Raw genomic sequence first — 1,049,006 nt, 5'->3', positions numbered from 1 at the left:
CCAAAGTACTGGAGTTTCAGCTTCAGCATCAGTCTTTCCAACGAATATTCAGGACTGATTTCCTTTAGGATGGACTGGCTGGATCTCCTTGCAGTCCAAGGGACTCTCAAGAGTCTTCTCCAACACCACAGTTCAAAAGCATCAAGTCTTCGGCGCTCAGCTTTCTTTATAGTCCAACTCTCACATCCATACATGACTACTGGAAAAACCATAGCCTTGACTAGACAGACCTTTGTTGACAAAGTAATGTCTCTGTTTTCTAATATGCTGTCTAGGTTGGTCATAACTTTCCTTCCAAGGAGTAAGTATCTTTTAATTTCATGGCTGCAGTCACCATCTGCAGTGATTTTGGAGCCCCAAAAAATAAAATCAGCCACTGTTTCCCCATCTATTTGTCATGAAGTGATGGGACCGGATGCCATGATCTTAGTTTTCTGAATGTTGAGCTTTAAGCCAACTTTTTCACTCTCCTCTTTCACTTTCATCAAGAGGCTCTTTAGTTCTTTTTCACTTTCTGTCATCTGCATATCTGAGGTTATTGATATTTTTCCCAGCAATCTTGATTCCAGCTTGTGCTTCTTCCAGCCCAGTGTTTCTCATGATGTACTCTGCATATAAGTTAAATAAGCAGGGTGACAATATATAGCCTCAACGTACTCCTTTTCCTATTTGGAACCAGTCTGTTGTTCCATGTCCAGTTCTAACTATTGCTTCCTGACCTGCATACAGGTTTCTTAGGAGGCAGGTCAGGTAGTCTGGTATTCCCATCTCTTTCAGAATTTTCCACAGTTTGTTGTGATTCACACAAAGGCTTTGGCATAGTCAGTAAAGCAGAAATAGATGTTTTTCTGGAACTCTCTTGCTTTTTCAATGATCCAGAGGATGTGGGCAATTTGATCTCTGGTTCCTCTGCCTTTTCTTAAACCAGCTTGAACACCTGGAAGTTCACAGTTCATGTATTGCTGAAGCCTGGCTTGGAGAATTTTAAGCATTACTTTACTAGTGTGTGAGATGAGTGCAATTGTGCAGTAGTTTGAACATTCTTTGGCATTGCCTTTCTTTGGGATTGGAATGAAAACTGACCTTTTCCAGTCCTGTGGCCACTGCTGAGCTTTCCAAATTTGCTGACATATTGAGTGCAGCACTTTCACAGCATCATCTTTTAGGATTTGAAAGAGCTCAACTGGAATTCCATCACCTCCACTAGCTTTGTTCGTAGTGATGCTTCCTAAGGCCCACTTGACTTCACATTCCAGGATGTCTGGCTCTAAGTGAGTGATCACACCATCGTGATTATCTGGGTCGTGAAGATCTTTTTTGTACAGTTCTTCTGTGTATTCTTCCCACCTCTTCTTAATATCTTCTGCTTCTGTTAGGTCCATACCATTTCTGTCCTTTATTGAGCCCATCTTTGCATGAAATGTTCCCTTGGTATCTCTAATTTTCTTGAAGAGATCTCTAGTCTTTCCCATCCTATTGTTTTCTTCTATTTCTTTGCATTGATCACTGAGGAAGGCTTTCTTATCTCTCCTTGCTATTCTTTGGAACTCTGCATTCAAATGGGTGTATCTTTCCTTTTCTCCTTTGCTTTTCACTTCTCTTCTTTTCACAGCTATTTATAAGGCCTCTTCAGACAGCCATTTTTCTTTTTTGCATTTCTTTTTCTTGGGGATGATCTTGATCCCTGTTTCCTGTACAGTGTCACAAACCTCCGTCCACAGTTCATCAGGCACTCCATCTATCAGATCTAGTCCCTTAAATCTATTTCTCACTTCCACTGTATAATCATAAGGTACCGGAGTCCTGCTCCACCGGGTCCAGGAGTACCCAAGGGATGAACGGCATCGGCGAGAGGAAAGAAAGACACAGAGTTTTTTGATGGTCCAAGGATCATAATCTTTATTTCTTTTAGTCTCTACTTATATAGCACATGTTTTTCTCCATAATGACTCTTCCAATATTTTTAAGTTCAGATCAACATCCCATGATTCTAAGATGTGTTAAAAGTTTTTTCCTAGTCCTTTGTCACATTTTGGTTACATTTTTACCCCGAAACCTATTTTTATTCTACTAAAACATGGTCTATGAATCATATTATTCCATCTACTTATTCTGTACAGCCTGCTACTTCAGCGAATATAGCGTCTTGCTTCAGTGAATAAGCACTATAGCAGCATCTAAGGTCAAGAGTTTCTCACAGTACAGCCATTGTCAGTGGTGGTTTGTTTACCATGTACCCACATACCACAAGACTATTTCTGGCAGGGACAAGTCTTTTGCAGTTTACCTTGAAACCATTTACAATACAATTCACATATTTCTTTCTGTTTATGCTTAGATTCTAAGGGGCACAAATATCTCTAGCATCCCAATCTTTACGAGAAAAGGCAATTGGCTTAGTTTCTGTAATTTTCCCTGATACATGACCCAAGTTTTCCAGTCATCAGTAATAAATCTCATGAGGCCAGATCGCAATAGGCTTAGGGCTTGTTTTCCAAATGCTGCTGCTGCTAAGTCGCTTCAGTCGTGTCCGACTCTGTGCGACCCCATAGACGGCAGCCCACCAGGCTCCCCCGTCCCTGGGATTCTCCAGGCAAGAACACTGGAGTGGGTTGCCATTTCCTTCTCCAATGCATGAAAGTGAAAAGTGAAAGTGAAGTCGCTCAGTCGTGTCCGACTCTTAGCAACCCCATGGACTGAAGCCTGCCAGGCTCCTCCATCCATGGGATTTTCCAGGCAAGAGTACTGGAGTGGGGTGCCATTGCCTTCTCCATTTTCCAAATGAACATGGCCTTATTCCCTAGCTGAGTGTTAGGGACCCACCAGCCAGGGGCCCCAGTAGGTTTAATCATTTTTGGAATGTTTCTCTGGGGCAAGAGATCATTTTTCTTTTCCCTGGACTCTCGTGACCTCGTCATGGAAGCCCCTACAACTCCAGCCATCAAAGAATGAAACAAAGTTAGTCACAACAAAAGCATAGAAACAGAAAGGAGTGAAGGTTCTGATCCTGGAGAGAAACCGCTTTGCAGTTTCTTCTTGAGTGGTGCCATGACTTTGTCATCCAGCAGTAGTTCCAGAACGGCTCCCAACAATAAGGGATTTGATTTAGGTCATAACTGAATGGTCTAGTAGTTTCCCCCACTTTCTTCAATTTAAGTCTGAATTTGGCAATAAGGAGTTCATGATCTGAGCCACAGTCAGCTCCCGGTCTTGTTTTTGCTGACTGTATAGAGCTTCTCCATCTTCAGCTGCAAAGAATATAATCAATCTGATTTCGGTGTTGGCCATCTAGTGATGTCCATGTGTAGAGTCTTCTCTCGTGTTTTTGGAAGAGGGTGTTTTTTATGACCAGTGCATTCTCTTGGCAAAACTCTATTAGCCTTTGCCCTGTTTCATTCTGTACTTCAAGGCCAAATTTGCCTGTTACTCCAGGTGTTTCTTGACTTCCTGCTTTTGCGTTCCAGTCCCCTGTAATGAAAAGGACATCTGTTTTGGGTGTTAGTTCTAAAAGGTCTTGTAGGTCTTCATAGAACCGTTCAGCTTCTTCAGTGCTTCTGGTTGGGGCATAGACTTGGATTACTGTGATATTGAATGGTTTGCCTTGGAAATGAACAGAGATCATTCTGTTAAAATAATTTTTTTTTAATCAAAAAAGGGGGCCCATGGTTCCCACCCATATTCGCCTTTCCCACACCCACCAGACACACTGTCCTTCCTCTGGGCTGAGAACAGCAAGCTCTGTCCTTTCTGGCGTTCCCCTCCTGCAGTGCCTGCCTCTTGGAAGGTTGGCTTCTCCCGGCCATTGAACCCCAGCATCTTTGTCTGAGCTCAGGCAGTGCTTAAGGATTTGGGGGATGCCAGCAGAACTTGGTTGGGCCTGTCAGTATGGGGACCTGTGAACCCTGCCGGTGCCCATATCAGACTCCTAGGCCAGCCCCAAGGTGATCTAGAGTGTTGCTAAAGGACCAACAGAGTGGGCTCCACTGTCAGGGTACTATACCAGGTGAGATCAGAATGAACACATCATGTGGCCTGAGGAAACACATTTACCTGCCGGATGCAGCATCTTTAGTTTTAAAACCCAACACAGGGACTTCCCTGGCAGTCCAGCGGTTGAGATCTTGTGCTTCCACTGCAGGGGTCAGGGGTTCAATTCTTGGTCAGAGATCTAAGATCCTTATACAACATGCAGAATAGCCAAAAATATAAGAAAATAAAACCCTACACGGCCTTAAGGAATTTGAATTCTTCCAGTGAGAGACCAAGCCCTACAAAGGAAGTGCCTTTAGGCCATTTGAAAGCCCTCAGAGTCACCTTCCCTCCATCCTCTTCTCCATGTCCTTGTCCATTCCTTACAAGAATTAGTAAAGGGATTTTGAATCATGAAACAGTAGAGGGAATTCTAAAAATCTAGCCTTGGAGAAATGGGGAAGGGGTGGTCCATTGTTCTGCCTTCAGTTTAGTTTGTGGTTCAAGATAAACGTGGGACAAGCCCGCTAGGGTGTCAGGTCACCTCCTCTAAAGAGTCTTCCTTCAGCCTGGACAGTCCAGTGTTAGCCTGGCTGCTCAGGGCGCTCCCAGTCATGGAGTTCAGAGTGACATCAGAACACTAATCTCTCCAATGGAGGAAGCCACTTATAGCAGGAGGCCTCGGCTTCCTACTTTCTGAGAAGTCAGCATGCGGCATGGTCAGTGTGAACATTCTGTCTTGCAGGTGTTCCAAAGTAGATCGAGGTTCTGGACACTGGCCACGTCCAGGTGGAAGGACCTAGTGGGAAGTGGCCCTGTCAACATGTCAGCTAAACCAGAACAATGGTTAACTACCCAAAGAACCAAGTCAAAACACACAAACTGAATCAAATAAAGACAGAAAAGATGGAAAAGCCAGGTGTTATGAGCCCATCTTGAATTCTCACGGAGAAAACCCCTCACATTCCCTAGTCTGTATCAATGTAATAAATGTAGGCCTTGAAACATGCACAGAATTTTTTTTTTTTTTTTTTTTTTTTGGCTGCATTGGGTCTTAGTTGGGGTGCACGTTCTCAGTTGCAGTGGGTGGGCTTAGTTGCCCTGAGGCATGTGGGATTTTAGTTCCCTGACCAGCGATCAAACCCACGTCCCCTGCACTGGAAGGCAGATTCTTAATTATTGCTTTGGAAGGCAGATTCTCAACCACTGGACCATCAGGGAAATCCTGTACAGTTTTTAAAAATAAAAAAATAATATAACATTAAACAATGTGCAATATATGATTTAATGAAAGTTGAAAATAAGATTGTTATTGTTTAGTCACTACGCCATGTCCAACTCTTTTGTGACCCCATGGACTGTAGCCTGCCAAGCTCCTCTATCCATGGGCTTTCCCAAGCAAGACTATTGGAGTAGGTTGCCATTTCCTTCGCCAGGGGATCTTCCCGATACAGGAATCGAACCCATATCTTTTGCACTGGCAAGTGGATTCTTTACTACTGAACCACCAGGGAAGCCCAGAAAATAAGATAGAAAATAATAGACTATGAGAATAGTGGTAGGTGCAATTTATTTTGTGGGGCTGAGGCCGGCACAGACAGAGATCAGCTGGGTGGAGGAGGATGGTGGGATGGTAGGATGAAGGAAGAAGGGGACGAGGAAGCCAGAGTACTTGATGAACAGTTTCAGATGGCATCACCTCCCACTTTGGCCCTAAAAGATGGTGCTCTGGACATTGCTGGCTTCAGTCTGGACATCTCCTTCTGGTCCAGTGTTCACAAAGGGACTGGCTCCTCCACATAGAAGATTTCCTTGTGGAAAGTCTGCTAGTCATTATTCCCCAGGTCAGCTGCATGAGAGGGGAGCCCCTGGACTTAGCCCCACAGCCCACCTGGCCAAACCCAGTATAGAGTATCTTCCTGATCCCTTAGATATTGGATCATTTGAAATTTCCTCAATCTTGTTGTAACCACCAGCATTTGTAGAATGGATTTGGTTGGCCCCAAACATACTTTGGGGCTGGTCTTGCTCCTTGCCTGCTTATCTGATAATCCTGGGGTCGTCCATAGGCCTGTAGACAGGATGCTCTCCAGGGCACAGTTTGCTGGGAGGGTAAGTGTGGTAAGAGGCTGGAACAAGGGACCTTGTGGGGGAAGGTAGGCCAGGGATGTGGTTCTGCCCCGCTGGGCCGCACAGCTCCATGACCCTGCTCCAGATGAGAACGTCCAGACGTCTCAAAGCAGGGCCTGTGTGACTGAGCAGGCTGAACATAACGCCCACAGTAAATCCAGAGGCGTGCAGAACAACAGGGGCTTGTATTTCCTGGTTTCATTTTGCATCTATTTCCCAGCCTGCCTTCAGATCTTTCTTTCAGCTGTTTTTCCCCACGGTAAGACAGGAGTGAGATCTGCAGTTAAGTTTCTCACGAAACAGGCTTTGGAGTTCCGCTTGGTTAAGGCAAAGTTTGACTGATGAAATTCAGTTTTCCAGGCCTGGGTATTCTTGCCTGAGGATCGTGCTCTTTGGACCCCGTGGAGTAAAAGCTGTCCCAGGGTCAGGTGTTTCCCAAGTTAAAACAGTGAGGCCCAAAAATTTGGTCTTGGGTCAGCACCAAATTAGTTCACCCACCTTGGGCTGGCAGGCCTGCCCAGACGGAAGAACAGCCCATAAGAAACTGTGGTTCCTGTCTTATTTAGGGAGGCAGGAGGGGCAGAAATAAGAGGAACATAACGAGATAACTTCATAGCTCCCATGATGGCACGTCCCGGTACCTATGTCTCTGTCTTCTCTTCTTATTAGGACGCCACTCAAGTCCAGTATGACATCATCTGAACTTAGTTAATTACATCAGCAAAGATCCTATTTCCAAATAAGGTCACAGTCACAGGTGCCTATGACCAAGAATGTAGCTCTTTGTAGGGGACACAATTCAGTCCCCTACAGGCACCAGCTCCACGGGCTTTGCCAGAAGTCTCTAGAAGATTCAGCCATCAGCACTGTACAAAGATTCATAAGATTTAGATGAACTTGGGTCCTTTCAGAGGATTAAAATTATTTTAAAGGGGGGCGGGGAGGGATAACAGACTCTTTGCCAAGATCAACAGCAGAATTTACAAAGGTAGATAAATCGATGTAAAACATATTTTACAAAAATAAATCACACTTTAGGCAGCAAAGGGTTTGCTATTCACTCCTGGGTGAGCCCAGGTTAGCTCTGCTCCAGGTTGACTTGATCTTTTTTTTTCCCTCTCTGGGAGGCCTGCAGGATCCCGGCTTCCTGACCAGGGATTGAACCCAGGCCATGGCAGTGAAAGCATCAAGTCCTAAGTACTACTGCCAGGGAATTCCCAGGTAGACTTCATCTCAAAAAGGACAGAGGTCCCTGCCCCACTCCAGCACTAATGGGGAAGCCCACTGCTCCCCTCCCCTATTAGCTCACAGAGCACCCTCAGCATCCCCTGCCCCCTGAGTGTGGGGCCTGGAGGGATGTGGCTTCAGAGCCCTCAGCTGCCACCTTTGGGTCTGGTGGCACCGAGGGCATTGCTCCTGGACACCATGAGGCTGTAGAGTGGGCTTGACAGACCACTCACACCAGATCCCCAGCACCGTTTCATTTTTGAGTAAATGGATTACTGGGGCATGGGCAAGATGTGATTGCTGGCATTGCAGCCCGAGTCCTAAATCCTTCCCCTTCTTCTTCCTGTCCAACCTCCTTCCATCATCAGAGTTTTGCATCAAGCAGCTTCCTCCCAGGGCCACGTCCCCAAAGATTCAATTCTTAATCAAACCAGACCTTGAGGGTGAGCTGCCTGACCTGCATTAGACACTCAGTTCATGTGGGAGATAGGGTGAAAACAGAGGAGGGGCAAGCAAATAGAATTTGAGGAGGTTCGATTTCATGACAGCAGTGACTTACTTCTTAATTGCCTATTACATGTATACCCCAAGCCTCCACTCTCCTCTTCAATTTAATCTGTGCAACAAGCCTTTGGAAGATGTAGAAACAAAGGGTCAGAGAGAGTAGACAATTTACCCACTGTCGTGCTTAAGAAATCAGGACCGCCTGGGCTCAAAGTCAGTTCTCTTTGTGCCCGCCCACACCATGCCGCCTCCTCGGTTGTGACTTTCAGATTTTCTTGCCATTATCTGCAGAGTTCCAGTAGAGACAGACACAGGCACAGGCTCCGGAGAACGTGAGGCTTCCTAACCATTTTAGATTTGAACATTCTAAACCCACATCATCAGATACAGCGGTCAGGTGGCATTGAGCACCCCACATGTGGCTGGCTCAAGCTGAGATGTGCTGTGAGGGTACAGGTCACCCCAGGTTTCAAAGATTTAGTATGAGAAAAGTAATATAAAATATTTCATTGGTAAATTTTACATAGATTTCATGTCATGCTAGGGCACTAGTGATAAAAGAATCAGCCCGCCAATGCAGGAGACGTAAGAGACGCAGGTTTGATCCCTCGGTTGGACGATCCCCTGGAGGAGGAAATGGCACTTTGTTCCAGTATGCTTCCTGGGAGAATCTCATGGACCAAGGAGCCTGGTGGGCTACAGTCCATGGGATCACAAGGAGACACAACTGAGGGTCTGAGCATGTTGGACGTATTTTTTTTAGATAAATAAGAGGTTTGCTAATTTCACCTATTTGTTTTTACATTTTTTAGTATGGCTACTTGAAATATGAAAATGGCCCTTTCCCAGTTTGGAACCAGTCTGTTGTTCCATGTCCAGTTCTAACTGTTGTTTCTTGACCTGCATACAGATTTTTCAGGAGGCAGATCAGGTGGTCTGGTATTCCCATCTCTTTCAGAATTTTCCAGTTTGTTGTGATCCACACAGTCGAAGGCTTTGGCATAGTCAATAAAGCAGAAGTAGATGTTTTTCTGGAACTCTCTTGCTTTTTCAATGATCCAATGGATGTTGGAAATTTGATCTCTGGTTTCTCTGCCTTTTCTAAATCCAGCTTGAACGTCTGAAAGTTCATGGTTCACATACTGTTGAAGCCTGTCTTGGAGAATTTTGAGCATTACCTTGCTAGCTAGCATGTGAGATGAGTGCAATTGTGCCGTAGTTTGAGCATTCTTTGGCATTGCCTTTCTTTGGGATAAGAATGAAAACTGACCACAACCTTGTCTAACTCAATGAAACTATGAGCCATGTCATGTAGGGCCACCCAAGACAGACGGGTCATGGTGGAGAATGGTCCACTGAAGGAGGGAATGGAAAACCACTTCAGTATCCTTGCCTTGAGAACCCAATGGACAGTATGAACTCAACTAATTATATTTGCAATGACCCTATTTCCAAATAAGGGCTTCCCAGGTGGCACTAGTGGTAAAGAAAGTGCCCATCAATGCAAGAGATGCAGGTTCCATTCTTGGGTCAGAAAGATCCTCTGGAGTAGTAAATGGCAACCCACTCCAGTATTCCTGCCTGAAAAATTCCATGTACAAGAGGAGCCTGACGGGCTACAGTTGATGGGGTCACAAAGAGTTGGGACATGACTGAACACACAGCACAGCTCATTTCCAAATAAAGTCCCAGTTAGGACTCAACATGAATTTTGTGAGGCAAGAGACACAATTCAACCCACAACAGACACTATTGACTTGATGTTAGTCACGTGGCCACACTCACTACAGGTGAGGCAGGAAACCACAATGGTGTTGGTGATGTCACCACACCAGTCAACGGTGAAAGTGAAAGTCACTCAGTTGTGTCCGACTCTTTGCGATCCCATGGACTGTAGCCCACCAGGCTCCTCTGGCCATGGGCTTTTCCAGGCAAGAATACTGGAGTGGGTTGGCATTTCATTTTCCAGGGGATCTTCCCAACCCAAGGATAGAACCCGGGTCTCCTGCATTGCAAGCAGATTCTTCACTGTCTGAGCCACCAGGGAAGCCCTATCATTTTCAGTATGTCAATGCAATGTTCTTTGAAAAATTAAACCATACAAATATAGTTACTTATCTACCCAAGAAGGAAACACTGCCATGAGTTTGATCTTTATCCTTCCAGGACTTTACAAAGTCTCATAGATATATCATAGAATCGTTTACAGAGTGTGTTCACACAAATGGTTATCTCAAGATGGGTATCACTCTGCAACTTGCTTTTTTCACTCAAAAATCTGTTAGTATCTACACCACCTCGTTCCTTTAACTGCCATGTGACCTTCCACAGTTTTCATGTTCCGTGGTCAAGATACTTAGGTTGCTTTCATTTTCCATAATTGCTAATGAGGTTGTGGTAAACATCCTTGGCCTGCTTCCCGGGAGATGGGCTTGTGTTTTGCTAAAGTGGCTTCTGAGAATTGGAGCTGCTGAGTCACAGATAGTGAGGGTTTCCAATGAAATTGTTACCACCTGAGTGTATCGATTTGTCCAGCCCTGTGAACTGGATGATCTCTGGGTTCCAGAATGGGTGGGCTCAATATGTGGGAACAGGCCCAAAAGGGACCACACCTCCATCCCAGCTCTGGGCAAATGTGGTCCAGTGGGCAGCTTCAAGACACACTTGCCTTACCCTAGATAGGAGAGGTTGGGGGAGAATGTATACATGTATATGTATGGCTGAGTCCCTTCGCTATTTACCCAAAACTATCACATTGTTTGTTTATCGGCTATACCCCAATAAAAATAAAAGTTTTGTTGTTGTTTTTTTTAAAAAAAGACAGATGGCCTTGTAGAAAAAGAGAGACTGCCCAAGGTAAGGAAAGGTGATGTGTGGCTGGGGGGGTCAACCATTTAGCTGGCTGGTCAGGGGCCTAGAAGGAGAAACACTAGAAGATGGACGACAAGGAATCTGAAAATACTTGTGTACTATGGGCAAGCCTGGACCCTCACTCTGCTCAGATACTGGCCATGATGGCCTGGGCAGAACACTGGTGGCTCTAGGGCACCTCATCCAGGGCCATCTGCACAGTGAGTTCTTTCTCAAACAGAGTCCAGGGGCATAACCTCCCTCAGCTGGGATTTACCACTAAAAATGATGGAAGTCAAATTCCAAACAGGCAAGTCTGTGTCTAGAGGGTTTGCTAAGTAAATTATGACGCATCTATAGAATAAGATACCATGGAGCCATTGATCATCATGTCTTCTCTATTTATTATCACAATGAATAATTCACAGCAATGACCGCATGAAAATGTGGGTCACAGAGCACCACGGATGAAATGATCCCATTTATATGACTGTAAACACACACCCACATGCTAACGCACACACATGTACGTGTACGGTGGGGGGAGGAAGTCAGGAGCTATCACCAAAGTGGATAGGGGAGGGGAAGGTTTCCGGTAGTTTTTACAATAAGCATGTATGGTTTTTACAAAAACACCAAAGCTATCACTTTTTTAAATTTAGAAAACACAACAAAGTTACTTTTCATAGACACTTTTAAGTCTTTTGGCAAACCTTGGTTTTCCTCTCAACAACAGCACAGCCGCCGCCATCAAGGGAACCCACCTGAGAGATGCCTGGCCCTCCCCGTTTCCCCCGAAATCCAGGAAGGCGCTGGGGCGCGAAGAGGGCTCCTCTCCTAGACCAGGCTGAAATCCCTACCCTTTCCTTTCTCACCTGGTCTGCCATTCTAGAAGGCTCTCTCCTAACCACTCTTTAAAAAAAGAGTTCGCATAGAGGGAGGAGCAGGGAGGTGCCTTTTCAGTCACCTCAGAGGAAGGAGTGAGTCCCACCTGTGGGCTCCACACCGCTGCCCTCCCCCTCCTCTGGGTCACCTGCTCAGGTTTCTCAGATCCATCTGCAAGGCAGCATCCAGCATCACAGTGACAAGAACCTTCCGGGAGACCCTCTGATGTTGGGCGCCCCTCGGTGGCCCACTCAGGCCTTCAGCAGGGCAATCTTGTGTTCCGGAACCGAGTCTTCGCTGCCATTGTAGGGCTGGGTCCCTGGTTCTTGCTTCAGGTATCTCTCTGCAGAGAACACAAGGTTTTCAAACACTAAAAAAGTGAAGTGAGGATGGGACAGTTCAGGGAATGTGATTAAAGGCTGGCATTTCTGGGGACCTTGAGTGCAGAGAGTTAAGGTCCCTGGGCCAGTGCCCCCAGCCCTGGGCTGGTTTCACCTAAGTCTCCATCATCATCTTCACCACTCTCGGTGCCATGATAACCCTCTTTATCCGGGTGGGTTCCATGGTGTGGCTGGGCCCAACCTGCTTATCTGGCTCCTGCGGATCAGCTTCTGGCTGCTTCTAGCAGCAACATGGATGAATCTCACAGATATCAGGTTGAGCCAAGGAAGCCAGACACAGAATCCCTCTGATCCCATTACACGAAGTTCTAGAACAGGCTACGCTGACTGATGGTAGAAGAAATCAGAGCAGCACTTACTCCCAGTGGCAGTCAGGGGAATGAGAGAAATTTCTGGAATTATGGAGATGATCTCCACCCTAACTGGACACCCACTGCATTCATCTGTCAGGACTCAAACTCACACTTAGCATCTGTGCATTTCACTGTATGTGAACTATGCCTCACATACAATCCTAAAAGATAAAATCTCAGAGCAGAAAGGCCCCCTGACAACCTGTCCACTGTCTCACCCTCGTCGGAGTGCTCCCCACTCTCAGGCTCAAGCCCTGACCCTCCTGTCTCCCAGGGTTTCAGTCCTGTTGTCCTGGCCCCCCAGGGCGTGGGCAGTCGGGCTGCTGCGGCTCTATGATGACTGGCCGCACTCACCTGCTTCTTCCAGGGTGCAGAAGTACAGGACTCCCTTCAGGTCAGCGGACAGCAGGACACGGAGAACAGGGACCTGTGGGACAAACAAGCGGTGATTCCAGGCGGGAATGCTCCTGTTCTAGCAGCCACGTCACAGGCTGCCTCACACCTCCGTGAGAGGAACACGTCCTAAGTGAATATTGTTTGGAGAAGGAGACGAGTGCTCTGCAAACACAGGTTATAACGGATGCCAGCGGAGCTCTGCAGCCCGAAGACACAAGACAGGAGCCCGGCCGCCTTCCTCACTGTGTGTCACTGGGCAAGTCACTCAGCTTCTCTGGGCCTCGGTAGCCTCATCTCGACATGGGGAAAGTGACAACACAGACCTCACACCAGGCTACTTCCAGAGCAGATACCAACACCCACCTGGAGGCCGATGAGGGCCAGGGTGGCGCCCCGCTTGTGGAAGTCCTCCAGGAGCTCCCCGAGCCCCAGCACCACCGTGTAGTCGATGCTGCAGATGTGGGTGCAGTCCAGGGCCACGGAGCGTGGCGGGGATGCTGGGGGGGAGAGGAGAGGTCACACCAGGTGTAGGCCACCGCAGGAGGCCCTGGCCAGGGGCCTGGGGCCATGCAAAGCCATCAAGAGCACCTCCCCAGGGTGAATGGGAAAGGGAAAGGACAAGGACCCGAGCCATTAGCTGTCTGGGGACAGCAGCAACTGTTTCCTTCACAGTGCAGACAAACAAGCCCCTTTCTCCCCTAAATACCAACTCCCGGAAGCAGTGTGCCCTTAGGGACACATGTTGGGGACCTGCCACCCTTACTCCATGCAGACGGCGGGGGTGGGGGTTTCACTGGACATAACTCTGAAATGCCCGAGACCCCCTGGACCCAAGGGCAGGCAAGCTCCTTCCTGACAGTCGAGGGCAGGATCTGGGGTCCAGCAGGAGCCAGGCTGGGTGCAGAGAAGGTGGTGGGGAGCTGGGGGTGACCGCAGCCCATGTGGCCACGTACTTTCCAGAGCCCGGCTCAGTAATGCCTCTCGGAGGGTCTCAATCGCAGGGAAGTGCAGGCCGCTTGCTGGCTGAAGGACTAGCATTGGACCCTCTGACACCTGGGGACAGCAGGGGGAAGCCAGTGAGCCCCGGAGGCCAGTTCAACAGGGCAGCTCTGCCAGGCTTAGGGTGGATGGGGAGTGCAGAGCTGGCAGGAGCCCCCACCCATAGCCCCATCCACGGCCGCATGCACAGCAGAACAGTGTGCGGTTAATGCAGGAGGGTCACACCATCTACCAGGTGAAAGGTCACTCGGCAGTGCCTCGGGCCACAATCACACCGAGAGCCAAAGTATACGACAGTGGGATCAAGGGGTCCACCCCATGGCATACTTCACCCCACTTGGCCCCCTGAGGCCAGTGGGTCCCCCTCAGGGAGGCAGATGGGCTACCTGTATTTTGGGTCTGGCCACGGAGTGCAGGAGAATCAGCACAGATACCAGGGCGCCTGCCAGGATGCCGTACTGGACTTCCCAGAAGCAGAGCAGGAACGTCACGCAGAGGGGCAACAGGTCCAGCCCTGGGAGAAGGGGTCCAGCTGAGAGGGGGACCCTCCTCGGCGAGCTCAGCGCCTAGCTACCCGAGCCCTCTGATGAGGATGCCTCATGTATGGCTTTCATGTAATGAGTAAAGGTGTCTTGGACCCCAAGCAGTCCCCGACGGACCCCCCCCCCGGGACTTGGGGACTGATGCTGCTGACAGGCCATGCCAGCTCAAGGGTGTCAGAGGCAGGAAGTCCCTCCCTGTTTGGCTGACCTGGCCCCCGGCGCCTGGAACGAGGCCACAGTGGGCATTTCTCAGGGGACCAAGGATAAAGGGATGCAGAAGTCACATAAATCCCTCAACTGCTTTGAGAAACAAAACAGAGTAAAAACTTTTTATAGTAAAGGAACTGCAGGTTCAGGGGACCTGGAGCTGCAATGACAGTGGAGAAGGGAGGCTGTGATGTGGGCCCTGCTGGTCACCCCAAAGCCCCCACCTCTCCCCAACTGGGCTAGTGTGGGCAGCAGCCGACAGCAGTGGCAGAATCATTGATAAACCTCAGGGCCAACAGACAGGAGACACATACTCTTCACTCGCCAGAGCGTCCTCACAATCTTGGTGTCGAACAGGGGGACCACAGCCATGATAATGACGGCAGCCAGGGCAGACTTGGGGATATAGTAGAAGAGCGAGGTCAGGTAGTCCAGCGACAGCAGCACCAGGGCTCCTGCGGGGGTGTGGGGGCACCGTGACCTTGTGGCCCTGCCGCCCTGCCTCCCACCCAGCAAGGAGCCCCTCTGGGGGCACAGAGCTGGGCGTCAGAGCCAACAGCACCTGCACCCCGGGCTCCTTCCTCTCCTTTCCTCCCATCTCACTGCTATGGACACGGGAGAACATGGTGTGTGTGCTCGAGGGGTGCTCACCTGTCATCAGGCCCCCTGCTGGGGTGCACACTCCCGACTGGGCATTCACGGCCGTCCTGGAAGCCAAGAGAAACCCATTAGTGGCTGTCAGTCAGAAGGGAGAGCAGGGGAGATCCATACAGCTGTGGCTGGTCTCCAGGAATGGGGGCTCCCGTGGCGGGAGAGGGGCGGGTGGGGGAAACGGGAGCCCTCAGCAACGTCGCCACCTAGTGGAGAGACTTAGACACTGGCGCACTGGGTCCTCTCACCAAGGAGGACTCCTGGGCCTTCTCAGCCCAAAATAACAGACCAGCATGTCTGAGAGAAGCCTGGTTGTAAATCCAAATGTCCAACACTGTAATTGTGCTAGATATCAGGGGACACAAAATAGGACCTTAACAGGTTTGCATCCCAGTTATGCCAACAAGAACACATAAAAAGTTAACTTGAAAATTAGTTAGAGGTTTTACTTCACGAATGCTAGTATAGCACCCACCAAGTCACCAGACATTTTCTTTAAACTCTCTAAATAATTTTGTGAGACAGACAGGCCTGTCATGACTCTACTTTACGGACAGGGATGTTGAGATGTGGGAGGTCGGGCCACATGCCCTGAGCCCCCCTCAACATGGTGGTTTGGGGTGTCAGGAAGGTTTAGTGCTCAGATAGGGTTGGGTTGGGTTCCAGAACTTGGCCTGAGGGCTGGGCACTGATGCCTCCTCTTCTCTTTCCAGCCATGGGCCTCCCTCCCACCCTGCCCTCCTGCTTTTCGGGGGTCTGTATGGTGACCCTACCTGACAGTCTGCCCCTTCCTCAGGCAGATGCTCCCTCTCTGTGTCTCCACTATCTTTCAGGAATTAACTCAAGCAACAAGATGCTAGGAACATTTCCATGCATGGGCATCTTTTAAACTGCAACACTGTGTGAACGTGCTCAGTCACTTCAGTCGTGCCGACCCTTTGCGACCCCATGGACTGTAGCCCACCAGGCTTCTCTGTCCATGGGATTCTCCAGGCAAGGAATACTGGAGTGGGCTGCCATGCCCTCCTTCAGGAGATCGTCCCGATCCCGGGATTGAACCCATGTCTCTTATGTCTCCTGCATTGGCAGGCAGGTTCTTTACCCCTAGCTATCACCTGAGAAGCCCACAACACTGTGTACCGTTGCAAAAGAAAACCAGCCAAAGAGGTGAGGAAAGCAGATGGAGTGCCCCTGTCCTGCCTCCCTGTGAACTCTGTCAGAGCTAACCAAGAGAGAGAAGATGGATAGGAAGAGCCATGAAAACGGCCTCAGGACATTGCAAGGACCCCACAGGGGAGCCGGTTCTTCAAGTCGGAAGAAGACCTTTTGTCCCAAGGCCAGGACCTCCCTGGAGACACAGAGAGGGAGCATTGGTTACTCACCGTCCAAAGCTGCCTGTGACCGGGTAGGAGGAGAAGAGGGAGCCCAGGATGTTGGTTAAGCCTAGGGAGAAAACAGAAGGAAAAGGTTCATGCAGGGGAAGGATCATGAAACAGAGAGGAAAAGGAGATGTGATGGAAGGACACAGAAACCAGAAAGAAACAGAAGACAGGAGGTGAGAGGATCTACCCAGGGGGGCACCTTGTATTGGGTTCTCCCTTCCTCTAGGAAAGACAAAACAAACCACAATATTGCCAAGTGTGCTGAGGTTGATTCCAGCTATGAAGCAATTCTGACCCCGGCCTTCCCTGTGTGAGTTAGATATGACTTTTCCTGTGTATAACAGAAAAAGGAATCCCATTGCCCTGAAGTGAGGGGGTTGGAGGGGGTGGCTGAATAGGGCAAGTGTGCACAGGCCCAAAGTGCCCAGTCCTGCTGGGGTCCTTCATGGTCTGAGTTCCTTCAAAGCCACACTCCTTTCATGAGATGGCCGGCCAAAGTGAAGCCTTTGATTAATCTGTACTGGACATACCCATGCCTGGAGCCTGGCTGGGAACTCAGAATGGAGTTAATCAGCCCACATTCATCACCACTGGCTTGTCAGCAGCCCCCTCAGTCAGTGGCCTTCACAAAGATGACCAGAGTCTCCTTGGTTCCGCAAAACCCACAGCCAGTCATAGGTTCAAGGCCTGCCCTCAAGACAGCTCAGATGACACTCAAGGTACAGTCCTCTACGGTCAGGAAGGCTGAAGCCAACTTGAGTCCTAACTCATCCACAGGGTGGAGCAAAGGCAGCCAAGATCCTGCAGGCTCACCTGAGATCGTACCTGGCCACATTCCTCAGCCATCTGATCCTCACCCTGGAAGCCCCTACCCCCAAGCCCAAGAGGACCATTCCAGCTGTTTCCCAACACAAAACAGGCCACAGCCCTCAGGGTCAGGTATACAGCAGGTGCTCAACAAGCCTCAGTCAGATTGGACACCCGAGGTTGGTATCCTACTTCTAGCGATTAAACGAACCACCAGAGATGGGTGCAAGGGCCCCACTCAGGCCAGCTGTGCACCCTGTGTGTCAGCACCACCACCACCCAGACCCCGAGAGCCGCCCGCTGCTGGAGTCTTACCGATGGCCAGCAGCTCCTGGTTGGAGTTAATTCGGTAATTATTTTGAGAAGCTAAAGAGAACGGACAAAACATTGTTACTAGATATATATCATCAGGAAACTGTTTATGAAAAGAAAAACAGGAAACCAGTTTCTCCCTATAGCACTATGTTTCATAAATATAAGGTATAAACACAGATAAAATATATACGTACATGAAAAGGTATATGTGTGTCTGTGTGTTTACAAAAAAAAACAAAAAAGAGTAGAAAGACACAGAGTGAAATGTTACCAGCAGTTAACTGGGGTAGTGAGGGAGATTATAAATGATTCATCTTTTCTTTATCCATTTCTGAACTGCCAATATTCTGTACAACAAATATTGCTTTTATAATAAGGGAAGAATGTCTTAAACTAAAAGCTCTCTGGTTTTAGGTCACAATGACTAGAGAGTCTCAGATGAGGCCTAGATAGATGAGCAGAAAGATTTAGGGGGAAACCATGGAGGAGCGTGAATCTTAAGACAGCAGTTGGCAAACTTTCTGTAAAGTGCCAGACCATCAATACTTTAGTTCTGTTTTAATATTTATTTGTTTGGCGACATCAGGTCTTAGTTGCGGCACATGGGATCTTCTGTTGCAGAGCACGGACTCTCTAGTTGCAGAGTGTGGGTTTAGTTGCCCTGTGGCATGTGGGATCTTAGTTCCCCACCCAGGGATCGAACTCATGTCCCCTGTATTGCAAGGCGGATTCTTAACCACTGGACCACCAGGGAAGTCCTCAATACTTTATTTTTTTTTCCTACTTTTTAATCAAAAGCATTTTTTTTTTAATTTTTTATTTTTTTAAATAAATTTATTTATTTTAGTTGGGGGCTAATTACTTTACAATATTGTAATAGTTTTTGCCATACATTGACATGAATCAGCCATGGGTTTACATGTGTTCCCCTTCCTGGACCCCCCACCCACCTCCCTCCCCATCCCATCCCTCTGGGTCATCCCATTGCCCCGGCCATTTTTTAATGCTTTAGGTTTTGAGGTCATACCCTCTGTCACACTGCTCAGCTCCCCATCGTGAGACAAAGTAGCCATACACCATGAAACAACTGAGCAACAGACCATCTTAAAATAAAACCTTATTTGTGAACTCAAATAGGAATTTCATATACTTTTCATGTGTCCCCAAACCTAATCTTCTTTAGATTTTTTTTCCAAACATTTAAAACGCAAAAGCCATTCTTAGGTGATGGGTAGCAGGCCGTGGTTTACTAAGCCTTGATTTAAGAGCGCGACAAGCTTTGCAAATGAGCACAGAAGTCAGCGGACTTGAAAAGAAAATAAGAGTTTTCTAAGTAATAAACAAGATGAGTAAAAGTTGTCACATGCAGATTCCAAGATATGCCCCTCCAAATTAAAAAAAAAAAAAGGATCAGAAAAATAAAAACTAAACAAGAAAGATGTGAGCTGAACAGGTTGCAAACTGAAATGTAGTGTGGTCTTGAGAAATTGTTGGTGTTTGCAAAGGAAAACCCCTTAGAATGAACACTGCTTTAGAGTCTCCTTGGAATGGTCTAAGGATCCAGATGCTGGAACTTCAGGGAAGGAAAGAATCCTGGAACAACCTGGTCTGAGCAGTAAACACAATTTAGGTAGTCATAATCACATACACGTCATATATTTGAATTTTAACCTTTACAGTCAAATTAGATTCAAACAAAGACTTAACCCTGTTACAGAACAGAAAGAACACGTCATCCTCATGGACAACACAGAGCACAAGTCCAAGGACCTAAGACAGACGCGGGGACACATGAAGGGTTTGGCAGCCTCAGCTCAGGCAGAGGGAATCAGTAATGAACGGCGAACATGTAAGTAGATTAACATTTCCCAGCCTCTGAGGGGGAGAGGAGGGGACAGACCAGCTGTGTACAGACACCTGGGAAGGGTACCTTGTTAAATTTTTAGGAATTTTGCTAATAGGTTATCAAATACAGCCATTATTACCAACTAAATGAAAACTTTCAATTAAATCAATTACATTAAAAACAAAGATAATACTTAAAATGTGTTCGTTCCTAATGTACTCGACTACCTTTCATTATGACCAATGAAATTACTTAGCTGTATGTGCACAGTGGATAGTGGCTATTTCATATCTCATCACAAGACCTGAATGTTCGGACTCCACATTCAGCTTGAAATTAGCTGGCAGCGGGAGGGTGTACACCACACACAGAAAGTTCAACTGGCAAAGGCTCAATGCAGAACCTTTCATGTCCACAGAGAGTGGACGGTCAAATATTTCCAGCTACTGGAAGAGATTTTTCACTGACAATCCATTTTCACTATTTTTTTTTTTCAAAAAACATAAACATGTGTTACTTGGATAAAAATTCAAAGTTTTAAAAATCAGAGCAGATAAAAGCAAGCAGGAGAGCAGGCAAGCAAGGCAGGCTGAGCTCCGGGCTGAGGTGCCAGGGAGGGCGTGGGTGGTGAGCATCTTACCAAAGGATTTGGCCACTGCGATGCTCTCCAGGAGACCCATCAGGGGTACCACGACCAGCCCGGCCCCCATTCCCTGGGAGAGGAGAGAGGGGTGGTGAGTGACCCTCTGGGGAAGGACAGAAGAGGTCTGACCAGGTAGTGACCCAATAAGGCAAGCACTGGCTTGTCCATGTCTGACGGAAGCAAACATAACTTTAGCAGCAGGGCTGTGAGCTCACACTGCAAGGAGCAAGACACAGGGCAGAACACAACCAATTCCTGCTCTGCCAGCGTCCATGGTGGCGGAAACACACCTGGGCGCAGGCGGAAAAAATACCCATGGTGTCCCTTGAGGCTGTGCCTAATCAGGAATTCATTCACACCTGTCTCTGTACCTGAGATGCATCTTCCTGAGGACGCAGCAGTCCGAGCTGAGGTCAGAGCTGCCCGTCTCTAAGCTGATGCATCAGGAGATAGCACCAGGGCCAGAGGCACTGCAGCCTCGGCCAAACTGGCCGGGTTCCGTCTCTACCCACCTGTACCATCTCGGTGAAGGAGACTGTCCCGTTGGCAGTGGTCACTGAGAAAGGAGGGATGTGGGCATCGGGGAGTCCCTCGGGTGTCTTCCCAGTTAGAACAAAAGGCTGGTATCCGGTCACCTGGAAGGAGTATGCGACCAAGGCAGCAAAGGAGACCACCAGGGCGTTGCGAGCTAGAATAGATGGGGAGAATGAAGGACATTAGCAGGATAAGCAGGGTCATCTCCAGAGAAAATTATAATCCTACGTATGTATGTACATACAAAGTTTGTTCTCTGACAATAACAGAGTTACATTAGAAATCAGTAGCAAAATACTAATTAGAAAATCATCAAATATTTGGAAACTAACTTCTAAAAGGCTCCTGGTTCAAAGGAGAAATGAAATAATCCACTTCTAAATAATCCACAATTCAAAGGAGACGTCAAAATGGAAATTAGAAAGCATTTAGAACTAAATGAAACTGAAACTATAACCTATCTAAATTGTAGGCTGCAGCGAAACCAGTGCTGAACAGGGAAATTTATTATCCTGAACACTGTATCAGAGAAGGAGGAAGGACTCAAAGACCTCAGCTTCTGCCTTAAGATTTTGAAAAGGGAAGGTAAACTAAAGATCAGCCAATGCAAGGAAATAATAAATATCAGAGTAGAATCAATGAACTAGAAGAAAGCAACGAAGAGATCAATGTTGAGAGAATAGAGAGAAGCAAAAGTTCTGTGAGATAAAATCAATACACTTCCAGATCAGCTGATAAGGAAAAAGGGCAAGTGACCCGGGAGCAAGTTCTCACTCTGCCTCATCCTTCCTACGTGACCTTAAGAAATCTTATTTGGTTTGTCTATTTTATGTTTCAGAGCCTTACTTCCCTCATTGGCAAAACAGGGAAAATAATACCCTATCCTCAAGGCCATGATGAGAATCAAAAGAAGTGATGTTTGTGAAGTGCTTCCTGAGAGTCTGCATTTCCAACAAGTTTCCAAGCTGCTGGTCCAAGTCCACACTTTCGGTGTCAAACTTCTAGACAAGAGAACCTGTTTTCATTATCTTACAGATGACTATACTAAAGTGCATAAAATTTTGAAAACAACTCACGCAAGTGCCAAATGGCCAAGCTAGGACTTGAAGCCAGGAGTTTTGCTTTATTCTTAAACAGGTTTTTTAAGTTACCTGTAGATGGCTGGAGGAATACAGAAAAGGGTATCTTAGAAACTCAGTTGTTTTTATTTTTTGGCCACACCTTGCAGCATGCAAGATCATAGTTGCCAGATCAGGAATTCAACCTGTGCGCCCTGCAGTTTCCACTGAATCACCAGGTAAGTCCTCAGGAATTTTCACTATAAACCCACTGCTCTTCCACCCTCACCACCCTCTGGAGTGCTCAACATTTACCCATGGCCTTCAGGCTGCTGAACAGGGTCTGGTGAGTGACTCGAGGGACTGAGAACCAGCTGGAGAATCTGGAAGTGATTCAAGGGCTAAGAATCTAGCCACCCCTTCTTCTCACATGTGGCTGGATTTCACAGCCACCAAAGAGTAGGTCCAAGTGGGGTGATTTCTGTTCCCTTCAGCTCTGATATTAGCACTTCCTTGCTTTGCTATACTTGCCATTCTATCTCGGTGTCACCTACTGGCAGCTCAGTGGAGAGATTTCTATTGACACCCCACTCCCATCCCTCACCTCCCCTACCCAGAGATGGCCCTTCAATCAACCAATGGTCTCGTGAACTCTCCTCATCTGGCAGCCTGTCATCTCAGCCTTTCTTTATAGATCCTCTGGTTGATTCCAGGCCCAAAGCAAAATCTTTACCCTCTGAAAGTGAAAAGTGAAAACTGCTCAGTTGTGTCTAACTCTTTGCAACCTGGACTATACAGTCCATGGAATTCTCCAGGCCAGAATACTGGAGTGGGTAGCCTTTCCCTTCTCCAGGGGATCTTCCCAGGGATCGAACCCAGGTTTCCCACATTGCAGGTAGATTCTTTCCAGCTGAGCCACAAGAGAAGCCCAAGAATACTGCAGTGGGTAGCCTATCCCTTCTCCAGCAGATCTTCCTGACTCAGGAATAGAGCCAGGATCTCCTGCATTGTAGGTGGATTCTTTACCAAGTAAGCTATTAGGACAGCCCTTACCCTCTGCAGCTGCACAATTAAAACAGGACCAGTTTGTCTCAGTGGAACTAGTTTTTTCCTCCAGAGACCTGCCAGGGTTTCTCAGCCTTCGCACTGCTGTTTTGGATCAGATCATTCTTTGCCATGGGTGACTGTACACTGCAGGATGTTTATCGATGTCCCTGGTCTCCACCCATCACATGCCAGAAACAGCTTTGCTGCACAGGGCTAACCAAAAATGTCTCTGGACATTGGCAAAAGTCCCACGGTTGCGGGGCAGGGGCATGGTGTACAAAGTCATTCCTGGCGGAGAACTTCCGCTGCTAAACCAGTTTCCAGGCCGGCTGCATATCAGAACCACCTAGTGAGTGATGTGAGAATCTCGAGGGGTGGGATTCCGATTCCTGGGGTGACCACAAAGTGAGCCCAGGTTATACAAGACAACTGTGGAAGTGCTCCCTCAGCCTGAAGGCTCCCTCACCTGTGGTGGCAGTCCAAACCAGCCCATGGCTGAGCCGCACTCCGGTGGGCATCTCGGGATGGACAGGAGGCACGTGGTCCCGCATCAGTTTCAACACCAGCAGCAGCACCATGCAGACCAGCCCCAGCACTGCATCGCCCACCCTGCAGATGGACACTGGTCACTGCCCAACCCCATGGACAGCACCGGCCTTCTGGCCTTTGGATGCTGGAATGCTCTTTTTGCTTTTTCCTAAGAAATCTGTGCCCCTATTCCACTTCAAATCTTTATTCAAAACTCAGTAGGTATGCAGGCCCTAGGGGTTGAGGGCCAGATCACAGTGGTAGCTGCACTACGACTCACAGTTTCAGTTTGTAGCTCTCTGGGCTACAAATGCCTAGTTGGTTCCAGAAGACTCACTTCTGACCAGTCCATCTCCATCTCCACTGCCCCCTGTGACTCCCACCAGGTATATCTTATGGGCCTGGAAACCTCAGCAGCAGATCAAAAGGGAAGACGACGATGATCACAAGGTTCCTCCCCGACTCCCTCCAGGTAGCTCCCCCTACAGCTCCCTCCTGGTCATTTCTTCCTCTTGCCCCTTCAGTCAGAGAGGGGTCCTGACCAGGAGCCGCCGGCACAGGCTCCTGTGTTCCTGTGGCCAGGAGCATCTCCTATTTGTCCTTTTAACCCACTGGCCCTCTGGGAGACGCAGCTACATCTCAGGGAGGCACTTGCTGAGGGAACCGCCTCTACCTGCCGCCCATCCCTTGGGAACCTGCGTTATCTGCTGGCCTCGGCCTCCCCCTGCCCTATGTTCTCCTCTTCGCTGAACTATGAATTCTTTGAGTGACAGACTGCCTGCCCCTCCCTTTCGTGGTCTCTTCTTATTTCAACCATCTGAGAAAGCCCTGCATGGGGTCATGTTGACTGGCGCACTGGACTGACGGGAGAGGAGCTTCTCAAGCTTCAATCAATATGCTGGCCAATCACCCGGGGCTCTTGTCAACCTGACCAATTCAGGTCTGTGCCGGCCAGTGTGTGTATATCTTACCAGCTGCCAGGTGATGCCAATGGTACTGCTCATGGGACCCCTGTTTAAGCAGCAGGGCCCCAGAGAACTGGAATAAATGCTACCTGGGAGTGGAAACGGGAAGGGGACTGGGAGAGGGGTCTACAAGGAAGAGCTTACTAATACCAGGGGGAGAAACTCAGCCGACCGGGTACCTGGTCTCTCCGATGTTGTGGAAAGTGTAATACACTTGCAGGAAAAACTGCCTGGGGATGTGCTGCAGTCCCAACAGGTTCTGTTCAAACAGAGATTGTGGTTAGACAACCTTCTGCAACATAAACCGAGGCCTCTCCCTTGCAGCGTCTTAATGCTGTTCTAAACCTGGAGTCCCCTACCCCCAAGCGCCCTTCCTGAGGGAACACACTTGCTGGCTCTACTGGGCTTATCTAAGTCCATTCCCAAAGCCCCCCACGGGCAGATGGAAGTCAACCCTCCCCAAGGGAGAGGGGACGCAGAGGGCATTTCACGCTGTTTCAGGCCTTTGCAAATTATTTTCCTGTCCGAAGAAGATCAGTATGGCCGACCTCAAGCCAAGGAAACTCGTTCAACAAGTGCCCTGGTTAAGGGTCCAGGGTCCGGAGTCCTGGGGCCCCGACCCGCCCGAGCTGACCGGCCTCCTATCACCTAGCGGCCCGCCCTCCACAGCATAGGCCCCACCTCCGTTGGCCCGAGACCGCGTCTGTCACTTGGAGGCCCGCCCGCCGGGCACGGCCCACTACCGGAAGGAAAAATCTGCGCAGGCAAGCAGAACTGCGCGGGTGGGGCCGGGGCGGGGGCGGCCCCCGCCAAAGCAGCAGCCCTCGTCAGGGAGAAGGGGCGCCGCTCTGTGCTGTAGTTCTTTATCTGGCTGGGATCAGAAGGGGCAGTCGAGGCCAGACTCCGAAAGTGGTCAGGCTCCAAGGACCCCAAAAACCCTCTGTGCACACAGCCACTGAAGGGGAAGGACACTGAGGAGGGGGACACACACAGGGGTTTCTGTCCTGGGCAGGGGACTCCGGTTTGGGCAGGTCAAGGGGAACCCCACCCCACCCCACCCCAGCCTAAAGGCTCTCAGAGGGCTGTCATGACATAGTCAAGGTTTTGAAGACAAGGCCTACGGTTGCCGAATAGGAATGCGTGAAGCAGCTACCCTCTCACTGTGTTATGAAAAAAAGAGCATTCTTGACACTAAAAAGGAAGGATAATGTTTCCAGAATAAAGGACACAGCATCCCACGAAACAGCCTTTGCCGAGCTTACCCTGACATATGTGTGTACATAATCTATCCTTTGAATTTACCCACATTGTTCTAGGCTGTTTCCTCCCCTGTAAATGGAGATAATGATAAGCCTACCTCCCAGGGGACTTGTGAGAACTAAATGCAGGGTGCATTCAGTCCCGCACCCAAACGGGTCAGCTACCTTAGTCTCTCTCACATGCACCCTCTGGAGCTTTGTGTTCTCACTTTCTTACTTGGCCTCCATCCTTGAAGACTGTCGCCGGCCAGACTGAAGCGGAGCCTGACTGTGGGAATCACACCATGGAGAGCCTGGTGTGTGCATGTGTCTGTGACCCTAAATCTCTACGATTCAGCTGAGTTTCATTCTGCACAGCACAGCTTGGGACAGCCACTTTGGAAGCAAAACAGTCCCTGCCCTCCAGGCCCTCAGAACCCAGTGGAAGGAGAACAAATGATATCCTCAGATGACCAATGATTACTGATTCCAATACTTGCCACAGACTTTTAAATGGAAACATAAAGGAGCATGATATTTGAAAAACAGTGAATGAGAAGTTGGGGGTGGGGAGACATAAAAATGAAATCACCTAGCTAAATTAGCTTGGGGGAGCAATTTGCTTGTGGAAATTTTGGCAGTATGCTTGTGATTTGTGAAGACCTGATGGCTGAGTGTGTATCTGAGGCTGCAGAACTCTGTGAGGTGAACCAAACACTTAGGCATGAAAACTCTGACAAGTGTGGGGGCTATCATTACTGGTTCCCCAAATTACCTGTGGTAGAACTTGGCCATTACTCAACATCTCCCCCAAAGGATGGTTTTATTAATGGAGACTCAGGTCAGCACCACAGGCTCTGGACCCTCAACGAGCAAGAGTTTGACAGGCCTACACATACCAGGACCCGGCCTCAGTCCTGTTAGCCGGCAGGTGCCCAGGGCCAACTAGTGTGCCTACCTTGATCTGCCCGAAGCCGATGATGATGGCAGCAGCCGAGGTGAAACCTTTAATGACGGGACAGGAGATGAAGTCCAGCAGGAGCCCTGGACAGCCAAGAGGGAACACCACGCTGGTCCCAGCCCTACTGGCTCAATGTGGGCTGGGAGAGGTGAGGGTTGGACTGGGGCTAAAGACTAGTGGGGGGCATGCCCTGTTTGGGCTGGTTTGGAGAGCAGGAGAGACTACGGACTGAGCCCCTGGGCACTTCTCCAAGTGTCCTGGCTGAGCATAATAGAGAAAGGCTGAGAGTCATCCTTCCTTAGACACACACACACTGCGCGCGCACACACACACACACACACACACTGGGATAGCCCTTGAAATGCAAAGAAGCAACTGCTGAAGGCATGGCATCCCCAGGAGGAGAACTGTAGTCCCCCACCCCCATGCCAGAAAGGCCCGAGAGTCTTACCTAAGCGCAGGAGCCCCATGCCTAACTGGATGCAGCCCGACAGAAAGGCCAGCAGCACAGCGTACGCAGGCTCGTGGAAGGTGTAGAAGGAGACCAGGAGGGACATGATGGCCGTGGGGCCCAGAGTTACATCTCGGGAGGTACCCAGAAAGAAATATACGAAGCACCCCATGAAGGCAGAGTAGAGGCCGTACTGTTGGGCAAAGAGAGAAGTGAATACCCAGGAGGCACACGGCAGACCTCCAGGGGTCCCTGGTGTAGCTGACTGAGCAGAGGAAACTGTGTTGTCTGTTGTGTATCTTACGCACAGCAGTACATACAGGCAGGGCAAACTGCTTACCCTCTGTTCCCAAGGCTGTGGACCCACAGTGATTAGGGGCCTCTTTTCTACCCACACCCACCTCGGCCTAGTCCCTGAGTCCCACTAGGGACTCTTATGTCTGAGTCCCTGAGCCTGAGAAAGGGTTCTTAAAACCAGGGTGAGTCATCTCAATGGCCCCATCAGGCCATCCAGAACTAGCTTGGTGCCTCTGTGTGACAACTGTGACAAGAAGGGTTACAGGGGCACGTGTCTTCCCAAAGGCCATCACATGCTCTAGGTTATAAAATAAGGCTTTGTGGGACTGGAACCCAGGGTCCCCCCTTGTCTGGAGGGGATACTATGCGTTTCTACTCTGTTCCTGAATGAGCACTAAGGCCTGGAGTGGGGTCAGGCTGAGGGGAAAGGAGGTGGGGGGCAGCAGGGGCAGCCATCTCACCTGGGGAGGGAGTCCAGCCACCTCGGCATAGGCCAGCGCCTGGGGAATGACTGTGAGTCCGACTGAGATCCCAGCGATGAAGTCCATCTTTAGGGCGTACCAGGTGTAATCAGGCAGCCAGCCCAGGAAAGGCAGCCACTTCTGCATGGTCTCAGTGGACCAGCAGCAGGACATAGGGGCAAAGCCCTTGGGTGGCTTCATAGGAGACATAGGAGGCGACATGTCTGGAGGGGGGTTAGGACACAGACCAGCAATCAGTGTCTGGGCTTCAGAAAACCCAGCAATAAGGGAGGAGGGGGTTGCCCAGAGACATCAAAAGATGCGCCATTGGTCTACTCCCACGTAGAGGGGTGGAGCCAGACGGGTTAAATCTCCCCCCCACCTTGCTGATCTCAATCAGGAAACCAACAGCTTATGTACAGAAGCCCCCAATGGAAGGTGCAGTGCCCCCTCCTAACCGACTGCTCTCCCCGAACCCCACCTGCCCAGAGCCTAGGTGCCTTCTCTTCCTCCATCAACTCTGGCCCAGAAAGAAAAAAAAAAAAAGATTTCTCAATGAGAAGCCTAATGGTAACGAGACTCAAGGTTTCGCTTCCCAGGAAAATTTATTTCCTTTTTTATTCCCCGCTCTCCCTGAAAATTTAACGGGGAGCAGTGCAGAGAAAAGCAGGTCCACGGGGACAGCCATAGCTGTCCGGCGAGGAGTGGGAGGGGTGCCTGGACGTGCGAGCGCCCTGAGGTTTTCCAAGTGCGCACCACAGCAGGCTCCACCCACTACGGCAGACTGCGGCGCTGTGGTGGGGGGGCTCCCATCCCAAGGCTGCGCCTCACCCCAACCCCCACCTGTGGCGTTTCATCTTTAGAGGAGCCCTAGGTATTCTAGTCGGTTCTGAACGAACGTCAGCGGCTCCCCCACTAATTCGGGTCGCGCATTCTCTGGCGCCCCTGGCGCGCAAAGCCCGTCTCAGCCCACCCCCTACTCCTGACCCCCGCGAGGATGTTCCGGACAGAACCTGCCCCCCACCCCCAAAGCCTCTTGCCCCGGACGCTGGGGTCTAAGGCGTGGGGATCCCACGCCAGCCGACCGTCTGTGGCCTTCTAGCCCCAGCAAGACGGAGGGTGTAGGGGACCTGGGTGGGGATGAAGTGGGTGGGGATGAAGTGGGTGGGGATGAAGTGGGTGGGGATGAAGTGGGTGGGGATGAAGTAGGTGGGAGCGGGGTCCCCGGGGGAGGCTCCTGCACTCTCGGACCGCATGTCGACCCCCGAGTCGGCCGCCCACCAGCGATCCCGGCCGGTACCCGAGCGGCTCGCTCACCCGGTCCCGGTCCCAGGCCCCGCCGCCGTCCGCCGCGCACTCACCGGACGCCACAGCTCCGGGTCTCCCGTCGTCTCCGCCGCTCCGGGTCTCCCGTCGTCTCCGCAGCGGGTCTGCAGAAACCGGAGAGGGAGGGGGAGCGGAGCGGGGGCGGGTCCTGGGCGGGCCTGGTGTACACGTGACCGAGGGTGGGGCGGGGCGGCTCTGGTGCTCACGTGACCGCAGGGCTGGGGGCCAGGCTGGAGCCGCCACCATGCGCAGCTCTGGGCAGGTCTGCTGGGTGCTGCTGCTCTCCGTGGGTCTCTGTTGTGTACACCGGGCGCGTCCCCGGAACGTGCTGCTGATCCTTGGTAAGTGCTGACCAGCTGGCACCCCGGACACCGCCCTCCACCGCTGCCGGTTAGCGCCCCCAGAAGCGGCCGGTGCTATCTCTCAGTGCGCTGCAGCCCCCATATCCATTCGTTCCCCGTCTCCTTTCTTTGCTGGTCCCAGACTCTTTGTGGTCAGCTCCTTGGAGAGGCAGGCAGAGGCGGCCCTGCCCACTGGAGGGTCTGGAGGGGTCGGCACCAGCATTCACACTCCTCTCCTGCCCCCGGTTCTGATCCTGTACCCCGGAGCAGCCAGGCTAACCCTGCGGTCTCCGCCCCCCAGGGGAGGCGGGGCGGTTTTCCAGGGATTACGGAGCGGATGCCAGAAGAAGGGCTGGTGCCCAAGGCCCCAGAGACCAGCTAGAATGCCCTCGGGCTCTCATCTTCTCCCCAGCAGTGATAACCCCCTGTTTGCCCTTCCTTTTTAGACCCCAAAGCGCTATAGCTCAGCTCTTCTCCTTCTGGCTGAAGAGAGCAGCCCCCAACCCACCTTTTCCATTGGCCCCCACCACTCTGAAACCCAACGTTCCTCTAGCACTCCGCTGTTCACCAGACTTCCTGTTTGGGTAACCAGGGCCCAGCTCTCACAAGACAACCCGAATCTTTCCTCTTTTGAGGTCTGGCTCTCTGCCAGGGTCTCGCTTTCTGATTAACATTGTGGTCTTGGGCAGGCCCTTCAACTAATTGTAACACAAACAGCCCTACAGCCCTGCACTGAGGGACCCCCTTCAGCTCCCCCACTCTTAGGCGCATGGGCAGAGAACCTGCACGTGGATCCATATTCTCATGCATGTCTTCAGAGCCCAGGACTGCATGGGTATCCCTGCCTGGATCTCAGGGCCACCTGAGTTTTCTCTCTGCCTCCTAACATGTTCACCCACTTTTCATATATGTCTTGTGGCATTCTCACTCAAGTAACAGGCCTGCTGAATATCATGCCCATCTAGGAATCACACCTGCTAGGTATCACACCGCCCAGGTATCATACCCGCCTGGGCATCACTGGCCCAGACCACTGCAGCAGGACCCAGGTCTCTCACTTCCACATGCTGCTCCTTCTGAGCCCAGCCCACTGTGTCCTTTGTTTTCCATCTTCCTCAGCGGATGACGGAGGCTTTGAGAGTGGTGCCTACAACAACAGCGCCATCTCTACCCTTCATCTGGACGCCTTGGCCCGCCGGAGTCTTGTCTTCCGCAATGCCTTCACCTCCGTCAGCAGCTGCTCTCCCAGCCGCGCCAGCCTCCTCACTGGCCTGCCCCAGGTGAGGGTGGCAGGAGGGCAGGAGGAGAGAGTGCCCCAAGGCCTCTGCTGCTGAGAACACCTCCCTGGTCTCCCTGGGCATTGTCCACCTTCCCTCCCTCACCCCCAGCCAAATAGTCCAAGTGCAGCCCTGCTCCACCACTCTGTGACTGTGAGCAATTACTTTCCTCTGTGAGCCTCAGTCTCCTCACCTGTAAGATGGGGTCATGATAATAGCTCACTCCCAGGGTTACTATAGGATTGGCCAAGTTAACACCCTATGTGTAAAGCTCATAGTAAGATGCCTGGCAGGTATTTGCTCAGCCCAGTGTTCATTCTTGTAATGATATTGTCCCAGGAGCTTGTGTGACAGTAAAAGCTGCCATTTAAGGCACTTACTCTATTTTTATTGAGCCGATACACACACACACACACATATATATATAATTTTAAAATTTACTGTTTTAACTGTTTCAAGGATACAGCTCAGTGGCATTAAGTACATTTACATTGTTGTGTAACCATCACCACCATGGACGTTTTTATCACCCCAAACTGAAACTGTGTCCCCATTAAACAGTAATTCCTTCCTGCCGCACCACCAGCCACAACCACCAGTCAACTTTCTGTCTCTGTGAATTTGGTTACTCTCGGTACCTCACGTAAGTGGAGTCAGACGGTATTTGCCTTTTTGTGACTGGCTGGTTTCACTCAGCATAATGTCCCCAAGCTTCACCCGAGTAGTGGCACGTGTCAGTAACTCGCTACTTTTCAAAGCTGAGTAATGTTCCATTGTGTGATAGAGCATATGTTATTTATTGATTGATCTGTTAATGGACACTTGGGTTGATTCCACCTTTGGCTGTTGGCATAGTGCTACTGTGAACCCAGTGTACATGGGCACTTACTCTTGATGTGTTACTTTACAACATTATTTTATAGAAGCACAGCTATGGTCTGTGCATTTCTTTCTAAGAGCCTGAGCCAGTGACGAGAAGGCCTACATAAAGAGGAGACTGTGACCTGAACACAGAAACTTCCTGAAAGGTTAATCAGGCAGCTCTAGGCCATGCTCACCTCTGGACAATGGGCTGCAGGAATAAGGACAGGGCTTTACCTTCTTACATTTCTCTAGTCTGAGTTTATAACATATGACAATTTGTTTCATGCTATAAAACGGCTTGCTGGGATGGCTTTCACTCAATAGTGTGTGGTCTTGATAGAAAAATTGGAAAGTATAGATATGCAAAAAGAAGAAAATAAAGGCTACTCCTAATTTTGGTGTACATTCTCCCACTCTGTTGTATTTCCTGCCAAAGTCCCATGGGAACGACCTATGGGCTTGTTGGGTGGGAAGTGAGAGACGGAGAAAACCTCTCCGAGGACGCTAAGTCAGGAGCCTGTGAAGGGCCAGGTTGGTGAGCTTGGGAGAGCGGGAACTTGCAGGGGGGAATGAAGGGCAGGGGGGGTAGGACCAGGTAGCATCCTGCATCACAGCATCTCTGCTCGCAGCATCAGAACGGAATGTATGGCCTGCACCAGGATGTCCACCACTTCAACTCCTTCGACCGGGTGCAGAGCCTGCCACTGCTGCTGGGCCGAGCTGGCGTTCACACAGGTGAGGGGCTTCGTGTGGCCCCAGGGGCAAGAGAGCAACTTCCTACCCTGCTCCAGAGATCCTGACTGGGCTATGGGCACATGAGAAAAAGGGCTCCACTGCCCTTCTGGAGGCCACAGCAAGACACAGGGTCTGGGGAGCAGAGAAGGGGGCAGAAGGGAATGGGAGACCAAAGGGGCTCTGAACAGGCCTGTCTCTCTGGCTCCAGGCATCATTGGGAAGAAGCACGTGGGGCCGGAGATGGTGTACCCATTTGACTTTGCGTACACGGAGGAGAACGGCTCTGTCCTCCAGGTCGGGCGGAACATCACTAGAATTAAACTGCTGGTCCGGAAATTCCTGCAGACGCGGGGTGACAGGTGCGCAGAGAGTCCCGCCCCCTTACTGCCCTCACCTAGCCAGACCTCTGGGCAGTTAATACTGGGTGCAGCTCCCAGAAGCTTTGATTGGGATTCTTGGAGTCCTCAGACAGCTGGGGTGTGGGCGGGAGAGAAGATTCCAGATACTCAGAGTTGATCTGGTCAGAGGAAGAGGAGACATGAGGAACCTGAGGTGGCACAGATCACAGGTTATCAGTTGTAGGGGAGTAGGCAAAGCTGAGGGGTGTTCCTTCCTGAAGGATGAGGCTCCCCAGGGTAGAAGTAGGCTGGGTGGGTCAGCCATCTGACCTTGACCTCAACGCTCAAGCCCAGCCTTCCACCTGCAGGCCTTTCTTCCTCTATGTCGCCTTCCATGACCCCCACCGTTGCGGGCACTCCCAGCCACAGTACGGGGTGTTCTGCGAGAAGTTTGGCAATGGGGAGAGTGGCATGGGGCGGATTCCAGACTGGACCCCCCAGACCTACAACCCAAAGGATGTGCAGGTAGGAGGGCCCCTCTCCATGTTTCCAAGAACTACCCTTCTTCCACTTGGTAAATCTGGGGACCTGTGCTCCTCCAGTGGGTTTGCAACCCTGGCCCCAGGTGTGTAAGAAGAGACTCTTTGACTCACTGGAGCCAGGTCCCCATCCATGGGATGGCAGAGAGAAGGGAAAAGACATGGAATGATGTTCCCAGATGCGTAGATCTTCTGGATTAATCCATTCAGGAAGGAAGATGATTTCAGGCCCTGGGAAGAGGGCTGGCACCTATATCTCCCACCCCAATTTAAAGACTGGCCACTCTGTCTCCTCCCCCAACCCATCTGTTCTAACCTTGACTTCCCACCCACCTGCCCCATCCCAGGTGCCTTACTTCGTCCCTGACACCCCAGCCGCCCGAGCTGACCTGGCCGCTCAGTACACCACCATTGGCCGGATGGACCAAGGTGGGTTCAGGGAGCCCAGGCGATGGGATAGGGCACATCTCTGGCCCCCAGCTTAGACCAGAAGCCAGAAGGCAAAATGTTGTGGGGTTGTGTTCCCTTTGGGGCCTCTGAGGGAGAGTCCTTGCCTCTTCCAGCTTCCTATGGCCCCAAGTGTTCTTGGCTTGTGGCTGCTTCACTCTGATCTCTGCCTCTGTTATCATATGTCTTCCTCCCGTGTCTTCTCTTTAGTCTTTGTCCTTCCTCTTTATATAAAGACACTTATCACTTGATTTAAGGACTGCTTAGGTACTTTAGGGTTATGTCATCTCGAGATCCTTGTCTTAGGATCTGCTGGACGAGAGGCCTGGCTGGTGGGAAGGAAGGCAGGGGTGACTGAAGGAATTGATGGTGCAGGATTTGATGAAGAAATGCAGGAGTGCACACACATTCCTATGACTGCGTGTCTGCCTGTGGCTGAGCTCTGCTCTCCCCTCCACACCTCGCAGGGATTGGACTTGTGCTCCAGGAGCTGCGTGGAGCAGGCGTCTTGAATGACACCCTGGTCATCTTCACGTCCGACAATGGGATCCCCTTCCCCAGCGGCAGGACCAACCTGTACTGGCCAGGCACTGCAGAGCCCATGCTGATATCGTCCCCAGAGCACCCAAAACGCTGGGGCCAGGTCAGCGAGGCCTACGTGAGCCTCTTAGGTAAGACTTTGCATCCCATACAGCAGGGATTGGGTGGCAGTGGGTAGTGGGGGAGGAAGTGAATGTTTAGTGGGACCACAATGTCCAGATGTTGCTCCTTAGCCACTACCTTATGTGGTTGCCACTCCAGTGAGAAAGGGGTGGTCACCCCCATTCTACAGTTGCAAAAATCAGGCTCTGAGATGTAAAGTAAGAAGCCCAAGGTCACACAGCTTGTAAGCACCAAATTTGGATTCTAGTTTGGGTCTCACTGCCTTCACGCCTGTCATTTTTCCACTGGACCACTGGGGAGCATCAGTCACCTGGAGCACTTGCTAGGATCCAAATATCCTACTGCATAGAGTCTGATTCAGTAGGTCTGGGATGGTGTCCAAGAATTTGCATTTCTGACAAGTTCCCAGGTGATACTGATGTGCCTTAAACCCACTTTGAGGGGTTAGGGTGGTAGCATGCTTGGGCCCCCATGGCTCAGAGCTCACATCTCCCTTTGGCCCCAAGGTCAGGGAGTGTTGTGGCTGCAGCACAGAGCAAGAATAAGTCCCTAGGGCCGTTCTTCAAGGATTTTAGAATTGTGGGTATCACCGAATTGGGGCCTCCTGTTATATTGAAGGCATGATAGCCCGGAGGGTGATGCAGCGGCAATGGGTTGACGCATAGCAGCTACTCCCTGGTGATTTGATGTGTGAGGCAGCCCACCAGCTTCCAGAGTGGCTTGGATTCACCCTTTCCAGGGGGCTGGACCTGATGCCCTGGAGGGCCTGCCCTGCTGAGATGCCATGTCCTTTCCAGATCTCACGCCCACCATCTTGGATTGGTTCTCCATCCCCTACCCTAGCTACGCCATTTTTGGCACAAAGACCGTCCAGCTCACTGGGCGGTCCCTCCTCCCAGTGCTGGAGGCGGAACCCCTCTGGACCACGGTCTTCGGCAGCCAGAGCTACCACGAGGTCACCATGTCCTACCCCATGCGCTCCGTGCACCACCAGAACTTCCACCTCGTGCACAACCTCCACTTCAAAATGCCCTTCCCCATCGACCAGGACTTCTATGTCTCGCCGACCTTTCAGGACCTCCTGAATCGCACCACAGCTGGCCAGCCCACGGGCTGGTACAAGGACCTGCATCACTACTACTTCCGGGAGCGCTGGGAGCTCTATGACAGGAGCCAGGACCCCCACGAGACCCACAACCTCGCTGCCGACCCCCGCTATGCCCAGGTTCTGGAACTGCTTCAGACCCAGCTGGTCAAGTGGCAGTGGGAGACCCATGACCCCTGGGTGTGTGCTCCGGATGGGGTGCTAGAGGAGAAGCTGTCTCCCCAGTGCCAGCCACTCCACAACGAACTGTGAGGCCCTTCCCGCCCCTACAGTAGGGGGCCCACTGTCCTGAGTCTGAGCCGCGTCCCAGCACATGAATTCCTGGGGGGTACCCAGGATGCTGCAGGATCCCTAACCCATGACAACGTGAGGATGGTCTGGGGACCTGCAGGAAAAAAAAGGCTGAGACATGGGGCTTCAGACCCTCTTGGTTCTTTGGAAACCACAGATGTTCTTGGGCCCCTCACTGAGAGGAGATGGATTTCCATGTGCCACAAGGGTGGCGGGTGGATGCAGACCACACTCAGTGTGGGGACAGCATTTGTCAATCCTAGTCTGGACAGGGAGCCTCTGAAGGACCCTTGGGCTTTCTTCTCCCTTCATTTTGCCCACAGTCAGGCTCCCGACCCCTGGGCTGGGTTTCCGTGAGACCGTTGATTTTTGGCAGGCTCCTCGAGTGACGGGTTTCATCCTGGGGTCTGTATGGGGCAGAGGTTGCCCTTCTTTGAGAGGGTCCCGGGATGAAGATGCCACTGGTGAATGTGTGAAACTGCCTCATTCACTGGGTGAATCCTGAATGAACATGAGTCTGTAGCACAGACGGCACTTGTAGAATGCTCCAGACCTACCCTGCCTCTGCCCACCTGGGAGCAGAAGCTCTGCCTGGGAAAGCCCAGAAAAGGGGCGTTCTCTTAAGTGGATGGGCTCCTGTTGCCCTCCCCACCCCCATCATCTCCATCCTGTGGAACATGTGGGGAAGCCACAGGCCTGAGCATTTTGTAAAAGCTTTTTATTTGAGTAAGATATATCAAAGTTCATTTTCTAAACTTGTTCATGACATAGGGGCCATCAGCAAGGCCTCTACTCTGTCCACACGACCTTCTTCTGCTCATCCGTGATGGCCAGGCGGATGCAGCCAAGCAGGGCATCCAGATCACTCCAGCTTTCAGGGGCCAGGCTGCTATATAGACAGGGCACTTTATCCAGCTCAGCCTCCTCCTGCCTGGCGGCCTCCAGGAGCTGATCCTCTGCGGTACCTAGCCGCTGCAGAGCCTTCCTGCCAGGGCCGGAGATGGGAAGGTGGCTTAGGGAGAGCCTTGCACCTGTCTCCCAGCACAGAGCCCCAGAAATGAGCTGCCAGCTTGGAATTCTAGAGGCCTGGATGGACCAATGATGCAACAGCTGTCTAGACGCCCTAGACATGGGTGGCCTGATTCAAGGTAACCAAATGCCTCATGAAGAAAATACAGCTGGGGCCCTAGATGACGTTGCACTAACAGAAAGTGGTCTAGTTTACAACTTCAGTTCTCAAATTATGAAGGGAGCAGCAGGATGTCTGGGTTTGTCCCAGTTATGAACCAAGTAGTGTTTTTCAATCTCTGCCCTCACCTAACGTGGTTGTACTGTTAACTGTACCCCAGGAAACATGTGGACTTAGCTGAGGTCAGGTTCTAGGGTCTCACCTTACTGTCCTCTAAGTTGCTCCCAGGGGCTGGGCTGCAGGACCTTTGTCCTGGGTGGTGCAGGGGAACTGCCCTGTGACATTCAGGGGCTGGCACAGGGTGAGATCCTGGAAACCCCGACACAGGCTCCGGACGTGTTCACCATGGGCCTCATGGGGAGTTCCAGTGCCCGTTCACACCCCACCACCAGCCCCCAGGGGTCGACCTACTTGAATTTCTTTGCCACCTTCTCATTGATGGAGACATGGATAATGATGGGGAAGATCTCCATCCTGTGCAGGACACAGACACTGTCCAGCTGGATGTCCAGGAGGGCGTGGGTGTTCTGGGGGGAGCGGGGAGAGAAGTAAGCCTCAGCCTCAGAGGAAGTGAGGGGAGCCCACACTCGGGAGATGTGGAGAGAAGGGTACAGGCAGGACTGAAGTTTGCAAAGGAGATGGGGAAAAGAATTTGGGAATGCCCTTTTGTATATGAGCATTCTTGCTGTACAGTTTTAAAAGTTTTCATCCATTTGACTTTTCACCTCTGATCTAGAAATCAGAGGCCACTGGGATTGAGGGAGGCTTTGTATGGAGCTCAAACCCTAGGAGTCAGTGGCTCCATCAGCCTCTTTAGGGGTTAGAAGGAGATGGGGCCATTGTGCTTCTGGCTCACAGCTGTTCCTAACTGCTTTGTATCAACAGAAAATTTTTATCATTCTCAGTGAGCTTTTCATATATTTGCCTGAGCCTTAAAACATGGAGTGTTATCTCCATTTTATTCATTCATGTAACAAATGTTTATTAAACATCTCTTGTGTTGAGGAAACAGGTTCAGGGAAGTTAAGTCTTGCCCAAGGTCACGTGTACCCTACATGGCAGAAACAGGGTTTGATCTTTCTGTGATGGAGCCAGAGATGAGCTAGGCACCAATCCCGGGTGCTCCAGGGAGCCCTGGGGATTGGCCCTTCCTGCTTTCTCCCCACACCCTCCTCTGGAGATGGAGTTCCTCCCAGCCCCCACCCCACCCCTTACCTTTCCCATGAGGGACTCGACTGCTCTGCGGGTGACACAGTAGAGGCCACCAGATGCCTCTCTCTCCTGAATGATGTCCCCTCTCTGGCTGGAGGTGTCATACTCCTCCTGGCTCAAGTACTCTGAAGGTGACAGTTGATGGGATGTCACACACCCAGCTGCTCCCTCAAGAGCCCATGCTGAACACCCCCACCCCTGCGGACCCCTGTGAACTCTAGGGGAAGCTCTTGCTAGAGTTTCCTCTTTATAAACCTGACCCTGCTCTGCTTGGAGGAGTCCATGCCCTGCACATTCACCATGAACTCTCAGACACAGTGGGTGCCCGGTCAATGCCAGGATGTGGGTGGATGGATGGAAGGTTGGGTGGAAGGAAGGATGGAGGAAAAGAAGGATGGACAGATGTAGATAAACCCCTCTCCCATCACTTCCCAAGCCCCAAACTTAACATGCGACTTCTTACACTGGAAATCCCTCAAGCCCTTAAATCAGTGGTCCTCAACCAGGGGCAATTTCACCCCCAAGGGACACTTGGCAATGTATGGAGACATTTCTGACTGTCACAGCTGTTGGGGAGGGGCTCTGCTCCTGGCATCGAGTGGGTTGAGGCCCAGGTATGTTACCCATCTGCGATGCAAAGGACAGCCCACAAGAGAGAAGGACCCCGAATGTCATGCCCAGGTTGAGAACTCCTGCCCTGTATAAACATGTTAGAATACACCCAGACTTCTCCCTTCTCCCTGAATAGCACCCACTCTCCCAGGTGAAAACCACACGTGCCCTCCTGCTAGCCTCCACCCTCCAGAGCAGCACAGACCCTGCAGGCAGCTCTTGGGACTATCCTCTCTTCCCTGCTATGGCTTTGCTGCACCACCTCTGGCCCTGAGGGTTCCACTGGTCTTTAGCTCAGCCCTAGCCAAGGCTTTCTCCTGTCTGTCTGCTATTCTGCTTTCAAAACAGGCATTCAAAGATCAGGCCTGATCCCGTCCCGTTGCCCACCACATAACACGGCACTTCCAGGCACCCACCGCCTCCTCCCCGTCCTACCTCAGTACTTTGCACATTCTGCTTCTCAGCCTGGACTGCCTCGTTCTGCTCACAAACTCCTGCCTGTCATCCCCACCCTCACCCCTACCCCTCTCCAAAGAATTCCCCTCTGGGCCACTTGTGGAGCTTAGACAATCATCCTGCCATGTCTTTCAGTGTCTGTCTCCAGAGGCGCAGACTGAACACCCAGGGCCTGTAACCTTCTGCACAGAGCCTGACACACAGCAGATGCTCACTGGAGGAACTGTGTGGACTACACTTGCTCCCCTCTGTCCCCTCTGTGAACTCCAGGAGAGAAGGACAGGGCCCTGTTTACCCTCACGTTGTAGCCTGACTCTGGGGCAGCCACCAACCAGGAATGGTGGATGGAAGAAAGTGCCAAGGAGTTAACTCCTGCTCTCCAGCCAGCTGAGCCCCCTTTCCTGCAGATCAGGGCCACTGGGACCCAGGATTCCCACTGGCCAGTTCATCTCCATGGCTCTGCATTGAGTGGCTTTGGGCAGGTGGATGGAGCCCTTTGGTTGTATGACTCCATGAAGTACAAACCTAGCTGCCAGCAGAGCTGTGCTTCCCCCCACCTCTCCCCCATCCCAAATCCATGTTCATCTGAAACCTCAGATTTTCACCTTATTTGGAAATAAGATCCTTGCAGATGCTGTTGGTTAAGAGGAGGTTGTACTGGAGTAGGGCGGTCTGAAATCCAATGACTGGCTCCTCATAAGGAAGTAACATGAAGGCAGAGGGACACACAGATGAGGAGGCAGAGATCAGAGTGTTATAGTCACAAGCCACCAGCAGCCACCAGAGCAGAAAGAGGCAGGAAGGATGCCCCCCGCCACAGCCTTTGGGGAAGGGCAGCCTGTGAAGACATCTTAACTTCAGACTTCCAGCCTTCAGAACACTAAGAGAATACATCTCTGCTGTCTTAAGCCCCCTGGTTTGTGGTCCTTTGTTTCGGCAGCCCCAGGACCACTCCTCTGTCATCCACCCCCTGGAAAGCAGATACAGCGTTCTGCCAAGGCCTCGCCCCACCACCTGACAGTCAGGTGGGACTCCCAGGTGAGAGCGTACCTGCTGGGCATTTCTTAAACCCTTGGAAGAGGCACAATTTCTCAATCAGGATCTTCCCAACCACCCGGGGCACGAAGAGCACGGGCCGGGGCCGGCTGGGCCTGTGGGGGTGCACCAGGGTATAGGGCACCAGGGTGAAGCAGCTCTCGGTCCAAAAGCACACGGTGGAGGGGTCTGTGGGAGGAAGGAGCTGTGAGTGGGCCGGGCGCCAGGCTGCAGCAGCCCCCGCCCCCAGGACGGCCTGTGTCTGGTTTGCTCGCTGCTGCAGCCCGGCCCCTGCAGTAACGGGCACACCAGGCTCCTGCACGATGCACCATGGCCTCCACACCTGCCCTGACTGGTTTCTTTGTACTTGATGATTAGATGTCCTGCTTCTCTAGGATCACCTTTATAGACTGAAGTTTAAACTCTTTTCCCCATTTGGCTCACTGGGAGGATAGAAAACCTGAGTTTATCCTTCCAAACGGTCTGGAAGCTTCCTGTGTCTTCTTCCCTAGCCTCACCCTAAGGGACACATGATCCCCCAGGGAGTCCTTCCCTCCCTCCCTGGTCCCTGATCTCCTCTCCTGGTCATTTCCGTAATATTAGATGCGGATTGGGTTGGGAAGATCCCCTGGAAGAGGGCATGGCAACCCACTCCAGTTTTCTTGCCTGGAGAATCCCATGGGCAGAGGAGCTTGAGGGCCATAGAGTTGCAAAGAGGAAGACACGACTGAAGTGACTAAGGACACAGGCACTCAAAGCACTTTTCAAGAAGAAAATAAACTCAAAACGATTTACCTATCTCTGAATTCACTTCTGCTTATCTCATCACATGGTTTTACCTGCACAAGGGTCTGTGCTGTGCTGGCCTCTGTCACAGCCACTGCCTCCCACCCCAGCCACTATATTCCCTGGGGCTTTTAAAAACGGCAGCTGTCTGAGGCCCCACTGGTTTGTGGAGTGTTGGGCATTTAGAGAATGTTTAGACTTTACTATTCTAAAAGGACTGCTGTCCAGATGACTGTACCAGTGGCTTCAGACCATCTTATCGGGGTAGGTTACGGAAGTAGGAGCATCAGTTAAAGGTCACTAAGGGTGTATAACAACTGCTTTCCAGAAGGGCACATGGACATCAATTATGATTCTTAAAACAGATTCTGGCCTAGATGAGTGGTGTTATCCTGACCAAGCTGACCAACCACTGTGGCCCCTGAAGACCCTCCACCAGCTCCACCTGCCTCACCTTCTACCCGGCTCAGGTCCGACTGGTTCCCTTCAAAGCTTGACCACAGAGGGCTAGCCTTGGTTCTGTCCATACTGACAATGCGGACCAACTTCCGGGCTCCCCCAGAAGGCTGCTGGATGAGGGAGAAGGAACGTCATACAGCGCTGGGGGCCTGCCCCCCCAAATCCAGGGTGATCGCTGGCCCCAGGCTGTGCCCACTGCCCCGTTGCAGGGGATGGGAGATGAGGGGTGGCCAAAGAGGGTCCTCAGGCTGAGCCCTCCCTAGGAAGGTCAGGGAGTGGGAGGCAGGAAGGAGGAGTAGGGCCCTCCCAGCCTAGCCCTGCCACAATCCCAGGGGCTGCCCTAGTGCCTTGCTCAGGGGCAGCTGAGTGTTCTATGTCGGGGCAACTTAACAATGCCCAACCTCAGTGGGGAATAAGAATGGGGTGCACATGGCAGGCAAATGGGGTAACCTGGGAGTAAGAGGCAAGGAGCATGCACGATATATCTGCACACAGTAGATCATGCAGGCTGGGCAGTACGCAGACCCAAGTGAAGGTTTGGATGGCGGGGAAGAGACACACCAGATCACCCCCCCTCAGGTCAGCAGCCTACACTCTCCATGTGGGACCCTCAGTCAGTGCCCACAGTTTTCCAGCCCACCCCAGGTAGGGCTGTGATTTTGTGGGTGGAAGGAGGGGTTGATCAGGCCCCTCCCTCGGGATGATGTGAGTTGGGAGAGAAGGAAGGCCGGGGGGGAGAGGCAGAACCCACCCGAGTGGGACCCCCATGTCTAGGACCTGGATGGACCAGGTGAGCCCCCCACCTCACCTTGCGGGTCACGGTGCTCTGAAGAGCCATGTCCTGCAGGAGGGCGATGAGCAGCTGCTGAGCCCTGTGCGGAGGAGAACGACCCCGGCCCAGCTGCAGGGAGGGCTGGATGGGAGAGGTGGGCCCCTGCACAGTGCTCTGGGACATCCCCCTGTCCCCACAATGGTCCTTCACCCCAGCAGCCCTGTAGTCCCCTGGGGTTCTTAAACACCTGCAGAGCCCCAGCCCACCCCTGGAGATGCTAACTGAATTGTTCTGAGGGAGGGTCCATGCAACACAGTCTGAGCAGGGTGGAGGCCACCACTCCAGGATCTCACCAGTCCCAGTGTGGCCTGAGGCTTTCAGCCTGAAATCACCCAGAGAGGGCCTGGAAATGCAGGGTCTCAGGCCTCTCCCTGCATCTGCCGAGTCTGATCTCCAGGTGGCAAAATTTGCAGTGAGGCTTGAGAGGAGCCGGACGAGACACCATGCTTGGTGACTTATGGTTGATCTATTATAGAATGTGATTCTGGGCAGGGGAACTGTTGCTCCCAGGGAGGGTGACTGGCTGTCCCAGTTGGCCTGGGGCTGAGGGGGTTCCCCAGGACATGGGACTTTCCGACAGTCCTGAACACACCTGCACAATGGGTCACCTCCCCCCAGGGGACACTGGCAATGTCTGGAGAGATTTTAGCTTGTCACCACTGGGTGGGGGGGCGGTAGGGGCACTACTGGCATTCAGTGGGTGGAGGCTGAGATGCTGCTCAGCATTTCAAAGTGCCCAAGACAGCCCCTCATGACAAATGATGAGCCAGCCCCAAACATCCATAGTGCTAAGGATGAGAAACTGGTCCCATACACCCTAGAATGCTCTAGGACTTAGGTCCATCCCTTTTCACAAAGGAAGCCCATCCAAGCAGTGAACCTGGTGGGTCGCACGTTGGAGATTCCACTTCTTGGAGGTGCCCCACCCCGTATCCCTGGGCAGCAGAGGGAGCCTCGGGAAGGCTGTTTCTCCTGGGCAGGAGGGGACCTCCCTGCTAAGCAAGGCCAGGCAGTGTCCCCTCCCGCCTGGGGCAGGTCCCCAGGCTCTGTCTCAGGTGTGGGAGCCCAGGACGACTGCTCACCGTGTGTAGTTGGGGATGGTGCCGTGCTTGGTGCCCTGGGTGCTGTAGGGGCCGACACGGTGGGCGTGCCAGCAGCTGCTGCCCTGGAACAGGGTGTCTGTGACGTGCAGGATGTCGTTGCAGCATACGGGCAGCTCTCCCTCCGCCCGCCCCTCCAGGGCCAGATTGACCCGGATGTAGAAGGAGTCCCCTGACGTGGCCACTTTGGCCTCCAGGTCCTGGACCAGCCTCTTATAACCTGATCAGAGAGGACATGGGGACAGGTAAGCCCAGAGCCGTGATGCTCCATGAGGACGGTTCTGCTCTGGGGGCCACTGCGGACTTGGGGCACAGTCTGGCTCTGCAGTGGGCTGGGAGTGTTGGTGTCGGTGATCTCTAGGGGAGGGTGGAGAGGATAGAAGAGTGTGTACCCTCCATGTTGACCTTCACTGACAGACAGCAGAAGCCATTCACCCTCCGGAGAAGTCCAACGGCCCGCTCCAGGGTCATGCCCTCCAGGACGGCCTTGGACGAGGGCTCGGTTGCCTCGTAATCCACCTGATGAAAGATCATGAGGGTTACTTCTGTTGACCAGGGTTCTGCAGCTGCAGTTTGAGTGCAGGCACGTGCCCTGCGGGAGACTCACTGCTTCCCAGACACCCATCTGCACCCATCAGAGCCCACCTTGATGCAGGGTCTCCAGGCTACACACATTCCCACCCTGGATCAGGTATTTAGATTGCCACTGGGTGCCAAGTTTCCAACATGTTCCTTTCTAGAGCATTCTGGAGCAGAGTCCTCAGCTTGGGACTATTGACGTTTGGGGCCGTCCTGGGCCCTGCAGGATGTTTTGCACCTTTTCTGACCTCCACCCACCAGATGCCAGGGCACCCCTCATTTCACCCCTTCCCCAGCTGTGAAATCCACAGGGCGCTTAGCCACTCATTTGTTCCCGGTGTTGTTTTGGCTTAGGAGAGTAGATATGTTTGTAATGAGAAAAACAGAGATGTTTTTAATGCTGTTAGAATGGAATTGGCCCCTTTCGAATATCAGGACTGTCTCATAAAGAGGATCTGTTGCTTTAACCACAATGTGAGCTGACAATTGAGAATCTCACCAGGACTGTTAGAAGTGTGACGCAGGGCTTTTGTGTTGGGTGGGCTGATGCTTACGTCAGGAGCTCTGTGTGTGATCATTCGAGACAGAGGAGAACTCAGCTCAGCCCATGGACAGTGGGGAGAAGCCGTGGGGTCCATGGAATCCTGATTGAGGGTGCAGCCCCTCCCTCCCCCTCTCAGCCCTACACCCCCCTACACCCCCCTACCCTGGGAGGAATTGGTGATGCCTGTTTTTCAAATTTCCTGCTAGTCTTAAAAGGCCTGATGCTTAATAATTCTGCTTTTGTTGTTGCTGCTGTTCAGTCACCAAGTCGTGTCTGACTCTTTGTGACCCCATGGACTACAGCATGCTGGGCTTTGCTGTCCCTCACCATCTCCCAGAGTTTGCCCAAGTTCATGTCCATTGAATCAGTGATGCTCTTAGGTAACATCAAAATGACCTCCCTGTCCATGTGTTCACTTAATAATAATTAGGTTGTACATTTTTGTTTTCTGCAGTTTAATGGATATTTTATAGTAAAAAAATTTTTTTAATGTTCCCAAGGGTTAAAATGGTGAATTTTAGTGTGTGTATTTTAACACATACACACAAAGTAACAGTAAGATTATTACAATTAAAAAAAAAAAGCTCACATCAGAATCTTATGTAATCTCTATCAGAAGATTCCTGGGCCAAGATTGCTTCATCCGCAAAGCCCGCTCAGCTGGTGCATAGTCCAGCCTCCAACAGCTTGTAGGTCACCCTCGAGTTCAAGGATGTCAGGGTGGAGAAGGGTGCAGGGTTTTGATGAGAGTCACCAGGACTCTCTAATCATTGTGTTACTCTGTTTTATGTCAGCCCAAGAAAGGAGCGTGGACCAATCCAATAATCCATCTTTGTCAAGTTGAATCCATGGCTGCCTGGGTTACCTGCCCCTCCAGCTGACCCCACCCTCAAGAGGATGCTGGGGGCTTGAGGGGCTGGCACCACACTCACCATGACAATCTGGGTACCAGGGCGCAAAGCCATCTCATCCGCCGCAGAGCCTGGGGTGACCCGATGAATGAGATACCCGTGAGGTTCCCTCCAATAATGCTTATCTGCTCCAGCAGCGCATCCCCCTGGAAGGCCAGCACAGTGACCTGGCTCAGGATCTTGCGGGCCAGCCTCCGCCTCACCGGGAAGCAGCTGCAGGAAGGGAGGGGCCGGAGCTCAGGTGCCCTAGAGCAGGAGCTTGGGTCTCCCCCTGGGTCCCTTCTAGTCCCAGTGCTCTGGAATTCTCCTTCCCAGGCCTCAGACAGGCTGACAGTGCAGACACACTCCTCACTCTGCTCTGCCACCTGATGGCCTCAGCCCTCTGCTCACCTGGCGGAGAGATAGAGGTCCCCAGAAGAAGGCTGCAGGCTGTTCTCAGATTCAGGGAGGTCTAGGAGGAAGCCAGGGGCTCAGGTATGGAGCTGGGCCAGCCCTCAAGATCACCCCACTTCTGAAGGAGTTTTGGCTTACCCATGCAACCTCAGTGTCACCCCCGCCCCTGCCACAGGCACCCCCTACTCATCTGTGTTTTGCTGAGGCTGAACCTTCTCTTGCCCCCCACTTCCTTGATGCCCAGAACCTTGATTCACCTCCGCTAAAATGGGAGAGGCTGGTGGGGAGCTGCATTTGTCAGGGTTTAATCTACATTGTGTCCTTTTGTGGTATTTGAGTTGCTAGCATTTTACAAAATAGGGAATCTGGAATCTGGATTTCTGGCTTCACTTGAGAAAGCAAATCTGGCAAAACTCTGGGCCTGTATTTCCGTGTGGCAGCCACCGCTGGCACTGGTCATCGGCTGCCTCCTGTCTCCCGGGTCACCCTGCTGCCCAGCTGACCACAGCAGGACTCTGAGTTGGCAATCTGCAGGGCTAGATGTCCTCAGAGTCTCCCCAAGGCCTATATTTTAATATGTAGCCTGTGAGGCAGATGGGCTGCCCCCAGCCCAGGTGTCAGCCTCCCTGCAGGTAAGGCTGCCCTTCTTGCCTCCTGAGCTGCTCAGAGAACCAGAGGGCTCTCAGAGAGCTAGTGGTCGCCAGCTGCAGGCAGTTTGTGCCCAGCTCACAGATAAACACATTCGTGCTCACATTCAAAGCCAAGTGAAATTATACACTCCCGATGTATTTGAGGTCAAAAGTAAATAAACCAGGACTTGATGCACAATCATGACAAAAGGAAAAAAAAAGAGCATTGACTCATCCTGTTTGTGATCTCACATCCAGGTTGGTTATATCTGGGGTTGAGCCTCCGTTATAGATAAAAATGGCAATGAATTTGTAAGAGGCAAGGTTTCTGGTCACGTGACCCACAGAAAGCCCGGGGCCATCAGTCCTAAAGGGGCTGCCAGGTGACAGCGTGGGGATACGCACTTCCTGGTGGCCGTGAGGTGAAATTCAGACAAGATGCTAAGCTCCTGCTCTGTGCAAGGCCCAAGGCGGGGGGCAAGGTAAGGAGGCTGCCTGTGAGGGGCCTGTGCCTTGAGAAGGAGACAGGACCAGTTAAGTGACAAATATGAGGAATAAGCTACAGGAGAAATGGGAATGTCTCAGGTGCCAGCATGCGGCAGAAATGTTCCCAGCAGGCGCCTCAGCGAGGAGCAGTGAGGATGGAAGCTGGTTGCCCTCTGGTATCACTGGGAGGCCTAAGTGTCCGTGGGTCAGAGCAGGGAGGGACAGAGAGAGGACATGTGTGTCTGGAGCTATCTGAACTTTATGCTGAGCTGGACGTGGAGGTGAATGCAACTCCTTTAGCCTCCAGGTGAAAACAAAAGGATACTCCATAAACACAGCACATCTGGACACTGGTTTGAACGGCCAGGCTGTCTGGATTTTCCCAGAGGCTCAGGTCAGGGCAGTAGTCAGGCTCACTCCTCTCTGCCCCTCCCCTAGGGTGTCTCACCTGCCTCCCTGAAGATCCGTCTTCTCCTTCCTGGCTCTGCCAGCCCAGTCAAGGGTGGTGGGTGGCTGCAGAGGTTTGGGGTACACTCACCTGCCCGGTCTACAATCTCAAAATCCAAGTCTGCATTGCTCTTCTTAGCACCCAGGGAGCCTCTCTGGTCCACCTCCAGGATTTCTGGGCAGCTGCTGTAAAGCGTAAGAAGAAGATGCAAGTCAATGTCCCAGGGAGCTACGGGCAGCTGGAGCCACCTGATCCTGTCCACAGCTCCACTCTACCTGGAAGACCAGGGGTCTTCCCAGAAGTCCTCTGTGGTCCGCTTGCACAGGGATTGCTGGCTGGGAGGCACAGGACTGCTTGAGCGGAAGCTGTCCACCAGCTCTCGGCTGGACGTGGCACTCAGGTCAGACCAGAGCTGAGACTGGGGGAGGACACAGCAGAAGTCACCACGGCGCTCTCATGGCGATCCCCTAGGACACCACCTCTGCTGCCTCTACTCTGTAGAGTGTAATGATAATAAGCCACAGCCTCCCACTGACAGGGTAGAGGAGGCAAGAGGAGGGGAGGGAGGAGCAAAGAGCCGAGCCACATTAATTGAGCACCTACTATGTGTTGGGTACTCTATTAGCTACTTCCAGATTTTATGTTGCTTAGTTCTTTATTTTTTAAGTTTTTTGGCCACCCTTCCACATATGGGATCTTAGTCCCTGACTAGGGATTGAGCCCACGCCCCCCTGCAGTGGAAGTGCAGAATCTTAACCACTGGACCACCAAGGAAGTCACCTGTATCACTTAGCTCTTAATGATAAATCTATCAGATGGGTAGCATTGTCCCACTTTGGGGTGTCCCAGGTGGTGCTAGTGGTAAGTAATTTGCCTGCCAATGCAGGAGACATAAGAGATACAGGTTCGATCCCTGGGTTGGGAATATCCCCTGCAGAAAGAAATGGCAACACACTCTAGTATTCTGGCCTGGAGAATCCCATAGACAGAGGAGCCTGGCGGGCTACAGTCCATGGGTCACAAAGAGTCGGACACGACTGAGCATCTGAGCGCACACACTGTCCCACTTTACATATAAAGCAACCGAGGCCCAGAGAGGCTAAGTCACTGGCTAGTGAGGGTCATGTGCTGATGGGGTGGAAACATGCAAGATGCAGAGCGTGGAACTGGAGGATGCAGATGAAAAGTGTAGATCCAGGTGTGGCTCCCCTGTTCACTTAATAAGCATTTCTTTGGCATCTTTAAGCATCTCCCACGTGCCAGACCCTCTTCTGTCCCGATAGACGAGGTCTGGTCTGGCCCCAGCAGTGGTGGAGGCACTGGCCATACCTCAGAGGAGCTGCCGTCGCTGTCGTCCCGCGGGCAGAGGGCAAACATGCGCACCAGCCGCTGCTTCCCCTTCGGACAGGGCTCCCTGGCCCCCGCCTCCTGCTTGGGCTGCCAAAGACCCAGACAGGCTGGTTAATTCAAGGAATGTCCTGTGGTTGCTCTAGGAGTTTCTACTGATTCACAACCCCTGTATCTCCATCTTCCTGAGTGGTTTCCTTCCCTGGGCTTCAAGGCAAAACATTTATGTCTCCTCCTCCCAGCCTGGGACACCTGGAACTGTGGGAGCTGGCCGCCAATGGGAAATGCAGCAACCAGCTTGGTGACTGCATTTTATCCCCTTTGGATAATACATATTATTCTCTCCTGGTTATACAAATAATAGATACTATATATATATCTATACATAGTCCACAAAGAATATTGGTGGGGAGGAATAGGCCAGTTAGAGATGAAAGTAAAATTGACCCATCCTCCCACACTCAGAAATAGAGCAGCAGTTTGCTATCTGTTCGTCAGTCTCTTTTCCATACATATGTATATTTTTTTAACATGCTTGATGTGGAAAGTGGGGGAAGGAAGAAGGGCTGGGACCCCTGCTTAGGCAGGGGAGGATCTAGCTGTGCCTCCCAGGTGTCCCTGGGCACTTCTGAAGAGTCTCACCCACCCACCAGGGTGTCTGGAGCTAGAGCTGCCGGCGAGACCATAATTAGAGGTTTTACAGTAATTTTAGTTCTTTGAGAATGCAGCTTCCTTCGTTTCTATCACTCAGCTCTCTGGTAGTTTACTTTCAAGCATCCCAGGAAGACGTCACCCACTAGACCAAGTGACTGCCTGCACAACTTCCTATGCTTGCTTTCTTCACTGAGCGCCACACATTCCAGGTTCCAGAACCTTCCACCAAGCTAACCCTTCTATGACTTGCATAGTATTAGCATAAAAAGAGATGCAGAAGTAGACTCAGCCTGCCCAACTGGGCACCATCAACCTTTGATCACACTACACAGTCTGCTCACAGGAGCCAGCATTGTGGACAGAGCTGAATCCGGTGGTGCCAGTGGGCCCGCGTGGCGTCTGCCCCGACACCCTGTATCCTCCCCTTAGCAGTGCTCACCCCCGGTGACGACTCGGCCTGCACCTGCAGCCGCTGGACCTGCTGGCGCAGCTCGCAGACCTGGTCCATCAGCTCAAACACCTTCCTGCGGAGGGCGTCCTTCTCGGTCAGGTTCTGAGAAATCTCCATCTGGGCTCCGTCCCTCGCCGAGTAGGCCTGGGAGCCAAGATGGGAGACAGAAAGGATCGATGCCCAGAGGATAAAGAGGCTGTGTCACAGGAGTCCAGCCAGAGAAAGCCTGAGTTTACCCTGGACTCCCCTGGTGTACAGCACACACAGCTCTTTCTGTGGCTTACCACCATTTATGATTCATGTGAAAGTGAGCAGTTTCAGTAACAGCCAATAAGGGGGTGCACACAAACACCTCCTGCTAGAAATCAAAGGAGGGAAGAGGAGGTACAGCGGGCATGGCAGCAGGTAACAGTGGCGGGGAGTTGAGAAACATCCCGGGGACCAAAGAGAGAGATCCCGAGTCTGGAACCTGCTGTCATTGAGGTCAGGTGACCTGGCTGGCCAGCAATAAGCCTCACCCAGAGTGGCCTTCCTGACCCTCCCGAGACCCCTCGGGGACTGCACCTTTGGTCCTCGGAGCCCCTCAGCCCGGCACCCGGGCCAGCCCCTCGCTCCTCCCGGGTACCTGGTCTCGCTCCTTCTGCAGCTCGACCACTTGGCTCTGCAGGGCGTTCATCTTCTCCTTGTAGATTTCACAGTCCACCTTGGTTTTCTGGAATTGGAGCAGGGTCTGCTCCTTCTCTTCCCAGTACTGGACGGAGGGGGACAAACATGGCCCACAGAGGTCAGTGACTCCGAGGATAGGGCTGAGGATGGGGGTGGGGGAGCCTCGGGGAGAAGTGAGGGAGGTGTTCTCGAGAGGAAATAAGGTGAATTGACATTCATTTCTTAAGTGCTAGATTTCAGGTGCATCTAGAGTTGCTGTGTTGATTATTTGGTCATCAAAATATGCCTGGGTCCTGCATGTCAAATTGTGTTTTGTTTATTCCATGTCTCAAAAAGCATACCTATTTTCCCCCTGCCCACCTCATTCTCTTCCACTGTCTCCTTTCTCTCGTCCTCCCCCTGCCTTTTACAGCAACTAAATAAATCGCTGGCTCTCACCCTGGGGTCCCCACACACTGGAAATCGCTCTGTGTTTTAATCGCTTGTTTGTCCGACCTATTTTCTCATCACCCCACAAAGTGGACGTGGCCTTTAGCATTGGATTCTGAGTTGGTGCCCAGTCTAGTTTGACAAAGGAATAAGTGAACAGGCCAACACATTTCTTGGGCAAGGTTGGTTTTAAGCTCAGTGGATCAGAGAATCTGCTTTCTCATCCAGGCACCCTGGCCCCTAAACACGGCCCAGCAGCGTCACCTGCTTTCGCTGTCTCTCAGCGGCCACTGCCCGCTCCCTCAGAGAGTGGATGCGGTCCACCAGCTCCTGCCTGCTCTCCAGGGCCTCGTCCAGATTCTGCTCCAGAATGTCCTTCTCCGCCTGGTACAAAGAGAGGTCAGCCCAGGGACCCTAACCTCCCCAAAGGCCCCGGAAGACATCCCCATTATCTCATCCCCAGGACAGGAGGCAGGAAGCTTCAAGTTCGGGTGTGGGATTTAGCTTTATTACTGCACATCAGGCAGAAAAAAAGGCAAGGTCAGCAATCAAAATGGGGAACATGGATTTCAGCTCCACGTGAGCGTGGCTAGGAGGCAAAGTACAAGAAGCTGAAAGCCTCTGAGGGAAGTATAGTGCCTCCTTCTTTTAGGCAGTTTCAGCCTGCTACCTCAATAGATCCAAAGGCAGAGGCTTCCAGGAGGGTGAATATCAAAGGGTGAGGTGTTCCCTCTTCACGCTTACTTTTATGAACGATGGCACAGTTCAGGCCGGGCGACCCACGCCCCGTGAATGTCTATTGAAGGACTAGTTCAAAAAATAGATACTTATTGATCGAAAGGGACCGGAGAGGAGAGACAGATGATTTGCATAATTTCAGGGTGCTGGAGACATGAACTTCTCTACACCCTACAGTTCCCTACTCCCCCATGCCTGCCTGGGCGGGATGGCGGAATATTTTACAGGCAGAAATTTTCCCCCTCTTCCACAACCTTAAAGCTAATCTCTTCAATTATAATCAGCCTCCATTTACTCCAAAACAACATAGCAGCAGCAAATGAGCTAAGATTTTTGTATACGTGTGTGATAGCTTTCAATTTTGCCAGCATATGGGGTCTGGAAAGAACAGGAAGGAGGGATGTGAGAAGGGGTGGTGAGGATGAGTCACTAGGTTTCATCTCACCCAGACCTTAGCCACACCTCAGTGGAGCCACTTGTCAGAAATCCCACAGTCTGGAGGCCACAGGCCAAGGCCAGTGACACTACCTGCTGGCCACCAGGGAAGGAAGCTGAGCCTTGGGGGGACATCAGGGCAGGAAGTTGAACCTTGGGGGCACCAGGACCCACCAGGCTAAAGGTCAGGGAGCGGAGCCTCTCATTCTCCTCCTTCAGGCGGCTCAGCTCCTCATCTCCAGGCTCCAGGTCGCTGGCCATCTTCAGGGACCGCTCTCGAAATTCCCGCTCACAGGAAGAAGACATCTTCTCTCGCTGCAGCTCTTGCTTCATCAGATACAGCTGCCAGGGAGGAGATGGAGGGGGAGAAGGTCACTGCTGTTTCTCCACTAGACCAGGAGCCGGGTGTGGTCCTCAGCCTTTCTCCTTAAGGATGATGCTTTTCATACTCAAAAAGGTCCCACTCCCGAGATTTCAAAATCCATGAAAGGGTTTTACCTAACAAATAGTCCCTGCGGGATGATAAAAGCATTTTAGCTTTATCTTACCTGTGAGGTGTAGGGGTTAAATCACTGATCTGGGGTCCCCGGGAACAGAGAAAGGAGCCCTTGCCATCGGTTCTTGGATCTGACAGCCAGTGCAGCCAGGGATGAATAGCCAGTAAGCCTCCTCCAGCATGGCCCTGCTTCTCCGCCTTTCCACATTCCGCTAGGCATGTCAGATGAAGCAGTGGGCAGCAAGAAGAAACCCTGGGGTAATCTACTGGAATTAGAGGTTTGGATGTGAACTCATGATTTCTAAAATATGTGCATGTATGTATATATGCATATTACATGCATATGTGCAGGTGTATGTATTCTTGTGTATCTATGTGCCTGTTTTCTAGTCCTCTCTGCTAAAAGGGCTGAGGAGCAAAGACACCCCAGTAGCAATAAGCACAACTAGAGCCCACATCTTGGCCACTAAAAGGAACTGGGGCCCCTTGAAGAAATGGTTGACTTTGGAGCTGAGGTGGGGTGGGTATGAGATGATCCTGGAATATCTTGTGATGATGCAAAGAATGTCAGTGCTAAGAAAACTTGATGGCATGTCATGTCCCAGGACACAACATATTGAAAGGGTTCCCACTGCCAAATCTAGGACACTTTGAGCACCAAACTAAATTCAATAATATGTTACAGATTATTGGAAATAGGAATCCACACATCTGTGCCAATAACAGAGGCACAAAGTGGGGAAAGGAAAGGCTCCCTCTCACGGTCAGGATGCTGAGGGCCAACTGGTCACCAGGGGGAGCACTGGAGATGGGGCTCCATCATTTTGCAGCCACCAGAGTCAAGATGTGCTCGGGCAAGAATCACTGGTCAGGCTAAATCCAGGGGGAGGTGTCAACATGAAGCTGGGGTGCTTGCTGGCCTCAAAACGCCTCTCCCATACCCCGGATTGCTTACCAGCTGCAGGGAATAATAATAAGAGTACTTTGGCGATTTTGATACAATACTTGATCCTGGACTGGAGGGAAAATGCCATAAAGAATGTACTTTAGGTCAACTATAAAACTGGAACACATACAGTAGATTAAAGGATTGTATCACTGTAATTTTATGAAGTTGACAACCGCACCACAATTATATAAGAGTATATCCTATTTTTAGGAAATATACATCGAAATGTTTTGGGGTAAAGGGCTATGATGCATTCAACTCAAGTGGTTCAGGAAAAAGTGTGTGTACATGTGGGGAGAGAAAGAGAGAGAGCACAGTGATAAAGAAAAGGTATGTGAATGTCATTTGTATTTTTATCTGTATATTTTGGGGTAAATTCAAAATTCTTTCTAAATAAAATTTAGAAAACTAAAATCAAACAATACCATAGTTAAAAGCAAATGCCAAAATGACAAGGAATGACTATCCTCCATAAAGAACTCTTGTAGATCAATAAGAAGATACAATAATTATCCCCAACAGAAATATGAGTAAAAGACTGTTGGGGCCTGAGGGGGCCTCACTAGTAACATTCCTGTTCTCCCATCTGAACCCAGGACCAGCTGAGAAAGACAAAGGAGGAGCCAATAGAAGCCCACTGTCCCCCTGGTTACTAATGCAGTCGGAGGGGAGCAGGGCTGGGTGGGTCCACTATTCCATAACAGCCACCACTCCCAGAATAGCCAGACAGGCCCCCCAGAGGTAGGATGGGGAGGAGGGCTCCCCATGGTGGGCACTTCACAGACCAGGCGATTGTAGGGCAGGGTGGACTTGAGGCCACATAGCCTATTCGAGCGGACCCTGGTGGAGGAGAAGTTTCCCACAGGGGTGTCGCAGGGAGTGGGAGTAGGGGTTTCAGGATAGGCCAGCAAGTGCAAAGGCCCAGGGCGGGGAGCAGCAGGTCAGGACGGGCACCCCTAGCCGCTACCTCTTCCTGCAGGCTGCGGCAGCGCGTGGCGGCCAGCTCCTTCTCCTGCAGCGCGTTGCTGTAGTGCAGTGAGAGACTCAGCATCTCGTCCTTCAGCTTCAGCACCTCGTGGAAGTGGGCGCTGACTTCACGCTTCATGCGGCTGTGGTCGGCCTCCAGCTGACGCAGGCCCTCAGCGCGGGCCTCGGCCTGGTCCAGGCGCTCCTGCAGCTGCTGGCACTGCCGCAGCAGCGCCTCCTTCTGCCCCTTCTCCTGGCTCAGCTCCTCCTGCAGGCTCCCGATGGCCCCGGCCAGGCATTCGGTCAGCTTGGACGTCTCCATGAGCCCTGCAGGACAGGTAGGCCAGGGGCTCCTCATCCTCCAGGGTCTTGCTTCCTGTGCCCACACTCTCAAGCAGGGCCCCCACCCTAATCTCTGGGTCGCCTTAAATGCTTCCAGGCTCAACAGGACTCGATATTTCGGTTAAATAAATAGCATGACAGGTGATTTTTGTCCCCATTCTTGGCTTCCCTGTGGGACCTGGCTGTTTAAACCTAACTCCCCATACCCTGCCACCATCAGCTGAACCTTGGTCGATGTTTATTCTCATGTCATCCTAAGGAAAACATAACAAAGAACACAAATCTGTATAACAGAACCCTGAATCCCATAAATAGGGACTGTGATGACAAACAGGCTGAAACACTTTCTTAACCACAGTTTTGAGTGATGTCGCCCTGCCCCTTCAAATACCTAAATCTCTCAACAGCTCCTCCAGGGAAGCCTAAAATGACTCAATTAATGAACAAGACCTCATCTCCCACCTGGCCAGTATAAATCTTTACTTAGCAGCTCCTCTCCTTTTTCCTGCTGTCGGCCCCTCCCAAGAGCCAGAGCCGGGCAGGACTGGGCAGGACTGAGTGGGAACCGGTTCTCTTCCGCCTCAAGCACCTCAAGGTAAAGGTTTTCTAGGAAAGGACACACTTCCTCTTTGCCTGCAACTCTCAGTTGAAGGTTCCACGCCCTGTGAGGGGTCTGCTCTTGCTGTTGGATAGTTAGGGACAAAGCTTTTCATTTATAACCCAAGGTCATGGGCTCTGCCTACCCACCCCAACTAAGGTTAGTGTGTGTGTGGGGGCTCCTCACCCCCCACAGTCTGGGGGGTTGGTTGGAGCACAGGGACAGGAATGTCTGCCCAGATTGGAACAGCCTACAGTCAAGGAGGGACACCTCCTCACCCCTGGTTATATCACCAGATCTCACCACTGAAGTTTGTGAAGTCCACGCTGGGCTGCAGCCCGGTGACCAGGGTGTAGACATCAGGGTTGTGGAACTTCAGGCTCTCCAGGAAGGCAATGGCCCCATTCTTGCCTCGAGTCTTTAGCAAATCCAGCAAGTACCCTTGGGAGAGAGCACAGTCTTAGCTAGCCAGGTACTGGGTGGGCTTCCCATGAAGGAGGCAGAGTACAGCGGGGTGGCGGTCCTCCTTGCACATCTAGGAATTAGGAGGTCAAAGTAGTTTTCCAGGGTCGATTTACTACTTCCATGATGGTGGTCAGACTCGAAAGGGGTCAGGCTGATATTTATTGAGGAACTGCTACAACCCAAGTGCTAAGAGTCGAGAATAAAAGACTCAAAAGGATAATCGTTGCTCTCCAGACCTCTCCCAGGTGTGCTGTGGACACATGCAGACACACATATACAAAGCAGGTGGGAGGAAAGAAGCAAATAGCAGTGCCCCCAGGGTCCGGTCCCAAAGAGGCTTGGGCCTTCCAAGCCCACCTAGATCCCATCACTCTCAGCTTGAATTAGTAGCTTGAATTAATTTCTCCCCTATTTAATGGTCATAAGGCAACAGGCACAAATAGTATCATATTGATAGCTGCCACTTACTGCCTGTTTTCAAAGGCCCAGGCTTTGAGATGAGTATCTAATAAAGAGTAACTCATTCCATTCTCCTAACAACTTCATATGATGAAGTTTTCCTGTTTTTTAATGAGTAAATGCAGCTAGTCAGACAATCAGAATCAGCTCCAAAGACATCTGGAGTGGGTTGAGTTGTGGCCCCCAAAGTTATGTCCACTCGGAAGATGCCAATGGGACCTTGTTCAGAAAAGGCTTTGCAGATGTAATTAAGGTACGGATCTCAAGAGGAGGTCCTCCTGAGTTATGCTGCTGCTGCTGCTAAGTCGCTTCAGTCGTGTCCGACTCTGTGCGACCCCATAGACAGCAGCCCACCAGGCTCCGCCGTCCCTGGGATTCTCCAGGCAAGAACACTGGAGTGGGTTGCCATTTCCTTCTCCAATGCATGAAAGTGAAAAGTGAAAGTGAAATCGCTCAGTCGTGTCTGACTCTTAGCGACCCCATGGACTGCAGCCTACGAGGCTCCTCCGTCCATGGGATTTTCCAGGCAAGAGTACTGGAGTGGGGTGCCATTACCTTCTCCGCCTGAGTTATGCAGGTTGGCCTTAAATCCAATCACAAATGTTCTTATAAGAGACAGAAGAGGAGAAGACAGAAAGAAGGACATGTGATGATAGAGGCAGAGATTGGAGTGATGTAGCCACAAACCAAGGATGCTGGGGCCACCAGAAGCAGAAAAAGGCAGAGGTTTTCTCCCCTAGAGCCTTCAGAGGGAGTTCAGCCCTTCTGACACCTCGATTTCAGGCTTTTGGCCTCCACAGTGTGAAAGAAGACATTTCTGCAGTTTTAAGCCACCCAGTTTGTGGTCATCTGTGGTGGCATTTCTGGGGCACTAACCCAGTCCCATGACTTGACCTCAGGTCACCTCAAGGTCCTGGGCTCCCTGCCCTCACACGGGCCTTCCCAGCACCACCTGCGCTGAGCCGGCTCTGCAGTGGGCTGGGACACAGGTCCTCACCGACTCTCATGGCCGTATTGTTGAACCTGGGGCTGTGCAGCACCTCCTCCTCGTCCAGCTGGTCCAGCACCTTGGCCTGGCGCAGGTAGGGGGTGAGACGGCTGGGGCAGATGCTGCGTACGATCCTGCAGCGGTGGTCCTCCATCATCTCCCACAGCACCTCCTCGTCCAGGGAGGTCAGCGAGGAGTCCGTGCGGCACAGCTCCGCCATGGCCCAGCCTCAGCACCCTGGATGGGAAGGGTGGCCGTGGAGGGCTGGAGTCAGAAAGACATAGCTTCTTGTCCAGGAGGTCTTTCCATCCAAACCCTCTTCCCCAGGCCAGCAGTAGGGAGGAAATGACCAATTCAGAGAGGTCTTGACACCCGCTCTGGCCCGGGTGTCCTGTGACCAGTAGGAGGATGCTGTCCATCGTTATTGTTGATATTAAGTCAATCCCTCAACCTGGAGCAGAGCAAGCAGAACGGGGTTTCTTTTGGATTCAGGAGACTGGATTTGCCTTTAAATCTCAGGAAGCTGCCCCTGGCCTGGGGAATGGGTGTACTGAATGAGGGTGACATTACAAACCAGATGGATGGGGGTTTCCCTGGCAGTCCAGTGGTTAAGACTCTGTGCTCCCAATGCAGGGGGCCCAGGTTCAATCCCTGGTCAGGGAACTAGATCCCACATGTCACAACTAAAGATTCTGCGTGCTACAGCTAAGACCTGGTGCAGCCAAATAAATAAAAAATAAAATAAAAATCTGTCTAATTGAAAAAACAAAACAAACCAAATTGATATAGAATATGCATTCTTAACAAGTATGACAGAGCCCCCAAGGGGTCAAAACTTGATTCTTGAGCAAAAATTCTTACTCTACTGTGTACTAGAGTGGGTTGCTGTTTCCTCCTACAGGGAATCTTCCTGACCCAGGGGTCAAACCCAGGTCTCTTACGTCTCTTGCTTTGGCAGGCAGGTTCTTTACCACTGGCGCCACCTGGGAAGCCCGTATAAAGCACAGATGTGCATAAACAGACAGTATATCTGTGAGGTTAATATCTCATGAAAGGATGACTGGAGAAAGGGGAGACATAATCACATCCAAGCCCAAGACCTTGTGTTAAGAGGACCTCAGAGGACCCCCTGCCCAGACTGCCAGCCACAGAACCCACCCCAGATGCTCCCTGGCTTTGTAATGAGCCACCTCCACAGGTGTGCCCCCACCTGAGCCCCTCTCCTCCCGCCAGCACTGGCACAAAGTCACTAGCTCACTGATCCATCTAAATACTCTAAGATGCTTTTAACCTGCAGCCTGTTTTAAGCATCCTAAAAAAGTCCTGCAAATGATCTAAAATATCCATATACCAGTCACACAGATTCAACCCGTCTTAACACTTTGTACCTGGTTTCCTTTTTAAGGACATGCGGTTACAGACAGCCCAGTTCTGTTGTCTCCAGGTCCTGTCCCTCGCTCTCTTCCCACAGGTAACTTCTGGACCACGTGCTGCATATGAGTGTGTCGAAAATAACACAGGGCATCTTGTCATGTGCCCTCGGGAACCCCATAAACAGTGTGGTGCTGGGCATGGCTCTACACTCAGCCTGCTTTTTTTTGTTTGTTTATTTTTGCACACCACGTGGCTTATGGGATCTTAGTTCCCCCACCAGGAATCAGATCTGGGTCCATGGCAGTGACAGTCCAAGTCTTAACCACTGGATAGCCAAGGAAGTCCCTCAGCCTGTTTTTTGAGGTTTAGCAAATAGATACATGCAGCTTGATATATTGTTAAACTGTGTACTGAATTCAATTATACTAAGAAACCACAGTTGGTGCTCCTGTGGACGGGCCTTAGGTTGTTTCACATTTTTCTCCAACACTCATAGTGCCACGGTGACTGTCTGTGTACATCACCTTGAGCACAGGTGGGAGAGTTTCTCTCAGACCTGAGAATTCCTATGATTTGGTTCTTTGCATTTGGAATGGCAAGCTGGAGCAGCTGGAGTCAAATACCTGTATTTTAAAAAAAGCTTTTGGCTGTACCACACAACACGTGGGATCTTAGTTTCCTGACCAGGGATTGAACCTGTCCCCTTGCTGGGAAACTCGGAGTCTTAACCACTGGACCACCAGGGAAATCCCTCAAATACCTCTTGAAGAGGTCTACACATGAAAAATGCTTGAAAACCAGAGCAAATCAACCCTTGTAAACTAAGAAAACAAGGAGATGGTCACTGGAGGGTCCTGTCCCCATGGATAGCTCCCTACAGTTCATGCGAGGGACCCCATCTTTAGCGAGGACTCACCAAAAGCTGCTCACGTTCGTTTTTGCAAGCACTCCTCGCAGTGGCATGGGATCCCGAGTCCTCTCTGAGGCCAGGGGTGGTGCCAGCAGGACGAGGCTGGGCGAGAAAAGCCTGAAAACTGGTGCTAAGATGATCTCATACCTATCTTGAGCCGCACAACTTGCACAGAAACTCAGAGTTTCGGCACTGAAGACTAATGCAAGGGGGGGAAAAAGCAAACTGTTCCAGGAAACAATTCGACAGATCTTTGATCCCTACCATTTGCTCAGAACTATAAAAGCTTCCTTGGGGCTTGGAAACAGGCTTCTAGAAGGAAAGTGAGCTTTGAACCCTAGGAGACCAAGGAGAGTGCACAGGCGCAATAGTCACACAGTGTGTCTTTGTCACCATGGGGCCAGACTCCACTGATACCCTTCCCCTAAGTCTTGTACTCAGAGGGAGGGATCTGCCGACAGTTGTGGGTGGGAAAGGGGCATGGGGGTCTCACTGGCTGAGGAGGGAGAGGGAGCAAGCCGAGAATAGGAGTCCTTCCCTTAGGTGGTTCATTCCTGGTTTCTTCAGGGAACAGCTAATGGATGCTTAGGAATCAGGGTTTTATAGGTTGAACTGTGTACATGAATCAGGGTTTTATACGTTGAAGTCCTCACTCCCAGTACCTGTGAATGTGGTTTTATTTGGAAATCATGGCAGATGTGATCAAGATAAAGTTGTTAGGGTGGGGCCTTGAATCCCTTATGACTTAGTGACCTTATAAGAAGAGAAGTGATCCAGAGACAGACTTACAGGGAGAAGTCATGTGACCACCAAGGCAGAGATCAGAGCGATGCTCATAGAAGCCAAGGGTCACCAAGGATTGCAAGCAATACCTCAGGCTCAGAGAAAGGCACTGAGCAGATTCTCCCTGAGACCTTCAGATGTAGTCTGGACCTGCTGGCACCTGGATTTTGGATTTTTGGTCTGCAGAACTCAGGGCAAATACATTTCTGTCGTTTTAAGCCATGTGGTGTGGTAATTTATTATGGCAGCCTTGGGAAACTAATACATATGGGCAAAGGGAATTTGGAAACTGGCTCAGATCCTGGAGTGCCCGGCCATGTCCGAGCAGTCAACTGCACACTTGAATGGAAGGCTCGTGAGCTCCTGGGATCTCTACCCAGTAGAAGGCTGCATCTCTTTGGTGTGGCCCTTCAAATCAGGATGACCTACCGTCATCCTGTGGATTGCACAGGACCAGCTGTGCAATCCACAGAGCCCAGTACAAAATGAAAACATGGGCCCCTAGTTTAAAAAGTTTCCAGAAGTTCTAGACAGTGACAGCAGAGCATTAAACCAAGCACAGGGTCCTGGGGACAGGTTACATCCATGAAGCTGACCCTGATTTGCATGATCAAGGGGTCTCCAGGCCCTCATTATGTAATTTATGCCTAAATTCCTATCTCAACCAAGTGATTCTCTTGTGATGATCAATGCCCTTCTGTGAGGTTCTCTTTTAGATGCTGCTGGGGGAATAAGCATTCACTTCTTGGCACCTAGAGGTGGGTGGGCTTGTCAAGAGATGGAGGACCAAACGGGACCCACCTTCTCCATGGCTGCTAGGCTGGTGTCTTGGAGTCAGGACAGGCTTCTAACTGGTCAACCACCCAAGGACCCAGGACAGAGGATCAACTTCAGGAGCAGTCCTTCCCGGCCCCATGCAGCCCTGCCTCAGAAGGCCATAGTCTTTGTTTTCTCAGGCCCTGCCTGTCCTTCTGGAAACCAGATGTGGCAACAATAATATATCAGGTGCCCAGCCCCAGTGCTTGGCCAAAGAAGGCTGGGCCTGCAGGCATCTGACAGCCCTGCACCCCCAGCCAAGCTCCCATCCCTTGCCCCAGAGGCCCCGATACAGCTGAGTACTTCTGCTCTCGGACTGATTTGCTTTCCCTGCCAGCTCCTCCGTTCCACCCCTGTGTGTGCATGCTTAGTCACTTCAGTCGTGTCCAACTCATTGCGACTTCATGGACTGTAGCCCACCAGGCTGCTCTGTCCATGGGATTTCCCAGGCAAGAATACTGGAGTGGGTTCCCATACCCTCCTCCAGGGAATCTTCCTGACCCAGAGATCAAAGCTGTGTCTCTGGCATCTCCTGCATTGGCAGATTCTTTACCACCAGCGCCACCTGGGAAGCCCCCTCCATCCCACCCCTACACTGGCTCAGTCCAGCATCCTGTTCCCTTCAGCCAACCCCACAACCACCAGGACTGTGTTACACGGGTGCCAAGGTGCCTAGGCTAGGGGTCGCCCTTGCGTCTTCTCAGATGACAACCTCGTGAGTGCTGCAGCTTTCACCGTGTCCAGTGCAAAGCTCTGGGTCAGATTCCATACGTAGAACCACAAATAGAACCATTTTCCAAATGAGAAAGGTGCTGAATGAAAAAACTCATAGAGTTTCTCTTCGAGAGCCTTGCAAAATGAGCCAAAAAATGTAAACAAACAAACAAGAACAACAAAAAACCCGCAGCCACAAAATACAAACGATGGAAAGGTAAACAAGTTTCTCCCCAAAGTTTTGAGAAATGTTGGAATATCAGATGAGCCCCAAAACGGATGAAGTGGTGCCAAGAGGCTCAGGACTGCCAGTGACAGAACCACATCTCAACGGAAGCATGTAGATTTTATATAAAGTCTCTACCTTGTCATGGTTTTCATAATCTCTTAACTTTAGTGGGAATTTTTAAAGAAGTTATGGTTCTTGGAAATGTTTATACTGCATTTAGCAATTCAACCATAATCTTAAACATAAGTAAAGTTAAAATTTTGCTTTTAAAACAGGTGGGGACTTCCCTGGTGGTTCAGTGGTTAGGATTTTGCCTTCCAATGCCAAAGGTTCAGGTTCAATCCCTGGTCAGGAAGCTAAGATCCCACATGCCTCACGGGCCAAAAAACCAAAACATAAAACAGAAGCAATATTGTAACAAATTCAACAAAGACTTTAAAAATGGTCCACATTAAAAAAATGTGGAACATGATCTCATGTTTATGGAATGATGACAGTGTGTCTGTCTCTCTAGCAGTCCCTTGATCTATATTTTCATGCATCCATCCATCTGATCTGTCCATCTTTCTCTCATTTCGGGGGTGTGTGTGTGTCTGTGTGTGTGTGTGCACGCGCACGCACGTACGTGCATGTGAATGTACGGGGGAGAAAGAAAAAGAGACAGAAACACAAAGAGACAGAGAGACAGAAACAGAGAAACACAGAAAGAGACAGAGAAAAAGAGCAGGTAGATTCTGGAATGCTGTTCACTGATGCTATTTGTGGTGGTAGAATTTAGGAAATCAGGTTTTTTTAATTGATTGAACTTTTTAGAATGAGTGAGCCTAGGTTCAATAAAAACCATAAACTCATTGTTTCAGAAAATAATCAATTCAGTTGATCAAACAGAGAAGGAAATTATCACAGATAAGGTTCCCATCAGCCCCAGAGCACCCGGGATACTTGCCTAAACGTGATTATTCATGGCACCCCCCCTTTCTCTCTCAAAATGACACGGTTCAGGGACCAACGATCAGAGACCAGCAGAAGTATCCCCTCTCTTGCTTTCCCTCAGTTCTAGGAGGAAGAGCCAACCCTCTTGTGCTGGGCACAGAGAGAATGGGAGCAGACCAGGAGGACAGGTGCTGGCTGAAGTGGGGAACTTCTGGAAAAGGCAGGGACATGGGGAAAGAAGACTTGGTTGGCCCAGTTCTGCATCAGTGGGGAAGGAAACTGCTTCTTAACCCCAAAACAGGATTTCTTAACCTTCCACTTCATAAAGAAGAGCAGAGCACATTTACAAAATCCTGTGTTTCCCCACAAATTTCTTATAAAATATCCATCTTAATACAAATCGAGCCTGAGCCTGAAGGTTCAAAAACAGATGAGAAATAAATACACCAGCCCTGAACAATGACCCTAAATGCCCTCCTTTGATTGGGGTCAATGGCCTGGGTTAGTTGGCTCCAAGGAGACAGTGACTGAAACACTTGGGCTCATTGAATATTGACTTCTATTTTTAGCCAATTACACCCTGGCATGCTGTCTGCTATTGTATGATATAGTCGCCAAGGCTTGGGGCCGGGGGTGGAGGGTTGCTTCTCCAGACTGCAGCTCAGACTCTGGGAGTTCCAGAGTGGATGCCCTGGTGACAGGGACTCCTGGGAAGCCTTCCCAAGGCTGGGTCATAGTGGGTGACACGCTCCTGTCCTGGGAGCACCTTCTGGCTCAACTGCCACTCCTGCCCCCACATGCCCATAGCATTGTAGGACTCCCAAGGACTGTCTGTCTGTCTGTTCATAGAATCCCACTCCCACCAAAGGGAACTCGGAAAATCAGGGCCAGCTCAAGCGACAAGCTGCCTTACCAGGACAGCTGAAGACAGACCTCTCTGGGACTCTCTAAACCTCAAGCAACTGCCCCTGACTCCTGGGACCTGTCAGCCACCCCAGGGTGTGCGTATAAATAGGTATAATCAAGTAGAAGCCACGCTAGTCCTTGCTTCATGCAGTGAAGCAGCTTAAGACAGGTCCCCAAATGGGAATTTAAAAGATGGGAGTTTCCTGGCAACTTGGCCTCAACATAAATAGGGGTTAGTTCTAACAGTAAAGAAAATTTAGCCCGGAGATCCTTAAAGATAGTTTAAACTCTATAAAATCCTCTTTTAATCCTATAGTAATTCTAGAGGGAGTCTTAAATCATAAGAGCCCTAAGCCTCTAAGATGTGGGTCCTCCTATTTCCCCACGTCAATATTCTTCTCATAGCCCAGGGCACAGATTTTTGCCTGCCTGTGAAGTAGGGGAGAAGGAGCAGTGAACACATACATGTACACACATACACACACATACACAGAGGCACATGCAGGACTCCAGAATAGGGGGAGTGGGTTAGAGGAAGCTTAAGGGAATTGATGACCCACAAATATGGTGAATGAGGCAGAAGGTCACCAAACACAAAAGCGGCACTCCCTTGCACCCCTCAGCTAACATCCCACACCGATCTGTCATTGTAAATGTCTGGCTTTGCCCTTACCACCAACAGGAAGCAGTTGGTCTTACTTTATTTGTTGTTGTTGTTTAATCGCTGAGTCATGTCCAACTCTTTTATGACCCCATGGACTGTTGCTTGCCAGACTCCTCTGTCCATGGGATTTCCCAGGTAAGAATACTGGAGTGGATTGCCATTTCCTTCTCCAGGGGATTTTCCTGACCCAAAGATTGAACCTGCATCTCCTGCATTGGCAGGAGGATTCTTTACCACTGAGCCACGACGGAAGACCTGGTCTTACTTTACACCTGAACTTAGAAACCTTCCTTTTCTTTCGTCCTGGGCAATGATGCTGAGATAAGAGTACTAAACAGAACATTTCTTTCATCCAGCATGGCCCATACTGTCTTAGGTGGTACTTAGCAGCCAGAAGATGTTTGAGTAATTTAACCAAACAAAATGCGACAAGCTGATTTCTCCTCTTGTTCTTAAACCTGGCACACCTCCATGCCTTATAAGGAGGAAGCCAGCCCTTCCCATTCCCCCCCTGCCCCACAAACAGCCCTTGGACCCCATGCCTGTCCTGTCCACCCTCCCTGGGTATGCTGACCTGCTCTCCTAGGGGTAGACTCTGTACACTTGCCTTTGTCGTCCCTGAGAAGCGAGAGCTGACTGGCTACAGTCTCACCTGAGCAGCAGCAGCAGCAGACGAGCAGGTTTGACAGGCGCATCTGTCTGGGCCCTGCCTACAGAAGCAGCACCTCACTCAAGCCTCCACGCATCACTGAAACTCTAATACGTTCCCACAGCAGGGAGGATGGGTATGAAGGGTTTGTTTGCCTTTACCAGAACCATAGGAACCTTCCAAGAACTGCCTGTGCGTCTGGTCAACCCACAGAAGGTGGTGGTTGAGAAGATGATGGAAAATCTTGGGGGGGATGGAATCTTATATATGAATAGTCAGCCCATAATTCTCCAGAAAGATCCTAGGAAGTTTAGGGTAAACTCACATTAGCAATTCTGGGAAGAATCTAAATAGTCCCAATAGATCCATCTAAAATCAACATGGATACTTACTACTTAGATTTAAATGAAAGTCTTGGTTCTTCTATGTTAAGATGTATCCAGAATCTGATCACTCTTGCCGTTTGTACTGCTGTGATCTGATCGACGCCTACCAGGACGGCTGCAATGACCTCCTAGCTGCTTTCTCCATGCCCCTCATAGTGAGCTCTCAACACAGCCTGCAGAGCCTCCTGTGTTGCTAGAGGATGAGTCAGGTTGTATCATTTCCTTTGCTCAAATTTCCAATCCTCAAGTCCTCACCCCACCCCACATGCTAGGCCCTGATTTCCTGGTGCTTGCTAATCTCATTAGCATTAACCTGCTCCTCGTATGGGGCCTCCTTGCTAGTCTTAGATGGCTCCAGGCACATGCCAGCCCCGGGGCCTTTGCACTTGCTATTTCTTCTGCCTGCAGTCCTCTTTCTTTCACCTCTTTCAGGACTTCACTCAAGGGCCACCTTCCCAGAGAGGGCTTTCCAGCCACTCTGTTTAAAATCATAGATTTCCCTGTTGCATTTTTCTCTATTGGCCTCACCACTCCCTTATATATTATATATTCTAATTATTTACCTGTTTTTTGCCTGACTATGACAAGCCAGACCCAGAGGACAAGAATTCTTTCCTTTCTTGTTTTCTGCTGTGTCCTCACTCTGAGTGATGCTCCATGCATACCAATTGGGCGAATAAATAAACATTGATTGGGTGCCTGGTTTGCACTGATGCAGATGATAGACAAGAAAGAAGGGACAACCATAGTTCCAGGGCCTATATGAGTAAGAAGGATCTTGAGGATCATTCTCCTGACCAGGCAGGTTCCCAAGGTCACACAGCTAATTGATGGGGGGACAGCAACCAGAACCCAAGACTCCTCCTCCTGGTGAGTATGAGAGCTGGGACTGCAGCCGCTCAGGGCAGAGCAGGTAAGAACACAGATCTGAGCTCAGACAAGGACACAAGTTCTCGGATCAGAGCCCCAACGCTGCTGCGCATCAGCTAACCTCTGGGCCAGGCTATTTAAACCCCTAAGTCTCAACTTTTTAATTTTTCCAGTGGAGAAAGATAGCAGTGGCTCCTGCTCATGGTGGGAAAGCACTTCTCTCCATGCCTGGTGCACAGAAAATTCTAGATAGTTATTTAAAAATGTCAAAATGTTGTCCTTCCAAGTAAAAGAGGCAGCCAGCCGACGGTATTAAGGTGGCTAAAGCCTCGCTAAGCCTCTGTTAAAGACAGGAATTCTTCGAATTACAAGAACAGAGTTGAGGACGCCCCAGGTTCCCAAGGACTGTGAGCTTTCTGAAGGCGAAAATCATTTCTTAGTCACCACACGGGCATCAGGAGGATCCAACTGAGAGTTATTCTGTATGACACGAGACCCTAGCTGGGTACACACTTCTAGGGTCAACCAGGTGGCACTTTAGTAACCTGGTTCAGTGGGAAGAGCATCTCCTGGAGGAATTCCCAAGGGCTGGGAGGCACCAGGAAAGCCCCACCTGGTGAGCAGGGCCCAGGGCAGCGATCAAGAAAGGAGCACAGAGTGAGAAACAGACAGACGTTGTGAACGTCCTGGGAGCTCGTGGAGGGCCTCTGGGCATCACCTTATCCACAGAATGTAGGGGTTGTGGGGGGTGTTCTGGGTTTGCCTTGGAATGGAGATGCTGGAACCAGGTGCTACAGGAGAGGCCCTGTAAAAATAAAGTGTAGGTTCACAGCACAGAGCACCCAAGGATAGGGGTTCGGGTTTAAGATGGGGACCTCCAGCCCAGTACCCTGCATGGGTAGCAGCCAAATGGATGACAAGGGCATCATAAGTGGGGGGAAGAGATGCCTCTTTGCTCCTCAAGCTAACGAAGGATAAAGATAAAGCTCCTCAAGATGCCTCTTTGCTCCTCAAGCTCAGGAGGATCCCAGGGCTTCTGTGGTTTTGGCTGTACCAGGCCTTACTTGTGGCTCAAGGGATCTTTATGGCTGTGTGTGGGATCCAATTCCCTGACCAGGGATCAAACCCAGGCCCCTGCGTCGGGAGTGTGGAGGCTTAGCCACTGGACCACCAGGGAAGTCCTGACCCCAGGACTCCTACTGAGGCATTCTAAACAGGTTTTCAACAGGTGAGCCAGCCACCTGAGCAGGCTTCTAGGGCTGGGCTGGGTGTGGCTCAAAGGCCTCCGCCTGGGAGCACGGACCCCTCACCCTGGCCTGCATCAATGCAAAGCGTGGGCCAGGGGAAATCAGGAAGCAGCAATTTCCACAGGAATAGGTGACACTGCTCACTCCCTGCTTCTTTCTCACATTTGAACACACAACTGCCTACCTAACAACTCCTTGGATACCTAGGCATCTCAGATTTAACTCAAGGCAATAAAATCATTCTTTTTTTTTTTTAATCTTAGAGTGGGGTTGTGCTAAATTGCCCAGGCTGGAGTGCAGTGGTTATTCACAAGCGCAGTCCCACTACTGATCAGCAGGGGAGTTTTGACCTGCTCTGTTTCTGACCTGGGCCAATTCACCCCTCCTTAGGCAACCAGGTGGTCCTCTGCTCTCAAGAGGTCACAATGTTGATGCCAAATTTAGTGTGGACACTATATAGGCATAATGTGTTACAGCTCAGAATTCCTGGGCTCAAGCACAGATATATTTTTTAAAAATGTTTGTTAATTGAGGTGAAATTCACATAACATAAAATTAACCATTTTAAAGTGAACAGTTCAGTGGCATTTAGTGTATTCACAATGCTCTGCAACTATCTCCTCTATTGAGTTCTAAAACATTTTTTCACTCAAAAAAAAAAAACAAAAAAAACAAACCACGCTGTGTCCATTAAGCAGCTCCTCCCTTATTCCCTGGCAACCACCAAATTGCTTTCTGTCTTTATTCAGTTCAGTTCAGTCACTCAGTCGTGTCCAACTATTTGTGACCCCATGGACTGCAGCACCCAGGCCTCCCTGGCCATCACCAGCTCCCAGAGTTTATTCAAACTCATGTCCATTGCGTCAGTGATGCCATCCAACCATCTCATCCTCTGTCGTCGTCCCCTTCTCCTCCCGTCTTCAATCTTTCCCAGCAAAAGGGTCTTTTCAAATGAGTCAGTTCTTCACATCAGGTGGCCCAAGTATTGCAGTTTCAGCTTCAGCATCAGTCCTTCCAATGAATATTCAGGACTGATTTCCTTTAGGATGGACTAGTTGGATCTCCTTGCTGTCCAAGGGACTCTCAAGAGTCTTCTGCAACACCAGAGTTCAAAAGCATCAATTCTTCAGCAATTCTTTGGCACTCACCTTTCTTTATAGTCCAACTCTCACATCCATACATGACTACTGAAGTGATGGGACCAGATGCCATGATCTTAGTTTTATTTTTTAATGTTGAGTTTTAAGCCAGCTTTTTCACTCTCCTCTCTCACCCTCAACAAGAAGCTCTTTAAATCCTCTTCAGTCTCTGCCATTAGAGTGGTATCATCTGCATGTCTGAGGTGGTTGATATTTCTCCTGGCAATCTCAATTCTAGCTTGTGATTCATCCAGCCCAGCATTTTGCATGATGTAGTTTGCATACAACCTAAATAAGCAGGGTGTCAATATATAGCCTTGATGTATTTCTTTTCCAATTTTGCTGCTGCTGCTAAGTCACTGCAGTCGTGTCCAACTCTGTGAGACCCCATAGATGGCAGCCCACCAGGCTCCGCTGTCCCTGGGATTCTCCAGGCAAGAATACTGGAGTGGGTTGCCATTTCCTTCTCCAGTGCATGAAAGGGAAAAGTGAAAGTGAAGTTGCTCAGTCGTGTCCAACTCTTATCGACCCCATGGACTGTAGCCTACCAGGCTCCTCCATCCATGGGATTTTCCAGGCAAGAGTACTGGAGTGGGGTGCCATTGCCTTCTCCGTTCCAATTTTGAACCAGTCCATTTTTCCATGTCCAGTTCTAACTGTTGCTTCTTGACCTGCATACAGGTTTCTCAGGAGGCAGGTAAGGTGGTTTGGTATTCCCATCTCTTTAAGAATTTTCCAGAGTTTGTTGTGATCCACACAGTCAAATGAATAGTCAATGAAGCAGATGTTTTTCTGGAATTCTCTTGCTTTTTCTATGATTCAATGGATACTGGCAATTTGATCTCTGGTTCCTCTGCTTTTTCTAAACCCAGCTTGTACATCACAGTCTATAAGACCTTTTACGATCTGGCTCAGCTCACCCCTTCTCCCACTCTCTCTCTGGCCCACATTCTGCATTCTGTAACCAGGCTGGCTTTCTGTCCCTTGATTGTGCCAATCCCCTGTTCACCTGGCAGTCTCCACCCTACCTGTCCCTTGTTCCTGGAACCTGGGGTGTTACTGTGGCCACCTCTTCTCACAATTCACATGGCACCTTCTTCCAGTCACCTGGTAAATCCATCACCCACTAACTCTGCTACTTTGCCTCATTTTATTTGAATCACAGTAATTAAAAAACCTATAATTGTCTTATTGCCCTTCTCTGGAACACAAGCTCTGTGAGAGCAGCACTATCTGTCCTGTTTACCGCTCAATCGAGCCACTGAAACAGCACCTGCCCCAGGGAGGTGAGGGCAACATGTCAGATGCCGGTCGTGTGGAGTCCCAGGTCTGGCTGGGTGGGGACCAGGTGGTGTTTAGTAGGATTCCCTGCCTGGCTGGGTGGGTTAGAGATGTTTGTGCCTACAAAGGAACAGTGTTTGCCATTTCATACCAGGTGATAGGTGCGGTTTCTAGTAGGAAGTTGCTCTTTGGGATAGTCCCTAGGATCTGGGATATCAACTCCTGTGGTGATGACTCATGGAAACCTAGCCCAGCCCAGGAGCACTGCACCCAAACCTCCACCTGTCCCAGACAAGACGAGCTGCCTGATCAGCTACACCCTGAGTCCAGTAAGGGCTCAGGGAAGAGGCAGGTCGGCTCCTCAGGTGCAGCTGCTCCTGTCTTGCCCACCACTCCGGCGTGAGCTGGGTGTTTCTGTGCTCCTCCTGCCCTCTTGGTCTGGACATTCAGGTACACCACGCTGGAGCCCTGGGGACAAAATAGACACAGGCCAGCCCTCCTTGAGATTAGTCTGATCAGGTGAAATAATCCCCCTCCCCCAAATTTGGAGACTGTGGGAAGTGAGACAGAGGGCTGTGGCCTAACATAACAGGCACGTCCACCTGGGTGACCACTAGCCCTGGGACAAAGGGCATGGTAAGCCATATAAATACAGGTTTTCAGGGACTCAGAGTGGGGCAGCTTTTACCCCTTGCTGTGTTGGAGGTTACTTTAACTTAGCAGGCTGGGCCTTCAGTTTTCTCAGAAGTAAAATGGTTCAGACGATATATATGCCTGCACTCCTTAGTTGAAATTGTGATGGAGGTTGCTGATAAGAATTGAAACATTAATCTGGACATTTAAGCAGTGAAAATATGTACTGACATCTGAGCTGGGGTGTCAATTCCTGCTTTGAAAGTAGTTTACTCTTAACAACAGGACTTTGAACTGTGTGGGTAACATGTACAGTGTTTTGGATCATATAAGACAATATTGATGTAGGTACCGAGAGACAGATAAGTCATCTTGTAAACAATGTAAACTTGGGCTATTGATAATTACAGTACGGTGCTGTAAATGTATTTTGTCTTCCTTATGATTTTCTTTTTTTAAAAAAATATTTACTTAGGCCACACCAGGTCTTAGTTGCGGCACATGGGATCTTTAGTTGCGTCATGTGGGATCTAGTTCCCTGATCAGGGATCGACCTTGGGCCCCTGCATTAGGAGCACAGAGTCTTAGCCACTTGACCACCAGGGAAGTCCTCTATGATTTACTTAATAACATTTTATTTTGTCAAGCTTACTTTAAGAATACAGTGTATAATACATATAAATACAATATGTGCTAATAGACTTTATTATGGGTAAGGCTTCTGGTCAACAGTAGTTAAGTTTGCAGTAAGTCAAAGATTATATTCAGATTTTCAAGTATGTAGGGAGTTGGCGCCCCAACCCCCATGTTGCACAAGGGTCAACTTGGGTGGAAGCTTGGGTCCAGCATAACATGCCTATGCAGAGCAAATATTTTAACAAGGGTGAAGAGCCAGGCTTGTTCCAACACACTATTGCTTACATTATTCTTACCTTCTGGTGATAAAGCAAAGTGTGTTTCAGGGAATTCCCTGGTGGTCCAGTGGCTAGGATTCTGCGCTTAGGTTGCTGGGAGTGGGTGGTTCCGGCATCCTTATCAGGCACATTTAAAAGATCGATTATATGGACATATTCATACATCAGGGCAAGAGCTTCAGGAGAAGTAAGACCCCCTTTGCTTGTTTGCTGTCTGTGTGCTGTGCTTAGCTACTCAGTCATGTCCGACTCTGCGAACCCATGGACTGTAGCCCACCAAGATCCTCTGTCCACAGGGATTCTCCAGGCAAGAATACTGGAGTGGGTTGCTATGCCTTCTTCCAGGGGATCTTCCCAACCCAGTCATCATTTGCTGTCAACATACTGCAAACCTCTGCTTCCTAGATGTGCCTGGTTTAGTGGATAAAATGATTACCTAGTTTTCACTAAATTAACTTCACAAGAGGCCAGCAGTTCAAGCAGTTCTGGGAAGAGGCTGTGGATTAAAGATATGCCTAGTGATTGGCGGGGCTTCCTGGCTGGCTCAGCGGTAAAGAGTTCGCCTGCCAAACGGGTTCCATCCCTGAGTGGGGAGAAGACCCTCTGGAGAAGGAAATGGCAGCCACTCCGTTATTCTTGCCTGGACAGAGGAACCTGGCTGGCTACACTTCATGGGGTCGCAGAGTTGGGCACGACTTAGTGACTAAACCACCACAGTGATGTGAGCAAGCAAACAATGGAAAGGACAGAGCTGGCACCTGGGCAAGTTTAAGTTTCACAAAGTTACAGACACTATTCTCACGCAACACAGATGAATCCTCGGCAGGCAATGACGGTGGTTCAGAAGTCGATTCTGAGGAGCCAGATTCTTAGAGGCACTTAGAGAAGTTTAGGGTAAGATGCCAGAACTGGTAATATTCTACAGGGCAACCGAAAGCCATCACCTACAGGGTCATCTTTTCTGCAGGGCGTGATTTATTAGGGCCTCCATCAGACACGCGGAATATAGGGGCTCAAAGAACAAGGAGACACAGTCCAAGGTCACGCGACCAGTCCTAGAGGCCCTGGTGCTGGTGACCATCGCAGAAGCCTCACTCTCCCACACTCGACCCCAGGTAGCAGCTTTTCCATTAGCAGGTTAAAAACCGGCCTTACGGTGGGATGGGGGGCGGTTTAAAGTGAGAGCTGACAAGCAGGCAGTTAGATTCCAAGTTTTTCAAAAGCAAACGATGTACAGTGGGGATTTCCATCAGAAGGCAGTGATAACGAATAATAACGCGTTTGCCTGTGCAGGGTTGGGGACGTGCGCCCAGGTTCCCACTCGAAGCAAGGCCACCTGGGGATTTCGCCCGGAGCAGGGGCGTACTGGCGCGGCCTGCAATCACGTCTGCAGGGGCTACAGGTTTACGGTCCCGCACAGAGGACCCGGGAAACGCGGGGCGGGAGGGGAACCAATTCAGCCCGAGAGCCCACCCAACAGGGCCCCACGCGGTAGGCTCCTCGGCGCCCTGCTGCCTCCGCACCAATTAATCTTAGGAGTGGATAGAGATCGGCCCTGAGAGATCCCACGCGAGCCCCTCCCGCGTGAGAGCCGCAGCATAGCCACTCTTTCTGGAACCAGCCTCAGTCCCCCTTTCACGTGACCTGGAACGCCCCGCCCCTTCAGAGGCGTGGCCCCGACGCACGCTCATACGCACGCGCGATGGCGTCACTTCCTGGCGGCGGCGGCGCGGGGCCTTGCTTCCGCTTTCCGCTGCGGCGCGCGCTCAGCTCTCAGCCCGCTCGGTATCATGGCGGCTACGGCCACGATGGCGACCTCGGGTTCGGCGCGGAAGCGGCTACTCAAAGAGGAAGACATGACCAAAGTGGAGTTCGAGACTAGCGAAGAGGTGGACGTGACCCCTACGTTCGACACCATGGGCCTGCGGGAGGACTTGCTGCGCGGCATCTATGCCTACGGTAGGTGGGCTCGGGTAGCGGGCCGGGGGCTCCCACGGAGAGAACAGGGGCCAGGCCGGGGGTGGGGCCCGAGACTGGGAGTCCAGCGGCCCTGGAGGCTGGCGGTCGGAGGTGAGGCCCAGCCTGGGGGCCCTACACGCGTTTGTGTCGGCTGGTTCAAGTGTTCTCTCGGCAGGGCGCCGTGCTGGGTCCCGCGAGGGCTGCAGGGTCCTCTGTGCTCTCCCAAGTCGTTCATTCAGTGGATGACTGTCTTGTAACTAACAGGTGCTAGGACGTGCGCGGCTCTGGGCACTAGGGGCTTAGCAGTGGACCAGACAGGCCTAGGGAGCTTAAGTTGTATTTGGGAGAAAGACGAAGTGGTAATGGCTGCGAAGAAAATAAAGCTGGTTAACTGAATCAAGCATGATTGGGGGAGGAGAGAGTTAATAGGGCAGTTAGGTTTGGGGCCTTCAAGGCTGGCATTTGACCTAAGATCTGGGTCAGAGAGCCCGTTATGAGTAGATTATGGTAGAACCAAGCAGAGAGAGAAGCTGGTCCCAGGGCCCTGCAGCCTGAAGCCTTGTATCTTTAAAGAAGAAAAAGAATGCTGTCCTGGGAGCCTAGGGGCGAGATTGGGGCGCGGGAGAGGCACAGCCAACAAAGCGTGGTGCCAGGTGATAAAGAATTTGAATTTTATTTCTAAGTCCAGTGGGAGGCCTTTGGAGGGTTCTAAACAGGAAAGTGATGGGATCAGATTTACAGTTACAGAGGTGGTCCTGGGTGTCTGAATATGGGGGGAGGTGAGGCAGGAGAGGAATCAGGGAATGTTAGGAGGCTTTTGTTCCAGTCCAGGGAAGCGATGATGGTATTGTGTTGGAAATGGAGTGCTGACAGGGTTTGATTATGGGTTGAATGTGAGGCTCAGAGGTCCTGGGTGTGTGAATAACTGGGCGGGTGATGATGCCCTCTCTTCTGGTGGGGGCCACTGGAGGGAACTCTTACTGGATGAGTGGAGCTTGAGGGACCTGTGAACTATCCAGTAGGACATGTAAAGGAGGCAGCTGGGGAGCCTGAGAAGAGGTGGGGTTGGAGATGCAGATGGGAGTGATTAGCACCTGTGCTTAATGCCTGGAACTGGGACAGACATCTTTTCTATTCAGCATCTCTGACACTGTGACAGTTCAGCGCAGAGAAGGTGCTGAGGGAATGGGAGGTGAAGAGCCGGAGTAGCCAGGCCTGATAGTGTGGCTGACAGCCCTACCTACCTCTGGGCACCCAGGACATCACTGCGCTAAAAACACTGTTTTTAGCTTCCCAATCCATATGCTGGGTCATCATGAGGGGTTTAATTCATCTGTTCTATTTGCTTTTGTGTTAGGTAGGAAAGTGTATTATATTTTAGAAAACTACCAGAAATTGAAGTGTGCTATGTTGATTTTCTTGCACAATAGAGGGATGGTGTTGTAGTTCATGTAGCTGCATCAAGCAGGAATATGATCCAAACAGTAGATGAAGTGGAGTTCTAGGTGATCTGAACAACTTGCAGACTTACTACTGGTTGGGGGTGGTGACTACAGTACTGATTGGTTTATCTTCCTTTTTTACCTTAAAAAGTAATGTCACAGAACCCCCAGCAGTGCAGGTTATTGTAATGTAGCCAAACAATACACAAGTAATTGGAGTAAAGTGTGAGCCTTCCTCACCCCCATTCTCCAGGAGTAACCACTGACATTCTTTTTTTTAACCTCAGATCTCTCTGTTTTGCAACAATGTTCCTTAGAGATTGTTTCTGTATAAATAAGATTGTGTGTGAGTATGAAAATCCCCTTCAGCCTAGTACTTCATTCAGTAGCCCTTTCTTCTGAGCTTAGTATGTTGGACATCGGGTTACGAGTGGGTGGGGAATTTTTAAAAGATACCATCTTCCCCACAAAGAGCTCCAGTTACGGTTTTAAGTATGCTGTCCTAGTGGCTAGAGCTCATTTTTTTTGTTTTAATTTACAGGTTTTGAAAAACCATCAGCAATCCAACAGCGAGCTATTAAGCAGATAATTAAAGGAAGAGATGTCATTGCACAGTAAGTCTGCTCATGCAGTAGGAGTGAGGTGCTAGTCAGCACAGGAATGTGTAGTTCAGTGCTTCTCCATTCAAACGCCTTTACCAGCTCTTGACTTGACTTCAGCTATGGGCTGTTTTTATTTTTGTGTCCTCCACTTTAGAAAGCATTCTTTTTTTTCTTTAAGCCAGATTTACTTATCTATCATTTGGCGTATGGAGCTATACATTAATACTCTTTTAATAGCTTTATTTCTGATTTGCCTAATTTTTAAAGATTCATTTACCAAAAAAAAAGTATGAAATTGTAGAAAAGAATTATATAAAAGGTAATCTTTTTCTGCCGCCTGGAACACCCATTCTACAGATTCTGCGGTTCTGTAACCCCCTGATGCAAAGGCCACTTTTACTGTCCTTATCACCTGTGATTTAAAGGTTGTGCTTGAGTCCTACCCCCTTATGGTTAAGATGTTGGTTAGGGCATTGGGGTCAGTGAAGGGGGAAATCTCCCTGGAAGAAGCTGCCTAAGTGCTTCTGCAGCCCACCTCCTTGGAGCACTGCTGGAGCAGGGGTTACATGAATGGGAGCAGTGGTGTGTAGCCCAGCACTCTACATCCCATTTATCTGTGTTTTCTTTACTAGATCTCAGTCTGGTACAGGCAAAACAGCCACCTTCAGTATTTCTGTCCTCCAATGTTTGGATATTCAGGTAATCTTAAACTTTAATCCTTGGAAATACTTCCTTTACCTTCTATAACTATGGTGTTCAAGAAATACAGTTCTTAAATATATCTAGTTGTACTGAATAAACATTTTTTAAGAGAATCTTAGTTGTACACTAGTGTCCAAGCTAATATCCTGTCAAAAAATTCCTTTTTATTTAAACTGTTTTTAAAAATTTTATTGAAATGCAGTTGATTTGCAGTGCTACATTAGTTTCAGATGTACAGCAAAGTGGTTCAGATGTGTATGTGTGTGTATATATATACTTTTAAAGATTCTTTTCCATTATAAGTTATTTATTTTATATATATGGTAGTGTATATATTTTAATTCCAAACTCCTAATTTATCCTGCCCCCCACCTTTTCCCATATAATAACCATAGATTGTTTTCTATATCTGTAAATTGGGAGGTTTTTTTAACTAGTTGAAATCTTCGTCTGCAAACAAGAATCCTGACTAGTATACCTCATTATTGCTGGTTATCTGGTTTAAGTAATATTCAGACTTGCTTACTTGAAATTGGATGTGTGGTTAACATGAGGTGATATTCAGAATAGATCCGAGTCTGAATATGTGCAGTCTACCTGGAGAAGGGAATGGCACCCCACTCCAGTATTTTTGCCTGGAGCATTCCATGGACAGAGGAGCCTGGCAGGCTACAGTCCATGGGGTTGCAAAGAGTCAGACACAACTGAGCAACTAACACACACACACACACCCCTCTCAAAAATACTGAGCTTCTCTATTTTCTGACAAAAATTATTTTCCTAGGTTCGTGAAACCCAAGCTTTGATCTTGGCTCCAACAAGAGAGTTAGCTGTACAGATCCAGAAGGTGAGATGGTTGAAGATGGCAGTGTCATATTTGCAAGTATACTTGATCCTTGAACCACATGAGTTTGAACTGCATGAATCCCATTTATATGCAGGTTTTTAAAAATGAATACGTACTACAGTACTGCCTGATCTGAACTTAGGTAGCTCCAAGGATAGGGAGGGCTGACTGAAGTCTGTGTGGATTTCTGACTAAAGTTGGGTTTAGGGGTGTCTGGAGTCAGTATCTAGGCATCATCCCTAACCTTCCTCCCTACCATTCACACTGGTCAAGCCAACTGATTGACTTAATTGAATCTGTTTTTTCTCTTCTGTTGGGGTTTTTTTCCCCTGATTCCTCATGTTTTGCCATAAATCATTGACTTTGTATGAAGTCATCTTTTGTTCTGCTTGTATGATTCCCGTTAGTTTTTTGCAATCTTAGAATTACAATTTTTTTCAAAAAAGTCCATCTTAATAAAAATAATTTTAACTATTTTGTTTTTATAGTGTAAACACTGGAAATGGAAATGTGTTTGTTAAGATGTTAATATTGTCTCTGGGTGGTAGGATTATAAATTTTGCATGTTTACTTATTTTTCTATAGTTTCTAATATATGCTGCTTTTATAAGAAGAAAACAGTAAAACTAATTTCATTCTGGCACAGAAAAGAGTAGAAGGAGGAGACTTGGGCTGTCTGTAGTTTTAGGATAGAAATAATAGCATGAACTATATCTGATGGTCATTTTAAATTAGCATAGAAGCAGTCTTCGTTTGGGGAGAACTCAGATGTTTCTGACTTTAAAGTGGTCTTGGGGCAGACCGTGGACATGAACCTGTGTTTTAATTCAGGGCCTGCTTGCTTTGGGTGACTACATGAATGTCCAGTGCCATGCCTGCATCGGGGGCACCAATGTTGGGGAGGACATCAGGAAACTGGACTACGGACAGCACGTTGTCGCCGGCACACCTGGGCGTGTCTTTGGTGATTAATTGCTTTTGTCTATAAAAAGTGCTTCAATGCTAGAGGACTATTTTCATTTTGATACGCTACCTGATAACTTTTTGCATTTGGCTAACTTTTAAGAAGTGGAGAGAAGGTCCCTGAAATGTGATGAAAACTGGTTGAAATGGCTGGCTCTTTACTTATAACCTGACCTCTACTTATTTGGAAATCTAATTTTATAGATATGATTCGTCGCAGGAGTTTGAGGACACGTGCTATCAAGATGTTGGTTTTGGATGAGGCTGATGAAATGTTGAATAAAGGTATAAATAACAAGAGTTTTTAGAGTTGGGCTATATTTCATGTATTTCTACTAAAATACATGAGGACAAAGACGTGAGGCCCCCTAAGTGATAGCAGTTGTGCTCTTAATACAGTGACTGGGAAATGTGTAATGACAGCTGTCACCTTGGTTCAGTAGCAGCTGTGGCCAGTACCTCAAGAGTCTTCACGCCTCTGTTCCCTGCACACCCCTTTCTGCGGTCTTACTTCCATATCAGGGAGCCGGCTGGGTCATCTCTGTATATACTGTGGTCGCCCAGTATAAAGGGAATAGTTTCCTTCTCAGGAGTAACTCGTGGGGTTCTTCCCAGGTGTTTTTCTGGTCCCAGGTTCTTGAGCAGTTCTCTTAGGAACCTAGAGGCTAATGCTGTCCCTCGGAGCTGCCCTCCACCCCACCTCTGTCTGGGGCCCCTTACCTGGAGGTCCTGCTTGTCAGCTAAGTTAAAGGTACAGTTACTACAAAGTGAGGTCTCCAGAACAGCGACATCTATGTCAGCTGGGAATGCATTGGAAGTACAGCGTCTGGACCCCTGATCTCAGCAGTCAGGGCCTCGCAGCTGCCTGCGCCCTTCTCATGTGCTTGTCTCCTAACCCCACCCTGCAGGGGTAGTGGTGTGGTGACCCGAGGGTGAGGTCCTGCCTGCCAGCAGGTTTTATTCATTCTATACCCTTTGAAATAATGTAAACTAATTGCATTATTTAATTAGGTTTTTAAGTCAAGGTATCATTGACATGTAACATTTTCAGGTGTACAACATGACTCAATATCTGTGGGAGATTGGTTTTGAATGGGAGGGTTTTTTTAATTGAAGATTTTTTGGTGAAAATCCAGATCTCTGGATTTACTTAAAATATGGCCGGTTTGGCCACCGTGGGTGTACATCCTCGGGGCACCAACAACTGGAACTGAGGTATGACCACCTGGCAGGGGCCCAGGGTTGTGGGCTCAGGTTTCTGTTGCTTTTTACTGTTGGCATCCAGGACTCTTGGGTGGGATCATGGTCGCCAGAGCACACCAGGGAGAGAAGAGGGGATGTGAGAATTTGGTCCAGTTCTATAAGAAGATGCCTTGTGAAATCTCACACCTTAAAACCACAATGCTACATCTAATTAAATGAACAATTGATGTGCAACTTGTGTCAGAGTGTGCAGCCTTAAAAATTCCCTGTCTCATTCCTCATCCCAGGTTTCAAAGAACAGATCTACGACGTGTACAGGTACTTGCCCCCAGCCACACAGGTGGTGCTCATCAGTGCCACGCTGCCCCACGAGATCCTCGAGATGACCAACAAGTTCATGACCGACCCCATCCGCATTTTGGTAAAACGGTGAGGATGCCCTATTTCTCAAGAGAGACTAAACCATAGCATAGTTGTATCAGGTTTTCAGTTCAGTCCAGTTGCTCAGTCGTATCCGACAATTTGCAACCCCATGGGCTGCAGCACTCCAGGCTTCCCTGTCCATCACCAAGTCCTGGAGCTTGCTCAAACTCATGTCCATCGAGTTGGTGATGCCATCCAACCATCTCATCTTCTGTCATCCCCTTCTGCCTTCAATCTTTCCCAGCATCAGGGTGAGTCAGTTCTTTGCATCAGGTGGCCAAAGTATTGGAGGCATCAGCATCAGTCCTTCCGAAGAATATTCAGGACTGATTTCCTTTAGGATTAACTGCTTTGATCTCCTTGCAGTCCAAGGGACTCTCAAGAGTCTTCTCCAACACCAGAGTTCAAAAGCATCAATTCTTCAGTGCTCAGCTTTCTTTATGGTCCAACTCTCACATCCATACAGAACATGAAAATTCTTCTTACTTTTCTCTTTTGAAAAGCAGGCTTTTACATATTCCCCATTGATTCAATAATTTCAAGTGTAAGAATTTGGTGATAGTATTTATTTATCAGTGAGATTATTTGTCATTGGGAGTAAAATATGTATACTGTTGAACAACCAAATGTTTTGTTTAGAACCACATACAAGGTGTGGTTAAAGGTTCAGACTGACCCTGAGCTTGGGCTCATGCTGTGGAAGTGGCGACTCCTGGGAGGATGTGGCTGGTGGGAGGGCCTGGGGTCTAATGACCAGACTCCTGTGCTGCCGGGGATCAGGCTGGCACCCGGAACGGCACCTGGGCTGTGTGCACCCTCGTTTGGGTTGAAAGGATGAGTTGACAAGGTTGTCTTTGTTCTCCAGTGATGAACTGACTCTCGAAGGCATCAAGCAGTTTTTTGTGGCTGTGGAACGGGAAGAGTGGAAGTTCGACACCCTGTGTGACCTCTACGACACACTGACCATCACACAGGCTGTCATCTTCTGTAACACCAAGAGGAAGGTGCGCAGTTGTCCTGGCTCTTTAATGTCCTTGTGGCAAAACCAAAAACAAAAAAAACGAAAATCATAGAACTTAGGCTTTTTCTGTTGAAGGCCTGAAGTATGTGTTTTAGGCTCTGGGTACATGGTCTCTGCAGCAGCCACTCGGCTTTGCCCTTTAGATCAGAGTTGCCATGTATAATGAGTGGACAAGCGAGTATGTCCAGGGAACTTCATGTGTACAGGTTGTTGGTCTAGTCCCCTGATTGTAGGCCCGGGATCAGTGGTTCAGGTGGCACCGGAGCCTGCGTTCTGTGATCTTCCATGTGATGCTGATGTGCGGGTAGAGCTGAGAACCCTGGCAGCTTTCCTTGGAAAGGAGAAGGATTTGGACTACGTTCCAAAAAAGATTGGAATTTAAATTTCTAACGAGAACAGTGACACACATATATATGTATTTTTTAAAAGAGGATTTTTGCCCCAAAAATTTGCTGTGCAAATTTAAGTTTTCTACACATCCAGTGAAGATCGGCGTGAGTTTTAAGAGCACTTGTTTTATGAGTATTTGTGTTGGTCCTGCAGGTAATTGACATGAAACCCTGAATCCAGTCTCTGGTTTGGTTTGTGAGCTTATGGCAGCACCTGTCAATTCCATCTGTAGGTTGACTGGCTGACGGAGAAGATGAGGGAAGCTAACTTCACTGTGTCGTCCATGCACGGGGACATGCCCCAGAAGGAGCGAGAGTCCATCATGAAGGAGTTCCGGTCAGGTGCCAGGTGGGTTGGCTGTGCCCTCTGCTCCTGTGCTGGGGCCGTGGGCCAGCGTTTACGGGGCGTTACTTTTGGTTAATTGTGTTTCTCAACCTGTATCCTTACTTTTCTCCCCTTGACTCTTGTTTCATCTGTTGAGAGTGCTGGTCTTCCTCTTGGGAGTTCTGCCTGTCCTTGGCTTGTGTGTCCAAGTTCAGAATTACTAGACGTCTGGAGGATTTAGCTGTTACTTTGGAAGTATCTGCCCTGCTCTCCTAGGGCCTCTGTCCTAAATCCTGCTCTGTTTGCGCCAGCTCCCAGTGCTCGGTGTCTCCTTAGTGCCACCTTTCTTCCTTCACATCTGGTTTCTAGACTTAAGCTTTAGATGGATTTCATGTAAACAACATAGTGTTGGGTTTTGTTTTTCCTTTCTTCTTAAAAAAAAGAAATTAATTGGTTTATTTGACTGCACCAGGTCTTAGTTGCAGCTCGTGGAATCTTTAGTTGCAGCCTGTGTGATCTTGTTCCCTGACCAGGGGTTGAACCCAGGCCCCCTGAATTGGGAGCTAATGAGTCGACTCTTCACATCAGGTGGCCAAAACACTGGAGCTTCAGTTTCAGCATCAGTCCTTCCAGTGAATATTCAGGATTGATTTCCTTTAGGACTGAGTGGTTTGATCTCCTTGCTATCCAAGGGACTCTCAAGCACCACAATTTGAAAGCATCAATTCTTCAGTGCTCTTATATATGGTTTTAAGTTTCATAAGATAAAATTGTCCATCTTCTAAGTGTATTTTAGTTGTCATTTCTTTAGTTTGGATTTTATTCTTGTTATTCCTTTCCTCACTTTTTATTTTGGAAAATATTTATATTTTATTTCTTTGTGTTATTTAGCTGCTGAAGAATTACCAACAACTGTGGTTGATGGTACTTTTATCATCTCCCCTGAGGGTATAGAGAACTTGAAACCCTTGACTTCACTGACCCTCCAGACTTCTGTCGCTATTTTCATGTGTTTTAATTTACATGTATTTCAACCTCCACAAGACGTTTTTGCTTCATATAATGAAACAGGTATAATTCATATCATAAATGCTTTGTGCTGACCACGCTCGTTACTCTTCTCTCTTTCCTTTATCTCCGAGCAGCTTCTGTCAGGGCTGTGTTTCCTTCTTCCTGAAGAGTGTCTCTGTATTTAGTTTGTGTCAGCTGGTCTCTGAAAATGTCTACTTCATCTTAAAACATCTCCTGATGTTGAAGGAGGCAGTCCAGTGGGACTGGTCCCAGGAGTCCCATGGACATCAGACTCTGGGCGCTCACATCCCTTACGTGAAGTGGCCTGGTGCAGTTGGCCTTCTGTGTCTGGTGTTTCTTGTTTGCCATTGTTCCTGTCAAGACGCCACTCCTATGAAAACAGTGTCTTTTCTGCAGGCTGCCCCTTAGGTCTGTTCGTTTGTGTTTCGTTTCAGTGGTTTTCACCCTCACGGGTCCATGTTTGGCTCTTGGCCTCGGCCCTCAGGTGGTGCTCCGGCTCCATTCCCTCCTCTCCCTCCCGGGCTCCAGTTACTTGTCATCATCTAGTAGCAGCAACACCTCTCTTTTTTTGTTCTATTCTTGTTCTACTTTTTTTCCTGTTCTATTGTCCCTTCAAACTTTGAATGTTTCTAGACCAGTGATGTCCAGTAGGAATGTAAATCAAGTAAACATAATGTTATTTAATCCTGTATATCATTTCAACATATAATCAGCATTAAAAATATTAATGAGGTTTTTTGCCTTTTTTTTTTTTGGTACTAAGTATCCAAATATAGTGTGAATTTTATACTTTCAGGCAATCTCATTTCAGACCAGCCGCTCCAGTGCTTTGTGAGCTGGTGGCCGCAGCATTGGATAGTGTGGGTCTGTGGTGTGACAGGTTCTGTCCTTTGTGAAGGACAGAGTGATGTGAGTTGCACTTCTAATTAGAAGACACTGTGTTTGGTGTGCACCAAAATCATTGAGGCCGGTGTACTTGATTTTTTGCTAGACAGAAGTAAAATGTCCTTCCCAAGTAGTGGTGGCTGTAAATAAATTAAATGTAGTAGAGTAAAAGATAGCATATATATATATTTTTTATTTTAATAAGATAAACACATGACTTACGTAACTAAGTAAACCAAACACGCCTTCCGAATGGGGCTTTCTGGTGCTGTCCCACATGCTTCAGCCTGCAGAGGGACCAGTGTGAGGGGCCCTAGTGTGCTCGTCGTTGGTCTGACGCTTTTATGCTAGGTGATTGTCTCAAATGCCTTTCTTTGTGCAGCCGAGTGCTCATTTCCACAGACGTCTGGGCCCGGGGGCTGGACGTGCCCCAGGTGTCCCTCATCATTAACTATGATCTGCCCAACAACAGAGAGCTGTACATACACAGGTACGCCATGCAAGCTTTTCCTTAGTTTCCTTCTTGTTGGTGGATGTACTGAAACCTTCTTTGCTCTGTTTACTAAAGTGATTTTGCTTTATTCTTGAAGAATTGGGCGATCAGGTCGATATGGCCGAAAGGGTGTGGCCATTAATTTTGTAAAGAATGATGATATCCGCATCCTCAGAGACATCGAGCAGTACTACTCCACTCAGATCGATGAGATGCCCATGAACGGTGAGACCCTAAGTCTGTCTGTGATTGTTATAGGAAGAACTTTCTGGTTCCTAGTCTGGGGCACTTGAGGTTTTTCCCATTTTGCTTTGTTTTTGTGAAGTCTTTTGTGAGCCTTTAGTTAGCTTTATAAATTTCATTTTGTTTGCATTATTTCTTATTGTTTATCTTTCTTCACTTTCAGTTGCTGATCTCATCTGAAAAATCTGCTCACTGGAGCCTCTTCACCTATTTTGTATCAGTTTGGAAATATTTAGAGGCAGTTTCTATTTAACGGGGTTTGTGCGAACTCTATTCTCAAAGCACCCCCCCCAACCTCACCCCAGGATGAATTCTGGAGATGGGGCCACCTTTTCTTACCCATGTGTAAATAATGCATTACTTTAAGTCTTTTTCATTAAACATTGAAAACTTTTCCCATAAATTCTAATTTGTATTTCTTAAGGTGGACTCAGCTTTTCTAGTGACCTGCTATTTTTATTCTCTCCTTTTACTCTGATTTTTGACCTTTAAGATAGTGAAATAGAAATGGTAAGCTGCCTGGCCTCTCCACACTTCCCCAGATTGGTACCCAGTCCCATTTCTTAAGGATGGCAGGTGGGGGAGTCAGACCATCAGTACTTTTCTTTGGGTTGGCCTGGATCTGTGTGCCTGTGTGCCTGGGTGCAGAGGGCAAGATAGGATCCCTGGGCGGATAACTGTAAGGAACCGTTCACAGCCAGGCTTCTCTGGATTAATGAGCCCACCCGTCATGGCTGAGGAGGGGCCACACATAAGGCACCGTGGGTGATTCAGGGAAGGGCCGACAGGAAACAAGCCACAAGGGAAGACACCTGAGAAACTCAGCCTAAATCAGATGTTGTCAAGTAAGGAAACAAATGCAGATGTCCATAGAAGCGTACCCTTGGGGATGATTCAGAAGCGGTATGTGATTACCAAAGGTTTCGTAACCATTAGCTCTGAGTGTTGGTGAAGATGTGGGTGCGTGATGTTCATGTAGTAGGTACAGACTCTGGAAAGCAGCCGGGCTCTTGGGCAGTAGGAGCCACTGGAATGATACTTCCCATCGAGGGAGTTGCTCTGCCGTCGGCAGTAGTCTGGAGTGCAGGCTGCACAGGTGTGCCCACCAGTGTTCTCTGGCACCAGGAGAGGAGGCCTGGACAGGAGTGTGCATCACCAGGGGCTTCTGGGGGTTGGGGAGTGATGTCCTATTTGCACTGATGCACATGGGTGGGGGTTCTTGGGCGGGTGTCTGGGGCTGCTAGTGTCACAGACCAAGTGGGTTCAGCTGCTCCCCATGGTGGCTAAGTGTTGGTGTGGAAATAACCCACAGGCCCACTGAGCTGAAAGATGCAAGTACACATGATGGATACTGTTTGGCAATAGGAGGGAATGAAGAGCTGGCATATGTTGCAATTTGAACCTTGAAATAGGCTGAGTAGAACAAGCCAGTCACCAAGGGCCACACAAGTGCTTCTGTTTCTGTTAAATGTCCTAAATTGGTAAATCCATAGAGACATTGGATAACTGGTTTTGTGGGGGCTGAAGGGGAGTGACTGCTAAAGGGTACAGGGCTGCTTTGGGGATGATGGAAATGGAACTAGAAGTATGGTTGCATGATTCTATGAATATACTAAAAGGTACAGAATTGTACATTTTAAAGTGGTAAATTGTGTGGTATGTGAACTGTATCAAAAATCAGGTGGGGAATCTAACACTTCCTCTAAATTAAAAGGGTATGAGCAAGGGGGGAAATACTTGTAAAGCATATAGTTGACAAAAGACAAACTGGAAAATACGAAGAATTTTTTGTGTAGGTAGAATGATGGTCCCCCCAAGTGTGTGCTCAGTTGCTTATTCGTGTCCAACTTTTTGTGACCCCGTGGACTGTAGCCTGCCAGGCTCCTCTGTCCATGGAATTTTCCAGGCAAGAATGCTGGATTGCCATTTCCTTCTCCAGGGGATCTTCCTGACCCAAGGATTGAACCCGTGACTCTTGAGTCAGTCTCCTGCATTGGCAGGCAGGATCTTTACCACTAGCGCCACCTGGGAATTGGGTTCTAACATGACAAACCCAGAACTGAGGGCTAAGTATGAGGGCTACTAACTGTCTATCAACTTCCATTTTTTCCTTAGGACCTCAGACAATAGTGAAAATAAACAAGGAATTACTGTCTGTCAGTGCTGTGGGCAAGAATATGTCCTAGATAAGGAGTCTCTGTTAAGAAATCCATCTGAGGGCTTCCCTGATGGCTCACTGGTAAAGAATCTGCCTACCAATGCAGGAAACATAGGTTTGACCCCTGATTCGGGAGGATCCCACATGGCTCAGAGCAAACTTAAGGCTGTGCCCTAGAGCCCAGGAGCTGCAGCTACTAGAACCCGTGCCCCCCAAGGAGAGCAGCCACCATAACGAGAAGCCACACACCACAACTAGAGAGTAGCTCTCACTCTAAGAAATTGGGAGAAGCCCACCCACCCCACCCCCAGATGCCCATAGCTTAATCCCTGGAACCTGTGAATATCCCACATTAAATGGCCAGAGGGACTTTGCAGGTGAGATTAAAGATTTTGAGATGAAGGGCTACCATGGGTCAGAGTGGTGTAATGGAAGAGGCAGGAGAGCGTCTCAGTGGTGAGGATTCAGCTCACCGTTCGTTGCTGGATTCAGTGCCCCAAGCCATGCTCGGGAGACTGAATTCTGCCAACAACCCGAATAAGCACGGGAGCCTCCAGAGAGGAAGCAGCATCCCTGCTAACACCTGATTTTAGCCCGGCAAGACCAAGTCAAACTTCTGACCTACAGAACTGTGATAGAATAAATCTGTTATTTTAAACCATGGAAATTGTGGTAATTTGTCAGTAGCAATGGAAAAACTATTTTATAACTCGGGGGAACAAATCCAAGTAAAAAATAGGCAAAATACCTGAACAGACACTTCACCAAAGAAGATTCATGAGTGACATAAGTCCAAGAAAAGATGCTCACCATCTTCAGTCATTAGGAACACAAATCAGACCCATGAGATCCACCGTCACTGGAATGGCAGAAATTGAAGAGACCAGACCAAGCCACAGCGAAGCTGGTAGGAGCACAGAGCAGGTCACACACTTTGGAAAACAGTTCAATTCACACCCCCCCCCTCCATATGACCTGACCGTATCATGCTTGGTGTTTGCTCAAGAGAAATGAAAACATGTCCGTTCACACTGGTCCACGACTGCTGACCACATCTTTATCCCTAACAGTAAAAGGCTGAAACACTCCTAACACCATTAAAATTTGATAAACTATGTGGCACCTCCATACCACGGGAAACTATTTGGCAATGAAAAAGCACACATACAACATGCATGACCCTCAAAGTAGTTAGATTAATATTAGCCTCCCCCCAAAAAAAAGCTGTATGATTCCATTTATAGAAAATTCCAAAAAATGTAAATGGATTTATAGTGACCAAAAGCAGACCAGTGGTTGCCTGGGAACGGAAGTGTGGGCGTAGCAGCTTTAGTCCACGGAGCCCTTGGGCAGGGTTGGGGAGAGCATGCATCTCCCACCAGGTGACTGACACCAGGCCTGGCTGACTGTTCTCCAGTCACCTGAGAGAGGAAAACGGGTGTGAGGTGATGGGCTGTGAGGGCGCTGCTCTGAGAGTGCACAGGAGAGCACGCACACTCTGCCCAGAAATGTCCAAGGACCCATCAAGGATGGAATCCTACTTCTGTGTCAAGACCTTCAGGTGCATCCTTTTATTGAAAATAATTGCACTTCAGATCGAGGGTTCCCCGAGTCCTGTGAACTCTGCAGCGGCCCAGAAAGCAGTCTGCAGCAGCCCCCAGTTCTGTGCCTTCATCCGGTCCCAGCAGCAGGCCCTACCGAGGCAGGGCCTTGCGATGCAGGTACCACCTCGCCCAGGTACCACCTCTGCGTCATAGGCGGGCAGTGGTGGCTGACAGCACACACATTGCAGTGACAGGCTACAGAGGAGCAAAGCTTCCAGGAGACATTTCCAGTACAGGGCACCCCTCAGGGCACTGATCTGACTGGCATCTGGGCAGACGACTCAGATGAGCCGCTGGCCCAGAGCCCAGGAGAGACTCACAAGCAGATCTGGGTGTTCACGGACGTCAGGGCCATGTGCCTTGGGGTAAGCGCTTCTGACCCAAGGCCCCTACGCCGCCGACTGAGGGTGCAAGTGCTGGGCCACGGGGAGGTCTGTAAGGGAGCAGCGCACCACTGGGCCCCGGGTTAGGACCAACTGATGACAAACTGCTCTCCCATGGTCAGCAAGACAGGGATGTCCAGAGTCTGCGGACAAGAAATAGGAAAACTGGGTTGGCAACTGAAGTGAGGCAGACAGGAGCCTGTGGATGTGGGTGGGCGGTGGACATGGCACCTGGCTCAGCCCCTGGGAGTCTTGCTGTTTCCTCCCAGCACTCTTGGCAGTGGCCGCCTCAATCTGCTTTGGAAAAGAGCTGCCCTTTAACCAGGGGCCAACAACGTGGACACGGGCAGAGGAAAGATGTGTAGGGGGCTAAACTTCCCACTTTTCCCTGAAGTTCAGCTTCCTCTCTGCCCCTTGTAACACTCAAGTGTCCTCTCCCTGCTGGACAGGGAGTCCCATGATGCCAGCTCAGCGGACACCTCCCACCCCCTCACCCACCCTCAGGGATAGGCCCTCTGGCCCCAAGTGTGGGCTCTCTTGCCTCCGTGTCAGGGTTGAAGGTGAAGTTGGAGACAGGAACGCTGTTGCAGAGGACCTGCTGGGGGGCTGTGGCCACCCCCAGGACGGTCACGTTCCTCAGCTGCAGGCCGGCCCCCTCACTGCTCACGTGCACCAGCTCGTTCACAATGGTGTTCTGGCCGGAGCAGAGAGACAGGACCGGAGGTGTGAGCAGATGGTCTAGGGCAGCAAGCCCCCCTCAGGCAGGGTCTCTGGGCAGCACACCCCATGCAACCCCTGGGATGCTGGCACAGTGCAGGGAACTCTGGTCAAGGCACTTGGCCCACAGGCTCTTCTCCCCTTCAGTCTGGCTGACCCGGTGACAGGTAGCCATCCCAGGACCCCAGGCGTAGCTTTCCTGAGTCAGGATAGTCACCCCAAGTGGCCCCCAGCCTGGGCAGATCCGACTCACGTTCTTGGCCAGGAAGATAAGCTGTGTGTAGTCCCCACGGTCCAGCACTCCCAGGCTCTCCCCGTCGTCCCAGAACAGCTCCCCTCGGGCCTCCCCTCTCGTGGTCAGGGCCACAGCCAGGGCCATGGGCTGCTTGCGGGACTCTGTGGTTGTGAGGCCAGGGCCCTGGGAGGGGGTGGCCCACGTCACTGTCCCAAGCATGGTGGAGGCCTCCAAACCCAGGTGTGAGGAACGTTAGGCTAGGATAGTGCCGTGGAAGAAACCGAGATCTGCAGGACAGTCTACGGCCAAGTAGCCTGGAGGCCCGTGGAGACCACCCTGACCCAAGGGGACACCTCAGAGGACACAAGGCCCATGGAGGTTTGCAGACTGACTGTTTTCTGAGAAGGGCCAGGGAAGCTCTAGAAGGGCCTCCCCTCTGCCTGGCCTGGGAGCAAGTCAGTGCAGGGATGTGTCCTTCCCCAACACAGGTCATCCTCACCCCTCAGAAGCATCATCTCTCCCTGGGGGCGGGCCTCCAGCTGGACAGAGGCATGCAGGGGCCCAGCAGCCCCAGGGCTGGACGAATGGGCTCAGGGGCCCGGCCCAGGTACCTGCATAGGGATGATGTGCCCAGCCCGGAGGTGTACGTTGATGGTGTCCAGCGGGGCGGACAGCGTCACCCACTGCCCCTTGCTGTGGATGGTAGATGTGAGGGGTGCAGGAGATGGGAGGCTGCCAAAGGCCTCCATTGGTACCTGGAGCAGGATGTCATGTCACAAAGAGTCCTGGGCAGTGCCAAGACCCTGTGCTGTTCTTGGGAGGCAAGAGCGGAGACTGTGGGGACAGAGCGTGAGAGGCTGGAGCCAGGGCTTGGGTGGGGCTGCTCAGAGGATAGGAGAAGGGGCAGGAGTGTGGAAGCAGGAGAACTGGAGTCCTGGCTCAGTTTGGTGGCAAGTCACCCATCCAGCCTCAGTTTCCCCATCTAGAAAATGGGTCCTGCAAGGATCGCACAAGATGATGCTGGTGGAGCAGCTCCAGGTGAGGGCCCTCATGTAGCCAGGACCCCTCCCTACCAACAGTGCCAGAGGGAGGACCCCTCCACCATCTTCCCCATCCTACCAGGCTTCAGGGCCCCAGGACTCACCGTCTGCAGGTCGTACCATGTACCCTGGGGGAAGTAGCCAGTGACTTCAACCTTCCCAGCCTCAAGCACTGGGGTGATGAGCAGGGCCTCCCCCCACAGGAGCTGGCGGTCCACAGTCCAGGTGCTGGGGTCCTCGGGGAACCTTCAAACAGGAAAGACTGGCAGGGTGGTCTGGTAACCTCTGAGGTCAGTGGGCTCAGGGGGCCCGTGGGGAGGTTTGGAAAGGAGCTGAAGGACCTGGGTTACACGTGGCAGAGCTGGTTCTGGCCAAATGAAGTCAAGGCAGGAGCCAAGAATAACCTCTCCTTGACTGATTATCCAAGCATGACCTGTTCACATTTCTCACTGGCAAACTGTGCTCTTGCCCATGTGTTTTATTTGGTTCTTGATATTAGTCTTACACTTGGTCTGAGTTTCTGTACATTAGGGAGAGTGTCGTTGACAAGTCAAAGTGAAAGTCACTCAGTCATGTCCGACTCTGCAGCCCCATGGACTGTACTGTATAGTCCATGGAATTCTCCAGGCCGGAATACTGGAGTGGGTAGCCTTTCCCTTCTCCAGGGGATCTTCCCAACCCAGGGATCGAACCCTGGTCTCCTGCATTGCAGGCACATTCTTTATCAACTGAGCCACAAAGGTTTTCTGCTATTCATTTGCCTTGACAATCTATGTTCAGAGCAGTTTTCTGTTTATTTTTCTGTTCATGTTCAGAGAAATGTTATTTTTTTTTCTCTAAGTTAAACTTCCTTCCTTTGCTTTTTGCTTTGGATGCTTAGAAAGCCCTCTCCTGCCAGAGCAGAGGGAAACATGGACTTCTGTTTCCTGGGGCTTTTTCTATGGCTTAATTTTTGACATTTAATTCATCTGGAATTTAAGTTTGTATGAGATGAGAGGAAAATAGATTTTTGCAAATAGCTTACTAATTACCACACTACTAAGAAACCCTTTAACCCTCTGATTCGAGCAGCCATTTTACAGGATGGTAACTTCTCAGGCATACCGAGTCCTATCTGGGGGATAGCTATTGGATTTCTTTGGTGGTCTTACTACCTTAAGCCCCAAACAGATTCAATCACGGTAGACTTACAACTTATTTTGCCATCTGGGAGGCCTGGTCTGTACTCAGTGTTCATCATGGGATTTTCTATTATCGAGGGCTCCCAGCCCTGAACTGGAATCCAGTGGGTGGGAACTGGGGGTGCAGGGGGTACCTCGGCGGGGAGGGCCCAGATTTTGCTGCCACCTCCTTCCTCTTGGTGCCTGGAACACCCAACGCAGGAGGGTGGCTGCCCTGGGGTCAGTGGGCCTGAGGCCATCGCTCCCAACCCAGGCACTCACTCCAGGAAGAGGGGCTGGGCCACTGTCTCGCCTCTGACGTGGGCCCCGTGGAATAGCGTGTAGAGATAGGGCAGCAGCACGTAGCGCAGGGTGAAGGCCTTCCTCATGGCTTGCTGCGCCGTCTCGCTGAACCTGTACGGTTCCTGCGGCTGCGGTGGAGGGAGTGGTGGAAGCACCTGGCATCTGGGGTGGCAGTCCCCCAGGTTCCCCCTACCCCAGGAGACCTGGCACTTCGGGGCCAGCCAAGGCTGGGCTCCCTGGCACAGAAAGTGGCGTTCTCCAGGGCACAGCCTCCCCTGCCGTCCCCGCCCTACCTGGCTGTTCAGGGAATTGTGGTTCCGCATGAAGGGATAGAAGGCCCCCAGCTGGGTCCAGCGCACACACAGCTCCTCCGAGGTGTTGCCCAGGAAGCCACAGATGTCGGCCCCCACCAGGGGCACCCCCAGCATATTGAAGAGCAGGATTTCTGGAGGGCAGAGTCAGACACGTCTGCAGATGCCACAGCCGGACCAGACCAGGAGCCTGACAGACGTGTCTGATGAACTGGTGAGGGAGGAGGATCCCTCCCAAAGACCCTCCCACCCAGCCCCCACCCGATGGCTGGTGCATCCTGCACTCATGGTTTCAGCAGAACAACCAGCTGTATCTGCTCCCTTAACACCTAGGGTGTGCAGGGCAAACTAGATTGATCAGGGATGAATTGAATCCCCCCTCTCCCCTCTGCACAAAGGTTAAGTTCTAGTCCTAATCCCCAGTTGCTGGGAATGTAACCACATTTGGAAATAGGGTCACTGCAGACATAATCAGGTTGAGGACATCAGGGTGGGCCCTGATCCACCATGACTGATTTCCTTATCAGAAGAAGGAATCAGATACAGGAAACACAGAGGGTCCCAAACAAGATGAACACAAACAGACCTACACTAAGACACAATTGAAATGGCAAAAGTTAAACAGGATTCAGGCCCGACCCGCCACGCTGGCCCCAGGATGAAAATCAGAGCCAGTCAGCACCCGTGGGCAGAGCCAGCAGCGGCTTTGTGAAGGAAGAATGGACTCAGCTCGGCAGGACGTCACATACGCGACGTCACATACCCATCACACATGGAAGCGAGCCTGTGACTAGGAAAGCACTTCCAGGCTGGAGGGTTTGGTGGGGGCTCTCTTCAGCTGTGACCTCAGGGGGTCACCTCTCCCCTCTCCCCAGTGCTCCTGAGCCATCCCTGGGCCTAAGACGTCTGCAGCATCAGAGCTCTTGGAACAAAAATCAAAATTCTCTTTGCAAGGTGGAGCCAGGCACTGAGACAACAGGGGTGGGGGCGCCCTTTGGACTGAGCTCAGACGCAGTTTTCACGCAATTCAGAATGTGGTCATCAGAAGGGATGTTCTAACAAAGCATGAATCCAAGATGGGATGCTGGGAAGAGGGGCACCACAGGTGAGCCCGCTCGCACAGGTAGCTGATTTGCACAGGTGAGCCCACTCACAGGTGTTGGCGGCAGGCCCCACCCCATCACAGCAGCATCTCTCTGAGGACCTGGCTCTGGACAAACTCCCCTGGAGAGGGGCCCACCCTCCCCTCCTTGCCCCACCTCCTGACAGGTGTACTCACCTGGCACGGAGTAGGAAAGCTGCTCCCAGTTGCTCCACACATCCCCCGTCCAGTGGCCGGAGTATCGGCCGTGGCCAGAGAAGGTTGAGCGAGAGATCACGAAGGGACGTGTCCCTCGAGCCTTCACCAGGGCCCTGGGTGGAGAGAGGTGTGCTGAGTGGGGTCACCAGGAACCCCATCACTGCCGGCAAGAGCGCCTGGCAGTGCAGCAGGGAGGGCGGGCTGGGAGCAAGGAGCCGGATAGCCGAGGCCTCCGCCCGTGTCTGCCGGGCAGCCAGCCCTGCCACCCAACTTACCCTCAAAATGCACATGTCCCAGGGTGGACAAACATCCCTTGAAGCTCAAGGAAGCCAGAGGTCCTGACCAGCCCTGGCCTCCCTGTCTCGTCACCATGCCCTTCCTCTGAGGCACCAGGCATGGAGCAGAGGGCAAGAGGGGTTAGAATGGGGGTGGCAGGGGCTCTGGGAGGAACCTGGGCTTCCTTCTCTCCGTCCCCCACCCTGGCCCCTCACCTGTGGGAGGCGAAGGCTTCGGTCAGCCCATACAGGTTGTGCAGATCGTAGTGTGTGGACAGGAACTGGTGGCTGGAAGGGCAGATGGTGGCTGCCCGGAGGGTCCCGCCAACCACCCCTGGAAGAGAGGGGGCTGTTTCCTTGGAGCCTCCGCCCAGCAGGCTGGTGTCCCCCACATCCTTGAGCCCCTTGGGACCTGGTACCACCTGTGGCACGAGGTGGTGCCACAGCCTGGCCTCTGCAGACCCAGACTTCACGTCTGCCTGCTCCTGAACCAGCTGCGCCTGGAGCACCCTCTCCAAAGGGTCTCGCCTTAGCAGCACATGCCCGGTCAACATCACGTGGCTGGGGTCACCCCCACATGAACCTCACTCCTGAGGCTTCCCTAGCACGTCCCAGGCTCCTGCTGTCCATCAGCTTCTCAGATACCAGGGCTTCAAGCCTCCCAAACCAGAGAAGGGAAATCCCTTGATTTGAGCTATTAAATCCCCAGCTGACTAGTGCTGGAACAGGCGAGTGGAGGCAGGCAGGGATCGGGGGGCAGCTCACCTGGCATGTAGGGCGGGTTCTCCAGGTTGTTGTCTGGGCAGCCATCCACTGAGCCCCTCACGAAATTGGATGGCTCGTTCATATCCTGTGAGAGAGAACCAGGGTGGGCATCCTACTTGGTGCAGGGCGTCGGGCCTGTCCCCAAGCCACAGGCCACCCAGGGGCAGGGCCACACTCACGATCCACATGCCATCGAAGGGCACTTGGGCGTGGAACTCGGTCACCATGTCCTGCCACCAGTCAAGGGCCTCGGGGTTGGTGAAGTCGGGGAAGGCGGTGAGTCCGGGCCACACCTGGGCAAGAGGTCAAAGGGCAGACGGGGCCCCTGGAGCCTGCACGGAGGCCCTGGGCAAACCAGCTGCGGGCAGGGCTGCAGCCTCACTCATCTCTCCTAGAGGTGGGTGGACTGCAAGGGGGAGGAGCATGGGGAAAGGCCCTGGAATCCACACTCCTGGGAGCCTTCCTCCTGGTTCTGGGCTTGCCCTGGGGAAGAAGTAGGGACTCTTCTGGATGCACCCCCGCACCCCCCACCCTGGGAAGCCCCTGGGGACCCAGAGGATGTACAGGACTCTGAGGTCTCCCTGAGGAGCTTTGGAGCGCGCGTCTGAACTGCCTGCAAACACCCCTGACACAAGGATTCTAGGTGGCCTACCTTGTCAGAAGCCACTGTCACCCCCAGCTGTGAACCCCGCCTTCAGTACCACTGGCCGGAGATCCCTCTTTCCCCCCCTCACCCCCCAGGCCCCACTGTACCTGCCCAATCAGTGGCTGCCCAGTCTCATTGGTGATGAAGACTCCCCGCCTCAGACCCTCGTCGTAGGGTCGGTAGGTCCCAGCAGGGCCTGAACTGCTGATGGCAGGATCCTGGAGAGAGAAACTGGTCAGGATGAGAAGGAAACCCCCGAAACCTTGGCCCCATCGCTGGGAAAATGCTCTCCCTAAATGTTAGCAAAGCAGAAGTGGATGCGGCTTCATGTGAGTCAACAAGCTGTGCGCGGAGGTACACGAGACCCGCCCCCGGAAGGCCAAACAGGGAGCACCTGGATGCAGGCGTTACTTTTGCTCGAAGGGCCCGGAATTTCACAAATGTTCTACAACGACCATTTATTTCATTTAGAAATTTAAAAAAAGAAAAGGTCTGCACCTGCCCTCCTTGCTCTGAGTGACCCTGGATGCTGCTCCCTTCAGAGGGGCCGCAAGGATGGAAATAACCATCAGCCCAATTCCAAATGGATTTCCTCTCTTGAGGGGAATCCACAGTGGCGATCACTTGGTTTTCTCAGCTCCCCCACCCCACCTCCTCCTCTGGGCACCCCCCACAAGCTGTACAGCCCGAACTGCACCCCTCTGGCTGCGGGGACTGGCCTAGGGAAGTGTGTCTTCATGCTGAACCACTCAGAGCCTGCCCTGCTCCCCACAGGGCAGAGCTGACCGCAGGGAGGAAAGGCAGGGGTCTCATGGAGCCTCTGTGGTTCCAGCTGCCCCGGCACACAGCTCCACCTGGCCCACCCAGAGCTGAGTGGTGTCAGCTGAGTGATGCCTTTCTTACCACTTGCTTTCAGTGGTTCAAGTAACTTAACAGCTGCAAGGATCTTGAGCAAAGACACATTTCCAGGGACATCACTGGACCATAAAGGCCAAGTCTATAAAACTGATATTCCCTCAATACCAAAGACCCTCAGAAATGTCCTCCGTGCCCACGGCAAGTCAAGGACGATGCCACTGAGAATTGGAGCCACTAGACGCTGGGACCCTCGGCTTCCAAAAGAGCCTGCTCCGCGTGGCACAGGAGAGAAGGGGCACTCACCACGATCATGATGTACCGCCGACCGCCCTGGTGGAGCTCCCGCACCATGGCTGGGAAGTCCCCAAAGTGGTCCTTGTTGAAAGTGAAGTCCCGTTTGGCGTCCATGTAGTCAAGGTCGTTCCACTGGACGTCCTGCAGCCACAGCACAGGGTGGTCGGGGCCCAGGCTCGCTACTCCCACCCCCCCAATGGGTCCCAGGCCCCTCCCCAGCACTCACCAGGGGGAAGTAGACCCTGGTCATGTTCTCCACGACCTGGCGGGTGATGGCGGTGGTGGAGTAGCCCCAGCGGCACAGGTGGAAGCCCAGGCCCCAGTACGGCGGCATGAACGGGTAGCCTGGGGGCCAAGGCGACCGTGAGTGGGCAGGAGGAGCTGGGGAGGGAGCAGCCGGGGCCAGGGCGAGGCCTACCCACGACGTCCAGGTACTGCTGCACCACGCTCTTGGGCTCCGGGCCCAGGAAGATGTACACGTCCAGGATCCCACCTGTCGACCTCCAGCTGAGGGCTGGGCTGGGCTGCAGGACCACATCTGGAGGAAGCAGCCTTGCGGCTCAGGGACAAATACTCACCTCTCTTCCCCAGGGCCTTCAGTGCTGCACCAATGGGCCAAACACCTGCTGGAGAGGTCTTTCCGCAGGGAGCCGGGGGGCCAGGACACTCACTCTGAGCCCAGCTCACTGAGAGACTTGGAGCAGGACAGGAAGGTGCTAAGCAGCCTGAGGCCCCCCTTTTTGGCCTTAGTCCCCCTCCTCACACCACAGGTCCCACCTTAAGGGCACTGAAGGATAGAGCTGGCAGAGGCCACGGCCCACTGGTCATTTCTCACAGAGTGTACAAGGCCTAATCCCCTGCCGCCTCCTCTGAGACCTGCAGCCTGTCAGGCAGGTACAGAGAACCCTAGGCCCCTCAAGGTAGGAGGGGGTGTAGCTGCACCAGGGAAACCCTGGCTGGGGGCTTAGAAGCAGAACTGGCCAGGAGATGTGGAGGGCCCCAGTGCCCCCATGCTTACCCATGGCGTTGCTGTTCAGCAGGAAGACCCCGTGAGCCGACCCGCCATCCTCCAGGACCAGGTAGAAAGGGTGAGATCCGTACAGGTTCACGTTGGGCTGGGATATGGCAGACACCCCACTTTACGTCCTAGCCCATGAGGCCCCTCTAATCCCAGACCCCCTTCTACCACCCCTTTACCTCGGGGGCGATGTCCCGGTTCCAGAGGGTGATCTTGGTCCAGTTGGTGCTGAGCATCAGGGACCCAAGGTGTTCGGCAAGGCCTGTGATGTGCTGGGACGGCAGGGAGGTGGACAGCTGCAGAAACTGGTCCGCAAAGAACAAGGGGGCCACCGTGGTGTTCAGCCTGCCAGAAGAGACCAGGTGGCCTCGCATGAGAAGCCAACAGCCCCGTGAGCCTTGACCACAAGCGGGTGCTGCCCAAAACTCTTCCAGTCCCGGGAGTTGTGGCCCTGAGTACTACCTCCCAGGAGGGCCCAACTGCTCCCAGACTTCATGGAGCTGCCCAGTCAGGGGCAGTTAGGGCACTGCGAGGTTCCACAGAGTCAAGAAAAAGGATGAGACAAGTTAATAACTGCAGTGTCTGATAAATTGATATGTGCTGTGGTTAGTCGCTCAGTTACGTCCGACTCTGACCCCGTGGACTGTAGCCCACCAGGCTCCTCTGTCCATGAGGACTTTCCAGGCAAGAATACTGGAGTGGGTTGCCATGCCCTCCTCCAAGGGATCTGCCCAACCAAGGGATCAAACCCAGGTCTCCCACATTGCAGGCAGATTCTTTACTGGCTGAGCTACTAGGGAAGCCCATATTGATGTGTACTATGTAATAAATAAATAATAAAGCAGAGTAGGGGGTGTTCCCTGGAGTGGGGATGCCCCTTTAGCCTGGACAGGGTTTCTCAGCCGAAGCACTGCTGACGTTTTGGCTGATCCCTTTGTGTTCTGGGCTGTCCTGTGTGCTGTGGGGAGCTGAGTGGAATCCCTGCATCCCCGCCCTGGTGGTCACAATGTCTCCAGCTGTTGCCAAGTGTCCCCTGGGGAAAATCACTCCCAGTGGGCCTCCCTGGGGTGGACAGTGTGGGTAGGGGGCCTTTGAGGGCTCGGGTGCAGGGAACAGTGAGCACCAGGGTCCCCGGGGGCCACGAACAGCAAGGAGGCCAGAGCAGGAGGGTGGACCACAACAGGGTCAGGGACAATGCCCTCCAGCTCCCTGGCCCTCCCACCTGGATTGGGGGGGGCGGTGCACAGAGACTAGGCACTCACAGCACCCGTCCATCCAGCTTCCGCTGCACGACCACCCCAAAGGGCTCCTCCGAGAACTCTACACTGTAGAGTGTGGACGGCGCCTGGCTGCGGACACGCGGGGTCTCCAAAGGCACCTCATAGCGCCTGTTGGCGGGATCTTTGATCTAGAGGATGAGAATAGTGTCATGAGGCCCTTGGTGGCTGGCCGCCCCTAACACCTGTCCACTCCATCCTTCACCCTCCAGAGGAGAGAGGGGTCAGTTCAAGTCCCAGGGCAGCCACACAGAGTGTGGAGGTATGCACAGACTAGTTCACACCCCTGAGCCTCAGTTTCCTGAGGCCAGGAAAGCACCTCCTGTGGGCTGCCAGGTAAAATAGAGAACACCGGGAAATCTGGGTTTCAGATACACAATTGTTTTTAGTATTGATATGTCCTAGATATTTTATGGGACATACTTATGCTAAAAAAAAAAAAAGAAAGAGACTAACTTCTCAGTTATCTGAAATTCAAAATTGTACTTTTATTTGCTGAATCTGGCAAGGTTTTTCTGCCTGGCATTCCGAGTCATAGGGTGAATGTGAAAACATAATAAGATCACCCAACCGTTGTTTGGTACACAGTCATCACTCAGTAATTCACGGCTGTTGTTAATTACTTTGTTAAAATAACTCAGTATTACTGAACTGTGTGCTGCAGGCTCTCTCACCTTTGTGTCTGGACATTCATTCAGTTGACAAGTTTTTACCGAGCACCTGCTATGTGCCAGACACTGTCCCAGGGGCTGGGAATGAATCAGACAAGAGGCCCTGCCCTCAGCGGCTGGGATCCCACTGCCCGCTGCTGGAACGTCCCCACTTCCTCCCTTCCCACTGTCCCCCTTCCTGCCTCCTACTTCAGGTCCCAGGTGGGATGTCACTTCCTGGGGGTCACCTAACCTCCTACCACCTCACTTTAAGCCCTGTCCTCTAGAACACTCCTAGAACCTCCCAGTCACTGTCTTAGTGACCCACTATCCCCTGAATGTAGGTGCCATGTCTGCTCACACCCAGACTCTGGGTGAGGGTACAATACAAATCTATGCATAAATAAACACTCCACAGAGTCTGTTTTCGGGCTTCCCTGGTGGCTCAGATGCTAAAGAATCCACCTGCAATGCAGGAGACCTGGGTCCAGTCCCCGGGCTGGGAATATCCCTTGAAGGAGGGCATGGCAACCCACTCCAGTATTCTTGCCTGGAGAATCCTCATGGACAGAGGAGCCTGGCGGGCTACAGTCCATGGGGTCACAAAGAGTCAGACACAACTGAGCCACTAAGCACAGCAGAATCCATCTTCGTCCACTGTCCACACACTCTCTCTGCCCCTGCCCAGCCCCTGGCCCCCATCCTGCCCACCGTGAAGTGGAGTCGGCTCTCGGTCTCCATCAACACGTCCAGCCTCAAGGTCATGATGTCCTTGGGGAAGAAGGTCGGGACGGCACGGGTCAGGGTGGCCATGTACCCTGTCTCAGTGGTGGTCAGGTTCTGCAGCCTGTAACTGGGGTAGTTGGGAGGGAAGAAGCACCAGGGCTGCCCCATCTGGGCATCCGGAGGCCACTCTGCAGGCACGTAGCAGCAGCCGCGGGCCTCACACTGCTGCTGGGTGATGCCCTTGTCTGGGGCACAGTCGAAGCGGCTGTTGGGAGGCAGGTCGCACTGTATGGGTGCTGCCCTGGGGCTGCCACGGCATCCTGGGCTGCTGGCTCCTGGCTGGCAAGCTTGGTGAATCTCGTCTTGGGAGAAGCCTCGTAGTTCTCGGGGGACCACCTCCAAGTCATGAAGCAGAATGTGCCCCAGGAGGGCCACGGTGAGGAGGGCACAGACACCCAGCAGGGGGCAGGAGAAGGGCGGCCACCTCATCATGGGTGGGCAGTGGATCTGCGAAGTAGGCAGACAGAAGAACCAGGCTCAACGGGACAGCAGGAGGGAATGCCCAGGACCTCAGGAGACTCTCAAAGCAGCTTCCAGACTTGAACGTGGGGCTAGCCGAACAGCACCCAGGGTGGAAGTGAGTGAGGGCAGACCTGGGGGAGGGAGGATAAAGGGAAAGGAGAGAAAAGTCCCAAATAAGGAGTTTCAGAATTCTGTGCATTGTGAAGTCTTCTAATATGTCACAAATTAACCCGTCTAGAATGTTTGTAAAAATGACTTAATAACAAAGACCCATGTGACAGATCAAGCAGAACAAGTTCCCACAGTAGATGGAGTCAGTCCCGCTCTTGTATGAAGACTGTGGCCGAGGTGATTAAGTCTTGGCCAATGGGGCGGAAGCACGCCCTCTCTCTGTCCCTCTCTGCTGACCTGGACGTGGATACAGCCTCTGAGGGGTCTTGGGCACCACAACTCAGGGCAACACTCAGGGACAGCCAAGCACAGGAGAGAGGCCTGGCCTCCAGGACTTGGCAGGTGGAGCCCCTCCCGGCCCCTGCCGTCAGGTGTGCGAGAAACCTGCCCATGCGGGGTCTGGGTGTGGGTCTCTGCCACAGCCACTGCACTGGAGCCTCGCTCTGGTGACTCTGGTGCTAAGGCTGGTATTACCTGCATCTAGCTTATCTTTATGTAAGGAACATTGTTTGTCCAGCTCCTCTGAGGAGCAGCAGCCATGGATACGGGACTAAACATGCAAGGATTTTACTCGGGGAATCCTTTTTATCTGCTTGAGAGAAAATGGGGAGGTTGGCAGAGAGGCTGAGACCATCCACACATACCCACCTTCCTGACCCCACAGGAGGGTGGTGGGTCCCAGAGCCCCAGACTGTTATGCAGGTTAAGGAAGGTTGGGCAAGGCCATGGTACTGGGGGTCCTCAAGCCAAAGCTGGTCCTTAGAGGGGTCCAGGTCTCCCAGAAGAAGCCTGCCCTAGTGTTAAGGGCCAGGAGGTGGCCCCTTGCAGGAGATGGCAGCGATGATTTCAGGGCACAGGAGCGGAACCTCTGTCAGCAAAGCTCCTTGTGGCAGGAGGTCTGTGAGCTGCATTCTCACAGCCTCTGGAAACATGCAGATACTGGGGGGAAGTCACCCACCAGCAGAAGTGCACCCACGTCACTGAGAGTCTGAGCCTGTCCCAGACACAGACCGGTCAGTCACCTGGAACGTTCTGGCCACCATACTTCACCAGTATGTTAGGTATAAGAGCAAACTGTTTTCATTCACAACACTTCTGACACCAAAAGTGTGGGGATTTTTCACACCAACCAATTCTTCCCTTGTCTGGACACCAGCCGCGTGTCCAGCAATTCAATTCAATTCAATTCTGACAAGAACTCCTGGATTAGCAAAGACCGTACAGGTTGAGGGCTCAGTCCCATGAAGCTTCCCCCACCTCAGACACTAACTGCGTGTTCCAGATTGTCACTCGCACTTCTGACCACGCGGCTATAAATTCCAGGGTTCACATAACACCCCTCACCTCAGGTTCAATAACTGGCTAGAACAACTCACAGAACTCAGGAAAGCACTTTAATTCTGTTACTTGTTTATTATAAAAGATACAACCTAGGAATACCCAGAGGGCAAGGTATGGAGAAGGGGTGTTCAGCTTCTATGCCCTCTCTGGGCTGGCCACCCTCTGAGCAACAAAACCAGCTTGGAAGCTCTCTAAACCCCAACTAGTTTAGGGTTTTATTATGTAGGCACGAAATGATGAGATCACTGACCACTGGTAATTAACTTAATTACCAGCCTCCGCTCTAGGGAGTGAGGCCAAGTGAAAGTTCCCACTCTGGAATCCTGCCTTGGTCCTTCTGGGGACTAGCCCCCATTCTGAAGCTGTTTGCAAGCCCCGGTCGTCTCATTAGCATGAAACAGACACTCTTGTCACCACCAAGATTCTAGGGTCTTTAGGAGCTGTGTGTCAGGAAGTGGGGACAAAGACTGGGGATAAATATCTATTTTTTATACCACACAGTGTCCCAGCTCCACTTCAGTCTGCCAGACACATCTGTGATCGTGACGATTCAGAAACTTGGGGAACTCATAGTGGAAGGTCTTGGCCCTTCCCACCCAGACTTCAGAAGCTGAAGAGGTGGCCAGTGGCACAGCCAGGGCAGCACCCCACCCCTTCCCTGTTTGCATTTTAGAGACGGGGAAGACAGTCCAGAAGGGGGAAGAGATCCTACAATGGGGAAAGTCTCCACTCACGGCACTTACAATTTAGAGAAAAATGCGGAAGGACTGGCGATCAATAGGTCAAGTGGCGCCCCGGAGGGCCTGTCGCCCCGTTTTCTGGGCTGTGACTTTGAACCACTGCTCCCCAGGCCACGGTGGCGGTACGGACAAGCTTGGTTCAGAGCCCAGTTCCACCACCGGCAGAGGCAGCTAAAGGATTTTAAACCTTCCGTGCCTCAGCTTCCTCCCTGTGAATGTGGGCAAGCACAGCCTTCCTCGCCCAGCTCGGGGGCAATGAGTGGGTACCGTGGAGCTTTCGGGGTCCCTATGTTACTGAGGGCACTGTCGTCACTGCTGACCGCTGGCGCGCGGCCCTGGCACGATGCCCTCAACTTCTCCAAAAGGAAAGCACTGACGACCAACCCTTCTATCGATCGACCCCTCCCTTCTCTGGCTTGACGACTGCCTGGACCCGCCAAGCCTCCAGTCTGTAGGGGTTGCCGCGGACCTCCCCGGCCCGCCACTCGCTGGGACCACCCGCAGCCCCAGCCCAGCAGTCGGGCCGGCTCACCTCCGCGCACGCGCGACGGCCGCAGCGGCGACCTCGGGATCCAGCGCCCGCGGCGCAGTGGCGGCGAGTCACGTGACAGTCCCCCTGCGCAGGCGCCCTTGGTGAGTGCTCGGCTCCCGGCGTGCGCCCTCTGGTGGTGGGGCGCGCAGGGGCATCCTCGCCCTCTTGGCTTCGGCGACCCTGAAAAGTGGGAGCGGCCCAGGGGCCATGCGCACTGCAGGAGACAGGGTTCTGGGGAGAGGCCTGGCCTCGCCTTTTGCGATCCGGGGAGGGCGTGACACCCCCGAGTGAGCGAGCCCTCCGCGTTCTAGAGCCCACCAGGCCACTCCAGAGGCCTGACTGCGAGTTTAGCACCCAGAGGCCGAAAATTTGGAAGCAACTTAAGCTTTTTCTGAAAGGAAAATGTTGTCATAACCCATAAAACCTACTGTCATGAAAACGTTCAATGACAAGGTACTTTCATACATTGAGAAAAGGCTCGTGTTAAGAGGAGCAAGCTTGTACTGCAAGAAGCTAACACAACATTGTAAAGCAACTATGAGCTAAGTTGCTTCAGTGGTGTCTGACTCTTTGCGACCTCATGAACTGTAGACTGCCGGGCTCCTCTGTCCACGGGATTCTCCAGGCAAGAATACTGGAGTGGGTTGCCATGCCCTGCTCCAGGGGATCTTCCTGACTCAGAGATCGAACCTGCGTCTCTTCCATCTCCTGCATTGGCAGGCATGTTCTTTACCACTAGTGCCACCTGAAGTGAAAGTGAAAGTCTCTCAGTTGTGTCCCACTCTTTGCAACCCCATGGACTATACAGTTCATGGAATTCTCCAGGCCAGAATACCGGAGTGGGTAGCCTTTCCTTTCTCCAGGGGATCTTCCCAACCCAGGGATCAAACCCAGTTCTCCCGCATTGCAGGCGGATTCTTTACCAGCTGAGCCACAAGGGAAGCCAAAAAATGCTGGAATGGGTAGCCTATCCCTTCTCCAGGGGATCTTCCTGACCCAGGAATCCAACCAGGGTCTCCTGCATTGCAGGCAGATTCTTTACCAACTGAGCTATCAGGGAAACCAGCACCACCTGGGAAGCCCAAAGCAACTATACTCCAATAAAAATTAATAATAATAATAATAATAATAATAAAAGAGGAACAAGATTTTCAAGTGAAAAGTTGGATCCTGTGACCCTGTCAGGTTGGACCAGACACAGAGAGCCCTACACAGAAGTGTCAGAGTGGGATTGAGGGCTTCCCTCCTCCTTTGTGGAGTTTGCGTTTCTGAAATATTTTAGAATAGATACACTTCTTCTTGCACATTCAGAAAAAAAATTTATTTTCCTGCTGAAACATTTTAAATTATCTTGTAGAACATTTTCCCTTTAAATTGCAGGGAAGGCATAGGTAGCAGGTGCTCGGGAATCGGGAATCGGAGTGTAGGGGGAGGCACCCTGGGTGGACAAGTGCTCTGGACAAGTGGGCAGACAAAGGGAGGTCTGTGTTCACACACCTGTGTGATCTCACCTCAGGCTTTAGGCCTCCAGACACAGCCAGGGATTCTGTATTTGCTCCCATAAGTTAGGAATCTGGATTTAACCCATGCTGGAGGTGGGGGCAGGAGCAGAGGCCTGTATTTCCAGTTTTACTTGGAAGTTAGCCCAAGGTGGGAATGTGGGTTTGTGTTCACTGACACTGCCTTTGCAAGTGGAAGACTCACCAAAATGGAACTGCAAATGCAGGGATTTCCTACAAAAAATTCCTACAATGCTGCCCTGTCTCTCTTAAGTGGTGTCATTCTCTGAGGATAGGAAGATTCCAGTTCTAATGACACACAAGACTGGTCTCCTCCTTGTTGGTGGCGGGGGGGGGAATTGGGGCTCTCTAGGATCCGGATGACTCCAGCCTTTTGGCAATGGACTGGCTGACCTTGAGCAGGGCCTCTTGGAACTGGGGGTACTCTTCCTTCACGTGGTGGAGAATGGTGCTGATGCTGACCAGCCTGTCATGCAGACGCTTGAGCTCCATCAGCAGCGACTGCTTATTGCGGAGTGAGAAGACGTACCGCCCATCCTTCACGGCCTGAAGGTACTTGAGGCGCGTCTGCAGGGCCACGAGCTCAGAAAGATTCTTGGGAGGGACCAGAGACCCCGTGTCAGGCTATGCGTATTCAAAAGAGGACACTCGCTGGCCTGGCACGAACTCCGACTTGAGGACGCGCCAGTGGAGAGCTTGGCAGATCCAGGGGAAGGGGCTGATGGACCCGCCCTCACCCATAGTCTAACCTGCCAGGTGCCCATCACACCCATCTCAGTTGATCAGGCCCAAACACTGCAGCCCTGAGTGACCCCTGCCTTCTGCTCACACCATATTCAATCCAACAGAAAACCCCAGTGGGGCAGCTTTGAAATGACATGCGGAGTCTGATGGCTTCTCACTAGCCTGAGGCTACCCCTGGTCCATGCATCCTTCTGAAGAACTATGATGGCCTAAGACAGGTCCTGTGTCCACTCTCGGCCCTCACATTCCACACTCATCATGAGAACCAAATGACTGCAGTGATCCCAAGTCCCTCCTCCCCACCCCATCCCTGAGGGAGCAGCCCATGGTCATGGCACTGCCCCCTCCAAGCCTTGCAAGCCCGAGGCCTTGGGCAGCCTCCACTCCTGCTGTACCTGGGTGTGCTCACTCCCTTACCTCCCCTTCAAATTTTGACTCAAGTGTCCACTTGCCCTGTGTAGCCATCTCAGACCACCCTCCTTCCTAGTGCTGCCCCCATCCACCCGACACCCCTTTTCTGCTTCCTCTTTCTCCAGAGTATCTGTCACCATCAGATACGAGGTATCATTTTGCTTATTAGTTTGATTATCTGTCCTCTAACCCTCAGAAGGTGACCTCAGGGAGGGCAGGGGTTGTCACCTTTTCTGTTCAACTCTGTAGCCCTGGCACCCAGGACAGAGCCGGCCCGTGGAGCCTTCATGAGAAATGTGAGGTGGATGACAGCAGTAGGTAGTGCTATGATCAGCCTGGGCTTAGCTGGGCTGGAGCAGGCCTTGCTGCTGGGTTCCTGTGGCTCTGGGGGCTTGCCTACCTGACGCTTGAGGGTCGCCAGCCGGTCCAGCTCAACTTCGAGCTCATCGGCCTCAACCTGCATCCTCGACAACTGCTCCTGTTTCTCCAGGAGGGTGTCACTCATGGATTTTTGAGATTCTTCCAGTTCCAGGATGGTTTGGGTGCACTCCTCGGTGGCCTGGGGTGGGGGTGGTGGTGGTGTGAGACAGGAGCATCCTGGGACCCTGCCCCCAGTTATTCAGTGGACAGAGAAGAGTCAGGCAGGGAGGAACCCCAGGACCCTCTATGCACACAATCTGGGAGGATTTCCAAAACTGGGGTGTAGGAGAGTGCTGCAGGTGGGGAGGCCAGCAAGGGAGCCACGGCCGGACCCTCTGTGGCAGTAGGGAGGAGAGGATTCTGTCGCCAAGCTGGGCAGAGGAGGCCCCTGGGGAGCCAGAAGGGGTGGAGAGGGATGGATGCCAGGAGTGGCCAACATGGCAGAGAAATGCACAAACCAGGACCAGAAAAGGCCCCTCTGTACCTCCAGGAACATCCAAATAAGCAGTCAGATCAAATCCATCGTTTTCAGCTACGCTTTCCTCATATGGGACTCCCCCCACCAGGGCTATTCCAACATTCTCCATCTGGTCCTCTGGGTGACACCATGAGGTAAGGACCCATTTCACAGGTCAGTAAGCCAAGGTGCAGAGAGGTCAGACAATATGCCTGAGCCATGAGTAGAAGAGCAGGGCTGGGACCCACAGTGGGGCTCCAAGGCCAGGTTCCGTCTCGGGTAACCCTTGCCTCTCTGGGAGGGGTCACTGCTCCTGTCTCCACTGACAGACGGGGGGTGGAAAGTTTCTCACCCACTGAGACCACATAGCCAGCCAGTGGGGACCGAGGGAAGTCTGAGCTCAGAGCCCCGCCTGGCAACGGCGAAAGGAGGAGGCGCAGGGGCCATAGCTGGTCCCCTCCCTGGGCAGGCACACACTGCATGGTTGGTCAGTGTGGCCAAGTGGATGGGGACACGGGCTCGAGTGGGTGCCCTCCGTGTTCCCATCAGCCCATCCCCAGCACCCACTGGGCGTCAGTGACACAGGGGCTCACGCTGTCACCAACACTCCGTGCTTCCCTGACACCATTTCTGTTAGAAGAGGGGGCAGAAATGGGGCCGCTTCCAGTCCTGAGCTGCACCTGCCTCGTGGCTCTTCTGTGAAACCCAAGACAAACTCCCAAGCAGAGGCCCCAGAACAGGGCATTAGGGATGCCTGGGAAGCACCCGTGGGTCTGGCTGCCACTCTGTCTTGACCCGGAACCGGCACGTGGGGTGTGGAGCTCAGCCTTTTGTCCCCCAGTCCAGAAGAAAGTGGCTTGTCTGACTCAGGAGCTGAGCTCCTTCCATCCCCCAGCCCCTACTGTCACTTCTCTTTCTTATAAAACAGCCCCAACACAGCAACTGTGACCGCAGCTCCAGGAATGAGAGGTGGGAGGAGAGGCGGTAAGGCGGATGAGGTGGGGAGGGACCCCCCGAGAAGCGGGCTGGAAGAACCAAGTGGAATCGCAGCCCAAGTCAGAGAAAGCCGCAGAAATTCAGCCCTGGCTGGTCACGCACAGACGCCTGCCAGTGGGGCCGATGACCCACGCTGACCACCCGTGGACAGGTGGCCTGAGGCGGGGCCCCTTCCTCGTCGCCCGGCTCCCCTACCTTGTGAATGTCCCTGATCTTCCGTCGGAGCTCGGTCTGCTTGTGGTGGAAGTCTGTCCGGGTGAACAGCTTCTTGTCTGTCTTGCTCTGCCCCTCAGCCCGGGTGGAGATGGTATCTCTGCGGGTGACGGCCAGCTCCATGTCCCGGATCATCTTCTCCTGCTGCTTCAGGAGCTGCCCGTGCTTGACCTGGGGGCACAGGGCAGGGGGACTGGGCAGGAAAGGGGCCCGCGCCACCTCCCACCGCACCCAACTGAACCAGCGGGGAGCATGTGAGGGTGAGGCCCTAGGGAAAAAAGGAACTTGGGGGCTTTGTCAACTGGTCAGAATGATTTCAGTCCATGTCAAGAATACCAGGTCAGCAGGGCGACACTGAGAAACCGACAGAGACAGGGGTAGATGGGGACACGTGAGGACCACAGGCAGCCTGGGGTTGGGTCCTGGAGTACAAAAAGGACATTAGCCAAAAAAAACAGTGATCTCTGGTTAGAGTTTGTAGTTTAGTTAATTGTATCACACCAAGGTTAATTGCCTTATTAGGAAAAAGGCATCGTGGTTTTGTGAGATGGTGGCCTGAAGGGTCTCTGGGGCCTGGGGCTGGGGGCTGGGCTATGGAGGGAGTGGGACTGTGAGGGGTGTGTGGGAGCTTTCTGCAGAGGAGGACATGGTCCACGTCTCCATGGGGTGGTGGCCAATTATGTACACTGGACATTTAAAGTAAGTTCACATTACTGCATGTAAGTTTGTTTATTGTTGTTTAGTCGCTAAGTCGTGGCCAGCTCTTTTGCGACCTCATGAACTGTAGCTCGCCAGGCTCCTCTGTCCATAGGATTCTTGGCGCAAGAATACTGGAGAGGGTTGCCATTCCCTTCTCCAGGGGATCTTCCTGACCCTGTGATCGAACCCACGTCTCCTGCATTGCAGGTAGATTCTTTACTGCTGAACCACCAGGGAAGCCCTGTAAATAAGTCATTCCTCAATAAAGTTGATTTAAAATAACAAGAGGGGGACTTCACTGGCAGTCCAGTGGCTAAGACTCAGGGCTCCCAGTGCAGAGGGTCTGGGTTCAGTCCCTGGTCGGGGAACTAGATCCCACATGTTGCAACTAAAGATCCCATGTGTTGCAACTAAGACCCAGTGCAGTCAAATAAATAAATATTTGCAAAAATCAGGAGGGTGTGGATTTGGGCTCTTGGATCAGTGGACACAGAAGACAGCCCAGGAAGAGACCCCCAAAAAATATGGATGCTGATTTCCATAAGGATATCATTGTAACATTGTTTGTACTGACAAACAACAACAAACTGGAGACAATCAACATCTTCACATCAACCTGGGAAAGTTTCATTAAATTATGTTGCATCCATAGTATATTCTGCAACTGTTAAAGAAACTTAATGTCTGTATCATTAAAAAAAATATAAGTTGCTGAGTTATATGTACTATTTTGGTAAAGGAAAACAAAACCAAAACACAGTTAGGAGGGAGGGGGCTGGCAGCCCCATCTGTGTGTGTGTGTGTGTGTGTGTGTGTCCCTGTGTGCATGTGTGTGCCTGTGTATGTGTGTGCCTGTGTGTGTGTGTGTGTGTGTGTGTGTGTAAGCTTTGTGGTACAGTATTTGACCTGCTGCAGCAACATACACGTCCTCCGTGTCTTGAAAAGTCAGTTAAATGGAGTGTTTATTAAACTTATCAGTAGTGGATGCATTTGATCAGAATTCCTCTGGACTCAGCCAGCAGGGTTATTAACCATGTAATTGTAAAAGGGATGTCATATTTCTTTTTATGACCTGCTGTGATTTGTATCCTTAAGTTCCTGAACCTTTGGCTCAGTGATAGGCTGTGATTTAATTACCAGCCTTTTTTTTAAGGTAATGAAATCCAGCTAAAGATGACAGTAGAGAGAAGACATGATTCGATGGGGAAATGTGAGTGTGTTCCTTGCACTCTATTACTGAGTAAGAGTCTTTTTTGGGCCAATGGTGGGATACATCTCACAAACAGGTCATGAAATTGGGTAGGGATTGGTCACAGTCAGCATTTAAAAATTCTGGAGTATGTTGCTTGCTTGGAGTGAGGGTAACATAGTGTTTGTGAATACTGTGCAGATAGCTGTGTGTCCTGTGACCATTTTGGTGCAGTAAAAACAAGAACTGGACAGGCCCTGGTAGAGAAGGTCAGCAGGGGGAACAGCAAGTTTCCTTGAAGTGCTTGGAGTGCAGGCTGTTGTGCCAGAGTGGTTTCTTCCCAGAACCCCAAGCTCTAGGCCCCCCACACCTCTCTCCTTCCACCCACCTTCATCCTGTGTATTTCTGCCTTCATGGCCCGGATCTCCGTCTGACCCATCTCAGAATCCACGGAGGCTCGCATCTCTTTTGCCAGTTGAATTTTTTTCTCCCAAACCATGATCTGGTGTCTTTAAGGGAAGGGGAGGCAGTGTAAGAGCTGCAGAACAAAGGGTTTTCTTTCTGATGCTTTGGTGAGCATGGTGCGCTGTGCTTGGGGTGTGTTGTGCTTGGAATGGGCTCAGAGCACAAACAGCAGTGTCTGTGAAGGGCTCTGGGAGACCCTTCCCTTCCTGTCCATGAGAGGGTGCCCTTGCTGAGCAGGTGGCATACTTAATTTGCAGGCACCCAGGCAATAGTTTAAATAGAAACAAATGTCCCCCATTTTGGGACCAGAAGGTAAACTCAACCCCAGGGCCCGCCACCCTCACCTAGAGAGAGGGGGGACGAGGGAGAAAGCAGATATGTAACTTTAGGTGAAGCTGAGTAAGTCAAATACAAGTGATAGAAGTTGACATAAGGAGAAGTCAAAAGCCTAAATAGACCAAGAGCCTGAAAACTATTAAAATGTTAACAAAGACATATGCCTCCCACCCTTGTTGTCTGAATGTTTGTGTCCCCACCTCGCAAATCAACATGTTGGAATCCTCATGCTGGGTCTTTGGTGGGGGGTGGGTGGGTGATGAGGTCATGATGGTGGAGCCCCCATGAATGGGATTAGTGCACTCATAAAAGAGACCCCAGAGAGCTCCCCTTCTCCTGGCACCCTGTGAGGACACAGAGAGGAGTCTGCAACCCAGAAGAGAGCCCTCACCTGACCTCACAAGTACCCTGATCTCAGACTTCCAGCCTCAAGAACTATGAGCAACAAATTCCTATTTATAAAGCCCCAGCCCGTGGTGTTGAGTTATCGCAGCCTGGAGGAACTAAGATCCCCTGAAAAAGTTCCAGGTAGTGTTATGTGTCGATTCTGTCAAAACACAGGGAAGGGATGGTCCCTTTGCTGCTCAGCCCCTTGGAGATCACATGACATCCATTAGGGTGTGTGCACACAGTGCAGACTCAGGAGTCCTTCCAGCTGGAAATGCAGATCCGTGCACCCCGAGGGGGAAGGACATCCACAGAAAAATATAATATAAGGCTGCTTCAAAGGCAGACAGAGAAAATTGCACTATGGTTTAAAAAAAAAAAAAGCATGAAAGAAACCCACAGAGAAAATGGTAAAGGGAGACGGCTAGATTAAGTGTGATTCTCCTTTCACTCTGCACTCATTGCTCTGGTTTACAATGCTTACCGTTGGGTCTGGATTACTCTTATAATCAGGCACCAGAGAGATTATACAGTTTTTAAAAAGTCTATCCTGAAGGAAGCCACTCCACTTCCAATGATCACCATCATGGCTTTGGCAGAAGGGCTGTCCGGAGGCACAGAACTCCGCTGTTCCCAGGGATCTGGCTCAGGTTCCAGGGCCGCGCCTCCCCCGCCCCCTCTCCCCGCCTCCCCCACAACTGGTTTACATGAACCGTGGGCAGCGACTCTCCGGACCGGCGCCTGGGCACTCACTCCGCCTCCACCAGGCTGTTGAGCACGGCTGCCTTCTCCTCGCTCAGCTGGTTCAGCTTCTCCTGCATCTCGATGGTCTCCCGCTCTGAGGCCTGCGTGGGAGGGGGGGGGGGCGTGGGCGGGGCCGTGGGCGGGGCCGAGGGCTGCGCGCACCTGCCTGCCCCGCCCAGCCCATCCACTCTGAGCCCCGAGCGCACCTTGAGCGCGCGCACGAACTCGCCCTCCGTGGCCAGGTTGTCCTGCTGTAGCTCCTCGGAGCTGCACCGGTTCTGGTTCATCAGCAAGTTGAGCTTCTTCAGATCGTTGTCCAGGTCCTTCATGTGGCGCTCGATCTGCTCCTGCTCCTTCTTCTCCTGGTTGATCTTGTCTGTGGGGAGGGTGGCCAGGGGTGGGGAGTGGCCCCTGGGGGTTGTTATCGGGGGTCTGTGCCCACGGCGTCCTCCCTCCCCGCTGACCTTCGGGCATCCCCACCAGATGGCGGAGGCGGAAGGGGACATGGTTGGCGTGCAGACATCGAGTCCCCCAGAAAGGCCAGCAAGCTCCGGGGCAGGGAGTGGAAAGCCACGACCCTGACCTCCCACAAGCAGGTTTGGGAGCCCCGCGGGCCAGACATGAAGGCGGCAGGACCTCTGGGAAGAAACAGGCATGATGTGTCCAGGCAGAGTGGACCCCGGACACCGGGCAGCACTTCCTATGGGGCTGCAGGGCCCGGCTGACTCTGTGGGAGCAGGTGGCACCAGAAAGCCTCAGCAGGTGCTGTGGAGGGGCTGGGCAGGGAGCTCACTTTCTATCCGTATTTTCTTCTGCTCCAGGATGTGGCCCTCCTTCTTGGACATGTCCAGGGAGACCAGGTGCTCCTCGCGCTCCTGCGTGACCTTCACCATCTCCTGCTGCAGCCGCAGCCAGGTCACCTGGGCCTGCGTCACGTTGGTGTTGCTTTCCTCGATCAGCTTGGTCAGCCTCTTGATCTCCAGCTCCAGGGGCCCCACTTCTTCCCCCTGGAAGCGATGTTCACCAGAAAGCAGACCGAGTCCCTAAGTCAGGGTGGGCTGCAGAGGGTGGGGACACCTGAGATCATGCATCCGTATGATGAGTGGGGGGATCTTTACTCAGAGGGCCTAGGGACCCTGTCATTGTGTCCCCTCTTCTGTGGTCCCAGGCCATATGGCCTGACCTGCTGTGGGAGATACTGTTCTGGTGATCTGCTGGTCGGCCACCCCCTTTCCTTCCTCCACTGGCTTGGCCCCACCAGGCCCCAGTCTTGTGGGGCCTCTGTTACCCAAAAGGGCTTTGCAAATTGTCTTTTCACAACAGAATGTCATAGGTCAGGGTCTTTACTCCCTTGGAATCCATTCGGGTTGCCGCTCTGAGACCATGCTCTGGTTGGGGTCTACCTAAGGTGTGCCCACCAACTGCCCATGCTGCTCTGGGATTTGAAGTTGTTGTGGGGTCCTGAGGTCAGGGACACTGGATAACCTGGAAAACTTCAAGCCTCAAGCCCATCAGACCACTTAACTAAGAGCAGCAGTGAGTGAGATCCTGCCCACTGCCTGTCTTCACATAGTCCATGGGACACACAAAATATCAAAAGAAGACAATTCCATGCCAGGTGGAAGTTACATGGAATCCAGACTTAAGGTTTCATCACACATGGACACACTCATCTGTTTACCTACTGTCTGTGTCTCCTCCTTATAACCGCTAGGGTGAAGGGTTGCAACAGAGACCGTATGGTCCATAACACCTGAAATATTGACTATGTGGCCCCACAGAGAAGGTCTGCAGACAGCCCCTGAGTCAGCATCTGCACAGACATGTGCATTTCACCTGTAAGATGGGTAGGGCGGGAACACCTGTGTCCTGCATGAGTCCGTTCCTGAACATAAGAAGTTTTTGAAATGGCCAGGCATGATATCAACCCAAGTGGCCTCTCCTGGTCCCCCGGGTCCTACCCCAAGCTCAGAAACCATCTGCTCCAGTTGCTTGTTGAAAAAGTTGATGAGGCCTTGCTTTCTCTCAATCAGGATCGTGCGCCTGGAAATTTCATTTTCACTGTTGGTGATGAGGTCGTTGACTTTTTTCACTTCCTTGTCCAGCTCGGCCAGTGTCTTCTGATGCATGTCCAGCCTGCAGTTGGTGTTCGTGATGTCCAGGGTGGTCTGAGCAATGTCACCATCAATTTTGGAAAGATGTGTCACCTGAATTAGCAGAAGGAAACAAGTCTGAACTTTTTTTCTGTTTCTGAGAGGCTCCACATGAGCTGGTTGGCTTCTTGTTTTCCTTGATCTGGATATTCATCTGGAGAAATTCTAAAACATAATCAGGAGAGGAGGATGTTGGTTTTCTCTCCACCTTGTGACCTGTCAAAGGACTTACTTGTTTGAACCCTAATGCTGATGCTGCTAAGTCGCTGCATGACCCCATAGATGGCACCCCACCAGGCTCCCCTGTCCCTGGGATTCTCCAGGCAAGAACACTGGAGTGGGTTGCCATTTCCTTCTCCAACGCATGAAGGTGAAAAGTGAAAGTGAAGTCAGTCAGTCATGTCTGACTCTTCATGACCCCATGGACTGCAGCCTACCAGGCTCCTCTATCCATGGGATTTTCCAGGCAAGAGTACTGGAGTGGGGTGCCATCGCCTTCTCCTTGAACCCTAATGATTCCTCACAAGAAGAGAAAGCTGACATTATCTCTTCTTATCAAACAGTAACATACATTGAAATGGGGAAATGTGAAAATACAGATGATCGCCTGTAAATCTGCCACACAGTTAGCCAGCATCACTATTTAGAATCTACCCTGTCTTCTTGACTTTGTATATAAACCCTCTTCCTCCCCACCCAAACAAAAACGGGGTTATACTCTACCTATAGCTTTGTAAGCCACGTTTCAATTTCTCACATATCATGTCATGTCATTTTTAATGGTTGTATAATACTCAGTCATATTTGTAACAGAGATGGGGAGGCAAGTCACAGCTGTCCCTGGGAATGTCATCTGTTCCACAACAAGCACAGGGGCCCTGCTCTCGACAGCTCAAGCTCATGTGCTTTTGGTGAAGCAAACCAACATGCCTGCCCTCTTTGAGCTTGTCATCTGTTATCAACATTCCTACTTGAAATAATGCTGTGACAAATGCCAAGCTCTAACTTCTATTTCATGGGACAAATGCCCTTTACATTTCACTAAAATATTGGACACTGTCCTGGAGAGAAAAGATTGTACTGTGGGATGTCATTTACCACCTGGCCAGAGGCTTGTGACTCTGGAGCTCTCACCAACCATGGTTTTGGGGGTGGGAGCTTCAGCCCAGGGCAGAGCTGCCCAGGGCTCCTTGGGCCTGCCCTCTGTCCTGAAGGCTGAGCCAGCCCACCCTGCCTCCTCTGCAGGTTTCAGAAGACAGATCTGCTCCATTCTTTCCTACAGTGGAGAGTTGATTGTAAGGACACTTGTGAGAACTAGAGAGGGAGGCAGCTCAGGCTCACTTTGGTATCAGGGCCCTTTTCCCTTGACTGTGGCTATGCCTTGACCTTGCCAGCCAGCCTCTCACTGTTGGCTGCCCAACGGCTCCTGCCCATGCAAATCCTCAGCTCTCTATCAGCCTGTGCCTCCTACCAACTCCTGCCCCTGCTCCAGTCATCTCTTCTCTTCCTCCACGTGACCCCAGCTGGCTTTGTCAAACACCCACTCTCTGACCAACCATCATGCATGGCTTTCCAGGACATCCCTAGGTTTAAAGTCAGACCTTGCCAGCATCTCAAGGCACCCAGCTCCCTATGGTCACACCTTAGCCCCTTTGGCTCCTCTGAGCTCTGGCTATCCTCTCATCCCTTTCTTTGCCAAGATTATCCGAGGTTGCCAGGTCTTCACAGGGACCCTGCTTCCTCGCCATACTGGAAGGGCTTTGGTTCCTAAGTCTCCTTTCAGCCACCAACCAGGCCAACCAGAGCACCCTGACCTCCCCTCAGCCTCCTCAGGCTGCTTGTCCCCCATGTTGAGACCACCCTGGCCTCCCCGTGGGACATCGGTACCACTCCTTCATTAACTGGGTAGACCCCATGGTTCACCTATGCCTGCAATCCCTCTGAACCCAGCTCTGGATGGTTCTTCTACAACCTCTGCTCCCTGTCCCAGATATGCCCTGTCTGCCACCAGCCCACAGCGGTATTGAGCAGTGGTAGAAGTGCCCTCTTTCAAGAGCTGGATTTGCTATTGGCTATTGTTGCAATAAATGCTGGCCCAGGTCTCTTTATTGCCCTCATGTGGACACGGATAGTAGTACACCTACTGCCCACAAAGCGCTCCAACAAATGCTGGTTCAGGACTCTTTACTGCCATCCTGTGGACATGAGTGGTAGTACACCTGCCATCTACCAACTGTTCCAACAAATGTTGGCCCAGGACTTTACTGCCCTCGTGTGGACACAGGTGGTAGTACATCTGCCACCCACTAAGTGTTTCAACAAATGCTGGCCCAGGGCTCTTTACTGCCCTCCTGTGGACATGGGTAGTAGTACACCTGTATCCCACCAAGTGCACCAACAAATGCTGGCCCGGGACTCTTTACTTCCCTCCCGTGGACATGGGTGGTAGTACACCTACTGCCCATGAATTTTTGCAACTCATGCTGGTCCAGTACTCCTTACTGCTGTCGTGTGGACATAGGTGGTAGTACACCTATCACCCACCAAGTGTTCCAACAAATGCCGACCCAGGACTTTACTGCCCTCCTGTGGACATGGCTGGTAGCACATGTGTTGCCCACACGGGTGACTAGGAAAGGGGGACACCTGGGGGCCTGGGGATCAGCCTCTGTGATGTTGCATCAGGGCTGGGCAGGTTTATTTCACACTCACCACACTGCATAACTTTTCCAGCGCACACTTGGGGCCCCTTGTTTTGCTCCCAGCAGGTAGTCCTGCCCCCACTTCCTGGAATAAGAACTGGTAGGACTCCACTAGTATCAACCAGGACATCTCAAGGAGACCCAGACATGCACAGTCTTGGCTCCAGCCCCCTCTCCTCAGTTCCTTAGCACAATCAAGCCAGGAGCGAGCTGGTCTGCTCCCAGATATCTGGGAGCCATGAGGTGCCTCAGGTTTCTAGCCAGGTAGATAGCACCCCAAAGCAAGGGGTCACACAGGAAGAGCCAAAGAAGAAACAACCTTAGCAGCAAATTGCTTTTTTCAGGACATAGGGACCCCTTTTCAGAGAAAGGCAAGACCCCTGGGGGAGCAAAAGAGAGCTCATGCCAGGGATAGGGGTTGGGTCCTCAGTCCAGAAGGGCCAGTCACACTCACTCAGGACGTTCAGGCACATCCTGGGAAAGCAGAGGGTCAGGCTACTCCATGATTCATTTCAAATGCTCCTACCGATTTGACCAGGGTCTCTGCTGCAGCCATTTATCCTCAGACATGTGGACAAAGATGTGTGAACAAGTGTGTTCAGTGCCGAGTGATTTCTAAAGTTTAAAACCTAGAAACAACGTTAAGTGTCCAGAGAGAGAATTATTAAAGAAAACATGTATATCTGTAGGATACAATGCGATGCATAAACCAACGTGTGCTTTTTCCAGTAATACTTGTGGACAATGCTATATTAAATGTGACCGATAATGTAAAATGAAACCCCACACACAGCGAAAGGTCGATGGACTCCTACACTTGCTGTTCGTGCCCTTTTCGCTCTGTGTTGTGTTTCAGCAAAATCGATGAAAGTGGATTAGAGTGGCGTAAAGACTGATATGCAGAAAGGGTCCTATGCCCTCTCAGGCTGTGTGTGCATGTGTATCTTCACGTGTCTGTCCATGTATGTGAACATGTTAAACAAAGGTGTACGTGTGTGTGTGTGAATCTGTGTGTGCCTGTGTTTGCTCATGTGTGCATGTGGGGATGTGTATGTGAATGTGTGTTTCTGTGTGTCTCTGTGTGTATGAGTATGACCATGTGTGTTTAGAAAAATTTCCAGAAGGAAATACACCACAGTTTCAGAAGAGATTATCTCTGGATGGTGGGATTGCAACTGTCTTATTTTCTTCTTATGCCTTTTTGTATTTCCAGGTTTTCTACAATAAAAATGCATTACTTTTACAACTAGAAAAAAATGTAAGGTGAGTGAACATGCTCAGTGCCCTTCCACCACATGTGGTCTGTTCCCTACTAGAGCTGCCCCAATACTTGAGCACCATGAACGCATCCATCCCTTGTGGCCCAGGTGTGTGCAGCTGGCATACCAGGTTGGTCTTTTCCTTTTGGAGCTTCAGGATGAGCTGGTGGAAGTATTTGGTCATCTTGTTGGAGGTCATGTGCTCCTGCAGCTTCTCCACGATGGAGGCATCCATCTTCCTCCTCAGCTCCAGCTCATGCTGGATGGTCTGGTGGAGAGTCTGCAATTCTCCCATGGTTGCCGTGTATTCCTAGAAAGGAAGAGTCAGAGGGTGGATACTGTGAAGCAGAGTGGGGAGACTTGCCCTGCTGGTGGGGGACATGACCGTACCACGTGGGCCTTGCCCAGTGCATCCTCTGTGTCCAGCAGGGTGAGCCTGTAGGTGTTAAACTCATTCTGCAGGGCCTCCTCCTTAGTCAGGCACTGTGAGGTCAGTTTCTGCATCAGGTTGGCTTCTGTCTCTGCCCGGTTCAGGATGCTGGCCAGCTTCTCATTCTTTTCTTCCTCCTTCATGATGGATTTCTTACAGGCTTCAAGCTCAACATCCATGGACTTGACTTGATGCTGGCGTTCACTGCCAAAATTGAAAGAGCAAAGCCAGGACATCAGAACACCATTGTGTATGGTGGTACCCCACTGGGAGGAAGCTGACAGAGTGAAGAGAAAGAAATTAGGAAACCAATTCTATTAGTAGTAGTCAAATATTTAAAAAACATTTGTATGACTTTCGAATATTATTTATTTATTTTAGCTGCACTACACAACATGTAGCATCTTAATTCCCCCAAAAGAGATCAAACCCATGCCTCCTGCAGTGGAAGCAAGGAATCCTAACCACTGGACCACCAGGGAAGTCCCAATAGTAGTTGAATCTTGACTACTCTTTCCTAACGTACTGGACTATTACCCTTCTCAAGCCCAAGTCTAAAGCTCTTCTAACATTGTGCTGATAGGAGGAGGAAGGACAGGAAACTGTTATCCTGTGCTTGGCACCGAGGAGTGCTCACTGCCAGCCCATCTCCTTTAGTCGTGACCATAATCTCGGAAAGACAATGCTTTTATCTCAGTTTAGCACTCTTGAACATGAAGCTCAGGGCATTTGAGTAAATGGTGTGGCTGGGAGGAACACAGGTGGCTGTCTCTTCAAATCCTCTCAGCATACCAGCCATGGACATGCCCATAAGTAATGTCAAGTAAAAAACTGCAGATCCTGGATAGTGGAATTTGAATTTGTGTGTGTGAGACATTTTTTCCCCTAATTCTTTTCAATGACCAGAGAGAACTTTAAATACCTCACTGGTATACAATTAGGCTCTATCCAGTTTTGTGGGGTTTTTTTCTCATTTCATCAGTGTAGCAGTAAACATCATTACACATTAAAAAAAAACCTGCACTCTGAAAACTAAAAGATGCTGGTGAAAGAAACTGAAGATGACACAAATAGATGGAAAGACATACTGTGTTCCTTGGTTGAAAGAATCGATATTGTTAAGAAGACCACACTACCCAAGGCAATCTACAGATTCAATGGCATTTGAATCACCAATGGCATTTTTCACAGAACTGGAACAAAAACTTTTAAAATTTGTATGAAAACACAAACTATCTTGAATAGCCAAAACAATCTTGAGAAAGAAAAACAAGCTGGAGAAATCACACTCCCTGACTTTAGACTATGCTATGAAGCTACAGTGATCACAACACTATGGTACTGGCACACACACACACACACACAACAGACACAAAACAGACACACATACACACACACAAAACAGACACACACACACACACACACACACACAAAACAGACACACATACACACACACAAAACAGACACACGGATCAATGGAACAGAATAGAGAGTCTGGAAATAAACCCACACACACGTGGTCAACTAACCTAAACAAAGGAGACAAGAATATTCAGTGGAGGACAGACAGTCTCTTCAATAACAAGTGTTGGGAAAACCAGACAGCTACTTGTAAAAGAATGAAACTAGAACTTCTCTAACACCATAAACAAAAATAAACTCAAAATGAATTAAAGACTTAAATATAAGGCCAGATACTATAAAACTCCCAGAGGAAAACATAGGCTGAACACTCTTTAACATAAATTGCAGTAATATTTTTTTGGCTCTGTCTCCTAGAATAATGGAAACAAAAGCAAAAATAAACAAATGGGGACTTCCCTGGTGGTCCACTGGTTGAGAATCCACCTTGCAATGCAGGGGACACCAGTTTGATCTCTGGTCTGGAAAGATTCCACGTGCCATGGGACAACTAAGTCCGTGCACCACAACTACGGAGCCTGTGCTATGGAGCCCACTAGCTGCAACCAGAAGCCTGCATGCCTAGAGCCCGTGCTCCACAATAAGAGAAGCACTGCAGTGAGAAGCCCGCACAGTGCAATTAGAGAGCTCCCGACTCTCCACAACCAGAAAGCACACGCGCACCAATAAAGACCCAGCACAGTTAAAACCTAAAATAAAATAAAAAATAAACAAATAGGACTGAATTAAATTAAAATTTAAAAATAAACAAATGGGACGGAAAAGCTTTTTCACAGTGAAGGAAATCATAAACAACAAAAAAAGATGACATACAGACTGGGAGGAAATATTTGCAAATGATACGACCGACAAGGGATTAACTTCCAATATATACAAACAGTTAAAATAGCTCAATATCAAAAAACAAACAATCCAGTCAAAAAATAGGCAGAGAATCTAAATATACATTTCTCCAAAGAAGGTATACAGATAGCCAAAGATGCTCAATATGGCTAATAATTAGAGAAATGCAAATCAAAACGACAATGGATATCACCACACACCAGTCAGAATGGTCATAATCAAAGTGAAAGTGAAAGTCGCTCAGTCGTGTCCGACTCTTTGCGACCGCAATTCTCCAGGCCAGAATACTGCAGTGGGTAGCCTTTCCCTTCTCCAGGGGATCTTCCAAACCCAGGGATCAAACCCAGGTCTCCCACATTGCAGGCAGATTCTTTACCAGCTGAGCCACAAGGGAAGCCCAAGTATACTAGAGTGGGTAGCCTATCTCTTATCCCTTCTCCAGTGGATCTTCCCGACCCAGGAATCGAATCAAGGTCTCCTGCATTGCAGGCAGATTCTTTACCAACTGAACTATGAGGGAAGCCCACTAATCAGAATGGTCATAATCAAAAACTAGAAATAATTGGGACTTCCCTGGTTGACCTAACAGAAGAGGAAGATATTAAGAAGAGGTGGGAAGAATACACAGAAGAACTGTACAAAAAAGATCTTCACGACCCAGATAATCACGATGGTGTGATCACTCACCTAGAGCCAGACATCCTGGAATGTGAAGTCAAGTGGGCCTTAGAAAGCATCACTACAAACAAAGCTAGTGGAGGTGATGGAATTCCAGTTGAGCTATTTCAAATCCTCAAAGGTGATGCTGTGAAAGTGCTGCACTCGATATGCCAGCAAATTTGGAAAACTCAGCAGTGGCCACAGGACTGGAAGAGGTCAGTCTTCATTCCAATCCCAAAGAAAGGCAATGCCAAAGAATGCTCAAACTACCACACAATTGCACTCATCTCACATGCTAATAAAGTAATGCTCAAAATTCTCCAAGCCAGGCTTCAGCAGTACATGAACTGTGAACTTCCAGATGTTCAAGCTGGTTTTAGAAAAGGCAGAGGAACAAGAGATCAAATTGCCAATATCCGCTGGATCATCGAAAAAGCAAGAGAGTTCCAGAAAAACATCTATTTCTGCTTTATTGACTATGCCAAAGCCTTTGACTGTGTGGATCACAATAAACTGTGGAAAATTCTGAAAGAGATGGGAATACCAGACCATCTGACCTGTCTCCTGAGAAACCTGTATGCAGGTCAGGAAGCAACAGTTAGAACTGGACATGGAACAACAGACTGGTTCCAAATAGGAAAAGGAGTCTGTCAAGGCTGTATATTGTCACTCTGCTTATTTAACATATGCAGAGTACATCATGAGAAACGCTGGGCTGGAAGAAACACAAGCTGGAATCAAAATTGCCAGGAGAAATATCAATAACCTCAGATATGCGGATGACACCACCCTTATGGCAGAAAGTGAAGAAGAACTAAAGAGCCTCTTGATGAAAGTGAAAGAGGAGAGTGAAAAAGTTGGCTTAAAGCTCAATATTCAGAAAACTAAGATCATGGCATCTGGTCCCATCACTTCATGGCAAATAGATGGGGAAACAGTGTCAGACTTTATTTTTTTGGGATCCAAAATCACTGCTGATGGTGACTGCAGCCATGAAATTAAAAGACGCTTACTCCTTGGAAGGAAGGTTATGGCCAACCTAGATAGCATATTTAAAAGCAGAGACATTACTTTGCCAACAAAAGTATGTCTAGTCAAGGCTATGGTTTTTCCAGTGGTCATGTATGGATGTGAGAGTTGGACGGTGAAGAAAGCTGAGGGCCGAAGAATTGATGCTTTTGAACTGTGGTGTTGGAGAAGACTCTTGAGAGTCCCTTGGACTGCAAGGAGATCTAATCAATCCATCCTAAAAGAGATCAATCCTGGGTGTTCATTGGAAGGTCTGATGTTGAAGCTGAAACTCCAATACTTTGGCCACCTCATGCCAAGGGTTGACTCATTAGAAAAGACCCTAATGCTGGGTAGGATTGGGGGCTGGAGGAGAAGGGGACGACAGAGAATGAGATGGTTGGATGGCATAACCGACTCGATGGACATGGGTTTGGGTAGACTCCGGGAGTTGGTGATGGACAGAGAGGCCTGGCATGCTGCAATTCATGGAGTCGCAAAGAGTCAGACACGACTGAGCGACTGAACTGAACTGAACTGGTTGGCCCAGTGGTTAAGAATCTGACTTGCAATGCAGGGGATGTGGGTTCAATCCCTGGTTGGGGAACTAAAATCCCACATGCCGCAGAGAAACTAAGCCCTCGTGCCAAAACGACTGGGCCCATGTGCTCCTGAAACCTGTACACCACGGCTAGAGAGCCCATGTGCCACAAGGAAAGACCCCATGTGATGCAACTAAGACCCAACTTACCCAAATAAATGAATACTTTAAAAAAAAAAAAGTACAAATAATAGATGCTGGAGAGGGTGTGGAGAAAAAGGAACCCTCCTACACTATCGATAGGAGTGTAAATTAGTGCAGCCACTACAGAGAACAGTATGGGATGTTCCTTAAAAAACTACAAATAAAGTTACCATATGATCCAGCAATCTCACTCCTGAGCATATATCTGGAAAAGATGAAAACTCTAATTCGAAAAGATACATGCATCCCAGTGTTTATAGCAGCGCTATTTACAATAGCCAGTACATGAAAGCAATCTACATGTCCTTTGACAGATGAATGGATAAAGAAGATATGGTATATAGATAAGTGATTACTCAGCCATAAAAAAGAATGAAATAATGCCATGTGCAACAACATGGATGGACCTAGAGATTATCATACTAAGTGAAGTAAGTCAGAGAAAGACAAATACAGGGTATCACTTAAATGTGTAATCTAAAAAAATGATACATATGAACTTATTTACAAAATAGAAATAGACTCACAGACATAGAAAACAAACTCAAGATTACCAAGGGGGAAAGGGGTTGGAGGGATGCATTGGGAATTTGAGATTAACAGATACACTCTACTATATATAAAATAGATAAACTAGCTCAGAGAACTATATTCAACATCTTACAATAAAATATAATGGAAAAGTGTATACACTTTTCCATATATATATATGTGGGCTTCCCAAGTGGCTCAGTGGTAAAGAATCCACTTGCCAAGCAGGAGATGTGGGTTCAATCCCCGGGTTGGGAAGATTCCCTGGAGAAGGAAATGGCAACCCACTCTAGTATTCTTGCCTGGGAAATCCCATGGACAGAGAAGCCTAGCAGACTACAGTCCATAGGGTCATGCAAAAGAGTCAGATACGACTTGGTGACTAAACAACAACAACACAACACAATATATATATATATTATAGTCACTTTGCTGTTTGCTGTATACCTGGAACACTGTAATCAACTATACTTCAATTTTTAAAAATGAGCAAACTATACCTCATCAAAGAAGATATGACAAATACTCACATAAAAAAATGCTCACTATCATTAGTCATTAGGGAAGTCAAATTAAAATCTCAGCAGAACACCACGACATGTCTACTAATGACTAAAATGAAAATGATGGCACTATTAAGTATTGGTGAGGATGGGATGACTGGGAATCTCAATGCTGTGTGAGTGTCCCAGAGTGACCTGCTCCGTTCTGCTTTCCCACACCAGGATCTGCAGACAATGTCACTGCAGCTCTGGCTGCGCTACCCTCCAGACTTGAAGCAGCCACATGTTGCTGTATCCACATGTGGGAATACTACCCGGCAATGAGAAGGAAGACTGCTGATCCCGGAACGTCAGGAAGACTTTCAAAGCAGTGTGCGAAGCGAAAAAAGAGCCAGACAAGAAAAGCTATGTATCGTGTGATCCCATGTATATGAGATTCTGGAAATGACAAAACTTAAAAAGCAGCAGATCAGTGTTTGCTAGGGGCTGGAGGCACGGAATTTGGGGTTGCAGGAAATACCTGATATCTTGAGAGTGTAATGGTTACTTGCCTCTGTCCATTTGCTGATCTGAAGTGTGCTCTGACAAAGGATAAGTTCTTACATAATAATAATGGTAACTGACATAATAAATAATTTATCTAACAATAATACTTCACATAATAAATTTTTACATAAATTATCTTCAATAAACCAAAGTTTTAAAACTTACTTATTTTCTTACACTTCTTTAGGAAGTAGAAGCCTTATAAATATCTAGAATTTGACAATAGCAATAAGACATCCAAATTTTTTGGTTTATTGTTTTTTTTGGCCACACAATCAGCATACAGAACCTCCCTGACCAGGGATCCAACAGTGCCCCTTGCAGTGGAAACACGGAGTCTTAACCACTGGACCACCAGGGAAGTCTGAGATGTCCAATTTTTATGACAGAAATTGGAACACTCAGTAAGACATGCACAGGCAAAAAGACCCCAGAATGCTAAGCTAATAAACTATCATTGTCACAAAAGGAGAAAGACGGTGGTATTTTAAATCTTTATTTCTGTTTTTCTAATTTCCTGTGATGTGATCACTTATCCTTGATAAAAATTATTTTTAAAAAAGACACATTTGGGAATTCCCTGGTGGCCCAGTGGTTAGGATTTGGTGCTTTCACGCCGTGGCCCAGGTTCAATCCCTGAGGGGGAACTAAGATCCCACAAGCCACACGGCATGGCCAAAAAGTAAAATAAATAAATTTAAAAGACACACTTTAAAATTGTCCTTCATAGAGAACAGACTAGTGGTTGCCGATCAGAGGAGGTCAGAGTAAAGATGAAATAGGAGGTTGGGGTTAGCAGATATAGGCTTTTATAGAGAGAATGGATAAACAACAAATCCTAACGTATAGCACAGGAAAACTATATTCAATATCCTATAATAAACCATAACGCAAAATAATATTTTAAAAATAATATATATGTGTATAATAGAATCACTTTGCTGTACAGCAGAACTTACTACATTGTATGTAAATCAACTATACATCAATAAAAATAGATTAAAATGTCCTTGATTAACAGATACCAATAGAAAATAAAACAAAACATAAAGAACTGGTGAGGTCTAGAGTACGTCTGAAGCTGGACCCAATCCATCTGAGGATTAGGAGGGAACCTGCTATAGGAGCTCAAGGCGATGAAGCTGACAGATTAGCACCCGGCAGAGGTGCCCAGCCCTGCCCGCCCCCCGGGTTTCCTGTCAGAAAGTATGGCAGAAGCAGAAACCAGGGCACAAGGGGACCTGTTTGTGTCCCTGACCCTGAGAGGGTGTAAATTCTAGGCAGGGTATCCTCCCTGACCCCAGGTGAGCACAGTATAGTCTTTGTATTTTCTGGCTTGTTCCGAGATGTTTCACACGGGAATGACCAGTTTGCTTTTTTTTTTTAACTTTTATTTTGTTTTGGAGTACAGCCGATTAACAATGTTGTGATAGTTTCAGGTGCACAGCGAAGGGACTCAGTCATACACATACATGTATATATCCCTTTCCCCCCGAACTCCCCTCCCAACCAGGCTGCCACATGACATTGAGCAGAGTTCCCTATGCTATATGTAGTAGGACCTTGTTGCTTATCCATTTTAAACACAGCAGTGTGTACATGTCGATCCCAAGCTCCCTAACTAGGCTCGTGGGCTTTGAATGTGTGACTTTCAGTGTTTGCTGCAGCCTCATCGTGATTCTTGGCCTGTGGTTGGGACCCCTCCTGATGGGACTTTGTCACTAATGGTAAAGAGTTGGTGGGAATCTTGTCTTTCAAGTCTCGTTGTAGCGGAGACCCATGTGATCTCAGGTCACCCGCTGGTCCTAATCAACATGACATGCCCACGAGCCCCAGGGAACAAGGGCCACTTGGCCTCCCCAAGCGGGAAGGGGGGGATGCGACACGGCGTGTCATCAGGGCAATCCCCAGGGGCCTTGCCCATGCCCTGTGTCTGGGAACACGCTGTTAACCAGCTGCTCTCTGTGCCTGCGGTGGCCCCGGGTCTCCAGAGCTGCAGGCCTCCCTGGGCTTGGGGGATGTCAGCGGTGGTGGGGCACCGCCTGCCAGACCCTGGGCCTGCAGGAGGTCAGCCAGCACTGAGGGGGCAGTGCCTGCCTCCAAGTCCCACACCACGTTCCACCTCCCTCTCTTCTCCCACAGCTAAGGCACTTCCTCAATGCCCAGACAGCTCCCAGGAGGGTTGGGGGCTGGGGGGGGGGTGTCTACCTTCATGTCCAACGTCTGGACCATCAGCCAGGAAATCACCATTTTTGTTCATTTTCTAAAATGGTCTACATGCTACGAGCCTGAATTTGGTACTTTAGTTCAGTCGCTGAACTGGCCTGGAAGTCCCAAGCGATGCAATGTTCTATTTTTGCAACACCTTGACTTTGGTTAAACTGTCTCAGATTCCCTCCTTCACACCTATCTGGATGCAGTGCTGTAATCGCAGTTCACAATTCTCACAGCATCCTGTGCGGTCAACACGTTTGAAAGGAGGCCTCCCTCCTCCACGGCTGATGTATCTGGAGTCACAGGAAGGCCAGCTGAGCCAGAAGCAGTGCCCTATGACTTGTTGTTAGGAGAGGTGTGCATTGCTAAAATGAACATTCGATGGGTGCCTGTTACAAACACAGGATGTCATTTTTCTCATCAATGAGATCAGCACAGTCAAACATGTGCTCAGTTGTCAGGGAGGGGAATTTGGAACACTGCTGGGGGAGGTGTTATCATCTCAACCCTCCTGGGAAATCCCTGTCCAGCTTGCAGTGTGTGTACCCTGGAACCCAGAACTTCCCAGCTTGATAGGGAACATAATTATACAGAATGATATAGACTATAATAGCCTTGGATGTGACTCTGTACAGCAACACTGCGACAGGAAAAGCATGTGGATAACTCGAGTCCATCAGAAGGTATGTGGCAGGAAAAAAAGGAACAAACAACCAGTATGTTTTGGTTTGGGAAGATCTCCAGGACACCCAGTTGAATGAAAAAAGCAAGGCACAGAACATGGTGCAAAAGGGAAAGTGAAGAACGTGAATTTGTGTGTTTTCTTTTGCTGTCATGGATGACCTAGGGATGGAGACCCAGGAAACCAGGAGGAGTATGTGTGTGGGAAGGGGCACCAGGTCATGTAGGACACGGGCATATTCACCTCACTGAATACAAGTCTACAGATAGTTTAGACCAAGTCACTGTGTTATCTATTCAAAATACTGAATTTCAAAACAAGAAAAAAGAAAAGGAGTGACTGTCAAGCCGTGTCTCGGAGGACAGGTAGGAGCAGCTGGTGGGAGTGGAGGGGACAAGGTCAGGAGGAGGGTTGTAGGGGGACATCCAGGTTAGTCCTGGAGACACAGAGTGCTGGCCCAAGTGGAGGGTGTCCCCCTGAACCCTGAAGGTCCCTGTGTGAGGGAGTCCACAGGCCATGAGACTCTCAGCCTTGACCTTACTCAAAGTCAGCGTTAGGCGAGAGGGAAAAACTGCTCACTAGCTAAGGCCTCTGCTGCACCAAACACAGGGCAGCACTCAGCGGGCAGACACAGCGGGAGCGGGCAGGCCAGCAGCCTGGGGGCCGCGCAGGGGGCAGCCCAAGCCCACAGCCCCGAGCCAGCCCGGTTCCTCACCTGCGTGTTCAAACGGAAGGCAGATTTTTGGCTGGACTTTGCCTGGATAATTCTGTGATTCTCCCTTTGGCTTTCTTTTTTAAAAAATTTATTTATTTTATTTCAAATTTTTAAAAATGTATTCATTTAGTGTCGGCTGTGCTGGATCTTTGTTGCTGAGTGGGTTTTCTCTAGTTGCAGAGAGCGGGGACTACTTTTTGCTGCAGTGCACGGGCTTCTCTTGTTGCGGAGCACAGGTTCTAGGTCACGCGGGCTTCAGTAGGTGCGCCTCGTGGGCTCTAGAGCACCGGCTAAATAGCTGTGGCTCACGGGCTTAGCTGCCCTGAGGCATGTGGGATCTTCCCAGAGCAGAGATCCAACCCGTGTCCCCCGCACTGGAAGGCGGATTCTTAACCAGCGGGCCACCAGGGAAGTCCTCCCTTTGTCTATCATCGACTCAGGGAAGTGAAGGAAATGAGTATTTTTAATCCGGCATTACCCACGTAAACACGGCTTGTTTTAAAAAGTCATAGGTATATGCCTCTGTTTTTGTTTTTCTTAATCACAAGACTGAGAAGGACCGTCTCTTCTAGCTGTTGGGCTACCAGAGGCCACGCCACGGGACTGGCAAAGCAACCCAATCCCTCCTCCCCCTGGTCGGCAGGCCTCTCTTGGGCACAGCTCACTGCCAGGCTGCACACTGAGGGCTGAGTCGAGCTACGATGCATTCCCTCCAGGACCTGCTTCCACACCTGGGCCCCAAGCATCCTGCTGGTTTGGGGAACTAAGGCAATGGTGGAAGCCCCAGTCTCCAGCACCCCACCCAGGGTGCACGTCCAGCCCTCGCTAGAAGTGAGAGGGGAATGCCAGGCGGGGCCTCTTCCTTCCTTTTTTGGGGAGATTAAAGTGGGATTTCGGTTGGAACTCAGCCCTCGGCAGAACAATAGAGGAGGGGTGAAGTTTCTGCACACAGGTGGTGAAACTGCAAATCAAAGGGACACCTTTATCTCCCCAAGATAAATACCCCTTTTTCTTTCCCTCTCTCTCTCACTGTTTCTCCTTAATCCTCCCAGGAAATCTGAGCATGAAAGCTTTGCAGCTCCCAGTGCCACGGAAAGTTTGAAAGGATTTGAGAAACACTGAAATCTGGGTGAACAATAAGGGGGGGGTTTCAGGAACGGAAACTGGGGCTGCAGGTGCACCCCTTTGTCCCAAGAGAGCCGGGGACGGGGGCTCCGTGCTCACCTGGGAGGAGGCGGGCGTGGACTCCACTTTGTACCCGCCTCCGAGTTCCCACATGTCACGAGTACTCCCACCGCTCTGTCCAGGGCCCTGCCTGTGGCCCTGAGTCACCTGGCCCGCCTCCGTGGCAACCAGCAGGGCCGCCCATACCTGAGCGCCTCCTGGATGGTCCTGTGAGCCTCGTTGCGATGTTTCATGCCCACCAGGCTGGTGGCCCACTGCTGCAGGATGTGCTTCTTCTCCATGTTGATGGCTTCTATTTCCGTGCAGGCCTGCAGTGGAGAGTCGAGGTTACGTGGACGTTGGTCTCACGTCATTAAGCTCAGAGCCCCCAAAAGGACATCGGAGAGCCCCGAGCTTCCCAAATCACCTTCCTTCTCCGTGACCGTAGCTTTTCTTTATATGCAGCAACAGAAGGACACATGCGAAATTAAATACAGCTCAAAAGGCCCACCCAACACTTGCCTGAGCCTTGAGCCCCCGCCATGACATGGGAACAATAACAGTACCCACATGCTGGGGCCATCAGACCAGACGGGATGGTGCCTGTAGGCCCAGCACGCTCTTAGCTCGACCGCAAGGGCTGCGTCTCATGAATGTCCTTATGTGTCATTCCAGGGGAATCACTGCACTTCTAGCAGTTTGGCCTCGGGCTGATTCTCGGAAGGGGCACAGAGTGGGGCTCGGGTGAGGCCCTCATTAGGCCACGAGCATCTTAGTGGAGATGCTGAGTCCGATCAGCCTCTGCTCTTGCTGGACGCGCATGGTAGACACTGGAGGAGGTCAGAGTGGCCTTGAACACTCACAGGGATGATAAGAGGGCAGAGTTGGATGTGAAAGGAGGCATTACACTGGGGAATCCCACTCCTGTCGTCAGGGCTTAAATAAATCATCTATTCATTACCATTATAGAGCATAAAGTGGTGTGAGTTAATTATACCATGACTGCTGAGACATTTCTGGATTTGGGTAAGTTATTAACTGAGAAGGCCGCTCTGTGTCATGGACCAGGTTGTGCACTGCCCAACAGTACCCGGCTGAGGCAGAAGGTGCCAAAACTGCTGGGCTCCTCCCCAGGCTGGGCTGAGTGGGGACGGTCAGCCAGAGGCAGGTGCCCTCCTACAGAGCTCCTCAATCTGCCGGACAAGGGCTTGTTGACCAAGGTACAGGCTGAGATGAAAAGATTGAGCTGAATTCAGTTTTTACATGTTTTAAACACAGTCCCCATTAAAAAAAGGTGTTCATTCTATGAAAATTAGAATATGTAAATAAGCAAAAAGAAAATAAAAATAATCCCATTATTTAAAGTTTACCATTTCTATCACCCTGGTGTTAGCTTCCTGTGTGTGTGTGTGGTGTATGCAATCACATTCTATTATTGTTTTATAACTTAGTATTTAAAAGTAGCATATTGTGAATGGGTTTCAATGTCAGCAAATATTTTATTGGTGAGATAGTCCTCCACTGTATGGATATATCATAATTTGTTTAACCAACATCCTCTTCTTGGGACTTTCTTTGCTATCACACACAGCACTGTGTCCCCAGGGACTCTCTATTAATTTTGTTCACCGAGTATGTAATGTACAAAAATATAATTTGCATGCCTGTTTTCCCTGGAATGAAGGCTGAATAGTGATATTTTGGGAGAGTGAGCTAGGGGACAGGGTGGGTGCCCGTGACACGTGGTACAATATTGTCCTTGAATAAAGATTCTGATGAAGGCACACTGTACCCCCACTATCAGTGTAGAAGCCCTGCTTCCCTTGCCTTGTTCATCTTTGCCAACTTGGTTGGCAGAACCCCTGTCCTGCCCTTGTCTGTCATCAATGTCTGTGGTGCACCAGCCATGCCCCACCCCCGCACCCCCTGGTTCTGGGTGCAGAAAGGCAGGGTGAACAAACGTGGGACGGCCCTGTCCTGGCAGGACACAGCCAGCAGGGAGCGGTGGGAGACACAGAAAGATGCAACGGAAGAAAACGACAGTGTCGTGTGTGTGTGTGTGTGTGTGTGTGTGTGTGTGTGTGATCATCATAGAGCAGAAACGTGCATGGCAGATTCTGGATTGATTTTCAAAATCTCTTTACACCACCAAACTTACTGGTATTATGCTTAGAAAGCCCTCTTCAACCCAGGAGTCTACAAATATTTCTCTTCTTTCTTCTGGTATAGTTTCCCTCATTTCAATAGTTGATCCCATGTGGAATTTGTTTTAGTGTGTGGTATGAGGAAAAGATGTGATTTTTTTTTTCCCCAAATGATTAACCAAAAGTCCCAACACCACTGGGTGCATAAGTCACTTGCTATCCATTAATTTACAATCCATGAAATTTCTATTCAAACGTTTTGTTGATTCTGGGCTCTCTCACAGGCTCCCACAGCCTACCTGTCTGTCCCTGACTCCAGTAAGTCATTATGTTAGCCACTTGGGCTTTATAGTATTTAATGTTAGGGGGGACCCACCATCCTGGTTTCTCCTGGACTCCCCTGGTGTTAGCCCAGAAAGTCTCATGTCTCAGGAAACCTGTCATTTTCGGGCAAACAGCCTTCATGAACTTTCCTCCCTGGACAATTCTCTGCTAGTCCTCTGAATTTATATTTTAGGTAAACTTAAGAATTGCTTTGTTAACTAAAAAGCTTCCATCTGACGAGATTCTGATGGGCATTCATTCTAGATTAAGTATACTCATAGGTTGCTGAGAACTGGGCACTTTCCCTTGTGGACGCAGGTATGTTTGTTTGTTTGTTCAAGCCCACCCATTTGTCTTTCCTTCAATGAAAGTGTGTTGTTTCTTTCATGCTGTCACTGCATGTATGAAGATAGATGGTGATTCACAGATTAAAACAAAAAGCGACAGCAATTTTGGTTTCCAGTGCCAGTCACTGAATTTGGCATCGCATTGAGCCTGGGCTCTCTCTTACTTGCTATGGGGTGGAGATCCGGGCACTTCCCAGGAATGCCAGCGGTCCAGGCTGAGAATGGTTAGGGAGACTTCAGTCCTCCTTGAAAGAGGTCTGCTGTTGCTAAGAGCTTGCTAAGGATGTCCCAGCAAGCAGGACAGAATGTCCCAGCTCCTGGGAGGCCTTCTAGTCTATCACTGCTACGGTGAGAGTAAGAATACGGGCCATCAGTCAGCTGGTATCATCACCGTGCGTCAGTCAGATGCTCTGAGATGCTTACGAGGACAGACAGATGTGCAGGGGGTAGGCCAGCTAACTGAGGGCTCAGTCAGTCTCTCATCAGGCATGCAGTCACTTCCCGGGTCCTGCCAGATGGGCGTGGGTGATGCTTACCTCACTCACTGCTTTCCTGAGCATCTGAGTGTCTTTAGCCTGTGCGTGGTACTGGGCCTCAAACAGGGAGGTTTGTTCTTCCAGCTGGTTGGCTCGGGCAGTCAGCTGGTCCACGTGCAGATCCTAGAAGGGAAGGGATAAGATACATGGTGAGACGGGTCCCCACCAACCCAGACCCATGTCAGCGACCCCAGGCTGCACACGGCCCTCCCAGGGCTGTGGTATTCAAACAGGGGCAAGGCTGATCAGGAAATCTAAGGTGTGGCCATCGTCACGTGGGCATCGTCTTTGCAGAATACCTGCTGCTTCTTCTCCAGTTCGGCCCGCATGCGCTGGGCTTCTGACTTCTTCACGACTTGCTTCATCACTTGGATGTCGTCACGCACGTCCTGGTCTATGTTCTGCATGTAGAAGAGCTGCAGAGCCAGGGTCTCCATCTCGGTTTGCAGAGCTGCCACTGGGAAGAGAGGGGGAGGGTGTCCAGCTTCGCATACAGGCCAGCATGGACGTAGCACCCCTCCCCTCACTGTGGGATGGGCCTGAGAAACAGCCTTAAAACTACAAAGACCTGGACCATGCCATCAAAGACCTTACAGTCTATTAATAGGTGGAGAGACAGAATATATGATCAACCTAGACAGTATATTAAAAAGCAGAGACATTACTTTGCCAACAAAGGTCCGTCTAGTCAAGGCTATGGTTTTTCCAGTAGTTGTGTATGGATGTGAGTTGGACTATAAAGAAAGCTGAGCGCCGAAGAATTGATGCTTTTGAACTGCGGTGTTGGAAAAGACTCTTCAGAGTCCCTTGGGCTGCAAGGAGATCCAACCAGTCCATCCTAAAGGAAGTCAGTCCTGAACATTCACTGAAGGACTGATGTTGAAGCTGAAACTCCAATACTTTGGCCACCTGATGCGAAGAACTGACTCATTTGAAAAGACCCTAATGCTGGGAAAGATTGAAGGCAGGAGAAGGGGACAACAGATGATGAGATGGTTGGACGGCATCACCGACTCAATGGACATGAGTTTGAGTAGACTCTGGGAGTTTGTGATGGACAGGGAGGCCTGGCGTGCTGCAGTCCACGGGGTTGAACAGAGTCGGACACGACTGAGTGACTGAACTGAACTGATGCCCATCAGTTGCAACATGCCCTCTACTCCCACCACATGTTAGAAATTCTTCATGTCCAAGGATGTTCTGAAACAGTGTCAAGGTTATGAGGCCTTGTGTGAATTTTACAGATTTCTTACCACATGGAAGTTGGCAATGTCAGGTTTGGTCCTAAATCCCCTGGGAGAAAAACCAGCCTGAAGGGTGGGCTGAGCACCACTGAAGTATGGGTTCCTTGTAACAAAACTCTCATGAGATGGATTTATAAGCTAGAACATCAGTTTATTTAGGGAGATAGACTTCAACCAGTAATTGTTCACTGGTGTAGAGCATTCCTTATTCAGTGCATAGATCCAAACAGAAAATCAATTTATAGATCAAAAGGCTGCTGGGTGAATATAATATTAGAGTCAGGTGTTTCTGAAGGATGGACTTAAACTTGACAAACACATTTTTTTTTAACATCCAAGATGATTTAAAAACTCTAACACTAGAGAATTCTTTGGGTCCCATGTGGATAAGAATTATAGGGGAGGGGAACGGAGGGGGTACAGGGAAAAGAGGGGGGAGTTTTGTAGAAAGAGTGGTTGCTGGGTGGACTGTAGGAATGTATCTGGAGAGAGGGTCTTTAAAGAGGTCATTAAAGTAAAATGAAGTCACTAGGGTGGGCCCGAATGACTGCTGTCTTTAGGAGAAGAGGAGATTAGGACACAGACATACAGTGGCTGACCCCCTCTGTGGACACAGGGAGATGATGACTGTCCACAAGCCCAGGAGATTGGCCTTAGGTAGAACCACCCTGCCAACACTTTGATCTTGTACATCTGGCCTCCAGAATCACAAGAAAGCAAACTTCTATTGTTCAAGTTGCCCAGCCTATGGCCCTTCGCTATGGCAGACGGCGCTGAATAACCCACCCTGCCTGAAGCAGGGAGCTTGCCCACCCTTCCTCCAGGGCACTCACTTCTGCCCCCTCTTTCCTTCTTTCCTGGCTGAGAGACTGAGAGTCAATATTTCAAATATTTTTTTTTATTAAAAAATTTATTTATTTATTTATTTTATTTTTGCCTGTGCTGGGTCTCCGTTGCTGCGAGCAGGCTTTCTCTAGTTGCGGCGAGCAGGGGCTGCATTCTAGTTGCAGTGCTCGGCCTTCTCACTGCAGTGGCTTCTCTGTTGCGGAGCACCGGCTCTAGGGCCTGCGGGTTTAGTCGTTGTGGCTCAGAGACTAAGTTGCCCTGTGGCATGTGGGATCTTCCCAGACCAGGGACAGAACCCGTGTCCCCTGCATTGACAGGCAGATTCTTAACCGCTAGACCATCAGGGAAGTCCTCAAATATTCTAATTTGTATTCTTTCAACATTAGTGAAGTCAAGTCTGTTTTCACAGTATGAAGACCGGCTGTCCTTTTCCTTCTTTGACTTGCCTGTTCATACTATCACCCCTTCTTCTGTGGCAGGATAGTAGTCTTTTACCTATTAGGCCTTGAAGGGCCCTTCATGGAATAAGACAGGGTGGGCAGAGTCTTGAAAATCTCCCATGAGCTCTGCTCCTGGTGTCACTCCTGAGATCAGGTTGTGTTTTGTGGCAAAAAGGGTAATTATCAGATGGGCCTGACCTCAGCAGGTGAGCCCTCTAGAAGCAGAGTTTTCTTGACCTGGTGTCAGAAGAGGAAGTCAGAATGATGCGCAGGGTCAACAGGCTTTGCTTAGCATGAAATAGGAGTCTAAGTGTTCCTTTTTGGATGGTCAAATGAGCGAAAATATTTAGTGATTTTAAAGTGCAATCTGTACATTCAATTTGCAGTAAATAGCTAGATTCCAGAGTAAACTTCCTGGAACTCCCTACTCTGCACCATTGATCTATTTGCCCATTTTTTTCCCTTGAGCCATTTTGTTGCTATGGCTGTAGATTGATACAGTGCTTTGATACCTGTTAGGACAATATTCCCTCATTACCCTTCTCTTTCAAAATTTTCTTGGATATTCTTACACATTTAGTGTTCCAAGTGATCTTGAAAATCGATTTGTCGAGAATGGAGAGTCTTTAAGGTATTGCTATGGAATAATTTCTAGCAAGCATCGATAAGGCGGGAAAAAGCAAGGAACAGAGTGGTGGGCATAGTATACAGCTACTTGTGTAAAAAAATAGAAAAAAATACCACACCCTTATAATTTTGCTTTTATATACAAAAATATCTTTAAAAGAATACACAAGAATCAATAATACCATTGTGACCCTGCAGAGGGGGCTGGACTGGGCCAGAGGGAGACTCCAGAGAGCTTCAATTTTGTATTATTACTTCTCAAAAATAATAAATAACTATGTTAAATAAATTCAAGCTCACCCAAACATCACATTTGTGGATTTTAACTGGACTTGCAGTGAACTGCTTGTTAATTTAGAGAAATGGCATTTATATATTGTGCATCCTCCTATCCCGTTACAAAACTGTTCCATTTATTTAAATGTTTTATGTCCTTTAGTAAAATTTTATTGTTTTTCTTCAGACAGGTTCGCTTGCTTCCTTGTATTTATTTATTTGGCTACGCTGGGTCTTCCTTGCTGTGTGTGGGCCTTTTCTAGTTGTGGTGTATGGGTTTCTCATTGTGATGGCTTCTCTTGTTGCAGAGCACAGGCTTCAAGGCGTGCGGGCTCAGTCACTGTGGCACAGGCTTAGTTGCCCCAATGTATGTGGGATCTTCCAGGGCCAGGGATCTAACCCATGTCCCCTGCATGGGCAGATGGATTCTTAACCACTGGACCACCAGGGAAGTCCGGTTCACTTGCTTTTTATTAGACTTATTCCTAATATTTTATGGCTGTTATAGCTATCATGGATGAGATTTTTTAAATTACATTAATAATTCATAATTGGATATGACTGGTAGAAAAGAAAATTATAACTCTGATATTCAGTTACTTTATAGATTTCTTATCACTTTTATTTGCTTCTTTTTCAACAGTAATCTTGAATCTTCTAGGTAAACAATCATACCACTGGTGGAGAATGAGTCTCATGATGTCATATCCAGAATCTATACTTTGTTTATATTTCCTGTTCCCTTTCATAGCTGGAACATCCAAAACAGTGTATCCTCATCTCATTCCTTACCTTGGCTATGATTACTCCAGGGCCTTCCACTGAGTAAAACTGTCTGATTAGTTGCTGATAAACACTTATAAAGAAATTTCCTTCTACCCTAGTTTAGGATGAATAATGAGTTTTATTCAAACATCCACTGGGCATCCACCCAGAAAATCTTTTTGTTCTCTCTCCTTTAAGAAAAAAGTGCAATGAATCAGTAGATTTCCTAATTTCCAATTACTCCAGAATTAAGCCCTTCTTCACTAGGAGCTATTTTTTCCTTTTCATATGTTGCTGAACTTAATCTTTTGTTGCTGAGCAAAAGTTTAATATGTGCTAATATTTTATTTAGGATTTTCATATCTTGTAAGTAGGATCACTTTATGTTTTTGTACACTGTAAACTTTTTCCAGTAAGGATTATACTGAGAATTATAAAACAAGCCTGGGAAGAATTTCCCAAAATTTCCACCCTCTGGAGGGTTGAATAACATAGGGAATGTCTGGTTTTGTCCTGTCTGTAATCCTATGGCATTTCCCTCCCTTTACCTTTGGAATTTAAAAATTTCACCAACTATGTCTGGGCATGTTTATTTTTTCTTCCACCCATCTGGCCCTACACGAGTCTTTACACCTGAAAATTCATCTTTCTTGAACTCACGCAAACGTTTTCCTCTGATGTCATTGGTTAATGCCCCTAATCTCCTGGAATTTCTATCTCATGGATGCTGACTTTACCAGACCTACGTCTATGTCTTTTATCTCTTTCTCAGAATGTCCATCACTTTGGGTTTTTGCTCTGAATTCTGGATAGAATTCCTCACACTGGACTTTTAATATACAAATTCAGCTGTTCAATTTTCAGCAGTGCTGATTTATCTATTTCGTACTTTTTTGGGGAGGGCGGATGATGATTCTATTTTTTAATTCTGAGTATCCTTTTCTCTAACAGTTGGTTTTCATTTGACTGGTGAGATAGCCTCTAAAATCTCACGTCAAACACAAGTTGGCACATGCTCAGTTTTCAGAACCCGATGTTTGTCTGTGGAGAGGTCTGCTCCCCTGTCTGGGGATTGCTGCTGCGGACTCACACTTGGGTGTGAAGGTTACTGACTGGTGGGTTTCACCTTCCTCCCAGGTAAGGTGGGCAAACGTAGACACTGTCCAGAGGCAAAGGCCCATGTTTCACCTACAAGACAGGGCAGTGGCAGCACCTGGTGAGCAGGGCTGGGACCATCACCCACATTCTTTAGTTCAAAGAAGCGGGGAATGGTGCTGTGAGGTGGGTCCTTGCTTGGTGGAACAAGCTCTGCTCCCGCTCCCTGATGACTTCCAGAAAGGACACAGTGTCCATAAAGACAATTGGATCTTTCCAGAAGCCCATCTGCACCTTGAGCCTCTGATGAGGGGTGCTGGTGGGCACTGACTGCTCCTGTGTGGAGGGGGCAGGGGACCTGTGTCCTCTTTCAAACTGGTCTGACTTCTGTTATAACTGGAGGATGTGGCTCCACTGTTCTAGTGTGAGTGCCCTGTTCTTCTCTTTTTGGTAGATTCTGTTAATTTGGTGATAATCAGGGAGGAGTGCTCCCTAAGTGAGCACTTCCCCAGCTCTGTCTGGAAACCTTTCCTACATTTCTCAGGGTCCAAAATGCTTCTTTCCATCAACAGTTGAGATACAGGTGTGATTCTGTTTTCTTCCAAATTCTTTTAGGTTACTTCCCCCATTATAATAGTCACACAGAGGTGACAAAGAAAGTTGGAAACATGAAAAACACAAAAACTGAAATAATCTGCTGTGACCACACTGTTCACTGTGATCCACTGCCTCTGCTCTGTGCGGGGCTTTGCTCTGGTAGGAACAATGACCAGTCCTAGCCCCGTGGTCTCTTCTGCTCCAGAGTCATCTGCTCCCCTTAACCTGCCACACAGCCTGGGGCTACAGGGCTCTGGATCATGGGTCCCTGCACTTTGGATTGGCCTCACCTATACCTCCTCACCTGTTTAAACCCTGCCCATCCCCACTCTTCCCTGCCTTCTGGAGACCCTATCTTCCACCCCAGCAGCCCATCAGCCTCTCCCACTTTTGACTCCATAAACCCAACATGCCGGCTTTCAGTGTTTCCTGCTTTGCCTAATTAGGTGCATTTTAAGACATGTTTTTCCTTCCCCAAAAGGTTGGGAACGCCTCCAGGACATGAACACATTTTGCCTTTCACGATGTCCCACAGTGGCTCGGGGTCATGACAGCACATGGGGACACCCCTCGGGGTCATGATGGCACTTGGGCCACCCCACCAGGTTGCAAAGGTATTCAGGGATTCGATGGCAGGTGAGGATCCGCTTGGGGTCTCTATGGCATGTGGGGACACCCCCCGTGGACACCTGCAAGGGCGCAGAGCTGCCTTACTCTTTTTGCGCTCCTCGTTGGCGGTCTCACAGGTCTTGGTGTAGAGCAAGCGCACCCTCTGCAGCTCCTCCTCCTTCTGCCGCCTCGTGCTTGCGGCGATGGAGTGGCGGTCATGACTTTTCTCAAGCTGCATCTGCAGGCGGGCCAGGTGCTGCTGGACCCCATAAAGGTTCACCCCCAACTCCTGCCGATGGACTCGGCTTTGCTTGGTGGCCACGCTCTGCACCAGAGAGAGAAACTGGGTCACGGAGACGCAGGAGGGAGCACAGCTGAGTGGGAGGTGGGACAGGTACGCACCAGTTCTTGAAGTTCCAGCCTCAGTTTCTCTATCTGCCGGTTAAGATAGCTCTTCAGGGCAGCCTGGAATCTTATCATCAGGGGCTAGAATAATGGAAGAGCACAGCCAGTTACCGTCCTGTCCCCTCCAGGGCTTAGCCACAGCTCTTGGGGGGTGAAGACAGAAATGACTTTCATACTGAGTGCTCCTCACTTCTGCCCAGGATTCTTACTTCAGAAGTCACTTGTGGTCTCACCCTAGGCACTGAAGGACCTGAGTGCATATTCTGGCAAAATGACAGCATGAGCTGGGGCGGTGGGACTGGTTTAATCCCCGGAGCTGAAGGGCAGTGATGAGCAGAGCCTTGGATGCCAGCACCAAATGAACCTGGAGCCCCATTTCCCACTGCAACCTTAGCGCCAGTCGAGACCCGTCCTCCTCACTTGCCAGAGGCGTGGGACACGCGAGGCGATGGCTCTCAGTGGAGGTGACCTCGCCCCCACCCAAAGTCTGGAGACATTTCTGGCCATCACAACCAAGACGGTGCTGCTGGCACCTGGTGGGTGGAGGCCTCGGGGATGCTCCTCAGCACCCTACAGTGCTCAGGAAGCCCCCAAGACAAAGAATGATGGGTTCCAGTGACTGGGAAATGCTGAGTCTGAGTGAATGGACCTGAAGGGAGAATACACTTGACAAGCTGGCAGCCCAAACCCTGCAGATAAACTATTCGGGGAGCAGATGAAACAGAGCGCAGCATTTGCTGGGTAAAAGGCGGGCCGTGGAGGCTCCAGGCAGAACAGGGCAAGTGCGGCAGTGTCTCTAAGTCCTTCTTCGTCTGTGTGGGGCAAAATCAAAACCCCCAAATGTCTTACGTGGTCTGGGTCCAAGACCACCAGCTGGGATCTGTCTTCTTCCGCCTCGTCGCTGCCCTCAGATTCCACTCTCTCCACCAGGCCCCCTTCCTCCACCACGCTTAGCTGCTGGATCCTGTCCAGGAAGGAGGACGTGGCTCCCTCCCTGGGGTGGGTGTCGGGTTCTAGGGGGACAAGTAAGCGGGGAACAGCAAATGTTATTGAGGAGTTAATAGAGAGAGTGCTTCTCTGGGGGGAGTTCATCAGAAAGCTAAATGCCTAGCCTCGTGCAACAGGAGGGAAAAGAGAAAGACAAAGCCCCACCTTGGGTTAGGGTTCACAATGCTGTTCACAGGGTCTTCTGCTCATGAATTTTCTACTAGCTAATTCAATATATTTTGTAGAAATGATTGAACTTTAAAGGTAGACAAGAAGCAAACACATGTTGTGGATACCTTTTAATACATAAATAATGAACAGAAAGGGGGCTTCTTAATGATGGACTAGATTTATTTTTTTAAAGGAAAACAACTGATACGATTGAAAAGCAATCAGCGAGGCTCAAGTTTCAGCTTCTCTTCCTTCCTGAGCTGCAGAGATCCTGTTTTGTTTCTAACTCATTTAGATGAGTGCTGTCTGCATGTCCCTTGTAAGTGAGGTGAGGTTTTGTTGGCTGGACCATCCGCACACCACCATCAAATGGAATACTTGTTGTTGTTATTGTTTAGTCACTAAGTCGTGTCCAACTGTGACCCCAGGGACTGCAGCATGCCAGGTTTCCCTGTCCTTCACTATGTCCCAGAGTTTGCTCAAACTCATGTCCACTGAGTCAGTGATGCCATCCAACCATCTCATCCTCTGTCATCCCCTTCTCCTCTGGCCCTCAATCTTTCCCAGCATCAGAGTCTTTTCCAATGTGTCAGCTCTTCCCATCAGGTTATATGCAATATAAAACAACCCAATCTGCTTTCTCATGTACTCAACACTGGGATACCAGAGCCAAGTGGAAAGATAGGGGTGTGCCTGAAACACCTTGGAAAACTCAGCCCACAGGCACATGTTTAGGGCTGAGCTCCCCTCTGAGACCAGAAGGCAGAGAGGGATGTGTGGCCAGGGCCGTGTCACTGGATTTCGGTCCAGGCTTGGTTCTGCCACTTACATGGGTAAGTTACTTAATGACTCTCATGGTCTGTAAAACGGAGAACAGTTCCTACCTCACCAGGTAAGTGAAAGGATTAAATTAGATAAAACAGAACAAATGTTCCACGTGTCTTATCCATTTCTGTTAATGACATTTTTATCTTTAGGCTCACAGCCCAACAGGAAATGAGGTAACAGGGGACAAAGGAGTGGGAGCCCTCACAGAGAACGGGATGGGAAGTGGCTTGTCCCGTAGTACCTGACTCCGGGGTGAAGGGCTCTTCTGTGCCTGGAGGCAGCTCATCAAGACCCAGGGATGTGTCGCTGCTCCCCGGGCTCTGTCTGAAGTGATGCCCAGCCTCCAGAGGAAAGACCTTCTGCTGGAGTGCTTCCTGGGACTGTATAGAGCAAAAACAACCAAATCTGAATTTATGAGGGTTTAGTCAGGACTGAGGCATTATTCAAATTTGATTATTACAGTGTTCAAAATTCAACACAGTTGTTAAAGCAATAGAAAATTGGTTGCACATTATTCGGCTTTTGCAAGCGTCAAAACAAAGAACACCTACCTCCACCCCCGTGAGGGATTTAGGAGTGGTCTCTGCCCTTCCCTGGTGGCTCAGATGGTAAAGCGTCTGCCTACAATGCGGGAGACCCGAGTTCAATCCCTGGGTCGGGAAGATCTCCTGGAGAAGGAAATGGCAACCCACTCCAGTATTCTTGCCTGGAAAATCCCATTGGCAGAGGAGCCTGGTAGGCTACCGTCAGTCCATGGGGTCGCAAAGAGTCGGACACGACTGAGCGACTTCACTTTCTTTCTGCCCATCTAGATCTGTGGCAAAGTGTAAACACTGAGGCACGGGCATGTGCTGGATGTGAGTTTCTTTATTCCAAATGCTGCTTTCCTCGAGGCTGGTAAACAGCATTTCTGAAAGCCTGAGCCCTGGCCAGCGTCTCCCAAGAGGGCTGTTTTTTCAAAAGATTTCGCTTTGGGGACATTTCCAGAAGACAATGTCTTCCCAAGCACCTGGCTCCGTTTTAACTCTAAAGGGGACTCTTGCAATGATTATCGCTGACAGTAACTACTACCGCTGATGAACTGGTGAACATGAGTAAGGGCAGACAATGACCCTGCACAGGACCCTGCAAGGTGGAGGCCAGTTGTTTCTGTCTCCTGCAGGGGAAGCAGCTCACGGAAGCTGAAGCCCTTGCTTAAGTTCACCCAGCCAGCCAACGGCTGTCTCAACGCCCAGCTCCTGCTCTTTCCAGCTGTTCTTCCTCAGGTGATGCTGCTTCTAGAAATGACTTCTGAGGCATCTAGAACCACAATGACATTCATGGGAGCCCAGAGTCCAAAGCCTACCTCTGGGGGGGTCCAGAAAGGGCTTCTCTTAATGACCACACTGATGACCCAGCAGCTCCCACTCCACAGTTAAGTTACTTGAGAGCTGGGAGGAGGGAAATAGGGTTCTCTCTTAGCGTTTGTCTCTGCCCTTCTGGTTGATCAAATGTGGAGACTGTTTCCCAGTGAGTTTTTTTTTTCTCTTTAAAGTAAGAGGTTTTATTAAGATACCAAGCCATACTGTTTTTTCTCTCATGCCAATCTTTTTTTTTTAAGAATTATTTATTTACCTACTTATTTGGTTGCTCTGGGTCTTAGCTGAGGCATGAGGGATCTTTAGTTGCAGCAGGTGGAATCAACCAGGGATTGAACCCGGGACCCTTGCATCGGGAAGGCAGGGTCTTAGCCACTGGACCACCAGAGAAGTCCCCCAGTGAGTTTTCTAGAAACTAGACTTGAGGATGCAAGCTGGGCTCACAGCTCAGCAAGCGACCTATACTTCAATACTCCTGGCTGTGTTTGTTTGCTTGTTTGGCCCTGTTTGTTTGTTTTTCAGCCATGCCATGTGGCTGGTAGGATCTTAGTTCCCCAATCAGGGATTGAACCCAGGCCCTTGGCACTGAAAGTGCAGAGTTCTAACCACTGGACCATCTGGGAATTCCTGGTCCTGGCTATCTTATAAAGGAGGGCACTGTTTAGTTGTTAAAATCTTTTTTTGTTGTTGTTAAAATCTTAAAAGTGGTTTTGATATGCATTTGTCATTTGTAGTCATAAAGCTTAATTATGGTGCACCAAATATTGAATCATGTGATTCTCGCAAGTTATTATCTCTTTTAGCTTTCACAGGGTGGGGAGGAACTTCACAGTTCAGAGCAAGCATGACTACCATCATAGCTGCATGCCTCAGGGTAAGGAAGTCCTTTGGCTCCTCAGTTTCCTAATCTGAGCAATGGGGATAATAACAGTTCCCACCTTATGGGGTTGTTGTCACTGAGACAACACATGTAAAGGGCATGGAAGTGTCCAGCCCAGAGTACATGATGAACAAACATAATGCCTTCTCTTCCTGCCCTGCCCCTTGCTTCCCTTCTAGAACAATCAAACCTAAAGCCAACAGGTGGAGTTGACCCAATGTGGGGTGATGAGTCGGGACAAAATGAGGAGGGTGGGTTCCAGAGACTGTCCCCAAGGTGAGACACAGGTATCAGGCCTGGGCCTGGTGAGGAAGGTCTTGGCATGGAGAGTTACAGCCCAAACATTTGGGGGCTTGCCCACCAGTAACGGACAAGCTGAACTGATGTACCATCTGATAGAACACCAGAAAAACACGGCATCCTTCGGTGACATTCTAAACCTGGAGACCAGAAAATACCAGGCAAAACCAAATCGAGGGACATTCTACAAAATAGCTGGCCTGTGACCTTTAAAAGTGTCAAGGTCATCAAGGTCAAGGACAGATTGAGAAGACTAAAGAGACGATACAGCTGAAGGCAGCAGGCAATTCTGAAGTGGAGCTCTACTATAAGAGACACTACTAGGACACTTGGTGAAGGAAGCCCAAGGTGTATTTGGTAATGTAACACATTGATTTTGATAATTATCACATGGTTGTTTGCGGAAAACATATACAAAAGCATTGGGAGGCAACTTATTGTCAAATGTTTTTAAAAAACATTCTTAAAAGTTCTTTAAGGTACTCCAATTTTTCTGTGTGTATTTGCTTAAAAATTAAAAAGTGAAAATAAGCCTATAACTATTATTATCCACAGTTGCACTGTCCAGTCTGGTAACCACTTGTAACAGTTGGATATATACATTTAAACTAACTAGAATCCTCAAAAGATTAAAAATTCAGTTTCTCCATCTCCCTGGCCACATTTTAAGTGCTCTATAGTCACATGTGACTAATGGCTACCATATTGGACAGCGCAGATAAAGAGCATTTCCATTATCATGTAGAGTTTTACTGGACAGTGTTGCTCTAGAGCCTGGACACCTGGATGTCCTTACATAGAATGTTTCCAACTTGGGTTTGGGAACACAAAGGAGGGTCCAGAAACTCTTGGTCTATGATGGTGGCTCCTGAGACTTAAGTTTGCTAAGACATTTCAAACAGGCATTGCCATGTGAATTATTTATAGTGTACCCTGAGTTCCTCACAGAGATTTACAAACCTCATGAGCAGTAAACCACTATAGACTTCAGGCTACTCACCTGGTTCATTTGCTCAGACAGGCCTAATACTTGCTGGGAGAGCTTTGTGGCGATGAACCCCATTCCTCTGGATTTGGATGGGTGGGGGGCCTCTCTGTCCTCAAGACCCATTTCCCTCCTTGCTTCTTCATATGGGTGTGTGCGGTCAACTTCGTCTTTGGGCACCTCCCCAGGACTGATGTCTGAGGAAGCCAGATCTGGAGAACTGACTTCCCCTTCAGGGGACATGGCTTCCAAATCAGATTCTAATTCCTCTTCTAATTCAAATTCCTCTTCCATTTCCATTTCCCCTTGGCTTCCTCCATAGTCCCCCTGGGCTGTGACTTCCCCATCATTTTCAATTTCCCTTTCGAAATGCCCTGTAGCACCCTCAGCTTCTTCATTTCTCTGGTCATTGCTCTCCTCCATTGGCGATACCTGTAGCTATGAAGCAGGAAAAAAAAATCAGGAGACAAAGTGTAAAGGATCTTGTGAGATTTTATTCTTAATAAGGTAATTATACTGATGGGAAAACTGCATCTATACACTCAGCATCGCTAGGAGATTATGTTTCATAGTTTAGCTTATCTGCTCTGTTTTTTGGTTGTTTTTTTTTTGGTAATTATTTTGCATCCTTCCTTACAGGAAATGAGCTCTGAAAAACTCAGGGCAATCTAGGTGTGGGATATCCAAGGCATTCTTGATGAGCCATCAACACTTCAGAAGGAGGTAGAAGGAAATTAGGTTTCTCTGCAACTGAACTGAGTCTGTTCCAGAGCAAGGTCATAGGATCATTGTGCAATTTTCTTAAACAAATCTGAACTCTAATTCTTAGTAAATACAGCCTAGACTAATTCATCCCATAAGGAACTTTACCCTGCCGCCTTCAACATTCTGGTCCTCTTCTCCTTCAGAAGACGATTTGCCTCCCAAGTGAGACCTGGTGGCAGAGAAACAATTGAACAGTTTCAAATAACATCTTTATTTTTCTTGGCATTTATCCCCGCCTCGCTGTCTATATATCTGGTTATTATATTTACTTGTTAATTGTCTGCCTTCTCTCTAGGCGGATGGGCATGACTTTGTCACTAACACCAGCCCTAGACCATACCTGTCACATGGCACAAAAGTCACTCCAAGAATGAATGAAAAATGCAATGATTGAAACATGTAAGGAACAGTACAAATAGATTATGCTAGGAAAGTCACCTTAAATATACTTGTGTTTGTGACAAAACGGGGAAAATAAAAAACAAAATAAGAGAAAATTGCACAAAAAGGACAAATACTCTAGAAACTTTTAGGTTCCCCATGATTTGGATAGTACAAGAATGTCACATTCTTAAAATTGTTTTTTTTCCTAATTAAAAGTCAAACTAATACAGTAATATGTGACACAGACAATAAAAATCCCCTGTGACTTCTCTCCTGCTTAAGATAATAGTAACAGTAATAGTTAAGAGATTTAAGGATATCTTTTTATGTATTATTTTTTATTTTTTAGATATTTATTTGGCTGTGCCAGGTCTTAGTTGTGGCACGTGGGATCTTTTTAGTTGTGGCATTCCAACTCTTACTTGTGGCATGTGGGGTCTAGTTCCTTGACCAGGGATCGAACCCAGGCTCCCTGTTTTGAGAACATAGAGCCTTAGCCACTGGACCATGAGGGAAGTCCCAAGGATATCTTCTTTCAAATATTTTTCTGTGCATTTAAAGCCAACCATCCACCAAATTAGAGATCACACTATATACACTGTTTTGCATTTAGTCTTTTCATTTATTGTAATCTGGACTTTTTCATGTCAGTAGACACAGATCTACCTTAAAAAAAAAAAGAAAGAAACAATACATTGGTGTCCAATGTGAAAGGTAAATTTTTAAAATAGTCTCTATCCTTTTAAACAAAGTGTAAGAGAGCAGAGGTCTGGTGGCCCTGTGTTTACCTCACTACAGCCTATCTGTGTGCTCAAGGCATTCACTGTTGGGCCGCCTGACCATACGGAACCCAGTCCATCACCTGCCACCTCCAACCTCGGTGAGGCTGGGCTGGTCTCCCTCTCATTGACCTCGCTGGGCAGCATCCAGCACAGAGACCCCTGCTCTCAGGGCTCTGCAGCAGGGATTACCAAGCATCGTGGTTGCCATGGTTACTGTGGACTGAGCAAGTCCCGGGTTTCAGAGAAAGGAGCGCCCAGAAAAGGGGGAAAAGGGAGGGTATGGGAGAGGACAAAGGGAAGCGAGGTGAGAAGGCAGAAGGGCATGCAGGAATGTGGGGGTGACCGGGGAGGTCAGGAAACGCCCAGAAATGAAGAGCCAGGGGTAGAGGAGAGGGGAAAGGGGCATGGAACGGAAGGGGTGCCTAGGGGGTATAGGAAGGGGGAGGTGTGGGGGCAGCTCCGAGGCCCCAGATCCCTAGGCCCACTTACCCGCCAGCGCCGCCGCCCGGCTCCGCCATCTCCAGTTGCTATGCGACGCCGTCAACATCCGGCGGGCAAGGACCACGCGCGGGGCTAGGGGCAGGAGGCCTTTGTGCCATTTGTGTACACTAGAAACACAGAATATTTAACTATGTAAATGTATTAAAGGATAAATACGCATCTTCTCCATCTCTAAGTCCGAGCTCTACCCTGCCTGACTCAGTTTCTGTAAAGCGACAACCGTGTCAACGTGTGTCCAGCCGGCCACCCTGGCGCCCCAGGGGCTCGCGCAGGGCACCCGGGAAGCCGGGGACATGGGACGGCGAAGTGTCCTGAAGATGGCAGGAAGAGGCGGGGGCGCGACGGGGTCCGGAGCCGGCCGCACCTTCGGGGTGCACCGAGCCGCTGCCTAATGCCTGCCTATCCATCTCCAGACCTGGGGGGCTCAGCACCCCCTTCCCGGGGTTCTTGCGAAGAATTCATGGCGGGAGAGGGATGCCCCGTGGCCTCCTGGTGGGTGTTGTTCTCGTCCTATCTTAAAATAGGAAAAACAAAAACAGAGGGTGGGGCAGAGAGGGCGAGCGCGCACGTGGGACGTCCCAAGGGTCCTGCCTTCACTCCGGGGGCGCGGGGCTTCCCTCTGGGGCAAAGTCCCAGGGCTGGAGGCCCGGGCGGGCGGCGAGGCCCGGAATAGGAAGGGGGCGTCCGAGCTGGGGGCTGGGGTCAGAGAGCGGAAGGTGACTGGGACAGTTCCGCGACACGGTTGGGGCCGGGTTGGGACTGGGGCTGGCGGGGGTGGGGTGGGCGGCGGGTCTGATTGGGCCCGGGGCCGGGTTGGGCCGGGGGGCGGGCCGGGGGCCGGGCCTCGCCGCGCGTCCCCGCCCCACCAAACCTCACTGGCGGCGGCGGCAGTGGCGGCGGAGGCGGCTCCGGGAGCCGGCGCAAATCCGGCCCCGGGTGCGGGACCCGGGTGGGTATCGGGGAACTGCCGGGGGCCGCGGGAGCGGGGCCTGAGGGGCCGGCGGGGGACCGGGCAGCGCCCCTCGGCGGGACAGGGTGGGGGCGCGTGGGGCGCGTGGGCCTGCAGCCGCCGGGCCCGGGAGGGGCCGGGGTCTGGCCGCAGCGCAGAGAGGTGCAGGGCCAGAGCAGGAGTGGGGCGGCAGGATCACGCGGGGAGCTCCCTGGGGACCCCCTCCGTGGTGGGTTCTGGCGCCCCGGGCAGGGAATGGGCCTAATTCGAGGAGACTCGGTCTCTGGCTGGCTGAATCTTTGGTCCGGAGAACTTGCGGTCTTTGTCTGGCTGGATCGTCAAGAGCACGCGAGTGAGAACTTGTAGGGGCCCGCCGTTTGCCGACACAGCCCCCCAAAGTGTGTGTTTCACCCGCACGGGGCGCACGCTTAACATGCCCGGCCTTGGGGTGGGTGGTCGGGCTGTAGGTCCGAGCCGCAGGTCATGAAACTCACACCCTTTAGGCCCGAGCTCTTCCTCTTGATCTTTTCTTAAATAATAATAAAAGAAAGGAAGAAAAAAATTGAAAGAGAAGAAAAAGGGATAAGAAAAAAAATCGGCAATTTAAGATTTCTAAATATAACCTAAGGCACGCTGCCAGAAGCCATGAATCTTGAAATCCTGTTATTCCCACACTCGGAAGTTGGTGTCAAATGTTGGCCACAACCTAGTTCAGATTCTATTCAGAAACAGAAAACGACATAATACGTTCACTTTCCTTACCGTGAAGTTTGTTTTACTGCCTTCTCAACTTCATAGGAGAAAGCAGGCGAGCCCCTGTGACTGGTCCCATTGATCCTTCTTTACGACCTGCAGGCACCAATTCCTATGTCTGTAAAGAGGGAACAGGTTCTCAAAAACCAGCCATGTGATGGAGCATATTATCAAAGGGCAGGGGCAAAGGCCCAGATTGGAGAATTCCATTCTAAATCTGTCACAGATTGATTAGAGAACTTTAAAAAAAAAAATCTGTGTGCTTGTTTTAGAAATTCCCCACTAGAAACATCAATATTTAGTTGACTAGCAAACATTAAACACTTTTAAGAACCAGGAAGACTTTTGCAAAGAAAAGATTACTAAGATGAGGAATGAAACTCGGTCACGGCCGTGTGTTGTTGGTATCAGAAGGCTTGTTCTCTGCTGAGTGCACTTGGCTTGTGGAGCGTTTGTGGTGAGCAGAGTCTCAGAATATAACTAAGGAAAGTTCTTATCAGTGGAATTTTTTAATTCTCCTGCCATGATAATTGTTATGTAAATAGATTGTGATTATCTTGCATGAATTAAACCCATAAAATCAGGAACTGAGGTGATCCCTATTTTATAGGTGGAAACACTGACACTTAAATTCCCCAAGTTCACGCATCCCAGAGTGACAGAAATACAGGCCTTGGGCCCAGGATGCTCCAACTCCAGAAAACCACTGTACCACACTGCCTCCCCTCTTGCCCCTGTCACTCACATGCACACACTCTCCCTGCCCTAGCGACTCAGAATAACATGGTTCACTCTGCCAAGTGATTCATAAATATTCAAGACAGTGGGGACTAACTGATGTCACCACTAGCTGCTAATATCAATTCAGTTGAGTCTATAAAAGCCCCCCAGGCCTCAGTGTAAAGGTATCTGAGATGATAGCTTCTGGGTTTGCAGAACCCTATCTACAACTGTGCTGGTCTCCCTGGCTCAGGTTTTGGGTAGCTCAATGCATGGGTTCAAAACGTGGCCTCCAAACATAGACTGCTGGATTTGAATACCAACCCGGTATATAGTACTGACTTAATGCCACTGTGCCTTGGTTTCTCCATCTGTAAAATGGGAGTAATGCAACGTGTCACAAAGTTCTGTTGCAACAGTTATGTAAAGCACCTAGTACCTGGCTCATTCAAAGTGCCTGTTAATATAAGTGTTTAATTATTATTAATGACCATTGTTTGGATTTTTCACATTTAGCTAGATTGGTAAAAGACATTTGGTTTTGTTTTTTAGTTCCTTGTATATGTGGTCCATCAGGTATAAAGCTGATCATAAGCAGAAGTGGAATTCTCCATTTATATATATTTACAGTCTCTCTTTTTTTTTTTTAGTTTTAAAATGTGGACATTTATTATCACAGAATCAACTGGTTTGATTAAAAAAAACTACTATGTTTTAAAATAATACAAATACAAGTTAAAATAATTGTAAACTGTGATTCTTTTGAGTGCAAACAGGTGGTTACCCAAAGAAGAAATAAAACTTCCTTGTGTGTTAAGTTGTGTCCAGCTCTTTGTGATCCCATGGACTGTAGCTCGCCAGGCTCCTCTGTCCATAGGATTTTCCAGGCAAGAATACTGGAATGTGTTGCCATTTCCTTCCCCATAGATATATTTACACTCTTTATAATTTTGTGGGGTGCTGGGTCCCGTTGGGTGACCAGGGACCAGGGTGACCAGGTTGCATGGCAACGCAAATTTGGAGTAGAGATTTTAAGTTGTCCCTCCACATCCGGCCAAGGGTCCCCAGTTTTCTCCGCAGGCCTGAATCCTCTCCTGTAAAATTAGTTAATTCGCTTCATACAGTGGTACAGTTGGGGAGGATGACTTTGAACATGAAGGATTTGTAGCAGTGGAGGTTGGTTTTATTGGTGTACATTGTTATTATACATTGTTCTATTGCATCTGTATTAGGCTGACGAATGTTGATGAGGCCATTGCACAAAGAAAGCACATACTTCTCCCAGCCTGCCCCTACCTCCTCACAAATGACATAGGAAATCTTTTCCCACTCACTTCTGTGTTGGTGGTTTTGATGCTAGCAACCACCCACGTGTCCTCTGGGCACTTGGTCTTGCATCTCTAATAAATCTGCTTTGATGAACTACCTGATGATATGTGAGCTGAAGCATGTCCTTTACTCAATTTTCTGAACGGATATAGCATCCTCAGAGAGGAGAAATCAGGCACTTAAGACTTAAGTTAAAAAAAAAAGATCAAATTCGCTGTCTGCCTGCAGTAGCCTCAGTTGTACGGCTAGCACAAGGAAAGAACTGAAAGAGCCCAAATGCATCATCCAGTCTGAAAGGCATGCCCTTCTCTGCCTGGGCCTCCGATGGAGAGTCCGGGTGTTTAGAGCTGATATGCAAGATGAGGGGTCTGTATGGACTCAGCTGACTGCATACAGAGATGTGGTAGTGTCTTTTCCATGCTCTTTCTGGGTTAGCTCCTATAGAAACCACCAGCCCCTGGGTGCACCCTGAGCCTGTGTCTGAACCTGCTTGCACACTTTGGTGTTTGCTCTGGTTGGTTTCCCATTGAGTGACCCTGAATTCAAGTGGTTGATAAATTGGTGGTTATGCTCTCTGGCATTGGAATCAGGACAAAGGACATATCTATCAGATGGCATTTGATACCTTTACGATTTTTCAATTTCTTCTTCTTTTTTTAATATTTATTTGGCTGTGCTGGGTCTTAGTTGCAGCATGTGGGATCTAGTTCCCTGACCAGGGATCGAACCCAGGCCCCCTGCATTAGGAACACAGAGTCTTAGCCACTGGACCACCAGGGAAGTCCTGGTTTTTCAGTTTCTGGAGCTAAAATGCTTTCCCTGAGCAAGATCAAGTGTGTTGCATTCCAGAGGTGTTGTCAGTACATTTTCCCCCAGTTTAATTTCTGTCTTGTGGTGTATTAGCTACTCCTTTGCCACAGACACTGAGAACCTCTCTGTGTTAAAGTTTAGAAGGCACAATATAGAGGTCAGATGCACCTCATCCACTTTGGAGTTGGTCAGTGGTTTCCTGGTTGGCTTTACCCTTTTCCTTGCTTTTTGGGTCTAGTCCTTCCTGGTATGGATCCTGATTCATCTTTGTTTCTCCTTGCAGGCCACCCTTCCTTGGCGCATTGAGGGAGGTGGTTTGGGGGTGTTTTCTGTCCAGGGGCATGGGCAGCAGATGGTCTTTCTCTGGACAGGCAGAGGCTTTGGGGTTTTCCAAGGAGTGGGTGATAATTGAAGTGACAATTGGATAGTTGGGAGAGGAAAAACAGCTAAGCGGGCCACCAGATCTTCCCGCACTCTCATTTCTTTACCCGTCTTCTCCAGTTACGGCCTCTTGAGGGTCCTTTTTCCTTATGGCAGTTGGCCCAAGGCCCCAGCTCTAGGATTTCTGCCCTAAACTTCATTCCTTTGATTTAACTGCAAGTTGATTGTGTTGTCCTTACTTCCACACAGAGGGCCCCACGCACAGCAGCCCTATCTTTGGGCCACAGTCTTTTCCATGTTAATCCGGAATGCAAGATGCGAGTGCAGTGCATATTTCTCTTCTGCAATGACCCCGTAATTTGAACTTAAATGCTAATAAGAAGAGGGGTGATATCAGCTCCCAGGTGTCTCATCTGGGCAACGAGACTGAAGGAGACCCAACTGCCCCAAACTGTGCACCCCAAAGAGAGGGTTCCTGATCTGCAATATTTATATCACCCATTGAACTGCAAAACTGGGTGTTCCCAAAAAGACTGGGTGCATGTGCTTGGTTCTGGGAAGGTAGAGGTAACTGGGGCCTCTTGCGAGGTGTGTTAGCAGCAGATGTTTTATGAGAGGAAAACAATCCTTGTTTGCGTGTGTCTGGCTCGTGTTTAAGATGGTATTACCTTGTCCCTGCTCTGTGTTGATTGGTCTTTGAGGACAAAGCAGATGAACCCGTTTCTTCTGGTCATCTGGCAGGTGGCCAGAGCTCAGGGCAGTTTGCTCCTGAGCAGTGTGACAGTGACAAGGTCGGGGGAAGAATCACCTGTGGGCTTTGCCGCACAACACGTCCCCCTAAGGGTTTATTGGCCCCACACCCTACCTGCTTTCCCCTCGCTGCAATGGACAGCTGTCACAGTGGACGTAGGCTGTGACAGGTGTGCGGGAACTGCCAGATCACGAGCTGCCAGGACCACACTTGTCCTGTTGACCCAGGGTGGCCCTGAGGCGGAGACATGGCACAGAACAGTGAACGGGAGAAGTCTGGGCAGAGCCTCTCTCCTACCGGCTCCAGGCTGCCCTGTTTCTTTCGTCTTCTTAGAACGGTTCAAGAGGTGTTTGCACCTTTGCTCTGTTTGTTTTCCGTTTGGGAATTGATGCAGCCTCTTACACCACCAGCACAGGGGCTTCCCTGGTGGCTCAGCGGTAAAGCATCTGCCTGCAATGCAGGAGAGGCACTGGGTCGGGAAGATCGTCCTGGAGAAGGAAATGGCAACCCACTCCAATATTCTTGCCTGGAAAATCCCATAAACAGAGGAACCTGGCGGGCTACAGTCTGTGGAGTTGCAAAAGAGTTGGACACAATTTAGTGACTAAACCACCACCGCCACCACCAGCACCTTACACCAGCACAGGAACCAAGGCTCTGGCTCTTGTCTGTGCACAACTTTCCTCTGTCCTGTCCAGCTGTCACAGAGGCTGGGTCTCCCCTCTGCAACGTCTAGGCCCAGGTTCTCATCATATTGCTTAAAGGATAGTGGCTCTGAATGGAAGTTTGATGGACAGTGGAGATGGAAAGCCCCCTGGAGAGTTAGAAGTCAGCTCTTTACAGTGTCCTTGGTGTGATGTGGTTGGCAGAAGAGCAGTCCCCAGATGTCCAGATGTCACTTCCTAGTTCTGGGAACTTGTGACAGTATTGGGTCATGTGGCAAAGGGGATTCAAGTTGCAGATGGAATTAAGGTTGCCTATTAGCTGACTGTGATGTGGAGAGATTGTCCTGGATTATCCAGTGAGGCTGGGTCATCACAGGGTTCTTGAAAGTGGAAGATGGGGCTAGAGTCAGTGTCAGAGTGATGCCCTGTGAGAAAGACTGCACCTGTACTGCTGGCTTTGAAGGAGGAGGAAGGGGCCATGAGCCAAGGGATGTACGTGGATTCTAGATGGAAAAGACAGGAGAATAGATTGTCCCCTGGAACCTCAGGAAGGAACCCAGCCCTGCTGACCTCTGAGGTTAGTCCAGTGAGACCTGGGTTGACTTCTGGACTCCAGAACTGCAAGATAATACACTGTGTTGTTTTAAGTCTCTATTTTTGTGGTGACTTGTTACAGTAGCCACGGAAAGCCAATACACTGGGGATAGAAGTGCTTTGTGAGGGAAGCAGGAGGGGAGACTTGTGTCTTTTCTAAAGAATGTCATTTCTGCATCTGTGGTTTGCTCATTTGTGTCTTTTTTGGTGACTTTACCTCCCTACCTAGGAGGACTCTCGCTGGGTCTAAATCACGAAATCTTGGGGAATGAATTGGGGGTAATAATTTCTTTTTTCTAAAAGAATTCTTCAGGTTTATTTTGGCTGTGCTGGGTCCTCATTGCTGTGCTTGGGCTTTCTGTAGTTGTGGCGAGTGGGGGCTACTCTTTGTTGCAATGCACGGGTTTCTCTTTGCAGCGACTTCTCTTATTGCCTTCTCTCATTGCCTAGAGCATGGGCTCTAGGCGCACAGGCTTCAGTAGTTGTGGTTCATGGGCTTAGTTGCTCCAGGTCATGTGGGATTTTCCCAGACCAGGGATCAAACCCACATCCCCTGCATTAGCAGACAGATTCTTAACCACTGGGCCACTAGGGAAGGTAATAGATTCTTAACTTTACCCCTGTAAATATTAGCCAGAGAAGAGCCCCACCCCACCACTGCCATGTGGGGTTACAAAAGCCTCGCTTCCTCTGGGCCAAGTGTCAGTGGCCACGTGGCTCTGGGGGAGGGAGGAGGGAACATGTGTGGTTAACAGCAGGCCTGCCGCTGCCCACTGGCTCCAACCCAGCGTGGCAGGGCCAGTTCTGAACAGGACTGGGAGAGAAGAAATCTACCCTTCCCAGACCCCACCCTGCTTCTCTTGGGGCTGCTGTGGTTTCTGACATCTTTCTTCTATAGGCACCCTCTCCCCACTTTCCAGCCACCTCAAAACCTCTCTCCTCCTGGAAGCAAACTTGAGTTACCTTTATCACCAGTGTGACTTACTCCTGCAAGTCACAGAGGACCAAGAATAGTTCTCAAAGATGTTCTAATTCTTAAAGAGTTGCAGGTTAATAGGAGAGAATGACTCCCTAGTCGAGGAGTTTCTGCAGTCTTTTATTTCATGAGCGCGCGCGCGCCCGTGTATGTGTGTGTGTGTGTGTTTTCTGAGGAGAGGCCAAGTTCATCTTTCCTTTCCAATTATACAATAGCCTATTTTGTAAAAAATGTGGTGGTCCTACCCAGTGGTTCCTGATGGCTCAGAGCAGCACAGAATTCAACATGTATTCATGCATTGATCAGAGATGATTGAAAGCCAGCACTGGCATTTTTATTTTATATCTTTTAAAATCATTGCCTTTTTTTGCACACTCAAGCTAATGCACATTCCAGATCTTGGCCTGACTCCATTTCTGTATTCCTTGTGCCAACTGCAAGGTTGGCATCGCTCTCCTTTCCATCAACAAAAACATGGCATTTGGAACTCTACTGAAGATGGCCCTTCATAAAAGGAACTTCTCAGAAATGTTGTGAACTCAGGAGCTTATAATCTAAGAGCAACAATACTGATAAGAACATAACCATTTTAAAAGTAAAAATATTAAATGCATTCAAGGAGAATGAGGGGTTTTTGTTGTTTTTTTTTAAATCGTTGTCATGGTTCTACCTGGAGCTGTTTCTCTATCTACCCTTCATCTCTCAGGATTTGGGGAGAGGATTTATAATATTGGTACAAAGTGCTTTGAGCATCTCAAGCTGCTTTTTTATTTCAATTAACACTAAATCCTTAGTAGAGATGCAAAAAGTCAGATAGCTGTTTCTGGCTATAGGCGTCACTGGTTTTGTATGTCTCAGGATCTCTGCTGGTGGCATTTTTAGATTATACGAGAGGGTCCTCTTGTACAGGTCCTTGTACAGGTCCTCTCCGTACACCCTCTCCAGGTCTCCACTTCTATCCGGATAAGGAGGAGAGTCAGTCTGGCCTGTAGAAAGACCCCAGATCTGTGAAGGGGACCTGGGTGTTCTGCTTGCTCCAGGTTCTGTGCCTGGCAGCCTTACCGGAGCACAGTTTTCTGGTCTCCCAGTGGGGTGGGAATCTTTGTTCCCTGCAGGACTCCAGGTCCCAAAGATCCCGGGTGTAAACTGCTCTGCACGTCTGCTCAAGAACTGTTCAAGGTCATGCGTCTTGTGGATTCAGGGACATTAGACGATCTGTCATCAGGTTGCTTGGTCTTTGCCAGGCCCTGGCATTGCTGCTGGCAGCCTGCCCTCAGAGCGGGGACCTGAGCTCCCTTTGTCACTGGCCTCAAGCTCCCTGTCCTTTTCTTTGCCTCCATCCACACCATTCCACTTCAGCCTGGCCTCTTTGGCTGCAAGCTTCCTGGTCCCAGATGTCTTTTTAAAAAATTAATAATGTTATTTTTTTAGGGTGGTATGGAGAATCCGTGCACCCTCTCCAGGTTCCACTATTATTACTCTTTTTTCATTGTGATAAAGTACACACAGCAGATTTTGAATACTGAACACTTTGAAGCACATAGTTCTACAGCATTAAACGCATTCTCATCCTTGTGCGGCCATCACCCCCATCCATCCCCAGGACTCTTCCCTCCCCTCCACCCTGGCCACTCCTCTGGCTGGGAGCTTTCCTGCACACCTGCTCCTGCTCCTCCCAATGGCTGCTTCCAAACAGCCCCTGTCATCCCAGCCTGCGGTGCAGGGGTCAGGCCCTTGATTAGCTCTGCCTTCCTCCCTACCAGTCTCTCCTCCGTTTTATGGGTCCCTTGGAGGCATCAGCCCCCTTCTGACCTGGCCATGACCCTCTTCCTTGGCCTGAGCCCCAGCCCTGACGTCTTTGAAGGATCGCCTCCACCGTCTCCTTCAGAGCCGTGACCCTTGTGTAGTGCACTCCAGAAAAGTTCCAGCTGCCCCTCCTATTGGTTGTGATGTGGACCCTGCTGTGGAGCAGTCACATGCTCCCCATGGACCCCAGGAATGTACCCTGGAGGAGACAGGGAGCCCCTCCCAGGCTGCCCCCGTGTCTCGGCTCCAACCCCTGCCCTGCCACTAGCCTGTTGCACCCTCTGGGGGCTCCCAGTTAGGACATAGCCTCAGGGTCAGGAGAGGGTGACAGGTGTTCAGAGGGTGCCCATGGGAGCTGTAGGTGTGGCCTGAAGGTGGGATTGGCCCCAAGGCCAGGACCTTTCCTCTCTAAGGCCAGTTGCTGAAGCCTGAGAGCCTGAGAGCCTGCGAGCAGAGAGGCTGGGAGAGGGATGTGATGTGGGCTCCGCCGGGAGACAGCTGGTCAGGGAAGGGGGGGAAGCAGGTGCTGGGATAGGCCCTCCTTGTCCCCACCCTGCTCCACCGAACCCTCTTCCCAGCGCTCCCCCAGCCTCTGACTTTCTAACTCCCCACCAAGCCTGTCAGAAACCCAGGCCTGTGCTCTGCTCCGGACACAGCTTCCCCTTCAATGGTCGACACAGAGGAAATGATTCTGGCAGTGGGCACTGAAGGGCCAGGATGGCCCGACCTTAGAAATCTAGGCAGGGGACTTAACAGTAGTACAGAGGGGCCCGCTGCTTCCCAAGGGTCTGGTCGGGTGGATCTAGGGACCCTAAGGGAGCCGGACACTGCTCTGCACATGTGTGGCTTATCTGTGAAGAAGGAGCCACGTGGCTCTGATCATAAACCTTTCCACCGTCCCGGGGTCATAGGGACACCCCTGAGGGACAGGCGGGGACACCAGGAGCTGCTCCCGGCCAGCCCACTGTTCGTTAGGTCTCGTTGCCAGACCAGTGGGCACTGAAGCCCAGGGGCCTCCTCGCAGGAGGTCTCTGAAGGCCGTTCTCCAGGCCGGCTCCTTCCCGTTCGCATCCCTGAACACAGAGCTGCACGTCCCTCTACTCCGGGTGACACATGGGCCCAAGCCACGTTTATTAACCCAGTGACAGGTGCTGGGCTGCAGGCGGGGGAGAGGCCTTTTGCAGTCTTGGATCCACCCAACGCTCAACATCCAACTGGTGACAGACCAGAGGAGGCAGTCGGGGAAGGCCCCAGGCAGCCACTGACGTGTCATTAATTCGTACTGATAACAGCACAGCCTGAGCGGCAGAGGGGCTGGTCTGCCTCCTGTCAGAGCCCGATTCTCTGCCTTCCTTGGGGGTTCAGGGGAGCAGTAGGTGAACGGTTCCCAGTCTCACAGGGGGATGGTGGCACCTGGGCGCCCCCTCCCCCAGACCTGCTGGGTCAGAGTGCAGGGATTTGCCCTCTGAGTTTCCTAAAGCCCCCTGGTTTGGAGAAGCACTGCGTCAGGTGACCTTAGAGCCTCTGGACATCGGTGCTGTTCTGGCCGAGCCCTGCTTTCTCAGTGGCTCTGCTTGATTTGGGGCAGCTGTACCCCAAGGGCAATGTCCTGAGCTTTGGGCGGGGAGGGCCTCCATTCTCATCTGGGAGGTGGAGGCCTTTCAGCAACTGTGCTCTTTGGGATTCTTTTCCTTCCCTCTCTTCTGACAGGGTAGGGGTAAACTCAGATTTATGTTCACCAGCTGGAGGACTCGGATAGAACTGCCAAATTAGGATGCTGCCAACTCGGATGGTGGGAACAGAATAGAAATTCACACCAAGCGAGGAACCCAACCTCTGCGGACTCGTGTGTTACCTGGCTTCCCCACGGTGGTCGGCCACCAGACACAAGCTGTGACTGTGGAGCTGGGGGGCACTATGTGACAGGCGATTGTCACTCTTGGCCTGGGAGCAGGTGAGGGGCCCCTGGCAGGCCCCGCTGGATGTGAGGCATTCTGGATATGTGGGCCTCGCCTTCTAAATAGCAACAAGCCACCTCTTTCAACAGAAGCAAAATAAGGCAGTAAGGGGGATTCCAGGGGAAAGGACTGCAGGGGGTGGGGATGTGGGCAGAGAGGGCGTGTTTGGAGAGCTTGCACCAGGCTCCTTGCTTTGGCCCAAATGAGGAAGCTGTGGCTGGCGGAGCCTGAGAAGGACTGCACTGGCTGGGTGCGGTCGCCATGTCAGCTGCCTATAAGCAGAACCCGGTTTACCGTACACCCAGCGGGGAGCTGCCAGTCCCCACAGAGGAGAGGGGCTTCCATAATCAATGGTGTGAAAGGCAGGCCATCGAGTTCTGAAATATACTGTAACTGTGGTGCTGCAGTGGAGTCAGGGTGGTTGCTGGGGAAAGAGGTTAAAATGACCCTCCCCTTCCCCCATATCCCCCTTACCCCCTTTTTAAAAATTTCTCATAAGATTGTATATGACAAGTATCCGAGTTTTATTAAGCTATAATGGATCTCCTATTTCTTAAAGTCAAATAATAGTATACAATAAAAATGGGAAATAGCAATAAAAACAACACAAACACTCATTCAGTGAGCTGGTGAATGCACAGCTTTTTCAGGTAAATGTATACTTTGAATTAGACTTTTTGAAATATCAGAAGTAGTTCATTGAAAGTAAAACCATAAGAAAATTAGATGAAAACATAAGCCAGCAATTAATGGATTTTTGGCTTGGGAAGAATGATATAAAGTGTAAAATTGATAAGAAGAAATCACTAAGGGAAAGTTACCATCAGTTTGCCTAGATGTTTAAAACGTCTGTACTTCAAAATAGGAAATGTGATTTAAAGGCAAACAACAAATTAGGGAAAATATATAGAGAGCAACTATAGCAAAAGATTAAGATCTTTGTTATATAAAGATTTCTTTCCTATCAATAAGGATTCCGACACCCCAGCAGAAAAATTGGCTAAGTACACCAATAGACAATTCACAGGAAGAACACAAATGTTTAACACAAATAAGGCAACCCACACAAGCAAACAGATTATCAGAAAACCATTTTGCAATGACCAAATTAGCAAAAAGTCAAATCTCTCAGAACTCTGATACCTTTTTAGAAATCCATTGAACATTATATCAGTTTGGCCTCCCAAGGAGATAGGAATCCCAGAAATTAACCTAGGAAAACAGAATACAGATGAAGATTTCTGCATAAAAATGTGAAGTTTATTATTTAGGTAGCCACTATTTGGAAAACAAATATCTAGTGATGGTGGCTGGTTCAAGAATGGTGCATTCTTGTAATATATTTATAGCTATTAAGGTGGAGGGTTGGCATTTTGGATTTTTTAATTAGTTAATAATGTGGTATATTAGTTTTCTGTAACTGCCATAAAAAGTACCACAAACTGGGTGTCTTAAGCAACAGAAATCAATTTTCATACAGTTTTAGAGTTAGGAAACCTGAGATTTTGAAGGATTGTTTCCTTCTGAGGCCTCCCTCCTTGGCTTGTAGTCAGTTGTCTTCAAGTTCACACTACATTCTCCTTGTATACCTGTGTCTGTCTCCAAATTTCCTCTTTTTAAACGACACCAGGGACTTCCCTGCTGAACCAACGGCGAAGGCTTCAAGATCCCAATGCAGGGGACCTGGGTTTGATCCCTGATCAAGGAACTGGATCCCACAGACTGCAACTAAAGATCTGACCTGTGACAACTAAGACCTGGTGCAGCCAAATAAATAAATATTTTTCAAAATAATAATAAAATAGAGGACACCAGTCACTGGATTAGGGCCCACCCTAATGACCTAATTCTGACTTGATTATCTCTTATATAGAAGCTACTTTCAAATAGTGTTGAATTACGAAGTATAAGGGCTTCCCTTGTGGCTCAGATGGTAAAGAATCTGCCTGCAATGCAGGAGACCTGGGTTCGATCCTGGGGTCTGGAGAAGAGAATGTCAATGCACTGCAGTATTCTTGCCTGTAGAATTCCACAGATAGAGGAGCCTGGCGGGCTGCAGTCCCTGGGAGTGCAAAGAGTCGGATACGACCGAGCAACTAGCGCACGCACACACACACATGAAGTGTGGAGGTGAGAACTTTAACGTGAATTTGAGGGGACACATTTTGGCTTATAACACATGGAAAAATATGTTATAACAGAAAGCAAGATATGATATAATTCCAGTAGGTGGTTTTGTTTTGTTAAGATAGACACAGAAGATAGTAGAACATACACAGATATTTTTGGGTTGTGTGAGTTCAGGGACACGTGTTCTTTATATTGACACTTCTCTAAACACGTTTCATAATTAAAAAAAGAAAAAGCTTTAAAAAAAATAGGTCAAGGAGTCTCCACTTCTAGTTTGAAAGAGAGCAGAGATTGGGAACCAGTTTTAATTGAGGCGAAATAGGTTCGTGAAGGAACAAATACATCGAAAAAAATAAATGAACGTTGTCTGAAGAGAGTAAATATTCGTGGCTAATGTTTAACAGACGTGTGGGATCTACCAAGAAGCAGATTATCTCCCACCCTTGAACAGCCTTGGGGGTGGAGGTGGGGGACTGTCCTTGCTTACCCAGGTTGGGTGGGGGGGCCCAGGAGCCGGAACTCCAAGCACGGAGGACAAAGTTCTCACGTCCAGGTGTGTCTGCTCACTGGGGTGTGTGGACTTGGGGTGTGCAATACCTGTTTTCTCCTTTGCAAAACTGTGCTGCTAGGATTTGCTTTCCAGGGCTGCAGTGGGATTTCACAGCCGATGTGGGGAAAATGCTATATTGTGAACACTTGTATTTTGGAATCCCCTTCAGAGCTTTCAGCACATTCTTTTGATTATCCTCAATGGTGGCAAACCATCTTCACTTAAAGATGGTGTGGTTTTTGGAATCAGCTGAGTGTTGTTTGCAGCTCATCTAGCAGTTAGGGCAATTGAACTAAGTATTAGTAATACCCTTTGAGGCTCAGAAGGAGGTGGGGTCCCAGCCCCGCCCCAGTCTTGCCCACCCGGAGGCCACGAGCCCCAGCAGGCCACTAAGCACCTGGACCACGGCTGGTCTGAACTAAGGTGTGCTTACATTCAAAATATAAACCAGACTCTGAAGATGTAAAGAATGTAAAATAGCTCATCAGTAATTTTTCCATATTGATTACACGCTGAAGTGATACTACTGGGGATATAGTGGCTTAACTAAAAACATATTGTTAAAATGAATTTCCCTCATTTCTTTCTTTTTACTTTTTAAAAGTACAGCTACTAGGAAATTTAAAATTTCATATGAGGCCTCACATTGTATGTCTCCTGGGCAGTGCTGGTCTGGAGAAGGGAATTCATCTTCTTGTATGGCTCATTAACTGATCTTGTAATTCTGGAGTGATTCTTGAATTCTAAAAATATTCCAGACGAATGGAATGAAGTCATCATTAGAACTGGAATATAGCTTTATCAGGTGATTAATTGGAAAGAAAACACGTATTCTGATGTGTAGGTTCCAGTGTGATTTAAGTTTCGAACCTTGGTCAGATGTCGTGTGTTCAGACAGGAGAACTCAGTGGTTAAGACGAGGGAGATGCCCCCTCGACCTGGGGAGGCCAGAAAGCTTCCCCAAAAGTCAGCCTGGAGGGGATTTGGGTAGTGAGGAACAACCCTGCCCTGAGTCTCCAGAAAGTGGTCTGAGCCAGGGGTTGGCCATGCGTAGCCCATGAACCAAATCCAGCCTTCTGCCTGTTTTGTACAGTGCGCAGGCTAAGGCTGGTTCTGACATTTGTTTTTCAGAATTTTATTTATTGATTTTATCTTTGGCTGTGCTGGGTCTTTGTTGCTGCGAGGGCGTTTCTCTAGTTGCAGTGAGCGGGGGCTACTCTCTAGTTGTGGTACATGGGCTTCTCATTGTAGTGGCTTCTTTTGCTGTGGAGCATGGGCTCTAGGGCGCTTGGGCTTCAGTAGTTGCAGCATGTGGGCTCAGTAATTGTGGTTCCTGGGCTCCAGAACACAGGCTCAATATTTGTGGCACGCGGGCTTCGTTGCTGTGTGGCATTTTCCCAGATCAGGGATGGAACCCATGTCTCCTGCATTGGCAGGCAGATTCTTTACCACTGAACCACCAGGGAAGCTTGGTTATGATATTTTAAATGATTGAAAAAAATTGAAGGATTTTCCTGTGTGACATCAGAATTATATGGATCTGGTATGAGTGAAGTGAAGTGTTAGTCTCTCAATCATGTCTGACTCTTTGCGATCCCATGGACTGTAGCTTGCCAGGCTCTTCTGTCTATGGAATTCTCCAGGCAAGAATAGTAGAGTGGGTAGCCATTCCCTTCTCCAGGAAATCTTCCCAACCCAGGAATTGCACCTGGGTTCTCCTGCATTGCAGGCAGATTCCTGACCATCTGAGCCACCAGGGAAGCAGACAAGGTCTGGTGGGAGCACGGTCACACCTGCCCGAGTACCGCCTGCTTTCGCACAACAGGGAAGAGTTGAATAGTCTTCACGGTGACCATTGGGCCCACAGAGCCAAAAATATTTCCTGTCTGGCCCTTTACAGAGCCAGCTTACCATCGCCCGGGGCTGAGGGGTCAACTTGATTCTGTAACCCACATTGAAAGTGGGGTCTCAGGCTTGGGGGATGCCTGAGAAGGGGTGGATTCGGGGCCCTGGACATGGCCAAGATGGAGGGGCTTCTGTGGCTCAGGGATGAGAAGGCAAGGACCCCAGCTGGTCCTGGGTCCCCAGGGCTGGTGATTTTCAAAGTCATCCTGCCCTTAGGAACCTCAGCAATGAGAGAGAAGAGAGTGGTGGAGTTCTCTAGGTAAAGGTGCAGGAATGGGAAGGGTGGCTCCGGGGGACCCCCCGTTGAACTGTGTTTGGAAGAGTTAGTAGCCCTGGACACAACTGGAAATATGCAGGTAGAGGGGAGATCAGAGCAAGGGGGCTCAGAGGGGCAACCAGAGAGCCATAAGGGGCTGAAGATCCAGCCTTCAGCTGCCTAGTGCCAAGACATTGAAAGAAATTAGCGCTGAGACCATCCCTCCCCTGCTGAGCCAGATGGCCCCCTAGTCCCTGCCCTCTGCCCCAAGAAACTGCCAAAGCACTGGACACAAAGAGAACTCCATTTAGGTAACATCCTAAATCAGCCCTGGATTTAGAGGTAAGTGTACAAAATGCAGAAAGTGCGAAGAACAATATAATTTACCCTGAGAACCTCCTCCAGTTGATAATTTTAAAAAAATTTATTGTGGTAAAATATACATGACATAGGGAATTCCCTGGTGGTTAGGACTCTGTGGTCTTAACCATTTTCAAGTGACAATTCAGCAGCACTGGGGACATTTGGGTCCATGGTTGTGCAGCCATCACCAGCATCCATTTCCATAACTTCTTCATCTTCCCAAACAGTAACTCTCCCCATTAAACACTAACTCCCCAGCCCTCACCCAGTCCTGGGCACCCACTGTTCTATTCTCCGTCTCTATGAGTTTGACTGTCCCGGGTACCTCATGTAAATGCAATATTTGTCCTTCTGTGACTGGCTGGTTTCACTGAGTATGTCCTCAAGTTCCATCCATGTTGTAGCAGGTGTCAGAATTTTTCTCCTTCCGAAGGCTCAATAATACCCCATCCTATGGACAGACTCTGTTTTGTTTATCTATTCCCAGTCAATGACTTTATCATATTGGCTTCAAGTCTTTTTTGTTTCTTTCTCTGAGAGTTGGAATTGCAGCCCATCTGCGACACTCCCATTCCAGCCACCTCACCCTTCGAGGCTGGCCTGCACCCTGCCCATTGTGGCCTGGGTCTCAGACATCCATGATCTCTGACCAGGAACTAGCTTTCCACACGTGTGTTCATTTACACAGGCGACATCATGCCCATGGTACCCACTCCCAGCTTGGTAGGCGGCTTTCATGAGCCCCATGGACAGGAACATTTAGTTGGTTCACATAGCTGCTGCCTGGCTTCTGTTTCATTTTTGCTGGAATTAATATTACTTTTTGCCAGTGTGTCAGGTGTTGGGTTTTCATTTCATGTTCTCAGTCCTTCTGTTTCCTCTTCTGTGAATTGCCTGTTTTTTCTGTTGGGATATTACTCCTTTTTGGGAGGAGTCTTTAGGAGTTCTGTATATATTCTCGAGCTGATCCTTTGATTCCTAGTTTATTTTCTTTAAAGAATGAGTTGGGTGTTAACTTCAGTCCTTCACCTATCACTTCTGACCCCTTCCCAGCTGAGGCAGCCAGCATGTGTTAGGACAAGAGGCTGGGCTTTGGGATGATGAGGATGATGAGGATGAGGTGAGGATGGAGAAGACCAGGAGGGGTGGGAAGGAAGAGGGAGAACCAGGACATTCCCTGGGAAGCAGAGGGCTGAGAACATTAGGAAGGAAGGGACACAGTGGTGAACCCGCAAGGAGAAAGCCTGGAGGTTTCCCTGGTGGCTCAGATGGTAAAGAATCCACCTGCAATGCAGGAGACCTGGGTTTGATCCCTGGGTTGGGAAGATCTCCTGGAGGAGGGCCTGGCAACCCACTCCAGTATTCTTGCTTGAACTGTAGTGTTGGAGAAGACTCTTGAGGGTCCCTTGGACAGCAAGGAGGTCAAACCAGTCAATCCTAAAGGAAATCAGTCCTGAATATTCATTGGAAGGGCTAATACTGAAGCTGGAACTCCAATACTTTGGCCACCTGATGCAAAGAACTGACTCATTAGGAAAGACCCTGATGCTGAGAAAAACTGAAGGCAGGAGAAGGGGACAACAGAGGATGACATGGTTGAATGGCATCACCGACTCAACGAACATGAGTTTGAGCAAGCTCCGGGAGTTGGTGATAGACAGGGAAGCCTGGCATGCTGCAGTCCATGGGGTCGCAAAGAGTTGGACATGACTGAGCAACTGAACTGAACTGAACTGCTGTGGGAACAGGTTCCTCTAGACTGGTTCTTTTGTAGGAGGTGCATACTTTGGGGTTGTGGGATCTTAGTTCCCAACCAGAGATTGAACCTGGGCCCACAGCAGTGAAAGCACCCAGTCCTAACCACTTCACCTCCAGGGAATTCCCTAGATCGGTTCTTAACAGGGTGATCTTGCCTCCGGGGGATATATGCAGTGATGGAGACATTTTTGGTTGTCATAGTGGAAAGGGGTGGTAGTGGAATCTGGTGAGTCGAGGCCACGGATGCTGTAAAACACCCTACAAGGCACAGGACAGCCACCCCACTAAGAATGGCCCAGCCCCGAGTGTCCGTAGCACCACAGTTGAGAATCCATTTCCTTTGTATGCCCTTGTGCTAGCAGGACCCCTTCTGTGGTTACACAGCTTCCTTTTGCAGCGTACCAGTGTGGGACACAATGCTGCCCTAGGGATGCCCCATCCAAGTTGATGGCCTGTCCTCTCTTCCTCCCCCAGGCAGGTCTGGAAGAGCCCCACCTGGGCCCAAGTGTGCGGAGGATGGAAACACTGCCCCGGCAATGTCTCTGGGCCGCCTCCTTCGCCGGGCCTCCTCCAAAGCCTCGGACCTCCTGACCCTCACCCCGGGTGGCGGCGGCGGCGGCGGGCCCCCCTCCGTCCTGGATGGGGAAATCATCTACTCCAAGAACAATGTCTGCGTGCACCCCCCAGAGGGGCTGCAGGGACTGGGGGAACACCACCCAGGTGAGCCTGGCGCGGGGATCCTGGGGTCACGGGCTGGGAGAGGAAGGCTTGGGATCACAGGCCTGGGGAGAGCTAGCTGGCTGATCTCTCTGAAGTTAGCAAGCTCCTGCGTCACTTCCCCGTTTGCCCTAATTTCCCCATCTGGGAAGCACACCAGTGACCTTTGACTCACGGAGGGGAGGCAGGACAGTCTAAGAGAAATTAGCTGTGTTTGCAATGGAAGAGGGCATTCGTTCATACAGGGCCGCTGCGAGAGGGCTGCTGGGAGGCGGGAGCCCCCCGACTGCAGGGAGGGAAGCGGGGCATCGTCTTCTTCAGGAAGCTTCCTAGTGGGGGGGATTTCCCCCAGGCCCCCTTGAGTGTGTGCAGGAACACAGCCCTCAGGTCAGGCTTGGTGGTTGCATCCCTAGCTGCAGCCCAGAGGGTGGGATGAGGACCGAGCAGGTTGTGAAGCAGGCCTGGGACGCTGGGGACATGGAAATCATTGATCCTGTGCACGCTTTGTGCTTAAATCCACTGTTTTGAAATGGGGGAAGGAAGCTCTCAGCTCTGCACAGATGGAGATGGAAGGTCCTTTCCTGGCCCTTCACACCAGAGCCTGGAGTTACCCTGGGCTGTTCGAGGGACACTCCAGCCTGTGGCTCTCCCAAGTCCCAGGAGTGGGCAACTTTTCCTGTGGTGACAGTGACTTTGCTATCTTTTGCCAAGCCACAGAGAAAGAGACTACGTTTTTTCCAGGGCTCCAGTTGTATTCTGAGCCCCCAAACAGCAAGCTCTCTTGTGCACTAAGGGAATGGGCACAGATTCTCTTTGCAGGAGTGTCACTGATTGTGACTGTTCTTGGGCAGGGAACCTGGGGGTATTAGATCCGGTTATGGCAGTCCACCACCCACACCTGAGTCCCTCAGCCCTGCTGCCTCCAGGAAGCATCCAAAAGATGGATTAGTGATACTAGAGGCCTGTGTGGTCCTTTGTTATTTGTGCAAGTGTACAAGATAAATGTATTGCTTTATTTAATTTGCACAACAACCTCATGAGAATGCCAGAGCCTGGGCGGGCCTCTCTCTTAGAGAAGGAGGCTGGTGTTCAGAGGAGCTCCCCAATACCAGCCAGGGTAGAGGCAGAGTGAGGGCAGGCCCTGGGCTCTTCCTGTGGCCTCTCTAGGCTGCTGAAGTCTGCTTCCGGGTCCCCAGTGCCTGGCTGCAGCCCACCCGCGTCCAGACAGAAAGTCTCACATCAGACGTCAGTACTTTAAAAATTATGAATTACAATCAGATCTGGACACTTTACTGCCTGCAAATTAGGTGTCGACAAAGTACTGAATAAATAAATTAATTTTTAAAAGGACAAAAAATTTAACTTATGCTAATGAACTCTCCGGAAAGTATTCTGTCCTTCTGCCTCGATAAGCATATCTTTACAGTGGATAGTTAGGTACAGATTTAGAGTCATCAGACTCTCCAGGTTCCAAAGCAAGAGAGCTGACTTCCAGCCCCAGCTCTTTCCTGGATTATAAGGACCCCAAGCCTTCTCCAGGGGACATCACAGCCCTGTCCACGGCCCCCACAGACAGGTCAGGTGGGAAGCCCCGAACAGGTCCTGGAAGCAGGTTCTGAACTGTGAGGGTGGGGGATTCCAGCGTCCTGGTCCCTGAACTGTGCTCTAGAAGGCTGAGTGGCATATCACCTTGCCCCTGTAGATGCCTGACCATGGGGCCAATTCCGAGCACTCGAGGGGCTAGGAGCAGAGGTCCTAGGCCTGGGTCTGAGGGTGTTGCATGTTCTGGGCATAAAACAAAAAGAAAAGCCGCAGCCTTTGAAGGGCTTCTGGTATCATCCTTGCCTGATGGGAGGCAAGGGAGAGGGGGCCAGAGGTCTCAGGCTCCCTTCCAATCCCAGAGCCATGTAGAGACACTTGACCTCACCTGAACATGATTCTTCTGGACAACTGGTTGACAGCCCCCGAGTTCCCCACTGTTTTGGAAGTGGAAGATGGGCTAAGGATTCTGGGTTGAGTCAGAGCCCTGGGGCATGACAGGGGCCCCAGCTCCTGCCCCAGGGGCTTCTCAGAGACCCAGAGGCCTGGGAACTTGGTGCCACAGGCCTAAGAGTCAGGACACCCCAAAATGGCAGGTGTCTCCGGAGGAAAGGCCACCTTCCTCCCAGACTGAGCGTTCGGGGGCCCTAAGAGCCCACCCATGTGCCGCTGGCCTTGGAGAATTGCTCTTCTCTTCTTTGTCAGCAATCCAGGGCATGACATTGAAGATGACCCTCCTTCCGAAAAGCAGTGTTAAAGAAGAGATGCTGAGAAGCCTCAGCCAACAGGGATGCCACTCATCTTGGATTTATCTTTTGTGTGACGTAGCAATAAAGTCTGCAGCCCGAGTCCCTCCTAAGATTGCGATGAAGCCGGTAGCACTTCTGGGTCCCTGTGAGCCTCCCCAGCCACCTGGGCTCATCTGGACCGGGAGGCTGATGGAGGCAGGGGAGCCCTGGAGCCCCCAGGGCCGTGGACAGGGTGGGGCTCTGAACAAGAGGAGGAGGGAAGGCAGAGGATCGACTGCTGCTTGAGGGCTCGCCCCCTGGATCTGCTCAGCGTGTGTGCTTAGAAAACGCCACAGCTCTCATTCATCCTGAGTTCAACTGTATGCCTCAGGAGTGTTTTCTTAGGGCCGGGATGCACAGCCCACAGTTTTACTCGCCCGGGTGTGGTTCCTAGAAGAAACGAGCTAGAGGCACTTGGTGAGCGGCCCTCCCTAACTGTCTGTGCTCCTGACCCCTCATAGGCTACCTGTGCTTGTACATGGAGAAGGATGAACTGCTGGGGGCCACCCTCATCCTCGCGTGGGTCCCCAACTCCCGGATCCAGAAGCAGGACGAGGAGGCGCTGCGCTATATTACCCCCGAGAGCTCCCCGGTGCGCAAGGCACCCCGCCCTCGGGGCCGGCGCGCCCAGAGCTCTGGGGCCCCCCACCAGCCGTCCCCCACGGAGCCCAGGTCCACCCTGATCCCCAGAGACGAGGACATCCTGGTGGTGGCCCAGAGCATCCGAGACACCGAGTGCATCAGCCCTTCGCCCGAGGACGGGGAGAAGCTGGCCCCGGGCTTGGGGACAGACGGCCCCCTCCCGGCCTTGCCGCCGGCCCACAGCGACTCAGGAATCTTGTCGGCGGTCAGTTCACAGGACGGGACAGAAGAGGGCCAGGAGCCCCGACCTGAGGTGGGCGAGGAGGAGGGATCCTTGGAACTGTCGGCCGAGGGCGTGAGCAGGGCCAGTTCCTTCGACTCGGACTCAGAGGCCTTCTCTTCGCCCTTCTGCCTCTCACCCATCAGCGCCGCCCTCGCGGAGAGCAGCAGCTCCGTGTTCCTGGAGAGCGAGAGCGGGTGAGTTCCCCACTGCCCCCTGCATCTCTGGGGCTGAGAGCGAGGGCCTGTGTCCCCGCTCTTCTCACTGAGCGTGGAGGACGCCTGCATGCCATCCTGCGGGCACCAGAGTGCCCCGTCCCCTCACTTCACGCCGCCCCAGGGGGTTGTGAAGGACACGCAGCCCGGGCTGGGGGGCTGGGAGTTCCCTCCCCCTTCTCTCCCCTTCCCTAGGACTAAACCTTCCCAGCCAAGTCTGACCAGCCCCGTATGCCAGTCCAGACCCCCCGGGGCCAGGCCTCAGCGTCCTGGCGTCTTCTGTGCTCATCACTGGAGGGACTGAGATGGTCTGTCAGGCAAACCCAGGGAGGCCGGGGTGGTGGCAGAAGGCTTGTGGGGAAGGCCTGGTCCCCAGCCAGGCTCTGTGCTCTGCCTGGGGCCAAGCCAGGCACAGGGCCCGGCCCGCCAGAGGGGCCCTTAGCCTTTCTACTTCTCACACCCTCAAGCTGTAAGAGGCTGGAACGCAGCCCCAGGGGGAAGTTGGCAGCATTTACTGTACAGCCGAGAGCCCAGGGGAACCAGATGCTTGGGCACATTAGCGGGCTCACATTACTTGCCACACACACAGGGGCTGGGAGGAGCAGCAGTGAGATGTTGCCTGAAGGGGGAGGGTTATCATAGAGTCACATGGTGTCGTTGTTAGGGGGCCTTGGGGCCTCCCAGAAGTGGGCGTGCACAAGGCTCATGAACCACAGGCTTGGGCTAACTCAGAGCAGCCGGGGCAGGCGTGGGGTGGGCAGGCATGGGACTTCTACAGCCCCTTCTCATGCTTGGCTGTGGTTCTTGTTCTCATTAATTTCCAGGCTAATGATGTTGATGACAGTTAAGTGCTGACGTTAGTCAGTCAGCATGTAATTCTTGAGCTCGTGATGTGAGCTGGGCATGTGATCAGTGTGGATGTCTGAGTTTTGCCTGGGTGCGGGACATGTGGGCTATGGCTTAATTCCTTTTAGGCTCACAAGAACCCCAAACCCTGTGAGGTAGGTGCTCACATCATCCTCTGTGTATTGAAGGGAGAAGTGAGGCTCAGAGAAGTTAAGGAACTTGCAGGAGGTCACCCAGCCAGTTCAGCAGCTGAGCCAGATTTGAACCCTGCTGGGTTTATAACAGACCTAGAGCAATAACGTCACAGGAACTGATGTGAGAAAAGGAACAGGATGGACGAATGTGGAGCGCTTTGCTGGTTTCAGAGGGAAGGAATTTGAGACGAATTCTTTCCTGTTTTCTTCCCCAGTAAGATGCGGTCCATTAAAGCCCAAGGGTGAACTGATAACATTCTTCTCGAGTACTGAAGGGTGCATGCAAGGGTGAGGTCAGCTGCAGCCAAGGACTCCAGTGCCCCATGAGGTTCCCTAAGCCATGTGCCTGTTTTCCACTAGGGAACCAGGCTGAAAAGGAAACTTGAAGCCCTGCCTGAGTCCCGCTGCCAGTGGGGCTCTGTCAGAGCTCCCCCTGGTGGTGCCACGCTGCCAGTCACTCCCCGTCAGCCCTTCTCAGCCACTTTCTGTCTCTGTGGATTGCCTGTTCTAGACATTTCATGTCAATGGGATTATGCAACTTGTGTCCTTTCGTGTCTGCCTCCTTTCACTGAGCATAATGTTCTCAAGGTCCATCCAAGTGTGTCAGGACTTCATTCATTTTTATGACTGGCTAATACTCCCAGCAATTTTCACCTCCTGTTGGATTTGGAAACATTATTCTGTACTGCGTGCAGACTCCTAACCTGAAGCTGGGTGCCGTCTGTCAGATGTGGGAGTTTGGCTGCCCCGTCATGAGTCCTTTCTGTGGTCATGCTTTGGAAACCCAAGTTACATCTTCCAGACCCCTGTTCCACCCAATTTAGCTTAACATTCATGTTTCTGCTTAGAGGTGCAGGGTGTGCTCGAAAGGAAGACTGTAGTGTCGTGAGGGAGATCCCTCCCTCGCCATGGAGCCTCAGCAATTCCATATTGTTTGCTTTTCTGGCTCAGTCTGTCCATTTCCGCCAAGGCTTTGGGCTGGGGCAGGATGGCCATGGGTGAGGTCCCCCTCCCTGCCTCCTGGGAACGTGTGCTTCAGTCAGAAGCTGATGTGAAAACAGACTGTTTTTGAGATGCAGTGTGAGAGGTATTACATGGAGGCACCCTAGTTCCTGACCCAGCCATGCTTGACAGGTTGCTGGAAGTTTAAAAAAAAAGAAAAAAGCAGCTATGGATTTCAAGAGGGACTGGATGGGCCCTGGACTCTGCATTTTCTGCCAGCCTGCTCCTGCTTCTTTGCTCCTGGAGTTGAGTTGTGATTTTGTCTCCCCACCACATTCAAGACCTGAAAGCAAAGCTGGTGTGTCTCCACTCCCTCCTGCTCCCCACCCCCCTACAGCTCCCACCCAGTGATGGGCCTGGAAATCTGGACTAAATGGTCACTAGCACTGGGTGCTATAGAGCAAGGTTTCCCAGCCCAGCAAAAAATGAGAATACCCCAGGCAGCTTTGAAGGCCTCTGGTTCCCAGGCCCACCCAGACTGATTGAACCAGAATGACTGGGGTGGTGCCTGGGCGTGGGCAGGGTTTGACCTCTCCAAGGGTCTCCAAGTGCCGCTGGGCTTGAGAGCCACTGTTGTGATAAGGGGAGCTTCCCTCATAGCTCAGTTGGTAAAGAATCCGCCTGCAATGCAGAAGACCCCGGTTCGATTCCTGGGTTGGGAAGGTCCGCTGGAGAAGGGATAGGCTACCCACTCCAGTATTCTTGGGCTTCCCTCGTGGCTCAGCTGGTAAAGAATCCACCTGCATTGCAGGAGACCTGGGTTCTATCCCTGGGTTGGGAAGATCCCCTGGAGAAGGGAAAGGCTACCCACTCCGGTATTCTGGCCTGGAGAATTCCATGGACAAAGGAACCTGGCAGGCTCTAGTCCAAAGAGCACAGAGAGGCGTGGGCCTTGTAGAGAGGGTGTCTGGGGTGAGGTCCTGGAGCACCAGCATCTGCTGGACCAGACACCCCACAGGAAGCTTGTCTTTGAGGATCTGAATGTGCCCGTAGTGGCTCCTGGAGCAGAGGCTCTTCATTTAACTGGGAATTGGGTCCCCTCGGGGGAGCAGACAGGCTGGCTCACGGGATCCCTCTAGTGGTAGAAGCAAAGAACAACATGTGGAGGTTGAGCGTGTGGCTGGGCAAGGGTGGGAGGAGCAGCCCCCCATCTGTGAGTCCCTCAAACATTTTGTGATGTGGCAAGTAGTTTACCGAAGGGTCGAGTGGTTAGAATGACAGTGTCCATTTGTGTGCTACCTGTGGGGTTTAGCTAGGCACAGCCTCATCCCTAGATGAGGCCACCTACCATAGCCACCCCAGCATGGTGATGGCTGGAAATTCTTGACCATGTGAGTGTTCAAAGACCGTTGGAAAGTGGGTGGACAAGGAAGGCTATGCAGCTGACTTGCCATCATGGACCCTCCTCCCACCAAGGACTGAATTCTACAAGCAGGGGTTAGGGTCTGTGGCTGTCTCAGTCCCATACCTTCCATAGTGTCAGAAATCAAGGTTTTGGGTTGGGATGAAGGTGAGAATAACCACCAGACAAGATCAGTGGCCAGCTTGTCATTCGTTATGTCCTGAGAGGTACCTGGTCTCTAGGGCTAGTTGGATGAGGGTGTCATATAACAGGACTCTTATCTAGACCCCTATGTGGCATTTCAACTGCCCCCCTCCACAGGGAAGTATGTGGTGACATTTATGAGCTGAAAACACAGCTCCCACTCCCTAAATCAAAAGGTGTCTTCTGGAACTCATCCCAAGAACCAATCTAAATTACAGAAATAAAGCATATTTGCATGAAGATGTCCATCTTGCTCTTCTTTATAATGGAGGAAAAAAGGGAAGAATCTACAGAAAGAGATGCATCATTACTGTTCATCTTCCAGACTGAGGAGTTTTAATGAGGGCCTGTGAGCCCCCTGAGGTCTTCCACGACTTCCTGTACGTGTGCTCATGGGTGCTCATTTACCTGAGGAGGGGGCACTTCTGGCTTCCCCGAGGGTGCAGAACCTTAGTACTGCCAGACAGAAGGCTGTGCAGTATTAGTAAAGGTTATACAGCAGTGTGGAAATTTATGGTGTATCAGAAACAAAGCAGGTAGCAAATGATGTACACATTTTGACTGAAATCCATGGGAAGGCCTGATGCATGAATGAGGCCATCCAAGCACTGCTGCCCACTAGAACTTTCCTGATCTGTGCCATCGCGACAACGCCACTGCCTCGCTTACCTGGGGAATACGTGAAAGGTGGCTAGTGTTACTGACAAGCTGAATTTTTAATTTTATGTGATATTGATTGAAATAAATTTAAGTGACACATGTGAACACCCTATTGGACAGCACTGGTTGAGAGGAAGCTGTGCCAGTATGTTAGAATAGTGTGGTTATGAGTCATTTTTTTTCTTTCTCATGTTTCAAAAATGTTACAGTGGGACTGTATTAATCATATGCTGAAGACAAGTTTTAAAACTAGATAGCCAGGGACTTCCCTGGGGGCCCAGTGGTTAAGAATCCACCTTCCAATGTAGGGGACGTGGGTTCAGTCCCTGGTTGGGGAACTAAGATCCCACACGCTGCAGCTAAGAGTTCGCATGCTGCGACTGAAATATCCCACATGCCCCAACTAAAGAACCTACATGCTGAAGATCAGAGATCCTGTGTGCTGCAACTAAGACCTGATGCAATCAGATAAATAAATATTTAAAAAAATAGATCACATAGCTCATAGCCACTGCATAGCTCAGACCAGCTCACCCCCGTCTGCTGTGCATGCTTGTTAATGAGAAGGCCCCCTAGTACCCGTGAGGTCCTCCCCATGAAGCTGATGCTAATTGTCTGCCACCCTCCTCCCCAGAGTTGTCTTCGGCACCCCCACCCCCAGGGTAAATGTGTGCTGAGTGAAGGGTGGTGATCAGGTTACAGAATGAGCTGGGTGGCCTTGCCACTTCGTGGCTCTCACCTTGGCATCATTGGGGCGGTGGTCCACCCAGCGCAGACATGGGTCCAGGAGAGTTGGATGCAGCCATGGGGGGATGACAGCTGCCTGTCCCCAGGCTCCTACTTGGGTGCTCACCTGCCTGCCGACCTCTCCTCTCCTCTTTTCCCATGCATGCTGTGGTTTGGCCAGCCATTCTCCACAGCCTCACCCTTCCCCAGCCTCTCTCCAGCTGGAATGTGCTCCCCTCCCCTGGTGAAACCCCAGCCAGACTGTGGTCTTCTCCATGACCCCAAGCTCCTGCTGCTTTCCCCAGGCATCTTGTTTATGTGGCATTTAACATATGCTGCCTCCTGCTGTTGCTTTTCCTTGAGCTTTACTCATCTTCTGGATCAGTGCCGTCCTATAGGACATTCCATGGTGAAGAACGCTGTCCAGTGAGGTAACCACTGGCCATGTGTGGCTGTGGACTCCTGGAAATGTGGCTCTGGAAACCGAGCAACTGGATTTTTAGTGTTTTCATCTTTAATGAATTTAAAGCCCAGTAGCCACAGGCGGTGAGGGCTTCCATGTTGGACAGTGCAGGCCCAGAAGAAACTGTGCTTCTGGGGGGTTGGGAGGGGCGAGTCGTAGTCACTCTCCTTGCAAAGAGGAGCCCCTCAGAGTGCTCTGTCGAGAGAGAGAAAGGGAAAAAGGCCAGACAAGTGAACAGGTGTCCCTGCCCCCCACCCAGGGGCTGGTTTCCTAGGGGGAGGATGGCAGGAGGGGTCACAAGCAGAAGCAGGAGGGCACATCCCCCAGCAGTGAGGAGGGAGGGTAAGGATGGAGCCAGCCCCAAGGGCAGTGACTGCTACAGCATGACGGCGCCCACCCCGCAGAGGGAGCCAGGCTGAAATAAATGGCATCTTAAGTGCTTTTTGCCTTTAGGAGGAAAAGACTATGACACCAGAGTATCAGCCGTAAAGCCTGAATTATTCATACCGTCTCGTTGTTGCTGGTGTAACTGGCCCTGCTTCTCCTACCCTGCTCTGGGGAGAATCCAGCCTCAGAAGGACCTGAAGCCTATGAGCTGGGTGGGCCAGGGCCACGTGCTGTCACTGATTGGGGGGCTGCCAGGCAGGATCCAGAGGGTGTCATGCTGGTCACCCGAAGCCTGGTGAGGGGGCAGGCTGTGCAATGTCATGAGATTCTTAGTTGCTTTGAGCAGTTTTCATAAATAGCCTTGCCATTCCTTTTCTGTCCAGCCATCTCGGGGCAGGCAGGCAAGCCTGCAGGAGTAGAAACTGCAAGGGGTGAGGGGTGATATAAACAAGGAAGACACTTTTCACCCCTTCCCACCCAGAGTAGCTAAAGCTAATAAGAACCCTCTCCCAGAGGTGGGAGATGAAGGAAGAAGAGGAAGAGGGGACAGAAGGATGGGACCCTGAAGAGATGAAGAGGGGGAGCAACAGAGAAGGGCCAGTGGCTGGGCCAGTGGATGTCCTCGGAGGCCATTCCAGCAGCAGTGGGACTGGGGATGGGGTGAGGGAAGGTTCCGGGGCTGTGCTGCCCAGGAGAGGAGGCTAATGGTCAGAGAGCATGAATGTGGGTCCTGGAGAGATTTAAGATGTGGAATGGCTAAGAGTTGGTGAGAAGAGGGATGGCCAGGTGCTGGGGGGCACATCCCCCAAATTTCCGGAAGATATCTCTGGGCTAGCTCAGTATTGGGCCAGCCCAGGTGCCCCGGATGCCCTGAGGATGCTCCTGGAACACCCACCCTCACCCCCTGGGGGCCCCCAGCAGCAGCCTGGCAGCCAAGAAGCTGGCAGCTTCCAAAGATCTGTTGTTTGGGTTTGTTTGTGCTTCTGTAACCGGGAGCTGAGATTTATTTCTTTAAAACATCCCATCTCCCGACACCCTGCAATCTGTTCTGTGCGTCGTTAAGACTAATCTTGTCTTATGTTTCTGTAGCACTCGGCAGGCTCTGTGCCGGCATCTCTCTCTCCACCCCCCCCCCACATCCCTGCTCCATGTACAGCCCCCCAGCCAAGGTGGCAGTCACTCATCACTCCCCTGCTCCATGCCTAGGGCTGGCTGATAGCAGGGGTCCAAAGGAAAGCCTATTTGAGAAGGGCAGCTGGTGGGACTGAGCCCTTGAACCAGCCTGGGAGCCTCACTGCCAGGCAGGGAAGCCAGGCGCTGCCTGGGGCGGAGGATGGCCCTTCAGTGTCTACCCTGCAGCTCTGGAAGTGCACTGGCAGCCAGCTGCCACTGGCTCCAGGAGCTCGGAGGGGCTGCCAGGGAATTCAGGCTGAGTCTTGACGGTGCCCAGTTGTTTGATGTGAGACTCAGGGCGGCTGTTTGGCCCAGACATGCTGTCTGGGGAAGGAAGGGGCAGGCCATCTGGGCTGGGCCAGGTCTGCCGTCAAGTGTAAACCAAGCCCTGTGTGATCCCTGGGGCATGAGCTTGTCAAGGTGTTTTAATCTCTCTGTGTCTCAGTTTCCTCATCTGTGCGGTGGGGCTGCTGTGAACACAAAGAAAGGTGATGAGTAAAAGCAGTTCCAAAAGGCTCAGCACAGAGTAGGCAAATGGCAGTCATTTACCAGGATGCTAAAAATAAAAGTGGCATTTTTATGGCACCTATCAGAGTGCCAGCCCGATCCTGAGAGCTTTGTGTTAGTATCTTGGGGCTGCTGTAAGGAAGGACTATAAACCGGATGACTTAGCAAAGCAGAGAGAGATTCTCATGGTTTTGGAGGCTGGGAGACGGAAATCAAGGTGTTTGAAGGTCCAAAGAGGTCCTTCCTGCCCCTGCCAGCTCCTGGGACTGCAGCTGTTCCCCGTGGCCACGCCCCTCCTGTCTCTGCCTCCATCATCACATGGCTCCTCTTCTTGGGAGGACATCAGTCTTTGGATTTAGGACCCACTCTCAATCCAGGATGATCTCATCTTGGGATCTTTAACTAATTACATCTGTAATTTGTTTCCAAATAGGGTCACATTGGGAGATGAATTTTGGAAGACCCTATTCAACCCATCTTAGGCTTTGTGGGGACTTACTGTTTAACCCTTGAAACAATGCCTGAGGTTAAGGGTATTCTTCTCCCATTGTAGAGAAGGTTGAGGCACAGGGTCACAGAGCGAGGCTCCTAGCTGAGGTACCAGCTATGACGTTAAAAACAGAAAAACAAAACAAAATCCAGCCCTGTTTCCGTCATCACTTGGCACATGAGTCGCCCCTACCTGCCTAGTCCTGTTGGCCCCTTGGGTCTGTTTGGAACCACCCCCTCTCCTTGAGAGGCTTGTGGGGCTGGAGCAAAGATGCTGTGGAAATCTACTTGTGACTTAAGTAATATATGTCCATTTTAGAAATTTGGGAGGAAAGGCATAAAGAAAATATTTATGGTCATCAATCCTTCCAGCATAGCATTATCATTTTGGTTTACTTCCCTCTGGCCTTTTGAAGATGGGGATTGTAATTGTCCATCTGAAGAGTCCACAGCTCTTCTCTATAAAGGGCCGTGTAGTGAGTATTTTTGGCTTTTTGAACGGCATGGCTTCTGTGTAGCTACTTAACTCTGTCCATAGAAAACAGCCACTAGCAATGTGAAAGTGATTGGGTGTGGCTGGGTTCCAGTAAAATTTGATTTATGGACTCTTTGTATTTCATATAATTTTCATGTGTCATGAAATAGTTCCCTCCTTTTGTCTTTTTCAACATTGAAAAATGTTCAAACCCATTCTTCGCACAAAAACCTGCACATGGATTGTTTGTAGCAGTTTCCTTCATAAATGCCAAAACTTGGAAGCAACCAAGATGTTCATTCTTCCGTAGGTTAAGGGAGAGATAAGCTGGTCTATCTAGACAAGGGAATTCTATTCAGCACTAAAAAGAAATGAGCTATCAAGACAGGAAAAGACATGGAGGAAACTTAAATGCATGTTGCTAAGTGAGAGAAGCCAATCTGAAAAGGCTACAGACTGTGTGATTCCAACTATATGACTTTCTGAAAGAGTCAAAGCTATGGATACAGTAAAAAAAGATCAGTGGTTGCCAGGCATTAGGGTTGAATAGAGCACAGAGGATTTTTAGGGAAGTGAAACTATTCTGGATGATGCTGTGATGCTGATACATGTCCTTATGCATTTGTTAAAACTTAAAGAATGTACAGGGCTTCCCTGGTGGCTCGGCAGTAAAGAATCCACCTGCAATGCAGGAGACACAGGTTTGATCTCTGGGTTGGGAACATCCCATGGAGAAGGAAACGGCAACCCACTCCAGAATTCTTGCCTGAGAAATCCCATGGGCAAAGAAGCCTGGCGGGCTACAATTCATGGGGTCACAAAAGAGTCGGACACAACTTAGCGACTAAACAACAAAAATAACAATATAGAATGTACAGCATCAAGAATGAACCATAATGTAAACTATGGGCTTTAGCTATTAACAATAATGTATTGATATTGTTCATCAATCATAACAAATATATCATGCTAATGCAAGATGTTAGGAGAACATCTGTGTGAGTGGAGAGGTATCTAGGAACTCTCTGTACCTTCTGCTCAGTTTTTCTGTAAACCTAAAACTGCTCTTACAAATAGGCTATTAAAAAATTCTTAGCTCATGGATTGTACAGATAGCTGGCCGTTACGTGCTGACTCCTGGTCTAAGCCAGCACTGCCCAGTAGAAATGTAGTGAGCCACATATGTGACTTAAAATTTTCTAGTAGTCTTGCTTTTAAAAAACTCCATCTTGAAATAATTATAGAGTCACAGGAAGTTGCAAAATATGTACAGGGAAGTCCCATGCATCCTTCACTCATCCTCCCCTGATTGCAGTATCCTGTGTAAAACCATAATACGCATTCCAGACCAGGAAATGAAGTTGGGTACAATGCACAGATCTTGCTGGTCTTTCAAACTCCATTTGTGTGTACCTGCATGTAGAATCCTGTGCAATTGTGTCCCATGTGTAGCTTTGTGTAACCACCACCACAATCAAGGTATAGAACAGTTCCATCGCTGCATGGCTACCATATGCTCCCCCTCATAGTTGCAACTACTACTGTATTCTCTGTCTCTAGAAGACTTCCATATAAATGAAATCACATGCTCTGTCACCTTGAGATGGGCCTTTTTCACTCAGCATAACTCCCTTGAGCCCCATCCAAGACACTGTATGTACTTTTAGTGCTTTCCTTTTTATTACTAAGTAGCATTCCAAGGTGAGCATGAACCAGTTTGTTTAACTATCCACCTTTTGAAGGAAAGATATTAATGGGTTGTTTCCAGTTTGGGGCATTTACGAATAAAGCTGCTGTGAGCATTTCTATATGGGTTTTTGTCTGAAAGTAGTTTTCATTTTTCTGGGAGAAATTCCCAAGAGTGTAATTGCTGGGTCATATGTATGGTGGTTGCATGTTTTGTCTTAAAAGAAATTGCCCCAATTTTTTTCCTGAGTAACTGTGCCATCTTGTATTTTCACCAGCAATATAGGTGAGTGGTACAATTTCTCTGCATCCTTGCCAGCATTTGGTGTGCTCAATGCAAGGAGATCCAACCAGTCCATCCTAAAGGAAATCAGTCCTGAATATTCATTGGAAGGACTGATGCTAAGGCTGAAACTCCAATACTTTGGCCATCTGATGTGAAAAACTGACTCATTTGAAAAGACCCTGATGCTGTGAAAGATTGAAGGCAGGAGGAGAAGGGGATGTCAGAGGATGAGATGGTTGGATGGCATCATCAATTCAATGAACATGAGTTTGAGTAAACTCCGGGAGTTGGTGATGGACAGGGAGGCCTGGCGTGCTGCATTCCATGGGGTTGCAAAGAGTCAGACACGACTGAGTGACTGAACTGACTGACTGACTGACTGTTTTATATTTTGGCCGTTTTGGTATGTGTGTGGTACCCCGCTGTGGTTTAATTTGCATTTCCCTAATGATTAGTGATGCTGAGCATTTTTACGTGTGTTTCTTTGCCATCTTCTTGTTCTCTTTGGTGAAATGTCTCTTCATATCTTTTGCCTATATTCTAATCTTCCCTGGTGGGCTTTCCTGGTGGGCTATCCTGGTGGCTCAGATGGTAAAGATTCTGCCTGCAATGCAGGAGACCTGGGTTCAATCCCTGGGTTGGGAAGATCCCCTGGAGGAGGGCATGGTAATCCACTTCAGTATTCTTGCCTGGAGAATCCTCATGGACAGAGGAGCCTGACAGGCTATATCCATGGGGTTGCAAAGAGTAGGATGTGACTGAGTGATTAAGCACACAGCACACACAATCTTTTTTTTAACTGTTTTATGTTTGAGAGTTCTTCTTATTTTCTACGTACTAGTCTTTTGTCAGATATGTAATATTCAAGTATATCTCTGAAGTTATCTTTTCATCCTCCTAGCAGAATCTTTCACAGGGTAAAATATTTTAATTCCGATGCCATCCAATTTATCAATTTTTCCTCTTGTGACTCTTGCTTTTGTTGTCAAGTCTAAGAACTCCTGGCCTAGTCCTGAATCCTAAAGATAATCTCCTATTATTTTCTAAAAATTTTGTCATTTTACATTCTACATTTAAGTCCATGACCCATTTGGAGTTAATTTCAGTATAAGGAATGAAATTTAGGGCAAGGTTTATCTTTCAGCCTGGGGATATTTTGTTGCCCCAGAATCATTGAAACGGGGTACCCTCCTCCATGGAATTGCTTTTGCACTTTTGCCAAAAATCAGTCGAGCATAAATGTGTGTATCTAATAGCTGCATTTTAATGAGTAAAAAAAGAGACATGTAAAATCAATTTTAATAATTACCCGGTATACCCCAAATATTACCACTTCAACGTGTGATCAATATTAAAAGTTGATGGAAGATGTTCAGTATTTTATCTTTGTACTTAGTCTTAGGGAATCTCGTGTGAACGTTAACCCTAGAGCACATCTCAGTTTTGTTTTGCTTTTTTAAAATTTACTTTTAGCTGTGCTGGGTCTGCATTGCTGCACGGGCTTTTCTCTAGGTGCGGAGAACAGGGGCTACTCTCTAGCTGCAGTGTGCGGGCTTCTCATTGTGGTGGCTTCTCTTGTGGAGCATGGGATTTAGGTCATTGCAGCATGTGGACTCAGTAGTTGTGGCTCCCAGGCTCTAGAGAACAGGCTCAGTAGCTGTGGCACATGGGCTCAGTGGCTCCACCACATGTGGGATCTTCCTGGATCAGGGATCGAACCTCTGTCTCCTGCATTGGCAGGCAGATTCTTTACCACTGAGCCACCACATCTCAGTTTTAATTCGCCACATTTCAAGTGCTTGATGCCACGTGTGGCACAGGACCATGGAGTTGGCCAGCTCTAACCTCTACTGGTTGGTGTCCTTATATGGTTTTATTGGTTTTTGTCTTTTTTTTTTTCCTAGTGTTCTCTGGCTAGCCCTCTTCCTTTGTCCTTGATGGCTGGGCAGCTTCTAGGGGGAGGTCTGATGAACATTCTGTTGCCCCTGCTTGGGGGAGGTTCTATAGCCCTGGCCCCTCCCTGGCTTGGAGCAACGGTTCTGGAAGTCACCATTGTTCCCCAAGGAAGCAAGATTCCAAAAAGACAGGTGCCTGGTGGAGCCCTTGCGTGGGTCGATCTTGGAATCATGATATTGTTGACTATCCTCTCAAGGACTGTCAGCTCTCTAGAAAGCCGGCCTCTTTCTATTAAAGCTGTCAGGACAGGGAGGAAATAACTGCATCAACCCTCCTGAAGTGAAAAGAAAGAAGTTCAGCCTCCAGGGGAGGCCACACTCCCCAGGGAATTGACAGTCCCATTGCAGGATGACTGTTGAAGGACAAGGAAATGAAATTGTTGTCAGCCTTTCCCCCTCGGCTCACAAACCACCACAGCCCCTCTGGGGGTCCTTGATGCAACCCTCACTGATTTGTTGCAGGGGGTAGTGGGGATGCTCTCCAGGGGGCTGTGTTGCTCTGACTGCACAGAGCCCCGCATGGGAGCAGGAAGCCAGAGGCCCTGGGGGCCCCGGCTCTTGCTTCAGCAGCCCTGGCAGGGCCTCTGCAGGGCCCACGTGAGCTTCTGAGAGCTCTGAGTGTGAGGTCACAGAGTAATGACGTGGCAGTGTCTCCCAGGTGAGCTGTCGTCTGTCTTTGGGGAACCACCCCCACCCCCCTGCATGTGGCTGTTGCAATGTAACCCAATACCTGATGAAATCCTCCCCCAAAGCAAGAGGGAGGTGACCAATGACCTTTGTCTTTTGATGGGAACGTTCCTGTATCCTCTGCTGTTTGCCTTAACGTTCATTCCCAGCAAAGTAAACAAAGCATTTTGACTTGGATTTTCTGTTCAATTCAACCAGTGTTCCCTAAATGCCTGTGGTGTGTTGGGGAGAAGGGGCTCCTGGTGGCCCCTCCACCATATCCAGAATATGCTTCCTTGCTTCGGGAAATCTGTTTTGGGAACCTGAGAGTATGGTTTCCCTGACGATCTAACAGCCGAAGCCCAGCCGCACTGGTCATCGCAAAAACGCTTGCCCTTTGAAAGTCACGGGCCAGTGGTGGAAGCAGGCCTGAACTCTGGTGCCAGCAGGTGGCCTCGAGTAAATTCCCGACCTTCCTTAGCGGCAGGCAGTGACACAGATGGTCCCTAAGTGTGGCCACCCTGGAGCTGAGCCCCTGGCCCCCTCCCAGCTCAGCGCCCTCACACGTCTCCATCCTCATTGCCCCACCTTTTACCCCACACAGTGACTGTCCTTGCCCACCAGACCATCACAGGCGAGTGGCTCCTAAGTGCCCTGGAGGTCCCCAGGAGGCGGCGTGGAGATGAGCCTTCAGGCTTAGATGGCCACATGCCTCTTCTGTTACATTTTATTTGATGGTTTGCAAGATGGGGCGCAAATCCTCTAAAGGTGGGAAGGGGCTTTACTGAGGGGCTTTGGGGCCAGCAAGGGTGCTTGCCAGGGTCAGGGTAACACAGGGCTAAGAAGCCAGAAGTGGAAATGTTCTGGAAGGAGGGAGAGTGGCTGTCTCATGGGTCACAGAAAGGGAGACCTGCACACGTCTGGAAAGGAGAGGGAGGGGAGGAGACCTGGGACCCAGCAAAGGGGCATGGATGTGGCCTCTCCCTGGAGCCCCAGGGCTGGCGGTTAGGGCCGGACCCTGTAGATGGTAAGACATCAGGATCTGTCTTGCTTCTGTAAATATTTAAACACTGGGAGGATTATTTTTGGTAGCTACAGTCTCTCTCCGAGCCTGGCGGGCTGCCGGGCTGCCGGGAAGGGTGTCGAGTGACAGTGGGCTCTCTGCACGCTCCCCCGCGCTCCGCGTGCTCACGGGCACAATGGCCACGACTTAAACGGGGTCACGGTTCTCCTTTCTGGGAGAGCCTGACCAGGCACGAGCTCACAGGCTTTCACGTTCGGGGTAAGACCGATGTGACCAACACGGGTGTCAGGTCTCCGAAGTTTCCCTGATGGCAGTTGAAAGTGACAGTGGCTTGAGCTTCCAAACCGCGAGCAGTGAAGTAGTAGGGCCAGCCGCCCGGCCGGGCACCCCCTGGGGAGGTGGCCATGCTCCACCAGACCCACCTGGGGTGAAAGGACTCATTGTGTGCCCCCGCAGAGCACGAGGGGCTGTAGAGAGCCGTCTTTGTCGGATCCACGGGACTGACATGCAGAGGAGCCTGCTCCCGCGGCGGGTGTGGACGTGGGGTGCCGAGGGCCACCGGGGCCCGGCTCTCTGGGAGCGGCGGCCAGTTTCCCCCGGCCCTAGCATCAAATCTGCCTGGGCGTCATGGCCCTGCTTCTTCCCCATGGAACACGAGACTGGCATACACCCTCCCTTGAAACTCCATTTTCCTGGAGGTGGCACTTCAGCTGAGGAGGGCTCTGTATGTGCCCAGCAGATGGCAGGCTTCCCCCAGATCAGCCAGGGGTGTGCCCTACCCGCTGAGCCCGCCTCACCTCCCACCCAGAGAGGAAGTTCCATCTGCCCTTTGTTGCTCACCTGTCCCCGCTCCCTTCTCACTGCCTGTCCCTGAGGGGCTGCCTGGGGGTGTGCTGCTGAGGAGGGGGACACATGCTCAGGCCCAAGCCAGACTCTCTTGGCTGCGGGGCCGCCAGACACACCTTTCCTGGGTCCCGTCTCTATTTTCAGCTGGCCTCTGTCTCCCCGCCGACTTTCTGTCTCCTCTCTTGGGGGTCTGATAGATGGAGAGTTGCTGGCATGGTCCCCCACCACCACCTCCAGCCTTGTGCCATCCACAGCCTCCCCAGAGACCAGAGGAGCTAGACAGGCTTGGTCTCTGGCCCCAGATCAGAGGCACATGGCTGATGTTAGACCTGGGATGCCAGGCAGCGCTCATCGCGGGATGCAGACTGCTTACTGTCCTTCTCACTGCCCCTGTGGACATGCTGACCCCTACCACAGCCCAGCTGAGTCTCAAGGGTGGCCTTGTTTGGGATTTACTTTTTTGGACACTCTCTCTTTAAAAAAAAAAGTTAATGGTTTTTATATAAATAATATGCAGTTAATACAGACGTGTTAGACATAAAGGGGTGGTACCCCAAGGAATTGAAAGCAGGGAGTCAAAGAGTTATTTACACACATCTTCCATGACTTTTGAGAACCAGCTTTTTCAGATTAGCCATAAGGCTGTGTCAATTGTTCCTCACCCCAACATTGGTCTGCAACTCTAGTCATACTGCTGTGGCCCGGGACTGCTGGCTACAGGCATCTCTGCACCAGCTCTGGTGCAGCAACTGTGCACCTCTGTCTGGGTTGGAAGGAGAGGCCGACAAAGCTAGCCGTGGCACCATGGCCAGGGGGCTGACCATGGCCTGGGCTCCCACTGCCTGGTCTCCTCCTGGTGAACAGGGCCTGAGACTCATCACCATACAAACCTCCCTGTGACAGGGACCTATGCCTGCTCTCAGCACGGCTTGTTCAACCTGGATCTAAGGCGGTTGAAAATCAAATCCAGTCCTAGCCCCTGAAAGCAGGTTCTTCGGAGACTCTGGAGGGCGGGGAAAACTGGAGGAAGCTCTGGGAGGTTTGTCAAGGTCAGATCAGGAGATACTGCTGCCCCAGCCTTTTCCAGAACTTAGAAAACTAGACTCTCCCTGTTGTCTTCTGGGAACTGGGAAAATGAACACACCCTTCTGAGTGCCTGTCACTGAAGGGAAGGCACCTAAACAGGACCCTGAGTCCCTGGCACACCTCTCCTACCCCCAGAGGATGGGAATTGACACTGGGAATCCAGGAGGGGACATCAGGGAGGGACTAACTGGGCAAGCCAGCCATGAGGGTCCCCCTGTCTGCCCCCAGGAATCTCTACCGGTAACCTGTGGTGAGATGGGCCAGGGCCAGTGTTTATACCCCTCTTCCTGGGCTTCTCTGGTAGCTCAGACAGTAAAGAATCTGCCTGCAATTCAGGAGACTTGGGTTCAATCCCTGGATTGGGAAGATCCCCTGGAGAAGGGAATGGCTATCCATTCCAGTATTCTTGCCTGGAAAATTCCATGGACAGAGGAGCCTGGCGGGCTACAGTCCACACGGTCGAAAAGAATCGGACACAACTGAGCGACTAATATTACTTTCTTATAACAAGAGCACTGGTTTTTCTATTAATGAATCTTCTAGAGTCCTGCCAGCCTGCAGCAAAGCAAAAGGCAGCTCAGGTCACAGGCAAAATGAGTGAGAGTCACTGGGGAGACAGGCCTGGCTTGTGGGAACTGGGCTGGTAAAGCTGGCCTGCTTTCCTCTCCCTGCCTCCCTTTAGCCTGCTGGGCCCTGTGGACCAGCTACTGTAGAAGCCCAGAGCCCTCTCCTTCTCGCCCTGGGGCCAAGTAGCAGGAGGTGGCGTACCTGTTGGGACAGGTCCCCAGGCCAATGCCGACTGGACTTCCGCAGAAGGCATGCCTGCCTTCTCAGAGGAACCATACACAAAGTCCAGACCTCCAGAAACAGCTAATACGTGGAGTGACCTTTGAGTTTGGCAAGTGCTCAGCCAAAGCACAGCGTGAACTTGGCCCAAGTGGCCAGCATCCCTAATGGCACAGGTCAGGACCTCCAGGCTGCCCTGGGGCCCATGCCTGGGGTCATCGCTCACAGGATGGCTTAGGCAGAGTCCGAGCCCTGATGACTCAGCACCCTTCACCTCTGCCGGGACAGGGCCACATGCAGACGGCGCCTGTGCAGACTTGCTGGTCTGCCCAGGATGAGAATGGCCCCGCCTACCTGGGGATAAGCCTTTAAAACAACCCTGAGCTCTTCACAGGCCCTTAGCCCTGGCAAGGGGAGGAGAGGTGAAGATAGCTGTGCTTGTTCAGACTTACTCTGTGACAGGTAAAAAACCATGTCTTTTCATCCTTGAGAACACCCAGGGCCACATTTTGGAAGCGCCTCTGTCATTCAAACAAAGCTCAAAGCCGAAGGGTCACCTGCGCAAGATCACGCCGATGGAGATGACGAGGACCTGGTTAAAAGGCTTTGGGCATTTAACCGCATCCAGAGCAGTAGCCCCCAGCTCTGAGGACTCTACTTCAATTGTTTAAAGGGCAAAATTCACTCCTTCCTCACAGCGCCTCTTCATCAGGGGAAAGCAGTGCTGCTTGTGAGGGGTCTTAATGGTCCCCCATATTTGGGGTGCCCTTGGGGCCACCTCGAGTCCCACCTGTGAGTGGGATTGCAGTTCACCACTCCCTGGCTGCTCACACTGTGCTTTCACCCAGAGCTGGCATTCGTGTAATGGACGGAAATCATCCCCACTTATCCCTATGCCTTTTCCCTCATCTTTAAAGAAATGTCCTTTGGGGAAACATTTTTCTCTCTTATTGACTGAAAGACTTTTCCTTGGCAGAACTGAGGGTACCGGGTCCCTAGAAAGGGCCTGGCCTGGAGGCAAGTGTGGGCTAGGATTTGGTGACACCGCCCAGCCTGGCAGGAGGGGGAGGCACGGATATGCCCAGGCTTTTCCACGGGGTTGGCCAGGGCACACTTCATGGTGCTTGGCAGAACTGAGCTTTGATACTGAGAGGTTTTAACTGACAAAACAAGCAGGGACCACTAAATTTTGCTTCGTGGCTGATTAATGATTAAAGGACCAACATTCCATGCATAAAACCTTCCAGAAAAACTCTCTTCACCCCTAAAGTGAGTGGTCTGGGGCTTGTCCTCTTTGCAGTGGAATGGGTGTGTTGAGTTGCTGGCATGCGCTGACAGAACTCTTGGTTCGGAACACAGGGGAGCAGCCCCAGCTGGTGGAGCTGGGAGCAGGCAAGCTGTGCATGTCTGACTTTCCACCACCATCTAACGATTGAGCAGGTCCGGGGAGCCCCATCGGGTGGTGCCCACTGCACCCCTTGGTAGCTGACGGTGTACAGTTTGGATTTAACACACAGCTCTCTGTAGTTGACAAAGAAAAACTATTTCCAGTTTGCACAAACTGGCCACAGCCGTTGCTGAAGCTGGGAGAGGGGCTGGCTGACTGGTGTGACTTCTCGGGTGGTAGTGTTTTGTTTTGTGACTTTGGAAAGAACATGAAAGACTAGGCAGACGTCCACTTGCCAAGGAGCCCAGGGCTGGTGGCCAGGCCAGCACCTCCCTTGTAGGTGTCAGGGAAAACGTTCAAAGTAAATAAATACTGTGATTTCTGGGCCTGCATAATACCTTTCGCCTCTCTTTCCTAATCCCAACACCTGGGTCTGGAACCCCACAGGGGAAGCTCTTGTCCTTTCATAACTGAAGGTTTAGCTCAGCCTGGATGGTAACAGGGATCCTGACTTAAAACACACGTTCACACACACATAGTCACATGTATACAGACACACCACGTATATACAAACACACATACATACACCACACACCCCACGCACATACACACACAGTTTCAGGGAGAAGAACTTGACAGTATTTTGCTGGAGTCAGAAGAAAATATTCAATGACCTCTCATTCTCCTCTATATGTTTAGTTTTTCCTTTTTGAAAAAATCACTTTCAGAATTGCCGGGCTGGTTTTTCCAAATTTGAGATAGAGTCAGCCCTTTATATCCACCAGTTCAGCATCTGCTGATCAACCAACCTCAGACTGAAAAAGCTTGAGAAAAAAAATCTCCAGAAAGTCCCCAAAAGCAGAACTTGAATTTGCCACATGTGAGCAATTAGCTGGGCTTCCCAGGTTGCCCAGTGGTAAAGAATTCGTCTACCGATGCAGGAGACATGGATTGGATTCCTGGATCAGAAAAATCCCCTGGAGGAGGAAATGGCAACCCACTTCTTGCCTGAAAAATCCCATGGTCAGAGGAACCTTGCAGGCCACAGTCCATGAGGTTGCAAAGAGTCGGACACAACTGATTGAGCACACACAGCAATTATTTACGTGGCATTGACATTGTAGCCTTGCCATTGCATTAGATATTATAAGTCATTTAGATATTATAAGTCATGATTTAAAGTTTATGGGAGGACATACACCCCAGTGTTCATGGCAGCACTATTTACAATAGCCAATAATGGAAGCAACCTAAGTGTCCATAAAGAAGATGTGGTATATATACAAAGGAGTATTACTCAACCATAAAAAAGAATAAAATAATGCTATTTGCAGCAACATGGATGGACCTAGAGATTATCATACTAAGTGAAGTAAGTCATATAGAGAAAGGCAAATATCATGTGATATCACTTATATGTGGAATCTTAAAAATGATACAAATGAATTTATTTACAAAACAGAAATAGTCTCACAAATGTAGAAAACAAACTTATAGTTACCAAAGGTGAAAAGAAGGGAGGGATAAATTAGAAGTTTGAGATTAACAGATATACACTACTATATATAAAATAAGCAACAAGGACCTACTGTATAGCACAGGGAACTGTGCTATATTCAGTCTCTTGTAATAACCTATAATGGGAAAAGGATATAGATATATACATATACATATAAGGCTTTCCAGGTGGCGCTAGTGGTAAAGAACCCACCTGCTGATGCAGGAGACGTTAAGAGACACAGGTTCTATCCCTTAGTTGGGAAGATCCCCTGGGGAAGGAATGGCAACCCACTCCAGTATTCTTGCCTGGAGAATCTCATGGACAGAGGAGCCATGGACAGACAGTCCATGGGGTCGCAAAGAGTTGGACACAACTGATGCAACTTAGCACAGATACACACATATGTATATAATTGAACCATTTTCCTATACACATGAAAATAATACAACATTGTTAATCAACTATACTTCAATATAAATAAATAAATAACATATCTGGGAGGATGTGCGTAGGTGATATGCAAATACTTGTCATTTTATACAAGGGACCTGAGGATCCTCGGATTTTGGTTTCCTCAGGGGCCCTGGAGCCCACCCCCCACAGGTGCTGAGGAAGGACTGAATACCCCTAGATCTCATACAGACATAACATCCAAGACCCTCAGAGGGTTCCAGACAAGTGGACCTCCAAACACTTGTGCTTGCCCCATACTGAAAGCTCCCCAAAGGAAAATCTCTCACCCGCCTGTAAGCCAGCCGCTTTTGAAAGAGCCCCCAAACCCCTCTGAATCCAAATCTCCTCTTCCTACTTTACATCCTTTCTCCTGAGAACTGGCTTGCAGCAGTGCCCAAAGCTCTCCCTGTGGAGTGAGGCCACAACCACAAAACTGGGGGAAAGTACTTCCCAGGGGCCCTCCCAGCCCCAGCCTCCACCCTCGGAGAGTGATGGTTCCTGGTCACCGGGCACATGCCTGCACCTGTTTGTTCTGTTTTTAAAATAACCATCCTTAAAGAAATGCTTGTTCATCACCACACCCAGACCAAGATGTTCTGGACGATTCCCTCCTGGTTGGGTGGGGCCTGTGATCCTGCTCCTGGCTGGAGACCCGATTCCTCTCTGGACAATGCTGCAGCCCCCCGATCACTCCCAGTCCTGACCTTCTGCTGCCTGCGGTAGAGATGCCTGCGCCCACCTCACGTCCAAAGGCCTCTGTGTAAACAAAATAACCCAGATGACTTTGCTCCAAGGCAGCTGCAGGAAGGGAGCCCGGGAAACACAGCAGCAGAGCCCATATGATAAAGGGAGAGCGACCTCAAATCCAGCTCCTCCCAGCGGTCATGACAAAGGCAGCCCAGGTTCTGCCTGGACAGCCCCTGACCCAATCCTGCCCAGCCTGCCCAGGAAGGGCCTCGCACACTGGGCTGGCTACAGGCTTCTCACTCAACCGAACCTTCCCATTGACCTAACAGGGGTGACATGTCCCACTGAGGATAGAGAACACAGGGCTTAGTCACAGCCTCTTACAGGGTCAAGTTTGCCGAGCCATTCCTTGTGAATGGGAAACCCGACTGGGATGCTGAGGTTAAACCCACTGACTTGCTGGAGGGGACCCGCCCTTTTTAAAATGCAAGGAATGGGGGATGGGGGACATCCTCATCTTTCCAAGCAGGAGTTGCCACCTGGAGCCCTGCTTTCTCAGGTGGCAGGAACAGCCTTTGTCCTCTCCTTTGTCCTCTGACACAGACCTCAGAGTGAGGATGTCCTGCGGGCAGAGGCTCTGGAAAATGTCCTGGGGACTGTGGAGTCACCGGGTGGTGTTGAGGACTTGGAGCTGAGGGACCTGGCTCTTTAGCTCTGATTCGAAATTCTGTGTATTTGTGATGATCAAAAACATCTGCTTGGGCTGGACGTCCATCTGGGAGGACGATCAGAGATCTCACATTCAAGACATGAACGTACTCTTGCAATGTGGAGCGCATGCGCGACGTGTCCTCGAAGTACAAGGTCTGAGACCCGTGTACAAAGCTAGTGGTGACTTTGGACCTGAAGTGGGTGGGGGCGAACCCAACGGCATCTTTGCTGCCTCCCCCCACCCCCACCCCCTGCATTGGGACTGTGCAGTAATTGGCACTGCGGTGATTTATGCAAGTGCTAATCAAAAGCTTTTATTTTCTGATTATCTCTCTGTTTGATGGATGGCAGATGCCAATGCAGTCAAAATATAAACACGTTCCAGTCGGAACATTTCAAAGAAGAAACTAGCCGTTCCAGAGAGCAGAGGAGGGTGCCCCTTCTGCTGCCTGGCAAAGAGTTTCATTGGGGAAAATTATTTTTCATCACCTTTTTGCTTTCTATTTAAATTAAGCTTCACCAAGCAAGTTTGGCAGCAGCGGAGGGCTCCTAATTTGGTCCCCCTTGACCTCTGCTGCCTTGATTGGCAGTTTGTTGCCGGGCGGGAAGTTGTGCCCGCAAGGTAGGAACAGCAGAACAAATGCCCTAGGACAGCTCTGTGTCCCCCGAGGACCCCAGCGGAGCGGGGAGAGCGCGCAATTAGAGAGGTCTTCACACAGAAAGTTAATTAGCTACTAAATAGCATTTAGCACAGTTTACGATGGGAAATGCATGTCTGAGAAGCAAATGGAGACCAGTGAATAATGGTGGCCGCAAGACGGGGGGTCCTGGCCGCTGACGCTTTACTCCTCGGGCCTGACTCAATGCCAGGGTCTCAGGGCATGGGGCCTCTGTTTCCTCGAGGGTGGAGGGAGGGAAGGAACCTGAGATGTCCTGGTCCATGTGCCCAGGAGCTGTGCCCCCAAGAATGAGGGCAAGACACCCCAGGACCCGCAGGGCAGGAGGCATGCCAAGAATCCGCCTGGCCTTGGAGTGGCTATCCTGCCTCCCATGTACTGTCCAGCTTCTCACTTGTAGAAAAGAGTTCAATATGCCTTCAGTTACTGGATACTGTGTGTGTGCTGGGTTGAAGGGTGTCCCCCCAATTCATGTTCCCCCAGAAGCTCAAAGTAGACCCTTATTGGGAAGGGTCTTTGCAGGTAGAATTAAGGCAAGGATCAAGATGAGATCATACTGGATTAGGGTGGGCCCTACATCCCGATACATGTCCTTATAAAAGATAGAGAAGGACACCCAGACAGGGGGTGGAGGCCGTGTGACATGGAGTCAGAGATGGCAGTGATGCAATTGTAAATCAAAGAATGGGAAAGGTTTCCGGAGCCACCAGAAGCTGAGAGAGGTGGTCAGGATCCTATCCTGGAGCCTTCAGAGGGAGCACGGCCCTGTGGACGCCTTGATTTTGGAATTCTGGCCTCTAGGACTGTGAGAGAAGAGATTCTGATGTTTTAAGGCTTCCAGTTCACGGTGGTTTGTTACAGCAGCCCTGGGAAACCAATAGTGTAGGGGCCACATGACAGCTCCTATCTTAGTCCCTGGGAGGCCGGGCGTGGGTGCTGGTGTCTGAAGCCAGAGATAGGTTGGTGGCCGGGGGCGGGGATGGGTCAGGGCCTTTGTGTTCTGTTACTGTTCCAGTACTGACCCGGGTGTGCTTGTTTGACCCACTTGATTCATTTGCCTGTTGAAACCGTGGGTTGATTGCTTGGGACAATTTTCATTTTTGCCTTTTGTTTGTTTATTTTGGGTTTTTTTTTTACCTTTGATGTTTTTTAATGATTTGGAGGGTGTTTTCTTTTTTAATTATAAAAGTAATACCTGCTTTCTAAAGAAATTTTGGAAAATAGGAAAAAGATAAAACAAGGGGGTGAAATCCTACCTACAGCCAACACAGCCATTGTCAGCATTTTAGTGTATTTCCTCTAGCCTTGCAATTATTTTTTTGTTTGTTTCTGATGCTTAAGTTATTTTACAGAATTGCAGACACACTGTAAAATTTGGTTTCTTGGTTTTTAAAATAATAATTTAACATTTTGTTGTATATATTTTTAACTTTTTATTTTATATTGGAGTATAGCCAATTAATGGGCTTCTTCGGTGGCTCAGCAGTAAATAATCCACCGGCAATGCAGGAGACCTGGGTTTGATCCCTGGGTCAGGAAGATCCTCTGGAGGAAGGCATGGCAACCCACTCCAGTATTCTTGCCTGGAGAATCCCATGGACAGAAGAGCCTTTTGGGCTACAGTCCATAGGGCTGCAAAGAGTCAGACAGGACTGAAGTGACTGAACATGCACACACACATAGCTGATTACAATGTTGCCATAGTTTCAGGTGGACAGCAAAGGGACTCAGCCAAACATATACATGTATCCATTCTCCCCCAAACCCTCCTCCCATCCAGGCCGCCACATAACGCTGAGCAGAGTTCCTTCTGCTATACAGTAGGACCTTGCTGGTCATCCATTTTAAATATAGCAGTGTGTACATGTTGATCCCAAACTCCCTAACTATTCCTTCCCTTCATAAATTCTGTTATATTTGATACATACAAAAAACACGTATAACATGTAAACGATGCAGCAGAATAATAAAATGCACCCACATTACCCGTCGCACAGCTATATGACTGAATTGATTCAGCTACTGGGCTTCCTCCCTCCCCTGGAATCCGGGCACCAGAAGGGAATCACTTTCTGGAATGCTGTGGGCATCATTTCCCCCCTCTTTTAAGGCAGGTGGTCCACATTTGTATACCTTTCCCAACAATATGTGTTGGGTTCAGTCTGACTTTGAGAAGTATTAAAGTGTCAGCATCCTTTGCCACCTTCTGTGACCCAGGTCAGTGTCTAAGATCACACGGTTCGTTTCTTATAAGTGTGATGAGGTACCCCAAGCTGCGACTACTCCGCAGTTTGTCTATCCAGGTTCCTGGCAGTCACCACTTGGTGTGTTTTCGGGATTTTCCCTATGACAGTCCTCGTGCCCGTCTTTGTTACATGGAGCAAACCCCTCTGGGATATGTAAGCTCAACTCCACAAGATACAAGTGTTGTTTCACACCAACGATGGGCAAGCTTAGGTTACACTCACCCCCACCAGGATTGTGTGAGATCTGTCTTGCTATTTTCAACTCATGCCCTATTGTAAATTCTTCCAATGTCTTCTTTTTTTAAAAAAAATTTTTATTTACTTATGGCTGTGCCAGGTCTTTGTTGCGTGGGCTTTCTCTGACTGTGGCGAACTCTGCTCTCTAGCTGTGGTGGTTTCTCTTGTTGCAGAGCATGGGCTCCAGGGCCTGTGGGCTCAGTAGCTGTGGCACATGGACTTAGTTGCCCTGCAGCATGTGGAATCTTAGTTCTCAAACCAGGGATCCAACCTGCATCCCCAGCATTGGCAGCCAGATTCTTAACCACTGGACCACCAAGGAAGTCCCTTCCCATGTCTTCTTAATAGCGATCATTTTTAATGCCTACTAAATATCCTATTGTGTAGATATACAACCTTTCACTTGTCCATCTACCTTTCATGGACATTGAGTTGTTTCCAATTTTCTATGGAAAATTGTCCTATGAGAAACCTCATTGGGCTTCCACTGTGCTGGTGTGCAAACAGGATTATTCCTCCAATGGGCTCCCAGAAACAAAATCAAAGAGGGGAATCTTTTCAATTATTGAGACACGTTGCCAGTTGTTGCTTTAAAGATTTGAGCCTTGGTTGTGGAAAAATTGACAGATGTGCACAAAGGTATAAATATTTGTATACATACACAGAGAGGTCCTGTATATACTTGTGTACAAAGGTCCAATGTGTAATTTTGTGCATGCACAAAGGTTTAATGCATACACTTGCACTGAAGTTTGGTGTGATATTATTTTACAAAATAATAAAAACAGGAACCATTCCAAGTTTTTGTCTATAGGAAGTGTTTAAATAAATACACAGAATCTGAAGCAACCCTTACAAAAAAGTGTGACTGACCCAATGTACTGCCAGGACAAAGGCCATGAGTAGGGTGACTGAGAAAAATCCAGCTGTAACAGTATTGACAGCATGCTCCTATTTCTGCTTAAACACATGTGCATGTATGTGCATATGTGTGTGTGTGTACATAGGACACCCCCACTATTACCTGGAGTTACCATGGAGGAGCGGGATTGAGTCTGGGCTGAAGCTGGTGAAGGAACAAGAGACGTTGCAGTTTTGCTTTATACGCCTCTGAGTGTCTGAATTTGTATCAAGTGCATTCCTCTTCCCATGAAAGAAAGGCTCATGGAGAGAGTAGAGATTTGACTGCTTACCCCGCCTGGAGTAGGAGGAGGAGCTGACTTCATGGTACATCTCCCAACATTGGCTTCCACCCCTTTGGAAATCAATTATTGCTGATCCATGTGCTAAAAACCATGCTCATTTGCATTTTTTTATGATTGAGGATTTTGCATATATTTCTGTATGTTAATTCACATTGTTTCTTCTTTTGTGAAGTATGTGTAATTGGCCCATTTATCTCCTGGGGTCTTTGACTTTATGGAAAAGTGCATCAAGGAGAGAACGCCCCCATGTGAGGGTCCCCAAAGCCTCCCGCCAGTTCTACCATGTGAGGATTACATGGAGACCAAGGGGCAGGAGATATACCACCTCTCTTGAATCTGCCCCTCATGATGTCCAGTGTCCCTTGTACCCAGTAAACCAGCTCCAAGGAGGGACAGTTGCTTGGCAGTCAAGGCTGACAGCAAGCTTTGGGGTCAGGCTGAGCCAGACCACTGGAAGATGTCTGTTTCACCCCAAGAAGCAGAGTTTCCTAAGCCCGTCCTCCCCCTGTTGGTAAATAGCCATTTTGCTCTAGGAAAATTCTGTCAGCCTGCATCCCAACCCTGGTTTGCCTTAAGTGCCCTGAGACAAGCAAGCAATGGCTTGGTGCCAAAGGATGCTCTGCATCAACCTGGAACCAGGCCCAAGGGTCAAAGAAACAAGAATGATGTGTGAGGGGTATCGTAGGAAGAGAGGAAAAGGATGCAAAGCAGTTCTGTTTTGACATCACTCATGGGACGTGGTGCTCTGAACAGAATTCAAGTTTGTGGGGTTCACGGTGTGGATGGAATTTCAGTGAATGTAGATGAGTAGCCAGCACTTCACCCAAGAATGCAAGCGATTTTTAATTAATTGTCATTATGATTAGTGGTTTGGGGTCAGGAGTGGTAGAGAGTGGCAACCAACATTTCCTCCAAGGCCCCTCAGCACCCAGGGCCCAGTCATCGCCCCCTACCCTTGATACCAGCACCTCCGAGTCAGTCCTGATGTGGAGTCCCGAGTCACTCATGGCTGCCCTTCCAGCCTGCAGAGATTGAGGGTGCTGGGCCAGATGCAGGAGGGCACAGCAGGGCTATCCCTGGGCCGGCGTCAGTCTGAGTGTCCCAGACGGCATGTTGGGGAGAGTCTGTCAGGACTGGCTGTCTCTGCCCCTGGGGCTCCTGGATGGTTCATGGGACTGGCTGAAAAATGAGAAAGAGCCACATGGAGGGTGCAAAGCCCAGAGCTCAGAATCCAGAAGGTTCTGGCTCCCAGCTCCTCGCTCCCTCCCACCAGCTGTGCTTCTCAGCTGGCCCCTCAGTGTCTTCCTTAGGAAAATGAACCCACTGGCTTCCTGATCTTTGAGGTGCTTCTATGACCTCAAGCTCTTTCTCTGAAGAAACCTTACTTACCCTGACTCATGCCGCAGCACTCCAACCCCCCATTGCCCTTCCCCTGGAAGCCTCTTTCTGGAAAGACAGTCCAGTCCAACAGGTACAGTCCACTGATTCATGTGATGGCCAAGCAGTCCTTGCCTGAAGCTGAGAGAGAAGGCGAACTTGGGCTGAAAGCCTGAAAAAGAGTTCATGAAATTTAATCAGATGCCTAAGGGGAACACCTAAATTTAGTCAAATTATTATTAGTATTCATTCCATTTTTAAATTGCCTAGGGGAACATCACCGAAAAAATTGGGAACCACCAGCCTGAGTGGTGATGGCTTTGTTCTGCAGACCTGGGGTCCTGCCAAGGGACTGCAGGAGTCCCGACCTACCACACGGCTGCTGCCCCCAGCACCCACACAGTGAGCCACTTTTGGGGGTGCAGGGATACATGACCCAGAGGGTCCAGGTGGAGTGGATGCCCAAGGTGGGGTCAGACAAAGCTTCTGTATTTAGCCATGATAGATGCATACAGACTCACAGGGACCTAGGCTTCATAAGCCCTAGGCTCTGGCCAGCAGAGCCCCCTTGCAAGGTCCCTGGTCAACGAACCCCAAGCCCCCAAGAGTCTGCTTCTTGTTACTGAGTCTCTGGCCTCCACCTCTAGTTGTTCTGCAGGCTGGGCTGGGTTTTTGGAGGAAAACCATACAGTCCCTTTCCTGTGTGACTTGGGCCCAATAGATGGTAGGTGACTTTTGGGGGGTGATGGCCAGTTTTGGGAGTTTTTGCAGGAAAACCATGCAAGATTAATGTGATGCCTTTTTAAAATTAAAAAAAAATTAATTCAAGTATAATCGATTTACTATATTGTGTTAGTTTCACATATACAGCATAGTAGTTCAGTATTTTGCAGATTATACTCCTTTATAGGTTATTACAAGACAATGGAAATAATTCCCTGTGCTGTACAGTATACCCTTGTTGCTTATGTATTTTATATATAGTAGTTTGCATCTGTTAATTCCATACCCCTATTTGTCCCTTCCCACTTCCCTTTCCTCTTTGGTAAACACAAGTCTGTTTTCTATACCTGTGAGTCTATTTCTGTTTTGCATATGCACTCCTTTGTATTAATTTTTAGATTCTACATATTAGTAATAACTTGTAGTACTTGTCTTTCTCTGATTTATTTCACTTAACATAATATTCTCTGAATCCATCCACATCGCTGCAAATGACAGAATTTCATCTTTTATAGCTGAGTAATATTCCAGTGTGTGTGTGTGTGTGTGTGTGTGTGTATCTCGCATCTTTTTAATCCAGTTGTCTGTTGATGGGCAGTTGGATTGCTTCATGTATTGGCTATTGTAAATAGTGTTGCTATGAATGTTGAGATGCATGTATATTTTTGAATTAATATTTTTGTTTCTGTTTCTGGGTATATACCCAGGAGTAGAGTTGTTGGATCATATGACACTTCTGTTTTTAGTTTTTAATTTTTTTTTAATTGAAGGATAATTGCTTTACAGGATTTTGTTGTTTTCTGTCAAATATCAATGGAACCTCTGTACTGTTTTCCATAAAGACTGCACCAATTTACGAGGCGGCGTTTTTTTTTCAAGGTGCCTTTTTATGGCACTAAATTACCTGACCTGCGAGGTTCTTTCTACCCCCAGCCAGCACTTAGATTACAATGGAATGTTGGTCCCATAGAAACGACACAGGAACATGTCTCACACCCAGGTGTTTGTGACAGGAGGTGTTTCCTCTCCTGTCCTCCCCGCTCCCCCGCATCTTCCTCTAGCCTCACTTTGTTGGTTTGGGCTGGTGTCATAGTTTCATTTCGAAAGGGTCATGTGACGGGTCTTGCAGACTGGGCTGGGCCTGACAGTGAGGATGACCCGGCCTGTGAGTGTGTGTTCTCTGCCTGTCTCTGCAGCTCAGGGTGTTGTCTGGAAGGCCGCTGTGGGCCTTGCCTTGATCAGGATCTAGGTCTCACTGGAACTTGTGTCACTCATAGTTTTCTCGGTCCTACAAAACTTCCCAAGAGCAGCCATCAATGGGTTGAGTGTATGTGGCTAATAAGAGCACTTTGGTTTAGAAATACCTTCTTTTCTTACCCGTGTGAAGTTCCTGTAAAATCTGGGGGAGACGTGTGACTCTGTTTCGTCCTTTTTGTGTTCAGAAAGCCGTCCCTGCTGTTGTCTTCTCAGTGAAGTCTATCTCCAGGATGAAGTCAATTAGGAATGAAACAGAACAATTGGTTCTCAGAAGCCTGGTTCGGGAGCAGCTAGGAATGGTCTCTAGGCTGCTTGGGCTATTAATTATTTTGCTTTATTTATTAGAGGTACCCAGCATCCCTTAGCCTCCAAGCATATTTGCAAAATGCCTTAAGGGAAAAAGAAAAACAAATGATTCCTGCCATCAGAGTCTCCAGCCCATAATGAATGATACTGTATAATAATGTTAAGTGGGAAAAGCCCCACACAGAATCCCGTGTTCATCCTGAGTCTACCTGTGTAACCATCATAGATGCATATGATACATGGATGCTCAGAAACTCATGAAAGCAGTTGGCTTGGCTGAGTGAAATTTTTCTTAGTTTTACTTAGAAATCTGATGATATCATGCTATTTGACTCAGAAAAAAAAAATTTAGAAGAAAAACAGCACCCAGAGGACCAGTGGGTTCTCCCCTCCTACCTGCCAGCACTGCTCCCCCTGGCTAGCCAAAGGAGAAGAGAGGCCTAGCCTGGTTATCTTTTTCTAAACTGTGTTGGTAATAAACCTGAATAACGTGCCTGCTCTTCTCCTCCCCGTGATTTACACCTTTCATAATTAGCCCTGTGCAGCATTGGAGCCGCCCGGCAGAGTTAATGGCCTGAGCTCAACCACTGCCCTCCCAGCTCCCAGCAGAGCTGAGCTCTCTGCACCAAGAACTGTGATTGAAGTCGGGCCGGCCTGTCCTTCCTGTGGTGCTTGAGTCCCTCGAGAGGGATGGGAAGGCTATGTTGGTCTCAAGTGTGGCTGATGACACCCCAAGCTCAGCCAGGGCAGGTCCTGGGGGCTGGAATAGCAGGATCCAGGGCTTCTATTCTGATAACTTCCCATTTCCACTTATGTCAGAGATGACCCCTTGAGCCCAACAGAACTGAGTTCCCATGGTGATCGTCAGCACCAAGGTCTCCTAAAAGATTAGGAAGGGAAGTTGCCACAATCACTAATGTTTAGTGCTCTGGCTGGCTGTTCCAGAAGCGACATTGATTGACTGTCTCTGGGTGCACAGCGGGTGGCGGGGGGGATCTGCCAGCAAACCCCAGAGCAGAGCCCCACAGTGTCCGGGGTCAGTGGAAACCAGGCAGAGTCCATCCCAGAGGGTAGATTCAGCCGCCACTGTGTGTGTGTGCTCGTGTGTTTGTGTGCACGTGTGTATGATGTTAATTACAGCAGACGTGCCTACAGTTTTGCTTGCAACAGTCAGCTTAGAAACTGCCAGAATTTGAGAGCCTAATAGGGTCTCAGAGATCAGAATCCAGCCACTGTCACCTCCATTTTATAGAGTGAGGACTTAAGGTGCAGAAAGTGAGACTTCCTTTGTCATCCACCTGCAGCCTCCGTTCCAGGCCCTTGTGGGGTGAAGGTTACAAAGACAGTTAAGACAGCATCCCTGCTGGAGGGCATGACACGTCAGGAGTGGCTCAGAGGCTGGAAAAGCGCTCAGGGCCAGGGGGATAAGGGGTCAGGGAAGGTGGGTTCCCTGTCAATGGTGGAGGGCAGCTGCCCCACACCCACCATCCCTCCTCCTGGTTAAGAGTCCTAGTGAGGCTCCCAGAATCAGGGTACAGGGAACACAGATAAGACAATCTCTCCCTGAAGTCGTCACTCACGGAGGGCTCTGCCAGACCCCAGAGAATGAGGAGCAGAGAGGTGCAGGGGACATAAGGGTGCGGGGGAGAAGGGCATGTATGTGTGTGTGTGTGTGTGTTCACTCAGTTGTGTCCGACTCTTTGTGACCCCATGGAGTGTAGCCCACCAGGCTCCTCTGTCCGTGAGATTTTCCAGGCAAGAAGACTGGAGTGGGTTTCCATTTCCTACTCCAGGGGATCTTCCTAACCCAGGGATCGAACCTACGTCTCCTGCTTGGCAGGCAGATTCTTTACCACTAGCACCACCTGGGAAGCCCGCAGGGGAGGGTACATGAGTGCAAAAGCCAAGGACTCGCGTATGGGACTGGAGTTGGGAACAGGCAGCACTCTGGAATCTGAATTTGCAAGGAGGTGACTGGGCTGGCTGGGGTGTTGGAATGCAAAGGACATCCTGCCCGGTACTGACCTCCCAACAGCCACAGGCCACTGGCAGAACGGCAGGCTGCACCTAACAAGCAGACAGAACAGCATTGTCCACTCACTGTGTCTCAGTCCCTCAGCCCTATCCCAGCGCTTTCCTCTCCCATCTCCCCATTTTATGGCTGAGAAGGCCAGGGCCCAGTAGAGGAGAAAACTGGCCCAAGACCACATAGGCTGGCTGAGGAACCAAGCCAGGACTGGTCCCAGGTCTTCCAGGCTCCACACTGAGCGAAGGGAGGATTTCCCATCCAGTTTGTCTTTGGCAGGAAGGATGTAGGCACACCCCAAACATGCCTAATGCGGCCGTTCATGTTTCAGTACTTAAACACACATGTGTGTGCGTACTGCTGTCACATATCCTCCAGTATCTTCGTCCTCTTTGGAGCTCTCCTTCCTGTATTTTTAGTTGGCTGCTTGTCAGTCAAGCAACATTTGGAAGCCCTATGTGAGTAAATGCCGTGTGATTGGTACGTGATAGAGGATAAAGAGATGCTTTCCGGGGACTTCCCTGGTGGTTCAGTGGCTAAGCCTCTGTGCTCCCAATGTAGGGGGCCTAGGTTTGATCCCTGGTCAGGCAATTAGATCTCACATGTCGCAACTAAGACCCGCACAGACAAATAAGTAAATAAAAATAAATATTTTTTAAAAAGAGAGAGATGCTTTCTACTGCTGCACAAGAGACAATTTAGTATAGTGGTCAGGGCACAGCATGGCCTTGAGCAATGACTGGGCCTCTCTGGGTGTCAGCTGTCACATCTGAAAAGTGGGCATGCTAATAGCAATGTAGTGGGAATGCTATATCGATCTTTAGGACCTAAACTGCTCTGTACGTGTTGGTTCTTACTTTATCCTGTCCTCTAGGCTTTGTCTGGGCAAGGTACGGTTAGTAAGGTCAAGGTCACAGATTGACCTGTATGTAGACTAGTTAGCTTTTCGGAAACAAAGCAGAACTCAGAAACACCCAGTGTAGTGAAGCTGGCATCATGGACCAGCCTGCATTATGTCCCCCATGCTCTGTCTGGCTGCCTGGCCTAGGAATGGGCGGAGGCTGTGGGGGCGCAGGACATCAGTCCTTGTGACCAAGCGAGCTGCCCCTGAGGCCACTGTTGCCCTGAGACCCAGAGGCTTAGCCAGGTCGGCAGAGCCCCGTCCAATCCAAAGTAACTTTGAAACAGCCCCTCGCTCGCCACGGTCCAGAGTGGTACTCACCTCCCCGTGTGTGGTCAGAGGCAGGCTTCATCAGAAACTGCATCTGTGCTGAGGGCTCTGGGGACAAAACTTCTCAGCTACCAGTGGCAGGTTTGGGTGGTTGAGGGCCTGAAGCTGGTGACATGCAGACGGAGTTGGTGGCAGACTAGGGTAAAAGCGAGCTTTGTCTTCCCCAGTCACAGTGGACCTGTTGTGGCCACAGCTCTCTGAATGCCCCCTCCTATGTTACCTAGCCTTTAAAATCAGGAGCCTGGGGCTCCCAGAACATCCTGGTTGCCCAGGTTTCCTTCTTTTAAGCAATTTTGTCTGACAATCGAGTCTTCACGAGGGCTTGAAGAGCACCTGGCAGCCCCTTAAGTAGGCGCCACAGGACACGAGAGTTCTGAGGAAACTTCGCTGCTAGTGGGGCCAAGTGTGTGACTGTGCAGGGCGAGTGCCACAGCTATGCTAGCTGGCCGGCGCTCCCACCGGGTGGATTACACAAGATCAGCTTGTTTGCTCTTCCTCGAACCCCTCAGGCGGATTTCTGGACTTCAACTTTACCAAGTAGGAAGACGAAAAAACAAAAAACTTGCTTCCCTGAAACCCGAAGCCCTGTCGGTGGGGAGGGAACGCTGCCCAGACAAAGGGGCCTTTCTGGGTCTTCTTGTTTTTTAAAAAACAATATTGGTTTCTTTTAAAAATATTTATCTATTTTTGGCTACTCTGCTCAGCTTGCAGGATCTCAGTTCCCTGATCAGGGATTGAACCAGGTCCACAGCAGTGAAAACCTGGAATCCTAACCACTAGGGCATCAGGGAACTCCCGTTGGGTCCTTGTGGGCTTTGCCTTCTCTCAGGGTCCCTGAGGACAGAGCACATCACATCGTGAAGCAGTGGAACAGCCCAGCTTCTCCCAGGGGTCACTTTAATGAAGACGCAGTGGATACGGGGGAGGGAGGTTGCCCCAGGTACAGTACAGGGGTCACCCCCACCAACCAGGTCAGAGATGGAAATAGGATGGGAATTCCACAGGGAGACGTCATGCACAGTCACTTTGGAAACAAAGTGGCCAGCCTTCTACCCACTCTATTGATGTTCTTAAACTTACTCCACAAACTCTTCATTCTCCTCAATAACGCAACTCTGTGGCAAGGTTCCCTTCCTTCCCACCTGTTGGTCTGCATGGTCTTGGCATGGGTCAGGGGCTGGCCAGTCCTGCAGCTGATCCAGCATGGGCATCCTGCCTGACGTGAGCCAGGAAGATGAAGGAAAGATAAGAAAATATCATTTGGAGTGGGGGAAACTGAGAACTTCTAAATCAGAAACCCAATGGGTTTTTTTTTTTAATATTATTACTGGGATAAAACACAATTTACTATCACAATCATTTTTGGCATTTAAAAAATTTTTTTAATTGGAGGAAAATTGCTTTATGATGTTGTACTGGTTTCTACCACACAACAATGTGAATCAGTCATAATTTTATATATATATATATATATATATATATATATATATATATATATATATCCGCCCTCTTGAGCCTCCCTCCCCTCCCTCATCCCACTCCTCTAGGTCATCACAGAGTGTCAGGCTGGACTCCCCATGTTATATAGCAACTTCCCCCCATCTCAACCATTTTTAAGTGTACAGTTTGTAATATGAAGTACATTCACACTTTTGTGCCATCACCCATCTTTAGAACTCTTTCGTCTTGTAAAACTGAAGCTCTATTCATTAAACTCTTAACTCTGCATTCTCTCTCTCCTCCAGCCTCTAGTAACCTTAATCTGCTCTCTGTCGCAATGAATGTGACCCTTCCAGGCACCTCATTTAAGTGAAATCCTACAGTATGTGTCCTTTTGTGGCTGGCTTACCTCACTGAGCATAAAGTCTTCATGGTTCATTCATACTGTAGCCTGTGTCAGGATTTTGTTCCTTTTTAAGGTGGACTAATATTCCATTGTATGTGCAGACCACATTTTGTGTGTCCATTCATCTGTTGATGGACACTTTTTTTCATATAATTTAGAGACATGGGTATTATGGATAATGCTGCTATGAACACTGGTTTACAAATATCTGTTTGAGTCTCTGCTTTCAATTCTTTGGGATGACCTGATTAAAATATCAATGAAAAAAGAAAAGTGTTGGTCACTCAGTCATGTCCTACTCTTTGCGACCCCCATGGACTGTAGCCCGCCAGGCTCCTCTGTCCATGGATTTCTAAAATATCAATGCCAGGGCCCTTCTTAGAATGACTCCAGCCAGCCCTTCTGGCTTCCTTATTATTCCTTCTGCTTGTGCCCAGGCTCTCGCTTCTACCCAGAGACACTCAGGACCAACCCCCATGCCACTGTGCCGGGACTGAGCCTTTCCAGGGGCCACACTGGGTGATGCCTTCCTCTGACACCTCCAGTGCTTTGTGACTCTCTGACAGCAGCACCTGGTCCGTATGGTGTTATCATCCATGTGCTCATGATCCTCAGCTTAGCTTTCCTATGAGATCCCCATCCTCTGGTGGGCAGGGGACCAGCTTCTTCATGTCCTCCTTGAATGAAGTCAAGTGTTGTAGAGAAGAGCGACCGATTGACTGTAATGAAAGTGAAAGAAAGTGAAGTCGCTCAGTCATGTCCGATTCTTTGCAACCCCATGGACTGTAGCCTACCAGGCTCCTCGGTCCATGGGATTTTCCAGGCAAGAGTACGGGAGTGGGTTGCCATTTCCTTCTCCAGGGGATCTTCCCAGCCCAGGGATCGAACCCAGGTCTCCCGCATTGTAGGCAGACTCTTTACCATCTGATGACGCTTTACCATTAATGACTTCCCTGGGAAGTCATTAATGAGTCAAGGTAAATAAACGATTACACTATTCTTTTGTAACTGTGCCCGAGCCATTCTAAAATGATGTCTGCAAGCTACTTTTTAAATACATGAACACATGAAGCAAGGTAAGAATCCCCAAGCTGCCAACAAAGACAGCTTCTTGGCGGGCACACTGGACAGGGTGGCGAAGTGTTGGGGGCGTGTTTCCACTGCTGATTTTGCACACTTTAGTATTTTTTGAATTTTTAACCACAAAAATGAATTTATTTATTACTTACAATATTAAGTAATAAAAAAGCAAGGAGTATATTTTTAATGTAAAATTATTTATAATATGAAATCATTTCCATTCATTCACTAGGAGGAAAGTTAAACTCAACAATGTAAGAACAAAATGAATTTCTCCTCCCAGGACGGTGCCATTTTCCCCATAGTGATGGGTGCCTTTTTCCAGCGTGCATTGCTTACTTGACCTATTAATGCTCTCTGCACTCTCTGCTTTACTGGCTTTTCTCCCCACCTCAGGCCTCACCCAGGCTTCCCAAGACCACCCTCAAGAGTGTCTGTCCCCAGCCCCTCAGCCTCCCGCCTCTGTGCCCACGTCCCCATGACACAGTCACTCCCTGACGTGTCTGCCCCTCGTTCTCCACCAGAATGAGGGTCCAAACGTCTGGCAGCATTCAGCTGTCCCCAGAACAGGGAGGCACTGAGAACTTTGTGTTGAATAAACAAATATTGGCTGAGGTCATGCTTTGTGCCTTTGCCAGGAGATGTTCAGGCTGACTCAGACAGGGGAGAGGGGGGACACAGGGACTTCTTTTTATTGAGATATCATTCACCTAAAGTAAAACTCACCCTTTATTTATTTTTAAAAAATATTTTATTGTAGTACATTTTGCACAAATTGAAACACAGAGATCTTTTTTACTTTTTGGCCATGCCGCTCAGCATGAGGGATCTTAGTTCCCTGATCAGGGATTGAACCCGCGCCCCCTGTAGTGGAAGCACAAAGTCTTTACCAGTGGGCCACCAGGGTAAAGTTCCAAAATTCACCCTTTAAAACTATACAAAGCAATGGCATTTAGTTCATTCACAAAGTTGTACAACCATCCCCACAATCTAATTCCAGAATATTTTCATCACTCCAAAACAGAAACCCCGAATCCATCACAGTTAAAAATCACTCCTCCCTCCCCTTGGCCTGTAGCAACCACTAATCTGCCTTCTTTCTGTGGGTTTATCTGCTCTGGATATTTCATATGAAAAGTGAAAGTGAAAGTCGCGTCCAACTCTTTGCAACCCCATGGACTATACAGTTCATTGAATTCTCCAGGCCAGAATACTGGAGTGAGTAGCCTTTCCCTTCTCCAGGGGATCTTCCCAACCCAAGAATCGAACCCAGGTCTCCCACATTGCAGGCAGATTCCTTACCAGCTGAGCTATCAGGGAAGCCTAGGTGTGTGGCCTTGTGTGATTGTTTCTCTCACTTGGTATGTTTTCAAGATTCCTCTATGTTGTAGCACGTATCAGTATTTCACTAATTTTATGCTTAACTGATATTTCATTGTATGGATATATGGCATTATGTTTATCCATTTTTCAGTTGATGGACATTTATGTCATATCCCCTTTGGGGCTATTATGAATAATGCTGCTATACACATTAATTCATATACAAGTTTTTGTGTGGGTATATATTTTTAATTTTTTAGGAGTAGAACCGCTGGATCATATATGGTAAATCTATATTTAACTTTTGAGAAACTTCCAAACTATTTTCCACAGTAGTTGCACTAATTTTTATTCCCATCAGCAATGTATAAGGGTTCTAATTTCTCCACATCCTCACTGACACTTATATTTTCCATCTTTGGTTTTTATTATAGTCATCCTAGTATGTGAAATGGTACAATATTTCACTGTAGTTTTGACTTGCATTTCCCTCATGGCTAATGACATTAGACATCTTTTTATGTGCTTATTGGTCATTTGAATATTTTCACTGGAGAGACATCTATTCAGGTGGATCCATTGTTTAGTTGGGTCAGTTGTCTTTTTGGTGTTATATTCTAAACTTTTCTTTTTTTAAATATAGTCCTTTATCACATACATGATTTCAAATGTTTTCTCCCATTCTATGGGTTGTCTTTTCACTTTCTTGATAGTTTCCTTTGAAGCTCAAAAGTTATTAATTTTGACAAAGTCCAATTTATCTCTTTTCTTGGACTGCTTGTGCTTTTGATGTCATTGAATAAACCACTGCCTAATCCAAGGTCATGAAGACTTATGCCTATGCTTTTTCTAAGAGTTTTATAGTTTTAGCTCTTCCATTTAGATTTTTGATCCATTCTGAGTTAATTTTTTGTAATGGTATGAGGTAAGGGTCCAAATTCAATCTTTTGCACATAGATTTCCAGTTGTCCCAGCACCAATTGTTGGAGACTATTCTTTCTCCCATTGAGTTGTTTTGGCAACCTTGTTGAACACCAATTGACCATCAAGTATGGGTTTATTTCTGGACCATCAGTTCTATTCCATTGATCAATATGTCTTGTCATTATGGCAGTACCTCTTTATGGTGAGTTTTGAAATTGGGAAGTGTGAGTCCTCCAACTTTGTTCTTCTTTTACAATATTGTTTTGGCTGTTCTGGGTCCCCTTGCATTTCCATATTATGTTTAGACCACCTTGTCAATAACTCCGAAAAAGGCAAGTAGGATTTTGTTGGGGATTGTGTTGAATCTATAAATTAATTTGAGGAGTACTGCCATCTTAACAATGGCACCCCACTCCAGTACTTTTGCCTGGAAAATCCCGTGGACGGAGGGGCCTGGTAGGCTGCAGTCCATGGGGTCACTAAGAGCTGGACACGACTGAGCGACTTCACTTTCACTTTTCACTTTCATGCATTGGAGAAGGAAATGGCAACCCACTCCAGTGTTCTTGCCTGGAGAATCCCAGGAACGGCGGAGCCTGGTGGGCTGCCGTCTATGGGGTCGCACAGAGTCGGACACGACTGAAGCGACTTAGTAGCAGTAGTAGTAGAAGCGACTTAGCAGCAGCAGCCATCTTAACAATATGAAGTCTTCCAATTCGTAAGCACGGGATGACTTTCCATTTGTTTCAGTTCAGTTCAGTCGCTCAGTTGTGTCTGACTCTTTGCACCCCATGGACTGCAGCACCCCAGACCTCCCTGTCCATCACCAACTCCTGGAGCTTACTCAAACTCATGTCCATCGAGTTGGTGATGCCATCCAACCATCTCATCCTCGTCCCCTTCTCCTTTTGCCTTCAATCTTTCTCACCATCAGGGTCTTTTCCAATGAGTCAGTTCTTTGCATGAAGTGGCCAGAGTATTGGAGCTTCAGCTTCAGCATCAGTCCTTCCAATGAATATTTAGGACTGATCTCCTTTAGGATTGACTGATTGGATCTCCTTGCAGTCCAAGGGATTCTCAAGAGTCTTCTCCAATACTATAGTTCAAAAGCATCAATTCTTTAGCACTGAGCTTTCGCTATAGTCCAACTCTCACATCCATACATGACTACTGGAAAAACCATAGCTTTGACTAGATGAAACTTTGTTGGCAAAGTAATGTGTTTGATTTTTAATATCCTGTCTAGGTTGATCGTAGCTTCTCTTCCAAGGAGCAGGCGTCTTTTAATTTCATGACTGCAGTCACCATCCGCAGTGATTTTGGAGCCCAAGAAAATAAAGTCTGTCACTGTTTCCATTGTTTCGCCATCTATTTGCCGTGAAGTGATGGGACTGATGCCATGATCTTAGTTTTTTGAATGTTGAGTTTTAAGCCAACTTTTTCACTCTCCTCTTTCACTTTTGTCAAGAGGCTCTTTAGTTCTTCTTCACTTTCTACCATAAGGGTGGTGTCCATTTGTTTAGGTCGTTTTAAATTTGCCTCAACAATGCTTTTGTAGTTGCTGTGCAAATCTTTTACTTCATGTGTGTGTGTGTGTTGTAAATGGAATTGTTTTCTAATTTGGTTTTTGGATTGTTCATTGCTAGTGTATAGAAATGCAATTAATTTTTATATATTGATCCTGTATCCTTCAACTTTGCTGAATTCATGTATCCATTCTAACAGGTTTTTTTGTGTGTGTGCATATGAATTCCTAAGGATATTCTAGATGCAAAATCTGTCATCTGCAAATAAAGATAATTTTACTTCTTTCCTTCAGTCTGGATGGCTTTTTGCTTGCTTGCTTTTCCTTGTCTAATTGCCCTGAATAGAACCTTCAGTAGAATAGAAGGGGTGAGAGCAGACATCCTTGTCTTGTTCCTGATCTAAGGGGGAAAGCTTTCAGTCTTTCACTATAGAGTATGATGTTAGCTGTGGGTTTTTATAGATGCCCTTATTAAGATTGAGGAAGTTCCTGTCTATTTTTAGTTTGGTAAGTGTTTTCATCAAGAAAAGGAGTTGGATTTTTGTCAAATGTTTTTTCTGCTGCTATTGAGATGGTTGTGTGGTTTTTGTTCTTTGTTAATCTGGTGTATTACATGACTTGATCTTCATATGTTAAACCACCCTTGCATTCCTGGCATAAATCGCACTTGGTCATGGTGTATAATCCTTTTTAGATGTTGTTGACTTTGGTTTGCTAGTATTTTGTTGAGAATTTTGTGTCTCTGTCATGAGGGATATTCATTAGGGCCTAGAATGCTATGTTTTTGTGATGTCTGTCTGGTATGGGCATTAGGAACTGACTTAATGCAAACTCCAAAGCAAAATACACCAAAGAGAATGATAAATTTCTAAGGATTTTGCAAGAAATAAAGGAAAATCAGCATATTTTGGCTATCTGTGACACATCAGATACTCTCCTTAGCACTTTCCCTAAAGTCAAGGGAAAACAGAGAAACTGGGTCTTGGAGAAGGAAAAGAACAGGAATAGAGGCTAGAGAGCAGGTAACCCAGAGGGAGGAACCCAAGGAGGCAACTGCATGGAGATAGGGCCTTATAAGGTAGAAAGGATGTGAGTTGTCCAGTTTGCCTGAGATATATGGGAACATATAAAGGGGTATAACTTGATTGAATAATATTCTCCTATATCCATATCCACCTGGAACCTCAAAACTCGGCTTTATCTATAAAGAACATCTTTGCAAATGTAATTAGTTATGATGAGATCATTCTGGATTAGAGTGAGCCCTAATCCAATGACTGGTGCCCTTATAAGAAAATAAAACAGAGACACGAGATCCACACTCAGAGGGAAGAAGGCCATGAGAAGACAGAGGTAGAGACTGGAGTGATGTGTCACATGCCAATGAAAGCCAAAGACTCCACCAAAAGCTGGAAGAGGCAAGGAAGGATCATCCCCAAGACCTTCACAGGGATCTTGGCCCTACTGACACCTTGATTTAGGACTTCTGGTCTCCAGAACTGCGAGAGAGAGATTTCTGTTGCTTGAAGCCATACAGTGTGATGCATTGATACAAGAAGGTGTGGGCAAAAATGAGCTGATATTACCTTGCACCAGGCTGAGGACTGGGGTTTCACTGGTGGACAAAACCTGATTGCTGACGGTTTCAGATCCAAGAGCATGGGGCAACGGGGAGCAGTAGGTATGTTTTCAGGGGCATTTTTTAAGAGTTTTGTTTTCCTCTGTATCTTCCTTTATTTTCTTTTTAAGTCGTTGCCTTTGTCTCTGGAAGTTACACCATAGGACTCAGGAATTTGAGCTTTGGATGAGTCATGCCTGGTCCATCTCTGCGCTACCATTTACCACCTGTGAAATTTGAGGATGATGTTCCTGGTCTCAGTCTTCTTAGCTACAAAATGGGGTTAATAATATCTCCTTCATAGCGTTAGTGTGAGAAAATCTTTAAAGCAATCAGCAGAACTCCTGGCACATAGGAAACCTCAAATAAATGGTAACCAAGATAATGATTGGTTATTGATACCTCACTTTTTCCTTTTTTCTTTTCAAAATTATCCTTATCAGTTTTACAGTATAAAGGCTCATATGGACTTCTTGTTTAAAAAAAGATGGAAGATCAACTTATTATTTCTGAGTATCGAAATGATACATTATTCTTTTTAGAAAATATGTAAGGTAAAGAACAAGATGAAGGGCCTCCCTGGTGGTCTAGAGGTTAAGAATCTGCCTGCCAATGCAGGGGACATGGGTTCGATCCCTGGTCTGGGAGGATCCCATGTGCCATGGAGCAGCTAAGCCCATGTCCCACACTGTAGAGCCCATGAACCCCAGCCACTGAAGCCTACACACCTAGAGCCCCTGCTTCAAAACAAGAGAAGCCCCTGCTCTCCGCAACAACTAGAGAAAGCCTGTGTGCAGCAATGAAGACTCAGGACAACCAAAAATAAAAAAAAAGTAAATAAATAAATCTTTAAAAAAAAAAAAGAACAAGATGAAAACAAACTATAATGCCACCTAGAGATGATTTTTATTGTCATTTTGGTGTGGTTTTCTATTTATCTATTTATGTAGATATAAAACATTTATAAATATACATTATATACAAAACTATGTTGTATCGTATTTCATATAATTTTCACCCTACTTTCCTGATTCAACATAATAGCATTTTCTTTCATCATTAAATACTTTAATAAAATGTTTCATACTAGCTTAACGGCATTGTATCATATGCATGTGCCACGATATATTAAAATATCCCTGGGACTTCCCTGGTGGTCCAGAGGCTAAGACTCCACACTCCCAATGCAGGGGGCCAGTTAGGGAACTAGATCCCAGATGCCACAACTGAGAGTTCACATGCTGCAAATAAAAAACCCCATAAATAAATAAATAAAATATTTTTAAAAGCTTAAAAAAGTAAAATATTCCTTATTGTTAGAAATCTGGTAATCACATTGAGTATTGGTATTTTTTACAACTTTATTGAAGTATAATTGAGTTACAATAGCTGCATATATTTAAAGTGCACAATTTGCTGAGTTTTGACATATGTGGACACATTGTGGTTTCCATTTCCATTTCTCTTGTGATCAATAATGTCTTATGCTTATTAGCCACTGTATTTGGTGAAGTGTCTTTTCAAATCTTTTGGCAATTTTAAACTTGTGTTGTTTGTTTTCTTTTTACAAGGCTTTGAAGGATCTTGATATATTCTGAATATAAATCCTTCATCAGTTATATATCTTACAAATATCTTTTCCCAGTCTCTGGCTTGACTATTTTTTTAACAGTGTCTTTCAAAGAGCAGAAGTTTTTCATTTTAATGAAGTCCGATTTTCACTTTTTTCTTTTATAGATAATGCTTTTGGTATCACATCTAAGAAATTTATCTAACAACACTACTGAATTTTAAGAGTTCCTCATACATATTCTGAATACAAGTCTTTTATTGGATATGTGTGTCATGAATATTTTCTCCCAGGCTGTGGGATGCATTTTTGTTTTCTTTAATGATGTATTTTGAAGAAAAGAGCTTTCAGTTATCTAATCTATTATTTATTTTATGTTTTGTGCTTTTTGTTTTTTAAGAAAACTTAGCCTATTCTAATGTCACAAAAGTGTTCTTTTATGGATTCTTCTAGAAGTTTGACAGTCTTAAGTATTATATCTAGGTCTATGATCTATTTTGAGTTAATTTTTGTTTATAACATGAAAAAGTGTTGATGTTAATTTTTTCATATATGCAGATATCCAGTTGATCTAACAACATTAGTCGAAAAACTGTTCTTTTCTCCGTTGAATTGTTTTTGCATTTTTGTCTATAATTTTTTTGTCAATTATATTTGCCTATTTCTGGGCTCTCTATTTTTTTCCATTAATTAAAAAATTTGCTCTTTCAGTCAGTTCAGTCACTCAGTCGTGTCCGACTCTTTGCGACCCCATGAATTGCAGCATGCCAGGCCTCTCTGTCCATCACCAACTCCCGGAGTCTACCCAAACCCATGTCCATCGAGTCGGTGATGCCATCCAACCGTCTCATCCTCTGTCGTCCCCTTCTCCTCCCGCCCCCAATCCTACCCAGCATTAGGGTCTTTTCCAATGAGTCAGCCCTTCGCATGAGGTACCCAAAGTATTGGAGTTTCAGCTTCAACATGAGACCTTCCAATGAACACCCAGGATTGATCTCTTTTAGGATGGATTGATTGGATCTCCTTGCAGTCCAAGGGACTCTCAGGAGTCTTCTCCAACACCACAGTTCAAAAGCACCAATTCTTCGGCGCTCAGCTTTCTTCACCGTCCAACTCTCACATCCATACGTGACCACTGGAAAAACCATAGCCTTGACTAGACGGGCTTTTGTTGGAAAAGTAATGTCTCTGCTTTTAAATATGCTATCTAGGTTGGCCATAACCTTCCTTCCAAGGAGTAAGCGTCTTTTAATTTCATGGCTGCAATCACCATCAGCAGTGATTTTGGAGCCAAAAAAAATAAAGTCTGACATTGTTTCCACTGTTTCCCCATCTATTTCCCATGAAGTGATGGGACCAGATGCCATGATCTTAGTTTTCTGAATGTTGAGCTTTAAGCCAACTTTTTCACTCTCCTCTTTCACCGTCATCAAGAGGCTCTTCAGTTCTTCTTCACTTTCTGCCATAAGGGTGGTGTCATCTGCATATCTGAGGTTATTGATATTTCTCCCGGCAATCTTGATTCCAGCTTGTGTTTTTTCCAGCCCAGCGTTTCTCATGATGTACTCTGCATATAAGTTAAATAAGCAGGGTGACAATACACAGCCTTGACGTACTCCTTTCCCTATTTGGAACCAGTCTGTTGTTCCATGTCCAGTTCTAACTGTTGCTTCCTGACCTGCATACAGGTTTCTCAAGAGACAGGTCAGATGGTCTGGTATTCCCATCTCTTTCAGAATTTTCCACAGTTTATTGTGATCCACACACCCTGACCCAACTTTCTCCTCTTTTTATAGTTGTTTTGCTTATTCTAGGACTTTTGTATTTCCATATGAATTTTAGAGTCAGCTTGCCGATTTCTACCCAGAAAATTATTCTGGAATTTTGATTGGAGTTGTGTTGAATCTGTAGATCTATTTGGCAAGATTACCATCTTAACAATGTGACCATTTCAATCTATGGACATGGTATATCTCTTCATTTATTTAGTTTTCCTTTAATTTCTCTCAGCAAGGTTTTGTGTTTTTCAGTGTAAAGGTCTTGAATGTCATTTGTTGCCTTATTCTAAATATTTTATACGGGCTTTTTGCTTCTGTAAGTGGAATTTTTTATTTATTACATTTTCTAATTCTGTGTTACTAGTCTTTAATAATACAATTAATTTTTGTACAATAACCTTTTATGTTTTTAACTCTGTTAAATTCACTAATTAGTTCTAAGAGTTGTTTTGTAAATTCCATGGGATTTTTTTTTCATGTAAACAATTATATCATCTGCAAATGGGGAGTTTTACTTCTTCTTTTCCAATATTTATGAGTTTCAGTTTCTTTTCTTGTCTCTTACAGAGCACAGAGCCTCCCAGTCATAGGGGGGAAAATTTGGTCTCCTACCATTGAGTATGATGTGAACTGTAGACTGTATGCCGGTGCCCTCTGTCAGTTTGAGAAGATGCCCTTCAATTCCTAGTTTGCTGACAGCTTTTCTTCTGAGTGAGCAGTGGACTTTTCTCAGAGGCTTTTTTGTGTCTATTCACATGAAGTGTTTTTTGTAGGTAACTATAGCTATTTTCTTAGGATCGACACCTGGAAATGAAAGTAAAGGGTCAAAATACATAAACATTTTTAAGGCTTTTGCATGCGATTTCCAAATTGCCCTCGAGAGAAATTTGGCTGGCATACAGTGCCCCCAGCCATGCAAGAGTACTTCCCCAAATTCTTACCTACACTATATTTTATAACCTTTTAATTATTGCCAAATTCATAGGCCTTCCCCTAAATTGTATCTTGTTTCCATTTGCATTTATTTCATTACTCTGAATATGAAAATGTTATTGGTTATTTGTATTTATTCTCTAGTGATTGTTTTTTCATGTCTTTTTGCCATTTTTTTTTCCTGTTGGGCACTCATTTTTAAAATTTTTACAAACCTTTTTTCATACTAAGGATATTAACCCTTGTCATATATATGTCTCAGTTTGTTCTTTGGCTTTTCATTTTTTTTAACAGATTTGATTTTTTAGAGCAGTTTTAGATTCATAACAAAATTAAGAGGAAAGTACAGAGATTTCCCATATGCCCCCTGCCCCAACAACGTGTAAAGCCTCCCCATCACCAACATCCCCACCAGAGTGGTACATTTGTTACATTTATAACAGTGACACATCATTATCCCCCATAGTTTACATTAGGATTCATTTGGTGTTGTACATTCCGTGGGTTTTAACATGTAATGACATGTACCCACCACTTAATATCATACAAAGTAGTTTCACTGCCCGAAAATTTTCCTGTGCTCCACCTATTCACTCCTTCACAGTCCCAATCTCTGACAACCATTGATTCTTTTACTACTATCTACATAGTTTTGCCTTTTCCAGAATGTCATAGAGTTGGAATCATATAGTATGTACCCTTTTCAGATTGACTTCTTTCACTTTCCTCCATACCTTTTTCATAGTTTGATAGCTCATTTCTTTTTATTGCTGAATAATATTCCATCATCTGGATGTACTGGTTTGTTTATCCATTTATCTGCCAAAGAACATCTTGGTTGCTCCCAAGTTCTGGCAATTATGCTGCTGCTGCTAAGTCGCTTCAGTCATGTCCGACTCTGTGCGACCCCATAGACGGCAGCCCACCAGGCTCCGCTGTCCCTGGGATTCTCCAGGCAAGAATACTGGAGTGGCAATTATGAGGGGCCACCAAAGGGCGGCATTAATTCCAACCTCCCTCCCCCAGTCCTCCCCACCTCTTACTCCACACACTCACAGCACGATTTCCAAAATCTCATGCCCTTCCCAAGGTGCTGTGTCCTGTGCACCCCACGGGACAGGCTAAGGTTTGCAGAAACCAGATCCAGGCTGGACACTCACTCTGACAGAGTCCAGGGTGAAGGCTTCTGCTCCCCTGCTGTGGTGGAAGGACTGGGGCCCTGAGGGGAAGAACCCTGGAGAGAGGGCCCCCCACACACCTTCCGGCAGCAACTTGCCTCTAAGCAAAAGTCTGCTTAAACCCTTTTACAACTCCTGTGGGGGAAATTATTTGCATTAATTAATTGACTGACTAATTAATTCCAGGCACTATACTTGGAACCTACAGCTGGGGTTCCATTGACATACTGTTGAACTGACTCAAAAGGCTTAGGAGGAACAAAAGCAAGAGCCAACTTAGAAGTTTGGGTATTTAAAAATGTTAGAGTCTGGCCGCAATGTCTCTTTGACCTTGAGAACCACAATTCAATAATTTTGGAGGAAGGGAATTCCCAGGCAGTGGTTAGGACTGTGCTTCCACTGCAGGAGGCCTGGGTTGGATCCCTGGTTGGGGAACTAAGATCCCACATGCCTCGAGGTACAGCCAAAAAAAAAAACCCCAAAATAATAATTTTGGAGGTTTCTTCCTTCCTGCTTGAGCTTTTTCTGAAAACAGACACTTCCCGTATGTATCAGTTATCTATAGCCCTATAATGGAGGACTCCAGAACTTAGCAACTTAAAACCCCTGTGTTTAATTTGTTCGCAGTTCTTCTGGCTGGACTGGGCCAAGTCAAACCATTCTACTGGGCGCTCTGGGGCTTTCTCAGGCAGCTGTCACCAACTGGGGGCTCAGCCAGGTACAGGGTCTGACATGGCCTCTGTCCATGAGGTTTGGAGACTGCGGTGCTATCAGCTGGGTCTCTCTCTCCTTGTGGTCACTCATTTGTACCTGCGCTTCCTTACATGGTGGTAGGAATGTGCCAAGAGGGAGAATGCAGAAGCCTCTTGAGGCCAGGCTCTGGAGCTCACAGGATGTCACTCACACCATATCCTATAGATTGAAGCCACTCAAAAGACCAGCTCAGACTCAGAGGTGGGGGAATGGACACCACCCTAGAAATCTGAGACCATATTTAAACTCCCAACTCTGTGCCTGACATTGCTGTGATTGTCAGGTAGACAACACATCTGCTATGTTTTGCGATGACAGAGTTGACTTTTCTTATTCATTTCTGTTTTTGCATGTTGGTGATCCTCAGAAAGAAAATGCTGTATTTCTTAGAGTTTAGCATCTTCTAGTTGTACCTATAAAACAGTTTTAACTTCTAGCATATTGAGAGTTATTGCCCTAAATAAACCTTCCTTATAATTTTAATGTACCACACATAATAATTTTATGAACAAGCCAGGTTATATGCAGCACATATGAATATTCTTAAAACCAAAGTGCTTTGCATGTGTAAAAAGATAAAAAATAAAAATTATACATATTTCAAATTTCCCGAGATTTTACTTCCATTTTTTTCTATGACTTTAAAATTCCCAGACATTTAAAATTTTCATCCGAGGCATGGGCATTAAATCTCTGTGTCCTGTGCCAGGCCTGTGCTGGGAGCTGGGGATGCAGAAGACCAAATGAGATACAGCCCTTAACCCATGGCAATGGGTCTTGAGGCAGAAACAGATATGGCCCTTGGTGACCTAGATGATTGTACAGACATCTGCTACGACAGGCCCTAAATATCTAGAACCAAGGCTTCCATCAACTTTGCTCCAGTTTGAATGGTGGAACCCCAGCTGTAGGTCCCGACACAAGGTCTTCAATTAATCAATCAATCTATTAATTAATGCAAATAATTTCCCCCGCAGGAGTTGTAAAAGGGCTCAGGCAGACTTCTGCCTGGGGGCAAGTTGCTACAGGAAGGTGTTGTGATGAGGAGGCCCTCTCTCTGGGGCTCCTTCCCCTCAGGGCCTCAGTCCTTCCACCACAGCAGGGGGGCAGTAGCTTCATCCAGGACTCTGCCAGAGCCAGTGTCCATCCTGGATCTGGTTTCTGCAAACTATGGCCTGCCCCGTGGGGTGAGCAGCGCGTAGCATGTTGGGAAGAGCATGCAGATTTTAGAGGATCGTGCTGTGTTTGTGTGTGGAGTGGCGGTAGGGAGGGCTGAGGTTGGGGGGGGCTGGAAATAATGCCACCCTTTAGTGGCCCCTCTCTGGCTGGGCTTGGAGGTGAGCCCGGATGGGCTGGCCCAGGCGGGAAGCATGCCAAGCACATGCTCTCTGGCCACTGCGGCCTCATTGTTCAATAAGCAGATTATGAAATGCTGCGAGCAGCAGCGTGGTGGGGGGCTGTCTTCAGCCCTGTGGCCTGCCTTGTTTTGCAAACAATCATTGCATAGTACAGCCCAGTTAGGGTCCCCTCGGGAGGACGGGGAATCCCTCAGCCTTTTCTGGTCTGAGTTTGTCGTGTGGCCGCGTGCTTCAGCTTGTCTGCCTTCCTCCATCCGGCTGTCTGTCTTCACCTGAGTCTGTTTCCTGGGAGACCCCAGGTGCCCCTCGGAAATGGGGGGACTTGGCTCCACCCACCCCCTTAGACAGGTAGGGAAGAAGAGTGCGCCAGGCCCAGTGCTGTTCTAGAAGCAGCAAAGGTTCTAAGGCCAGTCTTCCTCTTTGAGGAAATTCCGAATTAGACAGATGGTGCGTGAACAATCCCGAGTAGCTTCCTTTGGAGACCTGGTGCCCATCTGAGGAAGAGGTGCCTTCATATTAATTGCCTCCAACACTTTTATGTTCTTGGCTCAAACAGGAAAAGCAGGATAAAGCGACTGCAGTCTTAGCTCTGCAGGATGTTGGGATTGGGACCAATGCTTGCCTTTACTCTGACTATATTTTAGCAGTCATCTGCTAGAGTTTACTATGAAATCTCAAGAGACAGCATTTCACCTGCAGTGTAGCTGATTCCATGACATAAAATATTTTGCAACCGAGGATTCAAATAAAACAATGAATATTTTAAAGAGGCAGAATAAAAGAATGGGGTGGTATTGCTGAACTTTGGACTGAGAGGCCATCGAATACACTGGTGAAGATGTGCGCCATAAAGCTTGGGTTCAAATCCCAGCTCTACCACCTGCTAGCTGTGTGACCTTGGACAAGTTACTTAACCTTTCTGAGCCTTAGTTCCTGTTCTGTACAATGTGGATAATAACCGCTCATTTCCTAGGATTATTGTGAAGATTATATGTGATAAAAAGCACAGGGCAAGCGGTTAACACAGAGCCAGGCTCAACTAAGTGTTTCCTGTTAGTATTAATAGCATTACAGCCGAAATGTTTCCTTATGGAACCAATATTTTTTCAGGAAAATACTGAACCAGTGTGAACCCAAATGGAAGCCCCATGCTGTCTAAAAGCCCCATGCTGTCACGAAACAGGCTTCTTTTAGCAAGCCTTGAAAACCAGGGTACCCAGCAACGATCACTGTTCATTCTACTAGAAGGCCTGTTACTATCTTCACTTTGCAAAGGAGGAAACAAAGGTTCAGAGAGGCTTGCTAACTTCCCCCAGGGTCACACAGCAAGGGCTCAAACCCAGTCAATAGGACCTCAACTGTCGTTATGACAGCCTAGTGCCTTTATAGAGGTAGGACAGAATTTGGTCACAAAAGTGCTTTCCCATCCACATTAGAGTAGTTGGGCAAGACCTGTGATGGGATTCATTCATTCATTCATGGATGTCCATGGAGAACCTCTCTGCACAGCATGCTCCAGTATGTCTCTGAGCAGACACACATGTTTAAACGGTTTCCCCACACCTTCCCTGCCCTTCCCCCCATGACTGCACAACAGACACATGTGGCCCTCACATGACTTGCTCCACCAGCTCCCCCTCCAGCGTGGACGCCCACCTGCAGTTCCCGGATGGCAGTGGCCTCCTGCAGCCCCCACGCTGGGACGAGCCGCAGAGGGCCGGCGCCCTGGAGCAGATCTGTGGCGTGTTCCGAGTGGATTTGGGCCAGATGCGCTCCCTCCGCCTCTTCTTCAGGTGAGGCCCTCTTGGCCACGTCCTGGAAGCTGCCTGTGTGCCTGCCATGTCCCCGGGGGTTGTGCTTGGGTCCAGGAGCCTGACGTTCCCAACCTTCTGCTTCCCAACATCACTAGTGCCCTGTCGGTAGTGCCCCACGATGGCTGCCCCGCAGAAGCTGGGTCTGGGTAGCTCCCAAACTCTTTCCTCTGCCTTCAGCATGATGGTAGCAGCTGTTGCTTGAAGCTCTGGTTTGAGGGAAGATGACAAACCAGGGCTACACAGAGAGCAGTGGCTGCAGGCAGGTCCCAGTCACCCAATCAGAGGCCCAACTGCTCCGTGCATGCTCAGGACAGGCTATGGCTTTCTAGAGGGAGGCACCATTCCTTCATGATGGAGGACCATCCCTTTCAGTTCCCCGCCTAACGGCCACCTCATGTCTCTCTTCCTGAAAGCGGCAGGACAGCACCAGCCAAAGACCAGTACTTCAAAGAAGCAGTTGTGTCTCTGGGGGGGTTCCCAGATCCAGAGCCCCATCCCGCCTTTCAGAGAAGGGCAGTCAAGGTCGGGCTGTGGCCCTGAGGCATATATAGTGAATTTCCCTGGAGGATTTTCCCAGAGTAATTTCTGTGCTCGATGGAAAGCCCACTAGAGGGGAGTCCCTTAGTGCCCACCCCATCTGGGTTCCAAATCTAATTGTCAGGGCATCCACCCCTAGGAGATGGACGATATGATATCATGATATCTCCATGATATCTCCATGATATCCAGGACGAAGGGAGGATATGTCCTGGCCAGCAGTGGTGGGGACTGAAGGCTGCTCTGGCAGATCTCCCGGGGGTGAGGACAGTCCCACCTGGGGCCTCCTCAGGAGGGAGCTGCTTTGCCTTCTTCAGCAAAGAGGGTGATGGCTTCTGTGGGGGCATAATTCTGTCTGCTTCCAGCCAGCAGCTAAACTCCTGGGGGACTTTCTGTTTCCTGCCTCTGAGGTCGGGTGATAGCGGCCTCTGATTATACTTGGAAATAAAAACCTGTGTTTACATATTCATGGGTCTGTTCTCTTCCCCCCTCCAATGGCCGCTCAGCGATGAGGCCTGCACCAGTGGCCAGCTGGTCGTCGCCAGTCGGGAAAGCCAGTACAAGGTGTTCCACTTCCACCACGGTGGCCTTGACAAGCTGCCTGACGTGCTTCAGCAGTGGAAATACTGCGCGGAGACGCACCTCAAAGACCAGGTAGCTAGGAGGGGGAATGGGTGCTGCCCGCCCCGCCATGAGGAGGCCCTGATGGCCCCCCACCCCACCCCAGACATCTGGGTGCTGAGACCCGCCCCTCCCCTCCCCTCCCTTCCTGCCTGTGTTCCAACCAGGACCAGAACACCCACTCTCTCCCTTGCAGTCCCAGGCCTCAAGGGTGTGACCCGTGGTCGCTGGGGGCCAACAGAGCAGTAACTTTGGCTTTAAAACATGTGCCCAGGCTTCTGGTAAAGGCAGTACTCTGCACTTGAAAAATCATGTTTTGACAAGGCTTCCTGCCATATTTTCCTCAATCTACATACAAATGTAATAAGAGCTCTTTAATTATCTGTTTAAGATAGTGTATGTGCTTATTAGAAACGGGCTGACTTTAAAATTCCTTTCCTTCCCACAGAGCCTCCTGCTGGCTTCCCTTATTACAGTAGCATGGCTTTTTTTCCCCCCCTACATTGAACAACCTTTGATTTTTGAATTAAATGTCAGCTGCAGTTTTGCCCTGGATCCGTGACTGCCCGTGGAGACAACCTGACAGGCGGGCTCCCCGCTCGCAGAACAGCCATCCCTTTGTATGTGGCCAATCACATGTAATTTATTGCAGGCCCTCCCGGCAGAGGGAAGTTGGCCGTCCCAGGCATTAATTCCGTCTTTGCGGCGGGGCCGGAGGGAGAGTGGGGGGGAGAGGCGGTCGGTGGGAGTGGGCCGGGAGCCGGGAGCGCGAGGGGGGACCATGGTAAGCGGACGGTATTTTCATTTTAATTGCGTCTAATTACACTTGCCATTTAGGGGTTTGTATGCGGGGGAGAGGCGTCCCCCTCCTTTCGGAAGAGGGGAGGGGGGAGGCGTTTACATCCAGCGAAGAGCGCGGGCTGGCTTCGAAAGCCGAGCGTCTGAGCCGCTGATCCACACCCCCACCCCCCGCCCCGACGGTCCTCGCGTCCAGCAGGTCGCCGACGAAAAGACGTGTATGCAGTTCTCCATCCGGCGTCCCAAGCTGCCGTCTTCCGAGACGCACCCCGAGGAGAGCATGTACCGACGGCTGGACGTGGCGGCCTGGCTCCGCCACCTGAATGCGCTGGGGCAAGTGGAAGAGGAGTACAAGCTCCGTAAGGTGAGGCCCGGCGCGCCCGCGGGCCCGGCGGCTTCGAGGCCAGGGGTCGGGGCCGCGCCCACGGGCCGCCGCCTCCGGCCGGGTGTCGGGGGCGGGCGGGGTGGGGGCAGTCCGTCTGCTGACGCCAGCGGCTGTGTGAACGCTCCCGATAGAGCGATCAAAGCCGCTGCGATGAAAAAGCAACCTCCGGAGCGGGTTCGGGGTACCCCGCGACAGCGTGTATAGAAGAGCTCGCAGCCCGCGCCCGCGATTCCAAAACCGGGATTAAGGCCCTGACGTGAGAACGACAGGTTAATCTGAGCGCCGCACCAGGGGGGGGCATTGACATTGAAATGAGCCTGGTTTGTGTCCTGTATGGGAATGGGGGGCCGGCACTTTCCCCTTCTAAACATGTGCAAATTGCAGCGATCTGAATCAAGGCATCAGTTGTCAAGAAGGCGCAGCAAAGCCACCAAAACACAGATCTCCGGGGATTTGGGGGTGCTTTGAGCGGTCCTGCTTTGGCCCCTCCCCAACTTTTGCCGCTTCCTCCAGGCCATTTTCTTCGGCGGCATTGATGTGTCAATCCGAGGGGAGGTCTGGCCCTTCCTGCTGCGTTATTACAGCCACGAGTCGACGTCGGAGGAAAGGGAGGCGCTGCGGGTGCAGAAGAGAAAGGAATACGCCGAGATCCAGCAGAAAAGGTGACCGCGGCGCCCGACCGGGGCCCCCTCGAACCGCAGAGGGGAACCCCCGCCCCCCTCCCCGGAGCCGCGGAGGGAAATGCCATTTGGAAAGGCAATTTGAGGTGCAATTCAGCATTGATAATATGTTCCGTGACCCATAGTTTCCTTGGAAAATGGGTCTCCCAGGACCGTGAGCGATGGGTCTGGATAAGTGCAGTCATTACCCCCGCGCCCGGCCCCGGGACTGGCTCTCTTTAGCTCGCATGTCAAGGTTTTAGAATTCTTTTTCAACATACTTAACGAGGCGCTGACATCCCACCACTGAACGCCGGGGTGGCAGCGGGGCGGGGGTCGAAGGGAGGGCAGCTGGGAACTGGGGTTGCTGAGGTCTGTTGGGCTTCCCTGACCCTGTAGTTTCGGTGAGCTCTCCCCTAGACCCTGGGACCCCTGAGGCCGAGTTAATTTGGGAAAGCCTTGTGCACAAGGCCCCTACCCTGCCCGGAGTCAGTGGCAGCTGGAGGGTTGGCCATCGACCCCAGTTCCCATCTTCGAGCAGGGCGGGGAGGGGCGCCCCTGGCGGCCTGGAGCGGTTGGGACGCTTGCTGACCCCTCAACGGGCTCTCTGCTCCGTGCCAGGCTCTCCATGAACCCTGAAGAGCACAGAGCTTTCTGGCGGAACGTGCAGTTCACCGTGGACAAGGATGTGGTTCGGACAGATCGGAGCAACCAGTTCTTCCGAGGCGAAGGCAATCCCAACGTGGAGAGCATGAGGTACCGCCTCCCCGGCCAGCAGGGTTCCTTCCCAACTAGGTTTCACTCCCATCTGCCGCCCCGGAGCCTCACCTCACCCCTCAGGTCTCAGCTGACCCTCTGGGAAGTGGACCAGCCGCAGAAGCTTCTGCAGGGGTCAAGGATCTTTCCTCTAGGTTCAGTGCCCCAGAATCAGAGAGTCCTTAGCTATTTCAGGCAATGTCAATGGGCCGTCCTAGTGACCCAGGGAAGGCCTGGAAGCCCCTCCCAATGGTACCAGCAAAGGCCCTGCCCCCTGGGCATCCACCAAGCCTAACCTTGCTTGGCTCACACCAGCTGTGAACCCACCTCCCCCGAGTGTCTCCCTCTCCCATTGGGTGGTCCTCTGGGAGATCAAGCCACACAGGGGCTGAGGCTGGCATCTTTGAAGTTCTGCTGCCTCCTGGCAAATAATTGCACAAAATTAGCAGCCCATAAAAAAAGTCCCTGCCAGCCCACCCTTTGTCACAGGCAGATGACCATTAAGAAAATCAGACCCACATTCCTCCTTGCTCTGCTCTAGAGGATTGGGGCTGGTGAGTGCCTAAGTGCAGCCCCTTACCTTTCCCCAAGCTCTGGAGATGATGCCGGGAGCTGCTCTCTTTCCTCTAAGATCAAAGGATGATCTTTGAAGGATGAAGGATGGGGGCCCGGAGAGCCCAGAGTCTCCAGCCTGGGGTTCTACTGGCCTGGACAACACACCGTTATGTTATGGCCACCCTCCACTGACCTCCCTGCTCTCTGCACTGCGTCTCCAGGAGGATCCTGCTGAACTATGCGGTGTACAACCCAGCCATTGGCTACTCCCAGGGCATGTCGGACCTGGTGGCCCCCATCCTGGCCGAGGTCCTGGACGAGTCAGACACCTTCTGGTGCTTTGTGGGTCTGATGCAGAACACAATCTTTGTCAGCTCTCCTCGGGACGAGGACATGGAGAAACAGCTGGTGAGGCTCTCAGATGTGTGTGGCTTGGCTGCTGTGGGTCACCAAGCAGCAGGAAAGCCAAGGTGGGCCTTGCTGATGGACTATGGGGGGCTTAGCCCTGGGCCCGTGGACTAGGGCCAGCTACCCCAAGAGGGACACACGCTGTTCCCAGGTCCCAGGACACATGCTGCCATCCCCACCACACACTCCTGCAGTCCAGAGGCTCTTCTTGTGGCCTCCCACTGCCATGCATGTGGCCTCCTAACCCAGGCTCCCTGGGGGAAAGGGTTCTCTATCACACCGGGCCCTGTGCTTTATAAATCGTGTTCTCAGGTGCATCTGGGTTCCCCACAGGGGACATAGCCAGGGTTCCAAGGAATGGGAATGGGAGGGGCTCTTGAAACCACCCTGAGGCCCACTGGATAGTCATCACAACCCCACCTGGAGGGCAGCAGGCCTGTTGTGCCCAGGCAGCATTCCTCCCACCATGGCCCCCACTAACCTACACAGACCAGGCAGCACTGAAAATTGGGAGTGACGAGGCAAAACTGGGTAAGGTGGGGCCAGGAGTGCCCACTCTTCCCTTCCTTGTGAACTCCAATCACCTGTCAGGTGCTGCTGGCACTGGACGTAGTCTCTCGTCCCCAGTCTGAGAGATTCTCAGCCTGGAAGCTGATAGTGCAAGGACAAGATGCTGGGTTCTGCTAGGGAGTGATACAGAAAGAGCTCTGGTGATAGAGATGGGAACCAAGACAGGAGTCCCAGTGTCTCCTTGGGCCAGGCTGACCCCATGGCACATGGCATCTGGCCCTGAACATTGCCAGGCCTGCCGAGACTTGGCTGAGCAGTGCTTTTTGGGCAGTGACACTAAGTGGCCCGGTCAGGTTGGTGGGTCGCATGCAGTGAGAGTTGAGCTGAATGGAGGGCCTCGAATGCCAGACCAAGGAGCACTCCTGTCGACTAGCCGTTAGGAAGCTGATGAAGACTGTGGATGGGAGAACAGGACACAGCAGGGGGATTGGAGAAGAGGGAGCCAGGAGCAGGGAGATGGAGACGTAAGGGGAAAGTAAGGGGCACCAGAGCAGGGGTGGGGGGCATCCATGAAGGAGGGAGGAAGGGGTTCAGCTGCTTGCGTGGACTTGTTGACCCTGCTGTGGGCCACTGGGTGAAGAAACTGGCCAGTCTGGAAGGATCCTCAGAATCAGTTTCCGTGCCACCCCAGCGGCTGTCTCAAGTAGGAACAATGGGCTGCTTGTGTGGGAAGAGGCCTGTGAGTCACCAAGACACCCCCCCCCCACCGCAGGATCCCCCGGCTGCGATCTCGGCTGAGCCTGCCCACTCCCCGCTCTCTGTGTCGGCCCTGTGATGTCAGGTTTCCACGGTACCTGGGGAGGCAATTACCGGCTCTGACGTGATTCGCTGCTGACGGCTCCGCAGCACATGGCCCCGTGACTCGTTAGCTGCTGGAGATCGATTTTACAACGGTGCTGGTGAAGTCAGCAGCCCAAGCCGGGCACTGCCAGAAATAGCCTTAATCTGGTCCCACGTCACTGGGTGGTGACCCGAAGCGCAGGAATCGAGCCTCTCGGGGTTCAGAAACGCCCCCTCTCTGCTCTGAATCAGCTCTGGGAGATGATGAATCTAGGTGATCAGAGCGGAAGGTGGTTGAGTGGGTGCAGGGGAGGGGGCGTTGTCAAAAGGATGCTTTGCTCAACATCTCAGGAAGGAGGGGGCATGAGAAACAGCCCATGTGGTGCCTGAGAGCCAGGGGTCTTCCTAGCCTCAGACCTGCCACCCACCTCCTGGGCCACAGTAGGTTGCTCTTGCTGTCCCTTGCCACAGCCTCCGGAACAGTCCAAAATCTGGGCTAAACTGACCAAGACAGATGTGACTTGGACTTCCAGTGACAGAACAGAATAAGTGGGTGCAGACCCGTGAAGCACATAGAGACCTCACGTGTGGCACACCTGCTCTGAGGGGTGGGGGTGGGGGGCCCCGACAAGGAAGAGCCTTGGTGGGAGGGGGCTTCGGAGACCAGGCAGGCAGGCCTGCTCGGGGCTGGTGGGCTCATTCCTCTTGGCCTTGCCCCCAGCTGTATCTGCGGGAGCTGCTGCGGCTGACCCACGCACGCTTCTACCAGCACCTGGTCTCGCTGGGCGAGGACGGCTTGCAAATGCTCTTCTGCCACCGCTGGCTCCTGCTGTGCTTCAAGCGGGAATTTCCCGAGGCCGAGGCACTGCGGATCTGGGAGGCTTGCTGGGCCCACTACCAGGTGAGCCAGGTGGGGCACCCAGGGCTAGGGGCTGGGACAGCAGTCCCGCGCCTGGCGTACGAGGAGGGCAGGGTGCCCGCATAACTGGGCACCTCCTCTGGGGTCCCCTTGCTCCACCATCCTTGGCCCCTCACAGGCCACATTCAGCCCCTCACACGGCAACTGCCTTCTAGTCCCACGTGGCCAGCCTCCGACCCCGCAACTCGCCTCCCAAGTAACTGAAATCGATGCAAATTGCCCACTGACTGCGCTCATTACCACGTTCCGGGGCTGAGCACGTTCCTGTCACAACCAATCAGCGTGAAAGACATTGCGGGATTGAGCAGGACGCTGATGCCCACATGCCGGACCCAGCGCCCACCCGCCTTCCCCCCTCGGGATGGCTCAGGGAAAGGGCCCCAAGATCCTGCTTCCCTGCCAGCCCCTCTGAGAGCCTGGGCCCCGCTCACTGTCGCCTCGCGGGGACGTGATTTCCCCTTGCCGTCCTTCGTTATCAGCATCTCCTCAACAAATTCCCGAGAGCCTTGCGCTGGCCCTGTCACACGGCTTTAACGCCCAAATTAGCAACAAGCAGGCCATGTTAAAGGATAGGCAAGTCTCTCTGAATCCATCAGCCTTAAAAAAAAAAAAAAAAAATAGTATTGATGCATCCGAGAGGTGGCCAGGACCATTTCTGCAAGAGCGGCCTCCATCCTTCCTATGGCAGCTGGTGAGCTTGGATTAGACAAACCTTGCTGATAGATGCACACGCCCACCAGCCCTCAGAAATGTGCATCAGCATCTGCCCTCCTTACTAGTGTCGAAGAAGGATTATGTCTGATAGAAGTGAGTCTGAAGAAGCCTGCTGCCGGTGCCACGGGCTGTTTTGGGTGCCACGGGCTGTTTTGTATTCATCCATCCTCGCCCACCTCCTCTCCTGCTCCCTCCCAGCCCAGGTCTGGGCTGCGTTTCCTGTGTGGATTAGCCTGCTCCATGTGTACTGCAGGGTGGAATCTAGGAAGCACTGACAAGGATGGTCCAAAACACTGGCTCATATTTAAAAAAAAAAATTTGTGTCCGCTTTGCACAAACCCTCATTGCATCTTTTCTAGCAGCAAATTTGCCACTTCGGGACATCACATTTAGGCTAATGTTACATGTGAACTCAGAGTATCACCCAACAGATGGGGCCATTTCTCAGGCTAAATTTAGCCTCATTTGGCCCCGCTCCTTGATCAAATTAGTGGCAGGAGGTTGAGGCTGGGGATAGTAGGATGGTGGTAGTGGGGGTAGGCTAATTCATTAGAGTGAGCTCTGGTGGGGAGTGGGGGGCGGTCACTACCAGCTGGTTTAACTTTAAAGTGTCCCCAGAGTGTGAAGGGCTCTGTTTTATTCATTTATTATACTTCCAGTTTGCCCTCGGGGGATGGGCTGCCCTGGGCCTGGTCCAGTAAACTGGGGTTAGTCCGGTACTGCCGTCCAGCCCCCTTTAGAATGTGCCCCACCTTTTCTCCCCCATAGTACCCTCCCAGAGGAGATAGACATGAACCTTCCTGGAACTCCTCCACTGTCCCTACCACCCTACTCCACCAGCCCCAGCCGCAATTCAAATAGCTGCAGAAGGATCGTTATGAGCCACAGCAAGACCATTCTGGATTAATTCAGAGGAAGGGGCTGGGCAGTCTGGGAATGGCCTTTCCAGAGTGGGTGGGATGTGGGGTGTTTGCTGCCTGTAACCTCTGCCCGTGCATCCAAGGCGCTGCCTGGCCCTGTTTGGGAAGGAACAGGGTTCTGGCTGGCTGGGTGGCCGACGTCAGGAGACTAAACACAGGCTTCCTGGTGGTCCTTGTCCTTCCTCTGCCCCCGGGAGCTAGTGTGACTCAAAGGCGGTGTGCCCTCAGAGCATCCGGGCCAGAGAGCACACAGGATGTACCCCGTGAGGACCAAGCGACAGCATCCTGCTACAGGCCCGGCCTTGCTGGGTAGCAAAATGTGAGGCAGCCTCCAGGGAAGGCAGTGGAGTCCTCGATGGGGCCTGAAATCTGGTTAAAGAGGATGGGCTCATTGTAGGGAACTATGGGGAGCTGCTGTGCTTGGCTCTGAGGCTCTCCTCCCCACTTTTCTTACCAACAAATCCAAGAGTCATCTCTGGGGCATGAGTTGGGACATTTGGCCTTGATGCAGGAGCACAATGACCAGTAGGTGGCTGCCGGAAAGTTCTTCCTTGATAGCATGTTTCACCACCCACTGGAGCATGTTCTGACTCACCGTCTCTCAAGACCCTAGAATGGGTAGTAGCCAGGCTTCAGAGGAGCATGTTCTTTGCCCATGTGCTGGAGAGGCTCCTAGAGGGCTCCCCAAAGGGGACCAGCAGCCTGTCGGTGACCGGCCCCAGCATCACCCTTTTGCGTGTCACAGCAGTCTTTGGATGTAGGTGCTGACACTGGCCCATTTGCAGGTGGGGAAACAGGAGGCTGCTGGGCTTCCCCAGGGCCACAAGAACCCAGACGGCCTCACCTGGGAGCCCTTGACCCTACAGCTCTGCTTGTGGCCTCTACTGGCAGTCAGGACCCGGGGCTGGGTCAGGGGCCTTATCTGAACCCACTCTCTACCCCCCAGACAGATTACTTCCACCTTTTCATCTGCGTGGCCATCGTGGCTATCTACGGGGATGATGTCATTGAGCAGCAGCTGGCCACCGACCAGATGCTTCTGCACTTTGGAAACCTGGCCATGCACATGAATGGGGAGCTTGTTCTCAGGAAGGTGAGTGTGGTCCCCTCACATGAAGCCCTGCCCACCCTTATACAGAGCCCCACCTCTACTTCCAGAGCTCCGCCCCTACAGGGGCCCCTACAAGCTCCACCCCCACATTTGTAGATTCCTGCCCACAAGCAGAGCCCCGCCCCTTCACTTCCAGAGCTCCGCCCCCACTCTCCATCCTGGGAGCTCCCCACCAAGGTCAGCATGTCTGGCAGCTGCTCAGGGTGCCCATCAAGCTGACAAAAGAGGCCCCTCTCCTCATGGAAGGAACAGATTACCCATTTTGACAGACAGGTCCTCCACCATGAGGCACCTCAGTCATAGCCCAGAGCAGGAGACTAAGGGAGAGGAGGTGGCCAACCTTTCATCCAAGGTTAGTGGGATAAATGGGGTCTTTGCCACCTCCCTACTTTCCAGGCTCCTGCTGAAGACACCGCTTCTTAAAGCTCTCTGGTGTTTTCCAGGGGCAGCGAGGAGGGCCTGGGGTCAGGGGTGGAATGGGCAGGAAGAGGGCTTGAAGAAGTCCTGCAAGGCAGAGAGGTGGAGCCATGGGGCCAAGCGGGGCCAGGCTGAGCCAGGGAGGGACAGGGTGGACCCTGTTCCACTTTTGGCTGCCCTGTTCACCTTCCATATGAAGGCCGTTGGGGGAGCCGTCTTTGGGTCGAGCCGCATGGGAGTGCAGCTTGTGAATCTTTATAGCCTCTGCCTTCAGCTGGATCAGGGTGTCGAAAGGGATGAGACAGGCAGAGCCCTCACACTGACCTGGCACAGGGAGCACCCTTGGGTGCTGACTATTGTTGCTCTTGGATCACTAGCTGCCTGCTGTCCCTCATCACCACTGTCCTCTCTGTTTGCAGGCGAGGAGTTTGCTGTACCAGTTTCGCCTCTTGCCGCGGATCCCCTGTAGCCTGCATGACTTGTGCAAGCTGTGTGGGACTGGCATGTGGGACAGTGGTTACATGCCTGCCGTGGAGTGCACGGGCCAGCACCCAGGGTCGGAAAGCTGCCCGTATGGGGGTACTGTGGAAACACCTTCCCCCAAGCCCCCCAGAGAAGGCAGGAAGGGTCCAAAGACTCCCCGAGAAGGCTTCGGTTTCCGCAGATAGGTTGGGTTCCCTGTGCTGGGCAAGGGGTGAGGGGACCTCCACCAGGTCCCAAGCATGGGGGAGGGGGTGGGGATGGGCGTGGAGGGGACAGGATGGTAGAAACGGAAGGAAAATGCCCTTGAGCAACATGAAGGGAAACTTTTCATATTAAGGACAAAATTGGAGTCCGGAAGTGCCAGAAATAAAACCCACCAGCTGCCCAGAGAAAAGTCGGCTCCCCAAACAGTGGGACCAGGATGCACGACCATCCTACCCAGAGACACAGGCTGGCTGGGTTCTTGTGTTGCCCACCTTTGATGGATCTCAACGCAACCCAGGAGTTCCTCCAGCTTCGTCAGCCACCAAAGGGTATTATTGCCAGGCACTGGGAGAGGCAGAGACAGAGACAGAAGGAGAGAGACAGCAGTGGGGAGCCCAGAACAAGGGGGTCCCATCCAGGCCCAGAGACATCTTTGCAAGCTGGGCACACCCCCTCATCAGGCTTCATTCTTTGAATGAATCAAACAGACTCCACAGCTTCTCCAGCCAAAGCTGCAAAGCTGATGTGAAGACATCTGCCAAAAAAAAAAAAAGAAGGCCCCACTGATTTCAGGGTGGAGAGGTGTAAGAGCAGGAGGCTGGGGGCTTTCACACTGTCTGTTTCAACATCCGACCCTCTTGGTATGTGAAGGAATCTGCTGCCCATGAGCCTGAGCATGGGCTGTTGAAGTGTTGGATTCTTCTCCCTTAGTTGAAGAATCGTCTACATTCGGCAGTGTTGAAGGCCATTTTCACCAAATACTGCGACCAACTTGGGATTGGATGGGTCGAGGTGTGTGTGTGTGTGTGTGTGTGTGTGTGTGTGTGTGTGTGTGCACGCAAAATTCTCTGAAGGGAATCTGCAGTGTTTGAGGGAAGGGGCACAATGTGAACTGACCAACCAAGACAAAGGCAGCTGAAAGTGCCAGAAACACTCCCACTTCCCTGCAGGGTCTGCGTTCTGCCGTGACTGCCGGTCTTCTGTAAGTCAGCGTCTCGGGTGGTCAGATGCGTGAACGACCGCAGTACAATAGCCGTCACTCAGGGCACCCCTGCTTTCTGTGTGGGAACCAGATCTTCCCAGCACACTCTCCCTGCTCCCAGAGCCTCCCCAGTTGCTCCTTCTGGGGTTTAGGGGAGGACAGATAAGGACATGGGAAGGCTCCCAGCCAGCGAAGAGGACTGGGGCTATTTGCACGGGAAGCTGCCCTCTTGAACTGACAGGAACAAGGAACCTGGAATCGTTCCTTGAATCCTCCTGAACATCCTTCTGAGGAGAAAAATCCTTGAAGTGCTGAGAGTCATCACAGAGACACAGCCCAACCAAGGCTTCTTCCTGCCCTCAGCTTTTCTCACCAAGAGTGGACGCTGCTGGATGGCGCCACTTTAAAAAGTTGTTTATCAACAGGAAAGAGGAAGTTATCAGCCTCTTTCCTTCTCAGCTTCTCTATGAGCCCATGTCCTCCAGCAGGCAGAAGACGACACTGGTACTCCAGGCTCCTGACACCTCTATCCAAGAGCCTTTTGGGAGACTGTCCTGGAGCCCATCAGTGCCCAGATCTTGGGGTACCGACCGTTATAGTCCAGCAGCAGGGTCCAGGCTGGATAGACTTCTCATCTGCTCAGCTTCTGGGAAAAGAGGATTGCCTTTCCATCCAGAGGATGGCTCCTGATCCATTATGGAGATGGCTTGAGTTACACAGGCACTATGTTGACCCTCCTCTAGAGACCACATCTCCATGAAAAGGTGTATCAGTTACCCATTGCCACAGTAATGCTGCATAACAAATATCCCCCAAACATGGCGGCCTCAAATAGCATGCACTTAGCTAGCCCGTGAGTCTGTGGGGCAGCAGCTCAGGCTGGGCGATTCTGGTCTGGGTTGGGCTATTAAGTTCCAACAGGGTGCTCACACATGTAGAGGTGTGTAGAGGTCAGATGTGGCTCTGCTCCATGCCTCTTGCATCCTTCCCACAAGCCAGTCCCGGCCAAGGCAAAGGTGCAGAATCAGAACTGTATAGGCACCTTCCCAAGCCTTGACAGATGCTACCCCTGCTCACCATCCCATTGGCCAAAGCCAGTCACATGGCCAGACTCAACATCTAAGGGTGGGGAAATGGACCCTTCTCCGCAGTAAGAGAAGTCACATGCCTAGGGGCTGGGGATTCAGGGCCGGGTGAGGAACTAGGTGGCTGGTAGGGAGCTGGAACAGTCTACCATTACCGCCACAAAATCCTGGTCCAGATAACACTGTTTTAGAACTCTCCTTTTACCAGGGGCATGACTTCCTCCTGAAGGGACTGGAGATGCCTAAGTGGGGAAAGAGTGCTCCGCTCCCTTCCTCTGTAGCCAGAGTGCATCTGCACATTTTCCGATACCTTGTGCCTTTGGGCTGCTGTGTGGGGTGGAGGGAGAGGGGTCCCGGCATCAATCCCTCACTTTGAAGGTCCTGGGTGGAAAGCACTTATTCTGAACCTCCCGGCTCCCACAGCCCCTCACCCTCACAGCTCCCCAAGACCTTGTACCAAGTGCCACCCCTGCCTTCACTGCTCCCACCTCGCACCCTGTGTGCTGGGCTGGGCCCCAGTGTGGTCTGGGCTTCGTGGAGCAGCCAGGACCTCAGAAAGCCGAAGACCTGGGTGTATGAGCTCTGTGAGGTCCCATTGCTCCGGAGGGATGGAGAAAGCCCGCCCTTATATGGCTCTCTTAATCTGGATGCAATTAGAGGAAACCAGCCAAAAACCCTGCGGCAGCTGTTGCCCCAGGATTATTCCCAGCCAGCAAAAGGCATTAGGGTGATAATTCAGTCATTAGACTTCTAGCCTTCCCACCACCAGAACGTGCAAATACGGGATAATCAGCCCGGCACGGCCATCTTCCGCGATGCTGCTTATTTAACCCATTTTTTAAAAATGACACTTAATGTTATTGGCTGGTGTGCGTGTGCATGCATACTTACAAGTTTCCCCACCGCTAATGTCTGTGCTGATGTTACCTGATGTCGTCGGAGCCTCTGGGAAGAGAGGGCACTTTGATGCGCAAGTGCTGGTGAGGAAAGGGCAGAGGGGCACAGACTCACCAGCCCAGTGTGGGGTTCACCCTCCCAAGGAAGGGGAGACAATGGCAGGATGAAGCTGGGCCCCGGGAAGGTGGGAGATGCACAAGCTGGGGAAACAGTGGTATTGGGGTCTGATTAAGTGCAGAGGGGAACAGTGTGCTATTCCAGAAGGTTCTGACTTAAGTCCCAGCAGGGAAGTCTTGGAACTCAAAAATCAAGGGAATCGGTGTTCTTGAGCCAATTAGAGAGGGAGGGATGGGCAGGCTGGGGAGGACCCGCCCCCAACAGAGGAGGAGGGTCTGCAGTCCAGAAGGGCAGTTCCATTGGCAGCCGTGGTCTGGACACTATTAGCAGTCAGCCCTGTGTTGTCTTGATCGGACAGGACAGTGTCAGGCAGGACAGAGGCTTTTGAATCCAGGACCTTTGAGTTTTCTGTCAAAGCCTGCTAGGGGCAGACAGCTAGACAGGATGAAGATGCTGGTTCTGAAATGAGGGCAGAAGTGGCTGGCCGAGGTCCCCCAGCTCTGACCTTTGATTAGGAGATGTTGCAAAATCTGTGAACAGTAGTTGGGGGGGCCTCTGTGGCTCTCCCCAGTGTTTTGTGAGGTCCCTCTGAGCTCTCTCATCTGCATCTTGTTTGGTAGAAATAACTGGGAAGGAGCAGCTCCAAAGTGGGGTGGGAATCTGCTCAAGGCTGTGCCCTGACCCTGAGGAAGCCTCCATCTTCTGTTTAGCTTCTCATCCCCCATGGAGGGAGACTGGGTGGTGGCAGGAGGACCTGGGTTCACCCTGCCAAGGGAAGGAAGCCTCTTCCAGTTTGTCCACCCAGCAGAGGCCCCTAGAGGCTGCCCTGCCTCAGAGGAAGGAGGCGGAGTGTCCCCGGGAAATCCCACACACACGTGCAGGGGTGTGGCTGGCCTGGGAGCTGTGCCATGAACCCACAGCAAGGGGAGGGAGCCTGTGGGTCTGGCCTGAGCCTGGGTGCTTCCCCTGGAGATCCTAGGGAACCAGATGGCCCAGGATCTGATTAGCCTGGGATTTCTAAGCCGGGCTGCAAGGCCTTCCCTCCAAGTGAAAGCATTCTGTCCCCGGCCATCCCTGGCTTAGAAGAGGGAACTTCCCCCACATGGTGAAGCCTAAGGACAGGGCTCCCCTACAGAGGGTGAGCAGTGCTATATGGAAGGAAGACACTTACCTAGGGGTCAGGAACCTGGTTCCTGCCCTGCATCTGACCCTTTCCAGGTGCATGACCTCCCCACCCTGAGCCTCGGTTCCCTGATCTGTAGAATGGGAACACTGTCTCTGGCTTAGCCCACCTCATAGGACTAGTGCGGGGACTCTCCAGGTGAAGGTGTCATGAAGATGGTTTCCCAGTCCCGGGGACCTCACCTGCCACTCAGGGAAGAGACCACTGACCTTGGCCTTGCAGCCTTGACCGAGAGGTGGCGTGCTCCCAATCCAAGAGGTCATCCTGCTTCAGGAGCCAGCAAACCCCCTCCCTTCCACACATCCGCCTAACTGCGTGTCCCCAGCTGGGGGGGACTCCTCTGTGCCTCTTCTGTGAAATTCACCCCATGCCACCTCACTCCTGCCACGGGGAAGACCCACCGTGAGTCATGACCTTGGTGACCCCGAGAGACGTGTCTCTGTGCAGCGTGCCTGGCTCTGTATCAGGACGTGGTCCAGGCCTTAGGGTCCTCCCCTGGGGCTGTGAAACCCACTCGAGCCTGGGAGCGGGGAGGGGGCTATGGCCCCCTGAGTCAGGCTATGGAGAGGGATGTCCCTGGACCTCTGGGGGGTAGGGTGGGCATGCAGACAGGCTGCAGGCATCTGGCCGTTAAACACACTGTGCTCAATTGCTAGGTAGGAAAGTACATTTCAGGTTGAGAGATCAAGTCACTTGGTCATCTTCTCTCCAGCACCTTGGGTTAGTCAGAGGGCACGGTTTCTGTTGTCTTAGGGAAAGTTTAAAGAAATTTCCACCATTACCAAGAGATTACTGATACCCGTGGCAAGCAATTTGTTCTCTGTATTTTATTTTGTTTTTTAAATACGATCACCCACTGCCCCAGGCTCGGGACTGGCCACTCTGACTGCTGGGGCCCCAGCCCCCACAGTGCTTCCGGCTCTCATGGATCCCACTGCAAAGTAAATAAAATCATACTGACAACAAACATATGCTCTGCGGCGCCTCTAAGAGGTCTGACAAGGTTAGGTCCAAATGTGGCACGTTCCGGTGCTGGGTGAAGAGGGCCCCCATGGAAGAGTAAGGAGGTCCGAAGGGCTGGCCAGTGGCAGGCCGTGCTGTGGGGAGCCTGGCCAGCAGCCCAGGGGCCCATCAGGCATCTGAAGGGGACAGGCGCTTGGCCTGCTAGAAGGGAGGAGCTGCTTGCCTCCCTGATGGAGAGTTAGTGGGCAAGCGCCCATGAACCCCAGTAACTGGAGGCCCTAAGACCGGCCCCAGCACCTGGCTGCTAGGCCTCCAATTTCAGGAAAAGCCAGAGTCTTGCATTTGTAAACTTTTTGTGGAGGCAAAGAAGATGAACTTGACCTTGTTAAGGGTGGGATTCAGGCAAGGGGCTTCTGTCATCTCCATGCCCTGGAGCCCTACTGCAGGGAACATGCCCCGGGGATTACAGGGAGGTGACCAAGGGGGCGGGGGCCCATCTGGTTCTGGAGCGTGCTGGTGGGTTGCGGGCTCTGGGCCCCAACACAGTGCCTAGGGGGTTGCGAATGTTTTCTGTGGTTTTCTATGTGCCTTTCCTTCCTTTTGCCTGAGAGGGGAAGAGGGCTTATTGTGCCACCATCCTGAATGTTGGCACCACCAAGGGTCTCGTGTCTTCAGGGTCTGTCTCACCCTCCACCCACCTGGCCTTGGCTGAGACCACAGAAAGCTTCGTCACCCCTTCTCTGCAGGGGTACCCCAGCCTGAGGCTGGCTGACCACACAGCCAGGAGCGGCAGCAGGCCCAGGTGGTGCTTCAGTGGCCATGCACAGCTGGTGGCTCCACTTAGAGAAACATCTACCTGTTCTTTGGGGGATGGGAAGTGCCACTTCTGCCTCATGTCCGGTTCTGACCTGGGATCTGAAGTCACGGCTGATGGCCGAGTGCAGACAGAGGGAGCTTGGAGTTCAGGGGCACCGACAGTCCAGCCATCGCCACCCTCCAGGGCATGGCTGTGGGTCAGTTTGTCCTCAGAAAACGATGGTCCCAAACCCACAGAGCAGCCCAGCAAGAGGCCCATTGTGGTCCCCACCCCCTGCCTTGGGCCATGGCCTTTCAAACCTGTCTGGCCGCTGATACCCTGGGTCTGCTCCAACCAGGAGCTCCATCATGTGATTGCTCTGCTCTAATTCTCCCTGAAATAACAGCCATGTAGTCATGGCCACAGGGATGTGCCACCCAAGAGCCAGACTCTTCAGGGCAGCCTCTGGAATGGCCCAGCCTCTGTTGTCCTGCGGTCCTGAGGACTGCACATGCGCCTGGGAACAACTTGTCTGTTGCAGCACGGATGAGCAATCTGCATGACTGGCAGTCTTTACACTGCTGCTAGCGGCAGAAACTCCCCTGGGGTCCATTCACTTCAGAGACAGCATCCTGTGCACCCTCCAATCCCATCATCCCTCCATGCATCCGTTCAGCAAGTGTTCAGCGAACCCCACCAGGGAGACTGGTACCATTGTCCCAGGACCTGCTCCAGGGGCCCGAGGTCGAGTACACCGGGTCACTGGGGTTTCTGGGGTAGCGGTATGTACACTTCAAACCCTCCATGAGCATAACCGCCTTGCCAGCCCTGGGAGAAGCCACTCAATGTCCTCACCTTTGGGGCCCCCAGGGTAAACCCTGAACTCCCCAGGTCGGAGTGGCTTTTGGCTTCAGAGACTCAGAAATGTCACTGACATGATTTTCTTTCAGTCAAGTTGAATCCCATTATGAGCCCTATCAACCCAGTTCAGTCTCAGTTATTATTGATGTCTCTCCTTACCCCCAGCACCCACTTGAGGACGTGTCATGGGCAAGGGTGGGAGTAATCCCACGCAAAACGTGCAAGGGGCTGTCTGCTCGTGGCCTAACGTTGCCACTGAGACACCCTCTGTCCAACCCAGAGAGTCCGTGAGGTCTGGCTCTTTCCTTTAGTTGGGACCCTAATGCTCAGGCACACTGCATCTCTATCCCCATTCTGTCCCTGTGCTGGGAAGCAACCACCACCATACTCACACATACAGACATGCACACACAGCCAGGAGGTCTCAGCCAGCCCTCTTCCTCCTCAGTTCAGTTAAAGCACTGGCTTTTAACACCAAAAACATGTTGTATTGGGGTATAGCCAATTAACAATGTTGTGATGGTTTCAGGTGAACAGTGAAGGGACTCAGCTCTACATATACATGTGTCCATTCTCTCCCAAACTCCCCTCCCATCCAGGCTAGCACATAACATTGAGCAGAGTTCCATGTGAAGGAACACTGGCTTTTAGAACAGAACCCACAGGAGGCTGGCTGCAGACTCCCCCCACCACTCAGCAGAAACCTGGAGCACCAGGGCTTGACAAGCCTGGGAGACCCTTGCAAGAAAAATTACAGTGAGATCAGGTCCCCAATCATCTCTGCGAGTTATCAGCACGCACGAGTGATCTCACTGTTGAAGCGAATGTGTCTTCATTACCACCCCCCACCTCCTCACAGCCATCAGGGAGGGTCCCACCCAGCCCTCTGCAGACTGGCCTCATGGACCACATTCAGATGCTGGCCACAGGACACCGCTAAAGTTATCCCTCATCCTCAGTCTATCCCCTCCCTCACAGGTGAGGCCCTCCCAGATGCTGGCCACAGGACACCGCTAAAGTTATCCCTCATCCTCAGTCTATCCCCTCCCTCACAGGTGAGGCCCTCCTCTCTCTGCGTCTCAGGAGAGCAACCAGATCTCTGGGCTCCTGGGGCATGTATGTGTGATTTAGACAAAGTGGTTTGAAAATATGCCATTATTCTCCGAATATGATAATATATCTGCTGTGATAGGTCAAATGCCACGAGGTCTTTCATCAGCAATTTGACACTGAACAAAAGAAAGCACTTTATATTTTGAGTTATTAGAGAGAATGGCTTAATGGTTTTCTAAATGGACCTTTGGATGCTGAAATTAAGATGGTGCAAAATGAGATAGTGCCACAGGCTGGGTATAGCAGCCCCTCAGGAGGAAGAAGCAGGTTCAAAATCCTCTCAACCAACAGGAAACATGTGCAGTTCAACAAAGTGGGAAACCTTCACCAGGGACCAGACAAAGTTCACTGAGTTCATTGATTCCTGGCCATGAGTAATCACAATAGAAAAAGACACTGAGGGTCCTAGTGGCCACAAGTTTATGGTGAGTGAGCACAACAGTCTGGCAATTTTAAAGCCTAAGAGTAGAATGCAGCAATGGACAAGGGCCAGGACGCCTTCTGGAATAAGATGTCAGAGCTTTGGATCAGTTCACTGGAGAACTATCGCCAGTGCCTGTCTGGACACCAGCTACAGGGGGATGGGTAGAAGATTCCGAGAGGCACAAGAAAAGACAAAAAAGACCTCAAAGGGTAGAGGACAGGACCCTGCCTAAAATAAAGACTGAAGGATAGTAAATGTTATCAAGAGTTTATGACTTAGTGACAAGAATGCCAACTAGCTACTCTCAACTTTTTTGGTGGGAAGAGCTGGGCAGAGCCACCTATGGTCACAAGAGGCAGTGCTGAAGGGCTGGGTGTCAGGAAAGTGAAAGTCACTCAGTCGTGTCTGACTCTTTGTGACCCCATGGACTAAACAGTCCCTGGAATTCTCCAGGGCAGAATACTGGAGTGGGTAGCCCTTCCCTTCTCCAGGGGGGTCTTCCCAACCCAGGGATCAAACCCAGGTCTCCTGCATTGCAGGCGGATTCTTTACCAGCTGAGCCACAAGGGAAGCCAGAAGCTCACTCCCAAGTCACCAACCTCTTGATGTCCCATCCCCTCTGCCCTCCAGGACTTTTGGTGTGGACTCGCCCTTCATGGGAGAAGCCCCTCGCTCGCAGGGTTCCTCACTCTGTCCAAGGTGCATAAGTACAGGGACTGTGAATGAGTGGAGCATTCTGGCTTTTCATATGAGCTCAGCTGGGAGCCTGCTTTCTGTGGGGTCTTAGTGTCCTTCTGTAAAGGAAATCCAAGTGTACTTAAGGCAACCAGCTGGGAAAGAGAACCAACGAAGAGTATACACAGTGGGGGAAGGGGGGTGAGAGGTGGACGGCATTACCCTGTGATGACAGTCCTCCCAGGGCCCCATCAGGTATCCGGGCCCTGCCCTCTGTTATGCCCACCTCCTGTCCCTGTTGGAAAACTTTAGAAATTTTAGAAGAAAAACGTCCCAGGGACCCTCAGACCTCTGGGCAGATGTCCTCTGGGGGAATCCCACCCATCTACCTAAATGGCAGGGTCCGTTCTATTTCCAGGAACATTCTGCCTTTCTCCAAAGCCCGAGCATCCTTTGGGCTTTCTGATAAATCCCCAGGTTCTGTCAAATGATTAATTTAGATGGGAGTTCCCCGCCCCCATTCTTGGTCTTACTGCTTCATGGGGCCACATGACTGCCTGAGCCGGGCTGATAAATAGCAGTGAACTTTTAGGGCTCAGAGTCAGCGGCCTGAAGTAGAGTGGCAAGGAGGGGGTGGGAGGTGTCTGGTGCTCAAAGACGTGGGGGTGAGGCATTTCCAGGGGAGGTGAACTGCTGGTTTCGAAGTGGGGTGAGATAAAGAGCTCAGCTCTTCCCCACATTTCCTGGAATGCACACTTCAGAGCTGTTGGTGGTGGGGGTGTGGGGGAGTGGTTCAGGAGGGTGAGATCCAGCAACTTGACTCAGGCTAGTTCAGGTAGGAAGAGGCACTGCCCTCACAGGTGTTTCTTCAAGAGCTGCCAGGTGGGAGAGTACAGCAAGGCTGGGAGTTGGTCCCCCACTCCCTGACTTCTGGCCTGCAGCTTCTCCCAACGCCTCCGCAACCCACTGCATCTGCACCCTCCCGAATGCAGTGGTTGAAGGATTCTGGAGGTAAGGGATCTTACCAAAAAGACCACTGCCCCTCAACCATCTGGGCCAGAGTGCAGTCACCAGGCCAGCTCCAAAGAGCTTTCGGGGTCCCCAAAAGAGAGGGAGGCCCCCAGGGTCTGAAATGCAGCTATTGGTTCACCAAACCAGCCTGGTCTTCTGGATCCTTGCACAGACCTCGACTCCCATCACAAGCCTGAAACTGACCCAGAACACCACGGTCTGCTTGTAGAGTGAGGTGCTGAGCCCACAGAATGCGGCTTCTATTAGAGGGGACACCCCACCAGAAAATGTCCCACCAGTTGATGGGTACAACTCCTATGGCTCCTGCCCCGGCTAAAATTGGGCACCTAAGAGGCTGCCAAAACCTGGACGGGACTGAGCTCCCCAGCGGGTTTTCCTTTCCAGAAAGTAGGTTCCAAAGTTTGGGTGGAGGCCTGCTGGGCATACCCTGCTCCCTAGGCCCAGGGGCATCAGGTAGGTTGCATGAGGCTGGAGGTGGGCTGCATGGACTCCTCACTCCTGTTCTCAGCTGTCCTGCTGGATCTCAGACACAGACCTGGCTGAGGGATTCAGCAACACAGTGGTATGTCTGCAAACCTAGGGCTTCTCACCAGGAACTGGTCTTCCAGGAGTGAGGGAGGCTGGCAGGCCATCCCTGCCCTGCCCACAAGAGGCCTGGGGAGCGAGGGTCCCCGCGCCTGGGGCCCCACTGGGGTCTGGTCAGAAGGTGGCAAGTCTGGGCACAGTGGGGCCCCCCCGAATCCTCAAAAATAATCCTCAGCGCTAATTCCCATTTCCCCAGGAAGAGGGCCAGCATCGCTCAGATCCATCCCATTTTCTGCAAAAAGGCTTTTGATTTCACACCCAGTGGACCTTTTCTCCGAGTGGGAGTCCCCCCCTACACCTGGCACAGGCCTCAGGGGCCACCGTGTGGATGGGTTCCTGCCCACGCTGGGGAGCGGGAGAGGCACCAAGGGAGAGAGGCACGCAGGACAGGACAGTAGTTGAGAGGGAGGGGGCTCAGGGAGTGGAGGGGGCACTGGGGCAGGGGGCTGGGGTGGAATGAGGGAAGGAGAAGCACAGGAGGGAAGGGAGAAGGGGGGCAGCCCCCTCCAGCCCTCCCGGGCCCACTGATCTAATCATATCAGGTGTGCTCCAGATAAGTATTAATAATCCAGTGACAGAGGGAATTTGGGGAAATCTAATTACAAGGGCACCATGCAAGCTGGCAGCTTTACTAAGGAATCACTCCCAGTGGAACACGTGCGCCGAAAGAGGACACACAGGGAGCCCCTGAGACGGAGATGAAATCCCCCTCCCCACAGCCGCCCACCCGGGCAGCGCAGGCGGGACATGACCTTTGGCAGGGCGGGCGCCTGGCTCCAGTGCCCTCCGAGTCCCCCCACCCATGCGGCCGCGGCCCGTCACTCCTAGGCACCAGCCCTGAGCACCATCTTGAGGCAAGGGCACCTGGCTGCCCCCTCATTCCAGCACCTTCACCCTCTCTCTGCGTCCAGCCGATGGTCTCTCTTGACAAAACCTGAACAAGTGCCCCATGTCCCCTACCCTCCTCCAAAGGCCAAGAAAAGGCAACCTCAGGCCTCAGAAGGGCTCCCCGAGTACGTGGGTTTCCCTGGTGGGGGCACCCGGACCTCTCAGTAATGCAGACCTGACCTCCCCAGCAGGGTCCTAACCCACCACTGAGAGCTGCCTATTCTTGCCTCGGACAAAGCCCTCACGCCAGGGCCAGAGGGGCTCCGTGCCATGACCCCAGAGCCTGGCCTGCTTGGCCATATCTATCTGCCTGATGGGTCCCTTGTCATGGGATTCACAAGCTCCCAGGGCCCATTTTCTCTGGAAATCAAGATTCATTAGGGCCCCTGTGTGAGTTAATGGCTCGCTTCGGCCTTCATCAACTTGGGAGGTGAGATCCCTCCTGGGCTCTGCCATCCGGCAGCCCAACCCCCACCCTCCCCTGGCCCCGGGCCCCGTCCCTGACAGACGGATGGATGGCCTGTCCCGGCAGGTTGCACAGCTCTTGGACCTGATCAGCAGTATCGCTGGCTCTTTATTCTGTATTTAGGGTAAACAGATCTCTCTTTCCAGGTCCCTCTTTCCCTCTAAGACTGTCTGCAGGAGAAGCCCCTGGGAGGGGTGGGTCACCGCTGACTGTCCACCTGGCTAGGAGGAGGCCACCTCAGGGAGGCCCAGGAAGAGAAGGGGTTAGTTCATCCAGTACCACTCTAGACAGGGGCTCCATCCTTCCAGCCATGTCCTGTCATCTGGAATACCTCCCAAGGTAGAGAACTCACTACCTGTCAGAAGCTGCTGCTCTTTGGCCAGGAGCCATGGGGGCTCTATGTGGACTAGGCAGGCCTGAGGGTGAGGCCAGTGAATACCAGGGAGGGGGTTGTTTGGGACACTGACCCTGCAGGGCCCTTTCCATCCACTATAGCACTCAATACTCCCCGCAGCCAGATGGGGGCAGTGCTGGGTTTACCCTATTGCCTAGAGGACAAATCAGAGAGGTTAAGTAATTGGCCCAAGGTCACCCAGCCAGTAGATGGCAGAGCCAGGACTGGTGCCCAGGCCTTTCTGATTCTCTTTTCCCTGTGCTTGGACAGTCTCTGGCCAAGCGCTTGGGGCCATCCTTCTCCAAGGGAGGGGACATCTGAGCACTCAAGTGGGCACCTTGAGTCTCAGTTTACCTGACTCTCAACTGAGCTGCTCCTGTTTTCGCTGGTTTTTCCCTCATGCCCACCCAGGGGATGAGGGGTAGGACGTGTGAGCTGGTGTTGCTGCGTGACCTCGAGCACGATGCCTATCCTCTCTGGGTCTCTGTCTGGGGGCAGGAGGTTGGTGTGTGATACCCGGCCAGAGGACGCAAGTCTCCACCTCCTCTAGGGGCTTACCAGCCTCACCCCGCCTCACCTCTTCCACTGGGATCCCAGCACCCAGCAGGGAGGAGCCAAGGTCGCCCAGACCCAGGCTGCCAGGAGATGCACCCAGGAGCCAGCTCCCGGAGCTCCACCCCCTGCAGGCTGGTGAGAAACGCACAGATTATCCTGCCTGCCCAGCTGGGAGCCCACAGGGTAGAATGACCTGAGGCAGATGCACCCCTGGGCTTGGTTCTAAGGTAGAGGAGGAGGTGGGGGTCGAACGGGGCAGCTCTGGGATGGAAGGAGGAGCCACTAGTGTCTGAGTCTCCCTTGAGGCAGGGCAGGCGGTCCCTTAAAAAAGGGGAAGTGAGGCCAGGTGGGAGTTTCTCCTCAGGGGGCAGAAATGGGGAAGGGCAGGGAAGGGAGTTGATTCTGAAGTAACAGAGGCCCTGCCTCTCCCCCACTGCAGGGTCCAGCTCAGGCCTTCATTCAAGGGGTGCAGTGGGGAGTGGGGGAGAGTGAGCTTCGGGCTCTGTCCTAGTCTCCCCAGGTTAACAACTCAGCTGCAAAAAGGGGCTCTTTATCCGCCTTCCAATGCAGGGGATGTGGGCTCAATCCCTGGTCGAGGAACTAAGATCCCACATGCCACGGAGCAAGTAAGCCCATGCCCTGCAACATGTTAGCCCATGAGCTACAACTAGAGGAGCCCATGCACCAAAATGAAGACCCAGCACAGCGAAAAAAAAAAGGCGCTCTTAGTGCCCTCCTCTCAGGGAGAACAGTAGTGACCATGCATTGAGCATCTGTTGTAAACCAGAACCCCCCATCCAGGTAGAGGATGGGTTTTCAGGGAGAAACAGGCTGAGGGAGCTGAGCTGCTTGCCTGAACCCACAGGGAAGAGCCACGGGCAGATTCAGAATCAGTGGGGTGGGCCCTTTCACAGCACCCTGCACCCCTTTCCTCCTCCTGCCTGCTTGTTCCCCACTCATAGGGCTGCTTCAGGGGGCCACTGGCCCCTGCCCTCGTAGGACACTGTCAGGTCCGCTGTGTCCATTGTGTGGGGCCAGGAAGAAAGAGACCTGGGCCAGCCTGAGAGGTGGTCGTCACAAAAATCACATAGAAAATGTTTAGGGAGCGTGACAAGCTCCACTGATGGCACGAGGGCCCAGAGAGTGTTGGGTGTGAGACTGGGGGCCGGGGGGCTGTGGTGGAGGGTGCAGCTTCTGCACTCTGGAAGATGCCTGCATCCTGCATCCCTCCCACAAAGTGGCTCAGCTGCCCGGAGTCTCCTCTTCCAGTCATCCATCCGGGAACCGAGGCACGCACACCTGCCTTTAAGGGATCCTGCATCCCAGGTACCAGGAGGTATTAATACCAGGGTTTCAGGATCAGAACACAGGAAAGGTGATTGTGCTCCCTGGTCATGTCATTCTGCGTGGTCCTCACCGTGACCAGACATGAGAATCACGTGGGGACTTAAAACCAAGGGGGCCTGGACCCTCCCAGCTGTGCAGGGAAATGGGGGAAGCCCTATCTGTTTGTTTGAGGGGCTTCCCTGGTGGCTCAGTGGGTAAAGTCTGCCTGCAGTGTGGGAGAACTGTGTTCGATCCCTGGCTTGGGAGTATCCCCTGGAGAAGGAAATGGCAACCCATTCCAGTATTTTTGCCTGGAGAATTCCATAGACAGAGGAGCCTGGTGGGCTACAGTCCATGGGGTCATAAAGAGTCAGACACGACTGAGTGACTAACACAATCTGTTTGAAGGTCCCTGGGAGCCTCAGAGTGGATGCCCCACCCCTGCCCTCTAAGGGGGCTGCTCCTCACTAAAACCTGGTGCTCCCTCACTGCCCCTGCCTCCTCCTCCCACCCATGCTGACCTTTGAGGCTGCATGGAAGTACCCACCCTTCTCCCCAGGGAGGTACTGGGAGGGAGTATCCGGCACCCAGGACTCCCTGGGGCTCTTTTCTTCTCACCCCACCCTTGCTTTTCTATCTTGGAAACCACAGAAGTAGAACCTCTCTACATCTGCAAGCTTAGATCTTAAATCCACAGACTTGCTGACTTTCCAAAGTGCTGAGCTGGTGTGACCACACGATGCTTCACCCTTGTTAGACAAGAACCAGTCCCTAGTGAGTCCTTGGCAGCCTTCAGGCCAAGCCTACCAAATCTGTCCTGCCCACCCCCCCTCCCCCTTCTCTGGGGCCACCGATGCAGGGCACTTGGACCAGAGCATGCCTGGGGAGCCAGAGCTGGACCAGGCAATGCAAGGGGGCATTGAACTGCTCTCACCTCCTCCCAGCCGGGCATCAAGGCCCAGCCCAACTGTCCCACATGCCCCCAACAACAGGGGCCACTTCTCTCAACCTCTGTGACTCCACAGGCCCTGGTCCCCATGAAAAGGAGAGCAAAGAGAGACTGGGTTTCCAAGGGTACCAGCTTTGGCTCTGAGGCCGTCTTTTGTGGGGGCTCCCAGACTCAACCCATTTCTAGGCAACACAAGTCTCCCCTAATTTGGACTTTGAGTAAAAGAGTGGGTGGGATCCACATTCTTGCATCCAGCTGTGGGAATGTGGGCACATCACATGAACTCTCTGAACTTGAGTGCCAGCAGCCAGGACATTGGTTCTACTTCCCAGAGCTGGCTCCTTCACCTCCGCCCTCCAGGCCCTGGACTTCCCACTGGGACCCTCACCTTCAGCAGTGGGTCACTGGCACGGGCCCAAGGCCCCCACATTCAGCATGGAGCCTGGCCAACAGCAGCCTCGTGGTCTTTGAAGATAATAAATTAATAAACAAGGGCCCCTCCCTGACGCTCAACAAATATTGCCAGAATGAAGGCACGTCACTACCAACATGGACACATGTCAGAGTACACAGGCCATAAAAGAGGCCGTGACAAGTGCTGATGGAGCGATAAGATTAGATCCCAGACGTAGAGGCCCACCCAGCAGGTCACTGAGGGGGTGCGCAGGGCGGAGTCTGAGAACATTCTCACTGATCTCTGGGATCCTCTGTGCACTGAGAGACCTTTGGTTCCAATCCAGTATCTCTCGCTTTGTGATTTTGGGCAAATCGCTCAGCTTCTCTGAGCCTCATTCTGCTCACCTGTAGAATATCGACAGTAACAATACCCACCTCTCACACTTGTTTCAACTTCAATGAAAAGCATGAAGTCACATAGCTCATGTCACATGTGCCTGGTCTGCTAGAGGCCCTTGGACTGCAGCCATGTCATTAGGGTCTGCCTCACCTCCCGTGGAGAGCACAGCTGCAGGAGAGACTGAGTGGCTTGTTCTCATGTCCTCAGTTCTGCTGCCCTGTGCAAGCCCCCTGTTACCCATGACACCATTTCTGAGCTTCACCCACAAAGGTCTCAAAGGTCTCAATGCTGCCCCATGGCAAAGTCCAGGGCACTGCCTTGTGGGCCCAGCTCTCTGTCTACTGTTTGTCCAGCCCTCATGGCACCCTGCAGACAGGCAGGTACTGGACCATTTCACAGATGAGTAGACAGAGGCCCAGAGAGTTGTGGAACATGCTAAAGTCACTTGGCCTGACTGGGGCCAGCCCAGAGGGAATGGGGTGGGGGTGGGGAGTGTGAATACAGAGGGGCAAAGGGGACGGCTGTCTCCAAGATGGGAAGGCCACCTGGACCTGACCACAGCGTGGGGTTGCTGCAGAGTTGTACTCAGCCCCGTTGGTTGGGGCGGACTGCTGGGATGTTTGGGTCTCCTACTCCAAGGCAGCACTGGTGCCTGGGCCCCCATGGGCCCTGCTCTGGATGACGAAGTGAGGGTCCCAGGAAGCAGAGACCATCTACAGCACAGGTCAGCCTCTGCTGGCTGCGACCCAGGGCCGGGCAACTAGCAAAGGCTTCCAACAGTCTCACAGGATTTGTATCTTTCACAGGCTTCGGTTTCACCTGAGGGACAGGGCTGTCAGAGCATTTTGACAGTGGTGGTTTGGCCTTACCAGGCTAGGGGAGGCAGTGGCCGGGGAATGGGGGTTCCTGGAGCTCCACGGAAGGATGAGATTGTCAGAGAGGAGCACCTCCTCAGGAAGGTCTCATATCCCTGGAGGAGGGCCAGAGAAGCTGGGCCAAGGCCTCCAACCTGGGGGACGGACTCAGTGACATGGGGGGTGACAGGGTTGCTGGTCAGGAGCTACCATGCTGGGGGAGGGGCGCTGGGGTCCTAAATTTAGGAGCCTAGTATTGACCTAAAACAATTAAATAGCCGGGAATTTTAGCAGCAAAATGGGTTTCTTTGGGAACAGCAAAGAATTGCAATTTGGGACATGTTATCCATGGCAAACCACAGGCGAGTCAGGAGAACAAAGCAGGGACACTTTCTTTTATAGAGAAGGGGAGTTGGGAGGGGCTGTCATAACAAAAAGAGCTCATTGGAGGAAACTAGGAGTTGGAAGTGTTGTGGCTTTTCATTGGCTGAGTTGTGGCAATCTCTCAATGGCTGGGTTGTTGCCAGGCTAAGAGAAATTCTTCCTTCTCTTGCTGGATAGAAAAGTAGTAATCTTCTTGATGAAGATGTGAGGTATTCTCTTCCTGTTGGGTCTGCAACTGATGCTGAATGGTAGACTATTAGAGCTCCCCCTCTGGCCTCCCAATTCCATTTTATTTTATTTTTTTCAAAATTTTTTTGGCCGCACCTTGCAGGTTGCGGGATCTTAGTTCCCTGACCAGTGGTTGAATCTGTGCCCTTGACAGTGAAAGGCTGAGTCCTAACCCCTGGACTGCCAGGGAATTCCCCCAATTTCATTTTAAATGAAGCTTCTGTTTATTACATTTCACACCATAGAGCTGAGGTATGATGTCACAAGGCTCGATTGGAAGTGCTCTCCCTGCCCCTCTTCAACCACTCTACGCGCAGTGGAGGCCTCCCACGCTGTGGCAGTCATCCGGGGACCCCAGCTGCTTCCCACTTCCAGAGGGAGGTTTGTGCCTGCCAGGGGAGAGCCAAGAGCCTGGCACGATGTGATGGCAAGAGCACAAGATTCAGAATAAGGGAGGCCCTGAATTTCTGGGCCACATGGGTTAGTTAGTCTATACAGTGATGGGCTTCGGCTGAAGTGAATGCTTTGGGAGCCCCAAGATGGAACAGGGATCAGCCAGGCACCTTCTGTTATTCCTCTGAGTGGTCATACAGGGTAGGGCTGTTATTATCCCCATTTCTTCGACTAGGAAACTGAGGCACAGAGAGGTTCAGTGACCTGCCTGAGGTCACACAGCTGCTTAGTGGCCAGTGCTGGATCACTGCAATTCCTCTTGCCCTCACATCTGCCCTCTAGGTTGCTAATGCCAGTGGGAGGATGACAACTCAAGGACAGGTGTCCCAGGGAAAGCCAAAATCAGCTTCTGGAATGGGGGAGGGGTGGCTCTCACCAGAAAGAAATGAGCAGGAAGGTAGCATGGCCCCCCTGTGTAACCTGGCCTGAGCCCCCACGGATACCATTAGACAAAGTCCCGAGGGAGAAATGCACAAATTGGAAATGACCTAGGACACTCGAGGAGGAGTTGATCCTCCCCACAAATCTGAAGGAACAAGCTTATGGGATAAACGAGAGGCAGTGTAATGGGGTTCAGATCCCAATCTGTGTGCCTTGGCTGCCTGCCCATCCAAGTAGGAGGGAGCTGCCACCTTCCACACAGCGTGGGTGTGAGGGATGAGATGTGCCAAGTTGTGTCCGACTCTGAGCAACCCCATGGACTGTAGCCTGCCAGGCTCCTCTGTTCATGGGATTCTTCGGTCAAGAATACTGGAATGGGTTGCCATTTCCTCCTCCAGGAGATCTTCCTGATTCAGGGATCGAACCCACAACTCTTAGGTCTCCTGCATTGGCAGGTGGGTTCTTTACCACTAGCGCCACCTGGGAAGCCCTGAGAAATGAGATAATGGAGGTAAATACAACAGGTGCCTGGCACCAGGCAGGCCCTCGATGGTCCAAAGCTGCTTTAGAGAATTTCAACAAAACCCTCAGAGAAGAAGTAAGCTTTCTGATGTCCTGGTCCCCCAAGGAACGGGGGAAGATGGAGGTGGGTGATTGAACTAGGCCCCCCTTCCTGTTGTCAAGGGGCTGGTCAGCCTGAGGCCTGTCTGAGGCCTGGGGGCCTCCTGGAGGGGCTGCTCCCTGTTCTCAGCTATCTCTCAGCCTTGAACTTTCTATTCTGTTTTGCAATCCGCTCAGAAAGCGGCATTTCTAAACTCCCTTCTTATCACCGGGAAACCTCTGACACAACAATAGCTGATTGTACTGCTCTCCTGGGTGCGGCTAAATTCCTGGACCCCACCATCCTCACCAAGCCGCCCCCCTGCAACACACACACCTTTTTTTTTGGTAGCTTTGGAACTATAATGATGCCATTGTGATTGGTGAGTTCAGGTGACAGTGTGACCCTTGAGTTTAGAAGCATGAAAGAGTGGTGGGGGCTGGGAAGAAAGGAGCAGAGGAAGAGAGGGGACCTGGAGGCACCCAGTGAGACAATCAAGGGAAATCTTCTTAGAGCCACGAAAGGACATTATCTTGCATCAGTCACCTGGAGAGAGCAGCGCCTGGACTGGCTGGATTCGAAAATATGTACTTACTTGTCAAAATACCAATTTTTTTCAGTTATTACAATTTTCTCCTTCTCCTTGAGCCCAGCCAGTAGGACTCAGCTGCATAGAGTTGATACAGATTCATCTGAACGGGAACTAATAACAGGCCATCAGATAACAACCCTTGGTTGGCCACATGCTGCCATGGGGAGTGAGTCAGTCCCAGCCCCTGGCCAGCGTAGCTCTGTGGCCCTGGGAATGCTGCTTTCCAGAGCTCAAGGTCTGTAAACAGAGCAGGTGGGGAGCCCTGGGTTCACAGGTAGGTGCCGGCCACTGGCAGGAGCCCCAGGACTGGGCCTCACGCTCCTGCCTCCAGTTCACTAGCCTGCACCCCCAGGAGAGAGCCCTCACCCAGAGCTCGGGTGCCACCTGCTACCACTGTCCCCTCAGCCCAGGGGACTTCCTGCCTCACCCGGGCTCCCAAGAAAACCCTGGGAGGCATTTCTTAGAATGTTCAGCAGTTGTTACACATTCAGAAGGACTTGGCAGGGGCCCAGGAGCCGGAACAGAGAAGCAGATTGAATTTTGAGACCTGGAAGCCAGGTGCTCTGGCGGGGAGACTGGGAGGGCCGGTATGGTGCCCACATGGACACTAGGACCTGTCACTTTGTGCGAAGCTCAGGAACCCTAACTTCCTGCGATGCTGCCCCCCAGGGCCTCTACCTGCAAAGTGGCACCTCCAAGCCTAACCCTTCCTTGGCTGGTTGGTCCAGGGAAACAGGGAAACAGGTAAACGGTGAGCTGGCATTCAATACCATGAGTAGGCTCACAGAAGGGAGTCATTCTCTTTGTTAAAGAAACAAATATGCTTAAAGACATTGGTATTTTCTCTCTTCTGAGTGTTTCACTAGCTTTGTCCCACTCAGCCTTCCCCACAGGATCTGACTGGGAAAAGAGGCACTTGCCCATGGCAAGGCCCTGGTCAGTTGCCAGTTTCATAGCAGGGGCTGAATAGGTATCTGGCTGACTCCAGGGACACACCACCAGGGCTCATGCATCCTAGGCTTTATTTCTGCCCTGAGACCCCTTCTCATCCTGGGTGACGCTCCCCAAGGCCTGTGGGACAAAACTTGGACATCAGAAGAGAGACCTAGCTCAGTGTCATCTTCTCAAGTGGCTGGACTGCCCTGCCCAGCAGAGGGCCTTCAAGGGTTTGGGCTCCGGATGGACGTGGCGTTGGAGAGCAGAGAAGAAAGAGTAGCCAGGCTGGGAGGGGCTCACAATTGGGAGGAGCTCACGTTAGGGACGTTCAGAGACCACTGCAGTGGGGGTTGGGAGCAGCCTTCACAGGTGTGCCTGCCTCTCCTGGAGAGAGGGAGATATGGCTTGTCCTTCCCTGGGCAGGGTGGGCAATTTAACCCCAGAAAGGACTTTCAGGTGTCCTGTGAAGGGGGTCATGAGCTCTCTGTCATTGTGCCATGCAAGCTAGCCTGGAGAGGGCGCTGGGTAGAAGGCTTGTGGGTCAACCAGATGACCTCTGAAGTCCTGAGAAAAGGTCAAAGGTTCTGAGAGCTTAGTTCAGACCTGGGGCCCAGGGACAAGGGAGTGGGCTCAAGTTAAGGACGACCAGGGGTTATGGGAGCCTCCAGGAACCCAAGGGATGTTGGAAATGTTTGTGCATGGGTCCTATCTGACAGGGAGCCAGGCACACACACACTCTGTGTGCTATAAACAGAGCCGTGAGCCACAGGGCAGAGCCATGGGGTAGGACCACATGAGAGAGGGACAGAGGCCATGGCAGTTGGCAGGAGCCATCTGAGCAGGTGAGGTCAGCCAGGAGGGCTTCCTGGGAGAGGTGACTTTCCTGCTGGGCAGGAAGGACATCTCTGAGTCTCTCCTGCTGTCATACTTCCCCCAGGAGAGCAGAGGCAGACTACCCAGCCTCTTGCTGAATAAGTGGCAGAAAAACCTAAGCCTTTAAAGAAAACCAAATTATTGAAGCTTACATGACACAAAACCAAGCATTTTAAAGTGTACAGTTCAGTGGCATTTAGCACATCCTTTATGTTGGGCAACCATTCCTTCTATCTAGTTCCTCAACATTTTCATCACCCCAGGAAACCCATGCCCATTGACCAGTTCCTCCTCATGCCTCTTCTCACAGCACCTGGCAAACATCAACCTGCCTTCCACACCCACAGATTTGCCATTCTGGATATTTCATATCCTAAGCCATTTTTAAAAGAGCAAAAAAAGAGATAGTTGGGATCTGGTCCCTCTGCATGTTTCTAGCTGTGCGATCTTGAGTGTAAAATTTTGTCTTCCTCTGCCTCAGTTTCCTCATCTGAAAAATGGGCATAAGAGTGTCTCATAAAAAGGTTGTCGTGGGCAAAAAGGGGTCATCTGGGCAGTGTGCTGAGTGCAGGTCTGCCCCTGGAAGCCTGGGTGCATTTTAGCTGCTGTTGCCACAGGCATCAGATGTTAGGATGGTGTGGGACAGGACAGTTGTGGGAGTGGAAGGGCAAAGCCAGGAACAGCAGATGTGTTTTCCACTGGGCAAGGCTCGTGTGTGTCCCCTGGGCAGGTCCTAGACCTGTTTCCAGTCTGCTTCTACTTCTGTGATATTGGGCCTCGGTTTTCCCATCTGGAATGGCAGGGCCTCACAGCGGGTGGAGCCTGGCACGATGCTGAGGGCTAGGAGATATTAAGGAAAGAGTACTCTGTCCCCGGGCAGGGTTGCAGTGGGGACCAGGGTGGTCTCGAGAGGAAAGACCTGGACTGGGCAACAGCAGGCATGTGCCCAAGGCGACAGTGATGGGGGTTGAAAGCAGGCAGCCAGGGCCCTGGCTCCTCTGGCGTATCCTCTGGAGCCGAGCTTTTGAACAAGTGGCTGGATGCTTCCTGTCCTGGCTCCCCTTACAGGCGATCCATCAGCTCAGCTGTTACTGTCTGGGCCAGCGAGTGGCCATAAATGCACCCGCCACCTCCCATCGGCCCCCACCCCCCCGCAAGCGGGCCAGGTTTTATGTTGTAAGAACACTGTGGGGCGTCTCAAACACACCGCTAATGACAGGCATCATGAAGCAATAAAAGTGATGAGGCTGGGAGGGGGCTGGCGGGAAGGGCGGGGGGCAGTCAGTCCCCGGCTCCCCTGGCTGTGGTGGCAGGAGCTCTAGGAGAATTGATTAGTCTTGGACGTGCTGACCTTTTTGTTCTTGAAAAATTGCTTTTGAGCAGCTGAGGCAATAAAAGTAAATTGATTCAGAGAGTACGAGGATGAAATTTGCGTTAGGCAGGGAGGGGCAGATAAACGCCTCTTGACGTCAGCACTCCTCCCCGCCCCCCAGCCCCAACCCCTGGGCAATACAAGGGCAGGACCTGAGGAGCCTGGCAAGGTGGTGCTGGGGGCCGCAGGCCTGGCACACACTCATCAGAGCTTCACCAAATGTCTGGACAGAGAAACAAAACTGATAATGAAGAAGGGAGGCTGGAGATGAAATGAAGTCGGACTGTGGGGAGAGGGAGGAGGCAAAAAAGAGAAAAACACCAAGGGGAAACAGCTAGGGGAATTCAGACTAGACAAGAAGAAGGCAATGAGGATGCAGAAGGGAGCCAGGGAAAGGAGAGAGAGGATGAGACTAGCCCAGGCTCTCCTGAACACTGCCTGTGCCTGACCGTCTCTTTGAATCCCCACAAAGCCTTATATTTGTCCCCATTTCATAGAATGAGGACACTGAGGCCCAGGGAGGTCATGTCACCTGTTCAAGGTCACTCAGCAGGAAAGTGGTAAAGCCCAGCTAAATCCCTCTGAGGCCAGGCAGGGGACCCCAAGGGTGGACCTGTTACTGAGTCATTGTCAACACCAGGGAGGCCCCCATTGCAAGGTGGTGGGCTGGACGGCAGTCGTCCTGTGTACCCCTCACCGCCTGGAGCCCATTTCTTCACTGGGGGCCTTGGGGAAATGGCATGAGTCTGTGTTCGTGAAATCCAGAGTTGGGTGCCCAAGATGCGCTGGGGAACTGACCCCAGTCGCTGACCCAGGAGACATATTTGATCTCTGCAGTAGCCCAAACCACCACCCACCAGGATATCTCCACCTTCATGAGCCACGATCCTGGATTTGGGTTTGGGGGGTTGAGATGCGGGATCCTGTGACTTTTGGGTTGGAGTGTGCAGCTTCAAATGGTGACTAAACACCAAATCAGGCTGGCGCAGTAAGTGGTTGATGTCTCTCTAAAATGCAGGCACCCCACGGGGTGAAAACCCTGAACACCGTCCAGACTCTGTGAGTGATCTTGTCTTCAGGCTGCCCTCTGCCCCTAGTTGGCCCCAGAGGGACGAGCCCCCAGCTAAACGTCATCTCGGACGTTCTGGATTCCACACCCTGACATGACTCTCCCACCCGTGGACACCGCACCCTGCTAGTCTCTTTCTCTGCCTCTGTCTCACCACGCGCGCACACCTGCGACCTTCGCCCTCCTCGCCCAGCCTCCTGAGAGGGCCAGGAGGCTTTGCTGCCTCGATATCCCCGGAGGGAAGGGGCTTGGCAGAGCCTCCGCGAGGTCTGGCTTTCCAGCCTCCCTGGATGCCAGCACGGGGCCGCCCAAGTGCCCCAGCCCCCACGCACAACTCCAGCGAGAGGCGGCCGGGGTCTGGAGTTGGCCGTGCGGGTTCGCGCTGCGGGTCCCGGGAGGGAGGGACTGAGCGAAACCGCGGGGAGCCCCTCCCCCTCCCCTCCGGGCACCCGTGGGGCGGGGGGCCTGGGGCGTGCGGGTTGCCGGGCGACCGCCGTTGCCAGTGGAGACGCGCACGCACACTTCCCCCTGGGCGGCAGAACTAACCCAGGCTGCGGCTGGGCTGTGGGTGCCTGCGCTGCGGGGCGCGCGGCGGAGGCTGCGAGGAGGAATCGCGTGGGGGATCCTCCAACCCTCATGGTTCGGGCGACCTCTGGCCCCCATTACCTAGTAGGAGGCGGGAAGACCTCAGGACACCCCCCCCCCCCAGCATGTCCTGACCTGAGTGCCAAGCCTCCCCACGCCCACCGACCCTGAGCGAGTGCAGGAGAAAAGGCAGCAGTGACTCCACTCATGCTTCCCAACCCGACTGCCATCCTCCTGGCAGTTTGCCTGCAAAGGTCCCAGGAGGATGGAAAGGGAGATTTGTCATGAGAGATGGGTTATTTCCCTACAGGGACTCTGAGTGATGGGGAAACTTACCTGAGGTTTTAACTGCTAGTGATCCGACCGGCCATGCTAGGATTCGAACCCAGACTCCTCACGCTGCCAACTTTGTTTCGAAGCTTGTGGGTGACCGTGGGCGGCGCTCTTGCCCTCTCTAGTTGCCCTCTTCCTGCTGTAAAAAGAGGTGGTTCCTGGATACTGGAGTGCAGCCTGGGGTGCAGGCAGGGGCCTGGCGCTGGGCCTGGAAGCCACTGAGTGGCCCCGCCTTCCTCCCGAGCGGTCCTGACACTGCCAGCGCATGAATAAGGCCTGGCAAAGCACCGGGGAGGGTGTGCAGAGGTCAGCCGAGAGGGCTGTGCAGGCAGCCTGCTTGGGACTTATGCCAGGTGCAGCCAGGCGATTCTGCCTGGGCACAGCCTGTTTCACTTCCTCTGGAGCAGGGGGGCAGCTGGGAGCGAGTGGCCTGGGCTGGAAACGGGGGACCCTGCCAGCCACGTGCTGGAGCTGAGAGCCGGGAACTTACTGAGGTCAGGTTTTCACCCCTAGTCCCCTCCTCAGTCTAGGGGAGCTGGCAGAAGCTGCCTTGGGAGGTCCCCTCCCGTGTCTGGACTGGTGGTCCAGCCTGTGGCATCCAGGGCTAGGCTCCACAGCAAGATCCTTGCATGGCTAAGTTCTAAAAGACTCCTGGAATCTGTGCCCACAATTATGGCTAAAGGCCTACCAAGTGTCTAGTCTATGGTTATTCATCAAGATTCACTCAGCGTTATTCAGTCATCTCAGTACTATTGTAATCGAATGCAAATTCCTCTGAAAGTGTTCTGGACTTCAGAGTAGCTTTGTTTGATACTCAATGGGCCATCACAAGCAGGTCAGTGACTATAACATTGAAAAGGCCCCTTTCTGGGGAAAGGAGATCACTGCTCACTTGGATAATGTACCCACCACCACCCAAATTTTGTCTCTCTCCCCAGAACCTGAGGCTGGTGGAAAAGAAAAGCCTGCTCTGCAGGGCTGTCCCCATGGTGGCCCGTGAGCCGTCCACCAGCACGTGTCCTGGCTGTGCTGGAGGGTGGTAAGGAACACTAACTGCACAGGCCAACTTGCTCTGCAAGGACAGGAAAGGCACTTGATATGTGTGCAGCAAGGCAGGTGGCAGTGTGAACAGTTAGGGGAAGTGTGCCTTCTCAGAGGAGCCACCACACATCTGTGGATAATGACTGGGGGATGGAAGTGTGTCTGTGTGTTCACCATCTGCAGGCACATAGTGTGCAGTGTGCACACACAAGGCAACACGTGGGTGAATGTCTTTCCCAGTGAGTTGGTGACACACTTAGTTCGTTGGAGGGAAATGACTTTCCAGGGACTCCGAGCAGTGTCCATGCAGAGAGGCAGGTACTCCCTGCCCTGTGGCCAGAATTGTTGTCTTTCTTGTTGTTCAGTCGCTAAGTGGTGTCTGACTCTTTGTGATCCTGTGGACTGCAGTATGCCAGACCAGAACTGACCCCTCCCTGGCTAATCTGCGGGAGGGAAGTTGTCACAGAACCCCAACGATCCCAACTTCAAGTTCCCCAGAAGCCAACACTTTGGGGAGATCTGCTGAGGCTTTACTGGTCTGCCCTAGCTGAGAATATCTAGGTAACTGCCTTTTAGAATCAGTGGACAAGACACATGAAAACTCCACCCCTGTTACTTTGCACCCTCCTTCAGGCTTTGTCTTGGTTTGGCTTGTGACTGTCCAGCAAATTCCAGCAAGTTGGATTGCTCACTTTGCCCACTAGATCTGAGTATGTCCTAATAGTCATCTCCATCACCAGTGAATGGAGATTTCATGCCCGAAAAGCCATCCATCCTGGTAGTGATTGTTGGGTTTTGAAGTGGAGCCCACACCTGTTCCTCAGCATGGGCAGTGCATGATGCCACGAAAGCAAAGCCAGGCTTACTGGAGAGGTGACAGCCCTGGTCTGTGTGTGGTCAGCCACCATCCATTGTGCCCCTTGATGGGCGGGTCCTGGCAGCACTGGGGGTAGCTGCGTGAGCCCGGAGGGGGTCCCTGTTCTCTGGAGAAAGCCGAGTGACCGTGTGCTCCTCTCACAAGGTAACGTGCTGTGTACAAAGACGGGAGAGCAGCTCATTCCAGCTCAGCCTTTATAATCCCACCTTTAGATCCTCCAGTGGGGGGCAATGGGTGGTCTTTTTCAGTGCAGAGGAATGTGTGAGACAACTGAACTTCCCCACATGGAGACGTGGTGTATCCCAGATCAGAAAGCCCAACAGCCATTTAATTCGGGGCTTCCAAAAAATAGACCTTCATGTAACTCTGTTTGCGTGGAATGTCCAGAATAAGCACCTCCATAGAGACAGAAGGATTAGTGGTTGTTGACTGGAGGGAGGGAGCAGAATGGAGAGTGACAGCCAATGGGCGCAGAGTTCCTCGAGGTCTAGGAAAATATTCTGAAATTAGATGATGGTGGTGGTTGCACAGCTCTACATGACTGAAACCACTGAATTTTACTCCTTTCAATGAGAGAATTTATGATATGTTGATTATGTCTCAGTAAACCTGTTAAATATTTTAAATGAGTCTCATGGGGAAATGTTCCTGATGGTAGTAACCAGTACATACATAATTTCACCTTTATTTTAAAAATATATGCACAGGTGTATATAGTGAGAAGACGGACAGGAAATACACTAAAAACATCAGCAGTGACTTTGGCTGGGTAAAGGGATCAGAGGAGGTTTTATTTTTCCTGCACAAACAGCCAGGGGGCAGGATCCATCTAGACTTGGGGGTGACGCCAAAGCCCCAGAGCCGAGACCCTGGACCAGCCCATCCCTGCCCACAGCGGACCCCGTGACTCACCAGCAGAGGCATCATGCGTCAGGCAGCCAGGGGTCAGCTCCTCCCTGGGGAGGGAATGCTGCAGGGCCGGCCGGTGAGATGGGCGGGGCGGGCGTGGTGGGCAGGCTGACTGTGAGCCCCACTCTGGCTGTGAGCTTCAACTGGTTCCCCTCCAGGCAAACAGGCAGGAGAGGTCAGGCAGGAGAACAGCAATAATTACCCGCTGGGCAGGCAGGCTTGGCACCCCTCCTTCATTCCCGGGCAGAGAGGTCACCCCTGGCGCCCGGGCCTGCCCCGATGCCATGGCCCAGCAGCAGAGCCAACAGACGCCCTCATGACCCTCCAGGACGGTTCAGGCGGTTCCCCAGGAGGGAATCCAGCAGGGGGCCCTTGTCAGGGCCCTGGGCCTGACTCTCGTTCTAGATGCCCAGCAAAATCCTTAGCCCCTTGAGTCTCCATCTGGAGCAACTGTAGTAGTCCTGTGTTTTGCAAAGGAACTGGCTCCATAAATAGTGGTAAATGAATGGATGGATGAAGTGGGACAGCAGCCTGCGTGTCACCTCCGGGTGGCCGGAGGTGCACACGGCCTTGTAGGGGAAAGTGCCCAGGGAGCAGGGTCAGCACCACGGGCACCGCCTGAGTCACTTGGTTATTCCTGGCCGCGGAGGAGGCGGGAGTGGGGCTGAGCAAGGAGGCCACCTGGCTGCCCGGGGGCTTGGCGAAGCTGCTGTCAGGGAGTTCAGCGCTGGAGTAAGTCAAGCAGGGGTGTCTGTGGCCGGGGTAGGAGGTTTTCAGAAGGCTGCTGGAGTGGGCTGGAGGTCATGTCCAAATTAGGGCCTGAGTACATGGATGCACAAGCTGGCAGCTTGGTGTGCTCAGCGCCGTGCAGCTGGTCAGTGAGCCCTTCCTCAGGCCCTGACCTGCTCGGGGGACTGGGATGTGACCATGAATAAGGAGCCACAATTAGCCCTCCCTTTCACTATCCTGATGTTGTTCTGGCTGGTGCTCAGGGATGAAGGGCTGCCTTGCAGCGTTTGTTGCCTCCACAGCCCAGGGGAGCCCAGAAGATCACAGGTGCAGCCAGTTGTGGGTGCTGGCCCAAGGAAGGCCAAGCCGATGGAAAGCTCACAGCGTGGATGGATCACAGGCTCCCTGCAGCACAGAGAGGCCACGGGAGTTGGTGCCAGATGCCGGAAACCCAGGTTCAAGGCCCAGCTCTGCCTCTTTCTAGCTGTGTGGCCTCAGGCAAGTTACCTCACCTCTCTGAGCCCTGGCCTCCTTCACTCTAAGATGAGGTTAAAAATAGTGGGTCCCAGAATCCATGCAAGGGCTCAGTGCAATAAACACTATATGCAAAGCGCTTGGCATGTAGTCTGTACTTAAAAAGTGGCAGCTGTTGCCATCCTATAATTTTTCCATTATTAATAGAACTAATATTAATATCATTACTATTACTGTCCAGTCTTAATATCTTTAATCCCAAGACGAGATCAGTCCCCAGGGCTCTCCCTCCATTGTTCAGCCTCCTCCCCTTTCCACACACCTAACTCTGGTGACTTAGGATATGTTAAGCTATTTCTCACGAATATGAAAGATTTTGCCCCAAAAGCTCTTCTGACTTTGCAAAAGTTCTAAGTACCCATCCTCAAACTTGTCTACTTGCTTTGTGACCATGAATGTCCCTTCCCTCACTTTAGTGGCCTCTGGCGTGGCCTCCACTAGTGCCTGGTACCTGGTTCCCTCCCCAGTCAGCAGGGACCCAGAGCAGGGTTGGTGTGAGGGGGGTACTCCAGGCTCTGTCAGGGGGCCTCTTACACCCTGGCAAGGCTCAGCCAGGCAGGAGGGGGTTTTAAGGAAAGGCCAAGGAAAGAGGAATCTCGGCCCTTCAAGGTCAGCCTGTCTATTTTTACATCCCTTCCCTAAAGGGGCCAGGACGGCAGGCCCATGGCCATCACTCAGCATGAATGTAATCCCCAAGGAATCGGGTGTCTTTGGGAAATTGAACCCCTGCTGGGGATGCTCAGAGGCCCTCAGTCCCCTTGGGGGGCCCGAAACGAGGGAGATCCTGGCCTCTGGAATCAGACGGCCTGGCTTAAGCTGAGAGTGGGGCAGGGGCTCCCCCTCTCCAGACTCCAGCATCTCCTCTGTGAGATGGGCCTCACCCTCCAGGGCTGTTGAGAGCTGAGGGGGTGGAGCTGCAGGAGGGCTTCTGGGTGGGGTCTGCTGGGAAGCAGGCTGAGTAGGCCAACGGCTGCAGGCCTACTGGAGAGGACTTGCCCTGAGAGAAGGCCCTGCTCCCCTGGAGAGGGCCCCCTGAGGGCGTGGGTCAGGGTCCCGCATGATAGTTTGCTCAAACAGCAAAGGCCTCACAGCCTGACCAGTGGAAGTCAGGGGACTTCAGGGAGTTGGGGGGAGGCTGCCTGGATCCACCTTCAGAAATAAGGGACTGATTGCCGGCAGACAGCCTGGAGCTCTTGCACCACCGTGGAAGGTTCTGTCACTCAGTGGAAGAGCAGGCCTCAGCTAAGGGCATTTCCTTCCCAGGGCAGCGGGCATCCAACCACCAGAGAGGCCCTGCCAGCCCTGCCTAGCTGGGACAGCCCTGAGCCTAGGTGTGGACTCTTCCTCGGGGGTCCCCAAAGCTTCACCCCTTCCTGCTCCCACTCCCCCCTCAGGTGAGACCCCCAGGTGCTACGCCTCCTCCTGACCACAAACGAGCCACTCAGCTCCATACAGCGGGCTGGGCAGGTGTGAGGTCCTGAGAAGACCCCACACGGATGCCTGCCTCCAGTTCCCCAACCACAAATCCACCTCCAGGACTTCTGGAATGGGTTGAACTGTGTCCCCGCAAAATTCCTGTCTATTCAGAACCTCAGGAGAGGAAAACGCAGGGTTCATGCAGGTGTCATTAAGTTAAGGATCTCGCAATGAGAGCCTCTTGGATTTGGGGTGAGCCCTAAATCGATGACTTCCATGAAGAGCAGAGACACAGAGAGACACGCAGAAGAGGCTGAGGGAGACGGGGGCAGAGACTGGGGTGATGCAGCGAGGAAAGAGCCAGGGAACACCAAGGGTGTCACCCCCTGGGAGACAGGGTGCCCCCTCAGGGCCTCCACAGGGAACTGGCACTGCCGACTGTGAGCGAATACATTTCTGCTGTTGTAAGCAGCTCAGTATGTTGTGATCTGTTACAACTACTGTGGGAAACGAATTCAGTTTAAAGACAAAATGGTCTGAAGGCACAGGGATCGCGGTCCGTCCCTTGGAAGCTGCCTTACTCCCCAGGTACTCTGGTGCTGTGTGGTACTTTTATTCTGAAGTCGCTTTGGCGTCTCAGCTGAAGAAAAACGAGATGAGATTTCAGTAATAGGAACAGGTTTGTAGCTGTTAGGGAATATTTGTTGGAGGGAAGCTGGCGTGGAAGAAGGGACACAATTGCAGGGTGACCCAGCACCCTGTTTTAGCACTGAAAGTCCTGCACCCCAAGAAACCTCAGTGCTGGGCGAGATGCACCCAGCACTGACCCAGTGCTGACCAAGTGGGCCAGCCTTGTGGCCTGGAGGCCTTTGCAGTCCAGTCTGGTGAGATAAGGAGTCCAGAAAAGGAGGGAGCTGGTCTGGGGATGTTTGGGGAAAATCAGTGGGTCTGAGAGGCGTGAGGACAGGAGACACCAAGGCTGAGAGGGGCCGGTTCTCGAGAAGACATGTTTCCCTTGGGATCTGTAGGTTGACGTCTTAGTGGGTTGTCTGGCCTGGGAGCTGCCGTGCAGCCCTCCCAGACCGGCTAGGAGGCTGGTGTTAGAAGCAGAAGTGAGAGACCAGGACACCAGGGGACTTCGCTCCAACCACGTGGAGAAACGCCCCAGAGCCCTGAGGGTCGGGGGTGATGCCGGCAGGGTGGTGAGAACCCTGAGACCACGGGACCCAAATGCTAGGCACAGTGGACAAGGCCAGAGGGTGCAGAGAGGAAACTGCAGCTCGTTCACCCCGTTAAGAGGTACAGCCGGTGACAGAGAGACTCAAAAGCAGCAGAGCAATATGAAGAGGGGAAAGAGTCAGGTCACACAGAGAAACCTGATAAACACGACCTCAGCCCAGTGGTCAAGGTCGACACTGACCTTGATGGTCAGATGTCCTTGACACGACAAGATGAGTGAGGCCCTTTATCTCTGTAGTCTTCCTCCCCTAAACCCACCACCCAGTCCAGTCCAGAGAACAACATCAGACTTGTCCCAGTGGCTGCGTTCTGCAAGGTATCTGAGTAGTGTTCCCCCAAAGCACCAAGGTCATCCAAACAAGGAGAGTCTGAGAAACTCACAGCTGAGTGGGGCCTGAGGAGACGTGACCAATAATGTAACATGCTTCCTGGAAGGCGTCCTGGAACAGAAAAAGGACATTAAGGAAAAACTACGGAAATCTAAAGGAAGCACAGGCTTTAGCTGGTAATAATACATCAATATTAGTTTGTTAATTGTGACAAATGTGCCATCCTTATGTATTAATACTAGCAGAAACCAAGGGTGGGGTGTATGGGAACTCTGCACTGTCTTGGAAGCTTTTCTATAAGTCTAAAACCATTCTAACATTAAACGTCTATTTCGAGGACTTCCCTGGTGGTCCAGTGGCTAAGACTCCATGCTCCCCAATGCAGGAGGCCCAGATTCAATCCTTGGTCAAAGAACCAAATCCCACTTCTCCAACTAAGAGCTTGAATATAGTAACGAAGACAGAAGAACCTGAGTGTCGCAACTAAGACCCAGAGCAGCCAAGTAAACATATAAATAAAATAAATATTTTTTTAAATGTTTATTTTTTTAAAAAAAGGAAAGGAGCAACATTCAAAGGGTACAGATAATCAGATTACAAAGGAAGAAATACAAATGGATAAATAAACATATGAGAAAATCCTTGATCTTTCTGATAACTAAATAAAAGTTGTTTGTTTACAATGAGATATTTTTGCCTTATCCTATGGGCAAAGATGAAGACTCTGATAGTACCAAATGTTGGTGGAGGAGTATCGAAACAGGCACGTGTTGTTGAGAGCAAAGAAATTGGTAATTTGTCCCAGCCACATAAACACAGGGGAAAAAAAGGTAATTTGTTGATGTCTATTATAATATTCACATCTTTGTACACAGTGAAGCAGCAGTTCCAATTCTAGAAACCTAGCCTCTAGAAACTGGTGAAAAAACATTTGTTTAAGGACACAAAGATATTTGAAGCAGTATTGTTTGTAAGAGTGAAATTGAGGAAAAAAGTCTATGGATAGAATATTGATTAAATATATTTTGATACATTTAATGGAATTTTATGGATCCCCTTTAAAGAACTACATACATTTTTATAGAATATATGAAGTATATCTATATAGAGAAAGTTTTCCAAGATAGATGATTAAATTATACTGCAAAGGATTTCCCTGGTGGTCCAGCGACTAAAACTCAACATGCCACAACTAAGAGCTCACATGGGACAACTAAGACCTGATACAGCCAAATAAATAAATACTTTAAAACATGATAAGTGAAGTGAAGTGTAAGTCGCTCAGTCATGTCCAACTCTTTGGGACCCTATGGACTATACAGCTCATGGAATTCTCCAGGCCAGAATATTGGAGTGGGTAGCCTTTCCCTTCTCCTGGGGATCTGCCCAGCCCAGGAATCGAACCCAGATTTCCCGCATTGCAAGCAGATTCTTTACCAGCTGAACCACAGGGAAGCTCAAGAATACTGGACTGGGTAGCCTTTCCCTTCCCGACCCAGGGAATCAAACCGGGGTCTCCTGCACTGCAGGCAGTTTCTTTACCAACTGAGCTATCAGGGAAACCCTTAAAACATGATAAGGCAAGTTGTAAAACATTTACATGACTACACATGCACACACACACAGGTGTACATAGACACAAACAGGGCTGGTTTCATGGAGAACTACTTCTGAAGCCACACAGGGCTGCATGCTCAGAGGGACCTCTGCTTGGATTAAGGGCCTTAATAATTTTATTTCTGGACATGTGTTTTGTAAGTGAAGTCTGTGGGATGTTAGAATGTGTGCATGAGCAGATATTTGGATATACGCCCCCTTGCATATGGCGTTGGCAATGCCCCATGAGCACAGAGTTCTGTGGACCCGAAGGAGTTCAGTGAGATTGAGTGTGAGAATGAGGCTCGTGCATTATGCCTACAACCAATGAGAGGGAACATTGATGACTTCCAAAGGCCACACCTTCTGTTCAAGCCAGAACTTACTTTGAATACAGAAAAAATGCAACGTGCTTTTAAGAAACTGAATGACCAGGAAACCCTATCATCTACTTTCCGATCTGTGTTCCTTCCTTGTATCGGTCAACTACTCATGCTGAAACAATGACACGAAAGGAAAAGGGAAAATAGGGCACCCCATCATTCCTTTTCCTCCCAGCCCTTCTCTGCTTATTGACCTCCCAGAGCCCCTTTTTCTCACCCTTCACAGGGGACAGGACTGGCCAGTTGTAAAGCAGTCAGGTCGAGGGTGCGCAGGGCCCTTGACGAATCCAACTGTTCTGTTGGATTTTCCATCAGTCTTGGTCAGATGCAATAGTGCTGGGTCCACGGCTGGGTTCTGTGTCCCAACCACCGTGGGTAGGGCATCACTTTCTTGCAGAAAGTGGTGAGGGGAGGAGCAGCTCGGGTAGGCTATGATGGGGCTGGCACCCATGCAAGGTCTCAGAGGACATCCCTTGCACAGACCCTCCTTAGGAAGTTACTTGGATAGGCTTAGCCCAACAAAAGAGTGCCAAGAAGTAATGCAGCTTCTTCCAGCAGTTACACAGGGAGTCACCCATGACCCAGTAAGTCCACTCGCAGGTGGGTACCCAAAAGAACTGAATATAGGGACTCGAGCAAATACTCCTACACACACGCTCACAGTAGCTTCACTCACCATCGTCAAAAGGCAGGAACAACTGAAGCGTCCATCAGCAGATGACTAGAGATGCAAAATGTGGCCCACCCATCCAATGGAAGAGTATCCAGGCTTAAAAAGGAAGTTCTGAGCACGATCCAACCCAGACAGAACACTGAAAACACGACGTTGAACGAAGGAAGCCAGATGCAGAAACCATGTAGAGTAAAATTCTATTTCTATGAAACGTCCAGAATAGGCCAAGTCCCTGGAGGGAGAAAGTAGAGCAGTGGTTTCCAGGAGCTGGGAGAACAGATGAATAGGGAGTAACGACTTAATGGGGTCGGAGTTTCTTTCTGGGGTGAGGAAAAGTTCTGAAACTAAATGAAGGGGATGGTTGCCCAACATTGTGAATGTACTAAATACCACTGAATTGTAGACTTTAAAATGATTCATTGAGACTTCCCTGGTGGTCCAGTGGTTAAGACTCTGTGCTCCCAGTGCAGGAGGCATGGGTTCAATCCCTGGTCAGGGAAGTAAGAGCCCATATACTGCACAGTGCAGCTAAAAAAAAAAAAAATTAATAAAAAATGAAATTAAATCTCAGGCATCAACTTATAAAAAATAAGTAAATAAAGCAATTCATTTTATGCTATGTGAATTTCACCTCAATTTAGAAAAAGCAGAAATAGTAGTGCTAATTAGCGGTAGGGCTGGTGGTGGTGCTGGTAGTATTGTAATACTAGTAGCACTAGTACTATTAGCAGTAGTAGTAGTACTAGTAGAACTGGTAGTGCTAGTAGTATTGGTAGTACTAGTTAGTAGTAGGAATAACTGGGCCTGGACTCCTCTATTCTACCCCAGGTGAGGCACAAAGGGAGGTCATCCCTAGGATGCCAGCTGAGCAGTGGCACCCATCAGCAACTCTCCAGGCTAGAGCAGCAGCAAGAACTCCAGAAGGTCTTCTCCCTAACAGAGACATTCCAGCGACTTTATCTGTTATTGATGAGTTGGAAAAACTCCAGCATGAGATAGAGGCAGGCAATGCCAGCAAAAGGGAAGACAGAGGCCCCAGGAAAACACCAAAGTCGTAATCATTATACGCCACTCAGCTGTGCACTGAATTTTTATATACAGTCATAATAATATAACGTTATTGATCTTCTACTTTTAGTACCAACCTATAAAGAAAACATCGACCATGAGTGGTTACAGAGTAGACGACCAATATCAGCAGCATTGGCAATGCCCAAGAAGCAGAGCTGTGGGGTGGGGTGTGTGGGAAGAGAAGCCCCAAAGGGCAGGGAAGGAATTCTAATATCCTTCACCTTCCCAGAGGGAAGCTGAAACATGCTGGGACAGTCTTTTGTGGCTCTAGAAATGGAGTGGGACAAAGTGACACGGATAAGGGACAGGGGAGCTAAAAGCAGTGGTAGAACTGAAGGATCAGCAGCAATAGGATACAGAGGACTCCATTCATACCTGACATTGATGGAATGCGTATCTGCATCTTTGAAAGTTTACAACTTGAAGGTTTGTATGTAGGGGACTTACCATAAAACCAAAACAAGCTTTTTCAGAAAACTGAAGCAAGAGAACATTTGCCAATTCATTCTATGAGGCTTGTACTACCCTGATACAAAAATCAGACAAAGATGTTTCAAGGAAAAGAAAACACAGACTTGGGAATTCCCTGGCAGCCCAGTGGTGAAAACTTGGCATTTTCACTGCCATGGTCTTGGGTTCAATCCTTGGTCAAGGAACTAAGATCCCATAAGCTTTGCAGCACGGCCAAACAAACAAACAAAAACACAGATCAATATCCTTCACTAACAAGGTACAAAATATTTACACAAAATTTTAGAATTTTAATGATTTATTAAATTTATTAAAAATTTAATTATATATTAAAAGAAAAGTGCAACATGACAAGGGGGAAACCCAGGAACAAAGACTGATCCAATATTTGAAAATCAATCAATGCAGTCCACCATTTTAACAAACTGAAAAGAAAAGCTATATGATTATCTCAAAATAGAGGAAGGAAAAAGCACTTGACAAATCCAACATCCATTGGTGACCCCCCCAAAAAAGAAAATTCTTAGCAAACTAGGAAAAGAAGGGAACTTCCTTAGTCTTATGCAGGGCATCTATAAACCCCATAGCTAACACCAAAATAAATGATGAAAGACTAAAATTTTCCCTCTAAGATCAGAAACAAGACAAGGGTGTTCGCTTTCCCCACTTCTAGTCAACATCATATTGGAGGTTCTAACCAGTGAAGTAAGCCAAAGCAAAAAAAAAGCATTCAGAATGGGGAGGAAAAAACCTAAACTGTCATTATTTGCGGAACATACTAACCATCTATGTAAAAAATCTAATGGAATCTACAAAAATATCTGCTAGAACTTATAAGTGAGTCTAGTAAGGTTACTGGAGAAATATCAATACATAAAAAAAACCCACTGTAGTCTATACAATCGTAATGACCAGAAATTTTAAAAGTTTAAATATCATAAATAGCATCAAAAATACAAAACACTTAGGGATAGATCTGACAAAAATGTGTCTAAGAATTGTACACTAAAAACCACAAATCATTGCTGAGATAAATTTAAATGATCTAAGTCAATGAAGAGAGACACTTCGTTTATAGCTTAGAAGACTCAATATCATTAAAACTATCTCTTCCCCCCAAATTATATATAGATCCAAGGCAATCCCAATCAAAATCCCAGCAGGCTCTTTTTGGTAGAAATTGAGAAGCTGATTCTAAAATTCACATGAAAATATAAAAGAACCTAGAATAGCTGAAACAAATTTGAAAAAAAAAAGCATGAAGTTAGAGGGCTAACGTTACCCAATATCAAGACTTACATAAAGCTATGGTAATTGAGGCCGCATGGTATTAGTGTGAAGGGGGACAAATAGATTGATGGAATGGAAATAGATTTGTACATCTCTGTACAACTGATTTTTTACAAAGGTGCAAAAGCAATTCAGTGAGGAGAGTAGTCTTTTCAACAAAGGAAACATTTGGACATCCATATGCAAAAAGAACACTCCAATTCATACCACCCACCACTACAGAAAGCAACTCAAAATGGATCATTGACCTAAATGGGAACCAAAAACTACAAAACTTCCAGAAAAAAAAGAGAGAGAGAGAAAATTTTGTGATCTTGAGTTAGGCCAAGATATCTTAAATACAGAAATACATAAAAAGAAAAAACTCAATTGGAGTCATCAAAGTTAATAACTTTTATTAGGAGTTGCCTAGGGCTTAGGGTGGGGTGATTGCTAAGGGGGATGAGGTGAAGAAAATGTTATACATGTTCTATGGCTGTGGTGATATTTGCACATACCTGTGAATTTCTAAATATCTCTGAGTTGTACACTTAAGTGGTATTGTATGATGTGTGTGTGTGTGTGCGCTCAGTCATGTCCTGCTCTTTGTGACCCTATGGACTGTAGCCCGCCAGGCTCCTCTGTCCATGGAATTTTCTAGGCAAGAATACTGGAGTGGATTGCTGTTTCCTTCTCCGGGGGATCTTCCAGACCCAGGGATTGAACCCGTGTTCTCTTGCTTCTCCTGCATTAGCATACAGATTCTTTACCACTGTGCCACCTGGGTAGTATGGAATGTGAAGTATATCTCAATAAAGCTATTATATATTTTTTTAAATTAATACTTTTGCTCTTTGGAAGACTGTTAAGGGAATGGAAAGATGCAAACAAGGAAAAATATTTGTAAATCACATATCTAATGAAGGTTGCATATGAAGAATATAAAAGAAACCTTCAATGCTATGGAACCTAGGAAAACAAACAACTCCCTTCCCCTGACCACCCAAAAAATCCTCACATATGACTTGAACAGACATTTCATCAAAAAAATGTGTATGGAAAATAAGTACATGAAAAGATAGTGAGCATCATTAGTTATTCGAGAAATGCAAATTAAAACCAGAGCCAGATACCACCACACACCTATCAAAATGACTAAAATTAAAAATCTGATGACATAGAGTGATGATGATGTGGAGAATCTAGACTTCCCAACACTGATGGTGAAAATACAAAATGGCACAATTGCTTTGGGAAAGTTTGACAGTCCTTAGAAAGTTAAATTATATCACATGACCTACTCATCCCATTCCTGGGTAATAAAAGCATGAATACAAATGTTCTTAGCAGCTTCATGTGTAACAATCAAAAACTGAAGACAACCCAACAACAGGTGAATGGATAAAGAAACTGTTATTTCCATGTACTGGGACACTGTTTGGCAATAAAGATAAATGAGCTATTCATACACACAATGGTGTGAACCAGTCTCAAAACTAGGCTGAGTGAAGGAAGGAGAACAAAAAAAGAGTATGTACAGTATGATTCCATTTATATAAATCTCTCCAAAATGCAAACGAATCTTTGGTGACAGAGAGCAGATCAGGGTTTGCCCGGGGAAGGTCTGGGTGTGAGGAGGCAGGGAATATGGAGGAGGCATAGACTAGGGGAGTGTTCACAGATGTGTTCACTATCTTGAACATCTATGTCAAAGTTTATCAAATTCTGCCTTTTAAACATTTGCGTGAGTTTTTATATGCCAATTATGCATCACTAAAGCCATTTTAAAAAAAGTAATATATCTTCATTTTAGCAAGTGAAACAATGCAAAGATAAATAAAGAAAACATAATCACTGTCCCCTCCTTCCCTCCATTCTCTCTTCTCTAAGGTTTCCAGTGGGCTTCCCTGATAGATTGGGCTTCCCTCATAGCTCAATTGGTAAAAAATCTGCCTGCAATGCAGGAGACCCCAGTTTGAATCTTGGGTTGGGAAGATCCACTGGAGAAGGGACAGGCTACCCACTCCAGTATTCTTGGGGTTCCTTTGTGGCTCAGATGGTAAAGAATCCACCTGCAATGTGGGAGACCTGGGTTCGATCCCTGGGTTGGAAAGATCCCCTGAAGAAGGGAAAGGCTACCCACTGCAGTATTCTGGCCTGGAGGATTCCATGGACTATAGCCCATGGGGTCGCAAAGAGTTGGACATGACTGAGCAACTTTCACTTGTCATGTGTTACTTCCCTGATAGCTCAGTTGGTAAAGAATCTGCCTGCAATGCAGGAGACCCTGATTTGATTCCTTGGGTCGGGAAGATCCACTGGAGAAGGGATAAGCTACCCACTCCAGTATTCTTGGGCTTCCCTTGTGGCTCAGCTGGTAAAGAATCCGCTTGCAGTGAGGGAGGCCTGGGTTTGATCCCTGAGTTGGGAAGATCCCCTGGAGAAGGGAAAGGCTACTCACTCCAGTATTCTGGCCTGGAGAATTCCATGGAATTTATAGCTCATGTGGTGCAAAGAGTCGGACTGAGCGACTTTCACTTTCACTTCTTCAGGGCTGCTCTATAAGCCATGTTGTGAATTTACTACGGTTACATAATCACCCCTCTAAAAGCTGCCCATTTCAGTTGTTTCCGGTTTTTTGTTTGTTTGCTTTGCTTTGGTTTTGCCCACCACCACCAATGCTGAAAAGCGTTCTTTCATGTCGATTTTCATAGACTATTATTTTTATTTCTGTAGAAGAGGCTCCCACGGTGGGATACTGGGTCAGAAGGTATGTGAATTATTTTCTTCTCAGTAGATATTGGCAGATAATTTCTGCCAGGCATGTATGAGATGTCTATGTCCTGCATGGTTTTGCCTCAGTGGATCTTAGTGTTTGTATAAAGAGTGAGCAATATATCATTTTGAATTTTCCTATCAGTGAGGTAAAATATTATTTAATTTTGCCCACTAGACATAGTGTGGTCGTTGTGTCTATATTCTTTAATATGGCTTTCTTTTGTCGGGGTTTGCATGTGCTTTAAATTCAATTGACCATTTAAATTTTATTTTCTATGAATTACATATTTCTATCATCTTTTTTTCTGTTGGGTTGTTTAGCTGTTTTTTATCAAATCATATTAGCTTGTTGCATATTGAGGAAATTGAATATATGATACACATCAATATACACATACATTATATACACGCAAGCACAAAATGCACATGCCATGCATGTGCACAACCATTGTATTTACATACTTGTATCACACAGCTACATGGATGTATGCCTACATATATGCACATGCATTATACACCAATATATACATATACATAAATGCATGCACATAGATATACACATGCACATATATACATATGCATGCACCAGCATCCTATTTACATATACACATACACATGCTCATACAAGACATATATACAAATACATGCCTGCAGGAGTTCCCTGGTGGCCTAGAGGTTAAGATTCCAGGCTATCATTACCCTGACTAGGGCTGAGTCCTTTGTTGGGTAACTGAGATCTTGCAAGCTGGACGGCTTGGCCAAAAAAAAAAGTCTGCATACACATATACACACACATGCATAATAAACATATACACGCATACACACGCATCACACGCACACCGTGGAGAGAAGCGTGGGTCCCAGGGCCATTCCAGTAGGAGGATCCAGAGCCTGGACAGGGTGAGGGGTGGAGCCACAAACAAGCAGGGGGCAGGCAGATGGGCCGTGGGTGGACTGAGCAGCCACCCTAGCCCTTGGAAAGGGTTTTGAGAACCACTTGGCTCGCTGTGACAGCCTCCGCCACCTCTTGGCACCCATATGGTGAGGCTCTGGGGTTCCTGCAGTCCACACCCCAGCACCCCCAGCCAATCACACCTCGATTCCACCCTCCTCACCTCCTACCAAGAGGATTGCTACAGCACCGGGTGAGCGAGTGGGGCTAGACCCTCTGAGGAGCCTCGATGCGGACTTCTTCCCTGATTGATGTCTCTTTGGGGTGTTTTGGGTGAGCAGTTTTTGACATGTTAAATGAGAAATTGCTTTTTTTTCCCTCCCGCTCATAAGACTCCACTCTTAAGACTTTAATTGCAGAGGCTCTGGGCTGACAAGTGCTTGTCTCAGCCTGGCAGGTGCAGGTGATGTAAACTTGCAGCGCCTGGGAGAGCTGAGCCAGGGGGCCTTGGTGAGGATGCCAGCTTCTCCCGCTGCCATGTGGCAGCTCCAGGGGCAACATGGGGCAAGGAGGGTCCCTCAGGTGCAGGCACTGTTATGTGCCAGATTCACACCATCATCTAATTCCTTCTTGGGTTCTCAGACCTCCCAGCCCATCTAGAAAAAAATTTTAGGTGAGAAAAGTAAAGGCATCTAAGCAGGAAGAAGGTGTCCATGCTTCACTGAAAGTATTAAGATGTTTTTTGTTTTTATTTTATTTCTGTTTATTTTTTTAATATCTATTTATTTATTTGGCTGTGCTAAGTCTTAGTTGCGGCAGACAGGATCGCTGAGGTATGCAGGATCCGGCATGCGGGATCTAGTTCCCTGACCAGGGATGGAACCCAGGCCCCCTGCCTTGGGAGCATGGCGTTTTAACCGCTGGATCACCTGGGAAGTTCCTAACACGTTGACACTTTATTAGATAAATTATGAGTGTGTGTTGTAATACCCAGAGCAACCACTAGGGAAACCATACAAATAGACTCATCCGAAGTGAAGTCGCTCAGTCTTGGACTCTTTGCGACTCCGACTCCATGGACTGTAGCCCACAAGGCTTCTCCATCCATGGGGTTTTCCAGGCAAGAATACTGGAGTGGGTTGCCATTTCCTTCTCCAGGGGATCTTCCCCACCCAGGGATCGGACCCAGGTCTCCCGCATTGCAAGGAGACGCTTTACCCTCTGAGCCACCAGGGAAGCCCAGACTCACCCAAAATCACTATAAATAAATCAAGATGGACTCCTAACGTTCAAGTAATCCACAGAAAGGCAAGAGAAGAGGAGCAGAGAAAGCAAACAGAAAATCAACAATAAAACAGCAGACTTAAGTTCTAACATGTTAATAATTTTCCTTAATGTAAATTATTTAAATACACCAATTAAAAGGAAGAGATTGGCAGAGTCTATTTTTTAAGTGATCCAACAATATGCTGTTTACAGGAAACTTACTTCTAATTCAACTATGACATTTCCCTGAAAAGGATCCACAAATGGCAAATGAACATAGGAAAATACCTTAAACATTGAAAGCCACAAAGCAAATGCAAATACAGATCACAATGAAATGTTGCTACACATCTATCAGCATGGTTCAAATAAAAAATAGTGACCACACCACATGCTGGCAATGATGCAGACACACTGGGTCACTCATGCATTGCAAATAGGAGTGCAAAATGAGACAGCCCCTCTGGAAAACAGATTGTCAGTTTCTCACAAAATTAAACATGCATTTGCCATATGACTCAGCAATTGCACTCTTTAGCACTTACCCTAGAGAAATGGAGACTTATGTTCACACACACACACACACAAAACCTGTCCATGAATGTACATGGCAGACTATTCCTAACAGCCAAAAATTGGACCTTCCGCAGGCAAATGGTTGAACAGTATATCCACACCATGGAATACTACTCAGCAATAAAAAGCACTGTTGATTTACTCTTGGACTAATCTCCAGGGAATTATTTTCAGTGAAAAAAAGCCAATTCCAAAAGGTTATGTAGTATATGATTCCATTTATATAACATACTTGAAATGACAAAATTATAGAAAATGGAGCGCAGATGAGTGGATCCTGGGGGCGGGCTGGGAGGTGCATTGGAGAGTGGAGGAGAGAGGTAGTAGTGGTTATAAAAAAGAGCGACACCAGAGATCCTTGAGGTCATGGAACCATTCAGTATCTTGGCTGTGGTGGTGGATGTATGAACCCACACAGGCGATAGAGTTATTGAAACTAAATACACACACAGATGAGTACAAGCAAAACCAAGGAAACAGTAAGATGGGGCATTTATATCAACAGTGATATCTTGGTTGTGACATTGTGCCATACTTTCACAAGATGTTACCACTGGGTGACCCTGGGTAGTTGTGCTACACGGGATCTCTCTAGGTTGCCTCCTCCAACAGCATGAGAATCTACAATGATCTCAACATAAAAAGGTCAACTTAAAAAAATAAATGAACAAAAATAAACAAAAACCAAACCAGTTCCCTCCGGACTGCCCTGACCTTCAATCCTGTCTTGTGACTCCCCCCACCCCCATCGCTCCCCAGCCACTCCCAGCTCACTCCTCCAGCCTCCAATGACCACAGTATGTCACTAAATTCAAGGTTATGGCTTATCCTCAATTCTCCCGAACAAAACGCCTGTCATGGGGTTGGCTCTATTTGCAGGTATTTTCTTTGGAAAAGTGATCCAGGGAGCAGGAGTGAAGAGGAGAGAGCATGAAGCAGGGAAGGCTATGACCCAGGGAGCTTTATGGAGTTGCCATCGCAACAGCGACTGACCCTGGGGGCCCAACGGAACACAAAGGGGAGAAGCATTTGTTTGCCGTAGACACCTTATCTGTCGAGGATGACTCTGAGAAATGTACTCGTGGGGTGCACATGTGTGGGCGCCAAAAGTGTTCCTTTGGATTCCCCCACCTTGGACAGATGAGAAGCAGTAGGATTGAAAGTCCACCTCTGGCCTCTGACCCATCCGCCTCTCATGGTGCCCCTTGGAGCCTCAGCACATGGCGTATCTGGCAAGCTCCCCCCACAAGCCTTCCACTTATGGTCAAGCTCAAAGCCAACAATCTCTCTCCCCATAGTCCATGGCTCCAGGGTCTGGGGGTGGGCTTTACCCCACTGCTGGTAAACTCCAGGGATGGAAAGACGTGGGGCCCAGCTGAAATCTCTGTGTGTCCACCTCCCCCCTCCCACCCTGGCCTGCACAGGCCCAGCTGCTCTGGCCACCCAGCTCAGATAGAGAGAGATCAAAAGTCACCGTGGGCCTAGCTGGCAGAGTGGAGGTGCACACAGACTGCCTTTTAAAAAAGCCCAGAAGGCCCGCAGGGGCCTGGCGGAAGAAAGTTGCTGAATCGATGCCTGTTGAGGGGCTGTGTTCCCAAGGCACACGAGTCAAGGACGAGGGTAGACTGTGCTCTGGCCGCAGCATGGAGACCAGAGCTTCCCCCAGGTCATGGGTCACAGCCCCATCGGGGAGGCGGTTGTGGCAGGTGTCCGGCACCGCCGAGCCGGATGTGGGGTTTCTGTTACTGATCTGTCTCTACACTCCATGTCTTTCAGATGCTGTGTCCTTCACAGCATAGCAGCCAGGACCAGGAGTCCTTGGTGAAGGCTACCCTAATCCAGGATGCGTGTGTCCTGAGAGAAAGGAGGGGCCTCCGCTTCACCCCAGGCCCTAAATCACTCCAGGGTTTCCCAGGCATCTTTCTGCAAATCCAAGAAGAAAGGGTGTGTGGAGATTGCAGGCCACTAGGTAACTGTGGAGTCCTGGCCTGAGGTCACCTGGGGTCATCTAGACTGCCCCCACCCCTTTCTTCACAGCAGGATGGGGAATTTGTTCCTCTGAATCACAGTTCACTGCTCTGGCTGTCATGAGAACCACCTGGGCAATTCTGTACAAAAGAAAAAAAAATCCACCCAGATTCTGAAGCAGTTGGTCTGGTCAGGACCCCAGGGTGGTATTATTTTAAAGTTCCTTCATGATTCTACTGTGCAGCCTAGGTGCACAGTCCAGTCCAATCTCTGGGGCCATCACAGTGAGGGCTACTGGTACCACATTACTGACGTCTCAAGGCCTCCATGTGCTCATCTGTAAAATGGGAACATGATGTCTACCTCATAGCTATGTCATGAGGAGGAAATGGGAAAACCCTGGCAGGTGTCTGGGTCTCAGCAGGACCCTGTAATGAGTGTCCCTCTCCCGAAAGCCCTCTTCCAGTGTTGTCCAAGTCCCAGCCTCCACTATGCTGTAGTGAAACTGGAACGGTCGGCCCTGAGTTCAAATCCTGTGATGCTGCTTCCCAGCTGTGTGACCCTGGGCAAAGACCATAGAAGGCCCCAAATCTAGAGAGTTTCTAAAATTATGAACCTCACACCACATCGCAGACCCATTTAGTAAGGACTCTCTGGGACCAGGATGCTAGTATTTTTATTTTAACCAGAACACTAGGCACTGAAGACAGCCAACCAGATGTCCATGCTTAGGGTCCACAACCTTAGAGCTCCAAGCCTTTGTTTTCCCCTCTGGGAAATGGGGTAATAACAATGATCTCATTTTTCACAGCACTAAATGAGACCAAAAGAGTGAAGGGGCCTCGAGAGTGAAAACACAGAAACAGGTGGGGACCAGTGAGGTTCTGCTTCCTCCCCTCCCCAGATTCATGATCCCTCTGAGGCTACACCTGCTTCTTCCAGGTGGCCTTCAGGCATGGTTAGTGTCAGCGGCTGCTCAGACCCCACCATCCACTAGATGGTCTTCCTTGTGGTAACTCTCCTGGCCTCTGGCCTGCCTTCCCCTCCTGCAGGTGGTCTGGCTGGTGAGTTCGATGGAAAGAGAGAAACACACGACTCAGCCTCCCATTTCCCTCCTTGGGACTCACCAGCTGCGCTGGCCACACGGGAGCCTCTGCTCCCCAGGCCAAGAAAACAGGCAGAGTCCCCAGGGCAGGACCAGCTGCTGGATTTGAGGGACCCAGAGCAAATGAAACTTTGGGGCTCTTGTTCAAAATTTATGAAAAATTCTAAGACAGCAGTTGTTGTTGTTTACATAGTTGTAAGTCAGGTCTGACTCTTTTGCGACCCCACGGACTGTAGCCCGCCGGACTCCTCTGTCCATGGGACTTCCCAGGCAAGAATGCTGGAGAAGACAGCGAGGGCAGAGCACTAAACCAAGGGTGGTGAGGTTGGGAGTGCTTGTCCCACTGGGCAGGTCACCTGTGGTGAAGCCACCCTGCCCCAGGGGAGTGGCAGGGGTCCAGTTCAGCTAATGACACAGTGGGAAGTGAGTGGCGAGCAGACCAAGCCACCTTCTTCCACCCAGCGTGCCTCCCGTGGCCTTTCAGAGCCTTGCCTCTCACTCTCCGTTGTGATATTTAAGTGGAGCCAAAAGGAGCTGTTCATTCACCCACTCAGGACACTGACAGTCTGCGAGGAGGCTTGACAAGGAAAAAAACCACACTCAGAACCTGTCTTCTAGACATACATGGTCCAGGAGGCGAGGCCTTTGCTTGATCCCCCTCAAATCCCTCTTGCTGCAACGTCAACCTTCTCCTCTGGCCCAAGAGGTGTGCGGGGCTTTCTCAGACGGCCAGTAACACCACTTAGTCCGGAGCCTGGATCTGAGGCCTCAGCACCTTCCCGGCACAGAAGTGCCTCACCTTCCGCCCACTGTACACGCCCGGAGCCAGGGCGCTGTCACCCCGATTCCTCCCTACCTTCTCATCAGCAAACCCTGCGGAAGAACCCACTCCCTGAACTTCTGTCCACCCCCTGCCCTGGTTCCAGTCACAAGATTCCCAGGCTGAGCTGTTGCAATATTAGCCTAACTATCTCCCTTGCATATCTCTCTAGAATATTTTCCAATAGAGCTCAGGCCCCAAGCAGTTTGGCACACCCTGTAGGGGACAGACCCCAATTTCAGGGCCCTGGATTAAAAGCCCCTGGCTGCTGCAGCTCCTCAGAGATCTGTGGCCCCAGACCAAAGGGGCCAGTCCCCCATGCCCCCACCCCATGCTGACCCTCAGTCAGAGCTGGGCTATTTGGCTACTTGGTTTCCAACCCACTGACGGTCCCTCTTGCCCTGTACCTCCAGACTGAGGCTGGCAGAGGGCCAGGATCATGCGTGTTACTGAGGGGCAGGGGTTGGTGGAATCAGACCGCCTTCATCTCCCTCTCTTTAGTGGTAGCTGAGAAAAGAGGAAGAGAGCCACCAGATCAGGGTTTCCTTGGGAGGCACCCACCCTGCCAGCCTGCTCCCCCAGAGACCTCCAATCCTCAAAATCGGGTGGGCATCTCCCTAAAGGAGGGAAGAAGGAGGAGGATGGGCTAGTGGGTGGAGGTATAAGGTAAGCTCCCCTGCCATGCCCCAGAGCTGGTCTACCAGGCAAGGTCTCAGGGACAAACGCTTAAAGAAGAGGCTCTCTTCCCCACATGTACCTGCCTCTCTGCGAGTGACCCACAGATACACTCATGTTTAAGAACCTTGGTGAGGACCAGAGAGAAAAGGGTACCAGGAGTCTGCCTGATGGGGAAAGCAAGGTGAGGGGCTGCAGGGGGTGGGGGAGGGTTGGAAGACAGAAAGACCAATTCCAGAGTCTTCCAAAGGCTTGCCCATCCCCCAAGCCAGCACTTAATCTTCCACCTCTGCTACTTAACCTCTCCCACCAGGGGCCGGGCACTTTAACTCCATTTAAATAGGCCCTTGAGGGCCCAGAAGAAATTGTTGCCAGCAATTCAAAAGTCCTGAACCCTGAGGGCAATCAGTGGCTTACTGTCCAACTGCCCTAGGTTCCAGGCTGTCGCCAGAAGCCTTCCCATGGCTCAGAGGCCCAAGCCTACTATCCAGGGGAGGAGGCTCCCTGACGAGAGTGATGTCAGTACCCCAAAGCCTGGTATATGCTTCGCAGGCCCCACTCTCTGTCCGCCTGGCTTAGGTTCCCCTAATTCTCTTCAACCTAATCTAAGGAGACCCTAGTCGGGCATACCTGATGCAAATGCCCTTCCTGGTTGAAGAAACCTGGGCAATTACTTCCTTTTCTGCGAAACAGGCTTCAGAGCTCTTGTGAGGATTCAATGAATGATACACTGGCTGGTACCTGGAAGGTAGGAAGGTACAAGGCCAAAGCAAAGAGTCACTTGGAATTAGGTGTGAGCAGAATCAGTCCCTCCAGGTCTGAGCAGACTCAGTCTTCCAGGTGTGAACCAACTTTCCCTCTAAAATGCTTGAGCCCCCAGTGTCTGAAGCTACCTACCACTTAGAAGTTAGGCTGCCAGACAAGATATAGAACACAGCTAAATTTGAATATCATATACACAATAAATCATTTTTTAGTATACGTATGTCCTGGACTTGCATGGGACAGTCATTGTTTATCCTAAATTAAAATGTAATTCAGTGTTCTGTGCTCCCCCATGAGGGTGATGTCAGTACCCCAAAGCCTGGTATAGGCCTAGCAGGCCCCACTCTCTGTCTACCTGGCTTAGCTTCCTCTAATATTTTCATTTGCAAAATCCTCTGTATTTTCATTTGCAAAATCTGTCAGTTGTAACTGAAGGTTATCCTGTAACAAGGGGTTTGGTTTCAGTTTATTAAGTCCCCTGATGGGAGGAGGCAAGATAAGAAAGTTAAGTGAAAAGTTGGATAGGGATCTATAAATACACTATCATCATTACTTGTTTTTAAATTTAAATGTATATTCGCATAGAGAGGAACCCAAATACAGACACTGTCCAAGCCCAAGACAAAAACAGAGGAGATGGACAGACATGGAAGAAAGGCTGGGAGGAAAGTTCCAACAGGTTAACGGTGACTGTCTGGACTGCAGATTCCTCGCTTTCATTTTTTAAATTTTGCCAACATTTTTCAGTAAACATGTATTACTTGATGAAAAATACATTGTAAGTTCATCACTTAGGTGGAGAATCTTTTAAAATTGCTAGTGTATTGTTGGCTTCCCCAATGGCTCAGTGGTAAGGAATCCGCCTGCAACGCAAGAGACTCAGGAGACATGGGTTCTATCCCTGGGTCAGGAAGATCCCCTGGAGAAGGAAATGGTAACCCACTCCAGTATTCATGCCTGGAGAATCCCAAGGTCAGAGAAGCCTGGTGGGCTACCATCCATATGGTCACAAAGAGCTGGACACAACTGAGTGCATTGTTAATGGCCAAGTGAATAAAAGACAGAAAAATATTCACACACCATCCTTTCCCCATACACCCCCCCGCCCCACGCACACACACATCCTAAACAGCCTTATAAAATGCATGGTGTTTCCCCAGCCAAAGGCGCCAACACTCTTTATCCTGCTCTTGACAGGTCTTTGTGGTGGGCACCAGGACTGGGCCCTGGTGCTGATGACCTCGGGGTCCACAGAGCAGGAGCTGATGGAGCAGGGGGTGGCTCGCCCTGTGCTCACAGCCCCAGCCCCTCCTCCCCACTCCTGCTGATGCTTTTTGAGCCTTGCACTCTCCTTTGTTTTTATAGTTTTCAGTTTCCTAGATCACTGTCAACTGTCATTACTCACTGCCGTCTGCATGCCTGCCCCCAACAGCCATTCTCACTTCTGTGTTTTCCTTCCAACCCTCTGTGAACGCCGTGGTTGAGACTGTGTGAACAATTCGGGCAGGCAGGCTCAGAGTGGAAGCATAATTGCTCTCATAAAAAAAAAACAAAGTGGGGAGACTTGGGGGCACATCTTCATGAATCCTTCTCGGCTTCCATAGTCACACAGCAGAGGTAACAGTCGACAATTCTGAGCTCTCAATGGTGTTGGGTTATTGTGTTTTTCCAGAAGCATTTGCCTCATAAGTGTATATATTGAAAAGATTTTTTTCTAGGTCCTATCTCAGAGTCTACACTTTTTAGATGTATCACCAAATTCCACTACGATGAAAGCACATGGACATACCCCATGGAGCTAGGGGTCCCAGACCTCAATGAAGGTCACAGGATGTGGAATTTGAGGTGACCAAGGTGAGAAGGTGTGTCAGTCAGGGTTCAGATGAAGACAGCAGAAGCCACTCTGGCTACATCTGGCAGAAAATGAAACTAGGTGTTTATAAAAATCCTTGGAAGGACTGGAGAAGCAGGCTATACCTTGGCTTCCAAAATGGGCCCTAAGACACCACCAAACTGGCCCATCAAGAAAGCTAGCCCTCCCTCCCCATCAATAAGGTAGGAGACCAAGAGGACAGCTCTGGAACCACCGGCTTCAGAATGCCTGGAGCAATCAGAGCACCCACTGGACCCACACTGACTAAAAACTAGGCCTCAACCTGCCTCTCAACACCCCCAGGGCTGGGAACCAGCCCACAGAATGCTGCCTCACATGCCCACCACCAAACATGCCAAGAAAAAAAACTGAAGCGTGGCCTTTCTATTGCTTCCTGCTCCCAAATTCCCAAGAAGGCATCTAACTGGCCAAAGTGGGTGGCAAAGAAGTCTTGGGATAGCTGGGTTTTGCCCTCCTCTCTGAGACAGCAGAAGGCAGCAGAATGGCTGCTAAGTGTCAGCCTGCACAGAAGGTTCAGAGAAGGATGCATGGGCGAGAACCAGACTGAGAGAATCAACCACCTGCCAGTCTAGGAAATGTCCTTCAGGAGGTAGGGGTGGTGGCCCTGAGCTACTGCTCAGAACACCTGGGCCTAGGGCTCAGAATGCCTGCTTCTATAATCCATTTTCTATGTGATCTTGTCTGGTTCCCACCCATCACTGAACCAGGATCCAGAGGGCACTGCAAGTCAGCTCAGAGTAAAGACAGGCCACCAGGAGATTTCACCCCAGAGGTTAAATTTTCAAGAACTTGCTGGCTGGTAAACTTCATGTTGGGAGCTTGAAATTGGCCATGTGGGAAAATTGGCAAATGGTATAAACCGGGGGTTTTGTCCTCATCACCCAGAACTGATTATTAAACACTTATTGGCATGTCATTGATTCAGGCAATGAGGATGAGTGAAATGTCTAGGAGGCTGTGAGCTTGGTAGGTCTGCACCCTGACTGCAGGTGAGGATCACCTGAGGTGTCTTTGTCAGATCCCAGACCCCAGACTGCACCCTAGACAACTTGAACTGGAAGATGGAGGAAGCAGAGGAACAAGGCAGTTGGCCAGAGAGAGTCATGGGATGACAGGAGGGGACTCCCAGAGTGGATTAGCTGGTGAACAGAAATTCTCCTACTAGGTCTTTCCTGGTGGTCCACTGGCTAAGTCCCTGTACTCCCAAAGCAGAGGACCTGGGTTTGATCCCTGGTCAGGGAACTAGATCCCACATGCTGTAACTAAGAGCTTGCATGGGGCAACTAAAGATCCTGCGTGTGGCAACTAAGACCTGGCACAGCCAAATGAATAAATAAATATTTTCTTTAAAAAATCCTTCTGCTGGGAGGAGCTGCTGATGCAGACAAGAGAGAACAGGCAAAGGGCAAAGTCCTCAAAGGATTGAGAAGGAAAGAGATAACAGAGCTAGGAAGGCTAGAGGGTGTTCGGAGCGGGAAATTGGGTGGGCAGGTGTGCAGGCAGCGCAGCGTTCCTGCCCGGGACACCTATTTCTCACGGAGGGGGCATTTTCATCTAGGAAGCTCTGGGTGGAGAGTGTTGCTTTCAGGGTGATGTTGACTGCCCCCTCCTCCGAGTTCACTTGCCCACAAGGACCCGCAAGGCTCCAGAGTCCCTCAAAGGGAACAGAATGTGTAATAATCAGCAGGGGCAGGAAGGTCCACCTCCCAGCTCAATCCAGATGCTGGGACCTGAAGGGGAGGTCTTAAATTGTTTTATTGCTTATTTGGGGGGGTGGGTGGGAAACAACAGTGCATGGTGGTTGTAAACTAAATTCAAAAGTGCAAGAGAGGGAATTCCCTGGCACTCCAGCGGTTCGAACTCTGCACTTTCACTGCCAAGGGCCCAGTTTGATCCCTGTTTGGGAAACTAGGATCCCACAAGCTGTGGGGTGAGGCAAAAAAAGAAGCCACTTTTAAAAAGCTCAAAAGAGAAAAATAAAAATCAAAATCACTCGATGGCACCGCCCAGAGGTGATGACAAAGGGTGACCATCCCTCCAGGTAGGTACCTCTTTGTGTGAACACACGCATAGACAATGCTACTCGCACTCCCCTCAGAGCTCAGCCTGATTTCTCTGCTGGCCGCCTGAGTCCCAAACAGGCAAGGAGAGGAGAGGAGGGAGGGAGCAGAGTCCCTTCCAGCCCATCACAGTGACACCCAGGCTCCTGGCCCCTTGCACTCCCGCCTGACCAGACCATTGTTCCGACATGCCTCGTCTACTTGGTCTGGAGGTTGCAGGTCTTTACAGGGGGTAGTGACCTACATATAGATTCCAGATCAGCTCAGCTCCCCTGCTGAGCAGGAAGTCTCCCCCTAATCTCCTGGTGACCCTGACTGCAGCCCTATCTCCCCCAAACCACCCCACAGATGATCTTATCTCCAGTTTTTCTCCCCACCCCACCCACCCCTCCCCAACACCCTCCCCTCCCCAACACCCTCCCCTCCAGGAGCTCCAGAACGTCAGGCCTCACCCTCTCCCCTTCCCACCAGTCTCTCCACTGGCCACCCTTGTCCTCTCCCAGGTGGACCCCCACCCGTGCTCCCAGCACCCCTTTCCCCTGATCGTCAATGCCTCCTCCACTCCCATTCCCACCCTCTCTCTTACCATGACACATACACACCTTTGTTTGGCCCCTACTGGCCGCTCCAGCCTCAGCCCTTCTTTCACGTTCTCTTAATGGACACTGCCTTGACTTGGTCAGTGGTGAGGCTTGCAGCATGTGTACATGTGTATGTGTGCTCGCTCACGCGTGCAGTCTGTCCCATCCTGCTCGACCTACATCCATCTCAATGGAGACTGCCCATTCTCCAGCATCCCCCCAAAGAGCAGCCATCAGCTTCTCTTTCCATGCTTTTTTTTTTTTTAATTTATGTATTTATTTATTTAGCAGTGTTGGGTCTCAGTTGCGGTACTTGGGATCTTCCACTGTGGAGCACGGACCTCTCCAGAGCACCTGGGCTCAGTACTGCAGCCAGCGGGCTTAGTTGCTCCCCGACAAGTGGGATCTTAGTTGCCCCAAGGCATATCTGATCTTAGTTGCCTGACCAGAGATCGAACTAGCTAGCGTCCCCTACGTGGCAAGGTGGATTCTTAACCACGAGGGAAGTCCCATCTTCTTGCCTTGCTTTTTGGAGAGTGACCCAGTCTAGAGCTTCAGCCTGTTCAGGAATTCTGACAAAAGCACAGTCCCTAAGGGCTGATCATCCTCCCATTTCTGACTCTCCCACATTCCTGGGAAGTGGGCCCCCTCCCATCCGTTTCACAGAGAAGGAGCTTGGGGTCGGGGAATCCCACCTGTGGTCAGAGCAGAGACAAGACTCTAGCCCACATAGTTCCTAACCATTCTGCCACACAGCCTTCCTCACTGGCTACTGCTGACTGCCTGGTCACTTCACCTCCCACCTGCACAAGACCACGTGCTCTCTCAGTGACCTCTCTGCTCCGCCAGTATTGCCCCATTCTGCCGATATTGTTCCCGAGGCCTGTTACCTCTACCCACACTGTCACCCAGTTCAGCAGGGATGGCTTTAGTCTGTACTGTTGCAATAATCGCTCTTGTCTGCCTATTCTTGTCCACCCCACCCTCTGCTCCCAATTAATCTCCTGAAACACTGTCAAGGCATTGATTGCATCACTTGTCAAGTGTGGGATTGCGGCTTGGCTGTGGTCAGCGTCTGGTGAGCTCAAAGAAATCCTTTGGAATTCTGAAACCATTATCCCCGAAACTGTGTGTGAAGCTTGAGGCTTCTGCAGACAGAGCTGAATGTGAGGGACAGCCTGCTGAGGACTGGAGCCTCAGCAAACCCAGAGTAGGGTCGGCCGGAGGGATCTTCCTATTGTTCTGGGGTCCAGCCCATCAAAGAGGCCAGGGTGAGTGTCCTAGGACTGCTGTAACAAAGGGCCACTCACTGGAGGGCCTGAACAACAAGGACTGCTCCTCTCACAGCTCTGGGGGCCAGAAGTCTGAAATCAAGGTGTCAGCAGGGCAGGGCTCTCTCTGAAGATTCCTGCCCCTTTTAATTTCTGGTGGCCTCCAGCAAGCTTTGGTATTCTTGACTTCTAAATGTATCACCCCAAAGTCTTTCTCCATCTTTATGTGGCTTTTGACCCAGTATCTCTGTATCTGTGTCCAAATTTCCCTCTTATAAGGAATCCAGTCATAGGAGGTTAGGACCCACTCGAACAATCTCGTTTCAAGAATATTGCATTTGCAAAGATCCTTTTTCCCAGCAAGTTCCCATTCTGAGGTTCTGGATAGAAATGAAATGGGTGGGGTGGGCTATTAAACTCAGCACTGGAACTGCCCTAGCAATAAACCAGGAGGATCCAAACGAGGCACATAGGCACAACCAGAAAAGTGCCAGGAAATGAGAGACTGGGAAAGAATCAGAGGAGAGCGGAGCTCCTGAGTGGAGGCAGAGAGAGGAGGAGAGAGGATAGAGAACTGCGGAAAGAGGCCAGAGGGACGAGGACAGACAGAAGCTGCCAGGGACAGACATCCTGAGGGCAGAGTCTGTGACTGGAGGCTGGAGGTCAGCACCCATCAGGACTCCCTACGGATGTCACCATCCCTGAGAGGAGGAAATGTCTCCATCTCCAACAGATAAGGCATTTTTATCCAAGGCGTCTGGATGCAGGGAATGGAGGCCCTGCTCAGAGTCCCAGAGATTCACAGCTCACTGAGCAGCTGACGGCCACCAGCCCCGCAGGAGACACATGCGCAGAACCGTCCTCAAGGACGAAGCCCCATAATTACCTTCAGCTGCCAGCAAACAGCATCCACTTAAATGATAAGCAGATGCTCACGGCCCCTCCTGGGTCTGCTCCAGGCAGCATCCCACAGACACCTCGGAAGTGCACCCTGTCCTGCCAATATCAGTGGCTTCCTGCCTATAACAGAAGCCCAGACCAAGCACCCAGGAAGAAGACACCCTTCTCCAAAGAAACTCCAGCTCCAGCTGACCCCTGCCAGCCAGCCAATCTCCTAGGCTGTTGGAAAACTGCTGTGTCCCAGGAAGGCACCTTTGAAGTTAGCCGGGTGTGCAAGGGACACATTACTGATGTGAATGTCCCGTCCCACAGGTGTCTGTGAAGGCCACCACCCACCCTGGCTCTGATCTCACTTTTTAAATCAACCTGGGTGGGCCTCCAGGGGGAGGTGGACTGGAAGCAGCATTCTTGATGGGCACTTGCTTTGGCCCAGAGGAAGCCCCCTCGCCAAGCCTGATACCAAGCCTGACCACACTGAGCACACAAATGACCACACGACCCCAGACACTGGGTCCAGCCACTGGCCTGCCTCAGGCCTGCAGGGCCATGAGGGACATAAACCAGGGACAAATCATAAAGCTCTCACAGGTCAGATGCCAGAGGGGTTTGCTCAACTGGGATTTGGGAGTTATCACATCCAACCCCGAGCCTGCTGTGTAATATGGAGCCACAAGCCACATGTGGCCTCTGAGAACATGAAATTCACCAAGTGCCAGAGGAGAGGCACCCAAAGTGCAAAATCCACACCCGATTTCCCAGACTAACAACAACAGACATAAGGTCAAATACTTCATTAATAACTTTTTATTGGCCACAGGTTGAAGTATTTTGGATATGCTGCACTAATACACTAAATAAATTTTACCTGTCTCCTTTTACTTTTTTCACGTAGCTACCAGAAAATGTAAAATTACAGACATGTCTCCCATGACATTTCTTTTGAACCGAACTGCCCCGGACCCTCACGATAAACAGAAAAGTCCAGTGGCCCACCTGACGCTCACAGAGCAGCCAGCCTTCAGTTTCCTGCCGGGCCACCTGCTGAGTAACGCTGAGCATGGGCTCCTCCAGTCCTGCGAAAAACGAGGGGTTTCGTAAGATCCTCAGCACCCAGTACCACGACAAACCCTGTAAAGGCATTTGGGCCTGAAATTCAGTCCTAGAGGTCAACGGCACTGTTTACTTCACATGGCGTGCATTCCTTCAAAATGAATCGCCACATGCTTGCCTGAGTGCCTGCTAGGGACACGGGAGATGCTGAGGAAATGCAGACTTGTCCCACGAGCTCCAAATTTATAGTCGAGTGGGGAGATAAGACCTGCTTGTGCACAGACACGAAAGCGTTACGTCACCATTCCACACCATGTGTTGAAGTGTCAACACAGAGCTACAGATGTGAGGGTCGACAAAGGGAGCACAGAGTCTGCGTGGCCCCCTCATGGGGGGGAGGGGCGGTTTGCAGAGCAGACAGTACTGTGCCTGACTGCCTGGTGTGCTATAGGCACCCATCAGAAGCACAGACCTTGGGTAAGTGTTTGCAATCCCAACTCTGGCATGTAGCAGCTGCGTGAAGCTGTTTAGTCAGCATCTGAGCCTCAGTTTTCTCATCTGTTAAATGGGAATAAGGTTACCCATCAGGGTTCTCAGGAGGAACCAGCATGCAAGTGAAGGGTCTCATGCCAATCCTGGGATGAAGGGAGTACAGGAGTGCTTGATAAATCTTTGTCCCCTCTCTGCTTGCTCCAGAGAGGGCAAGCCTGAACAGGCCAGGGCCTGAAAGGACGTGAAAGAAGATTGCCCATCTGTGACAGGGATCCCCAAAGAGAGCAGGGTGACAGATGGGGGAGAGGAGGAAGGGTTAGGCTGCGGGTGGGTGCCAGGGAAAACCTCTGGTGCTCCAGTGAGAGGAATGGGGTGATTCAGATGAGAATGAGTAATGAAAGATAATCTGAGGGACTTACCTGGTGGTCTAGTGGCTAAGACTTCATGCTCCCAATGAAGGGGCCCAGGTTCAATCCCTGGTCAAGAAACTAGATCCTACATGCCGTGACTAAGACCCAGTGCGGTCCGATAAATACAGTTTTTTTAAAAAAAGGAAGAAAGAAATGGGAATTTGAGAATTTGAGGCACATTGGGAGGGAAGACAAGAAACAGAGAGGCCAGAGCCACAGTGCTTGCCATAAATCCAAGAGGAGATGGGGTTGGGACCCAGGGCTGCAGCTGTGGGAAGGGGAAGACTGGTAACAACCCCAAGAGGTATACCTTTCCAGACCTTTCTCTGGGCACATGTGTTTAGAGGGAAACTATGGGGTTGTAACAGCATCATGCTGTCTACTTAGTGACACTCATCATATCTTGTCCTTATAGGGACATTTGGTGGAAGCAAAGGACAGCTCTTGGGATCAGAGTCCTTCTTCTATGAGTCTGGCCCTGAAAAGGGGAGCCTCTCGTGTATAAAATGGATTATAGCAGGGCTCTCGCATGTATAACATGGATTATAATGGGGCTGACAGGCTGGGCATGTCAACTGTGTGAGAAGACATACCTCAGCGCTCAGCCCATAGCAGGAGCACAGAGAGACTAGTGCGCCTTCTCTTTCTACCAACAAGAAAAGGACACGGGACTCTCACGCCAGGATCCCCCCTAGGCAGCAGAGTATTGGAGAAATGAGGCTTTGTGGCAGACACACCAGACTCAAATCCTGGCTCCACCCCAAACTGGAGGGCTTGAAGGAGCCATTTATTTTCTCACAGCTCTAGATCCCAGAAGTCAAAAATCAAGAGGTGGGCAGGGCCGTGCCCCTCCTCTCCTAAGGTCTAGTAGAGGACCACCCCTTACCTCCTCCAGCTTCTGGAGGCCCCAGGTGTACCTTGGCTTGTGGCTCCATCATCACGTGGCGTCCTCCCCAGCTGTAAGGAGAACATCTTTGTGTATCTTCTCCTCTTCAGTCTCTTTTAAGGGCACTCGTCCTTGTATTTCACTCTAATCCAGAATGATCTCACCTCAGGATCCTTGCCTTAATTATACAAAGACTCTTATTCCAAAGAAGACCATGTTCTGAGTTGTCAGGTGGACATATCTGGTGCCAGTGGGGGGCTACTACTCAACCCATTACAGTCTGCCCTTTGCCCCCCCTCCAAGTTCACATTCATCCCATATGCAAAGCACACTACCTGTCTTGCATATCATTACCTTCTCTTTGCCTCGGTTTCCCCATAGAGCTGAGGATAATATGACCATTCTATATGGATAAGGTAAGAGTGTGTTCATCAGTGTATGGCAAAAAGCACTACAATATTGTAAAGTAATTAGCCTCCAATTAAAATTTAAAAAATTAATTAAAAAAAAAAAGAGTATGTTTACCAGGACCCTGGCCCAGACCTTGGTGGGTCCAAGTCACCGGAGCCACCTCTGTCTAGTCCTCAGCCCCTACTACCTCTCCCGGCTCCACCTTCTCAATGATAAACTCCCTGATAATGGGAACCTGCATCCGTTTAATTCACTCCAGTCCTCACCACAAACCCCAGACCCTCCTGAGGCTGGTCACCAGGTGTGAAGACCCAGGGCCTGGTCATGACTAGGGAACGAAAACGGCCCATGGAGCATAGCTTCTGGCTGGAAGTGTAGAGATGGTTAGGGTGGGGCCACCGTGGGCAGGGGGTCCCAGCCCTGCTGCCGCTGCCTAACCAATTAGAACCTTCCTTGTCTGTAAGTGAGGGACAGGGCATCACCTCTCAAATGAGCTGCCTGACAGTCCTGATGTGCTGCCATCGCAGGCATGTAATCTAGTGGGTCCCTGGTCCCACACACAAGCCAGCAAGTGGCTCCCCTGGAGCTGGGTGGCACCCTAGTCCCCTTTTCATGGCCTCCTAGCCCCCTCCTTTGCTCTTCCAACCAGGGCCGGGCCAGGTATGCATTAGCCCAGCCCCTCCCAGGTGAGCCACCCACGCCACCCCCAAGTGTCCAAAGCAGGCACTGGGCTTGGTGTTCAAAGACCCTCTTCACACACAGTGACCAAAAGACCCAAAATTGACAACACAGATGGCGGGATCCTGACGCCAATTCTCAGAGAACGCCGGTCCCCCTCCACACCTCTGACTGAGACCCAGCTCAGCTCCACCCTTGCCCCCTGGGCCAAGACAGCTCATTTCCCTGCACAGAGGACTTCCTAGGGCCACACAGACCCTAGGGCCAATAAAGCATTCAATTCGAACTGAGAATGAAGGCCTGCTCCCTGTAATCCAGGGTCATCCATTGAAGCCAGCAGGAATGAAGGAGCCCTATGTCTTGAGGACCCAGGAGTTCCAGGGCCCTGAATGTGAGGCTTCTGGAGCTCATAACACCTGCTTCCACACCTCACCTGTAGTGAAGTGTGTAGCTTCAAGCTCACCTACCCACCAGCCAGCATAACCAGCTTCCACGACCACAGGTGTCCTTGTCCTGAGCTGGGGTTCTGATCTGGGCTTGGTTGCCTGGGTGCCTCTCTGTCTTGATAGCAATCATGAAAACAATAAAAATAACAATAATAGCTAATATGTGTTGTGCCTTCCGCCTGGCAGGCGCTGTGCAAAGCTTTGCCTATTGATCCAGTTAACCTCCAATACGACCAACTGTTTTATCATTAGCCTCCTTTTCAGGATGAGGAAACAGGCGCAGGATGATGAATCAGTTGCTCAAGGTCGCAAGGGGAAATAAATGCCCCACCTCTATGCAGACCTATGCAGCCTGATTCCTGGAGTCTGTGCCTTTAGCCCTACCCTCTATTTTTAGTGTTTAAATCTTCAAATCCATGCTGCTAACAAGGGGAGAGATGGTACTTATGTGATGCTTCTTAAAAGATGACCTGGTAGAGAACAGGTCATCCAGGAAAGCTAAGCACGTGACCCCTTCTCAAGGCTTGGGAACTTGCTCTGTGTCTAGGCCTGATCTGGTACCCCTCACTTCCCTGCTTAAAACCTCCAAAGGACTTCTATCCAATTAGAATCAAGTCCAAACTCCTCATCACAGCCACTAGGGCAAACAGCCTTCATCTTCTCTCATCTACTCTCGAAGCCCAATCCCCCAGCTTACACTGTCTCTGTGTCCTGCCTTCCTTCTGGTCCTCAAACACTCCTGGTCTGAGCTTGTCTCAGGGCCTTTGCACATGCTGCCACATCTCTCTGGAGCAACACGCACCCACCCCCACCCCATCTTTACCTAGTTGTCTCCTCAACATATAGGTCTTAATTCACCTGTGACTTGCTCAGTGAGGCCTTCTCTGACCACCCACCCCCCGCAATCTGAAGCATACTTTATGCAAATACTTACAGAACAAAACAAAATAAAAGGATAATTCTTTCCCGCCAGCAAGAGGAGGGCCAGGGTTGGAGTTCAACCAGCCCCTCCTTGGGTTTAGCAGATACGGAAGCCAGCAATGTGGACACAATCAGTCCTAGGACACAAGGTCCCCTAACAGGCTTGGAGGACAGAGAGAGCAGCATGGGGCAATCCTGAGGATAACGGGGCCTTTGTCTGGGGGCCTGGGCCCATCTACCTTTAGGACAATGAGTTAGGGAGGTCTGATCCTGAGTCACCTACAAGAGGGAGCCTCTTGTTCGGAGAGGAGAAGCTACAAGGATGCTGTACTGAAAGGACTTGGTTCATCATCCGCAGGCCTTCCTTCATTAAGATCCTATCAATATGGGACTTGCCAGTGGTCCAGTGATTAAGAATCTGCCTTGCAATGCAGGGGACACTGGTTCGATCCTTGGTCGGCAAACTAAGATCCCACATGCTGTGGAGCAACTAAGCCTGAGCGCTCCACAATTACTGAGCCTGTGAGCTCTGGAGCCCAAGTGCCACAACTAGAGAGCCGGTGCACCTCAACGCAAGAGCCCTAGTGACGCCATCCCACATGCCAAAACTAAGACCTAACACGGCTAAATAAATAAATAACACATTAAAGAGTACATTCTAAGAAAAAAAAAAAGATCCTATCACTATGCCAGGTGTCCCCGTGTCCCTCACCCCCTCCGGGTCCTGCCATAGTGTCCTAGGATTCCAGTTCTTACCGTCACCTGTCCCAGGCCTGGGGCTCTCCTCCAATATCCTGGCCTTCTTTAGGGCTACAAACAGTTGAATCAGCCTCCTCGACCCCATTTCACTAAACATATTTCACTTACTTACATTAATCTAAATGCCTCCTCTGGGCTGGCCCCTGTGTGAGTTGCTGATAAATGTTTAGGACGGGTGGGGGTCAGGGTGGAATACATATGATTTTATTCATATAAAGGATGTGTATCATAGAATTTACAAATATTCTTTACTGTAAACTCTATAACCAATTGACTCACAGAATGCTTTCATTGTTTTTTTTTTTTTTTCCAAACTCTTGGATCAGTGGCCAGCGTATGCTTGCCACTGATGAATGAGTGTAGTTCTGACAAGAATGTTAGTTGATACTGAAGCCAACCAGTAAAGTGAAAGCGAAACAACAAAGAAGTCAAACCCCACTGGTTCATAATGATGTGAGTGGCTTCTTCACTGAATCAGATAAGAGTTTTTTAATATCAAAAGACTATTCCTTCAATTTTTTGTGGCATTCACAATGTAATGGCTACAGACAGGACATGCTTTTAAATTTAATCTGTATCATTAACATTTTTTTCCATCACTTTCTTTTTTTTTTTTTGATAAATTCTAGTATTTATTAAATTATAAAGTCTGTAATCAAAAAAAAAATGTGGATCAAGAGAAACCTCCAACTACAAGGACTAGACAGCAAAGCTTATGAGAATGCCATGAAGTGTGTTACAGACAAGATTCTGAAACATAGGTTATAAGCTGTTTTCTTTACATTTCCATTTAAGTAACTTTACTATTAAATAGTTGTTATTCTTCTGTTTTAAAACCACAAATTCACATTTGTTCTCACATTAATTAAGCTTTCTGTCTAGACAACCAGCGAAACAGTAACGCAAGATGTGATTTGCAGTGTTTGCCAATTTCTGTGGTGTAAATACTCCCACCACAGCTGATTTCAAGCTGCTGGCAGGAAGTCACTGAACAGGGAACTGGGGCAAGAGGCACAAGAGCCACCGTTGTCCAACATTTCCACCATCAGATACAATAGAAGTGAATCACCCCCAAGGACATGGTAAGCATCAAATGGAGTGAAATCATTAGGAGGAAATGAGTTTTAAGCATGTATTACCTTTGTAGTATAATCTATGTCATTATAAATTTAGTTAAATTTTTTTAAATTTGGCTGTGCCAGGTTTTAATTGCAGCATGTGGGCTCTGAGTTGCCAGGTCTTAGTTGAGGCATGTGGGATCTTTGATCTTTGTTGTGGCATGTGAGATCTTTTTTCATTTGTAGCATGCAGATCTTTAGTTGTGGCATGTGGGATCTAGTTCCCTGACCAGGGATTGAACCCAGGCCCCCTGCATTGGAAGCACTGAGTCTTAGCCACTGGACCACCAGGGAAGCCCCTGTTCATAATTTTTAAATGAGGGGCCCCAAATTTTTGTTTTGAAAACTGGACAAGCAACCCACTGGACATGCCTGATGAAGGACAGCAGGTCTAGTGCATTGACTTGCTTTGTGTCATTCCAGGTCACCCATGTGGGAGAAAAGAAACCCAGGTTTCCTGACTAATATGTCCCCAGGAGAGGGACGTGCTGGTGGGCCTTCTGTCCCAGGAGACTCCTGTCCAGCTGGGATCCTGTCTGCAGTGCTCCGGGCTGTACGAGGAGGGCCAGAGGCTGGCTGTTTCGACAGAAACAATTCTGTCCACTGGATAAGCCTGTTCAATACTCTATTGATGGATTCACCTTGGCAACCTGAAGCCTGCTCTTCAAGAAGCACCTCTCCCTCACTGCCTGTCTTTGGTCTTAAAGGCACACCTCCCTCTCCTCCCAGCTGGTGTGGGACCCAGGGGGAAGGGGCCAGGCCGAGCACTGGGTTATGACATGAGCAGATGTTGGGGGCACTCCTTGCATCCAGCCAGAAGCCCCAGTTCCACTCTGCATGGGGACCTCCTCCTTTATATCTTCTACTCCATCCCGGGGGATTGACAAAGAAGCCTTGGCTTCCTGGGGTTGGGGTGACAGAGGCAAACACTCTATCTTAACCCTTCTCTTCTCTAGAAGGTGGACTTAGGAACCCTGAAGTGGCAGGAACGGGCACTCCTCTGTGGGGTTGGAGGGTCTGAGTTTAGGGGGAAATCGCTGGTGTGCAGCAGGAAAAACCAGGCCTCTAATGAGCACTGTGAAAACAGCATAATCAATGTGTCTGAGAAACAGCAAGCGCCAGCTCTGCAGACTGTGCAGACACTGGCCTGGCCCTTCTGAAAGCCAGAGCTGCCCCAGCGCTGGGACCTGTCCTCCAGGACACACACAGGTCCCACGGAGGAGCACAGGGCTTCTTTGTCATTCCTGAACGATGTGCAAAAGCTGGTCAGCAAGGAGTCAGGCTGAGAAGCAAGTGGGAAGTGACCAGGGGACAAATTACCCTTGGTTCAATAGCTTCAGCACCCACAGCATTGCATCTGGGTCCATCTGTCTGTCTGTCAGTCAGGGCCTACTGGAGAAAGAAGGCAGAAGGCAGGCTCAGTGTAAACAGGAAAGTATCACTGCCAGTGGTGGGTAACTGAGGGGGAGATGAAGCAGTTGTATCAGCAGCATGTGTGGGAGAAAGCAATCCCCAGCTACTCCATGCACAGAATAGCTATAGTTGGTTTTCAAAATTCTGAGAAAGACCTCTCTCCCACCGAGGTTTCTGTGGTGGCATTTCTCTGGTCCTGTGCAGTATTTCTTGTCTCCCATGGCATTTGTTTTGGTCTCCAGGCTGAAAAAGAAACCTATAATCCCTAATAAGTTTAAAAAAAAAAGGACCCTTTCTCTATATGGATCTTCTTTCATGAGACTCTGCTATTTCTTTGGAATCAAAGAAAACATCAGTGTCAAGCAAGGAGGTGGGGGTGGGAGGCACAGGTCCATTTCTGAACCTTTCGATCTGAATCCGTCAAAGAATACAAGATCACCCCATTATAATCATTACTGTCAAATCGCAGGCAATCAACTCGCTGACACAGGCCAGATGGACATCCGGGAGGAATCCATAGAGCCAGAGCTGGTTCTGAGCCCTGTAGAACTGAACCCTTTAAATCAAAGAAGGGAAGAAAGGCAGGCCTTGTGTTTTTATTTCCTGGTGTTCCCTGTTACTTTTACATGTTTGCTTGTTTTATCTTTTTCAGAAGCATCAGACAGAAACCTGCACTCTAAACCGAGAAGTAGCCCAAGGATGCCTATAGATAGTAGGCCACACGTGCAGATCAATGTTCTGAACTCTCCAGTGCCATCAGCCCCAAGCCAACAACTGAGGCAACTGAACCCATCCACAGAGAGAGCTGGTAGTTCCCATTCACCAAATCTCCGCAGAGATGCCATTCTTGAAAGTTCTCCCAGAAGCAGGACCACATTCTAAGAGCCCAGGGTGCTTTTGCCTTTTTGGACTCCTTTCTCCATTAAAAAAAAGGAAAGTGTTAAAAATTATAGTTTATAACTGCATTGGTATAAAGATGAACACATTAATATTCTACATTAAAACATTTTCTTGAACTTAAGCTTTTTTTCTTTCTGATTTTAAAAGAAATTAGATATACATACAGTGGAAGATAATTCAGCCTTAAAAAGGAAAGAAATTCTGACACATACTACAACATGGATGAATCTCAAAGACATTATGTTAAATGAAATAAGCCAGACACAAAAGGACCAACACTGGATGATTCCGCTTACATAAAAAACAAAGCAGTCAAATTCACAGAGACAGAAAGTAGAACAGTTGTTGTCAGGGACTGGGAGGAACAGAAGGAGGAGTTGTTGGTTAATGGTTAGAGTTCCAATTTGTGAAGATGAACAATTCTGGAGATGGATGGGGGTGATGGCTGCACAACAATGTGAATGTATTTAATGCCACAGAACACTTAAAATGGTTAGAGTGGTAAATTTTTGTTTCTACATGTATACATAAATATACGTGGTATATTTTACCACAATTTTAGGGCTTCCCTAGTGGCTCAGATGGCAAAGAATCTGTCTCCAGTGCAGGAGACCCAGGTTCAATCCCTGGGTTGGGAAGATCCCCTGTAGAAGGGAATGGCTACTCATTCCAGTATTCTGGCCTGGAGAATCCCATGGACAGAGGAACCTGGCAGACTATAGTCCATGGGGTCACAAAATGTCGGACATGACTGACTGACTAACACTAACTAACTACAATTTTAAAACAATAACAAAAAGAAATTAGAATACTTTTGTGGACCCTTAAAAGTATTGTGGGCCCTGGCACTGAGCCTTCCCAGCCTTATAGAGAAGTGACCCTACCCAGAAGCACGTAGCTGGCTGGCTTGTGTGGGCCCACTCATGCCCTTCATTAACCCCATATTCATATAGCCACCCTCCCCATATTCCTTCTTCCATCAGTCTGTCTAAGCCCAGTAAAAATTAAATACTGAACTTTATTTGGGACTTCAGCGATTATAAATAATCTTGACACATTCCAACTCAGCTCCTGCCTTTCTCAAGGCTACTGTCTCCATCAGAGGAGAGGACTTGGGGGTCCCTTCCCCCTTCCCAGGACATCTCTTGGGGTTTTATTCTCTTTCCCAGTCAGCAACCAAGGGGAGTATCCCTTACAGGGAAGTTGTCAGGGCATTTTTAAGGGTGGCATTTGTCAGCCAAGACAACTTTTATTTTTATTTTTTACTGAACCTCAGTTTAAGGAAGAGAGTTCCTGGTGGGGTTTCTACTCTATCCCCCCACCGCCCCTCCCCCAGGTCCAACATGAAGCCAGCTGGCTCTCTGGGGAAATCTGCACTGTAATATCAGTTTATTTCTTATTGGCCCTTTGATAGTAGATCAGGGGCTTTGTGATGCTCTTGACCTGAGATTTCCTTTAAAAACCTCAAATCGAAAAAAAAAAAAGTATATATGCTCCTCCTGTCGACTTCTCTCTGTGAGTGAAAGGGCACTGAGCAAGGGGTCCGTTTGGGAAACAATGGCCTTGACCACTGGGTAGTGTTTAGTCCTGAGTGTGCAGGGGGGTTCCTAAAGCTTAGAGTCGTTCTGGGGCCGGTTGTTGCTGGTTGGGCAGGCAGCAGCCTCGCAGCCAAGGGGTGGGGCTGTGCCAGAAGCAGGGGGCGCGAGGCTCCTCTGCTCATCCCCTGCAGCCGTGAGACCCGCACTTCGCCCCACGTGTACATCACCATCCCACTCCGGGGGAGGTGGGGCTAGGGGGGCGTGGGTAACGGGGCGGAGGGCAGCCAGCTCTGGCAGGCCCCAGCTGCCAGCCAGCCCAAGGGGAGCCCGCCCCCTAGGGGAGGGCGTAGCAAGTGCAGGCTCCTCGGTGCCCCTGCCCCGGCCCCGCCCAGGCACCTGGAGCAGGCAGGTGAGGCCGCGGCCGGGGTCCCCCGGAACCGAAGGGGACTCCCTGGGGGTCCTCCGGGACAATCACAAGAAACGATCCTCCGGAAGAAGCTGGACAGGAGGACTTCTTGGACAAACCCGGGGGTTCTTTCTGGAGGTGGGGTCGCAGAGACACCCACCGTTTTCTACCAGGATTCATTTCAGGAGGGCGGGGCGAGGAGGAAATGGACTAGGTGACCACGTCCGACGACCTTGTCGTCGGGAGTGGGGGTGGGGTGGGAACCCGGACGTGGAGGGACCAAGTTTCAGGGCAGCCAGATTCAGCTCCGGAAGTGGTCAAAGCCGGCCCCAATACAGACAATATGGGATTTGGAGGGGGTGCCCGAGGCGTTACCACCCGCCCCTAGCCCTTGGCCCCCGCAGCACAGGCAGAACTATGCTCTGGCTGGGCCCTCCCGGCCGCCATCCCACGGTCACCGGATCCCTGAGCACCCCCTCCGTTCTCCCTTTGATCCTGCAGGGACACCCCCGCCCCAGGTGTCCAGCGGAGCTCGCCGCGCTCTGGCCCCCGGGGATCGATCGGCTGGCTGGCGACGCGCGGCCGCGGCTCCGGAGCTACCGCCCCCTCCCCCGCCCGGGCTACGCAGGACGCGGCCTCGGAGCAGCGTCCTCGCGGTTGCGGGCCGCGGCCGGACCCGGCTCCAGGCCAGCCGCGAAGGCGGAGACCGACCGGCTCCTTCCGATCGCTCCGGCCTTGCTACTCCAGGGTTGACGGGGGCGAGGAGGGGGGAGGAGAGCCAGCCCAGCTTCCCCGGCCGCGGCGCTCGGCACCCCACCCCCGCTCCTCCTCCATCGCCAACTACCCACTCCTGCGCGCGCTTAACCCTCGGCGCGCCGCGAGGCCGGGACGGGGGCGCGCACTGGGCTGGGGGGAGGGTGGGGTAGCAGTTACGCTTCGGCTGACTACCACTTCGGGGTGCGCCTGGAGATTTTAATTTTATTCCCGGGTTTGCTGCAGCAGCTCTTGGTTGGAAAAAGAAAAGAAAGAAATCTGCCTTGTGTGTGGGCCCCGCAGGGTTTGGGGGGCGCAATAGAAGCACCCGAGAGCAAAACGCAGGGGCGAGTGTGAGTGGGGAGAACCTCGTAGGCACAGGAGACTCGCGGGGAGTCCTTGGGGAAACGAACCCCAAATGAAGAACACACAGCACGCAGAGGCTGTTATGTGTGCGCGGCGGCGGCGGCAGGCGGTGGAAGCGACACCAAAGATCATATTTGAAATATGGATCCTGGGGGCGCCTATCTCCAGGCGGGCTGGAGCCCTGCGACCGAGCTTGGGACGGGGGCTGAGTGGGCTTCTCCTAGCGAACCTGGGAAGCTGCCCTGACGTTGGGAGGGGGTGGACCAGCCGACGTCGTAGAAAACGACGCTTCCAGCTTCGGCGCCGGCGACCCCTGCGTGCCGCAGTGCGGAGGCGCGGCCCTGCGGCGGTCAGTGTGGCCCCAAGGCTTGCCCCAAGGGGCCACGACCTTGCAGCGCGCCAGATCCGTTCCCCGCCGGTTCACCCTGCCTGGCCCTCCCACCTAGAACCCCAGCTCCAGCTCCCAGCGGCTCTCTGCGGAGGGACGCGGGGGCGTCAGGGGCTTCACCACCGAGATGAAAGCCGACCCTTGGCGGGCGGTGCGACAAAGAGCAGAAACATGGGTGTGGGGCCTCAGAGGGCGGAGGGGCACCCCTTAGGGACAAAGTCATCCCTCGGAGAAGGTGCACGGGGCAGCGTTCCGGGCTCCCACACTGCCTCCCTGCTCTCCTCACCGCCATCAATAACAACTCCCCCCCACACACACACATACACAGTCCCACCAGGCCAGCTCCCCCAAAACCAGCGCTAAAATGCAAAATTACATATGCCAGAGCTGAAGTCAAAGACAAGTTCCCCTACTAAGAACAGAGGAGAGAAATGAACTCTAGTCGATGCCTGGGCAGATTTTGTAGACGTTGCTAGTAAATTCTCCCTCAGCTACTCAAAATCCACCTCTGGGGGCCTAAAAAGTCACACTAACTAGAGAGCTTTCTTAGTGGGGGACTCGCTGGGGAAGTCACAGGCGGCCCCTTCCGGGCAGAGCCCAGACCTGGGCTCCGTGGGCGGGTAGTGGCATCTCCTGGCAGAGAGCGTCCATTCAGAGAGAGTTTCTTTAAGAAGTCGTTTCTTTCCCCGAGTTGGCATGGGTCAGGGCCCTTGGGGACCCGAATTGTCAATGACCCACCCTCGGGTCCAGGGCCGTTAAAATTTTCCAGGCTGCTCCAGGGTCCGCTCTTCTGGCCCTCTGCCCTCGGGGCGGGAGCCTGAGCTCCTCAAAAAGCACCGCTCCTCTCTTGAGGCCCTTCAGGGCCCCTAGGGGCCCCAGCCAGAGGTGGCACCCATAGTACTTCTGCCCTTCAGGGGAACCAGGGGATGCGATTTGCCTCCAGCTGGAAGGGGCAGCGTCAAAAGCGCAGGCTTCTCCGGGGTTCCCCGAGGGCTCGGGATATCCCGGGTCGGAGGCAGGGGCCCCAGCTGAAGGTTTTGGGAATCCCGTATTTAGAGCTCCGCTTGTCTGCGATTCCCTCGGAGGGGCCAAGATGGGGTGGGATGGTAGGGGAGGCCCCACGGGAGATTTCCCAGGAGGGGCTTGCAGGGCACAGCAGGGGAGCTTCGAGGGCTCACCGTTCCCCACCCCTCAGCTTCTGTCCCTTCCTTCTCCCCGCAGCCCATTCGCAGCCCCGCGGACCTGAGCTCCGCCCCACACCCGCCGGCAGGTGAGCGGTGGTCTAGGGCTGGTCTGTGAGACGAGGCTGAGGCTCGGGGAGTCGGCCTCTCTCCACGTTGGCCCACCCACCCACCAGGACGAAAGAAACAACCACGCGAGTTCCGGGGTTCGGCTTGTGTATTTCGGTCACTTTTCAAGCCGGGAGCGGGGGCGGCCGGGGACTCCCGGGGCTTCAGAGGAGCTTCTGGGCGTCCCCTCCCGACGTGTTGGGGAGCCTGCGGCTGCTCGCACAGTCACACCGGCAGCTCCAGAAAAGACCCGCCGTGTTGGCCGGCGGGAGCCACCCATCCTCCTCAGCTCGGCAGCTGGGCCAGCCCGGCTCCTGCGCAAATTCGCCGTCGGGGCACCGGGTGCCACCGCGTGGCCCCCGAGATCCCGAGCGTGGGCCCCGGAGGGGCGCGGGCGGAGCGAGCTGAGCCGTTGCCTGCGGAGTCCGACGCCCCTGGCGGCGCGGAGGCTGCAGCGGCCGCTCGCCCTCCCTCGGCGCCCCCCTGCCCGGGACGCCTCGGAAACACCCATTGGAAAAAATTTTCGGGGGGTTTTCTAGCGAGGGGGCCGGCAGAGTGTCGGGAAGCTCAGACCCTCCCTGGACGAAGGGACTGTCCTGGACGAGGTCGCTCCAGATCTCCCGACAGACTGACATTGCCGACGGCCTGGCAGTTTGGCAGGCTCAGTTCGAAACAGTGACTGTCGCGCTGACAGCGCTTCCTCCGCCAACTTCAGGGACCCTTCTCCTTCTACGGTCAAGTTGTCCCACACGAGAGCTCCTCGCCCTGGACACGAGGGTCAGGAAAAAGCTCAAAACACAACAGGAGGAGGAAAACCTTTTCCTGCTTCTCCCTCCCAGCTTCTATAAACGCAGAGAGCCCCCTTCCCCCAGGACTACAGGAAGGCTTCGCGCCCACCCAGGCAGGGACGCCCCCCAACACCATCTCGGGAAATCTTGTGTTTGTGCCTCAAGCTTGTCAGAGGACAGTCGCTGCAGACTGAGCCCCTCTCTGGGGCAGCCGAGAAGGGATCCCCGCGACCCCCCCACCCACCGAACCCCTCCAGGCTTGGGCAGCGGCCGCCAGGACAGCAGAAGCCTCCAAGCCACGGGAGCTGCGAGATGGTGGTGAAATGGTGGAGTCCATGTGTGCGTCCCGAAACACCAGACCATTTCCAGGCTTCTCCTGGATTCCTGGGAGAAAAGGAGCCCAAAGCAGGCTTTGGGGGGTTCGCTTCCGCACCTCGCCCCTCCCCCCGCTCGCTCGAGCCCAGGCTCATTCCCCACCCAGCATTCCGGGACTTGTGTCAGGGCGGGAGCGGAGACCCGGATGGCTCTTTGCCCGCCCCCCTCGCTCGTTCCACTCTCGCTCGGCTTTTGCTCCTTTCCTTTCTTCCACGGACGCTCAGCCAAGAGATTGCGCAAGCTTCCTGCTGCCGGTCCTTCAAGGGCCTGGAGCCGGGGGCCCGGACACACCCCCGGGGCGCGCGCGCCCCTGCCCCTGTCACTCGGGTCGCCCTGCCCCCTCTCCAGGTCCCCTCCCTTCTCACTCCGACCCCACAGAGCTCGCGGCCCCGCGGGCGGCGCCCTCGGGAGGCTGCGTGGGGCGCAGCAGCTCCCCCAGCCGGACGCCGGAGCTGCACGCCGGAACGCGCCGTCTCGCCGCCGGAGGTGCTAAACTTCACACTCGGCGGCTTCTACGGCCGGGTCGGGAGGGCCTCGGCTCGGCCGCGGCTGCCGGCCGGGGACCAGGGAGCGCGAATTCGTGACCAGCGCTTGGCTCCTCGGCCATTCCATTCACCTCCCTTTCGTGCGACTCCGCTGTGCCCGGCTCAGTTTCAACCCTTTCTTGGCCTTCCCTGCCTCCTCTTTTCGAGCCCTTCCTGGGACTCCACCAAGTCCTCTCTGGCCCCCAAGTAGACCTGGACATCCTCTTCGTCCCCTCTTTGTCCTCCCTGCCTCACGCCGTGTTGGCCGTGGGGTGGTGGTGGGGGTTGCTGCTGGAAACTGGACCTCCCGCCCTTGCCCCGCCAAAGACAGTGCTAAGGGTAAATTAGGAGCCCAGCAGGATTCGGGGTGGGATCGAGAACGCTTTGGTAGGGTTCTTGAGCTCTAGGGGCCCAGGCTGGCTGCTCCTCTATCTCCTTTCTCCTCTCGGCGTTCTTCTCCCTGGCGATCCTTTGCACCCAGTCCTCTCTCTCCTCCCTATCCTTTCTCTTCCATTCCTCGCCTTCCTAAATGCCCTCAGCCTCGTGGGGCGGGGCGAGGCGGAGCGGCGGGACCCGGGGGTGGGGGGCGCGAGCTGCCCTGGCTCCGATTCCGCCCCCTGCCGGCGACCCCCTGGGAGTCTGCACATGACGCAATTCGGTGCAAATGGAAACTGCAGTGGATGCTCCCGTGGCCCCCGGCAGGGGTCCCCGGGCAATGCACTCTGAGAATGAGAGGCGAAGGGGGCAGGCCAAAGCGTTAGGCCGCAGGCGAGGGGTCGCAGCCAGACCCTCGCGGCCCCGCCAGGCTCTTCACCCCAGCCTCGGCCCCCCGCCGACACACCTCTCTCCGGCCGGGTCCCGTTCCCTCCCTCCAGCGTTCCTCTCCCAGGCTCTACGATCCCTCCCCCTGCACCTCCCCGGCGCCCTCCTCCTCCTGGCCCCCTCCCGCGCCCTTCCTCCTCCCCCATCCCCCCCGCCCCGCCCGCCGCCCAGGCCCGGGGCCTCGGGTAGGCCGGGCTGCGCCAATCCCGGCCGCGGCCCGCCCCCTGACGCCGAGCAGGGCCCGGCGAGGCCCCGCCCGCTGACGTCCGGATTTGCATGAGTTCTTGTGCAGCCGCGGCCCGGGCTCAGTTGTCTCAGCGAGCGCGAGCCGGGAGCCGGGGCGGGCGCGGGCAGCGGCAGGCGGCCGGGCTGTGCAGGACGAGCGGCGGCAGCGGCGGCGGCGGCGGCGGCGGCGCGGGCGGCAGGGTCTCCTCGGCCGGGGCGGCAGCGGGGCGCCGGCGGGAGCCAGCAGCGTCTGCAACCGCGCCGGCCGCCCGCGCCCCGGCGCGCTCCGGTTCGGCCATGGAGCTGCCAGCTGTTGGCGAGCACGTCTTCGCGGTGGAGAGCATCGAGAAGAAGCGGATCCGCAAGGTAGGGCGGCGCGGGGGCGGCGGCGAGGCGGCGGGGGAGCGGCAGCGGGAGCAGCCCGCGGGGAGGGGGGTGGGGAGGCTGCGGGCCGGGGCCGGGGATCCCGCGGAAGCTGATGGAGTGCTGTCTCTTCCCCCCCTCAGGGCAGAGTGGAGTATCTGGTGAAATGGAGAGGCTGGTCCCCCAAGTAAGTAGCGGCCGAGGGGCGGAGGAGCCTGGTGCCGAGGCGCGGGGCTCCCGGGCTCCGGACCAGCCGGGCTGGTGGGGTGGTGGGGGGAGCGGACGGGAGGCGGGGTGGAGGTGGGGTGGAGGGAGGAGGGGGTGGGGAAGTCGGTGGCAGGCACTGGGGAAGCCGAGCCGCCGAGCCCGAGCCGGGCGCCCTGTGTTGTACTCCGCTCTCCGGGAAATGCCATCACTAATTTATGCACTAAAAGGAGCCGGAGGAGCTGGAGAGACGCGGGGCCGAGCCGGGGAGGCCGGCGGAGGGAGGGAGGGCGCAGGCACTGACTGATGTGCAGCAGAAAATGGCTCCTTTCCCCTTTCCCTCCACCGAACGGCTCCATATTGCAAAACCAAAAAAAAAAAAAATTAAAAAGCGACGAAAATGCAATTGTGTGCCTCTTCCCTCCTAGTGGTGCAGGGAGAGGAAGAAAAAAGGCAGAAAATGTTGGGAACTGTCACTGCGGCGCTTTTGGTGGGGAATTTTTTTTTTTTTAATTTGAAATGCGAAGGCACCGGATGGAGACAGACGCGCAGGCACACGCACACACACGCACACACACTCACACACACACACACAGAGGCATATTTTTGTGTTGCTGAGTATTTGGGGGTTGCTTGTCCGTGACAGCGGGCTCCAGGGCCGCGAGGGGGTGTGGGGGGGGGGCCGCGTGGCTGACGGTGATCGGATTAGGGGTCAAATGGAGAATGGCTGAAGCCCTCTCGGAGACTCGGGGCTGGGGAGAGGAGAAGGGGACTGCGACTTTGCATTTTGGCTGCTTTGCACGCAGGGTTCCTGGTGAGCAAAGTGGCTTTGGAACATGTCGCAGTAACATGCTTAAAATTCTTGACAACTGCAAAATAAACTGCTAGTTTCATTTTCCTTACCCCTCCCCTTTCTTCCTGCCCTTGTGTGTTTATTTTGACTTGGGGAGGGTGTATCAGGGACCGTGTCAGGCCTGCAGAAATTTACTCTCCACCCCCCACATCCACAGCTAAATAGCTTTCAGTTCATGAAGACAGAGTAGGGCCTTATGTCATTCCCCACCTGGAGGCCACAAAGCTGGCTCGGTTTTTTTTTTTACGCCGTGTCCCCCTCCCTTTTCCCTTGCAAGATATAACACGTGGGAACCCGAGGAGAACATCCTGGATCCCCGGCTGCTGATCGCCTTCCAGAACAGGTGAGCGTCCCCCAAGCACCCGCCGCCGGCAGCCGTGACCGTATATGGGAATGGGAGAGTGGGCCAACGCTGCAACAGGACAGGGGGAAAGGGCCGGGAGGGGGGCTGGCAGGAGTCCCCTCCCCCGGGTCTGAACGGGCACGACTGGGGCCTCGGCTCCTCTAACCAACGTCCTTGGCGGTTGCTGCAGCTTGGGGTGGGGGCGGGGCAGGCCCGGAGAAGGAGAGGCTTGTGTTTGGGGGAACTGCGGGAAGGGCGCTTGCGGGTGGCCCTACAGCTGCGCGGAGAAGTTGGGGTTGCGCCTCGGTTCCCTGCTGGTCCCCCTCCCGTGGCTACCTTGGAGCCCCACCCCCGGAGCCTAGGTGTTGCTTTCCTGCTGCCACTGGCCGCTTGGCACTGGCAGCTCTCGGGGCAGCTCCAAGGGAGCTGGCATTGTGAAACCACCGGACGTCACAGAACTGAACTTAACCTGTTGGGGACTGGAGAAAAGTTTACAAGACCTTAAGCTGCCACCCTCACCCCCCAGGGAGCTTGGGGTCGACAGGGGGCAGGTTCTGTCTGAAGCTGCGTGCCCTTCACACCTCCCACTAGGCTACTTGGTGGGTCTGGCCCCCATTCTCAGGGCAGGGGGAGCTTGGCCCACCGGTTGTGGGGTGGGGACTGCCTGGTGGTGGAGGGGTGGCTTCTGACGAGGGGTTCGTCGCGCGCACAGATGCTTGTCACGCTGCAGCTGCTGCAGCTGGATTCACCACCGGTGGCTGTGGTTCTCTGTTTCGGGAGGACAGAAGGGGGAAGGGCGATCGAGGAGGGGCGGAGCAGCAGGAGCCCGCGGAGCTGGGCCACACCACGGCCTTCCAGTCCCCCTCCCCCTTTTATTTTGCATTATTTCCTGTGGCGCGTTTGCCTCTAAAACTGTAAACTCTAGCCCCTTGGAAGGAGCGACCATCAGGGAAGTTGCTCTCCTGACGCAGGAGGGCGCCGAGAAGGGATCCTGCCCGGGTTCCACCTGGGAGTTCACCAGCCTGTAACCATGTCAGCGGCTGATGCCATGTTGCATAATGGATCCCCGAAGATTTAAAACGCAGGCTGTTGCAATGCCATGCAACTTTGGAGTCAGGCCCCAACCCGGGCCCCCAGGCATGACAGAACTCCTCTGGGTTAGCCCAAGGGTAGAGGGGTGCCTAGGGTCTGGAATGGGCTGCAACTTTGGCCAGCGCTGGAGAGGCACTCGCTTCTGCTATGGAGGGTTGGGCAGTGCTAGGACCACCCTCCCCCCAACTTCGGATCATCCTCCACCAGGCTGCCAGCGAAAGCCTGACAGCTGTATTGACCAGCGCCACCGCCCACGGGCTTGATTAATAATTTGGAAATCAAAGGAAGCTGGGAACCCGGGCTCGTCGAGGAGGCGGTGCTTCTGTGCTTCGCCCCGCCCAGCAGCTCCGCCCCGGCCGTGCCAGAGCTGGTTCACCTGGTGGCTGCGAACCTGGCCAGGCCCTGGCCTCGGTGTCCGGCCCCCGCCCCCAGCCCCTAATTGGCTCATTTGCCGCTGTGTAAACAAGGGCGCAGCCCCTCCCCCTGTTTAGTGCCTGGCCTTTAAGAAAACGAGTCCTCCCTTCTGCCGGCGGCACTCGTTATCTGAATCTTAATGAGGTCATTAGCATCCCGTGCCTCTGACGGGGAGGCACCCGGTTGACGCTCACCTCATTTGGACTTCTTTTCATCCCCTGGACCCCCGAGCCCACTGCGTTTTGTGCAGGGCCACGGGCCCAAAGCTATGGGCACCAGTGCCAAGCTGCCCAGTCCCAAGCTGCAGGCAAAGATTCAGGGCTCTGGGGTGGGGGGGCCTTCGGAGAGGACCCCTTGGGCAGATAAGGGTTGGTGCTGGGGTAAAGTGGCACTCTGGAACTGGACTGAGGCGCCTAACTGACGGTAGAGGCAACCTTCTGCCCTGAGCCCTTGTTCCTTCTAGTTCTTGTTGGCCTCACGGCTCACCACAGTGGAGGCGTCGCCGCAGGAGGGGCATAGCAGGAGGGGAAGTGGCTGAGGCTAACAGCACTGCCCTCTGTTCCCTCTCTGCAGGGAACGGCAGGAGCAGCTGATGGGATACCGGAAGAGAGGGCCGAAGCCCAAACCGCTGGTGGTGCAGGTGAATACACTCCCGGGCCCCAGGGCCAACCACGACTTTTTCCCTTGACGTTGCCACCTGAGGTGCCTCCAGGCTTGGAAGTCGGGGGGAGTTCCTCTGGAGCACCCAATTCCGCTTCATCTTGACCTCCCACACCCTTCCCCGACCTGGTAGGGACTGGGACACTCCTGATGCTGGAGACTTGCTCTAGGGCTGGTCTTATCTCTCCTCTTACCTTCCCCTCCATTACCACCCCGTCCCCCCAGGTACCTACCTTTGCCCGTCGTTCCAATGTGCTGACCGGACTCCAGGACTCCTCGGCTGACAACCGCGCCAAGCTGGAGCTGGGCGGTCAGGGCAAGGGCCAGGGGCACCAATACGAGCTCAACAGCAAGAAGCACCACCAGTACCAGCCACACAGCAAGGAGAGGGCGGGCAAGCCCCCACCACCAGGCAAGAGCGGCAAATACTACTACCAGCTCAACAGCAAGAAGCACCACCCCTACCAGCCGGACCCCAAAATGTATGACCTGCAGTACCAGGGCGGCCACAAGGAGGCGCCCAGCCCCACCTGCCCGGACCTAGGCTCCAAGAGCCACCCGCCCGATAAGTGGCCCCACGGCGGGGGGGCCAAGGGCTACCTGGGAGCCGTGAAGCCCCTGGCTGGTGCGGCCGGGGCTCCAGGCAAGGGCTCCGAGAAGGGTCCCCCTAACGGGATGACGCCGGCCCCCAAGGAGGCGGTGACGGGCAACGGGATTGGGGGCAAGATGAAGATCGTCAAAAACAAGAACAAGAATGGCCGCATCGTGATCGTGATGAGCAAGTACATGGAGAACGGCATGCAGGCGGTGAAGATTAAGTCCGGGGAGGCAGCCGAGGGCGAGGCGCGCTCCCCTAGCCACAAGAAACGAGCTGCTGAGGAGCGTCACCCCCCGGCAGACAGGACTTTCAAAAAGGCCGCGGGGGCGGAGGAGAAGAAGGCGGAAACGCCCTCCAAGAGGAGAGAGGAGGAGGCGCCGGGGACCGGGGACCCGCAGTCCCAAGAGGCCGGCTCCCGCAAGCTCTCCCCGACCAAGGAGGCCTTCGGCGAACAGCCTCTGCAGCTCACTACCAAGCCCGACCTGCTGGCCTGGGACCCGGCCCGCAGCACACACCCGCCCTCCCACCATCACCACCACCACCACCACCACCACCACCATCACCACGCCGTAGACCTAAATCTCTCCCACGCGCGCAAGCGCTGCCTCTCCGAGACCCACGGCGAGCGAGAGCCCTGCAAGAAGCGTCTGACGGCGCGCAGCATCAGCACCCCCACCTGCCTGGGGGGCAGCCCCGCCGCGGAGCGCCCTGCGGACGTGCCCCCCGCCGCTGCCCTCCCGCAGCCGGAGGTCATCCTGCTGGACTCGGACCTAGACGAACCCATAGACTTGCGCTGCGTCAAGACGCGCAGCGAGGCCGGGGAGCCGCCCAGCGCCCTCCAGGTGAAGCCCGAGGCGCCCGCGACCGCGGTGGTGGCTGCTGCGCCCGCAACAGCGGCCGAGAAGCCTCTGACCGAGGCCCAGGACGAACCCGAGGAGTCCCTGAGCGAGTTCAAGCCCTTCTTTGGGAATATAATTATCACCGACGTCACTGCGAACTGCCTCACCGTCACGTTCAAGGAGTACGTGACGGTGTAGCCGAAGGGCGTCGGAAGAGGAAGCGCTTCACCCTCTGGGGCTTAACACCTGGGGCCTGGGGGCGGACTCCTCTCTGCAACTGCGGGAGCTCCAGCCGGGCCCCAGCGTGAAGACGCCCGAAGCCGCGGCAACCGCGTCCCTCTGCCGGGTCTTGGCTGGAGCGCCCGGCCCACCCTGGCACCTTCCACACCGTGCCTGCGGGTCTCGCCCTCATCTGCCGCACCCCCTCTCTTGTGGACCTCTGAGACTGACAGGGCAGCCACTCGCGGCGGTCTAAGAGTTATAGTATTATATTTTAACCGTGCTAACTTGTCAAGTGCAGACTTTACTCCCGTTTGTACGTGGTGTTATATTGAAATGTATTGTTTGAGCTCAAAAGGCCCACCACCCCCTTCGGGCTGATATATATATATTTATTTGTAGGTATTTATATATTGAAATATAAAAACCTAGATTTATGGAGTTTCCTCTAGATCATGTTATATTCTATATCAGACGAACTATTTTCTGTTGGCCTTTCTACCCGTTCATTCAGTATTTCGGTTGATTTCATTTCCTCCCCTTCCAGGAACTGCAATACCAGTAACCTTGGTATATATTTTTTGATACTGTACACATGGATGTGTTGTTTCTATGTGCAAAACAAAAAAAAAAAGTTTGTTAAAAGGCTAAACGAGCTCTCTAGAAACTGCTGCTACTAGAAATGTCTAAACTATAAGCTTCCAATTATTACCTGCTTGAATGTAAATATTAAATGGAGATGTTGAAGGTGCACTTTCGCTGTTTGAGATTAGCTAAGAGGGAACGTCAGAAACTTGGGTGGGGGGCGGGTGGGAGGCGGCTGGACCCCTCTCCGCACCCTACTTCCGCCTTAGGTCCGGCGGGGGAATGGGGGTGGGAGGACCTATCGCATTCTGCGATAAACTTTTGCAAAAGCAAAGTGAACTGGTTTCGCGAGCAGAGGCGCCTGCACCCGGGGAGTGACCCCGCTCCCCGGAAGTCGAGAGGCTCTCCAAAGGAGAGGGGAATTCCTGCGGGGGGGCTGTGCTGGCGTCGCCCCCGCTCTCAAGAGTCTTTGGGCCTTGGCTGCCCACCGCGCGGGCAAACCCGGGATCTGCATCGTGGGGGGAGGGGTGCACGGGTGCTCGAGCTGCACGGAGACGTGGGTGGGACTAACCCCCTCCCCGCGCCAAGCCCACCCGGCACCTGCTGATTTTTGCCCCCCACCCCCCAGGACGCAACACACCCTGGCGCTGGCCCTGGTGCGGCAGGGGTGTTCCTTCCTAATAATCTCTGCCCGGTAGGGCAGGTTCCGCAGGGAGGGGACCCTCCCACCCTCTCCAGCGTCCCTTGCTGCCATCGCTGGCCCCGCCCCACCGAGGAAGCTGCCGAGGCTCTTTCTCTGCCAGGCTCTCTCCCCGGAAACCACCAGGCCAGAAGCCGCGACTGGAGGCGCCGCGAACGCGGCTGAGGCAGGGGGTGGGGGGCTTCCCGCGAGGTAGATGGGTTGTGGGAGGGGGAAAAGGCCTGCGAGAGCAAGGCCTTGCCGGTCCCCGCTTCCTGAGTGAGCAGGAAAATGTGGGACCCCATCTCACCCATCCTCCTTTGGGTGGCTAGGCAGGGGCCCCTGGTTTCCCCACGCAGGAAGGGGTTAAGGGTCCCCAGGGAACGAGGGGAGTGGGCCGAACTCCGAGGTGCCGCTCCCCCAGGCCAGGAAGCCGAGACCCGGGACTGCTGCGGCCGGCCTTGGCCAGCTTTCTGCAGACGCAGCGATCTTCCTCCTGGCTGGGGTGGCCCGAGCAAGGCCAGGGGCCACGGGACTGAGGGCCTGGTAGGCGCAAGGCTGCTGCTGGCCCCCAAGTCCCTTGCCTGCCAGCCTGGGACTGAAGAGCCTAGCCTCTGCTGGCCGCCAGGGCGGAAGAGGTCAACGCGGTTCATAATGGGGGGTGGGGGTGGGTGGAGAGGTGGCGAGAGAGCACAGTGTTGGGAAGGCCAGGGGAAGAGATAGAGGGCCAGGAGGGCGGGAGGCCTGAATGCGGACAGTGTGGCCAGTGTTGGCTGCAGGCCACCAAGCGGCTGGAGGTGGGGGAGGGGAGCCTAGAGGGGGGCGGTGGGGGGGAGAGGGGAGGGAAGGGAAGCTCTAAAAAAAAAAAACCGTTGGGAGTTTCTAGCCCTGGCTTTTGTGAATTGTCCCTCCCACTATCCCCATCACCCCAGCCCCCTTTAGAGTGAGTTAAGCACTCCCCCTCCCCCCTCGACGTAATGAATGCCCTTTGCCACCCTGGGAGTGGAGGGAGGGGTAATCTTGACTGCTCCTGGCAAACTGCCTGCTCAGCACTAGAATTGGGCCTGTCCTTCACTGACTGGTACACAAAGGCACATGCCAGGCGTGGATTTCGTCTCCCTGTTTTTCTGGCAGAGGAGAACTAAAAAATCGGGAGTAAGAAGGGGAACCCCTTGTTCAGGTCTGCACAGGTGGTGACTTGGGAGTGAGCCTTAGCCCCTAGGGTTGACCCTCCTGCCCAGTGGGTGGCCTCTGCGAGGCTGAGGCTGAGCCTGGGCAACAGGAGGGGAGGTAGAGGATGGCACTGTTGGTGAGCAGGGAAGGAAACTGCTCCACTACCATTTGCAGAAAGGTGTGGCCTGCAGGTGGCTTGCGGCCTTGAAAACTGGGCCTGGTGGTGGACCTCCTCGGGGAGATCTTCGAGCAGGATGGTCCTTGGAACAGCCTGGAACCTAAGTTCAGAAGACCAGCAATAGCACAGAGGCAAATGGATACGTCAGGAGGGGCAGCAAGATGCCCAACTGGCACCAGACTCAAGAGTGTCCAAGGGCCCTTCTGGCCCAGGAGGGACAGGACTCTTGTTGGCTGGGGCCACTTAAGCATCTTGTTCCAATCAGACCCCACAGAGGTCAAGTGTCCCTGTGGCATGAGAGTCTGAGGTTCTGATGGCTTAACAGCTTGTCCAGCTCACCCGGCCACTGCCCAGTTCTGTACAGACTCTGGAATCATTCAGGTGGTCCGCTATCACCCTGCAGAGAGGTACACCACGGCAACTCTCCCCTCCCTGACCTCTCAGACATAGATGTGTCCAAGGCTCAGGAACGCTCAAAGAGTGCCAGGGGCCCTGGCATCGGGACAGGGAGGAGAGCCCAGGAGCCCAGATATAGGCTTTGTGACAGATCTTTGTCACAGATGTAGGCTGCTTCTTTCTAATGGAGGGCAGAGATGTTTGTCAATGCCCAGCTTTCACAAGCAAGGGGTCCAAAGCCCTCACTTTTCCTAAACCCTCACTTGGAGCCTAAGTTCAGATGATTCTGGGATCTTAACCTTGCACACTAGGAAACCCAGAGTTCTGTCTTTTCTCCAAACAAACCTTTCTAATGGGGCTGAGCCTTGAGCATAGAGCTGAAGCTGACTCCTTGCAAAGAAAGGGGCACTTGTGTATCCACCCATCCCTCAGAGGCTGGTCCCTCCTGCACCAGCCAGGTTCCAGATTCCAAGGTCTCCCTATAGCCTGCACCACTGCCACCAACTCAGTTTCACAAGAGCCAAGTTTCGCCCTTCGGTGTTAGCTCCATCCTTGGATCCTACCAGGGTACTTAGGAGCTAGGGTTGCCAGGCTGAGCATGTAAAAATCTAGGGTACTCAGTTAAATTTGAATTTCAGATGGACAATGAATCATTTTATAGTGTGTCTCATGACATATTTGAGATATACTAATACAAAAAATGATAATAAAATGCTTTGTTTATGTGAATTCAGATTGAACTGAGCATCCTGGAATTTGTCTGGAACCCCACTTGGATCCTGAATAGTCTACTTAGTCAGTCCCTGCCCACAGGGAAGTTTCAGTCCAATAGGAGAGAGAAACTGCTGAGAACTGAGCCACAGGGTCCTAGTGAGTGCGGTGATTGGAGTGACATCAAGTATGTTTGGCATGGCACAAAATGGTTGCTGGATGTCCAGGGGCCTTCAGCTGTGATTTAAAGGGGAAGAGAGTGGTAGAGTGAGCATGTGACAAGACCTAGACAAGTAGTGATGGAAGATCAGACTTGCTCGCTTCATCTGTTGGCCCACCTCGGGCTCCTGAGTTGAGTCTCTTCCCCATTCCCACTCATCACAACAACAACAAAATCTAGAACATACAAGGAGGGCAGAACAGATCCAATTGCAGTGCCCACTGTGCTTAGTCGTGTGGGACTCTTTGTGACCCCATGGACTGTAGCCCACCAGGCTCCTCTGTCCAGGAGGATTCTCCAGGCAAGAATACTGGAGTGGGTTGCCATGCCTTCCTCCAGGGGATCTTCCCAACCCAGGGATCGAACCCAGGTCTCCTGCATTGTAGGCAGATTCTTTACCAGCTGAGCTACCAGGGAAGCAGTACCCACTCCCCTCACCAAAACCCTTTCCCTTTCTACACCTCAGTTTCCTTTGCGTCTTCAAAGACATGCCCTGACGGTGAGGATGAACTGGGTCGGGAAAGAGCCTTGAGCACTTCTGGAAAACTCCCCAAGTAAACACACAAGTTTTTTTTTTTTTTTTAACCAAGGAACATTAAACATTTCATGTCAGATTCAAATGCCTTCTAACGACTTCTGGCTGAGAGCCTCAGCTTGACCGAGGAATAGATACCCAGTGATGTTTACCTCTGAACTGACTGCTATGTCTCCCTCCCCTTGCCCCCCGCACCCTCTATAACCCAGTGTGCACCACCAGCCCTTTGCATTCTGCCCTCACTACCGGCTTGGTAGATAACCCATTGACCTGGAACCTCAGCCTCAGCCTCTCCAGCTTTATCCCGGTTCACCAAGGCTGGCATTGGGACAGGAGAGAGATAAGAGCTGCGCCTGCATTTATACAGAACCAAATCCTGATGCTTTTTTAATCAAGTTGCTTCCACGGTTCTGTGTTATGTTTGCAGCTCATCTGAGAAGGTGAAGACTCTAAAGAGGAAATAGTACTAACAGCGGATATTCTCGTATGCAAGTGTCCATTTCCTGTGGCCGTAGTTCAGATGCACCCCCCCCCTGCCCCCTGCACCCTCCTTTTCCTCTCTTCCCCTTGCAGTTGCTGTTAACAGCTAACATGGAATGAGTGCCCACCACCTGTGGGGGATACTTCAGGCGGTCATCTCATTTAATTCACACAGTCTCCCATGAGGTAGGTCCCATCACTGTCCCTGTCTCACAGATGGTAAAATGAAGGCTTAGAGACTCAAGTAACTGGTCCAAGGTCAAACATCCAATAAACAGGGGAACAGGAGTTCTGGGCTAGCCTTGTCTGTCTGCTGGGGCTACGCTCCCAGCTTCCAGGGTTCTGTGGGTTCTTCAGAGGTCAGTTCAGGTCTCATCCCCTCCCTGAGGTTGTTCTAGATTATTCCAGCCTTTACCAGGGCCCACTGTGCCTGAACTCCTGCAGTAATTACTGCACCCCCACCAACTCATCAATCAACTGCTACAACATCCATGTGTGCACATGCCTCTGTTCTTCAACTGGACAAAGCCCTGCCCGTCTGGAAGGCAGTAGACATGTCTTGGGTATTTCACGCAGTCCCACAATGTGCTCAGTTCCTAGATAAATACCTCGGAATCAGATCCCTCATGTGTGTGTGTGTGTGTGTGTGTGTGTGTGTGTTGTCCTGTGTGTATGTGTTTGTGTGTGTGAGAGAGAGAGATGGGACTTTCAGACAGTGATGCTGGTCACTGCACTGCAAGCTATTAGCAGCAGACACAAGGAAGGCCCCCATGCCGCCCCCAGGGGCTCAACCCCCATGACCACAGAGCTGCACAGCAGAGACTGGGGACTCAGGCTGCTCCCTTCTCCCTGGCCACCGGCAGGCAGCAGACACTTGGGCACTGAGCTGCTCCAGGGTTCTGCCACCCCCTCACTTCTCACCTGGTCCATCTGTGTGAGTTTCAGGAGACTCCAGGTAATTATGTGGTAATTGAATTTAGGGAAACAGACCCTAAGGATAATCCTGGAGTCAGTTCCAGAAGACTCATGGTTTAATTTCCATATTTAGCTAGTGGTACACATTATACGGTTCCTAATAGCACAGCAGTCACCTTATCCTTATGTATTTAGTTTTAACGTGAGGTTCAGAATAGTACAGATATGGGCATGTTACTCCAAAACACGCAGAGTTAGCAACAAGCAGAAGACACAGTATGCACATCTTTTTAATTTTCATATATGGTCTTCACGTAAGCTGGGTGGATAAGACCTGACACAGTAAAAAAAAACCTCACCAAATGCTGCCTGTAATTATTATTTCACTTAATCAATGATCTGCAAGTTGTAGGGGCAAAGAGCTGCTATTACCAATGAATGTCTAAGGTGTGTGTGCATGCCTGCATGTGGGTGTGCATTTATGGCCAGGGAGAGAAGTGGTGATGCAGCCTGTACCAGCAGGAACGCCTCTCTTTTGCTGCCTAAACGAAGGATCCTTTCAAGCGTACCCTGGAGTTTAATATTGCCAACGACTGGCCCTGACTCCTTTCAACCTGCGCCAGGTGTAATGTAAACCTCCCTGCATTTCCTCCCTTTCCTGTTTCATCTGAGAAATTCTTCACTAATTCCATGGTATCTGGTTTCTCATTGTTTTCTCTGCTTTAGACAGCCCCTTGGGGTGGGCTTTAGGAAGGTGTGCTTAATGCTCTCAGCCTTCCAAAGTGACACCAGCTCTTCCCTCACGACCACTGCCATCCTCCAAAACCTCTCCCAAGGGACGTCTCTGGTTGTCAGGACAAACTAAGCCTTAACGTCTTGGGGAGATGAGCAAGCACCTGTCACAAAATCAGAGGATGGTCATGGGCTGTCTATACTGCAGCATCCAATGGAGAAAACAGGATAGTCGTGGTCAGCTCCATGGTAATATAGCATTAAGTTTATATTAATGTTACAGCGTTAAGGTTATATTAATGGTGTGTCTTCCATTCTTTGTTGAAGTAGTGCTGTTTGCGGTTGAAGACAAGGAGGAATACAGCCGGATGGAGGAGGCCTGGGCTATTCCAGATGCAAGCAGGGGACCATACATTTTCCTGTGATTCTCTAAAGGAGGTGGGATTACAAAATCAAGTGAATGTTGGGGGGTGGAGAGAGAAGAGCCTGGCAAGCCGAATCCCTCCTATGAACAACGGAAGTGAGCATCCTTATAGCCATTTCCTGCTTTGTTTTTTGTACTCCTTGCTCTCCCATCAGTGCTGAGGAGGGGAGAGGAAACCCTGGGCAGGGTGAGGGAGACTCAGATCTGGCCAGATTCTTCTCAACCTTCAATGTGTCTTCCTACCGTCTCCTCTCCTGGCATGGGAAATTATTTATGTTTGCAAATTGCTTTTGACTCACATGAGTTATTCTTCTTGCCTGCCAACAGGTCTGGGGATGGGAGAGAGTTATTGAGCCGGCAGCTGAGAAATCCAGGGGCGATGGCAGAAGGAGCACTGAGGCGGAAGTCACGAGCCTCGGGATTTGGTCCCAGCTCCATCACTGCCATGCCATTACTTCCCCTTCCCGGGCCTCGGGCTGCTCATCTGCAAAATGAGAGGGCTGAGTGACCTCTGAGTGCCGAGGGCCTTGGTGGCTCTGACATCCCCTGGGCCTGTGACCCCCGAAGAGGCACAGACAGGGTTGGCGCCAGCCCCTGTACTGCTCCCTGATGTGGGTCCCGCAGTGCTGCTGCTGCTGCTGAGCGCTGGAGGGTGGAGAGGATGCTGCCCAGCCCTGCCCCGGCAGGAAGAACTAGACAGGGCGGCGGGGCAGCTGGTAATGTTTCCTCCCTTAGCCTTTTGCTTCATGCTGGTCCTTAGTGAGGCCTATTTCCATAGACTAGGATGAAAACAAATGTCGGCAGAGGAACCACCAGAGCAGAAAGTCCCTGGCGCTGGTCCAGGAGAGAGATACACACAACCAGAATGAGCATCCTAGACACGATCAGGGCCAGAGCAGGATCAGCTTCATGACAGGTGGATAGGGGTCACCTGGCCTTCAGACAGGAAGGGGTTGGCCCACTGATGATGGAATCATTGGCTGCTGGAAGCCCGGAGCAGAGAGGGGTCCCGGAGTTCCTAATCCAAGTCTTTCACTTTACAGATGGAGAAGCTGAGCCCCCCAAAGCCCAAAGCTGACATCAAGGTGAATTATCGATGATTCTCTACCCACAAGTGGATGTGTATGTTCCAACAAGGAGCAGTGCTCGCCCAATTCACCCACCATAAAGTTGGATTTAATAATAGTAATAATTCAAAGTTCAACACCATGGCCATGACGGATTGGCCGCGCGCTGCTCTTGAGATCCATGGTCTGGCCTCTATTCTCTGACTGTGGTTTGGGGCCTAATCCAGAGAGAAAAGAAGCCCGGGGTCTGGGCTTCTTCCAATCCAGTGACCACCAAGTGGGGACGAAGGTTGTTGTGGGCTCAGCTCTCTGAGGTGGCAAGAGACCTGCTAACCTCGGAGCTTTGAGTTGGCTCTGCCTTGGTATTTGCTCAGTCCTGGCCAAACCACAGTGAGCCTCAGCCCTGGGTCTAGAGGGGAATTTGGGGTCTGTGCACTCCCTCATGAGAGATGACCTATGGGTGGGCAGAAGGCAGTCAGACAGCAAGAAGAGAAACTTTCCTGCAAATCCCTTTTCTTCTAGAGCCTGCCTTTTCTCCTAGGCCCAGAGATGAGTTCTCAGGGCCATGATATTCCACCTGAGTAGACTATAATACCTCGAAGGTCTAGCTTCTCATTAGTTCCTTTTGATTCCTCTTAGGAATGCAAGGATGCACCCAGACTTCAGCTGTGAGTCAGCCTGGTGGCAGGTCTAAGTGGTCTTGCACACCTTTCAGTACTTTGGAGAGAAGACGGTGACACGGGACCAAAATCAAGGTGGGCAGAGGCAGCATCAGGGAGAAAAGGAAACCAGAGAGGACCAGAGATAAAGAGAGAGACAGACCCCGAGGTAAGGAGACCAAAAGGACCAGGACCAAAAAAACGGAGAATGATAATAGAGAGTTGATCATAAAAGAAACAGAAAGAGAGCAAGACAGAAGCAGATGAGGAGAGAAACCCACACAGATAAGAAGAAACAAACGGCTGGAAGAAACCAACTGATTGAAAAACACTGGGTTGGAAGGGATCAAAGTCAGTGTCACCAATATGGGGACAAACTGACTTGCATCTCCTGATACAATGCACTGAGAAGGATACAGCAACACTCCAGGGCATTTCTTGCACAAATGTAGCGCCTGAATCTAACCATGTAGAAATGTCAACACCAGTGTTGAAGAACCCAGAGAAAAGCAGAGGCTGTGTCCCAGCTTGTTGTTGTTCAGTCGCCAAGTCGTGTCTGATTCTGCAGCACACCAGGCTCCCATGTCCTTCACTAGCCTGTCCCAGGTTAAAAGAGACTAAAAAGACAGGACCTCATGGACTATACAGTCCATGGAATTCTCCAGGCCAGAATACAGGAGTGGGTAGCCTTTCCCTTCTCCAGAGGATCTTCCCAACCCAGGGATCTAATCCAGGTCTCCCACACTGCAGGTGGATTCTTTACCAGCTGAGCCACGAGCGAAGCCCAAAAAACAGGACACTCATTGCAATTCAAGATCCAGGTTTGGCTCTTGGAAAAGGAAAAAAACTTGGCTCTAAACAGCATGACCGAGAATATTCACAAAATTTGTCTATGGACTGTAGGTTAGAAATAATATTGGATCCATGGTAAAAGTCCTGATTTTGATAACTGTACAGTGGTTATGTAAGAAAGTGTCCTTGTTCTTAGGAAAAACACAATAAAGTATTTAGGCATAAAAGGGTAAAAGGTCTCCAACTTACTTTCCAATAGTTCAGAAAAAGTATGGGGGGGAAAGTAGGGTGGGAGAGAGAGAGAATGATAAAGCAAATGGGAAAAATGTGAATAACTGGTGAGTCTGGATAAAGGATATATGAGAGGTACTTCTCTGGTGGTCCAGCAGTTAGGAATCTGCCTTGCAATGCGAGGGATAAGGGTTTGATCCCTGGTCAGGGAACTAAGATCCCCGGGGGCAACTTCACTGCAACGAAGTCCAACACAGCCAAATAAATATTAAAAAAAAAAAAAAAGAAAAGAATATGAGAGTTCCTTTACTATTCTTGCAACTTGGAGCCTCCTTCGGGGTTGGGGACAGGTGTTGGCTGACACTGGAGGCTCATACTGGATCTGGGAAGGACCAGATGCGCCTCCCATGTGAGCGAGGCTGAGGCCCAGCTCTCCAGCAGCTGAGAACATCTGGGCAACTTGACCGTCCCTTTCTGCCTGCTTGAAGGCCTATTTTCCAACCCTTCACCCCCTGACCTCAACAAAAGTGAATGGGGGTCCAGGACAGTGGGCCCATAGCCACCAAGCCTCACACCAGGAAGTCGAGGCACCTTCAGCTCAGCCTGGCTACTCACACCTCACAGTAGGGCCCACCATCACTCTGGCCAGGGGAGGAGGCAGGATCCGGCAGAAAGGGAAAGGATTAGGCCACCGGGCAAACCGGGCTCCAAGTGCCAGCCACTCTGCACTCACTGGTTCTGGGCCCTGGGGCTGGTGGCTCTGTCCCCTAGAACTCCCCAAGCCTGGCTTATTCTTACCATTTCGGTGTCCTAAATGCCACTTCTTGAGAGAAGGCTTCCCTAAGCAATTGCTCCATTTATTATCCTGATTTTCTTCTTTAGGGGCTTCCCTGGCAGCTCAGATGGTAAAGAATCGGTCTGCAATGAAGGAGATCCAGGTTCAGTCTCTGTGTTAGGAAGATCCGCTGGAGAAGAGAATGGCAACCCACTCCAGTATTCTTATCTGGAGAATTCCATGGACAAAGGAGCCTGGCGGGCTACAGTCCATGGGGTTGGGGCACAAAGAGTCATGACTGAGCAACTAACACTTTCTTCTTTAGAGCAGGCATCCTTAGCTGAAATTTGGATTTGTCTGTTCCCCTCTTCCCCCATAGAGTATAAGCACCCGGAGAGGAAATCAGTGTCTCTCTTAACTCATTGCTCTAGTCTCAGCTTTCAGAACTTGGCAGGTACACCAGAGCTATTTGTTGAAGGGAAGAAGGAGGGAAGGGAGGAAGAAGGGATGGAAGGAATGGCGGGGGGGATCTCTGAACTTCTCTGAGCCTCAGTTTCTTCACCAGTGAAACTAGAGGAAATTGGTGCAGGGACTGCTGAAAAGTTTGCTGGGATATAGGATTAAGAATGTCCTAGCGGATGACACCACCCTTATGGCAGAAAGTGAAGAAGAACTAAAGAGCCTCTTGATGAAGGTGAAAGAGGAGAGTGAAAAAGTTGGCTTAAAGCTCAACGTTCAGAAAACTAAGATCATGGCATCTGGTCCCATCACTTCATGGGAAATAGTTGGGGAAACAGTGGAAACGGTGTCAGACTTTATTTTTTTGGGCTCCAAAATCACTGCTGATGGTGACTGCAGCCATGAAATTAAAAGACGCTTACTCCTTGGAAGGAAGGTTATGGCCAACCTAGATAGCATATTTAAAAGCAGGGACATTACTTTGCCAACAAAAGTCCGTCTAGTCAAGGCTATGGTTTTTCCAGTGGTCGTGTATGGATGTGAGAGTTGGATGGTGAAGAAAGCTGAGCGCCGAAGAATTGATGCTTTTGAACTGTGGTGTTGGAGAAGACTCTTGAGAGTCCCTTGGACTGCAAGGAGATCCTATCAATCCATCCTAAAAGAGATCAATCCTGGGTGTTCATTGGAAGGTCTGATGTTGAAGCTGAAACTCCAATACTTTGGCTACTTCATGCGAAGGGTTGACTCATTGGAAAAGACCCTAATGCTGGGTAGGATTGGGGGCGGGAGGAGAAGGGGACGACAGAGGATGAGATGGTTGGATGGCATAACCGACTCGATGGACATGGGTTTGGTAGACTCCGGGAGTTGGTGATGGACAGAGAGGCCTGGCGTGCTGCAATTCATGGGGTCGCAAAGAGTCGGACACGACTGAGTGACTGAACTGAAACTGAAACTGAAGGTAGTGTTAGATCCAAAGAGGCTGTAAGGAGCTTCGACTGTTAATATGACTGTCTCAGGCCTAATCACAGCAACTCCAACCTTCTCTCACCCCTGCCTATATCCCTGTTCAGTCATTTGGTAATTAATCTGGCAACCTGGTCATTTTTCTTTTTTTTGGCCATACCGAGCAGCTGGTGGGATCTTAGTTACCCAACCAGGGACTGAATCCGGGCCCTCTACAGTGAAGCATGTAGTTCTAACCAACCACTGGACCACCAAGGAATTCGCACACCTGGTCATTTTAATTTCATCTGGAGGAGGGTAGATTGGAAGGGGTTGGAAGGATTGGAATTATTTTGTCATAGTTTGTGTTTTAGGTTTTCTGTGTGTGTGTGTGTGTGTGCGTGTGCGTGATTTGATTTGATCTGATTCAGTCCTGTGAGCTGGGCACAGAGCTAGAGCCGAGATCTCCCCGCCTCTGCCCTCCACATCTGACAAGCCAGGAGTCCTGTGAAAGCTGGCAGGATGACAGGTGAAGTGTGGGTCCAGCTCCCAGTTTCTGCGTGGGCCCCAGAAACACTCAGCCATGCTTCTCATGAAGAGATTCTTGAAGTAAAGCATCCCTGGGCCCCCAGATTGCCCTACTCATTCTGACCTGGGGATTCCCATCTTGATTCAGTTGTAGAACATGCTCGAAAAGAATCTTGCCTTCAGTTCTCTGACTTGCCTCTCAGTAATGGAAGAGAGGCAAAGCCAACTGAAAACAGGCAGTAAATATTGTCTGGCTAGCCAAGTTTTGAGTGAAAAAGTGAGTGAGTGAAGGAAGGAAGGAAAACCTCTGGGAGTTTTAGGTTAGTTTAACTCATACTTTGGTTTCTTTCCTGGCACATATGAGACTCTGGAAACACTGGGAAGATTCCAATCTAGGCCCGACCATTGTCCCCACCCAAAGCTGGCATTATTTGGGACCAAAAAGCTTGTCGAGGTGTGACTGGCATCCCAAATGAAGCTGGTTCCTCTCCTAACCTAATTAGGGCCCACGTAGAGAACCCTACTGAAATGCAAGCCCCAAGGAGACAGGAAGTAGCTCAGAAGGGGTAAGAGAAACGTTTCAGAACCACATCCACTGAAATTTGTTTACCATTGTCTAGCTTCCCTTGTGATACCGCTGCAAGATGCAGACACACATTGCGCATTGCAGGGAACACACAACACAGGCCAGTTTAACTGATCAAATCTTGGCAAGTCAGCAAGTAGGGATCATGTGCGCACTCAGTAGCTTCAATCGTGTCCGACTCTTTGTGACCCCATGGACTGTAGCCTGCCAGGCTCCTCTGTCCATGGGGTTTTGCAGGCAAGAACACTGACGTGGGTTGCCATGCCCTCCTCCAGGGGATCTTCCCGACCAAAGGATCAAACCTGCATCTCCTGCCTTGCAGGCAGATTCTTTGCTGCTACGCCACTGGGGAAGCCCCAGTAGGGACCATATTGACATTTAAAACATTAGAGGTGATCTCCTAGTCTGCTTCAGCCGCCTCTCCAGCTGCCTGGAGAAATGAAATGTGCCTCCAACTCCAGACCAGCTGAGTCTCTCATAGGCAAGCCATCTCTTTGTGTTGTCTATGCCTTGCATGAAGGGTGTGGGAATTGCCATGTTGAATGGACTGCTGACAAAGGAAGAGACCAACTTGTGACCTGTTCAATCAAATTCCCATCGTCAAGATGAGTGGGCAGGGACTTCCCTGGTGGTCCTGTGGTTGAGAATCTGCCTCCCAATGCAGGGGACGTATGCTTGATCCCTGGTTAGGAAACTAAGATCCCACATGCTGTGGGGCAACTAAGCCTGAGCACAGCAATTAGAGAAGCTCACGAACCTCAACAAAGACCCAGCACAGCCAAAACAAAAAAGAGAGAGAGAGAGATAAGAGTGGGCAAACGGTCAGGTCTATAAATAATGCTTTCAAGAGGGGCTCTTCCTGAACCATCTCACAGATTTGGCAGGTGTGAGCTGCCCATTTCTTTCTGTCCCAAATGCAGAGCTGGCCAGCTCTCTCCCTGGAGCTTTGGAAGCTCACAATGCAAGAGCCCGTCTCCTCTTTCTCTACCCAGCACTGAGCCAGGAACATGGAATCTTCTTTAGTCACAAGATGGTTCTCATCTATCCACCTGCCCTGCAACCATGCCACTGCCTGGAAATTAACTCAGGTGGCAAAAAAACCTCCTCCAGATTTCCAGTTCCCAGTTAGAGTGAGGAATCTCCACCAGCTGACCAAAAAAGTGCCCAGAAACCCAGGTCATGGCTATGTTCTGTGTCATGCCCTGCAGGGATCCCTGTGTCTCTGCCACTCTTGACTGGTCTCTCTTACCTGCTGAACCTTAACCTCTCTCACTAGGAGGGACTGTGTCTTTGTCACCATCATTCCCCAGCACAGCGTCTGGAAGGCCTGGATAAATATTTACTGAATGAATGAGCTGTGTTTACAAGGTTACAAGTCACTGCTGCTTCCTCTCTCCCCATGGTCCCCAACCGAAACTCAGAAAAGAGTAAAAATTCTGGCAGAGGCTTTCTTGGGGGCTGTCCCCCGGTGCCCCCCTCCCCAAGTCAGCAGGATTTCCCACCTGCTCATGGGGTGGGAGCAGAGGAGGTATCTCTTTTTCTCTCTGTATATCTAAACAATAGCCAATAGTTATTCGATTCAATCTTTGTTCTTTACTCTTCTCTCTTTTATGAAAGACATTGCTTTTGTCATAGCTTGTGAGGTATTTTGTTTTCTCTCTCTCTCTGATTATTTTCATCATCAGTTTGAGTTTAGGATAAATGCCAAAAGTGACACCAGCTCCTGAATAAACACCACTGCCTTGTGCCCCCATGACCTAATAACGACAATAACTCACAATTATAGATTGCTCACTGAGCCAGGCTCCATGGGAGAGCCCTTACATGCTTTTTCTCTTTTAAGCCTCACAATAACCTGATGCAATACAAACTATTATTACCCCCAGGAGGAAATGGATGCTTTGAGAGGTCAAGTACCTGGCCTGGGGTCACAGAGCCAGTGTGCAGTGGAGCCAGGGCTTGAATCCAGGTAGCCTGGGCTTCTAACCCTGGTGTCACACTGCTGCCCTCGGGAGTCTTTGCACACAGAGAGTGTCTGGCCAGGATGTCCCTCTTCAGGAATGGCAGCATAGTGACAACCATCTACACATCAGAGGCACCAGCTGTGAACTGAGATGAACCTTACAAAGTGAACCGCTCCTGGGACCATAGAGTCATCACGAGGCGGGAGCTGGAAGAAGCCTCTAAGAGACCTTAGGAGCCACCCCCTCATTTTATAGACAGCTACAATGATGCTTGGGGGCCCACACTTCAGCTGATGGAGCATCCAAGATCATCCAAGAGTGCTTCTGGCTATAGCCTCCGATTTGTGGTCCACTCTCAACGCAAACTGGACAAGAGACAGTTTGAGATCAGATTTGGCCTGCTCAGTTCTTGGTTCAGACCTAAACACCCTGGCTTGTTTCACAGCTGACTCAGCCCTCTGGAGGCCCCCCAAGTTGAACATGGTTTTAGAGTAGCCTCCAAAATATGAGGCTGCTGGTTACCACATCTGCTCTACAGACCTGGCAATAAACTCTCTGCTCCTTGTGCCTGAGTTTCTTTGTAGCCTCCTCTCTTCCGCAATAGAGAGCTGACAAAGGATTTTTATTCACAAAGCTCATGTCATGGTCATTCTATTTCCATGGCTACTCCATCAATTTTTAAAAAATATTTATTTATTTATTTATTTGGCTATGCTGGGTCTTAGTTGTGGAGCGCAAAATCTTTGATCTTCCATGCAACATGCGAGATCTTTAGTGGCAGCTTGTGAACGCTTAGTTGTGCCAACATTAATGCTAAGTTTTGGTCACATCCTCATGGGATGAATGGACAACCCTCAAAGTCCTGAACCAGAAGCCCAGGTTGTTCAGGCAACTTCCATCCCAGCCTTGGCTGCAGCCCATATCCCCGAATGAAAGTGTTATATGCTCTCAATAGCACCAAACACTTTCTTCCTGGGTGCTTATCAAGGTTGTAAATTACATTAGGTGTGTGGCTTTTCTATTACTGTCTCCTCTCACCCCAGGCTTCAAACTCCATGAGGTCAGAAGCCAGGTATGTTTTATAGTAAAAATAACTCTGAGCACTGGGCTTGATCAGCATGGAGAAGGTGCCAGGAAATCTTTGTTGAGTGAACAGGTAAGAGGGTGGGTGGATGGATGATGGATAGATATTGAGAGAGTGGGTTTAAAAAAAAATGTCTAGATGACAGATTACCAGAATGGCACCTGAAGCTGAGGGAGGTACCACTGTGCACAGTGATGAGGCTAAGGAGGGCCAGAGTAGGTGCAATAATTCTTCCCCCACCTTCCTTTCCCCCCTGCAGTCTCTCCAGCTACCACCCTGTAGACCTCCCGCAGAAGGATGTCCCCTGTAACCAGCAGCCCCTGGGTTAATGGCAACCTCAGGAGGTTGGTGAATGGGACTACATTCTCTCTTCTGTTTATTTGGATTTTACCCCTTTCTTCCCCGGCCTGCTGCTCCAGGGAAGGTATTGGGAATATTTTAACAGATGTGAGGCGAGGCAGATGAGCAGGCTGGAGCAGATAACCTTCATGTTCTTCCTAAAGTGGAGCTGACATTGCGCACTTTATCTGGGGATTCCCCTACCAAGGAGAGAAGGCGGATGCGGGAGAGGGAGGACAGTCCATTCTTAGCGACATCGTTTTCCAATTGCTGCTGCCTCCACTCTAGTGACACATGGGACTTTGTAGGCTCGTGGGCACCTCCTTCATGCCCTTGGTGCAGTGCCTAGGATAGTGCTGGGAACACAGGTGCATTCGAGGAAGCACCTCTATAATCATAATGGCAAAGAGGACCATAATGGCATCAACACTAAGATGCAAATTAAAGACTAACTTTTCCTCTGCTTTTCTAATCAGGGCACTACTAAGTACCAGGCCACTTCCCATGGTATTTCACAGGGTCCTGCCATGGTCCCATCCTATAGACAGGGAACTGGGAGGCCTGGGGAAATTCAGCTCCAACAGAAGTGTGCCCAGTTGGGGGTCATGGTTCTGTTTTGTCTGTTCCCTGGAATCTTATACGTGGAAACCCCAGAGGTCATTTAGGTCACCCTCAAACCTAAGCAGGAATTGCTCCATGATTTCCCATGATAGCACAGTGGGCCTACCAGTTCCAAGCATCCTGCTCTGCCAAACTCTAGGGGTTGCTAATTGTTGCCTGCTCCTCCTTTAGCAACCCCTAGAGTTTAAATCCACCTTCTCTGCAGCTTCCTCCTGTTTCTTCTGGGCTGCGCCCTCAGGGACAGGCAGGGATCCAAGTGCTGGGGGCCCTGGGGGACCCAGCCCTGGCAGGAGGGTTCCCCCCGCCAATGGGACTGACCTCCAACCTCACTCTGCCGCGGTCTGTTGAACCTGACCTGTACCTTTGCCCTTGGCTCCTACACACGCGCGCGCGCGCACACACACACACACACACACACACACACACACACACACACACACACACCACGCTTTCAGAAAGGAGACAGCCTCTGTCTAGCCTGGAGTGAAAGAGTAACTAGTACATTTTCCTGGTTCTTCCCATACCCCACCCCACCCCCACCCTACTCCCACCTTCTTTTTTTAAACCTTTAGGATGGATCTAGAAGGAATAAGCCAGCTACGACGCCGGTTGTGGAGAGGCGGGAGATGCTCTCAGGGCAGATAGCTCTGCTCAGTCCCTTCCCCAGGTTAACTGCGATGGGGGAGGGGAAGCATCTTGGAGCAGGGAGGGGTGGGCTTATCCCAAGCACGACCCCAACACTGCGGGTGGGTTCTGATTGCCCTCTCCTTCCCCCTAAAAAAGCGCGATGGGGATGGGAAGGGGCGGGGCGCGGGGAAGGAACGCACCGGCCGCACCTCGACCCTGCTGACTCGGCAAAGCTGGCTCCGCCTGCCCCAGCCCGGCATTAAGAGTAGCCGGGGCCGCTCGACAAAGCTGGGGAGTGGCGCCCCTCCACCTGGCGTGCCTGTCTGCCCTTCCGCGGCCCCGGCCCGGGGACGACGCTGGCGGCCGGCCATCTTCCCTCCTCGCCCCCGCGGCCGCCGCCTCGCAGCTCCGCACCCGGGTGAGACCGCAGGCCAGCCGCCACCCACCATCCCGGCCCCCGGCTGGGGGTCAGCTGGCGCGCGCCAGCGCCGTCGCCACGTGGCAGGTGGGACCGGGGCAGCTCGAGCCCTGCCCTCCAGGGGGTTCCCATTTACAGGACCCGGGGGCTGGACGTGGGGGCGCAGTTGCTTTCTTGAGGGCATCCTGGTGAATTGTCGGCGGAGCCTTTGAAACATTTGCACAGGGCAGGCTTCGGTGCCACATGTCCACCCTCCCACTTCTGTGGGACTGCTCTGGCCTTTCCCGCCCGCGGTTCCCTCGAGGTCTGCTGCCCCTCCTCTGCGTCCTCGGTCGCATCGGGCAACACTGTGATCCCACGCAACAGCCACTTTCTAAAGGGTTGACATTCAGTCCTAGGGCTCAATTCGGTGTCCTGACCCGACTGTAAGCGCCCCCAGGGCAGCCGAGTCCGGAACAGTGTGCCCGGGGCAGGTCTGGAGGCGGCTCTTCGCCGGGATTGTCCGGGCCAGCGACTGACCCAGCAAGTGAACGGCAATGAGGCCCGGGAGTGGAGTTTCCAACCACGTGGAGTTTTCACGATGGGGGAAGACAGAGAGGGGAGCGACCTGGAAGCCCCCAGAGTGTGACCGGGTGTGTCCCTTTGACGGTAGCCTTCTGGGCAAATCCATTCGTCTCTGGGGCAGCGGAGGCTGCGGACGAGCCGGGTTCACCCCACCCTGGGAGCGGGCCGCCCGCTGCCCGGGGAGGCTTGGGAAATGGGCGAAGTGGTCAGACTGGTTTCCGGAGCCGGGCTTGGAATCCACGCGGGCTGGCAGGCATTGGTGGGGGAGGATTGAGCCCCGCCAGCGGTGTTGGCAAGGCCACCCTGGGATGCTTTGTTTTCCATCCTCGAAGGAGACCCTGCAGGATGGGGGTGGGAGGGACAGCAGACGTCCGGTTGGGAAACCCAGTTTCAGGTATGAACCAGTAGTCTGGCAGCTCCCCACCCCTCTGGTGCCCAGCCCCCTTCTGCCCGGTCCAGACTTTATCCAAGAGTATTTGGAAGACTGAGCTCCCGGTCCACAGCGAACCTGGGCTTTGATCTTGGTATTTGAAAGAAACAAGGGGAAGGGTGGGGTGTGTGAAGAAGAGTCCAGCTCTGCCACTAACCTTCTGAAAGACCATGCACAGGACACTTCCCTCTCCCAGCCTGTTTCCTCATCCATCATCATCCTTTCCAGTCAGACACTCCTGGGGGTCTGGGTGTACCGGGACGGGAGATGGGGACTCAGAACCCCTAGAGAGTCGCGTGGAAAGGAAAGGAGGGTGCAGAAGCCGATGGCCACCTGCTCCCTCCCAACCTAGGACGTGCAGTCAGGAGGAATAAACCAGCAGTTGGAGACCTTGGGTGCCCCCACCTCATCCCTAGGGGCTGGGGACTTGGGGACGAGAAAATGGAGTCTTCAGGGAGAAAATTCCCTACCTAGGAACAGTGTGGCACTTGATGGAGTAGGCTGCCAGGAGCCAGATTCTCCCTTGGTCTCAGGGGTGAGGAAGGGGTGCCTCACCTTCCCCCCCCCGCCCCCCCATCATAAACTTCCAAGTCAGGAAGTCCTGTGCAGGGGCGGTGAAGGAAGGGGCTGAGCAGCAAGCTGGGGGTTTGGGGCGACAGCACTGCCATCCCAGAAAAATGGAGCGCCGAATCTCGCGTTTGCAGCAGCTGCTGGGCAGCTCGGGGGGTCTATAGAGCCGCCCACGCTGCGGTCTTCTTTGAGGTTCCTAGGGGGAAAACGGGGGCGTGAGGTGGGCACTACACGAGGTTGGTGGGGCCTCGAGGATTAGTGACACCCCCCCAACCAACCCAAGCAGAAAAGAGAAGGAACTCGAGGCTAGAAGAGCACCCAGCTCTTGTCACCCGCCCAGCCTGCGGGGGACCCCACCCCCCTTCCCGCAACTAGGGTGGGCTGCGGCGAAGGCGCGCGTCCAGCCCGGCAACCGAGGTGGAAGGGAGGTCGTTGCTGACCCTCTAGGGCTAGGCGAGTGGCCGTCGCACGCGGAGCCCCCCCCCCCAACTTGGGAAGGGCTGTGCCGGCTCCCCGGGAGGGGCGTGGCGAGGGCGCGGGCCCCTGAGCCCCCAGGCCGCCCAGCCCGGGTGGGCTGCAGGGGCCCCCGCGGGCCCGGGGCGGGCTTTGTCTGCCGCGGCTCCTCTTTGGGAAGGCGCCAGCCCGGGTACAAGATGGCGGGGAAAGGGTGGGATCGCAGGCGCTCGCCACGCGGAGCGGCCCCGCTCTGCCTGCAATGCAGCAGGGGGAGGGGCGGGAGGCGGCGGCGACACTGCAAGCCCCCCGCCCCCGCCCCGGCCACCGAATGCGCCCCCCCGCCGGTGACCCCGCGCCCCTCTGGCCCCGCCGCCTCTGTCTGGCGGCTGCAGCCTCCGCCTCACTCCGCAGAGCCCCGGCCGCGGCAGCTGCAGAAAATGGCTGCCAAAGCGGCGCCAGTCGCCACGCTACCACGGGCGGGGGGCGGGCTCCGCGGCCGGCCCACAGCCCAGCTCCCTTCAGCGTCCCGGGACTCTCCGCCCGGGCGCCTGGACCCTCGTGGGCACCAGGGAATCTGGGGCCGCAGCGGGGGGCGAGAGGGGAGGGGGAGGGCGGTTACCTGCCAGAGGAGGGGGCGGGGGGCGGGGGGTTGGGGGTGGCAAGGGGCCAGTGCCAGGAGGGCGCTCTCTGCCTGTTCGACCCCATTCCGCATGCCCCGTGCCCTCGCGAGGTCGCGGCGCCCGGGTGGGGCAATGCTAATGGGCTGTTGACCTCGGTGACCGCTTGCAGCCCACTGTCCGCACCGCCACCCCCTCCCCCGCGTTGAGGCTGGGCTGGCCAACCCTGACGCCCCCTTAACCCCCCACCACCCTCGGCGAAAAATAAAAAATAAATTTAAAAAGCTGTGTGCGTGCTGACTACAAAACGACCCAAGCCCGGAACTCCGCGGAGAAGATCCGGGTGGATCCTTCGGCGCCATGAGCCGAAGCGGCAGCGGCAGCTCAGCAGGTGCCGCGAGCCCACCCTGTTCTCTGCAGGGAGCAGCCCCCCGACCCCCGCCTCCGCCCAGCCAAGGGCCGCCGCGGGCGCCGAGGAGGCGCCCGTGGCCACCCTGCCTGGCACCCGAGCCCAAGCACGCTTCTCTGGGCGCCAAGGGGAGCCCGGGGCTCTAGAGAGAGAGGTCCAGGGCGATCCTGGAGACTTGGCCGGGGGTGCAAGCTTAGGGCAGGGCCTGAGGGCGCACCAGGGAGGGAAGGAAATTTTCCCCGGAGCCCCAGGGCTGGTATTGCTGGGGAAAAAACGAAAAGTGCGAACAGAGGACCCGTGGGTGGGGTTGGGTTCTGGAGCCCGAACCATTTGGCGCAGTCGAGCGGGTCTGTAGCCCCCTCTAACTCCAATCGGGAGAAATCCGGGCCGTAGTGAGTCCAGCTGGCCAGGAAGAGGTGTTCCTGTAAATTGGGACTTTATTTCCCTCTATCTGCAAGTTTCTCTCACCCCTCCCGCCAACCGCGTACTCAGCTCCAGCGACTTCACCACTACTGGCTGGAAATTTCAAATTCAATAAATAAAGAGGGCAGGGACCAAGAGCCAACAGGTCAAGGAACGAGGTTTCCAGACTAGAGAATGGCTTCTGCTCTTGGAGTTTAAGAAAAGAGAAGAAGAAGCACACGTAAGGAGACACCTTCCCGTGACGGGAGAACATCTGGGGCCCTCCTCCCTCCCCCCGCTGGGCGAAGGTATCCATCCACCTACCTAAGCAGGCAGAAACTTGGGGTTGGAGATTTAATATGAATGACCTGGCTAAATGGGCGTGGGCAGGTGCGGGGCAGGGATGAGCTACGTGGGAGTATCAGGAGGCTGCACCCGGGCATTAACGGATTTTTCCAGGGCTCAGAGAGGTCTCCATGGCAGAGGTCCAGCTTTGGGCGCAGACCCAGACAAATCGTCTGCTCCGAGGGCATCTCCAGTCACTGTGCGGGAGGGAAACTGTGCTTTCTGCTAGGCAAGACACCGCGGCAGCAAATCTCAGCCAAGGTCGGGGAGGGATATGTGCTGGCACCGAGGGCTGCTGCGGCCGCAGCGCTTCCTTCCGCAGAAACAGCGAGGAGGAGGCGGCCAAAACTAACTCCATCCAGCAGGCAGCGCCCTCCTCAGTCTCGCACCCGCGTTCCCTGGCAGAACCCGCTTCTGCCACCTTCCCCGGGGAGGGTCCAGGTTGGGGAATTTGAGTTTTGGAAGAGAACGAGGGAGAAGGCAAGGAAGGATGCCCGAGACCGAGCAGAGGTCACGCAGGTCATCGTTCTCTGTTTCCCATCCCCCACCCGAGCCAGGTCTCCTGTGCGACCCCCACCTGCGCAGGGCTCCAGGCACAGGCTTCCCAGTAGAGGGCATCGCTCAACGCCTGGGCTAGGCGGCGGCCCTAGAGGCAAGCTCTGTCACAGGCAAAGTCCCAGGGCGCTAAGGTGCTCATTGTCTTAGCTGTCCCCTTTGGTTCTCCTGGGGACAAGAGCGAGTCCCCGAGAGGGTAGCTCCGGTCCCCGCGGCGTCTCTAGGAGAACACGCGCTTCGGAACTGGTTACCACTCGGGAGGGGTCAGCTGGACACCTGTGCGTGCGTGCGCGTGCGCGCGCCTCTGAGCGCGAGGGAGGGGCCGAGGGGAGCCCCGGGAACCGCTGTGCGTTTACTGCCCGAGTTTGAGGCAAACCGGAGCCTCAGGTCCACGGGAATAGGGATGTCTTCTTCCTCCTTGGGCTCCCGTCCAGCGGGTGGGCTCAGCGCTGAGCACCTGACCTGCATCCCGCAACCTCCAATGCACTGCGTTCTGCCTGGAAACCCGAGGGTGGCTCTATCAGCGCATTTTTCTCCCTCACGCAGCGTTTCCTCCACCACTGACAGTTTTTTAAAGCAACCTTTAAATGAGACATCGATTTATCATTATTATGATTGCATTCAGAAATCCGGCCCGAAGGGACACCCTGGGAGATAGTAATTTGGTGGTACCTAGGGCAGTTTGTGGTTTAGCACATCCCTAGTTCCGTAACCACATTTCTTCGGCAGCTAATTGCTCTGATTACCTTTGGGGCGGGAGAGGTGAGCGTGAGTATGTTGCGAGCGGAGGGGAGACTTGGACTGTTCCCAGAGCCCCGTACGTGCACACCGTGGACCTGATGCTGCGGCGGCAACCGCAGCAGCAACAACGCGCGCACACACACACCCCCTCCAGCTCCCCTCCCGCATCCGGGCCTTCCCGCTCCTCCGTCGCCGCTCGCAAGGGTTTGGGGAGGGGGTGCGTGGGGTGGAGGTGGAAGCGTGAGCGGAGGGGGCGAGAACAGGCTGAGCGGGAGGAAGAGAATGATAACGAGGCCGAGGGGGAGGGGGAACAGCCGCGAGGAGAAAACTTGGGGAGAGGGTCAGGCAAAAATCGGGATAAGCAAGGAGAGGGGTGCGGAGACGAGAGGCGGGGAAGCCGCGGGAGAAAGAAAGGGAGGTGGTGGGGAGCGGGCGGGGGCGGCTGGCTCGTTTCCACTCGTGAGAGCCGGTTGCCGAGAGACGCGCGGGCCAATGAGCTAGCACCAGCTCAGCCCGGCGCCCGCCGCGTGCCCTTATATGGTGAGGCCGCTCGGCGGGCGCTCGCGCACATCGCCATATAAGGGCAGGAACCTAAATACAGGCTATACCTTGTTCTCCGTTCGCCCGGCCGCGGCCTCGGCGATCGATGAGCGCGCCGCCGAGCGGGCTGCGGCGCGCGGGTCCCGGGAGCCGGCGGGGAGGGGGCTGCGGCTGCGCGGCTGGGCCAGATGTGGCTGGCGCAATGGCAGCGCGAGCCAGCTGTGGCGCTCGGAAGGTGTAACCCGCCTCCTCCAGTCTCCCCCTTTCCTTTCTCTCCCACTCCCACCTCCCACTGTTTCCAAGGTGCAGATGCAAATAAACCAGAATTGACATCTAATTGCTATTGTTTAAAAAAAATAGTAAGGTGAGCCAGTCTGTGGTAAGTCTGAGTAAAGGCCCAGGATCACGAGAAACCTAGCCCCACGCTTGGGAGCTGGTAGGGTGGGGAGGAAAGAGACCTGGACTGTGATTTGAAGATTCGAGGTCCCCTCAGCTTTCTCCCGAGGCCTGGCTCATGGTGCCGTCAGCTGAGATACAGCGCCCCTTTTTCTCCGACCTCCTCGGCGCCAGGCCTGGCGGAGGTCCCAGGCCGGGGCTCGAGAAGCGGGAGCTGCGTGTGGCCCGGGCGCAGAGGACCCACGGGCTCGGTGCCCGGGCGGCCCAGGCAGCCTGGAGCCAGCGGAGCGGCGGGAGGCAGCGGTGAGAGGCGGCGCCGTCACACCTCTCTCGGCATCTTCTCTGTACCTGCCCAGCTCCTGGGCGGCAGGCTACATGCTACCCAAGGTGACAGGCCTGGCAGGTCCGCGGCCCAGCAACGCGATTGGGCCCAAGGAGGCGAATTCAGGGGGCTGCGAGGGGGAGGGCCCACAGAGGGTCTCTTTGAGAGAGGAGGTTGGCCAGAGGGTAGCCTCAGAACAACCGGTCAGCTTCAGACATCTCCGGCTCCTGCATAAACTTTTGACCCCAAAGTCCTGCCTCCAGTTTGTTGCACTGCTTGCCTTCTCCCTTCCCATTTCTGACCGGTTTCCTAGCCCACCCAGAGAAGAGTTTTGGCCTCTTCCAGGTGAGGGTCTGGACCAGGAATGGCCCCTGGCCAGGATGCCTGCCAGCCTGGAAGGAGCCTCAGTGGTGTGATGACATAGTTCTCCTGCTAGCGGAGTAGGTGGGACATAGCTTTACCAGTGAATGTTGTTGGAGACCCCACATAGCTTACCCATGGCTCCCCACTGTGTACCGGGCTGAGGCCTTTTCTTCTCACTGTTTGCGGGCGGACACAAGAGACTCCCAAAGAGTCTTGCCAGAAGGCTGACGGTCCTGAAGAAACCTATGCATCTGGGCCAGTGGCCCCCAGAGTTTGAGAGACCCATTCCCCATCACCCCGTGCACCGGTGCCTCAGGTGTCCCTCTCCCCGCAGTTTGCACTGGGGTTGTGTTCACCTTGCCTTGTCTTCCCCAGTGCCCGGAGATGCCACAGAGAGAGCCTCTTCCCTCTAAGGAGGCCATTTCCAGTAGCATGATGCCACCTATAGAATGTACCTGGAATTAGTCCCAGCTGTGGCTATGCCTCCAGCAGCCTGGTGCTGTACTGAAACTGGAGGGAAGATAATGCTCCCTCCTTGTCCCCGACTGAGGTTGGGACTGGAGAGGTAGTCTCGTCACCCAGTGCTTCCTCCAGGACTCTTCCTCTTGCCTTCTTGGACGCCCCCCCCCCCAGCTGTTTAGTAGTTCTGCACCTGGCATCATCAATTCCTGCCCACCGCTGGGGCAGGAATTCCCAGCTCTCCCCAGGAGTCCCTGTGATTTCCCAACAGTCACAAGCTCCAGGGTTATGTGCTGGCTGAGGCATCAGTGGCCAGCCATCAATGGTGAACAAATATTTTCTAAAGGTTTTGGAAGCCCAATAAACCTGACCACAAGACCCCAAATGTACAGAATGGGGAAACTAGACAGGCTACTCCAAGGCTGCCTGCTCCCAATGACCCTTTTACAGGAGAAACTGAGGTCAAGAAGGGGGAAAAAATGACTTATCCAAGGCATCTCAGCCAGTCAGGGGTGGCGCAAGTACAGGTCTGAATCCATTTTTTTTTTCATTCCCCATCCACTGCTGTTTGGATTATGCAGGCACGCCTCGGCACGAGCTTCCACGTTTGCATGGTTTGGTGGTCCTGGAACCCTGGAGCTGGTGCATGAAGTCCCATGATGGCTGCCCAACTGGCTCTACCAGCGCTTTGGAACTGACTGCCTTTGATGGCAGTCAGTGGCTCTTCCTGGGTGGCTGGAGAGGAGGTGGGGGGCTAGAGGCAGGAAAACTCTTTTGGACACTGACCCCAGGCTGTTGGGCTGCTGGTCTGGCCAGAGTATGGGAAATCCAAGGGTCAGTGACCCCAACTGCACCCCAGATGACTCTGTCATGCCAAACACCATGACTTGGAGCAGCAGTGGGTCGTGTCTAGTTTCCTGCTGTGCTTGGTTCCAGTACCATGACACCTCCTCTTAGACACCTCAACTTCTGGGTGACAGACCTAAGTCAGCCCTGTCCTCAGCTTAACTTGGTCACCAGCAAGTTACTTAGCCCCTCTGAGCTTGTTTGCCCATGTTTAAATGTGACCACTAAAGTCTCCCTCTAAGGACTGTGATGAAGAATAGAAGAGTTTGGAAGCTTCTAGTCAGAGCTTGGCATGGAGCAAGCACCCATTGCTCAGCAGATGGAAGCTACATCTATCCACTCCCACCACTCCTGCACACCCTCTTGTGCCAGGCTAGGCACAAGGCTCTGCTAGACAAATGACCATAAAGCTTCATGTACATTTGAGCCCATGTAGAAACATGGGAAACTCCATGAGAAACTCCCAAGCACTCTCCAGCAGGTTCCCTTGGGCAGCTAATTTGTGGGTGTCAGCTCCAGATTCCACCTTATCCTTGCATAAGTTTCTCCAGTCAGTACTCTCCAGTTCTAGCCTGGGTCCATCCTCTGCTGCAACCCAGAATCCTGCGGTCTAGCCCTTGGCTGGCTTCCCTGAACGTCCCTAGGAGCTCTCCGGTGAAGACTGCACCAGGATCTTTCCCTCCGGGGAAGAGAAGTGCTTGAACCCACAGAGGCTGGAAGAAGCACGACCTTACTGTAGGAAATTGAGCCTGGGACCTCTTTCCTCATCTTAGGAAAACAGTATCTATGTGTGTATGTGTGTGTGTGTGTTGAGTCCTGCCTTCCTGGGATCCAAATTACTCTCCGTGTGGGTACATTAGAGGTACCTATCATAGCAACAAAATAGGAAAAAACCTGCCATTTTGGCTGTTGGGAATACTGATTTTCCAGAGAGGAGAGAAGTCTGCTTATCTTGTGGGGCAAAGGCTGAAGGCACTTTCCTGGATTCCCTTGAGCTGAAAACTTGGGCTGGACAGCGATTGAAAGCCTCAGCTGGAGGGAGCACCAGGATTAGCCTACAGGCTAGCAGTACCCTGGGGTGGGGTGGGGGAGGCTCTGTCTAAGGGTCCAAGTCATCTCCCCCAAGCCACCTCTCCTCCACTTCTGTGCCCACTTTTCCTTCTCTTCCCTCACACTTGCCTCTGGCACACCCTTGCTTATCAGGATTGCATCCCCACGGTGGATGACGGCTCACTAGTCAGCCGAGACAGGCCACTGCCCCACTCGCTTCTGAGTGGTCCAAGAGCCTTTAAAGCCCAGCTAGCTTGCTGCGACCCCAGCACCCATTGCCCTCACCCTCTCCATTTCCACTGGACCAGTCCGCGCGGACCCGACTAGTGCAAAGTGGGGCGCGAACTTTTCGCCTAATCACCCTGGGGAATTTGCTCTTAGAAGTTTCCGCCTCCCGGGAGGAAAGCTCACCACCCCGCTGCCCCGCACTGGGGCTTGCGACAGTGACTCGGAGCCCGAAGCCTGGCGCCCGGCGCCCCCAGGTCGCGGGCGCCGTTCCAGCGGGTGGCCAGCGCCTCTTTCCGCGTGGGCCGCTCTTTGTTCTTGGTCGGTTGGGCCCGGCTTGGCTCCGGCTCTAGGGTCAACGAAGCCATTACTCCGGACTTTGCAGGCTGGATGGCGCCTCCCTCAGGAGGAGAGGCTGCTCGCGGGCTTGGGAAGTTCGATCCCTCCCCTAAGCTTGCGGTGGGGGGTGGCGGTGCGGTAGTGGGGAGGAGGACTGTTTAGGGACCCACTGCCCGGGGCTGCTAGAATACTCGCAGCGGCTGGAGAACGAGGTCGGCTAGGGACCTCCTTCAGACTTAGATTTCGGAAGCTGTTAAACCGGCAATGCCCTGAAAGTCGGACTCCTTTCTCTTATCTTCATTGGGTGTCCACCCTACTCTCCCAAAAGGAGAAACTGAGGCTGAAACCTGGATCTGGGAGTGAGAGGCCAGGAGCCCCAATTCTCCCCGCGTTTCCCAGCTAGGAAAAGACTTGGGGGAGGCTAGAACCTTTGCTCCGGTATTCCAGGGGTGCCCTTTCCCCAGGGCACCCACACCCCTAGGGAAGAAGCTGTGCTATCATACCCACCGCCAGGGGGGGAATAAAAGGATAATACCTCTGGGGTCGAGCTGCGCCACCCAGGGAGGTGTAAAAAAGGCAGGATGGAGACTGAGTCCAAAAGGCAATGAGAATAAAAGCAGAGGAAAGAGAAGGATGGAGGGAGGGCTGGCTTACTGTCCCAACCCAGTAGTCGCGACTCTCAGCGACACCCTCTCCCGCGCTGGGAGGTCTGTTGGCGCCCTCCTTCCTTTCCGCGGAAACAGCCAGTCCCTCGACCGTGGGCTAACCCTCCGCCCATTTCCCCTCTCGCTTCCCCACTTGACTCTGCAGGTAGCTTCATTCTCAGCAATTCCTAATCCTGCTTTCCCTCTGCAACTCTGATTTTAAAAGAAATATAAGAATTATTTCAAAAGGAGTGACCACAATGGTGGCTTTTTCTACCATCTCCTTAATTAAACGTAAAACTTCCGACTTCTTGGAAGAGATAGGGAATTCCTGTCCACAGCGTGATGCAGGGAGGCCGGGGGGTGGATCTCCCACCTTTGTGCACTGTGCTCTGTCTGCGCCGTTTGCTGGGGAAGACAAGACTGACTTTGGAGGGGACAAGTCGTGCTGAAAAAATCCTCTGGAGCCCGGAATAACCCTGAAAGTGGCCCCACGATTACAATTCTGGTCCAAATCCATTTACCATATTTATTTGTGGATTTCTCCCTCCCACTCCTCTTCATATTAAAAAAGATCAAAAAGACGTTTTAATGTATAAAAGATGTTTCCTCCACATAATGCCCTCATCACCACCCACATACCTTTTTTTTTTTTTTTTGGCTTTGAATCCAAGGACTTTTGCTGAGCCAGTCGTCGCGGCGACCGTCCCAGAGCAAGGAAGTGCTTCCTCTTGATCTGTCCAAAGGATGGGGAACTGAGCCCTAGAGGGGCCAGGCCAGAGGCCCAGAGCCCTGATCTGCCGGATACCTCCGTAATCCATGTCGAGCCGCTGGTCTACCTTCTGTCTGCCCAGCGCTATTTTCAATGTCGACCTGCTTATATCCCCAGCAACAGTACATGCTGTCCCTGTTTCTTGGGCCACTGAACCTCCCACGATGGCTGGGGTAATAAATAAAGAATGTTTTCCAGGATTCCCACGGTGGCTCAGTCCTTCATCCGTTTGGCCAGAAAGTAGCTAAACTTCAACTAGATAAGTAACAAACTCAGCTGTGAACCTGATATTTCCACTACTTTAAATTTCATCGCTCCCTGGTCCTGGTCAAGAACTCCACACTCTCAGCAAAATCAGTTTTTCTTGCCCTAAGCCTCTGTTTTCAGGATCTCAAGGACTAAATGAAGAAATAAAATTAATTTTGCCTCTGATTACTGTGTTATTCTAGATAAGCCATTATTATGCAAATGAGAGAGTGCGGCTTTCAAGTTGAATAAGAACGGTGCCGGGTCGCGGCGCAGGACTGCCCCAGATGTTTGCATAATTACTTCTGCCCCAACTTCGAGAGTGCAAAATGTCAAGGGAGGAAGTGGTGAGGGTAAATACGGTACCACGTTCCCTGAATTTGATTTCCTAGAGAAGGGCGGGGAAGCCTATCTGAGGCTTTCATCTGGAGCGAGAGAAGGCGTCCCGACTCTCTGGCGAGGGTGTCCCAGCCGAATGGCCGTCGACGCCCTCCCTCGCGGGTGAGCCATCCCGCAGCCAAGAGTGGCCGGAGAGACCCGGGTCTCGCCGGGGCAGTGAGGCGCTTGCGCGGGGACTGAGCCGCAGCTGGCCGCGCGCTTTCCGGCAGCTCCGGAACCGGCAACTCGGCTTCTGGGCGTGCGCGGAGCCTGCGCGCTCTGGACGCTCAGCCTCGACGCCCGTCCCGCCTGGTCTGACCCCCGACAGCGCCCCCTCCCGGGGCTAAGGCTAGGGGTGCACCTCGGGAGCCCCGCACAGGGCTACAAGGAAAGGCACTGATCAGAGCCGAAAGGACGCCGGGGTTCCATCCGCGTCCGTCAGAGGCAAGAAGGCCGGACTCTCCCAAGAACCGTCGCCTTTTCTCCGTCGAATCTCAAACGTCTCCCCCTAGGGTTTCCCATACGCCCCCGCGAGGGCGAACGCGTCGGTGGAGCTCGGCCAGGTGGGGTTCTGCTTGTGCACCCAGATGCATCCCCCCGCCCCCGCAACGTGTGCCTTCTTGAAGGACCTGGCAGGCTCTTGGTGTTTCTGACCTCTGAAACTGGAGACTGGACGTTGGCTCTTCTCAGCGTGAACAGCCTCGCGAGGAAGTGGTACTGGCCGAGGGATCTCGAGTTTGGAACTAACTCGAGGTCCCGAGAGCCCCATCAAAAAGTCACTTCAATTCCTTCCGCTTGGGGGCGGGGTAGGAAGTGAGAATGAACGTGAAGCGCCCGACGGAGTCCGAGGCTTCCCTGCAGATTCCCTGGGGGCGGGAGAGAGCCTGTGGGGTTGGAGAAGGCAGTGCGGCATTGCTGGCGACCGTAGTGCCTACCCTGGCAGAGGTCGGGTTCTAGGGAGCCCAGACTTCGCTGAGCGCAGGCTCTGGGGCTACCAATCTTCACCCGGTATCTTCCCTTGGGAAGTGTATGTTCCCTGCCTTCCTGATGGATGGGGTCACCAGCGGGTAGGCAGCACACACACATGGACCCTGCCTAGTCACTGCAAGCCAAAGCTTTCCCCGTGCAGACAGAATCCGGAGTTCAAACTCTCCACCTGGAGCATCTTGAATCACAGGCTGCAGTCAGTGGGTCGAGCCCTGAGGCCAAGGCTGACGCCGCAGAGGAGTTCTCGAGTCCCGGGAATCTCGGGGCTAGGAGGCTTCGGATAACACCTTCCTCTAGAATGGGGCACAAAGGCTTTGACCCTTGGGCTACCCATTTGTCTCTTGCGGCTCTGCCACTCCCCCAAGTCCTCTTCGCCTCTCCCAGTCCCGCCCCGGCTTAGGCCGTCGAGTCTGAGCCCCTTCTTCGGGGCCGACGGGAACTGAACACCCAGACCCATCCGTTCTCATATCCCTTTCATCCTGCGGGACAGGCACGGAGATGCAGTAGCTCAGGTCTCCCGCCCACCTCGGACCTATCTCCCCCTTGCACCCCGCAAGCCCCAGGGTGCCTCCGGGCTCCTGGAGCAGGATTTCGCAAGCAACACGAGGCTGCCTTCCTGGGGAAGATTTGGGGGATCCACCCCGCGGCGCGCGTGAGCGCATGCGCGCCAGCTTCAGCGCTGTGCGCGTGCTCCCGCTGCACCGCACCCGCAGGGAGCTGGGCCTCTGCCGGAGTCCTGATTTTGGTAGCGAGCCCACCTGATGAGACGCCTCCGCGGGCAAGCATCCTAAAGGGCGAATTTAGACTGCGTCTAAGGAGTCTAAGGAGCAATTTCTCTGGGAGGGTCAGTGAGCACCCACCTCCCTCTTTGTGGGTACCCCTCATGGGAGACTGGGACCTTTCTGGCTGATACTGGATTCCTTGAGGGAAAGTCACCCAATCTAGACCCACCACGTCTCATTAGCCTGACCTGGCCCCAGAACACTAAGAAGGACAAGTGTAACAGTAATAATGAACATTTATTGAGCATTTACTTATGCCTGACGGTGTGACAGTGCTTACAAAAATGTTAATATTTCTTTCTAAAATAACAATTATGGGGACAGAAGCACAGAGTGGTTAAGTAACTTGCACAAGGGCAGACAGCTAATAAATGAATTTGAACCACTGGCCCTGGAGCCCACAATTTTAGCCACTGTGCTCTGTGATGAAGGAAAAACAAAGACTTCCACCATCATCCAGCCTCCAAGTGGGTCGATTGGGCTCCTAGAACTCATCCCTCTGCTGTTCCAGTCTCATTTTTTTTTTTTTCTGATGGCTCAGATCAATATTTCTGCTTAGCATGGTCAGGTTGCTCACTCTGACAATGAGACCACTGTCTTCTATGGCCAGTTCCATTGGCCCTTTCTTACCTTGAATAATTTCCATAAGCCAGGAAGAAGTGAAACATCTAGAGGGTCCCAAACTCCTGTCCTAGAGTATCAGAGAGCACTGGGCTTGGGACTCCTCACACAGAATCCCTGCTGTGTGCCCCTGGGCAAGTTGTTTGGCTTCACTGTGCCTCAAGTTTCCTCATCTGTAAGATGGGGATTATGGAATTACTCTTACCTGGTTGTTGTGAATGTTAAGTGGGATAATGCAGGTACTCAGTAACAGCTGCTCAATAGATGCTGCTTGCCCCGTGGGGCTGCCATTCATCCTGTGATTTCAGGGGGCTAAGTCAAAGGTTATGTTGCTTCTAGAGTATATGCAGCCTTGTGAGAAATGTGCAGCATGGTCACCCCTTTACTATCCTTTGCAAATTATTCTAGTATTTCTCTGACACCCATTGCAAGTCTACTCGGAAGGAGAAAATGGGACAGGAGAGGTGGGAACTTCTTGATTCTGGGAGGGACTAAAGGCTGGAAACCTCTAGGTTCCAGGCCAGAAAACTTGGCAGCCTCCCTCCAGTCACCATCCAGCCTGTCCGGGTCGGGTCTTTGGGACTTCTTTGCAAGGTGTTGGATCACCTCTGCCTTTCCCCCTGTAGCAGGCGAACAGCCTCCCCGAGGCATCAGGCCCTGGCCCAAGGTGGGGGCGGCAGAGGCGGAGGACGCCTGACGGGCTTGGGGCTGCTCGTGGCAAGCCACGGGCCGTGATCGCCGCACACGCGGCCACGCTCGGAGCCACCCGTGCTCGCTTCACAGCCTGCCCTGCGGTCGCGCCGGAGGCAAACGGTTGATTTCTAAATCCGCCCGCATCCGCGGCCAAGACCAGGCAGGTCCGACACCCGCCAAGCCGCGGAGCTGAAACGCTCCCAATGAACTAGCCGAGGCCCGGCCGCATCCTCCAGCTAGAGGACGCGCTGGGGCTTGTTGGTTTGGCCGGCGACCCAGGAGCCCAGCCCGTCACCCCGGTCGCCCTTCCCCTTCCCTCCCCTCGGACCGCGCCAGCCTCGAGGACTCCTCCCCTGGGCTGAGTCCGCAGCCAGCTGACACTGGGCGGCCTAAAAGGGCCCCTGGACCGGGGGCGGCCCTCAGGTGAAGGAGGCGGGCGCGTGGGGCACAGGATCCCGACACCTTCCGGAGACTGGGCCGAGGGCTGGGGCTGGCTTCCAGAACCGGGAGCAGGTTCTGGGGGCACTTTGTCTGGAAGGGAAGTGGCAGGCATGTGCCCAGTTCACCGAAAAGAGTGCAGAATCGGGCAGTAGACCTAGGGGGTCGGGAAGCAGGTGGCCCGATGTGGGCGAGCGTCTGTATTTCCACAAACAAAGGAACAGGGCAGCTCACCTCGGAACTAGGGGGTGGTGGGAAGACTGCTAAAAGAATCGCCGACAATTTCCTTCATAAAAATGCGATCTGAGAGCATTTGATTTCCACTTTCACTCCCCCTCGCCCTCCGCCCCGACACACGCACTGTCTCTAAAGACACTCAAATTGCAGCCATATGGGGCTAAAGTAATAGGAAGCAGTTACCTTATTTACTGAAGTGGCGGCGCACTCAAACTTGACAGCCGCAGCCGAGGACTGCCGGGCAATGAAATTAAGAGCAGAGGGTTCTTGTTCTTTGAAACTTTGTTTTGTTTACACCCAGGGGTGCACGCGGGAAAAACAGTTATCTGACTTTGAAAGATAAAAGAGGTTGTGTGGAGGAAAGAAGGGAGGTGGCGAGAATTGAGTGATGAGGAAGGCAGGTCCAACAAGAAAGGTGGGGAGCGGGGTTCCTTCTTCCCTTGGTTTCTAAGTGTCACCGGCTGATCAGTTTGAGAGAAGGGGGTAGGGACTCAGCGGGAAGGATGCTCTACCCACTCCCCACGCTAGCGCCCTCCCATGGCAGGTACAGGCAACCTCCCTCGCCAACCAAGGAGGCCCCAGCTCTGGGTCGCACCAAGACTACAAGCCCATTTCTCAGACTTCTCACTTAGTCGCCAAACTGTCGGGGCGTCGAGGTCACTCAGTGACCGGTGTTCACCCTGTCTCCAATCCTGCTGTCTTGCAAACTGATGGCAGCGGTGCGCTAGTCAGGAGTGAGACACACCCCCATCACCAAACCCGGGGCTTCTCCCCCCACACCGCGGGACTGAGTTTTCTCTGCAGCGGACAAGAACGGGGCTTGGTCTGATTGTTCTCGGGTTATTCTCTGCCTCTCCTTTCCTTCAGGATCGAGTTCCACCTTTGCTATGGGCGCTGTAGGAATCCCCGACGTTTGCAAACTCAGACACCTCCAAAGCGCTAATTTTGTTCAGAACAAGTGTTTTCACAACCAGGCATAAAGACAGGCAGAAAAATGCGGGAAAGCAAAAAAAAAAAAAATTACTAAATACCCTCTGGAGGAGGGGCCGTGCACAACAGAGCCAGGATTTTCATTTCCCACTTGAAACTTCAGGCACTTAAGCAAAGAAGAAAGAAAAGAGAGTGAGAGAGGTACCAAGGAAGAAAGGAAAGAAGGAAGGGAGGGATGGAGGGGAAAAGGAGGAAAGAAGAGAAAGAGAGGGAGGAGCTGAGCTAACTTTCAGCGTGAAACTGAAACCATCGATCTCTGCACGCCTCGTGCAAACTCCGGGTCTGTAAAGGCACCCAACGCAAACACAGCTCGCGGGAACAGCGCTCCAGAAACCCTATCAGAAGGGAAACCACCACTTTTTGCGGGCGCGGGCCGACTCGCGAGGGGTGGGGGAAGGACGGAGGTGGGAGAAGGACAGGGGTTGGGGGGGGCGGTGGCGAAGCCCCTCCGTTCCTCCAGCCAGTTCGGGACAGTCTCCCTCCTTCCGCCTCCAAGGTGGCCCTGAGGCTGCCCGGGGAATTCAAGCGACCGGTGCGTGGCTGGCACAGCCGGGCAGCCGTCGCCCACAGCGGGCAGCGAATTCCAAGAGGCTGCGGGCGGGGCGTGCAGAGCGACCCGGGCCCAGGGCGGAGGGTGGGCTTTCTCTGGGCGGGGAAACCAGACACTTACAGGCGGCTGAGGCCGACTTTATTTTTACTGCCCAAACTGTTGGAAAGTATTTAAGCTTAAACAGAAACAGCTGTATCGCTGGCACCGGCCAACGAAACTATTTGTTACCGGGAATGACTTTTTATGATTAAGGACCCGGCCGTCGGCGGCCTCTCGCGGGCAGCTCGCGCGGGTCGCCAGGGCTATCTAGGCGTCGCCAACTCGCTGTTCGTTAAGACCGAACGGCCAGAGAGAAGAGACTGTTCACCCAGAGCTCACCTTGTAAAGTTTGAGCAAGGCCAAAATCTGGACCCTCGCCCCGTTTCCAAGGTGGGGGCGGGGAGTGGGGGAGTGGGAGGGTAGGAGTGGGGGCGGGAATCTCTCCTGTCCCGCGCACCCAGGACCGCGCCGAACCCGTCGCGCACCTAACTTTGGACAGGAGGCCGGTTTTCCGCTCTGGGCTTCCTGCCCTTTCGAGTCAGACTCCTTGGCTCGCCTTTCCTCCTCTCTCTTGTTCTCCCTTTTTTTCTCTCTTTCTTCCACCACATCCCTCGCCAAGGGAAACTGCTTCCAGTCAAGTTTATCACCGATGTTTTAACTAAACCGTGGGTTCCGAGAGTGGGTGCTGTTACTTGCAGCTTGGGCGGTAAGAGAAAAGGGTCTGGGATTGCTGGGCCCAGACTGGGGCTTCTGTCTCTGTCGCTGCCGCCCCAGCCACGGGTCACGTCACCGCGAGCTGAGCAGGAGCGTGCAGTTTGCGTGTGTGCAAACGCGAGGCACGCGGGACTCGGTCCTCGCCCCCTTTTCTGGACCCCGCCACGTTAGCCCCTCTTCGTCAACCTTCAGTGGACACTGTGAGGCTCCCCGGGTTTTCTCGCAGTGTCTGTCACGCGCATTGGGATGAGCTGCCAACAGGAAGAGTGGGGCACAGGCCCAGCGGGTTGCCCGGGTATGGGTAAAGCAGGGAGCTCCCCCAGCCGCGCTCCCCAACCCCAGCCAAGCTACAGACTCTGCCTTGGTGGTCGTCCTTGCCCTTCCCAACATACCCCGGCCTGGGGCAAGAAGCGGCTGGCAACCCTTGGGGCCAGGGCCTGGAGTGGAACAGCAACGCGGGCTGGCGGCAGGGGCAGGTGGCTGCGGGTGTCCGGGACGGGTCGGGGAGGGGGCAGGAAGAAGGCGTGCGAACTCCCCCACGGGATCCTGGGGTGCGGGAAGACTCGGGCGGCAACGGCGGGCCGCCACTGGGTCTGCATTCGGCCTCCAAGCTGGGGGCGAGCGCTCGAGCCCAGCCCCGCTCGCAGGGCCCGGAGGGTGGCCGAGGGCAGGGTTGCGCGACCGGAGAAGGAGACACAGGCACATTGATTTGTTAGCGGGATGGGGCTGGCGGCTGCGGGGGGAGGCCGTTGCCATGGAGACCGAGGGTCGGGCGTGCAAGCCGGGGGGGGAGGGGCCCGGGTGGGAAAGCTGGCTAGGGGCGCGTCGCCTGCACTAGGGGGTTCGGGCGCGGCCCGTAGCGCCCCAGCACCTGTGCATTGTGCATTGTGCGGCGCGGGCGGCGGCGGGGGGAGGGAACGGCGCGAGTCCCGGCGGTGGGGGTGGGGCGGGCTGGGGGTCGCCAAGGGGGCGGGGCCTGGCTGACACTGCCGCCAGGGTCCCAGCGAGAGCTGTGGGGGACGCTAAGCACCGGGGGGACATCTTGGCGGCAGGGGAGGGGGCCCTGGCGGGGACCGAGGGTGGACGGCCCCCCTGCCAGCCCGACAGACTGACAGCGGCCGAGCCCGCCTCCACGCTACGCCACTTCCGGCGGCGGCCCCACCCCCCCCTCGCGCTCAGTCTCCGGAGTCGCCTCGGACTCCGCCCCCTGGCGATTGGAACGCGGGTCACGTAGCAACGCGGGGGAGAAAGCGAGAGGGGCGTGGCCCGGAGTTCGCCCAATCAGAGTGCGGGAGAGCTGGCTCTGGCCGCTCGGCTTTAGCAACGACGTTAGCAACACGTGGGGCGGGAGGAAGCGCGGGGTGAGCGGGGAGGAGGGAGCTGCGCGAGGGAGGGGGCGGGGAGGGAGCGAGCGCGCGGGAGGGGGAGGAGAACTGACGTCAGCGGGAGAGTATTATGGTCTGTCGTGCGCTGGCTGCTGCTTTTCTGCTCCTGGAAGCGGCCAAGGGGGGAAGCGCCGAGTCAACATGGAGCTTTCAGCGGTGGGGGAGCGGGTGTTCGCGGCCGAAGCCCTCCTGAAGCGGCGCATCCGGAAAGTAGGTGCCCCTGGGCCTTGGGCCGAGCCCTCCCCTCCCGGCCCGGGTTCCCTCCCCCTGCTGCAACCCAGCTTCCCTTCCCCCAGGTCCCAGCAGCGGCCGCGGCCGTGGCGGCGGCTCTGAGCCCAAGCGCTTTCCTTAGACTTGCAGCGATGCACAGATTGCATGGGTGGGGGGCGGGGTGGGGGGAATGAATGCCGGTGCATGCACTATGTGCAGCGTTTCGTGCAGGGAGTGATGCAGCGGGCGCGTGCCTTTCGCGGTGGGATTTAGCGCATTCATTCGGTGCATGCATTTTTTGCATGTATTTCTCGTGTCCCCGTCATGCATTTTTCCCCGTGCACACACAGTTTCCTTTTTGCATCTTCAGGGACGCATGGAATACCTCGTGAAATGGAAGGGCTGGTCGCAGAAGTAAGTAGGTTCTGTGCGATTCTCAACCCCAGACTGCTATTCCGGAGCTTTCTTTCTTCCTCTTTTTCCCTTTACATTGAAATACAATACAATGCAACAAGAAAAGTTACAGACATACACATACACACCCGCGGTTCTTTCTCTGCTCCCTGGACTGACGCCCACTTCTTCCTGATTTCCTTTAGGTACAGCACATGGGAACCCGAAGAAAACATCCTGGATGCTCGCCTGCTCGCAGCCTTTGAGGAAAGGTACAGGCCCTTCCAGGCTTCAGCTTCTCACTTAGAAACACGAAGGGTGGCTCCTGTCCAGCCTCAACTGGAGGCGCACTTGGTTTCTTCACTCACGCACCCCTTTTCCCCTCTCCTTCCTTTCTGCAGGGAGCGAGAGATGGAGCTGTATGGCCCCAAAAAACGAGGACCCAAACCCAAAACCTTCTTGCTCAAGGTAGGGTGACAGTGTCCAATGGTGGGCAGCAGTGTTCTTGTGTCAGTTACGAGGGGTTATGAACCAATGGGGTGTGCTGTTTGTAATCTAGGAGGGAGTCTCTAGACAGGCTGTCACCAAGTCACTTCACCGCTAAGGGTATCTGAGGGGAGGGGCTTAGCCAAACTAGAATTCCTTTATCAGATCCCCTCAACCATCTCAAATAGACATAATCAAATACAAGAAGGGTGCTTGGTACAAATGACTGCTTCCAGACAAATCTACCCCTTTGCTTCCAGACAAATCTACCCCTTTGCTTCCAGACAAACTACTACCCCTATGCTTCACCCCTACCCATATGGGAATTCCAAGGCATCAGAGGGTGAAGCTGGGAGGCTGGGGCTGGAAGAGGTGTGGGAGGTGGGGTGGGGGCGGGGCAAGGGCCCTGCTTGGTTCTTGACGCTACCCTCTCTTCTTGAAGGCCCAGGCCAAGGCAAAGGCCAAAACATACGAGTTCCGAAGTGACTCGGCCCGAGGCATTCGGATCCCCTACCCAGGCCGCTCACCCCAAGAACTGGCCTCTACTTCCCGGTCCCGTGAGGGCCTTCGGAACATGGGGCTTTCCCCACCGGGAAGCAGCAGCAGCGCCAGCAGCACCTGCCGAGTGGAGCCCCCTCGGGACCGCGAGCGCGACCGGGAGCGAGAGCGGGAGAGGGAACGAGAGCGGGAGCGTGAACGGGGCACCAGCCGTGCAGATGACAAACCCAGCTCGCCAGGTGACAGCTCCAAGAAACGAGGTCCCAAGCCCCGGAAAGAGCTCCTAGACCCCTCACAAAGGCCCTTGGGAGAACCCAGTGATGGCCTCGGAGATTACCTCAAGGGCAGGAAGCTGGACGACACTGCTTCCGGGGCAGGAAAGTTCCCAGCTGGCCACAGCGTGATCCAGCTGGCTCGAAGGCAGGACTCGGACCTGGCCCAGTGTGGTGTGGCCAGCCCTAGCCCCGCTGAGGCCACAGGCAAGCTGGCTGTGGACACCTTTCCGGCCAGGGTCATAAAGCACAGGGCTGCCTTCTTGGAGGCCAAAGGCCAGGGCACCCTGGACCCTGGTGGCCCCCGGGTCCGGCATGGCTCAGGCACCCCCGGCTCTGTGGGGGGCTTGTATCGGGACATGGGGGCCCAAGGGGGAAGGCCCTCCCTCATCGCCAGAATCCCAGTGGCCAGAATCCTGGGGGACCCAGAGGAAGAATCCTGGAGCCCCTCTCTGACCAACTTGGAGAAGGTGGTGGTCACCGACGTGACCTCAAACTTTTTGACCGTCACCATTAAGGAAAGTAACACGGACCAAGGGTTTTTTAAAGAGAAAAGATGAATATCTGGGTGGGTGATCCCAAGACCAGGGAGCAGGAGAGAGAGTGAGAGTGCAAACTTGGCATAATGCTTTTTATTTCTGGGTGGGGAGGCGGCCTTCTGGCTGGCCCTGTCCTGTCCCTACCTTCACACAACCCCTTTCCTTTCATCCCTCCCCCCGCAGTTTTGGTTGGAAAGATTATCTCTAGAGTTATATTTTCTATTAGATGTAAATATGTTATTTAAGAAAAAATATCTAAATATATATATTTCAACTCTTGAAGTTGTTTTATTTAAACAAGGAGAGAGAGAGACTCAGTGTGGTTTAGTTGGGGAAGACAGGCTGAGTTGGGGCAGAAGGGGACTGACAGCCACCCAGGGCAGTAGGGAGGATGAAGACCTGGGCACTTGGCCTCTGATGTTGTCTGGAGGGACTCAGCCAGCCGACCTCACCCCTCCTCCTTTTTCCCACAGCCCCAGGGCAGACCCCTGGAACCAAGGCAGGACCCGGATTTTTTTCTCTCTTCCCATTGGTTGGCCAGGCCAACAAAAGATTGGCTCCCCAATCAGAAAGGGAGGAGGTGGGGTCAGTCTTTTTCCTTTTCCTATTTTTTTTTTTGTTTGTTTTAAGATTAAGAAATCTGTTGGGGGGAAAAGCAAAGTATTAACTGGAGTAATTTTTTGTGTGTGTGAAGTTGAAGATAAAAAGTTGCGGGTGGGTGGGGAGCAGCAGAGTCCCCCCAGGACCACACCAGGAAAAGCACTTTACGGGAGATGTGTGTGTTGTACACGCAGATCGAATCGTAGGTATGTCATGTGGACAAAATCTCCCAGTTCCCTCGATTCCTTTCCTTACTCCACAGAAAGAAAAGAAATCCAGCGAATCTGTTTACATTCCCGAAATGCCAGGATAAATTGGGAGGATTGCATGTCGGTGCCCAGAGTTCGAGACAGTGGCTGTTTTACGAGAGAAGTGTTCGGGGGTGGACTTGTCTTTTTCGCGTCTTATAGCTTCGCCGGGAGAGACGGTGACCCCCACCTCCCAGGAAGAGTTGGACCAGTCCCCCTCCCTCGGGGAGGGCGGGCCGCCAGCTCCCAGGAGAACGTCCGGCCGGACAGGCCCACCCTGGGGGACCCACGGGGGTGGCGGGCGGCTGGGAGCGGGGGCTTCGCACCCAGGCCCTGGCCGCAGCTCGGCTGGGAGTGCGGTGGAGGTCTGGGCTCCGGCTCGGAGCTGGGCAGGACTGGCACCCCGGCGGTTTCGGCGGGGCGAGGGAAGGAGGGGCGAGGGGAGGTTTCCATCCAAGAGAGCGCATCAGAACTTTTCCTTTTTTCTTTTTTTTTTCCCCCTTAAAAGCAAAAGCTATAATTTATAGGCCTTTTCGATTCGCGGAGTGTTCTCTATTTGAACTCGACATTCAAACTCCGCCAGAGGGGGAGGGAGGAGCGGGAGTTGGAGAAGAGACGGCCGGCGCGGCTGGGGAGGCCTGCGCGCGGCGGCGGGTCCCGGGACGCCCCCGCCCCGGCCGACTCGTGACCACGCTGTGTTCCAAGGACGCAGAATGCGCGCCCCTCTTTTGACTCAAAAGCACAAATATGCCCCCCTCACATCCCGGTCCCTTCGAGGACTGGTCCTGCGGCCTCCTCGCCCTCCCCCACCCTTAAAGGGCCAGAGGGAATCTAACTTCCCATTGCTAGTGGAGGGAGGGGCGAGGGGGCCCGGCGCTTTGGGAGGAAGCACAGACTCCCGGCGAGACAGGCGGGGAGCCGGGACTGACTGAGGGGGAAACTTCTCGATCCTGGGGGGATTGGGCGGGGACCCCTGCCTGGTTTCTCTTCCGCACTCCCCGTATTCCCACTCCCTCTTCGCAGTCTCTCTCTCCTCCAGACTTTCTTGCCTTTGAAGTGAGGGGGTAAAAAAGAGGAAGACGGAGTACTACATGATTTTCCTTTTTTAATTATCAAATTGCGCCTATAAAAAACCCGTGGAATGGGGATTTTTATCTGCTCACATTTGTAAAACTGGTATTTTAGACTTTGTATAAAGAAGCGCCGTTGACCAAGTGTATCTATTTAAATATCGACGCTATTTTCAGATGAAACTTCATTGAAGGGACAAGTCTGTTACCGAGTGGACGGTCACTCCAGGACCCATGTCTTTACCTGGCTGCTGCCTTCCCTCCCTCCTTTCCTGCCTTGACCCTCATCTCTCTCCCTCGGGGCTGACTTTGCCCCTTCCCTCTGACCTTCCCCGGCCAGCCTGGTTCTGCCCCACCGTCTATCTGTCCTATCGTCTGTCCGTGGCTGTCCCCGTGTCTCCTTTGCTCACTCTTGCGACGCTGACCTGGGGGTGGGTGGGCAGGGCAGGGGCCTCGGGACTGGGCGTCTGCAACCGCGCGAGATGTGAGGGTGTTGGGTTTATTTAATTCTAAGATTTGTACAAATCTCGAATCGATCTCCACCTCAGCTCGAGTGAAGCTTGGCACGTATCTTCTGCGGTTGTGAATGTCTGTATCTAATACCGCTTTTTACGTGTTTAAATATATACTTTGTAAATAGAGACGTGTCTCGGGTTTTATTCCTTTTTTCCGGCCGTCAAGAAGAGGGAGCAGGAGCCCCGGGAGGAGAGGACCCTTCCCTCCTTGCTCATCACCCATCCCACCCTCCTCTCTCGCCCCTATCGGCCCTGGACGATTCCGTTTCCAGTAGGCCATTCTCCAGCTGGGGGGATGCCAATCCGGCGGGGCAGAAGGGTAGGGTTGGGAGGGAGCGGTAAGTGACTCTTCTTAGCCTTCTAAAGTGGAAGGTCCTGGCTTTCTTCACCTACGGACTGCACTTCTCTGCGGTCTGGGCAGAACTCGGGGATCCCGGGGAGATGGGCGCGACCTCTGGGTTCCCATTTCTTCTGGCGGGACTCCCTCGGCGCACCCCACCCTCAGGCCTGATGTCCTGGTCCCTGACGCCCCGCGCCTCGGTGCCGTGCTGCTCCGGCTTCCCCGCCTGTTCACCAGTGCTGTCCTGGGACCCGCCCCCCAGATCCACCTAGCCTCGCCAGCGCTCCCCGAATTGCAGCGCCTCGCGCCTATTGATTGAGGAATTGAGTTCGCGGGTATTGCTAGGCAACTGGCTGCTCCGAGCCGGCGCAGAGCGCGCTGATGTGATTAGTGAACCCGGAGCTGCCGAGGCGCAGCCCCGCGCCCCCTGCCCCCACCAACACCTCCCCCCAGCTTCTCAGTCCCTGGTCGGGGTGAGGGGCGCAACATTCCCAACGCTGGGAGAGAAATGGTTCGGGGTAGCGCAGAGCACAGGGGTGGGGGTTCCTCAGATTTTCCTGGCCGAAGACTTTGCAGCAATGGGGTGGGGTCATGAAGCCTGCACAGGAGAGCCGCCCTGGGGACCCCAAAGGGGCCACCGCACTAAGCGCAGTTTCACCGCGCTCCCCCCGCCCCTCCAGAGACCTAGCAGACGTCGCCACCAGGAGAAGCGCGAATCTAGGTGCACTTGGCAGAACTGGAAGGGAGGGGTGTGGGCACGGGTAGGCTGGCGCATCTCCTAGTCTTGCCCATTGAGTCGGTGACCCCGCGTCTGGTGGAGCTCTCCCGCCTTCTTCCTCTAGTCTGTGGCCTGTATGTGGACCTGGGGGGGTGGGGAGCGGCCAGGCACCTGGCCTTGGGGCCGTGGGTCAGCCTTCCGATGTGAGGGGCAGGGCCGGCGGGCAAAGTCAGAGGGCGGGGAGTGGAGTACAGTGGCTTGGAGAGGGTCGCAGCTGAGGCCAGCCCCCAAGCCGTGGCCCCATCTCTCCACCGAGACTCTCTCCCGCATTGGGCAGCCGGGTGGGCTTGTGCTTTGGGAGACAGGGAGATGGGAGGGCGCTGACTCTGCTCCCTTTCCCGGCTGTCTGGCCACCACCAGACAGGCTGTCTGGCCTTGATCTGGTGCTTCTCCGGTGGGTTTCCGTAACGTGGGCAGATGCTCTGGGAAAGACACCAGGTGTGGAGGCCTGCGCCTGTGGTGCTGCCTGGGGTAGAGGCATTCCTCTGCCTCCAAAGGGCAGGGCCATCTAGTGCTGCCACAGCCAGCGGGGGGCTTGGCCCAGCACACACACTGGTTGAACTGGAATCTTCATGGCTCTTCGGAGAGAGAGCATTGGGTTGGTGTTTTTGTTTTTGTTTTTTTTTTTGTGTCTCCCCTTTGATGCTTAACAGTACAGATCCTAGTCGAGGCCCCAGGCTGTGTGCGGGAGACTCAATAGTGAACAGGCCTGCCCCAGGACTTGGGGCTGGGGGGCTCATATTTTTTCCCCTCTTCTCACCCCAGAGTCCCCCAGGACCAGAGGGGGCCTGGAATCCAACTGGGGTTTGAGTTGGGGGCATCTCAGTGCTTAATCGGGCTCTACCTCCAGCCTTCGGAGCCTGGACACGAGGAAAGAGGCTTGGGGCCGGGGCTTACTTCCTGAAACTTTGGAGGCTTTTGAGGGTGGGGTGTGTGTTTCAGAGCAATTGTATTGCGGGTCGTGCAATTCGGTTCCCTTTGGCAGCTCGGAACCGGGGGTGGGGAATGTTCCTCGCGCGTCCAAAGCGCCAGCGGCCCGATCTTCGCGGGTTGCGCGCGCCCTCTAGAGGCGATGGCCTCAACCCCGCTCACTGGCGCTCACTGGCGCCTACCCACTCCCGGCGGCGATGCCTTTCTGGGTCGCGAGGGGAGCAGGGAACGCCTCGTCTCTCCATCCCCAAAGTACTCTAGAGTGGGCCACCGTGGGCGCCCCCTCTGCGACCTCTCTTCGGCCAGGCCCTCCAGCCACAAAGGTAGGGAAGAAGGAAGTGTCCAGCGGCTGGATCCGCCAGGCACCCTCGTGCCGGATCCATCGGCGCGGGGCTGAGACCCAGGGAAGCCGCGGGCCGGGCCCTGGGGCCGGGTCGGGCCCCTTGGCAGCCCAGCCCATTCTTCTGGGAAGGCGGTGGATTAGGCGATCAGATCAGCAGCGCAGAAACTAACAAAGGCCAGTGTGGGTCAGGGCCCCCCGAACACGTCTGGCTGTCGCTCTGTACAAATGGGCTCGCCACCGGGAGCCGCGCGGGCTGTTACTCCTCTAGCCTGCTCTTTCCTGGTCATCCCCAATCCCTTCTGCTTCCCTCAAAAGCCAGAGGACAGGACGGCTAGGGTCGTCCCTGCCCACCTTCTCCCAAAGAAAACAACGCCAGGCTCCGAAGGCACAATAAAAGAAAACATGCCAGTAGTCTTCCCCGCAAGAATGATTTCAAATTCGCAGGCCTTTTCTGGAGCAGGCCAGAGCTGGGGGAAGAAGCATTTTTGTAGTGGGGATCTCTTTTTGAACTAAAACATTCAGGCCTTCGCCCCAGCTAGCCTTTCAACCAGTGGTGGCCAACATCCAGGCCCAACTTCTCTACTTCAAAGGGAGCTTCCTTCTCCCTGGAGGCTGAAATTTATGAATAAATTCATGCTGAGGGTAATGCAAACCTTAAAGGACCAGGGAAGGTTATATAATAAGCAAATCGTCTCTTTATTATGAGCCATGGGTTAGGAGTCCCAGTAGCACCACTGATTCAAAGCTGCTTGTGCTTCATGGCTACTCCCCTGAATTTTATAGCTGTGTCCTTTTAAAGTGTTACCACATGTGGTGGATTCAAGGGGTTGAGTAGCTTTCCAACACAGGATCATTTGGATGCTGGGGGTGGGGTGTACGCATGCACATGTGGAAATTTTGGTTTGTTTTAAAGTACTAGTTTCTGGGAGATGTCTCAAAGTGAGTTTGACTTGTGACATACTGCAGCATCCCTGGCCTCTATCCACTAGATGCCAGTAGCAATAACACTCACCCCTGCCCCCCAGTTGTGACAACCACAATCGTCTCGACATTGCCAAATGTCCCCTTCAGTGTCCAGCTGCCCTCTCTGGGAAACGCTGGTGTAGGGACTCATAATCAAACCCACCCCTATGCTTAGAAAAACATTTTTTGACCCCATTAAAGTGGCTGAGACTTTTGCAAAGCCTTTAACTTTTTCACCCCGTGATTCAAGTTAAGTATTTTGCCTCAAGAAAGGTAAAGTCAAGAGACTGCTGTTTCCAGGTATCACTCATGACACACACCAAGCTGAAGTTAAGAATTTATTGATATACTAAGAGTTAACAAAAAGTTAAGACAAAAACCCTCTGACACCATCTAACGACTCCCCCCTACAAAATAAATTAACATGTCTAAAAAGATCAGCAACCTATTGCTAGTGTTAGTTTTCCAAAAAATACTAGAAAATCCACAGAATCTTTAGATGCATGTGAGCAAAGATCTGGTCCTCTAGGCACTACCTTCCTCTCCTCCCACCCTTCCCCTCCCCAAACCATTGTGTTTCCTGGGGGAAGTTTTTCCTTTTAACTGGTTGGTCCCGAATGAATATGGGGGCTGGGCTGCCGTGCTGTTTCAACAAAGATCTTAAGTTTCCCAGGGCAATAACATATCCACTTTTATTCTCTTTCAAAAAAGCAAACAAACACCCATAGTTTAAAGTAATTAGAAGTGGCATACATGAATGATTGGGCTTTTTTTTTTTTAAATTAAAAAACATGAATCAAGCCAGTGATTGGCAATGGTCCAAAACTCTGGTCCTCCCCCAAAGTTCTCTCCTAATGAAACCTATAGGCCTAGAGCCCTCTTAGTCAGGTCAGAATTTTGAGTGTAACCCCAAACAAGGAACACTCTTTTTGGTATGAAATATATATATATATAAAAATATGCCAAATCCCCTATAGAAGACAAGACTGGCCACTCTTCCTATTTAATACAAAAGCAAACTGACAAAACAGGATTAAAACAACACTCAATATACACTTGATGCGGTTCAGCATAGGAAACCCTGCAGGATGAAGAAACTGGTTAGATGTGTGACCAATGCCTAGCCACACACACACACACACACACTCACACTCACACAGCAGCAGCAAATGAAAAAGTACTGCTTTTATTTATTGGTAAACATGACAACTGACTCTGAGCACGTCCAACTCTTCAGCGAAGGCTGTCACGCCTGCACGTGTGTATACACACACTCACACTTATAGATGTGAACCGCTTGGGCTCACAAGCACCAAGAAAAAACATGCAACACAGCAAGAAGGCAAAGTGGCTGGGAGTAAGATGTTTGCTGATTCAAACTTTGGGATTGAAGTAGCTGGTAAACAGAAAGGCACCTAGTCGGGGTTTGCAGACCTGGCGGCTGGAGCTGTGTGGTCAGCCCAGAACAGGGGTGCCCTGAGGGTGTGAAGAGAGCTGCTGCTGGCCTGGCTCTGCAGCCTCTAAGGCAGCACAACTTGAAGGTTATGAGCTCCTCTGATGGGGAGGCAGCCCAAGAGTCCCTTTAGTCACACCCAGGGGCATCTGGGGACAGGAAGGAGGCTGGTGCCAGGGGCCCAGTGTGCTGGCACCCCTTCCTTCCAGACAGGGCAATGCACTGGCATCTCTCCATCTCCTGCTGGGGTAGTGGAGGGGGCATTCTTCCCCTTTATGGCCCACTTTCCAGTTTCAGCCTGGCTGTCTGGGACCCCCAGTACTTGGGTCTGCCTGAGTGGGCACCATTCCAATTGTAGATAGCATGGCTATCACACACAAGTTGGAAACTGCATCTGGACACCCCTCAACCAGGTCTTGGATGTGGATCCGTCCCCAAAGGCACACTGTTGAAATTGATTTGGCTACACAAAAGCCATATCTTCCTATTTGGCGTGGAAGGTGAGGGACTGGGACTGGAGTTCTGGGAGGCCTACCCTCAGACACTAGAGCCCACTGCGTCCCCTGCCCTCAGGGTTATGGGAACAACAGAAGACTCTACACCTGCTGGCTGATGTTAACCAGTAATTGGAGCAGAAATAAAGTTCCCTGCACTCCCACTTCTCTTTTTGGCATCAAAGACCAGTGACTCCACTCACTGATGCACCTCTCTGCCCCAAGTCAGTAACAGCAATTCTGTTGTTGGCTGAATTGCCAAGACCGCTTCCGGACTCAGCCATCTCGGGGGAGGCAGTCGGGCTGGCAGCTCTGGCCTTTCTGGAGACCCTCTGCCAGGTGGACCACTCAGATTTGTCCCACTTCCCAAATGGTACAGAGATACAGCTTCTCAGCCGGGAAAGAGAACATGGAACCCCCAGAGGTGCGGGGGTGGGGGGGATTGTCAGGGGAGGTAGGTGGGAAGTGCGGGAAGCCAGTGGAGTGGACAGGAAGCCTACTTCCAGCCAACTGCCCAGGTGGCCCAGTTTGTGGGGCCACGATTAGCAGAAAGGAGGGCAGTGGAAGGACACCCTTCTTCTGTCCCCCAAGCTTGGGAGGTTCGGGCGGAACAGCTCTGGGACCAGCCCCCTCCCTGCCTGTGTTGGACTTTGGGTCAACATGTGGGGCTGCAGCTGTTAATCTGAATCAGGGTGAGACGGCATCCACACCTCTCTCTAGGGTTCCTGATCCCAACTGCCATGCCTCACGGCTAACGTTAAGGCCACAAGCCCTCAGCTGTCCAAGGTGAGAGCAGAGACAGGGAGGTGAACAGTGCCCTCACCCTTGCCAGCTCAGGCGTTGATCTGAGTGGGGGGTTCTGACCAGCATGCCCCCTTCCCTGCTCCTCCCACACCCTGAGCAGAGTCCTCCCAGAAGCGGCACCCCCCAGGCCTTACCTCCCCTCAGCCTTAAGCAACCCTCTCTTCTAGCCACTAGCCAGAACAGCCAAGCTAGACCTGGAGAAGACACCTCCTGTAACACCCGTGCCCAGGGAGACGGGGAGGCAAACTGACCACTGCTGTCATCACAGACCACGAAGACAGTTCAAATAGCGAACGTGGTCAGGCTTAAGAAACACAGGATGCTCTTGGGAACATTTCACTGAGCCCCAGGCGGCCACCCAGACTTCCTGAGGCAAATGGGAAGCAACGCAAAGGACCAGAGGTAGGAACAAGGGTAAAGGCCAGGCAGCAAGGCATCACGGTGCCTCCCCTGCTAAAGTCACAGGGAAGGCCGGGTCCAGGGGAGTTCCCACCCAAGCCTGCCCTTGAAGGAGGCCACCGGCCCCTGGAGAGGATTTGGGATGCGAGCCACGTTATCAAAGCAAAGCCAGAGGCCAGAGAAGGGCAAGGGAGCCCAGGCAGCCAGGCGGCTTCAGTAATGTCTCAGGTTGAAGAAGCCCACACTGGTGGGAGACTCCTTCACCGTGACGGTGATGAGGTTGGCGGTGACGTCGGTGACAAAGACGTGCTCGATGAGGCTGCGGGTAGGTTTCCAGTCCTGGCTGGTCTGGACGGACACAGAGAGGTTCTGCCCGGCGCTGGGCAGGGAGGCTGAGTCAGGGTCCGAGTCGGAGCTGCTGTTCTCCTCACCGGTACTCATCTCAGAGAGTGCGGCTGTCTTCCGCGCTTCTCCTGACGTCGGGTGGCCCTCCTGCCCGGGGGCCGTGCTGCCCTTCCCACAGTCCCTCTTGCCTACAGGGGTGGGCACGGCGGCCGCCCTGGAGACCAGCTTCTCACCCTTGCTGGCGTCGGTGGGCAGGCCGATCCCACTTCCTGCAGTGGGGCCACCCCCGGCACCCTTCCCAGTGGCTGGGTTGGTGGCAGGAACGCCCTTGGTGGCTGGGGCGTGACGGGCTACCATGCTCCCCGCTGGCGTGCCATTCTTGACACTCTGTAAGTCCAAGACCTGGAGGCTTAGCTCTTGGGTGGGTGCAGGCTGGGGGCCCAGGCACCCAGCAAGGACCTTGTTGCCACTGTGGACGTGCGGGGACCCTCCTGTGCTCCCCATTTTCTGCTCCACAGCTCCACTTGGGGCCTTTGGGACTTTGCTTCCTGGGGGGCTTATCCCCAGCTCCCCCTTCTGCGTCCTCATCTTGAGGTCCAGCCCGAGGCTGCACTTGCCGGTTGTTGGGGCCCTGAGGGCCAGTCTGCCGGCAGCCTGGGCCTGGCTCTGGCTCATCCGGTTCATGTAGTGCACGATGGAGCTCTGCCAGCTGATGCCCCCACGGCTGGGGCTGCCAGCCATGCCCTTCATCAGACTGGCCAAGTTCTCTGGGGTGGCCATGGCACTGGGGCCACTGCAAGCCTCCTTGGCGTGGGCCTTCAGGGCCGCCAGGCCAGCCACGGGGGCGCTGAGTGGAGGAGGCAGCTTGCCCGCGGGCGCCCCCAGGTCCTTCCGGGCCGTCTTTAGCACCTTGGCCAGGCTCACAGGCCTCCGGGCTGCCTTCTGCTCTGGGGGCAGGGGCTTGCGGCCCCGCTTCTTCCGGATAGGGTCCTTCAGTTCGGGCTTGGCTACCAGGATCTGGGCCTTCTTCTGAGGCACTGGGTGAGTCTCACGGCCCCGTGGGCCCCTCTTGGCGTCTAGGTCGCTGTCCTCCTCTTCCTCTGAGGAGGAAGAGGAGGACGTGGAGGAAGAGGAAGAGCTGCTGGATTTAGATTTGGAAGGGGCATCAGATTCCTGCAACAACAAAGGATGAGGTGTCACTTCTAAAGCCTGGTCTCCAGGGGCATTCATCGGACACCTTGGAGCCAGCCCCTCCTGTGGCTTCCAGACCAGAGAGGTGGCCAGGAGGGAGTGATCTCACTGTGTGGTTCTGATGTCCTAAGCAATGGAGTTAGAAGTGAAAGAGAACAAAGAAAAACAGGTGGCTCACAAAGAGAAGCCAGAGTGATGGACGGAAACACTCGCAGGCAGACACCTGGCACAGGGAAATTCAGAGCAGCACGATTCACGTATCTCAGAGGGGCAGGGTGGAGTGAAGCAGTGTGTGCAAGGGCTCTGCCACCAGGACATCTTGCTTCAATCTCTCCATTTCCAAAGATGATCCCTTCAGACCCTTCCAGCACATATGAAAACAAACCACTGCCCTCCACATTCTCTGGGTGCCACCCCAAACACTAATTTGGCACACCATCCTGGTTCTCAGGTCCCTGTGTAAAGGGGTGCTTCAGGGAGACAGAGTCAACACCTGCTCTTGGCCACAAAGCTCTTCTGCCCTGAACCGGGGATGATGGAATCAAACCCAGGGAGTCTGGGGTCTCTGTGCCTGGCCGGCTCCCCACCTTGCTGCCACTTCTCAAGCCAATGTGTGCGTTCAGGCCTGGAGGGCAGCGCCTTCAAGAGAGTAATCAAAGACACACCTGATCTTGCAGCTGTGCCATGGAGCCCAGGCATGTGCACAAGTGTTAGCTGTGCCTACTTGGCATACCTATGAGCACCTACTGTATACATGTTTCCTGCTTTTTGTTCCTTGTAAGCCACTGGAGGTGAGAAAGTAGCACAGAGTGGACCTCACCGGAGTAGGAAACCAGGTGGGGTGGGGGTGGTGCTCAGCCACTGCAGGGCCCTCCCCAGAGGGACAGGGCAGGAGGTGGAGAGTTGAGGTTCCCTGTTGCCCCCTGCTGGCAGAGCCTCAGAGTACCAGTCCAGGGGGGAGCAGAGCCAAGGTCTTCTGAGCAAGGGAAAGACTTGCGCGGAGATGCCAGCTGGCCTCCTTCCCCCAAGCCCACAACCCTCCTGCCACCAGTTTTCACTGGGCCGGCAGAGAGCCAGCACTTGGGGGTAAGCCGCCAAATCCAGGGCAGCAGCCACCCACCTTGAGCTTGGAGTGTCGGCTGCAGGAGGACATCACCGTGTGCTTCCTCGGCCTGCCCCTGGGCCGCTTGCCTCTCTTCCGGTTCTGCACCTCCTTCTCGTGTTCCCTGAAGACAATCAGCAATCAGAGTCATAGACTTTTCCTTAGGCTATCTTGGAACCCTATGGTTTCAAATCCCCCCAGGTAGCTTATCACCAGTTTCCCTGCAAAAATATACCCCGTTAATGAACACATCCAAGGCAGAGGTGCAGATCCGTTTCATTTACGTTTCGGTAAAGACAAGTCAAGAAATTCAAGCAAAGCTGGGAAAGGAATTATTCCCAGTTTTCTCTGACTCCTCTTAAAACAACTTTGTGCAAATCTGCAGGGAGATGGTACAACAGAAATTCTACAATGCCATTAAAAGGAGCCTTCAGGGTCACATGGTCCAACTTTCTCAGTTGAAACAAGAGTCCAGGGCCAAGGAGGTGAGGACCACTGCCCTCCACCCTCCACCTCTCTACCTCCTGCATAAAATCTCACAGTCATGGGAGCACTGGGGTAACCAAGGGGGCCTCTTCCCCACAGTCTTACCCAGAGCCAGTGGCCCCAGCACATATTTCTTCCCCTGTTTCCTTTTTCTAAGTTCTTTCTGTTCCTAGACTCTGTTCTGATGGAAGTACTGGTGGCATCTGACTGCGTGGTGGCTGGGGCTCAAGGCAGGACAGTGTTAACTAGCTCCATGACTCGGGGTCAGAGGGCCAAAAGAGCCACCCCCACCCACCACCCCGAAAGTATGTATTCCAGGCTACCCCAGGGGAAGAGACTCTATCTGAAGTAGTTTCCTGGTAATTAAAATGGGCAGACACCATCTCATTGGCACCTGTAAGGTGATCTCTTAGAGCAGCCCCAGCCTGTCTCCTAAAAGGACAGGAGCACTCATGGGTCTCTGCTGACACATCAACCTGTACCCATGGACGCAGAATCTGGACTTGCCTGACAGTCAAAGACCACATTCCCACACCAAGCAAATAACCACCAGTTCTTAGATCCCAGGGGAATCTCTGGGGGTGAAGAGGACAAGGCAGAGCACCCACCTCCCAGTTTTATCTCCCCTGTGATGTAAACCAGAGCACCCCATGGTTCTTTTAAACTCTTGCATCTATCTCTGTGACATCTGCTAACCTCAGTTCTTGCCTGTTGTACTGTAAGTAAAAGTGAAGTGAAGGACACACACTCTCTGGACAATCAGGACACTTACAGAAAAAGGTACCAGCTCCCACCCCTTGGGACCTACAGCACTTGAATTATGAATTAAACAGCAGACAGCAAGCTTGCTGGTAAGTTTTTTCAATGGTATCAAGGCAAGTATATGCTCATTGTCTTCTCTCTCAACCCACACCAAAATCTCTTCCTTTCCCCCCCATTGCCATGGTCCGTCTGAGAAGACCCAAAACATCTTGCTCGAGCAAAAAAAAAGGTGGACGTAGGTTGAAACACCAGAGAACAGCTGGCTGGATTGACCCCATCTGAGAAAGCTTTTGGGTACTTAATTGATCAGCCTCTACCAACAGGGCAAGGGGTTTCCCTGGTGGCTCAGTGGTAAAGAATCCGTCTGCTAATGCAGGAGATGTGGGTTCACTTCCTGGGTCAGGAATATCCCCTGGAGAAGGAAATGGCAACTCACTCCAGTATTCTTGCCTGGGAAGTCCCACTGACAGAGAAGCCTGGTGGACTACAGTCCATGGGGTCGCAAAAGAGCCAGACACAACTTAGTGACTAAACAGCAACAACCCACGGGGCAATTCCCACACCTTACCCTCACCAGCCTGCTCTGGAATTCCCTGGAACCTTATGCCATTAAAAGCCACTCACCACACTTTCCCCTGAGTATCTCAAAGAGGCTTCTCTTAACCCAAGTCTCCTACCTAAAAATAGATGACATCTTGAATTACAGAAGCAAATTCAGCCCCTGAGACTGGTGAGGGGGCCCCCATGGTGCTCACTTGGGACCAGCTGTTTTGCAGCACAGAAAAAAATAAACGTGCTGCTCTTGGTCCAGACACACCATAGTAAGCATAACTTTCTGCTGTGTGTTCCTGTTCCCTCTGTGAGCCTTCTTTTGCTCAATCCACGCGTGAGGACTGGGAGGCCAGGTCTGCATTTTTTAGGGCAAACCTGCCATCCTGGTTTTCATTAGTGCTGTTTGCAAACTAGTCAACAGCAAAGGTCAAGAAGAGAAGCCAGAACTTTTCACAAAGGATGTCCAAGAAGGTTCGTTTTGGCAAGTGTGTCACAAAGACCAAAAGCAACACTTACTCAGGGAGTCCCAAGATCTGGACACAGTGCTGGCCCTCTGACGGAAGGGAGAGAGAGGATGACTCACCTAGGACTTCAAACCACAGCCCAAGCCCAGGAACTCCGGAGGGCCAGCACTGCCCTGAACGACCGTGTGACAGGCCAGGGTCCCCCCAACAGGCTTCCCCCTCCCACAGGCTGGTTAACTTTCTCACTTCTTCTGGAAGGCCAAGAGCAGCCTCGGGTCCAGGATATTTTCCTCTGGCTCCCAGCTGTTGTGTCTGGAAAAGCAAACAACAGGGCATCTTCAAGTTCTAGGCAGCGACCAACCACTTCTGAAATCAGCCCAAGTAGGGTTGCCCCACTGTTCCCTGATGCCTGCTGGCAGCCAGGGAACTGGGGTACTGGGGAGACTCCCCCAAGATCTCACCCACGTCCAGGATGAACTCCTGGGACATTGAGTTCTCAAGCCAACACCCTGTCCTCAAACTCAAAGGGAAACCATTGCCTCCACCCCCACTTAACATCCGGCCTCAGGAGGACTCTACAGCCTCCCACAGGAGGAAAACAAATACCAATAAAATGGAAAGTTGCAGAAAGGGAAGACCCCAAACCCTGGCCCGGAGCCAGGGAGGGAAGGGAAGGCTCCTTCATGCAGGATGCTGAGAGGGGGAGGCTTAGGGGCACAGAAACGCAGCCCAAAGATTAAGAACAATGTTGCTGGCATCCAGGCCAACACCGGCCGGGGCACCCGGAGGGGAAAGCAAAGAAAGAAAAGTGGGGTCCGGGAAGAATGGGGAACTGGGTCTGCGCGAATCGCCTGTAAATAGAGCCCCTTCCGGGATGCCAAGTTCCCTCCCTCCCATTAAGAGGGAAAAAAAAAGGAGCCCTACATCCATGAATAGAAAGCTCAGGTTACAGCCGGGGAAAATACAGACTAGAAGAGGGGGGCTGGAGTCCCGCGGGGACGGCTGAGGCGGGCGGGGGCGTATGCAACAAATGGGCGCGGGAGGAACGCGCGGCCCCGGAGGGGCGCGGGCCGGGCGTGGGGAGAGGCGGCCCGGGCGCCCGGAGCGGAGCTGGGCGGGCCGGAGGGGGTTCCGGGGAGGCCGCCCAGCCCCGCGCCCCGCGAGCTTGTAAACAAAGGACACCCCGCGCACGCTGGGCGTCCCCTAACCGCCAAACCCGAGGAGCCCGCGGAGCCCCCCGCAAACTTCCCGCCGGGCGCGCGGACGCCCCCCGACGGCGCGGGCGAGGAACCCACGCCGTCCTCCCACCACACACCGAGGTGGCGCTGGCGGGAAGACGGGCGCCGCATTGTTGGGGACTCACTTGGAGGACCAGCCGCGCCACTTGACCAGGTACTCCAGCTTGCCCTGCAGGGAGAGAAGAGGCGCGTGAGCCGGGGTGGGCGGGCGCGGGCGGGCGCGGGCCGGGCCGCACGCACCTTGCGGAGCCGCTTGCTCAGGATGCACTCGGCGGCGAAGACCTGCTCGCCCACGCTGCTCAGCTCCTCCATGCTGCCGCGCGCCCCGCCCCGACCGCGGGACCCGCCGCTCCCCGCACAGCCACAGCCGCCGCGCGCCCCGCCGGCCGCACACAAAGCACCGCCCCCGCCCCGCGCAGGCCCGCCCCGCGCACGCGCACCGCCGCCGAACCCCGCGCGCCCCAGCCCGCCACCCGCCCCCGCGGGCCGCCCTGTTCCGGAGCGGGCCAATGAGCGCGCGGGGGCGGTGCCAGGAGGCGGGGCGCGCATTGTTCGCGGCGGGCTCGGCTTCGCGCCTGGGGCGGGGGTCCCGCGCGCGCTTGGTCTGGCTGGGCTGGGGGCACGGGTGGCGCGCGGGGGTCCACCGAGCTGGGGCAGGTCCCTAGCGGGGAAGAAGGAAGCGCCTCCCTTCTTCTGACCTGGCGATCACCGGCCGAGTCCCGCTTGGTCTGCGGGGCGCGCCCGGCCTCCGCCGAACTTCGTTTTCCGGGCAAAAAGCCATTGTTCTGGCCCAATGGGGGGAAGTTGGGATGCGGCGAAGGCGGCTGCTTCCTGCCCCTGCCCCCGAGGGGCGCTGCTTGGAGCGCGGAGGGCCCAGGTGCCCTCCGCATTTTTGAACTTGGTCTCGAGCGGTCGGACTATTTTGCGCGGGAGCGAAACGGGCTGGAAGGGGGGTGGGGAAGGAATAGGAGACAAAATACGAGGGGAAGAGGTGGGCAGCAAAAACGGAGCAGCCCAACTTTCCCCCCCAAAGGCAAGAGAGGAAAATGAATCAGCTGAAAACGAACGGCTCTTCCTTCTTACTTTAAGTTGTTAAGAGTGGCACACAACCCCCAAGTTTTAGGGCGCGCGTAGCGGGAAAGCAACTGCACCTTTAAATATTTGTTTCATAATTTTAAGAAAATGAACGTGTTGGGGGGGAAGGTATCGAAATTTGAGGAGATGGTGCTAAGTCATTAATGGGCCCGCTAGGATTTGGCAGTGGGTATCCGTTGGATCAGTTGCATGCGGCGGAGAGGAGACTGGATCGCGTTTAGAGGTAGGGGTGCCCTGGAGTCCTGTAGGGCCATCTTCGGCGGTGACCCTTTTATGCTGTTGAGAGCAGTGTTCCATGAGCAACTTTCCTCTTAAATCATTTAGCTGTTGAATCAGAGCAAGTCAAATGAGTAATAAAGGTAGCGTTATTAAAGTTAATAAAGTTAGTGCTAACTTTTTTCACATCAGTACAATTTAACTCAAAATTCATTTTCTGGTTTTACTTTTCCCTTGGACGCAGCTGCAAAGTACTCTGTGTTGAGCAAATCGAAAAGTCGTTTCTTGTTACAGTAGACTGTCAATGTAATTTTGATCATTAAAACCATATTTATAAAAGATTCTGCAGGAGAAGTGTACTTTTGTTGCTGTTTTAACAGGAAAGGCCTACTGAAGAAAATTTGGAACTGCAGGAGCCCATCTTTCAGTTTTTGGCATGTTCTTCAGTTTATTTGGTTAAATAGGTTACAGTCCTTTGACAATACTGGAGGGAACTTGGGTGACATTTGCAAACTCAGATATTGTTTGCAAAGGAGGTGGGGAAGAGGAAGATTGCTTGGGGGGGATTTGATTGCTTACTTTGGAGGAGCTGCAGCCTGGAACCCCGCTTTTGGGGTAAAACCTGCACCCCTGAGATAAAGAGAGCTGTGTACAATTTCTAGCTCCTTTTGTATCCTCAGCTTCTGGAGCCAGGCAGTCAATTGTGAGGCTGATGCCAAAGGTGTATTTATTGTAATCCTACAAATAGCTGGATCAGTTTCAACTCACATTTCTTTGCAGAATTCATCTTGGGTGTGAGGTTTTTGCCCTGAAGTTTCCACTTTCCTCTTGATGATACATGGTATCCTGGGATACCAGCTTTTTTTTTTTTTTTTTTTTTTTAAGAGAACTTAAGAGAATTCTTTCTTCCTCTGAGAAATAAATTTGTCTAGAATTCGATCCTAACTCACTGGGGAAAAAGAAAAAATCGATTTCCTGGAAGATTTAGTACATATATTGTCTAACTAACTAGGGCCACCCAGTTTGGGTCAAATAATGTTTGGGTGATTTATTGGGAGAAACAAATGTGACAGATTTGACTAGAATTAAATTCTCAGATAAATAGGGTGAGGTATGATCCAAAATTTGTGAAGTGTTCCTTAAAAACAAAACTGGAAGTTGGCAGAATCAAGGAATGATTCCAGCTAATCCAGTTGAGTCAAAACATGGGTTTGGGCTAAAGCTGATTCCGTTTTGACTGTCACATTTAAGAATTATTAAGACAAATTAGAGCTAATTATTTTCTTGTTCATTCAACAAATGGTTCCCCAGCATTTGCTGTCATCTAGACATGACTGGATATAGTGTAGCGTCTGTAACAGTGCTGCCTAGTAGAACTTTCAGAGAGGATGGAAATGCTGGAAATGCCTTATGTTCGTGTGCTTCAGTGTGTTAGTCACCAGCCGTCTGTGGCTGGTGAACACTTGAAATGTGCTGCTGAGGAATTACGTTTTAACTTTTTTTTTTTTGCCGCACCTCATGGCACGTGGGATCTTAGTTCCATAAACAGGACTTGAACCTGAGCCCACTACATTGAAACCGTGGCTTCTTAACTGCTGGACTGCCAGGGAAGTCCCTTTGTTTTATTTTAAATAACTTAAATTTAAATAGCCACGCATAAGCTAGCGGTTAGGGCTTCCCTGGTAGCTTAGATGGTAAAGAATCCACCTGCAATTCAGGGACCTGGGTTTGATTCCTGGGTTGGGAAGATCCTCTGGAGGAGGGCATGGCAACCCACTCTAGTAGTAGTCTTGCTGGAGAATCCCCATGGACAGAGGATCGTGATGGGCTACAGTCCATGGGGTTGCAAAGAGTTGGACGCTACTGAGTGACTAAGCACAGCATGGCGCAGCTAGTGGTTCAGTATTGGGCAGTATATACCCTTAGGAATGCAAGGACTGTAAACATATTTTCTAAGAAAGTAATATACTTACTTAATGCTGGAACATGAATAACTTATCTACGTTCCCTTTTATGCTTTACTGTCTAAGAATGTTTGAAACACATACAAAAAAGATTTAACAATACAGACATACAGGTAAACATACATACTCCATTTAATGCCAGTTTTTCTATGCAAGTGACAGTGTCAATGAAAAATATGAACTAATTAATGTTGGAAATACCACTAAGAAAAGTTACATATTTTCATGCTGCTCTTATGGATCTGAAAGCAAAGATACTGAGGCACGAAGTGAATGACGGAATGACAGTATTATTCTCAAGTTGATGGAACAGTCAGGAATTGAGATGAAGCAAAAACCCTTGATCTGTCAGCTTTGTCAGTTAAAACTAAATAACGCTAGCAACATCTTACAAAGGAATTCCCAGGTGGCTCAGTCGGTAAAGCATCTGCCTACAATGCAGGAGTGAGTGAGTGAGTGAAGTCGCTCAGTCGTGTCCGACCGTTTGTGACCCCATGGACTGTAGCCTACCAGGTTCCTCCGTCCATGGGATTTTCCAGGCAAGAGTACTGGAGTGGGTTGCCATTTCCTTCTCCAGGAGATCTTACCGACCCAGGGATTGAATCTGGGTCTCCCGCATTGTAGGCAGACGCTTTATCATCTGAGCCACCAGGGAAGTCCTGGGTTCAATTCCTGGGTTGGGAAGATCGCCTGGAGAAGGAAATGTCAACCCACTCCAGTATTTTTGCCTGGAAAATCTCATGGACAGGGGAGCCTGGCGGACTACAGTTCGTGAGATTGCAAGAGTAAGACAAAACGTGGTGACTAAACCATCAACCATCTATGGTAAAGAATCTGTCTGCCAATGCAGGAGACACAAGAGATGCAGGTTCAATCCCCGGGTTGGGATTGAAGGAAGGAAGTGGCAACCCACTTAATCTTGCCTGAGAAATCCCATGGACAGAGGACCCTGGCAGGCTACAGTCCATGGGGTTGCAAAAGAGTCAGACACTCTTGTTGACTGAACAAGATCAATGTCTTACAAAACAGTTTTGGGACAGTTCTTAGTTTTTCTACAAATACTGTCTCGTTACTGTAATCAGAGTTGACTGAAAGGATAAGTAACACCATCCACACCAGATACACGCTCAATGGTCTGCATGGGAGAAACTTAGGATATATATAATACATTGCACGATCTTGAATTGTCCCCCAACCAGGTCCCCTCACATTTGCAAGACGGAAGTAACTTACAGGCGAGCCGTGTTATGTGATGCTGACTCTGTATATGCAGTGGATAAATATTATACATACGTGACACACAGTGTTTATGTATCAGAACTCAAGTTAAAATAAGCACGGTTAGGGCCCTTGCAGAAGTTCTCAAGCTTTCAGTTTGCCCAAGAATCCCCTGGGCAAACAATGCAAATATTGACCTTTGGGCCCCACCCCTAGAGATCCTGACCCTGGAGACCCCAGAGGCCTACTACAGCTCACAGTGCTTAGAACGCTTCTTACAAAGGGCAGCCTGTCCCAGCCCTGATTTTAGAAGAGGAGAAGAAATCCTAAATTGCTTCAGGTCATGCTACCATGAAGCCCATTCCTGCCATTTCCTATACATGCCTGGTGGGGGCGGGCAGGCCACATCTGGAAGTGGTGAGGCAGCCGGGCACGTAGTAGGCCCTCCAGGGCTCAAGCCTTTCAAGCATTTGGGACCTGCCCCAGGCCGCCTAACCTATTGCATGGCCCCTAAACACGAGCACAGACTGGACTCACCTGGATCCTGGAGCCTGGGGAGGTTAAGGAACACTGTTGTAGGAGGTAGGAAACGGCAATTAACCAACTCCTTTAAGATTGTACTTTGGAGACCAGACCGCAACCCTCTGAGAGACCTCTGTTGTATGTGGATTTTGTTTTTAAAGAGTGTCATTTATTAATTCTGCAATCATGTAAGTCCAAGATTCTAATTTCTTACAATTAGTGCAGTGAGAACATCTTTGTGTTTTGAAACTGAAGTACAGTTGATTTTCAATGTTGCGTTAGCTTCTAGTTTATAGCAAAGCGATTCAGTTATGCGTGTATGTGTGCGTGCGTGTATGTATATATTTTCTTTTTCAGATTCTTTTCCATTATAGTTGATTGCAAGGTATTGAATATAGTGCCCTGTGCGATACAGTAGAACCTTGTTGTTTATTTTATTTCTTAAAAAAATTTTGTAGCTGTGGTGGGTCTTTGTTGTTGCACGGGTTTTCTCTAGTTTCAGAGAGTGGGGGCTACTCTCTAGTTGCAGTGCATGGGCTTCTTGTTGCAGTGACATCTGTTATGAGGAGCACAGGCTTCAGTAGCCGTGGCTCTCGGCTCCAGAGTGCAGGCTCAGGAGTTGTGGCACACAGGCTTGGTTGCCCTGAGGCATGTGGGATCTTCCCAGATCGGGGATGGAACCAGTGTCTGTTGTATTGCAAGGCAGATTCTTAATTACTGGACCATCAAGGAAGCCCCTATCTATATTATATATAATAGTTTGTATCTGCTAATTTCAAACTCCTAGTTTATCCCTGCCCCCTGTTTCCCCTTTAGTAACCGTAAGTTTGTTTCCTATGTCTGTGAGTCTCTTTCTGTTTCATAAATAAGTTCGTTTATATCATTTTTTTATGATTTTACATATAAGTGATATCATATGATATTTGTTTTTCTCTATATGACTTGACTTCGCTTAGTATGATAATCTCTAGGTTCATCCACGTTGCTGCAAATGGGATTATTTAATTCATTTTTATGGGAGGGTAGTATTCCATTGTGTGTATGTATCACATCTTCTTTAACCATTCATCCATTGATGGGCATTCAGGTTGCTTCCATGTCCTGGTATTGTAAATTGTGCTGCTGTGAACACTGGAGTGTATGTATCTTTTTGAATCAGAATTTTCTCTGGATATGAGGTTTTCTCCAGGAGTGGGATTGCTGGATCATATGGTAACTTTATCTTTAGTTTTTTTTAATGAAACTTCATAGTGTTTTCCGTAGTAGGTGCACCAATTTACGTTGCCACCAACAGTCTAGGAGGGTTCCCTTTTCTCCATACCTTGGTCCATACCCTTTGCAGCATTTATTGTTTGTAGACTTTTTGAGGATGGCCATTGTCATCCTCATGATGACATCCTCATGATGACTGGTCGAACATCTCTATCTTTGATGCTAGCACATCTCTGGGATAGCATGCCTAGATGCTATACTGAAGGACAATGAGTCTACATGTTTTTTGTTGGCTATTGCCAAAGTGTGCTCCAAGGTCCTGCACTGATTTAGACTTCCACCCCAGGTAGATAGGGTTGCTTCTGTCCTCCCATTCTCAGCAACTCCAGGAGGCGTAAGTCTGTCTAGGGCATTTCTGAAAGTGTTTAATGCTTAGCTGGTTTCAGTGGCACTCAAACAAATTAGTCATGTCTGTTGCACAGCCCACATCTGCTTTTTTTCACGATCTTTGCCTGGTACAGGATTGTTCGAGTGTAAAAAAGATTTTATGAGTGCAGTTTCCCAGTGCGACATCCATTATTTTCACAAATTTAACAATCACTTACACTTAAAAGTTTTAAAATTTAGTGTGAAGCCTTACTTAAAAATCAATAATTAGTTTGGAGATTCAAAGCGGTAAACAAATATACATCATGAGGTTGCTAATTGTTCTCCCTGGATGCTGGAGGTGATCATGAACATCCTCTATACATCTTTTGGGTACCATTGATAAACCCAGGGGTTTCAGGAGTGATGGATCTGAGAATTGGGTTGCAAACCCCCTCTGAATCAAATGTATGCTCTATTTCACTCCCTTCGTTAGCTGGGTTACTTCTTGTCTAAAAGAACCCAAACATAAACCCATGGCTGATTCATGTCAATGTATGGCAAAAACCACTACAATATTGTAAAGTAATTAGCCTCCAACTAAAATAAATAAATTTATTAAAAAAAAAAAAAGAACCCAAACAAAGAAATGTTGCTCAGGTCTCACAAGACAAGAGATTTATGTTTCTGTCTTTAATCCTGTTGCTTTGGTGAGAGACTCTGAAGATAAGTCCAAAGGACACACATTTTTCATTTTATTTTTAAATTTTTAGTATAAAGTGTTAATTTATTTACCTGACTGCACTGAGTCTTAGTTGCAGCATGTGGGACCTAGTTCCCTGACCAGGAATTGAACCCAGGCCCCCTGCATTGGGAGCCTGGAGTCTTAGCCATTGGACCACCATGGAAGTCCCCAGAACATACATTTTTTGAAAAAGCCATTTTCCTGCTTCTTGTTGGCAAACATCTCGGTGATAATCAGAGGAATTGCATTTGGAGGCTAGGAATGTTAAACCAGAATGCACTGAGAAAATTCCACATTGCAGGTAAGCATGGGGTGGCCCAGAGGATGATGGGAGTATCCAGTTCGATGTGTCCGAGGCTGATTCCCTGCTTTTGCTGGGCAGCATCTCGCCAGGCCCCCAGCCTCCAGCTCTGTTCCTCCGACACTGTGGACCTTCATGGCTGTTGACTTACCAAGGAGAGTGAGACATGCCCTGCTGCCAAAAGGTTCAGTGTGTGTATGTGTGTGTGCATGCTTAGTCATGTCTGACTCTTTGCAAGCCTCTGGACTACAGCCTGCCAGGATCCTCTGTCCGTGGGATTCTCCAGGCAAGAATACTGCAGTGGGTTGCCATTTCAGACAGATACCAATAAAGCTCCCTTTCCCCTTCCTGTCCCCAGCAGCCTGATTCTTCACTCTGGAAGCAACAAACTCTACCCCTTCCTAGGTTTTCTTCCAGGGACACCTGAACCAGCAAGGATGCGTGGAGCATTTCCTCCTGCCTCAAGGTCCCACTGGTTTCTTTTGATCACACGGATGGTAGTGCACTAAGGCTGTTCTGCATGCTGCTTTTTTTCCCTCTTAGCTGTATGGCTTGAAGGTTATAGGTCCCATCAAGTGCTTAGATCTACCTGGCTCCTTTGAATCTCTCCTTGATATTTCGAAGTTGGATGTATCATTGATATAACTAGATCCCGATTCACAGATGGTGAGTTGTCCCCACGTTTAGCTCTTGCAGCAAAGAGTAGTATTTGTTTAAAGAACCGAGTTTTTCTGTTTGCTGGACTTTGAGAGGGATGCAGGCCTGCAGCATGAGTGTCCACGGTGACTGCAGAAACAAAACATGTTGAAACCCTAATCGCAATGCATGGCCATGTCCTTTGGCTGGGCATGTTCTCACAGGTTCTGAGAGCATTTCAAATAACTCTCAGTGCTGACGGTGGTGGCCACTGTCTTTTGAGGTATTTTTATAGGCTATTCCTCTCTGGGGAGGAAATCTATTTTACATGTCCAGGCTGATAAGTGAAAGGGGCTGCTGTCAACATCGCCATTTCATATTTCTTGGAGACCCCGGTTCGATTCCTGGGTTGGGAAGATCCACTGGAGAAGGAATGGGCTACCCCTCCAGTATTCTTGGGCTTCCCTGGTGGCTCAGCTGGTAAAGAATCTGCCTGCAATGTGGGAGACCTGGGTTCAATCCCTGGGTTGGGAAGATCCCCTGGAGAAGGGAAAGGCTACCCACTCCAGTATTCTCTAGAGAATTCCATGGACTGTATAGTCCATGGGGTTACGAAGAGTCGGACACCTCTGAGCAACTTTCACTTAATACAAGTGCTTTCTAGAACCTCACGTCCTAGCGTGAACGTTGCTGGGTGGGAGCATGTGTCCCAGAATGAATGGCACGTCAGTATACCCACAACTTTAGTAGACAGTACCTACAATACCCACAAATTCAATATCAACAACCTTAGATACGCAGATGACACCACCGTTATAGCAGAAAGCTAAGAAGAACTAAAGAGCCTCTTGATGAAAGTGAAAGAGGAGAGTGAAAAAGCTGGCTTAAAACTCAATATTCAAAAAACAAAGATCATGGCATCCAGTCTCATCACTTCATGGCAAATAGATGGAGAAACAATGGAAACAGTGACAGACTTTATTATCTTGGGCTCCAAAATCCCTGCAGATGGTGACTGCAGCCATGAAATTAAAAGACGCTTATTCTTTGGAAGGAAGGTTATGACCAACCTAGATCACATATTTAAAAGCAGAGACATTACTTTGCTAACAAAGGTCCGTCTAGTCAAGGCTATGGTTTTTCCAGTGGTCATGTATGGATGTGAGAGTTGGACCATAAAGAAGGCTGAGCACCGAAGAGTTGATGCTTTTGAACTGTGGTGTTGGAGAAGACTCCTGAGAGTCCCTTGTACTGCTAGGAGATCCAACCATTCCATCCTAAAGGAAATCAGTCCTGAGTATTCATTGAAAGGACTGATGCTGAAGCTGAAACTCCAGTACTTTGGCCACCTGATGTGAAGAACTGACTCCTTGGAAAAGACCCTGACACTGGGAAAGATTGAGGGCAGGAGGAGAAGGGGACGACAGAGGATGAGATGGTTGGATAGCATCACCGACTTGATGGACATGAGTTTGAGCAAGCTCCGGGAGTTGGCGATGGACAGGGAAGCCTGTCATGCTGCAGTCCATGGGGTCGCAAAGAGTCAGACACGACTGAATGACTGAACTGAAACTGAGATTCAGTAGACAAGAGTGGAACAAAATAGTGAGGATGCATGCAGATGGGAATTTGCAAGGTGAATTTTGGGTTCAGAAGTGGTTATGAGACCACACACACAGCAGATAGTTCTTGAGTGGCTCTCTCAGTCAGGCACCGTGTTAGGCCACCCTGAAGGAGCAGGGAACAAGGCTGGCAGGGACCAGAGGCAACAGTGACAGCACAGCAGGGCCCACAGCCTCATTTGGGTTGGAGGTTAGGGTTATTAGTGATTTTTAACCCCTCAAGTCCTCAATTAAATTAAAAATCAGTTTAAAAGGCCTTGGTAAAAGTTGAGTGAGAATGTGAAACCAGCCCTCACGCAGCGTGGGTAGGGATGCAAATGGTTTCACTGTTTCTGGAAAGCAATTTGCCATTGCGTTTCCAGATCCTTCACACCACTCATGCCCTTTGATTAACATCTGCCTAAACTTGGACAGTAAAGAATCTGCCTGCGATTTAGGAGACCCAGGTTTGATTCCTGGGTCAGGAAGATCCCCTGGAGAAGAATGGCAACCCACTCCAGTACTCTTGCCTGGAGAATTCCATGGACAGAGGAGCCTGGAGGACTACAGTCTATGGGGTTGCAAAGAATCGGACACAGCTGAAAGACGAACACACACACACACACACCATTGTAGCAAGTGTGACCAAGATGCCAGGTGGAGTCACATCGCTGATCTCTAAGGAAAAAAAAAATCAGAGATGCACTAAAACATTTATTTATGTCTTGATTTGTTCAATGCAGTAGAGCTTATAAATCAATTGGAAATAGTTCATCATCAGTGGGCAGTTGAGTTAAATGGAGTGTCCTGTGCTCATGCAAGGAGATTCTCTACGATTCTTAAAATCAAAGTTTTAGAAGACCTTTTAAAATGACATGGTGGAAGCCATGTGTAATGTTAGATGAAAAATGCAGATTAGATAAACACATACAATGTGGTCTCAATATTATAAAAATGTCTGTATGTGTGCATGGAAGAAAGTGGAGAGAAATAAAAATACTTTGTGAGATTAAAGTTAGTTTTCCTTTTTTAAAAAATAATGTTTATTTATTTGTTTAGGCTCTTCTGGGTCTTCATTGCTGTGTGTGGGATTTCTCTAGTTTGGGTAACGGGGGCTACTCTCGAGTTGTGGTGTGTGGGCTTCTCATAGCGGTGGCTTCTCTTGTTGTGGAGCACAGACTCTAAGGTGCATGGGCTTCAGTCGTTGCCTCACATGGGCTCAGTAGTTGTGGCAAATGGGCTTAGTTGCCCTGCGGCATGTGGGATCTTCCCAGATCAGGGATTGAACCAGTGTCCACTGCATTGCAAGGCGGATTCCTAACCACTGGACCACCAGGGAAGCCCTTTTGTTCCTTCTTATACCTGTCTATATTTTCCAAGATTTCTGTGATGAGTACATAGTATTCTTATTGTCAGCATTTCTGAACTCAGACTCTCAAATCTGGACAGGTGGGTGGTGAGGGTGAGTAGGGGCAGACTTGGGAAGAACAGACCTTTTGAGCAAGGGAGGGAGAAATTATGAGAAGGAAGAAAAGTGAAGAGGTGCTGGTTTAATTTTTCAAAAAATCCTTAAAAAAATCTGTCACTGGGACAAAGAAAGCTGTTGCATCTTTATTAAAGTTACAGCCCAGTGAGTTTTTCTGTTTATAAATTTGAATGCAGAGAGGTAGCTTTAAAATGCAGCAAGTAGGGACTTCCCTGGCCGTCTGTGGCTAAGATGACATGATCCCAATATAGGGGGCATGGGTTCTATCCCTGGTCAAGGAACTAAGACCTCGCATGCAGTGGCCAATAAACAAATAAAATGCCACAAGTAATGTCATAAGTAGAAGCTTGAAGGAGAGAACAGTTGCAGCTGAGACTCTCCTGCATCTTTCTGGGAAGTCATAGGCCCAGGAGGCATGAAGGGGCGAGGCCTTGGAGAATCATGCCCTTACTCTTTTGATGTCTTGATGGAACATCTTGTTTCCCGGGCAGGATGTATTTGTATGCTTTGCTCTCTGACTCTGATTATGTGGAGAACACCCACCTTCCTTTGGGGTGCTGACCCTCGCCCTCCCCGTGTAGCTGTGTGTGTTGGCGGTGGGGCTGGACATTGGTCCTGGGAGCTTATGCAGCTCCTGGCCTGGGGACAGCTGTGACTCAAGCAGGGGCTGTTACAGCCCTCCCCTGGCCTTCCCCTAAGAATCCTGCAGAAGGATCTTGCTTCCTCTGAGGTGGCTAAATTGGAGGGATATCCATCATGTCCCCTCCCTGCCCACCCCCCACCCCCTGGGGGATAAGTGCGTCTGCTGAGAGATACTGAAGTCAGCACAGAGAGAGAAGAAGGATAAGAAGGAGAGAGCAAGAAATAGAGAAAAATAGTGGGAAACTTGGGACAGACCTGGAGCATCGGGATCCACTTGGGTCTTCCTCGCTTGGACATCCCCTTGGCGGCTCGCGCTAGTATGAGTTGGGTTTCTGCCCCTCCCATCAACCCAAGACTCATTTCAACTTCCCGTCAAACATTTGTAAAACTTGATGTTCTAGGCCACAAAGGATATCAGATTCCAAAAGTAGAAACCATATGGGCCCCATTCTCTGGTCACGAGGTAATAAAACAGGAGACTAACCCCAAAGGGGGGCTGTCTAGAAAGAGTCTAAACAAACACATCCCAGAAGCAGACATCAGCATGTCAACAGGCACCTCCAAAGATGCTCCATGTCACAGCTCATTAGGGACACACACATTAAAACTGCACCTCCGCCGAGCAGATACGATTCGGAGGACTGCCAATAGCAAGTTCTGGTGAGGGTGTGGGGAAACAGGAACCCTCATGCACTGCTGGTGGGAAGGCAAAATGGTTCAGCCGCTCTGGGGATCAGTTTGGCAGTTTCTTAAAAGCTACATAGACACTTACCATATGACCCGGAAATCCCCCTACGTATCTATCCAAGAGAATTGAAAACATATGTCCACATGAATCGCGTACCCGAGGGCTCATAGCAGCTTCATCCAAAATAGCCAAATGCCCGTCAGCTGGTCAATGGATAAACAAGTTTTGGTAGGGCCATTCTAGGGAGGGCTGCTCAGCAACTAAAAGGAAAGGATTACTGATGAAAGAAACAACGTAGACACATCTCAGCATCTTCTGCTCAGTGAAAGAAGCCAGACACAAAAGACTACATATATATATATATACTCTTTAATTTCTATGAAATTCAAGAAAAGGCAAAATTTACAGACACAGGAAGCAGATCAGTGGCTGCCTGAGCCAGGGGTGGAGGTGGGGGTTGTCTGCAGAAGGCACTTTGCGAGTGTTTTTGGCAGGATGCTCCCCAAACTGGACTGGGGATGTGGTCCTAGAGTCTTTCTTTGCTGTTCTAGGGATTTCCTCCACCTCTCTCATGGGATGGCCATACAACAGAATGCCTGATGGTCATAAAAAGTGCTGTAGAATTTTTTTTATTGTCCTGGGCAGATAAACATGTTTTTTTTTTTTTTAATAAGCAGGTTATAAAGTTATATATATACAAATGATATATATACAAAATGATTCCATGTTTGTTAACTATGTCCAGAAAAGGCTGGAAATACATTTATCTAATTCTTGCTTATTTTAAAAAATCATGTCTGCTCAAGGAATGTGTATGTCTTACATAAAAAATATCTGTAAGAAAGCTTGGGGACCCTTCACTCTGGTCTTCTCCTCTATCATCTTCTGTATCCTAAAACTTAATTATGGTGGTGGTGGCACAACTATATACATTTACCAAAACTGATAGAATAACTGTTTAAAATGGGTGTATTTTGGGACTTCCCTGGTGGTCCAGTGGTTAAGACTCCCTGCTTCCAATGCAGGGGGCAAGGGTTAGATCCCTGGTCAGGGAACTAAGATCCCCCATGTGCCGTGGTGTGGCCACAAAATAAAAAATAAAATAAAATGGGTGTATTTTATTGTATTTAAGCTATATCCTCCAAAGCAGAAACTAGTGAAACTGGAGAAATCTGAAAGGGTTTGTGGATTGTACCAAGGTCAGTTTCCTGGTTGTGGTATTGTGCTATAATTATGCAAGATGTCAACTCTGAGAAAAGCTGGCAACCACCCAAAGCTGGAAGAGGCAGTGAAGAGTCCTCCCCTAGAAATTCAGAGGGGATGTGCCCCTGTCGACACCTTGATTTCAGACTTCTGGTGTCTGGAACTGTGAGAGGGTGAATTTCTGTGGTTTTAATTCATGTAGTTTACCATACTTTGTTACAGCAGCCCTAGGAAACTCATAGAGAGGACTATGAGCCCCTGATGGTAGTGACATTGGAATCACTGTGGGGGGATGGTGAGGCAATGAGAGGTGACAGACTAATTGGTAATCTTTTAGGAAAAAAAATGATAAAGTTATACACTTTGTGTTGTTTTCCAGTTGCTGAGTCGTGTCTGACTCTGCAACCCCATGGACTGCAGCACACCAGGCTTCCCTGTCCTTCATTATCTCCTGGAATTTGCTCAAATTCATGTCCATTGAGTCAGTGATGGTATCTAACCATCTCATCCTCTGCCGCCCTCTTCTCCTTTTGCCTTCAATCTTTCCCAGCATTAGGGTCTTTTCCAATGAGTTGGCTCTTCACATCAGGTGGCCAAAGTATTGGAGTAAACTAAAAAGTATCAGATGGATAAAAGGTTAAATTAAAAAGAGGTAAGGCTATCACAGGTAGAAGACCAAATTAAATTAAATTGTGATTTCTTCTATCACAGAAGAAAATATAGAAAAGAGAAATTTGTTTACTGATGGGAAGTCTTTTCTAAGCGTAATACAAAATCCATTTCTGTTAAAGGAAAAAAGCTTGATTGGATTTAGACTTCTATGCACAAGAAAACACCAAGAACAAAGGAAAAAACAAATGACACTCCAAGGATGCATTCTTGCCAAAAAGATTTAATCTGAATCTAGTGGAGCATCTGGATCCCGTTCTCACTTTCAGAAAAGACACGTAACCTTGGAACAGGTAAAATACCTTGCAAGGAAGCCATCAGACAAAACCAGGATGTGGGATGTTCCACAAGACCACTGAATTGGACTTGTTGAAAGGGCATGGCATTAAAATAAAAAAAGCTGAATAACTATAAAGATACATTAAAAAGCAAATGAAGTGCTGAAGCTTGGTTGGGTCTTGGTGTGAAAAGGAAACCTTGAGGATAGCTGGGAAAATTTGAACCTTGACTGGCTGTTAGGGGACATGGAGAATTTTTTTTTCATTTTATCAGGTGTGATTACCATTTTCCAGCTACGTAGGAGGTGGTGCTGGTTCTCAGGTGATGTATATTGAGGTATTCAGTGGCGAAATGCCATCAATACCTACAGTTTCTTTTTATATGAATCAGCAAAAACGAATTGACAAAGCAAATGTGGCAAAATGCTGAGAATTTGGTGAAGAGTACCCAGATATTCCTCTGGAGAAGGAAATGGCAACCCACTCCAGTGTTCTCACCTGGAGAATTCCATGGACAGGGGAGCCTGGCAGGCTATAGTCCTTGGGATTGCAAAGAGTCAGACATGACTTAGCAACTAAACAACACCACCACCACCCAGATATTCATGAGCTCCTCTTTCAGCTTTACTGTATGTTTGACAGTTTTTACCGTGAAAAGGTAGTGAGAAAAATGAAATAAATGGATGGTGGTGGTTTAGTCGCTAAGTCGTGTCTGACTTTTGGGACCCCATGGACTATAGCCTGCCACACTCCTCTGTCCATGGGATTCGCGAGGCAAGAATACTGAAGTGGGTTGCCATTTCCTTCTCCTAGGATGTTATTATCCATCCTTTATTCCTTAAAGAAATAAAAGAGATACACACTACCGTGTACAAAACAAAGAAGGACCTACTATATAGCACAGGGAACTATATTCAGTATCTTGTCATAACTTATAATGGAAAAGAATCTGAAAAAGAAAGTACATATGTATATTTATGTATAACTTAATAACTTTGCTGTACACCTGAAACATTGTAAATCAACTATACTTCAATTTAAAAAATAGAAATTAAAAAAGAGATCCCAAGGGAAAAATGCACTAAGAGACATAAAGAGGCAATTCGCAGAAAAGAAATTAAGATAGCAAATACCTGGAAAGATGACCCCATCCCAGGAATAATCAAATAAATGCAAATTAAAGTATCTATTACAATATCTATTTTCACCCATCAGGTTGTCAACAATTTAAAAAATTGATACTACAGAAGCATTTAGCAACTAATGTTGAAGATGTAGAGATATAAGCCTGCTCAAGGGTGGGTCAACTTCATGTGGGCAGCCTTGGCCGTCAGCAGAGACCCCGAAAGGAGGGGAGGAAACTTTGTTCCAGCAGCCCCATTTGGAAAACCAATGCATTTTTCCTGATTATAAAAGTAAAACATATTCCACAGAAAATACATGAACACTGGACTTCCCTGGTGGTTCAGTGGCTAGGGCTCCTTGCTCTCAATTCAGGGAGCTGGGGTTCGATCCTTGGTCAGGGAACTAGATCCCACATGCTGCAACTAAGACCCGATGCAGCCAAACAAATAAATAAACCCACTGAATAAATGTTAAAGATTTAAAAGGTACATGCATATTTAGATAGAATAAAGATCACCCAGGAAAGGGCAACGTTAATATACTTAAATAATTGTTTTTCCTTCCTTTGTACATAGATGATATATGGTTTATGACCTTTATCCTGTCTTCACTTAATGTTATACCATGAGCATTTCTCCATAAAAACAAAGTTCTTTGCAACTGTAACTTTACATGATTGCACAGTTATTGCAGGCTAATTATCATTATTGATCACTTCTGTGCTAGGGACCGTGACAACATTTTACAGAGGTGATCTTGTTTAATCCTTGTCTCACAGTAGTCCAAGAAGCAGGTATTAATAAAATTATTATTCCCACTCTAGCAACTTTAAATTTCCTGTTCTGGCTTGTAGCCCCTTCCTGCATCTTTCGGGTCAGCCTTGGAGCATTGTCTGTTGCTTCCTCTGACCTCTGCTTCCCCCCTCACATCTCCTCCTCTGACTCCCACACTCCTGCCTTCCTCTTTCACTTTAGAAGAACCTCTATGATCACACGGGCCCATCGGATAATCTGGGACCATCTCCCATCTCAAGGCCCTTAATTTTATCACATCTGCACAATCACTTTTGCCTTGTAAGGCAGTATATTCACAGCCTAGGGCTTTCAGATGTGGGCATCTCTGGGGGCCATTATTCTACCCACCTCACTTGCCCATATGACACCGTATAAGTGATGGAGGCCAGGCTCCTCTTTGCTCACACCCTATGATCTATTGGATCTCTGCATATTGTTGGGTGGTTAGATTATTTCCAGTTATTTTAACATTGAATAAATAATGCTGTGACAAGCATCCCTGAATAGAAAACAGTTTGTAATTTGAATTATTTCTGTATAGTATGTTTTTTGGATGGAATCTTAGGATCAAAGGGTACAGTTATTTCTGTTGTTCTTGATACTGAGGGCTTTCCGAAAAGGTTGGCCACTGCCCACTACCAATAGTACCGTATCGGAGAATTCTAGCTCACAGTTTTGTCTTAGAGCTAGAACAGCAAAAAGTGAATCCAACTGCAGGGGATTCACTGCAGCGAATCCGGGCAGGGGACTTCTGCTTAGGGTAGGGGCTGAAAATTGCTGCTCTCAAGTGGAACCTGGCCCATAGATGTCCTTTATTTTGCTCTCACATTTTAAAAAATATATACATAATTCACCAAGATAAAATTCACCATTTTATTTATTTTTTATTTTTTATTTATTTATTTTTTATGCTGCAAAAAGCTTTTTTGTTTCCATTTGGTCCAAGGCTTGAGAGAGGGCTCCAGGGTGTTAAAAAGCTGCCTAGTGGCTGCAGAGAGGGGCTTTAGGCAGCCCTGATGTTAGGTGGGTTCTTCAAAGGCCACTGGTCTCCAGAAGCTCCTAGTCGTGCTTGAGGGTGAGCCTTTCGAAGAGATATTCGCCCAGCCCAGCCTAGGGACCAGCCAGCCTGCGGAGGTTGGTCAGGTGGTCACCCATCTTGATGAGTTTCACTTCCTCATCTAGGAAGTGGTTCTCTAGGAAGTCACAGATGTGGGGGTCTCCGCGGGCAGAAGCCAGGCCATGCAGATCCAACAGGGCTTGATTCAGGTTCTTCTCTACGAGAAGAGCAGCTTTCATCGCGTCCTGGGTTTTACCCCACTCATCTTGACATGGCTTCTGCACGTCCAGGAAGAGGGCGCGGCCGCCACGCTGGTTTTGCAGTTTCAAGAGACGCTCCGCGCCCTCGCGCTTCTCCTTGGCCAATTCGTGAAAAAAGTGACCCACACCCTCCAGGGCCACATCGTCGCGGTCGAAATAGAAGCCCAGAGAGAGGTAGGTGTAGGAGGCCCGCAGTTGCATGTTAACCAGGCGGTTGACGGCGGCCTCCACCTTGGTAGAATAATTCTGACAAATCTGGGAGCTCGTGATTGGTCGGTAATAAGGAGTTAAAAAATGGTGGCTGGTCCCGGTGATCGCGGACAGCTGAGTGGCTGACTCTGGAGGTTGCGACTGGAAAAAAGGTTGGAGGGTGGTCGGAGGCTGGAGCAAGGGGCGTCCCTGGGTCTGTTCCGTCCAAGCACTGTTGAAGCAAGAGACAGATCCGCGGGGCCCCCGAGCGCACTTTTAAATTCACTATTTTAAAGTGTTCATCTTTTTAGTCTATTAATAAGGCTGTACAATCGGTTTAGAGCACTCCCACCATTCCCAAAAGAAACTCTGAGTCCATCAGCAATCTATCTCTCTCCTCCTCTGCCCGCCCCCCAGCCCTTGGAAACCACCAGTCGACCTTCTCTCCATGGAACTGCCTATTCTAGAATTTCACATAGATGGAATCATACAGTATGTGGCCTTTTGTGTCTAGTTTCTTTCACTTGAGCAGCGTGTTTTCAAGGTTCATGTTTAGTGTATAGTGTATCAGTGCTTCACCTCTGCTTGTGGCTGTGAAGGTGGCTTTATTTGAAAAAAAGGGTCTTCGATGAAAGATGTGATTAAATCAAAGATCTTGAGATGAGATCACCCTGGATTTCATTTGGGCCCTAAATCCTATGTCAGGTGTCCTGATATGAGAGGAAGGAGAGGGAGATTTGGAGCACAGACACAGGGAGAAGGCTGTATGCTGGCAATGTGGAGACTGGAGTGAGGAGTCTACAAGCCAAGGATTGCTAGTAAATGCAGAAGCTGGACAAGGCAAGGATGGACTCTCTCTCAGCCTCCAGTGAAAAAACAGCCTGCCAACCTTGATTTCAGACTGCTGGCCTCCAGAACAATAGCTTTTTGCTGTCTTAAGCCCTCCAGATTGTGGTAATTTGTTAACAGCAGTCCTAGGAAACTAACACAGCTGGTGTGAGAGCCTTTCAGTGCTAAACCCAGGAGAATCCGGCCCAAAGAGGAGGGTTGGTCAATCTGACATTGGAAATACCCGTCACGTGTCTAATTTTTTAAAAATTAAAAATAATCTTGCCATTTAAAAAATGATGTTTATTTAGATATTTTTGGCTGTGCTGGGTCTTTGCTGTGCGGGATTTTTCTCTGGTTGCAGAGTGGGGGCTTCTCTCTAATTGTGGTGTGTGGGCTTCTCATTGCAGCGGCTTCGCTTGTTGTGGAGCACAAGCTCTAGGGTGCGTGGGCTCAGTAGTTGCGACTCCTGGGATCCAGAACACAGGCTCGATAATTGTAGTGCCCGGGCCTAGTTGCTTCGTAGCATGTGGGATCCTCCCAGACTAGGGATCTAATTCCTGTCCCCTGCCTCTGTCAGGTGGATTCTTTACCTATGAGCCACCAGGGAAGCCCTAAAATTTTTAAAAATTTATTTTTTATTATGATGTATTCTTTCTTTGTTTTTATTTATTTATTGGCCACACCACGTGGCATGTGGGATCTTAGTTCCTCAACCAGGGATTGAACCCATGCCCCCAGCAGTGGAACCTGCGTCCCCTGCATTGGAAAGCAGATTCTTAACCACTGGACCACCAGGGAAGTCCTCCCACCACGTTTTTTAAACTCAAGTCAAAACACATGAGACAGCTCTGGCTCAAATGGCATGTTGAGCTTCTCTTAAATCAGGACTGGTCACTCTTCTACATCTCGGCTCCTCCTTCTGTCGGTCTCTGTGGTGTCCAGCTTTTGTAGCACAGGTTGGCCATGGCTTCCAGGGAGTAGGAATGGGCAGGGGGAGCCTGTGGTCCCGTCAGCAGCCCTGCATGTCTTTGGGAGTATGCAATCCCACTGAATCTCAGCTTTCCTCCTTTGAAAAAAGGAGATGCTTCTGGTCTGGGTTAGATAGATGATCTGGCTTCCAGCTGAAAGATGCAGCGGATGACAAAGTGCCAAGTGGTCCTCACCTTCCCGGGGCTTGTTTCTGAGAGGAGAGACACTGGTGGTTTCACTTAGGAAAGAAACAGCCAACATCTGGTGGCAGCCGGAGCCCAGAAGCCCCATACTGGGAAGAGAGCTGAGCTTCCTTTCTCCTATTTCCTCCTGGATCAGATCAGCGGACCCACTGATTATCTAACCAGTGAGACAGCCTGAGAGAAAGGAAGAGCTTTACACTTCCTACCACCCAGACCTGATTTTCCTGATCGTCCACACAGGTGCCCAGGGCTCTTCTCCCGGGCCCCTCAGGGACTGACTTTGCAGCTGTCAAGAACAGCCAGGAAAATCATTTTGATCTTAACACAGCTGGGGTCTCGCCTGGATTCATCCTGAGCTCTCCTGCCCTTCCAACTGTAGTGGGTCGCCGGAAACCTCCTCCAACGTCCTGGAAGCCTCCCAGGAACCCCCCAGAGCCGTTTTCCTCCGTCTCCAGCAATGCAGAGTTGTGTGGCTGAGGCCTGCCCCTGGACGAGGCCTCTGGAAGAACACAAGCAAGAATTCCTTTTGATCTCACAATTTCTCAAGTGCAAGTATTTAGAAATGACTCTTGCCCTGAAGCTGGTGGCCAAGTGCCAGGAGGGCAGGCTAGATGGAGGCATGGGGCGGGCTGGGGAGCGGTGCAGATTCCTCCAAGGCCAGGCACAAAGGAGGGAACCAGTTTGCACGTCGGGGGGCGGGGGTTGCAGGAGGCAGAGGCTTGAGGAGCTCTACTCTCTCAAGAGTCTGGTCTTCCATTTTCCTTTCATACTGTATTGTCTATATACATAAAAGTAATACGTGCTCACTCTAAAAGAGGTATTTCTATTTTGTGTCTGGAATCAAGATTACCGGGAGAAATATCAATAACTTTAGATATGTAGATGACACCACCCTTATGGCAGAAAGCGAAGAAGAACTAAAGAGCCTCTTGATGAAAGTGAAAGAGGAGAGTGAAAAAGTTGGCTTAAAGTTCAATGTTCAGAAAACTAAGATCATGGCATCTGGTCCCATCACTTCATGGGAAATAGATGGGAAACAGTGGAAACAGTGTCAGACTTTATTTTTTGGGCTCCAAAATCACTGCTGATGGTGATTGCAGCCATGAAATTAAAAGACGCTTACTCCTTGAAAGGAAGGTTATGACCAACCTAGATAGCATATTTAAAAGCAGAGACATTACTTTGCCAGCAAAGGTCTGTCTAGTCAAGGCTGTGGTTTTTCTAGTGGTCATGTATGGATGTGAGGGTTGGACTATAAAGAAAGCTGAGTGCTGAAGAACTGATGCTTTTGAACTGTGGTGTTGGAGAAGACTCTTGAGAGTCCGTTGGACTGCAAGGAGATCCAATCAGTCCATCCTAAAGGAGATCAGTCCTGGGTGTTCATTGGAAGGACTGATGTTGAAGCTGAAACTCCAGTACTTTGGCTACCTCATGCGAAGAGTTGACTCATTGGAAAAGACCCTGATGCTGGGAAGGATTGGGGGCAGGAGGAGAAGGGGATCACAGAGGATGAGATGGTTGGATGGCATCACCGACTCGATGGACATGGGTTTGGGTAAACTCTGGGAGTTGGTGATGGACAGGGAGGCCTGGCGTGCTGCAATTTGTGGGGTCACAAAGAGTCAGACACGACTGAGCGACTGAACTGAACTGAACTGAATATATACTTAAGAGATTTTAAAATGTGTTTTTATATATTTTCTATATATATGTGCAAGTAATACATGCTCATGGTAAAACTATATTTATGGCTTGTCTTTTTGAGTATTTTTAATATATTGTGGTTTTTGTGCATGGAAAGTAGCATATGCTCACTAGTATGAGCTAGACTAGCAAAAATAACTTGTAAAATTGAGATATAACTTACATACCCCAAAGAGTACAGATCTTAAAGAAATTACTTGGTATATTTTCACATTATGTATGTATCTATGTAATTATCACCATGGCAAAGGCTCCCTTGGACCCCTCCAAAGAGGTCACCTCTATTCCAACTTCTAACACCATAGATTTAAAAAAATAATTACTTATTTAGGCTGCTCTTCGCAGCATGAGCTTAGTTCCTTAGGGATTGAACTTGTGCCCCCTGAAGTAGAAACTGAGAGTCTTAACTACTGGACCACCAGGGATTCCCTGTCTGGCTTATTTCACTCGGCATTAGCCTGCAAGGTTCAGATGGTGAACGTTGCTCAGCTGTGTTCGACTCAGGCCAGAATACTGGAGTGAGTAGCCATTCCCTTCTCCAGGGGATCTTCCCAGGTCTCCCGCATTGCAGGTGGATTCTTTACCAGCTGAGCCACAAGGGAAGCCCAACATTTTGATAGATGAAGCCAAATTGGTCTTCCAGAAACTTTCACCAACGCCCACGCGCACCAACATTAGGTGAGAATGCTTTCATTTAACTTTAAAATAGATGCCCCTCCCACCCCCTGCCACCCGCCAGTGGCATCTCACTTTGCTTTGTGTTGCTTTAGTTGTGAAGCTAAATACCTTCTCTTGGATTCATTGACCATTGATATACTTTAGAAAATTGTTTTATTTTTTTATTTTTGATTGGGTTGGGTCTTCGTTGCTGGGCAGGCTTTTCTCTAGTTGCAGTGAGCGGGGGACTGCTCTCTAGCTGTGTGAAGGCTTCTCATTGTGGCGGCTTCTCTTGGTGCAGAGCTCGGGCTCTAGAGCGTGTGGGCTCAGTAGTTGTGGCTCCTGGGCTCTAGAGCACAGGCTCAGTAGTTGCGGCGCACCGGCTCAGTTGCCCCATGGCATCTGGGATCTTCCCGTACCAGGGATCGAACCTGTGTCTCCTGTACTGGCAGGTGAATTCTTTACCACTTTACCATTCTTTACCACTATGGAAGCCCGATGTACTTCTTTTTTGAGGATTGTCTAAATATTTTATTAAAATCCTTTCTGTCAGTCATCTTTTTAAAATTATATTTGTAAACACTCTTTGTATATTGCAGAAAGTCCTTGTATTTGAAAGGCATGGAAAGGAAATAATTTTATACCTACAGCAAAACAGAGGAGGTTCCACTGATGTTAGTTTTTTCTTTTTGCTGCTTGGACTAGGGATCAAACCTGTGCCCCCTGCTGTGGAAGCACAGAGACCTAACCACTGGACCACCAGGGAATTCCCTCTGGTGTTAGTTTTGAAACTCAACTGTCCAACCACACTCTTCTTTTGCTTGTATATTATACCTTGATCACACAGTATCAAAATGAGGAGTTTAAGTTTGATTTTGGTAAGTGCTTTGGAATAAAATAAACCCAGAACTGAGAGGCACCATCACTTCTCCATTTTGACAGCATGCTTTCCTTCTGAGCCTACATTGGGCCTCAGAATCCTTCCTAACACAACGCTCCATGTGGCCCGTGGTGACTTGAGTTGGCATCAGTTGAAACCTCTGGGCCTCCACGATGGAATGACTCCGGGAAGTTACCTGAATATAGTGATGCACAGTAGAGGTGGGATGGAGGAGCTATCGGGGTTTGTACCGGTTTCATCAGGGTGAGGGCAGGACGACAGAGCTCCAGGCTGGGGCTGCAGGGATTCTGCCCAGAAGATCTTGCATGGCCATAGTAGGTTCTCACTGAACAGTTGATGAAGTGTTGGTGATGAGGTGTCTGCGTTTTGCAGGTGAGGAGAGGGAGAAGGGGAGATTGGTGGCCCAGGGGGTTTCAAGATAAATGTAAAGGACCCAGTTTTGGAACAAGAGGTGCACTGACTGTGTTTGTCTTTGTTCATGCTTGTTGCCCCCACAGGTGAGTTCCCAGAGCTGGAGGGAAGGAGGCCTGGATGGCAGTGGGGGGCAGCTCCTACTTCCCTTCTCCACAGTCTTTGCTGTCCTTGTTTTAGGCTGGGCTGGCTGGGTCTCGAGTGTCAAATGTGGACTTTTTAAGCGCCTTGTGTTTCAGGCTGGAGATCTTGGGAAAGAAAATGTATTTGGGCATTTTGCCTATTCCTTTTCCTGCACAGGGAAGCCTCCCCCATCTGCCTCCAGGTGGCTTTGCAATTTAAACTTGAAAATGCTGAAGCCTTTTCCCACAGCCACTTTGGGATGACTTCGTTACTTTCCACATCCTCCCAATTAGTTCTCTGGCTTCGTGTATCCCTCAACATCCTTTCTCATTCCACTGTGAAATGAAATGTTTTTTACGCAATCTGAGGGAAATGTTTTAACATCCAGATCACCACAGGCAGCCTGTCTGGGCTTCTTCGTGGAGCTAAGTGGATGGTGTTAGGTACCTTGAACGTACCTCCTTACCAACCCACCCCTCTGTGTATGCGCGCGTGCATGTGTACAGGCTCACACAATTCTCTGTATATACAGTCCCTTTGTATCGTGTATACTACAGACATTGCACTGAAAAACCAAAACATCAAATGACATATGTTAAACCTACTTGGAGATAGGTGGTAGGCTGGGTGCCAGGGAACACCTGGCAATCAGGGTTGCTGCTGTCAAGGAACTTTGCTCAGTTTTTGGACTGGCGGTCAGTGGGCTTCATTTGGCACCCACATATGATGGGTGTATGTGTGCTTAGCTGGTCAGTTGTGTCCGACTCTTTGCAACCCTGTAAATTATACCCTGCCAGGCTCCTCTGTCCATGGCATTCTCCAGGCAAGAATCCTGGAGTGGGTTGCCATTCTCTTCTCCAGGGGATCTTCCAGACCCAGGGATTGAACCAGGGTCTCCTGCTTTGCAGTTGGATGCTTTACCACCTGAGCCACCAGGGAAGCTCATACTGGTAGTATGAGACCTTTAACTTTACTACTTGTCCTGTGACGTGTGGCCCATGCTTCATCCAAGCTGGGTTTTTTCAAAAATTTTAAAAGTTTAGTAAGATGTATGTAACATGAAATTTACCCTTTGAACCATTTTCCCCCTTTTAACCATTTCTAAGTGGATGATTCCGTGGCATTAAGCACATTCACATCATTATGTGACCCTCACCACCATCCATCTCCGGAATGTTTTCATCTTCCCAAACTGAAACTGTGCCCATTAAACACTAACTCCCCATCCTTCTCCCCCAGCCCCGGGCACCCACCATCTACTGTGATCTGACTCCTGCAGGTCTCTCACAGGAGCAAAATCAGAATATTTGTCCTCCTGTGACTGGCTGATTTCACTGAGCATCATGTCCTCAGGGCTCATCCACACTGTAGTAGGCGTCAGCATTTCCTTCCTTTTTAGGGATAAGTAATATTCCGCTGTATGGATAGACCACATTGTGGTTATCCATTCATCCATCGAGGGACACTTGGGTTGCCTCCACCCCTTGACTTTAGAGATACTGCTGCTGTGATCATGGGGGTACAAATAGCAAACGGGACTTTTTAATGTGTGGAATTAATTGTCAACATTTAATAATTGGGAGATTTCACCCCCAAGAACATCTGCTGTCCAGTTTCTTGTGAAAAACAAAGCGATCTGGCCATACTGGCCTGCCGTCCTGAGTGTCAGGCACTGCAGAGGAGGTGGGAACAGCTCTTGATCCTGGGACGATATCATCCAGACACTGAGACCAGAGGTTGACTGCTCTATGTTATGGGCTTATGCTGTTGTTTTTCTCATAGTCAAGTTACGAAGAAAGCAAAATATTTCCATTACTTGTGTCTCTATCAAAAGTGGAAAATAAAAAGCAGCTGGAGAGGTCTCCGTGTTCTGGGGAAAGAGGACTATTCCTACTTATTGAACATACGGATGGGGTAGATCTGTGGGCAAAGAGCCCAGAGGATTCGTTTTGTGTTATGAAATAAGCCAGCCCCTTCATCCATTTCAGGTCCCTGCTGGGCATGCCAGCTGACCTCTGGCTGGGGTTTTAGGAGTGCTGGGTTCCACATATAGCTCTGTCCCTATTAATGGGTTGGTAATCCCTCTGGACAACCATACCTAGTCACCTCCAAGGCAAAGGTGTTAGATGTATAAAGTAAGCAGGTTGAAAGATGGGTTCTAAGTCCTAACCCTTGGTACCTCTGAACGTGAGCTTTAATGGACAAAGAGGGTTTGCAGATGTGATTAAGGATCTGGCGAGGAGAGGAGGTCATTCTAGATGAACTGAGAGGGCCTGAAGTCTGAGGAAAAGTGTCCTTATAAGAGACAAAAGAGGAGAGACATGGACGGAAGGGAAGGTCATGTGATGATTGAGGCAGAGACTGGAGTGAGTGGCCACAAGCCAAAAAATGCTGGCAGCAGGAGCTGGAAGAGGCAAAGGAGCCGTCTGCCCCAGAGACTTCAGAGGCAGGCCTGCCGACACCTGGATGTCAGACGTTTGGCCTCCAGAACTGTAAGAGAATAAATGTGGGTTGTTTGAAGCCATCCAGTTTGCTACGCTTTGTTACAGCCGCCACGGAAAACCCAGGTAGCTGGATTGTCCCTGTGGATGAAAGGGAGCTTACTGGTCAGTAACTTCAAGATACATTTGAAGGACTTCCCTGGTAGTCCAGTGGCTAAGACTCCATACTCCAATGCAGGGTGCCCAGGTTCAATCCCTAGTCAGGGAACTAGATCTCATTGTTGCAACTAAGAGTTCGAATGCTGCAACTAAAACTAGTAGGAAGCTGCTATATAACCCAGGGAACCCAGCAGGTGCTCTGTGATGACCTAGAGGGGTGGGATGGGAGCGGGGAGGGAGGCTAAAGAGGGAGAGGATATATATATATAAAATTATGACTGATTTGAATTGTTGTAGGGCAGAAACCAACACAATATTGTAAAGCACTTAACCTCCAATTTAAATTAGATTTTGTATGCCACAACAAAGATCGAAGATCCCGCAAGCCACACCTAAGACCCAGAGCAGCCAAATCAATAAAGTAATTAATTAATTTAAAAAGATTCAGTTGAAGATACAAAATACAGAAATGTTTTTGGCTTCATACTGGCCTTTGTGGTCAGAATAGCAGGAGAGCCAGGCTCTAGTTGGTCTATGTAACTTGCACTCCCTAAAGTGCTAAAACCACAGAGAACCTCACTTTAAAAAGAAGAAACTGGACATGTAGATGTGATGATTTGCCCAGGGTCTCATAAATAACTAGTGGCAAAACTCGAGGCGGAGCAGAACCAAAGAAAAAATGAAAGGCGGGTGATGATGGATGCTTCTCATCCGGGCGAGTGGTGCCAGGACCCTCACTTTGTGTTTTATCTTTTTAAAAAGCAATTATTAGGCCCAAATATTAAAAGCATCCCTCTGCTGTTGGAACTTGTGGCTCTTTAGAAAGGATGAACATCCTTCCCTGTGCTTGCTTACCGGTGCTTTAAATTTCTTTGTAGAATTTATTTACCCACATTTCACAGGAGAAAAACAAACCTCTTTTGAAAATTACATAAACAGAAAACGTCAGTTGTCTAATAAAGTCTGAAGACTGGTCATAGTAAGAGCTGAATGACCAGAGCCTTTCCCAGGCAGATCTTCCCCTATGGGAGGATGGAGGGATGACCCTACTGGAAAGACATGGCGTCTTTCCTGTTGCCTGGGCTGGATGTTTATAAATTATGTGCTGCTGCCCCTGACCTGTTTCTTTAGCTGAAGTTTCCATGTAAAACACTGGATTTCCAGAGGGGTTTTCTCTGTGGTGTGGTTTATTCAAAAAGGTTGGCTCTTGTATTTGTTCTCCAGAATGACTTTCTCCCCAGGAACTGCCGGTGAAAAGAACCACTTCCCCAATTAATTCCAGATGTGGAATACATCAACCTGCATCTTTTCAAAATATTCACAAGCTTTTAAAAAAATTAATTAATTTTTTTTTTTTGGTTGCACTAGATCTTCGTTTCTGCACGCCAGCTTTCCCTAGTTGCGGTGAGCGGTGGCTACTCTTCACCGCGGTGCCCAGGCTTCTCATTGTGATGGCTTCTCTTGTTGCAGAGCACAGGTTCTAGGCACACAGGCTTCGGTAGTTGCAGCATGCGGGCTCTAAAGCACGGAGTTCCCTGCATTGGCAGGCAGAGTCTTATCCACTGTGCCACCAGGGAAGTCCAAGCTGCATTTTTTATTAAGATGGTGGGAGTAGTTGTTAAGTTGTGCTCTGTTTAAAAAAACAAAAGCAATCTGATGATGGCTTGAATCTGATGATTGAAAAACGTCATTTTCTGTGTTGAACCACCAGGCATCAATTCACCTTGGGGGATTTGGCTGACATCCTACAGCTGGAACCCAGAACAGCCTCAAGTAGGAATTCCCAGGGGCTCCTTGGAGCATCCTTATCCACTGTCCCTGAGCTTCTTTCACAGAGGAACCAGGGCTCCAGCCAGGTTCTGGTGGGAGTTGGGTAGACTTCTTCAGAGTGAGGACACCCCAAACTGTTCTTCCTGGCTCCCCCGTGGGTGCCTGTAGCAACACTTATTAGCCAAGCTGGACACTGGGACAGTGGGAAGCCAGCTAAGCAAACTGGATCCTCTGTTTAGACTTCATGGCCTGAAACACGAACACTGCAGTCTCCGTGCTTTTTTTGCTTTATTGGTGGGGCCCCAGAATCATTTTGTTTCCTAAAATACACATAACATAAAACATCATTGTAACTATCTTAAGTGCATAAATCAGTGACATTTAGTGCATTCACAGTGTTGTATAACCATCACCGCTATTTAGTCCCAAAACATTTTCATCACCCCAAGAGGGAGCTTGCACTCATGAAGCATTCCCCATTTCTCCTTCCCCTTAGCCCCTGGCAACCACTAACTGCTTTCTGTCTCCAAGGATGTGCCTCTTCTGGACGTTTCATATAAATGGAATCAGATAACATGTGGCCTTTTGTGTCTGGCTTCTTTTACTCACCATGTTTTCAAGGTTCACCCGTGTTGTCACATGTGTCAATGCTTCACTCCTTTGTATGGCTCAATACTATTTCACTGTAAGGCTACATCGAATTTCATTTACGTTCTTCTGTTGATGGATATGTGAGCTGTTTCCACCTTTTGAAGACGGTCAAGAATGCTGCTCTGCACATTTGTGTACAAGTGTTTGTTCGAACATTTGTTTTCAATTCTTTGGGGGTATATACCCAGGAGTGGAATTGCTTTGGTAATTCTGTGTTTGACTTCTCGAGGACCCAGTAAACTTCCACAGTGGCTGTACCGTTGTACATTCCTACCAGCAATATATGAGGTTTCCAACTTTTCCACGTCCTTACTAACATTTCTTATTTTCCTTTTTTTTTTTAAAAAAAAAGATCACAGTCATCCTATGGGGAGACGTGGTGTCTCGGTGTGGTTTTGATTTGATTTCTATGATGATGGTGATGTTGAGCGTCTCTCCTGTGCTCCTCAGTCATTTGCCGAGGCTCCCTTGCACTTTACCAACACTCTGTGCAACAACAGACAAATCTGTCCAGAAGGGAGTTGAACTGGGGGAATGGCCTTTTAAGCTACTTTGTCCACATAACTCCTAAAAGAACTTGGAAAAGTCGTGCCCCTGTGGTACCTTTTTATTAGATTGATATCTGTTGTTCTTCAGCATGAGGTTTGTTAAGGTTGCAAAGGGTGTGATTTCTGGGGTATTGTCAATTTTGACTCAAAAATAAAACAGTTCCTCACTCTAGAGAAGCAGAACCTGACATTTTGTCTTGTTTCCAAGATCATCCAGCAAGTCATGTTCCTCTGCCAAAAACAAACCAACCCAGCAAGCAACTTCGCACCTTAAGATAAAAATCATAGTATCTAAATGATCACGCCTTGCCTATTTCCTGTGATTTTTAGTCCTGACCTTTGCTCTTCCTGTCACATGTCCTGACATTTAGGATTAGCAATATCACATGAGAAAGTAGTTGTTGGCCCACTCAGGACAGACACATGTAAATTTGGTGACCTTGGTTTTCTTGTGATTTTTTCCCCCTTTTAAATACTTGATGGCTCTTTCGATTTGGTGAGCCGGTCCTTCTGAAGTCTGCCTTTTCTTTACTCTTTGCAAGAAAACTTTCTTTTTCTAAACACATCTGCCACCGGATTCCTTGGGCGATTCTTTTAAATATATCAAAAGAAATGTAATTTAGGTAGCAGTGTGGCATCATGATACCAAAGATGTGGGCAAATTCTCCTTGGTTCTTTTCTCCTCCACTTTTCACTTCTTCCACTGAATTTTATTTTAATAAAAGCATGTTTATGTTTGACAGTAATTCACTAATCACTCAAGCATAGGTCTCTGCAACAAAAACATGTCCATAATTTAAATTATTTTATTTCCTGTGACTCTAAGACTCTCAGTATTAAAAATTACTCTGGGTTGAGTGATTTATACAATTAATCGACTCCTCAAACCAACCAAAATATATTAAAGTTGTGGTATATATTTATGACATACATATAAAAATTAAATTGTTGCTGGACTGCATCCTTTAATGAGATGAACGGGGCTGTATGTTTTCAAATGGTTCATGTGTTGTTGGATGAATATTACTTACTATCTCAGACGTGGTTCAGAATCAATTCCATCCCTGTTTTTCATTTTTATTGGTCTAGACCATGAGAAAACTTGTTCATATAAAATTTATACATGGTAATGGGATAGTTTTGTTTTTGAACTTCTTGGAGATTTAAGCCAAAAGTCACAGTGATTTATCATCAAAAACATAACAAAACAAAAATGATCAGATTAAGTTCTTCTCCCGATGTTAAAGACTCCGGGCTTTAGCGACTTGCTGTCTTGGCAGTGGGGTTACGTGAGTGGCCTGGGTCTCTCTCCTGCCGGGAGATTCACTACCTTCCTTCTCCTCTTGCCTTGTGGGGTGGAAGGAAGGACAACCTCCGGAGGTGTGATGGGTGAGGAGGCGGCGTCCCTGTACTGGTGGTGGTGGGGCCCCCGGGCTCAGGCTCTGGCAAGCTCTCCCTGGAAACGCGCCCCCGGGCGGCCAGACCCAGACAGCCCCGCCCGCTGCGCTTTGGCCATTAGGAGATGCGGGGACGAGGGCGCTCCGGGCCGGATAAGGAGTAGGGGGTTCCGGGGTCGCCGCGCAGACCGTCCCACCTGGGGTGCGCGCCCCAGGGTGGTGCTCTGCCTCTGAAGTGATCCTTCAAGGTCGAACTGCAGAGAGGGTCAAGGAACCCGCTGCCCACCGAGCACAAAGGGGAGGGGCGCACCAGCTTGCTGCGCGTGCGCGGGCAAGGGTGCTGCCCGGCCGCGGGCTGTACGTGCGGGCAGCGGGGGTAGGGGGCGCCTGTTCGGAGCGCGTATCCTCTGATGTCCGGGTCCCGAGCGAGTGTGGGGTGTGCGCGCGCGTGTGTGTATGTTGTACGTGTATTTATGCGTATGTGGCTGGGATGTGGAGTAAGATGGTGTTTTGTATGAGGTGCATGCAGTGTGCTGAACACATATGGAGTGTGTCTGCGTGTGTGTGGCGTGTTTTGTGTGTATGTGGGGTGTGTGTAGAGGGTGAGATGTGTTACATGCGGCGTGCGGGTGAGATGAGTGTGGAGCGCCTCAGTTGCTTGTGATAGTGTACAGCGAGCATTTGGAGCGTTCCGGGTTCGCGTCCCGTCTGGTTTGGGCTGCGCTCCCAGCTCGGGGCTCAGCGGATCTCTGCCTGCAGCGCGCAGGACCAGCAGCTCCGGCTGGACTGAGCGCGGCAGATAACCATGGCAACAGATGCTCCTGCGGCGAAGGTGGGCGGGGGGCGGGTGGGGGAGGCATCTCATGAGGCGCCCAGGCTGGGTACTGGACACGCCGGCTCCTCGGTTCCCCGGCTTGCCTGGGGGACCCGGGGTCCTCACTCAGGCGCTCGGCAGGTCTGGGGCGGGGCCCGAAGGATTCCTGCTGTCTCACCTCCCAGCGAGTTCTGTTCACAAAGCCCTTGTTGCTTCCAGGTGTGAAGGCGCAGCAAGTCTTTGGCGTTTCGGATCCTGCTCAGGGGAGGCGAACCCCCGCGTTCTAAAGGTGGCCGGGAGCCTCACAAGCAGTTATCGGGTTTTATGACCCACAGGTGCTCTTGTTGGGTCCCAGGACAAATGAAAAACCTGGGGAGGGCTGAAGGGAGGGCCGGTGTTTGGCACAGGCTTCTCTTCAGTGGAGAGGGGAGCAGCTCACAGGTTCTGGAAAGCAGACTTCACTCCCAGCAAGTAGAGCCTTTGTGGGAAAAGACTGGCCAGGCCTGCCAGCCTTGATATACCTGTGCTCCCCTCCCACCTCTGTCCAGAGCCAGCCGGTGGGCGATGCCACCTCAGTTCTTATCCTGTGTAACGGGAGGAGGTTGGTCTAGATCACTTTTCTTTCATTCATTCACTCGTTCATAACCTTTATCCAGTGCAAAGTTGCTCAAGTGTAGCGCCAGGGACAGCAGCATCAGAATCACCTAGGAACTAGTGAGAAACGTAAATTCTCAGGCCCACTTCCAGACCTACCAATGTGAGAAGCACTGATCCGCGGTGACCCTTGTGCTAAACATGGAGCTACATGATCCCTCTCATCATGAGATTCTAAAACAAACCTAGTGGGGAAAGTTCTAGCTCTTGTTTCTGAACATGCCATGTTTTGCTTGGGGATCCATCTAAAACTAGATGAAACATAAATACTTCTTGGCCACATCCCCAAGGCTGGTCTGAGAAGTAGTGCCGCTATTTCAGAGAAGGAGGAGTAAAGAATTTGGAGTAACAGGAGGTTCGGAATTCCTCTCAACTTCAGAAGCTGCTTGAGAAAGACTTCAAGGGGTGTTGAGGAGCCCAAGAGCGCCGCCTCCTGGTGACAGCGTGCAGGACTGACTCTAAAGAATGGGACTTCTTAACAAAGGGGGCTTTCTGTGTCCCAATCATACACCCAGCCAGGCATGAACTACCCAGTCATTACTCGGGAACGTTTCATCCATTACTGCCAGCAGCTGGACTGGCCAAATTCAACAAAGGCTCTGAGAAAACAGGAAGTTGTGTGTGGCTGATATGTAAGAGAGTCCCCAGTCATGTCCACGTGGCTCGAGAATGCAGTACATGGCTTTGTTTCAGCTAGGATTTTCTCCAGACCCTTTGAGTCAGGCTAATAGTAAAATGAACTTTGTACAGAGAACTGCAACATTAGTTTTCCGAGGAGTCCTGAACTCCTCTGATAGGTACTGAGAAGGGTGCAGGGCATGGTGGAAATCCAATGTACTTCTGTGGAGGGGTTGGGGGGGCAGTCTTTGGACACTGGCCTTGGGGAGGCTGAGTCCTGCCCTCCAGAAGCGTCCTGGGCTGGCCACGCTGTGGGAAGGGAGGGGAGGCAGGAGGGGCGTGGACAACCAGCGTGGTTATCCTGACTCTGGAAAACCTCCTTTAGTATTTTTGTTTTGTTGTGTCTACCAGTCAACATTTTTCTTTAAATCAACTCATTCTTTTTCACTTAAGTTACTTTTAAAAGGAAAAAACTTAGAAAATAACAGACACAAATGGAAAATCAGTAGCATTCACCCAAGCTGAAGGTGATCATAAAAACAAAGATAAGGCAAATAACAACAGGGTTGTAACATTCCGCCCTGGCACGGTTGCCCACCAGAGTTCTGAGCCTGGGTCCTCTCTTTGTGCTACAGAGGGAGGTGTTTAAGATTTAGTATCAGCAAGAAGAAACTTTCTGCTAGTGAAACAAGAAGCATGGAGATGAAAAGGGAGGCGGTGTGACTTTCTCATTCTGTGATACCCTGTCTTTTTATAACTCCTAAAGTGTAACATGTGGGCCTTCTGTGGGCCAGGCCCTGTTTTAAAGAGTTTGCAAATACACCTCATTAGACAGGTGCTGCTATTGGTTCTGATTTTATAGGTGAGGAAACTGAGGCCCAGAGGTGGGAACCTGTCCAGGGCTGCAGAGTGTTGAGTTAGTGAGTGTCAGAGTTCAGGAGCTGTTTGAACCCATCATCTGTTCAGGGTGGTGTCCCCCACCTCCCAGTCCACCACCAGCTGAACAGATGGGGATCAGCCAATTGCTCGAAGCCTGCCTCAGCTCCCATGTTCCTGATGCAAGAAGCTTATTCAGTGTTAGTCAACCACTGGGACTTTTTCGGGGTGCTCTGGGGACGACAGACATCTGCGGTAGCAGAATACTTAATGTGGGCCAGGCCAGATTGTTTTTCTCTCTTTTCTCTCTCTTTTTCTTTTCTGTTTGAAAAAGCTGATCGAGAGTGATTCTCAGAATATCTATAGGCTCATCTCTAGAAAATAGGCTAGCCTGACCATGGTCGTTGTGGGCTCTTGGTGAAAGGTTGGGTGTCTCTTGGAGACGGGGGTCATGGCAGTTATGCTGACATCTGTGAGTGCTCACTGCTCCACGTACATGGATGTAAAGGGATACCTCACCCACCGGTTTCCTCCAGCCTGATTTGGGCCTGTCCAGACTCGGAAGCCTGTGTGGGCAGTCAGGAGGGCCTGGGTATCCCAGTAGGGCTGCAGGCGGTGGGGGTGAGGCAGTCCTTCCAGGACAACTATGGGATGCAGGGCCAGGGAGCCGCAGGGCCTTTCCGGTCAGGCAGGACTCCAACTCCAGGCTGGTGGTTAGGCAGCTGTGGAGGGCAGGTTGGGAAGGATTCTGCAGATGGAGATGGGGCTCAAGCTGCAGGTAGAAGCAAGAGGCCCGGGGAAGGGAGAGGAGCGATTCATAGACAAGAAATAGGCAGATCCTGACAAACCCGTCCTTCAAAGAATGTGTCTCTCATTGTTACAGCTGGATTTATATGCAAGAGCTGAACTTGACAACTTTAGCATCTCCCATAGTAGGGTTTTAATTATCCCCATGGCTACTATCTAAGAACCACCTGCCTCGGTGGTTTGTCCTGGAGTAACCTCAGAGAGGTGGACACCTCCTTGTCCCATTTTTCCAGATGAGGAAACTGACGCTGAGGGAGGTAAACTACTCCCCTGAGGCCGTGGGGACAGACTGGAGCAGTACTTTGTCTGACTCCAAAAGTCCATGTTCTTGAAAGCTGTTGTGAGTGCACAGTACTTGAAGTGGTTCAGTACTAACAGTGTCCAAGGCACTAGGTTGTGGACATTGGCCTCCTGCTTCTGGCCTGGCCACCAGGTCCCCCCTGAAGCCAGTCAAGGCTTACCTTTTTTTGAAACTTCTCCAAGGATATGTCTTATGTGTAGACTTACCCCCCACACACACCCCTCCCCTCCCCCACAATGGCATTCTACCACTTGCAGCATTTTCTTTTTAGCTGAGCAATGTGGCATAGAGTTCTGGTTTCCTATCAGTTCTCATCCCCCCTTTGCTTTTTAATGGGGAGCCCACCCTTTACCAGCTTTTGCTGGCAGCCCAACCAGGGCCCGTTCCCAACAAGAATGGGTAGGTTCCCCTGTGTTTGTCAGCCTCCTAAGAAACTAGGAGTTTATTATACCCTGGATCCAAGTGGGAAGGCTATAAGAAACCAGCAAGCTTTAGAATAAAAGGTTGCACCCACATCGGTCACTGTGTTTTGATAACAGCCAGTGCGGCCCTTTATTCCCCCATCATGCTTTCTGCCTGGCGGTGCACTCCTGGTGGCCTGGGTGCAGGACCTGGTCAGCTCAGGTGGAGATGGTCCCTGGGCCAGATGGTCCCTGCCAGAGGTGGGCAGACTCAGGGCTGGGAGGTCCAGGGCAGAGCCTCCTCATTGCCCACTAGAGCTGGAGTCTGGGGTCTGAGTGTTTGAGGCTTCGGTACTAGTGCAACCACCACCAGGCCTGCTGCATCTTCCCAAGTGGGCACTCGGGTACCCCCCTCCCATCACCATGCACTCAGTGACCCCCTTCCCCCATCCATGCCCCCCCAGCCTGTCCCCTGCTGTCCTGGGGGTGGTTCTGCTGTGAGAGGAGGGGAGGAGGCGGAAAGGGGGGTTGAAAGAGAGGGAGGGGGAGGGAAGGAATGGGGGCATCTTGGGAGTCTGGGGGCTGTGGGCCAGTAAACCAGATTATGCCCCCAGAGATCTAGACCTGGGCAGGGATAAGATTGCCAGCATCATCATGGCCAAGCCTGGGCTGGGGTTGCGGGGACACGGAGGCATGTAGGCCTGGTCCCATGTCTACTAAGGAGACAGGCCCATCTGTATCCAGTAGATCATCATCACAGCAGGAGCAGGCTCAGACCCTGTTTGCAGCTTCTGGAGGCTTCCTGGAAGAGATGGGCCTGGAAGGACAGGTGTGTGTTGGGTTGGGAAGAAGGGATGGGGCAGGGGAAGGTGGAGGAGATGGAGCAGGTGAAGGAGATGAAGGTGGAGGAGATGAAGCAGACATGCCTGGAGGGAGGGAGTAGAGGGAATTTGGCTGGGGGCAGACAGTGCATGGAGGCACCTGTGTCAAGCGGAGACTGAGGACGGCTCCTGTGGGAATTCCTGACCCTCAACTGGACCTGGGAGGGCACAGGGTGGGTGCAGGTAGGGGAATGGGGGTGCAGAATGACTCCAACTTCTTCACATCTCCACCTCCTGGGCCTCTGACCTTGAGCAGTGGGTGTTATGCGACCTTGACCAGGAGAGTGGCAGCCACCAGCAGTCCCGTCACCAAGGGAGGCCAGCCGCTTGGCAGGAGGGCAGACCCTAAGGAAAGTCAGAGGATTAGTGAATGAGAGAAATGGGAGCATGTCCCTCACCCTGACTCTTTAATGGCAGGCGAGGTGTGCCCAGGCTGCCCCCACAAGCTCCCTGGTTTCATCACTCCCCCTCCTGCCGCCGCCTTGTTCACCTGCCCCAGCTGCACTGGCCTCCTGGCTTGTGTTCAGTGTGATCCCTTACAGCCCCTGCCCAGCGAGGCCTGCCCATCTCCAGCCAGGTGCCCCCAAGAGCTGCCACCTTGACAGCTCCCGGGTGACCTTTGCCCCTGAGATGGGTCAGGGTTGGGGTGAGGATGTGTGTAGGGGAGGCTGACAGAGGAAGACTCCAGGAAGGAGTCCTCACGTGGCCTTGGAGCCTGGAGGTGGCCTGTCCAGTGGGCAAACTGCCAGCTCCTCTGGCCCTCAGCCTCCCCATCTTAAACAAGGCTGCTCACGCCCACCGGCTCTCCTGCCTGTGCAGCCGAGATGCACAAAGTGCACTGTGTGGTGTCAGGTGCCATGGGGATGTCAGGGACTCCAGATGTTCCCAGGAGCCTGGGACAGGAAGGAGCAGGCGACACCAAGTGGCTGGCAGGGCACCCTGGTTATGGCTCTGCAGGCCCCATCACCTGAAGCTGCCTGGAGGCACACCTGAGGGGGTCGTGGTCAGCGAGGGGCTGAAGACCCCGTCGTTGGCCTCGGGGCTGAGTGTGGGTGTCTGGGTGCTCAGGACACTGTCGTTGGTCTCCTGGAGAATAGGCAGCAGGGTGCTGAGGAGCCCATCGTTGGCCTCTGGCACGATGCCCAGCAGTTTGCACATGAGCTCATACACGTGGACGCTCTCAAAGGGCTCCACCTCCAGGCCCTTCTTGAAGCTGGGGCCCACGGCCCGGAAGATGGTCTTCATGTCCATGAACTCATTGTCGAAGCCATGCTCCCCGTTATTGAACTGCACGTTCACTCTCTGCCAGGAGGGAGGGTCCTGAGTGAGTGTGTGCTGACCCAGCCCACCCCACCCTCTCCAGGAGCACCACCTGCAGGGCCCCGGGTTGCAGAGGACCGCTGGAGGGAGTTCAAATGAGTAGGGGGAGCAGTGGTAGGAAAGATTCTGAGCCTCCGTGTCTCTGAATTCTCAGCCGCAAAGATCAGTGGCCCAAAGAAGGAGCCTCATCATCGAAGACCCAGAGACATGAATGGAGACCCACATAAAGGGGGCGGAGCTTCAGCCAAGGACGCGCTCTGGGCTCCTTTCCGCGGCTGGGCACGCGCACGTCAGTACTTCCTTTCCTAGAATCCCGCCCCTGCTCTGCATATTGCTTCCCTCTCAGCCTCCCTGAGCTCTGTCACCTCTTCTGTGTCACTCTTAACAGCTAGCCTTCCCACTTTATCCTATACACACACGTGCACACACAAAGACATGTATGCATGCACACCCATGCACACAGGTACACAATGCATGTACACACCCCAACTCCTGTCGCATAGCGTGAGTGTGTCCCTTTGGAGGCTGACACTCCTCAAATTGGGGTCGGACTAGAAACAGGGGGTGCTTTTTTACAGAACCGGAGAGAGACTCAGCAGGGCAGAGACATGCCTGCACCCTGGAGCTCACCCCGTGGATGACGTAACCCGGGTCGCTGTACATAAGCAGAGGGGTGACCCGGGGGTGATTGGCGTAGTGGAAGGATTTGGGGAAGAACTCCTTCTTGTAGACGTGGAGTCTGGGGTGGGCGTCCTTGAGGACCTCGTACACCTTCTCCAGCATTCCTTCCTTGGGGAGCAGCATCCCGTTTGGGCCGTAGTCTAGGAGCTCAAACTCAATGTCCTTGAAGCTGAAGTTGGAGAACTTGTGGAACTCCACCAGGTCGCTGGCTGTCTTGTTGACGGTGGTCATGCCGTGGTCGGACACGATGAGCAGGTTGAGGCTGCTCTCCAGGCCACTCTTCCTGATGCTGTCCCGGAGGTAGCCCACGGTCCTGTCCACCTGCATCACTATCTCCTTCCTCTCCTGGGACTCGGGGCCGTACCTGTGGCCCGTGGAGTCTGGCTCTCCGAAGTAGAGGGTGACCAGGTCCAGGCCCTCGTCCGTGAACCACTTCATCACCGTGTCGATGTTGGCCCTCCACTCCGCCTCGTCCTTGTAGTTGTGTAGGATGCCTTCCTTCTGGCTCAGCGTCACAGCCTCGCCTTGGTAGGTGACATTCCCGCCGGGGTAGAAGAAGGAACCGGTCTTCAGGCCCTGCGGGGGGGAAGGTGGCATCAGAGCCGCGGGCCGCCTCCCGCTTGTCCCCTGCTGAAACATCTGCTCCAATCGCCTGCCCCCGGACTGCCCGCTCACCCATCCCTGTCCCTGACTGCAGCCACGGGCCTTCGTATTTTCTGAAAGACCTTTCATAGCTCTTATCTTATGTTATTAAGGCTGATACTGATTTTATAGAGGAGAGAGCAGGTGCCCAGTGGACTCAGCACTAATGCGATAGTGGATATAAAAGTGTCCCCAGATATGCTGTGTCCTCATTGTCACTGTGGCCCTTGGTCACAGCGCTGCCCTGTGAGCTCTCCCTTTCGACCTGCAGCCTGGCCTCTCCTGCCATGCGTCCATCAGCCCCTCCATTGCCTGCCCTTCTAGCCTTCAACCCGGCCATCCGTCTGTCTTTCCATAAACCAATCGCTGTTTTGTTTACAGATCCATCTGTCCACTGCCTCAGGTCATCATGTCCACCTTGAGATGTCAGTTCTCGGCTATGCTTTCTGCGAGTGAGCCTGGTGTCTGGTAGCTCCTTCTGAAGCGAAGGGACTCAGATGTGAGTGGACACCCTGCCTGTGAAGTTTATTCTGGGCTCACCTTGAAATCCTCCACTGGAATTTGTTGTCAGGAAGCCCAGAGCATTGCAAGAGGCTGGGGTTCTGGGCTTTTCCCTAGGATGACTCACCTCTTACTCTTATCTTTCACCTTTTAGAATTCGACTGCTAGCCCCTGAGAGGGGAACCAGGATGAAGCCATTTCATTGTTCCCTGCCTGTTTGTGGAGTGACATTATTTTCCCTGTGGCACCCTTCTCGCCAGTGCTGAAGCCCAGTTTTCCCTCCAGTCAGGAGGATGCAACAATCCCTCAGGGTCCCAGGGAGGACAAGGCAGCCTGTCTAGCCACTAGTGGGTCCTCATGGGCGCCCGGCTTCCATCTCCCATGGGGCCCCACTCAGCACCTTTCTGTGCTGGGAGCATTGAGCTCCTGGGTCCTGCCGTGGATGTCCCGTGGTCACGCTGTGGTCACGGCCTGCTCGGCCAGGTCCCCCTCCCGCCTCCCCTGTCTGTCCAAGTGGGCACGGGTGCAGTGTTACCTGCCTCTGGGCGGTGATCCAGATGGGCAAGCTGCCATTGTCCCACCATTTCTGGATGCCCAGTGTGGTGTGGTAGGGCCACTTTAGCTTGCTGCTCGTGTTGTAGAACATGTTGTGAACCACCCCGTGGTTCTCGATGTATTTGCCTGTGGGATGGCAGAGGGGGTGGTGGGAGGGAGGGCACAGCCAGGGCAAGGGGCGGGGAAGCACACGCGGCCCTGGGAGCCGGGCTGGGCCACCACAACTTTGAGTAGCTTATCCTGCCGCTGGACTCCCACAAAGGCGTCAATACACACGTTCCGGAATATCGTTTGCAGCCTCGTTGGTTTTAGCAAAAGATTGGGAGCAACCTGGCTGGCTGTCTGGAGAGAACTAATTAAATCAATTATGGCCCAGCCATGAAATAGAATCTCAGGCAGAAAGATAAATGTACCAAGAGGAGGTGTTTTTTTAACTTTTTTTTTTCAGTATTTCCCTGGTGGTCCAATAGTTAAGATTCCCCCTTGCAATTCAGGGGACGTGGGTTTGATCCCTGGTCAGGGAACTAAGATCTCACATGCCGCAGAGCAGCTAAGCCCATGCACCGCAGCTACTGAGCCTTCGAGCCACAGCTAGAGAGCCTGTGTTCTGCGAGGAAAGATCCCACATGATGCAACAAAGACCCGGTGTACGACAACTAAGACCTGACACAGCCAAATAAATAAATTTAAATAAATAAATAAATAAATTTAAGAAAACCACAAAAAAACCCAAAAAGCACTATGCTTGATTGGAAACCTTGTGCACTGTTGGTAGGAATGTGAAATGGTGCAGCTGCTACGAAAAGCAGTGTGGTGGTTCCTGAAAAATTAAATTTTTTTCATGGCAATGCCTCCATGTGAGTTCAGAAAGTAGAAAAAGAGGGGTGTTGAAGAGTCCGCCTCCTTCCTTCATATTTCCCATTGTGATGTGGTAAGTAAGGAGTTGACATGCAAAAGGGGGCACCAGGGGTCTGTTTGCATGTGGAAGGGGCCTTGGTCATGAAAATGCTGGTGTGAGAATAAGCTGTACGGAGTGACATGCCTTAAAGTCATGCTTCCCTGGCAGCTCAGATGGTAAAAAAGATCTGCCTGCAATGCAGGAAATCCTGGTTCATTCCTTGGCTTGGAAAGATCCGCTGGAGAAGGGAATGGCAACCCACTCCAATATTCTTGCCTAGAGAATTCCATGGACAGATCATGCAGTCGCAAAGAGTCGGACACGACTGAGTGACTAACACTTTCACTTTCAAAGTCATGTCCACCCAGAGCCTCTGAATGTGACCTTGTTTGGAAATAAGGTCTTTGCAGATGTCATTAGTTTTGTTAAGATGGCGACATTGTGGGGACTTCCCTGGTGGCACAGTGGTGAAGAATCTACCTGCCAATGCAGGGGAAAGGGAAAGTGAAAGTCTCTCAGTCATGTCTGACTCTTTATGACCCCATGGACATGGAATTCTCCATGCCATAATACTGGAGTGGGTGGCCTTTCCCTTCTCCAAGGGATCTTCCTAACCCAGGGATCGAACCCAGATCTCCCGCATTTCAGGCGGATTCTTTTCCAGCTGAGCCACAAGGGAAGCCCAAGAATACAGGAGTGGGTAGCCTATCTCTTCTCCAGGGGATCTTCCCGACCCAGGAATTGAACCAGGGTCTCCTGCATTGCAGGCGGATTCTTTACTGACTGAGCTACTAGGGAAGCCCTTCGATGCAGGGGACATGGGTTCAATCCCTGGTCTGGGAAGATCCCACATGTTGCAGAGCAACTAAGCCTGTGTGCCACCACCACTCCTGAGCCTGCGAGCCACAATTACTGAGCCTGCATGTTGCAACTACTGAAGCCTGGGTGCCTAGAGCCTGTGCTCTGCAGTGAGAAAAGTCCCCATAATGAGAATCTCACGTGCTGCGGTGAGGAGTAGCCCCTGCTCACTGCAACTAGAGAATGCCCACTTGCAGCAGTGAAGACCCAGTGCAGTCAAAAATAAACAAATAAATAAAATTATGTGTAAAAAAAAGATGAGGGCATTCTGGATGAGGTGGGCCCGAAATCCAATGACCGGTGTCCTTATGAGAAGAGGACAGATACACAGAGGGGAGATGGCCATGTGACAAGGGGACAGGGATTGGAGAGCTGTGGCTGCAAGTCCGGGATAGCCTGGGTCCCTGGAAGCTGGGACAGGTGGGAAGGATCCTCCCTTCCAGCCTCTGGAGGGAGTGTGGCTCTGTGACACCCGATTTTAGGCTTCCGGCCTAAATAGAGCAATGGTGGGTTCGAGGGTGGCTGGGAGCAGGCAGTGGAAAGAGCAGGAGCCTCAGGCTCAACTCTCCTGCCTTTCTGAATCCTGGCCACACTCACCTCCACCAGAAGCCCTCCTGGGTTGCCACCCTGGGTGTGGTCCCCATTTAAGATGAGACCTCCAGGTGTTTTTTTATCTACCTTCTATCACTTACCACTGACAGTAAGGGTTCCCGACATCCTCTTTGGCCGTGACATGTCTGCCCAGTGAGGGTGTCCCCTCCTTGGCCTCACCTTTGTCCTTACACTGTGTGCCCCCCGGGTCGAGGTTTCATGCCCGCACTGCGGTTTGCTTTGTGAGTTCCCTGGTTTCTCAGCTGCCCCCCCACAACCCCAAGCACCATCTGAGGCCAACACTCACCAGTGACCAGAGTAAAGTGGCAGGGGCTGGTCAAGGTGATGAAGGCTGGGGTCATGTAGCGAGCTTTCACCCCGTCCAGTGCCATGGCATCCAGGTTGGGGGTGTCCACGTCCTGGTCATAGTTCCAGCGGAAACCGTCGAAGGATACCAGGAGCAGCTTGTTCCGGAAGGCCTGCTGGCGGACGGGTGCCCCTGACGCTGGAGCCAGGAGGGTGGCCAGGGCCATAGCGAGGAGGACAGCTGGGGCTCCCATGATGGGTTCACCAGACAGGCAAGTGCCGAGGGAAGTTTTCTGCTGAAGAGCAGAGCAAAGTCCCAGGGTCACTGGGCAACCCTTATCCTGTGCATCTTTGAACTGGGACTGTGCACGTGCCTCAGAGAGTGGCCTCTGGCTGCTGTGTCCGTACCACCCTGGGCCTGGCCCTCAAGCGCATCTGCCTTTATCGACAGCAGATCTCGATGCCCCTCCCCCTTCGTGCACAAGTGTCTTTCCAGGGAGGATGGGGACCATTCTGGAAGGCGTGACGAGCAGAACCAACTCACTCCATCGGGAAAGCCTGTGTCCCCACCCCAGCTCTCATAGAGACTCTGGGTCCCTGTGCCTGGCTCACTCTGTCTCAGAGCGCCTGGATGGGGGCCCTTCCTCCAGACCATAATTTGGGAGGCCTTTGGGCCAGGGCTGTGGGTTCAGGGTTCAGGAGGCTGGTCTTGTCTATGGGGATCCCCCCAGCCTGGGGGAGCACCTCTTTCCCTTCCTGCCCATGCTAAGGGGGCTCCTGCGGTGGGGCTGGCAGAGCTCCAACCTGGGTTAGTGCCTGCTGTGCCCTCCTTCTCGGGCCTCAAGGAGCCACAGAGGGTACAGGCATGGGCAACCTCACTGTTGGATTTCATCAGCAAGATGGTCAGAAGTGTGGCCTCCCTTGTTACACTGTGCTCATGGAGAGGGCGGTGTCGGGAGGGACCACTGATTTCATCGTGCAGTTTTCTGTCTCTCTCACTCATTTCTCTCCATCTGACTCTTTGTCTCTGTCTCTCTCACTCCCTATGAAACATGTTCTGCCAGCCAGGTCCCATTCTAAGTCCTGGGAACACGGCAGTGAAGGAGACAGACGGTGTTCTTGGCTTCTTTCAGTTTGATTGGGGACACACAAAATGAATCAACAAGGAAAGCAGTAGAAGAATAGTGGGAGTCAGCGGAAAGAAAGAAAGCAGGGAGATAAGATGGAGTGTCTGTCTGGCGGCGGGGCATCAGATGGGTGGTCGGCCAGGGCCTGGCGAGAGGATGACTATGAGGGAGTGATCCTGGGGGTCGTCAGTCGGGGGAGTGGATCGGGGGCAGGCGGGAGGGCGGCAGGGCGGGTCCTGGGGCCTGTGGCTGCGGTATGGAGTCTGGCATTCTTGTGCAGTGCAGGGGGGAAATGCCATGGGATGGTTTTAAGCATGGGAGTGACATAAAGCTGATCTAGCGTTAAAAACAAGAAACTTCACTCAAGCCGCTCCATTTGCAGGACTGTCAGCTTGACAAAGGAAGAGGGGGCGGTGCTCCACGGGGAGGGGACTGCTGGTGTCCAAACCAGGATAGGGGCTGTGGGAGTGACAGGTGTGGGTAGTTTGGAGGTTCTCCTGGAAGGATTTGCTTTCAGACTGCATGTTGGGGAGACAGAAAGGGAGCAATCAAGGGAGATGTCCAGGTTTCCCGCCTGGAAAGCTTGGGTGATAGTATCTTGCAGCTATCCCATAGGGTGGTCAGAGGTCAAAGGGCAGGTCAAGGGCAGAGCATTCTATCTTGGCCACGTCTAGTTGGAGGTGCCCATGAGAGATCTGAGGGGAGGTGTCAAATAGTTGGTATGTCCCAAGTTAAGTCATCTTCAGCTGCTGACCTGCCTAGGGTGGTTCCACCTAGGACTCTGCTTGGCTGGCGAGAGGGATTATTGTCAGGCGATCCCCAGGGTCTCAGAGCCACCTGCAGCCTCCTTTGCGGTGAGGCAGTGGGGCCCCGGGGTACAGATTCTTGGGCCCTTTCCCCCATCTGAGGGGCCACACCCTGGAGGGATCCACACACAGTGCCACCCCTCATGAGGCTCTCAGAGGCTGGAGTCTGAGAGATGGAGATGGTCCCCTGCATGGACTTCTACAACCAGGATATGTAGGGACTGCCCTGTGTCGGCTTTGTGCAGAGCTGGGGCACAGAGGGCAGGCTTTCCTTCACTGAGCTTGTGGCCCGGAGCTCCAGCTGTGGACCTGTGTGCTGCTGCTGCTGCTGCTGCTAAGTCGCTTCAGTCATGTCCGACTCTGTGCGACCCCATAGATGGCAGCCCACCAGGCTCCCCCGTCCCTGGGATTCTCCAGGCAAGAACACTGGAGTGGGTTGCCATTTTCTTCTCCAATGCATGAAAGTGAAAAGTGAAAGTGAAGTCGCTCAGTTGTGTCCGACTCTTAGCGACCCCGTGGACTGTAGCCTACCAGGCTCCTCCATCCATGGGATTTTCCAGGCAAGAGTACTGGAGTGGGGTGCCATTGCCTTCTCTAGACCTGCGTGAGGAGCTGCCAAAAGTACCATGGAGGAAGTGTGCATGTCTTAGGAGAGGGCAGTGGGGACTACATTCATTCTAGTGCTGGAGTGGGGACCTGAAAGACCCTCTGAGGATTCAACATTTCACTCTGTGCTGTGCTGCTCAGTCGTGTCCCACTCTTTGTGACTCCATGGACTGTAGCCCACCAGGCTTCTCTGTCCATGAGGATTCTCCAGGCAAGAATACTGGAGTGGGTAGCCCTGCCCTCCTCCAGGGGATCTTCCTGACCCAGGAATCGAACCAGGGTCTCCTGCATTGCAGGCGGATTCTTTACCAGCTGAGCTACCAGGGAAGCCTGCATAGATCTATAGGATGGGTTTAGCTGGGAGATGTGTGGGCAGGAAAACCTTCCAGGCAATGACGGTGATGAGGTGGAGGGGACCGACCAGGCTTGAGGCTGGGAGCCAGGCCTGGGGGACTCTGGATTTTATGTTAGTTATTCTAATGTCTGTTCTCCTAATATCTTCTATTGTGTATTCTTCCTTTCGTCTATAATAAAATGTCTGCCAAGGATAAAGACTACATTTCCCAGCATGCCGTGCAGTGCAGTTTGGCCACGTGAGCATGTCCTGGCCAATGGGTTGAAAGAAAAAAATGTTATGTGACAGCCCTCAGTCTCCTCCCAGCTCTAGCTTTGCCCCTCTTTGGATTCTTCCTCCCTCTGGTGCCTCAAGCTCAGAGGCTGCCCTGAGAACTGATGATAAGGGGTGCTCTGAGAGAGGTTACACAGAAGGAGCCTGGTCCCCCACAGCATCCTGGGCAGCGTGGCTGGCCCGCCTTGAATGGCTCAGCCCCTGGGGAACCCTCACAAGGGAGAGTTACACACACTCTCTGCTTCCATTTCCGTGATTTGGGTTTTCTGTCACTCTCAGCAGGACCTAATCCGAGGCGATAATAGGATAATGGCCCTGGGAGGCACTGCTGGGCTTTGAGCAGGTGGAGTGACATGATATGCTGGCTGCTGCGTGAGGGTTGGGAGGTGGGAGGTGAGTAAAAGGGGCTGTTCTCTTCTCTGCGCTTCCTCCTGCTGGTCCCCATCAGGGATGTGGAAATTCCCTGTCTTGTTCACCTTCTCCTACCCACCCTCTCCTGCCGGCATGGCTTTCTGGCCTGAAGGTGGCATGAAAGATCTGCTTCCTGCTCTCAGCCAGACTTGGGGTAGTTCCTCTCTTTTTGTTTTTTGACTCTTTACCTCACTCACGTTTTGTCACAGGGAGCTCCTTAGCTCACCCCATTTTAGTTTCCTTTTTATTCCCTGGTCTCCTAGAGCTTGTCAGCAGAAAGAGAGTACTTTGACTGTAGCTAACAGTTACAAGGTATCTCTGCAGACCAAGCCCTGGGCTTCATCAATGATCTTGTTCAAGCTTTGCAGCAGTTCTTGGAGGCAGGAGGTAGTAATAGCCTCACTTGACGGGTGAGGATACTGAAACAGAGAGGTTTAAGCTCACTGAGCAAGTGGAGGAGCTGAGACTTGAGCCTAGGTGGTGTTTTGCCTGCAGAATCCCCCTTGGAAAACTACTAGATCCCAGTGACTCACCAGCCGCTTGGGATCTTCTTGTCAGGCTTTGGGGCTATTCTTTAAAGAATAGTGCAGCTGTGAGTATCTTGGTATCACTGACTTTCTCCTTTTCTTTCCCATTCACATTATTTCCTTGAGGGACAGTCCTTAGCAAGGGGTTATCAGACAAAGGATGTAAAGGCTGCTTGGTTCTTTTAATCAGATTGCCATCAGGATACTAGTGGATAGATGCTAGTACCGCCTCTGGCCCACTGTTTTCATTGGATTTTATTTTTTGTTCCTTTTGGGTGACTTAGCAGTTGTGTAATGATGTCTTAACGTATTAAGCCAGGGAGGCTGGGAGAGTTTCATGTCACGATATCTTATCTTGAGCTCTCCATGTACAGATGCTTCATCATCTCTGACCGTTGATCCAGTGGTCAAAGTGATCACTGAGTCTTAGGGCTTTATTCTGTGTTTAATTTGCAGTGTATATTTTGGGGAAGATATACTTCTGGATTCTATTTTCCATAGACTTCCATCATTTATATTAATATTTGTCACTTGTAACTTTCCCTACCCTCTTGTGTGCTGGTCATTCTTCAGGTAGACTCAGAGCTCCCTGCAGGTCGTGGTTGCCATATTGTTCTTTGCTGGTGTGATGCCAGCCCAGAGCATGTACTCCATGTATATTTGTTGAATATGAATAAATACATTTAAAGGGAAAAATTATGCAAGTATCTACCATACTTTCTGGTTAGGCAAAACCTTTTAAAGAATAAGCTTATTTTATGATAATTTAGGCTTATGGAAGAATTGCAAAGATAGTAGAGACTTCCCATATACACCATGCCCAGTTTCCCCTATTATTAACATCTCACATTATGTGGTATTTTTGCACAATTAATGAACCAGTATAGATTAAGTCATTTTTAACTCAAGTTCATATTCTGTTCACATTTCATCAACATCTGACCCAGTGTCCTTTCTCTGTTCCAGCATCCCACTTTACGCTGAGTTATCACACCTCCTTACATTTCTCTTGGCTGTTTCAGTTTCTCATGTTTTCCTTGTTTTTTATGACCTTGACAGATTTTAAGGAGTGCTGGTCAAGCCTTTTGTAGAATGTCCCTCAGCTGGGGTGATATGATGTTTTCCTCTTGATTAGACTGGTGTTGTGGGTTCTTGGGAAGAAAAGCACAGAGATAAAGCATCTTCTCACTATATCATGTCAAGAGTACATACTGTCCACGTGACTCATTGCTGTGGATGTTGACCTTGACCATCTGGCCAACAGAGGGTCGATCAGGTTTCTCCACCATGAGTTACTGTCTCCTGCCCTCCTTTTTCATATTCAACTTTCTGGAAGGAAAGTCACTATGTGCCACCTACACTTAAGGAGGGAGGGGTCATGCTTCACCTCCTTGGGAGAATCTGCATACATTTGTCTGTTCTTCCTCTTTGTCTAGTCAATCATTTCTGTCTGTGTGGACCCATGGATATTTATTTTATACTTTGAATTATAATTCAACGCTACTTGATTTATTGCATTGCTCAAATTACTCCAGCATTGGCCACAGGGAGCTCTTTCAGTTGCCTCCTGCATCCCTCTGACCTACCCCATCATTTGTTTCCGTGAGCACTCCTTTGCTTTCTGGAGCACAAGATCTCCTGGGTCATCTTGGACATGTCCTACCTTAGTCCTAGAATCTCAAGCCCTGGTTCCTTGAGAGGCTGGAAGATGATATTAGATCTGGGTGGTAGGTGTGTACCTTGCTCCTGGGGTGTTGATAAAGCATTTAAAAAGTCACCATCTCAGCTGTTCTTGAAGCCAGGCGCTCCCCAGCTGGGTCCGGTACATGTGTAGCTTTGAGAGACAGGGCTGATGTCTCCTCTGGGTGCAGCATTTATGGGCAAACCAGGATCCATGGTGGAGAGAGGTCCCGAAGGGCCCCTATTTGAGGACACAGAAGGAAGCATGAGGGGGGTTATTTGCTGCTTTTCTTGTTTAGAGGGTCATTGGTGCCCCACAGGACCTCACCCAGAGGCCTTGCTGGCCTGGGGACCAGGTAGATTTGACACGTTCAGGTGGCCGTGTGCAGCACACAGGTACCCTGGGCAGCTGAGCGGCACGTGGGGCTCAGGTTGGGACAAACCAGCCTGCCCAGCCCTGTGTTTGGCTGGGGAGAGGGACATACCAGGCATTGTCCCCATAATCTCATTTATGACCTGGTATGAGTGAATTACGTTGCAGTTCTTTCTGTCTCCCCTGTTAGGCTGTCAGCGACTCTTTATCCCTGCCTCCTGGCACACAGCAGGCATTGTGTCATTCCTGATGCCTGATTGAAAGAGTCCGTGGGTGACATTAGCAGGTCGAGACCACTGCTGTGGCCTGCCCCTGACCAATCTCTTTGTTTTTTCTTTTGTCTCCTTCCAAAAACGGGAATCTCTGTCTCTCTGGCCACTGTGCCCACTGGGCTGTGCTGCCTGCCAGGGAGCCCCAGATGCCCTGGTGGGGAGTGGGTGTGGAAGCAGGACCCCTCCAGCCCGGGGCTGTCCCTTTTTTTGGAGAAGCCTTGAAGGTCATGGGATCCACCTCCCAGATTTCTACAGTGATGAGTGCAAAGTTGGGTCTGGCTGGGCCTCTCTCAGCTGCCAGTTCGTGCCCTTTCCTGGGGGGGTGTGGTGTTGCTGGCATACTGTTTACTTCTGGGGATGCCGAATGAAGAGCAGCGTGGTTATACAGTTTAGCTGGAGCAGAGGGTTGCCATCAGGAGGGCCCCGGACAAGGAAGAATTTGACTTGGGGACATGATGATGACTCTTCCCAAACAGAGCCTAGGATGCAGGCCCTTGCATCTTGGGAGGGGGTCCACATGAACTCCTGGTTTGGGGGCTGGAATGGGTGCTTCATCCTCGTGTCCCTGGGTGGGGTGGGGCACTGAGCCATTGAGCCTGGGACAAGTGCCTGGGAGGCAGTGGGAAGCCACCAGGAGCCACACAGACAGGACAGAGCTCCTCAGGTGTGCCACCAGGAGGGGCCACAATCTTTACGACCTTGGTGGTGTTCCCTGGGGGGGAGACCCTGGTCCAAGGATGGCCATTCCTCCTCAAAGGGCTGTTTCGGTCCAGCGGTGCTGTGGGGAGGAGGAGCAGAGAGAACTAGCTTCCTCCTCTCTCTGTCTCCACCACTGGCCCCCTCTAGTGTCATGGAGGCGGTCACCCCGGCCTGCTGAGGCCGGCACCTGCCTGCTGATGATGGTTCTGATTACTGAGGCCTGACTCGACCTTCCCGACTGCGATTTTATTAGCGCAACAACGATCCTCTTTATCAATTGCTGTTGCCTTTTATGACTTCTCAGGGCCTTTATCTCAGCAGCTACCTTGCCTCCTGGCTAAATGAGGATTAATATTTTAACAGGATTATGTGCTGTGGGTTAGCAGTACTCTCGGGGGACGCTGGGCGCTCCCCTCCCCTGCCGCCTCTCTCCTCCTCACAGGCCTCCTTCCTGGTGTGCGGGGGGGGGGGGGTCTTCCCAGAGACGGGGTCTCTTGTTTCAGATTCTGGGATGGGATGGAGGGGTGGGTGGGAGGATTGGGGACCTGAACTCTGGGTGAGGGACAGTTTGTCTGAAGAGTAGGTTAGTCCTAGGGTAGGGACAGCCCTGGAGGGCAGGTCCCCGTAGAGACCGCAGACTGTTGCCTGGGATCAGCGGACTTGACCACCTGGCCAAGGGGAGAAAGGAGGAAGATGGAGTCAGAGCTGTGGAGGAGGGAGACAGAGACAGTGTCAGAGACAGAGGGGGAAAGAGAGGGTGAGGGAGAGAGGGAAGGAAAAGTGAGTCTAAAGTCAGGCCCTTAAACTGTTGAATTGAGGGACATCACCTTCTCGGCCCCTTTCGTACTTTCCTCTCCTCAGTCTTCCAGATGTATGCAGGGTACAGGAAAAAAAAATTCATTTTAGGTTTAGCCTTTTTAGGTTCACAGGAAAATTGAGTGGAAGGTGCAGAGATTTTCCTTACACCCTCTCTTCCCATTCGTGCATGGCCTCCTCCTTTATCAAACCCCGCCCCCCCCTCCCCGCAGGGTGGCATGTTTGTCACGATCGATGAACCTGCATAGACACATTATCAGCACCTAAAGTCCATAGTTTCCATTACAGTCCACTCTCAGTGTCGTATGATCTATGAATTTGGACAAATTTACAACATGGATCCACCATTATGGTATCATACAGATAACTCACTGCCCTCAGAATCCTCCAGGTGGGTGAGTGGGGGGGGAAGCTTTCATTCCAGTTCCTATAGGCTGACTCCTGCAAAGAGAGCTTAGGCACCTCCTGTCCCTTAGGCTGGCTGCATTGAAACAAACCAGGGAACAGCAAGGATAGGTGAGGATGTGGAGAAGTGGGAACCCTGTGCACCTCTTGGGAATGTGGAATGGTTTGCCTGTTGTGCAAGACAGTATGGGTGGTTCCTTAAAAAGTTAAAGTAGAATTCTCGTATGATCCAGCAATCCCTCTTCTGGAGATGTATCCAAAAGAATTGAAATTAGGATCTCCAAGAGATACTGGCATACCCATATTCACAGCAGCTTAATTCACAATAGTCAAAAGGTGGAAACAGCCCAAGTGGCCATCAATTAATTAATGGATTAAACAAAACAGGGTCCACTATTCAGAAATAAACTTAAAATGGGTTAAAGACCTAAATGTAAGACCAGATACTGTAAAACTCCTAGAGGAAAACATAGGCCTGACATTGTTTGACATAAATCGCAGCAGTATTTTTTTGGATCCATTTCCTAAAGTAAAGGAAATAAAAGCAAAAATAAACGAATGCTGCTAAGTCGCTTCAGTCGTGTCCGACTCTGTGCGACCCCATAGACGGCAGCCCACCAGGCTCCGCCGTCCCTGGGATTCTCCAGGCAAGAATACTGGAGTGGGTTGCCATTTCCTTCTCCAGTGCATGAAAGGGAAAAGTGAAAGTGAAGTCGCTCAGTCATGTCCGACTCTTAGCAACCCCATGGACTGTAGCCTACCAGGCTCCTCCGTCCATGGGATTCTCCAGGCAAGAATACTGGAGTGGGTTGCCATTTCCTTCTCCAGTGCATGAAAGGGAAAAGTGAAAGTGAAGTCGCTCAGTCGTGTCCGACTCTTAGCAACCCCATGGACTGTAGCCTACCAGGCTCCTCTGTCCATGGGATTCTCCAGGCAAGAGTACTGGAGTGGGGTGCCGTTGCCTTCTCCGAAATAAACAGATGGGACCTGACTAAACTTAAGGTTTTGCACAGTAAAGGAACACTGACAAAATGAAAAGACAATCTACTGAAGAGGAGAAAATATTTGCAGACAATATGACCAATAAGAAATTAGTCTCTAATAAACATAAACAGCTCATATAACTCAACACCAAAAAACCAAACAACCCAATTAAAAAATAGGCAGAAGAACTGAATAGACATTTTTCCAAAGAGGAAATGCAGATGACCAACAGGCACATGAAAAGATGCTCAGCATCGCTAAACATCAGGGAAGTGCAAATCAAAACCACAATGAGATATCATTTTACACCAGTCATAATGGCTATCATCAGAAAGAACACAAATATCAAATTCTGATGAGGATACAGAGAAATGCGACCCCTCATACCCTGTTGGTGGGGGTGCCAATTGGTGCAGCCACTATGGAAAAAATATGGGGATTTCTCAAAAACTAAAAATAATACCATAGGACCCAGCAATTCTACTCCTGGGTATATGTTAAAAAACAAAACAAAACACTAATTTGAAAAAGATACATGCACCCCAGTGTTCATAGCAGCATTATTTACAATTGACAAGATATGGAAGCAACCTAAGTGTCCATAATGAATGGAGAAAGAAGACATATATCTATACATGTATGTATAGCTATACAATGGAATAGTACTCAGCCATAAAAAAGAATGAAAATTTTCCATTTGTAACAACACAGATGGACTCGGAGAGCATTATGCTAAGTGAAATAAGTCAGACAGAAAATATACTTTGGGATACCACTCATATGTGCGTGCATGCTAAGTTGCTTCATTCGTGTCCAACTCTTTGTGACTCCATGGACTGTAACCCACCAGGTTCCTCTGTCCATGGGATTCTCTAGGCAAGAATGCTGGAGTGGGTTGCCATTCCCTTCTCCACGGGATCTTCCTGCCCAAGGATCTAATCTGAGTCTCTTATGTCTCCTGCATTGGCAGGCGAGTTCTTTACCATTCGTGCCCCCTGGGAAGCTCACTCATATGTGGAATCGAAAAAATACAACAAACGAGTGAATATAACACAAAAGAAGCATACTCATAGGTGTAGAGAACAGACTAATGGTTACCAGAGATGGAAGGGATATACAGAGGTGGAGGGGTAGGAAATACAAGCTACTGGGTGTAACATAGGCTCAATGATGGACAACATGGGGAATATAGCCAATATTCTTGAATAACTGTAAATGGGAAATAACCTTCAAAACTTGTATACATTTTTTAAAATATAAAAATAATAAAAAACAAAACATGATCCATCCACACAGTGGACTCTTATTCATCCCAAAACAGGAAGGAAATTCTGACATCTGCTATAGCATGGATGAATCTCGAAGGCACTATGTTAAGTGAAATAAGCCAGCCACAATAGGACAGATACTGTATTATTCCACTAATATGAATTCCTAAAGAAGTGAAATTTATAGAAACTGAAAGTGGAAGAGAGGTTACCAAAGGCTGGAGCAAGGGAATGGGGAGTTATTGTTTCACCAGGATGAAGTTTTAGTTTTGCAAAATGAAAAGACTTCTGAGATGCGTTGCAGAAAACATGAATGTAAATTTTATGTTTTGTATGTTTTACTCCAAATGAAAATTTTAAAAAATTAACTTTTAATTAAACATTGATTTTTAAATTAAAATTAAAAAATTTAAAAGTTAATTTTTTAAGTTAAAAATTAAAAAAGATTTAATTAATAAAATAAAAGGAATCCTAGGACCTTTCAGGGATGGCTAGAATGTTAGGGGTGACTTAACACTAGGTTTAGAGAATTCTGCTTCCCTGGTGGCTCAGATGGTAAAGAATCTGCCTACAGTGCCAGAGCCCTGGGTCAGGAAGATCCCCTGGAGAAGGAAATGGCAACCCACTCCAGTATTCTTGCCTAAAGAATCCCATGGACAGAAGAGCCTAGTGGGCTACAGTCCATGGGGTCGCATAGAGTTGGACACACCGAGTGATTAACACTTTCACTTTCACTTTAGAGAATTCTAGATTCTGTCTTAGAGCTAGAGTGATATTCTCTAAAACATGGGAAGCCGCAGGGAGGCCTGCTCTGTGTTAGGGACTTCGATACAAAGATAAAAAAGATGGGGTCCCTGCCCTTTCTGGAGGGCAGACACATCGACTGAAATCACAATAATAAAAGCTTTGTCCCCTCAAATTTAAAAATAATTAAAACAATTTTAAAAGTTCAAAACTAACTTAGAAGATAATTTTGAAAAGAATTCAAATGTGTTTCAGAAAATTTGAAAAATACAGAGAAGCATAGAGAGGGAGTTAGGAGTAATTTTTTTTAATAAAAATATGTTTTTGTCTGCAAGGGATGTGGGATCTTAGTTCCCTGACCAGGGATCGAACCTGGGTCCTTTGCATTGCGAGCATGGAGCCTTAGCCACTGGACCACCAGGGAAGTCCCTGGGGCTGCTTCTTAAGCCTCCAGAGTTCAGCACCTTTCCCCCCTCCCCCATAGACCTCTGTCCGTCTGTGACCCTCACCCGGCTAAAGTCTTCCCCTCCTTGGCCCTTTGTCGACTCTCTCCCTGGGCTCCCGCTGTGGTAGTTGAGCCCATCTCCTTGCTCTCACCTTCCTCCTGCCCTCTGTTAGCTATTCCGCACCACGCTCCTCCCTGCTCACACATCGCTCCAATATTTATTCCATGACAGCAGCTGCCCACTAAACAGAAATTAACTTCCAGGTCCTGGCTGATGGAGGTGCTCAGACAGTGAGGGGGGGCTCACCTTGGAGAGGGGTCTTGGCTGGCGGACCAGGTACCCAGACTCACTTCTGGGATGCTCTATTCAGGGGCCTGAGGAAGCAACTGGGAGCCCCTGGGTGAGGATGTGTGCCTGAGTCCTCCCTGGGTCATGTCCTGGTACCCAAGCTTGCTTTCTGCGGTTCTGGTTGGCATAAAGGAAACTCCCGTGTTTGTGATTCCTCCGAGAACCTCAGCAGGGCCTGGGGCATTGGCCGGGCTTGGGAGCTCGCCTGCTGGGCTGTTGGGAGTGACTAGCCTCTCTTTAGAACAGTCTAGGCCCTCCTCCTCCCTCCTGCATCTGTGAGGAGAGGGGTGGCTGGGGGTCATTTGTCAGCCAGGCACTTGCCCTGCGTTCCCACTGAGACGAACCAGCAGAGAAGGACTCAATTGCCCCGGGAAGATGTAGGTGGGACCTAGGGCAGGTGGCCCTGGGTGCAGCACTAGGGCCCGGCCCAACTTTCAGGGCTGGGGGTCAGCTGGGTGGGGAGGAGACTCTGCCCTTTAACGCAGGCTGCTGGCCTTCGTGGCCTCTCGATCTTGGGAGCAGAGTCCCTTCTGGACATGTTTTCCAGTAAATCTGCCTGCTGCTGCCATCATCGAAAACTGCTGATTTGGGGACTTCCCTGTGGTCCAGTGGTTGGGAATTTGTCTGCCAGTGCAGGGGACACGGGTTTGATCCCTGGTCTGGGAGGATCCCACATGCTGCAGGACAGCTAGGCCCATGCTCCACAATGACTGAGCTTGCCAGCTCTCTGGAGCCCTCGAGCTGCAACTAGAGAAAGCCTGTACGTAGCAATGAACACTCAGTGCAGCTCTCTGCCAAAATAAATAAATAAATAAAATTTAAAAAATGAAAAAATCAGCTGGAGAGAGGGGAGCGGCTGAGGTGCTCAGCCTGTGATCTGGGTCATGATGGAATGGGCTGGTCTGCCGGCGGACAGCTAGCTGGAGCCCAGCTCTCTCTCCACTGCGGACCTTGAGGCTGTTGTGTCCCTTCAGCCCCGAGAATCTACCTCAGGGAGGCCCCTCTGGCTTGCAATGCTCCCCCTGGAGCTAGCAGCCCCCCGGGAGGCCCACTGCAAGGAGGACGATGAGACACAAGTGACTCCTGCCTCCGCTGAGGGGTTCCTGTGTCTGTCCTTGGAGCAGTGGTCTTTTCCCTGGGCAGCAAGGCCTGAGTGGGTCTCTCCCAGCCCTCCTCCTCCTCTGGGTTTGAGCACCACCTTCTCAGAGCACCCCCAGGAGGTGTATCAGGGTTGTGGGGGGTGGGCAGGGGATCTGAAGCAACCTCTGCTAATTGGGTCAGGATGTCAGGTGTGCTGGCATCTCTTCCCACCTGGACCCCCCCCCCCCCCCCACCGCCGCCAGGTGACCCTGAGGTCTCTCAGCTCCTGACTGCCTGGGGGACAGCCAGGACTCTCCCTTTCATGACCCCACTGGCCAGGGGGTCACATCCTTTGTTCTGTATTTGGCTGAGTCCCCCCAACCCCAGGAACCCATTGCCTGGGGTGCCCTCCTCTGAAAGTCACAGCATCATTCAGAGCTCCTTGGTCCCCACAAAGCTCACCTACTGGTGCTTTTAATTCAGACTTGCTTTGTCATTGTCCCCTCGTTGTTTTGGGTATAAATCTTTTCCCCTCTTCTCTTGGACTGCAGCTGGTCTGGTCCTCTGCCACCAGCCGTGGTCTCCAGGGGCACTCAGGACTCAGGCCTGGAATTTTCCAAAAGGGTTTTTTCCTGAGTGCGTTGGCATAAACAATTTCCCCTTCTTGTTCCAGCGGCTGAGATCTGATGGGCAGGGAAAGAGAAGGGGCCACAGCTCCAGGGGGTTAGGCCATGGGGCAGTGTCTGAGGTCTCCTTATCCCCTCCACTGGCTCCCAGAAAGCATCTGGCCACCTTGGTGGGCTGGGGGCTCTAAGAGGCACGAAGGTGGTGGATGGAGGTGGGAGTGGTGGGTCCTGAAGGCCAGAGCTGGCTGTGGACTCTTCTGGACACTGCGGACAGATGACATCTCTGTTTATTGCAGCATCTTCTCTCTCGAGACTTTTGGATGACCCGCTATCTCCAGAACCGTCTGTTATATAACTATTTGGATGCTGTTTATGCGCTGATAATGAAGAAGGAACTTTCCAGGACAGATAAGGGACTACCTTTGACCCTGCTGAGCAGATAGAGAATGTCTAGCATGTCACTGCCAGGCCTGCTTCTCCCAACTCATCATCCTTATCTGGGGACAGGAAAGGTGTCCCTTTCGTGGGGCGAAATACCTTGGGCAGGTCCTTGGGAATCCCCACCTGCCCGCCTGTCTCCACAGCGTTGTTGATGGTCACAGGCTTCGTGACTCAGGAGGCTGGGTGACCCCCGGAGGTGTGTGGAGTGAGCTGGGGCTGCAGACAGATAAAATCAAGAACTTGCATTGCCAGCAGGGGGGCAGGAGCAGGGCTGAAGTGGAAGAGAGCGTATGTAGGGGGTATGTGGGGGGCCCTGTCTCCCACAGGGCTGCTCAGGCCGGGCCTCCTGAGGTCGGTGGAGGGACTGGTGAAGGAGCAGCTGTCTCACAGAGAATTAGTGCAGCCTGCCCAGCGGGCTTGCCCCTGCTCCCTGTCAAGGGTGGAGGCCAAGCAAGGGAGGTGAGGCGTGGAGGGACATGGCTGATGTATCACCTGCCCCCAAGCCACCAAGGTGACCTTCTCAGCCCCTCTAGCTCCCCGGGCTCCCGCATTCAGGTGAGCCTTGCAGAGCGCACGAGCTTCCTGTGGCTGCTGTAACAAATGACCGTAAACTTGGTGGCTTAAAATAACACGCATTATTCCCTACAGTTCCAGAGGTCAGCGTCTCACTGGGCTGAAATCAAGGACTTGGCAGGGCTGCCTTCCGTCTGGAGGCTTGAGTGAGGTGGCTGTGGTCCTGGGCCCAGGGTCCCCAGCTATACTGCACCCTTCCAACCTCTGCTTCTGTTGTCACATCTCTGACCTCCCAACCTCTTAGAAACACCTTTGTGATGGTGACTCTGGGCCCACCCGGATAACCTACCCTCCCAGGCTCCTTAGTCACATGTGTCAAGTCCCTTTTGCCACATCAGGTACCATATTCACAGGCTGCAGGAATTGGGATGTGAACATTTTGGGGGTCATTGTTCTGCCGACCACAGAGGGGGAGTGTAGGGACTACAGGACCTCTGGGGGAGCTCCTTCCCCAGCACAATGTCAAACTGGATCTTAAAGTCCACAAAGGTTGTGGAGGGGATGAGAAGCATCTAGGATCCTTGGTAGGGACCCAGTGGAGACTCCCCTCAGGTGCCCAGCCCTGCAACGAGAGCCCCATGGGCTTTTGGGTACAGGAACCATAGACTAGTGATGATAACACCATAGACTTTCTCTCCCCCAAATGAATATTCCCAGAGCAAGAGAGCAGGTGGGGCTCAGGGATATAAATTGAGTCAGCTTCTGCAACTTGTAAAATTTCTACAATGCCAGGTGAGGTTTGTAGGAGACAGGGCATGTCTTTCTTTAAAAAAATTTCTTTTTACAATGAAAGTTTTCAAAATCCTTTAAAGACAAACTAGCACAATAAATTCTCATGTGCGCATTACCCCAATTTGACAGTTATCAAAATTGTCACATTTACTTCATCTACTGCTGTTTTCTTGTCCTTTGCTATTCTCTGGCTTAAGTTCTATAACTTTGCTCCTGCAAATGTCAGGATGCATTTCTCCAAATATGGGAAACTTGGTGACATAATTAGAGCTCCATTAGCACAATGTCATAATTAATGGTAATTCCTTGGTATCAGTGAATGCCCCATTTATAACCACATTTCTCTGATCGTCTCAAAGAGACCTTCTTGCAGTTGGTCTGTTTAAATCGGGTTCCAGACAAGGTCCACAAGTTAATTGTTGTGTCTTTTAAAATTTCTCTTAATTTATATCAAAACCCTCCTCCCCGTTTCCCTCTAGCCATGATTTGCTACAGAAACCAGATATACTGTCCTGCTGATTATCACACATATTCTGGATCTGATTGCTTCCTTTTGGTGGTTTAGTCGCTAAGTCGTGTCCAACTCTTGCGACCACATGAACTATAGCCTGCCAGGCTCTTCTGTCCATGGGATTCTCCAGGCAAGAATACTGAAGTGGGTTGCCATTTCCTTCTCCAGGGGATCTTCCTGACCCAGGGATCGAACCCTGGTCTCCTGTGTTGCAGGCAGATTCTTTACTGACTGAGCCTCGAGGGAAGATTGCTTCCTTTTGGTGTCACTTCATCCTCACCTTTCCTGGAAATTGGAGTTTAGCTCTAGAAGCTAGATTCAGGCTCATCTTTCTGCCAGAATCCTTCATGGCTGGGGCTCTGAGTTTCACTTGGAGGCACACCTGTGATACTGATCGACCAGCAGGTCCATTTGATCACAGCCCCAGAGCTCCTCGGCGATGTCTTTCATCAATAGTCGCATCCGTTCAGGACCATTTTGAGAAATAATTCTTTCTTTTCTGAAAGTTCTTTATTCATCTGGCTGTGTTAGGGTCAGTTTTTTAGCTGTGGCACAGGAGCTTCGTTTTGGGACCCTCATTGCATCTTGTGTCTTTTGTTGAGGGGCACGGACTCTAGTTGTGGTGTGTGGCCTCAGTGCCTCTGAAGCGTGTGGGATCTTAGTTCCTTGACCAGGGATCAAACTCTCGTGCTCTGCATTGCAGGGCGGATTCTTAATCACTGGACAACCAGGGAAGTCCCAAGAAATAATTATTTCATGAGAGCTTGCAAATATGGTGCTTTCCTCCTAGAATCATTGTTTTACAAGGAGCAGCGAGAATTCTGTTGAACAAACCTTCCCTTATCAACTGAGTTATCAGGTTACCCTGAAATAGACTTTAGAAAGGGAAATCACAAATTGTTTTTCTTTTAGTGAACAACTTTTTGGAATAAAGAGTTAGGCCTTACTTACTTTCAATGAGTTTCCCATGAGGTTTTGTTTTGGTTTGTTTATTCCCCCCTTTCTGTCTTTCTATTTCATGTATTCTGTTTGTTTCAGCCAGTTGTGTTCACTGTTCTTTCTTGGGCTTGATTTTCCTCTTTGGCCAGAGATTTCTGATTTTTTCCCCTCAAAAGGCAGGCCATGGGTGCCTATCACATCAGTGATGGGAGGAAGGGCAATTCCCTCGGACAATGGGTGATGGACAAGCTAGCACTGGGTAGGGGGCTTGCTAACCAGAAGCTCTTTCTTTGGGGGATTTATTTTCCTGCCTTGTTTGAAGTGCCTGGGTTGGGCCCTATGATAATGAGCCATATCTAAGCAGAATCCGATTAAAGGGCAGTGGATTCTGATAGTCACAGAGCCCTGCTGGGAAAAGCGGAAGAAATCTCAGAACCGAAACAAAAAAAAGACGCCTGGCTATGTAGTCTCCAACATGTCCACCAGGTGGTGCTGTTCAGCCACGGCTCTGTCGGCCTTGGTTGCAGCTGCCCGCTGGTGTCTCTCACACTTTGTCCCCACTCAGTGCCACTGCCCGCCCCCTCCAGCCAGCCTAGGGGATCCAAGGGAGGACAGACACTGTGCCCTGTAGGAAGTGTAGTGGTGGGTTTGGTGGTGCTGAGGTGCCCCAACCTCAGCAAGCTCCTGCCAGCGAAAGTGACAGTTGCAAAGCTGGCATGGCTTCCTGGCCCCTCTTCTCCCACTCTGCTGACTCGAGCTCTCCCCCACCTGCTCCTACATGGAAAGCAGGCATTCATGTGCTTATCCGACTGAGGCTGGGGGGAGGACAGATGGGTGTCACTGAAGTTAGCTGACCAGTTGGTTGGTGCACTGGGGGTCTGAGGGTCCAGGCCCAGACTCCTGCAACCAAAGGGAATGGGGAGTGGTCCAGCGTGGGGCCATGGGAAGGGCACCCACCCATTCCAGGATGCCTCGTGGTGAATGGTGTGTCAGCAGGAAGGATCACGCTTGCTAAATGGATGCTCTTCCTAGGGGAATCCCTCAGGAGGGCCGTGTAGGGGTGGTAGGAGGGGAAAGGTGCCAGGGGCTGCTTGCTCCTGGGGTTGGAAAGGGACACAGCACAGTTGGGGGGTTCCTATCCTCCAGGTCCCTGCCATCTCCTTGCTGGGTGCCACCTGGGGGCCATTTGCAGGTTGCGGAGTTGGGGGGTATGGGACCAGACAGAGGGGGCTGACCACCTGCAAGGCTGCTCTCTGTGGCTTGCAGAATGGACTGGCCTCAGTCTGACCCGCCAGGAAGACCCCAGGCACATGCGGGGTGGGCCGACAGAGAGCAGGTAGATTCCCAAGTCCAGGGAGGGAACCAGCCAGGGAGGAGCCAGCCCCTCTTACCAAGGACGACTCATGTGCCCGCTATGTCATCTGTGGAGGAGCAATCATGTTACACAGTGAGGGGGGTCCTGGGAGGAGACGGGTGGAGGGTTCATGGACAAGGGGGCCGTGAGGTGGAGGCAGGGGCTGAGGTCTCGTGTCATCGCCCGACCTCTTGGGGGTGCTCTTGCTGCAGCTGACACTCCTGGGCTCGGCTGCCACCTCTCCAGGGCCTGAGAGATGCCCTGTACCCAAGGTGGGTCCCCGCAGGAGGCCCTGATTTCCTCTGGGCAGACGGCGGGGAGTTGCCAAGGTGGGTGACCTTGCACTTGACTGAGGGCCTTGGAGGCTGAACTGGGATTTCTGGTGTCCTGCTCCCTCCGCAGCCTGGCCTGGCCTGGGCCCTGGATAAAAGTGACCCTTCTTCTTTCTCAGGCCACGGGGGTCCTGGGGAGAAGAAGGTGCTGACCAGGGACCTGGAGGAACGAACTGAGTTGGGGGTGAAGGTCTGGGTGAAGGCTGCGGTCTGGGCCTTTCCAGCAGGGACCCCTCAGGAACTGGACCCCTCACCCAGGCCTCAGGGGAGCAGGAGCGGGAGGAGGAGGAGGCGTGTGGTTTCTGCCTCCTCCAGGGGCAAAGCCTTCTGTCTTCCTCTCTCTGCCCACCTCGGTTGTGAGGCAGAGTCTGAGAGGTGCCTCCTGCCCTGGTGGGGCTCTGCTGTCCCCTTCCCCTCAGGGGTGCCATATGGGGCCCGTCCAAGGCAGCCAGGTCTGGGCTCTGGCTCCTGCCCGTCCCTTCCCGAGGGCCCCGGTGGAGCCAGGAGGAGGACCAAGCGGGCTGGGCAGATGGTGGGCTGCGAGGAGGGGCTGCCCGGGCAGACGGGCCGACTGTCAGGACAGATGGTGGGCCAGGCAGGGGTCCGGAGCCCGGCCCATCTGTTCCAGGCCCCCGGTGGGGCTTTTCTTGTCCACTTGGGGCGGGACTGGGATGAGGCCCAGCGGTGGCTTCTGCCCAGGTCTGCTCACATCCTCCTGGGTCATCTGTCCCCGAGGCTCAGGGCTGGGTATCCCTCCTGGTGCTGATCCTTCTGGCAGGTGGCACGTGGCTATGCTCACAGAGCTGGAGGGGTTCCCAAGGGTCCCGGGGGTGTCCCGGGCAGAGCATGCGGCACGCCCTGGGGACAAAGCTGCCCATGGCAGACCGGCAATACCGAGAGGCTCCCGGAAGCCACCAAGGAAAGTCGCATCTGTGCCCAGTTGTCATTAACAGCCAGCCCCGCTCAGCGGAGGAGCGACTGCCCTGGTTGGGGGTCAGGACTGCTTCTCAAAGGAAGGGGTGGTGGGACTCATGCAGGCTCCAGGATGAGGGGGACGGCAGGCAGGTGGGCAGGCGAGAGGGCCCCTGGTCGAGGGAGCAGCCAGGCCAGAGGGTGGAGGCTCCGCTCAGGGGTGGTGGGTGGGAAGGCCCTGGCGTCCTTGCTAAGCCGTGGAGTCACCTCCCATGACTTCAGTCCTTAGATCCCTGGGTGGGGGTGTCACAGCTGTGTCCTGGGGCCTGAGCACACTGGGAGAATTCATCCCATTATAGTCTTATGTTGATAATGATAATCCAAAAATATCTTCATCTGTCTTTTTTTAAACCAATTACAAAGAAAAACCTCTGCGGCCACTGTGGGCCACCCGTAGCTGTGTGCTCGAGCAAGACAGGACTCTGCTTTTGTGCTTTCATCACTGCAGGGGAGCTGCTCTGTTAAAGGCCAAGGGCAGGGACCAGGGAGGGGCATGGGGGCCTCGGGTGCAGGACAGGGGTGTTGACAGGGTCAGGATTGCCCTCCAGAGGTCACTCTGGATGCCAGATGGAGAGTGGTCCTGGTGTCTCCTCCAGTGGCTCTCCAAGAAGCCAGAAGAGGGCTCAGGGTTTGGGGAGTGCCTCCTGCCCAGCCAGTGGGTGCAATATCCTTCCGTAGCTAGCCCTGGGGGCCCAAGATGCCCCTTCAAGGCTGGGGCCGTGGAAGCTGCTTGCTGTCTGTTGCTGACTTCCCATCATCCTCTTTCTTGATGGTGGTGTTAGTTGCTCAGTCGTGTCCGAGTCTTTTCGACTCCATGGACTGTAGCCCACCAGGCTCCTCTGTCCATGGGATTCTCCAGGCAAGAATACTGGAGTGGGTTGCCATTCCCTTCTCCAGGGGATCTTCCTGACCCAGGGATCAAACCTGGGTCTCCTGCATTGCAGGCAGATTCTTTACTGTCTGAGCCACCATGGAAGCCAGTTCCTCCTCAAATGCAACTGTCCTAGAGCCGGAGTGTGGGATTCAAATCACACTCTACCCTTACTGGCTGGGGTAACCTTGGGTAAGTCACTCACCCTCTTTGAGCTTTGATTCCTTCATCAATAAAAGGGGGATAGTAGGGCTCCCACTTCATGGGGTCTTTGCAACAATTCACTGAGCTATACCCTTAGAGCCCTGTCCAGCACATAGCTGGCACTTGATATTATTATTATTACTGTTGTGGTCATTGTCTTATTTCACTGAATTAACATCCACAGAACCTTCAAAAAACGGTTTAAAGTGAACAGGTGAGAGGCATTTGGTATGTTCACAATGTTGTGAAACTACCACCCCTGGATCATTTCTGAACATGGTCATTGTCTCGAAAAGAAACCCTGTGCCCATTATCCATTATATCCTATTTATTCCCGTGCCTCCCCCTCACCCCGATCCCCTTAGAAGACCACCAACCCACTTTCTGCCTCTATGGATTTGCCTACTCTGGGTCTCTCCTATAACAGAATCATACAGCATGTGGCCTTCTGTGTCTGGTGCCATGTTTTCAAGGTTTATCCGTGTCATAGTGTGTGTCGAACTTCCTTCCTTTTTTTCTGGCTGAATAATACTCCATTGTATGGGTGGACCACATTTTATTTATTTCATTCATACACTGATGGACGTCTGAGCTGTTTCTACATTTCAGTACAAGGTTTTATTTGAACACCTGTTGTATTTTTTCGTGTGAAGCCCTTCACAGATTTTGGAGTCCTCCTTGCAGGGTCCCAGGCTGATTTCTCTGCATGGTCCCAGTTTGGGTTTATGCGCTGCCGAGGCAAACACCCGCTGCATGTTTTCACGTCTATTATCGGGGCCCTTAAACATCCAGGGCAGGATCCACCCAGGTTGCTGTGTTGTTGTGAGGCTTCCATCTTGTGGGCTGACTCCCTGCTGCCTTGTACTGAGGATGGGGAAACTGAGGCACGGAGAGGCTCAGTCACCGCCGACCGTCCTCTGCTTTCCCTTGGTGTCTCTGAGCCCTTCCCCCTGGGCATGGCCCTGCCCTCCTGTCATGGGCTCCCCCACTGGGCACAGTGGCCTTGGATCACCCTGTACCTTCTTCCTCTCCCGTCTCCACCTCTGCTCCGCTCCTTCTTGTCCACGGTCTCCTTTCTCTCCCTCCACCTCCTGCCTTTGCTGAGACCTTTCCGGTCCTCCTGGAAACCCCTGTAGGTGTCCCTTTGCGATATGGATGTGGCCAGTTTCTCCTTTAGACCCTCGGCTTTCAGAGAAGGTGCAGATCCTTTGTCAGGCCTGTAGATGCTCCAATGAGTCTGGGCGCCAGGAGGGGTGTCTTGTCCCCACAGGGAGAAGCCCCAGGGCCCCCTGTGCCCAGAGAACTCTGCAGAGCCTTCCCTCTAGAGGACAGTGTGGGGAAAAGTGGTCTGGTACTCCTGTACCGTGGCCTTGCTGTAATTGTAACTGCTGTGATGACCCATGTTATTAATAAAACAAGGGCCAGGGTGGTCCAGGATCTCTGTAAGATCCTCACAGTGGGCTGGCTCCTGACACAATCTGTGTGGTTCCAGGCCTGGGGGTGGACAGAACTGAGACCCTGAAAGTGCTGCCTGGGACCTGGAGGGACCCAGTGGGGGCCTAGAGTGCGTCCAGGGGGAAGAGGCCTGGGGGACTTGGCTGGCTCTGCTGGGTCTGAGGGAGACAGGGAGCCACGTGGATGAGCTTCAGTGGTCACTGTCCCTGACCTCCCTCTTTCATGCTGGACTGAAAGGAAGGTGACACGTTTTTCTTGCTGAGATCTGGAAATCCAAGTGTAAGTTCTCACTTGATCACGAGGGTCTTTGCAGTTCCCTGGGGACAAGAGAAACAAACACACGGTCACTCAGACACCCCAGGTGACAGGGAACCCCATGCTTGCTGCCCGCCAGGCTTTGGCCACTCCCTGTATATATTACCCGCTGCACTCCCATGGGACCCCCTGGGGTGTCTGCCTAGAGAGGTCACACGGCTGGCATGGGCATTCTTGAATCTGCAGGACAGGAGGCTTGGAGGTGCCATCGCTCGCATCATGGATGGCCTCTGGTTCTCCGGATGGTGGGCACTGTTGGGATCGTCCCCTCTCCAGCGGGCCCTGATCCTTCTTGTGGATTCTGAATCTTAGGGTGCCTCGGATGGATAGTAGGGCCAACAGGTCTTGTGCTGACCGCTCTGTGTGGGCCCGCCCTCCTGAGTCCAATTCCTCGGCTCCTCCATCTGGGAGCTCACATCCCCCGAGGCGCGCCGCAGAAGCCTGCCTCCCCAGGACACTCGCATGCCTCCTTCCTTTGGCGCTGCCCACATGTCCACCCCCATTAATCCTCAGTATCTGGCTGTCAGCAGTTCTCCTGGGCCACAGGGAGCCCAGACCATGGCAGTGACAGCAGGCCCCTGGAGGGGGACAAGGGACACCCTGGCTGCCACTTGGGGTCGAGATGGCCCTTGCTGGCCCCGGTGTCCTCTACCGGGCCCTTTCCTGTCCATCCTGCTCACCCCGCATCGATTGCCAATTGGGCCCTTCGCTTCCATCCCATTTTCACGGCTAATGGCTCTGCTGCCATTGATCTGCGTAAGGGAGCATCTCAATCAAGCACCTCCTTCCAGTGCCTGATGGCCGCTGAGACTTCCCTGTGCTGGTCCCCTCCCCCTCCCGCCTGCCTCTGCAACTCCCCCGCCCCCGCCATCCCTCTAGGCCTGCCCTTCCCAGCACCCGCCTCCCTGGCTTTGCCCTCCCCCATGCTCTGTCCCCTCTCTTCAGGCCCCTCTAGAAGGAAGAAGGAGTATCCACTAGCGCCTCCCCTTCCCAGGGAGACGACTTCTCCCCTCTGCTCTCTCATCCAGCTGGTAGGAGGACCTTGCTAGTGGGAAGCCTCAGGGGAGGGGGTGGTGGTGCCATCACACTGACCCGCCATAACCTTGGCCTCAGGCTCCCACCTAGAGATTTTGCACCCCAGTCTGACCTGGGAGGGGAGACTGCCTGAGGCCTGACTCCCAGAAAGGCCCCTTCCTCAGATGCCCCCTCATAGGGCCCTGGGGGAGGGTTGGGAGGTCCTGAAGATGGCACCAGGTGGCCCAGGGGGCCAGGGCCAGCTCCTTGTCAAAGCTGCGGTCCCTGGACTGGACACAGCTTATCCATGGGCCTGTGGGTCCCCCTCCTGTCCTGCTTCCAGTCTAGGAAAACTGGATTCCATGGCCCGAAGGAACAGGCAAGGAGAATGTTACTGAAGGATGAAGTACAGTAAAAGTGTCCGGCCAGTGGAGGCCTCTGCTCACTCCCACCTTTAGCCAGGGCTCCCCTGCCCGCCTTGCCCTGCCTTGATTCCAGGGCCCAAGATGGGGTCTTGGGGCCCAGGGAGTCAGGAGGGGCAGTTGGGGCTCCCAGATTTGGGGTTGCAGTTGACACCTGGCTCTGTGAAGCTGTATACCCTTGGCCCCTTCCAGAAGCCTCTGCTAGGGGAGTACCCCAGCTTGTGAAACAGCCTAAAAACAGCAGTGCAGGGAGATCACCCCTGACTCTGCCTGCAGCCAGCCTGCTCAGTCCAATTCAGACAGGGAGATACTGCAGAGAAGCCTGTGTCCCCGAGAGTCCAAGTGAGTGTGGCCCAGGGTGTCTGGTTCCCTGGAGTTGTGGGTGGAGCCCGAGAGTCGACATTTCTAACGCTCCTGGGGGACCCCACTTTGAGAACCACATTAACTGAACTCATAGAGCCTGCTCATGGAAAGTTTTGCCTTTTAAGGAAAGACATCAGGTTTCAGGTTTTTCTTGTTTCGACCTCGACTGGAAACAGGCCAGTTCCTAAGAGCCGTTGGAACAGGCAGCAGGGGTGTGGGTGGGCCCCCTGCCTTGGGGAGGCCCGGGGTCTCGCCCTCACAGGGAGGCTGAGAATCGGGGGTGACTCGCTTGCTGCTTGCCGGGACTCCCTCGGTACCCTCTGCACATTCTGTGGGGCCTGCTCCCCTCCCACAGGCCACCCTCACACAGCATCACCAGCCTTCACATTAATGGGCATAAAATATTTACTTAACTCAGCTTTTTGCAAATATTCCTTCAGTTATTTCCCCTCTGCTGGGAACATAAACTGTGCGGCCGCAGCACACGCTGAAAGGGTTGGGTGTTAAATAATACAATATAAAGCCTGTGAAGCCCAGACAGCTCTGCGCAGACCGGGGTTGCCAGCCTGGTCGCTGCACCAGCAGACAGGCCTCCTCGGGAGCTGGACAAGGGCTCCCTCGAGCCGGGCTGGGAGGGGGACAGCCCTGGGTATTGTTCAAGAGACAATTAAACTCACGTTTCCAAAGCCTCCTCTTCACCCTTCCAGGAGCAAGTTGTGGGTTTCCTTGGGGAAAACAAGTGAGATGTGTTTAAAAATGTATCATTACTTTATATTTTAATACCCTTTATTGAAATGGCCTCTTTTATGGCTTTTTCTGACAGCCATTTTGCTTCCCGATTCTCCTGGAGCCACAGGGCTCCTGGTCCCTGAGGCTTTGCCGAAAAGCCCCAAAATAGAAACCTGTTCCAGCTGGTCCAGGGACCGCGGGCTTCTGTGTTATTCATGACTTGCTACCCAGCCCCATCGTTCCTGTGGAGCTGCTGATCTGTCAAGCAGATGAAGCTGGAACTCAAAGTTTGTGGGGAGCCGACTGGGGAAAGCGGTTTTACTGGGAACTTGAGAGCTGTTCCTCTCTGACTCAGGAGGGCGTCTTCCTCCTTTCCTGACACTTCCCTGGTGGACAGAAGCATGTCCGGCTTCTTGAACCCAAGGGGCTACCTGAAGGGGGAGGACCTGGTCACTGTGTTTTTTCTTTTTTTAAAGATTGATTGATTGATTTTGCTGCCCTGGGTCTTCATGGCTGCAAGTGGACTTTAGATGCGGCGAGCGGGAGCTATTTTTTGTTCCCGTGCACGGGCTTCTCATTGCAGTGGCTTCTCTTGTTGCAGAGCGCAAGCTCTAGACATGTGGGCTTCAGTAGTTGTGGCCCACTGGCTTAGTTGCTCCGCAGCCTATGGGATCTTCCTAGACCAGGGATCAAACACGCATCCCCTGCATTGGCAGGCAGATTCTTAACCACTGGACCACACCAGGGAAACCCCTCACGGTGTTTTTTCTTATCATTCTAGAAGGTTCTGACCCCTGGGAACATGCTGAGGACAGGGAAGGTTGTGGGGGAGATGGAGCCAGATAGAGAGATGGAAAGAGAGACAGGGAGACAGAGAGGGACAGAAAGACAGAGAGAGATGTGAGACTGTGGGAAGGCAAGGGATTAATCTGAGATCACCAGCTGCCAGGTGATAAATGTGTGCTGTTCAAACAAAGCAAAACAGCGGCCCTGCTTCCGCAGTAAGACGGCTCCATTGCGTGCGTCACTTCCGGCCATGAAGCAACAAGGATTCACAGAATATTTCAGGTCTTCATCTAAGCGACATCATCGGTTGACTTTTCCCCATTGTCCTTCTGCCTGTGGACCTGTCACATTCAGGAGGCCTGGGGTCCTGGGCAGCTTGAAGACTAGGGCGGATGTGGAGACCAAGGAGGGATGTTTCTGGAATTGTTGATGAAATTTTGGGGTCCAAACCAGGCCGAGGGCTAGCGTTAGGAGCCAGGTGGCAGCAGAGCCCATTCCTCCTCCTTCGCCTGCCTCCCCGCACGCCGGGCGGCTGTCGGGACCAGAAGGCTGGTGGTGGCGTTGTCCCTTTGCTGGGGCAGTGAGTGGCTGTGGACTGGGCTCTAGGCTTGTCCATTTCCCCTCCTTGTCTGGACTCCAGTAGAGCCATAGTGGCCACAACAGGCAGATTGTGTCTGAGAGAGAAGAGGTTTCCTTTTATCCACTGTCTCTGGGCAAATAGCCCCTCTGGGCTGGTGGCCCTTCCTGGTCCTGCTGAGCTGGGTCCAGGGGGCTGAAGGGGCAGCAGGACTGTCGCATGTAACGTCCCCACAGAGCGAGACAGGCCTGGCCACAGCGAAGTTGTACGTACAAGGATGAAATGAAGGAGCTGGTAAGTTTATGATAATTTATAATAAAAGCCTGAAGCCAAGTTCAGTTCAGTTCAGTTGCTCAGTCGTGTCCGTCTCTCTGTGACCCCATGAATTGCAGCACGCCAGGCCTCTCTGTCCATCACCAACACCCGGAGTCTACCCAAACCCATGTCCATCGAGTCGGTGATGCCATCCAACCATCTCATCCTCTGTCGTCCCCTTCTCCTCCTGCCCCCAATCCTTCCCAGCATCAGGGTCTTTTCCAATGAGTCGACTCTTCGCATGAGGTAGCCAAAGTATTGGAGTTTCAGCTTCAACATCAGTCCTTCCAATGAACACCCAGGATTGATCTCTTTTAGGATGGATTGATTGGATCTCCTTGCAGTCCCAGGGACTCTCAGGAGTCTTCTCCAACACCACAGTTCAAAAGCATCAATTCTGCGGCGCTCAGCTTTCTTCACCGTCCAACTCTCACATCCATACATGACCACTGGAAAAACCATAGCCTTGACTAGACGGACCTTTGTTGGCAAAGTAATGTCTCTGCTTTTAAATATGCTATCTAGGTTGGCCATAACCTTCCTTCCAAGGAGTAAGTGTCTTTTAATTTCATGGCTGCAATCACCATCAGCAGTGATTTTGGAGCCCCCTCAAAATAAAGTCTGACACTGTTTCTACTGTTTCCCCATCTATTTGCCATGAAGTGATGGGACCAGATGCCATAATCTTAGTTTTCTGAACGTTGAGCTTTAAGCCAACTTTTTCACTCTCCTCTCTCACTTTCATCAAGAGGCTCTTTAGTTCTTCTTCACTTTCTGCCATAAGGGTGGTGTCATCCACATATCTGAGGTTATTGATATTTCTCCCGGCAATCTAGATTCCAGCTTGTGTTTCTTCCAGCCCAGCGTTTCTCATGATGTACTCTGCATATAAGTTAAATAAGCAGGGTGACAATATACAGCCTTGACGTACTCCTTTTCCTATTTGGAACCAGTCTGTTGTTCCATGTCCAGTTCGAACTGTTGCTTCCTGACCTGCATACAGGTTTCTCAAGAAACAGGTCAGATGGTCTGGTATTCCCATCTCTTTCAGAATTTTCCACAGTTTATTGTGATCCACACAGTCAAAGGCTTTGGCATAGTCAATAAAGCAGAAATAGATGTTTTTCTGGAACTCTCTTGCTTTTTCAATGATCCAGCGGATGTTGGCAATTTGATCTCTGGTTCCTCTGCCTTTTCTAAAACCAGCTTGAACATCTGGAAGTTCATGGTTCACGCATTGCTGAAGCCTGGCTTGGAGAATTTTGAGCATTACTTTACTAGTATGTGAGATGAGTGCAATTGTGTGGTAGTTTGAGCATTCTTTGGCATTGCCTTTCTTTGGGATTGGAACGAAAAAAGCCAAATATAAACATGCATTTCCTCACACAACTCCCGCCTTCTCTAACTCCCCGGTGGGACGGACTCAGAGCTCTTTGGCATGGACCTCACTGTCCGCAGCCTGAAGTCCGGCGGATGCTGTGCTGGGTCTGAGACCTCCGTGAGCGTTACTTTAACTTCTCAGAGAACTTGAGGCCGAGGAGAGAGCAGAGGATGGTCAGGAATCCACTGTAGTCCCCAGGCCCTGGGGACAGTCACCCAGGTGACCTACAGGGTCCAGAACTCCGGCAAGGTCTGACTTTAGGGAGGGGAGAGCCTGCATGCTCGGGGTCCCTTTGAGTGCATGGTCTTTGAGAGTGTGCTCTCAGCCACGTGCCTGTGAGGTTTTACCTCTCCAAAGACAAAAGCAGTGGGGAGGGAGCTCCGAGGTGGCTGAAGCCCAGGAGAGGGCGGGGTGGGGCGGCAGCTCTCAGATGCCCCCTTTCAGGGCTTCAGCCTGGCTAGGTGGGAAGCACAGCTCTCCCCACACCGCCACCGCTTGTATCACTTCTGCCTGGACCAGAGTCACCTCCGGGGACACACAGAATTCATCACCCCATCATCTGATGTCTTCACTACCCTGCTCCTGTGTGCCCCCCACTCTGAGCCCGCTCTTTCTGCATGCCAAGCTCCTTCAGGTCAGCTGACATCTCCTGTCATCCCTATACCAGCTCCCAACTGCTGGGTTCACCCTGATGTCTCCCCACTCTGCCCTCTGCCCCTGCACCTCAGGGGCCACCTCCATGTCTGCCTCATGTCTCAGTGAGGTGACGAGGTCTGTGAAAGGCACAGCTCTATTCCTCACAGCCCAGCACAGCCCTGGCCTCACCCTCAGGGTCACAGGACCGAATGTCATGAATGTATCTTGCCTGCCTGTGACCTCTACCTCCACGTGATTTGGGGACAAGCCACCTCCAGGAGGGAACACACCCACTTATCACTTATTATTTAGCCACCGTCTGTGGCTCTCACTGTGTGCCTCACCACTGCAATCCTTGCAGTGACCCCGAGGAGGAAGATGCATTTTACAGGTGGGGAAACTGAAGCCTAGAGATGGTCTGTGAGCAGCGAGGACCATGGAGCTGGGGAGGTTTCTGGGGAATTTGAACGTGGCCAGTCTGTGCTTGAGTCCTCTGTGATCCCAGGGTATCTCTCCTGTGAGCAAGGACTAAAGAATGTCTTATTTATTGTCTTGGCTGGGGATCTTTCCAATGCTGTTCCTTTTTTTAATTTCCTGCTTTCTCAGATGAAGCCTCTGTGCACCCCCCTTCTCAGAAACACGCCCTCAGCCCAGGGACACCAGCCTTGACAGTCAGGGCCCTCGGCTTCCCGCTCATCTGCGAGCTTCCCTGGGTTTGCAGCCAAAACCAGAAGGGCGCAGTCTAGAAGAAGGACAGGCGAAGCAGAGGGCGCCCGGCTCCTCCACACAATAAAATGCAGATTTCCCATTAAAAGGCAAAGCTTTTACTTCAAAAGATTGAATAGGATGCGACTTGAAAAAAAGATTTCCAGCTGGTTGAATTTAGGGCAGGGGACGAGGTCCAATGCGCCAGCGTTCCTGGCCGCCGGCCCGCGGCAGAACCTTTGGACGGGAAATTGGAGCGTTTTCACTTTCAGTGCTTGCCTCTCCGTATTTTTTTTCTCTCTCCCCCTGAGTTAGGCAAACAAATGTTGATTGCCGTGTTGGCCGGGGCTGTGCTTACTTAAAATAGGCTATTTCGGTTGGGTGGTGGCCAGTTCGTGATGGGCCTCGTCCCAGCTCACACCCTTGCCGCACGAAGGGCAGAAAGTGTCCAGTGCCCATGGCTTTCTCCTTCCAGTGACCGAAGCACCCTGACCCTGCTCCATTCTTCTCACCCACAGTCATGTGTTCCTGGCCCATCAGGGGTCCTGGGGGCAGGAGGAGTTGGAGTGTAGCCCCTGAACCCAGTCCCCCAGAAGGCCCGTGACCATGGGCAATTCACAGGGCTGCTTGGAACTTGCTACCCGATCTGATGGCAAAAAAGCTGGATAATTCATCTCCAAGGTGCTGTCCACCTCTGACATGCTGAGTGGGCCTCCTTCATGGGGTCAAGCACAAATGCCAGCCTGCAGAAGCCCAGCAGTGCAGGACGGACGCTGGGAACCCCAACTGTTCCCAGAACCCCAACTGTTGGGACACGAGGCAGGTGAGGCTGTGGGGATGGGGAAGCCAGGGCAGTGTGCATGTGTGTGCATGTGTGTGTGTGGGTGAGCGGGGTGCGTTTGGTGATGCAGGAATGCGGGAAGACTTGCATTTGAGGGTCTCACAGCCCAGACCCTGAATGAGGAAGGGTCACCTGACTGGGGTGTTGGGAATAACGCAGCCTTGTCAGAGCAACCAGCCAGAGGAGACTGGCACGGCCTTGACCCATGGCTGACTTTTCTCCCTCCTCTCTCTTCTCCCCTCTCTCCCCTCCTCCCTCCCCCAGTAGCGCTGAGTAGCAGCACTCTGCGGGGTTGTATTAGACCAGCCTCAGAGACGGGAAGTGAAGTTGCTCAGTCCTGTATGACTCTTTGCGATCCCATTGACTGTAGCCTACCAGGCACCTCCATCCATGGAATTTTCCAGGCAACTGTACTGGAGTGGGTTGCCATTTCCTTCTCCATCAGAGACTGGAGGCTCAGCTCAAAGGTGTTCTGGACTCGGTCTGGGTCTGGGTCTGGGACCCCTACCCTCTCCAACGCCCCCACTGCTGAGTCTTGCTGGGTTTCTCCTGGGGAGGGGGCCAGGCCTTTTATTCCCTGCACCTTATCTCCCCTCTCATTCCCTGGACTGGAAACTCCAGGCCTCAGCCTTCAGCCCCCACCCCTCCTGGCCCCTTTCTTTTAGCTCCAATGCTGGACATGAAAGCAGACGCATGGCCAGAGCGTGATATTAATGCCAGAACCTAATTTCACAGCGTTCCCATGGAATACTCCATAAAACTGAACAAATGAGCTGTGGTCCAAATCCATCTCATTATGAGCACCAGGCGAGCAAAGGCAGCCGAGCCTCCAGATTTGGGGTTGCTGCTGAGTATTGGGGCACTGGGAGCATCATCAAGGGGGGTCAGCCTGGGATTGCCAGGAAGCAGAGCCCAAGGGGCAGGATCCTGCGTTACCTGAGGGACAGGAGATGGGTCAGGAAGGGAGCCACAGCCCACCAGGCAGACTGAGGGCTCAGCGCTCAGGGCCACCTGCAAGGAGCCCTGTCCTTGGATGGTCTGTCCATACAGAGAGGGGAGACTGGCCCGTGACGCCCTCCTCCCATGGCCAGAGGCTAGCCATCCTGAGCTTGTGCACTGTGGGTGCCGAGTGGGGACCCAGGGTGTCCTCCTGGGTCAGGTGGAGAGGGGCAACCAACAGGGTTTGGCTGAAGAGGACTGGACAGCAGTGCCACGTGCCCCTCATCCTCTTGTGGAGGGCGCCATGCCCAGGAGAACAGGTCACTGGGAGAGGAGGTGCCTCCCGCTTAGGATCTTGGAGCTACGGCTCCTTCTCCATCAGCCACCCACGCGGAGGGGGCACAGCAGGGAGACCAGGGTCAGGTGGGAAGGAGGAAAGGAGGGAAGAGGGGAGGTACCAAGTAAGGAAGGTGAGTCCAGGTCCTGGGAGAAGTTGAGCGGCAGACAAACCTTCCGTCAAGCTCCTGGACCACACAGCCCCGTCCAGCCCAAGTCGGCCCAGGGGAGAGCTGGGTGTCCCCAGCCACATGAGCCTTCGGGCAGGAGGACAGACCCAATAGCTTGAGATGCAGGTCAGATGTTAGACCCAGAGCGGGTCTCCTCTGCAGCACAGACCTCGAGGTGAAACTGGGCAGGTTGGGTGCAGAGCCCCAGCAGCTCGTTGGGGGGCACCTTCCGGGCTCTGAGGATGAGTCAGCCGCCCGTGCCCTGCCCTTCTCCCGCCTCCTCACTCCCCTCTGTCCCATCGCATTAGCGTCTTGCCTTCTCTGTTTGCTGCTTTCTTGTGTGATGAAATATGCATAGACATCGAAGTGTAAATAATAAATAAGCAAAATGTGCCTGTGAATCCACCACCAGTCCGGAGCACAGGCGGGTATCCTGGATCCTGTGGGTCCCCATCGCTCCTCCTCTCCCTCCGTTTTATTCCCCGACCCCAATACAGGAACTCTGCCCTGCATTTGGAATTGTTCATTCTCTTGCTTTTCTTTGTGGTTTGAACCCCTCTGTGTCTAGGTCTAAGCAGTATATCATTTTGTGGTGGCTTTCTGAGCTTTACTTGAATAGAATCTCGCCGTGTGATTCCTCTTCACCCTGGCTCTTTTTTTTTTTTTTTTTTTTAACTCTGGTCGTTGTTTCTGAGATTCAGGCATAAACGCAGTCCATTTCTTTTCAGAGCCATGTAAAATCCCAGTGAGTGTAGCATGACAAGCCTCCATTCTCCAGGTGGTGGATGTGTTGTTAATTATTTCGAGCCACGTTGCTATAAACATTCACGTTTCCTGGTGAACACGGGCAAGAGTCTCTCTAGAAAAGTGGCCAAGAAGGGGGATTTCTGGGTCTCAGGGAGTGCATTTTCTGCTTCACGAGCTGAGGACGGATTGTTTCCAGCGTGGTTGTAGCATGTCTGTCCATCGGCAGTGTCAGCTTGATCAGTGATCCACACCCTCGTCAGCTCTTGATACTGTCTCATTGAAAATTTTTTACTGATCTGATGTCTATAAAATGGGATCTTGCTGAGGTTTTAATTTCCATTTCCGTTACTGATGAGGTTGAATACAGTCTCACGTTTCAATTGACAATTGCGTTTCCTCTCATGAAACACCTTTTTTTGTTTGTCTTTGGTCCATTTTCCTATTGTCATGTGCTTTTTAAAAGTTGATTTTTGTGAGTCCTACACACATTCTACCTCGGCATCCTTTGTCATTTATTTATGGTGTGAACACCTCCCAGATTGCTGTTCCTTTCCCCACTTCCATGTCTTTTTTGTATAACATTTAAAATTTTAATGCAGTTAAAAATTCTCAGTTATTTCCAATTATTAGTCCATGGAATTCTCTAGGCCAGAATACTGGAGTGGGTAGCCTTTCCCTTCTCCAGGGTATCTTCCCAACCTGGGGATTGAACCCAGGTCTCCCGCATTACAGGCAGATTCTTTACCAGCTGAGCCACAAGGGAAGCCCAAGAATACTGGAATGGGTAGCCTATCCCTTCTCCAGCGGATCTTCTTGACCCAGGAATTGAACTGGGGTCTCCTGCACTGCAGGTGGATTCTTTACCAACTGAGCTATGAGGGAAATGCTTTTATTTCCTTTAGGGATTGCAAGTTTTTGGAAAAGCCTTCTTATTGACTTCATGATCATGAATCTTTTGCACTTGCTTTGAAAAATTTTAAAGTTGTGTAGTGCATACTTGTGATGTGGGGTAGATGTTCAATTTCATGTTTGAAATAGGGTAACTAGGGGAATTCCCTGGTGGTCTAGGAGTTAGGACGATGCCACACTCTCACTTCTGAGGGCCCAGGTTCAATCCCTGGTCAGGGAACTAAAATACCACAGGCTGCGTGGCATGGCCAAAAAAGAAAAAGAAAAGAAATAGGGTGACCAGGGGTCCAAACTTGATTCCTGAAGAGCCCATCCTTCACAGCTCTGCTACTCATGAATTCTCATGACCAAGCTTGTATCAGCGTGGGTACTGCTCAAGCTTGAAGGCATCTCCTGGGCTTTGTCTGGTGGTGCTGGGTCAGTGTGACAACCCTCCTGTTTCCAGACTGGGAGGGTCTTACCCTAGGGGCAAATGTGTGCATATTTGCTTTCGCTTATCTTTCTCTCTCCTTGTCTCCCTCAACTCTCCTCTTTCTGTCTGAATTTCTGGCATGTATTTCCACTCTCTCTGCCTCTCTCCTTTATGCTTCATATGTTTTAGATCCCTGTTTAAAATCAGAAGTCTGTTTATTTTTATTTTATTTTATTTTTTTGAGAGTTATGTTTTATTTGGCAGGAATTTTTAGGACTTCAAACCCAAGAGGCAGCATCTCAAGTAACCCTGAGAGAACAGCTCTGAGGGAGGCAGCCAGCTTATATAGAAGTCTTGCAACAAAGGGCAGGTGGTCTGAATGTCAGAGGATTATTGTTAATTAAGGAAAACCAGATATCTCAAGTTAAGGAATTTAGCGCTTTTCTATTTATGGGAAGATGGAAGAGTCTGGGCTCACCGAAATCATTCTTATGATATGCACCTCAGCTATCTGGGGCCAGTATCTTGTTTAGATCCTACTTTGGAAGCCCCAGAAAAGTTCCCATCTCATTTGTAGGAGGCCTGCTGTCCCGCAGCCTGGAGTCTAGCTCTTGGGATACACAGCCTAAAGCAGAGTTGCCTTGCTGAGCCATCTTCAACCAGCTTCCTGAGATCAGACTGTAGACCTGTCAGAGTGTGAACAAATTCTTTTGTGAGCTGCTGACTCTGGAGGTATTTTGTTACACAGCATTAAATCAGCAGCAGCTGACTTATGCACTGGGTCTCGAGGAGGGGTAGCATTTTGAGAAGCTGATGTTAGAGAGAGGGATGAAGTTGTTCTAAGGAGGTGGGGAAGGGAAGGACAATGCAGAGGTGCAGTTGTAAGGAGATATGAACTCTGGGTGGGGGTTAGGAGGTAGGCTGGAGAGAGGCAAGCAGGGGAGTGGTGGGGAGGTTGGAAAGGCACATTGGAAGAAGCTGTAAAAGACAGTGGTGGTTTCAGAGATGACTCCCGACCTTGGGCATCTTCCCTTTTTTAACCTTTTATTTGAGCTTGCTCCTGAATTGTCATAGTACTTGGGAGCTATATATTTCCCCTGAGGTGGTTACGGGTGCCTGCTGCTTGCACCCCATGGAAACACCTGGAATGTTTCAGTGAGAGAGATATTCTAAGCACATCCAGGCTCCAGGCTTTAACTTGGTTCTGGTGCCTCAGCCTTTAGCTCCTCTCTATGGGACACATCCAAGTGGTCCCTTTGGAGCCCCTGATTCCCCGATGCCTCCACTAAAGAGTGTGAACGCAGAGGCAGGTGCCAGGATTGGTGAATTGTCTGGAGGGAAGCAGGAAAGGCTGGAACTCTGGGTACGTGGCCTGTGGAACCATGAAGGGTGGGGACAGAGTGACCGGATGCCCCTAGACCTCAGTCTGGGCATGTGTCTTGGGTCAGAAGGCTGGTTGAGTGTGGGAGCTGGGGGTGGAGGCCCTCCCTGCAGGAATACGTCAGCTGGAGAAGAAGGCTGGGAGGTGGGGGCAGCAGGACAAGCAGCTTCTTTTACTCCCCGTTTCCCAAGGCTCCTGATCCAACCTGAACATCATTAACCCAACAAAGGCAACAACCGGCACAGTAAAAAGGTTCCAAATATAAACAGCGCACATTCCCATCAACATGTTAATTAGGGCTCATTAACTGCGAACAAGCCCCGTGCAGCCCGAGGAGGCAGCAGCCGCTGGGATGATGTCTCTAGAACCTTCTGTCTGCCCCTGGCGACCTGAGCGTGCTCCCATCTGCTGGGACCCCGGGGCTGCCCGGCCTTCTGCCGCAGCCTGCACAGGTGTTGTGCCCATCCCCTCCTTTTGGGCTTTCTTTTTGGTGGCTGATTTCTGTCCATGCTGGGGTCTGATGTGGGCATGGCTAACACAGCCCCACGACATAAAATCCATAGGAATGGTGTGCTAAAGCAGCAGCCACAAATCAGAAGCGAGTCCCCTGCTCACAGCAGCCATTCCTGGTCACGACAGGGCCTGTCACCCAAGCCCCTGGCCAAGCACATGTCAGCATATGAGGGCAAAATCTATTTGGAGGAGAAAAGAGGATGTAATTTTTTTTTTTCTGCCCTACCCATTTAAATGCTAGCTGTAAGATTAGCTCCACTTAAAGCAAAACAAAACAAGAAATCAATGCTGCCTGGATCAACTGCCTTTTAATTATTATTACCATTATTTGCACCTCTAAACCCATAATGATCAAAGGTGCCTTCCAAAAGGTTGCGGACGACCTGGAAATACTGGTGATCATTGCTTTATAGTGCCACCAAGGGGTGCTGACCAGAGGGCCCAGACAGAGCTGGGTTTAGGATCGATTCTCAGGCCAAGGAGAGAATTTTGCCAAATTCCCCTCTACTGGGCTCTATGGATGCTGCAGATCTGAGTCATGCCCTCCCCAGTTCTGCCAACTTGCAGCAACCCCCTTCTATTGCAATTCACCCCTCCCAGTGACCAGCAGGGCAACAGGAGGTGCCAAGGGGCTGGCCCCAGGGTGGGAGGAGTGGTTCTGGTGGTCCCGAGGGGCCAGGCTGAGGCTGGCCTTCTGCTGAGACCACGACTTTCTCAGCCCCATGTGGTTCCCTCCCTCTTGTTTTTTCCCTTGGAAGCGCCCCCCCCCAACATGGTTCCTTCCCTCTCGTTTTTTCCCCTGGGAGCCCCTGCCCCACCAGAATCCCACCCCCATCACCCCCACCAAATAGTGAGAGAACGCCCATCTTAGGTGCTCCTTTTAGGTGCCCCATCAAGGATCCCTTGGAGACCTCTCTCAGTTTCCAAGCTGCATGCAGACCTCAGTTTCCCACTCCAGGTAATGGGCCGATGGCTTCTTAAGGAAAAGGGAGGAATGCTAACAGTAGTGATGATCTCTGTGATTAATCGTAGTGATTCAGGAATTTAAGGCTAATGGGCTCAGTGCAGAGATCAGTTCTGATCAGTGCAATCCCCTGCAAGTTCAGCCCTTTATGGGTGGCCGTGCCTGCTGGTTCTTTTGGCTTGTGACAGTGTGGCAGAATCTGCTCTATTTTCCCACTTTCATTGCAATTTCTTTTCATATTAATAAAAGATTGAAGTTACCTAATTTTAATGGGCACTATCCAGAAAGATGTATTTAAATTTGATACATGGGTGGATTTTTTTTTTTTTTTGAGGTAAAATTCACCTTACATAAAATATACCATTTTAAGGTGAATAATTCAGTGGCTTTTAGTACAGTTACAATGTTATGCAGTCAGCACCTTTGTTTCCAAAGTATCTACTCCGGACAACTCATATAAATGAAACCATACAATGTGTGGTGTTTTGTGACTGGCTTCTTTCAATTAGCATTATGTTTCCAAGATTCATCCACATTGTAGCATGTATCCCTGCTTCATTCCCTTTAAAGGGCTGCATAATATCCCATTATACAGATGGACCACTGTTTGTTTATCCCTTCACTGGTTGATGGAGATTGGGTTGTTTCTACCTTTGGGCTATTGTGAATAGTGCTGCTGGGAACAAATGTGTACATGTATTTGTCTGAGTATCTGTTTGCAATTCTTCTGACTAGATACTTTGACGTGGCATCCGGGGTCATATGGTCATTTTACAATTGAGTTTTTTGAGAAACCTCCAAACTGTTTCCCACAGAGGCAGTGCCATTTCACATCCCCACAAGCAATGCCTGAGGGTTCTACTTTCTCCAAGTCCTCTCCAACATTTGTTCATTTTCTTTCTTTCTTCCTTTTTTCCTGTTTCCCTCCCTCCTCCCCTCCCTCCTTTCCTTCCTCCCTTCTATCCTGGGGGCTGTGAAGCGGTGTCTGTGTTTTGACCTATGTCTCCCTGATGATAGTGATGTCTTTCCCTGGGTTTCTTGGCCCTTCACCTGTCTTCCCAGGAGCTGTCCTTGTTCCCTGTTTCTGCTTCTCTCTTCCTGTTTCCTCCTCTTGCTCCTGACCCACAGGCCATTCCTTGAGCCCTATTGCCCTCAGCGCCCCCTCTGCCTGTGGGCTCAGCCTGGAACAACATAATGCACATTTCAGGAGGTGGCATCTTCCTGCTCCATCCAGCCCTGGGGCAGATGTCCCATTCCCTTCCCAGCTCCTCGCATCACGAGTCTGGGAGGGAGGTGGTCTGATAGAGTTTCCTGGAAGAGGACCCCGAGATATATGCAGGTAGTTTACCTGAGGGTGCCAAGCACACCGGTCAGGGCGGGAGGAGGAGAGGAAGGTAGCCCCTAAGGGGAATTATCAGGCCAGCTGCTGGGGCCACACCCATGTCTCAGGGTTATTCCACCAGAGGGGAGGGGCCTGTTGGTCTGACACTGACCCCCAGACTCTGAGGGCTACTCCCTGGGGATGTTCAGGCTGGCTGCCTGGGATCCAAGGTGAGGAGGGTGGGGACAGTGGCTCTAAGGGCCCGAGAAAGCCCTTCGGCAAAGAGACACAGAGTTGTTTCTTTAGATGCTGGGCTGGCGTGGGCTGAAGCTGTGGATGAGGGGACGGGTGGGGCGCGGAGAGGATCTGCTGGACCTAGACCCTCTCCACGCCCCACCTGTGTCTAGGGACTTCCAGTCCAAGCCCTGCCCAGGACAGGAGCCAATAAGAACCAAATGTGGCTTCCACTGGGGGCTACACTTCACCAGCAGGTGGGGCCTCATGTTCCTTCTTTGCCCTCAGTTTCAGAGGGCGGGCTGTCGTGGAGCTGACCGTGGGGAGCTGGCCACAGCTCTCCTGAGTCATCCACACACCTGGACGGTGGATCGTGACAGAGCTCCTGGCTTCTGAAGATGCCCAGTCCACCCTGTGCAGAGGACGCATTCTGGCCTCTTGGCATCGTCAGAAATGGCTCTCCGGATGCCCCCGAGACAGAAGCAATTTCCAGGCACCCAAGGTGGCTGGCCCAGCTGCCTCAACCCAAGCAAGGAACGTTTTCACTCATGTCTGTTCTATTCCCAAGGGAGCACAGCTCTGCAGCTGGCTGGGAGAAGGGAGCGCGTGGGCCTGGGCTGGCCTCTCCATTTCCCCGTGTCCCCAGAGGATGCCGGCCTGCCCCACGGTAGGCTGCCTGCTCTCCCTCCCAGTGGGCTGAAGAGTCCGTGAACACCCTGGGGCAGCTGGGGCTGCAGTGGAGAGTCAGAGGAAATACCTTCCCTTCTGTCCCCCGCTTCCTGCCAGGAGGACCTCCAGGCGCTGACAGCTTTAACTGCTGGGATAAATGAGCATCCAGGTCTTTGGTATCTGGGACTTGCTATTCTGCACAGGGAAAGGGATACAGAAGGACAAGTGGAAGATACTTCATAGAGAAGCATGAAGGCTGGGTGTGGAGTCCTGCGCCAAGGCCACAGAAGCGGAGCCCAGAAACAAGGTCACCTCCAGAAATGACTGAGCCCCTTTGTGACCGTCACCAAAAGCCCCCCGATCATCACCAGCAGGCTTCCTGACCCCATATTCGGCAAAACTGCCCACTCTAGTGCTCACTCTAAAGTGCCCTAACCAATCACCTAAGGTCAACCCTCCAGCAGGAATTTTTCTTTGTCTTGAAAGTGAAAGTCGCTCGGTCGTGTCCGACTCTTGGCGACCCCATGGACTATACAGTCCATGGAATTCTCCAGGCCAGAATACTGGAGTGGGTAGCCACTCCAGTCTTCTTTGTCTTGAGGCTATTGAAATTGGCTACTAACCCATGAAAAGCGTTGACTCTCCCTGGCCTGTCAGGAGGTCGGCCCGCTGTGCTTGCAGTGCCTTCATTATCTCTGCTTCTTGCTCTTAATAAACTCACTCCCTTCTGAAATGCTCTGTGCCTGGGAATTCTTTCCTGACCAGATTGCCATGACACTGGGAATAGGGGCCTTATTTCTCCTGCTACTGACACAGTTCAGTTGGTGCAACGTAATGGAGGTGTGTGTGTGTGCATGTCCAAGTTTCAGGAACCAAAGGGGTGCCAGCAGGCTAGGGTGTATGTGGGTCTTAGCCAGCTGGCTGGCACGAGCCTTGCCGAGCAGGGCTGGACACTTCTCTCGACCGCCCAGCTCTCTCTTTCAGTCCACAGCCCCGGCTTCCGTCCCCATCACTACTGACTGTGCTTTGGGAGCCTCCCAGGGATTTAAATTTACAGAGCTGGCTGGATACTTTACAAAGCAAGTGGCTGGCAGTGGTGAGCCCCGACTGTGACCTTCACCCTGGAAGGAGGCGTTTCATTTTGAGGCCATGTTGAGCTGAGAGTGGCCTTTTTTCCTCTCACGAAGAGACCGAGATCCCTAAATGCATCCTGGAAAAAGGGCCAGCTGCCTCTTTATCCTCAAAATGCAAGTCTGAGAGGGTCACACTCTGTGGGGGCACCAGTGTTGGGGGTGGGCATTGCCACCACTGTCTTGGGGTTAGAGGATAGCCCCTGCCCCCCATGCCCCACCTTGATGCCATCAATTTCCCCCAATCTGCATCTGATGAGATCTGCACAGGGATCAATACATCTGCAGTCCTGTGAGGGAACTCAGGGTTGGGGGAGTGGGAGGCAGAGAACCTATAGCCCGGGGAGACCGGCATGCAGGCTGGCCTTGTAGTCAACAGGGAAACCCACCCTCTGGCCAACCCACCCAAAGACAGGACATGATGAGCAAAGGGCAGCCAGGCACAGGTCACTGGAGCCCAGTGGATTGAAGGTGGGCGTGAACAGTAATTCGCTTGAGTGGGGGCATCACCTGCAGTCCCCAGAGCTGGGCTTTAGGAAGGGGGTGTTTCTCCCACATGCTGGACACTCAGGTCCCCAGGGGAGGCTGGGGTGGGAGGAGGGTTTGAATTTACTCCCGAGGAGCCACCAGGCTAGCACGCAGCTGCCATTGTCTTCTTCTCACAGCAGGGCTGTCTTCACCTCACCTCTTGTCCAGGGTCTCCAACAGCTGCCCCGAGGGCTGTTGGCAGTTTGGCTTCAACTCTCAGCCTACTCAGCCCTGGGCAGCCCATTAATGTTTGTGGAATGACTAAGTGAATTTCTGAGGGGGCCACCCTGTCCCCCATGACTGTCACAGCCCCATTTGCATTTTGTCGCCATCTGAATTCTGCCTTGATGTAGGACCTTCTTGTGAGGCATGTGCCTGGGGTATTTCCACCCTTTGAAATACTCCTGCACATCCTTCAGCACCCTACTGAAATATCACCTCTTCCAGGAAGCCTTCCATGCATCTTCAGTTAGAAGTGGTCCTATTCCTGAGCTCCTGGAACTTGCTGTTGTCTCATAGCCTTCCAGCAGTGGGGGACTCCTACCTCGAGCCTAGACTCATCCATTGGTTAATGGATTCTCCACCCTGTCTGGAGTGGGGCTTAGCCCCAGGTAGGCAGGTTGTAAGCATTTATTTCAATGATTAGTTAAAGGGGATGAGCTTGTGTTCCTGGACAGTGTCCCAGGGTTAAGGCAGAGCCCAGTCCCTTTTCAGCCTCACCAGGGAGATACCTGCAGCCTTGGGTCCTGATGATGACGCTGCCATTCAGCTGGGCTGTGTGGAGTCTGCAGGTTTCCTGATTCCCTCGTAGGCTCCACCCACACTGGGACCCTTGGCCTGGGTCCATCCCCGCCCTGACAAGTCCTGTCAAGAATGAAGACCAGCTTTCCTGGGGCCTCCTTCAGCTGAAAAGTCACCGTCTCCAACTTGCACCTGCCTGGATGTCTGCCCCTGACTGAGCACAAGTAGGCCATCTGTTTTGCACCTGTGAGTTTGGGGATGAGCTTTGTGGGTGCGGGGACCTGAGTCGGTGTGGGGGCTGGTAGGATGGGGGCGCAACCTCCAAATGGCCAGGTCAGCAGAAGAGTGTGCACTGGAGAAGGAGGCGGGAGGGGCATGTCCCAAAGGATAGGGTGTATTTGCCACTCAGCATGTCAGCTGCTGCCCCTGCTCAGGCCAGGGGCTTAGTGACCCCAGAGGAGTCTCCCTGCCACATGATGTCTGCTTCTCTTTCTTTCTCCCTAAATAGGAGTGGTCGGCAATCACAGCTGTGGCTGGCTGTCCCTGGTCTCAACGGGGGTTTCTTTTTGAGAGGAAGATGGATTTTGAGAGTCTTAAATTTCTGTGCCTCAGGTGGCAATAATGCTGCCGTGTCAACCTGTTGAAGTTAAGTCTCAAATCTGACCTAATCTGTTTTTTCCTTTGGGCATCTCATGCTGGGTCTTTGCCTGCATTCCATTTTGGTGCTTTGGTGCTTGCCTACTTTCTTTCCAATGGTGCTTTCCATTTTGTCTGGACCCCCAAAGGACTAGCAGGACAGTGGGGATCTCATGATGATCTCTCTGCCTCTGGCTTTGTCCCCCTGGAGCCTCGCTCCCTGCTCCTGAGGTGCCCTTTCCTCCAGCACCAGGGACGCAGCTGAGCCCTTGTGGGCATGGTCACTGTGAACAGGCATGGAAATAGCCCCTGGCATGAGGGTGCTCTCCATCAGGGCAGAGGCCTCTCTCTGAAACTGACGCCTGAATCCTCGTTCACTGGGCTGGAGGCTGCCCCAGGGTTGTATGGGGAGGCGGATCAGTCAGTCCTGCTGACTGCCATAATAAATGGTCCCCAAGCTCCATTGACTTAACATACTGCATGCTTATTCTCATATTCCCTGGTGAAGAGACTGAATATGGCCAAGTCTCAGTGAGATGATTCAAGTTTCTGTTGAATATTTCCCATGTGCTTATTTTCCCATTTTCCATGTGGCAAAAGCTATTGGAAAATGACAAGTAAACTTGATAAAAGGGATATAACTCTCCGGTATCCTCGTCTATTTATAGAGAGAGTAAAGTAGAGATATAGGGGGTTAGCACAGTCTTGTCTAACAGAATCTTTCATCTGAAGACTCAAATAACTAAATTTGCCTCCTAGATCAGACAGTGGGAGTGTTCCCTACAATAGCCAAAAGGTGGAAGCAACCCAGTGTCCATCAGTGGATGAACAAACAAAAAATGATCCATCCACACCGTGGAATATTATTCAGCCTTGAAAAAGAAGGAAATTCTGACACCTGCTATAGCATAGATGAATTCTGAGGACATGCTGCTAGGGGAAATAAGCCAGTTACAAAAGGACAGACACTGTCTGATTCTACTCACATGAGGTTCCTAGAGGAGTTAAATTCATAGAGATGGTGTAGTTGGGGGGAGTGGGAAGTAGTGTTTAATGGGGACAGAGTTTCTGTTTGGGAAGGTGAGAAAGTTCTGGAGATGAATGGTGGTGATGGCTGCACAATGATGAGAGTGTACTTAATGTCACTGAACTGTACACTACAAAATAGTTAAAATGCTAAATTTTAGATTATGTGTATTTTACCACAATTTCAACTATGGTAAAACTGTGAGTATTTCCAGTGGTTCCCAAGCTTCCTCATGCCTTTTTTGGCTGGAGTGTTTCTGATAGCACAAGGAGCCCCCAAAGGCAAATGTTGGGGCTTCTCAAGTTGGCAAGTCTTGCTTGTCAGGACCTTCCTTCCTCCATGCTGTGCTAAGTCGCTTTAGTCATGTCCGATTCTTTGCAACCCCATGATGTATAGCCCGCCATGCTCCTCTGTCCATGAGATTCTCCAGGCAAGAATACTTGAATGGGTTGCTATTTCCTTCTCCTGGGGATCTTTCCCAACCCAGGGATCGAACCCAAGTCTCTTATGTCTCCTGCATTTGCAGGCGAGTTCTTTATCACCAGTGCCACCTGGGAAGCCTTCCTCCAAAGCCAGCATCTTTTCCCTGACCCTAAGCCTTTCTGGATTTCAGGTTTCATGCCTCTCTCCTCCCCTGAGCTTTGTGCTCAACACAGGGCTTTGAGGAAATCTTGTATTGTTCTGCGTAAATTCAAACTTACAAAAGATACACTGAGGATGATTAACCAGTATCATAGAATCATTTTTCTCCCCCCTAGATTTGCTGCATAGTTGACTTCTAATAGATTAACTTCAAACGCAATTTACTCCGAGCTGTGTCCACGTGCAGCAACTCAACCTTTCTTTTTGGCTGAGAGTCAGGGGAGGCTGCATGCATCCTTTATTGGAAGCAAATTACACGTGACTGGTATTCCATTTTCAGAATAAAACCAGAGCTGCCTCAACGTGGTGGGAGGTGTAGGTAAAAAGGAGAAGAATGAGGAGAGGGTGACACAGGGCATTGGGTACTTGTAAAATCTGCTCTGGGGAGACAGTCCCAGTACTCGTGCATCCCAGAAGTCCTTGGCAAGGTCTGAGCTCCCCACAAAGGCCTTGGGAGGGAACAGCCTCAGCCCAGGATGACTTCATTGTGGAGACAGAAACTAATTCCTCTCTAAGTGGGAAAAGGCTCTTTAGCTGCATTAAGAGGCTGAGATCTGATGAAAAGGCGAATAGATTCAATCTTCCTTGCATCAGTCACCTGGGACTTCATCAGACTCAAACCGATTAGAAAAATTCACATTGAAAGCATCATATATAATAGACCAAAATTATAGAAAACATTTGGCCTGGAGGGAGGGAGAAATAGCATTTCCACCTAAGCCATAATCTTTCATTATCTCCCCCGCCTCCTTTATGGGGTTTGACAGCCCTGTCTCCTCCCCCAGACTAATCATTAGACTAATTAGGGGCTAATCAATGTTTAATTAAAACCTAGCTATTAATTACAGGAAGTACTGTGGCAACTTGGGAATAACATGTGGCTGCAGGAGGATCAGATTTCCTCAAGCATGGCCAGTGGCCCAAGCAGAAAGTTTTCCTTCTTGCGTTTGTGTTTCCCTCTTTGCACTTTGGCTTGAGGGGATCTGGAGGTCGACAGAGGGAGAAGGGAGGGAGTGGAGACGAGGGTGGATTGCTCTGAGTGTCTTGGCTTCTGGCCTGTTACCCAACTTTCCTGCCCACTCCACGGGAGCTTTCCCCATGGTTCTAGCATCATTCTTCCCATGTCCCAAAGTTAATCTATTTTTCCTCTGAAAATCTTCTATGTGCATCTACTTACTTGCATTTAGACTACATCCAGACCTCTCATCATGAACTGCAAATTCCCAGGTGAATGGTTCTCAACCCTGGCTGCATGTTAACCATCACCAGGAAAGCTTAAAAAATTCGAACAGAAGGCTAAACAAATAGAACAATGAAGAGTAGAGAGCCCAGAAATAGACCCAGCATATATGGGCATGTGATATACGACAGCACTGCTGAGGCGGGGGCGTGAATGATCTTTGCCATAAATGCTGCTGGGCCAATTGGATAACCACCAGGGGAAAAAATAGGAAGCTTGATCCCTACCTCACACCGTACATGAAAATCAATTCCACTTTCTAGAAGATAACATAGAAAAAAAATCTGGAATATCTTCATGATACAAAGAGAGCAAACTATAAAGGAAAAGATTGATGAATTGTGTTATATTAAAATTGACGGCTTCTGTTTATCAAAAACTCCATTAAGAGAGTGAAAAGATGGGGACTTCCCTGGCAATCTAGTGGTTAAGACTCCACCTTCCAATGCAGGGGGCACAAGTTTGATCCCTGGTCACGGAGCTTAAGATCCCACATGCTGCATGCTGCAGCCAATAAATAAATAAAACAAAAAATTTTTTTAGAAGGGAGTGCAAAAGGACAATCACAAAGCTGGAGAGGACACTTGCAAAATACATAACCAAAAAAAAGTTCATAGAAAACTGGGAAAGAGACACTAAGCACTTTACAAAGTGCTTTATTGGTCATCAGGGAAACGCAACCTGAGACGCTGCCATAAACCCATCAGGATGACTAGAATGAATAGATTGGTGACCTCAAGGGTTGATAAAGACCTAGGACAATGGGAATATCGGTACATGTCTCATGAGAGTGAAAACCGAAATAAGCCATTTGAAAAACTGTTCAGCAGAATCTGCTAAAGCAAAACATGTGTCTGCCCAGGTTCCACGAGCACAGTGCGGGGAGTGGGGGCATGCAGGAGGGGCTTGGCAACTCTTGAAGCAGTAAGTGACATGGCGCCAGGAGGACTCTTAAGACAGGACTCCCTGTTCTCAGGGGAGGAGGGGTATGAAGGAGAGAGCCTGGATCCCGGATCCCAGCTCTGCATGAGCAACAGGTTCACCTTTCTGAGCTGTGGTTTCTCCACCTGTACATGCTGCTTACTGCAAGGGCTTGCAGGAAGGACTACATGTGATGAAGCTTATAAAACACCTAGCACATTGCATGGGCAATAGTCGGCGTGTAATCTCTTTTATCACCCTAGGAGTCCACAACCAGAGAGGGGCACATAAATGCAGATGTAGAGGGACGGGAAATAGGCACGGGAAACCCAAGGCTGAGTCGGGTATAATAAGCCAGCGTCTGCATTCAGTGGCTAGCTCTGCACTTTTATTTGGGGATGGAGTCGTGGTTGGTTAGGATCTGAAAGTGGTGTCAGGCTCTCTTGCCCTCACTCCAGGTGGCAGGGACATGACATTCCCTGTTCAGGGAGGCAAGCCAGCTTCAGACACACCTCAGACAAAAGGCAGCCTTTTTCACCTTAGGGTCCTCTGTCAGCCTCCTCGCCCCCCCCCCTTTTTTTTTTTTACCACTGAGCCACCTGGGAGGATCTAGCCCATATTATTTTGGCATAAAAAGGAACAAACCCTGCAACATTCTATAACAGGGATGGACTGGAAAATGTGCAGAGAAAGAAGCCAGACACAAGAGGACGATGTGGTATGATCCCACTTATACAGAATGTCCAGATCGGGCAAATCCATGGAGACAGGGAGCAGATTGGTGGTTTCCAGGGGACTGCGGGGTAGAAAGGGGGATGGAGGGTGACTGTTAAATGGTATGGGGTTTCCTTCTGCGACTGGGATAAAATGTTCTGGGTCTAGATAGAGGTGGTGGTGGAACAACATTATGAATGCACTAAATTCCACTGAATTGTAGACTTGAAAATAGTTAATTTTATGTACGTGAATTTCACCTAAATTAAAAAAAAATTGTTAGTCCAGCTTTTCCCCTGGGCTGCTGGGAGATGTGACAAACACACTGAATTATTGTTGTTAAAAACCCACCCATGGTTGCCTCCTCTGAAATGATAGGCAGCAGGCTGGGTTCATCCACCCCCATCCTGATTGCCCCCATCTGGACCCAGGGCCCTACAGGTGTTGGGAGCAGTTATGTCTACAGACAGATTTATCCTGAGGCCAAAAGCTGAACTGTGACCAATGCAAGGATGCCCATCCCCGCTTCCCTGACCCTTGATGCCTCTCCAGGCACCGGGAGGGTTTCAGCTTGGCCTGTCCGCACCCCCCACCCCCATCGCCATCTCCTTTTGCTTCTAGAACAGGAATACACAGGCCTGTTGAGTGGATACTGTTGCCATGTGCACACACCGGTTTAAAAGGATGTGTTAAGCGGCTGACACAGAGATAAAGGGGGATGGAGTTACAGGAGGGGGAGGGGAGGCCTCAGAGCAGCAGGAACGGGTATCATTCCCCACCCTCGAGGTGGGAGGGTTCCAACCTCACTTGGAGGGGTCACCTAGTACCTGCCTACTCTCACCTGTGTGCGTCCGGGTTCCCCACCTGTGCTGCCCTCACCAACCTCCAGGGGCGTCTGGAACCTGGAGAAGCTGAAGGTTAAGGGGTGCACACAGGTGTTGGAAGTGATCCAGGGGTGCAAGTGTGATGCATCACATGATGAGAGAGGGAGGGAGAGAGGAAGTATGTCTTTGTCCACGTGTAAATCAGGAGACAGATGACAGAGCCACTCCTGACTCCCTTCTAGGTCCTTCTCCATCTCCTGTCTTTTATGAGCACTGGGTCCTTCCCTTCTATAGCAGTGAATTTCCAACTCAAAGGGAAAAAAAGACCCTATGAGTAAATTAAGTCCTTCTCCCATGCTGCCTGTATTGGGGCCACTGAGACCAAAGGGTCTCATTTATTATTTTTACAGATGAGCAAATTGTTTTCACCCTTTGTCTCATCTTCTGAAGCGTGGGCTTATGTGGACTTGAGGGGCTCTGTCCCGAAGATGCCATCTGTGACCCCAGAAGGGATCAGATCCCGCTGACACGTGCCCCTCAGTGTGGCCTTAAAGCATCTACCTGAAGGAGATGAGTCCTCCTTTAAAGAGCCTGGAAGCAGACCCTTGAGGGTGCTCATCTGGCCCCCCACTTTCTTTCCTTAGTGTTCCAAGACTGATTGTTTTAGTGGCCTCAGAGCGTCCCATGGAAGAATGATGTGAGTGTTGCTGTCCAGCCCTGTACTGTGTGGGCTCCTAGAATCCATCCAGGGTTGGTATGTGTGGCTGGGATGTTGAGAACGTGCTAAGAGTACGTGGGGGTGAGGTGGGAAACTTGGAGGCTTGACGACCCTCTTCAGTCTCCCTCTGAGCTCCCGGAACAGGCCACTGAGAACCAGGTCAGAGGAGGTTTCTAATAGCTGTGTACATGCTTCCTCCTCCCCCTCATCTTCTTCTTCCTTTAACCCTCTCCTCCTTCCCCTCTATCTCACAAATTGTCCCTCCCATCCCCTCTCAGCCCCTGCCACCAACAACGCACTGTGTCAGGAGCCTGTTTCCAGATAGATCTGCCCTTGTGCTCTGTGCCACCTTGAGCATGAATACGTGTGTGTGTGTGGTGTGAGGGGACAGGGTGCCTTGGCCCAAATGTGTCTGGACAGGGTGGAGCCCTCTAGGATGGCAAAGGACTTGGGCACAGTCAGCATAAAGAAACCAGGGTCTTCACCAAGGCCAGGAAGTTAACCTCCGTCCAGGGGATGACCTGCTGCCTGCCTGGCATCCTCAGTGCCTGCCACCCCTTGCCCTGCCCGGCTGTGCTTTTCTGAGGAGATCCCTTGTCAAGAGCCCCCGACACTTGGAAGGAGAAAGCGGTTATGGAGTTAGGACTGTGCTCTGATTCCTGCCTTCCCCTCATGTTCCCACTAAGGGCGGCCGCAAGAGGAAAGCATTCTAGAGGGTTTGGATGTGGTGGGAGTGGAGGTCCTGCCCCGTCCTCCTCCTGACTCCCAGGACTCACATCACACATGTCTTCCTGTCTCAACACGTGGTCACCTGTATTTCATGTTGATTACCTGCTCGCATGGACCAAGAAGCAGAGACATGGGGAGGCTGTGAATGGCTCTGAGCCATGAATTTCTGGTCAGATTTAACTCCTTAAGAGTGAAAGGGGAAACTTCCCTGGTGGTCCAGTGGATAAGACATTGAGCTCCCAGGGCAGGGGGCCTGGGTTCGATCCTTGGTCAGGGAACTAGATCCCACATGCCGCAACTAAGACCTAGTATGGCCAAATTAAAAAAAAAAAAAAAAAGAGTGAAAGGAAGGGGGCCAGGCTCCATTGGCCTCCTTGGTTCTTCATCTTGGTGCCCATGATACACAAGGTGGGGCCTCTCCCACGTCTGCCAGGGTCAGGGCTTCGCCTGCAGGGCCACCTCCCACTTCCCCTCTGTGCTGTTTCTTCTCCACACCCCTTGACCTGTTTGCCTTACTTCCTGCATCTTCGTTTGCAGTCCTCCCTTATCTCCCACCCAGACCAGTGCCGAGGCCTCCCCGTTCTCCCCATCCCTGACATTCCCAGCCTACATATCCCATTGCTTTTAGAGTTGTTTACTAGGAACAGAACTGTACAAAAAAGATCTTCACGACCCAGATAATCACGATGGTGTGATCACTCACCTAGAGCCAGACATCCTGGAATGTGAAGTCAAGTGGGCCTTAGAAAGCATCACTACGAACAAAGCTAGTGGAGGTGATGGAATTCCAGTTGAGCTATTTCAAATCCTCAAAGGTGATGCTGTGAAAGTGCTGCACTCATTATGCCAGCAAATTTGGAAAACTCAGCAGTGGCCACAGGACTGGAAAAGGTCAGTTTTCGTTCCAATCCCAAAGAAAGGCAATGCCAAAGAATGCTCAAGCTACCGCACAATTGCACTCATCTCACATACTAGTAAAGTAATGCTCAAAATTCTCCAAGCCAGGCTTCAGCAATACGTGAACCGTGAACTTCCAGATGTTCAAGCTGGTTTTAGAAAAGGCAGAGGAACCAGAGATCAAATTGCCAACATCCGCTGGATCATCGAAAAAGCAAGAGAGTTCCAGAAAAACATCTATTTCTGCTTTATTGACTATGCCAAAGCCTTTGACAGTGTGGATCACAATAAACTGTGGAAAATTCTGAAAGAGATGGGAATACCAGACCCTCTGACCTGTCTCTTGAGAAACCTGTATGCAGGTCAGGAAGCAACAATTAGAGCTGGACATGGAACAACAGACTGGTTCCAAATAGGAAAAGGAGTCCGTCAAGGCTGTATATTGTCACCCTGCTTATTTAACTTATATGCAGAGTACATCATGAGAAACGCTGGGCTGGAAGAAACACAAGCTGGAATCAAGATTGCCGGGAGAAATATCAATAACCTCAGATATGCGGATGACACCACCCTTATGGCAGAAAGTGAAGAAGAACTAAAGAGCCTCTTGATGAAGGTGAAGGAGGAGAATGAAAAAGTTGGCTTAAAGCTCAACGTTCAGAAAACTCAGATCATGGCATCTGGTCCCATCACTTCATGGGAAATAGATGGGGAAACAGTGGAAACAGTGTCAGACTTTGTTTTTTTGGGCTCCAGAATCACTGCTGATGGTGATTGCAGCCATGAAATTAAAAGACGCTTACTCCTTGAAAGGAAGGTTATGGCCAACCTAGATAGCATATTTAAAAGCAGAGACATTACTTTTCCAACAAAAGCCCGTCTAGTCAAGGCTATGGTTTTTCCAGTGGTCATGTATGGATGTGAGAGTTGGACGGTGAAGAAAGCTGAGTGCCAAAGAATTGGTGCTTTTGAACTGTGGTGTTGGAGAAGACTCCTGAGAGTCCCTTGGACTGCAAGGAGATCCAATCAATCCATCCTAAAAGAGATCAATCCTGGGTGTTCATTGGAAGGTCTGATGTTGAAGCTGAAACTCCAATACTTTGGCCACCTCATGCGAAGAGTTGACTCATTGGAAAAGACCCTAATGCTGGGTAGGATTGGGGGCGGGAGGAGAAGGGAACGACAGAGGATGAGATGGTTGGATGGTACCACCGACTCGATGGACATGGATTTGGGTAGACTCCGGGAGTTGGTGATGGACAGAGAGGCCTGGCGTGCTGCAATTCATGGGGTCGCAAAGAGTCGGACACGACTGAGCGACTGAACTGAACTGAACTAGGAACAGAGCTATTTCCATGGCATGGAACATTCTGCTCAAGAACATTCAACAGCTCCCCATTACCTACAGAAGGAAACATGTCCCAGGGGAGCCAGTCTTCTTAGCAGGGCATTGAAACTCCTTCAGTTTGACTCTGACTTCACTTTATAGGCCTGCCTAGCCTCATTGCCCCTCGACTCCTCACCCCCACATACTCCTGCCCGGAGTTAAACAAGATGGCCTGTGGCAGTTCTCATCTGTGTTCACTCAGCCTGGGCACTGTGTTGGAAAGGTCTGTGTATGAGAGAAGAGTCCCAGTAATTTTCCAGCCCACATTAACTTCTTTTTTCTCTGAACTCAGAGTATTCATGGTCTGGGTCACTCTGTGTAGAAATTCATTTATTCAACAAACATACTTTCCATTGACATGATTCTTTAGCACAGCTTCACGAATTCTTCAAGCTCTTTGAGGGGAAACTTTTCTAGGAAACATCCCTCAACATGCTCCTAATCACCTGGTATTTTCAACCCATCTTTGTATGGTGTCACAATCATGTCAGTGTATCATTTTCAAAATTCCATCATATAGAACTTATGGTTTTCTTGTCTGTTGGTCCTTTTATTCTTTCATCTACTGTGTGTTTATTGAGTTCCTGTTTTGTGACAGGCGCTGAGGGTGTGATGGACACAAGGCAGGCCTATGCTGTTGTTATCAGGTGAGGCAACACTGGAGCCCCCAGCACATGAGGAGCACTATTGTGATGAGGGTGAAAAAGGTGCAGGGGTGCTAGGAATGCAGGTGATGGGAGCTGATGTGGTCTTAGGGCCTGTCAGAGGCCCCCCTCTCTGGAGAGGGGACGTTTCAGCTGACATCTGAAGGATGAGGATGTATTGGACACAGAATGGGGGGTATCTGGAGGGACTGAGAGGCAGGCAGACATGTGAAAGGCAGAAAAAATGTCCCAGGTGACCCAGAGTGGCCTGAAATCAAGCCAGAATATCCAGGCAGAAAAGGCCATAGACCAAGTCGAAGGGTTTGTCTTGTAACCAGGGGTGATGGGAGCCATGAAAGCACTCTGAGCTGGAGAGTGACACAATCAGACCTGCCTTTTGCAAAGAACAGCCTCTGCTTGCTATGTGGAGACACTGTTGGAAGAGGGCAGAGGGACTGAGTGAACCGTAACAGGGGTCTTCAAGCTAGGGCTATGGGCCAAACCCGGCCCACAGCCTGTTTGTGTCTATAAAGCTTTATTGGAACACAGCTGTATCCAGTAGTTTATATATTGTTGCTCTCAAGAGGTGGAATAGTTGCCACAGGGGCCATATAGCCCTTGGTGCCTGATACATATATATACATATATATATTTTTTTCCTTGACTTTTATTTTTTTGGTGGTTTTTTGTCTTCTTCTTATTTTTTTATATTTATTATTTATTTTGGCTGTGCAGGGTCTTATTTGCAGCATGTAGGAACTTCGATCTTCATTGCAGCATGAAGGATCTTTAGTTGTACCATGCAAACTTAGTTGAGGCATGTGGGATCTAGTTCCCTAACCAGGGCTTGAACCCAGGCCCCCTGCATTGGTAGCATGGAGTCTTAGCCACTGGACCACCAAAGAAATCCTGATGCCTGAGATATTTATGCCGACCTTTTACAGGAAAAGTTTGCTGACAGTTCTGTTAGAGCGCTGCCTTAATTTAGGTTGTTCTGGAAGCAGAGCTGACATGAGGATGTGAGCACAGGTATTCTAGTGGTGAGTGGGTGGAGGTCAAAGATTTAGAAAGTGGGGCCGACAGGATGCGGGGCTGGATGGGGTCAGGTAAGTGAGAGAGTGGAAGTGACGATGTAGATGGAGATTCCACTTCAAAGGCAGACCTCCAGTTCATATCTGGGCAGGTCTTGAGCAACCTGACTGTTTCAGAACCTTCACTTTGTTTCTCTACGAGACGACCTCTAGTCTCTGCAGCTGAATAATACGCCACGAATCTTCCTCACCATGATTCACTAATGAAACTGAAAAGGCTTTTCACCTTTCCCCCAAACGTGACGCACAATTCCTGCAAGTGCCTCTCTGAGCGAAGTATGGGTACCACCATCCTGTCTCTCCCCCGTCAGCAAAGCGGCTGTCTGCCTAACTCCTAATTATGCCCTTCAAGGTTGCATTAAATCATTGCGCCGGGACACTGCATTGTGGGTAATCAGCTGCTGTTTTAATATGTTTAGCTGCTCTGCATTTCCACAGGCAGAGACTGTCTGAAGTGAAAATTGTGCCCCTGTCTGTCAGGATCTCTGCTGGAAATCACAGAGCAGAGGATAAGTCTGGTGTGGCAGGTTGGATCGTGTTTCACCCCCACAGAATAAACCCTGCCGAAGGCATGGGCTGGAACTTCCCCTTCTCACCCTCAGACACATCTCAGAGACTTATGGTCATCCTGGCTGGAGGAAATCCAGCTGGAATCTGTTCTTTGAATTCCCAGTGACCCTTCACTTCTTTTTAAAAAACAGCTTCACCGAGATGTAATTCCCGTGCACACAATTCACCCATGGACAGCGTTTTTGGTATCTTCACAGAGTTATGCAACAATCACCACAGTCAATTTTAGAACATTTTCATCATCTCTGAAATTGATAATGATAACTATTATCTCCCAAGCCCCCCCACCCTGACCATTCCCCTGGAAACCACTAATCTCTACTTTCTGCCTCTATAGATTTCCCTATTCTGGACATTTCATATAAATGCGATCATACAATATATGGCCTTTTGTGTCAGACTTCTGTTACTTCGCATGTTTCCAGTTCTCATCCTCGCTGTGGTGTGTGTCACAGCTTATTCCTTTTTTATGGCTGAATGGTGCTTCTGGGACATTTACTTCCTGAGGCCCATCAGTCATTCCACCCTGGGGGCTTTGTCTTGTAGTCCTCATAGCACCCCACGCCAGCAGGTTCCTGACCTTCACTTGATGGCTGGGGAAGCTGAGACTCAGAGTAAGTGCCTAACTCAAGGTTACAGGGTTGCCTTGAGGGAGCAGGGTGGCGGGGGGGCGGTGGCGGTGTCTAATCCTGGTGTTCAGAGCATCTTTACAAATCTCCTGTAATTTTCCTAGAATCCAGAGCAGATTAGAGTGAATTAGGAGAGAGGGCCTCTGAATCTGATAGGGCCCGTGATGGGCTGAATAATGGCCCCCAAAGATACCCAGGTTCCAATCTCTGGAACCAGTGAATGTGACCTTATTTGGAGAAAGGGTCACTGCAGATGGGATTAAGGATCTAGAGGTGGGCGATTATCCTGGATTATCTGGGTGGGCCCTGAGCAGTCACATGTATCGGTTTAAGAGGAAGGCAGAGGGAAATCTGACACTTCGACACACACACAGAGACACCCACGTGAAGATAGAGCCGAGAGAGACGTGAAGATGCTGGCCTTAAAGACTGAGTGATGCAGGCCACACATCAAGGATGGCCAGCAGCCCCTGGGGGCTGAAACAGGCAGAGAAAGGCTTTTGTTCTGGAGTGTAGTCCTGCTCACAGCTTGATTTCAGACTAGTGATGCTGATTTTGGGTTTCTAGCCTCCAGAATTGGAAAAGAATCAATTTCTGTAGTTCGAAGCCCTTTGTATGGCATCTGTTAGGGCATCCTCAAGACACTAACACAAGGCCTCATACCTGATTCCCAGACCCTTTGTGCCTGAGACAGCTTTCTGCATGTTCCTAGCCCTAGCACGGTGGTACAGCTGGCTGTGTGGTGTTCTGTATACGTTGAAAGCTGGGAATAGCATCTAATACCTCTTATCTAAGAACTTTGCATAAATGAACCCAATCCCCACAACAGCTCTGTGAGATAAGCTCCTCTTGTTATTCCCATTCTACAGATGAGAAAATGAGGCTCAGAGTGGCAGGTTCACCAGTGAGGGGCAGAACCAGGCGGTCCTGTTGCCCAGTGGGTTTCTACTGCTCCGTGCTGCCTCCTTAAACTACACTGCTTAAAGAAGCATGTAAGAGCACAGGCTTGGAAGGCATTCATTCATCCAACAAATACATATAAAAATATATATGAGCCCTGGAGAATCAGCTGTTAAGAAAATTTTTGCCCTCCCGTGTGCTAGTGAGACAATCGCCGAAAGTATAATGTGTAACCCTGGAGAAACACTGGATGTGCCAGGGCTCTTTCTGGGGTGCAGGGGTTGCATATATGTGTGCAAGCATGCTGTATTACACAGGGGATTGGGGAAGGGAGCTGAGCAGGTGGGAGTCCAGTGGAGGCCTGCAGGGACCAGGTGTGCTGGAGAAGCCCATGACTGGCTCAGCAGAAGGGGTGGAGTAGGACCAGAGGAGACTGGAGCAGGTGGAGGGGGCTGACTGGGCAGAGCTGTGCCAGCCACTGGGCAGAGGCCCTGAGGAGCACTGGGCCGACGGAACACTTGAATTGTCCCACCTTCTTTGTGTGGCTGTGGGTCAGAGCCTCCACCTCAGTAATGTCGCAAAGTTTAAATGCAGGCACAATTGTGCCTGGCACCTGGTCAATGTGTCTCCAGAACTGATATAACAAGATGTCACCCACTGCCTGTCAGTGTTCTATGACTCTTGGTCATCTCGTGGGGGGAGGCCCCCTCAGAATTAGGATGCCCCATTTCAGGCACCTTCATTGTACCTTTAGCACACATAGTCTCACTTTTCATTGGAAACTACTTATTTTTGGAATTTTCATTTTTCCCTCAGTTCTAGGGGGTTCCTTGTTCTGGAAGGTAACATAATATCCATCCACATTTCATTCTCTAAAGCTCTAGAACTCCCCCAGAACTAGGTGGGTTTTGGTGCTTAGGCTTGTTGGGATTTTAGAAAGATAATAGGATACATAGACTATGTCATGAAAGAGGTTCTGGGGTCTGGGGCTGCACTGCCTCATGGGAGGTCACCAAGAGGAGATGACAGCTGGGTGACCCGAGCTGGACCCAGGCCAGAGAGGCTCCTTGCCCTCGCCCCCCTCACTTCCACTCTGTCCACTGTGCCAACTGCCACCTGCCGGTGCCGCTTTCAAAGGCGCAGCCGGGAGAAAGAGGGGTGTGCTGAGACGGCCAAGGGGGCCATGTGCCTGGCCCCCTAAGACCTCGCAGTAAACTTTCAGGATTTAGAGGCACAGCTGCTAGAGGAGAGTCTTGATCATCCATAACTGCTCACTTATAAGTAAAATGATGGCTTCCCTGGTGGCTCAGCTGGAAAGAATCTGCCTTCGATGCAGGAGACTTGGGTTCGATCCCTGGGTTGGGAAGATCCCCTGGAGAAGGGAACGGCTACCCACTGCAGTATTCTGGCCTGCAGAATCCCATAGGCTGTATAGTCCACGGGGTCGCAGAGTCGGACATGACTGAGTGACGTTTCATTTTTCACTCAACCAGCCTCGAGACGCCGTTCCTGTGGAGGCCCCGCTGCCCCGCCCATGTGGCTGCCTCGCGCTCCTCCTCTGTCCCCGCGGGCGGTTCAGGCCTCACCCGGAAGCTCTGCGGGTGCGAAACCACGCGGCTCCAGTCAGCGCGGTAAGTAATGGCCGCCAGTCACTTCCGGTCACTTTGCATGTTGGCGCCGAAATTAGAAAAGAAAACGTGAGGTTTTCAGAGTTAATTGGAATTTTGAATTTAGGATAAGGGATGTGGACACGTGGGCCCAGCCCACACTGACAGGACTTTCTAGGTGCCAGTCACTACGCCTTTTCTCCGTGGCTTCATCAGGTCCTGTCAGTCACCCCCGGAGGCGTCCAGGGAGCTGCCCAGGGAAGGGGGCGTGGGGCCCCAAGGCTGCCTGGCTGGCGGGCTGCCCCGCAGGCATCAGGCCCTCTTCCGCTTCGTTCTGGTCGAGGTAGGGACTCAGGCCGCAGCCGAGGGCCGGAGGCCGCAGAGCCTGCCGCAAAGCCAAGCACCCAGACGCACCTGCGGCCGTGGGCATTACCGTCGTGGAACTCGTTTCTGGATTCCATCCGAATTCTGAAGTTCACTCTTTTTTTAAATCGTCCGTGGAGTCAGGTCTTAGTCCTGAGAGGAGAGGCCTGCTTTGTGCAGACAGACAACAGACATGTGAATAACGTGGCTTCAGGGAGAAGGGAGGGAGGGGCACCGGCATCCTTGTGGTGACTTTACATGGGCTCTGAAGGCCACCTCCCAAAGAGGCGTCCCCAGGTGTTTTAAATAGGTAGCATCAAAAAAAAAAAAAAAAAATGTGGCCCTCTCCAAGGTGATAGAAATGTTCCAAAAGACAAAATTCTACTACATGCGAAAGTCCAGTTATTTTTACTTGAAAACCAGCTCCTTTTGTGATCATCAGAGCTCACATGATAGGACAGACTCCATTACACCGAGGGCCTTGTGCCTGCAGCTGGATGCCATGCCCACATTTATTTGAACTCCATGACCTAAGTACCTCTCAAAGGCCCCATCGCCTAATACTCTCCCCTAATACTATCACATTGGGAGTTAGGATTTCCACAGATGAATTTACGTGAGGGGCACAAACATTCAGCCCGTAATAGCTCTCTGTTTCCAAACATTACCTATACACTGAAATTTCCTTACTCATCAGTTTTAGACTTCATTATTGATCTTTCTTGGATGGTATAATAGATCAAATTTTAACTTACTTACATTTCTTCTTCCCTCTCCTCTGCCCAAATAACCTCTCACTTTTTGGTTATATTTACATACAAGTTTTTCTTATCACAACTATCAAAACCACAACAGTTTTCTTTCTTTTTTTGGTACAACTTTTCATTTATCCTGTAGTTAATAATTGCTTAGGCTTTCACTGGCCCACCAGCATGCCTTCCCATGCAACCTTCCATGAGGTCAGTCCTGTCAGATAGTTGATCAGCCCTCTGAAGTTGCCCTGAAGCCTTCTGACACCTGCCCCAGCCGGTATGGGCTGCTCCAGGCTGCTGCATGGCCCTTGTTCAGGACTTTCCTTTGCTCACTCCTGTGATAGAGCCCATGCTTCTTAGATCTTGCAGCTTCATCCTTTTGTTTCCTACCTACTCTTGGTGGAGCTCATTCTCTTACAACATCTGAGATGTCTTATTCTGTTGTCATGTTCAGTTTGAATGTAGACTCCTGGTTTTGAAATTATTTTTTACCTAGAATTTTGAAGGCATTTTGCTGCTGAATTCTGGTTTCCATGCTGCTGTTGAGTAGTCTGATGCCATTCAAATTTTTGATCCTGTTTTATGACCTGGTTTTCTTCTCTCTGGAAGCTTTTATCCTTGGTGTTCTAAAATGTCATAAAGATGTGCCTTTGTTCTTTTATTGTTTGGATACTTTGTATGCTCTTCAATCTGAAGGCTCATGCCTTTCAGTTCTGGGAAGATTTCTGGTATTATTTCTTTGATAATTTTATTCTCTTGATTTTCTCTGAGCTTTGTTTCTGAAATTCTTATTTGTCAGATGTTGGACCTCCTGGCTTCATCATCTAGCTCTTTAATTAAAAAAAAAAAATCTCCTATTGTACATTTCTTTGCCTTTTTATTCTACTTTCTGGAAACTTTAACTTAATTTTCCAAGGCTTCTATTGACTTTAATTTATACTATTATATTTTTTACTTCGAGGCATTCTTGTTCTTTAATTGTTTCTTCTTGTTTCATGGACTGTAATAGCTTTTCTCATCTCTGTGAAGATATTAATGGTAAATTCTTTGAAGTTTTCTTCTCTTTGTGAAGTAAGTACTTGTACTAGTTATCTAGTGCTGTGTAACAAATTACCCCAAACACAGTGGCATAAAAGGACAAACATTTCTCATCTCACAGTTTCTGTGAGCCAGGTATCTGGTAGGGCCTAGCTGGCTCAGGTCTGGCTCAGGGTGAGTTTGCAGCTAATGTGTCATCCAGGACTGAAGTCATTTAAGGCTTCAGTGGAGATGAAGGATCTGCTTTTAAGCTCAGTCACTTGGTTGATGGCCAGAGCTCTAAATTCCTCAGCACACGGGCCTCTCCATATGGCTGCTGGACATAGCAGTTGGCTTCTTCCAAAGTTAGTGAGAGGGAGAGAGAGAACCAAGATGGAAGCTGTGGTGCTTTTTATAACCTAATCTCAGAAGTAACCACCATCTCTTCTGTCATGATACAATGTGGGAGGGAGGACACAAGGATGAGTGTAACAGGAGACTGCCATCTAGGAGGCAGCTGACTACCCCAGCACTTATTCTGAATTCCCCCTTATTTCTTACTTTGGTCTCTGTTGTCCATGATGGAGGCTTTTCTTGAATATTTGGTGATCTCTCTCGCTGACTTCTCATATTTTCAGCACACAAGCTGATTGGAGGCTGTGTGTTTATGCCTATGTGGGGAGCTTGTAGGCTGTCTCTGTTAGATTCCTCCAGAAGTCAATCTTGTTATGAAGAGTTGAAGGTAAGCCATTTATTTGGAAGGTGAAGAAAACCCCACTAGGGGAGTGGGGTTTTAGAACATGGGAAGGAAGGAGGCCAAGAGAGGGTATGATATTAAGTCATGCATTGAAGCATGTGTTTGGAACTCGATCCTGCCGAGAACTCTGAGAAATGGTGCAAAACGCATACCTCAGAAGGATCCTACCTGGATGATGTTGATGGAGCTTGGCTACTGGTGCCCTGACTTCACTGAGTCATTGCTGAGGCCTGTGGGGGAGAGGGAGGGTAAGCATCAGGACCTGTCCACCTGCTGCAAGAGGGCAGAGCAGTCGTCTGAGGTTTTAGGGAAACTGTTGGGCACACGATGCAGATACCACTGTTGGAGTCTAAAGCACCTGAACATGGCTAAGGTCTGAGGGCCTGGTGGGCAGAGACATTGACCATAGGCTTTGCTGTAGAGCATGGTTCCCACCCTTTTTGGCACAGTTTTCCCACAGACTCGGAGAGGGGATAGTTTCAGGATGATTCAAGTGCATTATGTTTATTGTGCATTTATTTCTATTATTATTACATCAACTCCACCTAAGATCATCAGGCATTAGATCCTGGAGGTTTGGGACCCCTGCTAAGGGATGATTATATTTGTAAGTCTTTTCTCTGGGACAGCTTTTATTCTCTCCAGAGAGGGATCCTCTGATCGCTTCCTTTGGGTGGGGTTGGGGTATGGGGATAGGTCTGGCTTCTGGTGCTCTGGGGCTGGTAGCAGAGGCCAGCTGGGTGGGGCTGTCATCCTCAGTGTGGAGACTTCTATTCGATATGCCTCTGTTCAGCACTGTGCTTGATCTCATCTTCTTTGAGCTGGCACCCCCAAGCCTGGGGTCTCTCTGATTCACTCCCTATAAGAATGAGCCTCAGGTCTCTGTGGGCTGGGAGAGGGTGTCTTGTTATATGGAGGTGGGTAGCTTCCACATTTCACCTTGGCTTTCAAAATATCCAGTTTCCGTGATTTTGGGGAGGTCTTTGGGGGCACATCAGCTGGGTGCTGTTTCTTGGCTCCAGCCTGCAGTTCTCTAGCTCTGCCTTCTCCATCCCAGGGTCCCCCAGCCTTTCTCTCTCAGCCTCTTGACTTCATCATGATTGGGGATTCCACATCTCTCATTCATTGTGAGGTTATCTTGCCCCCTCCCTCATCTTGCTAGTCCAGTCCTGGGAGGCCCCCACCTGGGAAGTCTCTGGATGAGTGGAACTGGGAAAGAGTTGGGGCCAAGGCAGGGCAGCCCAAGCTATTGGTGAGCAGGGTGGAAGATTGAGGAGGAGACTGAGGTCAGGGTAGACAAACCTTAAGGTCACCAGGCTCTGGTCTGTGCCAGCGTCTGGAGGCCCAGTTCAGTTGGGGGAGGCAGGGCTGGTGGGCTGGGGTGGGCTGGTTGTCTGTGCCTGTTTGCTGCCCCCATGGGTTGTCTGCATGATCCAGATCTCCCGAGGTTGAGGAGGTCGCTAGGGGCTGACTCTGGACCAGACCTGCTCTCATCTGATAGTGCCAGCAGGGGAGGTAGCTATGTTTAGAAGTAATTACTCTATCTGTGCAGAAGTATTGGAACATCCTCCCTGGCAGTGGCAGGAATTAGCTCGAGGCATCACTGCTGGAGCAGGAGCAACTTCTTTGCTGGACTGCCCTGCTTTCCTTCCTGGGAGATGAGGGACTATGCTGAAGCAGGGAGAGGGACAGGTCCTGGAAGTGGTGGGAGAGAGAAACCTGCCCACGCTCAGAGAACTGGGTTATTCCTGTGAGCCATTGCTATGGATATGTTAAACCATCTGCAGCAGACAGCCTGGGAGGGATGCTGATGGCGGTCATTTACTTAACAATTGCTTATTAAAGGTGTCTGATTGCTGAACACAGTTCTAGGTGCTGGGATAGGCTTAGTTGTGAACCAAGTCCTTGTCATTCTAGTGGACAGGGACAGGCAACGCGTGCGCGAGCGTGCACACACACACACACAGACACACACACACATAAAAGCAGGTGGAGGTAAAGTTGAGAGGTGCTGCTGCTCCACATTAGGCAGGCCCCTCTGCTAAGGCAACACTGTGCAAAGACCTGACTGTGCTCTTCTGGGGAAGAGTGTTCCAGGAAGCTGGATCAGCAAGTGCAAGGGCCCTGTGGTGGGAGGGTGGTTGGCAGGATGGAGGGACAGTGAGGGGGCATGTACTCCTTGTTAACCCCTGAAAGGTGAATGCCCATCTGCTTTGAATGCTGGTGTGCCTGCTTCAGATTCATTTGTTGGAACCTTAAGCCCAATGTGATAGCATTTGGAGGTGGGGCCTTTGGAAGGTGATTAAGTCATAAGTGTGGAAACTGGATCATTGCCTTTGTAAGAGACCCAGAGAGCTCCCTACACAGTGAGAGGATGGTTGTCTATGAACCAGGAAGCAGAACTTCACCCAAAACTGAATCTAAAACTGAATCTACCAGCGCCTTGCTCCTATAAATGTGAGAGAGATTCCTGTTGTTTATAAGGCCCCCAGGCTATGGTGTTCTGCTAGAGCAGCCCTAACAGACTGACACACTACTATTACCAAATAATTTCATGCTTCACGTCAGAGATGAAGACGGAAGGGGTCCACACTGCTCTTCGGACCACTGCCTCCAGAGAATGAGTAGGGGTCCCTGTGCTTGGACGATAGAGGATGCTTTGGGCTGGCCAGGTCTCCCTGGGGGTCTGGAGGGCAGACTGTGGATGCTTGGCCTGGAGGTGGCTGCATTTCAGAAAGAGGCAACCGGTCTTTTGCTGGAGAGTAAGAAGGTGAGGCGGAGAAGGCAATGGCACCCCACTCCAGTACTCTTGCCTGGAAAATCCCATGGATGGAGGAGCCTCGTGGGCTATAGTCCATGGGGTCGCTAAGAGTCGGACACGACTGAGCAACTTCACTTTCACTTTTCCCTTTCATGCACTGGAGAAGGAAATGGCAACCCACTCCAGTATTCTTGCCTGGAGAATCCCAGGGACGGCGGAGCCTGGTGGGCTGCCGTCTATGGGGTCGCACAAAGTCGGACACGACTGAAGCGACTTAGCAGCAGCAGCAGCAAGAAGGTGAGGACAATGAGTACATGCAGCGTTGTCATGTGATGGACTTGCATTCTCTGCAGCGTCAAGAGCAGAGGAGGGGGCTCGAGGTGGATGCAGGTCCTGGCCCTGAGGCCACCCTGCTCCTGAGGGTGCTTTGTCACTGCTGGTGTCCATGTAGGAGGGCCTGGAGGGGCCGCTGAGATGCTGAGCTCTATGTTTTGTAGGGAAATCAGTCAGGGTTGGGGGCATCCCAGGGGCTCCTAGTATGAAAAGGGCCTCCTGGCGGGTGCTGGCGTTCTGCCTCTGTCTGCGGTCTGTTTTGTCTCCCTCCGCTGAGCCTCTGCTCTGACTCAGTTTCCAGGCTTTCCTTTTTCTTTTCTTTTTTTTTTTTATTGAAGTACAGTTAATTTTCAATGTTGTGTTAGTTTCTGGTGTATAGCAAAGTGATTCAGTTATACATATATATGCATATTCTTTTTCATATTATTTTCCATTATGATTTATTACAGGATATTGAATATAGTTTCCCATGCTATGCAGAGTAGGACCTTGTTGTTTATTTATTTATTTAAAAAAAATGTAAATTTCTTTGGTTGTGCCAGGTCTTAGTTGTGTCATAGGGATCTTTTGTTACAGTACACAGACTCTAATTGTGGCACATGGGCTCCAAAGTACGTGGGCTCAGTAGTTGCGTCACACAAGCTTAGCTGCTCCACAGCGCATGGAATCTTAGTTCCCTGACCACGGATTGAACCATGTCCTCTGCATTGCAAGGTAGGTTCTTAACCACTGGACCACCAGGGAAGTGCCTATCTATTTTAAATAGTTTGTATCTGCTAATCCCAAACTCCTAATCTATTTCTCCCCCCTTTCTCTTTGGTAACCAGAAGTTTGTTCTCTATGTCAATGAGTCTTTCTGTTTCATCAATAAGCTCATTTGTGTTGTATTTTAGATTCCACATATAATTGATATCACATATGTGATATATGATGTTATGAGATATCTTCTTTTTCTGACTTACTTCACTTAGTATGATAATGTCTCTATCCATCCATATTGCTGCAAAGGGCATTATTTCATTCTTTTTTATGGCTGAGTAGTGTTCCATTGTGTATATAAACCAAATCTTCTTTAGCCATTTATCTGTCCGTGGACAGTTTGCTTTCGTGTCTTGGCTGTTGCAAAGAGTGCTGCTATGAACATTGGGATGCATGTATCTTTTCAAATTAGTTTTCTTTGGAAATATGCCTGGGAATGGTATTGCTGGATCATATGGCAATTCTATTTTTAGTTTTTTAAGGAACCTCTGTACTGTTTTCCATAGTGGCCATACCAATCTACATTCCCACCAACAGTGTAGGAGGGTTTTCTTTTTTCCGCACCCTCTCCAGCATTTGTAATTTGTAGGCTTTTCAACTAAGGCTATTCTGACCAGTGCAAGGTGGTTTTTATTTTGTAGTTTTGATTTGTATTTCTCAAATAATTAGGCACATGAGCATCTTTTCATGTGATTATTGGCCGTCTGTCTGTCTTCTTTGGAGAAATGTCTATTTAGATCTTCTGCCCATTTTTTGATTGGGTTGTTCGTTTTTGTTTTGTTTTTTTTCTGTTAATGAGTTTTATGAGCTATTTGTATATTTTGGAATTTAAGCCCTTGTCAGTCTCATTGTTTGCAAATATTTTCTTCCAGTCTGTAGGTTGTTTTTTCATTTTGTTTATGGTTTCTTTTGTTATGCAAGCACTTATAAGTTTGATTAGGTCCCACTCATTTATTTTTGTTTTATTTCTATCGCTTTGGGAGACTGACCTAAGAAAACATTGATACTATTTATGTCAGAGAATGTTTTGCCTGTGTTCTAGGAGTTTTCTTATATTTGTCTTTAAGCCGTTTTGAGTCTATTTTTGTGTGTGGTATGAAGGTGCATTCTAACTTCATTGTTTAGCATGCAGCTGTCCAGGCTTTTCTTAAATCAGTCCCAGCTGGTGAGACGGCTTTTACACTCCCCAGGGTGATAATGGGGCCGCTTCCTTGTTGAGTTTCCTGACAACACTCTCCAGTGAGCCATCAGTTTCTCCATGACCCTTGGGACATGCAGGCTCTGTTTTCAAGTACATCCTGGGTCTTGGCATGTGTGACAAAAGACAGAGGGCAAGTTCCACAAGAAAAAAATCAGGTGTGCATTTTGGGTACATAAAAGACGGTCTGAGGCTTCTTTTCATGGAAAGGAGGTGGGAGGGGGGGAGCAGGATGGAAAGATATAGAAACTCATCACCATGAATGAGCGGAGAGGGGAGAGACCAGAAGAGGAGAAGGAACATGCAAGAGAGTGAGAAGGAGAGAGTGGGGCGCACGTGGATGAGAGAGGCAGATGCAGAGATAAAACGCTTTCACAGGAGGTGTGGGAACATCAGTCTAAATCAAGGATGTCAGATGATTGCGGGTGCCTTTGAGTCTCTGACACACATGCCTCATGCTGGCTGCACACAAACTCTTCATGTCTGTACACACTTGACTGTTGGTTCTGGGCCCTCAGCGGGGGCATCTTGCCATTGCCTCTGCCTCCCCCCACTGCCTCTGCGTCCCCCATCCACTGTCAGCAGGACCCCTCCCCATAGTCCTTAGTGGAGGCTTTGTTGCTACTGCCCTGCCTCCCTTCTCCCTGGCCCAAGTGACATCTTTTGTACACAGTGGGGGAGACGTCCTAGAATTTAGCTGTTGATCACCTCAATGTCTAGAGTTTGGGGAGGTGAGGGGAAACTAGCCAAGGTGACTGAGAAGGCCTCGATTAAGGTGAGAAAGCCTACAAAAGAGAAAGGTGAAGTTTTTCCACTGATGTCAAACAAAAAGAGACTTTCTAGGGAAGTGAGTTAATGACTGTGTTTGCATTGCCAAAGGAGGGTTGTGTGTGATGGGGGCTGAGGATTGACCATTGTGTTTGGCCATGTTGGTGGGGGTTGGGAGGGAGTCATTGGTAATCTTGGCAGAAGTTTTTCCTACTGAAGAGTGAAAAGAAAGTTGTTTAGGGTTACTTGAGAGGATGAGAAGGGATGAAGTAGGAACAGCATGTAAAGGCAACTCTTTTAAGAAATATTTCTTCAAAGAGGAGCAGAAAAGTAGTGCAGTTTTGAGGGAGATTTGCGTCAAGAGAGGGTTTTACTGTTGTTGTTGGGAGATACTAGTATTAATATTTAATGTTGTTGTTGGAAGATACTAGCATATTTATACTAATGGAATGACTCAGGGCATGGTAAAAAAACACATAATCTAAAATATAAACCACACTTATGCATAGACATGTACTTATTAACAGTAATTATATTTTGATTGTGGGATCATGAATGATTTTTATATTTGTCTCTGGTTGAAAATCTGTCCTTTATACTTTTTTCCCTAAAATCTAACATTAAAAATAAAAAAAGTGAAGTGGCAGAGATAATTAAATTCACCAAGAAAACCAGAGCTTTCTCATCTCTCTGAAAGCCTTTTTTTTTTGTATGAACAAAGTATGTTTGCTCACAGCAAAAACATTAAAACAGTATAGAAAAGTTAATAAGTAGAAACTAAAATCTCCCTGATTGACCCTCTCTCTTAATGTCCAATTTCCACAGCTTAGCAGTAAAGTTGGTGGTGTGTGTTTCAGGAAAATTTCACATATACACACACACACATGTATGTATACACACACACACACACACACACACAAAGGGTTCCCTGGTGGTTCAGCAGTAAAGAATCTGCCTGCAATGCAGGAGACCTGGGTTTGATCCCTAGGTTGGGAAGATCCCCTGGACGAAGGCATGGCAACCCACTCTAGTACCCTTGCCTAGAGAATACCATGGACAGAGGAGCCTGACAGGCGGCAGTCCATAGCGTTGCATAGAGTTGGACACAACTGAAGCAACTAAGCAGTATGTATACATATATTTATGAATATCCCTTTTCCCCCAACCTAAACAGGATTTTATATATATTGTTCTGGAACTTTCTTTGGAAACAGTGACCTATCGGCACATATGCATGCATGCGTGGTCAGTTGCTCTGTTGTGTCTGACTCTTTGTGACCCCATGGACTGTAGCCCATCAGTCTCCTGTGCCTATGGGATTTTCCAGGTAAGAATACTGGAGCAAGTTACCATTTCCTCCTCCAGGGGATATTCCTGACCTAGGAATTGAACACATTTCTCCTGCATTGACAGGTGGATTCTTTACCATTGAGCTCCCTGGGAAGCCCCCTCAGCACATATAGGTCTCTCTTGTTTAAAAAGAATGATTGTGGAATATGCCATCATGTGGGCATTTCAAAATTTATTTCCTAGTGGGTGGACCCTCTCCCTCCCAGTGTATTTCCTGCTACTACAATAATATTCACTTAATTTATTGTAAGTAAATGTTGGCTTACTTGTGAGAGTAAGTTAGTGGGATAGATTCCTGGAAATGGAATTGTTCAATCAAAAGCATGAGCATTTAAAAACTAATGAGTATCACCAAATAGTCCTTCTGAAAGATTTTGCCAGTTTAGTCCCATTTTCTGTGTATCATCTAGTACTGGGTATTGTTAAATGTTTTGGCCAGTTTGACACTTAATAAATAATGGTCTCTTGCTATTAGTTGAATTTCTTTATGAGTGAAGTTGAGTATCTTTTCCTATGTTTAATGTTCATTTATATTTTTCTATGGACTGGTGGTTTCACTATTGGTTGTCCTTCACTTATTAATTTGCCAGAACTTTATATTTATGAAGGTGATCAATCTTGTTATATGTGATATAAATCTCTTCTCATTGTATAATTTTTCTTTTAACTTTGTTGATAGTATGTATTTTTCTGATACAGATGTTGTTTATCTTTTTGTCAAAACTCTTTTCCTTTTTTGGCTTCTGTGTTTTATGTAATATTAAGTGCTCTCCACTGCAAGATTTTCAAATAATTCATTGTATTATTTTCATGAAAGTGACTTTCTCTCAGCCTCCCCAGCTTTAAGATCTGCATCCAGCGGAATAGTTTGAGTGGGGTCAGGGAGGGGATGTGGCTTCACACGGCCGCATGTCATCTCACTTGGCCAGTGAAGCTCCTATCAGGCCCCAGGCTTCCAGGACTCCTTTATAGCCACTCTTTCCAGCCTCTCAAAAGGGGTCAGAATGTTCAGCCTTCCAATGTTCAGGTACCCATTTTTGGGGTACCTTTAAGAAGTAGCCCACGTGCCAAAGCCTGTGTGCAGGCTCAGTCTTAGGAATGCCAGGAAACCTCCTCTAGATGCTCCACCCATTGACTGTAACATTCCAAGCTTTGGGCCTGTCTCATCCATGCCTCAGAGTTTCATCCTGAATTACAGAAACAGAGAATTTCAGAACCAAGAGAAACCCTAGAGATCATCTAAGTCAGAGTCAGTTTTACAGTCAGAGAAACAAGTAAAGTCAAGGATGTGTTGATAGGAAGTGACAGACCAAGCGCTTGGACCAAGCGCTGACCCCTCGCCGCTCGCATCCTCTCTGAATCAGTTTCCTTGAAGGTTCCCCAAGGATGCTCCTGGGCATCCTGAAGCTTATTACCCATGCTCATTAGACAGAGCTGAATGGTAGTGGGTGCTTTATGAACCCCTGGGGATGAGTCTTTGTAAGCTGGGCAAAGTGTCCATAGCTCAGTTTGCCTAGAAGGTTCACTTTGGAAGTGGATTTGAGCCTGTCTTAGGGAAGAGCAGTGGCAGACAGACTCCAGGTGCCCTGAAATGGAACACAGGGGGATCCAAGATGGGAGTAGGGTTCACTCTGCTACTGACTCTTGAGGACCTGCAGGGAGGGGTGGGACAGCACCCCCAGCCACTTGCCAGTGGTTTTGATGGCAAAGTGGACAGGGGCTGAGCCACGGTCAAGTACAGGGGAATCTGTGGTTCTTCATAGGCCAGTGTTCACAAAACACAGGAGAGGCATTTGTTCTGGACTCTATGACTCCCGTGGTCACCCCTCCTTCCCTCCAACAGATGCCCGAAGCCAGCCAAGCTAGGTAAGCTCAGCATAAAAGAAGCTGAGCCACCAAAAACCATGGGAGATAGGTTAAGAGCAGCAGTAAGCTGAGACTGGTCTGTGGGTTATTTTATGGAGGTTTAGGTGCTTGAATAGGGGTTCCAGACTGGTATGGGGATCTGTTTTAACTAAGTGGGAGAGACAATGAAAAAAAGAAAATTGCAGACTTAGGATTCTGTTCTTCCAAGGGTAGCGTGTCAAGGGACACCAGCTCTGGGAAACTTCCAGTCGGAAGGGTCAGAAGGATGAGAGGATCCTCACGATGTAAAATCCTACTGACCCTCCTGGCACTTGGTTTATTTTAATTACAATTATAAAGCATGTCCAAACTCTAGCCCCTGACATGTGAAGCAGATAGAATCACTTACAATTAAAAAAAAATCACTCTGAAGGCGGGTGCTAGCATTTGCCCAGTCTGGAGTTTGACCAGACGCCTCCTCTGAGCTCCATGTTGTGGATATTAGCCTCCACACTTCTTGGCTGGTGGTTCTGGTGCCAGTCAGCCATGGGCTGCCCACTGGGCATCTAGGACCAGGCACCCTTGGGCTGGAGCTGCTGTGCCCTCTGCCTGCCTTGATCCACACAGTCTGCATGTCCCTTCCCTCCACAGGTGCAGTGTGCCCCCCTCTCAGGGCAGCCATGGTGCTGGATGGGCCACACCGATTCAAGAAGATCCATATCCTTCACTGTGGCTTCCCTGAGCAGAGATGGGGGAAGATGTGCTCTGTGTCCTGGAGGGGGGCACTCAACTGGGAGGCTCTAAGCCCCCATGTGCAGCAGCCATGGGCTCTGTCCTCCAAGTCCAGTGTCTGCAGGACACATATCTAACAGGGAGATTAAGTCAGCAGAAAGGCAAGACCGGGGTGTGTGTGTGTGTGTGTGTGTGTGTGTGTGTGTGTGTGTGTGTGTGTGTGTGTGTGTGTAATGTGTTGTCTTCAAGCCCAGCTCCACTCCATTTGTGGGTGCCAATGAACTATCTTTCAGATTAAGCTGGATGAGTTGAGTTTCTGTCACTTGCTTCCCAAATATTTTGACTCTCTGCCTTGTATCTGAGGACTGGGTGGGAATTCCTCATCTCCATGGCTAGCCCAAGCTCTCACCTGGAATTTCTGCACCCTGCTCCCCACCTCACCAGTTCCCGTTGGGAAACTATTTTCTCCCCTTCAGGGAATGAGTTGGGCTCACCCACCTCTTCCCCATCCCCTCCCCATCTCAGGGCTTCAGGGGTCCTGCAGGCCTTCCCTTGGTTTAACTGAGGTGGTCTCCTGGCCTGCAGTTGCCCTCATGGATGCAACACAGCCAATGGGATGTGACCCTGAGCTTGTCTGCTGGGCAGTGACTGACTCCTAGTCAGTCACTGGGCGCCCCCCCCACCCCAGCTAGCCTCCAGAAAGGGCCCCCAGTGGTCAAGCCTCAGCTGCTGCTCAGTCTGGAGGCCGTGTCCTGGCACCTGGATGAGGGCATGGGGTGCAGCTCCTCCAGGAGCAGCTCTCAGAGGAAGCTGTGGGGTCCCGGGTGGCACTATGGTGACAAGGCTGAGTGGCTCCTGAAAGGTCCAGACATGTGTCTTGAGGACATAGTAGAAGTGTTTGTAGCTCTTCTCACTTCCACCAAGAGACATAAGGGTGTTTAGATCATGTGTTCCAAGGAATACAAGACTCTGGACCCTCTCACTCAGGTGGGTACCCTGGCCAACAAGGGCTCTGGGTTACAGAAAAGTGGGGCGAATGCAGGCAGGTGTTAGGGACCCACAGATATGAGGCCACAGAAGCTGTGAATATGACTTCCAGCTCGCTATAGCTGTGCCCAGGGTCCCTGTGGAGGGTTGTTATGAGGACCTCACCCTCTGACCATGCCCAGCTTCTCTCCCTCTCCTCTGGCTTCCAGGGACAGCATAGCCTCCGGCCACCTCCATCCCCTCCTCCTAGCTTGTGTGGATCCCATCAAATGTAAGCCCCATGGCAAAGAACCCATCCACAACGAATCAAGGCCGTCCATGCTTTCAAATATTAAATCTGTTCAGAATATTAAATAATTTCCTCTTCAATGATCCCAGTAAATTTAATTAGCGCTTGTTCTCCCAATAGAGTTGTCTCCTGGTTTCAGAGATGTTGCAGTCACAAGTACAGGGGCTCAGATTCCTGCGGTGTGCATGGCTGGACAGTCTCCCCCGACAGCTCCGCTTAGGGGCAGGTGTCCTAGCTCATCAGCTGCCACATCCCTGTGGCTGGGTGGGAGGTGGGCAGGTGACATGAGCATTGTCCTCTGCAGGCCATCCATTCTCTAGGAAGGCATCCAAGTGGAATTTGGGTACCAAAAGCCCTTACTGGTTGTGAGGTTATAAAAAGACTGCGGCCCCCACCGTGGGGCTTTTTCTCTCTGGCTCTCTTAGATCAGACACTCTGGGAGAAGCCAGCTTCTGAGACCGAGGCCAGCTTTCTGAGTCTGGGTTATTGAGACTCATTTTCCTTATCTATAATTTGGGGGCAGTAACACTGACCTCAAGGCATTATTTCAAAGGTTAAATGAGGAAATTTTATGTTGGGTGTGTAGCCCACAGTAGGAATTCAATAAAAATTAATTTTCTTTTACTGCTCTCATGAATCATGAACTTCAAAAAATATTTATTGTGTAATGATGAAACTTCCAGAACTTCAGTTCAAAATAATAAATCCGAGAGGGAACTCCTCCTGAGAGGACCGAGGGACGGCTAGATTGTGTTGCCAAGATGATCCATGAGCTCCAAAGAGACATGGGGAACTTCTGACGGCATGATACCGGCAAGTCAACTCAAAACTTAATTGAAAAGGAAAGTCAAGAGGTTGACCATGGTATTCCCTCAGCTTCTTGCTCAAAGGCACAGGGACCTTTCACTACCCCCTTAGGTGGAGCCTTGCCTTTATCAGGAACTGTCCTGATTCTTCTTCCTGCTTCAAACTGGTGCGCTGGCAGATAAACTGCCTCTGTAACATTTCTCATCAAAATTTAAAAACACTCCTTATATTTTTCCTGGTTACAAATACGATTGAGATCCAACATAGAAAACTTAGAATATACAATGAAATTCAAAAAAGAAAAATAAAAAATTACCTATTGTTCATCTGTACAGAGGGAATCACTTCCAGCCAAGAGAGTGTGTCCCTCCAGCCTGTTTCAGGGCCTGGAGAATATAAGTGGCATTGTATTGCACATTGTTTTAGAAATCTTTCCATTGAAAGCCTTATGAGCACTTTGTGGTGGCACTGAATATTCTTCTACGGTAAGATTTTTAATAAGTGCACAAATTATTTACCAAGCACCCAGGAGTTGCATATTCAGTTTGTTTTCAGTCTTTTGATGTCATAAGCAATGTTGCAAATATTCTGGTACATAAATCTTCCAAGATAAATCTTTGCATTTGTTCCTGAGTTTCTCCTTAGGGTGAATTCCTACAAGTTGAATTGCTGAGTTAAAGGTTAAACACATTTTGGAAGCTTTTGATCCAAGTACCAATCTGCCCTCCAGACAGACACCCCCTTCGACCCCACCAACTAATGCAGGAGAGGGTCACTTCCCAGCAGAAGCACGAAATGCAATCAGCAGTTTCAAAATTCGGCGAGTGGAGAAGTGGAAGTGTGTTTTTGTTTTGATTTGCGTTGCTTTGGTGGCTGGTGAGATTAGACACTTTCTGTGCTTTGGGGTCCTTTTTAAGTCTTCTTTGTGAGTTGCCTCTTCAAGCCCCCTCCTGTTGCGGTCTCGTCCAGCATATGTGTCCCCATCTTTGGTGTTTAAAGATGGTGTTGGAGGTGAAGACAGCCATGTTAACATGTGGGAGTGTGGATGAAAATACTGATAGAGGATGGCAAGGCCCTCCGTGGGTGGAGTGTTTCTTCATGTTTTTCTCAAATCGCTTACCATGTGACATTGTCATCGCACTGTTTACCCATCTGCCTCCCTAAGTTAGCACCCAGTGCCTGGAGGGCTGCATCAGATCCTTTTCATGCCTGTGAGCCACTGACTGACCAAGAGCTGGGCACTAGAAAGGTGCTCAAAGAATATATGTTGGATAAATGAATGCATGCGGAATTACTGGCTTTGGGTAAATGGCAAAGTTGTTCATGAAGGCAGTTTAAGACTGCCTGTCCCTTCATGTGACACTTTTGGAACATCCCTGAGTGTTAAGTGGGCAAGCCAAGAAGATGAGGACAGTGTGACAGTCCTATTCAAAAAGCGCCAATGCTTTGGAGCAAGAATAGTAGGAAAAATTTGCATTTTATTCATTTAGCATCAAAACGCACAGGGTTGGGGGAAAACGAAATGGCTGCTTGGTGGGCATAGGGTCTCTTTTTGGGGTGATGGAAATGTTTTGGAACTAGACAGAGGTTATTTTTGCACAATATTGTGAATGTGCTAAACAGCACTGAACTGCACACTTTAAAATGGTTAATTCTAGGTTATGTGAATTTCATCTTAGCTTAAAAAAAAGCACAAGGTTTTCCTGGCTGTTCCCTGCTCCCGGCTGCTTCAGCCTGATATGTGGTGTATCATGACCGCTAAAGACTCTGCTGCTGTCTTGCCGTGGAGCAGGAAATTGCATTGGTGCACCGGGGCCTTGGTTTGTTGTGTTAGCCCTGAAGTCACAGATCAGAATGGGTCTCACTGTCCAAGGGAGTTGGCGGGGAGACGGGTGGGGAGTGAGCTGGGTTTGCAGAAGGCTGAATAGAGGGCGCATCTGGGTCAAGGGTCAGTGTGGGGTCCAAAGTAATTGGCCAAGGTTGGTTGACCCTCCGTAGGCCTGATCTTGTAGGGGGGCAGAGGAGGACCCTCTGGGTAGGGAGGGGCCATAGCCTGGCCAAGGAAAGGTCAACACTCCATTTGGAGATGGGCTCCCCAAGCAGAGCAGGGAGAGGCAAGTCTGTAGGGGCTTCTAACTGCTCAAGAGATCCCTTTCCTGGGGACTGGGCATTGTGAGGACCCTGAAACAGGGGAGCTGGCCTGAGAACAAGGCTCCTTCTTTTAGTCTGCTGCTGAGGAGGTGGTTAAGCCTGACCTGGAGGCAACGAGATTGAGCGATGGAGGGGTCATTGTTTGACTTTGAAATTTTGCAGCTTGAGAGCCATACCCTCCCTCCCCCAATACCCTTCCCCCTTGCGAGGTGGAACTTGGCCATGAAGCTCCTGGAAGCAGGGAGGAGACAAGAGGGAAGGAGGCACAAGAGCTATTTTGGAAAAGAATGAGCTTCCAGAGGAGGAGGTAGAAGGAGGAAGATCTTTTGAAACAATAGGCAGCTCACCTCTCTTCCTACCCCCACATCTCCTCTGAGAACTGGCACTGCTGAGCTGGTCTGGGGTAGCCAGGCTGCTTCAGACAGAACTGTAGGCTCCCACTCCTGGAGCCGGACTGAGAGGGTCATGAGGTCTGTCCCCACACATTAGCACAGAAGCAAACCAAGCGCTGAAGATGCCAAAGGCAGGTCCCCATCACACAGGCAGCCAGGCTGAGCTGGGCACCCAGGCCCTTTGTCCTCTGGTCTTGGATTGTCCTCCCCACCAAGGGAGCTCACGATCTTGTTTCTCAAGAACCGGCCAAGTGGGTGAGGGGGCCTGTGGCCATAGGGCCTTGCTCAGTGAACAGTCCCCGGGGGCGGGAGTTAGTGTCTCATTTTCAATGTTCATCTTATTTTGGCAGAAATCTGTCCTAGACATCCCAGGGGGCTGACTGTCCTGAATATGCACACGTGGGGGCCTTGGTCCAAGGATTTGGGTACACTGGGCCATTTATTGCCACTGTTGGGAACAAAACAAGAGGTCCAGCCTGGCAGCGCGGGTGCTCCCCTGGATGGGCCAGGAGACCAGGTCTGCTGGGCAGCAGTGACCTGTGACCCCAGGGTTGCCACGCCTCACAAAGGTGTCAAAAGTGATATCTGCCCAGCCTACCTCTCTCAGCTTCATGTGGAGATTCAGTGCTGGATGGAGACAAAAGTGTAGTTTTAGTTAGGATGTAGACGGAGCTGAGCAGGGAGGGGAAGGAGGAGTGAGAGGAGAGGTATGTCTGAATTTCAGGACTGGGAACTCTGACTATTAGGAGAGATAGGGATATCAACAGGGTGTGTGGGCTGAACTGTCCCCCAGATTCACATGTTGAAATCCTAACCCCTGGCACCTCAGGACATGCCTGTATTTGGAGGTGGGATCCTTTGAGAGGCAGTTAGGTTAAACTGAGTTCATATGGATGGGCCCTAATCCAACATGACTGGTGTCCTTATCGGAAGAGGTTAGGGCACAGAGGAATGATCATGTGAGGAAACAGGGAGGAGGAACCAGCCTGTCAACACCTTGATCTCATTCTGCCAGTCTCCAGTGTCTGTGCTGCTTTATTTTGGTGAACCAGGGACACTAACACAGGGGCAGGAGTGCAATGTGGGCAGCCCTCCCCAGGATGGGTGCCTTGTCCAGAGTCCCCTGGAGCTGGAGGAAGGTGGCTTGCATCCTGCTGTTTCTCTGGTCAGGCAGAGGGCCTCGGAACTGGGAATCTGGCTGGTGGTGGTGACTGGCATCGCCTTTGTTGTTGGGGACACGTTCAGGCGTGTTTGTACAGGACCATGTGTATGGGACACGTAGATAACACAGTGCCCTGAGGTCTCTGGGAGGAAGCGTGGAAATTAAGCCACAGTGTAAAAATGTCAGGTTCTAAGAGGCCTGCAATCCACCTGCAGTTTTCTCTCCTCTGTTATTTATTCTTCTGCCTCCTTTGGGGTGATTCCTAAGCCATGTCATTAACACATGCCCTGACCTGTAGGATGTATGTGCCATCACATATTTGCCGGAGGCCATGTGACAGCAGCCAGCACCCCATGGGGACTGCATTGCATGCACCCATGTGTCCTGCAGCCTTTCCTGCCTATGTGAGCTTTCAGTGACGGGAGGGGGTGGGCTGCCTTTGAGTCTAGAGGACATCGATTGGGTCATGTCCCAGTGAAACTGACGTCATTTCAGCCACCCCAACGACTGTCAACTCAGTTCACAGACTCAAAAGAAAATTTAAAAATTGTAAGTGAGGTGATGGACATGAACTAAATTATTTGGCAATTACTACAATATATACATAGATCATTATGTAATACACCTTAAACTAATACAGTGTTATATCAATTTTAACAGAACTGGAAGAAAAAAGTTTATGGAAATAGTAAAGGTCTGAATTTTCCATGAAGGCACTCAGTAGATTCCAAACTTTAATGATAAAAGCCATCCAAAGTGATTCAGTGAAGTGTTCTTTCTAACTATGTTAGTTACTGAGACTATTTAATAGCGGTACTCTGAAAATGTCCATCCTCACGGCAAGTTTCCCACTCAGGCATGCAGGAGGGTGCTGTATTCAGTTACTCATTGGCCTGGACCAGGCTTTTCTATCATGCTTTCAACCCAGGGATGATGCAGACTGAAGGTGAAAAGTTGGGTTGAGGGCACACTCGAATTCAGCGCAACTTCATCTTAACTATTCAATAATGTGTCAAGATGGCAGAATCAACATAGATGACCATTTGGATTAAATTTAACAGGAGTAAGTTGAAACCCCCTCCCTCACATGTTTGGGCATATGCACAGAAACCACGTGGAAGAAACAGGCTGGAAATGAGGCAGCCTGTATTGTAGCGACTGTTAGGACATCTTAGTGGAAACCCTGTGTCTGAAGGGGGAGAATTATGTGTCCTCTTTGCCAGCCAACTGGGGTGGGGCTGGCGCCAGGACTTGTGCAAAATCCCCTGAGATTCAGCAGGACCATGACCACAGCAGATTCCGTCCATGTTGAGAGGAAGGTTTTCTAGCAGCGCAGGCTCTCCTCTAATGGGGAGACCGTCGTGGGAGGCGGGGAGCACACCACCATAGCCATGCCCAGGCAGAGCTGGAGATGCTATATCTGGGTGCTGTAACAGAGAGAGAGACAGGCTGGACCAGATGATGGCCAACACCTGTCTGCTCTGAAGCTCATCTGATTTCATTATTAATTCCCCTGGAGTGGGTTGAATAATGTCCCCCCAAATTCATGCCCACCCAGACCGCAGAATAGGTCCTTATTTGGAAACAGTGTCTTTGCAGATGCAATTATTGAATAGTTAAGATGAAGTTGTATTGAATTCAAGTGCTCCCTCAATCCAGTGAGTGGGATCCTTATAAGAAAGCGAAGAGGACACAGAGACAAACCCATATGGAGACAGAGGCAGAGACTGGAGCAACACTGCCACAAGCCAAGGATGCCAAGCACCATCAGCAGCGACCAGAAGCCAGAAGGGAGGCCTGGCATGATTTCTCCCTGGAGCCTTTGAGACAGCAGGCTGATACCTTGGTTTCCAACTTTTCACCTTCAGTACTGTGAGAGAATACATTTCTGTTGTTTTACAGCCGGTGGTTTTGTGTGATGGGAGCCCCGGGAAGCTAACACACCCTTTTGCTTTCACCCTGGGTTGTCTCTGCAGAGCCTTGGAAAAGGGAAGAAGCTCTCTTGACTTCATCCTTGTTTTAAAGACCTTGAAGTCTAATAGAAAATTCTTGTTATTTTTCATGATGCCACATCCCCCACCTTTTCTTTTTAGAAGTATTTTTTGCTCACAACCAACGTTGTACCATCCACAAACATGTTATTGTTAGTGCGGTTTGGACGAAACTGTAAAAAGGGAGCATGTGCTTCCATCTCGGCCTTGGGAGCACAAAGCCGAGCACGGCGGCGCCTGGGTGCTCCCAGCTCTGCTGCCTCCCTGCTCCCCCACCAGCTCTGGCCATGCATCCCTCTTTCCTTTCTCCTCCTCCCGTCTCCAGCCTCTGAACCTACTTAATTCACCTCTGACTGAACGTGATGAAGACAGCGGAATGGGTAAATCAGTTAAGATTTAGTCATGTTGCCTACACAATTCTAAGCACCTGGATCTTGGGGAACACGGGGAAACTAGATGGGTTTTCCAGCATACATCCAGATGCCTCTTATCCTGCAGACACCCTCGGCCTCCTCTCTGTCCTCCGGAAAATCCATTTGTCCAGGCGGATGGGCACGTCTTCGGCTCAGGCAGCCTGTGCCTTCCCTCTGTTCATGACCTTGCTCAGATTCAGCTGAGCACATCCACACAACAGGGACAAGAGTGCTACTTCTGTGGAACAAGCTTAGCACAGACCTTCCCACAGGATCGCCCGGGGTTGCCTAGCAATCTGACAGCACTCTGCCTCAGCAGACACACGCCTCGGATGGATTTTTCCTATTTTTAATTTGTTTTCTGGGTGGGTATTATTGTGCAATCACAGGCAGAGCTCTAAGACATGGCGTGGGTCCCACTCAAAGCAAGGAGATCTGAGAAGATTGGGAAAGACCCAGCTGCCCCCGAGTGGACCACGGCATCTGTTCTGGGAGGCTCTTGGCTGTGACTGTCGCCCCTGGTTATGAAAGTTGGATGGTGCCTGGGAACCCTCTGCTGGCTCCTCTCATGCAATTTCCCAGGCCTTCTCGGCTCTCCCAAAGCAACCGGGTTACCAAGCAGCCCAAAGAGTGAAATGTGCGCGATGTGGGCCAGGGACCCTGAGCTGCCTGGATCTCCCTCTGACATTTCCCAGCCACGTGGGAGGAGAGATGGGACGATTTGCAAGTGGCTCACCCTCCTTTGGAGAAGATAAATGTCAGAACTGAAAGCAACTGGGTACTGATATAGAGCTGCCTGCTCTTAAATAAAATATCAAGTCTGGAACTGTGTGTGTGTGACATTGCAGATGCACCCACCTGCTCCCCTGCATGTGAAATAAGAGGCAGTGTGGCGGGGGGTGGGGGGGCAGCATTGCTGGCAGAGCCAGAGGCAGGGTTCAAGGTCTGGAGCTGCTACCCAGGTGTTGGGAGTCCCCCGCAGGGCACCTGGACACGCTGACCTCAGTTTTCTCATCTTTCTGGAGTTGCCTCCAGCTCTAAAATGCCGGGACGATGCCTGCGACAGTGACACCAGGGGGAGGGTTTGAGATCATCGAGGAAAATAACGTGAAGGGACTGATGGTGGAGTCTCAGGGAAAGTGGGCATTTAGAGAGGAGCAGGGGAACCAAAGGAAGATGCAGAGGGAGCTGCCTCGGGAAGGAAGAGCAGAGGGAAGGCTGTCGTAGAGGAAAGGGAGACGGTTCTAGAAAAGGAGTGGAGAACATGCCACCTGCCTTGTTCCCTGCCAAGAAGGCCTGGGAAATGCATGAGAGGAGCCAGCAGAGGGTTCCCAGGCACCATCCAACTTTCATAACAAGGGGCAACAGTCAGAGCCAAGACCCTCCCAGAATAGATGCCGTGGTCTGCTCAGGGGCAACTCCTTGAATGATTCACTGCATGGAGGAAGGGGCACAGGCTAGTTGGTCTCTAGGGACTCCAGCAGGGCCATTTCCAGGGGGATGTTGGAGAGGAGGAGGGGACCACTTGTGATAAAAGGGAAGGCGTGGCAGGAGAGCATCACTAGGATTTGTTCTTAAAGGATGGGTGTGGACTGACCACGCTTTTAGGCTGGAGCTCCCCAGAGCAGGGAAAGTAGAAGAGCAGGAAGCCCGACCAGTGTGGGGAGAGGATTTGAAAAGAAAGAGAGCAGGAAGAGGAGTTGAGCATGGATGGAAGATGAGAGGAAAGAGAGCTGCTTAAATCTGAGCCCTCCCTTCTTGGAGAAAAAGATAACGCTGTCTGTCCGTCTGCCAGGAATCAGGGTCCAGAGCACCGGGAGTGGGCAAAGTTTGGGACCATTGTTCAGGTGTGAGGGAAGGCTGGGAAGCCGGTCCAGCTGTTGGGGCCCCTGTTGAGGCTGGGCACGTGTTGGGTGCCTCTCCACTGGCTGTGAGTAGAGGTGTGGGCCTGAGCCAGTCAACCTCCACGTTGTCTCTGGTTAAGTTCTCGGATTGGTGTCTCTGACCTCCAAGGTTTCATTGTGACCTATATTTCACAGGATCCAGCGAGATACAAGCCCCAGAGCCCTACAGACTAGAAGCTCTTGCACGGCTGCCCTGCATTTTGTGTGTAAGAATCTTTTCTTAAATTTATTTTTAATTGGAGGATAATTGCTTTACAACATTGTGTTGGTTTCTGTCATACATCAACACGAATCAGCCATAGACATGCACATGTCCCCTTCCTCTTAAACCTCCCTCCTATCTCTTATGCCGTCCCACTCCTCTAGGGTGTCCCACTCCTCTGGGCTGAGCTCTCTGCACTATACAACAACTTCCCGTTTGCTCTCTGTTTTACACATGGTAATGTATCTGAGCCACCAGGGAAGCCCAATGTATATATCTCAATGCTACTCTCTCCATTTGCCCCACCCTCTCCTTCCCCTGCGGTGTCCGTAAGTCTGTTTTCTATGTCTGAGTCTCTATTCCTTCCCTGCAGATAGGTTCATCAGTACCTTTTTTCTAGGCTCCATATATATGTGTTCATAGTTGTTCTTCTCTTTCTGACCTACTTCACTCTGTATGACAGGCTCTAGGTTCATCCACTTCACTATAGTAGGACCTGTGGAACTTTCCCTACCGGGAAATCACTAAGATAGAGAGCACTTCTTCACAGTATCTACCATGTCCTGGACTGTGGCCAAAGAGGAAAGCCCAAATATCCAACAATGGTGGTGGGGAAATGAAAATATTTATATATTTATATGTAACACAAATATTGGAGTGTGTGTGTGTGTGTGTGTGTGTGTGTCTGTGTGTAGAGAGAGACAGAGAGTAAAATATTCATTCTTAGCAAGGAGGTTATGACTGCATTAAATAACCTTCTCTGTTGGATTAAACGACCAAACCAGGAAGCTTGGTAATGGATGTAAATTACACTCTCCAGCAGCCCACCAGCTGGTCATAAAAGACTGACAGGGACAAAGAAGTCCCCTTGGATTGTGTTTTCTTCAAACATATTATTGTTTTATCATCATCTATGTGCAAGGGGATTAACGTAGAGAGCTAGCCATGATATCCTTTCTGTTTGTGGCCACTTTGGCCTGCTACCCACAGAAGCCTGGGAGAAGAGAAGAGAATGGTCTTAAGGGTCACAGACTGGCCTCAGCTGCCTGGGAGTTTACTAGAGCCCTTTTTAGCTAGTCAGTGTACTCACTGGCCCTGAACGGACCATGGCATCTGTTCTAGAAAGCTCTTGGCAAGGCCATGGGGACTCCCTGGGGAACTGAGGTCCATCCCCAGCTGGGATGTCTGGTAGGTTGGTGGGGGTGGAGGGATAGACAGATCTGAATTTTATGTTTCTTAGCTCACCATGGCCATCCTTCTATTTCTAAGAAAACAAAATAGCACACTTCTGATGGGGGAAATGAGTGTCTTCAGCTTATACCAGTGCCATGCATACAGAGAGAGCTGGAACTCTATCATGACCTGGCCCAAGCAGGCCAAGTACAGATAAGAACCTGGCAGGTGCATCTGGCATTAAAAGGGTGGTATGATGTCAGAAGGCATTTTAGTGATGATGGCTCTCAGCAGGTCTATGTATTGGACAGTTGAACGTGTCACCACCCTGCTCTCATCTGGACAGCTACTCTCCTATGATCTCCCTTCTCTCTGATTCTGTGGAATTCCCTTCTTCTCTCCCTCTCTTACTGGATCCATTATTTCATCTATCCATTGTCCTCCTCTTTCATGCTTTACTCCCATGTTTTATTGTAGCACATCCTCTAATAGCTTCCTGGGAAATGGTACATGGAAGGTAAATTTGTTTGAGACTTTGCACATGCAAACATCTTTATTTTAATCTCACATTAGATTGTTCATTTGGCTACGTAATGGACTCTAGGGCAGAAAATATTTTCCTTCAGCACTTTGAAGGCACTGCTCCATTATCTATAAGCTTCTGCTGTTGTTGAGACCTCTGAAGAAAAGACCTCTGCTCTTTTCTATGAAGCCTGGAAACTTGTGGAGGCCTTTCTCTTTGGGATTCCCTGGTGGCTCCCTGGAATTCGGGAGACCTGGGTTCGATCCCTGGGTCGGGAAGTTCCCCTGAGGAAGGAAGTGGCAGCCCACTCCAGCATTCTTGCCTGGAAAATCCCATAGACAGAGGAGCCTGGCAGGCTACAGTCCACGGGGCCGCAAAGAGTTGGACACAACTGAGCGACTTCACTTTCTTTTTTCTTTCTCTTCAGTGTTTTGCTTTGTGTGATAGTATGCCTTGATATGGGTCAATTTCCATCTGCTCTACTGAGAACTTGGAAACTCATTTCTGGGAAATTTATTGAATTAAATAACTCTTTCAGGCAGGATGGAATGCAAAGAAGGGCTGCCTTTGTATGGGTCCTAGGCCTCGTGAACTGGTCATCTAATTCTTTCATCCTTTCTTATTTTTCTCCTCTTTGTCTTTTTGCTTTGCATTCTGGGATAGCTCCTCCCTTCCATCTTCCAACCTGTCTGTTGAGGTTTTTGTTTCTATTCTCACACGTTTAATTTTCCAGTCATTTTTTGTTCTCTAAATGTTCTCCTTAAAATAGCATCCTGCTCTTGGTTCGTAAATGCGATATCTTATCTGCTGTCTTTGAGGATATTAAACGTCTGTATCTCCTCCCTGTCTATTTCTTTGAAGTTGTGCACCACGCCCTTAGGTCCCCACCTGGGTGGCTCTTTCTCTCAAAGGCTTTCCCCCAATGTCTGGCAATCCTGGGTTGTCTACTCACATTTGGGGGAAGGGATTGCAGAGCTACCGGAAGGTCTGAGGATTGGGTGGGTTCATCCACTGGGGATTTTCTCTAGGGAGATTGGCTCAGGGCTTTGCTGGGAAACAATAAAATTATATCCATGGGTTTCTCCAAAAATCTGCAGGTGGAGGAAGAGACTTTTCTAGCCTCTTGCCTGGAGGATATTGGTGCTATGGGGGCTGGGTGGGGCTCTCAGCCTTCAGAGTGAAGGACACCCCTCTGTCACCACGCATGGAGCCCACAGAGCTCCTGCTTCATCCTCCCCGAGGAATACCCTTTCATGGTGGCCAGCCATCCAGTGATCTGGAGTGGGCAACCATCCAGGATCTGCAGCTCTTTAAACAGATCACCACTGCTCCTAGCTGCCTTTTTTGGGAGGGGCCCACAGTTACCTGCCCCATGGCTCTAAGCCTTTGGAGGTTCTGTTTCTTAGCTCTCCCCATGATGGGGTTAGGACTCAGCTCTGCAAGGCCAAGCAGCTCTTGTCCGTTTGCCTTCCTGCTTCCCACATTTTGTTGGTAGCTGTCTTTTCTCTGTTCACCAGCTCCTTGGGAGGGGTTTCATCTTCAGGAAATCTCTTGTGGTAGTTTTAGTGGGGTTTTCAGAGGGAGTAAAATTAGCTGTGTGTGTTCAGTTGTCATTTTAGACTCCGAGCTAAATCTCCTTTTGCTTCTTTCTTAGTGTTGCAAAGGGCTGTTCCTGGTTCCTCCTTCATGGTCTCATTTTTTTTTTTTTAAATGAAGCTTCCAAGTCAGAGGTTTGTAAAATTCTGTTCAGTCATATCCCAAGACAGGAACCACCCCCCGCCCCCCGCCAAGGCTGATATTAATATGAGGACATACAGTTTGGCCCTGCGCCCCTTTTCTGGCCAGATCCCCATTCCACGGCAGCTGGTGCTGGGAGGCCAAATTCTCTGAGGCTTGTCATGAGGTTCTAGCCTTGCCAGGGCCTGTCTGTCCCTGATGGTGATCCCAAAGTGCACGTCCTGGAGCTGATCCTGCCGCCGACACCAACTTTAATCCACGCGCTCAGGTGTCTGAGTGGACCTACAGCATGCTGAGCCCTGGCTGGGTGTGGTGGAGCTTGGGAACAAAATTTGGTGCTGTCTTCGGAGAGCTTCTCTGGAATGATCCAGAGGAATGACTCGTAAAGATCTTGCCTGGGAAGCAAAAGGCCTGCCTATGGGAAGACAGGCAGGTGATGAGGAACGGGCAGGCCCCGCCGCGAGTTGGAGGCCTGGACCATCTGACAGCAGAAGACAGAGAAAGCCAATTAGGTCTTTTGAGCAGGGATGTGCAATTTCAAATACGGGGGCTGGGGAAAGTTCAATCAACCAAGCAGCTGCCTTGCTGGTAGACAAGGCATATATCCAGTGTTTAGCTGTAGGGCCAAGAAGCTAACTTGAAATTGTGTAGCATGACTCCCACTGACCAAGACAGATCAATGACCCAGACAGGCAGAAGGGCCAGAAATTAAAAACATCAAGCTCGTGAGTGGACAGTAGGCACTTGTTGTGGACACTATCTGTCCTCACTCTGCTGGGAAGCAGCCGGCAGCACAGAGCCCTGGGCAAAGAGCAGCTGAGTTTATATCCCTCCCTTCACTGTCTCTGAATCCTCCAAGCTCCTAACAAACTCCAGACTCCATGACATGGTCTTTGCCTCACACAGAAAAGTAGAACGGTCAGGTACAAGAAGGAATCTGTTCTAGAAGCAGCATCCAGAAGTAAAAGCAACCTGGCACAGGTTTTTCATTTGCTTTTAGGTTGAGAGGGCTTCCCTTTTGGCTCAGCTGGTAAAGAATCTACCTGCAATGCGGGAGACCTGGGTTCTATCCCTGGGTTGGGAAGATCCCCTGGAGAAGGGAAAGGCTAACCACTCCAGTATTCTGACCTAGAGAATTCCATGAACTGTATAGTTCATGCGGTCACAAAGACACAACTGGGACACGACTGAGTGACTTTTACTTCACTTCGCTTAGGTTGAGGATGTCTTTGAGGGTGCAGCTCACTTCCATCCCTGCTCTCGCCTTTCTTGATGAGGCTCCAGGTGCTGCATCCAATTGTTTTTTGAGTAGAATCAGGAGCAAGGCCCTGCCTAATCCCGCGGTTCTGTTTGGGACAGTCAAGGCCCTCCTGCCTGCCTTTGGTGTGACCTCACTGCTCTCCATGGGTCTCATCCTGCCAGCCCAGATGGTCCCTACTCCTCTGGCCCTTAGCCTCCGCTTTCCTTCTGCTTCCCCTCCTAAGGATAGAGACCCTCTCAGACCCTACATCAGGGTTCCTTCCCCTAGGGTGGGGGAACTGGGAGTGGGGACAGGGAATACTTGCTTTTCTGACTTTAGGCAAATCCTTAGCTGACCTCCTACAAGTGACAGCCCCTCTTCCCCGGCCAAGGTAGAAATGTTTGAATCGGTGTGGTTGGTCACTGTGGACAGACACCCCAGTGGTGACTCTATGTGGCCGATCACTCACTCTTGGATTCCCAGGAAGGCGAGGCAGGGAATTTCAAGTCCCAGTAAGGAGGAGGAGGTGTGTGGGCAAATTGGAAGAGGAGGCAGACCGGTGGCAGAGGTTGGGGAGCATTCGCCCTCGCTGCCCGAGTCCCATTCCTGGGGCCCGAGTCCCATTCCTGGGGCCCGAGTCCCATTCCTGGGGATCCCCAGTGTTGTCCTTTCTTGGCCAGGGCCAGGGTGGCAGGAGGGTAAGGGTTGCCCTTACCCTTAGGGGAGAAAGGTAGGGGCTGCCCGGCCTCAGGATAGCTGCAGGGAGAGAGGGAGGGAGGAAAGGAGGGGAGGCGGGTCCGGGACCGGAGGGCGGCGCTCGCGGGAAACCGGGTAGCCCCGGGCTCTGGGGTCCTCCGCGCCTCGCCCACCTCTCTCGTTCAGGCTCTCCTCCGGGCCGAAGCTTCGGGCCACCAGGGTGCGTCGGGCCTGCGCTGTCCCCGCCGCGGCCCTCCCCGCCCCGCCGCGGCCCTCCCCGCCCCGCCGCCCTTCCCGGCCGCGCGGCCGCCCGAGCCCCCTCCCTTGCCGCGCGCTGCGCGCTCCGCCAGGGCCGCCGCCGCCGCCGCGTGCTCCTGCTGTCTCTTCGCTCCAGCCGAGCGAGCCAGAGGAGCCGGCGAGAGGGAGAGAGAAAGGGGGAGGAGAGAGGCGAGAGAAAGAGAGAGAGAGAGGGCGGCAGCGAGGCAAGAGCGAGCGCCGAGCTTCTTCGGACAGCGGCCCCTCCGCGGTCCCAGCCGCTCGCGTGGTCGGAGACGCTGTCGCCGCCGCCGCCTGAGCCCGGCCCCGCGCTCTCCTCGCCGCCGGCTCGCCGGTGCCCGCGCGGCCCCGGGACGCCGCTGCCCGCTCGGCGGCCAGGATGCAGCCGGGGCATGGCCGCCGGGCCCCTGTCACCTGCCGCGGGGAGCGCTGAGCCCGTGAGTAACCTGGCCCCCGCCGCCCGCGCTTCGCCCCTGCGGTGGTCATTACCTTCGCGTTGAGCGGGCTGGGCTCGGGGGTGGGGGTGGGCACGTCCCGGGGAGGGGCGCACCGGACCCCGCAGGGGGAGGCGGGGCTGGTGGGGGCGCGGGGTTGCAGAGCGCGGATGGGGACCGACCCGAGGGCGCTCGGGGAGCGGTGGCGCCCTCGGGGTCAGGGGTCTCCTTGCGGGGTCGGGACTCTCTGGGTTCCCTCCTGGGCGCGGGTCGCGCGGCACGTGGTCCAGCCTGCGGCCGGAGGGGCGATTTTGTGAATGGGAAGGCCCCGGGGTCGGGCTCCATGGAGACGCCGGGGAGTCCCGCGTACTCGTGGCGTTGGTCGCGGCGGTGGCGGTGGCGGTGGCGGTGGCGGTGGCGGTGGCGGTGGTGGTGGTGGTGGTGGTGGCGGCACAATGCCCGGCGCGGGGAACTCCCTGGCGGGGGGAGGCTGAGCGGGAGGAGATCCCAGCCCCGCGGGGCGCGTCCCGGGTACGGAGCTGGAACCTGCGCGGGTGGGAACGACCCCTGGGCACCCAGTCCCCGGGAACCCTGTCTGAGTCCTCGAGGAGAAGGGTTCACTGGAGGAGTTGATGACCCAAAAGAGTTGTGGGGAGGAAGGGTCTCCCACGGTTCCCTAGAGAGACCCCGGGCCTGCAGCGCCACGCTGTGCCCCGGTATGAAGCGGCAGGGGGTGAGCCACTCGCAGGGCCCTCCAGGCGGCGGGCTGGGGGCGCTCCCCGCAAAGTCTCGGGAGTCAGGGAGGCTCAGGCGTGAACTCAGGCTGCTTCTCCGAGCCTCGGCCGCCCCCAGGGGCTGGCGCAGCCCGGCTGAGGGAAGCTGGCGCGAAGGCGGTCAGGCACACCCGGTCCAAACTTTCTGTCCCGGTGGTCTCAGAGGTGGCGAGACTCGCCGGGGGCGTCCGGGGCTCGCCCCCTCGGAAGGGCTGTCTCTGGCGGCACCTCGGGGTGACGCAGCCTCCCCCGGCGCGGAGCCTCTCCGGGTTTGCATCCCCGCAGTGCCCGGGCTGCCGGGGGCCCTCACCCGATACGCGCGGGGACGAGGACGCGGCGCAGGGCGGGGAGGGACATTGGGACCCCATCCCGTCCCAGAGCGGCCCCAGGATCCGAGGTCTCACGTGGGGTAGGAGGGATTTACTAGGAGTCCAGGATTTCAGCTCCTCCAGCGGCCGCGGGGTCCGGCGAGGGTGAGGAAAAACTCCTTCCTGACGGAGCTCTCCAGCTTTGGGCAGGGACTGGGTTTATTCTTTAATGGTCACTTTAAAAAGGACGCCCGCGGTGCCGCTCACGCTGATGCACGAGACATCCTGCGGTGGAGGAAAAGGACGGGGACGGAGGGACTCAGCCCTACACCTCAGCTGGGGGTGAAGTCGCTTCTCCCGCGCGCCTGGCCGCTAATTTCCAACTGAAACACCCGCTCGGCTCGGGGGACGCCCTGCGCGCGCGCCCAGCAGCCCGGGGCACTTAGTACAGAGCAGGTAGGAGGCTAATGGTGTGGGGTCGCCGGTATGAAGTCTATCAGCTGGAAGCCGGCTTTGGTTTTACTGGTCTGCAAATAATCATAATAAAAGTATAAACATTGCGGCAGAACCTGCTCATTAAGTGTGCATCTCGGAATTGGGCGGATGTCTTAATTAGGCTGCGTTGTTATCGGGTATATTGCACTAATTAAACCCAGACCCTCCAGGTGAGGGAAGATTTTGAAGGGACAGAGGGAGAAAAGTTGCAAAGAAAGCGCAGCCTGATGGAAGCGGGATGCAGGCAGGTGGGGGCCTCTCTGAGGACCGAAGAGCACTGGGACCGGGGGTTTTGGGAGGGGGTTGGCGAAGGAGCTCATTCTGAGCATTAGGCGGGCTTGTCCCACAGTCCCCGTCTCCACCTTGGGGCTCAGAGCTCCATTTTGCCTGAGGTTGGAGGTTGCCACCCCCATCCCTCCCCAGAGACTGGAGGCCTCCCTGAGTGGGCACCGTGTTCACAGGCACACTCTCCTGGAAGCAGAGCTTGACTCCTCATTTCCCAGCCGGGGGCTTCTGAGAGTGTAGAGCAGACCCCTGGAGAATGAGGTGAAACGGTTTGAGGGGTTAGGGAGCAGGAGCTAGAGTGGAGTGTCTGGTGCTTGGGGCCTGGTGAGGCAGCTGGAAGCCAAGGAGGGAGTTTGCCAGGGTCACGTGGGCTGTCTGTGCTGGAGCTGCTGCACTTTTTTGGCACCACTTGCCCATTTCCAACAGCAATCCCCTCCCCTATTAAAAGAGGACTCGAATGATTGCTCAGAACCCCCTCCTCCAGGGGCCTGAGCTTAGAGAGAACTGAGTCCATGCGTGGGCCTTGGGTAGCCTCAGGTCACCTGGGGAAGCTGGAGTCCAGGAAAGTCCTCACAGGCCAGGCTTTGGCTATGCTGGGCCTTCACTGCAAATGCCTCCTGTCTGGTGCCCTGGGAAAGGAGTCGAAGCTGATCCGGGTGTATTCATGGCCTTTCTGCAGGGACCAGATGCCAGGCTGGAGGGAAGATTGAGTCCTGGGCACCCCCTGCCACAGGGGGCGCAGCTGACCACAGCACCAAGGATGGGGCCAGGGCCCACAGCCTGCTCTGGTGCCCTCCCCCTGTTGAGGTTTTCCTGGGGCTGCTGGGGGCACTGCCGCAGTGGTGGCTCTCTTCACCCTGCTGGGGGGAAGGGTTAACCCAATGCCAGCCAAGAGGCAGATTTAGGAAGGAGGCAGATGGGAGGACTCCTGGGTACCACTCTAGAGTGGGCCTCTGTTACATTCCTGCTACTTGCTAAGCTTTGAGCTCTACCAGTGGCTCAAAGAAATGGCTTCCGAGAATTGGAGAGAAATTATGAAGCTCTTTGGTGTTTGGGGTGGACTGGGCATGGTATTGGCCAGAGAAACTGCCAGTCCCAGTCTGGATCTATCCTTGGACAGCCTGTTCCAACTTGGGTACTGCCTCTACCCTACCGTCTTCTTTACAGCCCCTCACTCACGTTCAACCATGGCACCAGGCCCCTTTGTTCTGTGATGTGTAGAAGTTGGAGGCACCTTGCTCCTAAAGACAGAGATACCGGTTGATTTATCCCCACTTCCTCCTGGGCACGCGGCATTATTTGATGCCTGCTTGTGGAATTAGGAGTGAAGGAATGTAAAGGTGAAGGAAGCGCCTCTCCTACCCGGACATGTCAGAGCGGTGGTGTGTGGGGTGAGGGGCAATGTAAGGAGCCTGGAGGAGCCACGCAGGGAGAAGGATCTCACTGAGCCTGGAGTGACAGTGAACATGAGATTGAAATGCTTTTTTACAGCGGGTGTTGTGTGGGGTTTACCTCCTCTAGCTCATCCATGTGTCTGCAATTTTTGGTCTTTTTGGTCCTACTTGTCTCTCTGTGTATATTTGTTTCCACACTCCTGCTTGATACTTTGTTATAAAGACAAATGGAACCTGACTCACAGCTGACATTTGGTGAGGAATTTTTTGTTTTTAAACAAGTGAAGGGGAAAAACCATCCTGAAACTTCCTCCCTTGAACAGTGATGTTATGCTCCTCCGTGGGCACCTGCCTTTCCCTAAATCCCCGCCTGCAGCAGGCTTTTTCTTCTGCATGTGATACCGGCTTTATAAACACATCCTATTTGCACCTACATCTTTTTGATTAGCTGCAATGTCTCCCCACGTTCTTTCATAAAGCAGCACGCTATTTTCACAGGTTCATGAAACATTCAGACAGCCTAAACATCTTATTTTTTGCTACCTCTCTGAAGTAGGTTTCTCTCTGAGCCATCACTGTCTCCTTTTTATTTATAACGTTCTGGTTCCATCTCTCTCTCTCTCTGTCCGTCTGTGTCTATTTCTCCTCCCCTTTTATGTCTTCTTTTTTCCCTTTTCATTCTGAGTGGTGCAGGCACTTGGTATATGACTTTCTCTTTGAATTACGTATGAGAATTGAGGACAGCTCGCATCTACAGGTGGGATGGGGAGTAACTGAGTACATGGTGAGGTCTTTGTGGAGGACTGCAGACAGAAAAATGAGTAGCCTCACTTAAAGTAATACCTTGTGACGTGGACTGGTTTGATTTATTAATATAAAATGTACATTTTTTAAAGTGCAGCGCACTTAGTAAATGAGTTTGCTGTCGCAGTTTCTCCAACACATGAGCTGACACCAAAACATGCCTGAGAAGGTGACTTGAGATAATAAAGAGCTTAAAATTTGCTACTTCATTTGAAAGCATTTCCTCTAGTAGCCTGGGGAAAGCTCTCAGTATATACATTGCATTTTGGAAAGTGTTGCCAGGGACCAGGTGAAGCAAAGCTGAATGCTACGGCTCGGGAACCAGGAGAGCCCCATGAGGGATGGCCAGCCAGCAGGGCCCGTAGGGCCTGGGAAAAGACTGCTAATTTTATTTAAGATTCAGGGACCTAAAGATGTGCTTACCGTGCGACAGGGACCCCCTCCTTTGGATCTAGTCTTTACCCTTTCTGTGTAGCTCGGGGCTGGGTGCTGCTGATTCCACCTAGGGAGTGGGCTATAACTTGCTGGCATCAGTTTGTGTGGGATGAGGTGGGGTCTTCAGAGTCTATAGTTTCCTCTGAGGACCAAGAGCAAAGCAGTTTGGTTGCAAGTTTTTGAAAGGTCTAATTGTTTAAAGCCAGAGAGAATTCCCAGCAGAAAAGAAGAAGGAGGGGGGAGAATATACATATTTTGAGCAGAATTTTATTAAGTATTTCTTTGGTTCGTGGCTGTCCTAAGAGGTTCCTCCTAAGATTCTAGAATAGAGGCGTAAGTGAAGAACTGCCCTGTACCTCGCCATGCCGGTTCCCTCCTAGACCTCCTCCTGATCATCAACCTCGTGTGTCAGGTCTCAGCTGTTGCTCAGGGAAGCCACCCCTTCTGGTCTCTTATTGCTTTGGACTGTGCCTGGGAACCAGGAGGAGAGGGCAAGTGGTCAGGTTTGTCTTTTTTTGGCCCTTCAAGAAAATAGTCCCGCTTGCAGGTGAGGAGACTGCCTGGGGCACACTAGCTCCCAGCCGGCCCCCCGCACAGTTTCATCACGTTCCTTTTGGAGGGCCAAGTGAAACTGTAACAGAAGTCTTCTGTATGGAAGAGAAGAGAATCCTGTATGCCTCTATTTCTCCGAGGCGTCTTGTCTGACACCGAAATTCTTCCACCAAATCAAACAAGCCAGAAGTCAGCCAGGCTACCCGCTCCCTCACAGGGCCGCCTGTCCATTAGATTACAACTATGATGTACCAGTAGTGCCCTGCACAGACCTAGAGACCATTCAGAGCTCTGTGTGTGAATAGATGGAGAGCTGCCGCCCTGCTTATTACTGTCTCCTTGTCTGTGACACCAAATGAAACGGAGGGATGGTGGTGACAAGAAATGTGGTCCTCCAGAGTCTAGGTACTTCCCCTGCACCCCTGAAATTTGCTCCCTGTGTCAGGATAGTTTCCTTTTAGGTAAGGATAATGAGAACACAGAGAGGCACATTGTTCTCGGCAATGAAGGCTCTTTTTATGTAAAAATGGGAAACTCTATTGAAGCCAAAGAACATAAAGTTTACTTATATTAAAAAAGTGGATACAACTTGGAGAAAGATTTAAAGAGGTACGAATACTTAGGTACATTTAGGAGAAATTTCTCACTAAACTTTAATAGCTCAAGATCCTTCCTGAATCTAAATGAGATGCTTCACTATAGGATCCAAAAGAAAATAACTCCTAATTTTCCTGGAACTTTTCTTTTAAGGGCTGGGTGCAGGGCAGTACTCCAGGGTGTGTACATAAAAGCTTCTGGACCACTAGAAATCAAAGCTTCTGCTGGTGATTTCTCCCCCGCCCCCATCCCTCTTTCTTTTGGCAATAGCAAGAAGGGCTTTTTAACCTTCTGTTTTCAACAAGAGGTGTTAAGATGAATTTTTAATACTTCAGTGAAATCGCTGCACATACCACGGTTTCCCTACTTTTCTCATCACCTTGAGATGCAAGAAGCAAAAGGACAATCAGAATGATGCTTCAAGCTGGGTCTGCACACAGGTTCCTGTTGGGCTCCACCCTCTCCTGACTCGCCCTCCCATCCTTTCTTCTCCCTGGAGATCTAGTCTGAATCTTCATTCAGTTCATCTCCTTATTAACCAGCACTGGCTTCCCTGAGATTGTGCATCGTGGCTGTTCCTTCTTGTAAGAACCACCCTTCACCCCTGGGACACACACATTTAGATGCACATTTAAATGGAATGTATCTTCTGGACAAAGCTGCGAGTTAATTACCTTACTTGAGATCTCAAGCCCATTAAGGGCGCAAAGAGCAGATCTGGTACTCACCTGAGATGCAGCGGGAGGCTTTGTGCAGGGGACATGAGGTGTGAGGCCAGGCTGTGACTTCCAGGGTGGTGGGGAGAGGAGGGCATGTAGACTTCCCAACCCTGTGTCCTGTGGGCAAGCTCGTGAAGCCTAGTTTACTCAACTGAGAAGAGGGGCGATGTGATACACGTAAAGGAACTGGTGTACAGTAGGCCTGCAACAGCTGGTGGTGAGCACCGACCTTCCTTGGTGCCATCCACATGTTGGATGAATGAGCATCTTGTCAGAATTAAGGAAATGGATTCTGCACTGTTTCCTTTTGCCACAAGGAGAGGATGCTGTTTTAAAATGGTTCCAGATAAACTCGCAGGTGCTAGGACAGAAACAAGCCTTAGCATTCCTCTATAGGTGAGGATATCCTTACGTGCTCAGGGGGCTGATGAGGGTCCTCAGGAGGAACCTGGCAGCTCATGTTCTCAGGAACACTTATGGCCAGGCAGGAAGACACGAGTGAGCATCTGTCTGTGGGGCTGTGGTCCCAGCGGTCACCCTGTTCATGGCCTCCAGAGGGTGAAGGGGCTTCTGGCTGCTCGAGGTGTGCCCCACTGATGTGCCATCACCCCCTCCCCATGCCTCTGCTCCTGGTTGAATGTCAAGGGACACAGAAGGAGGGGGAAGTGCTGGGTGCTTTACTTTTGCAGGAGTGGCTTTGGATTCTAAGAGATGGGGGCCCTAGCTCAATGTCAGCTGGATTTTCCACGAGGAGGAAGAAAAGAAGAATTGTGACCTCCTCCCCTTCCTGGACTTCTCTGAATCTGGAGATCGCCACCATGGCACTTAACGCTCAGACTGAAGGATTCTATCCCACCTCCGCATTCAACAAGAAGATGTTTTTGATTCCCAGGACTCAAAGTGTGACAAACCGAAACCCAGTTTTGCAAAACCCATTAGAAATAAACATAAAGTGTGCGTGCCTTTCTGGAATATTGACTCTCCCTCATTGAAGGGACCACTGTGATGCCATTAGGCACAGCTGGGGCCCCCGCTGCAGGGACTGGCGAGGTGGAACCAGGGCCCAAGGGCCTTCTTACCCAGGCTCCTCTTCGACAGGGTGGGGGCTGTGGTTCACCAACTTCCCTCCTGTGTCCCCCAAGCTACTCATCGTGGGACTGATAGTGCCCGCAGCCTACCTCTTAGGAGTGCTATCCACGGGTACATTAGTCAAGTATTTTGAAATGTTCACAGAAAAGAGTGGTGCTGGAGGAATTTAAGGTGAGAATTATTGTTTTTGGTTGGTGTAATATTGTAATCAACACTCCCAAACAGCCAGCACCGTATCGAGTAGCATCATTCCAGAAGTCTGTTCGCTACGTTGTCAGCTATGAACCTTTAGCTGCTGACCAAAAGAAGGAGATAGAGAAGCCGGAGGATGACCTTTGTTTGGTGGGGGGCCCCATTTCCTTGTCTTAACCTCCAAGCACTGAAGTTGGTGTCTGGGACAACAGGATGAAAGGCAGCTTACCAGCATGTCTTTTTTTTTTTTTCCCCTCACAGACTGATCTCTCCTAGAACAGTTGAGAAGAATGCACACAGAATCTGCATTCTTTTGACCCTCCCAGCATCCGCTGGCTAAGACTGGGATCTCTCCCTATGGTTGCCTTTGTTTTGGAAAATACGTGTCCAGCTGTCAGTTTACTGACAATGTTGCAGTGATTAGCACTGGCTGGCCTGACTTGTCTGTGCTTAAGCTTGTAAAACGAATGGTGCATGGGTGCCTCTCCCCACGTAGATGGAAATCCCATTTCAGAAGTAGAACTGTCTGGACAGAACAGATGGGCAGAACCCAAACCAGGTCATCGATATTGGTGCTGACTTGTTAAAAGTGCAGCGTGCAGTCCTGCCCTCCCCACACCATTCTTTCCTCATCACAAGTCACCACGGAGACTGACTGAGGGAGTGCTAATCCACCTGCCCCCCTACCCGTCATGGACATAACAGTATGTTTTGCTCAGATCCTAAGGAGAAAAACCCACAAGACCAGACTTGGAAAATTTCGGCCCCCAAGGATAATTTTTCAGAAAGTAATGAACGCTAGAAAATGAGGGCTATAAAGGAAGTCTTTAGGTAATAATCATAACTATAATGTTCACCACTTTGAAATGCATTAATATAGACTAAAATTACAGAAAATATGAAGTCTGCTGGAGGGGGGTGGAGGCCTGCTTTGGAGCCTGAGGCCCACCTTCTGTGTGCCTGCGGCTTAGCCCCCTCCCCCATCTCTTACAGAGAGGTCCCTATGCCCCCAGCTGGGACCAGTCACACACACAGTGAAGGTTGGATGGAGGATAGTATTTCCTCCCCAGTGGTTTCCTTTCAGGGCTGTGCTGTTTTCCAGAAGGCAAGGGAATGCCAAGACTCCCTCGGGGGCTGGCCCACTTCATAGGAGTCAGGCTGCTTGAGAACTGGGCTCTGTGAGGCAGGTGTGTAGACACAGGCCCAAGAGGGCGTAGCCCAGGGTACCCCACGCACACTGTGCCTCGTGCCACCTCCCCTCCAAGCTGCAGTGAAGACGCCTCTTCAGTGCCCTGGGGTTAGGAGCAGACAGGGCACATGGCTGTGCTCCACCCCTCTGTCTCCCTCCCCGACCCCACCAGCCTCTTTCTCCTGCTCCCCCTCCCCCAGTCCCCGCCTTCACCTTCAAAGCCAGCAGACTGCTCCAGCGGGATGCAGGCGAGGGGCTGGCAATGGCAGGTCAAGCAGTGCTGAGCTCAGAGCAGCCGGGAGGAAAGATTTACGGTTCCTCCCTGCCCTGCTGGATGGACAATTAAAGCCTTGCACGGCTGGAGGAGAGCGGGTCGTTAAGAGTCAGGACGGTCAGAATAAATCAGTCACCTCCACTTAGACGGCTGAGCTAGGCTGCTTCCTGGGGCCTATAGGGCAGGAGCCCCTTGGGTGTGGGTTTGAAGGCTCTGAAATGGACGATTGAAGGATCTGACATGCTCTGGGCTCCATCTGAGTATGGACCGGAAGACCCCAGTGTCTCCTCACAGATAGGGGATGTGCTGTAGGGTCTTCCGCGGAAGTTCTGAGTAACGCATTTGTCTTTTGTCTCCTGAATACCTGGCGGGCAAAAGAGCCACAAACTGGAATGTTTGTGGGTCAGAATAGTGGACCCCAACCTGCCAGTAGAGTGTGCCTGTCCATGGATATGTATGCGTGTGTGTGCACAAGTGTGAGTGTTGGCATGCGTGTGCATGGTGTGTGTGTGTGCACACACATAGGTGTTGTGTGTTCTCACCTCCTGGACACTTGCAGGCTCCACTTGTGTCTCTAAACCCACACACCCCGCTGCCAGACTGCCTGGGGCGGGTGTCTGAGCAACGGCCAAGCCTAGCCATGGTCCCTCTTCATTTGTTCTGCATCTGACTTCAGTGCCTTGGAGACTCTGGCAGTTTCCTCAAGGAAACTTTGTCTTTGTGGAAATAAGATGCCAAGTGCTCCTCGGCCCTCCTACTGGCTAATTGATGATGTGATCCCGCGTGGGAGCCTTGTCATTCCTGGAAACGCTCTTTATTTCCTGCGTTTCCCCACCTCCTTCCCCGCCCCCTCCCGCCTCCCCACTGGGGTCTGCTTTCCACGATGGCGGTGGAGCCACTCCACATGAGCCGCGAGCTGCGGCGTTAGCGATATTCAGCCAGCCAGCACGCCAGGCCTTTCATTAACTCGGATACTACAATTATGTGTGCCGAAAGGCTGAAAGGGCCATTTAGGATTTTTCTGCTTAAAAAAAAAATATTCCTCTTTTCACAGCCATCTGCCCAGCCCTTTGGTGCCACAGCTGTGACACGGAACGGTGCATGGTCTTCAAGCACTCCTCGGTGCTCCTGACCCTGACCCTAATCCATGCGTTGGCACAGTGGACAACGGTGTGGGCGGGGCCCCACCATTGTTCTGCCCGGAGGTGCTTTGCAGACAATTGGTACAGCCGGCCTGGAGGAGTGTGCTTCCTGCTGCGGTGACTTAACTTTTGGCACAGCCAGGGCCACTGAACCGATGGCCGTGTGCACGGCGTGTGTGCCCTGTTGACACGTGAGCATGTCCCTCAGCATGGAGAGCCTGCTCCTGCTGCCTTCATGGAGAAAGGTCAGTGTCAGGGCTATGGCTCCCATTTGCCTCCACAGAGGCCACTCGGGCATTTTTGAGTTCAGGCGGGGTGTTTTCGTGGGAGAATGTAGTCTACATGGCTCGTGCTGGCCCCTTGTGTGTGCACATGTGTGCGTGTATGTACAACTCTGCCTGTGGAGATTAAGATTTTGGAGGAGATTGCCTGACTTTCTTCCCAAATTGGGTGAGTGGTGCTGTGGGACCTGGTTGGGATCCCCAGGGGTCTGGTTTGACAATCTCAGGACTCCTGGGGAGGAGAAGGCATGGAGACGTGTGGGAGGAGCACTGGCTCCAGGTCACCCCACAGAGAACAGCCACTCAGAACAGAGCCTGGACTTGTGACTGTGGTGCTTGGACAAGACGTGCCTGCCCCTTGGAAGGTAATTGCAAATCTGGAGACAGCTGCTGCCTTGGATGGGGTGCCCAAAAAACTCAGAAAAGTGTTATTCAGGGACCTTGTTATCTTAAAAAAGAAGGAAAGAACCCAAGCACCATAAAAACCAGCAACTCACAAACTTATTTTTTTAAACTTCCCTGAAGTTGCCATGGTTACCCGCATGCGTGCTTCCTGGCTCTCTTGCTATAAGTGGAGCGGCTCAGAGCAGGCATTAAACCCTTGGTGCGGGGCCTCCATGGTGTGTCCGCCCATCTGAGGAGCCCGTTTGTGCTCTGGTATGGAGGGAAAGAGCTAGGCTACGGTAGAGATTTTGCAGGACCATAGCACATGATATTCTAATGTAGCACTTCTGAGACTCTGGAGACAGAATTTATCTCCCACGCTAAAATAATTATAGCCGGGAGAACAGAGAAGACATCATTCCAGGTCCTTAACTGTGAGGAATGTGTGTGTGTGTGCGTGAATGCATGCACGCGCATGCCTTATTCCCTGGCTCTTCAAGGAGCACTTACCTGTACCTGGCTATACATGTAAGGGCAACCACAACCTGCCACATCCCTACACCTATAGGCTGTAGAACATGTATCCAGACCTCGTTATGGGATATAAATTTCTTCAGGAGGCTTTGGGGGAGAAAGAAGCGAGACCAAGATTCCTTCCAGCAGACTTCTCTCTACTTAGAGAGCAGAGCCCTCAGAATGGGTCGAGGTGCAATCAGCTATCTGTGGGCTCTCAAGGGGCCCCCTGGGTACCCACGGTCCAAGCTCAGCCTTTGTAGCTGAAACATTAGCTAAAAAAAGAAGAGACCAGGTGGTTGGCCAGTTGCCTTGTTACCACCTGCCCTAGAGTCTGACTGCTTTTCTCCCATGGGGATCTGGCCTCAGGGCCCCAGTGACCTGTGGGGTGTCTCCTCCCTGCTGATTGCAAGGTGAAGCTGTTCTCTTTTGACAGACAGTGGGGTGCTGAGGCCAGGGGCAGCCTGGATTTCTCCTAGAGGATCTTAGGAATGGTTGGCCAGTGGGTAGATGGTGAAGATACATGGGGAGGTTCTAGATTCTTCCACAAGTATGGAACAGAGCATATCTAAGGCTGGTGGGCAATTGGAGCTTAACTTGCATTCCTCACACAAAGGGCGGGAGAAGCCATCTTCGGAGGCCCCTCCTCATGGCTCCCTCTGGGCCTGACGGCACCCTGTCTTTTGCAGCACTTTCTGGGAGTGGTAATTAGCACTCATAAGGAAGAATGAGAAATGATAGATCCTGGTAGGTGTTTGCACACCTGTCTGCTGTGTCAGATTGTAAAGGCTTTGATGGCAGGGACCCTGTTTTCCCCCAGAGCTGTGGATGCCTCTCTACTGGCAGTATGTTCTTAGTCACTGTTTGTGGGGGTTTTGACAGCTGGCTGGGGGAGGGGTGGGAGCAGGCCTGGTATCCTGTTAGCCCTCCATCCCGGCTAGGTCAGCTGGGCTGGCAGGTGAGGGGCCTGAGGGGTTTCTGTGCCTTGGTTCTTTTTGTCACTGGAAGCCCTGCTGAGTCCTGGTGGTGGGAGGGTTTGCAGGGGGCCTGGTCCTCCTCCTGGGTGTGTTGTGGGTACACTCTGTGTTCAGGGGCCTGGAGCTGGCCTGCTGCCAGAGGGGTGATGGATCCACTGGTCTGTAGGAAAGCCTTGTGGTTTCTGGCCTGGAGAAGAAGTGGGCCCAGCTTCAGAAGCGGGCTTTGCCACCTGGGGATGGCAGAAGTGAGGCGATGCCCCATGGGCTTGGTTGGGCTATGCATCCAGCCATACCAGCTTCCTTCCCTCCAGCCTGGAAGTGAAGGGGCTTGCACTGTGTGCCACTGTTTTTCCAGAACCAAGGTCAACTGCCAAAGAGAGCAGAATACCTCGAAAAGTGGGGGAGGATGGGCGGGGAGACCTCAGATGTGTCTCTGAGTCCCGTTCTTTGCTGGGCTTGGAGTGAGGAGTATATGAAAGGGAAAGAACATTCGTAGGAAGATGCTGGACTCTTCTAGAAGATGGCAGACTATTCTGGAAGAGAGCCTGAGACTCCTTAGGTGCGTGACCCTGGGTTGGCTGCATCCTGTAGAGTGCAATGTAGCCCGTCTACTGGGGAGTCATCTCGTGATTATTGATGCTAATGGAAAACAGAAGTGAAATGGATAATTCAAGATGGCAGATGAATCAATATTATTTATATTTAGCTTGTGAATGCGCTGCATATTTCTCCGCTGGCAGATTGGCCTTCACAATCATATTTTGCAGAATCCAAGAATCTGCTGTCGTTGAGCCAAGGGCTGCCACCTTGCTCTCCTTCCAGGAGAGTTGTTGGAACACACGCACTCGATCCCCTCGTAACTTGGCCACCAGCACAGAGGGAAGCGCCAGACCATCCTTACTAACACCTGCCCTTTCCCCCATCTCTCAAAGGTCTCCCACTGCTGACAAACCTCCTGTAGTGGGGACTGTGTAAAGAACGATTAGAAAGAATGGTTTATTCAAGCAGTGAGTTTTATGCAGCTGTTTTAGATGATGTGGAAAGAAAGCCACAGTGCAGTGTAACTGGAAACGGAAGTCGGCAGAACAATCTGTGTTTTTTGATATGGAGACATATACATATACTGTCTTGTATTCTCACGGCACACAGTAGGTGCTCAGGGTGCACTTGCTGGAGGCTCAGTTAGGGGCATGGGCCCCAGCGAGGGTGGATGGGGCTGCTCATGGGGCCCACATCTCCCATCTTCAGTGGAAGATGCAAGACTCTTCTCTCCCCCGCTGTCAGCACCTCAATCTGTCACCAGTGCTCTTTGGCACCAAAGTTTGAAAAAATGACCTTTGATTTCTAAGGTGCCTTACGTTAGACCTTCTATCGATTGACAATTTTATATTGAACAATTGGCTGAGCTCACACTGTCCTCCCAGAAGAACACCGTGAAGTCACACAGACTCAGGGTAGGACCAGGGACTTGGGGCGGGGAGGCTTGCTGGCTGTGCAGGGTGCATGCTCAGGGGCTGGGTGGCTGCAGGCCTGGGGGGCCCTGTGTGTGCCTCTGCTTGTCCAGGGTCCTGCGGTGCCTGCTTTAAATACCCAGCCAGAATGAAGGCCCTCGAGTTGACTTGTATGGGAAGAAGAAAAACAGGATGTGGAGAGGGGCTGATTGATAGTGAGGAAAAGATGCTTCCAGAGAATGTCTCAAGATCTGGAGACAACAATCTAGTTCCCATGGTCTGAGAGCTTCTGGAGGGTGCTGCCCCACAGCTTTTTCAGCAGAACCTTCTAGAATGAAGGCCTTGTTCCTGACTCACATCCTCAATACCAGAAAGCTCCTGCAGGTTTTAAGGAGCATCTTGCACCATCTCAGCCCTTAGTTCTTGGATTCTTCTACTTCCAGCGACAAGAATAGAGGAAAAGGCCACAGCCTCTCACCTCCCTGGCACATAGCAGATGTTTAATAAAAACACTGAAAGTACGTGTGGGGGAGGACCGTCCTTCTGTCCTGAGAATGCCGACTGACAGCTTCCTTTTCCTCAGTAACATCTCTCCCTCTATATCCCCATAAACCTTAAAACAACTAACTCAGGAAGAGGGAGGAAGTGGGGAGGAGGGAGAGGGTGGGATTGATGGATTCCCCAGGTGTCCAGATCCAGTGAGCCTCTTCCGTAAGCAGTTTTTGATTTCTGTCCTGGAGCCCGCTGGCCCCCTTCTTCTATTTCCTCTGCTGGCCCTCAGGACCGGAGCAGGCTGGCAGGAGAACACGTGCTGGGCCGGAGCTGGTGACCTTCTGTCCAGAGCTGGGACCTGAACTTGTGCCCAGCGTAGCCATCGGGTTCTGTTGCTCCCTCTTCTCCCTCTAGTTATTTTAAAAACCAAGACACTGAAAGAAAACTAACATTGGTAGGAGACACAATCATATCACAGAGTTATCTAACGCTATCAGGCCACTCTGGTTCCCAGAAATTAGATTATTTTAGAATTCCATCAAATTAAGGGAGGATTCTTCTCTCTGGTTCCTGTCTCCCTGCCCCTTCCTCTTGGTGTCCCTCTCTCCTCTTGCCCACCCCTCCCTGCTGATGAAAGATTTTCTGGCGGTGTCAAGGCAATGTGACCTGGTTCTGTAATAAAGAGGAGGCTTATTAGAATTAAGGCCTAACAGTGTTGAAAAAGCAATCTTTGCAAGATTGAGGCCACAGGGGAATTGTAAATTCTCAGCAAAGACCTCATTTAAGGATTGGAATAAAAACTTGACACGCATGTGCGGGTGTGCACACATGAAGGGATCCTCGCTAAACAAAAGAGGCTTAGTTAAAAGAAAAAAGGGCAAAGGGGAGGGGGAAGGATTGGGGGCAGAGGGGTAGGGGGGTGGTGTCTTTTCACCTGGCCCCATGCAGGGGTCTCCTGGGTGGTGTTGCTGGCCAGGAGAGGGCTGTCCTTCTCTGCAAGTCTCTCTACACCCAGACCTCTCCTGGAGCAGCTGCCCGCCCACCTCTGTCACCTGAGGACGGCGTCAGACAAACGGAGCTGTGTGCCACCCCAGCCCCGGGTGTCAGGGGTCGTCATTCTAGACTGAGGGGCTGGAGTCCCTCCTCTCGCTGCCAGTCATGTTTCTTATCCGGCTGTTGCTGTGGTTTAGGGTCTGCCAGGGCAGGGGTGTGGATGGTGGCAGCCTGTATCTGGCTCCCTCTGGGCAGGGAGGAGGTGGGCGGCAGGGATTTAAGCCTAAGGTGATGCTGTCAGTGGAGGAGACAGTCTGGATATGCTGAGGCTGCAGATTCATTTACCTGTCATCTTAGTCCTGTTCAGGGCTGCTCTAACAGAACAGCACAGACTGGGCGACCTATGAACTGCACTCATGTGTTTCAGTTCTGGAGGCTGGAGTCCGAGATCAAGGCACTGGCAGATCCAGTGTCTGGTGGGGACCCGCTTCCTGGTTCATCGCTGGTGCCTTCTGGCTCAGTCCACACAGGTGGGAAGGGGTGAGGGAGCTCCCTGGGATTTCTTTTGTAAGGACGCTAATTCCCTCATCACTAATCACCTCTCAGAGGCCTCACCTCCTAATACCAACACATTGGGGGTTAGGATTTAACATATGAATCTGGAGGAGACACAAAATACCTGTCAGGGGTCACTTCTTGCGGTGATCAGTCTCATGATGTTTTACTTGAAAAGCTGGCCTTCAAGAGACAGGCTGGGGAGCATGGAGGTGGGGACACATGTTCCTGGGAAACAGACTACTACTGCCTTGCTTCTGCTTGGGACTGCTGTGGGAGAGTGCGTCCCTCGGTGCCCTCTGGGCTCACCCCCATTGGGCGGCTGTGGCCATGGCCTGCATGTTGGCAGCTCCTGCTTTGGGCATCTGCACTTCTCTGCCCCTGAGCTTTCAGGAGGATGGGCTGGGACATGGGACTTTTGTGGGGACTGTGCTGCTTTATTGCTTTGGTCTGTGCATGGCACAGGTAGGTGCTCAGTGAGGATTTGTGCACTGATGAGTCTCTACCTGGTGCCCTTGCCTTCCTAGGCAGTGGACCATGGCTATGGGGCTCTTGCTTTTGGTGCCAGGATTGGTCATAGAAAGGTGTCCCCCCACTCCCAGGAATTCCATTAGTGCAAAGTGGTTGTGACCAATATTCTGAGTTGCAAACAGAATGCAGCCCCTGGGGCAGGTGAGCTCAGTCCAGCCTTGACTCACAAAACATCAGCCAGAGGCTGCCTGGCCCGGGATGGACACATTGCAATGGATGCCAGCCCCTGGGATCCTGGGGGCAGGTGCTCAGGGGTCTCTCTTGATGCACCTCTCCTGGAGGGACTCCTCAGTTCTGGATCTGTGTCCCAGGACAGCAAGATGGGGGAGTGGGTACAGCCAGGTCTGTGCTGAAAACACACCAAAAGTTTGAGGACAGGGGACAGCTCCCTCCTTTCAGGGCCCAGCCTTGCCTTCAGAAGTCATTACAGGCTTATTCTGTGCTCTGGGAAGTGGGACTGCTAGGATTTCTGGAAAGTCAGCCTCAGTCTTGAGCCTCTCTCCCCATAAGAGTTTCAATGAAGATTTCTCTGAGGTTTGGGTGGGATCCACTCTAGTCTTCTTCCTTGACATGGGTCATGGTGAGGTTTCTCCCAGGGCTGCTCCCAGGAATTAAGGCGGAACTCTAGATGAGACAAGAGAACAGATCTCTTTACCTGCTTCACTGACAGGGAGACATGGCCAAGATGACCTTCGTTAGTATCCCTGACCTTCAACTTTCTTTCCGGGGTGGGGGAGCCATCTCTTTTCCCACGGTCCAGTTGAGATGGATGTCTTTAGACCAAGTTTCTAGCCCCACAGGACCACCAAGGAAGGCAGTTTGTATTTCAGGGCATTAAAAAATATCCGAGGAGGTTGGGAAGGAAATAATAGTCCCAAACTTGGCAACAAATAGATTGCAATTTTTGGAAGCTTATCTGTGTGAAGAATGAGTTTTCAGCTCTGCAGGAATATTCATTTGCCTCTTAAACAAAGGGCAATTATATGCAATCCTCTGCTTTTGTTGGCTTCCCAAGAAGGATCTGGAGTTGGTCCCTCCACCCCAGTTTCTACCCTCTTAGAACGATAGGTTGAAAAAGTTTCAAAATGATTGCTCATAGTTTACCGTGTCTTGATGTGTGTCTGTCACCCACCTGGGCCTGGTCATCTGGGGTCCTTATCCTGGGCAATGACAGATCAGGACAGTAAATGAGGAGTTGGGGGGCAGTTCAGAGGGGAGGAGAATTAGAAAGGAGGGAGCAGGTTGGGGCAAGTTCAGTTCAGTTCAGTCACTCAGTCACGTCTGACTCTTTGCGACCCCATGGACTGCAGCATGCCAGGCCTCCTTGTCCATCACCAACTCCTGAATCTTGCTCAAACTCATGTCCATCGAGTTGGTGATGCCATCCAACCATCTCATCCTCTGTTGTCCCTTTCTCTTCCGAGAAGTGTTGGGGCAAAGGTGAGACAAATTGAGGTGAAGAGGAAGCAGCCCCAAATGCATGGATTTTCTCTCTGGGGGTCCCACAGCCTTAGGAGCTGCTGTACCCCCACCCTTCCAGGAAAGGCGTGAGGAGGGGAGGCAAGGGGAGGGGAAGGGAGGGAGCCCAAGGCTTCCCTTTGTCCTCCTCCTCCTCTTTTCTTTTCTTTTTTAATCCCAGGGCTTCATTCTCCAGAAGCTGTCATTTTGTATAAACCTCTGACCGAGGCACATGCATTCTCACTGCCGAAATCTCCATATCAAACACAGACATCCGCTGTGGAACTGACAGCCCTCCCCACCCTGGCGGTGGGGCTTAGAGAGGCTGGAAGGACAGACACCAGCCCCCACCCCGACTCTGTCCTCCACGCCTGTGCTTGGGTGATGCAGGACGGATTGAGTGAGGTGACCCAGTCTGTCCTGAGCACCTTCCTCAGGCCTCCTGGGTGAGGTGAGGGGGCAATCCTTGCTCCTTCCCACCATCTCTGATAGGTGTGTGAAGCCCACCTGCCCTCTCAGGGGGCACACAGGAGCCTGAGAGCAAGCGGGGAGAATTGTGTCCCCCCAAAAAGATATGTTGAAGTCATAAACACCAGTGCCTGGTGCAGCCTAAAGAGGCACCAAGCTGTCCTTGGAAAGGCTTCGGTCCTAGCAGCATGGTGAAGCCCAGGAGGTCTTGCAGTGAGGGTGGGACCTGGGCCACGTTAAAGCTCAAAAGCATTTGTTTATGAACATTATAGTGGGCTCAAGAGCCAGATCTGGCTTCCCCCCCTGCCATCCCCAACGCTGGAAACTCCTACTCATGCTTTAAGACCTAATTCAAATGTCCCTTCTCCCATGAAATGGGGCTTCCCTGGTGGCTCAGATGGTACGACCTGGGTTCTATCCCTAGTCAGGAAGATCCCCCGGTGAAGGGAATGGCAATCCACTCCAGTATTCTTGCCTGGAGAATTTCATGGACAGAGGAGCCTAATAGGCTACAGTCCATGTGATTGCAAAGAGTCAGACATGACTGAGCGACTAACACACACACACACACACACACACACACGCACACCCATGAAGTGATCCTGCCCTGATTCCTCCAGTGGCTTCTTCATCTGTTCTCCTGCAGCCTCTCCCCTGCCTCCAAGTGGGACCTGGACTGGGGCGACTCCTATAATTTCCTGGAGACAGGAAATTATTCCTATTCCTCTGGGTGCCCAGCCTCTTTCTATGGCTGCATTTCCCAAGGTGTGGGTTCCTGGACCACACTGTATTTCTTGCAAAAGGCAGGTTCCCAGGCCAGATTCCACCCTCGGCCAGCATAGTCAATAGTAACCAGCTCTCTACAAGGTCCCGAAGGATGCTATGTATTGAGACTGGAGGGTGGGGTTAGGTGGCATCCAGGCGGGCTTCTGAGGTATTGTACTTGGCTGGTGCTTGTGGGAGAGACTTTCAAGCTGGTCCTGTTTGGCTGGGTGACTTCTGCAGTCCTGGGCTGCAGGATCTTCCTGGGCAGCCTCGCAGGTTGGTAAGTGAGGCTGGTGTTCTGGTGGTCATGACATCATGGTTACTTTGCTCCCCGTCCCCACCCCCTACTTCTGAGCAGAAGGGTTGCCCCATTATTGTGGTCAGAGGGCTCTAAGTTATGATTAAAACAGCAGAACCTCTGCAGGTCCATCTTACAAAGAACTACGAGGTGGAGGTTTTGGGACCGGTCTGGTCCTGCACCCCTCACAAGAATGATATGAGGGCCACACATGACAGAGTGTGTGGAGGGGCGCTGGCTGTACAGTGACCCACGATGTCCCCGTGTTCCCCTCTCCCCACATAGTCTCTTTGATTTGGGGACTGGAGGGGTTTTGCAGAGCTGGTGCACCAAAGGGTGGGTGTTCAGGGCCTCTATTGTTCATCTCTCTGCCTTGAACACACCTGCCACATAATTTTTGGGGCTGGCCAGTTGTTGAGTTAATTTCAAACGGCCTTGCCAGGACCAGTTTCTCCATCTGCAGCAGCAAAAGGAAAAAAAAAATTTTTTTTAAACCTTCAGCATGGAATTTTCCCAGTTATTTTAAATAAGTTTCATTTATTTGTGCTTGGCATTCAGATAAGAATTACCAGCCTCACACAGATGCAAATTCAGAGTCGTAAAAGGAATATTGACAGCAATTGCAACCACGTCACCATCTCTCTTGTGATCAAATGCCCTGGCTGCCGTCAGAGGAAAATGTAGCATTTGAAAAGCTGCAAGAGAACACACTCTCCAACAAACAAAACAAGTCTCTCTGGAGAAACGCAGGAAAGGATGCTTCTGAGAACTCTGCAGGGACATTCCAAACAGCTCCTTACATTTCTGATTGAAAATATATTAAAAGAAAAATTTAAACCAAAGACTCACCAAGTAAATCAATTATAAATCTTGCTAGACTGAATTTAGCTGTGTGTCTCTGTTGGATCCTATCTAATACTGAGAAGCAGAATGAAATTGTGCAGCATCTTCCTGCCGTTAGGGGAAGAGTATCAGTTAGCTTCAACTGTGTAACAAATGAGCCCCCTAACTCAGAAGCTTGAAACAACAGTTGTTTCTTCTTGCTCATGAGTCTGTAGATCAGCTGGTTACCTGTGTTAATCTGGCCCATGCTTGACTGTTCTTGGCTGGGCTCTCTGATGGATTTGTGGCCATTTGGTGGAAGGGCTGGAGATTTGCAGTACTTGAGGACTGGTTCCTGCTTCACACAGCTTTCCATCCTCCAGAAAGGTAGCTCAGGCTGGGTTCCAAGGCAGGAAATGGAAGTGAGCAAGGCCTGTTGAGAACCAGGCATGGAGCTGACCCACCACTATTTGCATGACCTCTTTTTTCCCATGTGTTGGGAGGCTAGCCCTGATTCCAGGGGTGAAGACATAGACCCCACTTGTTTGTGGGAGGAGCCTTAATATCCTGTTGCAAAGGAAGTGTTTACATGGAGGCAGGAATGATCAGGGGTTTTTGAAATCAGTCTTCTCAGAGTGGAAGCATTGTCACTGGGAGATACTCCAGTCTTGAAGGCATGGCCTGGGCAATGGACAGGCTGGTCAGTGGGCACTTGAGTTTGGTTGGGGGTGGGTCAGTACTGCCAAGACGCATGGAGACTTAGTCAGTGGGGTGTCATGTCCAAGTTCAACCGCCCGTCCAGTCCCAGCTCCCTTCTCAGCCCTCCCCTGAGCCTGCACTAACATCAGCTTGCTTTCTCTGAACCTGCTGTGCTTACTTGTCCATAATGTGTTCATCTCCTGGGCCCATTCTCTCTGCTGGCCCTTTGCTGGTGGTTCCTGGTGCCTTGATCTTCTCTCTCTGCTCTCCCCTGGCTGGGGATCTCCCTGAGCTGGGCCTTCAGCCACCACCCAAGTCCTGATTCTCCTGCCTGAACCCTCGTCCTCTCGGGGCCTTTTCGGGTATCCTCTTCAGGCTTCACAGGTCCAAAGGTATAAGCCTCCCGCCGAGCCTGGCCCTCTCCGTTTTAGCAGATGGTGCCTCTGTCCCCCTCCCCCACTGACACAAACCAGAAGCCTGGAACTCCTCCCAGCATCTTCATATTTCTCTCTAGTCCTGCTCATTTCTCTCCTTTGCCACAGAAGCCACCTTCTCTAGTCTTGACTGTGTCTGTCATCTCCCATCTGCTGGTCAGGCCTAGGCTGCAGAGTAGGGGAAGTAGATTGGGGAGTAGGGTGGCTAGAAAACCTTTGAAAAATGCAAATCAGATCCTACTAATCCACTTCTTAGAGTGCTTTAATGGCTTTAATGGTCTCAGGATAAACACAAAAATCCTGAGGGGCTTCTGGCTGACTTCAGCAGCCACTGCTGGGGCCATCCTACCTCCTGGGCTTTTAGTGCTTCACACAGTCTGCACTCCTTGGAGCCTCAGGACCTTTGCACAGGCTTTCCTTCTGCTTGGAGAGCTCAGTCTTCCTCTCCCCATTTACTTTGTCATTAATCTCAATTAATCCCAACTCCCTTTACCTTGTCATTCATCCTATTAGCCTTCAGAACTCAGTGTTAGTCACTTCTGTAAGGAAGCCTTCCTTGACTGCCCCCCACATGAGGCTACAGCTAGCTTTTCCTATTTCCCCTGCAGGTCTCCCTGTAGCTCTGACCACAGCTGCTGTGCAATCATTGTGGTGCGCTGACAGCCCTCTGCCTTCTGTAGGACCAGGGGCCATTCGGTCTGAGTCATCACTGTGTCTTCAGAATGGGCCGTGGTGCCTGCTTCCGAAAAACCCAATAAATGTTTGAGATCAGTGGATAAACATGTCAAAGATGACTACACACATCAGCCACTGGGTCCCAAAAACAATCTTGTGAAATAGGCATTTTGGCTCTGCTTTACTGAGAAGAAACCAAGGCACAGGAGGCTAGGGTCATAGGGAGAGGAAGGGGAGTCAGAGCCATGCTGCGTCAGGACAGAAGGTGTCCGCTGTAGTTTTATTATTTGGCTTTTATGTTTTGGACCTTAATCCCTGACAGGATCCCTTAGGAGTGGAGTCTTGACTGTCCCTTGCCTTGCCCATGACAGCTTATCCCTGGAAAGCCCTGCCTGGAGGTGGGGTACAGAAGGCCACTCGGGGTACCAGTGGTCCACAGCTCTGGTTGAGGCAAGACTAAAGAATGGCCATACCTCAGAAACCACATTTAGCCACATCCCAGGTGGCAGCATGCACTGGGGGCTGCTGGTAACTCAGGTCCCTCCAGGAAATGCATCTGGAGCTGCATTTTACTGAGAAGAAAAAGATCTTGTTTGGCATTCCCAAGTCATTAGTGAAGGACAAAGGGAGGCATGGGGAGGTAGGAGGGAAGCACCCATGGGGAAGTGGGGGGAATGCCCACTTTTCCAAGACCAGATACACACACCGGTGCACACACTCTCACAATGCATGCACATGTGTGTACACACAATTCCAATGCGTGCACACACATGTGTGCACACACAGTGCACACACAGTGCACACACACATACCCATGCATGCACGTGCACTCACACATGCACATGTGTGTGTGCAGGGCACTAGCAGAGAGGTTACCTTGCCTCAGGGTTAGCATGATACATTAAAAGTTTCTCGAAAGTGGCCTGGGTTCCAAGGTGGCATCCGTGGAAACCAAGTCAAGTCCCTTCTGGGTCCAGCTTCCCAGCTCCTTGGAACAGCAAGCAGTCTCCCTTGCCAGGTCCGGAGCAGGTGGCACATGCTCCCCCAGGCTGTGTGGGCACAGGAACAGCCCTTCTCCCCTCCTGTCGGGAAACCAGATGGAAATCCTATCCTATAGCTCATGTGGTGGGGAAAGCTTCTGTGACCTGGGGCTAGGGCAGACCAGAGTGTCTCTAAGATCCGTGTCCTTCTATAAAGAGGCGTTTTCTTACCTTGGTGCACATACTCACAGAAATTGAACAGATGAGCCCCTTGGTGACTCTCTAGTAGTCTCTCCTGCTTAATTTCACTTATTTTCTTTGTCCTGAGACTTATTAGTGTGTCAGCACCTGGGATTGCAGCTGGCCTTCCCTCTCCTTTATTGGGATCAGCAGAACTGTGGATGAAGCAGGGACAGGGTGACCATGGGAAGAACAGTCAGATAAATCCAAGGTTGGGTGTAAGTCTTCCTCCTTGACTCTGGAAGCCCAGCAGCATCTAAGATGTCCTACTGCACTAACAGTTTACATTGGTCTTGGGTCAGTGCTGTTGAGACAGACTCATTTTTGTTCACAAATATCCAGACTGGTGATGGAAATGTAGTGTGATCAAGAAAGGTCTTTGCTGTTAAAAGTGATGGTGACCCTGTGACCTTTGTTATGTCAGCAGAACCTCCCCTCCCTGGGCTGACACGAGGCCCCTCCCCAAATCTCCCAGTCCAGTGGGGGTGCCAGCACCTCAGCCTTGCAGTTGAATTCAATGGGCACCTACTGAGACATTGTGATCTGTGCCCAGAGTGGGGTGGGCTATTAGAACAGTGTTAGGTTCAGTCTTTGGTCTATGAGAGTTGACTGGTGAGGAATGAGCTTTTACGTCTATGAAACAGGATGTGGTTCAGGGTGGACTGAGGAAGCCCTTGGCTGATGGATAGAGTTTGGATCGTCAAAGAATGGAGGAGAAGGTAGAGGAAGAGGAGGAGAGGGCGGGGCTGGGGCTGGGAATGAGCAGTAGAGGTGGCACCTGGTGAATTCCAGGGTAAATAAGCAAAGATGTGGAGAGAGGACTGGGCATGCAGGCCTGGAGAATCTCAGAAGATCAGGGCACAGTGTTGGCATGTTCTGAGAGCTAAGATCAAGAGGCTGCCCTTGAGACCCACAGTCCTGTGATCCCCGCCCCCCTTTAAGGATGAGCAGTGGCAGTGAATGGCCATCCAGTGCAGTGCACTCTGGAGGACTGCAGACCCCCATGCCACAGAGCTTGTGTACTGGAGCAACCAAGTTCCACCATGTTTCCCGATGGCCATCAGCTTCAAGGGCCTGCCCACTGTAGCTGAGGCAGTCTGCTCCCTGGGGCTCCATTCTGCTGTTACTCGGAGAAGAACACTAGCCTGAAGCTCAGCCCTCCTCTTCCCCTTCGCGTCCTCACCCCCACATGGTAGATCTCCCCCTTGGCTCAGCATCTGGGGCCCCTCCGGCTTCCCCACCCCCCACACTGGCACTGGCCAGAGTGGATCCGAAGGTCAGGTGTTGTGGAAACAGTGTCCTCTTGCGGAAATCCAGGGAAAATGACATGTGAACATCAAGTCCAGAAAAGGGGGAATATTCTTACTTCTGGGGAGCTTGAAGCAAATGGGCTGATTTGATGTCCCCTCCCCTGCAGGCTTTCCTCAGAGGAGCGGTGGGCCATCTGCCCAGGAGCTGGGTGTGCACCTGTGTGTGACGCTGCACAAGGGCAGGTGCCCAGGGCTGGGGACAGGGAACCCTGACAGGTTTGTGCTTTCACCACGTGGTAGGACCAGATGAGGTCCCAAAGGGCCCTGGAAACAATTAGGCAAGGGCAGGATGGGATGCAGAGCAGGGCAAGAGGGAATGTAAGGATGAAGGCCCGTGCCATTCAGAGAGGAAGAGGAGACGTGATGGAGGTGCGTGGGAACAGCGTCCTGGATCCGACTCGTGGGGTTTCAAAGAGGATGGGCACATCTGGAGGCTGAAGGTCTTAAATGTGACCAGCTCCCTACTAGGCCACTGCTTTTTGGAGGAGGTAATAAACTGGGGAGTTTGCAGCCAGTGTAGCCGCAGCTGCGTTGTCAGAGGTATGTGGTGATGGTGTGAGCCCTGCTGTCAGTGGCTGGCAAAGGTTCTGAACCAGAAGAATGGTGAAATTCTAGAATGATCACTGTTCGCTCAAAACCTCAAAATGCCAAGCAAACTCTACAGTAGTTATTTGTACCTCTGGCTTTCTAGAAGAAGCTGTGTATAGGTTTAAAATTTTATGCTGTTTTATTATTTTATTTTTAAAAGCCAGGCCAGGGAGCTCTTTTCCCATAGACATTGTGAATTCAAATGACATCTTTCCAAACATCTCTGTTGAAGACTTAGCAAAGGTACATCAACATGCAGTTTTCGTGGTCCAGAGTGGGTTCCAGGAGGATGCCCAGCAAGTCCTCGCCTCCCCCTCATGCTGCCAGGAAGGGGACGGTTCTGTGTGCTGCGCTTCCTATGCATGCGTGCTCAATTGCTCAGTCGTGACTCTTTTGTGATCCCACAGACTGTAGCCTACCAGGCTCCTCTGTCCATGGTATTTCCCAGGCAAGAATACTCGAGTGGGTTCCCATTTCCTCCTCCAGGGGATCTTCCTGATTCAGGGATTGAACCCACTTCTCCTGCATCTCCTGCATTGGCAGGTAGATTCTTTGCCACCGAGTCACCTGGGAAGCCCAGCCCCCTCCATAGCCCCTCCCTAACTGTGGCTGTACAGTTGAGGAAATGCAGGTACCTGCTGCCTAAAGGTCCTTTGACTGTGGAAGCCAGCATCACCCTCAGCCTCTACCTTGGTTCATGCTTTGCTCTGCGCCTGCCATCTGCCTGCTTTGCATTCCTGATGAACCAGGCAGGAGTTATTTAAGGATAGGACTTGTGCCATGGTGCCCCCAAAGCTGTATGGTTACCAAGCTTCTGATTTCCCTAGACTTTGTGGTTGCCCCTGGCATCATCAAAACCCCCAGTAAGTGAGGGAGACAAGAAGGAAGCACACAAGTGGTCCTTTTGGTTGAGAAAGTTTTGGCCAGCCCCCTTACTCCTCCAACACCCACCTCCTGCCCATCGGCCAACCAGCTCTTCATTCTGGAAGCCAGAACATGCTGGGGCCAGGTGGAGGGGCAGCAGGATCCTGAGCTGAGCGGATGCTTATTTTTAGGAGCTTGTGGGCACTACTGCCCATGCTGGGTCTCTGCGGCATTCCCTGCAGATCCATCCCCTGTGGCAGTGGTCCAGAGCCACCCTTGTGCCAGGGAACCTGGGCTGGCCACTGGTCAGAGCTTTGGCATGAAGTGTTCTTCAACCGGGTGCTGCTTTGGTCTAGAGAGCATTGGATCCCCAGTCTCCCTGGTGCTGGTCTCCCCCTGTCCATCCCCGGCTCCTGCCTCCTCTTGTCTGGGTTTTCCAGGGAGGAAGTAGGTGGACCAGCTGCTCTAGGAGCCAGAGCCAATTCTGAAACTGGCAGAAATGAGAAGATGTGTGTGTACCGGCATGGGGATTTTAATTGGCAAGGCGTGTGCCCATTACTTTTAACACTGAACTTCTGGAAACTGCCATGTTTTGTCAAGGGACCTCAGCACTAGAAACATAAGGTATTTTTTTTTTAAATATGATATCATTAAAACAGTTTTAAATTGAGTTCGATAAGTTTTTAACTCATCAGACTCACGGACATTTTTGGATGATGCGCCTTTTCCCTGTAGGGCACTTTCTTGTCCAGCTGAGTCCTCGGGTATGTGCAGACCTGCTATCTTGTTCTTTGTGGTCATGCAGCTTCCACACTGAGGGTGCCAGCGTGCTCCGTTTGTAGCACTATGATCCTTTGGTGACCCTATACCCCAACAAGATCCCATACGCGTCTCACTCCCCGCCTTTCTGTTCTAGCCAGAATTGTTGGAAAATCTAATTTTCAGGGATTTTAAATCTCAGGAATTGGAAGACAGAAATTTTCTGCAGTAGCTCTCTCTGTCCTCCTCAAAGCCAAGCTGATTTTTCCAGTTTTGAGTGAAAAGCTGTGATGGGGGTCTGATGTGGGACCTTTCCCGTCAGACTGAACAGGGCGAGTGATGCTTCCCAGTAACACGCTTTTGGCATGCTGGGTTCTACAGGTTTGAGTTACCTGTGCCATCCTGATAAGGCCCATGGGGCCTGGGTTGGGGCTTGCATGAAGCCCATTTTAATGATGGGGAGGTAGATGCTTGGATAGATCTCACCAGGAGCAGATGAGAGGCGATTAGAAGCATCTGGGGCCAGAGTGGTATGTATCTGTGTCGATCAGTGTTCTCCTGAGAAACGGGATGGATAGGATAATTCTGTATATCTCCATCTCCATTCCCATCTCTGACCCCATCCACATCCGTCTCCGTATTTTCCCCATCCCTGTCTCTATCTCTATCTCTATATCACTATCTATGTCAACAAGTTTACGTTAAGGAATTTGCTCACTTGATTATGGGGCCTGGCAAGTCCAAAATTCCTAAGCAGGCTGGCAGGCTAGAAACTCAGGCAGGATTTAAGCTGCCATGTTGAGGAAAAATTTCTCCTTCTCCTGAAAACCCCAGTGAGTGCTCTGAAGGCCTTCAATAGGTTGGATGAGGCCCACCCACCCACATTCTCGAAGATCTCCTGTTCTTCAAGTCAGCTGGTCATGGATGGGAACTGTAACTGCACAATACCATCATAGCCTTACCTTGATCATCGTTGGGTTGAATCACTAGGAACTATGGCCTGGCTAAGTGGACGCATAAAATGGACCATCACAACATCCTTCCAGGCGCCCAGCAGTTCTGGGTGATCTCCTCTCAGGAGTGAGGCTCTGACTGGTGGTTTCAGCCTGATCTGGGCTCTGCTCTGATCATAGGAAAACCAGAAAATAATTTACAGACCACTGGGGAGGGGCCAGACCAAAAATAGCACATGTTGAGCTCTCTTGGCTAAATCTGCTCTTCCAGGCCTGTCCGGGGCAGGGCCTTATCTCGTTCTCAGAAGCTGGAAGTGACCCGATCTCATCTTGGTATTAAGGCAGAGGTGCCCCACTTCTCAGGTTTTTAGCCTCATTTTGACTTGCTTTTTCAAAGGTGAGTGATGGAGATTCAAACTACCCTTTTCTTTTTCTGGTGCTCCTCTCACCTATTTCTCTAAGCCAAAGTCAGTCATATTTTTAAAAAGGAAATATGATCTTGTCACTGTTATGTTTGAAACCACTCCAAGGGCTGCCTGTGGCCTTTGGAAGTTGGTTTGGGCTCCACAAGGCCCGCCTGCCTGGCCCTGCCTGCCTCCCTGCTCCCTCCACCCTCTTAGCTGCATCTCTTACATCCCAGCTCCACTGGCCTCTCCTTGTCCTCAGGGCTTCTGCCCACATGACTGTTTGTCTCCATGCCTCTCCTTGATTGCTGTCACCCCACCATCTGCTCATGAGAGCCCCCTAACCTAGAGCCCCCTGCTCCCCTAGCGTATGTCCTTGGAGTAGTGAGACAATCCACTCCTGTTCTTTGCAGGATTTTCACAAGCATAACTCAGTAACTAGAAGTTTGGTGAACTGTTCAGTGAGCTATCTTTCCCTTTAGACCAGTGGTTCTTGACCTGGGTGCTTTCAGAATTCCCAGTGTGCAGACTGCCGTCCAAGCCATCAGGTCAGAACCTCTGTGGGTGGGACCTGGGCAGCAGCTGATTTCAAAACTCCTCAGGAGACACCAAGTATGCACTCAAAATTGGGAACCAACACTGGCCCAGAGCAGGCCTCACTCCCAGCATCCTCCAACACGTGACCTGTAGAAATACAAAATCCAGGTCCCGCCCAGACCTTCTGGCTTAGAATCTATCCCTTAACAAGACCCCATGTGGTTTGGGGAACACATTGTGGTTTGAGGAGGGCTCAGCTGACCCTGTATGAAGCTGGATCCCTGCCATCCTGCTCACCACTGCTTCTCCCGCACCAGCCTAGTAGCGGTTCAGTAAATTCTTATTAAGTGAACCCATGAATAATTTTTAAACAACCCCCAAATTTCTCCTCCTTCTAGCCTGCTCACTCCACTCCCTAGAACCATTTTTGTTTTCTCACGGGCAGCAGGCTCAGGTAGGGGGGAGGTGGGGGGTGGGCATATCCTTTCTTCTTAGGATGCTGAGGCTGGAGTTTCTGGTCCTCTTTCCCCTGCCCGGTTTCCTACCTCTACAGTCTTGTTTGTTCCTAGAGAATGTCATCCTTGGCCCGGGGGGAGAAGGAGAAATTGCCTGTCCCTGACCCCCTCCCCCTCACCTCCATCCTGGTTTGGTTTCCCTTGCTGGCAGATTCATAAAGAAACCCCAAACCAGTATGGGGATGAGAGTCAGGTAATGCAGGAGGGAGGGAAGGGAGAAGGAACATTCCAGAGGAAGATGGGAAGGCGGAAATAATCATTTAGACTCGACAGTGAGTTTTTGGAACACATTCGACTTGAATCATTGCCTTGGAAAATCCCAGATGTGGTTCTCCCAGCAGCGTCTTTCACTCAAAGTGGCCACAGCTGTGGGATGGCGAGGGCCTGGCCCCTTAAAGGAACAGTGCCTGTTTGCCCTGTGTTGGGGAGTGAGCCAATGCAGAGCACTGAAGGGCCTCTCATCTCCCAGCCCCTCCCTGCAGGCTCCATGGTGCCCAAAGCCTCAGCCCCTTGGGACCACATCACCCAGAGGCAAGTCTGTGGACAGGACACCGGCAGTCCGCGGGGTCTCACCTTCCCAGCCCTACTCTGTCTTTCTTTATTGGTGGTCTTTGTCTTTCTCTCCTTTTCATCTGTCTCAGGCCCCGAGGAAGTATTTCTGGTGCCTCTGCTTCATTTTCCAGAGTTCTTTACCAAGATCTGGGAAGCAGGGTGAATTCGAGGGTGGTCCTTGCTTTCGGTGGAGAAGGGTCAGAGAGGAGGTGGCAGTGACTGAGGTACAGGGGAGAAAGTGGTCAAGTGCTACAGGGTGAAGGGCTGCCACTCAGATTTCAGATAAATGGATTATTTAGAATGAGTCTGTCTCCAGTATGGGGCTTCCCTAGTGGCTCAGATGGTAAAGAATCTGCCTCCAATGTCAGAGACCCGATATTGCATGGGACATACCAAAGGTTTTTGCTTTCTATCTAGAATGCAAATTTAACTGTGAAATGTCAAAGTGTTAGTTGCCCAGTCTTGTCCCACTCTGCGACCCATGGACTCTGTCCATGGAATTCTCCAGGCACTAGGCATGCTGTATTTTTATTTGCTGTATTTGCCAACCCTGTGTGGAGTGGAGGTGGCATGCGGGTGGGGAAGGATGTTGTGATGGTGCCCTGGGGAGGGAGGGAGGCTACTGGTAAGCTTTCTACTGTCCTGCCTTTTGGTCTTTTTTCTAGGCCTTAGCGCCCTGCTGCTGAGTTTACCTTGGCCTTTGCTGTTCACCTGCTGAGATGGGCGCCTAAAATGAGCACGTCTGGAAACTGCTATAGGCAATAGAGTAAAAGGACAGGCTACTCCTTTACCTGCTATTGATACTTTAGAAATGAGCACACGAGGGCTGTGGGCTCCTGCTGCCAACTACCAAGGAAAGGGTCACCAGCTCCCAGGTTCCTTGGGCTTGACTTGGCTCCACCCCTGTTGGACCCCACCTCTCCCTAATTCCCACCCCCACTGATGTGGCCGAATGCCTTCAGGGCCCCTCTGGAAGGGTACTGGGCATGCCATGAGTGGAGGGCCCCAATTTGGGAAGCATGAGGGGTGAAATCCAACCCTCTACCCCAGGAAGTATTTACAGATTTGATTGCTTAATTAAACAGGATTGAAGCAAGGGGCTGACATGATGGAATTTGCTTTTTCAAGTAAGCCCTCTTTGGAGAAGGGAAAATGGGCTGGAGGGCTGAAGGTGGACACAGATGTCATTGTCAACATGGGATCCTCTGTCCCAGCTCATAGTAGGTGCTCAGCAAATGTGTATTGGAGGAATGAGCCCTAGGCATTGAGATGCTAGCTGTTCCATCCGGTGGGGCTCTGCCCTGGTGATGCAGGCCCTGGGGCCTCTTCTGTTTACTGGGAGGGGAGGGTGTGGGTTTACTACTCTCCCTGGGCCTCTGAATTTTGGTTCCTCTTGGGGCAGAATGGGGCCAGGCAGCCTCTGGTGGGGGGCAGGTCCTTGTGTCAGACACTCCAAGGGGCAAGGAGGAAGAAGCCTGGCTCTGCAAGGCAAATTCATGAATATCCAACCTTGGCCACATTCCCTGCACCCTGATTAACCAATAGCCTTCACTTGGCAAGAGGCAGAGAGATAAAATGAGATACTGCATTGGAGACTTAAAACTTAATTGAAACTATGTATCACAAATTTAACTCCAGGCTTAATACAATCTGATACAATTATTCTAATATACTTCAGCTTCAATCAGAGTTTCTGTGATGGAAAGGAGAGTGGGGAATCCCCAAATGGGATGAAAAACATCTGCTGTGTGATATGTAGGAAGGTGTCCAGCCTGTGAGGAAGACCCTACAATCTCAGGGACAGGAAGATTGGGGAAGGAGGCAGGTTGGTGCCTGTCCTCACCTGGGCTTGATGTAACAGAGTCAGGACTTCGTTTTGGCCAGTTTCACAGCCAGGACCATGATTCACTTTTTGTTCTGAGACAAGGTCATGGTCTATTGTTTTCCCTGTTGTGTATTTGGAAACCACAGTGCTGACTTCTGTAGAGAACTCAAGAGATGCAGGAGACTCTGGGATTCCTTAAGAATCTCAAACCTGATCCCACAGATCATCAGTCCAAAGGATGAGATTGAAGTAACGAGAAACATCCTTTTCAGCGAGTTAATGACAGCTAGGACAGAGCAGGGGCTGTGGAGCCGGTATTACAATAATTACCTAACAGATTAACTTCCTCACAGCCCTTCTGGCTCCGGACTCTCCTCCCTGCCTCTCTGTTTCATAAAAAGTTCCTTCCCCCAGGGCCCCTCCTCATCCTGCAGCCAGTCTCTTATCTGTGATTTACAGGTTTCTCCATCCTTCCTAAGACACGACATTCTATTTCTTAAAAGCTGCCCACTCTGCTACAGCTGTGCAGAGCAGCGGGGCCCCCAGGCTCACTCCTGGAAAGCTAGGCCTGCACCAGGGATTCCTGGCTCTGGCTGATCCTCTGAGCCTTGGGAGCTGCTGCTGCTGCTAAGTCGCTTCAGTCATGTCCAACTCTGTGCGACCCCATAGACGGCAGCCCACCAGGTTCCCCTGTCCCTGGGATTCTCCAGGCAAGAACACTGGAGTGGGGTACCATTGCCTTCTCTGGAGCCTTGGGAGATCCTGGAATAAATACTGACTTCAGGGCTCCATTCTTGCCTGTCAGAGTCTTATGGGTGGGTCTTATAAAGTGTCACTTTGAAAGTGCTGTACAGGTTATCCTGATGGGTAGGATGGCTTGGAGCCAGAGGCAGTCTTTGCTCTTAGTGTAAAACATCATTTACACACAGCTTTTGAGATGCAGGAAGCCTTGTACACTGAGAAATTCTTAAACTGCTATTGTGCTAGTAAGTAGGAGAAAGAGAGGGTAGAAGAGTGGGGTAGTGGGTGTCTTACTCATCTGTCCATCCATTACCCATCCATCCATCCATATACCTGTCCATCCACCTATCCATCAGTTCATGCATCCATCTATCCATCCAGCCATCCATGTTCCATCCATCCTCCAAACATCCTCAGATGTTTACCTTGGCCACCAGAATATCCTGCATCTGGTGCCCATGTTTAGAGCAGGTGCTCCTAGGCAACAGCAAATGGAATAAATGCAAGTTGGTGGACTGAAGAAATAAACCTACTAGCATATACCCAAAAGAACTGAAAACAGGATCTCAAAGAGATATTTGTACACCTGTATTCATAGGTTTTATTCACAATAGTCAAAGGTAGAAACAACCCAAGTATCCATCAACAGATGAATGGATAAACAAAATGTAATATATTCACACAATGAAATAGTATTCAGTCAGGAAAAGGGGTGAAATTGTGACACAGGCTATAATGTGGATGAACCTTGAAAACATTGTGCTCAGTGAAAGAAGCAGATGAAAAAGGATGAATATTGTATGCTTTAATTTATATGGAACTCCAGAATAGGTAAATCTGTAGAGATGGGCTTCCCCAGTGGCTCAGACGGTAAAGAATCTGCCTGCAGTGCAAGAGACCCATGTTCAATCCCTGGGTTGAGAAAATCCCCTGGAGAAGGGAACGGCAACCCACTCCAGTATTCTTGCCTGGAGAATTCCATGCATAGAGGAGCCTGAATCCTATGACTGGGCTTCCCTGGTGGCTCAGATGGTAAAGAATCTGCCTACAATGAGGGAGACCTGGGTTCGACCCCTGGGTTGGGAAGATCCCCTGGAGAAAGGAATGGCAACCCACTCCAGTATTCTTGCCTGGAGAATTCCACGGACGGAGGAGCCTACAGTTCATGGGGTTGCAAAAAGTCAGACACGACTGAGTGACTAAGCACAGCACATAGATAGAAAGTAGATTAGTTGTTGCCAGAGCCTTAAGGGAGGGGGAGAGTTATCGCTTAATGGGTACAGAGTTTCTGTTGGAATTGACAAAAAGTTTTGGAAAATTATGTTGGTGATAGTTGTACAACAGTGTGTATGGACTTAATGTCACTGTTCATGTAGAAATGGTTCAATGGCAAATTTTCTGTTACTTATGTTTTGCCACAGTAAAACTATGTTTTTTAAAAAGGAGGAAAGAAGAAGCATGTTTGGGAGGCTAGTGAAGGTTTTCCTTGCTCTCCTCATTGTGTGGCTAGAGGGCGGACGGACTGCGAAACCCCATCACCCCCTTGGCAGGTCCCCACCACTCCACGCCCCTCGTATAAGAGAATCCGGAATGTGGAGACAGTACGGGGTTTACTAGCTCGGCTGCTCCCACAGAGCAGGATTTGGGAGGGCTTGGTTGGTTTGTACTTGGTGGTAGTTTGCGAGTGGGAGGCGGGATCCTGTGTTACAGGCAAGTCATTTTCAGAGGGAGGGTTTTTTGATGGAGCAAAGGTGGGAAATGAGCCTGCTTGTCCCCTGAAGTGAGTGGACGGGCTCTTGCATCTTCCTAGGCTTTGATGGGGGGTATCGCCTGTTCTGAATATGGGGACTGTGGTAGGGTCAGGCCACTGTGGGCATGGGGACAAATGTTGAAATAAAGAGGCCTTAACCCTGGGTTGTGCTGTAGTGGGAGTTGGGGGGAAGACCTGCAGAAGCTTGGTTGTCAGAGACTGCTATAAAGGAATAGGGTATTTGTGCTCTGAGTACATACTTATTTGAGATATTAGAATTGGGGGTCACAGTGCTGCTTCATGACACTAAGACCAGATGGGGCCCCTGTGCTCCCGTGTGTGCTGCCCTGTGTTGGGCCCTGGCCCCAAGAGGTGCAGGGGGTCCTGGGAGCATCCAAGCAGCCTTCTGGGGGCTTTTGTGCTGTTGGTTTGGTCTGCAAACCATCACTTAATAGAGAATATGGAGAGAAACGTCAGGCACATTCTTATATATAAATTTCAAATGGATTTTCTAATTCTGAATTTCTTGGATTGGAAGAAAACAGGGCTTTCTCAGTTGGCATGACTCGGCCAACCCTGCCTTGGAATGAGTCCAGAGCCCAGAGGTGAAGTCCCAGAGAGGACACTGTTGTCATTAAAAAAGGCGATGGCTTCCTCTGCCAGGGAATTGGGAATCCTTAAAACAGTGGCCTCGTTTTATAAAGAAGGAAACAGAGCTACCGACAAAGCAGGTAATATGCCTAAGAAGAAGCCAAGCACACTGCAGGTAGTTCTTGCACTGCAGGGCAGAAACTTGAACCTGTTTGATAAGCTTCAAGGCACAAGCCATTAACCCCATGGCAGTCTGCCAGGGTATCCCGTCTGGAGCAACTCTCTTGATGGTGCCCAGAGATCCATGGAACAGATGAACTATGGACACTGCGTCTAAAGGATGGCAAGTAAGGCTTCTGCCACTGGAGTCTAGGGCAGTCCAAGGTCAGCATCTTGGCTGGGGTGGCCTGGAAGCCCTGTGCAGCTCCCCCTATGTTGGTGGATTCTGTCCATCATAGGGAGAGATGCCCCCTTGATGTGGTGGTTTTGGAGCAGCATTATGTATGAGATGGAAGGTCTGGGGTTTCAGGGTTTTGGATTAGGATCTGTTGTAAACCTCAGCCTTTCTCCTGTTTGAGGGTCCAAGATGCATGGAACATGATGGATGGGGGACTAGGGCTCACACTGGTCCTTCCTGGTTCCCCTGTGCACACCTGAGACCTGAGAGCCCCATTGGAGAGCAGGGCAGTGTGGTAGAGGAAGAAGTTACTGGGAAAGACTCTTTGACTCTGGCCATTTCTTTTAGTGCACAAGTGGGTGATCCCAGACAAGCATGCAAGGCTCAAGTAGGGACTCTGACAGCCTTTTCAAATATCTTTGTTCAAAATGTTTGTGATTGGTTGAACTACAAATGGGAGCTGATTATCCAATGGATAAAACATGGAGGGAGGTTTCCAGAGATGTGTGATAAGCCTCTAGAGATGGGCTCCATCGCCACGCTCTTCCTGCTCCTTATGGTGGTTGATGACTCAGCTGGGGACGGGTGGCAGAGTTATTAAATTTGAGGATGACACAAAGCTGCTAGCAATGGTGAGGGCATTTTGTAGACAGACTCAGGATTTAATTATATCATAGCAGTTGGAATGATAGGTTGAATTTAGCAAGATACAATTTAATAGAATTGAAAGTCCTGTATTTGGGTCCAAATAGCCAAATTTTCCAAGCCTGAAATGGGTGAGACAGGGTCAGGTGACTAAGTAAGCCACAGCATGAGACAACAGCGTGACAGGATGGCATCAAAAATCCAGAGGTTGTCTTAGGTTGCATTAATTGAAGTATTATTCTCAGAAGAAAGGAGGAGATGCTGCTCTGTTCTTTCTCAGAGCACTGCTGGGATCCTGTCTTCAGCTCTCCGTGCCCCACTTTAAAAGAGACTTTGAAGAGCTAAGTAAGCTTCCAGAATGAATTCGACAGACCAAAAAAAAAAAAAAAAAAAGAGCTAAATTTATTCTTTGTTACTTAAAAATATTTATTATTATAGTGAATATTTTCTCTGTGAAAAATAGACAAAGCACAGCAAAGTGTAATTATGGGAAAAAATAATTAGCCATACCTAAATCTTCCCACCCAGAGGTAACTATTACTTTAACATTTTGGTTTATTTCCTACTAGTCCTTCAAAATATGCATTTAAAAATGAGATTAGGATGACATTTATATACAGTCTGTCTTGTTTTCATCCAGAATTGTATGGTGAGCATCATTTCATGTTTTAGAGCATCCACCAAAACCATGGTCTTTAGTGATTGCTGTCTAGTCTGTTGCATGGATGTCCCCCAAATTTGTAATTCGTTTCTTCCTTCCTGGCCTGTTGGCGGGTTGGGTTGTTTCCAGTTTTTTCCCATGTTATAAATAATCCTGTGATTAACTTCCTTGTACATAAATCTTGGTCTGTGCGTGTGATTATTTCTGTGAGATCAATTCCTAGAAGCAGAATTCTAGGTTCAAACAACACAAACATTCATACGGCTCCTGAAACACTTTGCTGAGGGGTCCCCAGGGAATTTGTTCCCCCATTAACATGTGTCTATCAGCTGTTGTGGGTGCCAGCAGGCAAGCTGGCCAGCACGGCTGTTATTCAGAAGCGATCTTCCCTGGTTTCATAGTGGAAATGTCGTCACTCCCGGCTTTCATTTGCATTTCCTTGATTGTTGTGAGAGACTGACCCATCCTTTGGTTGTCTGCCCTCCTGTTTGGTGGGCTGACAGCTCCTCCTACACCAGCTCACACCTTCCCCCCAGCATGGTGAACACATCTTGGGGTTTCCTAATAGCGGGGACTGTGTCTCCTTCATTTGGCCCTAAGCGCACGGGGAAGGATGGCTGGATGAAAGGGAGAGTCAGGTTGAGGCCACCTGGCCAGGAGCTAGAAGGGTTTGGACTGCACATATGCAGGTGTGGGACAGAATGAGGGCAAGAACCAGCCTACCTGGGCTAAATGCTGGTCATCACACCTTATCTGGGTGACCTTGGGCAGTTACACACCCCAAGGAAGCCCCTCTGCAGTGGGGCCAAGCATCATGCTGGGGGGTGCGTAGAGACACGAGGAGCATTGAGCGGGGGTTGGGCACAGGGTTAGTTCTGTTAACCTTACATGCTTTTCTTCTGAGTATCGTTATGCTAATTTCCTTCTTCTAGATGAAGAACGTGTCTGTGAACCATGATGGAACCCACTTCCTCAATTCCATCCTCTGTTTTGCCCAACAAATATTTATTAAGTGTTCTCCGTCACACTGTGACGGAGAGCAAGTACGGGACAAGCAGATAGAGAAAAGACACGCTCTGTGACCTAAATTCCAGGCCAGCGGGGGATTCAGACAGGCGGTTGAAGAACGTATTGGTTTAATTCCAAAGAAGAAAAATGCCAAAACAGAGAACACTTTGCAAAAGAGGACATATTCTATTCCTCTTCTGTGTGGAAAGAAAATTAATCACACGAGTAATCAAATCCATACCAGCGTAAACAGTGTGACACCCCCTTTCCCATATCATATTAGCCAAGGCTCAAAAAAAGCTAACATGCAGTGTTGGCAAGGTTGTGGTGAAACAGATACTTCAAATCGTGCCATGAAATCAAGTGTCCTCTCTAGGTCAAAGACATAAATATGCCGAGAAGCGGCTGTCTTCGTTTTCAAAGGAATGAGCGAGCGGATGGCAGTGAGATTGTAGGAATCCTGCCTTTTCCTCACTGACAGAAGTGTGGCCTTTCGTTTTCCTGCCTCACTGGCCACAGTTTCCGACGAGGATGGTCTCAGCTCAACAGATGAGTCAGCCTTCGGCCTATTCATCCTCTTCTTTCCTAGTGAACATTTCTCGGAGATTCTGATTTTTTTCCCAAAGACCCATTGACTACATCCCCACATTCTAGAGCATTTTTTCTATTGTGGTGATTTTCGTGGGCTATTGATCCCATTGGCTTGTTTTCTGAGATCTGCTTCATTTCATCTGTTCCTGGAGGGAACTTCAGGACAAGTGAGCGCCTCCTTGCTCCCCTCCATCACCACCCTGTGCTGCTGTGTTTGGGCCCCCGCGGAGGCAGTGGGCGTGTGCCGGTTGGCACAAGGCCTCATCTTCAGGTTCTAATCCAAGCTGTGATTTCCCCAGACAGGTGGGGAGGCTGCCATCCAGCAGAGCCATGCTCTGTAGAGGGGAAAATGTGCTGCCCTTCTGAGTGTTCCCTGCTGGAATGCCTGGGCAGGGACCAGCCCCTTGCCTGGGCCGTTCACCTACTGATCACGTCACCTGGTCCCTGATCCTTTTATTCTGAGGCTGGGAGGAGAAGAGTTGTGGAGAGAAGGCTACGGGGTTCTGGGCCTACCCTGACTCCCCTTTCTCCAGCCGCCTTGCAGACACCAAGGCGGCTGCAGCAGCCAGGGCAGTGCTGGATGCGTATTTTCAGAAGCTGTGGGGGATGTCGTGTGTATAAAATTAGCATTGCCTTGTTGGCCCCTTACAGACTAATTCAGAGTGAAATGTTTTAGCAATGGTGGGCTGATTCTATCAGGAGAACAAGAACTAATTAAATTCCCTCTGACCATCAAGCAGTAAATTATTTATATCCAGACAGATGCAATCTAATCTCCAGCATCCAGCTCAACCCAACATGCATCCTACTTGATTTTTCAAGGGGAGAGGAAGAAAAAAGAAAACACTCAAATACTCAAGAGAGGAGGCAGACATTAGGGAGACCCGTGGAACCCTGGCCTGAGAGGCGCTCAGCCTCTTCTGCCAGGGGGGAAACAGTGGAGGCAGACGAGGGCTCCGGGCTTCTCATCTCAGTTCCCAGGAGCTGTGGCCTCCCTACCATTTCTTACACATAGAAATGAAAAAAAAAAGAATCAACAAACTATTCTTTAACATGATCTCAACTGTTGGAGGGAGAATTAATTTCACTAATGAATTTGCTAATGCATATCACAAAGACTTATTGATCTGCCCCTTGGTGGCCTTTGGTGGGTGCCGAATACCTGGCAACTTGCAATTTGGGCTATGCTGCCCACTGCCCATCTCCTGTGTCCTTATCCATTAGAGAGCATGTCTAGGAGACAGCTTGAATTTTGTGGGACCAGTGCACGTGGGAGACCCAGTGCCCCCACATCCCTATACCAGGGGACAACACCAGTGCCACTGGCTGCATATGAGGATGGCAGACTGGGTCCACCCTGGGCCTGAGCCCCCACAAGCCTGTGCCCCCTCCCTAGTGAGCGTTGGGGACTGCCCCTAGGGTGCCGGTCGCTGGTCTGTGCTGTGAGCCAGAATGAGGAGAGGATTCCTTCTGCAGTGCCTGAGTTAATCAAGTTTGAGGAGATCTGCCTCATGACCGGCTGGACTGTGCTGGCCTGGACCCCAGGCTGTGTGGTGCTGAGTGCTGTCACACACACACACAGCACTTTTCAGCTTTTTTTTTGTTTTTTGTCATGAACTTTTAATTTATCTATTTTTTTACTTTACAGTATTGAATTGGTTTTGCCATACATTGACATGAATCCGCCATGGGTGTACATGTGTTCCCCTTCCAGAACCCCCCTCCCGCCTCCCTCCCTATCCCCACTTTTCAGCTTTGATGGTGACCCTGTCTGGGTGAAAAGGTGTTGAACACAGCAGGCTCATGGGCTGCGGGGGCAGAAGTCAGTCTCTGTAGCTATCTCAGGATGCCTGGGTGGACCCTGTCTGTTTTCATGTGAATCAGCAGTGGCTGGCCCTGCTCTGCTCACCTTTGGGGTTGTCTGAGGCAGAGGGGGTTCTGGGGTTCTGAGAGCCAAGGGGAAGTTTCTTCCCTGAGAGTTGAGTGCATGGCCACTCGGCCCTGGAGGGACTAGGCTCTCCTCCCCACAGCTCCTTGGGTGACCCCATACTGCAACCCTGATACTTTGGGGCCCTGAGCACTGTGATGAGCCTGAAACCCAAGGAAGTACATGGAAAATGACCAAAAGGCCCTTTTCAGAGTAGTCACCTTAGGGGGTTCTAAACTTAGGCCCCAGACCCCTAAAGCACTTTGAGATACCTCTTTGGGAATAATAGTCATGGTCTGAGTTGTATTTGATTCATGGGAACATGATCCTTGAGGGTGGAGCTGATTTGGGGAACAGCCAAGAGCTGCCAAGTCTGGCTGATAGGGACCCTGATGTGTAAAAGTGGGCCTCAGTCTAAGTCTCAGCTTCACCTTCGGCCAGATATGTGAACATGAGCCAGTTACTTAATCCCTGCTAGCCTCAGTTTTCCCATCTGTGAAATGGGATCAGTCATCTTCCATTGTAGGGAAGTTGGGTGGAGAAAATGAGCTGGTGTGGTAAAGCCCTCAGCATAGATCTAAGCTCAGCAAAAACCCCACTGTAGTCAGTAAGCTGGCAATGCCATTGTGAATGGGAAGTTGGGGGGCAGGTGTTACAATTTAAGATGAGTGAGCAGCTTGTGTGTCAGGAGTGGCTGGCCCTGCTGGGGATGATGCTGCCATTAGCAGAACAGGCAGGCATCTTAGATTTGGTGTTAAAGCATGAGCCACCATGCATTATGGTCCCTTGATGTCCCTGGACACAGCAGGGGCCAGGTGGTCAGTAGTCGCTCACTAGCTGCTTACTGTCCCTTGTAAACACAATGATGTACTCATAGTATTCTGGCCACATCCTGGGGCTGCAGTCGGAAGGCAGTGGCTGCCTTCTCCAACCATTCCACCAGAGGAGAGGGAGGGTGCGTCAGTCTTTGAGGGACGGAGAATGAAGTATAAATACTTCATACATGTACACTGCTCTGTAGTTTACAAAGTACCTCCATGTATATTATTTCATCTGATCCTCGCAAGAGCTGGGCAAGGCTTTCTCAGCCTCTTGGGTCTTCTTTAGCATCTTCCAGGCTTCCTGGGTGGCTCAGTAGGTAAAGAATCTGCCTGCAATGCAGGGAACCCTGGAGATGTGGGTTCGATCCCTGAGTTGGGAAGATCCCCTGGAGGATCCCCACTTGAGTATTCTTGCCTGGAAAATCCCATGGACAGAAGATCCTGGCAGGCTACAGTCCATACGGTTGCAAAGAGTTGGACATGACTGAAGCGACTGAGCACACATGCTTTGCTTAGTCTCCGAGACCCTCCAGCGACCCTTTCAGCCCCAGTCTCTTAATTCTCCTGGGGCTGGGAGGGGGAGTGATGGTGAGGGCACAGTCCCCTGGAATCTGATGTTCAAAGAATTGCTGAAGATACAGCAGAGGGCCACTGCATCCATTCACCCACCATCTGTGTTGGTTTTTTTTTTATCATTAAGTCGTGTCCAGCTCTTTTGGGACCCCATGGACTATAGCCCTCCAGGCTCCTCTGTTCATGGGATTTCCCAGGTAAGGATACTGGGGTGGGTTGCTATTTCTTCCTCCTGGGCATCTTTCCTACCTAGGGACTAAACCCACGTCTCCTGCATTGGCAGGTGGCTTCTTTATCCACTGAGCCACCAGGGGACCCTTCATATATCACCTATCCATCCATTTATCTACCCTCCATCCATCCATCATGTATCAGCTATCCATTCATCCATCCATCCACTGTCTACCCACCCAACCATCATCTATCCATCTATCCACTGTCTACTCACCCACTCATCCTTCATCCATCCACATTCATCCACTGTCCATACTCCATCCATCCATCCATTCACCATCCATCTTTCATCCATCCATTCATCCACCATTCACCATCTACCCACCCATCCACCCATTCCCTCATTCATCCATTGCTACAAGTAATTACCAGGCATTAATATATGCTGGGTAGTATTTTAGGTATCAGAGTATCAGCAGTGAAAAACTGCTGTGAAAACTCCCTGTCCTCAAGGAGGTCACTTCCAGTAAGAACACAAGCAATATGCTAGAGTAGAGGTCATCCAAGTGCCCCTGTCCATCTGATACTTGGGGAAAACTGTTGGCTCTCAGGCCCGAGGCCAGCCCCGTGGGTTCTCTTTGGGTCTCATGGTAAGAGGTTCCTGAGCAGTTCAGGTGCTCTGCACAGGCTCCTGCCCCCCCCAGAAATGTCCATTGAGTGGGGGCCAGTTGCATTTAGAGTTAATGCCTGTGGAGAGCCTGACTCAGCCTCTCAGCCTCAGGGGTCTTGCTCCATGGAAGCTGCCCCCACCACGCCCCTTCCCCCCAGTCCCCGACCTGTCCTGTATCCCCCGGCTCACCCTGCTCTCTGTCAGTCCTTTGCCACTGCCTTTGTGTGTGGGGCTCAGCCCCAGCCTGCGCACCCCCTCTTGTACTGCCCTCTCCCCCTCACTCCCAGTGAGCCCACGCAGCCTCCGCACACGGGGGGCCCTGGGAGTATGTGGTTAACTGGATGACTAACCCAGTCCCCACAAGGCAGTGTGAAATGGCTGCTTCAGTAAATTTCCAAATGTGTCCGGAGCTGACGACTTCGTTTTCCTCCCGAGCACCAAACAGGCTGAGCAGGGAGGCCTGGCGCTGTTCAAGCAGCCGAATCAACCTTCTAGACACGTCCCCACTGCAGCGTCTCAGCTCAGGTGCAGGCGGGCAGAGGGTTGGGGGGCCGGGCCTGAGGAGATTCCTGTTAGGAAGACTCTACCCACCCTTGTAACTCCAGCCCGCCCCCACATCCCAACCCTCCAGCTGCCCTGGTCTGTGTCTAGCCTCCTGACCTTCCAGAGTGTTTCCTTCTCCCGGGCAGTCCCGGGCAGCTAAGTGATGGATGTTTAATGGGTTCTTGCCCACAGGCTGGTTGTCTTGTTCCCTGAACCTGATCGTCTGCTTGCTTCTGTTACTAAGGCCGCTCGGGCTGAGTGTGGCCTCAGGGGACATCCCTGAGCCGCTTGCTCACCACCTCCTCTGAGGGACTGTTTTTCCTCCCCCTGAACAGCTGAAGGAGAAGGCAATGGCAACCCACTCCAGTACTCTTGCCTGGAATATCCCATGGACGGAGGAGCCTGGTGGGCTGCTGTCTATGGGGTCGCACAGAGTCGGACACGACTAAAGCGACTTAGCAGGAGCAGCAGCAGCAGAACAGCTGAAAACACAAGTCATGCCCACTTATTGCATTCAAGCTCGTCTAGTACAGGCTCCCCAGTCATCTCATGGAGCACTGTCCCTCCTTCCCGGGTTTCCTCCTCTCAGCAAGTATCTGTTTCAAGCCAGCTTCTTCTTCTTCTCTTAGACTTGAGCGTTCACAGTTTTCCTTCAAAGCTGAATCTCAGTGTGTTTGGGAGACAGTTACCTTCCCTCCAGGTCATTTCTGCCACCTCCCTGCCCCCTAGCACCCCTTGCAGACTACAGCACCCACCTGCTTGTTCCCTGACAGATCTGCTCCCAACCTGCTTGCTGTCTTCTGGATCACTCGCTTGGATATTTAACAAGATTGGGGCCTTCAGGTGGCCCTGGGCACCTCTCCTGAAATGCCTCCTCCTGCCCACACGCTAGCCTCTGCCCTGGTCTTTGTTTATGGTTTGCAGACCTCCCTTTGGCCTTGTGACTATGTTTATACCAGAGCCAGCCGAACCCAATTTTGCTAAAGTCATATTTCTTCAGACTGCTTTGAAAATGCTTCACCAACGGCCACTCATCTGGTGGTGTATGAGACGTGTGCCTCCGGCCAGCAGCCAAGACTCATCCCAGTGGCCTCTCTGCTCCCACAGCCCTTCGGGTGCTGTCTCTTGAGGAATGTCCTGGGACTGAAGCCATGTGTGGCCACACTCCTGTCTTCTCAGTGTTTGGAGGGTGGCCTGTTCAGCATTCCCTTAGCACTGGGGAGAGGAGAGCAGACCACACAGCAACCCGGGGGCCACACTGCCTGGGTTTGAATGCCAGCCCTGTAGCTCACTCTCTTGTCTTAGTTTCCTAGGTGGGTTCTCCAAGGATGATGGAGATGGGCGTGGAAAACCTCAGCTCTGGGCTGAGGCACAAAGTTGAGCCCTCAATGCACAGCAGCCTCTGAGGATGAAAGGTGTTGGTTCTGTCCCCTTTACCACCCAGCTGCTCTGGTTGACTCCATGCCTGCAGAAGGAAATGAATTTCCTAGGGAATTGCCACCTCAAGGCGTTTATTTATGTGCAACATGCTTTTCAAATATTTTCTTATTTTGCCTTTTGTCAGTAAATATTTTGCCAGTCTTTTCTTTCTAGTTCATATTTTTTCATGCTTACAAAGATGTTAAATTAGCATGCGTTTTTTAAGTAGCCATTAATTTCATATCATCCCTAATTTGTATACTTAATTTCCTCTCTCCACCCGCTCTGGATGTGTTTACAACTCCTACTCCCGTCACTCATTTGTGTTACACTCATCTTGTGCTACCCCTGCATTCTCCCGCAGGCCTTACACTGGGCAGCCCATGCTGTGCTCCCTCCTGCCAACTTCACGTCCAGCCTGGTCTCGCCTCCCCTCCTGGGCCCCCGAGAGCAGTGCTCTGTGAAGCCAAGTGGGGTGGCTCCTCCCTCCTCCCTGCACTGAATGGAAATACTATCTGTTATGCTTTGTGTGATAGTGTCCCTCCTGTGTTCATCTCTTTGGGCTCTAAACTTGGGCCCCGCACAGGGTAAGTGCTCGGATGGTGTTTGAGGCAACGGTGGTGAGTTAGCATGGATCAAAAAGTCTCAGCCGGCTGCGAACAGGTACGAGACCTTGGACAAACCCCTCGTCCTACTCTGGTCTGTGCTTTCTCCATCTGTAAAGTAGTGTGCTTTCCTGGTCTGAAATTTTATGATTTTCTATTCCTTCAGCTCCGTGGGCATTTATTTGTCTTCCTCATGGGACCTTTTTCTACTGTGTGATGTTGGGTTTTGGTGGCATTGTGCTAATTGGAATACTGGATGATACAGTTGTTGTTACCATCACCACCACCATCATCACCACCACTTCTACCATCATTACCATCTCTACCACCACCATCACCACCATCAAATGACCATCATAACTATCACCATCACCACCAGCTCCTGAGTGTTTCCCACAGGCCAAGCATGGTACTGGATGTTTACATCTAATTCTTACAACAGTCTTGTGGGTATGGGTATTTTTGTCCATTTTAGAGATGAAACAACTGAGGCACATTGAAGTTCAATTGTTTGCTTTGAGCCTACAGCTCGTAGTAGTAGATCTGGATTCATACCCAAGCCTGCACTCTGACTGCAGAGCCACGTGGCCGCTCTCTGTCTCACACCAGCTACTGCCATCTGCTTCCTGAGATCTGCACTCAGGGGCACAGGCAGTGCGTTCGTGAGTTCTGAAGGTTGTGACTTGGGAAAGTCCTTAACTGCTCCGAGCCCTGGTTTCCTACACTGTGAAAGGGGGAGAGCAAACTCCTCCCCGTGGAGTTGACTGAGGACGAGAGAACTGATGTCCACTGTGCATCTAGCCCTGTGCCTGGCATAGGATAAATGCTCAAATGTGGGCTTTACAATTATCACAATGAAATTATTCACCACTCCATGTTTTCTGTATTTAATGATGACCTTAGGTGTGTCAGACACTTTTAGGTGCTAGATGTCCAGAGCTGCTAAAGACCCTGACTCTGAGGAACCCAGTCCAGTGGGGGAGACACGCTGCCAGCAAATACATCACAAGAGGGGCAGGCTCCCAGAGGGGTGTATGAAGCCCCCACAATAAAGGACTAGCTGTGCCTGGTGGCAGTGAGGGGAGAGGGATAGAGAAAATTCATGTCCTTAAAAAGGTCAGTCTACAAAAGAGAGAATTAGAACTAAATGAATTAAATGTATGACTCAAACAGTTAGAGAAAGAATAAAAGAATGATAAACTGAAGGAAAGCAGAAAGAAGGCATTAATGAAGTTAATAGATAGTGAATATGAGTCACAGATAGAAAATGGGATTGATAGGTAAAAAGCTGGTTTTTGAAAAAGTAAATAGCTGAACCACTAGCTAGCAGAGTCAAGGTTAAGAGGAAGAAGGCATGAGAAACACAAGAAATAAGAGAAATCTAATTTACCAAAACTGACCAGTTTGCATGGAAGATAGAAAAATTTTAAGCTACTCCCACACAAAGAAGGTCTGGGTGGTTCCATGGGGGAATTTAAACCAAACCTTTAAAGAGCAGGTACTCCCAATGCTAATCAAACTGTACAACAGCAAATAAAAAGAAGAAAAACAAACACATAATTTTCTCAGAGAGAGAACAGCAATGTTTTTTAATCTAACAGATTTTACAAAAATAATGGCCCTGCTTGTGTTGATATCAGTTTCTCAAAAAGTCACCCTTCCCGACTGTCCTTAGGTGGCCTGTCTTTCAAACAGCCACCCAGGGAGGATCAGCACATGCAAAAGTGTGTTGGGAAACTCTAGAACAGTGCTGTCCACTACGGTAGCTACGAGCTGCCCGTGACTATTTATGTAAAACCGAAGATTCGGTGGCTCAGTTGCACTAGCCACATTTTCAAGTTCTCAATAGCCACATATGACTCACGGTCAGCATATTGGAGTCACCATTCCAGAAAGTTCTAACGGGCAGCACTGATCCAGAATACCAGGTGCTAGATTTTGAGAACTTCTGAATTACAAAGTCGTGTTCTCAGTACTCTGGATTCTGAGCTCCATTTGCTTCCTTTGAGGTCAATAGAGCATCATCCACCTCTCCATCTATGAGTCTGGCCTGAGCATCCATCCATCCACCTAGTCACTCAGTCATTATACAGGTGATATTGACATGTAGTGCTGCTTCAGTAAATATGAAGTCCTCAGCTCCGAGCTGGGTGCTGGACAAGTATACGCCATGCTTCCCTGCAGTAAGCATGTGGACTTGCATTTGGAACTTTCTCCCCTGATCTCGGACCCTGTTTTACTCTTTTAGTTTAGCTTTACTTGCATCACATCCACTCAATTCCATCAGTCCTCGCTTCTCCACTGGTTCATGAGCTGACTCCTATGGAAGAGGTCGGGCTCCATGAAATTGCCCCTTTTATGAGAGTTTGTCCAACTATTCAAGCTTTCATGGTGATACTTCTGGTGTAGAGATGCTTCTGCTCTCTGATGCTCTTGTCTTCCTGGTTCCAGACCCCTTCATTCCAAGCACTCTGTGGGATATTCAGGATCCTTAAGCCTGACTAGGCCCTGGCCTGTCTCTGACCTGTTGTTCTGATGTAGACTTTTCCTAGTGTAGACCCCAGAAGATAGAGATAAAGGGAGGATTTGTGGGGGGAGTACCCAAGAGCTCTCAGCGGGTGCCCAGCAGGGGCAGTCAATATGTCTTCATTTTGCTGTGGAGGCTGGTTTTCCACAGTTTTGGGGTTTTTTTTGGGGTGTGTGTGTGTGTGTGCTTCCCAGAACACTAGGGCTTTTTAGGTAAACTGCTTCATCTGTCATGTCTCTCAGCCTGGAAAATTCTTACTTTTTATGATGATTCAACTCTTCTTATTTTTAAAGTTAGCCCTGCCAGGCAGAGGCTTGTGCCCACAGCTGTGGGGCCTTCTCAGCTGTGATATTGGGCCACATGGTGAAGGAATGTTCATGTTGTCTCCTCTCCTTTCCTCTCCCTCCTGAGGGACAGGGATGTGAAATGCAAGCAGGAATCTGCTTCCTCTTTCATTTCTCTGCCTCATCCCCTTCTGGGGCTCCCCGTCCCTCAGCACCATAGGAGAGCCACAGACCTGCTCTGCCAAGCCCCCCTCATCTCCCTGGGGTGTCCCCCAAAGCCTCCGTCTGGGTTGCAGGCTGGAGTTACTGCCCCATCTCAACACAGACACAAACCCTTGTTAAGACTCTCCTTAAAGAGTCTCCTTGAAGAGTCTTCTGGTTAGATAGTCCACTGGTGTCAGATAGATCATTCTCAAGTCTCCACAGAAACCTGAGCTCCACTTGCCTCTGAGCTGCAGTTGGCTGGACTTCTATTGAGCTGCGTCCCTGCCTGTCTGCAATGGAAAAGGGAGGAACCATCTGCTCAGTCCTGGGGCTGTGCGGGGCTCCCCCTGCCCTGCAGAAGTGGGTGACAGCCAGCTTGACAGATATACTTCTGCATCGCAGGCTCCCACCTGGAGGTTGAGCCCCGTCCACCCTGATGTCATTCCAGGGCCTCCCTTAGGACTTTTTAAATAAGATGCACTCCTGCTTGGTAGAACCCAGAGACCCTGGTGAAAACCTGAGGCTTTGTTTTCTCTTGCTCACCATCAGCCTTCCCTTAGCCTTCGTGGAAAGTAGGCAAAAACTGGCCTGGTTGAAATGGACATCTGTTCCGTTAAAGGGACAAGGGACCTCAGACAGTGCATCTCCCCATCCCAAGCCTCAGTTTTTCCATCTGCAAAACATCAGTAATAATCGTACCACCTCATGGCCTGGAGGAAAGAAAGAAATGAAATCATGTAAACACAGAGTTCTTACAGTCAACTGCATCCGTTCCGGCAACAATGATGATTGTCCCCAGTAGGCTAATGAGGGCTCTTGCTAGCTCACAGGGTTTTTATGAGGATAAAATGAAATGCAGCAAGGAAGCATCTCTATATTCATTTCACAAATATTTATTGAGCGCCAACTGCGTGCCAGGCCCTGACATAGACATTGGGATGAAGAGATACCCAAAGATGTATGAAACCTGCAGATGTGAACAGGATATATTCTCAGGTTTAGAGGGGTCCTGTGGAGGGACAGTGCCATGCTGAAGAAGCTGGGTGTTCCCGACCTCACAGAGGAGGATGGAGGCCCAAGGAACTGAAGGGGCTTCCTGGGGGCCACATGAGCCCAAGGATGGGGAGTGGATCCAACCAGGGTCTTCTCTAGCAGCTAGTGCTACTTAACCAGCACATTTCTTTTGGATTCGTCTGTACGACCATCCTGGGCACACCCATGGCTCTTGGGGTGGTGACAGAGCCATGTCACAGGGCTGCACCAGCCCTTTGGAGAGGGGAGGGAACCACTGCTCCCCACTGCCCCTCCCTGCCCCAGGCAAGATGCTTGCTTGGACTTCTGAGCTCTGGGAATCTCAAAAGCAGGCTGGTCCTTTTTTGGGAGAAAGAGGGAGGGAGAGGGGGAACTGTGGGTGAGGGTGGGCATGTTTGGGTATAGCCGGGCACTCAGGCCTGTTCTGGGGGAGCACCATGGTGGAGCACCTCCACCCCTCCCCGCTGTCCCCCGACCCCCTCTGGAACCTCCTGGCCCATCTCTCCTTTGCCTTCCTTTGTGGGCCTCATGCATGCTGTCGGCGCTGGACAAGCAGCTGCTCGACTGGAATAAAAAGGATGTCTCCTCTGTTTTTCACCACATGGATGTTCTCTGAATATGAACATTTCCTGCCTGTGTTCCAGATTTGTTTTGGCAAGTGGACCCCCAATCCAAGTAGAGAGAAAGTGAGAGAGCCTGTCTGGGGACTTGTTCCTATGAGTCCTCCATGCTTGGTCCTCTCTGACTCCCTCCCCCAAGCAGCAGATTTTTAATAGAAAAGAGAAAAGGAATGATGTGGACCCTCCAGATTCTGTAACTTCTGAGCCACTAGGCTGCGGGAACACTCCTTTTCCTCTTCTGTCGTCATTCTTTGTTGTTCTCCATCACAAGGGTTGGCATGTGAGGGTCTCCCTGGTGGGAAGGTGCTGCCCAGCATCCAGCTTCCATTCTCAGCCCTGAGCAGGTTGCCTGCCATGAAGTGAACCTTAACTGTGGGGACAGGGCAGCTGGGAGCACCAGCAGGTGGGAGGGAACCAAGGGATGCCCTGCTCTTGGTGTACCTGCTCGAACAAGCCATCAGTCATCCCTCTTTAGAGAGCTTGCTCTTTGGGTGCTGCGAATCAAGGGCTTGGAGCAGAGACTAGAGGAGCTCAATGAGCAGACAGGACCGCACTGGCAGTTGTTGGGACCTTGATGACAACATTTCACCTAATGGAACTCATTTGTCTATCCTTGTGAATGAAAGGGGGAGACAGTGAAACTCCAAATAAGTCCTCCATAAACACAACTTTCTAGGGCTGGATTTCTCTGTTTTGACTGGAAAGCAGCCTTGGGTTTGGACTCTCTCCTGCCATCCTTAGGATTGTTTGTGATGGGTTCACACACTCAAGGCTCAGCGGTGGCGACAAGTGAGACTGTACATCTGGGGAGATAAGGACCCCTTGAGATCCAGACTGCAGCCGTGAACTTCTTGGACCCCCTGTAAACCTCTTGAAGGTGATTTTCTTTAAATATGTCATTATGCACATCTGTAAATTGTATCCCACACATTTGGGATTTATCTAGATTGTAACATGATGGCTTTTGCGTATAGTATACACTCATGTGCACACACACACGCAGTTAGCTATGTAGGAATAACCAAAGGGGAGGCTTCCACACCCACAAAGATCTTCCAAAGACAGTGCAGTAAACTAGGTGACTGAGAAGGGGAGTGACTTTTCGCCCAGACGATGAACCAGAGGGAGTCTTGGCTACAGCTGGTTGGGGGCATCCAGACCAGGGCAGTGAGGACATGGGGCAGGTGAGAACACACAGAAAGGGGATCCACGGTCTCCACGGTGAGGCTGAATTAGATAATGGGAAGTGGATTAGACAGCGTCTCCTGGGGGAAAATTACGGATTTCCCTCTTGCTTTCATGGAAGAGTTTGGAAGGGCAGGCAGGCATCAAGCCATTAAGTACTTGGCTGGCTGGAAGGACACGGGAGCCGGGTTCCCTCTGCCTTGAGGTTGAGGTGGGGGGTGCTGGGAAGTGTGTGGAGTCTCAGGATGGCTCCCGGCCAACTTGGCGCACCCCCAGTTGTGCTCCTTTGTGCTCTCCATGTTGCCAGGGTTCCAGCAGTGCAGATCTTGGCCTCTTGATCCGAAACCAAACACACCCCCTCCTCTGTTCCACTGGACGTGCTCCTTTGCAGGGAGGGAAACGAGATGAGGGCAGGGGAAACCGGGACCCCCCGGATGCAGCTTTCTGGTGCTGAATTCTAATACCCTTTGCCCACATGAATGCTCGCGGTAGGAGTACTGGGAGCCCTTGCTTGCACCTCTGTGGAATTCTCTTTCTTTTTTAAAAATAAGAAATATCAAAGATGATCTCAGCACTGGAGATGAAAAGGCAGAGCAGCTCTCGTCTGCTCCCTCCCTGCGTTCCCGCCACCGCCCCCCCCATTCGTTACTGTTTTTCTAGAACAAGAAGGAAAGAATTTTATTTGTAGAAGACTTTTTTTTTTTTGCCCTTAATGATGTGGTGGGTGGCAGTGGTAGCATGTTTTTATTTTATGTTATTTTTTATCCCTTGCAGCTTTGAGGAAGGGTGGCAGTGTTTGAGTTTGGGGTGCGGTGTGTGGGGGACGGTGTTCTCTTGGAGAGGAGCAGTGTGAGCAGATGTTACACCCCCGTGTCTAGAAGGTGGGGGGACTTGGAGGACGGCGCTGCTCGTGGGTGGGGAAGGACCCGAATTATGTAAGAGCACCGAGGGGGTGGCTTGGGGACGCCGACAGAGGCAGGTGGACACCCTTCCCCAGGCCATCAAGCAAGGCGGCCAGGTGCCGTCTGCTGGGGGCCTGGGCTGTGCTGTGGCAAGTGCGGTGCCTGCCGGTGGTTCTCAGGGTGTCAGGGCGGCGGGCAGGGGGGAGGCTTGGAGGGTGGAGGAGCTCCAGTGGGAGGAGCAAACTCCTTGAAGCTTGGGGAGCACCTGTGCCCTTTCTGCTTTTGCCCTCCCCTCTCTGCTGTTCGTTCCTTTCTCCACATCAGCTCCCCAGGCATGGAGGAGAGACCTCCTCGTTTCCCGCGTTTCCTCGAGGCCTCCTGCCCCCAACACCAGTCACCAGCACGTGACCACAGAGCAACACACGTCCTGAACCTTATAGCATCCCAGGGGCAGACGCCGATGTGCTCTCCTTGTACAGGTAGGGCCCCACCTGACCCACACGGAGAGACAAAAACCTGAGCAGGCGTTGCTGAAACGGCGAGCGGCTGGGATTGGGTCCAGTCACCACTATCAGCTAGCCACCAGCTAATACAGCTTCCTCAAACCCGCTCGTGGGGCAGCTGTGCGGACGACAACCAGCCCCTGTGGACTTGACTCCAACCTTAGCAGGCGTGGAAGGAGCTGAGGGCGAGGGTCAGAGAGGGTGTTTGAGTCCCTCTGTCCCACGGTGTCTTCAGCAAACTTCTTGGTGGTCCCCCCGTCTGTGCCCCCTTCTCTGGGCACTGATTGTGTCTTTGCTGGTCATCCACTCACTGCATTTTCACTGGGCAGGAGCCAGGAATCACTCTAGGCTGCAGAACTCCAGCTCCTTCTGCACTAACGAGCTGATGGGCTTGGCACCTAAGACCACAAGGCTGGCTCCAGCTTGGCATGCTTAATCTTCACAGCTCGTCTCATCTTCCTTCATTGGTATTTATCTTTGTTCGTTGGTATTTGTCTGTCTGCTTGTTTATTTCTTCTCCTTGGAGGCCATGGGAAAGGAGGGAACGCATCGAAGCAGGAAGGTCTTGGTTTTGCCCCATGTCGTTGAGTAGCTGATGGCTGCCAGGAGTGAGAAGTAGGGGTATCCGGTGCCTGTTTGGTTCCAAGTGGTTTTCTGTCAGGAGGGGAGATTCTGCCCTCAGAGGCTGATAAACGTTGAAGTTGCAGCTCCCTGACGGCTGTTGACTCACTGTGTGATTTTGTGGCAGCCCTGTCTCAGCCTCTGCTGTTGATGGGACGTCCCAGTGATGACAGCACTTGCCTCTCAGAGCTATCCAGAGGATGCGGCCATACGTCACCTGCAGAGTCCTTTGTTCCTGACACAGAAGATACTTGAGAGTCATGGCGGTGGCCATGGTGGTCTCTTCATTATGGTCTCATGGCGATTTTGGAAAAGTACTAAAGGTTGTAAACATGCCTTTCTGGACACTGGCTGTATTTCCCTGTACCAGTCGGCAGCCGCCTACGCCTGCCTGGTCGTCTTTTAGGCTTGAGGCTGTTTGTAAGTGAGACGGTGATGTGACGAAGTTCTGTGCTGCCTTCCCCCGAGAGGGAGGCCGCCAGCCCGTGGCCTGTCTGGGTAGAGATGAGCTGTGGACGTAAAATGCAGGCAGGATTTCAAAATGCAGCACTCTGACAAAGCATGTGCACCATTGCATGTGTAATTTCTTACGTGGAATGCATATTGACATGATAATATACTTTGAATATATTGGGTTACATGAAATACATTCTTAAAATTAATTTCACCATTTTTGTGGAAATTTTAATGTGACTGCTAAAACATGTAATGATCCATGTGCTTGGCATGATATTTCTGTGGGGCAGGCTGATGGAAGACCCCCCTCCCACACGGATGAGCTGGGATCCCTCCCTGGTCTGTCGGAGCCTTGATATCCTTACCTGTGAAGAGGGAGATTCCCCCTGGAAGGTGCCCCGGGACTGAGATTTCAAGAGTCGATGACCTTTTCTTTTCACTTGTTGACAGCACCAGGGAGCCCCTCAGCGAAGCTGAAAAGGATGCCTCTGGAAGTCAGCAGTGCTGCCTTTGAGAGAGGTCCCAGAGCTGTCTCACTGCAAGTTTGTCCCAGCTACACACCACTGGGGTTTTCGGGGGACACCCTCCAGCTTTGTAAATATGCATTAAAAAAGTAAAAATAAATGCCTTATTTTGTCAACCTTCACAACAACTGTGAGACGCGCTTACACAACGCCTCTCACACCGAGGTTCCAGAGCATCACACGGTAAACAATGCACTGGGAAAAAAAGAAAGAAACCACACGCTTAGAGAGTTCAAAAGCAGCAGAGAACTTGTTTTCATTTCTAGAAAAAAGAAATGCTAATGTGAAGGCTGGGCAACTGGTGCCTGGGGACCCTGGAAGAGAACCCGTGGGCATGGAGGTGCCCTGAAGCTGGGGCCACAGGAGCGTCAGGTAACCCTGACATGGAAGCAAAAGAACCAAGAGGAACTTCTGGAAAAGAGGGAAGAAGGTTAGTGATGAGGACCAGAAGGGCTAGGACAGCCCGGAGTTTTACTGCAGAAGCTACCTGAGCGAGGTCGTCTCTGGAAGATGGTGTGGACCATGAAGAACTGACCTCGGGGCCTGGGGCGCTGGGGGTGGATGTTCTGCTGATTGGTGTGCAGAACACAGGAGAATCCATGTTCCCTCTGCCCATCTTGGCCTTGGTCGCCCAGGCCTCCAAGAATAGAGATGCTGCCCAGAGGGCCACACAGACCTGGCACCTCGGGCGTGGGGCATACATCACAGGAGGCACGTCGGATGTCCCTATTATTTTTATTTTCCATTTTTGACATTGTCCTTCAGTTCCTCCTCCACGCTCTCTGTTAAGCTGTTAAATCACTCCATTTATTTAGTGCGAGTGTTTCTGAGAGCTCATTTTTATCTTGGTGAAAACCAGGCTTGCTCATGGGCACATAATGAAATTGCATAAATATACCCTTAGCTTGGAATCTAATTTATTTTTCCTGTTCATTATGGGGTAGAAGGCCATTATGAAATGTATAACTTTTTTTTCCAGTGCTGGAATTGAAAGGCTGGGGCTTGGGCTCTTTTTATTCTGATGATTTTGTCCTGATTCAATTTAAAGCTGGTTAGAGCTCAAATACTGGAGCATAATTGACAAAGATCAGTGTGGGTTGTAATGCTAATGTCGCGTCTGTGGCTTCCGCAACTCGACACGATGGACAGGGGGTTAAGCAGTGATTCCAGCAGGGGATTCCTGGGCCTGCAGAGCTGTCTGGGCCTCAAGGAGAGGGCTGAGGACTTTCCTGTGGCCAGTGGTTACATTCTCTGCTTTGGGTGAGAGTGGGTGAGTGGCATACCCTGGAGTAGGCAGGTTGAGGACACTCCTGACCTGAAGCCCAGAAAGGCTTAGAAATCCCTTCAGGAACATCCGCCCAACCTCTGCTTCTACAGGTGAGGAGTTTGAGCAGCCTATAACCTGGTTGAGGTCACCCTGGCTCCAGCCTCCCCATCCTCAGTCCTGGGTCTCCTCACCATGACAGCAAGTGAATAACATGAAACGAAATGCAAACATCACCTTTGGAAGCAATGACTTAGGCCACTCTGTATGAAGTTCATGCGCTGTGTGTTCAGTGCTGGGAGAGAGGGGGCAGAAGGCGCACCTGGCAGCTTGAGCAGGTTCCGATGCCCACCATGGCTAAGAATTTGTCAAAGGCGTGACCTGGCCAAGCAATGGGCAGGAAGCTAGGCACCATCCTTCCTCCAGGGTGCACCTGATCCTCCGTTAACTGGTCTCCCCCAGTTTGCTGACTGTTTTCCGTGTGCCTGGCCCTGCTGGGCTTGGGCACAGAATGGGAAAGGCCCAGGCGCTGCTCTAGGAGCTTTGATGTGACATCCTGACTCTCAAATAGGAACCGTGAAGAACATCAGTGTATGCCAGTCAGAGAATGTTCTTTTGGAGGGTGACGAGTGATGATCAAAACATGTGAGTGTGTGTGCGTGTGTGCGTGTGCGTGCTTGTGATCACTGGGAGGAAAAAAAACCATCGTCATGGCTGTGACAGGTTTTCAGGGGGAGCTGGAAGAAAAGAATTTAAATTAGAGTTACAGAGATCTTTCATTTCCCTCCCCCTGTAACTAAAGTTGCCAGATAAAACCCGGGATGCCCAGTTAAATTTGAATTTCAGATAAACAACAAAGAATCTTTTTGTATAAGTAAGTGCCAAATATTGCATGGGACATACCTATATTTTTTTAAATGTTGTTTATCTGAAATTCACAAATGTATCCAAGGATCCTGTGTTTTTATTTGCTAAATCTGGCAACCCCACCTGTAACAGCAGAGGAAGTTTAAAAAAAAAAAAGCTTCATTTTGAAATCATTTCCTTAGTCATTTAAAAACAGCAGTCGCATGAGTTATAAAGTCATTATTTATTTATTGTATTAGGTCTCCTAAGACAGAAGTATCTAAAGTGAAGCAATTAGTCTCGCTTACTGCTCCCCAAATCCAGCTCTCTGGGGTGACTTCTGACCTCTGCTACTAGCGGGAAGTGTCCCCTCCCAAAATACCCACTTTGCTCATGGTGACCAACCTATGTGTATATATGCACATATGTCATTTTCATGTGCTATGTATTTTCCTGGCTATTTCTGCTTTTTTGGAGAAAATCCCAGAAGTGGAATTATTGGGGCCAAGGGCATGTATATCTTAAGTTTTAATAACTACAGCTGGATTGCTTTACAAATTTGAAAGTATTTACAGAATTCGCCACACCATGTGAGAATTCTTTATCCTACACCCATACTAGTATCAGTTATTATTTCTTAAAATATTTGCCAGTCTAAGGGTACAAAATAGCATTTAAACTTACATTTCCTCAACTCTAGGAAGGTGGATTATATTTTTTCTGTTTGTTATTTATTTGCATTTGACTTCTGTGAACTATCTGTTCACGTGCTTTGTCTATATATCCATGGAGAATTTTCTTTTTTATTTGTTCTGGGGTACTATTTACATACAGGCTACTCTCAGACTTTGACTATTATATGCTGTCTTGGAGTTGCTTCTGGACCAGCTGTGTTAAGCCATCACTTGATCCTGAAGCCTTAGACCTGAGCTTCTCATGGCAGCGGCCTTCTGGGTCTAATGGCAGTTGCAGACTTCCAACCCCATCTGGGTTCCTAAGGTCTGTTGATCTTGTTTGTCTGAAATTCCTGGGTTTAAAGGAACCATGTGTGGCTTGAGAGCCTCTGTTTGTGCTTCACTGCCCTGGTGCTGCCCCCTAAAACAGTGGGCAGCCCTGGAGAGCTTTCAAAACCCCTCCTCCCTTTATTATCCTGCTTTCTCTGCACACACAGAAAGCTTTGCTCCAGAGGAGGAAACTGGGCCTTAGGAGGAGGCAGCATTGAGGATGTCCTGCTCTGACCATGGAAATCTCCCCAACAGCCACACTTACCATGTAACTCCGCAGTGAGCTGTCTCAGGGGCTTCAGGGTAGAAGGAGGAGAGATGAGAAGTCTCCAGTTCCCCAGTTCACTTCAGCCATTAACTCATTCATTCATTCAACAAGACTTTGTCAAGCTCCAGGCACATATACAGACGCTACCCTGTGATCAGGGAAGCTATCAGCCTCTGGGAGAGAAGCCTTTATATGATGGCACAGATTTTGCTGACAGACTGGCTGGGACCAGCTCTTCTTCCATCTGTCTCCCACAGCAGGGGGGCTTGTGTTTGCAGAATAGGTGAATCACAGCCCCAGAGCCTGACCCAGGGCGAGGGGCTGTCGCGGTGCCCACCCCACCACCTCAGCCAGGGTCTCGAGTCCCTGCACCTTCCCTCTCTAGCACCCCAAGCTTCTAGGGGTGTTCATGTTTGGGCAGGGGCAGTTTGCCCCAGTTCATGTTTGGGGAGGGGCATCTCCCTGGGGCATATGTGGCCAGTTCTGTATCTTGCTTTAGGAAAAGATGGTGGCCAATGGGGCTTGCTTAGCTGGGGTGTGAAGGGGGGGCACACACATGACAGGTGGGCCCTTGAAGCCACCAGGAGCCTTGGAGAGGCAGGGTGGGTGGGGGTGGGCCTGCTGCCATGCTCTAATTATTCAAAGGTCTGTCATGTGGAGGAGGAAGTAGGCTTGTCCCTTTGTGTTCAAAGGCAGCGAAAGGATGTGTGGGTGCAAGCTCTAGGGAGACAGAGTTTGGTTCTGAGAGATGTGAACATCAGCAGGACTCAGGAGGCTGTGAGGACTCCATCCTGGGGCACTGGAGCAGAGGCTGGCTGGCATGCAGGTGATGGAGGGGCATGGGGAGACAGGCCTGGCACTGTGTGCCCATCCACCCTTGACCTTCCAGGAGAGACCTACACTATGTGTTATTTTGTGTCCCCATATGTCCAAGTCCTAACTCCGGGGGCCTGTGAATGAGATCTTCTTTGGGAATAGGGTCTTTGCAGCTTTAATCAAGTTAAAGTGAGGTCTTACTGGGGTAGCGTGGGCCCTAAATCCAGGGACTGGTGTCCTTATAGGAAGAGAAGAGGACATACAGAGACAGACAGTCATGTGAGGGCAGAGGCAGGGATTGAAGTGATGCGATGTAAGCCTTTCCAGAGTGCACAGCACTGCCGACACCTTAGTGTCAGGCTTTCGGCCTCCAGAACTGTTTAGGAATAAAACTGTGTTGTTTTAGCCCACTCAGTTTGTGGTAGTTTGTTACAGCGGCCCCAGGAGACAAATACCCCAGCCAAGCAGGTCAGTGTCCCACCTTCTGGGTCCCTTAGAAGATGGAGAAGGTAAGAGGAGACTGTTCAAAGTGCTGGGCTGGGTGTGGCTAGAGGAGCCCATGGGCTGGCTCCTCTTAGAGCGTTTGGTGCCTCATTCAATGGGAAGAAGCCAGTGGCCGGCAGCCTGAGAGTCAGCGGAAACCTGACTTGTCCACCTGTCCATCGGCACGATGGAGCACTTTTGACAGAACTGATGTGGCCGCAAGCACATACTTATTGAGTTGTACTTAAGTGGGCCCCTTGGCTAGCAGGCTTACAGGATGTGGTGGAAGGCACTTTTGTTTTACCAGTATTGCCAGGACCATGTGGCCCAAGACGAAGGTGTGAGTCGGGTGGTGATTAGTATAATGGGGGTTCTGGGGCCAAACTGTTAGGTCAAGGAGATGGCACTTTTTCCTCCCCACCCCTCTGCGGAGTCACTTAATTCTAGCTGTGAATGGAAAAGAGAAGGGCGAGGAGAGAGGGTGTCTGGGTGTGTAAGAAGCTGTGGAGGGAGGCAGTGTGCAGACAGACCCGCGGTAGCTACTGTTTACGGGCAGAGGGGGCTGGGGTCTTTGAGTGGCCTGCAGAGGGGAGACCAGCCTCTTCCCCAGAGGCTGGCTTCTGATTGAGGGCTCATCTGCTCCTAGAAGAAGAGGGGACTCTCCCACTGCCTGGAGGACCACTATCAGTGTGGACTTTTCCAGCCCTGCTCAGCCAGTGGCCCCACAAATGTGGACCCTGTGATCCTCCTTGGGCCCCAGCACAGGCCATTCGTGTGTTAGAATGGTCGTCCTCACCCAGGCAATTTTGTCTTTGGGAGCGGGCCATCCTGTCTTGCCCTATGCCCCTTAGCATGTGGCCTGGCCAGGCCCTGTGGGCATGCAGCTGGCCTGTGAGCCCAGGCACCTCAGAGGGGCAGTGGGGCCACTTTCTACCCTCCAGATCTCTGTGGATCTGAACATTGGGGTGAGTGTTCTGGGTGGTGATGGAGAGGGTGAAGGTCTGGTGAGAGTGAACGCAGCGTCTCATGGTGATGTCTCAGAGGGCAAGCAGGGAAGAGCCTTGCTGGGGAGATGGCCCCGCAGGCCGATGGCTCCCAGGGGCATCCAGGCCCTCTCGCTTCTTACTGACCTGGGCTTGGTGCAGGGAGAGGGAGGCCACCCTGACCTCAAGGCTGAGCACTAGGTCCATGGGAGGCGCTGTGCTCTTAGTGATGACTGGTTCTGGCTGATGAGACAGGAGGAGTATCTTCTAGCATAGAGAGTCAGCTTCTGTGAACGGTTCTTGGCTTCTAAGAGGGGCCTCAGGATGTTGCTATGGATCTACCGCAGCCCTCCTGCTCCCAGCCTGATGGGAGGTGTGAGGCAGGCAGGGGGCAGGACCTGTGTCCTGGTGACAGAGGGAGGTGCTGGATCACCCAGCCCTGCACCAGCCCTAGCCTGGACTTCCTGTTATGTAGGATCACTCTAGGCACCAGGAGGCCTACACGTGGGATCTGGAATCTGTGTCTCCCAGGGCCACCAGCACCCTGAGTCGCTGAGCCTTGTTCTCCCTGGGCTCAGCCTCTGGGGCACTTATTAAAGTGGCTCCCACCTGGGCAGAGATCCTCCATCTTTATTTCGTCCTTGGCAGGTTGGTATTTTCCTAAAGGAGCTTCCCTAAAGTGCACAGGAAAGATAAGCAGTAAACCAGAAGCTGCAGTTGCTTGGCGTCCATGATGCTTTGCAAGCACGGATCTGTGCTCCCAAGGACATTGCTGTTGGGTCTCAGTGGCTCTGAGGCTGGCACAGCTTACCGCCAGTCACCCTTGGTTCTGCCCCAGGCCGATCTCCTCCTTGGGTTTTCAACCAAGCTGCGGGGATCAGTGGTAGGAATAGCTGCTGGCAGATCCTGAGGCCAGACCTGGGTGGGGAGGGGGCGGGATTCTCAGCCTTTCCAGCACCCTGGCTCATCCTGCTCTGGTGAGGGCCTGAGTCTGTGTGGAGCTGCTCTCAAGGCCTCAACCCCTGGTCCCCGAAGGGGAACCCCGTGTGGAATCTCCTGACCCTGGGGAATCCCCCTTTGCTCTTCTTGGAGTTGGCCCCAGCTCTGACCCCTATAAGCTCCCTCGTGTTCTCCATTCATTTACCCCTCTTCCGTGGGGCTCCCGGTGAGACCACAGCGGGAGGGAGGGACCCCAGGGGCTCTGCCTGTACCTTGTCCAAGAGGAGCCCTGGGGGACCATCCCTAGCCTCTTTGCACCTCATCTGTTGTCACCGTGAAACAGCAGACCCCAGCCCAAGCTCCCATGTCCCATTTGAGGAACGTGCCTCCTTCCTGGCAGAGCAGCTGCGAGTTCCTCTGGGTCTCTTCTTGGGGAATGGCTTGACAAAGTCCAGATGACTGCAATCTTACCGTTCCCAAACTACCCTAGACATCTTACCTGAGGTCTTAGCCTGCTTCTGGAGCCATGACAGAATAGTGCAAACAGGGTGGCTTAAGCGGCAGGAGTTTATTTCTCACAGTTCCAGAGGCTCGAAGTCTGTGATCGAGATGTGGTGTGGTCAGGTTCTAGTGAGGGCCCTCTTCTGGCTTGCAGACTGCTGCTTTCTTGATGACCTCACACGGTGGGGAGAGAGCTCTAGTATCTCTTCCTATTAGGGTACTAATCCCATCACAAGGCCCCAATCCTCAGGCTTCATCTAACCCTGATCACCTTCCACCTCCAAATACCGTTACATTGAAGGTGAGGGTTTCAATGGGCTTCCCCGGTGGCTCAGTGGTAAAGAATCCGCCTGCAGTGCAGGAGCCGCAGGAGACACAGGTTCAACCTCCCTGAGTTGTGAAGAGCTCCTGGAGGTCATGGCATCCCACTCCAGTATTCTTGCCTGGAGAACCCCATGGACAGAGGAGTCTGGAGGGCTAGAATCCATAGGGTTGCAAAGAGTTGGACATGACTGAAGTGACTTAGCACGCATGCATGAGTGCTTCAACATATGAATTTTGAGGGGATGCAAGCATTCAGTCCATGACACCTGCAGTGAGAGGAAGTCAAGTCAGTCCTTCAAAATGATGATATTATTTATATCTGAAGATACCACTAGCCAAGGGGAGCCTCCTGCTCCTTGAGTTCAGATCAGTGTAGAAACATTCATAGTATTAGTTATAAAAGTCAGTAGTAAACCTTTTCACTGTTGCTCAGAATTGATTACCTTTCATACATGTACATCCCCACCCCAATATCATTTATTCATCAACAAATTCTCAGATATCCATTGTTGCCTGTATACACACACACACAGACCTACACACACAACTCTGGACATAACCTCTTATTGGTTTAAATTACTCTATTCTTTTGCTTCTCAGAACTATAGAGATCATGCCTAGGTAGCCTGGAAGATCTTTGGATGCCCAGATCTGGCTGTTTTTCTCACTGATCCATTTCAGTAAGAGAAGGTCTCACAGAAGGGGGCTCTCTTTTGAGGGTCATGTCTTTAAATCAAGTTTGGTTTTTTAAAATATTGCAGAATTTGGATTACAGAGGAAAAAACTTAAAAAAAATAATATTTTTCTGTAATCATAGAGCTGATTTGTTGACAAAGGGCATTTTCCTGCTTGATGCTTAATTGTAGTGTTCTGTATTATAAAATTTTCCTTTAGTGTCTTCAGCCATCCTTTTAGTATTCTTTGGCTAATTCAGTCATTAAAAAATGATGTTGTGGAAGAATACTTAGTGATTTAGTATGAGACATAGTTAAGTGAAGAGAAGTTATAAAATGGAATGTACAGTATGATCCCACTTAGTACCAAAAATATATATTCTATGCATAGGAAAGTCTGGGAGGGTATTATGCTCAAAATGTTAACAGGAGTTATTTTGGGGTAGTGGGATTGTGGGTTATTTTAAATTTTCTTCTTTTTGCATAAGTGTAGTTTCTAAATTTTCTGCAGTGAATATGTATTCCTTTTATAATAAGGACAAGATCACAGATCATGCCAAAGGCTGTTCAGATTCTCTGACCACAAGAGGCCCAGTCTGCTCCTCCTGTGCTGGACAGCTCCCATGCTCAGCCCGGGGTTGCCCACCAAAAACTTCCCTCCCAGCACTCCTGGGACTCTGGGCTGGGCAAAGCTGATGCTGGTTTTCCCTAGTACTGAAGTGCCTTGGCGACCCCTCCCTGACAGGTGGGTTTATCACCACCCTCCTTGATGACGTCTAGTCCTCTGCTGTACCCATGCCAGCCAATGGTTGTGCTGATGGCATGGCTGGCTAAGTCCAGGGGTGTGGCTGGGGCATGGCCTCAGAAGGATTTCTGAAGCCTGGACAGTACCCCCCCCAACACCTCCCCAGTTCTGGAGGAGGGCTTGGCTCCCAGCACCTGCCCGCAGCTGGGAAAGATGGACAGCTCAGCCTGTCCCATCCCCAGGGTGGTCCTACGAGAAAAGCGAAGGACAGAGCCTGCATGGTAGAGAAGGCCAAACCCCAGCTACCCCACCAATTAGCTCTTCATCGACTCTCTGAGCCTCAGCCTCCTTAACCTACAAAATGAGGATGATGCTGTGAAAATGAGATGAAATACAAGGTTCAAGGACTTCGGGTGGGGCTTGAAACAGGGCAGGTGCTGAGCATATATGCCTCCTCTTTGTCACCTTTAAGAAAGGCATAGTCCAATTGGGGACACACCCACCCTGGTATAAACCAGTTAAGTCCACTGGGGAAGCTTCTACATGTCAGTGGACGTTCAGCTCCAGATTGATCAGGGCTATTTCAACAGGAGTCATTCATTCTTTAACACACATGCATGTATGAACATACGTTTTTAACAGTCGCCTGACAAAAGACACTCACGGAGCAGGGACTGGTCCCTGTGGCCTTGCTTGTGTCCTGGGAGTCTAGTGTGCAGGTGATTCAACAGTAGCCACCCCTGGACAAGGCAGCAACCAAGCTCTCCAGCATCATCGAGACAGAGACCAGAGCCCCAGGGTTACTCCTGGCTGACCTGTCCTGGAGAGCGGCTGCAGGAGCAAGGGGAGGCTCCCTACTCTGAGGCGTGGGCCTCCCTCACTGGCCAGGTGATCTTCCTCTCCTCTGACCTCCTAAATATTGTCCGCTGCCCAGTCTACTGACCCTTGGACTTTGGATCTGTCCACTTGTCTCCATTTCCTCGGGCACCAGCCCCATTGTTGGCTTCCATGCCTGCAGCCTTGATGCTTCTGTCCTGCAGTGAGAGGCACCCTCCTCCACTGCAGGTTTGCTCATGCTGGCCCCTGCCTCACCCATCCGTGCTGCCCAAGGGCTCTGAACGGTCCAGCCTGGCTTTGCGGCAGGCCACCCCACCCTGCCTTTAGGGCCAGCACACGGGGGACATGACAGCAGGGAAACAGGGCCCACTGTGCTGTCCTCTCACAGATCTCTCATGCAGAGGACCACTTTGGGATGTCCTGGAGAAACAGGTGAGAGGTGTCATGGTGGTTCTGGTGAGACCTCCCTAAAAGAAATCAGATGAGGGCTAAAGAAACGCCGAGGAGGGCATTGGGCCATCTGCTCTGCTTCCTGGAAACCTGAGCCCTGACACAGCAAAATCTGGCCATGAGTATTCATATCACACGAAGACCCTCTCTGGCCTCAGCCCCCTCTTGAATTGGTGTTTGCTCAAGCCCATCGCTGGTGGGCGAGTTTGTGTGCGTGGAGGAAGCTGGTCAGGTGAGCAGCTGGTCAGGAGGGAAGTGTTTCAGAGATGGAGGTGAATCACTGCGAACATGATTGGATTTACAAAAATTGGTTTGACACAAATTTTCAGGAATCCATCTGGGCTCCATGAGAGGTAGAGCTGTTCCCTTTTCTAGATTCCCAGGAAGCTTATGTTCTGGGGAAACTGGGTGTATTTGCTGCCAAAAGAGGTTTTATTTTTAGCCAAATGTGAGAAAGGGAAGGGGAGCCCAGAGGTGGGGGCCGAGGTGCCCTGAGTGGAGCCTTGCTGGTGGGAATAGTGGCGAAGAGGGCAGCCCTCGAGGTGGAGACTGGGACCTGGCCTCAGAGGGTCTGCCACCTTTTTCCTTCGGGGGAAGACAGTTCCCTTCTGCAAGCGTCTCTGTGGGCTGGGATGCGATGGTGCGGCCAGTCTCCTCCCCCGACTCGTGTGCTAAGATGAATACCAAACGCTACCAGCCATCACGCGTTCTAAATTTACAGGGTGCTTGTCCTTCACTGGTTGCTTAAAAGTGAAGCTGCCTTAGATGACGAGGATGCTAAAGCTGGAGCAGTGTGGCAGCTGCCAGCTTCGCGGGCCCCACCTGCTGGCCTGTGCTGCCCTCCCTCGAGCACTGCGGCCTCCTCACCCCATCTGGGCCTCCGGGGTGGGGCAGCGGTCAGAGGCCACAGGGAAGGGTGGGCTTGCAGCCGGAGCCCCTCTCCCCTGAATGCAGGCACAGTCTGTGTGGGGACTGAGAGGTAGGATCTGGGCACTTGGCAACAGCACTGATGTTTCTCTGTGCCGCACCTTCCAGCCAGGAGCCGGCTGTTCTATTTTCCTCACCACCAGAACCAGCCAAGTCCTCGGCCTGGTGGAGCCCCCCAGGGGCGATGCCCCAGGAGAGCTTGAGGGGGCACAAGCCGGCATCAGAATGCCACCCCCTACATCCACCACCAAACCGCAAGTGCTGAGTCCACTGCTGAGAACAGACCCTCTTAAGATGCACATGGCCTTGGAAGAGCTGTCCCCCAACCCCTGAACTCCCAGAGGCCCATCATCTGTGCACCCTCAGCACTCTGCACACACCTTATGGTTCTGTAATGAGGACCCATATGAGCTTTATCAGGGTTCCCCCAGCCCTGCTGTGGACACCCCAAGGGCTAGGACAGAGTCTCATTGTCTCTGAAGCCCCAGAGCCGAGACAGGCCAGTGCCCAAGGATGGAGTGAGTAAAGGAACTGGGGAGAGCCCACCACCTACCCTGGTTTCTCCTGGTCTGGCTCGAGGGGCTGGCTTGCCTCTTAGTGTTGAATTTCGTGGATGGATTTCACCACAACCTCAAAATAAAATACTGGCAACTGAGCTCCAGGTGAGCAGTCGCTGGCATGGGCTGAGGCATGAAGATGGAGATGGCATGGTTCTGGCCCATATGCATCTCATACACTCGCAGGGAGCTGGACACGTGCACCACGTTGGGTGGATGAATGCTGGCAGGTGTTTATTCGCAGAGCGCTGAGAGCGATGAGAGAGGGTGAGGAACATGGCATTTTGAGGAGGGCCAGAGGCCTGGGGCGCCTGGACCCTTGCAGACGATGGGTGGAGTGCAGGAGGCGGGGCTGGTGGAGCATGTGTGGGCAGGAGGTCTCTGTCACAACAACTTAATTTGGCCATCAGTGTGAAAGCCACCTTAGATAATATGTAAATGAATGAATGTGGCTATGTTCCTATAGCTTTGTTTACAAAACAGGTGGAAAGCTGTGTTTGTCCCCTGACCTTGATTTGCTGACCTGTTGTAGAGTGTCCAGGGACTCCTGGAAGCCTTCGGGTCCGTCTTTTTCCCTTTGGTGGACAAAAGGCTCTTCTTCCTTTGCTCCCTCATGCCGGCATGCTCAATCTGAGCTTCCTTGACTGGTAACATCCTTAACGTTCCCCAGCATCACCTCCCATGACATGTGTGTAGGTCTAGCTCATTGTCTCCTTTAGAAGGTCCCTCTTCTTGCACAGACTTGAGTCTGCTACCTGGGTCTGTGTCCAGCTTCCCCATGACCCCCTCCCCACTTTCACAAGCACTCCCCTCTGCACTTCAGAACTGGCCAGCTCCTGTACTGAGCACCTTGCTGGTGGCCAGCTGCCCCAACCAGTCTGTAGCTCCCTCCCTTCTTTGTCTGAATTCCTCTAGACACTCCTGGTCCCCAGTTGCCTCTCTCCTGGGAGCCACAGAGCTGGTTCCTTGGGTGTTTGAAAAATGCAGATTCTAAGTGAAGACTTGTTTCCCTGAATGCCTCTCTTCACCTCTTACTGGAAGTCTAGACTTTGCTTCCTGACTGTAAGGTCTCAAATTCACCTGTAAGCCAGGTGATTTATGTGGGGTAGGGCACAAGCCTTTGTTGGGCTTTGTGGCATCTTGTCAAACAAAATAATCTTTTCCCTCCTAACTTGTCTTTGGAAAGAACTGTAGACTTGCAGGAAATTGAAAAATCAGTGCATAGAATCCTAGGTACCCTTCATTGGGATGAAAGTGAGTTTTTGACGTCAGGAGTATCCTTTGGGCTCCAAAAGAGGTCTAAAAAGAAATAATTTGGATTGACTCTGAGTGATGTCTTCCTGCCCCATTTGCACCTGCTCACTGTTCCCTGGGGGCAGTTACTTAGCCCTACTGCCTTCATCCCGCTGGAGAGTTTTTGAGCAGGGCTTTGGGGGCACAGTGTGCCAGGAAAATAAGCATTGCCTCGGTTACAGTGATACCTGGGAAGTCTCAGGTGGGAAGGAGAGGCACTTGGAAGAGCTGTAATATGGAGGTGTCGGCAGGAACCCACTGCCCGAAATTTTTAGGGGAGAATCTTTCCTGGCCTCTCCTGGCTTCTGTGGCTGCCGGTAGCCCTCGATGTTTCTCAGCTTGTAACTGCATCACTCCAGCCTCTGCCTCTGTCGTGACATGGCCATCTCCCTGTCTCTGTCCTCTCTTGTAAGGACACCCATGATAAATGCCCTACTCTGACACCCCACTCCAGTACTCTTACCTGGAAAATCCCATGGGCGGAGGAGCCTGGTAGGCTGCAGTGCATGGGGTCGCTAAGAGTCGGACACGACTTCACTTTCACTTTCACTTTTCACTTTCATACATTGGAGAAGGAAATGGCAACCCACTCCAGTGTTCTTGCCTGGAGAATCCCAGGAACGGCGGAGCCTGGTGGGCTGCCGTCTATGGGGTCGCACAGAGTCGGACACGACTGAAGCGACTTAGCAGCAGCAGCAGCCACTGTGACCTCATCTTAACTTATATCTTATTCTATCTACAAAGACCCTGTTTTCAAATAAGGTCGCATTGAGAGGAACCAGGCATTAGGATTTCAACATTTCTTTTGGTGGGTGGGCGGGGAGGGACACGATTGAACCCACAGCAAACACGGACCAGGTAGAAAGAGGGAGAGGCCAGGATTCCGTGTGCTGCTCTGCTGGGACCCCACCGTGCCCCCTCCATTTCTTCTTGGAGCCCCTCCTGGCTGGTTTTAATGAGGTGCTGCCTGACAGCAGACTCACTGAGAGGCACTAACAGGCGCACTCTTCTATTATTGTGGCTGCCAGCACTCCAGGACCAACTGGGTTTACAAAAATAAAGTTGTATCATCTGCTGCATGTACCGCATCCCCTAAAACAGGTTATTAAGGGGAAGTGGGGAATATCGGAAACAGATGGAGGAGTCTTTGATTTGCATAAGGTGCCATTTGCATGGCTCAGAAGCCTCTATGGAGGGAATAATGTATAGAAATACACATACGTAAGCCCTTGGTTGGGAAACAGAGGCACACTGATCAACCACAAAAATAGATGTGAGAGAGACCGGGCTAGGAGGGAGAGGGAGGGGGAGGTGGGGGGTGGGAGGAGAGAGGATAACAAGCAAAACCAGTGCCCAGCACAGAACTCCCAGCGCAGCTGTGGGGCCTCCCTCCCTCCAGCTCCTTTTCCAGCACTGTGGTTTCAGAGCTGATGGATTTTATACATGCAACAGCAGAATGGTATTTCTGAAAGATCTGGCTTTTCTTCTCTCTCCCAGAAGGGCAATTGGTTAAAAAAAAAAAAAAGACAAGAAAAAGAAGAGCATAGTTACCAGCAAGCTGGCTGGATGATCCTGGCAGACAGAAGTTTGTGTGCGTTCTTAGGGTCCCCTGTTGCAGAGAGCTAGTCCTGCACACAGAAAGAGACAAGAGTGAGGAATGCAGAGAGTGGTGATCCTGCCAGGAGAGGAGATGAGATGAGAGAGTGGGCTCAGGATGGTGATACCTGATCTTGGGATTGGCCGATGGTGGCGGCAGGGGGAGTCCTGAGGGTCTACCACCTGTGAGATCCTTCTGTGTCCCAGCCCCTCGCAGTTCTCAGCCTCACTGGCTGATGCTAAGAGCAGGAGGGGCTGGGCTGGTATCACATGGTGATTTTGTCCCACACTTTCTCACGTGCCTGGTTCTCTTACCAACACAGGTGTCACTGGAAGATGGGAGGTGGGTCACTGTCTCTACAGGGTTCTCTGCAGAGAACAAGACAACCTTGGTACAACTGTGCTCTGACCCTTTAATTGTATGTACCAGGGTGACGGAACTGAGAGCCAATGTCTGTTTCATGTCCAGCTACTGGGACATGGTTTAGCCAGAACAGAACTACTTCCACCTCCTACCTACCTTTGATTTGTCAGTTCCAGGGTCCTCTGCTCTGACCATTCTGAACTCTCTGCCGATGAGACACTTCCTATTTTGTGACCTGTTTCAGTAGTGGGATGGGGGCTGCTCCTTGGCTGGGCATGTGGAGTGCTGTCCTGCCATCACTCTCTGTTAGTGCCTGTTGATGAGGGAGTATCACCCTACCTAACTCCCCGGGGCTTAATACCATGACAGAGGCAGCAAAATGTATGGATGACTGTTGGGGTCACCTCTCCTTTGGGAAGGAAGCTGCTTGGCTCAGTGCCATGGCCGTCTTCCCCATGAGCCTTGTGAGTGCTGTCCACTGGCCTGCTGACCAAGGCAGCTGGTTGACCACCATGGGGCTATGCTCCCCTTGTGGAATGGAGCTGTTGCTGGGAGGAGGCCACCCAGGGCTCCACTCCCCAGGCCTCTCATTCCTGGGGGTCATGTGACTGGTTCTCCTTCATGGGCTGTGAGTGGAAGTGATGCCTGTCACTTCCTGGCAAGAGGTAAGTACTGGGGGGCAACCTTCTTTCCTGGCTCTTGTCTCTGGGTTGTGGCTGAGAGATGGGTGACTGTGGGGCCCTGGGCCCTGCGTGGGAGCTGAGGCTGACTGTGAGGGGTGTTGTGATGTGAAGACCCGTGTACAGCAGTTGGCTTGTCCTGGTGAATCCAACCGCTTTCCCTATGCTTTTCTACCAGGCTGGATGTTAGTGGTTTCCATACTGGGTGGGTGACATCTGCAGCATTTTGCCAGTTATCTCAAGAGACTGGCCAAAATTCTAAAGACAAATGAGTTTCCATGCCTTTTGGTTTGAAATTTATACACAGGACATATACTCAGACAAGAAAAGAGATTTCCATTACAAAACTCTGAGCTTAGAAAAATAGATGGTAATGAGTGGTATTACAATATACTTCCCAAAGAATTCCAGTAAAGTGCCTTTAAGACATTGAGATCCCGGCAAGCGTGAAAACTTCAATTTGATTTACATGTACGTGATTAGAGAGTGATTCAGAGGTGCAGATAGTCCTTCCCTATTAGGGGTGGAATGGGGTTAAGAGAGAGCTCTGTGGTGAGAAATGAAACCAAAATTGCCAGGGCACAGCCCCTATGGAAAGAACAGGAATTATTTTCTTGGAAATGAGGATCACAGGCTTTTTCCCTTATTGGGAAGCTCACTGGAGAATCCATGTAATCTCAGCGGAGGGGCCTGCCAGGTGATGTGGAGGTCTTTACCTTCTGACTTATCTGGTCTGGAGTGCATTAGAGATTCTCACCACCTGACGTACCTGTGGTCCTTTAATTTACAGCAGCCTTGTCAACCAGGGGAGGTTTTACACCCAGGGGCATTTGGCATTGTCTGGAGACATCTTTGATGGTCACAGCTTGGGGGGCAATGGCAGTGCTCTGGCATCTAGAGGGTGTAGACCATGGACACTGCCCAACACCACACTGTGCCCAGGATGGCCCCACCTGTCAGGGGTGCTGAGGTTGAGAAACCCTGACTTATAAGGGCACCTGGCAAGGTTGGGAGGTGCCAGAGGGCCCTTTCCATGCGAAAGCCATGAAGACAACATTCTTTAAGCACCATGGCGGGCACTTGTCTGATGGTGAATTATACGCTGGAATCCTTGTTTTTGAGTTACGTGACTGTGCAGGTCCTGAGCATGTGGTGCCTGGGGAGAGTCTGTAAGAGGGGTGACTTCTCTGCTTCTCAAGGCATGAGGCGGGGCAGGGCTGCTTTTACAGTTGCTTCTCCAGCTGTGGCGTTTGCTTCCAGATGCAATGCCCTGTGCTCAGTCTAGACTCAGTGCCCTGCCGGAGGCAGCAGTCTGGGACTCAGCATTCCACACATTGTTGATGGGGAGCAGCTTTCGCCACTTGAAGCTGACATCCCGGGGAGGGGACCTTGCTGACCACTCAAGAACACTGCTTTGCAATGGACCCCCAGGGTGGACGTGCTGGGCAGGAGAGAGAAGCCATTGTCTTGCTGTTGTGTCTCCTCTTAAAACCGCTGAAAGGCTGGAGCAGAGCTCAGCTGCCTCTACCAAGCAGGGCGGATGGGGGAGAGGCTGAGTTAGGCACAGAGGAAGCCGCTTGCCCACGTTAATGCTGGTACTGTTTGTAAATATTGGTTCTAGGAAACCAGCTCTAACCTGCGGTTTGTCTGCCATGTGTTGGTAAACCTGCCCGCACATCACTCTTGGCAGTACTCTTCTGTCAAACTCATTTCTTATCCAAATGGGGAATAGAATGATTTCATTATTCCAGAACTCTCCAGAATCCTGGGTTCCACTAACTCATTTCTTATCCAAATGGGGAATGGAATGATTTCATTATTCCAGAACTCTCCAGAATCCTAGGTTCCACTCCCTGGAGGGAGAGTGGAAGTTTCCCATCACAGAAGAAGGGTCTGGGGATCATTTAACCCAACTCTGGTTTTAACAGTGGGGAAACTGAGGTCCAAAAGGGAAAAGCAAAGAGGTGGTCACAAGTGTAGAACTGAAGTCCTGGCCTTTTGTCTCCCAAAACAAAGCCTAATTCCCCTAGGGGGGAAAACATAGGACCTCTTAGGGATGTCTGGCAACTCATTTTGATGGCACTGAGGGCAGGAAGGGGAGGTGAGATTCAGGACACAGAGACCATGGGAGGTAAGGTACCAGGATGCTGGACATCCTGATATTGGCCAGTTGGAAAGGTTTGACTTTGATTAGTTTTGCATTTCATCAAATTGCATTTAATTTGTGTGTCTGCCAGTCTTCCACTCTCCCATTGGGCAGACAGCTGTCCCACCCCTGGTCATACTCCTGGCATCTGGGTATTTGTCTGATGCTCAGGGCTCGGGCTTAGCAACTCCTGTTGAATGAACCAATGGATTCCTTGATCCATTCTTTGATCAGCTCATGGGGACACTGAACTTGAAAGAAGGAAACTCACTGACTAGAACTTTGGTCTTTTTACCATATGCTGTAGACTGAATGTTTCCAATCTCCCAATATTCACATGTTTAAAAGAATCTCTGATGTGATTGTATTAGAAGGTGAGAGCTTTTGGGCTGTGATTGGGTAATCAGAGTGGAGCCCCGTAAATGGGTTTATGCATGCGTGCTAAGTCACGTCCAACTCTTTGCAACCCTAGGGACTGTAGTCTGCCAGCCTCCTCTGTCCACATTCTGTCTCACAGTTCTGGAAAGCCTGAGATCAGGTGCTGGCATTTGCTGTGTCTGGTGAAGACTCTCTGGCTGTGGATGTCTCACCACGTCCTCACAAGGCAGAGAGAGACTGTCTCTTGGTTCTTTTCTTCCAAAGGCACTAATCTCATCATGAGGGTCCACCCTCATGGCTGACTCACCCCTACTTCCAAAGGCCCACCTCCAGATAGCATCCCACTGGGGGTTAGTGTCAACATGCGGTACTTTCAATCCACAGGATGGGGGTGGCCCCATGGAGCTCCTGGCCCTGGTGTCAGTGGGAGAGTTTCTGTGTCTCAAGATGGAGCTAGGGACTTGTAGATACTGAGGAGGGCTTTTGAGAAGGAAGAGACTCTTTAGACTCTTGGACTCGGGGCACGGTGATGCCTTCAGTGAGACTTCACTACAGAAGGCTTCTGTAGCCAGAGTAGTTTTCAGAACAGGCATCAGAGAGCAAAGACACCTGGAGATTGTGAGTCCTCTGGGGCGCCCATTGTCTCCCAAACACCATTTTCCAGCCTTGGAGGCATACATACTTTTTAGGGGCATTTCATTGACTCAATTGACATGAGTTTGAGCAAGCTCCAGGAGATGGTGAAGGACAGGGAAGCCTGGTGTGCTGCAGTCCGTGGGGTCACAAAGAGTCAAACATGACTGAACGATTGAACAAAAACAACTGGGGTGCAACTCTCTACCATGGCCTTAGTTAATTCCTACCTCCTTCCCTGCCCCACGCCATAACTGCGATTGGCTGCCCCACAGTGGTGGGTGTAATAGGTGGGCTCCCTTCCTGGATCCTGGAGCAATAACTTCATTGAGAAACTTGGCATGTCTACTTCACCCTCAATGGGAATTTGTCAGGCTATACAATTAAAGGTTAAACTATATAGGATTTTTAATGACCTGAAATAATTCACCTGTTTATATTAGCAAAAAAGTAAATTGAGAATATATAAATATTGAGTCTCCAAAGGACTGTATACAAACACTCATTGCTCAAGGCATCCTTTAGACAGTGGGTTTTGCCAGTACATAATGGATTATAAAATGGATAATGCCCATTGATCCTGTAATCCCATTTCAGGAAACATGGAGTGCAGAAATTGGTAAAATACCCAGTCTTCCTTGCACAAGGATACTTACATCTGCACTAAAAAGTGGGAAGTATTTAAACAAACTGTTAATAATGTGCTATCTTCAAGAATGACAAGTTTGCTGATTATATATTTACATATTAATAGAGGATGAGATGGTTGGATGGCATCACTGACTCAATGGACATGAGTTTGGGTAAACTCTGGAAGTTGGTGATGGACAGGGAGGCCTGGTGTGCTGCAGTCCATGGGGTTGCAAAGAGTCGGACACGACTGAATGACTGAACTGAACTGAGAAGAACCTATTGAAATAATGCCAAATTAAAACTGAGTCATGTGAAACAGATTCCTGACAATAGCAAATGTAAGTCAATGATGGGAGAACTGGGTGCCCTTCTGTTCATCCAATGGCTTTTATATGACTTGCTGCTGTGGTCCAGGCCCTGGGAGGCTGGGATACGGGACGGTGAATCCAGACTTCCCTGCCTTGAAGGGCCTGCTGACTAGTGGTTGGCAGAGTCGGCTAAGTCAAGGAATTCCAGGGTGAGTGACCACTGCTCAGCAGGGTGAGGACTGGGTACTGCTGCCTGCTGCCACCCTGTCCTGGTGCCCCTTCCTGGAGGATGGGTGGCTAGGAGAAGGTCAAATATGTGTGTGTGAGGGCAGGACATGTGTGGTGCACACAGAAGCCCAGGGCGGGAGGAAGGAGAACACATGGCAGGATGGGGGACCCACCTGGGGGTTGCATGACAGAGGGCAGAGTGAGATACAGGCAGTGAGGGATGGAGACAGAGGCAGGCTGATCACCTAGACCGGCAGTGGGCACCTGCTGCTTTTACGTTAGGTCACCTATGCAAAAAAAATTTTTTTTTATAATAGCTTTAATGAGATATAACTCACACACCATATAACACACTCATTTAAACCATTCAGTGGTTTTGAGTATATTCAGAGGTGTACAACCACCACCACAGTCCATTTTAAAACACTTTGTTCCCCCTCTCCTCCACCAAAAAAAAGCCCCGTGCCCTTAAGCTGTCACCTTCCAATCCTTCTATACCCTCAGCCCCTGACAATCACGAATCCACTTTCTCTCTCTTCAGATTTGCCTGTTCTGGATTTTTCATCTAAATGGAATCATATGACTGGTTTCTTTAACTTAACATAATGTTTTTATACGTTATTTTTTAATTGATACTAAAATCTAATTTGGTACTAAAATGTTCTTAAGAGAAAAATAATACCAGTCCTTTCTGGCTAGAAAAAGGAAATTCAACTTCCTTCAATTAGAAAAAAAGTAGCCATGTATTAGACGGAAGGGCTTGGTGGAGAGCACAGTTGAAGATCCAGAGGCTGAATTTTTTCTCTCTTCGTTAGTCTCCAAACTGATGCCCCCAGGCCTGTGACTTGGGGAGAGGTGGAAGGCGTGGCGGGAGGGCTCTCCTGGCTCAGGTCATGGGGGATCACAAGTGGGGAAGGGCTGTAGCTTCCTGAGTGAGGGAACCACGATGTGGCCTTCCTCCCCACCACTCCTACTTTGCACCCAAGCTCTCTGGTCCCTGCCTCTGAGAACCAGCATTGTCTATGGTGTGACCACCCCACAGGGCAGGACAGGGATGAATTTCCAGAGAAGGGGTGCTTGGGCATTAATTAAACACAGACCACTGTGCACCCCGTTGCCAAGGACTGTGTTTTTTTCTTATTTCCTCCCTTTTACTTGGTCCCTCCTGTCCCTACCTGCACACCTTCCTGTGCTGGATCAGCAAGAGCTTGCTCCAGTGTCTGTGGGCTGCTCACTACCCCCTCCTCATGCCTTTCCTTTATCCAGCCATTTGCTCCTCCTGGTTAGGGTTAGGGTTAGGGTTAGCAGATCCTGAATCACAGCCCAGCACCTGGAACCCAGCCCCTCTGGCCTACAGTCCCAGCGGCCTTATTATTACTCCATCTCCATCCTGGCCTTGGTGGAGCTCTTTTATCCCCATCCCATTTTAGGGTACCTGCATGAGAGATAAAGCCCTTATTCTTATATTGTTTTTCCTATTATGACATTCCTCTTAGTGTAGAAAAGTGGAACAATACCAAACATCAGAAAGAAAAGAATCCTTCTTTCATCCTGCTACCCTAAAAGATAAATAAATATGGCTCTCTTTGTGCATATTTTACACGTGCCTGTGCTCTCTCTTTGTGACCACAGAGTCCTGGTCCTGCTCCCGCGGTCCTTGCTGCCTTTCTTCCTGGTCCTGTACTTCTGGAGGAACCTCGCATGGCCAGGATGGCAGGAATTAAAAAGCAACACTTTTCCTTAAAGTCGCTCAGCAGATATTTATTGAGCACCTACTGTGTCCCTGGTGCTGTTCTGCAGGCTGGGGAATCACAGGGACCTGGCTCACCCTGCTGGGAGTTCCGGCCACTGGCAGCCATGGGCTCATGTTTGTGTGATGAACCAGAGCAGGGGCTCCAGGTGCCTGTCATGTCCCAGATCAGGCACTCCCCTGCCTGGCTTCACACACAGTGGCCTCTACCATACGTGGTCTCTGACTGTTGCCTGCCTGTGCCTCTACTTCATCACCTGAGCTGGAGAGGGGCTGTTTCAGTCCTTTTAGGTTGTGTAATCTCGGGAATTAGATGACACCGTGACCTGACCTCCACTCATCCAGAACTTTTTTATTATGCTCCAAGTGCTTAAGTGCTCTCAAGGACCCAGGAAGTGGTTTTTGTTCTTTTTTTTTTTTTTTTAATTTTATTAAAGCATAGTTGATTTACAGTATTGCGTTAGTTTCAGCTGTACAGGATGGTGGTTCAGTTATTTTTTTTTGCAAATTACTTTCCTTATAGGTAATTACAAGATATTGAATATAATTCCATGTGCTAAACAGTAAATCCTTGTTGCTTATCTATTTTATGTATGGTCATTTCTATATGTTAATCTCATACTCCTAATTTGTTCCTCCTCTCCTCCCCCTGGGAGGTGTTTTTTAAGCTTCCAGAGCAGAAAGCCAAAGAATTCCGTGTTTGCATGTGGTGTCCCCCCGGGGTTGGGGGCACAAGCTTGGAAGGCCCTGCCCAGTCCTGTCACTCCCCAGCTCCGTCTCCCTGGACACTTGCGTGCTTCTCTGAGCATCTTGGAAGCAAAAGAGCCCATTGTGCCCCAAGCCTGGCTCCAGAGCCAGAGCACAGGGCACAGCCGTGAGGTCCTCACTCTTAGTGAGTCGAGGGTCAGGGCTAGTGATGCAGACCTGCCCGGAGAGGAAAGTCCTGGGGTAGGAGCTCTGCTGTCCACTGAGAACCTCCTGGGGAGGGAAGTCCAGGCAGCTTCTTGGCCTCTCTTAGACTCCAGTTCCTCCCCATCTGCTAATGGAGGAAGTCAGACTAGCTGGTCTCCTGGTGTCTTCCAGCTCCGGGACCTCGGATTCGGGGCCAGAGGGCTGGATCCATCTGCTCACCCACCTTTTGAGGAACGGTCCCTCAGGGTGCTCCTTGCTGCAGCTGATCCTCGATGTCAGCCATGTTGTCATTTCAACCAGCTCTTATTTGGGCTCAGTGTCCCCTGAGTGTCCGAGGAGTGTGTGCACGCGCGCGCGTGTGTGTGCATGTGCACACCTAGTGTGCTGTGTCCTTTCTGAGTTCTGCCTTTCTCTGTGTCTTTGGGGCTCTCCCCAGATGACCAGGAGAGGCTCTGACAGTGGGAACAGGACCAGCTTTGCTCCTGTGCCACCTGCAAAGCCGTGCAGGGACCCAAGCTCAGAAGGGCCGGCACTTGATTTGAAGCTCTGCTGTTTCTGTCCTGCAATGTGAGCAAGGGCCTGGAGTTTTCATTTGGTTCTGAGGCCTGCAACTCACGTGGCCGGTCCTGGTGGAGGCCCCTCACACACAGGGTGACGCGTCAAGTAGAAGCCCCAGCTGCAAGAGGCCCCCACCGTGTTCTTTCCTGTAGCCTTGGAGGGGGGCCCAGCACTAATCTCGCCCTCATGCCTGGCCAGCTGAGGCCGAGTGGCAGGGGCTGGCCTCTTGGTGGCATGACGCTGGATGCCTCCAGGCCCAGGTGCCAGGCTCAAGTGGCAGAGGACATTAATCACTCTCAGGCCTGTGTCCCTTTGCCTTGGGTGGGGCAGAGGGAAGCTGGCTGCCAGGCTGATGTTTAAGCATGGGGAGGGCATTGTGGAGTGTGTAAGTCTGCCCATGGGAGCGTGTGCTGGGGTTTTAATTAGCATCTCTGCTCCTGCCCCTGGGGCCCCCAGCACACTGGGGTGGGCAGCCCGGTTTACTGCGGCTCCAGGCTGCTCCCTATCTCGGCCCAACACTCTCCTCGTCCTTAGCGCCAACCCTGGGGACGGAAGGTCTTGGCAGTCACTCTGCTCCTTCTCTGTCTCTGGCTGGTGGGGACCAGCCTTGGTGTCGGCATCTCCACTTCCACCCACTGACTCACTCAGTCTGTGGATACATTCCCCTGTGAGCCTTTCCCTTGGGGGAGGCGACAGGATGAAAGCTGGGAGCGGGAGGCGCTGTCCCAGGGAAGGGGCACTGGTCCTGCCTGCCTCCCATTTCCTACACGACCTTGGGCAACTCCTTTAACTCTGGCTTCATTCTCCTCAACTGCCTGGGTAGACTTGGACCCGATGACTCCTACTATGCCTTGTGAGTCACTGCAGCTCAGGGGTCCCTGAGACTATGCCCAGGTTCAGTGATTCACGGGAGGAAGTCAACAAAGCTGTTACACTTCCATGAGCACAGTCCACCCCAGGGGATGAGGCACCCAGGGCAGTGGCCAGGTGAGACCAGGCCTGAGTGTCCAGGTTCCTCTCCCAGTAGAGTCCCGTGGACGGCCTCCAATCCTTTCAGAACCATGTTCGACAGCGCTCACCACCTGGGGATGCTCACCTGAGCTGTGGGGTCCAGAGGGTTCACTGGGAGCTGACCACATAGACCTCACTGACCATCCACATGGCTGACCTTTGTCTGCATCCCCCCAAGAGGTCAAACTGATACAGCATGGCCCGAGGCCCCACCCCAAATCACACTGTCAGCACAGACTATCTGGCTGCTGGTAAGGCCCCCAGGTAAACACACTCACAAAGACCCTCCAAGGGCTCAGAGGTGACCTTCCAGGAGCCAGGGACAAGAGCCAAACCTTTTTGGGGGGAAAGCTAACCCTATACTGCACAGGCTCTAAGATGATTCTGGCCTTGCAGACAGGCAAGGTAAAGTGAAGGCAATCCGGGGGAGAGGGGGCTGCCACATTCTTAGTACAGGGATGGCAGAGTGGACAAGAAGAGGGGCTGAGTCCCAGGGGACTGGCCCCTCCCTGCCCCTGCCTGTTCTATGAGGGCTTGGCTCCAGGCATACCCTCCGGGACTCGGGCCTGACTCTGGACTGGGCTGTGAAGTCAGGGCCATTCTCAAATGAAAGGGTTTAGGAGACAGCTGGATGTGCTTTTCTCACCTGTCACCTGACTCGTCTCTCCTGCCTTGCTCTCCCCTTCCGGCCGTCCCCTGGCACCTGTCTGGGAGCGTGGCAGCAGGCCTCGGTTGGGCAAGTGAACCCTGGGGCAGCAGTGGGTGTGTGGGCTCCCAGGGGCAGCCCCATCTGCTGAGAGTGCTGTCTGCCCTTCAGGAGAGCAGCAGAGTGGAGGCGGCCTTTGTCTCTTCCTTTTTTATGCCGAGTTCAAAGCTCAGCCTTCCTCCCAACTCCTGAGCTCCTCTGTTTACTTCCTGAGCATCCTTTTTCTAGGGCCTGGTGCCCCCAGGCATTTAGGGTACCCACCAGCCCCAGGCCTTCTCCCAGTGGTCTCCCGGGCTCAGCATCCTGAAGACACCTCTCCTGGGCCAGCCTCCCCCTTCCCAGTGCTTCTGAGCTCTTTGCCCTGGCAGCCTTGGGCCCCACTTCATTTGGGAGGAAATATTCCACTTATGCCATCTCCATCCTCCACATGATGGGAAAACAATTTTTGAAATTGTTTTTCTTGAAAGCAGGAAACCAGGAACATGGCTCACTGGGCCTGCCGCCAGCCACTCGGCATCTCTGCGCTCAGTACTTCCTGCAGACTTTCCTGCCCACTTGCTCATTTCATCTTCATGTGAGGGGAGGCAGGGCAGGTGGCATCACCCCCAGTTTGTAGGTGGGGACACAGGCCTGGCTGATTCTCGTGGGGCTCCTCCCTGGGGCTTGTCCTTGCAGCACCCCCCCCCCAACTTCTACATTGAGGAAAATGGTGAGAATCAAGCAGATTCTCCCTCAGACACCCAGGTCCAAGCCCCGCTGGCCTTGGAGGGCCCTTCTCAGGCTTTCTCCTGTGGGGTGAGTCTCATGTCATCAGGAACACCTTGAACAAGCCCAGTGAACTCGGATGTGGACCTCTGCCCAGCACCCCCTGACCTGGAGGAAGTGGGTCCTTGGCCCAGCTGTCACTCGGACCCCAGTTCGGAGAACCCCTCTTTCCTTGGTCTCCCTTCTTCCAAACAGCATTACCTCTACATTTTCCTGCTGCTATAATAGATTTTATACAGTCAGTCGGTGCACTTTAGCGAGTGATAGATCACTTTCATTGCTTCGCTTCATGATTAATTTCCCATAATAGTCCTCTCTAACACCAAGGCGAAAAGAGGAAGGAGAGAAAAAAACCTACATGATCCACTTTGTGCTTGGAGTATAAATGAATTAGATTTAATTTCTGTTTAATTGTTTCCATAGCTCAACCTCTGCTGACTTCACAGGATAATTTATTTTGCAGTCTTGGGGAAAAGGAGGAGGGGATGGGGGACAGAGGCTGTAGCCAGGAGGTCTGCCTGTGGACACTGTTTAATTACACCTGATAGTCTTATCTCCTCGTAATTATTGGAGGCTTGTCGGGCTTCTCTGGCGGCCTCCCATCCGCACTGAGGATCGATTCCTGGTCAGACCTCGGGCCAGCTGCTTTCAAGAAGGCCGGCCATCTGCAGGGAGCATGATGTGGAGTTGAGAACAGCAGAAGGGGTTCCTGAAGTTGCTGGTGGGGAGGCAGGACTCAGGGTAATGTGTCTTTGGAAGTGGAAAATTTCTGATGTTACAAAAATGATGACTAACCCCAGCGCATCCACACAGCAGTTTTCCCCCAAATCCTCTCTCTCTAGAGCTGGTGAGAGGCCAGGGTGGGCCGGCGGGGTTTCCACTGTTCCTCTTCCGAAGTCAGTTGTTAGAGCCGTGTTGACAACACGCCCTCTCTGCCCAGTACTGAAGCGCTTAGTGAGTGGTTGGTCAGCAGAATGGAGGACCCTCTTGCACTCCACCCTTCCCCTACAGAGTCCAGCATGCTGAGGGTTTTTTTTTTTTTTGAGATTTATTGTGGTAAAATACACATGACATAAAATGTACAATTGGAGCTGTTTTTAAGTGTTCACCTCAGTGGCATCAAGGACATTCATACTCTTGTGCAACCGTCACCACCATCTATTTCTAGAACTTTTTTATCATCCCCAAGAGAAACTTTGCCCATTAATCAGTAGCTCCCTGACTTCCCCAGTCCCTCGTTCAGTCGCTAAGTCGTGTCCAACTCTTTGTGACCCCATGGCCTGCAGTATACCAGGCTTCCCTGTCCGTCACCACTCCTGGAGCTTGCTCAAACTCGTGTCCATCGAGTCGGTGATGCCATCTAACCATCTCATCCTCTTGCGTCCCCTTCTCCAGCCTTCAATTTTTCACAGCTTTAGGGTCTTTTCTAACAAGTCAGTTCTCTGCATCAGGTTGCCAAAGTATTGGAGCCCCAGCCCCTGGTAAACCTCTATTCTACTTTCTGTCTCTATGGATTTGCCTATTCTAGGGATGTCATATTAGTGGAATCATATAATATTTATCCTTTATGTCTGGCTTATTTCTCTTAGGGTAATGTTTTTAAGGTTCATCCATGTTGTGACCTGTGTCAGTGCTTCACTCCTTTCTTAAGGCTAAATAATATTCTGTTATGTGGATGGACCACACTTTTTCCTTTCATGGGCAATGAACAATGTTCTAGTGGGCTTTGGGACAGTCCAGAGGCCATAGCCCCATCCAAGTTACTTAAGCATTCTCCTCCTCCCTGCCATATCATCTCTGCCAGTCAGAGAAGACAGTCCAGGGGCCCCCTCTATAGATGCCCTCCAACTTGGGGCTCCAGCAGAGCCTGGAGCTAGCAGTCCCTCTGGTCTGGTCATGAATATTCATGAAGCAGCTCTTCCTGGGCCATCTCCATTTAATCCTCTCAGTTCAGTTCAGTCGCTCAGTTGTGTCTGACTCTTTGTGACCCATGGACTGCAGCATGCCAGGCTTCCCTGTCCATCACCAACTCCCAGAACTTACTCAAATTCATGTCCATTGAGTTGGTGATGCCATCTAACCATCTCATCTTCTGTCGTCCCCTTCTCCTCTTCTCCTCCTGCCTTCAATCTTTCCAAGCATCAGGGTCTTTTGGTACCTCCATTTACAGATGGGGAGATCAAGGTCAAGGGACATCAGGGGATCTGATCAAAGTCCCTCTGGAAGGGTCAGCACCATGTCCCAAGACATCTTTTGGACCCCAAAGCCTGTCGTGTTTCTGTTATCCTGCACTGCCTGGTGGCTCCGTCCCATTCCACCCTCACCAGATGGAATCAAGACGCCCACTGTGCCTGGAAACTTCTCTCTGTAGCAGTGAAAACTGATCTGCGGTGCTCCATCTTCTCTGCCTCCTTGAAAATCCCACTGGGGGCATGGTGCTGATGGAGGTCCAGGTTGGGGGTAGCAGAGAGAAAGTCACAGGTCCAGTGGTTCCCAGTGTGACACTATGGTGCATCCAGCCTTGGTCAGGGGTTCACGGGAGTCCTGGGAGCAGTGGAGGGACCTGGCAAAGGACCAGTCACTCCCGAAACAGGTTGCTGCCTTCTATGTTTCAACATCTCTCATCCTTGATGGAATTACAAGCTGTGGGGGCAGATACTTCTCATTTGTACCCAGTGCCTGGCACACAGGAGAAGCCTTAGAAGTGCAGCAGAGAGGACCCTGTTAGAAGGGGAGAGTCCTTAGGTGGTGTTGCCGTAAAACAGGAGGGAAGATGGCTGGGGCTCAGTGCTCAAATCTGCCTACTTATGCTCCACGCTTGTAGGAACTTGGAGCGGAGGCTGGGGGCCAGCAGTGGGAAAGGCAGGTTTACATTGTGCTGAGATGCCTTCCTACAGTTCAGAGTGATGGCGGCCCGTCCCTCAGGAATGATTTGATGAAATGCCCACCGCAGGCTGCCTATGCCCCACATGTGGACACATGCCCACTCCTCACCTTTGACCAGCACTCTCTTCTGCCTCATTCTCACTGCCCACTGCTAAGGAGACCCCTCCAGGGTCAGTCTCCTGACCTTGCACTTGGGGAGCAGGATAGATGCACACAGGGAAGGGGTGAGGGGGCCTCAAGGGAAGGTAGGGGGCTCAGGGAGGGGATGGGAGGCCAGAGGAGAGGCAGTGTGGTATGCTTGTCCCTTCTTACTTCGCATCTTAAACACTGTGGGGATGGGAGTGTTTTCAGCAATGGAAATAATTCTTTTTTCATTTGTTGTGTTGAGCGTTTGTCATGTCTGGGGATGCTGACTGATACGGCAGCAGCTGACCCTCCTGGCCAGCCAGAGCTTGCTCTAGTTCTCTCTGTGTTGTCCCGGGGAAAGTTCTTGGTCGTGGGCACATGGAAGTGTGGACTCAGGCTGGTTCAGGGGAGCAGACCTTGGTTTAAGTCCTGGAGGTGAGCACCTTCATAGAAGCTGGGTTTCCAGAAGGAAGAGGGTGCAATGTGGCTCTAACTGCTTCAGAGCACCTGGAGGATGTATGTGGTGATGCAAGGTGACCTCCTGGTTGGTGAAGTGGGGTGGGTCTGGACCACATGGGTTTCTGTGGAGGCCCAGTGGGGTAACTAGCACACGCTAGTGCAAGCAGTGCCCTGCATGTACAAACGGTCGTCTGGGCGAGCGCTGGGTGTGTTGTGTGTGCCGGTCCCGAATCTCCCAGGGGCAAGCTTCAGATGCCCGCCTCTGCTGCTCGTGTCGTCGGGAGGGCTGGAGTGAGTCTGGCCCCCGGGTGCCTGGATGTGGGGACTCAGTGGGGAGAGAGGGCCCTTGCTTGTTGGCTGCATCCCAGTAGCTCCCCTGCCAATTGAGGTTGGTATTGGAGGAGACGTGCCCTCAGCCCATCTGGGTGCCCTTCAGGCAAGTCTAGTGATTCCAGGGGGGTTGAGGGCCCTTTGGTAACGTAAAAATTCTAGAGATGGTCTGGGACATTCTGCTGAGGTCACAGGTGTACCTGTGGACCAATTACTGCGCCACTGTTTTGATTAGATCAGAGGAAACAGTGGCTTACCAACAGTAGGGATCTGGTTACTGGATGAAGAGGGGCGATCGGGGTAGACCCACCCAGAGATCTACTAGGGTGTGTGCCTGGATGCATGCACAGGGGGAGCCGCTCTGGGAACTTGTGAGCTGCTGGCACGTGAGCTGTGTCCTTCCACGAGGCGGGAGCTTCCCTTGTTCCCGTGGGCAGTAGAGGGACTGAAGGCCAATGAGAGCCTAAGGCCACGCAGCTAACCTGTGGCTGTGCTGGGCCGTGACCCCAAGCAGCCGGCGCCGTCTCACCATGGGGTGACGCGTGCCTGGCACCTGTCACTTGACGGATAAATTCCCAGCAGACTTCACAGTTCATCCCAGGTTGCCTCTCTCTTTTTCCCTTCCTGCCCCTGCCCCCATCCCACAAGGCAGACCCGGGACAGCCCTGGGCTCTCGGCAAGCCTCACCCTCCAAGCCCTCGGGTATTTATCAGGTTTCTGTGACCATCTTCTCTGTGAGACCAAGAGCCTCTCGGGCAGAACTTGGTCCCTAAATGCCTGTGCCCAGCACCTCACATGGGGACAGGGGGTGGTCTAACCCTGGAAGAATAGGTAATGTCAGCCCACTGTGCACATGCACACACACACGCACACATGTGTGTGCTGATTCACCTGGATGTGCTGACACTCATGCACCTGTAAACACCTAGTTTGCTGGGGTGTCTTTCCCGCTTTCCCTCTTCATCCCCGGGAGGTACCCCCACTCCTGGCTCCTACACTCCCCCTGCCAGCTAAGCAGATGTTATGCTTGACCTGGGCATCTTTGCTGGGATGACCACCGTCCTGGCGGCAGTCTCTGTCTCTTAGCGGAGCCTTGCGTGTTCCCCGGGGCGGGGGAGGTGAGGGGTGGTCCCAGATTCCACATGGTTTGGTGAAGGGGCGGAGTCTCCCGGTGTTCACGGACCCTGTGGACTTGGCCTTCCTCTGCCTCTCGCTCAGTGAGAAGCTGCAGCCGGGAGGGCCCGTGCGGCCTGGGGCAGGCAGAGCAGGGCCTGCCCCCTCCCCTGGGGCTCCGGTGCTCTGCCTCAAGGCCAGCCTGCCCTCCCTTTCCCCACACCTGGCCAGCACGGTGACTGCCAAGAGCAAAAAGCCTGGCGATGGGTGCCAGGGAAATGTCCCCACTCTCATCCCCTCCATTAATCACCAGCTCTCAGGGCACCGGGGCCCCTGTTTAAGACGCACCGGTGATTCTGAGGTGAGCCCAGGCACTCCCAACCTCCGCTGTTAATCTGCTCCCTCGGAGACAGGCTACCTCGGCCTGTTAATCACTTGCTGTAATTACAGCCCCAACTTTTGCAAGGGGAATGTTAATTGATGCGTTGGATGGAGGCGCTGTGCACACACGGCGTCCTTCTCCTGTGACCCCCAAATGCCAAGGTCATAGGATCTGGCGGGGCTAACAGTGCATAGAAATGAGCAGCGTGTCATGGTGGGGGGGCGGGGGCGGTGCGGGGAGAGTGGCTGGCTGCCAGCAGCGGCCGGGCTCCTCACCCTTCCCCTCGCCAGCCCAGGCAGTGGGTAGGAGGAGGGCTTCTGTGGAGAGCGAGGGCTGGGTCCTGGAAGGCTGGGGCTCCCCTCTCCGGCAGGGTTGGGAGCCAACCTCCCAAGAGGCCTGCCAGCCCTCCTGGGGTATGGCCGTGGACGTCCTACCCGCAGGATGGGCTCAGCGACTTTTCCGGGGCACCTCTGTCCATCCCAGGCAATTCTGCCGCTTCATCCCCTGTGAGAAACTTGGCTGGCTGACCAGCAGGACTGACTTCTGGCTGTTCCCTGAGCTGTGTGAGGCCATTCACAGCACCCCTTGGGGCCCGGAGGTAATTTTATGGCCTCCTCTGCCATTTACTCTTGTCATGAAGTTTGTTTTTCTCCAGTTATAAAAGGAATATATGCTTATTAGAAAATACTTGGCAATATCTCCTTACTTCAGGCTTTTGTGCCCAACAGTAGGATGGAAGGGACTCCACCGACTCTTTAGTGCTGGTCCCATCCTAACAGCTTGGAAACTGAGGCTCAGAAAGGGATGGAGCGGCCAACCCAGAGTCCTTGGGTCTGTGGAAGCACAGGCTGGGACCCTGCTTCTGATCGGGACCCTCTCCACACTGCTTGGAACTCCCAGTCCCCGGGCCATATCCTTGGATTCTGGCTTGAGTGTTCCCTGAGGGGCTGGAGTGATGGACAGAATAATGGAATGATTGCAGGCCTGGAGAGGAAGGTTGAGGGGTGGGGAGTATTCCCTGGACTCCTGCTGATGGCGTGGCAAGGATGATCCCCTGCCAGGCCTCTTGGTGGTCCTAGATGCCCACAATGCCCTTGGGAACCCCAGGGTAGTTGGGGCAAGGAGCCAGGGCTGCAATGAACCCAAACATCCTCATAATCTGAGCATGGCCTCGTAGGTCTGCAGGGGACGTGGGGCCAGGCAGAGCAGGTGGTGGGAAGGACAAGAGGGCCCTTCTCTTCTTGTCTGGTCAGTCTCATCTCCAAAGACTCTGTACGTCCTGCTAAGGGTCGCCCACAGGGAGACATAAGGTGCTGAGTCCTGTCCCCCTGGTTGCCACCACATTGATACCAGGCTGCTTTCGTGCCCTGTCCCTGTGGGGCCCCTTGCCCACAAAGGGGGACCCCTCTGTGGCTTCATGGCTGTGGCCGATTGGGCATCAGTGCTGGCCATTCAAGCCTCACCTAAGAGTCAGCTGAAGTGCTAAGTCACAGTACCTCCCTCCCTGGATTCTGGATGTTGGTTGGGGAGGGCCCAGGCATCAGTGGCTTCTAGAACACCCCAGGTGCTTCCAAGGAGTAGGCAGAGCAGAGCACAGTGTCTGGATAGAGGTGTGATCCGTGGGTGCTGTTGAGTTTTGTGTCTGCGATGCCGAGGGAAAGTCAAGGACTTGGGTGTGCCTGGTGGGGAGGATGGGTGGGTAAAGAGGACAAGACTGGGAGGCCAGGGCAGGGGTGCCCGCTTCAGCCTCAGTGGAGTCATTAAAACCCCAGTCAGCCTCGGCAGAGCCAGAGTAGGGAGGCCCTGAGCACTGCTGTGGGGTGACTGTGGGGAGGGGTGAGGCCGCACAGAGAGGGAGGAGGGAGCTGGGGAGAATGACAACAAGGGATCTGATGCCTGGGGGGCTGTGCAGGGCAGGGCGACTCGCCCGTCCCAAAAGACCTGCAGTGGAGAGGCAGCAGAGGTCTGTATCCAGTGCCGGATGCCCCCAACAACCTGACAGGGGGCCCCAAGCCAGGAAAGGGTGTGACCAGCCGGTGCCACTGACTTGGTGCTGATGTCCCCTATCCACCCCAGCTGGGTGATCACCCCATTGCGGGCCCCTTTTTCCACCCTATTCACTCTCATTATGGACCCCAAAGGTCAGGCTGTGGAGGCTCTCTCCAGCAAAAATGAATAAATAATAGAGAAAATCTACCACCAACCAAGAAAGCTCCCAGGCTGCTGCGGGAATGTTCTCTTGGGGGTTAATGATGTCTGCGCTCAGGACCAGTCTCCTCTGCTCTCCCCTGTCTCGGATTCCACCAAAGGGTGCAGACTACTTCCTGGAGGTGGAGGGATGGGTGTCTTCTTTAACTTCTCAGGCAGCTGCTTGGTAGCCCGTGCTGTCCCAGAGGCCAGTCCTCACCAGGCTCAGCCCTGTACAGCCAGCCTCCTGGGATGATGTGGCTCAAGACCTGTGGATCCTCTCCATCCTGGGGCCTCCGCTGGGCAACACTTGGAATGGTCATCACCGGGGATGGGCCCTGTGCACCCCACTACCTGGTCTGCTTCTCTGTGACCTAACGCTTTTGTCCTGCCAAGACTTGCCGAGCTGGCAGATGCCATCCCTGCCCCACTGCCACTTCCCAACTTGTGACACCCAGGGCTGAGCCAGGGGCAGGTCTAGCCCAGGACCTCACCACCCTTGACAAGGCCTTTCCCCACCATTCAGGATTCAGTCTTTGTTTAGTGGGCTGACGTGCTCTGTGGCCAGGGGCAGCACTGCCAGAACATGGGGGTCCCCGCTCGGGAAGTCTGACAGCACTTGGACCCAAGGATGGGCCAGGACGTGGAGGTCACCCAAGCCAGCTTCCTGCCCAGCAGGCCCCTGCTTCCCAGTGCCCCACGACAGATGGCCGCGCGGCAGCTCCTCCAGTGTTCCCGCGACTCGTGATTTAGTGATCACGGGAGCCAAGTGACAGCTGAGAGTCCTCATCCCTTTTCCATGTCCTCAGAAGGGTCCTGCAGTCCAGCTGGGCAGGAAACTAGCATCCTCGGGTCCTGCCTGCTGCTCCTGACCGTCTTCCTGCCGCTTCCTCCCTCCTGCTCCCCCTCTGCTCTGGCGGGAGGCAGCTTCCACATGGAGACCTTGGGGTCGCTCTTGGTCTGCAGGAACTCAGGGTCTCTATTTCCTTATTGCTCATTTGGGTTCCTCTTCTCCCCCTCAGATGCCTGCTTTCTCTGCTTAGCTTCATCCATAGCCTGTGAACTTCAGCTAGTCAGCTGTAAGCATTCATGTTGGGTTTGGATGGGAGTGGGAGATGGGGGGCCCTGGGGCCTGAGTCCACCCTCGGCCTCTTCCCAGTGGTGTGGCCTTGGCCGGGAGGTACCCTCAGCCTTGGTTTTCTCCACCGTCAGCTGGGGGCAACAGCAGAAGCTTTTGGTTGTGTGGGTTCAATGAAACGTTCAGGAATGCATCCAACACCTTTCTTAAAGGATGGAAGTGCTACAGATCAGTTTCATTGTCAAAATGCTCATCATAAACCCTCCAGGTTGACCGAGCAATCCCACACTGCCCCATTTGGCCACCTCCTTGGGTTCACTTCATCCCGGATGCTTCCAGGCTGACCTGCCTCTCCTAACTGTGCCTCCCTGGTGTTCTGACAGTGCCTGTGTCTCTGTTTGGGGGCTCCCAAGAGCAGATGCTGAGATAAGTGGTTAAGGGTATGCAGTGATGGAGATGAAGGGGAAGGGGACAGGAAGAGAGACAGCCTACGGTCTTGAGGGCAACTGGAGCCTATCCCACTGGGACTCTGGGGACCAGTGAGAACATGCCCCCCAGGGCTGTCCCATCATGGGGAGGGTTGGGATATGTGTGCACCCATCTCTGCCATTCCTTCTTGAGGCTGCTCAGGGGGCATAATGCCTGGACCTCAGGCCTTCAGGCCCTGGCAGACGGAGAGAGCCCCAGGCAGAGGCTGGCAGTTCTCTGTGGAGGTGGGGGGGATGTAGCTGTGTCCTCTTCACAGAGTCTGGATCTCAGCCTGGGGGTGAGGGTGGAGATCGCCTTCCTTGGAGTCTCTTCTAGCTCAGACCTAAGAGTAATGGCAGATCCTCATATGATTAATCTCGTGTTTCTAGAGTTCGCTTTACCTCTCACTCACCAATCCCCCTTTATCTCAGTTCCCTGTGATAGTTAATACTTCTTTATATGAAGCATCTCCAGTAATTTCAAGGCAAAATAAGTGTGTGGTTTTGCCTCCTGATTGGGCTCTGACAAAGAACTGGTACTGGGAGTGGTCCTCGGAAGTGGGAGGGCTGGTCACTGACGTGTTAAGGGTGGGGGACATGGCAGGACCCGGTCAGTGTCTTCTGCAGACCCTCACCGGAGGTGGCGATGGTGACGATGCTGATGGCTGAGGATACAGAGCACTTTGGTGGTTCCCCACTCAGACAGCTTTGGGGTGGCCCTCCCCATGGATTGGTGAACCTCTCTGCCCACCTTGGTCTCAGAGACTGAGCTGTGGGGGTGTTCAGCAGTAGCTGCCCCCTGGGAGCCCTTCACCTTGCTGGGCATCAGCCTTCACTAGGCTAAGTTGGCACCTCCCCAAGAATAGTTTCCTGTGGCCGGTGGCCAGCTTTGTCACCAGGGAATGAATCTATCTAATCTACTCAAATCTAATCTAATCCCCACATGCATATGCTATTGACATATGGTTTTGGTGACATATGGTATCTATAGTTGGCTGAAAGATACCCATGGGGCAATCCTGGAATCCATGAATTTTATTTTGTATGACAAAACCTGATTGTGCACGGATGATTAAGTTAAGGACCCTGGGATGGGGAGATTATTCTCCATTATCCAGGTGGGCCCCAAATGCAATCCCAGATGTCCTTACAAGAGTGCGGGAAAGGGAGATCTGACACAAAAAGAAGAGAAGGCCTGTGACGAAAGAGGCGGAGACTGGAGGGATGTGGCGACAAGCCAAGGAGCCCTTGGGGCCACCAGAAGCCAGAGAAGGCAGGCCATGGATTCCTCCCTAGGGCCCCTGGTGGGAGCACAGCCCCACCACACCTTGATTTCAGCCCCGTGACGCTGCTTTCAGACTTCTGGCCTCCTCTGCAAGAGAACAGACTTCGGTTGTTTCTTGCCACCCAGTTTGTAGTCACTTAGGGCAGCAGAAACTTGCATGGCGTCATAACAAAATGCACCGCGGGGGTCGCTAGTGAGCTGCACTAGATGTGAGGGAATCTGCTTGCGTGGCTGTCCTCTGACTGGGCAAAGGAGAAGCCTTGGCTTTTAAACATGTGCTGTGACTGTTATGGATGCTTCCCTCTGGCTTCCTCCTCTGCCACGTTCTGACTCGGGGCATGTTCTGGTGCCACGAGAGCTTTAGTGACTGGGCACATAGACGCACAGGCAGCCCCTGATGGCACTGGTGACCTCACCCAGGCCCCAGTCCCAGGAGCTCTGTCGGGAGAGGGCATTCAGGAGTTCAAGATGAGGGGTCCAGGCATCCCCATAGGTGTCTTGTCTGAAATCACTAAGGTGGGCGGGCATGAAGGGTCAAGGTGAGCACAGGGCTTTGCTGGATTCTAGCTCTGGATAAAGGGTTTTGTGTCCCGAGCTGACCCAGGAGTCCCTGTCGATCCCACAGGGCCTGCGCCTTCCTTCAGAGAGCTTACATTCTGACAGCCGGCTATGGAGGAGTTGGTGGGAGCCAGGCAGAGGACAGTCCTTCCCACTGGTCAGCTCCTAGGACTGGGCGACCCTGCTTCCTCTCATTGGATTTTCCTTGTGGATCCCTGCAAAGATATTTGTTTTGAAACTAGAAAATGTGGCAAATAGAAAATTTAAGCTTACTCAGGAGACTCACACACTCTTTCTGTTGGACCAGACAGCTCCAGAAGCTGACAGATGCTCTCACTGCCCTCTGCCTACTTTTAAGCAAAGGGATACTAGTTTCTTCCTTATCAGAAGGGACTTTCAGGGAATTACTGTGAAACTCCAGGACAGGTTGGCAGAGATGACAGTGGCAGTGTCTCCTGTCCTGAAGACCTGCCTGGATCCCAGTGGACACGGAGTCAGAAGGACTGGCCTCCCCGCCTCCCTAGTCTGTGGTCCCTGCTCAGGAGTATGAGCAGTCTGGGGAAGACAGGAACAGGCAACCCAGGGAACAGAAGTGCACATATCCAGTTCAGAGACAGAATTTGAGCCCTTTGGGCAGCAGAGACCCCACTGCCCAAACAGGGGTTGATCTTGAGGCTGGAGGTGTGAGACAGAACGTTCATAAAAGACTACTTTCCAACTGGGCCTACAGGTGAGTCATTATAACATCACTTTGCATTTCTATAATAGTCATCAAATTTTTATTTTTGTGGTAAGATGTACGTAAATGTTACCTTTATAACCATTTCTAAGGGTCGGTCTAGGTCTGTGACATTAAAGACATTCACATTGTTGTGCAGCCGTCACCATCATCATCTCTGGAACTTCTTCATCTTCCCCACATAAACGCTCTCCCCATCATATGCTAACTCCCCACATCCCCACCTTCTGCCCCTGGCAACCACCATCCCACTCTCTGTCTCTATGGATTTGCCTGTTCTAGGTACCTTGTATAAGTGGAATCAGACAGTAGTTGTCCTTCTGTGACTGGCTTATTCACTCAGCATATTGTCCTCAAGATTCAGCCATGTTGCAGCAGGTGCCAGAATAGAGTTTAATTTTTTTTGAAAAGATTTACCAATTTTTAGCTGTGCTGGGTCTTCGTCTCTGCGTGCTTTCTCTAGTTGCAGTGAGTGGGGGCTACTCTTTGTTGCCGTGCACGGGTTTCTCGTTGCCGTGGCTTCTCTTGTGGAGCACGGGCTCTAGGTGCACAGGCTTCAGTAGTTGTGGCCCGTGGGCTCAGTAGTTACGGGTCCCTGGCTCTAGAGCGCTGACTCAGCAGTTGTGGTGCACGGGCAGTTGCTCTTCAGCATGCAGGATCTTCCTGGACCAGGGATTGAACCTATTTCCTCTGGGTTGGCAGATGGATTCTTAACTATTAGAGCACCAGGGAAAGTCCAGAAAAGAGTTCAATTCTTAAAAGCCCTTTCATGTAGCCAGTCTCCCTCCATTCTAGCCATCGTGTACACAGGTTATGTTAGCCCCATTCTGCAGATGAAGGCACTGAGGCTCACCATGGAGGCTCACTGAGACATGCCTGGAGGTCACATGGCCAGCGAACAGGAGCAATGACATATTTTTTCTGACCTTCCCCCAGGCTCTGCCCACTTCTCGTTGGGCAGGTGACACTGATGGGCCCACAGTTTTTCCAATACATCCCACCCACCCTTTTAATAACAACTGTCACGTAAGTAGAAAATCAAATCAATTCTGGAAGAAAACCTTATCACTCTCACTGTCTCCCCTTGTTTCCCTCTCCCCTTCTCTTGAGATGAGGCAGGGTGGTTTCTAAGAATATCTCCAAGTGATGGGACAGGTCAGTTTATAAATACTGTGTAACCTGAGATGATGGGTCCAGTTTGAAGCCTGTTGACAGTGAGGCTTTGAAGGATGGGCTCCAGGCGGGGTGTGTGCACGCTCACGGAATGCAAATCAATAATTTATGAGGAGAAGGGCATGTTATGCAAATTCAAGGTATTGGCATTGTGTCTGCAACAGATAAATGCTAGGATTCCATAGAGGGAGGGGCTGAACTGAAGCGAATCCTCAGTTCCTAGGCTCGCTCTTACGGGTTCAAACTTGTGACTATGGATGGTGATGACCAGGAGAGCTCAGCACGGAAGGGGACTCGGAAGCAAGAGCAACCTGTCCCCTGGGGCTCTAGTTTCCAGGAGCCCTCAGACGTTCCCATCCCTTGGTAGCTGGGAGGGTTCCTGAGTACTTCAGATACCTGGTCTCTGTGGCCAGAGAGTCTTCCGGTGTCAGAGAACTGAAAGGCCCCAGACCTTCCACCTTTAGGTGGAGGCATAGCTGGGCGGCTGGAGCCACCCACTTACCTGGCTAATCTGTCTTCCGAGAAACTGGCATGGGCAGAGGTATATTGCTTAAACAACCTCATTACTCTTGTGCATTTAGCGGCTCAGAGGAAGATAATACCTTTCAGGTTTGACCCAATTTTAGTTTTTGTTGTCATAACCATGGAAAATTGACCTTTGGCCCCTCAGCTGTGGGCCTGAATGGGAAGTGATTTACGGCAAGCATGCCAGGCGGAATCCCTAATGCACTTGCAGGAGAGAGCCACACACCCTCCGTCGCAGCCCTAATCTCTGCTGAGCGGTAATTTCCACGACAGATTCTCATTCTCCCCTGCCACCTGAGCACCCAGCTCCCTGGAAATTCTGAAAATTGCATTACCTTGACTTCAAAGTAGACAGATAGATGGACAGACAGACAGACAAATCCCTTTCCTCAGTGTCTGTGTTTCCAGGCCATGAACAAGCTTGCTGGACTCTCAATAGTCGTTCCTCTGCCTATGCTGTGATCTGCAGTGCCACTTCCTGTTTCCGATGAGGTAGCAGGCATTGTAGGCCAGGTATTGAGGTTTCATGTGATCAGTTTGCAGAAGTCTTTCCTTTTCTAACTTTGTAGAAGAGACACAATTAGAAGATATATAATATCTTTGATGGGCTTCCCAGGTGGCACTAGTGGTAAAGAACCTGCATGCCAATGCAGGAGGCATAAGAGATTTGGGTTTGATCTCTGGGTTGGGACGATCCCCTGGAGGAGGGCATGGCGACCTACTCCAGTATCCTTGCCTGGGGAATCCCCATGGACAGAGGAGCCTGGTGGGCGACAGTCCATAGGGTTGCAAAGAGTCAGACACGACTGAAGCGACTTAGCCCACATGCAATGTCTTTGATACAGAGACAGGAAAAGAGGGTAGAGAAATCAAAGGGGAGTAGGTGTATTGGTTAGCTACTGCTGTATAACAAACTACCTTCAAGGTCAGTTGCTTATAACAAGAATCATTTCTTTTCATTGCTTACAAGTCCCTGGGTCAGTTGGGGGTCAACTGATCTTGGCTGGGCTCCCTTTGGGACTGCAGATAGACTCAGTGGCTCTGCTCCAGGCTGGGTCAAGCTGGAGCAGCCCTGCTTCATGTGTCTTTCATCCCCATCCTGGGACCAGGGGCCCAATCACGGCAATAGCAGAGGCACCAGAGAACAGCAGAAACAATCAAGGCTTCTTCTGGCCTAGCTTTGGAAATGGCTCACCAACTCTTCTGCCTCCTTCTGTTGGCCAAACAGCTCCCATGTTGAGCCCAGATTCACAGAGGGTGTAAAAAGAGAATCTACCTTTTTAGAAGAAGGGAATGGCAACCCACCCCAGTATTCTTGCCTGGAAAATTCCATGGACAGAGGAACCTGGTGGGCTACAGCCCATGGGATTGCGAAGAGCCAGACATTACTGAGTGACGAACACACACTAACACACAGCTTTTCAGCAGGAAAAACTGCAAAGTCACATGGTTTATTTAGTGCTTACCATGTTGAAAAAGACCCTGTTGCTGGGAAAGGTTGAGGGCAGGAGCAGAAGAGGGTGCAGAGGATGAGATGGTTGGATGGCATCGTCAACTCAATGAACATGAATTTGAACAAACTACGAAAGATAGTGAAGGATAGGGAAGCCTGGTGTACTGCAGTCCGTGGGGTCGCCAAGAGTCGAACATGACAGAGCAACTGAACAACAACAATGGACTAGTCACTAAATGAAGTGTTCTGTATACATGGTCTTATTTATTCTTTATAATAACCCATAAAAAGAATTATTATTACCCAATTTATAGGTGAGCAAACTGAGGATGGCAAAGGTTAGTGACAAGGGAGCCAGGATTTTGATCCAAGTTTATCTGACTCCCAAGGTCAGACTCTTAGGTACTATCCCTTTCAGCCTTGTAGCACTGCCCTACAGTTCCTGCCCCTGTTCTAGGTCTTCTCTTCCCCTCATTGGGGTTACTTTATAAACGGATGGGTGGATGGATGAGTGGGTGGGCAGGTTGATGGATGGACAGATGGATGGATGGATGAGTGGGTGGGCAGGTTGATGGATGGACAGATGGATGGATGGCAAATGGGCAGATAGTTCAGTAGACAAATGGAATTGATGTTTCCAGGGACCTTAGCCTCTTTTTTAAAAAAAAGTTTTATTGAAGTGTAGTTGATTTACAATGTTGTGTTAATTTCTGCTGCTGCTGCTGCTGCTGCTGCTGCTGCTGCTAAGTCGCGTCAGTCGTGTCCGACTCTGTGCGACCCCATAGACGGCAGCCCACCAGGTTCCCCCGTCCCTGGGATTCTCCAGGCAAGAGTACTGGAGTGGGTTGCCATTTCCTTCTCCAGGGCATGAAAGTGAAAGTGAAAGTGGAGTCGCTCAGTCGTGTCTGACTCAGTGACCCCATGGACTGCAGCCCCCCAGGCTCCTCCGTTCATGGGATTTTCCAAGCAAGAGTACTGGAGTGGGGTGCCATTGCCTTCTCCGTGTTAATTTCTACTATATAGCAAAGTGACTCATGCATATATACGTTCTTTTTCTTTTATAGTTTGTGATAGGATGTTGATTATAGTTCCCTGTGCTATATAGTAAGATCTTGTTATTTATCTATCCTATATAATATCAATAGTTTGCATTTGCTAACCCCAAACTACCAATCCTTCCTTCCCCCACCCCACCTTCCACCTTGGCAACCATAGGTCTGTGAGTCTGTTTCTGTTTTGTATATATGCTCATTTGTGTTGTATTTCAGATTCCTAATATAAGTGAAATTATGTGATATTTGTCTTTCTCTTTCTGACTTCACTTAGTATGATAATCTCTAGGTCCATCCATGTTGCTACAAATGGCATTATTTAGTTCTTTTTCATGGCTGAGTATATACCACATCTTCTTCATCCATTCATCTGTTGATGGGCATTTAGGTTGTTTCCATGTCTTGTTTATTGTAAATAGTGCTGCCTGCTATAAATATAGGGGTGCATGCATCTTTTCAAATTTTAGTTATGTCTGAGTATATGCCCAGGAGTGGGATGGATGGATGGTATGGCAACTCTACTTTTAGTAGAGTTACAACTTCCATTCCCACCAACAGTGTAAAAGGGATCCCCTTTCTCCACACCCTCTCCAGCATTTATTACTTGCAGGGACCTTAAGCCTGTTTCTGATGTATAATCCTAATTTCACCAAGCCAGGCTGCCTCTGGAGAGGTCTTCCTTTCCTCATGAGCTAACACTCATCTCTTGGTAGTAAGAATGCTGCCTGAAGGAGCTCTGAGGGAAAGGAAGGTCCTAGGAAAGCAGAGTCATGGCTATGATCCCTCAGGGAGGGCAGTGCGAAGGCCACTGCAGAGTCCCAATTGACCTGGGCTTGCGCAGACAGGCCTCCTCCCTGCCGGACCTTGGTCTAAGTTTCACACCCAGAAGGTAGGGCAGAGGTGGGCAGGACAGCCTCTGGCCAAGGAAGCAAATGGGGGGAGAAGAAGCAGGTTGTGGTGCCCTTGCTTCTCCAGCCAGCATCTCTCCTTTCCTCATCTGCTCCTAAGCACCAATAGCTGTTCTGACTGGGACCCTCCGAGCCCCTGAAGCTGAAGCACCCTGGCTTCACCAGGGAAGCCTGGCTGAGACCAGGGCCTTGTGGCGGCCAGTGGGGAGCGGAGGGGAGCTCTGCAGTTCTGCAGCCGCCTCTCTTGACTTGAGGAGGGGTTGGGTAGACACTGGGTGTTTGCCTGGTGGTGTTGGGGTGGCCACTGTACTCCAGAGGGGAAGGGGGCAACTGTGAGTGCTGGGTACAGCGCACCTCTTAATACCACCAGCCCTGGGCGTGGTGTGTCCATTCCCACCTGGCGCTCACCAGAGGAGGCCAGGTGTGGATTCTGGTTCCTGCTGCAGGTGTGCAAGGCGGCCAGAGTGGGGTCTGGGTGAGGACACTTCCTAAGTTGTCACGTTCTCTCCTTTCTTCTCACTGTTAGGGAGCTGACGCTGAGGCTTTGGGTGACAGCGTGCTGACGGCTGTGGCCCTCCTGCCGCTGCTGCTGGAAGCCCCCTGGGGCAAATCTCTTCACCCCGAGCACGGGACACTGGTGGTATCATTACACTGATCATTGCTTCTTCCCAGACATATTGATCTGACTCCTGTCGCTGACTCTGGCAAGTCAAAAGTCTCTGAAGCCTCAGGGACCTGAGAGAGCGGCTGTGACTCAGGGTCTGTTGGCAGTCCAGGAGGTGACAAATTTTTTAATTTAAAAAGTGAGTACAGCTTGGTACTCTGTGACAACCTAGAGGGGTGGGATGGAGGTTCAAGAGGGAGGAGATATGGCTATACTTATGGCTGATTGACGTTGTTGTATGGCAGAAACCAGCACAGCATTGTAAAGCAATTATCCTCCAATTAAAAATAGATGAAAAAAAACCTGAGTAATTTGCATACTATGAAATGTATGTATGTATGTATGTATGCATGTGTACGTGTGTGTGTGCGCTCAGTTGTATCAGACTCTTTGCAACCCTTTGGACTGGAGCCTGCCAGGCCTCTCTGTCCATGGGATTTTTCAGGCAAGAATACTGGAGTGGAAGTCCCCAAAATGTATAGGTCTTAATATAGACCAAGCAGTTTTGACAAATGTATGCATCTGTGTAACTATAACCTAGTTTGAGAGATGGAACTTCCCCATCTCTCGAGAAAGTTCCTTGATTCGGCACGAGGCTCTAGAGTGCCTGGGTGGGGTGATGGGATGCAGGCAGGTGAACCTAGGACTTAGTTCCAGCCTTAGCAGGACTCTCAGGATAAATGGCTTCAACCAATGCAGGCCTGTGAGACCCCAGCTCCTTTGGGTTAATGTGCCTGGCCGAAAGCGGGCAGCAAAGGAACAGACAGACAGGAGAAGGGTCCTCGGCCAGAAAGAACCAGGCAAGGTCATCGGCTCATTTCCCCCTCCATACAATCTCACTCATCATCCAAGAAGATGTCCGTGTCCTGTGTGGCAGGCACTCTTGTGAGGGGCAGACAGGCATTTGGCATTCAAGTGATGCTCCTGTAAACACCTGAGACCGCATATGGGAGGCTCAGAGGTGGGCATCACTACTCGAATTATCCCCCAGCAGGGCCTTTGGGGAATTCTTGGAATGTTTGTGCAAAGGACATGTGGTTACAGTAGCTAGTGAGATATATATATATTAAAGCACTTTACCGTTTTATTTCCTGATGCTCAGGCTTGAACTGCATTCCCTGTGCCCAGGGAGAAAGGTGTGGCCCAACAGGGGGATCATTTTAAAAACCTTCCAACAGACACAGTCAGGTTCCAGAAAACTCCCAGACCTGGGAGTGAACAACAGAATGGAGGACTCAGGGCCGGGTTGGGCACTTCAAGGACCCCAAGTAGGAGAAACAGTCATTTAGGTTTCTGCACTGTGGGAGCAAGACTGAGTCTTCACTCACGCCCACTGGCTTTTAGGACCCAAAGGCCACTACACCCCTCAAAGTCCTTAGTACCCCTCCCATCAGCACCTCAAAAATGCTGGTCCATGCAGGCATCGAAGTGTCCTCGGGAGGGAGCCCCTGGGAGTCCCCATTCTGCCCTCTCCATTTCTCTCCACTTTGCAAGATGTAGAATCCTGTTAAGGTCTTGGTCCCTTCCATTGGTGATGTAAAGCCAGTCTGGAGAAAACGCCAGCTGTTCAACATCGAAATCCTATTACCAAACGCTGTGCTTCCACCCCACGGATGCGGGGCAGCGCTGAGATAAATGAGGAGTCTCTGATCCAGTGGCGCTGCGCTGTCTGGCCGGCCCACCTGGGAGGGGCTGGAGCAACTGCAGACGAGTCTCATCCTCACCCCCGCAGCCCCCCGGCACCCCCCCGCCCCCCTGCCCCGCCTCAGACAGCTCCTTCGACCCTACCTGCCGAGCCCTCCCCACCTCCCTCCACCTAGTTCCCACCTTCTGCGCCGCTCCCACACACCTCCCGCTGACCTCCCAGCCCCCCTCCTCCCGCCCCTCCCTCAGTCCCTCCACTCCATCCCACCTCCTCCACCCCCTCCCTCAGGTCTATACCCTCTGCGACTCTACCCATGTCCCTGCCCAGTGCACCCCATCTCCAGGTATCTCAGCCCCCCGTGTCCCTCCCACATCTCCTTGTGACCTGTGCTCACCGCCCCACCCTGTACCCTCTCCCCTTTGCACATCTCCACCCGCTGTGCTGCCTCGACACCTCCCTTTGCCCCCGTGTCCCCCAGTCCCTTGACTCCCGAAGCCCAGGGATTCCTTCCTGGAGGGGGTTTCTGGCTCCTCCCATCAGGCCCTCTAGATAGCTTGGCCAAGGTCTTGCTATGCCAGCAGGAAGAAGCCAACCACCTGATCAGTGCTGAGGTAACTCCCCTGTCCCGTCCCTGCCCAGTAGAGCATCCCTGAGCCAGTGACCCTGGCCTGCAGGAGGGCAGAAGAAAGGGGACGGATGTGAGGAGATGGCTTTGATCTTTTCCTAGGGGTGGGCTTTGGATAATACCCAGGGAAGCAGAGTGAGGCTTAACTGTGGGGAGTGGGGTGCCCTTCACCCCGGGCCCAAATCGCAGAGTCTGTTTTGTGAACAGACATGGCCTGAAGATGGGGCTTACTTGGTCTGCTCCAGACTCTCCCCCTACACCTGCCCCTCTTCCTAGTTCTGGTGAAAATCGCTGACCTCCAGCTCTGTGATACCAAGGTGGATTCTCTCCAAGTGTATCTGTTAGAGGGACTGACTTTCTGATATATGCCACTGGCCAAAGGACTCCCCTGCAGGCAGGTTTGAGCTAATTCTTCCGTGGGCCTTTCGGGGCCTTCAGCCCCCAGCTGTCCCGTCTCTCCTGCCACCTGCCCTGCGCTCAGGGCTCCTCGGTTGGCTGATGAGGTTCCCCTGCCTGACCGCCTTCCTGCATTTCTGCTCCACTCTTTGTGCTCGGCTCTGCTGTTACTTCCTTCAGAAAGCCGGTCACACCCTCACCCTTCCTGCATCCACGGTGCTCTGTGCATCCCTTCTGTAGCATCCATCAGAGTGTATGGCAATTTCCTGTTTAAATCATGGCAGTGCACACCTGTGCTCTCATCCAGCCTCCAGTGTTTTGCAGGTGTAGGGCAAAAAGTGGTGTTACCACCACCTGTATGGTGGGAGTGGCCCCTCGTGGGTGAGCCGGTGAAGGAAGCAGAGGTTATACAGCTTGCCCAGGATCTCCCAGGTGGAGGTGGCAAGGTAGGGGACACGCCCTCCCAGCCTCACCCCTTAGACTCCCCTGTCTGTTTGCCCACTTCCCCACTAGACTGTGAACTGCTGAGGGGCTGTGCAGGAGGTACCCTTGGTTCCCACCACCTAGTTCGACGTGGCACAGGCTCTCCAGGTTTGTTGAATACCTGGAGGAAGTATGGTGGCCACTTGGACTTCCTCCAGCCTCTTCCCCAAGAGCTCATGGAGTTACTTTCAGAGTCTTCTCTCTTCCTCACCTCCTCCCTCCCAATCCAACTGTGTTTTTCTTCACAGCCAAGGGGCCCTACCCCTATAACGGTGTGTGGTGAAGTGGAGGGGGGAGGGGGAAGGGATGGTTTGTTTACCAGTTATCTGGGGCCACTAGGTGAGAATCAGAGTTTTGATCTTTCCTTTCATTTGTTCATTCATGTGATTATTCATCCAACAAATATCAAGAACCTAGTATGTGTCATGGAGAAGGAAATGGCAACCCACTCCAGTGTTCTTGCCTGGAAAATCCCAGGGACAGCGGAGCCTGGTGGGCTGCTGTCTATGGGGTCGCACAGAGTCGGAGACGACTGAAGCGACTTAGCAGCAGCAGCAGCAGAAGCAGCAGTAGTATATATCAGGTGCTGGGTTTACAGTGGTGAACAAAATAGATATTTCCCAGCTCTCGCAGACCATGATTAAGTAAAGAAATAAATCAAAATATAATTAATTTGTAACAAGTGCCAAGAGAGAGTGACCACAGAACTGGGGACTACGCTAGCTTGAGTTGTTGGGGAAAGCCTCTCAGAGATGTGATTTCCACTTGAGGACGAGAGATGGGAGGGAGGCAGCGGCCTCACAAGGAAGCAGTGAGTGAGAAGGTCTCAGCTGGGGCGGGTGGGGGACCGCTGGGTCCCTTAGAAGTCCAATCTTGCTGGACCTCTTTGAAGAATCTGTTGCCTTCCTTCTGGAAACACCCCTTCCTTGGGCTTTTGTGGTATTTTGCAGTCTCATCTTCCTTCTCTTGGGGGCCTGTCCTTGTTCTTCCTTTCTCTCCCACAAACTCTTGGGGTGTCTCAGGTATTCCTCCTCATCGCCTGTTCTGTACTCCTAGCCTGTCTTCTCACTTGATGTTCTTATCCATGCCCATGTCTTCAGCCACCATTTGTATTCTGGAAATTCCTGGGTTATTTACCTATTGCTCTGTAATGGATTACACTAAAGTGTAGTGACTCCCAACAACAATCACTTATTAGCTCATAGTTTCTGGGATTCAGGAATCTAGGGGTGGCTGAGCTGAGTGCTTTTAGTTCAGAGTCTTTTGAGAGGTTGCAGTCAGCATGTTGGCTGATGGTGGGAAGCCTCACTCCCTATGGCCGCTTAAGTGTCCTCATGCCATGGCGGCCAGCTTCCCCCAGAGTGAGCATGACCTGACCTCAGAATCGATCCACCATCACTTCGGCCATGTTCTCGTGGTTACACAGACTAGCCCTGGTCTGATCTGAGCAGGAGGTGAGAATTGTAGGGGCCACCTTGGAGGTGGGCTGTTACAATCTCTAAAGCAGACAAGACTGTTTTCCTAAGCCTTAGATCCCGACACCCAACCATCTACCAAATATCACCCCACCCCTGACATACTGGGGCTCTTTGAACACATGTCCAACTCCACAAGCCTGGAAAACTTGTATTATGCAATTTTTAACATATGCAGAAGTATAAAGGGTAGCTTACAAACTATCAACCTAGCTGAAGCCTCCTCGATGTAACCCTCCCTAAATCCTGTCCATCATACCAACCTCCTTCTGCCCTTTCCCAAATCTTAGTTTCTCACTTGATTGCTGGCGACAGCCTCCTGATTGAGATTCCTGCCTTGGTTTTTACTCCCTCCATCCTGTCCACATTGGCACGAGAGCAAGCATCTGTAAGACACACATCTGCCTCGTTTCCTCCTTGAAATTCTTCAAGAGATCTTTTAAAGTCCTTGGTGTGACGTTCAAGGTGCTTCATGATCTGATTCTTGACTTACTGGCCAGTGTCGTCCTCAGTACATCCAATCCCACACCTCCTGCCCCATTATCTGCATCCCTGGAAGACATCTCGCCTGCTCCTCCTTGCTTGGCTCTGCACTTGCTGTCTCTGCCTCCCCTCTCCTTGAGTCTCTCACTCCCTCCAAGGTTGGCATCTCCTCTGGGAGCAAGAACACCCTCTCAGGATGAGGGCGGAGCCTCTGCCCTGGGTTCCACACATCCTCTGCCCATCCCTCTCGGTGGCACTTCATTCCTTCATTCCATCATTCAAATGTACTCATTTAACACCTGCCACGTGTCAGGCACTGTTCTAGGTGCCGGGAATGTGGCACTGAGCAAAACGAAGGTCTGCTCTCTGGAGCTTGCCATCCGTGTGAGCCCTTAGCACGCTTCGGCCCAGATTTTTGCTTTATTGCCATCTCTCCCTGTGCACACCCCTTGCGGGCATATCAGGATGGTGTCTCTGATCTGTGTCCCTAGCATCTAGAAGGGACTTGATGGATGTTCAGTGCAGGAATGGTGCTTTCTGGAAGGGCCAGAACATGGGAATTAGATGACCTGAAATCCCCTGAGTCTGGAACAGGCCTACTTAACTATTCCAGGGTCTCGGTCATCAGTTCCTAGACACAGCATCCCTGCTTTGGTGAGGGAAGCAGGGAAATGGGCAGCAGAGACTGAGAAGGCTTTGGATCATGCCCTTGGCAAGGCCATCGCATCGAGAGTTGCTTGCACTTGCACATGACTCCCTGGTGTCTCCACCACTGCCCAAGACTCAGCTATTAATTATCCACCTGCCAGCCTTTCAGCCAGCCTTGCAGACCTCTTGGGTCTAATGACCACGGCCCACCTTGCTGGCATGTGTCCAGCACTCCATGAGAAAGAAAGCACCAGCCACCTTCAAGGCCCCCAGTGAGCCAGCAGTAGCTAGATTGGAGTTCTCCTGTATTTTGGGAACATTTCGGGGTTGGGGCCTGGAGTCCCTTGGCCACTGGTCCCAGCCTCACATCAGGGGTTCTGAGCCCCCAGCTTAAGCCTGGCTGTCGGTCGGGTCACACAGTTTCCAGCCACTCCTCCAGAAATTGCTTTCCTTGACCTTGGGGAAAATTGCTTCCCAAATGACACCCCTCCATTTCACAAGCCTTAAACACAGCACCGGGGACACATAAATTACATGAGGCCCTTCCCATTCCCGTCGGCTACATTGAATAATGTAGCATTTCAACAATACCTAAAGGTACACTATTATTAAAACACACTGGTATTAAAAAAAGAAGAAGCAACAGCAGCGGAGCTACAGTAAAATTGTCACAGACTCCCACTAGATGCCAGAATCATAAAACCCAAATTATTTTTGCCAGAGACAGGATTCATAAGGCATGAGGGGAGTCAGGAATGGAGCTGGTTTCACACCAGTGGTTTAAAAATGGGAGGAGGAGATTCATTTATTCAGAATATTACATATCCTCTGTAATCTTTACAACTGAAATGTGATGCTTCATATTCTTCTCCTGGTTAAAGAAATAGCAAGTTTGGCTTTCTTAGCTTGAGTCTCATTTCAAGCTCTGGTTTTGGTTATTAGCTCATGTTTTGGGGGAAGCAGAATGAGGAGGAATAGGTGTGATGAGAAATTGAGGGGAACGCGGTCAGCATCCCTGAGAGATGCCTTGAGAGAGACTGAAGAGAGAAGATGGGAGAAAGGACCCTGGCTCACAGGGAGAAGCAGGTTTCAGAGAAAAATAAGGAAGGAAAAAAGTGCCTTGCAGGCAAGTGAATTAGGACTCTGCAGTTTAACGAATGGGTATAGTTAGCAGGGGGTGCTTCCCAGGGGGCACTAGTGGTAAAGAATCCACCTGCCAATGCAGGAGACATAAGAAACACGGGTTTGATTCCTGGGTTGGAAAGGCCCCCTGGAGGAAAGCATGCCAACCTGCTCCAGTAGTCTTGCCTGGAGAATCCCATGGACAAAGGAGCCTGGTAGACTACAGTCCATAGGGTCGCAAAGAGTCGGACACAACTTAGTGACTAAAACAGCAACAAACAATAGTTAGCAGGATAAGCAGCCCTGTTTGGTTTGGAGATTTGGATGGTTTTTAAAAATGAATACCGAATCCCTGCCATTATTCTGAATTTTTTCTCAGTTTTATTGAGATGTAATTGACATATAACATTGTTTAAGATGTACAACATAATAATTTGATATTTGCATTTATTGCAAAATGATCACCATAATTAGCCTAGTAATATCTATCACCCTCACATAGTTACATTTTTTTTTCTTGTGATGAGAACTTTTAAGATCTACTCTTAGCAACTTTTGAGAACATACCTGCAATGCAGGAGACCTGGGTTCAATCCCTGGGTTGGGAAGATCCCCTGGAGAAGGGAAAGGCTACCCACTTCAGTATTCTGGCCTGGAGAATTCCATGGCCAGAGGAGACTGTCAGGCTACAGTCCATGGGGTCTCAAAGAGTCGGACATGACTGAGCGACTTTCACTTTCACTTCATAGCGCTGTCACCATGCTGTGTGTTATACCCGCCGAATGTGTTCATACTCTAACTTGAAGCTTGTCCCTACTCACCACCTTCACCATTTCCCCCACCTCCACCCTCTGCCTCTGGTAACCACCAGGCTATTTCTCTGTTTCTATGGCAAATCTATGCCATTACTCTGAATTTCTTTTACTTTCTACCAGGCTGAACTGGAGAACTAAAAACCTCCCTCCTCTGCAATGAGATGCAGCAGGAATGTGTGGTCTGGGGAGAAAGGCTCATTTCTAAGATGTGTATGTTGAGCCCTCTGGGATTTTGCAGCTCCCATTTTTGGAGTCCCTGTGGGAAGCTGCGCAAGGAGGCTGGCACATCTCTGGCAGTATTAGTATCCTCATTAAAACAACCAAACAAGGTACAGCAAAAATCCCCAAAACTTGGTTTCTGAAGTTTTCAGAGTCCTTTGGGAAAAACTTCGCTATAAGCAATGGAGTCCTCTCTACTCCATCCTGCATTCCCCCACCACCTTAGGTGGCTCCTGGGGTTCATGGCTGACCTTTGTGAAGAGGCCTGTGGCTCTAGGGGCCCTGAGAGGTCATTTGGCTTCCTGAAGCATTTGGAGAAAATGCTTCTGATTTAGTGCAAAGCCTTCTGAATGTATTACCCCTGTGCCTCTGGGAGGAGCTGGTCAGGTGATGTTCCAGACACCACGCCTCATGGAGCATCCTGATCCTGGGCGTGCGTCTGCACACAGGAGGCTCTTCAGACGGGTCGAGGGTGCAAAGGGTCAGGGCCGTTACTTCTGCTTGTCCCGGGTCACACAGCACGTCGAAGAAGGGGCTAGCTGGAGGAGAACATGCTCCAAGTTCTTCCTGCCCCGATGCCCCAGAGTCTCCAGATAAGTCACCCAGTCTGTCATGAGGGGCAGGTGTCCTGTGCCTTGTTCCGAGGAGATGAAGGGCTGGACTTGCAGGGCCACATCTGCCCAGAGGGGGCGCCGTTGTCCACACCCCGACGCCCTGTGGTGCTGTGTGCTGGCAGGCGGCCCAGTGAGGGCGCCCCAGGGAGGGCTCCATGTTAGCTCACCCGCTGTCTCTTCTTCTCTGGGTTGCCTCCACCTGAGTCCTGTAAATAAAGCCTCTTCCTCAGGTAACTTGTCCATTACAAAGGACTATTGTCTCGCCAACCTGTCCTTGGGCCCTGAAGCCCAAGTGAACCTTTCTCTTGGAGATTTGGAAGCGAATCCAGAGTATCTGCTTGGCTGTTGGACCTCTCTCTGCAGGAAGCTGTGAGCCTGAGGGGTCTTGGGTGGGCCTGGATTGTTGCCTTTGCTGTGTAGAACGTGAAGGTCATTCTACCTCTGGGAGTCGGAGACCATCCCGCTGACGGGCAATAATTAAGAACAGTTAATTCCACGTGTCGGTTTTCAAGTTGGCTGGGAATTTTAATGAGAAACGTTACTCCTGTGCACACTGCCCACCCAGACACACCTCCCTTCTTTTCATTGTTCACTTAACAAATATTGGCCAAGCGCCTACTCCGTGCAGCCCTGGGCCAGGTGCCAGGAGCCATGGTGAGCAAAGGTCAACACCAGTCTGCCCTCTTGGGACTCGGTTCAGTCCTACTTCAAGGATGATGGTTCAGCCCCCCTTCCCTCTCTGTTCCCTCCCCCTTCCTCCTTCCTCCAGTCCTTTTGTCTCTCCCCACCTCCTCACCCCCCTCACCCCTCTCCCTCCCTCCTCCTAGACAGACACCCCTGCTCAGCCCCTCAGGACAGAGTCCAGCCCCACGGCGGGCAGAGGACAGGAGCCCTCAGAAAGGAATGGAGGGGCGACTGCCCAGTCCCTGGCAGAGCTGGAGGCTGTGTAGCTGCTCGTCTGGAGGGCTGAAGTCTGAGGGTGGCCAGAGGACCTTGTCATCTACGCAGTCTCTTCTAGAAGGAGCCTCCAGTGGGGACTGAGCCCCTTTCTGTTTTGGCTTATTTTTTGCAGAAGACACTTTCTAGCAGTCCAGATGTTTATTTTTCCATCTTTTCTCCCCAGTGGCAAGAACCAAACAGGAGGCCTTTTGGGGCCGGAGCACCAAAGGCAGCCCCCAGCCTCTGGCCACCTTGGGAACAGAGCTGGGGGTCCGGCTGGCTCAGCAGCCGCCATGGGCTGGAGTGGTCAGACTGGGGCACAGGCCTGGGAGACTTCAATCCACAGCTGAGATGTGGTGGTGGTCGGGGGAGGGGGTGGCTGGCAGTGGGAATCAGCTCTTTACCGTCCTCTGAGACTCAGCCCTCCCTCCTGCCCAGGCTGCCTGCCCATGCCCTTGGCATGACCATGCCTGGTACTTTCCAGATCCAAGGCCTTTTCTATATCACATCTCCAGCCTTCCCAGGAAATAGGCCTCTGTCGATCCCCCAATTATTTTGAAAGCCCCCACCACTAATGCCAGGGGTGTGGATCCCGAAGCAGGTAGAGGAGGCAGGGAAGAGTCCTGGCCAACAGTAAACCCTTGTGCCCCAGTGACCCTGGGGTTCTGCAGGGGGTGGGGGTGGGGCTTCAGAGGCCCTCACACACCCTCCCTCCCTGCAGTGGTGGTGGGGTGAGGAGGCCTGGCGGGTTGCAGGGCAGCAGCTGGAGGCCCCTGCCTGCCTCCTACACAGGGTGTGCCCTGGCAGAGGCTGGAACCACAGGTGCCTGGCACTGAGCGTGGCACATGATGGAGCGCAAGAAATGTAATTCCAAGAACAAGGAAGATGTAGCTCCCTTCGGCAGCCAGTCCAACTCTTTTGCCTCAGAGTCCGGAGTCCGATATGACAGGCTGTGGCCTTGACCCTGGCCCTGGTCGTGGGCAGCTTGGGCTCTTTGCTTTTTCCCTTATCAACCGAGCCAATCGTGTGGGCCTTGATAGGGGCATCCTGGCGACTTCACTGCTTGGCCTTTACCTCCCCCACCACCACCGCTGCTGGGCTCCGTGGGCAGGAAGAGACCAGTTCCTTCCCCAGGAGCCAGGGCTCCCCACCCGGGTGGGCCCTGTGGGCCCCAAAACTGTGGGCCTGGCTTCTGTGCCGTGGGTGATGGATGGTGTTTCCTACTGAGGAGTGAGGGAAAATGTGCTGTTGCAATCAGGGACAAGCTGTTAGATAATCTCCCATCCAGCTCAGGTGGAGGAAAACACACGGAGTGGGGGAGGGGGCCCCCTCCAGCCCGTCTCAGCAGGCGCTGTGTGCAGGGCAGAGTCAGGGTGTTGGGCAGGTGGGGGACATGGATTTGACCCTGGAGAAGGTGGCCCAGATTGGAGAATCGGACATGACAATCAAGGTGCTGGTGACCGGAGGAGTTTGGGGACATCCCTTGGATTCTTGCTGCTCTGTCCTCCCTGTCTCTGTGCCCTTTCCTTTGTCACTTTCTTTCCTGGATTTAGGTACCAGGGGTGTGGGACGTGGGCCTGGCCAGGCCGCATCCACAGCCCCATCTTGCTCCCGATCCAGCAGGTCTGGTGGAAAATGAATGCCGGCCCTTGCCTTTTTTACTGGCTGCTGAGAATCAAGCATTTAGTTATACGAGAAGCTGGCCTACCTGCCTTCTCGCCCCAACAGCTGGGGTCACTCCCTGGAGCTGCCTCCACGTGGGGTCCCTCCATTCCCAGCTGAGCCCCTTATCTCCCCCAGCCATCCATCTCCTTGCATGAAGCCCACTGACCTGGTAGAATCAGATCATGCACTTACCTCTCCCCTTAAAAAGTGGCCTGTGGAGCTCAGGGCTGTTCTCAGCCTCTCCCATGCCCAGGTCCTGGCTCCGTGCCTGGCACGGATGGCCACTGGAAAGGGGGAATGCCCAGGCATTTCTCTGCAGTTGGCAGCACTCTGTGAGGTTGGCCCTGACATTTGGGATGGGGCAGGTCTCTCTCTTCAGTAACTGGATTTTAAGGAGAGGAAAGAACTGACAGTTTCAAAGCTCTGTTGTGAGATTTCTGGGGACATGCCAATGGGAGTCTTTTCACTGGGGGTGGGAGTGGCAGAGGTGAACCATCCCCTGGCCAACATGACCTCACAAGCCCTCCCCAAAGCCAGTCTTTCCGGACTGATCCCCTAAATGGTTTATGTGTCCTGTCTGCCTAATGGCCCACTCACTGGGTTGAAATAAATTAAGCAAAGAAAAGACTTCCAAGGCCCAGGTGCCTCCTACCCTGTACAAAACCCAACCAGTCACCACCAACAAAATAAACACAAACAACCAGATCCCTTCTGTTTTCCTGGGAATTCCTGCTCTAAAGACTGATATGAGACACTGTTCTAAGTAAATCTACGAGTGTGAAGCAAGAGAGTAAAAGTTGGGGGTTGTTTATTCATTCGCTCGATGGATACTGAGTGAGCTCTAGCTATGTGCTAGGCGTGTTCCAGGCACTGGAGATATATTGAATAAAACAGATCAAGTGTCTGCCCGCAGGAAGTTGACATTCCGGGTTGAGGGAGGGGGAAAGAAAGACCACAGGAAACAAGGGCATCTGTGTGACAGAGGATTCAATAATTTCTGGGAAAATTCATGGGGAAAAGGAGGAAGGCGTGCCAAGGGGGTGGTGGTTATTTCTGATAAGGTGTTTGGTTTCCAGATGACCTCTCTGGAAAAGTGTCTTGTGATGGAATCCCTCGTGGGGACAAACCCCAACTTAGGTAGAGGGATGCAATCCATGTAACAGCTGGTAGAAAGGTGTGAAGTGGGGTGGGGGCGGTGGGAGGGGGAGGCGTGCTTGAGTGTGGAGGCACAGCTGGGAGGCCTGGGGACTGTGGAGGGTGGGGGAGGCAGGGAGTGGGCATGGTAGGGGGAGGGGCCAGTGGCATAGCAGGAGGCCACAGTACCAAGGGTCCTGTGGGTAGAGCAGGATTTAACATAAAGTTATGCACCCATAGGGCTTTCCTGATAGCTCAGTTGGTAAAGAATATGCCTGCAATGCAGGAGACCGATTCGATTCCTGGGTTGGGAAGATCCGCTAGAGAAGGGATAGGCTACCCACTCCAGTATTCTTGGGCTTCTCTTGTGGCTCAGCTGGTAAAGAATCTGCCTGCAATGAGGGAGACCTGGGTTCGATCCCTGGGTTGGGAAGATCCCCTGGGGAAGGGAAAGGCTAGCCACTCCAGTATTCTGGCCTGGAGAACGCCATGTATAGTCCATGGGGTCCCGAAAGAGTCAGACACGACTAAGCGACTTGCACTATGCACCTATGGGGGCCCGGGTAAGACCCTGCACCTTACTTTTGCATCCACCATCTTGTCTTATTTTCTTAGAGAAGGACACCCCCACCCCCCGCCCGCTGCTGCCAAACCGTGTAAGCTTGAGTCCCCAAACCTGGACTGACCTGGTTTGCAGGCCATTATAGCAAATCTGGGTGTTGCCTCCCAGTGAAATAGGACACCGTTGGAGGGACGCATCAGGGGAGTGAAGTCACCAGGGGAATCTGCTAGAATGAGAAGGACAAGGCAGTTGCCAGAGGTGGTGGTGTGGCCATGGGTCCTGGAATCTGAACTGGGTGAGGTGGGGAGTGAGAGCGGGGAGGGTGGGGGTGGAGGAGAGACAAAGTGGGGTGAGACGGGCACAGTGGGGTCAGAGAATCACGGGAGGGTGGGGGCAGGGCTCCACAGCAAGAGAGCTGGGTGAGCCGCAGAGGACGTCCCACCCTGGGCAGCAGTCCGGCTCTAATGATTTGTTTTTCACAAGGTTCCCCTGATTCCCCGGGGGTGTGATCCCTGGTGGCAACAAATTGGCCTCGAAGCTGCTCTCTCCTCTTGTTTATTAACGCCAGTGTTTGTTTTATATATTAAAAAGAGGGCTGTTGGCTTCAAAGGCATTTACATTTTTCCTTTTCTTTTCCTTCAGGTTGGAAAGCTGCCTCTGCGACCCTGACGCTTTTCCTGCTGATACTCGCTCCTCCCCAAGTAGCCCTCCATCCCAAGGGGAGCCCCAGAAAGAACGCCAGGGGGGCCTCCCTGCTGCCGCAGAACCACCTCACCCACCACTCCAGGTAAGGCTCCGCCGGCCCACCACCATACCCGTCCTCGGAGTTTGCATTTGTGATGGAAAACATCTTAATGAGGAGATTTCATTTTACATGAGGGAATGACAGGGACCTTTTTCTGCTGGCTCTGGTTTGCAGATTGTGGGGTCTTCTGTGTCTTCAGGGAGGAGGACGGGGAGAATCGCAGAACTGCAGGAATGCCTTGGGTGGGATTTTTGTAAGGAGTGGCTGCTGGAATCCATCAGCCTGGTGGCGAGTGGTTATCCCAGGAAGGAAGGTGGACAGGGCGCTGAGTCCACAGTCTAGTGTCAGCACAAAATGCCATGGTGGCCAAGGTGGGGGTCTGACCCTCCCTTGCATGATTCCGTGTGCTGCTGTGCACTTTCCCCTGTGGCCCAGGGATGGGCTCCGATGCCTTCATCTGGCTCTAGAGGGAACTCATGATTGCCCCGCTCCCTCCTCCAGTGGCTGGACTGTACTTCAACCCTGGCACTGCCTAGAGTTATTGGCAGGCCTCACAGGCTTAGGGCCTGTCCCCCTCAAGACGGCCCCACTTTTAGCTGCAGGTCTTAAGGACATTTGCACTTCTGACCAAGTGGCTGCAAATTCATGTGTTCCCACAACTGCCTCAGTTTTGATAATTTGCTAGATAGAACAACTTGCAGTACTCAAAATGCTGTACTTTCCATGAATCTTTGGAAGATATTTCTTGCTGCCTCCGTGAAGGAGGTTGCAGCGCCCAGCTGCCTCCCCTTTCTGTGGGTTTGAGAACCAGTATTCTCCTAAAACAGTAAGTGCTTGGTGTCGTGGAAGCTGAAAGCACCAGACTGGCCAATCCTGATGTCTGGTCTGGGCATTTGGGGCTGGGCGGGCTGGCTACGCAAGTTCCTTTTCCACCTGGAGCTGTTTCTGGGCGCACATGCCCTTTCTGGCCCCTTTGTGGCTTCTGAAGGTGTGCTTGCAGAAACAGGAAATGTGCATCAAGGCTCTTCTCCCTTCCAGTGAGGTGAAGTCTAGGGGAGAGAGGCATCAAAGGGAAGACCCTGGCGTCCTGTTCACCCTGAGTAGCATGAGGCCTGCAGAAGGAACTGGGCTCTGCATTGCCCTGATCACCTCCAGGTGGAGGGTGGGCCTCTTGACGGGAGAGGGCCAAGCACATCCATCAGTAATCAGGGGTGCTAGCTGCTGATCCCCTGCAGACACCCTCCCACCCAGCAGTGGTGCCCCCTGCTTTTCTCAAGGGGATCCAGATGCAGGCTTCAGAGGGGGCTGCCAAACCTATTATTCAGGTGTGCCCGTGCATCCAGAGCTGAGGTCCAGAAAGAAAAATGAAGGGTAGGGCAACAGGCATCCCAACTGGCTCCTCCTTCCCAGCAGCCCCCGCATCCATGAGGGGGTCATGAGCAGCAGGAGCAGACATTTTGGAGAAAAGTCGACCCAGGAGAGGGAGATTTGGGGAATAGCAGATGCCAACATAGGGCCTATGGAGCCCCTGCAAATATACATCTTCCACGCCCTCTCGCAGTGGAAGGTCTCCTAGAGAAAGTGCTCCCGGGGGTGCTCTGGGATCAGTGATTCAGTGATGGAGAGACTACAGGGAAGAGCCTTCTGCTCGGGTGAGCAGGCTGTTCCATTCCCGGTGGCATGCGGGACTGCCAAGTGTATCTCCTGGTCACTGCAGATGTGTCCTTGATGGAGCCTCGAGGTCAAGTAGGGGCAGAAAGGGTCAGCCCAGGGCACGGAGGGAAAGCTGTTTCCTTCCTAGCCATTGTTCCATCCCTGGCTCCCTTCTTTTGCCTTGGAAATTGTCCCATAAATTACAACCCATCCAGAGGCTCATCCTTTAAATAAGGATTTGATTTGGATTTTACAGTATAGTAAATTCTGAGTCCTTATTAAAAACATGGGTGGATATTAATCTTCCGCAAAGTGAGATTTGTCTCTTACATGCAGGGGCACAGCCTGGGGCAGACGGGTGCTCCAGATCAATGGGGAGGGGACCCTCCTTCTCGCGTCAGGAACAGATATTCACCAGGCGTCACCCGCTCTTCTGTCCGTGACCCTTCCCTTTCTCTCTCCCTTCCGGCTTCACTCTCATTGGACAGTCTGACTCATTCCAAAGCCTGGTGCTGTGTGTTACGGTTGCTCATACGAACAGAGGACACAGCTGGCTGTTTCTTCTCCAGATGTTTATTGGGGTGGGGGAGCATCTTTGTTCTGGAGATGAACAAAGTCTGACCTCAAGCCCCTTGAGGGGTGCTCCTAAAACCTGCAGGGGCCAGGGGAGAGTCCACACCAGGGTTTACTCTTCTCATCCAAGAAAGAATGGCTTTGGGTTGGGCCAGTGGCACCTTTTCCAGCACAGGGGATAGTGTGTGACCGAAGCAGGGGCTGCCACACTCGTGTTGGGTCAGGGGTCGGTGTGTCGTGGCTGTGCAGCTGGCACTTTGGGCTGTTGTTCCCCCACCCACCCCCACTGCCCACAACATTAGAGCCTGTCTGTCTACCCCTGGCCCCCACCCTAGGGGATGGACTCCTGAGGGGCAACATGCGACTTCCCATAAATCATTCCCGAATGAGCATGCTTCCTGCATCATCCATCACGCTCATCTCTTGTCTGCTTGTTTTTAAAAGCTGTTAAACTGGAATCCATCACATGGCACCCTCGGGGGGCCAAGCTGCAGCAAAGGCTGCCCGCATCAGCAATATTAATGCACACAGAGCTTTCTGGAGCATCGAGGTAAATGTTTCCCTGGTGGTGGGGAGACGGAGAGCGTGACTTTATCTAGTTACACCAGAAGCTAATGGGATGTTTCTCTGACACTTGCAGTTAATACATTCCTGCCACGCATGAGGGAGTCCCGGTGGCTGCTGGGTGGAACAGGTAATACCCACCTGAACGATGAGGCTGGTGTTTTTCCCTTCTTGCAGAATCACCTCTTATTTGCTTCTCATGCCTAATATTTTAATTTGAAGTCTTTAGCTGAAGCCAGCCTTTGGAAAGACAAATCTAGAAAAACCGGTGGTTGCTCTTCCAATGCTAAATGTATTTTGCAAAAGAAGATTGAGGAGGGTACTGAGATCAGCTTTAATCCTTGCTTCTGAACATTCACGGCTAGAACAAGTTCTGGGGATATGCCCATGAGGGAGGGGGAGGAGTCTGGGACCCTCTCCTTATATTCATTCTCTCTCTCTCTCTGTCCCCTTTCCTTTCCTCTAATTGCATGAGGAAGGCCTGGACCCTGTTTCTCTGTGGCTGGAATCTTCCAGGCTCTTTAACATTCACCTAATTGACCAGTGCTGGGTTTTCCTCCAAGACCTTCCCGGGGGTGCTCGGACAGTAAAGAATCTGCCTGTAATGCAGGAGACCTGGGTTCAACCCCTGGATCAGGAAAATCCCTTGGAGAAGGGAATGGCTGCCCACTCCAGTATTCTTGCCTGGAGAATTCGATGGACAGAGGAGCCTGGAGGGCTACAGCCCATGGGGTCGCAAAGAGTCGGATCCGAATGAGCAACAAACACTCTTGCCTCCAAGAACCCCTCTGTCTGTCCCAGGCAGATGTCACAAACCTCGGTGGCACCGGTGATATTTTGTCCCATCTGCTTTGGACTTTTCCGATATCCTTTTCTGTGCCTTGTGTTTTGCTGGTTGAAGGATGAAACTGCTTGTTGGCAGGGGTGGGCTGATATTTTTGGTTGCTGACCTCTGAGCTCTGGGAGTGAGCAGCCCAGGAGGCTGGGCGGGTGGCGGAGGGCGCTGTCAGAGCACCCCCTTCGCGCTGGAGCTGTCCAATTAGAGCCCATTAGTCACTCAGTGTGTTAAAGCATTAAGAACAATTAAGGGTGAGAAGAGTTTCCAGATGTAGCTTCAGCTCAGGGGCTGGAAGGGAAACACTGCTGGCTGCTCCCCAGATGGAAATAGTCTGAGAGGAATGGCAGGCATCAGCAGCGGTTCCTAGAGCCCAGGGCTTTAGGGTGGGGAACCCACAGGGGGGCTCCTGATTCAGACGCTCAGTGGGAGGGTCCTGGGGTCGCGGCAACAAAGGACCACAAAACAGCAGCCTTAAGACAACAGAGATTTATTCTCTCACAGCCCTGGGGCTGGAGGTCTGCAATCAAGGTGCCAGCAGGGCCCCATTCTCTCTCCAGATTCTGTGCTCGCCGCCCGTCCCCGGTGTTGCTCGGCTGGCAGACACGTTTGTTCTAGTCTCTGCCTCACCACTTGGCTTCTCCCCTCGGCGTCTGTCTGTCCCTGTCTCTTGACACCGAGTGCTCCTCTTTGTGTGTGTGTGTGTGTGTGTGTGAGTGTCCACATTTTCCCTCGCTTTATGAAGACATCGGCTAAGGACTAGCACCTCTCACCCCCGCCCCCCCGCACTCCAGGAGGACCTCATCTTAACTTGATCACATTCGCAAAGACCCTAAGTCCAAATAAGGTCATTGTCACAGATACTTGGGGATAGGATTTGAAGATATCCTTTTGGGGGGACACCATTCTACCTATTGTATCCTCTTAGACTCCTGGGGAGGAAAGTGAGCCTAGACACCTTTACTACTCGTTCCTTCCCCCCAAGAAGTACTGTCATTGGTTCACTTTAAAGACAATGATAAGAATGTACCCATGGGCCAATTAAGAACTGAAGGCCAGAACTCTCAAACTATAAGAGGGACTTCTTGAAAACCCCAGCCCAAGGTCATAGGTCATCTGTCATTCAAGAGGCAGCTGCAGCGCCAGGAGCTTTTGCCTGAGGTCCTTTCCATGTCACCCTCTTGCCACCAATCTCACTGTTAAGACTGGTTTTAAGAACAAACCATGAATGAAAAAGACAGACCCCATATCTAAACCTAAAAGTAAGCAGGCCTTGCCGCATGTCTTGGGAGCTATTTCAGAGCCTGGCCAGTGAGGGTCTCCCTAGAGGCCCTAGAGGCCCTAGAGTCCTGAAGGAAGAGATTGCAAGAGGAAGTTGGAGCTAGGCTTGGCAAGGTGAGGGAGAGAGGTCTTGGGGAAAGGAGGAGGCGGTCAGGCATTTAGGAGCTCTAGGGGTTAGAAATGTGGAGGCTCTGAAGGCTGGAGAGCCCAGAGGATGAAATGTGGGAGTGAGAATCCAGAACTGGGGGAGGTTGGTAGAGAGAGGGACGAACATATCAGGGGACAAGGAGGAGTTGAGGCTGGAAACAGCCTGGTACCCGCTGCATTGAAGTCTGTGGATACGAAAGTCCAGGGTGGGTGAGGCGGCCTCCTGGGATTCCCAGTCCTCCTTGTGTGCGCATGGTCTGTCTTCCTGCGAGATTATGGGCCATCAGTAACAGGGCTGTAAATGATATCACCATTGACAGCAGCAGGCGGGTGCATGGAGGGGAGAGAGGGATGAGTGTCACACTCAGTGTGCTATGCTGACACATGTGTGCAATTGCCACATTCAGTCCCAGTAAAGAGCTTGGGACTGAAAGGAGAAGTCCTGGGCAGAGAGACATGAGAAGTTCTACATGGATTTATACAAACCCACTGATTCTAGATTCAAAATGGGCTTCTGGGGGCCATGAGGGTTTGTGAGCCAGCCTCACGCAGAAGTTGATGTGTGCTTCCTGGTCCCACTGCCAGGCAGGTACCCGGGCTAGGCCCTTGAATCGGATCCCATAGAACCCTCACTTTTCTGTGTCGACACGTGGGCTGATGATGAACTCCACTCAAAGAGCAAACAGACGAGCGGGGATTTTTGTGGATTGGGAGAAATTTTTTTTTTTTACCCAATTTGCAAGGATACATTAAGTATTCCCAGGCCTGGTGCTTTCAAAGACATCTGTGCTCTGAAGGGCAAAGAACAGAAAGGGAGTGTCAGCAAATGCCTCAGGAAGAAAATTTAATTTAGAAGTAGAGGTTGAGACAAGCTTAACTTCAGTGGTACATGTGTCTCTGTGTGTGTAGGGGAGAAAACATGGAGGCAGAATAGAATCATTTTTCTCTTTTTAATTTGAGGTGGGAGAGGAGGTAGCACATGGACAGATGGTGTTTTTGAGTGACCTTGTGTCGCTGAGTGTGGCTGAGTAACGGCTGGAGCTGTAGGAAGCTCACGGGGTGGCCGCCTGCAGCTACCAGTGGGGGTTCACCAGGATGCCAGCATTCCGGAAGGACCTGGAAGCAATCAGATGACAAACCCAAGTTCAATGAAGATCAAACAACACGCTCATAACACAACCTCTTGTAGGAGACATCCGTGGGCCTGGAGTCTCTAAAGCAGGACTTAGAGCTTGGAGACTGGTCCAGCTGAGAAGCTGGGGTGACACGTGTTTGCAGGTATCTGATCGAAGGTTCTCATCTCTAGATCGACATGTGTCATCTCTGTTAATCCTCACAACAACCCTCTAAGCTAGGTCTCCTGAGGAAACTGAGCCATTCAGGAATGGTTAGCACAGGGCTATCCAGAATTTGAACCCACAGCGGCTGCCTGGTGACAACCCCGGTTTAGGACCCACGTCTCTATGATCCAAATTGTGCGTGCGTGCTCAGTCGCTGAGTTGTGTCTGACTCTCTTCGACCCCATGGACTGTAGCCCTCCAGGATCCTCCGTCTATGGAATTTTCAGGGCAAGAATACTGGAATGGGTTGCCATTTCCTACTCCAGGGGATCTTCCCGACCCAGGGATCGAACCTGCATCTCTTGCATCTCCTGCACAGGCAGGGGGATTCTTCACCACTGTGCCACTTGGGAAGCCCACAAACCAAATCAGAGTCAGTGCCCACCTGTGAGCTGCTGCTCTGATTCCAGCAAGATGAGGACGGAAGTTGAGAGTATTCAGTTAGAACCTTTCACAGTCAAAGTGAGAGAGCAATTTTCTGTCTACTTTTGTGTCAACTGAATCTAATAATAAGAAATCAGGCTTTGTATTTTGTAAGCCTTTTTATTCTACTTTTTCAATAAACCCATGCTTGTAGCTTAAAAAAAAATGTAGATCTGCAAATAAATTCCAAGTACAACAGTGAGGCCTTTGCCACAGATAGTTTGAGAAGCCCAGATGCAGAGGATACAAAGTCAGATCACAAAACTGGTGAAGTTTGAATAAGCTCCGTGGTTGACCTGGTTTGGGAATGTGGTCATGTGTGAGGGTACATTCAATTACTTGGGTTGCCATGACAGAGCGCCCAGACTGGATGGTGAAGAGAAATTTTCTTTCTCACAGTTCTGGAGGCTAGAAGTCCATCTAGGGTCAAGGTGTGAACAGGGTTGGTTTCTTCTGAGGCCTCTTTCCTTGGCTTCTAGATGGCCATCTTTTTCTGCATCCTCACATGGTCGTCCCTCTGTGTGTCTGGGTCCTAACCTCCTCTTCTTGCATGGACACAGTCAGATTGGATTAAGGCCCATTCATATGACTGTATTTAAACTTATGGGCTTCTCAAGTGGCACAGTGGTAAAGAATCTGTCTGCAGTGCAGGAGATGCAAGAGACGTAGTTTCAATGCCTGGGTCAGGAAGATCCACTGGAGGAGGAAATGGCAACCCACTCCAGTATTCTTGTCTGAGAAAATCCCATGGACAGGGGAGCCTGGTGGGCTACAGTCCATGGGGTCTCAAAAGAGTTGGACGTGACTGAGCATGCACGGAGTCAATGACCTTTTAAAACTCTTTCTAGATACAGTCATACTCAGAGGTACTGGGGCTTAGGGGTTCAACTTAATGAATTTGGAGGAAACACAAGTCAGCCAGAAGGGATGTGAGAATTCTCTGCACTATTTTTTGCAGTTTCTTCGAGTCTTAAATTATTTCAAAATAACAAGTTTTTTTTTCAAGGATGACACTCACCTCCCCCAAAACAGCATGGCCACTGTGGTTTGCTTGGCAAGATCCCAGCAGGCATCCATCATTCCAGGTTTTGGGAGACCATACCAGGAGGGAGGCCAAGTTGGCATGACCCAGGCCCTGCCTCTCTCTGCTGTCTGCCCTCTGGTTCCATCCTTCCAAGTCCACAGAAGACAATCGGAAGGTACATGAAACAGACACTGTGGCTGCCTTTCTACATTCTCTGTTCATGGAAGTTCCTCTTGGGTCCCTCCCTCTTTGGGGTTTCTTTTTTTTTTTTTTAATTTGTTTATTTTTTATTGAAGGATAATTGCTTTACAGAATTTTGTTATTTTCTGTCAAACCTCAACATGAATCAGCCATAGGTATACATGTATCCCCTCCCTCTTGAACGTCCCTCCCATCTCCCTCCCCATTCCACTCCTCTAGGTTGATACAGAGCCCCTGTTTGAGTTTCCTGAGCCATGCAGCAAGTTCCCTTTGGCTATCTGTTTTACATATGGTAATGCAAGTTTCCATGTTACTCTGTCCATACATCTCACCCCCTCCTCCCCTCTCCCCGTGTCCATAAGTCTGTTCTCTATGTTGGTTTCTCCGTTCAGTTCAGTTCAGTTCATTTCAGTCGCTCAGTCGTGTCCGACTCTCTGCGACCCCATGAACCGCAGCACACCAGGCTTCCCTGTCCATCACCAACTCCTGGAGTTTACACAAACTCATGTCCATTGAGTTGGTGCTGCCATCCAGCCATCTTATCCTCTGCCGTCCCCTTCTCCTCCTCCCCCTAATCCTTCCCAGCATCAAGGTCTTTTCTAATGAGTCAGCTCTTTGCATTAGGTGGCCAAAGTATTGGAGTTTCAGCTTCAACATCAGTCGTTCCAATGAACACCCAGCACTGATCTACTTTAGGATGGACTGGTTGGATCTCCTTGCAGTCCAAGGGACTCTCAAGAGTCTTCTCCAACACCACAGTTCAAAAGCATCAATTCTTTGGTGCTCAGCTTTCCGTTGCTTCCCTGCAAATAAATTCTTCGGTACCATCTTTCTAGATTCTGTATATATGCATTAGTATAGGATATTTACTTTTCTGTTTCTCTCTTGGGTTTCTTAAGGGCGCAGGCTTCTGCTGCTTCTGTGTTCTTCCCACAGCCTCGCACCTAGTAGGTTTCTATAAAAGACTTCCCACAGAATGTCTTGATATAAATGCCCTTGAAACACACTCCCTTCCTCCTGGGAAGCGTTGACTCACTGGTCACCCCAGGTGTAATGTAGGAGTAATCTGCTCCGTTGTAGACCCTGTCAAGGGGATGGGAGCACATTACTCACTCAACAGCATTTACAGAGTAAGGCGTGTTGTCACTAGGAAGAATTTTCAGATCACAGTTATCCTCTCTACAGTGTATTTGGTTGAGAGGCTGTAGGTTTGTGCTGTTGTGCTGTTTGCAGCTAAGGAAACAGATGCCTGCATACCTGAGTGCTAAGTAACCTGGACAACCAGGACAAAAGTCACCTGTACCTGACATGATCAGAGGTGGCCTTTGAATGTTTTCTCTCATTTGTGAGCCAGAATGTCATTGGATCGGTCACTGTTCTAGACCATTCTGCTGCTCAAAAACTTCCCAAGGCAAGAGTGTAATGATTTTTTAGTTATTTAGTATTTCACGTAGCCCCATACATTCTTTGCAAAAATGCTTTGCTCTTGGTCCCCAGGGCATACGTGGAGCATTTCACTCTGACCCCACTTTCTAGGAGCTCAGATACCTGGCAGGCCACTCCAGTGGGAGACTACTCATCCTACCGGCCTCCAGAACAAGGCATGCATGGGCCCAACACCCACCTCCATTGGCAGCTGGGAAGGCTGAGGCATTTTCACTAAGGCAGGTACAAGCCTTATTTTATCTTCTATGGAGAAATTAATTTGAGTGAATTTTTCTCCTTTTCTGAGTGTAAAGGAAGGCCTGGTTATCATTTCTTTAACATGAGAGTACATCCCAGAGGTAGAGCATGCACCTGCATGCAGTAAGCTGTGCTCTGGAAAAGGGAGATTAAATGGCTTGTCTTGGATGATAGAGGGCACACAGCATTTCGCTGGAGGTGTGAATTTTTCCTCTGAAGACTCCAAAAGGGCAGGAATATTAAACCTGCACCCATGAAAGACTGAATGTCTGTTGCCAGAAGGGGTCCAAGGAAACCTGACATCTCTTTGATGTCTTATTTGTTTTCTTAAAAATTCATGCAGATCTTCCATCTCATCCACAATATGCTCTTGCTGGTTGTAACGTAGCAGTACCATTTCTCCAAAATACTTCGGCTGAAACGCTTTAGAAATGCTGTGCGTGCTTACTCAGCTACCCCATCTCATCACCATGATTCCTTGAGTGGCTTAAGGGGGTGGTTAGAGGTGCGTCCCTGGTTTGAGAACCTTGGTGAGGATGTGGGGGAGGGTTTCTAACATGAGATGCACACGTGTATTGGGGGGGGTGTGGATTGGATTAGATGTATTTTAATGCCATCACCTGTGAAATTGGATGAGACCCATCATACGATGCCATGACATTTCATATAGGGGATCTTGTGTCCTAGAGATGAGTTGTTGAGTGAAGACAGTCCACCCCTACCAGCCTGCCAATTGCTGGCAACAATCTCCATTCTTTCTTCCCTGTGTGGGCGGGGTGATGTCTCAGAGATACCCCTGTTGCCCACTGGAGGTGGGGTGATGTCTAAAGCTGGTGACATCCATGTGTGTGTGTGTTAGTTGCTTAGTCGTGTCTGACTCTTTGTGACCCCACAGACTGTAGCCCGCCAGACTCCTCTGTCCATGGAATTCTCCAGGCAAGAAAATTGGAATGGGTTGCCATTCCCTTCTCCAGGGGATCTTCCTGGCTCAGGAATGGGACGTGGGTCTCCTGCCTTGCAGGTGACATCCATAGTTAGGATGAAATCCAAATGTGTACGTATTCATTCTCCATTTTTGGAGCACATTAAGGGCAGAAAATGACCTGGTGCTGTGGGTCCTGAGCTAAGCATAGGATGGCACAAGGAGTGATAGAACAGACAGCCTATGGTCAGCAGGAGAACCCACATATGCGTGTGAAATTCTCATGCTGGCCTCTTATTTAGTCCTCAGAGCACTCTGTGAGATGTGTGTTTCTGTGGGAGGAGCCCAGCTCTGGAAGTGCACTCAGTAAGCAGAGGACCTTGACTCTGTCTTTCCCTGCTTCACACATCTTCTCCTGACTCTGGCTCAGCAAACTGCCCTTCCCCTGACATGTAACATTCCTTGCCTTACATTATGTCTCCCTGCTGGAGTCCCACCATGAGGGTCTGGGCCCTGGAAAGGAATCTGCTTCCTGAGGTCACAGATCCAGCTGTGTTCAGCTGTGGGTGTGAGGGGATGTCCAATGTGGCAGGTTCCATGCAGCCCCTAGTGTGCTTGGGAGAGAATCAGGCCCAAAAACCTACACTTGCAGCAGAGATCTCGGGAGTGCAAGCAGCAGCATCAGTCTTTCCAATGAATATTCAAAGTTGATTTCCTTTAGGACTGACTGGTTTGAACTCCTTGCAGTCCAAGGGATTCTCAAGGGTCTTTTCCAGCCCCACAATGTGAGAGCATCAATTCTTCGATGCTCAACCTTCTTTATGGACCAACACACACATCTATATGTGACCTACTGGAAAAGCCATAGCTTTGACTATAGGGGTCTTTGTCGGCAAAGCGATGCCTCTGCTCTTCAATACACTGTCTAGGTTTGTCATAATTTTCCTTCCAAGGGACAATATATCTGTCTATCCGTCACGCATGTATTTATCCATGCATCCATGTATCTATTGTCCATCTCTGTTTGTATCCATTACCTATTATTGTCCATCCATATCTTCCCACCCACCTTCTCTCTGGAAACCATTGCTTATTATTATTATTGCAAAGTTTATTTTTAAGCTTTGTCCTCTTTTGCTCTTACAAGGGTGGGAGTGTTTCCTTGCCCTGCTGTCTTTCATGCTTAAGTGGGGCCTCTATCACCTCTCAGGCCTCAGCCAACTAGGGAGGCTGTGCAGCAGGAAATAAGCATGCGGGGGGCCGGGGGTGGGGTGGGGTGTGTGCGGTGAGGAAGGCCAGGCAGAAGGCGGAAGGGAAATGTGGAAATGTGCCGGAGGAGCCTCCTGGAATGATGATCAGGACTGACGTGTGACACGTGGCATCTGGCTGTGACGTCCACGGCCGTCAACATCCAGCCCCTGACCTGTCCCGCCCCGTCTGGCCCCTCCCTCCCTCCTCACTGTCCCGCCCACATGCTGCAGCCGCTCTGTTCTTATCCTTCCTGCCCTGCCCCTCCTCACAGCTGGTAAACGTCCAGCTCCTCCTCCGGGCCAAGCGTTATGGTTGTCATCTTGAGGCTTTCTGGTTAGAGCCCTGGGCTCAACGAGGGGCCGCTGTGACACGTCTGGAGACATTTTTGATTGTCACGACTGGGAGATGCTGCCAGCATCTTGTGGATGGAGGCCAGAAAAGCCTCCACTGCACATGGCAGCTTCCACCAACAGAGAATGACCCAGGCCCGGATGTCCCAAGTTGGGGTTAAGAAACTGGGCAGATGAGGGCTCCTGGGTCTGGACTTAGTGCCCAGGTTTGGTGCGGTCATGGTCCTTGCATCCTCAGTGTCCCCAGGGCACCTGTCTAGGGGGCACCCTGCGTCTCCACAGTGAAGGGACGCAGACTGAGAGGTGCTGTGGGGGAAGCTGCAGGCGCTGGGGGGGGGGGTGGCACAATGTCCTGTCCCTGGTGCTGGAAAAAGGACCCCCTCCAGGGCCCAAGTCCAGGGTCCCAAGAGGGGAGACAGGCCACGCTCGCAGGAGCTGAGGAGAAATCGGAGGCTGGGGGAGTGCGATGGGAGGGGACCAGTATGAAAAGGAAGACACTTCTTGGGGACCCTGTTGAAGGTCTCTACCCTGGGCACTCGCAGAGACAATGGCAAGCCCGGTGAGAGTGGAGCCTGGAACACCACATACAGCTCCCGGAACCTGGCATGAAACAGGTCAGGGGTAACATTCCCCTTGATGCTGATGATCTCGGGCCACTGGGCCAGTGGAGTGTAGCTCAGTGGACAGGTGCACACAGGTCTCACTGCCCACCTTGGCAGATGAGGAGCTGTCAGGGGTAGAAGTTCATGGAATTTTTAAAACCTTTCTATTTTGGGCAGGCAGGGCAGGAAGTGGGGTCAGGAGTCCTGGGCACCAGCGTCCAAAAGGAACACGCTCCACAGACATCACGTGCCCGTGGCCGAGCAACCCATGTGTGTTCACAGGCCCTTCCTAAAGGAAGAACAATTGAAAAGGTGTTTGGAGCCTGTGTAAGGTTTTCTGCCCTTTCCCTCCTTCCTCCTGTCCCCCACCCCTACCCCAGCTCTTTATTTTCTGCTCTCACCAGAAATGTCCTCCTTTGGGGAACTAGAGCAAGCAGATGGGGGAACATGACCCACTGGCCTCTCCTAACCATTTCACGTAGCCACATGCTTCCCCCCATCACCGTGGGAGTGAGGGCAGCCCCGTGCCGGGGTCATAGGCAACAATGATGCTACCCTGATGGAGGTCACTGCCAGCTGTGGGCAGAGTCCTTCTTCTCACCTGATCCCCAGGTAAGAGGAGCCTGGGCCTCGCTCATCGGACACACAGACACCCCTCCTTCAGTCATCTGAACTGACCACTCAAGCACATCCCTGGATCCCACAGCAACACCTGCTACTCGGGAGGAAAAAAAGCAAATTTGCCTGCTCTCTTCAGGGTGTGTGTAGAGAGGTGTGTGTGGGGGGTGGGGCGGAAGGATCCTCAGGAAAATACACATTTCTCCTTATATAACAGGCTGATTCTCCAAGCCACCTTCTGGAAGCACTGGGGCCCTCGGATTTCACACTTTGGCTGAGAGTCGCTGTTGACAGGGTCTTGGATCGCTGCGGCCTGCCCCGGGGGGAGCAGCCAGGGTCTGCACTCCTTTGGGAGGACGAGGTTTTGTGGTAGGAAGCACCATGCCCCCTGGCCCCCTAGGACTATTCGAGATCACTGCGGTCTGGGGACATGTCAATCAAACTGTGGTCTATGGGTGAGTGAAGCCCAGGGCCCCAGGCTGGGGGATGGAGACTGAGAACCAGGGGGAGGTCTGGTCTGACACCTGAGGGCAGGAAAAGCTGGTCCCAGCATCACAGGCCACGATACACACCCACAGAGGAGGCCAGCCTCGGGGCCATGAATGTACCGTAGAGCGTCTCCCCATAAGTACGTGGGGAGGCGGGGAATGTTCTGGACCACCCTCCAGGTTTGGAAGTGGGGCAGACTTCGCGGCTGAAAGATGTAACTGAGTTGTTCCTGGGAGGTGTGGGGCACCCAGAACCTTTGCTCAGAGAGAGGTCCCCCAAGCAGATGCCCCTCCAAATGGAGAAGGAGAGCTCACAGGAACGTCTGGTGTCTGCAGGCATTCTGTCCAGGTGACCTGATCCCTGCCACACCGAGCCAGTAACCCGAGGTCCATCCCCAGGTGTGTGGATGAGAGGCTGGGGGAGCTGGAGCCCTGGTGTCCACTGAAGGACTTAACCTCCTACCTGGCTGTGGGTCTCGGGCAGGTCCCGGAGAGGCCGAGCAGCCCAGGTGGAGCCTCCAGGGAGGTGCCGGCCTCTGCCTGGCGAGGGCACCGACCTCCTATTTATCATGCAGGGAGTGTTGTGTTTGGAGAAATTTAGATGTATTTTTGCATGTGTGTGTGTGTGTGTGTGTGCTTGCATGTAAATGTGGGTAGGTGCTGTCCTGATTGATGGCAATTAGCATTTTCTAACGGGAACAGATGTTCGGACTGCCAGGAGGCTGGTACCTAACGCCCACACCACCATCTGCTCGCTGGGCGGGCAGGGCCAGAGGAAGCGCCCGGCCGGCGGCCCTGCCGTCCTCACTGTGTGCACTGGGCAGAGTCGCGCGAGATTGTTTCTGGAGGGAAGAGAAATAATAATAAAGATGTTTTCAGGATTATAAATAGTTCATGCTGTTTATTATGGGATGGAGCGCTCTCCCTGACAAGCAGCTCCAGCGTCTGCATGGCCAGAACAAAGGGAGGAGGGAAGGGAGGGCACCGTGTGTCTGGGGGTTGGGGGGCGGCCTTGAGAAGCCTCTGCCGATCTTGGTGCATTGAATCAGTTCTTGGTTCAGAGGGTGGAGGTGATGGGGAAGGAGGGAGAGGGATGTCAGGGAGGGCTTCTCTCTCAGCTTGCTCAGGAACAAGAAGCTCTGGGGTCCCCAGGGAAGCACGGTCACAGTCGGTGGTGGGTGGATGGGTGGTTGGGGAGGGGAGGGGCTTGGGGCTGGGCCACACCTTGTTCCTCCCTCTCACTGACCCAGAAGCCTCAGCATGGCTGAGCCCCGTGCTCTTCACCTGTGAACGCGGGGTAGCAATCCCCCACTCCCCAGGCTTCTGTGAGCTGTGGCAGTGAGTCACACACAGGGCAGGCTGGGGGCCAGATGACTCTGGCCTGCCTTGTGCTCAGCTGTTCTGGGGACCAGACAGACCCCAGCATCAGCGTACCTGGCTCCTAGCCCTCCTCACTTCTAACCCTAACCAAAATGACTCTTACTGCTCTTCCAGAAACATTCTGTGTTTTTTTTCTTTTCTTTCTCTCTCTCTTTTTTGGCTTCTTGAAGCAAAACAGTTTGTTTGTTTGCACGCTATGAAAAGAGTTGCCTCCTTCCCTCCATCCCTTCCTCCTCCTCCCTGAGTGAAGTAACCAGCTTGCAGGGCCCCACCTCCAGCGTCTGCACGGGAACAGCTCCTCCAGCAGGCAGATGTCTGCGGGGGATCTGTTGCCTGTCTTCCAGCCGCCCTGACAGATGTACCAGGCTCTAATTGGGGGCCCGGTGCCCGGCAGCTTCTGCTGAGGGCCAAGGTCCCCGCACTGCCAGGCTCATATGCCCCTTCTCTTGGGCTCATGCCGCGTCTTGGTGGGCATCTTCCCCATGTCGGTGGGCTCCAGGGAGTGATGCATTGAGCAGGCTAGCTCCCTTCTTCTCCAGGCCATGGCTGACATTTCCCTGGTAATTTGCCCACTGCTTTGGAAACTCTTTGGAGGAGAGGAAGCACGCTGGTTTCCGTGGTGGCGAAGGGGAAGTGAAAGTTTTGTGATGTGTCGCCGTCTTGCGGAGACCCCGCTGCAGAGCAGAGGGGTGGCAAGCCCTCCTGCACATCCCCATCTGGATTTCCTGGTCTGGGTCCAGAGAAGCTTCAGTAAAGTTCCTGTGATGGGTGGATGCCGGGGCCTCAGGATTAAACCCAGGAGGACTTAGTTTTTGTAGAGCAGCCCTATGAAAATTTGCTGCTACTGGTGGTGGTGGGATGGCAGTGACGATGTTGATGGGGGGGGTGGTGGAGATGGTGGTGAGGACGGCGGTGGTGAAAGCGGTAGCAAAATAACAAGAGAGGCTTCTTCCTGCCTTCTTCTTCCCTCCACCTGGGGGTGGGTATGGCTGTGTCCCTCCAGAAGAAGTGGAGGTTAGACGACCCCTACACTCAGGCTGGAGAAATTCTGTGGGACTTTTCAAGATGGCAGCCGGTGGGGCAGGTCTCGGGCTCACCTTAGAAACACAGCCTCCTGCCACGATCCCCACCCACTATGTATATCACTCTGTGTCTGAGTTTTCACTCTGTATTGATATCCTGGTGCTTCCACTCCAGAAACCGTTTTGGACTTGACAACGCTATTGACATGGGGCGGGGGTATGCTCTGTAGTGGAGGCTGTCCTGGCGACTGTAGGATGTTACGCAGCCTCTCTCGCCTCCACCCCTGCACCCATGAGGTGCCATAGTGCCTCTCCCACTGGGTGTGACAACACTGTCTCCAGACGTGGCCTCAGGATTGGGCGTCAGAGTTGCCCCTGGCTGAGAACGATGTTAATCTACTTTCAAGTGACTCCATTTCTGACTCCGTTTCTAATGTTTGAGGGCTTACTCTGCATCAGACACCTTGTTTGCCTTTCTAATCATTGACTCTTTGTAGCAGCATCATGGGCAGTGGTTGCTAGGATTTGTGCCCCACAGAGAGAACCCTGAGGTTCAGAGAGGTCTGGGAACTTGCCCAGTCACATGACTGGTAACTGGTGGAGTTGGGTTTCGGGCTCAGATGCATCATCCACTCATCTTTGATTACTAATGTGCTTCCATGTGGTGGGTACCCTTCTAGGAGCTTGGGACCCTCCCATGGATAAGGAGGCAGAAATCTCTGCCTTCACAGAACATGCATTCTGGAAAAGGGAGACAAGTAAATTATCTGGACAGGTAGCAAGCCAGGTATTCATTTCTGAAGGTTGGCATCACAAATTTCCACTGTCTGGCAGCTTAACACAACGGGAATATGTCGTCTCACAGTTCTGGAGGCCAGGAGGCCGAGATCAAGGTGTCGCAGGATTGTTTCCTCCTGGGGTCTCTGAGGGAGGGTCTATTCCAGGTCCCTGTCCCAGCTTCTGGTGGATCTGGGCATCCCTGGGCTTGTAGCTGCATCACTCCCATCTCTGCCTCCATCTTCCCTGTGTCCAAACCTCCCTCACCATCCTCTTATAAAGACACCAGTCATTCATCTCGATACTCTTAACTGATGATGTTGGCATAGACCCCACACCCAAATTAGGCTACTCTCTGTCTCTGTGGGTTTGCCTATTCCGGACATCCCACATAACTGGGATCAAACCTGGCCTTTGGTAGCACGTACCAGTACTTATCCCACTTCGTGACTGAGTCGGATTCCACTGGCTGGACGGACCACATTGTGTCGACCCATCTGTCTGTTGATGGACCGTTGGCTGTTGTGAAGGACCAGCTTCATGAGGGAGGTTTGTAGCACCCACAGTGTATTAGCTGAATAGGAAATGAAGCAGTGACCACGAATCCCATAATCCTTCCACCCCTCCAACCTGTCCCCCCACCGTAATCTCCGTGTCCCACCTTCAGGCAACCGGTGTTTCAATACCTGCCATGTGCGGAGGAGCCTTATTCTTGGGCTTTAGGAATGTGGCCCCATCATTCTGGAAGTCTCTAGAACTTTAGGGGGTGAGGGTGGTGGCTGTGATCTCCCACCCCTCCCCCAGGGTTCTCCTGCCGAGAGGAGTACCCTCTGCTCCCCAGGACTCCTTCCTCTCCAAACGGGGCACTGCCATGCCCTCTGCCCCTCTGAGCTCTGACCATGCTGGGATCCCCAGGACCCCATGCTTCCTGGAGAAACACCAAGCCTGGCATCAGCGAGTGGGTAGGGGGGCAGAGTCGTAATGCCCAGCGCAGCTGCCCCTCTCCCAGCCACCTCCATGCCCCACAGCACGCAAGACAAGCTGAGGGGAGAACCCTGGCCCTTCCCCGCTTCCACAGCAGACCTTGGGACACCGGGTTCCCTGGACGTGACGCCACTGTCCCCAGGAGCCCTGGGAGCCAGCTGGGCCTGTGGGCTGCACTGAGAGAGTGGCTCAAGGACCCAAACCCCAGGCTCGGCTATGGAGATGGCCAGGTCTGCAGAGGCTATGAGTGTGGGAAACAGGAGAGGGAAGGAGTCTGCCCTAGGGGAGGGTGCCTTGTTTGGGAGCGGAGAACAGCAGCGTTCTCTGCCGCTGGGCACTGCTGCTTGGGGTGATTGGATGCTCTGACTCTCCCCATATGTGGAGGCCCTAGGAGCCATGTGTGGCGGAGGGTACCAGGGACCCTCAGGCGCTGTCTTCCCAGGAAGAGCTGGTGGAGATGCTGAAATGGACACAAAAGCACATTAGAAGGAGTTATGGGCCATGTGCCTCGGTTGGGTGATTTCACAGATCTCTGGAAGTCGGTGACATTTGCAGAGATTAGAAAGGCCATCCCCCGCTCATGAGCCGTTTTAAGACACCTCCTCCCCCTAGACATGCCAGCAAGGGGACAGCTCCCTGACACTGAGGCTGCATGTGCCATACAGGTGAAAGCTGTCAGTTGTCATCTCTGCACATAAGAAATGTCCTACCGGTGGGCTGGGAGGGCATTTCCTGCACTGGATGCTGCACCCCAAGACAAGGGCACACGCCTGCTATCTGTCCAGGGCCAATGGGATGATGGAACCGAGCCCCTGGGAATTGAGTTGATCCCTCTTTCCTATTATCCTTCAGCCAAGCTGTTGAGATTCCCTGTCACAGCCATTAATTAAGCTGCCCCACATGTCTGCACAACTGCTCTCACCTGCATGTACCTGCACACACCTACACACACCTTCTCTCCATGATCTCAGCACAGACAAGGGCTCCCCAGGGTCTTGGGGCCATAGCAGGCCATCTTCCAACTCTTCTGTGTTGTTGCTATGCTTGTTCTAACATCACTGCCTCCTGCTGGCTTCCCTTTGACACCCCTGAGATGAGGAGAAGGCACCCTTTCCTGGCATTGTGACTGGCGGAGACATGGGCAGTGATCCTGCTTAGATGGCTCCAGCCCCCACGCTCATCCTGTCACAACGAGACAAAGCCACTGCCCTCAGGATGCCCCATCACTGTGACTTGGCATGTGGGTAGGGGGCCCAGGGCCCCAGCCAAAGCCCATCTGCCTTCTTGAGCTCCAGCACCACACATCTCACAGATGCCACATCTGCCTGCTTTTCCCTCTAACCTTATGTAACACAGTAAATAACACCGCCCCAACCGTGGGCTGTGGAGTGTTGCAGAAACTCATGCGTTGGATCCTCAAAGCAACCCCACAAGGCAGGCAACATTCAGGGAGGCGAAGCCACTCGCTCAAAGCTGCACATCTTTTGGGTGGTTCTGCAAGTGGGACGTGGCCCAGGTAGTTGGGGGCCAGGTGCTACAAGGGACAAGGGAACACCTCCTGAAGCAGGTAGTGCCCTGGGCCCAGCTCCAACCCACATCTGTTTCCGAGCAGCCATCTGTCCTGATGTGGCTGGGGCACAACAGCTGGCTGGCCTCTACCTTCCCGGCCCTGTGTGGGCAGTCTTTCTTTAGTGCTGCAGCAGCCCAGCACAGACCCCCTCCATCCCTTCCACCTTGACCACTGTGCTCCCCTTCCGCGGAGGTTGTGGGCAGAATACTTCCCTCTTACCCATCCACGCTCATAGTCTTGCCTCTAAGATGTTAAGTCCCACCTCTTGGGAGATCCTGACTCAAATTTGTCTGCACCGTGGTTTCCTGCTTCCTCCTTGAACATCCTCTGATCCTGCCAAAGCAGCCGTTTGTCAAATCTCACCTCCGTGCTTCTGTTTGTCCATTCGTTTTACCATTTATCTTCTTCTGAATTCCAACCCGTCAGAATCGTGCCAACTTCCAGGCTCTGCTCAGGGCTCTCCTCCTCCATGAGTGCCCCCCGCCCCGCCCAGATCCTCGGGGGATGTGACAGAAAGCCCTCTCAGTTCTGTGGGACCAAGAGTGTCAGCCCCTGGCCACCCTATAGATTGTGCAGACAGTATGGCTCCTACTGGATGGGAGGGACGCTCTGGGCCTGAAGGAAGGAGTCCCATGGAAGTAACTCCATTTAATAAACTCCTGTTACATCTCAGGCACTGTACCCAGGCTCACCTAACAACACGCACTATCATTTAATCCTCAGACAATCTGATGGGGCAGGTGCCATTCTTGCCACCAGTTTTCAAACCACGGAAAAGAAGGTTGGAGGAGATCAAATGACTTGGCTAGGGTCTCAGCCACTTAGTGAGAAGCTGGGACTTGAACTCCGGGGCCCTGGGGACACCTCTTGAATGGAGTATAACTTACCGTGATGGCTCCCGGATTCCCCACTGAATAGCAGATGGTTTCCCTCTTGCCGATTTGATACAAGGGCACACGTTGCCCAGGGATTCAGGTTGAACAGTGGAGCTGCAGTCAAGGTGAGCCGATTTGTCCCCTGGGAAGGTTTGAACACACATTTCTCCAGCTTCCTCCATCCCCAGGATGATGCGTCTGCGAGGCTAGCGTGCTTGTCTTCTGGCCTCAGAGCACAGCAGCATGACAACTTCTCCCCAGCCCATCACTGCCGGTGATTGTCACCCACACTGACAGTCCCCAGGGTCCAGGGTTGACTACACTCAACTGAGTCGAATAAATTAGCATAAACACTTTAAAGCCAAATTTCCCAATATCTTTTCCTCTCATTTACTACCCAGATGTGTAAATTTAACTTCTTGCAAATGATACACCTAAACATCATTACATCCCCTAATAATTGTGCATTTTGATTGCAAATAGCCCAAATGGAGTGAAACAGGCAGTAGGAAGGCTTTAGCATTTCTACGGGTGGAAACTTTTGGGGAGAAAGCATGGTTTGGGGTGAGCAATCATGGCTCCTCATGCTGGAGAAGGGGGGTAGCTGGTGCTCTTTGAAGATGCCACACCAGCTTCTGATTGAAGGCTGCCAGCCTTTGTTTAGCAAAACCTGGTTTGTGCTTTTCTGAATGTAGGTTTTACTTCTTAAATGTGTTTCTTTAGCCAGGGTTTTGCTTGTCTCTCTCCTCTTAGGATCTATCTCTTTGGATACAGGCATTTGACTAGTCTTGGTGACATAAAAACAACACCTTGTCTGAAGCTGTTTCCCCAGTGAGTCTCCCTGGAGCTCAGTTGCTTTGTCGGAAAAAAACATCCTTTTCTTTCTAGCTTGGGTCATGGCAAGCGGCTAGTAGTTTTTCCTCCCATCTTCTTCCTCTGGGCCATAGATTTGGATGAACTTGTAGTTCCTCTTGGAACTTGGGGTGACTCGTTTCCCTGGAGTCACCCCCAAGGATCCATGTCCCACATGGGTTCCAATGGGCACATCTGCATTAACATCTGGGGACTGTCCTCCTACTTGTAGAGAGACATCCCTGTGGTCCCTGTGGGTGCCCCCTCTCTCTTGCTCCTCCTGTTCCCAGGGCCCAGATCTCAGTTCACGGCCTGCGGTGGGAACTGCCTAGGGTTGAAATGGAAAGGGCCTGCAGGGACACAGGAAGGAGAGGGGCTGCTGTGGCTGCCCACCTGCCTGCCCAGGGATGGCTTCAACTCCCGGGAGGGCTCCTTGTACATGCACGGCTTCCATCTGATTGTGTGTGGCTGCCTTGGTTTTAGAAACTTCCTGTCATTCCGCTTTCTCTCACTCTGCCTTCCTATAGCCCCATTAGTTGCATTTTGGGCTTGGCATTCCACTGTGCTAACATCTTCCCCCCCTAGTGGGAGACGAGATAGCTGTGATTAGCCTAATGAGTGATTAATTAACAAGTGGGCGGCTGGATAACGGAAATGTGCTGACCCTGCTGAATGGCGGCAGGGATGGCGCAGCCCCATCACGACTTTAACCCTTAAGTCCACTCCCGCCAGCCACACAGCTGCCTTCGTGTCCAAGTGTGAGGCTGTGTGTACACACATGGGTGCACGATGACCCGGATCTGGGGCCGAAAAGGTGATGTCCACCAAGGGAGACAGCTCCATAGGGTCTACGGGTGGCCAAATCCACTAAGTGTGTGTTGTTTATACACGCGGGTTGCCAGTCAGCATATAGAAATCTTCAACCATAATTGAATGATGAAAACTGATCCTAATTGCAATTATGCAAAATGCTGAAGTATCTCTGGGTGGAAGATGTTGGAGTCTTCTGAATGGTTTGTGTTCAATAAACTGGGCTGGAGTGACTGGGGTGGGCTTGGGAGAGGGCTCAGAGAATTCTTGCTGATTCACCTGGATGTGGGTTGAGTGTCACTGGTGATGGGAGGGAAGGGTGCGGGCTGGCACGGAGAAGGCCTGGGGTAGCTTGGGCTCTGGGGAGGAAGGATGGGCGGTGGGGAGGAGGGAGAAGGAGACGGGAGGTGAGTGATGAGTCCTCACAGCTTTCTCTGGGATATGTTCTGTTCAGCTCCCACTGTAATTAAATGTTAATTTTCTTCATGGAAACCAAAGGGAACATAGTGCCAGAAACTGATCCCGGGCCTCCTCCCCTGCCTCCTAGCATGGAACCAGCGTGGGAGGTTTTGTTTGCTCTCCCCCTCCTCACTGAGAAGAGACCCCTGGAAAGATGGGCAGAAGGATACAAGAGTGACTATGGGGGAAGCAAGGCTGGCAAAACAAACCTGCCGAAGCCCAGGCTTATTCCTCTGCTTCTGTTCCTTATGAAGACACTGGTCATTGGATTTCGGACCAGCCCAAACCCAGGACGATTTTATCTTGAGGTTCCTACCTTGCTGCTGCTGCTGCTAAGTCACTTCAGTCATGTCCGACTCTGTGCGACCCCATAAACGGCAGCCCACCAGGCTCCGCGATCCCTGGGATTCCCCAGGCAAGAATACTGGAGTGGGTTGCCATTGCCTTCTCCAGTGCATGAATGGGAAAAGTGAAAGTGAAGTCGCTCAGTCGTGTCTGACTCTTAGCGACCCCATGGACTGCAGCCTACCAGGCTCCTCCGTCCATGCGATTTTCCAGGCAAGAGTACTGGAGATAAAGCTTAAATATATCTGCAAAGACCCTTGTTCCACAATGAGGTCACAGTCTCCGATTCTAGGGGCAGATTCCTTGGACTCTCCTTTTGGGAGACACAGTTCAACCTACTGCACTGTCCCATCTTTCAGTTTTTTTTCCTCTGCTCCAGTTGTGTCCCCACCTTCTAGCACCCCACCGCTTCTTCTAGCTGCATCTGACCCACGATGGGGCCCATCCCGGCTGGTCCTCAGCCTGGCCACAGATGCTTTGCTGAGCAGTGGGCAGCACAAAGCCGAATGGACAGCAGAAGCTCTTTACTTCTCCACTGCCTGCAGCAAAATCCCGTTAGAGATGGGGAGCCAGGATGCTGGAGTTGGAGACCTTCCCTAACCCATCCCGAGCTGGAGACCTTCACCTCCCCCACCTCCCTCGCTGACTCTCTGGCAGCTTCTCGACTTCTCTGCACCCCCGTGGGTCCTTCTGTGAAATGAAGGTACACATTAGCGCCTGCCCCAGCAGATGGGAGGGCTAACAGTGCGGCCGCCTGCAGGGAAGCGGGGAGGCAGTTTGTGGAAGGTTTGTCGGGGCAGCGGTTCGAGGCTGTAAGTTTAATTTCCCTGTGGCTTTGAGCTGGAGCCCTGAGATTTGCTCAAGGGCCTCTCAGAAGTTGACCAGGGCCAGAGCTGCGTCCACTTACAGAGGCTCCGATAGAGAAAAGGTGACATATTGAAAGCAGGTTGCAAAAATTGAGCTGTTTGAAGTGTTTGCTCCTAACAGATTCACACGCTTGCTGCACCCACGGAAGGCAGTGACCGCACTTTCAGGCTTGTTCTGAGAGATGTCAAGAGAGGAAGGGGAGGCATCTGATGGGGAGGCCCAGGCCCAGGTGACCCTGCCTTCACCCCAGGTGGGCTTTGGCCTTGCTATGCAGTGCCCGGAGTGTGTGTGGGACCTGGACGGGACCACACCAGCCTTTCCTCCTGGTCCCCTGGCTAAGGATCTGTGGCTCTGCTGCCTGGAGAGGGAGCAGAGAGAGCTGTGCTGGGCTTGAGGCTGGGAGAGGAGCCTCTGGAACTTTCTGGAAGAGTGGAACTCTGTGTCCTTGGAGTACAAGGATAGAACTGGGAGAGGCAGAGTTGGCTCAGCCCTCCCTGCAGGCCTCTCATGGGGTGAGGGTGCTCTCAGCTTGGCTGGCCCAGCGACTGAGATGCTCAGCGAGCTGTTGCCTCCAAGACAAGGTTTCTAAACCGCAGCACCGCCAACACCTGGAACTGGAGAATCTTCCCTTGGGGGCCTGTCCTGTGTGCTATAGGATGTTCAGCAACATGCCTGGCCTCCACCCCCTGGATGTCAGTAGCGTCCCCCAGTTGTGACCGCCAGCAGTGTCTCCAGCCATCGCCAAGTGTCCTGCGGGAGCAAAACCAGGCCTGGAACGCTCCACGTGTGGGTGACCTTCAGACCCACCGCCTGGACTTTGCTGGGACGCAGACTGTGCATCCCATGAAGGCAAGACGGGTAGTGAGGGGTAACACGGCGTGGGTCCCAAGTTCGGTGTGGATGGGAAGGGAAATCTCAGGGAGGAAGGGTGAGAGGAGAGGCGGTCCTTGTGGGTGGACTGTCGGTGGCGTTGAACGCTGGGAATATCTCTGCCAGGCACCCGGGAGGTGGAGGCGGCCCTCCTGGGTCTGTGGGTGAGGCTTCAAGGAGAAGTGAGCCTGGGAGCTCTGGCTGCCTCTCCAAAGGCCAAGGCCCATCGATCCTTCTCTGAGGCTACTTCCCTATAGAAAATTCATTTTGGATCTTTTGCTCCCAAGTCCTGAGCTTCCATTTGGCTTTGCCTCTGGGCAGTGGGACCTCTTTCTAAGAAAATGCACTCCCCGATAGAGCCCAGGCCAACGAAAACACCACATTCACGGCAGCCCTATTCACAATCGCCAAAAAGTGGAATAGCCTGATGTCCATCCATAGATGAACAGGTCAACCTTATGTGATGTATCCACCCAGTGGAATATTCAGTTCAGTTCAGTTCAGTCGCTCAGTCGTGTCCGACTCTTTGCAACCCCATGGACTGCAGCATGCCAGGCCTCTCTGTCCATCACCAACTCCTGGAGCCTACCCAAACTCATGTCCATTGAGTCAGTGATGCCATCCAACCATCTCATCCTCTGTCGTCCCCTTCTCCTCCTGCCTTCAATCTTTCCCAGCATCAGGGTCTTTTCAAATGAGTCAGCTCTTCGCATCAGGGGGCCAAAATATTGGAGTTCCAGCTTCAACATCAGTCCTTCTAATGAACACCCAGGACTCTTCTCCTTTAGAATGGACTGGTTGGATCTCCTTGCAGTCCAAGGGACTCTCAAGAGTCTTCTCCAACACCACAGTTCAAAAGCATCAATTCTTCTGTGCTCAGCTTTCTTTATAGTCCAACTCTTACATATTTATTCAGTCATAAAGAACAATGAAGTCCCGACACACACTACCACATGGATGGGACTTGAAACGCGATGCTCAGTGAAAGAAGATCACCCTGAAAAGGCCACATTGTGTGAGATTCCATTGATCTGAAATGTCCAGAACAGGCAAACCCTTAGAGACACAAAGCAGTTATTTGTTGCCACGAAGTGAGGTTTGGGGGAGTGGGGAGTGACGATTAATGGATGCAGGATTTATTTTAGGGGGCGATGAAATGTTCTTTATGTACCCTTTATATATTTTGGATACTCTACAGTATCTGTAGTTACTATTTGGTTCCAGAGCAGATACAAGCTCACACAGGGCTTGTGAAAGACCGGATTGGGCAGGAAGACAGGTCATATCAGGGGACAGTGTGGGGGGCCACTGGTGTCCTTGGGCACCCATAGGGAGGTGGGAAGAAGGCTGTTGGGGGTTTGGGGTTCGGCACAGAGGGCTTCGGTTGTGTGGCTTAGAGCTGACCGCACACGTGGGGCTCTGCACTGACTCAGGACATCGTGGGGTACCGTGTTTAGCCGGTCAGCACTGTGGGTGTTGATTTCTTGTCACAAGAGAGGCGAGTTCAAGGCTGGTGACATGTGCCCAGCCATTCCCCAGCCTCGTTGAGCTCAGAAAGTGTCCTGCAAACTGGTATGAACTGGACAGTGACTGCTGGGCATTGGGTGACAATGATGTATAGGCTGTGAGGGGAGGTGACAGGGTGGGCGTGTCCTGACTGGCCCCCAACCTACATGGATCCCTGGTCCCTCTGCTCAGGTCATAGAAGTTGACAAGCTCCTGAAGGTGTAAAGGGATCTGGTGTGCAAGCCCCCCTGCCTCCTTCCCTCTCTCTGCCGTCCCAGTCTTCCTCGTGTTCCTTCTTCCCTCCCAGCTCATCCTTTCTTCACCCTAGCTCCCAGAGTCTGGCTGAGATGTGGCCCCCTGACTGGAGGTGAGGCAGCATTGCCAGGGGCTGAGTGAGGCCTGACTGAGCTGTGTTCCTCAGTTCCCTCCTCTAGGAAATGGGGTGACAGCTGAGTGTATCTCACAGGGAGGCTGTGAGGCTTAATAATGCATGTAAAGGGCTTCAGATAGGCCTGGCAAACAGCGAGGGCCGGTGATACCCTGCTCTTGTGGCCAAGCTCGAGGCCTGGGCGGTCTGGACTTGGTGCTATTGTGCGTCTCACCTGTTATCTGCCCGGTTATCCTGTGACAGCTACAGCCCTCCTTTCTCAGCAAAAGACACTGTATTGGTTCCTGGGGCTGTTGGAAGGAATGACTCAAACTGGGCCGTTTAAAACAGCAGAAATTTACTCTCTCAAGAGTTCAGGAGGCCGGAAGTGTGAAATCAAGGTGTGGGTAGGACTGTTTCGTTCCGGAAGCCTTGAAAAAGAGACACTTCCAGGCCCTTCTTCAGCTTCCGGTGGACTCTGGCAATGCCTGTTGTCCCTTGGTTTGTAGATGCATCACTCCAGTGTCTGTTCCGTCGTCACAGAATCCTCTCCCCTGTGTGTGTGTCTCCTTTTCTCTCTCTCATAAGGCTCTCTCATTAGATCAGGGGCCCGCCCTTAATCTGGAATGATTTCATCTCAACCCTTAGCTTCATTACATCTGCAAAGACTTTTTTTCCCAAATAAGTTCACATTCAGAGTTTCTGGGTAGACATGAATTCTGGAGAGATGCCATCCAATCCACTACAGACCCTGAGGCCCCGAGGGGAGAGACACACCCAGGACCACTGGACTCCAACCTGAGGCAGGTACCAGCTGGGCCCATACACCTTGTCCAAAGCCTGGCCCAGCCCTGCCCTATGCCCTTTTCCTTCTTAGTGAATTCTGACTCCATTCCTGCAGCCCTTTGCCAGATGAGATCTTTCACGCCACAGATCTTTCCTTGATGTCCTGTTCTGATATCCTGATCCCTCTGTCCCTCACTGTGTCCCTGGAGTGTCCAAGGACCTGACTCAGGGTTGGAGTTTTTGCCCAGCTGTGGCCCACTGTGGACATGTGGAATCCTGTCTCAGTTCCCCTTGCAAGGCCTGGGCCTGAAAAGAGGTTTTAAGGCCCCTCTTGTTGGTAGTGGGAGATCAGGAGGCTTCTGAGGTGGGAAACCCTTGTTAAAGGTAGGCTGTGAACAGAAGTAGGAATCTGGATGCTGGTGGTGGAGATGGGCTCAGCCCTACTCCTGTTGTCCATGGGGATGGGGTCCATGGCAAAGAAGCTCAGCAGCGGATTTTGCTGGGGGAGCCTGAGCCCCAGGCAGAGGTCAGCCTCTGGCATAGTCCAGGGACCAAACATGAGTTAACTGCAGATTTGACGGTTCAAAGGGAGTCCACTAGGGAGGCCTTAATGACCACATGAAGAGGATCTGCTCTGGTAAGTTGGTAAGGGCGTCACAGAGCTTCCTGCCTTGACCCCAGACTTGGAGAGCCCAGGTGGACAGTGCTAGGTGCAGCCTGGTGGTCAGGCAGGAAGCAAGGCCTGCCCTGAGCAGGTGACCACCTCCCAGGCCCCTCGTTTATGAGATGGGAACTACTGCACTGTCCTCTCCAGAATCACAGGGCACGTGAGATGTGCCACCCACCAGATACCCCATGTGTGATAATGCTCTGAGAAAGTTAGAAACACTCCAGCAGTGTGAGGCCCGTGCACAGCTCTCTGCTGCTCCTGCAGCCCAGGTGGAGTCTGTGAACTCACGGTAATAGGTGAACAGCAGGCCTCACCAGCCGGGAATGACACAGAGCTTCAGCTATACTCTGTAATTCCTGTGAAACTGACAGAGATGGACTCGGGAGGCCCGATGAGGCCGGGGGGTGCTGGTGTGCTTGGCGGCTAATGTCATGGGTGTGCAATGCTCAGGCTCCTCCTGCTCTGATGGGAACCCTTGCCCCCTCTTCCTCTAAGCCCTCCCGTTTGTCCTCCTTTTCTGATGCTTCTCCTGCTTTCCTGTTCTCATGCACCTGCCTTTCCCCACTCCTGGAACATTCAGCTTATTCATGTCAGACTCAAGGTCACCAGAGACTCAAAGAGCTGGGTCAGGATGAGAGCTCAGGCTTTGTCTGTCCCTCCTCTCGGGCTAGTGGAGCACGTGTGTCCATATATGCATGTGTGCCTGTGTGTTTGTGTGTGTGTGTGAGTGTACACACGGGTGTGTATATGCATGTTTGTGCACACACATGTGTATGCAGGCACCATACTGAGTATATGTGTATGGGCATGTATGCTCACGTGCATGCTTGTGTTCATGCACGTGTGTGTGTGTGTGTGTGTGTGTGTGCCCTGTGTGCTTGTGTGAAGAGGAAAGAGAGTCCAGATTGCCTGGAAATCTCTCAGAACCCCGGGCATGCCTCCTGCCAGGCACCGGTCACTGCCATTGCCCGCAGAACAGAGCCCTTGGGGAAAGTTTCTGGACATCTGGGCAAAGGAGAGGAGAAATGAAATAACTGCCAGATTTGCAGCATGTTACCTGTTTTTATTAAAAATCAATGACACAATAGAGCGATTCCCCTCGATCTTACTTAAACAATATCCACTGCAGGGGAGCCAGGAGGGGGGAGGGGCCCTGGGCCAGAGAGGGAGGGGGAGCCTCGGGGAGGCCCACTGGCTCGGAGAGCCGCTGCTTCCAGCCGAGCTCCCTCCATAAAATAACCAGCTCATCTCCGGCCCCATCAGAGCAGGGATTTACAGCCTTACAACCGGGCCTGCGATTGCCTGCCTCACGCATCTCTCGGTTTTATTCCTGCTATTTATCACGCCAGGCCCTGCCTCAGTGCCAGAGGGACAGTTAATCAAGGCAGGCTTTCTGCCTTGTCATCCCAGGATTCTGCTGGGAGAAAATGTGAGCCGTAAAATTAAAACCACCAGAACTTGGGAATTTGTAAAGAAGGCAGTCTGGGGAGGAGGGGAAGGACAAGATTCCCCCACTCCCTGCCCCATGACCCACAGCCCGAAATGCTGAGCAGCAGGGACTCCACACTCTGAATTCACTCTCTTACTGCCGTGGGTGAGTCTGAGGCAATGGCTTTCAAAACCAACCCCCCCTCGTCCCGCCCCTTACCTTCCACCCCATCTCCACCCTTGTGCTCCCCCTACCCCAGCTCCCTTCATGAAGAAATACAGGTGATAGTCGTGGCAGAAAAGAAAAAGGAACACGAGGTGAGCACCTAGGGGTCAATGACAATGTCTGACTTGGAATCTGATGGTGGGAAAAGGCACAGGTCCCCCAGACGGGCAGCCTCCTTGGCGCCTGTTCCCCCACCCCTGGTCCCGGCCGGGCTCAGGCAGGTGGAAGACCCCCGAGAGCTGAGGAGCCCACATCTGTGCAGCCTATCTGTGATGATGTTCATGTGGGACAATTTTCCAGCTGTTTCTGGAGATCCAGGAGAAGGGGATTAGCATTTAGCGCTGGGAAAGCATCAGGCTTCCGCCACGCATGGGGCAGTAGCTCATCATTTGATCTTGGAGAGCAAGGGGGATGGATTGCTTCCAGGTACTTCTAGACCATTCTATGAAAAATGGTGGTGGGGATCTTATTTAATGTCTAGTTTTATTTTGTGGAGGAACTAGTGGGCCTTGAGAAAGGAGAAGAGGGAGATAGGACACAAAACGCAGTGCTTGCAGGCCTGCTGGACCTTCAGGGTTTGGACCCACTGTGAGGGGCTGGCACAGCCAGAGCGCCACTGACAGACTCCTTCTGGCAGCAAAGAAGTTTTACTTTTAAACGTGGAGTTCCTTATGTGTGCGTGCACATGTGTGGGCATGCGTGTGACACTCCAAGTCTGCTCAATACAGAAGGAGGGCTTTTCTGGGCGCTGGAACAAATGGTTTCCCAGATCCCCAAAGGACAAGGCAACCAGTCCAAATGCCTTCTGAAGATACCTGTGCCTGGAGACGTGGGTTTCAGGGGACATGGCTAGACGCTTGCTGTGGGAAGGGGTGTGTGGGGTGCCTGCTCTTTAGAAATAGGATTCCCTGACTCTGGACTGCCCTCCCCCGTGACCCCAGAACCTCGTTTCGGGCTTTGGACGGGGTGACAGCGATTGGCAGCTTCAGCTCAGAGGTGCTGTGGGCTTTCCCGCTCCAGAGCTGCCTCCCTGTGCTCATTATTTATTTAATCATCTCTTTATGATTCTGGAGAAAGAGGAACTGCAGGAGAGGGTGGGCAGAACGACCCTATCCTCCGGAGCTTTGAATGAACGATATTCGCACGGGTGTCAGTCAAGGCACCAGCCTCTAAGGCCTTTGCCACCAACGGTGGTCACCCGAGACCTCATCCCAGACCAGTGGTGGCAGCAAGGGCGAGAGGTGGGGGAGAATGCAAACTAGAGGGTAGGGGCGGGGGTGGAGGGGCTCAAATGCCCTGAGCTTCCAATGGTCCCTGTGAAGGAAGGGAGACAGGGCAGCCTGGGAGTTGAAGTCACAGATAATCCAGGCACAAAAATGAGAACTCCATCTGAATTTAGACTTCGTGGGCTGGGGACCTCCATATCTAACAGAGTTGCTACCCAGGGCAGAGGAGGGTGGCTCCAGCAAGGACCCTCCCTAATCCTGCTCACACCCTGCACCAAGGCAAAAGCATCCCCAGGGTCCTGCTTGGGAGGGGCAGGCAGCAAAGGGAGGTAGTGGACTTCACAATCAGCCAGGGATCCACAATGGGACAGAGGCTGGACTTTGAGGGTGCCCTCTGCCAGCAGGTCTCTTCTTGGCCCCTCCCCAAGCCTACTCTTCATTTCAACATGTCCAAAGCCACTTCCCTGTGTGTGTATCTGCACACGCTTGTGCGTGCGTGCACACAGGCATGTTTCAGAATCAGCCGTCCCTCCCACGGCTGCTGAGCACATAGGGCTGCCGCTGAGCGACCTTAAGGGCAGCTGCTGATGGGATCCACCCACCCCACCAGAGTTGGTGGTTCTCGGGCAGCACTGTGCCCCGTGCATCTCTGCAGTGCAGGCACATGGTGAATGGCCAGCAGCTGCTGGCTGAGTGAGTGGTCGCCGACATTTCCAGAAGAATCCATCTGCTGTGGGTATGCACGCGGCATGGAGAACTCTGTGTGGGCCTGGAGAAGCCAGGAGCCAGTTCCGTTCTTGTGCAGGCTGCTGGGGAGGGCACATGGGTGGGCAGGGGGACAGCCAGGGGAAAATGCGGCCATCACTTTCGTGATTTGGAGCGTCTGAGACCCCGAGACGCCCCCCAGTGACGTTTCCTTGGATTTGGAATGCATTATGTGATTTAGCTGTTGTTGTAGATTTACCTTCCTAATTATGTTTGGCTTAGAACAATGTTAAAATTGTTTTGCATTCCCTGAGGACACAGAGCCGGGGCGTGGGAGGAGGTGGCTGGGGATGTGAGAGGGGGCAGAGAGAAGACATTCGGGGTTTGAAGGCAGTCAGGGACAAGCCACGTGCCAGTAATAAAGAACCGCCTGTGCAGAGAGGACCTGTACACCAGCAGGGGCCTCCTAATGTGGACGCTGACCCCAGAGGGGCAGAGCCGGGGACACCTGGGAGCAGGCATGGAGGGCCAGGGGCCAAGCCTGGTGGCTAAAGTTCATTCGTTCCTACTACGTGCCTGGCTCTGCTCTGAGCCCTTTCCTTGCATTGCCTCATTTAACCCCACAACTGGCCTGAGGAAGCGGATGATCTGTCATTCTCCTTTTAGAGATAAGTAAAGTGAGGCACAGAGAGGGCAGGCCACTGGCCCGAGATCACACAACTGATGCGTGGCTGTGCTGGGATCCTCATTCTAGAGCCCATTCTAGACCTGGAGGATCTAGAATCCTCTGTGATATGCCATCTCCAGTGAGATGGCGCTTCTAAACCAAGAGCCCATTTCCTTAGATGGGTGGAGGAGAAGGTCAGAGGCACAGGGTACCTCTTGCCAATAGGAGGCTCTCCTCCCCTGGCTCTGCCAGGCCCTGGGGAACATGGCATGTCCCCTTGCATAACCAGTTATTTTTAAGAACCCCTTGCCGAGTGGGAAACACTGATACCTGTGCTTCCCCAAGGGTTCCGGCCACAGCCCTCAAGCCCATCTCTGAAGCAGCAGTTCTGTCTCCATCAGCATTCCTAAGCAAGACCCAGATCTCCCTAAAGTTCAGACCAACATGGATTTGAAGCAACATTGCTTTAATCCGCTCTCTCCTAAGTAAGATACAGAATGTATCTAGGTCCCCTTTGCCCTCTCGGCTAATCCCTTAAACAAAGTCAGACAGTCAGAACCATGGGTGCCAAAGACAGCCGGGAGCATTCACGCTATTCCCGGTTTCAGGAGATCTGGATATTCCGAGGGGCGTCAGACAAGAGCCGAGGTCACAAGATGAAGATGGGCCGTTCATCTTTTGTGGGCTTGCCTTTCATCACCTAGCTCTGACCAAGCGGTTTTTTTCTGAATGGACGGGGCTGCATATTGCCCTTCTGATTCCATATTGTCCAGGAAATGAACACGGCTTTCACGGTCAGCCTGGTTTCCCGTGGCATGAAGCCTTTCTCAGTGTTTCTCAGCATGGAAGTGTCTGCATTTTGCAGGCAGAGCTGGTCTTGCAGTAATGAGCAGCTTGGTCCAGCTCCTTTTAAGAGGACCTGGCTGGCATGCTGGTGTTCCCCCCCACTGCTCCTGACCCTTCAAATCTTAAAACCCACGCACAATGCCCCAGCTGATGGCCAGAGAGCGACTGCCAAGATGCTCTTCTCTAGTTGTTGTCAAGGCAACACCAGGGATGTTGAAACCCCTTGAGGACAGGAGAATACTCTCTACATTCTCCGCCTGTGCTCACATCTGCTGGGGGCCATGGACAGAGGTAAGGCAGCTGTGACGTGTAGGGACGGGGGTGAGGCATGTTGCCTGGAAGAGGGCTGCTGGGGTTTTATTTTCTACTGTGACGTTCACACTGGTATTTTTACCCTGTTGTAGAATCAGGATATGTGCGTTAGTCACTCAGTCATGTCTGACTCTTTGCAGCCCCATAGACTCTAGCCCGACAGGCTCCTCTGTCCATGGGATTCTCCAGGCAAGAACACTGGAGTGGCTTGCCATTCCCTTCTCCAAAGGATCTTCCCAACCCAGGGATCTAATCCTGGTCTCCTGCATTGCAGGCAGATTCTTTACCGTTTGAGCTACAAGGAAGTCCTTTTAAGTAGAATCAGGAGAACTATGATTTATTTCATGGACTTCAGCCTGTCCTACTGCCTTCAACAATTTCAGAATTTCCCATCTGGGAAGCCGAGGGCATGAGTCCGCTGGGTCTTTTTCACATGTAGCAGCCAGTTCTTGGTGCCTAACCAACTGCCCTGAAAGTCAGCGGCTGAAAAAGATAATAATTTACAGTTGAGGCTCATTATTTGTGGATTCCATATTTGCAAATTTGCCTCTCTGCCGATGGTTCTTTTTAACCCCTCAATCAACATGAAGGACACTTCCTTGGTTATTCACGGATGTGTGCAGAACATTGAAAAATTTGAGTCGTCTGCACAGGTGTTCTCAGCTGAGGCTGGACAGGTGACACCCTGCCTTCTAGTTTTAGCTCTCATGCTGAAATATTTTAGTGCCACACTTTATGTTTCTTTGTGCTTTTTGTTGGTGACTTCGCTGTTAGAATGGCCCGAGCATCGTGCTGGAGTGCTGTCTGCTGTTTCTAAGCCCCAGGAGGCTGTGCCTACGGAGAAAATGCAGGCATGAGATGAGCTTCATTCAAGCCTGTGTTATGGTGCCGTTGGCCCTGAACTCGATGTAGTGAGCCAGCCTAATACAACCTGTATTAGATAAGGCATCTTTACACAGAAACATACATAAAATAGGCGTATATGTTGATGTGCTCAGTTGCTCATGTCCAACTCTTTGTGACTCCATGGACTGTAGCCTGCCAGGCTCCTCTGTCCATGGAATTCTCCAGGCAAGAATACTGGAGTAGGTGGCCATTTCCTACTCCAGGGGATCTTCCCAACCCACGGATCAAACCCACATCTCTTGCGTCTCCTGCATTGGAGGCGGATTCTTTACCACTGCGCCACCTGGGAAGCCATAGGTTGATGAAAATGTTGTGAGCAGAGTTCTGTGTTTCCCCTAGGATCAAGTGTTAGCCATGTCTTTCTAGCATTGAACTCCATGAATAGCAAGAACTATCTGTTTTCTTGTCATGTGCCTGCAAGTCATCCGGGTGCAGGCTGATCTGGGCTGGGCTGGACTGGGCTTGGTAAGATGCTTCTGCTCAAGCTGTGGGCTCCTCGTTCTAAGGCAGGCTCAGGCCTGCTCATGTGGGTTCATCCTGGGTCCTGGCCAAAGGGTAGCAGCTTCCAAGGGAGTTCTGCTGGCCTTGGCAGTGGCATGAACCCAACCCGCAAATAGCCTTATAGCCTCTGCTTGCATCATATCAACTCACCTCCCTCTGGTCAAAGCAAGTCATCGGCCAAACCCGAGGCCCAGGGGTGGGAAGTACACTCCACTTCTATGGAAGGCAGAGTCTCATGATGGGGGTGTGAACAATTGGTTCCCCCCCTGGACACTGCCCAGGGAGGATGTCCAGGTCAATTGAGACCTGGGTCACTGTGGTGAAGGTGGGGATGCAGCAGAGGGTCCTGGCCCTGAGGCAGGGGACGGAAGGCCGTTGCTCACTGTTTCCTTGTTCACACCTGAGTGTCCTTCTGTCTCTGTGCAAATACTGCTCCAATAGGCAAGTTTGCTGCCCTCACCAATACCAACCAGTGGAAGGTGTCTGTCTCCTGTAGGGTGACCTGGAGGGCAGGCTAGGAGGGAACAGGGACAAGGCAGGTTAGTAAATTCAAGGGTGGGGGGACAGGAGTGTGCATGCATGTGTGCGCAGTCTCTTCAGTTGTGTCCACCCCTTTGGACCCTATGGACAATAGCCCGCCAGGCTGCTCTGCCCATGGGATTCTCCAGGCAAGGATACTGGAGTGGGTTGCCATGCCCTTCTCCAGGGGATCTTCCCGACCCAGGGATCGAACCCTTGTCTCCTGTGTCTCCTGCATTGCAGGAGGATTCTTTACCCACTGAGCCACTGGGGAACAAGAGAGGAAATCCCAGAAACTATGTGTTCTGGATGTTTTACTTATGGACAGCTTATATGCATTTACCAAGCTAAGCGCAAAGTACAGATTTGTAGCAAGCCAGCCTCGCAAATTGTGGGGCTTGTCTTACAGACTCACTCATCTCACTGAGAAGAGGAGCCGGTGGAACTTCTAGGATCATCATAATTAGGTCTCCTTTTGAAACCACGTACCACGTTTGCTTTTTAATTTTTTTTCCTTCCTCTGCCTCAGGGCATCTCCCTGGTTCCTCATCAGTAAATGAATCCGTTCCCTTCACATCTGGGATGCAGGGCCTTTGATACTGGCATGCGTGGAAAGGAGGGAAGAATAATTAACAAATTAATTAATTGTCCTTTGTTTCCACTTCAAACAAATAAGGTAGTATTTTGAGCTGAACAGGTTGTGTGCCAATAAAGGGCCATTAGTGACCATTTAAAAATGAATATGCATCTCCAGGGAACAAACACAGACTCCCCGCCATTCTGGAAGTCTGACTTGTGACAGGCTCCCCTCTGAGCCAAGCCAGCTTCTATGGCCTGGTTCATGAAGTGAAGCTCCATGGAGATGCTTATTTTTGTGGAAAACAAACAAAAAAGTACTCCATCAGCAGCCCCACTTCTGCAAAAGAATTGAAAGCATGGTCTTGAAGAGATATTTACACACCTGTGTTCATAGCAGCATTACTCACAATTGTCAAAAGGTGTAAGCAACCCAAGCGTCCATCGATGGATAAATGGTAAACAAACTGTGGTCCATCCACCCAGTGGAATATTATTCAGCCTTAAAAAGGGAAGGAAGTTCTGACACGTGTCGAGTGAAATCAGCCAGGCACAAAAGGACAAATACTCTGATTCCACTCTTGTGAGGGACCTGGAGCCGTCAGATCACAGAGACAGACCGTAGATGGTGGTTGCCAGGGACTGGGGAAGGGGGAAGGGGGGCTAGTGATTAATGGCACAGAGTTTCAGTTTTACAAGATAAAAGTAGGTCTGGAGTTGGATGGTGGTGATGGCTGCACAAGGAGGTGACTGTACTTAACACCACTGAACTGTCCACTTAAGATGGTCAGATGGTCATGTATTAACTAAGGGCTGACAGAGATATCACGGCTGGAGGCTCACAGGAACCCAACCACCCCCAGGAGCAATTGTTCCATGTTCACTAATTAAGAGTTGGCAGCAACTTTATACAGCATTAATCCTTGAGTGATGAGAAGCGCCTATATGTTTATGTGTTCTATTTCACACTCAATATTTGTTACCTGGTCCCTGGATTCCTCCACTATTTTCATGAGCTAACACTTACCAGTCTGGTCTCAACCCTGACTTTACGTTTTTATACTTCACCATAAAGAACAATTCTCTGATTTGATCTGGGAAATTCCAGACGGTACTTTTGGCTGCAGATACCAACTAATTTCGAGTCTTTGACCCCTTCCTTCCATGCTTCCGGCAAACATGAGTCGATTCGCTGATTTCCACAAGCAGCGTCGGAATCCAGTGCTTTGTGTATGTGTGTGTGTGGGGGTGGGGGGTGGGGGCACATAGGCCCTGACCCCGTGCCCTGTGTCCTTACAAAGCAGTCTGTTGGCAGATGAGAAATAATATTTGTTGAGCATAATGTAGGATAAATCATATTTGTACTTTACTTTAGGGACAAAAGTACTTTCAAAAGTGTATTTGATTTTGAAATCACTTTTCTGATTAGGAGTCCCTTAAAAAGGACAGTTAAATAAACTACGGGTTGGAGAGACTCCTTAAGTGTGGGCTGGGTTTTCCATTTATTGGTGTGCTAGGAGGTTTTAGGCATAGGTCTGAATCTTTGTTTTCCACGTTCTTTCTGATATGGTTTCTTCACTTCGAAGATGTTGTAGGCAGGCTCAGTCCCCTAAGACTCTTTCCTGCAGTCGTCAAACAGTGACTCTCCAAAGACTGGGCTACTGTTGCACTGAAGCACCTCCAAAGCTGAAGGCTGCCCACTGCCCCAGAACAGCGCTGGGGAAACCCCTCACTGGTGTCCCTGCAGGAGCCTTCTCCCCAGAGCCATGCTGGGGCTTCGGCTTCACATACTGATTTGGGGGAGACACCATCATGGCAGATGGTGATGGAGCAAGAGGAGCCAGGGAGAGCCCCAGGTTCCCAGCTTTACCCAGACAGGTGGGGGCCAGTAGGGGGGACCACATGCAGGTCTGAAACAGGCCAAGACCCCAGTGTTGGCCCCACCTGACCTGGCCCAGCCCTGACTCTGGTGGGCCCTGGGGACCCATCCCAGGGTTGCATTTCCAGCCAACAGCTACACGGGAACAAGAAATATGTTGAGAGGGAGCAGAGGGGAGGCAGCCCGGGCGGGAAACCCCGGGGAGGCGGAGATGGGGGTGTGAACAAGGCCCTTTGCACCTCTCGCTCCCCGACTCCTCTCCCACCCTGGATGCCCCATCCTGTCCCCAGCTCCCCATCCTGGCCCAGCCCCCGCAGGGCTGGCAGTTGTTTACTACAGCAGCCAGCAGCCAGCGTGCTCCCCCTCCTAATCTCATCTGGACAGGATTTTAATAAAGCCCTCAGCACAGCTGGCTCCATACATCACTCAGCCCCTGAAGGTGACTGGGCCTTGATGGATACACGACAACCCTGGCAGAAATGGCATCTGGACCGCAGCCCCTCCCAAAGCCCCTGGGAGATGGGGAGCCTCAGGGGGGAGGGAGGAGATTGCAGGAGAGCCCTCTGCTTGGGGCCCTGGGCAACAAGCCCTAATGAACTGAGATTACGTGGTTTCGACTTTGACACACCGGTTTGAAAAATGGGACATTTTCCGTCTGATTTTTTCCCCCCATTATTCCAGCTCTGCCTGAGGGATGAGAAAGAGACTCCTGTGATTCTGAGAGAGGATCCAAAATTGTGTAAGATGACCGTGTGCGGAGGGGGGTGGCTGCTGAGGGCGGGTGAGCTGTGGATTGACGGAGAAACTTGGAAAGCTGGGCATGCTTCCTCTCAACCTGCCGGTTTCCAGGGGCCATCTTCACGGGGTCTTCCACAGCTTATCTCCCTGGGCTCACTCCCCTCTCTGTCCACCCTCCTCCTCTTCCTCTGGCCTCAAAGGAGACTCCCCTTCCCAGGAGGAGGACAAAGTGTTGCTGGTTGTTGCCTGGGCCCCCATTGTCTCTCTTGGTCATTTGGGGTCTGTTTCTATGCAGAGGGTTCAGGAGTCCTTGGGGTCCCCGTGCTAGGGCGATAAGCCCATATTCCTTGAGTCCTTGGTCTCTATGGTCTCCCTGCCTGGTACCCAGTGCCAGCCACTCTCAGAAGGGATGCATATGCACACCTCCCATTTTGGACCGTTTCCATTGTGCTTCTTCAGAGCCAGGGGGCCAGGAGGCAATGTCACGTGGTAGGTGTGGCCCAGGGACCCAAAGGGGTCCCCGTGGCTCAGCCAGTGGTGTGGTATCCTGCTGGCGAGTCCCCCATTCCTGTTTGCAGGAGCTGAGTGGCCCCATCCCATTAGAGTCCACAGCCACTTTAGACCACCCACACTTGTGACATCAACTTCAGCTTCGGGGCTTCCAAAACCACGCTCAGCTTCAGTAATTCACTGGAAGGACTCACAGAACTCAGAAAAGTGGTTATACTCACAGGGATGGTTTATTACAGCCAAAACACACCAATTAAAGTCAACCAATAGCAGAGGCATGGGGGCCAAGTCCAGGAAAGCAGGAAATATGGGGCGTCAGCTTTGTGTTCCCAGCTAATTGCTGTACCTGTGGAAAACCCCACAACCCTCCTCCTGGAGTGCAAGCAGGCCCACATCACCCTTCCCAGAGAGACAGGAGAGGACCTGGACAGGGCCCAGAATCGAGAAGTCCAAGGCAGCTGCCATACTGCCAGGGGACCTTGCCGAGGTTGTCCTAGGGCGGCCGACTCCCACTTTCCTTCCCATGGCTGCGAGCTGGGTGGGAGGCATCCTGATCGGATTCCCTGACTTTGTGCCGTACATATGTTCTGAAAAACCTGTAGATAAAAAATGGCAGTGTTTTTAAAATGCGCTCAGGACTGCTCCATTTCCACATGAAGGAACCTTTTGTGAAGTGAATCATCAGCCAATTTGTGTTTTTAAAACATCAGATTTGCCTAAAAGCAACACACCTGTTAATCTTACATCTCTAATGATTCCACTAGAAGGAAGGAAGGGGGATGCCAGGGGCGTCCACAACTCGCACGAAAATCCCCACACCCTCGGATTCCTGGGCGCTTTCCAAAGGGCTTTTCAGGTGTGTCATTATGTCTGAACCCTGACAGTCTGTCTTCTAGGGGGCTTGCAAGTGGGAGGAAGGTGAGTCGCTTCCCCGCGCCCCCTCTGTGGGATGACGATTCCAAGGGTAAGAGATTTAGGGCCTTCTCCATGTTTGTGTTGTTTAAAAGAGACAACGGAGCATTGTGTGTTGACAGGCCCCAAGTGCCTCTGGATTTCATACACGCACTGATACACACCTGAACACATGTATATCCACAGGCATGTGCGCACGCACAGCGATGTCCACTGTGAGTAGCTGGCGAACACTTGTTGCTTGCTGTGCATTTTCTGAAGTTCTGGTCTGAGCTCCAACATCTGCGTGAAAACTGCAAGTACACAGGTCTCGGCCATGGTGGAGCTCTGTGCGTCCCCAGCTTTCCAGACCTCCCTCTGATGGCCATCTGCAGGCAGACGATGGGCACGGGGTGGGGGGGAGGTTGGTGGCTGTAACTCTGTGCGCCCCTGAAGGTGCACCCGGCATCTGCTCTCACAGGGGATGGTTCAAGTGCAGGCAGAGCTGCATCCTAGCACAGGGAGAAGCTGCCCAAGGGGAAAAAATAAATCTTAGGGAGCTGCTGAGGTGATAGAGGAGCCATTCACAGCAGCGTGTGCCTCCAACACAGGATTGCATGTACACGCACACGTGTGTCCATGCAGAAGAGCAGCCCGCAGATGCAGGGAGGTAGTGTGAGGGCAAATGAAACCTCGGGTGATAACTCAGCCACTGTGGGACGGTCCTGTGAGCTCGAGGTGTGCAGCGCACTCAGAACGCTGCTCCTCCCCTGGAGCTTGGGCAACCCAGGCCCCCCGACACCGGCCGCCATGTCGCCCACACTGACTCCAGGGCTCGTGAAATCTAGTTGCCTAGCAGAATGTGAGTAGGATTGCTAAGTTAAAGAAGGATGCATTTGTAGCTGGGCTGTGACTCCATCTAAGTTGGCGCAGAGAAGGTTCCATGGCCTTGGAACCTGCCCCCCTGGCCCAGCTAAAGGCCAACTTGTGTCTGAAAGAGCCAGGCCTTTCAGACCGGCCTGTGCAGTCTCCTTGCTCACTCCGTGGGCAGGAACCCCTCTCCCAAGGGTTCCCCAAGTGGTCTGAGTGGAGGGGACTGCCACCCAGACTTTGGGACACTGTGAAATTTGGCAGAGCCCCTCCCATCTCTTTACATCTCGATCCTGGCCTGTCCCTCTGTCCTTCTCTGTCCCCCTCCAAGGTTCTTGCTTGGCCTTTCTTGCTAAGAAGCAGCTCAGAGCTGGGAGGCTGGTGGGGACTGAGCCACAACTCTGGCCACTCTCAGTGTGTGTGGAGGCCTGTGAGCATGTCCTTCTTGCTTTCAATCGCAAAAAGCAGGCGCTGGGCTGACACACACAGTGTGTCACTGGATTGGACCAGGGGAGCAGCAAGGAGAAGCTTTCCCACCGGAGCGCCTGCTATGGCAAGATCAGCCATGCACAGTTCGGATCGTTCTTTGCAAAGTTGCTTTGCTGCTGCTGCTGCTAAGTCGCTTCAGTCGTGTCCGACTCTGTGCGACCCCATGGACTGCAGCCTACCAGGCTCCTCCATCCATGGGATTTTCCAGGCAAGAGTACTGGAGTGGGGTGCCATCGCCTTCTCCGGCAAAGTTGCTTTAGGGTAGGACTATCTGATGGAGAAAGACCTTGGCTGACTTTTAGCTTGGGAAGCATGTGTGTGGGTGGGTATGAGTAAGGAGGAGAGTCAGCAGCTGCAGGAAGTGTGGGGCATCCCAGCGGCTTCTTTTTAACTTCAGAAAATTGTGGTAAAACAACTTGTAAAGAACATAAAGTTCTCCATGTTAACTATTTTCAGAGGTACAGGTCAGGGCGTTAAGTTGCACTGTTGTGCAACCGTCACCACCATCCATCTCCGGAAGAGTTTTCATCACCCCAGACTGAAACTCTGTCTCCATTACACACTCACCCCATCCTACTTTCTGTCTCTGTGAATTTGATTGTCCCATGTACTTAATATGAGTGGAATCATACAGGATTTGTCCCTTCGTGACGAGCTTATTTCAGGTAACATTATGTCCTCATGCCCCACCTGTGTTGTAGCAGAATGTCCTTCCTTTTTAAGACTGAATAATATTCCATTGTATGAACGTTCTCATCCATTCATCTGTCAGTGGACACTTGGGTTGCTTCCACCTTATGACTATTGTGAATAACGCTGCTATAAATATGAGTCTATACATATCTATTCAAGTTTCTACATTCATGTTTTTGGGTTATGTACTCAGAAGGAAAATCCTGGTCTTATGGTAATTTGATGTTTTAATTTTTTGAAGAACTGTCTACTGTTTTCCATAGTGGCTGCACCCTTTTATGTGCCCTTCAGCAGTGCACAAGAGTTCAAGCTTCTCTACATCCTGTCCCATTCTTGTTCTTTTCTGTATTTTTTTAAAAATAAAGTCTATTTTATTTTAATATATATATATATATATACATATATATGTATATATACATGTATATTTTTGGCCACACTGTGTGGCTCGTGGGCTCTTAGTTCCCCGACCAGGGATTGAACCAGGGTAGTAAGAGCTCAGAGTCTTAACCTATAGACCCAGAGAAGTCCCTCTTTTTGGTGTTTTGATGACAGCCACGCTATTGGTGTGAGGTGGCTCACAGGCTTTGAGTCTAGACTGTCCTGGCTGAGTATAATTCTCTGAGAAAGGCTGTGGGGACGCCTACTCTTCAACCCAGGGACAGGCCACCCTACTGCTAGTCTTTCTGGAGGGACTTGTCACAGGGCTGGGATGTCCTCTCTGAAGTCTCCAGGAAGGACTGCAGAGCCTGCCTCTGACCAGGGATGCTGGCCAAGGAGGCAGTGGGAGGGGGCATAGAAAACTTCCCGGTGGTGGTTTAATCAGACCCTCTCCCTCTGAGCTGTGTGGGTGACACCCACAGGTGAGTTCACGGCACTTCCTCTCCTCTCCCAACACCTTAGCTCTGCACCTTGCAGCTCTCTCACCAGGAGACAGATGCCCACTTTTGGCAGAGGTGAGGGGAGTGAGCAAGGTGGGGCCACCCCCTCCTCTCCCTGACCTGGGAACCATGCTAGGGGGCCCAGGAAGAAGGTGAGTTCTTCCCAGCCTGCCGGCCAGCCGCAGGCAGCAAAAGTGGAAGCCACATCCCTGATGTAGGAGGTCCTCTGATCCACAGGTGGCCTCTCTAGACTTTCTCCTCCAGGGACATTTCCGCTTCTGTTGCTTTAGATTCTAAAGGTCACAAAACAGCCAGTTCTGTTGTCAGATGGAGTCAGCATCCAGGCAGAAAGGACCCAAGGCTTCTGAAATGTGAGCAGTGGCCCCTTCCCAGCTCCGGGTGGGTGCAGGGAGGACAGTCCCCCACTTCCCTGCTTCTCTTCTCCCTGGATCAACCCCACGGCCCAGCCCTGCTCAGGTGATAGGCTGGGCCACCTGTCAGTACCAGCAGTTACTCCTGAAGACCCACACCCAAAGCCCTGTGGCATCTTAGGTTCTGAAACCAGTGAGTGTTCTTCCTGGATGGAATGGGCAGTGAAAACAGGGGCTTTTTGATGCTGTCTCTGTAGGTGAAATTGCAGACTGGCAGCTGTGATTGTGAGGGGTGCTGTCACTTCAGTCGTGTCTGACTCTTTGCGACCCTATGAACCATAGCCCACCAGGCTCCTCTGTCCATGGGATTCTCCAGGCAAGAATACCAGAATAGGTTGCCATTTCCTTCTCCAGGGGATCTTCCCAACCCAGGAATTGAACCCACATCTCTTATGTCTCCTGCATTGGCAGGCGGGGTCTATACCACTAGCTGTGATTGTGGTGTGACTTTCATTCACTTGCTTCGACGGCGGTGGCTGCTAGGGCTTCTTGTGTGCTGCAGTGGCTTGGGAGCACTCTGAGGACAGAGGGCAGGACCGTGCCGGCCTCTCCTGCTGCCCTGGCTCCATGCAAGCCTCACGCCAGGCCTTGCCCAGTAGCTTGTCCTAGTCATGGGGATTTAGGAGCTGCCTGGGCAAGATGGACAGCTAGCACATCCCATCACTGCATTCGTGAACTGGGACCAGAGGCTGTTGTTTGCCAGCAGAAGGGAACCTGTGATGTGTGTTCCTTCCCCCAGGACATACCTCATTTGTTGTGTCTGCTCTCTCCGGGTATCTTCTTCCCCCTACAGCAGGCCAGGCTTCTCCTGGACCTGCCTTTGCATTCTCGGAATCCATGTCATGATTCTAGAGCAGACAGGTGGGACAGAAAGGGTTAACTGTAACATAAACTCATTTGTGTATTGAGATACATCCTAAAAGGGGGGCTTTGTTTGGAAAGTTCTGTGCATTAATCCATCTTCTTATGGAAAGGAGGAAATTATTCATAATTAAAAAGTAATAATAATGTGGTGTGAAGGAACTCAGCTGTAAGTTACCCGGAAAGAAGGAGGGGAGGGTGGGCAGGCTATTTTTAATGGTCTCCATGGCAACAGCGATTTTGTTTACAGTGATTTTTTTTTCCCTCTTGTACTTCAGCAAGGCAATTGCTGATTTGCATTTTATTAGAAAGTGCTGCTGGCAAGTCCCTGGTGTGGACAGAACTGGGGCCCTGAGAGGGCTTGGGAGTGGGGCTGAGCCTTTGCGGGGATCACTGGCCTCGGGTTGGAACTGCATGGCTGAGGCAGCAGGACCTGCGGGATGCTCGCTTCCAGCTGCTCAAACAGCCTGCGTCCCCTCTGTGCTCCATCCTGTGTGGTCCCTGCTGAGGGGGTACCGCCTCGCCCACCCCACCCCAGTTACACAGCTTCACAGCACCCCTCTGTGTCCACCGTACCGGCTCCCCAGAGCCCCCAGCCACCTGCTCAGGGCAGCTGGGCGGGTCCCAGCAAATCCACCTCCTGCCCGTGAGAGGCTGGCAAGGGCCACTCATGGAGGGCACAGGGCCCAGGGCTGCCGGCTGTGCTGCAGATGGCGTGGCAGCTGTGTGCCCCGTGGAAGCCAATGTGAGTGGCCGCTGGCCAGGCCCCCAGAAGGCGGGTACAGGCAGGGGGTGCAGGTGCCAGTGCTTCCTGGGCTGGGGGCCCAAGCGGGCTCGCTGCCGGCTTCCTAGCATCCTCCTGCTTCCCACCCACCAGCAGGTGTGGACCCCAGAAAGGGGAAGAAGCCGGTCTTCTCTCTCTGTGGCCATGGCTCTGCCAGCACCAAGAGCCTTCTTCCCTTACTCCAGGTGAAAACCTGCTTCCCACGTGTGGTCCAGCCAGGCAGAGAGGCTGGAGCTTGCTGCCCTTACCCCTGGGCGGGAGATGGGGCATGTGGTAGCTTCCTACATGTTCGTGTCTATGGACCCCAGTGATGGTGCATCACTTTGTGTGTGGTCCCCCCCACACCCTATCAAGACTTTTGAGTGACGTGGGGACTCACAGTGCCTTTTGGGTTCTGAAGGGATAGTCAGATCACAGCTGATCTTCCACGTGGAGACTCAGCACTCTTCCTTTTGGGGAATTTGGATTTAGATCGAGGGAACTGAAAGAGTGCAGCCCTCAGTCCTTAGCTTGGGTAAGAAGGCATCTTGCAGGAAATCTGTCCTGCTCAGGACCACGCAGGCAGCCTTCCCTTACTAGGAGGGTCTGGTGGTCTGGATTGGTTTTGGTTTTGGTCTCTTTCTTTTTGTATTGCCTCTGCAGGTGACATTTCCAGGCAGCTCTGCCTCCCCTGTTTTTTTTAAAATTGGCAGAGCCTTTTGAGAAAATGCCCAAATTTCCCTTTTCCTGGAGTGGAAGAAAGATTGGGCGGAGACGGCTTGATTATCTGACTTCAGTGAGTGTGATGGGAAGAATCTGACTTGGGGGGCCAGGGGTAGGGATGCACAGGGGCTTGGGGGTTCCACCATGCTGTTGGCATGAACCGCACCACACACATGTGCACATCACACACACTCATACACATATACCCACCACACACTCACACACATATATAAACACATGCATTGGTACACAGTACATATATAAATACACACCAGGTACACTCTTGCATCACATATAGATACACACTCAGCAATACACACATACACACATCACATGCACTCATGCACTTGCATACACACATATTCATATACACATATCATTCACGTGTGTGTACACACACACACTTCTCATTTAATTGGCCCCACTGTGAGTGTTCATTCATTCATCCATTCAGCAACAGCCCCGAGGGCTCCCCAGGGCTCCGTGAGGCCTGGGTTTGGCTTATTCATGGGTCTAGCACATAGCAGATGCTCAAGACCTACTCATTGCCTGAGAAAATGAATGAATGATTGAGGGATTGGATGAGTGGAGGAATGAATGAAAGCTCCATGTCAGGTACCACTGGAGACTGGAAGTATGCAGGAGAATCCAGCTCTGGTCCTGCCCTCCTCGGTTTTCAGCCTCACTGGGTGAGTGGGATGTGGGGGCGACAGGCTTACAAGTAGATGGGCAGTGATTCCAGGCAGGATGGAGGAAGAGGCACCAGGTGAGGGACAGTCATGGGTCAGGGGTGCCAAAGGAGGAAGACCTAATGGAGGCCTGGGAGGGAGGTCAGACACCCTGGAGCTGGGACCTGCAGGCTGAGTTGGCCTTAATTATACCTCCAAAATCCCTTCACAGAAACACCTTGATCTGTGTTTAGTTGAATAAGTTGGAAAAGATTTGAGGACTCCAGAGGTCCAGAACCTTGGGGGCCTTTTGGGATGCTGCCAGGATCGATGCACAGAGGCAGGAGTGAGCATGCAGTATTCTCAGTGGAGCAAGCAGATACCACCAGCTCAGGGCCATGTAAGACTGTGGGGAGAGGGTGGACCCAGATGTTGGAGGACCTTGATAGCCTGGGCCCAAATGGCCTGATGTTCAGAAGCTGCATTATTTCCAGCTTCCCAAATTCAGATTGAGCTGGAACAGGAAGGCAGACACAGGGACACCTGAGGCAGGCACGTGCCAACCCTCACCAGTGCACATGTCCCATGCCGACAGCACGAGATCAGTGTCCAGGGCCTGCCTGTCCAATCTGGGGGGAAGTTCTGAACCCCAGCTGCCAAGTCTCGGCCTACCTGCTCTGGGGTTTTAGATGCACCGCCTCCCAGCTGCCTGCCCTTTGCTCTTCACTTCTTGCTTAGAACTTTCCATATGGGCAAAAGGCATCATGCCAGCTACCCCCTGGATATCACTTATGGATTTCAGAAGGTCAAGTAGGTAAAGAATTAGTTGGCAGGCACTTAATGTGCCACTAGAATAAAAACAAACAAACATAATATCAGGATTGGGAGGATGTGTGATTCCCTGTTGTTTCCTTTCTCAGCAAATAAGGCCCTGTGCCCGGGGCTCCTTCTGCCCCTCTAGGAGGTCTCCCACCCCAGGGAATTCTCGCCTCACTCTCCCTCCTCCTTTGTGATGCTGCAGAGTCCTCCCTCCTCCACAGCCCCCAACCCCCGGGGACGCTTCTGTCTTCCAAGCCACTCTCACCTTCTGGTTTGAATCTAAGCCAGACATGGGGCCTGATCCATGTCTTGCACTGTGACGACTGTGCGTTTCTACCTCCAGCGAAATTACACCCTTCTTTGGAAGAAGGCAGGACAAGCTCACTGACCGTTTCAACCATCCAGACACACATCACACAAAGAGGGAAAACCCCGTGTTCCTTCCTGTCCACCCCTCAGGAGGACCCTCTCTAAACAGCAGGGTGGATACTCTGACCTTTGTTACGTTGTTGATTGATTCACTTGTTCACTCAAGAGGTGTGGGCTGTTACTTTTCCTAAATACAGGCAAACATGCTGGACACGGGTGAGTGTAGTGAAGCTGTGACTCACGTTTGCCACTCTGCACAGCCTCACGTGCAAGTTCACGCAGCTCTACCTTGCTCATGCATAGGCTTCTGGAAGACAGAGTCTGCATCTCGTGTTTCTTACAGTTCCACAATGCTTGAAATACTGCCCCACACATAGTAGGTCCCCAATAAACATTCACAGTTGTTTGGTTTTCTAAGTCTGCTTGAGCTGCTATCACAAAACACCACAGACTGGGAGGCTTAATCAGCAGATGTTTATTTATCAGAGCTCTGGAGGCCGAGGTACCAAGGCGCCAACTGATTTGGTGTCTGGAGTGATCCGCTTCCTAGCTCGTAATCCTCTGCTTACTTTCTGTGTCCTGACAAGGCAGAGTGCTCTGATCTTTTTCTATAAAGACGTTGATCCCATCACGGGGACCTGACCCTCAATGACCTTGTCTAAACCTAATCACCTCCCAAAGACCACACCTTCAGAAACATTAAGGGTTAGGATTTCAACGTATGAATTCAGGGGTGGGGGAATAGGGATGTTCAAACATCCCGTCTGAACTGGTGTTGACTCTTCCATTGAGGAGACAAGCCACCTATACAAGCAAGTGTGTAGTGGCCCCAGGAGACTGTGAATCAAGTCTTGTCACTTGGTGGAGACAGCTCTCTGACGCTCAGTCATGGCCTTCGGGAGACGTTAGGCTGGAAATGAGCTGTGATGATCGCAGTACACTTGCAGGCATGAAGGGAAAGACGGGCACCATCCTTAGTAGATCCTGGGGTGTGTTTCCTTTCCATAGTTCCCTGTGACTGCAAGAGGAGGTTTTTCTGGTGGGAGAAACAGGGCAACTGAGAGGCCTGGTCCTCACTGGCCCAGGGAAGAAGAGGGCAGCTGTTCTCCCTGGACACACGACGTAGGGTGTCACAGGGGGAGCAATCAGAGCCCTCCAGCCCTATGAAGTGGAGAGTGACCTGGGACAGAGTCAGGGCCCCACAGAGGAGGTGCTATGGCTCTGGAGCTTGATGGGCTAATCCTGTTTCTAGAAGCATCAGCAGCCAGGGGAACAAGCAGGAGGGGAACTTGCTTTCTTCACCTGGTTTATATCCACTAGAGAAACATAGGTGGCAAGGAAGGAGGGAGAAAATAATTTCTCAAGGAGAAAATAGTAACCAAGGATGTTCACATTGTTGTTGTTGTTTAGTCGCTAAGTCGTGTCCGACTCTTTGGGGACCCCACGAACTGTCAGGCTCCTCTGTCCATGGGATTTCCCAGGCAAGAATTCTGGAGTGGGTTGCCATTTCCTTCTTCAGGGAATTTTTACACCCCAGGGATTGAACCTGTGTCTCCTGTATTGACAGGCGTGTTATTTACTGCTGAGCTACCAGGAAAGCCCATGGATGTTCATAGCAACTTTATTTGTAAGAGCTATTTGTTCAGGGAATATTATGCTGCAGTGAAATGGAGCAAGTGACTCTTAAGACACAAAAAAACATCAGTTCAGTCGCTCAATTCAGTGTCCTACTCTTTGCGACCCCATGGACCGCAGCACACCAGGCTTCCCTGTCCATCACCAACTCCTGGAGCTTACTCAAACTCATGTCCATCAAGTCGGTGATGCCATCCAACCATCTCATCCTCTGTCATCCCCTTCTCCTCCTGCCTTCAATCTTTCCCAGCATCAGGGTCTTTTCCAACCAGTCAGTTCTTCGCATCAGGTGGCGAGAGTATCAGCTTCAGCATCAGTTCTTCCAATGAATATTCAGGACTGATTTCCTTTAGGATAACTGATCTCCTTGCAGTCCAAGGAACCCTCAAGAGTCTTTTCCAACACCACAGTTCAAAAGCATCAATTCTTCAGCGCTCAGCTTCCTTTATGGCCCAACTCTCACATCAATACATGACTACTAGAAAAACCATAGTTTTGACTAGACAGACCTTTGTCAGCTAAGTAATGTCTCAGCTTTTTAATATGCTGTCTAGGTTGGTCATAGCTTTTCTTCAAGGAGCTAGTGTCTTTTAATTTCATGGCTGCAGTCACCATCTGCAGCAATTTTGGAGCCCAAGAAAATAAAATCTGTCACTCTTTCCATTGTTTTATCATCTATTTGCCATGGAGTGATGGGACCGGATGCCATGATTTTCATTTTCTGAATGTTGAGTTTTAAGCCAACTTTTTCACTCTCCTCTTTCATTTTCATTAGGAGGCTCTTTAGCTCTTTTTCGTTTTCTAACATAAGGGTGGTGTCATCTGCATATCTGAAGTTATTGATATTTCTCCTGGCAATCATGATTTCAGTTTATGCTTCATCCAGGCCAGCATTTCTCATGATGTACTCTGCATATAAGTTAAATAAGCAGGGTGACAATATACAGCCTTGACCTACTCCTTTCCCGATTTGGAACCAGTCTGTTGTTCCATCGGAGAAAGCAATGACACCCCACTCCAGTACTCTTGCCTGGAAAATCCCATGGATGGCGGAGCCTGGTAGGCTGCAGTCCTTGGGGTCACTAAGAGTTGAACATGACTGAGCGAATTCACTTTCACTTTTTACTTTCATGCATTGGAGAAGGAGATGGCAACCCACTCCAGTGTTCTTGCCTGGAGAATCCCAGGGACGGCGGAGTCTGGTGGGCTGCCGTCTATGGGGTCGCACAGAGTCGGACACGACTGAAGCGACTTAGCAGCAGCAGCAGCAGCTGTTGTTCCATGTCCAGTTCTAACTGTTGCTTCTTGACCTGCATACAGATTTCTCAGGAGGCAGGTAAGGTGGTCTGGTATTCCCATCTCTTCAAGAATTTTCCACAGTCTGTTGTGATCCACACAGTCAAAGGCTTTGGCATAGTCAATAAAGCAGAAATAGATGTTTTTCTGGAACTCTTGTTTTTTCGATGATCCAACACATGTTGGCAATTTGATCTCTGGTTCCTCTGCCTTTTCTAAATCCAACTTGAGCATCTGTAAGTTCACAGTTCACATACTGTTGAAGCCTGGCTTGGAGAATTTTGAGCATTACTTTGCTAGTGTGTGAGATGAGTGCAATTGTGTGGTAGTTTGAACATTCTTTGGTATTGCCTTTTTTCAGGATTGGAATGAAAACTGACTTTTCCAGTCCTGTGGCCACTGCTGAGTTTTCCAAATTTGCTGGCATATTGAGTGCAGCACTTTCACAGCATCGTCTTTGAGGATTTGAAATAGCTCAACTGGAATTCCATCACCTCCATTAGCTTTGTTCATAGTGATGCTTCCTAAGGCCCACTTGACTTCACATTCCAGGATGTCTGGCTCTAGGTGAGTGATCACACCATCGTGGTTATCTGGGTCATGAAGATCTTTTTTGTATAATTCTTCTGTGTATTCTTGCCACCTCTTCTTAATATCTTCTGCTTCTGTTAGGTCCATACCATTTCTGTCCCTTATTGTGCCCATCTTTGCATGAAAATTTCCCTTGGTATCTTCAATTTTCTTGAAAAGATCGCTAGTCTTTCCCATCCTATTGTTTTCTTCTATTTCTTTGCATTGATCACTGAGGAAGGCTTTCTTATCTCTCCTTGCTCTTCTTTGGAACTCTGAATTCAAATGGGTATATCTTTCCTTCTCGCCTTTGCCTTTTGTGTCTTTTCTTTTCTCAGCTATTTGTAAGGCCTCCTTGGACAACCATTTTGCCTTTTTGCATTTCTTTTTCTTGGGGATGGTCTTGATCACTGCCTCCTGTACAATGTCATGAACCTCTGTCCATAGTTCTTCAGGGACTCTGTCTATCAGATCTAATCCCTTGGCTCTATTAGTCACTTCCACTGTATAATCATAAGAGATTTGATTTAGGTCATACCTGAATGGTCTAATGGTTTTCCCTATTTTCTTCAATTTAAGTCTGAATTTGGCAATAAGGAGTTCATGATCTGAGCCACAGTCAGCTCCTGGTCTTGTTTTTGCTGACTGTATAGAACTTCTCCATCTTTGGCTACAAAGAATATAATCAATCTGATTTTGGTATTGATCATCTGGTGATGTCCATGTGTAGAGTTTTCCCTTGTGTTGTTGGAAGAGGGTGTTTGCTATGACCAGTGCATTCTCTTGGAAAAACTCTGTTAGCCTTTGACCTGCTTTGTTTTGTACTCCAAGGCCAAATTTGCCTGTTACTGCAAGTATCTCTTGACGTCCTACTTTTGCATTCCAGTTCCGTATAATGAAAAGTACATCTTTTTTGGATGTTAGTTCTAGAGGGTCTTGTAGGTCTTCATAGAACTGTTCAACTTCAGCTTCTTCAGCATTACTGGTCAGGGCATAGACTTGGATTACTGTGATATTGAATGGTTTGCCTTAGAAATGAACAGAGATCATTCTGTCATTTTTGAGATTGCATCCAAGTACTGCATTTCGGACTCTTTTGTTGACTATGATGGCTACTCCATTTCGTCTAAGGAATTCTTGACCACAGTACTAGATATAATAGTCATCTAAGCTAAATTCACCCATTCCAGTGAATTTTAGTTCGCTGATTCCTAAAATGTCAATGTTCACTCTTGCAATCTCCTGTTTGACCACTTCCAATTTGCCTTGATTCATGGACCCAACATTCTGGGTTCCTATGAAGTATTGCTCTTTATAGCATTGGACTTTACTTCCATCACCAGTTTACATCCACAACTGGGTGTTGTGGACCAACCTTTGGGCCCAACCTCTGGGTTCCAAACATTCTGGCCCAGCATGGCCCCGCCCATCAGAACAAGACCCAGTTTCCCCTTCAGTCGGTCTCTCCCATCAGGAAGCTTCCATAAGCCTCTTATCTTTCTCCATCAGAAGGCAGACAGCATGAAAACCAAAATCACAGAAAACTAACCAATCTGATCACATGGACCACACCCTTGTCTAACTCAATTAAACTATGAACCATGCCGTGTAGGGCCACCCAAGCCAGATGGGTCATGGTGGAGAGTTCTGACAAAACATGGTCCACTGGAGAAGGGAATGGCAAACCACTTCAGTATTCTTGCCTTGAGAACCCCATGAACAGTATGAAAAGGCAAAAAGATAGGACACTGAAAGATGAATTCCCCAGGTCGGTAGGTGCCCAATATGTTACAGGAGATCAGTGGAGAAATAACTCCAGAAAGAATGAAGAGATGAGCCATAAAAACATGGATGAGCCTAAAAACATTGTGTAGAATGAAAGGAGTCAGACACAAGAAAGCATGGATTCCATTTATATGAAGTTTTAGAACAGTCTAATCATGGTGAGAAAAAGTTAAAACAGTGTTTTCCCCTGGGCCGGGGGCAAGGGCCAGAGTGACTGGAAAGGAGGGAGGAGACTTCTGGCAGGAAGGGTCATGATCAGCATCTTGGCAGGTGAGGGTCCCACAGGTGTGTGCATTTGGCAAACATCCTGTTTCCAAACCAAACTTGAGTCCATTGGTCTGCTGGCAGGAAGGCCAATCTACTGACTCCAGGTTGTAGTGAAGGAAAGTGCAGCATGTTTATTGCAGGTTCCAAGCAAGGAGTCCAGGCAGCTAGAGTTTAAAAGGCCTGAACTGCATGAAGGTTCTCAGGGAAAGGTTTTTAAAAACAGGATGAAGGAGGGGGGTTGTGGGGTGTGTGACCAGCTCGTGGACATTCTCCTGATTGGTTGATGGTGAGGTCATCAGAAGTCAACATCATCAACCTTTGGGTTCCAACCATTCTGGGGTCTCCATGCTTGTGGGCAGCATGCAGTTGACTTCTTCTACCTGGTGGGGTTTCAGTATCTGCAAAACAGCTCAAAGGACATGGTGCAGAATGTTATTAGAGCCCTTAAGGAGAAACTAAAAGTCCTTGACTTTGTTTAATGGCTAAACTATTATTATTTTGTCTTACTTGACTGTTTTCCTTTGCTTCTGCATTTTCTCAGTCCTCTGATTAAATTTATTCTTTGGACCTTGGGGAAGGCCTAGGAAGCTAGAGCTTTTCTACAAACAAGAGGCAGGCAGAGGTCATGGAGGGGTACCTGTCCTGGGAAAGCCTCATAGGGTCCTGCTTGGTTGCAATCCAATGGGACACTCAAGATTTGTGTGTTTCATTGTGTGTAGATTTTAATCTTAAAAGAAAAAAAAAGAATTGTCAACAAATTAAACTGTAGTTATGATAAACATGCTGAAGTTTAGGGGTGGGCAGTGTACAGATGTCTGCAGCTATTTTCAAGGCATCAGAAATAATAAAATAGGTTGATGGATGGTCCGAGGGATGGGAAGATGGACAGATATGTGATAGAATCAGGGTAGAAGAATGCTGGCCGTAGACTCAAGGCAGTGTGTACACGAGTGTTCACTGCAAACTCCTTCAGCTTTTCTCTCTGTTTGAAAACGTTTACAATAAAATGTTGGGGAGGGGGGAATCAGTTCCAAAATTAGTGCACAAAGGGCTGTTTTTAGAGACACTGGGAGGTCTTTGCTTCACTGTGACCAGCAGGAGGTGGCGAGCGCCTGGAATGCACACGTGTTTCATGGAGTCCCAGTGCTGTGCTGGGTGCCATGGGTTGGATGATGCTGGCAGAGCTGCAGGTTTCTGAGGCAAATGCTACTTGTATGTCTATGGGTCCAGACCAAGTGTCAGGTCCTGATGTGGGGGTTGAGACTATCTACTTCTTTGAATTCCCAGTGATTCTTGTCTTTGGGGATTTCACAGACTAGGTGGGAGGTCAAAATACTCATACGAGGAAAATTTAATTGAGGCAGTTTTGGTGTTTGATAGGAATGCTGCTGGGCTCTGGAGATGGACAAGTGAAGGGGGCTGGACCAGCTGGCTGGAGGCTGGAGGGTGGAAAGGAGGGGACAGGATGTCCCTACAAAGGGGCTGCAGGAACAGAGTCAATGTGGGATGTTGCGGTAGTGGGAGGACCAGGGCTGTATAAAACAGAGGTGGAAACTAGGGGTTCCATAGGGTGCAGGCAGATTTTAAAAGTCTCTGAAAGTCAGGACTGGGGGAGTCTCAAAATAATCAGACCAGGGAGCCATGGATGGTTCCGAAGCAGGGGTTGCCCTTGGGTGGGCTGGACGCAGAGCGAAGTTAGAGGAACCAGATGGGTCGCGGGAAGGGGAGATGGCGGCCTCTGAGGAGGGAGCTCACGGAGGCCGATGTCCTGGATGGGGTGGAGTGGGAGGAGCCAGGACTTAGGTCTAGACCCACATGGACTCTTCCCTGGCCCCTGGCAGGCTGGCCCCAGCAGTGTGCCTGGGCACAGAAGGCTTTGCAGCAAGCAGGGGAGGGAATGGGACCTCGCAGTGTCTGTCTTCACTGAAGTCACTTAGTCCTCCAGGACTCAGGCTGATCATCCCTCCCACCCTGAGCAGGGCCCCTCAGGCCGGAGAGGCAGTGTCCCACCTCCGTGTTCCACCCGGCCAGCTGCCCAGGGTGGACCGCAGCCTCAGCTCTGAATTTCCCCTCTCTCCCCTCATCCCTTCCTAAGTCCCCTCTGGTCCATCCTCTGTTGGGGCACAGTGGGGGCCATCACCCGGCAGCAGGATTGTTAGAAAGAAGAGAGGATTCTGGAAACAGTAACACCCTGAAAGTGTGCACAAGGCTCAGTGCTGAAGGAAAGGGGTTTGGGGCAGCTTCTGCCTGTAAGTGATGCCAGAAGGCAGGAGAGGGGAGAGGGGGTACACAGGCCCTACCCAGAAGTCAAGAAAGAGATGCGGAAAGAAAGAAACCCACAAATATTGAATTCTTGCCAAGATATCTCCCCCACAGCCAGGTAGGCCTCTCACTGTCTGAAGGCAGAGGTGGGGTGTGGGGTTGAGCGATCAGGAGACACGGGGGTGAGTGACCAGGAGGTCAGTGGGCGAGTTGGATGCTCACAGAGGGAGCCTTGCAGAGGGTACTTGAAGGGTGGGGAATCTTGAGCCCCTGGGAGGGGCCGCCCCCTCTGATCTGCACGAAGACTGACGGGGTGCTCAGACCCCTTGGCTGAGCATGTCCTGGGCAGTTGCCTCTGCCAGCGGCAGCTCACGGCAACCTGGAGCCCTCCTGAAGTGGGTCAGGCACCGCAGGGTCTCCGTAATAGAGATGAGGAAGCTGAGGCTCAGAGAGGCTGAGAAAAACTGGACCCAGCTCCGAGGGGAGATGTGTCGGATCCAGCCCACTGTCGGACCCCCACCGCGTGCTCTGGAGTCAGATGCCAGGTGCCCCCGGGCTCTGTCCTACACCAGGCACTCAACCATCCTGGCTCCTCTGATCGTCCAGCCTCCTGTTTTACAGACGAGGAAACTGAGAGTCAAAGGTGACGCCTACTCGTGGCCAAAACACCCCCGTGGCCCAGCATTCAGGTCCCCAGACCGCCTCTGCCTGTGCAGCTCACCTGGGGTCCTGTCCCCGCCCCGGGGCTCCTCCTCCTCCATGTCCCCCACGCCCACTCTGGCAGGAGCCCTCACAGCCACTCCGGGAATCATTCATACCCGTCAGCGGCAAGCAAACAAACTCCCCGCTCCATTTATTTCACAAGTCTCCCGATTTAATTAGGTTTTCCAGTTTTCTGCCTGTCCTGGGCCAGTCACTCCTTGGAGCAGTGGAGAATTCATTTGCACCTGCTGTCAGAAAGCGGCTCTCCCCAGTTAGAAAAATAATTAAGCCATCATCACACATCAGGGGTAATGAATCACCATTTCTCACTCAGTTCGCAGGTCATTTGTTTCCCCTGCACTGGCGAAGGAGGTGCAGACTAAATTTGAGCAGCTGCCAAACGGATCCCCCTCTCTTTGCTCCCCCCTTCCCTCTCATCTCTCCCCGGAGACCCCGCTTTCTCCTTGATTGGTGCCCCTGGCCCGGCAGCCTCTGAGGACACTGGGCTCTCCCAGGTGGCAGGCCACGAAATCAGCTGCTTCTGCTTTTTCTCAGGCACCTGACTCCCAGGTGGCCACTGTCCGGGTGACCTACAAGGTGTCACCTGAATGAGACCTGTATGAGTTTCCTAGGGCTGCCTTAACGTCCCCAAACTGGGTGGCTTAAAACTATGGAAATATATCATCTCACGGTTCCGGAGGCCGGAAGTCTGAAATCAGGTGTCAGTGGGGCTTCAGAGGCAGATCCTTCCTGCCTCTTCCAGTTCTGGGGTTGCCGGCTGCCCTCGGCTTTCGTCGGCCAGTAGACCCATCACCCCACCTCTGCCTGAGTCATCACGTGACCCTCTTGCTGGTGTCAGATATCCTTTTCCTTCCTCTGTCCTTGTCACTGGGTTTATGGGCCACTCTAATCCAGAATGATCTCATTTGGAGATCCCTACCTTAATTTCACCTGCAAAGGCTATTTCCAAGTAAGATCCCATGTACAGGTCCTGGGGGTTAGGACGTGGACATATGTTTTGGGGGGAGGAATGGGAGACACAGTTCAATCCACTTCAGGTTCAACCTTTCAGGTGGCTGTGTTCCCAGATACTCCCCCACCTGGACACCCCCAGGATCCCAGGAGATTCTGCAGCGTGTACACTCTGCAGTCTGGCCCCTTTCCCAGGCGAATTCCATCTCAGGACAGGCCGGCCAGCAGTTTGGGAGCCTGGGGCTGGTGTGTCAAGCTACTGCACCTGGGGCCGGCTTTCAGTCCCATGACGATGTCTGAGTGGGCACTGCCCACAACCCACTGGATCAGGTGCCATGGGGCTCACAGACCGGCAACCCCATCTAGAAGTTCACAATCATGGAGCAAGGTCAGCGGTGCTCAGACGCCGGTACTGGGATTGGAAGGTGGGATAAAGATGGGCTGGGGAGCTGGGGATCGTATGGGGCGTCCTCTGCCTTCAAAGGGACAGAAAGGAATCTAGGCCCCCTCCTTCCATCTTCACCGCTTCCCTCTGCCCTCAGGGCTTCCCTGGTGGCTCAGCTGGTAAAGAATCCGCCTGCAATGCGGGAGACCTGGGTTCGATCCCTGGATTGGGAAGATCCCCCGGAGAAGGGAACAGCTGCCCACTCCAGTATTCTGGCCTGGAGAGTTCCATGGACAATATAGTCCATGGGGTCGCAAAGAGTCGGACACGACTGAGCGACTTTCACTTCGCCCACTCTGCCCTCAAACGCAAGGTCTCAATGGGAACACATACTATCATGCCCTCCTGGGCCGCTAAGATTCGGGGAGCCCTCCAGAGATGAGAGGCCACACCTATTGGTCTGAGCCTTGCTCCCTAAAGAAGTCAGGCTGGCAGGAGACTCCAGGACACCTGTGGAGGGAAGGAAGCAAAGAAGCTCCATGGGTGTGCCCTTTGCCAACATAGAGACCATGAGTCATATCATTAACAAACTTGAAAAAAATTGTGCATTTTGTTGACCTTCTAAAGGTGTTGTTGTTGACTGATTGACTGACTGATGGATTGCTTGTGCCTGTGGGTCCCGAAGGAGTCTTTCCTTTGGGACTTAACTAGTTTTCTTGCCTTTTCATTCCTTGCTCCCTATTTTGGTTCAAGTTCACCGCCAGTTCTGGGAGGTGGTACCCACATTCCGCCACCTGGTGGCGCAGGCCAGCCACCAGCCAGAGAGAGTTGCCAAGGTTTTATCTTCCTGTTTGAACATTGGGTATGAATTCATCAGCCCACTGAATCGTAGTCATTCTGGAACCAGCCCCTGGGGTGAACCCAATCTGGCTGACTATTATGGAAGCAGCTCTCAAGAGGCCTCACTGCTGCAGATGTAAAAATGAGCACACCCAGGTTTCTCTGTTTGGGAATGACAGGTTTTTAAAATGTGTTTTCTTGTTTTTGTCTGGAGGAGGTTTTCTTGATGTCAAGGAGACTATTCCCTCCCCACGTGACAGCATCTGGGGGCAGCTTTGAGGGGGTCTAATCAGATCAGGAGCGTGGGCACTGGGCTTTAATTTTGGCTTCCAAGGTGGCTTGGCTCTGATGTAGAGAGCCTCTGAGGTCAGGGTGGTCAGGAGCTGCCAGGGGTCCTGGGAGAGGCCCTGCCCTCGTCAACAGGTGTTTGTGCAGTGGCTGCTGCAGTCAGGGGCTGCTTACCTGTGAAATGGCCCTATGGGGGGTCACTTCTCTGTGTGAGAGCTGGAAGCATGGGGGCACCCCACCTCCCACGATATCTGCCTAGCACCTCTGGGCATTCTGCAGTCAGTGCCCTCCATATCCGCAGCTTCCATATCTGCAGACTCAACTAAATTCAGACCGAAAATATTTGGGAAAAATAGAGTTCCCCGAAAATTCTAAAAGGCAAAACTTGAATTTGCTTCCTACTGGCAATTTTCTACATTGTATTACATTGTATCGGTACTATAAGTAATCTGGAGGTGATTTGAAGTATTTGGGAGGATGTGCATGCATTATATGCAAATTTGTTGTTGTTGTTTTGTCTCTGAGTTATGTCCGACTTTCTTGAGACCCTATGAGCTGTAGCCCGACAGGCTCCTCTGTCCATGGGATTCTCCAGGCAGGAATACTGGAATGGGTTGCCAGGCCCTGCTCCAGGGGATCTTCTCAACCCAGGGACTGAACCTGCGTCTCTTGCATTGGGAGGTGGATTCTTTACCACTGAGACTCCAGGGAGCCCTATATGAAGATTCTACGCCACTTTATATAAAGGACATGAGCATCATAGTTTCTGGTTCTGAGGGGCTCCTGGAACCAGACCCCTGAGGAGTGCCTGTACTTCTGTCAGTCTGTCTGTGCCTTCTGACCGTCCTTCATTCCTTCCTCCATCCCCATCCCACCCACTTGCCTTTGTTCACTCTATGGGAAGCCCTGAAGTCAGTGAGCCTGAGTTTCAAGGTCTCTTGGTTCGTCTCTTCATTGTCAGACTTTTCCCCGCCCCACCACGCAATCCCAGGGACTCAGTCCTGACCCCACCGGTGACACTGAGTGTGGCCAGAGGCCCGGAATCCACAGCCATCCCTCATCACTTCCTCTGTCACATCCGTCAGTCGAGCCGAGGGGCAGGTGGGTCTGGAGGTCTCAGATGTTTTCTGAGCACTGTTGAACTCTCTCTGGGGTCCGGGAGCTGGAGTTTGACTGTTCTGCGTGGAGAGAAAGGAGAACTTCACTTCAGGGAAAGAAAAGATTCTTTATACCATCTGGGCCATTTGTTCACGTGGGAGGAGCGCCGGCTTGTGCGCCCCTGAGAAGCGAAGTGGGAACAACGGTGAAGACACAAGAAAGTAGGTTGCCATCAGGGATGTTACTTAGCACATTAGCAGCATCATTCCCACAAAATTACAGGGAGATTCCCTCCTTCCCCCTTTCTATCCACTGGGCACTTGCATGGCCACCACGTGGGATTTTTGCCGCATTTAATGATCCCTGATGTTCAGGGTTCTCCCTATGACTGCAACAAAAAGATAAAACCCAACAACACCCCCCGTGTGAAGCCATCGCAGTCATAACATGGTCACCTCCACCGCCCCCACCAAAGCACAAAAGCTAAATGTAGACACTCATGTTCTGATCATAAACATAGAGAGGCTAAAGCGAGGAGTTCCCCGCCAAGTAAGCACGGGAAGTACCCTGAACCTCTCTGCGCCTTTTACCCTTGTGTAAAATGGGGTGAGATTTTCCTCTTTATTAGTGTCCCGGTGCTGCCTTAACAAAGTCCCACAAACTGGGGCACTTGAATAACAGGGACAACAACTTCTCTCACAGGCCGGAAGCCTGCAGCCTGAACTCGAGGTGTCAGGGGGCCACCTCCCTCTGAGACTCTGGGGAGAATCATCCCTGGCCTCCGGTTCTGGCGGCTGCCAGCAATCCCGGCCTCTGGGAGCACCTCTCCAGCCTCTGCCTCTGTCACCAGTGACTGTCTTCTCCCCGTGTCTCTGTCTTCACACGGCGTCTTCCCCCTCCTTTTAAGGTCAATGGCCCTATTGGCTTAGGGCCCATCCTAACGACCTCAACTTAACCAGATTCCTATCTGCACAAATAACATCACATTCAGAGGTCCCAGGGGGCGAGGGGCTGAAACTTCAACGTATCTTTCGAGGGGACAGAATTCAAGCCATTGCATCCACCTTACAAGTTGGGCGTGAATGACTTCACATGTAGAAAATGGCTAGAGTCATGTCTGGACCTTAGTAAACTGTGTGTCGGCTGTACGAATTGTTGTTGTGTGTGTTAGCTTTTCTCCGGGTGGTTTAGATTTCTCAGCCTTAGCAAGACTGACATCCAGGGCTGGGTCATTCTTAGTGAGGGGCAGTCCTGGCCTCTGTTTGCGAAGCACCAGCACCTCCGCCCTCCATCCAGTCCAGGCTCAGCTCCCCAGAATGGGAGTTTTCTTTCCTCCAGTGGTCCAGGTGGCCAACCTCTGTGCCGAGAAGGTGGGGGCAGGTTTGGGAGGAAGGAGCTCATCTTGTCCCAGGTGGAGACTCGGCGGTTTCTTTGGAGCTGCTCGTGGTCCTTGGCAGGGCCTGGGTTATGAGCTCATTCCCCAGGGCCTGGGAGTCTGTCTGTCTGTCCTCATCTTGCTGGTGCTGGACCCCGATGCTGGAGCAGGAAGCAAGTGGCTGGCAAAGCCTCTGTCACCTCTTTAGGGACTGTTCCCCCAGGTCTGATGATGCCGGGACACAGCACTGCTGAGCCCCAGTCACACACTGGCAGGATCACTGGTGAGGGTCTAGATGATCCCTGCAGTTCACGGAGCAGCCAGAAGTGGTGGTGGGGGGTGGTTCTTGAGTTTCCCTGTCTCAGAGGGGCAGCAGAGACCTGGGCCCAGCTCCTGCGATTCCATCCCAGGTTGACCACTGAGTGCTGTTGACCTTGGGCAAAGCATGCCACCCTGTGCCTCAGTGTCCCATTCTGTGAAATGGGAGAACAGTGATCCTACCCCTTGGATTTGGGGGAGTCAACCCCCAGACAGTGCTTGGACCAGTGCCCACATGACTAGTAGTGACTTAAGTGTCAGCTGCCAGTGTCCATTGTGAAGGATGCTGTTCTCCCCCGTGACACTGGGCCGGGCTCTTGCTCGGGTGCCTAGGCTGACCCAGGATGATGGACCCCAGGGTGAAGCTCGCCTGTAACAGGGGCTGCTGTGAATCACTCACAGATGTGACAGGTGGAGTCCCAAGCAGGACGCCAAACGCATAGCAATTTCCCAGAACGTGGAAGTCCTAAGGGGGCAGGTTGGCTCGTGTTGTTTCTTCTGGGCCTGAAATGACCCATCCCTTGAAGTCGGGAGCCAAGTGGTTTGCCCAAAACAGAGGCCGCTGCAGCTCGCCCCTCAGCTACACCCTGCCAGGGCTCTCTGGGCTGGCCTCTCTGTGCCAGCCCTCGGCAGCGGCTGGTGACAGCCTAGGAGGGTTGGAAATAAACCTGTTGTGGCTCAGCTGGTAAAGAATCCGCCTGAAGTGTGGGAGACCTGGGTTCAATCCCCGGGTTGGGAAGACCCCCTGGAGAAGGGAAAGGCTACCCACTCCAGTATTCTGGCCTGGAGAATGCCATGGACTGTATAGGGGGTCACAAAGAGTCGGACACGACTGAGCAACTTTCACTTTCAACTCAGATTCAACGTGTGGGGTGACGTGAGGGTCAAGTGAGACATGGCGTTGAGAGCCCAGTGAATGGCGGCCGCGGTGCCACTGGGACAGTTTGTCCCTCATCAAGGGTGTGCTGGGTGCTGCCCTTGGCCTCCGTCCTCTCAGGACCTCTGGAGTCCTCCCCGTTTGCCCCCCGACCCTCCAGGCTCACAACCCCGTGCTCCCCCATCTCTCTCCTCCATCAGCCCTCCCTCAGCGAGCAGCGCCCGTGGCAGAGACTCCTCGGGATCGGGGGTTTGGGGGATACGGCTGCCGCCCCAGGGAGCCCGCCTCTAGTTGAGGTGGCTGGGGCCACGACATGCGGTGACGTGAGAAAGACTTGTGTGACCCAGGCCTCTCAGGCAAGGCCATGTGCTGTGGACACAGTTCCACTCAGCTCCTCCCTGGAAGGCCTGTGATGCTCGCCGTCTGGCAGCCCCAGAGTGGATCCCAGCTGCTCCCTCCTCAGCCCACCACCAAGGTGAGGCCCTGCAGGGCTTCACAGCGGGCTCAGTTCTAGGTGACCACATGCACCCCACCTGCACTTGCTGGACCTGGAACTCGGTGGGCCTGTGAGCCCTTCATCCCGCTGGTGGAGACAGGCTCTGCCCAGCTTCAGCCTCAGGGTCCCCTCTGCATTGCAGGTGTGTCCGAGTGACTCCCGGCAGAGGCTATGTTGTGAGCTCCTTTCCACCCCGGGCTGGTGGCGTCCTCAGTCCACATCCTGTCTGTCCATCCTGAGCCTTTCATCCTTCATGTTCCCCCCGGGAGTCAGATGTAGGGGGTGGTCGCATGCATCTCGCTCAGGCCCTGGCAGGAGCAGGTGGCTGCGGGCTCCAGGCAGTGCTGACTAGCGCCACTAGGTGGCGCCAGGGACCATGGCAAAGGGATAGCACGTCCTGGGTGTTCACCTGAGTCTCCCTCCCCGCAGGTAGTAAACACGACCCTTCGTCTTCAAATGCCTAAGTTGGGGCCGGGGGAGGGGGGGGGTTGCTGGAAGAGGTGCCCCCAGGCTTTTGCCTCTGCTGATGGCAGGAGATCTCCTAAGTGGGTACCAGGTCTGAATTGTGCAACTCCAAGTCTGTAACAGTTTTTTGGCCTTTTCAGAAAAAGACGGTGAAGCTCAGTTTTGTTTCATCTCTGGCTCATGTCACAGTTTATGATGTACTTTAAGTTGCAAATTTCACTGGTACTATTGCTTGGTATTCTAAGTTTGGGGAAAGTAAAGGTGTATGTTCATTAATTTCTATTCATATTTAATAAGCCTATCTTAAGGTAAATGAGAGGAAATAATTTCTTCTCAGGAGCTCTGGAAGAATAATCATGTGTCAGTCGATGTAAGCTGGGTTATACTCAGTAACAGACGATGCAAATCAAAGTGAGCAGCTGTTTCTGGCCCATACTGCGTTGCGGGTCAGCTGGGCGGTTCTGCGTTGGTGGCACCATATCCCAGGACCCAGGCTTACCCAGTGACCACCTGCTGGTTGCCAGAAAAGAGAGCATGGTGGTCCCAAATGCAAACTCAGACAGAGAGGCTGTGGGTGTGTAGACTTTGTCCCCGTGAGGCTCAGGATCGCACAGCTGGTAAGTGGCTGAGCCTCGTGGGGACAAAGTCTGTGCACCCACTGCCTCTATGTCCGAGTTTGCATTTGCCAGTGGGAGGAGAAGCCTCTGTCACCTTAGTTTACCTGCCATGTGCACCCCTCTTTGTTCTCACAAGGGTTGCATTGACTTATGGTTGCAGTGACTTCTGAAAAGAAGGCTAAACGTTAGACAGAGGAGGAATTAAAAAGAAAGATGATGAAACCAATGGACAGATAAACCCAGAAACCAACAGAGTCATGGGGCTTCAAGAACATCTCTTTGCTTCTCTCCTCCAAATGTCAGGAAATAGTAGTTTTCCCATGTTGGCTATTTACTGCAGATCCGGCATCAACCTAAGTGCTTTTCATGTGTGATCCCAGTTCACACGCAGAACAGCTCCACATAGATGCACAGTTCTTAGCTCTATTTCTCAAACAAAGATGCCAAGGCTATGGGAGAGTAAGGCCACGCAGCGGTTTTAAGTTCCAGGCGGTGTTGGAATCCTGGTGCTGGCCGGCAAGCTTCGGCGGCAGGAAGCCCTGGTGGGGAGTGGTGCTATTCAAGTTATGTCCACCAGGTGGCAGCACGTGTCCTCTCACAAACCTCTTGCCATCTGCCAAGAGCACTTGAGATCCAGGAGGGGGGTGACCCAGGGGTCTTCTGGCCAGTCCTATTTTTAACAAAGGAACTTAGATCCAGAAATGAGGTGTGCCACACCACACGTGTGCACACTGGTTGTCACAATTCCGCAATCCAACACACACACACACGCCTCATTGTCTGGGCCCATTTCTGAACTCATCCCACCCCGTGTGGTTTGCATTGAGCCCAGTTTAAAGAAGTGGCAATGCTATAGTCAGAGAAGCCATTCCCTTGATGTTTTAAGTAATGACACGGAAGTTGTTATTAGAACAGCCATTATTAAGAGGTTCAGAGGGGTCAGGGGACCCGTGCCAGTCCTCCTTCAGGTATTGCTTGCTGTCTGGTGTCAGGAGAGAACTGCTAGGAGCTGATATGGGGGGGGGGGTGCTGACCTGGTGGCCAGCCCGAGGAATTGGGGTTTCCTCCCACAGCAGTGGGGGAGCCACTGAAGGTAAAGAGGAGGAGGGTAATGCGATAACAGTGAGTTTTAGAGAAACGAATCAGGGCATGTCTGAGAAAAGAGAGCCAGGCATTGGGACCCTGCCTAGAAGCGGTTACAGATCCCGATGCGAGGTGTAAAGGCTCCAGTGCGATTGGCATCTCCTATGGGAGAGGGTTTGAAGAGAAAACGAAAGAGACTTTTGAGGAAGACCGGATAGGAGTTGGGAGCCATGGAGATAGGAAGGGCTAGGGAAAGGGAGGAAGCAGAGACAGCCTGGGGTCCCAGAAGGTTCACCCCCACCCAATTGGTCCTGGGATAAAAGGTGGCTCACACGAGGTTCATTTTGAGGTGTCTTGACTCAAGCAAGCAAGACTCCCACTGTCTCCGGGCTAATTTAGAACAGCGGTGTGCAAAGAGTGCTCATCCAGCCGGCCTGGACTCCACAGTGCATCTGCCCGGAGCTGGCATCGAGGGCATCCTCAGATTCTCAGGCTGAGCCACAGAGGAGATTCAACCCATCTCCTGGCCTTGATGTGGCATTCACAGTGAGCGCAGTGGCCTGGGCGATGTTTCATGGCAAAACCAAGTTAGTGCAGCACTTAAGTAAATCCACCTGGGATGCTGGTGTTGACATGTCCACGGAGAACAGGACAGGGGAGCAGACGGACTTGGCATTGGAAGGACTCCGGGCCACCTTCCAGGGTCAAGAGTTGGCCCAGAATCCTGCAGGCTGGACAAGCCTTAGAACATTCTAGATTCTTTCTTCCTGACTCTGGGTCTCGCCTCCAGCAGCCAGATCCTTGGTGGGTTCTTTGGGGAGACAGGGAGCTTGTTGTTGTTGTTTGTGGAAGCTGACAGGTGGAGGAGGGCTGGCTCCACCTGCTTCAAGACCTCCTCCCCTCAAGCTGAAAGCTACTCTGCTTTGGAAACACACAGAGAACTTGTGTTTCCAGCCCTTCAGTGTTTGAAGATGGCCTCCTGCCTCCTGTGTCTCCTCTCTTTCAGAGCGGTTTGCTTTTGTGCCATGGAATCAGTGAGCCCACACTGAGTTTGAACAGAGGTTCCCAAAGTGTGGTGCTCAGACCAGCAGCATCAGCACCACGGGAACTTATTAGAAATGCAAACTGCCGGCCCCACCCTGGCCTACAGAACGGCTCTGGAAGCTCACCTGTAGCTGAACAGCCCTCTTCTGATACTGATGACGGTACCAACACAGAGGCAGGGGTGTGAGAGTAAAGGGTTAGCAACAGGCTCTTCCAAAGGGAAAAGAGAACATCCTGAATTGTAGCATCTGCTGATTCCCACCGTGGCTGATTGGTTTCAGGTGACCCACCCACTGCCAACCAGCTCAAATAGTTCCTGAAAAGCATGAACCAGCTCCAGCACATTTGACAGGGGAGATTAAAAGTAACCCCAAAGGAAGGTCATGTACACACTGCTGAATTCAAAATGGATAACCAACAAGGATCTGCTGTATAGCACATGGAACTATACTCACTGTTAGGTGCCAGCCTGGGTGGAAGGGGAGTTTGGGGGAGAATGGGTACATGTATGTGTAAGACCGAGTCCCTTTGCTGGTCACCTGAAACTAGCGTAACAATGTTAATCCGCTATATATCCCACTACAAAATCAAAGTCTGAAGTTTGTAAAAAAGAATCCCAAAGGCCATTGGGAGGAGAATTTGGCCCCCATGCAGTCCAGGGAGGGGTTTTTGGGGGGCTCAGCCCTGGAGGAGACCCAGCCAGTGCTTGTTTGAGACCTCATCCCGGGGGTCCTCAAACCTCTGTGTTTCCAGCCCACATTTTCTCCATCCGTCAGGTACCCACTGGCCCTCATTGGACACTCCTCCCCAGCCCCGACTTGACTGACCCGACCACCTCTCTCCTATTGTTTGTGCTCCCATGGAGGAGTAGCGGAGAGGGAGGAAGGGGACCTCGATCCCTCAAGTTAATTCCTCCTTCAGGGCCCACCCCACCTTTGCCTCTGCCTCTGTCCCACCTTCCTTTTTCCTCTGCAGAGGTGGCAGGACGGTGCCCTCTGCCCTTGCCCAGTCCTGCCCCCACCCAACAGAGGAAGGCGGTTGGGTGAGAATCCAGAAAACCCCTTCCCCCATCACCTGGGCCGTCTTATCCCCTCTTGGAGTGAACTCTAGGGGGAAACCTGATCTGATGGGTGGCGTGTAAGTGGCCCTCAGTTGAGACTTTCTGACGGTGAAGGCGGAAGGTCCACCTGCTAGAGGAGGAGGGCTGGGTCCCTAGGGGCCCTAGATGTCAGAAGCAGGAATTGAGAGGGGCGGCACATGGCAAGTCCCAGGGCGGCCACATGGGCTCTTGTTGCGTCTGCCTTTTCCGTTGACTCCTGGGGACTCCGGTCCTGCTTTTTCCTGGTGGAGGCACAGCCTGCCCTCCTCATACTTCCACCAGCAGCCCTGATTTCCCACAAATGAGACAGAGAGAAAGAAAAGGAGGAGACAGTCCCCTGGACTGTGCTCTCCTCCGAGTCCTCGCCCCCTTTTCCCCTCCTCCTGCGAAGGTGGCAAGGAGACCGGAGGAGGCAGGTGGCCAATGTGGAGCTGCCTCCAAACTGGGCATCTGGCTCGCAGTTCAGCTGGGCTGGGAGGGCTCACTACCAGGACATGTGGAGGGTCACGGCCAGCGTTTCCCAGATGGGGATAGGACTGCCCCCTCCATCCCCCAGATGCTTATCAGCAGGCAAATGTGGACACTCACCCACCCAGGGCAGCCCTGGAGATGGGGGATGAGCTCAGAAGATGCAGACCCTCCTGAGGATGGTCCTGCCACGCCTCTTCTTGCCCTGCTGGTGTGGGACACCCCTCACACAGGTGTGGCACATTCCTATGGCCTGGGGCCTCCCTAGGAAATGCTTATTGCTCAGGGTGGTGAGGCCCCTACGCTGGAGCTGGAGGGATTAGAGGGGGAAGAGTTAGGGAACATGTTCCCTGCTGGGCGGAGAAGGGGATCAAGGCTGGGGTTGGTCTTGGTGGGGTTGGGGATAGGAGGGATTATGGACCAGCTGCCTATGAGGCTCAGAATCCCAGGGGGGCCCCCCAGGGCAGGAGGGGGCCTGGCAAGAGCTCCTGCTGGGGAGCTACGCCCCCCCTCCACCGCCCTGCTGGGGACGTGGCCGGCCATGGCCAGCAGGGGCCGTGCGGCTGTATCCAGAGTCCCATCCCCCACCGGTTTTCTGATCTCTGAAGAATGCCTGGCCTGGGTGAGGAAGCAAGGAGCCTGCAGATGGGGCATCTGGACACAGCTGGAAACACTTTCAATGCGTTTTTGAAGACATAGGAAAAGGCTTCGTGAGTCGGGAGAGTATCCTTCTCGAAGCTCCGGTTCTCGCTTCCTCTTCTGCCAAGGTTGCACCTGAGCACATTGAGGCTGCCGGTTCGTGGGCCCTCAAGCCATTCCAGCCCAGGCACGGATCCCTCCACACCAAGTCTGGGACAGAGTCTTGTCATGGAAATCCACGGTTGGCTAATGAGGCCTCCAGGCCTTCGGGGAGCTCCCCCAGGCATGTATACCCCCCTGAAAACAGGTGATGCAGAGCCTGACCAAGGCTCTGGGCGCCTGTCTGATTCTGAACCCCAAATTCCAGTCTTTTCCTGGTGGGGCACCCGAAAGTCCCTAGGAGCCCCCAGGCCGTCCTGGCTCTGATTCCACAAGGAGCACTCTTTACAAGTCGGGGCAGGAACCCGCCATCCGGGTGGGATTTCTCCAGGGAAGTGTGTTCCTTCAGCGATGAAATTTCATCAGCAGCAATTAATTCTCTGTCACGAGAGCCCATGAATTTGTGCCAGAAGGGGGAGGAAAAGCAACTGAATCTTTGATCAAACAAGTCTGTGCGCTGGAGGCTGGGTGCAGTTAACTACATCTCACCGGTGTATGGCTGCCAGCTGGGGCAGGGGGCAGGGGTGCTCTCGCTCCTTCCAGGCCACTTGGGGAGGGTGGCCGCCACATGGCCAGAGACACTAGGCCTTCCAGGCCACCACTGTCCTGGGGAGGATGCTGAGGACTGGGCTTTAGAGAGGGGAGGGGCGAGGGACAGGCTGCAGGCCCTGGGCGGCTCTGGGACTTGGTGTCTCCACCCCGTTCCCGGCTGCTCCTGTGCAGGGGCCTCAGAATGAACGGTAATGATCAGATACTGGAGTCCAGGGCTCCAGTGAAGACTGGTATTGATTCTGTACTCTTGAGTGTGAGTGTGTGTGGGGGTGTGTGTGTGAGAGAGAGAGGGTGAGACTGACTCATTTAGTAATGTGCCCGCACAGCCTCCAAAATACGGTCCCAACAGCTCAAGTCAATCATTAAGATAATTGAAACTTGCCATCCTGGCCTGTGCCCCTTCAAACCTCAGTTCCAGTTCAGAGAGACTCTGAAAACACCCCTCCTGCACTCCCCTGCTTCCTCCTGCCTGGAGTCCAGCCTCAAATGCTCATGGAACCGGTGGCAGGGTCCAGGCACCCCAGTTCCCTTGGCGTCAGGTCTCAGGGAGCCCCGGGGGAGATGCCTGTGGCAGGGGCTGCCCGAGACTGCATTGGGGGAATGGCTTTGGAAGCTATTTGCAAGGGTGCTGACTCCGAAGCCTCAGGGACCCATGTGTGGTTGTGGTTTGGGCCCATTTGGAAAGGTCTTTGGTGAGGAGAAACAGATGCTGATGGCTGCATGGATTTGGCTGCCCAGCAAGTTCATCTGGAATCAAGCAAACCCTAGCAAGTTGGCGTGCCTCTGGGAAAGGACCCTTCTTTTTGCAATCGTCATGGCAAGATTCAGGCTGTTCTATAATATGACTAGTGGAACACAGGCAGGAAAGGCTGAACCCCCCGGTCTCACGTGGTCTAAAGCCCCGCTGTGGCCCAAGGACGCTGGAAAGTCTGGAGGGAAGAGGCTGTCATCTGGACACCTGCCCTCCATTGGCACAAATATCTGAGTGCCCAAAAAGTTTGCTCTTATTTCTTCCATCACTGGCAGCCCAACAGCCTCAGAGAAACCCCGCCTGGTGGTAGGATGGGTCACAGTAACCCAGGGAATGTATTTAAACGCCTGCAAGGGCTCGTGTTTTGCTGGGCCCCCATGAGATCTTTCTAGATCCTTGGAGATGCCTCAGGGAGGATGCGTTGGATGTTGCTATTCGACAGCTCACCTGTGAAAGTGATGACAAGGTGTGCTGGAGAGAAGTGATCTGGGCACAGAGGCTTGTCATTGAATCTGTTTAGTGGTGAAGGTGAAGTCGGGCGGGGTTCAGTTCAGTTCAGTCGCTCAATTGTGTCCGACTCTTTGTGACCCCATGGACTGCAGCACACCAGGCTTCCTTGTCCATCACCAATTCTCGGAGCCTACGCAAACTCATGTCCATCGAGTCAGGGATGCCATCCAACCATCTCATCCTCTGTCATCCCCTTTTCCTCCTGCCTTCAGTCTTTCCCAGCATCAGGGTCTTTTCCAGTGAGTCAGTTCTTCACATCAGGTGGCCAAAGTATTGGAGTTTCAGCTTCAGCATCAGTCCTTCCAATGAATATTCAGGACTGATTTCCTTTAGGATGGACCAGTTGGATCTCTTTGCTGTCCAAGGGATTCTCAAGAGTCTTCTCCAACACCACAGTTCAAAAGCATCAATTCTTCGGTGCTCAGCCTTCTGTATAGTTGGGTTCATCTCAGGTGTTAATTGAGGTAGACAGAAAGTGTGATGGATGCAAGGGTGCCTGGAGGGTGCATGGGCCAAACTGAGTGGGGGGGGGGGGTCCCGGTTCTGTCTAAAGCTTGCTGGACAACTGTGGTCCATTGCTGGGCTAATGTGTCTATAATTCCCAACTCAAGGGATTCCAGCCTCTGTCCCCTGGGTGTCAGCCCCGCCTGGTTTTCTCCCATTTCTCACTCAGAGCATCATCTTGCCGCCCCTCACTGCTTAGAGCGGCCAGCCCCAGGATCACAGGCTGCAAGGCGCTGAAAGACTTGGATGTGGTCCCAGAGGCTCTGAGCAGCCCTGGCGGTGTGGGGGCTGGGCAGGGGCGAGCAGCTGCTTCCCAGGTAGGGAGGGGGGCAGCTTGGGGCCGTGGTCAGCACATCCAGGTGAGGGGTCCTCATTGTGAATGCACAGCTTGTCGGTGCCATCTCGGGAGCCTTGGATAAAGTGTGCCCGTGAAGAAGATAATTGAAAATCAAAAAAGACTTTGTTAATTTGATTAGGCAGAGCCGTCGTTGAATTGTTCTTCATCAAAAGAGATTTAATTTTGACATGCAATTAAATTCTTCTGCTCTAAGATCTGCCCCAAGTGCGGGAGATGGGCTTGGCAGCTGGTGGAGGGGCGCTGGGAGAGAAGGGTGTTGCTAAGAATTGTTAGATGGGGGAGAGTGTGCCGGGGGGTGGTTACTGATGCTGAGGATTTGGGAGAAAGACAGAAATGATGGCAGTGGGGTCCTGGGAGGAAGGGCAGAGCTGCGGCGGTGGAGGGAGCCGAGACGGCAGAGGGGCTCAGACCGAGGGTGAGGGGCGAATTTGAGAAGAGAAGCAGAGTGACAGAGCAGGGGACACAGGGGACAGTGGGGAGCTTTACCGAGAGGAAGAAGGGGGAGGCCACACTCGAGTCTCAGGGAACCATTCTGTAATTCTCAGGCGGGTAGGAAGCCTGGTTATGAGTGGGAACCACGAGGCTCCTTGGTGGCTTGAAATCAGGAAATATCCTGGAGTTGACCCTGGGTCTGGAAGTCCATCTAAGAGGGAAGCAAGAACTCCGTCAGGGATTAGAGGGTCTGAGCCATGTGACCCCAGCTCCAGAGGGCGCCCCCAGAGCAGCGATCGAACCAATGTCCAGCTCCTGATCCCCCGCTCGTACACCCCACGTTTTTATTCATCTATCTAAAAGCAAGGATGTGGTTCTCTTCAATTAAAGTGATAGTGGTGTTTGCTTTAAAAAAGTCACTGATAATTCTTGAGGAAAATCTGGAAAACTGAGAAAAGTATAAATAAAAATGGAGCAACATGAAGCTCCCTTAAGTGACTTGTGAGGATTTAGGACAATAAGCACTAACAGTCCATTTAGAGCTCAGGCCTGTCTCGACTTTATCTCAATCCCCGCTGCCGCCCATACTCCCATGTTTGTCCCGAGGCCAGGAGAGGATATGGTGGTCGTGGCTGTGGCTCACCAGCGGTCAGCCAGCTCAACCCTCTTCACCCCCAGAAGCTGAAGGCCACAAGCACTGGGGCAGCTGTCGCCAAGCAGGGTGGTGGCCGGGAGCTGCAAAGGACGAGGGAAGAAGTCAGCTTTGGGTACAGGCCAGTGAGAAGATTCCCCCCCCCACCATCCCTGGACTTTGATGCTCTTGAAGTCGGACCCAGGGCCGGGAAAGCTCAAGTCCAAAGCGCTTTCTGACGCTTGGGCAGCTTGGATCGGGCCCGTCGCCCTGGGGGCAGGGAGCAGAGGCCAGCGTCCTGCGAGAGCGAGCGGTGGCTGAGCTGCTGCGGGAGAGGATCCAGGCTCCTCCTCCCACTCAGCGTTACCTCTAGCAAGAATCAATACGTTGTAATTAGCAAATGTTATCTATTAGGCTCAGCTCTGAAAAACTTGGGGTAATTGTGTAAAAAAGCTGCATTAACACAGCAACAAGGCCTGGAGAGGGAGGGGCTGGTGGGGGGTGGTTCCAGGAGGGAGACCGTTTTTCCCAGTCCCCAGCCTCCCACTAGCCCCCGACCCGCCCGCACCAGGCCCCTCCCACCAGCCCTCCCACCAGCCCCGGACCCGCCCGCACCAGGCCCCTCCCACTAGCCCTCCCACCAGCCTCTCCCACCAGCCCCCCACCCCCTCCCCCCACCAGGGCCCTGGGGACGCTTCGTCCAGGCTGTAAGTCCCCAAAGCGTGAAAAATGCTCTTCCAAGGCAAGAACCAGGGCAGCGCGGCAGCCGAAGGCTGGGTCCCAGTGATTCTGGTGCCTCGGCAAATGAAGTGTTCTTTTAAATGCTGTCTGTCGTATTATTTTAATATCTCTTCCACCGGTTCTTAGGAGAAAGATTACAGTCTGAGACAGGCCCATGTCCCATCCAGGAATTACCAAAGTGAAATCTCCTCTTTGGATCTGATGCCTGCTTCTCTCGCTGTGGCAATGGTCCGGGAAGGGAGACGTCCACGCCATCACCCACTGCCCACACAGCCCCCTCGGGCCCCACTCTCATCTCCCAGGACCTGGGGAAGGGAGTTCAGTCTTTGGTGAACTGGGTGGTAACGGTTGCTGAGCTGCTAAGGGGAAGCGTGATGCTCTCCAGGGCTCCGGCTGGAGGTGGGACCCTAGGCATGCCTCCTCCCAGCTGTGTGCTCAGGAGTGCCACGTTAGGACTCATGGACACTGGATGCCCCTGCCTGCTTGGGCTCCTTCCATCATAAAATTATTTGACATTGTATTTTATGACTGCATTGGTGTAAGATGAATATATTAATATACATTGAAGCATTGTCCTCAATCTAAAAGCATTTATTTCTTCTGGTTGTAAAAGAAATTAAAACATTTCTGTGGGCCCTGGCACTATGCCTCCTGGGTCTGTCTGATGGAGAAGTACCCTGCTCTCTCTCAGGGGTGCTGGAGATTAGCACAGCCCAGCATCCTCAAATCTCCAAGTTGTTGCCCAATAGCTGCTGTCCATCTAGGCGGCGGCCATGGGTTCAGTGGGGAGCTCTGGAGAGTATGTTTGCACGGCTCAGGGTGAGAAGGTTGGGTTCAGTGCCTTCCTTGTGCCATGCACCCCCCGGGAGGCCTTGGGCTTCTCCTGTGGAGCTCCCCAGGGGACTGAGAGCAGATGGGCAGATGGAGGAACCACACGACACCAAGAGCCCTCCCATCTCAATGCAGACACACAGAAGCTGGATGTCCCCCCTCCCCCCACCATTACTGCCCAGTTTGGAGCTTCCTGGAGTAGTTAAAATACCTGAATCTAAGGGGATGGACCTGCCTTCCAAGTCCAGCTCTGTTTCTTAAGTCACAATTTGGCCTCCCTGAGTCTCAGCTTTCTTACCCATAAAATGGGCCTGATAGAGCCTTGGTGAGACTGTCACGTCACTCGGAGAGGCCATCGCTGAGCACTGTGTGTGTGCAGTGCAGGGACACAGGGCATGGTGCTCCGTTGCTGTCGTTTCTGACTCTGCGGCCCCATGGGTTGTAGCCTGCCAGGCTCCTCTGTCCATGGGATTCTCTAGGCAAGAATACTGGAGTGGGTTGCCATTCCCTTCTCCAAGGGATCTTCCCTACCCAGGGTATCGAACCTGTGCCTCTTGGGTCTCCTCCATCTCCTGCCTTGGCAGGCGGATTCTTTACCACTGTATCACCTGGGTAGTCATGGTTATCCCAGCCTGAGTCTTAATGTCTTTGAGAAGAAAACTGACTTCCTGGGTTGGGATTTTCTGGCATTCTTTCTGATGGGCCACACTGTCAATGACAGGGTATTTCATTGCAGCTTAAGAGAATGAGATGTTACATAGGATGACTGACTCAATGGACATGGATTTGAGCAAACTCCGGGAGATAGTGGAGGACGAGAAAGCCTGGCAAGCTGCAGTCCATGGGGTCACAAAGAGTCAGACATGACCTAGCAACTGAACAACAGTCTAGAAAAAGGCCTTGAGTTGGCGCGCACATGTGTATGTGTGTGTGCGCGTGTGTGTGAGCACACGTGTCTGGGTTTCTCTGTGCTTGTCTCTGTGTACTTCTGTCTATTTGTCTCCGTGTGTGTGTGTCCCCATGTACCTGTGAGTGTATCCCTGTGTACCCCTGTGTGTGTGTGTCCCTGTGCACCTGTATTTGTGTGTGTCCCTGTACACACACAGGCAGAAGCAGCCAGGTGGTGAAGGTCTGGAGCATTGCCACAGAAATAGCCTAATTAGGGAAATGAGTATGTAGAAGGAGGGGAATATTTTGTGCTTGATCAGGGATATTTCCCCCCCCTGCAATTTCTGTAAAACTATTAGGAAGACAACACAGGAGGCCCCACACTTGACCAACGACCTGGTGCAAAGTGCCGTGAGTTTCACCACCACTGAAGCTAGGGCTGGCGGGGAAAGGGGTCTGAGGGGGTGCCTGGGCTCAAGGTTTGGGGGGGCAGTGCTGGGCGAGAGAGAGGAGGGCTTGAAGTGCCAGGGTGCTGTGTTCTCGAGAGAGCTCCCTGACCTTACTGGGACAGGGGAATGGACTTGCAGGCAGATGTGCAAAGGATCAGACAACCTGATTGTCTTTGCGCTCGGGCTGACCCGTGGCAGAGGAATGGCCAAGAAATGGGCCAGAGGACAGAGGTCCGCACCTGTCCTCACCTGTCAGCCCCTCCGCTGTGCGGCAGTTCCCTGTCCTGCCCCGGGGCCTGGCTGTCAGCTCCTCGGTGGGGTGAGGTGGTTGAGCAAACTCACACAAGGCTGGGCCAGGCAGGCCACTGGTAATTTAATTGAACCAATTTGTTCACAGTGGATTATTACTTCTCTTACAATGTTTTGAAAAAGAATTCAGCTGAACGCTTGGCTTTATATGTGCACTGGGGGCAGGAGGGTGTTCCTGCCTCTTGAGCCCCTGCATCTTTCCATCTCGGAAGCTCCGGTCACCCCAGGCTGGGCCAAGAAACAGTCCTGCTGGTCCTGGCAGGCCCCTTGCCACCCCCAGCCCTCCACCTCCTCGTCTGTTTCATCCAGAGCATCGACTGGCTTGCTGGTGCCGCCGTGGCTGGGAAGGCAGCTTCAGGATTGGAAACTTGATCTTTCTCTCCTCCCGAAATAAAATATGGGGACAGGGCACCCTTTCCAACCAGGACTATGGGGGGTGGAGACTGAGCCAGGGAAGGTGTGCTCCTGGCCCCCGGGGGCTGTGAGAGCAAAGAAGCTGAAGGTGTATCTACCCCGTTGAGAAAGGATCACCCTGTGTCGGGGAGAGGGAGCCCTGTGGTGCATTTGGACTCCACGTCCAGGAAAAATCAGAGTAGTAATTGCTGTTAACGGTTGCTGTTATAGGTATTGAGTACCCACTGTCTTCTGGATACAGTTCTAAGGTTTACGCAGAGTAACGCACTACATCCTCATCCACACTGTGAGGGATGCATAACCATTACCTCATGTTATAGCTGAGAACATGAAGACCCACATAAGCTAAGTAACTTGCCCGAGGTCACACAGCTCGTATGGGGCAGGGGCAGGGTTCGAACCCAGGCATCTGGTTGCAGAGTCTGAGCTTGTAACCCCTGTGATGCCCCAGAAGCCGAGTTTTGTCCCAGGACAGGGTGTTTCACTGGGAGCAGCTTAAAGGATTCTTTTGAGCAAGAGTGAGGCCCTGGGAGTGGCAGCTCTGCCCACCCCCACCCCCCAGGATCCCCCTCACCCTCTCTGATTGCTGCCTCCTCTCCTGACCAGGCCCCTAGCCCCCTGGGGCTCCTCCGGAACCGTCAAACCAGCTTTGTGCCATTGAGAGACACCCTGTGTTCCCAGAGGAATATGACCTCCCTGGGGGCTGCCGACACAGCCCTCCAAGCCCTAGTCTTTTGGTCAAGAGCCCCTGGCCACCCACCCTGTGATCACTTTACCCACTTGCCCAGCCATAGGGAGACAACTGTGTGTGTGTGTGTGTGAGAGAGAGAGAGAGAGAGAGAGACGTATGAGTGTGTGTGTGTTTGTGTATGTGAGATAGATAGATATGAGTGTGTGTGTGTTTTCTGTCTTCCCAACTGGGTAGCAGCTTCTCAGGGACAGGGGTCGAATCCCTCCCATCCCCTCCTCACCGCCCCCTAAATTGCAGCATGAGTCAATCGATGGGGAAATGATTTCACTCCACTGTCTCCTTACTGTCCTGGGGAAAACCGTTGTCTTGACCAAATGACTGGGGGTTGCTGTGTCCCCTGTCCCTGGGATGTCACATTCCTCTGGGAACACAGGGTGCCTCTCAATGGCACAGAGCTGGTTTGACGGCTCAGGGGGAGTGCCAGGGGGCTGGGGGCCTGGCTGGAAGAGGAGGCAGCAGTCAGAGAAACCGAGAGGGGGACACTGGCCGGCAGAGCTGCGGGGGCCTGAGACGGGAACCCGGGGAGGGGAGCCCGCTGGAGCTGGGGCAGGCAGGAGCAAGGAAGAAGCAGGGGCTGGAGCTCTTCGAGAAGGAAACCCTGGGCTGAGGGGGCGGGTGCCCTCCCAGGAAGGAGGCGGAAGAACTCTGGGATGTTGTATGTAAATAGAGTTCCTTTAAATCAAATCATATTCTCAGTGCACTGAGGGAAGCTCAGTCAGTAAAGAAACCTCGCCAGAAGTCTTTTCCAAAAAAACAGTGCTTGTGCTTGATGCAAACCATCATTCTTAATTCATGTGTTTTCAAATAGTGTTCTTAAAGCAGGGCACATCTAAATAGTTCAAAGAAAACCCCCAAATCTTGCAAACGTGAAAAAAACAATGGCTGTGTGCGTGCCAGTGTGTGCAAACCCTCGCTTGCACCTACCTGGGTGCCGCCAACGAGGGCATTTTCTCATTGCTCAGTGCAATTTAAATTAAAGCAAATGTTTAAAAGCCCTTCCTTCCAGTTTTTATTTGCTGGCCTAAGTCTTCCACAGCAGCTAATTAGCTTAATGAGCTTTCTTAACTCTTGGCTGTTAGAAAACTGTGTTTCTGCATGGAAACCAGTCCTTTCCAAAGGAGAGGGTCTTGGCACCTTGTACCCGGACGCAGAGCCCCCGTCCCTCTCTCCCCACACACCAGCTCCTCCCCACCCACACCCTCCACACCGGGCCCCAGCTCAAGGGGAGGTGGTCCCCCCCGCCGCCATTCAGGAGGCCTGGCCCTCTCCCTTTATCGCTGCCGCCTGCCCCAAGCCCCTCACACTGTCTCCAGGGTGTTGTCTCTGCCTAGGACCTGCCTGGTGTGGAGGAGACGGCCCCGCGGTGAGCTTAAAACCCATCACAGAACAACAGCCAAGAGGAGCTGGTTCCTGTGGCGGGAGGAGGGGTCCGGCGGGCCCCCCCGTCCCACACATGCCCTTCCAGGCGTTCTGTGAGCCTCGTTCCTGGGGAACACTAGCCCCGCCACAGAGCCTCCTGTTGAGGCTGTGAATGGCCTGAGCACCGTCAGGCCAGCCCTGCGCTGTCAAGGCCTCCAATGCAGTATTTGCTCAGCCCCGAAGGCTTGTGCAAACAAGTGCCCTTTGGCCCCTCCGACCCATTTCATGGAAACTGAGAAGAAACTCAGAGCTCAGACTGCAGCAATGCGCGCTGGCTTTGCTGTCTGTCCCTCAGAGCTTTGGGCAAACTATTTCCTTCCACAGATATTCCCGAGAATCCTCAGCAGGCAGGGCGGGCAGGTGGGCGGGGTCCATGGCCAGTCCCCTCCTCTTTTGGGGTATTTTCTCCACACGGAAGTGGGGGGCTGGCTAGGTTTTTAGGGTTCCGCTTAGGAGAGTGTGGGGACCTTGGCGGGGAGAACATGAAGGGCTGTGAGTCAATGTAGCGTTCACCTGGGAATACGACTGGATGGGCCAGCACATGGAAAAATAACATGCAGAAATGGGGTCTAGGTCCTGCAGTGGTCCTCCCCCCGGAAACCAGGAACCTTTGAGCTTTGGAGACCAAGCCTCTGAACTGCCTGACAAGAGTCCATGCTCAGCTTCCCCTTGGAAATAAAATCTGGGCAAGCCTGGCCCACCTGCTCCAGGGGCTGGGATCCCACTGTGGCAGGGCGGCTGCAGGCCCCGCCAGCCCCTCGGTCTTCGTCACCCCTCGAGCTCCACCCCTGTAGCCGACACCCACCACTTTCTCCACCCTGAGTCTCTGTATCACTGATTACCTCTCATGTCCAACTTCCCACACTCTGACGGGAAGAAGATGTAGGAACAGACTCATGCTGACGTAGGTCAACATCCTGTTCAGGCTGTGAGGAGAAAAGATCACCGACGGGGAGCTTATCGACAGCAGACACTGCTCAGGGCTCTGAAGCCGGGCCTGAAACCAGGGAGCTGTCACGGCTGGGGGAGGGCTTCTCTCCTGGGACACCCTGCTCGTGTGGCGGAGGGGCGGGGGTCTCCTGGGGCTTTTTTATGAGGGTGCTGGGCCCATTCCACGATTTGATCTCTGGCACACAAGCATCGTAAGCAGGAAGTGAGGCACCTTCCTGCAGAAGCAAGGGGGGTTCTGCCGTCCCAGGGGAACGAGGGGGCACCACTTGGCAGTGACTGCCCAAACTTTGATGTTGTGGGGAGGCTGTCTAGAAGATTCCCTTGGACATACAAATGCCGTCTTTGATGCTTCTTCCCTCTCGAACCCTCCAGGCTCTGCTCCTGACAAGACACGCTGCGGGGGGGTGGGGGTGGGGGTGGGGGTTGAGCATCTCACGTGACCTAGGCATAGGGGGCACCAGGAAAGGGGCTCGGCCTCGGCTGCCCCCCCAACCCTTGCCACCTAGGCAGGCCCCGGATGTGTCTCCCCTGGATCAAGAGCCTTCTCTTGTGGTGGGACCCTAGACTTCATCCAAGTGAAGGGAACGTCTGTCACTCCTGGAGGGCCCACTTGTTGATGTCCAAGACCACTTCCTCTAACACCATGGAGCCTCTCACTGTGCGGGCTTCCTGTGGGCGGGAAGGTGGGGGGAGGAGAGGAACGAGGCCAGGAGACAAAGACTTAGATGCTTGTTCACATGCTTTATGTCCTTCGGGGTCAGACACTGTCACCCAGGGCCGCAGAGGAAGAACCCTGGACTGGAACACAGGAGAGCACAGGAGGCTTTGGCCAAAGGCTCTCTCAGGAAGGGGACATGGTTCAGATGTGTCAGCAGTGATGACACACCTGGCCGCCAATCGTCTCTGCCCGGGACAGAACAAACCCAGGTCATGGCGGTGGTGGACGTGCTGCATGTGAAATAGTTTTGAACACTCGCTACCATGACATCAGCTGTGACCCCAAAGTACACATCTGGAGTTTGGGCATGGAGGGCTTACAGGGCGAGTGAGACTGTTAGTCAAGTGTCAGCGCTGGCGTGTGGCAGACGCCCAAGGAGTGGACCGCCCTCTGAGCGCCTCCCCACTGGGGAAGGGGGCTGTGGAGCAGGCCAGGCTATGCTAAAGTTTGCTGGCTGCTTGGTCCTCATACCAGATGCTGCGGTGTTGCTGACACCCGGGCTGAGAGGGAGATGATCCTTCTAGCCTTGTGCTCACTCTGTTTCATGTGATCCCCTATCCTTCCAGAAAACAGGTGGGTGTGGGTGCGGAAAGAAGGAAAGTCACGCTGAAAGAGAACCCGTGGGAACCCCAGAAGGAGAGACAGTCCACGCGTGCTGGAGACTTGTATCAGTGAGAACTTTCGTCCCCACATCTCCCTTCTCATGAGTAGGAAATGAACTCAGATCACATTGCAGCTCATCTTCCCATGTGCTGGGAACCCCCTGTGAGGATTTCAGGAGTCCGTGCTCCTTCCCTGCTGTTCGTCTTGGGCTGGAGTTAATCCCCCTCCCTGGATGCACAGAGAGGTGTCCAGGGTGTCCCAGCCGCGGAGGCAGAGAGCACCCATCTCAGCGACCACCTCAGTGCCCTCTCCCAGCACGATGGTTAAAGGGTTTGTCAGCCTCAGGAGTCCTCAGGGTAGCTCTGGTTCCCGCCCTGCAGAGGCCCTGTGTGCCTCGGTGCCCACCATCCCTTCCCACCCACCTCTGCTGCTCCCTGCAGGGGTCTGGCACCTCCCTCCTCTCCTCCTCAGGGTCCTTGGCAAGGCTGCTGGAGGGACAGTTTCCAGTTGTTCCCTTGAGTACGTCTTGCCCCACCTGAGCTCCCAGCCAGAGAGGGGCTCCCTTCTGTTTACCGTCTCCTCCTCTCTCTCCCTCCTGGCACCCGCCACCCAGGGCTCACATGTGGTTGTCAGTGATGCCGGGCAACAAACACATGGATCTGGCCAACGTAATTAGCATTTTGAACAAGAGTCAGGCAGTGGGCAAAGATCCGGGCACCAGAGGAGCGGGAGGGGGACAGGAGCGAGAAGAGGAGGAGGGGGAGGATGAGGAGGTGAGGGCAGAGGAGGCACCCACTTGGGAGGACCAGTGTGGACGGTTGGCCACACTGGTGCTTGGGGGCAGGAGCCTCCCAGCCCCGGGTACGTCTTCTCCATGTGCCGGCATCCCCACATTTGTTCTCCTCTAGTTGAGCAGGTGCTGGGCTGGTGGTGAAGCAGGCCAGCATCGACGGTGTGCAGTAGAGGCATCAATAAAGCACTGCGTGTTGGGAGGCCGGCTCACACACTGGCAGACGGTGGGAGCTGGAGAGTGGCACTCTATTCATGATGTTTTGATTTCTCAGGCTCTGGGGACACCGACTTTGATAGATCGCGTTGTGGCACCGGCACAACATACCATAAAATAACAGCCCACTTCCTGAGCAGGCGTAAGCCGCTGGAGCCCACCCATTCCTTTAAAATTAAATACTTTAAAGAAAAAAATAAAGCTTGGGGACGATAGATCCCCAACCTGCGGTGCCAATGGCCGGTCATGCTGTGAGTTTCACAGGTGTGAAGTGTCGGCTTTGCTGATGATGGTGCCCGAGAGGTGGCTGGCCCGCCTGCCAGGAAGGCCAGCAGCCTGGTCACTGCTCGGACTGCAGGCTGGTCCTGGGGTTGCCTCTGTCAGCCATCTGGTTCATTCTACTGGTGTCTGGGATGCTTCTCTCTTGCTCTGCAGACTCACACCTTGCTTTCCACTGTGCTGCTTTCAGCACAGGGATCCCAAGTTGCAGGTGGGCCCTCTGCAGTGCGAACCAGCCAGCAGTTCTGGTGAGCCCCTCTTGTGTATATCATGGTGGGTGGGAGGGTCTCTGAGTGCCGTCCTTGCCTGATGGGTCCTGATCAGAGCTTTGCCATGCCACAACTTCTGCGGTTGATGCTGACGGCTTCTTTGGTGCGAGAGGGTGGCACCCAGGAGAGGACCTGTCTCCATGGTTACGGGCCACCTGGAGGTGAGGTGGCTGCCCCTCCATCCCCGTGGCCTCTGCTGGGTTCTGGTCATGCTCTCCTTACCCAGAGGGTTTCCTGAGCTCTAAATCAGATAGCAGCTCTAAGGATAGAATATGGGGCAAAACTGTTTAATCTACATTGTCAGTGTGAGGAAGATATATCCCTTCAGTTTTATTTTTTTCAGAAGGTGTTATCAAATGTGCTGGTGATTCATGTATAAGAAATATATTCTGTTACAACATTTTTCACCTACCAGGCGCTGGCTTCGGCAGGCCCTCATTGTCTCGCTGCTTGCTGGAATCCATTTATCTGGCGTCCGTGTGGGAGCGCGGGGGTCGCTGCAGGAGCATCATTGGAATTAAGTATGAATTAAATGTACCATTAAAATAAAGTGTTATCACAGGCATTTAATGAGTTTTATTCTTCAACGGGTTCGTTTTGCGAATTTGATGCCCAGGCAGCGTCCTGTTTTATTTTTTCTCAGTGGATTTTCAGTTAGGAGTTTGTTGTCTTCCTTTACGTCAGAGAGGGTGCTGTATTTTCCCCACAGTTACAGTTGTTCATTTTGGTTCTGTTGGAGCGAGTATTTTGTTTGGCGGAGAATGAAACTGGAAAAAAACCAAAGAGATTCTTTAAAAGGAGTTAAAAAGAACACGGAGCTAAGATTTTTTTCCCTCCATAAACACTGTGTGTCCAGAGCAGAAATTTACGCATTCAGGGTAGATGGGCTTCATCTGGGCTCAGCAAAGATCAAGCAACCAGCTTCCCCACCCCCCAGGTCTGCTGAATACAGCCGGGACTGATGGGATCTTGTGTTCTCTTATTTTCTGTTTATAATCCTGCTTCCCATTCCTTGCCCTCCAGACCTCCCCAGGTCCTCACTCCAGCTCCGCGTGGTCCAGCCATCCTGGCCCGGTACAGGGAGTGTCTGCTCCCCAGTCCTGGGCAGCCATTCTGAGCTTTGGGCCAACACCTGCCCAGACAGGATCTGGAGAGCTGGGATTTATTCCTCCCATTGGCCCGTAGGTAATAGGTGCTGATTTTGTGCCAGGCCTGCCCCAGGCATCGCATGGAGCAGAGAAGACCACCCCTGCTCTCCTAGCCCACCTCTAAACATGGGGCCATTTAAACAAACGAATGAAAGACCCCAGAGACCACATGCTGTCCCAAGGATCCGAGAGGGCCAGGAGGGCCAGGAGGGCCAGGACCACATCCTAGGGGACGGGCTTTCTGAGGCTGTGGTATCTGAGCTGGGACCTGGAGGAGGAGCGGCCATGTGAAGGCTGCTGGAAGTGCACACTAGGGCTGTGGGAACGGCCAGGGCTGAGGCTGAGTTGGTGCGCAGAGCGGCCAAAACAGAGTGGGCAACAGGGAGGTGTGTGGGGAGGTTGGGGCTATGGGAGCCACTGTGCTGAGACCTGATGACCTTTCGAAAGTGGACCCAGGTGGCTGGGTGGGCACTGGCTGAAGAGAGCGTCACCAGGGCCAGGGGCTCTGAGATCACCTGATAGCACCAAGAACATTAAGACTCCCAGGGTTTTGGCTTGGGCCACTGGGTGAGTGGGGGTGCTGTTTATGGGGACCCCTAAGGGAGCCTGGGCAGGAACAGGGGAGATGGAGCCCTAGTCTGAACACATTGGGTTCGAGACTCCTGTGGGGCTTCCAGGAGATCCCAAAAAGGTAGCAGACATGAGAGCCTGGGAGACAGGGGTTGGGGCAGTTGGTAGGGTCAACCTTTCAGAGGCACCAGTCCTGGAGAGCCTGGCTGAAGTCACCTCGCCCGTCCCCTTGCTGAGGACAGATCTTGTCCTCCTGCACATCACAGGAGCCCTTGCATACCCTCGAGGATCCCGGGAGTCTCTGCCCTTTCATGAGTCCCTTGGTTCTCAGCACATCAAGCCGAATGCCCCTCACCATTCTTTGGACCACAGGACCACTGGTCACTCTCGGAAGGACAAGAAGTCTCCTTGGAGGCAGGAGCTGCTGATACCTGACTTCTCGTCTCTGCTGATGACCCCACAGTCCAGATGAACTTCACCCCTCTGTGTTTTTAATCACTCTCAGCTCTCAACCTACTGTGAGTGCAGATGAGACTCTGCCCTGTGGATGTCTGTGGTGCGTGGCCCTCCCCAGCAGGGCCCCTGTGCTCTGTGGGGTCTCAGAGGATAGAAGCGTCTCCATGCCCACAGGCAGGCCTTGAGGGTCCTCTGATGCTTGTGCATTAACTTCTCTGAGCTAATGGAACACGAAGGGGGCATTTAGGCCCCTATCCCATATGCTGGGGGCTTCAAGGTGACACTAGTGGTAAATAATGCACCTGCCAATTCAGGAGACGTAAGGGACACCTATTTGATCCCTGGGTCAGGAAGATCCCTTGGAGAAGGGAATGGCACCCCACTCCAGAACTCTTGCCTGGAAAATTCCGTGGACAGAGGAGCCTGGCTGGCTATAGTCCACGGGGCCACAAAGAGACAGACACGACTGAGCACACACACACACTCATACGCTAGGGCCACCAACACCAGCTTGGTGGCCTTGGGCAGAGCTTCTCAGAGTCTCCTTGTCTTCGTGTCAGGGGATGTGATGCCAGCAGCTGGCTCAGTACCAGGAACGTCGCCCAGCAGGCTGATGCTCTTACTCCAGCCGTATCAGGTATTTCAAGCCTGGAAAAGTGGCCTCTGGGCACCTCTGCACACAGAACATCCAAGGCTCTTGTTCCCCCTCAAACATCCAGCTGGCATTGGCGTGTTTGCCCACAGCCTGGCACCATCCTGTGCAGCCCAGCTCTGGGTCCAGGGCGGGTGCTGCCCACACCTGCCCCTCCCTGTCCCCTGGTGGCCATCCTCCTCTCCCCATGCGGGGAGTGAAGGGCCTGTTTGGCTTTCTGAGACGCTGCCTTCCCCACTGCCCTCATCGGACTCAGGGGTGGGGATCTTGGCCAAGTCCTAGAGCGCGTCGTTTAAACTGGTGATGAGCTGACAATTCTGGCTTCAGAAAAATGCAGAGGGTGAGGTGTGTTTTCCCGAAGGTGAGAGAATGTCTGAGAACCCAAGAAGGTTCCCTGGGCGGCCCCACCTTGGGCTGCAAGACCCCCAAGTGTGTAGGATGGGAACTGTTAGCCACAGCCCAACTGGCCTGAAGAGCCAGCGGGTAATGGAGCAGGTCCTGGGGAAGGGGGCAATGTGTCAGCCCCACTTCGGGGCTCTGATGACAGAGTCGATCCGCAGAGGCTGGGAACAGTCATCTGCGGCAGCTGTATTATTTAGAGAGGCTTGGGGATTCTCGGAGGAGAGAAGACACTGTGTGCATATTAAAATGGAAATGGCAATTAACTACCAAAATAAGACATTTTTATAACATTTTTATTGAAGTTTTAATGAACAAATAAAGAAACAGAAATCTGCATGTGCCTTGCGAGCCATATAAAAATGACTAAATCAAGATGAAATGGTAAGAACCAGCAACACCTCAACTTCCTCTGCTTCTTGAAATAAATAAGCAAGTGCACACAGCTTCACCCGCCGACGAGCACGCATGTGTGCACACACACTTGGCCTTGGCCCCGAGACCAAGAAATGCAGGGAAAGGGTGGGAGGGGGCAGAATGAAAGAGGAAGGAAGTCTGGAGGAGGAGAGGAAGGAATCACTATGGACAGAAGCCCCCCTCCCAGCAGATAGCAGGGCTGTCTGCCCTGCACCACAAGACTGGAGCCCAGAGGACACATGAGCTCTGAGGGCAGGAGATGGGACCGTGGGGCTTGGAGGGAGGGCCTGGAGACCCCCACAGCCCCACCGACCAGTGGAGTGTCCTGACGGGGAGTCTTCTAATCGCCTTAGAGATGTCTGATCAGGAAGGAGGTGGAAATGTCTGCATGTGGAAGGCAGAGGGAAAAATCGGCCCGTGTGAGCTGAATGGAGCCATGGATTGGCCAAGCCCCTCCCTCTATTACCATCATGTTGCTGTTGTTGTTCAGACACTAAGTCGTGTCCAGCTCTTTGCAACCCCGTGGACTGCAGCATGCCAGGCTTCCCTGTCCTTTACCATCTCCCAGGGTTTGCTCAAACGCACGTTCATTGAGTTGGGGATGCCATCCAACCATCTCATCGTGGACCACCCCATTGGCAGGTGGGTCAGCGTAGAGACTGAAAGTGTCACCCAGGGACAAGGAAATGTGGAGGTGATCAACTGTGTGGGAAAGATTGCTATCCGTGGGGCTGGGTCTGGATGGTGGGTTGGGGAAAGGCTGTCAGTCACCCTCTTCTGAACCTTAGGACTCAAATATGGGTCTTTTCTAATTTGGAGGCGGGTATTTGTCCCTCTACCCATTACCTTCCCTTCACTGAGAAATGAACCCCTGTGACCAAAAGCTGATGTTTTCCCATGTTCAGTGGGAACAACCCAGACAAGCCATCTGCTCCCAGTAATTGCTCACAATACACAATATACAAATCGGGTTACAATCATACCTCGATTTTATCACAACTAATTTAAAACTCATATTGCCACTCCCCTCCCCCACCCTCAACACACATAATTTAATCTGATTCTTAAACACACATACACACACACAAGGAATTTGATCCAGAGCAATTTTTCTCAATTAAAATTTGTGATTACATTTCTGAACTTCCATGGCAGAGTTCTGAGTGGGGCTGTGATATAATTTAACTTCTCCTAAATTGCTGACACCAATAACCCTATAAATTAGCAGATGGTGGAGGGAAATCTCCTGGCTTCTTCCCTGTGATTTTGTAATGGTTTGATTTTGTAATAGGGGTTTTGAGTCCAAGCCAGGAACCCCTCCTCTGGCAATGGTGAGAGCTTTTCTCATTTCATCACCTCTGAAGCTGGTTGCGTGGGTTTTAGTTCACTGAAGGTGCAGAATCAAGAGAACTGTTCACATCCCGGTCCAGCACCCTTGTAGAACCTGGCTGAGGAGGAAGCCCCAGGGCTTGGCACTGGACCGGGCTGGTGAGGTTCAGGTGGCCATCCGACCCGTGCTCCCAGATGGGCTCAGGGTTCCCTGCCAGCTGAGGCTGACCAGCCATTCTCTTAGCTTCCAAGCTCACTGTGGTCATCCTTGTTTTGCTCTTGCTGAATTTTTTTTTAATCAGTTTATTGGCAGTGCTTTGTCTTTGTTGCCGCTCGCGGGCTTTCTCTAGTTGCAGTGTGTGGGCTTGTCATTGCAGTAGCTTCTCTTGTTGCGTAGCATGGGCTCTAGGCCCGCAGTCTTCAGTAGTTGTGGCACACGAGCTTAGTTGCCCTGAGGCATGTGGGATCTTCCTGGACCAGGGACCAAAGCCATGTCCTGGCATGGCAAGGTGGGTTCTTAACCACTGGACCGCCAGGGAAGCTCCTTGTTGAGTTGTTTTAGTATTTACATAGTTCTTAGGGCTTTCGAACGTGTGTCTACATGCCCCTTTGAAATACCCGGTATCCTTAAATATTTTGCTTTTTCAGCTTAGTGTGCTTAAAATGGTTTATCAGTTAAGGTGCATTAAGTTCAGAAAGTCCAAGTCACCTAGGCACTGGCTGCCAACATGAAACAAAAAGACATAAAAATGATCCAAAGAACCAGATGTAGTAGACGTTTGGACATGGCAGGACTGGCCCTGCTTCAGCCCAGTCTTGTCGGGCCAGCCTTATCTGGATAGAGACAGCCTTATCTCATCTGCTTCTTCTCCCTCTCAGTCAAAAAGTGTTGGCCAGACTATTTAAATATAACTGTCTTGCCTGTGTAGAGTTTATGCGTGTGTATTAGTCACTCAATTGTGTCTGACTCTTTGCAATCCCGTGGACTTTAGCCCGCCAGACTCCTCTGTCCATGGGATTCTTGAGGCAAGAATACTGGAGTGGGTAGCCATTCCCTTCTCCAGGGGATCTTCCTGAACCCTATATTGCAGACAGATTCTTACCATCTGAGCCACGAGGGAGTAGTTTAGCACCTAGCAAGGGTTAACTCCTCACCATCAACAAAAATGTGCTCTTTGGAATTTAGAGGGGAGGATGAGGAAGATTGGGCTTCCCAGGTGGTGCTAGTGGCAAACAATATGCCTGCCAATGCAGGAGACGTAGGACATGTGGGTTAGATCCCTGAATTGGGAAGATCCCCTGAAGAAGGGAGTGGCAACCCACTCCAGGTGTTCTTGCCTGGAGAATCCCATGGACAAAGGAGCCTGGCAGGCTACAGTCCAGGGGGCTGCAAAGAGTCGGACACGGCTGAGTGACTGAACATACAAGGCAATTAGATCCCAGATAAAATACAGGAGGCCTAGTTGAGTTTGAATTTCAGATAAACCACAAAAAAGTTTTTAATGTAAATATGTCCTGTGTAATATTTGGGACATACTTATACAAATAGTTATGCTAAAAATTACTTAAAAAAAAAATTCAAATGTAACTAGGCATCTTGCTTTTCTATTTGCTAAATCTGGCCACCCTAGTGGGCAGGTACTGTCAGTCAGCCAAGCCACCCCTCCCCTCTTGCCCTGGGCCTCTTGGGATCATCTTTAAGAGGTAAATTTAGGGTAAATTAAGCCCACCTAATCTATCAGAGTCTTGATTTCCTCACTCATAAAATAAAGTTGTTGAGAGGATTAAATGATGCGTTGACGGATGCACCCAGACCAGCGCCGCCCGAAAGAGACAAACCAGTACATATATTTATAGCCTGCTTGCGTTTGCATTTTAGGAGATATGCACACATGTTTTCCCGAGCAGCAGCTATAGCACCTGGGGAGGATGTGACCGGCTGACGGGGAAGTGTCTGGGGCCTGGGGCCAAGATGGGGCTGGTCCAGAGGGAGAATGTCACTGGGGGGAGAACCTGCTCCCAAGATGTAGTTGCCAAGTTTCTGTTTTGAGCTCTCAGGTGTACACTTTAGAAAATAGCAAGAGACAAGTAGCTGAGGGAGTCTCATCTGTGTGCAGCTGGGAGCCCCCTTAGCCAGACGGCAGCTAGGTGAGGAGGGAAGGGGAGCTGCCCTAGGCCTGGGGCTCAGGCCTGGGGGCCTGGCTGAAAGGGACTTGCGCTGCCCTTGCAACACTTTCTAACTAGGCGGGGAGAACTGACTTTACACTGTGATTCCTGATCAGTTCTTACTTTTTTTTAACGTCTGTTTTCTAATCTTTGTCTCTGATCACATTCTAGGAAACAAACTGATTTTTTCTGAACTGTTGTTCAAGCCTGCCGCTATATCTTTTCACAGTGGCATAAAAATAATAGAAATGTCACCCTTTCAAAGTGGACAAGCACGTGTCCTGCGAGAGGCATCCCTCAGCACTGCCCAAGCGGGGTCCCCGGGACGCTCACCTTGTTCCCACTCAGTCCATGGGTCTGCTAGCATCTCCTGCTTCTAGAAGAAGACATCTCTCAGTTTCACACAGAAACGCTTGGATCACAGTTGGGGCAGGTCTCTTGTTCAAGTTCTTGCAGAAAGTCAAGAGCCAAACGTGCTTGACTTTCTCCTTCGGTTGGGGTGAAATGCCCCAAAGCTCTATCCCCAAGTTCAAACTCAAGTTGAGGGTGGAAGGGAGGAGTTTATAAAGACTCAGGAATATTTGGAGCTGGGAGCAAGCCAAGATGTCCCACTACAGAAAATCACCTGAATCATGTATTACATAATTTTGTTCTGCCTCTGTCAGACATTTAGCAGAGATGGAATTTTCCTTGCACTTACAAGAAATATAATAATAAGAAAACAGTTCATCAATGGACTTGGGGCACGTTCAGCTCTTCGGTTCTCATCTTGAGTTGAAATCAGTAGTCCAGGAGCCCGTGGCTCCCCAGCCAGGAGTACCTGGAGAGCAGCCTCTTCTGCAGTCACTGGGCCCCTGGGTTTCCACGAGACCACAGAACAAGGCAGGTGGGCACCCCAAACAGAGAGGAAACGCTTGCCTGATAAAGTCAATAGGACTCCTGCCTGGGGGCCTGTGAACAGAACTCAGCCCACCTGGCAAACAACATATCTCTCCAAAGGGCTCAAGGGATCTGAAGAATTGCACTCGCTGGTTCGGAGCCCACCTCCTCCCGTCTTCCCTCCCGGGGCCACTCTGTTATTGGGAAGAGTCAGCTCCAAACCATGGGGGCCTTTCCCTCTGCTGCCCACACTTCCCTGCCCCCCACCCTGTGTTTCCTGGGTCATTACTCTGTACGTCTCCACCTGAAAAATATGCCACGTCCTTCTCGGGGTCCTGTTTTAAGCCGTGTGGAAGTGTGTGAGGAGGTGGAACCCGTGAAGCGGAATGATCTCATCTGGGGACACAAAGAGGCGAGGCCGGTGGGGAAAGCCTTTATCAAAGGGGCGGGCTGTTAGCAGTAACACCCGTTAATAACCGTGCAGCAGGGGAGGGGACCGTGCCGTTCGTTAGGAGACGGTGAACCTGGTGCAATTCTCTATTAAATGAGCCAATTATATCCTTTAATTTTACTTTCGAAGGATCATGGATACCTTGCAAAAATGCAGAGCGTGTCAAGCTACTTTCAGTGCTATGGAACTAAAAATAATGATAGTAACAATTAACAGTGCAATGTGGAAATTAACCCCATGTGAGGGGAGGGAAGGGGACAAGGTTCCTAAGCATCATGCCCTTGCTCACCCGTGGGGGAAGTGTCCTGGGGCAGTCCTCTCCTCGTAGGCCAGAAGCAGAGGCGACGGGAATGTGCTTGCTCTGAATCTGCTCTCTGCTTTGCTACGTTTCTTTCCCTTGTCTTCCCATGGCCTCTGCACACTGGCCTCTCTTTCCTCTATCCATCCCTGTCCTCCTGAGTCACTGTAGGTTTCACTGATTGTAACAAATGCCCCACGCTGGTGCTGGGTGTTCATAATAGGGGAGGCTGTGTGTAGGGACAGAAAGCAAGAGCTATATGGGAAATCTCTGTACCTTCCGCTCAGTTTTGCTGTGTCCCTAGAATAGCTCTAAAAATGAAGTCTACTAAACACGCACACAGACAGACAATAAGACATCAGCTCAAACTCTAGGATTGTAGAGGCAGTGGGTAGAGGTAAGTGTCACCAGAGCCAGTAACCCATCAGAAATGCCGAGCAGGAGAGACTGTGTGGTGAAACTGGGTTGGAAAGATAAGATGCCGTTTCCAGGGCAATGCCATAGACAGGGCATGATGCCCTGTCTCTACCAGCTCCCCAGACCTGTGCCTCTCCCATCTGGAAGCCGGAGGCCAAGGCTTCTGGCATCTGTGGTTCCCTCTACACCGATGATGGAGCAGGGACATGTCCCCCAGGGATATGAAATGACTGCACCTGGGCCGTGTGGTGGTGGGGTGGACAGGGAGGTGAGAGCCATGTGAGGTGGGCAGCAGGGTATGTGGCCAGGACCGTGCCTGGCCCTGCAGCCCCCAATGCCTTGAAGACATGTACAAGAGCTGAGCAGGGAACAATAGTGCTGGACCTGTATACTAAAAGATCAGGCTGGCCACCTTATGAGCATCATTGGAAGAGGCGAGGGGTAAGCAAAGACTGAAGTCAGGAAACATGCAGCAGCCAGGGCAGGGAGGACGAAGCCTCAGGTGCTGAGGTGATGATGGACCACACAATGGGACATTTTGGAGGTGGAAGCTACCAGACTTGCCAGTGAATTGGATGCAGGGGTAGAAGAAGAGGGACCAGGCAAGGCTGGCCCTCCATTTGAGGTGACCAACCAAGTGCCTGGAGGGCTTGTTTACCTGCATGAGGACAGGAGGGAGGGGCAGAAGTTCCTGGGTAGCAGGGAGGTCAAGGGTTCTACTTGGGACGCATCACCTTTGAAGCCTGGGGTGGGTTCTGATGCTTAACCAGCAAGACCACTGGCTCCTTGTGCCAAAATGACCCCCGTGGAACAACAGCGGGAAACTGATGAGATGGAGGTTAAATGGGTTTCAAGTTGATGTGCGTGAGGCTGTGGTTTTGACTGGGACAGGAGGTGACCGAGCACAGCTGTGGGAGAACGCAGAATGAAGGGGACGCTGGGAGATCTGCTCTAGCTTGTCCCAGCTCCTGCTACCATTGCCTTGGGACAAACAGGGCCTGCTCCACACCTGTGGTCACACCCCACACCTGTGGCCATGCAGAGTTCAGATGTAGATGGCCTAATGTCAGAGCGGCAGAGAGCCCTGTGCCCATGGCGAGCCAAGCAAAACAGGTGTGGGCCATCTGACCTCATCAGTCACTTCCCGCCACTCTCCTTGCAGGCTACGTGGAGGTCATACTAGTGCAAGCTAAGTGGCATGGGGGTAGAGGAGGGGCTCTTCCTAATGCTGCTTCTCTCTGGAGGGGGGAAGGTGAGCGCTGACCTCAAGGGGAATCTGGTGGAGTGAAGGGTGATGGATATGATCTTCTGGAGCCTCTCCAGTGACAGAGCATCCACCCCCACCCCTGAGGTCACATGGGCTCCCTGGGCTGGCCTTCCTCCAGATGCACTGCAGGGCAGAGTAGCAGATTTCCACCAGAGGGAAATGAGCTCACAGGCAAAATAATAAGACATTTGAGAAGCACATGCATTAAAAAAAAGACAGCAAACTGTGTTACAGATTATTCCAGTTTCTATCAGAAGCAGACATACTAGAACAGAGAGACCAGTTTTAAAATTCAGCTTCATAAGCATACTAAAAGAGATAGAAAATATTATAAGCAAAGTGAAACAAGAACAAGAAAATATATAAAGTGACCAAGCAGAAATGTGAAGTCTTGACATATATTAGTTAAAATAAAGAGCATTGCAAGGGATAAATACTAAATACAGCTGAAGAATGAACTGGTGAATTGAAGGAGCAGTTTGATATATCTGCCCAGGAAAAAAAATAAGAAAAGCACAAAGAAAATTTTTTTTAAAAAGCTATAAGCTGAGGAAGAAAGAAGCTAAAGTACTAACATCTGAGTAATAGAAGTCGCACCAAAAAGAAAAAGAAAAATTTAGCAGAGGATATATTTGAGGAAAATGTGAAGATAAAATCTCTCAGATTAAAAACAATGGATGAATAGTCCCAGATTGAAAAGGTTTTATTAGATTGCCAAAAGGGAAAGATAAGGGAGAAAAAAAAATCAAATCTACACACTTACAGTGAAATTTAAGAACAAAAAAGATAGAGTTCTGAAAATTTCTAGAGGAAGAGACAATTATATACAAAGAACCAGAGTCACGGGGATTTCAGGATTTTCAACAGCAACACCAGATAAAAGAAGGCAATAGGGTGATATTTTCAAAGTACAGAAGAAAAAGAACTTAAACATAGAATTTTATGTGCAGCCAAATTATCATTCAAACGTGAAATCATAACAAAATTTCCCATTATACATTGTCCAAGACAGTGCAATAAAAGAAGAAAAAGAAACTAGAGCATACAAGCATTGGAAAGGAAGGAAAAACTGCTATTATTTTCAGATGATATGATTGTTTACATAGAAAACCTTAGACATTGGGGAGGTTAGCAAGTTGGCTGATATAAAATTAATACACAGAAATAAGTTATATCCTAAATACCAGTGGCAAAAGAAACCCCAAAAAAGTTAAGGAGAAAATATCATTTATAATAGTATCTGAAAATGTCAGGTGAATTTATAAATAAAAATAAGTTTATTTTTATTAAAAAATAAATTTTTAAATGTTTAAGACATACAGGATAAAATTACAAACCTTTGCTAATTATAAGCAAAGGAACTCTAATAAAGGAAAGAAAGATTTTATATCATTAAAATATCATTTTCCCCATATTGATCTATAACTGACTGTAGCCAATGCAATTCTGGTCAACATCCAAACAGAGCTTTTCATAGACCTTGACAAGATGATTATACAGTAAAGTAAGGGACCAAGAACAGCCAGTAAGTACCCTTCTAAAGAGAAGAGCACAGAGTAGGTACTTTTCCTACCTGGTATCAAGGCTCATCACTGTACAAAATTATAGTAATTATTACTATGTGAGGTTGTCACAAAGATTGACCAATTCCCCAAACTCCCAGAAATAGATACATGGAATTTTGGTTTATGATAGGTGTAGCATTTCACATCACTGGCTAAAGAAAGGGGTATTTAATGAAAAGAGTTGGAAAAAAATAGTGTCATTACCCTATAAAAATTATGAGACTGGATCCCTACCTCACATCATATTTTGAAAATCAACTCAGGTTGAATAAAGAAATTAAATGTCCAATATCTCCTAGAGGAAAATACAGGTGGATCTTGAGTTAGGTTAGGGGAAAAGGTCTTAAACAAGACACAAGAAGTGAATATAAAAAAGATTGACAGATTTGAGTATGTAAAAAATGGGGAAATTAAGAGCTTTTAAAAATCAATATATTTTTAAAAGTCAATATATTGAATAGTTTTTAAAAAGTGAAAATAACAGTTACAAGTTAGAAGAAAATATTAGCTGTCCATATAACTGACAAAAGATTAGTATCAAGAACACGGAAAGAACAAATACAAATCATCCCTTTAGAGAAAAAGGCAGAAGACAATAATTTTATACAAAAGGAAATATATGACAACCAGCGTGAGTGCATGCTAAGTTGCTTCAGTCATGTCCGACTCTTTGTGACCCTATGGACTATAGCCTACCAGGCTCCTCTGTCCATGGGATTCTCCAGGCAACAATACTGGAGTGGGCTGCCAGCCCTCCTCCATGAGATCTTCCCTACCCAGGGATCGAACCCACATCTCTTAGGTCTGCTGCATTGGCAGGAGGGTTCTTTACTACCAGCACCACCTGGGAAACCCAGTACAACCAGCATCATGTCTCAAAAGCCAAAAGTAGGAATTGTTCCAGAAGGAGGGTGGTGGTCAAATAGCGTCTGAGGACAGGAAATGAGCATGACATCAACATTTCACAATCAGGAGGTCAAGGTGACTTTGGCAAGAGCGTTTTGATGGAGTGAATGTTGAGGACAGAGGCCAGATTGGAGTGGGTTGAAGAGTTGAATGGGAGGTGACAAAGTGGATAAATCCTGTGTAAACAAATCACTGGGACACTGGGCTAGGAAGGAGAATAGCCAGAGGGCAGCAACTCCAAAAGATGAGGGGGGGGGAGTTGATGGACTCTTAGTCATCCTTGCTTTATTGATACTTTGAGACAGGAGTCGCTGGAGCTTGTTTCAAAGGTGCTGGGCGTGGTGGACTCTTCTAAGGATGCACCCACTGGCACTTGAGTCGTTTTTCATTTATCCAGACTCAAACTAGCCAGCTGAGAATACCTAAGATTCTAAGACTCAAGGAATCTTTTTTTTTAAATGTTTGTGCATTTCTCCATTAGACTCTGAGCCCTGGAAATCTGGAGGAGGGGGTGCTGGCCTCAGGACCCTGAGCATGGCTTTCCAATGGGCCTGAGCTTCCTCATTTTGTGCCCACACCTCTGAAGTGGACCACAGAGCTCTCTAAACTAATTTTTTTAAAACTTCTTGGAGATTTGATTTGCCATTTATATTGTTTTCTTTCTCTATAGAAATGAACCAGTCAGGGGCATCTTCCGGCATCTCACATCACCACCCAAAATGAGAGGAGGAGGCTCAGTCCCTTGGTCCTGCTCAGAGCGCAAGCACTGAGCAGGAAACCTCACCACTAGCTAGCAGTGCAGGCTCTATGTCCAGATCCTCTCTATGTTCTCTTCTGTGTGACCATTCTGAGCCTCAGCTTCCTCATCTGTGAGATGGGTTGATGGTGCCTAGTGTGTGGGGTCGTGGGGATGATTACTGCCTGGCATATGTATAGCCTACACCCTACAAAAGTCAGCCTATATTATCCACGTGCATCCAGTCCAGTGACCCTGGATTCCGTGGAGAAACCAAGCAGGCAAGCAGACGTCCTTGGTCTAACGGACCAAGAAGCTAAGGCACATTTTCTTCCTCTGGTTTCCAAGAACCACTGAACTTCTGTGCTCTTGGTGAGGTTGACCATAGTCTGGTCTCACTTAATTAAGAGATGGCCAGGCTAGGCCTCTGCCAAAAGACAAGCTGTAGTGAATCACCAGTGTCTGGCTGGGTTTTTATTGATCAAAGTCTTCTAAACCCCTTGATTTCTGGAAAGAAAGAAAAAGAAAAACTTGGCACAATTTAATGTGAAATACAGCATTACCTTGCCAGAATCTTTTTTCCTTCTTTTCTTCTTCACTCCCTCTTTCTTCCTTCTTTCTTTCCTTCCTCATAATGAAACTTGAAAAGTCATGTAAAGTTATTCCCATTTTAAATGCCCTGAGAACTATTACTGGAGAATTACTATGCCATTCCTGTTGTAAAGTGAATATTTTCACCCTAGTGTTCTTCATTGTGGTAAAGAATCCAACTGCCAATGCAGGAGACATGAGTTCGATCCCTGGGTGGTGAAGAAATGGCAACCCATGCCTGTATTCTTGCCTCGGAAACCCCATGGACAGGTGCCTGGTGGCCTACAGTCCATGCTGTCGCAAGGAGTCCAGCATGGTTTAGCAACTAAACAGCAATAAGGATTCTTTATTGTAAATGTGCATTTTCTTATTTGGAGTTTGCTTAAAGCCACATTTACTTTTTTTTTTTTTTTTTTTAATATATTGAGATTGTTTTCTCTGTGACTCTCATTGGGACTTTGGACTCCACACCCCTTTCCCCAGCGCCTGACACATGAAGTTGGATTGGCGTCCCTGTGGTTCCTCTGGGGAGGGCTCTGGTCCTTTATCCATAAAACTGAAAAGTCCCTCTTTCATCAGCATGTGTTTGGAGGAGCTTCACGCACGCTGAAGGGTGGGATTCTTGGAGTGTTTTTCCTCCAGCCCAGGACTTCAGTTCTTACCCCTCGTGCTCAACATATTACCTTTCTCAGCAAGTGAAGGTTCCAGCATTTCATCAGAACAGAAGAGAGCCTGACTTGGACCAACATCCACCAGCCAAAAGAGAAAAGAACAACAAATGCCCAACAAAATACAAATAAATTTCTCTAAAAGTGCAGTCGTTGGGAAAAAGAAAAGGCAGTTCGTCAGCTTGACATCAGAGGAGCTGCAGTCACCCTGACAAGCCGCAAAGGCTAATGTTTTATTCACCAGACCTGAAAAATAACTTCCCAACGAGGGCCCCATAAATAAACCAGTGTGATGAATATTACACGAAATAAAAACTGATAAAGCAAGAGCCCTAAACACGAGCCGCACGACGGGGTTAGGAAGTATGCGGTTTCCATCACCTCTAATGCCAGGTGACAGGTTTGGCAAAGCTGCCTGCTAGCCAGGACCCCGGGGGAGAGGGCCGACCACTGAGGACACCCTCTCACCCCAGCTCCCAGGGAGGCCAGAGATAAAATTTTCCAAATGGATTCCATTTCTCTCATCTCTTTTCGTGTTAGGATGTCACCTGCATCCACTGATAGAGATATTTCCATACATTAGGAGCCACCGGCTGCAAATCGTTTTTCCTATGGCCCTGGCTAGGGATTTTCAGGAAGCATGGCTCATGAGAGCAGACAGGCGCCCCTCCAACCCCACCCGCGCCGTGACTCCTTTCCCTGTTAAGACTATTATGCAAAGAGCCCAGAACCCGGAGAGGGCTCTGTCGCCAATGCACTGAGGGGCAGGAGCTGCTTCTCTGGCTGAGAAATGGATCCTTGATACTCTGTGTGCACCGCCCAGGGGCCCTGGGGCCAGGCGGTGAGGGCAGGGCAGAGGTGATTGTCCACACCAGCTCCTGACTCCCCTCCCTGATGCTTTGCTCCAATCGCTGGTAGCCCAGGGATGACACCTCCTAAGTCACGTTAGTTACACCTGAGGAGGGCAGAACTTAGAGAGAGTTATTAGTGATGGGAAGGCATGGAGGGGGTCTGGCTGCTGAAAGCAGGAGGAGGTTAAAAAAAAAAAGGAAGCTGAAAAAAAAGTAGGCTTCAAATATGTAAACTTTTTTATTTGGACATTTCTGTGCATCTACACATATGCACACATCGGCACAAGCAAATACCTGTGTGTAATTGTGTACAGGCCCATAGATGCATGTGTACACATGCCTGTGAACATGACTCTGCACACACCCACAAGTGAACTTGTGTGAATGACTGTGCCCACCCAGCCACCCATGTACATGTGTGTGCACACCTTTCTCCTCAAGTTAATAAATACACACCCACAAATACACAGAGGTGCATTTAACCCTTTCTTCAAATGCCTTTTTTGGGGGGAAATCAACTGCCAGAACCCAGAGACTAATTGTGCCAGTTTGTGTCCAGAGCTTGGCTTGCAGGTACGACTATCTCCCTGTGACTCAAAACTGAACTCAATGCCTCTCCATCCTGAAAAGGTTTAAAGCAGGAAATTGTGGTGATTAGGGCATCTTTTTCCCATTTAAATATTGCAGTTGTTTATAAATACACCCTTTTCCAGCCCTCTCCAATATGCTGACTCTGAGAAATTTGCTTTCATGGTTAGCAATAGAATCCAGATGTTCGGTACAGATGTTTTCATCTTTTTCTTTTCCTCATTTTTTTTTTGTTCATATCATAAATTCAGGCTGTCATGGAAAACTGCAAGCTTTTCCATCTCCTGGCTTCTGAGTGTCAGGCCTGAGTTGGGAAGCCCCAGTGACTGTGTCCTCATCATCTGTGGGTTCCCTCTGATCACCCGGGAAAGGTCACTTCTCAGATGTGCCAGGACATGCTGTGAAGTCACCCTACCCTGTGTAGCAGAGGTGACCTAAGGGGGAACACATGTCATCTTTACTCGAAAAATCAGAGTATCGGGGTGGCTTGGGACCCAACTTGCTGAGGCCTGCCCCCACAAGGAAAGAAACAAGTCTGAGATTTAATTTCTGGGAGGCTGGGCTTGTGGAGAGCAGCCTAGCTCCCAATGCAGATTCTGTTGTGTTCAAGGTTAACATCGGGGGTTGAGGGATATGAGAGCCAGTGGGAGGATGGTGGACAATAAAACAGCCTCTGCATCACCCCTGCTATTTGCCCCTGGTTCTGGCTCCTGCTGCATTTTAACAGCGCCTAGAACCATGGCACACAAGACTGAAAGATCTCTCACGCCCACCCAACCCAATCTGCTCATTTCACTCATGAAAAAAAATGTGGCTCAAGTGGGGGAAGACACGTGAATTACTTGTCTGAGGTCACACAGGTATTAGGACCCAGACCCTGACTTTCAGGCCAACATGGGCTGTGAGATCCCACTTTGAGAACCTTTGCCCCAGACCAATGGTTTTCCAAAGGTTCCAGAACCCAGACAGCCAAAATCATATAATAGCCAATGGGCGAAGGAGGGGAGAAGCAGCAGTGTGAGTTGTAGATAGCCAGGTTTTTGTATCCAAGGTCCATGGGAAAAGCACTTGTCACTCAGGAATTTTCCCTCCATGGTACTGAGCTGCTGGGGGACCCATGTAGTGATTCTAGTTCCAGAAAGGAAGGTGAAGTCTGTACTCATGAATTCCCATTCTTAGCTGTTGTATTTTGGCCTCTCTCTGAGTACAGACTGCTAAAAATGGATGCAGATGGTGAGCACCTTTTGCATAAATGAAATTCTAGGGGTGATAATGGTGGGGGTGGGGCTCAAGGGAGGTGAGTTATGCAGTCCTGGAAAAGCTGCTCACAGGATCTTCTCTCCGTCTCACCCCAATCTCCCTGAAATTCCACAGAAGGAGAGAAATTTCACAAACTATAGTAATATAAGCGTGACAACACTCTAATAAATATTCTCGGCTCACTGCAGCACTGTGAATAGTTACAAAACTGCCTGCCTAGTCCTTGTTCCTTTCATTGTAGGGGATAACTGGGCCAGTCAAGATTAAACCCCACTTCCTTCCACTCCATTGCAAAATATCAGGAGAGGTGTGAACACGCAGCAAGGAATATACATATTTGCCAGTTTCTTTGCTTTTCAGAGGCAGGCTATGGGTAAGAAGTGTGTGTGTGTGTGTGTGTGTGTGTAAGAGAGAGAGAGGGAGAGAGAGATAAAGTGTACAGTAAATACAAGTGCATCTTCTTAATCTGACTTATGAACGCATTTTTCTTGAGCATGCATGTGTACACAGGAGCGAGTGAAATTACACATGTGATTCACATGCAACGGTGCAGATGGCCTGATTCAGCGAGGCAGTCTAGGATCTTGCCCCCTGGGCCCCGAGCAGGGGTTCCAGAGATACCGATGGTGCCAGGGATGTGAAGGAAAGCTTGTTAGCCACTGTGGCTCTGTCCCAGCTGTTACTAATACTTTTGGCTAAGTAAGCACAGTCTTTCCTTGGAAAAGTTCTAGGCCTGAGTCTGATCTTAGGAGGCGGTGGGATGTCGCGGCTCTTCCTGGCAGTGTGACAGTCAGGACTGTTGAAATAGAAACACTTCACTTTCTTACTGCGCCTTTTTAATTGCCACCTGAAGGCCAGACACCAATATAGCCCCAGAGAATTCTCCATTGTTATTTGGGATGTGCATTTCCTGGTTGAGAGTCTTGCCCCTCTGGAGGTCCTGGTGAATGAGCTGCCTCTCGGGGAGCCTGTTTCTGGCGGTACTGGCCTAGGAGTAAGAGACCTGGGTGCACCCGAGGGCCAGATTGTTCTGTGTGCCTAGGTAAAGTCGAAGGGCTGACTCAGAGGAGAGAGGAAGGGGCTGAGGGCTCACCTCCCCAGAAAGGATGCTGCCCCCGTGAGCCAGGGCCCTGGAGTGGGAGGCCCCTTGCCCTGTCTCTTCTGTTCCCACAGGCGGCTGGGCAGCAGGCATCAGCTTTCGGGACTTCAGCTGTTCCATCTGAGCGACTGGGATTTAAAAGAACAGAGGGTACAGAGCAGAATGGAGGAGGGTGGGTGATGCTGTCTGAACTCATGGGTAACAGTGATGAGGAGACAGGTGTCACTACGATATGGGGCAGGTAGACTGGCAGCAGGTGGGAGAAACAGCAAGTCTTGCCTTTTCTGTAAGAACTGGTTGAATAGTATAACAAGAATCAGGGCGGGATTTCTGGAAAATCCCAATACTGGACTGGAGAATCTACATTCTGGATTTGTGCTGCAGGCTGCGTGGAGTTCAGGGGAGGTGAGATTGGCGGGGTCTGGGGCGCTCGGGGAAGGCTCGGGGAGTCTGAAACTTGGAGGAAGAATGGCTGGGAGCAAACAGGAAGGAGGGGCTTCTGGGAACACAGGCAAGGGGTGTCGGGGACGGCACATAGGGCCTTGGCGTCAATGCAGGTAACACCAGAGCGGGAAGCGGGGCCAGGCCTGGAGGGCTTGGAGCACTGTGCCCAGGAATGCAGACGGGAGCCCGCACACACAGGCAGTGCAGGGCAGTCTGGCATCAGGGGTGAGAGTCTAGGTGGTGTTTAACCTCTCGGAGCCCCAGTCTCCTCCACTGTGAGACTGGGTGATGATGATAACGTCTCCTGAGGGGGCTGGAGTGAGGAGCAAATGAGATAATCCAAGCGTGGTTCTTGGCCCAGGGCCAGGTATATGTTAAGGTGAATAACAATAAACATCTGACAATGGACACAAGCATACACCCAGTGGTTTTTATCTAGGCCCCCACCAGGTGAAAGAGAGAAGTCACCTGCAGTGGTTCCCCCGGACTCTTGTCCTAGACACCTCTGCTTGGTCACAGACAGATCTCTATATGCTTTGTTCATAAACTGAACACCTGCCCTGTGCTGGGCCCCGATTACCAGGGAGGTCAGAACCAGGGTACAGCCCTCCCAGTATAGCTCCTGGGCACAGGGCAGATGCAGTACGGCATCAATAACTCGAGGAGCCTTGCGGATGGGTTGGCCAACGGCCTTGGAAGCCAGGAAGGCATCAGAGAGGAGGTGACATCTCAGCTGGGATTCGGAGGACAAGTGAGAGTTCTCCAGCAGTGTGTATTCTAGGCAGACAGGATGGAACATCTGAGGTTCACTGGTTGAAAGGAGCCAGGTCCATTGAGAAGCGCCAATGTGTCTGTGTAGGGTGGGTTGGTGTGACTGGTCAGGAGTAAGACATGGGATCTGAGTGGGGCACAGCTATGTGGTTTACACACATGTACCTTCAAGCTCACACACACCCTCCTGTCACTGGTCTCATTCTACAGATGAGGAAACTGGGGCTGGGAAGTTGTGTTGGGGCCGGAGGGTGATACCTCCCTGGAGAACTGTCTTAGCCCTCCAGACCCTTACGCTGAGGGATTTACAGATAGGTTCCCATTGATCCATGAGCCTCCTGAAATGTTTGCAAAACTTAGTTCTGTGCACAGGTATGCCTTTTTCTGGAAAGAGGTCTCTTAGGTCGCCAAAGGTTAAGAGGCCCATCTATAGGAGATGAGCGAGCACTGAGGAAGTTCAAGCCATGGGGACAGGATCTAAATGCTGAGGATGCTCTTCCAAAATGCTGAGCACAGTGCCAGAAGCAGCAGGGATGCCCAGGGATAAAGGCCATGCTTTAGGAAGTCATTGGAGGTGAGGGAAAGCATAGGAGCACCCGGGAAAGGAGTGATGGGTAGAAACAGGACAAGATGATGGAAGAGACCATTTCATGGACCGAGTGACGATAGATAAAAGGTGACAGAAAAGAGAGAGAGGGCAGGACTGGAGATAGGCCACTGGCTATGGCAATGGGGAGCCAGTTGGCAACCAGGGTACAGGGAAGCTGGGAACGAGAGCAGGGAAGGAAGCAGAATTGCAGTTCACAGGAGGGGATGGCATGGAGGTCAAAGGGTAGAGAGGAGACAATTGCGTGGCAGTGAAGGGGGAAGGTCCTAGAAAAGATGCCTCTGAGGATGTGAGGGCTGAGCATGCTGGCAGGTCGAGGGGAGGCTCCAGGGAACAGGGAGGGTGAGAGGTGTGGGGAGATGGGAGAGAGGGTCAGGGGAGGTGTTGAGGCCTTGGTCCTGGTGGAACTCTCATCATGCGGGCTGATAGTCAGGGTGGTCTTTGCTATCAGACAAACCCTTCTGGGGTCATGACGTGTTCTTTTCCCTAGGCTCTTTCTTCTTCTCATTCTGCCTCCCCTCCAGGCACTTTTGTCCCAGAGCCAGGAGACAGACAGAGCCAGTTGGGTGATGCTAAGGTTGGATGGTTCTGAACAGGATGTTTGCTTGCAGCCTCCCAAGCAGTGGGTTTTGTCTCCTCTCTCTGTCTTCTTTAGACTGTACTCAGTCTCCTTTTTTTTTTTTTCTGGTGTAAAAATAATAGCTTTGGATGACATGACATCAGGTATTGATCTAAAGGATGAGAATTAAACAGTTCTGTGTCTCTGGCACAAAAGAGAGTGAAACCATTGTGGCTCACAATACCTGGGGAGGCCAGCGTGGGCTTCTCGATGAGAAGAGCCAGGATGGGAGCTTCTTAAAAAATGAAAATACTTTCGGAGAAGAGAAAACATTCTTCCCGACTCCTTGATGATGGACAGTGCCCTTATCAAGGCTGGGAGATGATCAGCTGCATCTAAATGGGGCTTCTGAAAGTCCTTTCCTCCACAATAGGGGTTGCAACCTGTACCCCTCTTCTTTATCCCTGTCTCTATTTCTCTCACCGCATTTCTTTCTCCTTATTTTCCTCTCTCTCTCTTTCTTTCTTTCTCTGTCCCTCTCTATCTCTCTGTATATCTCTGTCTCTTCTCTCTCTTTGTCTCTCTGACTCTCTGTCTCTGTCTCCCTCTGTCTCTCTGTCTCTCTCTCCCCTCCCCCACACCGCCTCCCCATTCCCTCCTCATTTTAACTTATGGACTCAGGAGCTGGCATCAGGCCTGTACCTGGCCCTTGTCCCCAGCGCCCTGGGCTCCCTGTTCATTCCCCTTTCCTCCCCACCCTGGGCTCTGTATTGATTTATCACGAACACCTCCTGACAGCTGTGCTCAGTCTGATCCCTGCTTTGCTCAGCAGCATAAAAAAATAAGAGCTACAAATGGCTCCTTCCCCTGCTAGGGCTCCAATTCCAGTCCTGAATGGCTGGAACGATTTCCAATTTGGAGACAGAATTCAAACCTAGACGGCAGCGGACAAGGATGAGGAGATGGCCCAGGGGGCTGGTGAAGGGTGATGGGGACAGGCCACTGAGGGTGCCGGTTCTCCCTTGCTCTGACTTTGGGGGACCATCCACTCCCTTGCCCTCTGGGGCCAGGGGTCAGAGCTGACTTGCCCAGAAGCCTTGAGGAGCTGCCTGTGAGTGGGAAGCCCCTCAGGAAGCCTACAGCCCTGTCTGGGCACTGGATTACTCAAACCTGAGACAGAACTGAAGACAGAATAGTGCGAGGCAGCAGGGAGTGACTGTCTATCAAGGGGTGGGTGTCTCTGCGGGGTGGGGTGCAGGCCAGGCTGGGGGGGGACAAGCCTGGGAGCACCTCGGGACTCTCTGTACTGTTGTCTGGACCCTCCTGCCTCACATGGGCATTAGAAACTACAGTTGAAGTGAAATGGGATTCTGCGATCTTCTCTGCAATGCCCACGAAGGACCTCGGCTAAAACGTGTATGGTCTCCAGCAGGTAGACACAGGGAACTGTGGGAATGGCAGACAGCCCACAGCCTGAACTCAGTTCAGAAAGCCTGTGACACCATGATTGTCTTCTGGGAGCTTCTGATCTCTTTGGAGATTGGGAGTCTGCAGTTTGTGAAGACGTCCAGCCATAAGCTGAGCAGGTGCATGGTGAAACCCCAAGCTGCAGGCAGGAGGAAAAGGATGGGGAAGATATTTGCATTGGCTGATGGGGGTGAGAAACCCACTCTCTGACTCCAAGAGGTGAAGCCCTCCAGGCTCTGGGGCAGGGAGAGCTTGCAGATGTGTGATGGTGGGGACAGGATGGTGTGGGCAGAGACAGGGCCATTGTGGGGACCAGGGTCCAATTGGAAGGTGATGAAATTGAAGAGAAAAGTAAAAATGCACAGAAAAGACTTTGCAACTGAACCCGGCGGGGAGGTGAATGGGAGCCCACGTGGCAGAAACAGGGACTCTGCACGCAGGTCTTGCTTTTCGCACAGGATAAGTTAGGTCTCCTGGGATGGGGGTCAAGAGACCATTGAGTGGACACTCCCTATAGATATTCAGAAATAGAGATTTAGGGCCTGGGAGCTACAGATGTGAGATTTAAAAACATTTTAAAACATTTTTTTAAGTATAAATGGACAGGTTAGTTTATGAGACAAGGCACACACTCATGAAAAAAAAAAAACAAACATTAGATTAAAATAACACAGTGACCCAAGAGATAGCATGAGTGAGAACAGGACAAGGTGATCAGTGACAGTCCCAACTGTGAGCAACGGGCTCAGAGAGGGGCCACAGTGGGCAGGGGGCACCACAGGGCCTTCAGATCCAGAGAAGACTCCCTGGGCACAAACCTACCACCCGATTTCATGACCCAAAAGTGCATGGCAGCCACCTCGTTGTGGGCTGGGTTTTCCCTTTCGGAACTGGTGAGAGTCAGAGGATTGGGGAGATGCCCGACTCCTCCTTCCACCCCAAAAACCCCGTCTATGAAAGATGGAGAAGGGCATCGAATCTGAACATCCCCTGAAATCACCCATCACCCCCTGCCCTGTCTATTTAAAGAATCTATGGGGACGATCCAAGATTCTGTGGAGTTCAAAGGAAACCACAGCAGGTGGGTATCTCTGTGCACACAGAGGGGGTTTTGGCAATGACAGTTGGGGTCTATGTGGGGAAAACCAAGCAGAGCCAAGGGGACTTCCAGGAGGTCTCCGGGCAATTCCAGAATCATCCAGGGCAAGGGATGAGGCCCCAGCCCAGCAGCAAAACCAGCCTGACACCCTAAATAAACTCATTACTTTTGTCTAAGTGAGGGTCAAGCATTTGGCCCCTCTATTGGGTACCGAGGGTTGGAGTGAGGTGGGAGAAAGAGACAACTGGACACCATCCCAAGGTGGAGTTGACCTTAGGTGGGCAGTGAACATGCACATACACACGTATGAACATACATGCAGACACACACACACAGCGTTTCTGAGGTTCATCTGATGGCCCATTTTCCAGGACAACCTAACTCCTTTACTGCAAATGGAGAGGAGGATCAGAGGCCACAACCCTCTGACTGAGCACAGGTGTGGTGGGGGTGGTCCTCCGGATCCAACTTGGGGGGTGCACAGAGATGTCACAAGTAACATACCTGCCACTTCTTTAAAGGCAGGTCAGTTAAAAAGGAACAGGAGTGGGACGGCATAGATGGAGGCTTCTGGGATGAGCAAGGAGTGAATCTGGAGCACAAGTGGGCAGGGGCACTTGAATGTTCATTCGGATTCTCTGCATCTCCCAAAGATTCACCCAGGGGATGGCCACTGGGTCATAGTAGACTCTGGCCTCCCAGGCTTTGTGAGTGAGAGTCAGGGACCAGAGGCCACTCTTTAGAGCCCCCATGAGGTCTGCAAACATCCTTGCAGGGAGAAGGAGGAGAGGAGGCCAGGTTTTGAGTAGCTGCCAGACTATATAGTGGGGGTCATAATGAAGCAAGTTCTCAGAGGTGATCTGAGTTTACGGCGTGACCATATAATATCGTTGGCAGTAATTTTTACTGTGTGAGAAGAGTCATAAAGGATGAGGCACTCTCATACCTCAACTCCCCCCCGTCTCCGCCCAGCAGCCGAGGACGGGATCACCTGCAGTTTGGCTGTGGTGGAGGGTGGGTTTGGGGAAATGGCACTTTATAGGAGTTCCCAGGATGGCCATATTGGACACTGCATTCTATCAAGCGTTAATGAAGATAATAATAATAATAATAATAATGAAGCAGGAGGGGAATTGGTTTCCATGGAGAGCAGAGCTGGGCTGGAAATAACAGGGGCGCATAAATTCTCCTGTGTCTGAGGCAGGAGGAGTGGGAAGGTCACAGCTGGTGTGAATGTGCCCTGGAGAGACACTTTCCTGGGGGTAACAGTGTGCCAGGGGCCAGGGTCTGGGTTAAGATGGGTGACGTGAGTACCATCCCTCCCTGCTGCATAGCTCCTTTCTTGCACTAGCATTCTTGATTTCTTTCCTGCTCCTCTCTAGCCAATGCTTGGGGCACCTGCTGATGTAACTATCTGCCCACCTTGCCCTCATGTGGCAGCTGCCTGCCAGGACTGTGAGCCCTTTGCTGCCTAGTGCCCTGCTGCCCTGTCCCTGTTGCGGGGGCGGCCATGGTTATCCCCATGCTGCTCTGTCCAAGCCAAGAATTTAATTTCACAAAGTGCAGGCACTGGCCATTCATCAAGTGGATGCTGTTTTCACAGGTGAAGCAAAATGTCTCTGGCTGGCGAGCGATACATGCCCCCTCCCATGGCTCAGGCTTCGCAACAAAGCTTTTAGAACACGAGGGTCTCGGCCACGGCTGCTCTCAGCCAGCGGTCAGTGAGGTCAGGCAGCGTGAGATCCTGAGGCTGTCTGGACAGCTCACCTCCAGAGCCAAGCTAGTTAAAACAGTGGCCATTTAAACGTAAATGAATTTAAATGAAATAGTTTAAAATTCAGGTCCTCAGGCCCACTGGCCACCTTTCAGCCACAGAGCATCTTTGTGATGGCACCATCTGTTGGACACACTGGTCCAGAGACAGGCCCTCCATCAGATCCGCTGTGATGGACAGGGTGGCCTGCACGGGGGCAACCCAGTGCCCTGAGTGCTCCGCAGACAGCAGCCATCTCCTAGGGCAACAGGCCTATAAGGGTTTATCTTTAAAAAGGGGTGCTTGCCCTGCTCACCAATCCGACCTCATCCTCTCTTTGCTCCACACACAAATGGATGGCATGCTGCACTTGCTGCCCACATTGCCTCCACAAGACAGAGCCCTCCCACCCTCCTTCCTCATCTGACCACCTTCCAGGCCCTCTAAGATCCAGGTCAGTTCACACTCAACCTCCTGCAGAATGGTTTTCCTGACTGCACAGTGCGAGATAGGGTCCTGCCCTCCATGTGTGCATGGTCAAGTGAGTGGTGGAAAAAATGAGTGACTGGGATGGAGGGGGCTTGGCAAGAACAGAAGACTTTTTCCAGGTGAAAAGGCCATAGGTGAGCTCCCAGGGTGAAGCAGGTAGAACTGTAACTTTGTGTTGTTGTTTTTTTAAGATAAATAAAAGCAGCAGAAGAATAAGCTGAACTTCTGCTGTTTTCAGCCACAGCCTGATCTTGTCCCAGTTAAGACCTGACTCCAGAACTCTCGAGAGCCGGTCCTACACATCATGATGTGCTGAGCTGCACATCATCGCACGGGTTCCTGGCCCACCCTCTCAGAGAATGAATGGCAGGGTCCTGGCAGGAGGGGGCACTTCCCAATATGCAGGGTCTTTGATTAGAGTCTCAGAGCCTGCCCCCAGGTGAGTTCTCAAAGGCTCTGCCAGTGAGCTGGGTGAGTTCAACCTAACCCAAAGCAGGTGGAATCAGGGAGACAAGATTCAAATTTAGAGGCGAGCCCAGGAGAGGGCAGGTCCCCAAGAGAGGAAATTCCCAAGGGTGGCCATGCTCAGGACAGCCTGCTGGGAAGGCAAGCAGGCAGAGGCCAGAAAGGCCCCGGACACAGAGCCAGGAGATGAGGGCTTAATTCTGGCTCGACTGCTGGTTAGCTCTGTGGCCTCAGGGAAGCCCCGTAACCGCTTCACCTTTAAAATGAGGGTTAAAAATATCTGTTTTATCTAATACAAAGGCTGTGGTCAGATTAGGCAAGTGTCAAAATGCTCTGTGAATTCTGAAGTGGAAAGAAGTGAACTCTGAGGTAGAAATGAAGGGGCTGTTTGTCTGGGTTTCTTCTTGGGAGCTGGGGCCTAGGGCAGTCAGTTCACTTCCTCACTACAGGGCCCTCTGAGGGAGTGGGAGCCCATTGGAGACGAGCCAGGGGCTGTCCTGATGGAGGGGCTCTGAGTGGGGGGGTCAGCCTTAGAGGGCCAGTGAGAAGTTCCCTGTGCATCTCTGCCTTGTCATCTGGGCCTTCAGGCAGCAGGCTAGGGAGGACTGGATAGACCTGGGCCAGAGGCTCTGTCACACACCATCATGGGCTGTAGATCTCTTACCTGTAAAGCAGGAATAAAGTTCCTGTGAATCAATGTACAGAAGGCATCCAGCTCAGGACCTGGCCATACTCCTTTTCCTTTCCCCGTGCACATAAATATCAAACCACACAGCCTACCAGGAAGATCCAGATCTTTGCTGCACCCTCTGCATGATTCCTGGTTGTCAGTAAATCTCAAGTAGGTCCATGCAGGGGCTGAGAAAGAAGAGACATACTGGCTTCTTCTATCTTCTCAACACCAGTTGCAAGAAATCAGGAGCCGAGGTGAGACAGGGAGCCCTGGGAAACGTGACCAGGAACCTGCCTTGCCAGGCAAAGGGTCCCTCCACCAGCGGCTCCCACCCTGACCTCCTGATGCCCTTATCCCCAGCACCTTTGACAGCCTTGTTCTGGGAAGAAAGCACCCCAGAAATATGTAATTGATCTCACCTTTTGCCAGTTCTTAACCTGGGCTTTTCGGCAGGAGGAGAAGATGCCTGATTAGAATATCTCTGAAGAGGGCAGTGAGTTATAGTAATGGACACTCTTCTAGCTGTCTCTCCCGCTCATAAATCTATCCCCCTCTGAAAGTGCAGATGGTCCATAATCGTCCATCACGCCGGAGTTCAGCACCGGACAGCTCCCGGGTGGGTTTTTCCTAGGAGGCTCCTTTTTCTGCAAGCTAAACGGAACTGCGGCTCCGCACAGCCTCTCCCCGTGATGGAGTGCAAGCAGTCCAGCCGTCAGGAATGATTTAAGGGAGAACGAACAATAAATATCCAAGAGGTTGGAGCTCAGAGCAGGGAGGCGAAGAAGGCGCCTCTGCAGCTGTACTTACATTTCTGTTGTTCTTTTCATTTATGGTTAAATTTTATTTCATTTCATGCTAGAGGGACAGCAGATGTTCACATCCTGGGAAGGGGTCGGTTTTGACTGACCTTTCTAGGGAGCTCCCTCTGCCCCCATCACAATGATGAGTGAAGGACTGAGGTCAAGGGGCCATTCTGTTGGGGGAAATGTAAGTGACTGGTCAGTTGACATTTAGGGATAAGTAAGTTCTCTGAAATCTTACTGGGCTAACTGACAAGTTCCTCTGAAGTTAAAGTTGTATCTCTTAATGAGATGGTCCAAGCTGTCCCCCATATTCCTACCACAGAGGGGCTCAGGAAAGCCCAACCCAACAGGCTGCCCAGCCCCATCTATGAGGCTCCCAGAGATGGGCCCACTACTCTGTCTCCCCTGGGGAGGACCAGGGGTGAGCAGCTCACCTATGGCTAGTCCTTGTTCAGTGTCTCCTGCCTGCTCCTGCCCTGGTCAAGCTCACACAACAGGAATGAGCAGAAGTGCCATTGCCCATTGCCTGGGGTGGGCATTGGCTCAGGCCTTGGCATTCCTGAAAGGCTTCATTGGGCATCATTGTTGTCTACAAAGAGCTATTGTGCCCAGTGTGCTAAACATGTCAGCTGCATGTCCTACCGTGCCCAGAGCCTTCACTATAGGGCTTGTCCTCTGCACACAGAGAGAGGACAGTCCGTGGGACCATGACCCTGCCTTGGCCCGAGGGCCACATTTCACAGCTGCTCAGCCCTTCCTTCTCCTCTCTCCCCGCCCAGAGGCAGAGGAGCCAGGGCTGGGCTGCGAGGGTGATGAATGAGCGTCTGCCTCCTACAGGTGCCGGCCCGCTCTGCCAGGTGGTTCCTTAGAGCTGTGTGGGAGGACTGCCTGTGCTCCCCTCTCCATGTCCCTCCCCACCCTCTCCAAGGGCCTCTCTCCCTCCACCCAGGAACCAGATCCTCTGAACTCCAGGTAGGGGGAGGCTTTCAGGGCACAGTGCTGGGGACACAGGCCAGATACCTATAGCATCAGCTGTCTGCCCACCACCAGAGGGGCTGCCGCAGAAGGTGGGAGGTGAGCCACAGGCCTTTCTCTCAAGATGGAGGGGGGAGTTGCAAAGGAGAGTGCCTGGCACTGGCTGCACCTCCTCGCCAACCCTCAGAAATGGAATTCCCCTCCAGGGTTTCCTCATGCCCCTGGGTCCCCCTGGAGGGCAGCGCATTCTCTGAAAGCTGAAGCGCCATCACTCTGCTCCTCCACCAAAGGCAGCCTGTCCAGGGCCACCACCAGCTCATGGCAGAAGTGCTTCTCTGTGCTCCCTCCTGGGCATGGCAGCCACCAAACCCCCACAGCCAGTGACTCCGAGCCCCCTGAAGGGAGGTCCAGAGAGGGTGGCAGGAATGCCCCCCTACCCATCAGTCCCTGGACCTGACCCATGTATTTAGATGGTGTGGCGTGGGTGGCATGGCAGGCAGAAGGATGCTGCGGAGGGGCAAGCTGTTGTCACTGTAGCAGGCAGCATCCCCCTCATCCACTGTGAGGGGCTCAGCAAGAAGTGGGCTTCCTCTCCGCAGCTCCCACAGAGGCACCTGAGTGATTCCATTCCTTCTAGAAGTGGGCACCTGAAGGTTTGCAAATAGCCTAGAAATGCAAGATCCTGAGTTCTTATCCTGCCCCGCCAGCTTGACAGCACAAGGTCCAAACAATTGGTCTCCCTTTGCTGCCTGCATCTGTGCACTAATGAAGCCTGGCTTGGACTCATGTTGGTGGATCGCTCCACGCACCACCGGCCACGAGCAGAACACGCCGCTCTCGCCAGCTCTCAGCAAGCAGTCGTCTCTGGCCGGGGCGGAAGAGCGCTGAGTTGTGGCACTGCCTCCTCTGCAATCCTGGCAGCATTGAGAGCAAGAAGACAATGAGGTGTGAACTCCCAGGACAGGGAGGCTTGAAGTAGGGGTCCAGGTAGGCAGGTAGGTGCAGCTACAGGGTACCAGTGTCTGTTGGTGGCCTTGCAGCCGCCATTGCACAACCTTTTCTTGGCTAAATGCACTGCTCTCACTGCCACCCAATGTGCTGGACTAGGAAAGGGGCTTAAAACCTCAATTCCTGATATGGATGACTCCTAGTAACCAATTTCCATTCTCCTTCCCAGGGCAGGCTTCCCTGGGGTCTAGAGGGATAGTGGGAGAGGGACTGTCCCTTGTCTGTGCTGCAGTAAAGACTTAACACCAGTACTAAGAGACGAGGGCTCCTGGAACCAACTCTCCATGCCCCTGGAGCCTCTAGGAGAAGTCCTGGCCCAGTATTTCTTTTACCAAGATCTGGATATCATGGAAAACAACAGCAGATCTTATATTGTTACATACCAATGCTCTGTGTCTTTCACACACTTTCTTTCCAATCCCACCTACAAAGATCTGTGGACCCCGGGGACTCACCTGTGTCCTCCTTGTATAAAACGCCAACTCCGCAACACCAGGGACAATCCCAATGACAATGGGATCAGAATGATAGGAATCCCTGTTTGGCACCTACGGCACTGTGGTTTAGGGTGCCTGACAGCTTTGCCCAAGCTCCACATCCACTGTATTTCTTACTTCCAAACTAATGGCTGTGACAAGTGAGCATGGGGCCGATTGCCCACACCCCGTGCCAGCCAATCTCATATCCTTCCCTGAGTGCTTTGCAATTGCTAGAGCTGGGAAAGGGGCTTCCAGGCAAAGGACTTTGGAATCACAGCAGTGCGCAATAACTTACGTAGCATCCCAGACCCCCTCTATGGACCCAAAGACAACCTGGGTATTCTCTCTCCAGAAGATGCGTGTGCATCCACAGCTGCAGTTGGGCTTTGAGACCGGTGGATCTGCTTAGGAATGTTCGTCTTGGTGACTGGCTATCTGGGCTCCTTCCCTTTCCATCCCAACCCTTGGGCATCACGTTCACCTGCTGTTGCCTTTGGACCCTGTGTGACATGGGTTTCATCATTCCCAGGAAAACAAGCTTCATTTAGGAGCCAGGTCCTTAGCTCTCCCCTCCACTCCACTGCCCCCAGTTGGGTCTGCTCCACGTGGGGAAGCTAACTAACTTTTATTAAGAGCTTGCTGGGTGCCAGGCTCTGTGCTGGGAACTGTGCCTGGGCACACTGCCTGGGCCATCTCATTGAGTGGCTTGGCATGTTCTGCCAGCCCTTCAGCGTTACAGTCTTGGTGAGACCATAACCTGCTTGCCTTAGCTCTACGGCGGGCACTCTGTGAAACTGCTCTCACTCTCCCTTTCTTGGTTGGGGTGCCCTCTCTTCTCCTGCCCCCCATATTTATCACTCCTTCCGAGACACATCTGGAATTCACTCTTGACAGCATATGCCCTGGTATCTCTCTACTTGCACCCACCTCTTTTTTCCTTACCCCAACATTGTTCTGTGTCACCTCTTGCGTTTTTAAAATTAGTAATAGACATGCATGCAGATTTGAGAGCAGGTCACGAAGGTGCATGCTAGCTCCTGCATTAGAATGCAGATTCCTAAAGCCTTTGAAAGCATCTAGTCTCCACTGCTCAGGCTCTCTGTGCCTGGTAAACACTCATCTCTGTTTTTCCTTCTCGTCTCTGTCTCTCCCTCCCCCTGTCTGATGTGTCTTCTCCGTGAGTCCAGGGGCACGATACATTTCTGATGAGAAATAATTCACCTGCTCTTCTTGGAAAACTTAGACCTGGAAGTTTCTTTGCAGTGCTTTAAAGTCCCTTTGTGTCCCAGTTCAGCTGAGTAGGAGTGTCAGGGCAGGGTACAGTTGGAGACAGGGGCCCTCAGCTTTGGCTCAGCGGCTGTGGCCTCCCCGAGACCTGCTGCAATGGCAAGAGAGTGCCTTGGCCATGTGTTTGCTTTCCTTTGCTGGTGTTGTGGAGTTGGCGTTTTATACAAGGAGGACACAGGTGGGTCCCCGGGGTCCCCAGATCTTTGTAGGTGGGGATCTGCCTTTAGAAGACGACAGGGTCCCTCTGTGCCCTGAGCTCCAACTCCTCATTTGAGCACAATACGTTTTAAGCTCAGCTGTTTTTTTCAGCCCATCTGAATCTGAAACACAAAGGCCATGAATCAAATTGATACGTGGCGTCTCATGGCACACGGGTATCGGCAGTGGTGTTGCTGGCGTGTGGGGGCTTCCTCTCCAGGGACCCCAGAGCACCTGTGGTGGCCTCCCCCAGTGCCTTCTGTTACTCCTAGGACCTGAAGCTGCTGTAGTGGAGGCTCCTGGCAGAACGTGCCAAACTCTCTGAATGTGCCGAGAAGGTGGCTCCCCAGGGGCGTGAGGAATCCATTTCTTCCCGCTTACCTATTAGTGCCGGCGAGAGCTAGGCTGTGACACAGAGAAGTAGGGCGGCTCCTCAGAGCCATGCCTGCTGCAAACAGTAGCAATCCTGCTCCAGGATTTTAGGGGGAAAGACAGATATGCACAGAGCAGGCAGGCAGAGCTCACAGCTGTGAGGTGCAGTGTTTCTATGTCGAAGCCTCTATTGCCAACTCAGCGGCGGGCGGCAAGCAGCTGTTTTCCAAATGCACCCAGGGAAGGAGGTGGGGAGTGCTCTCAGGGCTCCTCGCGCAGGATCTAGGGTACATCAGAGGAAGGACTTTCTCTGGCAGTGGGGTTGGCTTGCCAAGGGAGACAGAGCATGGGGAACGCCTTACCAGGAAGCATTTAAAAATTGTACCAATTCTCATGACAAGGACGGTCAAAAAGGGTCCCTGCCTCAAGGCAAGAGAATGACGGAACGAGCATCGTCAAGTCTGTTCTCCAAGCAGGAAGATCTGGGGTCCTGCTGGACAGCTGGGGCACTAGGGGCCCTGAGTCTGCTGCTGGCCCTGGTGGCAGGCTGGGCTGTCTGCAGAACCTTCTTGTCCTGGGGCTTGGGGTCAGAGCCAGCACCAAGAAGGACTCCGTGGGAAGTGATTCCCAGCCCCCTCCCCCTAGAGGCCACAGTCATAGCCGTCAGACAGCAAACCCACCACAGCCTTCTGGAAAGGTGTCCACATCTCAGGAGCCACAGGCCACCAACATGGTCCAGCACCACAGGACATACCAGCCAGCCCAGGTTGCCCTCAGTAATTTGCCCAGGGCCCTCCAGCAAGCTGATCTTCAGCTTTGCACCCAGAAACCAGGCCGAGGCCTCCCGGGTAATGCTGCTTGGGCCAGCCAGGGGGTTTGTACAGGGAAGTCACCAAGTATCTCCCGAGTGGCCAGCAAGAGCCTCTCTGCTCTTTCTCCCTCTCCCACCTCTCTCACTCCCAGCCTCTTACCTGTTTCGTCTCTTCCTTTCTTCTGAGGCCCACCATCAAGCCCCCAGGTTCCCTCCTTTTTTGGGTGATGCAGGTCTGACTGTTCTTCCTTCCTGGCTCCAATGTGTCAAAACTTCGTGGCATTAAAGAAACACAGGGAAAACCATCTGGGAAGTAGGTCATGTAAAAAAATCAACAACCTGCCTATAATTAAACCAGCTCCTTGCAGGGGGCTGTCTCCGGAAGAGCCAAAATCCAGCAATCCAGCATAAGCTTCCTCCCCCCACCCCCCACATCTTCCCTCCTTACAAAGAAAGTCTCAAGATGCAACACTAGGCACATGATTTTCCAACAAAACCCCATCAGGCAAATAATGAAAACATCACGATGTTTGACGCCCTCTTGACTGCACCATTGAGAAAGGAAGATGGGAGGTGTGGTGGTGCTGAGTGTGGAAGCAAAAGCTGGAGGCATTGGCTGTACTTTTCAGGAAGCAGATCCCTTGGCTCATTTGACCTTGCAGTTTTGTTTTCTTGATTTTAACATGGATTTTAACATGTGATTGGTGGTGTCCTCTGGGTTAGAGTTTCCGATGATCCATGATGGTCTCCTCTTCCTTGTGGCCTCCTCAACCCCATGCTGGTTTTCTTCCTGGCCACTGGGTTAGCAAATGACACCTGAACCATCCCAATCTTTAGGTCCAGAATGCTTTTATTTCACTCATGACAAAAATTAGTCCTTGCAAGAACCCAGCTGACAACTCTCGGGAGCTTCTGTCTCTCATAAAACTGGCTGACAGCAGGCAGGCAGTTCACGGGAGGAAGATTTACTAACTATGTGCTGGAGGTTTTTCCAATCTATGAGGTGATTGTTTTTAAAGGAGGAGGGGGGAAAAAGTTATTTCTAGATATGACAAAGTGGTAAAGCTTAACTTTCATTCTCAGAAAAGTCATTATGAAACCAAGTGATTAAGACTTGGAGTTAGTGTGTGGTGTGGTAACTGTCTTGCTGATGTAAAGGGCAAGACTTGTCAGTCACTTCTAATCTCTTTCCCTGCCAATAGGGTGGCCCAGATGGATGACAAGAATTCCACCTGTGACTTACCTTGGCCTCCTCAAAGATTGTGATTTTTGTTTTAATTAAAGATTGCAATTCTAACCACATAGCAAGATTCTAAACAATGTACTGGTAATCCCGGAAGCAACTAGTTGATAAGGGGAAGTTGAGGGCTCAGGGACACCTTGCCAATTTGCAAACAGTCTCAGGTCTGTCTTTTCATCCCAAGAAGGCACAAGTTTTGTCTCCTCTTTTGTTCCAGCAGAGAGATTATCTTTTCGAGAATGCCCTGCCACACACACAAATGTCGCTTTCCATATTTGCTCCGACCTTGATTGCCAGCGGAGTTCTCTGGATGGACCCAAGCCCTCTGAATGGAAGCCAGGTGTGCTCACCGACACCCCTGTCCTGAGCGAGCTCCCCAGCAGGGGCCTCCCTGGATTGTAATGGCATCATTGTTCCAAGTTTGGCATGAGCTGAGCCAAGGCCTCAAATACTGTGCATTGACTTGACTGCAGAATCAATAGCAACTTCCTTATGACCATTTTGTTTGGAGATAAACATCTAAAGTTTGATGCATTGGGTCTGGTTTTGTGGAAAGAGCGCAGACTTTGGAATGCGAATGACCTGGGTCTGCAATTTCAGCCAGGCTGCATGCTGACCGTGCGGCCTTGGACAAGTGACAATCCCAGTGTCCCAGCCTCTTTGTCTGAGTGATGGGGCAGCTGTTGGGGGGTGGGGAATGGGAGGAGGGCTCAGGAGCGAACAGAAGGGAAATACCAGGCGGGCAGTTTGCTCCTTGTGAAAGAGTTAGCTCCTTTCTTTTCTTTGAAGGATGTGCTTATGAGTGCATGCCTGTGTGTATATGTACGTAAATGTGTGCGTATGTTTGTGTATTTAGGCTGGGCTCTCAGATAGCTGGAAGCTAGGATTGCCAGGTAAAAATACAAGGCACCTGGTTAAATTCTAACTTGAGATAAACAATGAATAATTGATAGTATAAATGTGTCCCAAATATTACATGATACATACTTACACTCAAAAAGCAAAACACATTATTTATTGTTTACCTGAAATTTAAAATTTAACTAGTCATCCAGTAATTTACGGAGAAGGAAATGGCAACCAACTCCAGTATCCTTGCCTGGAGAATCCCATGGCCAGAGGAGCCTGACAAGCTAGAGTCTGTAGCATCGCGCAAGAGTCAGACACGACTTAGTGCCTAAACCACCACCCCTGGTAATTTAACTTGCTAAATCTGCAACCCTAGCTGGGACAAGGTTTTTTACTCCAGTTGTAAAGTTTGACTGACAGAAGCAAGCATGCAGGGGAGGCTGTGGTGGCCTTGGGGGTGGGGGCTGAGTGAGGAAGGGCCCCAGGCTGCTTTGCCCAGCTCACCCAGCCCAGATTCCTTGAGTTTCTATTTGGGCCTGGTGACTTCTTTTCCTTTTTTTTGTTTTGGGGGTCCTTCAATTGCCTCAGGCAGAACTCTGAGCCATAGACAGTCTTGGCTAGGAGCAAGGGCTACAGCCCAGTGGGGTTGCCCGCCCCCCAACTCAGGGCTGACCCTGAGTTTACGCTGAGCTACAGTGTCCGCTTGGACTGCTCACCAGTCTCCGTCTACCTGCTGACCCGGGTGCGGGGCAGTCTTCCCTGGAACCTTATCCATTTTTCTCTTGGGTGACATCTGATCTTCCTAAAACAGGACCCAACAGAACTCAGAGCAGCTGCCAGACAGTGTGACTGCCCCCGGCTCCCCACAACCAAGTCCTCAGCAACGCCTTTCCCCCTTCTCAGCCCCAAGATGCCCCCGCTCTCACAGCTCTGTTCCAAGCCCTCCACTCTCCACCTTCACTAAACCACTGCCTGCCTGTCTGTGCCCCGCCCTGGCAAATGACACCCTGATTCCAATTCTCCCAGCCGGCTCAGTGGGTGCTGCCCCCCTGGCAGATTCTGGTGTTGGCAGCAGGGGGCACATAAGGTGCAAAGGGGAACTAATGGGAAATAAAATAGCTTTCCTCCCCCGAAGGCCCCTCCCAGCTCTGCCAGCAGACAGAGTGAATTGTTTTCAATCCAATCTCGTTTTTATTGAAGTTTCCTCCAGGGTTAGCTCAGGAGACTTCTCCCCCAGCCTCTTCCGTGTGGACTTATTTACCAGAATCCCCTCGATGTGGCATTTAAGCATCTCCATTAACATTTCGTGCATCTTGCTCATGGCGGGCATGGGCCCTCTGAGACCTCCGGGGTGGCGGGCATGGCGGCAGCCCGCAGAAATGCCGGGCTTATTTTAATTGGTTTGAAACTGTGGCTGGCGACCACAGAGGGGTCCCTTTCCTTGAGTAATGACCTGGAATTTGATCATGCAGCTTTTATTAGCTTGTAACACAGAAAGTGGAACCGTGTATAAGCTCAGAGCCAGAGCCGGGGGCACGTCTGCCCACCGTGGCATACTCAAAGCCTGGTACACACTGGAGGAGCCAGGCAAGTGTGCCTGTGCAGCCCAGTGGATAAAGGGTGGCAGCTCTCAGGGTAGATCGCCCTGGATGGATTTCTGCCTGTGGAGCAGACTTGCCAGAAAGCTCCCAGGACTTGGCCCCTCGTAATAGAACAGCCACCCTGCTGACCCCTCTGAGTCACTCTGGATTCCTTGTCTGCGTGAAGATCTTTGCTTGCCAGGGAGCGAAGTAGCCCTCCAAGCATTCAGGACCTTGTGGTGCTTGTCTCAGTGCGGGGAAACTCTGCTCAGAGGACCATCCCTGGGTCCCCTAGACTCTATGCCCTCCCCTTGCATTTTAGGAAGGAGAAAAATGTGAGAACCTGAGTTCTTGGAAACATGGATGGTCTAGACTCCAGAACATCTGGGGACTGATCGTCCCCACACCCAGGACCCTCATTTGGAATGCAATAGCTTCTGCTTAGGCTGGTGGTTTCTAAAGAAAATCTCAGTGGGCAGTAGAAGAGACAGTTCTAGACTAGTTTATTGTCCTTTAAGTGGAAGGAGAGCGGAAAGGGCAGATCCGATTCTTCTGGAGTCACTGTCACAAATGTCATTCATCTATTCAGCCACCCAGGCCACGGATTTCTACTGAGCCACTGAGGGTGTGAAACACCATGCTACTGCTGAGTGACTATACATGTGTCATCCGGGTCTCTCACTTCCTCAAGGGGCTTCTAATCTAACCATGCTTGTCTCAGAAAATTTTTGGAGACTTATGACAATTAAGGTAAAATATAATAAATATCTATGTTTCTCTACTGCAGTTAACAATGATTAACATTTATTATATTGCACTGTTTTAAAAAAAGAAATAAAACGTTACAGATGGAGGTCAAGTCCCCTCTGCACCCCCAGCCTCAATCCCCCCACCCGACACACAGACACCCAGAGGCAGCTCTGAGTGTCGACTTGGTGTCCATCGTTTCATCCCTTGAAAACACACTTGCACACATATAACCATGAACAACAGATTGTAGTTCTCCCACTTCTTAAAGTGCACGTATGTGGCTTCTTTCTGCAACTTGCTTCTTTCGGCTTTGTGTTTCTGCAACTCCTCTGTGCATTTCTGATCCATTCCTTTTGTCTGTTGTGGAGAAATCTGTCTTAGGAACCTGTGGCTTTGTCTTCACCCACTCTGTCCTTGACGAACGCTCCAGTTGTTCAGAACCAACCGCAATGGTATTGCTGTTGGGACAGATGCGCGGTTCTCTCTGCTCATCTCCTCCGGCCCTGGAGATGATACCTGGTTGTGAGTGGCTAGTCTTAGAACATTCCAGATTCTGCCCACAGCTCTCCAACTGTCTGGACCCGCCCGTGCTCCACCAGCTGTCTAGTCTATCCTCACTGAGATTGCCAGGCATGTCTACTTTTGTCCACATGAGAGCCGAGAAGTGGCGGCTTGCTTTACTCTGAATCCCCTGATTCTTGCACACCTTCCCTCTGTTTACTAGCAGGCTTGGGACTCTGCCTACTCCTGGGGAACTGTGAGTTACTCCATCCTCTACTCTCCCACTTGGGAAAGCAGTCTGTTCCCTGGAAAGATTTAGGGCAAGACCTGAAACAGTTCTACTTATTTTTCAAAAATTAAGAAAACCATTCGCCAATGTCTGGACTCCCCGTTAGGCCCCCAGTGCCTGCACCCCACCGCAGGAGTGATCATGACCCCTGACCTCCCTGGCCAAAATGCCAAGCAGCATGTGTAGGGCCCTGACCTCTCCCTGCCCTCTAAGGCTATCTGTCTGCTGAACGCTCAGGCCCTGTCTGTCAGGACCACAGACCCTTGGACCTTCAAAGCAATCCCAGGAGAGGGATGGAGATGCAGGGAAGGGTGAACAGAGGTCTGGAGATGTTTGCCTTTGGCCTCAGGGTGGCCTCCAGAGGAAGTGGGAGGATTGGCAGGGGTGTCCCCTGGTCCAGGGGGCGTATGGTGGGGCTCAAGCCTCCCCCTCTTCTCTGGGAGAGATGCTGAAGCCACAGGGGCCCCCAGGAATTACTGATGGAAGCAGTCTTTGGGCAAGTGAAGCAAATAGCAGATCTCAGGCCTGGCCTTGGCACTTTCTCTGCAGGAAGAGCCTAGATGCCCTGCCCTCCCTCTCTGCCCTGAGGGTGCCACCGGACCTTTTCCTGTCAGCCCCTCCCCCCACCCCCACTTATCTACCTGCCTGCGGCTCTCTGCCCCTTCCACCCCCAGACAGCCCAGCTCTGGTCTGAGTCCCTGGGGCTCCATCCTGGGGATTTGGGCGATCCGAGGTGGGAAGCAGTGAGGTAAACAGGAGCAGGGTGGAGTGGCTAAAGGAACAAGCGGGTGATGCATGGACCCCAGCGCACTGGACCCACTAACGCTCCGTCCTGGCACTCGTGCTCAGAAGGCACACAGGGGCCCCGTCCCCTCTCTGGCACTTTCCCTAACTAGCCCCTGTGGTGTGGCCCCGCCTGTCCCACCTCCTTCGATGATTCTGCTCAGGGCAGGGCGGGGTCAGGGCTGTGCAAGAGGGGCAGCTCTTAAAGAGCCCACATAGCAGGTAGGGAAACCAAATCTCCCAGAGGGCACTGTAGCAACAGTGAAGACAGTGTGGCTGTCACAAGCCAGGCCCCAGGTTCCCTGGGCCTCCAATCTGCACCTTGGCAGCGGGAGTGGGTGGGGGGGAGCAAGGGGGTGTTCGAGGGTTCTGTGCCTCAGTTTCCCTCTAGGATCTCTGGAGGGTTCATGCGTTATAGCAGGAAGAAGGCTCCGAGAGTCTGTATGATCAGAGGCACAGCCCTGCCTAGGCCTCTGCCTGAACTCCTGCCCCCTCTCCCCTTCCTGGGGAGGCGGGAGTGGCCACTGAGCACTCCCCTGGTCCTCTCCTGTGCTTGCCCAAGAATGACCCTGTAGTGGCAGCAACACGGTTTATTAAGCCAACACAAGCTTTTAAGTACGTCAGCCCCAGAGACCCCTGAGGTCCGCATATGCTTGGAGGAGCTTCCAAGTCTGAGACTTGTGGGCTACATGGGACTGGGGGGGGTCAGGGATGTCCTCATCCCAGGAAGGGTCCTGTCACCCTCTGTGTCCTCGCCCGGCCTTGAGTGGGGACACAACTTGCTGCCCCTCATTCCCTGTATTACAGTCTTTTTAAAAATTTGCTCTCTTCTTGGTCTCCTAACTCCCATCCTTTCCCGCCCCCTTCTTTGTCTCTTGGAACTTTTCCTGGTGTGCCTAATTCCTGGGGGCTGCAGCGGCCTCGGGGACTCAGCCCCACCTCGCTGCACACACGCAACCCTGGGAATCGATTCCAAAAGCGATTAGTTACAGTACAGTAGCGCTGCTAACTGTGGCATTTTGCTTTGCAGTTATTGATACATCATCAGAATTGAGAAGCCATCGGCAGGCAGGGGAAGAGGGGGCAGCTGGGTGGGGGCACAGGGGAGGGGGGCATGGAGACGACTGTCCTGCAGATGCAGGAAGCCTGGCTCTGATGGCAGGGGTGGGTTTTGAGGCCCTGGTAGAAGAGGGGGCTGGGGCGTCACATTGGAGACTCTGGAGGGCCAGGTCATTCCCGGCTCGTTCTCAAGCAGACGACTAGGTCCTCACTGCCTCCTCCTCCCTCCTGCTTTAATACTATTGCTGGGGCACAGCTCCTTCCCTGGGAGTGGGGACTGCGTGCTGGGCGGAGCAGGGGGTGGGACAGTGGCATTTCTGGTGCTGTTAGTGGATAGGGTCGATCTCTTGGAGTGCGTGCAAGCTAGAGGCCCTGAACCAGACAGGGTTCTCCAGAGAAATGGAATCAATACAGTCTATCTATGCATCTGTTTACGTATCTACCTACACATGCATGTGTGTATCTATCTACAGCTAGATGAAAATACATCCTGTAGCTATAGAAAGAGGGTAGATGTCATGTAGAGATAGAAAGGAAGGAAGAAAGATAGAAGAAAGGAAGGAAGGAAAGAAAGAAGAAAGGAAGGAAGGAAGAAAAGAGATTTGTTTTAAGGCATTGGCTTCCACGGCTGGTTGTGGTGAGCCCCACAGGTTTTGATGAGAGAGGTTCAAAGTGTACATAAACTGCAAGGTCAGCCCCAGGCAGAGCCCCTGGTCAGCCCCACACCCCTGGAATCTAACCTGGTGCTGGGGAACTGCAAGTGATAATGGGGTGATGCTGATGATTTACCCTCCAACCTGGCTCTGTTGACCTGAGTGAAGAGTTGGGGCCCGAGTTGGGAATGGGTGACACAGACCCTCCCACCATCACTCTGGCCACAGCCAGCCAGATCCCTTGGCCTGCTGGCCCATCCCCTGGCATCCCAGGGACCAGTCCCAGTCTCACTGCAGGGGAGCAGGACTGGGAGCGGCTGCTGCTGTGAAGGGGTAAGTGGGGACGCCTCATTATAACTCCCCCCAGCCTAATGTTTTCCAGTCGCAGTGTTCAAAGGATGCGGTTCCCATGACACTCTGTCCTGTGATATTTTTAATCAAGAGCGCGGGAGAGCGTGTGTCTGATGCACTCCAGATATTCAGAGATTGAAATGGTTTTGTTCTCGTGTTTTCTCTTTTCAACCCAGCGCTAAGTCAGAGCTGCCTGAGGAAGACTCTGCACGCGTTTCCCTTGAGCTGGTCTGCAGGCCCCTCCGGCTGGGACCCTGTCCTGGGAGCTGCCCGTCTGCAAACAGGTGCGTGCCCCCTTTCTGTCGTGCCCTCTTCCGGCACACATTCTGCTCCACCCGACCAGGTCCTCAGACCCGGGGTATCTCAGAGGCCCAGGGGTGGGGCTGGGGCAGGGGGACGGGGCACAGCCGTGTCACAGTGTGGCCCGGAGGGGTGCCAGTTGGGGAGCCATGGTCAGTAGAGAGGAGGGTCCACACCTGTCCCCACCACTTGGTTCCTGGACCCTCTGTGTTTTTCACCTGCCCTCACCTTGTCCTCCCACTGAAATGCAAATCAGCACGTGTATGATAGATAATTAATAGACTGATCAGCCAGCAAGGGAGGTAAGTAGATAAATAATTTTAATGATCCTTGGGTTGCCCATAAATTCCCTCACTGCCTTTTTTATTAAACTCTCTGTTTACAGGCGTCATTTATACCGCGTGTCATTTTGCCGACCCCTCCCCCCACTTCCTCAGCGGCTCCCCCCAGGTCTGGTCTGGGGTGGACGTGTAGGAGACAGCAGGTCCTTTCTTGGCGGGGCTTAATCTGGCTCAGGTGGCGGTGGGGAGCGGGGCTGGGTGGCCACAGGCAGACCGTGCTCAGCACCCCGACACGGCCACAGCCTATATTTAGGCAGCTCAGGAACCTTCATTATGCTTGGCACCTGTGCTGTGGGTCTGAGCTCATTGTCCTCCCCAGGGACGGCTTCGGCCTATTAATAGCCTTGGCTGAGGTTTCCTCATTGCTCCGAAGGGCCAGGAGAGAAAGTGGGTTAATAAATATAAAAGAAAACTCTCTCAAGAGGGCCTGGGGCCAAACTGTCTCCCAGACTCTCCGGGAGCCTGGCTGCCGAACCCGGACAGGGTGTGGGGTTCGCTTCACCCTAGTCTCCTCCGCCGCAGAGGCCCAGGACCTAGGCTGGTGGGTCTGGGGACCAACGTAGAGAAGCGCTCCCAGGTTTCCATGGAGCTGGAAGGGAGGAGGCCCTGGTGAGAAAGGCCACCGCCCCTGTGGGGCACAAGAGGGACTCGGGTGTGGCCTCTGTGCCCCTGGGAGGAGGCCAAGGGAGAGGACATCCTGGGTTTTCCTGCCTCCCCTCCTCCCCAGCATTTTGCTCCTGACCTTCTATGCCTACTCATCTGTGCGTGGAAGAGAGACCCTCAGGCTGGTCACTGGGCAAGATGCCTCCCTCTTGACCTTGTCTTACACTCCTGGGGTCCAAAGCAAGAACAGTTCAGCCTGAGTTAGAAACACCTGTAGAGAGAGAAAGGATGCCTGGGGAACAGAGTGGGGAGGACCCAGGGAAGCACTCCAAAGACAGGTGTCCCCAGGGTCTGCTCTCAGCTGAAATTCAAGAGCATCAGGGGCGTGCTGGCCTCAGCGTTCTGTGCTGGGGATTATCAGCTAACACTGCTGAGGGCATGGGGCTGGGGACGGGTTAGTCCCTGCCTTGTTTATTCTCAACATGGTGCCATAGGAGACGTTCCTAGAATTTGTCCTCCTTGGGGTCGGGAGGCAGGGTTCAGGGAGGTCATGGCCGCCAGCTTCTTTATGGCAGAGCCGAGACTCACAGCTGGGTGTGTGGCCACAATGGCCCGCTGCCTCAGGAAGCTTCAGGCCCTGTCGTTCGACTCTTCCTGGGTTTCACCAGTTGGTAAGGAAGCCATCCCGTGGGTGTTGCTGCTTCTGTGCAGCAGAAGCGCCCAGCCCGATGCTGGCATCCACAGCAGGCCTCCCGATGATCAGCTGGCCCTTCTCCTTGGAGGGCGGTGTTCGCCCAAGGCAAAGAGGGAATTTGGACTGAGCAAGTGGAAAGCCTTTTGAAGTTTCACTCAGTGGAATTAAAGTCTGAAAAATGGCCCAGTGGAGGCTCCCTGCTCTTTCAGGAGTTTGTCTAGCTCAGAGCTATGCCACCTCTGGTGCTGTTTGCCCAGCCCACACAGGCCAAGTGGGAGGGAGTGGGCCAGGAAGAAGCAGAAAGAGCTGATGGGCGTCTTTTCCAAATGCTTCCTCCCTCTGGCAGTTCAGGGGCCTTCTGGAGGAGTGGCCACCCAGCCTGTTTCAATTATGTTCTGTCCAGAACCAGTACACGAGGGCGCGGGCCTTCTGTTAGTAGACGGAGGCACCGGGAAAGCTCATCTTTCTGTAACCGGAGAACATCCCTGTTGGAGTCGCTCTGCATCTCCTTGACTTTTCTGATCGCTTTACGGCATTTTTTATGGTCTCTCATCTGTTTCTGTTTGGGGGCCACCAAGAAGGACAAAAATAATAAATCAGAGACAGAGCAAACTGCTGGTCCCCTGTGATGGACATCACAGCACGGCTGGGCCAGGCCTCCTTGCCACCATCCTGAGCTCTGCAGCCCACATTGCCCGGTCAAGGGGCATCCAGGGCTGGTCCACCCGTGAGAAGGAGCCTGGTGAGGAGAGGGCCACTCCACCTCCCCTGAGAGGCCAGTTCAGAACATCGCACCGATAAGTCTCGTGACTCTGCAGTGGTGACATTTGCTGCCATGGCTGAGCCTCACCCAGCCCCATCGGAACCATCACCCACTTCCTCGCTGTACATGAAGACCCCACAGGGCTAGGAAGTGAGGGGCTGGCACAGGGACTCACATCTTCCAGGTCTTCTGATCCCTTGATCAGCATGTACCAGGCAGAAGTGGTTTGTTCGTGAACTGTCCTGGAAGGCAAACATGTCCATCTGGCTGTGGGCGTCTCGGCCCCAAACTGGCCTCCTCCAGCAGGGGGGTTGTAGAGGACAGAGTGGCGTCCCTGAGGTAGGAGCCCCAGGGCATAGGGAGTTGAGTGAGGGCATTTTCACTGGAGTTGGCTGTGTCCTTGGTTTGGCGTCAACTCTGCAGGGCTTTCCTGGGGTTGAGCTGTGACATTAGTGTGTGTGTGTGCGCGCGCAGTAGAGACACTCCATGTTGGTGGGGATTTTCTTTCTCAAAACTCTATTCCTAATCCTGAAATGTAAAGGAAGTAGGAATAGGGCATTGCTGTGGTCCAGTTGCTGTCAAAGAAGAATGTTATGCTCATGGTATCTTGACACCCATAGAGCATCATAGAATGTCTGAGCGGTGGGGGAGAGCCGGGGAACTTCTTGTCTAACTCCCTCTTTTTATGACCAAGAAGGAGACTGGTCTCTGAAAGGCTGGTGATTTACACCAGGACCCTCAGCCATGTGCAGAGACAGCTCTCTTGTACCCGCCCAGGACCTTTGAGGGATGGCATCACTGTTGCACTGAGTAAAAGTACCACCTTCAGTGAATAGCAGTCCTGTCCACCTGGTCCTCCCACTACAACCGGAAGGGTGAATGTGTGAATTAATTTCACAGAGGCCCGTATGCTCCTGGAGATAAGTGGTCTGAGTGTGCTTTGTCTGCCTTGTTTTCGGGAACTTGTGTATGAATGTGAGAGTTGGACTATAAAGAAAGCAGAGCCCTGAAGAATTCATGCTTTTGAACTGTGGTGTTGGAGAAGACTCTTGAGAGTCCCTTGGATTGCAAGGAGATCCAACCAGTCCCTCCTAAAAGAAATCAGCCCTGAATGTTCGTTGGAAGGACTGATGCTGAAGCTGAAACTACAATACTTTGGCCACCTGATGCAAAAAACTGACTCATTTGAAAAGACCCTGATGCTAGGAAAGATTGAAGGTGGGAGGAGAAGGGGACAACAGAGGGTGAGATGGTTGGATGGCATCACCGACTCAATGGACATGAGTTTGAGTAAACTCCAGGAGTTGGTGATGGACAGGGAAGCCTGGCGTGCTGCAGTCCATGGGGTCGCAAAGAGTCAGACACGACTGAGCAACTGAACTGAGCCCCTGGGCCATGGGTCCTGGTAGAGGGGGGTAAGGAGGGGGGCAGGTTTGATGACTGGTCAAAAACCAAACCGCCAGAGCAGTGCCTCCTGCCCTGATGGTGCTTCAGGCCCCCACGGTGGGGAGAGAGTGGCCACGTTGGGCCAACACCTGGTCACCAAGCCAGGGAGCTTCTTCAGTGTCCGAGGAATGAGTGTGGGATCCGTCAAGAGAAATGGTGTGAGGCAGGAGCCAAATGAGAGTGAAGGATCTGGTTCTCCCACAGACACGAGTAGGCGTGAGTACATCTCACTCTGAGGAGACGACTCTGGCTTTCAGGGTGACCTTGTGACTGCAGCCCAAGAGCCACCAACACCCTGGAAGATGCTCAGAGTCGGAGCCAAGAGTGCCGGCCCTCTGCTTGTCTCCCAGAAGCCCTTTCACCTTCCTCCCCTGGGGCTGGCAGGGTCTAAAGACCTTCAGTAGGATCCTTTTTTTCCACCCCCTTTTCAAATTAAAACAATCTCTTAGTACCTTTTCATTATTACCTAAGTGATAGGCGATCGCTGTAGAAAATACAGACAGGATAAGTGAAGGAAGAGCACACACCCGTAATCTGACTATCAGAAGCAACCGCTGTTCACAACGTAGTGTCTTGCCACCTTCCAGAGTTTTCTACACATAAGAGTTTGCCAATTATTTCACCCTATAGGCATTGTTTTGTAACTTGGGGTTTTGTTGTTGCTTAACAGTATTTTCAGGAACTTATTTCTAGGCAGGTTTTTACCTTGTTTTTAATGACTGAATATTATTTCACTGCATAAAAGTACCATAATTTTCTTAACCAACCCCCTCTGGTAGGTTTGCATGCGTGCATGCCAAGTCCCTTCAGTTTTGTCTGATCGTTTGCGACCCTATGGACTGTAGCCCACCAGGCTCCTCCATCCGTGGGATTCTCCAGGCAAGAATACTGGAGTGGATTGCCATGCCCTCCTCCAGAGGATCTTCCTGACCCAGGGATCGAACCTGCGTTTCTAATGTCTCCTGCTTTGGCAGGCAGGTTTCTTACCACTAGCGCCACATGGGAAGCCCCTCAGGTAGATTTACAAAAACTAATACAGGCACTAGCCACTGATCCTATTTCTAAAACGCTGCACCATGTTTTAAGAAAGCAGAAGATTAATTTTCCAAACAAGAATTAGGAGATGATTGTTCACATTATCAAGACCTCTGCAAACATACCTTCCAAAGACCATCTTTGAGAAATGGGTTTCCCTAGGATCACTGCAGTTACCACATATCAACTCCCAATTCACACCTGCCTGCACAGAAGGTGATGGGTCTGGATCACCATCCATATTCCTTCCTTCATGGATGTCCTTCCCGGATCCACAGAATGTGTGTGCAGACGTGTCCACACGCTAGCAGTGCACATGAATTCACACACATGACACACATGTTTACGCACATACACATACATGTGTGTCCTCAAACATATGTACACTCATGCACATGGACCCGTGTACATACACACGGCATCTGGCAGCTTTTTCCCATTGTCAGCTGAAAGGTGATGTTAATTTAGTTCATTTTTAATCACATCTATTTATCAGGTGGTCTGTGCCCAGCAACCATTACTAGGAATAAACTTTCATTTCTCTCTAAAAGATAAAGGAAAGTGGATACTGATGAGGTGAGGCTGGTCAGTGCTCCCAGCCCATGTGACTTATTATTTAATGAGACAGATAAGCCTCCAAAGAGAAACTGTTTAGGGACTTTTAATAAAACCAGGTTTGAAAACCCCAAATCCCCAGCCTGCGGGCTAGTGTCCACAGGCTTAGCATGGGGTGGGGACAGGTCCCATGGTGGTGTCACCATCCATGAAGTGATGTTATAAGCTGCCCTAAGAGCATCTTTGCCCTGATGAGTCTGGCTATAGACACCCAACCCCCACCCAGGCCTACAGCTTGCTCCAGACCATTCAGAGGCGGGCAAGGCCAGGCCATGGGAGAAAGGTGCCCACAGGGAGCAGTTGTATGTTTATTCAGTCATATAACAAATGAACCACCAGTAAACAACACACACACACACACACACACACACACACACACACACACATATATATAATATATGGATTGTTGTTGTTGTTGTTTAGTCACTGAGTCGTATCTGACTCTTTTATGACCCCATGGACTGTAGCCTGCCAGGCTCCTCTGTCCATGGGATTCCCAGGCAAAAATACTGGAGTAGGTACCCATTTCCTTCTCCAGGGGATCTTCCCAACCCCAGGATCGAACCCACAGATTCTTACCACAGAGCTACCTGGGAAGCCCAAAATATATGGATACAGATATATTCTATACATGCATTTCTAAAGAGTATATTGGATTGAAATTCACATAACATAAAATTAACCATCTTAAAAAGTGAACAATCTCTATCCCTCAGTTTCTTGTCTATAAAGTGGGTTAATAACTTCTTTCTTGAAGGACTGTTGACAGCATGAAAGTGGTATTTACTGTATATGATGGAACCAGGACAGTGCCTGGTGCATGGTGAGAGTTCAGTGGATATACAAATAGTTTTAAATTTTATTTTTTAATTGCTGTAAAATACACAGAGCAAGATGTACCATTTTAAGCACTTTTATGTTAACAGTTCAGTGGCATTAAGCACATTCTCATTCTTGTGCGACCATCATCACCATCCACCTCCAGAACTTTCTCATCTCTCACAACTGAAATGCTGTTCCCATTAAACACTAATTCTGATTCCCCTGATCTTGGCACCCACCATCCTACTTTTGTCTCTATCAGTTTGATTGTTCTAGGGGCCTCATATAAGTGGAATCATACCTTATCTAACCTTTTGTGTCTGGCTTCCTTCATTGAGCATAATGCGCTCAAGGTTCAACCATGTCATAGCATATATCAGAATTTCCTTCTTTATAAGGCTAAGATTCCATCATGTTTATCCACATCATATTTATCCACTCACCCATCTATGGACACTGGCGTTGTTCCCACCTCTTGGCCATTGTGACCCCTGCTGCTTTGTGCCCATGTGCATTTATTTCTATTCCTCTGTCTTGGGGTGATGGAAACTAAATTGACTTGGGAACTCACTTTCCAATGGAGCTCTCCTCTCCCCACCCTTCCCACACATAAAAACAAACACACACATACACACCTATGAAATCAATCTGCAGAAGACAGGCCTTTAGAAGGTGGACTGAAGCCTTCCTGGGGAACACACGTTTGGGCATCTTTGAGGCTTTAGGTCTTGAAAAAAAATGTACCCAAAGGAGACAGTTCCCCACCCCACATCCCGCCATCATCACTTTGCACGAGCCTTATGCAAAGGCTCAGGGGCCATGTCACCCTGAGATATTGTTTTCTATTAACTGCTTGCTCAGGTAGGTGCCAAGTCCAGGTACAGCCCAGATGGATGACTTGAGGGCCAGAGGGACAAGAGTGATGGAAAAGCTTAGAGAACATCCATGGGTCCTGACATATGGGGACCTGGATCCTAGGGCTGGGACCCAGAGCACTCCGCTGGGGTTCTCCCAGGCCCACCCTGGAGGAAGTGTGTCTTCCAGCTGGAGTCCACTGTTTGGGGCGTGTGTTCAGACTGCTGATGGGCAGGGACTGGGAAGGGGTGGTCTGGCGGCCACAGGATTTCAGGAGCTGATGGTGAGGAAGAAAGGCACCTGTTCCCCTAAAGTAACTGCAGGAAGTAATTTCATCCCAACACGTGTGAGTCTTCTCTTTGGGATTTTGTCTATAAATATAGCCACATAATTTGCAACCTTCTGAAATGCCAGTTCTTTCTCTCCTAAGGCCCATTCATCTTCTCTGGAAACAAAAAACAGTGTCACTTCCTCCTCAAATCACCGGGGTCTCTGGCTTTGAGTCACAGGAGGCTCCTGGTATTTCCCTCAGATCCTAAAAACATTGGTTTGGTGTCTAAAACACCTTGAGAGGTCAATCACCACAGGCAAAAGAATAATAATAACATAACAACAATAACGATACATGCTTTATCTGAAGTGCTTTTTCTCTGCCGATCCAGGCAGAGTTCCACTGTCCTGCTTTCTCATCCATAAATGACTCTGTTTTGTAGTTTTTTCTGTATCTATGTCTTCTCTACATGTGGATTCTCCCCTCCCTCAGGATTTTCGCCCAAAGAAAGATGTTAATGGAAAAATCCAAACGAATGCTTTTGCCAATCCAATATCAATGTAATTAACTTCGCTTTAATTGAGGAACAAAAAATATTTTCGTTGGAAATCAGCTGCAGTTTAGCAGGATCATATCTCCCATTTTTGAGTGATGTCATCCATTTTTCTTTCTGACTTCCCATATCCACTGGATTCTCGCTGCTCCCAGAGCAGTACTGAGCTGACGGGACCTGTATCAGTCAGCTAGGGCTGCCATAACTAAGAACCACAGACTGGGCAGCTTAAAAAACAGACATCTTTTCCTCACAGATATGGAGGCTGGATGTCTGAAGGCTTGTAGATGGCCATCTTATCTCTGTTTTCACACAGTCACCCTTTTGTGCATGCGTGTGTGTGTGCTAAGTCGCTTCAGCTGTGTCTGACTCTGTGTGACCCCATGGACGACTATAGCCCGCCAGGCTCCTCTGTCCATGGGATTCTCCAGGCAAGAATGCTGGAGTGGATTGCCATGACCTTCCTCCAGGGGATCTTCCTGACCCAGGAATCGAACCCGCGTCTCTTACATCTCCTGCATTGGCAGGCAAGTCCTGTACCACTAGGGCCACCTGGGAAGCCCCCTCTGTCCATGTCTATGTCCTAATCTCTTCTTATAAGGACACCAGTCGTATTGAATTCTTGTTGCCATTGTTCAGTCGCTCAGTTGTGTCCGACTCTTTGCGACCCCATGGACTGCAGCACGCCAGGCTTCGTTTGCTCAAACTGATGTCCACTGAGTCGACGATGCCCTCCAATAATCTCAACTTTGGTCACCCCCTGCTCCTCCTGCCCTCAATCTTTCCCAGCATCAGGGTTTCTTACAATGAGTTGGCTCTTCGCATCAGGTAGCCAAAGTCATTGAGGCCTAACCTAATGATGTCATTTAAGTTAATCACTTCTTTAAAGACCCTCTCTCCAAATACAGTTGAATTTTGAAGAGCTGGGGGTTAGAGCTTCAGCATATGGATTTAGGGGACATAATTCATCCCATAGGTGAGCTTGACCTGACCAGCGTCACACCCGGGTGAGCCGTAGCTCTGTCCCACTGAGTTTGCCTTAGAGAGTGGCTCCCGAATGAGACATCCTGCTCTCTTCGGCATCTCGGCATGGCAGCCACCTGGACCCTGCACCCGGCCTCCTATTTATCGACTCATTTCCCATGTTCACACGGTCTCCCCAAGTCCAGCTGCCTCTGCTGCTGGCAGCACTTCAACAACGCTGACTCCAAACAGCACTGTCTGGTTACAGACATCGCCTGTCTATGAGCCTGGCCATCCACACATGCCGGTGCTCAAAAGCAGCCACGCCACCTTGGATCAATCCGCATGCCGGGGACAGGCTGTTTACTCCTGTCTCTGCTGCCATCGGGGTCAATACCACATGGCATCAGATGGTGTGGTGCTGCAGCCCCCACGGAAGACCTCCACCCTCTTTCACTCCACGCCCCCCCATCCCCACACACATACTTGCGGTGTGTAAGTGAGGGGCAGAGGCGAGAAGAGGTGGGTCTCCACCGTCATCGGGGACTGACTCGGAGACGACAGAATCTTCTCAACGCTGTCTGTCAAATAAAACCCTGGCTTGTCCTCTGTGCCTTTGCCTAGAATGCCCTTCTCTTCCTAAAAGGCTCCCTGTCCCCTGATACTGTACCCAAACATCACCTCCTCCATGAAGCCATCCTGGCCTTCCCCCTCCCTTCTCTCTGCTGTACAGGCGTCAGTGGTGGCTCCACGCTCACTAATCATGGAGAGCAACGTGGTTCCTGACCTGTCTTCTCCATCTGGGCAGAAGCAACTAGACGCAGATTTTGTTCAGGCTCATCTTTGTCACCCTCCCCCACACTCACAGTATCCAGCATGTTTTTGGTGCTGGGGAAATGCAGACATTGTTCCTTTTCTCCACAGTGTACTGACAAAGCAGCTAATCCCTAGGATCTTCTTTCTGCTCCTAGAAGACATTTTCCATGTTCCCAGACTGCCTTAGCCAGCCCACATATTCCTCCTACTGTTGGTTTGTTCCATCACTGCTGACTCAAGTGACCTGACCCAGATGCATCTTATATCTGCTGGTGGCGAGCTCTCCACCAAGGGAAGCTGCCAGAAGGGGATGCTAACACCCATTACGCCTTCCTGGACACGTGCTTTGTTTTGTAATTTGTATGCTTATTGGCTTGTGTGTTTGTTTGCTTTTTCCTCAATGTGACTATTGGATGTAGTAGGACAAATGGGCTTTTCTACTTGGCTGGCCAGAGCAGTTCAGAAGAGTGGGTGGAAGGAAGTGTCCCGGGCACATGAGTCACCATGGTCAGCTTCTGTAGTCCCTGATTCCAAAGGCATGGCTTTTTGAAGGCTGCCCCAGGTGGGCTGGAATCTACACGTGGGTCAGTGTGGCCAGCCCTGTCTGCTGTAAATAAAACATGACTCAGGCCTAATCCTCCATCCTGGAAAGGACACAGTCCATTGTATTGTGTGGCCATCCGGCTCTGTGACCAGCTCCACCTGCTGATGACAGCTCCACCAGACTTCCATATGTTTGTCCTACATCAATCACTGTTTCTCTGGGAGGCCAGAGCCCAACCTGCTCCCAAGAACTCCCTGGGTTGCTGGAGACAATTAGAGAGGGTCTCGATGATGCCAACTGAGCTATGAGGGAAGCTAAAATACATTTGCTCCTTGGAAGAAAAGCTGTGACCAACCTAGATGGCATATTAAAAAGCAGAGACATTACTTTGCCAACAAAGGTCTGTCTAGTCAAAGCTATGGTTTTTCCAGTAGTCATGTATGGATGTGAGAGTTGGACTATAAAGAAAGTCATGTATGGATGAGAGAGTTGGACTATAACGAAAGCTGAGCACTGAAGAATTCATGCTTTTGAACTGTGGTGTTGGAGAAGACACTTCAGAGTCCCTTGGATGCAAGGAGATCCAATTAGTCAATCCTAAAGGAAATCAGTCCTGAATATTCGTTGGAAGGATTGATGCTGAAGCTGAAACTCTAATACTTTGGCCACCTGATATGAAGAGCTGACTCATTAGAAAAGACCCTAACGCTATGAAAGACTGAAGGCAGGAGGAGAAGGGGACGACAGAAAATGAGGTGGTTGGATGGCATCACCGACTCAATGGACGTGAGTTTGAGTAAGCTCCGGGAGTTGGTGATGGACAGGGAAGCCTGGTGTGCTGCAGTCCGTGGGGTCACAAAGAGTCATACGTGACTGAGCAACTGAACTGAACTGAGCAGTGATGCCAGCGGGACAACTCCAGGAGGTCACGTGACCCCAAAGAGTTGGATTCTACCTCTTCTTTGCCTCAAAGGGGTCAACGCCTGGATGGTGGAGGGCACCTCGGCCACAGATGAGCAGGCAATGGGAGGCTGAATCCCACGGCAGCCATGGAAGATGCAGCCACTGAATCCCTGAGAGAGAGTCCAGGGTGTCAGAGGTCTGCTGAGAGCCATTCTCATTCAGCTCTGGTGTGACTCTAGTCCCCCAGCTCAGGCAGCCTCAGACCCAAGCCTGGCTGGGGGAAAAGGGAACTCTGTACAGCCCCAGAGGAGAAGGCAGTGGGCCTTGGAGGGCACTTTAGGAAAATGAACAAACGCAGAGAGCGACGCTGGCCAAGAGCTGGTGGGAGAAGAGGAAGATGGGGGAGAGGAGGAGGAGGACCATGGCAAAGTGGCTGCAGAAGAAGCATGTGGCTCAGTCTGGGCATGGAGTCTTCCATCAGACACTGTCACAGGAGCCCAGCTCCCTGGGGATGGGGCTGACAGAGGACCACTCTCATCCAGGTCAGGGGACTGTGCCCTTTCTTCAGTGTATCCCTTTTCTTGACATTCTCGTTATACTAATCACTTTTGGGTATATATCTAATATAAAGTCTGCCATAAAGTAATGAAACATGGCATGACTCTGGCAAATGATGTGATTATTACATAATGAAACTGAGTACCCTAAACCAAATAAGAAAATCAAAATCAGATTGTGTGTGTGTGTGTGTGGTGATGTTGGTACTTTTGGTGGGGGGTAAATTTTTTTAATTTTTTTGCTGTTGGTAGGTCATTTTTTAAAAAGTTCTTTTGTACTTTCTCTATGAGTCTGCGCATGAGGGAGCCCCATAAATTCTGAGCTGTGGAATCTGGCCATGTCAGCAGTCTGCAAAACGAATTGATATTAAATGCAACAAAAATCCCTCTAATTCACCTCGTTTCTGCCTCTGCCCTCCTCCAACCCCTTGTCCCTCAACTGCCCCAACCCCGATCCTCCAGCCCCTCACAAGCTCCAGCTGAGCAGTGGAAGGATAGAGAAGGCCATCACTCCTGGGAAGGACACTGGCTTATCTATTGTGTAAAACCTCAATAATTAGGTATTATTTACAAATAGCAGCACTTTCTCATTGCCCTGCCACAGACAGACGGATACCCCCAAACATACCCGCAGATCCCATACTTCTCAGCACTCTCATAAAGCACTGTCACCCAGCCACACATAGACACACTGGTCATTCTCACACTTCCTCCATCACTCTCAGCTGGGGTGGGCAGAGGTGCCAGACCACTCCCTGAGCCAAGCCCTGGGCAGCTGCTTGGCCCACCTGTCCCCCGTGGGATGGAGATGGCGTGGTAGTGCCGTGGGGAAGACTGGGCAGTGGGGGCAGGGCAGGGAACCAAGTGAAAACTCAGGGAAGAACAAATAACACAAAACACACACCAACAACTTTTGATCCTTCACTCAGCACTGTACCTTAGTCAGGTTTCAGTTTGAAGTCGGGCAATTCTTATCCCAGATTGCTTACAGAAGCCCCTCCCGCTTCCCCAAGCTGGAAGTCACTTGCTGGAAAATAATTGGCTCCCATTCAGAATGTACAAAGAGGCCAAGGCAGCCACCATCCCTGCCTCCCTCACCCTGCCAAGTTGTGCATTAATTTTTCCCTCCTGCCTTCCCCCACAAAACGAATCTCGACTTAAGAAATCAGACCTGGCAGCTGTATGTCGTCCTTAACATGCTCCAATTGCCAGGATCTGGAAAATCTGCTGTGGGCAGGCAGGATTGCCTCCAAATGCATTTCTAGCGTGGTGGATTTAGTGAGCACACACGCGGCAGAATTTATCTGCATACTGCACATCTCCTGAGCCCCAGCCACTGGTGCCAGATTAAGCCATAGCCTCAGAGAAGATCGTCAAGCCTGAGCATGTCCTGTGGTGGCCATTCCCTCTTATGTGGAGCCTCTGACATGGACCAAGTGAGGCTGGAAAGGTGAACTGGGCTCTGAGCAAAGCTCAAAGACATCATTATCTGGTAGAAATTCAGGCTGTTTGAACTGGGCATTGATCTCTTCCTTAGCAATCTTAACCTACCCACCTCCAGGGAGGAGTCTCTTCCTCCTGATGGACAAAACTTTAGAAAGTTATTCAAATGGAGGGTTGTTGGGGAAATGAGTTAAAACAAGTGACAAGCAATCGTGTTTCAGATTTGATGAAGGCAGATCAGTGGTGACATGAAACTTTATAAGCACTGTCTGCTGTTTCCAGGTGATAAATGAGTGCCATGTGCTTCTAAGCATGGGACAGAGATGAATGGAGGCTGTGTTACCAGCCCCCAGCCTGGAACTCAGCAGGTGGCTGGCAGCCCCCGGTCCTCATGGGTATCTGTCCGTGGTGCTGAACTCTTTCTCTCTCTCACATCCCATCTCTTTCCCTGTTTCTCTAGAAGTGAAAGCATCTGCTGAATTCCTTGTTCATTGTTCAGTCACTAAGTTATATCTGACTCTGTGACTCCATGAACTGTAGCCCACCAAGTTCCTCTGTCCATGGGGAACAGAGCATTTTCCAAGCAAGAATACTGAAGCGGGTTGCCATTTCCTTCTCCGGGGGACCTTCCCATTTCAGGAATTGAACCTGCATCTCCTGCATTGGCAGATGAATTTTTTACCACTGAGTTATCAGGGAAACCCATCTACTGAATTAGAGTACAGCTATTTGATACCAGCATTTGATGACAGGCGTGCTTGTTCTAATCTGCTAGATGGCCCTCAAGCCCAAAATTCTTCCAAGGGGTTTCAAATGTGGGGAAATCTAAGAAAAAGCAATGACTTGTTGAAGAGGAATAAAAAAACTAGCTCAATTGACTGTGCTTTTATAACTGTATGAGGCAGCCAGAAAGCCACAGTTGGAGACACTAGTGTCCTGTAGTATAGATATTTACCTGTTCTGGTAGCTGAATGGATGACCACATATGAGACTGTCTTCAGTTCCCAAGTTCTATCCAAGTTCTAGCCAACCCCATGCCAACTAGGAGCTCCCTCTCTCTCTGATTCACTTCCCCATCTTGTATCGGTGCTAAGGCTGAGATTCTAACCAGGATGCATCCCTAACAGCCCTCCCTGTCTCATCTCATCCCTCTGGCTCATTTGAGAACCACACCATTGCTACAGGGTGGCCCTATTTCTTATTCATCACCCCCTCTCCCCCAAAGCAGCAGATTAATGGAAGAAAGAGTGTCTTTATGTGAGCAGCAGGTAAGTAACTGAGACAATTCTTGCTGACCCCTGTTTACCCTTGGGTAAGTCACTGTCTCCCCAAGCTCTCAGTTTCCTTATCTGTTTGGTGGAGATGATAAGACCTGCCCTACCACCTTACAGGGTTATTGGAAGGATTAAATGGGCCAATACCTTTAAGTGGTTTTGGAAAACTGTGGAATGTAATGTAAATGTAAGGCATTGATAATGGCAGCATTGTAAAAAGAGAAGAGGCTACTGAGACCTCCATCTCTGATGTTCCAGCCAAGCAAGTGCTTCAGGGGCCTCATTTCGGTGGGGGGAGATCAGGGATGAGGGCAAATATAAAACCCCATCAAGACAAAGCAGGGCTTTCAGGGAGGATTACCTTTTATACCAACTCCCAAAAGAAAGGCTAGATTCCAAAATGAAGTCTGTTTGCTTCTTACTTTGCTAATATAAAGGGAATGGGCAATTTGCCCCTCCCAAAGGCTGCTTCACATTGGTGGAATCAGAATACAATAGTCAGAGGTCTCCAGTGGCAGAACAGAGCAGAGGAAATCAAGCAAAAGGCTCTGTTCTAAGCATACGGCATACTGCTGTTCTCTCATTATCCAGAAAGGGAAGCCCAGCACTACCCTCTGCAGCACTGGACACCTCTAGGGGCAGTACACGGTGTGTATGTGTGTGTGTGTCTGTACAGTGCAGCATAGATATATTGTCATTATAGACTAACATCTTAATTCCTGCCTTCAATATTTATTGAACACCTTCTGTGAGCCAGTGCTCCTGACACAATTTAGGACCCTGTTTGGATCCTCTGGTTGCTTTCAGGGTAATGGGGCATGGACATCAAGATGCATTGTGATAGATGCTGCACTAGAGGTGTGGGTGGTCCCACCACACTTTCTGGCTCTGTGAAGTATACACAATGATCTTCCTCACCTTGCCTCTCTTGTAGATACTCTTTAGGTTCTGTCCTCTGATATGTCCCAATGCCTTTGGGGTCCATGACTTCCTTTGTCTTTAAATCAACCCTCCTCCTACTTTGGCATGACTACTGAAAATTCATGACAATTCAGAGTAACCCCCAAACAGTGATCACCCAAGAAATCCTTAGAACAAGAGATCAGGCAAAGTTGGTACTGGGGCTCCAGGGTTTGGCTTTGGGGTTTCTAAGTTGCAGGGTCTCATTAGGCTGTGGAAGTTGGATGGTCAAACCCATATCTCCAGCCCACGAATGAGACTGAGCATTGTGAAATTCAAAGTTTTTCTCCAAGGATGTTTTTACCTAAGGGACTGATGCTGAAGCTCCAATACTTTGGCCACCTGATGAAAAGAGCCGACTCATTGGAAAAGACCCTGATGCTAGGAAAGACTGAAGGAAGGAGGAGAAGGGGATGACAGAGGATCAGATGGCTGAATGGCATCACCAACTCAATAGACATGAGTTTGAGCAGACTCCAGGAGATGGTGAAGGATAGGGAAGCCTGTGTGCTGCCGTCCATGGGAAGCCAGACATGACTTAGTGACTGAACAACAACAACAACAGCAACTGTCACATGCAGCTCCAACCTGCAAAGAGAGTTCCCTCTCTTCCCACTGAACATGGAGGAGTCACATGGGGCATCCAGAAAGGCTCTGGGAATGGCCACAGGAAAGGGCTGTGTTACCCCTGTGTTCCATGAGAGGAACTCTTTGACACTGCTGCCCGTCCCCGAGAACAGAGATCAAGGGAGACTTCAGAGAAAACTCTGGGTTTGGTTCTGCTTCCCAGGCAGTAAGGCATTCTGGAGCCCTGCAGGGCCTGTGGCTGATGCAGGAAGGGCCTATTGGATTCGAGGGGGTGTGTTAATGATGCAGGACCCTGGGATGTGCCCTCAGCCCTATTCTCCCTACTCAGAAAGGAGCATCCCCAACCAGGAGTGTTTGCAAGGTACTTCAGTAGATTCCCACACTTGAAGCAGACTGCTGCAAATATTGCCTATATTTAATTACAAATCCAGGTGGATGAGCTAACTGAATGCAATTCCACAGCAACTTCGCATCACTCACACTCCAACTCAACTGATAAAGTTACCCCAGAATCCAAAATGCAGGGTCCGGAGAGAGCAGTAGGTCTTTCCACATACTCAAGGCATGCAGGAGACAGAAAATAACCTCACAAAGAATACTCCAGTGACCGTATGCTTTAATACCCCGGCCATTAGAGCTGACATTTATGCTATTAATTTTAAAACATGTTATTTCATCTCTATAAACTTAGGCTTGTTTGGGGCCAGCTAAGTAGCTCTCTTTCTTAACGGCAGGCTGGCATTTTTATTTTTATCGTGGTCCTTCACTCCCCTAGCCCTTAACACCTCACCTTTAATTTGTGTTTCCTTTCCTGAAGTCCCAGGAGGAGGGAGGGAAGCACAGAGAGAGGTTAGGCAAGTGAATCCTTCTAGAAAGGCAGGAAGCTGCACAGGCTGAGCTGACCCACCAGCGGGAGACTCCCTGCCTCACCCCAGCATAGATTCCTATTGAAGTACGATGCCTATTTCTGGGAGAAGCTGGCCAGCACTGTCAAGGGCAGAGTGACCAGAGCTGAGGGCATGCGGGAATTGATTTTGCATGTATGGTGGAGACTCTCCAACGAGTTGTCATCAAACCCAGAGAAGAAGCCTCTGGAAGTCAATGAGATGCACATAATCTATGCTTGTCCGTCTGCCTTGTCAAAAACTATAGCTTCTCTGATTTGGGTGACCCTTAATCCTAAGCACCATTTATTTCCCTTGGGGCTGATCACTGGTAGGGTCCTTTGTGTCAGTCTCAGACTCCACTTGCTAACTGTTTCTGCCCGGATTCCCTTCCTGGACTGTTTCAAGAATAAGCATTGCAACCTTAAGCGTATATGGAACTGCTTCCCATGTAACAGGCAGGAGGCTAAGACCTGCACGAGGGCCATGGAATTGCATCCCCTCAAGAAATCTATGGGGGCTTCCCAAGTGGCGCTAGTGGTCAATAACTTGCCTGCCAAGGCGGGAGACGTAAGACAGTCGGGTTTGATCCCTGGGTCAGGAAGATCCCCTGGAGGAAGGCATGGCAACCCACTCCAGCATTCTTGCCTTGAAAATCCCATGGACAGAGGAGTCTGGCCAGCTACAGTCCATAGGATCACAGAGTCGGACAGGACTGAAACAACTTGGCACGCATGCATGCAAGAAATCTATGATGGTGGCACAGAGAGAAGGACCACAAATCTCCACTTTCCAGGTGTAGAAACTGAGGTTCATCCCCTGCCAGATCGCCAAGGCTTAGAAGGTTCTGCCCTCCCTCCCCGCACCGGCATCCACTGAGCATTTCCTCTTCCCCCTTCTGGTTGAACACCACCAGGCACTCACCTGTGGGAGGAGCCTGCGTTCAGAGGCTAAAGCCAGCTTTCCTTGCATCCCTGTTGGAGGTGGGGTTGGAGCAGTCCCTGGCCACCGCTAGCCCCATGTTATTAGTTATTTTTAGCAATCAATGTTATTGATGCCATGTTCACTAAAGAAAGCCACCAGAGAGCTGTTCTTCCAACTCATTACATTTAGAGTTGAACTATCCCCTTTTTATATAAATCCTGACACATAAAGATAAAATACACCACTTTCTGAGGGAAGCTCTGAACCAGAGGCTAAGAGCTGGGAGGCAGATTTGAGTGCCAGAAGCAGCTTTAAAAACGACTCCACGGGGGGAGGTCCGGGAGGCCTGTCCTCCGAGCCAGGAAGCTGGACCAGGAGGGTTAAAACCTCATATGGAGAAGAACAGCCCCTTGGATGTCACCAGCATGGAAAGAAAGGAGGCAGGGAACTGTGGGTTCAACAGAAAAGACAGGGCTGCTTTGTGGGTCTCAATCTGGATGGCTAAGAGTAACAGAGGGGGTTGTTACTCGGGGCTTGAGTGTTTGGCTTCTTTGATGGCTGCCGAGGGTAGACTATGCTTTTGGGTCTCAGCTCGCAGTGGTCAAGAAAACTGGTCCTGGCAAGTCTACTAATGCCCAGGGGAGAGATGAAATATGGTTTTTTAGAACATTCTATACTCCTCTCTGGCTTCCCAGGTGGCGCTAGTAGTAAAGAACCTGCCTGCCAATGCAGGTGGATGTAAAGAGACAGAGGTTCAATCCTTGGGTCGAGAAGATCCCCTGGAGGAGGGCACAGCAACCCACTCCAGTTTTTTGCCTGGAGAATCCCGTGGTCAGAGAATATAGTCCATGGGGTTGCAAAGAGTCAGACACAATTGAAGTAACTTAGCACGCACATATGCATACTCCTCTCCATCCCTTTGCATTCAGCTTCTCAGCCTTGAAGGGACAGAGTTGGGCCAACTAGGGGACCCTGGATGGCTCTCTCCACACATTGAGTGCCACCAAATTGGGCTCAAGACCACATAGTGGGCAGAGAGCTGTGCTAGATGCACTAGAGAAGTCTGGTGCCCCTTTCTCTGCCTCTAGATGGGGTTTCTCTGGGGACATGATGGGTGGCAGAAGGCCAGAGATCACAGGTTCTGCTGTGTAATTTTCCAGAGGTGCAGTAATAGGAAGATGCCCATGGTTGATTCCACCTGACTGTTTCCCATAGAGACAACATCCTCCCAGCATCTCTCCCCTGGCCAAGCCCCATTGCTCACTCCACCTCGTTCCCAGTACATCTCATCCACACTGAACAACCCAGCTCCCAGGACAAGTTCCCAATACTTATTTCCCTTTAAGGACTTGGCACTTTTCATGAGTTGTTCCTTCGGTCTAGAACACTGTATCTCTCTTCCATGATCTCTCTGATGAAGTCTGAAATCAGGGATGGTGTTGGATCAGACACATCGATTTGGGGGTCATTATATTTAGAGGGAGCTGAAACACGGGGGTGTATAAGATCATGCCAGTGGAGGGCAGCCAGCCTGAGAAGACCAATGGCATGAAGACAGAGCCCAGGGAAACAACCAGACCCAGTCCTGGGCGTGGGGGCTGCCAGAGGCAGACAGAGAATGTCAGGAATGGGAGAGAAATTGGTCATGTGAGATGTGCAGTCAATAAGGATGGAGAGGCATCTGTCACATTTTGCCCCTGGCGGGGCTGGGGGGCCGAGTGTCTCCTGACTGAAGCTCGACCAGCGAGGAAGGGCCAGACATCAGGATGTGGGTAAACAGGTGAGAATAAAAGGGAACAGTGGTTTCGAAGTCACACTCTTGTGAAGTGGGGTCTGGAAAGGGAAGGCAGGTTGGGATAGCTCAAGTCATGGGAAGACTTTCTTTGGATGGATAGACGGATGGGGCAGACCTCTGACCCAGCACTCCTCTCTGCCCTGTAAGTTCTTGTTCATCCATCAGCGGTCTCAGGTGCCCTGGGGACACCTGGAAGGCAATGACTGCCTTTTTCATTTTCCTTTCAATCATCCCTCTGTTCAATGAGAGTTCACTGCTTTCCGATGTGTATCGGACACACTTCTGGGTACTGAGGATTCAGAGAACAAGACACAGAGAAGTGCTGCCCCAGGAGCTCCCAGGGACTGAGGGAGGGGACAGAGAGGCTAAGCAAGGACGGGAGCAAGCCTCACAGAGGAGGTGGCATCTGAGCAAAAACCCAAAGATGGAGCATTGAGGAGGACTGGAAGAGAACCAGTGATGGGAGACCAAGGGGGGACATTCTGAGAATGCTGGCTTTACTTTGAATGAAATGGGGGTGTTGGAGGGGTTTACAGTCAGTCCAGGGCACCATTTGACTTACTTGGAAATCGATCACACTGGCTGTCTTGCCAGTAGACGGTGCGTCCTGAGCCAGAGTGAAGCAGCTGGACTAGCTGGAAGCTTTTGCTTGGTTACAGCTGAGGTGATGGAGAGCTGTGGACAGTGGAGGAATTCTAGCTGTTTCAAGGGTGGACCCCTAAGGATTTGCTAATGAATCTGGCGTGGGGTGTGAAGGAAAGACATAAACCTCAGCTCTCCCCAGCGTCTGGTCTAAGCAAGTGATAGTCACTCAAGGAAACAGGGTGGGTTGGTTCTCGGGGATTTGGTTTTGAATGGGTTAACTTTGGGTCCCTTCCAGATGGGGAGGTTGAGTTGACAGGCACATCCATCCAGGGAAAGATATCCTAGGGCCCAGGCGGTGCCGGGCAGGGGGGCTTGGTGCATCCTTTGGAGTGAATGCGTGTTGGGCCATCAAGTGTCAGAACATTCATGCTACATGGGCCTCTCCTGTCTCTCTGTTCCCCCTGCCACCACACATCTGCAAGCTTTTAGTAGCTTAGCCTGGCAGATGACCCAGGGTACCATAGGGCAGGATAGAAACCAGTCAGATTCTCAAAATCCTGGGAAACAAGACTGAGTTGCTGTTGCCTGCTGGCTTCATGGGATCGAACAATGTAACTGTTTAGGCTGAGTCTGAGAGGAATGATCTGAACAAGTTTATAGGATACTGATGTCTGAGTATCTCACAGTTCCTCTCCATTCCAGCTTTGCTATGCCTCCACACGCATACCCCTTGGGCCCCATCACAGCCCACAGCCCAGGACGTGGGCAGGGACAGGGTCAAAGACAGGATGTGGTGCCCGTGGGCGAGCTCTTTGCCTTTGTCTTGATCACGCTTGCCTTGAAATCCTCCTACTCTTGGCATGCTGGTGGAGATACCCGCCTGTGAAAACTTACATGTTTGCAATCAGATCAGGGGTCTCCTGATTTCTTAGGACCGAGGATACTGCTGAGTACTGTTGACAAGTGGATGCACATCACATTTCATTGTGAATGAAATCCCACAAGCAGGGGAGAGGTGAGGGGAAACCAGGAAAGGAAAAAGAAAATGCCAGCTACCCTGTTGTTTCCTATAGCCAGATGCAAAATTAAGAACATTAAAGGGCTGGAAAAATGACAAGCAATTGACCCAGACACCCATCCCCTGCCACCTTCCCAGCCTCTGTATCCCAATATGGCTCCCTTATTTCTAGAGAGTTCCTTTTTTTAATTTAATTTTTCCAAAACTTTCTTGAAGTAAAAGTCACGTCGTATAAAATTATCCATTGTATTCTTTTTTGTCTTTACTTTTTAAGCCTTTTTTTAATTGAGGCGTAGTTGACTTACAATATTCATTGCAGATGTATGACATAGTCAAAATTTTTATAGATTATTCTCCATTTATAGTTATTATCAATTATTGGCTGTATTCCCTGTGCTGTACAATATATCCTTATAGCTTATTTATTGCATACATAGTATTCTGCACCTCTTATAAAATTATCCATTTTAAAGTGAGCAATTCAGTGGTATTTCACAATCTAGTTCCAAGAGGCGTTCATCACCCCAAACGGGAAACTCTGTACCCGTTCAGCAGCCACCCCCCAGACCCTCCCTTCCCCCAGCCCTGGGCCACCACCGATCTGTGCTTTGTTCCAGTCAATTTCCCTGTTCTGGACATTCCACATGAAAGGAATCATTCCGTGTGGAGTCCTCTGTGTCTGACATCGTTTACTCAGCATCATGTTTCTAAGGTTCGCCGTGTTGTTGCCAGTGTCAGTGCCTCATTCCTGCCTCTGGCCGAGTAATCTTCCATTGGGTGGACGCACCGTTTTGTTTATCCACTCATCTGTGGGTGGGCACGTGGAGTCTTCTCAGCTTTGGCCGTTGGGAGTAAGCTGCTGTGAGCATGGATGCAGGAGTGCTCCCCTTTAAGACCTCCTCAACACGTGTGTGTGTTGTGCGAAAAAAAATAAAATGCGAGGCCTCTCTTGTCCCTGATGGCTCCCATCCCAGAAGCTCATGGTTGGAGGGACTGGACGATGCCGGGGGTCAGTATGGCCCCGCACAGCAGGAAGCCTCCGGGAGGAGCGTGGTGGGACCTGCCCCCCCAGCAGAGTTGGCTCCTTCTTGCTCTTGTCTCCACCCCACCCACAGAGCCCACCTAAGAACCACCGATTCTCATCACGGACCCTGGGTGACCCGCGTGGCCCAGGTACCCGCTGTTGACTGTGTCTCCTGTCAGAGGACTGGCCCTGCCTGGGGTCCCGGCTGGGGGCACCCACGTTGTGGATTTTGCCAAGCATGAGAGCAGAGAGAGAGAACGCTGAGCCGGGGGGAAAGGACGTCGCAGGCACCTGTGAGATTCCTCTATCCCCCAAGCCTCTCCCTCAGTGAAAATCTAATCTAGAGGAGAAATCAATCAATTGAAACCCAATTTCCATCCCTCTCTGCGCAGACACTCCAGAGTCTTTGCAGGTTAGGGATATGCTGTCTGGGTGTCTGGGGAGGGAGCATGGTCCTTTCCAGGTGGAAGTGTCACTTGAGGGTCCTCCTTGTCCCCAGGGGCCGACAGGTGGGGGCCCCTCTGCCTTAGCACAGGCCGAGCTTTGGGGCTCGGGGGAACGGGGACCATCATTCACTTGTTGACAGGCATCCTTTGCTCTATAATAGGCACCATCAGAGTCTCCCAGCACCGCATCGTCCTCATCCATGTAAATCGTCCTACTTACCGCGGGGCCGGCTCCAGAGCCAAGTGCCAGGTCAGAGCTTCTGGGGCGAGGGGAAGCTCGCTCTTAGTTCCTTGTTCTCAGCTCTCTGTCCATGGAGGAGAGTGGCTGTGTGCCTGCAAGGACTGTTGTGTCCCTTTCCTGGGGCCCTCGGCTCCCAGGTCAGCTGGTCAGTAGAGCTGGGCTTCCCAAGCCAACTTCCATGTTAACACACAGCCTGGATTCATCTCCTCACAGTCCATCCTTTTCTTGTGTCAGCACCAAGGGAGAGGAACCAGAATCAGTCCCATGGTGGGGTTAGTGAAAGGCTGAGGAGATTCGGCTCTCCCGAGGTGGCTGGCGAGGTAGGAAGGAGCAGCTTTTCACCCCATCCCACATCAGGGGAACCAGCCCAGGGGTGTAGACTCTCACTGCACAGCTCATCAATAGCAGGCGCAGGGCGTTCAGTGCCTCCCTTGCATTTTGTTCTGTTCAACTGGCTTCTCCAGCCTTTGGGAACAAGCTGAAGAAGGAGGGGAGGTCTGGGGAGCTGAAGGGGGGCAGGAGGAAGGGGGTCTCTCTTCCTTCAGGGCAGGACTGCAGGTGGCAGCTGAGGGCATGGGGAATGTGAATGCCAGAGCAGGCCTGGGCCCCACTCAGTTGACCTGAGAAGCCAGGGACTGCCGGGCTGTCCTAAGAAGAAGGCAGTTCTAGAAAGTTCCCATAGCCACTGTGGCACAGGAGTCAATCAGTGTAGCTACCGATGACATCAGTGAGTCCCTGCAAGTGCTCAGAGGGGTAAGACAGCCAGTTTTTGGCCACGGCCAGAGACTCCTGTGTTGGCACCAGCTTCCAGTAGGGCACCGCATGTGGGATACGACAGAGGTGCGTTTTTGTGCCAGTGGCCCCCTGCTCACGGCCATCTGCAAAGGACTTGAACAGAAGCCAGTGCACAGAAGTGCAGCCTTTGCAAAGCGGTGACAGGGACTGGTGGTTTGGAGCCCTGTGATGGGTCTTAAGGCCAGTGCAGTACTCAACAGCGGAGTTCCTGTAGAATTGAGCTTCTCCAGTGTATTTAAATATTTGTCTACAGAGTATTACTTAGCAAAGTGGCTTTGGGGCAGAAACAACTCTATGCTGCAGCCTGTGGGGGTACTGCTCATTGGAGCTCAGAAGCAAGCATAACTTGTCATGTGAACCAGTGTGAATGTGTAATTCACACAGACCGTGAAAAGGTGATGGGAATTCCATAGGCATGTTCACTGTGTCTTGGCTGTCTACTTGTCTGGGACAGAAAAGGGGGGTACCAGCTTTTCTGTGGGAGCTGGGAGAGGGTCACAGCCCCAGAGTAGGGTTCAACTACTCTTGGCAAAGAGGATGCCTCGCCAAGCATCACCTCCCTAACTCTCCAACACCTTAAGGGGCAGGTACCACCGCTCCCATTTTGCCGATGAGAAAACTAAGGCTCAGCAAGTAAAAGCATTTCCCTGGTGTCACCCAGACAGAAATATCTGGGCAGGGTTTCAACTGTCTACGAAGACTGTCTACGAAGTTTGGGGGCTCTCTCTGGGACGGTTCCTCTCCAGTCTGAGCCCTGGTACTGAAAGAGAGTGAAGGGCCCCAAGTCTGCCATCTCTATATCTCCTTCACAACCCCAAAGTCATGGACAGAGTCATCTGTCCATGTGCAAGCCCATTGCCAGCCATCTCCTTATGACTACTATAAGCCTTCAGCACCAAAGAGGATCTCAACTCGATCGCCTTACTATCCCATTTTTTATGATTTTTTGTAATTGCTGTTGTTCTATGAATATGACTTTTGGATTATGAATTTAGGCATAACAAACAAAACATTTAAGAAAGCTATTAACTTATCGTAAGCCAGGCTTATCATAAGCCAGGCTTTACCAAAAGATTTTCTAAACCCCAAACGGTACACAGGCTTTCTACCCCATTCTCCAGAGCAACACTATGTCTGAGACAAGACCGTCCATACCAGGCACCGGCCCATGAAAACGTGGAGCAGATAAAAATCAGCTGGCTTTCAGGATGCATTTCCACTTATAAGTAGAGAAGTAAATAAAGGAATGGGACAATTCCACGAACAGTGGGAAATACCCTGGCTATGAAATCTTCAGTTCTAAGAGCTGGACCCAGCTTGAGGCCACAGCTGTCCTGAGGCTGGAGCACCATTTCTGCCTGATCAGCCATGGCTTGGGTTCTGGGATCAGGAAGGGTTCTCAACTACGTGTGGGTCAGAAACCCATTTCTGGGGGCCAGCACATCCTCCCCACAGGGTCCTCTCTCCAGGTCCAACACTTACAACCAATCTCACCTGGATCTGGTGTGTTTCCAAACCCAGACTGCACTCACCTGGGAAAAATAGGAATGTTACCTTAGCATGGGAAAACGTTCATTTCTGTCCTCTATTCTAGAAGCTATAAAAACCAAACAGTGAAAGAAAGCAAAAACTGCCACCGGTGGCTGCTCCTTCCTGGCCCATGTGGCAAAATACCCCCGACTTTAGCATAAGTTCTCTTCCCACCCCCACCTTGATGTCTTTCCTGAAAATGGAAACTTCCCACACCTGCTCTGAAGACAGAGCCACTTAGATCGCATGAGGTTCTGGCTGTTTCCTCTCTTTCCCTTTAGTTCTGTTTCTCAGGCAGTTAAAGTAAGAACTGTTGGCTGGGCCACTTGAACTGCAAAGATGCTGGTACTAATGAGCTCCAGGCAGAGCTGAGGGTCGGCCTGGCTTTGCAGGGGTCCAACTTCCTCTTCCTCTAGCCTGCCCCCCCAAGCAGGGAGCCCCCCAGCCCACTGTCAGATGGGCCCCCCTCCCACTTTGGGCCCACTGTGGTACAGTTGACCACTGAGCTTGGAGGAGATGTGGGTGACAGTTCCTACCAAGGTTTGGGAATCCTCAGAGCGAGACGATGAGGGGTCCAGGCAGCCTGAGGAGGGCGTGGCTCAAGCCCCCTGCAGAGATGACCTCTCCTCAAGGACTCCGTCTGAACAGGCAACCTGCCTCTGCCCGACACCGGTGCAATGACCCTGCCCGCCTGCCCCATGCCCCTCTTTCCTCTGCCTCACACCCAGGCTTTCAGCTAAATAAACATGAAGTGCACTGAGCTAGCGGTTCAGGCTGGGTCCAAACAGCTCGTCCAATTCGCTCTCATCATTTTTCATTCCGAATGAAATTAAGCTCCCAAGAGCAGAAAAGAACCCTTTTCTAAAAAGGAAATGCATCAGCGAATCCCTTAGGGGGAAAACATTTTGACATGGAAGTTTTCCTGTACTTTATTCAGCCAGCACCACGGCTCCTCCACTCTCAGCCCCGCCCCCATACTCCTTCTTTTACGCCTGTGTTTTCAATCAACCTTCTCCTTGATTGTATTTGCAGGAAAGTTCCCCCTCGTCACCCCTGCCGCCGCCTGCCCCCCCCCCGCAGCTCCCTGTGTCCCAAACCCCATCCCTTTGCTCTCCCAAACCCACTTCAGAACTGCATGGTCAGTAATAAGCTGTAGGGCATTTGGTCAGCACTATCTCAAGAAGCAAATAAAACTGCAACCCAATACGACAACCTCTGAATTAATGTCATTCTCTTGTCGTCCCCTTCCCACCCCGCACCTCCCAGATACATTTGTCTCAGCAAAGTCCGTGGACCAGCTCCACAGTGATCAAATTAATGGGTTGTGCCTATGTGGATGCGTCTGTGTGCAGCCTAATGGCTGTTTATTTCCCTGATGACTGTTTGTTCACTAGGATCTCTGAGCACCCAAAGCCAGCCCTGAGCCAGCTTGACCAAGGGAAAGATTATGCATATATATATATATATATATATATATATAGACACACACACACACACACACACACACACACACACACACTTAAAAACAAAACCCTCAAGGCCACTTATTGATTTTAACACCTCTTGATGTGTTGAAAGCCCTTGAGGATGGCAGTTAAATCCATACACCATCGAGTGTGAGCCTCAGCAAGGTCCCACAATATGGTCACTGGCAGGACCAAAACTGAGCCAGGAATGCTGGCCGGGAAGGGCTGTGGATGCCGATGCAATATCCAAAGGGCAGTCGGGCCATCCTGGCCTGACCGCATGCCAATGCCCACCTTTCCATGCCCCAGAGACCTGGAGAATTCCCATCACAGCACTCAGTCCCTCCCCCAGCCCTGCAACACTTGCCTCATTTCACTGACAATGAAGCTCAGGTTCAAAGTTGACAGGAAGGAAGTCCCCAAGGCCACACAGCTGGGCTGCTCTGGGGACTGGAACCCAGGTCTGTCTGGCTCCGAGGCTCCCGCTAAATCAGTTACTGCACCTGCCGACGGAGGCGATGCATGTGGTCTGCAAACAACAGCGGCTCATCTTTCACCCAGCCCTTTCTCTCTCTAACATGCTTGGTTCACCGCCTCTTCCACCCTTGGTTTATGGAGGGTTCTGCCCAGGATGTTCTCAGCAGTACGTGATGGACAGTGGAGCCATGCCCCATGTAACCACAGCTGTTCTGTAATGAAAATGAGAGGACCCCATCTACAGACAGCCTTCCCTGGCATCCTGCTCTGTCCCTGGTCTCAGGATGGCCTGTATGCAGGGGTACCTGGGGGTATGCAAAAGAGTAAGCTGGATGTTTTGGTTTATCATTTTCTGCTCTGACGCAAGGTGTGCACACAGCATAGCACCTGATCCTGACTTTCAGAGCCCTCAGCCCGTGTGTTCCTTCAATCTATTTACGTAACTACAGCCTTAATTTAAATTCACTCTCTAAAATGCATACCCATCGAAGGAGTATGTTCTCTCCAAAGGTGTCCCTAAGTGACACCGGAGAGCCAACCTGTTGCTCAAAGCAGGTGAGTGTAAAGCCTTCCCTTTGGAACTGCTTGCAGAGTAGGTTTGGAAGGTACCTATGGAAAACTGGACAGGCCTGGTATTCCCGGACTCTGTGTGTGTGTGTGTGTGTGTGTGTGTGTGTGTGTGTGTGTGTTCTGTGCCCAACAAGCCCCTGGGCTCCTGAGCCACCACCCTTCATCTCTTCTTCAACCTGTCTCCTGTCACACCCAACAGGACTGCATGCTTCCTTTTTTGATGGATTCATGGTTTTCTTAGAGAGTTGTATGTATACGTGTGTGTGCACATGTGTTGGTTTGTGACTTCTAGCTTTACCTACAGCTGCTGGTTTGGTCGTCTTCTGTGGATGGGGTGATCTTTTCCTCTGGACCATCATACACACACACACACACCACTGCTTTAACTCTCAAGACAGTCCCTGAGTTCCAAGGGGGCTGGTGGGTGAGGGAAGAAGAGAGGAAGAACACGGCACTGGGGTCCCTTCCATCGCCAGCTTCACAACAGAGAAGCAAGAGCAGCTTTGAGAGAGTACGTCCTATAGTTGGCGGCAGGCTTGCTGCACCCAGTCCTGGGCACCTGGAAGCCTAATCCCCAGGCATCAGGTGGCCACCACTTAGATCTTGCCTTGAATGTTGGGTCTAAGATTTGCAGCCACGTGACACAGGCAGTACACAATTCTCAAAGTCTGACAGGAAAATCATTCACTTTACTTCTTTAATAGTTTTATTTATTTATTAATTTGACTGGGTTGCATCTTCATTGCTTCACGGGCTACTCTCTAGTTTCGGCACATGGGCTTCTCTTGTTATGGAGCACAGGATCCAGGGCGCAGACTTCAGTAGTTGTGGCTCTCGGGGCTCTAGAGCACAGGCTCAATAGTTGTGGCGTACAGGCTTTGTTGCTTCGTGCCATGTGGGATCTTCCCAGATCAAGGATCGAACCCACGTCTCCTGCATTGGCAGGCAGATTCTTTACCACTGAGCCACCAGGGAAGCCCTCACTTTACTTTCTGCTGCACTTGTAAATGGAAATATTTACATTCCCAGCATCCAAACCAAACCCTCCCATCATGAGATACCATCTTGCCCCTGTATTAGCCTGCTGAGACTGCCACAACAAAACACCATTGACTGGGCAGCTTAAACAGCAGGCATTTCTCAGAGTTCTGAAGGCTGGGCAATCCATGATCAAGGTGACTTCAGGGGTGGTTTCTGATGAGGGTGCTCTTCCTGGCTTGTTGACAGTGGCCATCCCCCTGTGTCTTCACAAGATATTTCCTCTGTGTTCACGTGGGGACAGAGAGATCTTTGGTATTTCCTCCTCTTCTTATAAGGACACTAACCCTATCAGGTTGGTGTCCCACTCTGATGACCTCATCCCATCTTCATTAACTCCCTGGAGGCCCCATCTCCAAATACAGTCACACTGGGGGTTAGGGCTACAGCATGTGAATTTGTGGGACATAATTCAGCCCCTAACAGTCAGTTTGGGAGATCACTCCAGCACCACTACCAGCACCACTGTGGCTGCCCTTCACCCTCCTCAGTTCAGTTCAGTCGCTCAGTCGTGTCCGACTCTTTGCGACCCAATGAACCGCAGCACGCCAGGCCTACCTGTTCATCACCAACTCCTGGAGTCTACCCAAACCCATGTCCATTGAGTCGGTGATGCCATCCAGCCATCTCATCCTCTGTCGTCCCCTTCTCCTCCTGCCCCCAATCCTTCCCAACATCAGGGTCTTTTCCAATGAGTCAACTCTTTGCATCATCAGGTCACCTAAGTATTGGAGTTTCAGCTTCAACATCAGTCCTTCCAATGAACACCCAGGACTGATCTCCTTTAGGATGGACTGGTTGGATCTCCTTGCAGTCCAAGGGACTCTCAAGAGTCTTCTCCAACACCACAGTTCAAAAGCATCAATTCTTCGGCGCTCAGCTTTCTTCACTGTCTAACTCACATCCATACATGACTACTGGAAAAACCATAGCCTTGACTAGACGGACCTTTGTTGGCAAAGTAATGTCTCTGCTTTTTAATATGCTATCTAGATTGGTCATAACTTTCCTTCCAAGGAGTAAGCGTCTTTTAATTTCATGGCTGCAGTCACCATCAGCAGTGATTTTGGAGCCCAAAAAACAAAGCCTGCCACTGTTTCCACTGTTGCCCCATCTATTTCCCATGAAGTGATGGGACCAGATGCCATGATCTTAGTTTTCTGAATGTTGAGCTTTAAGCCAGTTTTTTCACTCTCCTCTTTCACTTTCATCAAGAGCCTCTTTAGTTCTTCTTCACTTTCTGCCATAAGGGTGGTGTTATCTGCATATCTGAGGTTATTGATATTTCTCCCGGCAATCTTGATTCCAGCTTGTGTTTCTTCCAGCCCAGCGTTTCTCATGATGTACTCTGCATATAAATTAAATAAGCAGGGTGACAATATACAGCCTTGACGTACTCCTTTTCCTATTTGGAACTAGTCTGTTGTTCCATGTCCAGTTCTAACTGTTGTTTCCTGACCTGCATACAGGTTTCTCAAGAGACAGGTCAGATGGTCTGGTATTCCCATCTCTTTCAGAATTTTCCACAGTTTATTGTGATCCACACAGTCAAAGGCTTTGGCATGGTCAATAAAGCAGAAATAGACGTTTTTCTGGAACTCTACACACACCCTCCTACACACACCTATTAACCAAGCTCTCCTAGACCAGTGTCTTTCATCTCTTGTTCACCAAGACCTCCAGTTGTTCCTCCCAAGTGATACTGGTCTTTTTCCTTTCTTTCTTTTTTTTTTTTTTAAAGATTTATTTATTTATTTTTGGCTGCACTGGGTCTTCGTTCCTGCAAGCAGTCTTTCTCTAGTTGCAGGGAGCAAGGGCTACTCTTCATAGCAGTGTGGGGCTTCTCATAGTGGTGGCTGAAAAGACGCTGATGCTGGGAAAGACTGGAGGCAAAAGAGGAAGGGGGCAGCAGAGGGTGAGATGGTTAGACAGCATCACTGGCTCAATGGACATGAAGTTGAGCAAACTTCAGGAGACAGTGGAGGACAGAGAAGCCTGGTGTGCTACAGTCCATGGGGTTGCAAAAAGTCAGACATGACTTATGACTGAACAACAACAACAACTCTTGTTGTGGAGCACAGACGCTAGGGCACTGGCTCAGCGGTTATGGCACACGGGCTTAGTTGCTCCAAGGCATGTGGGATCTTCCTGGATCAGGGACCAAACCTGAGTCTCCTGCACTGGCAGGTGAATTCTTAACCACTGGACCCCCCCCCACCCAGGGAAGCCTGTTCCTAACTTCCTTGATGACAGACATGAATTTGCATCCACATTTCAGAGAAGGTAGTCTCCTGCAAGGGTGAGCAAGCAGAGCCAAGAATTCCCAGGTGATAAGGTTCGTATCACTTCAAAGCAGATCCACCTCACTAGTTGTGGGGAGCTCAGGTAACATCGACATTTGTGTTTATTGAGCAAATACTAGCTGGACAGAGAAGGTGGCAAGGAGCACTGGCCAGAAGTGCCACCCAGAGTTATTTGAACTATGTTACATGGTCTGCTTCCCTGGTGGTTCAGACAGTAAAGAATCCGCCTGCAATGTGAGAGACCTGGGTTCAATCCTTGTGTTGGGAAGATCCCCTGGAGGAGGGAATGGCAATGCACTCCAGTGTTCTTGCCTGGAGAACAGGCAAGAACAGGCTCATGGACAAAGGAGCCTGGCAGGCTACAGTCCATGGTGCCGCAGAGAGTCAGGCATGACTAAGCCACTGAGCACACATGGTCTCTAATTCAGTCAGACCCCAGCACTGACCAAACACTCACTACATGCCAAGCTCTGTGCTCCTGCTGCCCAGGGCTACTGCAGCAGGGCATTCCCTCCACCCACCAGAATCTTGGCATAACTAGAGGTCCAGAAACATAGATAGTTAAAGGAGGCCCTGTTATAAACATCAGACGGGATGCACAAACTGAGTCAGTAACCATGGCACACCTTCTCTGTGCCCGCCCTGGAGGGGTGGAGGCATCTGATTCTGTGTCTTCTTTCCTGCCGGTTCCCGAGAACCCAGGGCCGCCACCGGCCTCTCCCCATGCGCCTCCTACTCACAGTGTGGAATTTTAGACCCAGTTCTGCCACTTAATGGTTGGGTGTCTGCAGCTCTCCAAGCCCCAGTTTCCTCATCTGTAAAATGGACGTGTTGTATTTATTTATTTGTTCATTTTGGCTGTGCTGGGTCTTCATTGCAACATGCAGGATTCCTCTAGTTGTGGCACAAGGGCTTAGTTGCCCCATGGCATGTGAGACCTCATTCCACATCAGGGATTGAACCACATCCCCTGCATTTGTTAAGGCGGATTCATAACCACTGGACCACCAGGGAAGTCCCAAAATGGGTGTATAAATGGCGCACATCTCAGAGAGCTGTGAGAGGAGCACATAAGAAAGTGGGCATGGTGACAGTACAAAGGCAGCTGGCGCCATGAATGCACTCGGTCAGAACCTGTTGTTGGGGTTCATGTTCCTCCAGGAAGTGACGATGTCCACCGTGGATCTAGATGCTGGCCCTGCACGCCCTGGCCATGTGACCTGTGCAAGCCCTGTCCTCTCCAGGTTTCCATGTCCTCATCCTTCCCAGAGAGGCTGGGCTAAGCCTCCTCTGGCTCTAGTATCACTCACCCTGGCTACTCCAGCCAAGCAGACCTGGGCCCTGCAGCCTCCATCCAGGGCAGGGACGGGAAGGTTAACCCAGAAGCACCTCCCATGTGAGGCTGCAGTTGGCAGAGCACCAGGCTGAGGCTCAGGCCCGACTGGCACAGGGGGTGAATGCCAGCAGCACACAGGCTGGGATGGAGCTAGCCTGGTTCCCCAAAGACAACCCCCGTCTTAGATCTCCCAGGAGAATCCCAATTCCAGATGTGGCACCTTGCGATCACTATATACCCCCAAAAGTGAGGTTTTGTGTGTATTTGCAGTCTAAGCCATCCTGTCCAGGCTCCCTCCTCATACCAATCAAAAATCTTTGGCCAGACTCTGTGCCCTGATTAGGGGTTTAGAAACCTACTTCCTGACCCATGAAGCTCTTCAGGTTTTGCTGGGTCAGAAACCCCAGGGCCCACGTGGGTTGCTGTACCCAGAATCCTGCTGAAACAACCTTTCACCTCCTGGAGCGCCCTGCAGGCCATGAGCAGGGTCTGGAGGCTGCCAGGTGGACTGTTTCAGGGCTTTCTGATTTGTACATTGCATCCCCAGAGCCCGCAGAGTTTTCCAGTAGGCCTGCCCACCCTCCTCCTCTGCTTTCCTCTGCAAGCAGCTCATTTCTCCAGCCTTCAACACAACCTTCCCTCAAGCCAGCCTCCTCCCAAGAGGCAACCCTCTCAGTTGACGTTGCCCCTTGACCCGTGGGGCTGCTCAGGCCCCACAGTGGGCAGCCTGCCAGCCCCCCACCCATCCATGCAGTGTGCTTGGGGCAGCTTGGGCAAAGGCCCCCAGCAGCCTGTCCTCTCCTTGGCGCTTCCCAGTGGTTCTGACGACAGAGATGGAGCTGTGGGTTAATTTATGGCATTTGGGGGAGCTGAATATGGGAATGTCTTCTGGTCTTTAAATTAGTCATGAAGTCGGATCCCACCAGCACAATTAGAACCCTCAGCTAATGATTATTTATGGAGTTTGGAATGCGTATTAACCCGATGATATTAAATATTAAACTAAATTGTAATACTTATATCTGTATTTACAGTACAAGGTACAGGATGAACTGCAGCCTACCACTCCCCCCATCACGGAGTCCTTGGAGGCCTCAGAGTGTTATGGGTTCGGGCAGAGCCAGGCAGGGCAGCATGCAAGGCAAAGAACCAGACCTAAGCTCAGGGGCATGGAGGTGTGGGCAGCCAGGGGCCAGGTGGGCTGAGCCTGGGGGTGGGGCAGCCTGACCACTCTCGGCTTCCTCTGGTCTCTGGTGGGATGTGAAGCTCAGTCTGCCCAGTGTCCCCCCAGACAAAGCTTGAGCTGGCAGCACCGTCACTTTCAGCCTAACCTAACAGATAGTATGACACTCAGAGTGTGTGCAAGGCTAGGGCTGACCTCATCTCAGGCTCAGCTTGTCCCAGTGGCAGACACGGTGGTGGCTGAGCGTGCAGAGTCTAGAACCACACGCACCAGCGGGCGAGATCTGCACCCCCCACCAGGCCCCACAGCCTGGGCAGGCACACTGTCCAAGCCTCAGTTTCCCACCTATAAGGGAGGTGGCAGTCGTCCTCAGAGCACAGGTATCGTGGGCAGGGTGGGCCAGTACACTCACGTGCTCAGGGACCACCTGGCAGGTGAGTTAGCTACAGAAACACTAGCTCTTTTTCTTTTTTATTAAATAACTGTGTTATTGAGATACAATTCACGTATCATGCGATTCACCCATTTAAAGGGCCCAAAGCTCTGAAGATGAAAATATCTTGAACCTCTCCCCGCAAATTAAGAGTAAAATGTAAGGATTTTTCATGTATTCACAGAGTTATCACAATAATCAATTCCAAAACACTTTCATCATCCCCAAAAGAAATCCTGCACCCAGGACCAGTGATGCCCCATTTCCCCAAACCCTCCAGCCCTAGGCAGCTGCTAATCGTCTTTCTGTCTCTACGGACCTGCCTCTTCAGGAGGTTTCACATCAGTGGAATCATACCCCCAGGGGCCTCTGTGTCTGGCTGATTTCCCTCTGCAGAATGTTTTTTGAGTTCATCAGTGTTGTAGCAAGTGTCAGCGCTTCACTCCTGTTTATGGCTGAGTGATATTCCATCATGTGGATGGCACACACTGTGTTTACCTGTTGGTAACACTTGGGTTGTTTCCACTTTTCGGCTCCTGGGGACAGTGCGGCCATGAACACATGTGCACTGGTGCTTGTTTGTACCTGTGATAACTGTGTCTAAAGGAAATATTCGCTCTCGTCTTTTAAGTCCAGGCCAAACCCAGAGCTGCCTCCTTCACTGTCATCTCACCACCTATCCTAGTGTTTTCTAAAAGCACTTGTCACTTCTAACCCAAACTCATGGTGTGTTCCTTGGTTGCAGGGTGTTAATGGGTGAGTTGGAGGTGGGAGTGACGGGCATCACAAGAGCTTATCTTCAGGGTGGGCCAATGCTACGTCTGCTTTTCAGTCCAAACCTGGCAGAGAGCTGGGCACACGGCAAGTGCCGGACAAATGCTAAGATGACTGTGCATCCATGAGAGAGCCTGCTGGACACCCACAACAGGGGTGGGGTCGGGTGGACAGCGAAGCTCCTCTGTTCCTTTCCCTCAGCCCACTTGAGTGAGCACGTACTCTGTGGTCAGCGCTGTCCAGGGGTTGGGATGTAGATGAGCAAAGGGGAAGACAGACCAGCCCCTGAGCTCATGGAGCCAAGAGTATGGGGTGGAGGGGGAGTTAGTCCACAGACAAAGTTACCAAAGAGGAACCCCGCACTCTGCTAAGAACTGGACAGCTGTGACAGGGCCTGGCTGCACTTCAAACCTGGAGGGCAGGGCATCTCTGAAATCTAACAGACCCGGCAGAGTCTGGGGACAGAGTGTGCTGGGCACAGAGGCCGAGAGCAGGAAGGAGCTGGGAAGGAGGGGTCGAGATCTCTGGGAGGAAACGCCCCAAGAGGAGGAAGGGAGAGGGAGACATAGAGAGACAGAGAGAGATGGAAACAGGAAGTCTGGCTCAGGAAGGCCAGTCAGGCAGAGCTAAGACTGTGAAGTGGGAGAGGTTGGCCCTTCTTCTCGGGGCTGTGGGATCACAGAGGGGCAGGGTGGGATCCCACGGCATGGGTGACACAATGGAAACCTTGTTGTTGTTGTTCAGTCACTAAATCCTGTCCGACTCTTTGCAACCCCATGGACTGTAGCTCGCCAGGCTTCCCTGTCCTTCACTGTCTCCCAGAGTTAGCTCAGATTCATGTCCATTGAGTCAGTGATGCCATCCAACCATCTCATCCTTTGCCAGCCCCTTCTTTTGCCTTCACAGCATCAGGGTCTTTTCCAATGAGTTGTCTCTTCACATGAGGTGCCCAAAATACTGGAGCTTCAGCATCAGTCCTTCTAATGAATATTCAGGATCGATTTCCTTTAGGATTGGCTGGTTTGATGGAAGCCTGGACTTAGCCAGTGGCAGGGCCTGAGAGGAAGGAATGGGGACCTGTTTGGGAGGAAGCCCTGAGTGGCTCACTGATGCTTGGACTGGGAGATGATAGGAGAGGAAGAAGGTTTAACCATGACTCCTGGGCTTTGAGCTGAGCAACTGAGTGGCTGGTGGGGCTGTTTCTTGGGATACGGGTGTCTGAGGGATAAGCAGACTGGAGAATCAGACATGTGGAGATGCCTGGTAACTGTACACCCAGCCTGACTGAGAGCAAACATCCCTCAAGCCATACGGATGACCTGGGCATTTCTGGGGCATCACTGGGGTTCCCTGAGCCCAACAACTGGGAGCAGCCTCCAAGTACAGAGGAGAGAGGCCAGACTTGCTGCCTCCCAGATAATCTGCCAGCTCCCAAAGCCCAACTCCACCCTCTAAAGGTAAAGAAAAGAGCTGTGATGCCTCACATTTGCCGAGGACTCCGTGCTGCACAATCAGAAGTCTTCACTCAATCAATCATCAAGGCCACCCCATGAGGTGGGAACTTTCCTCCACTGAGGAAACTGAGGCAGTGAGGTTCAGACACCCACTAGGTAGGCAGCAACCCTCTGTCACATTCTGGTACCCAAGACCCAGGATCTCCAGCCCAAAGGCACAACCTGAGAAGGGTTCACAGGTGGGGCAACAGCATCCAGGCAGATGGGTGCTGATGGAGGCAGACAGGTGGGACAGGAGGCCTTCACTTGGGCAGGTTAGCCCTAGAGCCCAAGCATTCTAGAAGATGATTGAGCCGCTAGAGTGATCTGAAGACAGACTTCTCCTGGTCCCCCACCAGCCTCACAAATAAGGACAAAGGACAGAAGTGCAGGCAGCCCTCAGCCCCTGGTCCCTGCCAGTGACTTTGCAGCCCAGCTGTAGAAGGGCCACCCCAAAGCATAGTAGAGGATGCTCAGAGAACATTCTAGATCCACTCTCATGGACAGGGAAACCCCTTCCCATCTGTCCAGCCCCAGTGAGCTGGGGGGCCTGCTGTGCACAGCAGCCCTCAGATCTCCAAGCTCCTGAGGGTGTCAGTCCTGATCCTACCTCCCCCCTCAGAGGCAGAGCCCCTCGAGACATGGGAGTGTTTTTCATTTCTGGCTGGGCTGGGACTTCCTCTGCTGATACTGCCCTTGGGCAGGGGGTGGGGGTGGGGGGCTGGCTCAGCAGGGGGTCTGGAGAAGTGGACAAGTGGCGGCTGGAAGGAGATCAGCTCATCTGAGGGACAATCTTTCTAGAGAAGGACGTTGAGACGGGAGAACAGAGCTGGGGGTGGGGTGTGCACCCCGATTTCCTGCAGCCAGGGCCTCCCCCACAGCGCAGGGGACTGATTCCAACAGAATCAAGTCAGGTGACAAAATCGGCTTCGGCAGCAGAGCCCAAACGGAACAAAATCCCCAATTGAATTGATTTCACCAACAGTAGGAAAGTCTCTGCGTGAGGCGGCCTGCTCTCAGCCCTTGGCAGAGGCAGGGAGGGGCCTGCCACTCAGGAAAGGGCCTCTGGGGTCCGGGGACAGACGGGCAGCTGCGAGAACACAGGGCAGAGGGACCCACCTGCCTGTTAGGGAGAAAATGCTTAACGACTATTCTCATTGTCTTGTGATTTCAAGTAAGTGACAATATTGCCAGTGGTTACCAGTGGCATCCAGGTCTCAACTCAGCTGAGCAACGGAGGTGTCACAGGGGACGGACAAAATCTCCCACACTTGTGACACCAGGGTCCCACTTGAAGCCACCCGGAGATCAACCTTTTACGAGTTGCTGCCCATGGAGGCTGCCCTGCAGGCTCACTTCCGGAGTCTGCACTGGTTGATTCTCTCTGGCAGGAGCTCCGTGTGCCCTCAAAGCTGGTGCTCTTTCCCGCACCCCCTTCCTCATCGGCCAGGTGGCTCCAGCTGCTTCCGTCACCTTGGTCTCAGTGCTCTCACCTGGAAAAAGGAGGCCTCCCGCCTGCCGCCTGGAGGGCTGTTTTGAGGACAGAGGAGATATTGGAGAGAAAGGCCCGGAGGCAGCAAGCCTTGCCAGCAGGGGGCCGGTGTGGACTCAGTGCGAGTGTGGGGCTAGGTGGGGGGATGCCTGAGCCTCAGGCCTGGACTCCCCATGAGTCTTTGGCCAGACAGGTGACACTTTCCATGGTGGCCCGCACCCTTGTATGATGTGTGTCCTTACTGTTTTTAATGAGGAATGACTGGGTCTGGAGAGCTTTGGTGGTTTGCTCTGGGGCTCAGAGCTTTCAGACAGAATGAAGTAGGAGGAAAGAAAATTAGGAGAGGGACTTGGCTGGAAGAGACATGGCCCAGGTATTGTCCATCCTTTAGAGAGGGGTTCAGGAGGGGTCTGATGGTAAGAGGGAAGCCCCCGCCCAGGGAAAGCTACAAAGGGACAGTGATTATAAGCTAACCCCTGGCAGGGCAGCTTCAGGTCCCCAGGCTTGGCTTTAATGACCTTTGGTTGCCATCTTGAAAGTCTTAGTACTCTTTAACCAGGGGCTGTATTTTCAGACTGTACTGAGCCCCCAAAATTAAGTCGGTCTTGGGCTTTGGGGTCCAGAAAAAATGGATCTAAATTGTAGTCCTGACATTTTGTTGCATGACCTTGCCCGAATCACTTAACCTTCAAGCCTTGTTTCCTCACCTGCAATCTGGGCCTGAAGATGGGGCACCCTCAGAGCAGGCGGCTCTCAGTCATTCCAGCGGACAAAGGCTGTCATCACTGTGCCTCCAGTTTGTAGATTTGCCTCAGGCTCATTGGAAAAGACCCTGATGCTGGGAAAGATTGAAGGCAGGAGGAGAAGGGGGCGACAGAGGATGAAATGGTTGGGCGGCATCACCGAATCAATGGACCTGGGTTTGAGCAAACTCCAGGAGATGGTGAAGGACGGGGAAGCCAGGCATGCTGCAGTCCATGGGGTCGCAAAGACTCGGACACTACTGAGCGACTGAACAAAACAACTATGGGTTAAAGTAGATGAGCTTCCCCCCCCACCTCCTTGGGCCCCATCGCAGTCAGCTCGGTCCCCTCCTCAGTCCCCACTCTACTCTCCCCAAGCCCTGCCCATGGAAGGGGACTTCTCTGGATGCCCCTTTGAGTGCTGTGTTCTGGCACAAAGCACCGCTGCTTGACTTGCAGCTGCATCACTTTGATCGCTGCTCTGTCTTCCTGTGGCTGCCCTGTGTGTCTGTGTGCCTGTATATCTGTACCGATTTCCCCTTCTTATTAGGAACCAGTCATTGGACTTCGGGCCCTCCCTAACCCAGTATGACCTCGTCTTAGCTAATTACATCTGCAAAGACCGTATTTCCAAATAAGGGCACAGGCTGAGGTTCTCAGTGGACATGAATTAGAACAGCATCTAAGTTGGACAAGGCAGGGTGTGGAATCTGAAGGGAGAAGGAGAAATTTCAGGAGACGGGGGTGGAGACAGAGGCCAGGACAGCAGGAAGAGCAGGAACAACAGTTCATTAACCTTATTCAGGGTTGTTTCTGCCCCAACAGCCAGCTGCTCTGTCCAGGGCGCTCTTCCCATTGAAATGAGCCTCGTTGCTATAGGCAGGAGGGCGGGGGCATCTAACAGAGGTCTCACAGACAGCACCCCCCACCCCCGGCAGTCATGGGGGAGCAGCCCCATTGGAATCTCCACGCTGGGGAGGGCTTGCAGTGCCAGTGGATTTGTGCCATGTTCATATGACGAACGAATTTAAATTCCTGCTGCCCAAGCAGTCTGGACACCGAGCTGCACGCCTTCCTGACTCAAGCCACGTAGGGGCCCCCACCCTCAGCCAGTTCTGAGTCCTTTCAGAGTCACCTGGAGCCTCGGGTGTGCATGGCCTGCCCAGGGTTGGCAGGCTTTCCCAGCAGTGGCTCTAGGGAAGCAGTTTATAAGCTTACCTGCGAAATCCCAGCCCAGTAAACCTCCGAAATTGGAGCGGATTCACCTAATGGAATTAGAAAGTTTAAAATAGCGGTGGTCTCGAAAGGGATTCGGAAACTAAGCCCTTTTTGGAAATTGGCAAGTCACTAACGTCACCCAGGGAGACCCTGGAAATTACAGACCTGTGTGCCCGGGGGTAATAAGGTCAAACGGCTCCACACACCCACAAGGAAAGTGGGTTCTTGGACTCACCAGAGCCCACTAAAAAGTTAATAAAATGGTAGGCATCCCGGCAACCCAGTGGACATAATTTACCTGAGTTTCAAAATGCTTTTGATGAGTCCTTCCTGAGAGATGATTAGGGACGAGGAACCAGGGACAGAGGACAGTGTCTCACTGCAGGTTAAACCCTCGTTAAGTGAGAGGTTCTGAGTCCCGGGGCCAGCTGCTCCCCGAAACCGCCTGAAGACAATTCATAATTGTGGACCCCCCAGGGCCGGCTTAGGGGAGGAAACCGACCTTAAATTTTAAAATGTAATAGGAGCTTAAGAAGTCACGAGTTTCGCTGAAAGCATTCCTACAGGCAAAGGACAGCAGGAGGAGTTTTGTTTGTTGGAGATCTAGGCTTTCTGCTTTGGGGCCTTTGAAGTGCGGGTCAATGATCACACCTCCCCACCGCCACCCCCACCCCTGCATTGCCCAGCGCTGGACGTGGGGCCTGCAGAGAAGAGCCTTTGGAGAGTCGGCCCTGGGAGGATGCTGCCCAGCCGCTTTCTGGACCGTTTCAGAGCTGTTTTTATTTATGGCCACAAATCTACCTTCTGGATTGAGGCAGAGGTGACAACCCCCTACCTCCTCCTGAGCAGGCAGCTTCCTCCAGAGGGGCTGGCTGCCAGGAAGAAAGAAGGGAGGTGGAGGCCCCCCACCCATCCTCCAAGCGTGCCCCCTGCAGCAGCAGACAGTAAGACAGAAAGAAGTGGGAGGGGTGAGCTGGGGGACGTGGTATATGTTCGAGGTACATGGAGGAGGTGACCTTGGCAGGATTAAGCTCCAGGCCAGAGCATGGGCCCGAGTTTCCCATGGCTGCTGTAACAGATTTCCACAAACTGGGTGGCTTTGCACAAAAGAAACATCTTCTCTCACAGTTCTGGGGGCCAGAATTCTGAAGTCAATGTGTCAGCTAGGCTGTGCTTCCTACAAAGACTCTAGCAGAGGACGTTCCTTGCATCTTCCAGCCCCAGGAGCTTTCAGGCTTGTAGACACATCACCACAGTCTCTGCCTTCATCTTCCCACGGCCTTGTCCCCTGTGTGTCTGTGTCCAAATCTCCATCCCTTCTCTTGTGAAGACACATGTCATCGGATTTAGGTTGACACCCGAAACCCTGGATGAGCTCAGTTCCAGATCCTTAACTCAACCACATCTGCAGAGACTCTCCCTTGAGTCAGACCACATTCATAGGTTCTGGGATTAGGACTGGGACATACAGGGGCACAAAGGTCCATATAGTAGAAGCTATGGTTTTTCCAGTAGTCATGTATGGATGTGAGAGTTGGACCATAAAGAAGGCTGAGTGCGGAAGAATTGATGCTTTTCAAACTGTGGTGCTGGAGAAGACTCTTGAGAATCCCCTGGACTGCAAGGAGATCCAACCAGTCAACCCTAAAGGAAATCAACCCTGAATATTCCTTAGAAGGACTGATGCTGAAGCTGAAGCTCCAATACTTTGGCCACCTGATGCGAAGAACTGACTCATTGGAAAAGACCCTGATGCTGGGAAAGATTGAGGGCAGGAGGAAAAGGGGACGACAGAGGGTGAGATGTTGGATGGCATCACTGACTCAGTGGACATGAGTTTGAGCACATTCTGGGAGATGATGAAGGACAGGGAAGGCTGGTGTGATGCAGTCCATGGGGTCACATAGAGTCGGACACGACTTAGCGATTGAACAACAATACAAAGGCACAATTCACTCTATGCTGTGTGTGCCTGCAGTCAACCAACAAATACTTACTAGGTTCTACTGTGTGCCAGGCACTGTTCTGAGCCGTGGAGATTTGGACAGCCACTGGCAACGTTCTAGACCTCATGAAGCTTTGGTTCCAGGCAAGAAGCATAGCAGCTTTGACTCCTTTGGTCTGCCTTCCGGCCGAATCTCACCAGGCAGCCTAGAAAGAAGGAAGTGGTGGCTCAGGAAGAGTCAGGGCAGTCTTCTGCCTCCCGCATACTCTGGCAGCTCCTCGGCTCCTCGCAGGGCTGCTGCAGGGCAGTGTGGGCGTCTCCAGGCCCCAGGGCCCCGCCACGACATGTAAAGCCTGACCGGCAAAGCGGGCATCAGTGTCAGCAGGAAGTTTGTGTGCCTTTCCAGTGTCCCGAACAAATCACATAAATTTAAAGTGCTACGGAATTTACAAAGTGCCTATAAAATACCAACATTTGCTTGGATTGCTCCTTAAAAGTGCTGGCCACCATCCAAAACTCTGGGCTGGGAGAATGGAAAAGGAATCACACAAAAAAATCACCTTTGCTGCGATTCTCACTCCAGCCGGCGTGTTTCCAGACCCATAAAGGCTTCCAAAGCCAAGCAGGGTCACAGCAGAATGAAGCCCATCCAGGGGGACGGCCCGTGTCCACCTGGGTCAGCAGAGGAGGGGTCTCACTGAGCTTCTAAGAGCCCTCAGGACTCTGGAATGCCTCGTGAGCCCCACCTGTGTTATCCAGCCTGAGCTCAAGGCCCGCTCAGCCAAGCGGCAGCCAGCCAGAGCAGCTACGAGCAAGATCTCGGGGTGTGGAGGCTGACACCTCACCTAACCCAGCCTTACCTGGAGAACTCACCAGCTCAACAGGCGTGCTCCCACAGCTTCAGCCACTAGGTCACCTGAAACGGAAAGAAGAGAAGGTGACCACAGCGATGCTTCATGGCCTAGGGTTAGAGACACATCATCCTGTCTGGACTGCCCCTACACTCATGACCAAAGTGCATGGGTTGGTTTCCATCCAATGAAGAAAGACCGATTCTACTGTTGATCTACTGGGCGTGCAGGATTCCAGGCTTGGGTTCTTGGCTTCTCCACATAAAGCCATGACTGATAGGGAGCCCTTCCAAAGTGGTTATTTTGGTTTAGGATGTAGCCAGGCAGAGAAGAGGAGTCCAACCTTGGCCTGGACCCTCAGTGTTCAGTAAGAATCCATCCCAGCGTTCCACTCAGCCTGCGATCCACCTCTCAAGAATGGAACAATGATTAAGGGGTCCTACCCTGGGAGCAGGCAGTAGCACTGACCTAATTTAGGATCCTAATCCATTTGCCCCTTGTGTTATTAATTGAGATCTTCCCATTGATTTTCCTTCAGTGGAGAAGAGCTGGGGTGAAATTCAGAGAGCAATGTATAAATGCCTGCACAAGCCTGCAGCAGGGGCTCTAGATGAGGGGCCGGGTCCCCTCAGGTGTGGGACATGGTGGGGTGGGTGGGGTCTGGGCGTGCAGGATTCCAGGCTTGGGTTCTCGGCTTCTCCACGTAAAGCCGTGACTGATAGGGAGCCCTTCCAAAGTGGTTATTTTGGTTTAGGATGAAGCCAGGCAGAGAAGAGGAGTGTCAATAACTCAGAGTTTTTGAGTGCTGTGAATAGCCCAGGGTCCCCAGCTGTGCTGTGTAAACATGGCAGGTGTTCTTATGCCTCTGTCCTCTCCACGTCCCAGAAAAACAAACCAACAGTTCCTCTGGTCCCAGGCACCCTCCAGTCCTGCTCCCTCCCCTTGGCAGAATCCATCAGAAACCGAGACCTTGATGCAGAGGAGGGCCACTCTGGGGACGTCTTTGATGAGCAGGAGAAGCCTGTAGGTGTGTGGGCCTTGATCCCAGCTTCATACTGAGGTCGCCGTGGGGATCAGCATAGAACAGAAGGAAACACATTTCTTCTCCCCACTTGCTTGGTGCTTGAGCTCTGACTCAGACTGTGGTCCCTGCCCTGGCAGCTTCCACATCACCTGAGGCCATCTGCCTCACCTGGGACCTCGTGAGAAATGGAGGCTCTCAGTTCCCCCCACCCCACCCCCCACCCCAGACCTGCTGAATTGAATCTCCATTTCAAGAGATGCCTCCCCTCCAGGAGAGTTAAGTGCACACAGTCCTGGAGGGCTCTTTGTGGAATCTGGCAAGAGCATCTCCACCTACACCTTCTGGCCTCCAGGCCCTTTCCCATCTTGCTCTCTGCTCTTTATGACTCTGCCAGAGAGAGGACTGGAGGAAAGAAAAAAGGAAGCCAGGGAAGGAGGGAGGAATTCTGTGCTTACCATTCCGTGGGTGCTCACGCCTTCCCTCGTTTACTCTAACATATTTAAGAAGTGTCGGATCTGAACCAGGTCCTGTCCTGGACTCTAGAGACACATCAGTGTCTGTATCAGTGGACAAAACAGATAAAAATCTTTTGTGGAGCTTACATCCTGCTGGGGGAGAGGGACAGTCAAGGGATTACATTCCCGAGGAAGTTGCAGGGAGCCTGCAGGAGTCAAGTGCCATGGAGGGGATGGAGCCAGGGGCGGGGGGCAGGTGAAGGTTATGATGTTAACCCTTTTATTTGAGCTGAGACCTAAGGGAGGGAGGAACAGCTGGGGCAGGGGCAAAGGCCCTGGGATGGAGTGCATGCCTGGAGGGCTCCACAGCCAGCAAGGAGTCCAGTGCAGCCTGAAGAGAAAGCAGAGGGGGATGAGGTCTGCCAATGAGAGCAAGCAGGGCCATGGAGCCAGGGAGCAGCTTTGTTTGCATCTGTGATCTGGACTGAAAATCCTCTCTCACGTCCAGGTTTTCCCTTCTCCGCTGGCCTCCTGGCTGGCTGTTTCTCCCCTTCCCGGTGGAGGGGGCATTGTTCACCCCTCAGGCTCGGAAGCTGGCTCGGGGAAAAGCTCACGAGGGGGTTCCATCTGGGGTACAGGGTAAGTGGGGGCTGAAGCACATCTGCTTAGGCTCACATTCACCTTGTCCTCATAGTTGATTTAGCATTTCTGAGCCTCAGTCTCCTCATCTGTTAAATGGGGACAATGCTCAGACCAGCCTTTGGGGCCTCCTCATGGACTGACTGAGAGAACAGGGCAGAGCGCTTAGAGCAGCACTGGGTGCCGAGGTCACATGGCTGCCATCTGCCCTGGTGTTACTTGCTCAGGGCTGGGCAGCCCGATGTTGTGGGGGAGACCTGGGTCCCAGCCCCTGGTCCTGGAGCTCCATCCAGAGACCTTACCAAGGGGCAGCTCTGGTGTCAGGCCTGGGTTGAGTCTGGGGATGAACCCTGGCAGGATGGAACGAGCAATGAGTCTGTCTCACCTGCTTGCCCAGATCTCCCAGGCTCTGACACTCACGACGCAGCGGAAGAGCTGAGGTTGGAATGATCCTGCTGGCTCCCTCACCACCTCCAGTGGCTGCTCGTAGACCTGGCAGACTTCCTCCCGCTAATGAGCTCCTCGGAGTGGCAGCCATTAGCCAAAGCCCCTATGGGTTGGCCCCACCACTGCCTAGCTGGGAAGGTCTGCTCTCCCCTCCCAGAGCCTGCGGCCACTCAGGCCACCTGCCCCATTGACCCTCGGCCCCAGCTTGGGGCGGCGGCAGCTGCAGCAAAGGCTGGCAGGCTGTGAGAAGCGCCCCCGAGGGCCGGGATTGACATGTGTGAAGCCGTCTGTACTGGGTTACTTGTCAATGTCCTGTTGCCAGTGTATGCAGATGATCCGGGCACGGGATCGCTCACCTCCCAGGGGTGTGCAGGATTGCCGGTTCAGCAAAAGGAAGCGTGTCTGCTGCTACCATGCCCCTGCTCTGCCCGCTGTCACCCTTCCTGTGTCAGCCGCCCACACCTCCCTTCCATGTTGCAAAGCAGTCCCTCCTCATCCCCTCAAAGGCCCATCCCCTGCCCTTCCCACCACGTCGCGCAGTGCCTCCCAAATGAGACTGATCTGCAACATGGAAGGGAAAAATAGAAGAGGCTCTCTCTAGGTGATGACCCCTCTCTGTGCCCCTACCCCATGGCCTTTCTCATTAGCCTCATGTTGTTGGCAGCTGCACTTGACCCAGAGGGGCTGGGCACCTGGAACATCTCACCACGTGGATGGCAGGTCCTGCCAGGCCAACTCCACCTGGGCTCAGTGCTGGACCCACCCCTCCCCCATACCCCCACCCCCACCCAAGGGAGAGTGCAGCCTCTGGGGTGGTGTCCGCAGAACTCAGTGGTGTCATGGCTTGCTCTGGGTTTCAGTCAGTGCTTCGGGTGGAGGAAGGTGTGACAATAGAGAAACAGCACTCAGCAAACACTCTGCTCTCTCCACTCTTACACACGGTTCAACCCGATGTGCAACATTTAAATGGAAAGAGAATTTTGACACTTCTGGTTTCGAGCAATAACTTTTGAGCTAGAATCGCAAAACCAGCGGCCACCACCTAGGAAGAGCAGTCTTTGCTCAGGTCGGAGGACACAGGGGTTCTTTGAGGAAACACTTTCTGGGACGGTGTCTCTGAACATAACTTGGAGCAGCGGCTCTCCCCTCCCCTCCACAGGATGGGGTTGTGGTAGCTGGTCACGTTCAAGATGTCTTGGGCATCAGCCCCTTCTCTGCAACCAGAAGAGCAGGAGGATGAGCAGGTGGGATTCTGCAGAGGCGAGCCTCCACTGAGACACCCCAGTCCTTCCCCATACTCTGGGGTGCCCCACCCCCTCTCCCAAAGGGCCTGCCCCTCTTCTACTTTGGCACAGCTGAGAAGAATCCAGTTCCCGCTTGCTCCCCTTGGCCCCCAGAACCCATTGCTCCTTTTAATTGGCCAGGATCTGCCCCAGAATATCATTTGTGCCCCTGGCTCCATTTCAGCTTGGGGAAATTATCCTCTATTTCCAGGGACCCCCAGTGAGCCAGAGCTGGTCTAGCACATTCTTGGCAAAATCGTAGCAGCAGTGACCCTGACAGTGATCGGTAGCTACACACCCGGTGCTTTTGAATGATGGAGATTCTATCCTCTGCTCTTGCCCCAGTGCAGGAGGGGTGAGTGGGCTGTGAGTTTCAGGGGCACAGTTCCAGGTTCCTCCTCCTCAAGCCTGGGGTTGTCATTGCAGGCCACTCTCCGGTGCTTCAACTTGACCTGTATGCCCAGAGCTCCCAGCACCAGGTCAGCTCTGGAGCTTGACCAGACAAGCATCTCGCCACAAAGCAAACACAGGTTCTTTTGCATTCTCCAAAATGTTTTAGAGACAAAGTCTCTAAACGATGTGGGTTCTTCCTAAAAATGTCAAGAAGTACCCTTGGATTTATGTTGAGGAATTAGAATCGATTTCCAGTAAGGCCAGAAAAGTGAAAGTGAGAGAAGGATTTGGGACTCCCCTAACACAAAAGTAATGCTCAAAATTCTCCAAGCCAGGCTTCAGCAATACGTGAACCGTGAACATCCAGATGTTCAAGCTGGTTTTAGAAAAGGCAGAGGAACCAGAGATCAAATTGCCAATATCCGCTGGATCATCGAAAAAGCAAGAGAGTTCCAGAAAAACATCTATTTCTGCTTTATTGACTATGCCAAAGCCTTTGACTATGTGGATCACAATAAACTGTGGAAAATTCTGAAAGAGATGGGAATACCAGACCATCTGACCTGTCTCTTGAGAAACCTGGCAGGTCAGGAAGCAATAGTTAGAACTGGACATGGGACAACAGACTGGTTCCAAATAGGAAAAGGAGTACATCAAGGCTGTATATTGTCACCCTGCTTATTTAACTTATATGCAGAGTACATCATGAGAAACACTGGGCTGGAAGAAACACAAGCTGGAATCAAGATTGCCGGGAGAAATATCAATAACCTCAGATATGCAGATGACACCACCCTTATGGAAGAAAGTGAAGAAGAACCAAAGAGCCTCTTGATGAAAGTGAAAGAGGAGAGTGAAAAAGTTGGCTTAAAGCTCAACATTCAGAAAACTAAGATCATGGCATCTGGTCCCATCACTTCATGGGAAGTAGATGGGGAAACAGTGGAAACAGTGTCAGACTATTTTTTTGGGCTCCAAAATCACTGCAGATGGTGACTGCAGCCGTGAAATTAAAAGATGCTTACTCCTTGGAAAGAAAGTTATGACCAACCTAGATAGCATATTTAAAAGCAGAGACATTACTCTGCCAACAAAGGTCCATCTAGTCAAGGCTATGGTTTTTCCAGTAGTCATGTATGGATGTGAGAGTTGGACGGTGAAGAAAGCCGAGCGCCAAAGAATTGATGGTTTTGAACTGTGGTGTTGGGAGAAGACTTTTGAGAGTCCCTTGGACTGCAAGGAGATCCAACCAGTCCATCCTAAAGGAGATCAGTCCTGGTTGTTCATTGGAAGGACTGATGTTGAAGCTGAAACTCCAATACTTTGGCCACCTCATGCGAAAAGTTGACTCATTGGAAAAGACCCTGATTCTGGGAAGGATTGGGGGCAGGAGGAGAAAGGGACGACAGAAGATGAGATGGCTGGATGGCATCACTGACTCGATGGACATGGGTTTGGGTGAACTCTGGGAATTGGTGATGGACAGGGAGGCCTGGTGTGCTGCGATTCACGGGGTCGCAAAGAGTCGGACATGACTGAGCGACTGAACTGAACTGAATTGAACTAACATAAAAAGCTGGAAAAAATGTGCCATTATTGCTCTTCTTTGCCCAAAGACAACAGCAAAGGACAGTGAGGAGAACTTGGGTATCTCTTCCCAACCCCTTGGGTCCTGCGGCTCTTCTGCCAGCCCCGGTAGATAATAAACCTTGGTGTTCTGCTAATGGCGCATGCGGCTCTGCACAGACTGTGCTAGCTGACTTGCCAGTGCCTGGTAGCCAGACTACCTTTCTGGTCCCCAGCTTGCGTGCCACCAGAAGACTCAGGACCCTCTGGGACTTCACTTGCCAAACGTGAGCTGGCCATACTCTCCTGAGGATGCTCAGCCTTGCGCGGGTTTCTCTGAGGCCATGCATTCCACCTGAGGCTCGGGGTTTGGGGGGAAGGAGGCTGAGGGATCATGCTTTGACTCTCTAAGATCTGGAGGCCTTAGGACAGTTACTTGGTGGTGTCCCTCATCAGCACGTGTTTCTGCATCTGCTTGCTTTCCCTGGTGACTTCCCCTCTGGCAGCGGAAGAGGGCGCCGGGCCACTGCTGGGTCGGTGGAGGGATGAAGTTCATGGGGTCCCCACATTCTCCCACCCTCATCGAGAACTTCTTTCTCTTTCTTAGAGAAAAGGGAGGAAGATGACACGGTGTATTCCACCTAGAGACTCTCTCCTTCCCACAGCAATGGTTCTGCGATTTACATTAAGGGCTGTAACAGGTCGGAGTAAATGGAGCAGGTTTGCAATTAGTTTTCAAAGTACTTATCTCATTAAAGTAAATGAATTATTGATTTAGTGACACTCATGCTTTTAGTGAGTGGCGTGGTGCCATCCTCGCTCTGTGCCTTGGCTCTGGGAGCCGGTGACCGGCACAAGCAAACTTGCTTTGTATAGAGATTTTTTTTTTAATTTTAATATTTTCTTCTCATTATTTAGCTTCGTAATTAAAGTGGATCCACATGAGAAATGGAGGGTCGGTTTATGGGAATAGAAGCTCCAGAGACAAGCGCGTGCGCCTGCCTCCCTGCAGGAAAGAACAGAGCTAATAAGCGTCTGACCTCAACAGCTAATGGAGGTGGAGGCCGGAGGGGAGGGGGGGCACTGGAGGGCTGAGTGGGGGCTGAAGATGGACCACCGTGGCTGGCCCATCAGCAAGCGCATTTCCTCTGGACCGTGGAAGTTCATGACTTTGGAAGGTAGCTCCCAGTTCTTAGAGGACTGTGACTCAGAGTTTGTTGGATGAGAGGACCTAGGCCCTCCCCGCCCGAGGCAGGAGGATCCCAGGGAGACAGCAGGGATGGTAGCTGGGCTTGTCCTTGGCTCCAGCGAGTAGAGGGTGTGTGAACTCTGCCCCGAAGCAGGGGATGAAGGTCTTGGGCCTAGTTTGGACTCAGTGCCAGTCTCAGCAGCACCACCGTCCCTGGGACATGCAGGAGGGGCTTTCTCCCCCAGGGCTGGATAAGAAGAGGGGAGAGGGAGAGAGGAGGGGACGCCAGTCCCGAGCTGTGGTGCCTCTAAAGCTGGAAACCAGCACGGCTGGGAGGCCAAGCCAAGTGCCAGCTGGTGAGCTCGGGCGGCCCTTGCCCTTCCAGGTGCTGACTCAGCGTCTCCCCAAGTCTGCCCCTGGAGGTGCCAGCACCAGGGGAAGATGAAGCACCCCTTTAAAGGCCGCTGGCTTCTGGCTGCCTCTAATTTCCACCCTTGGTTCAAATTAACATGGCCTTGCCCCTGAGTATAGCTGGCAGGGACAGTGCTCTGGAGTGAAAAACAGGAGAGCCTGGGCTGTGCTCCTGAGAGGTTACTTCTCTGAACAGCTGGGGCAGGATAGATGGAGTGTCTGAGTGTCCCTTGTGGTGTCATTAGCCTGGTCAGGGCCTCACCATGCGGGCCTGCGGCACCATCACCCCAATTGCCCCCTCCCTGACTACTCTGTGCTCCCCTTACACTCACCCCCAACACACAACATACACAGACACACGACCACACAGCCACCTGACTGCCTATTTACTGTCCTGGAAACTGGCTGGGAAAGGTGTGGGCCCAAGAAGGACCTACAGGATAGACCTGGCAAGAGGTCAAGCTTCAGCAGGTCAGCTAAGAAGGGAAGGGTCAGGCAGCATGGGGACAGGGAAGTCAGCAAAGTCCAGTCTGTGCCCCCAGAAAAGGCTGCCTGCCCTCCCGCATGGTCGACTGTCCCTGCCCAGGGTGGGAGGCTCTGGGCACACAGGTCTTGTACAGACCCTCCCTGGAGCTGGAACAAAGTAAAGTGGGTCCCGGGCAGGTGTTACTTCATCTACCACATTGGCCTGTAAGCCCAACAGTTTCCCCAGAGGGTCAGGCCTGTGGCGAGACCCCTAGTGGCCATCGCCTGCACAGTCAGGCTATCCACGCATCTGGCCCAGCCAGGCAGTTGCCTTGTCGGTATGCAGAACCCACACAGGAGAGCCGGTTTCACAGGGACACTGCTGGTCCATCGCTGCCCATGGCCTGGCCTGACACTGAACAGAGAGGGCCCAAGTCCAGGAGTTGCTGAAAGGACTCAGGAGTGACCCCTGGTGGCAGCAGACCAGTGGCCCCTGGTCAGCTGTGAGTCCTCCCAGGACAAGAGGGCAGTGTCCTGAGAGCTCGCCCTGGACACAGTCGATTTGTTTCAGGGTCCAGCTTCCATCTCCATCCCCAGGACCCTCAGATGGGGCCAGGGGTGGGCTGGACAACTAGGTGTCCTTCCCTCGATCTACACCCAAGGTCAGCATGCGTGAGTCCGGCCAGGTGGCTGTGAGCTGCACCCTAAGGCCATGCGTTCCAGATTGAGGGAAGGGTTAGGGTTAGTCTACAGCTAGGGGCCCTAGGAGCGAGTGACTCTCCTTACCTGCTGCCACCAAGGGGCAGGGTGGTGAAGAGGAGGGATCAGAGCTAGATAGCAGCTGGCCTCCTGCAGACCTCAGGGTCCCTGCTCCCTGATGCCAGGACCCCTGAGTCCCTCCTAGAAAGCTGCCCTCACTCTCATGAACTTTAAAACTCCCTGAATTATTGCTGGGAGCCCACTGAACCCAGGTGTTAGGGACCCAACAGTGACTGAGTCCCCCTGGCATAGCTCCTTTTTATGCCTGGCCGTCTGGTCACTTCTGATGACTCAGAAGTCTGACACACAGTGGTTGGGAGGCTCCTTCCTGAGTTCGTTCTCAGCGGGCTACATGAGAAGGGGAAAGAGCTTGGGTTGGGGACTCTGATCTGGATCCGCACATGGGCTCCTCATCCATTTACTTCCGCTGTGTGACCTCAGACAGGTCTCTCTGCTTCACTGAGCTTCATTGATGGTAATCCCTGACCTCCTCCCTGTCCCTGCCTCCTGTACCATAGTCAGGAGAACTGAGGTTGTGTGAGTGTGTCAGCCAGCGAGGAGAGTGCCTGGCACACAGTGGGTACTCAACAAACAGCCGGGAGCCTCCCGTGCTCAGCCACATAGCTGGGCTCTTACGGCAGGGGCTGCCCCTGGCTTCCCCCCACCCCCAGAGGCGCACAAACCACCTGGCCTGGGATCTGAAATTCCAGAGACATCCCCCCAGTTCCCAGCACCCTCTCCCACCAGCGACACTTCCCAAAGCAAATCGGGTCTGTTGCTAACTGGTTCAAATGTGGCTTTAATATATATATATATATATATATATATATATCTTTATGATAAAAATTTTTTTTTCATTTAATTAAAAATGTTGACATTGTGCCTGGACACCTCACCAGAGAAAGTGGCTATAAATTAAACATTAAATCTTTAATGGTCCATAAAGAAATATTCGTTTCTGGTTATGTATATAGTGGATATAAATAGATAAAGAGAGGGCTTTTTTTCATCTGGGAGGCAGACTTTTTTTAACCTCAGCTGGATAATCTTGTTGAGTGGATGTAATTAAAAGTTAAATTAATCCGCGTCCTCCCCATGGCTTTGTCTGGGGTGGGGGTGGGGTTCTCAAGGAAGGAGCAAGTTGACTCTGCCTGGCTCTAACCCCTCCTTGGAAAATGCTGGGTGCTGGTGCGGGAGGAGACGGTGCATGCCAGTGGAGCTGCCCCGAGGAACAGTGCTACTGTGTTAATAGGAGGGAGGAGGCATGTTCAGATTTCCATCATGAAAGTGTCACCCTGGCTGTCGAGTGGGAGCTGGAGTGAATTCAGGAAACTGTTTGGGGGCTGGTTCACGTAAGAAGTGACGGTTTCAGTTCAGTTCAGTCGCTCAGTTGTGTCTGACCCTTTGCAACCCCATGGACTGCAGCACACCAGTCTTCCTTGTCCTTCATCATCTCCCAGAGCTTGCTCAAACTCATGTCTGTCCGTTGAGTCGGTGATGCCATCCAACCATCTCATCCTCTGTCGCCCTCTTCTCCTCCTGTCTTCAGTCTTTCCCAGCATCAGGGTCTTTTCCAATGAGTCAGTTCTTCGCATCAGCTGGCCAAAGTATTGGAGCTTCAGCTTCAGCATCAGTCCTTCCAATGAACATTCAGGACTGATTTCCTTTGGGATCAACTGGTTTGATCTCCTTGCTGTCCAAGGGACTCTCAAAGAGTCTTCTCCAACACCACAGTTCAAAAGCATAAATTCTTCAGCTGTCAGCTTTCTTTATGGTCCAACTCTCACATCTATACATGACTTCTGGAAAAACCATAGCTTTGACTTTATGGACCTTTATCAGTAAAGTAATATCTCTGCTTTTTAATATGCTGTCTATGCTGGTCATAGCTTTTCTTCCAAGGAGCAAGCATCTTTTAATTTCATGGCTGCAGTCACCATCTGCAGTGATTTTGGAGCCCAAGAAAATAAAATCTGTCACTCTTTCCATTATTAACCAATCTATTTGCCATGAAGTGATGGGACTGGATGCCATGATCTTCATTTTTTGAATGTTGAGTTTTAAGCCAGTTTTTTCACTCTCCTCTTTTACTTTCATCAAGAGGCTCTTTAGTTCCTCTTCATTTTCTGCCATAAGGGTGGTGTCATCTGCATATCTGAGGTTATTGATATTTCTCCTAGCAATGTTGATTCCAGCTTATGCTTCATCCAGCCCAGCGTTTCTCATGATGTACTCTGCATATAAGTTAAATAAGCAGGGTGACAACATACAGCCTGATGTATGCAACTGAATTATCAATTTGGAATCAGTCCATTGTTCCATGTCCGGTTCTAACTGTTACTTCTTGACCTGCATACAGATTTCTCAGGAGGCAGGTCAGGTGGTCTGGTTTCCCTATCTCTTTAAAAATTTTCCAGTTTGTTGTGATCCACACAGTCAAAGGCTTTAGCATAGTCAATGAAGCAGAAGTAGATGTTCTTCTGGAATTCTCTTGCTTTTTCTATGATCCAACAGATGTTGGCAATTTGATCTCTGGTTCCTCTGTCTTTTCTAAATCCAGCTTGAACTTCTGGAAGTTCTTGGTTCATGTACTGCTGAAGCCTGGTCTGGAGAATTTTGAGCATTACTTTGATAACATGTGAGATGAGTGCAATCATGTGGTGGTTTGGACATTCTTTGGCATTGCCTTTCTTTGGGATTGGAATGAAAACTGACCTTTTCCAGTCCTGTGGCCACTGCTAAGAAGTGATATTTTAGGAGCCAGATAAGCAACATGTTACATAGAGGTAGACAGAAGCAGATGATGCCAGAGGCATTCTGGAAGCCAAATTGGCAGAATTGATGAGGGACATGATGTGAAGCAGGGAGGGCCAGGGTGGCCCCCAGGTGACCTGCTCACTTGGCGGGATGATGGTTCCATTTACTGAAATGGATCTGCTGAGATAGGACCAGGAGCCTTGGGCATGTCAGGCTGGAGGAGAGAAGAGGCTGGTTGAGTTGGCCTGACCCTCAGGGACTTCAGCTGCAGGTGCCAAGTCCAGCATCCCTGGGATGCAGGTGGTGACTGCAGTCAGAGCGGTGATGGAGAAGCTCGGGGAAAAGGTAAAGGGCAAGAAGAGAAAGGGGCCAGATTGAGACCTAGGGTACCGACTAGAAGAGGCTGGAGCTGCAAGGGGGATGAAGAAGGGAGTGCTGGAGTGACAGGAGGAGGACCAGGAGCATGTGGGGCCAGCCCAGGAGGCCTGAGGGTCTGCTCAACAGGCTGCCATTCAGCTGAGAGATCAAGAAAGACAAGGCTGACAGAGACCACGCGATAATTCAGTTGAGAGAGAGTTTATGGCTGGAGGAAAAGGAACAGGTCTTTGCAGGCATGGACAAGCATATCATGGACCTGGAGGACTCTCCTCTTGACCTGAGATAGATCTGTGATGGGGAGCCATGGGGGAGGCCATGGTGAAAAGGTGGGTTGACACGAGGTGTGAGCAGCCTCAGGCACCAGGTGAAGAGGTCTGAACCTTCCCCAAGCCTGCGGGCCGCTGTCAGGTGTGTGACAGGGTCAGGTTTGCAGTGAAGCAGACCCATCTGGCCATACACTGGGGCCGGACTCCTGGAGGGGCGCTGGGTCTGGAGCAAGTTCAGAGGCTGCAGAGAGTTCTGGGGAGAGAAGGGGCCCTTTGCCAGGTGGTGAGGAACAAACAGGTACAAAAGTGCTGAGGAGGGAGAACAGATAGAAGGCAGGAGCACAAGTTGGGGAGGATGAGGGAGGGCACAAGGATGCCCAGAAGTTCTGAGTCTGGGGTGCTGGATCAGCATCATTGGCTGGATGCAGGAGCCAGTGCGGGAGCTGGGGACTTTCTCTGTCCTGTATCTTTAGTTTGCTTGTCTCCTAGCATAGGTAACCAGGTTGCAATATCTGGAAGGGACCAGGGGATGCTGGACTGGACACCTGGAAGTAGAAGTTCTTGCAAGACAGATGGGGGATGGAGCCAGGGCACAGAGAACATGGTCCAGGCACGTGTCACTGGGAAGAGAGGTGCAAATAGGAGGGAAGCCTGGAGAGCTGCTAAGGAGGCTGAGTGGGCAGTTAGGGAGCACGGAGAGCCTGGGAGAGGGGTGTCTGTCTAAGAAGCCTTGTGGGGAACCCATCCTGTATGTGTGTGCTTATTCATTTCAGTCGTGTCTGACTCTGTGACCCCACGGACTGTAGCCCGCCAGGCTCCTCTGTCCATGGGGATTCTCCAGGCAAGTATACTGGAGTGGGTTGCCATGCCTTCCTCCAGGGGATCTTCCCAACCCAGGGATCGAACCCAGGTCTCCTGTATTGCAGGTGAATTCTTCACCAACTGAAAACTCAGGAAGCCAACTCTATTCCCTTTTTCCCTCTATTGCCTTGTTTCTACAAACCAGATGTCCTCCGAGCGAGGCGGGTGAGGGTGTGAGCCTCACCCAACATGCGTATCCATGGAAGCAAACATACATTCAGCACTGGACAACCACTGTCTTCCCATGATGGCTTGTCCACCACATCTCAAGATCTGCTAGTTGAACAGTCCTCATAAGGGCCTCCTCCTATAATGAAAGTCATTTTTGTTATTACTACTTAAAGTCTTGACCAATAGCCTCAGGACCTTCGGAATGTGCACATGAATGCACTCACAAATGACCGTGTTCTCCATCCATCTCAGGAAAGGCTTTCAGTGTGGCAGAAGACAGAGGCTGCTGCTGCTGGTGAAGTCACTAAGTCGTGTCTGACTCTTTTGCAACCCCATGGACTGTAGCCCACTGGGCTCCTCTGTCCGCGGGATTTTCCAGGCAAGAATACTGGAGTAGGCTGCATTTCCTTCTCCAGGGGATCTTCCTGACACAGGGATCAAACCCACATCTCCTGGTTGTCAGGCAGATTCTTTACCACTGAGCCATTAGGGAAGCCCGAAGACAGAGGCTATCTATTACTAAATATACTCAACAGTCCATACAGGCACAATCCGCAAATTAGCTGCCTGTCAATGAAGGTCAGTTTCAGGCAGATGCTCGCCAGGACATGGGTCTGATAGAAGTTCAGGTTCACTTTTTACTTCTGAGGCCAATTCCAATAAAAGACTGAAATTGGCAAAACGGGCAGAGATGTGTTAATCCCAAAAGGTAATCGTTGAGCAGTGATAGTCCTTTTGAGGCAGTTCTGGCAGCAGCAATCAAGCCAAGCCAGCAGCCTCTAAGCTGCACCAAGCACTGACTCTTCCCTCATCCTCAGGGGAGCACTTGGGTGTCACCCTTTAAAACCTGAGGCTGGCAGGTATTAAGAGGACCCAAGATTTGTTTGAATCATGCAAAACTGACTGTCATGCAAGGAGACGATTTTATACTCATAGTCCCCTAGAAACACAGGAGGCGTGCCACGTAGAGCCATGTGGGGCAGTACCAGGACAGATCAGAAGGCAGAGGGAATGGGAACATGTGGGCAAGAGCCTGAGTTGTGGTTTCCAAGGGAACAGACAGGTGTGACAAGGTTAGCAGGATCAGGATGGGCTGGTTGAGTCATTTCAGTGGGTTCCAGGCAGACAGGCTGTCCCAAGCTGTCCAATACCTGGGCCTGTGGTGCTTAGGGCAGGTGGACAGTGGCCTGGAGAGTGAGAGCCCAGTAGAGGACATGGGGGTGTGGGCTCTGGGTTGGTTGGGTTGTATGTGAAAGATGGGCTGGAGAGTTTGCCGATGTGGCTAATGTGGGCTGCCGTCTCTAGGAATTAGCCAGCCATGGGAGGGGCAGTCCCTCCAGGGTCAGCAGTGCCCCAGTGTCAAAGCGTCAGGATACAGAAAATGAGAGGTGTGGTTATGCAGCAGGACTGGAGTAGGGCTGCCCGGGACATGCTGAACAGAAGGAGGGGGTGCAGAGTGGGCTCTGACTTTGCTCACAGCTCAGCAGCCTCCCTCTGCTCCCAATCTGCAGCCTGAGCACATGTACATGACTTTAAGGACCTAAGCACTCCTTGGCCACCAGCATTCCAGCAGGCGGTGGTTGGCTGTGCCCGAGGTCCCAGGCTTCACAGCCCTTCCAGCCATGGGTTTGCTGGGCTTGATGGTTTAGAGGTCTTGGGGGTCCTTTGGCAGCTGCAGGAAGGGGAAGGCCTGTGACGCTGCTGACCCAGGGGAGGGGGCCTTGCCATGGCCAAGCGGGCAGGAAGATCCTCCTTGACCTTCCAGTGGCAGGTTCCAGCTCAGACATAGGACCTGGCCAGCAGGGGGTCCTCCTGCCAAAGACGGGGCAGTGGGCACATTTCCCCAGGGGGCATGGCAAGCCCTCAGAGCTCTGAGACTGGGGACGAAACTCTGCAGGCTGGACCTTGCTGGTTACTGAGGCCGGACTCTGAACACTCCACGTATCAACACCCATCACTCCCCTCCAGCCTCGTTTCCCAAAGAAAGTGACAGTGACACCTCTGCCACCGGGGACCACCAGCCACTGTAGGGGCACCAGCTTCCCTGCCTGCGTCCAGAGAAAAAGGTACCCACCTGTCAGCTTGTGGGATGACTTGTGATGAGTTTGTGCAGAGGGCTCCCTAGCCCACGAAGAACACAGCACAGACTCATGACCTCATCACTGGGGTGAAATCCTCCCCAGTAATGGTCCAGGCATCATGCTGAAGCCTGTTCTCCTTTATTCCTTGCAAAGGCACCAGGAGGGCAGCACTGTTGTCTCCCCACTTTACAGACGAGTAAACTGAGGCACTCAGAGGCATGCGCCAAAGATTTCACCACCATCCCAGGTGGACTGGATGGTGGATTAACTTCTGACATAAGCACCCAGCACAACCAAGGTCTTCCCTCCCCTTTGGGGAGCAGGAAAAAGCTGCAGACACCCCATCGGCTCAGTGGTAAAGAACCCACCTGCCAATGCAGGAGACTCAAGAGACACAGGTTCGATCCCTAGGTAGGGAAGATCCCCTGGAGAAGGAAATGGCAACCCACTCTAGTGTTCTTGCCTGGAGAATCCCATGGACAGAGGAGCCTGGCAGGCTACAGTCCATGGGGTCCCAAGAGTAAGACATGACTGAGCGACTGAGCACACACCCCATGCCAAGATTTTTCCTAAAATGGGCATCTCTGCCTGGGTTTTCTCTATTTCTTCAAGCGATTATCTAGTTGTTGTGTCAACATCAAACAGTCTGGTTCTGTTCTCTGCACATCTTCCTGGTGGCATTTTCAGAGGCGCTAGTGGAGGAGGGTGGGGCTAGCTGCAATTCCCACCATGGAACTGGGACATAGCCTGGACCCCACCTGGCTACCATGGGCTGTACAAACAGCTGCCCTGCCACCCAGCTCCCAGCCCTCTCAGCTGAGTCTCTACTTTTATTTTATAAGTAGGTTGATTGAGATAGATTTCTGAAAATCTTAGAGGAATGAACAGGTTGGTTTCTTAGGGGATTTGCTCAGGAAATGAGATTTTGCCGGTCTCCCAAAAGAGAAAGGATATGTCTAAATTATTGATAAAGAAACATGCTCATCTAAGAAGCTAGTATAGCAGACTGTCTGCGTGCTGATTGGCGCTGTCTGTCCTGTGTATTAACTCAACTCCTCCGCCCTCTCTGTCACCCTCCCCACCCCTGACCCATGCTGTTCAGGGCACAGGTGGTCAGCATCCCACCCACCGCTTCTGCAGAGGGGCCCTGTCCTCCAGCCAGACCTGCCCTGATAAGGAGAGGCAGTTAAGTACATCGTCAGGTTTCCACCGAGCACCTCCAAGGAGGCACACCCCCACTGTGATTTTGAACACTGCCCTGGCTGACTCTCTGTGCTCAGAGGCCACCAGCTTTTAAAGAAACATAAGGGACCAGAGCCAAGTGGAGACTGGGAAGGCCGCCCAGACTTGGCCATCACTGAACTCCATTTCAGCCGAGTGTTGAAGAGAACGTGGCAGCCCCTAGCTCCCTGGGGAATGGCTCAGAGGGGTCCCTCTACCTTCATTAGAAAGAACAGCCTCCTCAGCTTAATCAGAACCCAGTAATCAGAACCCAGTAATCAGAACCCAGTGGAAGTGACCAGGAAACCAGGCGGTCAAAGGTGTCCTCGCCCCCACGGTTGAGCTGTACATATCTGTGCCCCTCCCGCCTGGATTCGTTACATGTTTGTTGAGTGAATGAATGAATGGAGTTGGAGACAGCAGAGCTGTAAAGTTGAGTGCTCTTCAGAGGGTGCAGAAGCCGGTGTGGCATCGAGGACAGCTTGGAGAATGCACAGTGGCGATCGCTCTTAGCTGATATCCCCATTGTCTCCCATAGACGGGTTTGCATCCATTTTTAAAACCACACTAAATAAAATGGAAATGTGTCAATAGGTAGAAGTCAAGATCAAAGAACAGAAAAAGAGAAATAAAACAGAAAAAGCTGCCTGTGGGGCTTTGAAATACAACTGGCAAGGTTGAGCCACATTTTTTTTTCTGAACTTGTGAACAGCCAAAGAAAAGAAGAAAATATGGCTGATACTATGATTCTCACTGTTTTTAAAAGTGGCTCAATATGTTGATCGACAGATGAACGAACAAAATGTGGTCTATCCATATAATGGAATATTAGTCAGCCTTTAAAAGGTATAAAATTCTGATACCTCCTACCACGTGGAGGAACTATAAGTACACTGTGTTCAGTGAGATGAATCGGTCCCAGAAGGGCAAATGTTGTGTGATTCCACTCATTTGAGGTGCCAGGAGTCACATTCACAGAGACAGAAAGTAGGACGGAAGTCTCCTGGAGCTGGGGGAGGGGCTGGGGAGTTAGTGATTAATGGGGACAGAGTTTCAGTTTAGGAGGATGAAGAAGGTCTGCAGATGGGACAGTGGTGATGATTGTACAATGGTGTGAGCGTATTTCCCTTTGAGTGGTACACCTAAAAATGGGTAAAATGGTAAAAAATTTTGTTGCATATATTTTACCACAATAAAAAAGTCAAACAAAACTCAAAAAACCCCAAACAAATTAGAAAGTGGATTCGAAGTACCCCTCAAGGGAACGATGGTTTTCCTGGAGTCTTTCAGTCTGAAAGCTGTTTCTCGGGATCCGAATGCCAGACACCAGCCTACCGGGCGTGAAGCGTCCAGCTCCTTGGACTGCAGCCTCCCCTCTAGCTGGCCTTAGAAAGAACAGCTCTCCTTTCCTCCCCCCGGAGCCGTGCTGGTTCTGCAGCTCTGTGGCAAGCTGCGGAGTCGGGGTTCTGTTCCGCAGGATGGGGTTTGTTAAAGTTGTCAAGAACAAGGCCTACTTCAAGAGATACCAAGTGAAATTCAGAAGAAGGCGAGAGGGCAAAACTGACTACTATGCTCGGAAACGATTGGTAATCCAAGATAAAATAAGTACAACACACCTAAATACAGAATGATTGTTGGTGTAACAAACAAAGATATCATTTGTCAGATTGCTTATGCCCGTATAGAAGGAGATATGATAGTTTGTGCAGCTTATGCTCACGAACTCCCAAAATATGGTGTGAAGGTTGGCCTGACAAATTATGCTGCCGCATATTGTACTGGCCTGCTGCTGGCCCGCAGGCTTCTTAATAGGTTTGGTATGGACAAAATTTATGAAGGCCAAGTTGAGGTGACTGGAGATGAATACAATGTGGAAAGCATTGATGGTCAACCTGTTGCCTTCACCTGTTACTTGGATGCAGGACTTGCCAGAACTACTACCGGGAATAAAGTTTTTGGGGCCCTAAAGGGAGCTGTCGATGGAGGCTTGTCTATCCCTCACAGTACCAAACAATTCCCTGGTTATGATTCAGAAAGCAAAGAATTCAGTGCTGAGGTACACCAAAAGCACATCCTGGGGCAGAACGTTGCAGATTACCTGCGTTACCTGATTGAAGAAGATGAAGGTGCTTACAAGAAACAATTCTCTCAGTACATAAAGAACAACGTAACTCCAGACATGATGGAGGAGATGTATAAGAAAGCTCATGCTGCAATACGAGAGAATCCAGTGTATGAGAAGAAGCCTAAGAAAGAAGTTAAAAAGAAGAGGTGGAACTGTCCCAAAATGTCACTTGCCCAGAAGAAAGATCGGGTAGCTCAGAAGAAGGCAAGCTTCCTTAGAGCTCAGGAACGAGCTGCTGAGAGTTAAACCAAACCACAATTTTCTATCAAGATTTTTCAGATAAGACAATAATAAACTTATTGAACAGGCAAAAAAAAAAGAAAGAACAGCTCTCTCAGAGGGGTGAGCATTGGAGAGTGGGCATGGTCAGAATGACATCACAGAGGGCCCGTGAGCAGGAGGAAAGTGCTGCTGGGGTCCGGAACCAGGCTGCCTAGGCCATGATGAGATGGGTGCAGCAAGGGTGGGGGCAAATGTCTAGATCATTCTAAGAGGTTTGGAGGAGGCCAGCAGATTAGTGCCCTGGAGCTGCCGTAACACATTCCCACCAACTATGGGGCTTACAACTCCTGGAATTATTCTCTCACAGTCCTGGAGGCCAGAAGCCTGAAATAAAGCTGTCAGCAGGTCCACTATCCCTCTGAAGGCCCTAGAGGCGGGTCCTTCCTGCCTCTTCCAGCTTCTGAAGCTCAGGCTCGGCTTGGCTTGTGGCCATATCACTCCAGGCCCTGCCTCTCACTCGGCCTCTCTGTGCCTGTGTCTGCTCTTTTTCTGATTCTTATGGGGACACTCTCATTGGACTTAAGACCTACTAATCCAGGACGCTCTCATCTCCACCCTTAACCAGCTGAATCTGCAAAGACCCTCTCTCCCATTCTGAGGTTCCAGAGGGACACACATTTCTGGAGGTACCATTCTACCCAGTACAGCTGGCAACTTGTCCAGGGGCTGATGGACAGGCGGGTTCTATAGAACACAATGCTGGGCTCTGGGCGATAGGGGCTGCGTGTTAGAAAGCTCCTCGGGGAGGAGGGACCACACCCCCACCCCTGCCTTTCCCCTCTGACTCTGGTCTTGAATGGTTTCCATGTCCACAGTGGGGTCTTTGGTCCCTCCCTCACCCACACCCACCCCACCATCTGCCATCTGCTTGGCAGCACTGGGCATTCTGTTCCTTCCGAACCACGTTCACTTTGGGAAAACTGCCCCCAGCTGACCCCAGTGCAGGAGGGTGACACGCAGTAGTGCTGGTAGACAGCTCAGATGCTGGCAATGCCGCTGGGCCTTTGACCAGTGGGCTCCCTTGGGTCCCAGATCCATGCTGAGTTCAGCTAACATGGGGCCCTCCCCTCTAGCTGCCCGCTGGCCTCATCCCACCAGACAGAGCCTCCTATACAACAGGAGCGATTGACAGCTTCCAGGGCTGCTGGCAAAGGCCAGGGCAGCTCAGGGGCCATGAGGCTGGGCCAGGCGGGGATCCGGAAGCTCTGGAGTTGGCAAATTCCAACACAGCCAGGAAAGCCAGCTGATCACAGGAGGGCAGAGAGTCACAAGAAGACAGAAGGGTTTGGCAGCCGTTGGACACCAAAGTCATGTGAATCTCGAGGTCAGTGGACCCGCGGTGGGCGGCTGGACTTTCCCCATCTTCTGCTCACACACTTGGCGGATGTCAGCTGTACAGTTACTGCTGCAGGGCCCACGGGGCCACCCTGCAGGCAGAGGGCTAGATGGGCTTGCCTGCTCCCTGCCCCCTGGAGCAGGACTAAAGGCCTCGGAGGACCTTCAAGGGAGGACTCTGGCTGAAGGGGGGTCCCTGAGCCCTGCCTGGTCTTAGAAAAGGGGCCTGGGCTGCTCCCAGAACAGAGTAAAACTCCCTCCTGCCCAGCCACTCTGAGGGGCCCATAAGGGGGTGGCTCTTCCCCTGATGTGCTATGGTCTGTGTGCTCAGAATCCCAGACAACCCTGAATCCACTCTGATGGCCAGAACCTGCTAGAACTCCCCAGACTCCCTTGCAATGCCTCGAGGTCTCTGAGCCACAAGCCAGCAGCCCTCCTCTCCCCTCCCCAGCCCTTCCCTCCACTCCCCTCCCCTCCTCCCTGTACCCTCCCCTCCTCTCTTGTCCTCTCCTCTTCTCTCCGAAGGTGAATTTCTTTTCATAAAGAGAGGGAAAAAAAACAAAACTTTAAATTGAGGTAGCTCTGGCGTTGTGATGACCATCAGCAGAAGTTATGTTTAAGCCACCCACAGTTAATTTTTTATTTATAAAATTGCACCATTCACCTCCAATTCCCCTTAGAGAGAGCACAATATGGGCTATTTAATAAAATCCAAAGTAATACAGTAAGAGTAGCGGTGGACAGGCAGGGTTTTTAATGCTGCCTCGGTACAGTCCACCTGGCCTTGCCCCTCCCCAGAAGGTTGAGGGGAGGGGAGGGCCCCATGCTTGGTGAGCAGGGACTCTAACAAGCAGCATGACCATCTTGGGGGCAAGGGGCCCCCAAGATCCTTCCTGGGTTGGCGATTGCACTGCAGCAACTTGTATGATGCCAGATAAATCTGCTCTGATCATAAACAAGATCCCAGCACCAGCGCTGCACATTTGGGAAAACACAGAGAGAAAAAAGCAAAGGAAAGCGTGGATGCTGGGGAACTGTGTGCCATGAACTAAACATTTGTGTCCCCCCCCCCCGCCCCTAATTTGCAGGTTGATGCCTTAACCCCCGCTCTGATGGTGTTCGGAGGTGAGGTCTTTGGGAGGTGATTAGGGTGGGATGAGGTCAACAGGGTGGTGTCCCGTGATGGAATTACTGCCTTCATTAGTGCCTTTCTCATCAGAAGCGGCACCACAGCTGTCTCCCCATCCATGCGAGGGCACAGCAGGAAGGCAGCCGACTGCAAGTGGGGAAGCGGGCCCTCACCAGACCCCAACCACGCTGGCACCGAATCGCAGACTTCCAGCCTCCAGAACTGTTTAAGCACCCCCCAAGCTGCAGTATTTTATTATGCAGCCCAAGCTGACTCAGATACCCAAGCTTCCTCTTTCAGCAATGGGTCTCTGCTGTCACCAGCAGCTTCCTCATCGCCTTCAGCGTCAACAAGCTCTTCCTCTCTCAAACACCCCTGCCAGGACAGGCTGTTTTCTCTTTGTCCTGGAACGCAGGCGTCTGTGGCTAACTCGGTTATTCTTGCCGATCGAGCTAAGAACACAGGAGTTCCAGTATGATGGATTCTATAAACCCTCTTCCCCTCAAACCTACAGGAGGGTGTGGTGAGGTATCTGGGACTTAAAGTGAAATGGACCTGGATAAACATTTGAGCATCCTTTTTCTTATCTGGAAACTGGGGATAATAATGCCTAACTTGTGGGCTGATATGAGGCTTGACATGTATATTCAGTGTCTGGCATGGGATAAATGCTTGATAAATAAGAACTAAGATGACTACTGGTAAACTGACTTTAGCAAATAGTTGGCGTCACAATCAGTCATAATTATGTGTTCTGCTCTCTCCATACCTTTCTACTCCTGCCCCATAGTCAAGTGACTTGGCACCTGGCTGGGGCGGGAGTGAGGAGGTCCAGGGTGCAGCACCGGAGAGCCACCCGTGAGCAGGTCTCGACCACAGTGGAAGGGAATCTTTCCTGGTGGGTCGTATTGTATGATGCACACTAACAATGGGTTTAAAATAGGTTTTTATTGAAGTATAGTTGATTTACAGTGTTGTGTTAATTTCTGCTGTACAGCGAAGTGACTCAGTTATACATGTATATTCTTTCTCATATACTTTTCCGTTCTGGTTTGTCATAGGACATTGAATATAGTTCCTTGTGCTATATAGTAGGACTTTATTATTTATCCATCCTAGATATTCTAGTTTGCATCTGCTAATCCAAAGCTCCTAGTCCTTCCCTCCTCCACCCTCACCCACTTGGCAACTACAAGTCTGTTCTCTTTGTCTGTGAATCTGTTTCATGGGTATGTTCATTTGTATCATATTTTAAATTCCACACTTAAGTGATATTATATGGTATTTGTCTTCCTTTGTCTGACCTACTTCACTTAATGTGATAATCTCTAGATCCATCCACGTTACTGCAAATGGCATTATTTCATTCCTTTTTATGGGTGAGTAATATTCCTGTCCTGCCTCTTGAGAAACCTGTATGCAGGTCGGAAAGCAACAGTTAGAACTGGACATGGAACAACAGACTGGTTCCAAATAGGAAAAGAAGTACGTCAAGGCTGTATATTGTCAGCCTTATTTAACTTATATGCAGAGTACATCATGAGAATCACTGGACTGGAAGAAGCACAAGCTGGAATCAAGATTGCTGGAAGAAATATCAATAACCTCAGGCATGCAGATGACACCACTCTTATGGCAGAAAGTGAAGAGGAACTAAAACGCCTCTTGATGAAAATGAAAGAGGAGAGTGAAAAAGTTGGCTTAAAGCTCAACATTCAGAAAACTAAGATCATGGCATCTGGTCCCATCACTTCATGGGAAATAGATGGGGAAACAGTGGAAACAGTGTCAGACTTTATTTTTGGGGGTCTCCAAAATCACTGCAGATGGTGACTGCAGCCATGAAATTAAAAGACGCTTACTCCTTGGAAGGAAAGTTATGACCAACCTTGACAGCATATTTAAAAGCAGAGACATTACTTTGCTAACAAAGGTCCATCTAGTCAAGGCTATGGTTTTTCCAGTAGTCATGTATGGATGTGAGGAAAGCTGAATGCAGAAGAATTGATGCTTTTGAACTGTGGTGTTGGAGAAGACCCTTGAGGGTCCCTTGGACTGCAAGGAGATCCAACCAGTCCATCCTAAAGGAGATCAGTCCTGGTTGTTCATTGGAAGGACTGATGTTGAAGCTGAAACTCCAATACTTTGGCGACCTGATGCAAAGAGTTGACGCACTGGAAAAGACCCTGATGCTGGGAAGGATTGGGGGCAGGAGGAGAAGGGGACGACAGAGGATGAAATGGCTGGATGGCATCACCAACTTGATGGACATGAGTTTGGGTAAACTCCGGGAGTTGGTGATGGACAGGCAGGCCTGGCATGCTGCGGTTCATGGGGTCGCAAAAAGTCAGACACGACTGAGCAACTGAGCTGAACTGAACTGAATGGAATCTGGGGTGAAGGAAAAATGAGCAGGGAGACCGAGAGGAATGGTCCCCATGGGGGTGAGTGTCCCTTTATGATGGGATCCCCAGGAGCAAATATCACTCTAGAAGGACCCTGGCCTGCTTCTCAAAATGGTCATCTGGTCATAATCCCTCATGGTGGACACTTGCTGGCTGGTTCATTCATTCATTCCTTCACCGAACATCCACTGCCTCTGTCTGTCTGTATTGGTGCTGTGCCAGGCCCTGGGGCCTCTGAGATATGGCCTCTGTGGGGTGGGGGTGGGGTCACAGCCTAGTGAGTGGGTGCCACAAGGAGGGGACTTCCTGCCCCTACAAACGGAGAGCAGCTCGGCTCTGTGTAACTCCTGGCCATCAAGGAAGTCCACGGTTTGTAGCTCAGCAGACTTCACGCAAAGGCTGTAGCAGTGCAGGCTGGGCTGGGTGGAGACCCCCTGAGCTTGGTAAATGCATCTTACTCTGTTTGTACTTTGCTGAAGAGTCTTTCCATGACTGTGCTTGGGAACTTCAGCGCCCCTGGTCTAATGAGCTGTGCTTGTCCACGAACCTGATCATGGTGGCAAAAATCTCCATAATTGATTATCCCGCTGGGTGGCTGAGAGCAGTGTTTGCTAACTGTGAGGCTGAGAGTCAGCCCCATGGTTCCTGACCCACCAGCATGCCCAGGGGTGGATGTTGTCAGCAAGGCCCGTGGAGCAGGGTGAGCCCCAGGCTCCTCCCTCCCTTCTCTCCCAGATGGGGTGGTGGGACAGGTGGGTGAGGTGAGAGAGTAGAGGGTAGGAAATGCTGGGGTGTGGAAGAGGAAAGGAGAAGCCAGTGTTCATGTCACAATCTAAGGCAAGCCCTGTCGGAGTCAGCCCATCCCTGTCTGCTCACTCCAGGAGGGCAGCTGGGCCACAGCAGGGACGGGTCTGCATGGGGCCCACTTCCTTTCCTTCCAGGCAGCAATAACCTCCAGAGAGGCACAGGGAAAACCTTCATTACCTTGGAAATTCCGTACCCGGACAGAGGACCATGATGAACAGGAGGCTCAGCCTGAAGCACTAGGAGAATAGGCTGGACCCTCATGTGAGGCATCAGGCTCACCAGGCCCTCGGAACTGTCCCTCTGGTTCTGGGTCTTTCAAAGTACAGAGGAGATGGACATGGGCCCCAGCCTCTGAGTCTCCTGACATGGACTAAATCAGTGTAACCCCTGGATTCAAATGGTATGAAAGTGTTAGTTGCTCGGTCATGTCTGACTCTTTGAGACTCCATGGACTGTCACCCGCCAGGCTCCTCTTGTCCATGGGATTCTCCAGGCAAGAATACTGGAGTGGGTAGCCATTCCCTTCTCCAGGGGATCTTCTTGACCCAGGGATCAAACCCTGGTTCTCCTGTATTACAGGCAGATTCTTTACTGTCTGAGCCATGGGGAAGCCCCTCAAATGGCATAGGTATCAGATATTTCTCTTTGGCCAAATGAGGCCCCTGGTAACCACAAGAAACACTGGTCTTCCCTTGTGGCTCAGCTGGCAAAGAATCTGCCTGCAATGCGGGAGACCTGGGTTTGATCCCTGGATTAGGAAGATCCCCTGGAGGAGGGCATGGCTACCCACTCCAGTATCCTGGCCTGGAGAATTCCATGGACTGTAGAGTTCATGGAATATGTGCAAAGAGTGTTCACTCTTTGCAAATACACAAAGAGTCAGAATGACTGAGCGACTTGCACTTTCAAGGAGTGACTCGGGACCTTAGGACCAATGGAGGCGGGTGGGGTGAGGCTTTGACAACCCTGATCCGGGCTGATGTTCCACAGAGATTGGGAATTCCGGGCCAGCAGATTCCCTGGTGCCTAGAGGAAATCTGTGGGTTGGACACAGTGGATAAAGGAGGGTGGTCATGGAAGTTATTTAGGTGGAGGAGAGACTAGGACAGGGAGGGAGGAAGTGCCCTGTCTCACATGCTGGACCAGCCTGTGTTCTCCTGCCCTGCGGCCGCCTGCCCAAAAGAGCCGACTTCTCCTCTCCGACTCCCACAGGCTTGGCCCAGACCTGTGCTCCAGCCACTGCGTGTGTCTGCTCACTGGGGCTGGATGGATTGAATTAAATGGAACTAAATTGAATTGAACTGGGAGGAAAACTCACTTTAAGAAAAAAAAAGAAAAGAAAAGAGTCAACAATAAGAAAATCCCCCAAATCAACTGAAGGCAGCGGTTGATGCAAGTTGATTGATTCAATCCATCTCATTTTGTAATGACGCCTTCATTCGACAGTGCCTTCCAATCTCATCCAGTCACTTTGTGAGCTGCATGTGGACACGTGCCAGAATAGTCGCCTTTGCCAGTTGGCTGGGGATGGGAGGGATGCCAATCAACAAACAGTGGCTGTTGGGGGGGCCACGTCCATGATGGCCTCTTCGTTTGTGGTTCAAGTCCAGCCACACTTTGGCCCACAGCTCTCCCTGCTGTGGCTGGTATCTGTGTGTGGGGGGACGGGGGGGCGAGTGGGGAGCAGGTTTCCCATGAGATAGTGCCTTGTGATTCGCACAAACTCTTAACATGTACCAAGCAAGTTCCATGCATTAAATGTTCCCCTTCCACTTTTAATTCTTATTTCCTGCAGAGAAGGGTTCCTCTTTCCATGTATGGGCGAGGGGGAGTGCAGCACAACGGAAACCTGCTGGGGAAACCCAGTCGCCCCAGTTACTTACTGATGGTGCAGTTGCTTAACCGAAGCGCACCTCAGTATTTTCATCTGAAAAATGGGGGTGGTAGGAATGGTGTCTGCAGCTGGCACATAAAATGTGCAGAATAAGTGACAGCAGCTCCCTGTTCTTCCTGGTGATTTCTTTTCTCTTCTCTTTTTCATCTTTTTTAACACCATTCCTGGTGATATTGATGATGGTAATGACGGTGATTTTCTGCATTGTAAGAAAGAGGCCCAGTTGACTACCTTTTTATTCCAGAAGATTTTCAGTTGTTTTTAACTTGTTTATGTTAAGTTTAAAAAAAAAAAAAAAAGTACCCACACAGTGGGGAGAGGGGGATGAGGAGTGACTTCTTAATGAGTATGTGGTTTCCTTTCAGGGTGATGAAAAATTTCTAGAACCAGGTATGGTGTGTACAACAATGTGAATGTAGTTAATACCACTGAACTGTACACTTTAAAATGGTTAAAATGGTAAAATGTTATGTTACGTGTATTTTATCACATAGGTGTGCAAGATATATACATATACAATTATGCTGCTGCTGCTGAGTCGCGTCAGTCGTGTCCGACTCTGTGCGACCCCATAGACGGCAGCCCACCAGGCTCCGCCGTCCCTGGGATTCTCCAGGCAAGAACACTGGAGTGGGTTGCCATTTCCTTCTCCAGTGCATGAAAGTGAAAAGGGAAAGTGAAGTCGCTCAGTCGTGTCCGACTCTTAGCGACCCCATGGACTGCAGCCTACCAGGCTCCTCCGTCCATGGGATTTTCCAGGCAAGAGTACTGGAGTGGGGTGCCATTGCCTTCTCCATACAATTATGAAACATTACTAAAATCAATAAGGAAAATGTAAGTCCAGAGAAAACACACACATTCATGCACACACATGCACTCTTGTTTCTAATCTCCAAAGTACCCGATAAGAAAAGGGCAGGATTTAGGAGTCCAGACACACGTGTGCAGTCCCCAGGCCCCCGGGAATCAGCTTTGCAACTCTAGGCGGGTCTCTTGATCTCTCGAATCCCAGGTTTCTGGATTATACAAGGAGCTAATACCTGGCCCCTGCTACTCCACCACCAGCTCTGAGCTGCGCCTGCTGATGGAAGCTCCTGGAAGCAGCGCCTAATTCCAAACAACACACAAGAGCGGCTTCTGAAATCGTGTGTTTGCTGGGATTTAGAATTGTCTTACTTCTCTTTAAGCAGCGGCAGCAGCCCATCCACTTTTCCTTGTGTTCGCCTTTGACTGCATTTGAAATAGATTGGCGGGCCATGACCCCACACAGAGAGAGGCCCCGGGGAGGTGGGGAGCCACCGAAGGTGCCCGCAAAACCAGGTGGGGGTGGGGGAGAAGAGGAAGAGGTACCTCGGAGTTCGGGGGAAAGGGAAGAAAGAGAGAAAACACAAAGGAGTACCCCAGAGTTGCAGGGAAACATGAGTTTGGAATATCCGGATGGCAGGCCCACGGCGTTTTGTCTCCCTTTGTCTCCGCCTGTTAAATCAAACGCTGACTCCCAGCCCCGCCCGGCAGCACAGACAGCCGAGAGTTTAACCTGGGCAGGTTTCCTCGGCCTCCCAGGGAGATAACGCCTCCTTTTCCAGACTTGACTAGTCAATGAGCAAATCGCAGCTAGCAACCAGATGTACGACGGCAACACTGATTCTAATTCTCTCCCCTTTCTCTCTTTCTCTCTTTTTCTTTTTCTTAGAGTGCCCACAGTGCCTCGGGAAAAATTGGCTGAATAAAAGGTATAAAGACTCTCTTTTTACCCCCTGAATAGTTTTTGACAGATATGTGCATGTTGAACATCTTGGGAGCTGCTGACAGTGGATGCTGGGGGCTCCGGGTTTCCTATTTGCTGGAAGGCGGGGTTGGCGGGGTTGAAGTGGGGGTGGCTTATTTAGCTCTCGTCCCATGATGGGCCAGCCCAAAATATACTGGGAAGGCAGGCCTGGGGAACCAGGAGGGAGATGAGAGGACAGGAGTTTGTTTAAAGGCGACACTGCTTAACAGCTCCGAGTGGCCGGGAAAGCTGTGCTGGTTCCTTCCTGGTCCCTTCCTGGTCCCTTCCCTTCACCTCCCCTTCTCACACCCCAGTGTACTCACTCAGGTGTGCACCCCTAGACTGCATGGTCTTCAGAACCAAGGGCAGCTCGGGCTCACTGGTGGTCCAACTCCCTTCTGTGGCCTGGTCTCCTTGGGGAAGGGGCTCGGTTCCCAAAGCCAACCCCCATGGTGGAGGGGTGGGGAGCAGAGGGCACTGGACTTTTCTGAACTGAGCCCTGGGTCCTTGTGTCCTGCCCACCTGCAGGTAATCTCCTTTGTAGATTCACTTGCAGAGTTTTACTTTGGGGGAGGGGGGTAAGGTATTACAAACATAATGTGTATTTGTTGTGAACAAAATTAGAACACGCAGGTGCGCCATGCACTTGTCATCCCGGGTCCCGGGGGCTTCTCCTCCCAGGCTCCTGGGTCTTGGGCTGCAGGCGCACGAGGATGGCCAAGCCTGTCCACAGGGCGGAAACAGAAGTAGAGCTGTTGGTTGGGAGGAGTCTGAGGCCTTCCCGAGCCAAACACTGGAAATTTAGTTTGGTGGTCTTTTTTGTGTTGTTTTTGCCCCCAAGCTCATGCTTGGCTCATCGTGGACCAAATGAAGTTTGACCCGTCCGGGGAGCGTGTCCAAAAGCCATTCACCGCAGACCGCAGGAGCTGCGTGGGGAGGACAGGGTGGGCCCTGCTCACTAGTTTTCCATCAGGGGTCCTCTTCGTGTGTCCCTGGGTGTTGCACGACAGAGGCCCCAGGGAGTGACTGTCCTGCTCTGAGTGCTCGATGCGTTTCTCCGTGGGAGGGGACAGAGAAAGCGGAGTCGGCCTTGCTCCCACTCTCTCACCAGAGTGTTGTAACCACAGAGAAGGCAGCTTCACACGGCAGCCTTCTTGCCAGGCCATCTTTATAAAACTGAGTCTCATTTTATGGGCAAGCGTACAAACCAGTCTTCAGGTAATTTGTCTGTGAGACAGAGAGTCCATTTGCACTCTAAGGATGATGTAGTGATCAGCTGGCTTGATTTTTGAACACTCAGTATTTTACTCAGCTTTATCAAAGTACAATGCATACACAGTCAACTAGGTGTTTTTACAGTGTGCAGTTTTACGTTTTGACATGTTTATACCCATGACATCATTGCTACAGTCAAGACACCAAATACATCCATCACCCTCAAAACTTTCCTGGTACCCCTTTAATCTCTTCCTCTCACCTCTTCCCAGTTCCCTTTTCCTAGGCAAGCACTGATCTGCCTTCTGTTGCTATAAAATGATCTGTTTTCCCTAGAATTTTATATAAATAGAATCATGTCTTATGTCCTTTCTTTTTTGGTTTAGCCCCTTTCACCTAGCGCAATTATGTTGAGATTCATCCAGGTGGTGGTATGCATCCACAGTTCACCTTTTTTGTTGCTGCGTAGTATTCCATGTTATGAAAGCACCATGATTTGTTTATCCATTTAGTCCTTGAAGGAGATTTGAGATGTTTCCAGTCTGGGGCTATTACAAATAAAGCTGCTAGGAGTATTCATGACCAAGTCTTTGGATAGGCACGGGCTTGCTTTTCTCTGGGGTAAAATACCAAGAGTGAAATGACTGGATCCTATGGGAAGTGCATGTTTAACTTTTTAAGTAAATGCCAAACTCTTTTCCAAAGATGGTTGCACCATTTCACATTCCCACCAGCTGTGTGTGAGGATCACAGTTCTATATCCTCACCAACACTTGGTGTTACTGGTCTTTATAATTTTAACCATTCTAACAGGTGTGAAATGTGATTTGGTTGTGGTTCCCATTGCGTTGTCCTGATGACGAATGATGTTGAATATCTTTCATGTGATTATTTGACACCTGCATCTCCTTTGGTAAAGTGCCTGTTCAAATCTTTGCCTATATTTTTATTGGGTGGTTTCTTTTTTATGTTTAATTGGAAGATAATTGCTTTAAAATGTTGTGTTGGTTTCTGCGGTGCAACAACACGAATCGCCATAAGTAAACATATATCCACTCCCTCTTGAACCTTCCCCTCACCCCACCCCCCATCCCACCCCTCTAGGTTGTCACAAAGCACGCGGCTGAGCTCCCTGTGTTATAATAGCAACCTCCGACTATCTGTTTTACACACTGTAATATATATGTTTCAGTGCTACTCTTTCAACAGAGATGCAAATATAGAGAACAGACTTGTGGTTTGTTTTCTTATTGTTGAGTTTTGGGAGTTCATTATATATTCTGAATATAAGCCCTTTTTTGCACACCTGCTTTGCAAATATTTTTCTTCTCATTGGTCTGACTTTTCATTCTCTCCATAGTGTCCTCTTGAAGAGCAGACTTTTTCATTTGCATAAAGCCTAGTTTACCAATGTGTTCTTCATAGATCATGCTGTATCTAAGATTTATTTAGTGTGACCCAAAGTCACCAAGATTTTTTCCTATACTTTCTTCTAGACATTTTATAGGTTTTAGATATTCCATTAGGTCTGTGATTTATCTTGAGTTCATTTTTGTGTATAGTGGAAGGTATGGATTGAAGTTCATATTTCTGCATATGGATAGCCAATGGATTCCGTAGTGTTGTTGCTGTTGTTTAGTCACTTAGTCAAGTCTGACTCTTTGCGATCCCATGGACTGTTGGTAGCCTCCTGTGTCCGTGGAATTTCCTAGGCAAGAATACTGGAGTGGGTTGCCATTTCCTCCTCCGAGGATCTTGTCAACCCAGGGACAGAACCCACGTCTCCTGCATTGGTAGGTGGATTCTTTACCAATGAGCCAGCAGGGAAGCATAGAATTCCATATTACTTATTCAAAAAACTGTCCTTTATCTATTGAATTGTCTTCTCAGTTTGAAAAAAAAAATTAGTTGTCATATATTGTGTGGGTCCATTTCTGGACTTAGTTGCATTGACCTTGTCTACCTGAATGCCATACCATACTACCATGATAACTGTAGCTTTATATTAAGTCTGGAAATTGGGTAATGTTGGCCCTCCAACTTTGATTAGCTATTCTAGGTCCCTTACATTTAGAGTCAGCACGTGAATTGTTTTTTAATACCAACTGGGAATTTGAATGGGATTACACTGAATCTATAGATCAACTTGGAGGATCATTGAATCTTAATATTATCTCCTGACTCATAAACAAGGTATGTAAATAAACAAGGTATGTCTCCCCAGTTAACTGGGGCTCCTTTCTCTGATATGTGGTTTGTAGTTTTCAGTGTATGGGTCTTATACGTCTCTTGACAGATTTACCCCTAGGTATCGCATACTTTTTTGTTATTTTAAATGGCATTTTTCTTTCAATGTCTGATTGTTGCTAGTGTATAAAAATAAATTATGGTTTTTGATAACAATCATGTATCCTGAAACCTTGCTAAACTCACCAGTTCTAGTAGCTTTTATAGATTCAATCAGATTTTCTACATATATGATCGTGTTGTCTATGAAGAAAGACAGTTTTACTTCTACCTTTCCAATCTGGAGACCTTTTATGTCTTTTCCTTGCCTTGTTTCACCGGCTAGAATCTCTGGTAGGACACTAAACAGAAGTGGTGAAAACAACCATTCTTGTTTTATACCTTATGTTAAAAAGATAGTAAGCCTCTCATTGTTAAGTAGGATATTATCTGTAGGTTTTTCATAGGTTTCTTTCTATTTCTTGTTGTTGTTGTTCAGCCGTGTCCAACTCTGTGACCCCATGGACTGCAGCACACCAGGCTTCCCTGTCCTCCACTATCTCCTGGAGTTTGCTCACCTAGTTCCCTTCTATTGCTACTTAGTTGGAAAATTTTATCAGTTTTTTTTTATTAGAAACTGACGTTGACTTTTGTTAAATTCTTTTCCTGTGTCTATTGAAATGATCATATGCCTTTCCATTTTTAGTTTGTTAAAAAAACAACTTTAAGAACTTGGTGAATTATATTCATTCATTTTCAAAACTTAGTCCAACATAGGCTTAAGTCTATCATCTCATTATTTTTTTTCTGTCTTTTTTTTCATTTGTTCTTTATTCTCTTTTCCATCTTGTTTTGCTTTCTTTTGGATTAAGTATTTTTTTGTATCATTATTCCATTTTATTTCCATTCATGGCTTATTAGCTTTACCTCTTATTTTGTTATTTTGGTGGTTGTACTGTTTCCTCTAATCCTTTCAGATGGTTCTTCCCTCAAATGCATGTGCTGATTAGGACTCAGCTAAATACTCAGTGGGAACTCTAGAGTTCCCCAGGGTCCCCGCTCTGTCCAACTCTTTCCTTTCTGCTACCAAGTCTTGCAGCTCCAGTCAACTTGGTCTCCCCAGCTCTCAGTTCTGTCTCAACTCAGGGATGACTCCAGGCTCTACTTGGGAACCCTGCACTTTGGCCTGAAACCCCTCTGGACGGCAAGCTATGAGGGCTCCCCTTACTGGATTCCCCCCTCTCGGAGACAGATCACCGTCCTTCATCGTCTGGTGTCCAATGTCTTGAAAACCAGTCTTGGCTCAAGGCACCAGGGTGGGAGGAGGGAGAGCTCCTGAGAAGGGAGTGGGCTGGTCCAGGCACCGTGGACCTGAGAGTGAGGGGTCTGAGTAGAGGGACAAACACCATTGTCTCATTTTCCTTGAGAACAGCCCACCCCACCCCACCTCAATTCAGATGAATCTGCAGCATCAAGAACTTAGATCTTAGAAGACTGTTACAAAGGGCTCTTCACAGAATCTCTTCTTAAGAAATTTCTGATTGTAAAGAATAAGTAGGGAGGGGCAGGACAATACCGCCAAGCCTCTCTAAACCTCAGTGATGGGGAGGTCAGAAAGCCCCCTGGGGTGGGGAGGTCAGAAACCCCCCAGGGGTGAGGCAAAAGGGAACTCAGAGTCCCCCAGCAGCCCCAACTGCCTCACAGTTTAAGCATATCATAGCATATCAGGAGCAGCATCCACCTCAACCCCCACACAAGTAGCTGAGCTGGAAGGAGGACCTGTGAGAGGCTAAAGCCATTCACTCCTCCAAGTCACAGTCCCCACACCCTCTCCGTGAGCCAGGCACAGCCAGAGCTGCACTCTTAACCCTTTATCTGTGCACAGCATCCCCCAGCCTATGAGGGGCTCACACAGCTGTCAACTCATACAACACGTTATCCCCATCTTACAGATGAGGAAACTGAGGCTTAGGTTGGATAAATGGTTTGCTCAGGTGCATGCTGCCCAGGCTTCTTTTCATGCTGAGAATTTCCCTTGAGCAAAGTTGATGATCCTTATAAGAGAGTGTAGGTTTCTTGGGCTTGGGTTTCTGAGCCCCTGCCCAGCCATGCCTCCACCTGCCACACCAAAGGAGCTAACTGACCAGCATGGGACACAGAGGACTAGACCCTATCAGGCCAACCGGGGCTCTCCTGACCTTTGACAGAGCATTTCCATTGTCAGGGTTGTCGGCAGACTAGCTTCATGGGACTGCAAGCTTTCTGACTCACTGTAGAACTTTTTTCCAGGAATATCAGCTGTCAGGAGTTCTTTGACATATATGCACATGTGTTTGCATTAGTGCATCACTTAGGCCGTCATCGTAGGGGGAAAAAGGTGGGGGAATGTCTGATATGTTGATCACGAACGGTTCACCCAATCCCATGGCTGTTTCTAACTCTAAGGCTGCACTGTACGTTGAGTCCCCTACATACGTGCCTTCAAATTGTGAACTTTCAAAAACTCGAGCGTGCCCCTTTCAATGCTAGCTATTGTACTATACTTCTATACTTTTCAAGGTACTGTACAGTAAGATTTAAAATGTTTATTTTTTGTGTTTGTTTTTTACGAATTATTTGTGTACCTGTTATAGTACGGTCCTATGTAGCCGACTGTGTTAGTTCGATACCTAGGCTAACTTTGCTGGACTTAATGAACAAATTGGATTTACAAACGTGCTCTTGGAATGGAACTCTTTCCTATATAGGGAGCTTACTGTACCAGCAACGTGGGCACCGCTTGCCAGAAAATTAGCTCCCAAACCGTCAAGCTCTATGTCTCAGGGACTGACGAGGGTCCCCAATGCCTCCCTTGGTTTTCAGGCTGTATCCAGCTGGGTAGCTTTGTGCTGCCCGTGAAAGAAGCAGTACATGAAACATTCGAGATGGGATTAGAGGACAACAGAAAGAAGAGCCTATGTGTGCCCATCCATGTTTGTGCAAAAGTATAAAAACCCCGAGTTTGTGTTTTCCCAAGAGTATTAATTACAGTTGGAGAGGAGGCTTGTCCGGGCGTGTTCCGCTTGGGCAGAGTAATTTATCATCCGGTTTCAAGGAACGGAAGGCGGGTCACGGTGCAGAGAGCAAGACACACATCTCTCTCTCTCTCAGATTTCACAGCTGCCTCACCTGCCCCGGGGTGGACGGCTTTGCCCAAGGCACGTGCCAGAGGGAGCACGGAGAGCTTGCAGGCAGCAGGCTGGGAGAGGAGGGAGACTGTGAGGCCTTGACACCATCTGCCTGAGACAGAGCACATCATGGGGAAGGCCTGTGAGGGTGGCTTGAAAGGAAAAACAGTGCGGTCTCTCGTGGATGTCTGCCTCTGATGGGGGCGACAGGCAGAAAGACATGGGCACCAGCCAGCCTGGCTGCCCACCCTGAATCCCTTCTGATCTTACAGGCCTTCCCTCAAGGCCAACAGAAGGGCTGGGGGTCTCTGGGATCCACTAGGGAGGTCCACGAAGAAGGTGGGTTTTATTCTTATCTGTGACTGAAAAGCAGGACATCCAGGTTCACCACTTAGTATAGGTCCCTCACCATGCAACAGCTATAAATCAGTCTCTCCCTGGCCTTGGTGAGGTGCTCAGAAAGGCAAAACCAACCCAGAGGACTGGGCCGTCCTCCCTCTGCCCCTGGGTCCCTCCACCCTCTCCTGAGCACTAGGGTCACCCCCTGTGTCCCCTGAGCTGCTCAGGCTCTCCTAGATCACTTTGCTTTTGTCCTTTCCACCATCACATGCGTGCTTCTGCCTCTCGCTGCTGCAGGCAGATGCTGGACACCTGAGCCCCAAGTGACCACACACTCGCTTTCAGCAACAAGAGTTTTTTCTGTAAAGTTATAAAGTATATAATAATGAGTACTGGCCCTAAGTCCACTCTCCTGCCCACCCTTCCCCTTGCACCACAGCCAGCAAACACTGAGCAGGGCCTGCTCCTGCCCAGAATCCTTCTGGGAAGGCCCTGGGCAGCCCCAGTGATCTGGTCCAGGATGGTGCCATCGGCACCTACTGTGTGCCAAGGGCTGTGCTAGGTGCTCAGGATGCCACCCTGAACCAACCAGATTGATACCCAAGCAAATAATCACCCCCTCCTGGTGGTGGGCAGGGGTGGAGGGCAGATGCACTTCCAGCCAGTCTAAGGGAATAAAGGGAAAGCCACTCAGAGGCAGAGGCCCAACTTGCCTCCAAGGATGTGCTTTCACTTGCTGCTCTGCTCTCGGGGCTTCTGTTCTTTGTCTGCCGGAACTAGCCTTCCAGGACTTGGCCCACAGAACCGGGGGTCTCAAGCAAGCTAGCAAGGAATCTCCAGGCTTCTTTGCTGGGTGTCCAGCCTGCTGACTCTCTGGTACTTGCAGATGCGTTGGAGAGAAGGAGAGAAGGACAGGAAATATAGAAATGAGGATGGAGCAGAGCAAGACGGGGTTGGAGGAGCGTCCACAGCAGCTTCTGTGCAGGCCAGGCCGAGAGGTCACCACCCAGAAGACTGAGGGTCCCTGAGGCTGGCCAGGCCCCAGAGACCCCTGAACAACTTGCTGATGTGGAATTTTTCCTTCTCCAGTTTTGTGATGAATAAATTCACTTGCTTCCCCACCCCCAGTTTTCACACCTGCTTCTCTCTTCATTCTTATACCTGCAAATTCCCTTGATCGAATTTATAATGATGATCATTTATCAAGCACCACCTGTGTGCTAGTTCCTTCACCTTGGTGATTTCTAAACCTCATAAGCATCCAGGAAAGTACATGATGCTATCCCATTTTGCCAAAAAGGAAACTGAGGCTCAGAAAGGTTAAGTAACTTTCTCAAAGCCACACCGCAAGTCAGCAGCTGAGCTGAAATTAGCCCCAGTCTGAGTGATGTTGGATCCAGGCTCCTTCCTGCCCCAGCAGATTGACTCTCAAGAGGTGCCTGGTGCCTTCAAAGACACCGCATGTTCTTTTGATCAAGGGTAGAAGGATAAGACCGCTTATGGAGCCAAGAAGCCATCCCCACTCCGCTATGGGTGTTGGCTCTGAAGAAATCCTCAGGATGAGTGGAGATGATCTTAAGGTCTCCCTCCTTCAACACCTCCTAACCCTAAAACCCTAACCCTAACCCATCCCTCCCCCTTTTTAAGCACTGGGCTCAGGGGTTTTAATGATGATACTTTTAAAGCCTAAGTTGGACCTTGTAACTTGCTCCTCCTCAGCTCAAATCCTCTCAGGATTGCTGGTTCTTTTAAAGAAAAGCCAAAATCATCAGAACACCTTCCCATGTAAGACCTCATGAGATCTGGCCCCATCATCTCTCTGACCACCTTTTCCATTAGCTCCCCTTCAGTCTCCTTACTCCAGTCCAATGGGCCACTTTGACTGTTCTCTGAATAGCCAGACACGTCCCATGACAGCCTTTTCCTGGGCTACTCCATCTGCTGGAACATGCCTCCCCAAAAGCCTCAGGGCTCCTTCCTTTGGCTCCTCCAGGTTGACCTGAACATCACCTCTTCAGTTAGGCCCACCCTGCCCCTGCCTTCTCTCTCTCTCTCTTTTTTTTTTTTTTTTGGCTGTGCGGGTCTTCATTATGGCCCTCCAGCTCTTCATCGCACTGTGCAGACCCCTCCATTTGCGGCACACGGGCTTAGTTCCTCCTCGGCATGTGGGATCTTAGCTTCCCAACCAGGAAATCGAACTTGAGTCCCCTGCATTGGAGGGTGGATGCTTAACTGCTGGACCACCAAGGAAGTCCCCGTGTCATCTTCTAATTGGAGACTGGATAGCGGTACAGTTGGGTGCATTCAGACTTGCCTGAATGATTATCTCCGAAGAGCGCTGGCTCCTGGGGTGTCCCTAGTGGTATGCCACAAGGCTCTGCTCTCAACCCTAGCCTAGTCGGGGTTTTTATCAGTGATTTATGTAAGTGTACAATAGGCACGATGATCAGATCCTGGTTTGTCTGAAACTAAGAAGAATAACTGATACTGCCCAGGACCATAGATGAAACTGAACTAAATTCAATAAGAATAAATGTAAAATATTGCTGTTGGGCCCAAAAATGCTAAGTTGATGAATGTCAGAGAAGGAAGGGGCAAGGGTTTTAAGTGATGGTCAGTTCAGTTCAGTTCATTCACTCAGTCGTGTCTGACTCTTTGCGACCCCATGAATCGCAGCACGCCAGGCCTCCCTGTCCACCACCAACTACCGGAGTCTACCCAAACCCATGTCCATCGAGTCAGTGATACCATCCAACCATCTCATCCTCTGTCGTCCCCTTCTCCTCCTGCCCCCAATCCTTCCCAGCATTAGGGTCTTTTCCAATGAGTCAACTCTTCGCATGAGGTGGCCAAAGTATTGGAGTTTCAGCTTCAACATCAGTCCTTCCAATGAACACCCAGGACTGATCTCCTTTAGGGTGGACTGGTTGGATCTCCTTGCAGTCCAAGGGACTCTCAAGAGTCTTTTCCAACACCACAGTTCAAAAGCATCAGTTCTTCGGTGCTCAGCTTTCTTCACCGTCCAACTCTCACATCCATATATGACCACTGGAAAAACCAAAGTGATGGTCAGTTCAGTACAATTAGGGGGCTTGTCTTGTCTATCCAGGCTGCTGTAACAGAATGCCACAGACCGGGCAGCTTATTAAGAAAAGATATTTACTGCTAACAGTTCTGGGAGCTGGAGTCCAAGATCAGGGTGCCAGCAGGGTCAGGTCCTGGTCAGGGCCCTCTCTTGGGTTGCGAATTGCTGTTTTCTATTTTCTTACTGTGTCCTCACATGGGAAGCAGAAGCAGGAAGTAGTCAGGACACTAATCCCATCACAGGGGCCCCACCATCATGACCTCATCTGACACTATTCACCTCCCAAAGGCCCCACCTCCTAATACCATCTCACTGGGGTCAGAGATTCAACATAAGAATTTTCCAGGGGAGGGGGAAACAAAAACATTTAGTCCGTAATAGTGATGAAATAGTGACAAATAATGACAAAATAGCTTATCCAGACTGGGGACACTGTTACCTGTAAACCAAGAATGTCCCAGACAAGCTGGAGGGTGCGGTCACTCTGAGTAGAAGCCTCAAAAGCTCATGTTATTTGGATTGCATGAGTGAAGGCACATTCCCAGATTATGGAAAGGGGAAATTGGTTGGAGCCTCCCTGGACCCTTGGGTTCACTTTGAAGTCATCACTATGATGGTTCATGGGACATCCCAAGAGAAACAGCCATAAGGACTAGGACTGTTCAGCCAGTGGAGGAAGATTGGGCAGCCAGACTGTCTATCTTGAAGTATCCGAGGGCTGGGCTGCTCAAGGAAAAGGTGGTTTTCTCCATGTGGTCTTAGATCCACTGAAATCAGAAGGAGGAGTCCAGAGGGCAGGTTTAAGGGCGGTCTAAAGGGAGAACTGTCAAAGGATGACAGCTGGCCAGTGATGGATGAGTCCCTTCCCATCCTTGGAGGCTGCAGGGGAGTCTCATCTATTGGAAGGGGAGGACCAGGTGTTCTGAATGGGGGGCAGTGCTGAGTGGCCACCACATGTTAACTGTTCGGGAAGGAGACTCTGCCAGCACCTCTTTAAATCAGGACACATGGAGAGCCCCCCAGGTGTGACGGCATGTGAGGGGTCAGGTGTGAGTTCAAACCTGCCTTCCCTGTGCACCTCATCTTTCTCTTGCTCCTCTTGCCCCTGAAGTAGTTTCCCCTTCCCAAGCCCCTCTCCTGCTGCTGAATTATTGAAAGTGTTGTTTGCTTTATCACTGTGCTGGAGGAGGACTGCCGCAGAGCAGCTGAGCTTGGATTGTGTGGACAGCAGCCCTTAGAATCTGCTCCTCAGCCCCACTCGGTGGGGGCAGCTGCTCCCAGCCCCCTCCTCCTTCTCCCTTCACCATCTCTCACTCGTAACTGCTGCCGTTCTGACCAGAGGATGCAGCATCCTTTCCACGTCTCATGCCACTGGCTGGGAGGGCTGTGGATTGAGTCTGTGGCGGAAGTCACCACCCAGCCCAGGTGGACAGCCAAGTCTCTATGCTGGAGCCCTGGGATGTCCCCCTGCGACCGACCAACTGAAGGCCTCCGGGGTGCACGTGGGTGGACATGGCCTGCCGACTGGGGGCCACTCTGATGCGTATGACACCTTGGTATGTTTGTGGGAGCAGAGTCATCATGTGTGCAGGGTGGAACCTGTGTTTGAGTATGTGTGTGCGTGCAGAAATTCATGCAGCTGTGTTGTAGGCTCCTGCACTGCCATGTGTGTGCACTCAGGCATGCATTTTTTTAGCAGACACCCTAGAGCTTAATTTGACACAGGCCCTGCCTGCGAGACATTGCTATCTGAGCCAGTCTTCCTAGAGAAGGTGTTGTTGTGGCCACCCCAGAGCACAGAGGATGCCAGGAGACAGGCGACTTATTCAGGAGCAGGGCAGGCGGCATGGCAGGTCCCCAGGGGATAGAGAGGAATGCAAGAAATGGCAAGCTCCCAAAATGCTCAAGATGGGGAGTGCAGACCTTCCACCTGCATCCCAGAGGTGCAATGTGAAGTTTGCTGGCGCCCCAGACCCTCCAGACCTGAGCTCATTGTCTGGGCAATGGTGACCCAGATCATGGAGGAAACTGCTTCTTCTCTCCATGAGGGCTTGCCCCCACCCTCGCCTTCCCTAAAGGGCAGCCCAGCCATGCTCTGCAGCCCCCTTTGTAGGTATCTGCTGTATGCCCAGCCCCACAATGGCTGCCCCCCCTTACAACAGGTGTGGCCGAGCCCCTGACCTCTAGGAGCTGCCCATCTCCCAAGGCAGAGACGGTAAGTCAGAGTAAAGGGCAAGGCCACTTGACCAGGCTGGAAGCCACAGAAAGTAAGGACGGGGGTTCCTGACCACCTGTGGTGGACACTGTGGTCCCCATGAGCTTTCTGAACCCAAAGCCTGGCTCCACAGGGCCCTCTGGACACATTCAAACGAAATGTGATCAGGTGCCAGCTCTGAGCACCATGTCGACAGGTGTGGGCACTCATCACCTCAGTAAGGACCCAGAGGAGGATGGCCAGGGACCTGGGGTGGGCATAGGGGCCTTCTGAAAAGCAACAGGGCACCAGACCCTTCCTCAAGCTGCAGGGAGGCAGGGAGACCCACATCTACTCTGATGTCCCGTTTCTCCATCACTCATCTTCAGGTGGTACAAGGGTACAGGCCTTTTATGCATCTCGCTTGATCACTGATCATTTGGTCAGTCTTATCAGATCACTGAAACAGCCTAGGAGCAGGGCTGGAGTTGTCACCTCAGTTAGAATTGAGGAAATTGAGGCTCAAAGCATGGCTGTGACTGGCAGAGCTGGGTTTACAAATCCTTGGGCCTCCGAAGCCTCCAGCCATGTTTGTTCACTGGCTTGGGCTGGCTTATAAGTGCTTGCACCCCTAGGGGGCCCTGGAGCTCATTAGACCTGCTGGAAATCAGGCAGGGGGTTCCTGGGGCATCAGGCCTTCTCTGAATGTCTTTTCCATCCTCCGGTGTTTGTGGCTTGTGAAGGGGCTTGCGACACAGTTATAGAGTGTTCAACAACAGCACACAGGCACCCCTGCCCTCTGAGCCCTTTGCCCTGCACCACCACACGTCCCCGCACCCATCAGCATCCTTGCCAGCCCCAGAGGTGTAAAGCCTGACATCACTACTTCCGTCCTGGTGCCTCTTTTGAGCTCGTCCCACCTGGGAGTCACAGGCTACCCAGAGTACCCAGCCAGAGGCTCCCAGCCCCCAAGCCCCACCTCCTCCTTCTCCATCCAGCCTTCCTCCCTACTCAGCCACGCCCCCTTCGGGGGAGATGATGGGGTGTGGATAGGGTGGTCCCCACTGAGGCCAGTCAGGAACCTCCCAGTGCCCCCGCACTCCCACAGCTGGCCTTAATGGGGTGAGAGGGAATCCTTCTAGCATGAGCAGGCCAAAAGCCTCGCTATGGGCAAGGGAAGAGCTGGACTATCAGAGATGGTCCCCGTCCTTTCCCAGTCTGAAGATACCAGCCTGGCCCAAGGGCAACAGGAAGCTTACCACCTACTACCCCTTACCAATGCATAGGACCCTCATCCCCTAATCCCGCCTCCGGGCCTCAGTTTTCCCCATTGGAAGAAACCTTAAGGATCATGGGAAGAATGGCTTCCTTTCTTCTCTTTCTTTTGTCCAGTCAAAGAGGGGGCGATGGCCTGGGGGGAATCTGGTCTTCAGGCCGACAGATGGATCGACCTCCCACCTGGCTGGGTCCCTAGGTAGCTTGTTACCCCTGGGCAGCCCTGGCCTGAGGCAATGGTCAGGGAGGCCAACCCGCTCTGGGCAGGGCTGAGCAGGAATCCAGAAGCCTGGATGCTCTACAGGGATGGGTGTCCAGCAGCACAGAGGCTCATGGGGAGAGCAGCTCAGAAGACGATGAAGCAGGCCAGGTGTGGGGCAGACACACACACGTGGGGTCCCTGGCACCCCCACCCTCTGCCAGCCCCTGCATGGCACTCAACTTCTGGCCTGGCGGCAGCAATGCCTCATCTCAACTTGGCCTCAATCCAGGGCCCAGAGCCAGTGGCTCCCCCGCCCAGACTTGGGGCTGGAGTCTCGGGGGCAGGTCTCACCTCTGTTGCTACCATCTTCCATTTTCCCACCTCTGAAGCCAAGAGGGACCTTTTGAGAAAACAAATGTTGGTCCTTTTTTTTCCCACTTTCTCTGTTTATCTCAACCTCAGAGAAGGTCTCGCCTTCCCCACCCAGTATCCGTGAGATCTATCAGGCTAGGAGGTTTTGCCTCCCCACCCTGGCACCAAGGGAGCCTCCCCCAGGCCCTACGTGGGAATGCGGGCATCCGGATGGGGAAGCTCAGCTCTGAGCACAGAGCCGGGCAGCAGGAGTGACTGGACTGGACCCAGCCGATGGGCATGCCCAGAGCAGGCGCTGAGCTGAACAACCTGGGGAAGAAACCGGGAGACCCGGCAAGGGAGAGGACGGGCGGCGGGAGCAGAGAGCAGAGCAGCACTGAAGACAGCTGCCAGTGCGAGTGCCTGCTCAACCCAGCGCTGGTGTGGGGACCGCAGCCCCCACCCACCCCGCCTGCTGCGCTGCCCGCCACCTCCACTGCCCCACCGGGTCTCCTCCCCGAGCCTGCGTGGAGCCTCGGTTCCAAAATGATGATGTATTTTTGGGTACGTACCAAGCGCTGACTGCCGAGTTGCTTTTTCGGCTCCGGGCAGATCCCGGGTTGAAATGAGAAAGCAGCCTGTGCAGCGCGGCCCCTGAAAGTGCCCCTTCGCGCCTGTCCCCAGCTGGCACCACAGCTCTCCCCCAGGGCCCAGCCAGCACGGCACTGGGGTCAGGAGTGTCCCTAGACAGGAAGTGCGGCCTGCCCGAGAGCCAGACTCTCCTCGGTGGCCTCCGTGGGCTGCGCAGAAGCTCCAGAAGGCCCTGCATGGGGTGCGCTGTCCTGTCCCTTCCCTCTTGCCGATCCTTGCAGGAACCTGCTTCAGATCCTCCAGGGAAAACGTCAGGTGGCCCGGGAGACCACGGACACACCCCCCAGCCCCGCCTCTCATCTGCCCCCTTCCTCCCCCGCCCCCACACCCTTCTCTGAGCTGCAAAAATCAGCGACAGACACTGGACCCTGGAGAGACTGGTGGGCACGCTCAATGTGAGCTGGAGCTCACAGCACCAGAGCTCTGAGCCCCAAAACCCCAGAAGCTGGGAGGGCCTGGGGAGAGGACAAGCCCCAACCCAAAGACCCCTTCCCTCCTCCCTGGCTGACCCTGGGCCTCTCGGCAAAGGAAATGACAGTGGAAGTGATCAGTGCAGGGGTCTTGGGCAGACCTGGGAAGAGGCAGTGGGGAGGCTGAAGCAGGAAGGGCCTCCATCGGGGATGAGGAGGGCCTAGTGGTTCTCATTAAGTCTGGCTGAACTGGGAGAAGGAAAGCCAGGCACGTGTGTGTGTGCATGCGCATGCGTGCAAACAAGCATGCCTGCAGGTCTCCCACGATCCCTGGCCTCAGGGCTGCCATGGATGTGGTTTGGAAATCTGAATTCTGTGCTTTCGACATGGAGGAGACCTTTTCCCTGCAGCCTCACCAGTGGCCCCAGCACCACCCAGGCCATGGGCTTCCCCACATTGAAGCACTTCCCCCAGGCAGTTCTCCCAGTCCCAGGTTCAGCCTGCCCCACGGCGTCCTTCTCCAGGGCCACAGCCAGTCTCCACCTCCAGGGAAACTCTCAAAGGCCCTGGGGCCTCACTGGGAGGGGCTGAGCTGGGAGCAGGAACCTGTGGGGCACCTGGGTGGCTGGACAGTGGGCTGGGCAGGGTGTCAGCAGGAGAGGCCAAGGCAGCCACAGAGAAGGCGCCAGCAGCCACTGGGAGCCAAGATGGCTGTAGTCATCCCCATGGCTGTGGTCACAAGCCGAGCTCCACTGGGCTCTGTTGACCCCATTCCCACCCAAGGCAGAATTAGGGACAGCGTGTGTCTCGATTGGGGCTTCCACGTGACTCAGTGGCAAAGAATCCACAGATGCAGGAGACTCTAGTTCCATCCCTGGGTGGGGAAGATCCCCTGGAGAAGGAAATGGAAACCCACTCCAGTATCCTTGCCTGGAGAATCTCATGGACAGAGGAGCCTGGCAGGATGCAGTCCATGGGCTTGCAAAGAGTCTGACATGACTGAGCATGAGCGTGATGTGCCTAGCTGCTGTAGGCCTCCATCTTTTGCAAAGACCAATAGCTCTGCCGAGAATGGCCTGGCTGCCCAAGCCTTTGTCTGCTCCACAAATTCCTCCCCGTTCTTCAAGGCCAGCCTGAGGGGACACTGCCCCAGGGACACTCTTCTTGAACCAGCAGGCAGAGTGGATTTCTCTCTGTATCTCTATTCCAGGGAGCACCAGGCTGGCGTTAGTGAGCTGGCCCTGATCCTTCCTGTGGCCTGAGGGTCCCTCCAGAGCCTCGTGGGACTTCTCCTGGTCTGGGCCTGGCAACCAGGAGACGCTCGCAGGTGGCTAGGTGGTTGCAGAGGAGAGTCCCTCCCCCCGCCCCAAGCATGTTACTTCTTAGGGGCTGTGGCTCCTCTTGGGGGAACTTACCTCCCAGGACCCCCTCCTCTCCAAGGCTTTGTCCTTGTCCACTCACACAGCCAGGCCTGGAGGATGTGCCAGAGTGTCCCCGCCTGAACGTTTGAGGTTGTTTTAGGACAGGGCTGGACCTGAACTGGAGAATCTTGCCTTCTCCTCTTCCCTGGTTGGGCTTCACGTCCAGGTGGGGATTCACCGCTGTAGAAAGGAGGGAGGACCATGGCAGACAGACCCCTTCCCTGGGTCTCGTCCCCTGGATATCTCTCCCTGAGCCATGTCCCCACCCCATGTCGGGAGATAGCACTCAAACTGCCAACTCCCAAGTCAGCACCCTCGCCTGGAGCCCCTCCCAAGCCCCACCTGGCACCCACTCATTTCCCACTGTCCACCTGATGCCCACCTCGTGTCCACACACTCCTCAGATTCAGCACACTGAAACTGCTCATTTCTCTTCTGACCAGCTTTTCCTTCTTTTTCCTACGGTCCCAGGAGGGTCCTCCCATCCACCCGAACTCTCGGGATCACCCTCAGTTCCTGCCAACCCCAGCTTCCCAGCACAGACCAGCCTTGCGGGTTCTGCCTCTGCCATTTCCCTTTATCCACCCCCTTCCCCAGACCCCCAGGCCCAGGCCCCAGCGCCACCTGCCCCAGTCAATCTAAACTTCTTTCTTCTGGAGCCCAGAGTTCTTTCCATCTGGCCTGTTCGGCCCCAGCCTCACCCCCTGCAGCTCCTTCACATTCTCACCCTGCTGTGGTCCAGCCAGGCTGAGCTGCTTCCAGGTTAACTAGAACATCTGCTGAGTGCCCCGTCCCCCAGGCTTGTTCCTCCTAAAACCTTCAGTTTAGGGTAAGCCTGTAGGCAAAGACATGAAGGGCTGTGGCATGTCAAGTAACAAACAGTTTAGAAGTCACCACCTCCAGGAAGCCTGCTCTGACCACCCCATAGTGGGTGTCCACTGTGTCCGCATGCACTCATCTGAGGACACTGTCTTTACCCATTTACTCTGCCATCTCCCTTCCACTGATAACTCCCTCCAGGATCCTGACTGGGTCTTGCTCACCTCTTATTTCTGGTGCCCACCCTGTAACGGCCACTTGCCCGGGACTCTAGGAAACTTGCATGCTAGAATGAATGCATCTGTTCCACGAGACAGGGTGGGGCCTGGTCAGAGGGTGTCCTCTGAAGCAGAAGCCCTGCAGGGCTCCCCACTGCTCTCCAGCTTTGAGCCGAGGGTCACACAGTTGACCACTGGACTTCCCATGCCCTGGACAGAATTCTTCGAGGAGGCATTGGAGGTATCATTGCTCCCATTGTAAAGCTGACAAAGTTGGGGCCCATGGCCTCTATCCTCACTGTGAAGGGGCCTGACCATGGCGAAACTGGGATTGGGTGTAGAAGGGAATGCCATCCCCGGCCCTTCCGGCCTGACCACTGGGGCTCCCTTTGGTGGGGTGGGTGTGGAAGTTCAACCCTGCTCCGTGAGAGGGGCCCCCTGCCTGCTTTGGGGTCATCTCTGTCTTTGGATCATCTGCCCATTGACTCCACGTGGAGGAGGCCTGTCACCAAGGAGGGGAAATAGAGGGGCCTGGGTTGGAAGGGCAGGGTCTGGGCAGAGGGCCAGGGACAGGGACATCACATCCCTCGGGCCTGGCCTGGAATCCAGATCTGTAGCTTAGCAGCTGTGTGACCTCAGTGAGTCAGCAAACCTCTCTGAGCCCCAGGTGGCTCTCTGTAGGGTGAGTCACCGCACCATCATGCAGGTTGAGAAGCAGCGATGGTCCGCTTGCTCCGTGCCCAGCACAGAGGGAGTAAGGATGTTGCGTAGCAAGACAGGGTGACCCGGGGTGGGAGGCCGTTCTGTTTTTCTCACCCACCTGGGCTCTCCTCATGACCACAGCAGCCTCTTCTGGTCCACTGCTGTGGGAGGAAACCCACGCTAGCTTTGGCCTCTGCTGTTGGTCCCTGGGGGTCCACAGCGCTTTCTTCCCCAACCCCTACAGGGAATGTGGATGCCCCTGGGCAAGGAGGATGGTCAGGCCGGAAGACTGAGGGTGGCAGAGCCCGGACTGGAACCAGCTCTTGCCCTGGCCCCCAGATGCTTTCCTGCACCTGCTCACACTGTGTCTCCCCACCTACCTCTTCTCAGCCCAGGTCTGATGTCTAACCCTGTGCACCAGTCGGGATCCACCTGGTCTTACGTGAGCCTTGCCATCCTTCCTTTCTCATGGGTCCCCAGACTGGGAACCCCGTGTGGACAGGTGTCTCTGAGCTGTGTTCTAGCTGTGCCCCGAAAAGGGAAGATCTTGGCAAACACTTGGGGGATGGACAGAGGAGAGGGGGGTTGTTGGCGGTGGCATGTCCTTGGAGAGCAAAGTGCCTGTGTCTGAGCACTGCAGAGCTCCTCAGAGAGCTGCCTCCTCCACGGGTCCTGGAAGGGCAGTGTGACTCTGGGATTCATGGAGCTGCAACGCAGAGCAGGCAGACGACTCATCGCCAGCCTCTCGTCCCAGGCTCAGCATTACTGGGGCTCAGCTCAGAGACGCAGGAGGGCAGTCATGTGCAAAGCCAGGGTCAGGGAGCTTCAGTGGCTGAGAGCCCTACAGGGGCAAACACCTCCCCGCCTCTACACCTAGGGGGAAGGCCTTGGAAAATGGGCTGCCAGGACAGACAGATGCTCAGGAAGAAAGGGTGCTGGCCCACGATGTGTGAGCACCTGCAGGGGGGGCGTGTCCAGGAAGAGGGAGGGCAGGAAGGAAGGACAGGCTCGGGGACAGCCTCGTGTCACCCTGCAACCTGGGGGAGCCAGTGGGTGGCTTCATAATTGACTGGCACCAGGCGGAGATGCCAGCAAACTGTCTCCAAATTAGCCATAATTGCAGGAGAAATAAAGAGCAAACAGGGTGAGCTGAATGAGGTTTTCTATAAATATTATGTTTTTTAAAGTTTGCCCTGGAGTAATAGAAGCTGTTTAAACGCTAATATCCTGTCTGTGCATTTAAAAAGCCTTATAATGAGGATTTAGTGCCTTCTTTTCCTAAGACCTTGGATCTGGGGGCCCCTGGGTCTCCAGCCTCCTCTCCCTCCAGGCGTGTCAGAGTGGGCAGCCCCTGGAAATCAGAAAGCCTACCCTTCCAGTCCAGACCCAGCCTCCTGGGGGGGCTCTGCCCTGGTAGATGCCGAGGGCCCTTCTCGTCCCGGTGAAGCTCCTCCTTCCTTATCCCCTTCCTACCTTCCCTCCAGTGGCCAGCAAGGACTGGCAGCTACTTTCTCTTGGTCTGAGTCATTTTTGAGACATTGATACCTTTGGCTCATGTTGTCAAGGCCAGAGCCCCGGGTCGCCTAGACCGGCAGGCCAGCCTCTCTCCTAAGCCAGCGGGAAAGCTGTCTGATGACTGAGAGACGGGGTTCCTAAGTGAAGCTGCAGGACGATGTCTGGTTTTCCTAAAAATCAGGATGCGGTGTTCGTTCATCCCAATAATAACTGAAGAACCATTTTCGGTGGTGAGTGAGAAAATTGTAGGAGGGGCCCCAGGCCCCCTCCCCACTTCATCAGGGGCCTAAAACCCACAGTTTGAAAAGCCCTGGGGAGGAGCTGTCCTGGGGAGCCCCATCCTGGGCTGTCAGAGGGGACATTCAACTGCTTTATTTTGAATGTTTGAGCACCTGCTGGGCCAGGGCTGAGTGGGACCCCACAGGTGGGCTCCGGGCATTCGCTCTCCAGGGAGCATCTTCCGGACACTCATCCCCGCAAGAGCCACTGGCACCACTTTCAGAAATAGAAACTGGCGGGTCTGGTTCATGGCAGGGTTCTGTGTGCTCAGGCCCACACGACGCCCGCACACAGCGTCGTAGCTTCCTCCGCAGCCACAGTTCCCAGTCCAGGGGTGACAGGTGCACAATGGCTGGGAGACGCCCCGGCGTTTGCATGGTGGGTGGCTGGCCACAAAGTCAGGCTGTGACTTCTGCGGGCTTCCATCCCTGGGGCACCAATATTCTTGGTGAGGGCGAAGGCAGGAGGGGCGACGTCACCCACAGCTCATCAGCTCTGTTGGCCTCACCCTACTGATACCATCTCTTGTGGACGGCAGTCCCCCCGGAGGCTCAGAGCCCCCACAGTAGAAGGACTTGGAACCCTCACAAAATAAGGCATAAATAAACAAAACAAGAAGAGGAGCGGGCGCCTCTGAGCAGGGCCGACCCCAATCACGGGGACGCAGTCCTTGGCCTCTGCCATCATTTTCTGATTATTTTGGCAATCGCTAGACGTAGGGTTCAGATTGGAGCTACAAGTAAAAAACTGGAAGATTTGACACAGCTCAGGAAAGGCGCAAACTGAAGAATGAAAGCAGAGGTGCCCAGGTGGTTGGGCTGCTCTGATGGGATTTGAGCCACGAGTTCACTCCCACCACACGTCCTTCCCCGCACAAGGTGGGGAAGACACACGCCCACCTGCTCCCACAGCCCTGACGTGGTCACCAGAGGAGCAGGAAATTTAAGCCCTTTTCTATTATCTCTATCCAGGGGTGATATCCATGTCCAGGTCCCAGGAAAATGGCAGGAACCCTGAGGGGGTCACTCCTGTGTCTAGCCTGTCATATACTCACCCTTGATATCCGCCCCCAAGTAAACAACTCCAGACGTGGGGGCTGTTGAGGACATTTGAGATTCAGAGAGAGGGTGAGGAGCGTAATGTTGGCTCCTTGGTTCAGCAGGGCTGGGAAGGAAAAGGGTCCCTTCCAGGTTCAGGATTTTTTTGTGAAAGAAGCAAGTTACTCTGAAGTCCAATCCTATAAGCTAGTGAGGGAAGAGAGAGGGGTGGGCAAATGTGGGACAGAGAAGGAAAAGGGGTCAGGTGGTGGGCGTGGCAGGAGGCAAGACCTTCAAAAATAGGGTGACAAAGGAAGGGATCCTAGTGAGTGAAAGTCGCTCAGTCTTGTCTGACTCTTTGCAACCCCATGGACTGCAGTCTATGGTATTCTCCAGGCCAGAATACTGGAGTGGGTAGCCTTTCCCTTCTCCAGGGGATCTTCCCAACCCAGGAATCCAACCCAGGTCTCCCACGTTGCAGGTGGATTCTTTACCAGCTGAACCACAAGGGAAGCCCAAGAATACTGGAGTGGGTAGTTTACCCCTTCTCCAAGGAATCTTCCCGAGCCAGGAATCAAACTGGGGTCTTCTGCATTTCAGGCAGATTCTTTACCAACTGAGCTATCAGGGTGGCAGGAGGCAAGACCTCCAAAAACAGGGTGACAAAGGAAGGGATCTGAGAGGAAGGAGAATTTGGGAACAAAGCCAGGCTACAGGTGAGAGCAGAGAGGAGGCAGGGCTTCCTGGGGGGCCTGCCCCCCTCTGCTGACAGCTTAATGGATGGAAGAGGAGAAGGTGATGAGAGAGAGTCCTTCTCCAGCCTTGAGGAACTGGGGTGGCCGAGGGAGGTATTCCCTGAGAAAGGGGAATCCAGATCCTGGCCCTCCACTGTGGGGCCATTTTTTGTTGTCATATCCCCGATGTGGTCCAGGATCCTGAGGTGGGGTCATGCCCCCTGGTGTGTTTGTCAATTCTCAAATGCAGGAGGACTCGAGAAGGGAGAGATGCTGGCTGGTTGTCTCCAAAAGGGGCCAGAGTGGGGCTTTGCATATCCAGGCCCCACTGGGCCCAGCCAGGGAGCTTCTGTGTTTCTGTGCCCAGCCATGAGCCTGATAAAATGTGGGTCTCTACAGAGATGCTGAATGAGGAAATGAATTATGTCAGTTTAGTAGAACCAGGAACATGCTATAGAGTGATTTCAAGGGGGACTTGACTGTCTGAGCTGCCCCTGGTTCTTGTCAAGGTGTCTTGAGATGCCCCATCCAAGGATGGGCAGTAAATACTTGGAACAAGGTCTTAAAACTGGAGACCAACTGGGGCTGAAGACTCATGTCGGGGCATCTGCAGCCGTCAGTGGTGTCCATCCAGCAACCCCTCCCCGACCTGGGAGAGGATCTGACTAGGAACAAGGCACCCCCCTGGCTGGGCAGTGGGCAGGGGTTCTCCTGATCTCTTGGCAGGGCTAGCAATCCCTCCAACCCCCGCCTGGCTGGCTTCCACCTGGAGCTGAGCCCATCTGCTCCACTGAAACCAGGTTCGCCCAATTGTGACTTCAAAACTTAATTATGGAAAGAAGTTGGGATTAAGGACCCTTCCATTTATCTTCCTCTGGCCATGGTTTGTCAGCAGCTGGGACTTGGAGCGTTCCACTCACGGCTCTGGAGAACGAGTAGGGAGCCACAGTGAAGGCCGGTTTGGCAGGGTCAGAAGTGGGGCTGCAGCGTGCTGAGATGAGCATCTTGATTCGGCCTCATCCTTCCCCCACCCCTGAAGCCACAGCTCCTGCCAGGAGACAGCACACCCTCATTTTCTGTTTTGCCCCTCCTGCGAGAGGCACCTTCCCTCAAGTCCCGCTGTCTGCTCTGTGGCATGGGGCACACAGGAGACCACGGGACCTGGAAAGGCATGGGGTAACCTCCAGAAATCAGCACCCTGATGGTGCCTAGGAGCCCAGGCTGCTTGCTACCTCCTTTCTCCAGCCCTGCACACCCCCAGCCAAGCACAAGATGCAAAGGTGATGGGGGCAGGTGGACATTCATAGATCACCTACCCTGGCCCAGGTCTTCTTGAAGGGCAACCTGGCAGAATGTAACAACAGCCATTCCGACCCTTTGACTCCATAATCCTGCTTCTGGGATCATATCCTCGGGAAATAATTCAAAAGAAGAAAGAAGCTTGAAATATCAAGATATTTATAGCAGCAGAAGAAGCCATGCTGAATAGAGCCTACCTGTCCGGCAGGCAGGTAACAATTAAGTGAATTATGTGGCAACCATTCGATGGGATATTATATAGCCTTTAAACATGAGGGGTAGGAAGACTCTATACAGGGAAGGTGTCTTTGAAATATCATTAAGTGAAGAAGTAGAACACAGATTATAACAAGGTAAAAACTATAATTACATACGGATAAAGAGCAGATGAGGCCACAGAGAAATGGGGATGGCGGTGTTAACATGAGGTTGGAGTGGGAGGGGGTATTTAAATCTGAAAAAAAAAATTGGAGAAATAAATAAAACTTAGCAAAAGACTATTCCCCCTCCAAGATCCCAGCCCCATGTGCTTCAAGAGTTATCTTAGCTAGGGAGGAGCCATGTCTGTCTGCTCCATCTGATGCAGGGTTCACTGGAGCAGCAGCCTCCAACCTTTTCGGCACCAGGGACCAGTCTCGCGGAAGACAGTTTTTCCACAGACCGGGGCGGGGGTGGGGGGTGGGGGGGGATGGTTTCAGGATGATTGAAGCACATTACATTTATCGTGCACTTTATTTCTGTTATTACTACATCAGCTCCACCTCAGATCATCAAGCATCAGATCCCAGACCTAATGCAGCTGGGGACACCCCTGCACTAGAGCACCCTCCATACACACATGGAAATGCCATCCTTTTATGGCAAACATGAGCCCTGAGCCTCTCACTGAGTCTCCACAGGCAATTTCCTTTTGTTTATTTTTATCAAGGAAATGTGATGTGCAGACACTTGCGCTGGACCCTGGGAATATGAATGAGACCCATCCGTATGTAGGAAGTGCAAGGTGAAAACACAGAGGGAGAGCACCAGTGTGCCCCCCACCCTGGGAAGGAGGGAGTATCCCAGGTGACCCCTGCATGAGGATGGCCCAGAGCTGCAGGAACCATCAGCGGGATGAGTGGTCTGGGCAGAAGGAAGAGGAGGGGTGGGCAGAGGCTGTCCGAGAGGAGATGTGGTCCCATGCCTCACCTGGTTGGTAGAGTAAGAATCAAGTCAAAGAGAAGTGGAGAAAACCCCAAGCATGAGGCATGGCCTGGGACAGCTCCCGCTCAGGGACCAGGAAAGGGCATCTGTCAGCCAGCCACCCCTCACTGGAGCCTCCCCAACTCCACTTGCCTGGGACTGACATTCCAGGAGACCGCCAAGAACTGACTGTCTTCTCAGATGAAGATACCACACAGGGAGGCCGCTGGAAGCTGGACATGGTCCAAAGAGAGGGGAAGTCAGCCAGTGGTCCAAGACCCCAACAAAAAGAAGGCCAGTGCCTCTTTGTCTTCAGCCTCCCAATACCCCCCAGCCCCTCCTGCTCCCTGCCTGCCAGTGAGCCCAAGGGAGTCCCTTCTGTCTGCAGGTGTCAGACCCAGGGCTATTGGCTGGGATGGCCTTGGCTGATGGGGATGGCAGGGCTGGCAGAAAGGACTGAGAGCCTTGGTTCTGTGCCTGGATCGCATCTCGAGAGCTGCAGGGCAGGGCTTACAGCTGGAGAGCATGCCTGCCAGGCAGTGCCTCAGCTCCACTGTATCCACTCAGTTCCGGTTATACCAACAGAGGTTAGCAGGAGCGTTTCTACAGTGACTGTAAATAAGCCCTCCCCCGGAGCTGCAGGAAAGAGACGGGAGTTAGAACAGAGCGAACTGCCAGGAGCTAGCCAGAGATGGACCACCTTCTGCTCGCTTAGCCAGCCACTGGGGCGGCTGCAGCCTCTGTCTTTCGCCCACAATGCTTTAAAAGAAAGAGGCAAGACATTGATTCGTTGTTTAACTAAACAAATGATCATTTCCCCGATTCAGGGCTGAGACTGGCTAGATTTGAAGGAGCTGAAGATGAGTAAGGAGAGAGGCAGCTGAAAGAGAAGGAAAGAGAGTGAGCACACAAATGATGCCCCAATTGCGCATGAATCTGCAAGTGGCCGAGAGAAGGTTCCATGAGGGCAAATGCTTCCCAGAGGGCAGCACTGAGCCAGGACAGATGTCCTCAAAGAATGGGTGCCTGGCTCAGGACCTGGGGCTGTAAGGAAGCAGGACCTGGGAGGCAGGTGAGAAGACGCCTTCTTCCAAAGCATCCAGAACCTGGGTGATGTCCCAAGAGAGCCCAGGTCCCTCTGCCCATGGGCTGAACTCACAGCCCACTGGCCTAGCGTCCCAGTTCTAACCTGATGACCTGGGAATGGCCTGGGAAGCCTCCCAGCTGAGCTTGCAAGGGACACTGGGTCCATGTAAGGGAGCAATGAGACCACCCTAGAGGTGAGTTTCAGGTAGGGGCAAGACCTAGGGCATCTCTGATCAGGGCTCCCTGATTCTGGCCTCCGGCCATGAGGAGGGGGTGAATCAAAGGGTCTTTGAGGTCTCAGATCCAGCAACCATCTTAAGGACATGAGGGAAATGGTTTTACCACTGTGCCTACCACTTTGACAGGGGATGACCATGCTATTCTAGTTAATGACCAACCTGTAAGGCCCTTTGATCACAGGTGGTAATCTTCATACACTTTGTTTTCTAAGTCTAAAAAACTACTCATTAAAATATTAAGAAGTATTTTTAATCCAACAAACAATTGAAAACAATTAATACCATTAGGGAAACTAGAGAGTTTCCACGGGTTCTGGGTTTCTCTCCAGGGAAAGCCTGCCATGGCCCTCCGCAGTGGCAGTCTCACCTTCTGGTGGAACAGACCCTCCCAGGGCACTCTCCTGGGGGACCTGAGTCATATCTTGGCTACTACTGGGCTCTTTGAGAGGGGACTTTTTCTATTCCAAGGCTTCAGTAACATGGCTCTTTTGCCTTGGGATGAGAAACTCTGGATTTCAAATCTTGGCGATCTTGTCTAGATTTTTCCCTCAAAAGCAAAACTTGAGACAAGGGCTTGTGTGCAGGAGGTTTATTTTGGGAAGTGATCTGAAGAAAAGAGGGCTAGAAAGTGAGCTGAGAAGGAGGAACACCACTGCAGGCTGGGTTGTTGAGGTGATGAGCAACAAGGCCACTGGGACTCAGTCCCACCAAGACCCTCGAGGGGCCATGCAGAAGGCACTGCAAACGGTCCACAGAGGGAAGGGAGGGGGGAGTTTTAACCATCAGCTCCCATAGTGCATTGGAAGAACTGTGCCTTGGGCTGTTGACTTGAGGACACCCCGGTTGTGTTCCTGCGTTGGTCCCTGCAGGCATCACACATGTGGTGGCCTCAGATGGACAGAGGTGTGCAGTTCAGCTAAGCAAGAGGCAGACAGCCAGCAAAGCCTGGAGTAGCAAGGAGGCGAGAGGAGATGGGTGGAATACAAGAGGCGTGTAATACAGTCCTCCCCTTGCACCCCATACTGTATACAGCCCATCACAAGGCCTTCAGGATGACTCCCTTTGGAGGAGTCAGTGCTGTGTGTTTGTGGCTGAGATTCACCAGAGACTCCTCACCACCGCAGTGTGGTTCTGAGACCATCGGAAGATTTCTGCTGCATCTTGAACCTGCTGCGGCAGAGCCCTCTCTGGAGGACCTCCTCAAAACTGGTCACCTTTGGGGACATTAACATATACTGCCTCTGAAGTCCAAAGAGGCCACGGAGTTCTGTGCCCCCTTCTTGGTTGAAGAGAAATAGGGCCCAACAACTCACCTTTACATAAACATCAGTGGAATTTTGTGGAATGCTCCAGACTCTAAATACTCCATTGACGAGGCAAGCCTTGGACTTTCCTGGGGCTCATCCCTCACCCTCTGACACACACGTGTCCTGCTGGGGCATCTGGTGTGCTTCCCTCTTTCTGCCCACCTGGTCCAATGAGCATGATCTCCTCAACATAGTGGATGAGCGAGGTGTTCTCTGGAACATCAAAATGACCAAAGACCTACAGACACTGTGATAAAGAGCAAGAGCTTGATTATAGCCCTGTGACGAGACAGTAAATGTGTATTGCTATCCTTCCTGTATGAAAGCAAAGAGCTTTTAACCTTCGTCACTGATAGGGATTGAAAAGAACACATTTTCCATATCAATGACTATGTACCAAGTAATAGAGGCTCTATTGATTGGTTCCAGTAAATAAAGCACTGCAGTCTGTGTTTAGAGATTTGGTTAAGTTCATAGGAGTCCACCATCATTGACTGTGATTCCTCTGGTCCTTCCAGATGAACTGAACACGGATATGATGGGGACCTCCACCCTTGCTTCCTTCAAGTCCTTGATGGTGGATCTAATCTCCACAACGTTCTTGGGGTGGGGTGGGGCTGTTATTTCTTCTGATTTGCTCTCTTGGTCAGGCTGAGGGAAGGTTCTTTGGCTTCCATCCATGTCAAAGAACCAATATGAGGGTTATGCCAGATGCTAAGTATATTCGCTTAAATTGATGTGCTCGGAGGTGAGAGACCAACTGCAGGATGTGTCTGCAAACCTGCTGGACCCGCTGTAAGATGGACTTGGGTCAGGATATCATATATCTCTGGCTTTCCATTATCTATCCTTCAGTCGGTGACTGTAGTGGTATTTCTGTTTCACTCGTGTCCGTGTCAGCCCTGCCCACATGTTTCAGAGTCTTCAAAGTCTGGATAACCCTGTGTCCCAGGTACAGGCTCTCTGGTAAATGACACAGTCATCTCTGTGGAAGGACTAAAGGATTATCACTGTATTTACTGCTGTGGTGTTGCCAAGCCTCAAGTGAGGTCCTTGCTTGTTCTCCAGGTAGGGGAGCCAGTTTTCCTCTAGCAAGGAGGAAGGGGCTCCTTTGGCCAGCCCAGAGAATTCAGGAAACTCAGAGGGTGCAGGACTCTCAGGCTCAACCCTACATGTAGTTACATCTCTGGGTCCCATTCTTTCCCAGCAGGGCTCTGATTTTGGCAAAGGAGCTGTGTCATGTCAGTGTGTTCAGGCTCCTTTGTGACTCTGCTACCCTTATAATTAAGTTCTGGGGCTTCAGAAAATCAGGTCTATTCAGATATTTCCACCGAGGGCAATATCCCTTGAGTTGATGTTCAGCTTCCCTGAGACCATCATTGTCTTTTTTTAAGGCTTCTAAACCCAACCAAATCCACAGTCCTTATATTTACCATTGCCCCGGACCATTGCTGCCACTACTGCCTAACCAAACACTCCACATTCCACCTGCCCCTCCTCCCAGTTCTCCACCAGCGAGAGTCTATGTGACCGTGCCAGCCCTGCCTGCGGGGGTTGTGCTACATAACGGGGTCTCTAGCAATGTCTGGTGGTGACCACCCAGCTCCAGTATTCCCACCTGAGGGGCTTCCTTAGCTTGATCTCCCCCCAGACAACAGGCCCTGGGAGAAGCGTTCAGAGGCAGGAAGTGTATTTTGGAGTGAGGGGCCCTGGGGAGAATCAAATAGGGAAAGAGGGGGAACCAGTCCAGGGTGTGTCGTTGAGCTGATCACCGCTGTGAGCAGCCAGAGTTTAGGCCTGTGGGGGAGCTGGTGGGGGTCCATGGAGGAATCCACGTGAGGGCTGGAGACGGAGCATTCCCTGCCAGGTCCGTTTCCCCACTCCGACCGAGGACTGCTCCAAAGGCCTTTACCCCGGCACACCTCCAGGTTCGCTCATGCGTCAGAATGGTTGAGTGGGTTCCCACGGGTGCCCACACAACAGCAGGAGAAAGGCCTCAGGGCAGAAAGTGAAAGATGAGCTAAGGGGGGGGGGCTGTCAGATGACAGTCACACCCAGCTGGCTGCCGTAGAGAAAGCTGGAGTGAAGGGTGGGTGGGAGGTGGGGTGCAGGAGGTGTCTGATGCCTGGGCTTGAGTTGGGAGATCTTGGGCAAGTCCCCTGCTTGGGCCTCCCTCTTCCCGTATGTAGCCCTGGAGTAACCACTCCAGGGACCACTCTGCAAGGCAGGTAAGTGGCACATGAGATGGTATTAGTGAAAGCTTTGTATGCTGTAGAGCTCTACCCTAGTGTGAGGGATTTGCTGTTGTGATGGGCATGGTGCTCTGGATGTGGCCCCAAAGTTTCCGGGGGCTGCCTCTCCTCCCTAAAGTGCTCCAAGCCCCAGGCTTCTCCCCTTCTGCTGGGACAAGAGGTGCCTGTAGATTGTATAGCAGGAGGGAGCACAGCCCATCTCAGATGTACCCCAGGGTTTGTCCTTCCCCCTCCAGAATCCTCCCTCATCTGGGCCCTGGCCCACTCAACCTCTCATGCCAGGGAAGCCTTGTCAGTACCTTGGAGAGCACCCAGGGGACCTAGGGTATTCTCCCAGTAATGAACGCTGATATTACAGAGACATGTGTCATCACCCCGGGATTGTGACAGCTCCCGGTGAGGCAGGTAGGAGGATGAGGATGAGACAGACGCTCCAGAGAGGAGGTGGTGTAAGCTGAGCATTTGGGTTGTCTGTGGCAGGGGAGGAGGTGCAGAGAGAGAAGGGCTGAAAGTGGAAGGCAACTTTTAAGGAAGTTTGCCCAAGTCTGCCCCAGGCTCTTTGTCAGTCCCCCACCCCCACCCCAGCCTCCAATGGAGTAGGGAAAGTGTGGGGGGAAGGAAGCACATGGGAAGGGGTGAGGAGGCAGAGGGCTGAGCACAGCACAGGGGATCATGGAAGGACAGGGCTTTCAGTTCCAATGTCTTCAAGGGGCGGGAGGGGTTTATAGTTGTGAAAATGTGATAGACTTGCTGAAACATTTTACATGGCCTGGAAAATCCCAAAAGAAAGAGAGAGAGGGAAAATGAAGGAAAATCTCGAGAGAAATCACCATACTTCCTCAAGGTTGGGAGAAGTGTCCATTTGCCAGTAGGCATGTTCAAGACCAAGGACAGCAGCCTGGAAGAGTCTGTTCAGCCCACAATCCACTGAAAATCCCCGTTTGTGCTCCTGGTGGGTGCTCCTGGTAGCAAGCTTGGTTTTCTGTATCCCAGCAAAGCTTGCCCTCTCTTGCAGTGCAGGAAACAAGACATCCCCTGATTTCCCTGTTTTCCACCTTTCTCATTCCACTCACTTCCCCTACATTCCCTTTCAAAGTATCCAGAATTCTCTCTCTCAACTCCATTAACTTTGGTGCCCCAAAAGGGCAGTTCAGTTCAGTCACTCAGTCGTGTCCGACTCTTTGCGACCCCATGAATCGCAGCACGCCAGGCCTCTCTGTCCATCACCAACTCCCGGAGTCTACCCAAACCCATGTCCATCGAGTCGGTGATGCCATCCAACCATCTCATCCTCTGTCGCCCCCTTCTCCTCCCGCCCCCAATCCTACCCAGCATCAGGGTCTTTTCCAATGAGTCAACCCTTCGCATGAGGTGGCCAAAGTATTGGAGTTTCAGCTTCAACATCAGACCTTCCAATGAACACCCAGGATTGATCTCTTTTAGGATGGAATGATTGGATCTCCTTGCAGTCCAAGGGACTCTCAAGAGTCTTCTCCAACACCACAGTTCAAAAGCATCAATTCTTCGGCGCTCAGCTTTCTTCACCGTCCAACTCTCACATCCATACATGACCACTGGAAAAACCATAGCCTTGACTAGACGGACTTTTGTTGGCAAAGTAGGCAGATCTATTCAAACTTGGAGAACAGATGAGAACACCTCTGGGTGGGCAGTAAGAGCTCTTTTTTGGGTCAGCACTTGGGCTGCCTCTGCTGCTCAGCTTACAGCTAAATTGGATCAGGACGGTTTTACGTGTCACATCCTGTTTTTGTTTTGTGGGAAAAGAAGGCAATGTTTTAAAAGAACAGAAAGAGGGAAGTGGGGTCTTATGGAGAGCAAAGCTGTGTGGAAATGGATGGAGAAGGAGCTGAGCACAACAAAGAACTGGCGAGAAGGGATGGGCTCATCCTGGGGGCACCCAATTCCAGAGACTCCGAGGATGCATGGCTTTCTTTGCTTGTCCATTCCTCCCACACATGGTCTGATGAGGGGGCCTCTGGGACTTATCTCTGTGTTAGGCAGGGGCTCAGGGCTCTCAGACTCACTCACCAGGCCAGTCTGGGGGGCTGTCCCCTTCCTCAGCAAAGGTTTGTTCTCTGTGCAACGTTCTCTTCTGTTTTTTGGTATTGAGTTGGTGTGTGGGCTTCTGCCAGCCCAGCAAAGATTTCTTGGCTTCAGCAACTCCCCAGGGATGTGCCCTGTGAAACCTCATGGACCGTCCTGCCGAGGCATTCCTCCTGCAGTCCTGCCTGAGGGGCAGCAAGGAGCCAGATGTGTGGAGCCACTGCCCCCCCTCGCCAGCCCCCTCCCAGGGACAGCTCTGCTCCTCTCGGCTCTGGGTGGAGACCATCCCTGTCACAGGGCTCTGTCTTTGGGTCTTGTTTCTTCTTTTTCTTATATTTACTGCTAGAGAGACAGCGTGGATAACAAGGCTGGTGCCCACCATATCTGGCAGTTGATGAAAGGGCTTTGAATTTCCCCTGGCACCTCATCCTTTGACCCGCTGAGATTGGCCATAACAAACAGCATGTGTCTTAGGGGTTTGCCATTCTCCAGGGGGCTTCCCTCACCTCTCTCCATTCCCAGCAGACTGGCAGCTTGGGCACAAACCATGAGGCCTCTTTGTTTACAATTTGCACACTGTGCTTTGGCCATCTGCCATCTCACTGGGCCTGGGGCAATAGTCAGGGTACTCTTCTTCCCATTTTACAGATAAGGAAACTGAGATATGGAAAGCTTTAGAATAGGACTGTCCAACAGAACTTTCTGCAACCATGGAGATATTTTAAGTCCGCATTCAACACAGTAGCCACTAGTTGCTTGTGACCGCTGAGCACTTGAAATATGGTGCACTGGAGGAACTGGAGTTTTACTTTCATTTTAACTGAAGCTTTAGAGACTTACTTAGGAGTGTCTAATTATTTTCAGAGCTGGGACCAAACCTGGCTGTTCTAAGTCACCTGTTCCCACCATAGAGGTCATGGGCACCTTGGAGTCTATTACTGGATTCTGAGCTACAGAAGTCTGACCTTGACCTCTCCCTTGATTCTCACCTGGGCTAATTTCTCTCCCTGGAGAGAACCCTAAGATCTCAACACAGTGGGGTGGAGCAGAGGACTCAAGGCCCTACCCTGATTCTGGTTCCCACACTTCCTAGGGGAGAGGGTTGAATAAGTGAGAGCTATGGGAGGAGGAGAGATGGAGGAGGTGGCAGGGGAGGCTGAAGTCCACTCGAGGGGCATGGCCTACTTCCCACTAGCTTCCAGGGATGATGCCTGGCAGAGACCCCACCAATAGGCCTGGTACAGAGGTGGCCACAAGTTTCCTTTTCTGACACCCACTTGCTGGCCAGGCCCCACCCTTACCTAGACGGCCTCTTTCTCTGTGCAGTTTCACTCCCTGGGGACAGCCCCCTCTGGCCTTTCACTGACCAGTGTCATCCAGACCTCCTCTTCCTCCTCTCTCTGAGAACCAGCTCTCATTAACAGTCTCACAGCTGAGCTGTAGACTTTATGTGCTCAGCATCTTTGTGGGAGTGGGTTTGTTTCTTATCATGGAAAATGCATGACATTCAGCTTCAGAAAGCTTGTAGGTATGGAGGGGGCCTTCTGGCATGAGTGATCAGAGGCCTGGATAATGCCTTTGGCAGAGGGTCTAACTTTTCTGGGCCTTGGTCTCCCCCACTGTACCCATCCATCTCTCAGGAGTGCAAGAAGCACATTGAAGTACATATAGAAATGCACTTTGCGAGCTGGGATGCAGGACACAAATGTCAGTGTTTCACTGCAGCCTCAGCACTGGGCCCTCGAGAGCTGAGTCACGTTCCCGCTTGGTGGACCTGGGCCTCTGTGGGTGGAGAGGAGGCAGGTGTGGCCAGGATAGAGGGATTTCAGGAAGCAACCATCCCACGGGGAGATTGCCTTTTGGTCTCCTCCAGCACAGAGAATGACCAAGCATTGCCCTCATAGCACATGCGAGATGACAGCTCATCCCACATTGTCCTGACACAGAACAAGACCCTCAGTGGTGAAATCACTTGACAGACTGAGAAAATCAGGAGCACGTGCCAAAGTCATGGTTGCAGGTGGTCTTCGTTGCCTAGTGCAGGGTCTAGACCCCTATTCCATGGAAGTCTATGTGGGGCAAGGGGATGGATACGTGGAAGAGAGACAGCACAAAAAGACGGACTCGTTGTACTTTCTCCTCTTCCTGCCCTAAAAGGGGGGGGGGTGGTCACAAAAAGTGATGTCCATTGAGCTACAACCTCCTTGGCCACCAAAGCTCATGATTCTAAAGGGAAGATGGGTCCCCCATCTCCAGCTGCATGAAAGGTATGTCTATTGAAATAAATATCTGTTTCCTGGCTTGCCTTGGAGGGAAGAGTGCTCAAAATAGTGGAGGAATGTGTAGAGAAATATGGAGACACACACACACAGAGACAGGAAAACATGGAGGGGCAGACACACAAGGAGAAAAGCCCAGACAGAGACAGAGAACAAAATGTGGACCAAACTCCCAAAGAAAGGCTGTGCGTTCATCTCTGTTTTATGTCCCTGGGAAAGAAAACAGAACTCATGAGAGTCATGTGGCTTCTAGGCCTCCGTGTTGCCCACCATGCCAGCCACCCACATAGGCAGAAACCTTGAAGCAAAAATTAAGGTGTTCTCTATCATCCCTCCTGGCCAGAAACCAGAAAAGAGCCCCAGTGCCCACTGCTCCGTTTTCAGTGGGTGTCAATCCACTGGGGGACTGCTTTCTGCATGGTGATCCTAGCATACTTTTGGGGCACACCCCTCACTACCAACCAGTGTGAACTCTGAGTATGTAAACAAGTTTGAGCATAAGCCAAAACAAACAGTAATTAGGAAGGTAAATCCAATGCAAAAATAAGCAGAATGCATTTCAAATTCAAATAAGAGTTATTTGTGGACTCTCTGCTCTTTCTGAATTATCAGTGAAACGTTCCACTCCATTTACATATATAATTGAGGATTAACAATACTTCCTGTCCCAAGGCTCAGGAGATGATCAGGGCAATTTGGGTCTGGGGAGGTGGAGGGAAAGGCAACATCACTGGCTGTCTCACCTGGCCACTGCAGAGACAAGGAACCCAGAACAAAGCCCAGCATTTGGAGGCACTCAGTAGATATCTGTTGAATTAATTAACATAATTTATTGAGCATCTACATTTTGCCAGCTCCATTGTATACAGAACGTCTTTGAATCCCACAACACTTGAGGGAGGTATTGAGTCCCATTCTTATAGATGTAGAAAGTATAGCTCAAGATGTTGAAGTACTTGCTTCAAGTTTCATGGCTGGTCAGGGCAGAATTGGGCTTGCCTCCAGGTTGGGGCAACTCCCAAGCGTGAGTGTGCACCACTTCCTGCTGGTAGAGGGTTCTGGAAATGTTGAGGCTTGCCTGTGTGGTGGAAGGCAGGAGATCTGGGACTGCAGTCTCCCCAGAAGCTCAGCTCTGCTTCTGCTCCTCAAGTAGGAAAGGGTGATGACTCAGACCCCAAGCCTTGGGTTCCATTCTCCACCCTGAGCACTGCTCTGCCCTCTGTGTTGCATCTTTTTCACCCGATGACATGGAAAGAAAAGCGCATCCTTCTCCCTGCCTTCAGGGAGCTGGGGCATAGAATGAGGCTGAAGGCAGTTTGGGTGCCTGAGGTCCGATCTGTCCAAAGGACTGTAGTGATGATGATAATTATTGCCCTGCCCTGGATCCCTGGAAGGGAATTTCCAAAGCGTCTCACTCTACCCTGGGAAGGAAAATCAATAGGCTGACCCAGGAGCCAAATGCAAACAAGTTCAGCCACCTAGGAGGCGGCTGCCAAGATGCTTTCTCCCACTGAGGTCAGGAGGCTGAAGCACCAGCCATGAGCTGAGCCCCAGAGCTGAGAGGTGCCTAGGGTGCTGATTTCCTTGTCCTGTCCTGGACGGGAAGGGAGAGTAACAAGATAAGCCAGCCCTCTACCACCACCATTGGCCTCTGGGCTTGTGCAACTGCACTGGCAGGACGTAACGACAAGCTCCAGTACCAGACATCAGGATGGAATAAAGGGAAACCAAGCAACACAAATAGATTTAAATGAAGCAAACTCTGTACCTGGACGCTTATGTTTGAGGTGGGAGGGATCAGTGTGTCCTTTCTACCAACACAGATGTGTTCTCTGGACCCTCCCACAAAAAGAGACCCCACGGGCATCCCATTGTGAGCCAGGCACTGTTCCAGGCAATGAATGGATGTTGCCAGGGCTGAGTACAAGGCATTGTACCCCCACTAAAGATCAGTGCCCCCCGTGAGAGTAAAGTGCAAATGGCATGTATCCACGCGTAACTTTCCAATAGCCACATTTAAAAAGTGAAAAGAAAGAAACCAGTGAGATTAATTTTAACAATGTACTTTATTTAACCCAATATGTCCCAAATATCATTGAATATACAAATTATTTTTCTTTCTTTCTATTGTACCAAGTCTGGCTTGTATTTTGCACCCAGAAGGGTAGGATAATGTTTCCTGTATTGGACAGTGCTAGGTCTAGAGAACACTCTTGAAGAACTAGGGGGCAACTTGTACCTTAATTCCTAGTAGAACTCACTTTCTCAGAGCTTCCTTATTACAACCCACCTTGGACCCTCTGGGTGCCTGGGATCTCAAAGAGAAGGAAAGAGGAGAAGGTAGCCCCAGTACATTTCTGCCATAGCAAGTACGGGAGTGAAGGCTGCACCATGTGAAATCGGATGAAGTTGGTGTCTTCATGAGAAAGTAATCTATCTGATTTTTCTTACCATTTTTTTTTTTCGATGAGAGTTAGCCCACCAGACAGAGAGAACACCAGGTTTCTTGACTGCCTTCTGTCCATCTCCATCTCAATTATCTCTTTGCCTCTGCTGGTCATGAAAGCCCTTTCTTCATACTCTCTCCTGCCTTCTCCAGATCAAGCTGGAAGGCAAGGGGGCCACCGTCCTAGCCCGGAACTCCTACCTCCCTTCCTGTGTGCCAGCTTAAGGGAGACTTCTTTTAAACTGCCTCCAAATAGCCAGTAAACCTGCCACTCTTTCCTCCAGAGAACCCGGCCAGCTCAAGGCTCCATTGACCCTCTCCACGGCATTTACTCTCAAAAATACAATTCCAATACAGTAAAGATTCTAGTCTCCCAGCGTGGATTTCCAATTACCCACACTCGGCCAAGTGGCAGCCACTTCATTATAATTCTGTAATTGCCATATAGAATTCCTATAAATTTGCTGTTAATTTTTAACCACTGCATCCTTCTCTTAGAAAGTGTAGCAATAATTTGAAAATCTATAGACGATATTTTTAAGTGGATAGAGGCAGATTAGGGGGAATAAATCCAATGAGGGCTAGGTCTAGAGAAAAATCCTAATAAAACAGTAGTGGGGTGAGCCTGAGAAGGCAAGTCTGGGGCTTCCTCAACTTTGATGTGAACATTTCTTCCAAAATATGTGGTGTATTGGTGGCAGCAGGGATTGATCAGAGTCTGATCCAGGAAGATCCTGCTCTGAAATGAGAATGGCTTTGCGCACTGGGTTCTCCATGAACAAGCGCATTCCCTGCCCCCACTGGGAGGTAATTTACAAGCCCGGCTTCCAAATGTAATCTTCCCACATTGTACTGCTCCATGGTGCCTCCCTGAATTGCAACACAGACCAGGTCTATAAAAGACGTTTTGGAGGAAATGGCAGCCACACAGGATTACCCCCCTCCCACAGCCCCTCACCAAACAAGTGAACACCCAGGTGCTCAGCAGAGAAATTAGCCTGCCTTTCAGAAGATGCTAATGACAGAGAAGTTGGGAAGGCATGAGAGAGAGCCAGAAAGGAAACTGTTGGGCCCACAGGAGCTCCAGGCACTGGGGACCGTGGGGAGATGGGCTAGGTAGTCCTAACTAAGAACAGCCTGCTTCTCTCTGGGGAGGTCTCTGATGGTCAGAGAATAAGAAAGCTGGATCTAGAGGAAGCCTTAAATGGAGACTTTGTCGGTGAGAATGTGCTGGGTGAGATTTATTCGGCTGGGATGTTTTGGTGAAACGTGGCCATCAGCAGGGCTAGCCACTGGCCACCTACAGCCAAACAGTGAGGTCATTGACACCTATCTGTGTCTGGCTAAGGAAGGCAGGAGCATAATAAGCCTTACTGGATGCCCAGGGGCAGGGGATAGGGGAAGCAGAGGTGTCTCTGGTGCTGAAGGGCTCACTCTTGCAGGGTTGAAGTGCTGAAGACCTACAGCTCTCCTTCCTGGCTGCCAGGAGGGTTGCAGCCAGGGACCTCCACGTCCAGTCCCTGTCCCCACCCCTTGGAAGAGGGAGATATTGGCTCCAGGCTAGAGGAGGGTTATCAGGCGGCAGCAGCGATGAGAAATTGGGCCACGGAGCGATTTGAAGGTCCCAGCGTTTGATCTACTGCAGGGCTGGCTCCTTGCAGCTTTGCTGCTCCCGAGTTTGGTGACCTGAGAGAATTAAAGCTGCCTTAAATACAGTCTCTGTTGGCTGTATATTAATCAAGCAGGAATCAAAAGTCACAGCATCCTAGGGAAGCAAGAAAAGACACAGACGACTCCCCCCATCCTGATGCAGCAGCTCTCAGCAGGAGGAGAGGTTGGGAGCTGCTATGAGCAGCACAGGGCCCTCAGCTGGCTGCCAGCTTCCCCCAAACCTCCTTGCCAGTGAATTCTCAGAAACCTCATGCCTTGGAACTTTAGAGTTGTGTCAATGCCAAAACAGCACTGGACCCCAATGCCAGCGTAGATCAAGGAAGAGGAGGGCTTCCCCCCCCCGACCCCCAAGAAGGAGTGAGAGGGAGCAGAAGGAGGGGAAGCCAGAAGGGCTGGGGGCCCCAGAATAGCCTCACGTCTAAGTCCTCCAGCAGAGAAGTCCCACTTCCCTTCTCTTGGCAATCGTTCGGGTATCTGGAGAAGCAAGCAGCATCCATGGCCCCTTTCTCTGCTGCACTATCCTCCAGTGGGCACCAGTTCATGAAACTTTCCTGGTGTATTCTGAGTTGTCAGGCAGAGTTGATACCAGCCAGGGTCCTGGCCACCCCTCCCTCCTAACCCTGGCTCACTCCCCTCAAAGACTGAGAAAGAATACATATGTGGCCTCTGTCACCCTGGGAGTGAGAGGAGGAGAGTCTGCAGGTACGGGTCTGTTCCTCTGCTTCCTGGCAGACAGGTATGTCTCTACCCCTATGAGTCCTGAGACAAGCTCAGTTCCCATAGAACTTCATTGGAAGAGCCTCCCACCCAACCCCCACTGCCCACCTCCCAGCACTGGCCACCTCCCGGCTCCATCTCTCTGTTTCTGTCTCTAGTTTGGCACTGGCCGCCTGACCCAGTGCACCTGCCTTCTCAGGGTCATGCACTTTGCCAGGACAGCACTGCCTCTCTGGGCCTTTGTGGCCTTGGGCTCCTAATGAGCTTTTAATGAGCTATTTCTTTGGCTTTAGGGGCAGGAAGGGGCAGAGGAGGAGCCGAGAGCCAGCCCCTTCGCATTCTGCTTCTTGCAGCCTTGAGGTTGCTTTTTAACTGGCTGAGGCTATAGGCAGATGTTTGACCCAGAGACTTTCAGATTTGTTCAGAGTTTGGAGGACTTGACTTTCACAGTCCTTGGACCCAGGCTAACCCCTGTTCATCATTCCTTCTCTAGAGGATTTCCCTGGGTCTGTCCCTTTGTTGCCTCTCCTCAACCAAGGCTGAAGGAAGGGTCACTGGTTTTTCTGGTAAGTAAGGTTTATTTTAACTGATGGCAAATTGAAGAGTCCAGCTATTTCACTTCTGTCTATGAAGAAGCAGGAAGCACAGAATGGGCCTTCTACCCTAGGCAGCTCAGATCCATCCCCTATGGATGAAATAACAAGGCTTGACGCCTTCCCATGGCTCACTGCTTAGGGTCCCTCAGTGCTTTGTGTCTTCAGTTCAATTCTAATTGAACTTTGACACAAATTCACGCCTGTCACAATTGTTTGTTATTATTGTTTAGTCACTAAATCATGTCTGACTCTTTATGACCCCCTGGACAGTAGCCCACCGGGTTCCTCTGTCCATGTGAGGGATTCCTAAATGTCAGGCACACAGTCTTCCCTTCCTGACACTCTGAAGCATGTGGAGCTGCTGTTAAACCCTTTCCTGGAGCACACAGCCTTGTTCTACAGGTTCTTATGGGTGACCCTCAGTCCCTCTTGGGAGCTGGAGATGACAGTGGCTTCAGCTGCTGGTCCAAGCTCCCCCTTGGAATTCCTTCAAGGCTTTTCTCCATTGAATAAAATTAAGGTGGAAAAGGTCTGTGGGAGACACAAGACAGAATTTCTTGACAGCCAAGGTGATAAAAATCTGAATGAATTCCCCAGAGAGATGTCTAGGTCTCCCTCAGTGGAGTACTTCAAGAAAAAGAAAAAACAGACAGTGCCAGTCCCTGAAAGCTTTCGTGACTGCCAGATAGAAGGCAGAAGACTGGACACGCGATCCCAATGTCCCCTCCAGCTCCATAGTCTGGGCCTATGAGTGTGCTTCTCCCTTCCAGGGACTGTGTCTGGCTGCGGGGTGGTGACCAGAAGAGATACAAGATGCTAGTGCTGTCCCTGGTGCTTAAAGGCAGCAAATGAGGGTGCTGAGGGCAATCTTAGCGCCCAGGAGGGCCATCCTGGGTGGGGTGCATGGAACAGCGAGTTATGTAGGTTTCTCTGCTCCCACAGCCTCTGCTGGTGATAAACCTGTAACATGAGCCCTGCCCTAGTGTAAGCAGAGGCTATCATCAGTCATTCTACACTGGGGACCCTGACATCCAAGGGCAAAGCTGGACTCTTCATCTCCAAGCAAATATACTGACTTGCTGTACCTCTCAGGACTTTTTCTTTTCTGTGGTCATTCTCTATGTTGGCACAGGGAGCCAAGTAGATACACCCAGATTTAGATAGACAGGAGAGCTTGGGTGGCGGACCAGGCTCAGAGTGCGAGATAAGGGCCCATGAAATTGAGCCTCTCCTGGCAGACCAGCTAGGAACCCTGCAGAAGGGCTTCCTCTGTCCAATGGCAGCCTCTCTTCTTGGCTTCATCATAGAGTTCAGCAACCCTACTGAGTTCTCGCGACCTCCTGCCTAATGAGAAAGAGGAAATTCAAAATAATTGCCATGCAGACTGAGCGGCAGTGTGATTAGTAAATGCCCAGGCTACTGCAAATGATGACTACATTAACAGATTTGGTTTGGGGTTGATCCTGTTAGGAGAGAAAGCCAAGGGCTAATGATGAGGATGCTCAATGGAGCAAATGAGCCAAGCACAGCCATGGAAGGGAAGCAAAACACTCGTGTGAGTTTGTGAACTGGGAGGCTTATTTTCCAGCCTGAACTCTCCCTCTCCCTAGTTGTGTGACCTTGGACCACTTCTGAGATCCCAGACGTGTCATCATAAACCAAATGGACATCATTCTCCCTTCTCCATCTACTGTGTGAGAATCAAGTGAGATGAAAAGGTTAGAAAAGCACTGAGCCAGTGCAAGGTATTGTTACAGTTAGCAATCAATAATGATAATAAATCACCACTTTTTCACTTTGTACACTCTCATTCACAAGAAGTTTAAGCAAACAGTTGGGCTCTTGTGTCTTGAAAAAGAATTCTGCCCCTTTCCCTCCTCAGGCCCTCTCCAGACCCTGTGGGTTCTGGGGGCCAACATCCTGAATGGTGGCTTGGCCACGTTGAAGAGTTCAGATCTGTTTCTCCAAGGCTCTCTCAGCGCAGCCCGCCTCCTAGCCAGGAGCTCACAGCCCAGATGCAGCAGGAGCCTGTAAAGAGCTTTCCAGGGCTGCAGCTGCTGAGGCCTCTTTCCCACCAAGCCCCGAGGTGGAACATCACAGCGCTGGCTGATTTCAGATGTTCTCTCGCTCTATGCTGAGCTCTCTCCCCCTCTCCAGAAGAGGAGAAAGGAGAAGTCCTGGGGGCTCATTTAAAATAAATAAAGCTTGGCAACAGTGCTGAGTGGGAAAAGCAGGGAGGAATGGCACCCACAGCCGTGCTCTGAGAGCATTCCTCTGGCTCCCAGGCCCCGAGGGGAGAGGAACTTGCCAAAGAAAGATGTGCTTATAACTGCAACCCTGTGCAACTTCTGGCTTTGCCCATATATCTCGAGTGTGCCCTTTGCTTTCAGTCTCCTTATATTTATTATGTTTAATTTTGCTGGGACATGGTTGTAAGTGAGACGGATGGACCCGAATGTGGCTGGCAAACGCCTCTTAATTAAACAGATAAATAAACTTCCTTTGCACGCCAATTCTTACTTTTGCTGCAGTCTCTGCTGGGGCCAAGGGGGACATCACCAGTGGTGGGGGATCCCCGTCGAGCTGGAAGGTGGGTGCTGGCCAAGGCAGCCTGGACCGGGACTGACTTTGCCTCTGTGTTGCCAAACACCTGATGGCTCAGGAATGCAGAGGAGCCCAAGGGTGGGGAGCATCCCCAGCGGCCTCTCCTTATGGTACTGACCTCAAAGGGGAGGCTCTGGCCGGTGTGAGTGGGCCCTCTGCTGGACGCCTCCGGCATGGCCTGGTCAGCCAGGGCCGTGTACTCCCACCCTGTCCCAGCAGGGGCTCCTCTGCCAACTTTCCTGCCCTTCTGGGAGAACTGGACACACCAGGATGAAACAGAAACAGTCCCCACCCCCAAGATAGGGAAGCCACAAACCTTCAGGGAATCTGGGGGTTCTTCCATTTTACATGATGACTAAAGAGCTTCTTCTTGTCCTCAACCTGACATTCCCCCAGTGGTGTCTGCTAGAGGCACTCCAAACAGCCCACTGTGGAAGTGGGGCATGAATTCCCCTGGGAGAGTGTTCAGTTGCTGATGTGGGCATCTGGTTGGCTCACATAAAAGACACCTCTTGGGTCATTCCATGCCCCCTCACACACATACCCTGTTCCCTGAGCCACAGCCACCCTGGCCCACTCCACCCTCCCATCTCCATGGAGATGCCGGATATAATTCTGCTGCTCCTGCCTCCTTGGCCCCTCAGTGCTCACAGCCAAGCTTGTGCCAAACACCCCGACATTAGGGCACAGACCTCTGGCTCTGCTGGAAGCACAGAGCACACTGTCTTTGTAGATTATGGCCCAGCTGCCATCGGAGACGGTGAGCTCACTCCTTGTCTTGGGAGGCCTTTGCCAAGCTCCATGCTGTCCTCCCTGCGTGGGGTGAAGCCTGAGGATGCCAGTCTGGACACTCAGGAGGGGAAAGAGGCCCAGGCCCACGTGTAAATTAACCCCCACCTGGCCTCCCCTAAAGGGACTGCAGGGCTTCCTGTTCTTGCTGGGCTCTGCCCAGGTGCGGCCTTGGAATTTCCGAAGGATGGGACTTGGGGTGTTGTCTTAGGCAACAATCTCGCAAATCATTTGGCCACAGAACTGCCGCCTTTGTTAAGAACACTGACCGTTTTAAACACTTTGGCACATGCTGCCCCAGGGAGACCCTGTGTTCCCATTTCACAGACATGCACACCAAAGAGCCTGAGAGTCTTTGTAAGGCTACACGGGCCTGGATCCCTCAGGGAGAGAGGGGGCAGCCCCGGCACCCCCTATAGGGTCTCCTCCAAGGACGGTGACACAGGGTGGGGGCAGGAAGGAGCCAGGAGATCTCCAAAGCCTGGGAACCATCTGGACCTTTTGAGGTGCCTTCTTCCTGATATTTATAGTGGTGCCCAGAAGCGCAGAAATAATTACAGCTCAGTTCCTGCCTCCCTAACAAGGCCCTTCTCAGATTCAGGGCGAATAGGATATTTTTTTCCTTGGCTCTTTTTTTTTTAAGTAGTGAATATTAGCACAGGATTGACAGCTCTTCCCAGCTCGCAGCCTCCCTTCGCCCCAGAAGCGGGGGCAGCTGAGCACGGGGTGCCTTGGCATCCCCCACCCACCGTTCAGGGTGGCCCACCCTGGCTCAGAAGACACAAGGGGCTCTGGAGGGGCCCAGGGGATCTGAAGAACGTAGTACCCCACAGTCTTATGCGATGCCCCTGCACCGGGCACTGGAGCTTCTGAGAGAGAATGGCACAGAGTCAGAAACAATCACACTAAACATGGTCCGTGCCATTGGGAGGCTCCCAGGAGAATGGTTGGAGGGCCCAGAGCATTCTCCCCTTTCTCCTCCAGACTACAGACAAGGGATGCTCCTGACACTGTGTGGACATCCACCCCAGGGGCACTGATTTTTCTGCAGCAGCCTGGCCCAGCCCTCTGAGCCTGCACTTCCTAGATCCTCCAGCAGCTGTGGTCCACTCATCACGGGGACGAGGCCGGCCTCGGAGTGGGGGTGGGGCTGGAGGTGGGAGCAGGGACAACCACACTCACCCCTGCCAGGAGCTGCTCCAGGCATTGGCTTGAGGCTGTGAACCAGCCAGCATCCTGCCCTCCTGACACTTCAGTTCCTGAAGGGGAGACTGGGAGGGGGCCAGAGAGACTGTTTAGCTCTTCCATGGCCTTATGTCCCCCAAAAGGCACCCCTCGGTGAACCAAGGCCTCTTCAATTTGCCATTTAGTAATCGGCTGTAGTGAAAGCCATAAGTTCAGGAAACAGCACAGGAGGCCATGGGCACACAGCCCCATCCGGAGAAATGAGCCAGACCTACACGTTGTTCAGGTCCTTTTTCTGGAGGTTTTCTTTCAGTTCTGTTTTGCTGTTCTCACTCTGGCTGGAGCCTGGGTGTGATTAGGTGGCTGATGGAGGCAGGTGTTCAGACATGTTCCCTGGGCCTGACACCCTCTGGAGGTGAGGCTGGAAGGCAGGTGCCTGGGCTGAGATGTTCACTGATGAGCTGGTACGAGGCTGCTGGAAGCAATATTGCTACAGAGGCTGGCACTTTAGTCACCACCCCAGTTTTCTCCCGGCCAATAACTGAGCTCAGGAGTCCCTCCAGGAAAGCTTCCCTGACCACACCCCACGTCTAAGCTCACCCAGATCTGAGCCCCTACTATCCTGTACAGGAGGCTGCAGTCTTGGTTTGCTGGCTTGATTTCCCTATGAGAAGACGTGCTCTCTCCCAGCACAGAGAACTTTATTTCTACAGCTCCAGCAACTGCTGCAGTGTCTGCACACAGCGGATTCACAACAAGAAAAGGCATGAGAGTCTACTCAGAGGGTGTCTGTCTCCTGTGTGTTGGGCACTGTTTAGGATACACTCCCAAGTTCTCCTATGGGAAGATAAAGCGTTGATCTCAGTAGCTGCTCTGTAACAACACTGAGTTGGCGAGTGAATGGGTCACGGGCAGGGTGGACATGGAGCCCAGGGCGGAGGGTGAATGCCACATGGCTGCCCCAAATTCCTGCGCGACAACTGGAGGTGCCAGGAGAGGACAGAGGAAGGGGAAGGCTTCTGAAACAGGAGGACAGAGCAGCATGACTTGGGAGGCAGGCAGTCTGCAGGCCTGCCCGGGCTCTGTGACCAGCGCCACCCTGGGGTGCCACCTGCCACCACAGAAGAGCAAGGTCTCTGCTGGCAAATGCTCTACCCAGTCGGGTGCCCCAGGCCTCAGCGCTGTGCCACCCTGTCACTGTCCTAGGCTTGTAGGGGCACCTCTTCTGGGGTGCTAAGTTAATAACCTGTCCAGCCTGAAGGCAGGGGTGGTCTCTGCAAGTCCATAGCCAACTGTCCCCATCCCCACTCTGCGCCAGTGCCACCCCCGGGATCAGCCCAGTGAGGGATTCCCCAAAAGAAAGGCCAGGCAAAGACAGCTACCCAACATGATGGTCAGCTCTCCCACCACCACCTCTCCTTTGACCCTCGACCCTTCTTCTGTCTGCCTCCCTGCCAGATGTGGCCCGGCCCCCTTTCCTTCCTAGAGGAGGAAGAACAGGAAATGTTTCATTCAAGGGACATGGAGTGCCCCAGAAAGGTGCATCCAAGGGGCACACACCTGGCAACCGTGTTCAAGCTGAGCTTGTTACCAAACAGCTTGGAGGGAGCCCAACCTCAGTATCCCGCCACCGCCCCTCCTGGCTGCTTCTTCCTAAATGGCCCTCATGGACCCATCCTGCAGCAAGTGTTACGTCTCAGACATCAGCCAAGCAACCTTTCCGGTTGGGAGAAATCAAAGCCCAGAGAGGACAAGCAAATTTCCTAAGATCACACAGCAAGTGCCTCCACTGGACTCCCAAGCCAGTGAGTGGGTCTTCCCACAGCCAGGCAGTCCCAGCCCTGCTTCCCTCCAGAGTAGGGCTTGCTCCCCAACAGTAAGAGCACAGGAATCTCAGGTGTCTTTAGACAGGACTGGTGAGCCCAGAATCGATACTAGGTCTTTGGGATTTGCCCCTTGCCCGGAGGAAGTACACATAAGTGGGAGCGAGAGGCTGGGTATGGGCCCTGCTGTCTCTGCCTCCAACAGTGATGAGGGGCAGGCCATCCCTCTCACAGCCACGCTCACCTGTGGCTTGTCCTGGTAAACTGGACTTGGTGAGGGGGTATCTGGCAAGTGTAGACCCATGGCAGGCCCGTGTGTGTGTGTGTGTGTGTGTGGCTGGTGAAGCTGCAGATTTATGCACATGTGTACAGACACACACACACACACCTGTCACAGTGCAGGGCACAGTCAAGACTTCTGCCAGGCGAGGACTGGGGTCAGGGATCTGATTGTGCACTAGGGCTCCACTGATGTGCGTACACCAAGTCCAGTGTGTTTGGATATGGGGAGGGGAGGATGCGGCTGTAGCCACTGCCCCTTGCGGCCCTCCCCCGTGTAATTAGTGTCCACAAGGCCACGTGTCTGGGGCAGGGCTGGGGTATAAATGGGGTCCGAGGGCTAGCGGGAGGGTGGGAGAGGCTCCCAGGGGCTCCAGTCGGGTTTCCAAGCCCTGGGCAGCGGGAGACGCTTCTCTAGCGAGGAAGCCTCTGCGTAGATGCCCTCATTACATCACCGACATCCCCGCCACTGAGCCGGCTTCCCTTAGAAGAGGCGCTTCTCCGAACGCCAAGCAGGACCAAGCGCCTTCCGGTCGGGCCGCAGAGCCGGCAGAGCGGCTCCTGCTCTCCGCAGCGGCCGGTGGACAGAGCGAGGGGCAAAAAGGAGATTCCAGACCCCAAAGCCAGGAGTGGCCGCTGGATGCGGGGAGGAGGAGGAGGGGAGCGGAGGGGCCCGTGGGAGGGTGCGAGGGCTGGCCGCGCGGGCGCCAGCGGGCTAGGGGTTAAGTGTGCGATCAGCGGTTGTGCCGTCGTTCCGGATTCTCTTCCCTCCGCGCGGGGCTGTTTGATGTTGGAGTACGCCAGGGACTCCCCCTCCCACCGCTACACACGCGCGCACACGCGCACACTCACACACGCACACGCACCACTCTTTGCAGACAGGGCTCCGGTGGCTCCAAAGTGACGGACTCCCTCTCCCCGGCTCCCCCCCAGCCATTCTCTCGCGCATAGAGCCTCCCTTGCCATCTTCTCGCGCGCGCTCTCTCTCTAGCGTCCCCGCCCGGGCAGGGGAGCACCGGGCAGAGGCGCGCCGCTTTCCTTCCATGCCTCCCTCTTAAAGAGCGCCACGAGGGGGAGGGGAGGGCCAGAGGAGGAAGAGGAGGAGGAGGAGGAGACCGAGAGGGCGCCCGGGAGGCAGGGCGCGCGCACACACCGAGGGACGCGCGGAGGGTGCGAGCCGCGCAGCGAGCGCAGAGCTTCCTCGGCCGCCGGGCGCCCCCCAGCCGCCCCATGCTGTGCTCCATGGCGAACTCGGGCTGCCTCCTGCTGTCCAACTCCGGCAGCATGCTCCCGCACTCCGTGCCCTGCCCGCCCGCCTTCCTCTACCTCCAACAGGTAAGCGGGCCCCCGGCCCCTAGCCCGGCGCACGTGCGCCCCGCGCCGCCGCCCACACCCGCACTGGGCGGCCTCAGCGCCGCCGCCGCCGGGGCCCCGCTGCGCTCCCCGCGTCATGGCGCCGGGGCCCGGTGGGGGGAACGGCGCCCCTGCGCGGCGGCCGAGTGCGGGGGCACTTGGGGCGCGCGCGGCGCGGGGCCGGGGGCTGGAGTTTGGGGCGTCGCTCGCAACTTTTCCGAAGGCGCGGGAGGGGGCGGCGGGCGGAGTCTCGGGGGAAGCCGGAGGGGAGGGGAGGGGGCAGGGGTTCTCGGCGCCCTGGTCACTTTGGGGAACTTCGCGCCGGGCCGCGGGGCCCCTCTCTGGCGGGTCGGCATGCCAGGGGGCAGCGCGGAGGCGGCAACGGGGGCGCGGAGCTCTGCTGCAGCGGGGACTGCGCGCCGGGCCTCGGGGGAGGCGGGCCACCCGCCTGGTGGGGCTGGTTAGGGAGGCCCCGGGAGCTCCAACCCGGGAGGGGGCTGGGCCAGACTTTTGCAATCTGCGGGGCTGCGCAGGAAGCTCGGGCTGGCAAGGGGGGTGCTGGAAACCAAGGGACTCTGAGCCCCCAAATCCCCAGGACGATCCACGGGGAGGTGCGCACAGGACATCAGCTGCCGGCTGCCTGCTGGGCCGTGGTGTCGGGGGCGGGAGTCCTGTGATCCCACCCAGTGCGGAATCAGTGGGGACATTGTACTGGGGACAGAGTAGGGGACTCCCTCGGCTCCTCCAGCCCCCTTTGGCCTCTCAGGGCTGCAGTTCCCAGTGCCAGCTTGGCCAGAGCCAGCTGGGGGCTGCAGTACCCTGCCTAACCCGCCCTAGCTGCCCACACCTTCCGACCTGCCCTCCCCACCCCACCCCCGACTCCGCGGTGCTGTGAGGCCTCCTTCTTTATCTTAAGGACCCTCACCCTCTGCTTGGGCCTGCAGGGTCGAGGTGACTGCTTGGGGAGGCCTGGGTTAGAAGGGGGAAGATGGTGAAGCCAGGAGAGCTTCAGGCCGACCATCCTAGGGCCTGCCTGACCCAGAGAGAGGGCTCCCATAGGACCAGGTCTGTACCCTGGGCCGGATGTGGAGATGGGAGGCAGAGGGCAGAGGGTGCCACCCCAAGGCTGATGGTCAGGGTCAGGCCAGGCCTGAGTGACCGTGTTCCTCCACCACCTCCCCCAGGGGTGTGTTTGAAGGGAGGGTGGCAGAAGTGTGTGTTTCTTGGAGACACGGAGAAGTCCAGTTGGAGCAGGGCCTTTGGATGGTGGGTTCTTGTTCTTTGGTACCCCTGTGGGCTCTCCAGGGGGCCAAGAAAGAGCCATCGGAGGTGGCCCAAGCTGGGGACAAGTAGAGAAAGATGGGGTCCTCGGCTGTGTCCCAAGGCTGCTGGGTGCTTGGGTTGGCCCCTTACGAGTATTCACGCAGCAGGAATTGCCAAATGTCAGCAACTGCAAAGGAAGGGATGGGGGGCTGACTACAGATCTGGAGCAGAGGGCGGCCGGAAGCGGCCTGCGATCCAGAGCTTTTGGTGCTTGGTCTCATCCTCCTTAGGACCACCTGTGATGTCTGAGCAGTCCTGGACACAGCCCAGTGGCAACAAGAGCTGCTAAGAGGGCCCCCATACCCACAGGCCGCGGGCATCCAAGCCCAGGCCGGGGCCGACTCCCAAAATTCCCCATCGTCACTGAGTTGCAGGTGATCAGGGTGCGACCTCGCGGGTCCGCCCCGCAGGTCAGTCTCCCGTCGCCTTCTAAACTTCCGTGAGCGCAGGAGTCCTTTGGGGATCTTGGGGCGGGGGTGGGGGGGCTGTGGATCTGCATTTCTGAAACGCTCCCAGGTGGTCATGGGACCGACCACTCCAAGTAGCCAGGATCTGCCTCACCCCCAGGCTCCCTGACAGGCATGCTCTGGGCTTCAGGAAAAGGCTTCCATGAGTAAAATGTAGAAATGGAGACCAATCCACAGCTTATTGGCTGTGTTAGGCAAGTCACTTCCCCTCTCTGAACCTCAGGCTCTTCCTCTGAGACAGAGGGCAAAAGACCATCCCTCCCAGGCTGGATGGGAGGTCGACTTAAGATGAAGTAGCGGCGTGCCTCCAAAAAATGCCAGACAAACGTTTTGCATCGTCTTGATGAAGTCAGAACAGTGCTCATAGTTGGGGTAAATGCACCAAAATGGCCAGGGGCCAAGGCACCCGCTTCCTCCAGCGGTGAGTGGATGCGTCCCCCGCTGGTGGCATTTGGAGCTTTCCATAGGGGCGGGGGGACGGTAAAAAGTCCACGGACGAGACAGACCCATCCCACGTGGGCATCAGCCATGAGTAGAATTGTTTGTGGGAAAGCCAGAGTGTGTACCTTGGACCAAGCTATGAAGCACCCAGTTTCCTTCACAGCTGTTGTACAGGAGATGGCCGTGTGTCTCAGTGGACTGGGAAAGATCTAGAACGCAGCCATTTCCTGGCTGTTTGTGGGGACATGCTTTTATAGGAGCACACGCAGACCTGGTGGTCCAGGACCAACAGCAAACAAATAATAGCGTTCAGTTCAAGAGCCCACGTGTTCCAAACCACCTTTGAAGTGAGACAGCCTCCCGCATCCCCTGGACATGACGGTCCTGGGAGGGGAAGGGGCTCAGGGCGGCCCCGGCCAGACCTCCAGAGTTGGAGCTTGCCTCCCCTGCAGGCTCCCGCCGAAGGCTTGCAGGGCTTCCGCATGAGTGAGCCTTGGTGCCATATGCAGGCTGTGTATTCAGTCTCAACACACGTTTGATAACAGGAGCAAAAGACGTGAAATCAAGCAAGACAAGAGACGTAGTTTTCGGCGCATTAAGATGCGCGTTTAAACAGGCAAGCTTCTGAAACATATAGAGTCTTTCGAACTGGAAATTCGAAAATGAACCCTCCACCAGGAGAATTCTGTTCTCTCTTCTATGAAAGCATCAACCTTTCCTCACAGCCTGGGCTGCACCCTGAGTGTGCGGAGCACGGGGCTGGGTCCCCTCTGAGACGCAGTGGCTCTGTAATTAATTCGAGGAGCTTGTTGTCAGGCGTCCCTCCTCTCAGTGTCTCAGCTGTGCTGGTATTTTTCAGAGTTCTAACAGTTCAAGGCAGGACTTCAGGTCACCCAACACCAGGAGCAATCCAGCTGCAGCGTGGGCTCCAGTATTCCATCAGAGCTCACCCGAATGGCCTCAGCCTCTCTCAGCCAGGTTTCCCAGTCTGCCACCTGGGGGCCCTGGCTCATCCAAAGCCCCCTCCAAGGCAGCCCAGGGCTGTGGTCCCCCACATCCGGTCCCTAATGGGGATCCAGGGATGGGACACAGAGAGACTGTTGTCCTGGTACATTGCTGCCAGCGAAGGGTGGGACTGCTGCTGAGCATCTTTCAGAGCAAAAAGGACCTCATCTGGAAATCCAGAATATCAGCAAGTCTTCCTGGGAGAGGGTTGGGGGTGGGGGGCGCTAGTCTGGGTTCCAGTAGAAGAAAGTTATAGAGAGTGGGAAGAAAAACCCTTAAACCCACCAAACGGGATTTTTTGTCACGATAATCACTTATTACTAAGCTGTAGTGTCCTAAAAAAGAGAATATTATCACTACATCCAGTTGGGAAGCCGGGGAATCACTCGGGGGGAGAGAGAGATGTTAAGTGCCTTAAGTTTTCTATAAAAGAGCTTTGGTGACACAGAGGCGGGAACTGTGCTTGGCAGGTTGTTGGCAGGTCAGAGAGGGACCAGACCCTGGAGGGTTGAGCACCTGGGGTCTTCCCAAGGGGCTGTGTTTAGAGTTGTGTCCATCTTGTCGTCTTTACATTCTTAATCAAGGTGAAATCACAGCTTTGGTTGCTGTTGGCGTGAACATTGCTGGTCACCGGAAGTTTCCTCAGAGGACATGGTGTGTCCATCCAGCCTCTTGATGGAAGACAGATTGTTTCTTGGAGTTGATAGGAAAAGTATTCCTTTGGGGTGTGGAACCCGAAGACCCCTTGGGGGAGGCCAGAGAATTCTAGGGTCTGTTTTGAGGTTGGTTAGGAAGCTCTGTTCTTATTAAGAATCGTTCTCTTTGGGGTAGCAGCGCTGCTAGTCACTGGAATTTTTACTGAGGATTAATTCCCGTAGCAAAGGCAGCACCTTCTGTGCACGCCTGGGCATCTCGTATCTGTTCCTGGGCTGCTGGCACATCACCGCGGTGCAATTCCAAGGACCCCATCCGAGACACGCTTGTTTGTGGTGACATAACGTACCTGTGAGTACTCCCCAGCCAGCGGACAGGAGCAGGCACGAAACAGCAACTTTCCACCTGCATCTTCAGAAGTACATGCTATTGAGGGTCTGTACTGGTGGCCGGAGCCGTCATATCCTAAAAATTATCCCTTGAACTGGAGAACTTCATCAGACCAGTAGTTGAGGTTGCATGACGCTCATTCTAAATTGAGCCAACTGGTCAAGGGGCCCTCATACACCGCCCCACCCCCGCCCCACCCCCGCCCCGGGGAATCCATGTGGACCAGGGATGGCTCCATTATAGCTGCCTGTGCCCTGAACCATCCAACCTTAGTGGGAAACCAGCTTACTCTGCATCATTTCATTGCTCAAGTAACTCGGTTATTTCTGTGGGTTCTTCCCCAGTTTTTGCTCTTTGGCAACGCATGTTTCTTCCTGAATCCACGGAGTGTATGTATACACCTTATAGTTGAAACTGAGGCTCGCACAGGTTTTTGTTGTTATTTAGTCGCTCAGTCATGTCCGACTCTCTTGCGACCCCATGGACTGTAGCCCACCAGGCTCCTCTGTCCATGGGATTCTCCAGGTAAGAATACTGGAGGGGCTTGCCATTCCCTTCTCCAGGAAGGGAATCCCTTGCTGATCCAGGGATCGAACCCAGGTCTCCTGCATTGGCAGGCAGATTCTTTACCACTGAGCCACCTGGGAAGCCCACAGAGAGGTTAGGTAATAGTTAACTTGTAAAGTCCCTGAGGAGCAGAGCCCGGGATCTAGCTCAGGTAGATGGACCCCAGAAATCACACACTGATGAGGAGCGAGTACCCCCCCTCGCCCCGCAGCCGCTTTCCTCACCGTGTGCAAAAGAGAAGTAAGGCAGCTGCACCCTTGAGTTGGGGAACATGGAAGCAGCCTGCCTCTGAAACCTGAGGGGCCTGGCCTGTTGTATCTTGCTCCTTGGGGTGAGTGGTTTCTCTGAAGAGCATGGAGCAAGTTGCTATGTCTGGCTGGACAGGCGATGAGCGTGGCAACGAGTGGTGGCCGAGGTGGGGGTCCAGCCCTGGGCGTGGATGGAGGGCCACCTCGGGTAGGAGGGTCAGACCCAGCAGTGTGTGAAGATTGGGAAGAGCTGAGTGGCCTCAGACCCGAAGCTCTGCTCTGGGGCCTCCCTGCCCAGAGGTGGGGTGCATGGGGCCAGGGACGGGCTTTCCCGGGGCAGAGGAGCAGGCCTGGCGGGCATGGGTGAGGCCGACAGCCAGTTGGCGTGCTGGGAGGTCAGCAGAGGGCAGGGAAGAACACTGCAGCCCAGCAGACCTTGACTGCAGCCTCTCCTCTCACCCTGGCATGACCAGATGCCCACAGCCCACCAGGCCAGTGGGCAGGCACTGAGCCCCACAACTTGGGGGTCACAGAATGACACCACCCGTGGAGGAGGCGAAGCTGAGGTCCCAGCCCAAGTGCCCTCCGTCTCCTGTCCTCGGTGCTGGGGACGGTCACCCATAGGCAGCTTGGAGCAGAGTATCAGGTTCCTAGGAGGGGAGGCAGGAGGCTGGCAGGGCCTCAAGCCAGCTCTGGGGTGGCACCTGGCACCCAACTCAAAACTGGGTCAAAGACAGTGGTCCCTCACAGGAAGGCAGTGTCAGGAGGGAGGTCGGGAGCTGGCAGCAGTACACTGCTGGCCGGCAGAGGGGGCTTGACGACCACCCCAGACCCCTGGGGACCCCAGCGAGGCCGCACATTGCTGTCCGTCCTCATGCCTCTTCTCCAGCACCTCTTTCCGTGCCTCCTCCAGTCCTCTGCCTTTCCTGTCCACCTTCGGGTCAGCAGCTGCCCCTAGAATATTCCCTGCTGCTGGGCCTCTGCGGCCCTCTCCTCCCCTTCCCCCCAGCCTATGTTCTCACTTCTCCCGTATTCACTTGCGCCTTGCGCCGTTTTCCCCTTCACCCCTGACTTCCTCCCAGAGGCTCCAGCCCCTCCTCCTCCCCCAGACTCTGGCCAGCCCGTGCAGCCCCCTCCAGCCCCCTCCATGACCTGTCAACCCATCAGCCAGACTGTTACATGGTTCCATCCGGGGCTGCGCATGCGTTACAAATTGCATTTCCTTGGGACCATGGGACTGACTCCAGCCTTTTGCGTCACCATCACAGCTGGTTGTGGTCCTTCGTGTCCAGGGTCCCCAGGGGAGCAAATCCAGTTCTGGAAGGAGACTGGGTGGGGCTGGGACTTGGGCTTGGGCAGGAGGGCTCGGCTGCTCCGGGGAGCCCATGGGTGGCTCTGGGGCCAGCCCACCTGCCACAGCGAGGTCCGCACCAGCTACCACAGAGATGGGTCAGCAGCCTGTGAGCAGTCAGGAGCCCCAGGAGGGCAGGCAAGGTCTTTGTACTCTGGGGACCCACGAGCAGCTCAGGAAGTCAAAAGAGAAGAAGGGGGAGGAGGAGGGTCAGCAGCCACGAATTATTTATGCAGTAGCTGTTTGTCCCAGGCTCTGCAGTGGGCCCTGGGTGTAGAGTTGAGAATAAGAGCCCCCTGTCCTCTGCTTCCTGGGGCTCACAGGTCCCACTCGACCAGAGTGAACTGGTTCTAGGAGCAGCACACAGCTCTCCTCTCCTGGCTCCGAGGACATGTCCAGAGCCCAGCTGTGGTCTGAGAGGGGAGCCAGCCAGTGCCTTCCTTTCACGGCCAGGGCTTCTGTGTCCGGCTTCTCGGTTGGGATTTTACGTCATCTTTCCTTCCCCTCCATAGGACTTCTAGAGGTGCAGAGGCCCCTACTCTCTCCCCCACCCCCAGCCGATACCTGCTCCATCACCAGGCATGGAGTCTCCCACCCAGGCATGGCATCCAGCCTCTTAATCGCCCCAGCGGGCAGCTCGGGTGTGCCGGGCGTGGTGAGTCAGCTCTGCATCTGACTGTGGGAACTTGTCCAGGGCAGCAGTGTGGACTCGCGGGAGAGGGCTGACCACTGACCGCTGAGCCCCTCCAGCTGGAAGGAGGCTGCTTTGTCCCGCTCCCCGAGCCGGTGCAGGGCTGGTCCCACGTAGACCCCTAGGGTCACCGCCACCAGGTGGCCCTGAGAGGAGCCACCCCACACCAGCCTTGGAGCAGCCGTAGGTCCCCCTGTGTCACCCCGGATGGGGGACGGATGGGGGCAGACACTGGCCGTCCTGGTTCCCTCCGTGACTGGCCCTCTGGCCTAGAGCACTCTGGTCTTTCGGAGCCTTTGTGGCTCATCTGCAGAGCCAGGATACCAATGGCAGGATGCTGAGGGTTGAGCCAAAGTACTGTCCAAAAGCAGCGCCGGGGGCCCCTGAGTGTTGCCTGGCCAGGCGTCCTCCCTGCCCTCATGGAGCTCTTGTTCTGGTGCTCAGGGGAGGGGACGGATCCACAGAAAAGCAGGTTAGAATGGTGATGGGTGGAGGTGGACGTGAAGGACACGCAGTGGAGGCCGAGTGGCGGGGCGGCAGGTCCCCCTGAGAGGGCAGCGAGCACTTAAGCTGAGCCGGGAGCACCGGCTATGCTCCGCCAGGACTCACGCTGTCCCCGTCCCCAGGGGGACCCTGTGCCCAGATCATGGCTCCCAGGGCACCGTCTCACTTGGACAGATGTCATCTGCACCTGTGCTGTGCTAAGGGGGTCGAGTGTATGTTTGCGTGTGTAAGTGAGGTTGTATACTGTGCACATGTGAGGTTGTGTGTGTTGAGAAGCCAGAAGAGAGCTCGGGCAGTTTGAGTCCGTGGTGTGTGCAGGGCCTGGGACACGTGTGCAGAGGGGTCCCAAGATGAGACCCTCGGAAACAGTCCTCGTAGGAGGTGGGTGGTGTGCGACTTAACCTGACTCGAGCTGCAGGGGGAGGCGTGATGGGGAAAGTCCTGGATTAAGAGTCAGGAACGTTCAAGTTCCAATTGCCGCTCTGCCCAGACCTGGAAGTGGGATTAGAAATGGAGAACGAATGTGTGGGTTTTTCCATCCCAATTGTATTTTGGGAGGCAAGTTACCATGCCGAACCATGGTGTGTTCAGGCTCAGTTAAAGGCACGTAGGGACTCAACCCAGATCTCAGCTGAGGTCAGCAGGTTGGCATGTAAGGGAGAACAGACTCTTTCTGCCTGGACAGGAGCAGAGGGTGGGAACAGGCAGTGGGTTTAAAGAAAAATCTCTAAAAACATTTCTAACTGGCACCTCGCAGCTTTTGCACTGGTTGTTATGTGATGTGGTAAGTTCCCCGTGATCAGAGGAATGCAACAAGGCTGACTGCTTCTCTACCTCAGAAGCTCTAGAGCAACACTGTCCAATAAAAATATAGTGCCAGCCAGTGGGAAAGTTTACATTTTCTAGTAGCTGCTTGAAAGAAGTGAAAAGGAACAGGTGAGATGGGTCTCAATAATACATTTTATTTAACCCATGTGTGCATGCTCAGTCGCTTCAGTCATGTCTGACTCTTTGCGAGCCTGTGAACCATAACCCACCAGGCTCCTCTGTCCATGGGATTCTCCAGTTGAGGGTACTGGAATGGATTGCCATGCCCTCCTCCAGGGGATCGTCCCTACCCAGGGATTGAACCTGCTTCTCCTGCATCGGCAGGCAGATTCTTTACCACTAGCGCCACCTGGGAAGCCCTTATTTAGCCCACTGTATCCCAAATACCATGCCATCACATATGATTACTCTGAAACACTTAATGAGATAGCTTGCATTCTTGTTTTTGTACCAAGTCTTTGAAATCTGGTGTGGATTTTACACATACGGCACCACTCCACTCAGATTGGCCACGTTTCCAGGGCTCTGTGCTCCCCGAGTGTTGTGATTAACATGCTGGGCAGATCCAGGACTTTTCCATCATCACAGAAAGTCAGCTCTAGGCCTCGCTGCTCGAAGCCTGGTCTACGGATGGGCAGTATGGGGAGCCAGTGAGAAACACAGACCTTGGGTTCTCTGTAAACCTCCAGTGTCGGAATCGGCGTGGAACAGAGGGAGTCTGGGGGAGTCGCGTGGCTCCAAAACTTGGTGTGTTTTAGGGGGATGTGGATGAGGTGGCCCTCAGATCCTTCTTGTGGCTGCAGGTCTCAGAGCCCGATTGGCTCCTGGGGCCAGTCTGCCGATGGGCTGTGTCCTTGACAAAGTCTCCACCTACCCCTGGCAAAGTGGGAAAATGAAGAATCTAAGCATAGTGACGTTTCTCATAAAGATGAATCTCTTCACTTTTGTGTGTGATATGTCTGTTTTAAGTAAGTGACGGTGACACGCGCTGTTCACATTTTCAATGTCCTTATTTGGTAAAATAAAAGGCTGGCAACTCAAATCCTCCACCACCCCTCTTTTTAAAAATACATTTCACTAAGTAGTCCTTTTCGGAAGTCTGGAAACCAGTGATCTTGAGCAGGGATCCTTGGGCCAAATCCATCCCACCGTCTGTTTTTATTTAAAAAAAAAAAAAAAAGTTTTGTTGGCACACGGCCACTTTCGTTTGTTTACACGCTGTCTGTGGCAGCTTTCACGTCGCAGTGGCCGAGTTGAGCAGATGCAACAGAAACCATATGGCCCGCAGAGCTCAAAATATTTGCTGGAAAAGTTTGCCAGCCTCCAGCACAGAGCAGCGTAGAGGTACAGCAGGAGCCCATGTGACGCTGCGTTTTCTAGTAGCCATTATCGGCCTGTGTGAAAGACACAGGTGAAGTTTGTTTTAATAGTATATTGTATTTCACCCAATCCAAAATATGTTCATTGCAACATTTAACCAATCTAAATATGACAGAGATGTTTGGCATGCTTTTTTTTTTCATGCTACATCTGTGAAATTCACTGTGTTTTTCATTCATGGCTTAGCGCGCATCGGACCAGCCAGATTTCAAATGCTCAGTAGCCACGTGGGGCTGGTGGCTGCCCTAGATGGGCAGCAGATTTGTCTGGAAGGAGTGAGGTGAGCTCCACCTGGGGCAACTGGGAAGGAGGCTCAGGGGAGCTCGGCTCGTTTGCTGGGTATTGATGGGACTGAAACCTGCCGCAGGTGAGTTTGTGGGCAGGACCATCCCAATGGGAAAGGGCAGCTTATATGGAGAGACAAAGAGTTAAGTGGGTTCAGGGCGGGTTCCCGGACTGCCCAGTATGCAGGGCATGAGGGAAAGAATGACGATGGGAATGGTTCTGAGTCTAGGCTGAGAAATGTGGCCGTTTTTCAGTAGGTGATAGGGAGCCATGGAAGATCTTAGAGGAGGGCAGTGACATGATCAGCTCTGTAGGTAAGGAGGATATGAATCTGGGATGGAAAGGACACTACAGACCAGGCAACGGTCAGGACTGGGCAGAGATGATGGGGCCTGTTGCAGCAGGCAGTGAGAATAAGGCGGGGTGAACGGAGGAGATTTTGCCCAAGAAGTGTGCCCCAGGACATGCTAACAGACAGGTCATGGAGAAGGAAGGTCCCTGTGGAATCAGTGGTTTCTGTCTTGAGGTTGGTGCTGGTGTGTGATGAGTGGGTTACCCCTCGTGGTCGGGGCCATGACCACGTCACCCCGGCCCTTGTGAGCCCCCAGGCCCTGGCTGCTTGGTGCAGAAAGGCCTCCCCTTTCCCTCACTGGCCCAGGGGTCCTCCTGTGGGCACCAGGGCAGGCTGCACGCCCCAGCAGAGGACCCTCGGGTCCTGCGCACTCCTCCAGCCTCCTTTTAGGTTTGTTGGGCTGGACCAGGGCAAGTGCCCCCAGACACGTGTGAACATCTGGCTCTGCCCTTTTGGACGCTGAACACCTTCACCTCGTGTCCTGCATTAGCATCTGGTCTGAGCCCAGCTGCCGCTGAAGGCAGTCCCTCCTGGATCCTGCCATCCCCAGAATAAACGCACTCCGGGGCTCAGGTGCAAGGTAGATAGATGAGAGAACAGCTCCCCAGCTCCAGAGCAGGCGGTGGCCCCACGCGCACCCGCCTGGTGCCCCCAAGTCACTCCACAGACACCTGGCCAGAGAGGAGCCGGGGGGCAGGTGGCCTCCTGGGAGCACCTCCTGGGTGGACGGGGAGGGGAGAGGAGCATCCAAGGGAGGGGCGGAAAGGTCACAGGTCACCTCTGCACCACCAGGGAGAGCCTGGCGGGGAAGATGCATTGGAAGGGAGTGACGCAGGGGTTTCCTGCGATGGCTGGGCCGCTTGCCTACCTGAGCAGAAGGAAGTGTGTTTCCTCCCCAGCAGCTCCAGCCTCCTGGCCTTTGTTCTCATGTCTTCCTTCCGCTGGGAGTGCCAGTCCCCAGACACTCGCCTGACATGCCTTCTCATTTCCTCCCAGACTCGACTCTCTCACGAGACCCCTCTTGATTGTTATTAAGCCATTTAGAAGTGCAGCCACCCCTCCCCATCTTGCTCTCTTCCCGTCCCTTTGCCGTGTTTTTCTTCAGGGGGTGTGTGGATTTCTGGCGCACTCCACATTTTACTTGTTTGTCTGCCTCTACCAGGGGGAGGACTGGGGTGTTCACTCTGTCTTCCCAGCACCTAGGACAGTGCCTGGTACCCCAGGATGCTCAGTAGACATTCCGTGTGTGACTCAGACCTGCCCGCCCTCCACAGGCAACCTCAGGGAGCAAAGGGTCTGTCTTCTGTCTTACCCACCACCCTTTCTGACACCACCCAGCCGGGCAACCCTCCAGGCCCAGCCGGCAAGTGGCTGAGTGGCCATGGTAGCAAAGATGAGCCCGACTCCATCTGTGGGGCTTCGAGGCCCAAAGGACAGGAGTCTTCGGGGGCCAGGCAGAGGGGAAGCTTGGCTCTTTCATTCTGCCACCCACTTCCTCCTTCTTTCTCTCCCTTCCTTCTCACTTTCTTTCTTTCCTTTTTATTTTTCTTCTAACTATATAGTTTTTATCTGTGGTTCCTTTTTTAGTGGAGGTGTAATTCACATGCCGTGAAATACACCCTTATAAAGTGTGTAACAGTTTCATGGTTTTTAGTGTATTCACAAAGTCTTGCAGCCATCACCACTGTCAAGTTCTACCCCCAAAGAAACTCCGTGTAGGTTAAGCAATCACTCCCCTTCCCCCCAGTCCCCGACAACCCCTCATCTGCTCTGTGTCTCTGGATTTCCCTGTTCTGGACGTTTCAGATTCACAGAATCACACCATGCAGGGCACTGTGTGTCTGGCCACTACTGTTTCCTGGGAACTGGAGCGGGTCTCGCAGCAGGAAGGCACAGGCTCTGCCTTCAGAGGCTTGCAGACCACAGAGGCAGTGGGTTTCTTGGTCCCAAGCTGAGTATGACTTGCAGAGTCATCCTTAGCTGCCCTTCCAGAGGCCTTGTGGGAGAGGCCCACACAATGCCTGCCCACACGTGATGGATGGATGGGTTTGGGAGGACGAGAAGGAGCCCCCGAACAGAGAGGGTGGCAATTTTTCTGAGCTTTGCCCCTGCCTAGGGCGTGTGTAAGGAAACACCCAGATCCTCTGGTTTCTTCTGGTGAAACCCAGGCCTTGGGTGCCCCTCGGGCAAGTGCCTGGGCTCCAGCAAGCGTGAGTGTCCAACCCTGACATCAGAGGGCCAGTGGGTGGCTACCTCCGCCCCGCTTGCAGGGCCCACCTCCTCCAGGCTCACGTCTCAGGTAGGAAGTGACACCAGGATTCCTGTGGTCCCGTGCAGCGGGGCAGGGCCAAGGGGAGCCCTTTCAGGGGTCCCCGAGGCCTAGCAGGTAGCCTGGGGGGAGGGTTATGTGCTTTCCGAGGGTGACACGTGTATGTCTAAGACCTCCGCGGTGTGGTTAGGAATTTGGGGCTGTGAGTTGAGATGGAGTCACTCCCCAGGCTAGAGTGTCTGCCCCAGAGGCATGTGCCAACACATGGGCTGCGTGACCCAGGGACAAGGCAGCTAGGAGGATGAACCAGCGCGCCGGCAGGCTGGCAGAGGACGCACGGGCTGTCTGTGCTGGGCTACCTTCACTGTCCCAGCCCCCAGGCCTGGAGGCAGGCGGAGCCTCCCGCAGAGCCCTGGTTGTGCGAAAGCCAAGCCTCCCTGGGCACGCCTGTCCTCCGCTCCGCCTTCTGTCAGCTCTCTGGTCACAGTGGGCAAGAGGAAACTGGCGGGGTGTGGAAGGAGTGAGCGGGCTGGGCCTGCCTCTCCTCTGCTCAGTGACCCCGGCCCTTCTCCATCCCGGGGCCTCAGTTTCCTCCTGGGTCCGTGGGGATGACATTGCATCCAGTGGGGGGGATAAATGATATAGTGCAGACTGAGTGGCCAGCCCCAGGCCTGGGGTGGGGTCAGCCGTGGTGGACGTGGCCTTGTCTGTTGTTTAAAGCTCCCAGATATATTAAATCTGGAAGAAGGAATTGCTAAAATAAGGTCACAAGATGTGTAGTTTATCTTAAATATTTCCATTTAGCAAATTAACAATTTAAACTCATGCTTGAGCAAATGCAGTGTAATTGTGCTATTCACAAGTTGATGATGGGGATTTATTTTCATTTAGAATTGGATGTGTACACTGGAGGAGGCCCTGCCTGGCCAAATGTTCCCTGCCTGTGCAGTTCCTCAGGGCCCCGCGGGCACTAGGGTGCCTGGGACAGGTCAGTGCCCCTCAGAGCTGGACATCACAGTGGGCCTGGGCGTCCAGAGCCTGCCGGGCACCCTGAGTCTCCCGATGCCAGCTCTGCTGTTTTCCAGCTCCCATAAACAAAGCCCTGACCACCTGGCCATTTAACTGCCCCCTCCACGCCCTATGGCTTGCATCCAGCCGGGAATCCCCACCCTCCTGCCATCAGAGAGCTGTTACCTATGCGTCTTCCTCCTACTTGGAAATTGCTAGAGCCTTTGGAGGGCTCTATGCTGCCCCTGGCCTGGGAACCAGAGGAGAGAACCCAGCAACCAAAGAGAGGCAGCTGCCCAAGGCCGCTCTGGCATCTCCGGATCTGCCTGGGGGCCTGGTTGGAGCTGGGCTGGCGGAGGCCCTGGGACTGACTGGGAGAGTCTAGAGCGAGAAATCCAGGCAAGAGGTGGACAGCTGTGCTAGGGAGACGGGAGCACCCACCCAGGTGCCCTCCTCCTGGGAGCAGGGAGGCAGACCTGGGCCCCGAGCAGGCTTGGAGTGAGAGGGGGGCAGCACGGGAGAGGGTGAGAGGTCAGAAGACTGTGTATCACCACCAGACCCAGGTATGATGCAGCGTGGAGGCACACCCCCCGCCCCAGATCAATGCTGCCCTACGATGGACCCTGGAAAGGGGGCGAAGAAGGCGCTGGCATTTCATGGCCTTATGCCTGGCACCGATCTCTTGTGAGTTTGCCAGCAGCCCCAGGATGTAGACTGTGAGCCCATTTTACAGAAGAGAAAAACTGAGGCACAGAGAAGGCTCAGAAAATGGGGGATGATGTGCCCGTTTTGCCCAGACGGCCACAGCCAGGAACTGGGACCCTGCCAGCAGAGCCCCCCACCTTCAAGCTTGGCTCCCTTGGTGTCCACGTGGTCACTATTTTGAGGGTGTTTCTAGGTGCCCAGAGGCCAGGGCCTCCAGTCCCTTCCCCTTACGATATTTCACAGCTTTGTTGAGGTGTAACTTGCACGTCAGAACACTCGCCTGCTATAAGGTGTACAATGCAGTGACTTTTCATAAAGGCATACGGTGTGTGGCCACAGAGAAATTCTGCAGACAGAATTTCCATAATCCAAAACTTTCTTGGTGACTTACTTCGCTTTGTTCGGAGTCCCCAGCCAGACCCAGCTTGGGGCAGCCATGACAGGAGGGGTGATGGGCCCTGAGCTCCCCGAGACTTCCCTCAGGCGGATGAGGGCCGAGCCCCCTGCTTCACCGGCTCTGGGGCACACTCTGGGGGGCTGGGCCTCCCTCACTGGGCTACAGTGCCTGGGGGGGGGTTCCATGTCACCAGGCTGTCCCCACCCTCCTGAACCCCCCTACCCCCTTTCAACAGCCTCACGTCCCGTGGGTGGCTCAAGGAATTCCCCTCCATCTTCGGCTCGGAGCTAAGCCTACTTAATTCTTTTGATCTTGGTTCAGAAATCAGCCCCTCCAGCCATTCCCGCTGCTGCTTTGCTGGGTCTGCGGCGCCTGAGTCAGAACCTTGGCTGCCAGCGCCTGTGGAGGTCTCCCCTGGAACCTGCCCTGGCCTCCTCTCCTGCGCTCAGCCCCCTCTGTGGGCCTGCCTGGCGGCCTGCCGGCAGCTGTGCTGGGTGCGAGCCGGGTCTCTCGAATCCTGTCTGGGGTCAGGGTTTGCACTGCTGGGGCCCTGGGAGGAGCAGGAAGGGGGCCAAGGCAGAGCTCAGGCTCATGGCCCATTGTGCCCGGTTCCCATCACTCCTCCGCCACAGGCCGGGTGCAGAACTCTGCGACATTTCATCGACCCTGCCTGCACCTCAGTTTCCCTGCCTGTAGACCTAGGATCTGGGGTCATCTTTTCTCCCCTGCGGGGGCAGGTGCCCAGTCCCCAAGCCAGGACCCAGCCGCTAATGGCTTTCTGACCTCACCTGACTTCTAGAAGCCTGCAGAACCAGGGGGAGGGGCATTGTTGCTCAGTTGCCAAGTCGTGTCCGACTCTTTGCGACCCCATGGACTGCGGCATGCCAGGCTTCCCTGTCCTTCACCATCTCCTGGAGTTTGCTCAGACTCACGTCCATTAAGTCAGTGATGCCATCCAACCATCTCACCCTCTGTCCTCTGCCCAGGGAGGGGCATGCCCTGGGTGCAAACGCCAGATCAAGCCAGAGAACAGGGCTCGGACTGGCCCTGGAGCCAGCAAGTAGGACGGGGGTGGCAGCTGGCTATGAAGTCCTTCCCGTGCCGCCCAGGAGAGGCCTGCTGTGGAGGACTCCGTGCCTACCTGGGCTCTGCCTCGGTGGGCCCCCACACTGGCCCCCCAGGAGGGAGGGGACCCCACCCGTACCCATGTCAGAGCCGGCCCCCCTCCAGGCTTCCCCACGCTGGGTCTGAAATGAGAACCAGAGGAAATGAGGAGACCGGCAGTTCATCTGTGAGCTGCATTGTGTTGGGGGCTCTTAATTAGACCTAATTAGACTAATTAACTTTCAAATGAGAAACTTGGATTTTTTTTCTCCTCTCTCTCTCTCTTTCTATTGCTTTCTCTTCATTCCCCTTTTGGAAAATGAAACAAGGATAAATATTTGAATGGCTTGCAGCAGCCTGGGAGGTGGAAGCCTGCCCAGTGGGCTAGGGGCAGGAGGCTCTGGAGGGTGGAAAGCGCAAGCCATGCCCCCGTCCTTCTCCTCCCTCCCCTCCCCTCCCCCTCAGTTTGGCCGTGGTGCCCATACCCCAGGCACCCTTCATCCTGGTTCGAGGAGGACTAGGGTCTTTCCTTGAGCCGATGCTATGCATTTTGTTCCTGGCACCTAGGGTGGAAGAGAGAGTGACAGGTGAGACGTGAGGTCCCCTGAATGAGACGGATGCAGGGAGAAGGGGGACAGGGGAGCTTAGGGCACATCCTGCCCACCTCGCTTGCTCCGGCCTGACTGCTCCCCCACCACGGACTCCTATCCCTCCCGGGGGAGAGCCTACTGTCTATGTGCTGATGCCCAGCCCTGGAGGCCAGGCCACCAGTGATGCTAGTTTCTTTGACAAAGGTGGCCATGCTCAAGGCGTTCATTCTGCAGCACCTCCCTCCCCCAGACTGAAGGGGTGAAATGGTGCCCACCCCTAGGAAGGGATCTGACTGGGTGGAGGGGGCCCTGCCCTCCTCCCCCCAGAGGGCAGGCCCCCTAGCCTCTTGCTTCTCTCTGTGGATCAGGGGCAGGCCAGCACCTGTGTCTCGAGGGAGTTCGAGGGTTATGTGGATTGACCCCAGAAGGAGCTCGTCCCGGGGCGGCTGGCCTGTCTCCCCACCACCCCGCAGGTGTGGCTATGACATCCTGCCCCAGGGCCCCTCCACTTGCAGCCCCTGCCCAGGCGAGGATGGCCGCGAAGCCCATCCCTCCCAGAGATTCTTTCCCTCACCTCATCTCACCTCCCAGAACCTGACGCCAACAGCTTCAGCTTTCGTATTGATTTCCCCTCTGCCTGCATCCCAGCTGCTGGGGTGATGGCCGAGGTGGGCCCTGCCAGCAGAGGCAGGCAGGAAGCTGCTTCTGCTGACGTTCTAGAAAGTGTTCAGACAGCAGGGCAGGGGCAGGTCCTACCCACCCTCGGAGCCGGGCCCCCTTGGTGCAGCCCCAGCCTGTTTACCTGGCTCAGCAAAAGGGCCAGTCTTCAGCGGCCCTGAGCAGGGTGGGCTACAGCAGGCTTGTCTGGCCTCCATCTGGCCCGGAGCCGCCCGCAGCACCTAGGCAAGGAGGCACTGAGTGCGGGAAAACCGGTTCTGTTTCGGGGGGCCCCTGGCAGCAGACCTGGGACAAGTGGGGTCTGTCAGCCCTTTGCATCGGCTGGATGGGAAGCAGGCCAGTACCGGCTGCCCACTGGGGGCCTCCATCTGGGCGTTCCTCCACCAGACAGCCTTGAACTGAGCGGTACATGGGCACCAGCAGGGAAGGAGCCCAGGCCCCTCGCCCAGACTTGTTATCTGGCCTGGGTCTTCCCAGAAGGATGTTCTCTTGGGTAATGGTATCCCTGAAGACAGCGGGGCCCTAGTAGAATCAAAAAGAGGCTATTCAGTATGCCCTGGGCCTCTCCACGCCCCCTCCCAGAACGGTGCCCCAGCTTGTGGAGCAGATTCAAACGCTTGTTTCTGGGAGCCGGGGTTTCCCCAGCGCTGGGTGTCCACATCTTATCTTTACATGCAGTGTACCGAGGTGTCGATGGCCAGCTCTGGCCAAGAGGGCAGAGCTGGGTGGCCTCTTTCCCCTCAGAAAGACCACCTGGGCCTGCCGCGGTCCCCTTGTACAATATAGTGACAGACTGTAGCCGTGTGTCTAACACAGAGGCTCAGCGATGCCTCTGAAACTCGGTTCATCAGGTGTGTGCACAGGCCCCCAGGAGGGGCCGCAGGGCCAGAGAGATGGAAGGGTTCAGGGGAGAGGCGGCTATGCCCCGGGCTGGGTGGAGGGAGAGCTGCTTTTCTCTCCCAGCTTGAGCCGCTCCGTTATGGGGTCGGAGTAGCATGCCAGCCCCGCTGTTTCAGCCCCCAGCTGTCACTCTGTCCCCAAGGCAGCCCCGCCACCTGCTCAGGAATGACCCCTCAAGCTCTCTGCACAAACCTCCATCCCCTCTGCTGCAGGTGGCACCGGGATGCTCTGAAATGCTGCAGTTTGACAAACTCCAGGCCCAGCGAGAGTGGCTGGGTTTTTCCATCCCAGCCACCTGCCTTCCCTCTGTTCTCTGCACCCCCCTCCTGTGGGCCTCACACAGATACTCCCCTCGCCTGCCAGCCTGCCTGCCCATCCCGTCTGCCCCCTGCAGGCCCCGACCTCAGCCCACCAGGCCTGACTCCACGTCCCCACCCTCGCCACCCGCCTCGTCCCAGGGCTCTGTTAACACAACTCAGTTCAAATGTCTGATTAGTCCTTAGGAGATCGAGGGGTCAATTTTCCACAGCTCCTTCCTCTCCATTTAACTAATTTAACTGCACGATTGTTACAAATTTCATTTTATTATAGGCCTGCTTCTCAGTCCAATTGAATTACTAAAATCTCATTTTCTCAGAAGTGCTGAATATGTAATTAGAGGAAAAATTATGCTTCTGTCTGCCTATTAGGACGGTTCATGCATGTGTGAGCCGTGTGACATGTGACGGCCACATGGACATCTCGGGTACAGTGGGCTTGGCCAGGGGCGGGCGGTGGGCGGGAGGAGGGAATGCTCACAGGCAGGAAGCAAGGATGTCCATTCTCAGCGCCCTGGGGGGTGTCCCGGCCCAGCCGTGCGGGGGAGAACATGTGTGTGCAGGCAAGAGGGGAAAAGTGCATTAACTCCCCGATTACAAATTAAACAGTATCTGTGGGCCATTGTAATTAAAGGGAAATTCAATTCTGTTCTAATGCTCCATTATGCCAGGCTCTGTGAGGTGAGGCTGGGCTGGTGCCACCGCTTTAATGGGACCGGAGGTTACGGGGGCAGGAACAGCAGCCCAGGTCTGTCTTCCTTCTCCCGGTTCTCAGCTGGAGAGACCGACCCGGCTGCTATTTTCCCATCTGCCTAGTCCCGGGAATGTTTTCCATTTCTGCCCCTGCTGGGCTCGCTGTGGTGGCAGCAAGGGCTCCCTGGACAGTCGGTTTTGATGTTGTGTCTGCTGCCGCCCTGCAGGAGGACCTGGTCCCCAAGACTGTGGGTGTTGGTGAGGGAGGGGCCACACAGAAAGGGTAAGTAGTGAGCAGAGGAGGGGGTTCAAACTGAAGGACAGGAGCAGAGCTCGAGCTTTGGGGAGAAAGCCCTTTGTCCCCTGTCCCCACGGGGACTCTTGGTGCCTAAAATGAGGGGAGGCTGGTCTTCAAAGAGACAGGATCGGGGTACGTGCTGGAGCTGTGTGGAGTTTCACAGCCTCTCTCAGGCTTCCATGGGAGGTCCTTTGGCATCCAGGGAGGGACTTTCAGGGGGTCCTCCGTGTCCACCCTGAACCTGACCCTGCACCTGGGCTCCAGGAGCACCAGCATCTGTCCATTTCACCTCTGTAACTTTGACCTCGCCTGGCCCCTATCTTGACCTGGCCCCTATCTCTGTTCCCTCCTGCACATCCGTTGTGGCTCCAGCAAAGCCACCTCCACCAGGAAGCACCCCCCAAGTGACCTCATCACTGCCTGGCTCCAGCCTCTGTCCTCCCATGGCTTCAGATTCTCTGCAGAAGGGCCTGTAGTTCTGACTAAGCTGTACATTGCTAGAGGGCCAGGGCCAGATAAGGGTCTTACTCAGTGCCCAACTCAGGGGCAAATCTCACTCTCACCTCCCTGACTGCTCTGTGAGTCTCTCGCTGACTGTCTCAGAGAGTTCTCTGAAAGAGGAATGGCAGACAGGAGGGGATGCGGGTGACTGGGGAGCCCAGACCTGGTCCAGGGTAAGTGTGCAGACAGGGGAGACAGCGGCAGACTCTGGTTACTGCCCTTCGCCCGAAGGTTAGACCCTAGACCTTGGTGTGCACAGACATCGATGGAGGGTCACTCTAGCTCTGATCTGTGGTCTGTGTGCCCGCTGCACGCTCAGCTGATTCAGGCACCGATGTGGCCCCAGGGTCTACCCCTCACTTGTGCGGGGGAAGCGGGGGTCTGCAGGACTTGCCCTGGCTCCAGGCCGCCCACCTCTTGTAGTGTCTGGAGAGCATGAGCTTTGCTCTGGGCCCATAGCTATAGCTGCTCCCTAATCCCCAGCTTTATCTACTCACCACAGATCGCGGGAGAATCCCCCAGAGCAGAAGCTAGATTCTCACTTATCACTCACGCACAGCTCAGCGCCTGGAAAGTCAGCCCAGCCCACGGCCGCCCACCACCCTTCCCAGCCCTGGGGGTGCAAGCAGAACCCTTCTCTGTTTCACCGGCACTAAAGAGAGGGCACTGGCAGGGGGCTGAGGGGCGCTGCTGGGTGGGGTCGCAGGATTGCACACACGTGTGTGAACACACACACACCCTCAGCTGAAGCCTCTGCATGTCTTGTCAGCTGTCCCTAAGGGAGGTGGGACTGTGGCCAGCCTGGGATGTGAGGGTGCACGTGTGTTTTGAGTGTACACACATGAATGTGACCCTGAGTGGGTGTGAGTGTCGCACACACCAGTGAGTGTGAGAGCATGAGTCCGAGTGTCTTGCACCCCCAGGCTATGGTGCATGGCAGCTGGGCCCCAGATAAACTCCAGGGGCAGGAGGGCTGGGGGTGTCTCGTCCCATCAGCTTATTTGTCCCTCTGTTTTCTTGTCCCCCAGAAGCCCACCTGTGCAGCAGGTGTCCCCACGGGCACAGGGGCTGAGTCTGACCTGGCCCTGGAAGTCTTATCTGGTCCTGGTCACTTTGCTGAAATGAGCACAGACCCCAAGCCCTACCCCCTCCTCCTGCCTTCACTCCTTGGGCCCCACCTCACCCCTCCTGCCTGCTCCCTGTGGCCCCCTGGTCTCAGGACCAGAGGGTCGGTGGGGAGTGGAGTAGGCTAGGCAGGTGGGTCAGCCCCTGCGGTCCGCACACAGGCACTCAGGCCTTTCTCGAGGCCGCCTCCTCCATGGAGCTTGGCCCGTCCTGGGAAGGGAGGGGAGTTTATAGGAGGACCGGAGTCCAGAACCACTGCCTCCTTCCTCCAACAGGTGCCCCGACCCTGGCTGTCTTTTCCCAGTGGAAGAGGATCAGGAGGAAGGAAGGGGAGGGCAGTGGGGCAGCCGAATGGGCCTGTCCCCTGAGGCCGTGGCCCTGAGGCTCCTGTGGTTCTGCAGCCTCACAGCTCAGCCTTCACAGATATTTCTCGAGCAGTGATCCACCAGCCTTCCCCGCCCCAGCCTTCCCTCATCCCAACACCTGGCTGCAGGTGGTGGTGGGGGGAGCAGGGAGGGGTCTTACCCACTAGTGCGTGTGTATGCATGCTCAGTCACTTCAGAGCGACCCCATGGACTGTAGTCCACCAGGCTCCTCTGTCCATGGGATTCTCCAGGGGAGAATACTGGAGTAGGTTGCCATGCCCTCCTCCAGGGGATCTTCCCAACCTGGGGATCGAACTCACATCTGCCTGCATCTCCTGCATTGCAGGCAGATTCTTTACACACTGAGCCACCTGGGAAGTCCTAACCCCACTAGACAGCCAGGCAAATAGAGGCCTGGGGAAAGTGCTTTAATGCCTCAAACTCCACAGTCAGTCTGGTGGCTCTGGGCACCCAGTTAACCCCACCTGGTGGGTTCCCCATCCCTCAGCCTGAACCCTCCTGGGCTTAGGTTAGGGTCCGAGCCCGGCCTCCTGGATCTGTGTCCTTCCTATCTCGCCCCCAGCCCCTGCCGTGGTGTTTGCAGGTCCATGTGAGCATCAGGCACAGCAGGCTGGGGAAGAGCAGCTGTGGGTCTGGGATGCAGTTGTGGGATGCACTGCCCTTTGCCTCGATGTCCATGTAGGTGGTCAGGACTGGTCACCGCATCCACTCCAACAGTGGTTGTGGCCACGTACTTCCCTGGGCCACAGTTAGCCCCAGCTCCATCCCTGGGTCCCTGCCCAGCTCCCTGCGATTAGGGTGAGCCACAGGAGTGGAGGGGGAAAGGCAGGTGCAAGACCAAGCTCCCGGCCCGCCAGTGAGAGCAGCCTGGGCTGGCCCTCTGTGCAGGTGACCCTGGAACAACTGGTCACCCTGCCTTGCTGGACCCCACTGCCCTTCTTCTCTCCTCCCGCTGGCTCACCCCCACCCTCCCTCCTGTTCTTCCCCCCAACCACCTCTGGAGGATCCCCTGGCCCCTCCCCAGCCCAGTCCTCCCCTCGTGGCTGGAACCAACCTCAGGCACACATTCTGAGTCTTGGGCCCTCTGCTGGCCCCCGTTATGAGCCGGTGCTGAGGGCCGAGGGGTATCCAGGCTGGCCGAGAGCGGAGGCGGGGGTCATGTCGCTGGTCTTTAGACCCTGGAAGGCAGTCATGTTAGAAGACGTATTGCTCATGGCCCAGGCAGGGCCAGAGGAGCTGGGGCCGGTGGGGAGATTCTGGGAGGCAGCCCTTTCTGTCCGGGTCTCAGCTCCCCCCACCACCCCAGTGTCGGGTGCGCATTCACAGCCCAGCCCCTCTGACCTCGATGCGGCCAGTTCGCTGGTTCAGCTGAGGCTGGTGTTGACCCAAAGAGTTTTGTTGTGAGACTGAAGGGAAAACCAGAAAAAGGGCCTTGGGAGCCTGGTGCTGCGGGTTTCCAGAGCCCAGCCTTCTCTCCCTCCGAGGCAGAGCTTGCCCACGGGGTGATGTGGCTGTGCAGGATGGGGTTCTCCAAGGTCCACAGAGCCGGGGCTGGGGTGGGCCCTGTGGTTCCTTCCCCTCGCACCTGCAGAGTCAGTGATGGGGAGCTGCCTAGGGGCAGCTTTGCCCCTGGACCCTCTGTCCACACAGCATGTGCCTCTGGGTCTTTTCTCAGTGGATGACCCAGCGCCTCCAGGTGAGCTCGCCCAGGCCCGGGGGAGCTAGACCTTGACCCGAGAGCCGGCCTGACCTGCCATCTGCATCTTATATCCCACATACCTCAACTTCCCACTGCCCACCTGCTGCAGAGAGGCCCCTCCTGCTCCCATGTGGCCTCTGCAGCTAGGGTGGCTCCCTAGTGCCCAGCTGTGAGCTGGATGTGACCTGAATACAGCAGGTGCTCAAGCAGTGTCCCTCAGACTTAACCCTGCGCTCCCCTGCTGTCCCTCCCTTTGTCCCCTGTCCTTGTCTCTAAACACAGAAGGAGCTCAATTCAATGTACAGTTAGGCTGCAGCTGTCCAGGCCTCTCTGCAGGCCCTGAGGGATGCCAGCCTTGTCCCCAAGCAGTGAGGAGAAGAGAGCCCCCCCTACCTTGTCCCACAGACCCATCCAGAGGGACACGTGGGGCTGGGTGCTGCAGGACAGCTTTCCTGGGGCTGCCCCCCACTTCCTAGGCGTCTTTCTTCCTCTGGCAGTTGGTGCTGAACTTGAGCGATGGGACAGCTGTCAGCTGGCCCTGGAGTTGGGGGATCAGGGCTTGATCCTGAACCCTTTCTCTGTTTCTCTGAGTGTTGGTTTTACCTGCAACAACCATCCACAGTCTGCCTTCAGGGGAAGGTTGGACCAGTGTTTGAGAAGAGGCTCTTTCAGCCCCTGGAAGGCAGAATCCACCCTGCTCATTCTCAGCAGCTCCACTGGAACGGGGCTGGGGCTGCCACTACCCCCTCTCCATGCCTGCCTCTTGGGCACATCTGCCTACCCACCCCGCCCCGGGGGGCACAAACTCAGCACCTGCCACACAGCTACTATCTACAGGTGGAAAGCCAGCCTTCCAGTGTCAGAGCTGCCTGCACCTCAGTCTGCCCTGGAGGCATGGGTGCCCATCCCTGGGAGCCTGAGCAGCACCCAGACGCCAGCAGCCAGGGATGCTAGAGAAGAGGACCCTGCGTGCCCTGGGCCACGCCTGCCCAGACCCCCTAGCCACCTAAACTCAGTCATCACAGAAGTGGTGTCCATGCCCATGGCTGGGCCCCTGCTCTGGAACCCCGCTCCCCTGCCCAGCCTGGGGCCCTCTGTTCACTTCCATCCTCATCTCCTGCCAGGAAACAGTGGGCTCCAAGCCTCAATACCGGGGTTGCTGGCAGAGAGGGGGTCCTGCTCTCTCTCCTTCTGGCTGTCATGGGACTCTGGTTGAGGGGTATTTGGAGCAAATGAGTATGAGAGCTACAGGCTAGGGCTGGGTCCCCAGGAACTGGCCTGGGAAATGTGACGTCTGGGGACAGTAATAGCCACAGTGTATGGTGCCCCTCGAGCCAGCCAGGCCAAAGATGTTAACAGCTGTTAGCTCGCTCACTCACCCCAGCCCGTTGGCATCCCATTTCACAGTAGAGGAGAGCCAGGGCACAAGGACCCCGCCGGAGACGGTCCAGTAAGCGGCTCTGTTGGCTTGCTGCAGAATAGACAGCCTAAACGACGCAAGTGTACCGTCTTACCGTCTGGAGGCTGGATGTTGGAGAGCAGGGTATGGGCACGGTGGTTCCTCCTGAAGCCTCTTTCCTGGGCATGTAGACGCCACCTTCTCCCTGTGTCCTCACGCAGTCACCCCTCCATGAGTGTGTGTTTCCTCGTCTCTTCTCCTAAGGACGCCAGTTGTGTTGGGTTGGGGCCCATGCCTATGACCTCGCGCATGCATGCCAAATCACTCAGTCATGTCCAACTCTGCGACCCCTTGGACTGTAGTCCACCAGGCTCCTCTGTCCCTGGGGATTCTCCAGGCAAGAACACTGGAGCAGGTTGCCATGCCCTCCTCCAGGGGCTCTTCCTGACCCAGGAATCGAACCCACGTCTCTTATGTCTCCTGCATTGACTGGCGGATTCTTTATTACTAGCGCGACCTGGGAAGCCTGTATTCTCATATAACCTTAATTACCTCTTTAAAGACTCCACCACCAAATGCAGCCACCGTCTGTGCTGTGTGTGGCAGAGGCAGCTGCCGCCCCACCTGAGCTCAGAGTCACCCCCTTGCTCTGCCTTCCCCTAGTTGTGTGATTATCCTAAACAACAATAATCGTTAAAGCTGTCTGGAGCAGGGCAACCAGGGGTGGGGGGTGCCCCGGTTGCTGTGGCTGCGTGGGGTGATAGAGGTGGGCAGTCTGGACCTGTGACAACCGCCTGGGGGTGACTGCTCCCACCCCTACCTCTTGCCACATAATGCCTGCCCATAAGAGGTGGCTCTTCTGGGGCTGGGGAGGGGGACATGCCCAGACCTAGTGTGTCTGCACTCTTGAGGACTCACGGAGACCTGGCCCCGGCACAGCCTCACCCACCGGGTCCTCACAGTCCCCCAGGCCGAGTCCCCCAGTTCTCACTCTCTGAGTTTGATTCATCGACCCAGGCAGAGCCAGGCTTCTGCGTTCTTAGCAGGTTCTGTCGGGGGCTCCAATGCAAGTGTCCGCGGGCCTCACAGGGAAGAAACATCTATATCAGTGTTTGTGGAACGGGCAGGTGGGCGTTTGATGGCCTCTTGGAGCCTGGAAATGGGAAAGGGCAGGCCTGGTGACAGAGGGAGGGTCAGTGGTCAGCTGAGGACCAGCAGAAAGGCTCTCTGCCAGGAGGTCAGTCGACTTTCAAGCCGCGCGGGCCAACTGCAGACTGGAGAGCGCCCAGGTGCTGATGGGCCCCAGCCCTGGCCAGCCCGGGGTCAGAAGCAGAGAGAGCGAGGACAGCCAGCCAGGGCAGGTGTGGGGCGGGTCACCGAGAGAGCGGGAACAAACAGGACACGGCAGGGGAGAGAGCAGGGCAGCGAGGCCCCCCCAGGTGCAGGGGCTCACAGAGGCGCGTGTCCTTCGGCCCCTTCTCCACCCCACGGCCTAGCCTGGCACTGGGGGAGGGGCCCTTGCTGGGGAGGCTGCAGTCCAGACAGTGTGGCTCTGTGGTTCACCAGGGATAAAAGTCATTCTCACCCAGTGACCACAGTGGAGGCAGCCGCCGCCAGCCAAGGGCACAGAGTCCCTGCGTTCTCTCAGACTCCGCAGCAGGGCCAGCCGCCTCCCATCCTCAGGACCTGGAGGATTCCAGCAAGCCAGTTCATCCTAGTCCTGCTATCTCACTCCGGATCAGCAAAACTGCTCCACAGAGGGCCGGGACAGTACGTAGGTTGAGCGTTGTGAGCCATATGGACTCTGTCTCAGCTCCTCAGCTCTGCTGCCACAGCAGGAAAGCAGACATCAGCTGTGCAAGTGAATTGTGGGGCTGGGTTCCAATAAAACTTTATTTACATAAGCAAGCAGGGGGCCAGATTTGCTCTGCAGCCTTTAGTTTATCAATCCCTGGTCCAACGGACCCTGGCACCATAGGTCTGCACAACTCTAGAAGTGGAGAAGGGGGCCAGGGAAGCCCATCACTCCAACTTGGCAAGGCTTGGGGCTGCCAGACTTCTGGGGTCTCTGTCCCTTGGGATAAGGCAGGGGCTTTTCTTCTGGTATAAGGTGTGGGGAGACTGGCCCAGAGAAGCCAGGGTTGGCAGTCTGGGTGGATGAAGAATGGGGGCTTGAGGTGGCCACAGCAGAACCTCAAACTTGAACTCTGGCCCAGAAGACAGACATCTGGGTGTCCAGAGGCCAGAGAACACGTTCTCCTCTCACCGGGTGATCTCTGCAACCCGGAGCTCGTCTGAGGTCCCAGGAGATTCTCAGAGTCAGAAAGCAAGCCCGGCGCACCCTGCCTCCAGAGACACCGCACACGCAGCTGCCAAGCAGGCCAGGCCCAGAACATCGGCCAAATCCGACCCAGGGCCAGAGGACAAGGCCAGACTCCGATATCCCGCCCAGATGGGGGAGGGCCCCTGAGTGACACAAACCCAGCGGGGCTGCATTTGAGACCTCTTTGGCAGCACTGACTTGAGCTGCCCCAGAGGTGCCAGCTAACCTGTGCCTGGAGGCAGCCAGTGCTGAATCGGGCACCAGGGCCTTGGCCGGAAACCAGAGCTCCCTGTGGTCAGCAGAGGGGAGAGGAGAGCATGGAGCCCTCCAGATAAGAGGTGCCTGGGGGTGGGGGGGTCTTTGCCCGGGGAGGTGGAGGGTGGGCTGTGTCCTTTGTGGCTCTGGAGCCCTCAGAGGCTCTCACAGCCCACAGGCCATCCCTCGACACCCCTATCTGGTGCCTCCTCCCCACTCCCATTCTCTTCCTTGCCCTGTTCAAGGGTTTGGTTGTCCTTGTCTCTGTGCTCCCGAAAGACAAGGGTCTGAGGGTGTCCTCTCCTCCACTCCATCTCCACCCAGAGAGTTCTCCTGGCCCCCTCTGCCCCGGCCTCCTGGTCTCACTGCCTCTGTCGGACAACATTATCATTTCATAATACTCTGAAATATACATGAAGTTGGCTGAATGCAGACAAAATTGCACCATTTACTGCATGAATATTTCATGCTGGCTTTGCTCCGAGGTGTCCGTCTGATGGAGCTGGGAGCCTGCTGCCCTGAACCTCCCTGCCCGTTCGCCTACTGCCCGGGAGTGAGCGGTGCCGGCTCCCTTGCGGAGTTGGGGTTGCCCAAGGAGGAGGGAAGAGACCGTTGGTGAGGGGTTTGGGGGCTGTTGGGGAAACCATCGGTGTTTGTGGGCACAGAGTGGGTCCCTAGCTGCTCTGTGGCAGCCTCGCCTCCACTTTGTGGGCTGAGTATTCAGAGTAAAACCTCCACAAGGCAGAGAACCCTGGGGAGGGGGCAGGGACCACCGGACACCCGCTGGCTGCTCTGCCCTATTGCTCCGGCACTGGCGGCTACTGTCTAGGCGGCACCCCAAGTACCTGGCAGAGAGGCTGCTGTTCCTTGTCTGCCCACTGCCACTTCCCTGACCTGGCCCTCTGTGAGCCAGGCACGGCAGCCTCACTGTTCCACTATCTCCAAGGCCAGGGGCTGCGGAGAGCTGGAAAACAGGCCACCCTGGGCCAGGGAGGACAGGAAGGGGATCCTGTGAGTGTGTGTGCACACACCTGTACATAGGTGATTACAGGTGACACCGCTGCTTGCTCTGCAGAGATGTGGGAGAGGCCCTGCCACTTGCTGACTGAGCAGCCCGAAGCCCCCACTTCTCCGCGCCCCCTCCCACAGCCTCCCTCTACCTCATCAGGCAAGGGCCAGCCGAGGGAACAGGTGTTGGGGACTCCAATCTCATCGTCCCCAAAGCCCTGGATACTGCAACACCTTTCCCTTCACCCCTCCCCTAGTCTGCCTCCTCGCTTAGGTCCTGAGTCCTTCACCGCAAGGACCAGACCCTCCTCCCACTGTCCCCTCCACCCATCTGATCACTGATTCATTCATTTATTGAGCACCTGCTGTGCTCCAGGCATCACGATGGCACTGAGTATGCAGCTGAGAACAACGTATACGTGGCCCCGGTCCCCACGGACTTGCAGTCTCCTGGAGCACAGAGACAATAGACGTGAAATGAAGAAAATATTTATACGTTGGCCTCAGTGCTGTGAAAACAGGGTCCTGAGGTGGAGACTTAACAGCAGGATGACTTCAGACAGGGTGGTCGTGGAGGACACCTCCAAGGGGGTGAATTTATCTTAAAACTTTATTTATTTATGTACTTTTGGCTGCACTATGTCTTCACTGCTGTGTGCCGTTCTCTAGTTGCCGTGAGCAGCGGCTACTCTCCAGCTGCAGTGCTCAGGCTTGTCATTGTGGTGGCTTCTCTTGTTGCAGGGCATGGGCTCAGTAGTTGTGGTGCATGGGCTAAGTTGCCCCATGGCATGTGGAATGCTCCCCGGGCAGGGCTCGAACCCATGTCCCCTGCATTGGCAGGATGATTCCTAACCACTGGACCACCAGAGAAGTCTTGAGGGGGTGACTTTTAAGCTAAAGGACTGGCAGAGGCTGGTGTGGAGAGACTGAGGGGAACAGCTTCATAGGCACAGGAAACAGCATGTATGGAGTCCCTGAGAAAGAGGGACCTTGGCGCGTCCAAAGAACTGAAAACAGTCCCCAGCGGCTTAAGTCAGGTGCACAGGGAAGGCTTGGAAAGGGTGGCAGGGTGGCAACCAGCAGGGCCCTGTGGGCTGGTGGCGAGAAGATAAATTTTCTTCGACGAGGAACGTGAAGTCACTGAGAGGTTTCTGGTGGTGGAGAGACACAGTTCAGCGTATGCCTTGTTTTATCTACTCTCTGGCTGCTGTGGGAGCTGGAATCAGGCCAGTTGGAGTCTGCAGTGGTTGTTGAAGAGTCAAGTCGACTGTGCCGCACGGAGGTGACTGGGCCTCCAGGATTGGGCCCAGCCTGGGGAGCCCTTGGCGAGGGGCAGGAGTGTGGTGGAAGAGGGTAGAGGTGCCCCAGCAGGAGCTGAAAGTCAACATCTACAGTCCCAAGTGGGCAAGGATGTGTAGGCCTATCGCCCAAGACAGCAGAAAGAGATGCGAAAACTGTGTGCTGGGGCTAAGCTTCCAGGATCGTGGAGGAGTCTTCTTTTGTTTTCTCTTCCCGTGTCTATAAGCACTGGTGTACTGAGTAAAGCGGAGAAGGCAATGGCACCCCACTCCAGTACTCTTGCCTGGAAAATCCCATGGACGGAGGAGCCTGGTAGGCTACAGTCCATGGGGTCGCTAAGAGTCGGACACGACTGAGCGACTTCACTTTCACTTTTCCCTTTCATGCACTGGAGAAAGAAATGGCAGCCCACTCCAGTATTCTTGCCTGGAGAATCCTAGGGACGGCAGAGCCTGGTGAGCTGCCGTCTATGGGGTCGCACAGAGTCGGACACTACTGAAGCGACTTAGCATAGCATAGCATAGCACTGAGTAAAGACTGAGAGGAAGCAGAAGGAAAAGAGCGCTGGAAGGGAGATTTGTGCGCCTGGCCTTCTTGCTGATAACTGCTGTGTGTCCTTGAACAATCCCCTCTACCTCTCTGGACTGAGAAGCGCTGGTCCACAGTGATTCCCAGGAGCCTGTCAGCTTGAGCCACCTCTGTCATTCTGGAGTCCCCAACCCCTTTCAGGGAGCTTAGCTGGGCTCACAGCCCCTGCCACCCCCGCCAGCTCCGAAAACGGGCTTCTTGTGGAGAAAGACGATTTCTCAGCTGAGGGGATTTGGAAATTCTTTCAGTTGGGCAGGAAGTTCCTTCAACACATTCGAGAAGGCCTGTCCCCTTCACCTCCCTGACCGCACCCTCGGCGCGTCTCGGCTGGACAAGCGCAGGGAAAGGGGGTGACAGTGAGTGACTGCTGCTTCTGGCCCTTCTCTCACCGGCTGAGTCCAGCACCCCAGCCAGCCTGCTTCAGGATCTGGGGGGAGTCCATGGTTCTGTGAGTGGAGGGGACTCCAGGGCAGGGCAGGGCCCAGCGGGGAGCAGGGCGAGGCAGGAAGGGTGAGCTGCTCCCAGACTTGGGGCGGAGGGCGGGGGCCACAGGGAGGAGCGAGACTGGGGGGCCAATGTTCTCCCTGCATTTCTGGGAGTGAGCAAGGGCGTGCTAGACAGCAGGCCCACCCAACCCCAGGCTCCCTTACTGGAGAAGGGCCTGCCACACCCCTGAGAGCTCCAGGGCTGCAGACACAGCGCAGTAAACGCACCAAAGAGCTAACGGGAGAACGTGGCAAAGTCCAGAAATGGGACCTGTTCTCTTGCACAGAAGCAGTGGGCAGGAGCCCCACGCCTCCGCCCTGTCTGCCTCCTCCTCTTCTTAGTGGATACTGTTTCCTCTGCGCCTTCTGCAGCCCGCCCTGCCTCACCCCTGCTCTGGCGCCCTTGCAGTCCCTGTCTCTCTCTCCGTTTTTTTCTCTCTCTCTCTCTGGCTGGGATGTCACACTTTTCCTTCCCTTGCTGCCCCTCCATCTCTTTCTGGGGTCCCTTGGCCTTTCTGTCTGGGGGTCACTCCTTCTCGCAAAGGGCCCCACCCTATCCATCGTGTGCAGCCTGCAGCCTTGTGCAGGGGTGCCGGCCCCGCTCCCAAGTTGGCAGTGGTCCCCAGCCCGCCCGGAAAGGGCCCTCCCTGCCCCAGCCACCCCTGAGAAAGTGGCCTTCCCTCCATTGCGAGCCACCATGGCGGGCCAGCATCCCACGCCCGTGGCGTCCTGGGCCATCTCCTCCTCACTGGCCTGTGGCTGGTGTGGTGCCTTGATTTTTCTGGAGGCAGCGTCTGTATTTGATAGACAGAATCAGTAGCCTGCTGAGCTTCCGTGTAGCTGAAATGGGGGTGCCTGGTGGAGTCTCCCCGGGGGTGTCGAGGCCCAGTGGGCTGGGCTCCTGCAAGGACCTGGGGTCCCCACGATCCCACAGCCTGCCTCCCACAGTCTGTGGGGAGGCGGGGACAGTGCCCCAGGTTCAGGGGCTGGTGGGTGAGGACTCCCAGCTTCCCTACCCTTCCTGCGAGCCCATTTCTGCATTAGCTCCTCTTGTTCTCATCTCCGAGGGCCTGTGCTCTCTGCCACAAAGATCCTCCCCCCAACTTGCCATGATGGAGCCCCACCACCACCCACCAGCCTTTCCTGACCACCCATCCCTCTGGGGTGGCCCTCCTGGTGGGCTTCCAGCGTCCTAGTCTTGTTACTCTCTCTGGGGGCGCCTGGGGCTCCGCTCACCCGTGTTTTCATCTGTGTCACTGAGTGAGCGGGGCCTGTGTGAGGAGCAGGTCCAGATCCATGCAAGGTGACCTCAGGGGTGGTGCCCCCCACTCCCCATCAGGACTGTTGTCACCCTGAGTGTCCAAGTGCCCAGCCAAGCAGAGGGATGAGCGGGGTGGGCAGTGAGCTGTGGCAGTGGCCAGGCACTTTGTGGGGACAGGGCTCTTTTGTAAGAAGGGGTGGGCACACGAGAAGTGAGCCTTCATTCTCCCCACTCTGCAGACAGGGACACTGAGGTTCAGCGGGAATAACGTGCCCAAGGTCCCACAGCTGCTTGGAGAGTCTGTCCCTCTCCGGGGCTCCTCTCTGCCCTCCCCTGTGCCCTGGAAGGCAGGGGGCTGGCTGAGGATGCCGGACAGATGGAGGATTGATGGAGAGGGAAGTGAGGTGCGCAGATGAGTCTCTGTTGCCCCAGGAGGTGGCCTTTCGCTTGAATCCAGTGGTGGCTCTGTGTCTCCTGGGCCTCCCCACCCCACGACCCTCAGCCGGCCTGGCTACCCTGGGGCTTGGGGTCAGGAGGACCTGCTGCCTCCCGTCCCGAGCACTGCACGTGGCTCTGGGTACCATCGAGGCACTGAAGGAACTGCCATCGAGCTGGTGTAGGGGAGCCAATCCTGGGCTGTGGGGGTGCAGATAGAGCAAGTTGGGGCTGGTGCCATGTGACCCAAGCAGAGAGAGCCAGGCCCTTCCTCTATGCCCTCACCACCCCAGCCCAGAAGGCATCATTCCTTCTGTAACCCACCCCCCTGACTTCCGAACCACTCCCTGCCTTGGAACTGCTGGACCCCACTGCCTCCTCCCCCTTGGGACCTCCCCTTTGGGCTTCCCCCTCCCTCCACATCCCTGCACCTCCCACAACCTGGCCTGTGGCCTTGATGCCTAGGTATATGGGGTCACAGGAGCTCATTCTATCCCTCAGCAGACCCCACGACTCAAGTCTCCCTGGAGGTGTGGCCGCTATTGCAAATTGTGTCCAGCAGACAGGGCAGGCACCCGCTGCTTCCCACCATGCTTTGGACTTTCTTATCCTGACTGTGAAGGCTGGGCCTGGCCACCCCCGCTCCAGGTGATACCAGGCTTCCAAGAGCCCCTTCTTGTCTGCCCCCGATTAAGTGTGCCTGCTCCTCCACTCCCAGTACGTAACATGAATCCTCAACACAGGCACGGACAGTCATCCTGCAAGGCCCGTCCATCCCAGTGAGGAGGGGGCTGGCTGCCCATCTCTGTCCACGCGCCCTGGCCTGCAGAGATGCGCAGTGGAAGCTCAGTGTAGTGACAGATGGTGGCCATCCTGCCCCATGACCCTACAAGACCGGCCTGTCCCGGAGGGCTGCAGCGTCCTTTGTCAGCAGCCTGACCCCCTCTCAGCATCCCAGGTGGGAGCTGGGGGGCCCTCAGGATGGGTGAAGCCTTGAGCATGCCCACAGGCCACCCCTGGCCCCCTGCGGTACGTGGAGGTGTCTGGCTTCCAGGCTGGTGGCCAGTGGGTGAAAGGAGGCTTGTGTGTATGGTCCTGCGGGAGGAATTTTCCATAGACGCCCCCAAGGCGCGCTTCCCAGTGTCTCACATGCCTGGCTGCCTCCAGCTTCTCAGTGCAGCCAGCATGAGTCCCTCCTACTGCTGGCCAACCCCTCACCCTCTTGTCCAGCCCCCTTCCACGCCAGGACCGCTCCTCCCATCTTCATCTTCAGACTGAGCTAGCCCTCCGTGTAGCCACCTGGAGGGCGTCGGGGGCTGGGCTAGGGTCTGGCCCCACGTGCTCCCTCCTGCTCCCTCCTCCCCGCCCACATCCCCCCACCAGCCAGGCATCCCGCCTCCCTCCAGCTGGACCAGGGAGGGGCCTTGACGCTGCCTCCCATGCTCTACTAATCCCCACATGGAGTCTCCACCTCCTCCGCAGCATTCGCTAATTTGGGAACACCATCCCCAGTGTAACCCCAGCAATAACAACAGAGCCGTCACATTCCCCCGCAGCCAGCTGGGGTCTCTCTCCAGGAGCTGCCGGAGCCTCCAGCGCCTAGAGGGCCTCTTTTGGCATCTTAAGCTTCAGAGTGACCTGTCATGGGTTGGTGGCTGCAGGCTGAGTGTTTGGGCCTCACCCGCCCAAAGCCTGGGGTCACATGGGGTTTATTGTGGCTGTTTCCTGGGTAAATCCTCTTCTAGGCCCTTGGCATTCCTGGAGAAAGCCCCAGACTGTTCCCCTCCACCCATGATTATCTTAGAAACTCAGGAGCTGATTTAACGCAGAGGAGGGTGGTCGTGGCCTTTTCTGTCCTGGAGGTGCCCCGGCCGGGCCCCTGAGGGTGCTGTGATCACCATGGGGACCTGAGTCTGGGCATCCAGAGCAGAGTTTCCCATGAATATTTGCTTCCAGGTGGGTGACTCCTTGTTCACGTCAGGCACCGCGATTAGATTTTGTGTCTCATTTCACCCTCAGCCGTCTGCCAGGTAGCCCTGGTTCTTAGCCTTGTTTGGGGCCCAGGAAGCGGTCACCCAGGGAAGTGAAGGAGCCCAAGGAAGCTGTGCAGCGGCCAAGGGGCAGAGGCGGGATGTGGGGTGCACCCTCCTTTCCCCTCCCCTGGCTCAACCCCCATCTTGACATCAGCTCTGCAGCATCTGCGTTGCCCCCTGCCTCCCCCTCCACCCCCTGGGCCATAGAATCGGGGAGCAACGCAGCCTGAGCTTCTAGAAACGTCTAGACCCAGACTCACCCAGGCCCAGGGAAGAACTGAGTGAGGCCTGAGTGAGCTGTGAAGCTTGGGAGGGACACTGGCAGGAAACTGGACTCGGGATCGGGGATGTTCGGGAGATGCCAGATGGCCCCTCCAGGCCCACGGGGCGAGGCGTGTCAGCCACACCTCTGCCCAGACCCAGGGCAGCTGCGGTGTCTGGGTGTCCCGTCCTCAAGCCCCCCATCTCTCGATGCCGAGGACGTGCCCTGAGGGCTCAGGTAGGAAGTGGATGTAGGTCACAGCCTGGAAGTGTGAGAGGTGGGCGGAGCATTGAGCCCGGCGCCTCTCGGGCCCCAGGCTCATGCCCAGGCCGGCCCTGGTGTCCGTGTCCACTCAGGCCCCGTCGAGCTCCTGGCCGTGCTGCAGCGGCGGCTGCTTTGTATGGATGGTGCAGTATTTGGGGTAATGAAATATTCACAGGTCAGTGATTCCTTGAGAAATGATGGGGATCAGTCAATTCCTTTTCAGGGAGTAATTTTCTTCCCCTTCATAGCCTCTGTTTCATGTTGACAATCATTAGCATGAGAGAGAGGCTGGATCGAAGGGGCTTGTCAGAGCTCGGGATGAGCTGCCACCTTGTTGCGGGTGGCGCGGCCGGACGCCTGGACAAGGGGGCAAAGAGCCTGGCCGGGACACGTGCGTAGAGCAGGAGGCAGAAGCCCCCAGGGAGCCTAGAGCCAGAGGTAAAGAGGGTTGACTGGTGGTCTGCTCTCCTGGGTCTTGCCAGCCTTCTTCCCTCCTGGTCGGGGAGCAGTGACCCCCTCCAGGACACTGAGATTGGTGGGTCTTACTGCCTCTACAACGGCGGCTTCCAGAGCTTTGGGCTCAGATCCCAGCTCTGCTGTTCCCGAAGTGCACCTCATCTTCCCCTTCTGTAAAATGGGCTGCACAGGATGATGTGAGTCTGAGAAGGGCTGTGAATTCGCTTAAAGCATCCGAAGAAGGGGCCACTGGACTGGTGTCCTTCCTCCCCTGGAAGGCCACGCACTGTCCTGCCCTTGTGGCCCACAAAGCACTTCATTGTGTCCACCAGACCCACAGCCACAGCCACCGATCTCCCTTCCCATGACCGCAGCTCCTGCTGACGTGGGCCTTCCTGTCTCCAAGGGTGGAAGCACGGCCAGGGCCTTGGTTCGGCTCAGACGGGTGCTGGCTCCAGAGTCCACAGTCACCCACTGCTGGGTGCCGGGCCCATGGTGACCACACTCACATGCCGGCTTTTATTTTGTCATTTTCTTTGGAGGATCCAAAGCAAGGGATCTGACCTCTGGGTGTGTTCAGGAGCCAGGATTTTGACTGCTTTGCTCTCACCGGAGGGGGTAAACACAAGGCTACTGGTACCTGACCCAACAGCCGACAGGGGGCTACCAACTCTGCCCGGGGCAGTTGCCCACCTGCCCCCTTCCACAGGGCGGGATTGAGCCTGAAGAAGGGGCTACACAGCTGCCAAGGGAATGCTTCCATCAGGCCATCCTGCCTGACCAGCAGGCGGCAAACCCCTAGAAACAAGCTCTCCTGGGCCCAGGCAGGGACCAGGACACCCCTCTTGGGTCCCAGGGGGCTGGGAACCTTCACCAGGAGGGGCCAGGACGTGAGGACGAGCTGTCCCTGGCCCTGTTCCCATGCTGAGGTGCCCTGCCATGCCACTGGATGCTGTCACAAGTAGCTGCTGGGGGTGAGAACGGGCACTCCGTGTGCAGGCCAGTCCGAACAGCTGGGACTGCTGGCCCTCGTGCCCAAGGGAGTGGGCCTGAGGCTCACAATGGACATGCTGGAGGGAGGGCAGGGAAAGCCCTCCTCTGCCCCCTCACCCTCACTGTTGGGTGGGAAGCATACCCGTCTCTCCCACAAACCCCTGGGAACCAAAGAGCTCCGCCTGGAAGCAGGCAGCCACGTAAAGTCTTGTCGGGAGGTGGTTTTTGGAGCCTGAACAGGTCAGAGAAGGACAGAGTGGGGGCTAAGCCTGAGCCTAAAGCAGGTCGGGGCACAGACCCTGCACCCTGAGTTCAAGCCGGGCTGTGCCATTGATGCCTGAGTCACTGGTGTCTCCAGACGTGGTTTGATGTGACTGTGAGATAGGGGACAGACTCACTGGATGCCTTGCCCGAGGGATTGTGGAGTAAGCACTGCTGTAGTCTGGAATCCCGGGCAGCGAGGCCGACGCTGAGTGAAAACAGCAGTTCTCGCTGCCGCCTGTGCCCCACCCCGCCCCCACCCAGGACCTTTGTCAATGCCTGGAGAGAGTTTAGATGCTACTGGCTTCTAGTGGGCGGGGCTGGGGCGCTGCTCAGCCTGCTGCAGTGCACAGAATGCCTGCCACACAGAGAAGGACCAGCCCCTCCTATCATTAGTGATCTGAACTAAGATGACAGGAGGGGGGCAGGGAGGTCTCCAGCCACCACCCCATGAAGGGCCAGTGCCCAACAGGCCTCTGCAGGCCTCAAGAAGGCCAGGCTTCCCCCAGTGGGAGTGGGAAGCTGGGGTCTGTCTCCAGAGAGCTCCAGGGGGCCAGGGCACGTGAGGCCACCTCTGGCAGTTGTCCAAGCCGGTGCTTCTCAAACTCAATTGCCTATTTGAATCCCTGAAGCAGCTTTTAAAAACCCTTGTCCCTGGCTTTACCCCAGATCAATGACATCAGACCTTCCTGGGATGGGATACAGGCTATGGTCCACAGATGGACAGCTGGGAGCTTGTTTGAAATGCAGAAGCTCAGGCCTGCCCCATGCTGCTGAACTGAAATTCCAGCCAGAGCCCAGGAGAGGTGGTGAACCGTTGGGGGCCCTGCCTGAGCTCAGTGAGCAGCAGACAGGATCTGGGCTCCCCATCTGTGCTCCGAGCCCCGGGGCAGTTTTCCTCGGGAATCTATGTTTCCTGACTCTCCTGGGACAGGCAAGCACCTCAGGGCCCCTGGCTATGGGTCAATGATGAGGACGCCCAGGGGTTCTTGTAGAGTCATCGGGTCTCGTGCAGAGACAGCTGAGAGGAAGAGCGCACGCGGGCTCGTCTCGTTGCCCGGGAGTCCGGGAACAGCTCAGAGCTGGGCAGGCCGTGGCTCCTCTGCCCGGTTTATGGACCAGATTCGGAGGCTGGATGAGAGGCGGGGAAAGGGGAGGTCTGCGTCCGCTCCACTTGCCTGCCAGGCGCATCTCTCCTCCTCCACTGGGTGGTTCCTGTCTAGGGAGCACTCTCCGCTCCCCGCGGCCAGTGCTGGGCCCTGCGACTTGGATCTGTTCTCTGCGGGGGGTGTCGTGGGCAGAACTGGTGTGGGGAGCCTGCTGTCCTTCCCTGGGCGTGGACCAAGCGGACCCTGCGTTGGGAAGGCTGCCTTGCCGTCCAGCCTTCTGTCGTGGACTGTTCTTAAGTGGAGAGATGGGGCGGGTGTTGCTGGCGGGGGCTGTGGGTCTGTGCAGGTTGGTGGACAGTTAAACAGGGTGTCAGGAGAAGCCTACCCTGCTGGTGTGCCTCGCAGTGAGCACAGGAGCCCGGGTTGGGGGTCCCTGTAGACCAAGAATGAAGGAAGAGTGTCTTTATAACATAGCGCTTTGTGCATGAGGGGCTCAGAGGGCCCCTGCCTTCCAACCAAAAGCATGCGCTGCCCTCGGGTGCAAAGCTGACCATGGCTTCCAGGCCAGGGGACTCTTCTGCTGGGGGATGACTGCCCCCATTTCCCATCCTGATGAGCCCCCACACGTGGGTTTGAGTCAGCTGACAGGCTAAGTGTGGGCCAGAGCAGAAGTGTCCCTGGTGGGAAGGAACCCTGGCTCTGGCAGCTGAGGCCCAACCTTGGTCTGCAAAGCACTCCACGCGGTCCAGGGTGATGCGAGCCTTCGAGGAGACCCCCCATGCTGTGGCTGAGGCACACCCAGGGATGCTGGGGACCTCGGGGAGTGGAGGAAAACATCAGAGGCAAAGAGGGTCGAAGGTGGGGGTGACTGGGGCAGTCAAGGAGACATCTGAGACCCAATTTGTACCCCACCCCCAGGACAACACAGTTGAAGGCTGGCATCCTGGTTCCCTGGGTGCTGCACCCATAGGCTGGGATGAACCCTGGGTGGCCTGTGCACCAAGGAGGCCAGCAAGGGCAGAGAACAGGGTGAGCCTCTGGCAAGCTGACCCCGCAAAGGTCAGCACTGGTCTCCTCCCCCGAGTGTGGGGCTCTCCAAGACTTAAGCACAGGGACCCACGTCCCCGGGAGTCAAGTCCATCTCAGACTCAGCTAGCTCCCCCAACAAAAGAAAGATAAAAGGATCCCATTCCCTGTATGTTGGCTGGTCCTTGGAGCCCCACAGGAGGTGGCACGTGGAGGTGCAGAGGCACAGGCCTCCCCTGGTCTCCCCTGCCCAGGGTCCTTCACCTTGTCTTCTTGGCTGGGAACTAGGGTGTAGGGGAGAGGGCCTGCAGAGTTGAGGAGGAGACAGCACTCCCTGGGACCCTTGTGGCCCCTGTCCTTGGACTTGCCCCTTGGTAACGACCTGGAGGCAAAACAGAACCCCGCTTTGTGAACGTCCTGCCCCTTTCCCCACCTTGTGAGAGCCCCAGGCTGAGTCAAGAAGTAGCAGCTCCTGGCCTGTTCAGAAGACCCCAGGCGCCCTCCTGACACCACCAGCCAGTCTGCACAGGGAAGGCATGCTCTCCACCAGCGCCCACCCCTTCCCACCCGCATGAGCCTCAGAGGGGTGGTCTCAGCCACCTTGCCCTCGGAAGCCCACAGGCTGAGTCAGGTTGCTGCCCCAGTAGGGGGCGAATCCACTGGTCTGGTCAGTCCTGCTGGGGTCATCAGGGCATCCACAGAGAAGGGACAGCTCAGAATGGAAATTCCATTAGTGCTCAGCCATGGGCAACAGGGCCTGTTCAAAGAATACATTCAATTAAAAATTGATTTTTCAGTTTAATCTCAATCATAATGAACCACATTCAGGCCCCTTCTACCTCCCAGGACAGCAAAGCTCTCACCCGCCTGGCCCAGCCCTGCAGTCTCCCTGGCCTCCTGCCCATCCTTTGGACGGAGATGATATAGTGAGGGACCAGGGGCCAGAGGCGGGGGCCATCCTTCACTGAGTTTGGGAATAATTACAAATAAGGTGCACAGGGGGTTTTGTTAAATGAAAGTGTCACGGTGGTAAATCGTATTTTTATTTACTGCGAGGTTGTGTTTTCAGCGTGGCTCCAGTTAAAAGCTGCAATATTTAATTTCCCTTGATCCAGACGGTATTTCAAAAGCATCATAAAACGAAAACAGCTCCAACTTTTTCCCTCCCTCACTTCCCACAAACTCAGAGACACCAGGCAGGAACCCCACACTTGGGCCCACAGAGCCGACTCCCTTCTCAGGAGGACTTCCTTTTCTCACTCACCTGATTTCTCTTTCTTCCTCTGAGATGGGGCAGGAGAGGCCATGCATGTTCTCCAAAGCTTCTTGGGCTATCTGGGCAGCGGAACTATTAGAAATATGCTCATTTTTGTCAGCATTGCTCAGCTTGGGGCCCTTAACTGGGCGCGGCTCTGTGTTATCCCCTTACTTGTGTGGACACCTCCATCTCATACATCCGCCCAGGTGGGCTCTGTCCTCACACCTGCCTTACAGATGAGAAAACGGAACTTCAGTGAAGCACGGCATTTGCCGGGGGACCCTCGGCTCAGCAGGACTGGAGCTCAGGCCTGCTTGATCTGAGCACATGGCTGCAGTTCTGGTGTGTTTGGACCTCAGAATGCCCAGCCCCACCCTGCTTGCCTCCCGGCTCTCACCTGCTGATTTGCTGTGCAACCTCAGGTCCCATACTCACCCTCTCTGAGCCTCTGTAAAAAAGAAGACCCACCCCAGCTGCTTGTGATAGAACTGCAAGTTCAGAATCATATGCCCAGGAGACACACTCCAACCCTGCAGACAGATCCTTGGCCCAGCTCTGCGGTGGCCCCCTCTGCTCTCCAGATAACTCCCAGGGACAGACGGACCTCCCTCTGGCCACGAACACAGTGTCCTGCGCTTTAAACATTCCCTGGACTTGACTCCAACTTCCTGGTTTGGGGGGTTTTTCACTGATTGCAGTTACACTAGGAGTACATCCATTCGTGCTTATTTTTTACAGAAAGGACAGGGTGCCTTCTGACCCCTCTCTGTCCCACCCCCAGCCTGCAGTGGTCAGCACTCTGGGGGCTCCCTCTCGTCCTCTCTGGCCTGGCATCCTGTTGTCACGTGTGTTCACAGCTGCTCTGAACGCTTCTGGACCCTGGGGTCCGTCCCCCGCCCCCACCCCCAGTACAGAGCTTCTCAGGAACTGGTCGCTACATGCCGGCGCTCAGCACTGCTTGTCCCAGCAGGAGCCAGCTGCCTCCCCACCCCCACTCAGCATGGTGTCTGGCCCTGTTTCCCAAAGACCTGACTTCTGGTAGACCTTGGACAAAAAAAAAGAATTCCAGGTCTAAGCTTGGGAAACTTCATTATATATATTGCTTTCCTGCAGAACTTCTTGGGGACTTTTCCAGAACATCCCAGAAGACTAAAGAGTTCTACAGCACAGGCCTTGGGACGTGCTAGTCCAGGGAAAACAGCCTGGCTGCAGGTGGGCTGGGATCTGACCCCCAACCCCGCTGCCTCTCTGAGCGGGGGGACCTTAGCCTGATCTCTTTGAGCCTCCGTTTCCCCATCTATAAAAGCGAGGACTCTAACACTGCCAGGGCCACTGTGCACTTTGCACCTAATTAGGGGACAGTGGCAGGCTGGGCGGTGCTCAGCACACATCAGGTCTCTTTCTGCACGGGTGTCCAGAGACCCCGTGGAGCTGCCCCTGCCGGGGCTGGGCATTGCTGAGGCTTCACCCTCCAGGGCCAGCTCTTGGGCGCTCTGTCGGGGGCGAGTTGTGTGACTCCAGGCAAGTCTTGTCAGCTCTCTGAGCCTCAGTTTCCTCACCTGTAAAATGGAGACAACAGCACTCAAGTGTGGGGAGGAGCCTGTGAGTGCTTGTGGTGCATGGATGTGTGGCCAGCAGAGCTAGGTGAGCAGAGCCGCCCTCGGGGGAGACCCCAGGTGGAGCGGTCTGACAGTGGCGTGGAACTCGGGGAGGGTGGGCAGGGGAGCCAGGCAGAGCCATGCTCAGAGCCAGCACCATCACATCGCCAGTGGCAAGACCATGAGACCTGTCCGCTGCTTCTCTCAGTCTGTCTCCCCATCAGTACTCTGGGGATAATGAGACACCTCGTCCGACTGGGATGACAGTTGGTGGGCCGTCCCAGCGGAACACAGGCAGCGTGGCTGTCCCTCCGTCCTGTGTCATTACTGCAAAGCGCTCTGTCGTGCCCTGGCCATCTCTCCAGGCTGACTCCTGGTGACAGAAGGCCCAGCTTCTGCCCTCAGGGAGGCTCTGCTTCTTTCCCCGGGGTGTTGGGGCCAAGCCCTGATCCTAAAGAATTGTCCCACCCTGTCCCACCCACAGCGGAGTCAGGCCGGCCGCTTGTCCCCCTCCCTGGCTGCAGAGCATGGCCCCTGACTGCCCAGCCCCATGGGCAGGGGTCTGGTGTCCTCGTCAGCAGCAGAAGATAAATGTTTTTAATTCAGGGAGCTTTTCATGAGCCAATGAAAGGGAGTAAATCACCCTTCCAGGCCCTGGAGCCCAGAGCTGGCGCCCGGTCACATCAGGGTGGGCCGAGGGTCAGCCATGCCGGGTCACTGGACGGCAGGGGTTCCTGGGCACGCCGTGGCCTGGCAGCCGGACACCAAGCCGGGTCACTGGACGGCAGGGGGACCTGGGCACGCTGTGGCCTGGCAGCCGGACGCCAAGCTGGGTCACTGGATGGCAGGGGGACCTGGGCACACTGTGGCCTGGCAGCCGGACGCCAAACCGGCTCACTGGACAGCAGGGGGACCTGGGCACTCTGTGGCCTGGCAGCCGTCACAAACAAGCTCTTCTGTGGCAGGGCGGGTGGGCAGGGTCTGCCTGACCCTGTTTCCACTGCTCTCCTGGCCTGGACGGGCTCCAAGGGTCCTGGTGTATATGCACAAGGGAGGCCCACGTGTGGACTCAGCCTTGGCACACGCCCGGCCCTGTGCACCTCTGGGTGCCCAGGTGGTGAGACCCGGGTGTGTGCAGAACACATGTGTGCCCGGCTGTGACAGTGGCCACGGGAGCGCCGGGGCTGTGGCCCCCGTCTGCATGTGCAGGCATGCATGTGCACATGGCTTCTGGAGAAGAAATGTTTAAAAATGGAGTTGTCAGCCCCGAGTTGACAGGCGCAATCAGGAAAGTGCAGCGTCGGCAGGAACGGCCGCGGCTCCCTCAATTACCCGGGAGGAAATGGTCCCGCTTTGTGCTGAGGAGGCAGAGTGTGACTAGAATAAAGCAAGTGGAGCAGACCCAAAAACTTCATTAATTAAAGAAACTCATTAATGAGGGACATTTAATCAGCTGAAGATTAGATCCACGCTTGCCTCTTCCAGGAGCCGGGCGCCGAGCAGGGACCGGAGCCGGCCTGCCTCCTCCGCCCGCCCGCACGGCCAGGCCCGGCGCCAGGGCCCCGGCAGGGAGAGGCGATGCCCCCGGGCCAGCTGTGCGCGGCCACGTGGAGGCCTGTTCGGGTGCCCAGACGGCATCAGGGTGTCGGGATCAAAGGTGCTTGGCCAAGGCTGATTTTGGCCCCGCCGGGGGACACGTGGCAGTGTCGGGAGACGTGTGTTGTGGTCACCCTGGGGAGGGTGGTGCTGCCGGCCGCTTGCCCGTAGGGCTCAGGGATGCCAAGCACCCTGCGGTGCCCAGGGCAGCCCCACAGGAGAACCAGCCACCACACCCGTCAGTGGTGCCAAGGCCACAAGACACCTGCTCCAGGCTGGGTGTGTGAACGCACTTGGGGGGTGGGGTGAGTGTGTGGCATGTGAACCAAATGTGTGTGAGCGCGGGGAATGCATGCATGTGAGCCTGTGTGTGAGTGTGGATGTATGTCAGGGTTCATTCCCGTGGATGAGAAGGGAGGGAAGGCTGGGGCCCTGGAAGACCTGGACGAGACCTGATGGGCGAGCAGAGACCTGTTGCTGGGTGTGCTTCACCCGGGACCACCCAGCGCCATCTCTGGGCCCCATCTCTGCTTTCAGGTGTGTTTAGGGAATTGTGGGGAGAATGGCCCCTGCCCAGGACAGGCTATCTGAGGGCACGCCTGTCTGGTGGGCCATCACCCCAACACCTGTGATCTTGACTGCATGTCTGAGGCCCCGCCTGAGGGTATTGTCCTCAGACCACGGCTCTGCAGGTTCCACCGGGCTCCCGGGCACCTTCCCTACCTCCCACAGCCCAGGGGGTGCCAGGCCGGGCTGCCCCAGTGGACCAAGCCTGAGGCCTAGGTTCGGTTACGGTGGCACAGGTTGGACCCGTCTCCTCAGCGCAGGTCTTTCCCTTCTGATCGAGAGGTCTAGCAGCCGGGGAGCTCACCTCCCACCTTGTCCTCCTTTCTCCCCAAGTTCCAGCCCCTTCCAGTACAGGGGTGCAGTGGGCTGCCACCCCTATGCCAAGAAGGCCCCCCAGCAGGGAGAGTCAGGGGAGGGGCCTTCCCAGGTGTGTGGACAGCATGGGTGGGTGGGCAAGGCCAGGGCTGTCAGGCGTGAGCTGAGGAAGGGGCTCTGGGCAGAGCAGACGTGGTGGGTGACGGCAGGATCGCATCTGTGGGGCAGCAGGAGCCGGGAGAGGGACACAGGAGCAGGGACCAGCGGGTCCCGGGGAGCAGGCTGCTCCTGGCCCTGGATGTGTCAACATTTTCAGGGGGAAAATGTCTTGCTTGGAAAGGAGCAAAGCAGAGGAGCTGGGCAGTGCTGCAGGAGGGACCTGGGTTTGACATGGAGACGTTCGCACCAACCAGCTCAGAGGCTGCGAGAGTATGGAACCCTTGAGCCCACAGCTCTCAGCAGGTTTTCACACTGTGCAGTCTGGAGGCAGGGGGATGGCCCCCATGGCCTGGCCTCCTGCCCCAGGCCCCACTTCTGCCTCCGTCATAGGGAGGTGGTGGGGGGCCCTGGATGCCAGGCCCACCCCATCCTGGGAAGTGACAAGCAGATGGCTCCAGAGACCCTGTGAGGAATGGACAGGGACAGGACTTCCCTGGTGGTCCAGTGGTTAACAATCCGCCTTCCAGTATAGGGGACACGGGTTTGATTCCTGGTCGGGCAACTAAGCCAGTGTGCCACAACTGGAGAAGCCCTTGCACCATAACAAAGACCCCGCACAGCGAAAATTTAAAAAGAAAGAAAAAATGGATGGGGACAAAGCACCCAGGATCCCTCCCCCAGGGCCCCCTTGTATGGAGGAGCATCCTTCTGGGTGAGGCCTGCTACTCCTGTGTTGAGGGGGCCTTCTGTGAGTCTGGGGGTTCAGGCTGCCCAGGTCCCTGTGTGAGCAGGGCACAGTCTCCACTTCCAGCACCAAGGTGATCCTGGGACGAATGTGGGGCAAGATCAGGGCAGGTTTCTGAGGAGGAGAGGTGGCGGCCGGGGCTGTATAGACAAAGTACGGCATCTCAGGTGGCCCCAGCTCCTTCCCCAGGAGCTCATCTCCCGGGGGCGCCCCACCCCCGTGCCTGCCCCTCCTCACTGGTCCAGCGCCTGGTGTGCTGCCTCCATCTCCCTGGGGAGCCCTGTCGCAGGGCTGTGGGCAGAGCAGGTGCTCAGAGGTACACACGGGTGAAGAACATGCCGCCCCCTCAGGGGCCTGGATTCTAGACCACACGGTGCCACTGACATGCCCATGATGTCGGGGAGTCAGGGCTCTTGGGATGTGCTTGAGTGTCCCCACCTTGGTGGCAGCAGCCTCAAACAGGGCCACACACATGTAATTCTCAGCAGGGTCCCCAGAGCCCAGGCACCAGCCATAATCTCTGCTCCCCCTTCAAGCCCTGCCCCAGTCCCCTGGGGGCTGCCCCGGGTGGCTCATCCCCCAGACTCAGCAGCGAACCCCCATCCCGCGTCCTCCTCTAGCTTCTCTTCCAGACCCACCCTCTGTTCTAGCACCACGGGCATCCACCCATGGCCACTGTCCCATGATGAGCCTAAGCAGGTGGTCTCCCAGCCCAGGCCCAGGGGTAGGAGTGCCCCTCCCCAGGTCCTGGTCACCAGGACCCCAAGGTTTTGCAGTCCCTGGAAAGAACAGTCCCTCCAGCAGAACCTGGGGACCAGCTGAGGCTGCCACTTGGCCCCCAGATGGAAACTCCTTTGGATCCATAAGCATCAGCTCACGTCCCTGACCCCAGCCCGAGTCCCAAGCCCATCAGGTTAGGCTCAAACTCAGGATATCTTCCCAGTGCTGTTGTGGCTTGTGATCAGTAGCAGCTGTTCCCTTGAGTCACACATTCTGAGTCGGCAGGTCAGGAAGCCCCGAGAACCTGCATTGCTAACAGCGCCTGGGACACACAATGCTGTTGTCCAGACTCCAGCTGGAGGACCTTACTGTTTACAGACTCGGGGCTGAAGGGCTGCGGACACCCGCTGTGTGTGGCCACACGTGACCAGGTGTGAGTTCTGTCCCCATGAAATCCCCTGTCCCGGAGACACTGTCCTAAACTCACAAACGTCTCCACAAAAGAAGGACCACCCAAGCGACAAATAAATTCAGTTCTCAACCTGGACCCTTGAGGGGTGTTTGACTGTGGGACGCATTATGTAATCTTTGTTGCCAGGAAATTTACCTTCCTAATGGCATTTGCGAGTTTTCATTTGAGCCTGCCTTCCCAGGGCTCACGGTAACTAGAAGAGCACCGTGCTGTGCATGTGGTAGGGGACAGCAGGGGGTAGGCGGACATCGGGGACCTGAGGCTGGAGGGCACAGATGCTGGGCTACACCCAAGGGTAGGTGCTGTCCCCACCATCCACCGTTCCCACCCCTGCCTGCCCACGTCATGGCCTGGGCACCGAGCTTAATATCCTGTTCCATTTGCTAAGTGAAACCATGGGCCATTCATCATGCTAATATTCTTTAATGAATGAATATGCAAGAAACGTGTACACTGTGGCTGTAAAGGAGTTCTGTGGGAGCCTCAGTGGGTGCTGCTAGGAGTTGGCAAGTAACTGTGGTTGGCAGGCTGGGCCTGGGTCCTCCTTAGGGACCCTCCCCTCTTGCCATCTCCCTCCTCCATAAGGCTTCCCTGACAGTGTCCTCTGGCTTCTCCCTCCATCCTTGCCCTTGGTAGCCTACAGGTGTCTCAGTGCCTTGGACCCCCAGCCCCCAGGGCCCGGGCAGATGGCTCAGCTGCCCCGTGCTTCCCCTTGGTCTAGCCTGGGGCTCCTGTGGGCAGGGGTACGAGACCACGGTGGGCTCCTCCTCCTCCCAGAGGCACATGGGCTCCAAGGGCTAGAGCGGAGCCTTGGATTGCCCATGCTGGGGTCTGAGCCCTACCTGCATGGCCTCAGGCCAGCCCCCAGGAGCCTCACTGCGCTCCTCTGTGACGTGGGGGAGGCAGGTGGGTGGGCTTGTGTCCAGACACAGCACCTCCTGGGCCAGCACGCAGCTTCCCGGCCCTCCTGGCTCTCACTTCCCACCTGGTTTGAAGAGGGTCCCTGGCCCAGAGGAGGCTGCTTTCCCCAAGCCCCTCCCTCACCTTGAGGAGCTAAGAGTGTCTCTTTCAGTGCTCCTGATGTTTTTTTGTCAGAAAGCCTGTGAGCAGCGGTTGAAAGGTGCTGGGGGCAGTGGGGCAGCCACTGCCGCCTCCCAGTGCCCCAGCGGGAAGGGCCTCCAGGCTCTGCAGACGCGCCCGTCGGGTGACGGGTAGCCCACCCCGTGGGCAGAGAGGTACTGCCCCCACCACTCCCACGTCCCTGGACAGCCGCCGTTTCTGGTTAACCACAGCCCCATGTGTCCCCAGAGCTGCTGGTTCTTCATGGCACCTGCATACACTTGTGGACACACGCACACACACAAACGTGGATACACACACGTGTGGACACACGCACACACAAGCGTGGATACAGACGTGTGGACATACATACACACGTGTGGGCACACACGCACACGTGTGGATATACACATGTATGTGGACACATGCACACACAAGCTGGATACACACATGTGTGGACACACACAGACACACACACACAGTGAGTTACAGATTCAGGGCCGGGCAGCACCCACGGGGATTTGTGAAATGGAGTGAGGACCCCTTCTCATTGAGGGGCAGTGACCGGCTGCAGCTCCCTGGACTCCCCGGCTGACCCCCAGTAGTGTTCTGGTCCCACCCCATTTTACAGAGACCCAACCCCCGGGGTCCCTGCTTGGCCCATTAGCCTCATGCTCGGCAGGGGCCCCAGGAGTTGGGACCTGTTGGTGGTCTTGACAGAGAGACAGCACCCTCGACCCCACACCTGCCTTCCTGGGCCCTTCAGCCAGACAGCGGCTGCCAGCTCCTCACTGATTTCCCCCGGCAGGACAGAGTGAGGTGGAGGTGAAGCTGATGGGAGAGGGGGATTTATGGGGCCACGTTATTTACGATTTGTATGCAGTGAGCTTGGAGGGAATTACGGCTTAATCATGCGAAAATCCGTCCCCTCCCCCGGGGCTTTTCAGCTGAGATCTGGGCCTGGCTTAATGCAGGAAGGGGCTGAGTCTGGGCTGAGAGACAGTGGTAGGCTCTGGCAGGTGGCGAGGCTCCATTCTGGGGGGTGGGGGTGACATCCCAGTTGGTAGATCGGGAAAGCGCCTGGGATCCTTCAGGTGGAGGGTCTTACTCTTTCTTGTGCCTTGAACCCTCTTAGCATCCGTTGAGGCACACGGATTCCTTCTCAAAAAATGGTCTTAAATGCATAAAATACATTAGGATTATAAAAGAAACCATTTTATTGGAATACACTTACCCAAAGAGAGAAAACAGGTGAAGTCGTAATCTGTGGCTTCTTTACAAATGTGTGAAAGAACCATTTGGGGGTGAGGTCTGCTCACACCCTGGTTTTGGAGTTGGGCCGAGTGCAGGCGTAACACGGTAGGAAGGATCTACGGTTTCTGTTAGAGATGGGGTCTCGGGCGGTGCTCACGCCCTGGGTTTGCAGCCACTTTCGTGGGTGCTGACATTCCAGTTGGCGGACGGTAAGATGGAGAGGTAGGGTGTTTTCCTGTCCAGGATCGCGGGTGCCCCGAGTTCTTCCCCCGATAGAAGGAAGTGCCCCAGAGCACAGGCGGAGCACGACCATGCTGCTTCCGGGCACAACGCCGAATCGGTGCGCGTTGTTCTGGAGCCACAGCAGCTCTGGGTCAGCTCTATCGGCCTTCACGGTGCAGATTGCGGAAACCGGGCCGCCGGCAGGGAGACTCGAGCAAAAGTGTGGCCGGGCTCGCCCTCCCCCGTGCGAAGCCTGGGCAGAGGGCAAGGTGCCCAAGGCGCCCCAGGGAGCCGTGTCAGGAGACTGGCCCCGGTGCTGCGGACTAAGTGGGAGCCCAGGCTCGGGCCCCCGTGTGCTCTGCGGGGAGAGCAGGGCTCTGCAATCAGGACTTGCTGTTTGCCAGGGTGACCTGGCCCATCAACCACTCAGCAGCTGCCAAGGCAGGAGGGGCCTGAGGCCCTTCTGGGAAATGAGGGTCTGTGGACCAGAGGAAAAGGAGACATAAGGTGGAGGAGACCTGGGATGCTGGAGGGAAGGGGTCAGGGGCGGTGGGAACCCAGCCAGGCCCGCACCTCATTGCCACCAGGAATGGCCAAACATAGGCCACAGCATCAGATTATAAACTTGCTGAGTGGCTTGGAGTCCTCGGGGCTCACTTCTGGGGGTTCCACCTGGATCTCCCCTGAAGTCCCTCTAGGTCTCAGGGGTGGGGGCAGACACGCAATGCACCCTGTAGTCCCTGGAGTACCTGCTGAGCCAGGCGCCCCACGGAGAAGGTAGGGGAGGAAGGGGAGAAAGCCGAAGGCTGGAGAACTCGCCACCCTGCGGGTCCTGAATGAAGCAGTACAGGGTGTGACAGGCCTTCCAACAGGCCTAACTTAGAAGATACTGAATTGGCTGCAGGGACAGAATGGACTGGATGAGGCAGGGAGGGCCACCGCTCAGGCAGATTCTCAGCCCTGGCCTTAGAGCCTCTGCTTCTCCTTCCCCTCAAGCCCCTCCGGTGTCACTTGGGGCCCCTGGTCTCCCCTCCATCCCAGGGCAGCCCCGTCCTAGCCCCTCTCAGAGCCCCCTTCACGCCTACCATGAGGAAAGGTGAACTGCCTGGCTGGGGCCAGCGCCCCCTCTCCCCAGGGGTGTGCTGAGTCCTTCGTCCGAGCCCTGAATTGTGTGCATCCCTTCCTGGCTCCTCGCTCAGGGACTCCAAGCTGGCAGCTTGAAATCAGCGGAGGGGGGAGCGTTTACACCATGGAAATATGCAGCCACCACAACGCAGGACATTTTCCCCCCTCTCCAACAGAACCCTTGTCTGACACTCACCAACACACTGCTCCATCCCCCTCTGGTGGGGAGGGGAGCAGATCGCCAGGTCAGCCCGTTCCTCCGAAGGCTGGAGGAGGGCATCAGGCTAGGGGTGGGCACCTGTGAGCTCAGAAACCCTGGTTGGTTGCTGGGTTGGAAGGAATTCTGTGAGGCTGGGTCAGCCTGCTCGGCAGAGCCCTGAGGTCTTGTGGACGGTGGGTGGAGGGACCGCCCTCTTCTGATCCCACAGACAAGAGTCCACAGCTGTGGACAAGAGTCCAGCTACAAGAGTCCATAGCTGTCATGCTGTGTGCTCCTGAGCAAGTGACTTCCTTCTCTGCTTCTCTCCTCGGTGGAGAAGGCCAGTTCACAGGCTGTTGAACGATTATAATGCCTTTGTATTGCTTTGCGCAGTGTTGGTCTCTCCAAGTGGCCCATGGGTCACCCCTGCGTTCGTCAGCATTACTCAACATGTACTGAGCACCTGCTGTATGCCAGGGCTGTGTCAGGTGCTGGGGAGCTCAGTGGTGAGCCCTTGCCCTTGGGAGTCTCCACTCTCCATTCTGAAATGGAACATTCTGTAATGTTCCGGTGGGCTCAGGCGCTGCCTTTCCCACTCGAGTTCCCTGGCACCATGACTGCAGCCCCGCTCTGTCCTGAAGCATCTATACCAGCACCCCTGCTTGCCAAGACCATCCCCCAAAGTCTCTGCCTTGACATATACTGGCCTGCAGGGATCCGCCCAGCCTGCATGCCTCTGGGATGACATCTTAAAGAGCTCTTGGAAGGGAGGAGGCATGCAATTCCAAGAGGGAGAAATTCTTGCTGTGCCTCTGGGGTGGCCGGCTGGAAGGGGACAGGAGGGGTCTCGCATAGAGGTGAGGGCTGGGTCTCCGGGACTCCGCCTCCATGAGGCAGGACTCTCCTCCGGTGCCTGGGCTGGTAGGGGCCTCTGTTCCCGTCTGGCAGAGCCACCCTCTCGTGAAATTTAGGGGCAGGAGCCCGTGAGCCGTGGAGGTGGCCTGCTTCTGGACTGAGAAAGCAAATCAGACTGAGGCAAGAGGGAAGTGAGGGAGTGTGGCCAGACCGTGTGCTGTCCTGGTGCCCCACCCCCGGCCACCCTCCCATGGGTGACCTCCAGCCCAGACAGCCTCTGCTGAATCCTGGACCCGCTCTTCCTTTTGCTGTGGGTCTTGGCAGGTCCTGGAAACCTCGATTGTGTCTATTTATTTTCACACTGATGCTCCCAGGAGAACGAGTCCCCTCCCCTCCAGGAGTGGGGAGCCCCTTCCATGAGTCATGCAGGAGACACTCGGAGGCAACAGACCTGCCGAGCCCACTCCCGCCTCCACCTGGCCCCTGCTGTCAGTTGGCCCCCTAGGAAATTGGAATATCAGCCTGAACCAAACACCATGGCAGAGTTAATTGGTTGTCCCCCAATAGTCATGTCGCGTGCTTCAGATTGATCTGATGCTCATGGGGCCTCCCCAGAGTGCCCGCTCCCAGAGGCAGGGCTCTGTGCTGGCTGGCACACCCCAGCACCCAGAACTTGGACCTAGTGGGGGCTGGGTGTCTATTCAGCGAGCAGATTCACGCACACCATCGCTCCCACTCCGCTGGCACAGACTCGAGAGCACCAATCCTGCCTGCACTCACCAGCCGGTCCTCCCCAGGGCTGATTCCTCCTCATCTGAGTGGCCAGAGCATTCTCCATCTCGGAGGTCTCTCTCCGGGATCGCAGTGGTCCTGGGTCTCTGTGAGCAGGGCCAGGATCCACCCTCCTTGGAGAAAGTCAGAGGACACATGCTATTCCTGCCTGGTGTGTCTTAAGTCACAGCGGGAGGACTTCCTAGAATCAACCAAACTCACCCAAACCTGGCGGCAGGAACATGACAGGCCGTGAGGTGTGGGCCAGCCCGCACATGTGCCAGGGGTCTCTTGCCCCTTCCCTTAATATCATCACGTGTCCCAGCTTCATCTTCATTCCTCTTCGATAGTCTCATCTTCTCTTTCTCTCCAAAACCTCACCTTCCTGTGACTGGCACGTTAAGAAAATAGAATAAGGACATCACCTCCAAGAAGACAACCAAATGTGTTAATCTAGACCTCCTGTTTTCTCCTGCTCCTCCTGTCCGCCCCCTACCCCAGCCCTTTCCCCTCTGTGAACACCCACCCTCCCCACTGCTACCATCACGTGATCGCGGGCAGCCCTTTTGCTCCAGGAAACGCCATCCCTCTGCTCTGGAACCAGCCTACCCGGGGCAGCCAGGGACAGAGAGACCCTCCCTCTGAGCAGGTGGGTGTCGACCGAGCCCCCCTCCCCGATTGGGAAAGGTGCGGTAGTCGTGGAGACAAGCAGAATGCAGCCTGGATTCAGATTCACATGGAACCACGGACCGGCGATTCCTCACCTGTAAAAGGGGGACAACCATCCCACATATTCCTGGAGCTGCACCAAGGAACAAGCAAAGTGGGGCAGTGTTGTGGATTCTTCACGCCCTCGGAGGGTCAGCAAGGGGCGGACGAGCCCACAGGCTGCAGTCGTGCGGCACGGGCGGAGGTTTCCAGAAGGCAGATTTCAGCTCTGCCCATGGAAGAGCATCCCGGCAGAGCTGCTCTGGGAGGGAAGGAGCCTCCACGCTGGTGGTGAACATGCATCGCTGGGCTTGCTTGGGCAGAGCCGGGCAGATGCCAGTGAGGGCACGGAGACAAGAGTCACTGTCCGGCGGGCCGGGTCGGATGTCACCCATGGTCACCTCCCGTCTGAGGCTCAGAGACTGAGGGAGTCTCAGGTTTGCTCGGGATGCAGACTCCTCAGCATTCAGAGGTTTGGGGCATGGCCTCACACGTGCATGCCCTGGGATGCGGAGGGCAGGACCATTCTGCTCCCAGGCTGGGAGGTCAGAACTCTGAGGTACCCTGGCTCAGCCATCCCTGGGGACTTGAACCCACATGTCTTGTCTGCCAGCAGTCAGCCCCTAAGTCGGCTGTGTCCTCTTCCGACACTGATGGACACTAGGGAGGCCTTGAGGACGACCCAGTGATGCTCCAGGGGGTCCTCTGCACCGGCCTCTTCTGGAAACTGACTCTCCTGTTTTCCTGGTCCTGTGAATTGTCCCACACGGCATGAAGGCTCAGGCTTGGCCCCTGCTCCCTGCTTAGGGAGGCGACGTCTGTCCCCTCTGTCCTGGGAACATGGGCGGTGCCCTGCGCACACAGGCACAGCATCAGTCCAGCATGTGCACCTCCTGTGTGTCCCTGGTGCCAGGCAGCAGAGGCTCAACTGATGCCAGTGACCTGGGTAAAGATCGGTATTGGGGGGCGTGGCTGTGAGGTGGTGGTGGGGTGTCCCCTCCCCTCTCAGGACAGGTGAGCCTTGTCCAGAGTGGGACAGACAGGTCACATACCTGTCCGTCTGGTCCTTGAAGCCGGTGGTTCTGCCACTCTCCCCTCCTCCACCCTGTCTGGAAGCCGGCTTTGCCCAGAGGTGGTGGAGAGATGGCGCGGTGCCCAGCCTTTGCCGCCAGCCTGCCTTCCTTCTGCAGCCTGGCCTGTGGACCAGGCCCATGGCGCCCTCCCTCCCGGGGTGAGGAGTCTGGGAGGCAATTAGCCTAATTGTCGTGGAGGGGCTGGGAGCAGACATATCCCCTAGGGGACTGTGCAGGGAGGGGCTGGGAGGGCCTCTGTCTGCAACGCTTTGGCTCTTCCCTGCCCCCAGCACCCTGCTCCCTGAACATCCTGCCCAGCATATCCCACACAGAGGGGGACACCCCCCCCCCCACGGAAGACAGGAGCTCACTGGCCAAGGCCTGAGTGCACAGATTCCATTGGGCCAGTGATGTGGGCAGAGACACTTGGGGGAATCTTAGCTCTAGATCTTATAGATGAAGGGCCCTCCTGCCCAGCCCTGGCTCCAGTCCCTGTCCCCTTTCCACAGACTAAGAGGTTAGGCTATGCCCAGGGTCACCTAGAAATGGAGGCATTGAGTCTGCGCTCAAGGTCTGGTGCCAAAAGCAAGGCTACCCTAGGTGCAGGAGCAGAGACAAGGCCATTAGCTTCAGGGCCTCCCAGAGAGGCTGGCTGGGCTCTCCCTGGGGAGCTGCCCGTTCCTGGGGCTGGACAAGCCCTTCCATCCCATACTACCATGTCATCAGGACCCAGCGGGGAGCTCACTGGCTCTAGGATAACGTGAGTTTATTTACAAGGAGACTTGGCAGAGGTGTCTGGAGGAGAGCTGGACCGTAAAGAAGGCTGAGTGCTGAAGAATTGATGGTTTTGAACTGTGATGTTGGAGAGGACTCTTGAGGGTCCCTTGAACTGCAAGGAGATCAAACCAGTCAATCCTAAAGGAAGTCAACCCTGAATATTCATTGGAAGGACTGATGCTGAATCTGAAGATCCAATACTTTGGCCACCTGATTCGAAGAGCCGACTCATTAGAAAAGACAGTGATGCTGGGAAGGATTGAAGGCAGGAAGAGAAGGGGCCGACAGAGGATGAGATGGTTGGATGGCATCACCGATTCAATGGACATGAATTTGAGCAGACTCCGGGAGATGGTGATGGACAGGGAAGCCTGGCGTGCTGCAGTCTGTGGGGTCACAAGGAGTCAGACACGACTGAGCCACCCAACAACAACTGGAGGATGGGCTGGGGGTACCACCAGGAACAGAGCAGGACCCCAGAGCTGACAGCGACAGAGTTGTTACCACCGCAGGCCTAAGGAGGAAGCAGCAACAGAACCGAGAAGGTGGGAGGGTCCTGGAGAGGCCCCTCTCTCGAGTCTGGATCCCCTCTGGTCTGGGAGAGATCCAGCCCAAGACAGCCTCCCAGGGAGACAGCAGGGGAATAAATACCCCAGACTCACTTCCAGGCTCTGGAAACCAGAAGACCAAGCCCTTGCCCCGCCTTCATGGCCAACCACACACCCTCCCCTGACATCGCCCCTCCTCTTGAATCGGTCTACCCTCTGTGTCCGTGGCCCTCAGTTCTCCCTTGCCAGATGAGCGAACTTTGATCTCTAGAACTTACTGCCTTCCAGCCATCATTACTGTTGACTTAGAGTGGTGAGTTCCTCTTGGGCCAGAAACCCCTCGTGGCAGTGAAGACAGTAGTGAGTCAGAACCAAGAAAAGAGAGCGTGTCTGGAGAGAGATGAGGGGTCAGCACGTTGCATCCTGTCGAGGGTCAGATCAGATGAGGACTGGGAGCTGACCCTTAGATGGTCAACATGGTGGAGGTGGGAACCTTGCCCGGGGTAGTTTCAGGGAATGGTGCCTAGGAGAGTCGGCTGCGGGTGGGATGACGAGGGAACGGGAACAAAGAAGTTTAGGCTGCAGGTCTAGGCGACTCATTCAAGAGCCTTTGCTCTGTAGGGAAGCAGTGCACGTGATTTCTAGCTGACAGAACTGAACGGTCAAGGAGGGTTTTCTTTCCCTATCATGGGAGCCAGTCAGTGAATTGCCAGAGCTGTGAGCACATGCTGGTGAGAAGGACTGGACACCTGTGTGCGTGGAAGTGACCGGGCAGAGATGGGGGTAGAGATGGGAGGGAAGGCCGGGGGTGGGACAAGAGGCAGGAAGGTGAACAAGTGAGCGTGGACCTGGCCTTCCATTTCCACGGGAAAAAGTATGGTCATCGCCAAGAAGGAGAACATTGGAGCGTGGTGGGAGTGTTGGGGAGGAAGAGGGAAACAGTCATCAAGAATGAGTGGCAGATCCAGGCAGAGGACAGTGATCTAAGGAAATCAGGCTGATTTTGTACTTTTTCCCAGAGGTATGGGCCATGGAGTGGAATGGGCAGAGCTGATCTTACCGATTTGCCAGGCAAGTGTAATGACAGGAGAGAGAGACAGGTTTGCAGAGGGAGTGGGAATAAATGGCTTGACCACAGTCCTTAAGCTTTAACCCATCTGTCCATCTACTCATCCATTCCCCTTTCATCCATCCACTCTCCATCCATCTGTTTATCCATCCATCTATCCACTCATCCATCCCTCTGTCTGTCAATCCTTTTATTCATCCGTCCACCCATCAATTCTTTAATCCATCCACGCATCCAGCCATCTTTTTATCCAGCCAGGCATCTTTCCATCTGTCTTTTCATTTATCCACCCACCCACCCATCCTTCCATCCACCCACCCATCCTTCCATCCACCCACCCATCCTTCCATCCACCCATCCACTGTGCACTGAAACTCTTCCAAGTGCAGCAGAGTGCTGTGCTGAGTGCAGGGATGTGGGGATGGAGGGTGAGTGAGGGAATTCACGATCCCTGGGGAGCCACACTAGTTCACAAACTGCTCTGAAATCACCTGAAGCCATGAGACCTGGCCTGGCAGGGGGACTCTGCCAGGACTCTGCTCACGCCACCAAGCCCAGCCCTTCATTGTGGCCCCAACAGACCCGAGAAGAAGGAAGAAAAGGAAAGTGACAAACACTGTGCAAACCTCTGTGTGCAGGGCACCTGGACGCCCTCTCAGGGTGGACCTGACACTCACCGCTATTCCATCCACGTCTGCTCTTGGGGCTCTCGGCATGGGCTGCACTTCAGAATCTCATGGGAAAGTTTGGTTGTGAAGTTTTGTTGCCCCGGTGTGCGTCCCAGGCATGGGTTGTGCAGCCAAGGAAAAGCCCATTCATGGAACCATAGCCACCGTGCATGGGCGTGGAGGAGATGCAGGGCAGGGGAGTCGAGAATTTCCCAGGAACCACCGACACACCGGAGGTGATCACTGCAGATGGGAGACATGCTCAGAGTGGATAAACAGTGACCTGGGGCCAGTCAGTGGATAAGAGGGGGGATCAGAACTCTCCACGTGCTCTCCAGGGTCTCGGTTCTCATTGGACTGTGGAACCTCACCTCCCCCTAGACCTCCCAGGAAGGGCTACAGCTCTGCACTAGGAGCAGGGGGCCAGGTTTAGGAGCTGGCGGCGCATGCCATACCGGTCCCTGTACCTCAACTTTATTGGCTGGGAAATGGAAGCACATTGTCCACCCGGTAGGTTGGAGGAGATTCGATGAGGTCACATCTGCAGAACAGACAGCACCGTGCACTCACATGCGCTGACTTCATGATGTCACAAATGTCGCTCAAGGTCCCCATCCCTCAGCTACCTCCTGCCCATCCCTGACTCCTCCAGACCCTGGCGCTCAGAACCCCAAACACACCTCCCACCACCCCCACCGTGTCTCAGGTTCCCCTGACAGTCTGGGCCCTGGGCTCCAGCGCAGGAGCCCTGCAGAGGGGGCGATTGGCAGCTGTCCCTCTGCCAGGACAGGACCGGAGAGGAGGGCACTGGGGGGGGGGAAGCAGACAGGGGAGCGGCCCCCCTTTCCTAGAGCCTCGGAGGAGAGGGGGAAGAGGGGGCACTGGCAAGATGTAAGTTAGCGAAGGTTCTAATCAAATATTTATCAGTTAATTGATCTCCGGAGGCTGCGGACAGCGCCCTCCCCCTCCCCCGGGCCTTTCCACACTCCTGCCTGGCTCTCCGCTTCCCTCCGCTCCACACCCTCCCCTCCCTCCCTGCCTCTACTCCGCCATCCTGGAGCCTGGGCGTGCCTCCGCCCCTGGGAGCCTCCTGCCTCGAGGGCCCCTCCTCCCTCCTTCTGAACCCACCCCGGGTGCCGCTGGGCTGGAGCCAGAAGACGCGGCCAGCTTGTTGGCCGACTGGATGCTGGGGCTTCTCGGCTACTTGGGAGCAATGAGGCGGGACCCTCTAGCGAGGGGCGGGCCCTTGTGAGTGTGTGCATGTGTGCACACGCCTGTATCCATCCACTTGTCAGGGGCGTGGACTGCCCCAGTTTCTGCAGAGAGAGGGGAAGAACCTGGGGGCTTCCCCAGGTTCCTTCCCCCAAGGAGCGGGAACAAGACCTCTTGTTTTGTATGGGTCGCCCAGAAGTGAGGGCTGTCAGCACCGAGGCGGAGGGCGGAGGCTGGCACTGGGGGGGTTGGGGTCAGGGTGGAGCTGGGCCCTGGGCTGATGTGGGGGCCTGCGGTCTCTGGCTAGAAGGGAGGTGGGCAGGCAAGCAGACCATGGCGGTGGGGCAGGGCTCTGGCCTGAAGGCAAGACACCACGTCTTCCGTCTTCCGTTCAGTCTCCATTGGCCTCTTGTGGCCAGTCCCCTCAGGCCACCGCCCCCACCATGATCAACTCAACAACTGGGTAGTTGAACTAACTCCCCCATCGGACAGCAGACACCACCAGGGCAGGGACTACCCATCCCGCTCCCCACCGGAACCATGAGCCTGGCACCCCAGCTTCCCAACACACAGTTTTGGGTGAATAAATAGTCACCAATTGAAGGAACAGTAGTGAGCAAGTCGGCGTGCCTGCTAGAAGAAGCGCCTGTCTCAGGGTGGGGAGACTCTAAAACTGAAGTCCAACACATGGAGGTTGATGGGGGTGGGTGCAGGAGCACACACGAGATCCCCCCTCGGCAGGGCACTGGGAAAGCAGTCAACCGTCCCCATGCTTGCAAGGGTCCTTCCATGCTGTGGGGGCTCCTCCTGCAAGAGGTGGCCCCTGTCCTTCCAGGTGGTGAGGCCCCTTCTCCCCCAGAGGCACCCTCAGAAGGCCAGGGGGTGCCTCCCCAGCTCAGAGTGGCTGCTGAGAGCCTGCCCCCTAGTGTGTGTCCACAGCGAGCGAAGGTTGGCCAGAACACCAGTCCCCTCCCCGGAACCCACAAGGGACCACAGTCCCTTCTCTGGGGCTGAGAGATTTTCCACCAGGGCTGTTCTTTGTACCCAATACCAGTGGTTCTCACAGTCCCCAGACTTGCGGAGGAGGTCTGGGATGGGCCGAGAATCTGCACTGCTGACCAGACCCCAGCTGATGCTGATGCTGTGGGTCCCAGCACCCCATTCAGAGAACCACTGTCCTGGGGCACTTCCAGGCCCCGCCAAGGGCTTCTCAGAGCCCCGGGTTGGCTGGGGTCAGCATCGAGGGAATACATTTCCCCCTGGGGTAGCAGACCTTTGAGAGGATGGGAGGGATCACTGGGACATCTTGGGGATCCTGGAGACGGAGGCCAGAACCCTCCGTGCCCCACGGACAGCGCCTCACCCTGTGGCCACTGTGAAGCTGAGTTGTATGAGGCTCCATGTCTTCACGATTAACTCCAGTCCTCCCCTCTGCAGGCTGTGAATCATGTCCTCTCACGCCTGCTTTACTGATGAGAAAACCAAGGTTTAAAAGCCTTTCTAAGGCCAGAGGGCGGGGATGTGGCCATCCAGGGCCAAAGGCAGGATCCTGGTGCTGCTGGAAGGTTCTGCATCTTGACTGGGCCCATGTCAGTCTCCTGATGGGGAAGGTTTCACAAGCCATCACTGCTGGGGGGCCCTGCGTAGAGGGTACACAGGGCCACCCTGAGCTATTTCTTACAGCTGTGTCTGTCTATAGTTAGCTTGAAATGTTTAATTATTTTTAAAATTCGGTGGATTAAAAATAAACCTTTAGTGTGCTCGGACCTGACAAATTCACACAAGTGGCCTCAAACCCAGGGGGTGTCTCGCCGCAGACCTGGGCTCCCCTGAATGCCCCCAGCAGCCCAGCTGTGAGCTGGTTGCCCCATGCTGGGGGAGCCCCTCTCCCAGGCAGCCTGGACAATGCTGCTGAAAGTCCAGTTCGGGACCACAGGGCCTCCCGGAGAGGGGCCAGTGAAAGGAGGTGGAGTTCTGGCCTCACTGCTCTCTAACCAGCCTTGCTCTCTCCTCCGCAGGGCAATCAGGACACCACGGCTCCGCCTGAAGCGATGGCCCAGCCCTACCCCCCAGCCCAGTACCCCCCTCCGCCACAGAACGGCATCCCCGCCGAGTACGCCCCACCCCCACCGCACCCCACGCCGGACTACTCGGGCCAGACCCCGGTCCCCCCGGAGCATGGCATGACCCTGTACACACCAGCACAGACCCACCCGGAGCAGCCGAGCAGTGACACCAGCACACAGCCCATCACAGGGGCCCCGACAGTGCCGGTAAGGGGCCCCCCAACCTGAGAACTCCAGGGGGAAGGACCTAGGGGCCTGTATATGGAGAGGCAGCCCATAGCAGGAGGGGTCTCCGCCCCCAGGAAGGCGCTTCCAGCCTTCTGACTCTTCACCATCGGACACCCAAGAATCTTTCTGGTGGGCAGATGCCACGCAGCGGGCCCCCCCTCCGCCTCCCCGAGCCGTAACTTCAGGCCAGCTCTCACCTCATCTGGGAGATGGAGCGTGTCCTCAACCATCAGTGACCTGTTAATGGGAAGCGAGGGAAACAGCCAGGCCGGGGGCCTGGGCTCGCCCGGAGTCCCGGGGGGCCCGGCAGCGGTGGGGGCAGGGTGGGGGGTGCTGGCGGCAGTGAGCAGAGTCCCAGAGCCCCTCGGAGCTGGCTTGGGTTGCAGGCCCTCCTATCATTTCTAATCGCTTGTAATCTACCTGCTTGGCTGCCCTCCAATCAGATAGCTTCAATTATGTGGTTGTGATGCAGTTCCAAGGATAAAGTGCTGAGTCCCGCACTTCTTGGAGATTTCCTAATAGCCAAGGATCATGTCCAGGAGTGGCCGCTGCCCCTGGCCCGCCTGGGGTGGGCGCCCTGTGGAGGGAGCCCCTCCGGAGACCGGGCTGCTGCGTCCCTGCCCCCCAGCCCCCTCTGTTGCATCCTCCAAGGGCCCGTGCCCCACCGAGCTCCGGGGCTCTGGGTTCATTGAGCCAGCCCTCCTGGCCCGGTGCCAGTGCTGGCTGGTGGGGGCCGGGCAGGAGGCCAACATGCCCTGCACTGCGCGCCTGATGGGTACCCCGCTCCGTGTGCCGCCTCAGCCCCTTAACCCAGCCTGGCTCCGGCGGTGTACCCCTAGATGTGGATGTCACCTTCCCTCGCTGCGTGGGCAGCAGCATCCAAACTCTGGGGAGAGCGCCTCCTCAAGCTGCCCCCCACGGGCTGGACCAAACCCTCCTGCCCGCTTGGAGCACTGCCGGACCTGAGTCTGCGCCAAAACCATCAGTCTTCTCGATTCTCCCAGCGTCACTGATGCAGGGTGTCCGTCACAGACACCCCCCGCCCCACCGCCCAGGGTTCCACGGATGAGAAGGGCAATGTCCACGGGTCTCAGAACAGGGAGCCAAACCATACTTCCCTGGCCGCTGCCACTTCTCATGCCTCAAACTGTGACCTGCATGTGCTCAGAAAAGAGAGGTGAGTGAGGGAGCCAGAGGGGTCCCTGTGAGCAAGTCACCGCCGGCAGGCTGGTCTGTTTCTGATGGACAACAGCAGATGGGGTGAGTTTGGGGAAAACCTCGCATGACCTCCTTGGGAACAAATGCTGACCCCCTCCTCCCGAAGCAAACCCAGGAGACAAGATGATCAGACTGGCCGCTAACACAGAGGCCAACCGCTGACACCTCCACAGTACAGACGGGCCTCCTGGACCGCCTGACGCAGCCTCACCGCGACCCATACAGAATCATCTTCCTTTGGCTGACTTCTGCGGGGACCTGCTTGTGCCAGGGCCCGAGCTAGCATGGGGGTGCACAAGAAGAAGGGCCTGACCGTACCCCACGGGGGCCGTCACTTCCCACCAGTCATGGACATTACATGGGCCCCTTCCACTCTGCGCGAGTCCACGGCCCTGGAGAGGACCCAGGAGTCTCAGAGAAAAGCCAACTGAGATGTGAGTCTCACTGCTCGGTTGAACACCCCCTCCCAGGAAAGTGCCTGGGCCAGAAGAGCTGCTGAGCCTGATACCGGGCAGCCTCGGCCTTCCTTTCTCCATGGTGGGGCTCTTCAGGTCCTGGGAGGGGGTGAGTCTGCTGCTCTTCCACTGCAATACCAAGATACAGGCCCCTCAGGTGGAAGTTACTGGACTAGCGGGTGATCTAAAGACACTCAGAACTGCCCGGCAAAGACTTCAGCTGCCGCTCCTGCAGGGCATGGATGCTCCGACCGGGAGTATTTCTTCCAGCAGAGGCTTCGCACCTTGGGTGGAGCTGGGAAGGCAGTGGGCTTCCAGGAGTGGCAGTGGCCACTGCCTGTCCTGCTCGAAGATCCCAGGAGCCACTTCTCTTCAGCAAACTCTTGGTCCTCCTAGCCCTGCTGCTCAGCTGTCTTAACGTCCATCCCTGATCAGGCCTGCGTCGCTTCCCAGAGCCTCCCCTTGGCCTTGCCCGAGCAGCCTGGCGTTAGGATCAGGAGGTACAGGGCGGCAGGCAGCGTAGGCTCCAGCTTGTGTCCAACCTGCCCTCTCCTGCCTGTGGATTCTGTTTGTCATCATGGTGCTATCTACATTCTTTTATCAAAAGGCAGCAGGGACGCAGAGTGACTGGGGCTGCTGATGGAGCAGGCCCGTCTCACTACTCTGCAGGACCCCCCTGGGATACAGGTTGGGGACCACCTCCCGGAGCTACCTCATTCTTGCAAGGTTTTACAGGGTCCCCTGCAGGTGTCCTCCCCACCCACCTGTCCACCTGTGTTGTGGGACAGCCACAGGGACGTCTTCTCGGAAACTCCACCTGGAGCGGCAGCCTTCAGTCCTCTGCACTCTTGGCTCTTGGGACTTGAGAAAAGGGAACGGGGTGGACCGTGGTTGGAATACACCACCCCAGGGTGCTGCCCCCACGCAGGCAGGGTGTGAGCAGATGGCACCATCAGCATCGATGCACGAAGAGCAGCGGCCAGCAGAGAGCATGGCATCGTTCACGGAGCCCAAAGAGGACGCACAGCTCCACCCGAGGTGCTGAAGAAGGCTTCATGAGTGGCTGGCTCGAGGCCTCGTGGGGAGAACGCCTCCTCCGAAGCTGGCTCACCACCCACCAGGGGCGAGCCATGTTGGGCGAGTAGCTGACGGTCATTGCATGGGTGCCCAGGAGATCTTGGAGGACCAAAGATGAGGGGAGAGGGGGCCGCAGAGAAAGAGGGTTTCCTGGAGCTGCTTCCTCTGTGTGGCATCATCCAGCCTTGGTTTTGTCCCAGTGACAGCTCCTGCGTCCTGGCCTGATGACTGCCACCCTGCCAGGCCTACTGACCCCTGCCCAGGGCCCTCTTGGCCTCTCCCAGTGCTAGGCTTGGGGAAGCCCAAGCGAAGGGGTCTGCAGGCTCTTTGGAGGGTGCAAGAATGGGAGATACGCTGTCCCATGCAGAGGGACCGGATGCTGCCTTGAAAGCGGGATGAGGATCATGTCACCACGTGGGCTAAGATGACATGGAAATGAGGAGGACGCAGAAGCAAACCGGCTGAGAGCAGCTGGGGAGGGAAGGGGTGTTGCTGCTGCTGTTTCTCGTTTCCCTGCATTTGAGAACCAAAGGCAAAGATTGCTTTAAAGAATAAAAAGAGAAGTGAAGTCCCTTGGAAGGCGGTGCCACCTGCCCGGACCGCTGTGATAAATGGTGGGAAGGCCTCCGTCTCCCCTCGGGGCAACCAGTGTGCTGGTTACACTCTGGGGTTTCTCCACACATCTTACAATTTCACAGTCATTGAACCCATTTATCTGCCTCTGTTTGCAGCTGTGCTTGGGGCCGAGGGGGCTTTTCTTACTTGTCCTGCCCCCCCTCATCACCCTGTCTCTCCCACCTCACCCTCAGCTGCTCCCCTAAGGGCCTTTGAGGTGGGAAGAAGCAGGAGGACCCTGGATCTTGGAGACACACCATGGACTCAGTTCTGCTATTAGGAGAGGCCCAAGGCGTTGCAGAAAGGACATCCCAGCCTGGACCCAGATGCCCCAGCTTCATCAGTGCCATCCCATGGTGCCCCCGCTCCCGCCCAAGGCTCCCCATCTCTGAGTGTGAGCTGGGCTTTCCCTCCACCGCCACCCACCGTAGTCCTGGCCACCAGGTTGCGCTGACCACTGCCCTCTGCTGGCCCGGGGTCAGCATTGCATGCTCCTCTCCCCCTAGTTTCCCAGATCCAGAGTCCATGAGTCACCTGTACCCAGGAGCAGCCAAGGGCACAGGTGTGTGAAAGGCACGGTGTGGGAGGGTGACAGGGGACCCTGGGCCCAACCTGATCACCACATGGGAAGAGCCACAACTTGTTGTAGCCAGAGGGCGGGGCCCAGGCTTCTGAAGAATCAGCAGATACACGGCCGGTTCTGCCTTGGTTTGGGGGCACAGACAGGCCCTCTGACAGTCAAGCCCAAGCTTGCTTCCTACAAGGGAGGAAGAGCAGGACAGCTGGGGAGGGGGCTGAGCAGTTGGGCATCTCCAGGTCCTGGGCTTGGGGGAGAGGAGCCCCCAAATGTCCCCCAAAAGCCCAAAGGCAGCTGCTCCGCTTTGTCCATCAGGAATGAGGGCATGTGCAGGCCAGACAAGGAGTCTCAGAGACCTGCCACCTCACTCCCCCAACCAGCCCCCCCCAGACTGAAGGGGGGCTCCTGGGTGTCAGCACTTGTTGGTGAAGCCCTAGGAACAAGCCCAGAATCACCTGCAGCCCCACAGTTGGCTCAGAGAACACACACTCATCAGAATGGGCCTGCCATGCGTGGGGTGGCCAGCCTGCTGAACCTCAGGTCACACATGTCCTCAGGCACACGAGAAGATGGTGGTTTCAAACCCACGTATAGGATCGTCCACCCTGTGCTTCCTCTCAACTCAGAAACACAGAGCTGAGTCTAAGGGGCCTTTGAACAGGATACCCCGCACCCCTGCAGCCCTGCAGACCCCCTCCCAGCTTGCCACCAGGAAGTGTGCCCAGGGGCTGACCTCCCCTCCCCTCCCCTCCTGTCCCCTATGGCATCTGCCACCCTGGGGCCTGGCTGAGCGCAGGAGTTAGGGGAACGTCCCTGTCCTTCCAGGAAGGATGACGTGGGTGGCCATCAAGGGCAGCCACTCAGGAGTCCAGAGACAGACCTCCAGCCAGTGGCCTTGGCGAGTCCTCAGCCACAGCATGAAGCCTCGGGCGCAGTGAGCTCACCCTGCTCACTGTCCTGGCTCCGGGAAGCTTGTGGTGCTGCCCAGCACTCCTCTGGTGGACAAAACCCACCAGAAGCAAGCGGGCAGTTGCTGGCGACCTGTGGGAGGCACATGCCAGCACCTCTCTTCTCAGCTGTCCTTGTAGCGTCTCTGCGGCCCAGCCTCTCTCCGCCGGCCACATGGGAGACCGCAGCCACTAGGACTTCATTTGTGCAAAGTCCACCCCAGCCTTGAGGACCCTGCCCTTACCCCTTCGCTCTCTGTAGGAGTATCGGACAGGAACCAAGCCCCCCAACTGTCATCTGGAATCCTGACCCAGAGGAAGACCCCCCCCCAGACAAAGGTTCAAGTCCCAGCAGTGTACTGGGGAGGTGATCCCAGAAAACCTGGCAAGGGAATCAGGACTTGAGACAGGAAGAGAAAAGAAGCAGTAAAAGATGCTTTCTCAGCTGGTTGTGCCCACAGGGGATGGGGACACGTGGCATCAGAGCAGAGCCCCAGAGGAACTGGTCCAGAGAAGCCCCAAGTGAGAGAATGGCATCTGTCCAGTCACCCGGCCTGTCATCGGCTCTGCTCCTGGATGCTAAGCAACACACAGAAGCCCGGAGACGCCAGCCCCGGGGTCATGATGAGGCCCCTCCGTGGGCCCTCCCTGCACTCACCGTGCCCAGCCTGCCTTTGGCCTGGGGATTCAGCAGGGACCTACCAGGCTGAAGGGCAGCCTGGCTGTGAGCTGGTGGCCTGTCCCCATGGAAGTCCCCAGTGAGGAACCTCACACATGTGCCCCGCCTGCTCAGTGCACCGCGCCGCCTCGAGGCCTCTTCATGGCCTTGACCTCTCGGGGAGCTGGTTTGTGGGGCAGGGTGGGGAGGTGGTCCTTGCTTTGTGGCAGCTTTGTTCCCAGAGACCCGAGTCTTTCCGAATCCCTCTGTTGATCAATGTTTGGGTCCAGAATCAGGACCAGCTCTGAGGCACTGGTGGTTGCCACCCTTGAGCCCTGGACAACGCAGAGCCCCAGGGCAGGGCTAGAAGAAGAGGCAGTCTGGGGGGGCCTCCCCGGGGGCCACATCCCTACTGATGTGTGTGCCACGAGTGGCTCCCGAAACCTCTCCACTTTCTCATCAGGCTGGAAACCCCGAACGTTCCCTGTCCTCCCAGAGCTCAGGCTGTCAGGAGGGTACACTCACGACCTCAAGGACTGTGATAGCCAAGGGACCACTGTGGTCAGGCATCAGTGGACAGGCTGAGCCACGGGGTGAGAGAGCACGCCGGGCCAGGGAGCCTTGCTCTGTGAGGGCATCACAGACACTGCTCGGGAAAAAGCCCGAAAGTGGGACCTCTGAGGTTGAAATGCTGCTGTGCATCCCGGGCAAGCGGAGTCCGCGGGGCTGGGGGAAGACCTGGTGTCTAGAGCCTCCCTTGCTATGGGGTGGGAGCTGAAGGAGGGCACCTCCCAGTCCGGATCCTCTCCCCACAGCAGACAGACGAGGCGGCACAGACGGACAGCCAGCCACTCCACCCCTCCGACCCCACGGAGAAACAGCAGCCCAAGCGGCTACACGTCTCCAACATCCCCTTCCGGTTCAGGGACCCCGACCTGCGGCAAATGTTCGGGGTGAGTGTGTGCGGCCCCTGCATGTGTCAGAACGGCCCTCAGGGTTCCCACCTCCCGTTGCCCTCTGGGTCTGACCCGAGCCTGTGGGATGGGAGGGAGGAGGCAGGACACAGGCTCTCGGGAGGGACCTGCGTGACTCACCCCCAACCCCAGGCTTCCCTGTTGGCTCACCTGGTAAAGAATCTGCCTGCAATGCCGAAGACCTGGGCTCGACCCCTGGGTTGGGAATATCCCCTGGACAAGAGAACGGCTACCCACTCCAGTACTCTGGCCTGGAGAATTTCATGGACTGTATAGTCCATGGGGTCACAAAGAGTCGGACACGACTGAGCGACTTTCACTTTCACCCCACCCCCTTGCCCCTTAGGTCCAGGCCGGTGCCAGTTAGGTTTGTCATTCTGCTGTGGAGGGCTCCAGAGACCTCTGTGCCCAGAGGGGCACCCAGCCTCCTGGCCTCCCACCCAACAGCCCCCGCCTGTCCGGTGTGCCTGGGGCCCGGCCTGGGTACTGGACCTCTGGGCCTGCAGCCCCCAGGCCCCGGGAGCTGGGCAACAGGAGCCCACACTATGGGAAGCCAGTGAGCATTCCATCCCTGGATTCTCCCGGTCGGTTCCTAGACTCTCTGTAGGATTCCAGCGAGTTGCAATGTCACCGTGAGATCTTACAGGGAGGCGCTTAAGTCCTGCGGTGGCTTTATTCTGTCACGTGATTTGAGCCCCTAGCAGGTGCTGATGCCCACTCAGGGCTGGGGCTGCCCTGTGGGTGGGTAAGAGAGCAGCAGCCCGGGTCCAGCCCCGGCCGTGGACACGTGCACCCAGCCTGTGTTCTCTCCCTCTTTCCCGTCTCCCACTCCAAACTCTCCTTCCCCTGCCTGCCCGGTGCCCACTTTTGCCTCAAATCTGGCAGACTCTGACCGCTGAACCCCAGCCCTCCCCTAATGCCACCCTCAGGTGGGATTTGTCAGGTAAACAGGAGGTGGCCTTGAAATGGACCCAGCACCCACACCTGCCCTCTCCGCAGACATCCACGACCCTTCCTGGGGGCCAGGGCCCATTAGCTTGGGGTGAGGCCCAGTGGGGTGCGGGCAGAATTTAGAATCATTGGAAGATAAGGATTCTACCCCTTCTCGGCCTGGGCCTGGCAGCTGCCAAACTTCTCTGAGCCCAGAGCCCCCACTTAAAGCAGCTGGTGTTGGGTCAGTTCACTTGGATGCTTTTCTGGTCCCTATATCATGGGTCTCAGCACACTCTGTCCCTACGGGCCACCCACGAGCACCCACGGTCCCTGCAGAACCATCAGCCCACTCTGCCTGCATCCCAGCTGCACCTCCTCCCTCCCTAGCCCTTGGCAGAGTTGGCGCTGCCTCGCTGTCTGGCTCCGTGTCGCCTCCTGAACGTTGCGGGGTGAAGGGAAACCTCCAGTTGCATGCACTGGAGGCCCCTTAGGACCTCAGCTGGCGTTTCAGGGGACTTGATTCCCAGCTTCCTGATTTCAAGTGCCGTGAGAGGGACAGGGCTACCCCTTGAGGGTTCCAGGCCAGCGATGGGGCAGGAAGGGGTTAGCCGAAGTGTCTGGGCCCAGCTGACTGGTATGTCCCAGTCAGGCAGAGGGGCCTGGGGTCACTGCCCTCTGTGGCCCACACAGCCCAGCCCCCCAACAGCACAGGCAACAGGCAGCGCAGGGTCCTTCCTGGGCTCTGTGCCTCTGCTGGGGGCTCCTGTACACACCAGCACCCCACCTTTGGGGAAGGGCTTATCCACAGCCCTGTATCCATGTGTGTGAATCAGGGCCAGCTGTCAGCAGCTAGTGGCAGAGTCCGAGCAGGGAGAGAGAGGAACGCTGGTGACATGCGGGTGGGGCAGGTGTCCTGGCAGGAGAAGCCCTCTGCGCCGGAAGGTGGGGAGGGATTCCCAGCACCACCACCCCCGCAAGGCTGTGCACATCCCTGCAGGATGTGGAAAGGGCCCCCCCACCCCGGGAGCAGAGGATCAGACGCAGTCAGTGGGCAGCGGTCCCTGTGGAGAGCCCGCGAACCGGGCCGGCGGTCTTAACCCACCCTCTCCTGTCTCTCCCACCCCCATCTCTGTCTCTGCAGCAATTCGGAAAAATTTTAGACGTGGAGATCATTTTTAACGAGCGGGGCTCCAAGGTGGGTGCCGCCCAGAGGCCGCCACCATTACAGCGCCCGGCTGTAGGTCCCGCCAGGCTAACGTGTGAAATGTGCGTTTCCGTCCTGGAGAGCTCCGAGCCTGAGGACCCCTGAGCGACACGGGTGCTTGTACTCCCCGCTCCTCCGCCCGCCCCGCCCTCCCCACCCCGCTGTCTGTGTTGTCGCTGCGTTGCCTGCCTCGGACGCTTCCTTCTCTCTAAGCCGCCAGGACCTCTCTGCCTGCACTCGGAGAGCCCCCACCCCTGGGCCTGGGTCCCTTCCAGCCTGCAAGCTGCTCCCCTGGGGCCACTGGCCTTCCTGGAGCTGCCCCCCGCCCCACCCAGGGCTTGGAGAAGGGCCGGCAGGGGGCAGGCGGGAGGGTGCCAGCTCCTGGATGGGAAGATTCCCCCCACCCTCGGGCTCCCCAGGGTGAAGATGGGTGAGGCTGCCCCCACTCTGGGTCCTTCAGAAGCCCAGCCTTGGGCATCGCCCCCCCACCAGGTGGGCTTAGGGCGACAGTCCTGGCCCCTGGTCAGGTCAGCATCTCTTTTTCAGCTTTGGCCTGTCCCCTCAGGTGCCAGGCGGTCAGCTCAGGCCGGGCTCAGGCCAGGCCAGCAGCTACCCCCGCCAGGGGCCGTACCCCTCCTGGGCATCCTGCCAGTGGTACCAGGACAGACCTCTGAGTCTCCTTCAACTCACCTGACTCAACCCCTCTCTCTCTCTCTACCCACCCCCCATTGCCCTGCCCCCCTCCCACCCACGCCCCCCCCACACCTCCTTTTTTTTTCCTTTTTCTCATCCTGTGTCTTTCTCTCCGTGTCTGTCCTTCTCCGCTCACAGGGTTTTGGGTTTGTAACTTTTGAAACTAGCTCAGATGCTGACCGAGCCCGGGAGAAGCTGAATGGGACGATCGTAGAGGGCCGGAAAATTGAGGTGCTCAGATAAGTGTGCTGCAGCAGGGACGCCCTTGAGAACCGCCTCCGGTCACCCCGGGGCCCCACCCAGCCCCGCCGCTGCCCTGCAGAGAGCCGGGCCAGGGTCCCCAGGGCGGGGCCATGCTGAGGCTGGAGCCAAGCCCACCACCTGCCGCCCCTCTTGGGTCTCGATCTCAGACTCACCCATGGGCCCCGCACCCTGCCCCCTCCCCCTCCTTCTCGTGGGGCTCAGCCCGACTCTGGGAGGAGCCCCAGAAGTCATCTCTCTGAGGCTTGGCAGCTCCAAGGACCTCAGCCAGCCCAGTCTGCCCCTAGTTGGGAGGGGATCATTAACCGCCCCCCCACCCCGGCCACTCTCACCAAGGAGCAATAGCTGCCCCATTTGCCCCCTCCCCACGCTGCCCCATCCTGCCATTTGCCCTTCGCCTTCATCCCCCAGAGAGTGGGCAGCAAGGTGCGGCCACGGCGGAGGAATGGATCCAGCCCAGAGGAGCAGAGGGGAGAGGAGGCACGATCCTCCTCACACTTGGCCAGCGTCTTCCCCGGGCCCGTGTGCACCCTGCTCAGTGCTGTGGCTCTGATGTCTGGGAGCTGGGCTTCCCAAACAGGCTCAGCAGTGGGGGCGCCCATAGAGGAGGGCTCAGTGGCCAGTGCAGAGCCATAGGAAGAGCGGTGGAAGGCTTGGGGGTGGGGGTGGGGGAGGCTTCTGGAAGCAGAACGAATGCTAAAGGCACTGACCTCTACTGGGCTCCAGCTCAGTGTCCGGCAACACTCTTGGCTGTGGCCCCAGGCCCCTGGGGCTCACACGGACTTGGGGGGAGGCAGTGTGGCCCGGACGCCTCCCTCAAGTTCCCCGCCTGCTCTCTGCTCCCTCCGCAGAGGCCCTCCCCCTCCTTCCTACACCCCAGCCTGGCCCTCTGGGCGGCCCAACCAGGGCCTTAGACTGGCCAGTAGGACCCATTTGGTGCCCACCTGGTCCTCCCGCATTAGTCTTTCCCCCCTCAACAGGCACCGTATGCCCCCCCCTAAGGAAAAACTCTCTGCTGGCCTTGAGGGAAGGGGTGCTGCCCCCACAGAGAGGGGTGGCCATCCTGGTGCCTACGACTAGGAGGGCCTCAGCAGCTGCCCACGGCAGAGAAGTCTTAGGGGCCGGTCTGTTAGCTGCGCTGAGAGCACTTTGTGGAGAGTCCACCAGTCAGCTGCTCCCACGGCCGTGGGTTGCCAGAGAAAGGCTGAGCTTGGGTTGTAGGGACAGCCACGTGAAGGGCAAGAGCCGGGGTGGGGGGCTGGACACGATGTCTGAGCCGAGGCTGGGGACCTGGGCAGAATGGGGAGCAGTGGTGGCTCTGGCCCCCTGGGTAGGGGCGGGGTGCCTGGGGAGGGAGGAGGGCAGGCCGTGGTTGGTGGGGGACCAGGCTGGGGGCGCAAGCTGTCCCATGCCTCGCCTGGGAGCCCCGGGGGCCTCGTCCCCAGCCCCCCACCCCCTCCAAGGCAGCCTCAGAGGAGAAGTTCAGAGCGGGACCAGGCAGCCAGTGGCCTGCAGGCTAATGCCCCCCTCAGCCTCTCCCTCTCTCTCTCCGGGCAGGTCAATAACGCCACGGCCCGGGTCATGACCAACAAGAAGACTGCCAACCCCTACACCAACGGTAAGGGGGCCCAGGACCCCCGGGAGCTGGCTGCAGGGGCTGCCAGTGAGGACAGGGGCCAGGAGGGGCCCAGGCCGCTGGAGGCCAGCCTCCCAGGATGCTGAGCCCTGCCTCATGCTCTGACATGGTCCGAAGGGGGTAGGTCAGTGAGGCGGGGGTTACCGGGGACCACCCTCTTCCCACACAGCTGGTGAGACCCCCGTGGGGTGTCCAGCACCAAGAGGCCAAGGACAGGCTTCAAGCGCGGGGGGAAGGTGGCCACTTCCTAGATTGTTCCTTATTTTCTAAGCACCGAGGGAAGCCCGGGCTAGAGGTGTTCAGTATTTTAATGAGTGTGATGACAGACGGACAGTCGCCCTCCCCCAGCCCCCAGCCTTGGAAACACTGAAAGGTTGAGGCCCAGTTGGCCAAGCGGCCTTGCCCATACCTACCTGGACCTGACTGTAAGCAGAGGTGACCAATCTTTGAAATGAAACTGCCGATGCTAAATGCTGGCAGCTGGGAGCCGTGGAGGGACGACTCTTGGCTGGCCACCCTGTGCCTTAACTTTACCGGGCAAGGAACTGGTTTGAGTATAGCTGGCACCTCGTTGGGGCCTTTTTGAGTTCGCGCCTCTTGCCAGGGAGCAGGAGCCTCCCTCCGTCAGGATGGGTCTTCCGGCTTTGCTTCCCACCCCCCAACCCCCAGCAGGAAAGAGTGGACCAAGCCACCCCCAGACTCGCTTGTCCTGGTCTAATCAGATGTGCATGGAGTCAGGGGACGGGCCAGCACAGAAAGCCTGTGCCAGGACTGTGGGCAGACCTACCACCTGACCCGCCAGCCCAGGCCCTGCCACCTAACCTCCTGGAGTAGGGCTGGGGCTCCAGCCAGACTCCATTTAGACAAGATTATTGTCACTACCATCCTGATTTTTTAAATTTATTTTTAATTGAAGGATAATTGCTTTACAATATTGTGTTGGTTTGGGCCATACATCAACATGAATCAGCCATAGGTATACATGTGTGCTTTTTTGAGGACTAACAAAGCTCAAATTCTTTCTAAAAATCTGGAGGCTTCCTGGTTTTGCACCTATCCTGAGCCTGTATTGGGTGTGACTTTAGAGACCTGGTTCTCAGTGTAGGAAGGGAAGCCGTAGACGTGTTTACAGGGTCAGGGTGACCCTGGGGGCTGCACAGCCCCTCCTGAGAGCCACACACCCCTGCTGTCTGGCACACCTGAGGGTGCCAAGGAGCATGGGATTCAGGAGGGAACCCATCCCTCAATGACTGCATCCTTGGCACGGATGGGCACAGAACCGAAGCCAGTTAAATGACAGAGAGTGGAGAGAGGAAGAAACCTCTCCCCACTTCGGCGGCAACCGCAGTCTCATTTATACATCTTTGTGGGCCTGGGCGAGAGTGACAAGGGCTGCTGTGGGCCGGCCCTGGGTTCCCTGCAGGTGGCTGTGAGGCCCAGCTCGTGGGCTCTGGTGACCGAGGCTTGACTTTGCTTAACGCTCTGGAGGACTCAAATTCATTGTTCGGTCAGAGGGGCAGAAGTTTCCACTGCAGGAAACAAAACTCTCCAGGTTTGACCAGCTGTTACTGTTTGCAAAAGAAACAAAGGATCCACCCAGGTGGGTGTCAGGCTGCCTCTGTCATCTGGGGTCCCAGACAGTGAATTGGGGCCAGAGCAACAGGTAGAGGCACACAGGATTCCAGAACTGGCAGAGGGAAGTGCCATAACCATCTGAAGCAGAAGTGCAGACTCTCTGAAGGGACCAGAGGAGGTGCCGGATGGGACCTGGGGGCTGGACTGGGGTAGGTGGCTCAAAGACTCTGCACCATTCTGGATTTTTACTGAGAAGACTCAGTTTGGGCTTCCCAGGTAGTCCAGTGGCTGAGTCCACCTTGCAATGCAGAGGATGCCGGTTCGATCCCTGGCCCAGGAAGATGCCACGGGGCAACTAAGCCTGTGCATATCTACTGAGCCTGCGCTCTGGAGCCCAAAAGCCACAACTACTGAGCTGATGTGCTGCAACTACTGAAGCCCTAGAGCCCATGCTCCACAACAGGAAAAGCCACTGCAGTGAGAAGCCTGGACACCGCAACTAGAGAGTAGCCCCCGCTCTCCCGCAAGGAAAGAAAGCCCAGGCGCGGCAATGAAGACCTGAAGTGAAAGTCACTCGGTCACATCCGACTCTTTACGACCCCATGGACTGTACAGTCCATGGAATTCTCCAGGCCAGAATACTGGAGTGGGTAGCCTTTCACTTCTCCAGGGGATCTTCCTGACCCCCAGGTCTTTCCCGAATTGCAAGGAGGATGCTTTACCAGCTGAGCCACAAGGGAAGCCCAATGAAGACCTAGCAAAGCCAAAAAAATAAATAATTGAAAAAAAAAAAGATGACAACTCAGTTCTTGGGGCTGGAAGTCTTCACTGAAGATGAACTATTTCTTCTGGTATTTATAGAAGATTCCAGAGGCACAACAGTAACATTCAGGCACAAACGTCTGTGCTGGTCATCTGATGGTGGACCAGGGATGGACAGCAGTCTCACAAACTGTGTGGAGAACGGGCCGCCCCGGGAGGAACAAGGCCCAGAAACTCTGTCCTATGCACTTCTCAGCCATTGGCCCAGCAGTGGGGTTGTCAGACTCTGAGCTTGGGATGTGAAGCTGGACCTGGGCGGGGGCAGGGGGGGTGGGGGTGGGGGGTTGTGCTGCAAAGACCCCAAGAGCTGAGGGGCCAGAGGCTGGGCCTGGTCAAACGGGCTGACCCCGCCTCACTTCTTGACCACCTGGGGATGGTAAAGGTTCTGCTGACTGGTTTCCATCCCCCGGGCCTCAGGTGGGAGCAGGCCTTCACCCCTGCACCTGGGTCTCTGATGGGAGAGGAAGACCAGCCAGGAGGAGCCGGCCCACCTGCAGAGAAGAAGAGGCTGGGGCCCAGGGAGTGGCCAGGAGCGTAATCTGAGCTGGTTTGGGCTTCCCTGGTGGCTCAGATAGTAAAGAATCTGCCTGCAATGCAGGAGACCCGAGTTTGATCCCTAGGTCGGGAAGATCCCCTGGAGAAGGAAATAGCAACCCACTCCAATATTTTTGCCTGGAGAATCCCCGTAGACAGAGGAGCCTGGCGGGCTACAGTCCAAGGGGCCGAGAAAGAGCTGGACACGACTGAGTGACTAACACACACTGGCTTGGCACTCACCAGCCCTGTAACTGGAGGCTGCCGTGCCTCTGTGAGCCTCTATTTGCTCATCTGTAAGATGGGAGAGGGTGACCCTTCCTTGTTGGGTGGGTCTAGAACAGTCTGGCATGTGGTAAAGGGAATGCTAGCTGTCCTTATCATCCCAAATCCCAAAGCCCTTCCTCCCCACCTCCTCCCTCAGCAGCCCTGCCATTGGCTGCTTTGGGGAAAAACAGACACAGGATAGCAAAAGCAAGACTCAGCCCTGGGGAAGGGAGCCCTTCAGGAGCTCCAGGCCAGGACAGAGATAGGTGGGAGATGGAGACGGCTGAGGCCAGGCACCTTTACTGCAGCCACTGACCCTCCTGGAAGGCAGCAAGGTGCCTGCATGATACAGCTCCCAGGAGACTGGGCTGTCAGGCGCCGAAGCACCCAGACCACCAGCACCCCCATCCCAGCTGCAACCTACAGACACTTCCATAATAACACGTTCCACTTTCCCTCTTAATGCTCTTCAGCAGACAGGCAGACCCCAAGCTGCTGGGGCCAGTGCCCCAGGACAGAGGAGGCCTGGGGCAGGCTGGGGAAGGCCAAAATTTGAAAAGAATTGAGACACCAGGCAGATGGTCAGGAGTGACCGCATGCCTGTTAGTTAGGGAGCAGAAGACACCCAGCCAGTGAGGCTGCAGCCTCCTAAGCGGGGCCTGGGGTCTGTGCTCCTGCCTCACCCGAGTCTACCCTGGTTGCAGAAGGAGGGGTCCTGCCTATTCTCTGCAGTGGCCACAGCCTGGGACTGTTCCAGTGGAGCCCATCCTGAGGTCTCCAGGGTTCCCAGACATACTGTGAGGTGGGGAGAGAATGGGGAAGACAGTGATTGGGTTTCTTTGCTCCTCTTCTAGGCTGGAAGCTAAATCCGGTGGTAGGGGCAGTCTATGGACCTGAATTCTATGCAGGTAAAGGCTGGGAGCAGCGGCGCGGGCTTGGGAGGGCCTGTCGGGGTATTCAAGACGCGGCCAGGGGCGTGGTTAGGCAGGGACCTGGTCGGGTGGGCGAGGCCAGGCAGAGGCGGGGCGGGGCGGGGCCGGACAGGAGGTGTGGCCAGGTGCAGTGGTCAGGCTGCCAGCCCTCCCGCCTCCTCTCCTCTTAGCTGTCCCTCTCACACGGTCTCCTCTCCGGCCCCCTTTCTTGCAGTGACGGGGTTCCCCTACCCCACCACCGGCACAGCCGTTGCCTACAGGGGCGCGCACCTACGGGGTCGGGGCCGGGCTGTATACAATACGTTCCGGGCTGCACCGCCCCCGCCCCCTATTCCGACTTACGGAGCGTGAGTACCTGGGGGGCACAGGGAGGGAGGCTTGGAGAAAGGCCCAGGGGGCGTGGGGAGGGAGGCGTGGTGCAGCCAGGGGGGCTAGGCAGCCTTTCCAGAACCGCGGGGGCGGGGGCGGGGGCGGGTTGGCTTAAACCCCAACCTTCACACTGCAGTCGCCTCCACATCAGTACCCCCACCCCCACCCTGCTCCGGGATCTCAGGGTCACTGGCATGTGGGGGACGTTCAGAGCCCCAGCACCTTGCCCATTGCTTTCATGGGTCGTGGTCGGCCCTGGAGCTCAGTGGGCCTTCTCTAAGCCCTCCTTAGTCCCTTCCCCCAGGGCCCGGGGCCCTCCGACCCTAATAGGGGGGTACAGCTGCCTGGGGTGGAGCAAGGGGAGGGTAAGTAAGCAAGGTGGGCCAATGGGCCCCTGGGTTTGTGGGAGAAAGGAGCTGACCAGCAAGGGTGTTACTCTATTGTTATACCAAAACAGGGCACTGGAGCAAACGCTTGTTAAAATGCCAGTCCCATGGGCAGGGCTGGCACCCTGCCCCCTCCCTCCTCAGCAGACACCGGAGCCGGCCTACCCCACCTCTCCAGCGTTCCCACCACTTTCTTGTCCGTTTGCTTCCAGGGTCGTGTATCAGGATGGCTTTTATGGTGCTGAGATTTATGTAAGTGCAGCCCTGGGGGAGGGAGGGTAGATGAATCCGATATCTCATGTGTCTCGATGAACAGTCAGTGTCCCTCACTCCCTGCCCTGCTCCCCCCACCTCTCCCATCCTGGGAGCCCAAGAGGGCAGCCTCAGCTAAACCTGGGTTATCCCGGCTCAGGGTGGCAGTAGTGATGGATTCCCAGCAGCACGACGAGGCAGGCATGTCTTCTCCATTTCACAAGATGTCGGTTGTACGATGGGGGCCGTGGGTGACTCTCCCGTATCCCTAACCACATTGGGGTCACTGAGTGAGTCCCCATGGGCACCCCAGATCCATTGCAGAGGCTCAGAGAATGACCGGGAGGTAGGGGCTCCCGGGCAGACCCCTGGATGGAGTCCTGCCTTCTCTCTTCTTTCATGGGGCATCACTTGCTGCTTCCTCTAGCTCGGAGCCCTCGCTGAAGACCCCCACCCCGCACTGCCACCCTGGGTGGTGGTCACCTGTAATTCAGCCATCCACTGGTCAGGGCTAAGATGCAGTCTGAGTTAATGCCCTTTGCCCCTGACCCATCCCAGCATCCAACACCCAGAGTCACCCTTGGGTTCTCCATGCCCATCAGCATCAAGGTTGGGAGTACACTGGCCTGGTGGCAGGTCTGTGAGCATCTACTGTGTGCCAAAGCTTTGAGCACAGCCAGACATATAATTATTGGTGCCCACCTGTGTGTGTTGAATGCACAAATGGACACATGAATGAATGAATGAGGTGTATGGACACCTTGCCCCACCTTGAGCCATGCCACTAGACCACAAGCCAGGTGCTCTCAGGCATGCGCCAGCCACCCCTCACCTGGCCAAGGTGAAGGCTGAAAGGCTGTGTTTGCCCCACTAAGCCCGTGTGCCGTGCCCCCCCCTTGCCTTGCAGGGAGGCTATGCCGCCTACAGATATGCTCAGCCAGCAGCAGCTGCAGCTGCCTACAGTGACAGGTACCTGGGGAGGGGTGGAGAGCTGGGTGGGATGGGGAGAAGATGGACGGGTCACAGGGCTGGGCTGCAACAGACAAGAAGCCTTACTTACCATTCCAAGCCTGGGGATGCCTCCCCCTGGAGGAACATAGAGTCTGGACAAAGGAGAGCAAGTCTACATGGGCTTGGAGACCCCAAGCCGGCAAGCCCCAAACTTCTGTGATCACTTGCTGCCTTCACAACACGGGAGGCCTTGGGACCCCCCAGTTCTGGGTGGCAGACAGTTCCTCTGATGCCCAGCCCTGGAGGTCTAACCCCAATCTCCTCTGCCCTGAGCTCTGGAGCCCCGAGTGAGAGGGTAATTAGGAGCCTTAGTTTCTATCTGGGACACCTCTGACCCTTCTCAGTGCTCCCAGGCCTGAGACCCTTCAGCCCCGAGAAAGAAAGGCAGAGCGTGTGCTCAGCTACAAGTACATCCAGAGGCCCAAGGAGGGTTCTCTCTTGTTTTGAGGGCCAATCCTGGGTGGGGATTGCTGCCTTGATGCCTTTCCCTGTGGGCACTCAGCCTGTTGGCCACTGACTGCAGCTTGGGGAAGTGTGCAGGCTCCAGAGCCGGACATCCAGTGGGCACCTCGTGGAGGGCAGCTGTTGCTCTTGCCAGCGGCACTGAAGGCCCCTCGGCCCTCCCTTCCAGGGGCAGATGGCATCCTCAGCAGTCTGGCCTCTGGGCTTTATCTGGGGCACAGCAGGCCAGCACTCCTGGTCAGCACTCACTGGATGTGTTCAGAGGGTGGCCGGCTATGTTCCCTCCAAACCAGCAGGAAGGAGGAAGAGGGGGTGTGCAGGGGAGGGATGCTGTCTCCAGGGAGGCGGGAGACCCTCACCTGCCCTGTCGCCCCCCCCACCCCCCTCCCTGTGCTCACCTCCCCAGTTACGGCAGAGTCTACGCGGCGGCTGACCCCTACCACCACACCATCGGCCCCGCAGCGACCTACAGCATTGGAACCATGGTAAGGAGGCCCAGGTCAGGCTGAGACTGGGGCGGGCGGGCAGGCCCTTAGGAAACTGTCCCAGACCTCGGCCTGGTGCCTGGCAGGACAGGGGCCTGGATTTGAGCTGGGCAGGACTTGCCCCTCTGTGCCCTGGTGGAGTCAGAGGGAGGCGGGTCCGCCCAGACAGGCAGCTGCCCGGTAACGTCGTCTGGGAGACCTGGTGTGGCCCGCTTTGCTGAGCCCTGTAACTGAAGTCCGATCATCCTGGCGTTTCACTCCCCGGACCTGGAAAACCCAACAAAACCTCCTGGCGGGGGCTCCAGAGGCAGGCAGGGCCTCCACTTCCCCTCGTGTGGGTGTGTCCGTGCCACGGTCCCTCTGTGTCCTGTCACCCCCTTGCTGTACCTTTTCTCACAGCACCCATGCCCCTGCTCCGTGACCCCCCCACCCCCGTGGCTCCCAGCTGGGCCTGCAGGTCTCTCCTGGGGAGGCGGGGCCTCTGCCCTGGGCTTCGGCTGGGGGCGGAGGGGGCACACTTCTGACGGGCCTACTGAGGCCCAGATGTGTGCGGGCCAGTGTGTCTGTGTGTGTGTGTATGTATGGCCAGCTCTTGACACATACAGCCCAGCTCACTCTGTACCCTGAAATCTGCTTCCAATGAACACCTACCTTCCAGGCCCATCCCACCCCCTAACACCATGGGGTGCTAATGTCGGTTTTTAACTAGCTTGGCATCCAGCATCAAAGATGAAAATGTTTTGGGCAGGGTAAAGAGGGAGGAGGTTCAGAGACAATATGGATTTTTTTTTCCATCTCCCTTGTTTTTGATCACTCCCTCCCAATTTTCTTTTTGTCTTTTTTTGATTTTTAACGAGCCTCAGACATCCCAAGCAGCCATGGGTCCCAGGCCTCTGGGTGGGGGGGCAGGCCCAGGCTCACTCCCGGATGGAGGCCCTGAAACTGAATTGCTTCATCTTGGCTTCAGAATCGCCAGCCCCTTCGCAAAGCTGTTAGCTAAAAGCTTTTGTTAATTCTCAGAGGGTTCCCTCTTATGTTTTCTTTTATTTTTTTAAGATTCTCTGTTTTTTTTTCCCCCAACTTTTCTGCTGTGGCACTTGCCATTTTCTTCCTTTCTCTGGGGAAACTGGTGGGTGGGGCAGCAGGCTCCTGTGTAGGTCTCCCTGACCCAGGGGAGCCCCGGGGCACGGGAGAGCGACCGTGCCAAAGGCCTGTCCTCCTGGCTGGACGGCGGAGGCGCAGGGACCCCAGAAGGCCCCTGGAGCTGGATGAGCAGAAGCAGTCCTTCCTGATAGAGCCAAGGCCCCAGGAACCCTAGCAAGAGGCCCCTCTACCCTCTGGTGCCTGGAGGGGCTGAGGCCTCCCCTGCGCCCACCGCAGCCCCAACGGGCACGGAAGAGGCGGGGCTTCTGCTCTCACCTCCCCCAGATGACAGACGATGGAGGAAGCAGGCTGGGAAGGGCCAGGCCTGCGCCAACAAAGTGGCCAAAAGACATCTCAGACCTTGGCTGGTGACCCCAGCACCTCTCTGACCCCAAGACCACCAACCACATCGGAAATAGGCCCAGCACCCCTCCGGCTGCCGTGACAACAAGCGCCCATTCTCCCCAAGGCAGAACGGAGGTGGGGGGCAGAAGACGGGATTTAGCTGTTTCTCTTTTTGTTTTTCTTTTTTTTTTTTTTTTTTTTTTTGCTTTTTGCTTTCCCCCTCCCCTCCCGAAAGGCTGTACTGATTGGCTGTTTTTCATCTTTGATGTTGCAGGCTAGCCTCTGCCGAGGAGGGTACAGCCGCTTCACCCCCTACTAGCAAGAGGCCCAGCCCCTAACAGCATTCACTCTGACTGCCTAGTACACACCAAACCCAGCAGTCCAAAAGCAGGCACAGCCACTCCGAGGACAGTGCGCCCCTCCTGGTCAGCGACACGCACCGCTGACCTCCGCGACTCTTTTAAGTCCATAGGTTTTACCTCCGGCCAGCTGGTCTCCCCCCACGATGGCGTGTGTGTCTTTGACCCTGGTCACCCCTGTATGTCTGAAACCTTGGTTCCTATTTTGACTCTGTTGATGTCGTGCCCCGCCCCACCCCCAGCCCCGAGCCATTTCAGGTATGGGACGCGCAGAGTGGGAGGGGCTAGGCTACCAGAAGACCTCTTCTCAAGAACTAGCAATAGCGCCCCAGAGGGCCATGCCCACTCTCCTGTCCCCTGTCCCCACCCCGCCCCAAGGAAGACACCAGTCCAGCCTCCCTAGGAAGCCACCCCAGCCAGTCTGGCCACAGCCCTGCCCCTGCCCCTGGGGTTCATGCGGCAAGGGGCTCTTGTCTGTCTGCTCCACTTGGTGGGTTCCCAGCCTCGACAGTGGTCGCTCCTGGCCTTCACCCAGCTAATCGCAGGAGTAGCTGTCTCTGCCCTCCTTGTCCCCATCCAGCTACACTCACAGTTCTGATTAAATCTGACTGATGTTTGTTGCCAAAGTTGTCACAAGTTGTGGGGGAGCCACACCAGCCTCAGGGGTTCCTTAGCCTCTGTTATAAGAAATGGAAGCATCCAAAAGTGGTCAGCCCTGCAGTGCCCGGGGGCCCTCCCTTAGCCTGTCTGCCCCTCTGCCCACACTCGTGAGTCTCTCCAATCCGGCCACACTCTGGAGATGGGGTCCCTGCCAGCCTGGCACCCCGGTCTGTATTGAGTGCAGCCCTGCCTTCCCTTCCCCAGGCTTGAAATGTTCTTTTCCGGATACGTTTCTGGAAGGGGGGTCTGTGCGAGAGAGCAAGGAAAGGTAGCGCTCACCATCCAGCCCCTCTGGCGGGATAGTGCTTAGCATCCACCTCCCGTCTGGAGGAGTTTGGAGCTCAGCTCTGCTGCAGGGCTCTGGGGCCTGCAGGTAAAGCTGAGACAACTGGAGGAGCTTCTGGAAGCTTCATGTGTGGCCCTGTTGTCTCTGTTACAGGAGAAAGTGGCTGGGTCAAGGAGGCCCTGGGCTCCTGTGTGCCAGAGCTGGCTTCCGGGGGTATGGACAGCCAGCTAGAGGGTGCAGGTCCCCACCAGCCAGGGCGTGAGCCTCCACCCACTCCACTAGCACATCATTTTCAGTTGGTGGGGTGGGCAGGCCTCTAGAGGGTAGCCAGCCAGCTCAGCTCCACTGCCCAAATACCCCCTCAGCTGTCACATTCCAGAACCCCACGTGGCCCATGCAGCGCCGTCCACCCACCACGCCCTGACCTCTGCCCTCATCCGCCCCAAGCAGCCAGGCCCTGCCCACCCAGGTCTTAGCAGAGTCCACCAGTAGCTTCTGCCAGCTGGGCACACTGCGGCTCTTTCATCCCTGCCACCCCATCCTCCCCGCCTCCCTTCCCGCCCCCACTGGAGGGCAGAGGTCTGCATTCAATCCCCTTATGCAAGATGAGGGGGCTCCTGAAGCTGGGAGTGGGGCTGGTGTGGGGGTGCGCTCCCTCCCACCCACCTGGCACCCAGGGTCGCAGATCCTACTGCCCCCCGCCGCCCCCCACAGCACACCTGGCAGTTGCTTCTGTGAACTGCAAGTCCTGCCTTTCTGTTTCTGTTGTAGTGAAAGCTTCTGCCGTTTCCTTCTTGGACCATGAAGGGCAAAAACAAAACAAACAAAAAAAAAATCACACATAAAAAAATCACAAAACAAAAAACAAAACTAAAAAAAAAAAAAAGATGTTCAGATCCAAGCAACAAAAACAACCAACCAAACTGAGAAGCATCCACCACGTCCGAGTCTGTGAGCCCGCGAGCCGCCGCACCCACCGCAGCGAGGGAGCAAGTCCGTGGGAAGGTGGGGGGTGGAGGGGTGGGGGGCGCTTCATTTTCTACCAAGTCTTCCTTCCGGGCCCCACTCAAGGCCGCGTGGGGCCAGTGGCGAGAGGCTGCAGGCCCGAGCGGGAAGAGCGGCCAGCAGGACTTGACCTTGGCTGCCGACGGTGCCAACGGAGGGACGGGCGCGGGGAGGGGGTCGGCTTCTCATCCCAGGGCTTCGGCTGTGCCCAGTCACCCCCCCATACCCATGTCTCCCGCTCTGGGCCCCAGCTACCCCTCCTGCCTCGCCGCCAACACCTGTGTCCTGCAAGTCTGAGGAGGAGGAGTTGGCAGCGCTAGAGACTGTCTGACCAACCAGCAGCAGCCCTGGGCTCCGAACCCAACACCAAGGGCTGATGTCTTTCCGGAACTCCGGGGCACCCAGGGCCCCTCCACGTCAGGGGGCTCCGGCTGCCCGGCCAGGGCGTGGGGGCCTGGAGGCTGAGGGCTTGCTAGGACTGGTGGGTTTCTGGTTCCCTTTCTGGAGGAGGCCCTGGGTCTGGCTCAGGGGAGGGAAGGCCAGCCTCACTGCTGCAGCTGAAACAGAGGGATGGGAGTGGCCAGTGCCTGGCTGCATGGTGAGGCTGGGGGTCTGGACAGCACATCCGAGCAGGGAGAGCGAGGAGGTAGGGGAAGGCCTGGGTGGTCTGCGGCCCTCTCCCCTGCTCCCAGATCAGGTCCCAGGGTGGCAGCAGACGGTAGGCAGCAGGGAGGAGCCCCTGGCCAGGCAGGGAGAGCTGGAGTCAGGGAAGCAGCAGAAAAGAACAAAAGATGTAGGCTCCCAACATGGCTCCACTGTCTCATGAAACTTAAAAGATAAAAAAAAAAGAAAAAAAATACACCTCACTTTATATTCAGCATCAGCTCCTGAAGCTACTGAGATGAGTCTCCTTTTCTATTCCCAGTGTACATAGCCCCGCCCCGCCTCCAGCTTCATCCTCTGTACAGGCCCCTCCACCCTCTGCTGTTCTGGGCCCTTTTCTTGCAGCCGCTCCGCCCCCCCGGCCCTGCACCCTACTGCCCCCCACCCCCCACCCCCAGGACTGCAGCCAGGCCCCAGGCTTCCTTTCTTACCATTCTGTATGCTTCCAAGGTGTGACCATTTAAATCAACCGTATTATTATTATTAAGATTATTAATAAAGATTTTTCTTCAAACCAGGACAACTCTTTTTGATTGGCCGGCCCCCTGGGCACAGAGGGGAAAGGGCACAGAGGACCAAGACAGGCAGCTTCTTTCTCCCAGGAAGCCAGATGGCCAGGGGGAGTCAGAAGACCCTTCTGGGAGAGATTCTAGCACCCTCCCCATTCTCTTCTCCAGACTGTCCCTGGAGTCTGGAGGCAGGGCTCCTAGCCTGCAGGTAAGGTCTGTGACGTTACCGGCAGTCTAAGGTGGCAGCCCCACCCCACCACCCCACCACCACCCCAACTGCCCACCGCTCAGCGGTTGCTGCCCCACATGGTCCCTGATGGGGCCTGACCGCAGGCAGCCCCCAGCACCCCCCCACTGCCCTGGTGGGGCAGGCATCTGGATGAGAGAGGGCCAGCTGGGTGGTTGAGGCTACCGCGCTCGGGGCCAGCCGTGGTCCCGAGGAACAGAGCTGCTTGAAGGTAAGCGCCCCCTGCGCCACCCCGGGTGTGAGCCCCCAGCCCTGGTGAGATGGGGTGGAGGAGGGTGACCGGCACCCTCCACCACCCACCCCCCGGGAGAGGAGGGAGAGCTGGGAGGAGAAGCAGCAGAATTCAAGCCAACAGCCTGAAAGCCATGGGCTGGGGGCTGCGATGGGGAGCGGACTCCAAACCCAACCACGTTGCCCCCTCCACGTCTCGCCAGGACCCGCGCTCTTCATTTTTCACAGCTCCGGATAATTTATTTCAGGGCGATTACACACAGCAGAGGGGCACGGGCTTAAATGCCGACATATTAATTTTCCTGCATACGAGCCTGTACGTCGGTGGGACTGGGGACCGTGCTCTAGGGGAGCCAGGGCTGTGCGATCCCTCCACACGCCACGCTCTGCTAAACCCCCTTACCTCTAATTGCTTGCTCACTAGACTGTGAGAAAATAATTGCCACTATAAATTTTCCCTCCTTCTCTGCATAAAATATTCGGAAAACCAGCACTTAAAAAAGGAAGGGTGGGGTGCTCCTGGAATAAGAGCAGCAGCGCATCACAGCTGTGCTGCCCACTTCTGGGCACCTGGCTGTGTCCCCCCCGATCCCCATCCCCGGGGACTGGGTGGCAGGGGCAGGCGGGAGCCCTCACCCCCAATTCAAAATGGGGAGGCTCAAAACATTTCCAGGAAAAGGCAAGGGAGCGGTTCCCCAACCCCAACAGTCTCCTGGGAGAACCAGGGGCGCTGGGAGGCCTGTTCAGGGTCAGACACTGGAGATGTCTTACTGGCCCGCAGGAGCCATCGTCCCCCTCCCAAACAAACCTCTTCCCACCCAGGGACTGAGCTGGGCCACACGTGTGGGGCATGAAGAATAAAACGTTCCCAGTTGGGAAAGACCTGGAACCTGAGTTCCTGCGTGGGGCTGTGAAAGGGGCATGTGTGCACCTGGGAAGCAGGGCAGGTTGGGACAGGGGCCGTTGTCCGCCGAGAAGGAGCCTCCTGTGTCCTGTGCGTGCCAGCTCAGTGGCTAAGTCTGAGTGTCTGACTCTTCAGCGACCCTGTGGACCGTAGCCCCCCTGTTCTCCTGTCTGTGGGATTTCTCAGGCCAAGAGTACTGGAGTGGTTGCCATTTCCTTCTCCAGGGGATCTTCCCGACACAGGGGTCAACCCCGTGTGCCCTGTGTCTCCTGCTTGGCAGGCGGATCCTTTACTACTGAGCCACTCTGTCCTCTCCTAGTTCCGAAGGCCAGGATGGATGCAGTGTGGCTGCGCTGCCGCCTGGCGGCCTCTCCCTTCCCTGCAGCGTAAATCAAGTCTGCTGACCCCGAGCTGGCATAGGAGGCCCACCCTCTAGCTGGGAGGTCACCCCAGAGTGTCCCGGCCCTTGGCATCGTCCACATCTCGTAGCGCAGGGGGAGGACAAGAGGAACGGGGAAGTAACACCCCCATTGCTGGCCTATGGGGCCTGCAGGTGAGAGACCCCCAAGAACGAGGGGCTGATGGCCTTCATCAGAGGGCCCCAGCAGAGCCCACTTGGGCCTGGAGAGGGGAGGGGAGCAGGGTTCCCCAAGGCTGCGGGGCCGAGAGCCCTCCTACGAAGCCACCGTGGCAGCCCAGGTGTCAACAGGGGAGCTGTGTGGCAGGAGGAGCTGTCTCTGGCTCGCTGACCCCCGCCTCGTCCCTATGCAGAACTGCTGGGCAGCCTCAGCTCGGGCAGAGGATGGAGGGAGGGGCTGCAGTGGAAAGAGCCCCGGTCCCTGCGCCGTGACGCTCCGGGCTAATACCTGCTCAAGGAACCGGCTGAGCAGGAGGGTGTGGAGGCAGGAGGCAAGCCAGAGCCCCCACACAGGGCTGGGGGCTGTTGGGTGCAGCCCAAAGGGACTTGCCTGGCACTGACCGGCCACCTGCTGCCCAAGCTCACTGGGCTCACTAGCTCCCACCTACAACCCAGAAGAGACAAAGCGGGACCCAGGGCCAGTGGGGACGTTCCAGAAGTGGCTCTGGCTCCGGGGAACAGTAAACCAGGGAAGCCAGGTCACCAGGTGGTCTGGCCCATGTGCCTGCCCTGCCGGGGGCTGGTGTGTGACCTGGCACAGCCTGGCCGGGGGCTCCCACGGCTGGGGTAGAAGGTACCCTGGGGACCCCCTCCCAGCACCTGCAAGGGCTGCTGTTCCTGTGCTACCACCCCTCCCCATCCCAGCTCTGCACCCCCATCGTGGCCCCTCTATCTCATTCCCACCCTTGGAAGCATCTCAGGGCCCTGCTCGGAGGTCTTCCCGCCACAGTGAAGCTCATTCCTAATTGTTCCAACTGCAGGAACAAAAGGTCACCATTGGCAGCATAAGTGTCTCTCAGCCTATTAGGCAATACCCTTTATGGAACTTTCTAGGCTAAATGTTCCCAATCTTTTCACTTGTACCTAGTATAGTATATTATTGTACCTGGTATAGTATACTACTGAGAGAGATGAGACCAAAAGTAGGGGAGGGCTCCATTCACCCCTGGGAATTATCAACTCGGCAAACCGACTTCTCAGCTTTGCTATTGCAATGCCCCGATGAAGAGCCACAGACATCTCGCCCACAGTCTTCTCACCCAGCCCTTGGGACCCGGGTCTTCCCCAAACACATGTGTGAGGCCCCGGCGCGGAAGAAGCCTTTAGCCTTGAAATAGGAGACTGCTTTAATGTCCGCTCATGTGCGGGGCATGGAGTAGAGCATGGCCGCCCTGCCCCACTCGGCCCGAGGCACCAGGAACCCCTCTTTGGGGACAGGCTCTACCAGGAACTCCACACGGCCATCCTGGCCAGGCTCCGCGGCTGCCACTACCAGGTCCACTATCCGATACTGGTTGACAAAAGCCAGGCCCAGCAGCCTGGGCCTCCCCGGCTCCGAAGGCCCGCTGCCGGGAGAGCCACCTCCTGATCCTCGGCAGCAGTGGATCCGGAAGCACCGGACGCGGGGAAGGAGGTAGGCCCAGTGGAGAGTACAGCTGAGCCGGAGCCCGGCGGGACTGCCCTCCCGGTCAGAGGCGGCTGGCTGCCAGCGCACGTGTGAAACCGTCACAGCCTGCACCTGGGGGAGCGGGGTCAGCAGGCTGTTGGCATCCACCACCTGGCAGAAGAGACAAGGCTAAGCTCAGCCCGGGAGCCTAGGACAGGTTGGGGGGGAGGGGGCGCCTGGCCCTGCACGGTCCCAGCCCTAGCACCCTGCCCCAGCTCCCCTCTGAGCCAGAGGAGAGAGCAGGTGGGTGTCTGGCCTCATCTGCAAGGGGCACAGACGCCCCAGCCGAGCTCCAGCCAGGCCCCTGGGATGCCTCACCTGGAGCTCTCCAAGGCGACAGATGAAGTTCTCCTCCTCCTGGCTGCCCGGAAGCCGGGAGAAATTAATGAAGAGGTCCTGCAGGAGGCAGCCCTGCAGATTCACTTCGTAGCAGCTAAGAGAGACAGACAGAGACCAGTCACAAGGGGCCTCAGCCCGGCACCTGCAGACTGGCTGCTCACAGAAGCCGGAGCCACAGGGAGGTCTATCCCAAAGTGGACCCTGTGATCAGTGGGAAACCCGGACCTAAGCCATGACCGTGATCATGACCCTTCCCAGCAAGCGTCCTGGGCTTGTATCATCAAGCTGCCTGAAATCCAGGAGGATTGGCCCATGCCCCTACATCCTTCCAATTCTGCAGTTTCTCGGTGGAGGGCCCCTCACTCTCTAATCCCCACCACGGTGTAGCTGTCCTCTGTTGGAGACTCAACAGGAAAAGGGGGGCGGGACTCACCGCTGGACCCAGCCCCCGCTGAGCTGCTGGCCGCAGCGGCCCACCCATTTGGCCAGCTTGATTGGGGGCACCCGGAGGGGTCGGGGACTGCGCCTTGAGCTCGTTTCTGCTGGGGGAAGAGACACGGGACTTTAACAAGGGGAGTCCAAAGGAAACTGCCCTGGGAGGTGTCACTGAACAGGGAGTCGGGGGCCCCCCAAGATGCCCTGGTGGCCCCAGTGCTCAGCCCAATGGGCTGAGGCCTTGGGGGATGGAGAACAGGGAGGAGAGGAGGAAAGCTTGGGGATGGATGCCCAGGACTGGCCGGGGGACATCCTCCCTCTCGGGGCACTGCTGGCAGGAGAGCCACCATGGGCACACACATCCAACCCCGCGCCGCAGGGCCGCCACGGCCCAGAGGTTCTGGCTGAGAGGCAAACCCCTGTCCAGGCCTGGCTCAGAGTGGCACCTGGACCTCAGCTGCCTCCACACCCTTAGCCTTCTCCTCCCTGAGATACCCCCTGAGAAGGGAGAAGCCTGTAAGGAAGGGAGGCGCCAACCACGTCCACTCACCACTCAGCGCCGAGATGCCTCCCACGTGACAGCTGCCTGCGTCCCCTGTGGTGAGCTCCAAAGCCACCCCCACAGCCGAAGACCCTTCTAGCTTGTACACCAGGGACAAGAAGATCTTGGGTGGCACTGGGACCTGCAGGGAGAATAACCTGAAGGAGGAAGGTCCAGTGATGAGAGGCCGCGGGGAGACTGCTGGAAAGCAGGCACTACTCCGGGTCCCGGCCGCCAACTTCTCCCTCCAGGACAGGGAAGGGGGTGGGCCGCTGGGTGGAAGAGGCATGCAACAGCGTGCAGGCAGTTGATGCTACTCTCCTGGACACTCAAAGTGGTAAAATGGATGTCGCGTGTTTTTCACACAGTAAAACAAAATTCCAGTTTATCCTCCTTCTGGCCTCTGCTGCCCACCTGCCCGGTTTTAGCAACCGACATGGATGGCGGGGGCAGCTGACGGGCCCCAGGTCCAGGCCCTCCTCACTCACCTACCTCACAGCCAGGGTCCCAACCTTGGGCGGAATCAGCCCCCGGATGAGCAGAGAGCTCCCCCCGTTCCAGGCGTCCTCCAGGCAGCAGTGCGTCTTCACCCAGCCCCGCCCATCCCCTTCCAGCCTGTGCTCTCCAAACAGGGGCTGGATCTCCTGGGCGCTCGGGTGGTACCAGGGCCCCACGGCCTCCTCCTGAAGGGTGAGGCAGAGGTGGAGGGGGGTGCTGGGGGCAGATGGAGCCGTCACACCCAACGCCCCTCCCACCAGTCCCAGGAGAGGCCCAAAGGCCCAAGAGAAGGCAGCCCCTTCGCCAAGACGCAGCCACGTCCAGGAAGCCCCTGGCCCCTGGCCACTCAGCGCAGGACCCACACACCTGGCCATAGCAGACTCTTCGAGTCCCCATGCCCAGGCAGAAGGAAGTGACAAAGGGCAAGGAGCAGATGCTGTGTGTGGGCAAGTAGCGTTCCAGCAAACTCCAGAACCTACAGAGAAATGGATGGAGACTCAGGTCCCCAGAGGGCACTGCAATGCCCCGAACTCACTCTCATGACCCTTGGCTTCCCTGCACCCCTTCCCAGGTGACCTTGGCCCCTGCTGAGCGTCTGTGGGAAGTGGTTCCTTGGGGTCAGCTTTCATCCTTCCTGCATAACTGGTCTCAAGGACCCCTAGGAGCAGCCAGGGCAGCTGAGCCCCTTGCCTTGTCTTAACCCCCAATCCTTAGCCGAGCATGGCCAGAAGCTGGGGAAATCACCTGAGACCCTCCCTGCCACTGGTCGCACTCAGGTCCTGGGACGCCCGGGACTCACTTGTCCTGGTTCTGGAAGAAATCTCCCTTCTCCAAACACTCGTACACCCAGCCAGGCGCGAACAGGGCCGCCGAGAACCCGTGCTTCCGAATCAGCTCCAGCGACTGGGGAGAGAGGAGTCAGGGAGATGCCCCCGTGCCAACAACCAGAGTCCACGCACAGGATGAGGGGCTTAGGGAAGGGGCAACCGCCGGGGCTTTTAGGGTTCCTCCCTGCAGTTCCGCAGCTGCCCAGAAGAGGGCGCGAGGCGCCGGGGAGGCGCGGAGGGAAAAATCCGAGGGGCAGGGGTCTGAACGCGGGGCGCCCACGGGAGACACGTCTCTCTCTCTCACCACACTTCGCGTTCTATTATCAGACTCACAGTGGGGCGGAGAGAATCTTCAGTTATTGGATTAATTCATTCACTTAAAAGCTTAATTAATGAGTTGAGAACGTCCCCGCGGCACCTGGGAAGGGCAGGATTGACAGCCTGGGGACGGGCTGATTCCCCATTTATCCCACACCAGGTGCGGTGGCCCCCCGCGGGCCCCTCTTCCTCTTTTCTCACTGCCGACCAGAAGTCCCTTGCCAGAAAAACCTCACTAGTTAATCAAACCAGCAGTTCCCAAAACTGGGTGTGTGACCTCAGTCCTTGGCCCTGAGCTGGGGAAACACCAAAATATGCTCCCTGGCTTCTGGCCCCACCCCGCCCCGCCCCCCGAGTCCACATGATGCTCTAAATGCCAGCTCAGTGCCCCTCAAAGCACAGAGTCCAGAAGGAAGTAGAGCTATCGATGAGACGCGCGGTCGGAACAGGTGCTTTGTCCATTTGCATCTACGGAAAAACCGTACCATCTGTAGAAATGGGCTGAAAGTTAGGATTTTAGGGCACAGCTTGTTCTCGGGGCCTCAGTGTCCCCACCTGGGGGAGGATCATTGCTGCCTCTCTTTCCCGTGAGGCGCGGGTGGGAATGAGGGGTCCACAGGAACACGAGGCACCCAGGCCCCGGCCACCACATCCCCGGCCTCAAAGGCCACCACCCACCTTGTCCGTGTCGAACCGGCCCCCGACGACATTCCCACGGGCGAACACGTCCACACCCACGTACACGTCGGCAAGGCGCTCCCCGGCCTGCCCCAGCATCCGCTCCAGATGTTCCTCCCGCCAGTTATAGTTGGTGAAGAAGCCATCGCAGGAATCGAAGAAGACCCTGGGGGGCCGCAGAGGTGGGCCATGAAGCCCAGGCCTTGTCCCCTCAAGCACCTGCGTCCGCTGGGCCCACGGACTGCACGCTGCCTGCCTCCGGGACCGAGCAGAGCCTGCTTCCGAAGAGCCTGCATCCAGCCCACAAACTGTGGCCCATAACCCTGGGCACAGCCAGGCTGACAAGGTGTTAATTCTGTCTGCTGGTGGTCGGGGTACCAAACACCTCTGCCGGTCTCCCTCGCCTTCCCCCAGGGCAGCTGTGTAGGCAACACCTCCGGAAGGCAGAGGGCGCTCCCGGCCCTGCCCAGGGGCCCGGGCCGCCCTCCTGCAGGCTCACCTGTTCTGTTCATTGAGCTCGTCCTGCCATTTGAGCTGCCCGCTGCTCACCACGCTGTCGTACCAGAGCACCAGGCCCCCGGGGACCTGCTGATGCAGCTGAGAGGTCAGGTACCGGAGGAAGTGGGGCACGTTCCCCACGGCAGCCAGCTGGAAAGAGGGGTGGAGACAGACCCTCCGTGAGGCCCAGAGAGGCCTGTCGTGAGGAGCGCCTGGCCCCGGACAGACAGGAGGACACTTAACCCCAAGGGGCAAACAGGTCCCGGTGCCAGAAGACCCTCGGCCCCACAGCTGCCGAGCAGAGAGTCCAGCTAGAGGTCCAACTTTCCTTTCTTTCTGAAGCAGGAAAGACATGGACTCCGCAATCAAGGAAGATAAAACCCAAGGAAAAGGGAAGGCGCCATGAAAAGGAAGTCGCACATGCAGCCCAAGCAAAGCAGAGACAGAGGAGGAAGACAGGGCCGCCTTAAAGGAGCCAGAGAAGCAAAGCTCAGCCAGGCAAGGTTCCTGGACATCACGCTGGAGAATGTCCGTCTCCCTGTGAAGAGGCAGAGGGGCTGGAGGTTGGAGCCCGCTCTAGCTGGGATGCAGGAAGCGCTGCGGTAGCAGGGACCCGGCCTGGTGAGGCTGAGGAGCACAGCAGAGGGTCCCCGTGGGGCACAGGGGCTGGCGTGCTCACACTCAGAGAGTTCTCAATGTTGATCAGCCAGCCGTCAAATCGGAAAAACTGGGCGATCAGGACCAGCTGATCGGCCACCGCCCGGTACGAACGCTCGTCCCCAGCCAGGAAGGCCTCGCAGAGCCGCTCCCCATCTTTCCACTCAGTGATGAAAGTCCCTGTGGGGCAGGAGAGAAACAAGGTCAGGCCAGGGGATCATTTCCCCTTCGACCCAGCAGTTCCCTGGGTGTGGTTCCTGCAACAACAGCATCACTGTCACCTGCAAAAAAATTATTAGAATTCCAAATTCCCAGTGTCCCCAGATATCAGATGAATCGGATACCCTGGGGGCAAGGCCCTGAAATCAGTGTTAGACAATAAATGATTCAGATACAGGGAAAAGGTTGAGAAGGACTGCTCTCCCCCAGGGGTGGACCACCTACATCCTACATCCTGCCCCCAACTCTCCTTGCAAAAACGGTTTTACGGGATCACAGTCAAGCCGATTGTGTTTGTCTATTGTCTGTGGGAGCTGTTATCTCTCCAGCAGCCCCAGTACATGACTCAGTGGCCTGGAAAGCTGAGAATATTTCCTTTCCAGAACAAGTTTGCCTTCACCTGTCCTAACTCATCAAGGCAGGTAAGGAGGTCTACCCACCCAACAGCACCCCAAGCCCAAGCCCTTTTATCACTGGGGCCCCAGGCAGGTATGCCAACGAGTCTGGTTGGGTTGGAGGCGGGCCCTTGGCTCTTACCCAGCATGGAGACGCCATGCTTGTGGGCAGCATTGGTCCAGCCTACTGGGGGGATGGTGACTGTGTGATGGCTGAAGTACACAAAGATGTCGATGTACTGCCAGTGGTAAAAGGAATAGGGAGTCTGTGTGGCTGAGCCTTGAATAAACCTGGGTGAAGAAAGAGAACAAAATCAGGACCCAGAAATAGACAAGGACATGGCGACCCCAAGGTGAAAATAGAGGGCAACACGAGTGAAGATTCTCTTTAGTTCCATCTAGCTGGCACTAAAGGTTGTTGTGAGCCAGGCCCTGCCCAGTGACTGGGCTGAGAAGTAGCACCAGGTCACAGCCCAGATGTCAAGAGGGTTAGTTTTTTTTGTTTTGTTTTTTTGCTGCGTTGGGTGTTAGTTGTAGCAGCCTCCTTGGGCTTTCTAGTTATGGTGTGGGCTCCAGAGCACATGGGCTCCATAGTTGTGACATGTGGGCTTGGCTGCCCCACATCATGTGGGATCTTAGTTCCCCGACCAGGGGTCAAACCCGCACCCTCTGCATTGGAAGGTGGATTCTTAACCACCAGACCACCCGGGAAGTCCTGAGAGGGTTAGTCTTAAGGGAAGCGTTTTCACCAGGCCCAGCAGGCACTTGCTATCAGATCCAAAAGACTGAGTGTGTTTAGCCTCAATGATCAGACAGACAGAACACAAGGAAAGAGACCTAGAGGGGCTCACACAGACCTCCAAGTGCCTAGGGCCCTGCTCTATTCCAACATCAGCAGTTCACTAGAACACAGCTGGCTTTCAGGTACAGTTGGGGTTGACAACCACATGAGCTGCACCAGTGGCTTCATCACCCGCTTCTGTACCTTGATGGCCAGCTCCAACTCAAGGCTTCCCATCCATTATGACATCCAAGCTTGTTTTATGGATATTTAAAGATCTCTAATGGTTTCCCCGGTGACTCAGTGATAAAGAATCCACCTGCCAATCCAGGAGACCTGGGTTCGATCCCTAGGTCAGAAAGACCCCCTGGAGGAGGATGGCAACCCATTCCAGTATTTTTGCCTGGGAAATCCCATGGACAGAGGAGCCTAAGGGGCTGTAGTTCATGGGGTCGCAAAGAGTCAGACACAACCTAGTGACTAAACAAGATCTCTAAGCTGACCCTGTAGGATCTTGGGAAGAAATGCCCCCGGCTGGGGTGGGGTAGGGGAGGGAGAGGAATGATTCCAGAACCAGCAGGCCAAGATGGAATGGAACTGAGGAGAGTGAAGGAAACCAAATCAGCAGAAGAACCAAGTTTCCGGGCCAGGTGGTCTGAAGAAGGTCCCTGCAACAGTGCTTTCTCCAGCCTCCCCGACTTCAGGTGCAGGCAGTCCACAGAATCAGACAGTTTCAGCGCTGAAGGAGGCATAAGCTATCCCCTAAGCCAGCCCCCTCTTCTTACAGATGAAAGGCTGAAGCCTGAGTTCCTCTCCCAGTTGGTGGCAGGGTAGGCTGGCTGACTCCTGACTCCACATCCAGTGCTCCTTCCACCACCAGGCACAGCCCCTCCCCTCCATCCCATCACGCCAAGCCATGCACTCGCAGTGTCCTCACTTGTCATCCAGGTACCCGCCCATCATGTCATGGCACATCAAAGTTCGGGGCCTCCGGCTGCTCAGAGGAGGCTGCCGACACTCAGGGGGCCCCAAGGCCACATTAAAGCCATCCTCCACGTCGGGTGTCCACGCCAAGAGTTCCTCCAGCGAAGACAAGTAAAAGCTGATGGGTCTGGTGGTGTCCTTGTCATAATATCTAACTGATCAGAGGAGAGAAACAGCGAGGAATCAGTGGAAATTATGGAATTCATAATAGAGAACTTGAGATGGGGAAGGGGCAACCCTGCCCAGAAGCCCCAGAGTGAACACGGACACAGTGTTCAGAGCCTCGGTCCTTCTCACCTGGCAAAGGGTCTGGGGTAAAACTGACCACTTGTCGAAAGACTGCTTCTTCTTGATCCTCTTCAATTCTAAGCAAAGAAGAAGTTGAATTTTTTTTTTTTAAATAAAAGTGTAAAGAAAAAGAACCTGTAGAAGCAAAGGGACCTGACCCCATGTAGACGTGCAGGGGAAGACGTCCTCTGGTTTACATTTTTTAATGCAGACTATGGAAACGTGCCTTTGCCCATTCTGTTCCCTCACACTAGAAAACCCTTCTCCAGTCTCCACCTACTGAAGTCCTCCACCTCCTCAAAGACCAGTTCAGATGTCCCGCGCCAGGCACCCTCCCTGTCCTCTCCAGCACGGACACTAATAATCCTAATTACACCCACTGGTCTGCACTGAGCAATTAAAATCTCTCTGCAGATCCAAGGCCAGGGGAGGGAGGCATGGTCAACCCATTTCTCAGATGAGGATGTCGGAGTTTCTAGTCAGGGCGCCAGGATTCCCAGACGCGCCCGCTGCTGGGGTCGCACCCAGGCTCCGAGACTCTGTCCGTGCCTGCTGCTGTGCGGGGCGGGCGGGACGATGGGCAGAACCCGCCGCGAACAGTGAGCGTGGAGGCCGGAGATCGCTGTCCTGCACCCAGGGCCTCCCGGGGCCAGGGCCAGGCGCCCAACGACTCCGGCCCACTGCCCGCCCGCCGGATCGAGCCGCAGAATTCTCCCGCCGACATCTTACCCACCTCCTCCGGGTCAGCCGCCCTCCCGGCCGCCGAGCCCGCTGCTTCTCCAGGGTCGCCGGCGTCCGCAGCCGCCGCTCCTGCCGCCGCGCAGCCGCCCGAGTCCCTGTCCCTGCCGCCTCCATGACGTTGCCCCGCCCGCACCACACACCGGCTACCGGCCAATCGCAGGGAGAGACCCGCCCCCGCCCCCGCCCGCCGGCCAATGGGGACTTCTCTGCGCGATTGCCCCGCCCCTACTAGGCTCAGGCTGGACACTCTGCTCGCTCTGTGGGCTGGGGCACCTGCCGCCGGGCCTTTGTAGCGGAGGAAGGCCTGGGGCGGGGCCTGGGGGCGGGGCTGATGCGGTGGCGTGGGAATGGGCGGGGTCTTAGCCCAGGGCTCCGGAAGACCTCTTTGTGTGAGTTCTTTTTCAGATGAGCAATCTCCTGAAGGTCACAAAGTCAGTAAATTGTGAAAGTGATATCTGAACTCAGTTTGCTTAACCCCTGTTTCAAAGATAATTTTCTGGGAAAACTGAAATCATAATTCTCATTCAAGTATAAATATGGACAAGTGTTAAAGACTGTCCTATTCATTATTCAGACAGGTGTTATAACCAATTCAAGAGCGAATCAAAAAAGAGATCGTGTATAGATCAGGAATATTGAAATGAGTACGTAAATAGAGGCATAAAGAGTTTTTCCGCTGGGTGGGTGGTGGGTGAGTGAGATCACTGGGCAAGACAATTTACACGTAAAAAAGACGACAAAAAATAAAACTAAAATCAAATGAAGAGGTACAAACTACTATGTATAAAATAAATAAGCTACAAGGATATATTGTACAACACAGGGAATATAGCCAATATTTTATAATAACTATAAATGCAGTATAACCTTTAAAAATTGTGTATCACTATGCTGTACAGAAACTTATATTGTACATCAACTATGCCTCCATATTTTTATACCTCAATTAAAAAAAAAAGCTACAGTGAGATAACAGCAGGATATGCAGCATGTAGAGAATGCATAGTTTCCACTGAAGCACAAATTGTTTTCTGTACCTGCAAATCTGCAAGACCCCGCAAAGCACACAGGGCCTGGAGGTATCTCAGAGATAGCACTTCCCCAGCATCTTAGACACAGAGGGGTCCCCAGAGTGTGGAGTGTAAGGAGAAGGGCCTGGACCCAAGGCTGGGCCCCACAGGACTGAGTGTGGGCCCGCGTGAAGCTCTGCTCACCCAGCTCCCAGCATCCCTTTGTGCTGCTTGGGAATGGCCTGCTGCGCGAGCCAAGCTGAGTGGGCCTCTTTATTATGGCTGCAGGCTTTGAACTTGATGAGGCCCCAAGCGTCCATAAACCTGTAGAGTGGGGAAGATGACTCAGCTGTGAAATATGAATCCTGGTCGTGCCTCGGGGAAAGATGGGGCCCTGGGGAGCAGGCGACAGTGATCCCAGAGAGGACAGGGACTGCAGCGCCCTGGGAAGTCTGCCTTGACACTCAAGGGTGGGGCGGGGGGGGGGGCGCATTGCAGGGTCGTGATTCCCCTCTGGCTGTGCTCAAGTAAGCACAGAAGATGTGGGGTCTGTATTTGGTCTGCATTTAAACCACTTACCTGCAGCTTAGCAGTGAAAATAAATAAATTTTCGTCCTCCGAACTAAAACAAAGTTCTTAGAGATTCTTTAGGGCAATTCTCAGTCTCTGGGGAAAAAATATATTCAGACCTCCCTTCTCTGCTCCAATCGGCAGTGTTGGCCTCTGGTCTGGGGGTCAGGGAAGTTCAAGTCACCCTGCACACCCTCCACAGGGCCAGGAAGAGCCAGTTTGCAGCCTCTGCGTTGGCCCCTGCTTCGCTGCCTGCTCTGCAGGGCCCTGTGGTTCCTGGTCTCAGGGTCCTTGTCCTGGATCAGGATGAACCTGAAAGTCCCCACGTTTGCCTTAAGCTCATGCTGGTCCGCCTGGGGCTCCAGACCCTCCAAAGCCTGGATTGGCCATCTAAAATCCTTACCTTGTAGAGTTTCCAGATAAAGTACAGGATTCCCAATTAAACATGAACGTCAGATAAACAACGAATGGAAATGGGACATGATTATACTAAGCGATTATTTCTCATTTATCTGAAATGCAAAGTGAACTCGATGCTGAGTTTGCTAAATCTGGCAGCCCCATCTGTGAATTTTCACTGCAGCCTTGCCCTGCCATGGGGGCCCCTGACGACATACCCTGTTTCTGTCTACCTTCCTGGCTCTGCCAGCACAGGAAGCTAGGATGGCTCAGGAACCTGAGCCTGGAGACCTCCCTGCCTGACCGACTGACGGTGCCACTGGTTTGCTGCTGCATCGGCCTCATGTTTCCTGCACTGGCTGCCACATCTGACCCTCAATCGGACCTAGGGAGAGACCTGGACTCACATCTGCCTGCTTTTCCTTCCTCCACTGTCTGTCTTCTGGCCTCTACAATGTCGCTGGGCCAGAAGCTAGAACCAGATGAGTGGACATCACCTGATCCACAGGCTTGGCTGTTCATAAGCTAAAGGCAGCAGCTAATTGTCCCCAGTATCCCTTCCTCCCCCTTGTACTTTAGGGAGAGAAGCCCACATCTTAGCTGACTGCTGGCTGCCTGGATGAAGACAGCATCTTCAGCAGGCCTGACAGTTTAGAGGGGCCTGGCGAGCATGTCCTGTTTTCCAGATGAGAATGGAAGTCACACTTGCAATCTGGCTGTGCATGCAAAACAAAGTAACACCCCCCACCCACTCCCCCCCATCATCACCCACACACACTTTTTCTTCCCTGCTTCCTGCTGCTGGCCAGATGGGTGTGAGATGTGATGGTAGGAACTGTAGCAGCCTTCTGGGACTGTAAGACAGAAGGCACATGGAGAGGGCCCAGAGCAACCAGAGAGAAGGGGCCTGACTTCCCCGATGGCACAGACCACAGTATTGCCCTGGAATGCTGGTGTTTGGATTCCTCTGTAAGGAAAATAAACTTCTGTCTGATTTAAGCCAATACTATTTTGGTATTTTTTATAGTAGCTGAATCTAACTACAACAGAGGGAGAACTCAGGAATTTAGAAAAATTTCTCAAAATAATAGGCTGCCTTACAAGGCTGTCACCGTTTTTTGCAAGATCTTGTTAGCTTATTCTTTCTGCGTTCCTTCTGCAATAAATCCCACTTTCCCTTCATTCAGAGAGCTGCCTCAGACCAGCTGGGGTGAGAGCAAAAATCACATTAAAGACTCCTGAACTATAGCTCTTTGTGGTCAGGCCTCCCAGGGTGGCTGTTCTCTTGTTCTCTGTACATCCACTGCTTGACCAGTGCCTGTTCCACCTACATCTTACTCAACTGACTGACCTTTCTACATGTTTTCCCCCTCTGGCCTGAGCTAGATTGTTCTAGACCAGATAGCTTATCTAAGGGACAGTGAGGCGCATGCCCCTCTGCTGGTTTCCCCCGTAACTGAAGAGTCCATCAATGTCAAACCCCCATGACTGAGAACCTCCTCCTCCCCCTCCCCCTGGGAAGTGAAGATGCATCCATATCCTGCCTGCCATCAGCTGCACACGCAACAGGAGGTGTGCTCCAGGACCTTCCTTCCAACATGGAAGCTTCTCTATCCATTAAACCACTGATGTGTCTGTCGCTGACTCTGGGTTCCTTTTCTGGTCTTGAAGCTAGGCCTGCCCAGGGTTTGCAGGCCTGTGTGGTGCAGCCAGGACTCTCACTCCCTTTTACAGAGTTCTCCCAGGTGCTCAGCAAAGGGCAAGGAATGAAAGGATGCTGGGCCTGGTCTCACCTTTACACCCACTTGAGTCTGTGCCCAGGCACCTGCTGGAATGTCCTGCATGATGAATATCGAGCCCCTCCTAGTTCATGCCTGCCTGTGCAACTCATAGATGCCTATCTGTGAACGCACACTCTGCAACAATCATGGCAAACCTGGGGCACCTGCCTTTACTGGGTCCCCGTATTATTATACTCGCACAACGATCACATTCATTTTCCCTTTTTAAAAATTTAAAGCCCTGCAGATAAAATTATTGTTCCCTTTAATCCACCTCGCTCTTGATTTCCTTGCCTCCCTGTCCTACTGAGACCCCTTAACATTCCCCCCAATTCTATCAGTTTGACCTGTATCCTCTCAGATGTCTTAAAATACTTTTACACACCTATATGTATCTGGAACTATATAACGTTGTTTGCATTTTATAAAAATGGTATCAGTCGCACACATTATTCTGTATCTTGCTTTTTTCACTCAGCAATATTTTTTAAATGAAGCCACATTGAAGGGACTTCCCTGGTGGTCCAGCGGCTAAGACTCCATGCTCCTGCTGCAGGGAGCCTGAGTTCGAACCCTGGTCAGGGAACTAGAGCCTGCAGACCCCAATGAAGATTGAGGATCCCACGTGCCCCAACTAAGACCCAGCACAGCCAAATAAATAAATAAAATTTTAAAGCCACTTCATTTTAAATAACTCTAATTTTTTTTGACTGTTATTACTATGCTATCATTCTGACACATCAGTCTACTTACCTATCTACCCATAGATAGACATGTAAATAGTAAACATTTGCTTGCTATTATTTTTTAAATGTTAAAATGAACATCTTGTATATATGGTTTTGGTCATACTTTGGTTTTTTCCTTTTCCGTTTTGGTCATACTTACGTTTTTTCCTTTTTCAGATAAAACAAGGTTAGAGTTGCTAAGAGTAACAGCACGCACGTTTTCAGTTTTAAGTCACTAACAAACTACCAGCCAACATCCTCCGCAGCATGGGGTAAATACAGGTTACTCCACAACCTCTCAAACACTGATATTATCGAACTTGAAGATTTTTGCTCCCCTGGTGGGTGCCCATAGGGGTCCGGCTGTTGTGTTAAATTGAAGTTGCAGCTTTCCGTGTTGGTCAGCCATTTGGAAATGAGTTTTCTTCTGTGTCAATCCTGTTGGGGGGTCTTTGCCCATTTCTACTGTGTTGTCTTTTCTTTCTGATGCAGGAGTCACATATACCCTAAATACTAATATTTTGCCTCTTATATACATAAATGGAGCAAATGTATGTCTGTTTATTTTTACTATATAGGCCTTTTAGATTCCTGGATGGTCAAGTTTATTACTACTGTCTTCTATGACTTTGCTGTTTCGGAGGGTTGTCCTGACATTAAGGTCATGAAGATGCTTTCCTGCATTTTTAGTTAATAATTGTCGAGTTTAGTTCTTTGCTGTTTATGTCTACAACTTTTGGATGCCTTTTGAGGATAAGCCTTTAATATTTCATCTTCCTGTCTGGTTATTGACCTATACAGATTTTCCTCTTTCTTCCTAGGCCAATTTTACCACAATGAGTGTTTTCTTATAAAAGTATGCACTTCATTGAGGATTTCAAAATGTAGGAGAGTAAGTCATTTCTAATCATATTTTTAAAATATCTTGATTATGCCCTCTCTTCAATTCCGATGTTGTTTATTTGTGTCTTCCTCCTTTTTGTCTTGATGCTATTTTTTTTCTGAAGGGCTGTCTATTTTATTAGTCCTTTCAAAACACAAACTCTTCATTTTGTTCTAGTTTTAGTTTGTTTTCTATTTCACTCATCTTTGCTTTTATTTTCTTTCCTGTTACTTTCTTTGGATTTATTTTGTTGTTCTTTTCTGGTTTCAAAAGTAGGCTTTGTGGTTCACTTATTTTTAAATCTTTCTTGTTTTTCTGTGAATGCAGTTGAGGGAATACATTTCCCTCTGAGAATGACTCTCACTGTCTCCCAGTTTTTGATAACAGCAACTTTCACTTCCAGTAAGTTCTAGATGCCTTGTCATTTCTGTTAGTGCCCCCACTAACTCATGCAAAACAATCCTTAATTTTGCTGCAGTAGAATTGAGCAGCCTTTTCTGTTATGATTAGTACTTTTGTGTCTTTTTCAAAATGTATTTCACTACCCTAAACTAAAGAATATGGAACACTCCACTCTCTGTTACTTTCTAGAAGTTTTATTTTCTTGCCCTCCCCTTTCAGATCTACAGGACATCAGTAATTATTTTTGTTTATAATGTGAGGGAGGAGGTCACATTTTATTTTATTTCATTTTTTAATTGAAGTATAGTTGATGTACAGTGTTGTGTTAGTTTCAGGTATATAGCAAAGTGATTCAGTTTTATATACATATATATATACTTCCCTGGTTCAGATGGTAAAGAATCTGCCTGCGATGCTAGAGACCCAGATTCTCTAGCATTCATGGGTCAGGAAGATCCCCTGGAGGAGGGTATAGCAATCCACTCCAGTATTCTTGCCTGGTGAATTCCACGGACAGAGGAGCCTGGTGGGCTATAGTCCATGGGCTCACACCACTGAGCCCACTGAGCCATTAAAACATTTTTAATTTTCATTATATATATATATATATAAATATATATATAAATATTCTTTTTCAGATTCTTTTCTGTTATGGGTTATAACAAGATATTAAATACAGTTCTGTGCTATACAGTAGGACATTGCTGTTTATCTATTTTGTATATACATTTTATTTTTTTATCACACAGACCCTCAGTCATTCATGACTTTTGGAAAGACTGTCCTTTTTTAATTAAATAATTTATTTTTGTTTATTTATTTGGCTGTGCCTGGTCTCAGCTGTGGCATGCAGGCTCTTAGTTGCCTGTGGGGTCTAGTTCCCTGACCGGGAATCAAACCCAAGCCCCCCTGCATTGGGAGTGTGGAGTCTTAGCCACCGGACCACCAGGGAAGTCCCTGTGGTGTGACGTCTGAGCCTATGTCTCAGGAGGTCTTTCTCAGTGTCACTTCTGTACAGAAAAAAGTGAAAGTGAACTCGCTCAGTGGTGTCCGACTCTTTGCGACCCCGTGGACTGTAGCCTATCAGGCTCCTCCATCCATGGGATTCTCCAGGCAAGATACTGGAGTGGGTTGCCATTTCCTTCTCCAGGGGATCTTCCCGACCCAGGGATCGAACCTGGGTCTCCTCCATTGCAGGCAGATGCTTTACCCTCTGAGCCACCAGGAAAGCCTCTGTACAGATATAACCTCTATTCTGTCCTTCCAGTCTTTTGTCTTTCCTTGCTGCTTACTAGATATTTTCTTCTGATTTATCTTCTAATTCACTGATTTTTCTCTTCAGCTCTATATAACATGCTGTCATACTCATCCACTGAATTCATTTCACTTGTTGTATTTTCCACTTCTAGAGTTTCCGTATGGCTTTTTCTTTTTCTCATTAGTTTTCAAATTCTTTGCCACAATTCTCAGTCTTGTCTTTTACCTCCTCAAATATAGCAAGCATAGATATTTTAATTTTTAATTGTGATAATTCCATGAATATTTCCCCCATATTGTTGCTGTTTAGCCACTAAGTCGTGTCCAACCCTTTTGCAACCCCATGTACTGTAGCCCGCCAGGCTCCTCTGTCCAGGGGATTTCTCAGGCAAAAATACTGGAGTGGGTTGCACTTTCCTTCTTCAGGGGATTTTCCCGACCCAAGAATCGAACCCATGTCTCCTACTTGGCAGGTGGATTCTTCACCACTGAACCACCTGGGAAGCCCTTTTCCCCATATGGTAAGAATTTAATGCATACTTGTTGGATATTTTTCATAGGTAGGCTGTCAAACTGAATGGACAACGTAGTGGACATCTCTGTTGAACAGTTGGTTCTCTATCTTTAGGCAGGGATGTTTTCAAATTATCTAAAGTGTGTGGAATTTTAATCTTACTTGTGAAACCCTCTAAGGTGGAAATTTCTTGCCCTTGCCTGGTCATCTACCTAAACAGAAAAGGACTCTGCTCTCTTCTTCCCTAGGAGGAGCTGGTTACCAGAGCTGGTCGAGGTAGGGGCATTTGAGGTCACTATGCCTTTCCCGTCCTTACTCCAGCTGTGTAGGGACTTCATAGAGAAAGGCATGGTCTTCAATTAACTGTTCCTTCTGGAATGCTTCCTTGGCACCTGAGTCAGTCTCCTGTGTTTGCATGATCTCATCCATCAGTTGATTCCAAAACATTTGTTCAATGATGCTCTTGGAAGAGCTAACCCTGACACTCCCATCCCACCTCACTGGACCCTGGACTGTAGCCCCAGGCTAAGTCAAGCCGGGGGTAATGTGAGTTTCTGCAGCTCAAAAGAGAAAGGCGAGGCATTCTGGTATGTGTAGTGTTTATTTGTTTTATGACTATATTGAAAATGTAATTTATATACCATTCAATTCACCCATTTAAAGTGTGCAATTCATGTGTTTTTAGTATCTTCATAGAGTTGTGTAGCCACAGCTGCTATCAATGTTAGAACATTTTCATTACTCCAGAAAGAAATGTCATACTTGTCAGCAGTCATTCCCCATTCGCCCCAGCCCCAGCCCTTGGAAACCTCTAACCTACTCTCTGTCTCTATGGACTTTCCTGTTCTGGGAATTTCACATAAATGGGCTCATACAATATGTAATCTTTCATGACTAGCTTCTTTCACTCAGCATAATGTTTTTAAGGTTCATCCATGTGACTAAGCAGCAGCAGCAGCATGTTGTAGCCCATATCAGTGATTCATTTTTATGAATATTCCATAAATAATATATTTATTACTATATAATATATAAAATATATTATACATATTATACATAATATACAATATAATATATAATATTTATATATTTTATATATTATATATATTTATATCAATATATATAATTATAATTATAATCTATATTATATATATTATATATAATACATTGTATATATATTATATATAATATATATAATATATTATATATAATATATATAATATAATATATATTCTGTATATATATAATATAACATTCATAATATATAATATATATAATATATAATATTATATATACAATATATTATACATATAATATAATATATTGTATATTGTATATAATATATTGTATATATTATATAAGATATTATATAATATATACAAGATATATAATATATGATATAATATACAAAAATATATATTAATATAATATACAATATAATATATATAATATACATTATATAACAATGATATATAATGTATATTATATAATATTTTAATTGTATATAATTATATATATCATATTATAGTAAATTATATATTATATATATTATATTATATATAATATATTATAATATTATATAATTATAAGTATATATTATATATTATATATTAAGATATATTATATATAAGATATATATTATATATATAAGATATAATATATATTATATATACTATATGTAATATAATATAATATATAATATTATATATATAATATATGATATATATATTACATGTATATATAGTATATATTATATAGTAATATTATATTTTTATATAGTATATAATATTTGTATATTATATAATTTTGTATTATATATAATATATAATTATATATTATATATATAAATCTATACTATATACTATATAAATATATTATATATATCTTATATAGATGATATATATCATATATATCTTATATATAATATGATATATATATATAATATATCTGATATATGATATATACTTATATATATACTATAATATATAATATATATGCTGCTGCTAAGTCGCGTCAGTTGTGTCCTACTCTGTGTGACCCCATAGACGGCAGCCCACCAGGCTCTGCCGTCCCTGGGATTCTCCAGGCAAGAACACTGGAGTGGGTTGCCATTTCCTTCTCCAGTGCATGAAAGGAAAAGTGAAAGTGAAGTCGCTCAGTCATGTCCGACTCGTCGCGACCCCATGGACTGCAGCCTACCAGGCCCTGCCGTCTGTGGGATTTTCCAGGCAAGAGTAGTGGAGTGGGTCGCCATTGCCTTCTCCTATAATATACATTATATTATAAATTATATTATTATTCCATAAATAATATAACGTTCTGGTAATATTCCATTGTATGCATATGCCACATTTATCCATTCATCCGCTGATGAACATTTGGGTTGTTTCCACTTTTTTACTACAAGTAATACTGCTAAGAACATCCATCCACTTTTTGTGTGTAGATATACATTTTCATTTCTTTTGGGGAACTGCTGGGTTACCTGTAACTCTATGTTTGAGAAAGCACCAGACCACTTTCCAAAGCAGCTGCAACATTTTACATTCCTTCCGATGTACAAGAGTCACAGTTTCTCTATATTCTTGCCAACTTTTGTCATTTTGATTGCAACCATCCTCCTGGTAAGAGACATCACTTTGCCAGCAAAGATCCATATAGTCAAAGCTATGGTTTTTCCAGTTGTCATGTACAGATGTGAGAGCTGGACCATAAAAAATGCTGAGCTCCAAATAATTGATTTCTCTAATTGTGGTGAAAACTCTAGAGAGTCCCTTGGACAGCAAAGAGATCAAACCAGTCAGTCCTAAAGGAAATCAACCCTGAATATTCATTGGAAGGACTGATACTGAAGCTGATGCGAAAAGCCATCTGATGCAAAGAGTTAACTCACTGGAAAAGACCCTGATGCTGGGAAAGATTGAGGGCAGGAGGAGATGGAGGGTAACAGAGGATAAAATGGTTGGATGACATCACTGGCTCAATGGACATGAGTTTGATCAAACTTCAGGAGATAGTAAAGGATAGTTTAAGCCTGGCATGCTGCAGTTCATGGTGTCAGAAAGAGTCAGACATGACTTAGTGACTGAATAACAATCCTATTGGTTGTGAGGTTGTAACTCACTGTGGTTTTGACTTGCATTTTCCTGGTAATTAATGATGCTGAGCATCTTTCCTGTGTTTACTGGTCATTTGTTTGTCTTCTTTACAGAAATGTTTATCGAGACCTTTTGCCCATTTTTAACTGGTCTCTTTATTACTGGGTTGCAAGAGTCCTTTATATATTCTAGATATAAGTTCCTTATCAGATACATAGTTTCCAAATATTTTCTTCCATTTTGTGTTGTTTTTTCACTTTCTTAACAGTGTCCTTTGATGCACAAAATTTTATTTTGTTTCATTTTACATTATTTTATTTGGCAGCACTGTGCAACATGCAGAATCCTAGTTCGTCAACCAGGGGTCGAACCCATGCCCCCTGAAGTGGAAACACAGAGTCTTAACCACTGGACCACCAGGGAAGTCCCTAATTCATAGAATTTTAAATTTTGATGATATCCAATTTATCTGTTTTTCTTTGTGTTACTTATGTTTCTGGTGTCATAGGTAGGAAATTATTGCCTAATACAGGTCATGATGATTAACACCTAGGTTTGTGTTTTTTTTCTAAGAGTCTTATACTTTTAGTTCTTATATTTAGGTCACTGATCCATTTTGAGTTAATGTTTGTATATGGTATGAGGTTGAGAGACAGCTCTACTGTTTTGCATATGGAGGTATCTTGTTTTATTTATTATTTTCTGTAAGCTGCTGCTTTTTTCATGATTTGGGCAAGAAAATCATTTTATCCCAGTCTTATTACTATGGCCCAGTAGAACTAACTTTCCATCATACCATTGCGTTCCCATAGTGAACTCCACTGAAAATTATCCTTGAGCGCACACACACACACACACACACACACTCTCTCTGTCTCTAAACCCCCATAGGATTGGGTGTGTCCTCTCACTGCTCCCATCCCTGGCTACAAAGACTCCTGAAAGCCCTAACACAAGCAGTTCTTTCCTTTGGCTGAGTCATCAGCCGTTTCTAAGTCCTTTTGGGAAAACACTACTATTTGTATTGCAACTGAGTTTATCAGACCTTTTCCAGGGACGGTTAGCCAATTTCTCAGTAGCCAGGGTCAAGACATGGGGAAAGGAGCCCCTGCAAGGTAGACCGCATGGGATGGGAGTCAGGCAGAGCTGGTAACTAGGTGCCACGCATGCTGCTCTTCTGAGAAGGTGGCATCCATGTCACTCCACAGTTAAAGTCCTAGAAAAGTCCTCTAGAAGCAAGTACCGTGTCTTTTTTGTCACCATGCCCCAGCACTTGGCACCTGGGCTAGCACAGAGCAGGAGCAGGGGATATATCTGGAGAGAGGACAAGCAGAGTGGGAATGCCAGCCAGAATGGACTGGAAGATTGGGTGTGGGAGAGTTTAAAGAGTGAGAGACAATGAAAGGGGATCAGGTGGGCTCCAGAGCAAAGCCTGCCTCCTCTCCCATATCAGCGTGGTCGGCCGTGGAACAGGCATGACATGCTCCACGCAGCTGTCCCTGGAGAGAGGGCGGGCAGTGGGCACCTGCCTCAAGCCGACTTGCACCTTTGGGAAATGCGCTCAGCCCCTGCTCCCAGCTGCATCCTCTGTCCAGTGGCCTCAGCTGTGTGGAGGTGGGGCCTGCTCTTTGTCCTGCAGGGAGCAAGATTGCAGTGTCCGCCTGCTCCGGTCTGGCCCCAGCCCAAGACTGAGTACGGCCACACAGGCCCACTCCAGAACCAGGCAAAGGGAGGACAGCAGCTGTTTGCCAGCCTGCTGGCACCAGGGGGACCAAGGCAGCTTCGGCACTGCCTGCTGGCAGTCTGATAAGGGCGCTGGCCACTAACCCAGTTGGCAGGCAATGGGAAGAGAAGAAACATCTGCTCTTCACCACTCAGGCATAAAAGGTGCTGTCAGTGGGTGTATTCAAGCCTGCAACCTGCTGTAGTAGGTTGAATTGCATCCTTCCAAAAGATAGATCCAGATCCTGACACCCGATACCTGTGAACATGACCTTATTTGGAAATAGGATCTCTGCAGATGTAGTCAAGGCAAGGATCTCAAGAGGAAGGAAATGGTCCTGGATTTAGGCTGGGCCCTAATTCCAACAACTGGGAGAGAAGCGAGGGGGAGATTTAAAAGATTCAGGAAAGAAGGCCACGTGAAGACAGAGGTAGGCAGGAACAGGAGCAAGGTGGCCACAAGCCATTGAACACCTGGGGCCACTGGAAGCTGAAAGAAGCAAGGAAGGCTGCTCCCCTACTGGGCGTCCAATGGGGCCTCGTCCAGCTGTGAAATGCGTTCCTGTGAGAAATGAGGCAGTTCATGGCCCAGCCTATGGCCACTGGGTACTCATGTTCCCAGGTCCCGAGCTAAAGGCTCCCAGGCCGCCAATGGACAGTAGGCGGGATTCCGGCAGGGGAAGGGAGGGGATAGAAAAGAGGAGGATTTGGGACTTCCTTAGTGGTCCAGTGGATAAGAATCTGGCTTGTAACTCAAGGGATGTCGGTTCCATCCCTGGTCAGGGAACTAGGATCCCACATGTTGCAGAACAACTAGGACCAGTGCTGTAAGTAGAGAGTCTGTACGCTGCAACGCAGGATCCCATGTGTCCAGCTAAGACCTGATGCAGCCAAATAACTAAATATTTTTTAAAAAAAGAAAGAAAGAAAGGAGGAGGATTTGGCTCAAGGACCAAACATTACGAGGCTGTGATGCTGAAACACACAATTCCAAGTTTAATGTTTTCTGGAAGAGCACCGAGGCAGCACAAAGCAGCAGGCGGGCGCCCTGCTCACCAGCAGAAACAGAAACATAGTTTTTAAAGTCTGACCAGCAGAGGGAGGGATGTGGGGACCCCAGACCCCACAGCCAGGCCCAGCGAGGCCAGAGGGATCGGTCAAGATCGGCGTTTACCAGATCGTGAGCAGGAAGCCTCCTATCGGGCCTAGGGCCCAAACAGGCAGGGTGACCCCGGCCCTGGGGGTTGATGTAGGGAAGTGAGGGAGGGCTGCCTGGCCAAAGTCAGCCAAGAACTAGAGCACCGATCCAGGCAGTGCCCCTACACCCCGCTCAGAGCAGAGGCTCTGACACCGGTGGTGGGGGCATGCCCTCTTTCAGAAGCTAAGCTGTGCAGGAGCTCCGGAGACAGGCAGGAGGGGAACCTTCTGGTCCCTTCCAGCTCTCCCCTGCTCTGGGGCCCAGGAAAGCCCCCTCCTGCATGGTCTTAGGCTGATGGTCAACAAGGCCCCAGGGGAAGGTCCTGGCAGGCTGAATGCTGAACCCTCTGGGGTGTAGGACTCTGAGATGGTGTGTGAGCAGGTTTTATTGAAAATATTGTGCAACCATGACAGCTGCTACAAAATCAAAGGCCCTTGAGCCTTTCTTAGCTGACCCGTTGGAGAAGAGGGACAGAAAGCCTGTGCCAGGGTGACAGGCGTGGAAGCCCTGCCCAGGATGCCAGGGTGGAGGGGAGGGCAGTGAACAGAGCCACGCAAGGATTCATGGCTTGTCTGGGTTGTACTGAGCTTTGCTCCTCAGAGAACCACCTGCTGCCAGGAGGCCACGGGTTCCAGTGAGCAGACTGTTCCCCAACCAGAGGCTGAAGCCAAGGACATGGCTGTCCCTCTGAGAAGCTGACACTTGCTGCCCAGTTCGAACCCCCTCACTGTTGTGGCTCAGAAAGACTAGCTGAGCCCCTGGGCGAGGCCACAGGAATGTCCTTGGGACATGGACATCAGTCCAGCTGTCCCCTAAGAAGGTTAGCATGTGGCCTAAAACATTAAGCCAGTGGTTTCCTCTTTAGTGGATACCCTCAGCATCCACTTTAGATCTTGTCTTACCAGGAGCCTTCCGCCGCCTCAAGCGTAGACGGCCCTCCTGGGAGCCAGCGGGGCTGGTCGGAGACAAAAATAACAACTGCCTCCCTCTCTTTTTATGGTTTACTTTGCTCCTTTCACAACCTTTAGAACTGGCTTAATTATTCCCAGCAACTGGAGCAAGGGTGGCTTGCTCTAGGACACCCTGGCACGTCATTGTCATGGGGCACGTCGGGGGAGGGTCTCACTCAAGGATGTGTACACATAGGGGAACTCCTGTAGGCACACCTGCCTGGTGATTGCATGTGCGGACATAGCAAGGCTTGGGACCACCCAGCCGATGTTGCTTCCCGCTCCTGTGAGGGGCGTCATGTCGAATGCCAAAGCAGGGGGGTGTGGGGGGCCTGGGAAACCCAAGGGCAGGAGGGGCTGCCCAGGAGTGGGTGAAGGAGGTTCCAGATGGTGGGAGAGGAGGCCCAGCGGAGCAGGGCGGGACACAGGGAAACGGGGTGGTGAGCCTGTGGCAATGGAGGCTGGCAGCTGGCTAGGGCTCATTGGCTGGCTTGACCAGGTAGCCGCTGAAGGTGATGTAGGTGTCAAACTCGTCGCTGAAGATGGCATTCTCGCGCTCACCCTTGAAGAGGCGCACCCACACCTCGTCCTGGTCCCGTAGCTCCAGCATCAGGCTCTGACTCTGCATGATGCTGCGGTCGCTCACCTGGGCGTACAGGATCACCACCTCCTCCGCGTTCTTCATGATGTGCAGATACGTCTCCTTCTGGTTCCAGGTGTGCACGTTGAGGCTGAAGAAGTAGATGCCCGGCACGTAGCAGTAGAATTTCCCCGTGAACATGTTGAAGTGGCCGTAGAGGTTCACGAACTCCGTGTCGAAGATTACCGTCTGGTAGTAGTCGTTGCTGTGCAGGGGCTTCTTCCGGCCCACGGAGAAGGCGGCATAGTGGTTCTTGCAGCGGTCCCCGGGGGCCCCCATGGACCCTTTCTGCCCTTTGGGTCCCGTGTGGCCCCTGGCGCCCACAGACCCTGTTTTGCCGTATTTGCCTTGCAGGCCCCGGTCTCCCCGGTCACCCTTCTCACCTAAACAGGATGGGAAAACATACGGAGTTAAGCAATCTCAAGGATTATTCTGTTTTCATCCAGAAGCAATCAATTTTTTTTCTTCCTTCTGGAAAATCCCGGCAAAGTAAAGCGTTTATGCAAAAGCAACAGGAGCAGTGGCCAGGCCCACGGCTCCCTCGAAGCAGATGAACTGCAGACACCGAGCCCCGGGGATGTAGGACTTCCCGATTCAGTTGTGCCAGGCTGTGCAAGGTGATGTGCTGCTCGCAGGACCGTGACCCTGAGGCTTGCAGTGCAAATGCGGGTAGGGTGAGACCCAGAGCTGCCCTGAGGCTTCTTCTCCCATGGTCCTGTCCCCAATCTCTCCTCTTGGAAGGGGTTCAGAGCCTCAGAAACAGAATTCCCTCCTCCCTCCTAGATGACAGCATGCCTCTGCTCGGTGCCCCAAGGGAGTCATCTGCCCCTGCCCCCTCCTCCTCCCAAACTCCATCTTCTGCCCCGCCCTCCAATCAGGACAGGGCAGCGCCCCCTCCCCTCCCCAGGGGAAGGTGCCCTCAGCTGGTCTCTGGGCCTGACCTTTCAGGATGGTGATGTTGATCTGGGGCACTGGGATGGCCTGGTACACGGGAGTACCAGGGTCACAGCAGCGGAGGCACCGAGAAGCAGGGGCTTCCTCGTCCTGCCTGGGGCCGTATTTTTCATGCTCTTCTTCATCCCTAGGGGAGTAAAGACATCACCGTGAAAGCCAGAGCTCTCGGAGCCAGGAACTCTTCTCTCTTCTTCTTCTAGAGGGACTGGGCTCCCTGACTCGCCTGCTCTCACTCAGATGTGCTGCACTACTGTTGTGTTCTGGGCTCAGTCGTGTCTGACTCTTTGCAACCCCATGGACTATATCCCACCAGGCTCCTCTGTCCATGAAATTCCCCAGACAAGAATACTAGAGTGAGTTGCCATTTCCTTCTCCAGAGGATCTTCCAGATGCAGGGACTGAACCTGTGTCTCTTGCGTCTCCTGCATTGGCAGGTGGATTCTTTACCACTAGCGCCATCCAGGAAGCCACATCTCTCTCCCAGATGTGCTGCATTGGCTCTTGGTGAACTCTGAGATCCGCAGTGAAGTGTCAGAAAGAGCCCCTGCCCTCCGTTAACTGCAGTGACCGTCATGGAAATAACGATAACAAAAATAGCAATAATTTGAGGGCCTGGCAAGATGGAGGCTGCGTGGGAGAAATCTGGCACCTCTAGGAGGGGTCTCTGGATGACGTGACATGACAGCCCTTGAATGAACATCCCCTTCACGTATCTAGGGCTTCCCTGGTGGCTCAGACTGTACAGAATCCGCCTGCAATGCGGGAGACCTGGGTTCGATCCCTGAGTTGGACAGATCCCCTGGAGAAGGGAAAGGCTACCCACTCCGGTATTCTGGCCTGGAGAATTCCGTGGACTGTATAGTCCATGGGGTCTCAAAGAGTCGGACACAACTGAGCGACTTTCACTTCATTTCACTTCACTTAACTTGGAACTCTGACCTCCAGGATTCTAGAAGACACTATGTTAAGCTGACTCGTTTGCAAATGAGAGGGCTCAGCCAGACGTGTGGGATTCCTGGGAGCTGCAGCAGCTGGAGATTCTACTGTCCTGTTTACAACCTGACATTTGGAAACGGGCTCCTGAGGATCCGGGAGAGAGCTTGGGGAGGCGGGGAGCCACAGCTCCATGCTGCCACCTCCCGGCGTCACTCTGCACTGCACCGTGCTCTCTGCTTGCCGCTGTTGGGTTGTGACAGCACTGTCTTGGAGGTGGCACAGTCCTCTCATCAAAGGGTCAGCCCCTTGTTTTACTCCGCTCCTATTTTCAAACCACAGACAATCCCGAAAAGGATCTCTATGCCCTAAATTCAGCCACCTACGAGTTCTAGGGGCTTCCCTCATGGCTCAGTGGTAAATAATCCACCTGCCAATGCAGGAGACTCAGGTTTGATCTCTGGGTGAGGAAGATCCCCTGGAGTAGGAAATGGCAACCCACTCCTATGGTATTCAATACCGAAAAAACGGTATTCTTGCCTGGGAAATCCCATGGACATAGGAGCCTGGCGGGCTTCAGTCCATGTGGGGACGCAAAAGAGTCGGACATGACTTAGCAACTAAACAACAAGTCCTAGACTCTCAGAGGGAACCCTGCCCCGACCTCCCAGCAGCAATCTCCACAAAGATTCCATGAGCCCCACACATGAGAAGTGTCCCAAACTGATGGCCCTTCACTGCCGCTCATCCCTAGAGTCTTCTCTTTCCAAACCCTGTCCCCAGCAGCAGCCGCAGCATGACCGGTCTCCAGAATGAAACCCTCAGCCTCATTGCAGATGCTTCTCTTTGCCGCTCCATTCTGAGAATCATGCAGTCCTGAGGGGTCAGCCCAGTCCACCATCAAAGTACCTCCAGGAGCTGGGCCTGTGGCTCTCCCCACTTCTGGGACCACTGGCATTTTGAACGCTCTCCTGGAATTCATCTCTCCCTTGCCAGTTCATCCCCTGCTCTGCCACCCTCCAGAATTCTTTCTAGAACACTATGAAATGCAAATCTCTCCACCACTCCCCTATAGATGACGCTGCAGAGGGATCCTTCCCCACCAGGCTCATCCCATCCTCCTATCCTCCACCCTCCAACACTGGCTCCCACTACTCAAAGAGCCCACCAGCCTTACACAATCAGACACTGGAAAGGTTGCACTTCACATGTGTTGTCCTGGCTGCCAGGCAGCTTCTCCCTTCTTCTGTGCCTGGGATGCTCCCCCAATGACCTTTAAGACTCAGTCACTTCACCTAACTTTCCTCGACCCACCCACCCCCACCCACCAACCCCCACCCACCACATCCATCTTGTGGACACACCTGTACTGCAGAGCCAACCTCACTGAAGTGGGTCTTGCGTGTCTGTCCCCCCAAAGCCTTGGAGTTCCTAGAACCCAGAGACTGTGTCATTCATGTGTGTGTCCCCAGTGCCTAGCAGATGGCCAGATCAGTAGTGGCACTCGATTAACGTTGGTTGAATGAAAAGGAGGAAGAGGAAGAGGAGGAGAAGAAAAGACAAAGGACAAGAATGCTGTTGTGGGTGCGAAAGGGTGAGTCAGTCAGTCCTGTCTGACTCTTTGCGACCCCATGGACTATAGTCTTCCTCTGTCCATGGAATTCTACAGCAAGAATACTGGAGTAGGGGCCATTCCCTTCTCTAGGGTATTTTCCCAACCCTTGGGTGGAACCTGGGTCTCCTGCATTGCAGGCAGAGTCTTTATAGTCTGAGCCAGCAGAAAAACCCAAGAATGATGTTCCTTTGCCCCAAACCCTATGCAATTCCACTATATTCCAAGACAGCCCAAAGCCTTGAGTATCAAGTCAGCCCAAAGCTGACTAGCGAAAAGTGCTGATGAAGCTCAAAGCCAGCACTGGGTGTCTAGGACCTCTTGTTTGATGAATGACATTTCCACCAGTAATCCTAAGCATTTTCTGTATCCTTACAAAATATCCCAAAGATCCTAGAGTCTGTGTATCACTGAAAACATATGTATATAAGTGAAATGAAATGAAAGTCACTCAGTCGTGTCCGACTCTTTGTGACCCCACAGACTATACAGTCCATGGAATTCTCCTGACTAGAATACTGGAGTGGGTAGCCTTTCCCTTCTCCAGCGGATCTTCCCAACCCAGGGATCGAACCCAGGTCGCCTGCATTGCAGGCGGATTCTTTACCAACTGAGCTATCAGGTATATGAAGACAAGGCCATGAGGAAGAAATTCATAACTTTTCAAGGAAAGCCACCACTTCCTGTGTCAGTCTTCAGCCACTGTCCCCCACCTGGCAATGTGATTAGACAGCAGGGTGGTGGAGACCCACTCTCGGCCTGGCAGCGTCCCTGCCTTCTACTTCCAGGTGGTGCTTAGAGCTCTAACGGATACTCTCAAAGGACAGGCGAGGATAAAAAGAAACCAAAGGCTGGGGTTGGGGGTTGGCACGTTCTTTTTTTAAGGATGTGACTGCAGAACCTCAGGCAGATCCACATTCCTCTGGGGTTGGAATGAGGCTGGGTTACTATCCGCAGTTGCAGATAACACACCCGGGTCACTAAAAGGAGAAATGCTGCCTCCGTCCCCCAGCTCCTCAGCCTCAGCCTCTGCCCCTTCTCCTCTGGCTGTCAACAAGCACTCGGGGGTGCCCGGACTCGGCCCTTATCCCCATCACTGAGTCGGAGCTCCGGCACCCACACCCTACGGCCTCACCTCTCAGCGTGGTCCATCGGCGGCAACCTGGTCCCCTCCTGCTCCTGCTGCTCCTGCTGCCCACGGGGCACTCGGCCCAGCACCAGACCACAGGCAAAGGCCAGCAGCAGGCAGCATGCCAGCACAAGTCCCAGCCCACGGGAGCCCATCTTCCCGCCGAGCCCTGCTGGGGAGACACAGGGAGGACGTGGGTTGGAAGAGCCCCACAGGGAGAACAAGCCCACGGAGTTCGCCCCAGCCACTACGCCGGTAGGTGCTTCACTGCCGCTCCTCCTGGGAGGGTGATCACACACTCAACACGTTCACATACCTCTCTACACAGTCCCACACATACACACAAACCCCAGTGCACGTCCGTGCACATACACACGGGCCCACACACACATACTCACATCCTCTCTCACACAGCCAACACACACTCATACACAAATACACTCCATACACAAGACACTTAGCACACTTAACACACACTCAAATCCATAGTCTGGTGTTCACACTTGCACGCTCGACACACTCGTGTATACTCCCATGCACTCACATGTGTACACACTCAGGCACACATGCATGCCCACCCCCGACATGCACACTCTCAGCACACTCACAAATGTAATATGCACAGACTCGCACATTATACCCTGGAGCACCCGGCTGCCTGGGGCCGCTGAGCACGGCTCTGCCCAGCGTCCCCATGCCTCCCAGGAAGGAGACCCCTCAACCCTGAGCTCTGCAAATGATTGTGTTTTGGCCGTGTTAGGACAATGAGCAAAATCCCGAATGAATTTGGGGATCCACTGTCCAGTGACTCTGCCCCAGCCAGCACCGTGGGGGCCGGTGGGCAGGAAGGTGTCAAGTTGCTCTCTGGCCCCCAGGTGGCCCACCAGTGAGTGTCCTTGAGCATCTGACGTAGGGTTGGGGGGTGAGTCTGCCCAGCCCCAGAGGGCACTTATCGTCATCGAAGCCAGCTCCACGTCTCTCCAAAAATCTCTGGACAGGACCCTCTTCGTCCAGGACTGAGACAGTCCTTCTAGAAAGAGCTGTCCACTGGGGAGGTTCCCAGTGAGCCCACTAGGGGGCAATGCTTGGGCTTAAAGCAGACAAAACATCCCACCTGTTTCTCAGTCAGAGTTATCACCCTGGCCAACCCGGGCCAGCCATGGGGTTTACACGCCTGTGGGGTCAGAAGTCACATGCGCCTCGGCTATTTCTGGTGGCTGGAAAACCTCCCATCATGGAAGGGAAGACGGTGGTCAATCCCAACCCATTTTGTTCACCAAAACATACAATTTAACGTGGAAAGGGCTGACGAGGACACTAAATTGGACGCTCTGGACTGACCGGTGAAAGGGCTGAAGCTGGGGGAGTAAGAACACCCACCCCCCTTCTCAGCCAGGCTGGGGCTGGGAACCAGGCCTCACGGGGGAGGAACAAAGCATTAAAGCAAGGAAACAGCCTCAGAAGGTGCTGTCTGATTTTCTGATTTTTCTTTAATTCCTCTTTTCATGTTTAAGGGGAACACAAATACTGACAGCGAGCTCTGTTTTTCTTGGTAATCGTCTATCCAGGTGAATGCTCCTTCCACATGTCTTGGGCCTCCATGGACGTACTTCACCTCCCCTGGTTCAGAGGCCTCATAGCCCGGGAGGGCACGACCCTCTCGTTGTGCTGATTCTTGGCTCTGCTCTTTCTTCTGTGTGTTAGTGGGCTCGCTGTTTTAGCTCTGAGGACAGAATGCTCTGGCCACCCTCCCTGCTGGAGCCCCATGCCAAGTCAGGAAGACCTGGGGGAAGCAGAGGCTCAGGACCTAGAGCCAAGGGAGCTGAGTCTCTCCCAATGGGTCCTCCGAGATATGATGAGATTGAGCCAGGAAGGCTGACCTCCGTGGGAACCCCACCCCCAAACCCCCAACCCACACTTCTACCACCTCTTCAGTTCTCTGCATACCCCGCATCCCCTGCAGTGGATTAGCTGGGCCCACCACCTCCATATTCTCTATGTGCCAAGAGTCAGGGCCCAGAGACCTTCCCAATGACCTAGAGACTGGTTGGAACCAGACCCCCCCCCCCCCCACTCAAAATGTTCACTACCTCACCTCCACTTCACAAAGAAAGTTTGTACTTTAAGTGTAATTCATAAAACACATTAAAAGAATCTCTCCTGGACTTTCCTGGTGTCCCAGTGGTGAAGAATCCACCTGCCAATGCAGGGGACACAGGTTCAATCCCTGGTCCGGGAAGATTCCGCTTCTGGCAGGGCAATTAAGCCCATGCACCACAACACTGAGCCCATACACTGCAACTACTGAAGCTCACGTGCCTTAGAGCCCATGCTCCACCGACGACTGCCCCAGGCCCGGTGCTGGGGATCACTATAGCATTTCCATTCATCCATACAACCCTATAGGTTAGGGTTCCTTCTGAGATTGTTTCCTCATTAATAGGTTTTACCCCATCAAAGGCCTCAGATGGACCTGCAGTGAATCCTTTAAGGAAACAATATTCATTCATTATTATACCAAATTTGCCACTGAAGAAGGGCTTCCCTGGTGGCTCAGATGGTAAAGAATCCACCTGCAATGTGGGAGACCTGGGTTCGATCCCTGAGTTGGGAAGATCCCCTAGAGAAGGGCATGGCAACCCACTCCAGTATTCTAGCCTGGAGAATCCCCATGGACAGATGAGCCTGGTGGGCTACAGTCCACGGGGTCGCCAAGAGTTGGACATGACTGAGTGACTAAGCACCAGTGAGGAAAAAGTGACATTGAAAAGTCGATTAGCCTAAGGCTGCCTGATTTTTAAGCCATGGGGGCTGGATTTGAATTCAACAGGCTGCCCTCTGATCACATCGAAATCCTACTCAAGACCCAACCAGGTGCTTCATATTCCTCCTGAAGGTCTCCCAGACCCTGATGCACGCCTGTGTGCTAAGTCACTTCAGTTGTGTCTGACTCTGTGCGACCCTATGGACTGTAGCCCCCCAGGCTTCTCTGTCCATGGGGATTCTCCAAGCAAGAATATTGAAGTGGGTTGCTATGCCATCCTCCAGGGGATCTTCCTGACCCAGGGATCGAACCCACATCTCTCATGGCTCCTGCATTGGCAGGTGGGTTCTTTCCACTAGTGCCACCAGGAAAGCCCCCCAGACCCTCAACTGGAACCAATTCCCCCTGCTCTTAGTTGTTTGTGTTTTTCATATTGTCTCATTCTGCAAAGAGTTTTTCTTGGCCGGGAAGTTTCTGCACCACAGACCCGTGACCTCCTCTGGGCCTGGGACATGGTCTTGTTCATCTTGGACCTGCCAAGCATCCTGCAGCACCCTCGACTTGACAAATATTTGTCAGATTGAATTCTCCAAATTTGTTTATTGCCCTATTTCTGTATTTCCTCTGTTTTTCCTTGGCGCCTTGATAATTACTCTCGTTTGCCTCTTCAATGCCAAACTTGCATCACTTGAAAGGAAAAGAGGCTTTCCTTTCTTTAAACATCTTTTCCCCCCTGAATCCAAAGTAATATATAATTCATTTGGGGAAAGTTGGAAAATAACAGCAAAAGGAAGGAAAGAGTTATCTTGGATTCCTTTGCCCCCAGGGTTCCTCAGCCTCTGGCACCATGGACTTTTGGGGCTGGATCAGCCTTTGTTGTGGCGTGGGGGGAGGGAGAGGGGCTGTCTTGTGCATTGCAGGATGTTTAGCAGCATCCCTAGACTCCACCCACTCGATGCCATCAGCACAGCCCCACCCCCAGTTGTGACAGCTGAAAACCATCTCCACACTTTGCCACGTTTCCCCAGGAAGGCGGAAACCCTCCCAGTTGAGAATCAGTCCTCCACCCGCAATGGAAGCACCCTTCTGCATGTTAGTATGTCTCTTTTGAAGTCTAGAATGGGAATTTTTCTGTACCTGGGTCAGAAGAGACAGGGACCAGGATGCAGCTGGTGAAGGGGTGATGATATTGGCGTGGGTGGAGCCGTGATGGCCCAGCAGGGTCGGAGGCGCCAGGCAGACTGAGAGAGGTCAGCAGAGGCTGGAGGTTCTCCTCAAGGACCTCCTCTTTGGAGCCAAGGCAAACCCAGATTGAAACCTTTCCCTCTTCACAACTATCTTCAGAGCCATTTCCCCAAGTCCCACAGCAAAGTCAGCATCATGACATTATGATCATTTTACTCATGTTGGGGCAAAAAACAGTGTTGCCCAACTTTCAACCAAACTTGGCTCTGGCCCACTTTAGTGATTTCCAGTGAAACGAAGTCCCCTGCAAGGGAGGGGGTGTGGCCCCCAGAAAGGTGACTCAGGAGAACGTGCTGTGCTCAGCGAGGCAGGTCAGGGAAGCGGCCCCCAGGACGCCTTGGCCAGGGGTGTGTAACCCTTCTGAATCTGGTCCTGCGTGGTCCAGTCTCCTGGCTGCCTTGCGGTCAAGGCGTCTGAGGTCGATTCCAACATGACTCAAGTTCTGGACTTGCCCATCCCAAACCCTGCAAGACACTCAGTTGCCAGATTCCATGGCAATTCCATGAACATCTTTTTCTACCACCCACTCCCTTCAGGACCTGCAGCTCTTCTGCTCCTCTCCCTCAACCTTCCCCATCCCCCTGCAGCTTAACCTCCTCCCCTCTTCCAACAGTAGGTGGGAGGGGAAAAGGAGGAATTGGGTCGATAGCAGGGTCTGGAGGAAGGCAGGAAGTGTGAGAACACTTCCTGGTTAATTATTTTTATCTTCCAGAGCCCCAGAATGGATGTGTGGTTAATCCTTTAAGGAGAGGATTTTCATACACAGGTTTAAGTTTCCTTATATCTGTTTAAAAATCGGTCCCATCACTTTGGGGGGCCCGCCCACCTCCATGGTGTCAGCCAATGTCCTGATAGTGAACTCCCAGCCCTCAGGCTCCACATGTTTGCTTTGTGCCTTGTGGCCACACCCAGCTCAGTGCCCTTTGACAAAAGCATTTCATAACCCTGGTTTTCCCTCTTCCCTGATCGTCATCGGGTAACCAGCTGCTCTGAGAGGCGAGAGAAAACCAGGATCTCCCTGGATTAGAAGGAATTTAGAAGACAACTCCAAATGGCCTGTGTTGCTCAGGAATTGCCTCTCAGCAGAAAACTGAACACAGCCATGGTTTCCTGGATGCCCATGATGTGCAGAGCATCAGGCAAGAGCTTGGGAGGCAGGGATGTCACTGCAGATTGTGAACACCCCATAACCTCAAGGCGATTACCAGCCAGTGAAGGAGACAGATACGTGCCCAATCGCAGCTCAAGGCAGAAGAGCAGATGTTGACTCAAAACGAGACATTCTGGAGGCTTCCCGGGTGGCTCAGTGGTAAAGAATCCGCCTGCCAGTGTAGGAGACACGGGTTCAATACCTGATCCAGGAAGACCCCACGTGCCGCAGGGCAACGAAGCCCGTGCGCCACAACTATTGAGCCACGTGCTCTAGAGCCTGGGAGCCACAACTTCTGAGCCATGTGCCGCAGCTACTGAAGCCCGTGGGCCCGAGAGCCGGTGCTCCACTACCCCAGGGCCAGGCAATGAGAAGCCCACGCACCACAACTAGAGACTAGCTGCCGTTCTCTGCAACTAGAGAAAAGCCTGCTCAGCAACGAAGACCCAGCAGAGCCAAAATGAAACAAACTAAAAATAAAAAAAAGATACTCATCTACAAATAAAAAAAGAGAGAGAGACATTCTAGTCCCATGATGTGCACTGCAGTGGCCACTAGCCACCTGTGGCTATTTCATTTTAAACGAATTAAAATTAAAGAACATTCTAAGGACTTCCCTGGCGGTCCAGTGGTGAAGACTCCACACTTCCATAGCAGGGGGCACGGATTTGACATCTGCTTGGGGAACTAAGACCCCACATGCCGCCTGGCACGGCCAAAAAGATAAAATAAATGAAAGATCATTCTAAATTCTGTTCCCAGTCACGCTAGCCACGTTCCAGGATCTCAGTGGCTACAGGGAGCTGGGAACTACCATACTGGAGGGCACAGAACAGAACATTTCAATCACCGTAGAAAGCTCCACTGGGCAACTCAGTCCTATTAACATGAAGTTGGGGGATGGGGGAGTAGGAAGCATGAGCAAACGGCGGGCCAGAAATCTGGGAGTCATTTAGATGCCTTCCTCTCACATGTCTGCCACATCAAATCAGTCACCAACCCTCCTTAATATCTCCTGAAGGACTCTGCTCCTCTGTACCAGCTGACGCTTTCCAGGAGCTCTGGCCAGGCCCCAGACCTCAATTCACACCCAAGACAAATATCTTCATCTGGCTTTTCTAGGGCCTGGACACCAACCCTCAAATTTCACACACATCTCCCAAGAAAGCTGGGCCTAAGATAGGATGTTTTCCCGCACCTAATGTCTTCTAGGTAAGAAGGCGACTTGACTCAGCATCCAATCAGAGCCTGTCTCAACCCAGCATCATCCATCCCTCAGCCCAGCAACCAGCACATCTGCTCCTGCCCTCCTCCCCTCCCTGGTCTCCTCTCCACCAGAAAGGAAGCCCTGGGGCTGCCCCCTCTGCTTCGACATCTGGCGGAAATTCTCCACTTGAGATGCTCAGAGCTCTCCAGTTGCTGCAAGAGGTCTCCTGGACTCAGATCTTGGAGTGCCCAGGAAAGAGAAAGCCCCCATGTTGGGGTGTCCCTCTGGCCCCGGTGACCATCAGGATTGTCTAACACGTGGCGTCTGCTTTCCTTCCCCAGAAGCCATTCATCACACTCGTTTTCCATTTACCAGGCTCCTCCAGCGATGGGCAGGAGGGAGGCAGAGGGACGTCCACATGATAAATGACGTTTGCTCACCAATCCCAGGAACCCAATTCATATCTAATTTTCCCTTCTGTAATGGGGCAGCCCCAGCTGGTCTTGGACCCTCTCTGGCTTCCTCCCAACACTCTAGAGGAAGCAGCAGTGGGGGATGGGCATCCTCTATTAAAGGAACTCCAGTCAGGTAAAGAATTCGCCTGCAAAGCAGGAGATGCGGGAGACGCGGGGTCAATCCCTGGGTTGGGAAGATAACCCGGAGGAGGGCATGGCAACCCACTCAGTTTTCTTTTTGTGTGTGTGTGTTTTCCTTTTTCCAAAAAATTAATTTATTTAATTGGAGGCTAATTACTTAACAATATTGTGGTGGTTTTTGCCATACGTCGACATGAATCAGCCACACGCGTACATGTGTCCCCCCATCCTGAACCCCCTACCCACCTTCTTCCCCACCCCATCCCTCTGGGTTGTCCCAGAGCACCGGCTTTGACCCACTCAGTATTCTTGCCTGGAGAATCCCATGGACAGAAGAGCCTGGCGGGCTACAGTCCATGGGGTAGAAAAAAGCCAGATGCGACTGAAGCAACTGAGCACACACGCATGCATGCACTGGTCAATTGGGGGTAAGCTGAGCCTTCCCCCAAAGATGAAGGTGTCCTGGCGCCCATCTCCCTCGCTGAATCTCCCTCTTTTCCTTTTTCTAAGAAGCTGTTCTCTGGCTTAGAGGAAGAGGGCTTATTTTCTTAAGGTTTGGGGTTTATTTGGTTCCCTCCACAGCCCAAGGCCAGAGATGGCAATGGAGTCTTCCAGGGCTACTTGCTGATGAATAAGCAAGGGATTTCTTTGCGCTGACTTGGGACCAAACAGCCAAGGAAAGATGGGTCAGGCCTCCTCCCCATCCTGAAACATCTCCATCCTCTCCTGGGGCAACTCGCTATGCCTAGACCAGAAAGGGCTCACCTGGAGCTGAGAGCAGACGCTGCCTAAATCTCTGCCCAGGCCCTGCAAACAAGGAGACCACGTGGGCTGCAGGCGGCGGGCCTTCGGGGGCACCTGGCCAGCCCAGCCTCCCCAGTGCAAACAAAGATTTCCTTGACTAGAGCCCTGTCCTTAGATCACCTCCCAGCTGTGAGGCCTCGGGCGGCAGGCTTGCCCCCGTTTTGAGAACCGTGCGAGAGAGAAGAGCCACTGACAGCTCGTGCCTCGCCAGAGCCCACGCTGCAGGTGGCCTGGCCCCCGGCCCACTGCCCCGCAGCGGTGACACCCTCAGAGGGCTGACCGCCCCCAAGACGGAGGGTGGGAAGTAGCTGGGAATTCCACGGCCACCGCACCATCCCTTTTACAAGCAGTGCAACCGTTTTCAATTTTCTGGGATCTGAAAATCACTGCCGCGTTTTACAGCCATCTCTGGGGCAAGGGTGGGGGTGGGGGAGCTTGGCAAAAGGTAGAACGTTGTCCCACATCTAGTGGCTTCTAAGTCAAGAGTGTAATTTAGCTCAGCATCCAATAGTCCCGCAGCCTCCCGATCCAGCCCAGACGGCTCTGGCTCTCATGTGCACTGCGGGGCGCCTGCCAGCGATGACCACCCGCCTCTCTGCCCCCGCTCCAGCCCACCCTGTCTCCCCGTGTTTACCCTGCACAACCTCCCCTTTAGAGACAGGTGTTTTTCAGACTGTGTCCTCAGTTCTCAGCCCCTCTCACTCCAAACGCTTTCTGCCCGTCTTTTCCTGTACAATGGCTTCAGCAGATGGCTCCTCGATCCTTGTCCCCAGCAGGCGTCCCTGACCACCAAGCTCTGGGCCTGCACTCTCTGGAACAGTGGCCTCTGGCCCCTGGAGCCAGATGCATTAAGGACAACTAAACAAAGTGAAAATTTCCATTCTCCGTCACACAACCACGTCTTAAGTGGCTACCCTCTTGGACAGCACAGCTGGGAGGACACTTCCATGGTCGCAAAGTCCTATCGGACGGGGTGTCCAGCTGTCTTCAGACCAGGTCTCCTCACTCTGTCATAAGATGCTCGAGCCCCTTGTTAGTTCACTGTCTTCTCTCTCAGCCCCCACCAGCCCTGCTCCTACTCCTACATGTACAGCTGTTCACACAGGGGACCCAGGCTGGCACCTGGGAGACCCCTAGACCCCTGCTTCTCCTGCAGCACCATCAGGCCTCCTGAAGGTCTTCTCTCCCTGTCTAGGCTGTTGTCACTGCTTTTTTCTCAGCCCTGCGCTTGTCTTGTCTCTCCTCTGCCTTCCAAACTGCTTGCCAGGGGCCACTTTCAAACCTGTACATCTGAATGCCACCCTTGGCCCCAAAGGCTTCCCATAAAAATAAAGGAAATGTTTAAACTCTTGAGTTTCACCATCTATCGCCTGGCTCATCTCTGGCCCCCTCATCCCCACCCCTGTACCTGTATCCTTCACACCAGCCACCTAGAGCCACAGCGAGTCCCAACACAAGTCACACCTCTTTCTCCTGCCACCTTCCCTGTCTCCACGTCCTTCAGAGCCCAGCCCGATGCCACCTCCTCCAAGAAGAATCCTCCCCCAGCATCTAGCACAGAGCGGCTTCCTTGTCTGGTCCACTCAGAGGCCAGGAGGTCCTCACACACAGGAGATGCGTCTCATTTCACACGCGTCCCAGGTCTGACTGAATTTCGCACTCCATTTCAGGCCTTCTCAAGTAACAGAGCCATTGTCCAAAGTGGACTCAAGCCAGTGTGTTCAGATCTCTAATTCGGAACGTGGGTGGTCTGCGGTAGGGGCAGAAGGGAAGTGGGGAGAGTGACCAAGGACAGACTATTACGTGTCGCCAAAATGCTGAATCCTCGTGTGACCAGGTAGCCATCTTTGGCTCAAATGCTTCTCCTTATCAGCACTCAGAAAACCTTCTGCTTCAAAAAAGAGAGTTACAGGCTTCCCTGGTGGCCCAGCGGTTAAGAATCCGCCTGCCAATGCAGGAGACACGGGTTCCATCCCTGGTCTGGGAAGACCCCACATGCCACAGGGAAACTAAGCCCGCGTGCCACGACTGAGCCCGCGTGCTGCAGCTACTGAAGCCACATTCCCAGAGCCTGTGCACCACGAGAGGAGCCACCATGAGGAGCAGCCCCTATTTATTTCTTATTTTCTACTCAACGAAGAGTAGCCCCCACTCACCATAACTAGAGAAAGCCCACGAGCAGCGACGAAGATCCAGAAAGAAAAAAAATTAAAAAGAAAAATAAGAGTTGCAACCCACTGCCTCCATCAACCAAAGTTACAAACCACCTCCAAGATCCTGCAAAAGCCGTCTAATCAAATGATGGTACATCCACACGATGGAAAGCTAAAAACGAGGTGGATGGTCAGGGCGAAAAACTCAAGTGCCTTTAGCCATCAACCGTGGTCTTGGGTGTAATGTCATAGGGAGGGGTGGAGATTGCGACAAACCAGGAAACACATGTTCCATTTAAAGGCATTTAAATAAACAAATAAATGATGCTGGGAGGTGGGCAACTTCAGCCAGCAGCACCAAGGACTGACCTCGTCAACAGATGAGTATTTACGGACACGAAAAAATGTTCATAAAATGCTGATGAGTTTAAAATGCAGATTGAAAACAAATGTACATAAAAACACATCCACACATGCACACACAGTAACTGCAGAGATCCGAAGGCCACCCACCTGGCTGCTAACAGCAATTATCTCCGGGTGATGAAAATATGGATGTTTGCCATTTTCTTATTTTAGTGTCTCTGGGGTTTTCCCCTATAATAGTCACATATTTTTTCACATTAAGTACACATTATTTTCCACTTAGAAAAATGACAAATAAGCCCCACCCTGGGGACTGAGAGAGCATTTTGTTTATTGGAATGTGAGTCTATGCAAGGGAAAGGAGAATGGGGGAGGGGCTTGGGGACTCTGTGGCAAGTTTGGGGCTCGAGCCAGACCGTGTGGAATATAAATTGTCCTCGTGCTGAAGTCCCGTGTTCTTCACAAGTGTGTGTTGAGTGTCTGCTGAGCACTGGGAAGAGGGCTGGGTTCTAGCGACGTGATGGAACAAGAGGAAGACACGGCACTCCGATCAGGCAGCAGAACCCTGGAGTTACCGTGGGTACTGGTTACGTGGGAGAAGGCGCCGGAGCGGGGCTAGAATCAGCCCAGCCAGAGAGAACACATTCTCTAGAAGCAGGGGATTTGTTCTGCCTTTCCCACACCAGTCACTGGTGACTCGCTACTGAAGGAAGCTGCCTGCAGCCATCAAACAGGAGGAAATGGAGAAAAACCCTTGAGCCCGTCATCAGGCATGGTCAGGCACATTAACGGGCTCGTGAGCAGCCCTGTCAATTACCAGAGATTGCTTCTAACAAAGCTCTACCGCTACCACTGGTTAAGCACCTGCTGCGTGCTGGGCTCTGGGCACACGCCTTACGGAGGCTACTGCACTTGACCCCTACAGACACTTCGATCTCTCCGAGGAACAAATGGGCTCAGAATCAGGGAGTCACCCACTCAGGCCCTGCTGTGGCAGGTGCTGCAGCTCAGGTGAGACCCGGGTGTGTCTGACAGCAGAGCTCCTGCCGCTGCACCTCGAGGGGGCCTCCAGGAAGAAGCCAGGTAGGACGGGCTGGTTCTACCAAACCACAGTCCAGCGGGTGCTCCCACCTGCTGGGCAGGCAGCGACTTGCTTAGCTCACTCGGTTACCGCGGGAACAGCAGCGGTGGCCCCAGGCCCTGCGGAAATTATCTGCCAGCTGAACCCTTGTGTCCATCCCTCCAGCAGATTGCTGAGGGCCTGTGCCAGGCCCAGCACCGTGCAGGGCACCAGGGCATCCCTGATAACTGTCTCATCAAAGTGATGTGCTAAGATCTCCTGGGGCCGCATCTTAACGCCCACCACTGGAGCTGAACTCCCTTGGCTTTAGGCACAGGATCACCAGGAACCCCCCTCACACCTCAGAAGGGGAGGGTGTGGGGGCTGTGGCCCACTGAATGCACATGTTGAGGGCACTGCTCTTGCAGGGTAGAGAGCAAATGGTGCATGGGTGAGGTCTGGAGGGGAGGGAAGGAGGAAGCACACAACTCACGGGGGTGGTGAACATCCCACCCCGATCCCCATGCCCTCTGATGCTCAGAAGCAAAGGAGTCTGAGGCTGAGTGCAGCTCGCAGTGGGGAATGGTGTAGAGAATCGACGTTGGGGGACTTCCCTGGCGGTCCAGTGGCTAAGACTCTGTGCTGCTAATGCAGGGGTGCAGGTTCGATCCCTAGTCAGGGAGCTAGGATGCTGCATGCTGCGTGGAGCAGCCAAAATAATAATAATAATAATCGACATTGAGGATGCACTGAGTGTGCCCTGTGTCTGCCTATCCCTCAGAGGTTGCCTGGGGTCAGGTGTGGGGGTCCCAGAGGAGAGGTCCCTGCAGAGAGAGAACCGGGAAAAGAATACAGCATCAGGGAACAGAAGTGGAAAGGGCAGGCATCGAACTCCAGCACAGCTCCCCAGCTTCCCAGACCTGGCTCTGCTAGCTCCATGGGGGACATTCTCAGGGTTTCTTCCTCATGGGTCTACCCCTTGAGGGGTGAAAGTGTGAGTCGCTTAGTCATGTCTGACTGTTTGCAACCCCATGGACTGTAGCCCACCAGGCTCATCTGTCCATGGGATTTTCCAGGCAAGAATATGGGAGTGGGTAGCCAGATCCTTCTCCAGGGGATCTTCCCAACCCAGGGATGGAACCCAGGTCTCCAACATTGCAGGAAGATTCTACCACGTGAGCCACCAGGGAAGCCTCTTGTTCTTATAACTATATCTTAAATAGAGAGAGGAAGGGAACTTCCCTGGTGGTCCAGTGTTTAAGACTGTGCTCTTCCATTGCAGAGGGCACGGGTTTGATCCCTGGCCAGAGAGCTAAGATCCTGCATGCTACACTGTGCAGCCAAAAAAAGGGAGGGAGCAGTGGAAGGTGGGGGATAGATATCCCGAATGCTGGAAAACCTGAGAGCCAGAGCTACTCCGAACCCCACCCAGATCCACCCATCTCTCCTAAGAACTCACTTCAGACTCTTCAGAAGCAGAAAGAGCCCAAGTGTTTCCGAGCACGCCCCAGTCACCCACTCTGACCACCAGCCTCAGAACCTGCAGGCAGAGGGGCAGAGCCCAGCCCAACCAACGTCTGGCCTGCACCCGCCCGCAGCTCCACCAGGGCTGGCAGCCTTCCCAGGCAAGGTCTTTTTCCTGTGCTGGTCCCCAGGGCAGAGGGCGGCTGGTAACCAGATGTCCCCACTTGGGGAGGGGGTGCAATGGAGGCAATAAGGCCTTTCCCCAAGTGGGGATCCACCGGTGGCCAAGAGCAACATCTGACCCAGAACAAAGCACCATGAACCTGGCGTCCACGGGCTCCCCACACCCCCCACGGCCCACCCCGCCTGTCTGCCTCCCTTTCCATCCTGTGTCCCTGCCCGCAGTCTCCTGCTCTGCTCCGTCTCATTTCAAGGAAAATATACGAGCCAGGGAGGTGGTCCGGCAGGGAAGTGGTCAGGCATGGAGGAGCAGGCGGCCCCAAAGCTCTCCTGATGGCCATCCTGAATGGGACAGGAAGCTGGGACAGGACCGTGCCTGTGCCGTCCACAGCTGGAGACGGGTTCACTCCAAAGGCCTCTGGGCAGGCCAGGGACAGCTGGGTGGGCAGTGGGGGGCCTCCCATGCCCATCCCGCTTTGAGCTCAGTCCTGGGAAGCAAGCGTGGGCAAGGATGAGGGGCTTCACAGGGTCTGGGAGTTGCTTCTACCTCCAACTACTCAGGCACTGCTCGGTTGCAACCTCGACGAGGACCCAGAGATAAAGATGCCCCCAAAGGTCTCAAGAGCTCCCATGCCTGCTCACGGCACCAAGCCGCTCTCCAAGAGGCAGGAAGACAAAGGTCAGAGGTCACAGACCTCAATGGCAGAAGTTTCACCACGGGCTTGGGGAGAAGGGGAAGAGCCAGCGTGCCCGCTTCTGCATGTCCGTAGTTAAGTGTAGAACTGGTCCCGCCAGGCCGGGGATGCCTAGGCGGGGCCCCAGGGATCCCGAATCCTGGGACCCAGGGGACCGGCTCCCTGGGCTGCCCCGAGAGCACGGAAGGAAGCACCTATTCAGGCTCTGATGGTCCTTTTCCAAATCCTTCTCTACGTGAGCAGGTGGTCCCTCGCACTGTGGAGAGGTCAGTTCAAGGAGATTTCGAGAGTCCCATCCAGGAAGCTGCCCTGTCTCATTTGACTTTATGAGAAGGCAGATTTCAGCAGGTAAAAACAGGAAGAAAATAATTAGCCTTAGCACACGCTGTAGTTACACCACCAAGATGAAGTGTCCCGGGATGCCATCGCCCCCACTGATTGTCACTGGGCTCTCAGAGCGGGGGAACAAAGCTGCTTCCATTCTCTCTCCAGGGGCTGAGCAGGCAGAGTTACCTTAAGTTGTCAGCAGAGTGCGGGGACCATAACCGAAGGGAAACTTTCTACTCTTCCTCTACTTTGCCAACTACCACCGCTCGCCTACGATCCTGGAGCCTCAGCCACCCCCAGCTCCGGGAAAAAGGACCCACACAAGGGTCTGGCCCTGAAGACAAAAACGCAACAACAAGCTCACGTCCAGTGAGGGCGCCCAGCAGCACGACTGTATCTATGAAATTCTTTTCATCTTTGTTTTGATGGGTAAAGTTCAATGCCAGAATATTTGGTTTATGAGTCACGCTAATTACAGCTGGCGGGGTGGGGGGGGCTGGTGGAGGGAAGGGAGAGAAGCACCAGGAAGAACAACAGAAAGAAGCAGGTTCCAAAAGAATTATGCTGTGCTGGTTGCCCTGAGTAGGGAGGTTACGTCTCAGGAATGAGGCGGGAGTTGTCTGCACACTTCCCTGGGCCAGGTCGGCTTTCTTGGCTCCCACCTGCGAGCGTGCCCCTCGCTGTCTGGCTGCACCTGCCCCATACGGGCAGTGGTGTCCTTTGGCTGAAAGATGGCCCATCCAAGACCTCTGGTACCTGCATTTCTCTGTCTCCCTGACCCGCTGCTCACTTTGGCATCCCAAGAGACTCAAGATGGAGAAGGAAGGGGGAGAGGGAGCCAGAAGAGAGGGCCGGAGTCCCTGGGAAGCAGAACCTGGCTGTCCTGGCCCCAAGGAACTTTCTCTGTTCGCAATTGGGAAGTGGAAATCTGGAAACTTGAGAAGCTTGGGTTTTCCAGCCTCTGTTTGGAAAGCTGCACGTCCTTGAGCAAGTCACATCCCTTCTCTGAGCACAGAGATGCAGGCCTCGGGTCCTCCACCTACTGCCTCTGGGCAAGCCACAGTCTCTCTGAGCTTATCAGGGATGACAGTGCCATTGGTAGAATTGTTGAGAATCAGCATTTGCTCATTGCTTACTGTGTGGGAAACACACACATACACACACGCGCACGCGCTGTCATCATTTATATTGCTCCTATTATTGTTGGGTCATCCCTAAGCTCCTCTTAGCGCTCAGGTTAAGAAGGAGAGTGGAGAAGGAGGGCGGGAGAGGACAGCTCAACCCTCTGGTCCCCCATCTCCCCTTCACCTGTGTGCTTCCGGCCTCTCTGGTCAGCAGGGACAGTGAGCAAGCCTCGTGGAGCATGTACTTCTTCCCCGGCCTCTCCCAGCAGCACACACAGTCAAGTGCCTCTAAGTGTAACCTTGCACGTGGGGCTGTCCGCGTGCTTCCCTGAACTATAAAAAGCAAAGGCCCAGCAGCCTCTGAGGACCTCACATCCTGCCCCCGGGGACCCAGGATGTAGCTGGCGGTTGAGAAAACTCAGTTTCTCAGGACACTCCCCATTTTCAAAGCTTGGAAGGAGGAAACTCCTAGTGTGCCAAACTGCCTCCGTTCTTAGAAACCAAGCGAAAGAGAGAGAAGAGCCAGGAACAAGTCACAGAGCGGGCCTCCCTCCCGAGTGGGTCAGGAGGGCCCGCGGGTGCCTGAAGCACGCTGGGGTCCCACGGAAGACACAGCAGCTGTGCACGGCGGGGCCCAGGCTCACATGACATGTGTGCCCTGGACAGGTGGGCTCACACCTGTGCTATGGAGATGCCTGGCACTTGGTGCTGCACCGAGAGGCATGTGCCGTCCAGAGGCTTAAGGGCAGCTCAGCGACTCCAGCCCCAACCAGGGCCACCTTCGTGGTGCCGGCAGACCAGAGGGTCTCCGGGAAAGGGACATTATTTTTCCCTGTCCAGACTGGATCCCCTCCAGGAACACCAAAGCCATTAGATGCAGGGGCCAAAGTCAGCATTCCCTGTTCTGCGTGGGGTCCAAGCTGCCCACAGGCAAGGCTGGCTCTCAAGTGATCCAGGAGATATTGGGGCAGGGGCTCCCCACCAGGGGTGAAGGGGGACTTGGGCATCATTCCTTTCCTTTTCACATCCAGAGAAGAGTGAAGCCATGTAAACACGCCACAAAAATCAAGGGAGGTCCAATCATTCCCAGGGGCTTCCCAGGTGGCTCAGTGGTAAAGAATCCGCCTGCCAAAGCAAGACACGCGGGTTCGATCCATGGGTCGTGAAGATCCCGTGGAGGAGGAAATGGCAACCCACTCCAGTATTCTTGCCTGGGAAATCCCATGGACAGAGGAGCTTGGCAGGCTACAGTCCATAGGGTCGCAAAGAGTCAGACACCACTTAGGGACTAAAACAAACAAAACCAATCATTCCCAACAGCATCTGCCACGGAGCCTCCTGCTTCCTGGTCTCACATGGAGACCACGGCCACGGCTCTCCGTGGCATCCCCACTAAGGCAGGCAGCAGCAGGAACCCGCCCCGACCCTTCCAGCAGCTGGTGTTTCTGCCCCTCGGCGGCAAGTGCCCCCGACCCCTCCCACCACGCTCCTCGCCCACTGCCTGCCCCCCGTGAAGGTATCCGCTCTGCAAGCAGGCTGAAGCCAAGAAAAGGAGCTCCGGGTCCCCCTACCCTCGCCCCGCACACACACCCCGCCCACCAGGCCACCTACCGCCAACCACCGGCGTCCGGGAGCGAGCGGGGCGCCGGCGTTCTCCCCGCGGCCTCTCTTACAGCATCTCCCAGCGGCTGAGCCTCCTCCCGGCCAGGTCGAGGGAAGACCAGACTTGTCGAAGGAGAGAGCAAGCAGGAAGGAAAAAAAAAAAAGTCCTCTGGAACAGAGGGCCCCAAAAGTTTGCGAGGGAGGGGGGCGGTGGGAGGGGAGGTGGTGCAGGCAACAGCCGACCCCTTCCCGGCACCTGGATCGCCTGGACTCCGAGGTTTCTTTGGCCAGAAGCGGAAACGCGGTTTCTCGAAAGTAGAGGAAGAGCCTAAGAAAGCGGGACAGACGTGTAAGGAGCAAATCCTGGCCAGATGTGAGCGGCCGCGGAGCCTCGAACGCTCCCAGCGCATTTTATCCAAACAGCAGCCGCTGAGGATTAACTGTGTGTGTGCCCGGGGGGGAGCGCCCGCGCTGCCCTCCTCCTGGCCACCCTGGGAGCCAGCGGGCTGGGGACTGGCCAGTGGGGGTGGGGCTCTGAGGGTCTGGAAGTCCCTCCTGGTGTGGGGGGGCTGGGGAGTCCAAGGACAAGGAGGGTTGTGAACTCCCAGAGTTGCTGGGTGGCAGGGGGCTGGGCTCCAAGGCGCTCAGGGGGCACTTGCAGCCATCCCACCCCCATCGGTTCCCAGCTGGTGGCAGACCTGAGACATCCAGCTGGGGTCCAGGGGCCACCAACAGGTTTGAGGGAATCTGTGAACCCTCAAACAGAATGCAAAATTGCATGTGTGCCCACTCATGTGCACACACGAGTGTTATTGGACGCTGACCGTCTAATGCTTTAATTAGATTCTTAGAGGAGGCTGTGATATGAAGATTAAGAACCCCGGCTGGGGATGCAGACTTTCTGAGTGATATGTGAGCCAGGGTGGGGCCAGCAGGGACGTCAGCGTTTCTCAGTCTCTATCGGGCCTTTCATTCCTTGATATGAAAAACAGACATTTTCTCCATCTTATACAAAAGTTCTTTTGCAACAACGTCCTTTGCCCCCTCACCTTCCTTGCAACCTGATAACTGCCCTAGGCTTCTCAAGAGCTGCCCCTGGTCAAGCTGGTCTCCATCCCCAAAGTCTGAGTCAGACCAGATATTTCTAGCATCTTATCAAGAGAAGTGGAATGCTGTGTCTCGAGAAACACAACAACTCTGTTGTGATGATAAAATTTGGGGGGGAGGGGTTTCTCCCCGTCTCCCACGGTCTCTCCAATCTGTTTGGATGTCCTCCCTGCACTTTTTGCTTTGTGATCACTCCTCCCAGGAACTCTCCCACTGACTCCACTCGGACAGGAGATGCAGAGGCAAGGATGCTGGATTGGGGTGCTCAAGGCAAAGCAGAGAGACTGAGTCTCACTCTTCCTTGCCTTGGAATTTCTTCTCCACCTCTGCGCTCCACGTGTCTGCCTGGAAAGCTAAGACATCAAAATGAGAGGAGGAGGGGAGTGTGTTTCTGATTTGCACCTGGCATACCTTCTCACCAGGGCAAGCTGAGAATGGTGGCGATAGAAGAAGACAGAGGGGCTCTGGGTAGTGGAGAGACCCCAGCCATCAACTCGCTTCTGTGGGAGCAAAGGCACGAGTGGCCCTGATCCTCCGCAGCCCTGGAGAACTTCAAGGACACCATGGAAAGATTAAGTAAATGCTTTTCCCCTGAAGATATGGTTTTATTTCAGCTGGCGTTAGAAGACTCAGAACTGCTCACGATCTTTGGCATGTGTCTGAGACTTGGCAAACCCTACATCCCTGGTAGCTTATCCACACAGGAAAACCCAGAGATAAGCTCGTCTTGTTTCGTGCATAACCCGAGGACACTTCCCAGTCAACAAGACCCCAGGCCAGCACACCCACTGACCTTCCCCTAGTTGTTCTGTCCTCGAATAACCTTCGAAGCAGGGAGATGGCAGTAAGAGAAGAGACCAGTAGGCTGCGTCTTCATGCAGCCCCTGTGGGTTCTTCCTGGACGTTAGAGGATTCAGGTCTTTCTCAGAACTCCTGTGAACTAGGAACCCCCTGAGTGCAATGGGAAAGCCCTCTTTTGTCCTACCCAGGAGACTCAGACCTGGGAAAGTCCTGGACCAGTACCAGAATTCAATGTGCAGGAAGCTGGGCACACACAGCTTGAAAGAGAAACAGACATGGAGATGGAAGGTTTGTTCCCTTCTTGCCTCCATGCAAGACGGCTTTGGTGTTGAAGAACTAAAAGACAGTTACCCCTAAGATCATTCCAAGGCATGAACTCAGAGGCCCAATATAGAGCAGAGCTCTAGAAATACAACCAAAGAAGGGCCGTCCCTTTCAGCAGCAGTTGGCTTGTCCTAACAGGAGGCTTTGAGTCCGTAGCCAGGGAATGCTGTCCTACCTCGGTGGGTCTTAGTCTATAAAGCAGAGGCAGGTCCAGAGTCTCTTCCTGGAACGCGTGAAGACAGATGTGTCCGGAGTACGATGCAACTGTCACAAGAGCATCCTACCCAGTGGGCTTTGGGTGGGGACCCTTCATCAGATGCTTGTGTCGTCTTTAGTGGATAAAGGAAGACATGCATAGTCTCACAACACTTTAAATCACATTGTTCTGTCAAATTTGTTTCATGCCAAATTTAGGGGAACACTGTTTTCAGAGTGTTTTGTATTGGGGGGATTTGGGGTCAAGTGTGAGAATATTCATAATAAATATCATTATAAGAATGATCTTCTTCCCTCTTTCCTCTTGGATTGAGCCCCCAAATCTCCCAAGAGTTAGAAAGAGATTACTGTTTTTTTTTTTTTGGAGGCAGAAACTGGGGGGTGGGGGTGTTGATATTAAATGTGGCAACAAGAACCTGGGGTTTCCCAAGATATTCATGAGAAATAGAAGACTCTGAGGCGTGGGAAGTTCCAGAGAACAGGAACTAAAGTCTGTGTACACATTGGGTAGTGCCATCGGGACCCACAACCCAAGCCAACAGACAGCCGGACAAAGATTCGCAAGTCTACGCTCCCAGAGAAAGCAAAGTCTGCCCTTAAGAAAAGAAATATTATGTCACGCAAACACAGAGCTGGCCGGGGCCCTCATGCCCTTTGTCAGGTATCTCCTTAAAGTGGTAAGTAGTAAAGATTTTGGTGACGCTTGATTCTCTCCATCGTGCCTATAGCCTACCTCCCCCAGCCCACCCCCAACCCCACCCACAGCAACCAGGGCAGAATGTTCTCAGTTCAGCAAATATCTTCCCCTAGGACAGTCTGGGCCAGAGCTAGGACGACAGTGATGGTTAAAAAAAAAAAAAAAGCTAACAAATCAGAACTCAAAGCCCGCAGTCTTGCCTGGAGGAGAGTTCATCAGGCCTGTGATGGGTTAGAGGCCAAGGCCAACCAGAATGATGACCCTCCACCCCACCGGATTGAGGTCTCTTAGGTTCCCAGAGGAGCCACAGAGCACACCCATCCTGGAATTCCCTAGGAGCCCGCACCTCCCACACAAGGATGTCTGTGCCAAACTCCTAAAGTTTTCCCGAACATTCCCAAGTGGCTCCACATTCCCAGACACGGGTTGCTCATGGGATGTAAAACCCAGCGGCTCATGGTGGGGGGAGGGGAGCACATTGCCCGGAATCTCTGCCCAGAGGCAGCACATTCTGTGCACTCCCTGGTTTGGCAATTCCTCCTCTCTCCCGGGCACGTCAGGATGCTCACTCTGTTTTCTGCTCCTTGGAAAAAACTACGTGACCTCAGTTAACGTCTGCAAGACGTGCAGTTCTAGATAAGCAAAGCCTGTCATTAGCAGCTCTGTGATTTTTTTTCCCACTGAGGCCTCTCCCAGCTATTTTTGGGCCGGGTTACCCAGCCATCCCAGTCTCAAGGGCAGAGATCAGTATTGCAAACTTTTGAATTCTGTTCCAAAGGGTAATGAAAGGCAGGCAGGCTCGGGTGGTGGCATCCCACGGCCAAGGGATGGGGGTGGGAGAGATTCCGTGGAGATCTGGAGAAGGAGCTGAGATGGAAACTTGGCAGCCAGACCCAGCTTCCCTGGCTGCTGGCCCACCCTCACTGCTCCTGGATGGCGCTGCCCGTGTTCTGGAAGGCTCCGGGGCAGGTGGGAATCGGACTGATAGCTGCCAGGATGGAACAGGCTAATCTGTGAGTGACCTGGAGAAGACACGCCCACTGGAAGGAGGAGTCCCCTCAGAACTCCACGCCAAGTTGGGCAGTAGGGGATAGAAAAATACAGTTGCCGTCTTTCTTTTGCCTTTTATATGCCTCCTGACTCTAATCAAGCTACTTAATGCCCCGTGCCTCAGTTTCTCCATCTCTCAATGCTTACTCCCGTTTCCTAGCACTTTCAGTTACACAGAGAGAGTCCTAGACAGACCAGTTAGGTAAGACTACTTTACTTGATGCACAAAATAGGAGGCCCTCTAGTGGACGGCACAATTCTATGCCTTTCACTATGAGTGAATGGATAAGTAGACATGAATGAACAATTAAAGTGAAGAATTTTTTAGTCTTTCATGTAGAGCCACAGAAATAAAAGGAGGAGAGCATTTCCAGGAGAAGATCACAGTGAAGTCTCCTATGATGCAAACAAGACAAGGACAATGAAAATTAAAGAAAAACCTGGTTGTACGTGATTGCTGACTGGGAGGAGGGCAATTTCATGCCACAGCCTCCCGGGAAGGCAGTGTCTATTCACCAGAGGATGCAAGTCCCCTTTGACCTAGTCATCTTTCTTCCAGGAATTTATCCTGCAGATATACTTACAATTGGGCTCCAATAAAGTTCTGGGATATGCCCCAAAGCATTGCTGTAATACAGAAAGGTCATAGATACCCTAAAATGACATCATTAGGGGCCTGGTAAAGTAAATTACAGAACATCCATAGAGCAGATGGTACATGGCTCCTTAGAAGCCACTCTCTATGTAATGATATAGAACAGGCATTCATGTGAGGTGAAAAATTACAAATCTTATTGAAAAACATTAAAGAAGACCTCAGTAAATGGAAAGGCAAACCATGTTCTTGGATAAAAGACGCATCACCATAAAAATTTCAATTCTCCCCCCATCAACCTACAGATTCAAAGCAATTCTACTCAAAATCCTAAAAAGCTGGGGTGGGTGGGGTGATGTGGGAGGGAGGGGAGAATTGTCCTACACATATAAACGCTTATTAAAAAGAGGTAATAATGAGGACAGTGGTATTGGAGCTACTATGAAAAATTACACCAGTACAACCTAATAGAAAGCCCCCCAAATAGACCCACGTATATATGGAAACTTGATCTATGACCAAACAGGCATTGCCTACATATCAATGGGAAAAGGATTATTTCCTAAAAAACACCACTGAGATATTGGGGCATCTGTAGAAGAAATAGAAATGACCAAAATATGATATACAACCTCTCAGTACTCAGACAACGAGAAGATGTTTAATGCCATCAGTTGGTAAAATTCAGTTCAGTTCAGTCGCTCAGTCATGTCCGACTCTTTGTGACCTCATGAACCACAGCACACCAGGCCTCCCTGTCCGTCACTAACTCCCCAAGTCCACCCAAACCCATGTCCATCGAGTCGATGATGCCATCCAGCCATCTCATCCTCCGTCGTCCCCTTCTCCTCCTGCCCTCAATCTTTCCCAGCATCAGGGTCTTTTCCAATGAGTCAGCTCTTCGCATCAGGTGGCCAAAGTGTTGGAGTTTCAGCTTCACCATCCGTCCTTCCAATGAACACCCAGGACTGATCTCCTTTAGGATGGACTGGTTGGCTCTCCTTGCAGTCCAAGGGACTCTCAGGAGTCTTCTCCAACACCACAGTTCAAAAGCACCAATTCTTCGGCACTCAGCTTTCTTTATAGTCCAACTCTCACATCCATACATGACCACTGGAAAAACCATAGCCTTGACTAGACGGACCTTTGTTGACAAAGTAATGTCTCTGCTTTTTAATATGCTATCTAGGTTGGTCATAATTTTCCTTCCAAGGAGCAAGCGTCTTTTAATTTCATGGCCGAAGTCACCATCTGCAGTGATTTTGGAGCCCAGAAAAATAAAGTCAGCCACTGTTTCCACTGTTTCCCCATCTATCTGCCATGAAGTGATGGGACCGGATGCCATGATCTTAGTTTTCTGAATGTTGAGCTTTAAGCCAACTTTTTCACTCTTCTTAATAACCTGATAATATCTCTGGAGTGACTTGATCTCTCATCCACTGTGTAGTTTTATTTCTTGTTGTAAAAGTTATAATAGGCATATATATTGTTCAGGGGTACATTGTGAAAGTGAAAGTCACTCAGTAGGGTCCAACTCTTTGCGACCCAAGCCAGAATACTGGAGTGGGTAGCCATTCCCTTTGCCAGGGGATCTTCCCAACCCTGGAATTGAAACCAGGTCTCCCACATTGCAGACGGTTTCTTTACTGTCTGAGCCACATGGGAAGTCCATGAGTACTGGAATGAGTAGCCTATCCCTTCTGCAGCGGATCTTCCCGACTCAGGAATTGAACCAGGGTCTCCTGCATTGCAGGTGGATTCTTTCCCAGCTGAGCTATCAAGGAAGCCTATTTGCTAAAATTATAAAATAAAGCAGGAGAATCACTATTAACACAACATTCAAGATTGTGGTTACCTCTGGCGGTGGGAGGGGATTGGGAAGAGGGAGGAGTACCAAGAGAGCTTTCAAGACAGCAGGGCTAAGGTTTTATTTCTTAAGCTGGGAGGCCTATATAGATATAGCATGGGTGTGTGCTCAGTCATGTCTGACTCTTTGGGCCCCCATAGACAGCAGTCCACCAGGCTCCTTGGTCCATGGGATTATCCAGGCAAGGATACTGGAGTGGGTTGCCATTTCCTCCTCAAGGGAATCTTCTGGACCCAGGGATCCAACCTGTGTCTTTGAGGCTCCTGCATTGGCAGGCAGATTCTTTACCACTGAGCCACCAGGGAAGTCCATATAGATATGAAGTGAAGTGAAGTGAAATTTGCTCAGTCGTGTCCAACTCTTTGCGATCCCATGGACTACATAGTCCATGGAATTCTCCAGGTCAGAATCCTGGAGTGGGTAGCCTTTCCCTTCTCCAGGGGATCTTTCCAACCCAGGAATCCAACTCAGGTCTCCTGCATTGCAGGCAGATTCTTTACCAGCTGAGCCACAGGGAAGCCCAAGAATACTGGAGTGAGTAGCCAATCCCTTCTCCAGGGGATCTTCCCAACCCAGGAATTGAACTGGGGTCTTCTGCATTGCAGGTGGATTCTTTGCCAACTGAGCTATCAGGGAAGCCCCATATATATATAGATATCTTAATAAATAAAAGACTTGAAGAATTTAAAGTAATAATAATATATATGGTATATATGGTGCTGGAGAAGACTCTTGAGAGTCCTTTGGACAGCAAGGAGATCAAACCACTCAATCCTAAAGGAAATCAACCCTGAATATTCATTGGAAGGATTGACGCTGAAGCTGAAGCTCCAATACTCTGGCCACCTGAGGCGAAGAGCCAACTCACTGGAAAAGACCCTGATGCTGGGAAAGATTGAGGACAGGAGGAGAAGCAGGTGACAGAGAATGAGATGGTTGGATTGCATCACTGAATCAATGGACATGAGTCCTCCCCCCGGACCTGCTCGCTGAGCGACAAACTCTGGGACATAGTGAGGGGCTTCCCAGGTGGCTCAGTGGTAAAGAATTTGCCTGCCAATGCAGGAGACTCAAGAGACACAGGTTCGAGCCCTGAGTCAGGAAGATCCCCTGGAGGAAATGGCAACCCACTTCAGTATTCTTGCATGGAAAATACCATGGACAGAGGAGCCTGGTGGGCTGCAAAGACTCGGACATGACTGAGCACAGCACAGTCAGTCTTGGAGACAGTGAAGGACAGGGATGCCTGGCATGCTGCAGTCCTCAGCGGTAGCTGAGTCAGACACACCTTAGCGACTGAACAAACACAAATATGGTGTATGGCCAGGATTCGGTTTAGCATGATAGGAAACAAATGAATTCAAGAAGGGTCCCCCCACCCTAAAAAAGACAGAAGCATGTTTAGCACATTTGCATTTTTTAAAAGGTAATTTAATGTATGTGTTTATGATTAGTTTGTGCGGCATAAAATAGCTCTAGAAATAACCACAAAAAACTAGTAATAGTGATTGCCTCTGGGCAGGGAATGCCAAACAGGGTGGTGGGGGGCAGATTATTTTTCACTGTGCACCATTAATATAATTTGAATTTTTCCCTGTACATCTGTAAGCTCTTGAGAGACCCAGGGATGTTTGCAGGCACCAAAAGACTGAATCAGGTGCAGACCAGCAGAGTGCTGAGGCACCCTCCTAGCCCAGCTCTTGGGTGAAGCGCCATTGCTGTCAGGCTTTTTTCAGGATTTCTACAACAGGCACATTGCAGGACTTGGGAGTGTAGGGCCAGGGTCCCTTTTAACAATTCCAAGAAAACAGTCTGGGGGTTGGGAAGGAGACTGGCAAAAACAGGATGAAATCAGAGACCCTCATTAGGGAAAGGGTTCATTGATTGCAAATCAGTGGCAGGGAAACCTCCACTCCATTCCCAGGACACTACCGCCTGTAGCCCTGTGCCCAGACCTTTTCTTTGAAAACGGATCAACATTCTGACGTGGCCGATTAGAAGAGCCAAAGAGAGGGGCTCCTGGAAAATGAAAGTGATAGTTGCTCAGTCGTGTCCCACTCTTTGAGACACCATGGACTGTAGCCCGCCAGACTCCTCTGTCCATGGGATTCTCCAGGCAAGAATAATGGAGTGGGTTGCCATGCCCGCCTCCAGGGGATCTTCCCGACCCAGGGATCGAACATGCATCTCTTAGGTCTTCTGCACTGGCAAGCGGGTTCTTCACCACTAGAGCCACCTGGGAAGCCCTAAAGAACAAAGAGTGGGGGGAAAAAAGAATACTGGAGTGGGTTGCTATCTCCTCCAGGGATCGAAGCCTGCATCGGTGGCGGATTCTTTAACCGTCTGAATGAGGGTGGCAGAAAGGGGCCCAAGCTTTCCTACCTCCAGGCGAGGGATCCTACAATCTCAGCTGGAAGAATGATAACTCCTTCCTCATAGCCTTCATTCCATCCCCCCCTTCCATTTTGGCCAAAGTTCCGGAAAAACTCGCCGAAAAGGGCCTACAGGTAGGGCACACTGCCCTCGGGCCCCCTCCCAGCGAGCAGCTCCTCCCCCGGACCTGCTCGCTGAGCAGCAAAGAAAACCACAAGGCCCAGAAGCCCGCAGTGGGCGTCGGTGCGCAGCCGCAGAGCGGGGCCTGCCGGGAGCGTGGTGCCCGGAGGCGGGGCGAGCGCGCCGGGCGGAAGTCCGCCGCCCGCTGGGTCCCCGGCGCTACCCGCAGCGAGGCCCCGCAGCCCGCGGGCCCCGGAGCCAGCCCCGGGTGAGTGACGGCCTGCCGGCGGCCCGCTGGCGCCTGCTGCTCGCTCCGACCCCGCCGCGTCCCTCCCCCGACCCTGCAGGCTCCATCCCCCTTCTCCCTGAGCGGGGCCCCCGCTCCCCTTGACCCGCTGATTAGGATGGGACGCCTCCCTCTCCTCTGACTTGTAAGACTCTTACCTCCTCTGACCTACGGGACACCTCCCCCCTCTGAGTGAGGAGATACCTCCCTCGTGTGACTGCAGGACGACCCCCTCTGACCTGGGGGACTCGTCCATCTTTTGACTGGTGCGGTCTACCACCCCTCTGACTGCAGGACTCCTGCCCCCTCTGACTTGTAGATACCTCGCCCCTCGGACTAAGCTGGGACATCACCCCCTCTGAGCCTGGAGGCTGCATTCCCTTCCTGAGGCTTAACTATCCTTGAGGACAACCCTCTCCTACCTGCTGTGATTTCATTACCAGCCTCTCTGACCTCTGCAGGGCTTCTCCTGACCGCTTAGGGAACCCCTCCCTTCTCTGACTGGCACTTTGTCCATCCCTGTGGTTTGTCGTGACCCTTGCCCTTGCGTCCCTAGGCTTGGCAGGCCCCCTTCCGTCTGCCGGACACATCTTTTTCCCAGGCACCTGAGGGTCCCCCAGGAGACGGGTGCCCCTTAGCACTCTAGACCTGTTTCCTATGCCTGCCTCAGGGTATGTGCTTGACATCTTTTCCTACCCAGTTCTGAACAAACTGTAGAAGTGGGAGCCCGCATCTGCTGAGGTCGAGTGAATCTTGCTGGCCCTTCTGTCTAAGGACCAAACCTTAACAAAAGCACGGGGTCTCCGAGGGTCCATGAAAAGGAAGCAGGTGCTGTAACCCTTCAGGAGCCCTAGGGTCTCTGCAGCCTCCCCCTCCTCACTCTTTGAGGAACTTGATTGAGAAAAATCTTCCTGGGCTGGGCTTCGGGCCTTCCTCCAGCCCCCAGCCTCACCCCACAGGCCTGCCAGTGGAACAGCCCAGCCTGAGCATGTGGGCTTGGTGGGGCTCCTCCCAGAACAGCCAGCAAGCAGCCGGCCCCTGGGGCGCCTCCCTGCCGGCCTCAATGAGCCCTCTATTCGGCCTGAGAGGCGCACCGACCAGTCAGCCACTCCCTCTGCACTTGGTAGGGGCATCCGGTCCTGAGGGCGTCTTTGGGAGAGGACTCAGAGGAGAGGCGTCCATTCGGTCAGGCGCTGTCATGAGGCCTCTGCAGCGGTCTGGGGCCAGGATTCTCTGTCTTCTCACTTTTTCTCGCCCCAGTTAACCTGATCGCATGTGACGTCACAGGGTGGTGGAGGAAATCCTACGGGCAAGTATGCTTTGTGCCGCCATATGATCTGATTGTTCCATTCCTTCTGTTAGCTGGAAGTCTCCTTTCTTCCCCCTAAAGATGTTACCCAAATGTAGTTCACCCCTTATTTTCATAGCCCACAGCAGTGATATGTTTAAGCTGTCGGTACTTGAGGGATTTCTTACCTGCCAGTCTGACTGCACCCTGCATGTGTGCCCGGCCTCCGCAAGCCACAGAGGTGGGGAGGAGGGACCCAGGGTGCAGGAGGAGCGGCTGTGTCCGCCCCACTCCCTGAATATGGTCTTTGAGGTGAGCACTGCAGGCTCCCACACACACACACGCCCCCTTCATCTGAGTCTCGGGACTTCCCAGTGGCAACGTGGCAGTCCTCGTGGCAGCCATGGAGGGTAGGTGGACACATGCTCTTGTGTGTTCTCCTTCAGAAACAGAGTACCTCAGATCTGGGAGTGTGGTCTGGAGTCCTGAAATGGGTCTACACTGCGATAAGTCATTTCTCTATCGTTCAGATGATTGTGGAATGGTACCTAGGACACTGTGGGGAAAAACGTAGTGATGTTACTTTTCCCTCCAGTAACACTCTGGACTGTGGAGATTCCCGGAAAGATCTTATTAAATGCCAACATTAGGGGAATCAAAAACTTTCATATTGATCTTTAAGGACCTCTGTGTTGATTTCCCATTTCACTAGACCAAGATGATCAATTAGAAAAAAATAATCCTGATGATAGAGAAATCTGTTTGGGAAGATGTTCGGTTTTCTCGTTTCCTATACCTTTTTTTTTTTTTTTAATCCCACTTGTTTCCCTGTAGTAGGTCCAGTCATTAAGTGGTACTCACAGCTTCAGGTTTTGAAGCAGAGCCCAACTTCCATTCATGTTCAGCCAGGGGAACAAGCCGTGGGGAATAAGGCTGGAGTAGGGCTCCAGACAGCAGTGTGCAGACGGGGCCAGACTAGATACAGTTATGGTTACTGACGGTGTGGGGGTGAGGGTGAGGTTGGAGCCCCCACAGAAGGGCTCCAAGGGGACCAAAGGGTTGAGTGAGTCCCAGCGATACCTGCCGCTGAGAAAAGTGTGGGGAGGAGATGGCTTCTCACAGTTGCAGCTCCACTCTCTGGGAGCAAGCCCTGATTCAAGTGGGATGATTATGTCCTTGTATTTGTGGGCTCTCTGCGGAAACAGCCCCAGTGATGTGTGGTTTTGGGTGCGGCACCTCACTTTCAACTGGAAAGATCACTATTTGCTAGAAATCCTCCAAGTATAGCTTTAACGATAGAACTGAAGCATTTGCGGCCCTCCCATGATGGCAACAACTGCAAACTGTGGACGATCCTGACACGTGTGCCCACCCCGGAGACAGAGCCGTGTGCTAACGGCCCTGCCCCTTGGGAAAAGCCAGAGGTTCTTTCTCTGTCTCCCTCCTTGTGGTTGGGAGAATAATGCCCCCCTCAAGATGCCCACATCCTGACCCCCAGAATCTACAAGTATATCACCTGGCAAGGGGGTATTAGGGATTCCCTGGTGGCTCAGATGTAAAGAGTCTGCCTGCAATGCGGGAGACCTGGGTTCGATCTCTCGGTCAGGAACATCTCCTGGAGAAGGAAATGGCAACCCACTCTAGTATTCTTGCCTGGAAAATCCCATGGATGGAAGAGCCTGGCAGGCTACAGTCCATGGGGTCGCAAAGAGTCAGACACTACTGAGCGACTTCACATTCACAAGGGGATATTAAGGTAGCAGATGGAATTAAGGTTGTTAACCCACGACCTTAAAATAGGGAAACCATGCTGGATTATCGAGCAATCAGAGTCTTTAAACGTGGAAGAGAGAGAGAAGAGAACTTCAGAGGGAAGTGATGGCAGAAAGGCCAGAGTGAGACAGCGTTGTTGCCAGCTTTGAAGGTGGAGGAAGGGGCCACAAGCCAAGAAACGTGGGTAGCTGCGAGAAGCTGGCAAAGGCCAGCTCCTCGGGAAGGGACACAGCCCTTTATTTTAGCCCAGTGAGACCCATGTCAGACCTCCGTCCTCCGAGACTGTAAAGCGAGTTTGTGGTGTGTAAGCTGCCAAGTCTGTGGTGATTTGTTAATAGCAGCAACAGAAAACAAACTCACTCCTCTTGGGTAGTGACCTTAAAGCTAGCCAGAGGGTTGAAAAATGTTACCTCGAGCTGTATGTAACCAGATTCAGCACGCAGTTGTGAATGCCTGTATACAGAGTAAGAGGAGTCGGGGAAGGTGCAGACTCAGGTAGGGCCCAGAGTTTCAACCCTGACCTCAGTATTCATTGGAAGGACTGGTGTTGAAGCTGAACCTCCAATACTTTGGCCACCTGATGCGAAGAGCTGACTCATTTGAAAAGACCCTGATGCTGGGAAAGATTGAAGGCGGGAGCAGAAGGGGACGACAGAAGATGAGATGGTTGGATGGCATCACTGACTCAGTGGACATGAGTTTGAGTAAACTCCAGGAGTTGGTGATGGACAGGGAGGCCTGGCGTGCTGCAGTCCAAGGAGTCGCAAAGAGTCGGATATGACTGAGCGACTGAACTGAAAAGGACATACTGGACTGCTGTGGACCTTTTCCTTCCTTCCTGGTTGCCTTCCACTGTCCACCCCGTCCACATTCGAGATGGACTAAAATAGTACAAAGTAGTAAGCCTTGGCAAGTCCATAACAGAAGAATGCCTTGAATCAGGTCATATTTTCCAGGAGCTGAGACACACCGTCTGGATTCTTGAGATGCCGTCTCGCTGGGGCTGTGAAACCCTTGGCGTCTAGTGATGTCAATGGGATGAGCTCTTGACTTTCTAACCAGGAAGTGCCCTTTGGCAGTGAGCAGAGCGGGAACCCGGAGGCCAGCCCGCTGTCTGGACAGGGCTCTCTAGGAGCGAGGCGGGGACAGGAAGGCAGTTGCTCCCGGGGGAGGAGAGTGGCTGCCCCCAAGGCGGCAGGGAGCAGGGACGGGCCTCCTTATTGCCACACTGTGCTTCCTGCCTCCCTAGATCCTGAAGCTGGGTGGAGGGTGGGTAGCCTTGGCAGCTGTTGTTAAACCTGTTTGCCCTGCCACCCGTCACACCCCTGTCCTGAAGGAATCTACAGAAAGCCACCCGCTTTCCTCTAAGCCTTGGTAGAGTCTAGTGATGAAAGGCCCATGGAAGTAGGGGTGTCGGAGCCTGTGCTCCTTCTTAACTGTAACCAGGCCTCGGGGTGGGGGTGCTGCTCCTGGGGTGGGGAGGCAGCGTTCCCCTGGGTGTACAGCAAGAGGTCAGTGCTACCTGCCTCGGGCCTGGAGTCCACTGGCCGGTGGATAGTCACCAGCACACCTGGCTGTTTCCGGCCTGTCTTTTGAGGAAGTGCCAGTTCGAGGGAAACCAGAAAAGCATGCATGTCAGCGAGCCGTTCCTGATGCCGCCCCGAAGAAAGGGGACCCAGAAGGAAATGGGAACTCGAACCTCCTGGGCGGTTGTTGCCCCTCAACAACCAGGGATGTCTTTCCAGAGATGTTGCAGTGGGATTGGCACAGGAAAAAGGAAGCCAGGAGGGGTGTGTTCCCCTGGGGTTTCTGAACAGGCGCGAATGCAGGCATGCCCCCTGAACAGGTGAGCCTGGCCTGCCAAAGAGCTTGTAACTTTTTACTGCAGCAACTTGATTCCAATTTTCCTGGTTATATAAAATCAGCCTGGGACCTCCCTTGTGGTCCAGTGACTAAGGCTACACGCTCCCAACGCAGGGGGCTCGAGGTCAATCCCTAATCCGGGAACTAGCGCCCACGTGCTGCAACTAAGACCTAGTGCAGTCAAATAGATACAAATAATTTTTTAAAAAACTGACCCATTATGATGGCTTAGTGGGTAAAGAATCCACTTACAATGCGGGAGAGATGTGGGTTTGATCCCTGGGTCAGGAAGATCCTCTGGAGACGGAAATGACAACCTACTCCAGTATGCTTGCCTGGAGAATCCCATGGACAAAGGAGCCTGGAGGGCTACAGTCCTTGGGGCCGCAGAGAGTCAGACACAGCTGAGCGCCAGAGCTCGAGCTGCACGTGGTGGGGTTTACAAACTTCTCGTCACAGTAGAGCAGACATTTAAACTGCTTAGTGTTCGGAGGTGTGTGGGCAGGGGGCAAGCCCTTCTGGGAAAGACTTTGTCCATTTCACCTCTCACCTGCGCTGGCTTGTCTCTTGGTTTTCGTGGATGGCAGCTTTTTGTTTTTGTTCTGTTTTTTGTTTTTTTTTAATAAAAATGCAAGTTCTCTGTTGGAGCCAGGCCTCCAGCAATAAGAGACTACAGGCAGGTCAGCATCCATTTTAGATGATAAAACAGCGGGTTGTGGCATGGCATGAAAACGAATCTGATTGGAAACTTTCTTTTTCTACAAAATAAAAATAATCCCTTGGGATGCCAAAGGCGGGATGGACACCAAGGTTGGGCTTTGGTACAGTGGTGAAGCTGAAGGGGTTTTCTGGAAGGCAGCCCAAGTTTTCTGATCACCGAAAGCAATCGAATAAGTGTTTCTTTAACAAAACGTGATTGAAGCCCAGGCCTCCTTTGGTCTTGGGAGCCAACCTGACTGAGCAGAGCCCCTGGGCTCCTGGGGCTCAGTCAGTGGGGAGGCTGAGACCAGGTCGCAGCCGCAGAAATGGCAGAGCCCCGGCCCTGCGAGAGGTGCAGCCGGCATCGGGTGCGTTGGTTTCTAGGCCTGGCCTCACGCATCACCACAAACTTCTTGGCTGAAAACAGCACATGTGCCCTCAATGTTCTGAAGGCCAGAAGCCAGGTGTCATTTCACTGGGCTGAAATGGTGTGGGCAGGGCCACGTTCCCGCCGAAGGCACCAAGGGACAATCCGTCCTCACCTCTTCTAGCTCCTCGGGGTCCCGTGTGTTTCTCGGCTGTGGTCACGTGGTCTTCTCAGCCATCACATCCCCTCTGTGAGGACACCATCACATTTAGGGCCCACCTGGATAATCTCGCCATCACAAAGCCCTTGACTTGGTCTCATCTGCACAGTCCTTGTTGCCACAGAAGGAGACAGTCCCAGGTCCTGGGATCCGGCCAGGCTGCCTTTGGGACCAGTGTCAGCCCCTTACAGGAGGGACGCTTACGGGGGGGTGGCGGGCACTTCACATAGGCACAGGGCAGGAGGGGCACAAGACAGCAAGTGTGTGACTCTTATGGGACAGCCGGGAACTACCAGGTGGGTCTACGTGGCCCGGTGGAGAAAGCGTCCTGTGCGAGTGTTTGGCACATGGATTGTGGGATCACAAACAACGTGGTACTGAGCATGGGGAGCATGTGCGAGGATGCGAGGCTTCGCCTGCAGGCTGAGGAGCTTGTCCTTTGGCAGGACGGTGCTGGGGGCTGGTAGAGATTCACTTTTCAGAGAAGTCTCTGTCGGTTGTGTGGAGGATGGATTGGGGAGGGTCTGTGGGGAAACAGCGCGTGGGTATTCTCAGCTTTGTGGGCCGTCCAGTCCCTGGCTCTGGCCGTGCCCGGCGCTCACAGGAGCGGGCCGGCCCCTGCGCCAGCGTCGCCCGCAGAGCCGGGTCCCCCAGGCCTGAGCACAGGTGCTCGTAATGTGAGGAGGGAGGCGCTGGACAGCAGCGGGTGGTCAGTGCCAAGTCCTACAGCGTCTCACCTGGCATCCGCAGCCCTGGGAAGCTGGTCCGTCATGTGCACAGTTTACATGTGTGGAGACGGAGACCCAGAGGAGCGAGGTCACTTGTTTGAGGTCACGCGGCTGGTAACCGGCAGAGCTCAGGTTGGACCCAGAGGTCTGGGTCATCAGGAGGCCAAGGTGAGACAAGACCAGGGCAGAGGCTGGGGACGGGCGATGCGGAATCAAGAGCTGGGGTACAGACCGGTGAGGGGGCCTGGCACCTGCCACGATGTGAGGGCATGAGCGATTTGACTGCTGCCCACGCTGGCTCCTGAGGTCTGGGAGCGCCCCCAGCCAGCAGTGCCTTCTTGCCGAGAACCTGCTGCAGGTACTGGAGGTTCAGCAGCTGGGCTCTGGCCTGGATTCCAGGGAGACATTCGGGCTGGGAGGGTTTGGATTCAGAAGAAGCGGTGGGTGGTGAGGAAGGAGCCTGCCTTGGGGGCCGAGAAGAGAAACAGGGAGGAGGACGGCAGACAGGTCACCACTGGCGTCCCTGTTGCTGCTGGCAGGAGGTGCAGCAGGACCCCTTGTGGGCTGGGGTCTCAGGCTGGGCCCTAGGAGCAGGCCTCTCTGTGGGTGGGGTGTCTCTGGAGCCAGGGGTGGACCGGACGGGAGAGTGAGTGCTCCTCCGGGATGGTGAGGGTGGGGAGGGACAGAGCTGGGGTGGGCTCTGGATTCACTCATAGAGTCACCCTTTCATATACTGAGCGCTACCAGTGTCCCTGAGCGGGTACCCTGGAGCTGAAACAGTGACTCGGATGGGAGTTTTGGACAAGTACAGACTGTGAGAAGGAACCAGTAGAGCAGGCATGGCTGACCTGACCCCGAGCAAGCAGGAGGTCCTCCCCCTGGACCGGGGCCGGGGAGCCGGGCGGGCTCCACTGGGCCCTAGCTGCTGGTGATGTCCTCAGAGTCTGCTGGGAGCGAGTGAGGAGGGGACACCAGGACAGCGACTCAGGAATGAAGAGTCCACCGGGGCTGTGAGGACACACGTCACAATGGAGACACGTCTATGCTGGCGGGCACTCTGCCCACTGCACCTGCAGCTCTGACAGCGGGGCAGCTCGACCATCCGGCCGGGTCCAGGGCCGGGGGTGTGCGTGTACCTAAGGTGGGGCCCAGGGGCAAGGAGCCTCAGCTGCTCAGGAAGTGGGTGTCCTTTTCATTCCTTCGGCACCGTATGCTGTGGGGTAGAGGGTGGGCAGGGAGGCCCTTCTGAGGAGGTGTGAGCAAGAGCATCAGGAGCCGTGGCAGGACGGCGAGCCTTCTCCCAGGAGGGGAGTCAGGGGCCCATCCCCAGGGGAGGAGAGGAGGACTCTGAGGCCGTTCTGCAGGGCCCCACATGTCTTACCTGCTCCTTAGAAGTCTCTTTTCTGTACTTGACCCTGCAGCCAGAACCTAAGAATCTATCCAGAAAGCAAGAGGATGGGAGGCCTGTTTCCCATGTGGGCCTGTTGCCTTGATTTTCCATCCCAGGAGCCAGACCACATGGTCTGCATTGTGGGGGGGTGGTTCACAGAACTGCCAAGTCCCCGTGTGAGTCCCCACGCCCTTCCCAGCTGCCACCTGGCGGTGCGAGGAGCGTCTACACAGAGAGTCAACCGCTAGTTGTTTGGGGGCCAAGGCAGAAGTGCTCCGTGGCCCAAGGGACGTTTCCCAGGCTGAGGCGTGCCAAGTTAGAGCTGAAGGTCGAGACTGAGAGCGGCCGGGGGCCGGTGTTCTGCCGCTCTGTCCCTGGCGTTGCTGTGACCTGCGAGCTGCCGTAGTCTGTGCTGGGGACAAGAGCCGCCGTTCCTGGCCGCCGCCACCGGCCCCGGAGCGCGGCCTCCAGCTGCACCCAGGGAGCGGGCCAGGGCGAGCCACGCTGTCCTTGGAGCTGAGGCGCTGACAGGCGGGGCTCCAGGGGTGAGGACGCGTCAGCCTCTGAACCCTCAGCCTTTTCCATGACAGAAGGGTGCCAGGGGACAGATGTTGCCAAAGCTTGCACTGTTTCTGTTTGGCTTGATTATGTTTTATACTTGGTTTGAATGGGCTTCCCTGATGGCTCAGCGGGTGAAGGGTCCCCCTGCAATTCAGGAGACACAGGGGGTGCAGGTTCAATCCCTGGGTCAGGAATATCCCCTGGGGGAGGAAATGGCGTCCCACTCCAGTATTCTTGCCTGAACAGTCGCATGGACAGAGGAGCCCAACAGGCTACAGTCCGCGGGGTCACAGAAAGTCAGACATGACTGAGCAACTAAGCACAGCACAGCACGTTTCTGTTTGGCTGATTGTGTTTTGTGCTTTATTTGAATATCACAGAAATGTAACCCAGGAGGAAGTAAAAACTCCCTCTCTGAGCAAGCGTCTGCTCTGTGCACTATTCTAGTAGCTGGAGGCGCAAATGAATAAACTGTAACATTATGTCGGGTGGTGACAGGTGTCAAGGAAGGGGATGGGGGGCGCTGTTGGGAGCAGAGCCATCAGGGAGGGCTTCCTGGCTTAGGTGACTTTTGCTTAAAATACGGACCTGTACTCTCTGTGGTAGTTTGTCCTGCCCAACGCCTCCTCCCCCAGCTCCTCCCCGCCTGCCACATGCCCTCTTTCCCAAGATTGCAAAGCACCAGCTTACACAGAACTTCTCTCACTGAGGTTTCTGCCGTGCCAGCTGAGACAGAGGACATGGAATGATTTTGCTTTGGAAAGACTTTTCTTCCTGCTGAATAAGAGTAAACAAAGATACTGCTAGAGTCAGGGTTTACTTAAGCCAAGGGAGCAGTAACGGCTCAGAGTCGTGGCCACGCCGGTCACCCTGGACGAGGCCGCCTTGGACTGTGCGCCCGCTTGTGCATGGGACGCTATGCCCGGCAGGTCGTGACCTCACTTCTTTGCCCCACGTTGTAGGTCCCACCCACCCTTCAGTCTGATGCCCGTCCAGCTCACCAACCCCCCGGAATGGAATGAGTCTATGCACTCCCTGCGGATCAGCGTGGGGGGCCTCCCCGTGCTGGCGTCCATGACCAAGGCTGCGGACCCCCGCTTCCGCCCCCGCTGGAGGGTGATCCTGCCATCCTTCGTGGGCGCCGCTGTCCTCTGGCTGCTCTACGCCCACCGCCCTCCTCCTGGCCGGCCCCCCCTGCCCAACGCCCACAACTGGAGGCTCGGCGAGCCGCCTGCTGCACGGTACAATGACACCTACCCACTGTCTGTCCCCCAGAGGACACCGGGCGGGACGCGATACCGGATCGCCGTTATCGCTGACCTGGACACAAAGTCCAGGGCCCAGGAGGAGAACACCTGGGTCAGTTACCTGAAGAAGGGTCATCTGACCCTGTCAGACAGCGGGGACCGGGTGGCCGTGGAGTGGGACCAAGGCCACGAGGTCTTGGAGTCCCACCTGGCGGAGAAGGGGCGGGGCATGGAGCTGTCGGATCTGATCGTCTTCAACGGGAAGCTCTACTCCGTGGATGACCGCACGGGTGTGGTCTACCAGATCGAAGGCTCCAGGGCCGTGCCCTGGGTCATCCTGTCCGACGGCGACGGCACCGTGGGGAAAGGTAAGTCGGGCCGTCTGTCTTCGGGCTCACTGCGGTGCTGGAGGACAGGTCAGTCAGCTTGGTTCTCAACACATGCGCGATGAAGCAGTCACAGTTCCAGAGGGAGGGGACATTGGGGAGATCTCGTCTCCCCCACCTCTGACCTGCAGCCCCCATGGCCTGAGCAGAGTCCTCAGACCGAAGCCGCGTCCAAGAGTGGGAGCTTCTGCTGGGGGCTGTTGGGGAAGCAGGTTTCTCTCCCAGAGGAGCGCTGGGCCCTGCCCTCGGGGACAGCCCCTTTCCGTGTCCTCAGCCATATCAGTGTCATGAGCGCATGCTGGGACTGCGCCCTGCACGTGCCTCACCTTTAAAGCTGGGGCATCAGGTTTGCTCATTCTGAACTGAGACTTTGTTAAAAAGCAAACTGCTCCTTTCTGAAAACCCAGCAAGGGGAGGGTCTGACTGTGAGCAGCGGTGCCCCCCACCCTGACCTTGAGTGGAATCTGACCTCTGGCATTGTCTGTGCCCCATGCCAGCAGGCGGGTAGCAGAGCTGTGGGAGGGAGCCCGCGTGCCCAGAACTTTCATGTGGGGCAGCGGGAGAGTTGACACCAGCTTCCATGCATGTGGCTGGATCTGCACCTGCTAGAAAGCCAGGCTCCACCGCCAGCACCTGGGGTCAAAGGAGAAATCGCATTAACTCACTGGGCCCTGGGCTGGCTGCCAGGCCCCCCTTCCCTGGAAGTGATAAAAATCTGTCCCGACTTTGCCTGAGGCTGGGTAGGTTGGCAGGACTCTCTCTCAGCCACCGTTTTATTGAAAACTTCAGTTGCCCACTTCCTGCCTCAGGCTGGCCGCGTGTATCTGGCACCATCCAGCAGTTCTGCCTGCCCCTTGGTTCTGGAGGAGAGCAGGATAGAGGGAGCTCAGGGTTGCCCGGTGGTCGGTCACCCGGAGAGGACCACAGGAAGTCAGTGGGTCCCCCAGAACCACCTGCAGAAAAGCATCCCGAGGTGAGGGTTGTGGCCACAGCTCCTTGGGCCAGCCAGAAGTTTGCAAAACAGTTGGGAACTAGCACAGATTAGAACACGGTGTAGGAACAGGTGAGAAGACGCTAGAACAAAGTGCCCACACAACCTTCAAAACTAGGCTCATGGTAGGTAAATCCATCTGAGAAAATAAACACACTGATTGTCGTGGCTACTGTGAGCATCTGTGCTGAGCCCCACTAAGCTCTGGCCGCTGGCACATGAATCCCTCGGGGGTGTGGCTGTGGGGACCTCAGGCGTGTTCTATGTGACCAGCACTTTCCTGCACTTTCCCAGGGATGGGTGTAGTCCGAAGTGGGGCTGACATGACAGCTGGAGAAATGGGGAGGTTGGGGTCTGCAGAGACTGTGAGTGGAGGGCCACTTTTCTGGCTTGGGGGAGGACTAGGCCACTCCACTGCGGGGTTCACATGGGTTATGGGGGGTGTCCAGCAGGGTTCCTGGGGTGAGTTTGGGAGGAAGATGCTGGAGGGCAGGGAGAGAGGAGCCGGGAGAGAGAAGGCAGAGGTGGTTCTCGTCTGTCCCACGTGAACGCCGTGGTGTCTGCTCTAAGAAGAGGGGCCCGACTGCCCACCCTCGGATGGAGCTGCAAGCCATCCCGTTCTTTTGTCGTCGCCCTAAGTTGAGTCCAACATGAGTGACCTCTGCCACCTAAAGCTGCCGGGCCCAGAGGGCTCTCTGCTCGGGCCAGGCCAGCAGAGGGCTGGCCCTCTCCTCAGCCCCGCCCCTGTCTCCCTGTCCCCAGGCTTCAAAGCCGAGTGGCTGGCTGTGAAGGACGAGCATCTGTATGTGGGCGGCCTGGGCAAGGAGTGGACCACCGCCACGGGGGAGGTGCTGAATGAGAACCCGGAGTGGGTGAAGGTAGTGGGCTGCAGAGGCAGCGTGGACCACGAGAACTGGGTGTCCAGCTACAACGCCCTGCGGGCCGCTGCCGGGATCCGGCCGCCAGGTGAGAGCCAGGCCCACGGACGGGCACCATGAGCTTGCTTGTTAGACCATTCAGCTATCTCTGATGGTTGCTCCCACCAGGCCTCTGGGTTCTGGGGCCAATGAGCCGTTTTTGCTCTTCACTCAGGCTCACCCAGTGGGCTCAGACAGTAGCCCGGTCCGCAGTGTCCTCCTGGGGGCCGCCCCGAGGTCGGGCTTCGCCCCTGACCTGGCAGTGGGAGCAGGGGCACAAAGCTTTGCTTCTTTGCCCTCATTTCTGGAAGTCGTGGTTTGTAGTAGGGAGAGGCGGTGCTTGGAGCGGGCTCGGGCACGTGACTGAGGTCACAGCTTCACCTCCAGATAGGCTGACTTCCCATCCTATTCGGCTTGCGAGGCAACCTCTCCTACCTGCCCTGATCCGTCTTCTCAAATCAGACCTGATGTTACTCGTGCCTCTTCCAGAAGCTGTCTCCTCTGTGCCCCGAGAGTAGCACCAGGGAAGTGAAATACAGACAGACCTTGTAGCCATGGCTACTCAGCAGTGCTGGGGAAGCCGGGGAGGGAGGGTGGCCAGAGAGGTGGCTCAGCAGAGGCTCGTGCGGCCCCGTGGGCTCTGTCCTGCTGGGTTCAGCCACCCTGGACAGATGCACAACTAACGAAAAGATGAACAGTGTTGCTGCTCGGGCGCTGGGCCGCTCACGGGTCTGCATGCCGTGGGACCGGGTCGGGCTGGCCGTGACCGGTCTGTGTGTCCCCAGGCTACCTCATCCACGAGTCTGCCTGCTGGAGCGACACGCTGCAGCGCTGGTTCTTCCTGCCGCGCCGCGCCAGCCACGAGCGCTACAGCGAGAAGGACGACGAGCGCCGGGGCACCAACCTGCTGCTGAGCGCCGCCCAGGACTTTGGGGACATCACTGTCCGGCGCGTGGGGGCGGTGGTCCCCACCCATGGCTTCTCCTCCTTCAAGTTCATCCCCAACACCGACGACCAGATCATCGTGGCCCTCAAGTCCGAGGAGGACGGCGGCCAGATCGCCACCTACATCATGGCCTTCACGCTGGATGGACGCTTCCTCCTGCCCGAGACCAAGATCGGGAGTGTGAAGTACGAGGGCATAGAGTTCATTTGAACCAAGAAAAGTCAAGATGATGAGCAAGGCCAATGGGTAAACGGTTTTAAGCTACGTCAGGACTCAAGTTTTGTAAAAACCCAAGGACTGCACTTTCATGTGATGTTTAGTTTGTCTTTTTTTCTTGTTTTGTTTTGTTTTGGAACTCTTGAGGTGTGTGCCAGGTTTAGAATTTCCAGAATTGGGAGCTCAGTCCCAGCCTGAGATGTGGCTTCTCAGAGGGGAAGGGAAGTTGGGGCAGGGGGTGTCCCAAAACAACAGGCCGGACATTTCCCTGCGCTGCCACCTGGTGGTAGAAGCTAGTCATTGCAGGCATGTTAATTTGGGGCCCACCCTCCGATTCAGCCCTTTCTTCCATCTGAACTCCTTTTCTTTTCTCTCCATTTCTTCTTGTGTTGAATAAATATTTCTTGAGCTCCTACTGTGTGTCAAGCACTGTGCCCTCTCTTGGAACCCAACAGTGAGTCTGAAGTGGGCCTGCCAGCTAGGTGCTTCTGGGCCACCCCTCTTTTCCTTGTGAACCTCAGGCATTAAATCCACCCCTCCAGGCCCCTGGAAAAGAACCTGTTTACACTGCAGGACCTCACAGGGCTGTGAGAGCAATGGCAGGCCTCTGGGAACACGTCTGCTCAAAGTGCTGCAAGAGGGGACACAGGCCCACCGTCTGCCCCCACTTCAAACTTATCCATTCAAGGAGCTGACCCCATATTCTGTCTTCAGGAAAATTCTGTGCCTGCGTAGCACTTTGAAGTTTTAATTATTAGCTTATATATTAATTAGTTTCCTTTCTTATAAAATGGAATCGGCAAATCTTATCAAGAGCAAAGTCCTGTAGTTGAGAAATTCATTCCCAGCAGTCAAGAAAAGGGTAATTAAGATTTTAAGAAAGAAAATTAAAAAAAAGAAGAAAAGGGTAATTAAGCAGTTACAGTCAGTAAGGCAAGTTTTCAAGCATTTCTAAGTCCTTGGCCAAAGGATACAAAGATAAGGATACAATACCTTTTTCTAGCAATTATCAGAAATTGCCATTCCTTTAAAGACTTCCACAAATGACTTGAATGTGTACTTCCTGAGTCAAGTGGGGCCCCAGGTTCTGGCAAGCCTGCACCTGGCCCCTGCCGGGGCTCTTTTACCCTGGAGCTTGTGGCCGAGGCCTGCCTGGCCCGACAATTTCTGTCCTGGCCTTTTGTTTCTCCTCTTCCCTGTGGGAGTTTTGCAGCCTCTTCTTTCTAGAAACTCTTCACAGAAACTTTGACAGGTCTTAGTCCCTGTGGTCTCTTCTGCATACCCCAGGGTAAAGGTGGAGGGTTTGGGACACAGGTCAGCCAGAACTGAAGCCTAGAAGGATCATCACCATCCGCCCATGGTGCCCCTCACCCAGAAGCTACCTCACCTCTCAGGAGAATGTAGGGTTTGGGATGGCCGGGAAGGGCTGTGTTTTAGGCTCTGCCTGTTGCCTTGTGAAGCCCTGTCTCAGAGACTTTCCCCACTTTGGAATTTTAATACAGCTGCTCGGAGGGGACCCGGGAAGGATCCCTCATTCCCGCGCCAGTTGTTCTTCCACTATAAAACAAACAGCAAAAGAACAGAAAACAAGGTTTTGAACAGACAGGTCTCTCTAGAACTCATCTCCCACTGGACACAGTCTGAAGGCCCAAGTCTTTTCTGACTTTGCTTACCTGGGCTCTCGGACCCACCTCCTTGATAAATATCCATGACATTCAGGGCTATGTAATATTTAAAATACCAGAGATGAAATTAGGAAGATTGGAGGACTAGGGACAGTCACTGGGTTGAGATCTAAGACCCAGGTAGGTGCCCAGAAGCTCCGTTTTCACACAGTCAGTGATTTTCAAGTATTTTAAAAGCTAGACTTTCCCCCACCCCCACCCCTATTCGCTGCTGTAAGCGTAATGATTGTGTTCCTTCCTACTGGAGCCATTGTTTTGTAAACAATAAAGTGAATTCTCTTTGTCTCCTGGTCTGTGTTGGCTTTTGGCACTGCCCCAGGGGATATGAGAACCAATTCACACAGGGGCTCAGAGAAGGGTGTGCTTCCTGTGGGGATGAAGAGGGATCCTGGCAAGGAAGGAGCCAGAAGCATTCTTGATGCAGGATGCCGGGGTGCCATGGGAGCTCAGGGAATTGGGACCATGGACCTTTGTGGACTGGAAGCCTTTATGGAAACCAGATCAGCCAGTCCAGCTTGTCCCTAAGCCTGAAGATGCTGTTTTGGTCAGACTGATGAAGAATATTGGTTCTGGTTCCAGTCCTGGCTCTGACACTTTCCAGCTGTGTGGCCGTGGGTGGATCAGCTAACCTCTCTGTGCTTCGATTTCCCCGCCTGTAAAAGGACAGCGATAATGGAGCTACTCCACAGAGCTGTCATGAACAATAAATGAGTCCAGACACAGATTAGCATCTACTTATCCATTTTCTTGGAGACTACTAGAAGACTGGTAATGAGGTGGGCTCCAGCGAGAGGTCTAGACTGGTCCAGATGTCATTAGGTGTCTGATGAGCCTGCAGGAACCAACTAGATCATTCTGCAGGACACTGGGGGCCCTAAAAGGAGGCCTCAGGAACCTGGAAGGAGACAGGTGTGGGTCAGGGTGCCCATTCTCCTTCATCCCTTCCCCATCCTGCTCGGCCTCCCCAGAGGATGACCTGAGTGAGTCTCTGCACCTCATTAGCACACTCTGGGACTGACCTCGACCAGCAGGAAGCAGTGGGGCAAGCTAGGAGGCCCTGATTCCCTCCCCGGGGCTGCCTGCCTCCTGCATTATCTCCCTGCCTTTGCGCTTCTGGCTTGGGAGTGGCCAGTGCTCCAGATACCAGCTGTACCTGCTCACTCACACCTTGTAAAGAGCCCGCCTGTCTTTAAAGCTTCCTTAGAGTCTCCTAATCTGGGGCCACCTGCTGCGAGCCTGACCAGGCCAGCCAGGGAGGAGAGTCAACCATCCAAGGAGGTCGAATGTTTCCAGGGGCCCAGCAATGAGGAAGATGTGGTGCTCTTAGCGATCCTCAGGAGAACAGTCCCAGGATGGGAGGTGGGGAGCCAGAGCACATCGAGCTGAGGAGGGGAACAGGGTGAGCAGCTGCACGTGGAGGAGGAAGGCACAGAAAATCGGCTCTTGACGGTGTCTTAAGTAGCTGTGATACACTGGGCTCCAAGTGACTTGGACCCGCCTAGCACTCATGCTTGCAATTCATTAGCAAAAAAGAAATTCCCAAAAGTCATCTCAGAACTAGGCAAAGGAAAATGAGATTAATTTCTTTCCAAATGTTAATCCGGTCTTCTTTGTGCACTTCAAGTTGGTAAATTATACCTTAATAAAACCGTTAATAGATTTGGGTAAAGCAAAAATAAAATACCTTCACACAAAGAAAATTCCAAGGCCAAATAACTTTATTGGTAAATTGTGTCTAAGACATTTAAGGAAGAAGTCGTAAGGAGCCAACACAAACCCTTCCATAATTTTGGGAACTGGGAGCACCCTCAGTTCATTCTGTGAGGGGATCACTGCCCTGATACCAAAACCAAACAAATACAAAAAAAGAAAAATACAAACCCTCATGAACACAGAAGCAAAACTCCTTGACAAAAATTTAGCCAGTTGAATACAGTGTCATGTACAGTGTACAATACTTCATGACAAACTGTGATTTACTCCAGGAACGCAAGATTGGTTTAATATAAAATCCACATAATCCACCATATTAACAGATGAAGAAGGTAAAACCATATGATAATCTCAAAAGATAGAGAAAAAAAAAATCTGATGGAATCCAGTACACAGTCACGATTTAAAGGCAAACAGAGACTTCCCCGGTGGGCCAGTGGTTGACTCCAGGCTTCTACTACAGGGACATGGGTTCAATCCCTGGTTTCAGAACTAAGATCCAGCATGGTGCATGGCCAAAAAAAAGTATTTGTTAAACACTAAGAATGTATTTTCTTTACATTTGTCATAATAAAAATGAATTTTCTTAATTTAAATATTTTTAAAATAATAAATACAAGCGGAAAAAAAAAACCTCTTTGCAGACTAGAAATAAAAGGAACTTCTTTAGGCTGGTAAAGGGTGTCTGTGAAAAAAAACCTTTAGCTAACATAATACTTCATGGTAAAAGACTTTCCTTCGAAGGCTGGGAACAAGGCAAGAAAGTCAGTATTCACCACTTTTTTTCCCCCTATCACTTAACTTTTTATTTTGAAATCATTTTAAGCCACAAAGAAGTTGCCAAACTAGAATTAGTGTTGCTGTGTTCCCTTCATGCTGTTACACAACCACAGCTCCGTGATCAAGCTAGGAAACTGGCAGTGTGCTTATCACTTTCCTTTACCCACCATCCTATGCGACGTCCCGGACAGTGCAATTAGGCAAGAAAAAGGAGAATCGTTAGATTGGGAAAGAAAGGGTAAAACTGTCTCTTTTCACCAAGGACAAGTTCAACTAGATAGGAAAACCCTAAGGACTCTTCAAAAAAGACCTAAGAGCTGAGTTTAGCACAGCTGATGCACAGTTCACATACGAAAATTAATTTTATTTCTGTGCAGTGAACAACTGGAAATTTTTTGAGACAGCAGCATTTATAATAGCACCCCAAAACGTGAAACAGATAAAAATCTAACAAAATATGCATAAGATCTATATGCTGAAAGTCTAAAACCCTGAACGACTGACGATACCAAGTATTGGTGAGCATTTAAAGCCACTGAAACAGTAATAGGAATTGCCAGTAGGGATGCAAAAATGAGTTCAGCCAATTTGGAAAACAGTTTGACAGTTTCTTAAGAAGTTACACATACACCGACCATAGAACCTAGTAATCCTGTCCCTCCACAAAGGAAATAAAAACTGACGTTCACACAAAGACTTGTCTCCAAATGTTCTTAACAGTTTTATGTGTAATACAGTAGCCTTCCCCGACCCCCGTATCTGCAGAAGATACTTTCCAAGACTCCATTGGATGCCTGAAACTGTGGATGGTATCAAACCCCATATATACTGCCTTTTGCCATACATACCGACCTATGGTAAAGTTTAATTTATAAGTTAGGCATGGTAAGAGAATATTCGAGTTACCAGCTCAAATATTGTGCTCCAGGACCATTATTAAGTAAGATAAGAGTTAATTAACACAAACATTGCAATGTCTGGACAATCTGAGAATCAAGACGGCCACCAGCTGACTAATCGATGGAATACATTGGAGGAGGGGGCGATTCATGTCCTAGGTGGAATATCGGGGGATTTTTATCACCCTACTAAGAACAGTGCACAATTTAAAACTCATAAATTGTTAACTTCTGGAATTTTCCATTTAATATTTTTAAACCAGAGTTTGCCACTGAAACTGAAGAACACGAAGCCATGGATAAGGGAGGCTGATTATAGTCCAAAACTGGGAGTGACGCGGGTGTCCATCAATGCATAAGTGCAGAAACAAACTGAGATCTGTCCACACAGTGGGCTACTACTCAGCAAAAACAGAACCAATTACTGATATTCTCAGCGACATCTCAAAAGCATGCGCTAAGTTAAAGGTTACATATTGTGTGTTTCCATTTATATGAAATTCTAGAACACGCAGAGCTGCAGTAGGAGTAAGCAGATCGCCGGTTGCCAGGGTTGGGTTCTAGTAGAGGGGATTGTCAGCAAAGGGCCTAAGAGAACATTGAGGGATGATAAGAATGGTCTCTATGTTATGGTTGTCATGATTACCATCTGTATACATTTGCCAAAGCTCATTAAATTGATGCACTTTATTGTATGTAAATTATCAGATCTCAAGTCAGTTTTTTGAAAAAGTGGTTGACATGCCAGCAGTCCCCCTTCTTGGCTGTGTAACTGGGTGGGTTTCCCCTTTCTGCACCTCTGTTTTCTCATCTATTAAAGAGTTAATAAGAGGACTTCCCTGGTGGTCCAGTAGTTAAGAATCTTCCTGCCAATTCAGGGGACGCGGGTTCAATCCCTGGTCTGGGAAGATTCCACACGCCTCGGGGCAACTAAGCCTGTGAGCCACAACTACTGAGCCCATGTGCCTAGAGCCTGTGCTCCACAAGAGAAGCCCATGCCGGACAACTAGAGAGTAGCCCCTGCTCACTGCAGCTAGAGAAAGCAACGAAGAAGCAACTAGAAGCAACTAGAGAACGCAACGAGAAAGCAACGAAGACCCAGTGCAGCAAAAATAACACATAAATAAATTTTTTTAAAAAGAGTTAATAAGAGCACCTTGGAAGAAAAGCTACGACAAACCTAGACAGTGTTTTAAAAAGTAGAGACATCATTTTGCCAACAAAGGTCCATATAGTCCAAGCTATTGTTTTTCCGATAGTCATGTAGGGATGTGAGAGTTGGACCATAAGGCTGAGTGCCAAAGAATCGACGCTTTCTAACTGTGGTGCTAGAGAAGACTCGTGAGAGTCCCTTGGACAGCAAGGAGATTGAATCAGTCAGTCCTGAAGGAAATCAGCCCTCAATATTCATTAGAAGTACTGATGCTGAAGCTGAAGCTCCCAACATTTTGAACACCTGATGCAAAGAGCTGACTCATTGAAAAAGACCCTGATGCTGGAAAAGATTGAAGGCAGGAGGAGAAGGGGGCTACAGATGATGAGATGGTTGGATGGCGTCACCAATTCAATGGATATGAGTTTGAGCAAACTCTGGAAGATAGTGAAGGACAGGGAAGCCTGGCACGCTGCAGTCCTTGGAGTTGTAAAGAGTCGGACATGACTGAGCAACTGAACAACAACAACTTCCTGTAGAGGTTGGGAGTATTGAATGGGTCCCATCAAAGATTATAGCAGTGCCAGCTATCTCTACGTTGGCATCACAGGCAGCGTTCCCCTGTTTGGCGGAGCGGGAGAGGAGGCGCAAAAGAAAGTCTTACAGGCTTCATACGGGCTCTGGTCTCTGACAGCCCCCAGCACACTCTTGACTGCATTGGCTGTGGCTGCCTGCTTCCAGCAGCCACGTCGCATGGTCCCCACGGGCCCGATTATCTGTGGAGCCGAGGCTTTCACGGACAGTCTCCTTATCGCAGCTTAGTCATTCCTCTCTGGAGCAGATGGTCTCAATTCCTGTTCCAGTTCCCTTTGTGGGTGGAAGACTGGAAAGGCTCTGAGAGCCGGAGGGGAACAGACACCCAGGCTTTGATCCCATGCCCTGCGGCAGCTTGGGTTTTTCAACGGTGCCACCAGTGCCTCCCAAAGGACTTCCTCTGCACTCTTGACCTTGACCAGCTCCTTACTGGGGCAAGAACCAATGGAGGCTAGAAGTGACAAGGCCAGGGTTTCTGTGACAGCCAGCACTGAGGCTCCTTCAGTTGGGTGGGATGTTAACACTTTCTAGTCTCTTCTGCCGCTTCTGTTTGTGCGGCTCCACTCCCCCCTCCCCCCACAGAGCTTAACAGCTTCTTTAGAGGGGATCACGTGAGCCCGTAGCCCCCTCAAACCTCACGTTTGGGGCAAATAGTCATTGAATGATTGACCCAAGGGCTCACTCTCTTGGACTCAGAGCTGCCAGGGAAACTCTGTCTCCCCACTAAAGGTTCTCAGCCCTGGCTGTACATAGAACCACCTGCAAGGCTTTAAGGCCAGCGCCTGTCCCCACCCCAGAGATAGTGGATCTGGATGCTGGGAGTTTGTGAAACTCCTGGGTGATTCTCAGGAGCCGACCAGGGTGACAGCCAGCAGGTTAGAGAGACCTGGGGACGTTCCTAGGGGATCACTCTCGTCCAGAACCTGGGATGCAAATAACAGAAACAAAAGAGGATATTGACTGCCTCATTTAACCTTGAAGGCAGGGCTTGGCCTTGACTTCAGGCCAGGGGGATGCAGGTGCTCAAACCATAGCATCAGGACCTAGGTTCCTCCATCTCTCCTCTCTGCCCTCACCTGCATCCTCTGCTGGGCTTTCCTCGGGGCACAATCGGGAGCACCAAGGGTATCAGCGCCTCCAGGCCGCCTGCTCCCTACAGAGTCCCATTCCAGAAGTCTAAAACTGACCCCCCAGGTCGGCTGGGATCACAACGCTTCCCTGACACCATTGTCTCGGACCTACCAGACTCAGGCCAGACCCAGTATGCTTCCCCAGGGGAAAATCAAGGTGCAGGCTCTCTGTCAGAGGGAAGGAAACAGAGTGGGTGTGAGACGGGCAGAATAATTTAAGTCCACTCCAGAGGTTCTGCCCCTGCCCCAGTGGGGTGAGATGTTCAGGTCAGGCATGTCAAGTGCTTAGAGCAGGGCAAGCAGCCCCCCTGCCCCCACCCCGGCAACACGTGAGACCCAGGAGGCGGGTGTGGGCGTGCGGTGAAAGAGCCCACCGTCCCTGGATGCAGACAGCTGTCCATGCCCATCCTCTGCTCTTCTGACTGCTGACCCCTGCTGCCCCTCCTCTGCCCTCCCCCAGCGCCCGTCCCTGGCGCCGGCCCAGCTTGTGAGAAAGTGTTGAAATCCAGATGCGGCCATCAGCCACCTTGCTCTGTAACCAGAGCAAAATCAGCCAGGCTGCAGCCTTGGGCGGCTGCCATCCTCCCGCACCGCCATCCCAGCTGCCCCAGTCAGAGCCAAGGGCGGGGAGGGGAGCAGGAAGCCTTGGCAGCAACCAACCCCAGAAGAAAACAGGGTCAGGTGGTTTCTCGAAAATCAAATCTAGACAGCTTTCTGAAGCACTTCCTGGGACCAGCCTGACACACTCTGTACTGGGAGGGTTTTCTGGGTTGAAGGTTCCTCTGCAAGTGGGAGGCCTTAGAACAGCCATCCGCAGGTGCCCCGGGCAGGTAAGCTGGCAACCTCTTGCTCTCAGGTGGGTGTCCCTCTCTCTATACAGTGTAATCTTGCAGGGACCAAGTCTCCCTGCCTGTGCTCAGTTAGGGATCTGATGCTCCTCCTGAATCCAGGGACCATCACTGCTGCTCCTGTGTCTCTGTCCAGTTGGGCAGGTTGTTCACTGGTGCACAAGGACACCACCCAAAGGGGACAAGCAATTCAGCTGAGGCGCTCTCTGATCTGTGCTTTTCAGCTCAGGCTAAGCCTGCCCAAAGGAAGAGCACCTTTCCCCAGTTTGCACAAGAGTGCCGAACGGTCCCGGGGCAGGCAACTCTGCCTCGTCTCTCTTGAATGAGTCAGGCAAAGATGGGTGGCCACTGCCAGCCGAAGGGCAGTGACATTTGCATACCATGAGCCAAGTGCCTGAATGGCCATCTGTCTGGGACCCTGGATTCCTGTTTCAGGATGAGCAAAGCTGGTGGCCGCCACTCTCTGGGGAGTGCAGAGGGTGACCAGCCGTCCCCGAGGCCCGAGGACACGTCTCAGGACTTAGGACTTCCAGTGCTAAAACTAGGACAGGCCCCGGTGTGCTGGGTGGTTGGTCATTCTGGCCTCTCAGCCATCAGCTGAGGTCAGTGTAATGAAGAGAGCGAGGCTGCTGGGCAGATTGCCCCAAGGCCACTCACCGCCTACGGCTCCCCAGCTGTGTGAGCAGAGCTGGATACCCTTCCGGGCTTCAGCACCTTCACTTGTAAGGTGGGATCAACGAGGTATTTCTCAGGGTCATGGTCAGGATTCCATGAGCCAGTGGTGTGAGCAGTCCTGAAGGACGCTGTTCAACAACAGCAGGCCCTCGTGCCTGGGAGCCCCCAGGGGGTCTTGTTACTAGACCCTGACTCGAGGGATGCCCACAACAGTGGCCACAGCCCTACTGGCTGGGCCCTGAGTCGGGGTGTGGGTGTCGCAAGGTCCTTACTGGGCGAGAGCAGCAGGGACTCTCTGCACCCCCTCCACGCCCCTCTTCCTGCCTCCCTGCACTGGTATGCGGACATTAGGGGAGGGAGACAGGTGAGGGGCAGAATGTGGGCAAAGAGAAAAAGCGAGCTATGAGAATTACAGAGGCAAGACGTCCTGGAAAAAGTGGAGAGACTTGGGTCCCCCCGCCCCCCTCCCCCGGGGCTGGCTGTGTGGCCTTTGTGGTCCCCCGCCTCCTCCAGCCTCTGTTTCTTGGGGGCGCTGACCTCAGAGGTGGCAGTGCCAGGCATACACTGAGTGGACCCAGAGTGTCCTCTCATCTTGTTCCCCTCCCCTAGTCTCCCCCCAACCCCACTCAGCTGCCCAGGCAGAGGCCTGGGTCTTAGCCCTCATCCCTCTCCTCCCCCCCACCACTCAACCTCCAGCCCAGTCTCTGCTCTCCATCCCTGTGTCAGCCCTGCCCGGGTTTCTGTGGCCTCCTTCTGACACCTCCCCACCCTGCCCCACTCTCGTGCCCCTCCTTTCCAGGTTTCACATGGGCCAGAGCCCACGCAATGTTCTTCGGCAGCTGCAGACCTCAGGATACTCTCGCAGGCTGGCCTGCCATCTGAGCCATCCCTGCCATCTCTCAGCCACCCTGAGCGGGGTCCCCCAGGTCCTCCCAATCTCGGCCCTGCAGCCTCTGCCTCCTCCCTCCCCGCCCTTCCCACCCATGCCCCCTGACAGTCATGCCCAGGGACTAGCTTTCTGATATGGGCACCTTTGTCCCCCACTGTCCTCGCTGCCCAGAGACCCCCCCTTCATCTGGGCAAGTCTTCCTCATCCTTGGAGGACCACCTTCAGATGAGGTGAGGGGCCCCCACTGGGACACCCAGAGCACCCTCCACGAGGAGGGCCCGAGGCCTGTCCAGCTCCACCATCTCACTTCGCTGCCTCCTTTCGCTGCAGGACAAGGGACCCCCCAGGCAAGGCCATGGCGCCCCTACGGCTCCTCTGGGTGTGGCTGCTGGTCGCGGGGACTCGAGGTGAGCTGAGCCCCAGGAATGCCGAGAGCAGCCGTCTGTGACTTTGCTCTGCAAGGTCAGCCCCTTCCCCTTGCAGAAAGTCAAGGCAGTGTTCTGCCCAGCATTTGGGTCACAGGGGCCAGCCTGGGTCTTCTCCCCTGCATGAAGCCCTGGCTGCCCCCAGTCATGGCTCGGAGGTTTGGAGAGGAGGCCAGGGAGCTCCATTCTCACCCAGAGGGACCAGGGGGGAGGGGCCCACAGAGCCGCCAAACCCCGAGGGGCCTGAGGTCGGTGCCCTTTGGACAGTCAGCTTCCAGAGTCCTGGACACCTGTCCTCACGCTCGTCACGCTCAGAGGCCCTTCCTCTTCCCGGTGACCCCATGGAAGGCCTGTTACACCCCATCTGAGAAATGCCCTTTGACCTGGCACCTGGCTTCTGCCTGACCCTGTCGGCTCCAGCAGGGGCTGAGGTTGGCTGGGTGGGGAGGTCAGCGGGCTGAGTCCCAGAAGGGTGAGTGTGGAGCTGGGACCCTGCTTTCTCTCCTGGTCTGGCATACTCTTCCTGTGTTTCCAGGGCGCTCTGGGCCTATTGCCCCCAGGCGTTCCCCTATACCCCTCCCAGCAGTCCTTGCCATGGTGCCCAGGCTGCACCCCAAGCCCCAGACACCCACAGGTGGGGCCAGTGTGGGCCTATTCTTCCCTTGGGGTCCTGCCACCTCACTCTCAGGTGGCACCAAGAGCCCCCCTGGCCCTTCTCTATCAATAGCATGAGGGACTCAGACCCCAAGGACAAGAAAGAGGAAGTCTACCCTCAGTGTGTGTATGTGGGGGGTGTCAATGTGTATTTTTCACTCCTCCCAGGGGGTGATCCCCTCGAGGATGGATGGGATGTTCGAAGCTAATGGTCCAGGGTTCACCCCTGTTGGGGAGAACTCTACCGCCCCCATGAAAGCGCATGGCCCCCTAGAGTGTGGGGTGGCCAGGCTGCCACCCAGGGATGGAGGCCCAGCACCCAGCCTCCATCCTTGCTGACCTCTGCTCTCCCTTGGGAGCCCACAGGCGTGAAAGACGGTGACTTGCGGCTGGCCGACGGGGGCTCCGCCAACAAGGGCCGCGTGGAGATCTACTACAGTGGCCAGTGGGGGACGGTGTGTGATAACATGTGGGACCTGATGGACGCCAACGTCGTCTGCCATGCCCTGGGCTTCCAGAACGCCACCAAGGCTCTGGGCGGAGCTGCCTTTGGGCCAGGTAACCCGCGGGTGCCCAGGTCCCCCAAAGTAGGACGCGCTGCCAAGGAACCAGGCCCAGGAAGGGCTCATACCTAAGGCGTGCAAATGGCCTTCCCCCCAGCTCCACGCTGGCAAAGTTTTCAAAGAGGCAGAAGCCCTGCGTTGGCCAAGAGCTGGCGGCCCAGTCTGCACTCACATTTGCCTAGCAGCTGTTCCCTCCAGTCCAGAAACTCCACTCTGGGACTTTACCTTCTTGAAACAGTTCCCCCCCAAAAGAAAAGTCTGTGTGCAGTGCCTGTGATTCTGAAAAAAGAGAAATCATCCAAATATTCAGCCATAGGGATAGAGGCATAAGTTACAGTATAATTATTTGGTATCTATACGAAGCCGACCGACCGGGTCAAACAAGGCTATTTCATGGCACGAAGTTACAATAATAGATCTGCACCCATGCTCCAGTAGTCACACGATGGTACCGGGTAAAAACACGGGCTCACGTGGACCCATGCTGGAGGGGACGTCACCAACCAGGGGCCGCTTTACTGGGATGGCAGGATTGCAGAGTGCTTTTCTCCATCTCTGTGTGTAACTGCGACTGTCCTTTACTAGGCTTCTCGGGGAAGCAGCGCTGTTGGCAGGGCCTTCCTCCTGGGGCCGAGAGCCCCAGCTCCCCTTCCGGGCTCAGTCGTCCTTGCTATTCTTCCAGGACATGGCCCTATCATGCTGGACGAGGTGAGGTGCACGGGGACGGAGCCCTCGCTGGCCAACTGCTCATCCCTGGGCTGGATGCGGAGCAACTGCAGACACGACAAGGACGCCAGCGTGATCTGCACCAACGGTGAGTGGGGTGGGGGTAGCACCCCATCCTGAGCCCCAGAGGCCCGAGACCTGGATCCCAGGGACAGTAGTGAGCCCCAGGGCCCTCCCTGCCCCACCCCGCAAGAGCTGCCCCAGAGGCCCGAGACCTGGATCCCAGGGACGGTGGTCAGGCCGGCTCCTCGGCTCCACACGAATCACACACCTACCTGCGCAAACGTTGGCAGGTGATGCCCGCTCTCCAGGAGGGGCGGGAAAGCCCACAGATCCCACCACCTCGCAGCAAGGGCTCCTCACTTCCTCCTCACCCTCCCTGGAGCCGCTCAGAAATGTTCCATTTTAACCTGATTCTTAGGCACTGAGCCACCTTCCAAATACAGGCACACCTCAGAGATAGCATAGGTTCCAGACATTGCAGCAAGGTGAGGATCTCAGTAAAGCAAATCACATGAATTTTTTTCCCAGTGCTTGTAGAACTTGTGTGTACACTCTGCTGTCGTCTACTAAGTGTGCAACAGCATTATGTCTGAAGGAACAATGTGCATACTAAAATATTGAATCACTATGTTCCTCACCTGAAATTAAAATAACATTGTGAGCCACATACTTCAATTAAATGAATAAACAAACACACTCAGAAGCAGAGCTGAGACTGGAACGAAGATTTCCTGATCCTAGCTGAGAGTTCTAGGATTCTCAGCTGCCTCCTGATTCGCTCCGCTCGAATCACACGCCTGCCTGAGCAAAGGTCCGTAGGTGATGCCCACTCTCCAGGAGCGGCGGGAAAGCCCGCAGCTCCCACCACCCCACAGCAAAGGATCCCGGAGAGACAGAAGCAGTTGTCACCGGGCACAGGCTCCTGGCCCAGCAGCGCCCCCTTGCTGTGACAGGGGGATGTACAGGGAGACTAACCCCGCTCAGTGGCACAAAGGGCAGGGCCTTGTTGCATTGAAAGGATTGAAGTTGGAGTTTCAGATAACATAAATATGCATATTTTCTCTCTCTCCCTTTTTTTTTTTGAAGAGAACAAATGTAAAGAATGGCCAATCCTAAATATAATAGACCAATGGCATAAAATCAATAAACCAGTGCTGTTGCTTATTCTCAGTCGTGTCCGACTCGGTGACCCCATGGACTGTAGCCCGCCAGGCTCCTCTGTCGATGGGGAATCTCCAGGCGAGAACACTGGAGTGGGTTTCCATGCCCTCCTCCTCCTCAATCCCAACCCAGGGACTGAGCCCCAGTATCCCGCACCACAGGCTAATTCTTTACCATCTGAGCCACTAGGGAAGCCCCAATAAACCAGAAAAGCTAGCAGTAAAAATAATGATAATAATATACACACTTTATGTTTTAAAAAAATAATGTACATACCTTAATTAAGCAATACTCTATCGGAACTTCCCTGGGGGTACAGTGATTATGACTCCGCACTTCCAGTGCAGAGGGCATGGGTTCAGTTCCTGGCCAGGGAACTAGGATCCTGCATACCATGAGGTACAGCCGAAAGAAACCAATACTTGAATGCTAAAACTTGCTAACTACCCTCTGAGCCTTCAGCAAGTCATAATCTTTTTGCAACAGTAACATCAAAAATCACTGAGAATTGCCAAACAGTGACACAGAGACACAAAGTGAGCAAATGTCATCGGAAAAAAAAATAGCAAAGCTCAAGACACCGTTGCCGCAACCTTCAGTTTCTGAGAAACATGGCGACGCACAGTGAAGTGAGGTGCCTGTGCACCCCGTGTCTACACTCTGCAGGCTCACCCCTTGAAACGCCAGCCTTCAGTTTCTGCTGGGAGAGGTGGTGCATCACCCCCAAACCAGGCTGCGGGCTTCCAGTAGCTTCTCTAGGCCTCAGTCCCTTGTAGGAGGCTGCCAAGGACCCCAAAGCTCTAAACCGCATTGCCTTGGGACCCCCTTCAGACAAGACCAGGCAGGAGGTTCAGGTTTTAGAAAGTCACATCTGGGTGATTGATTGGGATGGGACCTCAAGTTCTGGAAGTCAGCCCCTCCAGATCCCCCCCCAAGATGTGCCATCTGAATGCTGGGGGGCAGGTGAGCTTAGGGGTGTTTCATGGGGTGGGGCTCTGGGCCACGAGGGGCAACAGCACCCTGTGTTCCAGGGCCGTTCTTTCCTCGTCTCCCCAGGAGCCTTTCTGAGTCGATAAGGCAGGACCCACAGTTTAAGGGAAGAATCTGACTCCGGGGAGCGAAAATGTTTCCGGGTCACTGAGGAAGCAAGTGAGGGGCCCCTCCTAACATGCCTGCCTCTGCCCCTCCATAGAAACCAGAGGTGTCTACACCTTCGACCTGTCTGGCAAACTCCCCGCGGCTCTAGAGCAGATCTTTGAGAGCCAGAAGGGCTGTGACCTGTTCATCCATGTGAAGGCGAGTGAGGAGGACGAGCTGGCCATCTGCGCCCACAAGCTGATCCTGTCCACCAACCCCGAGGCCCATGGCCTGTGGAAGGAGCCGGGCAGCAGGGTCACCATGGAGGTGGATGCTGAGTGTGTGCCTGTTGTCAGGGACTTCATCAGGTGAGTGGCCTCGGAGCCGGGCCCGGGGACTGGGCAGCGTTCCCTCCAGAGGAAAACCCCAGGGACAAGGAATGCGGCACCACCTGCAGCTGTGCTCACCTGAACACACACGAGTGCAACCACGTTTGTGCTCGCACACTTGTGTGCACACATGCTCACACACCCACACACGTGCTCACACTCACCTTCTCAGCCACGCGTCCTCACCTTTGCATACACATTCTTATGTATTCTTTCCACGGGGACTGTGAGAAATGGGTCAGCCCTCACACACACACACACACACACACACACACACACACACACACACACACACACACACACCCCACACCTCTCGGGTATCATAAGCACCCAAAATATAACTATCAAAGTCATTCTTCCTCTTCTCACCTCACTGATTTGCTGCTGTGAAAATTTTTTTAAAGAAACGGGAATCCAAGTCTGCTGCCAGAAGAAAGTGGGGAGAAAATCCCCAGGTGGCACCGTCCAGGCGGTGGTCTAACCAGCGGGCTGGCCACACCCGGGAGCCCGTCTCCCAGTTGAGAGTGGGCCCCAAGGGGTCAGCCCCATCCCCCGCAGACCATCCTGCCGGGGGGGGGGGTCACTATGTCACCACCTTGGGTGGGCTTCCCAGGGGCTGGCGTTCTGGGAGCATCAGTTTGAAGAAAGAACCGAGTGTATGAAAAGCCGTTCCCTCTCATGACCCAAAATTGTAGGAGCCGAAAGTGACATTTAAGAGGAAACAGCAAATGGCAGTTAAAAAAGATTCAATGGTGCCTTTTCAGCCAAGGACGAGAGCTTGGCAGCTGTCCTGTGCCCCTCCTAGCAGGACTGAGGTCTGTGATGCATCTGTGCCTGGCCTCAGCCTCTCGGCCCATCAGTCACCGCCATTGGTCAGAGTTCAGTGATTCTCTGGACTGTCTAGCCATGTGCTCCAGCTCTGTCTCTCTCTGCCTTCCTGTCTCTTTCTGCCTCTCACTGTGTCTCTCTCTATCTTCCTATCGCCCCGTATCTCTGTGTCTCTCTCTGTCTCTCCCTCTCTCTCCCTCCCTTGCTCTCTGTCTCTCTCCCTCCTCTAAGGCAGAGAGGCAGCAATGAGCCCCATCCAGGCCCTTGAGGGCCTCTGGAGACCCTTGTTCACCGCCTCCACCCCCACCCCCACACTCCCCTTCCCTCTGCCCAGTGGCCCCCACGTGGTACAGATGACCATTTTTGCTCTCGAGTTCACGGTCAGCAGCAGAATCACAGGATATGCTTAGCACATCAAGGCAGAGAGGGTGGGACAAGGGCCGGCCCACCTCTTCTCCTCCCACTGGACTCTGTGGGGTCCCGGCTCCATTCTGTGCACCCGAGGCTCCGTGTTCAGGTGATGGGGAAGCCAGAAAGTCTGAGGCTCTCTGGAAGGCTCATCATTCGAGAGAAGCGGTGAAGAGAGTTTGGTTCTTTCCAAAGCAGGGCCCCACTCACTGTCTCCCAGGAGATGGCAGGGGCCATCGCCTGGCCTTTCCCCTCCCAGCAGGCTCCCTCCGCACGTGTCTTCACACAGCAAAGTGCCTCCTGGTGGCGCACTGAGTTACATGGCAGATGGCATAGACTGGGTGCCACCCACGGGCTCACAGCTGGCAGGGATGGCAGACAGGAGGTGACCCATGATGATGCCCATGTCATGGGGGCACCAGACAGGTGCTGGGGCACAGGGGCGCCCATGGGCACCCAGTGGGGAACTCAAGAGTTCTGTCCAGGGGAATGACAGGGGAAAGGGAAGGGCAATGCCCCAGACAGCCAGCAGGTCCTGGTGTCGGGGCTCAGCCCACGAAGACGATGGTGATGATGGAGGAGGTGGTGGGACTGTTCCCACCAATGAGGATGAAGCAACATCCTCAAGGAGTCTGGGATCCGCCCAGCTGCCTGTGCACCTGGCTCTCGGCCAATGTGAGCTTAGAAGGGGGGTTGACTCAGGAGATAAATCAGGGGGCTCCAAGTGCCTGCTGAAATAGTTAGCACCCCAGGTATCAGCCGCACACCTGCACCAGGGCACACCTGTCACCCTTCAGGAGAAGGGGTGTGGCCAAGCATCAGCCCTCGTCTCTCCCCAGGTACCTCTACTCCCGGAGGATCGACGTGTCCCTGTCATCGGTGAAGTGTTTGCACAAACTCGCCTCTGCCTACCAGGCCAAGCAGCTGCAGAGTTACTGCGGGCACCTCTTTGCCATCCTCATCCCCCAGGACCCCTCTTTCCAGACACCCCTGGAGCTCTATGCCTATGCCCTGGCCACCCGGGACCCCGTGCTGGAGGAGATCTGCGTGCGGTTTCTGGCCTGGAACTTTGGGGCCCTGATGCAGGCCGAGGCCTGGCCGAGCGTCCCCCCGGCCCTGCTCCGAGACCTGCTCTCCAGGACCGAGCTGGTGGTGCCCAGCGAACTAGTCCTGCTGCTGGCCGTGGACAAGTGGAGCCAGGAGAGTCACCCCTCCCACGAGGAAGTGGAGGGCTTGGTGGAGAAGGTGCGGTTCCCCATGATGCTACCCCGGGACCTCTTCTCACTGCAGTTTAACCTGTCCCTGTACTGGAGTCATGAGGCACTCCTCCAGAAGAAGATACTGCAGGCCCTGGAGTTCCACACTGTGCCCTTTGAGCTGCTGGCTCAGTACTGGGGCCTGAACCTGACCGAGGACGCCTACCAGCCCCGGCTTTACACCTCGCCCACCTGGAGTGAGTCCGTGATGAGGTCCAGTTACAACCCCTACCGGTCCTTCCAGACCCCCCAGCATCCCAGCTTCCTCTTCCAGTCCAGCTCCATCTCCTGGACTTTCATCTACCTCCCCACCCGCCAGAGCTGCTGGAACCACGGGTTCTCATGCTCCTCCGATGAAACCCCTCTCCTGGCTCTCTCCAAGTCCCGCTACTCCAATCCCACCATCGGCTATGAAAACCGGGCCCTGCTGCACTGTGAGGGGAGCTTCGTGGCGGACATCCTCGACTTCAAGGACTGGAAGGCCCTGATCCCCAGCGCCCTGAGTACCAACAGCTCCAGTAATGCTTCCTTCCCCTGCCCGGCAGGGTCCTTCAGCAGGTTCCAAGTCGTCATCCGTCCCTTCTACCTGACCAACTCCATGGGCATGGACTAGACTCGAGGCTGGAGGTCAGGGTGGGCAGGGGCGCACAGAGGCTGGGCACCTCCTCTCCTTTACCTCCTCTCTGCAGCCACCTTCAACCACCGGCCACCAGGTGGCCCCCCTGCTTCTGTTGATCTCTCTGAGCTTACAGAAACTACTGGAAGACTTCAGCTACTGCAGACTTCCCTGGTGGCTCGGATGGTAAAGAATCTGCCTGCAGTGTAGGAGACCTGGGTTCAACCCCTGGGTAGGGAGGATCCCCTGGAGAAGGGAATGGCAACCCACTCCAGTATTCTTGCCTGGAGAATCCCACGGACAGAGGAGCCTGGCAGGCTACAGTCTATGGAGTCGCAAAGTCAGAGACAACTTGTTGCAAAGAGTTGGACACGGCTGAGCGACTAACACTTCCTTCCTTCCTTCAACTAGTACGCTCTACGAGCTGAGAACTCCCACTTCAACTGCCCGCTAATTTGTTGGGAAGCAATGAGGTGTGAGCCAGGAGCTGTTGGGCTTCCTACCTGGACTTTCACTTTCTCCACCCTCTTCTGTCCCTTGTCTGAGATCATTAAAATTGCACTGTGGTGCCCAAGTTCTCTTGTTCACACAGAAAGGGCTGTTGAGTCCATAGGGTGTTGGGACACAGGATGATGTGCTAGGCCCTGGGATCCAGTAATGAGCCGACGTGGTCCCTTCCCTGTGAAGCTGCTGCAGTCTCATGGGTGAGACAGGCCATCACAAGCAAGCAACACTTGGGGTGAGGACCAGTGGGAATAATGGGTGATGGAAACCAGAGGAAGGAAGGTGGGAGGCATAGGCTGGAGTTACTTTAGTGGATCTCAGTGGAGAAATGAAGAGTGAGGGGCAGCAGACATGGGGAAAATGGCAGGAGGGTGTGTGTGTTCCAGGGAGAAGGAACAGTAGGTGATCAGAATCTCGTCCCCATCCATCTTCCCACTTGTGCATGGGGAAGGATGCAGAGGTTCTCGTCCCAGCATTGTTTGTAGAAATGGAAATCTGCAAAGAACCTAGAAGGCCACCAATGGGGTGCTCGAGCACAAATAAAAGACAGAAGAAGGGTGTACTAGAAGGAGACTGGAAGACCCACGGAATCTAGGGCAAGGCAAGGGAACCGGGCCTGGGGTCCCGTGGGGACATTGCATTAGAATGCCACCACCCGGTTCTGGGCGCTGGAGGCTGCCCCACCGCAAGCAGGGCAGGAATTCTAAACTGTCCCTGCTTCTTTGTGATACACATGCTCCAGGCACCAGGCCCCGGTGGAAGCATCTGGTTGGCCAGGCTCAGGCCACGTGCCCTCCACTCTTGGCCAGGGTCTGAGAGAACAAGCATCTGGACTGTTGAGAAGGGAGACGGCACTAGACTCACCCAATGGGAGGGAGATTCAGAAGCTGGGCAGCCAAGACGGCAGCTGTCCCCGCCACACACGCCTCTTCCCCATCAGCCCCGCAAAAACAAGAGCAGGGATACACAAAGCCTCTGCCTGACCCCACGCAGCTTCACCCTTTCCCAGAAGGCACCCCCCAGTCCCACCCCCTCCCAGGGTCCAGGCCCACCATCTTGGCCACCTCTATGGTGGTCCTTTGACATCTTAAAAATCTACCACTTTGTTTAAACCATACTGTTGACCATGGCCATCACCACCATCGGGGACCGTAGCTGGAAGGAAGACAGGAAATATTGGTTATCAAAGTGCACCAGACACACACAGGGGAGCGCCAGTCTCACTGAAGCAATGAGCCACAAACCCACAGCATCCTCCTCTCCTACCCGCTCCCTGGACCTCTGCCCACCGCCAGCACCCCAGTAATGAAGGTACAGGCCTGGTCAGGTAACCGGAACCTTCTTTCCAGAGTACTCCAGGCCCTGGTGGATCCGGGCTATGAGGAAGCCTGCAGCCCCACCTTGAGCCATGGGATTGGCAGTTTGAGGACACGCCCGAGGAATCCCCGAGTTCCTTCCATCCTCCTTGTGGGCTTTCGAGTGGCAGGCTTGTCCCCCTGGTGATCAGGGTCCAGCAGCCCAGGGTAGGCCTCCCACCTTCTTTCCTCACCCATCCCATTTGCCCGAGCACATGAGAGGTCCCCCAGATCAGATGCTGGTCTCAGCTTCTGGCCAGTGGAGCCTGGAGGTGTCTCTTGGTGGAAACATTCCTTTCATGGGTGTAAAAACTCTAAACCAGCAGAGTCCAGAGTTAGGGGGACTGGACGCAGAACGTCTGGCCCTGGGGACTAATCTGTCCTGCTCGGCCACCACTGGCTCCCACACTAGGGGTCCAGGTCAGGGAGGGACACACACTGCCACAGAATGGAGCCCAGGGTTGGGTGTTTGTTTGGGGTTGTTTTGTTCTGTTCTGTTCGGCAGTCAATGATGAAAGAATGTATTAAGGAATCTGGAAGCTGGGCGGTTCCAGGATTGGCTAATGTGCTGTTGATGTCTTCAGACCCAGATTCTTCTGTCTTTCATCACTGTAATCCTGAGCCTTGGGATTTGTCCTCGCCCTCCGATTCACAGGCCAGCTCCATGTCATGGGCTACTCTTACAACAGCAAATCCCTTGACCTTGGCACCTGTATGCTCTGGGAGCAGCCGTCCAGCCATCATGCTGGTCAGTGAGTCCAGGGCTGGTAGTGCTAAGGTGGACTGATGGGTGAGGAGGACCAATCCAAATCTAGCTAAATGACCATTCCTTGGATGGCAGGTGAGCTGCCTGCCTTTTCTGACTCCAGGTTTTGGGTCACCACTAACGGGCTACAGCAGCACCAAGCGTTGCACGTGCCACCTCAAACGTCCAGAGGGGGTGCCCTTTTCTAAGTGGCCAGGGCCACCCTTCGGCTGTGGCATAGTGAGACAGCAGGGTGCGGGCACAGAATCAGAGAGCTGGCGCACTCCCAAAGCAGGTGGTGTGTGTGTGTCTGCACGTGAGAGAAAGAATTGCTCACAACAGCCGCATTCCAGGTGTTGGACTATGCCACTCTGCTCCGATCAGGCTGTGTCTAGAACAACAGGAGGGCCCACTGGGATCTTCACCTGGTCTAGTTCAAGATAGTCTGCTAACCAAGTGTGTATGAGAGCCCACAAAACCTTTCCCAGGAGCTCTCTGTCACCTGGTTAATGGCCAGAAGGAAGTTTGTCAGGACTGCATACTGTTGAGTGTGCAGGGCCTAAGAAGTTTGACCACTTGCCTCTGAGGTGGCTCTGAGTGACCCAGAAATTGGGAGGGGACCGCACCCCTCTCATGGTGGCTCTGCTCAGCTTTTTTCTCAGTGATAAGAATTAAGTAAGAGTTTTGCAAGCTGCTCATTTATTTTGGTCTTGAGCATCTCATGAACAGCTAGCCACATCCCTCCCATTGCAGTCAGGAAGCCCTCTCAATGACAGTGTCTCTGGTGGGGGGGGCCCTCTCTGACCTTCAGAGATAAGCCACAAGGGCACTTTCTAAAAGGCTGGTGCCTCCTTTACCAGTGACTTCACCAGGTCTTGGGGCAAAGACAACTGTCTGCGTCTTTCCAGATTAGAGGCTAGAGATTGGCTGCTCACAGTACATTCTTCAGGTGTCCTGGCTCCTGGATTCCTTTCTCTATATTGTACCAAGGAATTCTTGGCCCTCAGGGAGGCCAGTTTTCAGTCAATGAATTGAGGAGATAGTTAGCATCACTCTCAGCTGCTCAAGGTAGTGAAGAAGCTAGATCCCTGATCAGTTCAGTTCAGTTCAGTCGCTCAGTTGTGTCCGACTCTTTGTGACCCCATGAATTGCAGCATGCCAGGCCTCCCTGTCCATCACCAACTCTCGGAGTCTACCCAAAACCATGTCCATCGAGTCGGTGATGCCATCCAGCCATCTCATCCTCTGTCGTCCCCTTCTCCTCCTGCCCCCAATCCTTCCCGGCATTAGGGTCTTTTCCAATGAGTCAACTCTTCGCATGAGGTGGCCAAAGTATTGGAGTTTCAGCTTCAACATCTGTCCTTCCAATGACCACCCAGGACTGATCTCCTTTAGGATGGACTGGTTGGATCTTCTTGCAGTCCAAGGGACTCTCAAGAATCTTATCCAACACCACAGTTCAAAAGCATCAATTCTTCGGTGCTCAGCTTTCTTCACCATCCAACTCTCACATCCATACATGACTACTGGAAAAACCATAGCCTTGACTAGATGGACCTTTGTTGGCAAAGTAATGTCTCTGCTTTTAAATATGCTGTCTAGGTTGGTCATAACTTTCCTTCCAAGGAGTAAGCATCTTTTAATTTCATGGCTGCAATCACCATCTGCAGATAGATGTACCTATATTAGATATTTTTAGCTTCAGCTTCATATAATTACAACTGAAAATAACAGTGGCTTATTTGAGATCCCTTCTTTTCCTCTCACATAGTAGAGAGGTAGGCTCCTTCTCTTTCTACACCATTTAGTATTTGACTGCCATTCTCAAGGTTACCTCGTGGTCCATGATGCTGCTGGGGTTCCAGCCATCACATCTGCCTTTCAGGAAGCAGGAAGGAGGTAACAGAAAAGGACAAAGGGCTTTCCCCAGTCATCTATCCCCTGAGATGGAATGTTTCTTAAATTTTTCACCTAAGGTGCCTCACTTGCTTCATCCTTGCTTTAGTCCCATTAAAAGCAATCACCTCTGACCCTGCAGTGCTTGAACACCTCATTCCAGGGAACCACAGGCAATGACTGAATCAGCAGCTTTACCAATGGGGACAATGCCAAACTCCCATCCCTGGCAGCCAGTGGTATTTGGAGAAATGACTTTCCTGGGGTATAACATACACATATACCTACACATATTTATATCTATACATACATACAAAAATGAGCTCAGTTCATTTTGATATTACATCTACACACCATGGAGCCACCCCTCAGATCCAGACAGTGAAACCTGCCCTCACTCCCAGAAGGCTTCCTCCCGCCTCTCCCCCTGGTTAGTACCACCACCCTCAGCACAGCCACTGTTCTGACTTCTATGAACGCAGATAAACCTTTCCTCATCTTGATCTTCATATAAAGGAATCAGAGTATGTGCCCTTCCATGGCGGCCCTGTTTGGCTCAATATTTTGTTCGAGATTCACGTGTGTTGTTCCAGGCAGCAGAGCAGAATTCCATTGTCTGAATTCACCACAATTCATCAACCTGTTCTACAGCTTTGGGGCTGTTTCCAGTGTTTTGGTGTTTGGGGTAAAGCTTCTACGAGCATTCTTGTGATGTGCTTTGGTGGACACATGGGCTCATTTCTCTTGGGCGTGTACCTAGGAGTGGACTTGCTGGGCCGTGCATTTAGCTCTCCCAGCGCCCAGTCTCCCTGGCAGCATGCGTGAGTCATTTGCTCTGTATCCTCAGCAGCACCTCACAGCCTCAGTCTTTTTAACTGCGGCAGCTCTGATGTGTGTGTGCAAATGGGTCATTCTCTGCTTTCAGCCCCTGGTTCTCTGAAGGTCCATTATCTGATATTCCTTTCTACCACCAATTTCTATACCAGCCAACATTCTTAGTTGCTGAAAATAGAAACCAGCTCTGATGAACTTAGGGCTTCTCTTGTAGCTCAGATGGTAAAGCATCCGCCTGCAATGCAGGAGACCGGATTTCAACCCTTGGGTCGGGAAGACCCCCTGGAGATGGAAATGGCAACCCACTCCAGTATTCTTGCCTGGAGAATTCCATGGACAGAAGAGCCTGGTAGACTACAGTCCATGGGGTCTCAAAGAGTTGGAAATGACTGAGCAACTGACACACACACACAAACTGGTGAACTTAAGCAAAAAAGGGATTTACAGAAGGAATCAGGAAGCTCACAGAATGAGTGGGGAGGCTAGAGAAACAGGCTGAGGAACTGAGCAGAAATTAAGGAAGGTTAGTGTTCCAGGTCGGAGAAGGCAGTGGCACCCCACTCCAGTACTCTTGCCTGGAAAATCCCATGGACGGAGGAGCCTGGTAGGCTACAGTCCATGGGGTCGCTAAGAGTCGGACACGACTAAACGACTTCACTTTCACTTTTCCCTTTCATGCACTGGAGAAGGAAATGGCAACCCACTCCAGTATTCTTGCCTGGAGAATCCTAGGGACGGCGGAGCCTGGTGGGCTGCCGTCTATGGGGTCGCACAGAGTCGGACACGACTGAAGCGACTTAGCAGCAGCAGTAGCAGCAGCAGTGTTCCAAGTAGGCTTCCCAGGTGGTGCTAGTGGTAGAGAACCTGGCTGCCAATCCAGTAGACATGAGACATGGGTTCAATCCCTGGGTCAGGAAGATCTCCTGGAGGAGGGCACGGCAACTCACTCCAGTATTCTTGCCTGGAGAATCCTATGGGCAGAAGAACCTGCCGACAATAGTCCATGAGATCGCAAAGAGTCAGACACGACTGAAGTGACTTAGCAACAGCAGCAGTGTTCCAGGTAACTTTCCACAAGGAACTAATCACTACAACACTCAGCGGCTCATTCTCACCACCATTCATCTGTGTGTGATCTGCTGGGCTCAGCTGCGATGGGTCATCTTGGCTCTGCACAGGGTTGGCTGGGCTCACTCATGTTGAGGCTTCATCTGGGACAGCAGGAATCGGAGGGTGGGGTGGGGTGCAGTGTTCTCCATATCATCTTCCATCCTGGAGGACAATGATCCAGGCTTGGTCACGTGGTGGCAGGGGTTCCATGATTCAAGATGCAAGGCCTCCTGAGGCCCAGGCTTGGAACTCACCCCCAACATCCCAGGGCTAGCAGGAAGCCAAGGGTTGGCAAAACAGACTCCTTCTCCTGCTGAAAGGAGCTGCTGTTTGTAATCAGCTCCTGGTGTGTAACCAGAAAGCCAAACACGACAGGACCCAGAGAGTCAGGTTAGAAGTAAAACCACCAGACGGGACTTCCCTGGAGGTCCAGTATTTAAGACTCCAGGCTTGTACTGCAGGGGCATGGGTTCGATCCCTGGTCGGATAACTAAGATTAAAAAAAATTATAAAACTGCCAGCCCATGGATATGCCCACTGCCTCATGGGACCCCGGCTTCTGGATGCTGTTGCTGTGGCCATTCCACTGCCACCAGCAAGCTCCCTGGACCAGCCCTGTCTCACCAGCCACAGGCTAGACTCAAGGCCCTGAGAGGCCATCTGAGAGCAGTGACCTGGTCTTTTCAGCTCACATGATGGCAGGTTTCCCAAACACAGGAAGAAGACTCAGATGCACTGAGGAATAAATACATTACAGGCCCTCTGAGTAGTGGAAGACTATACAGCTGTGCAAAAGGACTTCAGGGACCCCTTTTGTCCTGATGTGAAAGAGATGCAAGACGCACCATCAACTTAGACAAATGTGGAACAATCCTGCATTGAACACTCAGTGTTGTTTATTGAGTCTCTGTTTCCCACATGTTCCTTCCCCAAACGACCCAGACGTTCCTTTGGGACCTAACCCCACCCCCTCCACTGGGCAGCAGCCCTGAGTGATCCCTGGGAGGGGCCCAGGGAAATCATAGTTACAGGTTTGGGGTACACATGGTTGGGGGTGAGGAGCTTGTGACCCATGTTGGTGCTTCTGTTGGGGGAGGGGGTTTATGGGCAACTTTCCCCTCGAGGACACTGGTGTATCCTTCAGGCAAGGAGAGGTTTCTGTTTGCTTGTTTCTTTTTAATTTATTCAATTTACTTTTTCATAGAGGTGAAAATGTCACATAATGAAGTGTTTTTAAAAAGCCATTTCCCCCTGCTCAGGCCCTCAGCCTCTAGATTTTGGCCACAGCCTCACACAAAGCAGCTCAGAACTCCTGAAATGGCCAGAATTCAGGACGACTGGCTGATGCCTCACCCATGTGGCCCTGGGCGAAGGTGGCCGGCCCCGGGGCCTCAGGGAGCGCTGGACAGAAAAGGTCTGATGTGGCAGCAGCTGATGTGCTGAAAGAATGTCGCTGGTGGGGACGCCAGGAGCTCAGAGCCAAGCATGTGGTCGTTGCAAAATGTCAGGAAAGGAATGCAGAGCCCTTCTCCCGGCTCCCTGGTCCCCACACGATCGCTGCCCGAGTGCCAGTCTGATCCGTCTGCACAGATGCCAGCGCCAGATATGTGCGTTCAGGCTGTCGGGACAGGAGGCTCTCCTGGAGGCCCCTCCAGGCTGAGGTGGCGTCTCTGCCTGCAGGAGACAAGCACGTGACCGGCAGAGATGGCAGAGACAGAGAAAGAAGGACACAGGCACCCGGACAGAGGGGCAGTTGGAACCAGTTTGGAGGAATCATGGGGAGCCGGCCACATGCTGTGGTCTAAAGGGAGAAAAGGAGGGGGGCGGTGTTGGGAGAGGGGCTGAACAAGGCTGAAGATGAACCTAGGAGTCTCAGGGAGGCCAGGCAGCCGGTCCAGAGGGGGCTGAGGGGTCCCAGGACGGAGCTGTCCTTGCCTCACCCGGGTAAGACAGAGAGGGTACAGGGCCGGAATCAAGGTGGCCCTGCCTGGCTCCTTTCCAGCAAGGGCCAGCCAGGAACAGGCTTGGGGATCTCTGCCTCTCCAAGCTCACCATCACCTCCGATCCCTCTGATCCTAATCCTGGAGATGGCCTCAGAACCCAGGAGCGTCCCTAGCGGTGGATCTTTCACAAGGAAAGAGGTTTCTTCTCCACCCACCCCCAAATCCTAGCTCTGGTGAAAGGAACTTCTTTTCTTCCTTAGACTACACACAGATGATTTCTTCTTCTGAAACACTTCCCTCCTCCTCACCAGTTTAATTCTTTTTTATCCTTCAGGTCTGGGAGCCTCTCAATCTTGGAGGAGCCTCACATCTCAGGCTCTTACTAAAAGGGGCCTAAGCTTCTGCATTTCTAACCAGCTCCCAGTATTGCCAGCACTCCTGGTCTTCAGGCCACACTCTGGGGACCACACTCTAGGGACCAGTGACTCAGATGCCTGAACTCTTGGGAAAGCCTCTGTCTTCGGCCTGGAGGCTGCTACCCTGTCCTGTGTCCATGACACATTCTCCATCCCCCACTCAATAATCTTTTGTTTTGCCAAAAGTTTTATTTCATTATAGGTTTCAAGGATTTGTTGAGAGAAAAAACCACTCATCACACACAATAAACCATTTCAACATTTAATAGGGGACTATTTGATTTAATTTCAATACACAGTCACTAAAAGAGAACAGAAACAATAGAAGTAACGTCACCAATTTGGGTCAACAACCTACATCCAGACTTGAACAGCGCTGGGAAGTCCCGATTAGGAAAGAGTCCCAGGTTGTGTTCACCCCACAGGTGAGACTTCAAATTACAGCTTTGGGGGTGGGGGTGGGGTCCCACTTATCATTCCAGGTAGCAAACTGATATCAACATCAATTTGCCTGCAAAAATGCAGCTCTGGCTTTATTTTTAACTTTAACGATGCCATTTGTTTCACCTGGTGAGTCATAGGATTTCATTTAGACCCCTGGGGGATTGGCCAGGTCCTTGGGAGCTTAAGAAACTCCAAGCTTATCTTATCTAAAGTGCCTTCTGACTTGGTTGCTTGCAGGCAAGCAGAGAATCTGGGCAGTGTCCAGAAGAGTCAGAAGCAGGTCAGAGGCCGGGGCCCCTAGTTCTGAAGCCTGAATAAGACCTTCCTCCATTTATTTTGATTTCCCTAACATCCTCCCACAGGGCATGGCCAAACCCCACATGTGTCTCTGCCACCTCTAGATTGATTTCATCTTTTCCACCATCAGATCCCAGGCACGCCCAGCACAGAGCAGCAGCACAGTAGCCTTTGAATCTTGGTTGAATGAGTGAATCAGTTCATGCATTCAGACAAAACGTTGATACAAAACTATGCCAGAAGCTCCCACGTCTACACCTTGGGAGAAAAAAATCCGAACACTTAGAACTTGAATCTTTTTTGGAGTTGTAAGAAGATGAAGTGTAAAATCTGTGAAACAGCAGCCCAGTGCAGCTGGGAAGCTTGTTAGCAGCGCGAATACTCAGGTCTGCCCCAGTCTCCCTGAGTCAGAAACCCTAGGGATTGCAATCTGTATCTCCGAGCCCTCCAGGGACTCTGGGTCACTCAATTGCAAAGCGCCATGGAGTCTAGACGAGTGACAGCTACTGGCTGCCTATGGGAGCCACCCAAAAGCTTTGAAAGCTCTTATGCCTTTGCCCCTCTGTGCCGTTGTTAAAATACTTCTGACTCCAAATGAGAGGTTTCCCCCTCCGAACACCGAATCTGTATCGTTGTTTCTAATACCACGTCTCCAGCCCTCTGACACTACCTGGAGTTATAGCAGACCCCACAAGTTAAGAGCTCAGTCCCTTAACTGAGCTATGACTCACCTCCTCTTCAGATGCCAGTTGCAAGCTAGGGTTGGGGAGTTCCTACCATGCCCTTTTCAGGTGTAGGATTTGCTAGAGTGATTCTAACTCAGGGAAACACTGTCCTTACTAATAGCAGCTTATTATAAAGGATGCAATGCAGAAAGAGACAATTGAAAGGTGTGTGTGGGGGGGGTGCAGAGCTGCCATGTTCACCTGCTCACCACCCTCCCAGCACCTGCACACAGAGCTCCCTGAACCCCATCTTTTAGGAGTTTTCAGGGAGACCTCATTCCCCAAGCATGATTGGCTAAATCATTGGCCATTAGGATTAACTCCAGCCCTGGAGAAGGGGACAACAGAGGATGAGATGGTTGGATGGACATGAGTTTGAGCAAACTCCAGGAGACAGCGATGGACAGGGAAGCCTGGTGTGCTGCAGTCCATGGGGTCGCAGGGAGTTGGACACAACAAAGTGACTGAACAACAAACTCACCATTTCCCAGAGGTCAGGGGGGTGGGGCTAAAAATTCTAAGCTTAAATGCAGCTGGTTGGTTCCTGTGGCAACCAGCCCCATCCTGAGGTTATCGAGGGGCCCACCAAGATCCACCTCATTCTCATAAGCTCAGATTTGGTCAAAAAGGGACTTCTCACAAATGCCAAAGGATGCTCCTCTCACCTTCTCATGAAATTCCAAGGGTTTTGGAAGTTCTTATACCAGGAACTGGGGACAAGGACCCAGTATATATTTCTCAGTAGGTGACATTTTACGATATCACAGTCCCCCCTCCCTTTCTGGGTACGTCAGCTCTGTTCTGGCTCCCCAAGCTCCACCTCCTTTTTGCTGAAATGGGGGTGAGGGAAGGATTAGACAGGAGAAAGCAGGGGTGAACCAGGTGTGTGGGGCCAGGACAGCTCAATAAAGCAAGGAGGAGGGAGGCTGTCACAGGTGGGAGATGAGAGGTCGCTGACCTCTTTTCCCATAACCGTGCCGGGAGGGAAACGGCGCCCAGGGCAGCTGCCTGTGACTGTGTGTGTGGTGTGCTGAGCAGCTGGTCCCCATCAGACCAGCCTCAAGCCTTTTCTAAGGAGGCTTTCACTTCAGTCACAGCAGACCCTGTATGGGGATGGGTAACTCGGGAGGAGCGTTGCCTTGGCAACACAACGACTTAGGAGAGTGGTGCTGGTAACCAGGGCTGCTTTTGACCTTCACCGTCTTTCAGGCTGGTGGCTTTATCATCTCCTGCTCTGCTGCTGGGGCCTTGCCAAGCCTGCACCGAAAAGCCAGCCTCGGGGGAGGCCTTTGGCTACCCCCTTCCACCCACCCTCTCATCTTAGAGGGCATTGCCTTGAATTATGTTTCACCGGGAGGTGCCACTTGAAAACATCTAAGCCAAAGCTGAGCCCCTGTTTGCCCTGGATTTACCCCGTAGCCGCCACGCCAGGCCACCCCTGCTGCTCACCCTGCAGCTATAACCAGACAAGCAAGGTGACCTCCAGTTTTCAGATGGATCCAATGCAAAAGATGGTGAAACAGCCTTAGCATCACGTCTCCAGGTTTGACTCCTCTCAGCTGTGTGACCTTAGGCAGAAGCCTTCATCTCTCTGAGCCTTAGCTTGATCTCAGTAAAGGGGGGCTGAGACCCTTCCTCTCTCCAGGGGATGTCACTGGGGCAGCTGAAGTCTTCCATGGGCCACAGTTCGTCGTGTCATGAGGGTGAGGGTAGGTGTTAGTCTGCTCAGGATGCTCTAACAGAGCGCCACAGCCTGGAGGTTTATAATACAGAAGTTTAGTCCTCACTGCTCTGGAGGCTGGAGTCTGATTCAGCATTGGATGTGGTCCTCTCCCTGGTTCATAGATGGCCATCTTTTTTTGCTGTGTCCTCACAGGGCAGAAGGGTGAAGGTGCCCTCTGAGTTCCCCTTTATTAAGACATTCATGCATGCTAAGTCACTTCAGTTGTGTCCGGCTCTTTGCAATCTGGTGGATTGTAGCCACCAGGCTCCTCCTCTGTTCATGGGGTTCTCCAGGCAAGGATACTGGAGTGGGTTGCCATGCCCTTCTCCAGAGGATCTTCCTGACCCAGGGATCGAACCTGCGTCTCTTATGTCCCCTGCATTGGCAGGCAGACTCTTTACCACTAGTGCCACCTGGGATGCCCTTTATTAGGACACTAACCCCATTCCTGAGGCTCCCTCTCCTGACTGGATCACCACCTAATGCCATCGTACTGGGGGTTAGTTGTCAACATGTGGATTTTGAGGGGATACAAACGCGAGATGTTTATGAATCTTCTATCATTGTGACCAGATGTTCATGGAGGTCCAGTTCAGTGCCAGGACCTTCAGGAGTATTGACTCTTTCAAAGACCCCTGTTAGAGACCCCAGTGCCCCTCCACCCCGGCCCGGCCATAAACCTTCCTCCACCCCCTCCAGCCCACAGGCAGTATTGCAGGATTGGGGTTCAGACTTCCCAGTAATCTGAAGGCTTTGCATTGATTGGGGTTCAGAGAGGAGGAGAGGGGAGCTGGCCCCTGCTGGCAAGGAGCCGATGCTGCAGAAGAGCGTAGGTGCCCCCGGGGGCACCCTCCTCGGTGGCCCTGGCCTTGAGAACAGCGAGGAGGCCCCACCACTGACCGCACAGCGGGCCAGGCCAGCTCCTCCGCCCCGCTGGGCAGGGCAGCTCCCTCTGACCTTGGCGGGGCCTGTTGGACATGTGCACGGGCAGCCTGCCTGGTCTCATGCAAGGCCAGAGCATTTCTGAAAGTGCTTAAAATCCTCAGCTCCTTCAAGAAGGATTTTCTTCATTGCGGCGCAGTGGGGTATTTCTGGGCTGCGGGCTGCCCAAGGCTGGACGCGCCTGAGTTTATTCACCCAGTCTGGGGGTGAGGCCTGGCTGGTGGGACCTTGGATGGCATCCCCAGAGGACTAGGTCTTAGGGACTTCTCCTGAGCTTCCTCAGGGTGGGAGTGAACACCCTGTAGCCAAGGAGGAAAAGGAGGCTGGTTAGGTGGCTGCCCTCACCCCGTCAGAGTGGCCTGGTCACCCCAGTCCCTGGGCTGACCACTAAGGGAGTCTCTGGCTTGCCAGCCCTAGCTGTCCCATCGCTGGCACCTGTGCCCCACACGAGGTCAAGAGGGCACCTCTGGGGAGAACCCAGAGGGAGGATGTCCCAAGGCCCAGAGGACAAAAACTAGCTGGGCCTCTTTAAGAATCTGTGTTGCCAGAGGAGAGAAAATGCCTAGCGAGGCCTTCAGTAAACATCTGAGAGCTTGCAGTAACAACTCCCAGCTGTGTGAGGGGCGTGGGGGTGGGGAGGCCCGCGGAGCTAGACTGGAGGGTGGGATGGGCTGAGGTCAGGCTGGGTGGGGACTGGCCAAGAACACATGGAGGGCGGGCAGCGGGCTGAGCAGGGGCAGAGGTTTATCCAAGCGTGGTGGGCAGCAGACGAGCCTCCAAGCTGCTGGGCCTGGAAGCTTCCACTTCCCTCGGGGCCTTTCCTGAATCCTTTTGGAGATCTGTAGCCCCTCCTTGCCGCCAGCCAGGACACTGATGGAAAGGAAGTTTTCCGTCCCATGGGCGCAGAGGGGAGGGGGGAGGGAAAGGTGGGTGCAACCTTTTCCAAATCGGGGTCAACAGCTCAATTGCTTGTCTGAGTGGTGCTTAGTATCTCAGTCACACAGAGGATCAAACACAGCACCTGTGAACTGCCCTCAGCAGCTCTCTTCTCCAGACCCATCCCCTGGAGCCCCACCTTCTCTGACCCAGGAGTTGTCCTGGCTCATTTCCCTGCCTCCCAGCTCTGTCCAGGCCAGCCCCATAGAGCTGTTACTGCTCTAAGATGCCTGATCAGGACATTTCCCTTGGCTTAAACCCAGGTGGTGATCCTGTCAGTGATACTAGATATCCTAGTTAGGATGCTTTGGGTTATGAGTAACAAATCCAATTCAGAAAGGCTTAAATGTTGGAGAGGATATTATTGTTCATATTAACTGGAAAGTATAAAGGCTGTGTGGGTATCATGGACAGTTGAATCAGCAGTTCAGCCCTGTTCAGAAGGCTAGGTTCAGGTCCACCTCTTCTTTCTGTCCTCTGTAGCAGCAACTTTATCCTCACAATGGCTTCCCTCGTGATGCCAAAATGGCTGCAGTGGCTCCAGCTCTATTTCAAACCTTTAAATGGCAGAGGGAATCTCTTTTTACAGATTCCTGTTCTGGTTACATTTTTCTGTACAAAAAATCACCCCCCAAATTTTTATTTTGCTTATAAACCTGCTACTTGGGCAGGGCTTAATAAGAACAGTTCATCCTTGCTCCACATGGCATCAGTTGGAGCAGATAAACTGGGGCTTGGAGAATCCATTTCAAGATGGCTCACTCATGTGGCTGACAAACTGGTGCTGGAGCTGGCTGGGAACTTGGTTCCTCCACATACAGAGCTGCTTGGGCTTCCTGAGAGCAGTGCACCTGCTATCCAAGGGAACAAGGCAGGAATGCGGGATTTTCTTATGATCTGGCCTCAGGAATCACCCAGTATCACTTCCTTTGTGCTCTGTTGGTTGCAGGGGTCACAAAGGGCTGCCCGCATTCAAGGGGATGGACCGCAGTCCTTATCACTCATGGGAGGAACGTCCCAAGGTCACATCCACGAAGAGCTGGTGGGATGGGAGCTATCATTGTCACTATCTTGGAAATATGATTGGCCACAACCCCCAGTAAATGTCTTCACTCTCTCTGAGACAGTCTGGGGGCACATGCCCAGCACTAAACTGATAACCAAGGCCAGAGGATGGATTGAGTCTCATCCCTGGAGCTGGGGAAGACATGGCTCTCCCCAGAGTGGGCTATGTGGGAGAGGTGTGGGTCCCCCAGGGAAAGCAAGAAGTTCAGGATGCAACCAGTGCCCCCTACAGCCACATTTGTGGCTGGGGCTGTGCTAAGTGTTTGGTCTCATTCACTTCATTGCTTCTCACCACAACCCAATGAGGCTGGTGCTGTTGTTCTCTGCCCTTTACAGACACTAAGATTTGTAAATTGCCCAGGCCCACAAGACCAGAAGGTGGCAGAGACAGAGTTAAAGATTGGGCTTGTATGACTCTAAGTCTGTGCTGGTAACCATTCCATAGAAAAGTTGAAGGCTTCTAGTTCATGGCTGAAGAAAGCAACTTGAATGTGGAAGCATATAGCTTGGTTGCACTGGCAGCCATTTTGTGACCATGAGGCAATCCAATTTGAGAAAGAAGCAGATGCACACAGAGAATGGGTAAACCTTGATCAATCACAGCACCGTCTACCCTCCATACGGACTCTTCAGTTATGTGAGTCAGTAAATCTACTTTACTGTTTAAGACTGTATGGGTATGATGCATAGTTACTTATAACTGAGAATACCTTAACCAACAAAGGAGGCTATTGTAATATTTTTCCCATTTCATTACAGGAATTGTCTTTAGGTCTGTCTGTGATTAGATAACAAGTAGCTTAGAAGAAGGGTCCAGGCCTCAAACATTTCTCTATGCCCAGTCCTTAGCACAGCAAGTGACGCTCCGTATTTTGAACCATCCTTGGAGAGGAAATAAATGAGAACAAGTGTAACTTATTCTTCTAGAATTTTCAGGTATGATATGAACTATCATAACCCCCTTCTCTGCTTCCTTATCTGGTGCTGTTCTATCCCTGCCTCTTGTTTTCAAAGCCCAAACACAGAACACACATTGCGATTGAACTCCCCACAGGGTGACTCTGGGGAAAGAGGTGAGGAGAGAAGCGAGGAGGTACCCAGAGTAGCTGGGCCATGAAGGCGGCCCTTGGCAGATGGCAATAGAGAGACTGAGGAGAACCTTCATGAGAAACTGGGGTGTGGTTGGGATGAGGCGAGCCTGGGTGCTTTTATGCTATCAGCACATTTCATGGCAATAAACTTGGCCTTGTTGCTATAAAAGCCTTCAGCTCAAGACACACAGCCTTTCTTGTTTTCTTTATTGAAGGTTAACTTTTCACAAGTTAAATTTCCTCCTACTCATCCAGCCTCATCAAGGAGCTTTGGCACACAGAGCTTTGCTGAGCGTGATAAAAGAAAGCCTCAAAAAAAAAAAAAAGATGAGTGTTCCGAGTGTGTTTCTGGGAAAAGCATGCTCAGCCAGCTCGCTGCAGCCTTCCGTTCCCCTGCTCTGCTCCCAGACGCGGGCCCACCCTCGTCAAGTGTGTGGGCAGCAGGGTCTGCCCCACCCCTGCTCAGGGCCACAGAACTTAACTTCAGAGCAGCTGGTTGGAGCCCGGGTCCGAAGGCTGATCCCAGAATGGTGGTCCCCAGTCTGCCCCTTCTGTGAGAAACGAGCTAAATAAGGAAGATGTCTCAATCTTTTCAGGGTGGGATCTCTGCAGCTGATGCGGCTGGCTCTTATTGAGACATTGGGTCTCTGTGGTTTTCTTTCCCCAGCAAATCAAAGACAACTCCAGTACTCACTTCAGCAGGACACATACTAAAACTGGAACGATACAGAGAAGATTAGCATGATTCCTCGCTAATTCACTTTATCAGCAGAGGGGCTACCCTTGCACTAAGGAGGACACGCAAATTTGTGAAGCCTTCCTTGGTGGCTCAGAGGGTAAGGAATCTACCTGCAGTGCAGGAGACCCGAGTTCAATCCTTGGGTTGGGAAGATCCCCTGGAGAAGGGAATGGCAGTCCCACTCCAGTGGTCTTGCCTGGAGAATTCCAGGGACAGGGGAGCCTGGCAGGCTACAGTCCATGGGGTTGCAAAGAGTCAGACATGACTGAGCAGCTTACACTTTCACTTCCATATTAAAAAAAGAAAAGGAAAGGAAAACTCCAGCTCAACAGGTGTAAACAAGAAGAATGTTTCAAAAATCTCATCTAACACTGAGCTCTGAATCAGCACCCCAGGGGTCCTCACCCACACACTCAGCCCAGCCACTCACACCTGTCATTGCTGGGTGCGGTTCTCTTACTCACGGAACGCCACGTGTTTGACATTTTTTCACATCCTAGCAGAGGCAGAACCAATCCTTTAGTTCTTTTCTGCGCTGCTTCCCCAAGAAGAGAAAGGGATTGTTGGACCAAATTCTGGATTTTCCAGTGGTCAAGCAATCTCTACAGACATGATTCCTGCCACCTTGTACCTTTTCCTCTGAGATGGTCACCCCAATACAGATAAATACAAACTGTTAGCAAGAAATTAAAAGTTTAACCCAAGTAAACAGTGACTGCATTATCTTTCTTTCTTTTTGGCTGCAGTATGCATGCAGGATCTTAGTTTCCTGACTGGGGATCAAACCCACGGCCCCTGAAGTGGAAGCTTGGAGTCTTAACCACTAGACCATCAGGGAAATCCCTGCATTTTCTATATGAATAAAATCATCTTTGCAAAAACGACTGGACAGGTTTTTGAAAAATGGGGATGTGGATTTAGGGTGGTCTGATCTATAAGACAAGCCCGTCATGGTGGTTACCCAGTGCTAGCAGTCAGGACTAAGGTCATCGTGAGGAAGTGACCAGGACTTGTGTCTCAGTGCTGAATGGTCCACCTCTCCACTGTTCTGGATGGTGGTCACTCAGTGTCTTCGCTTTGCAGGTGTGTATCCAGCTCATAACTTAAGCTTTGCGCACTTTTCTGTATGTCCTGATATATTTGTCCCAGAACAAAGTGTCTTTTGGTACCTCTCCAGCCAGGGCACCCATGATGCAGGGTACGTGATCAGCTCGCCCACAATTCTTGATTGGTTGGTTGGCATCAAGGTGAAGTTTTGAGCATCACAAACGTTTCTGATTTCAACTGGTCTGGAGTCCACCTGCTTGTATCAGCAGTTTTCACTGGAGGGGGGTCTGCTTCCCATAAAAGCAACTTAGGAATGTGTGTCAAACATTTATTTATCTATATCTTTCAGGGAACTGGGAGTTCAGTGTCTGCTACATGGCTGGTTTATAGCCTAAATTGTTACCAGTTTCCCTGACCAACAAATATTCTTTGTTTCTACATCTTCACATTTCCTAATCACGAACTCCTGAGCCAGCCATGCTGAGATTCAGGGAGGCTTGGGAGAATGAGGCAAAAACTTTTGCTTCAAAGGACAAGGACACAGGGGCCGGTAGGCTGTTTCAATCCCCCGTTTTATTTGATACTCCTCAATCTTGAGGAAAACAGGTGTTGGATAAGAAAGGGAATCATGCTTGGTTGGTTGCTTGGGTTTTGGCTGTGCCGTGACCAGGGATCAAACCTGTCCCCCCTGCAGTGAAAGCTCAGAGTCCTAACCGCTGGACCACGAGGGAGGTCCCTGGGAATCATGTTTTGAGTAGAGAGGCCAATCACTAACTTGGTAGAAGAAATTGATTTTAGGGGGACTCAGTTTCAACGGCTCTCCTGTCCTGAGCCCCTGACTCACCCTCCCTGCCAACTTCTCCTCAGATGCTCCCTGCCCAGGCCAGCCTGTCCTAGCCCAGGTCCATGCCCACAAGCCAGGCTGTCTCCCCTCTCTGCACACCCCTCCCCACCTCTGCCCAGGGAAAGCTTCTCTGCCCCGACCTACCAAATTTAACCCAGCTTTCAAGATCCAATTTCCACCATTCACATGTCTTTGGGGAGAAAAAAAAAGTTATATGGAGATATAATTCACATGTCATACAATTCACCCATTTAAAGTATACAATTCTATAGCTTTTTAGCACATTTCCGGTAATGCAGCCATCTCCATAGGTAATTTTAAAACATTTTTATCACTTCAAAAAGAAATAGTCTATCTCCCCTGCCTCTCTCCTTCAGCCCTGAGCCTACTCTGAACACTTCATATAAACGGAATCATACAATATATGGCCTTCTATGTCTGACTTCTTTCACTGAGCATGTTTTTGAAGTTCTGTGTGTTAGCACTTCACTCTTTGTGATGTTTAAATTCTAATCCATGGTCCAGAGGCAGCTCGTTTTGCTTATCCAGTCATCATCCGACCGACATTTGAGTAGTTTCCATCTTGTGCTGTGATGAATCCACCAGTCACCTTTCAGCTTTTTCCAAGCAGCTGGTCTGTGCACTGTAATCTTTGCCTCCCCCACACAAATCTTGCCACTACTAATATTAACTACCCTCTACCAAGGGGCTTCCCAGGTGGCTCTAGTGGTAAAGAACCTGCCTGCCGATGCAACAGATGTAAGAGACACAGGTTCCATCCCTCGGTCAGGAGGGATGACCGAGGAGGTCATCCAGGAGATCCCCAGGAGGAAGAAATGGCAATTCACTCCAGTATTCTTGCCCAGAGAATCCCATGGACAGAGGAGCTGAGCAGGCTACACTCCATAGGGTCACAGAGTCAGACACAACTGAAAAGATTTAGCACGCACACACACACGCACCAAGCACTTACTATGTGCCAGACTCCAAGTTGGGCTCTTCTTAAGTCAGTAGGTTGAATTCTCACCATACCCCGATGAGTGCGGTGAGTATTGTTTTCACGTTATAGATGAGAAAGCTCATGTCCAACGAAGTAAAGAGATTGGCCAAAATCACGGTGGAAAAGGGACTTGAACCCAGGTCTGGCCTGCCATAAAATCCTTCTGTTGTGTTTATTTCATTTTTGTCATTTCACCTTTCTTTAATTGGTTTTACGTATTTTGGGGTCTCCCTCAAATTGTAAGACTCTTCAGGGTAAGGACCATGTCTCACAGTTCTTCAGTCTTAGACCCACTACCTTGTTGGACATTCTTTCCATGCATATTTATGGGAGCTCCTATTGGCTTGCAGTCTGTGGGGGCATCAGTGCTTTTCTCCGCTCTGCAGCCCTCCCCTTAGCCTCCTCCTGGCTACAGGATGGGCATGTGCCTCAGGCCTAACCAATCAAAGCCCTCAATCCTGCTGGCCACAGTGATTGGCTTAACGATGGGCCTAGGAGCCAAGCCTGGCCAATCATAGCTTTCCTCAAGTATTTTGCCATAGTAACGGCTGAGGACACCTGCTTAGTCTTTGGGACTGGGAGCTATAGGGACCATCAAGCCTGGCACTGCCATTGGCAACTTCATCCTGCCTCCTGGGCAGAGCCTACATCAGAATGCCATGCAGATGTTAAAAATAGTATTGCAGGGAAATAATCACATGAAGAGATCTTCAGGATACCTTCCCGGGTTTAAAATAAGGCAGCTACAAAATAGAACATACAATATTATTTGCTACATATGTGTTCACATACATACATGCAAATAAAAAATGGATAATAGATGCCAAAGTACTAACATTGCTTCTGTGTGTACGAATACTGATTATATAATTTTTCTTTCTGTTTATTTGAGCTTTCAAAACTCCTACTGATTTCTATACATCTTAGGTTTCTTTTTTTGTTTTTTTTTCTGTTTGTTTATTTTAAGCTAGAGCCCTTCAGTTCAACCTAAGTCATCTCATTCACCTTTTTAGAGCACACACTTTTCCAACAACCCCATCATCTGCCCTGGTCCTGGGTCTTCCCTATTCTTGGCCACTCTGCTCACCTGGGTCCCTCCTGGCCACCAGGTCCTGCCGACCCAGCTGTGCCTGAGTCAGGCCATCCCCGGGTGTCTCCCCAACTCTCGGAGAAAGGCAGGCCTCCCTCCCCCACTCATCCTGATGCGTGTTGTGTTTCCATTCTCGGCTCACAAGGAACCTGCAAAAAATATTTTCTTTGGCAGTCAATTAGAGAGTAGCAGCCCCAGACATGCCTTCCAGGCGACGTCCGAGCCTGGAGCGGCTGCTGCCCTCCCCTGCTGCCAGGAGACATGGTCAGAGATGAGGCCAGTGTTCTGACATCATCTCCTCGAATAGGGCTCTTGCCCCCATCAAGGTGTAAGCGATCTCAGGGCCCAGGAGGTGCAGCCCCCACAGGAATCCCCCGGTGGACCAAGCCTCTCCCGAGCCAATGGCACAGAGCCATCATCCTGGGTCCAGAACCTGACTGCCTTCTCCCACTACTGAAAGGTTCAAGGGTACAAGAATCTCACCATCAGGGAGTCAGTCAAGGGCCCGACTGTCCCCCACCCTGAGTGCCTCCCTGGGTGGGGCCTACCCACTCCAGAGAGGTATCCCTTCCTGTTCCCCTTCTGGGCTAGCCTGTCCTTCAGACCCCAGGACCTGAATACCCAGTTAGTTGTTGTTGTTGTTTAGTTGCTAAGTTGTGTCCGACTCTTTGTGACCCCGTGGACTGCAGCACGCCAGGCTTCCCTGTTCTTCATGATCTCCCGGAGCTTGCTCAAACTCCTATCCATTGAGTCGATGATACCGTCCAATGATCTCATCCTCTGTCAGCCCCTTCTCCTCCTGCCCTCAATCTTCCCCAGCATCAGGGTCTTTTCCAATGAGTTGGCTCTTTGCATCAGGTGGCCAAAGTATGGGAGCTTTAGCTTCAGCATCAGTCCTTCCAATGAATATTCAGGGTTTATTTCCTTTAAGATCGATTGGTTTGATCTCTTTGCTGTCCTAGGAACTCTTAAGAGTCTTCTCCAGCACCACAGTTGGAAAACATCAGTTCTTCAGTGCTCAGCCTTCTTTATGGTCCAGCTCTCCCAGCTGTACATGAGTACTAGAAAAAAACATAGCTTTGACTATAGGGACCTTTGTTGGCAAAGCGATATCTCTGCTTTTTAATATGCTGTCTAGGTTTGTCATAGCTTTGCTTCCAAGGAGCAAGAATACCCAATCAGTACCAGAAGCCATAGTCACTGAGCCAGGTATGGATGTAGTCACCTGACCCTGGCTGGTCTATTGATTCTGTACTGATAAGAATGATCTGGATAAAAGGGCCAAGAGGGTAGAGCAGTCAGGCTGAGCTGTGAAAATGCAGAGAGATTTGAGGAGAGAAAGGAAAGAAAGGCGGGCAAATGGTTGAGGAGCCATTCCGGGGAGTGAGAGAAGCCAGAGGGATAAAGTAGCCCTTAAGGCTCTCCAGATTTCAGACATCCAGGGGTTAACATGACATTTGCTGCACCGCTTGAAGAAAGCCCACTTTAGTCAACCCATCTCATCTGGATATTTATTCCTTACAGCCCATAGATTCAGGCTTACACTGAGAGCACCTGTTTCCAGGTGGGAAGAGCTGAACCTACATCCAAGTGGAGGGACACGCCCTCTCCTCGTCCCTCTCCCCACCCTCCCACAGGCTGGGAGGCTCCATTTGCTGGTCATCCCCATAGGCCTTGAGTTCTTGAAGAAACTGCTTCCCCGGGACCCCCAATCCTGGTGTCCAAGAGAGGGGTATTTTGGGGGTTGTCCAGATCATGACCAAAAGTCACTGGACAACTTTGGCTCAGTGGGCCCTAAAAACCACACTGACTGTGTATGCTGACCATGCCCAAGGTATGAAATAGGTAACAGGCTTTGGAGTCTGCAGATTAAGGTTGGTATCCGAGTCCCAGCAGCCTCCTAGTGTGGGACCTGCTTTGTTTCTTGGTACCTTCATCACCAATATCATCGGGGACTTGCTAGACGCCTTCCTGGAAGGTACTGTAGGCGGTACTACCAGTGGGATCTCATTTTTCCAAACGAGGAAGCAGAAATGGGAAGAGGTGAAGCCTTGGACACAAGTCACACAGCTGATGATGGAGGATAAACCCCAGCTCATCTGATTCTGGGAGCTGGTTTTTCCCAAAGAGCAGAAAAAAGTCTTGTGAGAAACCCTCACAAAATGAAGTTAACATGCTTCCCTACCTGGGAAGAGAGAAGGTAGACCTTCAACAAAAATGTTCTTCCAGTGTTTACAGAGGAACTACGATGTCTGGGATTTGCTTCCAAACCATCCACGGGGGCACGTGTTGATGGGAGCAAATTGGATGAGCTGATCGTTTTCAAAGCTGGGCACTGGGGACATGGGTGAACATTACACTGTTCTCTCTCCTTATAAACATGTCTGGAAGTTCTCAGAATAAAAAGCTTTTCTGAATGTATCGAGTAGGAACTTGGCCAGAGTTGAGGAACGTTATCCAGCAGAGGAAGGCAAGGCACAGACAGTGGGCACCGAGAGAGGGCTGGGAGCCCGTCCCCAGCCCCGCCGACTGCGCTCCCTCCCCACTGGTCTCCTTCTTGCCTCCCATGTGGTCCAGGAACCCTGGGCTGTGAGTAATGCATGCGCCTCTCTGCGGGACATGTGTTTCCAATCATTCTGCTCAGCAGTGAGTCACCACGGACAGCTGCTGCCTGTCTCGTCTCCCACCCCTCACCTCCAGATCCGCCCTGCCCCCACCCAAGTCTGTGTTCAGCTGGCAAGACCTTCCTGAGCTCCTGCGTTCTCCTACCTCCAGGACCTTCTGCCTAGAACAGTTGTCGCTGTTGTTTAGTTGCTAAGTCGTGTCCGACTCTTTGCGACCCAGTGGACTGTAGCCATGCCAGGCTCCACTCTCCATGGGATTTCCCAGATAAGAATACTGGAGTGAGTTTCCATTTCCTTCTCCAGGGGATCTTCCCAACCCAGGGATCGAATCCCTGTCTCCTGCATTGGCAGGCAGATTCTTTACTATTGAGCCACCAGGGAGGCCCACCTAGGGCAGCTCTCCCCCTGATCTGGATAGCTGTGACCGCCTCCAGGTCTCTAGCCCAAGCCATCCGGACCTCACTGGTGCCCTTGCTCCTCCACTGAGCCCCTGACACACTTTGCCATCATCTCTGTCTGTATTTCTACTGAAAGGGTGATCACTCTGTAGGAGGCAAGGGGCTGCTTTTGTTCCATACACAGCCCCAGCCCCTGCATGTGCCTGGCCCACAGCTGGGGCCCAACGCAAACTTGCTGAATGAATGAATGAGCTATAACCTAAAAAAGTCGGGAGTCTTGGGGAAGGCAAACGTGAAGACGAGTAACCCGTGAGAGAAAACTCAAGGGGTCTGAGAAGTCCAGGTGAATGGGCCACGGAAGGGCAGTTTCCATCTCTACCCCTCCCTAGGGCGACCCACTCTTGGCACAACGCTAGCCGGGCACCTCAGTGGGATGGAAATCAGTCACACACCCCCTTTGTCTGGCTGGGCTGACTCCTGGGGCATGGTGAGGAGGCTCTGAGGCCGTGACCAGGCTCAGTGGGGAAGGAGTGCTGGAGAGCAATGTGTCTGGTGGGGGCCTGGAGTGGGTGGGTGGGGGGAGTGGACAGGCGGCTCCTGGCCAGCCAGTAGGCCACATCTGGGACATCCCTCTGTTGGCCCCGAGGAGTCAGATCACAACTCGGTGGGGAGCACAGAGGGGGACCCAGGGCACCCTCTGCGTCTGCAGGAAGCCCAGCATGCCTGGTGCTGAGACGCAGCCTCCGCACCCCTGGTGCCTTCTCTGTGGGCATCCAGGTGACCCGGCCCTGTGGTCGGTGACACCTGTTAGGAGAGGCTGAGCTGGAGGATGCAGGGGCCATTGAGCAGTGACTCGGCGTTGGCCATGTTCCCAGGCCAGGGAACGCTGGGGCAGGACCGCGGCTGCGCGGGAGGAGGGGAGAGGCAGTGGGAGTTGGAGGAGGGCTGCACACGTGGTCCCACTTCTACCAGGGGCTGGCAGGCCCCCGGGAGACAGGGTCCCAGCCACCTCTCGCCTGTGGGCCTGGGCTGCCATCTCGTAGCTGAGGAGAGGGTGTGAGTGCCAAAAAACAGAGAGTCAACCAGCCAGACTCACAGCTCTACACACCAGCTGGAAATGGCGGTGAGGACCTGATGAATCACTTTCCAGGGCCTTTTTGCTGCCTCCGCTCGCTGCCTTCTGATCTCTTTGTTGGTGACCAGAGCCACCCATACCCTGATCTCTATCTTGTCAGACAATTCAGCTCAAGGTTGAAGGAAGGCCTGTAGGTAATCTGTCCCCTTGCCCTCACCCTGGACGCCCGTAGACAACCTCTAAGGGCTGAGACCTCATCCGTGTGCTCCGTAGCTGATCACGGAGGGAAGGAGGCGGGTTGGAATCTGAAGGTGATCAGAAACCGGACTGGGGTTGCAAGGAGCTTGGTGATGCTGACCACAGGCTGGCCCCGCTGAGAACCTGAGGCACCCTCAGAGAAGAGAGACTTGAGGGGGCGAGGGGGCGAGAAGGCAAGGCAGGAATACAGAAAGAAAAATAGGATTGGGGAAAGGAAGGAGAGAGAGGAAATTCTTGGGCACCGTCCTAATCATAGCCTTGAAATGAAATTTACTGCTGCACTCAGCATGAGACGCCAGCCAGCGCCGCCAAACCAGCCCCCCTTCTGTTTGGATTAGTCGATGACATCATGGCCATGGGCCATCACTCCCAACACCAAAGGAAGAGCAGGATGGCGGGCGGGAAACCTGAGCCTCCTGCCTCTGGCTTCCAGGGAGGGGAACCTGAAACCAGGAAAACTCAACCGCAACCCTCCCCTGCTGAGCTGGGCAGCCAGTCCCCCAGCTGTCCCAAGCCCCCCCACCCCCCCCACCCCGCTCCTGGCCAGCCCCTGGTCCCCAGAACACCAGCTGAGGCTGCTTCCGGGAGAAAGGCAGCGATGGAGGAGCACCGATCCCATCTCTACTTGCTGGCCCTGCTCCCTAACCCGCCCATGAGAGGAAGCACATGACCGCACGCCCAGGGCCAGAAGGAAATGGCCTGGGCACCAGGAAATGCAGAGCAGCGCCCCGGAGACAGCCACTGCTTAGCTCTCATAGTCCTTTGTTTTCCATGGAAATGAAGCCTAAAAGGGGCTCCGAGGGGAGCCCATTTCAGGGATACCTGGGAGGCAGACAAGTGGGGAGCCAGAGGAGAAGGGCACAGACTACACAGGAGGAACAGCTGTTAGGGAAATTAAAATGGACGAGGTCTTGTTCAAGGCTTCAGAAGCAGGGGAGCAGGCCTCTGACTTGTTTCTGAGCTGCCTGGACACTGCTTGGATTCTGTGCCTGCCTGCAAGCACAACAGATCAGGCAGTACTTTAGATAAGAAAAGGAGTGAGCCTTGGAATCTCTTAAGTCACCCTGGCCAGGTCCACAGGGTCTAAGAAGTGTTTTGACTCACAAGGTGAAACAAACAGCATTGTAAAAGTTAAACCAGAGCTGCATTTTTTTTTTTTTTTCCAATTTAGCTGTGCTGGGTCTTAGTTGCTGTGCAGGCTTTCTCTAGTTGTGGCGAGTGAGGACTACTCTCTAGTAGCGTGTATGGGCTTCTCATAGTGGTGGCTTCTCTTGTTGGGGAGCACGGGCTCAGTGGTTGTGGCGCATGGGCTTAGTCGCCCTGTGGCATTCCCAGACCAGGGATTGAACCCATGTGCCCTGCACTGGCAGGTGGATTCTTAACCACTGGACCACCAGGGAAGCCTAGAGCTGCTTTTTGCAGCCTAACTGATGATGATTTCAGTTTGTGACCTGGGATGATAAGTAGGAGCCCTCAGAACTGCAATCTGAAATCTCACCTGTGGGGTGGACATTATCACTGGGGGACCCTTTCCCAGTTGGGACGCCAAACTGCTGTTAGCGAGGGACTTCCTATCACTGTTCAAGTCTGGATATAGGTTGGCTCAGCTTGGTGATGCATATGCTGTAACTTGTCTCTATTATTTCTATTTCTTTTCCTTTAATGACTGTATATTGAAATCAAGTCAAATAATCTTCTATAAAAATTTGAAAACTGTTTATTTGTGTGTAATGAGTGGTTTCTTTTGTTAACAAATCCTTTGAACCTAAAAGGATTTTGGCTTTACCCTGGTGGCTCAGACGGTAAAGCGTCTGCCTATTAATACAGGTAGACCCGGGTTCAATCCCTGGGTCAGGAAGGTCCCCTGGAGAAGGAAATGGCAGCCCACTCCAGTACTCTTGCCTGGAAAATCCCATGGACGGAGGAGCCTGGCAGGCTACAGTCCGTGGGGTTGCAAAGAGTTGGACAGAACTAAGCAACTTCACTTTCACTTTCTTTTGAACTTGCTGCTAAACAGCGGCTCCCTGACCCTCCCTCACTCCAAGGAGGAGGGATGTGCCCTTGCTTGGAGGACTGGAGACCCCTCTGTGTTACAGAGGCAAAACATGGCCAAACGTGGAGGAGAGGCTGAAAAGGCTTCCTGGTCCAGGGGTGAAACCACAGCTGTGCCAGAGCCACCTCCCTGGAGGAAGTGTTTACGGGCTGTCTGTCTGCATACTTCAGATGTGGCAGTGTCTTCAAGCCAAGGACTTACTTCACGGGCTTCCTGTTCACCACCTCTTTTCTTCTGAATCACTCTAGAGTGGATCAGAGCGGCACGGTTGGTTGGGGACTGTCTACGAAGACTGTGCATAGTGGCGACCAGGGGTTCAGGTGTGTGCAAGGCGCGTGCCCGGGTCAAGGCTGCCTTTGCCCAGAGGAGGGCCTGCCTGAGAGGGGAGGGAGGGGGAGCTGACAGGTGAGCAAGGAGCAAAGGAGAGAGGCCTGGTCCCACCTTCTCAAAGATGTCTTATGGGGTAGCATAAAGTATTAGCCAAGTGTTAGCCAAGGGTGCAGCCAAAAAACCCCAATGGGAAGCATGAGTCAAGAGCAGTGCAGATGATGGAGCAGGAGCACTGGGAAGCCAATGCCAGTAGTGACGTACAGGAAGTGGAGAAAACTATCCATATTTCTGCCCCCAGGGGCTGTCCATTTTAGGGTCAGACCATCATCTGAAAGGGCTTCTCTGGTGGCTCAGTGGTAAAGAACCCACCTGCCAATGCAGAAGATGTGGGTTTGATCCCTGGGTTGGGAAGATCCCCTAGAGATGGGAACGGCAACCCACTCCAGTATTCTTACCTGGGAGATCCCATGGACAGAGGAGCCTGGTGGGCTACAATCCATGGGTTGCAAAAGAGTCAGACATGACTTAGTGACTAAAAAACAACAACATCATGTAAAAATTGCTCTCCCTACATGAGGAGCAGGGTCTGACATGTACCCTGTCACCTAAGTTTCTGCCACTCAGAGACATGCATCACACTTTTTGGTGAACACCTATTTATACATCTATTTGCATCCCTGCATATGCATACTTTCCCATAAATGAACTATCACACATTTGCTCATGGGCCCTTTTTACTCTTTACTTTTTTTTGGCTGTGTGGCTTGTGGGATCTTACTTTCCCAACTAGGAATTGATCCTGGGCCCTCAGCAGTGAGAGTGTGAAGTCCTAACCACTGTAGCACCAGGAAATTCCCATGGGACCTTTTTAAACAACAATCTTCTTACTATTTCTTGCCTTCCCTCTCTCCCTGGAGAACAGGTGTGGACAGAGTGCCATCTCTCAGCCTGTTCTCTGGGTGATATGTGGGTACAGGGACCCCCTGCTTCCTCTGCATTACTATATGTTTATATCTTTGCAGTTGATCTCAAGACCTATGATTTTTATCGGTTTCCCTAATTGGACAGGGAATCCTGGAGTGTTGCAGTTCATGGGGTCACAAAGAATTGGACATGACTTAGTGACCAAGATCCCCTGGAGAAGGGAAAGGCTACCTACTCCAGTATTCTGGCCTGGAGAATTCCATGGACTGTACAGTCCATGGGGGTCACAAAGAGTCAGACACAACTGAGTGACTTTCACTTCACTTAGAGACTAAACACACGACAGTTAGGGGTTCTGCTGCCCCTGGGACACTGGGCAATGTCTGAGAACAGTTTGGTTAGGGGTGGGAGATGCTATCACATCTCAAGGGGAAGGCCAAGGATATTGCTCAATACTCCACCAGGCACAGGGACAACTCCCCCAGAGAAAGTTCTGGCCCCAAGGTCAACAGTGCCAAGGCTGAGAAGCTGGCTCAGGCTGAAGAGGATTAATAATGAAATTAATGAAATGAAAATCAAAATGGCCTTGAGAGTGTCCCCACCTGGTCACGAAGCTTCTTACGCAGGCTGTGCAGTGATGTGCGACCTGTCTTCACGCCACACACAGTCCAGTTATCCTTAGTCACCTTCTTGTCACCTTAGGGATGTCCTGTGATAAACAGCCCCACCACAGAATGGAACGTCAGGGCCTGAAGTCTGGGCTGGGTGGCACCTCCCACCTACTGTGGCCATGAATCTGATGGCTGGATTTGACTGGGGTGGTGGGGGGACATCATGACCCCAATGCCAGCTGCCCACCCCTCTCCGGGGGCCGCATATCACAAACAGCCGGGCACAAGGACACATCCCCCACCCTTTCGAGCCACCCAACCCCGCCGACCCCAGACCTTCCCAAGTCACGCCCACAGCCAGTGGGGCCAATGTTAACTCTGTATACCGGCGCGTGTCTGGCTCTTCAGAACCTGCCGGAAGGAGTGTGGGGGCTTCAGCTGTCTCTAGGGAGAGAGCACTCCAAACTCAGAAGGAAACGGATCGCCTCCAAACTGGGAGAGTGGCTCTACCGAGAAAAGGCCCAGCTGACACCCATCCTCGTGCTGGGCAGACAGAATCTGGTTCAGCGGCGCCTCCTGCCTAAGACCGGTGAGGTCATTCTGACTCTGTTTACCTGCCAGAAGCCAGAAGGAGGCAGCGCTGGCACTTCCTCCTGGCCCTGGACCGACGCTCACTCTGCCAAGCCCAACCCAGGACCACCCAACAGCTCCGCTGGGCTCTCCTTGAGACAGTCTCTTTGGGAAGGAGGCAGGGGCAAAGTGGGCATTGCTGGTGGGAAATAGGGACCATAGGAGTGTGATCTGAGGGTCCCAGAAGCCCCTCCATCCCCAACTAGTCTGGCAGGTGCTGCCCCCTCCTGTCTGTCCTGAGTCCTGCTGGGAGCCACAGACCCAGGCTGAAGTCCGGCAGACTGTGGTCAGAATGCATATGCGGGCCAGACCAGGGTCTCCGGTGTGATCGGGGTCTCCTGTTAAGGCTCCCCTGTTAGCCTGCCCCCTAGGATCAGGGTGGGAGAGGCTGGTTAGGAGAGAAGCCCACAGAGGGAGCTGTCAGCCCCGGGGTCCTCCTTCTTCCTGAGTCCGGGATGTGTCCTGACCCTGACCTGCCTCCTTGGGGCAGGTCAGAGCTGAGCCCTCTACCCGCACTCACCCCCAGCTGTTGAGCCCTCTTGTCAGCAGAGCAGAGAGTGTGTGAAAGGATCTCCATTGAGTAACCTACTTCTTAGGAGTATCTCTGGTAGATTTCTCATCAAGGGCTCAGTTCCCATGGTTTGGAGGTGGGAAGATTCTAGCTGGGAGCACAGGCAGAGGATGACGAGGAAGAATGGAGAGGCCAGGGCAGGGAGGCGGGGTGCCCCGTAGCCAAGGCCTCATGGGTACCATGAAAAGGCTGGGTGGGTCAGGGTGGGGCGAGCTTTCAGGGGCCACTCTGTTCCTTCACTTGCTGGGCTCTTATGAGAGTTTCTTGTGTGTTTGTTTTCTCTAAGATTAATTTATTTAATTAATCTTAAATGCAGCGTCTTCATTGCTGCATGCGGGCCTTCTCCAGTTGCAGCGAATGGGGGCTACTCTCTAGTTGCAGTGCACGAGCTTCTCATCGCAGTGGTTTCTCTTATTGTGGAGCACAGGCTTTAGACACGCAGGCTTCAGCAGTTGTGACACACGGGCTTATTTGTTTCGTGGCATGTGGGATCTTCCTGGACCAGGGATCGAACCTGTGTCCCCTGCATTGGTAGGTGGATTCTTCACCACTGAGCCACCAGGAAAGTCCCTTGTGAGAGTCATTTAATGTTCAGTGCCTCCTGATGGCAGCTACCACTTGCACCAGATTTTAGAGCCTTCTGGGCATGGTTAGGCATGCCCAGAAATCCACTTGTTGTTTAGTTGCTCAGTCGTGTCCAACTCTTTGCGACCCTATGGACTGCAGCACACCAGGCTTCCCTGTCCTTCACCAACTCCCGGAGCTTACTCAAACTCATATCCATTGAGTTGGTGATGCAGTCAAATCGTCTCATCCTCTGTCACCCTCTTCTCCTCCTGCCTTCAATCTTTCCCAGCATCAGTCTTTTCCAATGAGCTGGCTCTTCACATCATGTGGCCAGAGTATTGGAGCCTCAGTTTCAGCATCAGTCCTTCCAATGAGCATTCAGGCTTGATTTCCTGAATCAACTAGAAATCCACTAGGAAGGGGCTTTTATCACCACGTTGTGGATGGGGAGACAGAGGCTTGGCAAGGCCACTGAGGCAGCTGGGTTGCTGCATCTCTGAGCCACAAGGTGGACCCTCTGCCCCAACTCCTGCCCATCCCATCATAGAGAGCATCCTTTCAGAGGGGATCACTTTGCCCCTCTGCTCTAGAAGCTCTGAACTCAGAAGAAGGTGAGATCCCCTCCCAGACCCTCAAAAGTCTCCTCTGTGGCTCCTCTCCCCTCATTTATCTCCTCTTGCACCAGCTCGGGAGTCCCACTGTTCCAGGGATCATTGTCTGTTCCGTGGAGGCCTGACCATCCTACTCTTTGGACAGTGTCCACTGTCGATGTTTAAGTAAGCACTGCTGATGGAAGGAAGGCCAGCCCAGGCCCCTCCTTTCCTGCCTTGTGCCCAGCGTGGACCCCAATCCCCTCCTGCACCACCATCAACCTACCTGTACTTCTCATCTTCTGTGTACTTGATCATTTTTGTGTCTACCTTGCCTAAAAGGCTGAAAGCCCCTAGGTTATCTATTTCTTTCATAAACTGACAAATGGATTTTAGCTTCTGTAAAGTTCAACAGCATTTTGTTCTACTTACAATAACAAAGAAAGAAATGAAAAGGCTACAGACAGCCAACTTGTCATAATTTTCTGCATTAACTGTACTCACAAAGTTAGCATCAAACATCATTTCACAAATGACACTTTATTTTACAGAAACAAAAGCTGAAGCACTGACTTTGGAATTGTCCAGGTTCTAAGGTATTAATAACTGCTCTACCAGTTTACCTTTTCTCTAAGTTGTCTGTTTCCAAGTGATCCAGGGTGGCCACGGGCTGCAATGGCTTGAAGCAGGGCTTGGGTTCCCAGCCAGAGATTGGGGCCAGGTCGCAGCAGTGAAAGCACCAAGTTCTAGCCACTAGACCAGTGGTCAATGACAAGGCTCTGGCTCTTCAGCTTTGCAGAAAAGAATCCCCACAAAGACAGAAAGTAGTGACTCAAAGAATTTATTATAAGGAAAAAGAGTACAGTACGTGTCGATAGAGACACGGGCAGACTCAGAGGGAAAGTCCCTGAGTTGCACCCTTGTGGCAATTTAAATCACTTAAATGGGGCGTTTCTTTCTGGTTTCCTTTGGCCGATCATTCTGATTTGTCTGCTTCACAGTCTACATTTGGTGTGTCTCAGAATCCTTCTATAAGGGTGCATGCATCTCTTAGCCAAGATGGATTCTACCACAAAAACCTATGGGTAGCTTGGCGTTGGTTAGCATCACTCCCCTTTGACCTCCAACAAGCCTTTCTGCACCTGTGTGGTTGGGAGGTCTCCTGACCTCCAGAATGAGAATGACATGGCATAGCCCAGCCTCCTCACTTAATTGTCCTGCTATTCTCCTCTTGGTTTTTGGTCTGCAGGGAATGAATCTCCAGTCAATTTACTCTGGGGGTGCCCATCTACTGGCTCAAAGCCATGCATAAACAGAATGCAGCCATTTAAAAAAATTCTTTCAATATTTTCCAGTTTCATATCTCAAGTCAGCATCACATAGTGGAGTGGACAATGATTGTGTCATTTTCTCAGTTTACAACTCCTGGGCTAGATGACAAGAATGAGGCCCTGTGTGTAACAGTGCCCACCACAGAGGGGGCTCCGAGACACGTAGACAGAGACCCCCAGGGTCACATTTTCCATGCCATCCACACCTCTAAGACCCTCTGCCTTTCCTGGAACACAGAACTGTTTTGGATAAAGTATTTCAGCTTCCACATTTGTGGGCTAAAGGAGGAGAGCCCAGAAAACGCCTTCATCCAATCCTCTTTTCTTCCGGGCCGTCTCCTCACGCTTGTCGGCGGGTCAAAAGGACGACCAGTTTATATGAAATCCTGTGATGATCATAGTACCCACTCCTCCCCCACCCCCTGACTCTACTGGCCAAGCGCACTTAAAATTCTAAGGCCTCTAATTGAAAAAGGTGTTCTCGTAAGTTTCAGGAGTCCATCCAGCCACAGGGGGCAGGGAGAGGGGCGGCAGAGAACGATCCGATCCATGCTC

General features: G+C 52.1%; 17 protein-coding genes, 3 long non-coding RNA genes, 3 other non-coding genes and 3 pseudogenes across 75 annotated transcripts; 13 read left to right on the top strand and 13 right to left on the bottom strand.

Annotated features, from left to right (window-relative positions):
- Positions 1 to 1,871: 1,871 nt before the first annotated feature.
- On the bottom strand, positions 1,872 to 29,219 carry SLC26A11 (solute carrier family 26 member 11). Of its 3 annotated transcripts, XR_014078513.1 has the most exons (18): positions 29,009 to 29,081; positions 27,648 to 27,871; positions 26,890 to 27,082; positions 26,436 to 26,521; positions 24,419 to 24,498; positions 23,213 to 23,355; positions 20,620 to 20,795; positions 20,105 to 20,177; positions 17,619 to 17,669; positions 16,497 to 16,557; positions 15,115 to 15,170; positions 14,778 to 14,918; positions 14,101 to 14,228; positions 13,669 to 13,768; positions 13,079 to 13,212; positions 12,674 to 12,746; positions 11,714 to 11,908; positions 1,872 to 3,468 (listed from the first exon to the last, which is right to left on the bottom strand). XR_014078513.1 is itself a non-coding variant. In XM_081575758.1 (17 exons), the coding sequence occupies exons 1-17, from the start codon at positions 29,217 to 29,219 to the stop codon at positions 11,817 to 11,819; spliced, it is 2,022 nt and encodes a 673-aa protein (XP_081431884.1). In that variant the 3' UTR covers positions 11,065 to 11,816. The 3 variants fall into 3 exon arrangements, 2 of the variants coding, with proteins under 2 accessions (XP_081431884.1, XP_081431885.1); XM_081575758.1 differs by lacking the exon at positions 1,872 to 3,468 and having other exon boundaries at positions 11,065 to 11,908; positions 29,009 to 29,219; XM_081575759.1 differs by lacking the exon at positions 1,872 to 3,468 and having other exon boundaries at positions 11,065 to 11,908; positions 28,965 to 29,081.
- Positions 29,186 to 40,869, top strand: SGSH (N-sulfoglucosamine sulfohydrolase). 6 transcript variants are annotated; one of them, XM_081575764.1, is made up of 8 exons: positions 29,186 to 29,314; positions 30,434 to 30,594; positions 32,085 to 32,190; positions 32,399 to 32,549; positions 32,897 to 33,053; positions 33,415 to 33,496; positions 33,982 to 34,185; positions 39,178 to 40,869. In XM_081575764.1, the coding sequence occupies exons 1-8, from the start codon at positions 29,218 to 29,220 to the stop codon at positions 39,201 to 39,203; spliced, it is 984 nt and encodes a 327-aa protein (XP_081431890.1). In that variant the 5' UTR covers positions 29,186 to 29,217; the 3' UTR covers positions 39,204 to 40,869. The 6 variants fall into 6 exon arrangements, with proteins under 6 accessions (XP_081431890.1, XP_081431889.1, XP_081431887.1 ...); XM_081575763.1 differs by lacking the exon at positions 39,178 to 40,869 and adding an exon at positions 35,253 to 37,771; XM_081575761.1 differs by lacking the exon at positions 39,178 to 40,869 and adding an exon at positions 34,975 to 37,771.
- CARD14 (caspase recruitment domain family member 14) lies at positions 36,275 to 57,447 on the bottom strand. The gene is given in 21 exon segments (XM_081575757.1): positions 36,275 to 36,558; positions 37,174 to 37,289; positions 37,978 to 38,099; positions 40,093 to 40,266; positions 41,309 to 41,432; positions 42,131 to 42,194; positions 43,237 to 43,474; positions 43,647 to 43,773; positions 45,310 to 45,380; positions 45,383 to 45,501; positions 45,679 to 45,739; positions 47,335 to 47,429; positions 47,520 to 47,662; positions 48,574 to 48,675; positions 49,676 to 49,840; positions 50,322 to 50,447; positions 51,056 to 51,175; positions 52,139 to 52,306; positions 54,377 to 54,702; positions 55,619 to 55,756; positions 57,237 to 57,447. Coding segments are annotated over 21 exon segments (3,006 nt in total). The 3' UTR covers positions 36,275 to 36,362.
- A 370-nt stretch (positions 57,448 to 57,817) lies between these two features.
- On the top strand, positions 57,818 to 57,890 carry TRNAG-CCC (transfer RNA glycine (anticodon CCC)). The gene has a single exon. It is a non-coding gene; the product is annotated as a tRNA-Gly (tRNA).
- A 15,540-nt stretch (positions 57,891 to 73,430) lies between these two features.
- EIF4A3 (eukaryotic translation initiation factor 4A3) lies at positions 73,431 to 84,607 on the top strand. Of its 2 annotated transcripts, XM_081575755.1 has the most exons (12): positions 73,431 to 73,634; positions 75,618 to 75,690; positions 76,311 to 76,377; positions 77,165 to 77,227; positions 78,059 to 78,191; positions 78,395 to 78,475; positions 79,681 to 79,822; positions 80,682 to 80,820; positions 81,460 to 81,575; positions 83,851 to 83,958; positions 84,059 to 84,186; positions 84,368 to 84,607. In XM_081575755.1, exons 1-12 carry the CDS (start codon positions 73,466 to 73,468, stop codon positions 84,382 to 84,384), a joined length of 1,236 nt encoding a protein of 411 aa, XP_081431881.1. In that variant the 5' UTR covers positions 73,431 to 73,465; the 3' UTR covers positions 84,385 to 84,607. The 2 variants fall into 2 exon arrangements, with proteins under 2 accessions (XP_081431881.1, XP_081431882.1); XM_081575756.1 differs by lacking the exon at positions 77,165 to 77,227.
- A 2,931-nt stretch (positions 84,608 to 87,538) lies between these two features.
- On the bottom strand, positions 87,539 to 103,289 carry GAA (alpha glucosidase). Of its 3 annotated transcripts, none has more exons than XM_081575752.1 (20): positions 103,231 to 103,289; positions 99,910 to 100,577; positions 98,534 to 98,679; positions 97,451 to 97,616; positions 97,272 to 97,368; positions 96,672 to 96,791; positions 96,480 to 96,598; positions 96,263 to 96,394; positions 95,209 to 95,319; positions 94,635 to 94,748; positions 94,456 to 94,540; positions 93,907 to 94,039; positions 93,395 to 93,528; positions 92,098 to 92,249; positions 91,784 to 91,932; positions 90,446 to 90,587; positions 89,913 to 90,056; positions 89,320 to 89,484; positions 88,891 to 89,043; positions 87,539 to 88,492 (listed from the first exon to the last, which is right to left on the bottom strand). In XM_081575752.1, the coding sequence occupies exons 2-20, from the start codon at positions 100,414 to 100,416 to the stop codon at positions 88,433 to 88,435; spliced, it is 2,829 nt and encodes a 942-aa protein (XP_081431878.1). In that variant the 5' UTR covers positions 100,417 to 100,577; positions 103,231 to 103,289; the 3' UTR covers positions 87,539 to 88,432. The 3 variants fall into 3 exon arrangements, with proteins under 3 accessions (XP_081431878.1, XP_081431880.1, XP_081431879.1); XM_081575754.1 differs by having other exon boundaries at positions 93,907 to 94,024; XM_081575753.1 differs by having other exon boundaries at positions 93,907 to 94,024; positions 99,910 to 100,431.
- A 1,240-nt stretch (positions 103,290 to 104,529) lies between these two features.
- CCDC40 (coiled-coil domain 40 molecular ruler complex subunit) lies at positions 104,530 to 147,614 on the bottom strand. Of its 2 annotated transcripts, XM_081575737.1 has the most exons (21): positions 147,573 to 147,614; positions 146,023 to 146,086; positions 145,168 to 145,590; positions 141,871 to 142,009; positions 140,493 to 140,656; positions 139,641 to 139,724; positions 139,344 to 139,563; positions 133,039 to 133,196; positions 132,740 to 132,862; positions 129,596 to 129,717; positions 118,316 to 118,559; positions 118,053 to 118,235; positions 113,773 to 114,018; positions 112,605 to 112,818; positions 112,276 to 112,449; positions 112,018 to 112,187; positions 111,821 to 111,912; positions 110,268 to 110,388; positions 107,974 to 108,162; positions 106,306 to 106,464; positions 104,530 to 105,344 (listed from the first exon to the last, which is right to left on the bottom strand). In XM_081575737.1, the coding sequence occupies exons 1-21, from the start codon at positions 147,599 to 147,601 to the stop codon at positions 105,099 to 105,101; spliced, it is 3,564 nt and encodes a 1,187-aa protein (XP_081431863.1). In that variant the 5' UTR covers positions 147,602 to 147,614; the 3' UTR covers positions 104,530 to 105,098. The 2 variants fall into 2 exon arrangements, with proteins under 2 accessions (XP_081431863.1, XP_081431864.1); XM_081575738.1 differs by lacking the exon at positions 112,276 to 112,449.
- An 844-nt stretch (positions 147,615 to 148,458) lies between these two features.
- On the top strand, positions 148,459 to 236,954 carry TBC1D16 (TBC1 domain family member 16). Of its 13 annotated transcripts, none has more exons than XM_081575749.1 (12): positions 148,459 to 148,533; positions 166,717 to 166,958; positions 169,744 to 170,341; positions 220,704 to 220,865; positions 221,930 to 222,077; positions 223,042 to 223,206; positions 223,741 to 223,889; positions 224,508 to 224,642; positions 225,419 to 225,605; positions 227,677 to 227,856; positions 230,459 to 230,601; positions 231,456 to 236,954. In XM_081575749.1, the coding sequence occupies exons 2-11, from the start codon at positions 166,775 to 166,777 to the stop codon at positions 230,576 to 230,578; spliced, it is 2,028 nt and encodes a 675-aa protein (XP_081431875.1). In that variant the 5' UTR covers positions 148,459 to 148,533; positions 166,717 to 166,774; the 3' UTR covers positions 230,579 to 230,601; positions 231,456 to 236,954. The 13 variants fall into 13 exon arrangements, with proteins under 13 accessions (XP_081431875.1, XP_081431868.1, XP_081431873.1 ...); XM_081575742.1 differs by having other exon boundaries at positions 230,455 to 230,601; XM_081575747.1 differs by having other exon boundaries at positions 223,039 to 223,206.
- TRNAR-CCU (transfer RNA arginine (anticodon CCU)) lies at positions 152,043 to 152,115 on the bottom strand. The gene has a single exon. It is a non-coding gene; the product is annotated as a tRNA-Arg (tRNA).
- Positions 236,955 to 302,387: 65,433 nt separating the features above from the next.
- Positions 302,388 to 309,855, top strand: CBX4 (chromobox 4). 2 transcript variants are annotated; one of them, XM_081575735.1, is made up of 6 exons: positions 303,606 to 303,677; positions 303,762 to 303,883; positions 304,024 to 304,067; positions 305,215 to 305,280; positions 307,360 to 307,426; positions 307,672 to 309,855. In XM_081575735.1, the coding sequence occupies exons 2-6, from the start codon at positions 303,815 to 303,817 to the stop codon at positions 309,079 to 309,081; spliced, it is 1,656 nt and encodes a 551-aa protein (XP_081431861.1). In that variant the 5' UTR covers positions 303,606 to 303,677; positions 303,762 to 303,814; the 3' UTR covers positions 309,082 to 309,855. The 2 variants fall into 2 exon arrangements, with proteins under 2 accessions (XP_081431860.1, XP_081431861.1); XM_081575734.1 differs by having other exon boundaries at positions 302,388 to 303,883.
- A 16,804-nt stretch (positions 309,856 to 326,659) lies between these two features.
- On the bottom strand, positions 326,660 to 329,942 carry LOC145540698 (uncharacterized). Its single transcript, XR_014078509.1, has 2 exons — positions 328,377 to 329,942; positions 326,660 to 328,127 (listed from the first exon to the last, which is right to left on the bottom strand). It is a non-coding gene; the product is annotated as an uncharacterized LOC145540698 (long non-coding RNA).
- A 15,900-nt stretch (positions 329,943 to 345,842) lies between these two features.
- CBX8 (chromobox 8) lies at positions 345,843 to 351,283 on the top strand. Its single transcript, XM_081575736.1, has 5 exons — positions 345,843 to 346,540; positions 346,911 to 346,954; positions 347,140 to 347,205; positions 347,335 to 347,401; positions 347,862 to 351,283. Exons 1-5 carry the CDS (start codon positions 346,472 to 346,474, stop codon positions 348,747 to 348,749), a joined length of 1,134 nt encoding a protein of 377 aa, XP_081431862.1. The 5' UTR covers positions 345,843 to 346,471; the 3' UTR covers positions 348,750 to 351,283.
- A 3,557-nt stretch (positions 351,284 to 354,840) lies between these two features.
- Positions 354,841 to 364,199, bottom strand: CBX2 (chromobox 2). Of its 3 annotated transcripts, none has more exons than XM_081575730.1 (5): positions 364,046 to 364,199; positions 363,883 to 363,974; positions 362,814 to 362,879; positions 360,322 to 360,427; positions 354,841 to 359,183 (listed from the first exon to the last, which is right to left on the bottom strand). In XM_081575730.1, the coding sequence occupies exons 4-5, from the start codon at positions 360,352 to 360,354 to the stop codon at positions 357,879 to 357,881; spliced, it is 1,338 nt and encodes a 445-aa protein (XP_081431856.1). In that variant the 5' UTR covers positions 360,355 to 360,427; positions 362,814 to 362,879; positions 363,883 to 363,974; positions 364,046 to 364,199; the 3' UTR covers positions 354,841 to 357,878. The 3 variants fall into 3 exon arrangements, with proteins under 3 accessions (XP_081431856.1, XP_081431855.1, XP_081431857.1); XM_081575729.1 differs by having other exon boundaries at positions 363,931 to 363,974; XM_081575731.1 differs by lacking the exons at positions 363,883 to 363,974; positions 364,046 to 364,199 and adding an exon at positions 363,029 to 363,144.
- On the top strand, positions 363,630 to 803,928 carry LOC145540694 (uncharacterized). 10 transcript variants are annotated; one of them, XM_081575732.1, is made up of 7 exons: positions 453,703 to 453,794; positions 454,498 to 454,550; positions 458,183 to 458,231; positions 462,912 to 463,049; positions 485,892 to 485,962; positions 502,198 to 502,530; positions 512,010 to 512,293. In XM_081575732.1, exons 3-6 carry the CDS (start codon positions 458,197 to 458,199, stop codon positions 502,404 to 502,406), a joined length of 453 nt encoding a protein of 150 aa, XP_081431858.1. In that variant the 5' UTR covers positions 453,703 to 453,794; positions 454,498 to 454,550; positions 458,183 to 458,196; the 3' UTR covers positions 502,407 to 502,530; positions 512,010 to 512,293. The 10 variants fall into 10 exon arrangements, 2 of the variants coding, with proteins under 2 accessions (XP_081431859.1, XP_081431858.1); XR_014078501.1 differs by lacking the exons at positions 453,703 to 453,794; positions 454,498 to 454,550; positions 458,183 to 458,231; positions 462,912 to 463,049; positions 512,010 to 512,293 and adding exons at positions 480,898 to 480,993; positions 482,305 to 482,511; positions 499,942 to 500,511; positions 505,790 to 505,894; positions 506,005 to 506,410; XM_081575733.1 differs by lacking the exons at positions 453,703 to 453,794; positions 454,498 to 454,550; positions 458,183 to 458,231; ... (1 more) ...; positions 502,198 to 502,530; positions 512,010 to 512,293 and adding exons at positions 363,630 to 363,959; positions 602,014 to 602,158; positions 725,016 to 725,123; positions 795,786 to 795,825; positions 803,694 to 803,928.
- Positions 381,438 to 382,522, bottom strand: LOC145542530 (ferritin light chain pseudogene; annotated as a pseudogene). Its single transcript, XR_014079908.1, has one exon. The product of XR_014079908.1 is annotated as a ferritin light chain pseudogene (transcript).
- Positions 394,876 to 406,828, bottom strand: ENPP7 (ectonucleotide pyrophosphatase/phosphodiesterase 7). Its single transcript, XM_081582639.1, has 7 exons — positions 406,543 to 406,828; positions 403,869 to 404,014; positions 402,140 to 402,766; positions 401,179 to 401,491; positions 395,830 to 395,934; positions 395,454 to 395,755; positions 394,876 to 395,091 (listed from the first exon to the last, which is right to left on the bottom strand). Exons 1-7 carry the CDS (start codon positions 406,793 to 406,795, stop codon positions 394,876 to 394,878), a joined length of 1,962 nt encoding a protein of 653 aa, XP_081438765.1. The 5' UTR covers positions 406,796 to 406,828.
- LOC145544017 (small nucleolar RNA U2-19) lies at positions 553,605 to 553,683 on the bottom strand. Its single transcript, XR_014081242.1, has one exon. It is a non-coding gene; the product is annotated as a small nucleolar RNA U2-19 (small nucleolar RNA).
- Positions 785,535 to 786,548, top strand: LOC145542472 (large ribosomal subunit protein uL18 pseudogene; annotated as a pseudogene).
- A 38,682-nt stretch (positions 803,929 to 842,610) lies between the features above and the next one.
- RBFOX3 (RNA binding fox-1 homolog 3) lies at positions 842,611 to 924,770 on the top strand. Of its 7 annotated transcripts, none has more exons than XM_081575726.1 (12): positions 842,611 to 842,853; positions 902,473 to 902,727; positions 909,111 to 909,248; positions 911,344 to 911,397; positions 912,238 to 912,330; positions 913,918 to 913,978; positions 918,049 to 918,102; positions 918,341 to 918,473; positions 919,094 to 919,133; positions 920,041 to 920,102; positions 921,013 to 921,091; positions 924,656 to 924,770. In XM_081575726.1, the coding sequence occupies exons 1-12, from the start codon at positions 842,749 to 842,751 to the stop codon at positions 924,656 to 924,658; spliced, it is 1,077 nt and encodes a 358-aa protein (XP_081431852.1). In that variant the 5' UTR covers positions 842,611 to 842,748; the 3' UTR covers positions 924,659 to 924,770. The 7 variants fall into 7 exon arrangements, with proteins under 7 accessions (XP_081431852.1, XP_081431851.1, XP_081431848.1 ...); XM_081575725.1 differs by lacking the exon at positions 924,656 to 924,770 and adding an exon at positions 922,854 to 923,564 and having other exon boundaries at positions 842,668 to 842,853; XM_081575727.1 differs by having other exon boundaries at positions 842,745 to 842,853; positions 909,114 to 909,248.
- A 4,419-nt stretch (positions 924,771 to 929,189) lies between these two features.
- ENGASE (endo-beta-N-acetylglucosaminidase) lies at positions 929,190 to 937,855 on the bottom strand. 2 transcript variants are annotated; one of them, XM_081575720.1, is made up of 14 exons: positions 937,719 to 937,855; positions 936,995 to 937,062; positions 936,651 to 936,852; positions 935,075 to 935,223; positions 934,341 to 934,498; positions 933,663 to 933,811; positions 933,164 to 933,329; positions 932,140 to 932,243; positions 931,707 to 931,815; positions 931,335 to 931,525; positions 930,852 to 931,000; positions 930,300 to 930,408; positions 929,846 to 929,960; positions 929,190 to 929,638 (listed from the first exon to the last, which is right to left on the bottom strand). In XM_081575720.1, the coding sequence occupies exons 1-14, from the start codon at positions 937,838 to 937,840 to the stop codon at positions 929,219 to 929,221; spliced, it is 2,211 nt and encodes a 736-aa protein (XP_081431846.1). In that variant the 5' UTR covers positions 937,841 to 937,855; the 3' UTR covers positions 929,190 to 929,218. The 2 variants fall into 2 exon arrangements, with proteins under 2 accessions (XP_081431846.1, XP_081431847.1); XM_081575721.1 differs by having other exon boundaries at positions 930,300 to 930,405.
- Positions 937,856 to 951,063: 13,208 nt separating this feature from the next.
- On the bottom strand, positions 951,064 to 974,749 carry C1QTNF1 (C1q and TNF related 1). Of its 8 annotated transcripts, none has more exons than XM_081575715.1 (5): positions 974,500 to 974,628; positions 974,253 to 974,366; positions 957,513 to 957,678; positions 953,820 to 953,959; positions 951,064 to 953,261 (listed from the first exon to the last, which is right to left on the bottom strand). In XM_081575715.1, the coding sequence occupies exons 3-5, from the start codon at positions 957,659 to 957,661 to the stop codon at positions 952,711 to 952,713; spliced, it is 840 nt and encodes a 279-aa protein (XP_081431841.1). In that variant the 5' UTR covers positions 957,662 to 957,678; positions 974,253 to 974,366; positions 974,500 to 974,628; the 3' UTR covers positions 951,064 to 952,710. The 8 variants fall into 8 exon arrangements, with proteins under 8 accessions (XP_081431841.1, XP_081431838.1, XP_081431839.1 ...); XM_081575712.1 differs by having other exon boundaries at positions 957,513 to 957,675; XM_081575713.1 differs by lacking the exon at positions 974,500 to 974,628 and having other exon boundaries at positions 957,513 to 957,675; positions 974,253 to 974,489.
- A 4,921-nt stretch (positions 974,750 to 979,670) lies between these two features.
- On the bottom strand, positions 979,671 to 983,476 carry LOC145540690 (uncharacterized). The gene is made up of 2 exons (XR_014078496.1): positions 983,283 to 983,476; positions 979,671 to 980,827 (listed from the first exon to the last, which is right to left on the bottom strand). It is a non-coding gene; the product is annotated as an uncharacterized LOC145540690 (long non-coding RNA).
- An 82-nt stretch (positions 983,477 to 983,558) lies between these two features.
- On the top strand, positions 983,559 to 999,241 carry CANT1 (calcium activated nucleotidase 1). 2 transcript variants are annotated; one of them, XM_081575709.1, is made up of 4 exons: positions 983,559 to 983,661; positions 993,531 to 994,183; positions 995,955 to 996,158; positions 996,895 to 999,241. In XM_081575709.1, exons 2-4 carry the CDS (start codon positions 993,553 to 993,555, stop codon positions 997,263 to 997,265), a joined length of 1,206 nt encoding a protein of 401 aa, XP_081431835.1. In that variant the 5' UTR covers positions 983,559 to 983,661; positions 993,531 to 993,552; the 3' UTR covers positions 997,266 to 999,241. The 2 variants fall into 2 exon arrangements, with proteins under 2 accessions (XP_081431835.1, XP_081431836.1); XM_081575710.1 differs by having other exon boundaries at positions 983,559 to 983,665.
- A 6,712-nt stretch (positions 999,242 to 1,005,953) lies between these two features.
- Positions 1,005,954 to 1,016,338, top strand: LGALS3BP (galectin 3 binding protein). Of its 2 annotated transcripts, none has more exons than XM_081575707.1 (6): positions 1,005,954 to 1,006,055; positions 1,007,968 to 1,008,044; positions 1,009,083 to 1,009,274; positions 1,009,962 to 1,010,093; positions 1,012,362 to 1,012,614; positions 1,014,711 to 1,016,338. In XM_081575707.1, the coding sequence occupies exons 2-6, from the start codon at positions 1,007,993 to 1,007,995 to the stop codon at positions 1,015,738 to 1,015,740; spliced, it is 1,659 nt and encodes a 552-aa protein (XP_081431833.1). In that variant the 5' UTR covers positions 1,005,954 to 1,006,055; positions 1,007,968 to 1,007,992; the 3' UTR covers positions 1,015,741 to 1,016,338. The 2 variants fall into 2 exon arrangements, with proteins under 2 accessions (XP_081431833.1, XP_081431834.1); XM_081575708.1 differs by having other exon boundaries at positions 1,005,954 to 1,006,081.
- A 14,404-nt stretch (positions 1,016,339 to 1,030,742) lies between these two features.
- LOC145540686 (uncharacterized) lies at positions 1,030,743 to 1,033,389 on the top strand. The gene is made up of 2 exons (XR_014078493.1): positions 1,030,743 to 1,031,315; positions 1,031,438 to 1,033,389. It is a non-coding gene; the product is annotated as an uncharacterized LOC145540686 (long non-coding RNA).
- On the top strand, positions 1,032,456 to 1,032,598 carry LOC145543940 (U6 spliceosomal RNA; annotated as a pseudogene).
- Positions 1,033,390 to 1,049,006: the final 15,617 nt, after the last annotated feature.

The sequence above is a fragment of the Giraffa tippelskirchi genome, chromosome 3, assembly GCF_054371585.1.
Source record: "Giraffa tippelskirchi isolate mGirTip1 chromosome 3, T2T-mGirTip1v1.2.pri, whole genome shotgun sequence".
In the NCBI taxonomy this organism is placed as follows: domain Eukaryota; kingdom Metazoa; phylum Chordata; class Mammalia; order Artiodactyla; family Giraffidae; genus Giraffa; species Giraffa tippelskirchi.
The sequence above is the reverse complement of the archived record's forward strand: the minus strand, read 5'-3'. Positions and strand labels throughout refer to the sequence as shown.

Excerpts from the sequence above, each read along its gene's own strand:
- CBX2 (XM_081575729.1), bottom strand. The coding sequence starts at position 364,117 with ATGGAGGAGCTGAGCAGCGTGGGCGAGCAGGTCTTCGCCGCCGAGTGC. Across the intron at positions 362,880-363,930 it reads TGGCGCGGCTGGTCCTCCAA|ACACAACAGCTGGGAGCCAG; the intron begins GTGAGTCCCCAA and ends TTGCTTTTCCAG. Across the intron at positions 360,428-362,813 it reads CTCTTGGCCTTCCAGAAGAA|GGAACACGAGAAGGAGGTGC; the intron begins GTGAGAAAGTTA and ends GATTGTCTTCAG.
- CBX4 (XM_081575734.1), top strand. The coding sequence starts at position 303,569 with ATGAGTTCTTGTGCAGCCGCGGCCCGGGCTCAGTTGTCTCAGCGAGCG. Across the intron at positions 305,281-307,359 it reads CTGATCGCCTTCCAGAACAG|GGAACGGCAGGAGCAGCTGA; the intron begins GTGAGCGTCCCC and ends CCCTCTCTGCAG. Across the intron at positions 307,427-307,671 it reads CCAAACCGCTGGTGGTGCAG|GTACCTACCTTTGCCCGTCG; the intron begins GTGAATACACTC and ends CCGTCCCCCCAG.
- SLC26A11 (XM_081575758.1), bottom strand. The coding sequence starts at position 29,219 with ATGGTGGCGGCTCCAGCCTGGCCCCCAGCCCTGCGGTCACGTGAGCAC. Across the intron at positions 24,499-26,435 it reads TCGGCTTCGGGCAGATCAAG|AACCTGTTGGGACTGCAGCA; the intron begins GTAGGCACACTA and ends CTGTTTGAACAG. Across the intron at positions 13,213-13,668 it reads ACTGAGCCGGGCTCTGGAAA|CATCCCCGCCACGCTCCGTG; the intron begins GTACGTGGCCAC and ends TCTCCCCCCCAG.
- ENGASE (XM_081575720.1), bottom strand. The coding sequence starts at position 937,840 with ATGGAGGCGGCAGGGACAGGGACTCGGGCGGCTGCGCGGCGGCAGGAG. Across the intron at positions 937,063-937,718 it reads GGGCGGCTGACCCGGAGGAG|AATTGAAGAGGATCAAGAAG; the intron begins GTGGGTAAGATG and ends TTCTTTGCTTAG. Across the intron at positions 936,853-936,994 it reads TACCCCAGACCCTTTGCCAG|TTAGATATTATGACAAGGAC; the intron begins GTGAGAAGGACC and ends TCCTCTGATCAG.
- EIF4A3 (XM_081575755.1), top strand. The coding sequence starts at position 73,466 with ATGGCGGCTACGGCCACGATGGCGACCTCGGGTTCGGCGCGGAAGCGG. Across the intron at positions 78,192-78,394 it reads CACACCTGGGCGTGTCTTTG|ATATGATTCGTCGCAGGAGT; the intron begins GTGATTAATTGC and ends CTAATTTTATAG. Across the intron at positions 81,576-83,850 it reads GAGTTCCGGTCAGGTGCCAG|CCGAGTGCTCATTTCCACAG; the intron begins GTGGGTTGGCTG and ends TTCTTTGTGCAG.
- C1QTNF1 (XM_081575711.1), bottom strand. The coding sequence starts at position 974,653 with ATGCGCTGGGAGCGTTCGAGGCTCCGCGGCCGCTCACATCTGGCCAGG. Across the intron at positions 953,960-974,252 it reads CCGGACGCCGGTGGTTGGCG|GGATGAAGAAGAGCATGAAA; the intron begins GTAGGTGGCCTG and ends TTACTCCCCTAG. Across the intron at positions 953,262-953,819 it reads CAACATCACCATCCTGAAAG|GTGAGAAGGGTGACCGGGGA; the intron begins GTCAGGCCCAGA and ends CATCCTGTTTAG.
- LGALS3BP (XM_081575707.1), top strand. The coding sequence starts at position 1,007,993 with ATGGCGCCCCTACGGCTCCTCTGGGTGTGGCTGCTGGTCGCGGGGACT. Across the intron at positions 1,009,275-1,009,961 it reads CGGAGCTGCCTTTGGGCCAG|GACATGGCCCTATCATGCTG; the intron begins GTAACCCGCGGG and ends CTATTCTTCCAG. Across the intron at positions 1,010,094-1,012,361 it reads CAGCGTGATCTGCACCAACG|AAACCAGAGGTGTCTACACC; the intron begins GTGAGTGGGGTG and ends GCCCCTCCATAG.
- GAA (XM_081575752.1), bottom strand. The coding sequence starts at position 100,416 with ATGATGAGGTGGCCGCCCTTCTCCTGCCCCCTGCTGGGTGTCTGTGCC. Across the intron at positions 95,320-96,262 it reads GGCGGTACATCATGATCGTG|GATCCTGCCATCAGCAGTTC; the intron begins GTGAGTGCCCCT and ends TTCTCTCTCCAG. Across the intron at positions 94,541-94,634 it reads CCTTCGATGGCATGTGGATC|GATATGAACGAGCCATCCAA; the intron begins GTGAGTGTGGCC and ends TCTCTCTCACAG.
- SGSH (XM_081575760.1), top strand. The coding sequence starts at position 29,218 with ATGCGCAGCTCTGGGCAGGTCTGCTGGGTGCTGCTGCTCTCCGTGGGT. Across the intron at positions 32,550-32,896 it reads CTGCAGACGCGGGGTGACAG|GCCTTTCTTCCTCTATGTCG; the intron begins GTGCGCAGAGAG and ends TTCCACCTGCAG. Across the intron at positions 33,054-33,414 it reads ACAACCCAAAGGATGTGCAG|GTGCCTTACTTCGTCCCTGA; the intron begins GTAGGAGGGCCC and ends GCCCCATCCCAG.
- CCDC40 (XM_081575737.1), bottom strand. The coding sequence starts at position 147,601 with ATGGCGGAGCCGGGCGGCGGCGCTGGCGG. Across the intron at positions 118,560-129,595 it reads ACCATCCAGGAGGCGCTCAG|TGAACGCCAGCATCAAGTCA; the intron begins GTATGGGCGGCC and ends CAATTTTGGCAG. Across the intron at positions 105,345-106,305 it reads TGGCGACCCTCAAGCGTCAG|AATCTTTCTGAGCTCGTGGC; the intron begins GTAGGCAAGCCC and ends GTCCCTCCCAAG.
- TBC1D16 (XM_081575740.1), top strand. The coding sequence starts at position 166,775 with ATGTCTCTGGGCCGCCTCCTTCGCCGGGCCTCCTCCAAAGCCTCGGAC. Across the intron at positions 225,606-227,676 it reads AGGACATGGAGAAACAGCTG|CTGTATCTGCGGGAGCTGCT; the intron begins GTGAGGCTCTCA and ends CCTTGCCCCCAG. Across the intron at positions 227,857-230,454 it reads CTTGCTGGGCCCACTACCAG|ACAGATTACTTCCACCTTTT; the intron begins GTGAGCCAGGTG and ends TCTACCCCCCAG.
- RBFOX3 (XM_081575722.1), top strand. The coding sequence starts at position 842,749 with ATGCTGTGCTCCATGGCGAACTCGGGCTGCCTCCTGCTGTCCAACTCC. Across the intron at positions 902,728-909,110 it reads CAGGGGCCCCGACAGTGCCG|CAGACAGACGAGGCGGCACA; the intron begins GTAAGGGGCCCC and ends CTCTCCCCACAG. Across the intron at positions 919,134-920,040 it reads TTTATGGTGCTGAGATTTAT|GGAGGCTATGCCGCCTACAG; the intron begins GTAAGTGCAGCC and ends CTTGCCTTGCAG.
- ENPP7 (XM_081582639.1), bottom strand. The coding sequence starts at position 406,795 with ATGGGAGCCCCAGCTGTCCTCCTCGCTATGGCCCTGGCCACCCTCCTG. Across the intron at positions 395,756-395,829 it reads TGAACAGAACTCGCTGGGAG|GCAAGCCGGGGAACCGAGGA; the intron begins GTGAGACAGCAG and ends CGGGTCCCCCAG. Across the intron at positions 395,092-395,453 it reads ATCTCACCCGCACGCCGCAT|TTCGACCTTGAAGGATCACT; the intron begins GTAACACATCTC and ends CCCTCTCTGCAG.
- LOC145540694 (XM_081575732.1), top strand. The coding sequence starts at position 458,197 with ATGGACACAAGGCAGGCCTATGCTGTTGTTATCAG. Across the intron at positions 458,232-462,911 it reads GCCTATGCTGTTGTTATCAG|CCTCGAGACGCCGTTCCTGT; the intron begins GTGAGGCAACAC and ends TCACTCAACCAG. Across the intron at positions 485,963-502,197 it reads GGCTGCCCTGCATTTTGTGT|CCATCTGCCCAGCCCTTTGG; the intron begins GTAAGAATCTTT and ends CTCTTTTCACAG.
- CBX8 (XM_081575736.1), top strand. The coding sequence starts at position 346,472 with ATGGAGCTTTCAGCGGTGGGGGAGCGGGTGTTCGCGGCCGAAGCCCTC. Across the intron at positions 346,541-346,910 it reads TGAAGCGGCGCATCCGGAAA|GGACGCATGGAATACCTCGT; the intron begins GTAGGTGCCCCT and ends TTGCATCTTCAG. Across the intron at positions 347,206-347,334 it reads CTCGCAGCCTTTGAGGAAAG|GGAGCGAGAGATGGAGCTGT; the intron begins GTACAGGCCCTT and ends TCCTTTCTGCAG.
- CANT1 (XM_081575709.1), top strand. The coding sequence starts at position 993,553 with ATGCCCGTCCAGCTCACCAACCCCCCGGAATGGAATGAGTCTATGCAC. Across the intron at positions 994,184-995,954 it reads CGACGGCACCGTGGGGAAAG|GCTTCAAAGCCGAGTGGCTG; the intron begins GTAAGTCGGGCC and ends CCCTGTCCCCAG. Across the intron at positions 996,159-996,894 it reads TGCCGGGATCCGGCCGCCAG|GCTACCTCATCCACGAGTCT; the intron begins GTGAGAGCCAGG and ends GTGTGTCCCCAG.